This window comes from Sorex araneus, chromosome 1, assembly GCF_027595985.1.
Source record: "Sorex araneus isolate mSorAra2 chromosome 1, mSorAra2.pri, whole genome shotgun sequence".
NCBI lineage: Eukaryota > Metazoa > Chordata > Mammalia > Eulipotyphla > Soricidae > Sorex > Sorex araneus.
In genome coordinates, this window is record NC_073302.1 from 24,224,559 (window position 1) to 25,265,881 (window position 1,041,323).

Here is a 1,041,323-nt window from a genome sequence, read left to right on the forward strand (position 1 = left end):
TTTGTGTTAATACCTAGTGGTAGTTTGTGTTAAGTTTCTTTAACTTGAGCTTGTCAGGGAAGTGTCTTTTCTTTTCATAAGACTAATCCACAGCACAAAAGGAGACTAAATGTAGCTGAAGAGAGAGAAAATTAAAGACCTAGATAGTCCTTGATTTCCTTTTCTAAGCTTTTTTGAAACCAGCTCCACTCTGGTCCTCTCTCCACTTTAGTTACAAGAAACCCCATTTTGACTTTGATTTAAATGAGAGGTTGAACATCTATTCTTCATAGTCAATCATTCCAAAACCAATGGTCTACCCGACCGTCGGCTTTTGTGGGGAGCAGGTGAGCCAGTATACATAGTAGCTGTCCTAGGGCCTCTCACATAGAGATCATGACATTAGTTTTTAATGGTGTGTTTGAAATTACTGAGTAGCTGGAATTTGTAGAAATGTTCTTTTTTTTTTTCAAAGTCACAGTTCCAGTGAGGTCTTGATCCCTCTCCAGGAAACTTTAACTCTCCTTCTTGGTCCCTCTTTTCCACTTTTGCAATAAGTCTGTTTCTTTGCAATTGTTTGAAAATCATGATTGATTGAAGCATGTAAGTTTTTAGACCATGTCCACCTGTAAATGTTTACTCCTATCTCCAGGGACCACATGGGGTGCTGAGTATTGAAATAAGTGGTCTGTGTACAAGGCAAGTGCCCTACCTACTGCACTATCTCTTTAGCCCCAACAAATTATCTTCTTCTGATAGCTTTTGAACTTCTGGAGAACCAAAACAGGTCTATTCATCTTTCTGTCTCTAGTATCTAACATTTTGGCATGTGGTTGGAAGTCAATAACTATTGTTGCAAAAATAAGGATGTGAAGTGTGGTCATTAATAAAGGTAGAAATAATAGCGACTATAATTTATCAAGCATATACTAAGCACTGTCTAAAACTTTACATTCTTGTAATAAAATTTTCAGACTAACTCTTCACATGCTATGATATCATTTTAAAGATGAGTGCAGGATGTCAAATTCAAAAATCTAGCAGATGCAAACTCAAGATTTCATCCTGAACAAAATGACTCGAATATTAGGGACCTAATATTTTGAACAATGCACTGCAATATCTCTCATAGAAGACATTTAATTAAATATGACTATAATTAAATCATCTAATATTAGAGATGAGGAAACTTAGAGACCATTGAATTCTATCAAGAAATAGATGCAAAACTGAAGTCAAAGGTCAGAAGTGACTCTGTTCTCTGGTTTATATAATAGCATATATATATATATATATATATACACACACACACACACACACACACACAGGCCTTTGACTCAGAGTTTCTAAACCAGTTGCTTTGGACAAACCACAGCCCCCTCTTTCCAGATGTAACTTGTGTTTGGAAGCATATATCTACATATATACGATATGTATATCATACATATGCACACACAAAAAGCCAAGAAAGCAAACCTCTGTGATTCTCACCTGTTAAAATAGCCCATGAAAATATGGAAAGAACTCTGGGTCCCTCCCATTCTGCAGAGAACAGTGCAAACGTCACTTGCTCTGAGAAGTCATTTCTGGTCTCTCCAAGGTCAAGTCTGTCTACCAGAGTTCTCGATCATCACACTTTGCACTGCCAAGGGTCTGTATGAAAACCTGGAAAGTGGGCAACTAGCTTGCTTCTCTGTAAGTTGCTCGGGGACAGGATCCAAGTCAGTTTTGTTTTCCCATATATTCCATAGATCCCAGCACACAAGGCGCACACGAAAATATTTGTTGAATCATGGAAAGAATGAACTACATTAATGAATCAATGAGGCCCGGTGACAAGTCATCCCAGCAGGATGCAACCGCTTTATGGTACGATCAGAGGTAGGAGGGCCAGCTTTCAAGAGTGCACGTGTGCGCGCGGGCGCGCGCGCGCACGCGCACACACACACACACACACACACACACACACACACAAAACACACACGTCCCTCGCCGTCCCCCGAAAAGTCAAATAAACATTTACACTATGATTTCTACAGCATTCTAGTTGGTGAGGACGTCGGGAAGAAGTGGGGTGGGGAGGACCGAAGCAGGGAGGGGAAAGAGACAGAAAGTGAGCTAGCAGTTAGCAGTTTTCAAAGGATGCTTTCAACTCCCTGGCCAGTCCCTGCGTGCTTTCCCCTACAAAGTGTTTCCAATTACTGTGGCACTCTCGGTATCTGGATCCATCTCCAGTGAATTCCTCTGCAGCCCCTGCCAGACATATGGGATCAATCAGGGCTCGGGCGCTGGTGCGCTTGCTGCGGGAATGTTGACAGCCTGACAGACGCGGGGCTCTGGTGTCTTGGAATCTCCTAGCCTTTGGCTTGATCCGGGGAGAAAAGGAGAGGGGGGGGGAGGAGAGAGATAGAGGCCGAGATAGAGGAAGGCGTGGAGAGAGGAGGGAGTGAGCGAGCGGGAAGCTGGAGATCTTGCTTGACTGCCCCCTTTCCCTTCCAACATTTTATAGGCTTCGGGGAGCGAGGGGAGGAGAGAGGGAAGGAAAAAAGGGCCGGCGCGAGAAGGGTTAGAGAGCGAGTCCTCGGGCTGCCCACTGGAGCAGCGGTGCCGGTGTCCGATAAGAGGGTGCCGAGCCTCGCCGCCGCCCCGCGCCCCGCGCACGCCCCTCTCCGCCCGCCGCGCCGCTGCGCGCCCGGGATCCCAACCGACGCGCCGGGGGACCCCCTGGCCGCTCCGTGTCCGGCGCGATGTGGCCGCGCCTGGCCCTTTGTTGCTGGGCTCTGGCGCTCGTTTCGGGCTGGGCCACCTTTCCTCAGCTGCCCCCGTCGCGCAACTTTAGTTTCCGCTTCTTCCCGGAGGCCGCGCCCGGGGCCCCGGGGCGGCTGCTGGCCGCGGCGCCCGAGCCCGGCGAGGACGCGGCGGCCGCCGCGAGCAAAGTGGAGCGGCTGGGCCAGGCGTTCCGGCGCCGCGTGCGGCGCTTGCGGGAGCTCAGCGAGCGCCTGGAGCTGGTGTTCCTGGTGGACGAGTCGTCGAGCGTGGGCCAAGCCAACTTCCGCAGCGAGCTCCGGTTCGTGCGCAAGCTGCTGTCCGACTTCCCCGTGGTGCCCACCGCCACGCGCGTGGCCATCGTGACCTTCTCGTCCAAGAACAATGTGGTGCCGCGCGTCGATTACATCTCCACGCGCCGCGCCCACCAGCACAAGTGCGCGCTGCTCGGCCGCGAGATCCCGGCCATCACCTACCGCGGCGGCGGCACCTACACCAAGGGCGCCTTCCAGCAAGCCGCGGTAAGGCGCTCGCCGCATCCCCCCTCCCCACCCCGCTGCCCCTACCCCCTGGGCCCTGTCCTCACGCCGCCACTGGCTGCCCGAATCTGTCTCGGGGTTCAGACTTGGGCAGACCCGAGTTTTCCCCAGGCAAACGTCCCCCTCCAGGAATCCGTGCCTACTACCCCTCTCCTACTAGGGGGTCCCCCGGGGGACTGATGGATTTTGAACGTTGGGTGAGCTGTCAAGCTCCTTAAGTGGTCGTTGAGGAGCTTTTAAGGATGCGGTCCTTAAGATGCTGGCACCCTGCAGCGTGTCCAGGTTGGAACAGGTGAGACTGTTTTAGGAAGGGTCTCTGAAGGTGGCATATAGCAATGGCCTGGATATTTCTCCCAATACTTAATTGTGGCGTGCTTTCCGTATACACTTCGGCATGGGCCCTTCTGATTTTTTTTTATCTGAGTCCCTTATAAATTATTTTTTCCTTGCAGTACCTGCCAGAGAGGCAGGCTGGGCGTGAAGGGTAGCAGGAGTTATATGAGGGATATTGGTGGTGGAGAATGTACACTGGAGGGATGGGTGTTGGAAGATTGTATGATTGAAACTCAATCATGAAAGTTTTGTAACTATCTCATGGTGACACGGTGATTCAAGTATAGCACTGTCGTCCTGTTATTCATCGATTTGCTCCAGCGGGCACCAGTAATGTCTCCATTGTGAGACTTGTTACTGTTTTTGGCATATCGAATATGCCAGGGGTAGCTTTCCAAGCCCTGCAGTGCGGGTGGGATACTCTCGGTAGCTTGCCGGGCTCTCTGAGAGGGACTGAGGAATCGGGATCGGCCGCTTGCAAGGCAAACGCCCTACCCACTGTGCCATTGCTCCAGTCTGGTGATTCAAGTTAAAAAAAATTACTTTTGCACGTGGAAGAAAGAGAAGGTGCCATTTTAGGTGATGGATTGTTGCAAAATTTAATATCTTTTGATTACAGACAATACACAGACATATCTACATATATATATATATATATGTATATGGCTGAAGAAAATCCGGAACGTGTAGAAATGTCAGGCACAGGCTAATGTTTGTGGAATGAATGAAACGAAGCTGGAGGGGAAAGCATTAATCTCACTATTCTTACAAAGGCACTCTGCATGCTATTGAACGTTTGCCTAGAGTGCACTGCTGTACAGACTTTTAGCCAAATTGATGTCTTGCTGTTTTATGGTTTATAGTTTCCATTTGTTATATCTTGATTTCCTTTGTTGTTTCTTAGCATAGTGCTGTACATTAGTTGCATACCACTGAATGCTAATGATGTGACTTTTACCAGTGAAATATTGTTGGACATGCTGGTTTTATTAACCAAATTTCAGTAAACACAAATATTTGTGAACTCTTTTACTTCTTTAGGGAGAATTTCTGTAAAGTTTCTGCAAAGCTAGGAACATTTGGAAGTGTGTGTTACTGTATTGTTTACTTCATGGGGTTAGAAGAAAAGTACAGCCAGTAGTGTGCTTGCCTTGCATGCTGCTAACCTGGAATCAGTGAATGACGCCCATATGGTCCTCTGGGCTGTGTCAGGAGTGAACCCTGAGTGTTCAGAGTCTTAGTTAGCCTAAGCTAGGAGTAAGAGCTTCACTCTTGTGGGTGTGCCCCCCAAACAAAGCATATTGTCTAATTCTGTATTCAGGGCTGTATAGTATACCATTGGCAGAGTCTCATAGAAGTAAGTTGCCAGAGACTCACCAATAGCATGTGCTATTATTTTTTACATTTTTCCAGTTTAAGAAAAGAGGTATTGGGGCTGGATCGATAGCACAGCAGGTAGGACATTTGCCTTGCACGCGGCTGACCCGGGTTCAATTCCCAGCATTCCATATGGTCCCCCGAGCACTGCCAGGAGTAATTCCTGAGTGCATGAGCCAGGAGTAACCCCTGTGCATCGCTGGGTGTGACCCAAAAAGCCAAAAAAAAAAAAAAGAAGAAAAGAAGTATCATTTTAGCAGTTCCTTAAAAAGAGTGATCAAAGATGAACATTTTCCAATTTGTTTTTTTGCACTGATAATTGCCGAGTCATTTTTTTCTCATTTTGCATTTATGAATACTGTCCCCCGTCCTTAACGAATTGTAAAGGTTCTTTATATAGTAGAGCCTGCTAGTCATTATTATATCCTGCAATTTTTTCCCAGTTCTTTGCCTTTTACTTTTGCTTATTAGAGTATTGTGATGCAATTTAAATTTTTATATACTCACATATGTTAGATTTTGTGCTTAACTCTATATTTGCTTGTAATTTTAGAAGCAAATCACTCCCTAAATCAGAGGCACAGTTTTCCATTTAACAGTTTAAGCCATCTGTGTATATGGTATGACAAAGATCTCTAATTTTCTTTTGGAGGGGGGGGAAGAGTTGTAAATAGGTAACCAGTTAGTTGTCCCAGCACCATTTACTTAGTAGTCACCCAGCTCTTTCCATGTAATCAAATGTGCTTTTACTTTTTTCCCCTTTTGCAGTGTCAGGAATTAAACCCATGTTTTCCATGTTCAGAGCATGTGTTCTGTCACTGGGCCACAAATCTGGCCTTGAATGCCCTTTTATTATGTACTAAAGGCTTACAGAATTTGATCTCTTCATAACTTTCTAGTAAACCCCATTATCCACTAATCTTAAGCTTTGCCAAAGTGATGTAATTATCATAATTTTATAATATTATGATATTATCTCAGAAATCAAATTCTTTCTAAAGACCAATTTGTGTGACCACACTTGGCGGTGCTCAGGGATTCCTCCTGGCAGGGCTTGGGGGACTATATATGTTATCAAAAATTGAGGCCAGATCAGCTACATGCAAGGCAAGTGACCTACCCACTGTATTATTTCCTCAGCCCCCTAAAATTCTATTCTTTTAAAATTAGGTTCTTATCTATTTATTACTTCATATGAAGTAATCTCAATGTACTCTGAATGAAACCAGCCAAATTTTTATTTCAATATAGAAACATTAAATACATTTTATTTGAGGGATACCAAGAGTTTGTTGTATAAGATAAAATAACCAAGATCTGAGAGATAGTACAATAGGTAGAGAGTTTGCGTTGCATATGGCTAACCTGGGTTTGATCCCTGACATCCTATGTGGTCCCCAAACCCTGCCAGGTTTGATCCCTGAGCACAGAGCCAGGAGTAAGCCCTGAGCGCCACCATGTGTGGCTCCACAAAAACCAAACAAAACATAAATAAAATAATTTAAAAATTCCTATAAGTGACACCAGTATTTTGATATGTAGTTCTTTGACATTTTTGCAGTTGTCTGTTGTCATGCTTACATACATATGTATATATAATAGTGTTTACCATAAAGGGATGATATCATAATTCTCTTCTATATTCTTTTATTCTACCTTATTTTCATATTTTTTCCATAATAAGAAACATATCTCTGCATTGCTCTTTTCTTACAACCAAATGGCACTGCACTCTAAATGTGCATTTATTTTCATCATGTAATTACTCCCAAATATTCAAGTTGTGACAATACACAAAAACAGTGCGTGACTGATTTTTGCCCATAACTGTAATGATTTTCTCAATGTAAGTTCCTAAAATGGTATTATTTTATTGAAGAATATGCTCGTTTTTACAGCAAGGCCTTTGATATGTTCTAAATTCCTTGCCTTTTGGTACCAAGTAGTAATCCCACATAAATACATGGTCAATACCTAGGATACAGCCAACAGATTGGTATAATTTGAACATATGCCCTAACTTTATATATGAAAAATGGAGCTTTAATAATAAAACAGAACAGTTTTTAAAAATCTATGTTGGGCACATATATTAGCACTGTAGCACTGTCATCCTGCTGTTCATTGATTTGCTCGAGCGGGCACCAGTAATGTCTCTGTTGTGAGACTTGTTACTGTTTTTGGCATATCGAATATGCCACGGGGAACTTACCAGGCTCTGCCGTGCAGGCAGGATACACTCGGTAGCTTGCCAGGCTCTCTGAGAGGGACGGAGGGATAGAACCTGGGTTGGCCGTGTGCAGGGCAAACGCCCTACCTGCTGTGCTTCCATTCCAACAGTTGGTCACATATAGCTCTTCTTTTTTTAAATATCCATTAATATATTTTGGGATTCTCCTTTTTCCATTTGAGCATTGTTCTTATTCATGTTAGTTTGCATTGCCCTTTCACCCTCATAGTAAACCTGCCCCTGCCAAGTATGTGGTAAAGATTTTTTGTCCCTGTTTCATTTGCCTTTTAATTATGCTTTGATAACAGCTTATATCAAGTCATCAGTCGGTTGAATCTCTGGTTCTTTTTATTTGTGCCTTTAACTTCCTATGAACATTGTAAGTAGTTTGCCTTTAAGTCATGAAATGACTCCATAAAAATGCTTAGTAAGTCATTGCTTCAAGCACCATGATGATACTAACCCAGCTTTCTTTTGTTCTCCACTCCAAGTGCTCTTAAGGTTCCGATGGCTGGCTTTTCATCAAGTCAGTGCCCATTCCATCAGCAAAGAACCCCTGGTGTAAGGGAAAAACTTGCCATATATCAGTTCCTTTGTTTGGTTTGGACATTTCCCCAAGATCCTCTAGTTCTGCTGATCCACAGTAGTTCACGAGTCAGGTACACATTACTTGCCCCGAGAACTACACTGTCATCTGCCTTTTTTCCAAATGCTATGTCCTGTCTTATAAAGTGGAAATGCCAACTTAGTTCTCAGTTCCTTTTTTCAGCCTAGGTCCATTTGTGATCCATTTGTAATAGGCAGAGACTTCTCAGAAGTTTGTAATTGAACTTACCCTGGATTTTATTTTTCTTTCCTTATTTTGCTTGGGTTATAAGAAGGTACAAGAGAGGGTCATCTGGATTCAGTCCCTGACTAACCCAGAAGCCTACTTTATTGGGACATGTCTTCATTGGAACATATCCAAGCCTCTGAACACATTCTCAGATCTAAATAAAATATGGTCACTGTCACTGTCATTCTGTTGCTCATTGATTTGCTCGAGGAGGCACCAGTAACATCTGCATTGTGAGACTTGTTGTTACTGTTTTTGGCATAGCAAATATGCCACGGGAAGCTTGTCAGGCTCTGCCATGCGGGCAAGATACTCTCGGTAGCTTGCCGGGCTCCCTGAGAGGGAATCGAACCCAGTCCGGCCCCATGCAAGTCAAACACCCTACTCACTGTGCTATCACTCTAGCCCCAAAGTTCATAGACGATCTAGTGTATAGACATGGCTTTAGCAGAGGCTAGACTTGTTTTTTTTATATAGAGTTTAGACAGGCATGTTTCATAGCAGACTCAATTTGAAAATGTTGACCTGAGTAGTTTGGGTTTTGATATAACACTTTTTATACATGTCCTCATGGAAATGATGCAGATTGTTAGATTCCCAGGGGTGTGTGTGAATAATAAGCTTAATAAAACAGTGCCATCTGACCCAGAGGTGAAATTAAAAAATCACTGGGTATCTTTGTGGCATTAATTACTTTCTTCAAAAAGCATAAGTTTTTCAAATTTTTTGTTTGAAACTGGATTCCTATCCAGTAAATGTAGATATAAACAGAGCATATGAATATATGTAACATAGCTGTATAGATACAAGTACAGGGCTGGAGAGATAGTGTAGTAATTAGGGTGCTTGCTTACAACCTGACTCAAGATAGATCCCTGGCACTCCATATGTCCTTTGAGTACCACCAGGTACAGAGCACAGCTGGGCATGGCCCCCAAGAAAAAATAAATTAAAGCAAACTCTTAACTTCCCTTCACAATTTGGACACGCCACACTCTTGTGTAAAACATACAGATGTAGAAGTTCCTTTATCATTGTGATACTTGTTGTTATCTTTAGCACATTAGATGAACTGAAGTAAAAATAAAACAAAATAAAAGGATTACCATCCCTCCATGTTTGTATTTGGTATCAGACTTGCACAACTTGATGGGGATTATATATGCTGACCAATGTCATGTTCTGTTGGACGAGATTAACTGTGGTGTAAGTCTTTTTTTCCTTTTAGACATCACAGCCTACCAATCATCAAAGTGTAGAAACATTAAAGAAGTAAAATACGAAGTAAGATCAAGTTCTTTCAGAGACGTGATTGATAGAATGGATCAGAGTCCCTCAGAAGTATCTGACTAAACAAGCATCATTATCTCCCATTGGCTAAATATCTGTTAAACAAACAGATGCTATGAAGTTCCTTTGGAAAAAGAAGCCTGCTTTCTTCATTGTCCCAGAGTTCCAGAAATATGATCCTCTGGTGGGGAATGTGCTGTCTTGCCAAAAAAACTGGCTTTAGCTGGCCAGAGTGCTGGGGCTCAAGAGAAAGCTTGCCTACAGCTGCAGGGAAGTAGCCCAGTCATGATATGACCAGATTGGAACACATTCACACCTTTACCTAGAAAGTAATCTGCTCTCTTAGCCTCACAGGATAGAACAGCAACATTTGCTTTTTAAGTTTTATAATAAAATCCAGACATGTTGGGTGCTATTAGATTAAAACCTTTATTAATTATATTAGGTCAACTCATTTTGCTCTTATACAGTTGATCTATAATAATCTTTTCAGTGATGCTGCTGATGATGCAGATGCTGAAGAAATAAGGAAGGTTTAGTTTTTCATCTTTAGTAAGGACACTGGATAGTTGTGGATTATTGTGTAGTACAGTGGATTCAGCTATCCCAGGCTTTCAAAGAATAATTAATTAAGTTTTGTAGGAGGAGTTTCCCCCATGGCAATCATTAGCCCTGCTATGGGAGGGCAGTCAAGCTATGCCTTGGAAGTTATGTGTATTGCACAACTCAGAGCATTTGCATGCTAAGCAAGCACTCCAACTGTTTGAACCCATTCTCTGGTCTTCACAATGCAATTTAGATTTTAAAACCTTGCTCATTACTGTAGAAACTAAGTTGTCTTTTGATGCTAAAACAATATATTTATGGCGCTGGAGTGATAGTACTGCAGGTAGGGTGTTTGCTTTGCACACAGTCAACCCGGGTTCAATTCCCAGCATCCCATATGGTCCTCCGAGCACTGCCAGGAGTAGTTACTGAGTGCATGAGCCAGGAGTAAGTAATGCCTGTGCATCACTGGTGTGACCCAAAAAGAGAAAAAAACAATATATTTATCAATGTATCTCTGAAAATAATTTCACTTTTGTGTTTCATTACTTTTAAATAATTTCATACTACCATGATTTCTCCCAGAACACCTTTCCTAATCTCATAACTATAAGTATAAATGAACAAATGTATCTTCAGGACATAATATATATCCTGATCTTGTATATTTTCCAGGCAAAATAGTACTGAAATTCCTCTTTTGAAAAGAAAAAGCAAATAATTCTCAAGTGACTCAATCTTGAGTTCAAAATTTGGATTTTTTTAAAAAAATTTATTAGAGAATCACTGTGATGTACAGTAACAAACTTATGAACTTTTGTGTTTGCATTTCACTCATACAGTGATCGTTTAGCCATCCTTCCACCAGTGCCCATTCACCTCCATCAATGATCCCAGTATCCCTCCCACCACCCCCACCCCATCCCCCGCCACCCCACCCCGCCACCCCACCCCACCTCTGTGGCAGGGCATTCCCTTTTGTTCTCTCTCCTTTTGGGTGTTGTAGTTTGCAATAGTGACCTTCATGTTCAGTCTATAGTCTACTTTCAGCTCTCATCTTTCAACCTGAATGGGTCCTCCCAACATCCTCTACTTGGTGTTCCCTTCTTTATCTGAGCTGCCTTTTCCCCCAGCATGTGAGGCGAATTTCCAAGCTGTGGGGCAGACCTCCTGGTCCGTATCTCTACTACTCTTGGGTGTTATTTAGATTTGAATTCAGAAATCAGTGAAAAATTGAGTCTTTTCATGCCTTTCATTTATTAGTCTTGTTTTGCCATGATTGTTCTTGTGTTCTAACATGACCTTCTCAGTGACTTATGTGAAATTCATAATCCCTCCAGGTTTGCCTTTAGCCCTTCGTTTTTAACCCAATGAATTAGCCAGGAATAAGTTTAACTGGCTGTAATGAAAACTTCTCACATTTTACTCGCTTAAGCATGAGCACAAGAAGCATTTATTTCTTAAATTTTCTTGAGTAGAAAATTCCAGAACCAACGTGGCCGTTCTGTGTCTTCAGGGATCTTGAGTCTCATTCAGCTGTCCACCAGTTTTAGAATACCTCAGTCTGGGACATTATTGTTAGAACTCCTACTTCAAGCGACTTGTTCCAGACACCAGAAAGGTAGAAAGTGCAAATGAAGGCATGTCACTTGTTAAGTGGTAATTGACACAATACTTCCAAGTGTATTTTGCTGGTGAAAACTTGATCCCATACCCGTACTTAACTTTCATGGAGCTTTTGAAGAGACAGGAAAGGACAAATTCTGAGAAGGCAAGAGTGATGATAGTCTGACCCAGCTCAGATTGGAAGAGTGAGAGGTTCTTAGTCCTTAGCTAGGAATGTTATGTTTAGTAAAAATCTATTGGAATTCCTGACTAATCTCTTTAATTTTTGGCAACAGAAACTTCTTATGGTAAGTTTCTTAGAGGCCAGGAGCTTCTAAACTGCATTGTTCAGAAGCTTATACAAAGAACAATTATATAAATAGTGGCAAGGGACTCACTACACAGTAAAGCCAGTATCTTAGTATTAATTGAATAAACCCAAATTAATAGAAAAGCATGATCTTCTTTGGCATTTCTTGAGCAGCTTTCAGGATAGGAGACCTCTATCTTAAAATAATTTCCAGGTGGGGAATATTGCTCAAAGGTAGCGAACATGTCATGCATGTGTGAGACTAAGTTTGATTCCTGATACCAGAAGAATCATTCATTAGAAGTAAAATCCTTTTATTGCATTGTATCTGCAATTCCCAGAGTCCTATGAAGGAAGAGTTGATTTCTGGCATAAAATCTGCTTACTTTCAGTAATCTGCTCTAGTTTGGAGAACGACTTTGAGTGGGAAAAATGTGAGATACTTATGCAGGATATGAATGCTGTTAGGTTGCTTCATTTGAAAAGAATAATAATGAGAAAATAAAATGTGGGACACATTTTTCATCAGTCTCTATGAGAATACCTTTAAAGTACTCACTCACTTTATGCTAATGTGTCTCTCCCACGGGGTCATCCCAGTGGTTGCTGTTTTATTTATATAGAGAGTTAAGCAACAAAGATGCTTCTGATTCAGAGCTTATATTTCACGTCTTTTGGAGGTGAATTTGAGCTTAAATTTTAATTACTACATATGTCGAACTCATGGTAGCTACCTTGTTTCAGATGAAATAATGTAATTTAAATTTTTTAGGAGGTGACTTTCTGCATGACTAATGAGAAACACCTTAATTCAAGTTCTTAGAGCTAATTGCACATCTGAAGCATTTACTAAGAAACATTAATATGTTTAGCCATTTACTCAATAAAATATACTTTGTATATGTTACTGTTGTAAGTAATTGCTGGAGTATAAATACATATATATGCATATATATCCTGAGTTTTATACTTTTTAAGAATTGCTGTTGAAGTGCTCCCATTAACCTTGATTCTCTGCTTTTTGGTGGTGGGAGTGGGAGTTGGGCAGAAGGGATGTTAAGGCTACACCCAGCTGTACCCATGGATTACTTTGGACTGTGCTTAGGAATCACTACTATCCTCTGGGTTTGGGGGACCACATGCTGTACCAAAATCAAACCCAGGTAAACCACAGCCCAAGGCGAGTACTTTACCTCCTATACTATATTCTCTCTGGTCCCATTGCTTTAGTTCTTTAATGTCTACCAGTACCAATTCAATAAAGAATATACTAATTGCTAATGGAAAATAGAATTTTTAATTTCAAAGATGATTCTTAACATTTCAATCCTAGAGAACTTTATAGTCTATTCTGCAATATAGCTTTGCTTTAAGAAAGAAAAATGATGCTTTGGAACTTATCAGCAGGCAATTGAAATAAACCCTTATTATTTTTTTCCTGCCCAATGTCAAATACTGCAGCAGTGAATCCATCAGGATTGGAAAATTGTGCTGGGTTGAAAGCATGGACCCCAGAGACCCTGTTACTCATTACTCAGCTGTTTTGGTGACACGGTGAACCTTGAGAAGCCAAACTCAAGGAGAAATCAGCATATTTCTATGCCAAGGAGCCCGATTGTGTCACTGCTTAGCAAACCACCTGTGGATTTTGACATAGAACAGAGAGTTGAGGTCACTAAGAGTAAAATAATGGCTTTCATCACCTTTCCAGGCCAGCAGACAACATATATGAGAGATGCTGACTTCAGTTTCTTTCCTTCTCACTGGCAATCTTTATCAAACAACATTCACAGGTCCCTGAGTACAGAGCCAGAAGGAAACTGGCTGAGCACAGCTGGGTGTAGCCCTCTCCAAAAGCAAAGACAAAACAAATCAGAGAACTCTCAGGGCGGGCAGATGATCCCATGCAAATAAAATCAGTCCCTCAAAGAACCCATCTCACAGTTCTCCTCTTGCCATCAAGCATTATTGTTATTGTGATTTTTGTTCTGTTCATTAAATCAGCATCCATTTGCCTGCTATTGCTGATGGCTAGGAGGGTTCAGGCACAAATAAATGTGTTGTATGATAGTGTGTTTTGATTTGACTTACACATTTTGACTTGTACCAATGGAGTCCCCATCTGCAAATAAATCCTTCTCTCTCTCTCTCTCTCTCTGTCTCTCTGTCTCTCTCTCTCCCTCTCTCTCTCACACAAACACACACACATACTCTGGTCTTTCTCTCTCAAGGGGGTTACCTACCTGTGCTCAGAGTGTGCTCCTGGATCTGTGCTCAAAGATCACCCTTATCGGTGCTCAGGGGCGACCATCTGTGGTGCCTGGGATTGAACCTGCGTTGGTTGCATGAAAGGCAAGTGTTCTACCTGCTACATTACTTCTCCCATCTTTGACTTTTAAATTTTATTTATTTATTTACTTATTTATTTATTTATTTATTTATTTATTGAAGCATCGTGAGATACCATTACAAAGCTTTTGTGATTGAGTTTCATTCATACAGTGATCGAACATCCCTTTCTCCACCAGTTTTTATTTCACACCACCAATGTCCCCAGTATCCCGTGCCCTGCCCCCCGCCACCCCTATCCCACTTAACCTCCTGCTGCTATTGCAGGAATTTTCCTTCTTACTCTCTCTCTAATTTTGGGTATTATGGCTTGCAATGGACTGGAGCCATAGCACAGCGAGTAGGGTGTTTCCCTTGCACGCGACCAACTGGAGTTTGATTCCTCCATCCTTCTCGGAGAACCCATGGCATATTTGGTATGCCAAAAACAGTAACAACAAGTCTCACGATGGAGATGTTACTAGTGCCCGCTTGAGCAAATCAGTGAACAACGGGACGACAGTGTTACAGTGCTACAGTGTTGTGGTTTGCAATACAGATACCAAGAGACCACCATGTTTGATCCTTTGTCTAATTTTAGTGCACATCTCCCATACCGAGTGATCCCTCCAGCCATCATTGACTTAATGGTACCTTCTCTATCCCAACTGCCTTCTCCCCCAGCACTTGAGGCAGGCTTTAAACCATGGAGCAATCCTTGTGGCCTTTGTCTCTGCTGTTCTTGGGTTTTAATCTCAAACTATGTTATTTTGACCCAAACACCTGAAGAATCTGGTGCCAGTAGTCATCAATACACTGGCTCGGCTCTTCACATGCTACCTGTCTGAATGTAAGGTTCCATCCCAATGGAAAACTAGCAGGACCATCCTGTTGTACAAGAAGGAAGACATCCACGACGTTGGGAACTATCGCCCAATCTGCCTGTTGTTCGTCTACAAGTTATTCACTCAAGTCATCCTGAATAGAATTGGCAGAACACGAGATCAAGGACAATCATGCGAGCAAGCCAGATTCTGAAAAGGATTCAGTACAATTGACCATATCCCCACTGTGACCAAACCTATTGAAGTCTCGCGAGAGTTCAAGATGCTGCTCTGTCTAATGTTCATTGATTTAAAGAAGGCCTTTGATTCTGTTGAGACTGAAGCGGTCATCGAATGCTGGCCCACTTTGACGGTGAGTGTGGACAGGTTGGACTGCAGCTGAATCTCACGAAGACAATGTTCATGAGAAACGGACTAGTTCCTGACGTTCCATTTGCCCTCAATGGAACAACCATCTTTGAATGCAGCTATGTGTACCTAGGTTGAGAACAACATGACAAACGACCTGGCACCTAAATTGTGCAGGAGGAAGAGAGCAGTGTGGAACAACTTCAAGAGCATCGAAGAAGTGGTTAAGAGGACAAAGAACCTCCAGCTCCAGGCACATCTTTTCGACTCCACCATTCTTCCTGCACTAACATATGCCTCAGAGACTGGGGCCCTAAGAAAACAGGATGAGAACGCTATTCGGGTCTCCCAAAGAGGAATTGAAAGAGCTATGCTTGGAATATCACGTTTCACTCAAGTGAGAGAAAGAATCTGGAGTTCTGACCTCTGTCGACAATCAAGAATCAGGGATGCTGTCTGCTTTGCCAAGGTGTCAAAAATCAGATTGGCCAGACATGTAATGCGATTTGGAGATGACCGCTGGACTAGAGCTGTTACCGACTGGATTCCACGGGATGTCAAAAGAACACGTGACTGCCCACCTACGAGATGGTCAGACTTCTTCATCAAAACCCTGAATGAACGATTTGAGGCTCTTCCTATTCCTGAAGTGAGCAGATATCACTGGGCTACACTAGCATGCTACAGGGGCGAATGGAGATGTTACTGGTGCCTGCTCAAGCAAATCAATGAACAACAGGATGACAAGTGATAAAGTGATACTATTTTATTTTATATTTCACAAGTGAGTGCAGTCATTCTATGTCTGTCCCTCTCCTTCTGACTCATTTCACTTAGCATGATATTCTCCATGTCCATCTACTTATAAGCTAGTTGTATGACTTCGTTTTTTTCTAATAGCTGTATAGTATTCTATTATGTAGGTGTACCAAAGTTTCTTTATCCAGTCAGCTATTTTTGAAACTCGGGTTGTTTCCAGGTTCTGGCTATTGTGAACAGTGCTGCAATGAACATGCAAGTGTCGATGTCATTTTTATTGTGTTCATTCACCCTGAAGGTACATTCTCAGAAGTAGTATTGCTGGATCATAGGGAAGCTCAATTTTTAGTTTTTTGAGGAATGTCCATATTGTTTTCCAAAAAGGATGGGCCAGTTGGCATTCATAGCAACTATTCTAATTTTAAAAAATGAATGAGAGTTCCTTTCTCCCCACATCCATGCCAGCACATAAAAAAAATCATTTCATATTTTAAAAAAGAGCCAGCAACAATGGAAGATTGCACATACCTCCTGATTTCATGGATCCATGTTCTAGAAAAGTAACTAGTACCTCATTCCCCCAACACTGGGACACAGAATGAAATTCAAGCCCTAGAATAATTTTGGCAGAGAAGAATCCAGGGGTATTTATAGACCTAGTTTCATAAATCATTGATAAGTTTGCTTCTTGGAGGGTATTAATTCACTGTCTTCCTCTCCTGCCCTCCACATAGGTAGAAAAGTCTTCCAGCACCAAAGAAGACCCTGTAATAGACATAGGCACCACCAGTCAGGGTAGAGATTTGAGACCAGGGAGACTTAGACAAGGTCAATGGAAAGAGGACTCAAGAAACAGCCTATCCATATTGGGCAAAGCAAAAGACTTCCCTGGATAAAGTCATGGAAAATAACTGGACTTGAGTCACCTCATTGTGGACCAAGAAAGATAATGCCAGAAATAGGGAATTACTTGGTGGTTCTGGAAGGGGATCTGAGAAAAGATGGAGAGTTCTCCAAAGAGGGCCCACAGTGGTAGTTCACAAACACAGACAATATTGGTGACTTACTGTTTCACTTTTTCTCTTTCAGTTTTTTCTTTCTCATATAGTTTCAAGCCAAAGACCCAATATCAGAATTTAATTGGCTGGGTCCTTTCAGGAATTTTTGCAGAGACACTTATATTAATCTATTTGATATTTTCTCCAAATAAGCTAGGAGAAATATTGAACTAGATAAAGAAGTAGGTGAATATGGTATTTAACTCTTTTATTTTATTTTTTTGCTTTATGGGTCACACCTGGTGATGCACAGGAGTTACTCCTGGCTCTGCACTGAGGAATTACTCCTGGAAGTGCCCGGGGGACCATTTGGGATGCTGGGAATCAAACCCGGGTTAGCTGCATGCAAGGCAAACGCCCTACTCACTGTGCTATCGCTCCAGCCCCAGTGCTTAACTCTTACACAGATACTGTTGTCTAAGCCACAGTGTCTCTCTCTGCTTGGTCACAGAAGTCACATCTTATTCGACCTTTTATCTGCTACTCCAAAATGATATGGTGATGTTAGAATTTTTGAAAAGGCATATCTTTGTATTTCTGATGTTAGTAAGCAGGAATAGTACTATACTTATGGATTAGTTTCTCATTAAAACTAAGATATAGTTATGGCATCTTCTCCAAGAAATAGCAAATGGATTCTTGTCTTTTTAAATTCTAGATTATAAAAATTTTAGCCAACATGTCCCTCAGCACATTTTCCCTGGGGAACATCATGAAGGGTTGAGTAGCTCTCGGACTGGCCTGAATCCCTGTCTCCGTATCCTCCTCCTGAAGCTGGTGCAAAAGGCAAACCCCACTGCACTCTACCCACTAAGTGTTGGGACAATCTGCAGGCCTCAGAGGTTCTAAATTTAGATCCTCTCTCCACATCACTGTGAACACGGCCCTTTGACCACACTCATGATGCCATTCTTATGACACCACTGATTCAAGTGGATACTACTTCCCCCCTTTGGTTTGGGGCCGTACCCCGTGGTGATCATTGATCACTCCTGACAGGGCTTGAAGGGGATCATAGATGGGTGCCAGGGAATGAACTTGGGTCAGCCACGGGCAAGGCAAGTTTCCTATCTGCTGTACCGTCTCTCCAGCCCTCTGATTGATGCTGGTTACCTTCTTGGCTTAGGAAGTATTGGTTAGATACTCACAGTTTTCCCTGATCATCCATTCTGCCTTGTCAGCCTTGACAATTATGATTACTTTGTCATCATTCATGCTCCAAATGAAATGTTGGTCTTACTGTAATTGGTTTACTTACTTGACAGTCATTAAGCCAGTCATGTTAGCAATAATGAGTAATGACTACTGCTAGATACCAGTCCAAGCAGTTTCCTTAGATGAACTCATTGATCTTTGCATTAGAAAAAACTCTTCAGGGGCTGGAACGATAGCACAGTGGGTAGGGCAATTGCCTTGCATGCGGCCGACCCAGGTTTGATTCCCAGCATCCCATATGGTCTCCCAAGCACTACCAGGTGTAATTCCTGAGTGCATGAGCTAGGAATAACCCCTGTGCATCACCATATATGACCCAAAAGGAAAAAAAAGCAAAAAAATTAAAAAACCTCTTCAGTTAGATTACCATTATTATTATTATTATTATTGGGTTTTTTTTGTTGTTGTTGTTAATATCCCCCAAAGTAGAGATGAGAAAACTGAGGCAGAGAAAATGTAAGTAACTGACCTCCCAACTGTGTTCAGAGTACACAGAGTCCACTGAGAAATACTCAGCCTGGATGGTTTGATGCTGGGACACCGAGATGCTCAGGATTTGACAGGGATCTCATACACACAAAATATGCACCCCTGCCTTTCCTCTGTACTATCTGGGAAGAACATCTAGAAGGTAAAAGAGCACCAACATTACTCACCAGCTGCAAAAGCATGAAACAAAGGTAACTACCAGGTGGGCTTGGATATGTCAATGACCAAGCCAAAAAAACAAATTCTGAGTAGCCTCAGAACTAACACTGTCGTCCCGTTGTTCATTGATTTGCTCATTTTTACTTGTGAGACTTGTTATTACTGTTTTTGGCATATCAAATATGCCATGGGTAGCTTGCCAGGCTCTGCCTTGAGGGCGGAATATTCTCGGTAGCTTGCCTGACTCTCCGAGAGGGATGGAAGAATCAAACCCAAGTCGACTGTCTGCAAGGCAAATGCCCTACCCGCTGTGCTAACCCTCCAGTCCCTCAGAACTATAAGGAGAAAATATTTGGAGACTGTCCTTAGAACAAAGACTATCTACCTCCAATGGTAACCTTCAGTGATAACCCTTATTCACTCCCATCCATCACCCTTGTTTAGTCTAGGGAATTGTTTCCCGTGGCTTTATATATTTCAATCACATTGACTAACATTACCTAATTTAAGGACCACAGCTTATTTGTACCAGTCATTGCAAAGACCAAACCATGTAGCCAGTGAAAGATTAAGTCTTCTATTTACAATTACTTTTTTTTTAATTCTTAGGTTCCTTTAATCTAAGATCTGTATTCAACTTCATGTCCTTCATTAAAATAAAAATGTAGGGGCTGGAGTGATAGCAGAGCAGGTAGGGCATTTGCCTTGCATGCAGCCAACCCGGGTTCGATTCCCAGCATCCCATATGGTCCTCGGAGCACCGCCAAGAGTAACTCCTGAATGCAGAGCCAGGAGTAACTGCTGAGCATCTCCAGGTGTGACCCGCCCCTGCCCCCCCCCAAAAAAAAAGTAACTCAGCAAAATACCTCCCTTGAAATAATAATACAGCCTGAATATAAAACTCTGTATAAAACATGTGGGGAGTTGCTCACATGTCTGTTTTCAGGGCTACTCCTGGCTATGTGTTTAGGGATCACTTTTGGTGGTATTTAGTGACCAGATGTCCCTGAGCCTGGTATTGAACCCAGGTTGGCTGCTAAGTGCCTTACCCACTGCACTGCTTTGGGGCCCCTTAAGTTTTTAAGTTTGTAGATGAACTTGGCTTATGCTAAACCTTAGGATGAAGCAGATTCTTCCAACTAAATTCAATTTAATACAAGCCGGGAGTAATTGAATAATTTTCTTCTTCCACCTCATCATTTTTCTGCATTTTTAATAGGCCATACAATTTCACATATATACAAAATGAACCTCATGACTATTTTCATAATATTTTATATTTTTAATTTTATTAAGACTCTGTGATGTATGAACTTGTTCATAATAGAGTTGTTTCAGACATATAATGTTCCAACACAAGTCTTACCACCATGTCCCTTTCCCTCCAACAGTGTCCCCAGGTTCCCTGCCACCCTTCAGGAGGCTCCCCGGCAGGCATTTAACAAATTTATTTTATATTTCTTACTCCAACGAAACTTACAGAAATTGCAATGGAATTATCATAACATAAATCAATGAAAGTTAATTTGTAGTGATTGATTACTGTATGATTTTAACCTTTGTAAATAAATTAAAATCATTTATGCAATATAGTATACAGTCTATTTTCACTTATATAATTTTTAATTCTGGAATCTAAAATATATTGTTTTAAATTTTATATAGTATTTGTGTCTTATAATAATCACATCTTCCCTGTCATAAATGAAGCTTTACTCCCCCAGCCCCGCCTTAACAGGCATTTAACAAATTTATTTCATATTACTTGGTCCAAAAAACCTTCAAAGAATGACAAGAATTAAAAAATTAAACCTTAAATATTAAACCTTAAAGGAATCAAAGAATTATCAGAGAGCAATGAAAGTAAATTTGTGATAATGAATTTCTGTTTTTAAACTTTATTAATCTAGTGGAGGACAGCCATATATGCCATCAGTGAGTGCCATATTAATTGCCACATGATGGGAAGTTTATACTGCCCTTTACAGGAGTTTTTTTAAATGCTTTTTGAAAAACTTGTTTCAAGGCAATGAATTCCCTAAGCTGTTGCCTGTCCATAAAGTTCCGTATAGTTCCTTCAAACCTGAATGATAATCTAGCTGGTTAGAGTACTCTAAGTGAGGTGTCTCATTTTGTTTACTTTCTGTATTTCTCATTTTGTTTACTTTCCTTCCATATTCTTAAGGCTTGTAGAGTCTTATTACATAGACTCATTGTACATCTAGTGGGCTTTCCTTTGTATATAAATTCCCTTTTTTAAAAAAAATCTTGCTATTTTCAGTATTCTGTATCTATCTTTGAATTTTGTCATTTTGAGTATAATGTCTTGGACTTTTCCTAAGTGAGTCTATGTTCACTGGGACCCTTCTGGCTTCTTGGATCTCAGTGCTTATAATCCTCAACTCTGGAAACTTCTTATTCATAATTTCTTTAATGATTGTTTCCTCCTGGGAAGGGGAAAAATCAGGAATGAGAGTAGAGCTCCAGACCCTTGGATCACCCCAGTCGTGCGTTTGTTCTAACCTCTTTCAGATAAGCACTTGAGAAGTCATGTTAGAGAAGAGTTCATTCTTCTATGAGCAAAAGCATAAGGGATAGAAGAAAGGAAGTATTAAGAAATGATTATTAAAGTAAAATCAAGGGGGTATGCTCATTTTTACATTATTTTTAAACGTCTCAAAATGCTCAGATTCTCCTGTTAGATCCATCATAGATGGATTTAACGTCATTTGATTAAACATCAAATGCAACTAATGACACAATGAAAGCTGTTGCCCGATTGGTTCATTTTCAGTGGGCACATATTTCCAATTTCTTTTCCTTAGCACAGCTTGTAGGGCATTTGCCTTGCACGTGGCCAACTCGGGTTCGATTTCTCCATCCCTCTTGGAGAGCCCAGCAAGCTACCGAGAGTATCCCGTCCCCACAGCAGAGCCTGGCAAGCTACCCGTGGTGTATTTGATATGCCAAAAATAGTAACAATAAGTCTCACAATGGAGACATTACTGGTGCCCACTCGAGCAAATCGATGAACAACTGAATGACAGTGTTACAGTGCAGTGTGATTGTTTCCTCATCACATTTACCTTCTTGTTCTTTAGTGACTCCATTAATTATTGTTTCTCTTGAACTATTTTAGTAATTTTTTTGATTACTAAAATTTCATACCATGCTCACTTTTTATATCATCTCCCTATTTGTCAGTTGTTAGAGAATGTTTTTCACCAAATGCTTTAAGGAATGAGCTAGATTCTTTCATATTTAAGGAATGTTATCACTGTCCTAAGTGTATAATTAAATTATAAAAATTGTTAAAACCACAAGACCATACTTCATTGAAAGTGATTTTTTAAGTCATGTTCTTTGCCTGAGTCATTTGTATAATCATAAGATTGTATCCAAATGTCATTTGAAATGGTCTTACTTTTTTCTTTGACTGCCTGATATGAGGCATATGAATAAGTTCTCTAATATCTTTTACTTCGTATGTCAACTAAAATACTTTCATAGATTTATTCATAACAATGATAATAATAGACAAATTTGATATAATTATCATCTAATAAATTATGAGTCATGTTGTGAATCCATTCATTTTCATTTGGATCCCGATGACTATTTTTTACTCTGCTAATTTTATTTATTCCCAGTACATTTATGGAATGGAGGGTGAAATTTGGCATATTCGAGTTTTATTTGGTCTTGTGAATGCTTATTCTGTTTTTTCAATAATGTGAGTCAAGTCTGCTGCTCATCAACTTCTGTGAACACTATTTCCCAATTTGGTGTATGGTCCCTATGGGTTCATATCAAAATGATTTGTGTAATGTTTAGTTACTGGAGCATGTGTGGGGGTGGAATAACCCTATGACCATTAAACTGAGATCAAGTTCTTTTTTGACCCTCTGGTTCTTCTGTGATTTGGCTAGACTAGAATAAATAGTCTAAATGTTACTTGAGCCAACATTTTTTTTCTTTCTAAAACTTCAGTCTACGAAAACTGAATGCTGAAAATAAATGAGATTTGCTAAATATGATTAGAATTTAGATATTTTGTGATACTTTTGTTATGGTTTGACTTTTTGCTTCCAGTTAATGGTTTTATCATACTATTTTGTAACTAAAAATCCCTGCCATTTTACTGCTTTGCATAGAGCCTCAAAGGAGATTCGGTGAAATAAGCTGAAATATAATATTTATGTGAGTTTTCATTTCACAATTGCAAAACAGTATTTACTGTTTCAATTATGTAATAGTATTCTAACTTGTAGTGCAATAATTATCGATTTATTAATTTAATATGAATGTTGAGAATATTGCTAGTGAAAATTAAATTTAGTAGAATTATTACTTCTCTCATTTTATCATTTAAAATTTTTTGTTGAACACCTAATTAGAGAGAGAGAACAAATGGGAATACCCTGCCACAGTGGCAGGGTGGGGTGGGGGGATTGGGAGGGTAGGAGGGATGCTGGGTTTACCGGTGGTGGAGAATGGGCACTGGTGAAGGGATGGGTTCTCGAACTTTGTATGAGGGAAACATGAGCACAAAAATGTATAAATCTGTAACTGTACCCTCATGGTAATTCACTAATTAAAAATAAATAAATTTTTAAAAATAAAATAAAATTTTTTGAGGTCACATTGGTTTACAAGAATACAAGTAGAGAGGCAGGCATGGGGTAAGGGGGTGATGGGAGGGAACCTGGGGACACTGGTGCTGGGAAATGTACACTGGTGGAGGGATGGGTGTATTTCAGTCATACAGGGACACTGTATGACTGAAATCCAATCATGAACAGCTTTGTAAGGGTACGACTCACAGTGATTCAATAAAAATTTCAAGAAAAGAATAAATAATCTTTAATTATTATTAAAATGAGAATTATCAATCTTTCACATTGTACATCTTGTAATCTAACTTTATTTTTGTAATCTAACTCTGGATATAGACATATATGTGCACTATATATATATATATGCACTAAGTATATTGTGATTGAGTTAATGTAATAGAATGTAATAGAATGTAGTGGGGTCATTGACATGGATTTATATTCTCTGAAAAACTCTGTATTTTCAATAATCTTTCATAGGGAAGATGAACTTTCTTCTGAATTTTGAATAACTGGCAAACTTGGAGGTAGATATATTGGCAAATAAGAGAGCTGATGAGAATTTCCAGGTATAGGGCCAGGTAAATGACACAAAGGGCTGGAGTGCATGCTTTGCATATGGGAACCTCTGATTTGATCCCTGGCACCATATGATCCCCTGGTGCCACATAGTCACCAGAGCATCACCCAGAGGGACTCCTAAGCACTACTGGATGATCATCCCCTCTTTTAATTTTCTGGTATAACAAATAACAGAAGAGTGTGGTCTACTTTACATTTTCCAAATAAACTGGTGTATTGGGAATATAGTGTAGGAGGCAAGTTGGGGGAATGGTCAGTAGACTTCAATGTGATAAGACTAGAAGTATTTTTTAGGACTGGAGTTAAAAATTTAGGTTTCAGTTTTCAGACAGAGCAAAAATACTGAAGGTATTAAAACACAACTGGGGAACCAGGGAGATTGCGATTGCACGTGTTGATGGCAGCACATGCTTTTCCTTTCATCCTTGGCACTACATTGCATAGTCCCCCAATACCACCAATGAGTAATTCTGGAGGCCCCTAGGCACTGCCAGATATGGCCAGCATGGTTCCTAAGCATCTCTGGGGTTCCCTGTGTGATCTCCGGTACTGCAGGGTGCAAGCAGCGCAGTATCCCCGGAGCCTCTCATTGAATCTCTGAACTCAGTTGGCCAAGCATCACTGACACTAAGAGGCCCTGGCTTGCCACCGTCTCCAATCAAAAACCTGATTGAATCAGTATCGATGTCATCCCATTACTAATCGATTTGCTTGAGCGGGCACCAGCAACGTCTTCATTGTGAGACTTCTTGTTACTGTTTTTGGCATATCGAATACGCCAACGGGTAACTTGCCAGGCTCTGCCGTGCCAATGAGACACTCTCGGTATATTGCTGGGCTCTCTGAGAGGGGCAGAGGAATCAAACCCAGGTCAGCCGTGTGCAAGGCAAATGCCCTACATGATGTGCTATCACTCCAGGATCAATATTTCATAATAACTCTGACGATGCATTGAACATTGAATATAAAAGAATTATTTAAGCTAGAGATGCTTAAAGCAGTGCATGTTTTCTGACAATTCACAGAAGTACCTGAACTGAGGGTGAGGCAGAAGTCTGTAAGGGGGATAGATGGAACGTACAGCTCTGGATAGATACCAAGGGTGACAGACCAGAAAGAAAGCATTGTAGATTGTCCCTGTGTTTCAAACTTATGAAATAGTTGGATCATGATGCCAGATTTAATGTATCTTGAAAGCAAGAGGAGACCCTTACTAACACCTACTGAGAATATGTGGAGTGTGAAAGTTGTATGGTACACTCAGGTTGAGGTGTCCACTGGGCAACTGGAATGCGACATTGAGAATCTGAGTCTAATTTGGATGTATTTAGGACTCATTAATGTGTGAGACTCGACATTTTGATTCACACGATATTCCTCAGGTAAAGAGTAGAAGGAGGAAAAAGAAAATTGTAAGTGATACAAATGTGACATAGAAATAAAGTAAGACCTTAATTATATGACCAGAAAAGTCAAATTTTATGTGTGTGTATAGATACACACATATGTGTGTGTGTACACTGTCACTGTCATCCTGCTGCTCATCGATTTGCTCAATCAGGCACCAGTAATGTCTCCATTGTGAGACTTGTTACTGTTTTTGGCATATTGAATATGCCGCAGGTAGTTTGCCAGGCTCTGCTGTGCAGACGGGATACTCTCGGTAGCTTGCTGGGCTCTCCAAGAGGGGGTGTGTACATACTATTTGCTGCCAATTGGTCATACAAACACGCACACATGAACATGATTGTAAACCTGCTGTACATTCATATAATGCATTCTGATATAATAAAATCATTGTTACTTGGTTCCCACTTTATTTTTTTTACCATTTTTCTTGTTTATATGTTCATTTGGTTTAGTTGCAGTGTACTGGAGGCCACACTTGTGATGTTCCCACCCCCATGCAAACTCATTTCTTCGGTTACATTAACCTCCTTTCGAATATTTAATAGGCATGTGTACTGGGGGCTTCTATACTGAACAAAGTAGGTAGCGTGTCAGTGATTGCAGGAGATGCACCCTGGGCTTTTGTTTAAGGCAGTGTTCATCCTAAACTTTTATTTCCTTTTTATTTGTTTACTTGTTTGTTTTGTTTTAGTGCCATACCCATCTGTGCTCAAGGCTTACTATTAACTCTATCTCAGGGATCATTCCTGGAAGTGCTCCAGGTACCATATCAAATGCCAGTGATTGAACCCAGGTCAACCACGTGCAGGACAAGCACCCTATTTGCTGTGCTGTTTGTCCAACTGGCTGAGTATTTGTTTTCTAACCCAGTGTGTGATTTATTTTTAACGCTCTTCATCAATCCCTAGAGTAGATTACCAGTTTGTTTTAATAACGGCAGTAAAAAGTAGTAAATACTATAGCCCTGTAACAACTCTCATTTTATCTAACACTTATTTATTCATTATTTATAGTTTGTTACAAATACTGTGACTGGGCCTGGAGAGATGGTGTTGTAGGTAAGGTGCTTGCCTTGCACCTAGATAGCCCCAGTTTGAACCCAGTATTACAAATGGTACACTGAGCACTGCCAGGAACAATCACTGTACATAGATCCAGGAGTAAGCCCAAACACAGCTGTTGTGACCCCCAAACCCAAATAAAACAGAACAAAAACCACCACTAGGACAGACTGGCTCCTCATTCATGGATGAGGATAAAATCCTTCTGTGTTCTTTGAAAACATTTCTGCTAGATAGAATAAAGATAGAATATGTGGTGCAGAGAAAGTAGAAGAACTTGCTATGAAAAATAGAACTGAGTCCACGAAAGCATTTGTTATGCGTACTTCACATAAGTTAATAAAACACTGAAATGGAAATGAGAAATAACAGGATAAACTACAGACTGAAGTGAAAATAAAGTGGGCTGAGCAGCTGAAGGGAAGAGAGAACCTTGTAAAATAAAGAACTATTGTTAACAAGGGACTCAGAGGGCAATGCCAGGATTAATTCTTAATTAGGACTTGAAGGAAAGAGAACAACACTGCATAGAGCCCAAACAGCGATACGGGGCAGTGGGAGAAATGCTGGAGATGTTTTCACCAAATTCAGCTAGAAGTAGGATAAGATAAAAATGAAAAGAGAATAGAATTTAGGAAACTCAGAAAATTATGAACCAACAAGCTTCTTACTGTCCTTAAATTAGTATTCAAAAATATAAAGCAGTGAACTTCCCTGAACAAAAAATATAAATATTCAAATTGAACATATTCACTACATCAAGTTTGGTAAACATGCTAGAACATGAAGAATGGAGGAACTATTTTTAATTGCTTATGGTATCATTTGCACGTAACATTTCCTAATCAGAAAATAAACAATATATGTGGAAAATAACTAGCTTGACGCTCCCTGATGGTGACACTTATATATTCACAACAGGAATTTGTTCATCAAATCTCATTCTTTAAAAGATGACTTATGAGCATCTATCGTTTTTATCCATAACCCAGGGAGGCTGCCATGGGTAATTGCACATGTAGTTTAATGAATGGAGCTCAAGGACAAATATTGTCCCCACATAAGATTCACTGTGACCTCTTTTTTACTTTTAAGGTCATTTTTCAAAACAGTTCTCTTATGGCCTGACTAGGGGAGAGGGGGTTGCCTTCTTGTGTAATGGTGATGGATCTCGGCTTTTAGAACAGTATTACACAATACTGCATTTTTATCATTCTAATGACTATTGCTGGACAAGAGAAACTTGCTTTCCAGCCAGATATTTATACAAGCTAATCAGAAGCTTGATATGATACAGATGCTGATAACCTTTTGCCATAAGAAGTCTATGTTGAGTCTTGCTTTGACAGAAGAGCACTGGCCTCATTCTGTATTCTAGAACAACAGATTCTATTTCTTGAATGCCTTAGGAGGGACAGCAGATGATGTAAATTCTTTCAGAACATTAAAATGAATCAAGTGCTGTGCCTCTACCACATTCCCCCAAATAGTACCCCAGATCTTTTTATTTCTTAGATCTATGGGATGAAAACTATTTTGATTGAATCATGTTCTCATTTAAGTAAAATGAAGCAAAAGGATTAAAGAAAGACAGAAGTAAATTATTTTCAGTAAGTCTTTTACTCTTCTGTCCTTAAAGTGCATTCCAAGCCCAGTTGTTGTTTAATTCTTTGCTTGGACTACTAATCCTGCTGTTCTTCCTATTTTAAGCTTAATATTTTGTCTTGCAACAGATAGAACGTTTCCTGTAAATGCTCATCAGTTCACTGCAAGCAGAAAAAGAGCAATAAAATCACTGCTTAAAGAAGTGTTTTGTGTGTATTGAAAGAACAGCAGGGCATCTCTGCCAGTTCCTAACCTGAATATTAAAGAAGTGTAACTGATATGCTGCTAAAGTTAATAGGATAGTATTTGCGTTTGAGGGGGGAGTAAATCACAAAAATAAACTTTTTGGTGCAAAACTCTACAAAATACATTCTCCACATGCCTGCACAGATGTTCTCCACATTCCTACTCCTCACTCAAGACCGAGTCACTCAAGTGACTTTTCCTTTATCTACTCCACTCATTCTTTAATTCACTCATTGAATAAATATTTATGAGCACATCCATGTGCCAAGAACTGTCAAGAATACATTACTGAAAAAAATCAGTTACTTCTTTTGCCCCTCTGTCCTTTCTGTGATAGTTTTCTCTCTTTCTCTTTTTTTCTATTTCTTTCTTATCATTAACTCCTATGGTCTTGCTGAAGACAGAGTAATCCAAACAAATAGTTTAAGGCTGTATCTATGAAGGTTAGCTTGTGATTTCAAAGTGGAATGACTCAGAAACATTTGTCACTTTAAGAGAAGGCAGAAAGCCAGGTGTCACGTCTTTCTGAGTTATTCTACTTTAAAATCACATGCTAACCTTCATAGATACTGCCCTAAACTATTTAGTTTACTATGCCTTCATCAAGACCACAGAAGTTAATGATAAGAAAGAAACAGAAAAAAAGACAGAGAGGATGTTCCAAGCTCAAGTTTGATATTATTTGTGCTAATCCTGAAACTGATTATGTCTATAGGAAGTCCTGCCTCTTTTTAGTGGAGAATGGTTTGGTTTGGGGGAGTGTTTTTCAGGATTCTATCAGGAATAATTATTTCTATTGGATTTGGTCCTTCATTTTGTCTTTAAAAGAACAACAACTAAACACCCAAGCATTTGTATCTTAGGGCTAGATTACTAAGAATAGGATTTCTGCATCAAATTATTTTAATAAAGAATCTGATAAGCTCTAAAACTCAATTGGAAAAGGAAATTTTCAAGGTTACCACAAACATTTTGAAACGGGGAAAATGGGCTGTATTTTCCTTCCCAGATGAAAAAATATACATAATAAAGATATAATAGGCAAATCAGTTTGGTAATGACCAATAAAGGACATGTAAATCAATAAAGCAGGAGAGACTGCAATCAGGGAAAGAATCACTAAATTATTTTTGGAAATTTTTTGACAAATCTGGATAAAAAATAAAGGTGTTCTCTATCTCACATAGTGACAAAGTGCTGATTTAATAATTTAAAATATAAAGCACTATACAAAAGTACAGGATAAGTACAAGATAATGTTTTAATAGGCTCAGATGGGAAACACTACAATATACAAAAACTAGGCAATTAAGGACAACTACAAGTTTCTTGATTTGAGTACTAGAAGATATATGATAAAGGTTGTGATAAAGGATGGTATTCTATATACTAGACACTGTTGTGGACTTAGAAATTAAGAAACTGACAAAAGAACATACTTGCTTTCAGGAAAGTTCCATGTTCAAACTAAGTTACTGTTTGAAGTTGTCCTTGTCTCTCACATCTGAATGTCTCTGAACTATATTGTATAGAGTTATTCCATTCCTGGCATTCAGTTGAGTCTTTTTATCTCCCTCTAAGTAAGGCGGGAAAGGCATGGTTCCAGAATATGTTTTCTATTTATTTTCCAAGGTGCTATAAGATTCCATCCAGAAGAAAATATGTATATAAAAGAATAGTTCATGATTTGACTATTCAAAATGCTTAAGTAATTATTTTTCTAATATTAAGTGTGATTTCTGTTTTCAAGTCCCAGTCCACCTCATGATAAATGATAAAATGATGATAAAAATGATAAAATGTTAAAAAAAACCCATCAGATGATTAAAAAACCATCTAGTTACTTACCAGCAAACATGAAATAAAAAATTCTCAAGTGCTTCATGTTTGAAAACTGAGTCACTGAATCAGGATTCTTTCCCTTCATCTTTCCTTCCTATAGTTGCGTGTAAGTCCTGGGAGTTCTGTAAAGCTACAGAAAGGGAGGGAATGTCTACCCTTCACTTCCAATATGTAATTCTGAACTCAAAAATTATTTGTCCATGGTCATGATGGTGATGACCTGTCATCTTGTATGTGGTTCGTTGCGCATTGTTCCTCTTGCTGCCTCTGTCCCCTGATGCTTCTGGCATTTCTTCCTATCAGTATTGACTGAAAAAAAGGGCATCTCTCTTCTGACTTTTTTAATAGAATTATAAATATATATATATTTTTAATTTTATTGAATCACCGTGAGATAGTTACAAGCTTTCATGTTTGGGTTACAATCTCACAGTGATCAAACACCCATCCCTCCACCAGTGCACATTCCCCACCACCAATATCCTGGGTATACCCCCCCTTTCCCACCCTCCCCCTGCCTCTATGGCAGACAAGATTCCCCATACTCTCTCTCTCTCCTTTTGGGCATCATGGCTTGCAACACAGACACTGAGAGGTCATCACGTTTGTTCCATTATCTACTTTCGGCACACATCTCCCATCTCAACTGGTTCCTCCAGCCATCTTTCTGACTTTTTACTTTCACTTTTGCACCCATAACATTGCACCAACCCTCTCCTAAACCTCTCTGGGATATACATTGATTCCTCTTTGTTCAATATGCACAGAGTTATTCTCTGCTCTTCCATATTATTGTGACCAAGGAAACTTCCATGCAACATGTGAACATTCCAAGTAGCACTGTAGCAGTGTCATCCCATTGTTCATCCATTTGCTTGACCAGGCACCAGTAACGTTTCCATTGTGAGACTTATTGTTACTGTTTTTGGCATATTGAATATCCAACACATTGCTTGCCAGGCTCTGCCGTGTGAGCGGGATACTCTCTGTAGCTTGCCAGACTCTCCGAGAAGGACGGAGGAACCGAACCTGGGTCAGCTGTGTGCAAGGCAAACGCTGTACCTGTTGCACTATCACCCCAGTCCAACATTCCAAGTATTCCTCTGAAAAGAAGACCTATAGATCACTATGCCTAATCACCTCTGTGACTGGGTTGCAGGATACAAATCCTCATGGCAACATCTAAAATTTCTAATTCTTCCCCAATGTTGTATCTTCTTTTCCTCAAAGACTCTTGTCTGGAGTGAGGAAATATCTCATAACCAAGTATTCATCCCGCGCTTTCCTGTCATTCAAGAAGGCAGCTTTTTAAACTCCAGAAGCCAAGAATTTGACACTGTTGAGACAACCCTTGTATGAGTATTTGGGGAATGTTGCTATTAATATCTCCGTATCGCACATGTTATTCTACTACATAAACCTGCCCTCTGTGCTTGTCTTTGGTTAGGTCCTTACTACCATTTTCCTTTATTTCTGTTGGCTTTTGAGAAGTCGTGAGTGGTTGAATACCTTTTAATGCTAATTTTCCAGATATTTTCCTGGGTCCTTTTAATTTAATTCTCTCTCTCTCCCTCCCCTACCGTGTGTGTGTGTGTGTGTGTGTGTGTGTGTGTGTGTGATTCATACCTACTGATTTACTGATTTTCAGTGGTTGTGTGTGTGTCATTAATACCTATTGATTTACTGATTTTCGGTGGTTATTCCTAGATCTGTAGTTGTGACCCCTGGCAATGCTTGGGGGACCATACAGGCTCTTCGGTATTGAGCTGGGGTCAACAGGATGCAAGGCAAGTGCCTTAAACACTGTATTATCTCTCCAGCCCAGTTAATTCACCTTAAATTCAGATTTAACAGCTTCATTTTGAGCTTCAAAGCACTAAACTTGGTAAAAATTATTAAATAATAACCAATACCTACTGATTGATGCCAATGAAGAATGCTTTCTCTAGACACAAATCAGAATTTGAGGGAATCTGGAATTTATAAGATTGTTTGCTAAACTGAACTGAAAATTTTGGTTTTTAAAATTATACTGATTTCTTTTAAAACATTACAAAATGTAAGCTATTATTACCGCTCTTTTAGACTACCTTTTGAATGTAGTATTGCCTAATACTAAACCCCTTATTAGAACTTGGAACAAAATAAACCCTTTCTCTGTTTTGCTTCCCAATCTACTTATCATGCAAGACAGCAACAATATACTTAATTACGAGACCACATCCATTAGGGAATTTTTTGTCCTCTACAGTTGGGTATTACAAAACATCAATGACAATAAATAGATGCCTTTGATTTTTCCCCCCTGGGACTGGAGAGATAGTACAGCAGGTAGGGCACTTGCCTTGTATGACTGATCTGAGTTTGATCCCTGGCATCTCATAGGGTCCCCCATGCACTTCCAGGAGTGATTTATGAGTGCCGAGCCAGGAGTGACTCTAAGCATCACTTAAGCTGGGTATGTCTCCGAGGCCACATCACCCCTAGACCGGGTGTGGCCCAAAAAACAAAAGAAAATTTTTTCTTTCTATTGATAGATAAGGAATAAATAAAACATAATGTATCTGTCCTAAAGTAATAAGTTCCAAATTACGTGAACAATAATTAACATAATAAAATGCTAAATTAAGTGAATCACTTTTTTTATAGAGAGAAGATACAACCAAAATCAGTTTGATTGTGTGTTGTTACTGGGTGGTCCGTAAAAGATGAAGTACTAAATTAGTTTTATAATCCTGGAGGAACAGTGGAAAAATAAATATAGGAAACAGGTTGGCTGTTGCAAACTTGAGAAAAGACATATTCTACTCAATTTTCTGATGGACTTGCAAGTTGATATATGTCACAGACTCATTTTTTTAAAATCCTGCTTAATAATAAATGAAAATGTTAATAAAAGTATATTCCATAAACATGTGTTACTCTTCCTCAGCCAGCTTCATGGTTATGTTTCTACTATTGTTGCTTTTGAAGTTTATTGTCATTCTGTAAGAAAGATCATCAATCTATGCCTTCTTCTATTTTATTAACCATGTCCCAGTCTTTATACTTGTGAAATGCTAAGGATATTGACTAATACTGTTTTGCAGAGAAAGGGAAGCGCACGGTTGGTCAACACAATACAAACTCATATTAACTTGCCCTATCTGTTACAGCAAATTCTTCGTCATTCTAGAGAAAACTCAACAAAAGTTATATTTCTCATTACTGATGGATATTCCAATGGGGGAGATCCTAGACCCATTGCTGCAGCCCTGCGAGAGTTTGGAGTTGAGATCTTCACTTTTGGCATATGGCAAGGGAATATTCGAGAACTGAATGACATGGCTTCCACCCCAAAGGAGGAACATTGCTTCCTGCTCCACAGCTTTGAAGAATTTGAGGCTTTAGCTCGCCGGGCGTTGCATGAAGGTAATGGATACCTCGGGGGCACAATATGATGTCTTTGAGAAGAATTTTACTTCATTACTGCTTGAGTCTATTGGAGGACATTACTAAACCCCACAAAATCTGTTTTGAACATGATGCCTACGTGCCCGTTATGTATTATGAGACATGGATACATAGATAAAACATTCTGATCTTGCAACATGGTTTTGTTTTATCCACAGCTGTGATATATTTTCACTAAAATATCCATATGCCCCCATCTAGAATGTTAGAATCAGGGGAATGAATTTAGGTGTTGTTTTGAGGCCACACACAGAGTGGGAAAACTTGAGTTAGAGATCATTTACAATTATCTGGAAAGATGAAGTAAACATTCAGAGATATGCATGATGAATCTCACTAGAATGTTTCCAGAAATGCACACGAATATATAGGAGTGGCAAACACTTACCACATACTTCTTGAATCTGACAGTTTGAAGATACATAGAAGCTGAATATATACCCGAACAGGAAATAAAGAAACTGATTCATTGGGGGAATTTTTTAAGCCACCATTTTATGAGGATAATTACTTGCATAATTTAAGTCAGATAAATCCATTTGTCTTGATCCTTACAGACATCCATGTGTAAAATTTGGTCTAATGGGAGTCATGGCAGCATAAGGTGTCAGTCCGTGAGTGGTCATTAGAAGCAGGTCTTCCCTGCCTTGCTCCGAGAGGAGTTGGAGTAGGCTCCCAGGCTTTAAAAAGTCTAAAATAGGATACAGCCCAAAACACCCCCAATTGTTATCAACATTTGGGGAATTATTTAACTTTTGCACCTTAGGTTCTTGTGAATAGACTGGGAAATCAAAACAGTTCTCATGCCATTGAATTGTTACAAGGATTGTTAAATTTGATTACATAAAGCTCTCAAATCTCTACACTATTAGTATTTTCTAGGCAAGTTATCTAACATCTAAGAGCTGGTTTAAAATGGAGATATAAAATGGAGATATAATATGTACCACCTATTTCATCAGAATTAGTTAAAAATATTTAAATTATACCAAGTATAGTACTTAGCATAGGACATAAGCAGAAGGTGACATACTTAGTAGGAAGATAGAGCGAGTTACAGGATGGGATTATGCAATTATGGGTATCATTAGCTCTATTGCTGAATAGCGGTTTCCAGTACTACCATTCCTGTCTTAGGAGCACAGTGAGTAGGACATTTACCCTGCACATGGTTGACCTGGGTTCGATGGCTCTGCCCTTCTTGGAGAGCCTGGCAAGCTACCGAGAGTATCCCGCCTGCATGGCAGTACCTGGCAAGCTACCCATGGCGTATTCAATATGCCAAAATCAATAACAACAAATTTCACAATAGAGACATTACTGGTGCCCGCTTGAGCAAATCGATGAACAACGGGATGACAGTGCTACAGTGCTACCATTCCTATATTGTAATATTAAGGCTTTCTTTTCTAATGTTATTTGACCATCAATGGCTGAGACATAACCTTCAAGGAAAGGTTCTGATTAACATATCATATCAGGGTTTTATAAAACGTAATTTTTGTTATAATTAACTGATGCCTGGAATTCATGCTACTATAATTAATTTCTAGATTTGGTAATGAGAGCCAATCATTATTGAAAGGATACCACCAGGACAAAGGAAATAAACTCAATAGCCTCAGCAAACAAACATATAGTCTACTAAGTAAAGCTTTGTTAGGGTGTCTGGTTGTAATTGGTATATTTCTTTATCTTTAATTCATAGATATATTCTGTAACTGAAGTTATTACCAATTATCTTTCCATGTATTCATAGAAAGACATATTCTGTAACTGAGGTTATTACCAATTTTCTTTCCATGTATTCAATTGCAGTGCATAGATATCTTGCTAAAACTCACCCATATCAGACACATTATTTTTATATCTGGAGCCAACACCATGTGTTGGCCAGAATTTAAGTAAATAATTTTGAACTTATTCAAATGGCTAAATATGGTTTTATTGTCGTCTTCATTCTAAGTCATTCATTCTGAATAAGTTTTATTCAATCTTACTCTGTCCTATTAAGTCATTCTGCACAATTCTACAAGAGCAGTTGAAGTCCCATCATGCCTCACTTCAGAGCATGACACATGTGATCAATATGGTCCCCATTTTCAAAACACACTATTATTTACTTAAAATGTAAAGATAAACCAGATTCTAGTTCTTTGACCCAACTACTGCAGTACCAAGTCTTTAATGAAATAATTAGAAAAGTGATAGCATTTATTCTCTAGTCAGTCACTCAAAATCGGTCTCTTTAATTCAGCAGTCAGGATTCTAGTTCTATTTTTCCATTTGAGCAAGGATTTGAGGAATCAGGTTGCTCTGCCTGACCTCATCCTGACTCAGTGGAATATGGCTGGTGTGGAAGCCAGGAGAGAGACCTGTAGAACCGACGGTATTGCTTCCTGCCACATCTGGAGACTCCTTGCTAAAGTACTTAATTTCTACTTGACCCTGCATGGCCTCAAGAGCTAACAATGAGTTCCCAGACTGAAACAACTTATTTGGCTGAAACAAATCCCCAGTCTGAGGTAGTGCAAATAACACACTCATATTTGGGTGGGAGTGGGGAGCAGTTGGGAATTAGATGGATATGAAAAAAGGGTTTTCTTCAGATTGCTTTTGAATTGTAGTAACTAGAAAGAGTCATATTCACTGTTCATTCATTTTTTCAATGCCCATCTATCCTCTGTAATTGGTAGATCTGCCGTTGGGGAGTTTTATTCAAGAGGACATGTCCCACTGCTCCTATTTGTGTGAAGCCGGCCGAGACTGCTGTGACCAAATGGCAAGCTGCAAATGTGGGACCCACACAGGTCAATTTGAGTGCATCTGTGAGAAGGGGTATTACGGGAAAGGTCTACAATATGAATGCACAGGTGAGTTCTTGGTTGGAGTGATAACCCTGTCAGTTTTCTCTTGCTATGTAATGATCCCCGAATTTAGTGCTAAAAGTCACAAGGGCTGAGTTGTTCGTGACTCATCTGGAAAGCCATTTGGGTCTCAACTATGTCTACTTTTACTTTGATCTTTAACTGTAGTCTGAGTAGGCTGCCCTGCGGATCTTCGTTGCACTCTCTTATGTTTGGGGATCAGTAGACCGGAATCTGGTCTCAGGGGCTTTGTCTCGAATGCTAAGTCTGGTTTAGGGGGGCCTCTCATAGGCCGGCCTTGGCTTGTGAGCATGGTGGTGGCAAAATTCCAGAAAGCTTGCAAGGACTGTTGAAAATCAGGTGAAAGACAGGAAGGGGGAAGACTTGGGGTCTTTTGTTGTAATCACTCAAGATCCAAATCTGCCATCCGGCCACATAAACTTCAGTCTTCCTTCGAGAGATGCCAGTGGGATTCTGGTCCTCAGACCATTGAAATCTCATGAAATTGGCACCAAAAATGCAATATTCACTGAGTGATCCCTATTTCCCACCAAAGGACAACAGAAAATTCTAAAAATGTTATTATTTCTAACACTTAAAATTCTTAACTGTTATTATTAAATATTGTTATTATGTATAATATAGTTACCTTTATCAACATTTGTGTTTTGCCTCCTTTAACTTTTCTTTCAAAATGATCTTTGCAGAAGGGTGGGGGGGGAGTAATAATACAGCAGCCAGGGCTCTTGCCTTGCATGTGATGTGGGTCTGTGGTAGTATACTTGTTTGACCTGAGTTTGATCCCTGACATCCTTCAGAACATGCCAGGAATGATCCCTGAATCAAGAGTAATCCCCAAGTACTGCAGAATACAGCCAAAAAAAAAAAAAGGAAAAAAACCCATATATTTTTGTCTTCTTTTTATTTTTTTTCTTTTTTGGCTTCTGGACCGCACTGGAGGTGTTTAGGGGACCCTGTAGTTCCAGGGATCAAACTGGGGCTCCATCATACAAAATCTGTATTTTGAGTTATCTTTGTAGCCTGGATATGTAGATCTTTAATATTTTATTAGAAAGGCAATAACAGCCACATAAAATTCTTGTGTTCCATTTAGGAAATACCTAATAAGTGGAAGAAATATGTAATACTCATGCGATAATATTTTGTTTTCTTTCATATTTTTCACGTGTGGGGGGTTGGGCCACACTTGACTGTGCTCAGAACATAACTCACAGCCCTGTACTCAGAGATCACTCCTGGTGGTGCTTGCAAGGGGACTGTGTGCAATGGTGGGGATCAAGTTTGTGCTGGCCACATGCAAAGCATGTTGCCTAACCCCTTTATCGTCTCTTGTCTCTTTGGCCCTTGTTTTTATGTTTTACCTTTAAAAACTGTTCTTTTGGGCTTGGGGATGTGGGTCCGTGGTAGTATACTTGACTCTGTGCATGAGGCTGTGGGTTTGATTCCCAGCACCCGGTAGTCCAACAACCACTGCGAGTGGTGAATCCTGAACACAAAGCCAGCAAGAGCACCTGAGCACAGTTAGGTGTGACCCCCAAACAAGCAAACAAGCAAACATGTTCTTTTATTAAAAAATACATAAATTGGGGCTGGATCAATAGCACAGTGGATAGGGCGTTTGCCTTGCACGCAGCCGACCCGGGTTCGAATCCCAGCATCCCATATGGTGCCCCGAGCACCGCCAGGAGTAATTCCTGAGTGCATGAGCCAGGAGAGACCCCTGTGCATCGCCGGGTGTGACCCAAAAAGAAAAAAAACACATAAATAAATGAAAATAAATAAGACCTTGTTCTTTCGTAATCGATAGCCCTTCCATGAGTCACTGCTTTGAGGAAAAATGTATTCCTATAAAAATGAACACCCACCAGGAAACTTTCGGAGCAGTGGGTTTTCTCTCTACGGTCTCCTGTGGCCCTGCCTTGCCAGTTTCTCATGAACTGTGCTTGACTGTGACCCTTGGAACGTAGGTCTGCTGCGGAATCGGGATAAATGTCTGTTCGCTCCTTGCCCGGCCTTCTCCCTTGCCTTCATCTCACCTTCTCCTCCGTGGGCATGTTCTCTTGAACTCCTCTTTGATTCTTTGCCCCTCTCCTCCCTTCCCTTCATTTCTCCTCCTTTGCCTGGCCCTTCCCCAGCTGGCAGATGCCTCTTCTCAGGGTCTGCCCATCCATGCTCCCCGAGCAGAATGCTCCTCTCTTGGCTCGGCTCCCATTCCACGCAGCAGGATTTCGCATTTAAGCAGGAGGGGGAGGGAGGTGCAAGAGCAACCCCACTGCCTCGGAGTTGGCGGGATGCCTCCCTTTGAATCTTCCCACACTTTCCTCCCCAGCCCAGCTTGGCACGCGCCCCACTGCCCTCTCCTTCCCGCCTCCCAGCCCAGCCCACCAAACACAAGCAGGAGCTTTCTTGTCCCCCTGCTCCGTGCGGTTGTCAGCAGCTCTGCTTTCCGTGTGGTCTTAGATGAAACCGGCCCCTGCCAACAAGCCCTGTCTTAGGGCTACACCGCAGCCTCAACCACGCTAGCCTAGGACCCCACGGCTCCTGGCACCCCGTAATCTTGCACCCTGGGGGATCCAGTTCAGGAAAGGGTGGGGTATGGTTTACAAACCCACTGCCTCCAGAAACTCAAGTTGCTGTGGCTCTCTCCAGCCACACTCTCGAGGTTGAAAGGCACAGACACCGCAGTGTGAAGCGTCTGAGGTTGACTCAGCCTGGCTCTGGAGCATCCGTCATGAACACAAGAGCAGTTTTGCTGCTGGCTGTAGCTAACATCAATAAGGAAAATATTTTGCGCTTAGTTGTTTTTTATTTTCAATTATGAAGTCTCAACTTCATCCTCTTTTTCATGCAAGATTTAAATTAGATATAGTGGCCTCGATAGAAGTGTTGATCCAATCATCTCCAGTACTTGTAAGGATTATGGGAAAGTGCATTTGGACTCCATATATATGTGTATCTATATTGTGTATAGTCACAAAAGGCAGTGTTCATCACTGTTTTCTGCAAGGCAGTTTGGAAGAGAAAATTAAGTGAGTCTTCATATTTTCCCTGTGGTATGTGTAGCTCATTACCAGATACTTTTCTTTAGAAAGAAATAGTTGAAAATCTGGAAGTCATGAACAGATTTTGAGGGTTTTTTTTTCTTTTTGGGTTACACCCAGCAGTGCACAGGGGCCACTCCTGACTCTGCACTCAAGAATTACCCCTGGCGGTTCGATGCTGGGAATCAAACCGGGGTTGGCTGCGTGCAAGGCAAACGCCCTACCCACTGTGCTGTGCCCCAGAAGGCCTTTTTTTAGGGCCCAGGATGGCTCAGTGGTCGAGCCCCATGTGAGTCCCAGCACTGACCCACACACACCAAGTGTGATCCCCAAAACACCATTGTTTGGGATGCCTTGCACTGCAAGAGAGCGTGTGATCTTCAATATAGCACAACCAAGTGTGTACAAGCACCACAGCTTGACACATGTTTGACTCCTAATCATGACAACAACAACGAAGAAAAGAGAAAAAGACAAAGTGGAATTTTTAAAAAAACTTAAAAAAGAGCTATTTATTTAACAAATGTTAAAAAGCATCTTCTCTATGGCAAGTCCTGTGCTAGAGATTCAATGGTGAGCAGACACACATGGTCTACACCTTCTCTGCATTGGCCAATTAACCACACAAATAAATGTTTAATCATAAGCTGTGTTGTATCCTTTCAATGAAAAGGCTTGCATTATAAAAAAATAAAACAACTAGACTCTAGGGAAGACTGAACTGAGATCAGTCATGTAGGCTAAGCTCTGAGAAATGGCTAGATTTCTGAGAAATAGCTAGATTTGCCCTCTTACTGCTCCTAGGAACGCTGGACTGAGATCAATCCTTTAAACAAAACTCTGAAGGGTGACTGAGATGCTAGCTCTTTTTATTGCTCCAGAGGTGGATGTCACCTTTCCTTTGAAATGGGTAGAATTCTGAATATTCTTCCTTATTGTAGAGACAAATGTCTTTCAAACCAATATTTTTGCAGCCAGAAGAACCCTCAGGTTGACTACTCTAAATATCTCATATTTTAAAAATTTTTATTTATTCATTTATTTTGTTTTCTGGGTCACACAGAGGTTACTCCTAGCTCATGCACTCAGAAATTACCCCTGGCAGTGCTTGGGGGAACATATGGGATGCTGGGAATTGAACCCTGGTTGGCCGCATGCAAGGCAAACACCCTACCCGCTGTGCTATCGCTCCAACCCCTCTACATATCTCATTTTATACAAGGAAATTTTGCTCAAGATAGCATAGCCCAGCAGGACTCAGGAAGAGACCCAGGGTGCATTTTTCTAACTCCTATGTTATTTTCAAGGCATCACATTTCTTATTTTTCCATTAAAAATAGTTTTATAGGCTTAATGATGGTATAATTATATATATGCATATATACATTATGTAAATATCTCTATATTTCTATGTCTATATATGTATAGATAACTCTATTGATTGCATATGTGTCTCTATAAAATATATATAGCAGCTAAAGAGATAGTACCAGGGGTAAGGCACTTGCCTTGCATGTGGTTTACCCCACTTTGATCCCAGGCACCGTATATGGTCAGCTGAGCATCTCCAGGAGTTATCTTTGAGTGCAGAGTGAGGAATAAGCCCTGAGAATCATTGGGTGTGGCCCAACACTCCACCACAAACATATGCATACTCACACAAATGTATTTTACTATGTGATATTTAAATATATAAAAATATATTTAACCATACTGATAATTGAATATATGGGCTGGAGCGATAGCCCAGCAGTAGGGCATTTGCCTTGCACATGGCTGACCCGGGTTTGATTCCTCTGTCCCTCTCGCACAGCCTGGCAAGCTACTGAGAGTATCTCGCCTGCATGGCAGAGCCTGGCAAGCTACTCGTGGCATATTCAATATGCCAAAAACAGTAACAAGTCTCGCAATGGAGAGACATTACTGGTGCTTGCTCAAGCAGATACATGAGCAATGGGATGACAGTGACAGTGACAGATAATTGAATATATAAACATAAGTTTGTTTATATATATTTTAAGTTATATGCATATAGGTTAAATGCATAAGTTACTTAGAGTGCTTAGGTTTGTCTCTGACATGTCAGTTCTCAGTGGTATGTGGTAAAAGATACTTGAAGATTAAGCCATATAATATTTCCTCTTCTAGGCTAGATTAGCAGCCCAAATCTAAGAAACAGTGCAAAGGGGAGGATAAGGTTTATCTTTGCCTGCAAGTAGGCACATCAAGAAGCTTTACACCTACAGAAGGTGAAATACCATTTTGATGAGTATCCAGTGAAAATCAAGCCCTCATTGAAAATTGAAGAATGTAGAGGTGGTTTGCCCTGACTTGGGAAAGTTATTTTCCAAGGCTGATTAACTCTTTTTTGTTACTACTGTAAGGCATATTTCTTGCTGTTCAATTGGAAGATAAGGAACTATGTCCCCGGGTTATGTAGTAAATCTGTGGCAGAGCTGGAGTTGAATTACAAAACGGGGGGTCTTTCATTTCTATAAAATCATATCAAAGAAGATCTGTTTGACCTTAAAGCAAGCTACTGTGGTCTCTTCTCACTGTTCTGGGTGACTGACAATTTGGGTTGCATGGGTTCTCAAACAATGACAATCCAACCCTTTCCAAGGCAGTGGTTTCATTATTCAGCATAGCTAACGCCATGGTCACAGTCTGCAGCTGCTTCATGGCCAAGACCTACATGCACAAAAAGATGTTAACAATTGTGAATCTTTTCTCTGTCATTAACATTTTAACTTGAATGCAAGCATGAAGATACTCATTAGAAAATACTAACAAGCAAGTCCTTGTCAGAGCTCTAGAAGACATTATGTTTGAACTAGTTTTAAATTTCCCTTGGCTCAATACTTCTTTGAGTTTACTTCAAAATAAGCATATTATGCTTTTAGCTGGTGGTTTTACAGATGTGAAAATCAGGTAACACATAGATAATCCAAAGGAAAATTATTTTAAAAAATTTGATTTACACACTTTTTAAGAAATGTATGTCTAATTCAGCTGTCCAATACTCTACAGAAGTTGAATTAGTAATAAAATTATTTTGCTAGGAAAAGAACATTTGAATTGCACTTATACTACCTAGCTCTCCCCAGTGGTTCAGTCTAATGCAGGCATGGCAATGACCAAAATAAATTTCAAAATCGTACAAACATTCTGCTTTATTTTCTCTAATATAGCCTATGGTGGGGCCAGAAATATATAGTACAGCTGGAATGACGCTTATTTGGCATGCAGCCAAATAGAGTTCAATCCCCAACACCCCATATGGTCCCAGTGCTCTTCTAGGAGTGATCCCTGAGTGCAGAGCCAGGAGTATGCCCTGAGCACTATTTGGTATGGATCCAAACCCAACAAAATTGCTATAGAAGATAGCAATTCTTAAAGCCAGATGTGGGACTTTACTATCACATGCTCAGGTCTAAAGGGTTGAGAAAATATTCTTCTAGGTAACTTGTTGAATTTCAGCTAAGGAATCTTCCTCTAAAACTGTGGAGTCTAAATGAAAAGAAAGTGCTCCTCTCTCTATTGCTAGTATTCTTCATCTTGAACAGACATTTGGATAAGTGATAACAGTACAGTACAGCTATTACAGTAAAACAATTAAATAGCACTTACTGTGTTTCAGGCATTTTTCCAAACATTGAAGTCTGTTATCTACCTTAGTGTTCACAATAACTCCCTGGAGTAATATTCCACTTAAAAGACAAAGAAAATAAAAAGTCTGAGAGGTTAAGTAACTAGTTTAGAGTCGCACAGTAATTAGATCTGAGATACGAGCTCAAGTCATTTGGCTTTAAAATCTACAGCCTAACCATAGAGACAGACATGTAACAAATAAATACACCATTTAAAATATTTCAAATTTTGAAAAGTATTAGTTTGACCATATATCATCATAAATACGTGATCACTTACAACCCACTAAGCAGAATCTAATACAAAGGAGGAAAAGAAGAATATTGGTTATATAAAAATCTGCTTAGTGTTTTTAATTATGACTCATTCATGGAATAGAGAAAGCTCTTTAGCATAGTATAAAGACATTGAATGATTCGATCTCTCTATACCTTTGGAGTTAAAAGCTGGAACTAGAGTTTTCCACACATGCCACACTATTTCATTCCTTAGACCATGTCAACTGCTATTTTTGACTCTCTTTCCTACCACACCCCACTATTTTCCTTTATTGCTACTTCATCAGACTAGTATCTCTAATAAGCAGTGACGTTTATTAGACATCCCTACTGCGTGCCTTCAGAATCAATATTCAGTGCACAGGGAAATGGATGTAAAAGGTCAACCAGAACATGAGAGAATTTCCAATGGACCATAGCCCTGTTGAAATCTTTGGGTTATGGTCTATGATCGTCAGTCTTAGGGATCACAAGGACCTTACGACCAGGCACATGCTACACAATTTAATTTATTTAATTTATCTGACTGCAAGCTATTTACATTTGGCTCAGCATTGTCAACAATAAATTAAATACAGTTTAGAGTTGATTTACTGAATTAGTCATTTTTAGATGACTAGATCATTGAATCAGCTGTGAATGGCCTGTAAACTCTGGTTTAGATTCAAGCTGTAAATGCAGCTGTTCTGAATTTCCCCGAAAGGGATTTGAGAAGCTTGGAGGAAGGAGACAATAGGCATCTTGAGGACAAGGCTCTTTTGCAGAGCTTGCCTCCATTTCAATGAGTTTGGAAAGATTAGCAGATTGAAGTCAATAGCTGGTGGGGGCCAAGCGTAAAGGCAGGATAATAGGCCCAAATCCCAGTTGTATTAATGTTAATATAAGGTAGGTAGACTAGAGAAATCGAAACACTGGAATATTTGTGTGGGAGTGTATTATTATTTATGTAAATATATGCATACAAATCCCAGTCCCTCCCTAATACACACACACACACACACACACACACACACACACTTTCCTGTCTAAATATTATATTGTTTCTTTAGAAAGAGAGGACAAAAGCCTCCAAAACATTCTTGAATGGAAACCAAAACATTTGGAAATCTTATTCACTCAGTGGAACTTAGCCATTTCTCCCTAAAAAACTATCCCCAACAGTGCCTAATAATGGATTTGTAAGGTGTAAGGAATGTGTGCAAAGTATTCCTTTTGTTTTTATGAGAGTTAATGCAATAATATTGACTCTGGTTCCCATCAACTGTAGGAGGAGGGTGAATTGCTGCTATTTAAATGAGGCTTATTTGCTCCGATTTTCACTGAATAAGAGAGATCATCACTCCCAATAATGCATTTTTCAAGTCTATCATAATTTTGTGGCAGAGAAACATAAAAAAAGACCAGAAGTATGAAGCATCACCAACCTCCAATCTAAGTGTATTATGTGTGTTTTTTAAATAATTATAAATATCCCCAGTAGTCCTGTCCAAATAAGGACTTTGACCAATTCCTACTTGTCACTGTAATATCTTCCTTTGTCCCTTTTTTTCTTCTAGCCTCACTATAAGAGAATCCTTCAAAAAACAAATGAAAGATATGTATGCTAGTGTTATCCTAAAAAATAATTTTAAAATTAATTTTGCATAGGTATCGAAATTTTGATGAAAATTTAAAATATGGTATTTCCATAATACCCACTGTATCACTGTCACTGTCATCCTGTTGCTCATCAATTTGCTCAAGCAGGCACCAGTAACGTCCCCGTTGTGAGACTTGTTGTTACTGTTTTTGGCATATCGAATACACCACGAGTAGCTTGCCAGGCTCTGCCTTGCAGGCGGGATACTCTCGGTAGTTTGCTGGGCTCTCAAAGGGATGGAGGAATCAAACCCAGGTCAACAGTGTGTAAGGCAGAGGCCCTACCCGCTGTGCTATCGCCCCAGCCCACCATAATACCGTACTGACATTTAATTAATTAATTTGGTTTTGGGAGCCACACCTAGCATGCTCAGGGTTTACTCCTAACACTATGCTCAGGGATCATTCCTGGCAGGATGGGGGTGGGGGGCGCATATGAAATGCCAGGGATTGAATCTGGATCCAATATGTGCAAGACAAGAGCCCTATCCACTGTAGTACCCCTCTGGCCCATGTACTGACATTTAAAAATAGCTAAGATGTCACCTTTATTTTTATATTTTATTTATTTATTTATTTATTTATTTTTATTGATTCACTGTGAGGTACAGTAAGAAAACCTTCATGTTTGAGTTTGATTGTACAGTCATCAAACACCCATCCCTTCACCAGTGCATGTTTTCCACCACCCAAATCCCCAGGATGCCCCCCCCCACCCATTCCACACCTCCCCCTGCCTGTGTGGCAGACAGTTTGCGCAATACTCTCTTTCTGTACTTTAGTTACCTTCAACATTTCAAGACCAGTCCCACGACCACTCATACCTGCCGAAAAGGCAATGCTAGACAGTGTGTTTTGTAGTGCTTGTTCTGGATACAGTAGGAGCAGCCCAGAGGAAAGGGCCGACTGCAAAGTCCAGGGCTACCTCTGCAGCAAGTCGCTCGGGTCCGAGGTTGGTTTGTGTGTCGGATGTCACCTTTAAATGTGACATAATGAATCTAAATGCCACAGCAAATTTTATTCCATATAGCAGTATCCACTCGCAAACAAGCACTGTTTAAATGCCAAAACTTCACACGGTGGCTTCTTTCCTCCATGACAGCCTACGGTGTAATTCTGCACTAAGCAATACACTTTATGTCCTAATGCCTTTAGAGTATCATGGTATTGTACATACAAATTACAATTACTTGTTAACTTTAAATTTTTTTATAAAAGAACTGTGATTCACAAAGTTATTGATAGCTGGCTTGCTCGCATGATTGTCCTTCATCCAGTGTCCTGCCAATCCTATTCAGGATAACTCGCGTGAATAACTTGTAGACCACGGACAACAAAGCTATCTCCCCTTTAAGAGTAATGGAAATGGATGCCTCATATCTTCTAGAAGACAGTGCTAGCCCAATCAGATATATAGGGCATTTTTTTTTTTTGCTTTTTGGGTCACACCCAGCGATGCTCAGGGGTTACTCCTGGTTCTGCACTCAGGAATTACTCCTGGCAGTGCTTGGGGGACCATATGGGATGCCGAGGATCGAACCCGGGTCGGCAAGGTGCAAGGCAAACGCCCTACCCGCCTACCCGCTGTGCTATCGCTCCGGCCCCTAGGGCATTTTCTACTAAAAGAAAAACATGGCCGCTTCCCTGTCCGCCTGTAGACAGACCCTCAGGACCTCAGAGCCGGGCAGGTTCCTAGTCCTGGGGTCACTGCAGCAGTGCCCCTACTGTTGCCCAGCAGGTGCGTGTCTTTTGATGAAAGGGACAAATGGAGGCTTGAAGAAGGAGAGGCAGAGCTCATGCCTAGGGTAGTTGCTCATGTCGCTGCCCAGCTGAGCTCACCTGTGCGACCTTGGTGATGTGGCCGGAGTTGTGGCGTGCCCACGGGCAGCCGGCAAGGGCCAGTCGCACGCCTGCATGTCAGTGGCCTTCTGAGTCCAGGACTCTGAGTAGAGCCTGCGTCCCACCCTGGGAAGGAGAGGCCAGGCCTGGTGATGGGCCAGGCCAAGGACTGAGCAGCGCTCGCTGGGGCTGTGGCCAGCGCCACTGTCGGAGCCTGTGGCCTCCCAGGGAGCGCCGCAGGGTGAAGCACAGTGACTGTGTCCCGGGCCGGCACCCCTGGACGCGGGGTGCAGGTTCCTTGCCGGCTCTGCGCAGACGCATTCTTGGAGCAGCAGCAGCAGGCAGGGAGTGCACCTGGCTGCCCGCAGGCCTCTGGGGGTGAGGGCGAGGCCACCCCACCGCAGCTCCAGCCTCAGGACTGCTGTGTGGTCTCTGAGCTCGCCTTGTTTTAACTCAGGGGTGCAGGGGAGGCTCTGGGAGTACTGGGCCCTGTGCATACAGGACCCCGCGAGTACAGGCGCCGGTGAGCACTGACTCCATGAGCACAGGCTCTGCGAGAACATACTCCTGTGAGTACGGACTCCGTGAGTATAGATCCGTGGGCACAGACTCCATTGGTACAGACTCCCATGAATAGAGTCCGTGAGTACCGACTCTGTGAGCACAGATTCCGCCGACACAGACTCCGCAGGCACAGAATCTGTGAGTACGAACAAACCCCATGAGTGCGGACTCTGCGAGCACAAACTCCTGAGTACAGACTCACATGAGTATAAATTCCGCGAGCACAGACTCCATGAGTACACACTCCCGTGAGCACACACTCTCATGAACACACACTTCCGTGAGTACACACTCCCTGAAAAAACACTTCTGTGAGTACACAGTCCGTGAGCAAACACTCCCAGTATACACTCCCGTGAGCAAACACTCAGGTGAGTACTACTTCCATGATCTCTTCAGCCCCAAATAGTATTGCCGTTTAGAAAATTAGCCAATTTAATGGGTAACAGAAACGTGCATACTCCTGTGAGCGAACACTCCCGTGAGAGCACACTCCCATGAGCAAACAATCCCACTCAGTGCGCACTCCTCTGAGTGCACAGCACGCCCGTGAGTGAGCACTCCCATGAGCAAACACTCCCGTGAGTAGGCACTCCGGTGAGTGCACACTCCGGTGAGTGCACACTCCAGTGAGTGGACACTCCCGTGAGTGGGCACTCCGGTGAGTGAGTGGACACTCCAGTGAGTGGACACTCCCGTGAGTGGTCACTCCGGTGAGTGAGCACTCCCGTGAGTGGGCACTCCGGTGAGTGAGCACTCCCGTGAGTGCACACTCTGGTGAGTGGACACTCCGGTGAGTGGGCACTCCCGTGACTGGGCACTCCCGTGACTGGGCACTCCTGTGAGTGCGCACTCCGGTGAGTGAGCACTCCCGTGAGTGGACACTCCTGTGACTGGGCACTCCTGTGAGTGCGCACTCCCGTGAGTGAGCACTCCCGTCAGTAGGCACTCCCGTCAGTAGGCACTCCGGTGAGTGCACACTCCAGTGAGTGGACATTCCCGTGAGTGAGCACTCCCGTGAGTAGGCACTCCGGTGAGTGCACACTCCAGTGAGTGGACATTCCCGTGAGCAAACACTCCTGTGTGTGGACACTCCGGTGAGTGCACACTCCCGTGAGTGGACACTCCGGTGAGTGCACACTCCCGTGAGTTCCCACTCCAGTGAGTGCGCACTCCCGTGAGCAAACAGTCCCGTGAGTGCACACTCCTGTGAGCAAACACTCCTGTGAGTGCACACTTCCATATATACACACTCCCATGAGTGCACACTCCTGTGAACAAACACGTGAGTACACACTCCCATGAGTACGCACTCCCGTGAGCAAACACATGAGTCCACACTCCCATGAGTCCACACTCCCATGAGTATACACTCCCATGAGTACACACTCCCGAGTGAGTGCACACTCCAGTGAGTGGACATTCCCGTGAGTGAGCACTCCCGTGAGTAGGCACTCCGGTGAGTGCACACTCCAGTGAGTGGACATTCCCGTGAGCAAACACTCCTGTGTGTGGACACTCCGGTGAGTGTGTACTCATGGGAGTGTGTACATAGTACCTTTTGTACTAACTCTTCAGCTCTAAGTATTATTGTCTTTAAGAAAATTAGCCAATTTAATGGGTAACAAAAAGTACATACTCCCATGAGCAAACACTCCCATGAGCACACACTCTCGTGAGTACACACTTCCATGAGCAAACATTCCTGTGAGTACACATTCCCTTGAGCAAACACTCCCATGAGTACACACTCCTGTGAGTACACACTCTTGAGTGAATAACTTGTAGACGATGGACAACAGGCAGATCGGGCAATAGTTGCCGATGTCGTGGATGTCTCCCTTCTTGTACAACAGGACAGTCCTACTGGTTTCCCATTGGGACAGAATCTTGTATTCAGACAGGTAGTTTGTGAAGAGCCCAGCCAGTGTATTGATGAGTATTGGCAGCAGATTCTTCAGGTGTTCGGGTCTGACCTTGTCTGGACCGGGTGCTGTATGCTTCTTTACTGATGAAATGGCGTGTCAGATTTCGGAAGGGAGAACGCTGGAAACGACATATCCATCCTGCAGAATTTTGGAATGTGGGCAGGTGAACATGGCTATGGAAGAGATCCAAGTAGAAGTTGTGGATAACCTTTTCCATTGAAATCACCAACAATGATCTTGTAAAAGGTGTGGTCTTCTTTATAGAACTTCTCCAGTTCCATGCAGAACTTCTCAATTTCTCCTTCGTCATAGTTAGATGTTGGTGCGTAGACAGTAAAGATAGAAACTGCTGGCAATAAGCAACATTATTCAAATGTAAGCGTCTGATTCGGGTTGTTAGGCATTCGAACAAATCAATGCTTATGGCCAAGTTCGTGTTGACGAGGACACCAACAACACCGACGCCTCATTTGTTGCATGTTCCGAGGAACAATTCTTCTCCATGCAACCTTGCGAGCAAGCCAGGTTCTGAAAAGGATTCAGCATGATTGACCATATCCGCACGGTGACCAAGCTCATTGAGGTTTCTCAAGAGTTCAATATGCCGTTCTGTCTAATGTTCATTAATTTAAAGAAGGCCTTTGGTTCTGTTGAAACTGAAGTGGTCATCGAAGCCCCAGCCAAATAGGGCATTCAAACTCAGTACATCAGGATCCTCCATGAGCTGTATTACGGATTCACCAGCAGGATCTCACCATTCTACAAGGAAATGATCATCAGGAGTTCAGCAGGGTGATACCATTTCACCGAAACTTTTCAGTGCCACCCTCGAGAACATCATGTGACGACTGGAATGGGAAGGAATGGGAGTGAAGATAGATGGTCGGCAACTAAACCACCTCTGCTTCGCTGGTGACATCATTCTAATAACACCAAACATTAGCCAAGTGGCACAAATGCTGGCTGACTTCAACCGTGAGTGTGGAAAGGTTGGACTAGGGCTGAATCTCAGCAAAACAATGTTCATAAGAAATGAACTAGTTCCTGACATTCCATTTGCTCTCAACGGAACGCACATCTCCGAATGTAGCAGCTATGTGTACCTGGTTTGAGAACTCAACATGAGGAACAACTTGGTGCCAGAACTGTACAGGAGGAAGAGAGCAGCATGGAATGCCTTCAAGAGTGTCGAAGAAGTGGTTAAGAGAACAAAGCACCTCTGACTGGGCACATCTTTTTGACTCCACCATTATTCCTGAACTAACATACACCTCAGAGACTTGGGCCCTACAAGAACAGGATAAGAACGCTATTTGGGGGGCTGGAGCAATAGCACAGCGGGTAGGGCATTTGCCTTGCACGCGGCCGACCTGGGTTCGATTCCCAGCATCCCACATGGTCCCCTGAGCACCGCCAGGGGTAATTCCTGAGTGCAGAGCCAGGAGCAACCCCTGTGCATTGCCGGGTGTGACCCAAAAAGCAAAAAAAAAAAAAAAAAGAATGCTATTTGGGTATCCAAAAGAGGAATCAAAAGAGCTATGCTTGGAATATCACACTTCACTCAAGTGAGAGAAGGAATCTGGAATTCTCACCTTCGTCGATGATCAAGAATCAGGAATGCTGTCTCATTTGCCAAGGCATTGAAAATCAGATGGGCCGGACATGTAATGCAATTTGGAGATGACTGCTGGACTAGAGCTGTTACCAACTGGATTCCATGGGATGTCAAAAGGATGCCTGGTCGCCCACCTACGAGATGGTCATACTTCTTTGCCAAGACCCTGAATGAACGGTTTGAGGCTCTTCATGTTCCTGGAGCAAGCAGATGCCATTGGGCTACACTAGCATGCAATAGGGATGAATGGAGACGTTACTGGAACCCTCTGAGCAAATCAGTGAGCAATGGAATGACAAGTGATACAAGTGATTGATAGCTGAGTTTCAGGCATATAATATTTCATCACCAACCCCACCACCCGTGTCAAATTCTCTCCCCCACCTTTCCCATATTTCCTTCCCACCCCAACCCTTAACCCATCCCCGCTTGACAACTTGACAGGCACATTACAAAGTTTCGATGGTTCCAGCTTAGATCTCATGTTTTCAGTTTTGTTGAATCTGAGTTTTGGATATATGGCTATACCATTCACTCATATCACCCATAAAACTGATATGCCAGTGATGACTTTTAACTTTTCTGTGATTAAATTGATGTCATTGCAACTATTTGAATGTACATAAGAAAAAAAATCCCATGGGAGGTTCATCACTCCTTTTTTATTATTGTTTTTTTGGGCCATACTCTGCTGTGCTGAGTGAGGGTGTATACCTGACTCTGAATTCATGGATCATACCTGGAAGACTCAGGTCAAGACATGGTGTACTAGGGATCAAAACTGGGTCAGCTATGTGCAAACAAAGCTCCCTGCCCACTGTATTATCTCTCTGACCCATGGCCATTCATCTCTTCATGGGATTGATCATGAATTTACATATACATGTATTTATATAATTCACTGTTAAGATAGGAGAGCATACTCCAGTTATTTTGTTTCTATTTTCCATGTGTATAACTGCAAGCATTCTTACAAATGTGTGATGGCACTTGAATTGTATTGAGTTGATGTCACTCAATTCTTTGAGTTTCACCGGACTAACATGCCAAAACTAACATCAGTTATCTATCATCGATAAGTACTATAAGTGATCTATTAGCTGATGATTCTCTTAAATCCTTTCCCAATCTTTTTATAAAATTTTAGAGATGGAAAATGTTTGACTTGCAAAAAGAATTATTACCCAGTCATCATAATTGATTCCCCAATTACTACAATCATTCACTTTCTGAAATGTCTAGGAAGTCCTTGAAAGTGAGCCTGCCAAGACTGGGTGTTTTGCTTGTTTGTTTTTTGGCTCTTGTGCCACACCCAGTGGTGATCAGGGCCTACTCCTGGCTCTGTGGTCAGGGTTCACTCCTGATGTGCTTGTGGAACCATACTGGGTACCAGGGATTGAACCTGGGTTGGCTGCATACAAGGCAAACACCATACCCGCTGTATTATTGCTCCAATCTAAAAGTCTGCTAAGGGTAAGAGACTATCTCTTACTATTGCACTTTTTAAAGCAAACTTTTTTGTGTGTTTAACAGTATAATTTTTTTAGTTCTTTAATTAGTGAGTCACTATGAGGGTACAGATACAGATTTACACATTTTCGAGCTTGTTTTTCCCTCAATGTTCGCAAATCCATACCTCCACCAGTGCCCATTCTCCACCACCAATAAACCCAGTATCCCTCCCACCCCCCAATCCCACCTTCCCCCTACCCCACCCTGCTTCTGTGGCAGGGTATTTCCCTTTTGATCTCTCTCTCCAATTGGGTGTTGTGGTTTGCAATAGGGGTATTGAGTGGCCATTGTGTTCAGTCTCTAGTCTACTTTCAGCATGCATCTCCCTTCCCGCGTGGGATCTCCAACCACATTTTACTTGGTGTTCCCTTCTCTATCTGAGCTGCCTTTTCCCCCAGCATGTGGGAATGGCTTCCAAGCCATGGAGCCAACCTCCTGGTACTTATTTCTACTGTTCTTGGATATTAGTCTCCTACTCTGTTTTTTTACAATCCACAGATAAGTGCAATCTTTCTATATCTGTCTCTCTCTTTCTGACTCATTTCATTTAGCATCATACTTTCCATGTTGATCCACTTATATGCAAAGTTCATGACTTCATTTTTTTCTACCAGCTGCATAGTATTCCATTGTATAGGTATACCAGAGTTTCTTTAACCAGTCATCTGTTCTTGGGTACTCGGGTTTTTTCCAGATTCTGGCTATTGTAAACAGTGCTGCGATGAACATATAAGTGCAGATGTCATTTTGACTATGCTTTTTTGCATCTCCGAGGTATATTCCCAGAAGTGGTATTGCTGGGTCAAATGGAAGCTCAATTTCTAATTTTTTGAGAAGCATCCATATTGTTTTCCAAAAGGGCTGAACCAATCGGCATTCCTACCAGCAGTGTAGAAGGGTCCCTTTCTCTACACATCCTCCCCAACAGTGGTTGCTTTTGTTCTTTTGGATGTGTGCCAGTCTCTTAACAGTATAAATTTTAATAAACCCTAAGTGAGTGAAAAGATTAAGATAAACTTGTTTTACCTTCTAATGTGCATGAACAGAATTGTATCAAATCCTTGGAGACACATATATGCTAATTTAATTAATGGTTAGATACTGTCATCAACCCTGGTCTGAAAATATTATGTGCAATAAAATATCAAGGGGAGGTGGTCAATGCACGTATAAAGTGAACATATCCATTAACACTTCTTATTGTGTATTATTCTAACATTTCTATTTTATCATTTGTTGTAAAATATGTTGATACTTCCTAAATAAGGTCTTTATCATCCAAATTTTGATGCTAGACACTGTTTCTTATTAGAAAATGGCAACTCAAGCTAGAAATAGGCTCAGTGAAATTATGATGTATCCTCTGGAGTATGTGTACTACCGATGATGCCAAGATCTATAAGACTCCATCCTTACAGTACTCTGTGTCAATAAATAGTTGTTGATAGCCATGGCATGAATCTAGTCATCAATCTTTGGTCTACCACTTAACCATGTTTTTTCTGGACATGCCATTCTTTTGAACCTCTTTGCATCTCAAGAGTTTAGAAAATAGGACTGATATTCAAGGATGGTTATAAAATTTACTGGCTGTGTATGTGGTAATTATTTGATTAATGTTATTGTGTTCTGCCAGTGGTTATGCTCAAGGGAGGTATTTTGTTTCTCAGGGAATATTTAACAATGTCTGGAAACATTTGTGATTGTCACAGCTAGAAGAAGCTTCTGGCACCTCAGACTAGAGGCCAGGGATGCTGCTAACCATCCTACAATTTACCAAAGAGCCCTGACAGTTTCCAAATGTCAGTAGGACTGCAGTTGAGAAGTCCTGTTCTGCATAGAACTGAACTGTGCTTTATTATCATATTTTTAAAGTACTTTTAAGCAATTCTGGAATAAATAATCCAAGTCTTGTTTTTCCACTAGAATGCAGTTATCTCTGGACATGGCTACTGTAGCGCCTCAGACTCCAGCCACCCTGAGCTGCTTTGATGGACACAGCAAGCACTTTGCCTGGCTCCATGCTGGTGCACTTTTGTCCCTTTTCCTAAAATGTCCTGTGGTTTTTCTGTTAAAAGTCCTTCAAGGTTCACAACAAATTCACTTCTGTGAAACTTTCCCCTCATCTCGTCTTCCATAATTCAACACCCTGGCACAGTTAGCTCTAAATGTACTGGTTCTCTTAAATATCATCTTTATTGTAAGGATTTGGGATAGGTTTTTATTCCCTACTATTATTAATTCCTTTGGAACAGTGTGACTCTATCTCTGTCTCTCTCTCTCTGTTTCTCTGTCTCTCTCTCTCTCCCCCCTCTCTTTCTTTTACCCTGTGCTGAATGATATATGGACTAGAAAGAAAGCAATACATTTTGAGTGGATGAATGAAGCAAATTACATGTTTAGATACTAGAGCACAGCATATGGAAACACTATTTGGTTTCCTACTTTCTGGGAATTTTCCATTCCTTTTTTGGAGACTTGAAGGTGAACAAGTCCGCTGACCCTGAGCAGCACTGGCTTAGAATCAAAGTAAGCCATCTGGAAGGCCAATGCAACAATAGGAAGCAGCTAATCAAAGATTTATCTCTTTTATGTTATCTAGTTAGAGTATTTCCCAACTTGAATTCCAAACCCATGGTTTTTGTGTGTTTGTGTGTGTCTATCAGTAAAGGTATTCGCATTTATCTTTTTAAATTAATTTTTATTATCAGTGGATTCCAATAGCATGTATATTTCAAGAGTACAGTTTTGCATGTCTTGCATTAATTATTTGGAGGTATTATTTTAATTCACATTAAATAGCAAGATAGCATTCAAGGATATTGTGGGGTTTTGCCATTTAAACAATCACTGTATCACTGTATCACTAGTCATCCCATTGTTTGTCGATTTACTCGAGCAGGCACCAGTAATGTCTCTATTACACTCAGCCTTGACATTTTAGCGGTCTCTTCTTACTCATCTTTCCCAACAGTTGGAGGCTCTTTCAGGGGAATGAGACCTATTGTTACTGTTTTTGGCTACCCATACACCACGGGTAGCTTGCCAGGCCCTGTTGTGCGGTCGGATTACTCTCAGTAGCTTGCCGGGCTCTCCGAGAGGCATATATATATATATCTTTTACTGTATTTGGGACATGAATATGCCATGGGGAGCTTTCAAGGCTCTCCCGTGGGGCAATAGACTCTTGGTAGCTTGTCAGGTTCTCTAAGACGGAGAACAAGGCTATTAGAAGCAGCCTCGAGCTTCCTGGTGCTTGGTCTTATAGTCTCTGGATGTTGGCCGTTGATGGGATTACACGGCGCTGGGGGCGGGGGGCGGGGGGGGGGAGTTTGTGGGTGTGGCTGCTAAGCTACTGGAAAATAAGGGGTCTGTGTGGAGAAGGCCCAGTTCCAATCTGAGCAGGCTTGGAGATTTCAGCCCCGGATCCCGCACACCTGGGTTCCTCTGACGGTCCCTTCATGCGTGAGGCTCGATTGTTTTGTTAATCATTTAACAAAAATAAAATTATTACCACATATAGCATAATATTAGTAATTGGGAAAGTTGAAGTAAAACTTTGGATTTCTAAATTTCATTATTACATGACAAGTTATGCCAATAAGTTATTTGCTATAGAAAAGTTATGAGAAAAATTAAGTATACAATATAAAATATTGAGTTGTTGAAGAGATAGTATTTCAAACTGGGTAGTTTAAAATTGAAAAAAGCAGGCCTGTGATAGGTCTTGGAGATGGCTTGTGTGGACTACAGTAGTATAGATAGTAGAGTTCCAGGCTACATAGATAGCTTGTAGCTAATGGGCAATGGTGAGTCATTGAAGACTTTTGAGCAGAAAAGTGCATGGTCAAAGCCATGTTATACTACTATTAATTTGGATTCTGCGGATAGAAATCAGTGAATGTAAAATTTAAGAAGTGAATGTAAAACCAAGAAGACATGTATGTATAGAGGTCAAAGGCACCATTAAATCATAAAGTAATAAGATCCTAAACTTGTGTAGATTGGAGAAAGAGAGAGAGAGAGAGAGAGAGAGAGAGAGGAAGAGAGGAAGAGAGAGAGAGCACAAGGGAGAGGGACAGGGAGAAGGGGAAGGACAGAGAGAGGGAGAGAAAGAGTACAGTGGGTAGGGCACTTTCCTTGTGCACAGCCAACCTAGGTTCAATCACCAGGTCCATATGGTCCCCTGAACCCCACTGGAAGTGATCCCTGAACAAAGCCAGGAGTAAGTCCTGGCTAAAGCTGGGTGGGCCCCCAAATAAAAAATACTGACAATTTAAGTGTAAAGGAAAGTGAATTTCAGTGCAATAAGGTTTCCACTACAAATCTAATGTGGATCTATCTCTGATAGTCTGACATATGTAAGTATCATGTTGAAGAACTTGAGAGCCTCCTAGGTGAAAATTTCTTCACAGAAGTAGTATTAAAAACATTTAGTCCAGAATGGCATACTATTTGATCAGTGAGAACAGACATCATCTGTAGAAGCAAAGCATTCAGTCATATATGCCAGATGTTGCCAAGTTAGGTGCTGTATGCTGGGATTAGTATGTTGAGTCAAGACAAGTCAGTGCTGTACTGAACTAAGGTATTCAAAGGTTTGGGCAGCAGCAGTTTTCCAGCCAGTACATAAGTAGTTGTATATTTGAAAATCTTTTGTTACAACACTAATACAAGTGCCCTGAACCTTAGTCATCTATGGAAAGAGAGTTTGCATATGTTGGACCTAATTATTCTTGACCTCAGCAGTCAGAAAAATCAAAAATCGTATCTAATTAGTTAACTTGTCATACAAAGAGCTGCAGGTTATGGGCAAAATCTCGGGTTCCAATTAATTGCCTCTGATATTTTCCTAGGCCATCTCTTCTAGCTCACTTCAATAGTGTTTTCAAAAGGGTCTTTGAGGTTTTAGAAATGTGGCTTGTATTAGTGGCTCTTCTCCACGCCCACTTATGCCAACTTAGTCTCAGTTCTTTAGTTTGTTTTCTTTGGGAGCACGCTCACCTTTAGCCAGGCTTGCTCCTGACTCTGTGCTTGGGAATCACTGCACCTAGGCTCAAGGGGCCATATGTGCTGCCAGGGATGTAACTGGGGTCAGCCACATGCAAGACTATCTCTTCAGCATAATTTTTAAAAATTTTTAAAGAGAGTTAATATCCAGTGCTACTGAAAGTGAAACAAGATGCATTTTTTATTCCCAGCAATGGAATATAAAATCATTATTTTAAAATTTGTTTTACTTTGGAGTGAGGGGGTGGGCCACACTTAGTGTTGCTCAGGGATTCTCTTGGTTTTGTGGTTTAGGGCTCCTCCAAGCAGTGCAGAGAGACCATGTATGGTCCCAAGTACTAAATAAAGTGTTGGCTACATGTAAATTAGGTGTCTAACCTCCTGTACTATCTCTCTGGCCACGTGGAATATAAAATAATTTAAAGATAAGATAATGACCTAATAAAGGTAATATTATTTATCTAAGAGGAAGTGATTTCAATGGGTAAAAAAATTAGATACATAATATTTATAGGCAAGAAGCAATAGCACAGCGGTAGGGCATTCGCCTTTCATGTGGCCAACCCATGTTCGATTCCTCCGTCCCTCTTGGAGAGCCTGGCAAGCTACCAAGAGTATCGCGCCCGCATGGCAGAGCCTGGCAAGCTACCCGTGGCATATTCGATATGCCAAAAACAGTAACAATAAATCTCACAATCAGAGACGTTACTGGTGCCTGCTTGAACAAATCGATGAGCAATGGGATGACAGTGACAGTGAATATTTATAGGAACTTGTGTATAATAAGAAAAATAAATGGAATCTTACTAAATATAAAACATCCAAAATGATATTTTAAACAATGTTTTGGCTTATGGTTAATTTTAATTTTTTCTTCATATGATCTGGCTTCCTTTTTCTTCTTTTTTTTTAATGAATCACCATGAGATATAGTTATAGACTTACAAACTTTTTCACTACATATCAGTCATACAATGATCGAATACCCATCCCTCCACCAGTGCCCATTCTCCACCACCAATGTTTCTAGTATCCCTCCCACCAGTCTCACCCCTTTCCACCCCCTGACTCTGTGGCAGGCACATCCCCTCTTACTCTTTTTCTCCTTTTGGGTGTCATGGTTGGCAATACAGGTACTAAGCGGCCATCATGTTTGGTCCATGTCTACTTTCAGCATGCATCTCCTATCCCGAGAAAGCTCTCCAACCATAATTTACTTTGTGGTCCCTTCTCTATCACAGCTACCTTTTCCCCTATCACGTGAGACCAGCTTCCAAGCTGTGCATCGATACTCCTGGCCCTTATCTCTACTATCTTTAGGTGTTAGTCTCCTATTGTGTTACTTTATTTTCCACAAATGAGTGCAGTCATTCTATGTCTATCCCTCTCTTTCAGACTCATTTCACTTAGCATGATACTCTCCATGTCTATCCATTAAATGCAAATTTCATTATTTCATCTTTTCTAATAGCTGCATAGTATTCCATTGTGTAGGTATACCAAAGTTTCTTTAACCAGCCATCTGTTCTTTGGCACTCAGGTTTTTTTCCAGATTCTGGCTATTGTACAGTGCTGCAATAAACATACAAGAGCAGATGTCATTTCTACTGTACTTTTTTGCATCTCTGGGATATATTTCCAGAAGTGGCATTGCTGAGTCAAATGGGAGCTCAATTTCTGTTTTTTTGATAAATGTCTATATTGTTTTCCAAAAAGACTGGACCAGTCAGCATTTCCACCCACAGTAAAGGAGAGTCCCTTTCTCCTCACATCCACACCAACTCCGGTTGCTTTTGTTCTTTTGGATGTGTGCCAGTCTCTGTGATGTGAGATGATATCTCATTGTTTTTTTTATCTGCATCTCCCTGATGATTAGTAATGAAGAGCACTTTTTCATGTGCCTTTTGGCCATTCAGATTTTTTCTTTGAGAAAGTTTCTGTTCATTTCATCGCCCCATTTTCTGATAGGATTGGTTTTTTTTTTTTTGTAGAGTTCAACCAGTGCCTTGTATATCCTTGATATTAACCCCTTATCAGAACGATATTGAATGAATATCCTTTCCCATTCTGTAGACTGTCTTTGTATTCTGGTCACTGTTTCTTTTAAGGTGCAGAAGCTTCTTAGTTTAAGATAGTCCTATTTGTTTATCTCTGTCTCCACTTGCTTGGTCAGTGGTGTTTCATCTTTAAAGAGTCCTTTAGCTTCAATGTCATGTAGGGTTTTACCAACATCTTCTTCAATGGACCTTATGGATTCTGGTCTCATGTTGAGGTCTTTAATCCATTTTGCTCTGACTTGTGCAAGGTGTTAGGTAGAGGTCTGAGCCACTTTTTTGCATGTAGCTTTCCAGTTTTGCCAGCACCATTTGTCAAAGAGGCTTTCCTTGCTCCACTTTATATTTCTTGATCCCTTATCAAAGATTAGATGATCATGCATTCGAGAGTATATGTAGGGATATTCAACCCTATTTCACTGATCTGCAGATCTGTCTTTCTTCCAATACTATGCGGTTTTAATTATTACCCCTTGAAGTACAGTTTGAAGTTGAGGAAGATTATGCCTCCCATCTTTCTTTTCCCACAAATTTCTCTAGGTATTCATGGTGATTTATTGTTCCATATGAATTTCAGGAGTGTTTGATTAATTTCTTTGAAGAATGTAATGGGTATCCTTACAGGGATCACAGTGAATCTGTATAATGCTTTGGGGAATATTGCCATTTTGACAATGTTGATTCTTCCAATCCATGAGCAGGGGATGTGTTTCCATTTCCTTGTGTCTTCTTTTATTTGAAGTAGAGTTTTGTATTTTTCTTTTGTACAGGTCCTTTACCTCCTTAGGTAAGCTGATTCTGAGGTATATGTTTTCTGAAGCATGACTATGAACGATTGTTTTTTCATATCACTTTCTTCTCTCTCATTATTTGCATATAGAAAATACTTGAACTTTGGGGTATTGATTCTATAGCCTGTGACTTTACTATACAAGTCTATTATTTCTAGGAGCTTCTTGGCAAAGGATTTAAGGTTCTCTAAGTATAGTATCATATCTTCTGCAAATAGTGAGAAATTGATTTCCTCCTTTCTTATCTGGATGCCCTTAATATCTTTTTTCTTGCCTTACTGCTATGGCAAGAACTTCCAGTACTATGTTGAATAGAAGTGCGAGAGCGGGTCTCCTTGCCTTTTTCCTGATCTTAGAAGAAAAGCTTCTAGTTTTTCCCCCTTGAGAATAATGCTTGCCATCGGCTTGTGGTAGATGGCTTTTACTATGTTGAGGAAAGTTCCTTCAATTCCAATTCCCATTTTGCTGAGAGTTTTCATCATAAATAGGTACTGTATCTTGTCAAATGCCTTCTCTGTGTCTATTGATATGGTCATATGGTTTTTATATTTTCTTTTATTGATATGATGGATTATATTGATTTATTTGTGAATGTTAAACCATCCTTGCATCCCTGGGATAAATCCCACTTGGTCATGGTCTTTTTGATGAGTCATTGAATTCTATTTGCTAATATTTTGTTGAGGATCATTGTATCCATGTTCATCAGTGATATTGGCCAGTAATTCTATTTATTTTTTTGTGGTGTCTCTATCTACTCTTGATATTAGGGTGATATATGCTTCATAGAAACTGTTTGGGAGTGTTTCTGTTTCTTAAATTTCTTGGAAAAACTTGAAAAGGACTGGCAATAGGTTCTCTTAAAATGTTTGGAAGAATTCGCTAGTGAATCCATCTGGACCTGGGCTTTTGTTTTGGGGAAGACTTTTGATTACTGTTTCAATTTCCTTGATAGCGATAGGTCTAGTCAGATATTCCAGATCTTCTTGGCTGAGCCTTGGGAGGTTATAGGAATCCAGGGGGATTCATCCATTTATTCATTTCTTCTAGGTTCTCTTGTTTCATGACATACAGGTTTTCAAAGTAATCTTTGATGATCTTTTGAATTTCTTTGGTTTCTGTTGTGATGTCCCCCTTTTTATTTCTGATTCAGTTTATTAGGGTTCTCTCTCTTTCTTTGTGACTCTTGCTAGTGGTTTATCATTCTTCTTTATTTTCTCAAAGAAACAACTCTTGGTTTCATTGATCTTTTGGATTGTTTTTGGGTTTCCATGTCATTAATTTCTGCTTTAAGTTTTATTTTCTTTTCTCTTACCTGGTTTTGGCTCCTTTTGTTGGTCATTTTCTAAGTTCTTAAGCTGTGATGTTAAGTTATTTATGTAGGCCCTTTCTTCCTTCCTGAGAAATGCTTACAGAACTATAAATTTTCCCCTTAACTCTGCTTTAGCTATGTCCCACAAGTTCTGGTAGCTTGTGTCTTCATTCTCATTTGTTTCCAGGAATCTTTTGATTTCTTCCTTGATTTCCTCTCTGACCCACTCATTCAACATTGAGTTGTTTAATTTCCAAGTTTTGATATGATTCTCCATTTCTGTATGTGATCAACTTCTAATTTCAGTGCATCATGGTCTGAAAAGATTGTTGATACAATTTCTATATTCCTGATTCTATTGAGGTATGTTTTGTTGCCCAGCACATGATCTATCTTGGAAAATATTCCATGTGCACTGGAAAAGAATATGTATTCAGCTTTGGGGGGGATGAAAAGCCCTGCATACACCTATTATCCCTCTCTCTCTATTTCTTTCTCCAAAGCCTGTACTTCCTTGATGAGATTTAGCCTTGTTGATCTATCAAGAGGTGATAGGGCAAGGGCAGTGTTGAGTCACCGACTATTAGTGTGTTGCTACCAATGTCCTCCTTGAGGTGTATTAGTTGTTTTAAGTATTTTGCTGACTCCTCATTGGGTGTGTATACGTTTAGGAGTGTGATTTCTTCCTGATGTATGTATCCCTTGATTATTAAAAAATGGCTTTTGCTGTCCCTTCTAATCTTCCTGAAATCTATGTTGTCAGTTACTAGAATGGCCACCCAGGCTTTTTTGAGGGAGTTGTTTGCGTGAAGGAATGTTTTACATCCTTTGACTTTGAGTCTGTATTTGCTTCTGACTATTCAGATGTGTTTCTTGTAGGCAGAAGAATGTTGGGTTCAGTTTTTAAATCCATTTTGCTACTCTGTGTCTCTTAACGGTGCATTCAGACCACTGACATTGAGAGAGATTATTGCCGTGGGGTTTTGTGCCATCTTCCTGTCGAGGTTTGTTGTGCTTGTAGGGGGTTGTCTTGTCTACAGTAGCCCCTTTAGTCCTTTTAAGGTTGGTTTTGAGTCTATGAAGTTCCTGAGCTGTTGTTTATCCATGAAATAGTGTATCACTCCTTCAGGTTTGAGTGAGAGTTTAGCTGGAGGAAATATTCTTGATTGTCTTTGGCCTCAGATGCTTTCCTTTGATAAGTTTGCTGTAAATCTAAGGTATGCTCCATCGTATGTGATTTCTTTCTTTGACCTTGCTGCTTGCAGTATGTGTGGTATTTGTCGTTCTGATTATTCTATGTCTTGGAGTCTTTTTATTAGGGTCTCTTTTAGATGGTACTCTTCAGGCTTCTTGGATCTGGATGCCTGCATTCTCCAGATCTGGAAACATCTCAGTAATGATATCTTTAGCTGTTGCTACTTCATTGGGGTTGCCTCCCTGTCCTTATGGTACTCCGATGATTCTTATGTTGTTCCTCTTGAATTCATACCCTAGGTCTCTTAATCACCTGAATGCTATTTTGAGGTCTTTTCCCAGTTGTTTCCTGTATGCTTTCGGCAGCTCATCTTCAAACTCACTGATTCTCTCTTCAGCTGTTGTCATTCTGTTGAGGGTGCCCACTGAGTTTTTAATTTCATCTACTGAATCCTTTTTTAGTGACACTTCTGGTTGTAGGTTTCTTAGTTCTGCTCTCATTTCTTCCTGTATTTTGTTGACTGTCCGTTTCACTGTTTCTTTCATGACTTCCTTTAATTTGCTGGATTCATGTTCCACCATTTCTTTGAGCTCATTGAACATCCTCAACATTTCATCTCTGAATTCTTTATTGAAGAGATTGTGTTTGTGGGTATTCCCAGTTGAGGCTTCAGGGCTCCTTTCTTCATCCACTCCTCGTGGTAGGGATCTGCGCTGTTTCTTCATGTTGCTGTAGTAGTATGGAAGTGGGTCCCTCCAGTTCACTCTCAGTGACCCCCGTATGCTTCAAGGAAGGATTCTACATGGGCTTGGTCGATGGTGGTCTCCTTTTTCCCCTTTAAGAATACTACCTCTTTGATGATCCTCTGTGCCTTATGTGAGGCCACTGGTGCAGCTTCAGGGCATGCGTTTTTTACATTAGACTTGTTCAGATTCTTGTTATATTTGTTCAGATTCAAAAACACCATTTCTTTAGTGATTTGGGGGAGTATTTTTATTGGAATAGGCTAATGGTTTAGGTAATCCTAAAAAATTCTAGAAGCCTCTCCCAAAAGTCCTTTCCCACAAAATTACAATTTTTAAAACTCAGGATAATCGTATGTTTCTCACCTAGACAGGAAACCCCTTATGAAAATTCAGAATATTGTTGTCAATGAAATGAACTGTGCCTAAGTATCATGTACTCAACCAGGTTGTTTTTATGTACGAGTATATGTATATGTGTGTGAATACATATTAATTATTGACACAAGAGAATTACTTTGCTGACATATTCTCTTTGGGTACAGTTCTTTTGCGGACTCTCATTTTTTATTTAATTTTATTTTGGGTAAATGTGTCCTTATCTATCAGTAGCCTCCTGTTTGGACATGTGCTCATCTGCTCCTCAGAGTATCCTGCAGTGGCAGTGCCATTTGCTGCTCTGGCATCACACAGGGCTCAAATTCACAATTTTGTCCAACTAGTTTGTGCTCTGGCCAAATGAGCTTAACCAGTCTCAGGAGTGTTTGGCAGGCTGCAAATTCCTTTTACTCAGGTTCAGTTGTGCAGAATGCGGGCAGTTAAATTCTCCTTATCTAATTCATTAATGAAAAGAGTGTCTTGGCTGTCTAATAAATAGAAAATTCCTGTATGCATGCCTGAGGGCTTGTCTTGTGTTTTTGAAAACAAATACGGTGTGGGAAAAATTGGTTCTTTTCTTGGGCAGTTGGTCCCTCTCTAAGACAGTCATCTCACCTCGGGCAACATGCTCAAAATCGTCACACAATTTTTTATTTTTTTGTGCTTGTTGCCATTGCCCAACAATGTCATCATCATCACTGTCATCCTGTTGCTCATCGATTTGCTCAAGCGGGCACCAGTAACATCTTCTTTGTGAGACTCGTTGTTACTGTTTTTGGCATATCAAATATGCCACGAGTAGCTTGCCAGGCTCTGCCCTGTGGGCAAGAAACTCTTGGTAGAATAGAAAAAAAAAGAAAAGAAAAGAAAAAAGAGCAGGAGTAGGACCAGAGGAGAGTGGAAGCACAACAGTATATGAACTGGAAAAGATCACTACTACTAGACACAAATGCGAGGAAAGATGACCACCAGGAGAAAAATAAACAGGAACAGACTCTATGTGTATATGAGGGTGGAGAAGGAGAGTCTTAAACCATGTTAAAGAACTTGGACTTGGAACTGAATGGACATCTCAATGGTCTGAGCACATATTTTGCATGCAGGGGGACTGCGTTCCATCCCCAGCATCAAATGGTTTTTTGCTCACCTCAAAACAATGAACTCTGAAAACAGAGCCAAGGATCATTCCTGGCAGGGGTCAGGGGGCCCTATAAGCTTCTGGGAATCAAATCAGGCTGGCTACATGTAAGGCCAGCATCCTGCCCACTTTTCTCTCTCTGCAACCCCACACACTGATTTATATACTACTATTTTAAAGCTCAGGATAGGGCTGCAGACAAAATTATATGGAAACCATTAGCACAAACTGGTAATGAATAAGATGCATTTATTGTTTTTTTCTAAATGTTCATGTTAATTTTTTATATTTATATATTTTATAAAGTTGCTCTGTAGCTGGCTGTAATCAATTAATTGTAAACACCGCTGCACTCGGACCAACCCCCTGAGCCCTGAGTTGGGGGTAACCCCTGAGCTCCACTGCCTTTAGCCCTAAATCAAGCCCCTCCCCCACCCTCCAGAAGATACTGGGAATAGTATGACAGGAGTCAAAACAGAAACATCTTCTGAACTTAATGATATGGTCACTCACTCTCTTTAATATCAGGATTTGTGCGGGATTCCTGAACCCAGTTTCAGTGTGTGTGGAGGCATCACTAGACCAGCAGGCAGTTACCAGATGCCAGCGGGCTGTCCCCAAGGTCAGCTCAGTTCTGTGCAGTGTGGCAGCTCTGCCTAGAGACGGAATCGGGTTGTGCGAGTGCTCCGTCTCCAGCAGCGCAGCCAGTCGCAAACCTGAATCTCCCCTGTGCTGCTCACAACTTGACCAGAACCGGTGTTTCCTGGAACCTTCTGGTCTGAGGTGCTCACCTCAAGCTCGGGTTATGCTTCCGGACAGGAGACTCCCGTCAGAGGCTCTCACTTCCTCTTCCTGAGGTCAGATGAATTTGCTCAAACGGAAAACACAGGAAACCCATTTACTCATGAGACCCCCATATATGACTGTGGATCTCACTCGGGGACAGCCTGATGGAAGAGGTGCAAAGGGCAAGGAGTCGAGAAAAGGCACAGATCTCCGTGTTGGCCAGCCTGGACATGCTCTGAAAGCCCCCAAAGTCCTGAGCACCACCTGAGCACTCTCTCCTCCTCCCACCCCCCCACCCTGCCCCCCAAATAAAAGTTCCTTGGGAAGATTATTTTGGGTAGGTATAGCTACAGCAGAGCCTGGCAAGCTCCCCATGGCGTATTCAATATGCCATATACAGTAACACTAACGGGTCTCATTCCCCTGACCCTGAAAGAGCCTCCAATACGGCTCATTCATTTGGAAAGATGAGTAAGGAGAAGTTGCTAAAATCTCAGGGCCGGGACGAATGGAGACATTACTGGCGCCTGCTCAAGCAAATCGATGAACAATGGGATAACAGTGATACAGTGATACAGTTGCTCATGATGATTTATTACGTTTAATATTCCAACTCCAATTCCACTACCATTGCACCGTTCCACCACCATTATTTTCAGTTTTCCCAGCCATCCCTCAAGCCTGTCCTGCAGCAGGCCTTGGATAATTTATTTTATATTGCTAGTTATAAATAATTCTCTAAAAATGATCAAAAAATGTGGAAAGATTGTTCTATCTCACCACGGTGCCATTAAGCTCTTGAATAAGAGATTACTAACAGGTTGTTACAGGTTAAAACTTGTGTATTTATATTTTGTTAATCGAGATTGGTTGACTTCTGCTTTACATGCCATCTAATGTGCTACTCCTGGTTTATCAGTGATGTAAAGTTGATGTAGAGTTCCAGGAATTCCAAAATTTTGAATAGGGTGATAGAGCTGGAGTTAAATTTTTAACTATATGGTAACTTTGCATGCCACATACGACTCAGCCTGGCACAGGGTCCAGAAGCATTTCTACAACTTGTTGATATACTTTGAGACTTACTGAGATTTATTTTTGAGCCTCTAGTTCATGCCTGGTTAGTGAGCTTACTTGGCGTCAGAGGCAGTTCATGGGTGTGAGTGCTGAGGCATCCAGGAGCACGGGGAGATGGAGGGAGGTAGTCTATCCCTGACTCCTTGAAAGCCTGGAGATTTCAGTCACAAAACCCGCATACTCGAGTTTTTCAACAGAATAACTTCTGGAGGAGGCTTGTCCCGAGCAGTGGGGTCTGGCCGTGAGCATGGTGAAGATTGTGGAGTGTAGAACTTTTTGGCTATCGGGGCTCTGTGTGGGCAGGTGCTGGGCTCACTCATCCACCTCCAGGATGCCCTTGACGACTCAGCCTGGTGTAGGGTGACCCCTTGGAAGTCTGGAGATTTCAGTCACCAAACCCACATACCTGAGTTTTTCGGGATGTGGCTCATCTCAAGCACTGGTTTTGGTCATGAACATGGCAGCAATTGTCTTCACACAACAATTTAAAGGAACATATTCCTTACTAAGATCAGATCCAGAAAACTGAAAAGCATAATGCTATAAAACAGCCTTGTTCTTGGGCTTAAAATCTTTGGGTATACCTTCCTAAATAGGGTGGAAATGAGGGGTTTTGTGTTGCTTTTAACTCTTAGGTAGCATTCTAATCAACATGAATTAGTACCCTTGGAGTTGTGTAAAGCACAACTGAAAGCAGCGCATACAATGGCCCTAAAATGATCTTTAAAAGAATTAATTGAGGCATGAACCATAGTACAGTTGGTAGGACTCTACTTGTGGCCAACCCTAGGTTTGATCCCAGCATTCCACAGGAATCCCTACTCCCCCCTCTCCCCTTACCCACACTGAATACAGCCAGGAGTGGTAGTACAGAACCAGGGATAAGCCCTATACATAGCCAATGTGGCCCCAAAACAAACAAAGGAATTCATTAACCTTAGAAGATGAATTACCAAAAAAAGGAAACAAAAAACTCTTAATATCTATTGAGATTTTTATAAGAATTAATTTTAGCCTTTTTCTGCTCTGGAGAAGCCCTTGTTTTCTCTTTAGAATGTATTTTAATCTACCCTTATCCTTTCCTCCCTTTACTTCCCCAATAAACTTGTTACACTCTAGAAAAAAAAAAAGAATTGGGACAGGAGTGATAGTACAGCAAGTACTTTACCTTGCATGCAGCTGACCCGGGTTCAATTCCAGGCATCCCATTTAGTCCCTCGAGCAACCCCGGGAGTCATTCCTGAGTACAGAGCCAGAAATAACCCCTGAGCATTGCCAGGTATGGCCCCAGACAAAACAACAAGATAAAAGAATTTTTAAAGTATAACTTATTGTAAATATATGTCATTAATGTGAACTAAAATCATCATCTAAGGAAAAGTTACTTAGTGGTTAAACTAGATTGGGGAGAATGGAGGTCTTTTTGTGTTTATAAATTCTAAACTGGTTGATGTTTTAATTTACTTCTGTCAAAAAATTATACTATCAGCTGAGGAAAACTCTAATGTTAGCACAACATGATAACTTGAAGAATCACACTTCCAGTAATAGTAGCTGATCACTGCCAAAATGTTTCTGAAAAGAGTAAGTACTTATTCTAACAATAACAAGAAGAGCAACTAAGAGATAATATTTGGTACATTTTCAGGAAGGAAACATCACTTTTTAAAAAGAAATATATATGCTCTAGCCTTTTACCCAAACTTATAAAGTTTGTTCAAACCACAGTTTTAGTTCATCTTTTCAACTTTTCCTTAGTTTTATATAGAGAATTTTCCCCCTTAGGAGTCAAAAAAGTTGATTACACCTCTCCCACTAGAATTGTGCAATGCCTTGAAATAGTTTTACTAAAGTCTGTTTTCCATTATCCTTATGAATTTCACAATGCATTTCCAAATGTACTTTGAGATATTTTTATCCCAAACACTGCTCTCCAATGTTGTAAACTCTTGATTACTCAAAAGGTTTTGGAAAGTAGTATTGTAAGACTGGTACCTTTTTATGTAATATTATTTTTAAAAAACAAATTATAAAATCTATAAAATTACAAAATATAGACAGAATCTGACGCTAGTATGAAAGATTTGTCTCTTCAGACAATTTTTTAAGATCATCAAATATTAGTATTAGAAGGTCATAGCTAGTATTAGTTGTAATTTTGTTATTTGTAGAAAAGAGAAGAAAATCACTTGCCAGGCACCTTGTGACTAGTTAGTGGAAAAGCTATTGGACCTCAGTGGTCTTAACCCTAAACTCTAGGCTCCTTTCATTGTCCCTGACTCTAGTCTTTGCTTCGACTAACCTACCCCCCACTTTACCTTCCAACAGAACTTTGGGGGATGAGTGTTGACTGAGTCAGATCATTGAAAGACTCTTACAAGAGCATGGTATCCACTGAGAAAGAGACAAGAGAGCAGTTGGTGCAAATAATGATCATGCTAGGTGTCCCAGGCTGGAGCAAGGACCATGTGCAAAGAAATGAAGGCAATGAAATCTAGGTGAGGAAGTTGAAGAAACTTTGAGAAAGAGAGGTCTGGGGGATACTAAAGACTCAGAGAAAAGGAAAACATACAGAGAAGTGGAAGCTAAATGGAAGATAGGAAGAGGGAAGAAAGGGAAACCATTTACAGAGCATCTACCTGGCACAACAAACCTATTGAAGAAGTACAATAATCTCTGATGTTGTTGAGAAAATTGAGTGGGACATTGTTCTGTCTATGTCATGACAACTTTTGGAACGTTCCACATGTCTTTGTACATTCAATTCTTTTTAACCTGTGTGTCTGACTTGTAGGTTTCTATAATAGAGTTACTCTGATATTTCTATGATAACCAACCCATTTGTTATGTTCTATGATCTTAGTTCATGCTCCTTGAGTTTTAATTCTTTCTTGTTCTTTCTGTTGCTTGCCTATGTTTTTCTATCTGCTTTTGTCCCTTCCACTGATTTGGAGGTTACACAGTCTTTTTGTGTATTTGTTTTGTGCGTGTGGGGTCACACCACTCAGTGGCTACTCCCAGCTTGGTGCTTGAGGGTCACTTCCTGTGGTGTTGAGAGGACCATATGGTGCCTGGCTGAAACTCAGGCCTCCTGAATGCAGAACAGTCCATTGAGCTCTCTCTCCTTCTCACCCCAGTTATATGCAATTTTTAATGCTCAAGCTTGAACCTATGTGTTTTCTTTAATTTTATTACATTGATATATATATATGAAAAAATGAGAAATTTATCTTCTTAATTTTTTTCATTTGTCTTCAGGTTTTACATTTTAAATCTTTATATGCAAAGATCACCATCTTCTTCCTTAAACTATAGTCTATATAGTACATATAGACTATATATATAGTATATATACATAGTAGGCGTGATCTTATAGCCTACTTCTCCCTCTGAGAGAACCAGCAGGCTATAGAGTTTTCTGCCCACATGGGAGAGCCTCACAAACTCCCCGTGGTGTATTCATATGCCAAAAACCAGTAACAATGCTGGGTCTCATTCCCCTGACCCTGAAAGAGCCTCCAATGAGGCTTCTAAAATCTCAGGGCTAGGATGAATGGAGACGTTACTGAGACTGCTCAAGAAATTTGACGATCAACGGGATGATACTGATTATATATATATATATATATATATATTTGTTTATATATGTTATACTGTTGTCAGTGGTCCCCAGTATACCATCTGAGTCTACACTGATAACAGTGAGCAGTGGAAGAGGAAGGCTAGTCATCTGATATATGTTTCTTTATATGAAAGACTTTATTTGATATTTGGTTCACAATCATTTTAATATGACATTAGCAGTATCTTTATATTCTACTAGTATATTAATGTCAGGCAGTTTAGTAAATACCCTTTTCCCTATACCCAAGTTCTTTGATTTTTCATTCAGTGAAATACATCATTATTTTCAGAAACCTTATATACATTCTAGAATGTTTTACTGCACATTTATCAATAACTTGCCCATTTATAGAATTTGAGTTTCATAATATGTTTTTGTATATCTGTATTTTTCCCCTTGGCATTTTTATGTTTTTATGTGGGATAAATGAAATATAAATTTGAGTTTCACATTCATAAGTATCTTCTTTTTCTTTTCTACTTTTCTTTTCATACTTAATTTTATCCTGGATATAAATCACTGTTTATTAATTTTGCCCAGAACCCGATGAGTTGTTTCTTTCTTTTCTTCTTTTGGCCTAAAATTTAAAGGAAAGAGTATATTACTATTCTACATTAATAATTATTTTCCTAGGTCTGTCAAATATTTTTTTCTGAAATTTATTTTTTTACTGTCTCCAATCTTAATTTTCCAGTTACAATTTATATCATCTTTTTCATGTTTATATTAATCCTTTTCTACTACAGCTGTTGAGTCCTATCTAATGGAGATCATGTTGTCTTTCTTCTTGAAGATCTGTGCAAATATTTACAGAAGTTTTCATAGAAATAAATATTTAGTATAAATAAGTCAATAATAATTCCATATTTGACCAGAATTATATATTATAATGTTCCTTTTTATGCTAAAATTTATTTTTATGTCATATCCATAGCTGTTTTTAGGCTTTCTCTCTTAAAATAGTTGAAATCTATCCAGCTCTAAAATTTTCTACTATATGTTATGGGAAAACAGAATCTTTTGTTTTTAAATATTTAAAAAATTGAATATACATGCTTATTTTTAATAATTTTATTAGAAATTTTGTCTAGCAATGATCATTATATACAGTATACAGTTTAGTATATTATCCAAAAGATAGCACAAATAATATCTAAAAATTTGCTTCAAAATTCTAGTTCAAACCTTCCTCTCAGTTTTGTTTTAAATCTAAAACTGCTCTTAAGAAATAAAGCCTGTCTTTAAATAACTAAGCAATGGGAGCCAGAGTGATAGTACGGTGGGTAAGACCTTGCATGTGGCCGACCTCGGTTTGATCCCCTGCATCCCATATGACTCCCCAAGCAATGTCACAGGTAATTCCTGAGTGCAAAGCCAAGAGTAACTCCTCAGCATCATCATGTATGACCCAAAATGCAAAAGGGGAGAGAGAGAGAGAGAGAGAGAGAGAGAGAGAGAGAGAGAGGAGAGAGAGAGAGAGAGAGAGAGAGAGAGAGAGAGAAAGCCGATATGTTTCCTTAAAAAAAGTAAAAAGTAAACAAACAAGTCCAAAGCTTATCTACCCAGAAATAGACCTTACACAAATAACAACAGGAAAAGGAAGAGTGTGTTACCATTTAAAAATATTTGACTTGCTAATTAAGAATAAGATTAATGTAACCTGGGATGTTTAATCATCAAAAATGCAATAAATAAATGTTAAGTAAGTACCAAAGAAATATTCTTAAAAATTCCTAACTCTTCCTGACTAACCGTATATCTTTAGTCATCAAAACTCTCTAAGCTTTTTCTCATTCATATGACAAATTTATAGGATAGGCATGAAAATGTGAATGAGCACTAGGAAGAGCATAAAGATGGTGTCCACCAGCCTTTGCTCCTTGAAGATGTTTCAAGCCAGAAGGCTGCCCCAGGCTCCAGGAGAAGCAAGTAGGCCTAAAAAAAATATAGTGGCTGAGAGATAGTATAGCAGGTAGAGCATTTGCCCAGCAGTGAGTATAGCCCCCTGAGCCTTCTAGGAGTGATTCCTGAACACAGAACCAGGAGTAAACCCTATGCACTGCTGGAAGTGGCCCACAAACAAAACAAAAAAAGTTTTGTTTAGACACTGTGATTTACAAAACTGTCAATAACAGGATTTCAGGCATTTAGTATGCCAACATCAGTCCCACCACCAGTGTCAACTTCCTTTCCCCAATGTCCCCAAGTTCCCTCCCATACACGGCCACCTCCTCTCTCGCAGAATGACTTCGGGGGTGTTTCCAGATGCAGCCTGTGCAGTTCCCTGAGAGAGGTAGCCTGTCAGCACCCTCTGTGTTAGTTGTAGTCCTGTGGGACCCAGAAACACTGGCCACTAGAGCCAGATGTCGGTGTCTTCCAGATGGAAGCAGACAAAAAAAAAAAATAGGGCATAAGACTTAAAAAACAAATCACCAGTGTGTGTAAGAGTTCCCTTCTCCAGTGTGTGTGAGAGTTCCCTTCTGAGAGATCCTGCAGTATGGAATCTGGAGCATGGCAGAGGAAGAATACCATGGCGCCTGCAGGCTGTGACCAGGCTGAGGTGGGGGAGGGTAAAGATGGCACCTGCAGGAAGGAGAAGATAAAGTCCTGGAAGGGAAAGAAATGTAGAATTTCAAAAATGGAAGGAGGGAAGGAAGAAATGAACTTGACCAGGCACAGAGGGAGGTAGAACCCTCCAGTTTGCCCTACCATGTTCCTGTAGGCTCCTGAAGTGTATATAATAAATAAAATGCCTGCCCCACCAGTCATACATGCAAAGAGTCTATTCCATCTTAAGCAGTGGTTTTTCACCCTTGGTCTGAGGGCCTGTGTCCATCTGCTGAAATTTCCTGTCAGTCCCTGGAAGAGGTATTGACACTTCACATAGAGTAAGCCTGGACCATAGGGTAGCAATACTATAAATTACCATGGAGTAATAGTACTAGTACTGATATATAAGTATCTTTGCTATATACACAATGGGTTTTATTCCTGCCTTGAATGTTGATGAAATATTCCTCCTACTTGCACTGGTCCATGGGTGTAACAAAGTTAAAAACCATTGTTTAGTCTACCTGATCAGGGACCTGGGACAGGTGAGTTGGAGCACTCTACCCCGAGTGCCATTTATCAGCTCTCAAGAGATTTTTTTTATGTTTTTTGGCTTTTGTTTTTATTTATTTTATTGAATCACCGTGAGATAGTTACATGCTTTTATGTTTGGGTTAATGCAGCTGTTATGAGAGATGAAGTCATGAAATTTGCTTATAAATGGATAGACATGGAGAGTATCATGCTAAGTGAAATGAATCAGGAAGAGAGGGAGTTTTTTATGTTTCATAAATGAAAGCCTAGTGGTTTACAAAGCTAGATGTTTCAGGGGCTCTCTAGGGTTCAAGGTTCTAAATGCTGGGATGCCTGATTCTGGGTTTTCTGAAGCCTTTACTCCTCAGGAAGAAGCTCTGAGTTTTCAGTGTCTTCCCAGTTGTGTGTCCAGGCATTGGCCAAGCTTCATGGCAAAATTATGCCCCAGCTTCTCCTGTCTTCTAATTCTTTTCCCCTAAGTTCAATTATGCACCCCCTAAACACACACAGTTATAAAGTCATTCATGATTGGGTTTCAGCCATACCATGTTCCTGCCTTCTTAGAAGTGACTGTGTTCTTTCTTTCCTGAGGTGTAGACTTTGCTGCACCCCCATGGGCTTCTTTCAAAGGAAGTTGTTCCCTGTGTAGCTACAGACTTAGTGTGTTCCTAGAATACATGTAGTTCCAAGTCTTTCTGTCTTCCTCTCATGACCTTTTTTTAAAATTTTTTTTTGCTTTTTGGGTCACACCCAGAGATACACAGGGGTTACTCCTGGCTCTGCACCCAGTAACTACTCCTGGCAGTGCTCAGGGGACCATATGGGATGCTGGGAATCGAACCCGGGTCGGCCGCGTGCAAGGCAAACGCCCTACCCACTGTGCTATTGGTCCAGCCCCTCATGACCTTTTTTTGTTGTTGTTGTTTCAAAGCCACCCATGGGTTCTTTATCTGGAGCCCTTGCCTTTCCGTCACCCTGTGTGGGTGCTTTGGGAAGAAGCTCAGGGTCAAGTGTTGTTTCAAAGAGCTGCAGCTACTATGCTCAGCCCAGACTGTGCTGGGGCTACCCTGCTGAGAACCAGGAGAGGAGTTCCATGGGGGCATGTGAGGAACTGTAGTGTTATCACCTAGTTCATCCAGGGTTTTGTTCATTTGGTTTGGGGCCACACCTGGCAGTACTAAGGGCTTACTTCTGGCTCTCTGTCCAGGGCTCACTCCTAGCAGTGCTCTGGAGGACCATAGAAACCAGAGATCAAACCCAGGTCAGTCATGTGCAGGGCAAGTGCTGCTGAACTATTGCTTCAGCCCTTAGTGGTCTCAGTAACATCTCCATTCATCCTAGCCCTGAGATTTTAGCAGCCTCTCTTTACTTGTCCTTCCCAACGGTGCCACATTGGAGGCTCTTTCAGGGTCAGGGGAATAAGACCCATCATTGTTACTGGCTTTTTGCCCCCGAGCCTGGCTGTATTCACTGGGGCCCCTCAGAGAGTGTGGGTTGAGTTTCCCTCCCTGCCCCAAGCACAGCCCTGGCAGCCAAAGACCTCCTGAGCCTAGCCACAGCCATGCTCAAGGCCCCTCTCCACACATTCAGATGAGCCTCACGCATGAAGGAACCGACAGAGAAACCCAGGTGTGTGGGACCCAGGGCTGAGATCTCCAAGGCCTGCTCAGATGAGGACTGGGCCTCTTCTGCCCAGATCCTCCATTTCCAAGTAGCTAAGTGGTCACACCCACAAACTGCCCCCAGTGCCATGTAATCCCATCAATGGCCAACATCCAGAGACTATAAAACCAATCTCCCGAAAGCAACATCTGATAGCCTAGTTCTCCCTCTCGGAGAACCTGGCAAGCTACCAAGAGTTTCCTGCCCGAATGAGAGAGCCTGGCAAGCTCCACGTGGCGTATTCATATGCCAAAACCAGTATCAATGATGGGTCTCATTCCCCTGACGCTGAAAGAGCTTCCAAAGCATCACTGTTGGGAAGGACGAGTAAAGAGAAGCTTCTAAAATCTCAGGGCTAGGACGAATGGAGATGATACTGAGGCCGCTCAAGAAAATCGACTGTCAATGGAATGATGATGATGATGATGATGATAATGATGATGATATTAATATGTTGAGTATAGGTGATTCCTATCAGTCCTTAAACCTGTTGCTATTTTGAGTTTTCCTGCAAATGTGCACATCTCACTTTGCAATGTTCTCATAGTCACTAATTGTGGGATATAAAGGGCCACTTCATAATGTGAAGAGGAAATCACTAACTCCCCTACTCTAAAAATCAAAATCCATAAAAACCATGGGAGCAGGATAGGTAATATAGAATTAAAGCACTTATCTTGCATGCAGTGGACCCTTGTTTAATCCCAGGCTCTACCTGGAGAGACCCCTAAACATTGAGCTGACACTGACCCCAAGTATAACCAGGTGTGGCCCAACCTGCCTCCCAACCACCACCACCACCACAACCAAAATAAAATTTGAAAACCTTGATTCATGTCCTTTCTTGAGTTACACTGTTATTTCCCCGAAAAAGCTATTGTTTGGATTTCGCCCCACCTTAGTTTCCAAGATATTGTTCCTTGTTCCATGGTAGACCACATGAAAGAATTTCCCTGGCTTAACTTATTCTCTGTCTGCCCACAGCTTGTCCTCCAGGAACATTCAAACCTGAAGGTTCACCAGGAGGAATCAGCACTTGCCTTCCGTGTCCTGATGAAAATCACACCTCTCCCCCTGGGAGCACATCCTTGGACGACTGTGTCTGCAAAGAGGGCTATCGGGCATCGGGCCAGACCTGTGAAGGTAGGAAGGAGGGGAGCTGATCTCTTTGAGGGAAATGGTACTAGTGCTCCATCCAATTCACTTTGAGTGTGCTTCAATATTCCTTTATCTATTACTATGGGGTGGAATGATTTGCTTTAATTGCATAGTATTATTTATCAACACACTCCTAGATTGCTCCAAAGAAAGAGGATATAAGGCCCAAGGAAACAACACACAACTAGAAAACCAGAAAGATATAGTACTTAGAAAAAAAATCTAAAATGAATGTAAGAAAAAAAGGTGACTCAAATTTCATAAGGGATTTTCAAAATAAACAAAGTTGTTTGGGGTGTTGATAAATCATTAAATTAATCCAAAACTCTATTTTTAAATAAAATATCTTGATATTCTTTACTAAAAACAATTAAGTTTGGGGATTGGAGAGATAGGTGCTTGCCATGCATGTGACTTATCTGGGTTTAATCCCTGGAAACTCATTTAGTCTCCTAAACTCGCCAGAAGTGATCCCTGGGTGCAGAGCCAGGAGTTAGCCTTGTACATAGCTGGATATGGCCCAAAATTCAAAATATAAATAAATAAATTAAAGTACTTGGTTAGCCTGTAATGGATACAAGAAACTGTGGGTCTGAGATTTAGAGTAGACATGCTTTGCTGGCCTTTTCTGTACTTTGCACCATCTTAATTAATAAGGAAAATAACTCATTACTTATGAAGGTCAAGAGGAAAAAAATGGTATATCAACATAAACACCAAAGTTAATATTTTTCTAAATTAAAAAATAGATATAATTCTAAATTTTAATTGAAAGGGAATATGCAATAGGAGTCTTATATAAGGGTTCTTCTTTCTGATCTACACTTAGAAATTCAAATGCAGTAAACGGGAATTTTCTTGGTAACGTAGGTGTTTCTATCAATTGTCTTCTAAAACATTAACAGCAGCAAAGGGAGGATGCTTAGAGACAAAGGCTGACTTTGCCTTTTCATTTTGTTTCTGTGAATTTTAGTTGTCCACTGCCCTGCTCTGAGACCTCCTGAAAATGGTTACTTTATCCAAAACATTTGCAACAACCACTTCAATGCAGCCTGTGGGGTCCGGTGTCACCCTGGGTTTGACCTCGTGGGAAGCAGCATCCTCCTGTGTCAACCAAATGGTTTGTGGTCCAGTTCGGAAAGCTTCTGCAAAGGTATGCAAACTGCCAATTCACACTGATTATTTTGCTTGATTTTCTTGATTCTAATGGGTCAGTTAAGTTCTTTGTTTCTTTTGATTTCATAGACCACAGACCACAGGAAGAGAAAAAATCATAGGAAGTTTAAGGTCAAAACTGCTAAGTGCAATTGACCAATTGACCACATCAGGATAAACTATGCCCTGTATGTTCCTTCTGGGAACTAGCAAAAGAAGGGCCTGCCTGGGAAGTGAAAGGACAGGTTACCCCTAACCTCAGACTTCAAGCGGCCAAGATAGGATGCCTGGGAAAGTTTTGGAATGGTCAAAGCAGGAGTGAGGGGCAGGGGTGAGGGCTTTGATGCCAACTGTGATTGCTGGAGTTAGGGAACACTTCTGTATCCTGTGGTAGGAGCAGTAAGCTGGCTTTTAAACCTTGAGTCCTCACTTGGAATAGAAAGCTTGCTTCAGAAAGTGTCATTCACTAAAGCAAGATAGAAATGACGGCAGTACCTCCAACATCAGAAACAGGAACATCAACCAAAATGGTACTCCAGTTCACTTCCTCTCTTGCTCCTTTGGGACTTACTCTCATTCTGACAACTGTTGCACAGGCAAAAATGGATTGATCAAGGTTTCACAGTAAAGTTAGACGAGAAAGCTCTCCAATAAAAGGTAAAAGGGGAATAAGACCAAGTGCCTTCCCATGAAGCTTCTTAATGGAGTTTTATATACATATATATATACACATATATGTATATATATACTCCATTATATATATATCACGGTTTTATATATATACTCCATTATATATATATATATCACTTGTATCACTTGTCATCACTTATCTTTGCATTGCTCATCGATTCATTTGAGCAGGCGCCAGTAATATCTTCATTCGTCCCTGTTGTGTGCTAGTGTAGCCCAATGGCGTCTGCTCACTCTAGGAACACGAAGAGCCTCAAACCATTCATTCAGGGTCTTGATGAAGAAGTCTGACTGTCTCGTAGATGGGCAGCCCTTCTGTCTTTTGATGTCCCGTGGAATCCAGTCAGTAACAGCTCTAGTCCAGAAGTCATCTCTAAATAACATTGTGTGTCCGGTCCATCTGATTTTCGACACCTTTTGACAAATGAGACAGCGTCCCTGATTCTTGATTGGCAAGGAAGTCGAAACTCTGGATTCCTTCTCTCACTTGGGTGAAACGTGATACTCCAAGCATAGCTCTTTCAATTCCTCTTTGAGATACCCGAATAGCATTCTCATACTGTTTTCATAGGGCCCAGGTCTCTGAGGCATATGTTTGAGGCATATGTTAGTGCAGGAAGAATGGTGGAGTTGAAAAGATGTGCCTGGAGTCAGAGGTTCTTCATCCTTTTAACCACTTCTTTGATGCTCTTGAAGGCGGTCCATTCCACTCTCTTCCTCCTGCGCAGTTCAGGTGCCAGGTCCTTTGTCATGTTGATTTCTTGGCCTAGGTACAAGTAACTGCTGCATTCAGAGATGTTCATTCCTTTGAGGGCAAATGGAACACGAGGAAGTAGTCCATTTCTCATGAACATTGTCTTCGTGAGACTCAGCTGCAGTCCAACCTTTGGCTGATATTTGGTGTTATGAGAACCATGTCATCAGCGAAGCTGAGGTGGTGTAGTTGCCGACTGTCTATCTTCACTCCCATGCCTTCCCATTCCAGTGGTCACATGATGCTCTCGAGGGTGGCACTTAAGAGTTTCGGTGAAATGGTGTCACCCTGCCAAACCCCTCTCTTTACGTCAATGATCACTTCCTTGTAGAATGGTGAGATCCTGCTGGTAAATTCGTAACACAGCTCATGGAGGGTCCTAATGTATTGAGTTTGAACACCCTGTTTGGCTCGGGCTTCGATGACTGCTTCAGTCTCAATAGAATCAAAGGCCTTCTCACTATATATATATATATATATATATATACATATATATATACATATATATATATTTGGTCTGGAGTTGTGAATTAGGTGAATTTATATATATATGTATATATATATGTATATATATGCCCCTTAGAGATTAAATACACAGCCCCCAGATAAATAGGAATTTTAAATAAACAACAAATATCTTGGGGTCACACCCTATCATGCTCAGGACTTACTCTTTGCTCTGTGCTCAAGGATCACCACTGTATGTGATGCCAAAGATCAAAGATCGAAAATGGGTTGGCTTCATGCAAGTCAGGTGTCTTCACTGGTTATGCTATCTCTCCAGCCCACCAAATAATACTTATGGGGTTGGGGGATACCTCTTATCTGGCAGTGTTCAGGTTACTCTTGTCTCTTCTCTCAGGGACAGGCTCCTCGTGGGCTGGGGGGATCATATGATATGCTGGGGACCAAAGCCAAGTCAGCCACAGACAAGGCAAGTGCCTTATATTCTCCAGCCACATCAAATAATTTTTTCAGTATAGGTTGTGCCATGCAAGATTTAGGTCCTACTTATGCCAAAACTTACTTGCTGATTTTTTTAGATTCAAATGTAACTGGATTTTCTGATTTTTTTAAACTAAGTCTGGTAAACTTAGCTGCCCCAATATCCTTTAGTCATCTGTTGACAATATTCTTTCATGAGGATTTGGAAGCTCTTAGACCCCCCACAAATCACCCAACACACCAGTGGGATTAGGAATTCTGTCCTGGGCACTTCGCTTGGCTCCTCCTCCCAAAGGGGAAATTCACCTAATTCACAACTCCAGACCAAATGCAAACCTCAGGATACATCCAGTGTTTTTAATTTATCAACCACCAATTCTGAACACAGATGTGACTCTGCCGAAATTGAGTCCCCACCCATATTCTCATGTCTATCTACAAAAAAGGCAAGGAAGAGGAAGAGAATCAAGAAGACCTGGAAAATGGAAAGGAAAATGAAATCCCTGAGATTGGAAGACAATTATATTGCACCCGTGAGATCAAGATTCCAAGAAATGGGAGAATTCTTAGAGTAAAAAGATTTCTTATGGAAATGAAAGAATGCTTACACCACGGATAGACACAGTTAAATGCCCAATTTAAAAAAATTGAAAATCAACTCGGGAAGTTCTTCTGAGATAGAGAAAAATTTTAAAGATAAAAAAGTTATGAACTATAAAGGGACATGAGAACTGTCACAGGAAATAGACTCTTTCCATGATAGGAATTCAGACAGTATGGAGTGAGGAGAAGCCCGGTTAGAAGATCAAAGAATATCTCCAAGCTGAATCTTAAAAACATACACAACAAAAATCTTTGATATTCAGTTTAAAATCACCTTCTGAGTGCCAGAAAATAAATATTAACAACAGATCCATGTCTGGAACAAATCTCAATGAAATGGAAAAATAGAAAATTATGTCTGTTTTATGCATAAAAATAAATCTACAAAGGAAAGAGAATCAGACTAGCCTTGAGTCCCTTATTGGTCATTCCAAATATTACAGTTTTTTGGGTCATTCCAAGTATTAGAATATAAGAGTATTTTTATAGAATTCTGGGAAAGAAGATATATTAGACTTTAGATTTATAAGCTCAGATAGGCTACTTTTGATGTGGGAAGATATTTTCAGACAGAAAGTCTCAAATGGTAAAAAAATAAACCACACCCCATTACTGAAAACAAATTAGTCATAGAAAACTTTTCCTCTGAGATATATTGCTATAAAGGCTGTGTGAACTCTGTGCTTTCTACCAAATGTTTCATGGCAGAGGTTGAAAACCATTTCCCTTTACCTTTCTATTTACTGACCTTCCTGAATATTGAGGCATGCAGGAAGACAATCTCTTTAGGTTCATCCCAGTCCCCTCCTTTATTCCCTCCATAATTCACAGCCAGGGCCTCTCATCCTATACTGGAACCACAGGAAATTGCCACAGCCAGAGGAAACCTGCCTTTGCAAGTTGTTTCCACAGCCCTGATTGGTTTTCACTCTGGCTTTGCTCTTTGTCCTTGAAAATGAACCCTCTGTGGTCACCAACCTCATCCTGGATGGGATGAGCTTTAACTTTTCTATGTGCATCTATAGACCTTTACTCTTCCCTGTTAAATCCTGAGTCAAAGTCAATCAGGAAAGCCAGTCACCATCCACGGGATAAAAGGTACATTTGAGGAATCACACCTTTCACCACCTTGGAAGAAAGGCCCAAAAGATAGATTGGTGCATCAGAGGAGTCATTACCAACTTAGTCTGAGAAACCCCATTTGTAGAGGTATTGCAGAGGGACCATAAAGGAGAAAGGCATGGGAATATATAAGACTTGACCCTATTTAGCCAAATTTCATGTTCCTAAAACTAAGAAACTGGCATCCTGCCTGAGGCCACTTTAGATCTTTAGGGTCAACAATTGGGATTTGGAATAAAGGTAAGCAAACACAAGCTAGAATACACTGGTCATTTCTGCATCTGTCCAGTAGAGTGTGACTATAATGGCCATGGCTTCACTTCCATCCGACCACCAAAATCCATCCCAAGTTCTACTTATAACCAGCATTAACCTGTCTTATAATAAGGGGATTCTGATCTTGTGTTTCCCAGCCTAACCAAATTACGAGTCATTAGTACACTTACTTCTATTAACTAACTTATGGTTTCTATCACTTCTGTAGGACTCATTATGATCACAGAATTTATCCCTTTTTTCTCTCAATCCTTGGTTCTGTACCTCTGGTGATTGACTGAAAATTTGGACTCAACAAATACACATATTGATAAATACATTTGATGAATAGCTATATTGATGATGAGTTTATTATGAGCACACAGTGTGTCTTTTTTTTCTCTACCTCTAGTTATATGCCTCTTGGTGAATGACTAAAACTTGACTTTTACAAATGCATGTAATTGATCATGAACAGATACATTGATTGTCTCACATCACATTGTGCAGTCACAGTTTTTAAAAAAAAAACATGCTTTTCCTTTGATATTATTTGAATTTATATTTGATGATAAAAATAGTTATTGATAGATTTATAACCTTAATCAGAGTAAGAGAGATGCTATAAAGCTGTATATTTTCCTAAGATCCATCAAAAGCTAATTTGTCGATGTATAAAGCTAACCTAAACACTAAAGCTGAACTGTCAGTGTATCAAATTATACTGATTGATATTTGTTCAGATCCTTCCTCTGACTCATAATAATTTGAAATATTTAATTTATTATTCTATAAGATGTGTGTCATTAATTCTAAAAGTACCCTATCCCACTAAACATCTCTAAAATTGAGATGTTCCTTAAAATCTGTGGCAGTAAATCAGTATGTTGCTGTTACTGTTTCTTTATGATGATGTGCCATACAGCAGGACCATCTCAGACTCTGAAATACAACAGGTATGAAGGGATTCACCTCTCTCTAGGATTATTTCATTAATGTTTATAATTTTGACTAATATTTGCTGGGTTTGCGTTTCATCCTCTCTGTGCACTCTCCTCAAAGCTCTTAGGCGCATTTAAAATTTTATCTTAGATGTTCTTTCTAAATTCCTTTGTTTTCTTTGTGATTTTTCCATGATAGCTAGCTAGACTACAACATCAACATCATGGTAAATTATATCCTGTGATAGTATGTTTCTTCAGAAAGAGTTGCAAACAATAAGAGTCCTTCATTTCACATCAGATTTATTTTCTCTCCAGTACAGATACTGTTGCAGATTGGCAATTGACAGGAAGTGTGTTTGGGGTTGAGGGAGCGAGGGGGAGAGTCATGAGGGGGAGGGATCTAATTTTTTTTAAATGAAAACCAGAGCAGATTCTCACATTGTCAGATAGTAGACTGATCCTTAAAACACAATGAATTGCTTTTTTTTTGTAAAAAAGACTAATTATTTAAGGATTGCTATTAATTTAAGTTAATGAGCACGTGTTGTAGGATTTTTTTTCAGTCAAAATAAAAATATTTTGAAGTTGCAACTAGTAAACACATGTGTTTCTATAAAAAAAACATAAGTGTTGGTTGCTCTTGATTGAAAAGGAGTATAAAATATCTAAGGACTCAATAGGAATTACTGTATATGCTTTGTTTTCCTAGAGGAACAATGAATGTTTATTAAAACTAACATTTGAGAAGCAGTATAATTTGCAACTGTATGAGACTCCAATTCTATTTTACAATTTGTACTCTCAAGAGATGTTGCATAGTCTTTTATTTTTGTCTCAAGTTGGAAAGCTGATGTGATTTCAGTAGTTTATTGAAACTGAAAATTTGTTTCATAAGGTTTTCAGAGTTTATGCAACTTAATTATAGGAACTTATATTATTCCCTTTGGGATCCCTCTTGGCACTTGGCATTATGGTAGACATAAGAAATATACTAAATAATAGTCAAAATGTAGATGTCAAAATATTTCTAGGCACTTGATGGACATATTCAATAAAATTAAAATGTGAATTTTTTACCTATTTGTTATTAGCAGTTGGTAGTCCAAATTGTACTAGGGATTGAGAGATTTAGGCTTAAAATTGTACCTCAATCTGATTCTTTAATTTTTCCCTAAGACATACTTAATCCTTGGGCTGGAGCAATAGCACAGTGAGTAGGGCGTTTGCCTTGCACCCGCTGACCCTGGTTCAATTCCCAGCATCCCATATGGTCCCCTGAGCACCGCCAGGAGTAATTTCGAACGCAGAGCCAGGAGTGACTAACCCCTGTGCATCGCTGGGTGTGACCCAAAAAGGAAAAATAAAGACATATTTAATCCTAAATATATATATATATTTGTGCTCGGCCTAAATTATCTAATATAATTTAGATACCTTTAGAATAAATTCTGTCAGTGATTTATTTCACTTGAAGATGTGCCAAGTATTTTGCCCCAGCTTCTTTTCTTATTATACTAAAGTTAAGCTTAACATCATAAAAAAACATGTTTGATTTGAAAATTATCAAATATAGAAAAGAATGAAAAAATACATATATTTTTTCAAATGTTTCCTATTTTTTTTAATTTAGGCACCACGATCTGCAAAATTGATTTTGTGTGTGTTTGTGCTTTTTTTTCTTTTTGGGTCACATCCGGCAATGCTCAGGGGTTACTCCTGGCTCTGCACTTAAGAATTGCTCTTGCCTGATTTACAAAATTGTTGATGCTATAATTTTGAACACATCTTAACTGAGTCTAAATGAAATTATTGAGTCCAAAGATTTTGTTAAAACTCTAGAGGGCTGGAGTGATAGTACAGAGGGTAGGGTGTTTACCTTGCACATGTAAACCCAGGTTTAACTTCCAGCATTCCATATGATCCCCCAAGCACTGCCAGGAGTAATCCCCAAGTACAGAGTAACCCCTGAGTACTGCTGGGTATGACCCAAAAAGCCAAAAAACAAAAAACAAAAAAAAACTCTATAGATATTGCTTTGATATCTTTGGCCATTAGTGCTACAGACATGTTCTCTGAACTTTGTCTTTCAGAACGTTTAATTTTATTTTCCGTACAATTCTTGATTTATATATGTGTTCTACTTAAGTAAGTATGTATATCCATCCTTTGGCATATTCAACAGAATTTCATTTTATTTCTTATTCATATCACTTTATGGCAAGAATGTATATCATATATTATTTAACCAAAAGGGTGTATTAACTTGAATTGGTGCAACTACCCACCATTCCCCAACACTTTGACTTCTCCCTTTCCCACTGTATTCTATCTTCTTCCTTTTCTTCTATCCACCTCTTTCTCTCTTTCATCTACCTTTACCTTCTCTTCTCTCTTCATTTGTCCCCTTTCTTTTCCTTTTTACTCTCTTCCCTTCTCCTTATTGGAAATCTTAATTGAAACAAGTCTAAATTACAACTGGAAATAAATAAGTAAAGAGAATATAGGAATTTGTTACAGGCAGTTTTCTCTAAAAGGATCAAACAATAGATAGAAGGACCTAATAAGGTACAGAGATAATTGGAGTTGAAGCACCTGAGGGAGTGATCCAGGAATATAGGAAGTTATTAAGGAGTAGTATGTTTTTATGGTTGCTGATGTTGTGTCATAATAGATAAGGTAATGGAAGGGAAACTGAAGGGCCTGATTATTAAAGAAGAGAAAGCGAAGATTATCATGGGAGGTAAAAGAGAGCCAAGGAGGAGAAGAAAGGGATCCTGTATGATAACATAGATAACAAAATTATGGTTGTGCATGTTTTAGTTGGGAGGGATAAAAAAAAAGAAGACAAATAAAATCTCCAAAATATTAAAAGGATTCTAGTTATCATCAGACAATTAAAAAAGGATGGTGGATATTCAAAAGTGCTAGAGATTTGGAAGGAGTGAAATATGATCTGAGAAGGCAATAATGAACAGAAAAGATATTTTGCCTGCAGACCCTACCTATAAAAGACAGAAAGAACTTGATTAGCTTAAGAAAGTACAGAGAGGAGCAAACAATGTTAACATTAATGTAATTATTTTAATTTTAAAAAAGCGGAGTTTAAAAAAGCAATTTAGGATCCAAGAGGATTTACTGACAACTCATTAGGTATTTTAGATTTAGATCAGAACTGTTGGGAGATGACCCTGATAGATGAGGATAATTGTGGAGTCTGGGAATCAGTTCTAAGAGATTGTCATAAACAATGTACAGCATGATTGGATTAATTGAGTTGGACTCTAAGACAAATGATTGGATTTGGGTGGGCTGGATGGTGAGGGACTTTTGCCAGCAAAACTCCAAGTACAGATGTTGTTTGGAAACCTGCAGAGACAACAGCCATTGACCCTCTTGTCGTTTCTTTGATGTGGTGTTGAATCCGGAGAGTCAGGAGTTGCAGAACTAGGAAAATGAAGGATTCTTGGACACCACGTGTTACTTCCATTGCTGTGATGTGGAGAATGGAGGAAAGCACCGTGGCATCTCCAGAACCCAGTGTTTAGACAAAACCATTCTGGCTTCTTGCTCGTGGTTCCCAAGATGTAGAGAAAGAAGCAGGTCCCCACTGTACAAGCTCACTGCCCCCAACCCCAGTTAAATGCTTCACTGCTGAGGAGAACTGAAGCCCAACTGAAGCCCATATGCCCTCAGGTGCACAAGAAGATATATCATTCCCTGGGGAAGGGAATGGATGCTGGGAAAAGGGAATTAGGGATCGTTTATAGTCATTATTGTCAAAGACTCAATGTCAATGTAACGTCATTAGGATTTGTTTTTCTTTCATCTGAAAGAAAGATGTTGGTAATCCAGAACTAGGGTGAGATTAGTAGCTCAATTGTCACCAGAGACCCAAGATTTCATTATTTTTATTACTTTTATTATTAATTATTACTACTATTGCCGCTGCTACTATTTTGCCATTAGTGGCCGATATTTGCTATAGGTTAGCCTATGCTTATACTTTAATATACAAGGATGTTATTCCTCATGTCCATATTTCAGGATAAAGAAGGAGGAAGAGAAAGCAAAATAAGTTCTCTTTCACTTCACACAGTCCCCATAACAAAGATTTTCTAGATGTCCCTTTGCTCAAAGCTCATAGGGTCTCCTTCATTGTGATTGTTAAGTAGGGACTTTTCTAGCTGAGCAAATTAGATTCTGAGTAAAACTGTCAAGAATGGTATTATGTGGATTCTTAGCAAGCTCTACCATTGCAATAAAAATCAAGCAAATTTGAAAAAAAGATAATACATAAGTCAAAATTTCTATGATGAATTAAGAATGCAGAAACTTAAGATTGCAGAGGTTGGGGAACTTTACAAAGGCTGTGATATACCTATGCATAAAAAGGCATAATACATGCCCAAGAAATCTGAGAACCAAACTGATCATAAACCTGAAATCTCTGTCTTTTTGTTGGTATGTAGCCTGAAAAATAACAACAGAAACTAGCTTAGGTCTATAGAGATCTCCCCTTCTCAGCCACCCAGAAATATAGTCACCATCCTCATTTAAGTCTGACTCCTTAGACAAATTAAGTTTGCAACTATGTGCAAAGGAGTTGAATGCAGTGATGATGCTTGGGCAATGCGTTTGGTCAAATACATTTAAGTAAACATGTTTTTAATTGTCCTAACTCAAAGAATTGCAATATATTTACTGTTTGCTGTTTCAAGAATACAATGGCTATTGTTTAGTAAGTATAGCAACTATTAAATTTTAAATAATTGTTTGTTCCTTTAATAAGAGGCTATTTGTTTTTATTTTATACAGTAAGAACTTGCCCCCATCTCCGCCAACCCAAACATGGCCACTTCAGCTGTTCTTCAAGGGAAATGTCCTACAAGACAACATGTTTAGCTACTTGTGATGAAGGATACAGGTTAGAAGGCACTGCTAAACTTACCTGTCAAGGAAATGGCCAATGGGATGGTCTAGAACCCCGGTGTGTGGGTAAGTTCCTGGAAGGCATGGCACCTTTTGTAATTCATTTCTCTTGCTCTTTGTTTCTCCTGTTTTCTGTGAAAACCTACAACTAAATATTGACTTATAATGAACATAAGTACATGTCTCCTTATATACATAATGAACATAAGGATACACATGCAAGGAACATAGGTACATATACAAATATGTTGTTTTATTCCTTTCCACTAGTTAAAAAAAAAAAAGACTTCCACACAGGAACTTAATTTTCCCAAGTCAACTAGACTTTATAGTTTCAAATGATTATTTTTTTTAAACTTGGGGTCATTTGGGGTGGGCTTCTCTTTTTGTTTTTCAAGATAAATAAATTCTGAGTAATTCACTTTCAAAAACACAACAGGTCTGAAGAGATAGCACAGCAGGTAGGGCATTTGCCTATCATGCTGCTGACCTGGGTTTGATTCCCAGCATCCAATATGGTCACCGAAGCAGTGCCAGGAGTAATTCCTGAGTGTATGAGCCAGGAGTAAGCCCTGTGCATCACAGGGTGTGACCCAAAAAGAAAAAAAACCCTCAAATTTAGCTTTACATGATTAATGAAAAGATAAAATTAATCTCAAATTGAATCTTAAGATTACAATTAAAATTCTATTTCATTAATATATCTTCTGTCATGTCTAAATTACAGTATCTTATTACTGACACTGGAACTGAATGAATTCAAGTGTTTTCATTTTCCTGATTTGTATTACATTGTAGACACAATAGCAATGGTAATAATAAGAATGATTAGCATTACAAGAAATAATGATAATAACTATTTACTGGAACTGGAGTGATAGCACAGCAGATAGGGCGTTTGCCTTGCACATGGCCGACCTGGTTTGAGTCCTCTGTCCCTCTTGGAGAGCCCAGCAAGCTACCGAGAGTATCCCGCCCACATGGCAGAGCATAACAAGCTACCCGTGGCATACTCAATATGCCAAAAACAGTAACAACAAGTCTCACAATGGAGATGTTACTGGTGCCCACTCAAGCAACTCAATGAACAATGGGACGACAGTACTCAGTGCTACTATTTAGTGAATCTAACTCTGTCAGAAACCATATCCCTAGAACCAATATAGTTATTTATTAAATTACCAACTTCTCAGAAATGAAGGAATCTCAGATATAGGATAAATTGAGGTAGATCAGGACCAGGGATGGGAAAATTAGATATTATAAACATATCACTTCCTTCCAAACTAACTTATAGGCTTATTCTAGTATGATATATTTTTGGATTCATGACTGAAGAAGAGTAGATGATTGATCATCAGGAGGCATATTGAAATTCCTGGAAGGATTCACTAATAGTCATAAAGCTGACACTCATTGGGCAGACTTAGAAAATGAACAATCATTCTAAGAGATTAAATTCTTCTGAACAGATGATAAAGGATTCTGTTCAGGGCTGGAGAGACAGTACAGGAGTTAAGGTACTTGCCTGGTTCAATTCCTAACACCACAAATGGTCCCCTAAGTACCACCAAGAGTGATCCCTGAGCACAAAACCTGAGCACTTCTGGATATGGTCCGCAACCATCTGCCCCCCCAAAAAAAAAAATTAAAAAGATACATGTCATCAGCAAGGTAATAGTTTGGGACTAACAGACAAGAACCACACAAACTTTGCATTTTTGTAGGCACTAATTGTAAGCAATCATGAGTAGACTGATTTGGAATAAAACCAGAGCAAAGAAAGTTGACTTCTTCAAATATTTCACAGAATTAAATAAAGTGATTTGATGAATCTGTTGCCATGGAAAGGATGCTTAAACAATGGGATAATGAATCTCAATGAATCTCTCTAGCTGGGACATTGTGTCCTTGGGCTAGAATTTGTGTCTAAATGGCAGTGTTTACTCCAGAAAATAATCTCTTTTTCTGGTTACATGATGCATCAACTTTTCTTGGAAAGGACCCAATTTTCTTTGAAAAATGGCAAATCTTAAAAAGGTTTATGAAATGCTGTACTAAATTTTCTTTTAAATCATTGTGTGCTTCTCTGAAATGATTCAAAGTGTCTCCAAATTTTGGTTGAGTGTTTGGGATATAGCTCAGAGTAGCAGTGCATGTGTGAGGTCCTAGGTTCTAGCTTCTATCTCCAGCACTGCAAAAAATTCAAAGAAAACTTTTCAGTGGAATTGATTATAATCATAAAAAAGAAATTGTATACTTATTGACAGTTTTATGGGCATACAGTTAACTCTAGCCCCAAATGCTGACAACAGACATAACTACATGTAAGAATTGAAAATATATTGACCAATATGCAGGTGCAAAATAAACAATTAAAAACTTAGAGGCATATGAGGGAGAACTTACTCTCACCATCACAAGATAGATTATGAACCTAAAATCATTAGAATAGTACATTAATAGTATAAGGATGCACAGAACAACAGAATTTTAAATGTGGCTAGAACAAAACAGTTTATAGAAGAATATGGTGTCCACTAAAGAAGATTTCAGAAATCAATGAGAAAAACTTTAAATATCGGTTTTTATTCTCACTAAATCATGGCAGAGATCAGGCATGGAGGCTGCTGGGACATAGCCGGAAGGGAGTGGAATCTCCCTCTGGTCCAAAAAGAGCCCAGAGATGACAGCGAGAAATTAATCTCACCTGTAAGGGTGAGAGAGCAAGATGAGGATCTTAGAGGAGTTTTTCGTAGTTTGATAGGCCCTTTCTATGATGGTTTGACCTTGTGGATTGTAGAGTAGATGATACATCAATGGCCCAGTGAGCAGAGAATTGTAAAAATCTTTCTGAGGTATAAGCTGGATTATTTTTAACCTGAAAGGTTTTCCCCACACTGCAAATGAGGACAGATAGTGTGCTGTAATAGCCACGGTGTTTTCTTTTTAATGGGCATGAATAACAGTTGAATAGGTATCAATGATAAATGAATACTTTGATATGCTCGGGACTCCTCATGGTGTGTGGCATCCGTTTGATGGAGATCTTTTGGTACCAGGCCTTTTGGGTTAGTTACCTGAGAGAATGAGATAGGAGAATTAATTTAGCAATCTTGGTAAGTCAGGATGTTGTCTTTTACATCTGACTGGGTAATATTAAATGCTTAGGAGAGGGCTTTCAAAGTTGGATGCCGTAGATTATGTGATTGTTGACCTTAGAACAGAATATAACAGCCTTGATATGCTTTTAGGCATTGCCTTCAGTAATTTCTCTGGGCAAGTTAGACCATGATCGGATATGGGTGATAAAGATGAGCTGTGGATGTGCTTGCAAGACATACTGTAGCAAAGTTAGTAAAATAGAAAAATTAAGGTCTGTGGTTGAGATATTTAATCCTGCTTCAGAACATATAATAACAATTTTACAGCATATTGAAAGTCAGAAATAATGTTTAAAGGTTTAAATGAGAAAAAGGTTTGCAGTACTGTAAAAAAAGAACTCTTAGATCTAGATGTTAAGTGGAGCCTGCGGGTATAAATTTAACAGATTTCCATAAATTTTTGGCCTTCCAAAGGAGGGCAGCATTATACATTTTTCCTGAGGCATCAGTAAACACTTTGCAAGTCTGGGTATGCATAGTACAGAGATTATTTCTTCTAAAGTTAAGCAAATATTCTTTGGCAATGTAAATAATGGATCTGAAGGTATGTCACTTCTCATTTTCACAGGAAAACTAGCAAGAAGGGTGGGAATGAGAGGGATGACTTTTTCCATAATGTCCACTGCCTGTAGGAGATAAATAGCTTAGGAGTCCTGATTGGATCTAGATCTATTGATCTAGCCTATAAGATAAATTTAGCTGGATTTAATGTTATCATTATGGGATCAAGTACACTACTTTAAGCTTGCTGAAATATAGACCTATTCTAAACATTCAGTAGAACTTGTTAGTTGCCTGATAAGGGCAGTGAATAATCTATGATGGATAATAGGAAATATTAATTGGCCTCAGGGCATTTACTCTATGTGATAATCTCTCCTGAAATTTGACCCCTGTCAATTTTAATTCTTTGAAATGGGCTGCTTCAGTAAATGTGGGCTGCTTAATCTGCTTAATTCAACCTTCCCTTTTAACAACCCTAATAAATTTTTTATTTCCTCATTTTAAATACCACTTGAGGTTCGAGCCAATTTATGGCACCCATTAATTTGGTGGCATCATTAAATTTTTTTTACTTCAATGTCTACTGATAGACATTGAGAGTATAGTTTTGATTTTAATATGTGCATCCAAGATATTGTCAGGGGATGCATGTTTTGAATCTTTTTTAGGTACAACTATGAGACTTTATCAAAGTATGGAAAGTAACTCTGGTCCAAAAAGAGCCCAAAGATGACAGCAGAGAAATTAATCCAAGATGAGGATCTTAGAGGAGTTTTTCATAGTTTGATAGGCCCTTTCTACTATGGTTTGACCTTGTGGGTTGTAGAGTAGATGATACATCAATGTCCCAGTGAGCAGAGAATTGTACATAAAAAATATATTTTCGCAGACTCATACTGATAACTGATATAAAAAGTCCATCTTAAACTTATATGTTCTTATAAAACAGTAGCTTTATTAAATCTGAAAAATATAGTTATTCTTTGGATCTTCATATTATTAAGCATTGCTCTTGAACTGTAACTATTTTTTGGACTTTAAGGATTTAAACATCATCATTTGTAGACCCCTCCCAAATAGAATAAGTCTGCTTAAAGAGTAAGCATTAAAGTCATAAAGAATACCATAGTAACAGAATATCTTTCCTATATAATAAAGTAGTTAAAAATAACATTCAAAAGATCAGTGAAAAATATTTTAAATGATATTAAACAATATATAAACCCTATCTTACATAAATTACAAAATTACTGAAAGAATTAAGTTCTCTCCGAATATACACATAGGTATATGTGTATATATGGAGAAATATATAAATATACATATATATATCACTGTCATCCCGTTGCTTATCAATTTGTTAGAGCGGGCACCAGTAGCATCTCTCATTGAGAGACTTATTGTTACTGTTTTTGGCATATCCAATATGCACAGGCAGCTTGCCAGGCTCTGCCACGAGGGCTCGATACTCTCAGTAGCTTGCCGGGCTCTTCGAGAGGGGAGGAGGAATCAAACTCGGGTCAGCCTCATGAAAGGTGAACACTTAACCGACCACTGTGCTATCGCTCCAGCCCGCATATATATATATATATATATATATTATATATATATATATATATATGAAGGAAAGAGCCTTTGTGGAGAGGAGGTGGTTGGAGAATACAAAGCAGCAGGGAGAGGAGCAAGAACAGAGTAAGCGAAGCTCGAGAGATGGTACAGAGGGTAGGGCACTTGCATGAGATTGACCCAGGTTCAATCCCTGGCATTCCATATAGTACCCCAAGCTCTGCCAGGTGTGATCCCTTACCACAGAGCCAGTAGTAAGCTCTGAGCACAGCTGACTGTGGCTCCAAAACCAAAACAAAGCAATCAAAATGTAAAAGAAAAGAAAAGAAAAAGAGAAAAGGGGAAAGAAGTAATTAGAAATGACTATGGTTAATATATCCAAATGAAAGTTAATAAATCTTGGGGCTGGAGCGATAGCACAGCGGGTTGGGCATTTGCCTTGCATGTGGCCAATCTAGGTTCTATTCCCAGCTTCCTATATGGTCCCCTGAGCACCGCCAGGAGTAATTCTTGAGTGCATGAACCAGAAGTAACCCCTGTGCATTGCCAGGTGTGACCCAAAAGATCAAACAAAAAAATGTTAATGAATCTCAGTGCAAAAAAATACTGGAAAAAATAATAGAGTGTATAAAAATTGAAAGCATTTTATAAACAATAAAAAATGAGACTATGACAGGGAATAAAATCAATGAAAGTGACATCCATTATAACTTATGTTATTAGCTATTTTAATTAAGATCTTTCCCTGAAGGACTTTGAGCCTACATAGTTATTATCTTTGAACCACAAATTTGATTGATTTTTGTCTTGATCAAGGCAGAACTTTGGGTAGATGTGTAGCACAAAAGAGTATATACTGTGCAAAAATAAATAAAAGAACCAATATCTCAGGGGAAAAAAAATCCCCTTTTTGCTTTCATAGAAACTTTAGAGAGACAATTTTGGGAAAGAGGCATGACAGTTGGTATGTTTCAGAGTCCACAAGTTCTGCCTTTTACCTTTAAGAAACCATGATAAAGTTAACAATAGGAAAGTAACTGTAATGCCTCAACATATGTGTAAATGGGAATAACAACACTACTTACTATATAGGACAAATGTGTCAGTACATTGTGATCACTTAGAATAATTGCCTAGTACACGTGAGTATTAAGTAAGTATTAACAGATATTACATAAAAAATGTAGACTAAAGATACTCATCATGCTTCCAGTAGAGTCATTGCTACATCAGGTAATGTACTTATTGGTTCATGTGTGCATTCACCCTCACATGTGCTCACATATGCATACCCTACGCTAAGTCCTAGTTTTGATCTTTCATTCTGTCTGCTTTCTGCCTAATTCATCTACTATTCTTCCAAGCTGAAGACAATACTGATGGTCAAGGCCCTAAGGATAATCAAGTGATTTCAGAGAGTATGTAACTTTTTCCATAATGTGCAAACTTAAAGATGGCATCAAAAATTTATAAAATAAAGACTGAGTGACTGGAGAGATAATTCAAGTGGTAGAGCACATGCCTAGTGTCTCTGAGGCCCTGAGTTTGGTCCCCTGTACCTCATGACCCAATGAGCAATGCTGGGTGTAAACCGGCTGGCCCTAAGTAATGCTGCACCAGAGCAGTTCCAAAATTGTTAATAAAAGGATAACTCTTGAATACATAGCTTAGCTCATAAAAGTTAGAACTCAATTTACTGTTTTCCTTTCCTTTTTTTTTTTTTTTTGCTTTTTGGGTCACACCCAGCGATGCTCAGGGGTTACTCCTGGCTTTGCACTCAAGAATTACTCCTGGCGGTGCTTGGGGGACCATATGGGATGCCTGGGATCGAACCCGGGTCAGCCGCGTGCAAGGCAAACGCCCTACCCGCTATGCTATCGCTCCGGCCCCACTGTTTTCCTTTTCAAAACCACAGTTGTAGTCTTGAAACTGAATAAGGGTGCTCCCAGCAAATGAAAAATCACAGCTGGCTTTATTTAATATCAGGAATCTTCCAAGACAACTAGTAAAATAATATAAGTAGCTAAAGAGCTATAGTTGCATATTGCTTAAATTTCATCATACATTCCATGTTATTTACAGATATTTAGCAATTTAAGTCAATTATAAGGCAACACAATTGGTTTTTTTCCTGAGTCAAGAGAATCTGTGTTATTTGTAATTTATGGAAGATGAGTTACATGCTGTCATTTTTCTACAACAGAACGCCGTTGCTCCACCTTTCAGAAGCCAAAAGGTGTCATTCTATCCCCTCCGAACTGTGGCAGGCAGCCATCCAGACTTGGAACTGTTTGTCAATTAAGTTGCCGCCAAGGATTCATTTTATCTGGAGTCAGAGAAGAAGTGAGATGTACCACCACTGGAAAATGGAGTGCCAGAGTTCAAACAGCTGTTTGTAAAGGTACAGCTCCCTCCAGATTCTAAACCAAATTCTTATTGAATGCCAAGACCAATACAGTGCCCTCTCTCCAACTTGTGCTACCCATCCATGCATGCTCAAAAGATAGGTGTTGTACCAGTATACACTGTGAGGATTATTGTTTCAAAACCCAGTTACTGCATGCCAGGCAATAGCAGAAGAAATAGGAAAATAAGATAATGTTAGAGTGGAAAACAGATAAATGTCCCATTTGGAGACAAGAATCTTCTAGGATTTCTTGACCCCGTTGAGCAGCTGACACTAAATCCACTGAGAGCAATGGTCTTCAAGCACCGGCCTACAGACCAAGGCTGGTCCACAGATACAGAAATGTTGGAAACCACTGGTCTAACAGTGATTAGAACTGCCAGTCTGTGTGGGCTGATTTGCAGGACAGTTGCCCAACTTCAGGTGTAAAAAGATGGATCAATGTCCTGAAATCAAGACATTATCAGCCCTTTGCAACCTGCCTGCCATCTATAAGCAAATATTGCCACCTTGCTTACAGCAGGAACACTTTCCTATGAAAAAGGAAGGCATTGACAGTAAGATAGAATTCTTTTAGAAAAAAAAAGTCCCAAAGAGGAAGGCAAAAGAATGAAAATATGTTGAAATCAGTATCAGTAATTTGAATAGCCAAACTATGAGTTCCCTCAGAATGGAGAAACAATAAACAAAGGGCTTGAATATCTCCCAAAGATCAAATCAAAAAGATGGAAGCTAAGAGATATGGTGATAGATAAAGAAAGATGCTCCAGTGTCCATTAGATAAGGGATTGCAGCAGGAAAGAATGGAGATGAGTTTTCATTCCAGTAGAAGCTTTCTCTGAGTTACAATTAGACTTGAAAGCTTATACCAGATATAGTCCCTGAGTATTTGGTTAAGCATACCTTCACTGCCCCTGATAAAATTTCTGGAGTCCAAAGTTAATGAGAAATATTTAATAACTTCTCAGAAATAAAAGATAAATTTCACATATGAAGCAAGAATCGGACTTATGTCTCAATTTTCTCTAAACACCTAATGGAAATGTAGCAATGTCTAAAGAATATGGAAAAATTATAGATATAAACTTTAAATTCAAAATCCAGTCATTAATATTAAAGTGTAAATAAGAAATCAAATGCACTGTAGCACTGGCATCCCATTGTTCATCAATATGCTCGAGCAGGCACCAGTAACGTCTCCATTGTGAGACTTATTGTTATTGCTTTGCCGTCCAAACAGGATACTCTCAGTAACTTGCTGGGCTCTCTGAGAGGGATTGAGGAATTGAACATGGGTCGGCTGAGAGCAAGGCAAATGCTTTACCCGCTGTGCTATTACTCTCAGCCAATTTTTTTATACTAAGGGAATAAAATTCAAATGACTTTTCAGATTTTTAGAGTTTGTATAATTAATGCATCTCGGTGGTGAAATGTTGGCCAGGGCTTTATGGAAAAAAGAATATGGAAATTGAATAAAAGCTTAAGAAGCTAGATAATAGAAGACAGATTAAATCAGCTCAGAATCATTTGCAAGTTATGGATGACCTCACTTAACATTAAAGGAAGAGGTTTGTTCAATTACATAATATTTAATTTGACAACAATGGGCGTAAATATGTTTATGACAATATCTAATTCAGTATACTTCCAAGTTTCACACTGAAAAATATCGTTGACTTTAACTCAAAAAATACTTATCAAGCTTCCGCATGTCACATTCTGTATAGCATACCAGAATTGACAATACCTGCCTGTATTGAACCTAAATTACATTTGGGGAGAAAATTCAGAATGATGTGTTGAGTTATTGCTTTTGTTTATTGCTTTATAGAGTTTATTGTTTTGGTTTTTGAGTTACTGTTCGGTGAGTTTATTGTTTTTTTTTGTTTTTCCTTTGGAAGAGAACTCTCCCAAATAAAACTCAGAGAGTCCAGAGGGTACTCCTGGTTAAACTTTGCCATCTGGGTCTTGGGACCCTGCAGTCCTAAGGTACCTCCCGGGCTCCACCTGGAGGTACCGGAGTGGGCAGGGACATGAAGTGCCAGGGATCAAATGGGGTCCCACACATATAAAGCACGTGCCCCTGATTCTTGTGCTATTTCTGTGTCCCAGTGTGTTGAGTTTCATTTTTAAGAAGGAGAAAAGACTGTGAGTACTTGTGCAATGACACCTAAAATGGACCAGGTAGGTTGAAAGAGCCCTCTTTCTGTTTCTGTATGCAACCTCTTCTCTTCATCTAAGCAGAGAATTAAAGGGCAGTCTGATAAAGGAGGAAGAAGGCTTTGACTTAGACAACTAAAGGGGCCTGGGCAAAGACCAAAAGACCCTGGCACTTCCTGGGACAAAGTGCACTTTCCAGGTAAAGTGTTTTAGAAGGGAAACTGTAAGAGATGAAGCTAAGAACTGATCAGATACAGTTCAGGGGAACCATGCAGAGATGAAATATCCTGAAGACAACTTTGCATCTTCCAAATCGATCTAAGTTGGGATATCAAAAAGAATCAACACCCATACCCACCCCACCCTACTCTATGCTCTCTCTCAAACATGTACAACCTCTCTTTCTCTCCCCTCACATCTTTCTATGTAAATTTAATTCAGTAACTACTGTCTTGGGCTGGATCCATAGCAGAATAGCAGGGCGTTTGCCTTGCACAAGGCTGACCTGGGTTCAATTGCTCCCCCTTCTCAGAGAGCCCAGCAAGCTATCAGGAGATCTCTCCCACATGGCAAAGCCTAGCAAGCTACACATGGTGTATTCAATATGCAAAAACAATAACAACAAGTCTCAAAATGGAGATGTTACTGGTGCCCGCTCGAGCAAATCGATGAGCAATGGGATGACAGTGACAGTGATATTGAACTATTATCTTGCTTCACTAAAAAAAAATCACCAGGGAATAATATATATTTACTTCTCTCATAAAGACTTGAAATTACATATCAATCTATTAATTAGTATATATTTTCTGAGGTAGATGTGGAAGCTCCTCAAATCAAATGTCCTAAGGACATAGAGGCAAAGACTCAGGAACAGCAAGATTCTGCAAATGTCACCTGGCAAATCCCAATGGCCAAAGACAACTCTGGGGAAAAGGTAAGGTTTGTGTGAATATTTGCATCCTTTTTCAAATATAATCTTTACATATATAAATGGATGAGAATTTGCTAATCTTTTTTTGTTCTTTTTGGGTCATACCGGCAATGCACAGGGGTTACTCCTGGTTCTACACTCAGGAATTACTCCTGGTGGTGCTCAGGGGACCATATGGCATGCTGGGAATTGAACCCAGGTTGACTGCGTGCAAGGCAAACGCCCTAGTCACTATGCTCTCACTCCAGCTCCCCAAATTTGCAAATCTTCTCATTGTTATACTTAACATAGACTCCATTCATAAATGTTTCATCTGATAAATTAATCACCTTGTACTTGGAAATATCAGATAAAAGTCTCTAACATGAAAACTTTTTATTACAGGAAATTGTATTATTGTGTCCACTAGTATTTTTGGACTGGAGTGATAGCACAGCTGGTAAGATGTTTGCCTTGCACGTGGCTGACCCAGGTTCGATTCCTCTGAACCTCTGTGAGAGCCCAGAAAGCTACCGAGAATATCCCGCCCACACAACAGAGCTTGACAAGCTACCCGTGGCATATTCGATATGCCCAAGATAGTAAAAAGTCTCACAATGGAGATGTTACTGGTGTGTGCTAGAGCAAATCAATAAACAATGGGACAACAGTGCAACAGTGTGACAGTATTATTTGACTAAAAATTCCTTTCTCTTACAAAATTATGAAAATTCTAAGAAATTAGAGTCAATCTTGATTCCTGTTCATGAACATATCTTGAAATGTGAACCCAAAATACTGAACAATCTGAAATAGATTATTATTGTTTCTTTTTCAGATTTGCTAAAAGTAACATTATTGAGAGTGCACTACTTTAAAATAGATAGTAGCTGGGGCTGGAGAGATAGCACAGCGGGTAGGGCGTTTGCCTTGCACGCAGCCGACCCGGGTTCAAATCCCAGCATCCCATATGGTCCCCTGAGCACAGCCAGGGGTAATTCCTGAGTGCAGAGCCAGGAGTAACCCCTGTGCATCGCCAGGTGGGACCCAAAAAAAAAAAAAAGCAAAAAAAAATAAAATAAAATAAAATAGATAGTAGCTTGTAATAATTAGATGCTAATAATTTAGGAGCTGACCTTAAATACTATTTTATATTCATACCTGCACATATAATACGTAAGTTGTACCATCCATGAAATATGGGGCTGGGACAGGGATCAATGCCAAAAATATATAACTATTCTAATCATTGTTTCAAATTTTTTTTTACAATCAAAGTGATTCTTAAGAAATAGAGTCACCATATGCCTTACATATCAAAGACTCTTTTATTTATAATGAAGTTAGTATCTATTGACTATCTTCATCTTTTGGCTCCCCCTTCCCAGTTACTTCTGGAAAACTGTTGTTTTGTTTTGTATTCTGTCTTTCTCCTTCCTTCCTTTCTATCTTCATTCATTTTTCCATCCCTTCCTCCCTTCCTGGCTCACTCTCCAGATATGGGAGTCACTAGTATTTACCTTTATATAACTAAAGACAGAGCACTTTTTCGTCTTTTTAATTTGGGGGGCCACACTCAGATAGTTCAGCAAGTAAGGCACAACCTGGGTTTGGTCCCCAGCACCACATGCAGTCCCACAAATCCTGCCAGGAGTGATCCCTGAACACAGAGCCAGGAGTAAACCCTGAGTACAACTAGGTGGAAAAAGGAAAAGACGAAGAAGGCAGAAACGGAGAAGCAGGAGGAGGAAGAATTTATTCTTATATTTATAACTTATTAGATATTTCAGAATCTAATCAGTTTTCATACTCAATGTAGCACCTATATGTTGAAATAGTTTTTAAAATACAGGGATATTCTGCATCAACCTAGGTTGCTGAGATCCTGTGCAAGGTAATTGTGGTTTACTCAGGGAGCTATCTGTGGTGGCTGACTGGTGAAGAGAATCGACTTCTGTGTACTGTTGGGAGGGTGTGATGTCCAGATTGGAAACATAACAAAGGAGAGCTGTGTGGCTTCCCAGCACCACCTTGAGACAAATATGCTTTCTCATGCTTACAGTTGGTGAGAATGCTTCCAAATATAATCACTGTTTTCATTTTCACTCTAGGCACTATTTGGCCAGGACAGGTCCCAAAGTCAGCCTTGGCTTCACCCCACCATTAGGCTGAAAGGGAAGAATCCGTGTCCTTTTCTTCTCTTTCCCCAACAGTGAAATCTGACTACTATTTTCAAATGTATATTTAAAGTCAGGTTGAAAACTACGGAAAAACACTACAAACTTGTCAAAGTTTGGAATGTTTATTATGCAACATATTAACATATATTTATTGTTGTCACATTATAATTTTTAATCAAGTGCTGGCATGCAAATATTACCATGCTTCTGAGAAAGTTATTTTGTATGAACTAACAATAAAATATTAATGACTTTGAGGTTAATCCTTCTGTTAATGAATATTTATTATGAAGACAAACTGAACATATTTTTAAATTCTCTGCACAAGAGTATTCTAGTGCTACATGCAATAATAAAACTTGAACCTTTTTGTCGGTGTGCATAGTTTTTTTCATCTTTTAAATATCCTTCAACAGTTTTCTCTTAAATAAAATCTATATAAATATATTCTACAGAACATCATGGAAGACGTGAGTCATCCTAAGTTCTAAGGACTATGTCATAGCATAAAAATGTTGTGATACAGTACATACTTTTAAAAAATAACATTCCATATGTATTCCAACATGTTGAGTGATGTAATTAGAATAACCTGTAAAGAAATACCCCCAAAAGACTGCTCCTTCTTACTTTCCTGTCACTCTGTGGTATAAAAATGTCATCTTTCATTTCATTTCACTGTTGAAGAACAAAAAATAGAAAATATACTATTGATTTTCACTTTCAAAATATTTTCTTATCTTTAAAAGGTGGCACTCCATGTTCACCCGGCTTTTACCCCACCTTACCTTTTCCCAATTGGAGACGTTGCTATCACATACACAGCAACTGACCAGTCCAACAACCGAGCCAGCTGCACTTTCCATGTCAGGGTTATTGGTAAGTCTTGAACTTTTGTGGGTTGGTTTATGTAAATAATCAAATGTCTCAAAGAACTTGCATCTCTATCTTTAAATCCCTTTCTGCTGGCTCTTCATACTAACATGAAAATCTCTCAAGTCACTCCTTCTGTGGAAAAAAAAAATGTGTGTGTTTGTGGGGAGGTGGGGGGCACAGCTGGCAGTGCTCAGGGCTTACTCCTGGCTGTGCACTAAGGCATCACTCCTGATGGAATTGGGGGATGATACGGGATGCCTGGGTTTGAAATTGGGTCAGTCACATGCAAGGCAAGCACCCTACCCACTTTTAATCTGAAATATCAAAGATTGAGCCAAGGAGATAGTAGTACATTTCTGTCAGATTAACTCCCATTTAGACACACAGTCACTCGGTCCTATTTCTGTGTCCTTCATTCACACATATTATTTTAATTAATATCACCTGTGATCTACTTTCTAGTCCTTGGCACTTTTTTATCAGGTCACATTACATAAACTGCACTCGCATTATCAAAACCACCTCCTAACCCAGTTTTTCTGACACCATTCTTTTCTGACCCACCTCACACCCCGCACCCCCTCCACACATACACATACACACAGACACACACCATTTTACTCATATATCTTTATCCGTCTCCAAAGATATCTCTTCCTGAGACCAATTCAATGTGGATCATCCCCAGAGCCCCAGTTAATTTAATCTCCTCTTTTTTTTTCACTATAGTTTTCTTGATAGTGGTAAGTCTTACAAATCCCAGATATCTGCAGCTCAGAGCTCTTTTCTGAAATTCAAATTAAGATATTAAATTGCCTGCTGGACTTTCTTACATGAATGTCTCATAGGCATCTCAACCCATCCAAACCTAATCTATTTCTTAGCTCCATCAGTGGCACAGGCAACCATCTATTTACCAAGCAAGAATCTGGAAGTGGCCCTTGTTTCCTATTGTCCATTTACCAATATCCAATTCACTGTTTAGTTTATACAAGTCTCAACCACTTAATACTTTTTAAATTGCTCCCAATTTCTCTATCCTCATTGCCTCCATTCTAGATTGTTATGTATTCTGGGACAGGGAAGAAGCTGACTTACTGCATTATCTCCCAATTGGTTTTTGTGTTTTCAGTCGCTTCAGTGAATATTTGATAGCTGGCATATATCCCCCAATAAGATGTAATAGATGAAGAACTAGGATATAGAGTCAGCTGGGGCAGTTAAGACCTATAGGATCTAAACTCAATCTTCTTGAGTTCTTATCCAGCATTTATGGTTTCAGTGTACACAGTTACCACACCTCACCATCAACAAAGTGCCTGAGACCCTCAACCAATTAAATCGCTGTGTACTACAACATTAAATTTAGGAACATTAAAAATAAACCCTCTATGAGACTGGAGCAATAGCACAGCGGGTAGGGCATTTGCCTTGCACGTGGCTGACCTGGGTTTGACTCCCAGCATCCCATATGGTCCCCCAAGCACTACCAGGAGTAATTCCTGAGTGCATGAGCCAGGAGTAACCACTGTGCATCAGCGGGTGCGACCCAAAAAGAAAAAAAAATCTTAAATAAAAAATATGTATTTAAGTGTCTAGCTTGACACTGGACTGGAGCGATAGCACAGTAGGTAGGATGTTTGCCTTGCACATGGCTGACCCAAGTTCGATTCCTCCATCCCTCTCAGAGAGCCCGGCAAGCTACTGAGAGTATCCCGCCCGCACGGCAGAGCCTGACAAGCTACCTGTAGGGTATGTTATATGCCAAAGACAGTAATAACAAGTCTCACAATGGAGACGTTACTGGTGCCTGCTCGAGCAAATCGATGAACAGGACAACAGCTTGACACTGGCTGACTTTTCAAGTTATGATAGAAAAAGAAGAGGGAGCTAGAGGGAAAAAGCAAGAAAGGGGCACAGAGAGACAGAGACAAAGATATAATGTTCCAAAGTCTGATTTTTTAATCTTTTCTCACCTGTCTTACTGTTGTGTCTTACTGATGGTGAGGCAGGAGTGTTTATGCTAAGCATTCCCCATTCTGCTGCCTGGCTCCATTTAAAAATTTGACTCACCTTGTTTCAATGTTCTTTTGTGCCTGCAAGCCCACTTTTAAGCGTTAGCTAGGTTTTGAACATTTCAGAAACATCCATTTGCAATTGCTTTTGGACACTAGTAAATCATGTCTGACTGATTGGTTTAACTGTGAATTAACTTGATTCATTGCTCTCAAAGTGCTCTGAGCATTCTTTCATTCAGCAACATTCAACAACATGAGTCCAGGCCGTGGGCTAGATGCCGTGCGATGCAGGGAAGACTTATCCCAACACAGAAGAGACTCCAGCAGCTGTTGGCAGGGTTTACAGTCTAGGAAAGGGGTAAACCAAAGGTGCTGCTCGAATAAAATGGCATGCAGAACAAAAACACATATTCTCACAATAGCACATTCCATTACAGAGCATCTGCTTCCTGAGCATATATCATCTCTATATTCTGATGCTGATGCCTGTGATTATAATTTGTCATAGGAGGACTCCCAAGCAGTGCTCAGGGACATCAGTGGCTGCTCTTAGAAATACTTGGCCTGGCTACTCAAGGTCACTTGGTTCGGTGCTTAGGCCCACTGTATGGTGCTGCTTGTGCCCAGTGGTGCTTGGCGGTTGGGTGGGGGCGGGGGGGTGGGCAGGGTTGTGGAGTGGGGACATGTGATGCTGAGGATTAAAACTGGGGCCTCCACATGTGAAACACAGACTCCAGCCCTTCAAGTTTTTTTCCCCAACCCCTAGGATGGTACTTTTGTTAGGGTGGGGCAGATCTCTGCCCACGGGAGGCTCGGAGGAACAGGCCGAGACAACTCTTTCTGCAACAGCAAGGGGATTTATTCAGACCAGCATGCTGGGGCTCCCACTCAGCTCTCACTCCTACGCAGAGGAGGGTTAGAGAGAGAGAAAGAGAGCCCCGTATACAGAGTTCAGGCTCTTTTTATACACCTTAGTAAATAAGATTACTTTGATCATTATTCTCATTTTTCTCATTTTTCCAAGGTTACTTTGATCAACGTTTTCATTTTTTCCCAGGTCACTGTGATCAACATCCTTATTTTTCAGAATCAAGGCGGGGTATGACCATGTCTTTCCTGGACATTACCAGGCGTCTGGTCAGTTTCATTTCCTGAAACAGGTCCTTGTGTTGTGTAGCTTAGATCATACTGCAAGGCATTGTTTTACAGAGATTGATCAAGAAAGTTAGCAAGTTACAGAAAGCAATCAGGCAAGTTAGCAAAACATTAACCCTATCCTTTGCTGCTACATGGCCCAAACCGTTCACTTTACTCGGTGACCTCAGATCAGTCTCTTAAGTTTGTCTCATCTGAGATTCTTCACCTACAAAATTTGAAAAGAAAATCTCTGTTCAGTCTTTCTCAAACCTTGAAGGCATGTGCTCATGCACACATGAATATTTCAAATGTATAAAGTCAATAAATGCAACGAAATTCCCTACCACACAACTTGCTCGTTCTACATCTTAGACTGCAGCCTGCCACCCCTCCCCGCCCACTCCAGGCAGTCCACAGTATCACCACCTCACTGACATTTTGTGTTTTCTACCACAGGGCTCAGCTCTCTGCCCCGGTTCCCCTTCCAGTTAGCCATCCATCAGCCCAGTCTTGCCCCTGCAGGGGGAGGGGGGATCCTTAGAGCATCTCATTTGGTTATTTTCCTTGTTTCACTGGAAAGAATCTTCAATCCAGGACATAAACTCAACCACTTGAGGTTGGAAGTCACAAATTAATTGCCCACCCTCTCTAGAGCTGCCTTTCACGCCGCCACTGAGCTTAGGAACTTGGTGTTCCTTCTTTAACAAGTCAAGGGTAGGAATGTTTTTATAAAGAATTAAAAATAAATAAATAAAACAGCTTTTTCTTTTGATGTTAAGACCAGGAACAAACATATCTCCTTATCAAAGAGGCCCCAGAGGCCAGCAGCATGGTGACTCATCAGATCAACACTTCCTGATAAGCACAAATAGAATTGAGGGCTCCCTCACAACCACCACCGCCCCTCCCCCCTCTAGCCCCCCCACTTGTCATCACTTGGGAGCATTCTTTTTTTTTCTTTTTGGATCACACCCGGCAATGCTCAGGGCTTATTCCTGGCTCTACACTCAGGAATTACTCCTGGTGGTGCTCGGGGACCAGGGATCGAACCCAGATCAGCCGCGTGCAAGGCAAATGCCCTACCCGCTGTGCTATCGCTCCGGCCCCCACTTGGGAGCATTCTTGATGACATTTTTCTGTGGTTTCATGTTCTGCAGATGCGGAGCCCCCTGCCATAGACCGGTGCAGGTCCCCACCTCCCATCCAGGTGTCTGAGAAGGAACACGCTGTGACCTGGGATGAGCCTCAGTTTTCTGACAACTCAGGTGAGGCCTTGTGATTTTAGTGTCTCCTGGGAAACTGAATTCTTTCTTACTGTTGAACAGCTCTCCAAAAGTGTGGAAGATGGAAAGCAAACTGCATCTGTCTGGTAGGAAGAATCACGATAAAAGGCAAGATGCTTTCATGCTAGGATAATGACATCATGTAACATCACTAACCTGAGCTCTCCTTAGGGTTTCTCTCCATTCAGTATTCAGTGGATGCTCACTAAGTCTAGCTTGTTAAGCGGCGGTATTTGAAAAGGTACTTGTACATTTATCGCATCTCTAAGTTTTTGTTGTCCAGAAAGGATAAACTGTGGATTTTATTGGTACCTCTAGTGTAATTCTAAGTATTCATACTCATTACAAATGTTTGAGAAAAAAATTAGAAAAGTTTATAGGAAAGTGAAAAAAGGGAAGGGGTTGCAGACAATACAATCAAAGTTTACAGGTTTTGCTAAATTTCAGGAAACAATTTAAAAAGTACATTAAATACATTTCTTAATTAACTTGCCAAAGTTTAGATAAATTTGGCCTAGCAAGAAAAGATTATGTATTTAATGAGAATGCATCTATTTAATTTAATGAGGTTTTTGAATCTGCTGTTTCTGTCATATAGTTTCAGTAGGTATCTCCATAGTGTGGTAAAATTTCTGTAGTGCATCTTTTACTTTTTAACTACCAGTGATCAAATCAAGATGAAAGGAATCCCTAGCTGTTTTCCATGCTTAGAAGATCAAAACTAAAATCCTGTATGATGTCTACAGACCAATAACTCCACATTGGACTCCTCTGTTTCTTTCCAGGGGCTGCATTAGTCATCACCAAAACCCATTCACCGGGAGACCTGTTCCCACATGGGGACACTGTTGTGCAGTATACGGCCACCGACCCATCAGGCAATAACAAAACATGTGACATCCACATTGTCATAAAAGGTATCCTTTTTACAACCCCTCCCCCAATCAAGTGGACATTTATTACACCTAACTGTGGTTTTACTTTGCTTTATAAAGAGACTGTGCACACATACTTGCCAATTTTATTATTAAAATTTGTCTTCCGACGTGACGATATTTGTCCTTAGTTCCTCTCCAGTGTTTCTATTACTATGAAGGGAACCAAGGGCTGGGGGACAAGGAGGGACTTACTATGGAGAGAGTCACGGGACCCCATACTTACAAACATACACGCTTACAAACGCATGCGCGCGCAGCCGCGCGCAACAGAACTACCAACCCAGGAATCAGCATCGCGCTGGAACAGCCTTTATCTGAACCAGGGCAGAATCCTACATGGTGCCCTGAGCCCTATGACTTGAGACAAGGTAATAGTAGATGATGGTTGAAGTTAGGAGACTGAGGTCTTTTATTTAAACTTCCAATTGCTATTGCTTCATGATAAATAGAAATTTTAGGATGCTTACATCTTAGTAATGTTTCCTCTAAAATTTCAAGGTGTAATGTTTATGACCACCATTTGAAAGCATAAAAGCAGATATTCTGAAAAGGTATCTGCTACATAATTTTCATATTTGTTAAAAGAATACCAAAAGTAACAAACCCCAAATCAAAGATACTTTTAGCTTTTTTACAAAACTTGCCTGACCTCTAAGTAGAACATAGGTGCAGACTTTCAGCTTTTCCCACCTGGGAAACATTTCTGTAATTCCCACACTAAAAGTTTGTCTTTGCTCATTTGTGGGCCACATCTGGCAGTTCTCAGGAGGTCTCTCTGGTTCTGTGCTCAAGGGTGACCCCTGATGGTGCTAGGAGACAAACCATATAGGTACAAGGGTGCAAACTAGTATTGGAGGATGTCAGATAAGCACTTTAACCCCTGTGCTATTTCTCTGGCCTCCACACTAAAAATTTATGATGAGTTTTTCTTGGGATTTTGGTGGATAGGAGTAATCCTTTTCAAAATTCAGAGGAGACTCCTGGAATTTAATATTTTTTAATCACTCAATATGAGTAATACAAATTTTTCTTTTACACAGGCTCTCCCTGTGAAGTCCCATTCACACCTGTAAATGGAGATTTTGTATGTACCAAAGATAGTGTTGGAGTTAATTGTACACTAAGATGCTTGGAGGGCTATGATTTCACAGAAGGGTCTACTGAGAAATATTACTGTGCTTATGAAGATGATATCTGGATACCACCATATTCCATTGAATGGCCAGACTGTGCTAGTAAGTTTTTTCAAAATGTATTGATATTTGCATGTTGTTTTTGCATTTCTAAGCATTATACCTTATTATGGGCATTAGGATTAGTGAAAGAAAATGGTTATTTAGATTTGAAATGTTTGTGGATAAAAGAAATATGTAGAGTATCATGTTGAGTGAAATGAATCAGAAAGATGGGGATAGGCATGGAATGACTGCATTCACTTGTGGCATGTAAAAAAGAATAGTGTGAGACTAATATCTAACATCTGAGGCCAAGAGGACTGGTCAATGGTTGGAAGCTTGTCACAAGTTTATGTGGTACGCAAAAGGCAGTTGGGATAAAGAAGGGACAAGTATGACAATAATAGTTGGAAATGATCACTCTGGACAAGAACTGAAATTTGAAAGTAGGTAAGGAGATATTACATGATGGCCTTTCAGTATCTGTATCGCAAAGCATAATTTCCAAATGGAAAGAGGGAGAGAGAGAGGGAGAGAGAGAGAGGGAGAGAGAGAGAGAGAGAAAGAGAGAGAGAGAGAAAGAGAGAGAGAGAGAAAGAGAGAGAGACCAGGAATCAGACCCATGATGTCACAAGAGGCAGGACAAGTGCTCTACCACTAGGCTTTATTCCTAAAACATTCCCAAAATTTTTCTTAACTATTATTTTATTTTTATAATAACCCCTAAAATCATGTTAAGGGTTAAAAAATAAGTTACAGTTATTTCATAGAATATCAAATCATTGTCTTGAAAATTCTAATCATCTGAAGCTTTTTTCATTTTTTTCAACATTTTCCAGTAAAACGTTTTGCAAATAATGGATTCAAGTCCTTTGAAATGCTATATAAAGCCACTCGTTGTGATGACACAGATATGTTAAAAAAGTTTTCTGAAGCCTTTGAGACCACCCTGGGGAAAATGGTATGTCAGTAATATTCCTTTATTGTTATGGGGTTTTTTTTTAGTGATATTGAACTTTTTGTTTCCACTTGGGGTTACCAGCAACTGAAATTTCTTATCCTATGACTTCCATCTTCCTTGTGATTTAAATTTGTTTCTAATATTTAGAATTACTCCCCCTCTCTCGGAGAGCCCGGCAAGCTACTGAGAGTATCCTGCCCACACGGCAGAGCCTGGCAAGCTACCCGTCCTGTATTCAATATGCCAAAAACAGTAACAACAAGTCTCACAATGGAGACATTACTGGTGCCCGCTCGAGCAAATTGATGAGCAACGGGGTAACAGTGACAGTGACATATGTTTGGATGAAATTATTAATAAGTGAAATAATAAGTAAATGAATTGAATTACAAGTAAATATATCTTAAAGCATGTGTCATAAATTCAGAGAAGTTGAGGGTCCACATGATCTTGAGACTGTCCTCTTTACTATTTAAAGTTTCACAGAAATGCCATTATTGCCTCTTTCTTTTATGATCAGAAAATTGGATCTCTAATTTTCTTTTTCATGAGTTTCGTTTAAAAATTAGAGATTATAAGGTCTCGAAGCAGTGTAATGGTAACTGAGCATCTTAAAGGCAGAAAATGTGTTATGTGCATGTTTGTATTCCTCACTTTGCAGTGGGTAGCTGAGATTGGAGATATATTCTAAAAGTACCTGTAGTCAGTCCTAGCACTGCTACTAGTAGCAATTTGTTGTAGACTGTGACAGAAAGAGAGAAGTTGAGGAAGTGTGTATACAAAGACACAGACCTAAGCCTGAATATACAGGGAGTTGGAAGTGTGTGAAAGAAGGTTCTTTTCTAAATATTGTGTCGTCATGAAAGAATACAGAATTATCTTTTGAGAAAAGGGATGACTGAGTTATTGGGGGTTGAAAAGAGAGAAGATGGGATCAAATATTTTTTCTAAGAGAGCACAATGGAATAAACTAAAGAAATACAGGATTGTCAATACACAGGGTTTGTTTTGTCTTCATCTGTAATTGACCTGGTGAGTGCAAGTATGAATAAAGCAGAGTGACTAACAAGTTCAACAAATTGAGGAGGACGCATGCAAGGGAATGATTCATGGTCATGGATCTTGGAAAGTAGGGCTATTTCTAAAGTGACTTTTAAAAAACAAACAAAAAATACAACCAAAAATAAGAAAAAAGAAAAACAAAGAAACCAGAAACCACGCTGAGAGTTCACACGCTGATAGAGCAAATGGATTATAGCTTCTAATACTGTCACTGTCATCCCGTTGCTCATCGATTTGCTCAAGTGGGCACCAGTAACGTCTCCATCGTGAGACTTCTTGTTATAGCTTCTAACTAAGTCAAAGAACTGTCAGAGTCCTGGGCCTAAGAAAGCGTGAAGTCACTGATAAGAATGTGTCTGGGGGTGTGTCCATCAGCGTTACGAATAAAGCTGGAAGACAGGAGAGGAAAGGGAACAGAGATACCAAAAGATGGAAGGATTGACGGGGGAGACATAGATGACAAGAGTTATATTGCATATGGGGATGACGACCGCAGGAGGGGCAGTATTTGATGTAGTCAGTAGCATGAACCAAACTGTGAGGTTTTAAGGATGTGGTTAGGAAGCATGATCTGAAGAGTAATGAGTGTGGACGACACTTCCTGTCCCCTGCACACCATGAAAGAAAATGGGAAAGTCTGGTTTCTCCAGGAACAAAAATGAGGCAAACATGAAAGGAGGATGAAAATAATAAGAGATTGGGCGGGAGCAATAATACAGCAGGTTGGGCACTTGCCTTGCAAGCAGCCAGCCCAGGTTCCATCTCTGACATCCCTTCTGATCCCCCAAGCATCACCGGGGGTAATCCCTGAGTAGAGCCAAGAGTAACCCTGTGTATCACTAGATGTGGCCCCAAATCCAAATATTAATAATAATATTTGTGGTTTGATTATTAATGACTATGAGCTCAAGAGGTTTGATCCGGAGGAAGGTTTTGAAGGCTTGGAGAAGGGTGGGTGATGGATAAGAGAAAAAAGATGTGAAGAATCAGATGGATGAAACTTCAGAGGCCAAAGATCCTCAAGGAGTGCTGAGTTCTTGTGGTCAGTGATTAGTGATATCCTGAGGGAGAAGAGGAATAAGAATAATTCTGTCCAGAGGTTGTTAGAGGCTGTGGGACCGGGGTGGAAGGGGGAGGAGGGGGTAGAGATGGTTAGGAGTAATTTCAGAAACATGCCAAGCTCCTCGGGGTGATGGAATGATGTAAAGGTCTGGGAGCAAAGGGCACTTTCAGAGCACACAGCTGTGATTCACTTTTTAATTCTCTTGATCTTTCATTTGTAGGTACCATCATTTTGTAGCGAGGCTGATGACATTGACTGCAGGCTGGAGACTCTAACCAAAAAATTTTGCCTCGAATATAATTATGACTATGAAAATGGCTTTGCAATTGGTAATTATGTAAAGTGTTCATAGTCCACAAGACTGATCTGCAAAATAAAAGCTAATTTCAGAAGAGTGGGGCAAACTAGAAAAGTAAATTTTAATTTATTCAGCAAATATTTAGGATGACTGGATAATTTGGTGGTGTAGTTAATGATCTTTTGGAGATATTGAGTTTGGGATGCTAAATTATTCCAAAACATTAAGCAAAACTTTATGATAAAAACAAAAAATCTCAGCCATTATGATTGTAAAATTCAAATACTCTCATGTTATCTTAGAAGAAAATCATGATAGTTGTAAAATACAAATAGCAATTTTTATGTGTCATTCAATTTAAATTGTAATAAAACAGTTGCAGTTAAACAGTTGCATGTATAAAAGATTCAAAATTCTTAACTGAGTATATTGACTCTATTAAAGTAGTATACCAGTGAATATTGATATTTCCTGCATATGATCTGAACATTTTTACTATGAGTATTCTTGCATATGGCTTATCCTTTTTTCCTACCTATGGTTTGTCCTTCTTTGACTAGTGTATTTAATCATTCAACTTACTGCCTTAATTTTTCTAGGAGATCTCAATGGATTTTCCTGACTCTTTTCATTAGCAAAATTATATCCTTTTCAGTAATTACACTTCTCATTTTCAATTTCAGTCTCACAGTAACTGTTCAGAACTTCTAGGATAATATCATGAAATAGAGTATAATTAAGCACTTATTTCCAAAGTCTTACTTTACCACCTACTTACTTTGTAATCTTGAGGAAGTTATCAAACCAATCTGTGCCTCAGTTTTCTTACCTATAAAATGACTGTACAGAGTATAGAACTCATAGGCCCACTGTAAGGATTAAATATGTTACAAGTAAAGTCCTTCAAAGGTTATCTGAGTCTGTTAATTAACATGACAGCTGACAAACATTTTGTTTCTTACACTAATAATGGTTTTTTAAAATATAATTTGGGGGCCGGAGCGATAGCACAGCGGGTAGGGCGTTTGCCTTGCACGCGGCCGACCCGGGTTCGATCCCCGGCATCCCATATGGTCCCCCCAAGCACTGCCAGGAGTAATTCCTGAGTGCAGAGCCAGGAGTAACCTCTGAGCATCGCTGGGTGTGACCCAAAAAGCAAAAAAAAATAAAAATAAAAATAAAATATAATTTGGCATTAGATAAAGTTAATTATTTTTTTCTCTATTGAAAAATTTAAAACTATATTTTGTGACAAACATGCACCTGCCTGTGTCTCTGGGCAGCACCTGGGACATCTGTGGCCTTAGGTTGATCTCCTTGAGGTTGATGGAGTGAGCCCGGAGGTTATTGAGCAGCTGACAGAGCAGGACCCTATCGCAGAGGGTCTGTGGCAGGTCAAACACCTGCGCCGAGTCCCAGGTCACCCAGTGGCTGGCTGACAGCACCCCACAGTGGATGAGCCACTGCGTGCACTGCCACCACAGCTCCATGTTCAACGGTGCTGCCGAGATTATCCCACCCGCACGGCAGAGCCTGGCAAGCTACCCATGGCATATTCATTATGTCAAAAACAGTAGCAACGATGGTCCTCATTCCCCTGACCCTGTAAGAGCCCCCAATACGTCATCGAACTACACTAGCATGCAACAGAGATGAATGGAGACGTTACTGGTGTCCGCTCAAGCAAATCGGTGAACAACGGGATGACAGTGATACCGTGATACAATGATATGTTGTGAATTTATTTATTGCAAAAAATGTTAACGCTAAAAAATAGAATGAAATCAAGATAATCCATAATACCCAAAATGATTTGGCTATGTATATGTTATATATTATATACATGTAGCTATGTATGCATATACTTTTTGTAAACATTAATACTTGGTTCACATTACGTTGAGAATGCTTTACTTGTAAATAATTATACAATTTTTATAGCCATATAATATTTCATCAGTTTGTTATGTTAAATAAGAAATTGCCTAGCAATAAACCTTGAGCTCTTTTCCATTTCAACTAGCATATAAACTTCTCAGTGAACTTGAATAAATTAAGCAAAACCCAGCTTACTCTAGTGGATAAGCATATAAAAACAGAATTGGATGTTTAAGTAACATGCATGACTAAACAGCAAGAGAATGCCCTGACAATGTTAATATCATTTAATTCCATGGTATTCTTCAGTCTTAGTTATTCCTCAGACTTCTGAGGTAAGAATATTGTTCTTAATTTGTAAATAGAGAAGTTTAGTTCAGAGAGATGAAAGTCACTTGACTTAAACTGTATACACCGAGCAGCCCCAGCCCAAGTTCCTACCAATGACTGCAGTGCCCCAGGCAAGCTGAAGAACTGCTTACTCCGGCTACTCCCACCTTTAAAATAGGATGTCAGTATCCTAAATAGTCCTTACAAAAGAAAACCTGTTTATGCGCATTCATTTTATATAGTGGGTATAAAAATAATGAAGAAACCCCTGACAGGTAGCACTGTAGCACTGTCATCCCGTTGTTCATTGATTTGCTTGAGCAGGCACCAGTAATGTCTCCATTGTGAGACTTGTTGTTACTATTTTTGGCATATCAAATTCACCACAGGTAGCTTGTCAGGCTCTGCTGTGCTGGCAGGATACTCTCAGTAGCTTGCTGAGCTCTCTGAGAGGGACGGAAGAATCAGGGTCAGCTGCGTGCAAGGCAAATACCCTATCCACTGTGCTATGACTCCAGCCATAGATTAGAATTATGCATCCACTCGCCACTCAACCTCTAAGACTAAATTAACTGTTAGGTCAAAGGTAGACTAGTTTAAATGACTATGTAGCACCATAAATACTTTCTTGTTTTCTTGTAATTCATTGGGAATCTAAAATTTATAGAAAGTGCATAAATAGTACAATAGAAGATTTTAGATGGGAACCCTCTATGCTGTACAAAATGGGCAATTTGGTCAGGGGGAGTGGAAATACATGATTAAAGTCTAGGAGAAAATAAATGGCTAAGCCTTTAGAACCTAAAGACTAGTAAAGATGCAATATTAAAACATTTGTTTCTCTCCCTGAACTGTTCAGGACCAGCGGGTTGGAGTGCATCTAACAAAGTGGATTACTCTTATGATGATTTCCCGGATGTGCCGGAAACCCCCACAGGGGATAGCAGAGCCAGATCTTCACGGATGCAAAGAAGCACCTCAGTATCTGACCACAAAATTAAGTTAGTTTTTAACATTACAGGTAAGGAAAATAGTATTTGCAGAAGCACTGTGTGGAGCTCTTGGTTGAAAATCTGTTCTTCAGTTCTTCCATTTGTAACCTTTCTAAGAAAAGCCCTTGGAACTAAAAGTTAGAGAAAGCGTCACTATCTAGGTCTTTTTAAAATACCTAAATAATTTGTAAAAGAAATTTGTATCCTAGAAGTATCTTATGATTCGACAATAGCACCCTGCTGTACTCAACTTGATGAGTTGAGTTGCCTGATGAATTAAGGCATTTTTTTAAAAGCAAAAATTACCAGGACTGGGGGCTGTGCATTTGCACAGTGGGTTGGGCATTTGCCTTGCACGCGGCCAACTCGAGTTCGATTCCCAGCATCCCATATGGTCCCCTGAGCACCACCAGGAGTAATTCCCGAGTGCAGAGCCAGAAGTGATCCCTGTGCATCACCAGGTGTGACCCAAAAAGGAAAAAAAAATTACCAGGACTCTAGCATATTCTAATAACGAACTCTGAGAGAAAGGTAATGTAGAGGGCCAGAGAGATAGTATACTAGAGGGGTGAAGGTGCTTGCCTCACATGCACCTGATCTGAGTTCACTCCCTGGCACCAGATATGGTGCCCTGAGCACTATCAACAGTGAACCTAAGCCGAGTCAGGAGTGACCTCTGAATACTGCCAGATATGGCCCCCAAACAAATAAAAACTGTTGTAGAATCAGCATAAGAGAACATGACTAAGACAGGGGGTTTTTTGGGGTTTTTTTTGGGGGGGTGGGCGCAGAGAGACAGTGAGTAGGGCACTTGCTTTGTACGTGGACAACCTGGGTTTGATCCCTGGCACCCCATATGGTCCCCTGTGCCCGCCAGGAGTGGTCCTGAGTGAACCAGGAGTTAGCCCTGAACAGTGGTCGGGTGTGCCCCTCCCCACAAAAAAAGAAAGAAAAAAATCATTTTAATTTCTTTATATTTGTTGCTCAGTAAGTAGAAACTGGATTTCAGTTTAATCCTCCTCACAGATTTTATATATAGCATCTCTTTCTGTTTTCATCAAAAGTAATCCCTGAATGATTTCATGAAATGCTGTGAGTGTGTGTGTGTTATGTTTTATTTTGTTGTTTTTTATCTCAGCTAGTGTGCCATTACCTGATGAAAGAAATGATACCGTTGAATTCGAAAATCAGCGACGACTCATTAAGACATTGGAAACGATCACAAATCGACTGAAAAGAACCCTTAATAATGAGCCTATGAATTCCATCCAGCTTGCCTCTGAAACACTGGTTGCTGATAGTAATTCCATAGAAACAGGAAAGGCTTATCTCTTCTGCAGACCAGGCTCCATGCTGAGAGGGCGCATGTGTGGTAAGATTTTTCCTTGTAATCCAAAATAGTTGGTGCATGTTGGGTCAAATGAGATGAGTAAAGCAGTTTTGCCAGTCTAAAGGTATATTGTGATGAAACATAGTTTTACTATTGCTATGTGGTTCTTACTATTTTGTCTCAAGTGTTTAACCACCTTGATCAGGACAAATAAACTATTTCTGATGAATTCAACGTTTAGTTTTATTATAGATCTTTAAACTTCATAGCTTTCAGCAGCTATTGCAATAATATTAGCATATACCTTTTGATTATTTCTATTTTCAGTCTTAGTCATCATCATCATCATCCCATTGATCGTCGAATTTCTCGAGCAGTCTCAGTAACGTCTTCATTCGTCTTAGCCCTGAGATTTTTAGAAGCCTCTCTTTACTCTTCCTTTCCAATGGTGCTGCATTGGAGGCTCTTTCAGGGTCAGGGAAATGAGACCCATCATTGTTACTGGTTTTGGCATATGAATACGCCATGGGGAGTTTGCGAGGCTCTCCCGTGCAGCCTTAGTACCATGTGTAAGTCTGTTTAGAAGCTCTGTCTGGTGCCATTAACTTTAAGCAGATTTTTCTAGAGGAGAAAACTAAAAGCACAGAGACTCAGAACTTACTTAGACCTACCCAGTAAGTTGTGGTGTTGAGATTTCCGCTCAGGCAGCCAATACCAAACGCACATGGCAAGAAATTAACTACAGTATACAGTTAAGTGGGCAGGAACTCTGAGAGTTTCCTGCCCACATGGGACAGCCTTGCAAGCTTCCCATGTTGTATTCATATGCAAAATCCAGTAATAAGCTGGATCTCATTCCCCTGACCCTGAAGAGCCCCCAGTGCAACATCGTTAGGAGGGCCGAGTCGAGATGGACTGCTAAGATCTCAGGGAAAGGACGAAATGAGATGTTACTGAGCCTGCCTGAGAAATCGGTGATTAACGGGAATTTCGTGATTCGTGATACAGTTAAGTAATATATAATACCTTGTTCACCCGGCATGTCTAACGTAAGTTCTAACACTTTTATCAACCCCAAAGACCATCCTATCCTCATTAAACGGTCATGCCACACTATTCTTCTGCCACTCTTTAATTTTGTATTTTGGGTTTTTTGTTTGTTTGTTTGTTTGTTTGGGACCATACCTGGTGGTACTCAGGGGTTAGTCCTGGTTTTATACTCAGTTATCACTTCTGGCAGGACTCGGTACCCTTTGGGATGCCAGAGATGGAATCCTGGTTGGCCACATGCAATGCAAGAGCTTTACCCACTGTAGTACCTCTCCAGCCCCTGACCCCCTTTTTTTAAAATTTAATTTCTATGAGACACAGTTAACAAAGCTTTCATGATTTGGTTCCAGTCGTACAATGATCAAACACCCATCTCTTCACCCATGTACATGTCCTCAGTATCCCCCCACCGAGTATGTCCCCGGTATCCCCCCAATCCCGACCAGTACCATATGTCTCCCACCCCAGCGCTGCTGGATGGGTCTTATTAAAAAAATTTTTTTAAATTGATGAAATGGTCATTCTGATGTTGTTCTTATCTTCTCCTTGTCTTGTGGGTACAAATCAGAAATGACCTTGACCAGCATCTCACTTTTCTCACTGTGATATTCAGGTTAGTCGTGCCAGTGTGCCCTAAAACAGTAGCTGTCATCAGTCTGTCCCTTGCACACAATGATGCTGGTCCCCAGGTAAAACAAGGTTGAGAACCACCGTTCTATGCCAATGGTCCTCAGCCTGCTCTCTGCAGACCGTTGCATGGTGTCCATTCACAGGCACAGGCATAAAAGTATTAAAGACCACGAAAGTTTCACTTGTGAAATGCACAGTGAGTCCCAGAACTAATGCAAACAGTCCTTTGAGTTCAGGGCCTTGGAATCTGCATTTTAGTAAGTTCCCAAGTGAGGTATGCATACTTTAACCCTCCTAGAACAACTTCGCCCTTTCAGCTTTTTTCTCTATAGGGACACTGCCTTGGGAGCAGCCTTTCCAGTGGCTTTACTGTTCTTCAGTTTCAAGATTTCTGAGCTACTTTCCGCCCACCAGATAGCCGATCGGCTCTTGAAGGAGATAAGTCCTGTTGCCTTGAGCTTTTGCATGCGAGGACTTGGGCCTGTGTTCAGTTGGCAACACATCCTGCAAACAGAAACAAAGTCTCCCTAGCTCACCTCCTTGAGGCACAACCTCTTGTTGGCCTGGTCTTGTTTCTGGAAATAATGGTTATTTATGTTGGAAAGTTTCTTAAGGAAAAGCACTTAGAGGAACAGCTAAGGAAATGCTCTTAAATCTCAACAGCTTCCAGTTAGCCCATGTGACCACTGCTCTGTCCTCTTCTTCCAGCAGCCTTTCTCGGCTAGCTACGTGTTTCCCACGGTGATCTCACGGGTCCTGGGATAAGTCCCACATCAAAGCCCCTAACCCTAACCCTAGGCCTGCTCAACAATTATTTATAGTCCCCCCCAAAAAGAAAAGAAAATGAATCAATATTAGTTTCTAGAAATGGATTTCTGGAGTAAACCTTGTAAGTAAATCTCTAGCAATACAATTTAACCCAGGGGGGGAAAAATGATACAAAGTCCTGCTTTATTTATGCCCATGCCTGAGGGGGAAAAAAGAACCTGAGTTTGGAATATTACTGTCATGTATTATATTGGTTTTTTTTCCTTCCCTTTTTCAGTCAATTGCCCTTTGGGAACCTATTATTCTGTGGAGTATTCTGTTTGCGAAAGCTGCTACATGGGATACTATCAAGACGAAGAAGGACAACTTGAGTGCAAAGCCTGTCCGCCAGGGACTCACACAGAATACCTCCATTCTAGAAGCATCTCGGAATGCAAAGGTCAGGGCTTGGGCACATGTTTTTTAAAAAGTCAGACTTTTGTTTCCACTTACAAAATCTAAATGGCAAATGGGAGGAAATAAGAGTATTCCCCAAAGCAAATAAGCTCTTTTGTTTTTCCTGCTTATATCTAGAAAATATTGTCTGAGTGTTCCCTCCATTTAAAGAAATCCACTTTTCTTTCCTGTTGGCAACATTCCATTTCTCTCTCCATGTCAGATACATCGGTGAGCTGGTCTTTTTATTGATTCTCACATTAGTTGAAGAAAATTACTTTTATGACATCTGCCCGTGATTAGATTTCTTTAATATGGTGGAATAAACTCTCTGTTTACATGGGCAGGAATCACTCGTGTGTGTGTGTGTGTGTGTGTGTGTGTGTGTGTATACACTAAATTTTTCAATATTTGCATTTCTATTATTTGGGGGAGAAGGAAGTGGAGGAGGATTGAGCCATACCTGGTGATGCTCAGGAGTTACTCCTGGCTTCTTCACTCAAGAATTAATCCTTGGGGCTGGAGTGATAGCACAGCGGGTAGGGCATTTGTCTTGCATGCGACCGACCCAAGTTCTAATCCCAGCATCCCATATGGTCCCCTAAGCACCGCCAAAAGTAATTCCTGAGTGCATGAGCCAGGAATGACCCCTGTGCATTGCCGGGTGTGACCCAAAATGCAAAAAAAAAAAAATTTTAATCCTGGTCATGCTTTAAGGGAGCATTGGTATGCTAGGAATCAAACTTGGGTCAGCCATACTCTCCCTTTGGCCCCAACATTGATATTCCTGATGAATATTTCCCATGGAAATCTTTCTTTCATATGAAAGTTATAGTAAGACACAATGGAAAGGAAGGAATTCTAAAACTGTCCCTTCTTACTGTTGTCGCAAATGCAGACGTGAGTGCCTCATGATCAAAATGCATGGTAGCCAGACTAAGAAGTACTTGATGCCCATGCTAAATGAGGGGAAGGGAGAGCACTGACAGTGAGATGTCTCAGGAAGCCCAGGGTAGAAGGAAAGGACAGCACCCTGGGAATGGGCCATTCTAGCCCAGTCAGGCTCCACTACACACCTCTGACCAATGGCTGTTCCAGAGTTGCTTAGAATCTCTGCGGGCCTGATGCTAATGCTACTTTTTAACTTTCCACTCCTCAAACGGGTCTAGCGACAGGGGTTCTGCAGGTAGGGGTGGGCCAGAAGACCAGCTCTTACTTAGAGCAATAGAGGAACAGCTGTAGCCAAATTTGGGTTTTGTCACTCAAGAGAAGACGTTTCTCAGTGTTCAGCCTGTTCTTCTGAGAGTTCCTTTCTGAGATGCATGTTTCCAACTTCATTGGAAGCCACTTACTGACACTTTCGATGCAGCCCAGGCTGTGTGAGGTAATAGTAGTAACTGGACAAGAGTCTGAAATGGTATACAGAGGACCCTTGAGAGTGACTGAATATGTATGCCTGCAGTTCTTTGTCCCACATTCTGTCCGAACCAAATTCAAATGAGAGAAACCCTAGCAAACACCATGGCGTTTGTCCCGATTTGTATCATTGTTGCTCACCACGTTCTATTTTCCTTTTCAGCTTGGTGTAAACAAGGCACCTACTCATCCACGGGGTTTGAGACTTGTGAATCCTGTCCACTGAACACTTACCAGCCAACAACTGGCTCCAAGACCTGCCTCGCCTGCCCACAAAACAGTTCGACTGTGAAGAGAGGAGCTGTGGACATTTCTGCTTGTGGAGGTTAACAAAGCCTTTATTTTTTAATTTTTTTTATTTTTGGTTTTTGGGTCACACCTGGTGATGCACAGGGGCTACTCCTGGCTCAGGAATTACTCCTGGAAGTGCTCAGGGGACCATATGGGATGCTGGGATTTGAACCCGGGTCGGCCGCGTGCAAGGCAAATGCCCCACACGCTATGCTATCGCTCCAGTCCCTTACAAAGCCTTTAAATGTTGCTTGTTCTCTCTGCATGAAGGAATGGAGAATTACTGCAAAATTATTGATTCTCTTTGGAAAGAATGTAAAGAACTCTCTAGAAAGAAAGTTTCCTTTAACTCAGTCAGTCAGTACTTAAATATAAACACCCACAACATAAATGCTCTGGTAGCCAGACTAAGAAGTACGAGACTTCATCTCCGACAGCAATTAACATGTAGTTTCCTGAGGTAGAGATGCATCTAAACTAGGAACATACTTTCTTCATTTATAAAATTAGATTATCCCTAATGTTCCTTGAATTTATACAAATACATTCTGTTTTTGACATTTCCTCCCCTGCAATTTGAAAATTCCCTACAATTTGAATTCCCTACTACAATTTGAAGATTTTCATGAGGGATTATCTGCTGTTATTGTAGTATATTGAATCAGCATCACATGAGAGTCATTAATGAATCACTTTTTTAAAAAAAATTACTGAATCCCAATCTCTACCTCCCAGACATTCTTATTAACTTGTGTGAACATGGGTTGCACTTTTTATTTTTGTTGGTCTGTTTTGTTGGTTGTTTTTTGGGGTGTGTGTGTGTGTGTGTGTGTGTGTTTTCAAGATCCCCTAATTAATTCTAAAGTAACAAAAAAAAATTAACAATCACTATTTTTGCTCTTTAGATGTTAGCATGGAGGGCTTGTTAAAACAGAAATTTCTGGGCACCACCCTCAGAGTATTTAAAGTTCAGTAGGTCTAGTATGGTGCCTGATAATTTGCATTTTTAGGTACTTTTTTAAGTAAGACTGAGAACCATAAGTGAACACCTTGGGTTAAGGAGAAATAACCAGAATTGGGTTTGAATTTTCAAATTTTTCTAACTCACATGCCCACCATGTAGTTTTCTATCACTGTCAAAACTGAAAAACATAAACCAAAATAAAGGACCAAAACTTAGAATGACAGTGAAATCAGGGCTGACAATAAAGTCATGACACCACAGGAAACTCCAAAACCGTGAAAATACTTTGCCAGGCTAGCATAACTGGATTGAATATAAAGTAATGGCCCTATTTCTGCTACCTCACTGGAAACATAACAATCAGACATGGCTGAGAGATGACATTTAAATGAGTATTATGATCCTGTTTTCTATGCTCTTAGCTAAAAATCCTCTTCATTTTCTATGTCTAAAGCAATCCAAACATTTAAAAAAATGTTTCCCCTATGAAATAATGTTTTCATAATATTTACCTGTTGGTTTCCATACGGAAAAACACTAATCCCACGTGAAATAATGATTTATAATATTTACCTGTTGGTTTCCCATTTCTCTGAAAACATATGCACACAAACTTAGCATCCTTGTGGAGACTGAGCACCCTAGAAAATTGCCGTTTAGGATATTTTTGGATCTTGTGGGAGGGGATATGCAGTATTGCTTCACAGGAGATGTACTCCTCCAAGTTAAATGCCAGAAAATGGAAAAGCTATCATGAACTATATGCCATCACAGTAGGTGTAAGCCCATCAAACCAGAAGAACCAGGAGACTAGTGTTCACCAGCCTAATATTTTATTTAATAAGTGAGAAAAAGAGGGCCAGGGCAAAAATACAGCCTTGCACGTGGCCCACCCGGATTTGATCTCCCAACATTCCATATGGTCCCCTGAGCATCACCAGGAGTAATTTCTGAGTGCAGAGCCAGGAATAACTCCTGATCATCGCCAGGTGTGACCCAAAAAGCCAAAAAAGAAAAAAGAATTTAACTAGGCCTTAATTGAAGCAGCTATATCTGTTGTATCGTACCAGCTTTGGACTATTTTGTTTAATTAAAAGTCTAATAAGGCTTCAAATTATGGTTGAAATCAGTTTACTAAAGACTTCCATTTTATCAGTAGCATTGTAGCACTGTTGTCCCGTTGCTCATCAATTTGCTCGAGCGGACACCAGTAACGTCTCCATGGTGAGACTTGTTCTTACTGTTTTTGCATTTGGAATACACCATGGGTAGCTTGCCAGGCTCTGCCGTGCGGGAGGGACACTCTCGGTAGCTTGCCGGGCTATCTGAGAGGGACAAAGTAATCAAACTGGGTTGCCCGCGTGCAAGGCAAACACTCTACCCACTGTGCTGTCACTCCAGTCCACAGACTAATTTTGGAAGGAAGTCTACAGCAAAAAAAATATTTCTGGCCTCCTCTTGCCCTCTCTCTAACCACAAAAGCAACTATCATTTTTTTAATGAAACAAGTTTATAGTTGACAATTTTCTCCTTTAGCTTTCCAAATAAGCCTTAAGGTTTGTTGAACACCAAAATATGGCACGTAAGCAATTATAATTCCCAGAAATTTCCTAAACTTTTGGTAATTGCCTCATCTCATTTTTAATATTCCTATCATGAGTTTAACCACACTCTCCATGTCAGAAGTGAACCTTGAGAATAACAGACTCAACACTTTCCCCTGTGGTGCTGGATAAACACTATTTTACTTTAAATGTGTATGAATCTAAAATAATTCTCTTTTTTCTCAATTTTTATCATTTTATTTCTTATTTTGCTTTCATTTCTTTTATTTCTGTAGTGATTTGTTTTTGTGAACATATGCATCTTTTTCATTTTATTCTAAATACATTTAAAAAAATTTGTATGCTAAACTTAAAACATGCTTCAGTATATGTATTATATTTAAAAATACAGGACAAAGGGATAGAACAGTGCAAGTGCTTGCCTTACATACAACTAACCCTGGTTCAGTGTCTGACACCACACCATAGGTGTGGCAAAAAAAATAAATTTAAGTATACTACCATTTTAAGTACTATTTTATGCCATATACATTTAATATTTTATCATTTCTTAGGACACTAAATATTGTTGAGTCTGTGATTATTACAAATCCAAAAATCTGGATTTTTTTTAACTTAATTTTTATCTGAAGGTTAAGTCTCACCAATGACTTTTCTTAAATGAGGGTGTTATTTACATGTGATTTATGCAAATATTTAAAATATACTTAAGTGTATTTATGTAGATATTTACATATGAAAATATATGTGAATATATTTATGTGCGTATTTACATATTACATAGGAGAAGGAAAGATTATTTTTGGAACAGAATGACAAAATTCCTTGCCATGACACTCCAGGATAAAGTTAAAAGGAGACTCAGAATGAGACTTTGGCTTCTTGACTTTGTCTTTGAAAAAGGTCATTTAAAGGCAGGATTTGTTTAGCTCCAGGGATGCATGTATTGTCCCCAACACAATCAGGGAGAAGACACTGGGATTACATTTCCCCCTCAATGTTTCTAGTTTTAATTCTATTTTAATGCCCCCTTGGCAAACTTCGATTTGTTTTCTCTCTTTCACCAGTAGAAGAAACAGAAAGGTGAAAAGGATTTTATCTTTTATTTTCTTTTTGTTTTGTTTCTATTTTCTCTTTTGGTTTTTTTTTTTTTTTTTTGCAGGGGGCAGGGGGACCTGGCAGTGCTTCTGCCTAATTCCTGGCTCTGCACTCAGGGATCACTTCTGGCAGGGCTCAGGGGACCATATGGACTGCCAGGTATCAAAACTCAGGCCCACTGCAGATGAGTCAAGTTCCCTATTTGCTGTACTATTTCTCCAGTCCCACTATTTTCCTTTTTTGAGATTCTCTCCTTAGTTGTTGACAGAGTCTAAGGTTTAGCTATCATTAGGCATTCTCTATCCCCTTGCTTTATTTCTTTATACTTTACAGATATGCAATATTACCCATTGTCTTTCCCCAACTTATTTCACTTAACATGGCAGTACCCAGATCCATTCTAAATGTAAATGCACTTACCTGTTGATTTCAAATCTTGTAACTCATTTTGCAGTGAACATATATGTTGTTGAAATTAGTTGCATTTGTCTTTTCAAATTAGACTTTTGTATTCTTGGGGCAGATACCAAGGAATTTCTGAATCACTTGGTAGTTCTATTTTCAATTTTGTAAGGAGTGTCCATATTGTTTTCCATGGAGATTTAAACTAGTTTACAATCCCACCAACAGTGAGTGGTATTTCTTTCCCACCCCATCCTTGCCAGCACTGGTTATTTCCAGTCTTTTTGATGTAGGTTATTCTCACTGATGTGAAGCATTTATTCATGTGATTCTTATTTGCCTTTCCCTGATACTCATTGATGATGAACATCATTTCACATGCCTCTTGGCCATCTGATATTTTCTTTGGAGAAGTTTAGCACTTCTCCCATTTTATGATGGGGCTGTTTGCTTTTGTTGTTGTTGTTAACCTTTGTGAGTATTTTATATATCTTGGATATTAGCCCTTTGTCAGATGGATGGTGTACAAATATTTTCTCCCATTCAATAAGGTGTTTGTTGATTTTAATCATTGTTTCATTTGCATTTAAGTTTGATGTACTCCCATTTACTTATTTTCTCTTTCATTTTTCTTAGCAGTAGGGTTAAATTACTGTGAACATTCCTAAAATTAATACCATGAGGAGTTTGACCAATGTTTTCTTAATGTATTTTATGATTTGGGTTTCACATATCTTTAATCCATTATGAATTTCATTTGGGCATAGGGTGAGATAGTAATCCAATTTTATTTTGCATGTGGCTAAACATTTTTCCCAACATTATTTATTAATGAAGCTCTCCTCCTTCCACTTTGTCCTCTGTTCCTTTTTCATAACTTAACCATCCATATATCTAAAGATTTACTTCTGGTCTCTCAGTTTTTGGCTCTAAAACCAGACTCTTCGGCCAAAATTCAAACTGAAAATTCCTCTTCTCCCTTTTATCTTACTTCTTTGGAGGATGGGAAAGCATAAGTGAGACACACCAGCAATGTTCAAGGTCTATTCCTACCTCTTCACTTGGTGGTCACTCCCAGCTGTGCCCAGGAGAACTTACAGTGCCAGGGATTAAACCCAGGGTTCTTGTATACAAACCCTCTACTCCAGGATCTTGGTTTATCTCCCTGGCACAATTCCTTTCTATTTTATTAATAATAGCCTACCAGGAACTGCACATGTACTTGAGTGTGTAAGGCTGTATTATGTACTAGATAGTGCCACTATCTTCTATGTTTATACATCTGTTAAATATTTATATTTATATTTACAGTAGATATTTATATATCTTGATCTAATGCAATAATATACTTAATGTTGATCTACATTCCTGAAAACTGGATATATAACTCCTCCTGTATTTATGGTACTAACTTACCCTTTGGAATGTAATATAATTTTTATATGAACATTTACCTTATATTTTCTGTTTCAAAAAAGACAAAGTGGGGCTGGAGCAATAGCACAGCGTGTAGGGCATTTGCCTTGCACCTGGCTGACCCAAGTTTGATTCCCAGCATCCTATATGGTCCCCCGAGCACCGCCAGGATAATTCCTGAGTGCATGAGCCAGGAATAACCCCTGTGCATCGCCGGGTGTGACTCAAAAAGCAAAAAAAAAAAAAAAAGACAAAGTGTAAGTATCACAAGGTGTTCATTATTTCAAGAAGCCACTGTCTCGGGGCTGGAGCGATAGCACAGCGCATAGGGTGTTTGCCTTGCACGCAGCCGACCCGGGTTCTAATCCCAGCATCCCATATGGTCCTCTGAGCACCGCCAGGGGTAATTCCTGAATGAAGAGCCAGGAGTAACCCCTGTGCATCGCTGGGTATGACCCAAAAACCAAAAAAAAAAAAAAAAGAAGCCACTATCTTGATGATTTTTAATCCTAAGATTATATTAATATGTTATATATTTATACAAAAATCAGTAAAATTTTTATACTTTTTTTAGGCATAGTTTTCTTTTCTCTTTGGGTCATACCCGGAGACCCACAGGGTTTACTCCTGGCTCTGCACTCAGGAATCACCCCTGGCAGTGCTCAGGGGACTATATGGGATGCTGGGAGTCGAACCTGGGTCTGCCAGATGCAAGGCAAACACCCTACCCACTGTGCTATTGCTCCAGCCCCTCAGGCATAGTCTTTTTTAGAATAATACAGATGAAAGATATATATTAAGCACACTTAACTGATTTTATCAAGGGAGTGTTGGGTTTTCTTTGGTTTTGGTTTTCACTAGTATTATCACATTGCATTTTACAGTAGAATTTATTATTTTAGTTTCCCATAACATAAATATTGTCTCAAATAGAATTTTTATACCTTTAAGCAGTGGAAAATTGATGCTTTCCATTTTAACTACTTATTTGGAAGGTACTTTTTCCCAAGAAGGCAATCTTTTTTAGAAGCCTGAGATTCAGAAAGTTCCATTTTAGAGCCTGGGAGAGAGGTCAAGTGGTGAAGCACATGCCTAGCCAGTGAGAGGCCCGAGTGTCCATCCACCGCCCCAACATCTCTCACTCAACACTGCTGAGTGTGGCCCTCATCGTCACAAGCATAGCTAGAAACAGAGGGGAGAGGAAATTAATTCTAAACTCAGAATCCTGCATAGAATTTTAAGCAAATTGACTTATTCTTAGTAAAACAAATATATTTATAGAGTTTTTCTTTGGAGAGAAGGGAAGGAGGGAAGTAGCACACAAGGATACCCATCAGTGCCTAGGGTTTCTCCTGACTTTGTGCTCAGGGGTAATATCTGCTGGTTCTTAGCGAATCATATATAATGTTGGCTACTGGACCCAAGTTGCTTGCATGAAGCATGGCAAAGTCTTTCTTCTTGGGTTTTTTGTTTTTCATGTCGTCTTTTTGTTTTTAATACCTGGTGGTACGCAGGTCTTACTCCTGGCTTTGTCCCTGGGATCACTCCAGAGGTGTCCAGAAATGTGTCCTTATGTTTATTGTCAAACCAGAATAATGAGATGCATTACTGAGACTGCTAATTAATTCCGTCATTTAAATTTTGTTATCAAGAATCCAATCCCAAAGGATGATAGTCTGCTTCAAACTACTCTTCCAAAGTCTGCATACAAGTCATAACAATTAATTAGTTTTCTTGGTTCATGAAGGTTTTAAGGCGTCCCTTAGTGAGTTCACACAGAGAAAGAACACTGTCCGCTGGAACTAATAGGTGGTCTACAACCTAAAATCCTGATCCAAAGATTTAGCCATGGGCAGTCTACCCCACTGTCCCTCTGACAAGTGCAACCACAATTTGGTGAAGAAAGTGCAGACTCGTGTTATGTTATATTTGAGGCTGTTTACTTATTTATTTCATTTCCTGGTAAATATTGTTAAGTGAGAGTGGGGCTGGAGCAATAGCACAGCAGGTAGGGCATTTGCCTTGCACACGGCCGACCCGGGTTCGATTACCAACATCCCATATGGTCCCCTGAGCACCGCCAGGAGTAATTCCTGAGTGCAGAGCCAGGAATAACCCCTGTGCATCGCCGGGTGTGACCCAAAAAGCCAAAAAAAAATTGTTAAGAGAATTCCAGATTTAGTTAAATGGCAATATTAAACTGGGTGTTTTTTTACTAAAAGCACCTCTAACACAAAATAGCATTAAAGAGCTTAAAATTAAAAGTAGTACACCACCCACTGTAGGGTAATTTCTGGTAATCGTAAAGAAAAGTAGCTTTATCAAAATTTATGCAAATTTAAATAACAAATTTCATTTTCGCCTTTAAGTGTAAAAATCTGAATAATTGTTTTCTACTGATATGGTTATAAGAACAACTTCATACACGACTAGTAGAATTGTAAATTGGTACTTTTAAAATGCTTTGGCATTGTAAGTGGCTTTAAAGTGATCTTATCTGGGGTCAGAGTGATAGTACAGCTGGTAGTAATATAGTGATAGTACTGCTTTCCTTACATGCTGTCTATCTGGGTTCGATCCCCATCATCCTATATGGTTACCTGAGCACCACCAGAAGTGATTCGTGAGTGCAGAGTCAAGAGTAATCCCTGAGCACCACTGAGTGTGTCCCAAAAAACAAATATACATATATATACAATATATAGCATATATGTGGTGTGTGTGTGTATCATTAGATTTTATTTTTCATCTACTCATATTTATTTCTCGTCCCATGGAACTGGAACTTTCATACAAAGGTTTATGTAGAAAATTTCATGTCAGCATTATTTATAATAACTAAGAATTAGGGATAAGAAAAATGACTAATAGTGGAAGACATGTTAGACAATTATAGTCTGTAAATCATATGTAATATTTTTTCATTTATTAAAAGCTGTTGTTTGGGGGGGGAGGACAGAGTAATAATATAGTGGGTAGTGCACTGCCTTTCATGTGGTCTACCTAGGTTCAATTCTCAGCACCCTTATAGAGTCCCCTGAACCTGCCAGGAGTGATTCCTGAGCACAGAGCCAGCAGTCAACCCTGAGCGTCACCCATCCAAAAGCAAAAACATGGAACAACAACAAAAGTACCTATTACTGGGGCTGGACAGAGAGCAGAGCATTTGCTGTTCTTGTGGCTGTAAGGCCAGGACCCTGGATCAAACCCCCAGCACCACGTGAGGTTCCCCAACTACCACCAGGGGTGACTCCTGATCACAGAGCTAGGAATAGCTCTTGAACACCACTGGATGTGGATCCAACTTCCCTCTCCCCACTTATGAGTGAACTTGGTCATGAGCCAAGAGGCCCCTAACCTTGGTTGTCTCTGGCACTGCCCGACCCTAGCAGCATTACATCCTTGGGCCCTAGCATTGAGCTGTCACCATTGGCCAAGTGCCTGTGGGAATGGCCCCCAATACCCTGAGTACCACTTTTGACCTCCCCTCCCTACAAAAAGAAAAAGACAGGAAGGAAACAACAAAGCATTGATCTAGGTGTATGACTGTCAAATATTTGCAAGAGTCACTCAGGTGACAACGCAAGGATGACACATTTCTTTTAAGTGTAGGTGCATCGCTTCACACTCACCAGTGACTTGTTTTGACTTTTGCAGTGCCTTGTCCAGTAGGAGAATTCTCTCGTTCTGGGTTAATGCCTTGTTATCCGTGTCCTCAAGACTATTACCAACCCGATTCTGGGAAGTCCTTCTGCTTGTCTTGTCCTTTTTATGGGACCACAACCTTCACTGGAGCCACATCCATCACAGATTGCTCAAGTAAGATGATGCCTTTCCTCCCTTACCTTATCTCTGTGTAGCCATCAACTCTGAGTGTTGTTCTTGGAGGTAATTTATCTAGACTTGTCCAGCTGGCCTTTCAAGATTTGTATTGTGACAGCAACAACTCAGCGATTTGGGGGACAGTGACAGCTTTCAAGCTTTCAAAACCTCTTTTTAGGACTCTGTGATTTAATGAGATGGTATTATCAATATTGTCAATTCTTGTGCTCCCTTTTTTTTTCAGTATTGCTAAAACAAAATACATGTGAGTGGGCCATCTTAATGACCCAGAATCTTGACCATGGTGTTTATATAATCTACTCATTGACAGTCTGGACAAGTCCACTAATATTTTTTTCTAATGTCTTCCTGTTAATCTTCATAGGTTTTAGTTCAACTTTCTCAGCAGCAGAGGAGAGCATAGTGACTTATTCTTCTGACCACATAAAAAATAAATATGAAATCAGCAATCAGGCAAGTCCATTTGCTATGTGTAAATTGTGCTCTAGTGGAATGTTGGAAAACAGTTTGTCATTCTCCATATCCATACAGAAAAACTATCAGAGTTGAAACTAAATGATCAATATACTTGAATTGTATAAACAGATAACAGTTTTTTATTTGTGACTTCCAATAAGAACTCTCTAAAAGCATAGTATTAGATCTGAGTACCAAAATTGGGTTTCCGCTGCCCCAGCCCCAAGGATATCTCACACAGAGAATGTTTAAATCTGAGAAACTTTCTGATAATTAGCACTTACCCCCAGCCTAATCCATTGTTTGAGTAAGGGCATTTTGACTAGCCAAAGACTTTTACTGATTGGCAGGAAAAATCGCTCAACTTTTATGAAAATAACCTGTAGCACTGTCGTCCCATTGTTCATTAATTTGCTTGAGCATGCACCAGTAACATCTCCATTGTGAGACTTGTTGTTACTGTTTTGGGCATACCGAATACACCATGGGTAGCTTGCCAGACTCTGCTGTGAGGGCGGGATCTTCTCAGTAGCTTGCCGGGCTCTCCAAGACAGACTGAGGAATCGAACCCAGGTCAGCCGCATGCATGAAAATAAAAATTGATTAAAAATTTTTGTCTCTGAACACAATGGCCACTCAACACCTTTATTGCAAACCACAACACCTAATCAGAGAGAGAGAACAAAAGGGAAGACCCTGCCATAGTGGCAGTGTGGGGTGGGGGGAGACGGGACTGGGGAGGGTGGGAGGGATGTTGGGTTTACTGGTGGTGAGAATGGGCACTGGTGAAGGGATGGGTTATCGAACTTTGTATGGGGGAAACATGAGCACAAAAATGTATAAATCTGTAACTGTACCCTCACATTGACTCTCTAATTAAAAATAAAGTAATAAAATTTTTAAAAATGTGAGAAAAACTTGAAAAAAAACAAAAAAATTTTTGTCTCTTCATCTCTCATTTAATGAATTTACTAAAATTTATATGATTATTATAATTTGTTTAGAGTTTTAAATTTTTATTATATTAAGGCATTTTAATTTCCAGAATTGTTCATAATAAGTTTCAAGCATAAAATGTTCCAACATCAATTTTTATAATAAAAAATTCATTTCTTAGAGTAACATGATAAAACTCACACTAAAAACATAAAGCATAAGCATAAGTAAATTCGTTGTTTTCTTATTTTTAAAAAATTTGTTTAGGGCCAATTATTTTGGTAGATTCAACCATTATTCTGAATTCACTATTTCTAATGTCAATAAATTCTTTAATTTTTTTAACTCCTTAAGTATTTTTAGGGAGGAAATGGAGGTCATATTTCTTATTTCAACTTCTTACAGGCTTATCCAACATAATGATTTGTCCAGATTTCATAAGTGCTATTTGGAAATGAGCCTAGTGAACACAAACATTTTTAGGGACTTCTGGGGCAGGGCCTGTCAACTCTGGACACATATTATAATCTTCCGGCCAACTTTAAAAACTAAGGATCCACAGATCTCACTTCCAGTGATGTCTATTTAGCTTGTCCAGATTGGAGCATTATTTAATATCCAGTGGAACCAATTTTCCAATATTTAGAAACACTGCTGGGTTTACCAGAGCATCACTCAAAAATAACTTATTTGTGCCCATCTCTGACTGGTGCCAACATAAAACAGACAGTAGCCCAGCTAGTTTGAGCTATGGAAATCATCTGGAAGCTGTAACCAACTCTCTGTTGTAAACCTCATCATTCCCTAGTCAAGATTGTTTTGAAATGAGTTGAATGTTTGGGCTCTGATCGGTATCTTTTCTGCCATTGGTAGGTTTTTCATGAGTGCTTCTTGAACCCCTGCCACAATAGTGGAACCTGTCAACAACTTGGGCGTGGTTATTCTTGTCTCTGTCCCCGTGGATATACAGGTAACATAAAGGAATGCAGATTTTAATGTTTTCCATATGAAATACTTGTGCATGATTTTTCTTTATAATTTTTATTTAGGCACTGTGATTTACAGTGTTATTAATGATAGAGTTTCAGGCATGCAGTGTTCCAGCTCCACACCACCACCAGTGCCAGTGTCCCCTACCTATATGTCAAGGTCCCCTTTCATCCACCCAGCTCCCATTAAGTATAATAGTTTAGGTCACATGTGTACAATAGTGTTAACATTTATGGTTTCATTGTACAAGTTACCACACCTCACCACCAACAAAGTGCCTGAGACCCTCAACCAGTTAAGTCGCTGTGTTCTACAACATTAAATTTAGGAACATTAAAAATAAACCCTCTACATGTTGGACCACATCAGTACACAAGGGTTGGGCTGAACAAGATATATATACAAGCATGTCTATGTACATATATATGTATATATAAGTATGTCTGTGTACATATATAAAAGTAATAATGTCTATGTACATGTATATGTATATGCACATATACATATGTATGTACATAGACATACTCTTATATATACATATTATATATTTATATACACATGTACATGTGTATGTGTTACATAAAATAAAATAAATCTTAGGAATGACAGTTTTCTTTGCACAATTTGGAGGGGAAAAAAAGAATCTTCTCTTATGACATTGAAAGTCATGTCATAACTCATAATCTAAGTTGGAATGTGATGCCAGATGCTATTGTACAAGGTTTCATTCTTATATGAGCTAAATACATGACATTCAACATAGAACAGATTGTCCAGTATAAACATTTTTATACAAATTCTAGTGTTTCGTTTGCTTCACACCAATGGAGTTCTTGCGAATAACTATGATTTGTTGCTTTGTTTCTCTGTTTCTGGAAGCTGTGCTTAGGAAAATAATGTGACTTTGGACTTGATTATGTAAGAATTATGTTTTCTTGTAGTTTAGTTCACATTCCAGTTCAGACCGGAAATACAATTTTTTGAGGAGAAAGGGTTTTATCTTTTTTTTTTTTTTTTTTTTTTTATTTATTTTTTTATTTTTTATTTTTTAAATTTTTATTAAATCACCATGTGGAAAGTTACAAAGTTCTCAGGTTTATATGTCAGTTATACAATATTCAAACACCCATCCCATCACCAGTGCCCAAATTCCACCACCAGGAACCCCAGTTTACCCCCCGCCCCCACCCCCTACCCCCTACTGTATAACTAATGAATTTCACTTCATTTTTTCTTTACCTTGATTACATTCCATATTTCAACACAAAACTCACTATAGTTGACATAACTCTCTCTCTCTCTTTTTTTTCTCTTTTTCCTTTTCCATTTTTTTTTTTTTAATTTTTCCCCCTCATCCCCCTTCCTGCGCCTCATAGTATGGTGTACTCCACGCCACGTAGGCCAGCGTGGGGCTTTTGCTTAGCTCATAGTCCAGAGGTGGCTGTTACATTAAGAACCTTCAATATTTCAACAAAAACTTACTGTTATTATTTGGAGTTTCCCCCCCAAGTCTGACCTGTTCAAATGGAACCCTTTCACATTGATGACAATTATAAATGTTAAGTCGCGCGGACGCCGGCGTGGGGCAAAGGCTTAATTCACAGTCTCCATACATGGGTGCAGGCACTTGCTGGAACCCCAATTCCTAAAGCTGTCTCTGGTTCCCGCTTGTTCCACATCCACCGGCTCTGCAGGGGCATGGGCGCCCGGGCCGAAAACCCGGCCGGCCGGAGCCGAGCACGGGCCCGACTGGGGCTGGCTCTGTATCCTGCGGCTGTTTCAAGTTCAAAGCACACATTTTTTTTTTTTTTTTTTCCGCGCCACCAAGTTCGTACCTTCTCAACGGACCCACAAAATGTCGGACTCCACGCCTTCTCCCGGAGGGGAGAGAGACCAAGAAGGAAGGTTCTTTCCTCCGTTAGCCGGCGTGGGGCAAAGGCTTAATTCACAGTCTCCATACATGGGTGCAGGCACTTGCTGGAACCCCAATTCCTAAAGCTGTCTCTGGTTCCCGCTTGTTCCACATAGAAAGGGTTTTATCTTAAAATTGGAATTTATTAAAAACGTTTATCAGCTTTGTTCTAGAAATGTAGTTTTTGCATTTGAACGGGTTTTGATGATGGGGAAATGCTATTTAACTAAAAGAACTGGCCACAAAATAAGCAAAAGGAAAGTTGGAAAACAAAATACAGCCCTGGACCCTACAGGCATTCTATTTATTGCACCTTGTGTTTTTGTAGGCTTCCATTTTTATAAAATGTTAGTGCTAAAGGAGTTATCCGTATATGTACTAAAATCATAATTGGTAATCAACAAATAGGGGGATAGCCATTGGCAGGAAGATTAGACTGCAGGACCCTAGAGATGATAATGAAGGATCATAGACACTTTAGTGGCACTTTGATATACTTTTGTACAGTAACTTTGAACATCAGTACAAGAAACTTGGGCATCATCGTAACTATATTACCTAAACTATAATACTTTTTAAATAATTAAAATTTATCCTAAAATTCTATTTAAAAATTAGGATCTTTGTTCTAGAATTGTATTTTATGCTTTGGTTTGGTTTGGGTTTGGACCACACCTGCCTGTGTTCAAGGCTTACTCCTTCAAGGCTTGCTGCCTGTGTTCAAGGCTCTGTGATCAGGGACCACACCGGGTTGTGTTTGGATATGTGATGCCAGGGATCGAAATGGGGTTGACTGCATGCAAGGCAAACACTTTAACTCCTGGACTATCCCTCTGGCCCTATCCTAGAATTTTATAGAAGAATGGTGGTGGAGAAAGGGACAGTGGTTCTCAAATGTCAGTATAATTCGAATAATTTTTGGACTTTTTTTTTTCAAAGAACCTAGATTGTTGATTCCAATGCAAAAATTTCTGATTCAGCGGGTCTAGTGAAAGTCTGAGGATCAGCATTTCTTTCTCTTTTAATTTTCTCTTCATTATTTTTAACCATACCTGAGGGTGCTTGAGTGTTTCTCCTGACTCAGTGCTCAGGGGGTGCTTCTAGTGATGTTAAGAGGAACTTGTAGTGCCAGAGATCAAACCTGGGACTTCTGCATGCAAAACATGCACTCCAGCCAGTGACTAATCTCCTTGGCCCCAGAATTTGCATTTCTATCACTTTCCCAGGTAACGCCAATAAGATCCTATTGGTCACACTTTGAAAACACCTGTACAGCAAAAGATGTTTCTGAAGAGCTGGCCCATAGGAAGCCTGTGTGCATCTCAGACTCTCCAGTGCTGCCGGAATGTGAGCTGAGATCTGGTAGAATACTGTAACTCTGTTTAGAAAAAGTCAGTATGTTCATTTACGTACTTACCTAGATAGTAGCACATATCAAATGTTGCTCTTTTCTTCACTACCAACGCTCCCTATAAATTCGGATTACTGGAACGATTGCCTTTAAGTGATCCTGATTCAATTTCGCTTAATCCTGCTCTTTGATTGTTATTTGGTATCTGATTTATCTTTTAGGCTTAAAGTGTGAAATAGACATTAATGAGTGCAGTTCATTGCCATGTCTCAACAATGGAATCTGTAAAGACCAAGTTGGAGAATTCATTTGCGAATGCCCATCTGGTTACACAGGTGAGGGGAAAGTTTCTTATTTTCACATTAGGATCCTTGGAATCATTAAAATCTCATTAATCAGAACCACAAAGAATGTCGCTTTAGTCCAGTTAGACTAGCTGTTACCAAAAAAAAAAGAGAAGCAATATCAAGTACTAATGGGGATAAAAGAAAAAGTATCACCCTTATGCACTATTAAAGGAAATGTACAACAGTGTGACCAGTACAAAAATAAACAGTATGGGAGTCCATCAAAAATTAGAACTACTGCATGATTCAGAATTATCACTTCAGGATATCTATCTGAAGGAAATCACTCTCTTATAAAGGTATCTGTACCACCTTGTTCATTGTAGCCAAAATGTGGAAGTGTGTGTTAATGAATGAATCAGGAGAGAAAATGTGATATACTTATCTGTGCATATATGATAATCCTCTCTATACATGTGAACGTTATTTAGCTATTAAGGGAAGGGAATTCTCCCACTTTCAACAGCATAGATGAAATACAAAATCATTATACTAAGTGAGACAAAGCAGAGAAAGACAAATACTCTATGACATCTCTTATAGAGACTCTCAAAAAAGCTAAATTCCAAAATTGAGAGTAGATATTGATGTTGACCAGGGATTGAGGGAGTAGGAAAATGCAGAGATATTAGTCAAAGGGTACAAATTTCACCTGTAAAGTAAGTGGTCAAGTTCTGTAGATATATAACTGTTATTAATAATTTTCCATTGTATACCAGAAAGTGACTAAAGAGTAAGTCTTCAATAGTCACACCACACACTAAAAAAAAAATGGCAACTATATACAGTGATTAATGTGTTCATAACCTCGTATGGTGATCATTTCACAATGTATGTGTATCAAGTAATCCTTTTACTCACCTTAAACTCATATAGCAGAGAACACAAATTGTACCTCACTGAAACTTAAGATGCATGTTTTGAAATAGTATTTCTTTATATTGAGAAACTGTTATTCTCCTATTATGTAAAAAAAAACAGATCTGTATTTTTCAGTAAGAAATTGCTTAGGTTTATGAAATAGGCAGCACTGGCCTCATCATTGTCAAGTAGATCTAGGTCCCTGGAAAAGCCACTTACCTTCTCTAAGCTATTTCTTCTTATCTAAAGTTATAAAAGGGAATATAAAAGTCTAGAAAAATTTTAGAAAAATTTCAAAATACTTGGTTCTTCACTAGTATTTCACTAAATTTATAAAGTGTGTGTACTTCATGTATACATACATGTTCATATATGTGTATAATTATTATCATCTGAGCATTTTAGGTACTTCTAGCATCAAATTAAATAGGCCTACTCTGTTTCTCCTTATAACTTAACTGAATACAAACATCTAAGTATATATCTTAAATAAGAATTTCAGATTTCACCTCCCCCTGAAAATTTAGAAACATTGACCTTATTGTTAATTTCTGTGTTCAGTTACATTATTATGGTATTGATAATATGTTACTCCTGGCTCTGCCCTCAGGAATTACTCCTGACAGTGTCTAGGGGACCAGATGGGATGCCGAGGATCGAATGCCCCACCCGCTGTACTGTCTTTCTGGCCCCCTTAAAACATTTTAAAGCAATCAGAATCTAATAACTTTATCATCCCCACAAAATTATAAAGTAAATACCATAACTTACAGTAGTAATTGTTAAAACTATATTATATATGTCTTTTTAGAATCCAGTTTAAGCAATCATAGTCCTGATAACATGGGGAGATACACTGAGCTTATACAGAAAAACCACTTTTTATCTGGAAATTTAAATCAAAAGTCTATAAAAATAGGGAGAATTTTTCACACAATTAAAATAAACCGTGAAAATCCCTCCAGTCACTCCTCAGGCAAGTAGAAAGGTGTGCTGTTTTGCAATATATGTTTTAATTCTGCTGAGGAAAGAGATTGTGTTTACTCTAAAGTGAGTGGTTCGACTGTCAGGTCACGTGTGTCTTGAAACGAGCCACACTAACTTACATTCTAAGTGACTGATTTCATGTTTGAAGGATGCTGAGACCAGCTGAGGCCATTTGAGTTGATCTTCATACTCATCTCCCCACCCAGGAAGTTACCTGCCTTTCTCATGCCCCCTCCTACTCCCTTTAACCACATGCATGCCATTGCATTTCTATATACTCAGGAAATGGTGCAACTCCACCATGTATTTCTTTATCTAAAATTCTGCCCCTCAGGTCAGTTGACACCCAGCGTTAAATCCTAGAGAAATATCTAACCATATGTCTGATGCAAGATGATAAGGAAAGATCCAAACTTCTAAATTTAGAAAATGTGTGTTTATTTGAGGTTGGAGAAATAGCACAGAAGGTAGTGCATTTGCCTTGCATGCTGCCCACCAAGGTTCGATTCCTCTGCCCCTCTTAGAGAGCCCAGCAAGCTATTGATAGTACTCTTGAGAGTATCTCGCCCACACAGCAGAGCCTGGCAAGTTACCGTGGCGTATTCAATATGCCATAAACAGTAACAAGTCTCACAATGAAGACGTTACTGGTGCCTGCTCAAGCAAATCAATGAGCAATGGGATGGCAGTGACAGTGACACTATTTATTAGGCATCAAATTTATTGTGTGGTTCACTGGGTATAATTTATGGTTAGGATCTACTTGAAAAGCAAGAAATGTTCATTCACAGGTGTATGAAAGTATAGACTATATATAAGCTATGCTGTCGATAAAATTTGATATTTTGGTTTGTTTTGAGGCTATATTCAGTGGTGCTCAGAGGTTATTCCTGCCTTTGCACTCAGGAATTACTCCTGGTAATGCTTGGGGGACAATATGGGGTACCAGCAATTGAACCTGGGTCAACCAGGTGCAGGCAAACACCCTGCCCTCTGTTCTGTTACCTCAGTCGTTAAAATCTGACTCTTATTAGTGATGTTGTGCGTTTTTATATTGCTGAAGTTAATAAATTATTAGCTATGTTACAGAACTCCATGAGCTTCTAAATTTCTACACTCTTCAAAGAGCATATATCTATCCATATATTAATACATGTATATATATATATGCTTAAATGAAGAAATTTGCAGCACTATACCAATTTTGTGTCTATTCTTGATAAAATCACAGACATCTCTGGGTCCCCATTTCTACTTTTGCTGAAACAAAGGATTTAGATTACATCATTTGTTCTCAAATTATGTTCGGACAAAACATGGGTCATCTACACAGAAATTTGACCATGTGTTTTCAATCTTCAGAACAAAATAAGTTTTTCTGTCTTTTCAGTAGTTTCCCCCATAATTTTCTTCACGCCTTTAAACAGTTCCCTTTTAACTTTGGGGGATTTTTTGGCTTTTTGGGTCACACCCGGTGATGCACAGGGGTTATTCCTGGCTCTGCACTCAGGAATTACTCCTGGCGGTGCTCAGGGGACCACATGGGATGCTGGGAATCGAACCCGGGGTGGCTGCGTGCAAGGCAAACACCCTACCCACTGTGCTATCGCTCCAGCCCCCTCCCTCTTAGCTTTTAAAGGACCTAAATGCAACAAATGGGTGAGTCAATAGCAAGTGAATAATTTAAGAACACTTTAAAAGCAGGGTCACTCGTTTCTTCACTGAAAACATGTGCCTATATATTCATGGCTGTCGATTTTCATTGCTGACTGAAAATGTCAAATTCTGTGCTAGAGAATTTTTGCAGCTCTTAGAATGGAGGAAAACATTTCATTTCAACATTTTTGGCAAAAAAGAAAAATTTTCACAAACATGTTAGCCACGGTTTGCAACTGCTCTACTCTTGGCCCTAAACAACTTGTTTGCAAACTGTTAGCCTTCAAATGCTTTTGGATTTTCTCCGGCTCAGAGTCTCTGATTCTTGGCAGGTCGAGTTTGTGAAGAAAATATAAACGAGTGCAGTTCCAGTCCTTGTTTAAATAAAGGTATCTGTATTGATGGCATAGGTGGCTATGGCTGTACTTGTGCCAAAGGATACACAGGTAAGAGGATTCCATTCTTCCAAAAAAAATTTAATCACCTGGGGCTGGAGAGAGAGTCTCCAGGGGTAGGGTTCTTGTCTTGCAGGCAGCTAAACTGGGTTCAATCCCTTTATGGTACCCCGAGCCCTGCCAGGAGTGATCCTTGAGCACAGAGCCAGGGGTAAACCCTAAGCACTTCCAGGTGTGTTTCCAAAACAAAAAAATAAATAAATAAAATAAAATAAATAAAGAGCCTATAAGCAGCAGGCATTATTACAGTTACCAACCCTAAGTTTTCTGGTGTTATAACTGGACATACTTATTTGTGGAGCATGCACAGTTATAACACCAGAAAACTTAGGGTTGGTAACTGTAATAATGCCTGCTGCTTACAGGCTCTTTACAGCACATGAGGCTGACACCCAAGGACAGTAGATACAAGGGCCAGGGGGATTGCCCCATAGCTGGAAGACTGTTTCATGAGCGGAGGGGAGAAGGCAGATAGAATAGAGAAGGGATCACTAAGAAAATGATGGCTGGAGGAACCAGTTGGGATGGGAGATGCATGCCGAGAGTAGATAATGGACCAAACATGATGACCTCTCAGTGTCTGTGTTGCAAGTCATAATGCCCAAAAGTAGAGAGAGAGTATGGGGAGTATTGTCTGCCATAGAGGCAGGGGGAGGGTGGGAAGGGGAGGGTATACCCGGAATATTAGTGGTGGGGAATGTGCACTGGTGGAGGGATGGGTGTTTGATCATTGTGAGATTGTAACCCAAACATGAAAGCATGTAACTATCTCACGGTGATTCAATAAAATTTTAAAAATTTAAAAAAGGAAAAAAATAACTGTGCATGATTACATAGGGGGCAAAATCTTACATTTTTCCCAATTCCTGTTTTTTGAGAAAATTCATACAGAAATATTTGGATGTAGGACATCAGGTCTGAAATTTGGTTTTTAAAAAAAGGATGGGAACAGGATGGGGAGCGAGAAAAGACAAATTTGTATTTAAAGACAAACGTTCCAGAAGGAACTGAAGATAAATCATTAAAAATATATGACAAATGGATGGCAAATTATATGACCACAGAACTTTGTTATCAAAGGGGAAAGAGGAAAAAGTTGAAAAGGTGTGGACGGGAGTTTCCAGCAGTCAGCAAAAGAGGGATTTTAGTATTTCTGTGTTGGGCATGGTGTGCTAACATGTGTTTTCAAGAATATGAAATTGTGTCCCTAAAACATATGCAGAATTTTAAACTAATGTTGCCTCTATTTTTAAATATCTAATAAGTATATAAATAATATGGCTAAGAAAAAGAAAGGGGGGGTGTCCAAAAAAAAAAAAAAAGAGAGATTCATAGTAAAGGAAAGAGGCAGGTCAAAGAAACGGGAAATTGTTTAACTAAATTTACAATCTTTATTTTTTTAAGAACTCAGTTTCAGAAAGATTCTTTTAAAGGCAAAAAATGAATTTTTTAAAGCAGATTACATAAAAATATACAAAATTGCAAATTCATTTAGAGCTTCTTAAAGAATGAACCTCAAGCCAGGTTGCTTGGCCAGTGAACTGTGTGTTCCCCTTACAATCCTATGGAAGTAACTTCCTCTAGGAGGTCATAACTTTCTCCACAGTCACCCTGTGCAGTGGCGCATTCAGACACTCTCCCTCACTCATTCCTAGGCCTGCACTGTGAAACGGAAGTCAATGAATGCGAGCCAAATCCATGTTTCCATAATGCCATCTGCGAAGACCAGGTCGGGGGATTCTTGTGCAAATGCCCACCTGGATTTTTGGGTACCCTCTGTGAAAAAGACTTGGATGAGTGTCTCAGTCAACCATGTAAAAATGGAGCTACCTGTGAAGACAGTGCCAATGGCTTCAGGTAAAAGGCTGGTCCTTTCACTTTTTATTTACTTAACTTTACTGTCTGCAGTCTCTGTGGAACATTATTTCCTGAGTTAGTTCATCCTAAATGCTGGTAGGCCCAGTAGAGCAGACCACCTGCAGTTCAGCTTCACTAAGTGTGTAGTCTGGAGTTTTAAATAGATAGATAGCCCGGGCCTGGAGAGATAGCACAGTGGGTAAGGCATTTGCCTTGCACATGGCCGACCCGGGTTCGATTCCCAGCATCCCATATGGTCCCCCGAGCACCGCCAGGAGTGATTCTTGAGTGCAGAGCCAGGAGTAACCCCTGAGCATCACCGGGTGTGACCCAAAAAGCAAATAAATAAATAAATAAATAAATAAATAAATAAATAAAATAGATATACCTGAGCCAGAGTGAGAATACAACAGGTAGGGCATTTGCCTTACATGCAATTGACCTGGATTCAATCTCTAGCACCTATATGTGCCCCAAGTCCACCAGGACCGATCCCTAAGTCCAGAGCCAGAAGTAAGCCCTGAGTGCTACTGAGTGTAACCCCCAAACCTGAAAAAAAAAACCCAATAATATAAAATTGACATCCGTTACATTTGAAGTTTCCCAATGATCTTGATGTACAGCCAGATTTGGGAACCACTGCTCCATATTTGGAAAAACATAAAAGTTCAATGGAAATTCAAGTCCACAGAAGCAAATAAAATCACTAGTCAAAGCTCATATTTAAGGCTTTTTTTAAACTATTTGAGCTGAAGTTTTCACATATGCAAAAACCAAAATGAATTTTGCCATCCTATTTTCCCATGTGAGTCTATATTCTATATCCATGATTTTCAAGCCTTTAGTTTTAGTTGAGTAATCTTAGATTTTAAAAAAATAACCTACGTAAATAAATTTTATTTACAGGTAGATAAAATAAAAGTTAAGCTTCTGTGGTTGAAAATAGTAGAATTTGTAGTGGAGAAAGACCTTGTCTGCTGGAGTCAGCTCTTAATCCTCCCGTAAAAGCACACACTGCAAACCAACACGCCCCTGTTGGCACTGTCACATCAGCCCTGTCCTATTCCCTCCCCTTCCTGGGCCTGTGCTATCTAAAAGATAGAAAACTGACAGTCTTGCATGCAGAATCTTAGGAAATTTTATTGTACTCAATAGTATGGAGCAATAGCACAGCAGGTAGTGCATTTGCCTTGCATGCGGCCCACCCGGATTCAATTCCTCCGTCCCTCTCAGAGAGCCCAGCAAGCTACCGAGAGTATCCCGCCCGTACAGCAGAGCCTGGTGAGATACCTGTGGCATGTTTGATATGCCAAAAACAGTAACAAGAAGTCTCACAATGCAGATGCTACTGGTGCCCGCTCGAGCAAATTGATGAGCAATGGGATGACAGTGACATTATGCTGCTGGTGCTTTAAGTTTATAGTAATTAAAAGTTGAATATATATTCCACTCGCAGTCATCCTCCTTCTGGTCCATCTCCTTTCCATTATCATTATCAAACAAATGACCTTAGCACTATTCAGAAGAAATAGGAGGAGTCGGAGAGATAATATGGCTGGAAGGCACTTGCCTTACAGGTGACCAACCTGTGGTTCAATCCCCAGCAGCATATAATGTCCCCTGAGCACTACCAGAACTCATACCAGACCCAGAAGTAAGCCCTGAACACTGTTGCATGTAGCCCACAAGTCACAAAAAGAACAACAACAACAAAAAATTAATAATTAGGAACATAGCACAAGATTGAATTCAGAATCCCATTTCACTGTTTAGTAACAAATGGACTGAAGCAAATCACTTGACCACTTCTAGCCACAGTTAGCTCATCTGTAAAATGGGAATAATAATATTCTTACCTGATTATTATAAAACTAGATTTCCATAGATATAGACGCTTTTAGAATGGTATATGGATTTTTAATATGTTTGCCAGCACTTCTTATGAGAGAAACTTCCAGTGTGTGACTATACTACTATAGTGACAGACCTACTTTCTAACCTACTTTTGCAACATTTCAAATATATGTTATCTTAAATAGATGACATGGAAAAAAATAATAATTAAAACACTGTTTTGTTCAAATTATCAAATGCTTCCTTTTCAGCAGGTCCAACTTTAGGGGGGAGAAACTCCAAATAATAATAGTGAGGGTTTTTTTGTTGAAATATTGAATGTAATCAAAGTAAAGTGAAAGTAAAGTGAAATTTATCAGCTATACAGGCAGAATGGGGGGCTGAGGAGGTGGGGGGGTAGGGTGAGGTATACAGTGATTCTTGGTGGTGGAATATGTGCACTGGTGAAGGGATGGGTGTTCGAGCATTGTATAACTGGGACTTAAACCTGAAAGCTTTGTAACTTTCCACATGGTGATTCAATAAAAGAATAAATTTTAAAAAAATAAATGAACAACAGGAAAAAAACCACTGTTTTGTTGGAGTCTTTCTTGTGACATGGACAGGAGGGGCTCCCACGCATGCTTAGGAGGCTCAGGGACTGTTTCTAGAACACCCAGCCTGTGAGGTTGGACAGTTGAGTGCTGAGGCTCATCCATGTGTTCCATTTGAGCTCAGCAGTGCTGGGGCCCCACCGGACCACCTCTGCTCTGTTCAGAGTCCTTAGGGCTAGCTGCACCCAGCAGTGCTCGGGGATTGGCAATGCTACACCAAGTAGTGTACAGTGACATGGCGCCCGAGATCTAACTCAGTGCACCACACACACACAGAGTAGTCACCTACCCCTAACATCTGAGCTAGTTCCCTGGTCCTTAAAACACTGGGTTTGGAGCAGGAGATGGTGTTGGGTTTCTTAGGGTTTGGGTTTCTAATGTTGTTGTTTTGAAGTAAAATAATTTTATTGAGGGGGGTTATTCGAAGGAGAATGTGGGTTTCCCCAGAGGGGGAGGAAAAAAACTAAAGGCAAAAAGTCAAGGACGTTTGTGCCATAAGAAAGGGTACTGGCGGCCTCAGGGCGAAAGGCTGTAAAGCAAAGGAGAAAGTATGTATCCAGAGATGGGATGTGGACAGCGCCATGGTGGAGTTTCAAAAGCTTTGCTTTGAAGTGGAAATACCTTTCACCATTTTAATTTTCCAAGACCTGAAATAGTTTTGTGTAAATGTGGGTGAGATGGCTATTGCTCTTCTGAACGGTTCTAATTGGAATATGTTGTTTGCTTTCCAAAGGTGCCAATGTGTCCCCGGTTTCACAGGGCCACGCTGTGGATCAAACATCAATGAATGTCAGTCTAACCCATGCAGAAATCAGGCCACCTGTGTGGATGAAGTAAACTCATACAGTTGTAAATGTCACCCAGGATTTTCGGGCAGCAGGTGTGAAATAGGTATCTATGATCTCAGTGCTATTAATAACAATATTGAAGATTGTGATGCAGTAGCAGCATTGGTTTTCATCTGCACCAAGCATTACCTATATATTAAAAAAACTCTGCTAATAATGTCATAATCTGTACAGACATCCAGTTACCTAGGTATGTTGTTCTTATCTCTATTAGCATGTAGCACTGTAGCACATTATCAATGTAGCATTGTAGCATATCATCAGTTGCACTGTTGTCCCATTGTTCATCAATTTGCTCAAGCGGGCACCAGTAACGTCTCCATTATAGACTTGTTGTTACTGTTTTTGGCATATCGAATATTCCCCCGGGTAGCTTGCCATGCAGTGGGAAGATGCGTGCCGATGGGATACTCTCGGTAGCTTGCCGGGCTCTCTGAGAGGGATAGAGGAATCAAACCCGGGTCGGCCGCATGCAAGGCAAACACCCTACTTGCTGTGCTATGGTTCCAGTCCCATCTATTAGCATATGTGAGGAAATTGAAGCTTAGAAATGTAAATGGGAAATGGGGAAAATTGAATTTCATAGAACTCATTATCATCTGTTTGGAAAGGAGACTTTAATAAGCCCTCTGAAAGAAGATCAGAATTCATTTACACGTTTGGGTATGATAGCCAATCTGCTTTCTCAAACCACAGGAGTCCTTTATACGTGGAACTTCTGTTTGTTGGAGTGGAGTGTGCAGGTCTGGGGCAGAGCTGAATTGCTTATGAAATAGGGAGGAGTTGGGGTCCAGAATGAACATGGTCTGTTGCTCCACAGTTGCCCCTCCTCTCCTGAAAATGGATTAACGTGTTCTGTTGTCATTCCCATCGGCACACAGACATGGCTTCATGTCTCTCTTCTTTAACAACTTCCCAATTCCACTTCTCCTTCCAACTGCTCCTTGTTTGTTCTGCTTCTTTTCAAGAATGTTTCCTATCTTCAAAACATGCTGATCTTTTGTTTACAAGAATGATTATTTCATAAATGCATATTACTTGTAGATCATCCTCTTTGCTAACCTGTGCCTTCTTGTCAATGGTATTGCATCCCTGCTGCAGATGCTCAGACAATGAAAAATGTTCCACAATTTGCACACTTTTCTTATTCATTGCAGAACAATCAAATAATTTTAACCTGGTCTTTGAAGTTTCCGGCATCTATGGTTATGTCATGCTGGATGGAGTCCTTCCATCTCTTCATGCTGTAACCTGCACATTCTGGATGAACTCCTCTGACACCATCAACTATGGAACCCCAATCTCCTATGCCCTTGAGAGTGGCAGTGGCAGCGACAACACCTTCCTCCTGACTGATTACAATGGGTAAGCCGAAATGCTAGGCAGGCTGTACTCCTGATCTTATCCTTGTGCAGACTTACAGTGTTGGGATATGTTGGTGCCCAACCAGACTGTTAGGATGAGCCCATGGAGACTGACCCCGCAAACGGGCAGGAGCAGGGGCTCCTTGAAAATGGGCGAGCCATGACTCGGGTGTCCAGACTGGTTTGGAAAGGGTTAACATCTCTTCCCTTGGCTGCCTTTTAGCTTTTAGCTTTACATAGAGCAATGTTCCCTTTCTCACAGATCCCTAACCCAGCTCAGCTTTGGAATGCAGACATTCCCCCACACCCGCCTTATCACTCTAGGTGCAAGGGGCTGTAGCTCCTGGTGCCAGATTGCTTGGCCTTGGATTCCTCTCTGGAGGCTGCAAGCGTTGGATTAGCAAACATGATAAGAACAATGGAACTTTGCTGTCTTGATCTCCTCCTGTAACCCCTTTTCCGGTTAATGCTTTCTTTGTACTGAGTGCATTAGAAATGTGTATGTAGGATAGTGAATAAGAGAGGCCGTGGGATGGCTTCTCTGCCTGAGCAAGGAAGGAGCCTCTCCAGCAAATCTCATTTCTCTCCCTTCTCTTATCTCAGCGACACCCCCCCACATACACACAGACACCCACACCCTACACCCGCCACCGAAAGAATTCACACAACAGGGATAAGTTGTAGGGTAGTCAAGAGACCCAGTATGAAGCAGGGTGACCATAATCACATAGAGCATTTGTGCAGGATTTTTAAATAGGCAAAATGTTAGCAATATACCTTATATATGTTTTATTGTATTTTTCTCTGTACCAAGTACTCTCTTGGCGTCTTACCAAGTGTAAAAATTTATCGAATACATCATTTGATCTTCAGTATGACCTGTCTGAGGAACTAGCACCTTTTTATATAAAATAACAATCTGTTTACATTTTTTAAATAATTTTAAATAATTTTTTAAATTTTAACAATAGAACTAGGTTCTATCCCCAGCACTCCATATGGTGTCCTGAGCCCCAGGTGATCTCTGAGCCAGGAGTATGCCCTGAACACAACTGAGCATAGCCCAAAAACCAAAAGTAAGAAGCAAAAAAGTCCATAAGTTTCAAATAAAAACTGGAGTCTGTGCCCCAATCTCATACAAAGAGTCATAGAGCTGTTCTAAACATCATCTCAAATCTGTTAACTTTCTTTTACATATCAGGGCCTCTCAGGATTAAGGATTTCAGTGACATTATCGACTATAGGAGACACATACATCTATAATGAACTAGTCTACAAATTCGGATGTGCAGTACATCTCTCGAATTCTTTTGAATCAGTTAGTTCTGCTCAGAGGGCCCCCATCCCCCTTCGCTGTCAGGAATGTTAACCTCAAAGTTTCTTTGCTTTCTCTTGAGTTATTAACGCCTATAGACTTTGACTGAGGGGCCACAAACTTGGACATGACTCCCATCATTGGCCATCTGTTCTTATCTTGCTGTTCACCACCTCACCCTCTGTGGTTCCTTCAGAACCCTGTGCCACATGTAGAATCCCTGGTACAGCTTAGAGTTTGCTTTCACCTTCTGTTGATTATGAAGAAGCATCACATGGCTTCTTCCTCTCCAGTCTTTCAAAATGTGTAACCTGTTGCCTCAGTAAGCAAGTTACAGGACTTAGAGACCCAGTGGGATCTTTCTCCATCCATGCAACTCAATCTGCTCTTTTCTCAACCCGCAGGACTCATATATTGTTGGAAATTTCTTGATCACATCTCTTTACTCCTAGTGGACTTGAACTTCCAGAAATCACATCAAAGAAAGTTGAGAATTTTAAAAAACTTCCCTGAGATCAAACATAGAGATAGAAAGAAAAAAATGTTGCTTGCATAAATAGAGGAAAGAACTTGAGAACAATGCAGAGGGACAACAATATTGTAAAAAGATTATTTTTTATAAACATCTTTGATAGGGGACTGAGAAAATGCTGGAAGAAGTTTCCAATGAATTCTTATCTTCCTTATCAATTTCTCAATATTTTTTTGTTTCTCTCCATCTGCTATAGAGATAGTTTGCTTTCAACTTGGCTATTATTTTTGGTTATCGTTTTCCCTAAGTGACATGGTTTGGGGAAATCTTTCCTGATAGGCCCCCTTTGTTTTGTTCCAGTTGTTCTTTTCTTTAGATAAATGGACTTTTCTATAGGGTTGCTTAAGCCACCCAAAAACAGAACTTTCTCTAAAAGCTTTGAAGTTTATTTCTGGTCTTGTGAAACATAGATGAAGGAAAACAGTTTGACGTTTGCACAACTCTCATTCCTTCCATTCTTGGCTCACTCACTCCAAAGAATGAGTGAATTGTCTCAAATTGGGCCGACCGCTCTCAGCTCAGGCTAAGACATGTTCTATACTTTGGTGCTCAAGAAATACAAATTTTTACTGATCTGCAATAAAATGTCATGAGTAAATCAAATCTCTTTATGTAAAATATGGCCGATTAGGAAGAAATGGATTTTTCCAAAGAGCTTTACACACATAGAGAACAAAAAGGAACGGAAGAGAAATAGTGATGTGCCCCACCAAAGGGATTACAACACGTGACTAATGACTGTCTTCCCGGAAATCTTTCCACAGCTGGGTTCTTTATGTGAATGGCAAGGAAAAGATAACAAACTGTCCCTCTGTGAATGATGGCAGCTGGCATCATATTGCAGTGACATGGACAAGTGCCGATGGAGCCTGGAGAGTTTATATCGATGGGAAGTTTTCTGACGGTGGCGTGGGGCTCTCTGTTGGTTCACCCATTCCTGGTATGTGGTCACAAAAGCAGTGCGATTCTGCTGAATCCTAGATGCAAGGATGCTTAGATGAACATCAGAATTGCTAATATTTGACCTGCATTTTGGACTTTAAACAGAAACCAGCAATAACCTCTCCTGTTTACGGCATTCTCGTTATCTGACTCTGTACGCTTTGTGTAAAAAGTGCCATTGCAATCTATGTCAAGATGATGAGAGCATGCTGCACGGACAGTGGAGAGTTAACTGTCTTCCGGGGAGGAGATAAATGACTCGGCACAGGGGATCCCAAGCTGTGCTGGGGACCTAGGGGACCTCAATGGTGATTCTTAGCCAATTAGACCAGATGTTCAACATAAGGACTTGATGCAGTGATGTTTGGGAACTGGGATGCAGAGAATACTCAGGATATTCCAGGGGTGCTAGGAGCCTCCATGGCTGTGCCTATTGATAGTCTGGGACCTTCAGAACTATACCTGGCAATGCTTAAGGGACCATATGGTCCTGGGAATCAAACCCAGATCAGGCCCATGGCCCTAATCACTATACTATCTCCTGACCCCTGTTCACTTTTTTTTTCTTTTTGGGTCACATCTGGCGATGCACAGGGGTTATTCCTGGCTCTGCAATCAGGAATCACCCCTGGTGGTGCTCAGGGGACCATATGGGATGCTGGGAATTGAACCCGGGTTGGCTGCTTGCAAGGCAAACACCCTACCCGCTGTGCTATCACTCCAGCTGTTCACTTTATTTTTAAGTTTTGTTTTGGGGTCTATATTACAACCTGGAATACTGTTCATAATGATCTATCTCTATGCCTTTTTTCATAAAGAACTCAAATTCTCCCCCATTGTCTTAGTAGATAGAAAATGGTTTATTTTTTAATTTATTGAGGTTCATCGTTTACAACCATATTGAAGTCATTTTATAGTTGTAGAGCTATTATGCCAATCCCTTCAACAGTGTCAAACTCCCACCTGCCTATACTTCTTAAAACAGAGAGTTTGGATTTGAAGAAATGTGAAAGTATTAGGTGATCAGAATTCTCAACATTGTTCATAGTAACAACAACAACAAAAAGTTGGTCTATCTAGATAAAAAAAAATTTTAATGGTATAGGAAAAATGGTAAATAAACATTAAAATCATTTCAACCTGAAGTAGTATTATCAGGTAAAGTGGGTGGGTGGAGTTTCCTTTCTGGGTTTAATTTACAGTGTTCTTGTTTTCAACTACCTCTTCTCTAGATGGCAAAATTGCAGGTGACTTTTATTTATTTTTTTTGTTCTTTTTATACATTGGTACTATATCACTATATCACTGTCATCCTGTTGTTCATCGATTTGTTTGATGCCAGGGATTCGAATCAGGATCATAGCCACCATAGTTGCATGCAAGGCTTCATGCATACCTCACCTCCTGTACTACCTCTATGCCCCAACGTATAGATCTTCTTATAAAATTAACAAATTAAGTATTACTATGTCCTAGAAAGATTATATTAATTTGGACACCTGCAAGCACACTACAAGGGTGTCTGAATCTCATACGGTCCCCTGAGCACTGTAAGGGGTCACTTCTGAGCACAAAGACAGAAATAGTCCCAGAGTGCCACCAGGTGTTGCACCAGGTCCAAACTTCTTCCCCAGCAAAAGGAAGATAAACGGGTTGGAAATTTTAACGGAGAGATTGCAACGGTAGGTGCAGTTTTCAGAAGAGTGACATCAGGTAGGGAACTGAAGGAATATTAGAAGGAAACTCAGAGTAGATTTGTGGGTGCACCAGTCTCTAAGAGGTGGGCAGAGAAGGTGAATTCAAGCAGAACAGAAGTATTCAAGGAGAAACAGGAGAGAATTCTCTCTTCGAAACCAAGTGAGTTCACCAGAGTCCTGACAGGAAATAAGTGGAACTTTTAAGGAGGGTAATGAAGAGGGTTGAGTGAAGGGGCTCTCTTAAAAGATAGAATAATTAGAGCCAAAATTTGATACCAAGGAGGCTGGAGTGATAGCACAGCCTTTTGGCTGTTCATTTGCCTTGCAAGTGAACGACTTGGATTCAATTCCCAGCATCCCATATGCTCCCCAGAGCACCACCAGGAGTAATTCCTGAGTGCAGAGCCAAGAGTGACCCCTGTTTATCACTGGGTGTGACCCCAAAACCAAAAAAGAAAAATGATACCAAAACACCCTATGGCTAGCAACAATGGAAGGTCATTAGGCATAAGCCTGAAGCGACAGGAGTAGGATTTGTTGCTAGAATTTGGAAACCTGTAGGATGGAGAGAATTCACCCCTCGGGAGCAATGATTTTCAGAAGAGGAAAGCAGCCACCTTCAATCTGGAGCCAGGAGAAGGGATTCGAGAAACTAAGCCTCTTTATCATCCCACTTTCTTACCTTAATGGCCCTTCCATTAGTCAGACACAGAAGCCCCAGGGTCAAGTAAATCAAGTCATCCCAGAAATGTTGGTCAATGGGGTACAGAGTAGAGTAGAGATGGGAAGAGGATATTACAGGAAAGGCGCAGATGCTCAGAACACCCAGGAAAAAGATTCATCAGATGAAGTGGTTAATAGAAACCAATGACACAGAGAAGTTACCAGAGGTAAATATTGAACAGATTCTGTTGGGTTTGTCAACTAGCTGGTCACTGGAAATTTGAGGCAATTCTTGGAGCTGGTGATAAAAAGAGTTGTAGGCTCAAAAAAAGAGAATGAGCAACAGGAACTGAAGTGATAGTACAGTGGATAGGACTCTTGCCTTGCACAGGGCCAACCCAGGTTCAATCTCCACCATCCCAGATGGTGCCCAGAGCACCACAAGGAGTAATTTCTGCATGCAAAGCTAGGAGTAACCCCTGAGTACCACCAGGTGTGCTCCACCCTCCCCCCAAAAAGAAAAAAAAACTAAATTGCTGGTGCCAGAGCAATAGTATAGTAGGTAGGGTCCTTGCCTTGCTTATGGCCAACGCAGTTTCCATCCCTAGTATCTCATACGGTCCCCTGAACCCCCTAGAAGTGATTCCTAAGTGCAGAGGCAGGAGTAACCCCTGAGCATTGCTGGGTATGGATGGGTGCTCACAAAAGAACAAAAGAGAGACAGAAAGAGAGATGGAAGGAAGGAAGGTAAGAAGGAAGGAGAGAGTGAGGAAGGGAAGGGAGAGGGAGGGAGGAAGAAAGGGAGAAAGGGAGGGAGGGAAGGAGGAAGGGAGGAAGGAAGGAAGGAAGGAAGGAAGGAAGGAAGGAAGGAAGGAAGGAAGGAAGGAAGGAAGGAAGGAAGGAAGGAAGGGAGGAAGGAAAAGGAAGGAAAAGGAAGGAAAGAAGGAAGGAAGGAAGGAAGGAAGGAAGGAAGGAAGGAAGGAAGGAAGGAAGGAAGGAAGGAGAAGGAAGGGAGGAAGAGAGGAAGGAGAAGACAGTTGCCGATAGTCTTCCAGGAAGGGTATCACTGTATCACTGTCATCCTGTTGCTCATCGATTTGCTCAAGCGGGCACCAGTAATGTCTCCATTCGTCCCTGTCGCTTTTAGAGTCAGGGGAATGAGGCCCATTATTGTTACTGTTTTTGGCATATTGAGTATGTCACGGGTAGCTAGCCAGGCTCTGCTGTGCAAGATTCTGCATTGCTCTCTTTCGAGAGGTTTGTTTTATAGTCTCTAGATATTGGCCGTTATGAGATTACATGGCACCAGAGGCAGTTTGTGGGTGTGACTGCCAAGCTACTGTAAAACTGGGGATCTGGGTGGAGGAGGCCCAGTCCCGATCTAAGCAGGCTTGGAGATCTCAGCCCCGGGTCCCGCATACCTGGGTTCCTCTATCAGTTCCTTCATGAGTGAGGCTCGTCCAAGCGTGTGTAAAGTGGCCTTGACCATGACTGTGGTTGGGTTCTGAAGGTTTTTGGCTGTCGGAGCTCTGCTCGGGGCAGGGAGGGAAACTCAACCCACACCCCTCCGAAATACCCTGGTGAAGAGAGCCTGGCACGGGGAGAGGAGACTCTGCCCCAGGAAGGGTAATACCCTGAAAGAGACAAGATATGCCTCTTCTCAAAATGTTGTATTTATCTTCATATATATGTAGCATCTTATAGGCTAGTTCTCCCTCTCGGAGAACCTGGTAAGCTACCGAGAGTTTCCTGCCCACATGGGAGAGCCTGGCAAATTCCCCGTGGTGTATTCATATGCCAAAACCAGTAACAATGATGGGTCTCATTCCCCTGACCCGGAAAGAACCTCCAATGTGGCACTGTTGGGAAGGACGAGTGAAGAGAGACTTCTAAAATCTCAAGGCTGGGAAAAAATGGAGATGTTACTGAGATGACTCGAGAAAATTGATGATCAACGGGATGATAATAATGATGATGATGATATGTGTAGCATTTATATTTAAATGTTTATAGATACATATTCTAAATCCTCTATTTTTCAAGTAAAGAAATAAATATATTCTCTTGATAACTGTATTGCAAACCATAATTTTGTCCCAAAATGGGGGAGGACAGAGAGAGAGAGAAGAAAAGTGATTGTCATAGAGACATGCTGGGGGGAGTGGAGCTGGAGGAAAATTGGGGACGTTGGTCATTGTTGGTGGGAAATATACACTGGTGGAGGAATACATATTGGAACACTGTATGAGTGAAACCCAACCATAATCAGCTCTGTAACTGTATTTAACAGTGATTCAATTTAAATATATACATAAATTCTACCAAAGAAAATTAAACACTTTTTAAAAGAAAAAAATAAACAGATCCTCTATTTTTCAAGTTTGTCTATAAAACTTTTTTTTTCTTTTTTACTTTTTGGGTCACACCCGGTGATGCACCGGGGTTACTCCTGGCTCTGCACTCAGGAATTACTCCTAGTGGTGCTCAGGGGACCATATGGGATGCTGAGAATCGAACCTGGGTCGGCCATGTGCAAAGCAAATGCCCTACCCGCTGTACTATTGCTCCAGCCCCTTGTCTGTAAAACTTTGAAATTGTCCTTACTGATAAAACGTGATAATGTGGATAATTTATCTTTTCAGTAATTTTTAATGACACATTTTGGATTTCCTCTGCTTTCATTAAATCAATATTTTAAGGATAATAAGCAGTCAAGTCAGTTTTCTTAGTTACTTCTCTCCTCTCTTTAGGTGGTGGTGCATTAGTTATTGGTCAAGAACAAGACAAAAAAGGAGAAGGATTCAATCCAGCAGAGTCTTTTGTGGGCTCCATCAGCCAGCTCAACCTCTGGGACTATGTCCTGTCTCCACAGCAGGTCAATTGCATTTTCAGTGTATGACAGTAATGAGATGCAAAGGTACAAACCTAGTAACAATGTGAATAGCCTAATGATACCATATCTTATTGTAGCCTCTTAGTTTTTTGGATTTGCCACCTGTATCATTTGGTTCCAGTGGGCATAGACTAAGCCAGTTAGAGGTTATCAATTTTAACTTTCAGTGTTTCAATAGTCACTTTCAAAGTTTCAGTAGTAACTTTCAATCTCTTGATGATGCTTTTAAATTTTATCAGAAACTACCAGATTACAGAGCTGGGAAAAAATCCCAGAGAGTAATACTTCAAATTTCTCTGACAAAAGATACACAAATACATAACTGGTACAAAATTGTAGACAGATAATTATGGATAAATTGGTAGTTAAGCCAATCTGCTGTCTAGTAGTCTGGGTTCTACTCTACCTTTTTTTTTATTAGTATCTATGAAGAAAAGTAGGACTGCATAATGTTTTGGCAAGATTGAACAAATAGTTGTTGAACTGTTTGGCACATAGTCAGGGACTGATAAATATTTGCCTTTGTATATGCTATAATATATGTATATGTAATTTTGTATATGTATAATATATGCTATAACTGTGGCAGAACATATCTGTTTCCTCCATCAGAAATAGGTGAATAATAGAGGGAGCCTATACCATGTCTTAACACACTATCTAAAATCTATGCATAAACTTTCTAACAATGAAATACTGGTGAAAGGAAATGAAAGAAGTGGAAGAGACTGAGAGCTTTCCTGATTCCTATAAAACCTGCTTCTCTCAGCCTCTACCCACTATCTCTTACCTAACGCAGTGATTTTTTTTTAATTTAAGATATAATAACTGGTTCCTGACATAGTAAGGTGTATCTAAAGATTCTTTCTTTAACTTGCAGGTGAAATTGTTGGCTACCTCATGCCCGGAGGAACTGAGTAAAGGAAATGTGTTGGCCTGGCCTGACTTTCTGTCAGGAGTTGTGGGGAAAGTGAAGATTGAGCCCAAGAGCATATTCTGTTCTGGTTAGAATTTCCATCTTCCATAGACTCTCCCTCTCTTACTGTCCTAGGAATTTCTTATGAAAGGAGACAATTTGAAATTCCCAATGAATCAAAGACTGTGTGCCTGTCATCTCTCCAGCCTGAGGATGTTTTCTGTTTTTGTTTTTCATTTCTCTCTATTTCATATCTTGCTCATGCATATGATTTTTATGTATTGTTGAACTCAGTTTGTTAATAATTTGTTGAGGATCTTTGCATCTGTGGTCATCAAGAATATAGGTCTATAGTTTTGGGCTTTTGCTTTATGATATTTCTGTCCACTTTTGGTATCAGGATAATTTTTGCCTCAGGCAAACTGGGAAATTTTCTGTTTCTTGAATTTTTTGAGTGATCCTGAAAAGAATTGGAAGTAGGTCTTTCACTCCTTGAAAGAACTTATATCTTGGCCTGTTTATTTTTTATTTGGGAGGAGACTTTTGATTACTGTTTTAATTTTGTTGATAATAATTGCCTGTTTCTCTGTTTCTTCTGATTCAGCCTTGAAAGCTTATATGTTTCAAATACTTGTCAATTTCTTCAGTTTTCTCCAATTACATAGCTTAGAGATTTTCATAGTAATTCCTGGAAGAGGGTCTGGAGCGATAGTACAGCGGGTAGAGTGTTTGCTTTGCACTTGGCTGACCCGGGTTTGATTCCCAGCATTCTATATGGTCCCCTGAGCACCACCAGGAGTAATTCCTGAGTGCAAAGCCAGGAATAACTCCTATGTATCACCAGGTGTAACCCCCCCAAAAAAAAAATTCCTAAATGAGCTTTTGAATTTCTGTTTTATCTGTTGTGATATCGTTTTTGCTTTTTGGGTCCACCCAGCGATGCAAGAGCAGAAAATTGGATTCGATTGTCTGATTTGTCATGTGCCAGTGTGTCTCTTTATTAATTTATTCAGTCCATTGAGGTTGTGTGAAATTATTGAGATGAGGAATTTACTGCCATCATTTTGTAGAATTTATATATATTTGTGCGGTTTGTTTTGTCTTTTATTTTTTTGTCTTTTAAAATAGCTTCTTTAGCGCTTTTTTCAAACTTGGTTTTGAAGCTATGAAGTTCCTAAGCTGTTGCTTATCATCCTTTTATATCATCCTTCAAATCTGAATAATCTAACTAGATAGAGAATTCATGGTGAGGCATTCATTTAATTGAAGTTTTTTGGGGTTTTTTTGTTGTTGTTCATACTATATTCCACCATTCTTTTCTGTCCTGCAGAGTCTCATTTAACAAATCTTCTGTGAATCTTACAGGATTTCCTTTACCGGTGAGCTCCTTCTTTCATAATGTGCTTTCAATGTTCTGTTTCTATCTTTAGTTTTTGTCATTCTGATTACATGGTGTCCTTACAATTTTCCTATTTTAGTCTCTTTTAGGTTGGACCCTTTGGGCCTCTTAAATATGGGTGCATGACTCCTCAACTTTGAAAAAATCTCATCAGTGATTTCTTTGATTAATGGTTCTTTTTTGAAATTCCCTTCCTGTTCTTCAGGGACTCTGATGAACTGTTCCTCTTGAAATCATCTCATCTCATCTCATTATTCTTTAGTCTGCCACTAATTTCTTTTCAGATTTTCTGTTGTTTTCTAGAGGTTTCCCACACCCCATCTTAGAACTTACTCATTTTTCTCTCGGTTGCTGATACTCTGCTATTGAGGCATTCCGTTGAATCTTTCATTTAACCTACTTTATTCTTCAGTTCTGTCACTTTTGGTTGTAGTTTTCTTTTTACTTTTTTTGCCTTTTGGGTCACACCCAGCATTGCACAGGGGTTACCTCCTGGCCTTGCACTCAGGAATTACTCCTGGCGGTGCTCAGGGGACCATATGGGATGCTGGGAATCGAACCCTGGTCGGCCGAGTGCAAGGCAAACGCCCTACCCGCTGTGCTATCGCTCCAGCCCCATGTTTGTAGTTTTCTTAATTCTGTTCTTTTACTTTTTGCTGCTTTATCGACTACCTAAACCATAGTTTCTTTGTGATCACTAAGCATCTTCATATTCGTGTCCCTAAAGTCATTCTCTGAAAGATAATAGAGTTGACTCATGCTAGTAGATCTTGGCTATTATTTTCACTCATTAGACTTTGTGATCTTTTATTCTACTTTTCCATTGTGTCTGCTGTGCTCTGGGATGAATCTTTGTAGTCTCCCTGCTACCCCACCGTGAGAATGCTCTCAGTGATTTATTACCGAGGAGTAGTTCGGGATTGCCCGGGAATGTATGCTTCCTCTGGGGGTATTGGTGTCTGATGTATGAGATTGAAGAAACAGAAGTCCATATATTTCAGCATTCTAGCAGTGGAAAGTGAAGTTAGGGCTCCGTCCACTCCTCCGTGGATCCCTATTGATTGGGAGGAATTAGAGAAGATGCTGCAAATCAGCTGGTAACTGTAGTTCAAGTGGGGAAGAGGCTAGAATCATTCTTCAGGATGGGGTTCCAGAAAATGTTCCATACTGGTTCTCTATGGTTTTTGATTACGTAAGCATTTTATTTATATTCCTGAAATACGAACCTTCTTTTTCTAACAAATATTCAGCTGACTTCCACTCAAAGAGGAAGTTATTTGTTGACTCAAATTGTTGATCTTAAGTGGTTTTGCTTCCCCTTAGTCTGTTAGCTTGTTTAACGTTGATAGGGTGGATCTCAAATGCTGGTACAATATAGGATGTCAAACCCTTGACCCAGTAATGTTGTCACTATGTTGCTGACAACCTGTGTACTCTGTCCTTTGCCCTCAGATTGCCCGCCGCTAGAAGGATCGGTACCTCATCTGCGGACTGCATCAGCAAACTTAAAACCAGGCTCCAAAATCAATCTGTTCTGTGATCCGGGCTTCCAGCTGGTCGGGAACCCTGTGCGGTCATGTCTGAATCAAGGACAGTGGACACAACCACTTCCCCACTGTGAACGTGCGTTGCTTTTGTTAGACACATTTGATAGATCATGAAAACTATTGGAATAATAACACTTTTCAGGGGCATCAGATAAAAACTCGACACTTCATAGCAAATATTCTTTGAATGCTTTCTTTGTATAATGGATTGTTCAGGGCACCAGAAGGGAATAGAAGATGAAAATTCAAGAGGAATTTCAGCCTAGGTGGCCGAAAAACAGACTGAGAGCATTGAACCTAAAGGAGGATTGCTGATAGGATTATAGAAAAAGATTGCTTGGGTGGGGGGGAGGGTTGGGCCACACCTGGGGTGCTCAAGGTTTACTTCTTGGCTCTGTGCTCAAGAATCACTTCTGGCAGTGCTCATATATGGTGCTGGGGATCAAACCAGAGTTGGATACAGGCAAGGCAAGTGCCTTACCTCTGTAATACCTCTATAGCCTTGAACAAGATCTCTTGAGTCAGACATATCCATTCTCTTATTCAACAATTTTTAAAGTACCCACAATGTGCTAAAGCACTGAACTCCATTCTGGAGATACAGAACTAAAGAAAAGTCTGTCTTCTTGTGGAATTTACATTGTAGGGGGAGAGACTAAAAATGACCAATAAGTAAAATATTAGCTATTTACAGTAAATAATAAGACCAGCAAGACCAGAGGTAGAGTAATAATGGGGAAAAAAAGAAGAAAAAAGGCAGGATTGTGTTGGGTGGTGCATGGTAGGGTGATTAGATAAGTTTCTCCATAGCATCTCTCCCCACCACATTTTTTTCTGTCTCTTGACTCTCTAATTACCACTGCATAGTAAGTTCAACAGGTAAAGAATTTTATCTCTTTGATTCATGACTGCACCTTCAGTACCTAGGCCAGGATCTAGTGGGTTATACAATTTGCAGGACTATTTTGTAAGACTGAATTGCTTGCTGACTGAGCCTGACAACATTCTAGAGGCTAAGGACATAGATAAGGCTGCAGCCTGGTTCCCACTCTGGAGTACTCTCAATCTCACATGCACATGCAATGAAAAAGTCATGCTAAAAATCCCTGCTAGCTGGATACAAATGAAATGTCCCTTGACCATTTGCTCCTAATGGAGATGTGTTCTTGGTCGTGTTGCAGGCATTAGCTGTGGGGTGCCACCCCCTTTGGAGAACGGCTTCTATTCAGCGGAGGATTTCCATGCGGGTAGCACAGTGACCTACCAGTGTAACAATGGCTACTATTTGTTGGGTGATTCAAGGATGTTCTGTACGGATAATGGGAGCTGGAATGGCATTTCACCATCCTGCCTTGGTGAGATAAATCTTGGCAATTATTCATGACTTTATTCTTGCTTCACTGGAGACTTCAAATTCTTGAAACATTTTTGTGACATCTCTTGGTTACCACATATCACTTAGTTAACCGCCAAATGCTCTGGGCACACCAAAGCAGCTCTCCAGACATGCCAAATTTGTTGTGAATGTTTATCAGGTTCATTATTGATAGCAGTTTCTTCTTTTGAAAAAATAATACTTTTTTTTCTGCTTATTTACCTGTAAACTAAGGAAATCATTACTCAGCATCTCTTAAAATTGACCTTGACTGTTACCTTTACATTTTGTAAAACTAGGAAAACATTATGATATACAATGGTTTTGAAAGCAAAAATCAGTGTTGGCTGCATAAGAATAGTATAGTGACTACGATTTACAAGTTGTCTTCATTTTCAGATGTTGATGAATGTGCAGTTGGTTCAGATTGCAATGAGCATGCCTCCTGCCTAAATACGAATGGATCGTACATTTGCTCATGTATACCACCTTACACAGGAGATGGGAAAAAATGTGCAGGTAACTACTCCGTATAATTTGGAAGTCTATTTACATTTTTACTTGACTATATATTTGAATATTTTATATTAAATAAGATACTAGGGCCAGAGAGATAGTATAGGGTCTTTGCATGCAGCTGATTTGGTTTTGATCCTTGGCATCATGTATGATTCCCTGAGCACCACCAGGAGTGATCCCGAGCTTAGAGCCAGAAGTAAGCCCTAGACATTACCAGGTATGGCCCCCAAACCAACCCAAATAAAAATATTAATACAGTGAGACATTATATTCAACTTCAGAGGGCAGATAGAGAAAAGAAATCATCTATCCTTGACTCTTCATAAGATACTTCATAAGATGTAACAAGAAAAGGTGCTTTACATTAGCTTTGTTTCTTCTCCTTCCTGGGGATGAAATGAAACAAACTACTTCATCTGAATGTTGAAGAAATTTTTCAATAGTACAAGAATATAAGATGTAGAAATCTAGTCAATGCACTATGATGCCTCAAGAAGTTTTATGTCAATGGGGCTGGAGCGATAGCACAGCGGGTAGGGCGTTTGCCTTGCACGCGGCCGACCCGGGTTCTAATCCCAGCATCCCATATGGTCCCCTGAGCACCGCCAGGAGTAATTCCTGAGTGAAGAGCCAGGAGTAACCCCTGTGCATCGCCAGGTGTGACCCAAAAACAAAAAAAAAAAAAAAAAGAAGTTTTATGTCAATATGGTAGTCTCAGCCACACAGAATTTTATCTTTGGAATAAAGTGACATCTCGCCTTACCATTTGTTTATATTTTTTCATAACTTTGATAATACTAACCCATCTTTCACTCATCTTCTAAATAGATCTTCCAAATTTAGGTTCAAATTGCACTTAAATGTTGTAATTTATTTTCAATATAAGATATGGCTGGAGCAATAACACAGCGGGTAGGGCGTTTGCCTTGCACGAAGCCGATCCAGGTTTGATTCCTCCCCCACTCTCGGAGAGCCCGGCAAGCTACTGAGAGTATCTCGCCCACGCGGCAGAGCCTGGCAAGCTACCCGTGGCGTATTTGATATGCCCAAAACAGTAACAACAAGTCTCACAATGGAGATGTTACTGGTGTCTGCTAGAGCAAATTGATGAGCAACAGACTGACAGTGATACAGTGATAACAGTGAAACAATGTATTAGCAAGTTATATTAGTAGAGATGTAGGAATGAGGAAATTTGGGTGTATGGATGAAGGAATAAGTTTGTGAAGATCTCAGAACATAGTTTTAATATATTCATACCATTATAATATAGTTTGGTGTATATGTGCTTAGATGTATACACACATAAAATACTGTGAACTACTTTATAAAAGTAAAATTTTAAAAAATTTTAAATACGTATACACACATAAATGGAATTAACCAAACAAGTTGAAAAAAATCTATAAATATTTTAAATTTTAAAAACATACAATATGGATAAGGAAATAGACACTTTTTTATAATGGAAGATACTGAAATTTTAATCTGTAATCCCACCACCCAGAAATATCTGCGTTATAGTTAGGGTTATATTCCTTCAACATGTCAACATGTTCTTATGTGCTTTCTGTGTACTTGTGAATCGGTATGTAGATGTATATTTAAACATATTACTTAAGCAGTACTTTTGTGATAATTTTTCCATATATCATAAATTTCTTTTATCTTCACTAGTTTTGAGAATGGGATTTTAATTCCTGCTTTATTATTCATTTTATGAGTTTTCCACCATTAACTTTGCTTTGTATTTCCAGATTAAGTCATATCTACTTAGAATATAAATCTTTTCACTTACATTCTTTTTTTTTTTTCACAAAATCAAAGTCTTAATATTGAGATTACTTTTTGAGAGGATATCATTTAAAGTCCTTGGCTGATCTTGTCAAAAGGATCTTCAGAAAGACTGAATCGTAGAATCCTCCCCCTTTTGAGAATTCAAGTCTTCTATTTACTCCTATGTTTCCACTCAAGCTCCAAATCTCTTTTATCTATTTCTCTGCTTAGACATGAAGATTCAGCCCCACTGTGTGCATTAAAAGGGATTTTAATGTTCCCCTATCTGTGTGGAAAGGAAAGTTGAATTCTTCTTTATGTACTTCCGTACTGCTTTTCTCTCAGGATCTAACTGGTCCTTTATCTATGGTGGATTTTGTTTGCTGTGAGACCTTACATTGGGTGCATGGGCTCTACATATTGTCCCATAAAAACGGTTTCTCTTTTTCAAGAGCCTGTCAAATGTAAGGCTCCGGGAAATCCAGACAATGGCAGATGGGACTCTTCCGAAGAGGCTTACACGGTTGGTGCCAGCATCACATTTTCATGTGAGGATGGATACCAGTTGGCAGGAGTATCCACAGTCACCTGTTTGGAGTCTGGAGAATGGAACCATCTTGTCCCTTATTGTAAAGGTACATTTAGTATTCCCCACATCGCCATTGTTGGCAAGCCAGAAACGTGGGGTGTACACAGTGTTGATCAATGTCCTTTCCATTTAAAACCCAACTAGAGGTTCATATTTAAACATGATAAGAAAACCTGGAATTGCCCTTGAGTTACTAAACTTTTGCACACTGAACTTAAGAACTGCAATGCTGGGGCTGATAAGATAATACAGAGGGTAAGATACTTACTTGCCTTGCACATAGCTGACTGTTAGGGCGCGGATCGAAATCTCCCTATAACGACAAAGAGACTCCAGAGACTGCAAACAGCAAGCAGGGTTTATTGTAAGACTGGCTAGCCAGGGTCCAACCGCCTACGTGGACACGCAGGTCCAGCAGGTTGGGCAAAAGACCCCGAGCTTCCCCAAAGGAGATCTTATATAGGCCTTCCCCAGCCCTTACAGCAGAGCCTGCGCATTTCATAGCCAATAGATTTGTAATATTGCAAACTTTCTTAACCAATCCATTTAAAAGGACATCACTCCTTAGCCTATGGTTTTAGAGATCAGTATTCGCGCCAATATTCAGGAATGTCCCGGTTCTGGGGGCAGTCCTGGGTCTTGTGATACGGGTCATGTGATATGGGTCTGGTTATCTGGTCTGACCACCACCCTTCTTGCGAACTGGGGTGCCTGTATCTGAATTCCTTGCTCAGGGGCAGAAAATCAAGTTATTTCTTAAGACTCTGTAAAAAGAGTCTTAAGAAAGCTAAATAGATTCCTGTGGTCTGTCCTTGGCCAGATCCTCACACTGACCCGATTTCAAACATATGGTCTCCAGAGCACCACTAGGAGTGAGTCCCTGAGTATAAGCCCCAGAGCACTCCCAAGTGTGCACCATCTCTCCCCACAAAAAGAAATAAAATGTTTTTAAGGCCTAGAGAGGGTGGGTGGGGGAGGGTGCTTGCCTTGCCTGAGGCCAACCTGGCTTCATTCTGATGTCAGTGGGACCCCTGGGTGATTTATGTGATGTGGGGAGGAGAAAGACGGTCACTTTCTCCCCATCTGCCTCTGCCAACCAGGACCTAGGGTTACAGGGTTCTTGTCTCTCCCCGCAGAAAAGAATTTCAAAAGTAGACATGGAGAGAAGTAAAACAGATTTTATTCGGAGGTTTTTGAAAGGAAGGAGGGAGATAAAGTGAGAGAGACAGTGGAGAGGGAGAGTAACGTGCTCAAGAGAGAGCCGGGGCTTCTCCAAGGTCGGAGAGAGCCCCTAGCACTAGACACATGCCAGCACTAGACATGAAAGCATGAACGTACATCTTAAGAGGAGAGATGCGGGCAACACAAGTGCTGGACCACATGAGCTCGGGGAACATATGTGTGCCCTCCCCTTTTTTCAAGGTGGCCTTTATAGGGTTTCTCCAACCTGCCCCAATGTGGGGCAACCTGTCCCAATGTGGGGACCTAGGTCAAAGTCCGTTGCTAAGGTTACCAGGGGGGTTGGGAGTGGTAATGGTCTTCTTTGAAATTCCTTTCTGGGTCTTTTGTTTCTGCAGGGGCTTCTTTGTCGCTGTAGATTAGGTGAGACTCATTAGGCTTTAGTTCCTGTTTTTCTGTGTTTTGCAAGGTCGGCTTTTGCCATTGCCTTGGGAGGGGACCTTCCCTATCCTGCCTACGTCAATTCCATGACACCTTATACAGTCCCCCCCACAATCCCCCCCAGTGATCCTTTAGTACAGGCAGGTGCGGACCAAAACCAAAATGAATTAATGAATAAACAAATAAGTAATGAAATACATCACTTCTGTTCTCCTTTAAGCTGTTTCCTGTGGCATACCAGCTGTACCGGAAAATGGTGGTATTGATGGATCTGAATTTACCTATGGCAGCAAGGTAACATACAGGTAAGGGTCTAAAATTAAAACTATAGTAGGGGCTAGAGAGAGAGTACAGAAGCTGAGGCCCTTACCTTGCATGTAGTCAACCTGGATTTAATTTTTGGCACCACTAAGGCCTCCAGACCCCTCCCCACCAGGAGTCATCCCTGAGCACAGAGCCAGGAGTAAACCCTAAGCACAGCCAGATAAGGCCTAAAACCTGTCACTGTCACTGTCACTGTCATCCCATTGCTCATGGATTTGCTCAAGCTTGCCAGGTAATGAGCTTCCTTGCTCAGCAGATGAAATTTGGGCTCTGTGTCTCAGACAGTTTCACTAGACTCGCCTGCTCTAGTTTTCTATTTGCACTGACTAAGCTAGAACACAAACTGGAAGTAAGTCCATTCCTTAATCCTTCTCCTTACCATTAGCAAGGTCCCTTGTGGGGAAGATGGATTGTATTCATTTTTAGGGGGGGGGGAAGTGTATTTCAAAGCATTGTTTCAGTAGGGAAAAAGAGAATTCTTCCAACCTGAAAACATCTGGACATAGGTAAAATTATGTGAAATAAAACATTCTACTCTATCCCTTTTCTCCATCTTGTTTAGGTGCAACAAAGGACATATTCTGGATGGTGATGAAGAATCATCTTGTCTTGCTAGCGGTTCATGGAGTCATTCTCCTCCTAAGTGTGTGGTGGTGACGTGTTCTAATCCGGAAAGCATCGAGAATGGGAAATATCTTTTGAATGGGCTTACCTACCTTTCCACTGCTTCATATTCCTGTGAAAGTGGATACAGGTAAAGTTCATAAATGCTAGCCACGCTTCCTATATCAGCCTGTTCCTCTATTGCTGTTTAGTTTTCATTTGCATGTGACTTGCTGACTCAATACTTTTCATTTGCATGTGACTTGCTGACTCAGTACTTTTCATTTGCATGTGACTCGCTGACTTCACAGAACTGTGTCCTCGGGCCTAGTTTACAGTAAAGGCCTAGGGAGATATTCTGTCTGTCTTTGATGCTAGGTGCTCCTCTTTAATTATTATAAACAGACATTAAACCTGAAGTCTAAAGTGTATCTGTGAAGCTTAACACAATACCTGATGAGGAGGGGGAAGCAAATTGCTCATCTTCTCTTTAACATTGCACAGGATGCTCTGCTAAGTATCACAGTCACGGTCACTGTCATCCCGTTGTTCATCGATTTGCTCATACTGGGCACCAGTACCGTCTCTATTTGAGACTTCTTGTTACTGTTTTTGGCATATCGAATATGCCATGGGTAGCTTACTATGCTTTGCCGTGCGGGTGGGATACTCTCGGTAGCTTGCCGGGCTCTCCGAGAGGGGCGGAGGACTCGAACACCGGTCAGCAGCGTGCAAGGCAAACGCTCAACCCGCTGTGCTATCTGCTAAGTATGTTAAGGTTTAATCTAGTTCTTAATACTGTAGGAGGTTCATGTGATTAGTGCTAAGTGTGTTTGTGTCTATGCCCTTGTACTGTGAATAGAAGTCAGGCTATAATCAGAAACTTGCCCTCTAGGACCTGAAATGAAATAGATTCAGTGGACAGAAAGTGGGGTCATATTGCCAAAAGTGGTAAATAAAGGGCATGCATGCCAAAGGGATGGAAGGTTTGTAAAATCAAAGGAAGCCTGAAGTCAGAGGGATGAGCTACAGAGTTCCCAGCCTTATGACAAGGGACCTTTTAACCTGCGACCCTGACTTCCTGTCTCCCTAACCAGCCCTACAAATCTGCAGTTCGAAAGACTCAGGGTGCCCTCTACCACCTGCCAATAAGCACCTGAAAGTGTTTAACTTGGCACCAAGTTGTCGTGACATTGGTTTGACTTGTGCATCGTTTTTTTCATTTTTTTCATGGTTCCGCAAGTTTGCTCTGATTTCCCTCGCTCTTATTCGTGGGAGAAGTTAAAATAGAAAGGTTTTATGTATTGAAAGCCCTCTGATTTCTCCTGGCCTTCCTGTTTCATATCCAGAGTTATAAATAAGTAACCAGTGAAAGAAGTGACTTTTTTTCTATAGTTTACAGGGCGCCTCAGTGCTAGAGTGCTCGGCTGCTGGCAGCTGGGATAGAGCGCCACCTACCTGTCATCTGGTCTTCTGCGGCGAGCCGCCTGCCATCAAAGATGCGGTCATCAGCGGGAATAACTTCACTTTTGGAAACAAAGTCACTTACATATGCAAAGAAGGGTGAGTCACCCAGCAAGGACGTTGGGCACCGCTGCCACCTACGGGTGGACGCTGCTCAATAAAATACATCTCCAGGCAGCTCCAGCCAAAGCGATCTGTGTTCATTCGTTTACTGGAAACGGTGTTTTCCTGGGATTAGAGAAATTCATCAAATTAGGTTTAAATAGAAGATATTTGGCAACGTGGCAGGAAGTATCTTTATAATTGCTGTTTTGTTTGGGGGCCACACCTGACTGTGCTCAGGGTTTACCCCTGCTCTATGCTCAGGGATCTTTCCTGGTGGTGGCTGGAGAGCGTACGGGGTGTCAGAGATCAAACTGGAGACAGTTGCATGCAAGGCAAATTCTGCCACCCCTGTACTATCTCTCTGGCCCTGTATCTTCATACTTAATTTTTTTTAACTAAGCAGACATTGATGTGTTTCCCTCCTGCAAACCCAGAGGTAAGCCCTGAAATCATAATGTAAAGTAGATATATCTGCAAGAAAAGCAGATTTTTCTTGTGATTTTTAAAATAATTTTACATCTCTCATTTCACCCAGAGATAGCATTTGAAAAGAATCAAGAAGCAGATGGCAAAGGTCAAATAAAATTTGAAAAACCAGGAAGCAGGGCTTTGTCACAGTCTGTCCTCGTGCTTTCACACTCCAGCTATTTTCTACAGTTGCTTTTCGCATGGTTTACAGCAGCAATAACAGACGAGGCGCCATTTTCTAGATTTGTATGCAGGCTTTATCTGGTTAGTCTTGGAAAAGTTGTATAACCTCTCTGTGCTCCAGTTACCCTCCTACATAAAGTGAATTTATTAAGGATTTGTGATTTCTTCAAAAATTGCGAGAAATAATTTATATTTATTCAAAAGACTAGCCAGGAAAAAAAATACTCAGTAAACCCAACAGACTTTGCCATTATTAATTATGATGATGAGTGGAACAGGGGTGAAAGAATGCAGTTTCCAAACCATCTTGGATGCTGAAGTTCCTTTCAGCTGGTTAGGGGTTGGAGAGATAGTGCAGGGGTTAAGGCATTAGCTTTGCATCCAGACAACCCCGGTTGGAATACCTGACCCCACACACGGTCTCCTGAGCGCAGAGCCAGGAATTGCGCCCAAGCACGACCAGATATGCTCTTCTCCTCCCGGTAAACAGGCATAAAAGAACGGAAAAGGTTAGAAGAATGGCGCACTAATTCGGAGCAGCCACCAGGTGGCGACAACATTTCCTTGCAGAAGCTTTTTGAACGTCAAATACCGTCTGAGTAGCTGTGGGAAGTTCATTCTTTAGACTTTCTTAAATGAAAAAGAAATTCAGACTTATAACAGAGCTTTAGATTTTAAAAAAAGAGATCTTTAGATTTCTGTCATTTCAGAAATTACCTGGTTTTGTGAATGGACTCATTTTAAAAACGAGTTCCTAGTGAACTGCGTAGATAAGACTTTTCAACGATTTTTCATTTAAATATCTGTGAAATCTTTTCTCAAATATAAATGTTCCACATAATTACTAGGTATTAACAACTTTGGTGGTTCTTTTTTCCCCCTGTTCCTGATTTTAAAAGTAACCGAGTGGGGCCAGGAAGGTAGCACACAGGGGTGGAGCACATGCATGGCATATGAACTCGACCCCTGGCACCAAGGGATGGGACCCTGCTGGTCCGGTGCACCCTGGTCCCAAGCAGCACCAACGAACCACCCAAGCCTCTGGCTATCAGGGAGCCTGACACCAATGGGCCCTGGATAGGGGCAAGAGGGAGAGGGGGAGGTGCCCTAGTTCCCAAGCTAAGCTGTGGGAGACCCCAGTCCAAATGATTTTTAAACAAGTGATATATATCACCTCATGAAATCAGAAAATGGAAAAAAAAATGTTTTTTAATTATCGAACATAAATGTTCATATTTTACTGTTTCTTTCCAGAACTGTTGTCTTTACCTATGTTGGTTTGTTGTTTGTTTGGGTGCCACACCCAGCTGTGCTAAGTAAGGGTTTACTCCTGGCTCTGCACTTAGGAGTTGTCCTGGCAGGCTCTGGAGACCGTAAGGGATGGGTCAGCCTCATGCAAGGCAAAGCCTCCAACTTACTGTACTATCTCTCTAGACCTTACCTGTGTTTTTGATATAAAGATCACATTATACATTATAACTTAACATGTTTGTTCTTTTTTTTTTTTTTGGTTTTTAGGTCACACCGGCAATGCACAGAGGTTACTCCTGGCTCTGCACTCAGAGAATCACCCCTGGTGGTGCTCAGGGGACCATATGGGATGCTGGGAATCGAACCCGGGTCGGCCGCGTGCAAGGCAAACGCCCTACCCGCTGTGCTATTGCTCCAGCCCCAACATGTTTGTTCTTAAATCATATGCTTATGGCATAAAAGAAAAATTCTGTATATACCTAATGTCAAATTTATATAAACAGAGAAAGGTCTACTAAAAGAACTGACCCAGGGGATCAGGAATATGTCAATACTCCCATTTATTTTATAGATTTTATATCCTTCAAAGGTTTTTCCCATATTTTTTTCTCATGTGCTCCCTTCTACAAAGATGGACATTTGACAAAACAAATTTTATTCCCTTTTGTGGTTAATGTATTGTACTCTCTTATCATTTAAGAATAATTTTAGTGGCTGGAGTGATAGCACAGCAGATAGGGCGTTTGCCTTGCAGGCCAATCTGGATTCAATTCCCAGCATCCCATATGGTCCCCGAGCACCGCCAGGAGTAATTCCTGAGTGCAGAGCCAGGAGTAACCCCTGAGCATCGCCAGGTGTGACCCAAAAAGCAAAAATAATAATAATAAGAAGAAGAATTTTAGGCCTGATGATTTATAATACAGTGAATGGTGGGGTTTCATACAAAAAATGTTCCCACATCACATCCATCAGCATGTCCCCCCGCCCCAAACCTTTCCCCCATCCCTACCCTGTCTCCCTCAATGTAAGAGAATTTCTGTGGACAAGTTCTCAAGCTCTGTTGCCTTTCACCATTTGTCATTCCCTTACATTGGGCTCCTTTATCTTACGAAGCACTCCAAGTCAGGCCAGGTTCACAAGAGGAGGTATTTTTACCTCTGAAAAGTAGGAAACCAAATCCACCCACCTACAACATGTTTCTGCCAAAGGCTCTGAGAATCTCAATGTAACTGTACTTCTGTATTGCAGGAAATACCATGTAGATGAGCTTAGATTTCAGGTCATTATTATCTAAAGTTATAATATTTTAATGATAGTGGGAAATATTCATGAATCAAATAAGTACAAAGTACACACAGCCACTGATAGGCATATTCTTTCTAAGAAGAAAAGAATCGGGGCTGGAGTGATAGCACAGCGGGTAGGGCGTTTGCCTTGCACGCGGCCGACCTGGGTTCGAATCCCAGCATCCCATATGGTCCCCTGAGCACCGCCAGGGGTGATTCCTGAGTGCATGAGCCAGGAGTGACCCCTGTGCATCGCCGGGTGTGACCCAAAAAGCAAAAAAAAAAAAAAAAGAATCAATAACTGTCAGGAGATAGCTTTATTTTTTTCTGAAAATGGAGCTTTGGGTGAGAAGAGCCATCTCAATACCCTTCACATAAACCTAGTCCACTTTAGTGGGTAAGTGGAGTCGAGAAAACTTCTGTTCTTACCTCTCTTTCTGACCAGCTGTCCGTGTAACATCTGAAACATACAGGCAAGAAAGAAAGAAAGAAATTCATGTTTATTGCCTTTGTATCCACTGCCAATATCAAGTGCGTTGTGAGGTTTATACCATAACTACTATAGATTTTCTTTGTTGTTGTTTTTTTTGTGCCACACCCAGCAGTGCTCAGCAGCTACTCCTAGCTCTCTGCTCAGGCATCACGGTTGTGGTGTCGGAGAGTTCAGGTGGTGTTGGGAATCAAACCTGGGTCTCCTTCCTGCAACACATGTGCTCGGCCCATTAAGCAATCTCTCCAGCCCATCAGCACCAAAGATCTTTTTAATAAGATATGTCCAATATCGTCACTATTACGAAAGGGCATTCTCATTCCTTTCCCGTTCTTCCCAAAGTAACAAGTCTACATGTTTAGCTTGTTGGGTTGGTTTTGGCTTGGGGGCCACACCCAACTGTGCTCAGGGCTTCCTCCTGGCTGTGTGCTCAGGAGCCACATCTGGCACACTCAGGGGACCACACTCGGTGCCAGGGATCAAACCTGAGTTTGGCTACATGCAAGACAAGTGCCTCCTACCTGGTGTGCCATCGCCCCACCCCAACAAGTGTACATTTTTATCTTTATCATAGGCGTATTCCCCAGGAACAACGCATCTTCGTGTGCTTGAATTTTTGTGTACATGATTGTACACTCCTAGTATCTTTTTGAAGCTTGAGTTCCACTTACTGGTTTTTGCACTTAGCTCTGTTGGTATTTGTCACTGTCACTGTCACTGTCATCCCGTTGCTCATCGATTTGTTTGAGCGGGCACCAGTAACGTCTCTCATTGAGAGACTTATTGTTACTGTGTTTGGCGTATCCAATACACACGGGTAGCTTGCCAGGCTCTGCCGCGCGGGCTCGATACTCTCGGTAGCTTGCCGGGCTCTTCGAGTTCGAGAGGGGTGGAGGAATCGAACACGGGTCGGCCATGTGAAAGGCGAAAGCCCAACCTCTGTGCTATCGCTCCTGCCCCTTGGCATTCGTAAGTCAGATAAATTTATTTTAACTGCAATGTAGTATTTACATGTAAGCATGAACCATCTAGGGCCAGGGTGATAGTTTAAGTGGCTGAATGCATAAGTTGCTATGGGCGGCAAATCTCTGGAACCCTTTTACCACCAGGAGCAAATTCCTAAGTAGAGCCATCCAGGAGTAACCCTGGACACTGCCAGGTGTGGCCAAAAATAAAAAACAAAAACCTGGGAGGAAAAAAAGCATGCTCTCTCTCTCTAAGTGATTCATTTTCCTACTTGTAGATGATTAGTTTTTTTCTTTTATTGTTGATATATAGTGATGAAGTTACTATCTGGGTTCAAGTCTTTTGGTACAAATAAGCAAAATTATCTCCAATCCGAACACTAAGAGTTAGAAGTGTTGGATCATGTGATATGATTCAACACTTTTTTCACTTTTTCACTTTCTTTCTGACTCGTTTCACTTAGCATGATCCCTTTCTTTCTGACTCATTTCACTTAGCATTATACAATCCATGTCCATCCACTTATAAGCAAATTTCATGACTTCATCTCTTCTAACAGCTGCATAGTATTCCATTGTGTAGATGTGCCAAAGTTTCTTTAACCAGTCCTCTGTTCTTGGACACTTGGGTTGTGTCCAGATTCTGACTATTGTGAACAGTGCTGCAATGAACATATAGGTACAGATGTCATTTCTACTGTGCTTTTTTGCACCCTTGGGCTATATTCCCAGAAGTGGTATTGTGGGGTCATATGGAAGCTCAATTTCTAGTCTTTGGGGGACTGTCCATATTGTTTTCCAGAAAGGCTGGACCAGTCAGCATTCCCACCAACAGTGAAAGAGTGTCCCTTTCTCCCCACATCCACGCCAGCACTGGTTGCTTTTGTTCTTTTGAATGTGTGCCAGTCTCTGTGGTGTGAGATGATATCTCATTGTTGTTTTGATTTGCATTTCCCTGATGATTAGATGTGGAGCATTTTTTCATGTGCCTTTTGGCCGTTTGTATTTCTTTTTTGAGGAAGCTTCTGTTCATTTCTTCTCCCCATTTTCTTATCATTAATTTTAAAATTCTCTCAGGTACTCTCAGTATACTTCAAATGTACTTCTTCACATTCTCTTTTCCGTGTGCCTTTTTTTAAATCTTTTTTTAAATTTAAAGAAAATTATGGTGTTTCATATACCTAATTCTAACATCACATTCGTCACCAGTGCACCACTTCCCTCTCCCCAGTCTCTTTTTCAAAAGAGATTATTGAGGGGCCGGAACAACTGCAATGTAGTATTTACATGCAGTGGATAGAGTGCTTGCTTTGCACATGCCCAAACCAGGTTCAATCCCCAGCATCCTGTATGGTCCTCCAAGCACCGCCAGAAGTAGTTCTTGAGCCAGGAGTGATTTCTGAGCATGGCCAGATAAAGAAATAGAAACAAACAAAAAACAGTACTGTTGAGTCTCTTTTGTCCTTAATCACTTTAATATACTTATTAATACAGCTTATTTTTAAATAACGTAAAAATAAAACCAGGACCTCACTTACACAAGCAGGCACTCAACCACATCTCAATTATTTTTAATTTTGATTATTTTTTCTGCCTCTCAATTGGTGCTTAGGAGGCTGGAAATCCTCATTAGGGATTCTCAGAGAACTAGGACCCAAAGATGCGATATTAGTCATGCTTCTTGGGCCCTGCGGTGTCAAGAACAACTGGGCAACCTGAACACATTTCAGTGAGTTTATCCTGTAGCGCTGTAACACTATCATCCGGTTGTTCAGTGATTTGCTCAAGCGGGCACCATCAACGTCTCCATTGTGAGACTTGTTGTTACTGTTTTTGGCATATTGAATACAACACGGGGAGCTTGCCAGGCTCTGCCATGTGGGTGGGATACTCTCGGTAACTTGCCAGGCTCTCTGAGAGGGACAAAGGAATCGAACCCAGGTCGGCCACGTGCAAGGCAAACGCCCTATCTGCTGTGCTATCTGGAGATATTTATTATTCTGTGCCTTTTTTTTAATTCTATAAGCCATTTTCCCCTTGGAATTATGGAATAAAATAATATTTTATAATATATGTGTGACCTAATTTTAACATTGTCCCTTGAATATTTAATTTGCATTGGTTTTGTAATGCAAAATGTTACACAGAATAAAATTAAATTTCAGTATTTTAGATTTGTACCATTCCCAATTTTTCCTGATTTAGTAGCCAAAGAAAAATAGGAAACATCTCATCCTCTGTACAAAGTATGAAGAAGAGGGAAAGGAACACCAGCAATGCTGGGGGATCACTAGTGACCCTGTGTTCAGAAAGCATTCCTGGCGGAACTCAGGGACCAGATGCTGTACTAGCAATCAAACTGGAGTTGGCCTGCAAGGCAGGCACCTTATCCCCGTCTCTCCGCCCACAACGTGATAATTTGTAAATGATTCTCTTAAACAAATAAATTAAATATGTTCATTTAAATGGTTATTTTAATTAATTAATTAATTATTGTATCACAATTTCATACCGCTAACAATGAAATGGTGCAGCAATTTGGTAAGACCAATTCTGTCGGGGCAAGAATAACAATTTTTCTTATTTTGTCATTCAGAAATTCATTCTTTAGTATCTTAAGAAACTAACTGGGTCACCAGGGAGATAGGACAGTACTTACGGCACTTGCCTTGCATGTTGTTGATGTGGGTTGGATCTCTGGCACCACATATGGTCCCCCCTTTCCAAAAAAAACAAACAGAGGAGCCAGAGCAATAGTGCAGTGGACAGGGCGCTTGCCTGGTACACGGCTGACCCAGGCTTGATCCCTGGCACCCCTATGGTCCTCCAAGCAATACCAGAAGTAATGTTTTTTTGCTTTTTGGGTCACATCCGGAGATGCTCAGGGGTTACTCCTGGCCCTGAATCTCAGGAATTACTCCTGGCGGTCCTTGGGGGACCTTATGGGGTGCTAGGAATCGAACCCGGGTCAGCCGCGTGCAAGGCAAACGCCTTACCCACTGTGCTATCACTCCAGCCCCCCCAGAAGTAATTTCTAAATGCAGAGCCAGCAGTGACCCCTGAGCATCACTGGTGTGGCCCCCAAACAAACAAAAAAAACCCATATTTTAGGAGGCAGTTATTTTCAGAAAACCTTCATTTCCCATCTTCATCGAGTATGTTATTGCTCTGAAGCATTAGCTTTCACTTCACCTCCAGAAGTCACACCATATAAACATTTCTGCTCTTCTGAAATGCCTATAGATTTTTTTCAGTTATGCCCCAGCACTAAATGCATGCTGGCATATGCAAGGTAGAATAAATAGTAATAGAAGAAAAAGCCAAACTAGAGACTGTATGTGTTATTTTAAAAGTACTTATTTATTACTCTGCCTCACTAAGTGAGTTTATAGAAATGTTCAAGATACCACCATGGACTCATTCGGTTACATTCAGTGAAACTCCAAATTCTTTCACATTTGCAAACACATAACCAGATTGTCCACTTAGGCATGTTTTTCTTTATCATGATTGACTTTTTTTTTTTTTTGCTATTTGGGTCACACCGGGCGATGCACTCAGGAATCACCTCTAGCGGTGCTCAGGGGACCATATGGGATGCTGGGAATCAAACCTGGGTCGGCCACGTGCAAGGCAAACGTCCTACCCACTGTGCTATCACTCCAGCCCTCATGATTGACTCTTACCTTCCAAAGTTATGAACATTGAGCTACTAGAAAAATACCCCCCATCCTCTGTTTATCAGTTGCTTACAAATGTATGCATGTAAGGCTATGCATGCAGTTTTGTGGTATCCACAAAATATGAAATGCCCAACTAGATTTTTTTTATTAATCAATACCATTAGGTCATCTAGCTAATGAATCACCTGATAACTTCCTGTCTTAGTACAGTTTCTCTGCTAAACACTCATGAGTCCTTATCAAAGGAGTAGTCCCAGAAACCATCTCCAGCTACTCCCAGTTACTCTGGACTTGCTCTACCTTCACCCATCACCATTACAGCCTGTCCCAAATGCACGGATCCTTGTGAATACTGCTTCCTTTTTGAGGTGTTCATACCTTCATGCAGACTGTACATCCCCAGGATGTCCTTGCTGTATTAAGCTTTCCCTTATTTGCTCATGTTACTTTTCTAAAAGGTATGATTCCTTTTCTACTTCTCATACTTTGTCTCAGAGGCTTTCCTCCCCTTCCACTTCTGTAGGTAAAATCTGTCATTTCTCTTTTTAGCAACCACTGTAGACAAGAAGGAGCCTCCAGGAGGTTGCGAGAGGGCTGAACATGGATGTGCAAGGATAGGGGTAGATATGGACATGTAAATAATGTATGCACTGGTATTGCAGTCTGCAGCAAGGGAATTGCTGCGATAGGTTGCGTGACCCCTAGGAGATATTTATTGAATTACTAGATACTGACAGAGTCATAAAGAAAAATCAGTATTTGAGGTCAGTACTTGTGGGTTGAAAGAAATCAAGGGCAGTAGTATTAAAGGTGCATTTTTTAAATTCAGGTATTTAAAAATTACATAATTTGTGGCAAAATTCCATTGCAAGAGAGTTTTGCTGTGATTTTCCATTAGGAAAAAGTAGTTGGTTGGAGATTTTCCAGAAGATCAATGATGATAGGCTTAATAAAGAGCTGTCTGTCGGAATTATGAAATACGATGCTTGTGTCCTGAAGGGACTTTAAGAAATAGGGAAGATTCTGGAGACAGAAGCTTTTGCCTTAGGAGGCATGCATCTGGTCCCATGAAATAAAGAAAGTTCTTTATGGATGTCACAATAGACCCTAATAAATCAGACTGGCCCAGGTGATGTCTATGAGCTTCAACTAGTGAAATATGCTAGCATCAACAAGGGACCCATGAAAATAATGATGCATGCTTCAAAGTGTGGGGAAAGATGTAAATTGTGCTATAAAACATCAGGAGCCTCTACAAATGGAACTTTCACCCAGAGCACAACCTACAGTAGGACAGTAGAACCTAGGTACTCAGACCAGGAATAAAGGACATTTTAATAATGCAATTTATTTCTGCATATTATTATTTTATACTGACCTTGATATTCCAAGATAGATGCCATCTGAAAATTTGTGTAGTTCATAGCCTTATACAAAGAGCATGGTTCATCTGAAGCTATAAATGGTAACAGATCCTAACTGGAGACTGTGGTCAGCCTTGGTGGTACCTAGGAATTTTTATTTTGAGACTAACTCCATCCATAGAGTGATATATGATGATAGGGTGAATGCATCTCTTTCTTTGATCTTTCTATTTTTCAATATAATTCATAAATCTTTTCAACTAGGATAAAGGAACCCTAATTTCTCAATCAACACTGACACATCATAAAGCCAAAAGGGAGTTAAAAGAAATATTTGCTAATTAATGATTTAATCATTTTGATGTGAGCTGGAGAGATGCTATCTGGGTTAAGATACTTATTTTATATCTCACTGACCCCAGTTCAGATTCCCAGCATCACATTGTCAAGGGTCACTTCTGATTACAGAACCAGAAATAGTTCCTGAGCTTCACCAGGTATGGGTCCCAAATAAGTAAATATATATGTACATATAATTATATATGTATATATAATTCATTTATATAATTACATGTGCATATAATTATATATGTATATAATTTGAATATAATGTATAAATATATTTACTTGTTTTTACATATTTTACTTAAAACACATGTATATTTTAAGAATAATCTTTGCTGAGTCAAAGATAATAAATAATCGAATAACTTGCACTTGTGGCACTGCCCAACAGATTCTGTCTGTCAGAAACAGTTTAGGCCTGTCTCAATTATCAGATACTCATCTGTGAAATGAAGAAATAAATATGTCTCACCAGGATTAAATTAGGTGCCAAATTATTCAGTCCCCTTACCTTTTATTGGTGTCAGATGATGGACTGATCAGATATTAAGTGCTCTTTTAAAACTCTGTCATCCTTACCTTTAGTTAGGCTGAATGAAAATAAGATGACTCAAGAGTAATTATTATAATGTTGCATATCCTAGTAATTTGCTCTTCTTTGAGGAGAGAGCACTTGAGAATATTGAAAGGGTTTCACAAGTCATCGGTTTGTCATATGAGGGCTAACATCTTGTTCATAAAGAAAAACAAAGAGAATAATTAAACAAATTATATTCATATTGGTTGAAAAAAAAGAGTCACATGGAGAACATAGCTTTTAATACTAATCACATGACTAAGGTATAAGAAGCATTGAAAAAGCATTAAAGTTCACTTTACATGTGTATGTGACTTATACATCAGCTACAAATGGTTCCTCAGACTTGTTTCAAAGACTAGTAATAAAATCAGCCAACTGAAACTATCTAAAAGCAGTTAAGGTCCGATTTTGAAACAAACCGAGTGGGATCAGAACTTGTCATTTAAATAAATGTGTAGCCATTTTTTAAAGTTGCTTTAATAACAAAAAATCTTAAATCCAGTTCCTTTTTGAACAAATACTAGTATTAACACAAAAATATATGTCTACATCTCAAGCAATAAGCTAGATATTTAAGTAGTAAATACCTTTTCAGGTATAAAATCAAAGTCACTGTTCAAAAGATCATACAAATCAAACTAAGCCGATGCAAGTACCTTTCTGCATACGCTGCACTTAGTTCTTTTTCCTTTCCCCTCAATCTCACAGCTATACCCTCGCTGGCCCTGATACCATTGAATGCTTGGCGAGTGGCAAGTGGAGCGAAAGTAACCAGCAGTGTCTGGCTGTCTCCTGTGATGAGCCCCCTAACGTGGACCACGCCTCTCCGGAGACGGCCCATCGCTTATTTGGAGACATTGCATTCTACTACTGCTCGGATGGCTACAGCCTGGCAGACAATGCCAGGCTCCTCTGCAATGCTCAGGGCAAGTGGGTTCCTCCAGAAGGTCAGACTGTGCCTCGCTGTATTGCTCATTTTTGTGAAAACCCCCCGTCGGTGTCCTACGGCATCTTGGAATCTGTGAACAAAGCGAAATTTGCAATAGGCTCGGTTGTGAGTTTCAAATGCATGGATGGCTTCGTACTGAACACTTCAGCGAAGATTGAATGCATGAGAGGTGGAGAGTGGAGCCCGTCCCCCATGTCCATCCAGTGCATCCCCGTGCGGTGTGGAGAGCCACCCCGTATCCTGAACGGCCACGCGAGTGGATCGAACTACAGTTTTGGAGCTATGGTGGCTTATAGCTGCAACAAAGGCTTCTACATCAAAGGGGAGAAGAAAAGCACCTGTGCAGCTACGGGACAGTGGAGTAGCCCCATCCCCACGTGCCACCCCGTGTCTTGCAATGAACCACCTAAGGTTGAGAACGGCTTTCTGGAGGTAAGAGTCTGGTGAACAAGAGGTAAGAGTCTGGTGAACCATGGCTTTCATCCCTTGCCAAGATAGCACAGTGGCTAACCCAGGATTGAGAAGCAGGAACAGTGAATGGATTAATTGTTGAAAACACAAGCAGCTCAATCTATCAGTTGGAGGAAATTCAATCGACATGGATTGTCCTTTTCATATAGCATTTGACATTCAAACGAGCATGCAGACATTTGAGCACTTTGTAGCAATATCTCAGCCCTAACTATGAAGTTTGAATAAATCAATGTTCATTAAATCATTGTCACTATCATCCCCTTGCTCATCGATTTGTTCGAGCAGCCACCAGTAACATCTCTCATTGTGAGACTTGTTACTATTTTTGGCATATCCAATACACCACGGGTAGCTTGCCAGGCTCTGCCGAGCGGGCACGATACTCTCGGTAGCTTGCCGGGCTCTCCGAGAGAGGCAGAGGAATTGAACACGGGTCAGCCGCGTGAAAGGTGAATGCCCTACCTCTGTGCTATCGCTCCAACCCATTCATTAAATACTATTTAATTTTTGAAAAGAAATTATTCCAAGACAGATATAGAATATATTTTATAGAAAGTGAGGTCTAAATAGAACCTAGAGAAATCTGTGATCATCTCTTGTTTTTAGACAGAGATGGGGTAGCTCATTATTATGTTGCATTATGTATTTTGGCATTTTCCTTTTAGTCACCTAAAGGCAGTGTCACCAGAATGGACAAAGATTAAGTCAGATCCACATGTGTCCTGATGTCACAATAATGAGTGTTTTCTCACCAAGCCCATCAAGAAAACAGGAATGAAAGCCTATTCCCCCAAATCAAGGACCATTTGAAATAGATAATATAATAATGAAACACTTTTTAAAAACCTATATACATATAGTGCCTCTTTTCCTTTATTATCAAAAACAACATCAACATGACAGCAATCGATTTTTTTAGTATATTTGCTAGCTAACATTCCATGGGAAAATGATGTAAATATAAGGAGACTTTTTATTTAACAAATATTTAACAAATATTTCTGGAGCTCTACTCGGTGCCAGGTAAGTGCTGACAATTTAGCATTTGACAACGTATATTAGGTCTGTTATTTAACAATCTGCATTTGGTCTGTGATGGCATGTATATTATGTATACATGTATATTATGTATATACATGCCATGTATATTGTATATATACGTGCCCTATATATATGTATATTGAGTCCCCAAACAATTAATTAGTAAATGAAACAAATGATGATGTTCATCATCTGAGAAATGTGCTATAGCAGGGAGCTAAATATCATCATTACCACTAACAGAAAAACATCATAATTTTTTTACAGTTTTCATAGCTAATTATCCTTTTATAGTACCTAAAGTGACTGTAATGCTGAGGTCTTAAATGTTTTAATATTTGTTTTAAAGATAAAAATCTGCTTTTATTTTCCATATTTATGTTATGAGAATATTTTAAGTCTTGAAAGTGAATGTTGTAAGCTGAAAAATATTTTACTTGCTTTTTAAATTATCTATCAACATTAACAAGTGAGTGTACCTTGTCTGGGATTAAAATAACAAACAGTTATTTCAGTCCGCAAGTCTTTTTCTGAACTTTCCAAGTAATTTAAAATTTTTGGTATTTCTCTGTCAGTTATCAACTTAGAGACTTGATCCTTTATTTACAGGCAAAGCACTGTGGAAAATGTTTCTGCAATAGGAAAAATCTAATTTGACCTCCTGCTGTCCTCTTTTATATGTTTGCTATTTAATACATTTTGCTAACTCTATCATTTGCTATATAGATTGTACTTACCTGCTTTCTCCCTCTTGTGCAGCGTACTACAGGCAAGATCTTTGAGAGTGAAGCCAGGTATCGGTGTAACCCGGGATATAAACCAGTTGGAAATCTTGTGTTTGTCTGCCAAGCCAATCGTCACTGGCACAGTGAATCCCCTCTGTCCTGTGTTCCCCTCAACTGTGGAAAGCCTCCCCCAATCCAGAATGGCTATGTGAAAGGAGAAAATTTTGAAGTGGGTTCCAAGGTTCAGTTTTTCTGTAATGAGGGCTATGAGCTTATTGGTGATCATTCTTGGACATGCCAGAAATCTGGCAAATGGAATAAGAAGCCAAACCAAAGGTGTGTGCCTGCCAAGTGCGCAGAGCCACCACTTCTGGAAAACCAACTCATCTTGAAGGAGTTGACAACTGAGGTGGGCGTGGTGACGTTTTCCTGTAAAGAAGGGCACGCACTACAGGGACCTTCAGTTCTCAAATGTCTACCATCTCTACAATGGAATGATTCCTTTCCTGTTTGTAAAATGGTTCTTTGCCCTCAACCTCCCCTGATATCTTTTGGCGTCCCTGCTCCTTCTTCTCTTCATTTTGGAAGTACAGTTAAGTATACTTGTGTGGATGGATTTTTCCTAAAAGGAGAAACCACCACCTTCTGCCAAGCTGATGGTACCTGGAGCTCTCCCCTACCAGAATGTGTTCCAGTCGAGTGTCCCCAACCTGAAGAAATCCTCAATGGCATCATTGATGTGCAGGGGCTCGCCTATCTCAGCACAGCTCTCTATACCTGCAAACCAGGCTTTGAGTTGGTAGGAAATACTACCATCCTTTGTGGAGAAAATGGTCACTGGCTTGGAGGCAAACCCATCTGTAAACCCATTGAATGCCCAAAACCCAAGGAGATTTTGAATGGCAAATTCTCCTATACTAACCTCTACTATGGCCAAACCGTTACATACTCTTGTGACCGAGGCTTTAGGCTTGAAGGTCACAAAGCTTTGACCTGTTTAGAGACAGGTGACTGGGACATAGATGTCCCATCTTGCAGTGCCATCCACTGTAATCCCCCACAACCCATTGAAAATGGTTTTGTGGAAGGTGCAGATTACAGCTATGGAGCCATGATCATCTATAGCTGTATTCCTGGGTTTCAGGTGGCTGGTCACGCCATGCAGACCTGTGAAGAATCAGGATGGTCGAGCTCTATCCCAACATGTGTCCCCATTGACTGTGGTCTCCCTCCTCACATAGATTTTGGGGACTGTACGAAAGTCAAAGATGGTCAAGGATATTTTGACCCAGAAGAAGACATGATGGAAGTTCCATATCTGGCTACTCGCCCTTCTCACCATGTGGGAGCAGTAGCTAAAGCCTGGGAAAATAGTAAGGGATCTTCAAACACACATTCCACAAGCTTTCTCTATGGTACCATGGTTTTATATACCTGTCATCCGGGGTATGAACTTTTGGGGAACCCTTTACTGATCTGCCAAGAAGATGGTATTTGGAATGGCAGTGCACCTTCTTGCATTTCAATTGAGTGTGACATGCCCGCTGCTCCAGAAAATGGGTTTTTACACTTTACAGAGACTACCATGGGCAGTGCTGTAAAATATAGCTGCAAACCTGGCCACAGTCTGGTGGGCTCTGACATAAGACTTTGCCTACAAAACAAAGAGTGGAGTGGTACTTCTCCATCATGTGAAGCCATCTCATGTGAAAAACCAAATTCAATTATGAATGGCTCCATCAGAGGAAGCAATTACACGTATCAGAGTGTGTTGTATTATGAGTGTAATCCTGGCTATGTACTGAATGGCACCAAGAAGAGAACATGCCGAGAAAACAAAAATTGGGATGAGGAGGAGCCGTTTTGCCTTCCGGTGGATTGTGGTTCACCCCCAGTATCAGCCAATGGTCAGGTGAAAGGAGATGAGTACACATTCCAAAATAAGGTTGAGTACACTTGCTCTATAGGATTCTTGCTTGAGGGAGCCAAGAGCCGTATTTGTCTTGAGGATGGAAGTTGGAGTGGATCCACTCCCATCTGTGTGCCTGTCAAATGCACCGTCCCACCACAGATAGAAAATGGGGTGATAAATGGTCTGGACTATAGCTTTGGTAAGGAAGTGGTGTTCCAGTGCCACGAAGGCTACATGTTGGCTGGTGCCTCAAAGCTCACCTGTCAATCAGATGGCAGGTGGGATGCAGAGCCTCCTCTCTGTAAACCACTCAACTGTAGACCTCCTGAAGACCTTCCCCAGGGCTTCCCTAATGGATTTTCTTTTGTTCATGGAGGGCGTATACAGTATCAGTGCTTTTCTGGCTATAAGCTCCATGGAAATCCTTCAAGACAGTGTCTGTCCAATGGTTCCTGGAGTGGCAGCCCGCCATCCTGCCTGCCTTGTCAGTGTTCCATGCCAGTCATTCAAAATGGAGCCGCTAATGGGACAGACTTTGCTTGTGGAAAGGCTACCCAGATTCGTTGCTTCAAAGGTTTTAAGCTCCTGGGACTTCCTGAAATCATTTGTGAAACCAGTGGCCAGTGGCGTTCTGGCTTTCCACGCTGTGAACATCCCATTTGTGGTTCTCCCCCAGTTATACCAAATGCTTTCATCAGTGAGAGTGGCTCTTTGGAAGAAAATGGTGTCACTTACAACTGCAGATCTGGGTATATCATACATGGACCTTCAGATCTGTTTTGTACAGAGAAAGGGTCATGGAGTCAGCCTTATCCAATCTGTGAGCCTCTCTCCTGTGGACCCCCACCATCTGTGGCCAATGCTGTGGCAACTGGAGAAGCATACACCTATGAAAGTAAAGTGAAACTCAGGTAAGACCATGGCTTCTAGAGTCTTCATGGAGTTCAAGTGGAGGATTGTAAGCAGAAAAGTGGTTGGTGAAAATTTTAGCTAATTAGGTAGAAAACTCCATCTCTGACAGTTATTCAAAATACTGAAGCTTTGATATTTGGCCTTATTCTATCCATGCATATGTAGAAATACTTGGCCTTCAAAATTAATTTCTTTATTTTGGGGGATGGAATGATAGCACAGTGAGTAGGGAGTTTGCCTTGCACGTGGCCAACCTGGGTTCGATTCCCAGCATCCCATATAGTCCCCCAGCACCACCAGGAGTAATTCCTGAGTGCAGAGCCAGGAGTAACCCCTGAGCATTGCCGGGTGTGACCCAAAAAGGAAAAAAAAAGATATACATGACAAAATTAATTTATTTTCAATTATAGTTTCTAATATAATTATAATTCTGTTGAGTTTCATGAAACAAGAGCTTCTTATTAGCTTTAATATCTCCTAAATCACAAGATTTTTAAAAAGCATATCATGTAAATTTCTTTATGATACCACAATATATTTACATATAATATATGTTTATATTCATACTAGCAATTGTTGGATTAAAAAGGCAAAAGCTGAAGAGTTTTGCTAGAAAAGCACATACTTCCACTAATATAAAAGGGAGATATACTGGAGCCAGAGAGAATGGACCTCGGATAAGGTGGTTCCCTTGCTTGCAGCCAACCCAAGTTTGATCCTTAGCATCTCATATAGTCATTCCAGAACAGCCAGGAATAAGGTATGAGCACAGAACCAAGAGTAAACCCTGAGCACAATTAAGTGTTGCCCCATTCAAAAAAAGATGAGTTTGGAATGAATTCAGAAATTACATTTTTATTAAAATGCCTATTATGTCCAAAGATCTTCAACTCTACATCAATTTAGATTTTATTCACATATTGAAGGAATTATGGATTATTCCTCACATATTATCTTCTTAGATTATATTAATAATTCAACAACTGTCCTTAGGAAGTCTGCTGTGGACATTTAAGTCATTTTTTTCTTGGCTTTGGTAAGAAGTAGACCCAAGGGAGAATCATCAATGACAGGAATGCTAAGGAATAGTGGATCGGGGGCTGGAGAGATAGCACAGTGTGCAGGAAACTTGTCTTGCATGAAGCCAAGCTGGGTTTAATTCCCAGAACCACGTATGGGTCCCTGAGCTCCTCCAGCACTGATCCCTGAATATGGAGTCAGGAGTAAGTCCTGAGCACCTCTGGGTGTGGCCCAGAAAAAAGTGCATCATGCTCTGAAAATAAAAGCAGAAGATATTTCTTACTATTAAAATGCAATTTAAATTTTCTGTTAAAATATTTTTGTGGGGGCTGGAGTGATAGCACAGCGGGTAGGGCGTTTGCCTTGCACGCGGCCGACCCAGGTTCGATTCCCAGCATCCCATATGGTCCCCTGAGCACTGCCAGGGATGATTCCTGAGTGCAGAGCCAGGAGTAACCCCTGTGCAGAGCCAGGTGTGACCCAAAAAGCAAAAAAAAAAAAATTTGTGTTGTCAAGACATCTTGAGAAGTCATAACATCACCTGTTTCTCAAGACTTCCCTATGTGTCAGTCCTTGTGTGTTCATTACATTATCTTCCAGACCTTCATTTAAGTAGCAAATAAACCAGTGTCTCACATTTACTTGACCTACCATCCCCTTTCTGGAAAAAAAAATCATTTAGCAAACTCTTGGGAAAATGCTCTTACTTGCACCTGGGGCTATTACATTCCACTTTTAAATAAAAACTTCTGATTCCCGACTAGCCTATAATATCATGTAATAAATGCTAGCAAATTAAATGCTTTAATTTTTAAAGCAGTGCGTTCTAGCTGTATAGCTTGGACTTCAGAGTCATATTTTCTAGGTAGGAATATCCATCCTGTCACTTGTTGAGAAAATTATTTCATCTCTAGTATCATTTCATTTTCTGCAAAAATGGGATCAGAGGTAACCATAAACTATGCTTAAATAGAGTTGACACAAGGACTAAAGGAATTGAATAATGGCAGCGCACACTTAGAGGAGTAGTTAGAATTAAGTAAGTGCTCTATGAACATGGACTGGACCAATAAATACAAATTTTAGAAATCGTAATTTTAAAGTTGGGTTGATTTTGAACACCTGTTTCATGATAATATCTAGTAATCAGGATTAAAATAGATACCCTGTATAAAGAACCTAGAAAAGTGCCTGACACAAAATAGATATCCAATAGCTACTGATTATGTTGAGACCAGAATGATGGGTCAGTGGGATGGAGCACAGGCTTTGCCTGCAGGAGCACCGGGTGTGATCCTTGGCACAGCACAGTCTTGAGCATCCCAAGTTCTAGAGCATGAGTAGCCCCCAAGCACCACCAGGACGACCCCCACAAACAAAACATTAATAAATTTCAATGTATTATATTCTTATTTTCATCTTATTCTATGTTGAACTTTGTATAGAATTTCTTGAGCTATCACTGTATTTTTTTAGTATAAATGAATTCTACAATCCCAGAAGTTAGCTCAAAAGACGAGAGCACATGTCTGGCCCAAATTGGGTTCCCAACATTGCAGTGCCCTACGGTGCTCCACTAAGTGTGACCTCCAAGGACTCTCAAGGTGGTCCTAGTGGCTCTCAGTGTCTTGACTGTCCAAGTGTTGAACCACTGGGTCTGCACACAGGGCAAACTATTACCAGGAGAGGCTCCATGAACCCCAAGCACTGCTGGAGGTGTTTGAACACCCTTGACATCTAAATGGGTGTCCAAAATCAACCCAACCTTAAAACCGTGATTCCTAAATTTGTCTTTATTGGTCCAGCCAATGTTCAGAGTCATATTTTCACTGTATCACTGTATCACTGCCATCCCGTTGTTCATCAATTCACTATTTGTCCCAGCCCTGAGATTTTAGCAGCCCCTCCTTACTCTTTCCCAACAATTGAAGGCTATTTTCAGGGTAGGGAATGAGACTATTATTGTTATTGTATTTGTCATATCAAATACACCACGAAGAGCTTGCCAGGCTCTTCCGCATGGGCGGGATACTCTCGGTAGCTTTCCAGGCTCTCCAAGATATATGTGTGTATATATATATATATATGTATATATATATATATTTCCCTTTATAATGATGTGTTGTGGCCACATGGTCCAGGAATATGTTCACTCATGTTCACGCTTTATCTACAAATAATATTAAACTAGCTGTCATGAATGTATCAAGTGAGGTTTAATGCCTCTGTGCAAATTAGGAATAAACAAGTTCTATTTTACTGATAGTTGATACTCAAATGAATTCATTAATGATATTGTACACAAAAAAAGGTAAATAACAGCAACAGCATTTGAAGTAACTTTGACTTGGCTAATCTTTAATATGGATAAATAAGGATTGATCTAGTTCTCATTGCTACATTGGCCTTTTTTGCATGGCAGTTCATCTACCTGAGGTTTGAATCAGTTTTGATCAGGTTTCATGTCTCTTAAGCCTTAAGTTCTTAAATAAAAGAACAGAGCCTTCATCAGTTGTACTCTCTTATTATCACTCACTTTTGCTTTTGCAGGTGTCTGGAAGGCTTTAGGATGGACGCAGATATAGATACATTTACCTGCCAGAAAGATGGTCAGTGGTTCCCTGAGACCATCTCCTGCAGTCCTATAAAGTGTCCTCTGCCTACAAACATGACACGTCTGCTTGTCCTTGGGGATGATTTCAGTGTGAATAAGCAAGTGTCTGTGTTATGTGCAGAAGGGTATACCTATGAGGGAGCTAACGTATCAACATGTCAGGTAAGAGTCACTGCCTTAATTAGAAAGTGTTAAGTGTAACACATAGGTGAAAAGTGCCAGTGCTAGATAAAATGTTTAATGTTCTAAAGCAAGCTATTTGTGAAAAACTAACCGTAAGTTGCATGGTCTATATATAAAAGTTCAAAAGAATGTATACATGTAAAAGTGAGCTCAGATGATAACAATTGCCATTTTTAATTTTAGTAGAAAGACTAATTTGCAGAAAAACTGAAAAGTAGATCAGAGCCTGCTTTTACTTGTGGAAATTTTATTTAGTCAGCATGAAATTACAAAGTTATTCATGATTGGGTTTCATGCATACGCCAGACCCTTCAACAGTGTCCACTTCCCCTTTAAGTCCTACCCACCAGTCTGCCTCTAGAAGATGCATTTTTTAAAATAAGTTTCTGCGTTATGGTTTACTGTACTCTTACTGACAGGATTTCACACATAACACTTCACAACCTTTCAGCACCAGCTCCTTCTCCTCAACTCTTCCCTCCACTATACATGTTGTCCCCTCCCTGTCAGGTGCCCCAAGTTTATGCCTCTATGCCCCATGTGTCATATTTCCTACTGAAGACCATTTCTCGTGTTCCTTTGAATAAATTTTTTTCTGTCCTGGGAATAGTTACCCAAAAGTGGAATTGCTGGGTCTTCTGGGAGCTCAATTCTGGTCTTATTGAGAACCCTCCATACTATTTCTCATAAGTTAAATCAGACAGCATTCCCACTAGAAGTGGATGAGAGTTTCTTTTCACCACATCCCCACCAATAGGGCTTATTCACAGTATTTTTGATATGTACCATTTCCACTGGTGATATCATATTGTCATCTTGATTTGGACTTCCCGAATAATAAGTGATGATTAGCTGGAATTGGAGAGATAGTATAGCCGATAGGGTGCTTACCTTGCATGCGGTTGATCTGGGTTTGGTTCCTGGAACCCTGTATGGTCCCCCAAATACCACCAGAAGTAATTCATGAGTGCAGAGCTAGGAGTAACTCCTGAGCATTGCCGACTGTGCCCCCTAACCAAAAAAAAAAGAAGAAGAAGTAATTGATGATGAGTATTTTATCAAGTGGCTGATGGTTATCCTTTTGCCTTCCTGAGAGAAGTATCTGTTCATTTATTCTCCCCATTTTTGATGGTGTATTTAGATTCTTTTGTTGTTGATCTTTGTTAGTACTTTATAGATTCTAGATATAAACCCTTTATCTGATGTATTTAATGAAAATATTTCTCCCATTCAGCTATGTTTAGTTCTAGCTCGTGTTTCTTTTGCCATAAACTTTTCAGAAGCTTTTTAGTTTGAGGTAGTCCCACTTGTTTAGTTTTGATTCTGTAGGCATTGTATCTTTGAGATTTATTTGACACCTAGGTGTTGGAGCATCCTGTCCATATTTCCTCAGTGTTCTTTATAGATTCAAGTCTGATTTCAAGGTCTTTGATACACTTTGTTTTGGCTTTTGTGTCAGGTGTAAGATATGAATCCAGGTTTGATTTTTTGCATGTGGCTATCTAATTCTCCCAGCACCATTTGTTGAAAAGGATGTTTTTATTCCATTTTGTGTTCTCAGATTCTTTGTCAAAAATTAGCTAGCCATATGTATGGGGGAGGGGGTATCCAGTGATATACTATTTTGACCCATGTTTTAAAAAAGTCTTTCTTCCATTTCTTAAGTTCATCAATTTTCTTAAGTGTTTTGAAGTTTTTGTAATATAGGTCTCTCACCTTTTTGTTGTACTCCTAGGTTCTTGATGTTTTTGGACACTATTTTAAATGGTATATAGACTCTTTGATCTCTTACCCCTCTGGTTCATTATTTGTACATAAGAATGCAGCCAGTTTTTGTGTCGACTTTGTAGCAGGCCACTTTTTTTCATTTATTGTTTCTAAGAGCTATTGTGTAACTCTTTAGGATCTTCAGTATATGTCATCATATCATCTGCAAGTAAAGATCATTTGACTTCCTCTTTTCCAATTTGGAGTCCATTGATTTTCTTTTCTTGGCTGATTGCAAATACCGAATAAGAGTGGGGACGTTGGACATCCTTGCCTTGTGCCTGATCTCAGTGTAAATGCTTTCAATTTTTTACCACTAAGAATATTGGTCATGGGGGGCTGGAGTGATAGCATAGCAGGTAGGGTGTTTGCCTTGCACGCGGCCAACCCGGGTTCAAATCCCAGCATCCCATATGGTCCCCTGAGCATCACCAGGAGTAATTCCTGAGTGCAGAGCCAGGAGTAACCCCTGTGCATCGCCAGGTGTGACCCAAAAACCAAAAAAAAAAAAAGAATATTGGCCATGGGGCGGGGGGGGGGGGGCTGGAGCAATAGCACAGAGGTAGGGCGTTTGCCTTGCACGCGGCTGACCCGGGTTCGATTCCCAGCACCCCTTATGGTCCCCTGAGCACTGCCAAGGGTGTAATTCCTGAGTGCATGAGCCAGGAGTAACCCCTGTGCATCACCAGGTGTGACCCAAAAAGCAAAAAAAAGAAAAAAGAAAGAATATTGGCTATGGGCTTTTTATAGATAGCTGTTATAGATAGCTGTTAATCTCTTGAGGAAGATTCCTTCCTCCCCATATTTCGTTAAGGGTTTTTATCCTGAGTGGGCATTGGATTTTATCAAAAGCTTTTTCTGCATCAATTGATAAGATCATATGATTTTTAAATTTTTTTTTACTGACATGGTGTATTATGTCAATTGATTTGTGTATATTGAACCATCCTTGCATCCCTGAGGTGAATCCCACTTGATCATGGTGTATGATTTTTTTTTATGTAATTGGGTTAAAATTGCTAAAATTTTTGAGGAGTTTTGCACTGATGTTCATCAAGGAGATTGGTCTGAGATTTTTTTTTTGTAGTATCTTTGTCAGCTTATCAGTGTAATGCAAGATTTGTAGAAGTATTAAGAAGGAGTCCTAGTTTCTTGATATTTTGCAAAAGCTTAAGGATCAATGGAAAGAAGTCTTCTCTGAAGTCATAATAAAACTCCCCCATACAGTCATCTGGGTCAGGACTTTTATTCTTAGGGAGATTTTTAATTAGTGTCAATTTCCTTGCTTGTGATTGGCCATTTTAGGCTGTCTACATCCTCTTTATTCAGATTTGGAGATTACATGTTTCTAGAAACCTGTCAATTTCTTCTCGAGTTTCCAGCTTAACAGAATAGAGCTATTAAGTGTAACTCCTCATGATGTCATGGATTTTTAGACGTGCTATTGTAATTTCTCTCCTTTCATTTCTTTTTGTTTGTTTGTTTGTTTTTGGGTCACACCTGGCAATGCACAGGGGTTACTCCTGGCTCTGCACTCAGGAATCACACCCCTGGCAGTGCTCAGAGGACCATATGGGATGCTGGGAATCGAACCTGGGTCGGCCGCGTGCAAGGCAAACGCCCTATCCACTGTACTATTGCTCCAGCCCCTCCTTTCATTTCTTATCCCATTTATTTGAGCACTTTCTCTTTTTTTCCGTCATGAGTCTGGTCAACTATTTGTTTATCTGATTTATTCTTTTGAAGAACCAGCTCCTGGTTTCATTGATTCTTTGTATTGCTTTCTTGGTTTCTATATTGTTGATTTCTGCTCTGGTTTTTATTATTAGTTTTCTTCTACTAGTCTTTGGATTAATTTGTTAGTGGTTTACCAGACATTTAAGATGTGCATTTAGGTCATTTATTTTTTATTTTTCTTCTTTACTTATGTGAGTCTGTATTATTATGAGTTTTCTTAGAAATCTATAAGTACTGCTTTTGCTGTATCCTATAGATTTTGGTAACTTGTTTCTTCATTATCTTAAGTCTCAAGGAATCTTCTTATTTCTTTTTTGATTTCCTCTTTTATCCAGCTGTTATTTAGCAGCATGTTGTTCAGTCTCCTTGTGCTAGAGTTTCTCCCCATCTTTTTTTTATAGTTAATTTCTATCTCCATGGCATTGTGGTTTGATTATTCACTGTATCACTGTATCACTGTCATCCCATTGTTCATTCATTTACTCGAGCAGGTGCCAGTAACGCCTCCATTAGTCCCAGCCCTGAGATTTTAGCAGCCTCTCCTTACTCGTCTTTCCCAACAATTGGAGGCTTCTTCAGGATCAGGGGAATGAGACCTGTTATTGTTACTGTTTTTGGCATATTGAATACACCACGGGGAGCTTGCCAAGCTCTGCTGTGTGGATGGGATACTCTTGATAGCTTGCCGAGCTCTCTGAGAGACATATATATATACATATATATGTATACATACATATATATGTATATATACACACACAAACATATATATATTTATATATATTTCTGTCTATGATGATGTGGCATGCAGTCGCTTTGAGGCTGTGTGGTCCAAGAATATGTTCATCCATGCGTGAGGCTCAGCCCAAGAGTGTGGGAAGCAGCCTGGAGTGTGGCAGCGGTTGGCTAGTGGAGGTCGGTTGCCAGGGCTGGGTCCTTTGGGGCTGGGAGGGCTCTCACACGCCTCACCCCGAGTGGAAACAGGCTGGCACAAAGTCTGGTGGCAGGGTTAAGGGGGCCTCATTTTGTGCTCCTTTCCGGGAGAGGCAGCCAGTGAGTTCTGGATGGTGGCCAATGAGATTATCTGGCTCTGGCAGGAGGTGGTCTATGGGTATGATACCACCCCCCCACCCCTCATCCGGAGATTGGGGGAAGCAGGCAGAGGATTTCTGCTCCCAGGTCCTATTTGATTATACATGTAAATGTATGTGATTTATGTAAATTTATGTAAGATATGTAAATTGTAAATTGTGTAAGTCATGTAAATTTATGTAAGTTAGACTACATCCCTAAATGTGATCTATCCTGGAGAAGATTCTGTGTGCACTGGAGAAAAACGTATTTGGCTTTTTGAGGATGGAAGGCCCTGTATAAATACATTAGTCCCAGCTTTTCTAGTTCCTCGTTTAGGCTCTTGTGTCTTTACTAATATTCTGCCTAGTGGATTTATCCAGTGATAACAGTGGTGTGTTGAAGTCTCACATTACTAGATACAATTTCTATTTCTGCCAGTAGGAGAATATTTAATAATGATTTTTATATATGTGTACGCATACAATAACACTATTTCACATATAGAGGGTTCAATCTAAAGTCGTCAACTCATTCTTTATTTCCTCAAAAAAAAAAAGAAGAATATTAGCAAGGAAATAGTATTTTCAAAAAAATCCATGTATTACATCTTTACCAAATAGAAGAATAAAATGTTTTAGCAGTAACTATGGTGGTGGGATAATAAAACAAATATATGTGTGTGGTTTCTTGGGGGAAGGTTTGGCAATACCCAGTGGTAGTCCTGGCTCTGTGCTCAGGAGACCATACGTGGTGCCAGGGACTGGTATTATCACTCTGGCCCCATATTTGGCATTTTTTAATGTATGTCCCACTGCAAATCAGATTGATATAACAGTCTTAAGTATGAATGGTAAAATGAAAAAAATCATCTTTAAAAAATTTAGGTAGTATACCTAAATGTTGCTGTTCTTCATCAATATTAAAAATATGAAATCATGTGAACTATAAGAGTATATTGCTATAAGGTCTTAGAATCAACCACACAGTTAAGTTTGTATCATAGTGAAACCTACTTCTTGGTGTTCTTATTTTTCAGTGGATCCCTGAATAGAGAAAATGTTTGTTTTTTGTGCTTAAAACCATGTCTAAAATTATTTCATTGTAACTATTAATTCCATCTGAAAAAATGAGTGTTTTCAAGGTCACAGAAAATAACTAGCAGAAATAAGACCAAACTTTGTCTTTTTGACCATCATTTCGGGGATTGTTCTACACAGCCAAATACAAAAACTTCTTTATTCACATCCATTAACTCCTCATTGTAATTTGTGATTTGTTATTTAGCTTGATGGAACATGGGAGCCCCCATTCTCTGACAAATCCTGCATTCCAATTTCTTGTGATAAACCTGAAAGTCCAGAGCATGGGTCTGTGGTCGGCAGTGAATACATCTTTGAAAGCAGAATTTCTTATCAGTGTGAACCTGGCTATGAGTTAGAGGTAAGTGAACATTATTTAACTATAATTAATTAGTCTCTCCAGTACTCTTTGAAACCTTTTCATAGTACAGGACCAAATCTTTCCACTGATTTTAGGTCCTAAAAGGATTTGGTCCAAATTCTTTTGTACTTTGTTACCTTACTAACATTTTTCAATAAATGTTTAAGAGGACATCATCTTCAAAGGCAAAAAAAATCTCTCCTAAAATTCTCCCCAAAACTCAAAGCTGTTAAAAAGGATGAGGAAGTTAGTATCCCACCCACATGATACTGTTTCTTTATTTAAAAAAAAAATGGGGGCCACACTTGGCAGTGCTCAGGGCTTTCTCCTGACTCTGTGCTAGGGATCACTCCTGTTGGGTGCAGTGGACCATATGATGTGCCAGGGATCAAACTGGATTGGTTTACGTGCAAGGTGACGTAACCCCTATACTATCATTCTGCCTCCTCTTAACAGGATACTGCTTGTTAGCTCACCATTTAAACCTGCATTTTAGTTTCCTGTTAATCATACCCATCATGCCAGAATCCAGTCCTCTTGTCACTGTGAAAGATGAGCATAGAAATTTAGGAATGCAAAGACAGGATTTCTCTAAGCAATGAGGTCAAAGACCCTGAAGGTTCTTGATATCTCAGGATCTAAACAGAACATATCTGGCATGAAAAAGTCCTCAGAGTAGTTCTAGATCCATAATTGGGTCTCAAACTCACTTCTGGTCTGTGATATTAAAACCCATCAGCAGAGCCAGGGAGACAGCTCAAAGGATTGAGTGTGTGTTTGCACAGGAGGCTCAGTTTGATCCCCAGCATCACGTGGCCCCTTCAGGCACCTTCAGGAGCTAGCCCTAAGTATTAAAACATAGTAACCGTTCAGCATTGCTTGATATGGCCCCTAACCAAAAAAAAAAAAAACAGAGTGAAAACCACGGTTAGCTCTTTGGCCTCCCTGTTATTGTAGAGGGAAAACTGAGGTCACTTTTACTAAAAGCATAATCATATCATCATATTTGATATTTAAGAGGCCTTCCATGCTCAAGGCCGCTCCCCACATGCTCGCTTCGAGCCTCATGCATGACCGAACCTATTCCTGGACCACGCGGTGGCCTCGAGACACATCATAAGACACTCCCTACCCATTCTCCAAGAGTACCACACCATATTTGATGGGGTTCAAATAGTAGGCAACCAATCATAGATGGAAATATATTTATATATGCATATATATCTTTATATATATGTGTTATTTATATATATATACACACACACACAAAAGTTCACATGACTCAACCTTTAACAACATGTTAGTGGTACCCTAAAGAATGTCTTAATGGCCTCTGTCAAAATAGAACAATCTTCACACTTTTTCATTGTTTCCTCTATAGATACTTTTTTGTAGCATTTTCAGCGGTTTTTATAGAAGACAATTATCATCATCATCATCCCGTTGATTGTCAAATTTCTCGAGTGGTCTCAGTAACATCTCCATTCGTCCTAGCCCTGAGATTTAAGAAGCTCTCTTTACTCCTCCTTTCCAATGGTGCAGCATTGGAGGCTCCTTCAGGGTCAGGGGAATGAGACCCATCATTATTACTGGTTTTGTCATATGAATATACCATACAGAGTTTGCAAGGCTCTCCCATGTGGGCAGGAAACTCTCGGTAGCTTGCTAGGCTCTCCCAGAGGGAGGCCATAAGATGTCCTTGGCCACGCACTTCTGGGAGCTTGGTTTTAAAGTCTCTGGATGTTGGCCATTGGTGGGATTACACCACACCGGGGGTGGTCCCTGGTTGTGACCGCCTAGCTACTGGAAGATGGGGAATCTGGGTGGAAGAGGCCCAGTCCCTATCCGAGCAGGCTTGGAGATCTCAGCCCCGGATTCCACACACCCACACACCCAGGTTCCTCTGCCAGTTCCTTCATGCATGAGGCTCGTCTGAACGTGTGGAAACATGGTGAGGTGCTCAGACCCAGTGTGGTGATGGTAGAGACCACAAGAGCCACTTAAACCTTACGGTGCTAAGAATTGAACTTGGAGTCTCACAAATGAATGGTATGTGCTCCAGTCCTTTGAGCAATTTCCCTAGTTCCCAGGGCGTGGACTTTGAGATAATTTGACAAAAGCATTTTAAAATGGGAAGTAAGTTTTAGCATTTTAAAACTTGAAAGTAAGTTTAGACTTTCCTATACTACATGTATTTAATGAATGTAGTTAGCACTCCAATACTAAAAGATCAAGCTCAGATATAAGGTTACTTTGCATTGCCATATCTTTTTATTAGATTTATGATTTTTGTCAATAACCACTCTTCATTGATTCACAGGGGAACAGGGAACGTATCTGTCAGGGGAATGGAAAATGGAGTGGAGAGGTAGCAACTTGCAAAAGTAAGTCAAATGGTACTTAGCAATTCTGAAGATGGCAGTTATTTTGTAAAAAATAACAATGTGGCCACATTTATTTTCCAAATAAGTTTTGTAATTAAAAGTTTTACAAAAGACTTTATATTGTGTGTGAGAACATAGGATAGGTATTTTCAGAAGGGCACCAAATCAATAAAAGAATCAAAAATTAAAGTGAAGATTAATGGGCTGGAGTGATAGCACAGCAGATATGGCGTTTGCCAACCCGGGTTCGATTCCTCCGTCCCTCTCGAGAATCCAGCAAGCTACCAAAAGTATTCTGCCCGCATGGCAGAGCCTGGCAAGCTACCTGTGGCGTATTCAGTATGCCAACAACATTAACAACAAGTCTCATAATGGAGACATTACTGGTGCCTGCTCAAGCAAATCGATGCGCAACAGGATGACAGTGATACAGCGAATGATCAAATTGGAATAGAACACAAGATTATTGACTCTGGGGTAACACATATTTTGTGTAAAAGCTAGGTAATTGTTGAGCTTATTTGCATTTAAGATTTGAGAGATGGTGGGGACCAAGTGCTCAGTGGTGGGGCACTTGCTTTGTACATGTGAGAATCTTGGTGCCACGCCTGGAACCTCCACCCCAAACTCTCCAAAGGCTGATCTCATTTCACAGTTGAAGAAAGTTAAATAATTTGATCGAGATCCTACTGTTTGTAAAAAGTCGGATGTGAGATGGAATAATTACTTGGAATTATTTGAGAGGAGTTATCAGGGGTTTTAGTGGGGAGTTAATTTTTTGGTCTTGGGTTTTTTTGTTTTATAGGCCAAACTGAATGATGTTCAAGGGTTACTCCTGGCTCTGCACTCAGGAATTACTCCTGGCAGTGTTCAGGGGACCATATGGGATGCTGGGGATCACACCTTGGTTTACAAGGCAAGCGCCTTACCTACTGTACTATCCCTCTGACCCAGAGATAGAATTATCAAAAGGTGAAATGTAATAAGAAACCAAGTAGATCAGAGAATCAGGAGCTTGGGACATATACAGATATACACATAGACACAGATACACACTCACACAAACACACACACACACACACACACCAAGACTCCAATTTTTAAATATTAGATTTAAAATAGTTTTCATGTTTATAAGACAAAATTAAAAGATAAAGGTATCTTCAAAGATGACACGGAACTAAGAAATATAGTAGAAACAGAGATCAACAAATGGGACTACATTAAACTAAAGAGCTTCTGCACCACAAAAGATACAGTGACCAAAATACAAAAACTATCTACAGAATGGGAAAGGATATTTACACAATACCCATCAGATAAGGGGTTGATATCAATGGTATATAAAGCACTGGTTGAACTCTACAAGAAGAAAACATCCAACCCCATCAAAAAATGGGGTGAAGAAATGAACAGAAACTTTTCCAAGGAAGAGATACAAATGGCCAAAAGGCACATGAAAAAGTGCTCCGCATCACTAATCATCAGAGAGATGCAGATCAAAACGACCATAAGATACCACCTCACACCACAGAGACTAGCACACATCCAAAAGAACAAAGCAACCGCTGTTGGAGAGGATGTGGAGAGAAAGGGACCCTTCTACACTGCTGGCGGGAATGCCGACTAGTTCAGCCCTTTTGGAAAACAATATGGATGATTCTCAAAAAACTAGAGGTTGAGCTCCCATTTGACCCAGCAATACCACTGCTGGGAATATATCCCAGAGGAGCAAAAAAGTATAGTCGAAGTGACATCTGCACTTATATGTTCATTGCAGCACTGTTTACAATAGCCAGAATCTGGAAAAAACCGAGTGCCCTAGAACAGATGACTGGTTGAAGAAACTTTGGTACATCTATACAATGGAATACTATGCAGCTGTTAGAAAAAATGAGGTCATGAAGTTTACATATAAGTGGATCAACATAGAAAGTATCATGCTAAGTGAAATGAGTCAGAAAGAGAGAGACAGACATAGAAAGATTGCACTCATCTGTGGAATATAGAATAATAGACTAGGAGTCTAATACCCAAGAATAGTAGAAATAAGTACTAGCAGGTTGACTCCATGGCTTGGAGGCTGATCTCTCATTCTGGGCAACTCAGAGAAGGGAGCACCAAGTAAAATGTGGTCGGAGGTCATGCGGGGGAGGAGTGACACGTGCCGAATATAGACTAGAGACTGAACACAATGGCCGCTCAACACCTTTATTGCAAACCACAACACCTAATCAGAGAGAGAGAACGGAAGGGAATACCCTGCCATAGTGGCAGTTTGGGGTGGGGGGAGACGGGACTGGGGAGGGTGGGAGGGACCCTGGGTTTACTGGTGGTGGAGAATGGGCACTGGTGAAGGGATGGGTTATCGAACTCTGTATGGGGGAAACATGAGCACAAAAATGTATAAATCTGTAACTGTACCCTCACGTTGATTCACTAATTAAAAATAAACTATTAAAAAAAATTTTTTAAAAAGACAAAATTAAGACTCCTTAAAGAGTATTTAAATTAGCTCTATCCCTTTACCTTTTACAAGTGCAGTCAACCAGAAGACAGAGTATAAGGTAGTCATTTTTCCAAAACCCCTTCTAAACTCAAATTTTAGATTCTTCTTTGGAGCAAAATGAGCTCTTTACTGTTTACATGCTTGTGTTTTGAGTTGCAAATAGTCCTTATTTTTCTCCTCTATTCCTCACTCAATTTTGACAATCAGACAGAAAGCTTTAGGATGCTTTTTTTCTTGCATCTGTGTGTATCGGTGATGGAAACCTTGGCAGCAGACAGTCACTGCTCCAGATCTGTCAAATAGATGCACTTAAAACTAATTTTTAATATAAATGTGTCCTGTTCAATCAGTGGTACACACTTAAAGTTTTATTTGACATTTATCTGATATTCACATTTTACTGGGCATCATTATGCATTATTTAGTCTATCCCCGTTGTAAGAAATGGATTTGATAATGTCTGGAAATTCTTGGCCATGGTAGCAACTTAAATGAGAATTCCTTAGTTTAGCCCCTTACTCATTCATACCTCTCCACCTGTTGTCAGTAAAATGTGACAATATGTATCACTGTTGTCCCGTTCATCAATTTGCTCGAGTGGGCACCAGTAACATCTCCATTGTGAGACTTGTTACTGTTTTTAGCATATCTAATAAGCCACAGGGAGCTTGCCGGGTTCTGCCATGCGGGCGGGATACTCTCAGTAGCTTGCTGGGCTCTCCGAGAGGGATGGAGGAATCAAACCCAGGTGGGCCTCGTGTAAGGCAAATGCCCTACCCGCTGTGCTATCGATCCATCAAGGGGACCCGAGTGATAGTACAACGGTTAGGGCATTTGCCTCGTGTATAAAGATAGCTAAAGCAATAGAGCAGCACGGCCACCTTTAATTGCCTACATGTTTTTATCCAAAACTATGCATGCCTAATTTTTTTTCCTTGAATGTGTATCATGGTGACTCAACCCTGTACAGTTTTATATAGTGCCTTGAGTACCTGTCACAGTTGCAACAGAAGGAAAGATGAATGGAACAATTAACATGAGGCTTCTGTTTTGTCTTTTAGAGGCCAGATGTGAAGTTCCATTTGAATTTCCGAATGGGAGAGCAGACGTTGAAAACACTACCTCTGGACCCATCGTGACATATTCTTGCAATAGAGGTTACAGCCTTGAAGGGGTGCCAGAGGCAGACTGCACTGAAAATGGAACTTGGCGCCACCCAGTTCCTCTCTGCAAACGTGTGTGTTGACTTTATGAGAGGTTTTAATCAGATACAGTTTCATGGTTCCTTTCCCAAATGTCTGAAATACAGGAAATTCTGCTCAGTGAGATTGGCTTAGGAAAAGTAATGCATGTGTAGCCAAACCAAATACTGTCAGGTATATCAAAATGCAGTTTGTACGCTTTAAATCACCCTTCTGAGAGTCAGTATGCATCGGATTCCAATGCACTAAGAGGAAATACAATTTAATGAAAATACTTTGATAAAAAATGTATAATGAATTTGATTATGAATGGGTGAAGAAAGATAAAACTGTATTTAACGTGCAATATATATTGAGCCCATATCTATGGAGCGAGTAAAGACAATTCATTCTGACTGCTGGAGTGGAAATACTCACAAGCCAAGGCATAGAAGGAGCAGGCTCAGGTTAAAGTTTACAATATAGTTTCTGAATCTTTAGGATTCAGCTGATACCTGCCTCCTTGCCAAAACTTCCTTTCTGCTACTTGAAATTTATTTTTAAGTTGAAATTGCTTGAAATACATGCCAGTATGCATGTTTCAGATGCAGTAAAAGTCCTTATGTTGTCATCATTTCCTGTGTTTCCTTCAAATCTATTTAAAAGTCCATTTTTATCAATAAGACTTGCAAACAACTTAAGGTCTTATAACCTGTGTAAAGTAGTATGAGTCTAAAGCCACATTCAACTCACTTAGAAACGCCTGATGTTGCCCATTCATCCTGCAAAGAATATTCAGTGAAAGTAATCCATGTTATGCATTTCCTCTGTGTTCTTAATATTCAGTATATTTTAGGCTATATTTGATACACTCCTTGATTTCTAGGATGCTTTTTATTTCCCTACTGCTAATCAAAAACAATATGAAGGACCAGGATGTAACTCAGTGGTAGTACTTCCTTGAAAAAAAAAGTCCTGGTTTCAATCCTAGGCACCCCAAATAGTAAAATCAAAACAAATGTAAAAATCTAAAATAATGGAAAGGACCCTAATTTCAGACAGTTGCTTAATTTGCCAGAGGTTTACCAGCCTATGTTAGTGGTTGGTTGCCTTGTTTTGTTTTGTTTAACTCTTATCTTATTTTATCTTTACAAAGAACTTAATAAGAATGCAATAAAAAGTTTATGTCCAATGTTTGCGGTCACACCACCTGTCGTGGCTACTGAGAACCCAGCTCCTAAAAGGCTCAGACTGTCTTCAGAGAAACAAATTTAAAGAGAGGGACAATATTAGTAAATAGTTTCTTTCCTCTTTAACAGCAAATCCATGCCCAGTTCCTTTTGTGATCCCTGAGAACGCACTGCTTTCAGAAAAGGAGTTTTATGTGGACCAAAATGTGTCTATCAAGTGCAGGGAAGGCTTCCTGCTCCAGGGCGAAGGCATCATTACCTGCAACCCGGACGAGACGTGGACTCAGACAAGTGCCAAATGTGAAAGTAAGTTGAAGGGTGAACTCCAACTCACTCCTTCCTGCAGACAGTTTTCTCTTGAAAAGTATTTTCAATTAAATAACTTAATTTTTTTTCCTATTTACAGTCTCTGCATTATCATGGTTATGAGTTTGGGTTGGTCATTTGTAGCACTGTAACACTGTCGTCCCGTTGTTCATCGATTTGCTCTAGCAGGCACCAGCAAGCTATTAAATGTAAAATATATATTTTTCTTCATATCCTCAGAGTCCCTAAGTTGTTTTTCTTTTAAGGCTAGGACTGCTCTGCAATAAAAAAAAATTAACCCCTCTCTCACCCCCAGCCCACCATCGTTTTTCAAATGGAGCAGCCTGGACCACCTCTAGGTGGTCTTGTTTACACAGATTGCTGGACCAGATTCCAGCAGAGTTTTAATTCAGGAGCTCCTGGCTGAGGCTTTTGGGACAAATATGCATTTCTAGCCAGTCCCCAGGTATTGCTAATAGTAATACTGGAGATCCAGAAACCATAGATGTTGGGGCTCTGGGCTGATACAGACTGATACATCAGACTGATACAGGGCACCAGACTGATACAGGGCACACAGTAGGGCAGCCTCCTCTTGATGCCTGGAGTTAATTCTTGACATCTTTTAATGCACCTTCCAACACTTAAAGCATGTCCTCTAGCTCCTTGTAGTCCAGGCTACTCCTGACACAGAACAAATACTCATCCAGTCTAACCAGATGCAAAACACTGGACTACCTACCATAAGAATATATTCTGCAAAACACTTGTACTTCAATTACGGTAAGAGATGCATTAGAGGATACAGTGGAGTTCCTGGCATCAGAAACTTGAGCTTGAATTCTAGCCTCAAAACTTCTGAACTCTAAACTTCAGCTTCTAAGTAACTTCTTTGAACCGCAGAGCTCTCGTCGGTTCATTAGTATCAACAGAATCTACTTCAGGGGGTTGTTTTGAAGAATAAAGAAATGTGTATATATTAGCAGTGATTCCCTAGTAGAAAAAAAAAATTCGCTGGTAGCCCAAGCCCATGAATTTTCAACTGACTGCCTGCCTCAGAAAGTCAGTACTGTACTTGAAACAAAATAAAACAAAACAAACTGGGATTTGCAGGGCTGGAAAGTGAATTCCATCCCCGGCACCATATACGGTTCCCCAGGCTCCACCAGAGACCCAGGAGAAGCCCTGAATACAGCCAGGTGTGGGTCCCACACCAAAAAAAGTAATTAAGCCTTGGATTTGCTGCCCCAGTCCTTATGAAATGGACCCCTCGTGAAACAGGAAGGAGTCCAAACGTATATGCTGTGGCCCACTTCTTAAGCAGAAAGCCTCCAACCTGCGCCAGAGCCAGCTGAGAAATGGATTCTGCCCACATATCGTCACATTAGTCTTGGCTCGCAGAAACTCACCACTCGGGGCACTGGACGGAAGCAAGAGCAGGGAGAGACATGCATTTATTACCAATGTTCCCGCCGCGCATGCTTAATTGTTCCTCAATATTCTCCAGGGGATCGGGGTTGCCTTGGAGAAAAAGGAGACAGTTTTCCTTCATTGTTGTTACCCTCAATCCTTCTTCCGCTTTTTCTATGAGACAGGAAGTCTTTGGCTTGGAACAAAATACCCTTCCTGAGGGACCTGAGCAGTCAATTGCCTTATTCTTTTTAATTCGTTCTGTTATTTAACCCTTACAAATCAGTGATTAAAAGTTCGTGTGCATAGAATCACCTGGGGAGAATATGTTAGATGCAGACCCCTAAGTTAGAAGTGTCAGAAATTTGCATTTTAAATAAGAACCCCACCAAATTCTACTCTATGAGGGATTTCAAATCCCTGTACCTGATAAATCACTTTCTATATGCCAGATCTTTCTACATATACCATTCCCCACCAAAAAAAAAAAAAAATCTGGAAACATTCTTGCTGATTTTCTCCATCTTTGTCATAGCCTGCTTCCATTGGCACCTTCACCAAACATGCTAAGCTTAGTTACATTGACCGTAAGCCTTCTAAGTATCTTTTTATAAATTACACTATTTCTTTGTTTTTCTCACTCATCTGAGTAAAAGTACAGCGTTTTCTTCACTGATTTCTTTCCAGATTCTGACCCAGAGTAGGTATAATACATATGAAATACATATGTTTTTTTTCTTTTATTTTAACTTGGGTAACATGGTTTACAACATTTTATATTAACAATTAACATTTATACAGTGTTAGTGTATCACACCCTCCACCAAAATGCCTCCACTCCTACCCTTGTCCCTAGATCCCCTTATATCCCCCACCCTTCATCTCTACCTCCAGCTCCCCTGCAATCATGCCTCTTGCCACCCACTTGGTAACCTCAATTCTATTATGCCTACAGGGTGGTTTTTTATCATTGACTATTGTCAACTCCCACATATGAATCAGATCTTCTGGTAGTCATCGTTCTCCTTCTGGCTTACTTGCTTAGCATTGTTATCCATGTTACTGCAAAATGCACGTTTTCCTTTCTTTTTTTTTAAGCTTGCTAGTATTCCACTGTGTGTGTGTGTGTGTGTGTGTGTGTGTGTGTGTATCACTGTTCTTTTTCATTTATCAGTTGTTGGACACTTGAGTAATTTCCAGATCTTGGCTGTTGTGAGTAATGCCGTAGTAAACAGACATGACAGAAAAGGGCATGTATCCTTTCTGATTAATGTTTTTTGTATTCTCAGGATAGATACCAAGATATGAAATGACAAGATCCTATCATTTTTCTGTTTTCAAGTTTTTGAAAATTCCCAGTTTTCCAAAAAAGACTGAGCACCTCGTTCTGTACAGTTCCCATCTCATCTCCAACTGGCACTGGTTGTTTCCAGACTTTTTGATATGGGCCATTCTCACTGATGTAAAGTGACATCCTGTGTTTTTTATCCCCTAAGTAATCAATGATAATTAGCATTTTCTGTATACCTGTTAGTCATCTGTAAATCTTCTGAGAAGTGTCTGTTAATCAACTCTACCTATTTTTGGATAGACTTGTTTTTGTGTTGTTGTATTTTATGATATATTGTATATCTTGTATATTAGTTCTTTGTCAGAAAGCATGGTATACAAATATTTCTCTTGTTAGGGCCAAGTAGAGTAAGTAGGTCATTTTCCTCGAACATGGCCAACCTAGGCTCAATCCCTGGCTCCCCATAAGGTCCACTGAGCTTGCCAAGAGTGATTCCTGAGCACAGAGCTAGAAGTGTGCCCCTCCCCCACAAAAAAAAATCCACAGATATTTCTCTCATTCCATGAGGTATCTTTTTATTTTAGCCATAATTTCTTTCATCACACAGAAGCTTTTTAATTTAATGTAGTCTCATTGTTCATTTTTTCCTTTTGATTTTTTGCTAATGGAATCAAATCATTCAAGAGACTCCTGAATTCAATATCATGGGGACTTCTGTTATGTTTTCTCTTATATATTTTATGAGTATGATCTAATATCAAGGACTTTAGTACTTTTTGAGTAAATGTTTTAATATTCCTTAGACAGAAAGAAAACCTAGAAAGATACACTGAGTATTCCTTCTGACCAACTGATTTGGTTTTGTTTTTGTCTTTGGGCCACTCCTGGCAATGGTCAGGGGTTACTCCTGGCTCCATACTCAGGAATTGCTCCTGGTTGGTGCTTGAGGAACCACATGAGGTGTCAGGGATCAAATCCAGGTCAGCCACATGCAAGGCAAACACCTCACCTGCTATACTATAGCTCCATCCCCTACAAACTTTTAATAGTTGGATGCTCATAAAGTAACCTTTTATATGGCAGCTCATAAAAAAGTTAAATTTATCCAAATTGAAGGCAGATTGGAGTCCTGACTGCAATTCCAATCCTTGTCTTCTGAACCACCCCCATAATATTCCAGTTATCTCAAGGCATCTCACAAAATTCTCCAAGCAAAATGGATTTCAAATCTTTTTGCTTAAGTACACAGTACATATCACTTTTAAAAGAGAGAAGCATTACTCAAGCTCACAAATTCACAGAAGAGTCATCCTAACTCTTGAAAGGAGGGAAACTAGGATCTGGAGGACAGTGGGTAGGACACTTTCCTTGCATATGGCAAAACTGAATTCCATCCCTGGAACCCCATATATTCTCCCCCCCACCCCTCCCAGAAGTTATCCTGACTGCAGAGTCAGGAGTGATCCCTGAGCACCACCGGATGTGGCCCCAAAACCAAAACCAAGCAAACAAAAATAAAGTAGGGAAACTAATGCCAAACTTTGAGTGTCATCAATCTCCACAAGGTATAGAGGTAGGGCTAGAAACAATATTCAATCATTTCTTCCTCTTTTCAAACATTTACCCAGAGCCCTCGCATGGCAGAGCCTGGCAAGCTACCCGTGGCATATTCGATATGCCCAAAACAGTAACAACAAGTCTCACAATAGAGACATTACTGGTGCCTGCTCGAGTGAATCAATGAACAGGAGGACGACAGTGCTACAGTGCTACCCAGAGCCCATTGCATGCCAAGCATAGTTCTAGGCACGATTAAAATAATCTTGAGAGAATACAATTAACCATCTTAATTCTCAAAATAAGAGTCGTCACATAGTACCCGTGCTTCTCTCCTCATTTGGCTCATATCCTGCATCCAAAATCTCTGAAGCAACCTCTTAGAAAAGATACCAGAGCTCAGCCTTGGACTTTCTGCCTGACTCCTGCACTTAAAAATAGCTCAGCTTTGGAATTGGAGAGATTGCTGAACAGGCAGTGGGGCACGCTTTGCACACAGGAGACCTGGGTTCAGTCCCGGGCACCACATGATCCCCTGAGGACTGAGCCCAGTGTAGCCGCTGAGCACCACCAGATGTCATTCAAAAGCAAACAGAATAAAAAAGAATCAAAATTAAATAGCTCAGCATCAACACATGGATCATAAAACAGAACCTTTGCTCTTGTACATCTGCTTTTGGTATTGGTAGAATATTTATTTTATACTTTAAGGCCAGTATCTCTTAGATATGATTTAGGGGGAAAGGTTGCTTATTATGCATTTTATTTATTCTTTCTGTTTATTCCATCTTAAAGATAAGACTGTCCTCCTCGGATCTGCACAGACTTAATTATTGTTTTTCTTTCCTGTAGAAATCTCATGTGGCCCACCTGCCCACATAGAAAATGCGCTTGCCCGAGGCATCCATTATCAGTATGGGGACATGATCACCTACTCGTGCTATAGCGGATACATGTTGGAGGGTTCACTAAGGAGTGTTTGCCTTGAAAATGGAACCTGGACAGCCCCTCCTATTTGTAGAGGTAAGGAAATACAGGAAATAAATTATTATTTTCCTGTTGCTAAGGGAAATGTATATGGAAGGTTGATATGGCCAACAGCTAGCATGCATTTTATTTTCATTTTTCTTGACTTTAAATCTTTCCTGAACATGTGATGCCCATGTAATTTTAAAATCAATGTGCAGTTTCCTTTCCTGAGTCTGAGTTTCAAAAGCTAGAACCAGACTGAGTCAATGATGAGGGATGGAGGCGAGCTGTTTTTCTGAATCTCAGGAGACTTCTCTGACTGCTAGGGGGAACCCTGTCATGCATGAGCCATGGGGCCACCTCCTAGATATCTGGGTGTTAATGATTTGAGATCATCGCTGTGCTTGAGATTATCTATGTCTAAGAATATGTATACTCGAGCACAATGTCTAATGGCATCTTTGTGGGGGTGAGGCAGAACCACCGGGCTCAGGGTATGAACCTGGAAAAGCATGTAACTATGTTTAATGGAAAGACTCAAATGGAACTCTAGGAAATGCTAGCATTTCCTTTCTACTAGCAAGGAAAATCTGGATATAACAGGGAATAACCACCAAGGTGAGGAAAAAAAACAAAAACAAAACAAAACAGGAGAAAGGCGTGGTCTACAATCCAAAGGAGAAATGACTGACTTACTGTAGGGAGGCCAGGTAAAATGGAAGCTGATCTGCTTCTTGGTCCTTTCATCACACAATGAATTGAACATCAAACAGTTTTGTCATAAAATAGAAAATAACAGCAAAAATTCCAAGCACTCAACAGACCTCATGAAAAATGACCTTTCTCATGTGTGTAGATGCAGGGCAATACTGAGCAAAGAACTTGTTTTCTTTTGTGATAAGAGGGAAAATAACAAAAAAAGGGGGAAATGAGGAAATGTAAGAGGACACCATGAAATATTAGTAACAAAACCAAAAAGATACAGTACATGAATATGCCAGGGATACATAGGGGTTATGGTGTTCCCTTTTAATATGGTTGGTCCTGGTTTTATCCAGCTACCACATGGTCTTCTGAGTAGCATCAGGAGTTAGACCCTGAGCCCTCCCAAGTATGCCCTCAAATCCCACTCCCCCCAAAGAAAATTGTTTCTTGTGAAACTGTTCACATTGAAGTTATCAGATCCAGCTGAGTTATCTCCATTGGGTCAGACTGTTAAAAGATCATAAAAATCAGTGTGTGTTCAGAACAGAAAACTGTGGTTTGAAGAATGAGGAGGAGGCCAAGAAATGATGCGAGCAAACACAAGCTATTCTTTCTAGAATTTAAGGGACTGGGAGCAAAGAGATGGTATTATTAGGGTCTGTTACAGACAAGATGATGACCTAGTTGAATTATGCTAGGTTAGTCAGGGTTGGATGAAGAGGAATATAAGGGTGATTTTGTTTTAAACTAAAATATTACTAGAGAATAAATGGCATAACCAAGGATGTCTTAGAGAGATGAAAAGCATCTCAGTCTCTCTCCATTAGCTTCCTGCCTCTAAAACCACATAGTACTCAAGTAGTAGCACTGTATCACTGTCATCCCGTTGCTCATCAGTTTGCTCAAGTGGGCACCAGTAACATCTCCATTGTGAGACTTGTTGTTACTGTTTTTGGCATATCGAATATGCCACGGGGAGCTTGCCAGGCTCTGCCGTGCAGGAGGGATACTCTCGGTAGCTTGTCGGGCTCTCTGAGAGGGATGGAGAAATTGAACCCGGGTCGGCTGCATGCAAGGCAAACACCCTAGCCGCTGTGCTAAGGTTCCAGTCCACTACTCAAGTAAATACTTTAAATACTTTTTACTATGCCTTTGAAATTCATCATTTAGTGGCTCCATCCCAAGTTCTCTCCGATTGTTGTTCTGAAGCCCTCCACATCCAAAGCACTTCTCCAACTCTATTGGATAAAGACACTGCCCAGGGGAGAAGATGAACATGTAGGCTGAGGAAGTTTAAGTCAAGAAGTCCTTGAGTAAGGGACTTCAATGGTAGAGCACCTATCTACCCCTGTAGCGATTCTGGGTTGGACCAATATTTAGTAACATATAATAATCCCTGGGTGGTGGCTGAGAAGTGAGGGGATCCAGAGCACAGCTCATTTGACTCATCCCAGCCCACACAAAATATAGCAGTCCCAACTAGGAGATACTTTAAAGGGTGTTGCAAGGGTTTACTGCAGCACACTGCCACAGCCCCTGCATGTGAAAATGCTGCTGAAGCTTCTTTGAAAGTAAACCAGAAGATGCCATCAGACTTAGCCAGCTAGGGGGTCTTCATGTGAAACAAAATTGACTTGCTAACCCCAGGAACTCAGCTCCGGGTCATTTGGGATTAACAGCCCTGAGGGTAACCCGCTGTTTTTAACAGAGACTTGCCCCTTCATCCAGCTCTCTGTCTCGCATTACCTATCACTGTTTCCACAACCCTAGGGACCAGGACAGGTTTCTGGATTTAACTTGGGAATTTCTAAGACTCAGGGCATGAAGGAATGCCACCATGCCTTGCCAGTTCATCTGAGAATCAGATTTTCAACAAAATATTTCAGTACCTCTACCAGACACTGTGAATAGCCCAGGAAAGTGGGAAAGAGAAGCAAGACTACAATCTATCACAGGAGATTTTTGAGGGGGGGAAAAAAGACTTATCTGTACAGGTAATTGTTGACATACTTAACAGAGGTCTGTTAAGTTTCAGAGGACAGGGGATTATAAAAGGCGGTCATGGTCAGCTTGCTCAAGAATCAGAAGATAAGGCAGGGAAATTTTGTTCCACAAAGGACACGCACATTTGAACTGGATCTTGAAGAATGAGAAGGAAGTTTAGCATGAAAGTGGCAAGGGCAAAGGGAAGAATTTGTCCTCCACAACAATTTGAAGGCAAGGAAAAGCACTGCCTGCCGGGAAACTACGACTATTTAGGGGTGTTGCTTCTTTCCAGAAATACAAAGAATATAATGATAATAGACTTAAATGCCGCACTCCTCCATACATCAACTTTTCATCTCAAGGTTCAGATTTGTTTCCGAGTCGAGGAAATATGGAAATGTCAACGAGCAACCCTATTTCCTGATGACCAGTCTCCCACAGCTGCCCTGTCTTATGACCCATACTGTTGCTTTTCCAGCTGTCTGCCGCTTCCCGTGCCAGAATGGAGGTATCTGCCAACGCCCAAACGCCTGTTCCTGTCCCGAGGGCTGGATGGGGCGCCTCTGTGAAGAACGTGAGTTTCATCTCCTCTCTTGTCTGCCATGTCTGCAAAGCTCGCTCTGAGTCCTGGCAACTTGCCTGAAAGCTGGTGATTCGGGGGACGGGTGGCAGGAATTCATTTGCTTTAATTTTTTGTCACAGACCAGGCAGAGTATATAGGGTCAGTTGGGAATATGCCAATCTGCAGAAGATCCAACACATTAGAAACCTTGGAAAAGATAGTTACTAGGATCCAGCCAAAGTCATTTCACATTCCTCCTGAAACAAATCCCCGGCACTCTTTTCCGGAAGAAACTTGTAATGGAAGGTTTTCCAGCCATCCTCTTTTGATCTGAGTCCAATGGTGTCCTGTGCCACTCACTTACCCAGTTGGTATCAGTCTGGGTATTGTATAACACTGGACTTTGCAGCCAGGCACTCACTCTTCATAAAGAACAGCAGCCAGGAACAAACAAACATAAAGAGAATAGCTCTTTACAACTGAAAAAAAAAAAAAGGGGGAAACTGGCACTCGTAGCCACACAGCACTAGGTAAAATTTAATAAGATAAATTTTGATCCCCTTAAAAATATACCTGAATTTGAATTTCTGAGAAAAATGTAGATTTATTTTTAGAAATATACATCTGTTTAAATATCTCTCTGTGTATATTGTTATATACACATATGGATGGATAGAATTTGCGTGGATAAAATTATTTCAGAGGTCATTGTGTGTGCTGTATATTAAACCATCAGAGTCATTAAGCAATGGCTATTGTTTCATATATATATATATATCAGATTTTTCCAGAAGTCAGGTATCTCATAAGACATTTTCAGCTGGAGAGATAAAAAAGGAAATAAAGTGCTTGCCTTGCATGAGCCCTGATCCCAGTTTGACCCTTAGCACTGCATGTGGTCTCCCAGCACCACTAAGAATGACCCTTAACTGAAACCCAATCATGAACAACTTTGTAACTGTGTGTCTTACTGTGATTCAATTTTTTTAATTAAAAAAAAGGGGGGAATGATCCATAAACTCTGCCAGGAATTACCCATGCACACAGAGCCAGGAATAAAGCCCTGAGCACCACTAGGTGTGCCCTCCAGAAATTAAAAGACCAGAGAGATACCATGGCTGTTAAGGCACTTTGCTTTGCATGCAGTCAACCCAGGTTCTATCCTTGGCACAACATATGGTCCACTGAGAACCACTAGAAATGATCACTGAGCACAGAGCCAAGAGCAAGGCCTTAATACTGCCAGATATGACCTAATTATCCTCACAAATTTTTTTTTTAATTTTAGATGTAATTATTTAAATTAATCAAAAGAAAAGCATGTGACCAAAAGAAACTTTGACTGTTAACAGTTTGTTGGAGCAAATAATATCGCACTGATCAAAAAGAAAATAAAAGAAAGAAGCATCATATTTCATCCTCCTTCTCCCCAGTCACTCTTTTCTTCTCAAGACTCCCCTTATTGACCTGCTGTAATTCAAGTGTTGAAAGCCTCAGGAACCTGATTACCTGAGGGTCCCTGCGGAGGGCCTGCATTAGCGGTCTGGGCTTGCTGCTTCATCATCCTTAAGCTTTAGTGTACATGCACACCAGCTGGAAATGTGCAAATGAAGATCTCAGTTCAATAGATCTGGTTGGAAGCAGAAGTTCTGCCTTTCTTGCCAAATCCTAGATAATACCAGTGCTCTGGGTCTGAGAATCATCCTCTGACTAGCAAGGCGATAGACACTCCCATTCTGATCGATCAGAATGTAACTCTTGCGGGAATTTAGCAATAGAGGAATACTATTCACGAGAGTCAAGGGGAACTCTGATTCAGTCATCATCAGTCCTCAGCTCTCAGGAAATAAAGGATGAGTGTCTTTTCCCCCCTAAAATTTTACCATCACCAGGTCACAGGAGATCCCACTGTTTCCAGCTTACACTGGGTTCAAGGCAAGAGAAGAATCCCCAGGCGGCCAAGCGATCTTAGAGCAATTTGTATCATTTGTAATGGGTACTCGAAGTGACCCAAAGGGAGAACACTCTGTTTGTTTTATAAAGGAAAAACAAGGCACTTAGCTTTGGTTAGCATAACCTCCTGGAAAGAGTGCATTTGGCATTAGATGCATTACCTCTGACTAAGGGTCCAGGCTCACCACTTAGCCAATTCCATTTTCCCAGCGATGCTGATTCCTAAAGAGAAAGCCTGAGGGAGGATGACCTCATGGGTCTTTGCTCCTCAGGCAAATGTTGTTTGCACCTGTCAACATGAGAGTGTGGATTTTGACAAATCCTTTTTTCAAATCCCCCTTGCAGCAATATGTATTCTCCCATGTCTGAACGGTGGTCGCTGTGTGGCCCCTTATCAGTGTGAATGCACAGCTGGCTGGACGGGGGCCCGCTGTCATACAGGTAAGTCTCCTCTCAGGGTTTGTTTCCTTGGTAACACAGGCAGGAAACCCTAGAGCACAGCCAGGGCCATGAGGTGACAAGGACACTGAGGTGACAAGAAACACTAAGGTGCCAGAGCCTTTCACGCACGCTCCAAGGCAGATCTCGCCTGACGATCTAGACACAAAGCTGTGGACTCTCACGGCACCTCAGGGTGCTGAGCCTGTTCTGTTTTACAGAACATTGATGAAAAACATCATACAGGGGCTCAGAATATTATTTCCTTTCCTTTCTACGCAATGAAATAACTAAATTTATTGAACTATTTGGTGGTGGCAGGACAGGAAGCTTCTAAATAAATAATATTGAAGTTAAAGAGAAAAAAGTCATCAGCTTCTTATCAATGACAAAAACTGCTATTGATTAGTGACAAGCTGGACCCATCAGCCATGCTTGCCGATCTCGAATATAGCTTTTTCCTCCTATGGTTTCATATCCTAATACTTGATATTGGTCTCTTATCCAATGCACCACGTGATATGCTTCTTGAGGGCAGGAATGTTTCTTAGTGATCCATCTATTTCCAGTTCCTAGCGTTGTGCCTATATCATTATCACTGTATCACTGTCATCCTGTTGTTCATCAATTTACTTGAGCAGGCACCAGTAATGTCTCCATTCATCCCAGCCCTGAGATTTTAGCAGCCTCTCCTTATTCATCTTTCCCAACGTTTGGAGGCTTTTTCAGAGTCAGGGGAATGAGACCTGTTATTATTACTGATTTTGGTATATTGAATACGTATATTGAATACGACATGGGAGTTTGCCAGGCTCTGCCGTGCAGGCGAGATACTCTCGGTAGCTTGCCGGGCTCTCCAAGAAGCATATATGTTTATATTTTAAATATAGCACTGTCACACTGTCGTCCCGTTGTTCATCGATTTGCTCGAGAGGGCACCAGTAACATCTTCATTGTGAGACTTGTTGTTACTGTTTTTGGCATATTGAATATAATATATATAATATGTATATGTGCCTGTATATGACAGGTTTTTCAGTAAACATTCAATAAATCAATCAGTTGAAGAGGACAGGTTTTTACTTTTGAAAAAATTTATTTTAGTCACCATGATTAACAGTACTGTCAATGATAGTGTTTCTTGCAACATTGCAACACCCCCACTAGAGAGTTAGTTTCCCTCCACCAGTCTCTCACATCCTCCTCCCCGCCCCCACTCACCATCAAATCCACCCCTTCCCCCCCCCCCACTTTACCTTCATGGTAAACTCAGTTCTATAGACTAGTTCTTGATTCTGTTGCTTTAGGCTATTTGTTATTCTCTTTCTAATGTAAAACCATGCAATGTGTTTCCTGGTAAGCACAAAAGGTCTTGGATTTACCTGTTTTTTCAGATGGTCCATGAACCTAATACTTTGTCCTAAAAGTTGATATCTGGTGTCGTAACTCCATCAGAAGTCAGAGCTAATTCCAGGAGACTTACAAATGTAACTGAACAGACAAAAAGTTTATGGTTCAGAATAGTATATGTCAAATTGATTGTGTAAGTGGTAAGATGAAAGTGAAGAAAACTCCATAGACTTGAAGTTACCAGCAAAAGTTTCAATATGTATGCGGAATTTCAATATGAAAATAGTTATGTTGTTTGGACTGGAGAAATAGTACAATATTTAAGGCATTTGCTTTGAATGTGAGCAACCAAGAATTGATCCCTGACACTGCATATGGTTCCCCTAAGCTCTGCCAGAACTGATCCCTGAGCACAAGCCAATAGTAAGCCTTGAGCACTTTCAAGTCTGAAGGAGGGAGGGGGAGAGAGGGAAGGAAGGGAGGAGGAAGGGAGGGAGGGAGGGAGGGAGGAAGGAAGGGAGGAAGGGAGAGAGGAAGGAAGGAAGGAAGGAAGGAAGGAAGGAAGGAAGGAAGGAAGGAAGGAAGGAAGGAAGGAAGGAAGGAAGGAAGGAAGGAAGGAAAGAAGGAAGGAAGGAAGGAAGGAAGGAAGGAAGGAAGGAAGGAAGGAAGGAAGGAAGGAAGGAAGGAAGGAAGGAAGGAAGGAAGGAAGGAAGGAAGGCTACTTGATTGGAAAAGAAGAAGAGAGATGATGTCATACAGCCACATGAAGCCAAATGCAAAGTGGTAGAAATGCATAAGCAGAAATCGGAAACAAATCTTATCCCACTTGTCTTCTTCGGCATCTCCCAAATGTGTCAGTACTAATTAATAATGTGTAAATTCTAATTCAATTAATGCATGAATTTGTATCCCAGCTGTGTGCCAGTCTCCCTGCTTAAATGGTGGGAAATGTGTGAGGCCAAACCGATGCCATTGTCTCCCAGCGTGGACAGGACATGACTGTTCCAGGTAAGACACCAAGAACTTAATGTTTATAACAGAGAGTTGTAAAGTCCAAATTATTTCAAGAGCCAGAAGGTATGTTTAGTTTTAGAGTAAGGTCAGGGGGCTGCTACCGGTAATTCTTGGCTAAACTTGCTGGTGGATTAATGCTAGAACATGAAGACCTGGTGTTGCTTGAGCTGAAGAAGAGAAGTGGGATAAGATTTGTTTCCACTTTCTGCTCTGATCACCGTAGATCAATTACACATTTCTACCACTTTGCATTTGGTTTCATGTGGCTATATAACATCATCTCCCTTCTTCTTTTTCAACCAAGTAGCCTGCCTGCCTGCCTGCCTTCCTTCCTTCCTTCCTTCCTTCCTTCCTTCCTTCCTTCCTTCCTTCCTTCCTTCCTTCCTTCCTTCCTTCCTCCCTTCCTTCCTCCCTTCCTTCCTCCCTTCCTTCCTCCCTCCCTCCCTTCCTTCTTTCCTTCCTTCCTTCCTTCCTTCCTTCCTTCCTTCCTTCCTTCCTTCCTTCCTTCCTTCCTACAGAGAAATATTTAATTTTTTGTTAGCTTACTCCTGACTTGTGCTCACATTGACAAAACAATCTCAAAAGTAATTCATGGTGGGGGGGAGAGGGAGACTAGAAGATTCCTTAGCAGTTAGGGTGCATTGTGCCCAATGCAGATTTGTTCCCCAGCATGCATGATCCCCAGGCATCACTGGGCATCTCTGAAAGCCCCCAAACACCACCAGCATGGCTCATGCAATCGCCAGAACACAGGGCTCAAGCAACACCAGGTCTTCGGGTTCTAGCATTAATCCACCAGCAAGTTTAGCTAAGAATCACCGGTAGTAGCCCCCTGACCTTCTGAACACCACTTGGAAGACCAAAAACAAAAAACAAAACAAATCAATACGTCATGGAATGTATTCTCGACAGATAAAACAGGATTATTATATAAGCATAAGTTAATTTCTGGGAAACTTAATATGTTCCATCAACCTGTGTCTGATTTTGTGCTGACACCATACTGTTTTGGTAATTATATCTTTGTAATATTGTGTGAAAGCAATATATTACCTCCAGTTTTGTTCTTCTGTCATGATTTAAACTTTTTAGGGGCTGGAGAGATAGTACAGTGGGTAAGGCACTTGCCTTACATGAACCAACCTGGATTTGATACCTGGAATCCCATATGATCTCTTGAGCACTGCCAGGAGTAATTCCTGATTTTATTTTATTTTTTTTTTTTTTTTTTGCTTTTTGGGTCACACCTGGCGATGCACAGGGGTTACTCCTGGCTCTGCACTCAGGAATTACCCCTGGCAGTGCTCAGGGGACCATATGGGATGCTGGGATTCGAACCCGGGTTGGCCGCGTGCAAGGCAAACGCCCTACCCGCTGTGCTATCACTCCAGCCCCAGTAATTCCTGATTTTAGAGTCAGGAGTAACTCCTGAAGATCACTGGGTATGGCCCAAAAACAAACCAAAAGCTTTTTAATGTTAAAAGTATCAGTAAATATCAGGCATATAGAACATACCACTAATAAAATTAATATTTATTATTTCAATATTAAAGCATTGCCTCACATATATTTCATTGATGAATATTTAAGCTCCCTTTCAAGACATTTCATATGAATCATAGTATCACCTAAATTTGTATTAAATTTATTTCATTCTGTCTTATGCAGATCATCAAATTGCATTTCCATATTCATTTTTTAAAGTGGGAAAATAAGCTAACTGAAAACAATTCTTATTTTTTTATTCTCTTTTATTCATTTTGGAGAGCCGAAGTTAACTTACAAAACTATTTAAATGCAAACTCAACTTACAAAAAGATAATGTCTGTGCCAGTGAATTTTCTTATATCATCTTAAGTGTATTCCAGTTCTGCAGAAAGGAAGGAAACAAACTGAATCCGAACATATTTGTATTGTTCAGGTATATTCAGGAACTTCCAAAGCAAAGATGATAGTTTACTTGAGAGCCAAGTTGAAATAGTTTAAGAATATTAGAGTTGAGCTGGAATGTGTTTCTGAGGAAAAGATAAGGGGGGGGACATAAAAGGAATAAGAATGACAGTGACTCCAAATAGAAAAAGAAGTACCTATGACATGCCTGTAATTTTAGATCTTCTGTCTCAACTCTTTCACCTTACAGATTAGCAAGAGAAAACACAGAGTCTGTGTGGTTTTACAATACGCAAATAGTCCCATAGATCTTTCTTGATCAGAGAAAAGGTAGCCATTACTTGTGTGAAAATTTTGTCTACTTTTTTTTGAAAATTTTGTCTATTAATAAAACAAAATGGAGACCTTTTCATGCAGAGATTTAATAAGGGAATTATTAAAATTTTGACAAGCAGAGAGGTGCATCATACACTCAGAGGTAGGTCAACTTCAACCCTATTCAACCAACTCACAGTGGGTAGCAACCTCCCCTTTACTGTCTTCAGTTTTTTTTTTCTAGATTTATATTAGTTGGGGCATCCTTAGAACTCTAACTTAGGCAGAGAAAGGAACTTGTCACTATACAAGGACTTCACATGTTCTTGGGAAAGCATCAGGACCAGACTGAGAACTTGAAAGCTACATGAAACTCCACCTTCCATATACCGCCTTTCTAGTCTCTGCACCTTCCTCTTTCCTGTGGAGTATTTTTCACTTGCAAAATTCTTTTCAGTTCACCTGGAAAGACAAGCTGCTTACAGCTACCGTGTAATACATTATATATACCACAGTATTCAGAGAAGTAGCGTGTTGACCCAGTTTTAAAATCCAGTAAAATAACTAATCCATATTGATTGAAGTCAGCTGGTTGGCTTTTGCTATACTAACATGAATCATCATATCATCAAAACCTTTACCTTTAGCGGAAGCTGGCAAATTCTCAGAAGAAATAAAGAAGTATAGTTGCTTGAAATGGGTTACAGAGAAGGCTTTTCTGGAAAAACAAATGAAACATATTTGCAAACAATTTTTCATTTCCTTCTCATCTCATCAATGATATTCAGTGCCTTTAGAAGGTAGTACCACTTATATGTGCACAAAATTGCTGCTCAATAAATGCTTATTGGTAAATGAAGCCATTTCCCGACATTGTGACATCCATTAAATCACTCAACCTGTAACCTTTCCAGTGAGCAATAAGACCTAGCAACTATTATTCCCAGAAAGGTCAGTCATTAAGAGATTGTTTTTCTTCTGATCTCTATATGCATATTCAGAAAAGTGATCCTCACCAAATGCATTCAAAGAAAAGCCATTGACTCTTAATGCTCTATGAAACATCCAGCTGCAAAAAGTACAAACCACTCATTTAATAGATAGGAGCCTCGACACCACCATCATCTAGAAACCACCGACAGCGCCTAAAACCTAGATCTGCCCATTGGGACATATTTTCATCACTGAGCACCCTTTCTTCACACCCCTACGTTCTCTCAGGGGAGGGACCCTACCCATAGCAGTGTCACAGATAATCTCCTCGTGTCTGAGACTTCAGCTCTTTTTTTTTTAATCAGTTCCTGCAAGACTGTTCTTTTTGGTTGAATGTCTTTGTTTTTTTGTTCCAGGAAAAGGAGGACTGGTTTTTGACCAATTCACACAGCCCATCAGCTCTCTTAAAAGCAAGATCATCTGTTCCTGGTAATCCTGGGCATCCTGGAACTTACACAGAAAAATTCCAACACGGTGCTGGGTCTTGTTTCATATAGTAAACTTGTTCTCTGGGGAGTCCTTTTATATTTTGTGTTATATTTTGTTATTCCTTGTGACATACTTTCTTACCTGTTTCCATTCTTAAGTTTGCCTGTATTTTCTATATAAAATATATTAAATAGAAGCTGCTCCATTCTCATGGAATGTACATACTCTGCTATCTGTTGGGAAAATTTCCAGTACACCTATTTTTTATTCCATTAAAATGATTTTTCAATTAAAGTCTATTTTACTACTAAATACTATTTTTCTGGATAGTACCGTTTTGTGAGGCGGCCAGAACACAGTAAAGAGGACTGGAGATTTTTCACGTGTGCTACTGGCACAATCGAGGATCGAATGGGATATTTACCAAGAAATTATGATAAAGGGAACCCTTTCATTCTAGGTTCATCTTCTTTACAATATATATAACATGAAATGTATCTTTTCATTTCATTGGAGACTCACTATTGGACCTGCTACCCTCCACACAGAGAGCTGTCTGGTGCTAAGGATAGTCTTCTTAATCCTTTTTTAACTCTTGGAAAGTCACAGGGATCATTTGAATGCATCAGGGTTGAGGAGAAATGTAATCATGATAGTTCACAAAATACATGTTCCTCTTCCTAGTCTCAGCTGGAGTAAGAACTGGAGATAAGCAGTCTGTTTCTAGGTCTTAATCCCACCACTGACAGTATGGGAGAAAAAAAAAAGACAGAAATAGGGAGAAAAAGGGAAGGAGAGGGCAAATGGGGAAAGTCTCCACCAAACTGTGATGCTGAACCTACCTGCAAGAAGAGAAACGATGCTGCCCACATCAAAACTTTCTCACTGCTTCTCCCAACTCCATCTACACACTTGTACCAGGATAAAGACCTCCCCAGACTTCTGGAACTTAAAGATAAATACTAGATTCTGTTTCAGATAGGAAAATCCCAGTCAATACATCACCGATCTCTGGGCGGTATTTCTTCCACAAACATTATGAAGGGCATGACAATACTGAAGAAATACAGGAACAAGGAAAAAGATTTTGACTGTCCTGCACTTTCTTCAGCTCCTCCTTTCTCTCACTACTCTTGCTCTTGATAAATCTCAACTACTTCACAGTAAGCGGAACTTTTCCTTATATCCTATCAGCTCCCAAACTGTACTAGTCCTTGTCGTTATTTCTAAAACTATCAGATAAAGCTTGAAACCTTGGAAATACGAAGGTGGCCCTGGGAAATGTAAGCCATGGATTGTGTCAAGGAAATGTTTTAAGACATTTGAAAACAATATTCAGTCTGGCAGTGGCCCTTTCTAGGCAGAATTTGCACTGGGTTACATTGAGTAGATTATATTCTTAAAATATCTATTTCAATGTAACTCAAATCAGCTGTGTTATACTGATAGGTTAGGGAAGTAGAACTCCTGTAAGGTTTACAAATGATGTGAATGTCTATATATAGAGAGAAAGGTGAGCCATAGAGTAATGGCTCTATTCTAAAGATAGTCGAAGTGTATTTTTTTTGTTTGTTTGGGGGCCACACCCAGCTATGCTCAGGGATTACTCCTAGCTCTGGAGTCAGAGATCACTCCTGGCAGTCCTGTGAGACCATCTGGGGTTCTGGGGATCAAACCCAGGTCAGCCCCATGAAAGGCCAAGTGCTTTACCCGTGAATCATCACTGTATCACTGTCACTGTCATCTTGTGGCTCATCAATTTGCTCAAGCGGGCACCAGTAATGTCTCCATTGTGAGACTTGTTGTTACTGTTTTTGGCATATAGAACACGCCACGGGTAGCTTGCCAGGCTCTGCCGTACAGGCAAGATACTCTCAGTAGCTTGCCGGGCTCTCCGAGAGGAGCGCAGGAGTTGAAACAGTAGGCAAAAGCCCTACCCACTGTGCTATCGCTCCAGCCCCTTCGCCATGGTAAGAGAAAGAAAAGTTGTAATGGTGCTGGAGCGATAATATAGTGGGGCTGTCGCTGGTCCTGCGTGTGGCCAACCCAGATTGGATCCCCGCATCCTATATGGTCCCTCAAGCCTGGCAGGAGTAATTCCTGAGTGTGGAGCCAGGAGTAAATCCTGAGCAAAGCTGGGTATGGCCCCAAAAGCAAAACAGAAAGCAAATAGAAAAATCTGGGGGAAAAAAAAAAAAAAAGCAAAACACAACACCAGAAAACCACTAGTATGTGGTAGCAGAGTCAATTACGAAACACTCTAAGTGTGTTTGGGGGAACGAGAGAATGCCTAAGAATGCCCGTGATTCATACTATTGTTTAAAACCCAGCATATTCATAGTAAATTTTTTTCATGAAAAAAGTTTAAACAAGAGTGCCTGTTCAGTAGACAAAACTTATCTATTTCAATCTACCTCTATCAAATGCTCCCCTTTAAAATCAGAAACCAAGCAAGATGATATCCCCATTAATCTTTAACATTATTCTGTGATCATCATTATGTTTCGAACCAAAGAATAAATTGAGAAAACAAGGCATATTAAAAAATAAGAAAATAAAAAAACTTTTTATTCTGGCAGAAGACTCATGATGATGTACTTTACCAAATGAAAATCCAAAGGCCTGAAAATGCTTTTTGTTTGTTTGTTTTTTGGGTCACACCCAGTGTTGCACAGGGGTTACTCCTGGCTAATGTACTCAGGAATTACTCCTGGCAGTGCTAGGGGACCATATGGGATGCTGGGAATGAACCTGGCTTGCAAGGCAAACGCCCTCCCTGCTGTGCTATTGTTACAGCCCCAAGGCCTGAAAATGCTTTGTAAGAAGCATCCTACTCAGTAAGTTGAATAGTTAAAGAATGCATATATAAAAATAAAGAGCTTCTCTATGTATCCTTTATAAATGGAAAATATAGTGGAAAAATGTTGTTCACAATAAATATGTGTATGTGGTATTACATAAATAAGAAATGAATGTAGTCTCAAGAAAGTTATTATAGAATTATATTCATAAAATTTATAATGCTTGGGGACTGGAATGCTAGTACAGTGGGTAGGGTGCTTGCCTTCCACTTCGCTGACCTGGATTGGATCCTCTGCATTCCACTGGTTTCACTTGGAGAACTTGGTCTCCAGGAGTGACCTGACCCCTGAGTGCAGAGCCAGGAGTAAGCTCTAAGCACAGCTGTGTTCCGAAACCAACAACAAATAAATCATCAGTTATCAGATAATGAGGATCAAGCTGCTTCTTGGGTAGGAAGGGGAAAAATGTTGTTTTTGGAGGAGTGGGAGAAGTGGGGTGGGCACTCAGGACCTATTTGTGACTTCGCTCTGCACCTCTCCTGGTGGTGCTCAAGGAATTACATGCAGTGCCAGGATTCAAATGTCTTAACTCCAGTTTCCAGCCCTGAAAACCATGCCTTAAAAGATGATGATTTTCAGGGCTGGAGTGATAGCACAGTGGGTAGGGCTTTTGCCTTGTACATAACTGAGCCGGGTTCAATTCCCAGCATCCCATATGGTCCCCTAAGGACTGCCAGGAGTAATTCCTGAGTGCAGAGCCAGAAGCAATCCCTGAGCATTGCCAGGCGTGACTCAAAAAAGCCAAAAATAAAATAAAAATGATGATTTTCACATATAAAATCCTAGGTATAGTTTAATTCTGATTGTACTTTGCTCTGTTGGATTTTGGGGATCCTAGCTAAATTATTTATCCAAGTGTTCATTAAGAAAAATTATGGATAGGGGCTGGAGTGATAGCACAGCAGGTAGGGCATTTGCCTTGCACGCGGCCAACCCGGGTTCGAATCCCAGTATCCCATATGGTCCCCTGAGCACCACCAGGGGTAATTCCTGAGTGCATGAGCCAGGAATGACCCCTGTGCATTGCCGGGTGTGACCCAAAAAGCAAAAAATATATATATATATGGATAATTCAGCTATTTTAAAGACAAAGGAAAAAGAACTGTCTTTACTAAAAAAAAAAAAAGAAAAATAGTAAAAAATGTCTAAAATAGTCAACTCAAGATCAATAATAAAAGCAAAAGTATTAAGATAATCATATAAATTAAGAAAACATTAATTGTAGAATTTGTGTTGTAAAATATTACAAAGGGAGAGTTGATTGGTATCAGACTATTGGCAAATATTTGAAAGTATCAGGGTCAGATGTAAATATGCAGACATTCATACTTACAGACATTCATATCGAGTTCAATTCTCAGCACATTGGTCCTTGACCATCCTAGCACACCACCAAGAGTGATTCCTGAGCACTGAAAAATACATATATTGTGGCACATACAAAAATATATATACATATATATATTACATGACTGGAGCGATGCACAGCGGGTAGGGCGTTTGCCTTGCATGCAGCCGACCCGGGTTCGATTCCTCCGTCCCTCTCAGAGAGCCCAGCAAGCTACCAAGAGTATCCCGCCCGCACGGCAGAGCCTGGCAAGCTACCCGTGGCATACTTGATATGCCAAAAACAGTAATAAGTCTTACAATGGAGATGTTACTGGTGCCCGCTCGAACAAATTGATGAGCAATGGGATGACAGTGACAGTGACTATGTATTACATATGTATATATATGTATATGTATATTAGCTTGTATTATTGCCACATTATAGAAATTTCAGGTGTCATAGGGAATTAAATATCAGTATTTAAATCCTAAAAAATATTCCTTAAAATTAATTTTTTAAGAACTTGAAGACTTGTTGCTGGAGGGAGAGTACAGTGGTCAGGGTCTTTGCCTTGAGTTGCAGCTGACCCAGCTTCGATCCCCAGCACTCCTCCATATGGGTTCCTTGAGCCTCCAAGAGTGATCCCTGAGCACAGAGCCGGCAGTAAACCCCAAGCACTGATGGATGTGCTCCACCCAAAAGTCAATATAGTGCAAGATTTAGACATAATATAGTCATAATCTGCACGGCGGAGCCTGGCAAGCTCTCCGTGGTGTGTTCAATATGCCAAATACAGTAACAATGATGAGTCTCATTCCCCTGACCCTGAAAGAACCTCCAATACGACACCGCTGGGAAGAACAAGTAAATAGAGACTGCTAAAATCTGAGGGCTGGGACGAATGGAGACTTGACTGGTGCCCGCTTGAGCAAATTGATGATCAATGGGATGATAGTGATAGTGATAGTCAGAATATAGTCATCACCAGCAGAGCCTGGCAAGCTCCCCGTGGCGTATTCAACATGCCAAAAACAGTAACAGCAAGTCTCACAACAGAGACGTTACTGGTGCCCACTCGAGCAAATCAATGAGCAACGGGATGACAGTGATGTAGTGATACAGTGATAGTCATCATAGCATTATTGTTATTGTTGAAAATGTGGATATGGATGAAATATCCAATGTTAGGAACTCTACGTTAAGCTTCCTTGACTCACTTGTCACAAAGCCTTCTAATACAATACAATAATATGAGGAAATGTATATGCTATACATGAGAAAAACAACAGGAAAAAAGATTTATAATATACATGTGATTAAAATTATTTAATGATGTACAATAAAAAAAAAGTCCATGGTCTCAATAAGTATCACAACTTGAACCTCAGATAAGAATAGTTCCAATGTCTGTGCTTTTTGAAGTTAAATGCAATGTTTTATAATACAAGAATTTTGATGGGCCCTAGTGTGATAGTACAGTAGGTAGGGCACATGCCTTGCACATAGCCAACCCAGATTCAATCCCTGGCATCTCATATGGTCCCTGGAGTATCTCCAGGAGTAATTCTTGAGTGAAAAGACCACAAGTAACCTCTGAGTATCACCAAGTGTGGCTCCAAACCAATATGTGTGTATAGGATACTATATAATATACAATATATATAGTATAGTATATATAGTATAGGATAGTATATATATGTGTATGTATATATAATAATAAGAATTTTTAAAAGTTTCCAACTGTAGTAAAGTTATTCCTACATTTTGTCACCAAAAAAATCAAGTACTAAAAGTCATATGAACAAGGTTTGGGTTGGTAATAGTGTTTGTCTTAATAATATGCACTTGGATACTATATAAAATTATTTTCTTAAATATCTATAAAAAATGTGAATGAGTTCAACCTTACTTTAAAGCAGTTGACAACAGAAGTCTTAAAACTGTACTTGCAAGGAAAAAAATGTACATGCATATCTTTTGCTTTAGTAATTCCTTGTCTGGGAAGTAATCTCATAAAAATATAAATCCAATTCAGGGGCATATATAATTTTGCACAGAGATAATTATCACAATATTTTTCAGATTATTAAAAGCCAGCAACAAATTATATAACTAAAATTCTGGAATTGATTATGTAGTTGATGGTTTGTTTATAAGATTAGATATTATGATGCCATTAAATATTGCATTTAAAGTCTTTTATTAACATGAGAAATCATCATAGCATACTGTTCAGTAGAAAACAGAATATAAAATGTGTTTATAGAGTACTCTCAATTGCCTAGTCAAAGCCTATGCAAAATACATAGAAATGATTTGCCAATCTCAATTAATTGTTAATTTCCTGACATAATTTTTCTTTTTCGTTTTTCCCTGATTTATTTTCACTTTATTTGATATTCTAAACACATTTTTATATTCTTATAAACAACTGAAATCCTTAAAAGTCCACAGGAGGAAAAAAAAAGCACATTCTAATGTGACTATCATCTTTCTTCCTACCCTAATTTAACTGGTCTATGCATCATGATATGCACGTTTAAAATCTTGCTTCCATATAGTTCTGTTTACATACTGGCTCAAGAATCTTTATAAACTAGTTTATATCAAGGAGATTGTTTGCCTAATATAAACATAGTTACTAAGAAAAAATATCAGTAAATTCTGAGCAACTAGTGTACACAAGAGTAAAATATTTGCTAGAGATCAAATTAAGGCATGTAACAAATTCATTGTTGAAACTATTTTTATAGTTTACCTTGTGCTCTGTGCTACACTCCTGTTGAGCATAAGAAACAGAAATTTACAATATCCCAAATTTATAGCTCAGTTACATCAGATTACAGTCTCACGCTTCCTTTAACAGCTAATAGAGCAGCAACTTTCTTTTTTGATGAGATTAAACCTACTTATGATTCGCTCCCAATTCTGACCTTCAGGCACTAACAGCCAGTGCCTGACCTTCACCCTTGTCCCCTCAATTATCTTATAAGACAGCCATTGGGGCCAACCTGGACCCACAGTGTAGGCTGGGATGGAATTTTAAAGAAATGGACTGTTTGGGAAATTAAAAAAACAAAACAAAACACTGTAAATCTATTGTAAGGTGCACCTGTCTGCAGCAGGTACTGAAACTCCCATCTTCCTCTGGCAGGGAAAGTCACTTAAAGATCCCTAGTGGACTATTTCTGGGCTATTAAGTTTTGTGGAGGAAATCAGGCAACTTTATAAGTGCGAGCATTGATCTGAGCTGTTTGGGTGCTATAAATTCTGCACGACTGGCTGTGGATCACACCGGCACCTCACAGAAACTGTCTTCTGCTGCATTCGCTCCACCCTCATAAGCCCCAACCTGTCTAATTACATGCCTGGTCCTCGCCCTTCTGAATCATTAAAGATTCCTCCTTTCATGATGTCCACTCTACATTTTTCTTTTTACTTTCCCAGCAGAGTGCTGAAGCTACCTTAAGCTTCTGTGAATTAAATGTATGCAGCAACAGTAATAAAGAGTTCAAACTGACAAACTAGAAAAACCTGAAGGAATGATTTGAGGCGAAAAAACCACAAAAAAGCACCAGCCCCTGTGTGCGTTTCTTAGTTATATAACACTCTTCAAAAGAATCTAGATCCTTTATTGAGAAATCTATGAAATATATAAAAGGCATTATGTCTCCAAACTTTTTGGGTCCACCTTACAACCTGCATTCTGCTTTGTAATTTAAATGTTGTTTTCTCCAACTCTCTCATAAAGTGCAAGAATTAAAAGCTATGTGGATGCCTAACCTTTAGCAATGACTGAGTAAGTGCTGGCGCCTCTCCCTCAGCTCAGCCCCTCCTCACCCACCTTAGACAGTTCTGCAACTCTCCCTCTGAGGGCCAGAGAAGTAAATGCCTACAAGACCTAGAAACTGCTGCCAACACCTCAATCCCAAGGGTAGTGTTCAGAGTAGTCGCAGCAAGTTTTCTGGAAAATGAGCTTAGCTAGAATATGACAGACATGTTCAGCAATCCAAAGTAAGCCTTATAACCATGAGCATTTATTATTATAGCCCACTTATGATGTTTGCAAAAGAAAATGTTCCTAATCACAAAGCAGTCTTGGTTTATGTAAGGGCTCCACCAAATAACTCCAGGCTATGTTTAAAGAACAGCCCCAAATGTTCCATAAGTCATAAATGCAACATAGAGAAGGCCTCTTCATGAAGGGCCTTCAGTTCTCTGACTATGTATATTGTCATTTTGAGACCTTTGCACATTTCCTTTACCTGTATCACTTTTGTTGACTCCCAGTTCTCATCACAGTTCCATCTGCCATTTGTAATCAAGTTTTCAGATGCTGTTGACTTTGTCTTAAACTACCATCGTCCCTAAACCCTTATGGAACACAGCAAAAGTAAGCTCTGTCTTTTCTCACTCCAGAATTCTTTTCTAGCCAATATTGCCAATGATCAAAACAGCAGACTGACATAGGTATCCAACTACAGAAAAACTATATTCTGTAGGTATGTGTCTTGATGCGATGCATTTAGATTAAAAAGAAGAACAATCAGTTATCTAGATAATAGATTGTGTCTTACATGTGTATACACACATACACGCAAACCACTAATCTGTGTATCTTTATCAAAAAATTTTATGATCTAAACCACTGCCAAACTTGCTGTACTTGAATCTAGAATATACTCCAAAAATATCAGAAATGAAACATAGAAACCTGTACCCATGTTTTTATGAGAAAACGCTTGTGCATTTCTGGATACTTAATTGTCTCCCAACTAAAATAAAAGACAGAGGAAGTACCAAACTCTAGTTCACTCCAAACTGCACAGGCTGCCAAGATGATCAAACCTTAATAACTCCCAACTAATGGGAAAAGGAAACAGCAGGACATCACCCTCACTCATTATTTTCTTGATTTTATGTATATCATGGTACTAGTATTTTGCTGGGCTGGAGCGATAGCACAGCGGGTAAGGCATTTGCCTTGCATGCAGCTGACCTGGGTTTGATTCCTCCCCTTCTCTCAGAGAGCCCAGCAAGCTACCCAGAGTATCTCGCCTGCACGGCAGAGCCTGGCAAGCTACCCATGGCGTATTCGATATGCCAAAAACAGTAATAAGTCTTATAATAGAGACGTCACTGGTGCCCACTCGAGCAAATCAATGAGCAACAGGATGACAGAGACAGTGACAGTATTTTGCTAGTGCTAGAGTAAACATAAAAAAAAGTAGTCACAGTCACAGTCATTGCGTTACTAATCCAAGATGCAGTACCAATCTATGCCATCTGCTCTAGCTGAACTCTTGGATTTCTGGTCTGCCATACAAACAAACATATACTAAAACACACACACAAAAAACTATCCTAATGTAAAGGTAACTGGACCCAAGATATTCCTTCTTCAAATTACATTTATGTAGTGTACTTTAGGTCTTAATAAAATTCCTATAATTTGAACATCTAGGACCAAGATAGCCAGGAATGAAATGTACACATAATAATGCCATAGATTCCTGTTATTGTTCCTTCCCTCTCCCCCAAAGTTCCAAACAATCTCACCTGTGTTTTCTCCTAATTTCTCCTTCTGATAAAGTATATTTTATTAATTTATCTTTTTAAATATATATTGATAACCTGACTCCTTTACAACTCCTATAGAGTAGATTCCCATCGTCTTTGCCCCCGACTAATACTTGTCCCTGCACCTTTGTTCTGATATTACCCATTTCCCTCCTCCTTCCATGAAGTCTGAGATAACATCAAATCTGTGGTGATATTTTTCACAAATGTAGGGCTCAATAAATGTTAAGATAATGTAGGTTTGATAAAAACCTTATACACATTATGGATAAAATCACATATAGATATATAATTACCCTGAGAATAGAGTATCATAAAAATATTTTTTCCTGCCTCAGAGGAACCCTGACTGATGGCCAGCCTGCCTTTGGTGTTCCAGAAGCTTCTTCAGCCCTTCCAATGATCAGGTGAGCATCCCAGTGGAAAAGGCCTCCTGAAAAATTAGCCTTGAACCCAGAAGGAATGCATGGATCCCAATCTGGAGCCCCAATTAACAGACCCTAAATCAGCCACATTTCAAAAATCAGTCAACCTAACTTCATCATTCACTGCAGTACTGCTGAGATTTCTGCTCCTTCAACTTCAGACTGAAGAATCTAATATCCCTGTAGAAGTCTAAAATCCTAAGTTATCCCTCACTGTCTGTAAGGGCTGAATCACTAAGAGTACTCTTACAGGAGTGAACTATGAAAATTAACCACAGAGATAAACAGACACAATGGGGAAACTGTGTAAAAATACACCAAGCCCTGTTTGAGCATTGTATAACTGAGACTTTAACCTGAAAGCTTTGTAACTTTCCACATGGTGAATCAATAAAAGAATTTAAAAAGAAAAAAAATACACCAAGCCCAAGGAATGAAGGTAATAACTCAGAAGGGTCTACCAATACCAAGTGCATTATAACCTTGCAGAAAAAGACTTTCAGAAAAACATGATATTGATATTTAATGAGTTCAAAGAAACAATGGTTTCAATATAAGAAAGTATGAAAGCAGAAATGAGAAAACTACAATCAAAAGTGACAGAGCTAAAGAGTATAGTAGGTGAAATTTTAAAAAACTCAATTGAAGACCTTGATAGTAGAGGGACAACCTGAGTAACACACTATCAAACTCCAAGGTGGGGTTCAGGGAACCCCTAGAAATCAAGAAAAGATGGGAAGAGATCTGAAAAAGAAATGAACTACCACAGCAGAGAACTATGAGATGAAATAAAGAAGAATAATAAAATAATCATTGAAGATCCCAAAGAACAAAAAGAATCAGGGGCAGGAGTGATAGTACAGAGGGTAGGGCACTTGCCTTACGTGTGGCTGACCCAGATTTAATCCTCGGCATCCCTTATGGTCCTCAAGCTTGCCAGAATTGATTCCTGAGTGCAAAGCTAGGAGTAACCCCTAAGTACCACTGGATGTGGCCCAAGAAGAAACAAAAAAAAGTAAAAGTCAGTGAAGAACTAATAGTCCAAGAAATCACAGATAAGATTTTCCCAGAGATGAGAAGGACATAGACCTAGATGAAGAGGCCTAAAGGGTCCAAACTACAAGGGCTCCAATTTTTTTTAATTTTTTTAAAAAATCCAAGACACTGTAATCAAAGTAACAAAAGTCAAAGACAGAGACAGAATACTGCAAGCAGCAAGATCACAAGAAGAATTCCCGTACAAATAGAAATCCCATAAGATTCACAGGTTTATCAAATGGACAATTGGTCAGAAGATAATGGAGGGGAAAGGCAGGGGTTGGGGGGAAGCTGAATGAAATGAATGACTCAGCAGGAATACTTCATCCAGCTAGATTATCATTCATATCTGAAGGAATGATGCAAAATTTCATGGACAAGCAACCGTTTTGAAACTTCACATCTATATAACTATTTTTAGCTAATATATGTGTGTATACAGCTCACTGTATCACTGTATCACTATTGTCCCATTGTTCATCTATTTGCTCGAGTGGGCACCAGTTAACGTCTCCATTCGTCCAGCCCTGAGATGTTAGCAGCCTCTCCTTACTCATCTTTCTCAATGATTGGAGGCTCTTTCAGGGTCAGGGGATTGAGACCTGTTATTGTTACTGTATTTGGCATATCGGATACCCCACAGGGAGCTTGTCAGGCTCTTCCGTGTAGGCGGGATACTCTCGGTAGCTTGTTGGGCTCTCTGAGAGGGACGAAGAATGTATATCAGAGAATACAAGCAAGTATGTTAAAACCAAACACATGTGTGCTGTTTTAGGTACATCAGTGGGCTAGACTACAGAAAGGTGGGATATATAATTTTGCTTCAGAGGGAAACAACCAAGTTTTTCAAAGACTGAAGACATCTAAAAAAATTTAAATGGGACCAGAGAGATAGTACAGCAGGTAATATCTTTGCACATGCTTTGCACATGACTGATCAGGTTTCAATTCCTAGTACTCCGTATGGTTCTTGGGGTCCATCAAGAGTAATCCCCAAGGGCAAAATCAGAAATGACCCCACACACACACACACCCGCCTTTTCAGCAATACAGTTCTGAATTTGCTGCTGTTTTTGTTTATGGATGTTTGTTTTTTAATGGACTTTGCCACTTTAAGCTTATAAATTAGGTTATGTCCTATATGTGTTCTATAAAACCCTCATAAAGGTTTTGATTCTTTGCAAATATGTCAGAATATAATAGAGCCTGGCAAGCTCCCCATGGCATATTCTATATGTCAAAAACAGTAACAATAACAGGTCTCATTCCCCTAACCCTGAAAGAGCCTCCAATCATTGGGAAAGACGAGTAAGAAGAGGCTGCTAAAATCTCAGGGCTGGGATGAATGGAGACATTACTGGTGCCCACTTGAGTAAATTGATGAACAACGGGGTGGCAGTGATACAGTGATGACAGTGATAATTGAGTGAGAAAACTGTCTATCTCTGACCCACACATAGGAAGTAAAAGTTCAGGACCAGAAAGATCTCTCAAATGGTAGCACACATGTCTAACATGCTATACCCTGAATGTGATGCCTGGGACCACACTTCCTCTCCCCCCCAACAACACTGGATTCAACCCCTATAAAATTACTTATAATTGTTCATTTCATTAGTTGGGATAATGGTACTTTGATGCTGTATTTAAAGCCTGTTACATTAGATAGTCATATTGGATCATTTACTACTGAAATTATGTGGATGCCTTAATTCCTTTTAAATGCTCTAGGGGGAAAATACGGGAAGAGAAGCAGATGTTGCTAAAGCAAGTGCAAAAGAATGTGGGTGTTAACTGAAACTTGAAGATGGGTTGCTGAAGCCACAATATTCAGCAGTTAGCAGAATGCTCAATATTTTATTATAATTTCTGAAATAGTAATGTATCTGAAAATGGTATGCCATGATATAACTGGTAATTTTTTGGTATTTCTTTCATCATAGTATCTTAAATTCAGTAAGAAGCAATTGAGGTTAAAATTTCAATGTTTGACATATAGACATCTGTGAATTACTGGTTGAAGACACGAGAGATGTTTTCTCTCTCTAAAATAAAAATCCTGATTAAGGGTCAGAGAGATAATACGTGGGTAGAGATAATACTTGTCTTGCACATGGCTGACCCGGATTTGATCCCAGAATCCCCTCTAGTTCCCTCAAGCACCACCAGGAGTAATTCTTGAGTGCAGAATCAGGAGTAACCCCAGAGCATCACCAGGTGTGGTCCCAAAGCAAACAAGCAAACAAACAAACAAACAAAAAAAACTATTGTCTCTATACTCCCTAAACTCTGTTTCTAAGCCTCAAGATATGAATTTTGAAACCCCACACTTTGGTTTGAGAAAGGCTCTTTCCTAAGGATGTGGTGTGTGTGTGTGTGTGTGTGTGTGTGTGTGTGTGCCCTCATCATTGTGGAATGCCTCTCTAAATCTTGACCTTCCCTACCCATCCCCAATAGTTTTCCTAATAGCTGAGTGAAGACTACGGAAAAGAAGTTGGGTTAATCTAACCTCTTTCCCCCTTAAAGTGCTTCTTTAAAAAATAAAAAGTTGTTTCCTACCCACATGGGAGAGCCTCAAAAACTCCCCGTGGCGTATTCATATGCCAAAACCAGTGAAAAGCTGGGTCTCATTCCCCTGACCCTGAAAGAGCCTGCAATGCAGCATCGTTGGAAAGGACGAGTAGAGAGAGGCTTCTAAAATCTCAGGGCTAGGATGAATGGAGACGTTACTGAGACCGCTCGAGAAATTCTACGATCAACGGGATGATGATGAAGATGAAGATGATGATAATGATGATGATGATGATGATGATGATGATGATGATGATGATGATGATGATGATGATGATGATGATGATAATGATGATGACGACTCCTTTATGCCCCTCAACTGTGTTTGCAGCCAGTATCAGCCTTGTCATCATGTGTCCTGGGTGATTCATGTCCACATGTACCTGAGGGCTGAAATACTTTGTTAGATATCTAGACTACTCTCTACACTCTGATTTTGTCTTCTTCTAGCTGATAAGATCTTTTTCCCCTGGGGTGCTGCCCTTTAGCTACAGATTCTTTTTCCCAGGAAATGTACCTTTCCCCAAACAGACTTTGTAGTTACAGTCACAATTGTCTTTTTTGATGGCACAACTTTCTGCTACATTAGTGTAACCAGAAGGGGCAAAACTCTTTGACAAGCAAAGATACCTAAGTGCCAGGTACTCTCTTGATTTTAAGATTTTAAAAATAGAGTTGAGAAACTTAGCCAGAGTGACTTGGAGGAACAGAGTGAACAACAGAATCTTGGTCTCTGCCATTAACCTTACCAGAAAGTAGACACACCCTCATCACATCTCACAACAGTCTGAAGATGAACAGATTAATTTCAACACTGGCCAACTATCATCTTTTTTTGTATCTTCCTTGATTACTAGGAGGCTATACAAAGTATCGCTTATAATCCAGGGCGTACTGAATTTACAGGTGTAGCAATGTAGTTGGAAAAACAGATCCGGAATACTGGGATATAAATTCATCCAAGATCAAGAAAGAATCCATTTTTTATATCAAAGGATGGAGGATGTGAGAAAAGAATAAGTGTATTCCCCAGGCTGTGCCCTTTCTCCCTTCGCTCAGCCGGGTGATGGGTTTCTCATCTCTGAAAGGTCTTCTTTGGGGGATTCGCTCATCTAGATTCATTCATCATCCATTCTCTACAGGAAATTTATGACACAGACTTTGAGATGTGTCCTTCTATCAAACATCTTGATATCAAAAATATACTACAATGCACGAGCACGTGCACGCGCATGCACACACACACACACACACATACCTACAATCCAGATAAGATTCAATAACTTTGTCTTTTAAAAGGGTGATAAAAGCTAAACAGATTTAGTGATAATAGGGAGTGCACAGAGGCCAGAGAGATTGTACAGGGGATAAGATGCTTGTTTTGCGTGTGGCTTATCCTGTTTCAATCTCCAACACTGCATATGGTTACTTGAGCGCTGTCAGGAGTGATCCATCAACCTAGAGCCAGGGTAAGCCCTGAGAATTGCCTAATGTGACCCCAAAATCAGCGAGAGAGAGAGAGAAAAAGTGAGAGATATAGAGAAATAAAGATAATGATGATGCCTCCAAATCTATCAGATTCCTTTCTTAGAAAAGTGTAAGTCCTCCCTGCCCACAGGACTTAATGATGCTCTAGGTGTTAGGTGTTTCTAACACAGTGGACAGAGACCCCATTTAAACCTTTTCCTATATGGCTCTTCTCCACTCTCTTTTTAACATATTATATCCCCAAAATCCCACCTCCCTGTCCTCATTGGCAGACAGCACCCCTCTCAGAAGTTGGCCAGTCCAAAAATTCTTCATGTGCATTGTTAATTATCACAGTCTCCAGCTCAGCATGTTTTCTCCTCCGTTTTAAAACCTGCTGGATAAAGTAGTAGAGAGAGGGGGGGAGGGAGTGAGGGGGTGTAGGCTGGAGTGGGGGAGATAAGGGGTGAACACTAGTGCTGGGAAATGTACAATGGTAGGAAGATGGGTGTTAGAACACTGTATGAATGAAACCTGATCATGAACAACTTTGTATGGGTCTATCTCACAATAATTCAATTTAAAAATTCTATTAAAAATAAATTTAAAAAGCAGAAGACATATATGTAGAAAGAGGTCATCTTTCCATTTCTTTTGTGGCTCTGATTAGGAATTAAAATATAATTTCTTTTTGTTTGGTGGCCCCTGACTACAGCATGATTTAACTCCCCATAAAGAGTACCAGCTCATAGCTGGTACTCTTAAATATCATATATTTAAGATATTAAATATAGTCTTACTCTATCAAGCTACCATAAAGAAGGAGTTTTGCCTGCCTGTTGGTGTTAAGCAACAAAGCTTTTTCTGAAGGAGTGCCAGGTTTCCTGTCTGTCTTGGGAAGCACATAAAATCTGCACTTGACCACAGTCCCTACATATTGCAGATGCTTGTCCTGGTGAATAGCAGCTGCTTTTGAGTAAACTTATATGCATCCTTTCAAAACATGTGCTCAGCCAATTCTAGTGATCCCAAAACTATCTCATAGTTTTCCCAAGTATGTAACTTCTGCCATTCTTCTCTGTGCCTTTCATTATTTCAAATCAGACATTTCTGGAATTTACACTGTAAAGTTCTTTCCAAATTTTTCTGCCATTTTCCGTTGACCCCCAGCACCCATACTCCTGAAGCTGACCTGTGTCTGTAACTCTAGTTTTTAATTGTTCCATTAAAGATGGAAAAAAACCTTTTTCTCACATTCCCATGTTACCACATTGTGTCTGGCTGATCACTCTAGCACTTTACTCCCCAAATCCTTTGTCCTGATTCCAGTTACTCCAAATATACTTCCATACCCTCCCCAATCTGGCCGCTTAATAAAGTTATGTTTTATTTTGAAACCTTCAAAGTAGTTTCACACTTCTTAATGTGGTACCATAATATTATAGTTCTGTATGTATTGATTTTGTTCCTTGGTTCTCTGGGAGGGAGGAGAAGGATGGTGGGGAGAGAATAAGTCAACTGAAGTAGAGATAGAGGAAGAACAATACAAAAAGATTTGATCAAGCACCAAAGTGTTTTCAAATGATTAGGCTGCCTATTCTGCTACCAATGCCAATCCATCAAAGGCTCTTATAAGGTGTTTTTATCCCATCGTTGTTCATATTAGCTGAGCTAGGATTTGCAGCATGTGTGCCTTTTCTGTAAGTGCTATAGATGCAGCACATTGTGGTAGAATTCTCAAACTATCATGGCCTATGTCCCATGAGAGTCATTGAAAAGAATGACAGTGTAAAAATTGTAGGGAGTTGGAAGTTAATGAGCTTTATACCTGGTCATCTAACAGCGTCTAGGAGAAATTAATCACAGACACTGAATTCTACCTCTTCTGTGCTGTTAGACACTAATTTTGTTAGTAATATTGCATGCACCAATACATGTTTTGTGATACAGGGAGGGAGGGAGGAAAGGAGGAGGGAGGGACAGAGAGAGGGAGGGAAGAAGGGAGGGAAGGAGGGAGGGAGGGAAGGAGGGAGAAAGGGTGAGAAGGAGGGAAGGAAATGGGGAGGGAGGAAGGAAGGGAGGGAAAGATTGCAGGCACCAATACCAATTACATGGTTTGAGATACAGGGAGGGAAGGAGGAAGGGAGGGAGGGAGGGAAGGATTGCATGCACCAATGCCAATTGCATGGTTTGAGATGTACAGGGAGGGAGGGAGGGAGAGAGAGAGGGAGGGAGGGAGGGAGGGAAGGAAGGAGGAAGGGAAAGTAGGGGAGGGAGGAAGGAAGGAAGGAAGGAAGGAAGGAAGGAAGGAAGGAAGGAAGGAAGGAAGGAAGGAAGGAAGGAAGGAAGGAAGGAAGGAAGGAAGGAAGGAAGGAAGGAAGGAAGGACTTAATTAAAAGAGCCATATTCTCTAAATAATCCTGCACTTTAGTTGTTGCTTATTCTGTTCAGAAATCACATTACCCAAATCCAGAATATTTGGCCAAACAAAGGGGAAATCTCATTTCAATAAGCATAAGGTTTCTAAGTTCTGTTTAACGTCTAAGTGTCTTAAGCATGTCATTCAATTGTCCATACTATAGGAGCTCATAGACTGCTCAGCATTAAATGAATTGCAATAACAATTTCATGGGCTTATGGAGCACTTCATAACTTTCAAAGCCAGTTTCCACATATAATCCCATTTGATCCTCTTAATAATGCAGTGAGGTCGAGAGGCCCAGCCTTCCTTAGCCCCATTTCATAGATCAGCAGTTCTCAAACTTGTTTAGGTTTCGAGCAATCAGAGGTCAAGGTGCCTTCTGAGGAGCAACATGAAATACTGATATTTCAAATTACATAGCAGCTAATTGTGCCTTCTGGGTCAGGCAGTGTCCAGCTCGAGATAAGGCCGATATGATGACTTCTGGATGACAGCTGATGGAATAGGAGATTGGTGGTAGAGGGAGGCTGGATAAGAAAAGGGTGAAGTGAGGCTGAAGGCAAGAGCAGAGACTTTTCCACACCAAGAGTTTTGAAGGTTTATTAGGGATCAAAAGCAAGGAGCAAGATGAAGAGCATAATTGGGCTCAGATTTAATAGGCTTGAAAATGCAGAAAAAAGGGTAAGAAAATGGAATGAACCATGAAAGACATCGGAGTCAGTGTGGTCCTGCTGATTTGGAGATGGTCAAGTAGGGTATGGGCATTAAAAGCAACAAAATCAGCAGGTTTTAGGGGTCAGAAATTTTAAAATCATAGAAGTGAACTGAAATTTTCTTCAGGTTGCTGACTGCCTCTGAAGTTGAAGCTAAGAACTATTTGCCTTTATATTTTAGTCTATTCTATTTTATTGGTCACACCCCGCAGTGCTCAGGGATATTCTGCTCAGGGGACCATGTGCAGTGACAAGATGGAACCAAAATGTACACAAGGCACCCACCTTATCCACTGTACTTTCTCTCTGGCTCCAGATTTTATATTTTAATTAAATAACTAATGTTCAATGTAGATATGTTGCAAGAATACAAATCACTGGCAGTTAAAATAGAAATGCTTAAATATGCCCAATTAGATAAAATATCAAAAGATAAAATTGAAAAACTCAAAGGCTGACATTTAATAAATTCACTCAAGTTGTATAGTCTCATCTCTTCCCACAAAAATAAATTTAACTCTGAAAGTTTTAGAGCAGATTGATACAGCAGGGGAGAAGTATTTTAATATTTTATTTGTTGGAATGGACATAATCTTTATCTTTCGTGTATTTTTGTTGTCAGATTTTTAAGAAAATGTTTTAATTATTTCAAAAATTTAGTATGAACACCAAAGTAATTTTGATTAAGTTAAAAAAATGAAAAGTTTACAGAATTGGGCCACAAAAGAAAGGCATTTTTTAAAGCTTTTTTTAAAGCTTTAAAAATGAAAGATGTTCATCAGTAATGTCTCCATTGTGAAACTTGTTGTTACTGTTTTTGGCATATTAAATAAGTCACAGGTAGCTTGCCAGGCTCCACATGCAGGCGAGATACTCTTGGTAGCTTGTCGGCCTCTCCAAGAGGAGACAGAGCAATCGAACCCAGGCTGGCCATGTGCCAGGCAAACGCCCTACCCACTGTGCTATTGCTCCAACAATCAATAGATCTGACTAAAATTTTTATTCTGGGGGCTGGAGAGTACAGCAGTTAAGGTACTTACCATACACATGGTTGACAGTAGTTCAATCCCCAGTACCCCATATGATTCCTTGAGTCTGCCAGTAGTGGTACCCGAACACAAAACCAGGAGTTAGCCCTGAGCACCATGGATGTGGCCCAAAAACAAAACCAAAAAATTTTCATTTTGGAGGGGCTGGAGAGAGTACAGTGGGCAGGGTTTTTTCCTATCACATAGCTGACCTGGGTTCCATCCCTGGCGTCCCATATGGTTCTGAGTCCCGCTAGGAGTGATCCCTGAACACAGGATCAAGCCACTGTACACTACTAAATCCTCCCTCTTCACAAAAAAATAAATAAACAAATAAGCCTCTAGATAAGAAAATGAAAACTAGGGAATAAATTGATATAAAAAATAAAAACAGATTCAACAGAGAAGCGGCCAGGGGCATTCTGGTGAGCAACACGGCCCGGAAAATGCTCTGGACCCGAATTGGGGCCAACAACACCGGGGAGCCGGAAGGTGGAGGTGCAGCCAGCACACCTTCTCCAGATGGAGCCCTGGCGACACAGAGCAGCAACTAACACGGCTCCGGGATTCGGGACTGGGACACATCCGACCTTTTCTAAAACCTGAAAACATACAATCTTTTAATGGAAAACGAATTATCAAATGCTTCCTTAGTAGGGTTATCTTGTTTGGGGGTATAACTCCCACAACAATTGTGAGTTTTGTGTTGAAATATGGAACGTAATCAAGGTGAAGAGAAAAGTGAAATTCATCAGTTATACAGTTGGGGTGGGGGGGAGGGAGTATACTGGGGATTTTGGTGGTGGAATATGGGCACTGGTGAAGGGATGGTGTTTGAATACGGTATAACTGAGACATAAACCTGAGAACTTTGTAACTTTCCACATGGTGATAAAATTTAAAAATAAATAAATAAATAAAAACATTTAAGCATATTAGTAATCGAGGAAATTCAAATTAAAGCTATCATGATATACCATATTTTCTTTTTTTAAAAAAAGAATCTTCCCCGACCTCACATGCTGGGGGAAAGGGCAACTCAGATAGAAAAAGGAACACCAAGTAAAGTGTGGTGGGAGGACCCGCTCAGGATGGGAGAGGCGTGCGAAAGCAGACTATAGATTGAACACGATGGCCACCCAATACCTCCATTGCAAACCACGACACCCAAAAGGAGAGAGAGAGAACAAAAGGGAACGCCCTGCCACAGAGGCAGGGTGGGGTAGGATGGGATGGGATTGGGGGTTGGGGGTGGGAGGGATTCTGGGATCACCAGTGGAGAATGGGCACTGGTGGAGGGATGGATACTCAAGCAGTGCATGACTGAAATACAAGCAGAAAAATATGTAAGTCTGTATTTGTACCCTCACGGTGATTCATTAATAAAAAATAAGAAAAGAAAGAAAAAGAATCTTCCACACCAGGAATGACACTGATGATGGATGCTGGGAGAGAAGATGTGGCTTTACACATCAAAATCATTTGAAATTGTTACATCCCAGGTGGAAAGGATGACTCAAAAGTCTAGAGCAGATGCCGTGCATGTGGAAGGCCTGGCTTTGATCCCCCGTACTGGCATTATCCCCCAGGTATAGGCCAGGATTGCCACTGAGCTCCACCAGTGTGCCCCCTTCACTGTATTAAAAAAAAAAAGTGGGGGCTGGAGTGATAGCACAGTGCGTAGGGCGTTTGCCATGCATGCGGCCGACCCGGGTTCGATTCCCAGCATCCCATATGGTCCCCTGAGTACCACCAGGGGTAATTCCTGAGTGCATGAGTCAGGAGTGACCCCTGTGCATAGCTGAGTGTGACCCAAAAAGGCAAAAAAAAAAATACTAAAATTGTAACATACTTAGGAAATTACCCTAAGGAAATAAAGAGTTTCCACATTTCCACATCAAGAATATACTCATCATAGTGTTTTAGGAGGGCAAAGTTATAGTGAACATAAGAAAAAAGTTAATCAAAACATGATGCATCCAAGTGATTGAAAGGTGTGCAACAATGAAAAGTCATGGGATCTGAGTACATAAGAAAATGAAAATGCCCCTGGCATAGTATTAATAGGGAAAGCAGAATACATAATTATATAGTAATTTAAGAGCTATTCAATGAAACTAAATTACATGTATACACTGATGCATTATTGTGTGCTTAATATCAAAATATAAATAGTAGTAATAATATATTCTCAGAGATGCTGTCCCAGTTTTCAGCATTTTGAAAGATTTTATAATTTTAGTCTCCAAAATTTGTTGAGAATGTTTTCCATTCCAACATCTTATTTGTCCATCCAGGTACACAGAAAAAGATTATTCTCTGCAGTTGTGGAGTTCAGTATTTTAACATGTTTATTAAATCTAGTTGTGTTGCCAAGTGTAAAAATATACATATGTATGTTAAAGTCTCCAACTGTGAGTACAGATTTATATGTTTCTACCCATGTCTGGGTCATGTTTTAATTCATCTGCTTTGAAGTTTTACTGTTACAGTCTTTTTCTTTGAGAAACATGTTTCAATTATGAGTAATCAAAAATACGTAATTAAATGTAGATTTTACAAGAAGCCTTGGAGGCCATTATACTGTAAGCCTCCCGTGGAAATGAGAAAGAGATACAGGAGAGTAAGACCTCCAGAATTCTCTGCTCTAAAGTGGGGTGAAGATCTTTTGGTAGGATTTTAGTTTATTCTTTCCCTTTGGTGAGCTCTCCTCTGATCTCATGTGCCTCAGTTTACTCCTGGTTGCACCAGAGTCTGTCTCTATTTTCACAGTATATACTTACTGACTAAGGGGATCATTATTTTAACGGGCTTACAGGTAACATCACTTTGATACCATGTGTCTTTCTACCAGGGACAGGGATTTCCCAATCTCTTTGTTTTGTTTTGTTTTGTTTTAATTTTAAAGGTCTGGTTGATATTAATAATATTTAACAATTCATGAATTAAGTAGTGCTTAATCTAGAGTTTAAAAGGAGCTCCAAAGAAATGTACAAAACGAAAGTATTTCTTATGGGCAAAAAGAAACAGAAGTGAGGAAGGCACACCGGCTAGCAGTCGGCTGCTTATTGCAAAGCTATTTTCCTTTATGGGACAGCAGGTGTGACTTTTCTTTAGGGAATGGCAGGCAGATGACCTAATTAGTGCTGATCAGTCAATTCCAGACTGACTGGTTTAAGATTTTCATTTCTGAGAGACATGAATCATAGCGATGCGTCAGTTCTGTGATGTGGGGTTAGCATGAATGACTCCATTTTAAGTCTGTGTCTTTCAGCCTGTTCTATGACTGTAGGAAAATCCAAGGACTTTTACGATAAGAGTTCAATAAGACATGTGGGGTGATGATGTATATGATCCCCCTCACTGTACCACAGATTCTACGTAGCTCTCAGCAACACAGTCCAAACAACCCACAAGAGTCAGAGGTTTACCTCGTGCTTCAGAAATTGTCTGTGGTGGAAATAAGTGGACATCATGCAAAATAAATTGCTTTTGGGAACACTTTGCTTTGGCAGTTTTTGATGCACACAATTTCATTGTTTTTCCTGAAGTCACTTTAAAAGGGTTGAAGAGTGAGACAACTGTATTCTTCTTTTCTTGCTCTTTTGCCTTGGTCTCTTGCCTTTTCTTTTTCTTCACACTAAATATAGGTTTTATTTATCCACTATTGTGATGTGAACCCCTAACCTGTTCTAATAACAAAGGTCCTGTCATGTCCCTGAGGTTAGCTATTATTGGTCCAGGAATTTAGCTGGTGTGACTTGTGACTTCCAAGTGCCCAAGAAATTGCAACAGGTTATAAATTCCCATTTCAATGTTGATTCCAAGCAGATATGCTAGCACAGTGGGTAGGGCATTTGCCTTGTACATGGCCGACCTGGGTTCTATTCCTCTATCCCTCTCGGAGTCCCCAGCAAGCTACCGAGAGTATCTCGCTCACACGGCAGAGCCTGGCAAGCTACCCTTGGCATATTCAATGTCAAAAACAGTAACAACAAGTCTCACAATGGAGACGTTACTGGTGCCTGCTTGAGCAAATCGATGAGCAACGGGATGACAGTGACAGTGGTAGAAATAGGCTTAAGGTGATTTTGTGTTTGAACTTAAATTTAAGGCTCATTGTAATGTTGAATTTCCTTTTGACAGTGATTTGGAGATTTCTTTTGTTATTTTGGTTTTCATTTCTTTAAAATTGGCTCATAACACTTAATATATTTTAGGAACATAGTTTTATACTTCCTCAAGTGTATGCTACCATGCCAAGCCCACAAACCAAGGACCAATGTATCTCCAACACAGTCCATTGAACCCTGACTCTCCTTTGAGCCCTTTCCTTCATTCTGTCTTAGTAACCTCAGTTCTATGGTTAGAATGCAAACAAAGTTTGTTTTAGTTTGCTTTGCATGTCCCCTTGCTTTGTTTCTTTATGTCTGACACAGAAGTGAAATCATCGGGCATTTGTCTTTCACCTTTTGATGACACTTAAAACCCTTACTTCTAAATGTCACAGATGCCCACTTTATATTTGCAGATGAGCAGTTGTTAAAATTTTTCATTAGTATCATGCAGCTTATTTTCACCTGCTACCTGCAGAAATGGCCAGTTGTTCAATTATTGTAGCATATAGTGGTGAAGTAGGCAGACAGGTGGTTCTAGGGAGGCATTTGGCAAAAACTTTCAAGAAGCCTAAAGCCAAAATATGTTCTGAAAAGTTTCTGCCCTGGTCCCCTATGGATGCTAAGCCAAAACCTCAAGGTTTGATCCCTGTCAGAAAGTAAAGTACTCCATCGAAACCTCCAAGAATAAGGAAACTAACTAAAATCTGCAAATATGTTTTCCTCGATGTCTCTTTTAAGCTCATGTGAAATACCACCCAGTAATCTTAGACAGAATATAAACTTGATGGTGCCAGAGAAATAGTACAGTGGGTAGGGCTCTTGCCTTACACATAACTGACCCCAGTTTGATCCCTGGCATCCCCCCAGGCATTGTCAGGAGTGATCCTTGAGTGCAGAGCCAGGAATAAGCCCTGATAATTGCCCAGTTGTGACCAAAAGAAAATACAAACTTGAAACTCAGTGCCACACCCCGCTGACAACAGTGGATTGCCCCCTACCATACTTCCATGGCTTACTTCATTGAGATGGACCTATTCCTTTCCCAAGGAAACCCTGGATCTCCGGCCAAATCCAGCGATTTAAAGGGTTAATAGCTGCAGAGCACCCAGCTGCTAAACAGATGAACAGCTGTGGTTGATCTAATTGATCTGTATCCAAGACATTATGGGTGGTAAATAATTTGAAATCATATGTTTGCGTCATTATGATACTAAGGGTTTGATATACTAAAGCAAAAAAAAAAAAAAAACAATTGTTTAACAGCAATTGTAACCCAGTGAAACTTGAGCAATCAGCCGAATAATCCAGAGGGCTAGTTAAAACCTACCCTTATGAGCCCCACCCTCAGACACTCTGATTCAGTAGGTTGGGGTGTGGCCTGAGAATATGCATTTCTCGTGATTCCCAGAGGATGTTCCTGTTGATATTCCTGGCCCACTGTTACACGGACAGCTCCTGATAGAAAACGACCCCTGAAGCGGTGCGTCTCAAACTTCAGCGTATCTAGGAATGTATGGATGGGAAATCTTCCAGAACAGATACTTACTCAGCAGACCCAAGGTGGAACTTGAAGTCCAGCCTCAAGTGCCCTCGTGATGTCAATATCCTTATATGACCTTGATTTATAAGATTCTGATTCCAAATCTTTTATCCTCTCTGTACACAATTTCCTTCTAGTGCTCTCTTTCACTATTTTTCAATGTGTGTATATTTTTCTTCACGTTGTCTCCTTCTTCCCTTTCCCTCTCTTTTCCCTCTTACAGATTTTCCTCCTTTCCCTACTCTTCTCTGTTTATTTTCCCCACTGTTTTTCTTGTCCGTTATTTGAGGTTTAGGCTCCATAGTCCACTCTCAGAATTCCTCCTCAGGATAAGTTTTTTAAAAAGAAGAGGGGGTGGGAGGGAAACTCTCACAACCCTGACTTCCCAAGATGAGACTCCACCCAAACAGTTTTGGAATATCTTAGTTCCAACAATGAGGTCAGAATGAGTCTAGGAAAATACGAGTGAGTGCATGTCAGGAAAACAAAGAAGGCAAGTTCAGAGCAAAGGGAACATCTAATTGCTCACTTCTACCAAATACTTATCTAAGTAACTTTTTTCCACGACTTGAAATTTGTCTCTCTGAAAAGCATTTAAAAAAAAAAAAAGAATTTCCATTTTCACGAATCTGGTGATTTTCAGGACTTTCGGAATCCTGCATACTAGTTGGAAATAAACAATTTTATTTTTTATGAGCCACAGATTGTTCTCTCCCTGCCCTTGGGCTAGGCAAGTTTCTTAACACAGACTTCTGCGGACAAATCTATAAGCCTCATTGCTGCAGGGCAGAAGTACTGACCCAGCCTTGCTCAACTTCCGGGAACACAGGGGCTTGGCAGGACAGTATTGTTTAGTCACTATCTGCATCTGACAATTAGTTCTATGCTGTTTTCCTCTCAAACACAATCAAGTTCAAGTAGATCTAATTGTAAAAAGAAAAGAAAAGTAGAATGAAGTTTTTTCCTTGGTCTAGAAGAAAAAAGGAAGACAGTCTGAATTCCATTTGTCAGCGCTAAATGATTTTCTGTTGTAGGTGACTTATGTGACAAGGAGAGGTGGCAATAAAAGTCTCCCCTTTTTCTCTCTGCCCACCTTGGAAGCATGTGGGTAAGCCAAGACTGACAGAGATTGTCATGAGCACCTGCACAGTACAGACCTTACATTTCACCAGCTCCGCAGGCAGTCATCAAACTGCGTGTTAAGTCCCACTTGATCTCAACCCCATGGGAAACACTTCCTGATGCCTGAATTCTCAGGGAACCATAGGAATTCCTGCTGGAGCAAGGAGCTCAAGCTCTTTGCAGAAAAAGGAAATCAGATCTAATTTCTACCCAAGTTCTTTACAGATCCATTGTATGTCCAAGAGCCAATGTAGGCTTCCTTAGGGGGAAGAGGACCAGGAGTACACATTTCAGGTTGAGACACAAGTGAATTGTCAAGATGAAAAATGCCCCCTATGATATAATAGAGAATACACAGATCAGGTGATGTGCGTCACCTCCCCAGAATGAGGAAATGTTCCCTCCTTGTCTTTGCAAAGGTAACTTCCTAACCTTTGAAATCTATTCATATTAGAATATGATGCAGGAAAATATTTTTATTTTGTTCTTAATATTTTTCTTTTGAAAGCCCCACTTCTGTTTATCCACATTTTCCCCTTGATGGTAAAATTGTCATAATTAGTTATCTGAAGAAAATGTGGTGAAATGACTCTCAGTGAAGATTCTAGGAATAAATCTATTTGACTGTCTTAGTATGCCCAACATGGGGTGCCCTTAGAGATTTGGGTACCACTAGCTTACAGCCTATGCTATGAGTTTCCTTTTCAGAGTTCTATCATCTTAGAAAGGGGTACAGCAAATTACAATTCACTAAGAGCTAAGAAAGCCGTTCTGAAATGTATACTTGGAAAGCCAGACTGGAATGCGTGTCTTTGCAGACTTGGGTTAGGAATTGTACACCCTTGACTAGACTTTCCATCTGATCATTCTCACCATAGATCTCAAAATGGAGTATCTCCCCATTTTACACATGAGGTAATAGAAGCTTAGACAGCAATACTTTGCTCAGGATCTCACAAAAGAAGTTCTCAGACTTGAAAAATGTGGTTGGAGGTCATGCGGGGGAGGAGTGACACGTGCCAAATGTAGACTAAAGACTGAACACAATGGCCGCTCAACACCTTTATTGCAAACCACAACACCTAATCAGAGAGAGAGAACGAAAGGGAATACCCTGCCATAGTGGCAGTTTGGGGTGGGGGGAGACGGGACTGGGGAGGGTGGGAGGGACCCTGGGTTTACTGGTGGTGGAGAATGGGCACTGGTGAAGGGATGGGTTATCGAACTCTGTATGGGGGAAACATGAGCACAAAAATGTATAAATCTGTAACTGTACCCTCACGGTGATTCACAAATTAAAAATAAACTATTAAAAAATTTTTTTTAAAAAAAGAAGTTCTCAGACTTGAAACCAGATTATTCGCCCCTCTTATACTACAAAATCATGTGCTAGTGTAGCCTGATGACGTATTGTGGGCTCTTTCAGGATCAGGAGAATGAGGACTGTGCACGCAACAGGGATGGATGGAGACGTTACTGGGGCCCACTCAAGAAAATTGATGAACAACGGGATGAAAGTGACAGTGATACTACAAAATGTTAAAAATAACATGTGTCTGGTTCCAGGCTCATTTTTCATCTTTTTGATGCACATTAAGTTGGAGGTTTTGTAATCAAATTTAAATAATTTGGTAAGTGCCATTTGGAAACTGAATATTTCAGGGGATTTATGAATATTTTGAGCCTACATATCTTGGAGTCAAAAATTAAATTTTCTAATCCTATTGTTAGATATTGCATACCTTATGAGAAAAAAAAAATGTTAACTCTGAAGGCAATGTTACATTGTAGTTCTTGCAATTTGACCCAAATTGATAAATTTTCATAATATTGTATTGACTGCTTTCTAGATAAATATCAGAAATTCCAACTTAATTCAACTAAGAATATAAGAAAATGTACTGTCCATAGAAATAAAAATTCTAGACTCTGAGTTTATGATACTTCTTAATTTGATGGATCAAGAAAACTTTTTAGGGGCTGGAGCAATAGCACAGCGGGTAGGGCATTTGCCCTGCACGCGGCCAACCCGGGTTCGATTCCCAGCATCCCATATGGTCCCCTGAGCACCGCCAGGAGTAATTCCTGAGTGCAGAGCCAGGAGTAACCCCTGTGCATCGCCAGGTGTGACCCAAAAAGCAAAAAAAAATAAAAATAAAAAAATTAAGAAAACTTTTTTAAAATCCCTTACTTTTTTCACTGAAATCCTCAGTGTGTTTTAATATAGTAGTCTTTTAACAAATAATGGGGTCTCATGTTTTATAGTAACTGCCAGCCATCATCTTAATATTTATTCCAGACTGGGAAAGAGAAAATTTTAATAACTCTGTCACAGATGCTAGCATTTGCTTTGTTTTCCTTTTTTGCTCCCCATTAACCATTTGCTTGATGATGTGATTTCTGGTTAGATTAAAATTATGAATTTAATCCTGAATTTAAAATTAGTTAATCCCACACAAAACTGCATAACTGCTATTAAATGGAGGCAGATACATTTACCAATAGAAATATCAGTGTATTTATCATGGAAGTTGTATCAGGGGAATGGGAGGCAATTGTTAATATCTATTATGAAAGCTAACTTGGTCTGTGACTACACAGAAATATCATACTTCATAGTTCATCTCACATCTTGCAAAAAGAAGTCAGATAGGTCGCTAAGATACAGGATGACTGGACATGTAGAAAAAAATGAAAATATGATTTTTATTGCTTTTTGTTTTACTGTATAATTCTGATTTTTCTCACTTTTGTGACTTTGCTCTAAAGATTTGAGAAGCATTGAGTATATTTGAATTTTTCTGACATTAAATTCTGAAAAATATGTTAAAGCATTATTATCAGGAGTTAACAAATTATTCTGACAGTTCTAACTGTATAAGAATGGTTGTTTATGGAGCCAGAGAGAGAGTACAGAGGTTAAGGTGCTTGTCTTACAACCTACCAATTCCAGTTTGATCCCTGGCACTACATATGATCTTCTGAACACTGCTGGGTATAAATTGAAAACCCCAAACAATAAAAAGTACATAGGTAGTAGATATATAGGGTGGGAGAGATGCAACAGGGGCTAAGCCCAGAGCATATCAGGTATGGCCCCCTAAACCAATAATTTTACAATTTTTTTTGCTTTTTTTTGGGAGGGGTCACACCTGGCAATGCACAGGGGTTACTCCTGGCTTTGCACTCAGGAATTACCCCGGCGGTGCTCAGAGGACCATACGGGATGCTGGGAATCGAACCCGGGTCGGCCTCATACAAGGCAAACGCCCTACCCACTGTGCTATTGCTCCAGCCCCAATTTTACAATTTTTAAAAAGAATGGCTGTTTTAACCCATTATAAAAATAAAAATATGCAACAAATAAAGCATGTGAACTACAAGACTTAAAATATATTTTCCTTTACAGAAAAGTTTGATGACTCCTAATCCAGTACTCTCAAAAGAGAAGGCCACTCTATGACTTATAAACTAAAATTTACAGAAAGTTACTGTTATAGGATTAAGTTCTTTTTCTCAGTGGAAAAATAGTCCCTCTCTGAGGACAGAGCAATCATACAATAGGGTGCTTGCCTTGCATGAAGCCAACCCAGGTTCAATCCTCAGTATCCCATATGGTCCCCCAAGCACTGCCAGGAATGATCCCTGAGTGTAAAACCAGGAGTAAGCCCTGAGTACTACTGGTTGTGGCCCCCAAATGAAAAAAAAATATATATATATATACATATATATATATAAAATAAAACCTTCTCAATTCCTAATGAAATTATCTCTTATCTATTTACTAATACTTTGCTTGCTTCTCATGTGTTGGGGTTAGAGAAAAGAGACAGGTGTGCAGAAATAGGTGATAGAAAACCATATCTGGACAGACTCATTGAGTCTGTTTGCAAAACTTTCAGTTGGCTTATTCTGGCTGGCCACACATCGGCTACATAGTCATGGCATAAAAGTTAAGTCAAATTCTAACTCAGCAGGCTTCTAAGATTTAGGTTCTAGGTTCATATTGAATGATGTCATAGAGAAGTAAGAGAAGTTAGCCTCATATTCTACCTAGAACGCTACCGTTAATAGGACACAGTTACTGTGAGACAATCCAGTCCAACACGAGATATCCATCCATCAGCTATTTCGGGTGCCAGACATGGCGACGGTTATTAAAAGCATGGCAAGTGTTTATTTGGTTTCTATACCTATTTTTAAAGACGCTGTCACTGTCACTGTCATCCCATTGCTCATTGATTTGCTCGAGCAGGCACCAGTAACGTCTCTATTGTGAGACTTCTTGTTGCTGTTTTTGGCATATCAAATATGCCTCAGGCTCTGCCGTGTGGGCGAAATACTCTCAGTAGCTTGCCGGGCTCTCTGAGAATAGAACCCGGGTCAGCCGCATGCAAAACAAAGCCCTACCTGCTGTGCTATTGCTCCAGCCCCTTAAAGATGCTATCTTAAGAAAGGTTTGGTCAACTTAAAATATTTCCCATCCAGCACTCCTTTATTGCTCCATTAACAGGTTTTTATATTTGTTCATTTTTAGTTCTTACTCTTCATGTTTCTTCAATGAGGAAAGAGACAAATTCATGCAAAAGGCTTTTATTTCTCCCTGGTTTTAATTTTTGTTCTGATGCTAATTGGATCCAGACTAGCTTCTAGCATGGCCCTTCCTTCCTCCCTCCCTCCCTTCCTTCCTTCCTTCCTCCCTCCCTCCCCCCCTCCCTTCCTTCTTTCTTCCTTCCTCCCTTCCTCCCTCCCCCTCCCTTCCTCCCTTCCTCCCTTCCTCCCTCCCTCCCTCCCTCCCTTCCTTCCTTCCTTCCTTCCTTCCTTCCTTCCTTCCTTCCTTCCTTCCTTCCTTCCTTCCTTCCTTCCTTCCTTCCTTGCTTCCTCCCTTCACCTCCTTTTTCTTTATTAGAAATGAGTAGTAACATTCTATGTATTATACTTTTTGGTCCTACCAGAAACTTTCCTTTCTTAATATGCAATATAATATAATATATAATATGATATAATATAAATGCCATGAAAGTAAGGAATATTCATGGATTTATAATATAAACTCCGTGAAGGCAAGGAAGGTATGTGTGTGGGTCTGGAGGTAGCTGAATCTTAGATGCTTGTCCAGTATCTATCATAAAGTAAGATTCAATAGGTATATGTTGAATCAGTGCCTATATGATGGGGATATTTCCTTCAGAGAACTTAGCTTAGTCAAATTTTGATTTCAATAAACAATTTATACCCTAACTTCTTGAGAGGTGGCTTGTAAGAGATAGAATCTCCATTTAACTTCAGAAGAAAGTAAGAAATAGTGGCTTGGAATGGCTCTCTAAAGAATTCATTTCAGGGCTGGAGCGATCACAGTTGATAGGACGTTTGCCATACATGTGGCCTACCCGGGTTTGATTCCCAGTATCCCATATGGTCCCCCGAGCACTGCCAGGAGTAATTCCTGAGTGCAGAGCTAGGAGTAACTCCCGAGAATCACCGGGTGTGACCCAAAAAGCAAATTAAAAAAAGTTCATTTCATTTTTCATTGGCTGGGCCAGAGAGAATAAAGGAAGTAAGGCACTTGCCTTGCATGTGGTTATGTTGGCAAGAATATCCTCAGCCCCGTACATGGTTAAGAGCAGCCAGGAATCACTCCTGAGCACCATCAAGTGAGGTCCACAAACCACCCCAAAAATTCATTTGCCCCCATGCTAGGGGAATATTGGTAAAGGAAGAACGTCTATCTTGTCTGCATTATCAGTTTTCTCTGCTTGAAACTAAACACTATGCAACAAAAATGTCAAAACTCCCCTATTATAGAGTTAAGCCATGACATGGAATGAACCCCATTCATAATTCCAGTTATAGGTCCTGCTTGATTGACTACTACTAGTGATCTTATGCTTCACACGATGCTCTTTGGACCAGAGAAAGGGATATTTAATTATCACGAAGAGCTCAGGGATAATTTCATGGGGTGGTTAAGGAAATAAACTCTGGAGTCAAGCTTTACTAGGTTAGTAATCCCAACTACACCACTCATCAACGGTTTGAACACAAGAATGTTAATAAACTTCTGGTTTTTTCCTATAAAAAATATTTTATGTGAAGTATAAATAGTAATCATAGCTATTTTTTATTGAATCACCATGAGAGAAAAGCTTTCATGTTTGATTTTCAATCATACAATGATCAGATACCCATCCCTCCACCAGTGCACATTTTCTACCACCAATGTCCCCAGTATACCCCCCTCTCCACCTCCCCCTGCCTCCATGGCAGACAATTTCCCCCATACTCTCTCTCTACTTTTGGACAAATTATAATAGCTATTAATGCATGTAGCTGCCCAGATGCTCCAAGTGCTGCCCAGAGACGCAGGCAAGTGCATGTTTGTCAGTGTTCAGATCGCTACAAGATGCCAGTTGACTGAAAGCTTACATTTGGTAGACTGGGAACACCTGTAAAGGCAATTAGAGGCCACCCCAAAAGCCTCCGTTCCTCTCAGAGAGCCCAGCAAGCTACTGAGAGTATCCTGCCCACACGGCAGAGCTTGGCAAGTACCCGTGACGAACTCGATATGCCATAAACAGTAATCTGATTAAATAACGACGTTAATAAACAACGACGGTCCTCATTCCCCTGACACTAAGAGCCTCCAATACACCATCAGGCTACAATAACATGTTACAGAGACAAATGGAGACATTACGGGCACCCGCTCGAGCAAATCAATGAGCAATGGGATGACAGTGACAGTGACAATGCATGTTTAGGTCTTTGTTTTGGAAGTTCAAATCGAAGAGCCAGTAAGAGAGAACAATGGGTAAGGTGCTTGCCTTGCACTGTGGCTGACCTGGGTTTGATCTTCAGTACCCCACATGGTCCCTCAAGCATAACCAGGAGTGATCCGTGAGCGCAGAGCCAGGTGTAAATCATAAGCACAGCTCGGTGTGGCCTACATACAAACAGAAAGTTCAGCTCCAGATGTCAACTCTCCACCCCTCATCTCTCACTGACCATTCTCAGTTTCTCCCTAGAGCAACAAAACGTCATCAATTATCATTCCAATCCATGTGGTAGATGTCTCGACCTCTTTGTGGGCTTTTCATTATTTACCTGTGCTTACGAATATACATGGGCTTGAAGATATTTGGGTCAATTAGTGTCTCCTGAGCAGCAATGGGGCAGCTGGTTGAGGTCTATAAAAATGAAACTGTCTTGCTCTCTGCCAAGTGTTCCATCTCAGTGACCATGTGTGTTTCCTCATCTATCTTCTGGTCTCAGAATGAACTGAAGGCACTTTTGAGCGCTGCTGGAAACAAACTTGTAGTGGTCAAATTTTCCACAAGATGGTGTGGTCCATGCAAGGACATTCTACCCTTTTTTAATGTGAGTATCACTAATATCAACTTTCATTATATTATATTATTTTATTTTATTTTATTTTATTTGGGCTGGCGTGATAGCACAGCGGATAGGGCATTTGCCTTGCATGCGGCAGACCCAGGTTCAATTCCTCCGCCACTCTCGGAGAACCCAGCAAGCTACTGAGAGTATATCTCCTGCATGGCAGAGCCTGGCACGCTACCCATGGCGTATTTGATATGCCAAAAACAGTAACAACAAGTCTCACAATGGAGGCATTACTGGTGCCTGCTCGAGCAAATTGATGCACAATGGAATGACAGTGCTACAGTGCTTTATTTTATTTGCTTTTTTTGGTCACACCCGGAAATGCACAGGGGTCACTCCTAGCTCATGCACTCAGAAATTACTCCTTCGCCTTACATTTTCCTGCAAATGCTTCCCACTGGGGGGATAACCTAACTAGAAATAAGCTGGTAACGGAATTTGGGTTTTTCAGTTTGTTGTTGGTTGTTTTTTTTTTTTCAGCCACACCTCGTGATGCACAGAGCTTACTCCAGGGTCTGTGCTCAGGGATCATTCCTGGTGGGCTTGGGACCTGGTAGGGTGCCAGGAATTAAACCTCATTGGCTGTATGCAAGGCAAGCTCCTTACCTGCTTGGAACCTGAAAAGCATCTAGATAGTAAAGCCCAGAATAAATAAGAACAGGAAACAATACTATTAGCACAAATAGGCCTACATGGTTTCAGCCATAGCAAGGATTCTACCACCACCAGAACACGGTCACCTCCAAAAACCCTAGCAATAGGAGACGGTAAAGGGTTAGGGAATTGTTCTGAGAGCTTTCTTTTGAAGACCTCTGAAGACAGATTTCCAACCTGGGACAAAAAAGGAGCTAGTAGCTTTCCCTCCACCCCACAGGGTAAGATTGGATGCATGACATTTAATCATTTCTTTTTGTCATTTTCAAATTAAAAATTCTCATTTCCCATTTGGCTTTAGGCTTTAGGTCTGCAGTGATATTTACTTGACCTTAGTATCCTTTGATTTTTTTCACTTTACTGTGACAAGTTTCAGGCAAATGTTAAAGGCCAGAAGGATGCTTAGTTCTTTATTTTTTTTTTTTTAGGATGCTTAGTTCTTTAAACATTTATGTTCATTTCTTGGTTTTGCCCAATCACACTTTCAGTGTATGTTTTAATGTTAACATTAAACTACTAAGGGAATTTTTTTCTTTTACTTTGAAGGCAATGGTTCTGCAGTACCAGAATGTAATGTTTGCTACTGTAGATGTGGACGATTCCTGGGTAAGATCTTAACTTCTTCATGTAGACACATAAAATACATTATTAAGGAGCAGGAGTGATAGTACAGCAAGTAGGGCATTTGCCTTGCATGCAGCTGGCCTGGTCATCCCATATGGCCCTCGTAGCCCTTCAGGAGTAATTCCTGAGTTCAGAATAAGGAGTAACGCCTGAGCATCGCTGAGTGTGACCAAAAATAGCATATACATATACATATATATCATACATACCAATATATATACCATATATACCATACATACCAATATACCATTGAGAGCACTGAATGATTTTATAATCAATTTTAAATCAAGTCAAATTCTATGACTGCTGCTGATAAATTGTGGTAAACCCCCCGCCAGTGATGCTTTTGTGTGTTTTGTACTAAAAAAAAATGAATCAAACATAATAAGTGGTTCTCTTGCTTGTCTCTCTTTCCTATTATACTCTGGTAGATTTCACTGATCAGCTTCAATACTGTTTTTTACCACTGGCTCTGGACTCAGCTCCCAAATCTGGTTGCACTGAGTTGGTCTAGCAGATAATTTCAGATGTTGTATTCAAGGTAAATGATTTTCACCCAGTGATAAATTATTAATCAATTTATAGAACCTAATTCAATACATGATAGACATTTTAATATACCTTATTTTTTTCTTGTGTGTGTATGCTGTTTGTGTTCTTAAACATCACACACACACACAAAAAAAAAAATCCCAAAAATCCTTTCTTTTTGTTCCTTGCTCTTCCACCTCTCCCCAAATAACCAGCCTTGGGTTCTCAATCAAAATATATCTTATTTGAGATAATTTATCTATAAAATTATTTTTTAACATTTGTTCACTAATTAGAGGAAGAGTAGCAAAAACAAGTGGCCTGTGCATGTCAGATTGAAGTCGAGCATTAAAACAGCTAAAGGTCTATTATTCTTTTCTTCTGTCCTTCCAATAGTTTTGTAAACTATTAATAGGTCACCTCTGTAAACTTCAGTGCTTTCAGCTTAAAATAGATTAACAACACAGATTGCATGTCCTTTTCTCTCAGAAGGGAGCATAACATGATGCTCACCATAACCATGCCACTGGATCTTGCTCCAGGCTGTTTCACTCAGGGTGCCCCGGAGAGGGCAGGTGAGACCCCTCCCCGCCTCATGGGACCCAACCCTGGCAGCCGAACACTTCCAGAACCCAGCCACTGCCATGTCCACAGCCTCTCTCCACACGCTTGGCCGAGCATCACCCACAAGTGAATCTATTCCTGGACTACCTAATCACCTTTGATCACCTTCACGGCCACGTGATACTTCAAACCACACACCCTACCCATACTCCAATATTACTGCACCACATTTGATAGGTTTCAAAGTAGGAGACAACCAATCTTAGAGGTAAATATACATTTTTTTTTACAGATATATATATAAAGCACACAAGGCTCAACCTTTAACAAGTTATTAGTGATCTCTTATAGAAGGGCTAAATGGCCCCTGGATGAAATACAGCAACCTCCACACTCTTTCCCCTAAAGATACTTTTTTGTAGCATTTTCAGTGGTTTTTCATAACAAACAATATAAAATATATTATTTCGGTTCTGCTTTAGGGCAGAGATTGGGGTTCAGGGTGGAAACATCTGAAATATGGTGGTGGGAAGGTATAATGGTGGTGGGACTGGTGTTTGAATATTAAATGTAATGGAATATCGTGAATTACTTTATGAAATAAAAAAACTTTTAAAAATGTTTAAATACACAGTAAGAATGATCATCACTTGTATGGAGAGAAAACCCTTTATCCATTATACTATCTCTCCAATCACCCCCCCAAGCCCCTTTTAATTCCCTTTTAAGATGAATAATGTATTTTAATTCAGATAATACACAGTAAGAATGATCATCACTTGTATCACTTGTCATCCTGTTGATCTTCGATTTGCTTGAGCAGGTGCCAGTAATGTCTCCATTCGTCCCTGTCGTGTGCTAGTGTAGCCCAATGGCATCTGCTTGCTCCAGGAACACGAAGAATCTCAAACTGTCTGTTCAGGGTTTTGACGAAGAAGTCTGACCATCTCATAGGTGGGCGGCCACACCGTCTTTTGATGTCCTGTGGAACCCAGTCAGTTACAGCCCTAGTCCAGCGGTCATCTCTGAATCACATTACATGTCTGGCCCATCTGATTTTCAAACCGTGGCAAATGAGACAGCGTCCCTGATGCTTGATCATTGACAGAGGTCGGAACTCCAGATTCCTTCTCTTCTCAATTGAGTGAGATGTGATACTCCAAGCTCTTTCAATTCCTCTTTGGGATATTCAAATAGTGTTCTCATCCTGTTTGCATAGGGCCCAGGTCTCTGAGGTATACATTAATGCAGGAAGAATGGTGGAGTCAAAAAGATGTGCCCAGAGTTGGAGTTTCTTCGTTCTCTTAACCACTTATTCAACGCTCTTTAAGACATTCCATGCTGCTCTCTTCGTCCAGCGCAGTTCAGGTGCCAGGTCATTTGTCATGTTGAATTTCCAACCCAGGCACACATAACTGCTGCATTCAGAGATGTTCATTGTATTGAGGGCAAATAGAACATCAGGAACTTGTCCATTTCTCATGAACACTGTCTTTGTGAGATTCAGCTGCAGTCCGACTTTTCCACACTCATGGTCAAAGTCAGCCAGCATTTGTGCCGCTTGATTGATTCTTGGTGTTATGAGAACGATGTCATCAGCAAAGCGGAGGTGGTGTAGTTGCCAACCGTCTATCTTCACTCCCATTCCTTCCCATTCCAGTTGTCACATGATGTTCTCGAGAGTGGCACTGAAGAGTTTTGGTGAAATGGTGTCGCCCTGTCAAACCCCTCTCTTTACGTCCATGATCACTTCTTTGTAGAATGGTGAGATCCTGGTGGTGAATCTATAATACAGCTCATGGAGGTTCCTGTTGTATTGAGTTTGAATGCCCTGTTTGGCTAGGGCTTCAATGACTGCTTCAGTCTCCACAGAATCAAAGACCTCCTTTAGATCAATGAACATTAGGCAGCGGCATCTTGAACTCTCGTGAGACCTCAATGAGCTTGGTCATCGTGGGGATATGGTCGACTGTGCTGAATCCTTTTCGGAACCCGGTTTGCTCGCACCATTGTCCTTCATCTAGTGTTCTGTCAATCCTATTCAGGATGACTTGAGTGAATAACTTGTAGAGGAAAGATAACAGGCATATGTTAGTGCAGGAAGAACAGTGGAATCGAAAAGATGTGCCCAGAGTCGGAGGTTCTTTGTTCTCTTAACCACTCCTTCAACACTCCTGAAGGCGTTCCACGCTGCTCTCTTCCTCCTGCGCAGTTCTGGCACCAAGTCATTCCTCATGTTGATTTCTTGACTCAGGTACACATAGCTGCTGTATTCAGAGATGTTCGTTCCATTGAGAGCAAATGGAGCTTCAGGGACTAGTTCGTTTTGATGAAGTCTGACCATCTTCTTGGTGGGCAGCCATGAGGTCTTTTGATGTGCCATAGAATCCAGTTGGTAAATTGATACTTGACTCTTTTTTATTGCCAAATAACATTCCATTGTCTGAATATGCCACCTGTTATTCATTAATTCACCTATATGTGAGTGTTTGGATTATTTGTAGCTTTGGCTATTATGAATAATCCTGATATAAGCACAGAAAATCTCTTGCCCCCATGCCTGACCATCTTCACCAGGGCCTCTCAGAGGGGGTGGTTTTCAGTTTCCCTATCCGCCCCGAGCAGAGCCCCTGCAGCCAAAAACCTCTGGAGCCCAGCCACAGCCATGTTCAAGGCCCCTCTCCACATGTTTGGATGAGTCTCATACATGAAGGAATCAGCAGAGGAACCCAGTTGTGTGGGTCCTGGGGCTGAGATCTCCAAACCTGCTCAGATTGGTACTGGGCCTCTTCCACCCAGATCCTCCATTTTCCAGTAGCTAGGTGGTCACACCCAGAAACTTCCCCCCGGCGCTGTGTAATCCCACCAACGGCCAACATCCAGAGACTATAAAACCAAGCTCCTGGAAGCTTATAGACATCTAATAGCCTAGTTCTCCCTCTGGGAGAGCCTGGCAAGCTACCAAGTTTCCTACCCACATGGGAGAGCCTCGCAAACTCCCCATGGCATATTCATATGCCAAAACCAGTAACAATGATGGGTCTCATTTCCCTGACCCTGAAAGAGCCTCTAATGTGGCACTGTTGGGAAGGATGAAAGAGAGGCTGCTAAAAACTCAGGGCTAGGATGAATGGAGATGTCACTGAGACTGCTCAAGAAAATCAACGATCAATGGGATGATGATCATGATGACTGACATAAGCATATGCATTTGTTTTTGTTTCTCCTGGGTTCTTTATCTAGGAATAGAATTGTTGGGTTCATATTGTAGCTCACTGTTTCACTTTTTGAAGATTGGAAGAAACTATTTTTCAACGCTGATGTATAATTTTACCTTCCTACCAGCAGTTTGTGAGGGTTCTGACTTCCCCACAACTTCCCCAATCCCTGTTCTCCTCTACTCCAGCTATTAGTCTCTGAAAGTGAAATAATATACCAGTGCCCTAATAATAATTTATATTTAGTTGATATTTCTGTGGTAGCAAAAATTATAATTATCTGTATTAGTGGGTGGCAGGGGAGAGACTTAGTGGCATTAAATGATAGTTTATTAGAAGGTAAAGTCCACTTCTGTTAACCATAGAGCTGGTTCCTTTTGTTTTGCCTTCTAGATGCAATAAAAACTCATTAGGGGCTGGAGAGATAGCACAGCGGGTAGGGCATTTGCCTTGCACTCGGCTGACCTGGGTTCAAATCCCAGCATCCCATATGGTCCCCTGAGCATGGCCACGGGTAATTCCTGAGTGCAGAGCCAGGAGTAACCCCTGTGCATCGCCAGGTGTGACCCAAAAAGCAAAAAATAAATAAATAAATAAATAAATAAATAAAATAAAAACTGATTAAAATAATTGGAATTCTTTACATATTTTCTCATCTTTTAACTCTAAGGTTTTCACAAAGATGGATAGTAAAGAGGAGTAGGATTTAAAAGACTCATGTAATTTTTAATAGTTGCACCATCAGTGACACCTTCAGTGCTCAGGATTTACTCCTGGATCTTCACTAAGAAATAGGTCCTAGGGAGGTTTGTGGGACCATAGAGGATGCCAAAAATGGAATCCAAGCTTGCAGCATGCCAGGCAAATACCCTAACAGCTCCAGCCTCCTCATTAGGAATTTCAAAGGAATATTTTGTGGGAATCACACTTGAATATGTTCAGGAGTTATTCCAGGCTCTGCACTCAGGAATTACTCCTAGTGGTGCCAGGGGGACCATATGGGATGACAAGGATCAAACCCAGGTCAGCTGCTGCATGCAAGGCAAAATGCCCTACCTACTGGACTATCACTCCGGGCCCCTCTTCCTTATTTTCTGCAATAACTTTTCTCCCTATTGGATTATATCATGAACCCTTCTGTCATCTTTTACAAGCTCTTTGAAACATAGATTATTTATAAAGGAAGATAGGCAACCATTTGCAAAAAAAAAAATAAGAATTCTACACTGTTATGCTGGAAAAGACAAGAAGTATATTTCACTTACTTTTGGAATCTATGTCAAAGCTGTTGGGCAAAAGCAATAGCTCAAAGGGCTAAAGTACATGACTTGCATGCTCGGGGCCTGAATTCCATGATTGGCATCACATATTCCTCTGACACAGAGCTAAGAGTAGACCCCGAGCTCCGTTGAGTGTGGACTCTTCCCCCACCAACACACACAACCGAAAATGGAAAGCTGATGTTTAAAAAAAGTAGAGAGTAAGATGGAGGTCACCAGGTAGTAAAAGCAGGGGCATAATATTGCTGATATTTAAGGGTATGCCCTTGTAATAGATAGTAAATATGCCATACGCACACTATAATAGACAAGAATGCTGTACTATAACTATTATGACATAGTATAGTACCGATTACTTTAGTATGTCCTGTTACCACATAGGAACACATCAAATTAATGTATTGTATACAGAAATTTATGAGCTGTGACATCAATTTGATGAATCTCATCAAGATCTTTAAGAGACAGCATTGCTCATTTCTACTTGAAGCATCTATTTTATTTCAGCCTCCATCTCTCACTTTCTCTGAGCTCTGGAATAAGAAAATTCAGTCTTCCTTGGAACAGTCATTTTCTGGAATGTTCTTGGAGGCTTTGAGAATAAGAATCTCTTAGAAAAGTTATTAAAGGGAGAAGCTATAAAGTGTCTGCTATTCTGGACCATCAGGCATGCCTCCTGAGACTACCATGGATGGCACAGAGAGAAGAACCAAAATTGTAACCCCATGCTACTTTTTCTCTCCTTAGGAGTTAGCTGAAACTTTTCACATCAAAGTAATACCTACTTTTCAGATGTTCAAGTGTAACCAGAAGGTATGTTTTGAGTTATTGGCAAAATTCAATTCAGTTATAGAACCAACAAGTGGAGGCAGGCCAGGGGAGGTGGAGGCACTGCAATATTTTGAAAGTATAAAACTACTACACTTTTATACCTAAGTGATTTCTTTGTTTTCTAAGCTTTACCTATTGGAAAGAGGTTTGAAAATGTATGAGTAAGGGGGCTGGAGCAATACTACAGTGGGTAAGGCATTTGCCTTCCATGTAGCCATCCTGGATTCGATCCTAGCAGCCTGTATGATCTACTGAGCACCACCAGGAGTAATTCCTGAGTACAGAGCCAGGAGTAACCCCTGAGCATCACTGGTTGTGACCCAAAAAAACTGAAAAAGGAAAAATAAAATGTATGAATGATAGCAATCTATCATTCACATTATCTGATATGTCTAGACTCATCACTGTTACCCTAGTCAATTATGGGAGGATGGGGATAGGGGAGGCATTAAAAGAAGAGTACTATCCCCTCAAAATTTGATGAAGTTCTTGCACATATATACAAGTTGTACTAACACTTGAGGAAGTGTTAATCAAAAGTGATTATAAGGAAATAGAGCTTAGTAATCAACCTTGCAAATTCTGGTTTCAAGTTTCCTTGTTTCAAATACTCGTTCTACCACTTCTTAGCTGTTTACCGTATCCCTAGCAGTTATTGTGAGAATTGAACAAATTAGCATAGCTAAAGATTTTTAGAACTATCCTGACATAAACAATGTACTCAATATGTTATCTTGAAAATGGTAATAGAATAAAATGTCTCAGGCCCTTGATGTGAGGTGCAGCTAGTAAAGCCTATTGACTGGAACTATTCAGAATTTTACATACTTTATGAAAGGTGGTTTTGCAACACACTTAAGAGGAATACTTATCACATCTAGGCAAACTTTGCTACTGAAATGCCTGAAGGAAAAGCTAGCTATTTATATGCTAATTGCAGCATTATTTAAAATAAAATATGAAAGCACTGTAAGTGTCTTGCTTTTAGGAGAATGGCTAAGTGGTTCATGATACACCTAACTATGAAATAGCAGGTATTGTTAAAGTGTCATATGGAGTAAATAAATTGGTGCTAAATTTTGCAAACATGATATTAGCAATCTAAAGAATGCAATCATTTGATATGCTAGCTATAGCGTTTACTTTCAGGAAGAGGAGAGGTGGCTCAAAAGGTTAAGTGCAGGGGTCAGAGTGCTAGTACAGCAGGTAGGGCATTTGCCTTGCACAGAGCTGACCTAGGTTTGAACCCCAGTATACCATATGTTCCCCCAAACAATACCAGGAGTAATTCCTGAATGCAGAGCCAGGAGTAACCCGTGAGCATTGCTGGGTGTGACCCAAAAATTTAAAAAAAAAAAAAAAGGTTAAGTGTGTGCTTTGCACCTGGGAGGCCCAGGTTCATTCCCCAGCTCTGAATGGGGGTGACCTGAGCACTAACAGGTATACCCCAAATCCCCACCCCTGACAAAGAACTTATTTGTATGGGATATAATTGATGTGATATATTTAAATTGTTTTTTAATAGCACTATTCCAAGGACCAGAAGGAAAGTAGAGAGTGTAGTATGCTTGCATTGCACACAGTCAACCCTTGCACACAGCCAACCCAGCTTGGATCCCCAGAACCCCATATGGTCCCCCAAGTCCTTCCAGGAGTAATCCCTGAGCACAGAGTCAGAACTGAGCACTGCTGGATATAACCCAAACCCCAAAAATAATGATAATAATAACATTCTACCCTTTCATGTTTAAAAAAATATTTAAACTATTTGGGGCCAGAGAGATATAGAGGTTGGGGTGCTTGTCTTGCAAGCAGCTGACCTGGGTTCAATCCCCAGCCTCCCATATGACCTCTTCCAGAAATACTTTCTGAGTACAGAGTCAAAAGTAAGCCCTGAGCATCGCTAGGTGTGGCCCCCAAACAAAATAAAATGGAAACTACTTGACAAATCCTCAACATCCCACTATGTATATGTCATCTTTTGTTTCATCATTATTTTCTTCTTTCATCTCAGAAAGGAATGAACCTAATAATAATTTTCAATCCTCATATTCTGTGCTTTAATAATCAGTTTCATTCCATCTATCCCACTATGATAGCATCATTCCTTTCTGCTTTAGTCATCTCTCAGTCAATATCCTCTTTCAAACCTAATGTTTGCACATTTGTTTTGCTACTCTTCCTTCTTTACTGGCAGTTCTCTGATTTTTGTTCTTAAGGAAGCATGGCCTTTTGTCTTCATGCTCTAGGTTCTTCCTTATTGCTTTGTCTCCACACCCAAATGAGTTTTAATGCACTCTTTCCCCACCAAGAATGAAACTTTGACTCCACTCAAGCCAATTCACTGTTCCCACAGAGCTAATTCCAAGATTGCTTAAAAAGCTAGATAAAAGCCCTCTCTTGATATCAGTGGATTTGAATGTAGAAAATGTGAAGCTGAAAGTGCTACAGCTAGCTTCCCACTATAAGGATCCAGGTAATGAAGCCACTATCCACAGGAAAGCAGACTCCAGCCAGGAGTTGATATTGCTTGAACCCTGAATCTATTCATCCCTTGAATCCTGAACTACCAAACCAGAGAGAATATTCAGGAATGAGAGCTTCAGGTGGCTCTTTCTGTCACTTGTAATCGAAAGATTTTTAATGATTTTGTCTCATTCTCTCAGACTCCTACTGTCAAATCCAACCTTATTTGAACTGAATATTGAATTGAGAAAAATAACATCAGACATCTATTATACCTTCCGTGATAGCCCTAAGGAAATAAGCTAGTAATAAATAGATGTGAAATCTCAGAAGAATAATAATATCTATTTTGAAACAAACAAATATAAATTTTAGAATTAAAAATATATATATATATATAATTTTTCTTTAGGCTGGAGCAATAATACGGTGGGTGGGGTGCTTGCCTTGCATACAACTGACCCAAGTTCAATCCTAAGCATCCCATACGATCCCTGGTTCCCCGAGCACTGCCAGATTACATTCATTCCTGAATACAGGAGTAACCCTTGAGCATCACCAGGTGTGGCTCAAACACCAAAAAAAACTGGTAAAGCATCTAGAAAAAAAATCCACTATTCATTATGCCTTTTAAAATATAAACTGTACAAACAGCTTTATTGTAAATCCTCATGGAACAGGGAGGTAAGAGTACTTGCCGCTCTTGAAAATAGGAGCGTCTCATTTTCCTGAGATCAGGAGACAGAGAACCATTTGGGTTTCACTCTTCCAGTGGCTTCCAAGAATCTCAGAATTACCTACTGAAATACAATAGCCTCCCTTTATTTTCATTGTTCTGACATTCCTTAACTGTCATTGCCACACTGTATTACCCTTTTATGATTTAGTTATTTTATCCTGACCTTGATTTTAGCTTATTTCAGGATTGGATTGGGGGGGGGGGGCGCGGTGGATGAAGGGTGCCCACGCCTGGTGGTCTGGTTATGATGCTCAGGGGTTACTCCTGGCTCTGCACTCAGAAATGACTCTTGGCAGTGCTAGGGGGAACCACATGGGATGCCAGGGATTGAACCCAGGTCGGTCACATGCAAAGAAGTACCCAACCCACTGTACTATCTCTCCAGCTCCAATTTAGTACCTTTCAAATAATTTCAAAATGTATTAACTGTCAACAAGACAATGCTCTGAGAAAGGAAAATATGGGGAGCTCTATAACAATGACACGGGGCCATAGTGAACATGGGACATTCTCTGGTACTGAAGTTTTCAGGCTGAGGTTGGAGGAGCATACAGTAAGGTGTGATGTCAGGAATAGTTTTAATAATTTCAAAGTTTTAGGGCTAAGGGGCACCAAAAACAATTCCAGCTAATAAGTAAGGTGGGCTAATTGCTTCCTGCAGTATTCCTAGGTGTTTGCATCTAGAGGATAGCACCTGCATTTGGAAAAGCAGTCTTTCAAGTGATGTTCAGGAGGCCTGGGGGCCACTCCCTGTGATTCTTGCCCAACTGGCCGAGTTGTTCCATGCAAGGGCCAGCGGATCTTGTTTTTTTGGGGTCCTGCAATGCTAGGATTACACAAGTCACAGAGCTCAAGGATCTCTGGGACCATACTCAGCGGTGCTGTGGGCCCGCAAGGCTGTACCCGGTGATGCTTGAGAATCATGTGATTCAGGGGACTGAGTGGGGATCAGTGCATGCAGACATGTCTCAGAGCAGTGAACTAGCTTTGCAATTCCAGTTTATATTTGTGTTTGTTTTAAAGGGGGCATTTCTTAGACTGAAGAGCTAATCTAATGCAGGGCTTTAGCACTTGCCTTGCAGGAAGCAGAGACCAGTTTCATCCCCAGCACCGAGCATGATCATTTGAGCACTGCCAGGAGTTACCCCTGAGCATAGAGGGGTATCTATGCTCTATCACTGTATCACTCTCATCCCATTGTTCATCAATTTACTTGAGCGGGCACCAGTAACGTCTCCATTCATCCCAGCCCTGAGGTTTTAGCAGCCTCTCCTTACTCATCTTTCCCAATGATTGGAGACTCTTTCAGGGTCAGGGGAATGAGACCTGTTATAGTTACTGGTTTGGCATATTGAATAAGTCACGGGTAATTTCCTGTGCGGGCGGGATACTCTCAGTAGCTTGCCGGGCTCTCCAAGAGGCATATATATATATGTGTGTATATATATATGTATGTATATAAATATATATATATATATTTCCCTTTATGATGATGTGTCATGCAGCCACTTTGCGGTCACGGTCCAGGAATATGTTCACTCATATGTGAGGTTTGGCCTGATCGTGTGGAAAGCGGCCTGGAGTGTGGCGACGGTTGGGTAGTGGAGATCAACTGCTGGAACTGGGTCCCTTGGGGTGGGAAGAGCTCTCAACCCCCCCCCCCCCCGTGGGACTTCCCGAGTGGAAACAGCCTCTGGTGTGGAGTCTGGTGGCATGGTTCTGGGAGCCTCAGTTTATGCTCCCTTCTGGAGGAAGAACCGTGACGGCTGCTTCACAGTGATTCAATAAAAAAATTAATTAATTTTTTTTAAATGTCCTCAGGGATGGAGCGATACACAGCGGGTAGAGTGTTTGCCTTACATGCAGCCAACCTGGGTTCGATTCCCAGCATCCTATATGGTCCCCCGAACACCGCCACCACCACACACTAGGAGTAATTCCTGAGTGCATGAGCTGCTGGGAGTAATTCCTGTGCATCACCAAGTGTGACCCAAAGCAAAAAAAAAAAAAAAGAAGAAAAGAAAAAAAGTCCTCAAAAGTAGTGCATGTTAGGGCTATAGTGATATTAAAAAGTAGTGCATGTTAGGGCCATAGTGATATTACCACAGGTAGGGCACTAGCCTTGCACGCAGCTCACCTGGGTTTAATCCCAGGCATCCCATATGATCCTCTAAACCCTCTGGCAATGATTACTGAGTGCAGAACCAGGAGTAAACCCTGAGCACTGCAGGGTATAACCCGAACACAAAAACAAAAACACAAAAAAGATGTAAATACAGTGGGTCGGGCATTTGCCTTGTATGCAGCTGATCTGGGTTCGATCCCTGGCACCCACATGGCCCCTGAATACTGACAGGAATAATTCCTGAGTACAGAGCCAGGAGGAACCCCTGAGTATTGCTGGGTGTGATCCGAAAAGCCACCCCCTCCCCGCAAAAAAAAGAAACTGAGAAAAAGACCACTTGAGCTTGTCATCATCTTTATTTCTCATTTCCTGTGATTTTAGGTATCATGGGGAAGAGGTCCTCTAAGTATATTTAAATATTGATCCTAGTAGTACATTTCTATTTTCCTTTTCCAATTTTATGCGGGCATCAATATAGTTAGCTAAACAATTCCGTTCTAACTCTCATTTCCAAGCAAGAGTTAATGAGAAAACGCATGGAGTTCATGGGTTTGGTTTCTAGGAAAGCAGTCCAAAGAGGAAGTAGCTAATCTCTATTTGTTTGCTGCTCTTCCCTTCCTTCTTCTTAAAAGATAGAATTGCTGATACAATTCCTGAAAATCCTAAAGTCAATTTAAAGTATTTGAACAAGGGCTCTGTCTTAAGAATATTGTAGAAAAGAGTCATTTATCTGGGGCTGGAGTAATAGCACAGCGGTTGGGCTTGATAGCACAGCGGTTGGGCTTTCGCCTTTCACGCGGGCTGACCGGAGTTCGATTCCTCCGCCCCGCCCCCTCGGAGAGCCCAGCGAGCTACAGAGAGTATCGAGCCCACGCAGCAGAGCCTGGCAAGCTACCCGTGCTTATTGAACGTGCCAAAAACAGTAACAGTAAGTCTCTCAATGAGAGACGTTACTGGTGCCTGCTAGAACAAATCGATGAGCAATCGATGAGCAATGGGAGTGATAGCACAGCTGGTAGAGAGTTTAGTTTGCCTTGCACACGGCCAACCCTGGTTTGATTCCCAACATCCCCTATGGTCCCCTGAGCACCTCCAGGAGTGTTTCCTGAGTGCAGAGCGAGGAGTAACCCCTGTGCATCACCCGGTGTGGCCCAAAAAGAAAAAAAAAAAGAATCATTTACCTAACAAAATAGCTTAATTTGATCAAAATGATTATTTTTAAAATTTTTATTTATTTATTAATTGCTTTTTGGGTCACACCCGGCGATGCACAGGGTTTATTCCTGGCTCGAACCTGGGTCGGCCACATGCAAGGCAAACGCCCTACCCGCCATGCTATAGCTCCAGCCCCAGTAATGATTATTTTTTAAAAGGAAGCAAAAGAAGAGTTGATTCTAGAGACAAATGGTACAGTAGAGCTGCTGTCTTGAAGATGGAGGAGGGACTATGAGTCAAGCAATGTAACTCAAGAAGCAGCAGGAGTTGGGAGTAGGAGAAAAAAAGGCAATAAATGCTCCTTGAAATAGTCTTCAAAATATTTCTATTGATACCTTGAATTTAATCCATATTCTAGACTTTTGTTCATGAGAATTGCAAGAAAATAGATTTGCTATTTCAAGTTACAAGTTACAGCAATTTAGTTCAGCAGCAATAGGAAACTGTGTAGGGTCTTTAATATTAAAAAGTTAAACCTTCTTATTGTTGTTGTTGGGTTTTTTTTTTTTGGCTTTTTGGGGTTGGAGTGATAGCACAGCAGGTAGGGCGTTTGCTTGCACACGGCCAACCCAGGTTCGATACCTCTGCCCCTCTCGGAGAGCCCAGCAAGCTACTGAGAGTATCTGGCCCACACAGCAGAGCCTAGCAAGCTACCCATGATGTATTCGATATGCCAAAAACAGTAACAAGTCTCACAATGGAGACATTACTGGTGCCCCCTCTAGCAAATCAATGAACAACAGAATAACAGTGATACAGTGATACAGTGCTTTTGAGTCACACCCGGTGATGTACAGGGGTTACTCCTAGCTCATACACTCAGTAATTATTCCTGGCGGTGCTCAGGGGACCATATAGGATACTGGGAATCGAACGGGTTGGCTACATGCAAGGCAAACGCCCTACGCTGTTATCACTCCAGCCACCAGATCTATTTCTTAAATAATACTGTATAGCAAAGGATTGTGAAGAGAGTAAGAATAAATTATTTTTTTTGATTCCCTCAAGAGGAGGAAGATTTTATTAACCAATGTGGCTGATGCTAATGAATAGTAGCTAGTACTTAGTATTAAATAAACATTGTCACTGTATGTCACTGTCATCCCGTTGCTCATCGATTTGTTCGAGCGGGCACCAGTAATGTCACTCATTGAGAGACTTATTGTTACTGTTTTTGGCATATCCAATACGCACGGGTAGCTTGCCAAGCTCTGCTGTGTGGGCTCCATACTCTCAGTAGCTTGCTAGGCTCTCCAAGAGGGGCGGAGGAATCGAACACTGGTTGGCCTCGTGAAAGGCGAAGGCCCAACCGCTGTGCTATCGCTCCAGCCCAAATAAACATTAATAAACTAAAATAGATTGTATCTTTTTATTGTACTTTCCAAGGAAATTGGGGTTTTAAAAAGGAAAACAATCAGTATTTACTCATCCATGGGCTGGAGCGATAGCACAACGGGTAGGGCATTTGCCTTGCACGCAGCTGACCTGGGTTCTGTTCCTCTGCTCCTCTCTGAGAGCCCAGCAAGCTACCGAGAGTATCTTTCCCACACGGCAGAGCCTGGCAAGCTACCCATGGCATATTTGATATGCCAGAAACAGTAACAACAAGTCTCACAATGGAGATGTCACTGATGCCCGCTTGAGCAAATCAATGAGCAACGGGATGACGGTGACAGTGACAGTGACAAACATGACATTGAATCATATTTCTCTGTTGATCTGTATTTTTCCAGTATAATTGTGTATATATCATTGATATTAAACAAAAAATGAAAATACCTTAGGGCATTCATGATTGTATCAAATTATTTATCACTTAAAAAAATAATGTCTCCCAGAGAAAGTACCTCTGACTTTGGCTGGTTCTCTAATCAGCATATGCATTGTATTCTACTTTAGTAGTTTATAAGTCTGCTTGTAGAGCCTCTTCAATTCCAATAAGGATTACAAATTCTCTCCAGAAAAATATGCGTGTGCACATATACATTTATATATCAACTATGTATACGTATATGATTAAGATAGTGCTTAAAGAACATTAGCTAGCTATTTTATGTTACTAATGGACTGCTTATGATTAGGCCTGGCCCTTAGTAAATATAAAGGCCAGAGAGATAGTACAGGGGTAAAGGCACTTGCATGACTGGGCCCATCTGAGCCCTGGTGCGTCATGTTCCCAAGTGCTGCTAAGTGTGGACCCCAAACCCAAAAATGGATAAATATATTATTTATCTACAAGTGGGCTGTTTTAAAGTGAAGTCCCTCTAGATTTTTCAGAAAGCACGTGCTATTTCCTTATCCATTTGCCCTCATACTGTGCTTACATTGTGACATTGCTCAAGACTGAGTACTGCTGTCACTAATAGGGCAGAACATCAAGTTCTCATGGAAGGAGTGATAGCACAGCTGGGAGGACATTTGCCTTGCACGTGACCGACTCGGGTTCGATTCCTCCATCCCTCTCGGAGAGCCCGGCACACTACCGAGAGTATACTGCCCACACGGCAGAGCCTGGCAAGCTCCACGTGGTGTATTCGATATGCCAAAAATAGTAACAATAAATCTCACAATGGAGACGTGACTGGTGCCCGCTCAAGCAAATTGATGAGCAACAGGATGACAGTGATACAGTGATATGATTAAGATATGAAATGGTTCTCTGAAGTCTATCAGTAGATCTCTGAGACCCTGTAGCCGTAGCTCTAGGCTACTATTGGTCTACATCTATGGTGGGCTGGGGGAAACAGAATAACAAAGATTTAACATGTCTTGGCCAACTGCTTGAGTAAGAGCCAACTATGAAAAGTTGCCTCCATCTTTCATTCTTTGATAGTAAAGAACTGCTTTCCAAAGCACTTAAACCCATTGGTAAAATGACAATATATGGGTCCATTAGATGCTAATAGATGAATTATGCATAAATGAATAATTCAAAAGAATTGAGCTCTAGTAATATATAAGAGAAAGCTGTTGGTCTTATGTTTTGGGGCTCCAGCTGAGGTTATAAAATCATTTTCAGCAAGTACCCTCCTTGAAGTGGGTACAGAGAGTAAAGGAATCCAAAATTGGTGGCCCCAGGATTACAAGAAAGAGGTTAGGACTAGAACTAGGGGTCACAAATATGCTGTCCTCAAGGACTAGAGGACAATGAGTGAGACTATTGAAAGTGAAGATGATGGTTCTCCCTAAGAGATGCCTCCTCAATTAATTTAAACTTACTATGTGAGTTCACGAAAAAAAGTTTCTCCCATTTTCAAAAGAATATCTGCAACTAATTTTTGCCATATCAGAAGTCAGACTGATTGCCTCTCAGTAAGTAAAGTTGGAATGTGCTTTATCGTCCTTGAGACTCATTCGTAGGTAAAGTTGGAATGTGCTTAATCTTCCTTGAGACTCATTCGTAGGTAAAGTTGGAAGGTGCTTAATCTTCCTTGAGACTCATTCGTAGGTAAAGTTGGAAGGTGCTTAATCTTCCTTGAGACTCATTCGTAGGTAAAGTTGGAATGTGCTTAATCTTCCTTGAGACTCAGTTTCCTTCTCAATGAAATGGAGAGACTACAATGTGTCAAGAATATTTGTAATAATGCACACACACACACACACACACACACACACACAAGCACTGAACATGGTATGGTGTACGGTGTAAAACGTAACTATTATAAAGTCCCAGGATGTATCTTTATACTTATCTCCCTAAAAAAATTATAAATAAGTAGAAAGAAAAATAAAAATCCTAAATGACTTCCAAAGTTCTTTGAATCACTACTACATCCTTTTAAACTATGTCATCTTAAGCATTTAAAAGTTACTCAACTGATGATTATTAACAGTCATACTAGTTATAGGTGTCTTGGGGGCTGTGGAGGATACAGATCCTTAAAAGGAATTAAAGGAATAGCACAGCGGGTAAGGCGTTTGCCTTGCATGCAGCCGACCCGGGTTCAATTCCTCCATCTCTCTCAGAGAGCAAGCTACAGAGAGTATCTCTCCCGCACAGCAGGGCCTGGCAAGCTCCCCGTAGCGTATTCAATATGCCAAAAATAGTAACAAGTCTCACAACGGAGACGTTACTAGTGCCCGTTTGAGCAAATCGATGAACAGGATGACAGTGCTACAGTGCTACATACCAATCCTATACACAGCTGCAATGTTTGTTGAAATTAACCAACTATAAGAGACAAGAAGTAAGAGAGGTGAAGGAAAAGTCAGGGAAGCAGGACAACCCATTTCTTTTTAACAAACTTGCCACCACTGTTAAAGTTCCTGCTCTTAACTTTGGCTTCAGCAACTGAAAGATAATAATTATGTGCATATGCATACTGCTTCTTCCCAGGACAGGTATTAGGATGCGGCAAGTGAGGCCCATGCTGTAACTACCCAATGAGATCTTTCTCTATCTGATTTTTTGATATTTTATTTGCCCCAGATTTTTTGCATTAAGTTTAATATTTTAAAAATATTTGTTAAAATGCTTTCTTGAGTACTGATTTTTTAGCACTCCCTAAAATTTTTTCTCCCCCAATTCTCTGATTTTTTAAACATTGAAATACAAGATTATTTCCTTTAGTGATCTGTCAGAAGGCCTAACAAGATTGAATAGCTTCCTGGAGTGAAAGCAGGCAGGGTGCTTGCCTTACTCACAGCAGATCCCTGGTTTCAATCCCCAGGTCCCTTTATGGTCCCCCAAGCTTGCTAGGAGTGATCCCTGAGCTCAGAGGAGTAAGCCCTAAGCACTACCAGGTGTGGCTCAAAACAAACAAACGAACAAACAAAGTTTGAACAGCAGGTTATACTTTTGTCAGATTCACTGTCAGTGTAATCACTGTCATCCCGTTGTTCATCGATTTGCTCGAGCGGGCACCAGTTACATCTCCATTCATCCCAGCCCTGAGATTTTAGCAGCATCTCCTTACTCGACCTTCCAAACAGAGCTGTATTGGAGGCTCTTTCAGTGTTTGTCAGATTACAGGGGAAATTCCCCTCACCCCTACGAACTCCTCTGACAACCAGAGAGATTAGTACCAGAGAGATTAGTAGGAAGAAAAAGCCAAATAACATACATGGAGAAGTTACATGGCCTTAAGCACTTAAGGACCAGGATTATGAGGAAGAGGAGATGGAGGTTTCATATGATATGGAAGGAATGACTTTTCAGATGACAGTGACCTCTAGAAAGTTGCCCAGCAATAAAATAGGGTCCTCAGATGAAAAAAGGTTATTTATGGAGTTATCCCTAAACCTGGTAATCTACATTCTTTAGGTAATGATAACAAATCCCTCCTTCTCCTTACACCTCCCTGGGGGCTCACAGTGCCAAAACTGACTTTCTACATTCCAAGGTGACATCTATTAAAACAGGCAGCCTTTAGACGGCTTGGTAAAAGTCTTATCTGTACACTTTGGGAAAGACCAATGCTACACACTCTTAGATGAATTATATCAAAGAATACAGAACCACAGCAACAGGAAAAATATATATGTATTGTTGAAGTTCATAAGGGTTCAGTCCAGACTTCCGATGTACAAACAAACATAGGTGTGTTTGCTCTCTCAGCTGTAATTTTCAGGGATGTGTGTCAGATGGCACTGTCTTGGGACGTCCTTTTGATTTTCAGGGTCTGGGTTCCTTTCTGTAGGGACAGATCTTGCTAAGCAACCGTTGCTATGCAACCAGCTCTGACCAGGGAAACTCAGGAGCCTGACAATAAAACCAGGTGGACATTATTCGTATTGATTTTTATGCAATGTAGCTTGACAGGCCAGAGTGGCCTGGTCCCTTGCTCCAGGAGTATGTTTATATGTATAACAAAGTCACTAGTTACTAACACACAGAACACACAGAGGGCCACATTTCCCCAGGGGAAAGGATTGATGATGGTTCTCTTGGAAACATGCAAGGAATAAGCAGCCACAATAACTACTTTAACTCTTTTCTCACCGACTCATGTAGAAAATTAAACCATTATTTTTTCCCTTAAAATTTTTTTTAAATTTTATTGTAGGCACCATGGTTACTATAAACCATAGTAAATAAGTTTTTCATATATAAGTAAGATTTTCATATATAAAACATTCTAGCAACACGTCTCCCACCAGAGCTCCCCACCCTTATGCCCTCCTTTGGTAAGCTTCCTGCTGAAGGTCAGGTGTCAGTTACTGATGCCTTTGGGGACTTGTTATTCCCTGCTGTCTTTGTTATTGTTGTTGTTTCCTGCACAAGAGAGAGACCCTTCTGTGTCTGTCCCTTCTGACTAACTTTACTCTGCATTATGCTCCTCAGGTCCATCCACATGGCAGCAAATGCCTGACTTCATCTTTTCATAAAGCTAGATAGTATTCCATTGTGGATTTGGGCCCTAATTTCTTAACCAAGTCATCTGTTCTTAGCCACTTGGGTGATTTCCAACTTTTGGCTCTTCCAAATAGTGCCTTGGTGAACAGACGAGCATCAATGTCTCTTTGAAACTGAGTTTTGGGACTTCTGGGGTAGATGAGAAGAAGTGTAATTGATGGGTCCTATGGAAGCTCGATTCCTAGTTTTTTGAGAGGTGTTTATATTGTCAGACACCTCTTTCATTTTAACTAATAGTAGGGCCAAATGGTGCTCAGTGGAGAAGCTGGCGTGGAGTCATATCAATAGACTCCCTACTATTCCCTTAAAGTATAGACCTTGAACTGACCCACCTACTGAAAAACCTGGCAATGCAGAGAGAACTTACTCAAACAAGTGTAAAGAAGATATTGCTACTTTTCATAATTGTAAGACCCCCAAGGTAAGAACAGAAGGTTATTAACCTTCCAGATTGATAGGTAGAAGAAAAATTTAAGATCTCTGTCAAATGTGCTTTCTCCCAATTTTTGTAAGTAAAGCTTTACTGCTGGAACACAACTGAATCCATCTGGTTAAGCATTTCTGTGACTACTTTGCACTGCAATAGCTGACTTGAGTTATTTCAATAAATCATATTACTGCAAAGCTTGAAATAGGTATTATCAGGCCCTTCACAAACAGGTTTGTCAACCCCTACCAGAAGAAAAGCACTTTATGCATTACTTATGCCACAATCCTCTAAGAAATAAGTATGCAGTTTCTAAATCTACTACAAAAAAATAAAGAAAAACTATTGTTTTACTGAAATATCACTATTGGAATAAGTTAAAGGGTCAGTATAGATTAGACCAAAATATAGTTGCTTTTAGAGCTTCATTTGTTGAATTTCAGCATACAAAAATCAAGTTCTTTGAAAACTATTTTTTAATTTATTTATATTTTTTTGTTACAAAGTTGTTCATGATTGAGTTACTGGTGTATAATATCCCAACACCCATTCCCTTTACCATTGTTTACTTCTCTCCACCAATATCCCAGTTTCCTTCTGCATTCCCCCACAAACTCCCTTCTGTCTCTATGGCAAGCACTTTTGAAAGACTATATTTAGCATCGGGGGGAGGAGGAATGGAGAGACAGCGAGCCATGCTCATTGGTTACTCCAGGCTCTGCACTCAGGAACTACTACTGGCAGTGCTCAGTAAATCATACGGGATGCTGGGGATCAGCTGTGTCAAGGCAAGCACCCTACCCACCTACCATCTCTCCGATCTCATGGCTATTTCTCATAGACCTTTTCTGCTTGATCTTCAATTCTCGCAACCTTCACCACATTGTTTACATGACAAAACCTGCCCTGAGTGTTGTGAAAGTTAAAAGGAAGTGTGCAAATTCCTGTAACATGAAACTGTTGGTTCTGTGGAAGCCATGAACATGGGTGGGGTAAGAGAAAGAAACCATGATAACACCAAATCATAATTAACATTGTGCATCTATCTACACGGTTGAGGTGCTCTTAAAGATTCTCTTGTTAGATATATCCTTGCCATAAGACTTATTCCCGGGGTTGGAGGATAGTATAGCAGGTAGAACATTTGCCTTACATGCAATTCAATCCCTGGCACCCTATATGGTCTCCCAAAGCCCTGCAAGGAGTGATCCCTGAGCGGAGCCAGGTGTAATCCCTGAGTACCACCAAAACCAACAATAACAACAACAGCAAGTATGAGATTAACGCCCAAGGATATTAGGGACCAAGACCAGAAGGAGTGTTCCACGGTTGGAAGCCAGCCTCATGAGCTGGGGGAGAAGGCATTTGGGATAGAGAAGAGATCACTAAGTCAGTGTTGGTTGGAGGGATCACTCAGGATGGGAGATGTGTGCTGAAAGTAGATAAAGGACCAAAGATGATGGCCTCTCAGTATCTGCAAACCATAAAAGCCCAAAAGTAGAGAGAGAGTAAGAAGGAAACTGTCTGCCACAGAGGTGGGGGTGGGGGGGTGGAGTTGGGAGGAGTGGGAGGGATACTGGGGACATTGTTGGTGGAAAATGTACACTAGTGGACGGATGGATGTTCAATCATTGTATGAAATTCAATCATGAAAGCTTTGTAACTGTATCTCATGGTGATTCAATTAAAAAAAAAAGACTTAACCCTTAGTAAATCCTTCTTTTTTATCTCTAATTACTATTTTTATTTGAAATTTTTTCTATCACATATGAGATTAGCAGAGCTTACCTTTTAAAAATATATATTTATGATTTTTAATGGTTTTTAATTGAATTACTGTAAGATAGAAACTTACAAAGCTATTCATGCTTAGGTTTCAGTCATACAGTGTTCCAACACCCATCCCTCCACCAGTGTACGTTTCCCCCCACCAATGGCCCCAGTTTCTGTCCCATCACCCCTCACCCTTAGTAAACCCTTCTTAAAGAACATTGCTTCAAATTATAAAATTGTTTTGTAATTTTAGGGGAGCCATCCTTCCCCTCCCATATGTCTATCTTGGTGGTCTATCTCAGTACTATTTTCCCTTGACTCAGCTTTGGATCTTTCTCCATTTCCGCTGAGTTGCTGAGTCTGGTCATCCAGTTGGCCATGCTCTGTCTATATTCTTGCTCAGGTTCCTGTCTTAGTACCTGTTCTGGCCTAGGGGAATTTGAAACTCTCTTCTTGCCTAAAGCCACCATCCAACCTGAAGCTTAGAAAAAAGAGACTGTCCTGGGTCCTTTCTGATGCCTTCTTTCCGTGATGGCCACTACCAAGACAACTACTTTTAGTGGAAAGGGCTACAAAGGCAACCTAGATAAATCATGAAATTCTGCACCCACACTTAGGTAAGCCTGTTCGCAAGACTCAAAAGAGCAATTTGCTGTTATGGAAGTGGACACAAGAATGAGCCAGTAAGTAAAATGGAATCAAGACAAAGTCTCAAGTATGGAGCTTATTTTCATGGAAGAATATAAACCAGAGTACCCACAGGAAACACCCATATAGAATGCTGCTGGCACTGTTCACAATAGCCAAAATATGGAAACAACCCAAGTGCCCTAGAACAGATGACTGGTTAAAGAAACTATGGTACATCTACACAATGGAATACTATGCAGCTGTTAGGAGAGATGAAGTCATGAAATTTGCTATAACTGGATAGACATGGAGAGTATCATGCTCAGTGAAATGAGTCAGAAAGAGAGGGACAGACATAGAAGGACTGCACTCATTTGTAGAGTATAGAATAACATCACATGAGGCTGACACCCAAGGACAGTAGATACAAGGGCCGGGAGAATTGCCCCATATCTGGAAGCCTGCTTCATGAGCAGAGATGAGAAGGTAGATGGAATAGAGAAGGGATCACTAAAAAAATGATGGCTGGACGAATCAGTCATGATGGGAGATGCATGCCGAAAGTAGATAATGGATGAAACATGATGACCTATCAGTGTCTGTGTTGCAAGCCATAATGCCCAAAAGTAGAGAGAGAGTATGGGGAGTATTGTCTGCCATGGAGGCAGGGGAAGGGGAGGAAGGGGGATATACCCGGGATATTGGTGGGGGGATGTGCACTGGTGGAGGGATGGATGTTTAATCATTGTTTTATTGTAACCCAAACATGAAAGCTTGTAATTATCTCACAGTAATTCAATAAAAAAGTTAAAAATTAGGGACTGGAAAAATAGCACAACGGGTAGGGCATTTGCCTTGCACACGGCCGACCTGGGTTCGATTCCCAGCATCCCATATGGTCCCCTGATCACTGCCAGGAATCATTCCTGAGTGCAAAGCCAGGAGTAACCCCTGAGCATCGCTGGATATGACCCAATAAAAGCAAAAAAATAAAAAATAAAAACATGTATCTAAAAAAATTTAAATTACTGGAAAAAAATGAAGAAATTGCTTTACTCTGCTTTGGCATGTCATGTGATGAAATGATACTTAACTGTATATTGAACTTAGTGTTTAAAGTATACCATTAAAATAAAAATAATGTTCTTTAAAAATTTTTAAAAAAAAGAATGCTGCTGTTGGGAACCACTAGTGGTGGGGATACTTTCTTCTCTGCTGTGCACTGTACATTGAAATGTATTCTGGACTTTCTCAACATCTGCCCCAATGGCCTAACACCACCCTCCTCCCCATTTTATTGAATTACTGTGAGTTACAAAGTTGATTTTTCAGTCAAACAATGTTTAGCACCAATCCTTCATCAGAGAGTGAGAGAGAAAGAGAGAGAGAAAGAGAGAAGGGGGAAATGCCTGCCATAGAGGTTGGGGAGTGGGGGTATCGGGAGGGAAACTTGGGACATTGTAGTGATAAATGTACTTTGGTGAAGGGTTGGGTGTTGGAACATTGCATGACTGAAATCCAATCATGAACAACTTTGTAACTGTGTATCTCATGGTGACTCAACTAAAAAATAATAAAATTAATAAAATAATAAATTAATAAACCATTGAAATGCATCCTGACTTAGATATAGGAGCATATGGAAATCAAATATATTTTCTTAGAAATGATTAGTTATACTATATCACACCTCAGCAAAATTTTTTTTTCTTTTTGGGTTACACCCGGCGATGCTCAAGGGTTCCTCCTGGCTCTGCACTCAGGAGTTACCCCTGGCAGTGCTCAGGGGACCATATGGGATGCTGGGAATCGAACTCGGATCGGCCGCGTGCAAGGCAAACGCCCTACCCACTGTGCTATTGCTCCAGCCCCACCTCAGCAAAATTTAGGGCAGGGAAAATCAAAAGTCTTTGGACTTCAAGAAATCAGATGAGTTAACAAGTCCTCAATAACAATATGTATAAATGTGCTGAGACAGGGACAAAGTGATAGTACAGGATGTAAGGTGCTTACTTCACACACAACCAATCTGATATAGAAACTCGTTCAGTTTCCTGAGCACCACCAGGAATAATCCCTGAGCGAAGAGTCAGGAATAAGCCCTGAACCCAGCCAGGCATGGCCCAAAACAAAACAACAACAACAAAATGTACTGTGATGTTTTAGTGACTAGCTTTCCTCACTTCCAATAACATTATATGTTTTACACCTTAGATTAATATTATTTAAAAGTATAAAAATCTGGCAGAATTATTGGCATCAAAATTTTTGGAAAAAATTCAAATTAGAAAAACCTGAATTTATATGCTATGCTTTAATATACATGCATAAAGTTTCTTTAATTAAATTTCTTTATTGAGATTCTGTTGTTTACAATGCTATTAATAATGGTTTCTCATGCACATAATTCCAACGCCACACCCATCACTAGTGTACTCCCTCCCTGTCCAAGAACCCCAAGACTCCTCTCTCCAATGCCCCCCAAACTCAACTGGGTGGATCAGTTTTCCAATTATATTGTCTTTGGACCTTTGTTGCAAGATTGCTGTGTATCCATTAAGTCCCACAAATGGCAGAAATCATTCTGTATCTTTCCCTTTCCTCTGACTGACTTCACTTAGCATGACATCCTCTAGTTCAATCCATGTTGCTTTTGTTCAACCCAAATTTCATGCTTTTGTTCTTTCTTAGAGCTACGTAGTATTCTATTGTGTGTATGCCTATATGTAAATACACACACACACACACACACACACACACACACACACACACCAACTTCTTTATCCATTTGTCTGAATTGAGGCTTTGGATTGTTTCCGTATCTTGGCTATAGTACTGTGTGGTGATGAGCATGGGTGTGCATATATTCTTTTGAATTAATGTTATTGTGTTTGAAGATATACACCAAGAAAAGTAGTATTGCTGGATCATATGGTAGTTCTATTTCTATTTTTCTGATAGATCTCCATAGCACCTTCTCTAAAGGCCAAACCAAGATGACATTCCCATCAACAGTGGATGCATTTCTCACCACACACACACACACACACACACACACACACACACACACACACACACACACACACACACACCAAAACCGACTGTTTTGACTTTTGGCTATGTGCCATTCTCTCAGGCAGGAGATGATATCTCATTTGTTGTTTCATTTCCCGATTCCTGAATTTAATAGGTTTCATGTGTACCTAAATTCTGTGTCTCTTGGAAACATGGAAATAAGTAGACGATAATTTTTAAGCAAGAGCAAAAGTAAGACTCAATATCCTGGCAATATTTGGGCCAATAAACATTTCACTTTTGTATATTTGTGAACAGATATATAAACTTTGTGGTGCTGATGGTAAAAAGCTGGAAGCGAAGATTCGAGAACTAATGTGAGCTGATCTACAGGACAAAATACATTTGCAACATTTTAAAAGACAATAGCATGTGTTTGTATATTTTATTTCCACAACTTCTATTCTCTTCTAAGGGTCTCTCCATTCTCAAGCTTTACAGGTTGCATACTTCAGTCTCACTGCATGATTGCCTAAAATTCTTGCAACATCAGCAATTGCGTCATTTCCATTTTTTGACTTGGTCTTTCCACTTTGTTCAGCACAAACCTTAAGTAATGTTTTTACTCCCGGGCTATAAAGAAGGCTTTCACAAGGTATACCGAAGATGGAAGTCTATGCAGTGAGCTAGAAGCAAATAGTGGCTTATTTGTCCTGTGTCTCCAAATATGGAGGTGTCTTCCCAACTGATCCAGTGGCTTGTGGTACAAGACGCTTCTCCAATGTGTCACCTTCTATTAGCACTCTCATTTTTTACCCCCACTACCTTTCTAAAGATTTTCTCTAAATTAAAAAGTAATCCAGAAAATAAAAACCAGAAATTCCTTTTACTATTTATAATTTCCTGAGTAAAATAGCTCAGATATTTGGAGCCCAGAGAAGATGACTTCTCCTGTTAACTGTACCTGCCTTGGGACTACCCTCAGGTGAATGCTGGACACCGTGAAGTCATGGAGAAAATCAGTTTCATCTAGTCATTAATGACCGAGATCTTGACAAAGCGACAAAGCATAGGATCCAGGTGCTTTGTATAGAAATCTGGCAGAATTATTAGTGTCAAAATTTTAGGAAAAATTTCAAATTAGAAAAACCTGAATTTATATGCTATGCTTTAATATACATGCATAAAGTTTCTTTAATTAAATTTCTTTATTAAGATTCTGTGGTTTACAATGCTATTAATAATGATTTCTCATGCACATAATTCCAACGCCACACCCATCACTAGTGTACCCCCTCCTTGTCCAAGAACCTCAAGACTCCTCCCTCCAATGCCCCCCAAACTCAATTGGGTGGATCAGTTTTCCAATTATATTGTCTTTGGACCTTTGTTGCAAGATTGCTGTGTATCCATTAAGTCCCACAAATGGCAGAAATCATTCTGTATCTTTCCCTTTCCTCTGACTGACTTCACTTAGCATGACATCCTCTAGTTCAATCCATGTTGATAAAAATGTCATGCTTTTGTTCTTTCTTAGAGCTACATAGTATTCCATTGTGTGTGCCTATATATAAATATGTATATATGTACTCACACACACACACACCAACTTCTTTATCCATTTGTCTGAATTGGGCCTTTGGGTTGTTTCTGTCTATTGGCTATTGTGCTAAGTGTGGTGATGAGTATGGGTGTGCATATATTCCTTTGAATTATTGTTGTAGCACTGTAGCACTGTCATCCCATTGTTCATCAATTTGCTCAAGCGGGCAACAGTAATATCTCCACTGTGAGACTTGTTGTTACTGTTTTTGGCATATTGAATATGCCACGGAGAGCTTGCCAGGCTCTGCCATGCGGGCGAGATACTCTAGGTCACTTGCCGGGCTCTCCGAGAGGGGGGGAGGAATTGAACCCAGGTTGGCCATGTGCAAGGCAAATGCCCTACCCACTGTGCTATCGATTCAGTCCTGAATTACTGTTATTGTGGAATAATTACTATCCAATTAATTGTAACTATTGGATGAATTTTTCATTATGTTGATGACAGGCTGCTTAAAGAATGAGGGAAAATTTCATGAAAATCGCAGGTCTTGGGAAGGAGAGATAGTAGAGCTTATAGGGCACTTGCCTTGCGTGCAGCCGCACCAGGTTCAATCCCCAGCATTCTATATGGACCCCTGAGCCTGCCAGGAGCACAGAGTCAGGGATGAACCTTGAGCGCTGTTAGACTAACCTGGCCATGCCAGCAAGGATGGGAGCCTCTGGCCTTCCAAGCTTTGGATTGACATGGGTTAATCCATGTCAAAGACCAAGATTGGTCCCTCCCTCTATGGAAGCAAGAGCCCACAGGGACCTGGATCTGTCACTTCCCCCCCCTCTTTCCTGGGCTTGCCATTCTATGGAGTTCTGGTGATAGTGCAGTGAATCCCTGCAAAGGCTGGATCCAATGAGATTCCCATGCCAGGGACAGTAACCTGGAGCTATCACACTCAAGGCCCAGGCTGCTGGAAGGGCAGAGAATTGTTGGCAGGATGCTGGGAGGCAAACTGGGTCCCCTGGGCCACCCCAGTTTTGGTCTACTACAAGTGAGTGAGTATGCTTATTGTCCTAACGAAGGCAGCTCCCAGGTTCAGAGCAGAGGCCACTCTGGCAAAGATGGCCAGAAAGTCAGCATGTAACTGGTGACAACTGATGGTGCATGAACCTGCCCATGGTGCAGGTTTGACCCACGCAAGGCCAGAACCACCTGACAGCCAAAGCCAAGTCACATACATAGTCAATGGAGTTCCAGAGAGCATACCTTGTTCTCCGGAGAAAGGCAACCTTTAGGAATAAGGAGCAGGGTAGAAAAGAAAGTCCAGGCCCCATGTCAGGACTTCTTTATTCTCTGGACATGTTGGATCAGATCTTGGGTGTTCTTTCTTGTTTCCAGTCAGCCTTTCATAGGAAACACACTCACGTCTAAGAAATTCCGCTGACAACCAAAGCTTGCAACTCACTTTCAGCAGCCAAAGCCTCAACAGGATTTCTCTTCCCAAGAATAGGCATGTTCATGCTTCTGCAAGATTCTATTACGGTAGAAAAGAAAAAAAGGCAACACTTCATTTTTGCCCTGTGGTCTCATGCTGAGTAGTACATTTTCACCCTATGCAATATTTATCAAGTATAGAAAGTATTTTTCAGAAAATACTTGACCCGATACTGACTCACTAAAGTCAGTTTAAATGTCCAGGAAATGACTTAGTGTTTTTAGCATTTGCCTGACCAGTGTGAAGTCAAGAGTGCAAACTTCAGTGCTATTGACAAGCACTGAGATTTCCAGTATCTGATCCCCAGCGAGAAAATAAAAATTCAGTTTAGAGGGTCAGATTTTCTTTAAATATACTGGAAAGATAGTACAAGGGTTAAAGTGCTTGCTTTGCATGGGGTTGACCCTACTTTGATACCTGGCACCTCGTGGTCCCTTAACCACTGTGGGGAAGAAACTCCTGAATCACCCCCAGGTGTGACCCAAACCCCCCACCAAAAAAATAATATGTACATGTGTGTGTGAATCAAAGTGACTGTAGTAATGCCACGTAGTAATGCCATGACTTTAGTAATGGCATTATTTCATGAAACTCATTTAGTTACTTGCTTATTTCTACTGGGCCTGTTATGTAAAAGGTGTCTTACACTGAGTTCAGGTGAGCAAAGAAAAAAAGCTTTTGCCATCCAATTCCATTTTTACCAAGGATGACCCAGTAAAGGGGTTTACAGAGAGAGGTTCTAGGGCCAAGAGTTTCTGTATCTCCTGGGAACTTTTAAAAATGCACATTCATGAAACACCCATATGTTCTCTCTAGACAGCCTGTAGGGGTGGGATGTCATGGGAAGAATCCAGATCATTCTGATACACATTCACACTCACAGTGGAACACCTCTAATCAAGCATGCCCCAGGCTGGCTGAAAATATCAAGGAAATGAAGAGTGGTGATAAAAATTAAATGAAGTTGTCCATATTGTTTTCCAAAAGGACTGAACCAGTCAGCATTCCCACCAGCAGTGAAGGAGAGTCCCTTTCTCCCCACATCTGCACCAACACCGGTTGCTTTTGTTCTTTTGGATGTGGGCCAGTCTCTGTGGTGTAAAATGATGTCTCATTGTTTTGATCTGCATCTCCTTGATGATTAGTGATGTAGAGCATTTTCTCGTGTGTCTTGTAGCCATTCGAATTTCTTCTTTGAGAAAATGTCCGTTCATTTCCATCCCCCATTTTTTGATGGGGTTGGATGTTTTCTTCTTGTAGAGTTCAACCAGTGCCTTGTATATCCTTGATATAAACCCCTTATCAGATGGGTATTAGGTGAATATCCTTTCCCATTCTGTAGACTGTTGACCCAGCAATACCACTCCTGGGAATATATCCTGAAAAGGCAAAAAGGTATAGTGAAAATGACATCTGCACTTGTATATTCATTGCAGCACTGTTTACAATAGACAAAATCTGGAAAAAAACAGAGTGCTCAAAAACAGATGACTGGTTAAAGAAACTTTGGTTCATCTACACAATGGAATACTATGCAGCTCTTAGAAAAGATGAAGTCATGAAATTTGCATATAAGTGAATCAACATGGAAAGTATCATGTTAAGTGAAATGAGTCAGAAAGAGAGAAACAGACATAGAAAGATCGCACTCATCTGTGGAATATAAAATAGCAGAGTGGGAGACTAACACCCAAGAGTAGTAGAGATAAGAACCAGGAAGTTTGCTCCACAGCTTGGAAACTGGCCTCACATACTTGGTGAAAGGGCAGCTCATATAGAGAAGGGAACACCAAGTAGAGGATGTTGGGAGGACCCATTCGGGTTGAAAGATGTGAGCTGAAAGTAGACTATAGACCAAACATGAAGGCCACTCCATGCCTCTATTGCAAACTACAACACCCAAAAAGATCTAGAACAAAAGGGAATGCCCTGCCACAGAGGCAGGGTGGTACTGGGGGGTGGGGTGGGGGTGGTGAGAGGGATACTGGGATCATTGGTGAAGGAGAATGGGAACTGGTGGAGGGATGGGTAAATGATCACTGTATGAAGTAAAATGCAAACACAAAAGTTCATAAGTTTGTAACTGTACATCACAATGACTCTCTAATAAAAAATTTTAAAAAATAAATGGAAACCCTGCTGATAAACCCTGAGGTTCACAGATTCCACACATTATCTCATGATCCTGTGGGATTGAAATACAGTTCTCATCTTACAGGAGAAGTTCAGAGAGATAACATACCTGTCCAAGGTCACACAACGAATAGATGGTTATGCCCAAAATTTGAACCCAGGCATACTAAGAAAAAGGAACCGAATATGAAAAGATTTTCCCCTACGCTCAGCCCATTTATGGTGTCACACTTGTCCCATGAACTTGTTGCAGAGGAATTCCTTTGGCTGACACATTCCTCTCCCCAAGAAATGTTCCTGAAAACCAGCATGTGACATTCAAAAGTCTTTGATGTGTTTCATGGTACATGCTGATTTTAAACTCCTGCACATTCATTCAAATCATTAAAAATCATTGGGGAGAGGACACACCTGGTGAGGGCCAGGGGTTTTCCTGTCTGGGTGCTTGGGGAATCACTCCTCATGGTGCTCAGAGGACCCTGTGGTGCCAGGGAGCAAACCCACGTGTCCCATATGTCAAGCATATATTAGTCAACTGAGCCATCATTGGACCTAAATCCCATCTTAAAAATATTTGAGAATTTCACAGTAAACTATTCTCTTACGGGAAAGCATTTTGTTCTTTACTCATGAAGGCTTTATTTGGGGAGATAGGGTGTTTGTGTGTGTGTGTGTGTGTGTGTGTGTGTGTGTGTGTGTAGGGGGGGGGACAACCCAGGGCCTCACACATGCAAGACATGCACTATACCCCTGAACCACATCCCGAGTCATCAGGGCCTCTAAGGAAAATAAACCTAAGTTAAGCTTAAAGAGAGAGCAGAGGGAGGCCTGGTCCATTGTTGGAAACGTGCCACAAGGCGGTGTGGGGAGGGCATCTAGGATAGGAAGGGACCACTATGACTATAAGAGGGCAGAGAAGAGTCCCCAGGGAAAGAGAGTTTCAGCTATATATTGCATTCTTTCTCCTACAGTAGAGGGACTTTCCTCTAGAAACTTTCTCCAACAGCTCAGAAAGGGTACCGGGTAATACTGCGACCTCTGACCTGAACTCTCCAAGCTAACATCATGCATACTCAACCCTGGTCTGTACAGATGTAGATCTGACATTTGTAGATGAATAAATGGATGACAACACATTTTTATCACTATCTCTAATGGTAATGAGGATTGTTCTACAAATAGGATTTCATACACATCCCCACTCCTCTCCCCTCCCATCTGCCCTCAGTCCCTCCTCCTCCCTCCTCTCCTCCTCTCGTCCCTTCTCTTCCCTCTTCTCCTCTCTCCTCCTCTTTACCCCTCCCCTATCCTCCCATCTTCTTCCCTACATTCCCCTCTACTCCTCTCCTTTTCCCTCCCCTCCTCTCCCCTATGCTCCTTTTTCCTCTCCCCTCCTCTTCTGTCTCCTCCTCACCTCTCCTCTTTCCTCCTGCCCTCTCCTCCTCTCTGCTCCTCTCCTGTTTTCTCCTCTCCTCCTGCTTCCTCTCCTGTTGTCCCCTCTCCTCTGTAGCCATCACCTCTCCTTCACCTCTCTCTCATTTCCTCCTCACCCTTCCTATTTCATGGCCTTCCCCTCTTCTCTCCTCTCCGCCTCTCCCTTCCTCTTTCTCCTCTCTGCTCCTCTCCTCCCCTCCTCTCCCCTGCCCTCTCTTCTTTTGAACAAGATGAACTATTAAGAAAAGTATTAAAAACAAGATTACACCAAGTTAAGATTTTCTTCATGAATAATCAGTATTTAGTACTTTCTTAAAATAGATTAAAATTTAGGGGACCAGAGATATAGTACAGATTTGACTTGCATGTGACCAACCTGGGTTAAATCCCCAGCAATGCTTGTGGTCCCTGAACACCACCAAGAGAGACCCCTGAGTGCAGAGCCAAGAGTAACCCCGAACCACTACTAGGTGTGGTCAATATGTGTGTCTATATATATTTAAGAGACCACAGAAATAAAATCAAGAGTTTTAACTTAAAAGAAAAAAAGGATTCATTAACAATCTCTCACTATTCTCAAGAAGTACAGTCCAAGTCCCCCTGTAGATGTCTGTTCAAAACCAAAATACCTTCAAATATACCTGGACATAGAGTTGGCTTGCTTCAAGGATTTGTGGTTCAGACAGCATCCTGCAGTTAAATTGGTGAAGTTGACGCTGCAGTTAAATTAGTGAAGCTGATTCTGCAGGTAAGTTAGGCGCTAGGTCTCCTTGGAGTGGGGTGGTGGGGGAGGGGTTTTCTGGTGTGAATGACCCCACTTGGAAACTGTTTTTGCTTTATTTTTGGTTATTAATACAGTCTTCCCTCTGCCAAACCCTGAGCCATCCTTTCCCCCAGGCTGCCTGGGACATTGCAGGGAGAGGAACACACCGGGCAGATGACACACAGGAGCAGTGGCTGTGGGAGGAGACGGCTCCTTCCCACGGTGAAGAAGGATACAAAGGCCCTCACCAGGCTGCAGAGCCTTGTGGCCTCCGAGAGGCAAAGCCCAGAGTGAACTGGGAGAAGAGCCGTGGTTTCAGAGAAGGGTTCGAGACATCACCGGTGAGGGGGTTTCCCAGCACTGACCCAGAGCCAGCCAGAGATACTGTAGCAGCCCTGGGGAACTCAGTGTTGTCAAAGGGGCACTGGTACAGCAGCCGCTGCTTGGAACAGGTGAGGTCAGAGAGTGGCACGGACACGCTGCTGAGCTCACCTGCAGCGGCTGCTGAGCATCTGAGGGGGCTCCTGACCACAGAGTGGCTGCCAATGGCATTGGCGCAGCACACATTTCCAGGGGGTGAGGCGCCATGGCAAGTGTGGTATCACTCCAGGCCCACGAAGACAAGGAGCTTTTTGTTATGTCTTGAAAACCACTGACATGGGGCCATAGGTACCATTTTTCCCCCTATCCATCATCATCATCATCATCATCATCACTGTCATCCCATTGCTCATCGATTTGCTTGAGCGGGCACCAGTAACATCTCCATTTTGAGACTTGTTATTACTGTTTTGGGCATATCGAATACGCCACGGGTAGCTTGCCAGGCTCTGACGTGTGGGTGAGATACTCTCGGTAGGATGGAGGAATGGAACCCAGGTCAAGGCAAATGCCCTACCCGCTGTGCTATTGCTCAGTTTAATTTATTAATTAGACACCAGAAGAGAGTCAGAACAATAAGTAACACTGTAGCACTATTGTCCCGTTGTTCATCGATTTGCTTTAGTGGGCACCAGTAACATCTCCATTGTGAGACTTGTTACTGTTTTTGGCATATCGAATACATCACAGGGAGCTTGCCAAGCTCAGCCGTGTGCGCAGGATACTTTCGGTAGCTTGCCTGGCTCTCCGAGAGGGATGAAGGAATCGAACCTGGGTCAGTCGCGTGCAAGGCAAACGCCCTACCCGCTATGCTATCAATCCAGTCCCAGAACAATAAGTAAATAGAACAATTACGCCGACATATGGAAATGGTGAGCTGGTGGAATGGTAGAGGAGGTAAGGTGCTTGCTTTGCTTGTGACTGACCCCATTTCAACCCCTGGCACTGCATACAGTTTCCTGAGCACCACCAAGAGTGAGCCCTGAGCATAGCTGAGTGTGGCCTCATCTTTCCCCTCACTCAAAAATAGATTGTAATGAAAGTTATGTGACTGTGCTCTCTCTCTCTCCCTCTTTCCCTCCCTCTCTCACAGATATACACACCCTTTCTCTGTCTGTCTCTGTCTCTGTCTCTCTGTTTCTGTCTGTCTGTCTGTCTGTCTCTCTCTCTCTCTCTCTCTCTCTCTCTCTCTCTCTCCACACACACGCACGCACACACACACACACACACTTCCTTAGGCAATATTTTCTGACCTTGTTTGACTGCGGTTAAAACCATGCTCAGTGAACCTGGGTCTGGGTTATTTAGTACTGCTCTCTCCACTCTCCCCAATCCTCACAAATTGTCACTAGAAATTGGGGAGGGAAGAGGCACAGGTGAATTTTGGCTCAAACAAAATTGAGTCTCTGTTCAGGCAAAGAGGAAGCCAGCCAGGAGAGCAGCTGCCTGCCAGCCTTCTAGGTCTGTCTTTGAAGCCAAGAAAGCAGGAAGATGCCAGTCCCACCCCACCACGCTCATGCATGCAGTGCTGATACGGACTCATGCCCTGCCATAGCTCACGTGTTTCACTAGCGCATTGACTCTCCACTAGGATTTATTTGTTTTGTTTATCTTGGTTTGGGGGTCACATCCAGCAATGCTCATGTGTTACTCCAAGCTCAGTGGTCAGGAGTAACTCCATGGTTGACTCAGACAGAAAGCACTTCCTCCTGCAAATGTCTCTGCAGCTGCATGGGCTCATCCAGTAAGGCCGCCCTCCTTTAGTGTGAGCGGTGGACTTTCAGCAACCCTAAGGTCTGCTTAGTGTTATCAGATAATACTCACATGCCTACTTGAATTTGAATTTCATTGAAACAACCATTTTTTATTTATTTTTATTGAATCACCATGAGATACAGTTATAAAGCTTTCACGATTGAGTTTCAGTCATACAATGATTGAACACCCATCCCTTCACAAGTGCTCATTTTCCACCACCAATCTCCCCAGTACCCCTCCTGGGGTCACACCACCCCACCCCACTCCCTACCTCTATGGCAGACAATTTCCTTCTTTCTTTCTCTACTTTTAGGCATTATGGTTTTCGGTACAGATACTGAGAGGCTATCATGTTTGGTTCTTTATCTACTTGCAGCACACATCTCTCATCCTGAGCGATCCCTCCAACCATCATTGACTTAGAGATCCCTTCTCTATCCCAGCTGCCTTCTCCCCCAGACTTTCAACTATGAAGCACTCTACCTGGTCCTTGTCGCTACTGTCCTTGCATGTTAGTCTCATATCATAAACAACAATTTTTTCAAGTATAAGAATATGCCATGCAACTTTTAACTGGGTATTTTATATTTTTAATTTGCTTCCTCTGGTCACCCTATACACCTCCAACAAGACAGTTTTCTAAGGAAAAATGCTGTGACTCTCCATCCTTGATGCAATTCCAAGACCACCTTTTGGAAGAACCAAATAAAGAAGGCAAAGGATTCCGATCCAGGTACGGAAAAAATTTCTTCTTCTACCTAGAAAGGCAGATTTAGAAGGGAAGGTAGTAATGTACCCTAATACTTATCTAATCTATAAACTGGCCCTTTAAGGAGGGAGCAAAGGTAACTACTTTTTCTTCCAGCTTGTCTTAAACACATACAATAATAAGTCACCCTGTGTAGTCTTCATGTACTTCACAAGTCTGTAATCTGCTCCCACACAGATCACATTATGAGGATGAGAACTTAGTATACTGAGCCCAAGCCAGGCAGAATAACCAGCAGCGGCAGCCAGGAATGGATTTACACCATGTTGGAACCAGTTCTGTTTCTCTTCATCGAGTTGGCAATGAAACACTGTGTTTTGCTTTAAAGCTTAGCTGTCAGGAAGTGTCATCATGGAAGAATCACAGGCCCTAAAGACAGATAGACCTAGGTCTACATTGTGACTCAGCTCTTGCTGGACCAGAAACGTCTCTCAGCTGAGTTTTCTAATCTGTCAAGCAGGTTCAAATGCTACTTCCCAAAGGTCAATAATAGGGTTGCAACAAATCTGACTGGCTTCAGGTTCTAGTGGATGGCGAGAAAGAACTGCTAACCACCACGTATCATCAGTGATGATACAACTTTTCATTTCTTCCAAAGCCCTTAACCAATATGGAAGGCAAAGTAAACATCTGACTCCCTAATGGAACCAGCACTCTCACACACAGTGATCTTAGCTTATATACATTGCTGGCTTCTCTGCTTTAAGCATTTTCATAGTCTGGTTGGTTAAACTCTATGTAAATAAAGGTTGGTGGGACTGTTATGTTAAGGTATGTTAATGAGGCATTTTCAGAGGGATCAATCAGATCATGAATGTTAATCGAGTATGTTGAGACCCAGTGAAGCGTGTTTTCTTCCATCCAGTATGCCTAATTATCTGGCCCGTCCCTCCTGCTCTATGTCCCTTCCAACCTTACACAGTATTTAAATAAAATAAATAAAATAGTGTAGTGCTTTACATAGTACCTGTTCAAATGTTCAAACAATTGTTCAATATTAAAATGATTGTGTTTTAATTTCTGCCATTTTAACCAGCTCAGAACATCTTTGATGTTATGGACTGCTTTATATTTTTCCAAAGTTCAATATTTATTGTACAAGTTACCACATATTAACTTCTTCAGTCTTGGGAACTGAATAGATGAGGTACAGTTTATTTGTAATCCATTTTTACATTCCCTTTATGTCAGAGTTTTCTTTAGACTTTAAGTTGTAAGTACAAAACCACCAAAGTAATTCCTCCATGTGTAGCCAGCACATAATTCACTCCACCAGTCAGAGAGAAAGAGTTAAAGTATTTTTTAATACCAGAAAAATGGATTTGGTCATCTGCTTCTGGACCTACCATGATTTCAATCATGCAAAAAGGTATAAATCCCACAGTCTGTCTGTTTTTCAAGAGCTATGCTTGTATCTCCAAGTAGCTTTTAGAAAAATGTGCAAACCAGAGTATTCAACTTTTGAGCTTCCAAAGAGCCAACAAGTGTTTTTTTTAATGGTCCATAATCAATGAATTTTCATAAAGTTAACAGTGTTTAACCAGAGTAAAGTCAGGTGCATCACTTCTCGGCCTTTTGGCTAAGATCAAGTGCAGAGTAAGGTCCGGTGGAACCAACAATTATCCTTTGTAGTAACAAAAGACTCTTATACATCATTGAAAGACACAAAGTTTGGGCCCACAAGAAACATGAGAAATGAAGAACCTCTCTCTTAAAGTAGCAAAGACCAGTTTGGGTTTAAACTGTCCTTTCCCCATTTCCCTGTAGACCCTTCTATTGCAGTGTTCTTTGGCCTTGTCACTCCTTTTCATTCCTTGTAGAGAGGCCAGCGTCTCTCTACATCCTGGCCTACAGATTGGTGACTATAACCGAAATGGTAGACCAGTAGTTTTCAACCTGTCTACACCTGTAGAGCAGTACCGGTCCATGTACCTGTGGTAGACAACTGTTCTATTGGATACATGCTCTGATCACAGTTACCAGCATTATGAACACACCACAGTCAGAGTGATAACTGGTCTTCTCATTTCACTGCCTAAAAATTCAGAATGAATTGCAGTGAACACAACACACAGATGCCATTCTCCAGTCTTCGTCCTCATTCATTTGATATTTAATTGAATTGCAGCTATCATTCAAATTCTACTTCTCTATTAAACTGCTTTGACTTAGGGGCCGGAGAGATAACACAGTGGAGATAGTAAGGTGATTGCTTTGCATGCAGCTGACCCAGGTTCAATCCCTGTCATTACTTGTGATGTCCCCAAGGGTGTCAGGAGTGATTTCTGAGTTCAGAACCAGAAGAAACCCCTGAGCACTGCCAGATGTGACCCAAAATCCCAAATACATATTTTTTAAAGTTTTCAAATGCTTTGATTTATATATCAAAGACCCTTATTGATATCAGATGACTCCTCCAACCCCAAATCTTTGGAACTCTCTGTCTTTAGATAACCTATCTTTACCTCCAGCATAATTATTTTCACCTGTGCAGTAAGAAAATTGAAAGTGCAAGGTAACCAAGTTCCCTTTCCGCCCTTTGCCCTTATACTCCTATCCCTCTGTTTTATCTTTTTATTGAGTCATTGTCCCCAATGTTAATTGTAAGACTGGGATCAATTTTTTTTTCTCGTAATTCTTGCAGTCACTTCTAGGTCAGTTCAAATATACACTCCAGGGACTCACTCAAGAAAAGTCAAAAATTGAGATTTCACTCTTCTTAACCAAGAAGTCCACTGACATCTTCCTTCACAGGCCTAGGGACTGAAAGGAGTCCGATGCCTACAGCTATTTTTAAATTGTGGATTTTATTTTTGTGACGGTTTCTGTTATCACCACAAGAGGTGAAATGAACAAAAACTGAAGTAGAGGGCCTAGAGCAATAGCACAGCGGGTAGGGCGTTTGCCTTGCATGCGGCCGACCCGGGTTCGATTCCCAGCATCCCATATGGTCCTCTGAGCACCGCCAGGAGTAATTCCTGAGTGTAAAGCCAGGAGTAACCCCTAGGCATCACCGGGTGTGACCCAAAAAGAAAAAAAAAACTGAAGTAGATTCCATCCTCATCAACATCCTTTAAGATACTTTAAGTTGCCATCCACTTAGCCATTTTTTCTGTGCATAAATGCATGGAGGAATTTTTTGCACACAAACCTAGAGCTTGTGTGCAACACACACACACAACACAGAGCTGGATTAGATCCATTTTTTTTTAGTTCAGTCATTCTTTGTTGTAGTATATATGAGGTGTTTGTACCTAGTGAATGATTTAAAGGATTCTAGATGCCTGAAATTATTCCAGTCCCTTTCCTTGGGGCAAATCATCGCTTAAAATGCAAATATTCTTGGTAGCAACACATTAAATTCTTGATACTTTTTCTTTCTTTTTATTTTTTTATTTTTGGTTTGGGGGCCACGCCCAGAGATCCTCAAGAATTCCTCCTGGCTCTGCATTCAAGAATTACTTCTGGCAAAACTCAGAAGAGACCGTATTGTCAAAAATCACTGTCATTGTATTATTGTCTTCCCATTGCTCATCGATTTGCTCGAGCGGGCACCAGTAACATCTCCATTGTGAGACTTGTTGTTACTGTTTTTGATATATTGAATACACCACGGGTAGCTTGCCAGGCTCTGCTGTGTGGGCGAGATACTCTCGATAACTTGCCGAGCTCTCTGAGAGGGACGGAGGAATCGAACCCGGGCCGGCCGCATGCAAGGCCGCATGCAACCTGCTGTGCTATCACTCCAGCCCATCAATAATAAAATCATTTTAAAAAAAATAAAAGAGGACCATATGGAATGCCAGGATCAAACCTGCGTTAACCTTGCGCAAGGCAAGTGCCCTGCCCACTGTACTATCTCTCCAGTCCCTAAATTCTTGGTACTTAAAGTCTTTGGAGGGAAAAAGTCTTCACTCCTGAGACCAGTTCAGACTTACAGATCAGAGATCAGATCAGACTTACAGAGAGAAAGGGAGGGATGAAACGGAAAATAATAGGGGTGCTGAGAGGAGAGACCAAATTACAGCAGGTGGGGGCAGGGGGCAGAAAAAAAATGTTCTCTTGGTTTCACCTCTGCGCTGCTTCCTCCCTTCCCACCCTCTCCCTTGTTAAGTGTGTGGATTCACACGGAAAGCTCTCTTCCACCTTTCCTGCCCTGCCCTCAGGAAAGCTGGGAGAGAGAGCCCTGGACTTTAGACGCTGGGGGTTACCCTACAGATATTACTGATCGTAAATGCTGTAATTCCTTCCAGTGTGCTCCTGAACCAAGCAGCATACCCACTCCACCCACCCCCTTCCCTAATTGTTCTGCGGGCTGATAAAGCCTCCCCTCTGTAGTTCCTGAGACTTACCCTTGGCTGATGGGACCCCTTCACTCAAGAGGTCACGAAACCTGCAAAGACAACCTATAGTCAACATGTTACTCATTGGGAGCACCAAAAAGGCCCCCAAGTTTCCAAAACTGAGGGGACTTGGGCTTTCAAAAGCAGAGACTTGAACTCCCAGGGCTTGTCATGACCTCCCAGGGCTCTGCCCTTTCTCTCTTTGGCTCTGTTTCCGCCCTTACACACTTTTAGGCAAGATCACCTCCCCGTAACTGGTATCAGCCCAAGACCTGTCCTCTCAGGCTCTGCTTTTAGAAGCTTGACTCCTGTTTGCTCTATCATATTTGAGTAAGAAGCTCAGTACTTTATGCGTCACCAAAAAAGAAAAAAAATGCTGACAATACGCCATTTGCCTTTAGTCATAAGACACATCCTCATGTTAGTGAAAATGTCTGCACCTTCGAATGAATTGCTATGCTCATTATATATGAGCTTGTTATATTATAGACATATCTCTACACCATATTGATTTATAGGCAAATAAACTTCATTTTCCCACTGAGCTTCTTAGCCATAGAGCTCCTTAGCCACTTACACCAGGAGAGGGCACAACAAGGAGTATGTGACTGAGAGAGGTCCCTGACCCAGCCAACATGGTGCTGTGGGCCCAGACTTCCAGTGTCTTTGGTAGAAATTCTCCTGTCCCTATGGGTCCCAAACATCTAGTTCCTTGGTAGTTATCAACAGAAGGTTTCAGACCAAGAGGGTGTGAATAATAGCCAACACTCCCACACCAACAGTTCTCATCATTCAGAATTCAAAACACACAGCTGCCAGACTCAGGTGCGACAGCGTGACACACTGTTCCCGTCACGGCACTGCTCTGCTCCCAGCCACCTGAGAGGCTTCGCAGTACCTGTCCATCTCAGTTGAGTGAAGATGTGACATGAGCCTCAGCAAACTCAGGAACCATGGCAGACCTTAGGAGGCTGTGAGAATGAAATCCCTTAGAATGTACAAAGCGCCTGGCCTGTTTCTACAGAAGCCATGCGCATTCCTCATTCAGGGGGTGAGGTGGGGTGGGGCTGCCTGTGTGTCTCCGCCTTAGATGTGTTCATGCCTGTCTTTGTGGGTGTCCTGGCCACCCAATAACAAGTCCTCATTGTCCCCCTTATCCCCTCCTCTGGTCCCCTCCTGAGAAGAAGCCTCCCTGCATCAGCACGGTCCCCAAATCAATACAACCTTTCACTCACTCTTTATAGTGAGGGAAGCAACCAGGGGCCAGGAGAAATTCAGGCATTTTCAGTCTGTGCCACCTGGAATCCCACTTCCCTGTGAGAAAATCAGCATCACGGAGGCCTCGGGTTTCCCTCTGCTCATTCCCTGCCATTTTCCCGAGGCCTGGGACAGGGCATGGCACTGAGCTGAACCAGCTGAGTGAGAGCATGAGTGAATGAGTGAGATCTTTACTAGACTTAATCACTGGGAGACAAGTGAATTCACACCAGGGAGTCTCTGACTCACAGCTGAGTCCAGAATTAAAAAGACTTCTGTCTTCTTCGCCTCCCCTCTCCTCTGACAGCCTTTAAACTTTCCCGGTTTTATGGGGCCCTGTTAATGAAAATAAATATAATAAGGTAACGCCACGTAATTAATTACATTTAGCTTCCATGATAATTACTTATTGATCCCAGGCTGCTCGTGGAGCACCTGGCAAGAGAGAAAGAAAAACAGTAGCAGGTGTTTGGCCTGAGCGCATGCTTGCTAACTAATTAAAGGAGGAGGTTTTTGCTCCCTGAAAATGCTAAGCAGTTTTCATTTGGCTCAAAAATTGGAAGGGGGAGCCCACAGAGGTCTCAGCCAACTCTGTCTGTCTCACTCGGGGACAGGAAGACATTCTACTGTGAAGGTGCATTTGCCTGTCGACTCCTCTTACTCAGGACAAGTGGATTCTACCATTCAAATATTCACATTCTGGTGAGGTCAGGTTTTACGCGGTGGATAGAACAGTGTTCCACAATCTTTGGCCCCATTATGACCTTGCTTCCAGCCTTCCACCCTCATATGATCATTTGGCCCCCTAACCTTGTGCTGCGTGGTCCCCACCTGTATGTGACTTTCATCTGTCATCTGCTTGGAATATCCTGGAGGCCCACAGAGGGCCTGATGGCTCATGGTGGAGAAATACGGGGTAAGAGCATCTTCCGAGGTCAGCTTGTAAGTTTAAGTTTCAGCTCTGCCACTTGCTGTGTGACTCTGAGCACGTCGCTTCATCTTTCTGTCGCTCCATTTCAAAATCTGTCCAAGGCGGGTGATGAGAGCAAATGCATCACTAGGTTATGACAATGTCCTGCACACAGTAAGTGCTATATAAATGCAGCTTGGATAGAAATTTGAAATATGCTTTACTTTTCTATTTTCAGGAAATTCTTATTAGTAATTGATGATATGAACTAGAGCGATAGCACAGTGGGTAGGGCGTTTGCCTTGCACGTGGCCGACCTGGGTTTGATTCCTCCATCCCTCTCGGAGAGCCCAGCAAGCTACCGAGAGTATCTCGTCCACACAGCAAAGCCTGGAAAGCTACCTGTGGCGTATTCGATATGCCCAAAATAGTAACAACTCTCACAATGGAGATGTTACTGGTACCTGCTCGAGCAAATCAATGAACAACGGGATGACAGTGCAATGGATGATATGTGGACATGCTCATTTACTCACATGCTAGAAGTTAGGATAAACAAGTTTATATCAGAGTGGTGGTGCTACCTGCCAAGTAAAAATCTAAAATGTTAACTGCTAAAGGTTTGGATGTATTCAATAGATTGTTATGTTTGTTTGTTGTTTTATTTTGTTTATAGTTTGGGGGGCCACATCTGTCAGTGCTCAGGGATGACTCCTCACTCTGTGCTCAGGGATCACTCCTGGCAGGGTTCAGGGGATCATATGTGACGTCTCAATTGAAGTGGAGTCGGGTCGTTTGCAAGGCAAGTGCCCTACTCACTGTACTATCTCTCAGCCCCACTGGACTGTTTTGATAGGGCTGTAGGCTAAGTTTTCAGCAGCATGCAAGAGAAAGCACTCTGGCTATCTTAAGCAAAGCCATTACTGGGGGAACAAAATGAATCAACCCTGAGAGAAGCCAGAAGCTATTTCCAGGGATCTCAGGAGCCAGGGTCCATGACAATTCCTAAGATTTTTCCCCTCTTGCATCACTCCTCTAGAGAGCTGAATACTTTTGTTTGATTGGCCTGAGGTCGTATGCCTCCCCCTGGGGCTAGTGATAGAGAGCAGGTGGATGGCTGATCCAAAGTAATTACTGGGAATGGAAGAGAGTTAGCCAGGGAAAAAACATGGCAATGTTCCCAAAGAGTGCATTGCTAGGCAGGCCAAAGCAGCAGCTGCCCGCTGCATGAAGAAAGAAGAACAGTGTTTGCAGAAAGACAGTTTATTTGTAGTTCGGTTTTCCAGGAATTTAAATTTCTTCCTCTCCTCAGAGGATACTCCCCAAAAAACTGGCTCATCTTCGGAGTATTTGTGCAAAAAAAAGGAGCAAGAATCTGGCAACAATCATAAAATGTGCTTTCCCAGGCCTCAGGCACCATATCTCTGTTTGTGTGTATTGAATTAATTTCAATCCTAACCTTAGCCTTGCAATTTTATGATGGCAATAATTTCTAGTTCCGTCAAAACACTTTATGCTAAACACTGCTGAATTCAATAAGGTAAGCTTACAAAAGTACCTAACATATTCACAAACTTTTCTTTTCCAGTTGTGTGGTGTTTGACTGTAAATATCAGAACAGCCCGCTTGAAATTGTACATGAAAATAAATTGGGGTGCACAGATTCATATCCAGGAATTAGATTGGCACTGGAAGACTCAGGTCAATGGTTCTAGCTCCACTTGTCTTTAATTCTGTGATGACTTCTGCCATTATTTTCCTTCCAGGTTTTTCATCTCGTACCGGAAACAAAATGACAACAGGGTTATCTGGCCTCCCAATGACAAAGAATAGTATCTGGTGGAAGAAGAGATCACTTTTGAATGCAGGTCTCTGGAATAACATAATTAATCTCTGTATCCTCAACTTCACTCTCCTCTCTTGGCTGTGACTGGGCCAGGGATTCCCAGTGCTCAAACAACCCTGTCGCTAAGGCACTGCTAACTGGCTTAGTTCTTGAACTGGAGAATTCTATGCTCATGTCCAGCTCCCCAACTCATAGTCCGTTGATAATAAGAAAGAAAAGGGATATGTGGGGCTGGAGCAATAGTACTGTGGGTAGGGCGTTTGCCTTGCCCTTGGGTGAGCCTGGTTCAATCCCTGGCACCTCATAGGCCACCCTGAACACCACTGAGTTTGGCCCCAGAGAAAGAAGGAAGGAAGGAAGGAAGGAAGGAAGGAAGGAAGGAAGGAAGGAAGGAAGGAAGGAAGGAAGGAAGGAAGGAAGGAAGGAAGGAAGGAAGGAAGGAAGGAAGGAAGGAAGAAAGGAGAGACAGAGAGAGAGAAAGAGAGACAGAGAAAGAAAGAAAGAAAGAAAGAAAGAAAGAAAGAAAGAAAGAAAGAAAGAAAGAAAGAAAGAAAGAAAGAAAGAAAGAAAGAAAGAAAGAAAGAAAGAAAGAAAGAAAGAAAGAAAGAAAGAAAGAAAGAAAGAAAGTGAAAAAGAGAAAAGAGATATGCATTTATCTCCCCAAATATCTGAACTTCATTCCTGTCCTACTCTTAAGTGTGAAAAATTTAAGACTTCTTTGGAAATAGAGGTGACTTCAGAGACACCAGCAGCTTCTGTTCTCCCTCATGGGCACAACTGGCCATGTCATAAAGACTCCACTAGTCATGCTTAACTCGCTCGGGATCTTTTTAAGAATCCAGAAACAAAGAGCCAGGAAAATCCATTTGAGTGGCAGAAACAGCAGTGGCAATAGCGATGGTAAACCAAGCATTTGCTAAAACACTGCCAGCTCCAGCAAGTGAATATATTGGAGACCCAATTACATTATAATTTCATATTTGTTTAAGCTTTTTGTATTTGTTTAAGCATCATCATCATCATCATCATCATCATCCCATTGATTGTCGAATTTCTCAAGCGGTCTCAGTAACATCTCCATCTGTCCTAGCCCTGAGATTTTAGAAGCCTCTCTCTACTCATCCTTTCCAATGGTGCTGCATCAGAGGCTCTTTCAGGGTCAGGGAAATGAGACCCATCATTGTTACTGGTTTTGGAATATAAATACTCCATGGGGGGTTTGCGAGACTATCCCATGTGGGCAGGGAAACTCTCAGTAGCTTGCCAGGTTCTCTCAGAGGGAGAACTAGGCTATAAGATGTCTCCTTCCGGGAGCTTGGTTTTATAGTCTCTGGATGTTGGCCATTGGTGGGATTACATGGTGCCGGGGTTAGTCCCTGGGTGTGACCACCTAGCTACTGGAAAACGGGAAATCTGGGCGGAAGAGGCCCAGTCCCGATCCAAGCATGCTTGGAGGTCTCAGCCCCAGGTCCCACACACCTGGGTTCCTCTGCTGGTCCCTTCATATATGAAGCTTGTCCAAACCTTGAGCATGGCTGTGGCTAGGCTCTGGAGGTCTTTGGCCAAGGGAGCTCTACTCAGGGCGGGGAGGGAAACTGGAGCCCACCCCCTCAGAGGGGCCCTGGGGAAGACAGCCTGGTGTGGGGACAAGAGACTTTCTGCATTGCTCTCTTCTGGGAGCTTGATATTTTTTTTTTGCCTTTTGGGTCACACCTGGCGATGCACAGGGGTTACTCCTGACTCTGCACTCAGGAATTACCCCTGGTCGTGCTCAGGGGACCATATGGGATGCTGGGATTTGAACCCGGGTTGGCCGCGTGCAAGGCAAACGCCCTACCTGCTGTGCTATCTCTCCAGCCCCATGGGAGCTTGATTTTATAGTCTCTGGATATTGGCCGTTGGCAGAATTACACAGCACAGGGGGAAGTCCCTGTGTGTGACCACTTAGCTACTGAAAAATGGGGCATCTGGGCAGAAGCATATTTGTGGGTTTTAAGCACAAATATGTCCCCAGTGTTGCTTAGGACATACTTATACTAAAATATTACACACTGCTTATTTAAAATTAAATTTTTACTTGGAGTCCTATATTGTATCTGACAACCTTTATCCAGTAGCACTGAGTTTCCAGTGGCAACGGTAACCAGGGGCGATGGCAGGAGAGTTCTGTCTGGAGGTGTTTGTAGCTTGTTTTTTGCGGTGGTCTGCTCTGCTGCTTCTCTCACTTGCTCCTGCTCAGCTCCTAAGCCTCCTTCTGCATCATTCGCAGAAACTCTATGAGAATAAATCATGCAGTGTAAGGATCTGACTGCTTTCACTCTGAATACCAGTGATACAAACCTCAGTATCTTCAACCAACCTGAACCTGTTCTTATCATTGACGTGATTAGGAGCAAACACAAAAGGGAAGGGGGCTTTTGGTTTTTTAACATTTTTCTTGTAGTACCAGGATTTACAAAACGGTTAATCATAGTTTTCAAAAATCATTCCAACACTACACCCTTCACACCTCCACCGGTATCCCAAGGACCCCTTCCAGAAAGCTCCGTTCTATAGACAAAGGAAAAGGTTGAGACCAGAGAGATAGCACAACTGGTTCAGCACATGCCTTGTATGCAGGGAGCCCACATGCATTTCTGGTACTATATGATCACCCAGCCACAGAGGTGGGAGAAGCCCCTGAGCACTGCCAGATGACCAAACCTACAGAGAGAGAGAGAGAGAGAGAGAGAGAGAGAGAGAAGGATAAAAATTCTGGGTGAAAAAACATGACTACCACAGGGCCAGAGAGATAGTATCAGGAAGGGCACTTGCCTTGCACACGGCCAACCCAGGTTTGATCCCCAGCATCCATATGGCCCCTGTGCCCACCAAAATTGATCACTGAGAGCCAAGTCAGGAGTAAGCCCTGAGCAATGCGGGGTGTAGCCCAAAAACCAAACGAAAGTACTACCTCTGTGTTTTAATGGTTTAAAAACCTGTGCATATTTGAACTTGTACAGGCTTAAGATTTGGCTTTCAGAGCTGTGCCTGCTGGTCCGGCTGTGAGGTAGCAAAGCTGGAAGATGCCAGAGAGGATGGGTCTACCTTATAGGCACCATATACAACCTCAGCAAACAACCTGTTTTCATTCATTACCACACTGTGTTATTACTTGAAATCAGGAAACATGATACCTTCCGTTTTGTTCTTTCTCAAGATTACTTTGCCTATTCACTCTTCTGTGTTTCTCCTACATATTGTAGGAGAGAAAAAAGGACATTGGAATTCTGTTTAGGGATTGCCTTGAAACTGTATTTTGTTCTGAGTGATATGGGTATTTTCACAATCTTAATTATTCTAACACATGAATATAACATGTCTGCTTATTCATATATGTTTATGTTTCTTTCATCAATATCTTAGAGTTTTTAGTATACAGGCCTGAATTTGCACAGTTAAATTTGTCCCTAAGTATTTTATTCTTTTGCTGCAATTGTAAATGGAACTGTTTTCTAATTTCTCTTTCTTTCTGATGGATTGTTATTAGTGTACTTACAGAAGATTTTTATTTGTGGACTTTGTATATGGAAAGTTTCTTGAATTTATTAATTCTAACCGTTTATTAGTGATATCTTTAGAATCTTTCATATATCTCACTTACAAATGGTGATGGTTTTGCTACTTCTTTTGTCTTTTAATGCCTTCTATTTCTTTTTCTTTTCTTTTCTCTTGTTTTTGTTTTGGGGCCACACTTAGCAGGGCCTGGCTTCTGACTTTGCACGTGGGGATCACTCCTGGTGACTCAGGGAAATGGGGTATCAGAGATTAATTCTGGGTCAGTCATGTGCAAGGCAAGTGCTTTACTGTACTATCTCTCCAGCCCTCTATTTCTTTTCTAACTAATCTGGCTGTAACTTCTAAATGCTATGTTGAATAACATTAGAGACAGTGAGTATCAAGATCAAGATTATGACCTCCTCCAAGATCATGTTCATGATCTTGGATGTTCATGATCCTAAAGAAGATTTCATATATTCATTATCATGTTAGCTATGAGCTTATGCTGTATCTCCTATGTTACTATATTAAGTTACATTCCCTCTATGTCAACTTTGTTAAGTTTTACTCATAAATAGCATTTTAATTTCAACTAGTATTTTCTTCTGAATCTAACAAGATAGTTATGACAGCACAGACAATGCCTATTATTTGTTAATAACATTGATTGACTTGTATATGTTAAAAATTCTGGCTTATGACACTTTGACAGTACCCAGAAAGTTATGATGCACTTCAAATGTTCTCATTGGACCATTTAGTTACTACTTCACAGTCAAATGATTTTTCAGTAGTTCTCGGATTAGACATCATGGGAAGCCATGCATTTCAATTGAACGCTCACTTCCTTTAAGATATTCTGACAGGTCCACGAAATAAAAGTCTTTTATGGGATCATCTCCCTCCCTTAAAGGTCTTTTACTCATAAGAATAATTGTGCCTTGTTGAATCATTAATAGTATGTCAGCAAATGATTTAGTATATTAACACCCATGTAGGTAGGGGGCAAACATTCAAAAATATATATTCCTGGTTAAGTGGTGGTTATCCAAAAACACATTGTCCTCCCCACCAGAACCAAGGTAACTTTGGTTCTAGTTAATAGCATTGGGTGTAGTTATTCCACCCATATGCACTCACAACCTTTTGGAGAGACGTACTTCTTCCAGAGTACTGTTATAGGAATCCACTCACCTATGTACTTCTTTTTGTTCCCTCTCTACCTTATAATTTTATTGTAGTTTAGTTGACAAGGTTATACTAGTGCTGATTTTTGTGGGTTTGATGTACAAAATTACTGCACCTCTCTCATCACCCAAGTCCCCAAGGCCCCCACTATTGTCAGTATGTTACTTCTAGCTTGCCTTTTCCTCTCTCCCTCTCCCACTACTGGAGAAACTTAGTTTTGTAATTCAAGGAAGGCCAAGTGTCTGGCATCACTCCATATTGTCTATTCATTTGTTTTATTTTTTTATATACCACAAATGGTATATACATATATGTATACATATACACATATGTATATATGCATATAATATATATGTGTATATGTGTATGTATGTATATATGTGTATATCATATTGGGTTGGAGCAATAGCACAGCAGGTAGAGCATTTGCCTTGCATGCAGCCAACCCAGGTTCGACTCCTCTGCCCCTCTCAAAGAGCCTGGCAAGCTACCGAGAGTATCTCGCCTGCACAGCAGAGCCTGGCAAGCTACCTGTGGCATATTCAATATGCCAAAAAGAGTAACAACAAGTCTCACAATGGAGACGTTACTGGTGCCTGCTCTAGCAAATCGTTGAACAATGGGGATGACAGTGCTACAATGCTACCACAGATGAGTGAGATCATTTGGTATTTGCCTTTCACACTCTGACTTACTTCACTTACCATGATGCTCTCCCAGTCGCAGTGATCTGCAAGATTTCATCTTTTCTCATAGTTAAGTAGGATTTCAGTGCAGTGGTAACCTCCACAGCTTCCTTATCAATTCATCTGCCATTGGACATTTGGGTTGTTTGCATATTCTGGCCAATATAGTTAGTGCTGCATTGAACATAAGTGTGCATGTATCTTTTTCAAAAAATACTCCTTTTGTATTTTAATGATAGACGTGAAGAAGTGGAGCCACCGGGTCACATGACAACTCTACTCTTACTTGTTCTCTGTTTTCCATCTCCATGCCATTTTCCATAGAGGTTGAACTAAATGACATTCTCATCGGTGAGGGTTTGGAAAGGTTTTCTTCTATTTTCTTTTTTTTATAACTTCAGTATTGTTTTAATGTCTTTATTTTTTTAATTCCCCATTCCCTTGGTTGTTGATGGTGTTGCAGTGACTGGTTTTACTCACATCTGACTGTGGTATGTGTACATTTCTAGCTCTGGTGCTCACATACTTTTAGCCATGGTGCTCACCAGGAGTCATACATCAGGTTATGGTGCCCACACACTTGACCATGACGCTCACAGAGGATCCCTTAGTTGCTGTACTCACACACATGCTCACTGCAGTTCACACTCATATTTGAGGCATACATGTCACAGTTGTGACACTCACTACCAAGGGCTGCTATAGTGTCTACACACAGTCTCATGGGGGTCACACTTCCAGGCCATGGTGCCTACACATCTTTTCAGTTGAGGTGCTTGCCGGGGGGGGTCACACAGCTGACTGTGGTGTGACCAGAAATTTCTTGCAGTGTTGGTGATCCCAGCCAGCAGAACTCCAAGACTCAAACAGCAGAGCTACCTGGACTATGCTAAATGCACATAGGATGCTGAGAATTTGAACTCACAACCTGATAATTCCCGTGCTGAACAGGTCCCTCCTTTCTCTTCTACAAAATATTTATTGACAGGATTGGTGAAAGCAGAATAAATATCCTTATCCCTTTTCAATTTTACCCATCAGTGGTCTTTAGCAGAGTCACAAGTTATATAATAATCATTACTTTTTCTCCTAATTTCAGAACACTTTTAATAGGTTGGGGACTCTCAGTGGCACTTAGAGGCCCAATCGTCATTCCAATGATACTTGACAATTCAGTTCTAGGTCTCAGTGACTCAGTGGTGCTGGGGCCCACCAAGGCCACAGTCAGCAATGTTTGGAAGGCCATGCAGTGCTGGGGATCAAACTTTGGATCCCACATATGCAAACCAAATGCTCCAGCCCTTAGACCTCAGAAAGAAATTGTGTGCCCATTAGTAATCATTTCCATTGCTTCCTGTCTCCAGCCCCTGAAAAAAACAAATGCACTTACTGAATCAATTAGATTTGCCTATTTGGGGCATCTCAGATCAATGAAACCAGGCGGTACATGCCTTCTCTGTCTAGCTTCTTTCATGTAGCATTTTTGCAATGTCCACCTGTTTCATGGCATGTACTACACCTTCTTTCCATTTTATGGTCAAATAATATAGCACAGCAGGTAGGGTGCTTGCCTTGCAGGCGGCTGACCTGGGTTCAATCCCTCTTGGAGAGCCTGGCAAGCTACCAAGAGTATCTTGCATCCACAGCAGAGCCCGGCAAGCTACCTGTGGTGTATTCAATATGCCAAAAACAGTAACGACAAGTCCCACAATGGAGATGTTACTGGTGCCCGCTCAAACAAATTGATGAGCAATGGAATGACAGTGATGACAGTGATGACACATATTGTTAGTGAATTGTGAATTATTAATTATTATTAATATTAATAATAATAATTAATAATTAATATCAAATGATATTAATATTATTAATTATTAATTCTCTACCAATTCATTGTTAGTAAATATTTTATTCACATATTGTTTATTCACCATTTGTTAGTCAAAAGGTGGTATATGTAGTTCATCCATTGATGAATCTGTGGTCATTTCTATATTTTATTATTTTTTTAATTGACTCATCATGAGATAGAATTACAACTCTGTTTATGGTCAGGTTTCAGTCATACAGTGTTCCAACGCCCAATTGTTCACAAGTGTACATTTTCCACTACCAGTGCTCCCAGTGTCCTTCCTGTCACCCTCCCCCCAGTCTGTTTCTATGACATGTACCATCTCTCTCTCTCTCTCTCTCTCTCTCTCTCTCTCGCTCTCTCTCTCTCTCCCTCCCTCCCTCTCTCCCTCGCTCCCTCTCTCCCTCTCCCTTTCGGGCACTATGGTTTGCAATACAGATACTGAGTGAGAAGTTATCATGTTTGTTCCTTTATCTACTTTTAGCACATAGTTCATATCCAGAGTGACCATTTCCAACTATCTTACTATCTTTGTCATAGTGGTCCCTTCTCCATCCCAACTGCCTTCTCCCCTAGCACTTGAGGCAGGCTTCCAATTGTAGACTAATCCTCCTGGCTCTTGTTTCTACTGTCTTTGGGTATTGGTCTAATTATCTTTTTTATATCCCACAAATGACTGTAATCATTCTATGTCTATTCCTTTTCTTCTGACTCATTTCACTCAGCATGATACTCTCCACGCCCATCTATTTATAAGCAAATTTCATAACTTTATTTTTCCTAACAGCTGCATAGTATTCCATTGTGTATATACATCATAGTTTCTTTTTTTTTCCTTAGTTTCTTTAAAGTGGAGAGGATTATTCACGACTTCTACTAGGATTTCTTTGACAGCCATGTCCATCTGCCCACATACCAAATTCCGCAGGATGGACATGTCGTTCCCAACGTCCTCCCTTCTGAAATCCGACACGCCATTTCGTTGGTAAAGACGAGTACAGCACCTGATCTGGACAAGGTCAGACCTGAACACCTGAAGAATCTGCAGCCAGTACTCATCAATACACTGGCTCGGCTCTTCACATACTACCTGTATGAATGCAAGGTTCTGTCTCAGTGGAAAACCAGTAGGACAATTTTGTTATACAAGAAGGGAGACATACACGACATCAGCAACTATCGCCCAATCTGCCTGCTCTCTGTCGTCTACAAGTTGTTCACTCGTGTCATCCTGAATAGAATAGGCAGAACACTAGACAAAGGACAACCATGCGAGCAAGCCAGGTTCCGAAGGGGATTCAGCATGATAGACCATATCTACACAGTGACCAAACTCATTGAAGTTTCTCGAGAGTTCAAGATCATTGATGTAAAGAGACGGGTTTGGCAGGGTGATGCCATTTCACCGAAACTCTTCAGTGCCACCCTCGAGAATATCATGCGACAACTGGAATGGGTTAAGGAATGGGAGTGAAGATAGACGGTCGGCAATTATACCACCTCCGCTTTGCTGAGGACATCGTTCTCATAACACCAAACATTAGCCAAGCGGCACAAATGCTGGCCGACTTCGACCATGAGTGTGGAAAGGTCGGACTGCAGCTGAATCTCACAAGATGATGCTCATGAAAAACAAACTAGTCCCTGAAGCTCGATTTGTTCTCAATGGAATAAACATGTCCAAATGCAGCAGCTATGTGTACCTGGGTCGAGAAATCAACATGAGGAATGACTTGGTGCCAGAACTGCGCAGGAGGAAGAGAGCAGCGTGGAATGCCATCAAGAGTGTCGAAGAAGTGGTTAAGAGAATGAAGAATCTTCGACTCCAGGCACATCTTTTTGATTCCACTATTCTTCCCGCACTAACATATGCCTCAGAGACCTGGGCCCTATGCAAACAGGATGAGAATGCTATTAGGGTATCCCAAAGAGGAATCGAAAGAGCTATGCTAGGAATATTACCTCTAACCAAAGTGAGAGAAGTAATCTGGAGTTCTGACCTCTGTCGATGGTCAAGAATTGAGGATGTTGGAGCTGGAGCAATAGCACAGCGGGTAGGGCATTTGCCTTGCATGCAGCCCACCCAGGTTCAAGTCCCAGCATCCCATATGGTGCCCTGAGCACCGCCAGGGGTAATTTCTGAGTGCAAAGCCAGGAGTATCCCCTGTGCATCACCAAGGGTGACCCAAAAAGAAAAAAAATAAAAGAATCAGGGATGCTGTCTTGTTTGCCAAGGCATCAAAAATCAGATGGGCCAATCATGTAATGCAATTCAGAGATGACCGCTAGACTAGAGCTGTTGCCAACTGGATTCCACGGGATGTCAGAAGACCGCGTGGCCGCCCACCAACTAGATGGTCAGATTTCTTTGTCAAATCCCTGAATTAATGATTTGAGGCTCTTCCTGTTCCTGGAGCGAGCAGATATCACTGGGCTGTACTAGCTCGAGACAGGGACAAATGGAGACATTACTGGCGCCCGCTAAAGCAAATCGAAGATCAACGGGATGACAAGTGATACAAGTGATAGTTTCTTTAAGCAATAATCTGTTCTCGGACACTCAGGTTGTTCCCAGAGTCTAGCTATTGTGAATAGTACTCCAGTGAACATAGAAGTGCAGATGGCATTTCTGCTGTGTGTTTTTGGGCCCATGGGGTATATTCCCAGAAGTTGTATTGCTGGGTCATATGAAAGCTCAGTTTCTAGTGTTTTGATAAATGCCCATATTGTTTTCCAAAAAGGCTGGACCAGTTGGTATTCCCACCAACAATGAAGAAAAATCCCTTTCTCTCCATATCCACACCAGCACTGGTTGTTCTTGTTCATTTTCATGTTAAGAACAATGCTGCTATAAACTAACCCAAGTACAAGTTTTTGTGTACATGTTATCAGCTTTGCTATTAGATCACATAGTAACCTTGACTCTAGCATGTTGAGGAATTGCTGAACTGTATTTCACAGGAGCTACCCCATTTCCATTCCTAGCAACAGTGTATAAACACACCCTTATCAAGAGTTATCAATACTTCGTATTTTCTATTTCTTATTACTGCCATCTTACTGAGTATAAATTGAAATCTCATTGTGGTTTTGATTTGATGTCCCTGATAATGAATGTGTTGAAAATATTTTATGACTTTGTTAATCATTTATACTACCACCTTTGATGAGCTATCTATTCAAATTCTTTGCTCATTCTTTATGACTTGGTGGGTTTTGTTTTTTTTTTTGCCATTGAGTTGTAACAGTTGTCTATGTATTCTAGAAAATTTACAAAGATTTTCTTCTACTCTATTTTTTTATGTTTTTGATTGTATCCTTTGAAGCACAAATGTTAATTTTGAAGAAATCTAAATTATCTACTCATTTCTTTTTCCTTGTGTTATGTATATGAAATCATTAATCCAAGGTCACCACAATTAACAGCTATATTTCCTTCTAAGAATTTCCTAGTTTCAGCTCATATTTGGGTCCTTATCCATTACGAGTTAATTTTTTTTTTTTTGCTTTTTTTTTTTTTTTTTTTTTGGGTCACACCTGGCGATGCACAAGGGTCACTCCTGGCTCTGCACTCAGGAATTACCCCTGGCGGTGCTCAGGGGACCATATGGGATGCTGGGAATCGAACCCGGGTCGGCCGCGTGCAAGGCAAACGCCCTACCCGCTGTGCTATCACTCCAGCCCACGAGTTAATTTTTTTTAAAGAGTGTGAACTTGAATGCAACCTCATTGTTTTATATGTACACACATACATTTATGCACATATGTACACATCCAGTTGTTTCAACACCATTTGTTGACTACTTACTTTATCCATTTTCCAGGCTTTAATACCATTGCTTTACATTAACTAGCATGAGTTTATTTCTGGACACCTGATTCTATCTCACTTATCTACGTGTCTTATGATAGTACCATGCCATTTCTAACATGATGATTTTATAGTCAGTTTTAGAATTTAAGAATTTGGGTCCTACTGTTTTTTTAATTTATTTTTCCAAGATTGTTTCAGCTTTCTTATATTTCCATAAAGATTTTAGTATCATCTTGTTAACTTCTGAAACAAAAAAGACACCCAGAAATTTGATAAGGACTTTACTGAATCAGGAAATCTATATGGAAAGAATCTTAATAATATTGCCTTCTGTGCCATGAAAATGCGCACTTCTTTTCTTTTACTCTTTCATTTCCTTCAGTGAAGTTTTCTAGGGTTTTATAAATACAAGTCTTATATATATATATATTTTTTCTTTTGGGGTCACACTCAGCGATGCACAGGGGTTACTCTTGGCTCATGCATTCAGCAGTTACTCCTGGTGGTGCTCGGGGGACCATATGGGATGCTGGGAATTGCACCCGGGTCAGCCACGTGCAAGGCAAACACCTTACCCTCTGTGCTATCACTCCAGCCCCACAGGTCTTATATTTCTTTGATTAAATTTATTTACTAATGGGACTAGAGAGACCCTGTGTTCCTGCAGAAGGCCTGGCTTTGATTCCTGCCACCCCCCATCCCCCAGGTCCCGAGCACCCCCAGGATCAGTCTCCAGCAGTGTGCCAGGAGAAGCCCCCAGGCACCACAGATGTGGCCCCTCCCCCAACACAAAAATAAATGTATGTCCAAGTAATTTTGTTTGGTTGGTTTTTGTTTGGTCATACCCGGCAGTGCTCGGGGTTTACTCCTGGCTCTGTGGCTCAGGAATTACTCCTGACAGTACTCAGGCGAACAAATGTGGTGCCAGGGATTCCAAACAAGGTCGGCCACATGCAAGGCTGTCACCATAACCCCTGTACTTTCTCTCCAGTCTTTACTTGTCTCTTTCCCTCAGCCCTTCTTCTCTTCCCTGTTAAGGATTAGTATAGCTGGGCACCCAAAGTAGATTATGCCTACTTTACATCTTATAGCCTCTCTGGAAATGAAAATACTATGAAAGGAAAATCTACTTTTCCATGCTCTGTCTCTTCCATTTAGCTATACTTAAAATTTACATAGTCTGAACTAGAGCAGGTTTCCTTAAATGTTTTCCACTTGTAATTCCTTTGCACCTGAGAAATGTTTACACTACTCCAGGTATGTAGGTATGTAAAATAGGTATGTATACAGATCAAGCGTGTACAGTCAACAAATCATAAAGAAATTTATTTTAAAACAAGTATTTTAAGTGACACAAATCCATATAAAATCAGAGCCCACAGTTTTATTTATTTTTTTGCTTTTTAGGTCACACCTGGCGATGCACAGGGGTTACTCCTGGCTTTGCACTCAGGAATTACTCCTGGTGGTGCTCAGGGGACTATATGGGATGCTGGGAATCGAATCCAGGTGAGCTGCATGCAAAGCAAATGCCCTACCCGCTGTGCTATGGCTCCAGCCACCAGCCCATGGTTTTAGATGTTAGGAATTCAAACACTGACTAAGTGTTCTTATTTATTCCATTTTTGTTGTACTGTAACATTTTTGTTGTACTTTATGACATCTTAATGTCATAAAGATGAATTTTCTGTCCAGTAAGACTTGTTCACAAACTTCATTTTTACTATTAAATCATCTTTGTTGGGAATATAGTCTATACTCATAATAAATAAATATATCCATTTTAGTGCATTATTTTATGAGTTGTGAATAATATATAAATCAATATAACCACCAAAACCTTTTCTCTATAATTCTTTGAAGTCCCTAATACCATAAGGAAAACAGTGGTTTGCATTCTGATAACAGTCTTTCTAGTTTACCTGTTCTAGAACTTTTTATGAATTAATTCAGACAGTGTGTAGTCTTTTGTACCTGAATTCTTCCACTCATTCTGCCTCTGTCACTGTCACTGTCATCCCGTTGCTCATCGATTTGCTCAAGTGGGCACCAGTAACGTGTCCATTGTGAGACTTGTTACTGTTTTTGGCATATCAAATACTCCACGGGTAGCTTGCCAGGCTCTGCCGTGCAGGTGAGATACTCTTGGTAGCTTGCCGGGCTCTCCCAGAGGGGCAGAAAAATAGAACCCGGGTCTTCCGAGTGCAAGGCAAACGCCCTACCCGCTGTGCTATCGCTCCATTCAGCCTAGTGTCTTTAATATTCATCCATGGTTTTGTGTACAAGCAGTTTAATTTTTGGTTTTGAGAAGTATGCTATTGTATTTTACTTTTATCTTGCTGAAGAAGGTTCACTCACTTTTATTCTTGGTAATCGTGATGGTATTTATTTTGTGTTATCTGCTACTACATGCCCCAAAGATTTAGCTAAAGTATGATGGTTTGAAGAATTACTTATTACTGTCTGTATGAAAACGTGTGTGTGTGTGTGCGCGCGCGCGCACATACAGATGAGGATTAGCTGCCAGGATTGAACCTAGGTCAGAGCATGCAGGGCACATCTCTAACCCCTGTGTCAATATTTTATCGTGGTGAAATGTATGTAACAAAAAATGTACCATTCTTTAATGTACAATTCAGTAACATCACAATAAGTGATACCATCATCACCATCCATTTCCACAAGTTTTCATCAGTCAACTACTTAAACAATGCTTCCCAATTCTAACCCCACAGCAGTGCTAAATACTAACTGGGTATATAAGATGTTTCACAGAAACATACAAAGCAAGTGAAAAAATAGCTAATTCTTACAAACACATGACACAGGTTATTAAATTTTACTGTATTCATTCACTACCCCAAACCTTGAGGGTTTTGTTTGGGTTTTTGTTTTTGTTTTTTGTTTTTGTTTGTTTTGTTTTGTTTTGTTTTGTTTGGGTCACACCTGTTCATGCTCAGAGACTACTCATGGCTTTGCACTCAGGAATTACTCTTGGCAGTGCTCAGGGGACCATAAGGGATGCCAGTGCCAGGGATCCAACCCAGATGGACCACGGGCAAGACAAATGCCTTACCTGCTCTACTATTGCTCTGGCTCCCAAATATAAATATATATAGAGAGAGTGAGCAGATATATATATATACATATACATATATATATAACTAAGGAATTGTTAGTATGCATTAACAATTAGCTGTTGCTAATATTAATTGTTAATATATAAACTATATATTAATATATGTTAACAATTAACGAGGGGGAGGAGAGGGAGGAGAGATGCCAGGGATGAAACCCTTGCTTTGATTTCACATGCAAAGCAAGTACTCTACCACTGACTTATATTCCTGCCCCTTACTGTATATTTTTCCTCATTAAGTTTTGCCCAAGTAAAAAAAGAAAGAAGGAAATATCATTTATATCAGTATTTCTGTAGTGGGTTGCTTAGTCGTTTGTGAGGCCAATGTAAGGGAGTTTTCAGCATTTCAACATATCAGAAACAAATGCATCATATGAGTGTACTAATGGCTGGGAACGTAATTTCTTTCATATAACATCCAGATTTGTGATGTTACACATATCCCTTCAGTTGGAAGGGCATTTTAATTCAGTTAATTGATTTACTTTTCATTTGGGCTGGAGCAATAGCACAGTGGGTAGGGCACTTGCCTTGCATGAGGCCAACCTGGGTTTGATTCCTCCATCCCTCTCGGAGAGCCTGGCAAGCTGCAGAGAGTATCTCGACGACATGGCAGAGCCTGGCAAACTCCCCATGGCGAATTCAATATGCCAAAAAAGTAACAACAAGTCTCGCAATAGAGACTCTACTGGTGTCCGCTCGAGCAAATCGATGAACAATGGGATGACAGTGACAGTGATTTTGTGTTAGAGAACACTCGGTTTTGTTTGAGGCATATGAATAAAGTTGGTATGACCATTTCATATGTAAATCTTGGTATAAATATGGGTTTTCATTTCCTTTGAATAAATTCCTAAATGGAATTTCTGGGGCATATGGTAACTATATTTTTCACTTTATTTTAAAAAATGTTTTCCAATGGCTGGAGAGATAGTACTGGAAATAAGGTTCTTGCTTTGCATGTAGTTACTCTCAACCTGCTGGTTCTATCCCCTAACCCCCTTACCACCAGGAATGACCCTGAGCATAAAGCCAGGAATAGCTTCTGAGTAGAGCCCAGACATGGTCTCAAAACACTCCCCACCCCAAAATAATTGTTTTCTGAAGTTATTGAACAGTTTATGGTCTTATGAGCAATGTGTAAAAATTATTTCCAGTGAATCTACAATCTTGCCAATATTTGGTGCTATCATTCATCTAAATCTACCAATTTAGTGGTAGATTTCAAATTGCTACATTGTGGTTTTAATTTTAATTTCCCTGGTGACTTGATTCATGAGTTCACTCATCATTCACATATCTCATTTGAGAAGTGTGTTCAAATCTACTGCCATGCTTTTACCAGTTGTCTTATTATTCAGTTGTAAGGATTCTTTATATATTCAGAGTAGAAGTCCTTTTTAAGTATATAATGCTAGGCATATCTTTTTCCAATCTATGACTTGTCTCTCATTTTTAAAGCTTTCCACAAAGTTGACTTTCTTGAAATCATCACATTTATCATCTTTTCTTATATAATAAATGATTTCTGTATCCTGCCTGAGAAATATTTACCTAGGGCTAGAGAGATAGGATAGCAGAGAGGGTACTTGCATTACACTCACTCAGCAGACCTGGATTCAATGGTCTGCGCATTGAACCTCTGTGCCTCATATGGTCCCCTGATTCTCCACGGTATGATCCTGGCAGATCCAAAAGTAAGCCCTGAGCACTGCCAAGTGTGGCCCCACAACAAATAAGACATTTGCCTACTCCAAGTTTGCAAAGATGATTCCCAACATCTTCTAGACACTGAATACTATGTTTTGGGCAATTTTGTTATTTTGAATGTGGTGTCAAGATTCTTTCTTTCCTGCCTTTCTGCGCCTCCACGAGCTCGACCCCGGAGGCAACTGAACTACTTTGGACACAAGCAGCTCCCCAAAAATGCCTCCAGACTGTGATCAGAACCACTGGCCCATGCGCCACCAGTGGGGCAGGGTTTTTCTCTCCAGGTTTCTCCATCATATGAGCACCACAAAAGGGAAGTAAAAGCTTGCAGTGATGCAGTTACTGGCAGAATTTTCCCTGGACTTCATATAAAACTCCAAAACCACGCGACCAAATATCTCTTAATTTTCAGCAATGTGAAATGGTTCCTTTTTAGCAGGTCTATGGGGGGAAACTCCAAAGAATAATACTGAGTTTTTTGTTGAAATATTGAAGGTAATCAAAGTAGCAGCCATTTCTCTAGAGTGTGAACTAAGCCATAGCCCCATGCCGCCCGAGGAGAGGAAATATCCTCCTTTCTCGGTTCTTGTCCCTTTTCTGGGAGAAACACGGTGTGGCGTCCACATATTATGAGGTCTATTAAGCAGGCACGAACTTAGAGGCGTGGGAATGGGAGGGGGAAAAATTATGTACTTGGAACAACGGGACACTTGGGCAGTCTCGAGCCGGTACCAGCGCAAGCTCCACTGAGATTCAACCCCGGGTGGCCACACTTTTGTGCAGCTGCGTTGTTGCTGATCAACCAGAATCCGGAGGCCAACTAGACTACTTTTGGTTCCAAAAACTGCTTGCAGCCATGTCTCTAGACTGTGAACTAAGCCATAGCCCCACACCGGCCGAGGACTGGAAATATCCTTTTTTCTCGTCAGGCGACGTGGTGTCAGCCATAATATGAGGACTATTGATTAAGCAGGCGTGAACTTGGTGGCACGGGAAGGAGGGAAAAAAATTCTATGTATTTGAAACAGCGGGACTTCATATCTCTCCAGTCTTAGCAATGGAAAACTAATTATCAAATGCTTCATTGGCAGTAGAGCTGTCTTTCTTGGGGAAAAACTCCAACAATAGTGAATTTTGTGTTGAAATATGGAATGTAATCAAGGTAAAGAGAAAATGAAGTGAAATTTATCAATTAAGCAGGCGGAGATGGGGGGGCGGGGGTTGGAAGGTATACTGGGGTCTTTGGTGGTGGAATATGGGCACAGGTGAAGGGATGGGTGTTTGAGTATTGTATGACTGAGACATAAGCCTGAGAACTTTGCAACTTTCCACATGGTGATTTAATAAAATAAATTTTTAAAAAAAAGATTTTTTTCTTTCCTTTTTTTTACAGAGCTATTCATGAGATGCCTTAAGGATGGGGATGTGGGGAGTGTAGAAGCAGCAATGTGAAGTTTTTTGTCATGTACCTTATGCAGACCCCAACTTCCCTGAAGCTTGGACTTCTGACTTCAGTTAAGGCCAAAAGAAGCATCAGAGAAGTTAAGAACAATTGTGGAGCTTGCTGGATTCAAATGATTCTTGCAAGTGCACAAGGAAAACAATCAGCAGGGAGAGAGCTGATTGCTGCAAATTATGGTCTGCTAAGAGCAGAGATGTGAGAGTTAGGTTATCCACAGGGGTTATTATACTGTGTGATAGTTACATTGCAATCATTACATTAAGGACTGCGGAGATAACTCAAAGGGCTAGAGAGAAATGTCTTACCCTGGAGTAAAATCCCTGGCATCATAAGGCTCCCCATCCACTTCTGGACAGAACCCTGGAGGCCCCGAGCACCATTGTCCTGGACAGCATTGCATGGCCAGTCCAAGCAGGGAAACATCTGGCCCAGTTGTAAATCTCATCAGCTATTTCTGGGGGGTGCCTCTCAAGCAGTAAGTGCCCCCCCTCAAATATCATTAAAATGTAATTGAAGGGCTGGAGTAATAGTACAGTGGTACTTGCATGTGGTTGACTGGGGTTCAACCTCCAGCACCCCATATGGTCCCCCAAACCCAGCCAGGAATGAGTCTTGAGCACAGACATGAGTAAGCCCTGAGCACTTCCGGGTGTAGCCCCAAAACAAAACAAAAAGGGTAGTATATACTTATATGTATTCTGGCTTTTAAAAACTAAACAATTAACAGCTCAATCCACTCCTAGGGTGTTTCCATTAGCATCTGAAAATTCCCAAATAGGGATTGATATTCCCCCAAGGAGTTTCTGCCAACTATTCAAATAGCCTTATAGCATGATTTCAAAAATTAGCATAAGGAATGTTACATCCTTTTCACTGGTGAAATGAGGCATGTTTAAGCAAATTGAAGCACTTCCTCCCTTTCAGGAGCAGAGTGTGAGAACCAGAGCATGTTTGGGGTGACTGAACAGCCTCCTCTCACTTCCATTTCCTCTCTTCACGGATGCAGCCTTCCAGCGCTAGGCCTGGTGCTTAGCGCTTGTTCTACAAATCTCTCCGTCTTTAGCGTAGTGATCTGAGCTCCCCATTTTCTATCACTTGCCCTGTTCATCTCACCTGTGTCTTCATCTTAACTCTCATTCTAAATAGAATCTCAGCCTAACTAGTGCTAGGCTGGAGCAATAGCACAGCGGTACGGCGACGTTCGCCTTTTAGGCAGCCGACCCGTGTTCGATTCCTCCGCCCCTCTCAGAGAGCCTGGCAAGCTACCGAGAGTATCTCGCCTGCACAGCAGAACCTGGCAAGGTACCCGTGGCATATTCGATATGCCAAAAACAGTAACAGATAAGTCTCACAATAAGAGACATTACTGGTGCCCGCTCAAACAAATCGATGAGCAACGGGATGACAGTGACAGTGACAGTGCTAGCCTGCATCAGAAGAGATCGGGACAAAATTACTCAAATTTTAGTGTACCTCATCTACCTAGCATGCTTCTTTTAACGTGGGTGGGTGGGGCTGGAGAGATAGTACAGCCGGGAGGGCATTTGCCTTGCATGCAGCTGGCTAGTTTGATCCCCAGCACCTCATATGGTTTCCCGAGCCTGCCAGGAGTAATCCCTGAGTACAGAGTCAGGAGTCAAGTCTCAGCACAGCTGGGTGTGACCCTCAAAAAAAAAAACAGGCAGAAGTGAGGGTAGGTAGCTTGAAGATCTAGTGTAGGCACCCTGGGTCAGATCCCCAACACTGTATGGTCCCTGAGGTCCTCAGGGAGTGACAACTCCACCCCAAACACACACACACACACACACACACACACACACACACACACACACACACGGCTTTAAAAAGCAGATTGCGAGAATAAACCTTAAAAGACAGATTTCGTATGCCCAGATGTGGTAGAGAAATCGGCCGTGACATCAAGGCCCAATCCCTATAAATGTGGTGATCCAGCAGGTCTGTGATCTGCAAAGTTTGATTCAGAAGCCCTAAAATTTAATTTTTTTTCCCTTAAAATCCAGCCCCACACAAACACAGGAGACCTGGCTTTTGATTCCCCGGAGACCCATGGCCTGAGCTGACGCGGGAGCCTGAAGCCAGCTCATCCCAGTACATAGCTCACAGGAGAGTCTCACTATTGCCTGCCCAGGACACAGTTCCCCTTTCCCCGGCTCTCCACGGCAATCTCCTTACCCTTCTGGAAAGTTCTGGCTAACTGAGGCCCCACCCAACTCCCACTCAACTCACACAAATGCAGGTCAGTCTCAGGGCCTTTTGACTCAGCAGGGAAGAGCACTGTGCCTTCTTAAGGTCACTCACCCGATAGAACCGAATCCGGAAGCTGCCAGGGTAAGCTCAAGAACTAAAGGATAATGGAGAGACGATGAGTTTCTGGAGATGAGAATTTCTTTAGCTTAAATCCACCTGGGCTGGGATTTCTCACAAGGGAAATTCTGACACAGAACAACACCAACCCCCAGAAAGGTCTTTATGTCCCCCTCTCTCCTCAGGTCATCCTTCCCTCTCAGCATCAGTGAATCCCCGACCCTGGGGTGCCCTGAACAATGCCCCAGTGTCTCCTTTTCCTCACAAACTGCCACCTCCTTTCCACAAGGTGGAAGCCCCAGAGAACTCTGTGCCCTTGTAGGCGGGAAGCAATGTTCTTTTGTTTCATTTCCTAGCCATACTTGGTGATGTTCCCTAGCTACTCCCAGCTCTGTGTTCCGGGAGTCACTCCTGGTGGTGTTCAGGAAACCAGTTGATGCCAGGACTTGAATTCAGGGCCTCCTGAATACAAAGCGTATGTCCCATCCCATTGAGTGGGCTCTCTCTCCGGCTCTCTTGTTCTTTAAGTGAAATCTAGGCCCTTACTTTCACCCGTGGGCGAAGAGGGGAATGGAATCTCTTTTTTCATAAAGTTCACTGTTCTTTACTTATCTCATGATTCCCCCTAAGGATTTGATGCCAGCTTTGCAATCTTCACCTTGGTCATTCACCCAGAGGCATTTCGCCTGTCCCTTTAATCATCTGCATCAGAGTTTGAACGGCACTCACAGTCAGGCATGGTTTTAAGCATTTTTCATATATATTTTTTTATATATATGTGTGTGTGTATGTATATATAAGTTGCTCACTCAACTTTTATAGGAGCATAAGGTATTATTACCTCCATTTTATAGAAGAGGAAACAGAAGCACAGAAAAGCAATTTAGACCCGTCTAGGAGTGACCCAGCTACTAAGTGGCAAAGTAAGGATGTGGGCAAGGGAGACTAATTGCAGCGTCTGGGTTCTTAGCTCCCATACTCTCCTCCTCCCAGAACCCCGTGCTCTGTACTTGCAGAACCCCCATAACTTCCATCTATGCCTCCTGTGGAGGTGAGCGAATCCAACTGAGTCACCGGAAGTTCTTTGCAGAGTATCATGCTGGTCACTGGAGATGCCTGTAAATGCCCTTTCTGCAGCTCCGTTTTTATTGGTCTTCTAACCCGCCAATGTAACAAATAAAAGTTGGGCTGAAGACACAGCTGCAGAAAAGCAGTATATATTCTGTTCCTGGCTCCCCAGAAGATCTCTCTGCTCCCGTAACCCATACTCCTGACGATGGGAAATGTGTCCGGTCCAGCCAGCCTCCCAGTACCTGAATGTGTCCTCTCATTGCCACGGGTGTGACTGGGCGTGGGCTGGAAGGACCAGGATTGTGGATCAGTTTCCCTTCTCAGCCAATCACATCTAGGTGTAACTAGATCAGAACAGTGCGGCTCTGAAAATTCATTCATGCTTGCCGCCCCTCTTGCCTTCTTCATCCTCTTGCAGCCCACCCACCTACCGTCCTTCTTCCTTCCTTCTTCTGGCTGTCATCCCTCTTGCTTCTCCGCCTCCCATGCCAGCTGCTGCCAAGCTCTTCCGGCTTCGTAGTGCCACAGTGCGGCACTTCCACACGCCCTCTGGCCTGCCGGAACTAACCTGCCATGGGCATCCCCGGACACGCTTAAATGCACCACTTCTCTGTTCTGTGACTGGTAGACAAGGCAAGCAAAAGCGTGCCTCGATGCCATCATACCTATAAGGTGGGCAAGCTCAGCCTGGGCAACCTCGCCCCGTGACACCAAGCAAGCCTAATAAGTACTCACAGCCACGACCTGACTATCATTAGACCTGTTTATTGAGAGCTTACTCTGTGCCACGCACAGTCCTCACCGCGGGGACCACTAGTCCTTTCATCCTGAACCACCCCCACCTTTTCCTGCAAGGAAAATCGACGCAAGAGACAGCTGAGGACCTGCTCCGGGCCGCCCCGGGGTCATAAACCGGCCCCGTGCGTCCCTGGCTGCCCAGCGACACGCAGCTCCCAGCCCGGTTGCAGGGGCCCCTGGCCACCATGGAACCGTAATTGCTGCGTCATGCAGCAGCCCGGAGCTACGGGCGGGCGGGTGAAGGCCAGGAGGAGGCAAAGGCAAGCAAAGAAGGAAAAGAACCATTTGCAAAAAAAATCAACTTTGCAAAGGAAAGAGAGGCGGGGGCGGCGACGGTCACGCGCCGAGACTTCCTGGTCACCGTTACTCAGCACTTAGCGGGGTGCGCAGGGCTGGGGAACCGGGCGTGGCCGGCCTCTCCGAGGAGTCCAGCCCTGCCCAGGCGGCCCCTTCCCGAAGAGCTGGGGCGCGCGGGATCGAGAGCCGGGCGGGGCCTGCCCCGCTCTCCCCGCGGCCCGGGCGGCGGCGGCGCTGCGCCCCCGCCCGCCGTGCACAGCCCCGGGAGCGCCCTGGGCGGAGGGAGGGTGCGGCGGGGCGCGGGCGGGCGGGCTCCCGACAGCGCCCCCCACGGCAGCGGCCGCCGGGAGGCGGGGCCAGGCCCGCGCTTTGGCGGGCGCGGGAGGCCCGAGCGGGCGCGCCCCCGCCTCACGCACGCCGCGCGCGCCCGTCCGCCCCGCCCCCGAGCCCACGGCTTATAAGCAGGCGCGCGGCGCGGGACCCGGCGTCTGCACCCGAGATCCGCGTTGCGGGCTGCGCTTTGCCCCGTGCTCCTTCCTCCCGCTCGCCGACCCGCGCTCCACGCCGCCAAGATGGTGAAGCAGATTGATAGCAAGGTAGGCGCGCGCCCCGGGGGCGCCACGCGCACCCTCCCGACTGCGGCCAGGCCTCCTCCCCCCAACCCCCAGCCCTTGGCATCGCCAGGGCCGGCGGGCGGCGCCACCGCGAGAAGCCCAGAAACCTGGGCCTGGACGCGCGGGCGGGCCCCTGCCCGGCGGGATCGAGGGGCTCTGGAGCTCTCCTCGCGCGCGCCCTGGGCGCCCGGGATTGCACCCCCTCCCCACGCCTCCTGCACCCGCACCGGCCGTCAGCGCAGCCCCGATTGGCTTGGGTGGCCGGGGTGGAAATCTGCCCCGAGTCCCCAGCTCGGTCTGGGGTCCGGATTAAGGGTCAAGGCGTGGGCAGCGAGGGCCCCGAGGAGAAAGCATATGGGGTCGCCGGCCCCGCCACTGGGTCCAGCCGCGTGCAGCTGCCCCGAGGAGCCGAGAAGGGGCCACCGCGGCTGCCTCCACGCATCACCACCCGGCGCGGGGAGACGACGCGTGCGGGGTCCGCGCTCGAGGGGGGCGGGTCCCGGCCCGAGTCCCCCGGCTCGGCTGCGCGCGCTCGGGGACCCAGGTGGCCGCGAGGAAGTGAGGTCCGGGCCGCGCCCTCGGGACTGCCCCTGCGTCGCAGGGCGTTTCCGGCGGCGTTGGCTTTGGAATGACTCAGTCCCTAGTCGGGCCCCGGGGCCGCCTCTGCCCTGCCCATCTGTGATTCACCCGCGGACCCTAAGATCGGCCGCGCCCGCGGTGTGCCCTTTGAGGAATGCCCAAGCCAGCGGTTTGCCCTGATGAAAAGGGAGTGTAAGCCCGATCGATCATGTGCCTCTGCCTTGGAAAACTCAGAACTTCACGTAGGATGTGATAGTACATTGGAGCCACCCAAAGAAATGTTTGTCCAGTGCAGTGGGGAAAGGGAGGGGGAGAAGACTGCATGTTGCCACCAAAGATCTATCTGATGGTTCCATTTCTTCGCTCCTCGCCCTTCCCCCCCCCCCCCAGCAAAGCAGGACAAAGGCATTTCTGCGTAGTGGACCCTCAGCCGTGGGTTACTTTTCTCAGCTTACATGATCGTGGGCAGGAAATTTGGGGGCAGAGAATCAGTTTTCTAGAAGCATCCACAAGTAGTAGTTGGAGGTGATGTCTCCTTGTTATTCTGAGCTTTTTTTTTTTTTGACCGGGGAAGAGGAAGGGAGGGGGTCCAGTTTAGCCTGAGACTCGGAACCGTTTCTGGAATCATTGACTCATTTAGTATCTGAGTGCAGTGACCACATAAGGGCACTTTTCCCTGCTTCAGTGAATGTTTTTGTTTATAACGGCTCGTCCCCAGCGTTCAGCTGTTCCCGCAGGGCAGAGGGCAGTGATGGGGTCAGAGGGTAGCCGCACTGGAGAAGCTGGGGGTGAGCTTTTGATACGTTACCCTCTTCTCCCTGAACTTTCCCCCTCCCATCCCAGATTTTGAGCTAAATCATTAGCTAAGAAAACCTGTCACCTTCGGATTTGAGTGTCTTCTGTCATTGTGGACTCCTGCCCACTGCTTGCACACACACGTTGTTTGGATAATCGCTGTCTGTTTTGTGCGGGCTTTAATCTGTCTTCTCCAGCCAGGATTTCTTTTGCTTTTGCTTTTAATTCATTGTTTACAGAAAATTAGCAACTCTCCTTTGTTGCCAAGAGAGGGTTCTTTTTTTTTTCTTTTTTTCTTTTTGGGTTCCATCGGCCATGCACAGGGGTTACTCCTGGCAGTACTGGGGGACCATATGGGATGCTGAGAATCGAACCCAGGTCCACCACATGCAAGACAAATGCCTTACCCGCTGTACTATCGCTTCAGCCCAGCCCCCCAAGGGAGGTTTCTTAATACTGAATTTGGCTCCGCCTACCCTCCACAGCCTACTGTTGACAGGTATGGGGGGGGGAGCAGAGGGAGGGGTTTGTCCAGGGTCTCCAGCTTCATTCTTAACAATCCAACAGGTGAGGCCTGTTAGAGGAGTAAAAGGACTTTGGGGCCTTTCTCCTGCTCTGGAGTTTGTGCAGTTTGAGCAGAAAGTTGACCCGACCCGGCACACCCCTCAGCGCTATGCAGCTTCCTCCCTCCTCTGGGAGATGCTGGAGAGAGAGGCAGGACATTGGTTACTCAGAAAAGGCCCCACGAGGGCCTGGGGGTGCCTAGGAGGGCCTGGGATGCTCAACGGCAGGAATTGAGTGCCTGCCTCCTGAGGAGGTCTGAGGCTGCTCTCCCAGCATCACCATGAACTTTTAAGGTGGTCCAGCATGGTACACTTGGGTCATGAGCGGTACCTTTACTTATATTGACATGGGTATCCTTGTTTGACTTAACAGCTTTTTTTATTTCTGCGGTAGATATTATTTAGTAGCATATTATTATTGCATGTATTATTTAGCAGTATTTTGCAGTCTGCAAAATATTTCTCCTCTGTTTTCTCCAGCCCACAGGTGTGGAAAGGCTGCAAATCGTGGTCTGGAGCCACGGGTATGATAATAGACTGTAAATGCAACTAGAAAGACATCAACACATGGCGCTCTCATTTTGCTTTTAAAAGAATGGCAGCTGCCTTTATTGAACTGTCTTCCACACACTGGCACTTTGGGAAATACTTTCCAGGCCACTCAGCCTTCTAGAAAAAGAGATAATAGACACTGGTCTTATTTACCCAAGTACATTGCTTTGTTTTCAGAACACATGTCCGTGATAAGGACCTGTATCAATCCTTGTTAGTTGCTGATTGCTTGTACAGCTGGTCGGGCCTGCCTTTGACCTGTCTAGCCCTGCATCTCATATGGTCCCCTGGGCTACTGCCAGGAGTAATTCCTGAGCTCAAAGCCAGGAGTGGTCCCTGAGCATCTTCAGATGTGGCTCAACTGGGGAGGGGGGAAAAAAGAAAAAGATCATCTTAATTCAAACCTGTGTCTTTAAGGCAAAGAGAAGGATAAGGAGAAAAGAATTTGTCATGAAGTCTACACATACCTGGCTCTGTTGCCGCCTCTCTTTGAAGAATTTCGAGTAGTTTTCCTTGATTGGGATTCTGGGTTGTTTCTGGAAACCCTGAGTGAGTGAAACACATTCCACGTTGAAAGGAGTTGAACGTGTTCAGTGAATATAGTAAAGCGGAGACTGCCGTTCTTTCCTTCCCCTGCTCCCCCCTTCCCCACCCCAGCCTTACCTGGATCATGTAATAAAGGGTAGCTGGGCTGATCTAAAAGATTACTTTAGGGGCCGGATTAATAGCACAGCAGGTAGGGCGTTTGCCTTGCACGTGGCCGACCCGGGTTCGATCCCCGGCATCCCATATGGTCCCCCAAGCATCTCCTGGAGTAATTCCTGAGTGCAAAGCCAGGAGTAACCCCTGAGCATCGCTGGGTGTGACCCAAAAAGCAAAATAAAATAAAATAAAAGATCGCTTTAGGGCCCAGAGAGATAGTCCAAGGGATAAGCCTTATGTGGCCAGCCCTGGTTCCATCCCCAGCACTGCCTGTGGTGTCCCAAGTACCACCATGAGCCCTGATAACCAGGGGGTATGGCCCCAAAACAAACCATCACATTAGGAAGGGATTTGAATGAGACCACAGGGGAAATGAGTGCTGGTTTACAAAGATAATTTTCATGTTTTACACTTTATCCTTCCTCTGCATACACACACACACACACACACACACACACACACACACCCTTTATCCTTCCTCTGCGCGAGCGGGCACACACACACACACATACATACACACACACACACACATCCCCAAATCCTAGCAATTATAGCACCCTGGTAGGGGCTACCATTCCCCAGTTGGTTCCCCAAATAGAGGTGAAGTCGGCATTAGAAATCTAAAGTAGTTAGCATATTTCATAGGAATTCACTTTGGATCCCCCCCCCCCATGATGTATGTTTTCCTTTGCCAGATCTAATAGGGCTTTTTCACTTTTAAGGGTTACTTTTTTTTTATTATTATTAAACCAGTATGACTAACCTTTTTCCTTAAAGAAAACCTGGTCTTCAGATAGAAATATTTGTGTTTTGATTTCTCCTGTTGCCCTGGTTTTAGTCGGCATTGACTAATTGTGGTTAAAAACAAGTTCTTTGGTGACTGAAAAGTTAGTTCCTAAGGTTACTGTATCAAGGCCACTGATAAATTATTCAGGCTTCAGAGTATGGTGGCAGCAAATTTCTTGGTCATTTCTGCTCATAAAGTATTTTAAACATGTATTCATTATGCAAATACTGTCTTAAGAAAAATTACAATCATGCGATAAGGAGATGGTGTTTTGAGTCAAAGGGCAGAAATCAAAAGTAAACCGGGGTTGGAGCAATAGTACAATGGGTAAGGCGTTTGCCTTGCACGCTGCTGACCGGGGTTCAATTCCCAGCATCCCATGTGGGTGATTTCTGAGTGCAGAGCCAGGAGTAACCCCTTTGCATTGCCAGGTGTGACCCAAAAGGCAAAAAAACAAAAAACAAAATAAAAATAAATTAATTAATTAACTGCAATTCTGGAACTCTTGAAAATTCAAAGAACTAATACTGAGAGTAAGAGTTTGGGTAGGTTGCCAATCTACCTTTTTGTTGCTCTATATTCATTTAGTGACTGTCTATCAAGTTACCTGGGTTTGAAATGGAGACATTTTTAACACACCTTTTTTTTAGATTTTTCTTTCATTTGTTTCATTTGGATATAGTTTGATTAGATAACAAAAAGTAATTCCTGAAGACATGAATGATACACTCTATGCATTATACTTCATCTTATCAAGTAATGCAGTTACAAAACTATAGGATTCCTTCAGACACCTATTTTTTGCGAGGGGGGGAAGGGTGTTTAGTTTGCAGGGGAAGTCCTCCCTAAAAGCAGGGGGGGACCAATTATACTGTGTTTTTATCAAGATTTAATGTGACATTGCAGAAACGCAGCTATGGCGGCCAGAGAGGGAGTACAGCGGGTAAGGCCCTGCATGTGGCCTACGTGGGTTCCATCCCTGGCATCTCATGTGGTCCCCTGAGCATCGCTGGTTGTGGCCCAGAAACAAAAGAAAGATGGAAATGTAGCCATGGACCATGCTTTTTCTTTTTTCCTTTCTAGGTTGCTTTTCAGGAAGCCTTGAACGGTGCAGGAGATAAGCTCGTCGTAGTTGACTTCTCAGCCACGTGGTGTGGACCTTGCAAAATGATCAAGCCTTTCTATCATGTGAGTGCTCATGACTGGTACCTTATAAAAGATTGTATTTGGGAGGCCATGGTCATAAAACTAGGAGAGAATAGTTAAAGGGTTTAGGAATCCTCTCCACCCCCCAGGAGACTCTTTTGTCTAAAAAAATAGCCCTAAATAGAATTATTTATATTTAGTTTGACATAAATATAACTTTTAGAATAAATAAATTTGAGTATCTTAAGTGGTTTTTTCCTTCCAGTTGAAACATAGGTTCTCTAAAATTCAGGTGTCAAAATTGTCATGCCAGAAGATTTTATACTAAAAGGAATTTGACTCAGGACTAATATGCTTACCTGAACGCTTACCTGAATATTTATTTGGAACTTCAGTTAGCCTTTGGGCTTATTACATGTCCACTTCGAAACTTGTGTATATTGTCTGCCATTATCCAGTTCTAAGTATATGTGGATTCTTCTTTTGACATTTTCCAGAGCCTCTCTGAAAAGTATTCCAATGTGGTGTTCCTGGAAGTAGATGTGGATGATTGCCAGGTACGTGGCCGGAAACGTAGAACCCTACTGATCTGTTGGTGTTGGCTTCTTTGAATTGCACCTGCCTTTATAAAGATGTCAAGTGATGCTAGAGCTCTAGCCCTCACCAAATGTCCTGTTTCAGAAGAACATAGTCACTGTTAGAGTCCTCTCAGATGGCAGGAGTTACATCATTAAATCTGAAAACCTACGATTAGGGCTTCTATACCTTACTCGTCATCGCTCTTTGTAAAAATCGACAAAATCTTCCCTACACTCTGAGATGTTCCTAGAAATTCAGTTGGACAATGAGAACTCAATCCAGAGATCCCTGATGGTATTACCACACGGGGGAGGCCAGTCTATCTGGAGGGTGGTAAGTGGGAGTCCTAAACAGTGTTCTGAGTCTGGGGGCCATGCCCAGATTAGCTATAACGCCTAATGGGGTGCTGTTCAGCCCTGAGGTGCCACGAACACACCTCGACATTGAACTCAGGGCCTAGCAAACGAGGGAAGAACTTCAGTCCTTGACTACCCCCGTGGGCCATTTTTGGGAGTCTTTGTGAACAAAGATGGGTCTGGAAAGTATTTATAAGTAGACTAGCGAATCCTGGTTGATTCTCATCTTAGTTGATTGCCATTCGTTACTTAGTTCGTTCAATTTTTTTTCTTGCAAGAGTTTTTAACTTTATTGCTGAGGTGACATCTGTTGAACAAGACGGTATATGTTGAAAGGGTACAAGCTTACTCTTTTTCAAAGTGTGTGTTTCTACGCCATGCCCAGAAAAACCCAAATACTGTATAGAACTAATAACCAAGGTTCCTGATGTGAGTTCCAAGAGAGGAATTGGGGAAGTCCTGGGAGGGGCTTCCTGCCACAAGTGCTTGTTGAACCTTGTGCACCAGTGTGTGCTTTGATCTTCATGCTACTGTCCCCACTGGGTTTTTTGTGGATCCGTTTATCTGGAGGCTATAGCTGGCAGTCCCCAGGGCTTATTCCCGACTCTGCACCCAGGGATGACTCCAACAGTGCATATGGGGGCCCTGTGTGGTATTGGGGATCAAACCTGGCTCAGCTGAATGCAAGGCAGGTGCCCCACCCTGTCCTCTCTCCCTAAGCCCACCATCTCCATTTTGTGGGTGAGTGAACTCAGAGGGGTGGGGAGGGGAGGATCGTGCCAGTGGGGTTAGCGAGTGGCAGAGCCAGGATTTGATGTGAGGTGGGCTGCCCCGAGGTGCACGGCTTCTTCAGAGCGGGCTCTCTCTTCCAGCCTGGTCTAGAAGGAGCCCAGAGAGGGCACTTGACTCTGAAGATCAGCCCCAGGGATCAGGCAACGGGCAGAGATGTGGCAGCCAGGGTCTCCCTGCTTCCAGGCCCCATGAGACTCTATCAACACCAAATTGCTTGGTGTTCTTTTGGTTTGCTCTTCGGCCACACCCACAGTGCTCGGGGCTTACCTCCTGGCTCTCGGCTGGGTAGAGGAGTGGATTGGAGGATGGAGGTTCACTTCTGGAGGTGCTCAGGAGCCCATAGGTGATTCCGGAGATCAAACTGCTGGGGTAGGCTGCATGCCAGCGCCTTAACCTACTGTACTTTCTCATCTGTCTTTTTTTTTTTTTTTTTTGCTTTGCTTTTTGGGTCATACCCCACGATGCTCTGTGGTTATTCCTGTCTCTGCGCCCAGGAATGACTCCTGGCGGGTGCCGGGGCGGGGGGAGAGGGGGCACCATATGGGATGCCGGGTATTAAACCCGGTCAGCCACATGCAGGGCAAACGCCCTACCCACTGTGCTATCGATCCTGCCCCTCCCCTCGGTCTTTAGCCTTTAGTCTTCATCTCCATAATAAGTCTTTGCCGTGACTCGTGTCTTCTCTCCTGGGCAAGTCTCGACCTTTCCTCGCTGCCTGGCTCCTAGTCACAAGCCTTGCGAGGCCTCCAGTGACGCACCGTAGGCCCCCAGGCTGAGTCTGTTTCCCGTCCTCTGCCTCCCAGGCCCCTTTTGCCCCGTGGTTTTGTGGCAGGGATTGGAGGTGGGTCCTGTACTAAAGTGCTGACATAGTTTCCCGGCTGTGTTCCTTACGTGCCTGGCCGGTCGGGTGGTGGTTTACCTTTCTGTGCCTCAGTTGGGTTCTCCGGGAACAGAGAACCAAGCCTGCTCAATGCAGGCTTGAGCAGCAGCATTGGAAAGCGGTCAGTTGGGTGAAATGATGCTCGACATACCGTGTCGTGCCTGGCCCAAGTTCAGCACCCACTGAATCTTTGTCAGTACTGATGACTCCAGCATGTTTCTTGCAGTGAGAGACCCTGTACTAACTCTGTGTCCTCTTTAGCATATGTACCCTGTTACGTAACGGGCGTAGAATGAGTCAATGAGTGTGGAAGGGTCATTGGGCAAAGTTATTCTGGGGATTGTGTCCCAGAAGCATTTTTTTTTTTGGTTTGGTTTTCTTGAATTTCTATTTTATTTTATTTTATTTATTTATTTTATTTAACAGTAGATAGAAACGACTTGTGAAATAAGCACTAGTATAATCGTGAAATAACCACTTGTGAAATAAGCACCAAAATAAGCACTTTTGGTTGCGGGGCGGGGTGGGGAGGTGCTGTGCTTAGGGGGTTACTCCTAGCAGTGCTCAGGGCACACTGCGGAGTGCTGGGCATTGGACCAGGGTTATCACATGCAAGGCAAGCACTTTCCCCCCTGTGCTAACTCTTGCCCCGCCTCCCTGTCTTCGTCTTAATTGTGTATGGTCACAGTTGGTAGGTGTAGAGCGGAGGAGCCCAGTGACTAACCCTTTTTATTGGAAAGGAGTGACGTGTCCTGATACTGCAATAAACCTTCCGCATGCGTTATGTCATGGAATCCTCACGGGAACAATGAGAATAGTTTTTACAGGTGCCCCCGTGCAACACATCACGGGGCCGGGGTGTGTGGCCGAACCTGTGGGTTTGCCCCTGCTCTGCCCTGCCCTCGGGGAGAAGTTCTTCCCCGCTCAGTCTGAAGCTCCCGGGGAGCACCAAGGAGAGGAGTCCGGACTTGGGTGTGCCAGCATCTGAGCCCATATGCCCACACCCTCAGCTTCGCCCTCACCCTTATCCTCACCCTCATCCTCACACCCACCCACTCACAGGACAGTTCAGCAGGGGCCAGAGAGATGCTGCAGCCAGCAGGACGCTGGTCTTGCACACAGCTGACCTGGGTTCAATCCCTATATGGTTCCCCCTAGTCTAAACCAAAAGTGACCCCTGAGCACCATCAGGTATGGGCCTCCCCCTGCTCCACCTCCCCCACCCCCGCTTCCCAAAAATAAAAAATAAAAACCAGCTCTAAAATCCAGGGCCAGAGCACTAATCCAGCAGGCAAGGCACTTGCCTTGGAAGCAGCCGACGACCCAGGTTCGATCCCCGACTAGCCCATAGGGTTCCCCAAAGCCCTCCAGCAGTGATTCCTGAGTGCAGCGTGTGGAATGAACCCTGAGCATGGCTGGATGTGCCCTCCTCCCCGCCCCCAACAAGCAGAAAAGCAGCTCAGCAGAATCTGGGGAAGGTTCTGTTGGCTTTAATAAAGGAGCAGTGAGTGGAGTAGGGTGACTCCAGCAGAGAGGGTGAGCTAGAACTGTTACATGATGAATCACCCTCCCGTAGCAGGGAGCACCGGTGACCTTCTTAGTAGTTGCTGATGCCGGATTTTTTTCAAAAAACTGCCATTTCTGGAAGGGGCCAGAATTGCAGTTAGGTTAGCAGTTAAGGCTTGGCTTGCCGGGCTGGAGAGAGATAGTACAGGGGTTAAAGCACCTGCCTTGCTCGCTGCTGACCCCAGGTTTCATCTTGAGCTCAGTATATGGTCCCTGAGCACAACCAGGGGTAGCACCAAAACAAACAAACAAAGCCAAAAATGGGTTGGTTTGGTCATGTTTGGACTCAGCATATGTGATGCCATCTGGAGACCTGTTGTCACTCTCTTAACACCCTGAGGTCACCTGTGACCTCACAAATGAGGGGCATTTGTTTTGCCTCTGTGTTCTGAAGATTTGATGACCCACGATGCTGGGTATCTTTTTCTTTTGAGTACCTTGAATGACTTCATGCCGTGTAAGAATGAGTTAGCAATGTGTTGCAGAATCTCAAAATTGGACTAATTGCAGACCGCCTGGTCCCCTCAGACAAGTAGCAACAGTCTGTCTGCTCGTATTCATCTGACAGAGCAAGGGGCAAGGAATTTCAAACAAAATCAAAATTGCTTCAAACCATCTATCATTCCCCATGGGAATTTCTGGTTACGTGTATGCATTGACCGGTTGCTTTGGAAATGTTATAATGAAAAATATCCCTTCATTTCCACTCTAGAAGAAGACAGAGGGGACAGAGATGATATCAGACTTGTTTCTGAGTATTAGATCATATCATTATACATTCTGATTAAAGGCTGAAGTTAGCCGATGATTCCACCGCTACAACACCGGAGTTGGCAAGCACCATAGTTCATTAAAAGGGTCACTTAACACTTGGATAGGAAGAAATTATTCGTTAAGTGTAACAGGCATTGCGTGGACAGAAAACGTGGTAACAAAGAACATAACTTCGTTCAGAGGAAAGTCTGAGAGTCGGAGACTGACCTTTGATGGCAGATCCTGCTTCTGCCTCTCCGCTTATCTGGTCCATTTAAAGTAAATAAAAAAATGGAAACTGATTTCAAGACTCATGATGGCAGCCTTGTAGAGCGCCAGGGTTTCCATTTTGCTGAAAACTGAATTGCCAGTGTCATTGACTCAGTTCCGTTTTTAAATTATTTTGCTACATGGAGGGTCAAGCTTAGAAGCTCATGAAATTAGACTCTGTATGGTTAAGCGTATTATTACAGTGGAAGAATTTCAGCAAAACAGACAACAGGTCAGTGGCTGCCAGAGGTGAGGGTGGGGAAGAGCCTTGGGGAATGGCAGAGGTGCAGCTGGGGGGAATTTCAGGGAGAGAGTGAGCCATTTTCTGCCCTGCTCTTCTGTCCTGGTGAACCTGAGCATCTATCAAAACTAGTACACATTAGCCAGAGAGATAATACAGTGAGTAGCGCACTTATCTTGCACGTGTCTGACCAGAGTTCGGTCCCCAACACCCAATCTGGTTCCCCGAGCCCTCCAGGAGTGATTACTGAGTACAGAGCTATTGTTGTTGTTTTGATTGTTGGGGGGGCAGGTCAGTGCTGGCAAGGATGGAACCTAGGGCCTTGCACATGCCAGTTATATTCTATGTCCTGCCACATCACAGAGGTGGGTACAGGGGATTGGTATATGGCCCCCAAAAATGGTTTGGTTTGACTTGCGAGCCACACCTTGGTGGTGCTCAGGGCTTACTCCTTCCTGGCTCTCCGCTCAGGGGTCACTCCTGGTGGTGTCCCCGGGGACCATATGGGATGCCAGGGATTGGACCCAGGTTAGCCGAATGTAGGACAAGTGCCCTACCCACTGTACCATCTTCTCTGGCTTCTCCGAATAGTTGTTAAACCTCAAGGATCACCACTTAAAATCTTGCCCCCTCTCAACATTATATTTTGAGAAATAGATCAGAATTTTCTGAAATTTCAGGGCAAATGCTGGAAAGTGTTTTCAAAATGAAAACATGAAGCTGAAGGTAGCGTACAGTGAGTAAGGTGCTTGCTTTGACCTGGCAGTATATGGTTCCTCACCTCGCTCCCTAACACCCCAGCTCTGCCTTGTGTGGTCTTCATTAACAGTGAAAATGTGAATAACAGTTTCACAATAGTGCCTTTCTCCTAGCAGTTCTCCTTCCAGGGGTGGGGAATGAACCAGTCTGCAGAACTTTTTGTGTGGAGATTAATCCGTTAGGCAAAATGAAAGCCTTTTTCACACATTGAGCAGTACATTTAAAAGATCATCTATCTATAAAGTGGCTGCTCTGGAATTGGAAAAATGTACATTTTGTAAGGAAAAAGGAGTGTGTTATAGTGCATCTAGCATGGGTTTCATGGAAGACCGTTTAAATTTAGAATTTAAATGAATGTTCAGAGCATTTATATTGACTGGCTTCTCTCTTTTAGGTTTTCACTTTTTACATCAAATGGTAGACTTCTATGTAAATTAAAAGTGAACGTGACTTTCCTAACAGAATAGTTGCATTAGGGTTTTGCCCTTGGGTTGTCTTTGTTTTGGTGCCACACCCAGAAGTGCTCAGGAATCACTCTTGGCAGTGCTCGGGCCATATGGGGTGCTGGGGATTGAACCCTGGTATGCAAGACAAGTGCTCTACCCATTGCACTGACAGAAAAAGAGAGCTTGTGCTACCTGTAAAAATTATTTCACTCCCGGTGGAACATCCTTAATGCTATAACTTATTTCAAAGCATAAGTACTTATCAAAGAGCATTAGCCAGTCTTAGGGTGTTGTAAATGATGGGTTAATGGGAGTGAGTAGGCATGCAGCCCCCTGGTGAAGAATGAAGCCCCCCAGAACTTGACAGTGGCTGGGTCATCACTCCCATTGACTAGAGTTCCATATTTCCTGCTGGGAAAGCTTTGAAAAAAACAATGCGTTCTCTTTTAAGCTAATCCTGAATACGCTGAACAGGTGGATTTGTTTTTTTCTTTACATAACTTGATTTGCGGTGTTGGGTTGGCCAGGGCAGGGGGGGTGGGTACGGTGCGGGGGTATTCCAGATGGAAGGGGTGGAGCCCTCCTGGCAATTCTCTGCCTACTTGTTTGCTGGTGCTTCAGTGCTCAAGTTCAGTGTTGCTAGGGTTTACACAGAGCACCCTAGCAGTGCTTGAAACGATAGCTAAGATATAACTGGATGAGAGGGCTCGGTGGCTGACGGGAGTAGCTGCTGCTCACAGCGTTTCGTGTGGTGCCCTTCAAAGAGGAGAGTATGTATTAGTAAGAGCTGCCTTGTGGTTAACTCAGGTTTGGTCCCTGCATCTTATGATTCCCAGCCTTTGATGGCAGTGATCCCTACATGCAGAGCAAGGAGTTAAACCCTGAGCACTCAGAGGGTGTGGGGACCTTGACCACCCCTTTAAAAAAATTTTAACAAATTTGTTTTTTATACTGCTTCACAAATATCAGAAAACTAATCTGGCTTGAGATCACCTCTGTTACAGCACTCAGTACTCACACTTTTATTTTTATTCCCTTTTAGGATGTTGCTTCTGAGTGTGAAGTCAAATGCATGCCAACCTTCCAGTTTTTCAAAAAGGGAAAAAAGGTATGTATCTATGACCTTAAGGAAAACCATAAGGGGGCAGAAATAGTACAGCAGGTAAGGTGCTTGACTTGCATGTGGCCCACCTGGATTTGGTGCCTGGTTTCCTGAGCCTGCCAGGAGTGATCCCTGAGCACTGCCTGGACCACCCCCACCCCCACCCAGTCCCCCGCAAAACTCTTACTAGAACAAATGAGAAATATGGCCCCATTTCCTACCTAAAAGCTACTTAGATGTCCTCCTTCACCGATTCAAGCACACGATAAGACTGCTCTTTGGTTAGACCTCCTCATCCAATGATTGTGGCTTCGCCTTTCCATCCGGAAATACGTATCTTTAACACTTTAATGCCAGGGCCGCAGTTTGTTGATTAAACAACACGAAGTTGTGAGCCACTGGTGGTATACACAGCTTGTCACCGTATTAGAGACAGATTTGTCAGGGCCAGGGAGATCGTGCAGAGGGTAAGGCATGTTGCTGCACTGGTTCCGTATTTGGCACTATATATGGTCCCCCGAGCACAGCTGGGTGTGGTCCAGGCTACACTAGCCCTCCACCTCTTAGTAGGAACATAAAAGAATAAAAGTATATTTGTCCCCATCAAAAAAAGTATTGACTTTGTTCTTTTGTTTTTGGGGTCACACCTAGCGATGCTCAGCGGTTACTCCTGGCTCTGCACTCAGGAATTACTCCTGGCGGTGCTCAGGGGACCATATGGGATGCTGGGAATCAAACCCGGGTCGGCCGTGTGCAAGGCAAATGCCCTACCCACTGTACTATTGCTCCAGCCCCCCAAAAAAGTATTATTGACTTTTTTTTTCTTTATTTTTTCTTGCTTTTTGGGTCACACCCGGCGGTGCACAAGGGTCACTCCTGGCTCTGCACTCAGGAATTACCCCTGGCGCTGCTCAGGGGACCATATGGGATGCTGGGAATCGAACCCGGGTCAGCCGCGTGCAAGGCAAACGCCCTACCCGCTGTGCTATCACTCCATCCCCTATTATTGACTTTTTGAAGGTCAAAAACATCCAGGGGTATTTTTGGTTTGGAGGGGCCAGACTGATGCTGCTCAGAGCTCACCATCTGGGGTGCCAGGGGTTGAAATGACAGTGGGCAGTGTTGCAAGGCAAAGCCTTCATCCCTGTCCTCTCTCGCCAGTCCCCAGAAATGTGCATTTTAAGTTCCTTCCCTCCCCTCTCCCCTCATTCTTCACCCCATCTTGCTGCCATTTGCACAGAGTAGGAATGAGCGCTCTATCTAATGTCAGTTCAATATTCTCTTCACAGGTGGGCGAGTTTTCTGGAGCGAATAAGGAAAAACTTGAAGCCACCATTAATGAATTCATCTAATCATGTTTTCTGATAACATAACTCCGCAGCTGTAATTTTTTTTTTTTTTTACAAAAATTGAGATCAAATATGAAGACTATATAACCAACTACCATTGATTGTAACAATAAATATTAATTGTACCCTTTTTAAAACTGTCTGGTGTCTGACTGACTAGCTTTTATTTTGGAGGACCAATCCCAGCAGTGCTGGGGTGTCATGCAGGACACCAGGAATTTGAATTTAGGACTATTTGCTTGAACAGCAGGTGCTTTAAGCCCTGAGCTAGAATACTGCAGGGGGGCGGGGGGGGGGGGGTGCGAGGCGGCAGCCGAAGGACTTTTAAAATGGAACCTAGGGGCTGGAGCAATAGCAGAGCAGGTAGGGCATTTGCCTTGCACACAGCCCACCCAGGTTCGATTCCCCAGCATCCCATATGGTCCCCCAAGCACGGCAAGGAGTAATTCCTGAGTACATGAGCCAGGAGTAACCTCTGAGCATCACCGGGTGAGACCCCCCCACCCCCAAAAACCCACTGTCACTGTCACTGTCATCCCGTTGCTCATCGATTTGCTCAAGCAGGCACCAGTAACATCTCCATTGTGAGACTTGTTACTGTTTGGGGCATATTGAATACGCCACAGGGAGCTTACCAGGCTCTGCCGTGCAGGCGAGATACTCTCTCGGTAGCTTGCCAGGCTCTCTCAAGAGGGGTGGAGAAATTGAACCCTGGTTGGCCATGTGCAAGGCGAACACCCTACCGGCTGCGCTATCACTCCAGTCCCCAAAAAAAGGAAAAAAAGAAAAATGTTCCCCGGTGTCAGCAGCAGCATTACTCACAATAGGCAAAACACCGGCTCAACCTAATGCCCGCCCATAGATGCCCAAAGCAGCTCTGGCATCGTAGCACTTGGCTGTTGGAACAGTGGGGCCCAGAAGGTGGCACCGGGGCTTAGCGTGCCTGCCCAGCAAGCACAGATCCCCTCTTCAAACTCCAATGCCAAGGGCACCCGCCAAAGCAATGCTGACACTCTGCTGTTTGGGATTCCCAGCAAGAAAGGGCCCAGGAGCCGGCCCTTGTCCTCCCCTGCCCCAATGAGACCCCGAGTTGCTGCCCACAAACGGCCCCTCCGGCTGCTGATTAAGCTGCTTAACAGCCATGATTCCAGAGATAGCATGAACAAATCTCGGAACCCAGCGGCTCTTGGCAGAAATCCCTCCAGATTTAATTATTAAAATTTCAGAATAACAAAACCTCATGGCCACGACAGTGTTACACTGTTTGTAATCAGCGATAGAAAACAAATTGGCTAATGTAGCCTTTTCAGCAGGTCTGAATGTTGGAGGAAAATCCCAAACAATAATGGTGGGTCTGCTGTCGAAATATTGAATATAATCAAAGTAGAGAGAGTAATGTGGAAATCCTCTGCCACACAGGTGGAGGAAGGGTGTGGGATGGTAGGTATACTGGGGTTTTTTTGATGGTGGAAAATGTGCCCTGGTGAAGGGACGGTATTTCATCATTGTATGACAGAGACTTAAACCCAAAAGCTCTGTAACTGTTCTCATGATGATTCAATAAATACTGTCATCCCGTTACTCATCGATTTGCTCGAGCGGGCACCAGTAACATCTCTCATTGAGAGACTTGTTACTGTTTTTGGCATATCCAATACAGCACGGGTAGCTTGCCAGGCTCTGCCACGAGGGCTCAATTTTCTCGGTAACTTGCCAGGCTCTCCAAGAGGGGCAGAAGAATCGAACTCGGGTTGGCCGCATGAAAGGCGAACACCCAACCGCTGTGCTATTGCTCCCGCCCATTCAATAAATAAGTTTATTAAAACAATAAAGATAATTTTTTTAAAAAAAAGGCCCAGAGACAGCTCAGGGACTTGTGCATCCAGGGCTAGCATGAGGCCGCACGCTTGAGCCCTGTGCTGCTGCGGGCACGGAGGCAATTCTGCCCCGACCACCTCTGCTTCTGGGACCCACAGTGAAGTGGAGGCTGGACCAAGGGTCTGGCAGAGCTCAGCACCTGCCTTGCAAGCCTGGGGTTGCCAACGGACCCCTGGCACCTCCACTGCCAAGGGGTGACCCCAGTGACACTGCAGTTGGGGATCTCTGGAAGCATAACAGATTGTGGGATGGTCTTTGGCACACTCCTTCCCTGAGTGTACAACCCCTGGCCATCGCAACGACAATGACGACAACCAAAGGGAAGGGAAAGGGGGATGGTCCATTTTGAAAGATAAAACGAGGTAATCTGGGGCTGGAGCAATAGCACAGCGGGTAGGGCGTTTGCCTTGCACGCAGCCGACCCAGGTTCGAATCCCAGCATCCCATATGGTCCCCTGAGCACCGCCAGGGGTGATTCTTGAGTGCGGAGCCAGGAGTAACCCATGTGCATCGCCAGGTGTGACCCAAAAAGCAAAAAAAAAAACAACAAAACACTAGGCAATCTGGTTTTCGTCAGCTGGAATCGAGAAGGGGTCACTAAGACAATGATGGTTGGAGGGATTGCTCCGGATGGGAGATGTGTGCTGAAAGGCAAAGGACCAAACACGATGGCCTCTCGGTATCTGTATTGCAAACCATAATGCCCAGGAGTAGAGAGGATGGAGGAAATTGTCTGCCATAGAGGCAGGGGAGGTTGGAAAGTAGAGGGGGGGGCAGGGAGGTATACTGGGGACATTGGTGGTAGAGAATGTGCACTAGGGGAGGGATAGGTGTGTGATCATTGTATGACTGAAACTCAAACATGAAAGCTTTGTAACTGTATCTGTAACTGTAACAATTTTAATGTTGTTCAAAAAAAAAAACAAACAAAACAAAAACTAGGTAATTTGGGGCAACTGACAACTTAGAATGATTATACTGAGTGAAGTGAGTCCGGAGGTGTGCATTGCTAAAAAGCAAAAATAAATCAATAAATAAATGAATTAATAATAAATAAATAAAAATAAAGTAATTAAAATTAAAATAAATTACATATATTAATGTCTATTGTGAGTAAACATTTTTTTCTGGCTTATTGGGTCACACCCAGTGATGTTCAGGGGTTACTCCTGGCTCTGCATTCAGGAATACTCCTGGTGGTGCTTAGGGGACCATATAGGATGCCAAGGATTGAACTCGGGTCAGCTGCATGCAAGGCAAATGCCCTACTCTCTGTACTATTGCTCTGGCCCCAGTAGACATACTTAATTTTAATATGATTGAAACCCTGAAAGTAGAATGGTTCTAATGACATAGAGAAATTATTTTCTGATGGCTATGGTGCGTACAACAAATCCAAGGTAGGCTTAATGTTTTGCTTTTCATGCAACTAGCAATCATCAACAAAACCCAAAACTTTAATCACACAAGGAGAAGGAAGAATAAAATAAATAAATAAATAAAAATTTTAAAATGAACAACCAGCCTCCAAAACAGGAACAACAGTTTAAAAGAAAACAACGGTTCTTTTAAAAGAAACAACAGTTCTTTTCTTTTCTTTTTTTTCTTTTTGGGTCACACCTGGCGATGCACAGGGGTTACTCCTGGCTCTGCACTCAGGAACCACCCTTGGCAGTGCTCAGGGGACCATATGGGATGTTGGGAATCGAACCTGGGTCGGCCACGTCCAAGGCAAACGCCCTACCTGCTGTGCTATCGCTCCAGCTCCCAGTTCTTTCTTTTCTTCATTGCCCACAATTAATAGTTTGTTAGCGTAAGGCCAATAGATCTCAAATTTTTTTTTTTTTTTTTTTTTTTTTTTTTTTGCTTTTTGGGTCACACCTGGCGATGCACAGGGGTTACTCCTGGCTCTGCACTCAGGAATTACCCCTGGCGGTGCTCAGGGGACCATATGGGATGCTGGGATTCGAACCCGGGTTGGCCGCGTGCAAGGCAAACGCCCTACCCGCTGTGCTATCACTCCAGCCCCCTAGATCTCAAATTTGATTTCCGGTGACATTTTTCAAAATGACATGCAACCAATTTCCAGATTACACGTGTGCTGGAGCCATCATCTGTAACCACACGTCTGAGAACCAGGCAAAATCCCCCTCTATGTGGGATGGAAGACTGGGGCGCTCGCTTGCAGCTGAGCCTGGCTCCCACCCCTGCCCCCTGCACCCCAACCACTCCAGCCTTGGACTGAACCTCTGGGAACCTGGGCCGTCTCCTTGGGCATCTCTACGTGAGAACAGACAAGGGAGAGTGTGGGCAGAGGGACTCCACGGGCATCAAGGAGCCCAGGAGAGGCTACTTAAGCTACAGCCATGGGCCAGACCCCTAATCCCTGATGGGTCTGTGTCTGGTGCCACACGAGGACCCTGTTTGCAGGATGGCACACACTCTCTCTCTCTGTCTCTCTCTCTCTCTCTCTCTCTCTCGCTCGCTCGCTCTTGCTCTCTCTCTTACTCTCTCCCTCCCTTCCTCTCCCTCTCCTCCTCCCCTTCCCTCTCTGTCTCTGTCTCTCTGTCTCTGTCTCTTTCTGTCTCTCTTTCTCTCCCTTTCTTCCTCTCCCTCCCTCCTCTCCCTCTCCCTCTCCCCTCCCTTCCCTCTCTCTCTGTCTCTGTCTCTCTCTGTCTCTGTCTCTCTCTCTTTCTCTCCCTTTCTTCTTCTCCCTCCCTCCCTCTCCCTCTCCCCTTCCCTCCCTCTGTCTCTGTCTCTGTCTCTCTCTTTCCCCCTCCTTTTCTCCCCCTCTCTCCCTCTTGCCCTCTCCCTCTCTCCCCCTCCCTCTCCCTCTCTCCACATTCCCTCCACATACACTCTGGACTCTTCCCCCCCCATCAGGTAGGGTGGTGCGCCCAGTACAAGCTGGCCACTCAGGTCCAGGCAGGGCTCAGATGCCCAGGATAGCTCAGGTACAGGCAGGGCTCAGACTGCAGGTAGTGACAAGGTACTGAGCACAGGACTCTCGGTGGAGAGTAGGAAAACCAGGACTAGGAACCACTGGGCTAGAGCTGGGAGGCCCAGGGGCAGTACAGAACATAGGGCTCTTCCCCGGTGGGCAGCTGTGGCCGGACACAGAGGAAACCATCCACAGGACAGAGAGCAGCGCAGACACAGGACTCGGCCAGCATTCCTAGGAGACGAGTAGACAGCGTGGGACAGGACAGGGGAGTCATTCACGGGACCGGGTAGTGTCAGGGACAGGACCTGGTCGTTGTTCACAGGTAAAGGAGAGGCCTGGGCATCTGGGAAGGGACCTGGAGCCATCTACCTTTTCTGTACAATAACTAACTTTGAGTCTTCCGACTTCTGTGTGCAAATCTTTCATACAGGGGCCCGTGCTACGGTATACGGCTATAGTATAGTATAGGGTGTTTCCCTTGCACACAGCCGACCTGGGTTCGATCCCCGGCATTCCATATGGTCCCCAAGCACCACCAGGAGTAATTTCTGAGTGCAGAGCCAGGAGAAACCCCTGAGCATCTCTGGGTATGACCCAAAAAGAAAAAAAAAATCTTTCATACAGTTCTCAAGAACCCACCAGCGCATGAAAAACCGCTTTCACGCTAACAGCAGCCGAGGGTGTGTGCCCTCAAACACACGCTTCCTGAAAATAAATGAAAAGTTTTCTAGGTTACTCTTCAAAAGCTGAAATTTGAGAAATGATCCATATTTTGGAGGTAGAACCTGCAGGATTTCAGCATTTCCTACAGGTATTCATAGAGATAGGTTGGCATCAAGCATCAGCAGGCAGTGCCTTTCTGCATGCGACGAGGGATGTTGGACTGGAGCAATAGCATAGCGGGTAGGGTGTTTGCCTTGCACACGGCTGACCTGGGTTCGATTCCTCTGTCCCTCTAGGAGAGCCCAGCAAGCTACCAAGAGTATCCTGCCCACACTGCAGAGCCTGGCAAACTACCCGTGGCGTATTCGATATGCCAAAAACAGTAACAACCAGTCTCACAATGGAGACGTTACTGGTGCCCACTCGACCAAATTGATGAACAATGGGACGGGACGACAGTGCTACAGTGCTACAGGAGGAAAGTTATGTCATGATTCTGATTCATGAATTTTTTTTTTGTTTTTTGTTTTTTTGCTTTTTGGGTCACACCTGGCGATACACAGGGGTTACTCCTGGCTCTGCACTCAGGAACCACTCCTGGCGGTGCTCAGGGGACCATACGGGATGCTGGGAATCGAACCCGGGTCGGCCTCATGCAAAGCAAACACCCTACCCGCTGTGCTATTGCTCCAGCCCCATGATTCATGAATGTTTAAGAAAGCCACTTAGACACTGGGGGAGGGAGGCATGAGACCCTAAAATTACCAACCCCCGCTCTAAGAAATAAGTGCCTAGAGTCACCCTGGTTAGAATGAGCCTGGGTGAATCAGCGAGGAAAGAATAAAGCTGTTGGTCAGAGAGAGAGTCCTGGAGGGAGGTAAGGTACTTGCCTTGCATTTAGCAAATCCCCGGTTAAGTTCCGCACCACATATAGCCCCTCTCCCTAGCACCACTAACGGTTACTCTTGAGAGAAATAACCCCTGAACATTGCTGGGTGTGCTTCTCCCAGAAGCCCTGTTCCCCTCCCCCAACCCCCATCACACACAAGAATTGGGCCTGCTCCCTATAGTAATCAGAGAGATAGTGCAGCAGTGGGGAAGATGCTCGCCTTGCAGATGCGGTCAGCCCAGGATTGATCCCCTTCCCGGGTTTCCACCCATATGGTTCCCCCAGCACCACCAGGAGTGATTTCTGAGTGCAGAGCTAGGAGTAAGGGTGAGCATCGCAGGGTGTGGTCCCAAAACAACAACAACAAAAACCTAACAAGGGCTTGACCTTGCTTGTGTTGGAGTCTGGCTCCTGCAGAGCTGCAGTGTCTACCCGAGTCCTTGCTACTCTAGAGTAGGGGAGGATTGAACGCAAGAAGAATAAGTAACTTGTCAACAGCCCTCAGCTGCTTGCAGTTTATTCTTGCATTGCCAGGTATCATTTACCTGTAATGCTAGTAAAGTGGATTCTTCTCGGCTTCTTTGTTTCGATTCTCAGTTCCTGAGGACTTACACATAGAAAAGAACAGAGGAGTGTTTGTTGCGTTGCACAGAGCAGCTGAAGAACATTCCGCACTATTACAGAATCCTCATTATCCTTAAATGTGCATATGAATATACAGGCCTGCTTGTAATATGTGTAACACTAGAATACCGCATTGGCAAGTTGGTGGACAATTAAACTACAGGAGAGGTCTTTTGTTCCTTTTAAAATAAAAATATTTAGTCAGGGCTGGAGCGATAGCACAGCGGGTATGGTGTTTGCATTGCATGCGGCCGACCTGGGTTCGATTCCCAGCACTCCATATGGTCCCCTGAGCACCGCCAGGGGTTAACTCCTGAGTGCAGAGTGCAGAGCCAGGAGTAACCCCTGGGCATCGTCGGGTGTGACCCAAAAAGTAAAAATAAAATAAAATAAAAATATTTAGTCAGGGGCCAGAGAAATAATGTGGGGGCCAAGGAGGGGAGGGTAAAGCACTACCTTGCATGCAGCTGACTTCAGTTCAACTCCCAGCTTCACATATGCCCTCCTGGCATCCCAGCACCACACAGGGAAGAGTGATCCAAGAAGGAGGAGGAAGAGGAAAGAAGGAGGAAAATTAAGAAGGAGGAGGAGGAGGAGGAGGAGGAGGAGGAGGAAGAGGAGAAGAAGGAGGAGGAGGAGAAGAAGAAGGAGGAGGAGGAGGAAGAGGAGAAGGAGGAGAAGAAGAAGAAGGAGGAAGAGGACAAGGAGGAGGAGGAGAAGAAAAAGGAGGAGGAGAAGAGGGAGGGAGGGAGGAGGAGGACAAAGAGGAGGAGGAGAAGAGGGAGGAGGAGGAGGAGGAGGAGAGGGAGGAGGAGGAAGAGGAGGAGAGGTAGGAGAAGGAGGAGAAAGAGAAGAAGGAGGAGGAGAGAGAGGAGGAGGAGTGAGGAGAGGGAGGAGGAGGAGAAGGAGGAGGAGGAGGAGGAGGAAAGGTAGGAGGAGGAGGAGGAGAAAAAGAAGAAGGGAGGAGAGAGGAGGAGGAGGAGAAGAAGAAGATTTCATTATTTTGTTTAAAGTTTCTATTAAGATTCCATTCATTTTAAAAATAAACTGTGATAAATTCCTTTTTATGAAAAATTCTTCATAAAAATGAACATAATTTGGGGCTGGAGTGATAGCACAGCGGGTAGGGCGTTTGCCTTGCACGCGGCCAACCCGGGTTCGAATCCCAGCATCCCATATGGTCCCCTGAGCACTGCCAGGGGTAATTCCTGAGTGCAGAGCCAGGAGTAACCCCTGTGCATCGCCAGGTGTGACCCAAAAAGCAAAAAAAAAAAAAAAAAATGAACATAATTTTTTTTACCAACTCTATATCTTGGGTGATAGCACAGCGGTTGGGCTTTCGCCTTTCATGTGGCCAACCCATGTTTGATTCTTCCACCCCTCTCAGAGAGCCCGGCAAGTTACTGAGAGTATGGAGCCCACACAGCAGAGCCTGGCAAGCTACCTGTGCATATCGGATATGCCAAAAACAGTAACAATAAGTCTCTCAAGGAGAGACGTTACTGGTGCCCGCTCGAACAAATCGATGAGCAACGGGATGACAGTGACAGTGAGAGTGAACTCTATATCTTGAAGTGAGTCAAATTATAACTCTATATCTTTAATGAGTCACATTAAAACCCTGCAAATTCATATTCTTTTCTTAATGATCCTTTTGCTTCTAATTAAAAGAATGACACAGAAGAGAGAAACATTCGTGTCAAAAACGTAACTATCAATGGAATGCTGGACTTCATGTTGCTTGCCAGATAAAGAAAATTATATCCACGAAACCAGCCAATGGATCAAAAAGGACAAGACCTCTGCCATGCACCTGGATAATGATACTGGAAAGTGACTCTAATGCTTTGGACAATGTTGAAGATCCCTCGAGCCTTCTGGATTCTTCTTTGGCTGGTTGAGTAACCAGCATCTAATGGGTTGTCAGAAGGCGAAAACCACTTCTAATAGCATGTCCCCGAGTAAAACTACAACCTTTATGCAGGTCTCGTTCTTGGTCAAGGAGGAAGGGGATTAAGTCCTAAAACAAAGGATGAGGTGAGGGAGCTCTGCGTGCCCAGGAGAGGGAAGGGAGGCTTCAGGTGAGAAGAAGGGGAGTCTTCAGGGGCTGGAGCGATAGCACAGCAGGTAGGGTGTTTGCCTTGCATGCGGCCGACCTGGGTTCGATTCCCAGCATCCCATATGGTCCCCCAATCATCGCTAGGAGTAATTTCTGAGTGCAGAGCCAGGAGCAACCCCTGAGCATTGCCAGGTGTGACCCAAAAAGCAAATGAATGAAAAAACAAACAACTAAATAAATAAGTAAATAAATAAAAGAAGGGGAGGCTTCATCTTTATTCTGAGAGGGAAGATGAGTTTCGAGGGGAAAGAGGACGTGTTTCTGGTAAACTGACGCCTGAACGAGGTGGCTGGATAGTTGAGGGCTGCCACGTAAGCCTTGCATGCAGCAGCAGCTCCAGGTTCTGTTCCCAGCCCCAACTGGTCACTGGGAGCAATCCCTGAGCACCTAGCCATGGAGTAACCCCTGAACACTGCTGGATTTGGCTCCCCACCCCAACCAAAAGCCCAAATTCCAGAACTGAAACAAAACACCTATGTATGAATGATCCCCAGCCCAAATTACACTGTACTTGGCCAAGGGTGTGTGTGCAGGGGGTCTCCTGCCCACAGGGCTTATCATATGTGCTGTGGCTTTATGCCCAGCACCCCAGTGGCCTTAGAATCAGAGGCCACACATGTAGACTGGTCCTGGGGCATGATGGGACACACATGTACGCCTTGTGTCAGCTGCCAAAGGCCCATCTGCCTGTATTGCATGACCTTAATGATGTGAGAAGTAGCCAAATGGCCTTTGTGGGGAGGAAAAATAAAGTTTTCCCACCCTTGTCCTAGGCAGTCAAAAGGCCTTCAGTCAGGGGTAAGGTAAAGAATTTGAGAAAAGACAAGAGCTTCCCCTTCGCTTCCAGGGCCTTTCTTTACTGTCCTCAGGTCAAAATACCTCTATTGCAAACTACAACACCCAAAAGGAGAGAGAACATAGGGGAATGCCCTGCCGCAGAGGCAGGTGGGGTTGTGGGAGGATGGGGTGGGGGTAGTGAGAGGGATACTGGGATCATTTGTGGAGGTGAATGGGCACTGGTGGAGGGATGGGTAAACGATCACTGTATGAGTGAAATGCAAACACAAAAGTTAATAAGTTTGTAACTGTACATCTCAGTGATTCTCTAATAAAAATTTTTTTTTAAAAAAATCAGCACACCAGAGCAGTTGGTCGTCTGAGCATCTGGGGGTGGTCTATTTTGAGCACCTTTGGTAGCAATATAGTGGCCTTCACATAATAATAATAATGATTTTTCATTTGATAAACAGTAGAAAATGATTACACTAACTACCAAGTTAAAGCGTTTCCATTGAGTCTCTAAATGACTAAGCATGTCCTGTTAAGCTGATGTTTTAACAATGGAGAGATCATTGACTCTGGTACTGTCCCTCTCAGAGACAGTAGTTGCGACCCAGCTGCTGACCTGATCCTAGAAGACTGTAAAGGACTCCCCTGCAGTGTCCAAGTTCCGGTCTCCTCTTTCAGGCTTAAGTTACATCCAGAGTCACTTTCCACCTTTCCACCTGCCCTAGTGAACCCAGGATGGGGGCCGGGGAGGGGGAGGGGAATCACAATGAAAATGTATAGTGTGAGTTCCCACTGCATTTACATCTTCGTGACTGCGTGTCACAAGGATGTAAATGTAAGACTAGGGCTTGCTGCCCCTCTGAACTTTATCCCCTAGTGGGAACAAAGCAGCCTTGCCACCTCGCTAAGCCAAGTCAGAGCGGAGGGTTCAACAATTCAAATTGCTACTGCATTGTTACTGTAATAATCCTTAGTAACCAACTGAGAGGAGGCAGATGAGTTGATTGCAGGAAAACTAACTCAGACTAAGGACTCAAACTGTCCCTGTGTTGATTCACCATGCAAAACCTTAAGCAACATAGTTGTTGTTTTTTTTTTAATGAAATTTACTTAGGAGGACATGAGGGAAGAGAAAGAGAGGAAACCGGTTTCTCCAGAGTGGGAAAAGTCATATGCAAAGAGACATAGAGACAAACAAGTGAAAGAAATATATAGAAAAATACGTGTACAAGATGGGCTTGAAGGAGCAAGGCCTGAAGTAATCGTTTTCCCCCCAAGATTTTATTCTACTAATGCACCATGAATTACAAAGTTATTCATAGTTGGTTTTAAACAATGTTCCACCACCAATTCTATCACCAGTGCCCATCCCCCTCCACCAGTGTTCCCAGATTCCCTTTCCAACCCCCCTCCCCCAATACCTTCCCCCCTACCCCCAACCCAGCCCCAGCCCCAGCCTGTCATCTTGACAGGCACCTTTTTAATTTGGTTACTCAAATCTGGGTCTCGTGATTTCATTGTTGATTCTGTGGTGTTATGGAGTGATAGAGCTACATATGCAAACCACAAAGTCAATAACTGAATCATTTTAAAAGCAGTTTGGCATAACATCAAGCAGAACACCTAATCTCCTATTTCCATTCAACTCCAGTTTCAGTTCCAGGCGTAATAGGTTATGGGGCAGTGGGACAAATAAGAGCCTTGCTAGCGGAAAGAACTGAGTGCAAATTCTGCACCGCCTGTGATTAGCGGAGGGGGGGGCTTTGCGGGAGTAACCCAACCTCTCTGGGCTCCTAAACTGGAGATTTAAAAAAAAAAAAAAAAAAAAGGAGGCTTCAGATTGGACAGTACACTTAAAAGTTCTTTATTAATGTTGGCTCTTGACAAGGGGCCTGCGTGGGGTGATTCAGGTTAAGGCAAAAAGATACTCAGGCAGGTAGGAGAAAAGGCAGCCTCAACTGGACTGCCCCGGAGTTTCAGAAACTTTCCTAGAATGGGAGGCAGCCCTGGCTGGTGGGCAAAGAGCTGGCAGCATCGTCACCCCTTCACGCTGATGTTCAGCCTTTATTTTCCATCTCTTCTTTCGTCCATCGATTTAATGGACTCTGCTTTGCTCTGTTCTGAAGACAGACCAGCTGGCTCTCTCACCCTCCTGTACAGGCAGACCTGTTCCTTAGGACCCAGTCCCACCCAGCCTACTCCTCAGTAACCACTGGTGAGTGGCTGCTCAGGGCCTGTCGTGAATCTACGTGGCATTATGCATGCCCAATGATTCCCTGTAAAAAAAGGTAAGAAAGTGTGGGGTCCGAGGGCTGGCTAGTGTGGGATCTTTCAGCTCACTGAAGCATCAAAAACATTCCACCGCTTAGTTGTGTGGCAATGACTCCATATGCCCACTAGGGGGCAGTAAGATTTAATTTAAGACAATTTTTTTTTAAAGGGGCGCATAAACTACATACGTTATAATTACTGGAATAATAAATAATTATAGAGAGCATTTATTGCATAATTTCTAAGGGCCAGGAACTCCCCTAGGCACTCTATGTATTAATTCATTTACTGTGTTCTCTTCACCTAGCTCTTACCATAAATTGTAATTATGTAATTATTAGTTTAACTATTTTTTTAAAACAGTTTCTGATCCCATCATTGAACTGTGAGCTCCATGAAAATTATGTCTGTCTAACTTACTATCTATACTTATGGTAGGTCTGGAACATTGTAGTAGCTGAGTAAGTACTTGCTGAATTCGAGTGAATATGGAATTCATGGAAATGGAAAGAATGGTTGTTATTACAGATCACTGCGTTTTACTAGCAAAATCATTTTAAATTTGTAAGGTGTTTTTTAAAATTATAGCACTGTCATCCTGTTGTTCATCGATTTGCTCGAGCAGACACCGGTAACGTCTCCATTATGAGACTTGTTACTGTTTTTGGCATATCAAATACGCCACAGGTAGCTTGCCAGGCTCTGCCGTGCAGGCAGGATACTCCCGGTAGCTTGCCGGGCTCTCCAAGAGGGATGAAGGAATCGAACCCGGGTCAGCCGTGTGCAAGGCAAACACCCTACCCGCTGTGCTATCGCTCCAGTCCAATTATTTAAATTAATTACTAAATGGTTACTCTTTGTTGGGGGCAGGCAGGGAGATTGCTCAAAGGTCAGAAGCACATGCCTCGCATGTGGGAACCCCAGGGCTGGCAGCTCTTTCCCTGGCACCGTCGGGCCTAATCCCCACAAAAAATAGAAAGGCCGTTTTGTAGATTGTTGGCACCCTCTGGCCTTCCGAGCAAGGAGATGACTCAGCTGGCCCTCAGTTCTGCTGCAGACCCCACCCCCTTCCAAAACGTGTTTTGGGTTTTTTTTATTGCTGTTGTTGTTTTGTAGAAAAATTGGAACTGTCAAAATTCAAATCACGGCTGGAGCGATAGTACATAGTACAGGGGGTAGGGCATTTGCCTAGCACGAAGCCAACACGAGTTCAATCCTCGGCATCCCATATGGTCCCCCAAAGCACCACCAGGAATAATTCCTGAGTGCAGAGCCAGGAGTAATCCCTGAGCATCGCTGGGTGTGACCCAAAAAGAAAATAAAAAATTCAAATCAAGGACCAAGGGATGCAGCTCAATGGTAAAACACTTGCATATGTGAGACCCTGGATTCAATCCCCAGCACCGGAGAGCAACACTGGGTTATAGAGAGCCAGTACAGGGGGCAGGGCGGGACACGGGGCAAGGTGCTCACCTCACTTCTGGTTGACCCAGATTCTATTCCCACTTCCCTGCAGTCCCTCCAGCACTGCCCAGAGAGCTCTCAGAGCACAGCCAGGAGGAGGCCCCGAGTGCCAAGGGGTGTGGCCCAAGAAGAAGAGGGCTGGAGGGTAGAGTGCCAGGCTTTAGGGCAAAGGCTGCTTCTGAACAATAGCCAGATCCCGAAGTCAGCACTTGTGCAAGAGAAAAAAAAAAAAGGTTTGATATTCCTGAGCTCTCCTGCCCCACCTCCTCAGTTTGCTATGGGAAACAGGACCCCTCTGTATTGATAGGTTTGGGCAACAACACTCTACCCTGCGACTCTGGACCACGGCTTCTTTGTACTGTGAACGTGTAGCCAATAAACTTGGGAGCGGGAGGCAGTGTAGGCCGCGGAGCCCCTTGAGCGAGACGTCTCCTTATGCAGAACTGTGTCTCAGCAATCTTCTCATCCCTGGGGTTCAGTGGACGTGGTTTGGGTCAGAGATCCAGCAGCCTGTCTGTCTGTCTGTCTGTCTGTCTGTCTGTATGTCTGTCTGTCTGTCTCTGTCTCTCTCTCTCTCTCTCTCTCTCTCTCTCTCTCTCTCTCTCTCTCTCCCCCTTCCTTTCTCCCTCCCCCCTCCCTCCCTTTCCTCTGTTTTTGTGCCACACCCTGGAGCCAATAGCACAGCAGTTGGGTGTTCACCTTTCACACAACCAGCAGAACAGAGTTCGATTCCTCCGCCCCTCTCTGAGAGCCCGGCAAGCTACTGAGAGTATCGAGCCTGCGCGGCAGAGCCTGGCAAGCTACCCCGTGCGTATTGGATATGCCAAAAACAGTAACAATAAGTCTCTCAAGGAGAGACGTTACTGGTGCCCACTCGAACAAATCGATGAGCAACGGGATGACAGTGACAATGACCCTGTGATCCAGTGATGTTCAGGGCTTTCTAATGGCTCTACACTCAGGCATCACTCCTAGTGGGGTCTGGGGTGCTGGGAATCGAACCCGGGTCAGCCGTGTGCAAGACCCTCTCTGACCTGGTTCTCTTTCTGTGCCAGCCTCCAGTCAGTGCCGCTGGCTGTCCTCATACTCTGCTGTTATGGACCCCAACCCCTCTGTTTATGCAGTTTTCACCTAGTGGTCCCCTGGGGATATTCTAAAGGGCCCACAAGAGTCCATATGACGCCCAATTGAGACGCACTGGGCACTCTCATACAAGTACTGTGTGACCTCCTTCTCTGCCCTGTTTTTGGTATTTGCTTCCTTAAAAAGGTTTATTATGAGTTCCATTTCACCCTAATAAACACAGAGGTTTCAAAACTAGTAAGTATAAGGGCAGGATTCAAATCAGGTACTTGGACTACAAACTCTAGACACAAAATCACCACAAAAATCACCACACTGCCTCTAAAGTTGACCTAGTGAAGTCACTGTATAGTCTACACTCCTGATACACCACAGCAAAACATTCAGAACTGTTGTGCATTTTCCACAGTGGATTTTTCATCTACTTCATATATAACAGTGTTGGGAAATGAAAGGGAAGGAAGTTAGGATCTCAAAATCTTGTTTCTCACAAGAGTTTTACTTTGTCGTTCCATAAATACAAATATCTAATCTTCTTCTCCTCCCCTAAAATACCAAACACATGAAGGAATGTGTAAAAACCACCCACAGGTAGGTCAGACTCTGCACTAGCGACAGAAAAGCTAAGGCACATAATGTAACACATTTTCAACCAAGGAAGTTTTACATGAAAACAACCGACGTTAGCCCTATGACTCAGCAATTTAGAGTAATCAAAAGACTTCTGAAAACAAGTACGTAAGAACCTGGATGCAAATATTCATAGAACCAGACTTTCACAACAGACTTTCACAACACTGTGGTCAAAATACCAATGAGCAGGTGAACAGATAAACCTAAGGTGATCGAATTTTTTATTTTTAACTTTTTTGGGTCATACCCAGCAATGCTCAGAGGTCACACCCAGCAGTGCACTCAGGAATCACTCCTGGTGGTGCTCAGGGGATCATATAGCTTGGTTGCGTGCAAGGCAAACACCTTACCCACTGTAGTATCACTCCGGCCCAATTCAGTGATCAATTTAGACAATGAGATACTGCCCTGCCAAGAAGGAATAAAGCAAAGAATGAAGATGTTCCAGTAGAGGTGAGCCTTGAAAATATCCCTGGTGAGTGTGAAAGCTCAGATATAAAAGGTTACATCTTGAATGGTTCCATTTATATGAAATGACCCAAAGAGGCAAATCCAGAGACAAGAAATAGATTTGGCAGGGAGTGGGAACGGAGGGAAATCAGAGTCACGGCTGTATTTACTCTTCAAATAATGAGGGGCGGGACCCTCTGCTCCTAAAGACTATGATCCGAGAGGTCTTCTAACCCATTTTGGCACCCAGAGCGGCTTCTTACAGAAATGCATCTAGACTGTGAACTGAGCTAAAATATCAGAAATCCAAAACCATGCGGCCGCGAGCTCATAGAGTCTTCATTCTCAGCAATGAAAAGAAATTATTAAATGATGCCTTTTCAGCAGGCCTGATTGTTGGGGGGAAATTTCAGGCAATAATAGTGAGTTCTCTATTGAAATATTGAATGTATTCAAAGTATAGAGAGAATAAAGTGAAGATCATTAGTTACTTAGGTGAGGGCTGGGTGGGAGGGGGGTATATTGGGGTTCTTGGTGGTAGAACATGTGCACTGGTGAAGGGATGGGGGTTCAATCATTATATGACTGAGACTTAAACCTGAAAGCTTTGTATTTTTTTCATGGTGATTCAATAAAATAAAAACTTTTTAAAAAATGAGGGGCGTGGGGTATATTTGGGATGATATGTTTTAAAATCAGGTAGAGATATGAACTAAACAGTGTTGTGAATACAAAGTACCTCTGAATTGTTTATTTTATTTTATTTTATTGGCTTTTTGGGTCACACCCAGCAATGCACAGGGGTTACTCCTGACTCTACACTCAGGAATTACTCCTGGCAGTGTTCAGGGGACCATATGGGATGCTGGGATTCGAACCCGGGTTGGCCGAGTGCAAGGCAAACGCCCTACCCGCTGTGCTATCGCTCCAGCCCCGAATTGTTTATTTTTAAATGTTTTAAAAATGGATGATATTGAAGTCGGTGTGCCCCCACCAGTGTGAAAGGAGAGGAGAGGGACGGTCACTTTCTCCTGATCTGCCTCTGCCACCCCAGGACTGGTTGGGAAGGTTAGTATCGATAAAGTGTGTAATGAGCCCCTATGTAGCATGGGCCAGGGCCCCCGCCAGCCACACCTGACATCTGTCGGTCTTCTCTTCGTGGGAGTTTATCCCCGCCGCCCAATTTCTAGGGGAGCGATGGACTCAGGTTGAGACGAGGAATTGCTCCTTTCAGGAAAGGAAAGTGTTATGCCGGGTTCTGGGTTTCCCGTTCGCAGAGAGACCAGTCCTAGAATCGAGAATGCAAAAGCAAAGGAACCTTTATTGCTAGCTCAAGCGAGGGTCCGAGCCTCATCCAACACAGTGGAGTCTCGACCAGGACCCCGACCCAAGTTCCAGGGAACATTACATGGCATATTGTTCCTAAGCAATGTTGGCAGTTTTCCCAAGAATTGTGACGAGGCAGTCACTAGTCTGGAGCTAATTGGTCATGCCCACCTGTGCCCGGAGATAGTATGTGCCCAGAGATATCCTACTTGTGATAGGACTGGCTAGAGGCCTCTAGGGAATTTCCAGCTTCCGCCAAAAACAGTCTCGGGGAATTCTTTGTGGGGAAACAGAAACTTAAGCCTACTGCTTGTTTTGCTGAAATGCAGCCTGTCATGGTGCATATGAGGCTCTTTCTCGGGCTCACAATAGTCAGTCCTAGGCCTTATCCAGGGTTCCCAGGTTCTTTGTCCTATCTGGCAGAAAAGAATTTCAGGAGTGAAGTAAAAACAGATTTTATTGGGGCTGGAGCGATAGCACAGCGGGTAGGGCATTTGCCTTGCACATGGCCGACCTGGGTTCGACTCTCAGCATCCCATATGGTCCCCGCCAGTGGTAATTCCTGAGTACAGAGCCAGGAGTAACCCCTGAGCATCGCTGGGTGTGACCCAAAAAGCAAAAAAACAAAACAAAACAAAACAAAAACAGATTTTATTTGGAAGATTTAGGAAGGGGAAGGAGGGAGAGATCGTGGGAAAGTAATGCACTCAAGAGAGAACAAGGGCTTCTCCAAAGGCGGAGGAACCTCAATACACATCTCAAGAGGGGAGATGTGGGCGCCTCCTGTGCTCGGGTGCCACACGTGCTCAGCCATGTGGGCGCAAGCAGCACCTGGGCCTGGGCAGCCTATGGGCACCCTTCCTTAGTTCAAGGTGGCTCTTACAGGGTTTCTCCAATGCGCCCCCACAGCGGGTCTTTCTAGCTCCCTGAGTCTACGGCTAGGGTGGCTGCAAAGGGGCTTGAGCAGGAGTGGTTTATGGCCTTCTTTGAAATTCCTTTTCTGGTCTTTTGTTCCTGCTGGAGCTTTTCTTGGTGTGTGTGTGTGGGGGGGGGGCTGGGGGGCTGTTCAGCCTTCTCAGGGTCCATTACTGGCACCAAGTGAGGGTCTTATCACCTTAGTTCCTGTGCTCACAAGGTGGGCCCTGATGGTCTTAGGGTTTTCTTAAATCCTAGGATTTCAATTGCCATAGGAGCCCTTCCCTGTCTAACTGCCTACATCAATATGGGGGCCCAGAACGATAGTAGGGCACTTGCCTTGCATGCACTTGACTGGATTTGATCCCTGGCACCACATATGGTACCCCAAACCCCTTAAGTGCAGAGCCAGGGAAAAGTTCTGAGAACCACAGGGTGCAACACCCAAAACAAAACAAAAAGATAGATCACATGTAAATCTTATCTCAATTTGAAAAAACACATGAAAAAATATGTGTGTGGGGCTAGAGCGATAGCATAGCTGGTAGGGTGTTTGCCTTGCACGCCGCCAACCTGAGTTCAATTCCCAGCACCTCATATGGTCCCCCGAGCACTGCCAGGAGTAATTCCTGAGTGCAGAGCCAGGAGTAACCGCTGTGCATCACTGGGTGTGACCCAAAAAGAAAAAAATAATGTGTGTGTGGTTTTGGGGGCCACACCTAGTGAAACTCAGGGATTACTTCTGCCTCTACATTCAGGAATTATTCCTGGCAGTGCTCATGGGACCATATGGGATGTCAGGGATCCAAACCTGAGCTGGCCACGTGGAAGGCAAGTGCCTTACTCAACATACTATCTCTCTGGCCCCATCTTAAACCAATACTTTAAGATAAAAGATTCCATAATCTTTGTTTATTTTGGGAGGACCACAACCAGAGATGCTCAATATTTACTCTTGGTTCTGTACTCGGGAATTACTGCTGGCGGTGCTTGGGGGACCATGTAGGATGCTGGGGATTGAACCTGGGTTGGCTCCACGGAAGGCAAACTCCTTATCCTCTTTACTATTACTCGGGCTCTCCATAATTTTTATACCACAAGTTTAATCCTCAAAGATTCCTATAGTTTATCTCAATTGTTCTTTGGACTTGCCAAAAATAAATTAATTAATTAAAGTTAAAAAAAAGCAACAACAACAACAACAAAATAACCCCAATAATTTTTAAGGACCAGAGAGAGGCTACAGCAGGTACCGTGCTTGTCTTGCCATGGCCAACATGAGTTCAATCCCTGGTAGTCCATATGGTCTCCTGAGCCTGCCAGGAGTGATCCCTTAGCACAGTGCCAGGCATAAGCCCATAAGCACCATCAGGTATGACTCCAAAACCATATAGACTGAAAATAAAATTTAAAACTCTTAAATCTGCTACTTAGTGCAGATAAGATCTCTTTATAGCAGTTACATGCATCAAAACTGAGTGTGATGAACTGTAAGGACTGAATGCAAAAGAGAGTAAATAGAGTCTGAATTCTGCAGGTCAGTTCAAAGGTCATCCTCTGTGCTTTCTCGAGTCTTCCAATGACTTGATCATTTAGGAATCAAGATGATGACTTTGCTCAGAGTGACTTAAGTCCTGTTCCCAGGGATCTATGAGGGTCTCATACCTAGGGAGATCAGGAGGTTCTGCTACCCCATTTTCACCACCTTTATCTTTCATGTTTCTTTCCTTTCCCTCCTTAAACAAGGGGTTGTTCCTCTTTACATTTTTCCTATCGTTATGATTTCAACTTTATTTTCCCCCTCCTACCTGCCCCTTACATACTGGTCTTCCCAGGCTTGGTATCTTTGAAGTTGTCTCCAAAAGTGAATTCTGTCTTCAATCCTAAGACTTAAGATACCATATATCTGAATGGTATATATGACTCAACTTTTAACAACATGATAGTATCTTTTATAGAAGAGCTTAATAGCCCCTCAGTGAAATACAACAATCTTCACACACTTTCCTCTAAGGAAACTTTTTAGATCATTTTCAGCAGTTTATTCATAACAAACAATACAAAATAAATTATTTCGGTTCTGCTTTGGGGCAGGGGTTAGGGTTCAGATGGAAACATCTGAAATATGATGGTGAGAATGTGTAATGGTGGTGCGATTGGTGTTCAAGTATTAAATATAATCAATTATTGTGATCTAGTTTATAAAAATAAAATAAAATGTAAAGAATCAGGAGGAAAAAAAAGACTTCAGATACCATCCATTAGCTGGAGACTTCCATTCTTCCATTATGAGGCCCATGAGGGCCTTTTCTCCTTGACGACCCTCTCCCAGGAGAGCGTGTACACATCCCAACTCAAGCCAGGGTGAGTTGGCTTTGATAAGGTGGGAGAAAGAGACAAAAAAACACTCTAAAAAGCCACAAAATAGCCCAGAAGATTAAGGAGTCTTGGAGAAGCTCCACCCCTCAGACCATTCACCTTATTTCAACAAGTTGCTTCTAGAACAAAGTGAGTGACTAGAACTTAAATTCTGAGACGGGATGGGGTGGAGAAAGTCGAACTACAAAGAGAATTCTCCCTTCCATCAAACGTGGCTCTCGAGCTCCCACAAGCTAATGGGGAAACCAAAAAGGGAAGTGGAAGAGCTACTTTGGACCATCTCTCAGTCTGTATGTTTGCCTGGCCATGTCATGGTCATAAAAACCAGCCTAATAATGAGCTGTGAATCAGGCGAATGACAAGTGTGCTCCAGCTCAGAGCGGGTGATGCTTTTACAAGCCAAGGATTGCCCAAGATTGCCAGCCAATGACCTGCCAGAAGCTAGGTCAGAGGCATGGAGGGATTCTCTCATGGAACCCAGAAGACACCAAGCCTCGCTCACACTTTGATCTTGGACTTGAAAGTCTTCAGATCTAGGAGACAATATATGCCTGTTGTTTAAGACAACCCATTTGTGGTTCTCTGTTATGGCAGCCTTAGCAAGTGAATATATTACTGAATACAATTTACACATGCTCCTCCTCTCATCCCCCTTTTTCAGGACAAGGTTACATCCAACGAACCTTCTAAACCTTCTAAACCTTCAATGAGCCTAAATCCAACCTCTCCTCTGTATCCAAAACCTCTGGGAGTGCTTTGGGGAACAGGATAGTCTATGAGTTCCAAGAGAGATAGAAATCCTGGGCTGTAGACAGATGGATCAAGGAGAGGCACAGTAGGTGTAGGGGTGAGGGGTGGGTGGGGAGGGGATCTAAGACTTCCAGAGGAGCAGGGATGTTGGGACTGGCAAGTACCCCCTGAGGACCTACAAGCTGTGGGTAAAATAACCCCCATCTCACTGCCTGAATAGAGAATGATGGAGCCAGACAGCTGTTCATCAAAGGCACAAAGAGGTGAGCTAGAGGGCAGGAGAGACCATACAGCAGGCAAGGTGCTTGCCTTGCACCCTACAGCCAATCCGAGCTCAACTCCAGTGGCTTGTGGTCTCCCAGCACCTCCAGAAGGGGTGAATCCTTAAGCCCAGAGCCAAGAGTAAGTTCAAAATACGGCCAGGTGTGGTCCCAAAACAAAACAGGTGTTCTAGAGACCAAGGTTTCTCTGGATTCTGTCCCCAAGGCTGATTTCAGAGCAGGGTGTTCTCCTGGGATGTTGGGGAGAGGCACTGAGTGGAGATCTTGGATCAGGGATACCACGAGTCATAGCTACAGCAGTTTTATTTATTTATTTATTTATTTATTTATTTGGTTTGGGGCAGCCAAACCCAGAGATGTTCAGGGGCTCTTCCCTGGCTCTGTACGCAGAAGCCACTCCTGGTGCTGCTCTGGGGCCCCTTGGTGCCGGGGATCCTGTATGCAACGCCTGTGCTTGGCGCGTGCGTGGCTCTACCCTTCCTCCCCCACCTGACATGAGGCTGAACACTGTGTGCCTACCTGCAGCCGCCAATCAAACCAACCAGGCAGGTTTGCGGCCAGCGTCCTGGTTCCAGTCCCAGAGGTGTGTGCTGGACACGCACTTGGCGTTCCAGGCAGGCTGGGCAGGTGGCAGAAAGTTGCTCATTCTGCTGCTGCCGCTCTGGGAACTGGATTCAAAAGCCCAGCGGGACCCCGCAGACCCGTCCTGGCTGCCAGGGGGACGGACCAGCAGCGCTCAGCAGCTCTTCCCCCCACCCCGCCACGCCTCCCCCACTCCTCCTGGCTGTCCCCCATCACGGCTCCTCCACCCCTTCCACCCCATTCATCTCCTTTGCTACCACTCCCCACTGCTGCCCCTTTCGTGCTCCCCCAACCTCCTATCTCAGCCCTCCCCTTCCCCTTCTCCTCTCACCCCACTCTTTTCTCTTTCCCCTATACACCCCTCCCCCTAGCACCGCTCTTCCCCATCTCTCTGCTGGAACCCCATTTTCTTTCGTCCCCTTACCTGCCTGTCCCCCACCTTCGCCGCAAGCAGGCAGCCTGGCCTTTCTTGGTTCCTTTCTGACCGCCCCTCCCGCCCCACCCCTCCGTGTTTGCTTTGCTCCCGGATCCCGAGCAGATGAAGGGCTCGCCCTGCCCTTGTCCTGCCCTGCCCAACTTCTGGCTGCTGGGGTCCCGCTTCATGGCGGAAGGCCCCGGGACCCCAGCCCTGGGGAACGGCCCCCGGCTCAGCATCCCCCTCCTGCGAGCCCAGTACGAAGGGCAGAGGCGCCAGCAGCGGGCACAGGCGCACGTGGTGGTGCTCCCGACAGGTAGGGCGGGGCTGAGGGGGCGGGGTGGGGGTGGGGCGGCGGGCGCACCGGGTCTTGGGTGGGAAGGGCTGGGGGTTCTGCAGCTGTTGCGGGGGCTGGGGGTGGGAGGGGGTCGCCTCGCCAGCAGAGCCCGGAACCAGAGTTCAGCTGTTGGCTGACGGGTTCAGATCTTGCTGGACTGGTCAGCCTGGTGAGTGCAACCCTCCCCCCGCCGGGCATTGGAGGGGGGCCATGGCCTGCTCCCTGTCCTGGCTGCGTCTCACCGGCAAACCAGAGGAACTCGCTCCACTCCGCAGTGGGGAGATGTGGTGTTCCCCACCGCCCGTGCCACTGGCCAGATGGGCCAAGGCCCTGCGTCACAGTCCCCGGGAGCACAGTGCTCTCCCCTCGGGGCCCCACAGCCCCCAAAGGAAACTGGTGGCGGAAGCCACCCTGCTCCTGCGCGCTGCTGCCTCCTCTTGCTGTCTCCTCCTCCTCCCTACTTCTCTTTTGTTGTTTTGGGTTTTGCACCTGACAGTGGCCAGGGTTCACTCCTGGCAGGTCCTTGGGGGACTGCATGCAGGGCCAGAAGCCAACCCCAGGTCAGGCGCTTGCAAGGCAAATACCTTCCAGCCCTACTCTCTACCGGCCCACTCCTAAATGTGTTACTCTGTATGGGTCGGGTAACTTTTCCTTTCCTTTTTTTTTTTTTGGCTTTTTGGGTCACACCCAACGATGCTCAGGGGTTACTCCTGGCTCTGCACTCGGAAATTACTCCTGGTGGTGCTTGGGGGACTATATGGGATGCTGGGGATTCAACCCAGATTGGCCGTGTGCAAGGCAAACGTCTCATCCGGTGTACTATTGCTCCAGCCCCCTGGGATCGGGTAACTTTTTACAAAGTTAATTTAGAAGAAATGCATGGAAGGGCTGCAGAGATAGTACAGGGGGTAGGGCACTTGCCCTACATGCAGCGACCCAGTTCAATCCCCGGCATCCCATATGGTCCCAAGAAAAGAGGTTTTGGGGCTGGAGCGATAGCACAGAAGGTAGGGCGTTTGCCTTGCACACGGCCAACCTGGGTTCGATTCCCAGCATCCCATATGGTCCCCCGAGCACTGCCAGGAGTAATTACTGAGTGCAGAGTCAGGAGTAACCCCTGAACATCTCTGGGTGTTACCCAAAAAGAAAAAAAAAGAAAGAAAAGAAAAGAGGTTTTCAGTGGGAAATGTTTGAGACTCCCTGCTCTGAGAGAGGGAGGAAGGGGGTCGCCCGAGAGATCCAGGGACCTCTGGGCGCTGGGACTTTGCTGGTTCCTGCACAGTCCAGCAGTCTTACCCCAGCTGGGCTCAGGGCTTACAGGGACAGCCTCATCTGGAACAGCACGCATGCGGCCTTTTGCTGACAAAAGTGACCCCTCTGGGTGGGAGATGCCCATCTCCTAGAACTTGGGCCTCTGTCACCAGTGACCATAGTTCCAGTCCCCCTCCCACTGCCACCGCATCCATCTCCTCCCCAGTGTTCATCCAGCCAGTCACTTGCAGTTCCTCGCTTAACCCCCTAACCAAGGGGAGCCCCATGCTAAACACTAAATCCAGAAACCCTGCACCTCCAATCCATGTGGGGAGCTTGTCCAAAGATACCCCAAACTCAGCATACCCCCCCAATCCCCATGCAAGCACTTTTCTCTCTTAGCTCTGTCCTTCTCAGAGACCAGGGGAATGACAGGACGGAAGGGAGATCCTGGAGCTCGCGTTCCCAGCATCCTCTAAGAGGAAAGGGCCGTCGGTCACCCTGAACAGGACTACGAGACAGCTGGTAGTAGCTGCAGCTGCTGGGACACTAGGATGTCCTAGATCAGGAACAGCTGAGGGCTCTTGTTGCATTAGAGCAGGAAGGATACTATTTGGAAATTTCTAGAACTTAGACCTCATTTTGCCGACATGGAGTAAGCTACCTCCAGGCCCATTCTTTTATGAGTCATCATCATCATCATCATCATCATCATCATCATCATCATCATCATCATCATCATCATCATCCCATTGATTGTCGAATTTCTCGAGCGGTCTCAGAAACGTCTCCATTCGTCCTGGACCTGAGATTTTAGAAGCCTCTCTCTACTCATCCTTCCCAACAGTGCCGCCTTGAAGGCTCTTTCAGGGTCAGGGGAATGAGACCCAGCTTGTTACTGGTTTTGGCATATGAATACACCATGGGGGCCTTGCGAAGCTCTCCCATGTGGGCAGGAAACTCCCGGTAGTTTGCCAGGATCTCTGAGAGGGAGAAGTAGGCTATAAGATGCTTTTGGGAACTTGCTTTTAAGTCTCTGGATGCTGGCCGATGATGGGATTCCACGGCGCCGGGGGCAGTCCCTGGGTGTGACCGCCTAGCTACTGGGAGATTGGAAATCTTGGTGGTGGAGGCCCAGTCCTGATCCGAGCAGGCTTAGAGATCTCAGCTCTGGGTCCCACACACCTGGGTTCCTCTGGCGGTACCTTCATGCATGAGGCTCATCCGAACATGTGGAGAGGGGCCTTGAGCATGGCTGTGGCTAGGTTCCGGAGGTCTTCGGCTGCCAGGAGCTCTGCTCGGGGCGGGGAGGGAAGCTGGAGCTCATCCCCTCTGAGGGATCCCACAGAGTCTCTTTTATGAGTCCTTGGGGAAAAAAATCCTACCCTTCCAAATGTAACCCAGCATCTTTTAGTGACTCCTGGCTCTGTGCACTGGGATTTCTTCCCCTCCTACACACAAAGTATGTGTCCCAACCTCAACCCAGTGTTTTGAGATGCATACATTGACCTAGGAGCCAATCCCAATGGGCTGCATCTCCTGGGGTCTCTGTTCTGCTGGGTACAGAAGATCAGGATGTTCTAATGTCCCTTGGCTTCATGGCATGAATATCTATTGCTTTCTCTTACCGTGTGTAAAAAGAAACAGTTGTAGTCAGACACATGTGACATAGACATTACCATCTTCTGAAGCACGCAGTTCAGTGCTGGGGACTGTTATGGCCCACACAGTGGTAAAATTATGTCCCTGAGGGACCCGAGAGATAGTACATCAGGAAAGGTGCTTGCCTGGTATGTGGATGACCTGGGGTTGATCCCCCATCACCCCATATGGTTCCCATATGATCCTTAAGTACAGAGCCAGGAGTCAACCCTGAGCACTGTGGGGTGTAGCTCCAATGCAAAGCAAACAACAGAGGGGCTGGAGGCTTTTGTCTTGCACAAAACCAATGCAGGTTCAATCCTTGGCACCCCATATGATCCCCTGAGCCTGCCAGGAGTGACCCCTGAATGCAGGGCCCAGAGCAAGTCCTGAGCATCACCCAAAACAAACAAACAAAAAACCTGAAACAGAACAAAAACCAACCAAACAAAAACCAAGAAAAAAATGATGTCTGTGAGGAAGAGGAGAGATGCCGGCTCACATGTCTGGAGTCTGAAGTGAGCTCAGAGAAGAGCAGTTGCTGCCAATGGGCCCCCCAAGCCATGTCTGCAAGACCCAGACAGGCTGAGTGGGTTCTCCAGAAAAATCCTGCTTCCACCTAGGGGACACCCTTGATGTAATCTAGGAACCCAGACACCTCCCCCATCTCCTTCCCCAGGCACAGCCTGTGCGGGCAGTGTGCCCCCTTGGGCCCCACCACTCTCAGCTGAAACGCTGCTTCCCTGCATCCTCCTTGGGCTTGTGACTCAACTCTCACCCATGGCATTGGTTCCCTGCAGAGGTTCGAAAGTAGATCCATCTGTGGGGTGTTTCTCGACCCCACCTCGGTACTTCCTTGAAGATGTGGCTTTCACATTCACTCCTTCCCAGGACTTATAGAATACACAGTGGCTGGAACAGCGAATGTGCAGCCTCTTGGTGACAAAAGTAACCCCTCTGGGAGGGAGATGCCCATCTCCTAGGACTCGGGCTGCTGTTACTAGTGACCATCATTCCAGCCTAGCATGCAATAAGTGCTCAATTTTTAAGTATTTGTTGCATGAATACCTGTGTGTGTGATTGAGGGGAGAGGAAGGAGAGGGAGAGGGAGAGAGAGAGAGAGAGAGAGAGAGAGAGAGAGAGAGAGAGGAAGGGAGAGGGAGAGGAAGAGGGAGAGGGAGAGGGAGAGGGAGAAAAAGAGAGAGAGGGAGATGGAGAGGGACAGTGACAGAGAGGGAGAGAGAGAGGGAGAGGGAGAGGGAAAGGGAGAGAGGGAGAGGGAGAGGGAAAAGGAGAGAGGGAGAGGGAGAGGGAGAGGGAGAGGGAGAGAGGGAGAGGGAGAGGGAGAGGGACAGCTGTGCAGATGTGGGTGTGTGCCCATGCTTCTGTAGCTGGGACGGTGTGTGTCCACATATACACCCGTGCAGTGTCCTGGGGACCCAGCCTCCTCAACGTGTGGAGGCACAGCTCCCCTGCCACATGAAAACTGTGGGACCCTCCTAATAAGGGCAGTTCACACCCCCCTTCCCGTGGTGACCCAGCTGTGCCTTGTGTTTGCAGGGGGGCATGCGCCTGCTCCGGGCGAGCCCATGGTCAGCGCCGTCTGGATCAACCAGGAGAGAAGGCTCTCTCTGCCCCCCGAGGAGGGGCGCCCCACGGCCGACAGAGCCTGCCCCCACACGCCCGGCTCCCCCTGGCACACACACCTCCAGATGCACCGCTTCGCTCAAGCCTTCCTCCAGGAAGCCAACCGAGAGGCAAGACCCCAGGACCCGCTCACGGGGTCTGAGCCCCGGCCGCCTCAGCACGGAGCCCCCGGTTTGCACGAACACCCTCGGGGGACACAGTGGGGGACAAAGACCCAAGAGGCGGCCCAGAGCACCTGCCAGGTGGACGGACCCCCAGCCGCCGCCGCTGAGGGAAACAGCCTCCACGTGGGCCTCCAGTGTCTGCCTTCCCTCAGGAGCGCACCCAGGTCTGGAAAACCTGCTCACTACCCCTTCCCCCAGCGGAAAGCGCCCCGGATCTCCCAGGCAGCGCGGAACCTGGGCTTATACGGTCCTGAATGAGGCTTTCCAGCCGCCAGCCAGGATGCTACCCCGAGTCCTCCCCAGCTTCATCAGATACGGAGACTGAGCCCTCCAGGGACCTCTAGCTCGACCCAGAAATGGTTGGCTTTTTTTCTTTTTTTTTTTAGGGAGGTGGAGAGGCGGGGTCACACCTGATGATGCTCAGGGGTTACTCCTGGTTCTGCACTCAGGAATCACTCCTGGGGGTATTGGAGGACCGTATGGGATGCTAGAGATCAAACCCGGGTTTAGTTGCGTGCCAGGCAAACGCCCTCCCCGCTATACTATCGCTCCAGCCCCATGGAATGGTTGGAAATGAACCGCACAGTGGGCACAGGGCACCTGCCCTTCACACAGGGAGCAGCTGCCCCGGCCGGACGGAGCGTGGTCTCTCACCGGGGCGCCCTGTCCTCCTCGCAGAGCAAGCCGTCTCTCCGGGAACCAAGTCTTGGGGTGTCCCGGAGGCCACCTAGAGAAGGGTGCGTGCTGAGGGAAGGCCCCGCGCTACCCTCGGGTTTGTGCTGTGGGAAAGCTGGCAGCCACATCTCCCATAATTTCCTACATTGGAGAGGACAGTGGGAGAATGGCCTTTTTTAAAAATTTTTTTTCTTTTTGGGTCACACCCAGCAATGCTCAGGGATTACTCCTGGCTCTGCACTCAGGAGTTACTTCTGGCGGCGCTCAGGGAACCATATGGGATGCTGGAAATCGAACCCGGGTTCACCGCGTGCAAGGCAAATGCCCTACCCGCTGTGCTATGGCTCTAGCCCAAGAATGGCTTTTCTTTCCCCTGGGTTCTCTGCCTGGAGGCCCGCTGAGTTCACAGTCTCTGCGTTCATCTGAGCCAACGCCATATTTCAGCCTTTCAGTTAGTCCCCCTTGGGCACAGAGTCCCTCTGCCTACCCTACTGTTTTAGCTCTAATTTAGGGGGTCTTGAGGACAGGAAGGTCCTCTGTCACTGCCCAGCAGTACTGCCTGGATTTCTCCCTTTTTCCTGCCCACCCCCCCCCCACCCTGCTATGCTCCCGCTTGGGAGTGCGTGTGTGCCCCACGGACCGCTCTTTCAGCCAAATTCCTGTCACTCCATTCCTTCCCAGGAGCAGAGCCCAGCAAAGAGGTTCCTGTGAGGGTGGGAAAGAAAACAGGTCTTTCCTGGTTAATCTTTAACTTTGGCCAGATCTTTAAACACACCTGCCTCTTACTTCTCTCCACAGCTCCTCCCCTCCCCCTGCCCTCCACATCCAGAGCTGTTAAACAGGTGCATCATTATTACCCATCAAACCCCTGCACACACCTGCTCGTTGGACCATCCAGAGAGGCATTGGGACTCATTCCGTGACTAACGAACAAATTAATTCTTATAGTTTAATTTAAAAAATGTGGTAAAAATATTTTGTCCTTCACTGTTGTTTCAACGAGCAGTTCCATAAAGAACTCTTCTTATAACATTTTGAATTTTACCCTTTCCTTTTTTTTTTTTTTTTTTTGCTTTTTGGGTCACACCCAGCGATGCTCAGGAGTTACTCCTGGCTTTGCACTCAGGAATTACTCCTGGCGGTGCTTGGGGGACCATATGGGATGCCGGGGATCGAACCCGGGTCCGCCGCGTGCAAGGCAAACACCCTACCCACTGTGTTATCGCTCTGGCCCCTACCCTTTCCTTTTTTAGCGGGGTTGGGCCATATCCTTGGGTACTCAGGGTTTACTCCTGGCTCTCTGCTCAGTAAATGGGGACCATTTGTAGTGCCAGGGATTTGAACTAGGGCAGCAGCATGTAAGTGCCTTACCCCCTGAACTATCTCTCCAACGCTAGGAAGTGCATTTTGTGGTTTCGTGCCAGTTTTCTGGCTCTAGTAATTCATTTCCCACTCACTTCCTGACTTACCTCACTTAGCATAACCACTTCAGCTTCCATCCATTCTGTTCCAAAAGGGCGTGATTTTATCTTTCTTAATAGCAGAGTTGTTTCACTGAGCATATGGACCACAGCATTTTTATCCTCGTTAGTGGCGATAGGCACTTAGGTTCCATGTTTTGGCTATTGTGAGTTACAGACCTGGGTTCCAGCCAACCCTCTAGATGTCATGATTTGGGCCAAGTTACTTAGCTTTGCTTTCATCCTGTGTGCAGTGAGGAAGATAATCCTCACTTATGAAAGGACTAGAAATAATGTGTGTAAAAGTTCCTGGAACTCTTGATTAGAGATAATTAGGACTATTATTTTGTTTGTTTGCGGGGAGGGCAGACAATTGGCAGTGCTCAGGGCTTATTCCAGGCTCTGTGATCCGAGATCACTCCTGGCAGTGCTCAGGGGTGGGTGAGTGAGATTTAAACCAGGGTAAGCTTCATGCAAGGCCTTACCAGCTCTCCAGCCCAATTATGACTATTTTTTAAATTATTAATTCCTTTTTGTTTGGGGGCCACTCCTGGCTATGCTCAGGGTTTATTTTTGGTTCCACTGCCCACTCTCAGAGGTCACTTCTGGGAGGGGGGCTCAAGGGATGATTAGATGGGGTCCCAGTAATCGAACCTGGGTCAGCATCAAGCAAGCAAAGCATAAGATGTGCTGTTCTTATTCGAGGGTCCCATAAGTATTTTCAAAAGTTCATCACTGGGGTCAAAGGGATAGTACACTGGGTAGGGTGTTTGCCTTGCACATGGCCAACCCAGGTTCTATCTCTGCCATATCTGAGCACTGTATCACTATGTCACTGTCATAAATTGCTCATCAATTTGCTTGAGCGGGCACCAGTAACATCTCCATTGTGAGTCTTGTTACTGTTTCTGGCATATCGAATACGCCACGGGTAATTTGCCAGGCTCTGCCGTGTGGGCGGGATACTCTCGGTAGCTTGCTGGGCTCTTCGAGAGGGACGGAGGAATCGAACCCAGATTGGCCGCAGGCAAGGAAAACGCCCTACCCTATACTATCACCCCAGCCCTGCCAGGAGTAATTCCTGAGTGCAGAGCCAGGCATAAGCTCTGAGCACTGCTGGGTCTACGGCCATACCACCCTGAACAACCCAATCTCTGAGTACCACCAGGTGTGGCCCCAAAACAAAACAAAAATAAAAGTTCATCCCTTCTGGAGGCTGAAGAGCTGGATCCAGAGGCAGGCTCATGTAGGTTCGATTCCTGAAAATCACTGGATTGGCAGTTGACCCAGTTCAGACTGTTTATCCTATGGAGAATGAGCAGAAGGTCTGTTTAAGGGCTGTGTGTGTCAAGGGCAAATAGAGCTCAGCACAGCTCGTACGGGACAGAGCTGCCAGGGAAAGCGTGAAGAAAGAGCGTCAGGCAGATATTTTGGAGACACAGCCAGGATCACCTGGGGATGGAGGAACATTCAGTTGGAAGATGCATGTGAGAGATGCATGACAATGGCAAGGGACAAAGGGAGAGAGGCAAGTCTCAGAGGGGAAGGGCCTTTCCTGAGAGCACTGGGTGTCTGTGAGGAGGGCCCGCCGCTGCAGGGGGAGCGCGAGTGAATAGGGGAACTTCCCAACTGACTTCGGAGGAAAATCTACAAGGGGGTTTTCCAGGGCAGCCTTAGGAGAGGGGAGGGGTGTGGAGGGAGGACGGAACAATCCGATAACAGGGCACTCAAGAGGTAGAGGACAAGGGGCTGGAGGGGAGGCTGCAGGGAGCTGGAATAGGGTTGGAAGGAAGCTGGGGGGGGGCTGGAATAGGGCTGGAGGGGAGACATGGACCTCAGGCAAGAGGGTGCAAGGAGTGGCAGGGTCACTCCCTGATAGGCCCCCAAGGTCCACATCCTTTTTTCTTTTTTCTTTTTTTTTATTTTCTTTTTGGGTCACACCCAGCGATGCTCAGGGGTTACTCCTGGCTTTGCACTCAGGAACTGCTCCTGACGGTGCTTGGAGGACCATATGGGATGCCGGGATCGAACCCGGGTCGGATTGAACCCGGGTTGGCCGCGTGCAAGGCAAATGCCCTACCCGCTGTGCTATTGCTCCAGCCCCAAGGTCCACATTCTTTACTCCAGTTGCTTTGTCTTACGCCATGGGTTGATGTAGGCAGGTAGACCGGAAGGGCCCCCCCCCCCCATGGCAGTGGAAGTCCCAGGGAGTAGTAACACCACCCCACCCGAAGGCCGCCTGGACCCACCTTGTGAGCACAGGAGCTAAGGTCGAGAAGACTTTCATCCGGTGCCAACAGACCCAGAGAAGGCTGGGACCCTGCCTGCCCGCACTCCCCAACTCCGAAAGGAGCTCTGGCAGGAACAGCAGCCAAGAGAGGAATATCCAGGAAGACCATCAACCACTCCCGGCTCTACCCCCCTGACAGCCACCCTAGCAACGGACTTCTCTAGGTAGAGGCTCGGGGGAAACCCTATACGTTTCACCTTGAACAAAAGAAGGGCGCACACATATGCTGCTCAAGCCCATGTGCTGCTTAAGCCCATGTGGTGGAGCACATGTGTTGGCCGAGCACATGTGTTGCCTGCATCTCCCCTCTTGAGATGTGTAACTGGGGTTCTCTCTGTCTTTGGAGAAGCCCGTGTTCTCTCTCGAGCACATTCCTCCCACTTTCCGCTCCCTCCTTCCCCTTCCTCAAAACCTCCAAATAAATTCTGTCTTTACTTCACTGGTTGTCTCCTCCTACAGTTCCTTTCTATGAGATAGGATGAGGACCCAGAAGGCCTGGGGAAGGCCTGGGACTGACTTTTATTTCCTGCCAAGAGCGAGTCCTCACTCTAGCCTGAGCCCACGGCTCCCTGAGAAATAGGTTGGTGGAGATTAAATCCAGGGTCAAGAAGAGCAAGAGTTCCTCGGGTGTGGCTCGACAGCTACCTGGTGGGGCTGGTAGGGGGTCTGGCCCCTGCTATGTGGGGGGGGGGAGGGGGGGCTCATGGCAGAATTTATCCATCCTAACCTTTCCGGCCCGTCTGGGGGCGGCAGAGGTGGATCAGGAGAAAGTGGCCATCTCTCTTCTCTTCACAGTCATGGGGGTCCACTTCAGGGCTAAGAGGAGGCCAGAGGGGAGGGGGGGCAGGAAATTTTTCCCCAAGGGCAGAGCAAAAGGTATTAGTCTGACCCACTGACCACCCCTTGCCAGGCTGACCTGAGGATACCTTTCCCCACAGAAGCCTGGGGTCACTCCCAGGGAGCACTGAGTTCCTTGGGGGAGTTTTAGGGGGGTAGGCCGGGGTATTTAAGCCCTCCTGTCCCCTTCCAGTAAGCCTGGTCCTGCCAAGAGCTGGAGACCAGAGCCACCAGTTTCCCAATCACACACATTACTCTCCGCCCCGGGGCTGGCACCCGAGTAGGGCAAAGGGCTCGCAGTCCCTGGGGCTCTCACACCACCGGGCTCACATGTCCTGCACTGGCGCTGACCGGCTCAGCACAGCGAAACCTATGTCAGACCTGTGGTCGCCCAGCCCCCTGCCCTGCAGTATGGACCCTGAGCCTGCAGGGCTGCCACGGAGTCTGCTGGAGGCTTCTGGGTCCAGAGTCCCAGACCTGCGCATGCAAGTCTCGTGCCATGGGTAGCTGTGACCTTGAACTCTCAGAATTACAGTCTCCTCTTATAAAATGAGGCGCTAATTTAAGAGATGTGGGTGGGGGCCGGGGCGATAGCACAGCGGGTAGGGCGTTTGCCTTGCACGCGGCCCACCCGGGTTCGATCCCCGGCATCCCATATGGTCCCCCAAGCACCGCACTCAGGAGTAATTCCTGAGTGCAAAGCCAGGAGTAACCCCTGAGCATCGCTGGGTGTGACTCCCCCCAAAAAAAAAGAGATGTGGGTGGGATTGAGGCACAAATCCTCCTCCTTCCCCAACTGTCACATCCTCCCCCGCCCCCCCCCCCCCCCCACACACGTACCTGTCTTCTTGGGCAGGTGCCACTGGAAGCAGTCCCTCTTGAGTAGAGCAATCTCATTCCACTTTGGAATAACTGAAACTATTCAAATCCACGAGTTCATCTCACTTCAATTCAATTCAATTTGATTCAGTACACCCCAGTTCCTCTTTAAGGCAAACCGAGAGGGATAAGGGCAGGTTGGATTGTGCAGTCTCCTCCTCCTCCCCCCTCCCCTTCTTCTTTCTCTTCTTCCTCCTCTTCTTCTTCTTCCTCCTTCTCTTAGACCCCCTCCATCCCCCTGCAGGTTTTTTGTTGTTGTTGTTTTGGCTTTGGGGTGGGGAGCGCAGATGTTCTTTTATGGAACTGACTGCACTGTAGGTTTTGATCTCCATCCCCCTTGGCCATTTACACTTGATCAAGGTCTGAAAGGGGACAGGTGGTGCCCCTAGCCCCACCCTGCCACCAGACTGCTGCAGAACCCAGGGGCTTGCCCCAAGCAGCCAGCAGACCCCAGCACAGGGCACCCTTGTGAGAAGCGTTATTCCTGCTCCTGCTACCAGCCCCATCTTCCTGGTAACAGATTCCACCTCTCAGGGGCCAGAGTAATAGTACAGAGGGTAGGGCACATGTGGCCGACCTGGGTTCTATCCCCAGCATCCAATATGGTCCCCCAAACCCATATGGTGCAGAGCCAGGAGTAACCCCTGAGCATGCCAGTTGTGGCCCCAAAGCCACCCTTTACCCGCCAAAAAAAAAAAAAAAACCAACAAATTCTACCTCTCTTTGCACATCTGGGCACTCACCTGGTCTCCGCAGCTGCTGGGGGCGGGGGGCGGGGGGCGGGGGGCAGCGGGCTTTTCCTGGGCCTCGTGGCCATCCGTACACCTTCTCTTCCTCCAACACCCCCTTTCCGGAGACATCCCTCTGCACTCCTAGGAGGCTGCCTTGCAGAAATGGCTTCTCTGACTTCTCTGAACTCTTTAGCACCCTGCCAGGAGCCAGATGGCAAAAATGCCAGCATTCAACAGGGCCAGAGACCCCCCCCAAACCCTGTCTGTACCTTTAGCCAGAAGTCACCCGGAGACGGGAGGAACATGGCAACGTGTTCTTAGGGTGTTTATAAATACCCTAAATAGCCAGTGACTGATTTCCCCACCATGGTGGCCCCGTCAGTTCCTCTAGTCTAGGTCGGGGTTCTTGACTCTGCTCTGCAGCCCCAATGCTCCAGCACTTCCGTGGGGCACGTCAGTCATGAGAAGCCCCAGAACCTGCTGAGAAACTCCGCCGGGAGCCCCACTGTCTGCCCCAGCCCATGCTCTGAGGTGATTCTGATGCAGGCTCCCTGGTTGGTCCCAGCCTCCACGTCTGATCAGAACCAGTAGGTCATGTTTGGGCTTTTATGGGGGGTTGGATGGGGTTCATACCTGCTCCCAGTTCCGTGCCTAGGGGACCAGGTGGTGCCAGGGATTGAACTGGGGGTTAGCATCATGCAAGTCAAGCTCCTTAGCCCCTGTCATATCTCCCCAGTTACATATTTAGTTTGTTTGTTATTTAGGGGCCACACTCCATTATGCTCAGGACTTACTCCTGGCTCTGTGCTCAGAGGATCCCTCCTGGCAGTGCCAAAGAACCTAATGTGGCTCTTGGGGAAGCTGTGTTGGTTGCATGCTAAGGCAAGTGCTTTCCCCTCTGTACTACCTGTCTGGCCCTTACAGGGGGAAAAAATAAATTAAAGCAATAGACAAACGACCCATATCCCACTTAGTATCCCCAGCCCTAGTACAGAAACACAGAGTGCGTTGGAGTCGTCCTGCTCCAAAGCATGGCTATCCCCGCACTTCAGGCTGGAAAGGGAAGAGAAAGGAGGTGCTGGGCGGAGAGTAGCCCCTCTACAAGCCCCCCGAGGAAGCCGAGGGTGTTTGCTGCGGAAGTCTGATTCGCACAGAGAGAACCGGCCAGCAGCTAGCTCCCTGGTTCCTGTCTCTCACAAGCCGGAGTCTGATCTGGGGCAGCAGCGACGGACACATTGGTTGGTCCTGAGCTTTGTTCGTCAGGAAGGGAAGGAACAGACACAGGGGGTGGGTCGAACACCTGCCTGGGTTTGACCCCTCTCGGGGCCCCCTCCCAACTTACACACACAGAACAGGGATAAGTGCTGGCTTAGAACCACCCACGGGTTTGTTTCCCCACTGAGCATGAAATTCACGGTCAAGCCTCTTGCTTTGCTGATCACTCAAAAGAACACGCCCATCCCTGGCCACTCGGCAGTCAGGATGGACAGCGCGAGTCTGGGACTTGCTGCATACGATCTAGGTAGTTTGGAAAACAGACAGCGGGGCTGGAGAGAATGCTTCCCTGGCATGTGGCCCCCCCTAAGTTTGCTTCCCTGAGCTCCATAGGGTCCTCCCAGCCCTACTAGGAGTGAGCCCCGAGCACAAAATTAGAAATAAGCCCTGAGTACTACTGCTGCATGTGGCCCCCAGACCCAAAACCAACTAATCAAAAAAAGGAAAAAACCAAACAGACACAAAAAAGTCTGACTTTATTCAAAGGCAAAACTTCCTCTGGTGCTCTGGGCAGCAAGCAGGGGCTGGTGGGGCTGCGCTGGGGTACTTCCCTCCCACCCGGGACTCGCTGCTCCCCATTCCTTTGCAGGAGGGGGGTGTCTGTCCTTGTGTTTGGGACTGCGTGAGGGTTGGGAGCAAGGACTTTACCTGGTTCAGCCTCTGAGAGCCAGCAGGGAAAGAAGTTGATTAAATAAATGTTCTTGGCTGGTGTTTGGAGACACCCCCGTGGCTGGATGCCTACGGACCGGACCGGGAGGATGCTTTCGGATCCCTGATACCACGGGCAGCGTGCACAAGCAACCCTTCCGCCTTGTGTTCAGGCTGGAAAGAAACCTCCCCTCCCCCACTCTCTCTGAGCCCAGTCCCCGGGGAAACCGTACCCAGCTCTGCACTAACATTCGGATGGGGGCGGCTGTCTCTCCTCTACGGCTGGACCTGCAGCTGCAACCCGGGGTGGGCTCCTGGTTGCTCTCAGCTATGATACATACTTGCACCCTCATCTCCAGAGGAGGGTGTGTGTGTGGGGGGGGGGGGGGAAACAAGTGGCTTGAAATCCTCTTTGCAGCCTCTTTCCTTCAGCTTGAGAAGAGGCCAGCAGCCCGGAAGTAAGCCCCTCCAACCCACCCAAGGCTCTCTTCAACAGCTCCCTCTCAACCCCCCTCCCCCACCCTCCCACCCCGTAGTGGTGAGCAGGGGTGTGGTGTCAGCAATTTTGTATGTCAGACACAGGGGCACCACAGCAGAGCATCCCCCCACCCCTGCTCCAGTCATTGCATGCATGAGTCCTGGATTCGAACCTGGCACTGAAATCAGAAAGTTCTGTCTAGGGCAGGAGCAGGTAGGGCATTTGCCTTGCACGCGGCCGACCTGGGTTCAATTCCCAGCATCCCATAGGGTCCCCCGAGCACCGCCAGGAGTAATTCCTGAGTGCACGAGCCAGGAGTAACCCCTGTGCATTGCCGGGTGTGACCCAAAAAGCAAATAAATAAATAAATAATAAATTTAAAAAGTTATATCTAGACCTGGAGAGATAGGACAATGGATGGGGAGCTTGCCTTGCAGGCGGCCAACCCAGCTTTGATCCCTGGCATCCCATCGGGTCCCCTGAGCACTGCCAAGAGTGATCCCTGATTGCAGAGCCAGGAGGAACCCTCTGAGCCAAAAAAAAAAAAAAAGTTATGTAATAAAGTGTGACACTGAGTAACCTGGGCTACACCGGGGGACAGTAGAGGACAGTGCTCTGCAACCTCTTAGCCCGTGCGCCAGCCCCTGCCTGGCATCTGAGTAGACCGGGGGTTTTCGGCTTTCCTACTTCTACGCCAGTGGGTGGCACCTGTGGTTGAAGACCTGCTCTAGGTGGGCTCAATCCTCGGCACCACGTGTTCCTTCCCCTCACAGTAGTACCAGGCGTGGTTCGGTGCTCCTTGGCCCACATCCTCAGTCTCTCCGTACTGATCCACCAGTCGGCTTGGCTGAGAAGTTGTGGGACTGGCTTCTGGCCACTGAGCCTCGCGGGGGCCTCTGTCCGGCCTGCCCCTATGATAATTACTCGGACCCAGCAATTTCACGACCCCCCCAGAGTGCTGAAAGTAGGGACGCAAGTGCATACGCACAGGGTTTCACAGCTGTTCTCAGCACTCGCCACAGGAAGGAAGGCCCACGGGGAGCGATGGGTGCCAGAGCCTTGGCGAGATCCAGGGGGCACTTGGGACCATTTGGAGAGTGGACCACTGGCCTCTGGGTCCTGGGAGGCAGCTGGGGAGACTCAGCACCTTAGGGTGTGGGAGTGTTGGCTCTCAGTGACTGCCACCTCCCCCATACCTTGGAGACATCAGTGGACACAGCCAACTCCAGCTGGCTAGGGGATGCCGTCTTCCTCCTGGCCTTGTCTGGAAAAGCACAGAGCAGGCCCAGGACTGAGCTTGGCGGAGTGTGTGGAGCGAGTCCAGGAGGAGGAGAGTTGGCACGGGCTTGGTTTCACTCTAACTGGGCTTGCATCCTTCCAAAAAGAAGAGCGCGGGCCCTTAAGAACCACGGCTAGCCGCGTGCTGCTCCTTGCTGCCACCTGCTGGCAACGCCTTCCCATTGCCGTTGAAGTGCCCGTTTCACCTCCACGGGGTGCTGTACAAGTCGTGGTCTTCACTGCAGTGGTGTAGAAGCGCCTACACGTGGATTTCAGTGGACTCCTGTCTTGTGTGAAGGGCGGGAAAAAGTCCTCTTGACCCCAAGGAAAACGTTTGCGGAAGTGGCATTTGTCTTAGGGACTACTGCCACCTAGTGGCCAGCTTTTACCCAAGCAGGCACATAGTGAAACGCTGGCAGTCAAAGGGAAACCGTGAAAAGCCTGAACTAACTTTCCCTGGGAAGTGCCTCAGCTCCTCCTTGGGAAATTCCTTCCTTTATGTCTCCTTACAGCGGAAGCCATGGAGGCATCTCGACAGGCTGGGACGGATCTGATACCAGCACAGTCCATCAGGAGTGACCCCGAGTACCACTGAGTGTGACCCAAAAATAGACCAAAAAATTCTCAGTGCAAGCGTCTAGATCCTTTTGACCCTCCACTGAGAACTTCTGGGATCTGGCAGTTACGATGCCTTTTTCATTAGTCTTATTTTAAAAGATGTAGATTAGCGTATTTGACGTTTACAACACTGCCATAAAGGGAAAACGCCAACGCCATCACCCACCACAGACTGGAGTTCTTCTTTCCACCCAGAACACTTGCTCAGTGCCAACGCCCCCGTGCTATGCTGTTTTGCTGCAGTGCTTTAAATGTTCTTCATAATCACATGACAGGGGACACTCTCTGTCACTTGCTTTCATCAATTTCTCACCTAACGGTCTGTTGTATTCTGTGCTAACTCTGTATACTCTGTGTATATTCTGTGTATACTGTTGTATTCTGTGCACACCAATCTCCATCTTTCAAGAAAGATTGCACTGTATTTCATTGCCTGGTTGACTCCTAATACACAGTCCACATGTAATTGTGCTAGGTTCCGGTGGTACTCAGGAAAAATATCCTTTGTGAGGTGCCCGGGAACCACTTCTGGTTGATACTCAGCCAGGTTGCAGGGCCCTGAAGACTTGGGGCTCAGCTTAGTGATGACCCAGAGGGCTGGGGGCCACCAGCACACACCAGACACTGCCCTGGCCGTGTTGGGTTTGAGGGATGGCCACGCAGCACTAAGGACCAAACTGCCAGCAAAATGCTCCAGTCTTTTGAGCTCTCTCTCTTGCCATCAATGTTCCTGAATATCTCTTTCTCTGGACTCTGTATTTCCACAGAAACTATTGCACAAGGTGGAAATGTTCGTCTTGATGAATCATTTACAAAATGGACTGGTCTTGCCAGCATCTCCTCCACCCTTTCCACTGTCCCAAGCCTTGGCAGCTGTATGGGCACATATCCTAATCTGGTTTGTTTGCAGACTTAAGACTAAGTGTAGACTTGAGCAGTGGATCTTGGAAGATAGCAGCTCGCTGGAGATTTCCCCAGACCCCGTGCTGAGCCGATTTCACCATGGTAACTCAGATGCAGTGGGTGTCCCCTCTCCACCCACTCCAGATGAACCCCCGGTGGCCACAGACTTGCAGAAGAAAAACCCAGGTACTCAGAACCAGGGACTAAGACTCCAGGCCACATGGTGGCGGGGAGGGGGGAGGGGAGAGGACGGGCCATCCTTTCCCATCTCTCTGCCCGCTTGGGGTCCTGGCTGTCACTTCCACACACTGCCAAGCACATCAACGGCCTTGATCCAAAGAATCACAAATGGATCTCAAAATGGATTAGCCCCCTACAGAGATGTCTCCGAACCCCAACAATTTAAAATTTTATTCTTTTTTGGGGGGGTCACACCCAGCAATACTCAGGGGTTACTCCTGGCTCTGCACTCAGGAATTATCCCTGGCGGTGCTCGGGGGACCATATGGGATGCTGGGAATTGAACCCGGGTCGGCTGCATGCAAGGCGAATGCCCTACCCGCTGTGCTATCTCTCCAACCCCCATAATTTAAAATTTTAGGATTCCAGGACTGTGCAGCTGCGACCTCTCATGATACTCATAATAAGCAATCAAAAATAAATTATCTAGCATTTACCTGTGGCGGGCCGCCTTGAATGGTAGTGGGAAAACTCAAAATAATGGTGGTTGGTGGGAAAGTTATGGTGATGGGATTGGTGTTGAAATACTGAATGTAATCAAAATGTGAACAACCTTATAAAACTAAAATGTAAAAACAAAAAATGGTACTAAATGGCTGGAGGGATAGCACAGCGGGTAGGGCATTTGCCTTGCAAGTGGCCAACCCGGGTTCAATTCCTCCGTCCCTCTCGGAGAGCCCGGTAAGCTACCAAGAGTATCTTGCCCACATGGCAGAGCCTGGCAAGCTACCTGTGGCATATTCGATATGCCAAAAACAGTAACAAGTCTCACAATGGAGACGTTACTGGTGCCCGCTTGAGCAAATCGATGAACGGGATGACAGTGATACAGTGAAGTATGTGATACTGAGTCAGAAAAAGAGAGACATACATGGTATGATCACTCATTTGTGGGATATAGTAGGAGAATATTACCCAAAGACAATAGAAACAAAGACCTGGTCCTTAGTAGAAACCTCGCCACAATAAGGGAGGACAGTTAAGAAGGGACCACTATAACACAGGTAGAGGGAAGTGATCACTCTGGGAAAGAACTGGATGCTGAAAGGAGAGTGAGACGCATGAGACCCTTTCTGTCCCAGTATTGTAAACCACAGTGTTTAAAAGGAAAAAAGAAACCTGTCTGCCATAGAGGCAAGCTTGGGGGTGGGAGACTGGGGACATCGGTAGAGGGAAGTGGACGCTGGTGAAGGGATGGGTGCTTGAACTTGAACAACTGAGTCAGTCGTGAACAACTTCGTCTCAGAGATTCAATAAATTTAATTTTTTTTTTAAAAAAGACTAATGACATAGAGGTGGTAAAATTGCTTGATCCCTGGTTGCCTGCAGCCATGAGTGGTTCCTAAGCACTGCCCGAGGCAAAGCTCTCTGTGATGGGCTTGAATGCCCCCCCACCCCTAACTACATCCTGAGTGCCGCCTTCTTTTTGTTTTGCTTTTTGGGTCAACCCAGCGATGCACAGGGTTACTCCTGCTTTGCACTCAGGAATTACTCCTGGCGGTGCTCAGGAGACCATATGGGATGCTGGGAATCAAACCCGGGTTGGCCGCGTGCAAGGCAAACACCCTATCCGCTGTGCTATTGCTCCAGCCCCCTGAGTGCCTTCTTAACCCCTACCACCTTCTCAGTGTTATCCCTTACTGGAGTGCAAAGAAAGGGGCTGGTCAACATCCCCTTAAACTATCAAACTCCGCCTTGCATGCTGCCAACCCTGTTTGATCCGCAGCATCACAGATGGTGCCCCAAGTACTGCTGGATGTGATTCCTGAACACATCTGGGCAAGACCCACCCTAACCCCCCACATGTAGAACTCCAGAGCCCGGGGATGTGGCTGAGAGGCAGAGTTGGCCTTGCATGCGTGAGGTTGCAGTGCGGGAGCCTCGGACACCAACACAACCAAGGGAAAGGAGATGGGGAGAGGTAAGAATTTAGAGTCTGGTGTGTGTGTGTGGGGGGGGGGAGAGACAGTCCAGCAGATGGGGCGTTTCCTGGCTGTACACGGCCACGCGGGTTCAATTCCCGGCACCACATAGGATCCCCCTGAGCCCGTCAGGAGATCCCTGAGCTCAGAGCCAGGAGCGGATGTCGGACGACACCCATGACAGCGTTCACAGGGTGCAGGTGCTCCGAGTAGAGAGCTGGGGTTGGAAATCTGGGGGAGGTGGGTGAAGGGGAGTGGGGAGAAGTCCCCCTTCATGTGGGGAAGACGAGAAGGGAGAGGTGGCTGGGACAGGAGGGCTGGGGGTACAGGTTATGTGTGAGGGGCCGACCAGGGGGACCAGAGAGGAGGAGAAAGAGGGGTGGGAAGAAAGGAATGGGGACAAGAGGAAGCTGGGGAGGAAGCCTGTCTCAGCATGCTCTTCTTCAAAGCCCAGAGCTCTGGTCTTTAGAGTCGAAGGTCACTGCTGGAAACTGAATACAGGTTACACACACATGCCACGCGTGGGCTCACTCCCCTCCTCCCCTCGCCTGTTTTCTTTTAATTGAATCACAGTGAGATACACTGTTACAAAGCTGTTTTTTTTTTTTTTTTGCTTTTTGGGTCACACCCGGTGATGCACAGGGGTTACTCCTTGCTCTGCACTCAGGAATCACCCCTGGCGGTGCTCAGGGGGCCATATGGGATGCTGGGAATTGAACCCAGGTCAGCCGCATGCAAGGCAAACGCCCTACCCGCTGTGCTATTGCTCCAGCCCCTACAAAGCTGTTCTTGATGGGGCGTCAGTCATAGTGTCCCAACATCCAGCCCTTCACCAGTGTACATTTCCCACCACCAAGGTCCCCAGTATCCCTCCTGCCCGCCCCCTTCCCCCCAGCCTGTCTCGACCTCTGTGGCAGGCACTTTCCCTGTCTCCCTCTCCCTCTCCTTTTTTTTTTTTTGGCTTTTTGGGTCACACCTGGTGATGCACAGGGGTTATTCCTGGTTCATGCACTCAGGAATCACTCCTGGCAGTGCTCGGGGGACCATATGGGATGCTGGGGATCGAACCTGGGTCAGCCGAGTGCAAGGCAAACACCCTCTCTGCTGTGCTATTACTACAGCTCTTCTCCCTCTCCTTTTGGGCATTATGGTTTGCAATACAGACACGGAGAGGCCATCATGTTTGTTCCTTCACCCATTCTCAGCACACATCTCCCACCCAGAGCGATCCCTTCCAACCATCATTGTCCGAGTAGTCTCTTCTCCGAACTGCCCTCTCCCCCCCGCACTGGAGGCCGGCTTCCAACCACGGACCAATCCTCCTGGCTTTTGTTTCTACTGTCCTTGGAGCCCGGCAAGCTTCCGAGAGTATCCCGCCCACACGGCAGAGCCTGACAAGCTACCTGTGGCGTATTCGATATGCCAAAATAGTACCAATAAGTCTCACAATGGAGACGTTACCGGTGCCCACTCGAGCAAATCGATGAACAATTTGTAGGGATAATAGTGCTGCAGTGCTCATATCCCACAAATGAATGCAGTCGTTCTACATCTGCCCCTCTCCTTCTGATTCATCGGCATGCTGCTTCCCGTGTCCATCCGTGTATAAAGGCTCACTTTCCCTTGTCCCCCTTGCTCGACCCAACACCTCCTGGGCCCCGCACGCCATCTCCTTACCTCTCCCAGAGGCACTGGATCATTCCAGTGGGTTCTGCTGATTGCTGAGCCCCTGGCGACACAGAGCTCGCCCCTGAGTTGTCCCTGGGGCCACGAATGCTTTCCTGGTGCCAGATGTGCAGAAGTCAGGAGTCACCCCCATTTGCCCATTCAGTCCTCCTCCTTCCCCCCCAAACCCCCTACCAAAGCAGCCACCATAAAAACACCACACACGGGTTTTAATGAGAAAATAACTGTATACTTGCATTGACTGCCTCACAACCACTATAAAACAGAAGCAGGAGAGTAACATTGAAGTGGTTAACATACACAGGAGGGCCGGATACAGCGTATAATTGTCAAACACAGTCTGCTGTTTTCCCCCTCCCTCCTTCCCCCACCCCCCCCAAAAAAATAATAGGAAAAAAAAAAAGAAGCATTTGGGTAAAAGAGCAACAACAAAATCAAAATTGGCAGCTCACTCACTGAAGGCTTAAAATTCAGGAAATTGGTTGTCACTAAAACTGGATATAGTCACCATCTCTAAACACTTAGGCTATTTTTTTTAAATACATAGATTAATTACATCCATTCTTCAGTTGGAAAAAAAAATGATTTGTCTTCAGAGACAAGCGTCAACACTGCTCAAGTGTCCCTTGTTACACTTGATCTGTATGTGTGAGTGTGTGTGTGTGCGCGTGTGTATCTATGTGGACGCGGATCTATCTACTGCTTGAATGGAGTCATTGTCGAGGGCGGGCAGCATGCACAGGCGTGAAGAGGCAGGAGAATGCAGGGCCCAGCCCGGTCGGACCCAGCCCCGTCTCCTGCCACTGACAGACCCTGTTTCCATAATTTCTGGATGAGAAACCCAAGGCATGTCAGTCGTGAGACAGCTAGGGAGCCAAGAGAACGGCTATCGACACGGCGGGCTGGAGGAAGCTCGGGAAAGCTTTCTAATGGCTACAGGAGCTAAGCGTTGCTTCTAGTGAAAAACAAGCGTGCGTGCTATGGTGGGGGCGGGCTGGGGTAGAGCCTCTTCCTCACCGTGGATTTGGATTCGGAGGCGCTGGTGGGCTTTCCTGCAGTGTCTTGTCTTTTCAGGACGTGAAGGGGCTTTGGGTGGGACCCCAGGGCCTTAGCACAGGGCTCGGTATGAAAGCAGGGGCCCGAAGTTTCTCAGTGAATAAAAAACTCGAGAGCTCAGAGAGCAAACCTGGCTCTTCCCAGGAAATGGAGATGGATTAACCGGTGATGGGGATGATGATGGGAGCGGAGTGAGGAAGGGGGCTGGAGAGGGGGAACCGGGTGAGAGAGGGGGGTCCCTGCGGCTAAGCCACGCTCTGAGCGAGTGTGGCAGTGTCCCAGAGAGTCAGCTACGCACGGAGCTCCACGTGCAGCCCTGCCCCCCAGGTCGGGTCTCCTCGCAGTGGTGTTTCTGGGGTGACCATCTGTCCCCCAACACCGGCAGGGGTGCCTGCCAGGCCGCTCCTGGATGGGGGGCTGGGGCAGGGGGCCTGCTGAGCTGCAAATCCAGCTGCCAACTCTCTTCTCAAAAGGCAGGCTCAATGCAGATCATGTGGTCTTCGAAACAAATCCCCCAAACTTCAGGGCCAGTCCTGAGGATTGTCTTCCGCTGGTCTGCTGGTGAAAGACGGGGGTCATCTCCTCCGTGGGATTGTCTCTGCCAGACCCACAGTCAGGCTCGAAGACTCGGTGCACACTTTCCGTCGGTGTGTATCCACTCAGTGCACACAACTGAAGGGCTGGTCACCCGCCTGGCTGCCTGTGGCCGCGTCCAGGGCAGTGCGAAGCTGCACACCCCCCCGCCCGTCACCTCCCTGCCATCGACTTCCTCACGTGCCTGAGAACACGGTATCTCATGGGCACAGATGCCTTTCCGGGGGCTCCCTTTTCACCTGGGAAGACAGCTCACCTGACACATGTCCTGCCTCTTTCTAAGACCGCTGTCTCCAAGCCAGCTCACTGCAAATGAATCCTTCCCGCCGGGTCTTAACTGGCTTTGTGGCTAGCTCGTCCTGTTCAATATTCATTGGATTACTCAGAAAACAAAACAAAAAAACACCTGAATCATACAGAGGTGCTGCCAACTGCCCATCCGGAGAATCTGGCTTCAAATGGCAGGTTCCCTTGGCGCTCTGGAAGGATCCTTGTAAGTCCTCAGACGTCCGTGTTTACTCCGTTGCCCCCCTTGTTGTATTTGAGGACCAACTTTTCCTTAAAGTCCATACTAGTCTAATCCAAAGCGAAGATAATGTGCAAAAACATCTACATACAAATCTTGTGAACTCGCTACTTGTCAGAATAACATATTAAAGCTTATGATGTAACAAAATAAAAACAAAAACGCGTGTTAGTGAGGGTGGACTTAATTATTGCTTCTCTTTTAAAAGTTTTAGAGAGGGGAAAAAAAAAAGGCTGATCAGTCTTTATTCACGGCCAAAATTGAAAATTTTTCTCATCCAGAAATTGAGGGCATCCGATTGCTGAATACCCTGATCATATCATATTGCTTCAAAGGACAGTGAGAATACAGCTGGTATCTGCTATAGCATGTAGACGAAGCATGAATACAAAGCGTGAGAATAAATATGATACTTTCCCAAATGTCACATTATAAAAACTGCTCAAAACTTTGCCATTGTGACTCATGCAAATACCATGTTTGGTCAGTTTAATATTACAAATACTGCATCCGCTCCGTGCCTCTCTTTCCCTTTTCATTAAAAAAAAAAAAAAAAAACGAAAGAAAGAAATTCTCACTCCTGATGCTGGCAGGCAGCCCTGGAGGCAGTGAACATACACCCTTGTCCCTCGATCATTCTGGAATTATCCTCACACGCATGTCTTTACACACAAACACACAAAGCATACACACTTGACACAAACACACAAAGTTCTATACACACACACACACATGCATACAAGCGTCCCATCTTTAGGATTTGTAGCTGATTTGAAGCCTGCACTTAGATTTCTATTCTTCTCTACATCATCCTGAAAAATACTGGCTGTTCAGCAAAAATAGTCTCTCTCTTCCTCCTTTTCCCCCCCCCTATCTTGCTCCTTCCTTTCTTCTCTACCTTCACGACCCTTCTTCATGTTTTATTTCTGATTGATCCAAAATAATCTCACATTCTTCCCGTTACCCCTAAGGTCCACTTGATAATATAAAATATAATTATAAACACCTCCTCATTTCTCATTATCTACCTCTCAAAGGCAGAATTCGCCCTTTTTCTCAATTATTGCCACTCTAAAAATACCCCCGCCATCTTGAACCCAAGCTGTTCAACGTATACGGATTTAAAACGTGTATAGGTTCCCCCATCCCATCATAAAAATAGTTGTTGCTCACTAAATATAGTTTTCTTATGAAGCTATAACATAAATCGTGAAAATGTGTCCTCATCAACTGCAGACCAGTCAACCTTGTAAGCAGCTGAGATACTAAAGCTAGAACGATCCATTTGGTTTGGCTTTCTCCCCCCCCCCCCTTACTCAACCTCCTCATGTAGAACTGATTGTGTTTGCAACGTGAAGAAAGATGGTCTTAAAAATATGGATCTTATATATACTACAATCTTAACTGCCCCCCATTAAAAACAACTTAATGTAAGAGAAATGGAATCATGATAGCCTCTTCTGGGCAAATACAGAGAGAAACGCTGTTCATTTGATAGTCGCTGGAGCACATGGGGTCACAGCCCAACTTCACTGCTGGGAGGTCAGGTGGGAACTAATGGGGTGGGAACTGGTGCTGCATCGTTTCTCCCAGCTGGGGCTCTACTGCTCTCTAAACAGCGCCAACCCCAATCCGCCTCCTCACCCAGCGAGGCTCATCTTCATTCTGCCCCGTGGCAAGGATGCTGATCTGCTTGTAACGTCTTTGTCCTTTTTTTGGAACAGGTTGTGGATGGATCCAAATCCAAGCGATTCTTTTTAGTTCCCCAAAATTCCTTTCTCTTTTGACGCTTGGGAGCTGAACTTGGATGGATGGGCTTCTTTATCGGTTGGATTTTTTTTCATCTTTGTGTATTGCAGCTTCTGGTCTACATAAGGATTGCTGAGTTTGTTTGCACTTTAATAAATATTCCATTAAAATGCTTGGATGAATTGATTTCTTGGTTTCTTGGTAACCCAAGCACCAAAGAAGCTTCCTGGGTGGAAAGAAGTTTGTTATTCATTGTCCTCTTCCTCCTGGTTGGCATAGATCCCTGCTTCCCAGCGCAGAGCCAGTGCACTCTTTCTTCGGTTAACTCGTGTGGCCTCAAGGACCTGGGGAGAGAGAGAGGAAGAAAAATTATGCAGGGTCCATGGATGTTCACCTCTGGTTTTTTTCTCGATTTCCCTCTCTCAAGGGCATCGGAAGTTAGAGGGGAGAGAAGTCAAATGTCCTGGAAGGCTGGGAGGGAAGGGATACAAGAAAATAAGAGTGAAAAAGGAGGTTTTGGGTTTGCCTTGTTCTCAGAACCAAAGTCCATCTATCCTCTGGCCCACAGTTTTCAACATAGAGATTTAAGTTTCCTGAAACATTCTGTAGATTCCTATAAGCCTTCAAAGGTTTTAGATAGCAAGGCAAATCTTGTATTCTACCTGAGAGATTAGAACTATCTGGTGGAAATCCAGTGTATCTGAACTATCTGAAAAGGTAGCCACAGGCCACGGGGGGCATAAAACACTCAGAATAGCCCCAGGGTAACTCCAAGATGCTAAATATTTAATTTCAACTTAACACTCTCATGGAGTTTTAATTTAAATGCAATGTTTAATTTTCTTAATGTTCTCTTGACAGGCTGAACAATATAGCTACAGATGAGACAAATCGCGTTTCAGGCTATTAGAAAAGCAATCAGAGCATTTTGATACCACATTTGGGACACAGGTACAAATAAATGAAGTGCAAGGAGACAATTTCAGACACGGGGGCACCTGCCGTCTGGACAGGGCTTCATATGACAGTCCGTGGAATCTCAAGGGGAGACCAGCCAGGCCACTTCTGCTCCAGCATTAATGACATTTAGGTCGGCAACCTGTGAGAAAGGGCTCGGTTCCATGACATGGCATCCAAACCTTCTACTAAGTTAAGTGGCATGAGCTTATGCGGTGCAGTTTCTGATTTTTGAAGAAACTTGCAATTGAGGCAATACTACTGATTGACTGTCCAAACTACACTGGAGGCTTCGCTTATTCTAAGAACAGCCATCTGGGAAAGTGATGGGGATGACGGTAACTCCAGAGACAAAAGACGTGGGTTATAGGTACCAGTGTGAGTACAGGCCCGGCTATGTGTTGAAGGTCCTTCTCAGTACAGTTCTCTGCACCTGTGATGTGGAACTTTCCAGAGCTTCCTTGCACTTTCCCCCTTCGTCTGGGAGCCTTCCCCTGCCCTCCCTGCTGGCACAGCAGGGCCTGGCACGCCATGTCTGTGGAGTGAATGGTCACTGTTTCGCTTTTGTTTTGTTTGGGGGCCATATCTGTCAATGCTCAGGGGTTACTCCTTGCTCTGCACTCAGGAATTACTGCCGGTAGTACTTGGGGGGGACCATATGGGATGCAGAGGATCAAATGTGGGTCAGCCGCGTGCAAGGCAAGCACCCTACCTGCACAGTACTGTAGTTGTGGCCCCTGCAGTTATTCTTAGACACATCTGCCAGTCATAAAGGGTCTAGAGCAAGACACCGGTAGCAGGAAGCAGACCCCCACACCTGGAAAAGCTAAAGAGAGGATCCTGTGGGTCCCAGTATGGCCCCAGAGTATGAGAAAAACTGCTGGGCTGGAACTGGCAACTCAGAGCCCCATTTCTAGTTCTGGCATTGGAGCAGGTGGCAGATGCTTTAGTGACCATCTGTCCTAAAATTGTGTGTGTGTGTGTGTGTATGTGCGCATGTGCACTTAAAAATCCAAAGCTCCCTGTTAACTTTTGTTACCGCAGATTAGCTCTATTTTAGGAATAAAGTGAAAAATATTCCTTTATTTTCTGAGCCCAAAACAGCACTTGCTTTGGGGCCAGAGAGAGAGAGAGAGCACAGGGGGTGAGAATGTTTGCCTTGCATGCAGCTCAATCTCCGGAGCCACACAGGGTTCTGCAGAGCCTGGCCAGGAGTGATTCCCTGAGCAGAGCCAGGAGTAAGCCCCGAGCACTTCACAGGGTGGTACCCAAAGAAAAAAATAACACAGGGTAGCCGGAAGCCCATCACACATACTGTGAACTGCTTCCTGTATTAGCCCTTGGTGCGGTTATGACTCCCACTTCACAGAGGCAGACAGGAAAGCGGGGGGGGGGGGGGGGGGGTGTCCATACCTCACCGATGCTTAGGAGGGAAAATGAAGTGGCGCTCCAGAACTCTAGATGCAGAGTTTTGGCTCTAGGCTGCCCTAGATGCTACTGCGTGGCTGGGAGGACTGAGTCAGGAGAAGCAGGATGCTCTCTCCTTAGAAACAGAGCGAAAGCACCCTTGCACACAGACCAGGCTTCACGCTGGAGTCCTTTCACAAATTAATTCTCACTTATGACCAGTAGGGGGACATCAACTCTCTTTCAACATCCTTATCATTTTCTCTCTGCTGCTTAACGAATTCAAATGAACAGTTTATTTTATTATTATTATTATTATTATTATTATTATTATTTTGGGGGGGTTTTGGGTCACACCCAACGATGCTCAGGGCTGACTCCTGGCTCGACACTCAGGAATCACTCCTGGCGGTGCTCAGGGGACCATATGGGATGTTGGGAATCGAACCCGGGTCGGCCGTGTGCAAGGCAAACGCCCTACCCGCTGTGCTACTGCTCCAGTCCCTCAAATGAACAGTTTAAATCTGAATAGCCATTAACTGACAATTTTACTTGAAGGGGAAACGAATTATACACATTAAAATATGTTAATATTTCACCCCATTTCCTTGTCTATTCCCTATTTACATGAGTGTTTTAGCCCCCAACTCTTTTGCATTTGAGGATAAAACTGGGCCCAGTTTTAAAATCTTTTAACCAGATTTCCATTATTCTTAACTATGTCCTCATAAAAGAGATATGGGCTTAGGGCGGAATTCTCAAATTGCCATCCATTAAATGAGAGCCACAATTAGACACTGATAAAGTGACATACAATGATATTCTCAAAATGCATTTTAGACCTTATGGAAGAAAATTACCAACTACCAGCAGCCCATATCTAATCACTGACTATAATTTTCTTTTTTTGTAAAAGGTTTGAGATTTAACATACTTTGGGCTGTTTGTTAGTACAACCCACTTGAAGAATAATTTGCACCTGTGGTGAAGGAGGGGATGTAAAAATTCCATATCCAGGAATTCTTGTCCAGAAGGGGAAAGATCATTCATTGAGGCAATGTTCGTAGTGGGGACCAAGAGGGAACTGGAAACCAATGGGGAGCAAAGAGCACCAAGCACTGGAGTAAATGCTTTGCAGCCCAGGTTTGGTTCCCAGCACTCATGGTCCTTCAGGCACCACTGAGAGTCACCCCTGAATTGGGAGTAGCCCCTGAGCACTGCTAGACGTGTACCTCCATTTAAAAAAAAATAACCAAATTTCTATCATTAAAAGATTGAATGCATACAGAGATACCAATTCAGGAGGAGTATTATACAACAGTCAAAGAGAATATAATATCTAATAGAGTCCTAACTATTTACAGCAGTCAGAGACACACTGAAAAGCAATGCAGCCAGACACAGTCAAAGGTAGAACAGGGGTGGGGAAAATTCTTTTCTGCAAAGTGCGATTTGGATATTTATAACACGGTTCACGGGCCATGTAATATGGGCAGATGGGCCCTGGGCAATGAGACGCACCCCTGTTCCATCACGTATCACATGATCCTGGGGTCTCACAGACCCGGCGGGCAGCACATTCCCCACCCCTGGAGCAGAGGACACTACTTTATGTGAGACCATTCAAAAACATGCAAAGCCAAAACATTACTTACATATACATACATGTGGTCCAGAAACATGCTTGGAAATGAGGAATACCAAACTCAAGAATAGTTGCCTCAGAAAAGAGAAATATGGGAACTGGGAGAGGAGTAAGAGGGCTTGAGTTGTATTTGCAGTATCAGTTTTGTTTTGTTTTTTTTAATAGTAAGCACATACTGTAAAAGGTTGTGCACGCAAAGGCTGGCTAGTAAGAGAGGTGGTCTCAGTATGTATGATGTCACACGACTGGGGCATTTGAATGCCGGCCAGGTCCACAGTACCAGGGACTTGGATTTTGTTGATGGCCGAGTTATCTGAACCTAGGAAGTAACAGAGGTGACATCGGCTCTCAATTAACTCCCAAACGGATGAATGAACGATCCTCGCCACAATTCTGTATATTTGAAATACCAAAAAATGTTTAAAAAAATGCTATCACAATAAAAATTAAAAGTACTGTGCTTTCTCATAGCAAGAGAGAAAAATACCGGGAGAAATAAAAAAATTCTTTTTAAATGCTTTTTTTTTTTTTTAATAAACAGGAGTGGTGAGAGAGAAGACTGTGGTGAATGCAACGCTTAAAGATACTCCCCAAACAAAAGACCCTGGCCGAGGAGGTCTGGGTGCTGCCGCCGAGAATAGCTTTGCCTAAACCTATGGAAGGACCTGCTCGGGTAGTACCGAGGGAAACCAGGGACGGTCAGAATCCACAGCCCAGTCCTCTTGAGTCCTACATGTTCGAGCCAGCCCCGGGTGTATTTGTTACCAGTGACATTAGAAACAGAAAAAAAAAAAAATAATAATATATATATATATATATATATATATATATATATATATATATATATATATATCTCCACATTGCCATCCCTCGCACCCTCTTGCTTCTAGTTCCGTGAGCTGGTCACCCCACCACCGGGCACAAGCCAAGCTCAGCTGTGACCCCACAGACACCACCCGCCACCACCAACATTCACGTCTCCCAGTTCAGAAAAAGGCAGGAAGAAGACAACGAAGAGGAGCTTCTCCCCTGCTCTTCTCAGAAGGACATCCCCGACACCCGTGCAACCTCGGGGCAAGGCGCGCCAGCATGCAGCGGGCCACTCATGCAGGAAGACCAAGACAAACAAGTTGAAAAGTACCTCGGAAGTCACCTTGCAAGACAGTAACTTAGAGGTGTACTGGCAGAGGGGAGAAAAGACCAGGGTTAGTACACAGCAGAGACACACTCGCACCACACTCTCCCCCACACCCTCCCTGCCACCACGCCCCCCTGCGGGAGGCACAGGGGCAAATGGGAGGGGGCCCCCGGACACCAGAGCATACGCACCCCAAGGCTTGCTGCCTTTTTGGCACGCGCGTATCTGAAAGTCCGTATCTTGGGGACGAAGGAAATGCCTTCGTCTTGCCTCATCAACACAGTACATAAGTCACACTGGGTGAAGGCAAGATTTGTAGCTTCCGTTTTCTGGGCTTTGATTTCACAAGTCTTTTCTCCTGGTGGCAATCGGCTCCTGCCCCTCCTCCCCCCCCCCCTCAGCTTCTACCCGCCAATCGCTCCCCACACAAGGCCCTTGAGGACTATTTCACAGTTGCTAGAATGTATCACATCTGTGGTTGGCCAGCGGCTGTTTTCCTATAGGGAAGAGAACCCCCGCCCCCACTCCAAATAGTCTCAGGGCCTGGTAGAGTTTGCCAAGAGGAGCCAGGAAGTTGGTTGGTCTGAACGACCAGGATGCCAGGAGGAGTTGGGGGGAAGCTAAGGAGAGACATGGACTAGAGACAGCCTCTCCCCACACGCCCCTAAACCCCAGCCTCCTTCATTGCTGTTTGGGGTGGTCTGGGCAAGTGGAGTTCCCAAGTAGGGATGATTGTGTAGAAACTATGGATGATGCCCTCTGGGAATCCTCCCTAGGAGACCCCCTCCAGAATCTGGGCAGCTTTCCTACCTTCCTTCCACTTTCCTTTAAAGTCTTCTCCCAAAATAAATAAATAAATGACTGTTAAGTGACCTTTTTAGTTCTTGCAGGAGCCTCAAGATCTCTGAAAGAAAGCCATAATGCCCCAAAGTAGAGAGAGCGTCTGGGGAATACTGCCTGCCACGGAGGCATGGGGAGGGTGGGGGGGGGTTATACCCGGGATATCGGTGGTAGGGAATGTGCACTGGTGGAGGGATGGGTGTTTGATCACTGTGAGATTGTCACCCAAACATGAAAGCTTGTAACTATCTCACAGTGATTCAGTAAAATTTCAAAAATTAAATAAATAAATAAACAAATAAATAAATCAAAGGAGATGGTACACTTAAAAATAATAAAGTATGAAGACAGAGGGGGAAAAAAATGAATCTCTGCAAGGAAATCTTGGGAAAGCAAAGGCCTGGCTTCGGGGACCTGAGAGAGAAAGTCCCGGGTAGGCAGTGCCTCAGGCCTGCAGCCAGGACCCATGTCGACAGTGCTCAGAACACAGGGGACATGCATGAGTTGGGGGGAGCTGGTAACCATGAACGGGTCAGGTGGGATCAGAGGTCCGTCTGTGACCCCTGACGGTTTCTTCTGTGTCGCACGTATCAATCGCAGTTCTACAAGGGGCAGGATGACGCCCAGAAGGGGAGCTTCCCCTCCGTAGCTTCCCTGGTATAGTTTGCCAAGAGGACCCAGGAAGAGCCGCGAAGCACGTGGGGGCTGAGATTCTGGCAGAAACACCACGGGAGGCAGCAGCCCCAGTGGGGAACCAGCCCTGACGCCCAAAGGGTGCTCTGGCCCAGAGGAAGTGCAGGCTGTGAGTGCTGAAGACAGTCGCAAGGGAGGTGGGGTTGGGGGGGGGGGGGCAGATCGGCCTCAACCAAGAGAACAGATGAGACTGTCCCAGTCCTACACAGGCAGGAGCTCTGGAAGGCTGCTCAGATGCTGGAGAGGAGAGGGAAAGAGAGAGAGACAAGAGAGGAGGGGAAGAGAGGGAGGGAGAGAGCGAGAAAGGAGGGGGGGGAGAGAGAGAGAGAGAGAGAGAGAGAGAGGGAGGGAGGGAGGGAGAGACAGAGAGGCAGAGAGGCAGAGAGAGACAGAGAGGCAGAGACAGAGAGGCAGAGAGAGCGCTCAGGAAAATGTCTCTCAGACCAGATCTCGTGCCCTGGGCTGGATGCCTAAGTGCCAAGACTTGGATTTGGAACGTTCCATCAGAGAGAAGCAAATCCAACGGGTTCCAGGGCATGGTTAACTCAGGAACCCATCTCCTTTGGAGGCTCTGGTCGGGTGGAGGGAAACAAGTGGCTAGAAGCCCCCTCCCCACCCCCATCCCGACAGCCTGAAATATCCGCCCCAGGCAGGGCGCCTCAAGCCCTTTGGGGAACTAGAGGATCCCTCCTCTGGGTGTGCTGCAGCACCCGGGCAGAGGGGGGGGCAGCTCAGCCCAAGGGTCATTTCCGGGCCAGAGAACTTACCCAGGGAATGGAACCCATGGGATAGGCAGGGCGGGGCTGCTGTGTTGGGGAGGCAGAGCGTGCACGGAAGCCCAGGTCAAGGAGCTTGATGAGGCTGTGGCTCAGTGCCCCCCGTGCCATCTCGGACCCTTGCCCAGGCCCCCCTGTGGGCTAGCAGACAGATGGGCGGGAGGAGCAACCCTCCTGGGCCAGTGAGATGCTGGCAAAACTCATGGGCATCCAGGCCACAGGGCAACCCAGAAGCTAGCCCAGGAGAGGAGAGAGCACTGCGGCTAGGGAGGCCACTGGGGGTAACTTTTTCCTGCCGAAGGAGGCAGAGAGCCCTTCGGATCAGTAACACAGAGAGTCTCTGGGTAGCTACTCCAAGATTCCAGGCTTTCGGGGGAGGAGGGGACAGCCCAGGGTCACACTATAGATCTCCCCAGGGCCCCCCACAACCCCAGCAGGGAGGATTATTCCATGACTTCGAGGACTGACAGGAACAGGACTTTTACCCAGTGGGGGCCTCGATGGCGAGACCACCGCAGCTCTGGGGACGGGGAGCTGGTTTGAGGGAAGGATTCATTATTTTTGGTAGGAGGGCAGGTTACTCGGAAACGGCAGTTTCCTGTGACTTTTTTTTGCTGTTCGGCAGGTCACGCTTATTCTTATCACTGCATCTAACATGCCACTGTACCCAATGACCCGCTTTTAAGACCGCCTTGTCCTTGGGAAGCAGGCTGGTAGAATTCCGGTTCAGTTCAGAAAGAGCTGGTTACTCCTGCGGGCAAACACAGAGTTGGTCCTGACTGATGGGTGTGGGCCACCAAGTGACTCTGGGGAAGGAGTATGGGCAGCTGCAAAGGCTAAGGTGACACTGGCCCCCAGGGGCCACAGGAGGCTGTCTCAGGAGCCACATTCTTCCCTGAGAACAAGGGGCGAAAAGGAAGCCAGACAGAAGTCCAGCTTCTGGGGGCCGGGGAAGTCAGTGAGAGAACTCGAGTTTCAAGCAACATCTGCTCCCTGGGATGATTTTTTTTTTTTTTTGGCCAGAGAGACAATGAAACAATGAAAGATGAATCTGGGGCAAAGAAGTGAAGGCCTGTTCATTCCTCCAACTTGAACTTCTCCAGGTTGGGAAGCAAATACAATAGAAAACGAGTCCCCAAATCAAAAGGGACAAGAGAAAAGTCAACCAGTGGCTCAGAGGGTAGATTTATTTATTCTAGAAGAGGTATGTTCTGTCTTTTCCCAGCGTGGACCTCTAGAGCTCTTATGCAATTCCTAAGAATTTTCTCGACAACAGACTTGATTCTCTGGAAATAGCACGAGCGATGCAAAACCCCTGAATCCAAAATCTAGGAAAACCAACAGCCTGAATGCTTTTTTCTGAAATGTTGATTTCCTTGAGGAAAAAAAGGGGAGATGAGGTCGACATTTCATTTCATAAGAGAAGGTCAATCAACTGATAAAAACGCTGATTTTCCACGGACCCACTATGTGCAGGGGGAAAATCAAGGCTGGCTGTATTTGCTCAGAGGCCTCCTGGGTGTTGTTGCTGACATGAAAGAGGCTTCTAGCCTCGACCGATAAACTGGCTCGGAGGGGAACGCTGCACTTCTGAATGGACTTTTTCTTCCAGTATTTGCATCGGAGCTCCACAGAGCCGCTCACGAGTTATGAATAGCCCGTTAAGAAAATACCCTCAAGAGGGGGGCTGTGCTGGGGGGTTACGGAGTGTTTCCAGTTGCTAGAACCCCAGGGGTCTGTTCAGCTTTCACGGGAGCTGTTGCTGTGTGACACCACAGGAGACGAGAAACAAGCTGTACACTCCCCAGGATCACAGGCACCGGTCAGTACCTGGAGGCAAGTTCCCTGTGTGAGGTGGGACCGTCAGGAAGGGCTGGTCAAGTGACTTTCATGATCAGAAGATGTCCTCTGGCCTCAGAGGACATTTGTCCACTCGGAATGTCCTCACATCCTGCATCGGAAGTGTCAGCAGTAGCTGGCTGATCTATCCCCGTGCCCTGATTTGGGGGAGAAGCCCAGAAATGCACCCCGCACGCCCCGCCCCCGGGAGGGAGTCAGTATGTCTCGCAGTGCCAGGGGCAACCCAAGGGGAGAGCCTGGCAGATGCCAAGGGAATGTTTCCACTAGATATTTAGAAAAGCCACGTTCAAGATCTGGTGTCACTTCCAGAATCCTTTAACGGAGTCATGGGGGAAGGGGGGGGGAGTGCGCAGGGGATATGAAAAATGACTGGAAAACTATATGGAATTTTTCGCTTCAGGTGACTAAATAATTGACCGTCCACACTGGGACACATTTGAGAGGGGCAGGGGAGGCCAATGCAGTGGACACAAACCAGAACTGCCCCCTTGGCAATAAACTGGGGAGTACCCACATCCGACTCGAGCTAGTGGTCACCTCAGAAGACCTGGGGGAGGAGGGTGGGTCACCTCAATGCATGCTAAGAGACTAAGGCCAGCTGTCTCCCTTGGGAGGCTGGGGACTGCACCGCGGCCTGGAAGTCTCTTTATTTTTGTTTTTTTGTTGTTGTTGTTTTTTTGCTTTTTGGGTCACACCCAGCAATGCACAGGGGTCATTCCTGGCTCATGCACTCAGGAATTACCCCTGGCGGTGCTCAGGGGACCATATGGGATGCTGGGATTCGAACCCGGGTCGGCCGGGTGCAAGGCAAACGCCCTACCTGCTGTGCTATCACTCCAGCCCCCAGCGGCCTAGCGGCCTGGAAGTCTCTTGCTGGTAACACAGGGCAGAGGGAGGGCCTCCCTTCTGGGTCACACACGAAGGTCACGTGCAAAATTCCCCGAGTGGAGGGGAGCAGGGAAGCCGTGCGTTCCTCGACTGCCATTTCTACACAGGCCTGGCAACGGCTCCCAACGCTCTTAAGTCTTTTGAGAACCACGCAATATTGATGACGACTGCCCAGGAGACTCAGCCTGCATCTTCATCACTCACAAGAAAAAACAGAATCTCTGCAGAGCAGTTGGGGGGGGGGGAAGAGAGGATTTCACAGTGTGTGCCTGTCCCTCTTCCCCTCGGTGTAGAACAAACAGTGTCTTTGCATTGGGAAGCCACACAATCCGCTCTGGCCTGATGCATGTTTTTGAGACACAAGGCCGACACCCACACCCAACTGCACATAGGCCCGAGACACACATTTGCAACCTGGGTTCGGGAACACCTCCCCATGCTGGCCACACAACCACAGGCAGACACATCTGGAGTCCTGGGCGCTCGCTTTAGAGGGGAAAGAGGAAAGGAGGAGAAACTTACACTACTATCATCCATTCTCTCGCGCCTTTTAGATTTGTGTGTCTCATAGTCTTCCATGAGGGTCTGCATCAGATTCTTGGGCCGCTGGCATCCGGCAGCCTCTTCGGGCCCTAAGTCAGGCTGCAAGCTGGGAACTTCAGGTGTGGGGGATGGAGGAGGTTTGACTTTCTCTATTTTCCCTGAAACAACAGGAAGAGAACACCCTTTCTAAGCTCGTCTGCGCGTGGCTGTGTTCAGAAAGAAGAGAAAAAAAAAAAAAAGAGAGAGAAAATTGGCAAAAAAAAAAAAAATCCTTTAAAGAAAAATAAACAAAGGAATCTCTGGCAGAGCACCTGGTACCAGAAGGATGTAAGCCATTTTTCTCAGGAGTCTGAGCACGTTACAATGATGTCACCAACCAGTCCAACAAAGACCTCAGGGAAACTGGGACTGAAATATCAACTCCAAGAGGCCTCTCAGGCATGTCACACAGAAGACAGACACAAAGACAGACAGACAGACAGACGGTCGCAGGTTCTGGCGGTTGTGGGGACACGTATTCTATCTCCAAGCACAGAACTGTCCGGGGTGATGGTGCCGTGGCACCTTGGAGGCCCAGAGGGTGGGCCGTGCAGAGAGCTGAGTGCTCGGCCTGACCATCTCCTCGCCAGTCAGCGCCAGCACTGTGGGCTGCCCTGCCCGGACTCTTGTCCTGGACAGCAGATGCGGTCAAACTCCCAATGAGAACGAGCCCTCTCGGTGCCTCTGGTCCTCATGGTCCAGCTTCCCTCGGTACCTTACCTGCTGGAGTCCTGAATGCCTTCTGGGTTTGCGGCCCAAGATGCTTAAGAAGCGAATACTCACAAAGTGAGTGGTGTAGGACGACATTAGGAAATATCTCCTAGGTGTTTTCTGGGAAAAGTTCTGGACACCAGGAACACACCATGTGGTGACTCCAGGAGCTTTCATGAAAACCATCTGCATCCCTTCTGCCGGGGAAACCTACTGGCCCTGACTCCTGGTCCATGAAAAGAGTGGGCTTTACTTTTAATATATATTTGTTGTTGTTGCTTGCCACACAGCCCCAAACACAACCCTGAGAAGCCCTTTGTTGCCATGTCATGATTTATTTTCCAGCTATATCCTCTGTGGAACACACTGTTAGGGTCTGTGAACAAGGACTGTGAAGAAAACACGCAAAATAAATGGGGCCATTCAAGTTCAGAAGCTTGAAAGCGGCCAGAGGAAGTCAGAGACCCATGTGACTCCTTTCGGTTCTCAGCTAAAGACAACTCTTACTCCCCAGCTGCCTGATGGAGCAGGAGTTGGAAAACCCCCGAGAGAAAACTCAGGTCTGAATTCCTGTTTTTTCTCTTAACTAGCTCTGTGGTGATTACAGAGCACCATTTACAGCTCCCACCATAATCTCGGGCTGCTCAGTGAAGTTCTCCAAGATTCAACTTCCTTAGCAATAAGGCAAGAATTTTGGAAGAGCCTATCTTGGCGATAGCTCCCTTCCAACTCAAACACTTTGCTCTCCTGTTAAATACATTTGGCAAGAAGATCAGTTCTTACTGATAACCCAAAAGATCCTATATAGCCATTGAGCCCAATGACTGAAGTCATTTGGAACACACAAAAGATGCTCTGTTTGCAAAACTATTTCCTAAGAACCTTGGTGAAAATTACCCAGATTGGGGCTGGAGTGATAGCACAGTGGGTAGGGCGTTTGCCTTGCACGCGGCCTACCCGGGTTCAATTCCCAGCATCCCATATGGTCCCCTGAGCACCACCAGGAATAATTCCTGAGTGCATGAATCAGGAGTAACCTCTGCGCATCGCTGGGTGCGACCCAAAAACAAACAAAAAAAATTACCTAGATCATTAAAAGGAAAGTAGTCTGACACTGACTAGACATAATTTACTTTAGTCCTCTTGTTCACTGGAAATGGGTTAGTTAATTATTGATAGTACAGATTGCTAATGAAGATGCATATAGACCTATTAACTATATATTTGTCAAGATCCCTCCACAGCTGCTTCAACTATCCATTTTTCTTTCCTTCTACATTGAAATATCTTAAAGCAATCTCAGGCATTTGCACTCCCAAATACTTAGTATAGGCCTGTTGATGTGGACTGATTTTTTAAAAAATGCCTTGGGAAACAATATAGTAGAATGATGAACCTGACGCTCTAGAACCAGCTTGTTTGGGGTTGAGCCCACTATTTGGCAGTCAACTTCCCTGGGCAAATTATTTTCTGGTTTTCTATTTTAGTTTATGTTGAATAGGTAAAATTACAGCAACATCACAAGTAGTATAAAGGCTGAGTTAATATTTATAAAGTTAGTATTTCGAAGAGTACATTCAATGAATCTAGCTACTATGTACTTGAAATCTCAAAAATGGAATGAAAGTCAGCAACTTTATGGGAAGCTGGCATTAAACATTTGTAAAATGTTTTACAACATCGCTTACAAATAAATTACATGATTTACAAATCATCGCTTTGTATTAATTTTACTATTAATTACTTTGTATTAATTACTTTTCCAACTGACTTCTTAAGAATCTAAAGCCTCTTCTCCCGCTTGAACGTCCTATAGACCCTTTCCACACAACAGTAAAGGCCCCCACCTCAGAGTCCTTTGACTACACTTCTGTAAAAGCCTTTTGCCCATGTTCACTGGTCAACATTTACTTAAGGTTCCCTTCTCAGTGAAGCTGTCAAGTCCCCCGTTCCTACCATGCACGAATCCCTCTATTTCACATGGATGTCAACTCCATTTAATCAAGACTACCTCAGTCTGGTCACCCCTGCAGCTCAGCACCAACTATGGTAACTGGTAAAAAAGTTCATGGTTGTTGCGCTGAATTAGTGAGTACACTCTGAAATATGCACACAGCAACGACAGTCTTCAATGTGTGGGTCTGGGGCTGAATTCCCCACACAGAATCCTGTGGAGAGGGTTTAAATGTCTTCACCAAAGCCCAGGAGATAAATGATCTTGGTGGGGAGACCCGCATGCTCAGTGACTCTGCGGTAACACTGGGCACTTTGAGATGGCATCTCACTGACAGGACTCGTGCCCTCTGATCCTCACAAGCACTCTGGGGTGCAGCTGTGGGGGATGGCGTGCCCCACCCTCACCTCACCCCCCTCCACTGTGTGACCCGTAGACCACATAGCTACCGTCTGGATTCCATTAGCTGGTGACAATGATCGGAATCCAAACCCACTGTTGATTATGGCTGAATGACATGGGATGTGGGCTGAGAAGGAAATTTTAAAAGGGCAGCGGGTGATCACGTAACATGAAAGACACGGCTTGCTCAAGGATATTTCAGCAGCACAGATCCCATCCTGGGAGCATGTTCTACCAGTCACAGGCGCTAGGGGTCGCTTGATTATCAGGAAAGAAAGGCTGGCTTAGCTGCTCTGGTGCTGTCGTGGCTTTCCAAGGTGGCTGTAAGGTGCCACACACCAGAACTTTGGCATAAATTGTCACGATTCTCCAGATCAAGTGTGCCCCATCTCTGGACTTCTGGCCATGAGTTCGCCTGGTATCAGGAAAGGTCAGCTTGGTCGGTTTCTCTGCATCCTGTGATCTCCGTCCATCCTGCACCCACAGCTTGGTCCAAACCACGCCCAGGAATTCTGTGAGCACCACTAAGAGCCACTCACACTGTCAAACCATGAGACCTGCTCCACACCCAGGATCTTCCATAGCTGGACCCAGTTCTCAGCCAACAGGCCTCTCAATTAGGATGGCTAACAATATTTTCCCACCAATTCTCTCACACACCTTCACTAGTGGACACACACCATTGCTTGGGTCTTACCAGTGGTCTGGGAAGTTAATATGGCCCCTACCTGTGGCTCTTCAAGTGCTTCGAAGTTCCCTGGCCCTGAGGACATACCCTGTTTGACTCCCCAGATAAGGGACGCTGGTCTCTGGGGTTCACATGAACTGTACCCAGCATGTCTCCAGGACCCCCATCAATTCAATTCCACTTGCCCCATAAAGACTTTCTATGTTGGGGGGCTGGAGCTATAGCACAGCGGGTAGGGCGTTTGTCTTGCAAGTGGCCGACCCGGGTTCAATTCCCAGCATCCCATATGGTCCCCTGAACACCGTCAGGAGTGGTTCCTGAGTGCAGAGGCAGGAGTAACCCCTGTGCATCGCCAGGTGTGACCCAAAAAGCAAAAACAAAAAACAAAACAAAACAAAAAAAACCAACTTTCTATGTTGGGGCTGGAGCGATAGCACAGCGGGTAGTTGTTTGCCCTGCATGCAACCAACCCGGGTTCAATTCCCAGCATCCCATACGGTCCCTTGAGCACCGCTAGGAGTAATTCCTGAGTACCAGGAGTAACCCCTGTGCATCCGCTGGGTGTGACCCAAAAAGCAAAAAAAAAAAAAAAAAAAAAAAAAAACCACCAAAAAAACCCCCTCAAACCTTTCTATGTTGATTCACCCGGAGAAGGACTGACATGAGTGGATGAAGGCTAAGAGTAGCGTCTCTTTTTCAATAATGTTGAAATCTGCTGCCTGGCTTCTCACCAGAACCAAACACCCAGACACTCGCACCGAACAGTCCTCTCAAGGATTTCAGTCTCCATCTCTGGGACCCAAAGGAACGTGGAGCTGTCCGGCGAACCTGGTCTGGCCTTGGCCAAAGGCAGGTACCTGACAGCCACAGGGAAGCTCAACCAACACAACAAACCGTGACCAGAATTCTGAGTAAAGGCTAGAAGCCTTTTCTTCTTGTTGTTTGTTTACTTTGCATACTAATTTTAAAGGTCTTCCATAGCTAGCGGGCTTTGCCAGACAGGAGGATTGGAACGCAGAGCCTGTTGCTAAGATTACGTCCTCGAGCTCTGTAATGGAGTACTCCCTGCTGCAAACTGTCCAAAAGAATCAGTGTTCAAATACATCTGAGAAACAGAGACAAAGAAATTTTTTTTAAAAAGTGTGTGTGTGTGTGTGTGTGGGTGGGTGGGTGGGGGGGAAGGGCAGAGCCATACCACAGTGGGCCAGGCACCTGTCTTGCATGTAACCAACCGTGTTTTGTTCCCTGGCACCCTATACAGTCCCTTGAGCACCACCAAGAGTGATTCCTGAGCTGAGAATCGCTGTTGGTTTTTTTGTTGTTGTTTGGTTGGTTTTTGTTGTTGTTGTTTTGCTTTTGAGGTCACAACTGGCGTTGCACAGGGTTCACGTACTCAGGAATTACTCCTGGCGGTGCTCGGGGGAACCATATGAGATGCTGGGAATCGAACCCGGGTTGGCCGCGTGCAAGGCAAACGCCCTACCCGCTGTGCTATCACTCCAGCCCTGAGAATTGCTGTTTTGACTTCCCCCCTGTATACCCCCCCCATCCCCATCCCCAAAGACATAAATCTCTGGATTCAGCGAGAAAGTACAGGGCCAGGGCTACCCGGGGTTCCTAGGGTTTTCGGGGCCACATGTGGAGAAATGTGGGGGCCTCCGGGGTCACGCCTGGCAAGGGCAGAGAAAGAGGCTGTGAGCTGAGGCATGCAGGCAGCCTCCAGACATGGAACATTCGGAAATGGACTCTCTTCTAAAGCCTCCCTAAAGAATGCAGCCCTGTCAATCCCGATTTTAAGCAGGAAAACACAACCACAATCAACTAGAATTGCCAGAAGCAAATTCAATGGACTCGGGGCTGGAGAGATACAACAGCGGGTAGGGAGCTTCCTCTGCACGTGGCCAGTGGGCCGAGATCCCTGGCACCCCCTATAGGTCACCAGGCACTGCTAGGAATGACACGTAGGCACAGGGCCAGGAGTATGCCCCAAGAGCACTCGCTCTCACGCTCTCTCTTCTTATGAGAGATCCTCTTGCTAACCTCATCTAACGTCAATCAAAGAGCTTCAAATACCATCAAATACCACCTTCACATACCATCACGCTGGGGACACATGAATTTCAAGGGGGCACAATTCGCTCCACAATTGCAACACCACAAACTTCTGGCCCTTGGAACTGCAAGATCGCAACTTTGTGTTGTTTGAAATCACTCTACCTGTGGGGAGCTGTCCCAACAGCTCTAGGAAACCGGTAGAAGAGATAAACCAAGCATGACCTCCCACACACGACACATGTGCACCGGGAACAAGGAGGAGGCAGGTGATGGAGAGGACTATGAATCATAGTCTCACATGGAGATGTTACTGGTGCCCGCTCAAGCAAATCGAGGAGCAACGGGATGACAGTGACAGTGGCTATTAAAGGATCATTCTTTGAACCCCCAGCCTCCCTGCACATGCAAGGCAGGCACCCAGCTTCGGATCATCACTTTCACTTTCGTCTTGATGGCTCATTTGCTTCTACAATAAGGATCACTGTCATCCCGTTGCACACTGATTTGTTCAAGCAGGCACCAGTAACATCTACATTGTGAGACTTGTTGACAATTACTGTTTTTGGTATATCAAATACGCCACAGGGAGCTTGCCAGGCTCTGCCGTTCAGGTGAGATACTCTCAGTAGCTTGCCAGGCTCTCCGAGAGGAGCGGAGGAATTGAGCCTGAATCGGCCGCGTGCACCCTACCCGCTGCATGATCATTCCAAAATATTAAGCGAGCCAGAAGAGTTTTTGTTGATATTTTTTGGGGGGGGGCGGGGGGATGGTGGTGAAGGGGAAACTCCTTGGTGGTGCTTAGGGATTACTCCTGGCTCCGTGCTCAGGGATCACTCCTGATGGTATGGTACTGGGACTCAACTGGGGCCAGCCATATGCAAGGCAGAACAAGTGCCTTACTCCCTGAATTATCCCTCCAGCCGTCTAGAAAAATTCGATATGCCAAAAATAGTAACAACAAGTCTCACAATAGAGACGTTACTGGTGCCCATTAGAGCTAATCGATAAACAACGGGTCAACTGAGCTACAGGGCTTCTTATCTTAAAGAAAAGCAAATAAAGCTGTTAGAAAAAATGAGGTCATGACGTTTGCATATAAGTGGATCTACATGGAAAGTATCATGCTAAGTGAAATGAGTCAGAAAGAGAGAGACAGACATAGAAAGATTGCACTCATCTGTGGAATATAGAATAATAGACTATAAGACGAACACCCAAGAATAGTAGAAATAAGTACCAGGAGGTTGTCACCATGGCTTGGAGGCTGTTCTCTCACTCTGGGCAACTCAGAGAAGGGAACAGCAAGTAAAATGTGGTTGTTGGTCATGTGGGGGAAAGATGATGCGGGCCAAATATAGACTAGAGACTGAACGCAATGGCCACTCAACACCTTTATTGCAAACCACAACACCTAACCAGAGAGAGAGAACAAAAGGGAATTCCCTGCCATAGTGGCAGGGTGGGGTGGGGGGAGACGGGACTGGGAAGGGGGGGTGGGATGTTGGGTTTACTGGTGGTGGAGAATGGGCACTGGTGAAGGGATGGGTTATCAAACTCTGTAAGGGAGAAACATGAGCACAAAAATGTATAAATCTGGAACTGTACCCTCACGTTGACTCACTAATTAAAAATAAACTATAAAAAAAAATTAAAAAAAAAAAAAAGAAATTAAATCAGAAAGGAACAATAAAAAAAAAAAAAAAAAAAAGAAAAGCAAATAAGCCTGCTTGCTTTCCATTCCACGGACCAAGCAAAGAGCAAATCTTAGCAGTTCATGGGCTGCGGCACCCACCCTGGGGAGCAGAGACACTCCCCCAAGGTCTCAGACAAGCAACGCCGTGTTCCTGTGTCTTGTAAGTCCCACGTCTGTCACAGGGACGCTCGGTCCCAGGCTGTGACACTACAAAGCAGAGGCAGGAACAGAGAATTTCCCCTGGCGTGTAAAATGGCAGAACGAGAAAACGTGGGCCTAGAGTTCCTGTTTATTTGTTACAAATAGTCCAGATCCCTTTCTGTGCCAGAAAAAGGAAAGCTATGCCCAGGATACACTTCCGGATTTTCCAAGCTAGCCGGATTTCCCTTCGGCATCTGATGGGCAGGAGAGACTGCCAGTGGGAGGGCGAGAAGATCTGCCATTCCCCGCACCCCAGGGGGACTAGGGCAAGGCTGGCACTCTCGGGGCGGCTGGCACTGAGCCCAAGAGAGAGCCCAGAGCATCTTCCTGCTGGCACCGGGTGGACTCCTAGAAAGGCCAGAGCGTGGATTCCCAAGGTTACGAGAGTACGTTGGTCAGGCTGAGTGGTCTGGGATGCTTCTTCTATCCCAGAGACACTGGCTTCGGAGTCTCGAATCAAAGATCCTTTCTTTCTCCGTGTCTCAAAAGAAAAGAAAAAGGCGCTGCCCACCCGGAGTGAAAACCCAAAGCCAAGCGCACAAGAACGCCCACTGGATGGCATGCCTGGGCACGGGCTCCTTCAAAGGCCTCCTTTCTTCCCGGGGTGGCATGGCAGTGGGGTGGGGTGGCAGCCAAGGGAAGGGACGGCCGGGTCACCAGAGAGAAGTGTGCTCAGGCGTAAGGCTTCAACTTCTCCTGCCGGGCCTGACGGGCTCGTGTGGGCCCCGTGGTGAGTCACACACGCATCCAGCGCCAATCCCTGGCCCTTCGTGCCCCCCTTCGAAGGCACCAGGGTGGGAGAAGATGATGATAGTTAAGACAATCAGTCAAACTCGGAAATAAGAACTCCCCCTGCCTGGCACAACAAATCTGAGAAGCCTTTGAGTGTTTTTACTTCAAGGTAAGCCTTCAAGGTAAGTGTTGGGTGAGTTACTGATATTGGGTCATTTCCTCAGAATGGAAATGAAGATGAGCTCCAGGGGAAAAAAGGGTTTATCCCAGGAAGGCATCATCTGAGACTATGCCAACCCCCTGCCTTCCACAAAGGAAAAGCAAATTAATAATCAGGAGGAATGGAGGGATGGCACTGTGTTAAATAGTTTCTTAAAAAAGAGGAACTTTTTTTAATGTAATACCTATAATTGTATTGTCACCCAATAACCCAATACATCCTATTTTATTTTATTTTTGGCATTTTGGGTCACACCTGGCTCTACACTCAGGAATTACTCCTGGCAGTGCTTGGGGACCCTATGGGATGCCAGAGATCAAACCCAGGTTGGCCAAGTGCAAGGCAAATGCCCTCCCCATGGTACTATCACTCCAGCCCCAACCCAATACATCTGACATTCTGAAATCACAGCTCACTATTGAACTATCCATCTTCTCAGAGGTTGTAAGAGGAACTGTCATTCTATGGAACAAATATGACAAGATCCCCAAATAGGAACAGAAAGCAATTTATCATGTCTGTCCTGCCATTTCTTTCAGGATGACAGTAAATCCTGAAAAGCAATACCTAAGTAATTCCTCTAAGGCTTTGTAGGTCTTTTCTTAAAGCCTAACAGTCAGGAATTTTGCTCTGTGGTTGAACATCTGCCTGGCTGTGTGTGAATCTGGATTTGGTCCCGGGCACTGTAAGAACAACAGCAACAAACATAAAAGAAGCAGTAATAATAACAACAACCACTTTTCTGGGAATTTTTGTTTTGTTTTTTTTTTTGGCTTTGTAGGTCACACCCAATGATGCTCAGGGATTAGTCCTGGCCCTGCACTTAGGAATTATTCCTGGTAGTGCTTGGGGACCATATGGGATGCCAGGTATCAAACCCTGGTTGTGCAAGGCAAAAAAGCCCTACCCACTGTGCTACCACTCTGGCCCGGGAATTTTTTACAGGCATTGTCTTATTAATTTACTAATGAAACTGGGGCTTACTATTTTATTCCCATCTTATTAGAAAGGAAACTGAGAATTACATTGGTCACACAACTAACAGGCTGAAGAATCAGGACTTGAACTTTAGAAACCAGGGAAGTGATTGTCAAATACGGAAGCAGAGAATTTTCCTTGTCACCTTTTTAAATGTCAGATATTAATTTGTATTTGAGCAATGAGAAATAATTAGACTGACTACACCTGCGATGTCAAACATACACATATATTTTTGGCAAACTTTTCAAATTTTCTTTCAAGGTCCATGAGGAATAAAATACCTTTATATCAGGACAACGAGATAGTACAAGGGTTAAGGCACTTGCTTTGTAAGTGGCAGATTCTGGTTTGAATTCCTGGCATTGTACATTATCTCATGAGCACCACCAGGAGTGATCCCTGAGCCAGGAGTAAGCCCTGAGAACCACTGGGTGCATGTTCAAATCAAAACAAAAGACTTAACAAAAAAAACCTACCAAACAAAAACAAACCTAACCTTCATATGAAAGTATATTTGGTGGTGTACCAATGGTCTCAGAAGGACACTTCCCCTGGCAGCTGCCCTGGTCCTCCCCCTTGTAAGCAGCAGCTTATTCACAAAGATCAAATAGATCTGAAATGCCAATCTCTCGAGGGAAGTACAGCAAGTCACCCTGGGAAGGCAGGACACGGTCATATCCTGCCCTCAACGCCAGAAGTCAAAGCGGACTTCCTGTTCTCAGGCCTGGCTTTGATTAGATCGCATTTCGTAACAGGCAGTGAGCACGGGGGATCTTGAGAGAAGTGGGCTCTTTGATCCATCTTCTCTTCCTTAGCTCCACATGGCTTTTTTCTCTGCATGTTGTCTTTTGAAAGCCATGCTCCTCACTAGGCACGCAAGGAGCAACTCTGCAGGGGTCAAGGGCAGGCATCCGGGTTGTTCTATGTGGGTTTCTGCAAGGCACGAATACGGCATAAGACACCTGCCTAGAGCAGAAGACCCAGTGACCACATTCTTTCTGGGAATCAACTTTTAGAAAGGGCTCAGAGCAACTGGGCTAGACGGCTGAGACGGATTATATGGTGCGAGCATCTCTAACATCTGCCCGCATCTATGGACATCAAGAGAGATGTGGCCTGCTGTCATCTGGAGCATTGGAGACAAGTTCTGAAATCACTAGGGGGCAATTTGGGTAAGTAAGATAATGTTGTCTTATTATGGCCTCTGGGAGCCAACTTAGGTGCCCAGACACTTCCAGCAAAGGATTTCAGAGCAACAGCAGCTCCCAACAGCAGAAGCACAAAGGTGCCAAGAAGATGGCAGGCCCTGGTGTGAGACAAGGAGTGGAGTGGGAACTCAATCCTAGCTAACTGTAAATACCAGGTAACTGTTCCTAAAGGGTAGACAGCAACGAAGGATGCAAAAAGACTGGAGTCAAGGGAGACTGGATTTGAGCTTGGCTTTACTATTTCCTAGCTGACTGCAGGGTAAGTTACTTATTCTCTTAGAACTACAATACGGACCCTCTGAATAAGTCTACAACCTCTTATGCACAATCCCTGCCCCACCCCCCAAAAACCCCAAATCCAAAACCTCAAAACAAAGCCTCTTCATCGTTTACTTGGCAGCAAAATCTAATATAAATGTTTGCAAGGCTCTTATACTTTAACCCATTTAATGCTAACCCTTTCTCAGCTTTATAGTATAATCGGTAACAGGCACTAATCTCAGACCCCACTGGGTGCGATAAAATAGGATGTTTAGCAAAGCATGTCAAAGCTTTTCTAAATATATACATTTTATGGCCTTTGTAAAATCAGAAAAATTCTGGATGTATCTGCCCTCAGGGTTTGAATAACTTGTATTATATCTTAGAAGGCTGCTGAAAAGGTGTGCCTAAATAGCTGTAACTAGTGTGTGTAACCAACTCCAACACATTTTGGAGTCAGTAAATTGTGGCTGCCATGACTAAATGTGTGTCACTGGGGAATGTTTGGAAAAGATCATAGGAGACAACAGTTAACTTCAGTACCGTCACACAGTCAGCTACGTTCCTGCAAAGTGCATAACCAGGTGTTCTTTGTAGGCAAGGGGGGTACTGTATGGTCCAAAGGAAGCCCCTCTCTTACCTGGGCCTTGGAGGAAATCCTCCATCAGCTGATGACTCAAGACTCCTACTGAGAGCAATAGCGTCTCAAATTGAGAGTCAGTCTCATTTAGTTCTAATGTAGTTGGAATATGCTACACCAAGCTTTGCAACTAGAACATTAGACTAGCATAAATATTTTCCCTATCTACAACTTTTTCTTTGGTGACATCTGCAAATAATGTGGGAAAAAAAATATTCTGTCAATAATCTTTATAATAATGTAAGATCCTGTCCTTGTGCCAATCTTTATCCAAACCAAAAACAGTTATTTTCTTATTCTAAGAAACAAACTTATTCTAAGATGGAGAACTATCACATTCTTCAGCATATCCTAAGACATACAGACGTTCCAGGTTTACAGGACCCGGCAACGCCTTCTCTTTTACCACTGTCCCTAATGGACCATCTCAGTAGGCAAATTACCGGACAAGGAGGATTAAATCAACATCTGGGCTGTTTTTTTAAAAGGAAGAAATGGTAAACTACTTTGAAAGGAAACTAAATCCATCATCACCTAACTAGCTGGGTTCCTCTGTCATGTTTAGAAGTGAAAGCAGGATATCTAATAATAGACACAGGCACTAAAACGAGAACTCTCCATTGACACTTGTGATAGGAAAAGACATCTGAGGAGCTCTAAATTATAACTTGAGTAAAATGTTTGCGCTTCCCTCCCACATGTTTTATGACAGTGTGTGGGCTACACTGTCAAATCAGGCTGGTGCATCCGCCGAAGCACTTCATCTCTTTCCTCAGGAAGGCCAGCAACGCGTGTCACGCTTGGAGGCTGGCCTCTCCCCCTCACACAGGTGGCCAAGATGGCAGCTCCCTCACTGGAAGGGCTCCGTCAAGCTGGTAGAACAGATTCATCACAGCGGGAAGACTTTTGAGTCCATCAATTCACGGACAAAGGCAGGACAGTTAGTCCGGAAACGTGTGGAAACAATTATCCCTTGGAAGACTCTTACAGGGCTTCCCACTGACCCACAGAATGAAATCCGGATTCTGAGACCTCTAAAGTGATTTAGGGAGCTCCCCACTATCTGGCTCCAAATCAACTTGGTTTGGTTTGGAATCTCTTCCTTTCAGTGGCCCTGGCCCGAGACACCTGACGTCCTCCTATTCCTCAGGGCCTCCACAGGTGCTCTCGCTTCTCCCGGGAACAGTCACCCCCACCCTCTGAGCAGAACTTCTATTCCTGGAGTTCTAAGCTGAGTCGCTCAGGTCACAGCCAAGATTTTTTCCTCATGCTCCCAGTGTGGAGGTTTTCCTTGCTGTGGGCTCCCACCGGTCTCCCTGCTTCTCTGTCAGGAAATCGCCCCCTTTGATATTTCTCATTTCAGTTTCCTAGGACCAGAGCAATTCCTGACTCGTGCCCTTCTCTCTGAAGAAACGCCAAGCAAACCTTATTGAAGTGGACCTGCACCTTTAAAAAAAAAAATCCCAATAGGAATCAACAAGAGGGGCTGGAGTGATAGTATAGCAGGTAGGCACTTGCCTTGCCCTTGGCCAAGGTGGGTTCAATCTCTGGCATCCCATATGGTTCCCTGAGCCCATCAGGCATAATTCCTAGCGGAGAGCCAGAAGTAATCCCTGAGCACTGCCAGCTGTGGCCCTCAAACATACAAATTCAAACAAACAAACAGAAAGAATCAAAAGAGGGCCAGAAAGATAGCACAGTGGGTACAGCGCTTGCCTTTGACCTAGATTTGATCCAGTACTCCATATGGTACCTGAACTATACCAGAAGTGATCCCTGAGTACAGAGTGAGGAGTAAGCCCTGAACACTAGAGGGTATGGACTTCCCCCAAAGATAAAAATTTCAGATAACTTTTTCTAATAATTATAGCACTGTCATCCCATTGTTCATCAATTTGCTCGAGCGGGCACCAGTAATGTCTCGATTGTGAGACTCGTTCTTACTGTTTTTGGCATATCAAATACACCACAGGTAGCTTGCCAGGCTCTGCCGTGTGGGCGGGATACTCTTGGTAGCTTGCCGGGCTCTCCGAGAGGGACGGAGGAATCCAACCCGGGTCGACCACATGCAAGGCAAATGCCCTACCCTCTGTCTTGAAAACAATGCAATCCCTTTCCAACAGAAACTCTATCATCCGCCTCCATTTTCAAATAGCAGGGAAACCACGTACCATTTCAACACCCAGAAAGTGGAAGAGGTCTGGGTAACTTTCAATGGGAAGAATAGATTTCTCTTTCCTTATTGCACCCTTACTCTCAGTGGACTTTATCTGCCTTTGGGCTTCATGATTCCAGCATGACTTCAACCAGAGGAGAAGCTGGTTATGTACTGCATCACCAAACATCCATCTGAGTCATGGAGTGAACCAGCTGAGTCTCTTCTCCTGCAATGAACTGGGAAGGGGCAGGAGGGCTGCTGTCACCTCTCTATCCTCAAACCACAGCCGGAGTCAGGCCACTCTGACCCCGGTCATGAATTGTCTCGTCTGGCTGCTCAGAACCATGTTTGTCAGCCTCCTTCTCGACACTCTGGGAAGCTGGTTGACTGAGCAATACTCCAAACATTTCCAGGCATGGAGAGAAGACAAATTGCCTTGTGCATTCAGTTTCATTTCATTCATATTGTAAATTCTGGGAAACCCTGCCACTTACTTCGGAATGCTCTAGACATGAACAAGATGCAATAAGGTCCCCATACATCATCATGAATGTGCGAAATCTGATAGACAACCAGACTGGGGCCGTGCATAAAGCACAAAGCTGTACTGAAGTCTTAAGTTAAGAGGGGTGGAGGAAGAGATTGGTATTCACGTACAGGAAGTGCAGGGGATATCAGACCTGGGCTGCTACATTAGAGGTGGGTGGTAGGGGGCAAACATCAGAACCCTGATTCACGGAGAAGTCTGACACACCCCAGGAGGACACGGAACTAGTGGAAAGGTGTTTTGTTTGTTTCTTTCTTTTTGGATTTTTGCGTCACACCCAGGATGCTCAGGGTTACTCCTGGCTCTGTGCTCAAGAATTACTCCTGGTGGTGCTCGGGGGACCAAATGGGATGCATGCTGGGGATCAAACCCAGGTCGGCCATGTGCAAGGTAAATGCCCTACCCATTGTACTATAGCTCTGGCCCAGGGGAACAGTGTTGAAATGCTTTTATGTTAAAGAACTATTCATATGCGAGAAAATGGTGGTGAGGGTACAATATGGTCCAATTAAGAAGTAGAGTGAATAAAGGAAAACAAAACAATTTCCAATGAGCCATGCACCATAGAGAAAATTCTAGAATGAAATGATATCCAGGGAGGGCTCTGTAGTAGAGGCAACAAGAGCTGTTCGAACCGTTAACACCTGCCTTCAGGACACCTGTAAAAGCTTTCTTCCTAAGACTGGTGCCACAGATGCGGGCCCGAGAGACTCAGTCTCCTGTGAAACAGGTTCCCCAGACTGAACAGAACTGAAGAGTTTTGTTTGTTTGTTTAGGAAACCACACAACATGCCCAACTGCATCTCTGTGCCAAGACAAGTATTTAAAGCAAATGTTTACTTTAAATGGGGCAAAGCCATGCTGTCACTGTTAAACACGGAAAATCAAAACAACCTTGAAAATCTTCCTTGCTTCAAATATTCAGCCGGTCATTGCCCCGTGACCTGGGAGGAATTAAAACCCTATCAGGAAAGACACTGTGCTCTTCCTCTCCCTCCTCCCTGCCCTTTCCTTCCTGAACAATTTGGTCCGAAAGCCACTGGGTGGGGTTGTACAAGATGGTGACTGTAAGAGGAGGCGTGGGCCAGGGAGAGCAGCCAAGGGACCCACAGAGCCCCAGGGCGGGGAGGAGGGGGAGTTCAGTGACCCAGCACAGGACTCTGGAGCCTCCATTGGTAAGGACAGTGTTGGTGAAGCGGCCAGAAAGCAACGTGGGAGCCCAGGTTGGTGAGGAACCCAGAAGGTTAAGAGGGCGGAGCAAATCTATCTACTGAGGATATACCTGTCGTTAATAAAGTCACAGGACCAGGAATGTGGCTCAGTGGTAGAGCATTTGTCTTGCGTATGCGAGGCCCCGGGTTCAAGTCCCTGCCACCACAAAACACATCAGAGAGAGAGAGATAAGGGAAAGGAGAAAATAAATCCAGAGTGAAATCATGATTTTTAAGACAGGGAGGTCTATTAGATAGACAGACAGACAGACAGGTGTGTGTGTGTGTGTGTGTGTGTGTGTGTGTGTGTGTGTGTGTGTGTGTGTGTATTTCTAATCCTGACAATTGGCAGTGCCCAAGAATCCAAGAGTGGTGAGCAAAACAACTACCCAGCTCTCGGTTTCCAAATATCATTTTCTTTTCCTGTCTTGGGGTGCTAGCAGTGCTCAGGGAATACTCCTGGCTCTGCACTCAGGTCCGCTACGTGCAAGAAAAATGCCCTAGTCACTGCGCTGTATCTCTCCAGCCCCTCTCCTTATCTTTTTTCTACTGAAACTCATGCTCTTTGTAGATAGGATTGATTTCAGAGTTAGGGACATATACGGTGAGAATGGCTCTGCTCCTGGAGCCGGAAAGCGAGGAGGTACTCAACGAACAATGGGGACATATCAACAGGACACTGAAGTTAACTTCAGAGGGCCCCTGTGAGCTCTGGGTGAACAAACTGAGGGTAGGAACAGTAACAGCAGGGCTAAGAAATAGGATAGCAGTTAGGGCACATGCCGGGGCACATGCCCAACCCAGGCTTGATTCCTGGCACCTCACTGTCTCCTGAGCATCATCGGATGTGGTCTTGGAGACCCTTAACACTATCAAGTAGCCCAAGTACCCACCCACCCCCAACATACTCACACACACACACACACACACACACACACACACACACACACACACACACGCATAGCAAGATCTGGGTAGCTTGATACCCTCAGCCTCTGCACTGAGTCGACACCTGTCACTGGTGTCCTCCGCTAGTGTCCCAATACTAAGAGAGTGTCTGGGGGAGAAAATTCAAAGGGCTGGAGTACAGGATTTGCACTCGGGAACTCCTGGTTGATCCCTGGCACCACTGAGCACTGCCCTATTCCCCCCAGGGACCAAGCTAGCAGGGAGCAGGATGTGGGATGATTTCCCAGTTTTGGGAAATCAAAAGCGAAACCTCACACCTCACAGAAATGGAATTCTAACCCACGAAATACAGACCTCTATGAGACTACAGTGACCTAAACAACGGCCAGATGAGAAGTTGAGTGAGCACACACAACTCAAGTACTGCCTCATGAAATATTAGTGAGAACAGAAAAAGCAGTATTACCCACAGAGAATTCAGAAATTCCCTCAACTAAGTAAAGAAAATCAGCATCATGTGACACTAACATCCCTTCTTCTGTGGGGCTCCTACAAAGATGCACCCACTATCTGCAATCACAGTCATGGGGGAAGTGGGACCGTAGTTTTGAGCTGCTCTTCTCCAGGGAACGAATGTGTAAACTGCTTGTGGTTATCGCAGCCAAAGGGAAAATAAAAACGACTTGTCACACCATAACCTGCAATGACAGTCACAGTAATTACGGCTATAATTAATGTCAGGCATTTATACACCAATGCTCAAGAAAGGGACACTAGCGAGGCAAGTGGAGGGGATTAGAGACTGGACACAAGGACAGTCATCCTCCCCACGGGGTCATGGGACAAGACTAGATGACAACACGCCTGACTCTTAGGCGATTGCTTTGCGGAGACTCAGAGGAAGACGATCCCAGTGATACACAAGATGGACAAAAATCACATTCTCGCCATCAAGCTAACACCACCCAGGACGGGATCCAGCACTCGGCACAGATTAGCGGAGCATCACTCCTAGACGGGACCCGACTGAACAGCAGACGCGGAGGGCCAAGTGACTGACCCGCACACAATCCACACATGGAGCCATCTGACACCACACAGAGTGCCCTCCGTGGACAATAATCACATTCTCTCCACCAACCTAACACCACCGAGGAAGGGATCCAGCACTCAGCACGGGATCAGTAGAGCATCACTCCGAGACGGGACCCGACTGAACCACAGACACGGAGGGCCAAGCGACTGACCCCCGCACAATCCACGCGTGGAACCACTCTCCCGGCACCACAGCCCAGAGGATAACCATTCTCCCTCCGATGCCAAGACACGAGCAGGGGGGGCAGAAAAAAGGAGCTCCAGGCATGGGCAAACACCAGGCAGGCTCCGATTCTTCCTATCCCCGATCACTGCTGGCCATCCTCATGCCAGCGTCTCCCAGCTCCGGAGAGAGCAGGCGCACCCCCCCCACCCCCCCAACACTGTGTCCACTGGACCCCGCGCAGAGCCGGAGCGTGGGTGTCCTCACTCACCTGGGGCTGTTTTGTAGCAGGAGGTCCGGGAGGGCAGGGAGAGGGCGTTCTTCGCCCTGCTGCTGCTCTGGGTGCTCTGCAGGACCTGCCTCTGCTTCTTGAGCTCCTCTTCCCTTTCCTGCGCCGCGCGGATCTCTTCCTCGATCATGGACAAAGTCCGCTGCTTCCTCGACCTCAGCTTGAAAGGCCCGACCATCACGTCGGACTCCTGGGTGGCCAGGAGCGAGGCGGTGCTCCGGAGCTCGGCGGCCTCCGAGTACTTGCTGAAATAGCCCCCCTCGGGCCGGGTCTCCTCCATATCGATGGGGCCGCTGGGCGGGACGCTGGGCAGAGGCTGGGACAGTCGCCTTTCCCGGGGCGCCCTGTCCTCGGCGGGCTTGATCTTTGGTAGGACGTCCCTTTTCTCCTGGACCGGAGAGGACACCTGAGGGGGCTGGAACACGCCCTGAGGCTTCCCTGAGCTGGCGGCCCCCGTTTCCTCCCGGCTGACTTCCTGCGGCTGCCCTCCGCCCCCGTGGGTCTGGACCCGATCGGCCCGATCGGCTTGCTCAGCGATAGCCTGCTGGATGGCACTCTGCACCAGGAGCCCCGCCTGATACTCCAAGGGGTCGTCCACGGACGGGGAGTCTCCCAGGGTGGAAGAGGGGGAGGAGAAGCCGTGATCGCTGAAGGACTTGGAGACGCCTTCCCCTCGGCCCTCGGAGGGGTTGTCGGTCTGGGGAGTCTGGGGCAGAGAAAAATCGGCCAGGGAGTTCTCCTGCAGGGCGTTGGTGGTCTCGTTGGAGGCGCCGCTGTCGCTGATGTTGTCCATGCTGAAATCGTTGGACAGGGTCTCCAGGACCGTGGTGTCTTGGGACCTCACCGACAACTCCTCCAAGCCGGAGTCCAGCTCCTCTGGGGTCAAAGAGACGTTGACCGACTTGGAGAACTGATCCAGAAGGCCCGGGTCCTCGTCCTTGACCACGGTGAGGACCGCTCGGGCGCTCGTGAACTCTCCGTCCTCGGCCCAGGGCTTGGAGAGGGGTCTGACGGGCTCGTGGGCGGGCGCCTCCTTCCCCGGCAGAGCAGGGCTGCCCTGGCCTCCCCCCGCAGGCTTGCTCTCCGGGCCACCGCTGGCTTTCTGCCCCTTGCCTGCCGACGCGGCACTGTCATCTGGAGGCCCCCCCAGAGAAGCGGGTCTGGAGAGGGTCAGCGGCTTGTCGGAGTTGAGGGGCCGGTAGAAGGGCTTGATGGAGAAGAGCCTGGGGGTGCTCTGGCCCTTGGCCACGGCTGGCCGGGAACTCTCCATCTGCTGGAACTGCTTGCGGGCGGCAGAGAAATCAATCTGCTCGGTGACAATGTCCTTGGCGTTCTCAGCCGTGAGCGCGGGGGCTGCAGGCTGCTGCTGCTGCTGTAACTGTTGCTGCTGTTGTTGTAACTGTTGCTGCTGCTGCAACTGCTGCTGCTGTAACTGCTGCTGCTGCAGCTGCTGCTGCAAAAGCAGCTGCTCCTGCTGCGCCCGCTTCTCCTTGCGCTCCTTGTACTTCTTGTGCGACTCCAGGTGCTCCTCGTCCAGCTGCTCCTCCAGGGTCTTCTCCTGCGGTGGGTTCCACCACTTGGCGGCGATGCCGGGGTTCTTCTTCATGGCCTGGCTCCGGATGAGCTCCCGCCTCTCCTTCTCCAGCTCCAGCATCTCCTCGGACGGCCTCACCTTCCGCACGCAGTACTGGTCCTTGCTGCTCTCGTCGTCCTCGAAGAGCTTCGAGGGCTTCTTGTCCTCGTGGAAGGCGCGCAGCTCGAACTTGGCTTCCTTCTTCAGCGTGGTGAGCGTGAACTCCCCGTCCCGGGAGGAGCCCCGGGAGCTGGTGGAGGAGCTGGGGCTCACGGGGGGCTGCAGGCTGTCCCCCAGCAGATCCCGGGGGTGCGCAGGGGAGTGGCCGTTCTCTCTTCCCCCCTCGGCCATGGCGTCAGGGTCGCTTGGACAGAGCTCAATGTGGGGTGGGACGGGTCGGCCGGTGGGTCTCGTGGTGGGATCTGGGGGCGTGGCCGAGGGAGGGGTGGGGCTGAGGCTGTCCCCCAGGACCGTGGCTCCCGGCTCGGGGGAGGATGTGCCGTTGTAAGTTCCGTCCAGGACAGAATCACAGCAGTTGGCCTCTAGCACCTCGTCTAGATAGCGAATCTCTCTGGCCACGTCGTTATCCAGAGACTCATGGTGATCCGAAAGGAGGCCATTGTGGGGGGGCGAGTAGAAGGGGGCGGCGTGGTCCAAGGGATGTGGGCTGGAGGCGATTCCAGGAACACTCTTACATTCTGCCACAGAGACCTCAATTTCCATGTTTTTGTGATCCGGGGGATGAGAGCTGGCAGCGGGCTCCAGGAAGTGGGCACTACAGTTCTCTCTCTCGTTCTTCAGCCAGAGATCATCCTCGGAAAGCTGGGGAGGCTTCTAGAATAAAAGGAAAACGAAGGGTTAGATGCCAGATCTTCCTGCCATACGCAAGTCGAGAAGCTGCCAACACATAATTCACTGGAATGAAAATGGAAGCAACAATGATGCAATTCGAGTAAACGCAAATTTCTCTTTTTAAAAAATCCTTCATGTGGGGCTGAAGTGATAGCACACTTGCACGCGGCCGACCCGGGTTCAAATCCCAGCATCCCATATGGTCCCCTGAGCACCGCCAGGGGTGATTCCTGAGTGCATGAGCCAAGAGTGACCCCTGTGCATTGCTGGGTGTGACTCAAAAAGAAAAAACATAATAATAATAATAATAAAAATAAAAATAAATCCTTCACGTATGCATGCTGCATAAACTTTTCTCTTTTCAATTAGGCACCATGATGTACAAACTGCTTCATAAAGGGTCAGAGATAGTACAGTGGGTCGGGTGCTTGCTTTTGCAAGCAGATGACCCGGGTTCGATCCCTAACACCCCATATAGCACCCCCCCAGCATCCCACCACCAGGAGTGATCTCTGGGCTCAAGGCCAGCCATGGGCCCTGAGCACCCCTGGGCTTGGTGCCCAAACAAACAAATTAAAACAGTGTGGATACTCAAGTTTCAAACCTACAATGTCCAAACTCTACATCCACCCCTAGTGCCAGTGCTCTCCACCAATGTCTCACGTTCATGTTCATGTCTTTCACACCTTCCCTATTGCCTTGGCATGTCCCTCTCTCCCTCCCCTTCCCCCTCCCTCCCTCCTTCTCATTATAGTGCAAAAATTTCTTGATTTTATAGGTTTTAATTTTGTTTAACAGGGTATCCAGGGAAATTCCAATAAATGCTAGTATTGGATTTTTAGAATTCAATACTTTTACATTTGAAATTACATTACGCTCAAATCATCCTAAATCATTGCTCAAGTATCTTCTAAACTGGAAGGGATTATATAGCAACTGTACCAGTCTTCCATCGTATTTAAGAAATGTAAGAAGACTGTATCGCAAGTGGCAAAAAAAAAAAAAAAAAAGCAGGACCACTGCATGAAAAAATACTGAAAATATTATGAGTCTCTTGCCAGATATAATGCAATTATTTTGGAGACAGGACTTTTTGGGAGGGAAATTTTCCAAAAGTGAATACTGGTCAACAGTAGATCCCTTCAATGGCTTTTAAAAGCTGCAGTGTTTTCTACTATGGCTGTGATTGACCATGTGCATCGCAAATACCATGACCAAAGGCACAAACTTCCCTCTCTGTGTTTCCAATTTTGACTTAAAAAAGAAAAAAATCTTGCTTCTCGTGGAATTTGGGTGACTTTGAAAGGTTAGTGGTTAATAGTACCTCTCCTCTGGTTCCTAAAATGTTTGATGTTATTACCCCCGTTTTGTGATTAAGTAAGAAAACCACATCTTTCATGTTTTTTAAATCTATCCTATTTTTGTCAGTCATCAATTTCATGTGATTCTGTCACACGACATTCTATGAAATTCTGATGGTGATCTCCTCAAGCCCCACCCCCAAAATCCAACTGTCTTGCTCAGTTCCGATAATGTGGCAGTGAATTGTGAGTTTGATTGAGCTCCTCTCAAGGACTGTACAAACTCTTTGGCTAGCTTTGTCTCCCTTATCTGGTGTGTGCCTCGCATTACTGACAGAGCATGAAAGCGAAGTTGCAATTTGGTATGATTATCATTTATATATGTTTTAAGCTATTTTCAAAGCTCTGATGATTCTGGGAGGATTCATTTTGAGGAAAATGAACAAAAATGGCTTTGCTCATAAATGGAATTCATTCCTACATCCTATGCACTCTGCAATGCTGTCAGAGCACAGAACAACCCTCACCCGTTTAACTCATGAACTACAAGTTTATCCATGAACTAGGGGCTTCCTTCACTCTTCTTTTTCCACATACCCCTTCAGACTTAATAAATAATGAGTAACAATAATGCATATTCCTTTAATTCCCTCTTCGTCATGGCCATCCCTCATGCAAGGCAGGATAAGCTCTGTGGTATTTATCTGACCCTGACCTTCTAGCCCTGATCCAGTCTTTATCAAAGTCCAATAGTTAATACCATTTTGATTTATCGTTGCTAACAATGTGGGTTAATTTTAATTTTACTTATATTATCATTAACTTATGGTTCTTTTTAAAAAAATTTATTTTTTTTAATGAATCACCGTGGGGTACAATTACAGACTTACAAACTTTCGTGCTTATGTTTCAACCCTATAATGATCAAGTACCCATCCCTCCACCAGTGCCCATTTTCCACCACAAATGATCCCAGTATCCCTTCCACCACTCCCATCCCCTCCCCCCCACCCCACTCCAGGTCTGTGGCAGGTCTCTCTCTCTCCTTATGAGTGCTGTGGTTTGCAGTCGAGGTACTGAATTGCCATCATTAGGTCTGTAGTCTACTTTCAGCCCGCATCTCCCATCCCGAGCAGGCCCTCCAAGCACCCCACACTTGGTGGTCCCTTCTCTATCTGAGCTGCCTTTTCCCCCCTGCATGTGAGGCCCGCTTCCAAGCCGTGGAGCAACCCTCCTGGTATTCATCTCTACTCTATTTGGGTGTAAGTCTCACATTCTGTTTCTTTATATTCAGCCTGTGGTTCTCTTATCCTTATAACAGAACATATCAAAGAGATATATTTGTCTCAAAACACAAACTAAACTTTTAGTCAAATGTCAGCAACTTCTATGTCATCAGATACTAGAGAAAATTTAAATATTTGAATCATGTTGGCTACCATTCAACTTTGAGTAAACCTAGGTCACAATCCACTCACACCCTAGAAAGCTATTACTGAAATCAACAGAACAGCAAAAAGAGACGCACAGTACAGCGAAGGTGAGAGCTGGACTGCCCAGGATACTCACCCTCTTCCCAACGGCCCGCCAGTTTTTTTTGGCCAATTATTTACCGTGATAATTCTTTGTAAGAGTAAGTAGAACTTTTTTTTTTTGGCATTGGCTTTTGGGGATTGGCAGGTGTGTTATGTGTGTGTGTGTGTGTGTGTGTTTGCGTGTGTGCGTACGTCCGTGTAAATGTATGTGTGTTTTGAGGGGCAGGTAGGCGGGCATAAAAATAGTAGGAAGTTTCTGAAACTAAACAATGGTTAAGAATTATGGCACAGGGGCTGGAGCAATAGCACAGCGGGTAGGGCGTTTGTCTTGCACATGGCCGACACGGATTTGATTCCCAGCATCCCATATGGTCCCCTGAGCACCATCAGGAGTGATTCCTGAGTGCATGAGCCAGGAGTAATCCCTGTGCATTGCTGGTGTGACCCACCAAGAAAAAATAAAAAATCATGGCACTGCTAGAGAGATATTTCAGTGGCCAAGGTGTTTGCCAACCAGGATTCAATCTCCAGAATACCACATATGGTCCCTCAGCGCTTCCAAAAGTGATCCCCGAATGCAGACCCAGAAGTAAGCCCAGAGCTCTGCTGGGCTTAAAACAAACAAGCAAAATGATAAATAAATAAATAAAAATAAAGCATCACAGCACTACCAGAACTTAAAACCTTGCTCTGGGAGTCAAGAGGGAACTATATAACATGAAAGGCCGCTTAAAGGCATAAATCCTACCGTTCAGTTCGTCATTAATCCATTCATTAGACATGTAGGAAGCTTATTCACTAAAGCCACAGCGGCAATACGTTTAGCAGCAGCAATACGTTTTAGGAGATACCTTCTCTCCTGAACTAAAGTCGGATTACCCGTACTGCCGAGGAGGTCCGTGTCTTTTGGTGACTTTCGCTCAGTCAGCTAAGGCTGCTACCGGAGAGGGAGGGCGGAGTACCTCCACAGCGCGTCCCAAGAGCACCTTGTGGCTCCTCCTACCAGCCCTGTATCTTTCTTCCAAATGGAATTCAGGGTCTGAATTTGGATGAGCAGATGCCTTCCAGTTTGAATGGTTGTTTTGGACCTTAAAAATTATTATCAATTCTTTCCAACACATACTTTCTGTACTAACAGCATCTGCTCCAATTCAAATTTTTAAAAAATAGCATTTCACAACATCTTTGCAGTGCAACCTCCACCTAATCGCCTCCCCCAAAAAACAGTAACAACAACAACAACAACAACAACTACTACCTTTAGCTTTGATGAAGAAATGGTGAGTTTGTGCTATAGCTTCTGCGATGGGTCAAACTGAGAGATTAAAATGCTAATTACTGGTAAAAAGTCAAAACTTGGGGTCCTGGTGTTATTGGAGATAACTCTTTTCTAACACTTTTTTCTTTTAAAGACTTACGACACCAGGGTATAGACAAGAAAGAGACACTCTTTCCTGTTAATTACGTGGGGATAGTGCCCTCTGCTTTCCATAAAGTCTGCAACTTTTTCCTGACCCTTAAGTCTATTTACTTCAGGGAGCATCTGACTGACAAGCAGCTCTGCATTGCTGGTTTACAATCATGGACCACAGATCCTGAGCTTTGGAAAAGGTAAGCAACGATGACTACACCAGGGTACATCTTGGAGCTCCATTCTCAGCAGGAAGAATCAATTCACCTTGGTGCAGGAGGGCCTGTGGATCAAGTCACCCAGCAACTAGACCAGGTTCCTGGAAATGGGCTCGAGATCCCCCATCCAGATTTCTCAGAAGTCTGGGCTGACTATCATTAAATGATGTCTTGTTTAAACTAATACATCTATTTATTGCTCCCTTTGAAAATAAGACCAGTTTTCTCCAAATTACAGATCAAGTGAACTTGATTTCCAGATTCAGATAAAACGCACTTTTGTTAAATGAACTGGAAAGTTATTTCTGAAATAAACTACATCTCAATGTGGGGGGGAGGGGGACGGGACAAATCTGACCCTAAACCAGGAAGACAGAAAGAACCACCAAGATCAGAGATAAAACCATGCTAGAGGGGTACTTCAGGGAGGTCGCTGGATTGTCCCAGCTAGCCCGCCAGGGGGAGCTCTAATATTATGGCACAGAGCGTGGGCAGGCCAACTGGTCTATCAGATGAACTAATAGCTGGATAGTATGGCTACCAATCATATTAAATACTTCAACAGGGGACTGGAGACAGAGTACAGCAGGGAGGGCACCTGCCTTGCCCGGCCAACCCGGGTTTGATCCCTGGCATCCCATATGATTTCCCAAGCATCGTCACCAAGATTCCGGAGTGCTGAGCCAGGAGTAACCCAAGTGACTGCCAAGTGTGGCCTCCAAACAAAAACAAAACAAAATAAAATTCACACTCACACAATCAAAAAACTTTCAGCAGGGTTGGAGAGATAGTACTGCAGAAAGTCACTCGTTTAACACACAGTTCAATACCAAATAAAATACTTCAACAGAGATGAGCTCATACAGTCTGTGTCTGAGATCAGCTTAGGTTGCGTTCCAAGGGGGCAGACCATCACCCTCTCCATCTCCAAACTCTTGACTAGTCAACCAGGACCTAATTAGAAATCCCTTGGCTCCGTAGGGGCCTTCCCTCCTCCTGCCACTTGGCTCTCTTTTAATTCCCACAGCCTCCCCGAGGTTTTGCTAATTGGCTTCATGAAGGTAAGAAATGGGTTTTCCTCCATGAAATTCCTGGCTGGCCTATTAGAATAAGGAATGCGAGAACTCAGTGGAACTGGGCGTGCTGACCTGTGTGGAGGAGAGCTATTCCCCACCCTTTCACCAACTGGACAGAGTAACAGTGTGGGAACTGGCGCAGGTCCACCCTGGGGGATGGTGCTTGGAGAATGAGAATGAGGTAGAACGGAGAAGTGCAGAGTGACCAGCCTGGTTCCCTGGGGCCTTGGGAGGTGGGGCACCTGTCCCAGCCTTGGATTCAGAGGACTTCAGAGGCTAAACACCTGCTGTGGGAAAACAGGACCCTTCCAGCCTTTGCAAAGCCTCCACATCTGTCTTCTTCATATCAGGTGGGGTCAAAACATCCCAAACCTTAGAGAACGGAGACTTCTAAGTTTACAAATAAAGGCTTATACCCAGTTTATTAAATCTTTTTAAAATAAATGCCTATGTGAGTATCAGAATTTGGTCTTAGATTTGCTTTATTTATGACCTTGGTAGCATGCTGTGTCTCAAGCATCCTTTTTTTTTTTTTAATGAATTACCGTGAGGGTACAGATACAGAATTACATATTCTCGTGCTTGTGTTTCAGTCACACACAGCTTGAGTACCCATCCCTCCACCAGTGCCCATTCTCCAGTGATGACCCCATCATCCCCCTCCCCATCCCCCCCACCCCGCCTCTATGGCAGGGCATTCCCTTTTGTTTTCTCTCTCCTTTTCGGTGTTGTGGTAAGCAATGGAGGTATTGGGTGGCCATTGTGTTCAGTCTATTGTCTGCTTTGAGCACGCCTCTCCCATCCCTCTCCCATCCCTAGCGGGTCCTCCCAGCACATTTTACTTGGTGTTCCCTTCTCTATCTGAACTGCCTTTCCCCCCAGCATGTGAGGCCAGCTTCCAAGCCATGGAGCAAATCTGGTACTTATTTCTACTATTTTTGGGTGTTGGTCTCCCATTCTGTTGTTTTATATTCCGCAGATGAGTGCAATTCTTCTATGTCTGTCTCTCTCTTTCTGGCTCATTTCACTTAGCATGATACTTTCCATCTTGATCCACGTATATGCAAAGTTCATGACTTTGTCTCTTCTGACAGCTGCATAATATTCCATTATGTAGATGTACCAAAGTTTCTTTAACCAGTCATCTATTCTCGGGCTAAAGCATCCATTATTTATCTTAAAGTGCATAAAAAAATATAGTTGCAAAGTAAATTCATACAGCCTAGCGACTCAAATCCTGCAGATGTTCTGCCACACCCTATTCAAGACAGTAACGGAACTGCCCTGGGCATCCACCTCCTTTATAAACAGGGTTCATCACAGCATCTCTAAAGTCTTTACATTTTGTGGCGGGTAGGGCTGGGGGCAAGGTAAGCTACACCCAGCCATGTCCAGGGCTTACTCCTGGCCTGACCCCTGGACTAGCTCTACAGCCTAAATTGCATCTCTCTTAAGCAATTTTACACTTAAGTATACAGGACCCACATAGGATTTCTCTCCAGGAACATATTAGCTCTTTTTGCCAATGGAGCAGGCGGTGATAGTAAAGATTTGATTTTGAGAAGAAAAGGAATCAGTATATGATGGAAGGAAAAAGGGCTCACGACAAGGCAACTCCTAGTGTCCCCTCATTTTCCCCCACCATCAGATCCTTCAACGGCAATGTTAGCCAGAGAGCCAGAGAGATACAATCACTGCCACAGCACACAGTAATGCTTGAAACAAGGGTGCCGACTGCCGCTCAGTCTCGGGGCTGGAAGTTCTCTTTAACAGCATTAGAGGCAAACACGGACACTGCCACTGCCCAGTCACTGTCCCAGACTCAGTGGGAAACCAGCTCCCTGGGGCCAGAGTCCCAAAGCAGTTTCAGAGTTGGACCACAGAGCAATCGTACAGCAGGTAGGGCATCTGCCCTGCACATGGTAGACTCAGGTTTAATCCCCAACATCCCGTATGGTCCCTAGAGCACCGCCAGGAGTTAGCTCCTGAGTGTAGAGGCAGGAGCAACCCCTGAGCATCACCTGGTGTGCCAAAAAAAGAAAAGAAAAGAAAAAAAGAACAAGCAAACAAAAAACACACAGGACCACACACAAGATTCCCCAAGGCCCTGAGTGTTTGCAGGGCTCAGGGCACACAGGAGGGGCCTTTCCAACAGAATGAACCAAGGGAGGCCCACTCCCCCCAGCTGTTCTGGCTGGCCCCAGGAGGACCCTAGAGAAGTGCTCTCCGCTCTCAGGATAAAAACACTGTCACTTCCATTCACTGTCCCTGCCCACTGGGCTCCCTGATTTGCTACCACCCTCACCCACGTGCCGGCCTCCTGGCCACCACGATGGCCACTGCCTTCACCGTGTGACCCACATCTGGCACACGGCACCCCTCCTTCAGCCAGCACGCTCGCCACTAAAGCTGAGATATTTAAATTAGAAACCCTGTCCCCCAGGTAATAGGTGACCTGATCCTTTAATCCAGTTATTTTTTGGTAAGTTCCATGCAAAGTACAGGCTCACTTTAGGCTGAGGAACAGATACCTGGCAATGAACTTCAACTTCCTCATAGCTGGGAGAGAGCTGAGAGCAGCTCGGGGGTGAAGGGTGGGGGTGGGGAGTTTCCCTCCTTCCCACCTTCTCTTTCTTGTGGTGTTAGGACAGGACGGGGGTTGTGTGGGGGGTGGGGGGGGAGGACCGTGATCCTGGTCCTGACCAAGAACTGGCTCCAGGGGTTGTGAGGCTGCCCCGGGACAGATTGAGGGGCTCTGCCTCGGTACACACACGGGCAGGGCACGGTGGCAAATGGATGGAAGAATCAAACGTGGAGGAGCTCAACAACCCCCCGCCCCCACACACACACCCCTGGGAGGTCTGGTCAGGAGGCCTGGGGGAGTCTGACTCCCAATCCCAGTGAACCTGAGGAGTGTGCGAGAGGAACGTGGCTGAGAAAGAGGTCACCGCGCATTCCCCGGAGGACAAGTTGTCCCTGAGATCTGCAGAGTGACCAGCCAGGTTTCCCGGGGCCATGGGAGGCGGCGCACCATGAAAACGGGAGCCCAGAGAGGAGCAAAGGCGGGGTCGAGGGGGCGAGCCCGACAGCCAGGGCAAACCTGGCCGAGCAAGGGGGCAGGGAAGCCGGGCAGAGTCCCGGAGTTTCTCCCCGCTGGCCCATTCCCCTCCCTTAATTTGCTGGTGACAGCCCAGGGACAGGCCCAGGGTCGCTGCATGGGAGGTCTATTCACCCAGCCCTCAGAAGGCAGGGGGAGCCAGAGCAGCCAAGGCTGAGCAAGGCTTGCGTCCTCGGGGCCAGGAAGCGTCGTCAGGGAACAGCCCCAGTGACGACCTGAGCCACGGTTCAGCCCAGGCCGCTTCTCCTTGCCCGCTGCTTCTGGGTCTGCAGAGCCAGAGGCCTGTGGTGGCCATGGGAAGAGGCTTAAGCCACTCCCCCAGGAGACCAGGGACCTGCTCCTAGCTGAGGAGAGACAGGAAGCTGTGGGGGGGCAAGGGGGAGACACACCACTCTACGGGAGGCCTGACTGAGGTAGACACGGAGCACGGGGCTGATGCTAACATCGCCCACCTCCCCTCCCCCAGCCTTCCTGCCGGGAGACGATGCCAACCAAGGGGTCTGAAAAGGTTCCTTACTACCACAGACCCAGCCTTCCTTTCCCAGGCCGCTGGGGCTCCTGACCCACACAGCGACCCCCTCGGGTGCAGGCCCGAAGACACAGAGGCCCCGGGCACAGGAAAGAGGCTCATCTACGTCTCAGCCCTCGCCCCTGGCGGAGCAACGCGGCCCATCTGTCACCAAGCAGAGTCTCCGTCAAACAGTCACCCGCTCACGGGACAGGCTGCACATCTGGAACACGTCAAGGTGTCCCCTGACAAACACGTTTACAATTTGGGCTTGCCGGGGACGTGAGTGAAGCTGGCGTGTGCGGGGCGTGGCGGCGGCAAGGAGGGGAGGAGGAAGCCGCGCCCTCCTCCTCTGCCCTGCCCAGTGAAAGGCCGGTTTCTTTCCATCACCTCGGAGCTCCGCTCCCCCGCAGGCGGGACTGCGCAGAGCCGGGAGGTTTCAGGACATCCCGTCACTGAGAGATGTTTCTCCCCCCCAGCTCCCACCAAGCGGGGTCTTGCGTGTGCCCTGTGCGCTTTTACCCAGGCTTTTGACCCCAGAACACCCCCCACCCAGGAGGCCAAGCCGTGCCGGGCTGTCCCCACTGGCTGAAGAGGGAGGGTGGCCGCAGAGGGCACTCACTGGAGCGCCGGTGGACGGGACTGCCCGGGGGTGGGGCAGCTTCTGCTGAAGGCAGGCCTGGCTTGCCTCCCTTAGAGCCTCGCTGTGTCGTCCCTCTGGGCTTTAAGACCGTTCGGGGATCTCGGGCTCGCGCTGGGCCCACCAGAAGTTGGCAGGGCCGTGAGCAAAAGTGAGCACCAGCACCGTGGGCCTGAAGGAAATCCACTCTGCTTGGGCCCAGAGCCAGGGGAAGAGGAAACGGTGCCAGATGCTTGGGAGATTAACCCTCTGTGCACAGACAGCGCGGGCGAGCGTTCTCCTCCCATCTCCCGGGGACGCCAAGGGACAGAACGCCGGGTCCCTGGGATGCCCCCAAGTCCGTCTGTAAGAGCGTTGGCTGAGTAAGCCTGAGCAGGCTGCACCCCTCGTCCCCAAGGAAGCCTTTTCACACCAGAACCCCTGGTCCCCGAGTCCCCCTCTGGGCAAGGGACAGCCCCCAGCCCAGCCCTCTCTCTAAGACAGCTCCAAGGCTCTCTCTCTCTCTCTCTCTCTCTCTCTGGGGGAGACTCCTGCCTCTGGGCTCAGAGCCGGCGACTTCCTCTCTGCCCTTTCCTGTGCGAGTTTGACAGGATCTGCCAAGAGCCAGGCAGGGCTCCAGCTGCCCGCTCTTCCTCCAGAGGGATCCCCGGCTCAGCACGGCTGCCCTCCTCCCGCCCCGGCCTCCCAAAGGAACCCCCTCCTCTCCGCCGAGCCAGCCAAGGCCGGCGAGGGAGGGAGGTCAGCGGCCCCGGCTTACCCTGCCCCGCGTGCGTGCGTGCGCCTCACCCCGGCCCGTCAGAATTGCCTCCTTCCAGACAGATTCCTGCGCACTGGCTCAGGCGGGACAAATTCCTCCCGGGCCTCCTGACTGAAGGGCGTGATGTCACAGCCGGCCCTCCCTCGGCTCCCTAAAAGGCCATTCACACAAAGAAGGACTTTAACCCCCTTCAAAGAGGCCTGGCCCCTCCCTGGGCGCCGGAGCTGGAGGGACCCAACAGGAAGGGGCGGCTCCGGAGGACCTCTGCTCCCCCCTCTACCCCCCCCCCCCGCCCTGCAGAGAGAGTAAGGGGGGGGTGGAGCTGGGGGGGTCCCATAGTGACTGGAAGTCAGAGGTGGACCTTGGGCAAGCCTGGAATGAATCCCAAGTGATGCTGAGGGAATGAAAAAGGCCCGAAAGAGCCTGAAGTCAGCTCCATTTAAGACTTCAGGAGTGAGTGAGTGAGTGATTGTGTGTGTGTGTGTGTGTGTGTGTGTGTGTGTGTGTGTGTGTGTGTGTGTGTGTGTGTGTGTGTGTGTTCAATGCAGAAAATTTGGAAGTGGTCCTGAGCAATAGTACAGTGGGTTAGGGTGTTTGCCTTGCACAAAGCTGACTCGGGTTCAATCCCTGGCATCCCTTATGGTTCCCTGCCCCCCCGCCCCCAGCACCGCCAGGAGTAACTCCTGAGCACGGCGTGGGTATGACAAAAAAAGCCAAAAAAAGGAAAAGAAAAGAAAAGAAAAAGGAAATTCAAAAAGTTTGGCAGGGAAGTTGAAAAAGCAGAAGTTATTCATCCTCCACTCATAGGAAGTTGATTTACTGCATTCCTCTTAGTCTTCTTCCTAGAAATATTCGTATAATCTTACTGGGAACAAACACCTTTTTTTTTTTTTTTGTGGCCACACCTTGAGGTGCCATGGGGCTACTCCTGCCTCAGTGCTTGGGAATCACTGAAACAGTGTCTGGAGGGCTGGATTAAACAGCCTGCGTGTACACCAGCCCCTCCGGCCACTGCTCCCACCCCATGTTTTTTGTTTGTTTGTTTTACTTTGTACTATCTCACTAGCACTTTTTGTTTCGTTTGGGGGTCACGCCCAATTGTGCTCAGGGCTTACTCCGGGCAGGGATCTTCAGGGCTCACTCCCAGTGCGCCTCAGTGGACCATACGTGGTGCCAGGGACTGAACCCAGGTCGACTGCTTGCTCTCCAGCCCTCACTCGCACCCTTCCTGCTATCTCCTGGTCTCTGTATGATCTATTTCACTTGGTTACATTCCATGACATCCCATCCTCAAGTGGAACAGAAGAAGAGGGATGAATTCTCTCATTTCAAGCAATCTGGTGGGCAGGGCTCCACCTTCTCCAAGTTCATCCAGAATCTTTGGCCACACAAATGCAGCTCCACCTGTCCTAAGTGGATGAAATGTTCCCCACAAGTCCCGAAACCCTTTCTCACAGGGTCACCCCAGCCCTGCGGGTACCACAGACAAAGCTAGGGGAGGGTACTGATGTAAGACCATGCCCGGTGGCTCCAACAGGCTCCCAACCCTGCCTCAATGGCCAGCTTTGGGTTAGCTGAGAAAAGTGGGGGACAGGGATTAGTTTAACTTCAAAGTCAGCCGCCTGCAAGGCAAGTGCCCTACCCACTGTGCTATCCCTCCAGACCTATATGCCTGGTGTATCTTAAAGTTCGGAGTAGGTATTGTTAAAAGAAATGAAAGTCTAGCTGACTAGAAAATGATAGAATTCCAGGTCCATTCAGGACCATGAAAGCACATTTTCTTCAGAGAGAAAGATTCTTGAAGAGAGGGACTGGAGTGATAGCACAGCGGGTAGGGCGTTTGCCTTGCACGAGGCCGACCCAGGTTCAATCCCCGGCATCCCATATGGTCCCCTGAGCACCGCCAGGATTAATTCCTCAGTGCAGAGCCAGAAGGAACCCCTGAGCATCACTGGGTGTGACCCAAAAAGCCAAAAACAAAAACAAACCAGGCGGGGAGGGAGAGAGAAGGAAAGAAGAAGAGGAAAATAAATGCCACAGAGAGATCCTGAGGACCAGTGGTTGGGGTCCGTCCGAGCAATGTAGCCCTGTGGCTGAAGCACCGTCGGAATGACTCTGGAATCACCCCAAACACTCATCAGAACAGGGGAAACCCAGGAGGCTCTTTTGAAAAGGAGGCTGAAAGGGAATTAGACTTAACAACCCATTACAACATCCAAAGGGCTCATTCCTCCCTCCCCTCACTATCCCTCCTTCTCTCTCCCCCTTCCTCCCTCCCTCCCTCCCTCCCTCCTTCTCCCTCTCCCTCCCCCTCTCTGCACTGCTAAGGATCAAACCCAGGGCCTTCCACGCACAAGGCAAGCACTCTACTGTGGACCAGCACCGCTGACCCCTGAGAGACCTATTTAATAAGCAGAAATTGACTTGAAAACACATCTGGGAGTTTCTCAGTGATGGACACAGTGATACTAAGTCCCCAGGGAGCGTTCTGGAAATTCTGAATTCATGCTGCCCTTTGGAATAATTGGAATGCTCTGCCGCGCAGTCAAAGGCATCTCAAGATGCTACTTCACCGTCTCGAGTAAAATGAGGCGGGGAACCGCACCGGCGGACACACTGCTTCACGGAAGCCTGACCGGCCAGGGCTGGGCCTTCTGAGAAGAGGCGCCTTCAAACAAAGAGGCAGGAGTGGCCCCGGGGCTGGCTACCTCAGCATCACACCAGCCGCTCCGGGTCCTGCAGGACAGTGGGGAAACAACAGCCGTAAGGCCCCAGGCCGCGGCCCCTCTCTAGGGCAGAGCACAGACTCTCCACGGGCACGCGCCTGGCACCGCATGACCTCCTGAGCACCGTCAGAGCGCCCCTCGAGGAAAACCCAGAAACAAAGAGAGCGTGCCATCTCTCCTGTTCATAGAAAGAAAAACTGTGAGAGCTCTTCAAGAATGATTGTGTCGGGCCAGGGGGAGGGCTCCAGGGTCCGGCACGGAGAGGCCGGACACGTGTGCACACACACCTGTGTGCTCAGACACTTCCCTGCACGCAGATGCGCACGCATGCGTGCACACGCATCCCTCTGCCCACGTGGTAGGCATGTGCCCCACCCGCTCCCAGCCGACAGAGAGGGGGTGCTGTTGAGAAAACCATCCCGTGGCACAGTCACAGTTGGGACCCTCAGAAAAGTGGTTCCCACGCAGCTGTGGAGGCAGAAGCGGAAGAGCCAGGAGACTCCCAGGACAGAAGTGCAGCCCCCACCATCACCCCCCACAGCTATGTGGCCAGTCAGGTCTTGGGACAGGAAGCAGCAGAGTAGAATTCGGCGGCACAGGGTCCTGCTGCTGTGCGTCCCTCCCCCTCCACATGCCCCCTCTCTCAGCGGTGGAACTTCTTCCTGGGCGGGCTGGGAAGCCAAGGGCCACTGGGGGCTCCTGCAGCTCTTGGAGCATCATCCAGAATCATCTGTGGCGCCCCCTGCAGGACGGGCCTGCTTTTGCACACACACACGCCTGATCCCCAGTCCTCGCGCCCAGGCAAGCAGGTATCGCCCCCCATACCAAGGCAAGCCAGCCCCCCCACGTCATGCAGTGGGTCCGGAGTGGGCTCTGGCAGCCATCCATGATCCTTTCCCTCGGCACTCTGGAGGTGAAGCAATCTGGAGAACTCCTAGTCCAGTGGTGGGGGCACAGTGAGAGAGAGAGAGAGAGAGAGAGAGAGAGAGAGAGAGAGAGAGAGAGAGACAGCAGAGGGGCGGCTGGAGAGATAGCACAGCCGGTAGGGCACTGGCCTTACATGCAGCCAACCCAGGTTCAATCCCCAGCACCCCATAAAGTCCCCTAAGCACCCGCCAGGAGTGATCCCTGAGCACAGAGCCAGGAGCAAGCCCTGTGCACTGGCAGGTGTGTAGTCCCCAAACCAACAACGGCAACAAAATGCACAACACAGAGATCACAGCTGCAGGGGAGGCCACGCGCACCGCTGCCAGGCGGGATTCCATGGGAACTCAGCTCTGTCTGAGACGGGCCCCTTGCTGGACCCCCAGCCCTGTAGCGCAGGGGGCTTGTTCTGCTCAGTGTAACCCTTCCTGTATCTTCATGTGGGAGAAACGGGCCCAGACGGAGTCGCTGACACGAGGAGCACTTGAGAGCAAGTAGGCAATGTACGGAGGCCAGTTTCAAAATGGCAGGCCCAGCGCCGGAGGGGTAGTGAAGGAGAGGAGGCGGCCGTCTTGGGCACCGCTGCAGTGGCGATGACCCTGGCTCAAACCCCGCAACAAAGCCTGCACCGCATCCCGCATCACCACCCAGCACTGCCAGGAGCCACTCCTGATCACAGGGCCAGGACTGACCCTGAGCACTGCTGGGTGTAGCAGTGCTTTGCCCCAATCCCTACTCTCAAAAGAAAGTTGGGTGGGGGGGGAGGGAGGAGGGGAGCTTTCCTGTGGCTGAACAGACAGTCCAGGGTTAAGGTGCGAGCCTTAGAGACCACTGAGACCCCTCCCCTCCCAGTACATACCAGGTGTGCCCCTCTAACCCCCCCCCCACTTACAAAACCAAAATGGTAGGGATGATCTGCAGCCTATATTTGCAAATTGCAAATATATATATTGCTATATATTGCTAGAGGCTAGGGGTGGGGGGTGGGGTGTCCACTCTCCAAGTGAAGTGGAAGAGAGGAAAACTGGAGGGCTGAGGTGCTTTAAACTGTTCCAAGGCCCCAACTCAAGGGTTCACAGCAAAGGAAGCCTGGGCCCGGGCTCCTGCAGAAACTCTTTCCAAATGCTCCTGGTCACCCTCTCCCCACCTCACCTCACTCAGCCCCCCTTCCACTCCTCCCCCTTCCACTCCTCCGCCATGCCCTAGACTCTGCCTCTCAACATGGAGTTCCAGGTCCCTCAACACAATTTACACCTCAGGGATGAACTACGTGGGAATATTTACCATCTAAAGTAGGCGTTTATTTACCCAAAGAAATTCCTAACTGGAGGGAAGTGTGGGAAACAGGGCAGACAGAAGCGAGCCTTAATTCAGTGAGGGGAGACTGCTGAGACAGGAACAGGAAACTCAAGACCCCAAAGCCCTCCCCCACCTCCCCACCCCCCACAGCTACAGAGCAGGGGAGTTAAGAAGGACACTCGGACATGTATGAGTTTGGGAAACAGTGGGTTTTCTATCCAACATTGCAGGGCCCCTGTTCTTTGTAAAATGGGTACAAGATGCTAGGGAGCTTAGAGGGAACACTGGTGCTCAGGGTGAGGCTTTACAGAAAGAGACTCAATGAAAGGTGGCGAAAGTTGGGCCAGAGCAACAGAACAGTGTTAAAGTGCTGCCTTGCATGCAGCTGACCTGGGTTCAAATCCTGGCTCTGCATAAGGCGCCCAAATCCCCCAGCAGTGATTTCTGAGTGCAGAGCAAGCAAGCAGTAACCACTGAGCATCACTGGGTGCGGCCCCCAAACAAACAAAAACAGTGAGTGGCTAAAATAGAAAGAAAAATGAGAAAATATTTACAATGCCTATGATACCCGTGGCGTATTCGATATGCCAAAAACAGTAACAAGTCTCACAATGGAGACATTACTGGTGCCTGCTCGAGCAAATCAATGAACAATGGGACAACAGTGCTACAGTGTCTCTAATATAGACCTTTATGGTTAACAAACAAACAGAAAAAAAGGATGTGAACATATAATCTCACATATATCTAATTTCCATGTAATCCTTTTATATACAAAGACTATCCTAGAAAGATACATGAGAAATTGTCGACAATAAGGTTTTCCCTGGAATACGGAGGTGAGGTTAGACACCTAAGCTAGTCACCTTCACTAAATCCTTCTCTGCACTTACAAAAATTTCAACATGTAAATATATAAATTTGTGAAAGAGTCAAATACATAAAAATGGTGATAAGTATGTAAGAGCTGAAAGAAAACGTGGAACCCAGACTGGGAGGTAGGTGTCCAGTTTAACTGCTGTCTAAACACCAAGGATACCAGGATATCAGGTATATTTATATTACTTGAAAGAATGAAATCAATATATTAACCATAGTTAACCTTGGAGAATAAAAGAATCTCAACATTGAAGGAAGAATAAGAAGATAAAAATGGGATCTGTAATTTTTTATTTTATAAAAACCTGTACTACGAGTAACTTATTTTTGTAATTAGAAAAGTAGTATTTGAGGGGCTGGAGAGATAGCACAGCGGGTAGGGCGTTTGCCTTGCACGCGGCCAACCCAGGTTCAAATCCCAGCACCCCATATGGTCCCCTGAGAACGGCCAGGGGTAATTCTTGAGTGCAGAGCCAGGAGTAACCCCTGTGCATCGCCAGGTGTGACCCAAAAAGCAAAAAAAAGAAAAGTAGTATTTGAAACTAATTATGCATCAATAAATAAGTCATGCATTTTAGGGTTTGGTTTGGTTCGGGGGCCACACTCAGCAGTTCTCAGGGCTCACCCCTGGACCTGCTCTCACTGGTTACTCCTGGTGGTGTTGGGGAACCACATGGGGTGTCTGGGATTGAGCCCAGGTGGGTCACTTGCAAGGAAAGCACCTTACCCGTTGTACTGTCATTGCCAGCCCCAAATTTCAGTTTTTAAATGCACATACTCTTTTTTAAAAAAAATATTTCATAGTTTATAAATTTAGTAGGGAGCTCCAATAGCTCTTAATTCTGTTTTCTGTCTATATAATAAGAGTTGGGGGTCTTCAGCTATGATAATCAAGTGTGGGGGGAAGCAAAGCCTTGTGGGGTCTAAGGGACAGTACAAGAGGTAAGATCCTTGCCTTGTATACAGCTGACCCAGCCTGAATCCCTAACATGATACACAGTCCCCCAAGAACTGCTTAGAGTCACTCCTGAGCGCAGAACCAGGAATTGTCCCCAAGCATGGCTGCATGTGGCCCCTCCAAGGAAAGAAAATAACAAAAAACGAAAGGCATAGCTTTCTCCCGAAGAAGCTATACTTTTTGGCTAAAAAAGATCAACATCTTAGGCTCAGATTTTTACTTCACTGTGTGACTTACCCCCCTTGCTGCACTGTATAATCTTCCTTTCCCATCACTAATAAGTAACTAATTACCTAGTGGACCTAAGACATTTTCCTTCCATTGGGCTGCCTATTCCCAGCAAAGTTATGAAATACTCTGTGAGTAACCAAATTTTTCTTTGGGAGTCAGATGTCATAGAAATTCAAGAACGATGTCGTAGGCAGGATATGCTATGGGATGACTCCGTTGAAAAATTTCCAAAGGCCTGGTTAGATGAGAACACAATTGGCGGCTGACTTGTCCCATAGTAATGCCCCCACCTCCTTTTCTCAACTTGAACGTGCAGATCGGTCCAGTTAGCAACCTCCTCATCCTCTTAAAGAAGACAAAGGTGGGGCTGGAGTGATAGCACAGCGGGTAGGGCGTTTGCCTTGCACGCGGCCGACCCGGGTTCGAATCCCATCATCCCATATGGTCCCCTCAGCATCGCCAGGGGTAATTCCTGAGTGCATGAGCCAGGAATGCCCCCTGTGCATTGCCGGGTGTGACCCAAAAAGCAAAAAAAAAAAAAAAAGAAGACAAAGGTGAACACAGAAACCACAAACGGGGACTCAGTGAATTTAAATCACTGTTTTGTTTTGTTTTGGTTTTTCAGTTTGTCCCAGCAAAATATTCCCAAGCTTTTGGTAATTTTATTATTGTTTTTCTTTTGGGGTCACACCAGTGACCTGGGGTTACTCCTGGCTCTGCACTTAGGAATTACTCCTGGGGGTGCTTGGGGGACCATATGGGATGCTGGGGATCAAACCTGAGTCGGCCACATGCAAGGCAAATGTCCTACCTGCTTCATAAACTCTGCCCCCTCCCAAACCTTTAAAAAAAATTGGGGGGGGGTCACACCCAGGGATGCTCAGGATTACTCCTGGCTCTGCATTCAGGAACTCCTCCCAGTGGCATTTGGAGGACTATATGGGACGCTGGGGATTGAGCCGTGTTAGCACTATGTTAGCCAATGCCCTACCCACTGTACTATCACGCTGGCCCCCTTTGGGTAGTTTTAAAAATCTGTTTTAGTCTTGCCTCATGTAACCTTCCATAGGCAAGGGCATTGCCTCTCCTACTGATATACAAAGTGAATGCTGCGACGCTGGGGGTGGGGGGACAGTAACTGCACTGAGGCGGTACAGACCCCAGCACCCAGGGACCAGTCTCCTGTGAAGATCCCTTCCCTTCAGACACCCCATTCCCCATCCTCAGGCCGGGACTTGCCGACTCCAAGGGACTAAATCTAAACCTTTTCATCACCCAACTGAGTTCTGTCTAGCTCGAGGCCAGAAGTATGACACAGTAACTTTTCGTAGACAGGACCTGCAATTCTGGAGAAGAAAACTTAACACTCAGGAGGTGCATTTTCCAAGGACACAGCTGACGGGCTTGTGAGAGAGCTCCAAGGCCAGGAATGAGGCATTGCATGCAGGAGGCCCAGGTCGGATCCCTGACACCACATGGTCCCCTAAACACTGTCGGGTATGATCTCAACACAAAACCATGATTAAACACATGAGATACACAACGAACCTGGAAGACTTGATAACAAGCATCTACCCACCACATATCAAGAGGGAAAAGATGGGCTCTTCCTGGAAAAGACTAGCCCCCCCATCCACACAACAGGCCTCATCATCAGTGTTAGCGTGGACTGCTGCTGTGGGACCCAATCCACGCAGGCTCCCGTGATTCTCTGAAAGCAGAATACCATGTCTGAAGCCCGGCCGGGTAGCAAGCAGACCTCTGAGCCACCTCACTCTGGCATACCCCGGCAGGAAGAGAGAAAGCCCAGGAGAGCCCCATCAGTCAGTCTGAGAGTTCTCATCAGGACTGAGTGGACATGTGCCAGGGAGCTGATCTGATGAAGGGTGGGATGCTGGGGGTAGCGTGATGGGCTATCCCGTAAGAGAGACGACACTGTCTCTTCCTCTTACCCCGAGAAGCAAATGCATGCCACGGGCGATGCGAAATAAGAAGGGTCTTCTCGTGTGTTTGTGGTTTGACACCAAGGGCAGCTCGCCCCTGACAGGGAGGTTCTGCTCCTGCGTCGGATTCTGCCAGGCCTCAGCCAGTTCCAGAAGGAGCCCACGGAACCACCCTTTCCTGCCTCCCGCGTAGCTGCTCCCCACGGTGCCCTCCAGGTCAGCCACGCTTCGAGCACATTCTGGGAAAAAGTTCGGGCCGTCGGGCTCTGGGGGCAGCTGAGGGCCAGTCACCTGCTTCCGTTCACTGCTTTTGTAGCTTTGAATGCCAGGAAGGAACCTCTGCAGGAGAAGGAAAGCGTGGAATTTCTCCATCCACCAAGGGGATACGTGATAAGCATACGCCAGCAGCAAGATGGGGTGCAGGCGGACGGGGGGGGGGGCTGGGGGGGAGGGCGTAGAGAAATGCTCTCCTTCCTTTTGCTAATGTCCACGGAGCTGACCTCTGCCTCGGGTCTCGTTTGTGAGGGAATCTCACTGACGGCCCCTGGGACTGCCGGAGGGAGCACTTGGGGGTGGAGCATGGAAACAGGATAACGTCTGAGAACCAACAACAAGAAAGGGGGTCCTCTTCACGGACACCGACCCTGCTCCATCCTGTTTACCCTCCAGAGGTCCCCTTTGATCTAGTGGCTGACCGCTCGCTTGGCCGCGGTGGGGTTTTTTTACAGACTCATATTTTATTCTCTATTTATTTACATGTGGTTCAGTGGTCCAGGAGGAAGACCATGAGCCTTGAGAAAAAGCCAAGCATGAGTCCTCCGGCACCGACACCGGGGACACTCCCCCCTTGACCGATTCTCAGGGGGTCTCATCTGTGAACTGAGGATGGCAACAACTCCCAGGAGTTCGCTAGGAAATAAATGGCCCCTCTCAAGTGAAAATCCTCCTGGAAACCTCATCCCGGGACCTTATGTGAATGGAGGGTCTTTACTGAGAGAGCTGGTAAAGATGAGGTGGTCCTGGATGTGCGTGGGGGGCACTCAATCCAACAGCCGGTGTCCTGCTAAGAAGACAAGGGGCCAGAGAGTTAGCCCAGTGGACAGGGCGTTTGCTCTGGCCACGGCTGACACAGGTCCAATGCCTGAAATCTCATATGGTTTCCCATCCCCGCGCCCCGCCCCCCCCCCCCCCCCGCAGCACCACCAGGAATCATTAATTCCTGAATGCAGAGCCACAAGTAACCTCTGGGCATTGCCGTGTGAGCCCCCCACACCTCCCCCCAAGAAAGATGAAGACAATCATAAATCCACAAAGATGGAGGCCTCCGTGCCCAGGCAGTGGGAGACACAATAAATGTCACTGCTTTGTGCCACTAAATTTGGGGGCGTTTATTGGAGCAGCCACGGGAAATGAACAGGCTCTGCTCCCCGCCTCCCAAGGCTGTGACGATGGTTATCGGAGAGAGCGTAACCTTCACCCAATTCCGGTGGCGAGGAGAGTGACAGGGTATTTCCAGGCTGGCCAGAAGCGGGTACCAAGTGGGTGGCCCCATGGCAACTTGTGTTTTCAAACTCGTGGACACCCTACTTCACATGCCTGGAGTTCCCTCTGAACGCTCTAGGTGGTGACCTTCTCTTCAGCTGAGTAACTGGAATTCTCTAGATAGTGCCTGGCCACTCCCAGGAATGTCGGTGGTTTGTCTTATGCACCGTTTGGGACCACAATAGCAAAGGATCCGCACAGCCAGTGTGTTCCGGACACGGAGCCCTCCCCCTCCCCCTCCCCAAACAAGCAGCACAGAGGTGGGGGAGTCAAGAATAGGAAATACCAGGACCTGGGGGGTGTCCCCTGCGGCAGGAGCACACCTGCAACAAAACACCCCAGGGTGACACGCCTGAGGCTGCTGGAAGCCAAAGCTTCACATCATCGTCCTTGGATTCTCAAAAAGGCGATGCCTCCCCATCCACGTCTCTCTTCATTTTTTCTAAGCACACCCTATACAAAGCGAAAATACATCACCTAAAGTCACGGTCCCCGAGATTGGTGAATTCATGGTGAAACTGGAACTGGTTAAAACTCCAGCATTTCGGGGCTGGAGCAATAGCACAGCGGGTAGGGCGTTTGCCTTGCACTCGGCCGACCCAGGTTCGATTCCCAGCATCCCATAGGGTCCCCTGAGCACCGCCAGGGGCAATTCCTGAGTGCAGAGCCAGAAGTGACCCCTGTGCATTGCCAGGTGTGACCCAAAAAGCAAAAAAAAAAGTAAAAAAAAAAAACCTCCAGCATCTCAGCACTGCAAGGCATCTGGCCCTGAGGGGCTGGGAGAAGGAGAGGGGCAAAGGTATGGGGAGCCAGCCCACCTCTTCGCAGTACCGAAAAGTGTTAAGTTGGCTAATGTCTTCCTTCCAGTAAGCTGGCCCAGCCTCTTCTCTTTGTGAAACACATTCTTTAAAATCACTTCTTGGATTTCACTTTCCCGAATCATGTTTAGCAAATTTTGTAGTCGGCCAATTCATTTCAGTGATGACAAAACAGTAAGCAAGAGAATGTAAGATGCTATTTTTATTTTTTCCATTTGGTTTGGGGGGTTACATCCTGCGGTGCTCAGGGGCTACTCCCAGCTCTGTGATGGGGGTCACTTCCAGCAGGGCTAAGGGGAAGCATGCAGTGCCATGGGTCCAAGCAGGGGACCTGTGACCCCCGCCTTGGAGGCACATCCCTGGGCCGGGACTGTGAGATGTTTCAAGTTCAGAGCCCAAAGTGCTGGCTATTTCCAGCTTGCCTTCCTCTCGGCAAGCCTGGGTCACACTGTCCGTGGTACTTAGTAAACTGAAACACACAACAACCACTTCTGGGCTCAGAGGAAAAGGAAATCAGCAGTGAGGTCCAGAAAGACACCCGGTCTGTGATCAGCTGTTTTGTCTGTGTTCCCGTCTTCCTTCCTCCACTACAGGTGCATCTTTGTGCACGTGCAACTCAGTACACCCCGACCAGGGCACTGACCAGAACCCTAAGATGTGCAACCGGTGTCCCCCACTTAGGCCCTCAATGTACATCTCTTGGACAACTGATTGACAGTGCAGGGGGCCACATCCGGTGGTGCTCAGGGCCTACTCCTGGCACGGTCACGTGGTGCCAGAGATCAAATTCAGGTCTTCCACATGCAAAGCGTAGGACTCCAGCCCACTGGGCTCCCTCTCCAGATTTGTTTGGGTTTTGGATCACACTGGGCTGGGCTCAGGGCTCACTCCCGGCTCTGTGCTCAGGGATCACTCCTGGTCTTTCGAGCCCCACCTTGGACCTTTCTTTCTTTCTTTCTTTCTTTTTTTTTTTTTTTTTTGCTTTTTGGGTCACACCCGGCGATGCACAGGGGTCACTCCTGGCTCTGCACTCAGGAATCTCCCCTGGTGGTGCTCAGGGGACCATATGGGATGCTGGGATTCGAACCAGGGTTGGCCGCGTGCAAGGCAAACGCCCTACCCGCTGTGCTATCGCTCCAGCCCCTCTTTTTTTTTTTTTTGAAAAAAAAAAGAAGAAAAAGAAGAAAGAAGAAAGAAAAACTCCTCAGTCTAGAATTAAAGACCCACCACCCTTTCTTTACTTTTTTTTTTTTTGCTCTTCGGGTCACACCTGGCGATGCACAGGGGTTACTCCTGGCTCATGCACTCAGGAATTACTCCTGGCGGTGCTTAGGGGACCATAGGGGGTGTTGGCAATCGAACCCGGATAGGCCGCATGCAAGGCAAACGCCCTACCCGCTGTGCTATCGCTCCAGCACCCCCACCACCTTTTCTAATCCTCTCTTCTAGGTTCCTAACCCTGCCTCTCCAGCTGCCTTTTCACTCTCATCAGCTTCCAGCAAGGCCTAAGTCTACGCCCCCTGGAAGGTTCTAGACTTAGGATATAGCCTGACAGAACCTAGGCTCACATGGTCACTCCCTACAGGCCCTGAAGCCCCTGGAGGAAGGGCGGTTCTCCCACACCTCTGCATGTTTGTGGAGAAGGAGGGGGCTGAAATGATCCACTGCTCAATTCAGGCTGGGGGGGCACCAGCTCTGCTCGGGCCTCGTCAGGCTTCTCTGACGTAGCTTCTGCGTTCCCAGAGGGTTTTATTACTTCAGCTTGAAACATGACCTCTCACCTCCAAGGTTTCTCAAGTTTTAACAACAGGCCACCCCACCGCTGAAATACTAGCTGGGGTAGATGGCGAACCCTAAAGAGTACTGAGAAACTTCAGGGTTTGAATCCTGTGAAAAATAAATGTTATGTTGAAGTTATCTCTGAGCGTGACATAGTCTGCCAATGCTAGAGAGAGAGAGAGAGAGAGAGAGAGAGAGAGAGGGAGAGAGAGAGAGAGAGAGAGAGAGAGAGGGAGAAGAGAGGGAAGGAAGGAAGGAAGGAAGGAAGGAAGGAAGGAAGGAAGGAAGGAAGGAAGGAAGGAAGGAAGGAAGGAAGGAAGGAAGGAAGGAAGGAGAAAAAGAAAGAAGGAAAGAGAAAAACAAAGACTACAGGTTGGTGGCATGAATTATAGTCACCTTGTTGTGTGACTATCACTGTTTCCAAAGTATTTTCATCACTTCAAACTGTACCTATTAGTAATAAAGGGTAAAAGTTTTTAAACATTCCACGAGAATAATGAATTAAGAAATACCTTCTAGGGAATGGAGTGACAGCACAGTGGGTAGGGCGTTTGCCTTGCACTCGGCTGACCCGGGTTCGATTCCCAGCATCCCATATGGTCCCCTGAGCACCGCCAGGGGTAGTTCCTGAGTGCAGAGTCAGGAATAACCCCTGTGCATCACTGGGTGTGACCCAAAAAGCAAAAAGAGAAAGAAACACCTTCTAGGTAGATAAATTATATCTCCATAGCAAACAAGCATAAGGATAAAACAGAGTGGAAAAAATAAAATAATTATTCACAACACCAGGATCACAAAATAATTGTCCTACTTTACTCTCCACATTTTTGCAACTAGTTTTAATACTCCCTTTTGATCTCATAAGCATACTAGGAAACTAAAGGCACACTGAAAAATTAAGTGAAGTGGGTTAATTTGGTGAAATTGGTGCTTTCCTGAAGTTGTACACAAATAAATTAACACTGGGGTTTGTCAGTAGGGGGTATCTGAAAATTAAGCAAAGACCCAAATTCCTAGGTTATGATTAACTTAGTTCACAATTATAGATTTGCCTTATCTGCATTCTGCCAAACTTCACAATACTACTGATAAAGCTTTTCTGGGGGGTGGGGGAGGAGAGGAGCTGTTAGACTATACCCAAAAGTTCTCAGAACTTATTCCTGGCAGGACCCTGGGGAGCATAGAGGGTGCCAGGAATTGAACCCAGGCCAGCCATGGGCAAGGCATGCATCTGAGCATCTGGCTGCTGTACTATTGCTCTGAGTGATAGCACAGCAGGTAGGGCATTTGCCTTGCATGCAGCCAACCCGGGTTGAGTCCTCCATCCTTCTCGGAGAGCCCGGCAAGCTACCGAGAGTATCTCACCCGCACGGCAGAGTCTGGCAAGCTACCCATGGCATATTCAATATGCCTAAAACAGTAACAAGTCTCACAATGGAGACATTACTGGTGCCCGCTTGAGCAAATCGATGAACAATGGGATGACAGTGACTATTGCTCTGGCCCCACATTCTGCTTCTTGGTTTTTTTTGGGGGGTGAAGGGGCACATCAATGGTACTCAGGGGATACTCCAAGTTCAGTGCTCAGCAGGTGCTCCTAGAAGTGCTCAAGGAATCATACAGATTCAGAAGATGGAACCGGGGCCTCCTTGCAATGCATGAGCCATATCTCTGCCCCTAGTTCTGGTTTTTGTAAATAATGCCCCCCCCCCAAAAAAAAGAAACTTAATGATAATATTTGGACCAATTCTTAAGGAATTAAAATGGTAAGTTGTTTGGAAAGGAACCGAATTCCACCCCATCCCTCCTCAAGTGATCTAAGATTTCTACAGGGACTTCAAAAAAACAAACCAAATAATTAGAATACTTTTGCACCTTTGTCACCCACAGCCCCGGGAGAGATTAGGCTTTTGCATAAGAATACAGTGCAGAGAGATAAAGTCAATCAGTGGGTAAGAACCCAGAGATAATCCCCTCCTTGAAAAGTCACTTGCAGTCTCACCTTCCGGTAGGGTTAATTGATGACTTCTCTTCCATTAGGAACTCCAGCACATCAAAGCCTTGTCTGGGAACAGAGCTAAGGAGGCTGGAAGAGGGGAGGCACTTTAACCCTCAGAGCTAATTACTGGAATTGAGCGTTTTCTAACGCAGATAGCAGCGTTCAGTTTAATAAACAAGCCATCTGTCTGGAAAAACTAAATAGAAATCTAATTTCTGGACCGCTGGTGGATGTTTCAACACATATACATGCAAAACAACACAAGCCCAGTCCTCAGAGCCTCCCAAACCCACTCCTTGACTGGATTCTGCCCCTCCCTCCCCTCCTATCCCGCGGCACCTGGAAATCACAATACTACTGATAAACTGAAGTGATCATAAAAATAGAGCACTCTGCCTTTCTGGGGGAGAGGGGGAAGGAGCTGTTAAGACTATACCCGAAAGTTCTCGGGGCTGGGAGCACATAGGCTGCCCCTGGAAATCACAGAGTAGCCTGGGAACAGAGCACTGAGCACACATTACCTGTCACTCCCTAGGAACATAGTGCTGAACCATGCCTTCTCTTTTCCCTACCTAAAAGGAAGCTTGCAGCCCGACCTGACTCCCTCCTCCGATGGCAAAAATGAATGCCCAGGGGAGCCAAAGCAACAAGCACAGTGGGTAGGGGGTTTGCCTTGCAAGTGGGTGACCCGGGTTTAATCCCTGACATCCCATATGGTTCCCTGAGCACCGCCAGGAGTAATTCCTCAGTGCTGAGGCAGGAGTATTAAAGGGTGTGGTTCCCACCCCCCACCCCCCCAAATAACAACAACAAAATCTTGCCCAGGGGAGCCTTGAGGGAGTTAGAAGTGTGGTCCTTGTCCTTTAAGTCAGCACCTCATTTCATGCTTCCAGAAGCTTCTCTTCTAGAGTGAGACTCTTCCTATACTCTCACCCCAGCTCTCTGGACTTCGATCTCCTTTTGCAGTCAACTCTCTGATATACCTCACAGATTCTCGTCATCGGAGGACTAGAGCGGTGATCCTGCTGAGATCCAGTGTGGATCCAGCTGGGTCTCCACCTCAGAAAAAAATGAACCCTCTAGACCCAAAGTTCTGGACTTCTGGAAAAACCAAACAAACAGAAAAAAAAAAAAAAAGCAAGCAAGAAAGGAAACCATCATGCTTGCCAAATAAGAGCTCTCATCAGCGTAAGAATGTGCAGTTATGGCCACTTGATTGTTTCTAAAAACACTATAGCTGTCGGTGACAGTAATTTGTGTATTTATATTATGCAAAACAAAAGCAGGAGTTTGACACCAACCGAAAGAATCTGAAGAGGGCAGCTGGAGACCTCAAGAGCTCTCAGAGGGCTGAGAAAAAGCCTTGCACGCAGGAGCCCAGGTTCAGTTCCCAGCTCAAGGTCCCCTGAGCACCCCCAAGAGTGACCCCTGAACTCAGAGCCAAGAGTTGCCGCCACACTGCCAGGTGTGACCCCCCCAAACCAAACCAAATAAATAAAACAGATATTAATTTGTAGTCTGCAAGTGGGTATTAGAAATGAACTCAGTTGCTTCTTCTTATGGCGTATTCATAGCTGGAGTCCCCAAAATAACCATCACCCCCCAAAAAATCTAGACTAGCTCAAAACTCTAAGGAAAGAAATGCCTTTTATCAGGTACACGCAGGTTTAACTCAATTCCCAAGGAGTCTCTTCTAAGCAACAAAACTTTTGGCAGCAATAATACAAATATTTAGATGCTGGGACGGAATCACTGGCATTGACTATTCCTTACTGCAAATGAGCTGCCAGGCCTGGAAAGATCCCTGTGTCTTTACTGTTACAGTTAAATCCTGAGCCCAGGCCTTTCACTGAGAGTTAATCTCAAAAGAAGTCACATGTATTTTGGTTCCTCTGGTCTGTCAGTTTGGGGGCCACACCCAGTGGGTGCTCAGGGGTTGCTCGAGGTTGCCCTTGGTATGCTCTAGGGACTCTGTGATGCCAGGGACCAAACCCAGGGCTCAGGCATGCAAGGTATGCACTCCAGCCCCTTGAGCCATCTATCTCCCTGGTCCCAGGATACATGCATTTTAAACTTCTGACTAACTGAAAGCAAAACTCTTCATGAAAACATTCACACAGATCCTTCCTGAATTCACAGTCTAGACAGGATTCTAGCTTGGCCACTTCTGCCACCTTTATTCTTCCAATTTACAACACAGTGGTGCTGTGTAGGTCATCACCGTTTATAATCTAGGAGATAACAATGTTAAACTGACCAGGTTTATCAATCTAACAACTAGTACCTCAATTTGAGGAGTTAAGTTCTACACAGGAGGGGGCAAATGCACACTAGCTACTTTAGCAATTCTGTAGTGCTAGAAAGAGAGAATCAACATACTGATTCCAACAGTCACCCTGTAAGATAACTTCAACCTATCATTATTATGTTTCCCAGATAAACCAGGAGCATAATTCTAGGTTCCAAACATTCTAACCAGGTGCCCAAGTCGGCCGTGAATTCAGCCTAGAGGCCCATTACTAAGCTGAAGAAATCAGCTCCAGAAATTGGGTTTCATTCCACACCTGTAAGCTTTGGCAACTCTCTATCTTGATTCTGCCTTTTTGGAATTCCTAAGCACGGTTCATTCTGCTCATCCCAAATACTCAGGCCTTACGAGTTTCCAGGCCATTGGAGCTGATATACCCCGGCCTTCCACCGGCTATAAAAACCATCCTTTAGAACTTGATAAGCAGAAGCCCCCAGGTATTGGTGCTTATTTTGCAAGTCACTGGAACACAAGCAGATTAATCATTAACTGTTTTTGCCATGAGTGTTTACTAGTGACACAGAGGTTCCAGATTTAAGAACTGCTCTGGGTGGGATCTTAGAAACATGGGGCCAAATCTGGATTTACTTTCAGCAAAATTCTCCATTTGTTTGGGGTTTAAACACGTGAAACTCAAACAAAAGTCTGAACAGAATCTAGTGAGACTGACTAAATGCAAAAAGTAGGATAGCGTGGCTTGTTTTTACTTATTTAATTTTTTAAATTCTCCCCTCCTTCCTTACACATGCGAAGAAATGCAGTTATAGCAGTCAGAGCAGATTATAGATAGTATAGTGGATTGCCCTGCATGTGGCCAACCAGCCCCAGTTTGATCCCTGGCACCCCACATGGCTCCCAGCCCCTGCCAGAAGTGATCCCTGAGTGCAGAGCCCGTAGTTATTTGAACTCCTGTAAGTCCCCCAGGCTCCACGGAGATTGGAGCAGGCCTGTGTCTAAGTGACAGGCAGTAATTGGGGAAGCTGCGAAGGGGCAGTTAACTGGTGGAACTTATCTCCAGATATAGAATCTTGAGAAGTCATGCAAGATAATGGGCATGACATCCCTTTTGATAGCCAGAGATGTGACACAAGGCCGGAAAGGAGAGGGGAGCAAGAATCTACATTCATGGGGCCCGGAGGGGAAATTGAGCAAGAAAGTCATAAAATAAAACCGCGAAGGTTGTTTCTCTCCAGCCCAGAATTAGGGTTCCAGGCCTCTTGAGTTCCAGGAATCTTGGTTTCAGTGCCCCTGCTATCAGTGGATCAAGTCTCAAATACCAACAAACCTGTTTGTGCCACATGGTTTCATCAAGAACACCTCCCTCTGGAGAAAAAAATGTAAGAAAAAGGGGAGAAAACTCAGCCGGGGGGGAACACCAAGATTTCAGCAGTAGCAACACTCTGGGCTCTTAATTCCTACACAGCATATCCCTGAAGACTCAAGCTCATCGAAAGCTGCATCTTTGGAATTCCCTCCCTCTCCCCATCACAAAACCCTGCATAGGCTAGTTTTACTAGATGTCGTCTAAAAACTGGGATCTTCAGACAGGTGAGATGTTCTCTCGTAAACGTATCACCCAGCCTGAGAGAAATGTGAGCTGATCACCTGCCTCATGTCTCCCCTGTGGCAAGTCGGGCGGGGACGACGCAGTGGCTGAGAGCTGAGATCGGGGCCTGACCAGATCTCAGATCACCCCCCTCGCCAGGCGGTACCAACTGGGTCAGAGGCGAAACAGGGAGAGCCAGACAGGGAGCTGCCCTCTGAAAACTGACTGTAATGGAGAGCCGAGACCCTTCCAAGCACAAATAAATGAAAAGTGGCATCAGACACGAAGTACTCTAAAAGTACAGCCCCAAGTATTTGTCAACCTCTCACTGGGGAATCTGAGCCAGTCGGGAGGTCAGCGGAGGCTTTGGGAGGAAATGACAACTGAGCTTGTCCGCTGAAAGATGAGGAGTTAACTAAGCCACACAGGGACCAGGAGCCCATCCCAGCAGGGGTGAAGGCCAGGCTCAGGTGGGAGCTAGAAAAGCTGGCAAGAAATGCTCTCACAGGGACTGGGGAGGGGGGAGGCAGCAGGAAATAGTATGGGTTTTTACTATTTATTTATTTACTATAAATAGTATGGGTTTTTACTATTTATTTATTTACTATACGACCCTGCCTTGCATACAGTCTACCCTGGTCCTATTGCCGGCACCACATGTTACCCTGAGCATCATCAGGGGTGATCCTGAATACGGGGCCTGGAGTAAGACCTGAGGACTAACACAGGTGCAGTCTCCAAACCCAACCTTCTCCCCTCCCTCCTCACATACACAAAGAATTGCAGTTACGGGAGTCAGAACGGATTACAGATAGTACAGCGTGTTGCCCTGCGTGTGGCCAACCAGCCCTAGTTTGATCCCTGGCACCCCATATGATCCCCCGACCCCTGCCAGAAGTGATCCCTGAGTACAAAGCCAGTAGTAAGTCCTGAGCACCACTGGGTGTGCTCCCACTGCGACCCCCCAACCCAAAAAGAAAAAAAAAAAAATTGTAGATGTGTCCCCTCTCCACTTCTACCAAAATGGAAGGAAATTAAGCTACATCCTTGTCGGTAACAGAGAAGGCAGGTGGGGGAATCTATGTCACTGTTTCTAAAACTAGTTTCCTCAGAGATTTGCCTTCCCACCATTTGCCATCCTGCAATAAGAGATTTTTTTTTTCTTTTATCTTGTCCTGTCTCCCCAAATCCCTGTTCTCTGCTGGGATACTACAGAAGGTCAAGTTCTAACTGCTCCTTTGAGTGACTTATCACTTAGCACACCTTCCCCTACTTGCTTTTCTCTTGTTTCTCGGTCCTTATCAGTCTGATTTGCAAGAACCCAGCCTAGATGGAACCTAAGATAGAAGAAAAATCCCTCTTCGGAGCAGGGATTGGGGGGTGCTGTGAGCGGGACCTCCGTGGAATGAAGAGGCTTGTAGAGAGCAAAACTCTGCCACCTTCCAAGTGTTGTCTTGGGGCTGGAGAGACAGTACAGGAGTAGGGCGTTTGTTCTGCAACTGATAACCTGGGTTCAACCCCCAGCACCCTATATGGTCCCCTGAGCACCATCAGGACTAATTCTCCAGCGCAAAGCCAGGAGTAACCCTTGAGCATCGCTGGGTGTGGCCCCAAACAAAACAGAAACAAAACACAAATCAAAGTGTTCTGATTTAACTAACCTCTTTTCAGCAAAAGGTTAATTTGGAGGGCCGGGTTGAAAGTCACTTTTGAAGGAGTTGTTTCCATGTAGACATTGTCCTTAAGGGCATCTTTCTCCCAGGGGAGAAGATTGGGTGGAGGAGGCTAAAAGTAAACCCACAGGCTTTTGTTTTATAGAGCCTTTTCTATTGCTTTTTTGTAACCACCTGCCCTGGCCTTTCCCTTCTTCTTTCTAAAGCCTTGGGGTTCACTCCGATGCCTGAACCCACAAAGTGAGCTCCTCAGTGGGTGGGGTGGTGCCAAAGATAGAGGCACTGCACTGTAGCACTGTTGTCCCATTGTTCATCAATTTGCTCGAGCGGGCACCAGTAACGGCTCTATTGTGACTTGTTGTTACAGTTTTTGGCATATTGAATATATCATGGGGGGCTTGCCAGGCTCTGCCATGGGGGCGGGATACTCTTGGTAGCTTTGCCGGGCTCTCCGAGAGGGACGGAGGAATCGAACCCAGGTCGGCCAGGTGCAAGGCAAGCACCCTACCTGCTGTGCTATCACTCCAGTCCAAGGATAGAGGCAGTATACACATTTTTAATTAATTCTCTCTTTGCCTTTTCTCTTCTCCATCTACTTATTTCGTTTATTTGCCCAGACTCTGAAGAACACAGGAGTACAGGATTTCTTCCACGACCCAACAAGTTTGTGGTAGAAGAGGCAAATGTCTCAAAAGGGGGGTAGGTCGTGCTGGATCTCGTACCTGGGGTCACTGAAATGAGAATGTGTGTGTGTGTGCGCGGGGGGGGGGGGGGTGGGACTGACACCTTTGGACCCTCTATTGGTCTTCCTACTAGTAGATTTATAAGTGAAATATGAGAGATTAGCTCTCAGTAAATGTAAATGCCGTGAAAAGGGAAGGGCCTCTATTTCTGGACACACCCTTTGCTTACCAGTCTGGTTTCCGTTAGTGGATGGTTCACTTAACCCCAACAAGGCCAGGAGCCAGAGCGGGGAGAGGAATCCTGGCTAGGCCTATTCTGCCTGGGACCCTAGAGGTGGATATTAAGGATTTTAATTCTGTAGCCTCTGTTTCCCCCCACCACCACCACCCCTGGGCAAACAAATGGTTCATTTGAAGTCAGTCTTGAAATAACTTACTTATTTCAAAATAAGTGAAATTTATTTATTTATCTTGGCTATTCTTCTTTCTCTTACTCCTTCTGAATCCAGCTTTGTAAATAGAACAAACAAAAGCATCATTCTAAGAACCCTGAATATAAAATTTTATTGTCTGCTTATAAAGTTTATTCCTTAAGGTTTATTACTTTTATTATTTTGTTGTGGGGGGACACACCCAGCAATGCTCAGGGTTTGCTCCTGGTTCTCTGCTTAGGGATCCCTTCTGGTGGTGCCTGGGGGGACCATATGAGGTGCCAGGATAGACATGGGATGGGCTTAAAGCAAGAAATTGCCTCAAGTCCTCGTACTCCTGCCCTTTCTAAGGCTTAACATGTAATAATGTATCCCTATATTCTAAATGTGCTGCATCTTTATACCAGCCCAAAAAAGGTTTTCTAGAGTATTTACTTTTTTTTTTCTTTTTGGATCACACCTGGCAATGCACAGGGGTTACTCCTGGCTCTGCACTCAGGAATCACCCCTGGCAGTGCTCAGAGGACCATATGGGATGCTGGGAATCGAACCCGGGTTGGTCGCATCCAAGGCAAACGCCCTACCCGCTGTGCTATCACTCCAGTCCCCCGTTTTCTAGAGTATTTAGAAGTGAGCCCATTACTCCGGTCTTCAATAATAGGATGTGCCGGACTTCAGACGTTGTTGGACTAGCCAGGACAGCCGACAGTGTAACCGGAAGCCAATTACACAGACGCTAAGGAAGAGTGTGGGATTCAGCCTCAAGACCGGTCTGGTTCCAGGTCCTGCCACTTGTTCCCTGGAAGACAAGCTGCTGGACGTTCAGCCTCCGTTTCTTTATCTGAACATGAGCCGGTTCATGTTCACCATGGTCCATGGGGCCACATACAGAGGGTGCCCGGGACACAGGCTCCATCAGGACGCAAGGGGCGGGTGTAGTGGTCAGAGAAATCAGGACAAGACACTCACAGATCGTATGGACCCAGGGCAGCCTAAGGGACAGGCCAGACATTACATCAAGGGGGCCAGAGTGACAGTACAGAAGGCAGAGTGCTTGCCTTGCATAGAGCCAACCCAGGTTCGAGCCCCAGCATCCCATACGGCGCCCCTGAGGCCAGCAGGAGCAATCTCTGAAAGCAGAGCCAGAAGCAAGCCCCGAGCACAGCTGGCTGTGGCCCCAAAATAAAGAAACAACATCAATAAATGAAGGGAGTTGTGAAGGAAATACTCCACTCAAGGGATTTACTGGGTTAACTTCAGCTGTAACTCCTTTACGCTCGCTTCAGAAGCAAGGGGCAGCTGTATGGATTTCAGGGGTGCCCGATTAAAGAGTCAGCTGTGCGATCCCTCTGAGGGGCCAACAGTAGGGCTCATGGGGGACACAGCAGCTGCCCCCGGGTTTCCAGTGGGGGAGGTGCTACATCCTTCATAGCCACATTCACCGGCCTGGTGTGGGGCTGGTCCCTAAAGAACACGGACCCCTTTGCCTATCCCTGATTCTTTTAACAAGAGTCAGAGAATGACAAGGAGAGCAGGGGTGCTCCCCGCAGATGCTCTGGATTCAGGGAGAGTAGGGGACTCAGCTTCTGGATCTTTCTCCTTTCGAGTACTGAGGAGATAAGAATGTATCAGAGCCTACACAGGGAGGCAAAGGCCCACGCGCGAGCCTTCACTCTTCCTGCTTTGCTCTTCGCGTTTTCCGACGGAAAATGCTTGAGCACAGCGGCCTCAAACACAGTCCTCAAACACTTCAGCTCCTGTGGGACAGGCTGCACAATCTCTGTTCAGAGTTCCCCTGTTCTAGCTTTCGGGAAAAGTCTGAGGAAACATCCTGTTGTCACCAGGAGGTGTGACTTGGCTTCTGGGAATATCCCCTAGGCACTGACGTCCCCACGAGCCTTCCTTGGCCCAAGTTGTCAAGGGTTGCGACCTCAGAGTAGATCCTTCCACCACACTCTGCAAGATGCTGGGAACGTCCTTTCCTCTCCTCACGGAGGACTGGGCCAGCCTCAGATGTCCTTGTCACGTGACCCGCATGAGGACATAGCAGGGATTCCTGGACCTACTCAGAAGGCTTCTTGAAACAAATTCTGAAAGAAGACCCTTTTTTGCCAGAGAGAGGCTGAGTGACCTTCAAGGGAACAGAAAGTTTCTGGGGTGTCAACCCTAGGACATGTTAACACTGTCTTCTGCCTTTCCTTGGCACATGAGGCACACGAGGCTTCACTCACTTCAATGACCTTTCCTGCCCTCTTCTCTCTCTCCTCTCCCACCCCAGTCAGTATATACAGAAATCTTTGAGGAGATAACTCAGTATCTGCTTTTTTGGGTCATATCCAGTGATACTCAGGGGTTAATCCTGGCTCTGCACTCAGGAATATACTCCCAGCGGTGCTTGGGTTACCAGGGATTGAACCCGGGTTGGCTGTGTGCAAGGGAAATGCCCTACTCGCTGTGCTATCGCTGCTCTGGCCCCAGTGTCTGAATTAAAATCAGAGCCCATAGTTGGGAGTTAGGGAGTGTTAGGCCACACCCAGAAGTTACTCAGGACTAACTGGTGGCTCTGTGCTCAAGGATCACTCCTGGCAGGGCTCAAGAGGATCCTACTTGGTGCCAGGGATGGAACTGTGGTAGGCAGGATATAAGGCAGGATGTAAAGGATGTAAGAAAATACCGTATTATCTCTCTGGTCCCTAAGCACATTTTTAAATGGAATGATTCTGCAGAATCATACAGTAATCATCTCCATTTCTCCAGTGCCTGAAGGGAGACCAGGTCTAGGGAGAAACACTGAAACAGGAAGACAAGCTGTCCAGCTTCCTGTGAGTGGAGGCGAGGCAAGAGCAGGGGGTGGGGGACGGTGTTGGAAGGCTGATATCCAGGGGAGTGTGTGACAGCAGCACTTCCACCCTCTCGAAGCTCGGCTGAAGGGAGGGTGAAATGCCTGACCCTGGGTAAGCCAGATGTTATGAAGGTCTGAGCACGCATGCTAAAGGGACTCTGCTACCCGGTTATCAGTACTTTTCTTGATAAAGTGCTTACATTAAATGGAAAGTGTGTGTGTGTGTGTGTGTGTGTGTGTGTGTGTGTGTGTGTACACACAGGTACTGAATGATTCTCTTTTTCCCACCCCTTCCCCCTCCAGCTCTCAGCTTTCAGGGCTAAATTATATGCCCCAGATGCTATAGTCTTAGAAAAAAAAGGAAGGGGGCTTTATGGTAAGAGGAGCATACGACTGCTTTTGTTCCGACTCACAAGCAATGGGATCCAAAGCCCTCTCCATCAGAAAGGGACCCAGTCCCTGTGACCATAACCTGCCAAACTAGACAACTTTCAGGGCAAATCTGACTTGCCTGGGGTAACTGTGCTATTCTACCAGTTTTAAGTTTTCGTATTTTTGTCCTTCTCAGGACTCCTGAATGGATTTCAAGTAAAACAAAATGGGATTTTATAATAGGCTTGGCTAAAATTTCACTCCCTTGGGGCAAACCTATTCATTAAAAGTCGATGAGGTAGCGGCGCCCATCTGCTTGGAAAAGCCCAGGCTGGCTGGACTAAAGGACGGAGGATGAGACTCAAAGCCATCCTGGAGAAATGTATGAGCCCCAAACTGGGAATGCTTCACAAGACTCCTTCCAAATGATTCTCAAGATATTCAGGAAAAATATTCCTCCTTCACTGATCCCTGGAAACTCAGGCCATTTATTGTCCTGATAGTAATTTCACAGTTTAGGAAAAGCCCTTTTCCTTCATCCTGAACACCAGATGTCAGGAGAAGGAAGAAATCCCAGAACAAAGCATATGGCAGAAAAAGCAGGAGACCTAAGGGAGCCTCGGGCCGCAGGCAACGCTGGTTCTGAAATGGTTTTATTGCAGTGGGCATGAATTCAGCAGGAAAAACACCATTTTATTTCTAAAGCTCTCTTTTTGACATCTTCCGGACCTTTAGACTTAGCTAAGCAATTCCAAGAATGACTAAAATCTCCCTACAGGGACAATATTTTTGATGAGCTTCTGGTAGTAAGGTTCTGTGTGGATGGTTTTAAACATGGTGCCTGCCTTGCAGTAGGATTTTATGATTTTTATTTTCCTTCTGTGTGTGTGTGTGTGTGTGTGTGTGTGTGTGTGTGTGTGTGTGTGTGTGTGTGTGTGTGTTTGGGGGGTGGGGTGGGGACAGTCACACCCAGCAATGCCCAGGGGTAATTCCTGGCTCTGTACTCAGGAATCACTCCTGGCAGTGCCCAGGGGACTATGAGGGATGTCAAACCAGGGTCAGTAAGTGTCTTACCCACTATACTCTCTGTCCCCCTTTCTTCTTTTAAGGAAGCTCTAATACTTAAATAAAAAAAAAAAAGCTGGACTTACTTGAAAGTAATATCTCAAGGGAAAAATCGAAGCCAAACCTACACCCTCAAGTATCCATTCTATAACCAGAACCAGGATGCAGAGAATGTTGATCTATTTTTGTTGCTTGCTTGTTTGAGGCCATACCCGGTGATGCTCAGGTCTTACTCCTGACTATGTCTCAGGAATTAATTCTGGTGGTGATTGGGGTACCATATGGGATACCAGGGAATGAACTAGGGTTGGCAGCATGCAAGGCAAGTTCCTCCCTATCCACTGTATTATCTCTCCAACCCCTGTTGATCTATTTTGTATGTTAGATTTGTATGGGTATATATATTTATCTAATGTTATATATCTAATAAATATATTTATCTTATGCTCCCCAAAACACAAAGGTATGTGTGTCAAGTAAGCAAAATGGCTGGAAATGGCTGGTAAAGGTCACAGCTCATACCATATATTCTTCCTTAATTTAATATCTGATTCTATACAAGGGCAGACACTGACCTTAACTTCCAACCTATTTTCTTTGTTTGCTCATTTGTCCATTGCTTGTTTGTTTTGGGACCATACCAGCGAGCTCAGAGCTGACTCCTGGTTCTGAGCTCAGGGATTACTCCTGGCAGGGCTAGGGGACCGTATGGGGTGGCAGGTATCACACCTATGTCTGCCGCATGTGAGGCAAGTGCCTGGCCCCTTCCAATCTGACTGGCAATATCCCCTCCTTCCTTCCCTCCTTCCTTCCTTCCGTGGATAGAGGGGGGATTTTCCTGTCCAAATCTCACACATGCAAGGCTCTAGAGTGGAGAGACATCTCTGACCTTTTCCTTGACAATCTGGGAATGATCTTATCTTTTGTACCTGGTACTTGAGTTCTAGAATCATCTCTACAACCTATTCACCTTCAGCAAGTCACTTACCTGCTGCACTAAAAAAGGCCGACCTTGGGCTTGGGGCATACCTCAAAAGGCTGGACTCGAGGCTTTACCCCATGAGCACCACCGCCAAGAGCAACCCTGAACTGATGAGTGAAGCTACAGGCTCTGAGCACACCGCGAACACCACAGAGCTCTGACAGGAGAGGACCTCACGCGCTGTGGCCAGGTAGAGCCACAAAAACACAATACATAAAATTAAACTATAAAAAACTCCCAGCACCTACCAGGGAATTAATTTTCTTTTCATCACAGCATTATTAGGATATGATTCAGAGCCACAAAGAGAGTTCAACAGGATGAACTAAGTCTTTTCACAGAGGATGCTGGGGTTTGATCTCTGGTCCCACAGAGCATGGCTAGGAGTGATAAGAGGATACCCTGAGACTGGCAGGTGTGACCACGCCCAAATATACCACTCAGATACCATCAACTTACTCTTCTAGAGTTTACACAAAGTGACTTTTGGTATATTTATTTGTATGATACAGACTGGTGCAACTAACACCGTTATGCAATTTTCAGCAATGAATGAAACATATCAAAAGGTGACAAGTTAACTTTAGTGTCAGTCCAAATTCCAAACACCTGCTGTGAATCCATTCACATAAAACCTTAACACGCATCTATAAGGTGAGTACTACTGCTATATTCATTTTACATAAAATTCAGCTGAGATCTGAACTCAGTCAGTCTAGCGGCAGAACCAACCTTCTTAATCAGTTCGGAAATTTAGTGATCCCATTAAAAGAATCAAATCTCGAAAGGCTTCCAATTCACCTTCACTGTACAAAACTTGCTATCCTGGACCAAAATGATAAGTAGTTGGAAGACTGCTACATTATATACTCCTCAATAAGTACATATGCTTTTGACTTATTTTGGGCTCCCCAGCACTTGATATACATAGCGGCATCTCAATAAATGACTAATGGTAGGTGAAGGAAGTGCACACAGAATGCCTACAGGTTCCCATTAAGACTAGCATTGTAGCACTGTAGCACTGTCATCAAGTTGTTCATCGATTTGCTCGAGTGGGCACCAGTAACGTCTCCATTGTGAGACTTGTTACTGTTTTTGGCATATCGAATACACGACGGGTAGCTTGCCAGGCTCTGCCGTGTGGGCGGGATGCTCTTGGTAGCTTTGTTGGGCTCTCCGAGAGGGGCAGAGGAATCGAACCTGGGTCGGCCACGTGCAAGGCAAACACCCTACCTGCTGTGCTATTTCTCCAGTCCATTAAGACCAGCCAGAGGAAAACCCAAGGGTCTGCAGAGGATTATTGACCAGATTCAATTCACAGCGGCCTTCAGCAAGCAGCGCCAGTGACCCTCAGATCTGAAACTGGCATTAATACTGCAGTTGTTTTTGGACTGGCAAGAGCAAATCCATGCAGTTAAATCAAGGAGAAAGATGTCAGCTTCTACACACAGCAGCAGCAAGAAAAGTGTCCCGTCCTTCAGACTTGAATTGGAAACCAGGTAGCAGCAGGTGAGGCAGATGTTCCAGCCTCCCTGGTTCAATGGCTTGCCTGAAAACGCAGAGAAGTGCTTACAGCAGGCCCAGCCCTAGCGAGCAGAGGAACAAGAGGCTTGCCTGTCCTGCTGCCTGAGCTCAATTCTCCTTCTTTTAAGACTCCCTTTTCAACAGTCATCACGTTTCCATTGTGATGGCCAAAGGGGACTCTACAGAGGATAAAAGTCTGGATGGGGGGGAGGGGAGAAGAACACAAAATAGGGAGGAGGTGAGGGAAGGGAAGAGTTACAATATTGTATTTTCATGCTAAAAAAGACCTTTTCTCCCCTCTCCCATTTGTGCAGCTCCCCACAAACAAAAAGGCCATTCTCATGCCGGACAGCCAGCCACATGCGCTCTGTTTTTAGAGGGCAGGGTCCTTGAGAAACCCCAGAATTAAAGGAAACTCAAGTAAAAAGCCTGAAAGGAGAGGAGGGGGGCTAGAGGGAGGGCTGCTCTGCTTCTGAGGCATTCCGCCCACCCAAACACAAGCTGCTCAAGTTAAAAGCAGGCCACTCCTCCCCGGAAGTCCCCTCAGAACCCCTGGCTAGAAAGACTGGCAGAGCCAGACCACAGTGTCCTATTGGCCTTCGGCATTTAATAATTAAATCGCTTTCCACTCTGTATCAAGGGTTCAGGATGACCCACTTAGACAGGGTCTCCCCCCCCGCCCGGCCCCCGCCACCTTGATGTGGTGTTCAGGGAGGTCTCTGTGGATTTTCTGCCACTTTCTGGTCACCCCTTGCTCCTTGGCAAAGGTCCTAGAGAAAGAGGGAACACCGCCAAGGGTTGGCATGAAAAGGGAAACGCCCAGCAGCCATAATACTGAAGCTTCCAGTCCATTAGTCCTAGACAAGTCTCATGTGGCTTTCACTTCTGTTGCTTCAGAAGCTAAGTTGGCGTCACAACTTCAGGCACGAATGCTAACATCCAAATGGCCTAAGATGACAGAGAGAACTCTTGACGACTCTTCAAAGTCAGTGTTATTTTTATAGAAAATGGGCATAATTTCAAAGAGGTTATTTGTCTCAGGGTGATTTATTTCAAAGGTTTCAACGATAGCATTAGAATTCAATTATCAAATATCTATGTATAGAGATGTACATAGCACTAGAGAGTGTACATGTCACTGTCGTTCCATTGTTCATCGACTTGCTCAAGCGGGCACCAGTAATATCTCCATCGTGAGCTTTGTTGTTACTGTTTTTGGCATATAGAATACGCCACAGGTAGCTTACTAGGCTCTGCCATGCGGGCAGGATACTCTTGGTAACTTGCCAGACTCTCCAAGAGGGACAGAGGAATCGAACCCAGGTCGGTGGCATGTAAGGCAAACACCCTACCTGCTGTGCTATCGCTCCAGTCCAGAGATATACATATGTTAAATATATATATAAAGCTATACATACGTATGTATAGTTTATTTATCTGTTGATTTGTTTTGGGTCACACCTGGCAGTGTTTAGGGTTTACTCCTGGCTCTGCACTCAGGGGGACCATATATGATGAGCTGCTGGACATGGGAATCATTATGTGATGCCCAGGTTCGAACCTAGGTTGTCCATGTGCAAGGCAAGCACCCTACCCCTGTACTATCTCTCTGGCCCCTAAACATATTTTTAGAGCATTTATGCACCTTTTTTTATATTTTAGTGTCGGGGAGAGAGGGGTGGTTTTTAGTGGGATTCTAAATCTGTGACAATAAATTTCATCTGAAGAACTTATGCAACCCTAAATCATTTATCACAGTCAGGGAACATTCTGCCCTAATATTGATGGTGTTTGCTGAGGACGCTTCTTTCTTTCCTCCACCCTTTGATACAGTAACCAATGTTCATCCACAGAACAGGGGGGAATACAGAGGCTTGACCAGAGAGGAAGAACTTTAGATCATAGGTTACATCTTGCAAGATTAGGTCCTCACTCTGGTTAGTTTGAATTTCGAAGTGCCAAGTCTTTTTCTAGGGGGTGTGCTGGTAACTAAACCAGAAAATAGTCATCTTTTCATGCGTCCAATTACCTCTGATTGACTCTCATGAGGACCCATTCTGAGCCCACACATTTTGATTATCAGAGATGCAAAGATGCGATTTACATATCCAGACTTTGGGAAACATCAAACAATGAGCAGGTGCATCAGTACTGGACATTCCCACCTCTGGCTCTACTGACATTTTGGGTTTTGGAGCCACACCCACCTGTGCTCAGATCTTACTTTTGCCAGTGCTCAGGGAAGCATATGCAGTGCCAGGGATTGAACCCAGGTCAGCCACAACGTGCAAGGCAAGAACCCTACCCGCTGGACTAACACTTTGGCTCCACTAATGACATTTTAGTGTAGAAAGACTGTCGAGGCAATGCGGACTATTCTCAGCTTCCCTGGCCCCTACCAAAGAGACCCCAGCAGCACCCATTCGTTTTGATAATCAAGCATGTCTCCCAATACCGCCAACAGCCTCATTGGAAACAAAACGGTGAGTACTTGAGAACTGCTAAGAAAGACACAAATACGATACCACCAGGAGAAGGGTGGTCCTTAAGCCAGAGAGAAAGGCTCAGTGAGCTCAGGGAATCCACCGTCTGAGCGGAGTCCGACAAGATAAGGATGAGAATGCCAGAGAGGACTTCCAGGTCTGCTCCTGGGAGCACAGCTAGGGAGGAAACAGGAGTACGACCTTGCCAAGAGGAGGCTCCGACTGCAATAGGTTGAGGATATAGATGGATCAAATGAAAAGGCAGGGGGCAGGGCGATAGCACAGTGGGGAGGGCATTTGCCTTGCACATGGCCGACCCGGGTTTGATCCCTGGCGTCCCATATGGTCCCCAGCACTGCTAGGAGTGATTCCTGAGTGCAGAACCAGGAAGAACTCCTGGGCATCACTGGGTGTGACCTAAAAAAGCAGTAAAAAGAAAAAGAAAGAGAAAGAAAAGGCTGCAAGAAAGGAAGGAGTCCTGGAGAGGCAGGCAGAAGCCGGGTCACAGAAGCCAATGTTTTGGAATCTGTTCCTTGTAACTCTGGAGACAGACACTCTTTCAGGTGATTAGCTCACTTCTCCAACAGCCCTATTAAACAGCGTTCCCATCCCAGAGATCACCCCCGCTCCGTCAACAGTGCTAATCACAACTGGATTTTCTTTCTTTTTCTTTTTTCTTTTTGGGTCACACCCAGTGATGCACAGGGGTCATTCCTGGCTCTGCACTCAGGAATTACCCCTGGCTGTGCTCAGGGGACCATATGGGATGCTGGAAATTGAACCCGGGTCGGCTGCGTGCAAGGCAAATGCCCTACCTGCTGTGCTATTGCTCCAGCCCCGCAATTGGATTTTCCAATTGCGGGGCTGGAGCAATTGGAAAATCCCCTCACACCCCCTCACCGGCCGGTGGAGGAGCAGTTTTCTCCTATCCTATTAGCCTAACTTGGCAGAGTCCCCACTGTCACTCTATTTCCACTACATGCATCCAAAAAAAAAAGAAAAAGACTACATCTTGTCATCTTATAGCTGAGTATATATACTGTGTATATGTACCATAGCTTCTTTATCCAGTCACGTGTTCTTAAGACACGTGGGTTGTTCCCCTATGTTGGCTACTGTGAACAGTGGACAATGGACATTGGAGCACAGCTGTTTTTCTGAACAGAGCTTCGGGTCCCCTGGGAGAGATGCTTAACAGGGGGATGGCAGGGTCCCAGGGAAGCTCGGGAGTTTTCTCCAGAAGTGTCCATCATGCAATTTGCCACTCTGTGGACAGAACTGGAGGGAATCATGCCTCGTGAAGTCAGCGAGAGGAAGAGGGAGAGAGACAGAATCATTTCCCTCCAAGGTACGATAGAAAGAAGCAGAGCAAGGAAACACGACAAAGGGCCAATGGCCACAGAACCTGAGATCCAGCTCATAGAACTGAGCCTACCACAGCAGGGAGAGGTAGGTGGGTGGGGGGTTGAGGGAAAGTGAGATGGAAGGGGCCGAGACCATGGTGGAGCACAGCGGATGCTCTGGTACAGGGCCAGAGTTTGAATGAAACCCCATCACAAACAGCACTGTAAATCACAGCGATAAAAGAAAAAAGAGAAAGAAGGAAAGGAAGGAAGGGAGAGAGTGGGGGGTGGGAGGGAAATCCCAAAAACAAAAAACAAAAAATCTACAACTCACCCACAATAAATGATGTCAGCTCATTTCCCAGCCCCTCAATCAACCCTGAAAATGCTTACTTATTTGGAAGTTCAGCCTGAAATAGATGTTTATAAAAAGACTTAAAATAAAACAAAAATGGAGCAACTCACTAAAAGGCCTGCATGTCGCTGCTGTAAAGCACACAGTTAAGCCTTGATTTCTCTTCTTCTTTTTTTTTTTTTCCTTTTTGCGTCACACCCGGCGAGACACACAGTGGTTACTCCTGGCTCAGCACTCAGGAATTACTCCTGGTGGTGCTCCTCGGGGGACTATATGGGATGCTGGGAATCGAACCCAGGTCGGCTGTGTGCAAGCAAACACCCTACCCGCTGTGCTATTGCTCCAGTCCCATGATCCCATGATTCCCCTTTCACACTGACCTGCCTTAACCTCCTTCTTGTCCTCTAAGTCCACCCCCCCTTTTATTTAATCTAGAAAGGGGACAGGGAGAGGATCACGCATCCATAAACATTTAAAGTAAATCTAAGATTTCTTATCAGCAAATGATTGACTTGTAACCAATTTTATTTTCTACTTGGGCCACGCCTGACGGTGCTCAGAGCTTATTCTTGGCTCTGTACAGAGGGCTAATTCCCAGAGCGGCTCAGGTGACCATATGGGGTGCTGGGGCATGCGAGGCTAGTGCCCTAAGCCCTGTTCTTTCTCTCCAGTCCTGAATACCTATTTTAATATATTTATATAATCAGGGTCGCATAAAAACTTGTCTGTGTGTGAACTAAGATAGCTTTTATTGAATCAAACTTACCTAGAAAAGCTGTGAGGGGAGGGATGGAAGGAGAGAGAGAGAGAGAGAGAGAGAGAGAGAGAGAGAGAGAGAGAGAGAGAGAGAGAGAGAGAGAGAGAGAGAGAGAGAGAGAGAGAGGGGGGGGGAGTGGAGTGTGTATTTAAGGAAACACATGGGCTTCTCCAGTGTGGAAAAAGTAAAAAATTTCCTGGGTGAAAAGGAGTTGTGAATGGGAAAAGTTGAAGCTCCTTGGATGATCACATGATCCAGCCAACCCAACAATGCCCCAGCACTTCACTCCTCTCCTCCACGCCCTCAAACGGGGGCCAGGAGAGGTGAGAGACCCAATTACAGTCTTCATCCTGAGACTGCAGGGCAATGTGAGCAGTGCAGGGGGAAAAGGATAAATGTTTGCAACAGCTGACTTGCTATCACAAACAAAACAGGGGACCCAAGACAGAACCAGCAACAGGAAAACACAGCTGAGTGGGACCACAGGGTCCGAGAAGAGGTTCTCTGAAGCCCAGGAAGCAAATGTACCTTTCAGTACACTGAGGCATCACAAACCTGCTCCGAGTCAGTCTGCAGTATGCACTCCTTGCTTGTGGCAGCATTTTATACCCTTTAGTTTCACACAAAGCTAACCTTGCATTATAAACCCAGAGAGCAAAAAAATCAAAGTCCACTTGTTCTAGTAGTAAAAGAAGCTTACTAAGCTTATTGGTTATAGTATTTATCATATATCTCTTTGTTATTTGCCAATACTGTGCGATACATTATGCCATTTTAATCTAACTGCACTATGAAGAAGCTAACATTTACTGCAACTTCAACCATTTATAAGTCCCTGAAAAGCAATCTCGCCAATCAGACTGCGCTTCTAACATCTCACGCATCTCTTTTACACAGAAAGTGTCAGACACTGCTTTGTTATTTATTAGAAAACAGCCTGACATCCTCTCTGGAAGAAACTGTGATTCCACTCAAATATGGCAATAGAAATTTCACTGTACTTCTTGGATAGTTTATTTTTTTTGTCTCTTGACTATGATAATGCAGTCTCAACTGCATGAATTTATCCAGGTAGAACTGTGTAGCAAGATCTTAAAACTGTGGTTATAGATTATATATGTGTATATATGTATGTACATATATATATATATATATATATATATATATATATATATATATATATACATACACACACACACACACACACACAAAACCATCTGGGCTTAGAAGAACAAAGCAACAAGGACCAAATGCATCACTTTATAAAAAAGCCCAGGCAACTCTGAAAGAGTTCTGAAAATGTAGTCACCTGCCGAGTTGAAAGGATCTTTCTGAACAGTTTGTACTGAAGGCAGACAATACTGGTTTTTTTTTGTGAACTTGAAAAAGCTCTTTAAGACAGTACAGGGGCTGGAGCGATAGCACAGCGGGTAGGGCGTTTGCCTTGCACGCGGCAGACCCGGGTTAGATTCCCAGCATCCCATATGGTCCCCTGAGCACCGCCAGGGGTAATTCCTGAGTGCAGAGCCAGGAGCAAACCCTGTGCATCACTGGGTGTCACCCAAAAAAAGCAAAATACATACATACATACATACATACATACATACATACATACATACATACATAAAAGATAGTACCAGATGGCGAGGTGCTTGCCTTCACAGGACTGATGGGTTCAATCCCAGAGGTCCCATATAGCTCCCCAAGTCGCACCGGGAGTGATCCCTTAGCAGAGAGCCAGGAATAAGCCCTCAGCACCACACTGGGTGTGGCCCAAAAACAAAAAGGAAAGAAAAAGCAAAAGCTCAAGTGCAAGGTTCCATGCTTCCTTACTCTATTTCTCCGTCACAGCAGGAATACTGGCTCTGTATCCCACCCCTCCCCCCAAACCCACACACACTGCCTCCCACACACACTGCCTCATTTTGTACACAAAGACAAAGAAAAAACAAAAACTCCCCCCAAATCCCCCGCAGAGCCCGGGCTGGCCGGCCAGAAGTGAATCCGCAAGCAAGTGAGGTCGTAAGAAATGCCAAGAAGACTCTGTTTTAGCTTTACCCAGGCTGCCTACCTTGCGATGCATTCAAGATCAGTGGCAAGGAATGACCAATGTTCAAGCATGCCATGTACTTTCTGTCTTTCACAGCTTGTGAACTAATGCCTAGTTTCCCAGCAAGTCATCTGAAATCGTTGCTAACTGCTTTAGAAATAATTACAGCATTCAATCATCAGGTAGGTATCACAGGGAACATTTCTACTTAGGCTTTGCCTGACTGAGAACAATGTTATATAAAACGGAAGGGTCTCTGGTGCTCAGTAATTACAAGGTGAAGAGGAAGAGTTTACATCAGAACTGAAACCTGAAGCAGAACGGCCTTTTCACAACCCGAGAGCTATGCTGCCTCTAACTTTCTTACAATGAATTTGGAGGCTGGAGCACCAGTACAGCAGGTAGGGCGCTGGCCTTCCATGAGGCTGATCTAGATTTGGTCCCCAGGACCCTGTATGTGGTTCCCTAGCCCGTCAGGAGTAAGACCTGAGCACTGCTGGGTGTGGCCCACAACCAAAAACAAACGAAATGAAAAGAAGCAAAGTAAGCTCCAGAAACATGCTCGCTCGAGCTGTTTAGAACTACCAGAGTGAAAACATCAGGGAGGTACGTTTTCCTTCCTGGGCAATTCCAATGAGTTCCTAAAACTCACTTTCCAAAAGAATAACGGGAAAGGCGCCTGAGGGAGTTAGAAGCCCTAACTGGGTATCGTCCCAGGGTGCAACAAAGGTAAGAACTCCGGAGACCTACCGTGAAGAGAGAGAAGAGCATCCAGGTGGCAATCATGACCTAACCTGCTGCTTCCCTGGGATCTAGAGAACCAGCTGCTCCAAATGCTTCGCCGATGTCCCCTTCGTCGGGTGGACATCCAAGGGAGGACGCAGCCACTGCCAGGTCACAGCATTGCAGGTGAAGCGGGGCTAAGCCGCATCCTGTGTGCCCGCGTACCTGGTGGCGGCTGCCCCAGGAAGCACACAGACTGCAACGTGAACCGGCCCAACTTCTCCGATTCAAAGGTACACTTTGGAACCATGTTAGAGCCTTCAAGGGCAAATGAAACAGGAGTCGAGTGTATTTATTTTTGCACAGCTACGAACGATCAGATTACCTTTTATCAGATCGATTATGATTCAACAAATGTTAGCTGGTAGTTGAATTCAAATGTAATGGGCACAACAAGCTTTGCAGGGGGTAGGCAGTGGATATTGGATTTTTTTTTTTTTCTAAAGAGTCTCGACAACTTATTTTATAATCCCAACCCGGAAAGTGACCTTCAGGAGCATTTTTGCTCTTTAGATGCTGGCTCTCACCGTGAGGAGAGTCACCGGACACTGTGTTTACAGTAAAGACAAGTAACTCTATTGGCTCAAACAAAGGAGCCTTTACAAAGAGAGGAAGAAAACCTGTTTAGCAAAGAGGCAGATGCAAAATAGGTCCCGGCATTTCACAAAAAGTGAGATGAAAAGAAATCAAGGCACAGGCACTCCTGCTAGTAGAACAAGAATACAATTCTCAGCTCCTAATTCAACGTCAAAATCTTACCTTCACTGAGAATGGCATTAAGGTTTTTGTTTTTTTTTTTTGCTTTTTTTTGGGGGGGAGGGGGGCTCACATCCGGCATTGCACAGGGGTTACTCCTGGCTCATGCACTCAAGAATCACTCCTGGCAGTGCTCGGGGGACCATATGAAATGCTGGGAATCGAACCAAGATCTGCTGCGTGCAAGGCAAATGCCCTACCCGCTGTGCTATCTCTCCAGCCCCGGACTTTTTTTTTTTTAAATGTGATCCTGATTGAAAGGATCCTGAATGAGGGAAAGCCATGGGAAATTATGTTCTTGGTGTCAGAAAGACAACTGACCTCTTCTCAGGGAGCAGAGGTGTGACCTCCCTAACTGGTCACTGCAATCACCAATATTTTGCTCCATGTTAGGCTTTGTGGTATCTCTGCCCTTTTTTTTTTTTTTTGGTTTTGGGTCACACCTGGTGGTGCTGCAGGTGGAGTTGGGAAGTGTTGTTTTCAGCAGTACTTGGATAACCAGGAGGTGGCCTTGAAGCATGAGAAGGAAAACTGTGCTTGGAGACCGTGCAGTAGGAGTGAACCCCTTGCATTCTGCACTCCGGCTCCTGCCTTTTGAGCTATCCCTCCAACTACACTATTTTCTTTTTCTTTTTTGTATTTTTTTTCGAGGAGGTTCACACCCAGCTGTACTCAGGGCTTAAACCTGGCTCTGTGTTCAGGGATCACTCCTGACGGGCTTGGGGGACCATATGAGGTGCTGGGGATTGAACCTAGGTCAGCTGTGTGCAAGGCAAGCACCTTACCCACTGTACTACCGCTCCCGTCCCAATGCCCTATTCTTTATTAGACATTTTATACCAGCTCTATCTGATTTGGACTTCACCCCCAACAAGTGCAATGAATGGAAGCAGTACTTTGAAAGTCAAACGTGCATGTCTATAAGAAATCTACTTTCTCTTCCTCCCCAGCTGCTTACATCAGCCAAACCCGTGCTTTTACTCCCAGTGACAACACTGCAATGCAACTGTCTTTTGGTTCTGCCAACACCCACTGCCTCAAGACCGTGACCTTGTGGCGCCCTCCCCTACCCCCATCCTTACCCTCATCCTAGCCCAGCTCTATCCAAGAGAACTTCCTGCAATAATAGAAACATTTTTCTATGCCATCCAATGTGGAAGCCACCAGTCAATCAATGCTGACTCTTAACTACTGGAAATGTGGCTAAACTGAGTCACTGATTTTTAAAGTTTAATTCACTAATTTAAAGAGTGATGTGTGGTCAATGGCTACGCATGAGACAGTGTCGCTTTAGCTTCGTCATCAGCTTCTTCTAGCCATTTACAGGGCTGCCTCCTCAGAGAAGACCACTCTGATTACAGCTTCCTCATTCAACCCCACTTTTTTTTTCTTTTTTTCCTTTTTCTTTTTCCTTTTTGGGTCACACCCGGCAATGCACAGGGGTTACTCCTGGTCTCTGCACTTAGGAATTGGAATTACCCTTGGAGGTGCTCAGGGGATCATATGGGATGCTGGGAGTCGATCCCGGGTTGGCCATGTGCAAGGCAAATGCCCCTACCTGCTGTGCTATTGCTCCAGCCCCTCACTTTTCTCTTCTTAGCACTTACCACCACTTGAATGATTTTGCGTGTGTCTGCTTTACACTGTCGGCTACGGGCTTCTGAAATGTCAACTCCCTGAGGGATAACTGGCCAACAGCAAGAAATGCCATCGTAGGTCAGGAAATGGTAAGTCATTTTCTGCAGCTTTTCAAAGCGCTGTCTGGTTCTGTAAGTGGATTTGGTCATGCCTGTTCACTTTTGGATCGAAACCAGTATCTATTTCTTTAGTGCTACTGTATGCTTGGTGCTCTCCCAAACAGTACCTCCTTTCTAACCACACACATCTGAACCTTTTTATACTTACAAAGCTACATACAAATGCTTTTCCTCTTTTGGATTTTAATTGCTTTTATGTTCATGTACAAAAATGCATAGTTTATGGGGCCCGGAGCAATAGTACAGTGAGTAGGGTGCTTTGTCTTACATGCCAACGACCTGAATTCAATCCCCAGCATCCCATATGGTCCCCTGAGCACTACCAGGAGTAATTCCTGAGTACAGAGCCAGAAGTAACCCCTGAACATCACCAGGTGTGACCAGAACAAGCAAAAACAAACAAACAAAGAAAACCACAAAAAATACACAGTTTAAAAAAGTAAAAGGGGCCAAAGAGAGTATAGCAGGCAGGGTGCCTGCCTTGAATGTGGGTGACTCGGGTTCAGTCCTCAGCACCCCATTTGGTTCCCTGAGACCACCAGGAGTGATCCCTGAGTACAGTCAAGAATAAGCTCTGCGGGGCTGGATCGGTAGCACAGCGGGTAGGGCCTTGCACGTGGCCAACCCGGGTTCGAATCTCAGCATCTCATATGGTCTCCTGAGCACTGCCAGGGGAGACTCCTGAGTGCATGAGCCAGGAGTGACCCCTGTGCATCGCCGGGTGTGACCCAAAAAGAAAAAAAAAAAGAATAAGCTCTGAGCATTGAGAGGTGCGACCCTAAACTAACTCCTTCGTCCCCCCCATATAAGTAAATAGGTCCAGGAGCCATAGTACAGCGGGTAACGTGCTTGCCTTGCACATGGCTGACCCAGCTTTAAGTCCTGACACCCCATCTGGTCCTGAGCATCTCCAGGAGAAGTTACTGAGTGCAGAGCCAGAAGTAACCCCTGAACATCACCCGCTGTGGCCCCCAAACGAAAAACAAACAAAAATAAGAATAAAAAGCAAACTATACATTTATTTTTTAAGCAATGTGTGTGTGGTGGGGGCTGGCTTAGGGCCACACCTGACAATGCTCAGGAGTGACCACTGGCTATGCTCAGGGGATCCAATGTGGTGCCAGGGACCCAACAGGGGTTGGTGGGATGCAAAGCAAATGCCTTAATCCCTAGACTATTTCTCTTGCCCCTCAGTAGTTAAAAGGTTACCGCCTCATCCCATTCTTAACTTTCAACTCTTTTTTAGTTAAAGTAAATGTTGAAGTTATAAATCCTTTTTTTTTTTAGGGGGGCACACCCAGAGATGCACAGGGGTCACTCCTGGCTCTGCACTCAGCAATTGCCCCTGGAGGTGCTTAGGGGACGCTGAGAACCGAACCCAGGTCGGCCGCGTGCAAGGCAAACACCCTACCCGCTATGCTATCACTGAGCCCCTGAAGTTATAAATCCTTATAAGTGCTTACGGTTAGGTCCTATTTTCCTGCATTTGCCATAATTTTAAAAACTAATGTTCAGATTAAACTGTCCATTGATTCCCCTGTGCAGTTTCTTGATATCATTTACTCATGAATTCGGGCAAATCACGTTCAGCAGTAAATTATTCAGATTCATGCAAATTCTGCAAAATTATTTTAGGGTTCACTCCTGGCTGTGCTGGGGAGCTACTCTGGGTTCCCTGCTCAGGGGCTGCTCAGGTAAGTACTGGGTGGAGGGAGGGAGAGGGCTTGGGGCAGAGGGAAGTAATGCTGGGGAGACCATGCAGTAGAGGTGAGCCCGGCACCCTGCATACAGAAACCAACACTCAGTCCCTGAGCTCTCTCTCGCCAGCCCCAGGATCACATACATTCTATGCACCACAGGCCTAATATGTATATCATGATTACATTTTCTAGTCTAATTTTGTTTTCCTTTGGATGTTAATTGCCTCATGCCCCACAACCGCCTCGTTTCCTATGGACATATTACCGAATCTTTCCACAATTCCAGAGATCTGTGAAAAAAAAAAAAAATCTCCCATCAGCATTTTCCAAATAGCTGAGTTCTATGGGAAACCTCTCAATTCTGCTTTGTTCCACAGTCCTTTGTCTTCATGTTCCAGAACGGCCCAGCTGATGGCTAGAATTCGCTCTGCACTCTTTCAGCCTGGTATCCTAGCTGCCCTCTTACTTTGCTGAGGCATATTCCTCCAGCTCTCTTCCTTTTCCTTTCTCTCATGTTCTTTTATGAGAAAAAAATTATGAGAAAAAAAAAACTTTCATAAAGTTACTTAATTTTTTTTTTCAGCCATACCCTGCAGTGCTCAAGACTTACTTCTGGCTGGCTCTGTGTTCAGGGGTCACTCCTGGCAGGACTCAGGAGACCATCTAGGATGCTAAGGATCGAACCCAAGGAGGCCACACACAAGGCAAGCACCCTGCCTGCTGTACTATGGTGCTGGACCCTAAATGACTAAAATTATGTGGCCACATAATTGAAAGGATGTACTAAGTTCTGAGGATTTTACAGAACCCCGCAATGTCTCATCTCCATCCTCTCACCCCGCTTCCCTTCAATTCTTCCTCCATAGAGACATTTTGGCTTCTTTTTTTTAGGTGATTTGCAGGGGAACAATTTCAGCAATTTTTCTAGTTGTTGGTAGCACTGACCTCCCAGTGTGGAAAGTAAAGGTACCATGGTTCAGCCAGTAAGCCCTCACCAAACAAGTGTATTCCTCCCATGTCTTTTACGGATCGGAATAACTGGAATTACATAACACAACTTTCAGACTGGAGCGATAGCACAGCGTGTAGGGTGTTTGCCTTGCACACGACCGACCTGGGTTGATTCCTCCATCCCTCTCAGAGAGCCCGGCAAGCTACCAAGAGTGTCCCGCCTGCATGGCAGAGCCTGGCAAGCTACCCGTGGCATATTCGATATGCCAAAAACAGTAACAACAAGTCTCACAATGGAGACGTTACTGGAGCCCCCTTGAGCAAATCGACGAACAACGGGAGGACAGTGCTACAGACAACAGTGCTACAGTGCTACATAACACAACTCTCAGCCATGTGGGTCACTGTGAAGATTTTCCCTGCCTGCACATATTCTGGTTTTCTTCAAAGTTCATAACCATGCGTCTCTCCTTTTTACGTGGTATTTTAGGTACTTTTCATTAGTTTCAGTCCCACATTTCAATCCTATCTCTAAATCTCTTCTCGTGACATTGAGTTGCATCAAATATTCTATCAATTGCACCTTGGGGAAGAGCATCTGGGGTCTCTTCGCACAACAGGGTACAGTTCTGTTTCATGCTGCCCTTTCCCACTCAGAGGACTCAGAAATCTCCTTTCTCCTCTCATGCTGAGTCTCCATTCCTGTTGCACTTGGAGTTTTCCTTCCTGTCTCCTCCCCTCGTTTCAGTGGGCCACCTCCTCCATTTGCTGCCCAAGAACTCATAGGTCTGACGTGGTCATTATTCTGCCTTCACATGAAGAGTTTCCCTGGCTATAAATTTCTGGCTTTAAAATAATTTCCCAGGGGCCAGAAGGGAAGGCCACTTGCCTGGCATGGGGCTGATTTAGGTTTGAATCCTAGCATACCCCAGAGCCTTGCCAGGAATGATTCCTAAGTGAAGAAACAGGACTACCCCTTGAACATTGCTGGGTGTAGCTCCAAAACCAACAAAAATAAAAACAGCGAGGAAAAAAAATCATTTCCCAGGGATCAGAGAAATAGTACAATAAGAAGGGTACTTGCTGGACCAGGGTTTGAGCTTTAGCACCACATACAGTCCCCCCAAACCCCACCAGGAGTGATCCCTGAGCACAGAGCCAGGAATTAAGCCATGAGCATCACTGGATGTGGCTCAAAATAAAAACACGAAAACGTATTTTTTTGTTGAATTTCTACAGTGTATGTATATATATATGTATATATATATATACACACACACACATGTATACATATACATCATCATCATCATCACTGTCATCACACTGTTCATCGATTTGCTTGAGGGGGCACCAGTAACGTTTTCATTCGTTCCAGCCCTGGTATTTTAGCAGCCTCTCCTTATTCGTCTTTCCCAACGATTGGAGCCCTGCAAGCTACTGAGAGTATCCTGCCCACATGGAAGAGCCTGGCAAGCTCCCGTGGCGAATTCAACATGCCAAATACAGTAATAATAACAGGTCTCATTCCCTTGGCTCTGAGAAATATATACATATACATAAATATGTGTGTATACCATGCAATACTATTCAGCTATAAGAAAATATAAAATTTTGCTACAACTTGGATAGAACTGGAGGGTGTCATGCTAAGTGTAATGAGTCAGAAAGTAAAAGACATACCAGATGATCTGACTCAGAGACAAGTATAAAGAAACAAAGAAAGGTCATCCTCAATGCAAACAAACCATGAGATGATCAATAAAACTGGGAAGGAGGGGAAGGGTGGCTGGGATCATGGAGGGACCCTGAAACACTGGTAGAGGGACTGGAACTGGAGCTCTGCTATGGCAAAATCCCATCAAAGAGCACTGTAAACGGAAACCTCCATAAAAAAAAAAAAAGATTTTCCTCCAGACTGTCCCAGTCAGTACCCTACCGCCTTCTGGCTGTGGGTGTCACTATTAAAAGTGAAAAGCCGGGGCTGGAGCGATATAGCACAGCCCTGGTAGGGCGTTTGCCTTGCACGCGGCCAATCCGGGTTCAATTCCCAGCATCCCATATGGTCTCCCGAGCACTGCCAGGAGAAACTCCTGAGTGCATGAGCCAAGACTAACCCCTGAGCATCGCTGGGTGTGACCCAAAGAGCCAAAAAAAAAAGTACAATCGAAACAACATCTGCACATGTATGTTCATCGCAGCACTGTTTACAATAGCCAGAATCTGGAAAAAACCCGAATGCCCCAGAACGGATGACTGGTTGAGGAAACTTTGGTACATCTATACAATGGAATACTATGCAGCTGTTAGAAAAAAGGAGGTCAAGAATTTTGTAGTCAAGTGGATGGGCATGAAAAGTTTCATGCTGAGTGAAATGAGTCAGAAAGAGAGAGACAGACATAGAAAGATTGCACTCATCTATGGTATATAGAATAACAGAGTGGGAGACTAACACCCAAGAACTGTAGAAATAAGTACCAGGAGGTTGACTCCATGGCTTCGAGGCTGGCCTCACGTTCCGGGGAAAGGTCAACTCAGAGAAGCGATCACCAACTACATTGTAGTCGAAGGCCATGTGGGGGAAGGGAGTTGCGGGCTGAATGAGGGCTAGAGACTGAGCACAGCGGCCACTCAACACCTTTATTGCAAACCACAACAGCTAATTAGAGAGAGAGAACAGAAGGGAATGCCCTGCCACAGTGGCAGGGTGGGGTGGGGGGGAGATGGGATTGGGGAGGGTGGGAGGGACACTGGGTTTACGGGTGGTGGAGAATGGGCACTGGTGAAGGGATGGGTTCCCAAACTTTGTATGAGGGAAGTATAAGCACAAAAGTGTATAAATCTGTAACTGTACCCTCACGGTGATTCTCTAATTAAAAATAAATAAATTTAAAAAAAAAATTAAAAAAAAAGAATCTTCTTGCTACCAATAAAGTTTTCCAACAAAATTTTGTTGAACAGAAAGCAGACACATAAGTAGAAAAAAAAAAAAGCTTTGCAGACCTGAAAAAACCCAGGATTCGAAACTGTCATGAAGAAGGCTGCATGCCAGTGGATTCATATAAAAGACAGAGAAAGACTCTGGAATGTTCTGGGCCCCCTAAACAGATCAGTCCTCCTGATTTTATCCATGTACCTCTTTCAGCTCAGTGACAAAAATCTGTGCTCCTATTCTCCCCTCTCCCACTAACCTCATGCAAATGACCTTTAAAAGCTCCCGCAGTGAAATAAACCAGCACAGAGGGCCTAAGACAGCACCCGTCCACTGATAAGAGCCAAATTCAGAGCTGGGGTAGAAAGCTAGCTGCCAGGGGGGTGGGGACCAAGGGACAATGAAGAATGCTAGATGGCTGAAGGCTTTGGGAAGATGAAAAGCTCTAAAGAAGAATGGTCGTGTCAGGCGAATGTGATAACCGCCATAGTACGGAGATACCCGTGAGATGAGACGTTTGTGAAGGACGTGCAAGCCTGTGCAACGTACACAGTACTGTAACACTTTAAAATGGATAAACTGGGGGCTGGAGCAATAGCACAGCGAGGCGTGCGTTTGCCTTGCATGCGGCCAACCCGGGTTCAATTCCCACCATCCCATATGGTCCCCTGAGCACCGCAAGGAGTAATTCCTGAGTGCATGAGCCAGGAGTAACCCCTGTGCAACGCCAAGTGTGGCCCCCCAAAAAAGCAAAAATAAATAAATAAATATAAAATGGATAAACGGGTCCATTATATGCTACATATATGTTACCACCCCAAGACAATAATCTATCTCCCCTTCATGAGGTTTTCTTGGAGGAGGTAAACACAGGCGCAAGTGCTTATAATCAATAACCTTACAATCAATAATCAAAGGTAATAACCTTTGATTTCCCCACTCCCCGCCCCTTAAATCTATTCCTGTGGGGGACTGCAGTGATCGCAAGTAGAGTATCTGCCTTGCAGGAGGCTGACCCAGGTTTAAACTCCAGCACCGCATACAGCCCCCTGAGCCTGCCAGATGTGAGCCCTGAGTACAAAGCCAGGAGTAAAGCCTGAGTACTACTAGGTGTGCCCCTCTCCCCCCCCCCCGTCGTAAAATGCCCACATCTGTTCTTTTATTTGTGGGTAAAGGTAATTGGGCCATACCCAAGAGTGCTGTTCAGTGATGATTCCTGGTTCTCAGTGATCACTCCTGGCAGTGCTTGGACGACCATATGCAGTGCAGGGGGTCTAGCTGGTTGCAAGGTAAGCATCCTACCTGTCGTACTACCCCTCCGGCCCTTAAATTTATTCCTTAGACAAGATCAGTAGGTCCTAAACTTAACAAGCAGTAAACATTATTGTTAAAAGTCAGACACAAAATCACGTGCTGTTTCTGTTTTAATTTGGTGGTGGGGGGGGGGATTTCAGAGGTATCTTTCACAGCACCGGTTTTCACCACATCTACTGCCGCAGAGCCTGACCTGCTAGGACGAGCGACACAGCCTGGGCTATCACTTGTATCACTTGTCTTCCCGTTGATCTTCGGTTTGCTCGAGCGGGCGCCAGTAATGTCACCATTTATCCCTGTCGAGTGCTAGTGTATCCCAATGATATCTGCTTGCTCCAAGAACAGGAAGAGCCTCAAACCATTCATTCAGGGTTTTGAACAAAGAAGTCTGACCATCTCGTTGGTGGGCGGCCACTCGGTCTTTTAACATCCCGTGGAATCCAGTCGGTAACAGCTCTAGTCCAGTGGTTGTCTCTGAATCACATTACATGTCCAGCCCATCTGATTTTTGATGTCTTGGCAAACGAGACAGCGTCCCTGATTCTTGACCGTCGACGGAGGTTGGGACTCCGGATTCCTTCTCTCACTTGAGTGAGTCATGAATACTCCTAGCATAGCTCTTTCAATTCCTTTGTAGCTCTTTTGATTCCTCTATATGCCTGGACTATACTAAAAAAGGTCCACAACACCATGTCTCTTTGGCTCCACAGGGTAAGAAGGCTGAGGCTAGTGCTGAAGGTGCTGGAACTATCAAAGGAATTACAGATGGAAACGTGGGGCTCGGGAGGAGAAGGATGACTTTGGGGGGGGCTACGGTGTGAGCATCTGGACAAGACCCCAAATCTGTGAGATCGAAAGGGCTGTCCTGGAAAGAGGTCTAAACCTCCAGGGAGGGCGCTCAAGAATCAGAGAACCGGGGAGGGAGAGATGGTACAGCCAGGTAAGGCACTTTCCTTGCACACAGTTGACCCAGGTTCTATCTCCAGCATCCCATATGATCATCTGAGCACTGCCCGGAGTGATTCCTTTTGGTTTTTTTTTTTGCTTTTTGGGTCACACCCAGCAATGCACAGGAGTTACTCCTGGCTCTGCACTCAGGAATTACTCCTGGCAGTGCTTGGGGGACCCTATGGGATGCTGGGACTCGAACCCGGATTGATCGCATGCAAGGCAAACGCCCTACCCGCTGTGCTATCGCTCCAGCCCCCAGGAGTGATTCCTGAGTGTCACCCCTGAGTATTGCCAGGTGTGGCCCTGTTAAAAATATATATATATATATCATGGAAGAGTCTAGTAAATTTTCTATTCCTTGGGCACTGCCCAGACATAGGGACTGCCACTGGACGAGGCCCAAGTTGCTGGTGCCTGGACCAGCTGACCTTGACCAGCCCTCTCAGTCCCGGGATTGTCTGTGGAAAGACTCATGCTCACAGAACACGAACCCAAAGAGAAAACAAAATGCAGCGGCCTGCCAAGCCGAAGTGCAGATGCGGGGTGCTCTATTTTAAGAATGTGATCCACTAAGAAAAAAGTAGGTTCCTAAAATAAGTGAAGCATAATAACAGGCAACACAGAAGCCACAATTCCAGCCCCACCCTAACTTTCCAAAATTTCTCTTTTTAGCAATGTGAATTCCACAATGTCAATGAAATTTTCTAGTGTGTCATGATTTTTTTTTCTCCCTAAAAAAAAAAATCTTGGAGGGAGGGGGGAATAAAAGAAAACCGAAACACTCCTTGGATTTTATTACCCCTTCACATCACACACACACACAAAAATCTTCAACTTGAACTGACCTGACTGATTTTCCAAAACATGCACTTTCTAAATGGTTCTGGAAAATGAGTATCAGAAGAATCACCTTCTTTCCTTTAATACAATGTGCATATTCTTTTTTGTGGTTGTTGGATGTGTGTGTGTGTGTGTGTGTGTGTGTGTTAGTTACTGGGGATCCAATCCAGGGCCTCATAAGTGCAATGCAAGTGTTCTACCGCTGAGCTACATACACACCCAACCTCTGAAAATTTCCGTTTTCTTTTAAGTTACCATAGCGAAACGGCACCATTTTTTTTCTGTTTGTTCCACCTTCCACTCGGGCATGTTAAAGGTGGTGCTGGGAGGCCACTGTGTGCCCAGGGCTGCCCCACACAGACTAGCTGCTGAATTTATACATAAGTACACAAAACGGAACGATGAGAGAGTAACAGCTCTTTCCTGTTTTGTTTTGGGCTACACGGGCATGACTCAGGGCTCTGCATTCACGGATCACTCCTCACTCCTAGTGGTACTTAAGGGGCCATAGAGTGATTCTAGGGATCGAACCCAGATTGGCTGCTTGCAAGCAAACACCTTATCAGCCGCACCACTGCTCAAGATTGTGGCTCTTATTTCTTTTTTTGAAACACCTCCCTTTGGGACTGGAGCGATAGCACAGTGGCAGGGTGTTTGCCTTGCACATGGCTGACCCGGGTTCGATTCCTCCGCCCCTCTCAGAGATCCCGGCAAGCTACCAAGAGTATCTCGCCCGCACGGCAGAGCCTGGCAAGCTACCCGTGGTGTATTCGATACACCAAAAACAGTAACAACAAGTCTCAAAATGGAGACGTTACTGGTGCTTGCTTGAGCAAATCAATGAGCAACAGGATGACAGTGATACAGTGACAGTGACAGACACCTCCCGCGTGCCCCTCAACTCCACCCCCCGTCCTCACCCCCAAATCAGACTAGTTTCTCCCAGCAAGCAGGGAATTCAGCAGGGGAGATGAAATGCTGGTCATCCTCTAGAGAGGGCAGTGCTGCTCTGATCGATCCACAGTCACTCCCCACCCCCACCCCCAATCTTTTCCATGCTATTCCTGGTGGAAAACCCATGGAGACTGAAGACTCCCTCCCACCACAGCTAGGAGACAAAAATAACCCACACGTCCTTGCTCCTTGCTCTACTTCCACAAAGGATATTGGCTTCCTTTCAGGAAATGTCCGAGACCAGGAGATTCAAGGCACCGCCTCACATATTAACAACTGGTAAATAATTATTTCTTCACAGGCTAATACCGAGTGAGCAATAGTGCAATGCAGTTTTTAGAAGAAAAATATCTGTATTCAGCCAAGACAGAGCGACTGCACAGGTTTCCTAAATTGAGCTCTTTCTAGCAGCGGTTAATGTTGGACACTTCCTTGGGCCTCGATGACAGCTAATTGTCTGTTGGATGGATTCATAGAGCAAGGCCCCAGGGCATATCCACAGGCCAGTTCTTTCCTAGATTACAAAGGGCAGCTGTTAATTTTTACAAGAACAAATGTGTCCTCGGTCACTCTTTTTGACTTGACAGTAGTGCAAGAATGCAAGGGAAATGTCATTTTCATTCGGACCAAAGTTGTCTAAATCCCTACAGAGGGATTTTTTATTAGAAATGACCCTTGGCGCAAGAGAATGAAGTTAAAATGAAGTTAAAATAACTAACTGATATATAATAAATTCCAAGAAGATCTGAAAATATTTCTTTAAAATTGATGTTTGGGGAAAGGGCTCTTTCCCCAGTCTGCTTTGAGGATCATTTCCAAATGGCACAAAAGCAAAAAACAAAAATATTCCCAGGTGCTGAAAGAAACAATCCATAGAAAAATATAGCTGGTGAGGAAAGGGGGAACTGGAGACATAATAATATAGCAGGTAGGATGCTTGACTTGCTTGCAGCTGACCCGGGTTCCAGCCCTGGTATTCCTTTCTGGTCCCCCATGAACTACCAGGAGTAATTTCTGTGTGCAGAGCCAAAAGTAACATCACCAGGCGTGGTCCAAGCAAAAACAAACAAAAAATATATATAGAAGGGTCTAACTTTAGAAAATTCACCATAGGAAGATACAGACCAAGAGAGGAAGCATTTATGTATACTGTAAGCAATGAACTTGCTCCTGTGCCAAGCCCATGCTACTAGAATCTTTTTGTTGTTGATGATGTTGTTGTTGTTGTTGTGTGTTTGGGGGCAACAACTCTGAGATGCTCAGGGATAACTCCTGGCTCTACACTCAGGAATTACTCCTTAGCGGTGCTCGGGGGATCATCGGGGATAGATAGATAGACCCAAGTAGGCCTCATGCAAGGGAAGCACCTAAACCACTGTACTACTATCTCTTCAGCCTCTGATCATGGATTTTTGAAACTAGAACTAAAATTTTTCAACTTGAAGTTTTACTATTATCAATTTGGCTGTTCTCAAAAGCATTTTTGTAATACATTTCAGAAGTCCATGCCAATTTCTCAGTATTTCCATTCCAGGATTTTATTAGATGAAATAATCAAGAATGCTCACCAAAATATACAAGTACAGAATATGCCCACTTCTTTATCACTAATAGAGTCAAGCAGACTCATTAGAAGCATCTAAATCACCCAACATGTGCCATTATCTGAGAAAATTTTAATGGGCTCTTTTGTATCGAATAACGACCCTGTGTAGAGAAACAAGACTATTTGGAAGGAAAACCACTGGTCCAGGGGCTGGAGTGATAGCACAGCAGGTAGGGCGCTTGCCTTGCACGTGGCCAACCCGGGTTTGATTCCCAGCATCCCATATGGTCCCCCGAGCTCCGCCAGGAGTAATTCCTGAATGCATGAGCCAGAAGAAACCCCTGAGCATCGCCGGGTGTGACCCAAAAAGGGAAAAAAAAAACCACCGGTCTGTCCTCACACATGTCCTTGTGAAAAAAAGGATGGAGGGACTTTTCCAGAGTAAAGGAGACAGGATGTAAACTGTGGAGGGAGGGGGCTGAGAATGTGGCTTAGCTGAAAAAGCATTTTCCTTGCATGTGTGAGGCCCTGACTAGGTTCAAACTCCAATACTGAAATTTTTTCAAAAAAGGGCAAGAAAAAAAGTGAAGTGTATTCTTTGGGTACTGGAGCAATAGCACAGCAGGTAGGGTGTTTGCCTTGCACACAGCCGACCCAGGTTCGATTCTTCCATCCTTTACGGAGAGCCTGGCAAGCTACCAAGAGTATCCCGCCCACACGGCAGAGCCTGGCAAGCTACCCGTGGCGTATTTGATATGCCAAAAACAGTAACAAGTCTCACAGTGGAGACGTTACTGGTGCCCACTCAAGCAAATCGATGAACAACAGGAGGACAGTGATACAGTGCAGTATTCTTTGGTGGGCTTCTGGTTTGGAGGTAAGAAACTTGGGAAATGCTGACAAGTGCTGACAAGAACACAAAATTTCTCTTAAAATCTTATAGCTTGGGGCTGGAGCGATAGCACAGCGGGTAGGGCGTTTGCCTTGCACGCGGCCGACCCGGGTTCGAATCCCAGCATCCCATATGGTCCCCTGAGCACCGCCAGGGGTAATTCCTGAGTGAAGAGCCAGGAGTAACCCCTGTGCATCGCCGGGTGTGACCCAAAAACCAAAAAAAAAAAAAAATCTTATAGCTTGATTGTGAATTTAAAATTATTTAAAGGAAAAGCTAAAAAGCATCTGAAGTTTTGTTCCATGGGAAACTAAGGCTAAACAGAGGAAAAAACATTAGGATGCAAAAATACATTAAATTAGAAAGTTAAATGTGTGTCTGTATATACACATATGTATACGTACACACATATGTATGTGTGCGTGTATGTATGTGTGCATGCACACGTATGTCTAAAAGTTACCAGTGGCATAATGTCTGAGTAATGAGATTCTGTTTGAATTATCTGTTTAATTATTTTACCCTTTATAGTTTTTGGTGTTCTTAGTGTTTGTGTATTTATTTATTTATTTATTTATTTATTTATTTATCTATTTATTTGTTTGTTTGTTTATTTTTGGGCTGGAGAGATAGCACACTGGGTAGGGCGTTTGCCTTGAACGCAGCCAACCCAGGTTCGATTCCTCCACCCCTCTCAGAGAGCCCGGCAAGCTACCAAGAGTATCCCGCCTGCATGGCAGAGCCTGGCAAGTTCCCGTGGCATATTCCATATGACAAAAATGTAACAACAAGTCTCACAATGGAGACATTACTGGTTTCTGCTTGAGCAAATCAATGAACAACGGGAGAACAGTGCTATTTTTGTACCACACCTGGTGGTGCTCAGGACTTACTACTGGCTGTCTCAGGGATCGCTCTTGGTGATCGGGATGAACATGTGGGGTGCCAGGGATCAAGGCAAGTACCTTACCCATTGTACTATTCTCCAGCCCTTATTTGCATATTTTTATTTTTCTTCTTGGGTCACACCTGGCGATGCACAGGAGTTACTCCTGGCTTAGACACCCAGGAATTACTCCTGGTGGTGCTCAGGGGACCATATGGGATACTGGAAATTAAACCCGGGTCAGCCACGTGCAAGGCAAATGCCCTTTGTGGCTGTGCTATTGCTCCAGCCTCCTTATCTGTAGTTTTTAGAATAATATTTTGATAATTGGGAAAAGTGAAATTTCAGAAGAAGATAATTTTTTTTTAGGTCACACCCAGCGATACTCAGGGGTTACTCCTGGTTCTGGCACTCAGGAATTACTCCTGGTGGTACTTGGGGGATCATACAGGATGCTGGGGATTGAACCCATGCAAGGCAAATGCCCTACCTACTGTACTGTCGCTCCGGTACCCAAGTAATATTTTTTTATGAGTTAGGTAAACATCTATTTTAGACTTCAAACGCTTCTATACACTTGTTTAATACTTGTCAGAAGTATGAGAAGGTAAGTCTTATCTAAGCCTTGGGCCAGAGATAGTATCGGGGGTAGGGCACTTGCCTTGCACACAGCAGACTGGGGTTCAACGCCCTGGAGCCCGTATCTTCGAATCACACACCAGAAGTGATCCCTGAGTACAAAGCCAGGAATAAGCCCTGAGCACCGCCAGGTGTGACTCCAAAAAATAACTACAACAACAAAAAATGACATCTAAACCTTTGATATATTAAACCGTGTTTGCAGCAACACCACATGTACATTAGTTGAGGTTACTTGCTGTTAAAAGCTTAACAGAGTAACCTGAAAACTGCATAAAAAATGCATTAAAAAACTGGCACTCCTAATCTCAAATATTCTCAAGACTATCAAACTGACCGCACCAATAACTGTGCCCACATTAAAGAACCAATTCACTTCTGATAATAATGACTTTTACCTGTCTTGAGTCCTAAAACTTCGAACACATCATGTATTTGTGTATAATTTTTTTCCAAACAGCTGCAGTGAGTTGCACACTTAATGTCCCATTATTCCTAAGAACACTTAAGTTTGTATTTCTTAATCACAGTACTGCCTCAAAACAATGCAATTAACACTCATACCAACCAGCTTAATTCCATCATCTAAATCCTAGCTTCTTAAACTGTTGATCACAGCACCATATGCATATGGAAGCTAAACAAAATTTTTTTAATGGCTTTGTGATTCATCATCAATACATGTTTGATTCCTATCCCTATTATATATACCAAGAGCCCCATGGCTGAGTAGAAATTTTCAGGCAAAAAAGTGCTCACAAGTGTAAAATTTAATAAGCCCTAAACTACACAATCCATTTCAAATTTCAACAGTTGGCGGAAATAGAGCTGGTACCACAAAAGCAAACAGAAACCCAAAATTCAACAGCTGGGCCGGTGATGTTCCAACTCACAAAATCATGCCTGTGGAAGTCAGTTCTCTTGCCTTTGTGGTCTCGGTCAATCTGGGGCAATATACTATTTTTTTTTGTCTTTTATGACCTTGACACTTTTTCCAAGATTACAAAACGGATAGGGGTTGTATGTTTGTTCCTCAATTTGGGATCACCAGACATTTCCTCATGCTTAGACCCACGTTATGCATTTATACAGACCCACCACAGAACTTGGGCTGTTTTTCAAATGGTGTTCAGCGTCCAGCTGTGCAGTTACTGGCAATGCTAATTTTGAAGGTTTGATTAGGTGGTTTCTACCAGGTTATTCCACTGTATAATTACTTTGCTCCCTTTGCAGTTTATCTTTATTTTGTGGAAGGAGACATGAAGCTATACTGGACAATATAGCAGTTAACACTTGGTAGTAAAGGATTGAAGAAATAGCACAATGGACTGGACACCTGTTTTCATGTGGGAGCCCCAGATTTGATCCCTGGCACTATATAGTACCCCCCCCAAAAAAGCCTGTATTAAGTAACAATCAATTTAGCCTCCAGATTAAAAAAAAAACTGGCACATCTTCAAAATATATTGCCAGTAACACTGAATATATACTTTTTCTTAGAACCTGCACAGAGAAAAAAAAATTGTAAAGAATTTCCCATTGTATAAACACTAGGTTGTCAAAACTACTCTTATTTATATAAGTAACAGAAATGATGACATTTGGATGTACCAACTGTAACCCTAGAGAAACACTGATAAATAAACGTGACATGCCCTCTAGTTATATGCTTGGAGTTGACATCTAGAATACATTTTTAGCTTGTCTGAATTTTCTCGTTTGATCTTTAAACAATAAGTCCTTCGACTGATCAAACAGCAGGCTCGTACACCATGATGCTTGTCTGTGAATCACATGCAAAGAGGATCCGTGTAACACACAATTAATACTCTCGTCAGTCAGCGCAATTCTCAGCCCAGATCACGAGGCTTCCTTCAAGTGTCCCAGCTGAGAGCTTCCAGGAACTCTCATGGGATAACAACCTGTAGTCCTTTGTATTTTCCCCCCAGAATGTTTTGTGTTTGTCGGAAAACAAGACCCGCAGTGACGCACACTTGATCAGAACCGACAATGTCATTAAGATGTACTCGCCGAGGGAGGCTTCCGGCTGGGTGTACAAGACTCACTACGTGCTTTAGAATGTATGCTGAGCTTACTATCAGGGCTAAGCAGAATCTACTGCAATTTTCCTTTCTTATACCTGCCATCGCTGTGTAGAACCCTTTCCTAAGGCAGCTGGAGTTGCTGCTGTGTGAATTACAAGGCCTGGGGTGCAAAGTGAGGGGAAGGCTGCAAAAAAAAAAAAAAAAGAAAAGAAAAGAAAATAAGAATCATTTCTCCCTTTTCTCAAGCCCTCAGATTTCTATTTCCAAATAACAAATTCTCTTTAGGTAATCAAAATGGAGTTGACATGCATGGTGTCAACTAAGGAAGGGGAGAAGAACATCAGTGAGATAAGTCAGAGAAGAGTCCTTTTGGGGTGTCAATTCAAGGTAGACCTGGGGGAAACGCTCAGGAGAAAGAAGTGATTTGAATAGCCCAGGAAGGGAGAGCAGGGAAACAGGAAAAGGAATCAAATAATCTGTGGACGTAGTCTAAGAATTAACTATTCTACAAGATTGGTCATCCATGAGAGCATTTGAAGGGCATGAATGGCATAACAAACTCAGCGGACACCATGGCCAGTAAGAAAACTATCAGTACTGCAGAACTGTGCTTTCAACCTTCTCGCACCTGCAGACCAGCACCTGTTCTGCATGCTGGTGGCAGAACAGCTTTCTCAGTGTTTATATACCTATAGACCCGCACCTAAAGACCAGTGGTTGAAAAATACTGTAGAAGAATCTTTGAATCTTACCAGACTCATCCTAAATGAGAAAATATAGGAGAAAATGGGAATAAGCTTCAAGGTAAATGACATTCATATGGATCAACACTTAATATATTGGGAGATGTGGGAGAAATTATGAGCACGAGAGAAATCATTGAAGAAAACTATAAAGAGATACAAGCATCAACAAAAGGAAACATTCTAATGCTTTCTGTCCAAGGAAGTGGTCTTGTACTAGTTGCCCCTCTATTAGGGTTTCTTAAAACCAAAAGGAACTTTTTCCTGTATCAAACATAGGAAAATTCACATAAGTGTTTCTTTAAAGGTAGGAGATGTTTTAAAAAAAGGAAACCTGTGTAAGTTTTGATCTTTGAAGCACTGTAGCACTGTTGTCCCAGTGTTCATTGATTTGCTGGATCGGGCACCAGTAACGTCTCCATTGTGAGACTTGTTATTACTGTTTTTGGCCTAACACGCCACAAGAAGCTTGCCAGGCCCTGCCATGCGGGCAAGATACTCTCAGTAGCTTGCCGGGCTCTCCAAGAGGGGCGAAGGAATCGAACCTGGGTCGGCCGCGTGCAAGGCAAACACCCTACCCGCTATGTATCGCTCCGGTCCATAATCTTTGAAAATTTGAATCTTTGATCTTTGAAAATGACCCAAAATTCTTCCAAGCCTTGATCTGCTGAATCAACTCCTGAAATGAATTGATTCTTTTCCTCTACACCCAAAGTTGTCCTAAGGCTAAAGCTGCTCCCTGATTCCTGATCTCCATCCCTTGCTTTGAGACTTTTATTCTAGTCCCAGACCCTGGAGGACACAGTACGAGTCATTTCCCCACCACCTTCAGTTCTCTTTTTCCTTTTTCCCCCAAAAACACCAGGAGAAAATTCTGCCATTTTCAAGATTTTGGAAAGCATTCCAGCTTAGCAGCAGATTAAGTCCTCTGATAGACAGGGACCCCCACCCTGTCCCTTCCACCACTCTGCTTGTCCACTTGTCAGAGGAGCTGACCAGCCCAGGTGACGGTTGGGTAGCTTGGCTTTGGGAATATTCTGTGACGCTATTTCAGCTTTCCTGGTCTAGACGACGCAGTCCACCATCTGTCGCCCCCAGGGAGAAACACCATGTTGCGATGAGCCCCACATCCGTGCCCGCAGCCTGGTCCACGGCTGGGTACCTCAACCTGTGTCCCTTCCATGCCACCCTGGCTAATGTGTTACGGGTTACAAGAAGGAAGAATTCCCTTAGTAAATTCCTGGAGCGAAAGGTAAATGCCAGATCTTGAGAGTCGGCTACAGAGCCCCGTCCCCCATGGAGCGGAAAAAGACCAAGGCGGAAGGATGGGAAGAGAGCTGAGAGGTCAATAGGTCAGGGAAGAATAAGCCAGCTTTCCTCATCCCACTGTCACAGTTCTCCACGGCTCAATGAACTTGAAGCACTTCCAAATTCCTCCAGTAGAGGAGCCATTTAACTAAACAATAAAATATAGGAAAACCTAACAATAAAACAAAAAATGAAAAACTGTTTTCATCTTTCTGTCTTAGACACACAGCCTTCATTTTCTTCGTTGTTTTTAGTTTTAAGGCCACACCCAGGGGCCGGAGTGATAGTTCACTGGGGCCTTGCACGCAGCCGACCTGGGTTTCATCTCCGGAATCCCATATGGTCCCCTGAGCACAGCCAGGAGTAATTTCTGAGTGCAGAGCCTGGAGTGACCCCTGAACATCATCAGATGTGACCAACCCAAAAAGCCAGGAAAAAAGAAAACAAACAAACAAAAACAGGTCGGAGCGATAGTACAGCAGGGAGGGCGTTTACCTTGCATGCACCTGGGTTCAATCCCCAACATCCCATATGGTCCCCCATGGACCGCCAGGAGTTCCTGAGTGCAGAGCCAGGAGTAACCCCTGAGCATCACTGGGTGTGACCCAAAAAGAAAAAAAAAAGGGTGGTGCTCAGGATATACTCCTAGCTTTTTGCTCAGGGAATTACTCCTGGCAAACTGACAGCTTGGGGCACCATACGGGGTGCTGAGGATGAAACTGGGAATGGTGTTAGTTTTGGCTGTGTGCAAGACAAGCACCTTAATCATTATACTAGCTCTCTTGACCCTGGTTTCTTAGCAGGACACCTCTGCATGGTACTTGTCCCTTTATATGACTGTTCAAATGTTCAAACTGCATGAGGGGAGTGGAATTTGCTCTTCCCCTTTCTATACTTTGTCTGTTCTTTGCCTTTATCTAGATTGCAAGATTAACAAAATGCCTAGTAATAATACGACGGAGACAGACAAAACAGATGATACACATCTGCAGCTCTAAGGAAGCAAGATGACTCTTGAAAATGTACGCAGGGAGATGCACCTCATCACGAGGCATAAGAAGTTGTAGAGTGAGTTTCACATAAACGTCGGCTTCCTTGTTCTGAATCATTCAAAAGACAACAAACAGAAAGTGCTGAGCTTTTCACTTTCAGGGGATTGAGTCCTCTGGAGAATATTTAGGATTTGCTCACCTTTTCTCCTCCACTTCTTTCTCCCCCAACTCACCTCTGTCCATGGTCCCCGTGCTTCTAAATGAAGCAGGGTGAAGACTGTACATTTAAGGACCAGAGCAACTGCCAGCGGGGAGAGCACCTGCCTTGCACATGGCCGACCCAAGTTTGATCCCTAGCACTCGACAGGATCACCTGAGCCTTCCAGGAGTGATCCCTATGTGCAAGGCTAGGAGTCAGTCCTGAGCATCACTAGGTGTGGCCCTCAAAAGAAAAAAAATTAGGGTGCGGGTGGGATGGAAGGATACTGGGAACACTGGTGGTGGAGATTGGGCACTGGTGGAGGGATGGGTATTCGAACACAGACTGAAACGCAATAATCAAAGTTTGTAAGTCTGTAACTGTATCTCAGGGTGATTCATTACAATTTTTTTAAAAATTAAAAATAAACAAATACATAAATTTTTTAAAAAAGAAAAATATTAAACTTTTTTAAAATAACAGTTGCTTTATTTTTATTTATTTATGTATTTATTCCGTTTTGGGTCACACCCAGCGATGCTCAGGGGTTACTCCTGGCTTTGCACTCAGGAATTACTCCTGGCTGTGCTTGGGGGACCATATGGGATGCTGGGGATCGAACCTGGGTCGGCCGCGTGCAAGGCAAACACTCTATCTGCTGTGCTATCGCTCCAGCCCCCCAAAAATATTAAACTTTTTGACAACAGGTTTTACTGTGTCAAACCTGGATGCAGTGTTGTATTTGTCCAGAAAAAAGATTTTCAGGAGGAAGAACTGAAAAATACAATCCAATTAATAACATGAACAAACAATGGTTCACCTTTCACTGGCTCCCGAAAGTGCATTTTCTGCATTCCCTATAAATACAGAATGGCAGTAAAATCACAAGTCACCACATTCTTTACTTAGAATGATCTCATAAATCCTTGGTATTTATTCTCAAAGTCTTCAAAGTCCTAGACAGTCTAAGAACCCAAACTTTAGTTAGTAATTAACACCGTGATGGCCAGAAAACAAGGAATCCCCAAAATGGGTTCCTATCACCTGGAACATGACTCAAATCTAGGGGAAATGACATAGAGATGGTTTTTAACCCAAATAGATCCAACAAGAAACTGACAGTGCTAAACATCCTGAAAATCTAAAGAAGCGGGGCACATCAAGCGTGGCCAACCCATGCTAGAGAGAAAACATTCTAACTCTAACGTAAGAACTGACTTTCAGTGCCGGGTGATGTACAATGAGGGGTTGCAGAGGCTCCACATCCACCCACGTGGATGTCCACTGAGCCGTGGCCCGTAAAGGCTGTCAGAAAGGAAGGAGCAGAAAGAGCAGGTCCTGGCAGGCCTGGGCGTGGGGTGCTGAGGGAAGCCAGGGCTTCCAGACTAGGAGAAGATGCCAAGCCCTGCTCATCTTCCTTGTTCCTTGGAGAAGATTAAATAGCAGGGCCGGAGAGCCAGCACAGTGGAGAAGGCACGTTTGCATTGCATGTTGCCAATCCTGGGTCCACCCCCAGGACCATATTCGGTTTCCCCAGACCCTCCAGGAGCAATTCCTGAGTCAGAACCAGGCCAGGAGTAAGCCCTGAGCACTGCTAGATGTGGCCCCCAAACAAAAACAAACAGCAACTTGGTAACACTGTAGCACTGTTGTCCGGTTGTTCATTGATCTGCTTGTCGCACCATTATGAGACTTGTTGCTACTGTTTTTGGAATATCGAATAGCCACCGCCACCAGGAGCTTGCCAGGCTCTGCCATGGGGGTGGGGGGCTGGATTTTCTCGGTAGTTTGTCGAACTCTCCAAGAGGAATCGAACCTGGGTTGGCCGTGTGCAAGGCAAACTCCCCACCCGCTGTGCTATCTCGCTCAAGCCCAGCAACTTGGTCACTGTCACTGTTTTCCCGTTGTTCATCGATTTGTTCGAGCGGGCACCAGTAACATCTCTCATTGAGAGACTTATTGTATCTGTTTTTGGCATATCCAATACGCACAGGTAGCTTGCCAGGCTCTGCGGTGCGGGCTCCATACTCTCGGTAGCTTGCTGGGCTCTCCGAGAAGGGCGAAGGAATTCATTAAAAATATTTAAACTTTTTTTAAGGGCTAGCACAATAGTACAGAGGGTACGGCAGTTGCCTTGCAAGCAGCTAACCCACGTTTGATGCTGGCCATCACATATTCCTCCTGAACATCACCAAGAACCATCCCTGAGCACAGAATCAGGAGCATCCTCCAAGCACCGACAGGTATAGCCCCGACCCTCTTCCCCCCAAAACATAACAAAATGCACCTGTAACATGATTAGAGGATATTCCTCTTTTGTTCCTGGGACAAACAAATGTTTTGTAATCATTTTAAGATGTCTACTCAACTAATACCTATAACTTCCAACATGCTGTTACACATCAATTAATTGGATACTAAATGGCAATAGGGGAAACAAAATTTTATTAAAATCTTTGCATGTGCAGCCACCTGGGATTTGCTGCTATGCTCCACCCCTAAAAGCAAGAGCAAGCGGGGCCATTATCAGCCCCATCCTGCAGTTCATAAAACCACAGCATTGGGAGTGCAGTATTCTGACTGAGTCATACTGGACCCTCAGAGGCACTTCCCTCCTGCAACCTAGTTCCCTAAGAGACAGTTATTTTTTATTGTTGTTGCTTTGTTTGGGGGTCACACCTGGCAGTACGTAAGAGCAACTACGGTCTCAGTGCTCAAGGTTCACTCCTAACTGCTTGGGAGACCATGCAGTACGGGGTTCGGACCTGAGCCTCCTGAATGCAAAGCCTATGCTTCCGTCTACAGAATCTCGCTCTCCAACTCCAAGCAGGTGGGTTATTCTATAACTTCAGAAAGCAAAACATCTTACAAATTAAGTCAAGCTAACACTGAAAAATGTCAACTTCCTTCTTTTTTAAAAAAAAAAATTTTATTTGTGAATCACCGTGAGGTACAGTTACAGACTTACAAACTTTCGTGCTTGCATTTCCGTCATACAGTGGTCGAGTGCCCATCCCTCCACCAGTGCCCATTTTCCACCAATCAACTTCATTCTTACACTAATGTCAACTTCCTTCCTGTAAGATGCCTCCCTGGGAAGGCATTTCTACATTCTAACTACCAAGGGCTAATTATTTCTAGAAACATACCCAGAAGTGACACCACCAAGGGAGGAGCTGCTCCATCAGAAGAGAACATTCCAGGGCCAGAGAGGTAGCTCAGTGGGTGGAGCATATGTTTTGCAGGCAGGAAGGAGGCCTGGGTTCCATCTCCAGCATGGCATAATCCCCCAAGCAATGAGTCAAGAGAAACCCTAAATACCTGAGTAACACCCCACCACCACCATCAAAGTTCAAATATCACTGTATCACTGTATCACTGTCATCCCGTTGCTCATCGATTTGCTCGAGCAGGCACCAGTAACGTCTCCATTGTGAGACTTGTTACTGTTTTTGGCATATCGAATATGCCACAGGTAGCTTGCCAGGCTCTGCCAAAAAAAAAAACCTTTTCATTTTATGAAAGAATATTAGCATGACTTGTTCATGCTACTCTTACAGAAAAAAATTTAAAGAGGAAATAAATCTTATTAGGATAGAAACTAGTATCAAAAATAAATTAACTCTCAGCAACTAACAGGGAAATAAAGTTACTTTTAGAAACATTATTTTGGAGGTTGAGGGGACTCCCAAACAGTGCTCGGGATGACAGGGCCTGAGAATGCAGAATGCACTGCCGTGGGTCCAGGACTGTCCACTGTGCTAAGGATCCTCCAAGGTTTGCTCACTGATGCTCAGTGGACCACATGGTGCCAGGGATGGAGTAGGATGAGTTGCATGCAGGGTGGGGTGAGCCTTTACCCATAACTATCTCCTAGGCATGAGAGATATTAGAACATAAATATAGGGGTCAGAGTGATAGTACAACGGGTAGGGCATTTGCCTTGCATGCAGCTGACCCAGGTACACCCCCCAGCATCCTATACGGTCCCCTAAGCACTGCCTGGAGTAATTCCTGAGTGCAGAGCCAGGAGTAACCCCTGAGCATCGGCAGGTGTGACCCAAAAAGCCATTAATAATAATAATAATAATAATAATAAAATATACATATAAAGAAAAATCAAAATAGTGGAGAGCATAGCTGCCTTCCGAAATTCAAATAAGGGAAATAAATTCTCAAATTCAGTTTTCACTTTTAATGACAAATGAAAAAAAATTAATAAGGCATTATCACACACTTTCCCCTACCCCTGTAAATTGAGCAACTATCAACAACAAAAAAATTATATGTCTGTGTGTGCCTCTGTATTGCCAGGGAGTAACACACAAAATAGGAACTACATCCCTGGCCATCACAGAAATTTTTTATCAGGATTAGAAGAGCAATACTGGAATAGCATGAAGATAAAAAAGAACCCCAAAAAGCTAATCCCAGCAAAGATCCTAGGCCTACAAATCAAAGTACAATCCGGCCACTGGGGGGAAGTTTTCAGGAATACTAAAAAACACAATCAACACGATACATATGCCTAGGAAAGCTGAGACCTTGATATTTTCTCTCTCAGAATATTAGTTTACAGCTTAGAAACAGCCAGGGTGGAGGAGGAAATTCCTCTGTTCACACCCACCTCCCTCAAATGCCTTTAAAAAAAAACCAAAAAAACAAAAAAGAAAAAGAAAAAAAAGGACTGTATACAATGCATGAAGAAAAAAAAATCTATTGTTGGGGTGAAGGAGACTCAGATGCTTTTTTTCTCCTGGCTAATAATGGATTCACTAATAATGGATTCGATCGCCCTGAAGTTAATGAACCCCTGGGTAGGAAATACCAATCAGACAAACAGGAATAGAGTAAGTAATTCACCAACCAGATGGCGTGTCTCAGACCTTAGGGCACCCTTTAATAGAGTAACACTTCATTCAGCAGAACAATTCATTTTGCTTTGTCTTTTTAAAAATCATGATCACACCAATACTGCTTTTTTCTGTTTGTTTGGAGGGATGGGAGAAGAGGCACACCCAGCAATGCTCAGGGATTACTTCTGGCTCTATACAGGAATTACTCTGGACAGTGCTTAGAGATGTTACGGACTGCGTGTGGGCTGGCTGCATGCATAAAGCGATCCAGCCATTCAGTACTTTATTTTATACTTGTAGAGCTATAAAGCACATCCCACTTGTAGAGCTACAAAGCACATCCCACTTGTAGAGCTCTAAGGCACATCCACGAAGAGTGCCAGAGCCCCAGTACTGCCCTCCCCCTGACCTCCCACCCATACCTTCATCCCAAGGTTCCTTCTTTTCCTTCCATTTTCACTTTTTTTTAATTCAAAAAAAATTTTTTTTATTGAATCACTGTGAGCTAGACCCTTACAAAGCTGCTCATGATTAGGTTTCTGTCATACAGAGTTTCACTTTATTTTTAACTTAAAGAAATATCTTAATTACTAGATATATGAAAGTTCAGCAGTTAAGAATTTGTCTTACAACCCTCCACACTGCGAAGGAAAAAAGAGAAAAGAAAAATGAAAATATTGCTTTTTTAAAAATTGAATCACCGTGAGACACAGTTATAAAGCTTTCATGTTTGAGTTTCTTTCAGTTATACAATGATCAAACACCCATCCCTCCATAAGTGCACATTCTCCACCACCAATGTCCCCAGTATAACCCCCCTTTCCAACTCTCCCCCTGCCTCTATGGCAGTCAATTTCCCCCATACTTTCTCTCTATCTCTCTCCACTTTGGGCCATTATGGTTTGCAATATACTGAGAGGCTATCATGTTTGTTCCTTTATCTACTTTTAGCACACATCTCCCATCCCGAACGATTCCTCCAACCATCACTGTCTTCGTGATCCCTTCTCTATTTCAGTTGTCTTCTCCCCCACCTCATGAGGCAGGCTTCCAACTATGGAGCAATATTCCTGGCCTTTATGTCTACTGTCCTAACAGTAACAAGTCTCACAATGGAGACGTTACTGGTGCCCGCTCGAGCAAACAGATGAACAACGGGAGGACAGTGCAGTGCTATATTCCACAAATGAGTGCAGTCCGAAAAATGAAGGTCTTTTAATACTGGCATTTAATATCAATTAAGAAGCGCTGGAGAGATAATACAGAGGTTAAGCCACAGCTATGGCCAGTGGAGGTTCGATCCCCAGTATTCCAGGCGGTCCCTTGAGCACTGCCACTAGGGATTCCTGAGCATGGAGCCAGGAGTGAGCCCAGAGCACCCGTGGGTGTGATCCCCCCAAAAAATTATCTAAACATGAAATCATAATCCCCTGCACCTTCCAACCTGGCCTCCCAAGACTGGAGTCACACGCTAACCAGCCCAGAGCTCACAGGAGAAAGCAAATGAGTCAGATGAAGCTGATCAACTAACCGTCATTACTCTCCTTCCTCAATCTAGAACTTCCTCACGATAAGAAAGTCACTATAGGGGCTGGAGCGATAGCACAGCGGGTAGGGCGTTTGCCTTGCACGTGGCCGACCCGAGTTCGATTCCCAGCATCTCATATGGACCCCTGAGCACGGCCAGGAGTAATTCCTGAGGGCATGAGCCAGGAGTAACCCCTGTGCATCGCCAGGTGTGACCCAAAAGCCAAAAAAAAAAAAAAGGGAAGTCACTATATCTTATTTTTAACAGTATCTTCACTTTCACTATGGGTGATCTAAGTGTAAAAATAAGTTTTCTCTTGATAGCATGTTTCTAAAATTGATTCCCATATTTACTTAAGCTACTATAACCTTAAAGGGGGCTACAGGGGCTAGAGAGATAGTGCACTGGGTAGAGCACTTGCCTTGCATGGGGCTGACCCGGGTTCAATTCCCAACATCCCACATCGCTCCAAACCCCCAAGCCTACCAGGAGTGATTGCTGAGCTGAGAGCTAGGAGCAAGTCCTGGGCACTGCCCAGTGTGGCCCAAACCCCTTATGGGATTGGGTAAAGTGATATATAGTCAAAATGATAAAACAAATTAGGAACCCTAAATACTAGCCAAGTCTATTTTAAGAAGGTGTACACACGGGCAGGCACACACACACACACACAAACCCCACCCTCCTCAATGTCCACTGGCTAACATTCAGCAGGTAACATGTTACTTCCAACAGATTTTAATATTAACTGCTAATTTATAATTAAATTAGCTAGGAGTCTGTTAAATTTTGTTTCCTCATTTTACCTGCCCAACCTCTTTGAGGAAAGTCATACTGTTTACATTTTTACAATGAGAAATTAAACCTCACAAAGGTTTAATAATTCATTCACAATGCCACAGACTTACTTAGATGATAAAGTCAGGACTTGAGTTTGGAATCCAGGCTTTCTCTCTCTGGCCCAAAGAGATAGTACAATGGTTAAAACTCTTGTCTTACGTTATGACCAACCAGGATCAATCCCCTCCACCTTATATGGTCTCCTGAACACTGTCAGGAATAATCCCTGAGTGCAGAGCCAAGAGTAACCTCTGAGCATCGCTAGGTGTGACCCCAAAATATATGTCAACAAATATATATGTATATTTGCTCAGGGCTGAACCTGGGTCTGTGGGTAAGTGCAACCTTGGCTGCATGCAAGGCAAGTGTCCTACCTGCTGTGCTGTACTATCTCTCCAGCCCCTTCAAGTTAAAGTATATATATAAAATACTTTCTCTGAGCCAGATACTTTGGAAATCTGGAAATCACTATCCAGGTGCTTCAGAGACACTCCTGAACTGTGTCTCACACTATACACCTTTTGCAGCACAAATTCTTAAGCTATTTTTCCTTGGAGCTGTGCTTTGATGCCTTGCTGGACACAGGGAACTAACTCATAGTCAGCAGGGACGGGTGACTTCTTTTGATCTCCTGAGACCGTCCCAGATACATCAAGCCTCTCAAAATGGGTGAGACAAAAGGTGGAAGCCACATAGTGTCCTTGGAAAAATGAATAGATCAACAAAACATCAAACAATTTGGAAAGGCAGCAGGGGACCCATACGCTTTGAAAAGCGATGCACCTGGAGGTGCGTGATGCTACGTAACATCATGATTCAGCTTCTATGAGGCCCGGGAGGAAGTCAAACTAACACAGACAGGAAACAGAACCCTGGTTGCCAGAGCCTGTGGGGGCAGGGGAGGGAGAAATGGGAACTTCAAGGTGGGTTCAACGCTTAAAAGACTGGAAAGTTCTGTGAATGGCTGGTAGTGGTGCCATCACAACCATGAGGCTGTACCAAATGCTGCTGAGCTGCATGTCTGCCGTGTGAATGGTGTCGAACCCAGGGCCTCGTACATGCAGGGCGATGAGAGCCTGAGCGCCATCCTTGACTTAACCTGGACATCCTCAACCCATTCCGATGGTGGTAACCTTAGCAATCAGGATGAAAAACAAACAAGGGTGAGAACAATCTGCGCGTCCGGCTCGGAAACTCCTAGACACGCCGGGCGGGGCTGGCAATCACAAGTCACACTGCTGTCCTGGCAGAGAAGGCCACGAAAGGGAAGCGCCTGCCCCGGCCGCCAGCGCTATTTCCACAGCCCCGGGGTTCACGGGTCACCCTCAGAATGTGCCCTTTCTGACAGCGGAGCCGACAGGCGGAAACAGCAAACACTCCAAGGCCGTTTCTCTGGGACCCTGACAGGCACCTCTCTTCCTGTTTCCGAGTGCAGAACCCCCACGCAGGTGCTCTCAATGCCAGGGGGCACCTCCGGGCACCCATCACACTCCCTTCTCAGGGAGCCGGAGCCCCAGCTCACCGTGGCAACGATAAAGGCAGGAGAGAGAGGGTTTCCATTTTGGAAAGGTGACAAGCCGGAGTCCATTTGCAAAGGAAACAATACTGAGATATGTGCCACTTTTCCTTCCAAGACAGAGAGGTGATAAAGGAGTCAGCCTAGGGCCAGAGAGCTGCCAAGAGAGAAAACCACTCGGTCCTGTGGCCGTCCTGGAGGGTACCACTACTCCCCCTGACCGGATATATATATTTCAATGGTACAACTATTTTGTTATTTGTGTCACACACACACACACTCATCATCTTGTTTTACTCACGTTAGTAAAAGAGTTTGTATAAAGAAAATTACATTTCTATATTGACGAAATTTTGTGTGTGCCAAAGCAGAATATAAGACTGAGCATTTAACCACTTAAGAAAGTTCACTTCAGGTGAGTGGTATTAAGTCCGACCACACTATTGGGCCACCCTCCCTATGGTTTATCCTTGAAATGCTGGACCAACTACCCTCTTCTATCCCCAGCCCTGGCAAATATTCTCACTCCAAAAACATTTTTGAGATGTTGATAAATCTCAACTTCCCTTTCTCTCCTCCTTTGTCTGACTTAGGCAGGAGGGCAGGAGACTTTGAAAAATGCTTACTGTTACCCACAGTTACTAAGGAGTTCTTCCAAACTTTTGTAAGAACTGACCTCATCAACAAGTTTATGCAAAGGGCTCAGGAAACAAACAGTCTTCTCTCCCTTCACTTCTGGTTTTGCTCTGGTCCCTGCAAGCTGCAGGTCCCCAGCTCCTCAAGGATTCCTGTGCCCCCCACCGCTTGCCTGCAGAGACTAGCAGGGAGTCTCAAAGCTGACCACGTGACCAGAAACAGCCAAAAGCATCACAGATAAGTGACTGGAAGTCACAGCTAAGATCAGTATGTAGAGAGGCGTCTTAATGCCTCTACCTACAACCCACAATCAAGCACCTTTTAAAACCTTATTGCAGGCTGCAGTCATAAGGGGTGCCAGAAGAAATTGAGGTTAAATAGGGAGCCAGACCAGGCTGAAAACTTGGGAGACAAAATTCTTTTATGTAAGGTGGTTTTTGTTTTTTGTTTTGTTTTGTTGTTTCTTTCTTTCTTTTTTTTTTTTTTTTTTTTTTGGCTTTTTGGGTCACACCTGGCGATGCACAGGTCTTACTCCTGGCTGTGCTCGGGGGACCATATCGAACCAGGTGCTGGGAATCGAACCAGGGTCATGTGTAAAGCAAATGCCCTACCCGCTGTGCTATCGCTCCAGCCCCTATGTAAGGTTTCTTCTATTTGTTTATTTGTTTTTATTTTGTGCCACACCTGGCAGTGCTCGGGGCTTACTCTTGGCTCGATGTTCAGGGATCACTTCTGGCAAGGCAGAACCAAACAGGGTGCCCAGAACTGAACCTGGGTCAGCCCCAAGTTGATCTGCACTATCTGTCTTCTATAAGTTCAAAATGCAAGGGGAGGGGGGTGGGAGGTGGAGCTCAGCAGGGAGCATGGAGAGATAGTACAGCAGGCATTTGCCTTGCACACGGCCGACCTGGGTTCAATTCCCAACATCCCATATGGTCCGCCAAGCACGGCCAGGATTGCATCCCGAGTGCAAAGCCTGAAGTAACCCCTGAGTATCGCTGGGTGTGACCCAAAAAGTGAAAAATAAATAAGTAAAATAGAATGCTAGGGGGCTTTTTTTTTTTCAAAGCTGTTCATGATCGGATGTATTCCAACACCCATCCCTCCACCAGTGTACATTTCCCAGCACCAGTGTCCCCAGGTTCCCTCCCATCACCCCCACCTTCTATCCTGCCCACCTGTATGGCAGGCACTTTCTCTCTCTCTCTCTCTCTCTCTCTCTCTCTCTCTCTCTCTCCCCCCCCCCCTTTTGGGTACTGTACTTTGCAATACTGGTATTGAAAGGTTATCCAGAATATCCTTTACCTACTTTTAACCCACAGCTCTTGTCCAGCGTGATCATTCCCAGCTATTACTGTCAGAGCAGTCTTTTCTCTGTTCGATTTTGGCCACACCCAGTGGTGCTTAGGGCTTACTCCCAGAGCTGTGCTCAGGGATCCCTTCTGGGGGCTCCAAAAAAGTAAAAAAATAAGTAAATAAAACCCACATAAATAAAAGAGATGTATGACTCAGTGATACAGTGCATGCCTTGAATGTATGAAGTCCTGGGTTTGACTGCCAGCAAGAGAAATGAAAAAAGGAAATTGATCTTTTTTTTAATGTCCAGGTGTCCTGAAAGAAGCCTGGTGACAACTGGTAGATGAAAATGAGCTCAAGGATTGATTCCCTTGAAGAGTCTTCTGTCTTCCTGCTTGTAGAAACTCTCCTTCACTCGGGTTCAAAGCTCACAGCACCCCTGTAATGGGGTACCTTGCACCTGTCCAAGCATTTGCAGCTAACAACTGTGCCAGGGCTCAGATAGCATCTTTCCAGGCCAACTGTGCAGAGGTGGCTGGGTCATTTGTGGCAGAAAGGGGTTAGTGTATCTTACAAGGGCACATGCTAGCTGGCTCCAGGGGACCCCTGTGGAGTTCACAAGACAAGAAAGTACACCAATAGGCTGTGGACAAAGAGAGCAAGGGGCACCCCAGGGGACAAAGATCTTGCAGGAAGAAGACACACAGGTAGAAACTGCCTTTCACATGAAAGGACTAGATATCCAGGGTCCACATTTGATTCTAGAGCTGCAGGGACTGTACAGCCGCAGGACCTGAGCTTCCTAACGGCCTTCAGAAGCCCATGCAGGGGCCGGAGAGCTAGCGCTGTGGGCTGCCCTATGGGCTGCACTGCACACTTCGCATGCAAGTACCCTGGGATGGATCCCTGACACGGCACGGTCCCCCAATCACCACTGGGAGACACCCTTGCGCACCGGCCGATAGGAATCCACGAGCACTGGTGGGTGTGGCCCAGAAACCAAATCAGGCACCCGAGCAAATGTAGGTGTTGGCTTTCCCTCCAGCTCCCAGGTTTTCTTCCTCACGTTTTCATGATGTCAAGATACCACAGACCGAACTGTTTCAACCGATGGGGCTAGACTGATGATAGTTTGCCTCGTGATTTTTCCACTTTGGGTCTGCTGCCAAAGTGATATGCATGCTGTCGGAACCAAGCTCCAAATCTCAGTCTTATGGGGGCTAGAGAACAGGCAGTGGCAGTGAGATGGAGAGACCACTAGCCAGGTGACCACGGGACGACAACTAATCTCAGGCTACCGTGTACTGCGTTCCCAGGGTTCTTTGGATACTGCTTGGTGTTCTCACATTCCATCATGTTGACAAAAACAAACAAACAAACAAACACAAAAAGCCAGGTCCATCTTGTATCTCTTGCTTCCAGTGAAGAGGAAGAAAGCAATTACGCTTGTGTTTTTTTTCTTTTTGGGTCACACCCAGCGATGCTCAGGGGTTACTCCTGGCTCTGCACTCAGGAATTACTTCAGGCGGTGCTTGGCAGACCATATGAGATACTGGGGATCAAACCCAGGTCGGCCGGCTGTGTACAAGGCAAACGCCCTACCCTCTGTACTATCACTCCAGCCCGAAAGCAATTACTCTTAAGATGAAACTCAAGTTAAATGCCTACTTGCAGTCTGACTGTAAAGTGTCTTGGTCTGTCTAAGGCACATGAGGCTGTTATGATATTCTTTGCACACAGTACATGCATTTTTGATTCATGGTATTTTCTTTTTTTCTTTCTTTCTTTTTCTTCTTCTTTTTTTTTTTTCTTTTTGGGTCACACCCGGTGATCAAAGGTTACTCCTGGCTTTGCTTTTGCACTCAGGAATTACTCCTGGCAGTGCTCGGGGGACCATATGGGATGCTGGGAATCAAACCCAGGTCGGCTGCATGCAAGGCAAACACCCTACCTGCTGTGCTATCGCTCCAGCCCAACTCATGGTATTTTCTACTGAAAATGGATCCATTGGGTCATAAACCATTGTCAAGGACATTTATACTTATTTCCCAATTAATTTCTCAGAAACTATGATACCAGGAATCAACCATAGGCTCTCAAATTTCCATAGCAACTGCTCTCAAGTCTTTACCTCCACTTACATCCCAGAAATATTCCTCTTCCATTTTATTTAAGACTCTCACAGTAGATCTTTTGGTCTGCTGGAAGACCCAGGCTCTGGAAAGTAGCTCAGCAATACAGCACTTGCATGTGTGAACCTCTGGATTCGAGCTCTGGTATGGCAAAATAAAACAACACAAAAAAAGCCACACAAGATCTCTAGTCTCAGAAAGATCCATCCCACTCTTCTCTGGCAGTTTCTCCCTCTACATCCCACGACTACGGTGAAGGTGTGTCCCTTGGTCCCCATCCCTTCTAAGACCCTGTCTTCACTTGCCAGGGATAATTAAGCTATGGAAAGACAGTGCACAAAAGTTGAGGTTTTCTTTCCCTTGGAATGTCTTGGCTGTACATCCAGTTCTTCCCCAAACTTGTCTAGGACAATCTGCCTTGCTCAGAGTCTTCTTTGAAAGGTACTGAAAATGATCATAATACTAACAACAAAGGCAAGCAAGACGGATGACACAATAAACAGAACGAAGCAGGAACAACCATAAAATTGTGGAGCCGAGGAAAACCATTTAATTGGGGTAAAACAAGGAAACCGTCCTGAAGGAGAGTTTCGCCCCTGGAGAGGTAAAGGGGCTTTTTATGGAGTATAATTTCACTTCAAAATTCCCCCAGCTCCCCATATCCCCTGGGAATACTGTTTTCACTCTTCAGCCACGATCCAGGCTGATTTTAGCTCATTAAAAAAAAAAGATGAAAGACAGAGGAAAAAGGAAAGGAGGCAGAGGGATGCAAGGGATAATTCTAGTTGTTCGAGGCCAGAATCAAAGAGGTAGGAGACTAGGGCTGAAGGGGTCGTACGGTAAGCAGGGTGCTTGTCTTGCACACGGCCAACCAGGGTTCAATCCACAGCACCTAACACGGGTTTCCTGAGCCCCTCTAGGAGAGATCTCTGAGAGCAGAGCCAGGAGTAGGCCCTGAGCACAGCTGGGTGTGGCCAAAAATAATAGTAATAAAAAACTGAGCGGGGGACAGTGACAGGAGAGAGAAGACAGAGGTATGGCCCAGTGGCAGGTGCTAAAGGGCCTGTGGCAAAGTGGACCCTAAGACATCGTGGGAGAAATGAGAAACACCCAACGGAGGTGACAGTCAGGAAGTAAAGGGGAGAGGAAGGGGGTTTAGCCTTCCTTGCCTAGTTTTTCTTTTTCTCTTTCTTTCCCCAGGCTCCAGGGGGCACAGCTGACCCAAAGCAGCTGGGCTGGTTTCAGGGGGAGCCACCACCATTTGGGTGGATGCTCAGTACATGTCCAGAAACATTTACACTCTCAGAAGTCTAAGGAGCAGAGCCAGAGTAATAGTACGGCGGGTAAGGCTGACCCGGGTTCAATCCCCAGCATCCATATGGTCCCCTGAGCACCGCCACGAGTAATTCCGGAGTATAGAGCCAGGGGTAACCCCTGAGCATTGGTGGGCGTGACCCAAAAAGAAAAAAAAATTCTTTTAGTTAAAAAAATGTCTAAAGGTCATCTCTAACGCTTGCAATTTAGACGCCTTTGCTCTTCTTAAGTCCTAACTTAAAAAAAAAATCAAGCATATGGCAGTCTGTGTCATCTCATTTTACACACGCTCATTAAGGGGGCTGGAGCAATAGCACAGTGGCTTAAGGCACTTGCCTCACACACAGCCAACCCAGGTCCAATCCCTGGCACCACATATTGTCACGCCTAGAATGATCCCGGAGTATAGAGCACAGAATAAATCCTAAGCTCCTCTGGGGGTGGCCCCAAAAGCAAATAAAATAAACTTTAAAAAAATATGCTCATTGAAAGATATGACTCTGTTTGGGGCTACTGAGCCAGTATCTACAGGCTATGAATTCTAGACCAGGACAGGCAGTTTCTCCAGATCAGCTTCATGGACACTGCAGGTGGAATCCCCCGCTGTTGAGTGTCCTGTGTGCCTTGTGAGATGTTTAGATTCTAGGGGCACCCACCCCTCTCCCCCACCTGATTAGTCTGCTGAGGGAAGCAGGGCAGGAAACCCAGTCTGGCATGGTGTGACTTCAAGCCCCTGGCAGATCACCTTCAAGCGTCTTGGCATCCTCAGCAGAAAAATGATGGTGAGAATAAAGAATAAGAAGTAAGTGTTGGCACGGATGCGGTTGCTTGTGCCCACGTGGCCGAGCACATGTGGTACCTAAGCACAAGTGTCATCCTCATCTCCCCTCGTGAGATGTGGACAGGGGTTCTCTCTGCCTTCTCCTGGGCATGTAACTCTCTCCCTTTCTCTCCCTCCTTCCCATCTCAAAACCTCCAAATAAAATGTGTTAAAATATGTTAACATATATATCACTTGTATCAATCACTTGTATCACTTGTAGTCCCGTTGATCATCGATTTGCTCGAGCGGGCACCAGTAACGTCTCCATTTGTCCCTGTCGTGTGCTAGTGCAGCCCAATGATATCTGCTTGCTCCAGGAACAGGAAGAGCCTCAAATCGTTCATTCAGGGATTTGACGAAGAAATCTGACCATCTAGTTGATGAGCGGCCACGAGGTCTTCTGACGTCCCGTGGAATCCAGTCGGTAACAGCTCTAGTCCAGCGGTCGTCTCTGAATTGCATAACATGACCGGCCCATCTGATTTTTGATGCCTTGGCAAACGAGACAGCATCCCTGATTTTTGACCGTCAACGGAGGTCAGAACTCCGGATTCCTTCTCTCACTTGAGTGAGACGTGATATTCCCAGCATAGCTCTTTCGATTCCTCAACATATATATATATATATATATATATATATATGTTTAAAGACGTAAAGGCCAGAGAGAAGGTGCTTGCTTGCCTGCCTTGCATACAGTAAACCCAGGTTCAATCCTCAGTATCTTATATGGTCTGCCAAGTCCCCACCAAGAGTAAGCCCTGAGTACCACTGGGCGTGACCCCCAAACAAACACACGAAAAAGAAAAGGAAGATTAATGAAGACTGGAGCTAAAACCAGCAGCTTGGTATCTGGCACTCAAAAAAATATATTAATTCCTTTGCCCTTCCCCCTTAGTTCCAGCCAGCAGCAGGAGTAGTGCCTCCCCCACCCCCCACCCCAAGGTCAAGGTACCCCTGAGGGATACAGGGAATTCTTTAGGAAACTCTATTCCATTCTAAACTGTGGTTGCAGGGGGTGGGATTTCTTCCTCTTCCGTTCCTCTGTCTTGTACCCTTGTGGCCAGTTATACCATAATATCTGGCATCCTTTGGAGGGTGTGAGTAGTTTATAATGAAGCCTATGATGGAAAGAATACTTAAAAACAATGTAGACATTGTGATTTCATGCAAAAGCAATGTCTCCCACTCCAGAGGCCGGTCTCTGGGCTGCATTTACACAGACTTGAACTTTTCTTTAAAGTAAAATTGATCCCAAATAGGAATTATCCCCAGTGTTTGGGATATGACCTAAGTTCCTAACACAGTTTTATTCATTTTCCTCCCAAATGAATGGATTCTGTGCCTCTGTAATTGTGTCAGAGAAATCAGGCTACTCTTTGTGAGATTAAAATGCCCTAAGATGTCCTAAAACACTTATTTGCCAGGCTAAATATAGCCTGGGAATCACACTGCCCATGGTAAAGGAACCTTGACTTTATTTAATAATACACAAAGAGAGAGCTTAGCTCTTAGGGTTGTGAAATACTTAATTTTTTTTTTCAGTATTAACTAAAATGTATTCCTTCACTAAAATCATTCCCCTGATCTGTAGAGAAGAGCAAATCAGGGGCTGGGGAGGAGGTTCAGAGAGAAAGCTCACACTTTGCAAGCTTGAGGGCCCCGGTTTTTATCCCTGGTAAAGCACACAACACAACACAACACACACACACACACACACATATACTATTTCTCTATTTCTAAACATTTACAGGACCTTTCTCTAGCAAGTCCATTTCCACATTGTCTGCATTACTCTGCCCTTGCAGCTCATCATGAATCCAAGCAGCACAGGATATGGGACCAGGGGGTGAGAGTGCAGGAACAGTCCGTTAACACAGGAAAGCATGCTTCGGACACACAGTCTCTCTCTCTCTCCCTCTCTCCCTCTCTCCCTCTCTCCCTCTCTCCCTCTCTCCCTCTCTCTCTCTCTCTCTCTCTCTCTCTCTCTCTCTCTCCTTACCAGGAGCTTCACTGCTCACTCTGGGAGTTGCCACTGCTCACTCTGGGAGTTGCCATTGGAGGCCACTGAGGAGGGGAGAAGAACAGAGGCTAAGTGGCCCGCCCTGTCCCTCCATCTCCCCTGCCTCAGGTTTGCAAGGGATGGTTGCTGCTAAAAGACGCATCAGCTCAGCCTGTGCCATAGACACTGGGAAGTGTTTTAGGGCGGGCGCAGGCCTCACGGCTGCCTAAGAAGCTGCCCCTTCACAGAACCAGTGCAGTTGGAAGAGGTGGGGGGTGGGAGGGGCGCTATTCCATGCACACGACCGCCCCCCCCCCAGCAAAAACACAGAAAACCTTTAGGTCCTATTCAAATTCTTCTCCTTTACCAGTCCAGGGACTGTAAGGCCTGTACGGCTGGAGCTGGAGAGAGAACACAGGAAAGAAGGCACGTTCTTGCCTTCAGGAAGATGCCCGAGCCACAGACCTGGCCGCAAAGCCTGGACGGACTCAGGAATGGCGCCTGAGCATGTCCAGGTGCAGACTCACCCCTTCCACCCCCCAAAAAAGAACTACACTCAGACCTTTGGTCTCTCCCTGTGAGGGAAAGGCTTCAACCTCCCAGTTTCTCCTCAGTCTGCACAGGAATAACCCGTCTCAAGGTCCCTTCACTGAAGCATGAGCAAGGCCATCAAGGACAGCCTTCGGCGGCTCACAGATAGGTAAGAATTCTGGATCTGCATTTTCTATCTTTATACACTGATTTCATTTCTCAGCATCTGCACAGCCGAATAGGAGTTTCGGGCCGCACAGGGCAACAAGCTCCAGCAGAATCCAGCAGGATGTAGCAGAGAAATCCTGCACACCTAAATCATGAAGAGCTGGGGATCAAATCAGAGCTGGCTGGTGCAAGGGGCTTTAACCTCTGCTTTCTTTCCCCCGCCCACAGTACTGCAGAGCTGTTTAAAATAGCCAAGATCTGAAAACAACCCAAATGTCCAACAAACAGATGAGTGGATGAAGAAACTGTGGTTTATCTACATGATGGAATACTGCTAGGCTATAAGAAAAGTTCAGTGAACTCCTACCTTTTGCTACAACTTGGATGAAACTGGGGGTGGGAGATGTCATGTTAAGTAAAATAGGTCAGAGGGGCCAGAAAGGTAGTACAATGGGTAAGGTGCTTGCCTTGCACACAGCTGAGTGGGGTTCGATCCCTGGCACCAGGTATGGTCCTTTGTACTTGGTCAGGAGCAATCTCTGAGTCCAGAACCAGGAGTAAGCCCTGATCGCCGCTGGGAGGGAGGGAAGGAGAGATCAAGGGGGGGAGGGAGGGATGAAGGGGAGGGGAAGCAAAAGAGAAAGAGCGAAATAAAGAAAAAAGAAAAAAACAGAAGGAGGGAGGGAAGGAAGGAGAAAAGGAGGGACGGAGGGACAAATGTTGGACATTCTTACTGAAATGTGGTAAATAGAGAAACAAAGCAAGGGAATGGACAATGGTGAAAGCAAACAAACTCTGGACTCTGACAACAGAACTGTGGTTACCAAGGGGTGGGGAGGGAAGCCGGGGTGGGGTGGGCAGGGAGGGATAGGGTAGACAACATAACACTACTGAAAGAGAAAAGCATGATATATATATATATATACACAAAGTCATTTTGCTGGGCACCGTTTCTCCTGAGTTAAAACGGCGGCTGTATACACGGGCTGGTAAGGAGGTATGCACCCACTACCCCAAGTTTTACTCAGCATCTCCAGGAGAGACCGCTTAAATACATTCCTGACAAGCGTGCTTGAGAGTCAAACCTAGAACAGTAGTCTGACTATTCTTAGATGGGGCTTTCCTGACACAAGAGATGAACCGCCCATCATGGTTCTTTCTCAGAGGCATGCTTCCCCAAGTGCAGACCACCCAGTGTTCTGGATGGCGGGGAGGGGGCAGGCAGCTCAGGGTCCCTGAGTCTAAATCTAACCTTTCAATTACTTCACTTGTATCACTTGTAGTCCCGTTGATCTTCGATTTGCTCGAGCGGGCACCAGTAACGTCACCATTTGTTCCTGTCTTGTGCTAGTGCAGCCCAATGATATCTGCTTGCTCCAGGAACAGGAAGAGCCTCAAATCGTTCATTCAGGGATTTGCCAAAGAAATCTGACCATTTAGTTGGTGGGCGGCCATGAGGTCTTCTGATGTCCCGTGGAATCTAGTTGGTAACAGCTCTAGTCCAGCAGTCGTCTCAGAATCTCCTAACATGACTGGCCCATCTGACTTTTGACGCCTTGGCAAATGAGACAGCGTCCCTGATTCTTGACTGTCAATGGAGGTCAGAACTCCGGATTCCTTCTCTCACTTGAGTGAGACGTGATACTCCTAGCATAGCTCTTTTGATTCCTCTTTGGGATACCCAAATGGCGTTCTCATTAAGTTTTCAATTACAAAGATAATTTAATATGCAACTGGGCATTATGTTCAGACAGTACAAAGAAAATAATGACATTACTTTATCACTTCAAATTTCCAAAAGCTGGTCCAGGGCCCCTGATTAATAATTCAAGTCAGGGTGATGCTGATATTTCTCCAGATCAGAAGACAGCCTTTTCCAAATGCCAATTCAAGAATGAGCATCAATTCCACCAGTGTTGGTAAGTATACAAAATTAAAGAATGGAATGAGATCATTTTCAGGAAAAATACTTTAATCCACACCCACTGTACTCAAGGCTTGGGGGGAGGGGGGTCATATGAGGGGCTAGGGACTGAACTCACATGGTAAGTACCCAACCTTAGTATCTCTTCAGTCCAGTTTTCAGAAGTTTAATGCTCTGATTTCAATAATTTATAATACCTCCACAAATCTCCATCCAAATGTCATCTTCCTCCCCCCCTTCTGCTGCCAAAACCCGGGACAATTTCATCTTTATTTGAAAGATTTTTCATTGCCCTAAAAAGTATAGACACTTGTAAGGACAACTAGGATAGAAATCTAGGACATGAAACTTTAAGAACCTGCCAAATATGCGAGGCCAACAGCTCAATAACAATTAAGAAAATAAGCAGATAATCCAGGCTGCTCATAATTTTAAAAAGTACTATTTAAGGGTACTTGGAGCGATACTGGTATCTGGGTATGAGCAGTACTGGACTGGAGCATTAGCAAGCAAGTAGGGCGTTTGCCTTGCAAGCGGCAGACCTGGGTTCGATTCCTCCGTCCCGCTCAGAGAGCCCGGCAAGTTACTGAGAGTATCCCGCCCGCACAGCAGAGCCTGGCAAGCTACCTGTGGCATATTCAACGTGCCAAAAACAGTAACAATGAGTCTCACAATGGAGACATTACTGGTGCCCGCTCGAGCAAATCGATGAACAACGGGAGGACAGTGCTACAGTGCAACTATTTAAGGGTCTCAGTGATACTCCTAATTTTAAAAAGTACTATTTAAGGGCCTCAGTGATAGTTCAGTGATCCAGCCACTTGCCTTGCATGCAGCTGGCCCTAGTTCAAATCCCCTGCACCACATATGGTTCCTGGAGCACCATTAGGGGTCACTCCTGAAGACAAAGCTGGAAAAAGCAAACATTCTTGCCCCTACCCCATAATAGTTACTCTATTAATCCCATCCTAAAATATCGGGAGCTTTAGAAATCATGCAAATAGTATTTGTATGGGCCTGGAGCGATCGACCCGAGTTCAATTCCTCCGCCCCTCTCGGAGAGCCCAGCAACCTTGAGTATCGAGCCCGTGAGCCAGAGCCTGGCAAGCTACCCGTGCGTATTGGATATGCCAAAAACAGTAACAGTAAGTCTCTCAATGAGAGACATTACTGGTGCCCACTTGAACAAATCGATGAGCAACGAGATGACAGTGACAGTATTTGTATAGTTTACTGGATAACTCAGTTTGATACACTGTTTTCCCTTAGCAGCCGGAGATCCTGAGGCTACAGGGTCAGAAGCACTTAGGAAAGTGAAACGAATTCTGACAACACCACCCTGAGCTCTGCAGGGCGGAGGCCGTGCCAACCTTCATGCCAGAACTATGAGATAATGGGTATTTCAAAATGCTGGTCCCATCTCAGAGCTCAGCAGCCCTCTCCCTCACACTCAGACCCTGGCATGAAGTTGAAATGAGTTGGGCCGCCGGAGAAACAGCTTGACTCCCAGTGGCACCGCCTGCCAGATGCCTGAAGATTCCAAGCAGTGTCCCTTTCCTTTCACCCAGCTTATGGGTCATTTTATTGGTGGTGGCCCTTATGGGTTCCACACATCCCAAGAAGGAGGTACCTTTAAGGAAGAGCTGGCCACAAGATCCTTTTTTTTTTTCTTTTTCTTCTCGGCTTTTTGGTCATGCTCAGGGATCACTCCTGGTTCTGCACTAGGAATCACTCCTTTGGTCACACCCTGCCAATTCACTATATGATTGCTTTGATCCATCCAGATGCAGACTGTTTCGTACAAGAAACTGAAAAGGTTTCGACCCACAACCCCTTTATTAACCAAAAGGTTTTCTTTCTTTCTTTCTTTCTTTTTTTTTTTTTTTTTTTTTTGCTTTCTTGGGTTACACCGGGGATGGACAGGGTACTCCTGGCTCTGCACTCAGGAATCACCCCTGGCGGTGCTCAGGGGACCATACGGGATGCTGGGAATCAAACCCGGGTTGGCGGAGTACAAGGCAAATGCCCCACCCACTGTGCTATCACTCCAGCCCTTGCCTAAGAGATTTTAATGTTTTACATGACCCTGGGTAACAGATATATAAAACTAGATACACATCCAACTTTTATTGGCTTGATAGTAAAACAATGAAATTTACTTTATATGTTTTTGGGGTTTGTTTTGGGGCCACAGTGGCGGTGCTCAAGATCAACCGAACTCGGGATGATATGCAGTGTCAGAGGCTGAACTCCGTTTGGCTACATGCAAGCACTCTACCCACTGTATGATCTCTCTGGGTCCTTATAATGCATTAAAAAAAATTACTCCCACAATATGAGTTGGTTGCCCACTGTATAAGAATCTGGAGTTTAGAATGACCGTGGGCTGGGGGCTTCCTACAATGGGGCACGGAATCTTCTGTGCCAGGGGTCAAGGCAAGGGGCCTATGCCCCAATACTATTTCCCTACCCAAGTCTTAACTCTTGAAAGGTCTGTATTGTTTAAAGGCACAGAGCAGACCTCGTACTAAGCACACCTCATCTCTAGACATGGTCCAAAGGCATTTCATTGATCAACGTTGTGAGAGAAAGGGAGTTTTAAATTAAATTGGCTCCGTTTCCAGGAAGAAAAGTGTCATGCTTTAAGAGAACTTCCTTTAATTAGCCAAAGTCAAGGAAACCAGAGTCCCTGAGAATGCTGATGGTGAGCTTATTAGATACACACGGAGCCCAAGAACCAAGTTTCCTCCGCCAACTTGTCCCAGACTGGAGGATGCACTTAAAAATGTTTTTAAAGACAAATGCATTTCATTTACTGGGGGTGGGTGGGTCACACCCGGCAATGCACAGGGATTACTTCTGGCTCTTGCACTCAGGAATTACTCCCTGGCGGTGCTCGGGGGACCATACGGGATGCTGGGAATCAAACCCGGGTCGACCGCGTAAGGCAAACGCCCTACCCGCTGTGCTATCGCAACAGCCCGCAAATACATTGGCGGGGGTGGGGGGGTGGGGAGGGGGGAGAGAAAGTGAGATAGTTTGCCCAAACCGAGGGCCCGGCACTTAAAAGGACTCGAGAGATTCGGCAGTGGGTCCACTCAGAGCCAACCCGGCTACCCCACGCGGAAACTGGCTTTACTGGGTCCGGAGAGATAATCCACGGTCTCCCGAAACCAGTCGCCTGACGCCCTACCCCCCCCCCCCCCAATAGGGGAGGAATTCCCAGGGCTAGGAGCGCCCGCTGGACCTCGAGTTCCCCCTGGGCCACCAGCGTTGGCATCGCCGCCCGCCTGGCGAGCTCCCCAAGACTTGCCCCACTCCCCCCACGCTCCCCGACTTCGATGCACCCTCACGTCCTAGTCTGGGTGTCTTTGCAATTGCTCAGGGTCACCAGATACCTCCTGGTGCCCATCCCCGCCGGCTTTCCGCACATTTCGGCGCCTCTCTCCCCCTAGCTACCAGCCGGCCGGGCCGTTCGATTCCCCGGGGTCTCCCACAAAGGCCGGGAGGGAGAGAATCTGCAGGGGTCTGAGTGCCGGATAAAACAGCAGCAACAGTAACAAACACCTGCACCGAACCGCTGGGGGCGGGGGTGGGGGAGTTCCAGGCTCCGCCGGACTTGCAAGGCTCAGCTCCGGCGTGCAGCCGCGCGGAAACGGCTGCTCCCTCCTTCCCTGCTGTGCATCTCCGGAGGTCAGCAATCCCCCAGCGCAGTTCTTGGGGCGGGGGGGGGGGGGGCGGAGGACCCCGCCCCCACCCCGACCTCTGTCTCCCGGCAAAAGCACACGACTTGCAAAGACGCTCCCACGCGCTGCCGTCTCGGGACTTAAAACCCCGCGCCTTGCTGGCCGGCTGGAAGCCGCGGGCTCGGTCCAGGGCGACGCAGGTCCGGAGCGGCGGCCACGCTCCCTGACCACTGTCCTTCCCGTGCAGCTAGGCGGCCCCCGCGCGCGTCGTCTGCTCTAAGGTTTTGTTTGCTTTTTAAGCACACAGAAGTGAAAAAGTATTGGTAAAAAAGCAATCCACGGCCTGACCGTCCCCCGCGGGTCTAAGAATTCAAAGCCACATGGCCAAAGCCTTTTCCAAACAGGTCCCAGTCGCAAAGGCAAAATCAAAACAAAACAAAACAAAGCCTTCCCCCGCAAGAAAAAGACCTTAAAATGCCCAGTCAAGTCCTAATTTGCATCCAAGCTCTCCCCTGATGTTTCTTTCTTCCTGGGCCACCCTTTCCCCCACGCCGCGACATCCTGGAGGGCACCCCTGGAGCGTGGTGTCCAACGGCGGCCTTGGCACCCACCTCTGCGCGCCGGGTCCCGGGGGCGGGGGGCGTCGTCCTCCCGCGCGGCTCCGGCGCTCACCGCCGCTCCTTCGCTCCCGCGAGCGTCCCAGGGACTCGGAAGAAAGGCGCGCAGGAGCCCCGGCCGGGGCGAGCGCATCTGCCCAGCCTGGGCCACTGGGCGCGCAGGAGGGCGGCGAGCGCCGCCCGCCAGCTCCCGGGTCCGCCCCTTCCCCGCCCCTCGCCCCGGGGCCGGACGCCCGCGGTTCGCCCCTCGCACATCCCCTCCCCTTCCACCACCCACACCTCTCCGTGGCTTTAAGGAAACCGACGCCACAGACCGAGAAACCGAGAAAGGAATGAATGTATGAATGAATGGATCCGTGAGACGGATGGGCGGCCGGAGGGATGCGCGTGTGGTTTCTTAACGGGACGAGGGGGCGTGCGTGTGTCCCGGGGTACGGGTGGGTGTGTCAGTGTGTGCGCACGTGGGTTTGTGCCGGTGAATACATAGGTGCGGATGAACCCAGGTGGAATTTTGTTGCGGGTGCATGAGCTGCAGAACTCGGAAAGCAAATGATTCCATCCCTAACCCAGCCCCTAAAAAACCAGTCCCGGGGAGAGTGAGATGCGGGAAGCGTTTGGCAGGTGCGTCCTTGTGACCAGGATGGGGGACGCGGGGGTGCCTCTGCGTGTTGCCGGGGCGGGGGGGGGGAGCTCTCCCTGACGTGCCCAGAAGTTGAGATGCTTCCAGCTCATGGGCTCGTCGTCCCCGATATGGCCCCTGGTGGCCAAGCGCGTGTTAACAAAGTCAGCGGCGGGGAAGGAGGCAGCTGATACACCGCGTGGGGCTCCACTGGGCACGTGGCCAGCCCCCCCCATCCCCACCCCTATCCCGGCGGTCTGAAATTTCAGTCTGCATCCCCTCCCCCCTCATGAATATTTAAACTATGTTAATGACCCCTGCAAAACGTTTGGTCTAGAAAGCCCGAGGATACCAGCCTATGGAAAAGGGCGTTTAAAACAAGTCGAGCAGTTCTTAATGGAGAACAGAGAATAGAAAGGCAGATTTCCACAACGCAACTTTCTTTTCGGCATGATCAGGAGTTTTCATTTTCCCAGCCATTCTCCAGCTCTGCAAAGTCAGAGCCCCTGATTCTACTTGAAAAGTTGTGTGGTGTTTTTTTTTTTTTTCCTCAACCGCTGGCCAAGGTGCTGGGGTCCTCCTGTAAGTCAATTGTGCTTGCCAGATGCAGCCAGGAAAGACAACCACGGGGTGTGGTTCTTTCCTAACCCACAGGGGTTCCCGACCTCTCCTCCAGACAAGTGATAGGCATGGACCCCTGCGCACCGCACCTACCCTTCCTCCAAGCTGCTTTTCTTGTCCTGACTGAGCTTTATTCACTGAGCTAGTAGCCCGACATTCCTGTCAGTAGGCTTCTTTTTCTTGGCACTAAAGGAACTTCACCATCTTTATGTATTCCTCTCATTTGTGCTATTGAATTTCTGCACAGTTTATTGACCTAGGGCCTCAAAGGTTGCTCAATGGGCTGGAGTTCTGTTGCAGGAGACCCAGGTTCCAGTCCTGGCACTATGTGGCTGTCTCATCTAATAACACCAGGAGTAGCCCTTGAGAACTACTGGGTGTTGCCCAGAGTGGGGGGGAACCAACCCCTCGCTCCCCAAAAACAGCCCCCCAGAATTCAGTGGCCAGTGGCCAGAGATGCAAGATTCAAGAACTAGAGCCTCTATCAGCTTAAAAAATATATAACTTATTCTCATGTTTCCCCTGGTCTCTTCCTTCTTTTGGCTTCTTATGTTACTGACTTAAGGAATTAAATATTTGGGTGCCCTACATCATGACTGCCTCATGACCTATTTCTTTTTTTTAACATTTTACTATTGTGAAAAACGTTGAAATGCACATGTTTGGAATCCTTTCCAAAGAAGGATTCTAGAATTATAGCAAATTTAAGGTGTTGACATTATGGCAGAGGTTTTGTCACTTTCTTCATATAGTCCTAAATTAGAGTAAGTATGAGGCTTACAAATGAAATTCTTTTTGTTACTAGAAAGAGAATCCCAAATCACACTATTCTGAATAGCATCTTTCCAAAAGCAAAATCAATGTTCTGTTTATCTTAATTCTATTGCACTTTATTTACTTATTTAAGTATGTTGGGGTGGGAGTCCTGGATCTGTGCTCGGTACTGACTCCCGGCCAGGGACTGTCAGCAGTGTGGTTTGAACTGGGCTGGCTGCATGCAAGGAAGTGCCCTCTTTATCTTCTGTACTATCTCTCCAGCCCCATCCTTAATTTCAATTACTGTCTATTATATAATAGTGAAAAGATTAATTTAGGATAAATGCACATCTGACCGATAATGTACACTTTTTTCTTCTGTCTTCTTTAATGTGTTAGGGCTGGAGTGATAGCACAGCAGGTAGGGCGTTTGCCTTGCGCACAGCTGACCCGGGTTTGATTCCTCCATCCCTCTCAGAGAGCCCACAAGTTACCGAGAGTATCCCACCTGCACGGCAGAGCCTGACAAGCTACCCGTGGCATATTCAATATGCCAAAACCAGTAACAAGTCTCACAATGGAGACGTTACTGGTGCCCACTCGAGCAAATTGATGAACAAGGTGACAACAGTGCTACAGTGCTTTTTTGGGGGGGGTCACACCCGGCGATGCACAGGGGTTACTTCTGGCTCATGCACTCAGGAATTACTCCTGGCGGTGCTGAGGAGACCATATGGGATGCTGGGGATCGAACCCAGGTCGGCCGTGTGCAAGGCAAACACCCTACTCGCTGTGCTATTACTCGGCTCCTACAGTGCTTCTTTAATGTAGTAAAGAAGTGAGTATGATTAAACATGTCTAAACTTTATTCTAGAGTTGCCCACATCCCCACTCCAAATGAACATTTTTTCTTTCTGTCTCTTTTTTATTATGTTTGTTTTGGGGCCACACCTGGCAGTGCTCAGGGTTTACTCCTGACTCTGTGCTCAGGAATCTGGTTGTGCTCAGGGGATCAAACCCAGGTCAGTCATGTGTAAGACAAATGCCCTACCTGCTGCTGTACTGTCTCTCCCTCTTGCAACTCTCTTCTTAATGGGAACCAAAAAAATTATAGTATTTTTACTATATGGGTTGGTACATACCAGGTTCTCAAAAATATTTGTTTCAACTTCTTTAATGAAATGAATGCAAGTATATAAATATATGTGTGTGAAAATAATGAACATGTTCTATTTTTTTTTTCCTCCCTAGGGAAGACTTCTCCATCAAGTATGATTATATCCCATCTAGAAGTTTTGGCTATGCCCTTTTGATCATCAGCGTGCCCTACTGTCTCTCTGGCCCCAAGAAGTCCTGTCTTATTCCTCTAGCAAGGAGATGAGGAAAATACAACAGCTGCATGCAGTCCTCAAGTGAGAAGTATATTCCCACTTCAGACAGTTCTACACTGGATTCTATTTGATCTTCAATTATATGATCTCAGATTCTTCTTTATGGCCAAAAGATCCTGCCTCGATGATGTGGCCTTTTCATACATGAGGGGGTGCACCCAGAGACTGCTTTGACCATCAAATTTCTGACTGTACCACATGTCAGACTCCTGTGTCAGTTACAGACTGTTTGTATTGACTCACACTGTGACTTAGCAAAGTAAAAACACCCCATTAAAAAAAACATCTGTAGTGCAGCAGGTAGGGCCCTGAAGGCAGCCAACCCGGGTCAACCCCTGGCATCCCATATATCTGCCCGCGCTCCCCACCCCCATCCCACCCTGCCAGGAGTGATCCCTGGGTGCACAGCCAGGTTAGTCTTAAGCACTGCTGGGTGTGGCCCCCAAACCCCAAACCAAAACATCTCTAAGTGTAGACCTGGCTGCTGAGTGATGAGCAGTTCTTAAGGTTTTGCAAATCAGGAATTCCCAAGATGGCTCACAGGAGAGCAAGTGGGAAATGGATAACCAAGACAGAAAGCAAAAACAATAATATTCTGCAATCTGGGAGATTCCGGAGGCCCAGGGGTCTGGACTTATTTCAGTTACCCACCTAGTTCTGGAAAAAGCCTGACTTGGGAACAACAATCCTGGGGAGGAGCGAGCAGAGACCCAGCAGAGTCCCGTGAGCACACTTGGCTCGGGCCGTGTTGACTCCTGTTCTTGGCCTACTCCGTGGTGCCTGCCTTTCCTTCATTTCCTCTCCCAGGTCTCTGGCTTCCGCGCCCGAAGAAGTGCCTTTCCTGCCCACTCCACATCGATTTCCTTTCCCTGCATCCTCACACTTGGCCTCACCTTTGCCAGAGTCTCTAACGTAAGGAAATGGTGACCTGACCACCTTCACCCTGGTCACTTGAGACCCTTTTCACAGAAGACCTTTAAAAACACTCCATGGAAACATTCCAAAGCGACATTTGCCCATTCGATTGTTTTCATTTTGTCCCGCACTATCTATAGCTGTGGACCTTCTCTACACTGACAGAATGAAATTCGGTGGTCCAGACTGCCCAGTGTAATACACAGTGCTATAGGTATTTATTTAGTTCACTTGGGGGCCAGGCCCAGTGGTGCTTTGGGGCTACTAACTCCCAGCTCTGTGCTTGGTGGTTGCTCCTGACAGTACAGGGGGACGTGGGGGAGGTGTATGGTTCCAGGAATCGAAACCTAGACCTCCTGCATGCAAAGTATGAACTCAGCACTCATGAATATCGCTCTCTCTCTCTCTCTCTGGCTCATGTAATGTACATTTGGTGGGGGGGGGTGTCAAGAGGGGGATACACACCCAATGGCGCTCAAGGCCTACTCCTGTCTCTACTCAGGGACCACTACTGGCAATACTAAAGGGACCATATCCAGTGCTAGGGACTGAACTGAGGTCTGTCACATGCAAAGCAAGTGACTTAAGCCCTGTTCTGGCTCTCCAGCCAATGGCATCATTTCAAAGACAGAAGCAGACACTACTCCAAAGTGAAATCTTCCCAGGAGCCACCTGGGAAGCACTGTGTTGGGAGGGTGGGGAAGGGAGAAAGAACAGAGGAAAGCAGGGTGGCTGCCGAGGACTCACTCCAAAGGTCCCAGTCCTCATTTTCACAGGCAGAAGTGCTAAGGGCAAGAGCGCACAATTCATCTGGTAAGCAACAACAAAGTACTATAAGGGCAAACGTCGTTGATTCTGAGCTGAAAATTTTATCTCATTTAACAACTGTATTATTGTATCACTGTCATCCCGTTGCTCATTGATTTGATCGAGCAGGCACCAGTAACGTCTTCATTCTGAGACTTGTTACTGTTTTTGGCATATCGAATATGCCACGGGAAGCTTGCCAGGCTCTGCCGTGCGGGCAGGATACTCTCAGTAGCTTGCCGGGCTCTCCGAGAGAGACAGAGGAATCGAACCCGGGTAGGCCGCATGCAAGGCAAACGCCCTACCCGCTGTGCTATCGCTCCAGCCCTTAACAACTGAAGCATTTAAAAAAAATGTAGTAAACACTCCAGAGTTCATGCCCTTCCCCACCCTCCCAACACAATGCTTCCCAGGTGGCTCCTGGGAAGATTTCACTTTGGAGTAGTGTCTGCTTCTGTCTTTGAAATGATGCCATTGGCTGGAGAGCCAGAACAGGGCTTAAGTCACTTGCTTTGCATGTGACAGACCTCAGTTCAGTCCCTAGCACTGGATATGGTCCCTTCAGTATTGCCAGTAGTGATCCCTGAGTAGAGGACAGGAGTAGGCCTTGAGCGCCATTGGGTGTGTATCCCCCTCTTGACACCCCCCCCACCACCAAATGTACATTACATGAGACAGTGTAAAAGGAGGTACTCTGTGAGCAGGGCATTGAAAAGATAAAATATGCCGAATAAACTTGGAATGTACACAGCCTGCTCACAGACCAGCTGCTGAGAACAGAGCCATGGATGGGGAAGAAGTCCTCATAGACTGCTCCCCCCCCGCCCCCTCCCACCAGCAAATTCACATCTCTTTCATGATCGGTGGTTTGGGGGGTTGTTTTGGGGGGGGTGTTGGGTCGCACTCAGAGATGGTTAGGGAACTGTGCAGTTGGGATCGAACTGGATTGGGTCACTGACCCATGAGGAGTACAAAAGTATTGTACCCCTCATGAACTGCAGCCTAACACTTACATCTAACACTGTGAAGGAGGAAATATGCTGCTAGAACTTGTCATTAACTCTTTCTTCCTGTACTCATTCACAACAGGCACCGACCGCTACTCTTCACTTTCCAGTAATTCTAGGTAGTTTTTGTACTATGTTTCATTTTATAGCTACGTTAATGCAAAGAGTATTCCAACACGATTATGATCCATGCAAGGCAAGCAATGGAGAGATAGCACAGTGGGTAGCGCGTTTGCCTTGCACTCGGCAGACCTGGGTTCGATTCCTCCATCCCTCTCAGAGATCCAACAAGCTACCGAGAGTATCCCGCCTGCATGGCAGAGCCTGGTAAGCTACCCGTGGTGTATTCGATGTGCCAAAAACAGTAACAAGTCTCACAATGGAGATGTTACTGGTGCCCGCACGAGAAAATCGATGAACAGTGGGACAACAGTGACAGTGACAGTGACCATCTGTCTCCAGTTCAATAAATACCGCCCCCACCCCCCACCCCTCACTGGTCTTTAAGTTCTTTCCAGATTTAAACTAGATGGAGAACTGTTTTTTAGATATTGGTGCTCAGGGCTTATTCCTGGCTTTGTGCTCAGGGATCACTCTCCCCTGAGTGGTGCTCAGGGGATCACATGCAATGCCAAGAATTGAATTGGGCTGGCCACGTGCAAGGCGAGTGCTTTGCCTGTTGTATTATCTCTCCAGCCCCTATTTTAAGCTTTGAAAGAATAAGATTGAGTCACGAAAATCACACAAGTGATAAGTAAGCGCATGCCTGTTATGTATGAGGTCCTGAGTTTGATCTCCATAACAACAAGCCGCCAACAGAGCTGGATACAGCTCTGCCCCTACCTGGCCCCCCCTCAGCAGTGCTGGGGATAGACCCTATAAAAGTCGATTGTTGGGGGCTGGAGCAATAGCACAGCAGGTAGGGCGTTTGCCTTGCACATGGCCAACCTGGGTTCGATCCCCAGCATCCCATATAGTCCCCCGAGTACCGCCAGGAGTAACCCCTGAGCACCACCGGTATGACCCAAAAAAGAAAAAAAAAAGTCAATTGTTTTTAGGGACTGGAGAGAGTTTAGTGGGTAGGGGACTTACCTTGCACTCCACCATACAGGGTTAACTAATCCCTGGCATTCCATATAGTTCCCCAAACTTGTCAGCAGTGATCCCTGAGTGCAGAGCCATGAGTAAGCCCTGAGCACCACTGGTGTGGCCCCCAAACAAACAAACAAAAAAGTAAATTGTTTTCTAAAAAGAGACTGGAACATTTCCCCAGTAATTCCCAAGTGTTTCCTTCAGAACTCTTGTTTGCTTGGGGAAGGGGGGAGGTCACAGCTCAGTGCTTGAGGATCACTCCTAACAGTGCTTGAGGACTATGAGGTTCCAAGGTCTGAACGCAGGCCTCCTGCGAACAAAGCATGCAACCCATCCCATTGAGAAGCCAGTGATAATCAGGGGTGCACATCCTAAATTTCTAAATTTCACATTTTGCATTTTCATAATTCTTATTATTGCCAAAGCAATCTTCGCGGTTGTCAGTGATGCACTCATTACCCATTTTAATATTGAGAACTAGCCAATGCTTTCCTTCCACAAAAGCAAGCATATTAAATTATTTATCCTAGCATTCATGTCAGCTCACTAAAGATAATGGGGCTTTACTCTCCAGGCAGTTTAAGTTGAGGTGCACAGAGTCTGTTAATTACAGATCTAAATAACCCCTCAGATTATAAAGTGTTAAAACCATTTAAATACGGAGACTGTTAATCTCTGCCTCCACAGCCTCTGTTGAAATGGGACTACGGCCAAGGCAAAATTACTTTGGAAACCACAATAACCTATAATAAAGTCAACTACAGCACACATACCCGTATTATCTTTGAAGATGCTCCAACATCTTCAATAAATACCTTTGTCTTCTCTCCTTCCTCTCTTGCTCTTCTCCTTTCCTTTCCACTTTTATCCCTGCCCCCCATAGCCCCCCCCTCTCTCTCTCTCTCCCACCTTCCTTCTCTCCTTCCCTCTCTTGCTTTTCTTTAGACCACTGACCTGTTGATTTTCAGAGCAGACACTGCACGCGCAAATGCCCTAGGAAGCCAGACAGATAGCATAAATGAGTAAAGCCGTGACTCAGGCACCGAGGAGCCCCACTGCTAAGTAATTTATAGACTGGCTGAGATAAGACAGGCCAGCACGGAGACAGAACTGGGTGTTTACATAGATGGTTGCGGCTCCTGCTTCTGCTTCTTATCAGGCATTTCGTATCCTTGCTTGGAATGGGTGGAGGCACCGAAACCTGTCGGAGACCAGAATTAGAGCCAAGAGGAAAATTACATGTCACCCAAGTTGCTTGACTTATTCTTAAGTATGACAAAGTATTGGTGGAAAACAGGATCTCTGGAGGGACAAAGGCCTAGGTTCAAATCCTATCCTGTTTCTTATAAGCCAAGTGAACTTGGGGAATCGCTCGGTCTCTCCATCCTTCTGCATCCTTATCTATTTTTTTTTTTTTGGTTTTTGGGTCATACCCGGTAATGCATAGGGGTTACTCCTGCTCATGCACTCAGGAATGACTCCTGGTGGTGCTCGGGGGACCATATGGGATGCTGTGAATCGAACCCGGGTTGGCCGTGTGCAAGGCAAATGCCCTACCCACTGTACTATTGCTCCAGCCCCATCCTTATCTATTAAAGGCAGATCTCAGGGAAATCTATCATACACAAGGACTGTGAGCATAATCGGATCACCCAGACAAATCTCGGAGTCATGGAATGCAAAGTTAGTTGTGATAAATGAAGCAAATGAGTCCTCCACAGGCGAAGAGTCTTTCACAGAACCACTAGCAAGAATGGGGCCAAATCAAGACTCCAACCCAAGGCTGGTGACTGCCAGTTCTTTGCATCAACAGACTTTCTTTGGTATTTTTTTATTATTTATAGAGAAAACAATAACTGACAGATAGTACAGCAAGCAGGGAGCTGGCTTTGCATGCAGCCAACCCAGGTTTGATTCCCCAGCACCCCACATGGTCCCCCGAGCATCACCAGGAGTGGTCTCTGAGTACAGAAACAGGAGTAAGCCATGAACACTGCTGGGTGTGGTCCCCAAAACAAACAAAAAAAGGGGAAAAAAAAGGAAAATTAGAACAAAAGTGCTACGGGGAAATCTGGCTAATTTGGTTTTAAAAGCTGGGATCAGATCTACGAACTTTCCCCTCAGCTGATGGGGTGCAGGCACCCTGAGTAGCAGAGCTACTGGTCTGGGTGTGTCCACATTCTCTCACAACATCCTGGAAATAGTCTGCTCTCCATCATTTTGTCCCACTCTCAACATTCTGGAATATTCGACAGACAGAGGAGGTTGTGCTGTGACATGAGTGCCAAGGGGAGGTCAAGGCTCGGTGTTGGTCCGGTCACTTGGCAGGGTGTCCACTGTGCCCAGAGGGCTGGGGTGCTGCCCTTATCCCAGCGACCACACTATGCTGAGAGAAGCAGAGTTCAGGGTGCTGCTCCCCTTTTCCTGTGGTCTTCGTAATTCCTCCCGCTTTGGTTTTGCCTGGTTAGGATCACTCTGTTTATCCTGAGTCCTGGGCTCTAACCCCTGCTCTCTCCTGCCCTGCTCTTTTCTTAGACTTCTGCTAGGCCACGGCCTTTCCAACTCTCTCCCCTCAAAGGGCTCTTCCTGTCTGCCCCCAAAGATGCTCTTCCCCGGGACTCCTCCACAGTCTTCTTTCTCCCTATTCCACGATCCAATCATCTGTGGCAAGCTTCTATTAAAACATTTTTTTTTTCATTTACTCATCCTTGGTTTACAATGTTACAGAATTTCAGAGGTTAAGATTCAGAGTTTATATGTGTGTAACTGCCCCCACCCTACCCCCAGAGAGTCTCTTGCCCTTGCGCCTGGCTGTCTTCCCCGGGGGCCCTCAGAGGGGATGGGCTCCAGCTTCCCTCCCCACCCCGAGCAGAGCTCCGGGCGGCCGAAGACCACCAGACCCTAGCTACAGCCATGCTCAAGGCCCCTCTCCACAAGTTCGGACAGGCCTCACACATGAAGGTACCGGCAGAGGAACCCAGGTGTGTGTAATCCCATCAACGGCCAACATCCAGAGACTTAAAAGCAAGCAAGCGGCCTCGAGATATCTTATAACCTACTTCTCCCTCTGGGAGAAACTAGCAAGCTACTGAGAGCTTCCTGCCCACCTGGGAGAGCCTCGCAAGCTTCTCATGGTGTATCCATATGCCAAAGCCAGTCACCAGCTGAATCCCATTCCCCTGACCCTGAAAGAGCCTCCAATGTGGCATTGTTGGGAAGGCCAAGTACAGAGAGGCTTCTAAAAATCTCAGGGATAGGACGAATGGAGAGGTAGGTTACTGAGACCGCTCGAGCAACTCGATGATCAACGGGATTTCCGTGATCGAGATCCTGAACTGTCCCCACCCTACCAACAAAGTTCCAGTGTCTTCCGACCTCCAAAGAAGACTCCTTTTAGTTTAATCCTACCGCTCCCCTCCTTCTCTAAAGACCATTGTTTTCAGAGTCTAAGAGGTAATTTGGTTGTTCCTTTCCATTTAGTCTGCTTTAGTTATTCATCCTTCACCTATGAATGAACTCCCCTGATAACAGTCTTTACTTATCTTACTGAGCATAATTACTTCCAATTCGATCTGGTTTTGTACCAGTCACAATTTCATGCAATTTAATGCAGACTGGTGTTTCACGGAGGTGTACGTGGTCACTGCTTTCGTGTGCAGTGCTGGGGATCACCCCAGGGCCTTCCACAGACAAGGCAGGTACTCTACCACTGAGCTACATCCCTACCCCGGCCATAACTTTTTCCTGTTGATAGGCAATTAGATTGACTCCAAGTTTTGGCTGCTCTGAACAGAGGGGTGCCATTAGCCTTTCTAATTAGTGTTTCCATGGCCTTTGGAGAAATACCTCAGAACTGTATTGCCGGATCATGTGGAGGTTTAGGTGGAGATGCTCTGTGGTGTGTCCTCTAGACTCCTACCTCCACCTCCTCGCCCGCCCACTGCCCTCTCACAAGTTATTTCTTCATTATTCCATAAATTAGACATGCCATTATCAGGGGGTAGTTGTCAAAAAAGGAAAAGGCAGCAGGGAAAGGGATGGCGACTTATGGCAGCTGGAAGAGGGAACAATTTTACAGAGCCAAGAAGAGACTCTTCACTAAGGTGCCTTTTGAGCAGAGCCTAGAAAAGCAGAGAGAACCACGGGATACTACTGGTTGGAAAAGCATGTTGGCGTGGGAACAGCAGAACTGACTCAGAGCAGCCCTCTGGGAGCAGCCAGGACGCCCCCGCAGCTGAGGAGGAATGAAGGGGGGTAGTGGCGAGAGGAGCACGAGAAAAGGGGGGCCTGTGGGCCTCAGAGTCACGGTGTCAACTTTTTCTTGACTAGGCCGAGAAGCCACTCACTTATTTTAAACGGATTAATAACCTGATATGGTTTAGTGGTTTTTGTTCATTTGTTTGTTTTAAATTTTTGATGGGGGCACACCTGGCAGTGCTGAGCTAAGGTAGGGACAGTCGACAGTCCTGGGGCAGTGCTGAGAAATTACTCCTGGCAGTGCTCTAGGGAAACACGCAGTGCTGGGAATCAAACCCAGGATTCCTGTATACAAAGCTAGCACTCCAGTCTTTTGATCATCTCCCTGGCCCCTGGGCTAGGTTATTGAGTTGTGGTTGTGTGTGTGTGTGTGTGTGTGTGTGTGTGTGAGTGTTGTGTGGGGGACTAGAACAATAGCACAGCGGGTAGGGCATTTGCCTTGCACACAACCGACCCAGGTTCGATTCCTCCGTCCCTCTTGGAGAGCCCAGCAAGCTACTGAGAGTATCTCGCCCGCACGGCAGAGCCTGGCAAGCTACCCGTGGCATATTCAATATGCCAAAAACAGTAACAACAAGTCTCACAATGGAGACGTTACTGGTGCCCGCTCGAGCAAATCGATGAGCAACGGGACAACAGTGTGTGTGTGTGTGTGTGTGTGTGTGTGTGTGTGTGTGTGTGTGTGTGTTTGGCTTTTTCATTTTGTTTTAATTTTTGGGACCATACCTGGCAGTGCTTGGAGGCTACTCTCAATTCTGTGCTCAGGTCTCTCCCAGCAGTGCTCAGGGAACAATGTGGTACTAGAGATCAAATCTGGGTCTCCTACATTCAAGGCACGTGATTAGCCTAGCGAGCTATTTCTCCAGCCGTTGGGCTGCCACTGCCTGGGGTCAATCTGCAGAAGGATGGATGGTGGAGTAGAGGTGGGGAAAGGCCAGGAAACTCCTCCAAGGTTTTGGCAATATTGTGGGTAAGAGTGGACTGAGGCTGACACCAGAATAGCCATGGTGCAGCGGAGACAGCAATGATGGAGCCACACTCCAGACATCTGAATCGGAGGGAGAGGGGCAGCAGGTGCCTGGCACCAAGCGCTGCAGTAGAAGGTTCTCCAGACCTACTCACCCCAGATATATTTAGCAGATGCCTGTCCACATCCTTCTTATTTTTTTTTCTTTTTTGGGTCACACCTGGCGATGCACAGGGGTTACTCCTGGCTCTGCACTCAGGAATTACCCCTGGCGGTGCTCAGGGGACCATATGGGATGCTGGGATTTGAACCCGGGTCGGCCGCGTGCAAGGCAAATGCCCTACCTGCTGTGCTATCTCTCCAGCCCCATCCTTCTTATTCTCAGTATATTGAAATGTCCTATTTGACAACTCCAAACTCCCTAGCTGATCAGGTTCCCAGAAAATTTTAATTTTTATTTATTTATTTGTTTGTTTATTTATTTATTTTGCTTTTTAGTTCACACCCGGCAATGCTCAGAGGTTACTCTTGGCTCTGCATTCAGAAATTACTCCTGGCGGTGCTTGGGGGACCATATGGGATGCTGGCAATCGAACTCAGGTTGGCTGCATGCAAGGCAAATGCCCTACCCGCTGTACTATTGCTCCGGCCCCCAAAACTTTTAATTTTAAAACCAAAGGACCAGCTTATCAAAACGGCCTTCTAAAGCGCATGAAGGGTGGGGGAGATAGTACAATGGACAGGGTGCTTGCCTTGAACACAGCCAATCCAAGTTTGATCCCTGGCACCCCATATGGTGTCTTGAGTGCCACCGTGAGTGATCCCTGAGCCAGAGTAAGCTCTGAGCACCACCGATTGTGACACCAAAACTAAAACAAACAAACCAAAAACAAATGAAATACGTTGGGTAGGGGCTGGAGAAATTATGCAAGGGTTAAGGTATGATAAACCCAGGTTTACAGAAGAGCCTGGCAAGCTCCCCGTGGCATATTCGATATGCCAAACACAATAACAATAACAGGTCTTATTACCCTGATCCTGAAAAGAGCCTCCAATCGTTGGGAAAAAATGAATAAGAAGCGGCTGCTAATATCTCAGGGCTGGGATGAATGGACACGGACACGTTACTGGCGCCCACTCGAGAAAATCAATGAACAATGGGATGACAGTGATACAGTAACAATGATACAGACCCAGGTTAGGTTCCTGGCATCACATAGTCCCCCTAGGCATCCCTGGGTGCAGTCACCCTAACTCAGGCCTTTGGGGTCTCCTGAACAGTCTGGAACCCCTCTTCCCAGCCAAGAAAGGAAGTGCACTGACTGAAGTATTTTTTTCTTTTTCTTATTGTTTGATTTCTGGCTCCCACCCCCACCACCCCCAGCTGAGGGTGTGGAACATGCAGTACTGGAGACTGAGCCCAGTCCTTTTCCATTTGTACTCCAACCCTTTGCCTTCTCCCAGGCTCCAGGTAAAGTATTTCTCCAATCATTCACTGTCACTATCACTGTCATCCCGTTGCTCATCGATTTGCTCAAGCAGGTACCAGTAACGTCTCCAGTGTGAGACTTGTTGTTACTGTTTTTGGTATATCGAATACGCCATGGGTAGCTTGCCAGGCTCTGCCGTGCGGGCGAGATACTCTCGGAAGCTTGCCGGGCTCTCTGAGAGGGGCAGAGGAATCGAACCCGGGTCAGTTGTGTGGAAGGCAAACACTCTACCTGCTGTGCTATCGCTCTAGCCCACGTGGCACATAAGTGAACAAGATAAATTAATGAACTGAATAAAACAAACCATTGCTTAGGGCTGGGGAAGTGGCTCAAATGTGGCTCATATGCCAACCATATGAGAGGGGCAGAAGAATAAAACCTGGGTCAGTCTCGTGAAAAGTGAACACCCTACCTGCTGCCCTATCGCTCCAGCCCATCTCTCTCCTAATCATTAGGTGAAAAAATTTTAATTGATTTATTGTAGCTTTCTAAAAATTTATTAAAACCAAACTAAGTTGGTCAGATACTTTGTTGGATGCTTCCTTCCCCATCCAAATATATATATATTTGGGCAGAGAGTCTCTTGCCCGCACGCCTGGCTGTCTTCCTCGGGGCCCCTCAGAGGGGATGGGCTCCAGCTTCCCTCCCCACCCTGAGTAGAGCTCCAGGAGGCCACTGGAATCTAGCCACAGCCATGCTCAAGGCCTCTCTCCACATGTTCGACAAGCCTCACACATGAAGGTACCGGCAGTGGAACCCAGGTGTGTGCAATCCCATCAACGGCCAGCATCCAGAGACTTAAAAGCAAGCTCCCACGCGATATCTTATAACATATCTTTCCCTCTGGGAGAAACTACCAAGCTATTGAGAGCTTCCTGCCCACATGGGAAAGCCTCGCAAGCTTCCCATGATGTACCCATATGCCAGCTGAATCTCATTCCCCTGACCCTGTGGATATTATGAATGTAGAGGCTACTGAGAACTGAGATCGCTCGAGCAACTCGACGATCAACGGGATTTCGTGATCGTGATATATATGTATATATACATATATATATATATGTAACGGTATTCAAGAAAAAATGTTATTTTAAAACACTAAATTAACTAATGCTTTTGTGATTTTGTAACCAAAACACTAAACAAATAAGATTTTTTCCATAAGATGTTTTTTGAGAAGAGTTCAGAATTTCACTGAAAAAAAATCACATTGACCCTTTATTGGTAACATTTCCATGGGTGAATTCATGGAATTCAGCTAGCCTTCCCCTCTTTGCTCCTATTGTCTGAGTATTCTCTCATCAATTCCTAAACTACAAATGATTATTTCCGCCCATGTCACTTGCACAAAGAACGGTGGTATGAGAATGACTGACTCTCCGTGAGGCAAGCAGCATTTACAGCCCCTTTTAGCGGTGGATCTGAATGCCTAAGAAAGAGTGCTGGAGAGGTCTATTGGTTCCGCATTTCCCAGGAAACAGAGGAACACGACTGGACACAGGCAGAAAAAGAACTGGCGAAGTGGGTGGGAAAGCAGGCTCCGGGGGCCTGAGTCTCAACCCTACACCCATTCCAGGGAGGAACTTCTATGACAGGTGGGATAGGAGGCTCCCAGCCAAAGAAGTAGGGTCCCCAGGGAGCTCAATAATTGTGTTTCAGGTCACCTGACCCCTGGCTGTCTCACCAAGCGTTGTAAGTGACTTGGGTGAGGCAGGGAATGAAGGAGGTGGCCTCTCAAGAAAAGTGCTTCCAACTTCATGCTCAGTCACCTTCCCAGGAAAATGCTTGAGTGCTTAGGACTGGTAAAGTGTGCCGTGAGCACCTGTGTAGAGTGGAAACCAGCATCCTACCAGCCCCACGAGGCAGCCGTTAGGCTGTGTGTAAACTCTACTTGATCTACATGGCGTAGGAACTGTTTCCCTCCACCTAAGTTCTTAGCCACAGATTCAGCAAAGAATTGCTCTGAAGAATAAGGAAAGGCAGTCTTTTATTTTTTAATGTAAGAATACTGCTATTTATTCAGCCATTGATTAAGCTGATTGAGCTGGGCATGAACTCCACATTACTTTAAAAAAATTTTTTTTTTCATTGGATATCCATGAGATAGACCCTTACAAAGGTGTTCATAATTGGGTTTCAGTCATACAATGATCCGGCACCCATCTCTCCACCAGTGCATACCTCCCACCACTAATGTCACCAGATTCCCCACTACCACCCCTCAGCCCCCCACCCCTACCCCCAGCCTCCATCTATGGGATGCACTGGAAAGGCAGTGCGCAAGATTTCCAGAAACATTTCAGGAGGAGGCAACCAATGAAGCAAAATATTTTTTATCTAGAGGAATTTAAAGAGGGGTGTGGAGAGGGACAGAGAGACAGAGAGAGATAGAGAGACAGACAGAAAGAGACAGAGAGAGATAAGAGAAAGACACAGAGAGAGAGAAAGAGGTTTAAGAGAGAATACAGGATTCTTCAGGAGGCAAAAAAGCCTAGAGTACACATTTAAGGTTGAGATGCAGGAAAATCACCATGATAGAGAGTGTGCCATAAAGTAAAACTAGAAATTGAGCTTCTATATGACCCCGCAATACCACTTCTGGGAATATATCCTGAGGATGCAAAAAAACACAGTAGAAATGACATCTGTATCTATATGTTTATTGCAGCACTGTTCACAATAGCCAAAATCTGGAAACAACCCGAGTGCCCTAAAACAGGTGACTGGTTAAAGAAACTTTGGTACATCTACACAATGGAACACTATCCAGCTGTTAGGAGAGATGAAGTCATGAAATTTGCTTATAAATGGATAGACATGGAGAGTATCATACTAAGTGAAATGAGTCAGAAAGAGAGGGACAGACATAGAAAGACCGCACTCATTTGTGGAGTACAGAATAATATCACATGAGGCTGACACCCAAGGACAGTAGATACAAGGGTCAGGAGGATTGCCCCATAGCTGGAAGCCTGCTTCATGAGCGGAGGGGAGAAGGCAGATGGAATAGAGAAGGGATCACTAAGAAAATGATGGCTGGAGGAATCAGTTGGGATGGGAGATGTGTGCCGAAAGTAGATAATGGACCAAACATGATGACCTCTCAGTGTTTGTGTTGCAAGCCATAATGCCCAAAAGTAAAGAGAGAGTATGGGAAATATTGTCTGCCATGGAGGCAGGGGAGGGTGGGAAACGGGAGGTATACCGGGGATATTGGTGGTAGGGAATGTGCACTGGTGGAGGGATGGGTGTTTGATCATTGTGAGATTGTAACCCAAACATGAAAGCTTGTAACTAATCTCACGGTGATTCAATGAATTTTTTTTTTTAAAGATATTACACATCTCAGGTTGAGATGTGGGTGAACGCCCAAAATAGAAAATGCACCCCACAGGCCTTTACAACATTGGCTTTACAGGAGAACTTTCCCATACTACTCCCATAGGGGGCTCTGTACAGAGTCTCAGGCTTCCTTTATATGGTCTTTCTTTTTTTTTTTTTTTTCTTTTTGGGTCACACAGGGGTTACTCCTGGCTCATGGACTCAGGAATCACTCCTAGCGGTGCTCAGGGGACCATACGGGATGCTTGGAATTGAACCCAGTTCGACCGCGTGCAAGGCAAACGCCCTACCCGCTGTGCTATCGCTCCAGCCCCCGATATGGTCTTTCTTTATATGGTCATTTTCCACATTCTTATCACAAACCTTCAGATTCTCGGAAGCTTTTTCTTTTTTGAGGGGTCCCACCTTTTTCTGGGTTATTCCTCAGTTTCTGCATCTGGGTTGTGCCTCGTTTCTTCCACCTCCAAGAAGTTCAGTATTTGCATCTCAAAGGAAGTAATCTTTTATGTCTTTGGGCTGCATCAGAATTGGTGACTAGGAAGTTTCCAGAAAAGCACATTACCATAGGCCCCTCTCTATCTGCCTGCAACACTTCCGTAGCTGCTGGGCCTCCTTGTTTCCTAGTTTTCAACAAATATGGTACCAATATCAAGGGCTCATAATAAACACGAGGTGACTTAAAGGATAATAAAGATCACGCAACTAACTTTTTTGATTCTGTACAGGTGTTAGTAATTTGTTATTAATAATCTGTGTCAGTCTACTGCTTTGCCATTTCTCTGTGGCAAGTCAATGGCTCATCAGTTCCTAATTCTCTCCTCCTAGAGGGCCACAGTGAAGCAGGCAGGCTCTCAGATGCTCCTGGCAATGAGTGCCTCAGGAATGAGCACTAGAAACGTTGTCTTATTACTGGCCCATATGTAGCTCTCAAAGGCATGAAGGTCACATCCTTTGGAGATGCAGAAACTGAATCATTTGGAAATGCAGAAACTGAAACACCTTCCACAGAAGGGTGGACCCTCCCCCCGCACTCAGAAAAAAAGACACTCAGAGAAACAAAAGACTGATACGCACAGGAGAGGACCACCAAAAACTCAAAAGTCTTCCCTGATGACAATGTCTTAGCTATGCACCTGCAGGAAAAGCTCCAGGTGGAGGTAGCTGGGGAAAAGCCCCACTCTGTGGTTACTGCATCGCAACCTGAGATGTGTTCTCCTGGTGCTCTCTCCCCTCTGGGTTACTGCATGGCAACCTGACATGTGTTCTCCTGGTGCTCTCTCCCCTCTGGGGAAGCCTGTGTTCTCTTTGAACATGTTAACTTTCTCCTCATATGCACTACATAAAATTATTTACTGGGGCTGAAGGAACAGTACAGTGGGTAGAGGACTTATTTTTGAATATGAACAATCAGGGCTCTATCGCTGCCACCACATATGGCCCCACAAGCGTGACTCCTGAGCGTAGAGCTAGGAGTAAGCCCAGATCAATGCCAGGTGTTCCTTCCCCGCAAAAAAATTTAAACCTTTTACTCCATTATTTGTCTCTTCCTGAAGTTCTTTTCTGTGAGGGTAGACAATGAACCTGCTTAGAGACAGGGGATGATTTTACTTTTTCTGCAAAAAAAAAAAAAAAAGTAAAGTTTGAGCCTCCAGGTTCCTGTGAACTGGGTGGTAGGGACTAATTCCCTTGCCATGCAGATCAAGTCACCTCCTGTACAGCTTGAGGGCTGCCCTATGGGTCTGGAAGATGCTGGTGTCCACTGTGTGCAGTGGCTTATGGTAGACTTTACCAATCTCAACCCTCCCAGGAGCCTTCTCCAGGGAGATAAAGATGGGTTGAGCAAGAGGGTAGAAGTGTGTTTTTCCTCTTTCTTCCATGACCTCTCTTCGTCCCCCTGTCTTCCACCAACATCACTTGAGAATCCTAGGAGACCTACATCATTTGGATAGCCACCAGCTCTAATTCACCTACACCAATGGCTATCTTCCTATCATTCCATTTTAATTTAAAAAAAGTGGAAGAATCAATTTCTTCATGCCTTGTGCAGATAGAACAAATGACAATAGCTATCTCACAGTGTCTTGTGAATGCTAAATGAAATGATACAGGTAAAGTAAGAGCCTATGTCTTAGTGAATGCTGGGAAAAAGAAAAAGAGTCAGCAGAGGGAAAGAGTATGGGAGGAAGGAAGGAAGGAAGGAAGGAAGGAAGGAAGGAAGGAAGGAAGGAAGGAAGGAAGGAAGGAAGGAAGGAAGGAAGAAGGAAGGAAGGAAGCAGGGAGAGAGGGAGGGAGGGATGGAAGGAGGAAGGGAGGGAGGACAGACTGGAGGAAAGGAAGGAGGGAAGGTAGGAAGGAACAAGGGGAGCAAAGAATAGTAAAAGAAGAAAAAACAGAAAGGGTAGGTCCTTTTCTATTGCTGGGTAAGGACATTTGAGAAAATTCACAAATTGTCAAATACTATTAAAAGGTTTAGAAATAAGATGCATACTTGATTTGAAAAAGAAAAAGACTCTTTGCCTCTTTTGCAAAGTCATCCATCTCCTAAGAGGGATTTTCCTGTGTCACTCGTACTAAACAGAATATATGAACTTAGAAATATTTTCCATACTTGGGATTTTTTTCATATTTTCTTTGCAGGAACCAACATATTTAAAACACACTAATAGTAGAATAATCTTTCTTAGTGGATGAATGTTTGTGTCTTACTTAACATAAACAAGCTTTTATTTCCAGATTTTCCAAAGAATTTATTGATATTTATTTGAAGAGTTACCCTCAGAATTTAAGCCTGTTTAAGTAGTGTGCAGGGTCAGAGCGATAGGGGCTGAGCACATTTAAAGCATGCTTTACCCCCTGCACTGCATTGGTTCCCTAGCACCAAAGTATGGGGGAGTGCCCCTCCCCATAAAAACCACATCATCGACAAAAATAAATACAACATAGGCCAAAGCAATAGTACAGTGAGTAAGGCGTTTGCCTTGCACACAGATTATCTGGTTTCAACCCCTGCACCCATATGGTCTGAGCACTGCCAGGAGAAATTCCTGAGTGCAGAGCTGTAAGCAACACCTGAACATCACTGGGTGTGGCCCCCAAACCAAAGAATAAATATATTGTGCCATGAACAAGAACATGCGGCAGCATTCAATAACTTGCTTTTCTTTACCAGAAAGTTAACAGCATTCTATATATCGTAAAAATGCAGACATTTTAGGGAAAAATAAGAGGAAAATACCCCAAGTCTGGGCCAGGTAGTAGAGCAGTTTTCCACAAAAGATTTGAAGACAACTGGATGTTAAATTTCTCAATATAGCTGGGAAATGTACACTGGTGAAGGGATGGATGTTGGAACATTATGACTAAAACCTAATTATGAGGAGCTTTGTAAAGATGTATCTCAGTAATAAAATTTTTTAAAAGATAATAAAATCTTTTAAAAAACGTTTTAGTTAAAATAAAAAATACATTTTTCAATATACTAGTAAAAGTCTATTTGTCGGGTAGATTCAGCTGCTTTTATTTACTGAAGACAGTTTTGCTTTATCATATTCATGAGCCACTGCAGGAGAATGATAATGAAAAAGGTAATCAGCATGTTGATAGGATAAAGATCCAAGGGCAAGTCTGAAAAACAACCAATTCTCTAAGCTGAAAATCTAATCTCAGCCCACCAGGTAATCTCTAGTTTTGTATTTGAAGAACAAATACAAACAGAATGAATTAAAACTCCTTTAAGGACCAGGAGCTGTGAGACCCACCTCAGATACCTGCATAGCAGCACACCATCATTTTATTCTTTTTGGCATTATTCTCCCTGGCAAAGCAGTATGACACAGACATCAGAGCGAGGTCTGTACTATATTAGAAACCTCTTGGCTATGTGGCCTTGAATAAGTCACTATAAAAAAAAAATGTTTTGAGGTGGGAGGTGGGGGATGGGGTGGAGAACAAGTGGTTTGAACCACATTTGGAGGTTCTCAGGAGCTATTCCTGGCTCTGTGCTTGGGGATTTTTCTTGTCAGTGCTCTGGGGACCATATGGGGTGCTAGGATCAAAAGGCTTTGGAAGCATGCAAGACAACAGCCTTAACCCCTGTACAATCTCTTTGGCCTATTCTTCCTCAGCAAACAGGAAATACTCATAATTTGTGGTAAGAATGAATGACATAATATCCTAAGCATCAAGTAGCTAGGACAATACTGAACACACCAGAGTTCTCCATAAAAATTAGGTGTTAGTCTCATTTTTAAATTTCTAGAAAAATTACGAAGTTACTAGAAAATGTATCATGTTAGGAATCAAAAGTCAAAGCCTATGAGCATCTGAAGAGGATGATGCATTGACTAATACTCTCCTTACCCTCTAGTCCAGAATCCTTCCTGAGAGGAGGTGGGAACTCGAAAGGCTGGTACCCTTTTCTTTGGAAGGAGGAATGTGAGAGCCCCACAGCCAGGCCTGTGTGTGACTCCCAGTCTTCAGAACAACATCGACAAGGAAGGTAAAGGAAGAGAGTGGAGAAGGGACTTAATACAATGCTGCACTAGTTAAATGCAATATCTCCGTGGGATATACTTCTGAGGTTGAAGCAACCACCTCACATGTGACATCAAAAGTGCCCATAGGGGCTGGAGCAATAGCACAGGGGGTAGGGCATTTGCCTTGCACGCGGCCAACCCGGGTTCGAATCCCAGTATTCCATGTGGTCCCCCGAGCACCGCCAGGAGTAATTCCTGAGTGCATGAGCCAGGAGTGACCCCTGTGTATTGCCGGGTGTGACACACACACACACACACACACAAAAGTGCCCAGTAGGCACGTGTCACATATTAGTGCTCTGTAATCTGCTCTTTGGGCTATTGCAACAATTCTCTAGTCTAAATATATTTTCTCTTTTCACATACAACGCGTATGAATGTCAGACTTTTCACCCTGTTAACTATAATTTTTCAGCACAGCATAAAAATGGCAAGGTTATCACAAAAGTGAATTCAAAAAGGAATTCAAAAGGAATTAAAGACTTGGATGTATACCTGAAACCATAGATAACATTGAAGAAAAACACAGGAAAAGTATTTCATGATTACTGGCATTAGTATTATCTTCAAAGATTTAACTTTATCAGCTAGGAAAATAAGATAAGCAAAACTCAACAGAATTATGTCAAACAAAAAGTTTCTGCAGAGCAAAAAAAAAATCTGTCATTGGAACAACAAAAATCATCCTATTGAATGGAAGAAAATATTCACATTCCATGTATCTGGCAAAGGATTATATCCAGGATATATCTAAATCATATAAAAATTGCAAATATCAATAACAGAAACAGCTCATCAAAAAATGGCGAGATGAACTCAATAGATATTTCACCAAGGGAGGAGTACAGATATCCAACAGGAACATGAAAACATGCTCATTGTTGCTTACTGTTAGTATTTCATGTTCTGATTCGCATTTTCCTATCTCATGCCTATGAGAACGACCTCCATGAAAAAGTTCAGAAGTTCTGGGGAGATGGTATGCAGAAAAACCAACCTTTGGACACTCTTGGTTGGAATGTAAATTGATCAGTCCCTGTGCAAAACTGTATGAAAAGTTCTCAAAATAGTCAAATTAGGTCTACCATATGCTTCAGCGATTCTCTCCTAGTTATCTACCTGAAGAATACAAAAACACTGATTTGAGAGATAGATGCACAAAACCCACAACACCAATGTTCACTGAAGTTCTATTTGCAATATCCAAGATCTTAAAACAACCCAAGTGCCTATCAAAAGATGAACGGGATGAAGAAACTGGTATAGAATCACAGAAGTGGATACTAGTCAGCTATTCAAAAAAGAGGAAATCTTGTCATTTGCTGCAATATGGATGGAACTGGAAGAGAGCATGCTTAAATGAAATAGGTCGGAAGGGGAAAAATATATACCAGATGAATTCTCTTATATGTAGTATGTAAATAAATAAAGCAAGCAAATGGAAAATGTACAAATGTAAACAGGTCCTTAGACTCTAACCACAAAACTGAAGCTACCAAACGCAGGACTGGGGTAGAAATGGGGGTATGGACTGAAAGGTGACCTGTGCCAAAAGGACAGTGTTGGGGATATATTGACCCATTAGTCAAAGGTGTAGTGTAGTAACATCATATCCTTCAAACATACAAACATTGCAAGCTTGCAAACCAATTTTATCTCAATGAAAAAAAGTTACTAGAAAACAAATGCCCAGGTCCCAGAGTCATCATCTGAACTGAGAGAAAGTACAGTGGGTAAGGAGCTTGCCTTGAATATGATGATCTGGGTTTAATCCCCTGTATCCCACATGGTCCCCTGAGCACTGCCAGGAGTGATTCCTGAGTGTAGAGCCAGGAGTAACATTTGAGCATTGCTGGGTGTAGTCCCAAAACAAATCAAATAAAATTTTGGTGCTGGAACAATAGTACAGTGAATAGGGCATTTGTCAATCTGGGTTTGATCCCTGACATCCATGTGGTCTCCTGAGCACTGCCCGGAGTAATTCCTAAGTGCAGAACTAGGAATAACTCCTGGCCACTGCTGGATGTGGCACCAAAGCAAAACAAACAAACAAAAAAAGATAGAGAGCCAGATGGTTTCATTTATACGTGAAATATAATACTAAAGTAAATGAACTGGTAAAACCCAAAACTAGCTTCAGGCTTGGTGGAAAAGATAGTGCTTACCAGAAGGAAAGGTAGTGGGTGGGAGGAATGGGCAAAGGGATGTTTTGAAAGTAGGATAATTGTAGCAGGGACAGTGAATAATGATATACAAGCATTAAGCTATACCCTTGAAATTCCATAACACTGAAAACTGATGATAAGCCAGTAAAAAGGGGGGAAGATTTTAAAATAAACTAAAAAAATGAAGACTAGGAATACCACATGATCATTCCAGCTATCCCACTTTTGGATATCTATGAAGACTATGAAACACTAACTTGAAGCCATATCTACACCACCTTGTTCATTGCAGCATTATTCACAGTACACTAGTTCAACCTAAGTGTCCACTGATAGATGGATGAACAAATAAGTTGTGGTCTATATAAAATGGAATATCACTCAACTATTTTAAAAAGATGAAATCCTGGGGTTAGACATATAGCACAGTTGGTAGGGCATGCACCTTGTATACAGCCAACCTGGGTTTGGTCCCAGCACCCTATATGGTCTTCAAGCAGAGCCAGGAGAAATCCCAAAGCACTGCCAGGTGTGACCCCAAAACAAAACAAAAATAAGAAAAAATAAAATAAAATAAAACCAAAAACCTGTCACTTGCAGCAACACGGATAGACCTAGAGGATATTATGATAAGTGAAATGTGTTTCTGATTCTGCCTCAGAATCTCCTGGAGCCTCTATCCCTCTTGGAGATCCCGGCAAGCTACCGAGAATATCCCTCCTGTATGGTAGAGCCTGGCAAGCTCCCTGTAGTGTATTCAATATGCCAAAAACAGTAACAATAACGGGCCTCATTTCCTTGACCCTGAAATAACCCCCAGAGCCTGGCAAGCTACCTGTGCGTACTGGATATGCCAAAAACAGTAACAATAAGTCTCTCAATGAGAGACGTTACTGGTGCCCACTCGAACAAATCAAAGAGCAACGGGATGACAGTGACAATGGCAGCGTTGGGAAGGACGAGTAAGGAGAGAAGGAGAGGCTGCTAAGCCAGTTTGATGCTCTCTGTGTTCCTGGAGCGAGCAGGTGCCATTGAGCTACACTAGCACACCACAGGGATGAATGGAGATGTTACTGGCACCCGGTCGAGCAAATCGATGAGCAACAGGACAACAGGTGATACAGGGGAAATGCATTAGAGAAGAAACATTAACGCTTCTACGTGGCACGTCACTGTCACTGTCACTGTCATCCCATTGCTCATCGATTTGTTCGAGCGGGCACCAGTAACGTCTCCAGTGTGAGACTTGTTGTTACTGGTTTTGGTATATCGAATACTCCACGGGTAGCTTGCCAGGCTCTGCTGTGCGGGCGAGATACTCTCGGAAGCTTGCCGGGCTCTCCGAGAGGGGCAGAGGAATCGAACCCGGGTCAGTTGTGTGGAAGGCAAACGCCCTACCTGCTGTGCTATCACTCCAGCCCACATGGCACATAAGTAAACAAAATAAATGAATGAACTGAATCAAACAAACCACCGTTTAGGGCTGGGGAGGTGGCTCAAATGTGGCTCATATGCCAACCATTTGCACCCCAGAGCAGGCCCAGGCTCAATCCACGGCACCGTGGCACCTTGCCCCAGCAGCACCACTGGGTGTGGCCCCTCACAGCAGAACCCCAGGCTAGAGGAACAAAACAATGACTGTGAGAAGAGGAAAGGAGAAAGGAATTGGAAGAAGAGCCGACTCTGGGGCCGGGAGAGAGCACTGAGGTTAGCCTGCCTGCCTACTGAGCACCCGGCACAGCCTCCCAACGCCACCTGGTGCAGCCTGTGAAGTGCCCAGAACCTGGGTATCCCCAGCACTGCAGGAACCAGATAGCACCACGTTCTTGTGCCCTTGCACTGAACCACTGAACCATGTGGCTGGCTGGGAACTGTTAAGAGGACCCTGGGGACCTAAGCACAGCTTGGGACCCTCCTTGCCATGAAAAAAAAGGCGAGGGCCAACCCTATGCTGAGGTATGGAAACTAGATTTCTGGTGACAAACATAATTTAGATATCACTGGATGGGGCTGGAGTGATAGCGTAGCAGGTAGTGGGGTTGACCATTTGCCTTGCACGCGGTTCACCCAGGTTCGATTCCCAGCATCCCCTATGGTCCCCCGAGCACTCTGGGAGTAATTCCTGAGTGCAGAGCCAGGAGTAATCCCTGTGCATTGCTGGGTGTGACCCAAAAAGCAAAAAAAAAAAAAAAGAACTAACATATAGATATCTCTTGAGCTATAAGGCCACTAAATGTTATAGATCTATGTTATAGTATGAGGGCGAAACCGATGCCATGACAGGCTGCAACTAACATTAAGTCTCAACTAGGCCTCACTTTCTGTTTCCCCAAAGCAGGACTTGCAGTTTCTGGTAAACTCCCAGTTGAGTAATTTGCCAAGATAAAGAATTGGGTGGTTGGGTTTGGCCGGTCATGAAGGGTCACTGTACCCTCCTTAGAAACTGTTACTAACCATTGCCTAATTGCTGACCACCATTGGAATAGGGCCAGTTCTAAAAATAACCCAGTATCTAGACTGCCCTTAACTCTGAACCCTATATAAACTGCTTGTGACTTGGAGTTGGGGTTCTTCGAAAGACTCCACTGCATTGCATGAGGCTCGGACCCTAGCTTGAGCTAGCGCAGTCTCAGGCTAGTAATAAAGTTCATTTGCTTTTGCATTACCATGTGTGGACTTGGTCTCTTCGCAATTGGGGATCTGAAACTCAGGCACAACAATAGAGAGATGATAGACATTGATTTCCTAGGCCACATACAGCCCTAATCCCATATTTTGGAAAAGGGAGGGAGGGGCCAGAGCGAGGAGAGAGAGTTAGGCACTTGCATGCATGCTGCCAACCCAGGTTCAATCTCTGGTACCCATGTGGTCCCCTGAGCATGACCAGGAGCGATTCCTGAGCACAGAGTCAGGAGCAAGCCCTGAGCACAGCTGTGTGTGGCCCCAAACCCAAAGAAATAAAATATGGGGAAAAGGAATGCACTCGTTAACTTACTGATATTCCCTTAAGTACGCTTGAGTGCTTATTTGATGAAGCCAATGGAGACAGCTTCGTCAACTTCTGACAGTGACCTCCAAGGTTTATGTGCCACGTGACACCTGCGTTTCAGAGGCAAGGCCGGGGCTGGGAATGTCACTCATGTATTAGAGCACATGTCTTGGTCTCACATGTGCAGGGCCCTGCGTTGGAGTCTGAGCACCGCCCCCTCTTCCCCCCCCCCACCCCGCCCCGCCACTTGCCAAGATAATATTAAGGGCAAGACCTTCTGTCTTTATTAATAGGAAGGGCTAGTAAGGACGACCGCAAAGGGTCCTGAGAATAATGCGTTCTTCAGAAATAACTTGTGACCCTTCCAAGCCCCTCGGGACACAAATGACAGCTTGTCCTAAACCAGCGGGAGAGCGCAACCCCTTCCTGAGTGGGAATCAGATTAGTCGCCTTCCAGCACTAATCTGTGATTTCAAGAACCAGTGATTTCTGCCGCAAGGTTCTGCGTTGTGACATGCTTGACTTAGTTCGGGGTGAAGTCACAGACCCTGGTGCTGACAAAGGATCCCTGGGCACTGGGTGTTGGGAGGGAGACAGGCTCATAAGCACTGGGCTCTGACCTGCTCACACGGGGACAGGGCATTATTTCCAGAGCGTTTTCATGGCAAGTTGCTCCCACCACTGGAACGCTAGAAATGCGCATCAGAGGAAACACAGGAAATGTTTGTGAATCTGTCGGAACTTTGGCTGGGACTCTTCAGGCCAGTGTCATCTATTTTAGGAGGGACCATGGAGAGAGTGGGGGAATTTTTACCAATAATTTGGGTAGATGTGCAAGAATATTTCATCAACTTTTTTTTTTTTAAATTGGGATGTGGAAGCGCCTGCAGAAAATGAAATCAGGTCAACACCAGTAGCCCAGCTAAAATGAAAATCCTAAAAATAGCCTTCAGAAAAATCATAACCTGCCCAGATGAAGGAAAAGATATTTTTAAATTGAGATAGCATTAGCTTACATGACAAGTCTGAGTTTTAGGGTTATATGTTCATGCCTCTTCAAAAAATATGTTAGTGGGGCTGGAGAGATAGTACAGTGGGTAAAGTGTTTGTCTTGGATTTGGCTGACCAGGGTTTGAGCCCCAGCATCCCTCTGGTCCCCTGAGCCCACCAGGAGTGATCCCTGAGCTCATAGCCAGGAGTAAATCCTGAGCACCGCTTCTGCGGGGTGTGGTCCAAAAATGAATAAGCAAAAAAAAAAAATAGTATAAGTTACTATACCATCCCCATGGGCTGGAGCGATAGCACACCGGGTAGGGTAAGGCGTTTGCCTTGCATGTGGCCGGCCTGGGTTCAGTTCCTCTGCTCATCTCGGAGAGCCCGGCAAGCTACGAAGAGTATCTCACCCGCACGGCAGAGCCTGGCAAACTACCCATGGCGTATTCGATATGCCAAACACAGTAACAAGTCTCACAATGGAGACGTTACTGGTGCCCGCTCGAGCAAATCGATGAGCCACGGGATGACAGAGACAGTGATACCATCCCCATCACTCTAATGTCAATGTCCTTCCACCACAGTGCATTGAATGTGCCTCCCCCCAACCCCCACGCCCCCACTTCCCGGTTAAATACACCCCACTCCCACATCTGGAGTGTAAGTTTGTTACTGTCCACCATAGCTCTTCTGTAAGTTTGTTACTGTCAGTTTTGTTTAGTCTCCTGCTTTGCTTCTATCCTGTACAGAAGGGAAAGGATTTCCAACTCAAGACAAACAAAAGGCGGGCAGTTTCCTATAGTTTGACTCTGCAAAGAAATCAATGTGTACAAAGAAGAGAGAGTGGGAAGTTTCTGTATGTAGGGGGAAAAAGGTGTATTAGGAAACAGGTAATCAGTATATTGCAATATTGTTTCTAGGTTGTCGGTCTACTGTATACACTTAGCAAAATACACCTGTTTTATTAAAGTTTAGTAGGATACATTGCCATCCCTAGAAGTAATAAAGCTATAGGAGAGTAAAAGAAGTCAACAGAAAACCCAAATTCACGAGTCATTCCAAAGCATGAAAATCAAATGCATTAAGTGGTTTCCTTCTCCTCCTCTGTCACTCACCACTGCTGGCAAGAGCTGCCTGGTGTAGGAAATTACAATATAGAACACTCGTTAAATTTGAAGTTTAGGTAATAAGCAGTAAATAATTTCTGAATATAAATATGTCTTGTGCAATATTGAGGTCATACTAATCCGAAAGAATGACTTGTTTTTCACTTAAAATTAAAATATAACCCAGTATTTATTCCATCTGGAAAATCTATTCCTCCCTTATCCTTGTAACTCCCCTGTTTCAGCTAGCAGTAAAATGAAACTGCACTCATTAATAATAAGGAAGTTAAAAATAAATAGGTTAAACAGTGCTTTTCTACCTGAGCTCTGTCAAAGCTGTTGGTAACTTTGCCCCTGTATTTTACCTCCCAGAGAACTTGAACTCTATGGGGTTAGGAGAAGTAAAACAAACAGCCTGTGAGTTGTAGTTTGGAGGGCTTAGCAACGTCTCTCGAGGAGAAGCTGCCTTGCTCATCCTCTTGGCTCTGACTGGACCACTACAGAACCGTAAGAATTCTGCACTGAGAAGGACCCCAGCCACCTGCGGGCCAGTCCTGGCCAGTGGAGTCTGCGTGGTAGAGCTCTTCCCCACCTCCCCCTGCCTTGCTCTTCATTATCATATTGAAAAGCGGTTTCTCTGCCATGTTCTGTACATGCAATATATGTTCATTGTGTGTCCTACACCATGTGAATTCAGCGAACTCCCTCATGATTAATTCCAAAGTAGTCTTTCAGTTTACTGAAAAAATATATACACACATTGTATATCTATAATGTGCAATCTATATCTATATCTATATCTATATCTATATCTATATCTATATCATATCTATATAGCACAGCGGGTAGGGCGTTTGCATTTGCCTTGCATGCAGCCAACCTGGGTTCAATTCCTCCATCCCTCTCAGAGAGCCTGGCAAGCTACCGAGAGTATGCCGCCCGCACATCAGAGCCTGGCAAGCTACCTGTGGCATATTCGATATGCCAAAAACAGTAACAACAATGGGCTGGAGCGATAGCACAGCGGGTAGGGCATTCGCCTTGCATGCGGCCGACCCGGGTTCGATCCCCGGCATCCCATACAGTCCCCCAAGCACTGCCAGGAGTAATTCCTCAGTGCAAAGCCGGGAGTAAGCCCTGAGCATCGCAGGGTGTGACCCAAAGAGCAAAAAAAAAAAAAAAACAAAAACAAAAAACAAACCAGTAACAAGTCTCACAATGGAGACATTACTGGTGCCTGCTCGAGCAAGTCGATGAACAATGGGACGACAGTGCTACAGTGCTACATATATGTGTATATATTCTATACTAGAATATATATAAGCTGTTGTTTTTCCCTTTCTGCTGGACATAAAGTCAGACCCTCTACTTTCTCTTTGTTTTTGTTTTTATGTTTGATTTTGGGGCCACACCCAGCTGTGCTCTGTGTTTACTCCTGGCTCTGTGCTCAGGGTTTATTCCTGGCATGCAAGGCAAGCACCTTATTCCCTGTATTATCGTCCTGGCCTCACTTTCTCTGCTGGTGGACAGCCTTTCAAATTTAAGTATTTCATGCCAATAAGGCATGAAAAGCAACAAAGCATGTTTTTTATTCAGTTGTTCTTGTGGTTTTTAAGTGGATAGCTCCAATGTTTGTCTTGAGATATCTGATCATTTATTTACTTTTAATCCCCCCCATCAGTCGCCCCCTCCATCAAGAGGGACTAACAAATTATATTATCTGTTATTATTTTTGTGTCTTGGCATCATACCCAGTGGTACTCAAGGGCTACTCTTGACCCTTTGCTAAGGGATCATTCCTGGAGGTGCTCAAAGGACCATATATGGTGCTGAGGATCAAAACAGGGGGGTGGGGGGGGCAACCACATGCAAGGAATGATGAAGTCTTTCCAGCTCCGAGAATAATTTTTTTTTTATTTTTGGTCACACCCGGTAGTGCTCAGAGGCTCTGCACTCAGGAATTACTCCTGGTAGTGCTCAGGTGACCATATGGGATGCCGGGGATCGAACCAGGGTTGATCACATGCAAGGCAAATGCCCTACCTGCCGTACTATCACTCTGCCCTCCAAGAATAACTTTAATCTTATATACACACATAGATACTTGAAACCCATCAATGACTTCATTTTTTTGACAGCTAAGGAGCGACACATGAATAATCATAATCAACATTCATGCAGCTCGTCACAGGTTCCTGAAGGGCCTACACATTCTCTTTCTTGTAATATTGAGAAGTGCGAGAGATAGCACGGTTGGTAAGGAAGGCATTTGCCTTGCCTGTGACCACCCCGAGGTTCAATCCCCCTCAACCTGAACACCTCCAGGTCAGGAATAAGCCTTGAGCACCACCAAGTGTGGCCCCAAACCACTCTACCCACAAAACAAAAGTCCTGTGATTCTTTCTTTTTTTTTTTCTGCTTTTTAAAGTCACATCCTGCGATGCACAGGGTTTACTTCTGGCTCATGCACTCAGGAATAACTCCTGACAATGCTCTGGGGACCATATGGGATGCTGGGAGTCGAACCCGGGTCAATCGCATGCAAGGCAACCGTCCTACCCGCTGGGCTATCGCTCCAACCCCATAAAGTCCTGTGATTCTTAAAGAAGAGAGATATGAACATGTAGACAGTCCTGATCTCTCTGCTACCCTTCCCAACCCCTTCTGGTGATTTGAAATAGTTTCATGGCCTTAAAAAAAAAAAAGAACCTACAGTAAAATATTTCCTTTGGCAAGAAAGCAAATTTAGAGCAATTTTTATGTAGGAACACAATGTAGAAAGGACTTTTGGTCCCAAAGGTGTCTTTTTGTCCCTTGAGCCTGCTCAGAACAATCCTCGTGGCGTCATCCTAGACACAAAGGCCAGCGGCTCAGCACAGCGGCCAACAAAAGGCCCTCAGCCAATGGCACTTTCAAAGCAGCTTCCGAAGAAAGCTGTAACCCGTGACCCTGTGGCCCCGGTCACCTCCCGGAGAGGCTCAGTGCTCTTCCCCGTTTGTCACGGCTAACATCTGCCCTAGCAGGAGAACCATCTCTCCCAGGGATAAGCTCCACACTCAGAGAAGCAGTCTTTCTCTCTTTCTGACCACATGGCCTTCACTTGGCCTCAATTAGGAAACGTGCCTCTTCCTCCCTCCCTCCCTCCCTCCCTCCCTCCCTCCCTCCCTCCCTCCCTCCCTCCCTCCCTCCCTCCCTCCCTCCCTCCCTTCCTTCCTTCCTTTCTTTCTTTCTCCTTCCTTCCTTCCTTCCTTCCTTCCTTCCTTCCTTCCTTCCTTCCTTCCTTCCTTCCTTCCTTCCTTCCTTCCTTCCTTCCCTCCTTCCCTCCTTCCCTCCTTTCTTTCTCCTTCCTTCCTTCCTTCCTTCCTTCCTTCCTTCCTTCCTTCCTTCCTTCCTTCCTTCCTTCCTTCCTTCCTTCCTCCTTCCCTCCTTCCTTCCTTTCTTTCTCCTTCCTTCCTTCCTTCCTTCCTTCCTTCCTTCCTTCCTTCCTTCCTTCCTTCCTTCCTTCCTTCCTTCCTTCCTTCCTTCCCTCCTTTCTTTCTTTCTCCTTCCTTCCTTCCTTCCTTGCTTCCCTCCTTCCCTCCTTACTTCCTTTCTTTATCCTTCCTTCCTTCCTTCCTTCCTTCCTTCCTTCCTTCCTTCCTTCCTTCCTTCCTTCCTTCCTTTCTTCCTTCCCTCCTTCCTTCCTTTCTCCTTCCTTCCTTCCTTCCTTCCCTCCTTCCCTCTTCCCTCCTTTCTTTCTTTCTCCTTCCCTCCTTCCCTCCTTTCTTTCTTTCTCCTTCCTTCCTTCCTTCCTTCCTTCCTTCCTTCCTTCCTTCCTTCCTTCCTTCCTTCCTTCCTCTCTTCTTTCTTTCTTTCTTTCTTTCTTTCTTTCTTTCTTTCTTTCTTTCTTTCTTTCTTTCTTTCTTTCTTTCTTTCTCTTTCTTTCTTTCTTTCTCTTTCTTTCTTTCTTTCTTTCTTTCTTTCTTTCTTTCTTTCTTTCTTTCTTTCTTTCTTTCTTTCTTTCTTTCTTTCTTTCTTTCTCTCTCTCTCTCTTTCTCTCTTCTTTCTTTCTTCTTTCTTTCTTTCTTTCTTTCTTTCTTTCTTTCTTTCTTTCTTTCTTTCTTTCTTTCTTTCTTTCTTTCTTTCTTTCTTTCTTTCTTTCTTTCTTTCCATGAGATACAGTTACAAAGCTTTCATGGTTAAGTCTCTGTCATACAATGATCAAACACCCATCCCTCCACATGCCTTTTTCAAATGATTTTATAACCAGAATTTCCAATTCTCCAAAAAAGGTTGTTTATACCCAAGCACAAGTGACAACTATGGTAAATGTTTTTGTTGTTGTTTGCTTGAGGTTTTTTTGGGGGGGGTTCCTTTAATAGTTTTTTTTCCGTTTATATATTCTTTAACTGAAACACAGTGATATACACATTTACAAAGTTGTTCATGATTGGATTTGAGTCATATACTCTTCCAACTCCCATCCCTTCACCAGTGTACTTTTCCTGCCACTGATGGTCCCAGTTTTCCTCCTGTCACAAGCCCCCTTGGCCCCCCACCCCCCACCACCTTCTACCACCTGCCACTGCACTTCTCTTCTTCTCTCTCTCTCTTGTTTACTCACTTGCTCACTTTCTCTCCTCTATCCTCTCTGTCTCTGTCTCTCCCTTTCATTTTTGGCCTTACTGTTCCTCAGAAAATCAAGCACCTCAGAATTATCTTAACTAAGGAGGTAAAGGACCTATATAAAGAAAACTACCAAACACTACCCCAAGAAATAAAAGAGAACACAAGGAAATGGAGACGCATTCCCCTGCTCATGGATTGGGAGAATTAACATTGTAAATAACGGTGCATGTTGTTGAATGAATGAAGCAAGCATGCCATTAGGCTGGTGGGACAGCTCTACGGCTCAGGCCAACCCAGAACTAAGCCTGTATGTGTCTCAAGGTTGCCAAGTCAAAGTGCCAAGGACGGTCACTCTCAGTCAACGAGGCCTTAAGCAACTGACCAGAGGTTCCCAAACTCATGTGGTCTATGGCACCTCTTCAGAAAAACAGACCAAAACAAACCATCCAGGGCTTCTGCACCCCCGAGGGAGGCAGTATCACCCACTTTGGGAAATATTTATCTAGACAATCAAGTAACTTCCTTTCCTTACCTGTTTTCACTTTTCTTTATAAAAGCCTCTCCCCTTTGAATGGATTTTGCTCAAACACATAATTTTCATGTCACTATCTCCTCTCCCTCTCCCTCTCCCTCTCTCTCCCTCTCTCTCGCCCTCTCTCTCCCTCTCCCTCTCTCTCCCTCTCCCTCTCACTTCCTCTTCTCCCTCTGTCTCTCTCCCTCTCTCTCTCTCTCTGTCTCTCTCTGTCTCTGTCTCTCCCTCCCTCTCTCTCTCTTGGTGGAGGGGGGCACACCAACAGCGTTCAGAGGCTACTCCTGGCTCTGTCCTCTGGGGGTGCTCCTAGCTTGCTCAGATCTTCTGAATATGAATTTTGAAAGGTCAAGTTTGGAAGAGGTTTGTTTAAACACTGACACAGACAATTCTCAAGGGCAAGGGCAGACACGTTTTAGAAAACACTGATCCATACCTTTTCTTTATACATCAATGTAAGCAGCAAAGTAGAATCAGATTTAAGAGCCATCCCGAACCATGACTGTCCCTTTCTTCTGCTGAACGGTGAAAGAAACTGAAACAGATTAGAGTTTTTCTCTTCTTTTTTGGTGGTGAGGTGGCCCATACCTAGCAATGCTCAGGAGCTCTTATGGGCTCTGAGCCCAGGATTTCTGGAGGTGCTGGGGTTTCGAACTGGGGTCTGCCACGTGCTCCTGGGATTGGGCCTGCTTCACCCCAGTTTCTGCCTCTGTCTTTTCATATATATGATTGTCTACCCCGTGTGTTTCCTTTCTCACAGTCTCTTATAAAGAAACATGTCATTGGCTTTAGAGTTTACAGAATAATCTATAGATTAATTAGGATTAATTAGGGTCTGTAGGTTAATTAGGATTAATCAGAATGGATTTCATCTTGAAATTCTTAACTGAATTACACGAACAAAGATTCTTTTTCTAAATAAGGTCATATTCACAGGTATTAGGGCTGACAACATGAACGCATATTTTTTGGGGGAAGGAAAGGGTACATAATTCAACCTAATAAATTGAGTGATTTAATATTGTTGAGCATGTCCATGTGATGTTCTACTTACATCAGTCTGTTCTTTAGAGTCTTATTTTATTTTTGGTTTGTGGGGCATATCTAATTGTTCTCTGGGCTAACTCCTGGTTTTGTGCTCGGGGATCACTCCTCACCGTGCTGGGAGAACATGTGTGGTCCTGGGATTGAACCCAGCTTGCTTATGCACAAGTGCTTTATCCACTGTTGTATCTGTTTGGCCCCAGAGTTGGCTTATTTTATTTTATTTCTTTTGCTTTTTGGGTCACACCCAGTGATGCTCAGGGGATACTCCTGGCTCTGACCTCAGGAATTACTCCTGGTGGTACTTGGGGGACCTGGGGATTGAACTCTGGTTGGCCGCATGCAAAGCAAACGCCCTACTCGCTATACTATCACTCTGGCCCCCAGAGTTGGTTTATTTTTATTTTTAAAAATATTATCTTCGTTCAGTGTTCTTCAGAATGACAGAAGTTTGTTTATGAGTGAATTCACTTTTCTGAGTCATGCACATTTTTAGCAGCATAACTGTCATTTCAAAATAAGATATGGTGCTACACGTACATCTACTACATGTAGTTACAGTAGGCAAAATTATATTCAGACAATGACAACATTACAAAGTTGCACCTTTCAGAAAGAAAATTTCTAAACACTAATATAGAGACTTCTAAAATAAAAAAAAAAATAGAGGAAACCAAACAATTGCAGGGATTTCAGACATTCCCTTTGGGAGTGTCAATGAATCAGGGTTTTTTTGTTTGTTTGTTTATTTGTTTTGGCGGCGTGTTTAGGACCACATCCATGGAATGTTCTGGGCTTAATCCTGGCTTTACACCCAGGGGGTCTCCTGGCAGTACTCAGGGGACTATAAATGGTGGTGGGATCAAACCCAGATTGGCTGCAGGAACAAATTAATGGATGTTGTCTCATTGGGAAACCAAAAGTAAAAGATCTAAAGAGGACTATTTCCTAACTTCCATTAATCTAGATGTTTTACAAATTCTTTAGTACAAGGAATTTCTGAGTGAAAATTCTCACTAAAAGTTCTTTAGTGAGGATGACAGTAAGAAAGAAACTTAAGATTTATAAGGACTGACTGATAAATATTTCTATGCTGTTTAACTTTTTAAAATCTTTTTGTAATTTTGTTTTGGAGACCACACCTGAGGGTGCTCTGGGCCCAGATAGTGTTAGGATAGGACGTGGGTCTTCCACATGTCAAGCATGTACTTTAGTGTTTTTAACTATCTCCTTGGCCCAAATCCTATTTTCATTAAAAACAAAAAATCTCTAGTATTCATTAAAGAGAAGGAGGATGAAGAATGATATCTAAGCTTACCCAGCTTAGATATCCTAAATAAAGACAAACAAAAATCAAGGGCCAGAGAGAGAGAGTAAAGCAGGTAGAGAGTACTTGCCTTCCAACCCGAGGTGGATCCTGTGTACTCCCTATGGTTCCCTGAGTCCTGCTGGAAGTGATCTCTAAATGCAGAGCTAGGGGTAAGACCTGAACACTGCTGCTGTGATCCCAAAATCAAAACCAAAAAGAAACAAATCAAAATAAAAAACCCTTCGACCAAGATTCTGGTACTAAGTAGTAACCTTATAAAGTGGCACTTGGGCAAGACTTTCTTTGATGAAACAACAGACTAAGCCATTTGATTCTATAAAGAAAACCCCCATCTTTCCGATCGTCTAAATATCTGTATGCACATCAACATCTCAGAAGTTGATTCTCTCTCTCTCTCTCTCTCTCTCTCTCTCTCTTTTTTTTTGCTTTTTGGGTCACACCTGATGTTGCACAGGGCTTATGCACTCAGGAATTACTCCTGGCAGTGCTTGGGGAACCATATGGGATGCTGGGAATCGAATCTAGGTTGGCCGAGTGCAAGGCAAATGCCCTACCTGCTGTGCTATTGCGCCAGCCCCAGAAGTTGATTCTTATAATAAAGGCAGATTTCAAAATAGAAAATCTTAATCTTTCAAGTCTATCAGTATCTATAGCTCTCTATCTAATACAAGAGTAACTCAAATGTTACAATAATGAGTAAAACATCAATATATTACAATAACTTATAGCATTATCTTGCACATTTGCTAGACATAATTGCATGTAAATGAATATTTAATGTTGGATATTCAGTATTATATGGGTTGACTTTTTTGGGGGCGGAGGGGTGGTTTGGGTCACACTGGGCAGTGCTGTGGCCTAATCCCAACTCTGAGCTTGGGGTCACTACCTGGAACCATGGGGTACCCTATGGTATTTTGTTTGCTTTCTATGACACTTTAAACAGATATATATTCATATTTCATATTCATGTTACAAAGGAAAGCTTGGATAAATTCATTGTGGATATTCTTTTGTACAACCTTTACTAATAAATTCAGACATGAGTACTTTCTAGTCTTATCGCCATAGAGAAGAATATTAATTTTTGCTTTTCAAAGGAAAATTCATGTGGCATATATTTAAATTCTAATCATTCAAACAAAAATGTTCAAAAGCCCTTCCACCCCCAGCCTTTGTTAACTGAAATGTAAACAGAATTCTAAGAAAGGAGCCTGGTTCCTTTCTGTCTAATCCCATGAAACGGGAAGTGGCTGAACTGCTACAGATACCATACTCGAGGCAATGATTATAAACGCAAGCAATTAATTTGAACAGTGATAATTAACTTAATTATCAAATGACTCATTTTGGTGAAACCTTTGGCTATTAGCATTCCAGCTGGAGTGGGCCATGTGCTCCCTTCCCACTGACATCAGTGGAAATCTTGAGTCAAGTTCAAAGCTCATTCTGCCTCTCTGACCTTTTTCCACAATGAACACTGGGGCCGAGTTTCTCAACTTGGAATTTTCAGATCTACTTTGCAGAGAGTCTCTTGCCCCCGCGCCTGGCTGTCTTCACCGGGGCCCCTGGGGGTGGGGGTGGGTTTCAGTTTCTCTCCCCACCCCGAGCGGAGCCCTGGCAGCCAAAGACCTCCAGAGCCCAGCCATAGCCATGCTCAAGGCCCCTCTCCACACGTCCAGATGAGTCTCACGCATGAAGGTACCGGCAGAGGAACCCAGGTGTGCGGGACCCGGGACTGAGACCTCCAAGGCTGCTCAGATCAGGACTGGGCCTCTTCCACCCAGATCCCCCATTTTCCAGTAGCTAGGCGGTCACACCCAGAAACTGCCCCCCCCGGCGCTGTGTAATCCCACCAATGGCCAACATCCAGAGACTATAAAACCAAACTCCCGGAAGGAGACATCTTATAGCCTAGTTCTCCCTCTTGGAGAACCTGGCAAGCTACCGAGAGTATCCTGCCCACATGGGAGAGCCTGGCAAACTCTCCATGGCGTATTCCTATGCCAAAACCAGTAACAATGATGGATCTCATTCCCTGACCTTGAAAGAGCCTCCAATGCAGCACCATTGGGAAGAACGTGTAAAGAGAGGCTTCTAAAATCTCTGGGCTAGGACGAATAGAGACGTTACTGAGATCGCTCGAGAAAATCGACGATCAACGGAATGATGATGATATGATGATGATGATGATTGCTGCCCTTGCAGAGTGGCTACTTGAAGACACACTCTGGGGAGATATTCACCAGAAACCCCACTAAACCCTACTGAGAAATCACAGGCTTGGATTCTCAGGTTTAGGGGGCTCCCTAATTCACACCCCACACTTTGGGAAATCTTATTCTGCTTGGTTTCTAAGGATTTGGTGCCGTTTGAGAAGCTGGCAGGGCGGACGGCAATGCTCAGGCTCACGTGAAGCCTGCCGTCGAATGCTTTCCTCTAGCAATGCAGAGCGAGAAGGAAACAAGAGAGACTCCCTTACCTTGATGGTCATGTCTGCGCCGTAAGTCTCTATGGCATCGGAGGCTGCCTCACTGCCCTTCAGCAGCACACTCTCCCACCCGACTCCTGAAAAACAAGGGTGCCATCTGAGCCAAGTGCAGTCAGCAGGATGGACAGACGACTGGCATTCTGCACCTCCACCCCTGCGCCCCCCACCCCCCCGTCCATGCAGCCTACAAAGGAAATTCATGACGAGCCACAGCCACTTACCTGACTGGCAACCACCACTAGCATGACCATTTTTCATCTAATTTCCAACCCCCTTTTGTTCTTCCCTGATTTTGTTTTGTTTTGTTTTGTTTTTGGGCCACACCTGGAGATGCTCAGGGCTTGCTGCTGGCTCTGTGCTCAGGAGTCATTCCTGGAAGGCTCCAGGGGCCATATGGGGTGCTGGGGACCGAACCTGCCTTAGCAGCATGAAAGGCAAATGCCCACTCACTGTGCTATCGCTTCAGTCCCTCCCCCACGATGTTCAAATTTGGAATCTGTGGTCTAAATCCTGTGGTCTAAATCATATAGCGCTATTCCCAGCCCAGAATAGAGGTCAGAATAGACTCTAAAATCCAGGCCTCCTACTGAAGTCTTACTTAGGGCTTGAAATGAGCTCCAGAACACAGAACCTCACCTCTGAATCTAGTGGAGCATCCCATAGAAATGATTCTCCATCATTCATGATCCTAAGCTTCGAAAACCTACCGCCACTAACATTGATTGACTGACTGCTTTTTTGTTTGTTTGTTTATGGGCCACACCTAGCAGTACTCAGAGGCCATTCCTGGCTCTCTGCTCTTGAGTGATCCCTGGCACTCTTAGGGGACCATATGTGCTACTGAGGATGGGCCACATGCAAGGCAATCTGTCTATTCTCTGTAAGCTCTCCAGCCCCACCACAAGTATATTTTTATTTATTTTAATTTTTTGAGAATTTTTTGCCATACCCAGAGGAATTTAGGCCTTACTTCTGACTCTGTGCTCACTACTGGTGGGGTGCAGGGAATTATATGTGGTGCCACAGATCAAACCTGGATAGGTCACTTGCAAGGCAAATGTCCTGCAGCTGTGTTATCGATAGAGCCCCAAAGTATATATATATATATACATATATATAAAGTATATATATAAAGTGTATATATATATATATATATATATATATTTGCTTTTTGGGTCACACCTGGCGATGCATAGGGGTTACTCATGGCTCTGAACTCAGTCTGAACTCAGGAATTACCCCTGGGGCGGTGCTCAGGGGACCATATGGGATGCTGGGAATCGAACCCGGGTCTGCCATGTGCCAGGCAAATGCCCTCCCCACTGTGCTATTGTTCCAGCCCCCCCCAAGTATATTTTTAATAACTGTCTTATTGCAAATAAAGTCATCGCCTTAGAAGCTAAAAAAGTAACAAAAAATTCTCAAAAAATTAAAATAAATAGAAGTTCACAGGGTCTATCTTAACAAACAGATATTAATGTTGTAATTGGCATAACTGATATTTATATATGATTCTCATAACCTAATGCGTTAAAAGATTATTTTCTTAAATAAGCTTAACTTATCTGCACAGTATTTGTTACTATCATTTATTCCCTTAAATTATTTTCCCTAAAAATAATTCAAGGATAATTTTCAACCAAGATCTGTACAAAATTACCTAAATTCCAACTGTCTAGTATTATACTCAATTAGGACTAACAGCATTTTTCTCTTTGCCACATACTAAACATTTGGAGTTTGCACTCATGTTATTTCTGCTGTAACTTCTCAAGCTGCGATTATAGAATGAAAAAACCACATGTCAACAAATGGGCATGGCTGGACTCCAATAAAACTTTATTTACACAACCAGGCACCATGCCAGATTTAGCCCATGAAGCATGATTTATGTTGCTCTAAATCAAGAAACCAGAGCCACGAACAGGAAAGATTGCAATAATAAAGCATTCTTGTTAAGGATCAACTGAACAAACCAGATGGTGAAACAATAACAACTGTTTGCAATTACATGACATTTAAAGTAAGCTAAAATAAGATTAATTAAATTTTAATATAATAACACTGATTGTATTGCCTACTTTATAATTTGGATCTTTAAATGCTTTATATTCATGATAAGACATACTTCATAATTTTACAGGATCTAAACACAGTGGATTGTGCGTGATCAATTCTTTATTGCAAGGTACAAATAGTTATAATAGTTGCAGGAATTGGGTCAGCTTGGTGGCTTGCCCTACAATTTCCTCTCAATGAACTGCTACAAGAAGTTTGTCACTTTGTCACAATTGGGGGTGGGGTGGAGGTGGAGGGGAGCCTTGGAGCCACATCTGGCAGTGCTCAGGAGTCACTCGAGACTGTGTGATCAGAGGTCACCCCTCGGGGTACTCTGTGGACCACCTGTGGTGCTGGGGAGTGCACTGTGTTTGACCACATGTAAGGCAGGTACTTTAACCCTGGTACTATGTCTCCAAACCTTAACTTTGTCTTAAAGGCACATTTTGGGTCTAGAGAGATATAATACAGTGAGTAAGGTGCATGTTGTACCTGAGGCTGGCCTGGGTTTGACCTCTGGCACCACATATGGTCCCGAGAGCACCAGCAGGAGTGATCCCTGATCACAGAGCCAGGAGTCAGACATGAGCCCTGAGGGTGTGGCCCACAAACAAATGAACACACAAACAAACATGAAAGCTGCTAAATTTCACCTTCAAAAGATACTCTATCGCAGCTAAGGTTCATGCCTGTGTGCAGCTGACCCTGGTTTGATCCACAGCCCCAGGTATAGTACCCAGAGCAATGCCACAAAATTGCTCTTGAGTATCACTGGGTGTGTGTCCCCTCAACTTCCCCACCACTGCCCAGTTCTCACACACACACACACACACACACACACACACACACACACACACACAAAAGATAGTATCCCTAGGTCAGGTTTATTTCTGGGACACAAATAATATCAGCCCCATTTTACAAAATAGATCCCTCCATGGAATGACTTTGCTTAATCACAGTGAGAAGAATGGGGGAAGGCCTGGGTCCCTCCGTCCCTCTTCCCTCTTCCCTCTTCTTTCCCCGCACGGATGACTTGGGGGCAGGGGGGAATGGAGGCCAGAGAACCCTCTTCCGTTGAGTAGCTTTATGCTCCTCCTGAGTCTTAGAAACCTTACAGGAGTGAGCATCAGGGTAGTCATTAAAACTGAGCGGAACTTCTGAACAATGATCCCCCTTCAAACATGAGCTTTTGGGAAACCCCGCCCAAGGATAAGCTGATGGGGCCTGTTTCCTCTGGTCCGGCAGCCCCTCCCTAGGGCTTGGAGGGGTAGTGCAGGATGCAACCCCACCCCAGTCCACCCCACTCCACGTGGTGGCTCATCCTCTGGCCCTGGCCCCATCTCTCTCTTCCCTCGGACAGAGGTGAAGGCCAAGCATCAGAGGCCTAGAGGCAATGGTGGCACATTTCACCGAAGGAAAGCACGAAGCAAGCTCCTTGTTTTTGGTTTAGCTGGAGCGATAGCACAGCGGTTGTGCATTCGCCTTTCACGAGGCAGACCCAAGTTCGATTCCTCCAGCCCTCTCGGAGAGCCTGGCAAGCTACTGAGAGTATGGAGCCCGCACGGCAGAGCCTGGCAAGCTACCCGTGCGTACTGGATGTGCCAAACACAGTAACAACAAGTCTCTCAATGAGAGCCGTTACTGGTGCCCGCTCGAACAAATTGATGAGCAATAGGATGACAGTGACAGTGACAGTTTGTTTTAGCACACTGGCTATACTCAGGGTACTCAGGGGTTACTCCTGGCTCTGCGCCCAGAAATTTCTCCTGTCAGTGCTTGGGGGACCATATGGGATGCCAGTGATAAAACCCGAGTCTGGCGTGTGCAGGGCAGCACCCCATCTGCTGTACTATATCTCTTCAGCCACCAAAAGGCCCTTTTCGGATCAATAAAGTATTTCTCTCCAACTCACCTGGAATTTGAAGTTAAGGGTCCCCCACCCTACCTCTACCTCCTTGAGGACCTGGGTACCCCTGCATGGTGGATATCCAGGGAGCTTAACGGTGCATTAAAAGAGAAACTTAAATGTCTTGCCAAGTGTGTCCCTGCCTTGGCTGAGAAGCCGGGTGGCCTCAGGCATCCTGAGCCCTGCAACATAGCCCCAGTGACAGAAGCAGGGCAGCAGCACGGACTGAGGCTGCACCAGGGTCAAAACTTTAATTCATCACATTCAATCTTCACACGATACAGGTGCATGCAGTAGGTACAAGAGCAGCCCCTCTTTATAGAAGAAAATGTAATGTAGGGGGCTGGAGAGAAAGAACAGCAGGTCAGGTGCTTGCCTTGCACATGGATGACCTGGGGTCAATTCCTGGTACTATACACACTGTCACTGTCATCCCGGTGCTCATCGATTTGCTTGAGCGGGAACCAGTAACATCTCCATTGTGAGACTTGTTACTGTTTTTGGCATATCGAATACGCTACGGGTAGCTTGCCAGGCTCTGCCGTGCAGGCGAGATACTCTCGGTAGCTTGCCGGGCTCTCTGAGAAGGGCGGAGGAATCGAACCCAGATTGGCCACGTGCAAGGTGCACACCCTACCCGCTGCACTATCACTTCATCCTGCTATACACACATTTATGCATATATTTATGTATTGTTATATTTATTTATATGTTCCCTTGGGGCCATGCCAGGAGTGAAGGGAGGGAGAGGTAGGGTATGGGAGTGATGGGAGGGAGAGGTAGGGTATGGGACCCTTACGTTCCAGTTGAGTTGGAGAGAAATAATTTATTGACCAATAAAGGGCCTTGTAGTGGTTGGAGAGATAGTACAGCAGATAGGGTGCTGCCTTGAACATGGCAGACTCGGGTTCGATTCTCAGCATCTCATATGGTCACCCAAGCACTGCCAGGAGAAATTCCTGATCGCAGAGCCAGGAATAACCTTTGAGTATCCTACGTATAGCCGATATGTCTCCCCTAAAACAAAAACAAACCCTTCATTATAGAAGAAGAAGACAAGGTTTAGAAATGTAAGGCTGAGAGATAGAATAGGTCAGATGCTTGCCTAACACATGTATACCCTAGGGTCAATGCCTGACACTATACACACATTTATACATATATATTTATCTATTTGTAATATATATTTGGGGCCATGCCAGGAGTGATCCCTGAGTACAGAGTTAGGAGTAAGCCCTGCACTGACCAGTGTAGACCAAAATAAAAAAAAAAAAATTCAAAAATTTCAAAAAAGTAAAATTAAGGCCAGCAGTATGGTTAAGGCCAGCATTTACTAACTCAAGTAAAACCTAAGTTTGATTCTACAGCTCTTCACAGCCCCCACTGCTGGACGTGGGCCTGGGGCGGCCAGTCAGGAAAAGCTCCTATAAGAAACTTTAAAATGTTTTTTGTTTTGTTTTGTTTTTTAACATGTGGGGATAGTTCCAAGGGCTGCAATGCACTTTACGTGGTAAAAGCTGTAGCACGTGCATTGTCCCAGATTCTATCCTGACACCCCGTGACCCTCTGAGTACTGTGCTGAGGGGTGGTAGCCCCTGAGCACCACCAGGTGTGGTCCAAACATCAAGTCAATCACGGATTCTGTTCTACGATCTTTATCTCGTCCTAATGACTCGTGTTTGCCAGTCTAGGTTGGGAGTAGCCCCAGAGCACCATTTGGGTGTAGTTCAAACACCAAAATAAAATAATAAAAGGAAAACAATTGAACTAGTAAGGATGGGGCCTATATTTATCCCAAACGCTGTGACCTCAGAGGCTATTTGCCTCATCGGCATACCTCACCGCCTACCTCACAGAGATGGGGAAACAGGAAGCCTGAGGACACAGTGAATGGAAGCGGGGGCTGAAGGGTGGGGCGCAGCTCAGTGGGAGGACAGTGCCTGAATGGAGGAGGCTCTGGGCTCACGCAGGCTTCCCGAGCACTGCCAGGTGTGGCCCCCAAACAAACTAAAACATTCAAGGTAGTACAATGGGTAAGGTGCTTGCATGCGCCCAACCCTGGTTCTATCCTGGGCATCACGTACGGCTCCCTGCCCTGCCAGGAGTGTTTCCTGAGTTCAGAGCAGGGAGTGAGCACTGAGCACCAATGAGTATGTTCCTCCAAAAATTTCAAGATGGAAAATTGGGTTTGTTTGTTTGTTTTTGTTTTTTGCTTGTTTAGGGGCCATATCTAGGGTCACTCTCCTGGCTCTTTGGCCAGGAGTGATCCCTGGTAATGGCAGTGCTCAGCGGGGCCACACACAGAGTTAGGAATTTGAACTGGGGTCAGCTGAGTGCAAAGCTGAATGCCTTACCTCCTGTACTATCTTTTTGGCCCCCAAAAAACATTTATTAAAGGCTTACTCTCTGTGCAATGAAGTTCAGAGAAGTTCCCCTTCACCCAGGAAGAGTTCCAAGGTCAGGCCTTGGGGGACCCTGGAATAATCTAGTTCTATAGAAGATAATCAGAGCTGCACAAATTTTTTTTTTTGGGTCACACCTAGCCATGCACAAGGGTTACTCCTGGCTCATGCATTCAGGAGTTACTCCTGGCAGTGTTTGCGAGTGGGGGGACCATATGGGATGCTGGGAATTGAACCCAAAGTCTGCGGCATGCAAGGCAAATGCCCTACCTGCTGTGCTACTGCTCCAGCCCCAGAGCTGCACAACTTTTGAAAGATAGAAGAGGATTAAGACTATGGAAGCACTTGGATCTCTGAACTTAGTTTTAGACACCCCCAAGAAAACCCAGGACAAAGAGTTGCCTCTGGGAGGCAACCAGGCAGAGGAGAAGAGGGAGAAATGCACAACACCCTGGGCTGGAAAATAGTTTGGCTGATTCCACCTGACTTTTCCTGTAAGCAAGGACTAAGAAGGAGTCGTCGTTGTCGTCATCATCATCATCATCATCATCATCATCATCATCATCATCATCATCATCATCATCATCACAGTTAACATTTTTTGGTTTTTTGCTTTTTGGGTCACACCCAGCATTGCACAGGGGTTATTCCTGGCTCATGCACTCAGGAATTTACTCCTGGTGATGCTCAGGAGACCATATGGGATGCTGGGAATCAAACCAGGGTTGACCGCATGTAAGGCAAATGCCCTACCTGCTGTGCTCCAGCCCCAACATTTCATGTTTTAAAAATTGAAATTTAAAACATTGGGGAGTATTTGGGCCACACTGAGTATTTGTTCTCAGGTCTTACATTGACTCTGTACTCAGGCATCACTCTTGTCAGTGCTGGGGGACCAAACCGGCTGCTCGGAATTGAACCTAGAATTGAACCATATTCAAGTCAAGTCCTCTACCTACTGCACTATTTTTCCAGTCTTATAGTTATTGTTTTTTGAATACCTAGTTTGTGCCCTTTGTTGTACTTTATTTACCATATATTATCTCATTGATAGCAAAAAAAAAAAACCCAAATCAAGTAGGTGCTAATTTTATTCTCATTTTTTAGAGAGCCAAGATGAGGCTTGAAGAAGTAACTAATTTGCCTGGGAACAAAGAACAAGTCAGAAGGGGATCTGGGATTTGAACAAGGCTCTCTAACTCCAGTGCTCTTGCTGGAGTTGTGATTCATCTCCTCTGCTGACATCATGCCCCTGGTTAAAAGGGCAAGAAGGAACCCCCTCCCCTGGAGAAGGGGAAGATACATGTGCACGTGCACGGCTGCCACAGGCAAGCAGCACCCGCCTGCTTGTGTGCACGTACAGATGCAGAGAGACGTAACCCACGTCTCTCCTTAGTGTCAGACACAGACATACGCATATCCGGACATGGAGCTGCCAGTGGGTCTGGGCTACCGCGTGTGCTGAGGCGGATTACAGCTTTCTGGATTTCCTTCCAAAGAGAAAAGACGGCTGGAGAGATGGCACCAAGGGCTGAGCACATACTTTGTATGCTGGAGGACCAGCTTCCACCCTGGGTACCACTGGGCACAAACCCCCGTGCCTCACTGAGTATGACCCACAAAACATCCCCCCATCCCCCCATAACACCTAAAAAGCAAAGAGCCTTTCTTTGTCACAGTATCTAAGTGGATGGAAGGAAACGGGTGGTTTCATCTCAGACTATTTTCTCCAAGGTGCATTTTAAGCATCCTTCTGTGTATGAAGAGGAAGCCGGTTCCAATTACAGGATATAAGAGCATAACAGGACCATAATACAGTGTTTGAGGTGAGTTTTATAAGACCGCGGAGGCCTAAACCAATTTTGAAAATGGTTTGTTTGGGATACTCCGAACCCGTCTTCAGAAATTAAAGCCTTTTTAGGCAACCATATTATTTACAGCAAACTCATGGGACTGTTTACAAACAGTCCCCCTATACTTTGAGGTTAGGAAAGCAACAACTTAAAATCTGGTTTGCTTCCTAAATATTCTATAGCTATTGCCATTTTGTGGGCCTTCTCCCCAGGCCCAATAAAGCATTCTGTAGTGTGGTTGCTATAGCATCCTAATGGCTACGTTCACCAGTCTGATTTTAAGAGGCTGGCAAGAGATCAGTTCTTTATCTCCTAAACAATGTGGTAGAGTATTAAAGAAAATCCCAAGCCACCATCTTGGGTCCAGATTCCATGCAAAGAAGAGGCACTGATGTAGAGGTCATGAAAGGGCAGGTGGTAACAAGTTTAGCGGAGTTCGATTCCAGCACCAGTCATACCACTGGCGTGCTGTGACTTTTTCTGCGATGGTCCATTGGGCTGAAAGGATAGGGGAGATCCAGCCCTTGGACGACTTGAAGCTGGGCCTAATCTTTCCTTTTCCACCTGATCTCTCTCCTCCATTCCCAATACCAATGTACCAGTTCGGTCTCCCAGGTGAGGTTCTCTATTCAGATCTGTCTCCCTTGTTATCGGTCACCATTGTTATTTTGTTTTGTTTTGGTTTTGGACCATTCCTAGCAATGTCCAGGGCTTCACTCCTGGCTCTGCACTCAGGGAACACACCTAGTAGGGCTCAGGGGACCCAAGTGCTGAGGATCCAACCTGGGTCAGCCGCATGCAAGACAAATGTCCTACCTGTTGTACTATCACTCTAGCTTCAACTTTCTTTTTCTTTTTCTTTTGGGGTCACACCTAGAAATGCTCAGGGGTTACTCCTGGCTCTGCATTCAGGAATTACTCCTGGCAGTGCTCGGGGGGACCATATGGGATGCTGAGGATTGAACCTGGGTTGACTGCATGCAAGGTAAATCCCCTACTCGCTGTACTATTGCTCCAGCCCAATCATTGGTATTTTTAAGAAACAAAACTTTGGTCATGTCACTCTCCACTCAGCCCCATTCCCTCTCTTCCTGCCATGTGCCAACCACTGTGTCTGGGCTGGGAAGAATGAGGCCCTTCCCTTGATAGGCAGCCAAGGTATTAAGATTCTGCCTTGGACATGGGCATCTGTCCAGGGCTTCCCCTCCTTACCCTAGGGCTGGAGTTACGGATAGAGGTTGGAGGTGAAGGGGCTGTGAAAATATAGAATGAGCTAAGAATGCTCACCTAACCAGTCGGAAAACACATTTGAATCAAACAGATGTGTATAGGACACAATGTCTTTTTAAAAAAATCAAAGAAAGAAGAAAGAACCCTCTGGGGTGAGGGAGATGGCTGAAAAGTGCTGGGGCCTGTGTGTTGCTTGTAAAAGGGCTGGGTTCGATCCCAGCACCACAGGGTCCCCTGCGCATGACTCTGAGCAAGCATCTCACCCAGAGCAGCCTCTGAGCACCACTGGACGGAGCTCTGAACCAAAACGGAAAGAGCCCTCTGGGAAACCCAGAAAGATTCCTCGGGCGGAATCAGTGGACACAGTCTATAAATGGTGACCCTTCTAGCTTATGAACGGGTTTTGTTTAGTCTGCAAGGCGCTGTTGTTTCCAATGACTTTGTTGCCAATATTTACAATTCAAGAGAATTTATATGAACATCCAAACACCGACTTTCTATGGGAAAAAAAAACAGTAGGTTTGAGTGATGGAGAGAGAGACAGAAACAGAGAGAGACAGAGAGGCAGAAAGAGAGAGAGAGAGAGAGAGAGAGAGAGAGAGAGAGAGAGAGAGAGAGAGAGAGAGAGAGAGAGAGAGGAAACGCAATGGTTAAGAAATTTGTTTTGCATCTCATTAGTTCAGCAATTTCAGTTTCCATTTCCAGAGCTACACTGGATCTCTCAGGAATTGTTAGGGGTCACTCCTGAGCACAGAACCAGGAAGAGGCTCTGAGCACAATTGGGTGGGATCTAATGCTGCCCTCCCACACACACACACACACACACACACACACACACACACACGCACACACACGCATACACACACACGCACACACACACACGCATACACACATGCATACACACACACGCATACACACACGCATACACACACGCACACACACACACACATTGTTTGACTTCTGCACAGCTCTACTTGAGTAGAGTTACCAAGAGTTTAGTAACAGTTACTGCCTTTTCTCCTCACATTTGTCAGCTTCATCCTTCCTTCATACTCTGCTGTTCTACAGAACGCACCTCACTAATGGAACTCTCTTGCCGCCAATGGCAACGAAGTTCACAATTTCAATCTGCTTTAAAGCTTTCAATGTTCTTGAGAAGGCCCAGAAAAGCTGTGAATAAAGCCCACTTAGAATTCCTTAATTTTTCCTCTTTTAATTTCTTTTGTGTGGGGGGGGCAGGGGGAGGCACCCCTGGCTCTGTGCAGTGGTTACTCCTGGCTCTGAATCATTCCTAGCAGGCTCTGGGATCATATGGGATGCTGGGTTGAACCCAGGTCAGCCAATTGCAAGTCAAGCACCCTAGCTACTGTACTAGGCTCTGGCCCCATTTTTTTTTCGGGGGGGGGAGGGGAATACCTGGGTGGATAGAGAGTAGAAGGAGGGGAAGAGTCAGGGGTTTTGTTTGTCCATTTTTTTATTATTATTTTTGGGTCACACCCGGCAATGCACAGGGGTTACTCCTGGCTCTGCACTCAGGAATTACCCCTGGCTGTGCTCAGGGGACCATATGGGATGCTGGGATTTGAACCCCGGTTGGCTGCGTGCAAGGCAAACGCCCTACCCGCTGTGCTATCGCTCCAGCCCCTGTCCATTTGTTTTGCTTTGCTTAGATGTGGTGGTGCCAGGGTCTGAGGCATTCAAGATATGTGCTTATGGCTGAGCGACATCCCCAGGTCTTAAGTTCTCTTGGAAGACATTTAAACTGTCAATTGGAAAAACAACAACAACAACAACAACAAAACATCTTGTCCAAAGCTGGCTAGTAACTCACATTGGGGACTGGCAGGAAAATTCTCTGCATGAGCAAGTAGGTGACTCTCCAAACTTAAGCTTAAGTTCTCTGTAAAAGGGAGGGAAGATCCGGGCACCGCTTAAACCTGCGACTGGATTCCAGACCGCTCCAATAACACAGTGCGAGAGACTGAGTCACAAGGAGCTGTCAGCTTCCCGTGCTTGGGAAAAGTTATGTTTACACCACGCCATAAGTCTAGTAAGGATGAACAATGTTATGTTAATCTTCATTAAAGTTCTTTATTGCTGAGAAATGCAACCATCTGAATTGTTGGAAAAATAGTGTCAGTAGATTTGTTCAATCGAGGTGGCTACAAACCTTCCATTTGTGAAAAAGCAAAATATTTGGAGCTCAGAGAAGCAGAGCCCAATAAAATGAGGTAGGAGTGGAACAGAAAATTCATAGAGCTGCCTGTGGGTTAATTAACACACAGGACTTCTCGGCTAACGGAATAGAAGAAGTACAGGGCAGAAATAATATAGGAGTGGGAAAGACAGTGCAGGCTAGGTCAGACTTGCGTGCAGTCAACCCTACTCCACTCTCCAGCACTGCCGAGAGTGCTCCCTGAGCACAGAGCTAGGAGTAGACCCTCATCACCACAACAGCAAAACAACCCAGAAGTGGGTTGTGATAATCATCGTTTTTTTTTTCCCCTCTGTGATATCACAGTAACTTCACTTATTTAGTGAATTTTTTTCTTTTGCTTTTTGGGTCACACCCGGCGATGCACAGGGGTTACTCCTGGCTCTGCACTCAGGAATTACTCCTGGCGGTGCTCAGGGGACCATATGGGATGCTGGGATTCAAACCCGGGTCGGCCGTGTGCAAGGCAGACGCCCTACCTGCTGTGCTATTGCTCCAGCCCCTATTTAGTGATTTTTTTTTATCTTGGTTTTGGGGCCACACCCCACAGGGCTCAGAGATTACTCCATATACAGTGCTCAGGGATTGCTCCGGGGACCATGTGATGGTGCCAGGGATTGAATCTGAGCCTCCTGCATGTGCTCATCCTAGTAAGCTTTTTTCTAGGGTTCGGTAGCTTTACTTTCAAATAAATCATTTTGAGGAACAGGGCCATTATACAAATTGTGGCTAAGAAATGTTAATAAAAGAGGTTAATAAAAAACCTCCAAAGCTTTTCTTCCTGTGGCTGATATCATGACGAGCACTTTTGGCTTGCTCAGCTAGGATTTTTTTTTCCACAATAATGATGATTTGGTTCCATCCTCCTCTCCTCCCAGTCCTCCTCCTATCTCTCTATTCAATTCTGATATTATGTTACTTTGGGGAGGGGGTGTTTGGGGATCAGTGCTGAGGAGGCAGCTACAGCCAGCTCTGTGCTTGGAGGGTCTCTCCTGGTGGTACTTGGGGGATCAGCCCGGGGCTGGCTGCGTGCAACCCATACTGTCTCTCTGTCCCTATTTCAAGGGTCCAAATGTGCGCCATTAAAGGGTTACGTGTGCTAAAGTCAAATGGAGAAAACATGGCAATCCTGCCCCTCTCCCATACACTTTGTTTTTTGGTTTCTTTTTTTTGGGGGGAGGGGCATGGTTGGACCACACCAGGCTACTCTCAGGGCTTACTTCTGGCTCTGTGCTTGGCGATCACTCCTGGCAGGGCTCAGGGGACCATATGTGGTGCTGGGAATAAAATGTGGATTAGCTGTGTCTAAGGCAAGCAAGCACCTTACCCACTGTACTATCTCTCTGGTCCCAATAATCCTTTTTTTTCCCTTTGCCTTTTTTGGTCACATCTGGCAATGCTCAGGGTTTACTTCTGGCTATTCACTCAGGAATTACTAATAGAGAGCTCAAGGGACCATTTGGAATGCCAAGTTAGACCCAGGGTCAACCAAATGCGAGGCAAAGACCCTACTCACTCACTGTACTGTGGCTCAGGTTCCAGCAATCCATTTTTATATTACTTTATAAGAGTGCTTTTTTTAAATCCTGAGAGCTTGTGTGATTACAAACCAATAAGTCTATATTTCTCAAGTATAAAATCCATTTGGCAGTTAGACTTGATTCATTACAGAAGTCTGAAAGCTAAAAGATGGTTGTTGCCCGATAAGATTTTCAGAGTGTATCTGTAACTTTGCATACAATCTTTTGCTGGACACAGCAGCAGACTTTTCAAGTGCCCACAATTCAAGATGACACAGATCACTCTGGTGATTTGATGTATGACAACCACAAAAATGATTAAGGTGACGATCTCTCTTATTCCTTCCCTCTCCTCAACTGCTGAAGAATCTGGTTTTGGCTGGCTCCATTTCTCTCCACCCTTGTCCTTAAAGGAGAGATCAGCGTCAGTCAGGCAGTTAGGCATTTAGAATTCTCAGCTGGAGAAATGAGTAGAAAAAGAAAATCTAGGCCTGGGGAGATAGTACAGTAGGTAAAGCACTTGCCTTGTGTGCAGCTGACACAGGTTTGATCCCCAGCATCCCATAGGTTCCCTCTGAGCCCTAACTGGCATGATTCCAGAGCATAGAGTCCAGAGTAACTCCTAAGCACAGCTGTATGTGGCCTCAAAACAAAGAATAAATAGATAGATAAACTGGGGACTGGAGAGACAGCATAGCAGGCAGAGCGTTTGCATAGCACATGGTTGACTTGAGTTCAATTAACGCATATCATGGGGTGTCCAGAGCACTGCCAGGAGAAATTACTGAGTGCACAGTCAGGAGTAATCCCTGGGTGTGTCCCAAAAACCAACCAACAAAACAAAAACCCAACAGACAAAAACTATCAAACAAAAAACCAACCACCTTCCTCCCCGCTCCAAAGTAGAAGGAAAAGCTAGAGAAAGAGGAGGAAAGAGGAAGGACAAAAGACAGGTGCTAAACTGGTGTGTGTGTGTATGTGTGTGTGTGTGAGAGAGAGAGAGAGAGAGAGAGAGAGAGAGGGAGAGACAGAGACAGAGACAGAGAGAATGAGAGACAGAGAAAGAGAGAAGAGAGAGATTTAGAACCAGTTATTTGAGAGGAGGAATTAAGGAATCATAGCGATAGCTATTGTGTTGTACTCATCTTTGATTCCCTTTTATGATGTTAATAGCACCCCAATGTTCCTAACGGTATCTGCCTCCATCCCTAACCCTAGTGATACACACAGAGCTATTTTCATTACTCCTTGGAAAGAGGGGAACAGAGTCCCAATATGAGTTGAGAATGGATGTGTGACAAATGCCAGGGTAAGAGTACTTAGCACTCTGAAAGAAGAGACTTTCTTTCCCTTGCTCCCCATTAAGACAGGTGGTGGCCTCCTGTTTGAGCCACCAGGACTGGTGGTGTCCATGTGGGACAAGATTTCCAACGAATGAAGTCATCAGGGAGGGAAGCAAAGCTGGGAAATGGAATCCAAGGCAAAGAAGAGTGACTCCTGGACTTCGCAAAGAAGACTCTTGTTTGATCACACTTTGAATCAGATTTCTGTCATGTGCTATCTGAGAAGCACTGACTAGAACAGACTCTAGGACAAGCCAGGGGACAGAGAACACCATCTCCAGTGAGACTCTTCAAGGCTTCAACAGAAAGGTTAGAACTTCGTTGAAGGGTTTTTTGGAAGCTGGACAGCTCAGGGGACACTTCCAGTCTTCGTTCGCCAAGTGTGGTCTCAGGATTTAGTAGAGGTCAACAGGCCTCTACTAAATACCATGAGCGAAATACCATGAGCGAAGAGATACCAGATACTAAAGAATGAAGAGAGACTAGAAGTTATCTAGTATTGTTCTCTACTTAACTCCTGAACTTCTTCAAACATCTCAAGCATCACTGTATCACTGTCATCCCGTTGCTCATCAATCTGCTAGAGCGGGCACCAGTAACATCTCCATTGTGAGACTTGTTACTGTTTTTGGCATATCGAATACACCATGGGTAGCTTGCCAGGCTCTGCTGTGTGAGCAGGATACTCTTGGTAGCTTGCTGGGCTCTCTGAGAGGGATGGAGGAATTGAACCTGGGTCAGCCATGTGCAAGGCAAATGCCCTGCCCGCTGTGCTATTGTTCCAGTCCATTATTTTATATATATATATACATATATATATATATATATCTCAAGAAGTAATTCACCCAATTCTAACTGCAACTTCTAGGATAAAAACTTACTTACTACCAGGGCTGGGGAGAGGACTCAAAGGAGTAGAGTCCATACTTTGCCTGCAGGATGCCTGGTTTTGACTCCTGGCACCACAGAATTCCAGAGCACTGGTGGGAGCAATCCTTAAGCTTGATAGAGCTGGGAGTTGAGAAACATTTTGACCCCAAACATAAACAAACAAACAAACAAACAAACAAATAAAAACAGAATTTGGGGGTGGCGTGGGTCATACCAGGTGGTACTTAGGGATTATTTCTGGCTCTGTGTTCAGTAGTGACACCTGGTGATGCTCAAGGGACCATATGTGGTGCTGGGGATACAAGCCAGGGTCATGGTTGACTCAGACCTCAGTAAAATAGAACTTACTCTGATAGAGAAGGACTTATCATGGGTTGAAAATATGTTCTTCCAAAGGGTGTGTTGAAGTTCTATAGCCCTGTGCCGGCTGAGAATGTGACCTTATCTTTGAAACAAGGTCCATGCAGATGTCACCCAGTAAGTATGAGGTCATTAGGGTGGGTTGTATTCAGTAGACTGGCATCCATACCAGAAGAGAGACAGATGTGCCCCAAGGCCACATGAAGTGGAGGAGAGTCCCATTGTGCTGCATTTCCCTGTAAGGCAGGGAAAGCCTGGGCCCCCTAGAAACTGGGAATGACCCAGAAGGATCTCTCCCTAGAGTCCTCAGAGAGAAGACAACCCTGATCATACCTCGACGTGAGCGCTCCAGAAGCACGAGAGTGACTTTCCATTCAGAAAACAACAGGACCGCTGAGAAGCGCCTCAGTGCAAGTCTTGTTATGGCAGAACTAAGGAATGACACATGGCCTGTTTCAGAGTCCGTGAGTCTCATGCCTGCAAGTGCTTTTTGCTTTTTTTTTTTTTTTTTGATTTTCAGGTCACACCTGTCAATGCACAGGGGTCACTCTGCACTCAGGAATTACCCCTGGCGGTGCTCAGGGGACCATATGGGATGCTGGGAATCGAACCCGGGTCGGCCTCGTGCAAGGCAAACGCCCTACCCGCTGTGCTATCACTCCAGCCCCCTGCAAGTGCTTTTTGACAGGGAACCAAGATGGAACTCCCCTACTTTGACTTTCTGGAGTCAGATACAGAAGGTTTTCTTTCTTTCTTTCTTTCTTTCTTTCTTTCTTTCTTTCTTTCTTTCTTTCTTTCTTTCTTTCTTTCTTTCTTTCTTTCCTTCCTTCCTTCCTTCCTTCCTTCCTTCCTTCCTTCCTTCCTTCCTTCTTTCTTTCTTTCTTTCTTTCTTTCTTTCTTTCTTTCTTTCTTTCTTTCTTTCTTTCTTTCTTTCTTTTTTTCCTGCTCTTTTGGGTCACACCTGGTGAGGCTCAGGGTTCCTCCTGGCTTTGCATTCAGAAATTACTTCGCGGTGCTTGGGGAACCATATGGGATGGCAGGGATCAAACCCAGGTCAGCCGTATGCAAGGCAAACGCCCTACCTGGTGCACTATTGCTCCGGCCCCTTCAGAAGGTTTCCAAATCATGTTATGTCAAAGACTGATGAGAAAAAAAAAATCAATCCTGGTCTCCGCTGAAAAAAATGACATTGGTGGAGGACCTGGTTTCCATCAGACCTTGTTGGACTTAGTTGCCATGGCCAAGAAATGAGGCAGAGGCCTTGCCAGCCCTGCCTCCTTCTTCCTCTCTAATACAGCCTTCGAGTACTGCAGGTGCAGATGAAGCATCTCAAAAAGTAAGTCACCCTAATTCTATCTGCTCACTTCTGGAATAAAAAATTACTAAGTGTGACCACTTCTCCTTCATGCACCTGCCTCTCGGAGCCTCTCCTGGCCTGGTCAAGGGAAACTGTTTCTTCAGAGCTACATGCCTCAAGGACTGTAGGCATTTCTGCCTTCTTGGTGGAGATGTGTGCCGAAGAGGTTTTGGGGTGAACGGAAACAGAGAATTCGTGTCAGCTCCTGCTCCCTCTGAAAATCTTCCTCAAAGTGACCTTTTTTAATTTGGGTCAACTTCTGAGACACGGAGATGGCCAAAACCAAGGGGAAAAGCTGTAAGCAGAGGCCAACAGACTACAAGGCATAGAAGAGAAGGTTTTCAAAGGGCATCAAAAATATCCTGGATCTTTACTCAATGAAGTGATTTTTTTCCTCATGAAATCAGCCTCATCCCCTGGCTCACTGCTTCCAGATGCCCCTGTACCCCTTAGTGAAAACCAGATGGAGGAAGGAATTTCCCCCAGGGAGCTTGGACCATAACTTAGAGGAAATCCCCAGTAGCTGAAGATAAAGTCTTCACATTAGTGAAAACAAAATTAGTCAGCATGCAGAGGAAATTTGGAAAATGCAGAGGAAAGCCTCTCAACATTATCCACCTTATTTTTCTCCCCATATTCCACCTCCTGAATAGAAAATATGTCTGGGACTACAGGGTTCTGGGCACACGCTGATCTCCCTCTGAAGGGAAAGTGAGGCCATCTGACAGATGTGCCCATTTCTGGCACAGCCATGACGCTGATTGACAGCCCCACCTCCGGCTGACCTGTGGTTTCCTTCTGATGCCTCTGGGAAAAAGTGAGGCTGCCTTTGTTCTAGTTAGTCAGCACTCTTTACTTCAGCTTTGATGGAGAGTTACAGTTTTGAGCCCGTTTAAAAGTAGCTCTTGCAGCCTGGCCTCTTACCCCCCATCCTGGGGCCACTGAGCAGCGCAATCCCCATGGACGCACGCGCACGCGCAGGGCCACCCGCTCTGGGGATGTGGCCGCTAGCGCACGGAGTCCTAACCCAACTCTTCGTCAATCCTAAAGCAGCATCAATGTGTGAAGCAACGGTGGACACATTTGTTTTCCCCTAAGTGATTTCCTTCCTGGTATACAAAAGAACTTATGGGAGGGGGTGGGAAATCATACTTTTGCCTTCCGTGGGGTTTTGGGGAGTTCAAACTCGGGATCTGAAGTGTCTGTTCAGCATTTAGTTTAGGTTCAGCTAAATTTAGGGGATCTTTGGAGATGGAACTCGACTAGATCTATGTGCCCACGAAGCCAGAGGCGCTGGAGGCAGCGGCCACCACTTAAAACACTAGGTAGGATGGAAAGGAGGCACCGTTGGTATGCATGTTCACACAGCCAGTTGGGGTCGAGGGGTGGCAGAGCTCCGTCCCCTCTCCCGTGCTGTCCCACAGGAGGAAGCACCTCTGTGAAAGGTCTCTTACTAGAATAAGATGTGGAAGTAACGCAGGAGGAGTGGCAAATAACTCCTATATTAGAGCCTCCTATATTAGGGACTCCGTGCCAGGCTGTTTTCACTCAGGGCGCCACAGAGAGGGGCCGGGGAGAACCCTCCCCTCCCCAAGGGACTCAATCCCGGCAGCCGACCTCCACTACCTAACTGCCACCATGCTCCAGGCTGCTTTCCAGACTGCGTGGCCGCAAAAGCAGCCGCACAACACATTATAAGACACTTCCTAGCCATTTTCCATAATTACCACACCATATTTGATGGAGTTCAGACAGTAGGCAATAAATCATACCTCTTGGAGAGCCTGACAAGCTACCAGAATATCCTGTCCACAGGGGCAGAGCCTGGCAAGCTCCCCGTGGTGTATTCGATATGCCAAAAACAGTAACAACAAGTCTCACAATGGAGACGTTACTGGTGCCCGCTTGAGCAAATCGATGAACAACAGGACGACAGTGCGACAGTGCTATTAGAGATGGAAGTTTTCTCGTTTTGGTTAGGGTTCTCAATTTGGGGAGTAAGGATTCAAAGAACATGGAACTGGGGCATGGGAGTGCCATTACATGGCAGTGGGGAAATGGAACAGGAGGTATTGGTCATTTTAGCCACAAGGGAGAGGAACTTTTGAGTAGCACTGAGGGCAATCAGAGAGGAAAAGTAAGAAAAGGACGATAGTCCTCTGCGGTGGGAGATCAGCTACAAGTGAATGGTTTCAGCCGCCAGCCTTTCCTGCCACTGAGAGTGATTTGACATTTGGATAAAGGGACCTGAGGTTTGGGACTAGTACCTGGCCCTTAGCATACCACCGAACTTTTTTTCTTCCTTTCTTTTTCCTATTTTGACATGTTATATCTATATTTAATTTTTTTGATATGTTACAACTATATTTTTAAATTTTGATATATCAATAAGATTTTTTTCCTCAAAATTCTTATAGGGGGCCAGAGAGAAAGTTCCAAGATTAAGGTACTTGCTTTTCATGAGGTCAACCCAAGTTTGAATTCCAGGTACCACATATGGTACTGAGTATCTCCAGGCATCACTCCTGAGCACAGAGCCAGGAATAAATACCCCTAAGAATAGTCAGGTATGACCCCTAAACCAAAAAAAAAAACAAAGAAAAGAAAAATTAAAGTAAAAAACCTTGTAGGAATAATGAATGGTGGCAAATGCCCTGATATCAACAATGATATAAAATTGGTTTGGTTTTATATGACAAAGATAGTTGGAAATGATCACTCTGGATAAGAACTATGTACTGAAAGTAGATAAAGGAACACACATGATAACCTCTCAGTATCTGTACTGCAAATCATAGTGCCCAAAAAGAGAGGGAACAAGAGACACGAGGGATAGAAGGAAAGTACCTGCCACAGAGAGAGGCTGCTCGGGCGGTGGGTTGAGGTGGGGATTGGTGGTGGGGAATGTACACTGGTTGAGGGATGGGTGTTGGAACATTGTATGACTAAAACTGAACCATGCACAGCTTTGTATATCTTATAGTGATTCAATTAAAACAATCCAATGGAGTTTAAACACACCATGAAATAAGAACAGACTAATTCGTCCTAAAGGGAACGCATATACCTTGGTATTATTAAATGAGTACACATACAACAATGGTGTCTACAGAAATCATCTTTCAGATTTATAAGAGCAAGTACAAATGACAGAGACAGCTTTTTCAGGCATGGGCACAATCAAACTTTGCAGGTTGGTACTATAAAGTAGCTCAACTTCTGGCATTGTAATCTAGCACACATGCAAGAGAAGTGTGGCAGAAGCCACCCTTCCTCTGTACCAGGTCTGAGCCAGAGACACAGTCGAGTGGGTAAGGCATGTGACTTTCACTAACTTACAGGCCCCTGAGCCCCACCAGAATCGATCTCTAAACAGATGGTTGCGTTCCAAAATCCCAAACAAAAACATACCCAAACCTGTTGGTCCAGGTAAGCTGCTCTCCTATAGATAGTCCTGCATTTCACTAGCTCAGTCACAGAAATCCTATGTCCCTTGACAGAATGTCATTTTCTTGTTTAGGAAGGGTACCTGCGGATGCAACACTTAATCAACAATAAAGCATAAATCTGCGCAGAAACATCTGGAAAATGTTTTCCTGGTTCTTTAAAAACAGACAGAGATGAAGAAACATCCCTCGCTGTTTCCACTGAGCACTTTCATATCTGTGAGGGGCTGTGATGCCCGGACTATGGCAGCCACTTTGTGACTATGAGAACAGTTTGATCAGTATCAAAGCTGACCTCCTCAGAACGGCAGAATAGGCTAACGAAAGCGAGCTGAGCCCTTAAGGATGTCGCCATGTTGGGAAATTTAGCAAATCCAGAGCAGCGTTATTTTAAGAGCTCTTAGTATTTATGATTATATCACTTCTATATTATTTAAGAAAACTGAGATACAATCTCCTGCTACTTGTATAAAAAGGGCTCCAGAAAAAAATATAAAATGTCTTGTATTCTTTGACTTAATAACTTAGTTTGGGTAACATATATCAAAGTCGTGTCTAAAAGATTGCACACTTGAGGCTGGAGCAACAGTACAGCGGGTAGGGTGTTTGCCTTGCATGTGGTAATCCCAGGTTTGATCCCCAGCATCCCATATGGTCCCCTGAGCACTGCCAGGAGTAATTCCTGAGTGCAGAGCCAGGAGTAAGCCCTGAGCATTACTGGATGTGCCTTCCAAAAAACCTAAAATTTTTTTAAAAAGATTGCACAATTAAACTGCAGAAACACACATATATATAAAAATTACATTATGAAAAATGAAAATCGGGATCCAAAAGGTTAAGTATACAACGCCCAAAACATCAGTACAAACCCAGTTCCTACCAAAGATCATAAGAAAATTCAACTTCACAGCAATAGCTTATCACTGAATGTTCATTATGTTCTGTTTCTGTAAGTTATTACTTCAGATGAAATAATTATTCTAAAGTTTATGTGAAAGGTACAAAATAAATGTACTTTTGTACAAAATAAATGGCAGAGAAATGTCAATTAAAGGAGAGTGATATATGCTTGGGGAAATGCTTCTAGAACACGTCATTCCCCTGTCAGTGACTTGGAGCTTTTAGCGTTGAAGTAATTACCCATTACAATAACCAAATGCATGAGAGATCTTTTCAAACACTGTCAAACACAAAGACTTCAAAGAAGAGTTAGGACAGGAGTCTAGAGACTGAGCTATGAAGACTAAGGGAAAACAGTGCAGTAAAACGTCAACATCTCTTACACAACGAATTTCCGAAAATATGTCATAAGCACAGCCTGGGGCTTGCTTTAATTGGCACAAAGGCAAGGGAAATAGGAAATCTAAGTCAGAGAGGCTGTTGAACTGCAAAAACTGTCTGCAGCGACCTGAACATCAGAGAAAACGTTGAGCAAGAAAAACCAGACATAAAGGAAACCTATCAAATTCACATCAGATAGAAAGGTTGTGGGAATATTTTTATACTAGGTAGTTCAAGCCCTTTATTTTTGGAATTCCTCTTTCAAAAGTCACCAATTGAACAACTGAATTCTGTTGTTCATCATGTGACAGTTAAATTAAGATGGATCAGAAAGTCCTGGCTAAGAAAATGACTGTAAAATTGCTATGCACTTAGAATAATTCAAAGAAAAAACAAAATAATTCAGGAAAATATACCTAATTACATATTATCAAAATCACTTTCTCTCCCTTAGCTTTCCCACTCCCCACCCCCTAAGCTTTCACAGAGCTTTCTGTCATTCAATTGCTCAAATGCTGACTCAAGAAACATATTACTGGGGGCTGGAGCAATAGCACAGCGGGTAGGGCGTTTGCCTTGCACGCGGCCGACCCGGGTTCGATTCCCAGCATCCCATATGGTCCCCTGAGCACCGCCAGGAGTAATTCCTGAGTGCAAAGCCAGGAGTAACCCCTGTGCATCGCCAGGTGTGACCCAAAAAGAAAAAAAAAAAAGTACAACTGTAGAGAAAGCATGATTAATAAAGCAAAATTTAAAAAAAAAAGAAACATATTACTGCAAGTCCTTATTAAATATTAGTTTTCTTTTTTCTTTTTGAACCCACAGATTAAAGTTAATTGTTTTCAGGTACAGTTTTTTGTTTGTTTTATTTGTTTTTGGGGTCACACTTGGCGATGCACAGGGGTTATTCCTGGCTCATACACTCAGGAATTCCTCCCGGCAGTGCTTGGGGGACCACATGGGATGCTGGGAATTGAACCCAGGTCGGCTGTGTGCAAGGCAAACTCCCTACCTGCTGTGTTATTGCTCCAGCCCCAGGACACAGGTTTTTAAGGGGGACAAATTTCTTTTGAATTTGAGGAAGTAGTATCAGTGGAAGGCAGTTTACTGAGGTGAAGGAGATGTCAGGTTATGTGAATAATGTGAGAAGGAACAAAAGAAAAGAGTTTTAAGACAATGAATTATTTTCTATGTGGGAAAAAAGGAAACTACACACATTTGATCTTGTTATGGATAGCACAGGTTTTGTGCAGGAAACTCTACTGATATGCCTCAAAAATTAATGTAGAGAGGCTTTGTATGAAGCTGACCCAGGTTCAATCCCTGTGATCCATAAGTTTCCCTGAATCTGGCAAGAGTGATCCTTGAATGCAGAGCCAGGAGTAAGCCCTGAGACATTTGTGGCACTTAAACAAACAAAAATAAATCCATTTAAACGAATACAGAAAGTTCTCCAAATTATTGAAGCAAAAGACCAATGAAGAATACTGTATGTAGCACCACATCTTTTGTGTAAAAAAAAAAAAAAAGAAGAGAGTGAGAATACATTTTTGAATTTGATTATATTTTCACATAGGAAACTCACATTGATAAAAATATCAACTGACAGTGATTACCGTCTGGCCATGGCAGAGGAAAGGAAAGGGTCATACATTTAAAATAAATCTCAATGTGCAATTTTAAATAACATCTTGATTTTTAAATAGTATGAATACATTTATGTAGTAAAAAAGCAATTCACTAAAATAAGAAACAAACTCAGAAATGTCTGCTCCATGTGGTAGTCTGTGGTGATAAACTTGAAGCCTCCTAAACCTTACTGTCCTTCCTCGTTTGCAAGCTGTTGTAGATGCTGTTTCCAAAGACACAGGTTACTTTGAGGGCACTGAATTCAGGCTCAGGAATAAGATTCCCCAAATTGCAACAGTCAGTCCCTATTCCCAGCCACTTTGTCTAAGGGTCTAGTCTAACTCACTCCTATTCTCTGCCCCCTCCCCGGGGGTCCATGAAGCTGAAAGGACCTGACTACACGAATGGGCCACAGAGCAGGGCAGCCTCATCCGGGCAGCTGTGGGAGTACATTCTCCCCAGACCTGGCCATCACTGTCTAGGACTCCCAGCTCCGGGTCTCAGTGAACAACCTCAGAGGCTGAGCGGCAGTTGGCTCTTTCCTATTTGCTAACCAAACCCAGCCCAGCCAAAGCACATCAAACCAACAAGACCCAAACACACCAAACCACACCAAACCACATCACACCTAAAGAGCAAACATTTCCCTCTCCAGTCGTTTTCCTGGTCTGAGAGGTCAGTGGCTTGTGAACCGGCTCAGAGGTATTTCACTGATTCCAGACATCTTGTTTCTTTGCTTGCTTTTAGCTCGAACCTGGTGGAGTTCAGGAGCTATTCCCCGATGGGTGCTTGGGGGTTGCTCATGGAGGTGCAGGGGTACCAGGCAGTGCTGGAGTTTGAACTTGGATCTTCTGCGTGCAGAACACGGACTCCAGTTCACTGAGCTAGCACTGTGGCTCTGATGGAACAGTTGGAGGAACGGGCTAGAGCAGCCCACTCAGACCTTGGCCTCGGGTCCCATTTCCCTAACCAGTTCCTGCCATGCACACTGGCTTCCCTCCCTCCTGCTTTCCCTCCTTCTGATCTCTCAACCCCTCAGGGTCAGTTCTCGTTCAGTGGTGACTCATCACATCCATTTGTCACTCCCCCGCCCCCGCATCCTGCACCAGTACACACTCACTGAACTTGCTGCTTGACTCGGTTCCAAGCACTCTGACTGCTTTCCATTCCAAGAGGCTTTGAAAGACGAGAGTAAGTCTGTGTGACTCGGACCCAGGAACCCGGGTAGGAGTTGTGCCATGATACCGGGATCCCATACAAGTCTGTCCCCACACCCGCCCCCTCTCATATGCTTATTAAGGACTTACACGTGATAGGTTCTTACTGTTGATTGAAGCCTTTATTCCTTATAGCGACCCACGAGGCAGGTTGCCATGTACCCTCTTTTTTGTTTGCTTTATTATTTTGGGCGGCCACACCTGGCGGCGGTGGGAGGGCCTCTTCTTGGCTCTGTTTGGGGTGCTGCATGCAAGGCAAGTGCTATACCCACTCTGCTATAGTTCTGCCCCCCATGCATTCACAGAGATGGGGATGGAGGCACCCGTTCCATGGCTTCCTGCACTCAAGCCAGGCCGTACCTTCCTTACAGACTCAGAACAGGAGCCCTGGGGGAGAGAGGCGGGCAGAGGGCATCTGCCTCCTGCCCTCCGTGGCATCTCAGCCAGCTACTTATTCAGTCAGAGAAATGGCACCTGTGTCCATGGTGACACAGATCAACAGCTGAGGTGGGCTGGGTGGGGGTGATTTGCAGTGACTGTTTCGTTTCTCTAAAGAGCTTTGCAAAGGGACTGGAGAGGTAGAATAGAGCAGGTCAGGGCACCTGTCTTGCACACAGCCCACCGGGTTCCATCCCTGGCACCTGGGCCCTGAACACAGAGCCAGGAGGGAGCCCTGAATACAGTTGGGTTATGCCCCAACACTCCACATCCCCAAATATAAAAAAATAAAAAACAAAAAGCACTGCCAGCTTAACATGACCACAAGTACCCCAGGGAAAAATGTCACGTCCATCAGTGGATGCTACAAAGGGAGAGGAGAAGAAGAATCTCCATTGAAGGTGGCAGAGGGAGCGATCCAAGGTGACAGGCCAGACAGAGCCTCCAGGAGGCTGACCTCAGGATGGCGGAAGAAGCCTTGGCTAAAGCAAGCCCCGGTGGGTATCCGGGGAGAATCCTTCTGGTGCCCCAGCAGGCAAGGCAATGGGCTCAAGAGCAGAGTTTCCTTCTCAGAGCTGAGGTTGTAGTCACAAGGGTGCATCCCAAGTGACAACAGGGTCAGATGACACCACGAGGTCCCCCGCTAAACTCACTGGGCACAAGCACAGTATGCCACACCCTACACATTGGAAGCTCCGAGGCAGGCTGCTAGGGAAGGAGGGCGCTGATCCCTGGACTGGAGCACCAGGTTCCAGAAAGCTCCTCGAGACCCGCAGGACTTCCCCCGAGGTGCGTGCAGGGGCCAGGCCAGGGCGACTTCCATACTGCACGCTCTGACGCCTGGGACTCTCTCTGCTGACCTCCCGCTGTCTCTCCCTGCTGCTGGCCCAGTGGGCCTAACCCTGAGTCCTGCTCCTTCCTCTCTGCACCTACCCGCCCAGTGTGAGGGTGCGAAGCCTCACCCACAACCTCCTATTTCCTGGAAGATGCTCATTGCCTGGTGAGGGTGGAATTGGGAGCAAAACCCCCCAGAGTCCGTGCTGTCCCACCCTACACTGGGCAGAGGTGGCCCTCAGACAGGGCCCGGGGATGGACTAGCCATTGAGGCTGGACCCTTTCCGGAACCAGGGACCCAGCAAAGCTACTTCCTCATCTTGGCCTGAAAACAGACACCCGAGAGCTGATGGTCATCCTGTCCCTGCCGCGTGGACAGGGCTGGCCTGAGACAGCAGCGTCAGGGGCTGCAGAGGCCAGTGGCCGGGACAGCCCTATTCGTCACATGTGCAACTCAGTGACACCCGCCCTTCCTGTGACCAGTTCGGTTGAGTCACACACGGCCCACTCTTTCCCGACCCATTCCACGGGCCCTGACCACCTGCAACTCCGGCACTCCTGAGCGAGCCAAGGAGAAAATGACTCAGGTGGAAATAGGTCCCACCGGAGCCTTGACAACCACCGGGAAACACGTCATCAGTGTGCTCCTTGCTCAGCCGACAACGTGACAGCACAGAAAACCCCCGAGGCTGAGACTAGGGGGTGGGTGGGTGTCGTCGCAGCTGCTCAAGGCTGTGGATGTACCACCAGATGGGGGAAGTCACTATAGTGCCGTGGAGAGAGAGTGACGGCCGGAGCCCAGATAATCAAGAGACTCGGTGGCAGGAAGGGGAGAGGAAACACAGGCTGGTGGACAGCTGGGCGGCAGCACGACAGAAATCAATGTGATAAGAAGGACGAAACGGGTTCCTTCAGCCTACCCCGGAGCAGCGCAGGAGAGCAGAGCCCACAGCAGCTGCGGGGCCAGTGCAGGGAGCTCCCCCGAGTAGCAGCGGGAGCCACAGCCCCAGCTTGGCTCACGGGCAGATTCTCCACCCACCCCATACACGCCAGATGAGGCCATCTGCGGGTGTGGCCCAGCTGCTGAACCAGAGCTCCCGGACACTCGGCTGCAGGATGCGGGTGACAAGTGCCCCACAACGTCCCGGCTGGGTCTGTGGCTCTGGCACGCTGTGTTCTTGGGTTCTGCATGGATCCTAGATAGGAACAGTGTCTGCCGGAGCCGGCCCTGGGCATTGCGGTATTCCCCCCCGAGTTTATATTCTGGCTTCAGCCAGTCAATATCTGCGTGGCGTTGGGCAAGTTACTCAACCATGTCGAGCTTCTGGCTCCTTGTTTGCAAAACAGACGTAAGAGTGGTAGCAGCCACATCATGGTTTACTTGAGAATTGAGTGAGGTCGTGTGAGCAAAGTACTGAGTTCAGGTGCCAGAGAGACAGCACTGGAGCTAAGGCACTTGCCTCGCATGCGGCTGACCCTGGCTCCATCCCCAGCACCCACCCACCAGGACTGATCCCTGAGCACAGAGTCAGGACTAAGTCCTGAGTACTGCCAAGTTTGGCCCAATAATCCATACCTCAAAGTACTTAGTTCAGTACCCAGTACATAGGGTAAGCACTTAATAAATGTGGAATATTTTTACTATTTAGCTGATGCGGGGCAGAAAATGGTTCATTATTTTGCTGATTACAGGGCGGGGCCTGAACCCAATGAAGCCAGAAGATTCTCTTCTAAAACACTTGATCCTACAGACTGTATTTATTTATTTTTTTCTGCCTGGCAATTCCTGTCCTACTCAAGGACCACTCCCCAGAACTGAGTCAACCCCCCTTTGCAGGCATCTTTCTTCCAAGTCCTCACATCACCTGGCCAGGAACTCTGATTCTGCTTCTTCCTAAATATGTTCTTTTAGGAAGCTTGTTCACCTTTCCATGCCTCAGACTTCCCATCTGTAAAATGGGATGAGTAACTATAAAGACCTATGGGATTATTGCCGTGGGGGAGTGAATGAGGACAATTATTTAGACAGTGCCTGGATACAACAGAAGCTCAGTATCTGTTAGCTGTCTCTGGGTCATTCTATCTCCTGTCTCTCTACAGCCGTAGTCTGGAAGAGGGAATGTGGAGTAAAAAAAATATATAGGGCAGGCCAAGTTTAAAGTGAGTTCTGTGAGGAATTATCTTGTTCAGACAACTGATGAGGGCACAATAAACTCACTTAAATAAACTTTAGACTTGTTCCAATTAAAAATGATTGCAACAGGGGCTGGAGAGAAAGTACAGCTTCTGGCCCAGGTTTGATTTCCAGCATCTCATATAATTCCTCCAAGGACCACCAGCAATAATTCCTGAGTTAAGAGCATTGCTGGATCTGCCCGCCCCCCTGCAAAAAAGCCAAATAAACAAACAACAATATAAATATTTGCAATCAAGTTTGTAAGTTAAAATTTTGACTGCAATCAAAATTGCAGTAAAATTTGCAAAAGCGAGGACTGTGGGACCGGGTGGTGGTCAGGGATGACTCCGGCAGTGCGCTCAGGGCTCACTCCTGGCGTTCTCAGGGGGCTATACGTGGGCCCAGGGATTGAACCTGGATCATCTGTGGGCAAGACAAGCAGCCCACTCACTGTTCTATCACTCGGAGCCCCTGCAATAAAATTTTATATATAAGCACAGGCAGATGGCCCATGCTGTTGATGCTAACTGGATTTTAGAAAATACTGCATTCAATTATTATTGTTTTTCATCACTAAGGCATGGGTAAGGGACATGATTCCTTCATCCGCCCTCTCCTCCTGGTTCAGCCTAGAAGACCCGACTCTGCGGAACTGTGGCGGCATAGAGCCGTTCCTTGGTGGCGTCTCAGTGTCATTGAGAAGTCTCCAGAGCGTGCCCTCTCAGGTTCCTGCCTGCGGCCGAGGGCTGAGCCATCCTGCTCAAAGTTTAAAATCCTTTGTTAATCTCCAATTCTGAGGGGGAGTCTCACCACTAATCACACTGATGTCCATCTGCAGCTTCCAGAGAGAAAGCAAGGCTGAGAAGAGTAGTTGGGACCGGGGAGACAGTGCGATGGGATGGAGTGCATGTCTTGCATCGTCAGACCCCGAGTTTGATCCCCTGTGCTGCATTCTCCCATTACCCACATTCCTGGGTATATCTCTGGTCACCCCTCAGCACTACCAATATTGACCTTGTATTGCTGGGAGAGTCTCTGCGTGCCTGGCTGTCTTCCCAGGGGCCCCTCGGAGGGGATGGGCTCCAGCTTCCCTCCCCTCGGCCAAAGACCTCTGGAACCTAGCCACAGCCATGCTCAAGGCCCCTCTCCACATATTCAGACAAGCCTCACACATGAAGGTACCGGCAGAGGAACCCAGGTGTGTGTAGTCCCATCAACGGCCAACATCCAGAGACTTAAAAGCAAGCTCCTAGGTATCTTGTAACTTACTTCTCCCTCTGGGAGAAACTAGCAAGCTACTGAGAGTTTCCTGCCCACATGAGACAGCCTCACAAGCTTCCCATGGTGTATTCATATGCCAGAGCCAGTAACAAGTTGGGTCTCATTCCCCTGACCCTGAAAGAGCCTCCAATGCGGCATCGTTGGGAAAGATGAGTAGAGAGAGGCTTCTAAAATCTCAGGGATAGGACGAAAGGAGAGGTTGCTGAGACCACTCAAGAAATTTGACAATCAACAGGATGATGATGATGATGATGATGATGATGATGATGATGATGATGATGATTGCTGGGAGACCCCCCTAAGCCCCCAGTACCTCCTTCCTGAATATTGTCCTCATCCCTTGAGGGACACCCCATAGCTGTATAGCTTAATGCTAGGGCTTTACCTCGTCAGGAAGTCACTTGATTAGCAGTACACCCCATCTTTGAGGGGCAATTCTGAAATGGATACATGTGTTTGCCTAACACTGGCCCCTAGGCGCCTAGGACAAAGGCATCTGTAATTTAAAAAACTAACTAAATAAAAGGTGTGCGTGTCGGTGGGGGGGGGGGTGTTCATATTTTCATATTTCTAGAGAGTACTTTGCAAGTCACAGTGGGAGTTCTCTCCTCCTTATGACAATGTCATTAAAGTAGAAACTCTTGGGGCCGGAGCAATAGCACAGTGGGTAGGGCGTTTGCCTTGCATGCGGCCAACCTGGGTTCGATTCCCCGCATCCCATATGGTCCTCTGAGCACTGCCAGGGGTGATTCCTGAGGGCAGAGCCAGGAGTAAGCCCTGTGCATCGCCAGGTGTGACCCAAAAAGCAAAACAAACAAACAAACAAAGTAGAAAACTCTTAAGGAAATGAGAGTTGGGTGCTTTGCTGAAGGAGACCAGGACACTCACTCTTTGCTGATTCAAAATCTCATCAAAGCTGGGCTTCCCTTCTTGGGGTCTTTGTCCTTTGGGGCATGTATGACTCTGGGTGTTTGCCAGGAACAGAGAAGCCCCAGGATAGTGGTAGGATTTGGGAGCAAATAGGACCACAGTCTGGGGTCACACGAGCGCCACCTCATGAGGCCTGTAGCCGCAGACTGGACCTATGCCCATCTGCACTGAACACCCCTGAGTGTTATTTAGAGCGCTGAACCCCACTGTCCTTGGCACTCACGCGGGCAGGCTGGGCCTCGACAAGAGCCATTAGCCACAATCCTTCAGGAATTGGCTTCTCTTTACTTCGGGGGGGGAGAGGGGCTGTAGCGGAGGCTCATGGAGCCCCGGGGTCCACTTCTGGTGATTCTCCACCAACCAGTGTTAGGGTCTGAGGAGGCGGTACTGCTTGGGCCCTGCTGAATCCCCGGGCTACTCTGGTGACGCTGGCGGGGGGGTGGGGGGGCTGCCGGCATTAACACTGGTGTTGCTTAGGGAACCAGGTGTCAGGGATTGAACCTGGGTTGGGTGCATGGTGATGATTTCTGCCCCGACCATCTGTTTGCCTCTCTGACACTGTCCTCACCCCCCAGAGGGACACTCCATAATTGTGAGGCCGAGAAAGAACCTCATGCGTACCATAACGGGCTGTACTTCAGCAAAACAGCAAAACAAGCAAGCAGTAGGCCTAAGTTTCTGATCCCTTCCCCCACCCCCACTCTCCCCACCCTCCCGCAAAGAATTCCCTGAGACTGTCCTTGGCCAAAGCTGGAAATCCCCTAGATTTCCTCTAGCCAATTGCCTCTAGCCAGTCCTATGATAAATAGGATATCTCTGGGCACCGCAGGTGGGCATGACCAACTAGCTCACAGACTTGTGACTGCTTCATCGAAATTCTTGGGAAGACTGCCAACGTTGCTTATGTGACAATATGCCATATAATGTTCCCTGGAATTTGGGTTGGGATCCTGGTCAAGACTCCACTGCGCTGGAGGAGGCTTGGACCCTCGCTCGAGCTAGCAATAAAATAGCAAAACAATAATTGCTTTTGCATTATTCTCACATGTGGGACTGGTCTCTCTGTGAATGGGAAACCCGGAACCCGGGTAGAACATAGTTGTGTAGCTTCAGGGCTTCAGCCCTACACCATGTCCCCAGTCCTGCAGTTGGCTCTGAGGTGTCATGAAATTTGTCCTCCTACAGGGATGCTTACTGCACCCCCCCACGCCCCACTCCTCTCACCTTTCATGCTGCTTCTCTCTGCCCCCCTCTCTGATGGACTCTAGACATCAGAGGGACAGAACAGCATCAGTCTTGCCCCTCACGGGGGCAGGCAGACAGCGGAGGGTTGGGTCAGGCTCGGTGAATGACTAAATCTGAAATGTGTCTCTAAGAAGCTGCCGCCCAGGCCAAGGCTGGGTAAACGCCACTGGAAGCAGCATCAGATCACATGGTCCCGTGAGAGGGTGGAGGTCAGAGCTGCAATCAGGGATAAGGTGCCACATGCTGTCCCAGGCCTCTTCCCCACCCCCCACCAGCCTCCCCCACAGATATTAGTTAGATCCTAGTTGGAGCAAACTTTCATTTTTCTACCATGAAAAGCAGGCCTGCTGTTTGCCGACAGATGCTGCCAGCTTCATTGGAGGAAGCTTTATTTTTAAAAAAATTTTTAAAAATTTTAATGAATCACTGTGAGATACAGTTACAAAGATGTACAAACTTTCATGATTGCATTTCAGTCAATGTTCGAATACCCATCCCTCCACCAGTGCCCATTCTCCGCCACCAATGTTCTCAGTATCCCTCCTTCCATGCCACCCCCTGCCTCCGTGGCAGGCATATTTCCTCTTATTATCCCTCTCCTTTCGGTGTTATGGTTTGCAATACAGGTACTAAGCAGCCATCGTGTTTAGCTCATAGTCTACTTTCAGCACGCATCCACCATCCCAAGCAGGCCCTCCAAACATCATTTACTTAGTGGAGGAAGCTGTAGAGTCCGAGTAAAGCCCTGACTGTTGGGCAAACATGGCTCCGAGAACACAGCCATTTCTTCCAACCACTCGGGAGTGGCCGCTGGGGGCAGAATCAGACGGATGGGCAGAGTGAGGCTTAGAGCTCTACCAGCGTGAAGGCAGGGGTGGCGGGGCTGGGTGCACCCCTGGGCAGTGGGCCTGAGTGGTGGCTCCTGGGCCCAAACTCTCTCCTGGCTCTAGTCTGTGAAGCTGCCATGGGGGACGGCTACTTGGACTCCTCAGTCCACAGGGAACTGCTGCCCTGGTTCGGTCCAGCTTCTTCCATCCTCTAGAGTCTACACTTCACTAAACCCACCATGTTGGGGTGAGGATGCTATCCCCCGGCTCCTGAGAGCTCAAGGGCGGTGCTCCTCTAAGTGTGTGGCTGCACAAGTGCTCCCCCCACAGCCCCCACTAGTCTGAAACAAGCCATATTGTCTTCTTTTCCCTCCCCTTCCCTCACCTCCCATCCCCTTTTTTTCCCTCCCCTCTTTACCCCCTCCCTTCCCCTTCTTTTCCCTTCCTCCCCTCCTTACCTCCCTCCCTTCCCCTTCTTTTCCCTTCCCTCCCCTCCTCTCCCCTCCTTTCCCCTCCTTTTCCCTTCCCTCCTCTCCCTCTCCTCCTCTCTCCTCCTTTCCCCTCCTTTTCCCTTCCCTTCCCTTCCCTTCCCCCTTCCCTTCCCTTCCCTTCCCTTCCCTTCCCTTCCCTTCCCTTCCCTTCCCTCCCCTCCCCTCCCCTCCCCTCCCCTCCCCTCCCCTTCCCTTCCCTTTCCTTTATCTTTTTCGTTCACATGCAGAATTTCTCAGGGCTTACTCCTGGCTTTGCTCAGGGGACCCTATGGGATGCCCAGGATCAAACCTGGGTCAGCTGTATGCAAGGCAAGCACCTTACCCACGGTCCTATCACTCCGGTCCACCATACTGTCCTTTTCTTTTTGTTGTTGTTGTTTGTTCAGGGGCCACACCTGGCTGTGCTCGGGGATCCCTGGTAGTCCTTGGGAGACCATCTGGGGTGTCAAGGACTGAACCCAGGTCAACCACGTGCAAAGCTACTACTCTACTTCCTGCCTTTTGTTTTAAAACTTATTTTTCTGACCATTTATTTTCATCATATTTTTCTCAAGTCTTGTTCTGGGATTACACGGGAAGTTGAGAGAGAAGCTCAAATCCGAGTCTTCCTCTCCAAGGGTCAGAGCAGCCTGTGGTCAGGAGCCCCAGGGCCTGGAGTGCATCCCTGCGGACAGAGACCCTGACAAGATCCAGGAAACATCTGTGGGAGCTTCCTGTTCTGCTTTCCACTGGGAGCAGGTAGGGAGAAACTGCTCTGGTGCTGGGGCTTGAAGTGCGGATGGGTTATAAGGTAGAAGCTACTTTGGAGCATGGGCCTTGGGGTCTTCTGCAAAAAATCAAAATTCATAACAGATGCTCAAAGAAACCTAGGAACTGGTCTTCCAGGGGGGTTGAAACAGGGCACAGGTGGAGAGAAGTGGACAGACACGCTGGTGGAGGGTGTGGTTCGGGCATGTTTTATGCATAAAACCTTACCTGAACAGTTTTGTAAAGACTGTGCCTAAAATAAAACGTTTAAAAGTGTATTGAAGCAACACCACAGGCTTCTCAGAGGAGGGCGCATGCGCTGTCTTCAGAGACTAGAGGGAGGGGCGGCAGGATGGCCCCAGGGAGGAAGGGTAAAAACGGGGGTGGGGGGGTGGAGAGAACGGTGGGACAGCAAAATTTGGGGGGGTACGCATAGAGACCTGGGCCTGGGACTCCCGTCTCGGCCCAGACTCTGGTTTCCAACCTGCCTCCCTCATCACACAGACTAAGGCCCAAGGAGGCCAGAATTTCTCCTCTGAGCAGGTGCAAAAAAAAAAAAAAAAAAATCCAAGCAAAGGCTGAGAGCAAATGAAAGCCAACTTGGTCAACCGCCCTGGGCAGAGTCCAGTATCATTTGTCTTAGAGAAAACAAAGTGCTATTTCTCACACGCGTCTGTAAGCCACTGTTTATATACTCCCTGCTTACAGGGATGGGACCCAGGCAGCTGCTGTGAGGGAGAAAGACATGGGGAGGCTAGGTCAACGGGAGGCTTTTTAAGGGGGGAGGCCTGCTCGTCCTGGGCCCAGCTGTCACGGCAGCACCACAGAGCCTTAGCCAGCCTGGACACTTCCGCTGAATCCTATTGCATGACTCTTTCCCCGTCTTTCAGGCTGCAGTTAAATAGTGCATCTTCATGGAGCCTTCCCAGGAGGGCTCTGTGTGTTAGTGTGTGTGTGTGTGTTCATGGAGCCTTCCCAGGAGGGCTCTGTGTGTGTGTGTGTGTGTGTGTGTGTGTGTGTGTGTGTGTGTGTGTGTGTGTGTAGGGAACGTGCATAGACGTGTGGAATGTACAAGCACACATCCCTGTAGGGTGTGCTGTGTGTTTGCACATGTGTTTATGTGTGTGGGGTGCAGGGGAAAATGATTAGATCAGGGCAAAGCTTGCATCCCGACGTGCAGCCCTGTAGCTATTCCTGCAGGCCTTCATGGTCCTTGTTTTCTCTCAGACCGCAATTGCACAAATGTCCCTTGGGGTCAAGCTCCCCTAGTTTTGTATTTGGGCCTAAGGTCAGGCTCTGAAAATCTGGAATGCCGGCCTCGTCTGATCGGCCACTGGAGGAAATCCTGAGACTCGGCCTGTGAAGACAGGAGGCCGGACACAGCCTTCCCCTCAGGGGCTCCTGACAGGAGCAGCTGCCCCAGCAGCCTTGGAAGTGCAGCTGCAAGCTGGGGAGCTGCCCCCCCACCCCCTAATTCCTGGCACTGACTTCGCAGGAAGGCCCTAAGACCCCGCTGGGCCCTGGGTGTGAGTGGGCAACTCACATAAATGTTAGCCCCTTCCCACCTGGGCCGGGTGGGCTGGAAGATGGGCTGAGTCTGAGGGGTGCTTGGAGAGGGGTACGCCTGCTGGTCTTTTAGAAATCCCCCCCCCCCCCAAGCCTTCCTCTCAGAGCCTCAGTGGCTTCTGCTCTTGGCTGAGTTTATAAACAGGAAATGAGGAGAGTGCTGCCTCCCTGGAAAGGAGGAGAATCCAAACAGCCCTGGGCACTGAAATCTCCAGTGTCCATTTCCACGGGGTGGAAGTCCAGGAGCATTCTCCCAGGAGGTCCAAGCCAGTAGCTCGGGGTGATGTTATCCAGCAAAGAATCACCACGCAGTACCCTGTCCTGAAAACATGGGTCCAGTGAGCCATGCACTCATTGATTTTATTCCCTCTATTATACACAGGGAAACTGAGAACACAGGTGGCCTGGCTTAAGGGCTCCACAACAGTTTCCTGTCACTGTCACTGTCATCCCGTTGCTCATCGATTTGCCCGAGCGGGCACCAGTAACACCTCCATTGTGAGACTTGTTGTTACTGTTTTGAGCATATCGAATAATACACCACGGGGAGCTTGCCAGGCTCTGCTGTGCAGGCGAGGTAGTCTCGGTAGCTTGCCGGGCTCTCTGAGAGGGACGGAGGAATCGAACCCGGGTTGGCCACATGCAAGGCAAATGCTGGAACAGTTACCTGGACTTTTAATACTTTGCCACTTCTTCCTCTTCTGCCATATCTTGATTCTGGTCCCTCCTTTCTTTTGCATAACTTTTGCATAGACCTCTGTTTTTTGCAAACTTTTCTAGTTTGCCTAGGAGCCAAGTTGACCTCCGGCCTCTCAGGTGGCACGTCCCTCATCCACTAAGACAGTGGCCCAGATTAATCTTTCTTTGAGCACTGCATCTACTTCCTCCCAGCCCAGACATCTGCAGCGTCTTTGCTCTGCAGAGCATCTCACTTAGGTCAACCTAGATTTCAAGCTCTGAAAACACAGGCAACCTCTGGTCTCAATAGAAAATAAAACAAGACAATGCCTTCACTGGGTTCCTACAAAGCGTACACGGCAGCTTCCTGGTTTGCATAGACATTTCCTCCTGCCGGGGTTCACCTGCATTTTGCCCATATCCTTGTCCTTCAAGCCCTTCACAAATCCCAGATCCTTTCCAAAACTCTTCCTCGGCTAACTGTAAAGTGCTATTAAGAACGAACACTTATGTGCATCGCACTACAGGTTTCCCCTGCTATCTGAAAGTAGTGTTCTTCTGAAAACTTTCCTAAGTGGCATAAAGTGAAGGAGCAATTCATACTGATTAACGTGGAAACTTAATTAATTAAGTTCTTAATTTCTAGCATTTCTAGACCTCAAAAGTAACTTATGAAAGGATTATAAGTGGCTGGGAAAATGATTTAAAATGGTAGAGAGCATCCTATACCTGTGGGAGCTCCAGATTCCATCCCTGGCACAAAATGGCCAACCAAATATCACTGGGAGTGAACCCCAAGCAACAATGGGAGTATCCCCCAAACAAAAAAACAACTAAAAATATTTAGAAAGCTTTCTAAATAACATAAAAAATTAAAACAACGCAGTAAATACAGGAATAATATGCTACATACATGACCTGTCTCAGGCAGTTCCCTGGGAAAAAGTATGGTGGGGGCACCTCTCTCTTCAGGGTATATCAGCTTCTAGAATAACTGCTGCAAAACCAGTACTGAATGATATTCTCACAGTCACTTTTTGTCTCAAAAGTGAAAAGCAACTTAAGATTTCTTCTGGTTAGTGAAGATGGGTACTAATGTGGTTGTTTTTATAAAAGAAAAATCAAAACTTCTGAAAAGCAGGGGACACCCCCATTTCCTTTTAGCTTCTCTTTAAGAGGAAGCATAGTAAGTACCTTTGCAGCCAGGTACTCAATGAGGCATATGGTTTTCATTGTGCTACAATATACATGAAACTTACCATTTAAAGCATGTAAGTGTATATGGGCTACGATATAGTTGCAAGGAACGATGAAATCATGCAATTTGCTGCAACCTGGATGGAACTGGAAGATATCATGTTGAGTGCCGTAAGCCAGAAGAAGAAAGACAAATACAGGATGATCTCACTTATCTGTGGTATGTAGAACACTGAATGAGGAAATGTGCTATAGTAAAAGGTGGATGCCTAGACCACCCTTTACCCCAGTGTTTAGAGAGAAGGACTGCAAGGGAAAGAAATTAAGAGGGGAAGAAGACAACAGGAAGTAATGGGTGAACAGGCACCACAGCTTTGGTGAGATGGGCAAGTGCTATAACCAAATGTCCAAAACACAGACTTAACAAAACGGAAAGCATGAGATCTAAGGTGCGACCATGAAAACTGTAATGTGTCTGTCAAGTTGACAAGCAGAGGTGGGGTGGGGGCTGGGGTGGGGAGGGAATATGGCAACACTGATGGAGGGAGGTTGACACTGGTGGTGCGATTGATGTTGAAATATTACATGCCTAAAACTCAACTATCATTATTTTTTTAGATCACAATACTTTAATAATAACAAAAAACAATAAAGCATGTGAGTGTACACTTCATCTATATTAGATGTTTTTAATGTTGCATCACAACCCATACTACTGATGTTTGAATGATTTTCAACATCTCGAACTGAAATCCTGTACCATTAAACGACAGTTCACCTTCCCTTTCCCCCCTCCCCCCTCCCCGTCTCCACACACTGTCCCCCTACCCTGTAACTTCTACTTTACTTTCTGCTTCTGTGAATCTGAATTGTCTAAGTGCTTCATATAAGTGTAATCACAACAAGGTTTATGTTTTTGAACTACAGCAAATGAAGCTCAGGAATTACTCCTGGCTCTGCACTCAAAACTCACTCCTGGCGGGCTCAGAGGACTACATGGAGCATCAGGAACTGAATCCTGGATGGCTGCATGCAAGGCAAACATCCTACCCACCCTACTGTCCTTCTCCCCCCTGGAATAACAATATTTGTCTTTCTCTTTTTGGCTCATTTCTTGCGGGGGTTGGGGGTAGGGGGTAGTTTAGGGGCTATAACTGACCGTGCTCAGGGCTTCCTCCTGGCTTCCTCCAGCACTCGATGAACCATATGGGGTGCCAGAAACTGAATCCAGATCAGCCATATGCAATGCAAGAGCCCCACCCACTGTACTATCTCCCCCGGCACCTCTGTTTGGCTTATTTCATTTGGCAAAAATTTAATTTTTCAAGATTGATTTATGGTAAGCTTTATGTTAGAATTTCTCTCCTTATAAAGATTAAACAGTTTCTCATTGCATGAATTCTAATTTCACTGTATGGATATCCATTTCATTTTATGGATATGCACATGGTTTTTCTGTTGATAGACACTTAGGCTATTTCCGCTTTTTTGCTACTGGAAGTGTTGCTATGAATATTATATAAAAAATCTCTATTCAACTTTCTGCCTTCATTTCTTTTATGCCAAAGAAATCATTTAAAATTTTATTCTCAAAGGCCAAAGAGATAGTACAGAAGCCAAGGAGCTTCTTAGTCTTGTAAGTGGCTGGCCCTGGTTCCATTGCTGTTCCATTCAGCACTACCAGCAGTGATTCCTGGACACAGAGCCAGGAGTAAATCCTGGCCCAAAAGAGACACCTCCTCCTCTCCACTCCTCCTCCCCCCAACTGAAAAAAATTATCTTCAAAACAAATCTTTGGTAGGGGTTGTTAGTTCCACTTTGTAGAAGAAGAGATAAGAGTTCAGGAAAGTTTGTCCAAGGCTACAGGTCTGAGATCTAATATTGTTTTCTTAAGGATTATGATCTTCATTCACCAACAGATTTTTTGTTTTTGTTTTTGGAGCAACACCCAGTGATGCTAGGGGTTATTCCTGGATCAGGACTCAGGAATCACTCCTGGCAGTGCTTGGGGGACCATATAGGATGCTGGGAATCGAACCCTGGTTAGCTATGTGTAAGGGAAACACTCTGTTCACTATACGATCACTCTAGCCCCCGCCAACAGTGGTGCTCAGGTGCTACTCTTATCTCAGAGCTTGGGGTCCCAGTGGTGCTTAGAGGACCACGAGGTGCTGGTGCTCAAACCCAGGCTTCTCACTGGTAAGGCATGTACTTGTAAAGCCTTTGGACTATCTCCCTACTGCTATTTTACTTTTCTTATAGTTAAGATTGTGGAATTTGTTGATTATAAATTCAAATTAAAATCAAACTAAAAATAATCCCCGTGTGAGTTCAACAGAGCCTGGCAAGCTACTCGTGGCATATTGGATATGCCAAAAACAGTAACAATAAGTCTCACAATGAGAGACGTTACTGGTGCCCGCTCGAGCAAATTGATGAGTAACAGGATGACAGTGACAGTGACAGTGACAGTGAGTTAAATATAGCAAGAGGCTAAATACAATAGATTTATAAGACTACTCGTGAGCCTTCAGTTGGCAACTTTCTCCCCAAAGAGCACCCTATTCTCTCATATTTTGGCCTCAAGCCACTTTTTTTGTCCTTGATCTCTTAAGGTTTCTTATGTTTTTATAACACTACCAGGTAGCCCTTGTATATCCCACCTCAGGTTCTTTGAGTAATGAGCAACTGCTGTCAGGAATGCCTTCCCCGAGTTTAACCTTTGCTTACTGACAAACACATTAATTCTTCAAGAGTAAGTATAAATACAATTCCTCAAGATATTTCCCCCATAACTCCTGATATCCAGAATATAAATTACATTACAGATAAACCCTAACACTAAAATTTTAAATAAGTGACAAAGATACTGACCCTCATATTTAAATGAGGTGACAGTTCCATCAATCTCAAAGTACTACTTCTTAGGTAAGTCAAATAAACTAATATACTAAGATATTTAGTACAGTTCAAGGTACTTAATCAGTGCTCAGTAAATTCTAGAATAGGAAAATAGGAAACTGGAAGTGTTGTTTAATTATTGCTTTAAGCAGAGGCTACCAAAATAATTTTTGTAAGATACCAGATTATATTTTAAGGCATCATAGACTATATAGTTTGCAACTATTCATAAAGCATCCCTAGATAATAGATAAATAGGTATGAGGGTTTTTCGATAAAACTTCACTTACAAAAACAGAGAACTAGATTTACTCTGATATATAAAAGGTGCCAGTTACAGGTCTTTGCTTCATATTATTCTTAGAGCTTCATGTTTGGCTCTCGAAGCTGTTATTATTCTCCTTACTAATATGTTAAAATACATTAATCCTGCCCTTAGATATCAGGCAGTGTCTAAAAAATTTTATAAAATATTTAACACCAGGGGGCTGGAGTGATAGTTCAGTGGATAGGGCATTTGCCTTGCACACGACTGACCCAGGTTCAATCCCTGGCATCCCATATGGTCCCCCGAGCACCACCAGGAGTAATTCCTGCGTGTAGTCAGGAGTAAACCCTGAGCATCTCTGGGTGTGACCCAAATAGCAAAAAATAAATAAGTAAATAAAAAACCCAAACAAACAAACAAAAAAACACTAGTCACCTTATTTTCTTATTTTTGTGGTTTAGGCTACACCCTGTGATGTCTGTGATGTTCAGGAACTTCTCCAGACACATTGCTCAGGGGTCGTTCTTGGCAGTGAGTGGGGAGCCATGCAGTCCTAACCCAGGATTCCTGCATGAAAAGCATACCCTCCAGGCATCTGAGTAGCTCCCATCAGTCCATGAAACAGGAAGACACTGATGCTGGAAGGGGCAGATGGGCAAAGTACTAGAACTCAGAGTCACATGCAGCACGGTTTTGGGAATTGGCAGCACCTGGATGATCTTGGGCATCTCTAGCTGGTTAGTAGAAAAATGGGTTCAATAGGATTCTTTTCTTTTATTATTTCTCTTTACTGAGCATCCATAGAAGTTGGGGACCAGAACCCAGAATGCTGGAGCCCCAAGATGAAGTGCCCTTTGAAATGCAAGCATGAAAGTTTGTAAGTCTGTAACCGTACCTCACGGTGAGTCACTAATAAACTTTTTTTTTTTGCTTTTTGGGTCACACCCAGCGATGCTCCGGGGTTACTCCTGGCTTTGCACTCAGGAATTATTCCTGGCGGTTCTTGGGGGACCATATGGGATGCCGGGGATTGAACCCGGGTCGGCTGCGTGCAAGGCAAATGCCCTACCCGCTGTGCTATCGCTCCGGCCCCTAATAAAAAATTTTTAAAAAAAGATGGAGTGCCCTTGGGAAAATCTACTAGAAGAATTTCCCTGGGGGTAAGTGCTTTACATATGTTTACATTTATGTTCAACCAAATCTGCATTTATGTTTATCTTCAACCAAACCCATCTTAATGCCTGTTCCCTGACTCTTATGCTTTTGCTATATAAGTCCTGTCTGATTTCAATAAAAATATTGCCGGCCATCAGCCTGTGACCCATTCTTCTGTCCATCAGTCTGGGGAACATATATCGGTCCTGAACACACCAGGACAGTGACAAGGACAACAGTAATAGAAAACATCAACAGCAAAGAATAAATAAAACTTAATTTAATGGGATGGGGTTGACTACTCCAGTCATCCCTGACCACTCATGAAAGCTTTATTGGGTAAACGTTTCTCATTTCTCACTCTGCTGGAGCACTGCTGCCAAATCATGGAGAAATGTGACACATCAACAAAGAGAAAAGCCCTTGTCGGGTGTGGATAGATATGGGTGACAAAGCATGCCGCCACCTGCATGCTGGAGAGAGCACTGGCCTAAGCTTTCCATGATCCAAATTGAACTCTACAAATAACTAGGCTGAGAAAGACATATACAAACTCAGATGTCTGATCCCCTGGTCAGAGGAACCTTTCCAGGTAGTAACTAATGTATTTAAGCCACACTGCTCTGCCTTAGAGAAGAGAGGAAATGGCTTTACTCTTTTCATTTTGGTAGATGATCAGAGTCACCCCACCAGGAAACCTTCATCCTGTGTACAATATGTTCTGTACATTGCTAGACTTTTTTCTTTTTCTTTTTGGGTCACACCTGGTGATGCACAGGGGTTACTCCTGGCTCTGCACTCAGGAATTACTCCTGGTGTTGCTCGGGGAACCATATGGGATGCTGGGAATCGAACCTGGGTCGGCCGCGTGCAAGGCAAATGCTCTACCCGCTGTGCTATCGATCTAGCTCTACAATGCTAGACTTAACTGGAAAAAAATCAAGTAATAAATGACTTGACCTCTGGCAAAATCCCTGACTTTTGCTTCCTGACTCTGAGGAGTTAAAATTCATAGTGCCTAGAGTTAAAATGGGCTCTTCTAAACTAACATATTAAAAGCAAGTTTCATAAAGGTCTAATGCTATTTGTAATAGAACTTTCTGGTGATTTATGTTCCAAAGAACTTACCTAATGCCTGAACTTACACATGCCCAAACACATATGATATGCATGTTTATATACTGCATAACTCTCAGGGTACACTCATATAATAATTTATATGAAAGGAGGCCTCTAGGATTACGCAGTGTACAACCCAAGCAACTAGAAATGGCAGCCCTCTGGGAAACTCCAGTCTCATCATCCACCAGCTAGAACTGATGTACCCCAGCAGTCACATCTTAAAACAGCTAGCCATCCTGTAGCCCTCAGGCACAGGAAACTATTCACGTTCTGCTGTTCAACTTTCTTGGAACCTGTAATAGAAGTTCACTCTCCCCTTAGACTTGACAAGACACATGACCCCCATCCTTTCTGACACAGGGAGAAAATTCCGTTTTTCAGCTAAAGCTCAAGCCCATCCGTCCCTCTGTGTTTTGGACGTTGAGAGGTAACATTTACTTTTGATATAGTTTCTATCCATATCCTGGAAGTCTGTGTTTCTGGTGAGGTCAACTAATTCAGAGAGGAAAAGATGTGGTTTCTGAGCCAGTCCTGGAACTAGAAAATGAGTTTTTCACTGTGTGGAAACAGAGGCTTGGCCACAGACCAGGAGAGCTGCAGATCTAAGCTTCCAGAAAGGAGGGTTGATGCGAAGGGAACTGAGGTCTATGAATTTGGGGAGAGAAGGGATTGTTCTGGATGTGTAGAAAACATAACAAGTGACACAGGGGTGAAAGTGGCTGGTGAAAGGAAGGGGTACACTCTTTGGTTGAAAAAGATGAATTTAAACTACGAATTTGTAGGAAGTGAGGTTTGGTGGAAAGAAGAGATAGGAAAGCGGTGTTACATTTCAGAAAATTTAGAATTTCTGAGAAGTGGATTTGAATTTGATCCAGGAGGAAATAATGAGACAGCAACTTGCATAAATCCTTCATTCTTATGAAGCCAGGAGTGCCTTGGTGATGGTTTGATGGATCTTTCTATGCTCACAATGAAGGATTTTCCTTATCCAACTGAGGACTCAGGAAATGATCTAAAAATTCCTTACTTTTCCTTCCAACATGTTGAGAGGAGAATTTTCTTCTAGTAGATTAAAAAAAAAAAAAGACCTGAAACCAAACTACCCTTTCAAATTAATGCCATTTTGTCTAAGACCTTCCATAGCTTACTCTTTATCTTCTGCTACAAACTCATTGCATAATATGATTATTATTCATGGTGATGAGGAATGGTTAGAGAACATTACTAGTCTCTGACCCCAGGAACTCAGAAGCCTGAGGAGAGATCAGAGACTAGAGGGGAAAGGAGGAAAATATTAAATTTAAAGATACAGAGGTTTTCCCTAAGAAGTATGAAGCTAGCAGAACTATTCAATTGTTGAATACAAAGTTTTTTGTTGCTTTACATGTTACTATCAGTTAACACATGACACCATAACACTTCCAAAACATCACACTGTTCATTCAACCCGAGTATTATAGCGCAAAAATATCTATATACTAGAAATTGTTGTAGGACTATTCTTTTGGGTTGTAAACATACCAGTTTTGTGATATAACTATCATTATATAAATCACATGGGTTCAAAAGAAGAAAAACCAGATGTGACATTGGCATTTAATAGGCTGTTCATAATTTCAAACACTTTTTATTTTATTTTTAATTTTTTAATTTGTTTGTTTGTTGTTTGGGGTTCACACTCAGAAGTTACTCCTTTCTTTCCTGGCAGTGCTGGGTGGACCATATGAGATGCTAGTGACTGAACCCAGTTGGCTGCATACAAAGCAAACACCCTACCTGCTGTACTATCACTCTGATCGCCCAAATTTCAAACACTTTTTTAAACTCAAATTTAACCCCCCACACAGTGAAAACCTTCCTTCTTACAAAGGAGTACAGAAGACATCCTCTCTAGTTTTGGCTTTTCTACTATCTGGCTATGGGTAAATTTAATCTCTTTTTTAGACTCATTTGAGTCCACAGTGAGTGTGGATGATAATAAATTAGGAGCAACACAATCTAATGCCAACAAGTCCTAGGAAGGTGATATTGAACAAAGGAAGGTGGTCAAGAGTAAGAGAGTATGGTTGGGTATTCCATGCTCCTCAAGCAGGAAGTCACCACCGGTTCCAGGCAACTGTCAGACCATTGCACTCATGCTTTTAATATTCTTTTCTTTTTTGGGTCACACCCGGCGATGCACAGGGGTTACTCCTGGCTCTGCACTTAGGAATTACTCCTGGTGGTGCTCAGGGGGCCATATGGGATGCTGGGATTTGGACCCGGGTCGGCCGCGTGCAAGGCAAATGCCCTACCTGCCACGCTCTCGCTCCAGCCCCTGCACTCATGCTTTTAAAATGAGAACTCTCTGATGTTAAAGATCGCCTTCTCCTATGAGAATTTAAAATAATGTTAGAATATTTTGAAGTAAAGACTGAAATTGTAGACCATATTTAACCTGTAGCTTGACTTCTTTTGTTGTTCTGGGGTCACACCTGACAGTGCTCAGGCCTTACTCCAGGCTCTTGGTGGGGCTTGGGATACCATATGTGGTGCCAGGGATGGAACCCAGTTGATGGCACATAAGGCAAGCACTCTCCCCACTGTATTCTCTCTCTGGCTCTGGCTAGGCACTTTGTGACTTAAGAACATCTGAGATTTGGTGGTCACAACTTCTACTGAGTAAATCTTTGCTTTTCTATGTTGTCCAAAAAGTTGCTTGTTTGATTTGAAAAAAAGTAGACAAGGAACTGGGCTTCTATGGAACAATATGTTCTCTTGGGAGGGTACAGAGGGTGATAGGGGCACCCACATACTGCCAGAGGGCAGTCTTCTTCTATTGCGGTGATATCAACCAAGGAACAAATCAGCAATGGTACCACCAAGAACAACAAATCTATCTCTGGCTATTAGAGGCGGGTGTATCACTCTCAGGCTTTGGAGCAAATTTGTAATTCTTTTTGAGTGAGGAAGGGGAACTTGTCAAACAGAACAACATGATTCCAAAAGAATGAATCAGAGGACATGGGTAATCTCGCCCTCCACTGCTACTTTGGGCAGGAAGTGGTGCAGAGACGCCTCCCTTTCTCCAGAGAGAGGTGTGAGTATAGAGCATTTGCTTTAGATGGTGGTGGGACAAGTTAGCATCTGGTGTATTTTGTCTTTTTTTTTTCTTTTTGGGTCACACCTGGTGATGCTCAGGGGTTACTCCTGGCTCTGCACTCAGGAATCACTCCTGGCAGTGCTCAGGGTGTAAAAAATACTGACATGCGTGCATGGAAGGGGGTAATGTGTGTGTGTTGTTCGAGGGCTCTCGGGGCGGCTCTCTCTCTCTCTCTCTTTCTCACTCGCATTTGGTGCTCTCAAGCCGCTGTGTACGGACTGGATCGGGATGGCTCCTTCTTGTGCTCTGCTTCTGTGTGTGCCGCTGTGCTCTCTTCTGTCTGTCTATCTCTGTCTCTGTCTCTGTAGTCTCTCCTCGGGTCTCTTCCTCTCTCTGTCTGTCATCTCTCCTCTTGTCTCTTCCGATCTCTCTCTCCGGAACCCTTCTGCTTCTCTCTCTGGAGCCCTTCTCACTCTCACTTTTCACTCTGACCCTTACTTCTGACTCTGACTCTTACTTCTGAGACGCTTTGTGCTCTTTCTTTCCCCTGCTTCCGGCTCCGATGACTCCCTGATCTCTTTCGCTTTGTGCTCTGCTTCTGTGTCTTTTACCCCTACTCCTCTTACAGTCTTAGTTTATATCGCAATCACATAGGGTGATGACACAAAGGGGGGTTGAACATTAACAAGTCACCAAAGAGGGGTAAGACCACTCTTCCAGGAGATTAACAAAATCTCATCTAAGGAGATTACTCCAGATTACTAGGAGATCCATTTAAGGGTGGGATCCCATCCAGGGTATGTTTGTTTTCTTCTTTCCTCAGCTAGTAATCCACTTCATTACTTTTAGTAAGTCTATTTCTAATATTTCTATCAATGTCATTCTGTATGAGCACAGTAAGAGATATATCAAACTTAAGGTTTGGTTCTTCCTGAGGACATCTCACTATATATTCCAGACCACAGTCCTCAGGTCAGATTAGTCTTCTTAATCCCAGCAGAGTCCTAGTCTTGTCATTACCTTTGGATCATGACAGCATTTGTCCATGACCATGCTCTCATTGTCTTATAGCTGAGTATTGTGGTGCTTTGGCCTGGCCCATTGTGATGCCAGGGTAGCTCACAGCTTGCCCTGGGTCCATTCTGTTCCTCATTGGGACCCTGCTTTTGGGGTGCTAGGAACTAAGGACAACTGAGTTGAGAAAGCAGATGCCCGAATAAACATTATTGGAGTCAATCAGCTCTCAAGTTACAAAGCATAATATTAATGGTCTTCCTGTTTCCACACAGAAAGGACATTGCTTTAAGGTAAACTAAGTTCCCTGCAGTAAGGTTAAAAGGACAAACCCAATGTTATCCTACAGCAGGGTGCCATATGGGATGCTGGGGATCGAACCCATGTTGACCGCATGCAAGACAAACACCCTACCTGCTGTATTATCGCACTGGCCCTATTTTGTCATTTTTTAACTTTTTTTTTCTTTTTGGGTCACACCTAGCAATGCATAGGGGTTACTCCTGGCTTTGCACTCAGGAATTACTCCTGTCTGTGCTTGGGGGACCATATGGGATGCTGGGAATCTAACCCGGGTCAGCCATGTACAAGGCAAACAAACACCCTACCTGCTGTACTATCGCTCCAGCCCCATTTTTTAATTTTTATTTTTACATGGTGGCTCCATTATTGAAATATCTTTCCATCCAGTCTTGGCTGCACCCCTACCACATTTTCAAGGCACAGAGATTTCTGTGTATGTGTGTTGGGGTGGGGGGGGAAGAGAGTAAAGAGAGCTCCTGCAGGGCTGGGGTAAGAGTTCAGAGGTAAGGCACTTGCCTTGCATGAGGCTGACCCCGTTAGATTCCCAGTACTGCATGGTCTACCGAGAGCCAGGAGTAGTTCCTGAGCACTGTCAGGTGTGGTTCACCTCTCACTAACTCCCCTCAAAAAGAGGAAAGTAAAGAGGGCTGAATTCAATACTTGTCTCTCCTTCTGCAATGTTCTGCTCTGCTATTGTAGACAAGGTACTTACTAGCTCCATAATTCAGTTTCCTCAAGAATAAAAAAAAAAACGAAGACTAACTGCAATGCCTCCCTCGTGGGGCCTGATACAAGATTACAGGAAATCCTCCACACCCATGGAGATGGCGAGTTCCCACTCTGGTAGCACTCAACTTCCAAAGTTTAGCACTACACTTTCAAAGATCTTATTTTCTTATCTAAATACCTCCTCCTAAGTCAGAGTTTATCTAGGACTCTTTTGTCCTCTATGATGGAAGAAAATATCCCTAGAATAGAAATGATTAATGGAACGGCCCATACTAAATATCATTGATTTGCAAAATGGCAATATCATATGACTCAGTATAATGCAAAAACAGTGACAAAGGAGAGAAAAGCAACTTCATTTTTACAATGTAAAACACACAGAATTTAATCTTTGCACTTGGGAAATGTAAGACTTCTGGTAGAGAAGCAGGTATTTTCCTATCATTTTAAACTAGCATTTGCCATCTATTTCTAGTTTATAGAAGTGTTTCGCATATGAATTATTTCTGTTAAGTCCACAGCAACATTGAGTTCAGATGCAAACACATGGCTTTTCATACAATATAGATGTGGCACCCTTGGCAAGCCCTTGAGTTGCAGAATATTTGATATGCTAGCAGGGATCGGACCTACATGTCTGTGCATTTAAGAGTATTTTAGTTGGGGCTGGAGCGATAGCACAGCGGGTAGGGCATTTGCCTTGCATGCGCCCGACCCGGGTTCGATTCCCAGCATCCCATATGGTCCCCTGAGCATTGCCAGGAGTGATTCCTGAGTGCAGAGCCAGGAGGAACCCCTGAACATCGCCAGGTGTGACCCAAAAAGAAAAAAAAAGAGTATTTTAGTTAACAAAAAGAATGATGTAAGTACTACTACTTGATTTATAAGGTGGATCAGACAAAATGTAGCTCTATAAACACTCGGACAAAACGCTGAGAAGCTAGGAAACTGCCAATTTGGCATCCCTAGTACTTGGGCAAAAACAAGATATACTTGCACTTCCTAAACTTTCTATTGGTTGAAATTTTATCTTTTTTTGTTTTGAGGCCATATCCAGCTGTGCTCAGGAATAATTCCTGGCTCTGCTTAGGAATCACTCCTGGCAGGCTCAGGGGACCATATGGGGTCCTGGGGATCAAACCCAAGTAGGCTGCATGCAAGGAAAGAGCCCTCCCTGCTGTAATTATCACTCCTGCCCCTGGTTGAAACTCAATAATTTTAATAAACTCTTAAAACTTAATAATAGTTTTAGCAGTCTACAAAGGACAATTTAGGCTTCACTCTTCAAAGTTATCTTTTATGCATGAAAACAGAGCAAAAAATATCTACCGTTGTACACAGATTAAGAGTTCTCAGAGGGGCTGGGGAAATAGTACAGTGGGTAGGGCAGTTGCCTTGCATGTGGAGTGAGCACTACCAGGAGTGAGTTCTGAGTGCAGAGTCAGGAGTAAGCCCTGAGGAATACCGGTGTCCCCCTGCCCCAACACAAAAAAAGAAAAAATAAGAAAGAAAAAATTCTTCACAGAAGATAGGCACTTGCCTTGCTTGCAGTCAACCCAGGTTCAATCGCCAGCACTGCATATGGTCCCCTGAGCTTCACCAGGGGTGATCTTTGAGCACAGAGTCCACAGCAAGCCCTGAGCATTGGTAGGTGCATACCCAAACATGCCCCCCAAACAATTCTTCAGCTGAGTTCATTTACACTCAAAGGAAGCAACTTTCCGTGACAGTTCTGCAGGAGGTATTACAATTGCCCTTTGTTCTCTCTTTCATGCAATTGCTTTCTAATGAATTCTCTGTGCCTCCCAAACAGTGCTCAGCAGGCTTTGGTGAGGGGCTAGATGGTGCTAGGTGATCTCCAGTGTCAGAAGAGGGACACACAGGACCAGAGATTGAACTGGGGAGGAGCATCACATGCAAAGCATATGATCCTGGCCCATCTGTTAGCTCACAGTTCCCATAACTTTCCATTGTTTTCACTCACTACCTACTATGTACCAGACCCTACCTGAGGGTTCAACAACCAACAAGCAATCAACAAATGACAAGCCATAACAATCAACAAACGACAAGCCCAACGGGCAACTTTGGCTAGCGGGCTGCTTCGAGAAATAGTCTGGTGGAATATAACCACACCGGTGCATTTAGGTGGCACCTTGTGATAGAAATCAACTGGCCCCCAAAGCCAAAGAAATTTACTATGTGGACATTTGCAGAAAGGATTTGCCGACTAGAAGACAGCAGGACAGAAGAGAACCAAGTCAGTCCCAAGTGTCTTCAGTCTTACCACAACTGGATGAGCTTTTACTATTTACCTGACGGGGCAGACCGAGTTTGGCCCATGATGGGATCAAGGCTTCTGTGGGTGCTTGCAAGGAATAAGATAAAGGATGACAGGCAAGGTCACAAATGTGCAAGGAGGTTTAGCGGGAGAGAGAGGAAACGTTGGGAGATTGGATGTGTTAGTGTGGAAATCAGCTAGGACAGGGAGGCCATGGGATGTTCACTGAGGAGTGTCCAAAGCCACAAATGGGCCCCAAACGACATATATCAGAATCACCAGGGGACATGTTTTAAAAATACCAGTTACTGTGCCCCACCCAGGAAGCTGAGTACGAGTACCAGGGGTGTGAAGGAGCTTCGAGATTGCCAACCGGAATCTCCAGGTGATTCTGAAGCATGGGCCAGTTTGACAGGTGCCAGATCAGCCTTTCGTGCAAGTGAGCATTCGAAGGCACTCCCCTCCCGTTGTCAGGCAGAGGAGAAGGGGAAAGAACCAGGGCACAGACACACCGGAAGTAGATGCAGTGAAAAGGCAGTTTATTGTCTATTAATACTGTACAGAGGAACAGAGAGAAGCTACAAGTACAGCCTCGGCTGTCGCTGGCAGTGTTAATTCTGTCGTTGGTGTTTGTTTTGTTTTTCATCCAAAGGAAACAGAACAGTCAAGGTACACTTCAGGTTACAAAGTACAGCAGCTAGCCCAGCAAGTCTAACTCAGAGTAAGCACAACAGGCTCCCACCCCCACCCCACCCCTGCAACTGACCACAAAATGGATATTTACAGAGTTGCCACTCCTGGCGAGTGAGCTGCTAAAGCTGAACAGTCCATTGACAACCTACATTCACGGGAAAAGCTGCATCAGACACAACATTTTCTAGAACCCCTGTGTCATTTTTGATGCTCCTCAGATAGGAACTGGAGTGGGGTAATGCAATGCTCCAAGTGCCCCAGGAAGGAGAACATCCTTCCCACTTGCAGAATAGCATATCAAGGAGTTGGAGCTGCACTGGAGAATAATTCAGACCAGGCAATGGGTGGGGGGGCATCTTCGCACACCCAGTCTTGCCCTTCCCAAACCACACGGCTGGCTGTCTCCTGCCCAACGCCTGGAGAACTGCTTCTTTAGTAAAGAGCAAGGACACGACGAGCTGCCCCTGAGCACCATCAGATGCTTGCATAGTTCTTGCCTTTTCGGACTTGTCTCCCTGGCACTAAAGTTCCCAGTGGGGTTTGAGTTGGGCCTGTGCAAGGAGTCATTTGTAGGGGCACCAGAGCGGTGCAATGTCATGAAAATAAAGAAACTGTTGCTACCCTTGACTGATAGGGAATAGGAACTTGGTTTTAGAAGAAAAAAAAAGGGGCCCCGATCCCGAGTAAGGATTCTGCCCGGTGAGTCTAACGGGAGCAGTGAGCAGATCTTGACACTTTCAGTGGGTGAGACAGAGGGATGGGCCGCTGAGTGCATTTGGGATATAGCGACTCAGATCCAAAATGGGAGGGAAACAAACCCAAGGCCACAACGATCCAGGATCTTCTTTTGGGTGGGAAAAAAAAAAACAACAACATTCTTTCCAGTCTCTCTAACTTAACTCTGAAAATCTGGTGTAGCGCCACCGATGTTTATTTATTTATTTATTTATTTATTTATTTATTTGCTTTTTGGGTCACACCTGGCAATGCACAGGGGTTACTCCTGGCTCTGCACTCAGGAATCACCCCTGGCGGTGCTCAGGGGACCATATGGGATGCTGGGAATTGAACCCGGGCCGGCTGCGTACAAGGCAAACGCCCTGCCCGCTGTGCTATCACTCAACGCCACAGATATTTCCAAGGCAAATAAAACCTGGACAATTTCATAATATTGGTGTTTAAGTGTTAAAAAAACTTAAAACATATTTGCGCAGAGATTGATACCCTAATGCATCCAACCCTCATTTCATAGATGTCACTCCAATGCACCAGAGTGAGTCAGCCCTTAGCCTCTTATATAGCAGTGACTCCTGAAATAGGTGGAAGAGTTGGACTTGGATCGTTTCCAGGCATGACTTAATTTTAAGATATCTATTTCAACAGGTAATTAAGTATTATTAAAGGTGACGCTCACGAAGCATCAAGCCATACGCACGGTTTTGTAGGTACAGGAAACTTAATGTCACCGTGTCAGTCTGTTTGTAAACAATGGCAGTGCAAGACTAGTCACTCACAGGGCCTATATTCCTGCACCCCTGTCTCTCCCAAGGTCTGGGCTAATGCTAAAGAATCTTCCAGAAAGTTACCCTTTTGGAATGAAGAAATATTGTAGCTCATCAGGGCATTTTCTTTTTCAAACTCAAACTTCATGGTGCATATACATTACATTATAAAAATAGACAAATGTAAAATATTCCATTTCTTAAGCCTCCCCTCACACCCATCCACGCCAGGCTATTCTTCTTAATGGATTGGGTACACCCCTCAGTTATGGCTCAACCCCACCACTGGAGTTCATGTCTCTTGCTCCCTCAACCATGCCCATTGTGCTTAAAAATACTCTCCCACACACCAAGAGGGAGCCCAGAGGTTCACTTCATTCAATAATGGGCAGGACTGTAGGAGGTCATCGGCCCAGCCCGGGAATGTCAAAGTGGTATTGCTGGTTCAGATGAGAACACACTAATATGTCTGGTTGGTGGAAGGGCAGAGGCCACGCACAGGTTCTACCACCTTTATGCTCCCACTGCAAGGCTCTGTCTGCCTCAAGGCTCCTGTGATGAAATGCACAGCTCTGATCAGGGCTAGGGAGGGGCGGGGAAGAGAATGTTGTGCTAATACAGCTTTAGAATATAACCTGCGTTTCCCTCCCCCACCCCCCAATAAAGGACAAAAAAAAATAGAACATAAACAGTGATGCTAAGGCAAACTTTCAAATGGCACATCAGAACTTTTTTTTTTTGTCATTCATTTTGTTTAACATCACAAGGCAGATACATTCTGTAAACATAGATACCATACAGTACATTAACCATAGGAAAGTAAAAAGAAAGCCACCCTGTAATTCTTTTCTTTCTGTACTTCTGTTCTTTCACTCCAAAAGGACTGCCTGAAGTCTAGGGAGAAATTTATGGTTCATGAGATGAGACATTTCTATTGATTAAAAATGCAGTGATTTGCAAAATATAGCCCAGGGCACTACTAAGAGGCCAATATGGAGAGAAGATGACCATTCACACCTCAACCTGTAGAAACTTAGAAAATAGTCATAAAATATAAAAAAAGTCGTTAGTTCCAGGAAACATTTTGTTCTCCTGCTAGTAAAAGAGAGCAGTGAAAAATTGTTCTGTGGTTTTTTTGTTTGTTTCTTTTTCTTTTTTTTTTTTTTTTACAAAAGTTAAGGCTGTCCAGATCTTTGATGCAGAAAGTCTGTGGTCCCCAAAATTACATATGACATTTTCATGTTAAAAGCAAGTTTTTTGTGCTACAGTTCTGACTGTCTTAGATTAGAATGAAGTAGAGAAGGAGGTGGAGGTCTATTTTAAACAAAAAAAATTAAGTGGGAGGGGGGCAGTGATACTGACCTAAGGATTCCCCAGGACAGTTGTCCTTTGAAACTTTTAGATTGTAATCTTTATTCTACACCTTCCCACATTCTTAGAGTAATTGTTTGGGGTTTTGTTAAATGGCAAGATCATTATGTTTTCTAAAGCAATGAAATACATATAACTATATTGTGCTCCCTAGAAGAACGACTTCCTCTTTTTCCTTAGAATATTCAGGAAAGTTCTGATAAAACGAGGAGAGGGCTGCATGAGGAAATAGAACTGACAGCAGGAATCAAAGATCCCATCTTGCTCATGACTTGGAGGTGTTTTGAGGCATAGTCCTTAACTCCATGCACCTACTGTGTTGCACAATCCAATTGGAAAAAAGTTATTTTTCTGATTACGTTCTAATCGCTGGAGTCCTGCAGACCTTGATTAGTAAATTGAGCTTCTAAAATATTGCATATTTACAAGTTTTCTGAAACTTAGATCTTAAATACATTGAGAGTGTATGGTTTCAATTATGGTGCGTGTGATGCAAAAATATGACAAAAAATGCTTGCCTTGGAAGGGTCTTCCTGAAAACAAACCCATTTAATGCAGGAGATAAATATTCCTACGAGGAATATGTCCTTTCTTAAGTTAAACACTACAGTGGATCTAGAGAGAGAGATGATCATGGTTTTAGATTTTAAGTGAAAACAAGAAGTCCCTGGTACATATTTTATTTATGTCCATTTGTGTTTATATTGATAGGATTAATTTATGCTTTTTAAAAAGAACTGTAACAATAGATTGATTTTGCTTCTATCACTATACTCTCTTATTTATGTTTTGCTTCCCATTGGTTCATTAATATTAAATAAATGGGCATTATCAAGAGTGTCTTATGACCTCTTGAAATAAAATTGTGCAGGAAATAAAGAGAAATAAGCTTTTTTCACATGTGACCTTAATATTTTGCTCCAGGCAAGATACTTTATCTCTAGGAAACTATATATATATATATACATATATATATATTCCCTTTTATGGAAATGACCCTACCCAAAATGAAATAATCCTACTTACATATAAGAAATGAACATTTATCTTAGAAAGTAAAGTAGAATAGATGGGAATATGAAGCAAATCAAAAGAACCCTAGAAACTGAGTTTCCTGAGAGACTGGATAATTTTATGTTCATCAGGAAATTTAAGGAAACAATGTTTTAGATTTAGTGAGAAGGGAAATACCTTGCCTCTTGTCATCTCTATCCCCAATATTAACTGACATAACTGGACACTGTCAAATCACTTTGGGGGGTAGCCGACTTTTGCTTATGTAGGGAAATAATATAACTTTATGTAAAAGAGGAACATGCTGAGAGAATTTCTCTTAGTTTTTTTTAGTGCATATTAAAAATGGGAAAGAGGAAAAAATCAAGAATATATAAGTTATCAAGATTTTCCACTTCCAATATATATGTCATTATTCTATGCTGTACATCTTAGAGTTATATACAGTGTGTGTCAATTATATCTCAATAAAATTGGGGGAAGAGACTTTTCAGAATATACAGCAGTTAAACTTTAATTTTTTTTGACCATTAAAGGATCACTAATGAAATACCATTGAAACTCTATATATAAACAAAGGAAATAAGTTCCTTTGCCTCTTTCCCTTTAAAAGGGAATCAGTGAGATGATTTTAAAGCAAATCCAATCAACCATTAACTTAAAAGGACTGTAGTGTTGCAGCTTCATTACTGATTCACTAGTCTTTTTATGAAATATAATACCCTGTATTTCTGACGGGAATGCTACCATGCATAAATACATAGTAAAGTTTTTTAGAGAGCATGCCAATAAACAGCAGGGAAGATAAAATCTCCATATTATCATTATGAAGGGAAGTTACTTATTGCTTTTGGTGGGACTATAGGTGTTACCCCATAAAAGAACTGGCTGAGTGTGAATACTCCATCGTACTAGGAAAATAATTCAAACTGCACAGATACATATGCCATATTCAAAAATACCTTCATTAACTGAGGCCACAAGTCACCATAATAATGGCAACACAACTTACTTAAAAACTGTCAATTGATGTCTTAATAATAAATGTGTATATAGCAAGACCTAAGTCCAATCATTTGCTAATTGTATAATGATAAGTGAACAAGTGAAAGTGCATATTATCACTAGTTTTAGATCTTAGGAGTACTGTTGTAGAGAAAGAAATACAGCATGTTATTTGTGAGGGACAAATTCACTAATGGAAGAAGTGGAATCCTTTCAGGGAACTATCTGTCCTGAGAGACTAATTCTTTTCTAAGGTCTGTCATTCCATTCAATAACTTTGCTTCTAAAAAAATTAGGTCTAGTTTTAATTTCTGAGTTGAACAACAACAACAAAAATGTATGGTATTTTTTGATTGCTTTCCCCCTAAATTACTAAAAGAGGAGATTGTCCAAACTATGAAAAGTTTTTTCCTTCTAGTTAAATAGTTTATCTGCCACGCCACTTTTTTTTAATGTTTATATGATGATTAAATGACCATTTACTGAAAATCATGAAACTGGAAGTAGTAAGAGTTACAGACAGCAGAACCAGCTGTTATTTCTAGGTAACAGAGCAATTTTATACAACTGCAGCTGCTTTGGTGAAACATGAGGCTTAGAAATAATTCCCTCAGTGATTCAAATCAACTTAGAGATGGGATCATCTTAGAAAATTGAAGTTCACTCCTTTACTTTCTCTCTTTGTTGTTTATATATTGATGATAAAATGACACATTCTGTACTCATTAAAATATAATTATTTAAGAAAAAAATTGAAAAAACAAAAAGATTGCTTTTTCCTTTTAACTGCAATGACTGTAATTTCAAGCCCCAATTTTTTTTTCTCATAATCAGATTCAGCCCTGAGAAAACTGCTATTGAATTGGTTCTGTGCCAAAATGTTCTCAGGGCTATCTTACTTCATGTACTTTGTGTTTTTCTTTCATCGCTTGCTACAGAAGTTAGAAGTATGTGGTAGGTCTTGCTGTATGACTTTTTGTTGTTGTTTTTGTCTTGTTTTTGTTTATGGGACACATCCGGTGGTGCTCAGGGGTTACTCCTGGCTCTGTACTCAGGAATCACTCCTGGCAGTGCTCGGAGGACCCTATGGGATGCTGAGGATGGAACTCAGGTGAGCCATATTCAAGGCCAACACCCTACCTGTACTGTCACTCTGGTCCCTGATTTTTAAAACATTTTTTGTGGGACATAAATAATTTGATGAATCGTTTGCAACATGCTCTGAACTTTTGGATAAAAACAGAAATCTCTGATATTAGAGAAATCATTAAGATGGTACATCTCCATTTCACTGTTTTTCTACTCAAAGGCTTCCTTTTGGTTTTATTATTTATGTGGTTGTTTGGGGGGAATACTATGAAAAGTTTTTAATGGTTTGTTTATTATGTCCTAGTAAAAATTATTCCTTGATGTTTTAGATCTCTCAAAGTTTAAGGAACACTGCTAGGTGTCCCTCAGTATCTACTAAATGTAAAACATTGAGAATACTATTCTTGTATTTGTATTTTTATACAGCAAAGGATCTGGGTTTGATCACACCTGCAAGGCAAATGCTGTACCACTGAGCCATATCCCCAATCCTAAATAGTCTTTCTGATCTTTAAAGTAATGTTTTTTAATTTAAAGTTTAATTCAAGGGGTGGCTAAACCTACATGATGACATTACTGGAAAAATTTTATTTCCCAGGGGGACAGAAAGAAAAGAGTCCAGATGTAAGGCTCTATAATCAACCAGGCAGGCTAGATGAACAGTTAATTCAGTTACAGCACCATCTGTAATGAAGGGGGCATCACAGCAACCACCGCCAGTCAGAAACACTGAGAAATGGGGTCACTGCAGAGATACTCCTCAAAATGATCCCTTCGTTGAAAATAGATTAACATGATCAAAAAATATCCGTGACCAAGAAACTATAAAATTTTACATTTTTGAGATAATCGAAGCAAAGGCTTATGAATTTGCCTAAGTTTGGAGGCGGCTACTGATGCTTAAAATAATGTTTGTTTCATGTCCATAGAAAATGTAAGATGGTGCTTCTTATACAAAGAATCCATCAGGTAAGCCGTAGAAAGAGAGAACCGCTGACAGGCAGGTTATGGGATCAGTCCCTAATTTCAGCTGTGATAAGAACTGGGTTCTTTTCTTTAACATCAAGTTCATTTCCATTTTAACAGAAGATAAGCCATAGATGCAACAATACTGTAATCTGGAAGATTATGTAAGGCAGCAAAAAGCATCACCCTAGATTAGACAGACTATGTAGGTCCACTTTTGGCTACACTAGAACCAGCTGGAGCCAACAGCATTTTTGCCACACAAAATATGAAAGCAAAGATCCACAGCAAGGGAGGCAAGTGAGAACTCAGCGATGTGGTGATGTGTGACTACATTCTAAGAACACACAACAAAATAAAAGCCCTGGCGCCAAATGAGTTCAATTCCAGTCAGGTGGATTAAGGCTACTATATAATTGGCTGATATGAAGGGTCCATTCCAAGTGAGCAGTAAGGAACTGATTCACTCTTGAAGACAGAAGGGAAGGTTAGAGGAAGAGCAAGTTCTTGGAAAGAATGAAGCACACACATGCACGCTGTCTCTTGGGTGAGGAAACTGGAGAAAAATGAAAGGTTAAAAAAAAAAAAAAGAAATCAAAGCAATCCAACTGCAAGGCAAGGCAGGTGTTTGCTTCCAGTTCACAGTATTGCAGTTAGTGGTACAGTGAGGTCTACGGAAGTGGCGGAGCGCACAGAGGCTGCCCAGAAGAAAAGGGAAGAAAGAGTGGTCACATGACAACACAGCATTGACAGCGCTTTTTCTTTTGGGTACCTGGGGCGGGCTCTGTGGCCAGGCTCTCTTCCTTCCCTTCTGGGGATGAGGGCTCTGTCGTGTCTGACACCGGCCTTCCAGATACAAGCTCAGCGGCGTTCCCATCGATGGTGGACACATCCGTCACTGTCTTCTCCCTCAGTGACTTCTCGTCATCTTCATCAATGAGGACCAACTCTGCCTTGATGGTTTCATCATAGCCTAGCACCTTTTTAGTCTCCTCTTCATCCTCAATATTTTGGTAACCCATGAAAATCATGGTGACTGGCTGATCCAAGTTTGCCTCTGGCCCTCCAGTGCCGGGGGCTTGGGCCTCCTGCCCTGGGTTCCCCGAAGAATGATCCTTCCTAGACTTATGTACCATTTCTAACTTGGCTTCTTTGCAGAGCATGTGTTCCTTAGGGTGGCCGAGGCTTCCGTCTGCAATCCCAGTCCTCTCTAACACATGCCCTCCTTTGAAACTTGATTGCCCAGCCTTCTGAATAAGCTCTTCTACATCCTTTGCGCTTAATTTGTGCACTCCGTTTTCTACTATGGTGCCTCCTGAGCGCACCTCATACACTACTTTGGTACCATCATCACAGACTTTGACTCCTCTCTGATGGACCCCCTCTGGGCCAATGGTGGATGCAGAGAGAATCTTGGTCTCTCCAGTTTGTTTGTCTTTCTCCACATTAATTTCCATGGCGTATATAGCTTGAATGAAAACAAGAGAAAGGAAGTGCATGTTACAACAAAAAAAGCCAGTGAATGGTTAATTGCCAAACAGACAAAAAAAAGGTTCTGTGCCCTTTCTAGTCTAAATGCAAAGCATCTGGAGCGTTAGGGTGGGTGCATTTGTGGACAGAGGTGGTTATATATGTGTTTTAGCACAGCAGCCTGATGCACAGGGAAGACAGAGGCACAGTGACCGTATCTCAGTGGCACTCAGACTTCCGAGGATGATTTGCTAAAATAAGGTCATAGAGAATTGGTTAGACCTAGTGTAACACACTAAGAGAAGACGAAAACATGCAGGTTTGTCTTGATTGCAAGCTTACTGTGGGTTCATAGACAATTAAAAAACCCTTGGTTAAGATGTAGCCCCCCCAACCCCAACCCGGTGCAGCACTATTTACAACAGCTAGAATCTGGAAAAAATCCGAGTGCCCCAAAACAGACGACTGGTTAAAGAAACTTTGGTATATCTACAGAATAGAATACTATGCAGCTGTTAGAAAAGGTGAAGTCATGAAATTTGCATATAAATGGATCGACATGGAGAGTATCATGCTAAGTGAAGTGAGTCAGAAAGAGAGGGACAGACATAATAGGACTGCACTCATTTGTGGAATATAAAGTAACATAATAGGAGACTAACACCTAAGGACAGTTAAAATAAGGGTTAGGAGGACTGTCCCAAGGCCTGATAGCCGATCTCATGCGCTGGGGGAAAAGGTAGCTGGGATGGAAAGAGGAGCACCAAATAAATGATGGTTGGAGGGATCTCTCGGGATAGTAGATACATGTTGAAAGTAGACTGTGGACCAAATATGATGGCTGCTTGTTACCTATATTGCAAACCACAACACCCAAAAGGATAGAGAGAGTAAGAGGGAAAGAGGAATTGTGCCTGCCACAGAGGCAGGAGGTAGGAAGGGGTGGGGGTTGGGGGAGGGATACTGGGAATACTGGAGGTGGAGAATGGGCACTGGTGGAGGGATGGGTACTTGAACATTGTTTGACTGAAATGCAGTCATGAAAGTCTGTAAGTCTGTAAATGTATCTCATTATGATTCATTAAAATAAAGAAAAATAAAAGTAAAAAAATTAAAATAATCTCAAAAAAATGATGTAGTCCCTCTACAAGTTCCAAAATTTTAATTCTTTTTTTTCAAACCCAAGAAACGCTTCTATCCTTCATTGCTCATTTTCCTGCACTGTTAATGGAGAATGTGCAAAGATTTTTGTAGGGGGTATGTGGTTAACTTCCATTAAACTATAAATAGGGCATTTACATACACTTCATAAATAGGAAAACGGTCTGCTTCTATGCCTTGTGAATGCTCAATAGTCAGCTAGGTTTCTAAAACAAGATCCAGAACAAGGTAGAAGGCAGCAAATGATACTGGCAGCTGAGGAGGCTCGTTCTTCTTCCATGTGCTTATGCTGAGTCCTTGGGATTCTGCCCCAAACTAGCTTTCCCATCTGCTGTTCTCTTGAGGTTCCACCGCCACCACCCAGCCCAAGACACCTGATTCACCTTCTCTAGCTTGGCAAGAATTCCCTACCTCGTCTTTCTGCTATGGTCTCACCCTCTCCAGCTCATCCCAAATCCTAGCTGTCAGGCTCATGTTCCTAAGACCCAGATCTTTCCTGAGCTATAGACTCATGTGACATCTTTTCTAGTGTGTCACTTCAGAGAGAGCAAACCTTCTAGATGGGAGCTCTTTGGGTCTTAGACCAAAGGACCAACTGTCCTCAAACAGATCTCCTCTGGATAATTCACAGATATAGATAATCCAGCAGGTGCAAAACAACATATATTTTGTTCTCTCAAAAATCCCCCATAGACTTCCTGCTAGACTATACTAGGACTACCTTAGCCTCTCAAGAGAGAAGACTCAGAAGCACGTGATTTCTCCTTTCTTCCAAATTATCCAGTGCCACAATATTGCTGAGAGTAAGGAATTCCATGTCAGATATATCCCCACACATCTTCTCACCATTATCAGTCATCGCTGCCTTAGACTGGGGCCTCTTCTGCTCTCTTCATAATGACTTGGTTCCTGTTTTTACCTGTCACTGCTCTCTTCTCACAGCCAGAGGGACAAAGGTAGCTTGAAGCTTGTTTTTGTATGACTAGAGGAACAAGACTGGTTTCTGCTTTTAAAGGAAGAGAGGAAAGACAGAAGGGAAGGAGGGAGGGAGGAAGGGAGGGAGAGAGGGAGGGAGGGAGGGAGGGAGGGAGAGATGCAGAGAGGGAGGGAGAGTAAGGAAGGGAATTGAAAGATGAAAGGAAGGAAAAAAGGAAGAAAAAATGGGAGGGAGAAGAAATAAGGGAAGGAGCAAGAAAGGAAGGAAAGGAAAAAAGAAAGGAAGGAGGGAGGGAAGGAAAGAAAGAAAAGAAAGGAAGGAAGGAAGGAAGGAAGGAAGGAAGGAAGGAAGGAAGGAAGGAAGGAAGAAAGGAAGGAAGGGAGGGAGGAAAGAAAGAAGGGAGGGAGGAAGGGAGGGAGGGAGGGAGGAAGGAAGGAAGGAAGGATGGAAGGAAGGAAAGAAGGAAGGAAGGCAGGGAGGGAGGGAGGGAGGAAGGAAGGAAGGAAGGAAGGAAGGAAGGAAGGAAGGAAGGAAGGAAGGAAGGAAGGAAGGAAGGAAGGAAGGAAGGGAGGGAGGGAGGGAGGGGAGGAAGGAAGGAGAGAGGGGAGGGAAGGGAAGGGAAGAGAGAAGGAAGGAAAATAATATATGACAGATACCATAAAGTTTTAAATATTTATGATTTGGCAACGTAAGAGAAATTGTCTGATCCCAGTTAGTCTATGCTCCACCCTTACAAACCTTCTTCTTTTAGTTCACTTTGTATAGGAAAACACTTGAATGAAAATTTTAATCCTTTTTTCTTAAGTGTGATTATTGGTGGCAATGTTTGTTTTATCAGCTGTACAGTTTTCGGATTCTTGAAGGCTAGATTTTTGGCCTAACTTTCATTTATAATTATCCCTCTCTGCCAAATTCTACCTTAGATGGTAGATGTACTGTCGATAGAAGAGCTCCTATAGTAATCTTCCATAGTACTCTTCTATGTATAGAAGAGCCTTTTGTATAGAAGTTACTTTCTATACAAACCATGAAACAAATGCTAATTAAAAACTCTAATTTTTTATGGTTGTCTGTTTTGTTTTTGGGGCCATGCCCAGTGGTGCAAGATTTACTCCTGGCTCTATACTCAGGAATCACTTCTGGCAGGCTGGGGAATGCCAGGGATTAAACCTAGGTTTGTCCAAGTGCAAAGTCAAGTGTCCTACCCTCTGTATGGTCATTCTGGACCCTAGTTTGGTGGTTTTGATCTAGTCACAACTACTTTGCTAATATAACAGAAATGAAAAGATGCATATATAGTGATTGATGTTTGAACTGGTTGAAAAACAACAACAATGATAATATTATAGTTGTTGGCATAATAATATACAATCTATTTATGGTTAACACTTAACTAAACGGTTAGAAAGCAAATCCATGCTTTATCTCAATCACATTCACTTGAAAATTTCACTTGCTCAGCACAAAGATGTTGAGTTTTCTTAGACCCATGGAGGCAAATCAACACTGTCCACAGATACATCGGCTCACACAATGTCAGATCAAGAGAAATATTTGTGACAGTTATTTTCTAATTTCCCACATTAAAATGTACCATTAGAAAACTAGAGTAGGCATTTAAATTTTTTTGCAGACTCACAAATATTAAACTTTTGTTAGAAAGCACCATTTTTAGTTATGTATTTTAGTATTTTAGTTTATGTTATGCCCTATCACTATTAGTAAGTTCATGGGATATACGTATAAATTAGGAAAGTAAAAAGAATTCTCAACTTTAAGTACACTATTTGGTTATCTTCTGAATATTCAGTGATATGTGCACAAATAACATATTGACCTAAAATAATAATGTAGTATGAAACAAAATCTCTATTTTTATATCTTTTTATATTATAAGTTATGAACATGAAAATTGTCTTTTTTATTTCAATTTTTTTTGCTATACCTGGTTGTGTCCGCAGCTATTCTTGTCCGCTGCTTATAGGTTGCTTCTGGTGGTATTTGGGGGTACCATGCAGCATCAGAGACTGCACCTGAGCCTTCCCCATGCACAACATGCACATTAGCCCTTTCAGCCATCTCTCAGCCCCAAACACAAGAATTCTTGAGAAGTATTCCTGGCCCTCTATTGCCAATAAGAATTCTGTAATTATTGATTCCATTTTCCCTCCTTTACCACTTTATTCTAAATCCCCAATATAATTCTGTCATTATTCCTAAAATTAAAGACCGAAAATAAAGTAGGGACAATGGGACTCTAGAATGGGTACAGGAGGTAAAGCACTTGCCTTGCGTGCAATTAACCCTAGTTTGAATCCCAGACACACCCTGAAGAATACCAGGACTCCTGAGCAGAGAGCCAAGAATAGATCTTGAACACCACTGGGGATGGAACCAATGTTCCCCCAAACAAACAAGGTACACCAGCGAGGGGTGTGGTATTGGAATTATGTGCATGGAATACCATCATTAATCACTGTCACTGTCATCCCATTGCTCATCAATTTGCTTGATCGGGCAACAGTAACGTCTCCATCTTGACACTTGCTGTTGATGTTTTTGGCATGTTGAATACGCCACGGGTAGCTTGCTGGTCTCTGCTGGGCGGGCGGGATACTCTTGGTAGCTTGCTGGGCTCTCCGAGAGGGACGGAGGAATTGAACCCTTATCAGCCGCATGCAAGGCAAACGCCCTACCCTCTGTGCTATCACTTCAGCGCATCACTAATAGTGTTATCAATGACAGAAACTTAATAAAAAAAGAGCTAAACTGTTTTTAAAATGACAGTGGGAGGAAGGAATAATGAATAATTCTTTGCTAGAAAGATTAAGTGGATCCTTTACTCCAGAATTGGGAAAGGAGTTTAGTGATAGAGAGAGTAAATTCTGTGGACAGAAAAAAAAACAAAACAAAACATTGTGTGGTGCAGAGTGATGCTACAGAGGAGAGCTACGGGACCAGAGGAGAGGGAATATGAGAAGTGCTTCTGGGTGGAGACAGGAATTGGATTCCATTTAACATCCTGAGGTGGGAGGTCCGGGGGACAGGTCAAGAACAGAATTCCTTTCTTTATGGTTTTTTTAAAAAAATATTTTGTCTCTGATTGTTTTGTTTTTGAGCCACACCTGGCAGTGCTCAGGGCTTACTCCTGGCTCTGTACTCAGGGATCACTCCTGGAGGGCGTGGGGGGGCGCATATGGGGAGCCAGACATCTAACCTGGATTGGCCATGTACAAAGCAAGTGCTATGCTATCGCTCTAGCCCTGTTCTCTGATTTTGAACTATTTTGTATCTGATTAAAGTGACTTGACTTTGGGACTAACGCACAAACGCCAAGCTTTTGTTAGGATATGAACCTTAGCTTTCGCATGCCATACACTGTTCCTTCAGTATTTCTAGGATAGGAGGGCAAGAGAACACTTTAAAATTAAATAAACTTGGTATATTGGTTATTGTACTATAAATACAGTGTCACTATGCATTTGTTTTCCTTCCATAAAACAAGGTTTACAGGAACCCAGATTTTTAGCAGTTTTTTCAGGGTTTGGTCTCACATTTCTGGTCTGCATTCTTCTTCTTTTCCAGAAAAAGGTACTCAGATAAACACTCTGAGAAGCTCTGGTTTAGTACAAAGGCAATATTTAGACTTCATGGGCACACAGGTGAAAATGCAATTAGACTTTCAAGAAAGCCACAGGGAAGGTGTAAATGTTAATCATATTTAGTTTTGCTTTTGTCCTTTTCAGCCTGAAAAGTGTTGAGAAGAATATTACTACAAAGTACCTGAAGCATGGGTGAGTGGGGAAGATTGAAAATGATTGAGCTGAGGATGAAAATGTTCTCTGTGCTTTGGTACCTGGACACCGATTTCCATATCAGTGCATTTGTCTCAAGAATCTTGTAGAACAGGAAAAGTGCTGGAGGCAAATACACGAAGCTCTGATTTTCAGAAATGAGGAGGGACTTCTATAAACTATATAGAAATAGCTTAATTTTAGGGACAGAGACACTAAGAGGCAGTTTAAAATAATCTATTCCTTTTGGAACATCCTTTTGGAAATTTGGAAAATCTTAGGGCCATTTTGAAATAAATGCTATAAATCAATTAAGTACTTACCTCCCTTACCAAAAAGTCCAGAAATATTTTTGATATTTTTTCCATTGTGCAAAATGGGAAAATTGGGCCCCCCAAATGGTAGTCTTTTTTTTTTTTAAAGTAACAGATTTTATTTTAGAGGGCTTTTAGGGAAGGAGGAAGGGATAATCGAAATAGAATAACAGTAGGAGTAACTCGCTCAAGAGAGAACGCAGCCTCCTCCGAGGATGGAGAGAGCTCTACACACATCCTAGCACTGGACACAAAAGCATGAACGTACACATCTTAAGAGAGGAGATGTGGGCGACACATGTGCTCGGGCACTACATGTGCTCAGTCACATGGGCACAAGCAGCACATGGGCTCAGGCAGCATATGCGCCCCAAATGGCAGTCTTAAAATTATTATTATTAACTTATTATTATTATTATTCTCCTTGTTATGCTAGAGGTTTATCTAGCAGAAGCTATACATATTAATCTCATTTTATTTTATGTTTAAGGTCTCCAGCCAGGCCAATGCTATCTGGGTCATGACAATGTCCTTATATTCCTGAGGACAAGACGTCCAAGCCTTGGGTGTTAGGGCGGTTGCGGGAGCTTGTTGCCTGTTTGGTTATCACCCCTGTTAAGTACCATAATGTTGTGAGCTGGCAGAGCTGTATGTCCCAAAGGCCAGGACAGTCAACAACGTGCCAGAGGCCTCTGACAAAAATATGTGATATGTTTGCCAAGGAAATTATGAAAAATAACAAAAGCTTGTTCTTTCACTTGTGGAAATTTGATATGCCAAAAACACTAACAAGTCTCACAATGGAGACGTTACTGGTGCCCGCTCGAGCAAACTGATGAGCAACGGGATGACAGTGACAGTGATTTATTTATTCATTTATTTATTTATTTATTTATTTATTATGGTAGCTGCTTTTTTTTTTTTTTTTTGCTTTTTGGGTCACACCCAGCAATGCACAGGGGTTACTCCTGGTTCATGCACTCAGGAACTACTCCTGGCGGTGCTCAGGGGACCATATGGGATGCTGGGTATTGAACCTGGGTCGGCCGCATGCAAGGCAAATGCCCTACCTGCTGTGCTATTGCTCCAGCCCCTAGCTTTTTTTCTTTTTCTTTTTTTTTTTTTTTTTTAGCTCTGAAGCGGTACTAAATTTACAAGAACAGTAAGGCTAAAAATATAAAATTATGTGCTATGACAACCGTGGCATCTGGAGATAGGTTTCTACATGCAAAAACGCCAAACCCTTTTCCCCAACATAACCTGACCCAGAATTACAATTTCTAAACACAAGCAAAGAGGAGCTGCTATGTTTGAAGCAGGAGGCTCGCCAGAGCCTGGGTCAGTAAATCCCTCATACCATTCACGGCCCATCTTTCCCCACGCCCTGCAGTGATTCCACATGCTCCCTAACGCTTACAAGGGCCAATACACCAAGAAGAAATTTAATAGTCACATAAAATCCATGAAGTGCGGAGAGGGGTATGACTCAGCCTTCATTTTGTCTTTTGAGATTAAGAAATAGACTTTCGTGGGGTCTTCTGTGAGCAGGTGAAGAAGTATAGACACAAGTGGGGGGAACAGATGGCGTGTTTCAGCCCAAATGACTCTGGAGCGGTACCTTTACTTCAAGGCTGAGCCTGGGGACACGTCAAATGACTTGGAAACATTCCATAAGAAACTGAAGCTAAGGGCCAGGGAGAGGCTCAGGAACTGGGACATTCACTTTGCCTCAGGAGCCCTAGATTCAGCCTGACACCATGTGATCCAGGAATCTCTAGAAGTGACCCCACCCCCACGCCCTGCCAGCACCTGAAGGCTGGTAAAATGAGTTGCATGGTTTGCAGCACCAGGCTTTGAAATGTAGAATGGTGAGCTCACCCCGGGGTTCAGGAAATATCTCTGAGTACTGTAACTTAGAATGATGATATATATATATATATATATATATATATATATATAGAGAGAGAGAGAGAGAGAGAGAGAGAGAGAGAGAGAAATGTTGGGAAGTTGGGTGGGAGGCACCTTGAGAGGCACCTAGAAGCAACCGTTTCGTCTTAACACCCATTAAAGAGACTTGGGCTGCGAACCTTAGGGGTTTGGAGGGTTGGGATTTTAGAAAAGATGGGAAATGACAGCACATAATTTTTTCATAGCACATAATTTCATTTCAAATGATTCTGTGGAAATCAAAATTTAAGATTTGTTCTGAGTGTCTTCAGGAAGCAGGATTAAGGGTCAATGGGTAGAAAGGGAAGGCAGACAAATGACAGCTCTGTCAAAAAAAAATTCATTAATAGTCAAAACCAGTTATTGACAGAATGGGCCACTGAACTTTGTCATGAAAGTGTGTGACCACAGTTCAAGAACTTCTGGCTATGTTTTATGTTACAAATATGATTTACAAATTTGAATCAGGAATTGGATTTGATGCCTCCTAATTCTGAAAAGGAATGATTCAAAATACGTTCCCATTTATATAGAATTCTAAACTTCCCAAACTCCAAGCCAAAATATTTCAATATACTGATTCAGGACAAGGAATATTTACTTCAAAATGCCCCTAAGATTTTGCAAATTTCCAAAAGGATGTTACAACAAGTGATAGATTATACAGAGGAGAGTTCTAGTGACCACTGTCAATAGTTGACGTGCCATCAATGCTCTATGTAGTTACTTTTTAACCATGATTGATAGATAATGAATCTATTTTGTGTTTTTGCTTTGGGACCACGTCCAGTGGTGCTCCTAGACTACGCTTGATGAAATGCTCAGGAGTTATTCTCAGCAGAGTTCTGGAGACCAGATGGTATTGGGGACCAAAGTCTGAGCTTGCACATGCAAAGCATGCGCACCAGTCATTTGACTATCTCTCAGCCTATTGATAACGAATCTGCAAATTATTCCCAAACTGCCTGGACCAATGAGTTCATCACATCAAAATAGATTCCATGACTCCGCTTATATTTACTTCCAAAGTTAATGTATTTATACAAATAAGTTCTCAATAAATGAAAGTACATGTCAAGCTATTTTTTTTAAAAGGTTTTGATTGTGTGATACTTTAAAAAATGTAATTGCTGTTTAGAGGATTGTTTCTTTCAGTTTCTCCATATACAAATGCTAATTGTAATTGTTTTACACATAACGTTTTAATCATGATAACATTACTACTCAAACTCAATACTGTGATTAATAGCACTGCTTACCACCTTTTTTGATCTTTGCAATATTAGTTCTCCCATACTGTGTCTTCTCCTAGAGGAACTGATCCATTATATTGCCCAAGGGATTATATTGCAGGTCCTGGTAAGTGCAAGAACTTTAGAGAGGGGCTGGAAAACTGTTTATCCATAACTCCTGTACAATATCAACACCCCCATGTCTAATAACGAGGGGGAGGGATGTGACTTTTGAATAGTTTCTATACACGTTTACCAGAGAGTTGCATTCTCTGTCAATGATCCCTTGGTTGCACAGCTTTAGGCTTCACGTTCTGCTTTATCTGCTCTACAACAAGCCCAGGAATACGTGGTCCTGGCCTGGGTTTCACCAGACACCACTGATGGTGCCTGCAACCCTCGAAAGCCATAAATGTGCATGTAAATGTATTTGTTAAGAGGTCAACAGAGACCAGTTCCTATTCAAACTCAGCCAGCGCACAGGATGACTGTGTCACTCCTTGTCATTTTGCTTTACATTATACAAAAGGAGAGAATATTTACTTCATAAAATATTTAGGTTTTTTTCCTCTACTCCAAAATGCCTCTGGCTTCAAAGTCCAAAATTGTTTTGTTTCATAAAAGGTATGACTATGTCACTGATTTTACCTTTTATCATTAGTTTTAGCTTCTGGGAGTGTTCAGGGGCTTGTCCTGGCTCAATGCCTAGAAGTGCTCCTGAGAGAACTCTGGGAGAGCCTGCAGTGCCAGGGACCCAATTCAGACCTTTTGCAAGCAAACCATGCACAGCCCCCCTAAGCTGTTTCTCTGTCTTGCGATTTATTTGAAACATAAATTTACCTAGCGATGTAATGCATGATGTGTTCTTTTTGTTGTTGTGGTGGTGGTGGTGGTTTTGTTTGGTGACCACAATGGTAGGACTCTGGGCTTACTCCCAGCTCGGTGCTCAGGGATCACTCCAGAGATGATCAGAGGATTACAGGCAGTGCTGGGTGTCAAACCAGAGTCAGTCATATACCAGGAGAGCGCCTTAATGCCTATATGATATCTCCAGTCCCTGACTCATTTTGAATTAACCTACATTGACACTAATTATGTAACCTTGGACAAGTCATATATTCTTTTTAATTTCACCCCTAGCCCTCGGTGCATTTCTGTGTAAGGCAAAAAAGATTGATATGGAAATTCATTGTTCACATTCTCTTGTTGCTGATTTCTGACTCACATTCAGAGCAAAGCACAGTTCTCTGTGTTCCTCATAGTCACAAATATATTATCTTCCAACATCCACAACTCTGAAGAATGCTAGCAACAAGCATACTTTTCAAATTACTAACCCTCCCCTCCCCCCAGCATACAGGACACAAAATAAGGGATAAGTCCATGTATAAACGCGCTTTAGAAATGGGACTATTCCATGACCTCTAAACACCTCCAACCCTAAAGGATTCCAGCCACACAAGCACATCTACTTTGAAAACACTTTCGACCCATCTTCCCCCAGAACTCATTTGACTTTATACTGTTTCAATATGAAAAATAAGCCATGCAGCAGAGCTTGGATGAACTTGGAGAATAAGGACATGTACAAAGACCAGAAACACAAGAGCCAGACTCCTCTGAAGGGAAAGCACGTCAAAACAGACCCGCCTGCTATTTGGTCCTCAGTTACTCCGTGGGCTCCAGTGCCTTCCCGCTGTCCGGTCTCCCGAATTTCCACATTTGAGATGGGGCTGCCCGGGGGCTTCTGCTCTAGGAGGTATCTAAGAATCCCTCATTAATGAAGCTCAGGGAAAGGCAGGCCCTGGCATCCTACCAAATAGCTCCCCAGGACTTACCAGCTGCTCTGCTGGTGCCGTCCTGCCCAGGTGCCGGTTCTGCTGTTCGTGAACAGAGGATTGGCAGGTTGGGGAGCTGGGAGGAAATGTAATTTACTGCATCTGGTAGCAGAGAACAGGGAATACAATTAGGCACAGTGTTGGCGGCCCACTGAGTTCGTGCGGAGACAGCAGCTCGCTGGCCTACATAGTGGACGGCGGAAGCAGCCACAGCGTGAGAGGATCAGGGTAAACAAAGAAAAGCATTTGTCCTGTGACTGGGATTCAGCAGACAAGCTGAGATAGGAAGGAATCCTGGCCAGAGAGTTCAAGCCCCGCACCTGCTCTGCGTGTGACTCGGGTCACACGCACACGGAAAGCTCTCGAGTCTCAGAGTACAAAGAGTTCAGAGGGAAAACAAACAGCGGACGGGGGGAGCCATTATCAAACTGGTGGGATTGATGGACCCAATATGAGACAGCAGAATAGAAATGTGCATGAAACAGGGAGGGAAAGTGGATGCGAGCACATTCCCTGAACCGGAAATACTGCTTTCCGTGCTAGATTCATTCAGAAGACTAATTTGATAGGCATTGAAACAAGCAGACAAACTTTCAAACTTGACCCGACGATTCCAATACTTTAGTGTTTCAGCCAGAAAATGGTGACATTTCGAACAGTGAACTAACTCACCCAAGGCTTAGGTGCAGAGAATATGGCTCAGCCACATGGGGGGAGGGGCCCTGCCTATAAAAAAGACAGACCTCAGGGAGGTGACACCCTGGAGGATAAGAAAAGAACAGCAGCAGGATGTCAACATATCACCGGACAGGAGGAACCCCCTGGGGGTAGACAAGGAGAATTTATTTTTCCTCCAGAGGCAAGTGGAAAAGGAGAGGAAGATTCTAAAAGGGCCAGATAAGTGCTATGATTAGCTTCCTGTGTCACATACAACCATGTCATGAAATCCTGGAATGCACACTTCCAGAGTGCATCCTCTTGGCTCACTCCTTTAATCTCAAACTTCTCTCCGTACCCTGGTGACCCAGCCTTAGTTCTGGCAGGCAGGCTTTCCTTAAAAAAAAAAAAAAAAAAAGAAAAAAAAGAAAAGTTCGAACTCTAGAGGACTGTGAACAGATACCAGATTAGCCCTGGTTCAATTCTACACTGTCGAAACCATTTGTGAACTCATGTTTGAGTCTACAGGGCAATCCAGTGATGCACTGATAATGAAACGTTATATTCTTAGAGCAAGGAGTCCCATCTGTAGTGGTTGGGGGGCAGAGTTTCTCTCAGGGAATGGATTTTCCATTTCACCCATCAGAGAGAAAAGACAGGAAACCAGGAGTAGACAGACAGATCTTAGGTTGGAGTGGGACTCAGTTACCATCTCTCTCTGTGGCCAGTGACTGCTTAGACCCTCGGCTAGGAAGATGGGGTCAAAGACTCTTTATTCTAAGGAAGGAAACTGGACATCCCGGATGATGACAGTTGGAAGATGGCCCAGAAACAGCCTTTCTGGGCTGATGATGGGTTGGATATGAACTTGGGGCTCTGAATGTGACCGTGTATGTCTGAGTGATATGTCTATTCTCTACTTTGAATTGCCCTGCCCTTATTCTTGAACTTAGGTTGCAGACTTTAGTTTTAATGTGGGGAGTATTGGAATGGACTTAGGGCCTTGACCTGCCCAAAGTTGGGATAAAAGAGAATAAATGATTTGGGTAAGAAGGCCCTGAAGGAGTAGGGGTAGACTGCTAATAGTGACCCTGCAGGAAGCATGGACAACAAGAGAGGTCTAGAGGGACAGTATAAAGGGAGAGAGGATATTTCAGAGAAGATCTGCAGACGTTCTGACTTTGGTTGAATACTTCTAAAAATATGCAGAATAGGATTTCGGTATTTTGGATTATCTGCATCCAAATGAAAGTTCAACCCATGTGTCTGGTACACTCTACGCTAACGATAGAATTCCTTAGACATGTCCGCATACTGAATGTTTCTGCAGATAAGAAGCAAAAGTCACTTGCAGACAGGGATTCTGAAAGAGCACCTGGAAGAGTGTGTGATATCTAGGGCTTGGCCTCAGGCCGCCTTACCCACTGCCTGGGTGAGCAAGGGGTAGACGTGCCTTGCCTATTTACTAAGTAGGGCATTTGCCTTGTATGCAGCCGACCCGGGTTTGATTCCTCCATCCCTCTCAGAGAGCCTGGCATGCTACCGAGAGTATCCTGCCCACATGGCAGAGCCTGGTAAGCTCCCCGTGGCATATTTGATATGCCAAAAACAGTAACAGCCAAAACCAGTAACAACAAATCTCACAATGGAGATGTTACTGGTGCCCGCTCAAGCAAATCGATAAGCAACGGGATGACAGTGATGACAGTGACAGTGATGACAAGTTTGAGGATTACAATTCTTGGAGAGCCAAGGCAACAAAGCTCCTGCTAAGAGATTAAAAGTGTGCTATGAAAAAGACAGGGCAGCCCCTTCCATGTCATTAACTATTCACCCCAGAGACTATACAGCCAGGAGGTATCTGACAGACAAACACAAGAGGCCTCCAGTATTCCACGGGAAGAATCTTTCCACCTGACCTCAGTCAGTAAACCTCCCCTCCTGCCAATCAGGTGCCTGAGCACCATTCTGCTCGCTGCCGGAGTAACAGAGCACAGTCATACACAGGATGAGCAGTGCTTGCATTAGTACAGCAGTGCTGAATTATTCACATTAGCTATGAGGAACACTGATGGCCAACGCTAGAGCAACAACACTGATGAAAAAACTCTTTGGGAAACATCAGTTCTGAGTAACTGAAGGCACTGAGATTTCCCAACACTTGGTTTCAGGGTATTAATGCAGGGGGAATTCCCAGTCACTGTTTTCCACATGGGGCAGGAACCTAAGCAGATGAGTTTCTGACTGTGAGGAATAAATAACACAGGCCCAAGACAGATATTTCGCTTCGCCAGTCCTGGCCAAGAGTTTCACACCAGTTTCTCATGGGTAAAGGGTAAAGTTAGCACTAGAGAAATATTATAAGTAGTTTATAGCTTCACACATGACACTTCTACTGAAGAAGAAAAAGGATCCATTTAGTTGATGAAGATCCTTTTAATAAGGATAGAGAGAGAGGAGGCAGTGGGCAGTCATATGTCTATAAACAGGAAATTCTACCAAGAGTAAATTAATTGCTTTTGGTTCCCAGGAGTAACAAGTAACCAAAGCCACTGGTGCTAGAAGTTCAGGCCTTTCTCTCCTCTGACAGTGCAGGGTAACTGAAATAGGGCTGTTACACATGCTCACACCACTAGCGTCTCCTCATCAAGCACCGTTAGTAGATTATCTGAGACATCTTATAGAGTTATGAAATTTATGTTGGCCTGGTAATTAGTGTGTTTCAGATGTTGGGTAATTTTCTTTTCCTTTTTTAAAATTTTTTTATTTGGGAGGCCATACCTGGTGGTACTCAGGACTTACACCAAGCTCTGTGCTTAGGGATCACTCCTCAGAGTGTTCAGGGGGCTATATGTGGTACTAGGAACAAAACATGAATCAGCTACATGCAAGGCAAGAGTTTTAATCACTGTACCATCTCTCCTGTCGAAGGGTATTTTTAATGACGTTATTGTTCTGTGTAGTTTTTAATTAGTTCCTAGTAACAAGTGGTTGATTCAAAAAGGGTGTTGGCAACTTTGACATCAATAAAAGGGGTCTTTGAGATCAGAGAATAAGAAAATCAGACATTCCAAGATTCTCAACTGGATGTGCTTCCATTTTCAGCCCTAGACCACAGCATGACTTATACACTGACCATGTTTTAGGAGGATGTGTTCTTTCTTTCGGATTTCATCCTTTGTTAATAGATGTGGTGTGACAGACATCCCCATCTGCACCCCCTACAACCTTCCTGTGACTTAGTTATAACCAGAATGACAGAAAGCTATAATCCAGGCTGAGATGAAACAATGGAACTGTGTCTTAGGTTGTATATTCAGATCCCTAAGAGCTGTGCATCTTCTTTATATCTGAGTTCAAAAATTGAAGGACCTCGGGGCTGGAAGAATAGCACAGTGTGTAAGGCAATAACCTTGCTCTCGGAGGATCCGGGTTCAATTCCCAGCATCCCATATGGTCCCCCAAGCACCGCCAGGAGTGATTCCTGAGGGCCTGAGTGCCTGAGTGCAGAGCCAGGAGTAACCCCTGAGCATCGCCAGGTGTGACCCAAAAAGCAAACAAACAAACAAACAAACAAACAAAAACACCAAAAATTGAAGGACCAGGTTACGAGGGCAACATTCTCTGCAGGCTCTTGTTTTAGTCATTATCATGTGTCTTTCTGTTTTTGTTTGTTGGAGGGGACACAACCCGTGGTGCTTGGGAAAGGGGGTAGCTACTCCTCTCTCTGTGCTCTGGGATCACTCCAGGCAATGCCTGGTGGACCAGAAGTTGCTGGGGGATCAAACTGGGGTCAGTCTCATGCATGATGGTAACCTTAACTCCTATACTCTCCCTGGCCTCATGATCTTATGTTTTACTGTCTCTGAGGGGTTTGGTGAACAGATAAACTAGTGGGAAGTGACACAAAGGGAATGAGAAATTCAGGGTGAAAGCTAAAGAGGGGGTGACAACAGTTTTTTTTAACCTGCTTTCATTTATGCACGTTAGCAAATCATAGACTAGATGTGCCTCTGTGTTCCATTCAGCTACCCTAGGGCCCTGACACACAGGCTCCATCCCTCCCCTAATTATTTAGATATACCTAGGAAAGGTCCTGATTAAAGAAGGAAGAGAGAAGAGAAGAAAAATCTTGAAAGGTCAATAGGCACCTGCCAGTATGCAGGGGAGTCTCTGGGCTGACCCGACTCCCATGCCAGTCTGGCATTCACTGCACTGTTGCTGATTACATGACAGCTTTAGTCTCCTCAAGTACCAAGGAAGCCACTATCTTCTCAATGTGCCACACCCAACTCTCCAACACAGGTGAAGAATTATCTGCATCCATGTCCCATTTCTAAAGTACCTATGCTTTTATATGCAAGAGCCCTGATCTGGTCACATCTCAGAAAAGGCTAAAGAACTATTATATGTTCTCTTCCTAGAGTTTCTGCTTGCTTGACCCTCAGCTGTTGCTGTCCAAATACACAAGACCATGAGTTTAATTCAGTGTCTCTCCAAAGATAATTCTACTAGATACTAGGAACAAAATTCAAACCTCCTGTCTTTTACTAGCTGGGAAAACACACACACACACACACACACACACACACACACACATACACACACACAGGCACCCTACACACAGATACCCATACACATACACCCCTCTAGACACACAGATACATTCATATCTATAAAGACTCCCCTCAACATCAGAATTATTCTTAGTTGCAAATATCTTTGCTAGTCAAGAAAAATACATTACACATCTATTTTGATATTTTCCCCATATTTTCTCTAATGAGATTGGACATCCACTGATGCCAACTCTTATTTTGTCTCTTCCTTATCTTTCCAGTTTACGGATTGACCTCATGTGAAGAACCAGATGAGTATAGGGTAAATAAGGAGCCTACTGATAAGACCCAGTATTTCAAAGCAATTCAGCTGAGGGACCGTGGAAATCATTTGGCTTTCATGAGTACAGTGTAGCCCCAGTTTGGGGAGCACGAGGCAAGAGAGAAGCACACAACCCCAAATTCAACCCCATAGACCCTGGGGAATGGAGAACAGAGAGCAGAGTTGAGGCAGGGGAGAGGAGGCAGACCTACTGCTGCCAGCATGAGGCAGGGAGCCAGGCCCTGCTTTTGTCCTTCTCCTGCCCCAACTATTCCCCACAGGTGGTCGTCCTCTTGAACCCTGTTTCCCTGGAAGGCTGGAGAAACGCAAGTTTCTGATTTGAAGAAACACCAGAGGCCTCAGAAAAGTTTTCCAGACTCCAGGTGATGATCTCCTGCTGGGTGATGTGGCCCGAGGGTCGAACCACTAGCATGAATGGGCCCCTCTGTACCAGGGAGCAGTTCTGATGGAGCACTCTTTGCCGAGCATCTTCCCAAGAAGGCCCAGGCAGTGAACGACTGGGAACAAATGGAAAGAGGCCTCCATGCAAGACTAGCGACAGATGGAGGTGCTCAGTCAGAGTCCCTGAAGAGGGAGAGAGGACCAGGGATGTGAACTTCCTTGGTACCCTGTGAACAAGACAACCCTTCTTTCTGACGCCCTCACAAGTCAACACAACACTTCTCATGGTAAAGCTGGATATGTGAAACCCACTAGGCTGACCAAGAGGAAAACGCTCATCTTCAGAAGGACAAAGAGGCTTACACTTACCTCCATCCGTAGTGGAGAAGCTCTGTGGAAACAAAAGCAGTGCAGAATGTTACTATACATGCAGGGAGAAAAATCCCTCGCTATTCCCTGATACCTACCCTGGACCCTGAATTTGACTGTGGCTGGCAGACCAACGACCTGTCTCTTCTGGGAAGTTCGGGTACCAAAATTTGAGGGGAGGGTCTACCATTCCTTCCTTATCTGAATTTTTCGTGAAAGCACAGTTTGGATTCCCATTAGCCAACCAACAAATACCCTAGATGATGTTGGAGAACTGATACCTGAAACTCCCATCTGAAACTTGATTGGATGGCTTTGCTATTGCTGATGTGTTCTTGAGGAAATGGGAATTATAAAACAGGGGGTCGGTCCTAAGACTCAGAGCCAGAAGGCTCTGCAAATTCTCTTCCCTTTGCTTATGAAAGTAGCACCATCCACTTTCAGAATCAGGAAAAAAAAATGTATGTGATTACATGATTTGTACTTAAAATGTACAGTCTTTGGTTTTGATTTTGGCCTTTTAAAAAAGGAAACACTGGGGCTGGAGCAATAGCACAGAGGGAAGGGCGTTTGCCTTGCACGGGGCTGACCCAGGTTCGACTCCCAGCATCCCATATGGTCCCCTGAGCACTGCTAGGGGTAATTCCTGAGTGCAGAGCCAGAAGTGACCCCTGTGCATCGCTGGGTGTAACAAAAAAAAAAAAAAAGAAGAAGAAGAAGAAGAAGAAGAAAAATCAAAAAGGAAACACTGAAAAAACAAAATCAAATTAAAGCTTCAGGGGCCAGAGTGACAGCACAGTGGTTAAGGTGCTTGCCTTGCACGTGGTTGACCTGGGCTTGATCCCCAGCATCTCACATGGTCCCCACAGCTTGCCAGGAGTGATTCCTGAGTGCAGAGCCACAAGTAACTCCTGAGCCACACCTGAGTAACTCCAGGTGTGGCTCAGAAACAAAACAAAACACAAATCAAAAAACCTCAAATAAATTAAAGCTGCAAGGAGCATGTTTAATCTGCTTAGCCAGAATGGGTGTGAGAATTCTTTAGAATTCTCTCTTTAGTCTGGGAGAGGCTTGGGGCACATGGGTAAGCTAATGGGGATTCTGGAATGATCGGCTCCTTTCTGCACAGAGCAGAACAGGAGCCCCCATACCGGGAGACAGACCCCATTCAGTTCCAGAGAGGGCAAGGGGCCTCACCCCTCTGTTCTCCTTTTACAAGCTGAAACTTGGAAGTCTCATCAATCCCAACTGGCCTTCTCTCCACTTGGCACATTCTACTAGGGTTTCCTTCCTCAGGGATATAGCTCAGGGAAATGACATTTGTTTTCGTCACCTTCTGAAAGTCCTTGAAGGATTTTTCCGTCTCCTTTAGTTTCTCTAGGATGATTTGCTCTTTGGCAGATATCTGGGACTCTTCACTTTCTAGTGCTTGTATTTCCTGCTCCAGCCTGGAAAACATACAAACAGAGGACAGATCACTTTATTGTCCTCTCGGGCAGGAGAGCAACCACTTCCTTGTTGGGTGATTTCCTGGCAGTCTTTGTTTTACATGATGCTGAGGTACCGGGCTAAGGTTCTACCTGACAAGGTGCCCTGTGTTTTGTTTTGCCACTCAACAGATAGTCGCCAATGGAAAACAACCTAGAGCAATCTACAGTGACTCACAACCACGACTTGGTAATGTGCTTTGGGGGTCTCCCCTTTAAGTATACTGATGTGCACAGGTGTTTTTGTTTTTGTTTTTTTGTAGTGGGCTGGAGCAATAGCACATCAGGTAGGGCGTTTGCCTTGCACTCGGCCAACCTGGGTTCGATTCCTCTGCCCCTCTGAGAGAGCCGGGCAAGCTACCGAGAGTATCTTGCCCCCACGACAGAGCCTGGCAAGCTACCCATGGCGTATTCAACATGCCTAAAACAGTAACAAACAAGTCTCACATGGAGATGTTACTGGTGCCCGCTCTAGCACATTGATGAGCAACGGGATGACAGTGACAGTGACAGTGACAGAGGGACTTTGGACCATACCCAGAAGTGTTCAGGGATTATTCATAACTCTGTTCTCAGGAATCACTCCTAGCAGTTCTTGGGGAGAACCATAAATGATGCCCAAGAGAACTAGCTGGCAGCATGCAAGGCAAACAACTTAACCCTTGTCCTATCTCTCCAGCCCTACAAATTCTTAATTGGGAGGTAGAATATCTTTACACTGAAAGGGACATAAAATCTGAAGAAAAAAGAGCTTGACTTCTTAGCTAACTCAGAGTAGCCACTCTCTTCTCAAGTGGGCCAAAGGTAAGTGAGGGTCAGTTTTGTTCAAAGAATATATTTGTCAAGAAATCGCCAGCAAATAAAAAATTTTAAAAAAATAAAGAAAAAGTAAGTGACCAGTTCCTTTGGCTACCTGCTATCATCTCCCTTAGTGGACTGCTCTCGAGTACTCCAGGGAGGGAATGATGACACAATAGCCCCAACTCTTCTGGAAATTTCTTCACTTTTCCATGGTACCCTACAGATTTTCTTTCTTTTTTCTATTTTTTTTAAATTATTGAGTCACTGTGAGATACAACTACAAAGATTTCATGATTGAGTTTCAGCCATACAATGATAGAACACCCATCCCTCCACCCAGTGTACATTTTCCACCACCAATGACCCAAGCATTCCTCCCGCCATCCTGACCCCACCTGACTCCCTGTCTCTGTGGCAGACAATTTCCTTCTTACTCTCTCTCTCCTTTTGGACATTCTGGTTTACAATACAGATACTGAGAGGCCACCTACAAGTTTTCTGAAAGGAAAGTTGTCGCATGGCCAGGAGACTCTAATATTACAGATTATGATTTGGGGGAAGCCTAAGCAGCTGCATTCTTTCAATGAAGTAATAAAAACAATTCTTAGCTTCCACTGAGAGCTAAAGCTGTGTCTGGAATTGAACTAATAATTCACATGAATTACTTTGTCTCATCTTCAGTGTGCCTTGAGTAAGGAACTCCAGCTTTACAGATGGGATCGCTGAGATTTGCCAAAGCTACGAGTTTACAGTTGCAAAGCCTTGAAGTAAGGATTCAAGGTAGGAAGTCTAATGTCAGTCCTGTCCCTAATTGTTGTGTAGACTCTGAAGAATAAGAGCTTCACTTTTTAGCTAAATCAGAATAACTGCTCTCTTACAGAGCTGGCCAAAAATAAGTGAGGGTCAGTCTCGTTCAAAGGAATATATTGATTCAACCCAAAGATCTGACAGCATTTCACATATTTCCTGCATTGTTAAACACTGAGGATGGTGGTGGTGGTTCACTAGGGTGGCGTGATTTTGTAGCAATGTCTTCAGGGACTTATAAAATAGCTTAATTAATTTTTATCTATTCTAATTAATTCTTGCACAGCGGGTAGGATGTTTGTCTTGCATGTGGCCGACCTGAGTTCGATTCCTCCCTCCCTCTCGGAGAGCCCAGCAAGCTACCGAGAGTATTCCGCCTGCACAGTAGAGCCTGGCAAGCTCCCCGTGGTGTATTGGATATGCCCAAAATAGTAATAACAAGTCTCACAATGGGGACATTACTGGTGCCTGCTCAAGCAAATCGATGAACAATGGGACAACAGTGCTACAGGGCTACTGTCTTTGGGTGGTGGTGGTGGGGGGAGGTTATAAAAGATAGATGTTCCCCTGTCCAAAAGAATCCAGACTACTATGCTCCTTGAATTATTTGCTCTAAATCAATTTACAGATTCAATTTATCTTTGGTGTCCTTCCCCTCTATCCTGCTGGACGCTGTGTTCCAGAGTCTGTGTCTGACTATATTAGTCCTCTCACTCTCTCCCTCTGCTTCTATCTCTTCATATGCCTTTGGAAATGCAAATACCAAGCCTATGAGACAAAAGCCTGCCAAGGTTAACCAAGTCTGTTACACAATAGATTTCAACACGAGTTATTTTGAGAGAGAGGGAAATCAACATGTAGGCATGAGTTTGTTTAGTAATATATTATGCCCTTTAAGAGGTCTTTTCTGTTTCATTATTGTATTTAATTAATTACTTTATTTTTGCTCCTTTAGTCAGAAAAAATTGACCTCTGGATGTATGAGATTTTGCACAATTATTCTGGGGTACAAAGATAAACCCCACATGTAACTGCATTCCATCCAAATGAACAGCTTCAAATATAGCCATCATTTCATACAGTAAAGCTCTACAAGGAAGTAAAAGGCCCTGATGTATCTAGCCTCCCAGCATCTAAGTTGCCTCCACGTTTACTTTCTGATTTAGTCAAACAAAACTCCTCTTTATTGATCATGCTCATGCTTTCCCCTCCAAAAACCCATCTTAATACCCTAAGCATTCTTAAAGTCTTAGCTTAGATACTACCAATGAGAATTTTGATAGATTCACCATCAGGAAATAATATTGCCTTTTATTAATATTTATTAGAACACATTTTGCTTTTATCAGATATTATGTTTCTTTTATAGCACTAGTTCTCAAGGTGATTTTTGCTCCCAGCCCAGGAAATTTTGGGCAAGGTTTAAAAATCTCAATTTCTGAGATATTTTAGTTCTTCATAACTCAAAGAGAGGGCACCTGGTAGGTACTGGCAACTACTGGGTAGAGACCAGGGATACTATGACACATCCTACAGTGCACCAGACAGTCCCCACATAAATAAGTACTAGCTTTCAAACAGCAATCACACTGAGATATAGTAACTCCAAACACTGTTATAGTGTGTGTGCATATACAATTTCCCCTCTAAATTCATCATGAAAGGGCAGAAATACTGGATAATACATGTTGAGCGAATGAGATCACAATCTGAAGGAGAAGGGACTAAGTAACCAAAGGACCAAGGGACCAAGTAAATAGAATCTGGAGGAGAAGGGACCAAGCAACACAGATATATAAACTCAAAGATTTAAAACTCTTTTGATGTCACAAATGTTCAGCAAATTTCTGTGCTCATCTGTGTAAATCATGGGAGCAATTAAGGAAAGCGATAGGAACAGAGATCAAGGGCAATATGTCTGGGGCAGTCACAAGAAGTTATAAGAGTAATGGATAGAAGGGTTAAAGGAGCTCTGGCATAGAGAGTTTCTGTGCATCTGGATACTAACACTAGACATGGGTTCTGAGTAAATTTCAACTTGAATCTCAGCGGACAGAGCACCTCGGCAGATATTTAGAATGTGGGCAGATTATACTCTTCTCAAACATAGCTTCTGTTTTCTCTTCTCTTCCATTACAAGAGTATGTAAGTCCTTGACCAGTGATGTTATTCTTAGCCGTGTGAGTTACTTTGGCTTCATGGTGGGTGGGATGAACTTTCCTGCCCCTTGACCTTGGGCTCCACTGGCTATTTCATGAGCAGAGGCATGTGATAAATCAGCTTGATCGGAGCTGTCCTCTGTGAGTACCATCAAAGAGCATTTTTGGACCCCTGATCTCCCTTATTTTTATTTATTTTTTTATTAGTGAATCACCGTGAGGTACAGTTACAGACTTATAAACTTTCATGCTTGCATTTCAGCCATGCAATGATCGAGTACCAATGGGCACTCCACCAGTGCCCATTCTCGACCACCATTGATCCCAGTATCCCTCCCACCACTCCCGCCCCACCCCCCACTCCCCACCCTGCCTCTGTGACAGGGCATTCCCTTTTCTCTCTTTCCTTTTGGGTGTTGTAGTTTGCAATAGAGGCATTGAGCGGCCATTGTGTTTGATCTATAGTCTACATTCGGCATGCATCTCCCAACCCAAAGGGGTCCTCCAAACACCCTTTACTTGGTTTTCCCTTTTCTATCTGAGCTGCCTTTTCCCCCAGCATTTGAGGCTGGTCGGTCCTTATTTCTACTATTCTTGGGTGTTAGTCTCCCATTCTGATACTTTATATTCCACAGATGAGTGCAATCTTTCTATGTCTGTCCCTCTCTTTCTGACTCATTTCACTTAACATGATGCTTTCCATGTTGATCCACTTATATGCAAATATCATAATTTCATCTTTTCTAATAGCTGCATAATATTCCATTGTGTAGATGTACCAGAGTTTCCTTAGCCAGTATCTGTTCTTGGGCACTTGGGGTTTTTCCAGATTCTGACTATTGTAAACAGTGCAGTAATGAACATACAAGTGCAGATGTCATTTCTACTATATCTTTTTGCCTCTCTGAGATATATTCCCAAAAGTGGTATTGCTGGGTCAAATGGGAGCTCAATTTCTAATTTTTCTGCCTGCTGTCCCTTTAACCTATGCTCTAGAAAGAACATGAAGAATGGAATAATCCAGACCAAAGTCAAAAATTATGCCCAGTGATCTGCATCTTTAATTAGATGCCAATCAAGAGAACCCAGACTTGGGGCTGGAGCTATAGTACAACGGGTAGGGCATTTGCCTTGCATACGGCCGACCTGGGTTCGATCTCCAGCATCCCATATGGTCCCCTGAGCACCGGCAGGAGTAATTCTTGAGTGAAATGCTAGGAGTAACCCCTGAGCATCGCTGGGGGTGACCCAAAAAAAGAAAAAATAAAGAGAGAACCTAGACTAGAGCAGAGAACACCTGAGCCAGACTAAAAAGCCAGACTTTTTGATTATTTATTTTTAAATTTATTTGATTTTTGATTTTGACCTACACCCAGCTGTACTGAGGGATCACTCCTGACCAGCTCGGGAGACCATATGGGGGTGCTGGGGATCGAACCCTGGTCAGCTACATGCAAGGCAAAACCTTGATCACTGTACCAACACTTTGGCCCAAGTAGCTTTGGTTTAAAGCAGTGTGTTTGAGAGTAGTTCATCCTCCATCACAATCATGACAGGGGCTAAACAACAGAATTCAAATATTTATAATTATAGGAACATATTATGTGTATATTATATAACCACAAATATCTCAGTTATATATATTTATATACATAAACCCATCTATTATTCAAGGTAGCTGACGTTAGATGATTAGAAAGACTATAAGTTACTTGTGTCATGCTTTCCCCAATTCTCAGAGAAGTCTGGAAGGAAATAAGGAACTTATTTTTGAGGATAAAGACTGAGGAAAATAGGAAAATACCAGTGCCAATTGTCTTGGGAAATGGAATAGGGGGTTATTCTACTTTTGTCCCTAACTATTTTCAGAGTTTTCAAAATTTCGCAAATTCCTTATCTAACCAAAATAACACAACAACAATCTGAAGAGAAAGCTCAGTGGGCTGGGTTTGACCCCTGCGCCACACGGTCCCCAAACATCCCTGGACTCAACCCCCAAATAGCAAGCTGGGAGTAACTGCTAAGAACTGCCAGGTGGGAACCTAAACAATAGGAAAAGTAATTTTCTTTCAGAAAAATGCCTGCCATCGACGCAGGTTGGCAGGGGGCTGGGCGTATGAAATGGGGTGGAGTGGCTGAGTGGGTGGATGGTGGGAGGGATACTGGGAAACTGGTGGCGGAGGGATGGGTGTTAGAACACTGTATAAATGAAACCCCATCATGACCCTTTGTAACTGTGTGTCTCATGGTGATTAAAAAAAAAAGTATTTTTCTTATTTTATTTTATTTTTTTCTTTTTGGGTCACACCCGGCGATGCACAGGGGTTACTCCTGGCTATGCACTCAGGAATTACTCCTGACAGTGCTCGGGGAACCATATGGGATGCTGGGAACTGAAGCCGGGTCAGCTGCATGCAAGGCAAACACCCTGCCTGCCGTGCTATTGCTCCAGCCCCAGAAATTTTCTTTTTAAACACCTCCCTGCCTTAGTGCCGAGCAGACAAAAGTTTCCCAGGTTGTGTGTGGCATGAGAGACCAACTGGACCGCAGCCTCGCACACGGCAAGTAAGAGGGTTTGTGGGTGCACGCTAACGTCTAGTTGCATTTAATTCAACTAACATTGCCAAGCTGTGAGCTACAGGAGACTCTAAAATAAATAGGATCCAGTTAAAATAGTTGAGTTAAATGAGAAGGGAAAGGACAAACACCAGATGATGTCACTCACCTATGGCAGAGAAACAATCAGGGAATAGGCAGTATTGGGTGATGACAAATTCTTGGCCTTTAATTATTAAACTGGTGACCAAATAGTGGTGGGAGGGGATCTGGAGGAGTGGGAGTGGAGAAAGAGACTAAAAATGGCACAAGGACAGTGGTGGAGGATCTTGAGCTCTTTAGTGAGGGGAAAGAGCAGTAACTGTGCCCATTAAAACTATAAACATACATGGGCTGGAATAATAGCACAGTGTGTAGGGTGTTTGCCTTGCATGCGGCCAACCCAGATTCGATCCCCTGCATCCCAGATGGTCCCCTGAGCACCACCAGGAGTAATTCCTGAGTGCAGAGCCAGGAGTAACCCCTGAGCATCGCCGGGTGTGACCCAAAAAGCAAAAACCAAAAACCAAAAAATCCCTATAAACATTTACAGCACTATAACTACAACAAAATAGGTTTGTTTTTTTTTTTTTTAAAAAATGGCTGACTGGTCCCAAGCAATAGAACAGAGGGTAGGGTACACTCGCTTTGCTTGTGGCCCGCAGGTCTGATTTCTTGGTCCTGCAAAGGGTCCCCTGAGCCCTGCCAGGAGAGATCCCTGAGATCAGAGCCAGGAATAAGCCCTGAGGATTGCTGGGTATGGCCCAGCCTCCCTCCACAAAAGATCACTGTCACTGTCATCTCATCGACTTGTTCAAGCAGGCACCAGTAACGTCTCTCGATTGTGAGACTTATTTGTTACTGTTTTTGGCACATCCAATACTCCACGGGTAGCTTGCCAGGCTCTGCCATGCGGGCTCAATACTCGCGGTAGCTTGTCGGGCTCTCCGAGAGGGACGGAGGAATTGAACACGGGTCGTCCGCGTGCAAGGCGAATGCCCTACCGCTGTGCTGTCGCTCCAGCCCCCCACAAAATATAGAATAAAAATTTTAAAATGGTTTACTTAGGGGTGAGTGAGAGAGAAAGGGAGGGAGGAGAAAGAGAGAGAGAGGAAGGGAGGGAGGGAGAGACGGAGGGGGAGAGAGGGTAAGAAAGAGGGAGAGGGGGTGGGGAAGCAAGTTACCTTGCATTTAACAGAGCTCGGTGAGAATCCCAGCACCCCACGCCCTCTCCTTCACTGCCAGGGGCCCCTCCTAAGCATGGAGCTAGGAATGGGCTCTGAGCACCAATACGTGTAACCCAGCCCCCCCCCCCTCACTCCCTTTTAAAAAATGGTAGACTTTAAAAACAAAACAAAGTAAAGAGAAAGTAAAGTGAAATTTATCAACTACACAGGCAGGGTGGGGGGCTGGCGAGTGGGGGGGGTGGGGGGAGGTATACTGTGGTTCTTGGTGGTAGAATATGTGCACTGGTGAAGGGATGGATGTTTGAGCATTGTGTAACTGAGACTTAAGCCTGAAAGCTTTGTAACTTTCAACATGATGATTCAATAAAAAAAAAAAATAAATTAAAAAAAACAAAACAGGTGAATTCTAAGTAACTCAGTTCTTGTGAAGCAGCCTCAGTGGTTAAGGATCCTCTGTGACCCGATGGTCACTGGCTAGTCTCACTGTCCCCACCATCTGCCCCAGTCCTCTGGGTTTCAGGATTCTCTGCTATATTATCGTTCAGGTGCTAAAGATTTGGGTCAAGATACTGTGTAACCGAGAAGGAGTGGAGAGAGGGGGAGAGGAGGAGAAGCAACAAAACTATACTTTTGAGATAACAACTGTGCTTCATGCCAAAGAAAATGAATGTCGGAAGCTAGGAGTTTATGTGGGTTTACAGAAGTCAGGTCCAAAAAAGCAGATTTCTGAACACACGTACAGTTCCTGGGGTATGGCATGGTCCAGGCCACCACGTTTCTGTTGAAAAATGATCTGGCTGAGAAACACACCAAGGAAACAGTGTTACAGGGTTAATAAAAGTCATCCAAGCAGGGCCCAAAATACCACTGCCGTGTGGTTTCATGACTGAAATCTAAGGCAGTCTTCTCTGGAGGAACCAAATAGATATTGCAGCGCTAAAAATAAGGACTGCAGTGAAGGAAATAAAGGAAGTGTAATTTATACACAGGGTTACTTGAGGCTTTTTTGGCTGAGACAGGTACACCTAACAACCTTTGACTTGCTCAGTTTCTTCTGAGCAAAAAGCTGACTGTAAAAGAAGGTGACACAGTACAGCTGTGTCGGTTTAATTTACTGAGGATGAAGCCATAGGAGACTCCTATAATTCTCAAATGGACTTATAAACTTTACCTAACCCCAAAAGACCTTCCCCGGAGAAAGGCACGAAGGACCTTGACTCTAAGAAGTACACTGGTCATTCTTTTATTTCAAAATCCATTGACAGGACCAGAAGAGTACCTCAAATGCCAGAACACATGCCTTGTATGTGTGAAACCCCGAGTTTGACCTCTGGTATCAGAGTTTGTGACCCTAGCATCTTCCAGCATTACACCCCACACACAGACTCACACACTGGGTTTGAGCACTGACCTCCAGACCCACACCACTGGGCTGACCGTCACCGGAAGTGACCCCCCAGGCTCCCCAGAACACCTTCTCTCTCTCTCTCTCTTTCTCTCTCTCTCTCTCTCTCCTCTCTCTCTCTATATATATATCTACATATATATGTATACATATATATATGTATATATATATATATATATATATATATATATCAAGCTCTCCAAGTTGCAGACAGAGTTAAATCAGCCACAGTGTTTGCCCATGAGAGTTCTCAGTCAAGCAAGGAGGATGGTCGAGTCACGTAAAGTCTAACACAACCCCAGCGAGTGCTAATAAATGATGGGGGTGATATGTTGAGAACAGTCAGTTCTGCGTCCCGTGGGGATGAAGAGTCTCCAGGCTTTCTGCCCAGCATCTGCAATTCCTTTCCTCCACTACTATAAAAATGGTAGGGAGAAACTTCTGGGAAAACACCTTAAAAGGAGAACTGATATAATCAGCATATGTTCTTTGCCCTCTGCCCTTTCCCTTCTTCCTGTCTGGCACGGGAACCCAGTGTGAGAGAAAGGCATTCATTTCCCATGGCCAACAATGACCACCAGCTTAGTGGCTTACATCAGTGTAAGCTTACTGCCTTCTGCTCCTGTGAGTCAGAAGTGTGACATAGGGTGGTGTCACTAGGCCCAGATGAAGGGACTGGCAAAGCTATGTCCCCGCCTGGTGATTCTAGGAAAGAATCCATGTCCTGGTCCCCGTCTGCTCCCTGAGGCTAGAGCCTCCTGGCACCTCCCCCATCCCTGCAGTGAGCAGCGCTGCCCGACATTCTTGCAGTGACAGCTCCCTCCAACTCTCCTCTGTCTCTCTCCTCCACTTTGAATGATCCTAGTGATGACATCAGACCCTACTCTTCCACTGTGGGTCACACTTTCAATAGGGTTACAAACAAATCTTAAATTTGTTTTAAAAGGAAATTTCCTGATGGGGTACCACCAGTAAAGGTTTGACTGTTATACCTATTTTATATACCTGTATAGCTAGGATTACATAAAAATGAGTCTAGTGAAAAGTGATTGCAGGTAGAAAAATATTGAGAAGGCCTGGTTTACTCTGGGCCAGAAAAACAGAACAAGGAACCGAGTGCATTGTACAAGCCCTACCCTGGTTCGAGTCCCATCACCACATAATTATTAATTGGTGCTCACTTGAGCACAGAGTCAGGAGTAAGCCCTGACACCACAAGATGTGACATACACTAACCCTCTTCCCCACCAAAGTCCTTCCTTGCAGCTGGGAGATAGCACGGGGTTATGCTGCTTCTTAGCACATACTGATCCAGGTTTGATATCTGGTACCACATGGATTCCCATGAGTCACCAGGAAGCCCTGGGAGCCCCCAGAACGTTACTAGTAAGACCTTAGCAAAGCCTTGGTGTGCTTCGAGCAATTCTGGGGGTGTGTCCGCTGGTCTCTGGCCCCATAGGCCCCGAGCAAGATAGCACCCAGGGTCCCTAACATTGTATTCCCTGCCCAATGGGCCAAGTATCACCAGGAGTGGCACCCAGTTCCCATGAGCATTGTTTGGGAGGTTTCCAAAACCACAAGAAGCCCCACAACTGACCAATCCAGATAACTCAGGAAAACAATATCCCTAATTAAAAACTAGCTCTTTGGGGCAAGAGAACAAGCCCAATGCACTGAGTATGTTCCGCATAAGGGAGGCCTCGGCCGTATCCCCTGTACCACATGGTCTCCTGAGCATCATGGAGGAGCAATCCCTGAGCACAGAGTTAGGGAGAAGCCCCTAAGTACTGCCCAATGTGCCTCCCCCCATTAATAATTAAATAACTGCTGTTCAGAAATGTTAATTCCATATCTAATTTTAATTCCCCATCCCCTGTATCCTGGCCTAACCACAGGTTCTGGGGGTTAGGGTGAGGGTGTTTGGGGGGTGTCATTATTATTCCTCCCACAAGGGACTGGTGCTAGAGGCTGAATCTTGTGTCCACGGGACAGGACTATGTTCAGGACGGCTGAGTGGCAGAGAGAGAAGAAGCCACCTGGGCCCTAGATGGCCCATGAGAGACCCGCCAGCTCTGGACTCTGGGCTCCAGATTTCTTATAAATTGAAGCGTCGTTGTGATCATAAGTGAGGACAACTTCAGCTGATGGTTCGCACAACGTGACTCAGCAAACATTGTGTTCACTGGGCCGGAAGGAGGCATGCAGCAGGTGAGAAAAAGAAGAAACGGCAGCAGACAGAGGGTAACGCACAGGCCAGAGATGCAGACTATCACATGTTCCTGCCATCCCTTGGGGACTTATGGCCCTGCAGAGCCTTTTCAGTCACCACAGGCATTACTCTCTGACTAACAGAGCTCAACTCTCTGCCTCAGAGCGGCTCCTTAGTTCCCTGGTGCTGTCCTGCTCTGAGCTTTGTCAGCTCCGGAAATACTGGGTATTCAAGGCATGAGGGTATCCAACCTGTCCTCCTCGGCAGCTGGAGAAGACAGAGCCCAAATTAGGAGAGAACAAGAACGGCTGAGAGGGAGTTAAAGTCTCTGATTCTCTGGCTAGAATATCCCATGATCCTCTGCTCCAACTTTGTCTTCTTGCTCACAGGAGACTTTTTTTCCTTTGTGTGAGCCCATCTCTCAGAGATGGATACAAACTGGGCTTACAAAAATCTTACTGTTAGCAGAAGAACCTCACCTTTAAACTCCGATGTGCTCATTTTCCTTTCTCCATCAGTGATGACAATAATAAGGATAATTCTAGTAATTTTAATATTATCTTTGTCAGGCACCCATTGCTTACATGCAACAATAATAATGATTATAGGGTTCATGATAATTTACCTGGTGCTAAGTATGGCTCTAAGTGTTTTAAATGCATTCTGATACTTGATCTTCATACTATCCAGTGAGGTAGGAATTGTTTAACACCCATGACACAGAAGGGCCACTGACTTGCCCTGGGTCAAAAGGATAACGTGAGATTCCAGTGGTCTCTCTGGAGACTCAATAGTCTGCCACTGCTTTCAATGTCCTCCGGGTGATGACTCCTATTCTCTTATCCTTTCCTCATCAATATGATGCAACAGAGTATCTATTTTTGTGCTCACAGAATCATGGAGGGTAAGGCTGGGAGTGCAAAGCTTTTCTTTTCTTTCTTCTTCTTCTTCTTCTTTTTTTTTTTTTTGCCACACCTAGCTCTGTGCTCAGGGATGACTCCTGGCTCAGTGGACCTTACCTGGTGCTGGTTCTAGAAATTCCCCTAGAATATAATGAGGCAATGAAAAACTAGTCAAAGCTGCTGAATTCAGACCTGTTCTTTTCCTGAACTTCAGTTTCACAGATGAACAGTCAAGTGGGGTACCTGTCAGATCAACCCACCCAAACAGAAGAATATCTGCTGCTCAGAGGACAGGCAAGCAGCCCCCATGCTTGTGTATCTAGAAAGGAAAAATGTGAGAGGCTGCTAGTTGTTCACTGTTCTCCATGGCAATGGTTGACTTCCTAAAATTTAAATATGCCTAGGGCTGAATCAATAGCACAGCAGTAGGGCGTTTGCCTTGCATGTGGCCAACATGAGTTCGATTCCTCCGACCCTCTCTGAGAGCCTAGCAAGCTACCGAGAGTATCTCACCTGCATGGCAGAGCCTGGCAAGCTACCCGTGGCGTATTCGATATGCCAAAAACAGTAACAACAAGTCTCACATGGAGATGTTACTGGTGCCTGCTTGAGCAGATTAATAAGCAATGGAATGACAGTGACAGTGACAATTAACTACGCCCAGTTAATATCATCATCATCATCATCATCCTATTGATCGTCAAATTTCTGGAGTGGTTTCAGTAATGAATGTCTCCATTCATCCTAGCCCTGAGATTTTAGAAGCTTCTCTTTAGTTGTCCTTCCCAAGGATGCCGCATTGGAGGCTCTTTCAGGGTCAGGGGAATGAGACCCAGCATTGTTACTGGTTTTGGCATATGAATACACCTACGCCTAGTTAATATCATACAACTAATATCCACATTTCTTTTTTTTTTTTTTTTTTTGCTTTTTTGGGTCACACCTGGCGATGCACAGGGGTTACTCCTGGCTATGCACTGAGGAATCAGGGGACCATATGGGATGCTGGGAATTGAACCCAGGTCGGTCACATGCTAGGCAAACGCCCTACCAGCTGTGCTATCGCTCCAGCCCCCAATATCCACATTTCTTAGCATCCTTTGTAGCCATGTAGAACAAACCCAAGTAAAAGGGATGTAGTAAAATCATTGTGGGGCAATTTCTAGAACTTTCTTCAGCCCTTTTATCCTCAATTTTTATCATCATCTAGCTATATGGAATACACATGTATAGAAGTGGGGTTCTATCTGCCACCTTGGACTCTGAGGACCAGGAGGAGAAAGGAAGACACGGGAAGAAGTCCAGTATCTCAGGAACTTACAGAGAGCAGCCACCAGACAGCTCTTGACTCTTAACTGCCAGTCTGTGTATTTTTACTGGAGGGGAAAAAATAAACAATCACATAAACCAGCGGTTTGCAACCACTGGCCCACAAACCAGTGCTGGTCCCACATGTGGAAAAGGTTGTAAAGCACTGGTATAAATCACAGTTACTGTGGATCTCTGTTGCTGGCATCTACCTGTAATCCTAATTAATGTAAGTCATCGTTCTGAAATTTGCATGAATGAATAGTCCTGGAAACACGCTGAAGATGTGCAGCCTCAGCTAATCACAGCCCAGAGCCTCCTTAATGACTTAGTAACAGAAGAAAATGAGCGAGTGGAATTCATTACTGCTGACCAAGCCTTGTAAATGGGGCTCAGCTAAAGCTCTGCTTCACCTCCACCTCAAATCCCTGCCCCCTCCAAGGTCACAGCAGGGAAGTTCCTCTTTATCCTACAGTGATAATCTCCTGTGTTTTAGCATCCACGGTGTGCGGTGGTGACTGGAATGTTTGTGTCAGGCTCACTGCCAGCTCACGTCAGGAAGGGCCTAGATGAAGCTGTCTGTACACTTTAAATACCTTCTAGACCTGCTGAGCACTGAGCTAATCACTCCACAGATAAGCCTTAACAGCAATGAGCTCACCCCAACACCAACACCATTCAATAACACAGTGGAAGAAGCTGCTGCTCACTTTGCATCCTAGGACCATCCCCATTTCCCCATCCCTCCCCCCCTCATCCCCCTTTCTTTTTGGGAACAACATCTACCCCTGCCTCTGAGGAAAACAATCTCTCTGGAGGTCCTTGCTCTAAAGTGAAACAATTGTTTAGAGGGTCCCACAGCCCTCGCTGGGGATTCCACTTGTCTCTTTTCTAGCAGTCTGTGTCTTCAGAGAAGAGTAATCAGAGGTGACTCATCATCACAGTAGGATTCTGAAGTCTATCCCATTAGTTCCCGCTGCCCGGGCCCCCTCTGTCTGTCAGAGAGCTGATGACCTGACCCCTCCCTCCATTTGCAGTTCCTCCCATGGCTCTCTTACTTTCTCACCGTGTCTATATTCTCGGTGCCTCAGAAAGAATATTGGTTGTTTCCATGCACGTAGGCATCATGAGATCCATGTTCCATATTTCAGGAAGATACTGACGTTGTTTCTATGACAGTCCCCAAATATTTTTCATTTGTGAGTCAATTTGCAAGGAAACAGCTTTCTTTTATTTAGATGAGTCTATCTGGAATCACTGCAGATCGGTGGGTAGTTTACTGCGAAAAATGTTAATGGCCCTTAAATAAACAGAGGATTTCCACTTCTCCTTATGAAAGAACAGGACCTTCCTTGACTGAGGTGTCAGTGGAAACTCCAGCCCGTTTCTTTTCTTTCCATTTTTTTTCTAACATCAGCAGTGAGACACAAGTGTGGCAGAGAAGAGAAGAGTGCCTGTAAGAATTCCGAAAGCACAACTCATATCCATTCACTTGTCGAACGGTTCCTTGTGGTTCTCCATCTTCTCCTTACTGCATCTGGTCAAACTTCTGTGACTCTAAGTTGCCTGCCCTCTAGGCTCTGCTCTTACCTCTTCCCAGCCTTCCAACTTCCTCTGTGTTATAGCCCAAACTGCTCTGTACCTGTAAATAAACCAGGGAAGCTCCCCACTTCAATTCTCATCAATTAAAAACACATCAATAATACAAGTGCGAAGTGAATGTTGTCTCAATGTTTTCCTTAAGTTCCCTCAACTTGGGCCAGAGCAATGTACAGTGGTTGCCTTGTATGCTGCTGAACCAGGTTCAGTCCCTAGCACCCCATATGACCCTCTAAGCCCCACCAGGACTGATTCCTGAGCAAATCTGGTTTGTAGCCCTAAATCAAAAACCAAAGTTTCCTCAACCTGATGTTGTTAATCCTTCCCCAAACACTACAGCATGCTTAGCTCTTACAAGTATTTGACATACCCACACTGAATACTGGACAGGAGCGATAGCACAGCAGGTAGGGTGTTTGCCTTGCACGCGGCCAACCCGGGTTCAATTTCTCCGCCCCTCTTGGAGAGCCCAGCAAGCTACTGAGAGTATCTTGCCCGTGCGGCAGAGCCTGGAAAGCTACCCGTGGCGTATTTGATATGCCAAAAACAGTAACAAGTCTCACAATGGAGACGTTACTGGTGCCCGCTTGAGCAAATCGATGAGCAACGGGGTGACAAGGACAGTGACAGTGACACGGAATATTAGGGTGTCAAATATTATGGTGTTAACCACCCCCTCTAACTAACCCTACCTATACCGCTTCTCTCCCTAGTATAGGCTTACTTGGAGAAAAAAATGATATTTTTCATATTATTAATGTGCTTTATAGTCTTCCCTGTATATATTGTTCTACAAATGAAAAGCAAAAGCATCATTTGAAAAGCATTTATTGGAGATTGGTTGGCTTCTGGGAAATGGTAATAGTAAATATCATTCTAAAATCTTAACTTTGATTGCTATATGGAGGGACCTGGAGAGTATCATGTTGAGTGAAGTCACCAGAGGGAGAGAAATCAACACAGAATGATCTTGGTTATATGTGCGATATAAACATAATGGAATAATGAATACCCAAAGGCAATGACAACAAGACACGGAAAAAAAGAGCATGAGAACTGGTATTCAGTAGGAAACATGCCACTCGATAGCACAGGGCAACCATACGCACCATGAGTGAATGCAATACACAATGGCAAAGTGTTAAGTTTAGCTTGTCATTTTTATTCCCTCACACTTCATTTAAACATTGTGGTTTACAAAGTTGTTCATGATGACTTATTACAGGTATTTAATATTCCAACACCAATCCCACCACCACTATCATCTTCCTCTCACTGCTGTCTCTAATTTTCCCAAGCCCTCCTCAAGTCTGCCCAAAAAGCAGGCCCACAATAATAGATTTTTATATTGCTTGTTACTAATAAATTGCTAGTGGAATGATAAAAAAATTCCATAGAAGCAAATTAGCGAAAACTGTTGTATTTCAACATGGAGACATTAAGTCCTTGTCTGAGGGATTACTAAGATGTTGCTACATGTTAGGACTTCTATGTCACAAGTGTGTGGGGAATGAGGGTAGGTAAGATAGAGAAGAGTCCGAAATGACAATGATAGCTGGGAATGACCATACTTGACAAAATCTGAGGGTTAAAAGTAGGTAAGGGATATTAAGGGATATTCTGGATAACCTTTCAGTATCAATATTGCAAACCACAATGCCCAAAAGCAGAGAGGGGAGAGAGAGAGAGAGGGAGAGAGACAGGCAGAGAGAGAGAGAGAGAGAGAGAGAGAGAGAGAGAGAGAGAGAGAGAAGAAAAGCGCCTGCCAAAGAGGCAGGCAAGGGGTGCAGTGTGGGGGTTTATGGGAGGGAACATGGGGACACTGGTGCTGGGAAATGTACACTGGTGGAGGGATGCATGTTCGAATACTGTATGACTAAAATTCAATCATGAGTAGCTTTGTAGTGCTCTAGACAATAATAACAATGATGACTTCTGTGTGAATATTTTTGTTAGTGGAGATTGGCTTCTACTTTACATCCCATCCACTAGTAGGTGTGCTACTACTGCTACTACTAAATTGTCAGTGTTATAGCGTTTGGAGCTGTTGTGTGCTCCAGGAAACCCAGAATTTTTCACTGGGCAGTGTAGCTGGAGTTAAATTATTTTTGAGTTAAATTTTTGACTGGGTGGTGGTTTTGGGGTGTGGGAGTGACTGCAGGGGCCTACCAAAAGTACAGAAAGGTGGAGGTAGAAGCCAATGCAGTGTGGGAGGGAGTGGCCACCAGGGTTTTGTTTGGGCGGGTGCTGGTCACCTCTTGGAACAGGTGTCTGAGAAACTTTTGCACCTAATTGATCTCTTTTGAGATTCATTTATGTGTCTCTGGAACAAGGCTGGTAGGTGAGCTTACGTGATGGCAGAGGTGGTTTATCAGTTTAGCTTGTCTTTAAAGAAACTCTTTTTACTCTTTTCTGCAAAACTGATGTCAAGGCTATGAATTCCCCAAGCTGCTGCCTATCCATGAAACTTTGTATTGCTCCTTCAAATCTAAATGATAATCTAGTTGGATAGAGTATTTCGGTGAAATGTTCATTTCACTGAGGTCTTGTTGTTGTTGTTGATATTGTTATGGCTGTTTTATTATATCCTGTAATTCTCTTCTGGATCATTTTGGTTCTGCTATGAATCTTCCCTTCCTTTTAATGTCACCACTTTTTTGATCTTGCTGCTTTCAGTATTCTGCCTCTGTCTTTAATTTTTGTCGTTCTAATTATAATGCATCTTAGAGTTTTCTATTTGGGTCTGTTACCTTTCTTGTGGTGGGGGTGGGGAACTGGTTGTTTGTTAGATTTGCTTTTATTCCTGGTTCTACACTCAGGAATCACTCATGACAGTGCTTGATGGACCATATGGGATGCCTGGAACTGAACTTGGGTTGGCCCTGTGCAAGGCAGGCAAGCACCCTACCCACTGTACTATGGCTCTGGCCCCTGGGCCTGTATTCTTTGGAACCTTTTGAGCCTCTTGGATCTTGATGCCTGTGCTCTTCAGCTCTGGGAAAAATTCTTATATATGATCTCATTAGCTAGTGGTTCTTCATTAAATTTGCTTTTCTGTTCTTTGGGGACTTTGATGATTCTTACTGTGTTCCTGTGAACTGGTGGTGTTCTCTGGTATATTGCTTATTTCTTTTCAGATTTCCCCCCCCCCATATTTTCCCCATCCTTTCTTCCATATATATTATATATATAATACATATATATATATATGTATCACCTACCATACTCTTTTTTCCTGTCACTTCTGATTGTAGTTTTCTCATCTAGGCTCTCACACTTTCTTGCATTTTGCTGACTGTCTATGCTATTGTTTGTCTGAGCTCATTAAACATCCTCAACATGGTGTCACTGAAGTCATTCTCTGAGGGCTTGAAGAGTTATACTGGTAGAGACTTCCATGTTATCATTTTCACTCACTGAACTTGGTGGGGTTCTCCAGGTCTTCCGCATTGTGTTTACTGTGTTCCCTCTGTGCTGAGGATGAATCTTCGTAGTTAGCCCCGACTGGAGTCTTTGGGGGATTAGGCTGGGTATTGCTCTTTCCCTTCCCTGCCCATCTTCACCCAGCGACAGAGGCATACACGTGAGCAGTGTGAGGTGTGATGATTAGAGTTGCTGTACAGCTGCATGACTGTGGTTCAAGAGAATTGCAGGTGGGTCTGCTGACATGGCAAAGGTCAAGCATGAGGCTTCCGGAACCCAGCTGCCAGGGAGAGGGATGCAGTTCCAATTCCAAAAAGGCTCTGGGGATGCTTGCCTAGAGGTTCACCTGAGCTGGAGGACCAAGGAAAGGATTTGATATGTGGAGGTGGGTCTGCTGAAATGGCAGAGCATGGGCACAGAGCTTTCTTTTCTTCTGGAGGAAGAAGTTTGAGACGCATTTCAGGGTGTTCAGGGATTATTCTTGGCACTGTGCTCAGGGGTCACGCCTGGTGGTGCTTGGAAGACTCTATGCAGTGCAGTGCTAGCATCAAACCCTGGTATGCCACTTGGAAGGCAAATGCATAACTTGCCGAAACTATCGATCTGGTCCTGACATGGGCATATTTTTTGTTTGTTTGTTTGTTTGTTTCACAGTCACACCTGGAGGTGCTCAGGGGTTACCCCTGCCTATGCAGTCAGGAATTATGCCTGGTATGATTCAAGAGGAACTCCAGTTCAAGAGGAATGCAGTAAGAATCATCGAAGTCCCCAAAGTCCCCTGCTTGGGGGATCATGTGGGATGCTGAGGGTCAAGCCCAGGATGACCATGTGCAAGGCAAATGCCCCATGTGCTGTACTATTGCTCCAGCCCCACATGAACATACTTCTATCTCCGATTTTATCCCACTGCATCTTAATCAGCTGCTTATGAATTTGAGCTCTTTTCCCCCAAAATTCCTGTTTGTAACCCTCTTAAGAATAATTATGATATAGTCTTTCTATTTCTTTGACTATGGCATACAGATTCTAACAAGGAACCTGGCTCAGTAAAAGTTCTTACAAAATGTTCTTTGAGTCAATGAATATTTAGTGAAAGTAGAAATTGTTTATCGAATAGAAATGCCTCCAAACAGGCTCAATTCCTTTAGTCAAAAATGATCCTTGGGCCCGAGCAATAGTACAGTGGGTAGAATACTTGCCTTGCACATGGTCGACCAGCGTTTGATTCCCGGCATCCCATATGGTCCCCTGAGTACCGGAAAGAGTAATTCCGAGTGCAGAGCCAGGGATAATAGCTGAGCATCGGTGTGATCTCCTCCTCCCCAAAAAAGATTCTTAAAAATAAAAATAGGGGTCAGGGGCTGGAGCGATAGCATAGTGGTTGGGGCGCTGTCCTGCACATGGCCAACCCGGGTTCAATTCCCAGCATCCATATGGTCCCCTGAGCACTGCTAGGAGTAATTCCTGAGTGCAGAGCCTGGAGTAAGCCTTGTGTATCACCAGGTGTGACCCAAAAAGAAAAAAAATTAGGGGTCAAAGAGCACTTGCCTTACACATGGCCTACCCCTATTTGATCAACTCCCAGCACCTCATATTGTTCCCCAAGCAATGCAGGGAGTGATCCCTGAGCACAGAGCCAAGAGCAAGACCTGAGACTGTGAATCACTGTCACTGTCATCCCGTTGCTCATCGATTTGTTCGGGCGGGCACCAGTAACGTCTCTGATTGAGAGACTTATTGTTACTGTTTTGGCATATCCAATACGCACGGGTAGCTTGCCAGGCTCTGCTGCGCAGGCTCGATACTCTTGGTAGCTTGTCGGGCTCTCCGAGAGGGGCGGAGGAATCAAACTCGGGTCGGCTGCGTGAAAGGCGAATGCCCAACCGCTGTGCTATTGCTCCAGCCCTAAATGACAGTGTCAAAATAAAAATATTAAAATGAGGCCTGAGAGATAGTACAGTAGGCAAGGCAATCCCCAGCACTCCAGAAGTAATCCCTAAGTGCAGAGTCATGATTAAGCCTATCAGTTGTGGCCCAGCACCCCCCACCCCAAGAGCTAATATTTGTCAAGCATGGGCCGAGAACATAACATGCTAAATGACTCTCTGAATTCTGTGGAGAAACCACCCCCGCCGCCTGCATTTGATAGATGACAGATTTGTGTTTGAGCAAGGGTCAGTAACTTGGGGCTGATCTGCGGTGTGTGGCAGGGCTGGGATCCAACCCAGGTTCATTGGCAATGCTGAGCCCAGGATTGTAATTAGTTAATTAGTTAATTTTACAGGCACTGTGATTTACAATATTGCTGATGACAGTTTCATGCTATATATATACATATATATATATATTGCTTTTTTTTGGGGGGGGGGTCACACCCAGCATTGCACAGGGGTTACTCCTGGCTCATGCACTCAGGAATTACCCTGACGATGCTTGGGGGGACCCTATGGGATGCTGGGAATCAAACCCGGGTTGGCCGCGTGCAAGGCAAACGCCCTACCCGCTGTGCTATCGCTCCAGCCCCATGCATGCAGTATTTTGATACCACATCCCCCACTAGAGTGCTAGCTTCCTTCCACTACTGTGTCAGTGCTCCCACCTCAGCTCTCCCCCAACCCTCACTGCATCCCCCTGCCAAGGGAAGCTCAGTTCTCCAGGCCTGCCCTCAGGTTCTGTTGGACTCGGGGCCCAGGATAGTCACCGATCCTTGTGCTGCCTTTTACGGCGAAGGAAACAGATGCTCGCTCCACTGCGTTCAGCATTTCCTTCTTTCACTGTAGAACTTTCCTTCCCCGCATCCTGATGGCACAGAGAAGCTCTGACGGAGCTGTTTGCCGATACCAGTCTCAATCTCAACCGAGCCTCTCTCGAGAACAGGACACAGCTTTGACACCACTGGTCAGAGAGAGGCAAGAACCTGATGAACTGCCCTGGGCCCTACCACGGCCACATGGGTCTTGTGTATACAGACAGTGCTCAATCACTGGGGGAGTGACTCTGGAAGTGGATGTTCCTTCCTGCAGCCACAGGGAGGGTGTTCGTGAGGTTTCAGGACTGTACTCCCCTGAGCTCACACAGAACTCAGGCCTTGGAGCCCTGTAGCAGGAACAGCGCTCTCTCTCTCTCTCTCTCTCTCTCTCTCTCTCTCTCTCTCTCTCTCTCCTTCCTCCCTCTCTCTTTTTTTTTGTTTTGTTTTGTTTTTACTTTTTGGGTCACACCCGGCGATGCACAGGGGTTACTCTTGGCTGTACACTCAGGAATTATTCCTGGTGGTGCTCAGGGGACCATATGGGATGCTGGGAATCAAACCCGGGTCAGCCACATGTAAGGCAAATGCCCTACCCGCTGTGCTATCACTTCAGCCCCCCTTTCCCCCCCCCGCCCCCCAGAAGGAACTGGTGATGGCTAACTTGAGCTGGAAGCAGAGTTTCAGAAGGATGCTGGCCTGGAAAGTTTCAGCAAGAACTGTGAGGCTTGATCCATCTGCATATAAAAAGACCCTCCTCTTAGGTTTGGGTGTCTTTGCTGGCCATGTTTTCCATGTTTGACATTACCGGGTGACAGTTCCTCCTTGGCGGAGAAGTTTGTCATCCCATTGGGATCCTTCCAGAGTTATTCTAAGAGTTCCTGCTCAGATCCAATCAAGCCAATCAGGAAGCTCCTCCACATGGGCGGTGCCCGATGACTGTTTCCCCAGCTTGTCCACTTCCTGCGATTGTTTTCCAGCCCATTCTCAGAGGCACAGCTCCTGAGCCCTGCCCCTTCCTCTCGGGAGCTGAGGCTGTAATCATGCCTTGGGCTGAAAGTCAGAGATCAGGCACCTGATGAGGAGGAAAAGGCCTGAAATGAAAATAGGAGTTGAGGCCTGACTTAGGTGGTTATAGCAAAAGACACAGTTGTTGGGGACTCTCTGCCTCTGGAGAAAGAGTTTGGTGCTTTCATTACTTATCCAACAGGTGACAGAGGAGGCATATGTAGGAACAATTTCAAAAGAGAGTTCGGTGGAACTCATATTCCAAAATATAGGAATGCAAAGAGAACTCAACTAAGTCTGCTTAGGGAGCAGAGGAGCTTGGAACATTTCGGTAGGAGCCTAGAGAATCAGAGGAGGCAAGAAGCAAGGCAGAGCGGGTTTAGAAGGTTTCATGAGCCAAGCACGAAAGCATGGATAAAGGGACTCCAAGAAAAAAAAAAAAGCGTGCAGGAAGGTATGAATTGGGGAGTGAGAGAATGGAACCATTCTGAGTGTTGGAGGGGCTGGGTCCAGGGTGGTTCTTACTGGGGCTCTTGTATGCCACATTTAGTTTAACTGTGACTCTAAAGGCAATAGGAAGCCACACACATTTTTGTTGGTGCAGTTACATATATATATTTTTTTAAGGTAGAGATGAGAACAGACCACACTGGCAGCTGTGGGAGAAGAGATAGGATGAGTTGAAGAGGTTACTGATGAAGATGGGGTGGTTGGGGCGAGAGATGGTGAGAGACTGCCTGGTATGGACTATTATGGGAAACCAAAGAGGGTTTCACTTACTAATCTTTATGTTTGACTGTCATCGAGGACTTCTAAGTTAACCATTTTGCACTGAAGGCAATCAGTGTGACCTCCACAGGCTGGAATGGAGAAAAAAAAATAACAAGAGCAATTTATATTGCTCTTAAAAACTGTAGAATAAAGTGCAAAAAAGTGCAATTGAGATAGCCTAGTGGCTAGTTTATCTGACGTTACCAAGATTCTCAGTCTATCCTTCTTGCCGACCTCTTTCTCCTCCCTCTCCACCACCGCCCAATTCTCACCCACGGTCCAAGACAGTTCCTTTTCTTAGGGAAAGGAAGGAGACACAGCTGAAGCCAAGAATCCCTTCTCCCACTGATGGTCTATAACAGAGTGTTGTCTCGATGAATGTGAACCTCGAAAACCCTATTTTAAAACTTGCTCAAATCTGTGCATCCTCTACAGGAAACACCAGTGCCGAGTTGAATGAGCTGCATCGTTGCCCTCTAATGTCTGCAGCAGGAAAGGGCTGGAGTCACCATCTAACAGACCAGTGCAGAGTCTGGAAAAATGGAGAGGCTGAATCGATGCCATAAGCCGTGTCCTCCTCAAGGGTCTGGTGTGGGTGCCAGCCCTGCTCTGCTGATTTCCCCGGGGCACATTCTGCCAGTTCCTGTGTCATCTCCCTGTCACTGTTCTATGCCCCGCATATGAGAGACCTTTTGTCTTTCAACATCTAGCTGGGGCGAAGAGAGAGTACAGAGGTTAAGCTGCCTGCCTTGCATGTGGCCAAGTCCAGTTTGATGTCCAGTTCTACTTATGGTTCTTGAAGTACCGCTAGGGATAAGTCCTGAGAGAGAGTAAAAAAAACAGCCCCTGAGCACGGCTGGGTGTGGCCCAACTGCCCTCCCCCAAATGTCAGGAAGGTGGTTCCAGTGGCAGAATGCTTTGAACTACTGAGGAAGAGCAGAACCCTCTGGATGTGGCTCCTACATGCCTCCTGGTGGCCTGAGACTGGGCAGGTAAAGAAGGAACTGAAGCTGAGTCCACCTGATCTGAATTCTGGGAAACTTGGGGTGAGACAGGCTGAGAAAGTCAATATCCTACAGGAGAGAGAAGGCAGAGTTGTATATGTTTATTATGTGATGAGAGAGAAAAAGAGACGGGGGAGAGAGAGAGATGGTTCAACCCCAAGTACTCTGGTCCCCTGAGCGCAGCAGGAGAGATGTCCTGAGCACCACTTGATGTGGCTCAAAAACTTCTCTGATGAACTTTATTCCTATGGACTTATTAACCCTGACTTTAGTGACAGCACAGCAGGTTGGGTATTTGCCATGCATGTGGCCAATCTGGATTCAATTCCTCTGTCCCTCTCGGAGAGCCCAGCAAGCTACTGAGGGTATCCCGCCCGCACGGCAGAGCCTGGCAAGCTCCCCGTGGCATACTCGATATGCCAGAAACAGTCACAACAAGTCTCACAATGGAGACGTTACCGGTGCCCGCTCGAGCAAATCGATTAACAACAGGATGACAGTGCTACAGTGCTTAGTTTTATAATAGCCAGTATATTACGAAGCTGGATGAGAGTGATGTCTATATTTATGCTTTCAAATCCAGAAAGAAAATGGAATTTTCTTTATACCAGAAGTCTGCCAATAAGAATTTCCAGATACACAAGGATTCACATGTAGGGATAAAGGCCCGGGATCATTACTTCAGCCAAATTATAGATGTTCACAGCACAAAAGTGACTCTCAGGAGGCCCAAAGAAGGAGCATGTTGTCTGAAACGTGTCCAGAGACTTGGGCTTGTCCAGAGACGTGCTCTCTGTCCAAGAGATGATCTGATTGGCAATTTGAAATGGAAAACTCCTGGACACAGAAATAGTACATTGTGTTCCGATACAATAACTTTTGGAAATTGTCTGCCTCTGGTGGTTTGACTTGTGTAGAACTGGCTCTGAGCTTTCCCGCTTCAGCTGGAGTTCTACCCTGCAGGTGCCTGGCTATTGCCAATTATTTCTGGGTGCTTGAGGAACCTGCGTTCCAGCATCCAACTGCAATGGAGCACTCAGAGCAGACCCGATGTGCTGTCGAGACAGAACAGTACGGAAGGCCTCACACCCAGGCCATAAACATATTCTGAGTGAATGGGTGAAGGATCCCAAACCTCTGGACACATAGGAGAGCCCTCAGATTCCCACAGAATGATTAATGATTACTCCAATAATAGTGATACGAGCAGGCAGTCGTGCAGTGCTTTGGCAGAGTCCTTTTACAGACATTAGGGACTGTCCTAATCCCATGGCAGAGGAAAAGAAATTGAGAACAAAGAAAAAGAGAGAAGTCAGAATCCCAAACTGTTGCACTGTGATTTCTGCTAAGCTTACTATTGCAAACAAGCCTTTACTGACTAAAGCTCTGATTCAATCATATTTTTAAAATTTTTTATTTTTTAATGAATTACGAGGAGGAACAGTTACAGACTTAAAAACTTTCGTGCTTATGTTTCAGTCATACAATATTGAGTACCCATCCCTCCAGTAGCTAGGCGGTCACACCCAGTGCTGTGTAATCCCACCAACGGCCAACATCCAAAGACTATAAAACCAAGCTCCTGGAAGCACGCAGCTGCTTTGTGGCCATGCGACATCTTATAGCCCTAGTTCTCCCTCTGGGAGAACCTGGCAAGCTACTGAGTTTCCTGCCCACATGGGAGAGCCTCGCAAACTCCCCATGGCATATTCATATGCCAAAACCAGTAACAATGATGGTCTCATTCCCCTGACCCTGAAAGAGCCTCCAATACGGCACCGTTGGGAAGGACGAGCAAAGAGAGGCTTCTACAATCTCAGGGCTAGGACGAATGGAGACGTTACTGAGACTGCTGGAGAAATTCGACGATCAATGGGATGATGATGATGATGATGAATGATGATGATGATAATGATGATGATGATGACCCATCCCTCCACCAGCACCCATTCTCCACCACCAATGTTTCCAATATCCCTCCCATCCCCTCTGTGTCTCCCCCTACCCCGTCAATCATTTTTTTAAATCTCAATTTCCTCATCTCTAAATATTTAGTACCTGGAAGAGTTATTTCAAAGTTAAATAAATGGGTTAATATTAAAATAGCACTGCCTGCCTTGGAATAAGCACATTTAATATGTGTCCTTCCTTCAAATATGTTTCTGTTGAATATTTATATGTACTCCCTTTTTAGACAAACCATCATATTCAACAGAATAAATTTAAATTCTTTTTCTTTTTTTCTCTTGGAGCCACACTCAGCAGTCCTCAGAACTTACTCCTGGCTTTGTGCTTAGGGATCACTCCCGGAAAAACTCAGGGGACACATGGAGTGTGGGGGATGGAACTTGGTAAGTCTCGAGCCAGACAAGCATCCTATGTACTTTACTATCTCTGCAGCACCACAAGTTCAACTTCTTAATCATCCCGTGTGTGGTTTAGAAGATTCAAGAACATCCACAGATTCTTAGGGTGAAACAATTTTGTGGACAATGTGAAGAATTCCTCTTACATTGAACAATAAAAGGAAAATAAGAGTTTGGTTATCGTTCATTTAAGAATGGTATGAGTTACGGTAGATGTTAGGGTGCGTGTTTAAAAAAAGACAAGAGAATGTAACTCAAGTTCTCAGTCTGGGAGAGGCTTACATGCGCAAGGAGGGCCCTCTAGTGGCAGGGAAAGTCACTTCACTGAGGTAGTTTGGGGAGCTAAAGGTAAGGAGGCTGGAAATGGCTGCCTTCAGTTGATTTGGTATTGTATGGTCATCCGGAAACAGAAAGCTCAAGATATCTACATTAAAATGCCCAGAGTTCTGAAAACTTCATTCTCTTGCTTTGGAAGGAACAGTCGGCCCCAGTGTTGTGTGCAGGCTTTGCTCACGGAGCCATGCAAACTGTGAGCCTCGCTTGTCATGCTTGCTGCAACAGGGAGAGAAGCCCTGAGAAGACAAAAGAGTAACGGGGGGCGGGGGGGATGGAACCTACCAGGCACGTACATACACCACCGAGGTGAAGCCTCCCAAGAATGAGATACACCTTATTGATTCCTCTCTACAGAGGGGCTAAGCAATTTGATGCATGCAATAACGAGCCTCAGCACTGAGACCCAGATGAGGGCCAATGAAGGTCAATGAATGCTGAAGAACTTATGACTTTCACTGCATCTGTAATGAGCACGTGCTTAGTTACTTGGAACCCTGGGGCTGAAGCATCTCCAATACTATGGCAGAATTCTGCTTAGGCCAAGACACTGTTGAACTGAGAAAAAAGAAAAAGACTCAGGTAAGCAGGCCTAGAACTGGTTTCAAAGTGGAAGTCCTGTCACCTCGCAGCAGGCCCTCTCCCCAGGAACTCTAGAGAAACTAAGGGGCCTTTGTCTGATGCTTCTCTGACCCTAGAGTGATGATCTCTGGACTATTGGATGATCTGCTTTGTTGACCTTCTGGTTCCTGGTCCATTGTTTATGAAAATACTGCTGGCCTCAATCCTGCCAAATTCGGGCTGGAGCAATAGCACAGCGGATAGGGCGTTTGACTTGCATGCGGCCGACCCGGGTTCGATTCCCAGCATCCCATATGGTCCCCTGAGCACCGCTAGGAGTAAGTCCTGAGTGCAGAGCCAGGAGTAACCCCTGAGCATTGCCGGGTGTGACCCAAACAAGCAAAAACAACAACAATAAAGAAACATCAATCCTGCCAAATTCAACCTAAACTGGTCACCTGCCCTGTTGGTTCCCAGTCTCCCCTTGACGTCCCTGCCACCCCTGTGGCTAATTGTAGCACCAAATTGCATTTTCATTTCACCACTGGGTTTAAAACAGCTCCCCTGCTCGGAGACTTCCAACCATACTCTACAGTCTCGGGGATAAATTCTAAGGTCCTCAGCTTAGAATTCAAAGTACTCTATGATCTGGTTCCAGGCAGCTATTCTAGCCTTTCTGCAGATTTGCTCCGATAGTCAGGTCTGTGATTATCCTGTTTTCAAACAGTTGTTAGATCCTTCGCAGAAAGACCACCTCATGGCCAGACCCACCACACTTTGGCCATTGCTCCTGAGAAAGAGAAAAACCTCCTGGGAAGAAGCCAGAACTGCTCACTGCCCTTCCTGGATCCAAATCCCCCTTCCTCCCCTCCCCTCCCCTCCCCTCCCCTCCCCTCCCCTCCCCTCCCCTCCCCTCCCCTCCCCTCCCCTCCCCTCCCCGGGAAGAGACAACATAGCTGAGATAGTGACAACCTCCAGATGGAGCAAGGCCACCTTTCGCTGTTTACAGCAGGTGGCTGGGCTGGGAAGAGCCAAATGAGCTTGGTCAGTAGAGAACATCCATGACCACCAGCTGCCATTGCCAGTTAAACGCCGTTCCAACATTCCTGTGGTCAGTCTCCTCATGATTGCCTCATCTAGTAATTCAAGTACTGCAGCAGCCCTGGGATTCAAATGAGGTTGAAAGGGACCAAGCCTCACTAGCGTCCAGAAGGATGCCCCTTTCCAAGTCTGGCTGAATGGAATGATGTCCCTGTGCTCTGACTCCACCTCAATGACAGTCATTCAAGTGCTGCCCCAAGAAAGCCTTCATTGTCCATTTCCCATGAGTTGGCACTTGATTTTCCAGCTTAGAGTTGAGGCAGCTTAAAATGAACCATAGTGTCTTTTCTTGGCAGGGAAATACATCCAGAAGTGCTCAGGTCTTACTCCTCACTCTGCACTCAGGGGTCACTCCTGGTGATACTTTTTGCTGTGCCAGGGATCAAAGCAAGGCAAACAACCACGTGCAAACCAACCACCTACACCTGTCGTATTATTTCTCAGCCCCCCCCCCCATTTAGTATCTGTTAGAAATGGAACTACTGCTGCTTTAAAAGATTGGTATGTCAAACAGTAATAATTATGCACAGTGCCTTGGGTGGGCACTTCCGTTTGCGGGAGAACTGCACAATTCTAAGACTAAGTTTTCTACAATTTGAGTCTTTTAAATGAAAGATTAAAGTTTCAAGTTTCAATCTTATATTTTTAAGAAAAAAAAGGATTGATGTGTTCAAATGGATGGGGCCAAAACATACTCTCTAAAATCAAAGTCACCTTCTTGGTGCTAAGAAATGCTTCTTGGAAAGGGACAGTGAAATACTACAGTATGGCATTCGTAAACAATAGAACAGATCTCCTCCTCCAGGAGTTCAGGAGGTCTGAATACCAAACTTGATGGGACTTCAGAGAGTTGTTTCCAAGTATAATTGAGTGGATTACAGGTTGCGAGGGCAGTGATTTTCTCATTTCATATCTGATCTCTAACTTACATGGGTCTCCATCATAATCATTCGACATACGCGTACTGAATAAACAAATCTTAAGAATCATCTCAACCACATCCCACTGGAGTAAAATTCCTTCCTCGGAATTTCTGCAGTGTTTTTTGTTGACACAGATGAAAACACTCAGTGCCTATTAGGCTCATATTTCATACATAGACAATGACTCCTAGATCCACAAGTGAAGAGAAACTTTGGCCTCTTTTTTCTATAGCTCCAACACTTTCCCCTCTGCTAAGTCTGATATTTCAGTGACTATTTAATAATCTCGATTCACACCTACATTATATCAATGACTCAGAGCGATTCCCTGCAAGCCTGGCATGATCACAGCAATACTTATCCATACTTCTAGGTAAATGAGAACCAAATTAAGAAAACTATTTCCTTTAGTTCATGTCATGATTGCATGTCAGTCAATGTAATGGAGACAAAGTCCTCACCCTTCAGTTGGAAGCGCTTATGATCAACTGTAGGTGTGTTGCTACCATCATTCATTTCTTCTTCCTGCCCATAAATACAAAGGAAGCCCCTTTGCGCTAAGATCTGGGCATACAAAAGTGAATGCTACACTCTTCTTGTCTGCAGTGAGTTGACACTGGTGGACAGAGAGAAAAACCCAGCTTCATCTGTGCTGTCCTACAGCAAATTCTCAGATAAAAGTGCCCAAGGGGTAGATAATTCCATTGGCAAGGGTCTAGGGAAAGTGGTATCTTAATTGGGGCCTGAGGGACCAGGGGGAGGAAGCCAAGTCCACAAGGCAAAACTGTGTTCTGGTACAAGGGTCAGCATGTACAAAGAACAGGACACAGAAGGCAGCGCAGTACCTCCAGGGAAGTACAGGGAGCTAAAGGGGTGACAAGTCATTTGAGGAGAAGGTAATTATGGGAGATAAGGCCAGAGAAGTAATCTGAAGTCATACCACAACGACTCTTTAAGAATATGAAGGAGTTTGGGCCTTATCTTACAGTCCCACGGGAAGTGGGAAAAGACTTTTAATCTGAACAGTGATATAATCAAATGTAAATTTGGAAAGATCGCGGTGGTGGTGGTGGTGGTGATGGTTCAGCAGTTGGAGTTAGAACAGTGTTTCCCAATGTGGGTGATAACACCACTCCGGGGAGCACATCCGGAGGGGCAGGAGCAGCCTCAGATGCAAGTGAGGAGGGGAGGGCCGGGCGATACTTTTTTTCTGTAAAGGGTCAAATAAGTTATTTCAGTACCTCTGAGAGTGAAGGTCGCAAAGCTGAAGGGAAGCAAACTGGGCAAGAGGCTGTGGCAGCAACTCACAGGAAAGACAACGCGGACCTGGAATTGTGGGAATGGGAAGGAAGGGAAAGGAAGGATTCTAGAAATCTGTGATTAAATTACCGGAGAGATGTGATGCTAAGAAGGGGAGAAGACTCAAGAATGAGGCACTAGGAGCTGGAGTGATAGCACAGCAGGTAGGGTGTTTGCCTTGCACGTGGTCGACCTGGGTTCGATTCCCAGCATCCCATATGGTCCCCTGAGCACCGCCAGGGAGTAATTCTTGAGTGAGCCAGGAGTAACCCCTGTGCATCACCGGGTGTGACCCAAAAAGAAAAAAAAGTGAGGCACTAGTTTCAGACTTGGCAATTTGGTATCAGTTTAGTACAGTGGGTAGGGCATTTGCCTTGCACGTGGCTGACCTGGGTTCGATTCCTCTGCCCCTCTCGGAGAGCCCGGCAAGCTACCAAGAGTATTTCGCCCACATGGAAGAGCCTGGCAAGCTACCCATGGCATATTCGACATGCCAAAAACAGTAACAAGTCTCACAACGGAGACATTACTGGTGTCCGCTCCAGCAAATAGATGAGCAATGGGATGACAGTGACAGACAGTGACGAGGTCCTATGGAGAGTTCTGCTGTCTGTACTGACCTCAGGGTCCTCATCTTTAAGATGAGAAGTATCAGAGGGCCTCAGTCTAAAGACTCTCTCTGATGTTTTTCTAGATTTTTAGGGACCGATCAGTGCAAAAAAAAAAAAAAAAGATGGCAAGACAATATTTAAGTATTTAGGCAAAAGTAAATGTGTTCTTGGGAGCTACATTCCTCTCTCTGCCATTGGGTTTGCTGCAGTGCTGTTGGAACTCCGCATGGGCAAGGATGAGGGTCCAATCCCAGCCATCACTTACCCATTTCAGCACTTGGTTCTTGACACTCACAACTCCCCTTGAGTGCAGTAACACCAATTCAGTCAATGAGATGAGCCCACAGATGACCCACTGGATATCATGTTGATCTCAAACGGCTATTTAATGTTTGCACATATCTCACTGACAATTTCTGTCCCAGACCACATTTATTTTTGTCCAATTTCTTGTCCCAGGCTGGCAATAAACAGTTTCCTGACTAGAAGCAGTCCATACCTCTTACTTTGAATGGCTCTGATTTTTCTGACCCTTCCCCCCACTGCTCCCCTCTGAACAAAGCAATTCCCCTATGGACTGGGAAAGGCAACATCACTTAGACAACTTATGCAATTTTTCAAAATAAGCAACCGTCTTAGCATGATGCTGCTCTGAAAAAGAAAAAAAAAACCCAAAACACCTGCTGGGAGAAATTCTGTCTCTCACCTTATTCAACCTCATCCACCCACAGTTAGTCTGGACTTTTCTCAAATCCGTTGATCACACTGTCCTAATTTTCCTGCCCTTGGTGTCGGTCTTTTTCATCTTCCACTTTAACACGCGCTGACCACAGAGCAGGAGAGAATGGGGGCGAAGCGGGCAGCTGCCATGGAAAGGGAAGTGGTGTTCCAGCCTCATAAGGCAACCGTCCTTCCACTCTTCACACTCGGCCCCTAACCTCTCTGCCCTCTCCAGCCCTGGACCTCACAGTGGTAGGACCGGGGCTTCTGAGACCCTTTTTCCTAGCTGCAGCTGGTTTTGAAAAGTAGAGAGGGCGTTTGGGAGGTCCAAACTATGTAGCGTCATTTACATATTGTACACAGTCAGTCATAAACCCTATGGGAAACCAAGTCCTTGACAGCACAAAGCACATGCATCTATTAATCTAATCAACTCAGGAGCTCATCTTATCACTACTGTCTTCTGTTTCCAGAGGAGAAAACTAAAGAAGAGGTGAGCAAAGGAATGTGCCTAAGATGACTCAGAAAGCTGAAGTAGACCCTGGACCAGAGCCAGTCCCATGAGTGCTTGAGTGCTGTGCTGATGCTCAGCCATGCCGGACGGGGGTAGGTAGGGGGCGGGTGGGGAGGTCAGGCATAAGTTTTGGTTTTGAACCTTACGAACTTTATGAATGACATGAAGCGGAGGCCAATCAACTGAATTTAAAATTATGATTGAGAAGTCTCCCAAGCATAGGGAGATGATTCTTAGGCATCAAGGAGACATAGTGTTGAATGTGCGCGCGCACACACACACACACACACACACACACACACACACCGCCCCATCCCAATTTATGCTCGTATCTTCTCCTTGTGAATGTGACCTAATTTGGAAAAAGCAATCTTTGAAAGATGAAGTTTAAAGATTTCGAGATGAAGAGCACTCTGGATTACCGTGCGAGCTTCCCAATTCTCAGAGGAGTGTTTGTTAGGAGAGAGAGGAGGGACAGTGCAGGGAGAGAAGAAAAGTTGTTTAATGAGAAGCGTGCTGGAGTGAGCAGAAACAGAAAGAGGCAAGAACGACCGTATCCTAGAGTCAGACTTCAACTTTTCCACTTGCAATCCTCCTTCCACCCAAGAGAAACTGTTATGAGAACCCCAGTTAATGTTATTAATGTTACTAATGTTAAATTGATAAAAAATAAAGAGCGACATGCCACCATATGGGAAGGAACATTCAAATAAAAAGACAAAGAAACATTAAAAAAAAAAGATAAAGGCTCGGCTTCAAACATTCAAATAAAAAGTTAAGAGCTAGGGTTCCACAGGGTGGAATATCCCTACACACAACCCCAAATGTATGACCATCTAATCTTTGATAAGGGAGCAAGAGATGTGAAGTGGAGCAAGGAAAGCCTCTTTAACAAATGGTGCTGGCACAACTGGACAACCACATGCAAAAAAATGGGTTTAGACCTTGACCTGACACCATGCACAAAAGTCAGATCAAAATGGATTAAAGACCTCAACATTAGACCACAAACCATAAGGTACATTGAAGACAAGGTCGGCGAAACCCTCCACGATATTGAAGATAAAGGTATCTTCAAAGGTGACACGGAACTAAGCAATCTAGTAAAAACAGAGATCAACAAATGGGACTACATTAAACTAAAAAGCTTCTGCACCGCAAGAGATACAGTGACCAGAATACAAAGACTATCCACAGAATGGGAAAGGATATTTACACAATACCCATCAGATAAGGGGTTGATATCAATGGTATATAAAGCACTGGTTGAACTCTACAAGAAGAAAACATCCAACCCCATCAAAAAATGGGGCGAAGAAATGAACAGAAACTTTACCAAGGAAGAAATACGAATGGCCAAAAGGCACATGAAAAAGTGCTCTGCATCACTAATCATCAGAGAGATGCAGATCAAAACAACTTTGAGATACCACCTCACACCACAGAGACTAGCACACATCCAAAAGAACAAAAGCAACCGCTGTTGGAGAGGATGTGGGGAGAAAGGGACCCTTCTTCACTGCTGGTGGGAATGCCGACTGGTTCAGCCCTTCTGGAAAACAATTTGGACGACTCTCAAAAAATTAGATATTGAATTCCCATTTGACCCAGCAATACCACTGCTGGGAATATATCCCAGAGAGGCAAAAAAGTACAATCGAAACAACATCTGCACATGTATGTTCATCGCAGCACTGTTTACAATAGCCAGAATCTGGAAAAAAACCGAATGCCCCAGAACGGATGACTGGTTGAGGAAACTTTGGTACATCTATACAATGGAATACTATGCAGCTGTTAGAAAAAAGGAGGTCAAGAATTTTGTAGTCAAGTGGATGGGCATGAAAAGTTTCATGCTGAGTGAAATGAGTCAGAAAGAGAGAGACAGACATAGAAAGATTGCACTCATCTATGGTATATAGAATAACAGAGTGGGAGACTAACACCCAAGAACTGTAGAAATAAGTACCAGGAGGTTGACTCCATGGCTTTGCGGCTGGCCTCACGTTCCGGGGAAAGGTCAACTCAGAGAAGCGATCACCAACTACATTGTAGTCGAAGGCCATGTGGGGGAAGGGAGTTGCGGGCTGAATGAGGGCTAGAGACTGAGCACAGCGGCCACTCAACACCTTTATTGCAAACCACAACAGCTAATTAGAGAGAGGAAACAGAAGGGAATGCCTTGCCACAGTGGCAGGGTGGGGTGGGGGGGAGATGGGATTGGGGAGGGTGGGAGGGACACTGGGTTTACGGGTGGTGGAGAATGGGCACTGGTGAAGGGATGGGTTCCCAAACTTTGTATGAGGGAAGTATAAGCACAAAAGTGTATAAATCTGTAACTGTACCCTCACGGTGATTCTCTAATTAAAAATAAATAAATTTAAAAAAAAAATAAAAAAAAAATTCAGACACATCTAGAAGGAACCTGTGATAAGTAAGTTGGGGGCTTGCTTACCTTCAATAGTTGATCATTCATGAGCTGAATATTTAGTTCTCTTGTCTATCTTCCCTTTGTCCGTTTGGAAATTTCTTCAGGACATTTCTACCTTTGAACCAAGTGGTATACCTGACTTTGGACATAGGAAATACTTATCAAGATGAGAAAAATTAAATTACTCTGTCACTGTTAAAAAAAAAAAAAAAGAGCTAGGGTTCCAATGTCCACCGATCATGACTCTGAAGCCGACTGTGGTTTCCGGACTTGGCCACCAAAGTTTCTCCCGTCTCAGGGGCTCTTCTGAACTGTGACCCCTGCCATTCCCAGCCAGAGCTGAAGTCAAAGGTTCCCTGGAGAATCAGAGCTGACTGCAGTCGCGAGCGCAAGCTCAGCGGCACCGGCCACGATGCTGCAGTGGCACTGCTCCAAGACTTCCAGGGAGCTAGCACTGAGGCCACGCAGCCTCCTGGGGCCGCAGGCTGCTGCTCTCCAGATGCTCCCTCCCACAGTGCTCTCTCTCCCCCCACGCAGATGCCATGGAATTGTGAGCCAAACTCATGGCACGCTTGGCCACATAGAAGTTCCCTGGACATTATTAGCCCTGGTCCTTGACAACCTCAGTTCTGCCCCAGATTCAGCCCTGAAGAAGTCTCCAGGCAATCTGGAGCCCATCACCCCCTCCAGGCTCCTCTCTGGCCATTGTGTCTTCCAGGCTGAGCTATCCCCCTTCCCTCTACCCCCCCCCGCAACCCTCCCCCACACCCACCACACACATCATGGAGCAGAGACAAGACATCCCTGTTGTCCTCTGCTCAAATTCCTGGTTCTAAATGTGCGAGCATAATAAATGTCACTATTCATTTCTAAATGTTCCTGCACATATGCTCCAAGTGTCCCAAAAATAGATTCTCCAGTATGGAAGGAGAGTGAGGAAACAGGCGAAGCCTTCCTCATCAAGGTTCACCAGTAACTTGGGGCTGACCTGCGTTGTATGGCAGGCTGGGACCCAATGCAGGGTCAAGTGGTAATGCTGAACCCCAGATTTTACTTCATTTATTTATTTCACAGGCACCATGATTTACAATATTGTTGATGACAGTTTTGAACACGCAACCTTTTAACAACACATCCTCCACTACAGTGCTGATTTAACTCCATCACTGTGTCAGTGCCTCCACACCTCAGCCCCCTGCAGCCCTCCTTCTATCCCCCTGCCGAGGGGAGCTCAGTTCTGTAGGCCAGTTCTCACCTAACTCACCCAGTATATGAGCCCCTCCCCAATTCCCATCGGTATACAGAAATAGGACATTGTTACGTTATAGTAGGAGAGCCTCGATGTCACAAGTTGCTATTAAGGTAGGAGAAATATGAGAAATCTTTCTTCTATTCTTTCTTAGCACTATTGTAGCACTGTTGTCCCGGTGTTCATCAATTTGCTGGAGCAGGCACCGGTAACATCTCCACTGTGAGACTTGTTGTTACAGTTTTTGGCGTATCGAGTACATCACGGGTACCTTGCCAGGCTCTGCCATGTGGGCAGGATACTCTCGGTAGCTTGCCAAGATCTCTGAGAGGGACAGAGGAATCAAACCCGGGTCTGCTGCGTGCAAGGCAAACACCCACTGTGCTTGAGGTTCTGTGATTTATAATTACGCTAATAATTATTTCTCATGCATGTAATTCCGACACCACACTCATCCCCAGTGAACCCATCTCCCTCCCTCAAGGACCCCAACTGTTCCTTCCTTTTAACACCTCCCTCCCCCAACAATTCAATTGTGTGAATTGTGTGGATCAGTTCGCCCACTGTGTTGCCTTTGGCCCGGTGCTGCTGCTACCTTGCTATGTACCTTTAAGTCCCACAGATGAGCAGGATCATTCTGTACCTAGCTCTTTCCTTTTGAATAAAGACTTTCTTGTGAAACAACTTGCATGAGTTTTCTAGAGAATGAAAATCTGGGGCCAAAGATCTAATATGTGGGTAAATGCACTTGCCTCGCACACCACCAACCTCAGTCTGATCTCCAGCATCATACATGGTCCCCCATGTCCTGCCAGGAGTGATTCCACAGCACAGAGTCAGGAGTAATCCCCAGGTACCATCAGATATGACCTCACCTTCCCAAATGGAGAATTGTAACCTATCTGTGTGGATGCTTTATAATCTTTATTTTTAAATTTATTTTAAGTATAGCTTAGGTAATATTATTATAATAGTGTTTAAGTATTGATATAAGAAGCTATTGCACCTCACCATCACCAAAATGCCAATGACCCTCCACCAACAGTTTCTATCTCAGAATAGGAGACAGTTTATGCATCTTGTTTTCCATTTCTTGCTGTAAAGGGCTCCAGGCTCAGTCTTCAAAGAAGAAGAAACTACAATGTCAGGAAAGGCAAACCTTGCAGAGCTCAAGTCCCAAGAACCTTCTTTAGATGAGGGGGGTTGTGCCCCAGTTCCAGACTGATTCGTTTCTAGGTCTTAGTGATGGTATACAAATCAGTTTGTCTCCCTAAACATGTCTCTCTCCACCAAAGCCTGCCTCGTTGGTTCCCCTAGACACCAGACCACAGCCACCAGACTCAACTACAATACCTCCATGTGGTAAGACTATAGATCACCATCTCTGAAAAGAATATAAGAATACCAGATATTGAAGGGACTGGTGTTCAAACATTATATGACTGAAACCCAATCATGAACAACTTTGCAACTGTGTATCTCACTGTGATTCAATTAAAATTTTTAAAAAATAATTTTCAGGGGCTGGAGAAATTGTAAAAGAAGAAGAAGAACAGGTACAGTTCCCAGAAGACCAGATACAAGATACCAGTGTTCAGAATACACAGTGATAAGAAATGTAAAGGAAAACATTCATAGGATACTTGGTATTTCCATTTAGTCAAATATATCAAGGGGTTAGCAGTGGCAAGATGAAAGTGGTGGTGGGGGGGCAGATGAATGCTGTTTTCAAAGTTTTTGTAGAATGGTGACTTGAAACATGGCATTATGAGCTAGGAACTTTGGAATCATCATTTTATATTTAAACAAAGCTGACTGCACAATTCCCTCAATTATAGCAAGGGTTACAGAGCTAGACATGCACCCAACCAAATGGGGCCCTTTAGGTGGCCTCTGTCAGAGAGAGACAGAGAGAGAGAGAAAGAGGCAGAGAGAGAAGGAGGGAGAGAGATAGAGAGAGAGAGAAGGAAAGTGCCTGTGACAGGGAGGACAGGGACAGGGACAGGGGATGGGTAGCAGGAGGGATAGTGGGGAAATTGGTGGTAGGAAGTGTGCACTGGTGGAGGGATGGATGTTGGAACATTGTAAGACTGAAATCCGACCATGAACATCTTTGTAACTGTGCATCTTATGGTGATTCAATTAAAAAAACTTTCTCTCACTTAAGTTTCATAGTTCTGGACACTTTAAACCCAATTTACCTGACTGATAAGGAGGAGGTTCTAATAAAGTCTACAACATCAAGGTAAGGCAAGATGCTTGGGAACATCTGGCAGTAAGTTTCCCCCAACAGCCACTGAGCAACTCACATGAGCTGTCTGCAGGCATGAGCTTCCTCTCTTACCTGTCTCAGCTTCCACAACCCAGAAGCAGCCTGATTCCAGAGGCTGAGAAGAAAGACTTTTCTTTGTGTTCTCAAAAGGATAGGGTAAGAGCCAGAAAACTGGTGGAAATTTCAGGAAACAACGTACGTCCCTAGAAAAATCTTGTATAATACTGAGATCTGTTCCAGCAGGGACCTGTCCCCTACTTTGGAGGATGTAAGGACATGAATCCCCTGCTACTCAGTCTTTGCAGAGAGACTATCGATTTCCACTCACTCCGCTCATTGTAAATTCAAATATGAGATGAGAATTGATCCAGATAAGGCCTTAGCTCTCATTAGTCTCTCATTTTAGGAGCTGTCATAAAATCATTGCTTTTGACTCAGTGTTTGAGAAGGTCTATGGCTCCCCCTTCTTTCCTCTCTCCCTCTTTTCATGCCTTTATTTTTTGGGGGGTGGGGGGGAGGGGGGAAACACCCTAGGGTGGTCAGGGTCTATATCAGGGATCTGTGCTCAGGAATCACTCCCGACACTGCTTGGAGAACCAGCGATGCCCCAGATGAAACCCCAGATTCCTGCACGCAAAGCTGCAGCCCTGAGCTACCACCCCTGCCTGAAGCCTTTTATTTTCAAAATCGTTCATAATGTCCTGCCATAAGTATTGTTCACATTATCTGCATAAATCTTTTTGGGATTTGGCTGGATTCTTGGGCTACTTGATGGGATGACTTTCATCACTTATACCAGTACCTGTGAGTCTTAGCTTTAGAGCAGCGGTTCTCATTTGCGGTGATTTTGCCCCCAAGAGACATTTAGCAGAGCTTTGGAGATATCTTTGATTGTCATCCTGGGGGTAAGGGCGATGCTACTGGCATCTTATGGGTATATTTAAATGATTCTGTTCAACATCCTAGAACACACAGGCCAGCTCACAGCAACAACTTGTTAATCAGCCCCAAATGTCAATAGTGATGCTATTGTGAAACCCTGCTCTCCAAGGATGAAAGAAAAAGCAGTAACAATTGAGCTACTCTTACTGACAGCTCACATGAATACACATGATACTGACATGTTTCAACAACTGACCTATTTCAACATGTTTCAACACCACGGGCATGGTTGTGTACCACACACACAAAATTACATGAATTGCCCTGCCTTTTGACAACAGAACTAGAGTTCAAAGCCAAGTTGACCAGACTCTAATCAACCAGAGTTTGGTTTATGCTTCTGACCAATGTACTATACTGGGTGCCCTTGACATAACCACATCCTCCTTTCCCAAGAGACATCAGCTGTGTACAGCAAAGAAAACATACTTGGAAGTCAGCACTTTGGAAAGAAGCAATGGCCCCAAGACTGAAAACAGTCTTGTACTTCCTGTCATCAGCTGAAGGGGCCCATCTTTCCACTCCCAGTGGGTTCAAGCCCTGCCCTTCCAGGATGCAGTTCCCACTGCTGTTCTGACGAGGGCTTGGCAGGTGCCCATACAGGAGCGCCTCATTTGTCCAACCGCACGCCAGGAGATGAACCTGAGTTGATTTCACTGAGTAGCATGGGTCTCGAAACATTCTAGCAATTCACTCCAGGCGAAATTTTCACAAGTGGGCTTTGGAGTTGGAGATGAGCTCAGACACTCTCACTTACTAGCAGGGTCACTGGGGGCAGCAAGTTACTTTTTCTCCTGATTTAATCTAATGGTGACAAAGGCAGCAAGAGCACCGGCATCACTACTTCATGGATGTTTTAGGAGGAGGAAAGAAAAAAAAATTGGATGGAGGCCAAAAAGCTCACGCCAGTACCCATGACAGAGTAAGAGACCAATAAATAACCCTCCAGTAACACAGCGGTATCATCTACGTGTAGTTTTAGTACCTGCTATATATACGTAGCACATACATAGCGTAGCATGAAGTACTGTATAGTACAGTATGCAGGGCAGTGTATCGGATCTTATTTTGGTGAAACAAGAAGGATGGGAATGAAAACTGCGGTGGGATGCAGAATGTAACTGTGTGAGACAGGGCTGCAGGCTGGGAGTGGCACAAACATGGCATACCAATGTGGGGTGCTCCACATGCCGCTGCTTCAAAAGAACAGTGCCTCGGGGAGTTAAAAATAGCAAGCAGGAAGAACACAGTGAATCCTAAGCAAGTGTGTCCTTTGTGATTCCAGGGAACATTTCTGTGGTTGCTTTTTCCAGAACAGTTATTTGTGGGTGGTTGTCATCATCTTGGCTGCCAAAATCCTATAATGTAACACATACATGCTCACACATGATGTCTCCAGTCTTCTTCTTTGAGCAGTTTGAGAAGGTGGAAAATTAAGTCGATTCTGGTATCCACCAGAGACCCGTAGAGGCATTCCAAGAATTTCATGGCTGACGCAGGAATGAGCCAGTCCACTTGCATCTTCAAGTCACTCTTGAGAAAGCTGAACTGCTCTGAATTAGTAACTGGGGCTTTGGTATTTTTTTCAATAAGAATTTGGTGTGACATATTTTAGAGCTGACAGCTGTTGTCAGAATGGAGTCACTGCTCCTCGGAGAGCTTTTGTTCTTGTGAGCTTAACCTCCTTCTCCAATTCTGGACTCTCTTCAAAACCACTTCCTTTCACAAAATGGTATTTCTTTGCACAGGTACATTTGTTCAGAAATGGGGTCCCTAGCCAACTTCCCACGGTAGAGGATCCATATCAGAGCTGTAAGGTCCCCAAACACTGCTCTGCCAGGGTGCAGTTCCCACCAATGATCTGAGGAGGCCTTTGCAGGAAGAGGGAACTGAAACCAGAAACGGTTAGCCACTTGCTCAAAGACACACAGCAAATTATAAGCGGAGCTAGAATTGATATCCTGGCTCCAGGCTGCCCTGTTACATTCTCATTTAGAACTTTGTATGTTTTAAATGATTTTAAGCTCCCGAAAACTTCTCGCTTAAAACTCTCCTCTCTCAAAATGAAGTCATGAAATTTGCTTATAAGTGGATGGACAGGGAGAGTATCATGTTGAGTGAAATGAGTCAGAAGGAAAGGGAGAGACATAAGGCAATTGCACGCATTTGTGGCATATAAGAAAACATACTATGAGGCTAATATCCAAGGACAGACAAAACAGGGGCCAAGAGAGCTGTTCCATGGTTGGAAGCTTGACACAAGTGTGTGTGTGTGTGGGGAAGAGGGCAGTTAGGATAGAGTAGAAACCAATCTGACAATAATAGCTGGAAACGATCACTCTGGACAAGAACTGAGTGCTGGAAGTAGGTAGAGACATAGGAACCTTTCAGCATCTGTACTGCAAGCAAATGCAGAGAGAGAGAGAGAGAGAGAGAGAGAGAGAGAGAGAGAGAGAGAGAGAGCGCACAAGAGAGCGAGCGAGAGTGAGAGACGGGGGTGGGAGGGTGGGGGGAGAAGGTGTCTACCATAGAAGGGGGGAGGGTGACAGTGGAGGAGACCCTGGTGGTGGGAAATGTTACACTGGTGAAGGGACCAGTGCTGGAATATCCTATGACTGAAACTCAACCATGAACAACTTTGCAACTTTGTATCTCACAATGATTCAATTAAAAATTTAAAAACAAACAAAACCCCCACAACTCTTCCCCTCCCTTAGGGCAGGCTGAGGAGACAGCTTCAAGGACTGGAGTATATTCTAGGATATACCTACATATATTTAGGATTAACAATAATGGGTCTCATTCCCCTGACCCTGAACGCGACAGGGATGAATGGAGATGTTACTGGTGCCCGCTCGAGCAAATCGATGAGCAATGGGACGACAGTGATACAGTGATACAGTGATATCTAGGACAAACCAGGTTCAATCCCCAGCACCTCGTGTTCCCTGAGCACCACCAGGAGTGGCCCCTGAGCCCCTGAGAAAACCACCACCCCAAATAAACGAAACTCCATCTGGTCTTCATCTACACGGGGAAAATTCCAAGGCAGGTGAACAAATTTCCCCCTCATTATTTCTCACCAGTTAAAGAAAGAACAGAAGACTACATTTCAAATATATTGAATCAAACTTGATCCAACTGTAAAGAGGATCTCTAAAATAGGGAAAGGGTCACGAGGCAAGGGACAGGATTGTCCAATGGAGATGAGATGCTGTAGGGTTCATGTGGACCTAAGTACCTCAAGTCTCCTGGAACATCGGTGGGAGACCCACACACAGGTGGTCACACGGGAGGTGGCAGGGTCCATTACTAGCAAGGGAGCCAAGTCAGAAACAACTCTGTATTTTCTCTTTCGAGCACTCCAACAGCAAACAAAGCACATGAAAAATGAAGACAAACTTTCTTAAGAAAAAATTTTTTAAATAAATATGTATGCAATTTTTCTTTAAACAATTCCATTCTTTTAAGTAAGCCAAGGATATAATAGACTGGGCCCACTTGACATCACCCTGGGAAAGGCCGTAAGAAAAGAATGGCGTCTATTTGCCTAGAGGATGGGCTATGTTCTCTTGTTTCTCTCAAGCTTCCTTTCAAGCTGTCTCAAGGCCATAGTACTCTAAATTTCAGCCAGGAATTTTTTTTTTTTAAGTCTGCATGATTTCTGCCATTTTTATTATTTTTTTTTTTAATTTTTATTAAATCACCATGTGGAAAGTTACAAAGTTCTCAGGTTTATATGTCAGTTATACAATATTCAAACACCCATCCCTTCACCAGTGCCCAAATTCCACCACCAGAAACCCCAGTTTACCCCCCGCCCCCACCCCCTACCCCCTACTGTATAACTAATGAATTTCACTTCATTTTTTCTTTACCTTGATTACATTCCATAATTCAACACAAAACTCACTATAGTTGACATAACTCTCTCTCTTTCTTTTTTTTCTCTTTTTCCTTTTCCATTTTTTTTTTTTTAATTTTTCCCCCTCATCCCCCTTCCTGCGCCTCATAGTATGGTGTACTCCACGCCACGTTGGCCAGCGTGGGGCTTTTGCTTAGCTCATAGTCCAGAGGTGGCTGTTACATTAAGAACCTTCAATATTTCAACAAAAACTTACTGTTATTATTTGGAGTTCCCCCCCCAAGTCTGACCTGTTCAAATGGAACCCTTTCACATTGATGACAATTATAAATGTTAAGTCGCGTCCGCGCGGTTTTGGATTTCTGTATAAAGTCCTGGGAAAATTCTGCCAGAAATTACATATTCCCTCCGTTAGCCGGCGTGGGGCAAAGGCTTAATTCACAGTCTCCATACATGGGTGCAAGCACTTGCTGGAACCCCAATTCCTAAAGCTGTCTCTGGTTCCCGCTTGTTCCACATCCACCGGCTCTGCAGGGGCATGGGCGCCCGGGCCGAAAACCCGGCCGGCCGGAGCTGAGCATGGGCCCGACTCGAGCCTATACTCTTATATCGAATGGAGTCTCATACTCCAGGACATTCTGTGTCGCTCTCTTCGGGGAGCTTTGTTTCATAGTCCCCGATTCTTGGCCGTAGATGAGATTGCATGGCAGTGGCGGGTGGGGGGCGGCGGGGGAGCAATTTGTGGGTGTGACTGCAAAGCTACTGAAAAACTGGGGAACTGGGGGGAGGAGGCCCAGTCTCTTCCTAGTGAGCTTGGAGATCTCAGTAATGGTTCCCGCATACCTGGGTTTTTCTGCAGGTCCCCCATAGGTGAGACTCATCTGAGCCTGTGGAGAGAGGCCTTGAGCGTGGCTGTGCAGTTGGGTTCTGGAGGGTTTTGGCTCCTGGGGTTCCGCTGGAGCTGGGAGGAAAAGTCAACCTGACCCCCCTCAGCCAGGAACTTAAGGAAAATAATATCATTTTTTCTTGGGAAAATTAATCAGATTTACTGACCTATATCAAACATTGTTTCTAACCAGGAAAAAAAAAGTTTGGCTCCACTTTGGAGCTTATGGCACAGATACAGAGATCATCACTCGATGCTAAAGAGACAGCTCTATTTCCCTCCGTAGAGCTCCCAAAATCAGGTTCATACTGTCAAAGAACTAAGACAGTCCAAAGGGGCCAGAGTGATAGTACAGTGGGTAGGGCGCTTATCTGGCATGCGGTGAACCAGGGTTTGATCCCCGACATTCCATCTGGTTCCCCAAGCACCACCAGGAGTAATTTCTGAGTGCAGAGCCAGGAGTAATCCCTGGGCATCGCAAGATGTGAACCAAAAAGAAAGGAAAAAAAAAAGAAGAAGAAACAGTCTGAAGTTAAGGGTTGCGACTGCATTTCTTTACACTTTTGTTTGAAATTTATTTTCCTAGAAACACTATATTTACTTTTCACATCCCACTGGGTTGTTTTTATGTTTGTTTGGATTTATTTTAGGTTTTAAAATGGATTTATATAAAAGATGCTTTTATTTTTCCATTAATTTGAACTATATTTATAATAATCCTTGAACTGAACTTATTCACCATGAAATTATGTTGAATGTGCTTTCTCAAAAAAATAAAAAACCAACAAAACAAACACAAATTCCAGAACTCCTCACCTAGATGACTGAGTCCAAGTTTCTTGGAATGAGAACACAGGAATCCATGAAAGGGTTTCTAGGTGCTGCTAAGGTTCAACATTTAAAACTTACCTTCCTTCTTTTCCTTCCCTTTCCCCTTTCTTTTTCTTTCTTTTTCTTCCTCTTTCTCACCTCCTTTTTTCCTTTCCTCTTTCCCTCCTTTCCTACTCCCTCCCTCCCTCCCTCTCTCTTTCTTTCCCTGTACCAACAAATTTAAACATTGCCTGCAATGTTTTTGGAGGAGTGACTGCATTATTAATTCAAACCATCACCAATTTACAAAATAATATTCTGGAAGAAAACAGTGTGTTTTAAGAGACTTTGTATAAGATGATAAACACCACAAACAAATAATCAAGGTCCAGGGAGGTAGCTCAAAGGATTCCGTGTATGCTTTGCTTATAAAAGGGTTGGGCTCAATTCCTAGCACTTTTAGGAGTTACCTCTGAGCGTTGCCTGGTATAACCCCTGTTTCCGTAAGAGACTTAGGACCTGAAAGATCCTGGTGTTACGTCCTTTCTTCTTATGTCTACAAAATGAATGTAAGTCTAATTGCAAACTCTCAGGCTTTGAGTTCATCATATTTTGAATGGTCCAGATAAAGGAATAAGATACGATCTAAGTGTTACTACATACTTTTAAAGTTCTGAATTATTGCTTTTAACCCTAAATGAAATTTCTAAATAAAAGGACCCAGATTTCCCTAAATATTTCTTTGTAGAATTCTCCCTGTTCTTTCATTACTAATTGCTCCTGAAGTTTCCCCAAACTCCTCTGGGCTCTCCAACAGGGACTGAAATCTATTCAAAAGCACAGTAACATTCATAAACTTAACATTTTGAAAACACCTCATTTATCTTTATTTAGGAGAATCTAATTGCTGAGGAAAGAGATCAGACAATCCATTAAAGTATAAAAATGTTCTGCTTTAAACAAACAAATTTCTCAAGAATTCCTTAATTCAGTGGTTTTGCTGCATCATATCCACAGACAATTTCTGAAATTCCTAGGACATAACCATCACATTCTGAGTGTGCTCTTAAGAACATTCATATTTCCTCTGAATTCCTCCTTCCTTCTGGATTCTTGAGTCATTGCAATTCTTCTTTCTCATCTGTTTCTCTGCACTCTCCCTAACACTAAACAGTTTGTTCTAGTGCTTTCATATTAGCCCTCTTTCACCCTTTCCTGTTATCTTGAGTCTGTTGTCGTATAATTCTGAACCACCCCCAACCCCTTCCCCACACAAAGGTTGAATGTCCGGCTCCTCACCATGCATTTGGGATTGGTTTGTTTTGGCTACTAGCTCACACGTCGTTCTGGACTCTATCACTTGTTTTTACTCCATAGCTCAGTTACTGGCAGTAAAAGGAAGCTCCACGGTTAGCAACTGTACAGGGAAATAAGTGCAGACGAGGTCTAGCTAAAATAACCAAGCTCAGCCCAAATGAGCAGTGTCAGTGGAGGCCATCCATACAGACTTTGAAGAGAAGAGGATGTATAGGAGTACAGGATGCTAATGTTTACAATGCGCTTTTAGAGCTGTTTAAACGAAAGACAGCTGAACTAAATGATTACAGGAAAGGAGCTTACATAACTTTTGAGGAGAAAAGTTCCCTTTCCCCCATGCTACTAAGGCCTTAAAGATGTGAAGAAATTATAGTAGAGAAGATGTATTAGATGAGAAGCAGAAGCTATCTTTCACAAGAGAACGAAACTCCCCACTAGAAGATTCTGAGGAAGAAATCAAGCCATCACCAGTTACACCTCCAGAAGTAACCCCTGGGCATCCCTGGGTGGGTGTGACCCAAAAAGAGAAAAAAAAGAAGGAGGAGGAGGAGGAGGGGAGAGGAGGAGGAGGAGGAAGAGGAGGAGGAGGAGGAGGTGGAGGAAGAGGAGGATGAAGAAGAAGAAAGAAAGAAAGAAAGAAAGAAAGAAAGAAAGAAAGAAAGAAAGAAAGAAAGGAAGGAAGGAAGGAAGGAAGGAAGGAAGGAAGAAAGAAAGAAAGAAAGAAAGAAAGAAAGAAAGAAAGAAAGAAAGAAAGAAAGAAAGAAAGAAAGAAAGAAAGAAAGAAAGAAAGAGGAAGAAACAATCTGAAGTCTGAAGTTAAGGGTTAAGACTGTATATCTTTATACTTTTGTTTAAAATTTATTTTTCTATAAATACTATTTACTTTTTACCTAGTTCATTCCCCAGAAAATGGTCAATGTTCATTTGGCCAAATGCCCAGCAAACCATAAATTTAAGTTATCTTCTCCTCCTTCTCCTTTTCTTTTTTTTTTTTTTGGTTTTTGGGTCACACCCGGCGATGCACAGGGGTTACTCCTGGCTCTTCACTCAGGAATTACCCCCGAGGGTGCTCAGGGGACCATATGGGATGCTGGGATTAGAACCCGGGTCGGCCGCGTGCAAGGCAAACGCCCTACCCACTGTGCTATTGCTCCAGCCCCCCTTCTCCTTTTCTTTTAAAAAATATTTTATTTATTATTTTTGAATCACCGTGAAATTCAGTTACAAAGTTGCTCATGATTGGGTTTCAGTCATACAACATTCCAAAACCTGTCCCATGACCAGTATACAATTTCCACCACCAATGTCCCCAGTTTCCCTCCCACCAACCATTGCTCCCCACCCTGCCTCTGTTGCAGGCACTATTCTCCATTTCTTTATCCTTCTCCTCCTTCTCTTCCTACTTCAAGAGTTCAAACCCAGGGCCTCACACATGCAGAAGGAAATGTCTCCTGCATCTATGCCTAAGCACCCACCACCATCCTTTTAGACCATTGTGCTGATTTCCTTCCCTCTGGCTTTGGTATCTAGCTCTTAAGTGGGTTCCAGGAGAGTAACTGCAAATATCTGAGCAATAAGCTCTTTGCTGGTTAACTCAAGAGACAAAGAAATCTTATTTTATATAAGATTTTTTTATAGTCATTGTATAGTCATGCCCATTTGAACCAATAACTTACTCTGATGGTCAATTTAGTCAAAACTGAGTCTTGACTCTTCCCCACATGAAATGGCTCATCCCTCCTCCTAGAGTCCTAGAGGTACTTTTCCTCCTAAATTCGATTCCAGTATTCATCAGATTAAAATATTCTTCCCATGTCAATTTGCATAGTGACATACACATGATATATAGTATATACTGACACATACTATACATATTATTGCATATGTTATGTAAAATATATTGACACACATAAATTATACATAAATTGGCAATAGTCTATATCCTTTGCATCCTAAGAAAAATGTGTGGTATATGTGTATCAAATAGGTGTTTATTTCTCACACATATATTTTTGTGTATGTATATGTACACTCCCACACATACACACATGCACACGCATCTGCTTCTTTGCCAGCTTCCTTTATAAGCAAAAGTTTAATCTGAGCAATTCTGAGAACCCTCTAAGAGACACGAGAGTGCGAGAAAAGTAGGGCTAGAGGCTGTGGGGCTGACAGTTGGTCTCTTTCTCACGGGGAAACATTCCTAGATTGCTTGGAGCACCCTCACAGTCTTCATTCACTCTTGTGAATAAATGGCTGGTACCCGTTAGCTATCACTGTATTTTAAAAGAGGCCATAGTCTCAACAGGAATGGATGAAGCTTCCCAGAGTAAGGTTTCAGAAAGAATTTTGCTATGCTCCCCATTTCCCCCCTAGCCATCCCCAGAGAACCATCAGGGGGATTATTTTTCTCCCTACATTTAACAAAACTTGAGCATGTACTGGACTGTTGTGGTGAAGGGTGTTGAGGGGGAACTTGGGTCAAAGGCATTGTGCACTCTCATCCATCTCATACCTCAGGGTAGATAATCCCCAATCCTGGCATCTAGTTCACAACGGGAAATAGGAGGTTTTGTTCTTGTTTAAGCTTGGCTAGTCACTGACCTTAGGAGGGTCATTTACCTTCCTGACCGGAAAGTTCAGAACTTGGTTGAGAACCATAAAGCAAGTAAGTCAGTCTCTTTTGTGCTGTGAGAGCAGGTGATACGAAGTTAATTTTGGGAGCTAACCACAGGTAACTCAAAAGGATCCTACTCATTCAAATTTTCAATGCTATTAATTTCAATTTGGGGGGTTCTGACTGTGATTTTCCGTACCAACTTAGACAAATTGAGAAAACTGGAAAACAGAACCACTATAGCAGCAAACAACTTGATTTGAAGGAGAAAAAGACAGTGACAGAATTCCAACAGGGGCATTTAATGAAGGGAACTGCTTACAGCAGTGCATAGGTTTATGAAGTCATCAGTGTGCTGTATTACAGCCCAATACAAACATCAGAACTCAGAGTGTCAATTCTAGGCTCCTTGGAAAGTTTACATGATATCAAAGTTCTCTACATAGGAAGTCTAAAACTCTGCAAGAGGGTGACAGAGTAGCCCCCTAGAGGAGAGCACTGTTACTGCATGGTGAAACTACCACAGGCAGATGCTAGGCTGGAACCACCTACCTCTGAATGTTATCTTCGAGTTGTTTGACTCTGAACTCATCCTCCTCAGACTGCCGCCTTCTGGCTTCCTCCTCTTCCGCAGTTCCAGAGGGTACGCCCTGCAGGAGCCATTTTTCCCGGAGCAGTTTGGACTGTGGGAATGAGCACACACGATACCATTCAGTTACCCTCCTTCCACCCACAGTGCCCTCCAACCCTCCCACCCTGCTTGAGCACCACATGTCAAAAGTGTTCACTGACTCCAATCACTGCCGTCACCTCCTCACAAGCTATGTTCCCCATTTTGATCCTAACCACCCCCCAGGTGGATTATTTTTCTCCCTACATTTAACAAAACTTGAGCATGTACTGGGAAACAGTAAATTATATGATGAATGCCCATGTAACCTCACCTAGAATTAGCAATTTAAAAACACTGTCACATTAAAAAATTTTTTTCTACTAAAGTATCTAAAAATAAATAACATTAGGACATTCCACCCATAAATATTTTAGTATTTATCCTTTGAAATCAAGGACATTTTTCCTGTGGGAAAAAAATAGCGAAAAGCAGGGAGAAAATTAAGACATTTTCTTTATTATTATAAAGAAGAAGCTACAGTTGCACTATAACGTTTTCTAAGAGTACATAATATATGGTCCATCTTAATAAAAAAAAAACCTATATCCTATTTCTTTTTCTTCCATTTTATTATTTATTTTTAAAAATTTATTATTTTTAATTAATGAATCACCATGAGGGTACAGTTAGAGATTTACATATTTTCATGTCCTATTTCTTCTTATAGCCTCTTTCAGGACTCTCTAAACTAGACTGGAGCCAGAGCTCAGTGAATCACAGCAAGCAGCTTTGCATGTGGAAGCTCCAGGTTCGATCCTCATGGTTCTTCTAACCATCACCAGAAGCAACCAGAGCACATCCAGAAGCAACTTCCAGAAGCACCTCCCAGAAGCAACCCCCCAAGCACTGACCTGGGAGTAGTCCCTGAGCACCACCGGGGATGCATCCCACTGATCTCCACTTTTTATACAGACACACACACACACACACACACACACACACACACACACACACACACACCTCCACAAAAGAATAGAACAGAAACAGAAAATTTCCAAATAGTATCAAAATCATGCATCCCACCTATGTGCCTGCCCCATTATGTCTGATGGAGTGAAATGAAAAATTTTAGTAAGTCATTAAAAGTTGGAAAAGTGAGAAGGGCTCTAGAAAGCAGTTCTAAAGAAAAACTGTGTTTAAAATTCACTAAGGATATGGAAATTACTTGTAACTGCTGGCAAGGGAAATGTAAAAGCACATTTCCTCAATGGAAAGCGAGGTAAAGTAGACCTTGACGCAGATTACTGATTTGGGCTTTTGTTATGTGGCCTAAGGCTGGACCACAGGGCTACAGAGGCTGGACCCAAAAGTGAGTCAGCATTCTCCTGGGCAGATGGGATGTCGAAGGAATGCGCCCCTATGAGAATGAACCGCCCCACAGTCAGCCAGAAGTAGGGGCTGCTGACCAGTTCCTCCCAACACCCACAGGAATAATGAATGACCATAAAGCCAGGGCTGAGTTCGCTTGGCTCCCTGACATCACCTCTACCAGAACCTTCTTTAATCTCCTTTGACACCGTGAGCACAGTGAAAGGGAAAGAAACTCCTCCAAGACAGAGACCCAGGTCACGAGTGGCAGGGAACCTATTAAGTATGATTTATAAACATGACAGAGTGTATATCTCCAACACTGTGGGCACAAAATTCTCCAAGCACCGTATAACTCCTACAGATATACAATTTCATAGACTCATTTGTATGTGTCATTAAGACCACTTATAATGAACCCACGGGAAGGGTTACTAAAAGTTATAATATTTAGCAATAGGGATTTAAAATTCTCTAAAGATATGTAAATTACTTGTAACCTCTGGCAAGGAAAATATAAAAAATATGCTTAATCAAAGCAGTTCTTGTGGTGACAGAAGGACAGGGGTGGAGGGTCCTGGGCACTTCAATGGTGGTGGGTGCAGTAAATTTCTACATCAACAGCATAAACATTAACACAATTATAAGTATGTTACCTATCTATAATAAAAAGTAATTTAAAAGAACTTGATGAAAACACTCACAGTACAATTTGTTTATATAATTTGTTCTCTCCTACTTCGCCTTTCACGCGGCTGAGTTGGATTCCTCCGCCCCTCTCGGAGAGCCCGGCAAGCTACTGAGAGTATTGAGCACGCTCGGCAGAGCCTGGCAAGCTACCCATGCATATTGGATATGCCAATAACAGTAACAATAAGTCTCTCAATGAGAGACGTTACTGGTGCCTGCTCGAACAAATCGATGAGCAACGGGATGACAGTGACAGTGACAGTTCTCTCCTACTAGCAGAATTGTGCTCTACTCTTGTGTGAACACCAAAAGGGGCAACGGCGCTCTATCTCTCCCGCACTATCTCTTCCCCCACCCCGGGGAGGTCAATGACAATGGGCAGGCAAAGAAAGGAATGAGGGCCAGGCTAATTGATCTCAGTTGCAGTTTATTCCATCCCCATTTCCATTCTCTCTGATTCTCCTCCTGCTTCTCCCTCCCATGCTACTTCATTCTCCTTCTCGATCTCTCCTCAATCTCCTTCTGCCTCTCTCATTCTCCTTCTCCTCTGGCCCCAGATCTCGATCCCCCAGCCCACTCTTACAGCCTAGTTAAATCCCCAAGCATGAGGGGTTGGGGCTTACACATAGGTGTGGTCACAATCAATAGGGTTAAAGTTCTTTTCCTCAGGGGATGCTTCTCCTAGGACATATACTTATTCAGCAGGACAACTCTCCCAAGACTGAAATTCCAACTATGGATGTGTTTCTCCTCTCTTTAGTCCAACAAACATATAAGCATTCATAATATTAATACATTTGTATGGACACAGTAAGAGATACATTAAGCTTATAGAATTGCTCTCCTGGGGTCATCTTGATCTCAAACTACAGTGCTCAGGCCAATTAGTCTTTCCTATTACTAGCAGGGTTCTAGTCTCATCATTACTTTTGGATCATTACAGCATTTGCCCATGATCAAGCTCTTAACTTATAGTTAAGAATTGTGGCACTACAATCTGGAAAAAACTGGAGTGCCCAAAAACAGATGACTGGTTAAAGAAACTTTGGTACATCTACACAATGGAATACTATGAAGCTGTTAGAAAAGATGAAGCCATGAAATTTGCATATAAGTGGATCAACATGGAAAGTATCATGTTGAGTGAAATGAGTCAGAAAGAAAGAGACAGACATAGAAAGATTGCACTCATATGTGGAATATAAAGAAGCAGAGAGGTACGAGCTAGCAATGATGCAACTTCTGGCAGAAATTTCTCTGGACTTAGTTACTGAAATACTAAAATACAGAAATCCAAAACCTCGCGGCCACTATTGTGGCCACACAACCTCATATCTCTTCATTCTCAGCAATGGAAAACAAATTATCAAATGCTTCCTTCCCAGCAGGCCCGACTTTGGGGGGGGGAAACTCCAAACAATAATAGTGAGTTCTTTGTTGAAATGTTGAATGTAATCAAAGTAAAGAGAAAGTAAAGTGAAATTTATCAGCTACACAGGCGGGGTGGGGGGCTGGGGGGGTTGGGGGAGGTTTACTGTGGTTCTTGGTGGTGGAATATGTGCACTGGTGAAGAGATGGGTGTTCGAGCATTGTGTAACTGAGACTTAAGCCTGAAAGCTTTGTAACTTTCCACATGGTGATTCAATAAAAAAAAAGAATTGTGGCACTTTGGCCTGGCCCATTTCGATGCCAGGGTAGCTCACAGTTTGCCCTGGGTCCATTCAGTCCCTTGTCGGGACCCTGCTTTTGGGGTGCTAGGAACTAAGGGCAACTGATGCTTAAGTCTAGAAAACAGATGCCTGGGAGGGAATAATATTCGAAGCCAATTAAATCCCAAGTTATAAAAGCATAATATTAACTGTCTTCTAGTGTCTATACAAAAAGGACATTGCTTTAAAGTAAACTATTCAAAAGACATAAAGAGAGGAGAAAGGCAATATTTCACTTACACATATAAAATCATAGATTTCTGAGGAATCTGACCTTACAAGCTAACAGAGTCTGATTAGGGGGAAAAGGTGATAGACCGATTGGATAAGAGAGCATAGAGAGGAGTTTACAGATAAACACAGTGGAATAGAAGTGCCTCAGGAGCACTGTGATAAACCTAAGCTTCCCATGGCAAGGGGAACAGAACATACCAATGTTGTCCTAAAATGTTTAGAGCTACATTCCAATAAACACAGAGGAATGGAGGTACTTCAGGAGCACTGTGATGGGTATTCCCAGATAAACCTAAACTCTGCGGCAAGGGAGAAAGGACAAGCCAATGATATACATACTCTTATCCCAAATTTATGTTGATAAATATTTATAAATGGGTTATGTAAAGAGATGGGTAAGGTTAAATGTGGTCTTTGAGATGAACTCTACCTCCATATTACCAGTGTGGTCTTTAGGCCAGAGGGAAGATTGTTTGGGTCACATTCAACAGTGCTCAGGGCTTACTCCTGGCTCAGTGCACATGGATCACTTTTGGAGGTGCTCAAGGGACCATATGAAGTGCCAGGGATCCAACTTGGGTCAGGCACGTGCAACACAGGTGACTTTCCCACTGTATTATCTCTCTAGCCCACTGATCTCCTCTTTTTATAAAAACACTAGGTGGGGGTTGGAGAGATCATCTAGCAGTAAGGCAATTGTCTTGCACATAACCAACTTAGTTTCTATCCCTGCACCCCATATGGTCGCCGAGCCCCCAAGTCACTAGATGGGTCAGAGACAGGAAGGCACTTCTTCCCTTGTATGTGGCTGACTCCAATTTGATTCCCAGAAACCAGATGATCTCCTGATCACCACCAGGAGTGATCCCTGAGCAGAGTCTGGAGTATGCCTGCACACAGCCTGGTGTGGTCCAAACACTATCTCTCCCTCCTCCACCCCAGCTTCCACCCAAATAAGATCAGGACACAGGAAAACAGAAAAAAGGGCATGCAAAGGTCCGTGAGGAAGATAGTTCCCTACATGTCAAGAACAGGTCTCAGGAGAAAGCAGTCCTGCCCATTCCTTGCTCTGAGAATCAGAACCTCAATAATTGAGAGGAAGTTGCCGTTGCTGAAGTTTTCCTTGTGGGAAATACTTGTTATGGCAGCTCTAGCCAACTACCACCTTCTCCAAAGCTTCATCACACAGGTATTCTTCCCGCTGGAAGTGAGAACAGGTGGCGAAAATCCACTCTTCTTCCTGAACTGACTCTCTTGACAGAAGGGAAAAACAATTCACAACAACTTAAGCACCTGAAAAGTCCTCTGAGAGATTGTACCTGTCTGCCATGAAGGCAAGGTTGGAGGCCGATTTCTAGTAACAATCTACCATTTACTTGCTGTACGATCATGGGCAGGTCACTTAGTTTCACTGAGCCTCAGTTTCTCCATCTGTAAAATGAATAACCGTGCCCTTCTCAATGGATTATTAGGGGGATTAAGTTCTTATTCTACAGGTGCTGGCTCCACACTCAGTGCTAAAAAGGTATTTGCTACTGATGCTCACCCGACTCCTGTGGCCTATCTTCCTTTAACCTGGAAACAGGTAAAATGTCATCTTTGTAGAAGAAGTTGTATCTTCTCCCACCTGCAGGAGCATGGCTCCCTGCTGTTTCCTATGATGAGGAAAATGATCTAGAGCTGTGCTTCTCAATATTTCTCCACCATTACCTCCTTTCAACCTGCTTTGTCCATCCTGTCTTATGACTGGCCTCCTAGTCTCATGCTATAGCCTCCTTGGGAATCTCCTGGGGTCCCACAGGGTGGGCCACTTGACCCCCAGTTAAGAAATGTAGCTCAAGACCACTCTCACTATTTCTTCAAATTAGTTATATGTATATATGTTGTCCCTCCAGCCCAAAGGCAGGAACTGCTTTACTTAACATCTGCACCTGATGGTTGCTTCCAGCTCGACCAGGGAAGAATGAACAATAGAAAATTTAAAATTCTCTATTTTCTTTCACTCTTACTACCCGTGAAGGGGATGTTACACTTTTAGGGCGCTTCCTGTGTTAAAATATTTGAAACTGAGCCGGAGTGATATTACAGCAAATAGGATGTTTGCCTTGCACGTGGCTGACCTGGGTTTGATTGTCGGCATCCCAAATGATTCCCTGAGCACTGGTGGGAGTGATTCCTGAGCACAGAGCCAGGAGTAACCCCTGAACATTGCAAGGTGTCATCTCCCTTCACCAACACACACACACATTCAAAATGAATTTTAAATCGCACTAGTTTAGTCCACAGAAGGTAAAAACATGAGTATGGTCTCAGGGGACAGATATGCCAGGAACCCCAGTCTTGTTTCGTGGGTCTTTCTGAAAAGGCAGCTATGAAGAGTACTGGCTTTCTCTGCCTCCTCAGGGAAGCGCTGAAAGCAGAGCTTCTTCACTCTGAGGAAGTGGTCACTCCTGGAGTGTTTTCTCCATTCTTCTTTATAAGGTTACTCCCACCACTAATACAAGATCTAACCTCTCTCCAGGACTAGTTAGGCTCAGCCATCAACTACTTAATCTTTGACAAAACCAGCCTGGTGACCATGAGTACTATAGGCACAGTGTCCCCTAACTCTGTTCTCTGGATATGGCAATGTTACAAAAAAAGAAAAAAGAAAAATCCTCACATCAGGACCCAGGAAGACAGGAAGAGGGGTCTAAGAGAACAAGGCAGTAGGTTAGTGGGTCTGGTGGCAGGGAGGTCTGTTTCTTTCTTTTATTATTATTATTATTGGGTTGGAGCAATAGCACAGCAGATAGGATGTTTGACTTGCATGCCACCAACCCGGATTCGACTCAAGCCCAGCAAGCTACTGAGAGTATTTCACCCGCATGGCAGAGCCTGGCAAGCTCCCCGTGGGGTATCCAATATGCCAAAAACAGTAACAACAAGTCTCACAATGGAGACATTACTGGTACCCACTCGAGCAAATCAATGAGCAATGGGATGACAGTGATACGGTAATACAGTGATTATTATTATTATTATTATTATTATTATTATTATTATTTACTGTATCACTGTGAGATATAGTTACAAGCTTTCATGTCTGAGTTACAATCTCACAATGATCAAACACCCATCCCTCCACCAGTGCACATTCCCCACCACCAATATCCCCAGTATAGCCCCCTTTCCCACCCTCCCCTGCCTCCATGGCAAACAATATTCCCCATACTCTCTCTCTCCTTTTGGGCATTATGGTGTGCAGTACAGATACTGAGAGGTTATCACGTTTGGTCCTTTATCCAGGTCTGTTCCACAGAGGTATTTTGATATAAACAGCAACGGTAACAAAACAAGAAAACACAGTTGTTTTTTCACCTGTTCCCAAAGTAAGATCGTCAAGGGAAACCACCAATTCAAATATATTTACCTCCGAAGCTTTTGTTAAACTGCTTCCAATCCCTTGAGTCACTCCTAAGGAAAAACGGCATTCATACCTCAGAATCTAACTCACTTACACACACTAATCATACACATTCGTCAGAACAGCAGCTTCCTGACACGGTCTGGTTCTTAATGGCTGCCTGGGGGATTGGAAATGGAGTAGCAGGCAGAGTTGGAAGAAGTAACTGAAAATAAAAAGTTTTCTCTCTCTCTATCTATGCCCCCCCAAACACATATATCAAGACGAAGTATCACATTTATGGGTGCTAAAAGCTGTTCAAACTTAACCTTGGCCAGGTGGATTCAATAAGAAGAGTCCAGCTATGGAAAAAGTAGCTGGAGACCAGGGCAGGGAGCTGCATAGGGGACTCTGGTTCTGGCTCTGCAGGTCTGCCCAGCTGTGAAAGACAAAACTCAGGCACAGCACCGCAACCTTCTCATCCTGCTTCTCCTCCTCCACCCTCAGCTCAGGACAGCCATTTGGGGAGGGTTCAGAGCCTGGCACAAGGGAAGTACCTGAGGGAACCCTTCCCCACACCCCAGCTGTCCCTGAGACGTATCTGGGTACATGTCTCGGGTTAAGTTACTTAGCGAAGAGCACTCACTGAGGAAGGCCTGGCTCTGAGACTGGCAGTCAAACAGTGCCTTCGGCTAGCCTGCTTCTGCCTGAGTTCACCAGAGAGTACTTCGACCCCCTTAACTCTGACACTCAGTGGGCACCACTGCCCTACTCCCTAACATGGAATAACTATTTTCCAGGTTCTCTAACAGCATTTCCTCTATTGATGCTTCCCTCCCATCCCTCACTCATGCCCGAGTCTCTCATAGTACCAATTGTAGCTTGGATTCGTCCAGGCTATAGTCTTTTTTGTTTGTTTTTTTTTTGTTTTTGTTTTTGTTTTTGTTTTTTGCTTTTTGGGTCACGCCTGGCAATGCATAGAGGTTATTCCTGACTCTGCACTCAGGAATTACTCCTGGCGGTGCTCAGGGGAACATATGGGATGCTGAGAATCGAACCCGGGCCAGCCGCTTGCAAGGCAAATGCCCTACCTGCTGTGCTATCGCTCCAGCCCCTCAAAGCTATAGTTCTTGATGACAAATATCTATTAAATGAATGGGGGAAAATGTATGCATGTGGGTTTTTTTTTTTTTTTTTGCTTTTTGGGTCACACCTGGCAATGCACAGGGGTTACTCCTGTTTCTGCACTCAGGAATTACCCCTGGCGGTGCTCAGGGGACCATATGGGAGGCTGGGATTCAAACCCGGGTTGGCCGCGTTCAAGGCAAACACCCTACCCTCTGTGCTGTCGCTCCAGCCCCACATGTGGTATATTTTTAGCAAATATAAAAGCTTATACTTTTAAAAAAGACTTTAGAAATCATTTAATCGAAACTTTTTTTTAAACTCCAGCTTTACTGACAAATAAAATTGCATATCATGAAGGTATACAATGCTTTTAGTCAATTTTTTTATTTTTATATTTTGGCTTGGGGCGATAAGCAGTCATGCTCAGGGCTTACCCTGACTCTGCTTACTCCTGGTGAGCTTGGGGGACCATACGGGGTGCTGGGGATCGAAGTACGGTTGGCTGTGTGTAAAGGAAGTTCCCTATCCAATGTCCTATCTCTCTGGCCTCTAATAAACTTTTTAATCTATAGAGAAGTTAGCACTGTAAGTAGCACTGTTGCACTGTCCTTCCATTGTTCATAGATTTGCTCGAGCAGGCACCAGTAACATCTCCATTGTGAGACTTGTTACTGTTTTTGGTATATCGAATATGCCACGGATAGCTTGCCAGGCTCTGGCATGTGGGTGGGATACTCTCGGTAGCTTGCCAGGCTCTCTGAGAGGGACGGAGGAATTGAACCCGGGTTCGCCGTGTGCAAGGCAAACAGCCCTACCCGCTGTGCTATCGCTCCAGTCCATAGAGAAGGTAGCTGAAATTAAACATCTTTATTTGTTGTTTTTTTTGCCTTTGTTTTTGAGCCACACCCAGTGATACTCTGGGGTTACTCCTGGCTCTGTATTCAAGAATCATTCTGGCAGTGCTCACAGGACCATATAGGATGCTGAGGATCAAGCCCAGGTCAGCTGTGTGCTAAGCAAATGCCCTAACCACTGTACTATCACTCCAGTCCTGATTAAGTTTTTTTTTTTTTTTTTGCTTTTTGGGTCACACCCAGCAATGCACAGAGATTACTCCTGGCTCTGCACTCAGGAATCACCCCTGGCGGTGCTCAGGGGACCATATGGGATGCTGGGAATCGAACCCGGGTCGGCCACGTGCAAGGCAAACACCCTACCCGCTGTGCTATTGCTCCAGCCCCTGATTAAGTATTTTTTAAAAATAATCCAGGTGAACAATGAGCAGTGTCTGTGGTGGTGTGTAGGTGAATGAAGGTGGAAAGTAGGATTAGTCATTCTCTAAACTCTTTTCCTGATTGTTTACAATTTTTATAAAGTAGTAAGAAATATTTTTATTTTCATAGTTCTAGCTTTGGTGTAATACATAATTAGGTTTTCTCACCTTGTGTTTATATAAGTATTTTATCAGTAATTTATTCTTTGGTTTTTCTTTTTGAGTCACACCCAGTGATGCTCAGGGGTCACTCCTGGCTCTGCACTCAGGAATTACCCCTGGCTGTGCTCAGGGGACCATATGGGATGCTGGGAATCGAACCCGGGTCGGCCGCATACAAGGCAAACACCCTACCCGCTCTGCTATCACTCCAGCCCCTGATTTATTCTTATATTTTTATAAATTTTATCTTTTTCTCTAAATCTTTCGTTCACTTATGAGTCATGGCTGTGTTAGTACAGGATGGTTGGAATCTGGCCAAAGGGAATTTTCTAGCAGAAAATGGATTAAACTCAGAATGAAACAATAGCCAGGTCTCTATTCTTATTCACCGCAGTTACCTCTCCAAGCTCCTTCTTTTTTCTCTAGAACACTATCCTCCCTTCCCACTCGCCCCCCAAAAGATCCTTGTTTGGCAATGTGGTTTGACTAAATGCTTCAGTCCACCCAGAAGCAAAAGCAAGACTTCTGATGAAGTGTTAGCTCCTACTCAAGTTCTCGGACAGGCAAGAGCAGTGGGAAAAAAATGAAAAGTAATGTTCCTTTTGACTAAGCACCTGACTGTTTAATATTTTAAATGTTAAACATTTTATACATACTAAAGTCTAAAATAACGACTGAAGATTCACAAGAGTGAGAAATGCTGTCATATCTTTGTAGCAAGGCTCCTTATTCCTTCGGGGGTCGTCAGCATACGACCTTGGCAGGTGACAATAAATATTCTGCAGGGTCACAATTCCTTTTTTTTCCCATTAAGTCTTCTGAAAGGCTGTGGTTTTTAAAGTATAATGATAATTTTCATGGCTTGGGTTAGAAGAAAACTCTAGACAATGTTCCTTGCTTATGAATAAATAATTCAAAGGCAGCTTATGTACTGAAGATTTGGCATGAGCAATTTGATTCTGACAATGCTGACTACTGCGCAAACCTTTATAAATGTGGCAATCCCAAATGTGAAAATCCCACGTGGCCACGAATATTGCATGCCTACTCTGTGCTGGGACCTTAGAGATGCCAATAAACTAGACAAATCTAAGGCAATTCAAAGGAAGAGGTGAAAAGAAATATTAAATTTAGTGTGCCATGGCATAGAAGACAATAGCTGATTTATTTTCTAACTCATATTATCACAAGTCACATAATAAAAACAATAAAAATAAATTATTATTCCCAAGGATAAAAAGTCAAGACAATTTTTCAAAAGAAGAATGGTGATGACTCTTACCTTATGAAATATAATACATTTAAAAGCTAGAAGTATTAAATATGGATGGTATTGGCATAACAATAACAGATTAGTGGAATAAACAGAATCCACAAATGTTGGACTTGAATGTGAGAAATATGTATGTGATAAAGAAAACACATAAATTAGTGAAGAAAAGGATGAATTAACCAACAAGTCATGTTTGAGACAACTCTGTCGTGAACAGTATAGAAAAATAATTTCTACATAGATTCAAAGCACCTAATATAGTTTGTATAAGGAGAATGACATAGGAATCACAAATCAGGGAGTAAAAGAATATTAGGCGTGATTTTCCCTTTTATGTTATTATATATTCCTCATATATATGTTTTGTTTGTTTCACTTTGTGGCCATACCTGGTGATGTCGGGGTTTGCTCCTGGCTCAGTGCTCAAGGGTAATTCCTGGTGGGGCTTGAGTGATGTATCAGTGCTGGGACTTGCACCCAGGATGATCACATACAAAGCAATGGCCATGTGTGTAAAGCAATGGCCCTACCTGCTGTACTATTACTCCATACCCAAGATGTTTTCTCCCTTTATTTATGTGTATTTCTAAATTTTACTTTCAAAATGACATTATATCTTTTGCAGTCAGCCAAAAATAACACAACTATCAAGTTTTGTCATTTGTTCTATTACATATTTCTTAAAAGTATTTATATCACACATATTATATTATTAGTTAGGGCTAAGATTCTTATAAAAGGTATCTGGGTTTAATTTAGGTAGAAATGTAAGCCAGCTAAAGGTTTTCTAATCAGTGGAATATATGTTAGTCCTTCACTGCTATACAGAATTTGCTTATCAATACTATATATGTACATATAGTATACCAACTATATGTACCAATTCTATATATATACGCATATAGATACAGTTGGTTATGTAATATATCAATGATATGTACATATATAGTTGATAAGAAATAATATATGTATATATGATTACACATATAGTTGATATATTGTTGATTACATATACAATTTTCTTTTTTATGTGTCAACTATAAATTCACATTACTCACAGTAATGAAATATTATAATTATCAAGCACACAAGTATCAAAACTACTGTATTTATTTGATTTCACAGCAAATCAGCAAATCTGCCTAAATAATTTATACCTGATTATAGGAAACTGTGTGACTTTAGATTGTTTGATAATAAGAATTTTATCTCAAGTACAAAAGCTAATTCCAATGCTTTTTCACTTACATTGCAATGAGAAAGCCTCCCTGCCAAAGGACATCTGGGAGTTTATAAATATATAATTATACAATTAGTGATATTTCCTGATAGCTTCCACTCCAAGGAATTGCCAACAGTTATGCGGAGCATGTCTTTATGCAGACTAGATTTTTTTACAGTTTGTGAAAATATACTTAGAGTGAAGAGAGAATAGACTTAGATGGAACTAGCATCTGTCTAGACAAATTATTCCAAAGAAAGCATTTCTTTGGGAAAAAAAAACCAGGTCTTGTTAAAAGCAACATAGACTCCTGGGGCTCTACCCTGGTCCCCCATCTATGTTCTTAGGCAGACTAGTTAACTTCACGGGTTTATTTCCATAACTGTTTGGCAGGGAACGTCAGATCTTCTTTGCCTTCATTATCCAGGGGGTGTATCTCATACCCGGGCAGTGCCATACATGAACGCATAACAATCATTGAGAGCAGACAAGAAGCATGGACAAGGCTCTCTGCAGCCAGGAAGAAGCTGCTGGGTCTCCACCAAGAGGCTTACCTCAATGAATTTACTATGATCCAGGAGGAAGGCTGCCAAGCCCAGCATTGACTGATCACAGGGAAGATGACTCACACTAGTTCAGTTCCGTCGACAGTTAACTGATTAAAAGAGGGGCAGATTCCCTTTTGATACCTGAAGTGATCATCTCTGTCAGCATCTTGAATAACTCCATTTGTTTGGAGGATAGGCTCAGAACAAAAAAGGCAGAACTGGGAGGAAATTTCACCTGAGTCACAGGAAAGAAAGCCGATTCTCTCATGACAGCCCCATCTCACCAACGGGCAGAGCTGGAGCCTCGCTCCAAGGCAGTATGTATGCGATAAATGCTTCTGATAAACCCAACCTCTGAATGTTGCTTTCTCATTGTTGGAAACTAGCAATCCACCATCTCCTGCCCACACAAGCCTTCCTTAGAAAATGACAATGTCTTTGGCATCTAATTATATGACATTCACTTCTAGACCTCTATCCCCTAGATAATAAATAGCCAATATCCTTCATCAACTGTGTGAGAATTTCACCAGAATAACCATAAAGTAGTATCTGAGTCCCTTATTTCTAAGGTCTCGAAGAAATTCCATTGCTTCTCTAAGTGATACTAAGTCATTTTACTATTGTTTCTAATGATGGGGTAGTTGGATAGATGGATGGGTGCATGGATGGATGGATGGATAGACAGCAGGTGAAAACAGATAAATCATATGCAAAATGTTAGAAACTTGTGCTGAATATAAGCAGTAAATAAGTTCTTGGTATCATTTTTGTTACCCAGAATAATAAGAAGCATGACAAAAAATATTGATTTTTCTGGCATCTTTATTCTCTTTAAGTGTGTGTGTGGGGGGGGACATATTCTAAACCACATCCAGTGGTCCACAGGGGTTATTCTTGGCTTGTGCTCAGGAGTGAACCCTGGTGGGACCATACGTAGTGGTGGGGTTCAAACCCAGGTCAGCAATATGCAAAACAAATGCCTTACCTGCTGTACTACCTCTCTAGCCTCTTCTCTCTCTTTGGGTTCAGGAATGAAAAAGAAAAGAACCACACTGAGCTTGGATTCATTGACATTTTCATATATTTGGGTCTTTTACCAGGGGCAAATTCACTATCCTCTAAGTTAAAGAGCAAGACCTGTCCAAACTGACCTTGAACAATGCACTCAGTTCCAGAGAGTGTTATTCAGCTCCCCCTTCTCTGAAAGAAGAAGCTACTAACTTTAGCCCTGAATCCTCCCTCAGAATGTGAGGGAAGAACAGCAGCATATGGAAAATGGTGCACGCTCCCACAAAGAAAGGTCCATAAATGGATTTATGTGATGAGCAGCGAGAAGGGACTACATTCTGCGTGTCATGCTGCTTTCCTTCCTAGCACACATCGCTCCGGTTCAGGGGAATGACACACGGATACATATGCTAACCAGATTTAGGTCATGCTGCTATTTGAGACAGGCAGTGAGGCTGCTGCTGCTGCTGCTTTCACGTTTTGAAGAGTCACTGAGCATGATCCCATCTTCCAAAGAAGAAACAAGGAATGCCACCACTGAGGCTCACCTTAGTTTTTAAAATTCCAAATAACCCCACCCTCGCATTACCCTGAAAGTCAGCCCTGCCTTCCCCAGCAGGTTTCTGAGCAGCACAGCTCCATATGTGCGATGTCACAGCCACCTAAGGTGAGCAGGACATGCTCCCCCAAATACCCGGGAGCAGGGAAGGCCAGCGGCAGCTCCTCGCTGCTCCCTGGAATGAGAACACATTATCCCTGAGCCTGCAGAGAGCAGCGTTCTGCAACCAGTTGGAGTCCCAGTGACAGTGACAGAGCTTTCTACAGGGCTGTGATCAATGACGATGCTTAAGCGCGTTATGTTTTAAAGAAAAATAAACATCGTTTCCCCAAGCATGCCCTCTTGCTTGCTTTCAAAATTACTAAAGTACAAATAAGACAGATGAATAACTTGAAGTATGCAGGCTAGGCTTTTTTATAAGAAAATTTTTCATCAGATCACACTGCTTCTTATCTCCCTCTCTCCAGATGAAGAAAGAACATGTTTACATTTTGCACTGAAAAAGAATATGATGCTAAGTGTATCTCGGAGAGCCTCTGGACACACATACACACACATATGCACACAGATACACACACACACACAGCACCAAATCACTAGCGAGACCGATCTGAAACATGGCCTCACCCACCATGTGAAAATTCTCATCCAATTTCTATAAATAACCCTCACCATTCACATGCACACATCGCCACCAAACCGGTCCACATGTACGCTACAATCTCATCATGCCTGCAGGAATTGGAATGCTGTCATAACGCCCTGAATCGGAGAAAAGCCTGAGACAAGCCAAGAGATGGTTTTCTCCTGATTGAATGAAAAAGGGCTAGTTTACTCCGCTGAGCGCCTTCACGAAAGGGCAGACTCTGCCCAGCTCTCTGGAGTGTGATCTGCATGTCTAATAATGGAAGAGGTTCGGGGGGAATCCGCCACTTACCTTGGAATGCTGCAGCAGAAGTATCTGCTCGTCAAGCTCGTGTCGCTTGCCTTCTATTTCAGTCTGCCTCTTTCTTTTTTCCTTGAAAATAAAAAAGAGAGAAGCTGTAAGAGTGGGTGGGTGTGGGCTCCAGGAATTTGAAGGCAGGGAGCAGCAGCCGCGGCTGCCGCTGCAGACATCTGTAGGGACACTTCCCGAGAAGCTGGGCACACACACAGTGTCACCTGCCTTTCTGTGTCTGCGCGTGTTGCAAGCAGCAGCATTCTCCTAGCATGTCTGCTGTGGGCTGTGTGTGTGGGAGAAATCCTCCTCACTCAGCCAAGCTGCAACAGTTTCATCCAGAAGGAAAGGCAGTTTCTACTCTCCCTCTCTCTCCCTCCTCTCTCTCTCTCTCTCTCTCTCTCTCTCTCTCTCTCTCTCTCTCTCTCTCTCTCTCTCTCTCTCTCTCTCTCTCTCTTTCCCTCTCTCTTCCACTCCCCCACCCCATGTCATAGTCATGATCTGTGCGGTGTTAATTTTGGAGACAAAGAATAAGAATGCCTCAACCAAAAAAGACAGATCATCACCAATTGTAAATATAGAATGAAACAATGGGCAATTCCAGAGCTAGGTCTCTTAACCAAAATCATAAATATAAAATAATCCAACATTGTTCCAAATGTCATAGGACAAATCAGCCATCTGACAGACTGCAGGGTGCATACTAGGTTGATGATCTTTGCCTTGGAGGTAGCATTTCCTGTATATGGGGCTTGCTAAGTTCACAGTGAACATGGACTTGGTCTGCCTAGATCCGACTCCCAACTCTATCGTTTGCTACCTGTATGACCTCTGGCAAGGTTTTTCAGCACTCTGGGTCTAAATCACTTCTCATATAAAGAGAACCTAACAATTTTATCAACGATTGGGGCATGGATTGAATGGGCCAATACATATAAAGAGCCTAGAACCAGTCTGGCACACAGTAAATGCACAATAAATGTTCTCTGCTATTATATTTACTGATATATGTTAACTTCTAGGTATTTCCTTGTATTTATAACCTTTCACTGAAGTACACGATTTTCTATACTTCCCAAACGTAGAAAATAAGCGTCATATGAATGTGATTGAAGAACAGAAGACCAAGCCTTATGAAAGCTGACTTGTTGGATGTTTTCTTTCCAAAGTGCACAGGGGTGGTTTACAAGACATTTACACTGGATTAGTTTTGTCTTCTCACACATGCAGGGAGAAACTTGTCAGACAAGACATAATGGCATTTTTCAACACAACACCCAAATTCTGAAGACGACAGTAATTCAGAAGTCTGGCTGCTAGGCTCTGTGTCAACAAAAGTTCTTAAATACTTGTGAGAGCAGAGACTTACTTGTATCACTATTATTCAAGTCAACATAATAATTTGTGTTACCACCAAGGTTTTCTGTGTAATGTACAAACTTTTAAAACACCATAGCCAATAACCCCACGCCACTGGGACATAATAACCGAGTTAGGGACATGATCTTCCTGCCAAAGTGAGGTCTGCAAATGTTTTAAAAACTATTTACAAAAGAACACCAATCATATTACAATCGATTATATAATTGTGATATATAATTGATATTGTTTAATCCAAGAGTATGTATATGTAGATATATATAATGTATATCAGTGGATGGGAAAAGTGAGTCATGGAGAGGGAAGTCCACAGACCCAGCATCTCCAGGGTACCAAAGGAAACCTAAGAATCTCCAGAACCAGCTCACTATGTAGAGATATTCTAGAGTTTCTAAAGAGGATGTTATTTGGTCTTTATTGTTCATTCTCACTACCAAGATATACAAGAGTCTGACATTTAAATCTGGGACTAGATAAAGTATGTCATGAATACTTGGATATAAGGTACCATGACTCAATGCTTCCAGAAACATTAACTGAGTGCCAAATGCTTGCTGTAGACGAGGGTTTGTCTTCCTCTAAATGCTTATGGTGAAAGCTGATGCCTAATGTAGTAGAATTAGAGAGTAGTACTTTTGGGAGATGATGAGGTCATGAAAGATGAACCCTCATGAGTGGGTTTAGGGTCTGTATGAAGGAACCCAGAAGGCTCCCTCACCCTTATGAAGATGACAGCTCTATATGAACCAGGAAACAGATCCCACCAGGTACCAAATCCACCAGTACCCTGATCTTGAACTTCCAGAATTAATGACCTCCAGAATATGGTGAAATATTTTCTGTAGTTTGTAGGTTTATGATCTTTTATCACAGCATCTCAAATAGATTGAAACTGCATTCTAATTACACATATAAGCATTGAGAAACCTTTCCTAGGCTTTACTACTCTGAGTTTTTATTCATATAGAAATTCCTCCCTTTAAAAAAAAGAGAAAGGAATTCCTTACTTGAGGGCTGTTTATCATCATAATGATCAATAACATTCCCCCACCCCCAAATTTTTTTACACATTCTAGGCTTGTGGGACAGACAGCTTGTTATAACTATTCAATGTGGTTACTGTAGTTCAAACCAACCTTAGAACATATATACGTACATATAATTAAGAGTGTAATAAAAATATTTTTAAAGAGTGTTTACATTCTTGTGAACCTTCATTTACAAACACATGTATTGGCCAGGTTTAGTACATGATCAGAATGTGCTTATCTGGGAGATCTTTCATTTAAATTGGTTATTGTAAGGAGGAAGAACTAACTAGTAATTCCTAGCTTAGAGCTGCAGCAATCAGAATGGAAAGAGAAAGATAAGCATAAGAACTAGAATTGCTGAGGCCCAACAACAAAAGTCTCTACCAGGTAAGGAGAGATAGTATCTTATCTGTGTGAGAGTCACACAGACTAGAGGGTGCTTGGGAAGGAAGGAGCAGGGCCAGGAAAACAATTCCCCTGTGGGATATTTTCTTATTTCCTCCAAAGAACATCACAACTGAGTTAAAACTTGAAACCAAAAAGCAGCTAACCTATGTATCCAGGTATCAGCAATGGGATGTGGACATCTGTGTTCTAGTGAAGACCCTGTGCCTGGCCCATCACAAAGGAAACTTTGCCTATTTCTAGTTATTTCAAGACTCCTTTAGTCTTGAACTGGCTATACACATCCCCTACCACCATGATGGAGTTCGGCCCTGAAGTCTTTCCCAGCTCGGCAAGAGGTAAGAGGTGCAATTGGTCTCTGTACAGAACTAGGTAAGTGTCGATGGACAGCAAGCCTGAGTAGGTCACCATGGCATTCCTCTCTCTCTCTTCCTTGCTTGCTTGCTTTGGCTGCTGAGGTCTGAGCTGTGTTCCTCACTGGCACAGCCTGCTGCTTCCCAGACTTCTTCTCCTCTCCCAAGAAAGAGCCAGGGATTCGTAGTTCCTCTTATCACCGCATACATGTAACCTATGTGATTGCCTTTATCCTTGCCAGCAGCTATTCAGCCTACATGCTTATAACTCTCAGAGCTTTATTTTCGATCTAGATCTCTCCTTTTCACTTTAGTCCTCCCGTATCTACTGCCAGCTGTTCATATCTAGTCCCTGGTACTCGGTCCCCACCATCATCATCTCAGCAACACTCATCCCCTAGCAACACATCTGTCCCTTTTCTGTATTATTTCTTATCCTAGTAAATGGAATGCTCAGCTACCCTAGACATTTTATTTTCTTGAAAAAAGCATATTCTAGAAATTTATCTTGTCATTTCCACATCTGCTTAGCCTTTAGCACGGCTTCAAGACTCTCCCTTTTCTCCAGACCTGTACATGCCCTCTATTCTATACTAGTGCTCTACTCCATAGCACTTGATTGTTTTGTTTTGTTTTTGTTTATAGGCCACACCCAACAGTACTCAGGGCTTACTCCTGCTTCTGCTGTCAGAAATTACTCCTGGTAGGCTCGAGGGACCATACGGGATGCCAGGGGTCAAATCTGGGTTGGTCACATGCAAGACAAGCACCCTACCCACTGTACTATCTCTCTGGCCCCTGCACTTAATTGTTAATACCCCATTTCAATCTGCATTACTGCAGCAGTCTCACCATATCCTCCCTATCTTTGAGTCCTGCTTTCTCCAACTCACCCTTTGCATGACTGCCAGATTAGTATTCTAAAATAGAAATCTGACTACCTTCATCTCTTGCCTAAAATTCCAGAATGTTGGGGCCAGAAGGAGCTCAATGGGCAAAGTGCATGCTTTGCCTGGGTTTGATCCCTGGCACCGCACCATCTCCTGAGCACCTCTAACAGTAACTCCTAAAACAGAGCTGGGAGTAACATTCAAGTACCACTAAGTGTGACTTTAAAACAAAAATAAATAAATAAAATGTTTCCCAGAATTCTCCTTTCTGCACACAGTTCAAACAGCAAGTTCCTTGGTCTGGTCAATAAGACCCCTCTCTAATCCACAGCTTCATGCCAAGTTCCCTAAACCACCTTCGAGAACATTAACAAACAATTTGGATTCCTGAACTGCCAGGCTAGGCTGTTTAATGCTTTCCTGACTTTGATGTCACTGCTTCCTTTAACAATAATGACTTTCCTTCACTATTTTACCTGACCAAAACAATAATAAAAGTATTCATGAACATAGCCTAAATACCAACAAAGCTAGAGTGACTATCTGCCTGGTCTTTCTTTTAGAAAATCCACATTGAAAATGGCATTAATAGAATGCCAGTCATGATTATACCTGTATCAAGTCTGCTTATTACACAGGTTATGCCAATCTTACTACATAGTAGTAATTCATTTAACAAGGGGCTAAGCTACCCACAGAGAATCAGTAAGAGACATTTCTTGTGATAGACACATAAATACTAAGAGAGAAAATCTCTCTTTCCACTAAGATGGGATGAAATACATCTGAGTGGCAATTTTCCCAACTCACGCAGAAAGAATTCATCAGTACTGATAGAAGCAGAGCTGAAATCTCAATACAGGACACTTGGGCCATTGGTTGAAGGTCTAAATCTAGTTTTGTGGGGCTGGAGTGGTAGCATAGCGGGTAGGGCATTTGCCTTGTATGCGGCCAATCCGGGTTCGATTCCCAGCAGCCCATATGGTCCTCTGAGCACCGCCAGGAGTAATTCCTGAGTGCAGAGCCAGGAGTAACCCCTACGCATCACCAGATGTGACCCAAAAAGCAAAAACAAAAAAATCTAGTGCATAAAGCCAGCACTTTCCATGTGCTTTCTAAGTCATATGCACTAATAAGTCTCTTTTACTTCCTCCAGTTTGTGTAGTGTTTTTGTCCTTTGAAACTCAGAGCACACAAAAACACAGAAGATGTTTCAGTTCTGTCCTAGTAGAATGAAACTCTCCTTTCTTTCCCTCCTCCTTTCCCAGGCTTTATGCGTTGAGCATCTTACCACTTGATACCCGTGACTGTCTACACATCTCTCTTCTACCAAATTATGACATTGCGGGAAAGGATCTTGGCCAGTGCATCTAAGCCTAGAGGAGTTCGTGGTGCTGACACGTAACAGATGTTTGCTGCGTGTCTCTAAGTCTGATGCTTGTGCTCCTCTGAGAGCATTTCCTTTTATCCGTATTTCCACTCAAATGCACGAAGAAATTGTATTCACTATTTCAACGTCAGTACAACATAGTCTTGAAAACACATTAGTTACTAGTCCATGGAGACAGAAGTGTGTTTCTATGGTAAACAGTTTATGTGGAATAGAACACCATTTCCACACAGACAACAGTTGAAGAAGTCCTAACTTGGGGAAAGAATCATGGAAAGCTCATTCTGAGTCAGGGGATAAGGGAAATTCCAGGGACCGTCCATTCAGCTGACAGTAGCAAACCATTTGGAGGAATGCGTCCCCAGAGACATCCCGGAATGAAGTGATCCAAACCCATTGAGAAGGTTTCCATAGTCCACCACTATTTGAGAGACTAGCAAGGAGCTGCCATTGTTTTTCTATAAATGATACATTTTTGCCAGCAAGTGTTTTCCAGGAAGTACAGCAACATTATAAAGCCGTAAGGCCTTAGCATAGTAAGAAACACCATACAGGAGACAGCACCATTCTGTTCAAAGGTGATGGGTAAGTGTGATGGGAAGAATCAAGTTAAACGTAGGCAAGGAAGCCTGTCTCCACCTTCGCAGATCCTCATTCAGTCTCTTCTCTCCTGTTGCCCAGGCTTTGGGAAACACAAGGTAGCGTGGGGCAGGGATCTCAAAGAGAAGGCAAGAAGCTGAGCAGGACAGGCAGTAAGAATCGGAGGTACAATGTCGCCCTTCTTCCTTGAAGCCTCACTGTCATTTGTCCTGGTACCTCTAGGCCAGGGTGCAGCCGTGGGAAGGAAACAGACCTTCTCAAGACATCGCTACCTTCAAGAGATTCCATAATCCAGATAGCTCAGGTTTTCATCTAATCCCCAGAACCCTTGGTGGCAGATGCCTTTAATAATCTGCATTTTACGAATGAGAAAAGCTTTAGGTAAGGGGAATAAACACATCCAGGGTCAGGACCCAAGAAGTAGCCAAGTAGGGGCTGAAATCCAGGTGGTCTGACTCCATAATTGCTTTCTCAGGAAGAGTCCTGCGTAGCTAACATTTGTCTGACTCTGAGGGACTGCCATGGAAGAAACATATTTCTGCGCCATTTTCATGTGCATATCCCAAAAAACCTTTCCAGAACAAATGAAATGTTGAAATGCAAAACAGTCTGATGTCAAATCCTCCACCCACCCAAACAGAAGGCAGCTGACAAAATCGAAGAGTATTGCCCAATTCCAAACAGAAGTCGCTCGGGGTTGGATTGGAACCTTCCGCAATGCCTGCTGGATTAGCAGCGACATTACTTTCAGGCAGGCATCAAATTTCCAGGGGGACTGAGTGATCTCATATGAGACAAACAAATACCACCCCTCCTCAACACACACACACACACACACACACACACACACACACACACAGAGTCCTCTCCCATTTGGAATTTTCATCTGTAGGGACTGCTTTCTGCAAAGAAGGCAGCAGCTGAGGAAGCTCTCAATTTACCATGTTGGACTCCAGAGTGAAAAAAAATATCAACCCGGGACATCTAGAAATCACAAATGTTGTTCATAACTTTAGCTGATGGGAAGCGTCGGGCCTGGAGGCAGGCACTGGGCTCACAGCCCAGCCCCGGGAAGATGTGTGAGGTGTGTAAGGCACTCCTCTGAGAGAGGCAGGAGAGGTCACTGCATGGACTGAACTGCTTTCTCTGGATCTTTTCAGGTCTCAGTCACAGCCCAGGGGACAGTAGAAAGCTGGGGTGCAACTGAACATAGTTGCGGTCAGCAGGAACAGGAAACAAAAGAGCATGCCCCAAAATGGAAAGAGAACATCGTGTGCTGCATTCTGATAATCCCACAGAGGAATGCAATTTGCAAGAAATTAGCATAATTCCAAAAAAGAGACATATCCACCTTTCTGACTTTGGCTAATTAGGTTTTTCTGTTCCCCTAGATTCTGGTGACTGGTGAGTTTATATCTGTCTCTATTAGAAAGGTTAAAAGACAGAAATACAAATAATCCCAATAAAAACAGCCTTTTAAGATATAAACTAATAAATATGCATGGCAAGAATATTCAAACAATACACAAATAAGTAAAATAAACAACTGAATTTTTCTCCACCTCATGTTCATAAGCTTCATTGTTTAGGTTTTGTATACATGTATCCTACCAGGGCAAAAATATATGGATACACAAACATACCAACTTACTATCCATAAAATGCTCAGGGCTCACTCCTGGCTCTGCATTCAGGAATCACTCCTAAAAGGGCTCAGGAGAACATAAGTGGTGCCAGGGATTGATCCTAGGTCAGCCACATGCACGACAAGTACCCTACCCACTGTATATTGCTCCAGCCCCAAGTAATAAACCCCAAAGTTTATTCTTTACATCAAAGGAATCTCACCATGTGTTTCACTTTACTTTCCTCTTTCTGGTGCAGTTTAAAAAACACCCCAAAAGAGAAAGAGAGAACAAACTGGAATGCCCCGCCACAGAGGCAGGGTGGGGCGGGGGATGGGATATCGGGGAGTGGGAGGGATACTGGGTTCATTGGTGGTGGAGAATGGACACTGGTGGAGGGATGGGCTCTCGAACATTGCATGAGGGAAACACAAGCACGAAAAGGCGAAAAGGTGTGAATCTGTAACTCACTGTGACTCACTACAAAAAAATTAAAAAATTTTAAAAAATTAAATAAAATAAATTATCTCCTCATTCACAGCAATGAAAAACAAATTATCAAGTGCTTCTTTTCCAGCAGGTCCGACTCTGGGGGGGAAACTCCAAACAATAATAGTGAGTTTTTTTGTTTGTATGTAATCAAAGTAAAGAGAAAGTAAAGTGAAATTTACCAACTACACAGGCGGGGTGGGGGACCGGGGGGTGGGGGTGGGTGGGTGGGTGGGAGGTTTACTGGGGTTCTTGGTGGTGGAATACATGCACTGGTGGAGGGATGGGTGTTCGAGCATTATGTAACTGAGACTTAAGCCTGAAAGCTTTGTAACTTTCAACATGGTGATCCAATAAAAAAATAAAAAATAAAAAATAAAAATATATAAATAAATAAATAATAAAATAAAATAAGTAAAATGTGTTTGTCTTTTCCAAGGGATCTCCCACTGTCCTTGGGGGACCAGGGGCCATTCCCAGCAATCCTCAGCTCAGCTGTGTGGACTGGTGCTCAAATGCAAGGGCCTGGTGTGTGACGCTGTGTGGTGCTAGAGGGCATTCCATTACACTCACTGAAGGTTTGGAGGTCATCTGGTGCAGGGGATCAAACTCCGGGCCTCAACACATTAAGTCGGAGTTTCGGCAATCTGAGCTATCCTCCTAGCTCTTTGGGGATCTATTTTAGAAATGCTGTTTTTCTTTTCTATCAGTACATGAATTCTTTGTAATTGTGTTATGTGTAACTGCTGCATGGTGGTTTACAGATACATTTCACCAGCCGGCTGCCAAGAGATTGTTCCGATGGCCTTATTTGTCATTGTAAACAGGGTTGTAATATTATCTTACTCTCAGTGCCTTTTAGATGTACTTTTATGACTGTATTCAGAAGGAAAATTTCTAGCAGTAGAGCTGATAAGTAGAAGGATTTGATATTTGAAACTTTAATAGGACCAAATTGTCCTCTAAAAAGCATTTTCTCTGTTTTAAGTCACATAAATATGAGTAACACGACTCAAACAACTCATCAGATATCTGACAGTTTTCCCCTATTAGCTATATTCTAAGTGGATTGTGGGATTTTTGAAGGAAAAAACAGGGGGTGGGATGGTGGGGACACACCCAGCAATGCTCAGAGGTTACTCCTGGCTCAGGAATCCATTCTAGCATGGGTGGCCATATGGGATGCTTGGGATCGAACTCATGTCAGCCGCATGCAAGGCAAACGCCCTACCCTCTGTGCTATTGCTCCGCCCTCTGAAGGGAAGAAATTATCTGCCACTTAACTAGTAACTGCAAGCTTGTTCTCAAAACAGATCTAGGTATTCTGTTCTTATCACAGACCATAACTCTTGTTTTTTAAGTAGATGTATTTCATGTCACTGTCACTGTCATCCTGTTCTTCATTGATTACTTGAGTGAGCACCAGTAACGTCTTTATTCCTCCCAGCCCTGAGATTTTAGCAGCCTCTCCTTACTCGTCTTTCCCAATGATTGGAGGCTCTTTCAGGGTCAGCGGAATGAGACCTATCGTTACTGTTTTTGGCATATCGGATACGCCACAGGTAGCTTGCTAGGCACTGCCCGTGCGGGTGGGATACTTTCAGTAGCTTGCCAGGCTCTCTGAGAAGTGTGTGTGTGTTTGTGTATGCATATATATAGAACTCTCCATGATGTATTTACTACTTAAAAAATTATGAATAGAATCTGTTTTTCCCCCATAAGTTTTCTATGAGGAGGAATCAAATTTGTATCTCTCTTTTGTACTGTAGTGCTCGGGGCTGTAGTGTTCCAGATGGGAACACAGGAAAGGTGCTCTCTGTCACTGGTCTGACCTTCAAAAGTCTACAGAGGGCAGAAAACTTTTCTATAGAAATATATTTTGGACGAGGTGACTAAGCAAGTCAGACTACGCCTGCTGCTGCTATAGAAACCATGGCCAGTCCTGTCAGCACCGTGCATTTGGCTGAGCTCTATTCTAGTCCTGGATAACCAAGTGAGAGGTTGCATGAGTCAGTGAAGCCCTACTAAAACCCTACCTCTAGAGGGGTCCCAGCAGAAGCACTGAGTCCTTTCATCTCAGTGTGCAAGAGTTGACAAACCCACAATGTGGCAGAGTTTGGGGGAATTGACTTGTCTTGGTCCCCTAGCTCCTTGCCATTGAGATATGATTTGGGAGCTAGCAGGGAACTTCATCTACAGGGACAGTTACATTTATGGCCACTCTAGCTTTTTCTCTTCTTTTTTCTTCTTACCTTGGTCATGATGTTGAACTCTAAATGTGTACTGTCCTCTTCATACAAGCATTAATATTTTTCTCAACCAAGGGCAGAAAGCAATCTTTTTTTTTTAATTGAATCACTGTGAGATAGACCCTTACAAAACTGTTCATGATTAGGTTTCAGTTACACAGTGTTCCAACACATATTCCTCCTGCACTGTACATTTCCTAGGACCAGTGTCTACAATTTCCCTCCCATCACCTCACCCCAACCTCAGCCTGCCTCTAAGGCAGATACTTCTGTCTGTCGTCCTTTCCTCTCCGTGTCTGTCTGTCTGTATGTCTCTCTCCCTCTCTCTCTCTCTCCTTTTTGGCACTGCTGTTGTTTGCAATACAGATACTGAAAGGCTGTCATATGTACATATATACATATATATACACACATATATATATATATATATCCCTGCTGAGTGAAATGAATCAGAAGGAGAAGGACATATATAGAATGACTGCATTCATTTGTGGTACATATAAAACATATAGTAGAAGACTAATATCCAAGGCCAGGGAAAACAAGGGCTAGGAGGACTGGTCAACTGTTGGAATCTACCACAAGTGTCTGTGGGATGGAGGGTAGGTAAGATACAGAAGGGACCCGTATGACAATACTAGTTGGAAATGATCACGCTGGGCAAGAACTGAGTGTTAAAAGTTGGAAAGCCACTTTTTTTCGTGGCCAGCCCTGCTGCAGCAGCTCTGAAATTCCCAGGTTCATCCTAAGCTCTGGAGTCTTCTGCTATGTCTCCAGGACAACTTCCTTGCCTGGCCCTGCTGTTCTGACTGCTCTGCTTCCGAGCAGGCGTCACAGAGCTCAATTATTTGGCGACTCATGTCAAATGGCAGGAGCAACAGAGATTTTCTTTCCGTGCCAATACAGAAGACTCTGCCATGTGGCAAGCTGCTTTCTTTCATCAGGCTCTACAGCCATTGGCCGGCTCGCCCCAATTTTCTGCCTGTCTTTCCGTGGAGCTGAACTTGACTTCTCTTCCCCATTCAAGTGAGCAAGAATTTTCTGCTAATGACCTCCCATTTAGACTTGAGGTCCTGTGGACTTTAGACGGTTGGTGGAAATTCCTTGTAAAATGTAGCTTTTCTCTAGGAATGTGATAGGGAACTCAATGCTTTTCTCTTTCCCCACCTTTTTTTGAATCCTTCCTGCTCCAAGAGGAGGAGCTGATGCTGTGACAGATGCACTGGGGACCCCATGGAGGTCCCTTGCCCATGAAGGGGTAAGTCCTTGCCCAAACACAACTCTCCCAGTTTGGTTTTCTGCATGTTTCTCCCCCAGTAACACAATATAAGTGATTGGGTGGTCTCCTGCATGGATCTCCTGTCCTTCTAAACAACAATGGTAATCAGACGAGGTCTGGGCTTCCGGCAGATGAGGAAAGAAACCTTCCTCCCCAGGTCCCGATAACCAAAGATCTGCCATGAGAGAGGTAAAGAAAAGTGAACAGGCAGGCAGGGATCTAAGTCTGACTCAGGACAAAAAAGGGATAATTGACTTTGTTTTGCCTTCATTCTCCATGGAAGTCTCACCCTTAGAAAACCCTTCCAGGATCAGGATGCAGCTTGGGGGAAAAATCAAGATTTCTGACCATTACTAGCACTTTAGTGGAGTTCTATCAAGTACATCTAACATCTGGCTTCTGGTCTCATCCAGTTCTTACCACACACGAACCTACCTCTACACCTTGACCTTCACTCTCCAGAGAGTGCAACTGGGATGACCGTTTAGATCACCTGCACAGCATTAAAATGGACTAAGCTCAAGTTCCACCTTCAGAGGCTCCAATCTCATTGGCCTGAGCACTGGAGGCTGTAAATGCTCCCAGGTCGTTGAATGCCAGCCAAGGTGGAAAGTCATTGGTGGCATGTGGCCACCACATGGTCTGTGCTAATAAGGCAGCTCCCACTGCTTTAACTGGTTTGAACTCTTTCATCATTGGCTTAAAGTAAACTATTTGGTTAAATTTTGTTGGAAGACTCAGTGCTGGGTCTAACACTTCTCTATTTGTGGCCATTAAGTCCTGCCCTTCTTTGTTCTTTTGTTCCTCAAAGGTCGGGCTTCATACACAGCTGAACAGAATTTTTTGAACATCAGGCTTTGTAGAGCTTCCATTGAGCACAAGGCTCTGAAGACAACTGGATTTTTTAGGGGTAACACTCAGCCGTGGTGGGGAGGTGGCCTAGGTCACTCCTGATGATGCTCAGCTTGAAGGTGCAGGCCTGATGGGTCAGTGCTCAGGGCCACACTGAGCTCTGTGGTGCCAGGAATCAAACCTCAGCCAGCTCCAAGGCCCCACCACCTCTTACTGCACTGTTCCCTGCTGATGTCTGCTCTCCCATCTCACTCCACCCCCAGGGAGATGTCTTCTCTTTGGATTCATTTAGATACTAGGGTTTTTTCTTCTTTCTTCTTTCTGCTTTTATTTTTTGGTGGGGGGACATACCTGGCAGTGCACATGGGTCACTCCTGGCTTTACACTCAGTAATTACTTGTCATGGTGCTTGGGTGACTATATGGGATGCCAGGAACTGAACCTGTGTCAGGTGCGTGCAAGGCAAGTACCCCACCCACTGTACTATTTCTCCAGTCCCAGATACTAGTTTCTTAAACTGTGGGTCACAATTCCACATGGAGGTTATGAATTAAATGAAGGGAGGGGCTTGCAAAAATGTAACAGTGAAAAGTTTCTGAATACACAACAATATTAATTTAACATCAAGTGCATCACGATTCTGAGGTGTTTGTGCCAGTGCTTGCCTGGGTTGTATTTCTCAGGTCAAAAAAAAAAAAAAGGTCACGGGTGAAAAACATTGAAGAAGCCCTAGTTTAAATCAGTGGTCTTCATCCACTGGTCCATGGACGAATGGTGATCCATATGCATGCAAATGTTGAAAACCACTGGCCAACCCCCTTGGTTCTAAAGGCCGGTCTCTGAACTTTCTGCAGGACAGAGATCTGTGTGTGTGTGTTTAAAAAGGTAAAGAAAATTGGTTTAGATGACTCTTTTCTACCCCAGGACTCTGGTGATGATCGAGGTCGGACAAAATATAAGAGAGGAGTTTGGATATTAAGATTCAGAAAGACAATAGTTAAGAAAAAGACCATCCTGAGGATGAATGTCTTCTACGCAGCCTCTTCCAGTATAAGTACGGGGAAGGAGCAGCACATGTGGCCCGAGTAGGTTCTGAAGCAGCACTGAAGTGAAGGCAACAACTTCCGTGATTACGTCCCAGTATTGTAGAGTTTCCTCTTCTGCCTCACATATTAGCAAGAATCAACCAAGAGGAGAGGGAATCAGTCCTAGTGAGGGCCTGAGAGACCTGAGAGCTGTCAGCTCCTGTGGTGGACCATAGTTGGTAAGCAAGAAGATCATCCCCTCTTCTCTTTAGTTCTAGAACTTTCCATGACTGTACTCACATTTATTAATCATGCAAGTTCCTGATTGGAGGAAGACTGAAAAACGCATGTGGATATCTGATAAAGATCCAATTTATGAAAAGTATTAAAAATAGCGTAAGTGGGGCTGAGGCGATAGCACAGCGAGTAGGGCATTTGCCTTGCATGCGGCCAACCCGGGTTCGATTCCTAGCATCCCTTATGGTTCCCTGAGCACCGCCAGGAGTGATTCCTGAGAGCATGAGCCAGGAGTAACCCCTGTGCATCACCAGGTGTGACCCAAAAAGCAAATAATAATAATAATAATAATAATAAAATAAAAAATAAATTAAAATAGTATAAGAATCTCAAACTTGGCAGATGGCAGGCTTCTCCCCACCCCATAATTACATGTTTCAACTTCTCATTTGCTTTTTTTTTTTTTGGACACATGAATGTTAAACAACTTTTCATGTGAGATACGCTCCTAGAAACAAAGCTATATTAAATGGCACCAAATAGTAATTTATTGTGCTATTTTAAACAGAAAAGACTATGTGAAAGTCAATTGCTTGATGCTTTATGTGGCCCATTTTGAAATGTCTGTCCCTCTAAAGAATTTTTTGGTAAAATTTTGGTCACACCCAGCCACTGCTCCAGGGCTACTTCTATCTCTGTGCTCAGGGGTCACTCCTGTAGCTATCTGAAGAACTACAGAGCCCAGAGATAGAACCCAGATTAGCTGTGTGCAAGGCAAGGCTAATTCTCGGTCATCTCATTCAGTGCCTCCCTACCCTTCAAAAGAATAATAACTAAAACCAAAGATAGTATAGCACTTGTCTAGCACATGCTAGACATGATTTTCTCCCCAACACCACATAGTTCCCTGAGCACTGCTGGGAGTGACCCTAGAGCCTTGAATAACCCCTGAACACTGCTGGGTATAGCCTCACACCACCAAATTACTCACTATTGCCAATCACAGGAGGGAATGCATGCCCTGCATTTGATCTCTGTAAGATCTCTACCCTCAAGCACGTTATTCCCGGAAATGCCATGAAGATAACTAGGTATTGGGTACTTGCACTGCTGGGAGATACAGGACTTTGTAAAACTCTGAGGGATCTCTGTCCTTCTCTCTCTCTCTCCTTCTCCCTCTCTCTCTCTCTCTCTCTCTCTCTCACATACACAAACACCAGGGTTTAGGACTTCTAAGGTCTAGCGTAAGCGGTGGCACTTGCCTGTGAAAAGACCACAGACAAACATTCCAGCCTCCAGTCTTTGATGCCAGTGCTCAGCTCTGTGCCTGCAGCATAAAAGCAGCCACAGACAGTCCCGGGGCGCACTGTGTTCCATTTGGCCCTACATACATGGAGCCCAGCTCCACAGCTGAGCAGCCCTCGACCCATTTCTGATGACAACTCAAGCCTTGGGAGGCTGCAGGCCACCAGTGAGTTGCACCAGAGGTGGGGGTGGGGGGGGCCCACACAGCTGGGTCTTTGGAGAAAGAAACCAGAGGTGGGGGGCAGGGGGGACATTCAGTTTCCCATATCCTAAGGGACAACAGCAGACTTCGTACTCGTCAAGGTCACTGTCCTACCACACAGCCACTGGTGACTCTGGGTACTTCACTGAACACTCATCTGAGCATCTCAAAAGAAAAAAAGTAGGGAACCCAAATCTGCTTTGCCCTGCACAGGGCTTGCCAGAACCTTCTCCAGCAGGCATGCCTTGAGCTTGAGCTTGTTCCCGAATTCCCTCAGCGCATTCCACTCAGCACATTCATTCAGGCACGTTTACACTCCGTGCTCAGCTGAACAAATTTCTATGCCAATGAGGGGGAAAGAAAAGCAAGTGAATGAGGAGAGTAGATTTTATTTCTTCACCCCAATCTAAGCAATTACTCTGTGTGAGTGTGTGAACGTGGGGGCTTAGAGGCACAAGGAATAGAAGCAGCAGCTTTTGCACCAGAACGTCCCACTGAAGGTCATCTACTGCCCCAACAGCGGGTGTTCACAGGTGATATCCTCATCGCCTTGGTTGCTGAGATAAATACCTGGCAACGGGGGAGCTTAGAGCAATAGACACAGTCATGTGTCATTCTGGACACAATTTGGAGCCACAGACTCCAAATCAAGGTGTTGGCAGGGTCATCCTCCTTGGAAAGTTCATGGTGTCGGTTCACTGTTGTCTCTTTGAGCCTTGGTGCCAGGCAGCACTCCCTGACTTGAGGCCACAAGGTTCGATCACTACATAGGAGGTTATAACGCTCCTTTTGTCAGTCTCCCTGGTGCGTTTCTTCTGAGACACTTGCCAGTGGATTTCAGATCCACTTGGTTAATCCAGGGTGACTTCTCATCTCCAACATAATCAACATAATTACATCTGTGAAGGCATTCCTGCCCAATGAGGTCACATGCACAGGTGCCACTGTCAAGGACTTGACCGCCTCATTTCTTGGGGGGGGCAGTGTACTTGTGTTCTCTCACACACAGGTGTTACTGACATAGCCACTTCCTGAGCCGGCTGCCTTTCTGGTGGAACTGAACATCATGATCCCAGTTAAATAAAAAACTACAGAGAACCTGTGGAAAATAGACATTGGCCAAATGATGGAATGCTGTCCTGGCCAATATTTAAGAGGAATTATATATTGACTCCCAAGGACAGTAGATACAAGGGCCAGGAGGATTGCTTCATAGCTGTAAGCCTGCTTCATGAGCAGAGGGGAGAAGGCAGATGGAATAGAGAAGGGATCACTAAGAAAATGATGGCTGGAGGAATCAGTCGGGATGGGAGATGCATGCTGAAAGTAGATAATGGACCAAACATGATGACCCCTCAGTGTCTGTGTTGGAAGCCATAATGCCCAAAAGTAGAGAGAGAGTATTGGAAATATTGTCTGCCAAGGAGGCAGGGGGAGGGTGGGAAAGGGGGGTATACCGGGGATATTGGTGGTGTGGAATGTGCACTGGTGGAGGGATGGGTGTTTGATTATTGTGTGATTGTAACCCAAACATGAAAGCTTGTAACTATCTTATGGTGGTTCAATAAAATTAAAAAATATATATAAGAGGGATTATACATTTGGAACAGAAAAGTGCTACCTGATGCGAAAGCTCAAGAGATAGTACAGTAGGTAGGGCATTTACCTTGCATGTGGTTGACATGGGTTCAATCCCCAAGATTGAATATAGTCTTCTGAGCACTGCCAGGAGTGATTCCTAAGTGCAGAGTTGGGAGTACCCCTGCCCCCAAACATCAGCAGACTTATCCCCACCCCTGCCCAAAAAAAGGTCTATCTAATGCATACTGCTCTGTTAGGTCAATGATGTAGCAACTAAGAAAGAAAAGGAAAAATGTCCAATCATCTACTCCTTAATTGGTGGGGAGCAAAAGGGAGGCTATGGGAGGAAATTCTCACTGGGTGTCTAAGGACCCAGAACGATCAGATGTTTGTTTAGCTTTGTTTCTTGGGTCACACTCAGCTGTGTTCAGGGTTTACTCCTGTTCTGCAATCAGGGATCATACTGGAGATGATCATGAGGGTGCTGGGGATTGAATTTGGGGGTGGGGGGCTGTGCACAAGGCAAGTGCCCTTCCCACTGTACTATCAATCTGGCTCCATATCCGATGATTTAAGTTTCACATCTCTAAAAAAGGGTGAAAAGGGCTGTGATCCAACTTTCAGAGAAAAACACTAAGGTTTATATGGGCGGTATCACAGGTCATCCATGGGCGAGGCGAGGGGGAGAAGTTGGTACTTACATTTAGCTTGACTATGTCCACTGAGTCTTCCCAGAAGCCAAGGCTTCAGGGATATAGGTAGCGGGGCCTGGAGTCTTTCTTTTCCTTTCTAAAATCTGTGTTCTACATCACAAAGTTTGGTAAGGGCCTGCCAACTCCTTGTTGGAGGGGTTGGGCAAAAACCGTCACAGACTTTTCCATAATGATGAACTCTGGCCTTAAATTGGTTACCCACAATGGAGGGGGGTGTCAGGGTGTGAAATGGGGGGTGCGGGTGTGTGTCTTTCAGAATGATCTGGGTTACAACAGTGACTCCAACCTTTTCTAGGACAGTGACTTCAATGTCCTCTAGAGGTAAGCCCTACTGTCACACTCTCATTTATGGGTGCTCTGAGTTGCTCTTTCAGCCTAAGCTCAAGATCATGTATCTCCTACCCTGGATTTCTCTAATACTCTCTTCATACATTGCTGCAGGACCTCAGAAAGATTGGCGTAGACAGTGGGTCCCCTGTTGGATCTGGGCTACCATAGCTCCCTCCTGCCTCCTTCTCATTCTTCAGATCTCAGCTGAGAAGTCACTGCCCTGACCCATCCAACGCAAAGTTCTCCTTACATTCTCCCCAGGAATCACCCTACTCCTACCCAGACTCTTAGCCCATCTATGTCAAACTCGCCTCTTTCCCCAAGTGTTCGTAGTGTCTGAGATTGTCAAGTTTATGTTCAGTGATTACTATGAGTCTCCTCCCTTTAGGATAAAATTTCCTGAGTGTGGAGGCTCCCGATTGTGCTGTACTCTATCCTGAATGCCAAGAATGGAGCCCAGTGACTGGCAGACACTCCATAAATAAAAGAGTGCATAAATGAATATTACCCACACTTAATGAGTTTGTTTCCGGCATGGACACCAAACCCAGCCAGAGTCTTAGCTGGAGGCTAAACCCCTACTATCCCAGCAAACAGATTTTTCACAACGTCGTGGAAATTACTTAGATGTGGGTTTTCTACCTCTCCCCTGGAACTACACAGTAAGACTCACCCAGAAAAGACTGAACACATTTCCTCTGCTCGCTGGGGGCCTCGTGCAATTATACTGAGAAGCAGTATGAAACCAACACAGTCTAACCCATAAGCCATAAACATCCCTGAATCTAGTTAATAGGGTGATTTTTAGCAAATTAAGCACCTTACATGGCTGCCACAAAGCCATCTGGGTAGGCGCCGGCTCTCCTAAATCATGCAGTGTCTCTCCCCCGGCCTTATGCTGCCACCCAGGAGACAGTCATCAGGTAAGAGACCATCAAAATGTTCTCTCTCCACTGACACAACACAGGTTAAAAAATGAAGCAAAAGTCTGTGGCCAGCAGCTCCTTGGCCTGCCTTTTTGATCAATGCTCCCTGGATCTCTGTTTCCTTCTGAGAAAACAATGAAAAAGCAGAGAAGGTTGCAAACACACTTGCTGAAAAGAAACAGACAACTGTGAAATGTCTCCGTGGAGAAATGCAGTTCCTGAACTGCTGATCAGCTGATCATTCCAAATTTTCTGAATTCTTTCATTTTGTTTTTTGCCTTTGGGCCACACCCAGTGGTGTTCACAACTTACTCTTGGCTCTCACTCAGGGATCACTCCTGCAGTGCTCAGGGGACCATATGGGGTGTCAAGGGTGAAACTGGAATCAGCTATGTACAAGGCAAGCATCTTAACCCCTCTTCCTATCTCTTGGGCCCTTGATCATTCTGAATTCTACCTTTGATCTTCCTGATTGGCTGTCATGAAACTCTCCTGCCAGCACAGATATATGTATACACACACACACACACCCCACAGCCCTCAACACAGGGTTTCTGAGGTTAAGATGAGAAGAGACCAGACTGCAGTAGACCATGGACCACGGAGTTGGGTGGATGCTTCTCTCGCTGTCACTCATGGTGGCCCCAGGTGAAGCTGGAACTCCCTACTGTTCGAGTCCAGGTGCAGGGAGGTACAGCAGCAGGGGTGCAGAAATGTGCAAGATGGGTTTCAAAGGCTTTGCACATGCACGACCATGCACACCGCACATGTTCATAAATGGAGGCACATAAGGATGGCATTCACTATTCAAATATACTTGGAGTAAGTATAGATTTATAACAATGTAGCCAAAATAGTGCAGAAAGTCTCCATATAAGCTTTACCCACTCAGCATAATGCTCCTTTCTTGCATAACCCGGGTGCATTTGTCCCTGGATCAATGGTAGAACTGATTCAGTGCTGTTAACTCAACTACTTAGACTTTGGATCAGACCCTTCTTTAATGTTCTTCCTCCCTTCTAGTTTCAATGCAGGCATCTAGAATACGGCCCCCAGACCAAAGAGACACTATGATTTCTCAGATTCATCTCTACTTTTCTCAGCAAAATTACTTGACTTCTCAAAGGTTTAGTTTGCTAACACATAAAACGGAGCTCGTCGCAGAACTTACCTAAAGTAAGTTGTGAGAATTGAAATGCATGCCGAAAGTAGATAATGGACCAAACATGATGACTTCTCAGTGTCCCTGTTGCAAGCTATAATGCCCAGAAGTAGAGAGATTATGGGGAATACTGTCTGCCATGGAGGCAGGGGGAGGGTGGAAAGGGGGGTATACCTGGGATATCGGTGGTGGGAAATGTGCACTGGTGGAGGGATGGGTGTTTGATCATTGTGTGATTGTAACTCAAACATGAAAGCTTGTAACTATCTCACGGTGATTCAATAAAATTTTAAAAATTAAAAAAATTTTTTAATTAAAAAAAATAAAGTAACTTGTGAGAATTAAGTCATTTGGGGAAAAGTATTTCATTAAAGGCTGGGTAACCCCCCTGACTCAGTAAATATCAGCTTCTGCAACCTGCCTGCTCTTAGCAATAAGAGAAACAAGTAAACTCCATGTTCAGAGTCACCAATAAATAAATGGGCAGAAGTCACTGGAGGAACAGATCTCAAATCTAAGAATCCTTAGTTTTTATGTATGAATGGGTCTGGTGGTTGGGATCAGGAACTGCAGATTTGTATCTTGGCTTCTTCTTCTTGGCTAAGTTTAAGGGTTGAATTCTAGAAAGGTGACAACTGTGCCGTGGTGACAGAAAAGGGCTACTACTAGGTGGCCAGCTGGCACTGTCCTGAATCCTAAAAATGCTAGGAGCGCAAGGGTGAACAGCTGCAATGGGGCCAGTTATAAGAAGTACAGTCAGTTAGTTTTTGAATTACTTTGTTCCAGAAGTCAAAGCAGTCTACTCAACATGTCACACTGTAGTGCCATAGACCCAATCAGAGAAAAAGAGGACACCAAGCAGCATTTACTGTGTCCTGTAGCTTATGCATGTCACATTGTATCTTTTTTCTATAAAATATTTTAGTGCATACCATATCTATGCTATGTAAGATTAACATAATATACATGTGCCCCTAAACTAATGTGTCCTTTATAATCGTGCTCAGCACAGGCATGTAAAATGGATAATATATAGATGAACTATATATAGATGGGACCGGAGCGATAGCACAGCGGGTAGGGCATTTGCCTTGCATGTGGCCGACCCGGGCTTGATTCCTCCGTCCCTCTCAAAGAGCCTGGCAGGCTCCCTGTGACGTATTTGATATGCCAAAAACAGTAACAAGTCTCACAATGGAGACGTTACTGGTGCCCACTCGAGCAAATCGATGAGCGATGGGAGTATATAGATGAAATAAACCATATGCTATGTCAGCTCAAAATCGAAGGGCACAGCTAATGAGAGTCTACCTAAATCTTTGGTTCAAAGAATATTCATGGTTGAGCCTGGAACAGCAGTGAAGAGGCTTAGAGCTGCTCCCTTGCAAGTGTATAATCACAAGTTCAAATCCTGGGTGTCCCACCTGCTTCCAGTGCAACCCTGGCAACTCTGTCTTTTGCAACTCTGGGCATCCTGAGCATTGCAAACAATTTTTAGCTACATCACAACCAGTTAAATGTAAGCATCACAAAAAAGGGTGGGACTCCCATCAAGTTCCAAAATTAGAAGAGACATGTATGTGTCAGTGCCAGAGCCAAATGGTACAGCATCTGGCAAAAACACACACGAGGCAGAACACTCCTCTATAACACACCCCATATAGTTCATGTGCCTTAACTACAGCTGTGAGCTCCTGGAAGCACCTGTACAAGCACCACAATTAAAGTAATGCCAAGTAAGCACTACTAGATGCTGTGTGTTCCCCCACAGACCATTACAGCACAAAATGCATGAATACCACAGTCAGGTGTGTGTGTGTGTGTGTGTGTGTGTGTGTGTATGTGTGTTCCCCAGGGTAACTGCAATAGCAAATACCAACAACAAAGGGAAGGGGAGAGAACTCAAATACACAGTCTTGGTTAGTTTTTCACTCGTCAGACCAAGCTCCTATCAAATATGATTAGCATGTCTTTATACATCATAATGGAATGAATTTATTTATTTATTTATTTGTTTCTGCTTTTTGGGTCACACCCAACGATGCTCAGGGGTTACTCCTGGTTTTGCACTCAGGAATTACTCCTGGCGGTGCTTGGGGGACCATATGGGATGCCGGGGATCCAACCCAGGTCGGCTGCGTGCAAGGCAAACACCCTACCCGCTGTGCTATCGCTCCGGCTCGGAACAAATTTATTTTTTAAAAAACTTCTTAGAAGAAAAGTATTAGCTCTGCTTTCTTAGTATTAGCTTTTAATCTGTAGTTTCCATGCAAAACCTTCTTAAGATGCATACAGTCTTGAAGTGTTTGTTCGTTGTTCAATTGAAACAAGATAATGGGTTCTGTGGACACACATTATCTATAGTTATAAAGTGTAAAGTTCAAAATATGGTGCCAGGGATGTAGCTCAGTGGTATATCCTTTGCCTGGCAAGTGTGAGGTCATGGATTTGATCCCTGGCACCACAAAAACAAAACACCTTGCTGAATCAATCCATTTTAACTCCAGGCCCATCTGGTGCCTGCCACACACCCAGGACAAGGTTAGAACCTATCTAAAGGTGAATCAGAGAAATAGTAGAGCTGGTAGGGTGCTTGCCTTGCTTGATGTTGACCCAGGTTCAATCCTGCACCCAAAAATTCCCCCGAGTCCTGCCATGATTTATTTATTTTTTTAGTTTTAAAACTATTCTTATTGAATCACCATGAAATAGACCATCACAAAGCTGTTCATGGTTGAGTTTTAGTCATACAATAATCTAACACCCACCCTTCCACCAATGTACATTTCCCAACACCAATGACCCCCATTTCCCTCTCACCATCCCTCAACACTCTCTCCCCGCCCCACCACCACCCTCTGCCCAGCCTGCCCCTGTGGCAGGCACTTTTCTTCTTTCTTTCTATCTTTTTTGTATTATGGTATGCCGTACAGGTACTAGGAGGTCATTATGTTTGTTCAGGAAGTTCAGTGTTTTTATCGAAAAGGTGCAGCTGGAGTATCTTTTTAAACTTTAAATTTAAATTGGGTGGCAGGCAGCTGCGAGGTATGGACATGACTGCTGGGGCTTTCAGAAGTACTGTGGGGGGTAGGAGTGGGGAAGGTAGCCCATCCTGACTCAGAGAGAAGCCTGGAGATTCAGGAGTGATTTCTGAGTGCAGAGCCAGAAGTAAGCCCTGAGTACCACCAGGTGTGGTCCCAAAACAAACAAACAAACAAACAAACAAAGATTTTTTTTTTCCAAGAAAGGTGAGTTTATCTTTCAAGGAAGGTGCTGGTGGGGTCACAGCGCTAGCTATTGTACAACACCTGAAGTTCTCAAGAAAGCTGGCACTAGACTGTGAAAGGAAGCCAAAGCCTGGAGCCGTATATTCCTGATGACCCCAACATCAGAATTAGCCTGGCACATTCCTGGGCTCCCACAAGCCTCTCTCAGGATGAAGCTCAGATGTAAACATTTTGAAGAAACTTTTACATTTGAGAATGTTAAAACTGTAACAGGTAATCCGTGGCTGGGGAAGTGATGCTTTGGGATAAAGAAAATCTGGGGCTTACAAAAGCTCTACTGAGGAATTTTCTGGATCCCAAACTAGCCTTTTGTGAATGACTTCTAAGACGTCTGTTGTTGTTTTTTTTATTTTTGATTAGGTTTGTTGTTCTTTGTTTTTCTGAACCACAGAAATAAATAAATTTGAAATCATATTCCTAGATCCATTTGTCTTCAGCTTAAAACAACATTTCTTGTGAAAGTGGCAATCAGTTTGGTGAGAAAGGAAATGAATGTAGTCTTAGAGACTGAACAGGAAAGCCCTAGTAACAGGCAACAACTGACCCTGTGGAATCCCAGCACTGTGCTACAGACTGACGTAGACAACTCGTGTGTTCCTCACAACCGCATCTGTGTAACCACAGCCTGGTTAAGAGCATCCCGTGATGGGTAGTGGAAGCAAGGCCAAGAAACACTTAAGCAACTTGGCCATGTTCACACAACTGTGCTGGAGAAGGTCATCAAGAAGATTTGGTCACTGGTTGGTCAATCCAGTGGATGGAAGGCTTCTTAGCTCCCCTCTTGTCCCTGTCCTGGGAATGTACTTTTTGCCCCACAGGAATCGCTTTAAGGATGCAGCCTTGAGAGAGAGGGTTACAGAAACCACTGAAATGTATGCATGGACACTGAACCCTCTTTAAAGCGCCTAGACATGCTCTTGAAATTCTAGCAGGTGGGTTCGCAAATCTATTCATCATGAGGTTGCTCATGACAAGCTTCATAGATTCCCTTGGACACTCAATCTGCTTCCTCCCAACCTACAAAGCGGGGGTGCCAGCCTCCTTCTCTGGTCCCCCATTATCTTCAGTCTGAAGGTTTTCACATTTTACCTAAAAGCCTCCTGAGTCTATGAACCAACAACTGGCAAGTGCCTGAGCTGGGCTTCAAACCTGGACAGTGACAAAGTCGGAACAGTTCTGTTACCTTTGCAGTAGCAAAAATTGCTTCACATACAAACACGCTTCATTTGCCCCCGCCCCAAGAGAATTAGGGTCTTATTTCTTTGAATCCTTGACACCTGTTCTATCTTGCCAATGGATGAGACTTTTCCTCATCTTTCTGTGAGTGAAGGTGTGGCACTCCAACTGGAAGGAAGCAGATTCCATCAGTATTCCTCCACCCAAAGTCAATATTTATATGCTCCGGATGGCTGGTTGACTTCCAGTTCATGACTTTAGAAATCCTAAGGCTCTAATACTCAAAAAATAATTGTTTGCTTTTTAAAAAATTTAACAGACAGCTCAAGTCACCCAAGACAAGAATGTCTTAGATTATTTTTTCTCTACCGTTTTTATTTTCTTTTATTTGGACGTGGGTAGACCCAGCAATGCTTGGCTCTGCACTCAGGGATCACTCCTTTGGGGCTTGTGGGACCGTGTGCCAGAGATAAAACCTGGGCCAGCTGTAAGAGAACTACCCACTCTACTATTTCTTCAGGCCCTCTACCAGATATTTTAAAAGTCAAATTTAGCAATCAAAAAGAAAAAAAGATAGTTGGCTCATCAGAGACAGAGTGATTATCTTTCTTTTCTTTTTTTTCTTTTTAGGTCCCACCTGGTGATGCACATGGGGTTACTCCTGGCTGCTTATGCACTCAGGAATTACTCCTGGCGGTGCTTAGGGGAACCATATAGGATGCTGGGAATCAAACCCGGGTCGGCCACGTGCATGGCAAACGCCTAACCCACTGTACTATCGCTCCAGCCCCAGAATGATTATCTCAAATATTGCAAAACTCAATACTGTCCAATAATTATCAATAAATGCAGGCCATATCAATTACAAATAAAATTTTATGATTCTTTATCCTCTTCCTTTAACTGCATCAGTCACTAGGTTAGTGCTAGCCCAGCAACGACTAAATTGTTGAGGCCTCAGATAACTCTCAGAAGATTCTAAAACCCATTCCCAAATAACTGGCTCTGTTAGGCATGCTTTATTATGATTTTTTTAAAAGTTAACCAGCTTGAGTCAAATCTAGTCACATAACGGGACTCACGGCAGCACGATGGTGTCTCAATGTGTTTCACCTACATTACTTCTCAGAAATCACCCCACACCTTCAGGAAACTTCGTAACTTCTGTGCTAGGGATCATGTGGGGAGGACTTAAAGATTTAAAATCTTGTTCTCTGGATTCTGAGCAGAGAGCTCACACCTGTCAGTGCCATAAAAGAAGGCAAAGTTCAACCACAGAGAGACACATAGCTCTGGACAAGAGGAGGGCAGGCACAAACCCTTCACTGGAGCTGGAGGATACATGCTATGCCCATGAGTGTCTGTGTGTACATGTGCTTGAACTTGTACATGAACTCGTGGTGTATATGTGTGTGGGTATATGTGTTTATGTGTGTGTCAGGGTGGCCAGTTATCCAGTTGGAAGAAAAGACTACACTGGAAACTTCTATAAACATCCTGCCTCCAAGAGAAGGGCTCTGGCTTCCAACAGTAGGTTTTATCTCACAGCACTGGATTAGAAAGATTCACAATTCTTAACTCCTGAGGCTATTGTTACATAGAAATATGGGGGCAGTACTCTTCTGTCTCCATCAGCCTTCATATTTCTCTGCCCTAAGGCAAGACATTTTCAAGATCCTTCTTATAATCACAATAAATAGAACTTCTTTACGCCTTGTGTCTGAAGACTTAATTTACTCTCCCTTCCATTATTTCAGTCACATATCACTTTTATTCTTTCTATGGGACCAGAAAATATGAGTTCACACACTCAACACCACAACAGTTAACTTTTCCTAAGAAAATGCATGGTGCAATTTCTGTGTGGACTATTTTTCTTTTCTTTTCTTTTCTTCTTTGCCTTTTGGGTCACACTCGGTGATGCACAGGTGTTACTCCTGGCTCTGCACTCAGGAATCACCCCTGGCGGTGCTCAGGGGACCATATGGGATGCTGGGAATCGAGCCCAGGTCGGCCACATGCAAGGCAAACCTGCTGTTCTATTGCTCCAATCCCTGGACTCATTTTCTTTATGAAGAGAATTTCCATTTTGCAAAATAATGACAAGAGTCAAATAAGAACCTCTGATTAAATAGTACATTTCCCATGACAGATAGAGCTAGTGCATGTCTCTTACTTCTAGATAACAAAGCATGCCTGAAATGAGGTAAAATGGTGCAGCAAACATACTACCTAACTAGCAAATCACATGAACTCACATGACAGACCACTTGCTCAGGCTGTCACTAAATTGCTGACAAGTGATGAGCAAAACAGAGGCAGATCATACAAAACTGTGCCCATTCAAGAAACTATATGCATGGATCAATCTTGAGGTCTATAAACAGCTACTCCATGCTTGGTATGCGAACTCAAAGGCTGGCACCATTTAGAAAACTAGAATGAGGGTGATGTATCTCCTTATTAACAAAGAGGCAGTTTGGTAGACTGCCAAGACAAAAGACATGAAAAAAAGAGGTGCATACACCTGGATGCCAAGAAGGCAAAAAATTCTAGTTTAGCAGGTTCTAGAAAGGCAATCCGATTTAAATCCCCCGAAGTCTCTGAACTTGGTTCTAACAATCTATAGAATGTCAGTGATGCCACTGACTTGCCAAGACAGAAGTGCAAATTAAAGGAAATGACAAGTGGAAAGTTCTCGGCATTCCGAGGTAGGTATTTAATGAAGGGCAGTAAATCTCTTGCCCTTTAAGAATTAGTTACCCAGCTACTTCTTACAGAAAACAAAAACAAAACTCTGTGTGTGTGTGTGTGTGTGTGTGTGTGTGTGTGTGTGTGTGCAGTTCTCAGGGCTTACTTCTGGCTCTGTGCTAAGGCTTGGAGGCAGGGCTTGGAGGACCATGTGGGTTACAAGTGATAACACCCTGGTCAACCCAAGACAAGCACCCGAATTGCTGTACTCTCTCTGGACATAATTCTTACAATGTTTGTGTTTCTAAATGAGTATCTTTGAAGGCATCTTTGAAGAGATGTTCTCTTTTTGCTTTTACATTTAATTTTCACACTCCCAGCACATAATATAATGCTGAAACGAACAGCTACGGAGACTTTCATTGGCTAGCGCTTGAACAGTCTCTGGGGATGAATCTTCATAACCCTCTTTCCCTTTGTTAGTGAATGCCTTCAAGGTAAAGTTTGCTGGTAGAAGACGGAACCTGACTGAATACATCACCATGGAATTCAGTAACTCATAATTCTTAAAAGCTCTACAGACAACTCTGATGCTTCTCCAGGAAGGAGAACTGCTTTTGTAGACTCCCTAGCTCTTTTGATTATAGCTCATGTTAGTCAATCTACTCCTTTCCCCTTTGGCAATGTAAATTATCTCATGCATGCTCCTTTAGAGAAGGTTTGTTCCTGGAGAACAGTTAGTCTTTCTAGTAAACTAATTATGATTCCTGGACTAATTATACTTTATGACAATTTGATTTTGGCTAAACCTTTAGTAACTCACTTAGTAAATTATTCTTGTACTTCTCAGTCCTATGCAAAAAAATATTATTTTATGGAATTGTTCATCACTCATCAAATGAAGGAGCAGCATTTGCATTTTAAAAGATTTAAGTCACATTGGTTTATGAGATTACCTAAATTTTTGGTTATTGAGCTGTAAATCAGCATCTCTATATTTTACGTAGTTTTCGTATCGAAAACTTGTACAGTTATCTCAGTTCATAATCCAACAGGAGCAATTTACAGTAAAAGACCTACACTTTGTGAATTGCTGCCCATAAACACAACCATGACGTGTTGACACACTGTGCTTATGATGTGAAAAAACATATCATGGTCACAGCAACAATCATCCCAGTAACAAGCATTCTGGTTTAAACTCAGGGTTGTTTCCAGACCCTCCACATGAACCCCGTGAGTTACAGAAATCAAGATAAAACAATACTTCCATATCATATGAGATCAGGATTTGGGTATATTTTTAGATGTATAATCTGCAGACCTAGGTATACTAGATATACTTGAGAATGCTATCCTGTGTCAGAGATGTGCACCCCTTCTCTAAAAGCTATCTTACAGACAGAAGAGTGACCTCTGGAAACCACTTTGGAATATGACCTTGGCCTCTGGCCCTACTTGATTCTAAGGGAGACTCAGTGATGAGACTAGGTCTATGATCTATATTCTGAGAAACTGTGGAACAGCCATATTTGATTATGGCACATATACCAGAAAAGCAGAGGCTAGGAGAAGAAAGAGCGGGATATGATGGGGTTTGGGGTGGGGGAGGAAAGAGATAGAAATGGTTGAATCAGATGAACAGAGAGATAAAATACAGAGAAAATGTTCAAATAACATTCTGCCTCCCAGTTTTAAAGCTCTTGGTAGGCCCAGTTGCACTTTTGTTTCTGATTTTGCAAGACAACCCTAACCCCATTATCCCTGAGCTAAATATGGTCTCTATTTCTTAGAACCCCAGGCCTCTAGCTCATACACTTCTCATGTAACATGCAGTGATGAGTCTGGTATTATTTTACCCTTCAAACTTGATTAGCTGCATGGGCAGGGGATGAATAGGAGAGGAGCAACCAGGTCTAGAAGGAAAAACATTAACTTATGAAAAGCTCTTTTTTCACAGAAAAAAAAATATGCCTTTGGTGCCAAAGCGCCTATCATAAACAATGGAATCCAAGGCACTTTATTTTCTGACACAAGATCATTTTACAATAGTACTTAAGAGCACGAGCTCCCCTTGGAATGAATAATACGTGTGTCTGGAGTGGGGGGCTGGCGGGGAGATGATGACAATAAAACAGGGTGGAGGTTTTGGGCACTACCATCAATTCATCGCGATCGACATCTTTCTGAGGATCATTTAGATTAGACACTTTAAGTCCAGGATGGCTAGGGTCATGGCCTTTTTACCCCATTACCATCACCTAGCATGGTACTTAGCACAGGTTAGGCACTTAATGTTTGTTGAATGAATGCATAAATGTTTGGAGGGAGATCTCCGAGAGATTCTCGGATGAGGTAGATCCTGCGTGTTCTATGACAAAGTGTCTATGGTAGAGAAAGGAACCAATTCATTTCCTCCATTACTATGGATATTCATTCATAAACCCATTCAAGGAATATACATCAGTATGAACTCTGTGAGGGCTGGAGCGATAGCACAGCGGGTAGGGCATTTGCCTTGCATATGGCCGACCCGGGTTTGATTCCTCTGCCCCTCTCGAGAGCCCGGCAAGCTGCCTAGAATATCTCACCCGCATGGCAGAGCCTGGCAAGCCACCTGTGGCGTATTCGATATGCCAAAAACAGTAACAATGTCTTATAATGGAGACATTACTAGTGCCCGCTCGAGCAAGTCGATGAGCAACGGGATGACAGTGACAGTGACAGTGATGAACTCTGTGCTGGGTCCCACCTGGCAGTTCACTGCATTGATCGAATTCATGCCCGCCGAGGGAATAGGATGGACACCTTAAAATTTATTTGAATCAAGGAACCGGAAGTAGAGCAGCTTCTTCAGCTAAAATTGGGATGCTGTGTTACAGCTAAGAGTTCCTGGAATAACAGTAGAGCTGAAAGCCCAGTCAGGACAAACTTAGGGCAGCAAAGAGAAGAAAATGAGTTCCAGCCTGCTGCAATCATTGACATGTCCAGGCAGCTTCCAGGGCTGCCCCCAGTAGACTATTTCAGTAATGAAAACCAGAACTACAGTACAGCCACTGTTTGTACAAACTGTTGCTGGAAAAGGAAAGAGCAGATACACTCTCTCTAGTCACTCCAGGGGATGCTCTAAAGATGACAACTGAAGGAGATTTAAGACTCTTTATACCTCATGCTCAGGACAGCTACCAAGGTCCAAATTCAAAGGACAAAGGAGAAGCTAGCATCGCCGGCATCATGGGTGATTTTCTCCCAGTGAATAAGAAATGCTGTAATTAGTCAAGATCTGCTTATGAGGTCCCAGGAAGCGCTAAGATCAGTTGCCCTTTAATGATTTCACCTCCGTTAACCAAGGGCCTCGAGCTAACCCTATTCAGGAGAGTGGTTGAACGTGAACTCGAAACCCTCACAATGAACAAACACATTAGACTGTGGCAACTTGTTCTCAAGTTCCCATCTTGAGAACACCACACAGGAGATTTTCTACCTCAGTTCTGCATGGGAGTGAGATGTGGTGGTGGGGGAAAAGAAGCGGGGGGGGGGCAGCATGAGGCTGAGGGGGCCTAAGGACAATGGTGGAGGGAAACTGATACACGGGTTGGGTGTGTTGTGTTGGAATGTTGTAGTGTGAAACCCAACCCTCTGTTAGTATTGTAACATTGTAAAACACAAACGACTAAAAAAATAATATAGATTGACAGAAAATCAAAACTAACTCAGACTTGGTGAAAATCATGGTGGTTACCAGAGGAGAAAGGGTGAGTGGAAGGAAGAGGTAGGAGAGCATTTATGGTGAACTTTGGAACTTTGGCCCTGGAACTTTGACTGTGAGAAGTCATAAACCTATGGAGGTACTAAGCTATAGCCCTGGCATTCTGTGGAAATAGGAATCAAGTGATAAATCAAGATAAAGCAGGAAAAGAGAAAGTAAAATCCACAGGGGTTTCACTTTGATTAACTCAAAAATATTAATTGTACAAGTAATATAGGAAATTAATTTTGAGGTTCAAAAAGCCTTAACACAAGCCAGAGCGGACAGTGTTTGCCTTGCATGAGGCCAACCCGGGTTCTATCCCCAGAATCCCATATATTTCCCCGTGCACTACAAGGGGATTCCTTATGAGATTCCTGACTGCAGAACCAGGAGTGACCCCCAAGCATTGCAGGGTGTGACACCCCCCCAAAAAAACAAACAAAAAAACAAGTTAATTAACTAATTAAAAGATGGTATTTAAAAACATAGACTTTAAAAAAAAGTCAATACAGGATAGGCCAAAACTTTTTTTCACTTTTGTCTCTAAAACTGCTTGTTCCTGAGTCCCTGGAATTCACTCTGTGTCACCACACACACACACACACACACACACACACACACACACACACACACACAAATAATAAATGGATAAAATTCCTAACCCCTTTTTGTAGTAATCACATAGATGTATGAATGTATACAGATATTTTTCATTGCCAGTACATATTGATCTACTTTTCTACGAAAATTACTTTGGACCCACTTTACTACGACAAACTGTTTAACACTGTGAACTTATCATATGTAACCATTTTTCTATTCAATTGCTTTCAATTTCTTATTAAAAACCGTGCTAAAATAAACTTCCATTTTTCTTTATGCACATGACCTCACTTCAATTTTAGTGGCTTTAAAAAATTTCCTTTTGGATGTTTGGTGGTCTAAAATGACAAGCAAATAAGGACAGTTTATTCCAACTGAAAGTGGCTGCTCTCCATATAAATGAAATGATGGAGAACACACACACACAATTCTCACTTAGTATGTGTAGTGCACACATATGATTCAGTCTTCGTGTGTGTGTGTGTGTGTGTGTTTCTGTGTGTGTGTGTGTGTGCGCGCTCGTGCGCACACGTGGAGGTCCAAACAACTGGCAGTCTCGCAGAGTTTCATGATAGATACAGAAGTAACCTGTGGATTGTGTTACTATTGCATCCTGCTCATTTAAGGGGATCAGATCTGTCTGTGATATGGTGAGAGACATTGGTGGAGATACACGATCAGATAGACCGGATCAAAATCTCATTTCCTAACTGAGTGCCTTGAAAAGAACTTTGCTCTTCCCAGACCTCCCTCCCCCACCAACAGCTAATGACATATTATGGAAGCTTGGCAAATGCTTCTGGAACCAATTTGGACTTTCGACTTCATTGTTTTTTCTCATTTCTTATGGAAAAAATATAAAAGTGAAAACCTTTTGAAATTTTCCTTTAAGATAAAAATTTAAAAGTATTATATCTTGAAAAAATTTAGTTATGACTGAATCATGTACAATTAAGCTATATTGGATTTAAGACTACAATTCAACGTTGATTTACTATCACTTATGTCACTCAAGTAATTTTTTTCTGCAGGAGTTTTCACCTTAAAAAGAATTAGATTACAAAATAGCATGATAATGTATCTATCTGATCCATCTCTTCTACAGTAAAACATTTTTTGCTAAACTTGCAACTCTACAAAGAATCTTTCTAATGAATGTTTTTTTTTAAATTCGTAGTGTTTTCCTCTGATTGGTCACAAAATAAACTTATAACCTAAATGGTCTTTTTTTAATTGTATTTTTGTTTGGGGGCTACACCTAACTGTGCTCATACCTTACTCCTAGCTCAGGGATCATTCCTGGCAGGTCTCAAGAAACCATATAGGGTGCTGGGAATCAAACCCGAGCTAGCATGTGCAAAGCAAGGCAATTGTTTTGCTTTGTCTTCAGCACTAAATGACAATTTTGTTGACTACTGAATGATCCAAATTGGAACTGAAAATTTGGACTTCTCTGAGGACCAGGGAAGGGGCAAACTGTGCCACAGAGGACATAGGTGATCATATTCAAATAAGCAACAGGAGGAAAATTACAATGTACTAAAATGATAATGTATATTGAGATAAGAAACATTTTATGCTTGAGTGATGTACATACCTAAGCCCCATTATGAAAAACTGATGAAGTAAAGTATTAAAAACAGACTTGTCTTACCATTAAAACAATGACTCAGTTAAAATATATAAAACCTGACATCCATTTCCAGTAGCCTGTCAGGAATTTCTATGCCAATTGCAACCTCTCTTTATTAAAAAAAAATTTTTTTTTTTAAATATAAGGGCCAGAATGATTGTGCAATGGGTAGGGTGCTTGCCTTGCACAAAGCTGATCCAGCTTCCATCTTTGGCATCCTATATGATCCCCTGAGCACCTCCAGGAATGATTCCTGAGTGCAGAACCAGGAATAAACCTTGAGCGGCTCCAGGAGTGGCCAAAAAAACCCAAAGGAAGTACAACTTGAGCTTCCATAATATTTATCCTCATAACTCTTCTAAGATGCTGAGTTGAAAGTCATTAGATTCACTATTAAAAACATGCAGCAAAATAAATTTTTGAATCATTTATACATTTTCTCTAACCACATGTAATAAATAGTCATTAATTTATGAATTAATATCTTATTTTATTCCCCTACAACCGCCATATATATGCTGGGCAGAACGCATGCTAAGAAATGCTTCCACTAGGGGGCGCGACATCCTTTGATGTTCTGAAACAATTGGGAAGACAGCTAAACGTAACTCAGTTAACAAAGCATTTCTATGAATGAAGTTACAGATGAACACGTGGGAAATCCATTGAATGATTTCTTTACCTTGCCACACATTAGACAGGGCTCACTGTCTTAAATTCAATGCTGCAGGTCCCCAGAAGTCCCGATGAGTGGCAAGTTCTGCAAGAATGAACTTATATTTCAACAACTACTTTTCCACTAAGCAATCAAAGTCCATGAAATTGAGGGAGGGGATCGGAAACATTTGGAACAGACAAAAGGGCCCTGTTTCCAAGCATAAATGAAATACAGCTGGTTTACAGCTGTGCTACCTTCCTTGATGTAAGTCAAGTCAGAAAACAGAATGAACGTTTCAATGGTCACCACTACAATGAATTCTGAACATCCCAATGGGCCTTAAAGTGACTGACCATTTGCATTTTGGGGTTCCATTTTTTTGATCCATATATACCGTGCAGCTCATCAAGAGGTAAGATTACATCATCTACTTTTATGGCGCTGTTCGTTTTCTGCTCTTACTTTTTGAACTTAAAAAGAACCTGAAGAACAGAGTTATAATTGTTTTTGTTTTTGTTCTAGGGCCACACCCAGTAGTGCTCAGAGCTTACTCAGGGATCACTCCTGGCAGACTTGGGGGCAATATGGGGTGCTGGGGATAGACAGAACCAGGGTTACTTTACTGTGTGCAAGGCAAACATCCTACCAGCTGTACTATTGCTCCAGCCTGAGTGATAAACAGTCTATAGAGTTTTGAGGGGAATAATATTTTTGTGGATTACATTTGATACCTTTTTGACTCACAGTTATTTACATTTCTCTGGTCTGATAATTCTCAGCAAATCAGTCAGGCTTAGATGCCAAGCCAATATTAAAGACAGCAGGACATTAAGGATCTGCATGGGCTACTCCTAGCTCAAAATTAGTCTTAGATGAAACCAAAGTCCAGAAACTGTTGAAGCAACCAGGAAGCAGTAAATACAGCTGCCAACTGGAATGTTTCACATTTTAAGTTCCAAAAGCAGTATGTTTTAACTATAGGCTTATAAGATTAGCTTTCATTAATTAGGAGTTTGGGGGTAAAATTTATTCTATAGTTTTATTCCTATCATTTTTTGTTCTTAAGATTCATTCCTTAAATGAATTAATCATATTAAATCTCATTGAATAAAGCTGAGGATAGACTACCCTATAGGTTGTTTTTTTTAAAAAATATTACTATTTAAAAAGTACTATTAATCGCCTTATGGTAAACCTAGAGTTGTAAGTTCAGCTTTAGATTCAGTGACTAATTCAGAAATAGTTTCAAGAATATGTGCTCTTAGACCGCACAAAGTTCAGGAAGTGGTTCTGGCAATATTTCTACTCTTCAATTTGCTTCCAGATCAAGAATTCTCTGCCGTTATGGAAAACGTCTTGCTTTCCCCTTGTCTGTCTTTCCCAATCTCTGTCATCAACTGGTCTTCAGGTCACTTCCTGATATCCACTAATGACTTCATTCACTGGCTCCCTAGAGAGTCCCATACACTGTCTTGTGTGAACTCAGTGTTTGTGTACATGACTCATCTCATCTCTAGCCTGATAGTTTCCTGACAATCTTATCTCAATGTCCTTGATCTCCTCCTCCTCCTCTTCCTCAATCATCTCTACCCATTGCAAAATATGGTCTCGTTACCAAGTGTGAAATGTTGATTTACGGAGACCCAGATTCCAATCTCGGCTTCCCCTTTCCTCTCGCTGAGTTGTCCTCATCACATTTAATCTAGAATGTTTTCTAGTCTTCTCATCTCCAACTTTTTCTTTTGCAATGTTATATTTCTATATTCCCTTCCATATTTATTCTGCTAACACCATGCAGACAATTATTTAATCATTTCCAATCATTTTCTTCTTATATCTCAACCTTGTGGCCAACCTATTCTCTGGCAATCCCTAATTGGAAAACCTCAAATCAGGATTCAATGTCCATCCTCAGTTTTCAAGACTAAATGCCCATGTAGACTGATGCACCCTGCTGGAGAAAATCATAATTCTGTACAGAAATATGTCACTACAAATGCATGGTGTTCAACCCTAGGTGGGCTCACAACCCTGTGTAGGAATTATGTGTTCTTTCCACTCTTAGCCTTTGTAGAATATATTTGCTCCCCAGCCCAAGTCCATACTCAGCAAAGATAAAAACTAAAGGTGTTTTGATTGATTAAGTAATTGATTGTCTGTACACAAAAGGCTCATCACTAGTGCCTTGGATTCCACTAATACTGTGACCTCTCGGGGATCTCATGCCATCAATTACTCTTCTGTTCATCTGTAGCTTTTAGCTCATTCTCTATTTTCAATTAGATCTTTCGCCTAAAAATATAGGACTGTTCTCTTTTTAAAAAAATTATATAAGCCTCTTGCCTTCTTAAAGTCTCACTTCTTTTCTTTCTCAACCATACCACTTATGGAAATGGATTCATTCAATATCTTCACACCCTATCAGCTTAACCCACCACTTTATTTAACCAGCTTTCCTCTCCATCAGTGGCTCTGGTGACTTCTCAGTTGGTATGTTCAATGGGTATTTTGTAGAATTTGTGTTATTGCTCATCAACAACAGTCAATATGACTGTGTGTCACTCTACTCTTGAACAGTTCTTTCATCTTCAGACCCAGCACCCTTCCTCTGCTTACCAGGATTCCCCTCCTCCGTCTTTGGTCATTCTCAGAAACTGAATTTCCCACTTCATATCAGTTTCTTGAGTTCATATCTCAACATGTCCAAGAAGTTCACCACCTTCTCCCAGAAATATGTTACAATTCCTATCTTTCCCTCCCTGAGGAATAGTTCTCTCATTTACATATGCTAAACACCTAACTACTGTCTTTATTTTCCTACACATCTCACACCTTATTTTAACATTCCAAGGTCTGTCCATTTGATCCCATATCCTTCATATCCTACCTTCTCCACGTACTCAAAAGGTACTCTTTTACTTTAAGCTATCACTACTTTATCACTATTTTAGAAAATCCACCTCAGAGTGGTCTTCCTGTCAACCCATTCTCTCTTCCAACTCCAATTACTTCACATACTCTAGTGGAATGCTCTTTCAAAGATAAATATCCAATTAGACCATGCTTGAGATCTTCCTGTTACCCATAAGATAAAATCTAAAACCCCTTACCTAGCAAAAAACACTGTCTTCTCACACACCATCATTTCTCATAAATCCTGGCCCATACCCTACTGTATAGTTATAGTCAAATGTGTGAATTCCTAGCCCATATCCTCCTGTCTAGTTACAATCAAATGCTGTGTAGTTACGTAGCTTAATGGTTGATAAATGAGTGTTGATGACAAATGTAAATGTTTCCAAACTCTAGTTCTGCCTCTTACTACCTTGTGACCATGGTGTCTATTCTGGAAACACTACCTTGCTTGAGAATACTTTGCTTCTCTCTTTAAGAATACCCACTTTGAATTGTCTGGAATCCCTTGCACACAATCAGCCATCCATACTCACCCCTCACATGACTAAGGATATGAATCAACTCTTCAATGACAAGAAGTTCACGTCTTCCCAAGACCAAATATTGTGTCTTTGCATCCAGCGATTACAAAATTCAACAGACAAGGCCTCTGAATCACAGTAAGACTCATAGGGAGTTTTGAGGGCTTTCCTTTGACATTTCTAAGAAAATCTGAAACCTCCTTCATTGGCTTGTGCACCTCAAGTATCCATTTAAATGCAGGAGTATTTGCGCCACTATACACATACAGTTGAGAAAAGAGCAGTGCAATAGAACTGAGTAGATTTTAAGTGATGGTACAATTGTGAGCTATGCCCATTCATTCTGTCTCCATTGCAATGGAGAACCTTCTATGTCCTCACGGAGGGCACTCCAAGCTACTACAAGAGTGGAAGTGCCAGGGGATGAGCCATTCAACCCAGTCATGATATTTACATAAATGCGAAGTTCCGAAGGTAGGGTTAAAGTTAGCTGTAGAACCAGGAGTACAGAATGTGGGAATCATATGGTCAGTCCAGGAGCAGATGGGGAACAAGGGAGGTAACATGAGAATCATCATGAACCAAGTTATGGTGACTAAGACTGATTTTTACCAGTTGTGATTCAGGGTGTGGTGTACTACACTGCTTTGTAGGCCTGATATAGGAAATTAGGCTCGTGGTTATTCCCAGGAATTGATGAGACATAGGAAGTCTAGGATAGCCTGGATAGCTCCCACAGGCCTGAATCACTTGGATCAGAGTCAAATGCTACCATACAGACAGAGAACAGCCATTCACATCTCAGCTTCAGGTGGGCCTCCATAACCAGGCCCTATAACAATCCTTTTCTTTATATCATTTCTCATCAGTATGTCCTTACAGAGGCAGAAAATGGGAAAAATACTTCACAGTGTGATGCATCAAAAAGTGGCAGCTTCAGCAAGGAGCCAAACATTTACTAGCCAGCGTTTAAAAATGCAGCTAGAGGCTGTTATGAATTGCTGGCAACTGGGGTTGAAATTTGACCATTTATCCATAGATACAATTTACACATCTCATTGGCTTCTGAATTCAATGAACTCTAATTCATTACGGCAAACTGAGAGATGGGCAATCCTTTAGCGCTGTGTACAATTCTGAGCTCTTGACAGATCAAGCCCTGGCAGCTTCGTGGTAGAATTTCTTTCACTTCCTGTGGGGATACTCTGGGGAAATCTAGGTCACCGATAGTAGACTGGCTTGATTTAGAGAAATGACCAATCTCCAACTTGGTTTTTTATCTGATCTGTTCTAGAAAATGTTTTCAGCTGCTATGAGCAGTCCTGTTAAATCGTGCAGACCTGCCATCATTTTTAAAATCACTCAACCATCAAAGATTTGATTTGGTCTGCCTACTTTGTGCTGACCTCACTTCATTTCACGAGACCAGGGCCTTGGAGTCCGAGCCTGCCACTGAGGCTTTCCAGCTGTGTCTCAGGTTGCATTTACCCAAGCACTTCCAGCTCTCCCCCACCCCATGCCAACTGAAAGAACAGGTCCTGCCTATCAATACCAAGTATGAGGAGATAGAAACACAGGGAGATCTTGTGACAAAACCATGCTGCAGCTGGATTAGAATCGGAATTACCACCTGCTAGAGTCACCCCACTGTATGTGCACCTGTCCCAGGATGGGGAAAAAAAAAACAACATCTGGTGAGGCCAAGAGAAGGATCCTACATATCCCTTCACCCCATCCCAGATTCACTATGAATACAGGGTCACAACAAAACAGACGTGGGTTTTGCGACGACTGCACTGAACGGTCTTCCAGCTGTGCTGGGGAAAGCAGCAGCTGTTGTTCGTCAGCATCTCCTCACTCCCTCTGCCCTCTGCCCTTCCCAGGTCTTGCATTGGAGCATATCAGTGTTCAGCGTCGGGACTGCCCAATGTCTGGGCCAGTGAAGGCAGAGGAGACTGTGTCCAAAGCTAGGAGCTCCCTCCCACACCAAGGTCTTTCCTTTAGTCTGGGCCGTTGTCACTACCTATTACATGTCATAAATAACCCTGGTCCCCAAATCCAGAGCTGGTAACTCAGGAAGGACGGCTGGGATTCCATGGGGTCCTTTCTTCACGGCCCTGGCTAATCCACTGCCTGCATTCCTGCTGCTCTCCCATGGGTGTTCCCCACTGTCCGCTATACTCAACTCTTATCAGATAGATGAGTCTCCAGATGGCCAGCAGTCTTCTCCCTGCTAGCACTCCCTGGCCCTCAGAGAAGATACCCCAACTGATCATCAGTTCTGTCACTGCAATCGAAAGTGTTGTTCCCTTGACCAACAGACAGCAGCTTTACATATTCAAATCCAGTGCTTAGGACTGAGCCATGACACTCCTTCCTCCAGTTCTCAGGTGACCTCTAGTCAGTAAAGAGTATTGTGATTCATTCATAATCCTTCACATCTAGCTTCTTCCAGATTGACCACTGCTTTTCTCTTGCTCTCAGAAAATGCCACACTGGGCCAGGGAGGTAGTTCAAAGAGTGCATGCTTGTGTATGCTTTGCAGTAGAGAACTTGAGTTTGATCCCTGGCAAGGAAAAGCCATGAGCACTTGTACATGTATCCCTGGAGTCCCCCAGGTGCTATAAGGTCTGGTCCTGGTGACCCCTGTCTATCACTGTGGTAGCCCTGGTGGCTGTCAGCACTTCTGGGTTTGAGTATCACTACAACATCAGGCCTAAGTACTGAACAATCTGACTCTACAGCCAGACCAAGTATTGCCAGGAGTGGTCCACAAGCTTCCCAAGTACACTTGGGAGGGTCACTCCACAAAATGAAAAAGCAATACAAGCAAGCAACACCAGCAGATAATCATTACTCTACACAGAATTTCTTATATGTACAGTTTTTAAACACAGGCACTTTCTATCATGCATTGTGAATATGATTTAATTTATAAAAGGGGATATCATTTATAAAAACAAACAAGACCTAATGGTCTTAATCTATCACCTATTTACTGCTAGTTCCCCACCTCAGGTCCTCACTTCCTCCTTATCCCGCTTTTATACACCATGATAACTATCATCACACTTCCCTTGACCATGTTGTCTGGTTTTACATTTGTGACCCAAGGCAAAGCGGGACATTGGTAGTATACAGACACCAAGCTGAGTCTCCCTAAACCAATTACTCTTGAACTGTCATAGTGGATTACATAACAATTTTTATCTCCTCAAACTTTCAACACTTCTTCCCCATTTTTCACTACTGGCAAATGCTCTTGCTTCCCAAGTCACTGAGGAACAGTAGCAATTGGAAGGGTCAACCTTTCTGTACCATCACACATCCCCTAACTTCAGGTCCCAAGGCTCTGGTAGTCCTACTGTGTAAGGGAAGCCCTCCATCTGTACTCTTAATGACATCCTCACCCCCAACTCAGTATCTTTTCTGTAATTATCTTCTCTCATTCCTGCTGCATCACTGTTTCCAGGTCTCTGATCATTCTTAGCAATGCTCAAACTTACTTGAATCTCTAGAAGCAGCTGTCTTTGAGCCCCTTCATTGACAACTCCCTTCCTCTTCTTCTATGTCTACATTCCCCTTCATCTCTACCACTCATACTTCTCTTCTGAACTCCAATGCTTTGTCTGGTGTCACAGCTCAAAATCACATTACTAGTAATGTGTTCCCTATCTTCCCCTCCCCAGAATTCCCAACCCCAACTATATTCTCAACTATAAACTGAGACTATATGTACACTAATGTATTTGTACTTGTGTTTCTCTACATGTAAACACTAGTCTATCTGTAAATTCTTTCTTTCTTTCCTTCTTTCTTTCTTTCTTTCTTTCTTTCTTTCTTTCTTTCTTTCTTTCTTTCTTTCTTTCTTTCTTTCTTTCTTTCTTTCTTTCTTTCTTTCTTTCTTTCTTTCTTTCTTTCCTTTTGCGTTTTGGGTCACACCGGCGATGCACTCAGGAATTACTCCTGGCATTGCTCGGGAGATCATATGGGATGCTGGGAATCAAACCCGGCTTGGCCGCATGCAAGGTAAATGCCCTACCCACTGTGCTATCGCTCCAGTCCCTTTAAATTATATCAATGCTGCCTTCCCCACAAGATTTCACTCTCCATGAGGGTAGCATCTTAATGCACCCACAAATGTATCTACCACACATGGAAATATTTTTTAAAAAGCACTTGTTGATTAAATCATATAAGCTTGGACTTACTTGTTGATTGATCATACTTGACTTCAAAGTTTCAAGTAGTTCACATAAACTGAGTTAAATTACTGAACTACTCCACCTTAGTAAGATTGTTTTTTTGCAAAAAAATCAAAGGAACTACTGATTATATATTTATCCTTGTTAACTTTTGGGTTTTTGTTTTGTTTGGGGGCCACACCCAGCTGTGTTTAGGGCTTACTCTTGGCTCTACACTTCAGGATCATTCCTGGAGGAGCTCAATGGACCAAATGAGGTGCTGGGGATTGAACTCAGGTTGGGGACATGCAAGGCAAGTGCCTTACTTACTGTACTATCTCTCCGGCTCTATTCCTCCTTGGCGTTATTGAGCAATGTCAGAGATTCTACATCATCCTCCACGTGGGGAATAAGTATATTTTTTTCCTGGCAGGTAAAGGGAAAATTCACAGCATCATGGAAATTAAATAGAGAGAGATGAACAGGAAATTGTGGCGAAGGTGCACAAATTTGAATGGGTCTGGTTTAAGGGCCAGGTAATATCTGTAGCCAAACTCAAGGCAGATCTTCTTTATGGAACTGAAGCCTCGAGCCAAGGTTGACTCCTGCCACCTGAGCTTATTATTCCATCCAGGTAGACTTCAAGTAACTACATTTGATCTGAAGCAACTTTGGAGCGAGACTCTGCATATAGATGATACCCGTGATGGTTGGGGAAGTGTTTCAACAAATGTACCCTAATTCAAATATCATGGGGACATACAGATGTTAGCAATCACATAATCCACTTCATCAGCTACATAAACTACTCCTTGTATCATTTACCAAATGCTTGCTCAGTTTCTGTCTCTTGAGACAAAGTTACTCATCATCCAAGGAAATCATACATTTCAAACTGAGCACAGAAATGTTAAAGCACTTTCCCTTATCTTGTGTACACAGCTGACTCCTTGAAATTGGTATCCACTGGCATAGGTTTTGATGCAACTTTCATGGTATTACATTTGCACTTCTAGAACTAAATTAGATGTCTATAAATAAAGCGTGTGCCTTCAAATTCTGTCATTTACCAGGTAAGCAATAAAACTGGAATCATAAGTATGTGGTCAAACTTCTGGTAAACTTGGTCCAATTTTAGTCACTTAATTCTAAGAAAACTGCATTACTCCACTACAGAGGCTAACATGTTATTAATTCATCTTTATGATTTTTTTATGGGTGGGGGGCGGTGAACTAGGGCAATCAATCATATGACAGTCTGCATGCTTCCAGTTTCCTGTTTCCTCTGGGAAGACCCCGTACCTGGTATATGCATCCATCCCTAAGAACAACAGAACATCCAGACTTCTTCACGCCCTCAGTGAGAAGCAGTTCCCTTATCCTAGGAGCTCCAAAAACTCTCCCAATTTCTTCTTCCATGAAGCAGAAACAACCCTTAAGCCATTGCTTCTAGGTTTTTTTTTTTTTTGGTTACTCACAGACAAATGTACTGCTAACTAACAATTATGTAGCCAATTAAGCTTATATTTATGAAACACTTAAAACAGCATGAGAAAATATTCATGAACACGTTAAATGAAAATGCTCAAAGTAACATTTACATGGAGTATAATTACAACTACATAAAATCCATGCAAAGAAAATCCCCCAAATTTGTTTGGTGTTGAGATTAGTGGTATTAACGTTCTTTCAAATGTTAAAATATTTGTGTGTAAGGGCCCAATGCCAACGCTTTCTAATTTAATTTCAGGGTTTTGTACATCTCATATATTTAAGATAAAAATATCGTTTAAATAAAATAACCTCTGCCCTGGAAAATATAATGGAAAAAATCAGCATATTATGATCTGGATAAAAAAAAAAACCACAAAACTAAACTTTGCCAGTCCTCCTCACTGTACCATATGATTGTCAGCTAACTTGGAAAATGTGTAGTGGAAATAATGAAGGAACGGCAGGAAAAGACAAATTAACTGCAACTATAAAAGAATCAAATGAAACTGCTTGATTTCATTACTATTGCACAAGTAATAATGATGGCTGGAAATTGAAGCAAAAACAACCAAGTTCTGTGATTTCAGCATGAGCAAGACAGAAAACTACTGGGCATGTAAATACAATTCTGAAGGAAGATGGTATTGAAATGCAGATTCATTCAAACGAAGATTGATATTATAGCTTGGTGCTAATTAACTGAACTCCAATTGTGTATAAACTGAATTTTTAAATATCATCAAAGGACATTAATGATACTGTTTTGGACCTGCTGTGGTACCATGCTGACTATCTTCTTTCCCCGATACCATGCTCTGTTTCGTGATAGAAACCCCAGGGGGCTATAATGTATTTTGTCCGATGATGAGGTGACAGAGACATCACTCTATCCAGGCAGGTGAGTATTTCTGAAAAATTCAGGATAAAGCAGGACACTTGACTATACCCATAGTCCCTTAGAGAAATATTCCACGTGTTTTGGCAACAGCAATGCCACAATTCAGGTATCCAGTTCAGCAGTCGTAGCTTGTAGAAAATGTCTAGAAAAAGGTGACTAGCAAAGCTGTTATGTGATCGTGGGCTTGATCCGGGACACAGTCAAGGGGATTTCAAGCTCCAAGAAGTATATTTATAGAATTTGTCTTCATCTAGGTATCTGTTTATCTCATTTTCTTTTTTTTTCTTTTTGGGTCACACCCAGCGATGCACAGGGGTTACTCCTAGCTCTGAACTCAGGAATTACTCCTGGCGGTGCTCAGGGGACCATATGGGATGCTGGGGATTGAACCCGGGTTGGCCGCATGCAAGGCAAATGCCCTTCCCACTGTGCTATTGCTCCAGTTCCTGTTTATCTCATTTTCCATCTTAATTCCCAAGAAGCACAGAGCCATCAGATGTAAGCACTAAGAATTCCGAGTCATGGGCCCCACCTCCTCTGCCCACTTTATCTTCTCAGGGAGTGAATTTGGTGGGAGGAGTGACTCCTCCATTATGCTGATACCAACTCGAATTTACCCTTTGTAAACTTCCCCTGTGCAGCAGAGACACGGTGGTTCCCTAACAACTTGCATCAGAACAGGATGGGATGACCTATCAGCCTCGTGAAGTCCTCTTTGCTCTTTGCATAGTAAAAGCACCCCCAAGATAGTCCTCTTTCTGACTTAGCTCCAAATGATTCTGTGGGCTCCTGAGCTTAAATAGTCTCCCCCTCCCACCTCCCCCAAAATAAGGCCTAACAAATCAGCAAGAAGAGAATGAGAGAACAATTTTCATTAGCAAGGCATTCATTCTAGGCCACCGCCATTTGATTCCAGCTCTGCCCTGACCTCCCCTGGACCCTTTCTGATAACCAGATTCCCAATGAGTCTTTCGACTCCATCACTCATCCCACTTCAAGGTCCTGGAGTGAGTCCTGGTCCTTAGGCACAGGCCTACGGCAGAGATCCTGCTGGAGGTTGCTGATTTAAGCTTATTCTTTTTTTTTTTAAACTTTCTTTTTATTTAGTATAAAGGGAGTTTTTGTTCTTATCGCTGGTTAATGATATTGTATTGGCAATCAATACACGCTACCTTATTCCATTCAAGTCTTCAACCCCATCTCAGCTCCAGGACGAAAGAAATCATGAATCCTCCATAGTTCTGAGCATATATTTTCTAGTTATTGTTGTTGTTGTTAGCTGCAGTGCTCAGGGGACACACCTGGCAGTGCTCTAGGGTCATGGGAGGTGACTCATTCATTTCTATTACTATTTTTTGATGTTTTGACTCTAGATCATGACTGTGAATTTTCTTCTGGTCATTATGGCTGGTTGATTTCTAGATTGTCCATTCCACTATCTTGGAGATTCTGTTCCAGAAGTTTCAATCTCTTTTATCCCTGATTGATGCTATACATTTTAACTTATTTATTTGTTGTTGTTTAGATCAGCATTTCTCAACCAGGGCAATATGGTATTTGTAGGAACCCCCTGCCCCCTCCTCCAGAGCATTCCAAGGAGCCACAGGCAAAAATTGCATGAATGGGGGACCTTGGGACAAGGCTCAGGACTGGCCAGTAAGACACCAGGGCCACAGGAAGGAAACTAAGTCAGAAGTAAGCAGAAAAAGGTTGATCAGCACTGGTCTATATAACATGCCTAGGGCAGTGTAGATCATTCATGATTTTAATGTAAAAAGATAACATATCTTGGGCTGGAACAACAGTACAGCAAATAGCATAGTTCCCTTGCATGAGGCTAACCGAGGTTCAATCCCTAGCACTATATATGGCCACCTGAGCACCACCAGAAGTGGTCCCTGAGCACAGAGCCAGGAGTAGGACCTGAGCACTACTGAGTATGACCCAGTTCCCCCCCCAAAAGTTACTGTACCTTCACTACCAAAGTATCCCAACCCCTCCACCACTGCCCTTATATAACTCTAGTCCATCTCTTCCTTCGCCTTGTCCCCCCACTACTTGGTAATCAAATGTCAAGAGTTTGTCATTATTCAATACTGCCAATTCTCTTATTCTGCTTCTCAACAGAATAAATGATATTATATACAACAATACAACAAATGAGTAAGATTATCACCTGGCAATTATTCCCCTGTGACTTATTTTACTTAATATGACATCTTCCCATTGCACCATATTGCACCAAATTTATTTTTGTTTGGGGGGCCACACTCATAGGTGCCCAGGAGCTGCTTCTCCTCACGGTGCTTGAGGGACATGTAGTACCAGGAATCAAACCGAGGTTCCCACATGAAAAACATGTGCTTCAGCCCATTAAGCTATATCCAGAGCCCCTGATTTCATGTTTCCTTAGAAGCTACATAGTATTCCATATGTATATATATCACAACTTTATTATATATTTTAGGCATTCAAGTTGTTTCAGAGCTGGAGAGAGTGATTGTCTCACATGCAGCTAATCTTGGTTTGATTCCTGGCACATATGGTCTCCTGAGCACAAAGCCAGGAATAAGTCCTGAGCACTGACAGGTGTGTGCCCTTCACCAAGAAAATAAAAATCCTATAGTATTTAAGTTGTTTCCTGGGATATTCCAGAGATATTCTAGAGCACTTTGGCACTATAGTTTTAGGACTTGTCCAAACTGGCATTTTTGGACAAGTTCTAAAGTAGGGTTCCCCCAGATTTTAGCCCTTCTTCTTGTTTAATTAGCCTGCTCACCACAACCACCAGCACACACCACCATCCTCTTGTCCTACTCAGCCTAGGCTACTTTAAAGTTTAGCTATAAGTGGCCTGAGTCCTCAAGGTTAACTCTTCATTGCCATAGACACTGACCAGTTGTTTATATGAAGACTTAGGCTTCTGAAATGTCATTCTTCCCTCCAAGGCAGTAAGAATCTCCTGATAAAGAATACCATCTCGATGGGATAGAGAAGAGACCATGATGACAAAGATAGTTGAAATGTTCACTCTCTGGAGGAGGGCGGGTTGAGTTTCCCTCCCCACCCTAAGCAGGACCCCGGCAGCCGAAAACCTCCAGAACCTAACCTCAGCCATGCTCAAGGCCACTCTCCACAGGCTCAGACAAGCCTCACCCATGAGGAAACCTGCAGAAAAACCCAGGTATGCGGGACCTGTGATTGAGATCTCCAAGCTCGCTTGGAGTGGGACTGGGATTCCTTCCTCCAGCTCCCTAGTTTTCCAGTAGCTTGGCAGTCACACCCACAAATTGCCCCTGCCCAGTGACATATAATCTCATCAATGGCCAAGAAGAGACATATGCCTTACCCATGATGAATCTGCTATATAAACATATTCTAAATTTCATAATTTGTGGGGTGCACGGCCACATTTGCAGCTATACGACCTCTCATACTCTAGCGCATGGATGTACCAAAAGTGGCATACATTTGTTTGGGTTTATAATACATGCTTATAATCTCCAATACAAGGGTTTATATAGCTCCAGGATAAAATACAACAATCTTCACACACTTTCTTCTTATGGTAGTGGGAAGGTGCACAGTGGTGGGACTGGTGTTTGCATATTAAATGCAATGAACTATTGTGAACAACTTTATAAAAATAAACAAAGTATTTTTAAAAAGAAAGTGATCACTCTGGATAGGAACTGCATGCTGAAAGTAGGTAAAGGAACAAACATGATAATCTCTCAGTATCTATGTTGCAGACCATAGTTCCTAGAAGGAAGGGGAGGGAGGGAGGAAGAGGGAGGAAGAGAGAGAGAGAGAGAGAGAGAGAGAGAGAGGACGAGAGCGCCTGACATAGAGCCATAGAAGTAGGCTGGGGGAGGAGGGGTGGCTGAAGGGAAACTGGGATCATTGGTGTTGGTGTTGGTGTTGGTGTTGGGAAATGACTGGAGGGATAGATGTTGGATCATTGTATGACTGAAACCTGATCATGAACAGCTTTGAAAATGTGTGTCTCATGGTGATGCAATTTAAAAAAATTAAAATAAATTAATAAAAATTTTAAATGAAAAAAAATAAATTTAAAAATAAAGAATGCCATCTCCACTGACAGTAAATGGAAATAATATTCAACAGACCATTTCTCATAGTGCTTAAGAAAAAAATTGGGACTGGAGGCCACAGCTTATATGAGGGAGACCTGGGTTTGATCCCCGGCATTTCATTTTTCTTGCATGTGGCCAACTTGGGTTCAATCGCCAGAACCCTGTATTGTCCCTTGAGCCTTGCCAGGAGTGTTCCCTCGGTGCAGAGCCAGAGTTAGCTTGAAGCAACACCAGGTGCAGCCTCCAAACAAAAACAAGAGGTCTGTAGACATTAACAACAAAAATTCTTTCAGGTTTAAAAATTGCATTTAGAGAAAATAAGATAAGACTTAGATGATAGAGCTTCATTTCATGTACTTATGCTCTTAGATGATAGAGCTTCATTTCATGTACTTATGCTGCACTGTAGCTATACTTCATTTCATGTACTTATGCTGCACTGTACTTATGCTGCACTATGTGGCCACTGTAGCTACCCACTGTAGCTACCTACAATACTATGCAAAGTATAGTATTCCTGAGAAATCTGAGACAAGCAAGAAGTCATTTCAGGATCAATCAGTGATACTCAGGACCAAAGTGTGGACTGCACATGAGTCATTCATATGTCAAACATGGAGTGACTACTCATATGGACTCGAGCCAGATCTGAGTTCAAACCAGGACTCAGTTACTGGGTCCAGGCTAGTTTGTAACCTCTGAGTTAGCATTTCTTCACAACACAGAAACAGAAACTATCCATATTCTCATGACATTTGTGCAAAGCACTTAACCATCACGTACAGCACTTAACCATAATATACAGTACATATTAAATACCCAACAGACAGCAGTTTCCAAATGTAAATGCGCTGAAATGGGCTCCTCTGATACAAAGGTTTGTTTACGTTGATACTCATCCTCTTTTCAAATCAATAAGCCTTACCCTGGTGTGTAGGAGGCGCTGGGTAACAATCTGATGATAAATACAGGCTTTCTGCCCCGCAATCTCTTCCCCAAGAGCACACTCTGCACTCGCAGGCAATGGGAACTCTGAGACACTCCAGACTGAATTCTCAGTTCTCCCCTAAAAATAAGCTCTCAGACTGACTCACCCCTTTATTCCCATGCTCCTTCAAAAGTTGAACAGGATGTCACAATGTCCAGAAATAGCCTCCACATTCCGACTCTTAACTTGGCTTCCATTATTGGTTCTAAGGTATTTAGCAAAAGTTGCTTAAGATGCTTCTTCTGGGTATCAATACAAAAGGAATAATTTAGGCAATGATAAATACTAAAGGTGACACCAGTGTAGAAGGTATGAAGTCGCCTTCAGGAAAGTATCAGCGCTAGCAGGAATGGGGCCCTGGTCAGATTGTCGGGGACCTGGACAAGCTCCACTCTGCCACCTGATAACCTTGGACCTTCAGTGGCTCCTACTTGTGGGACCAAGTTGCCGCCACCCTGCCTGGCCTGGCACTTTCTGTTCTTCAACCCCATTCCTCCGTAGGCTCCACTCCTACTCACCTCCTTCTCCTTTCCTGATGCTGTTCTGCTCCAGCACCAGGCTTGTGCCTTTGCCCTTCCTGCAACTCTGACATAAAACCCGGAACAAGGAATCACCTTGACCCCCCACCCCATGACTAGGCTACTTAGTGCTCTCTTGAGTGAAGAGGTTTATCATTGGTACCCTTGACTTTGCCATGACAGAAGTCACAGACATTTTCCTGTCGCAGTTGTGATTATCAGAAAACTTGAAATACCATGAAAGGAATCAAGAATTTGAAATGAGAATTTGCATGACAATTGCCACTAGATTTTAATCAGTACAATAATAAAGATATGGTTGTTACTTATTGTAACCTTCTAACATTTGGCTGACTGTATTTCAGGGTTACTGACTGGTTTTTCAAATCTTGTGTTCTTTATATTGTGCCTTTAAGTGTTATGTGGAGTCCACCAGACAGCTCCAAGAAATCAACAGGTTAAGGTTTTTGCTTAACATGAAAAAAATCCTTAACAAGTTGTGCTTAACACTATGAAAAAAAGGTTTCAAAATTATAGTCAAGATGGTCTGGAGAAGGCTGCAATTGATAAATGATGAAAATGACATCCTTTTGATTCTCTGGGAGCTTCTAATCAAGTGGTGCAGAAATAATATTAAGCATCACTCTTGATCCCTCTTCTGCCATTATTCCCATCAAACCAACCAGAGCACCTCTCCAAGCCTATCTGGCAGCTCATAGGATTGAGGAAAGACATTTTTTCCTTGAGACTCTTTTCTGGCCACTAACAAACACACAAGCCATAGTGAGCCCTAAGACTGGTGCCCACAAGGAGCAGTCACCTCCCCAAGGAGAGAGTTTGCAATGAGTCTGTCTGAAATGAATTCTTGGAGAGATAGTAGGTAATCAGGCATCTACCTGTCCACTAACTCTAGTCTACCATGATGTCCTGACCCCAGAACTTAAGTGTAGTCTCAATACAGGGTCTGGATGATGACTGCCCATCGTGAGAGATGGAAACCACTTGCAATGCCAGGCTGGAGCCATTACCCTTTATGAGGAAATACCCTTACGCTTTGATTAGCGATTCTGGAAAATAAAGCCTCCAAAACTTGAAGGAATAAATTCCTCATGCTAAAAGCATGGAAAATACATTTGGTGAGGTAATCCTTATGTTATACTATGTCAGTGGTTCTCAAAATAGGGAATATCCAGGCCTTTTAACCAGTCTTTAAAAAGTAAAAATAAAAATAATAAAACCTTTAAAACCTGGTTTATCTCCCCACAGCAGAGAAAGATCTGATCCAAAATGCCAACAGTGCCACCATTCAGAAACCCTACAGGACTTGGCTGTCTTTCCCGTTCTCCAAGCAGCTGCTCAGAACAATCCAGAGAGGGACGTCTAGGGTCAGGAAGGAGGGTGGATGAGAGTCAGCAGGCGCGACCCCAGTCCACACCAATGCTTTCTCCAGCATGACCACAGGGCCAGCCCGAGGATTAAAAATTGCCTTCTAAGCCTCATTTCACAATTATGGCTCTGCTATCTCCCACCCCCCAATGGGCAAAACTTGAGCAATTTGAAAATATTTACAAAGGAACCAAAGTCCCTTTGGAAATGGCCAAAGACAAATCTAGGGATGGGGTGGAACGGATGGGGGAGGGTTGGAGCAAAATAAGAAGGGGCCAGAAAGGAAGAGACTTAAGGGTTGAGAGAGGACCAAGTGGCTCTATAGTAGGCCATTGGCAGTAGTCACCTGGCTGTCATTATACTTCCATGTCAAGGTGTTGTCCCTGGGGGGTTGGGGGGGTGGCAGGAAGTGCTGAAGGGCTAATGAATGACAGAGCCAGTCAGGCAGATGTCACTCCTCACTCGCTCCCTGCCCCAAGTCGGGAATGTGTTGTGTGTGTGTGTGTGTGTGTGTGTGTGTGTGTGTGTGTGTGTGTGCTGGGACTCCCCTTCCAACACTTCACACAGAGGATCCCTCACCCAGGGAAAAGGGGACGAGCATTCAGGCAATTTCCAGGAACGAAGAAAAATTACCTGGAGAATCACCAGTGCTATCCCTGTACCATCTTAGACTCTGCCAAGTGACAGGGGGAAAGGCTGAAATAGAATGACTCATTTTCAGGAGAGTCAAGCCTTTACCTCTAACAGATGAGATTTTCCTGGCTTTCAAAATAAAATAGCGCATGTTAGCTTGAATAGCAAGGCTGTCACAAGAAAAATTCTACAGTGGGCAAAAGTCACATGCAGACTCTTTAGTAAATATAAACCTCTCACCATGGTAGAACAGAAAACAGAGAAGGGGTATCTGGGGTGTATTATTGATTTGGACTGCCAGCAAGCTGCGAGCAGCAGTTCTTCTCTAGCTGAGATGAGAGTGTTTTTTTGCCATTCCTAATGGCAAACACAACCACAGAAGACATGCCATCCATAACAGGGTTGGTGATTTTTTTTTTAAATAAAGAACCAGATGATAAATATTTTGGCCTTTGAGGGCCATATGGTATCTGTCGGGATGACTCTACTTGCTGCTATAGAACTATGTTAGTCACAGACCCACACAGAAGAGAATGGATATGGCTGGGCTCTGATCACGTGGACAAGAACTGAGTGTTAAAAGGAGGTAAAGGGATATACCTGATAACCTTTCAGTATCTGTACTGTAAACCACAATGCCCAAAATGGTGGGGAGGCAGAGAGAGAAAGAGAGAAAGAGAGAGAGAGAGAGAGAGAGAGAGAGAGAGAGAGAGAGAGGAGAGAATGAGAAAAGTGCCTGTCATAGGGGCAGGGTGGGGGATGGGAGGAATGGGAGGGACCCTGAAGACACTGGGGCTGGGAAACATGCTGGTGGAGGTTATCTATGCTGCATGACTGAAACCTAATCATGAACAGCTTTGTAAGGGTCCATCTTGATCATGAGTCAATAAAAAAAGTCTTTAAAAATACAAAAAAAAACATTGTGCACATCGACAGTTAACTTTGTATGGTTTTTACATCTTGAAATATTCTTCATACTATTTTGCCAGTTACTTCAAAATGTAATAACTATCTACTAGTCACATGTCAAGAAAACCAGCCAGATGCAAGCCAGCTGTTCGTTTGGGGTAGGGGCTCTTATTGTGGGGGATGGTACACCCAGCTGTGCTCAGGACTCATCCCTGACTCTGTGCTCAGGGATCACTCCCACTTTGGTGTAGGATCTGAACTCAGTTGTGAATACAGCATTGCATGGGAATGACAGAAGCAAGCACATGAAATATAAGATAAATCTAAAAATTAGAGCACACAGCTTTTGGTGCACTGCCTTGGTACACTCAGGGATCAGTCCCACTCCTAGAGGGACTCAGGAGACCACATGGGGTGCCAGTGATCAAACCCAAGTGCACCACCACATGCAAGGCGAGCACCTTACCCACTGCACCTACCTCCAGCTCAAGCCAGTTCTGGTTTACTGGCTATGGTTTGCTGGTCTACATAGAAAATAAAAATTTCCAGTTCATTCTTTATTCTGAGCTCTATAGAAAACTGATTTTCCCCCCCATCTTGTCTCAATGTGATTCTGAGGTCACACTAGTAAAGCTGATCGATGAGAGAATAAGACAAAGAAATGAACCACCATGGCATTCTTCACCAAAATATCCAGGCTGGGTGGGACCGATCAGACTGTGAGCAGCGTGACTCATCCTGCTTACTGCACTACGAGATACAGGCTTTACTGAGGGCCAGCATTCCAGCGGTATTTTTAAGTCCATCCAGTGTGAACAATCTCTTTGTTTAGTCTTTGCAGCTTCATATTATTCAATGTTTGGGCCAAGGAAGGGGGGTGGGGAAGGCTGAAATTTCTGAAACTTAATTGTCCTCCTCCCTCAAACATCCATTAGGTCATTTCTAAATCTCCAAACAGGTTGTTTCTAGAGGGTCAGAAAATGTCTCTAAAAGACATGTTAATATAGAAATTGGAGAGAGAGAGAGTACAGGGGTTGAGGTGATTGCCTTACATATAGCTGACTCTGATCAATCTCTCTGATTCTGCAAATATTTTCCTAGAGCACCACCAGCAGTGAGCCCTGGGCACAGAGTCAGGAGTAACGTATAAGAACTGCCAAGTTTATCCCCCAAACAAACAAAAAATCCTAAAAAGGAAAAACCCACATTAATAGATTGAGGAGGTAGCCTTTCCTTCCAACACAGGCCCAATTGCCCTACAATGTGCTACCTTTTATAAACTGGTGAGTAATTTTATATTCATAATGGAAGCAGTTTAAATATGGGTGTACGAAAAGTGGGATCTGAACTCAGTTGTGAATACTGCATGTGTGGGAATGACAGGAACATGCACGTGCAATATAGGATAAATCTAAAAACCAGAGCACACAACTTTTGGTGCACTGCTCCTATGGCCTTGCAATAACTGGGCATTCCAAATTTGTAGTGGCTAAATCTCACACCCTAAGTCGAAATGTGAAGAGAAGACAGCCTGGAGCAGAAGGTATTTTTGGTGGGGGTGAGGGTGGGGAGCAAGAGTGAGTTCTGGGTATGGGTATAGTCATTAGTACTGTTAGCACTGTCATCCTGTTGTTCATCGCTGTGCTCGAGGGGGCACCAGTAATATCTCCATTGTGAGACTTGTTGTTACTGTTTTTGGCATATTGAATATGCTATGGGTAGCTTGCCAGGCTCTGCCGTGCGGGCGGGATACTCTCGGTAGCTTGCCAGGCTCTCCGAGAGGGATGGAGGAATCGAACCCGAGTTCGCTGTGTGCAAGGCAAACGCCCTACCCACGTACTTTCTGAAACAGTTATCCACCAACAACCAGGGAACCCTCTTCCTGCTCTGCTGAACACCCCCACTCCTGATTCTTGGATTCCTGCAAGTCATGGAGCAAGGTAGGACCAAGCAGGAGAGCTAACACTCCTGTGTTTGAGAGAATTTATTTACTGGTTCAGTTATTTTGAAGTAAAATTGCTTTCTTTAGAAAATAAGAGGGAACCAGGTTTGATCCCCAGCATCCCATATGGTCCCCTGAGCACCTCTGGGAGTCATCCCTGAGTGCAGAGCCAGGAGTAACCCCTGAGCATCAATGGGTGTGACCCAAAAACACAGAAACACACACACTCAATTAGAGGTAGCTAATTAGTTAGATTTGTTGTTATAATTTAGTTGATGTGAGTACACTAGTGTTAAAGTTTATATTATTGACATCGAAAGTTACATCAGTACCATCAAATACTGTGCCTCTCCACCACTGTGCTTATGTTACCCCAGGTTTGATCTTCATTCACTTCTATCCTGCCCCCCCCCGCTGTTTAATAAATTTTGTAACCCAAGTTTAATTGTCACTGTCACTGTCATCCCGTTGCTCATCGATTTGTTCGAGCGGGCACCAGTAACGTCTCTCATTGAGAGACTTATTGTTACTGTTTTTGGTATACCCAATATGCACGGGTAGCTTGCCAGGCTCTGCTTCTCGGGCTCGATACTCTCAGTAGCTTGCCAGGCTCTCCGAGAGGGGCGGAGGAATCAAACTCGGGTCGGCCACGTGAAAGGCGAATGCCCAACCGCTGTGCTATTGCTCCAGCCCAAGTTTAATTGTTAAAAAAAAAGAAAGAAAAGAAGAGGGAGAGAGAGAGAGAGGGAGAAAGGGGGGGTAGAGAGAAAGAGAGAGAAAGAGAGAAAGAGAGGAAGAGGGCGGTATTTAAGAGAGAACTTGAGCTTCTCCAGAAGGGAGAATCCAGTATTTGAGACAGCACTTAAAAACTGCCTTTGATGGAGAATTCAGGGGTTGATAAACTCTCCTGTATCCTGATTGTACTACTGAGCACACAAATCTACATGTGAAAATTCAGAGAATTTTCAGTGTCACTTTCTGTGCCCTCTGGCTCTCTTTCTCTCCAAGAATGCCTACGTGTTTCCTTCACCCAGAGAGCTCCTGCGTTCACCAAGCACGCGTGGCTAAGGAACTGGCCCATTCTGACTCTGCCCTGCAATTACAGCTTTCTTATAGGTTCCCCTTCTCAACAAGCCCTTGGTTTCACCGTGAATGAGCTTCTGGCAGGTCTGTGCCACTCACGTTCCTAACACCTCACCTACTTCAAGATATAACACCTACCCATCAGCCCCTCACATCACTGGCTTTACAGTTAAATCAAATATGCTGCGAAAAGAAGGGAAAAACTAGTAGCTAAAAGTAGGGGCTGAGAGGGGGACTGGAATGAGAAATAAATCCAGCCCACACTGTGTAAAAATCTCCTTATGTTTGGTTTGGCCCACACAGTGTTTAAATCGTGAATGTTGAAACATCAACAGACTTCCTTCAAAAGCTGACTTCCAGGCGCTCTTGAAGAAAACAGAGGTCCTGGATGTGTCTGCCCACAAATCACCCGTCAGCTCGTGGGCTAAGCGAACCTGCCCCCTGATGAGCCCACCCTCGGTCAGTCAGGGGCACCTTGGTGCCAACAGATCAGCCACCATATCCCCTAGGCACCTCGACACATCTGGGTTAGTGACGCCTGTGTTTGAGGCGTGTCATAGGATGTCTGGCACACAGAGAAGGGGTTAACCTCCCCAGTCCCCAGGAAGCTATAGGAAGAAGTTATCATCTTCTCTGTTGCCTGAGCTCTGGGGGGTACTCAGTCTCCTATGTAGGGCGCTGCCATGCTTCTGCTAAGACATTATGCCTTTAGCTTCTCTCTGAGAATCTAGGATTAGAAGACAGGAAGTGCTGGAGGGAGCAAGGTGACTGGTGCAGTGGGGAGGGCACTCGCCCTGAACGTGGCCAGCTTGAGTTCAATCCCCAACACCTCATATGGTCACCCAAGCTTATCAGGAGTGATCCCTGAGCACAGAGCCAGGAGTAAGCTCTGTTGAGTGTGCCCCTCCCCCGCCAAAAAAATACAACTCCAGCACTACCCCAATAAAAAAAGAAGTGTTGGAATCCTGCAGAGGTGTGAGCCCTGACAAGACAGAGATAACCTCACCTTCACCTCCTCTGATCCAGGTTCTCAGCGCCAGTACCTGCTCTTGGCTCTCCCCTACCAGGTCCAATCCAGATGAGCTATGTATCATGTGTCCACCCCTGCAAATAAGGATCGGGCTGACCAGGCTACTAGAAGCATATTTTAAGGAGTTGGGAGGATAAGCCCACATCTTCTTTGACTTGCTCTGCCTTCGGACCATCCCCATCAAATTTAACCACTGTTGCTCCTGCACTGTGCTACTGCAACCTTTGTGCTGCACTGTGAGTTCTATTTGATGCACAGCACAGAATTTTGGACACATGGGCTTAGGCTTCACAGTTCCTGAATAAAGCTGCCTGCCTTCCTTCTGGAAAAGGAAAAGGGGGGTACATCAATGCTGGAGTCCCCACTATCCTACAGTGTGTCTTGCAGAACTTCCTTTCAGAGTCACCCCAGTTAGCTTCAGCTTTTCATAATTGTTTAATTTAGTCAGAGATCACCCCATTACCCTGCAACTTTACAGAGGTGTGATTGACAAGTGAAAATTATGCAAATTTGTGACATACAATGACATTTTATACATTTTACACAGTATAACATGATCACAATAAAGCTAATTTATATATGTCACTTCTCATTTCTTTATTATTTCATCATCATTACTTTTTTCTTTTATAGGCCTCACCTAGCAAATCTCTGGGTTCTTCTGGCTCTGTTCTCAGAGATCACTCCTGGCAGTGCTCAGGGAGCCACACACAGTGCTGGGAATCAAACTAGGGCTGGTTGTGTGCGAGTTGTAACCTCTATACTATCTCTCCACTCCTGCGATTTTTTTCATGTGTGATAACATATGAGATATATTTTCAGAAATTTCAAGTGTATTATAGTTTTATTAACTATAAATGTATATGTTATTCATTTGGTCTTTAAACTTAGCTTATCTCTTTTTTACTGTTTGTTTTGGGGGCGACCCCCAGCAGTGCTCAGGGCTACCACACAACCAGCTCTATGGGCCCACCATCACATATGTGATGTCTCACCAATCAAAATGTATTAAGCAACATATGTTGTCAAGCGTAACATTTTTCTTTATCTGTTCTAAGCCTGTCACAGATACTTGAGTTGTTTCTATATTTGGGGCTACTATGAATAATCCTAAAATAAACACTGAATGTACAGATAGCGCCAAGACAGCGATTTTATTTCCTTTGGAAACAGACCCAGAAATTGAATTGAGAGATAATACAGTGGTTCTCTTATGTATTGTCACCATGAATTACAAAATTTCTAGAGGAACAGATATGATTTTTCCCCCAATTTTTTAAATCCTATGTATCCCGCAGTCCCACCAGGACATAAATATTTTCTAATAATTTTCCACTTTATAAGAAAAGGAAAGAGGAATCAGCCCAGGCTGACAAGTGAGGTCAAAGAATCTCACTGTTTAAGACCAACCAGGAGCTTGGGGGAAGAAGCCACAGGCTTCTCCTAGATTGCATCCTCTATTATATCATGTAGAGGACACAGATGATCACAGATGCTCAAGACTCCCACGTGGTTTATTGGCCTCAAAGTTGTTGTTATCACCAAACTCAGAGAAAGAAGATGCCTGCCTGCCACCAAAGGGGTTAAGCTTTCAAGCATATGTTTTTCTGTTAAGAAAAACATTTTTTTGAAACCCTCAAAGTTTTAAGTTTCAGCCCTGAATTTAAAAATAAAGTGACTACACACATGACTGGTTATAATTTAGAGGAAGAGGAAGGGAGGATGGGAATTTCCCACCCGCCTAGAAAAGTAAGTAAACCAGTATAACTCAGCAAAAAAAATAAAAAAAATTTAAAAACCACGGTAGGGTTTTTTTCCTTAAAGCCATGTGGCTTGTGCAGAAGCCAGAGTCTTAAAGCCAATGGGACTGCAGAATGTCAAGAGCCTGGAAGCCCACAGAGCAATGGAATAAGCTGCCTGTAGGGTAAACGATAGGGCCAAGGCCCAGTCATCTCTGACTTAGACTTTTATCTTGAGTTGGACCAAAATGCTTTTCTTCCCCTTCCTGAGAGGGTAAGTTCCCTGATCCTTTCTTCTAACTAAACTCATGATGCAACAGAGGCACCAGGTTCTCAAGCTTATTTGTCCTACTTCCCTCTTTTCTGAGGAAAAAAAAATTACTGAGCAACCGGTCGAAAAACTACCTTCTTTAGGACTGCACTCATTTGTGGAGTGTAGAATAACATCACACGAGGCTGACACCCAAGGACAGTAGACACCAGGGCCAGGAGGATTGCCCCATAGCTGGAAGCCTGCTTCATGAGTGGAGGGGAGAAGGCAGATGGAATAGAGAAGGGATCACTAAGAAAATGATGGCTGGAGGAATCAGTCGGGATGGAAGATGTGTGCCAGAAGTTGATAACAGACCAAACACGATGACCTCTCAGTGTCTGTGTTGCAAGCCATAATGCCCAAAAGTAGAGAGAGAGTATGGGGAATATTGTCTACCATGGAGGCATGGGGAGGGTGGGAAAGGGGGGTATACTGGGGATATTGGTGATGGAGAATGTGCACTTGTGAAGGGATGAGTGTTTGATCATTGTGTGATTGTAACCCAAACATGAGAGCTTGTAACTATCTCACGGTGATTCAATAAAATTTTTTAAAAAAGAAAGAAAAACTACCTTCTTTAAGAAAACAAAGAAGCAGCCCCCAATTGCACCTGAGGTACTACTTTCCCCCAACATCATCCCAATGCCTCCCACCCAGGAAAGTGGGTAGGATTATGACCCATTTTGAGGAATTGATACCAGAGACAAAGACGAAGCTCAAAGTACTTTTAATAGGTGTTCAAACGTTATGCAAATAAGTTACAGACTTGCCACTGCCCGTCTATCTCCCTCTCTATGTGTTTAATAGACTTCCTTTCAAACATCTTAATTCGACGGGAGACTAATGAGAAAGACTGACATAATGCTTAACCGAGGGCACATGTAGCTCCAACATGCACCACCACATGCCTCAGTTTCTTCAAGTATTTCCTGTTCAAATAGGCCTCAGCTGTGCAGGATTCACCCAAATGCACCACACCCATCTGTGTCTTTTCCTCTACAAAGTGCCCCTGCTGTGCGGCGATTATCCCCAAAGTCCATCCATGTTTCCTCTAGGCCTCATCCTGTCCGGCGCAGCCTCTGTGCGTTGTGCTTTAAGAGGGGTATAGAGGTCTGGGTGAGGACGAATCCATGCAGAAATAAAGACTTGGCTCCAGTAATGAATATCATGAAGAAGAAAGAGGGAGGTCTGCAGGAGAGCTTTGTGAACATAAATGGCTCTTTGGTATGCCAGTGGACGGGCCATGCTTATGCTTACATACACTTAGACTGGCTAGGGGACAGTTTGCCATCATTAGGGAAATGAAGCTCAGTTGCTTTGATCCTAGTGCCCTATTAGTGCTGCCCACATGAGAAGCAGCAGCTTTTAGCATTAGGTCTGAGGGCTGGAAGGGCTGCCAGAGGCTTTATTGACAGATCTGCCCCTGGACTTTTCCATCTGTAGCAGCATACCTGGCCTCACATCTCTCTCTCAAAGGGCTCTCATTGCTCATTTGGGTATCTGTTCTACTGCTTAACTTCCTTCCTCACTGAAATATCCCCAAACGCCTCCTGAGGGAATTCTGCAGCCCAGAGTTTTAGCCAATCAAGCTCAAGCATAGCTTTTAGGCAGGTTCCTTCTAGTGGCCAACTGATGATAATGTCATCTGAATTGGTTAAATTCCTCCTGATCAGCCACTGGACGTGGGAGGCACACATTGATGTTACTCTCCCACTGATCTCTATTTCAGTCTCTTTTACTGATTAAAACGGAATTTGGTTTTCAGAATTCGGCGAAACATTTTCTTTCACCTCTTCTAATATGCACACCTCACAAACTCTTGGCCATCTCAGACACAACATATAGCATTTATTAAAACTCTATTATTATTCTCCTACCACTTCCCTTGGGCTTCTGAAGGTGTAGCTCCCCAAAAATATCCCCTGAGAACTGGTTTAGAAATGCAAATTCTCAGCATTCTGAATCAAATACACAGGACTGAGGCCTAGGAATCTGTTTTAAGGAGCTCTCCAAGTGACTCGAATGCACTAAAGTTTGAGAATAACTGTTCTTCACCAGCATTCTTCAGTCACCCGTCCAGCACGGCTGTGGGTCCACAGGTGTAGGGAAATTAGAAACCATTGGTCTACTGCTTTGGTGAGAATTGCTGGTCTGTGGACCCGTATGCAGGACAAGTGTCATTTCACAGAAGACTCTATTTTATACCTTATCTGGCAAGGAATCTAGTTGCTACTGTAATTGAAAGCCCAAGGTCCTTCTTGATCTCCTTATATCTTCTAATACTTGAAACTGATTAAAACAAATTCACCTCAACCTGAAATGTGATCAGCTCAGATCTGCATATCTTGAAAACATAATTCATTTTTTTAAATTTTGCTTTTTGGGTCACACCCAGTGTTGCTCAGGGCTTACTCCTGGCTCTGTGCTCAGGAATTACTCCTGGCAGTGCTGGGGAAACCATATGGGATGCCGGGGATTGAACCCAGGTCGGCCTCGTGCAAGGCAAACGCCCTACCTGCTGTACTATTGCTCCGGCCTTGAGAACATATTCTTAAGGGTTGTTCTACAATAACAGGAATTTCCCATGTAAAAGGTACTGATTGACTTTTAAATAGTTCTGTTAATTGGAAGCAAGCAATCAGCTCACTTAATGTCAAAAGACTTGGAACTATGCACTATTTTTCCAATGATGCAAACATTTGGAAGCCAAATGCATAAGGCCCTGGAGAAAATGCATCTTGGTTTTGAAACGTTATGAAAGATCTGGGTGGAAGGGTGGTGGGGGTGTGCTGGTAGTACTTCACTGTACTCTTATGAAATCCAAGCAAGTGGATGCATAAGGAAAGCACATTATACGGTTCAAAGCTTTACTACATCTGGAGGTTACAAAAGGTCAACCTGTTGACCAAAGGGATTTTTGTGGTATCCATAACATTTTTTAAAGTCTTTAAACTAGTTAATACTATTCCTTTTTAAATTGAGATTTAAAAAAAACAAACAAACAGATTTCTGGCTTTTCTTTAAAATGAGTTAATGTGACAGAGTAGGACTCACATACCCACATGGTACAAATTAACTGTATCTGAACTGAGAAGTACCATCTGCTGTCCAGGTCCTGACAATTTCCCCATGAGTCTGTCTTGTTCACTTATGTTCCATGCTAACCCTTGGAGTCTTTTAAGTTTGCAACTCCTGTCCACTATAAACAGTCCTTTTTTAAAATTTATTGTTGCTGCTATGATCCTCATACTTTGGAAACTCAGTAGTTACTAAATTCATCTGAAATACCCCATTTGGCAAAAAATTTTGAGTTGAACAGAAATTACCTTTGACTTTTTTTTGGTGAACATGTTATGTTTAAAGATAAACGAATTATGATTTGTTGATTCACTTACTATAATTAGGAAAGTTTCATGGAGTGCTTACTGTAATCTGGCTCTGAGCATTTCCCATGAGATCTTTCAAATAACCTTCACAACAACTCTGTGAGGTCCATGTCTCCATCTTACAGAAAAGGCAACCAAGAAATGGTGAGTCCTACAGATAATGATGGAAAAAGCCAGGATGCAATTCACGTTTTTCGGAGAGCAAAACCCAGGTTCCTATCTCTCCACACTGTGAGAGGTACAGACAGTTCTGTGGAAAGTCTCTGAGTATCAGTGACCATTGGCTGTCTCGGTCAATGTCACAACACTTTATAACCAACTTTTATTGCCAAGTCAACCAAAATTCTCACAAGGAATCAATGATGAAATCTGGGCAATATTAAGGACCAATAGTAACAATCCCTAGTGTTGGATAATCCCCACAGAAATATACAAGAGCGTCTTCTGAACTCTGGCTTTCGTTCATATATTGACCAATCAGAACACATCAACACCTTATTTAACTTTTTGAATGACAACTGCTCTAAGGACATTTGCCAGAGCTACTGCTCTTTGTTGCAAGAGGCTGACCCCTGAAGTATTCAAAGATACAAATCAAATGGAGATGTTAGCCTTGTTTGTGTACAGCCTTCTTTGGCAGATCCAAACCACAACAACCCTCAGTGGGGCTAAAATACCACCTACCTGCAAACTCCACTATGAAGAACTCTTCCACTGCAGCAACGTTCTAAGCCAAGCCTTCCCATATTTATTTGCCCTACTACCCTCTTCTCAAAGTTAAAAAAAGTCACTCAAGGTAGAAGGAATATCCACCTTCTTTAAGCAAACAAATAAAAATTCCTCCCAACTGCATTGAAGGCTATTACTACTCCCCTGGATCATTCTAGTGCCTCTTATAGGGCAGTATTGCCTCCGCTTGGGGAAAGAAATTATTCTAAGCAAACTTTTTTTATGTCTTAACTTGGAATTTTAATAGCAGGGTATCATTGGTGTCTCTGAAACGAAAGAAGATAACAAATGAATGGCCAGGATCTTCCGTCTTCCATTTTCTGGTCCTTGGTCAACTTTCCTATCACCTTTCAAGACCCACAAAGAGTATGTATGGGGTGACCCATACAAGAATCACAGTGTTCATTCCTATGGGCTTGGGCCTCTCAGTCCTTGGGGAATCTCTGGCCTGGGACACTGGGCTTGGTGGCATCACATATAAATCATAGCAGGGACTTATGCCCAAGCTAAGCACGTCAAACTAAGTGATCTGGATCAAAAGAAGACAGATTAGTTTCTTTGGTCCCTAGTTCAAAAACTCCAACTTTGGTATACTCAAGCCCTTTTCTCTTTGGGGAATGAAAAACCACTGGCAGAATGAATCCACAGAAAGGTGAAAAGTATTTCTCTGCATATCTAGGGCAGAGTCAGTCTGACGGCCATAAACAGGATATCAGGTGGCAGCCAAACACCCTTTGGGTGAGGACATCAAGAAAAAGAGAAGTTCATGGGGCCAGAGCGATTGCACAACAGGGAGGGTATTTTGCCTTACATGCAGTGACCCCCAGGTTTTATCCCTGGCATCCCATATGGTCCTCTGAGCCTACCATAATTCCTAAATACAGATCCAGGAATCCAGAGTGAGATACTAAATGGCATACTCCAGATAATTGCATATCCCTCTCCTCCTCACCCTCAAAAGGTCGCACAGATGGATCTCAGGGGCATTTCCAGGTCATGACTGAAGACCCTGGCAAGGCCCTACGTACTACTAACATAAGGAACCACAGTTCGAAGTTGGAGCTAATACACCTCTTCCATATTGCACTGTAAGCTTGGATACCTCAGTATACCAGTAAAGTGTAGGTAATGAGGCCTGCCTCACACACCTCCAAATTAAGATAACATGCATGAATTTTCATACGTTATAAAGTGCTGTACAAATGCAATGATTTTTATCATTCCACAAGTAGTTTCTTATTAACTGACAAAATTCTCCCCCCAAACCAATCATGGTCTGGATTGGTTTCACATTAAAAGACATTGCATACATTTTTACTGGCCCCTGGTTCTGGTCTAAGGCCTTTTAATCACAGTTTTAAGAGCTTCTGCTCAAAATGACCTCTGTCACAGTTATTTCCACATATTCCCAAGGAACACTATCCTACTCTCAGATGTGCAGACATAACAATATCTCCTCCCAAAGTGGGCTTTCAGGGAGACTGGGCAGCTTTTTCCTCAAGGAGCCGTTACTCGTTGGGTCAGAGTTTACACTGGGTGTTTCCACTCATTGAAACACAGCTTGGAAAATTCTCAAAAGGACGTGGGCATCTGGGTTTGTCTCAACATTTCCCAGAGCTGCTTCTCCCTTACCAATTCACACTGAGGTTGGCGGTATCATCTGCTCAGTACACTCATGGGGGAAAAGCACCACCTAGGAAGAGGTGGTCTGGAGTGGTCAAGAGTGAGGGTCCAGTGTCTGCCAGCTGTCATCCCATTGCTCATTGATTTTTTTGAGCAGGCACCAGTAACATCTGTCATTGTGAGACTTATTTGTTACTGTTTTTGACATATCCAATATGCCACAGGTGGCTTGCCAGGGTCTGCCATGCGGGCCCGATACTCTCGGTAGCTTGCCGAATTCTCCAAAAGGGGCGGAGGAATCAAACACTGGTCTCCTGCCTGAAAGGCAAACGCCCTACCGCTGTGCTATATCGCTCCAGCCCAGTGTCTGCCAGCATGACCTCAAATCCTGACTCTAACATTATCCACTTGCACTGGGCTCCTCGTCTTAAATACATGGCTGTGATGGTAGCTCTACTTCGTGTGCTTATTGCTCAGAATCAGTGACAAAAAGCTAGTCAACATTCACCTCAGTCTCAGTAGTAAGTCTGTGTCATTAGCTACTAACTTCATCATTCTTTCGGCTCTCCCTAGTCCAGGCTAACTGTTCAAACAGATCAGCTAACAATAAAAGACAAATGTTTTCTGCTAATGGCAAGGTTTACTGTGTTATTTTATGTTGTATTTCACCCACTCTATAAGACTTGCTCAAATGCTCCCTTGAGGTGGTCTTCAGACCCTTGAGGTTGGTATAAATATCCCGGTTCATGTGTTTGTTTGCTTCGGAACTCCTGACACTATACAGTAATGGTTTATATGCTCTCCTCTTTTCTCTCTCAGATTATTAACACTTGAAGGTTTGTTGTTGTTTTTTCCTAAATAAAGAACTCCAGGTGTCAGAGTGACAGCACAGCGGGTGGGCATTTGGTATGCACACAGCCAACCCAGGTTTGATCCCTGGCATCCCATATGGTCCCCTGAGCTCGCCAGGAGTAATTGCTGAGCACAGAGTTAGGAATAACTCAGAAACCTAACAATAATAATAATAATAATAATTTTTTAAAAAGAGAATTCCTCTTAATGCCCACCTGAATCATCTCCCATAAATTGCTATCAAATGAATGACAATACAAATTTTGCATCTACTTCTGTGTTGGGTGTTCAACCTGGGAGATGAATGCGGAACCTAGAAGCAGAGACTCTACATAGTCAAAGTCTTGGCAATAGGATGAGAATCATCTTTTCTCATTGATTAGTCTCTGGACTTGGAAGATTCAATTAAAATGCTGCCATCTCTGAATATTTAACTCCCTGAAAGGGGAAAAAAACTACCATTTTCCCTTCCAAGATCCTGTGACAAATACAACATGATCACACAACATCTGTCCTTTGTTAGAACTGAAGTATGCAAAGGGTAAAGTCTCCTGCGGGCGGCTGAAGCTAGGGAATACTGACTTTCAGTGCTGCCAGGCAGGGGCTTCTGCGAGAAGCACTCATCAAGTACCTGAACAAACGACACAGTCCTCCAGGGACCCCTCTGTGTCCTTGTCAGCAGCAGAGAACTGAGATTTGGGGAGAGTGAAAGGGAAGAAACAGGCTGCTCAGACTCACTCTGCTCCAGAGATGCCACCTGCCTACCCTAAACGGAGGAGGGAGCAGTGTAGACAAGGCCTGGGGGCTCTGCCTCAGACCATCTGCAGGCCCCAGATGCCAGCGGCATCAGCTACCTCAAGCCTTAACCTTACCACCCCAACATGAAGACAGTGTATAGATGTGCAACTGAGGCCCAGGCTAGACTAAGTGCTTACCGGAGCCCCCGTGATCTGTTCTGCCTCTTTGAGAGAAGCCCATGTTGACCAGGGAGGGCCCATTCCTTTCCTCTTACATGTTCAGAGACTTTGGGAGTGCCAAACTCCAGGGAGCGAGCTGGGGAGCTCCTTGGGTCCCGTGGGAATTCTCGGAAGGTGACAGAGAATGGCAGAGCTTACCGGATTTGGAAGCTCTAGGCTTCCCACTGCTCTAGGCTAGTGTGGCATAAATCATAATCATCCACTCATGTGATCATAAACCCCTGCCCTGATCATCCACCAACTCCTAATTCTCCCTAATTCATTCTCCTTCTCGCTGTGTCTCTGTTTCTGTGTCTCTGGTTGGCGATGGGAAATGTACACTGGTGGAGGGATGGGGGTTGGAACTCGGTATGACTGAAACCTAATCTGAACGTTTTGTAACGGTCTATTTTACAGTGATACAATAGAATAACTTTTTAAGCAAAACAAAACAAAAACAAAAAACAAAAAACAAAAACCTGCCCTTGTAAATAATGACATATATATATATATCACTGATGTTGGCACCTGCATGAGAATCAACACCTTCCCAGCTACACTGGACAAACTCATTCCTACTTAAACAAACAGGAGAATCTGGGGTTTTTTCTTCCCATACACCTCAAGGGAATTCCAAAAGACTGGCTAGATCTTTCTTGAAAATCCATTTGGCCTTGGCCGGGATTACTCAACCCCACTTGGAAAGGAGTAGCCCCCGTGTTAACTGCTACTGGCTCTCCTTGTTCAGAAAGCAAGTCCTTTCATGGGGCTCAGCTGTTGCTCAGGCATGCAGTAAAGCTGGTCATACAAAGGCAGAAAATGTGACAACTGTTGCAAAGCTGCAGCAGCGGCAGCCTATGAGAGCACGAGAACATTTTCTGGAGCAGTCACTTCATGAACAGTTAAAGCAGCCTATTATTCAGTTTATATAAAACACCCACCAGCCCCATGGCACCAATGACTGAATATCTCCATTCTTATCCTAACACTCTGGCCACACTGCCTGCCACTATTTTAAGAAGCCATAAACAACTTCATTAACCATCGAGAAATACACATCCATGCCCAAGGAGAAAGGAAAAGGAGGAGGAGAACCAGCCCTCCTGAGTTCTGGGGACCAATTTCCAACACTGTAGCCATACATTTTAACATTGCCAACAAATGGCTCTCTCACTCCAGTGGTGCAGTTCCATTTACGATTTGAAGAGTTTGATAAAGAGAGTCTCATAGCCACAGAACCCACATCAAATACTTCTTTTCAAAAAAGAGGCTGCTTGAATTTCCCAATGAATCTGTCCAAAGACTTTTGAAAACACTTTAATACAGTCTGTGTCCAGAACATTACATAGTATTTCTCCAATAAATGTACGTGTTTCCAAGGAACTCCTGGACTCTCCCCCCAGGCCAAAAAAAAAAAAAAAGAAAAAAAGAAAGCCTGAAGATTCTTGTATGCCAATATGTAAACAGACCTTCTCTTTTTAATTGTTTTTATTTCATACAGCAGAGGTAATCATTCCTTCATCTGCAAAGGAAATATATAATCCAGCTGTGGTGGCTCCAGTAAAAATACCACATCTGTGGATCATTGGCAACACTGTGGCAAGCTTGCTCAAATCCAGGCGTCTCAGTGAGTTATGTTTTATACCCAAGATGCAAGGGTACACTTTTCTAAGAGTGTACAGAAACTTTGCCAAAGCTGTTTGCTCCTTTGTATGTTGAACATAAGTTTCCCCCTAATCCACAGGAACAAAAAGGACACTCTTGGAATATTTCCCCAGCACCCAGTAGTCCTAAATTCCCAGATCTCCGGGAGGGCAGCTTGTGCCAATGCCCTTGTCAATATCAAATAGATCGGGGTGGGGGTGGGGGTGGGGGTGAAAAGAGCGCTCTGGTTTTGTAGGAGGTTCTACTGCCTAGCTGGCAGTGGGACTGACCGCTGGTTTTCCACTTAGCAGACAACGGTTTCCGCCAAGAGGATGGCAGCCCCGCTGCCCCGTTCTCTGGTGAACGAAGTTCCTAAGGTAAGATTCCAGGCTTTGCGTCTATTTGGTCCTCCCCCAACGCCCAGTAGCACACATTTCATTTCCAAGTCAGTCTTCTACCTACCTTCCAATCCCCAAGTGCGCCCTGGGGTGGGGGTGGGGGGTTCTCTCTACAGATGTCGGAAAAAAAAAGAAAGCAGAAGCGGCTTGACCCAACCCTTCAGACTTTCATCTCCGAAACACATGCCCTGTGGCTACCGTGCTGGAATGCGATCGCCCCCCTCCCAACACTCCAGAGAGTACCCCTACCCCTTACCCACCCCCTTCCCCCAACCCCCCCCCCCGCCCAACACAACACTCACTTCCATCCCAGACAATAGAACAAGAATAAAATAAAATAAAATGAAAGTGGACTTACGGCTATGGCTTGCAGCCTTTCCTTGTGCAATTCCGCCTCTGCCATCCTGGAGAAGGGCACCCGGGGCGGGGAGGAGAGGAGAGAAGAAAGAAAAACAAAACACACGCTGTAGTCACCCAGGGAGATTGACGGGCACCTCGGGAGGGGCTCTGGCTGGAACCCCGCGGGTTGCGCACGGGGAATCGGCGCGTCCTGCACGCACGCTCGGCTCAGCCCCTGGCCCCCGGCCGCCCGGCCGCCCGGCTGCGCCCCAGCGCCGCCGCCAACTGCATCTCCGGGTCGGGAACGTGGGCAGCCGCCGGGAGGGCGCGCTCGCCCCGTGCTCGCTTTTTCCGCCCTGACGTCTTGGCGCCTCGCTCCGCCCCTGAGGTGTGGGGGGCCCCCGGCGGGCCGAGACCCCGGGGCGGCCGTAGGAGGAGGCTGGCGGTGGACAGTGCGTGGTGCCGCCGCCGCCCCCCCGGGAGGCGGGGGTCCCCCCCCCCGAGACGCCGCGGGGGACCACCACGCGCGAGCGTGGACGGGCACCTCTAAGGCGCCGGCGCGCCGGGCGAGCCGCTGGGCGTTGGGCTGACGCGCGCCGGGTGGACACGTGCTCGCTGGGACTCCAGCACTGGGCAAGGGGACGCTTCCACGGGCCAGATGCCAGCTCAGGGGGCCCCCCGGGCAGAAAAACGGACCCCCTCCCCGCCCCTCCCCTCCTGTCCCTCCAGCACGTGCCATTCCCTGCAGGTTGTGGCTCCGCGGGGGTCTAATGCTTGGGTACCAACGTGGGGCATTTGCAACGGGGAAGGCTGCCTCACCCACAAGCCCTAGATGGCCGAGCTGGTCTTCAAACATCTAGTGGGCTCAGAGCAGGTCTCTGAATTATCTGAGTTGGTCTCTGGGAGACCAACGGGGCTCAAAAGATAGAGACTTTGTAGTACTGTGTCCTTGGGTAGGCTGGGCTGGACATCAACTGCAAAACCTTGGGCCACTCAGTTTACCATTCTGAGCCTCAGTTTCCTCATCTTAAAAAAAAAAGGGAGGATCACAGACTTTACTCTCATAAAGTTGTGGTCAGCGGTGAATGAGATCAAGTGCGTGCAGGAGCTTTGTGCTTATCTGTTCTTATCGTTTGCTTGTGTCATTTTGGCCTGAAAACCCTGAGTCTTCATTTCTGTACACAGAATGGGCGAAGCAGAGTCTGCACACTGAAATATTTTTCACCCAACAGGAGACTGTTGTAAAGTATGTTTTTGTGACTGGACTGGCTATGAGAGCTGGATAAGACCCATTCCAAAAAAGACATGAATGCTGCAAACAAAATAATCCCCCCCACCCCCGTTACCCCAAGAAAGGCCTGCTAGAATCCACAATATTTACAAGTAAACTTTCCTACACTAAACAAAACGTGCACTTTAGAAAACAACGTGACCCCTTTAGTCTTTGATGAGTCTATAGCTGCAAAACATATGCTGGCTTTTTTCTTTTTCTTTTTCTTTTTTTTAGTGTAGTCACATTAAATTTCTCCAAGTCATCCTTTTTCCTGGGCAAATTCTTTCGATTCAATTATGTTGCCTTTTCAGCTTTCAGAGATTTTACCTGTGACTTGAAGAGCAATTACTACTCTGCCTGAAGGCTGAAGCAGTCACCCAAACAGTTTTATTGATGGATTGTTTTCCTTTTTTTCATAACTGGTGTGGGTGGAGCAGTCTGTGTCATAAATCTACGCCAATGTCAGCTTTAACATCGTCCTCCAATACAGCCAGGAATTCTGCTTTCCCGCGAAAAACCATTACTTATTTCAAACACATCATGTTCTCTTCACTTCCAACACCAGATCCAGTAGGACAAGTCCTCTGAAAGGTATTCACTCACAAATTAACAAAGCTGTTATCGCTTGGCAGAGTGGCTGTGTATCCTTCCAACAGGAGTAGACAATAACAAGATGAACAAAGTGAGGCCAGAGAGGGTGAGAGACTACACCCAAACTGGAGAGCTGAGTTAAGCTCGGACCATCCAGAGATCGTGTTTTTAATCACTCAGCCCTAGGTAGGTCCAATTTATGGAGGTAAGACAGGCTGAGTAATAAATAAGAAGGAAAACAGATCAATGGTTGAGGGTGTGGAGTTGTGTGGACAGCTAAAATTAAAAAATATATATGCAAAATTGATGAAAAGGATAAACTGAGACAAAATTCCAAATTCCAGTGACAAAGCAAATGAGCCAAAAAGTTGTAATGTACAGCATGGGGGGGGGGGGTGGCAGCTATTATCAATAGTATGATATTGGAAATGTTAAAGTTCATAAAAGATAGTAAATAAGCATATTGTGACAATGTTTTCAGAATGCATACAGATGTGAACTTATTATAGTGTACATCTGAAATGGAAATAATGTTGAACTTTATAAAATGAGGGAAAATTTTTTTTATTATTATTATTAAAGAAAGATAGAAATGTGGGCCCAGAGATGGTATAGTGCTTAAGGCATCTGCCTGGCGTACCACATCCTCCAGTTGATCCTTGGTACCACATAGTCCACTGCTAGGAGTAGTTTCTAAGCACCTGCCAGTGTGACCCCAAAACCAAACAAAAAAATAAAATAGTCCTTCCAGTCCCTACCAACTATATAGAGATATTTAAAAGGAAGAGTGGGACATAACAATATGGATGGAATTATAACCTATGCTTGAAAGTAAGCAAAATAGCAAATTACATATATTTTTAAATTTCACATCTTACCAGAGTAAATTTTTAAAAGGACAGATTAAGGGAGGGGGGTGGTGTGGGAAGCTGCGGCAGGAGCCTGAGCAGCATTTGGAAGTGGCTAACTGGAAAGCTCTGGATCTTGGAACAGAAGAATTGGTACTGGGGACACATACTGGGTGTTCATCTACTTTGAGGTTACAGCTAAAGAAAGGAGAACAATGAAAAGAGAGTAAGAAAAGGAGAAAGTTTGGCAAAGGAATCTGAGAAAGTCCCATTGAGGCAGCAGAAGGGAAAATGAAGCGGAACGTTGCATGCCGAAAATCACAAGCAGAGGAAAGGGAGTCTGAGGGCCTTCCTAGAGGTCAAGAAGGCACAGGCTAAGGAGAAGCCATGGGCTGGGCAGTCAGGAAGCCGCAGTGACTTTGAAGCGTGTGAGTGGAGAGGGTGAGCCTGGAAGCAATTAGGGAAGCTGAAAATGAGTGTGTGGCGGGAAAGAAGCATTCATGAATACAAATCACTCCCTTTCAGATATCTGTACGTGCAAGATGAAGGTGAAGGGAAAGGAAAGTAGGTTAGAAGAAAAGTGAGTTGACGAGTTGTTAGGTGAGATGAGACAGAAAGTTTCATGGCCGAAGGAAATGGGTATGAGGCAATGAGAGCAAGGACAGAATCAAGGAAAATGTAAACGTTAGGCAGATCCCTGATTAGACCAGTGGATATCCAGATGAGCACTAGCAGCAAGTTTAGCCTTTTAGTGCTATATATATATGATGGACTGGAGAATAGTATAGTAGGTAGGGTACAGCCAACCAGTGTTAAATTCCCAGCACCTCATATGGTCTCCTTGAGCATCAGAAAGAGTAATGCCTGAGCACAGGAGTTAAGTCCTGAGCACAGGTGGATGTGGAAAGAGAGAGAGAGAGGGAGAGAGAGAGAGAGAAGGAAGGAGGGAGGGAAGGAAGGAAGGAAGGAAGGAAGGAAGGAAGGAAGGAAGGAAGGAAGGAAGGAAGGAAGGAAGGAAGGAAGGAAGGAAGGAAGAGAACATGAGTAGACAGAAGGATTAAATGGGTTAAATTTTTTTCTGTAGTTGAAAGAGAGAAGTTGAATGATTTATATCAAATAGTCCAGTTTTGTCAGTTAATGGGAAGGTCCACTGGTTGAGACCAATGAAATGGAAGTAAGAAAAACTCTCAAAAGAGAATCTGTAAGAAATGGGAAAAATTAAAGCATTGTTCCCAACCAAAGATATGTGTCAGAATCTCTTGGGGAGACATTTCTTTAAACACATGTACAGAATTTCATTTCTATGAATCAGATAGGTGTTAGGAATGAGTTTAGAACCATTTAAAAAATTGAGTTTTCTATGATTAGGCAAAGGACTCAGACCAATTATGTGTTCCACAATAGTTTTTAACTGCTTGAAAGCCCATGATGTACACTGGTTGTATTTTTAGTGTTGAGAATCATTAAAGAAGGCATGGCAAAGGCAAAGGAGAGAAGAAATTCAGAATATAAGACCCTGACTCAACTGACTTAAAAGTTTTGGATTCCCAGCCCAACTTCCAAATCCCTAACCACCTTTGGGGGAAAAAATAGAGGCAGAACAATCTCCCAACACAGAAGCCAAATAATGTTAGACCCTTGCTTTGCCAGAGCCCTGGAACTATGATGTGGGGTGATGCTATCAGGGCTTAGGGAGCTGCAGTCACCTGCTGAGGGGTGTGAAGACCCTGCACTAGAGAATTCTTCCAGGGAGGGCCTTCACTGTCCACTTCCCAAGTCTCCCTCTCCAGCCTTCCAGCTATAATACAAGTTAACTTAATATGTTTTCAGTTGGTGCCTTCCCTTCTCCTGTCAAATAAAATCAGTTTCTGTTCTGTGTGACCTTATAGAAGACAGGACTAAAACACAAAAGAGAAACAAATTCTCTTCTTTCACATCTTCCCTCATCTCTAAATTCAAGCACTTTAAAAATCACTGAGTCTGCTAACAAACACAGACATTTAGAACACCAAACATGCCATTTCTTTTATTGAGAAGTTTTTTATACCAGAGGGTAGAGCACAGTATAGAGCTACAATATACAATAGCCCAGTATTACAAAGAATCTAATATTAATGTTGGTTCATTAATATTGCCCTTCACATGTTGCCCTTCACACATTTAAAATCTATCGAGTGATATCACAATGGGACACAGAGTGTTTAAGAAATAACTAGTTCTGCCTAACCTTCTGCTTACAGCCTCACCATCCCAGGTAAGACATGCTTTCAGCTGATACCACCAGGCCTATTCCGGAATGGGAGGCAGAACCCCTCCCTACCGGGTAGGTCCCAGCAGCTTTCATACCTGACCTATGCCATATTAATGGCCGACCCCACAGCTTCTTCCTGACATTCTGCTTACTGCTCCATCATCTCAGTTATTCTTCCTGTCATTCTGTGAGGAGGCACAGAGAGGAGAGCAATCTCCAGCTTGATCCCTCAGCATCTTCCAGGGGAGTTAACCCCTTAGCACAACAAGAACTCTAGAAACCAATGGAGAAAACATATTGTTTTTACTCATGGAACTCATCACGTTCAAAGAGCAAAAACAATGTCACCAAAGACGTGAACAATGCCAGTAAACTCTCAGACAGTGTCTTCAACGACACTCTGATGAGGCTGCTCAATGAGTTCAAAGAAACAATAGCGCAGATAGTCAGCAAAGCACACGAAAGTATGAGAGTCAAAATGAAAAGACAACTACAATCAGAAATGACAAAAATGAATAACATAGTAGGTGTTAAAAATAAATTCAATAGGGCCAGAGTGATAGCACAGTGGGTAGGGTGTCTGCCTTGCATGCAGCTGAGCCAGGTTCTATCCCCAGCATCCCATATAGTCCACCTGTGCACCACCAAGATTAATTCCTGAGTGCATAGACAGGAGTAACTTCCAAGCACTTCCAGGTGTGACCAAGAAAGTCAAAAATAAAAAATAAATAGAGTCAATAGAGGGGCCAAAGCAATGGTACAGCAGGGAGGGTGCTAGTCTTGCACATAGCTGACCCAGTTTTAATCCCTGGCATCCCATATGGTCCCCAAGCACTGTCATCAGTGATTTCCTGAGTGCTGAATCACAAGTAAGCCCCTGAGATCATCGCCAGGTGTGTGTGACCCCAGAGCCAAAAGGAAAAAATGTCAATAGAAGTACTGAAGAGCAGAAAAACAGAAGCTAAGCAGAGATTGAGGAGCTCCAAACTGAGGAGGAAACTGCTAGGAAACAGCAGATCAGCATAGTCTAAAAAGAAACGAAGGGCCAGAGTGATAACACAGTGGGTAGGGCATTTATTTGCCTTGCAAGTGGCTGACTGGGGTTCTATCCCTGGCATCCCATATTGTCCCCCGAGCATTGCCACAAGTAATTCCTGAGTGCAGAGCCAAGAGTAACCCCTGAGCATCTCTGGGTGCAACCCAAAAAGCAAAAACAAAAACAAAAAAAGAAATGAACAGCGTACCAGAGAACTATGGGATGAGTTCAAGAGGAACAATATAAGTACCTCAGAATCCCTGAAAAGTAGAAAGGCAAAAGTGATGAAGAAACAATAGTTTAAAAAATCATCTATAAGAACTTCCCAGAGTTGAGGATTATAGCATCAAGATCCAAGAGGCCCAAAGGGTCCCAGTGAAAAGAACCCAAAAAGGAAAACTCCAAGAACATTATACTCAAAATGACAAAATCCAACTATAGAGACAGAATATTGAAAACAGCAAAATCCAAAAAGGAACTTGCATACAAAGGAAGGCATGCAAGATACGCAGCTCATCTATCAAATGAGACTTTACAAGTCAGAAGAATAAGGAAGGATACAGTACAAAAAGTCAATGAAATAAACACCTCACCAAAAATACCCTCTCCAGCTAGATTATCATTCATATTTGAGGAACTATACAGAGCTTCTTGAACAGGCAATAGTTTATGGAATTCATAGCCTCGAAACCAGTTTTGCAAAAAATGTTAAAAGAGCTTCTTTAAAGGACAGGAAAAACCTCTCATGTTGCATTGAGTATGACTCTCACTCATGGTGTATATGTTGTCCTCTACTTGATTAAGAAAGTTATAAACATATAGCAATTATCATAAAAGTTGACTTATTGATTTATTTTATAATTATATTTGCCATTCCTTAAAGTCCTTTAGGACCTAAGTAATATGCAGTGAGTTTGTTATGTGTCTGCCAAGGGGGATGGATGGGGGTGGGAGGGAACCTGGGGATATTGGAGGGAAGGGGACATTGGTGGTTAGATTGGTATTGAAACATTTTATGCCTGAAACAACTCTATTATGAACAACTTTATATATTCAAAGAAGAGGAAGAGGAGGAAGAAGAGGAATAGGAGGAAGAAGATGAGGAAGGAAGAGGAAGAAAAAGAGGAGGAGGAGGAGAACAACAAGGAGGAGGAGGAGGAGGAGGAAGAGGAGGAGAAAAGAACTAGTTCTTGGTACCAGAAAGGCAGTACAGCAGGTAGGGTTCTTGCCTTGCATGCCGCTAACCAGGGATTGTTCCCTGACACCTGATAAAATCTCCTGAGTCCACCAGGAATGATACCTGAGTGCTGAGCTAGGAATAACCATGAGCTCCACTGGGTGTGGTGGCTTCAAGTGAAAAACAAACAACAAAACAAATAACTAATTCTCACCAGGGTATTAAACTGATTTGCATAAGCACTATCTGTATGGGTTCAATGGGGTTTTCTAATGGATGCTTCACTGCAAAAAATTATATGAATAAGACAGAATACTAGATTTGCAAAACAGATGTTCTGTTCATTAAAATTTGGAGATATATTTTATGGAATGTGTCCTGTGGGAGCCACAGAGATCATAGGCCACCCCTATGGAGAAAGCAGGAGCTCTGTAAACTTACTTGATAAGACCTACTGAGTAAGAAAAAGCTATAAAATCTTACTGAGTAGTAGCTAAGAGTATGGAATTTCATAGTAATCTGAAGCTTTCCTTCAACCAAAGTAATTTTAAAAGGAATTCCAGGGTCCTCCAAAATGTCTCTATTTTTATTAGCTGTCTTTTGCTTCAGATCTTTCAGAATATGTGGTCATTCAAAACATATGATGGCTGCACAGAATCAAAAAAGAGAGAAACAGTGTTTGGGGCCCCTTCAGTTCCCATGGTTGTGAACAATTTGGGAAAGTTGAAGGATTTCAAGTATGTGCTTTTTTTCTCTATGGAATTCAAAAGAGAGATTCATATAGAGATTCCCCGTGGTGCAAGTAGACAAGAAAGACGTTGGAAAAAATAGAGCAGCAGTGTGGGAAATAAACTGAACTGGATGCTTCTTAAAGTGTATGCTGACTAAGGTCTCTATGTAACAGATTTAAAACGAGTCATTGGAAGTCCATCTAGAAATGAACATTGTTTTCTCAGTTTGATGGCTTCCTTTTCTCTTGATTAGTTACAGTAATATCAATATGAAGATGAGCTACTAGAGGAGACCAAGTGATGTAAGGAGGTGTTTAGGAAATAGAATAGAATGATTAGTGATCATACTAGATTTAACTTGTTCTGATATTCTGATATTGATAATAGTCTTGTTACTGTTAGAGTAACAAGAGAAACAGAGTGAGGCAGAGGGAGGTAGCCATGTCAAAGAAGAGGCATAGACCCTAAAGACAACTCTCCAGACTTACCAACAGCATTACTTTAGCCTCTTTTATTCTTTGTCTTAGTGGGGAAATAACTTTAATCTCATAAGAATAGTGTGAAAAAATAAAGAAAACTTTTAAATTGCTGGCGAGTGCCCATAGTTGATGCTCCAGGAAAGATAGATGCTAATTTCTTAACTCAGCTATCATTTCAGTAAAAATTTACAAAAGAAATCTGTGAGTAACGTGATTTTACCCACCCTTTTACTTAGGGACTTATATTGTTAGAAAAGAGGTAATCCATGTGTTTCCTTAATACTCCTCATATTAGTAGCTACTTCTTTTGCATGTATTTTCTTTAAAATGTATATACAAGATTCTCCTTTTAATGTTCATGGACACCTAGAGTCACTTTTCTGGAGTAAGTCCATTTAACAATAATAAATAAGAAATTAGAGGAAATCCTTAAGAAAAGATGCTTTAGTCTGAGGAAAAGGCGGAAAGAAAAGTTTCATTTTGGAGTGTTTAGGTTGCCAACAGGGTAAAGAGACCCCTTGGTGGATTCTTGGTTTGGGTCTAAATTAACTACAAAATAGAAAAGTCTTGGAAAGACCAGGTTCGGCCCTGTCTGGTTATCTGATGCGTACGAACATAATTGGGTCATTGGGTTCTCAGAGGGCTTAGGGGCCAGTATAGTTTGTCTTAGTACAATGACCATGATTTACACTGTCAGCTTGAAATGCTTTTCCGTACTGTGGCCATCGACACTTTCATTGTTCACAGTGATTCAATAATCCCACGCACATTCTACAAGTCAGCACTGCTGACGAGAGAGCCTGGCTGTTATGTTGTGTTGGTGGATTCTAGACCTATCACTTATTCCTGAGCATCCTCATGGTTGGCAAATGAATGAACTTGGGAAAGCCGACTTTGGGCTCCTATCATCTATGGATGCTTATGCCATCTTCTGATACCCTTTGTCAATCCAGCATGCCCATTCCTCTTCTACCCTCCCTAGAATGCAACTTGGCAAAATGGATCCAACTTGTATCCGAGCCCACCAAGTCTGTCTTATGAGTGGTAACTGCCATCCAGACTCAAAAAGTGATTCCGATAAACATGTGACCATCCTACCTGGGCAAGCGGCTTTTCACCAAAGTGGCTCAACTTAAAGTGGGATGAGCACACCTTCTGATTGTAGGTCCTAATCCTAGTCCTGTCGGCTTCTGTGGGACCACAGACAAGTCACTCACCTGCTCACAGCTGAGGTTTTCATTTGTCAGTTAAGTTCCCTCATAAGATTTTTGTAGGGATTAAAAGCATTCATGAGTAAGAAAGTACTTTAAGAATTGGAAAATCTCAGAGCTGGAGCAATAGCACAGTGGGTAGGGCATTTGCCTTGCACGCAGCCAACCCGGGTTCAAATCCCAGCATCCCATATGGTCCCCTGAGCACTGCCAGGAGTAATTCCTGAGTGCAGAGCCAGGAGTAACTCCTGTGCATCACTGGATGTGACCCAAAAAAGCAAAAAAACAAAAACAAAAACAAAACAATAATTGGAAAAATCTCTGTGATTGTGAAGGACTAAAGGACTATAGTGAAAGGGCTTCCACCAAAGTTAAGTTTGGGAAAGCTGATCCATAGGGAAATATTTGTGGGACTGCACACACCTCATAGGAACCAAAGGCTTGGCCCACCAGAGGATAAAACTGCTAATACAAAGCCAGCACAGTATTCCACGTTTCAGAGGCGTTCCTAAGACAATCACATCAATAAACAAAATGGCCAATACCACCCAGTGCTCTTGAGACTTGGTGCTCCTCAGTCAAATAAGTGTTTTTTTTTTGGTGGGGAGGTGTTCTTCGTCTCTTCTGAAGAAAACAGAAGTCCCAAATTCTATTTGACATATTTAATTAACTTTCAGAGCAGAGGATGAGACAAGAGAAGCGGAGAGCAGCAGGGAAAGAAGGAAATAGAAAAACTTGGATCTTTTATGCCCACTGTGTGTGTATGTGAGTGTGTGTGTGTGTGTGTGTCAAACCTATATTTGAAGCCTGTGTTTACAATAGTGTGTTCTTTCTGTACTCATTCAGAGCTCAATTTATCCCACTAGAGGGGAAACAGACGGGGCGGTGGGAGTGGATAAAGACTTGACACAGAGGCGGCAGCTTGGCTGGGAGCCAGGAGTACGAGGGCGCTTCACCCATGGGAGGCAGCCACTCCAGGGGCTCCGAGCGCTGACTCCATGCTGACTTGACAAAGGAACGTGTTTTCACTGTGGAGTCTGCACCCTGCGCGTCTGCGGAAGGTGTGAACAGGAATAAGATTTGGGAGCTGTTGTCTTCAGGAAAGCAGTTCCCTGACTCCCACGAGCTCCCAGTCCTGTCCAGCCCTTCAGGCAGTGGAGACTCGGCCACTCTCCAGCACCCTCCAGTGACTGTGCCGGGTGTGTCCTTGGAGAGAAGCAGCTGGGCAGCTGGTGGGGTCACTTCTGCAGAGCGAGGCTGGCTTTCTACTGTAGCCTCCCTCCAATGGTTCTGACTCCCAGGACAGCTTTCCTGGGGGAAGGGAGGAGGAGGTGCTGCTTTCTGTAATCCAGGCTGGCTTCGGTGAGGAGCTCAAGTAAGTGAATGGAAGATACTGAGGCCTCTGCCTACGGAGGGGCCAGTGGACTCCTGAAAGGTCTTCATGGTCTCCCTTTCTGTACTGTATTTTCTTAGCCTTCGTGCATAACCCAGTCAAGTCCTGGTTCACCAGCTTTCTGCAAGATGGCGAGTCCTACAGTAACTGGGCAAGTTAATTCTGTAGCCAGAGTTGTCTACCAGCATTAAAGATCACCCTGTGGGCCAGGAGGTCTGTTTCCGTCTGCAACTCCATCCCTTACACGGTGTGGAACCTCCCTTTGTCGAGTTGGTGGGAGACACTGCCGTCTGGGCAGTTGCTCTATTGTCTCAGACTCAGCAAAGTCACCACAGCATCTGGCCAGAGCCCCAGCCCGTTTTTCAGCCTCCTCTGCCCCATCCCTCCCCAGAGAACTTGACACCTTCTTCATCTGTTTGTCCCACTCCAAATTTGGTGCTTTCTCATACCAGGAGCTATGTCTGGAATGCAGCCTCCCCCTCCCTTTCCTAACGTCCCAACTGTCTTTTATGAACTCCACAGAGCTCTAGAAATCCCACCCCCTCCCAAATGCCCGGTGGTCCCTAAGGGATAAAAAGAGTGGTCATCCCTCCAAATACCTAACACAGTATATGACTTACAAACTGCTGACTTGGTTTTATTTGTTTTGTTTTCTTTTTATATGTTCGTTTGGGGGCCATACTGAGGAATGCACAGTGCAACTTCGGTGGTGCTTGGAGGTTGCTCTTGGCTGTGCTCAGGGGATCATGTCATGCTGGGGATCAAACCCAGGCCTCCTGTATGCCAAGCTTGAGCTCCAGTCCATTGAGTTATCGCTCCATCACTCTTCATTTACTCTAAAAATTATAAAGTTGGAACCCTCGGGGAGATCTCAGACTAATACCTGCCCCATAAGCCATGATGATATTATTAGCATGTAATGAAACTATTTAAATGGGAAGGAAGCAGGAACTGGATACACCGAATCTTAAATCATCACAGTCCTACCACTTAATGACCTTGAGAAATTTGAGTTATTCCAACTTCAAAGTTGGGAAAGATCATAGTTTCTACTTCATAAAATCTTTCTGGCGGTCAAATGAGGTCACGGACCCAAATCTCCTGGCATAGTGTAGGTGGTCAATTTATACTTTTATACAAGGAGCATGACCTGTGTGCTCGTTACTATCTGGTAACACAACGTGCTGCCATATAGATGAACCTGTGTTCTGGTAAAAGCTACTGAGTGAGTGTTCGGCCCAGAGCCAGCTGTGATGGACAAGAAGGTCTGACTGGGAGGTAGGCCAGACCAGGAGCCCTGAATGTGGGTAGTGGGCGTGAGTGTGCCCAGTGCCCTCCCTTTCTATGTGGTTCTTGCATCAGTGACTGGATGCGCCTGAACTGTGGTCTTAAGGTCGTGTGCAAAGCTTCACCCTTACCCCTTCCCACACCCTCACCTACACTCTCACTCTGCTCCCACCCCTCAGCCCGGGACCACAACAGCCTCTTACTCCATGATAGACGTTCCTACCACCCCATAGATTGTCCTAGGTTGTCTCCCTACCATCCCATACACACTGACAGAGACAGCAACACCTGACCCCCATATTAAACAAATGTGTTCCCCGAGAAAAAAACAAAAACATCATGTTTGTATGCACCCCACCCTCACAGTTTATCTGTTGACACTTCATCTCCATTGCTGTGGTATTATTTAGACTCAAGGCTTTGAGAAGATGCTCAAGTCGAGTGAAACTCCAGTGGTTTCGCTCATAAGCTGCTTACTTTTAAAAAAAAAAGAAAAGAAAACTTGCTTTTCTCTGTGTCCACTAGGGGAGGAAATAAGAGGGATACCTGCAGACCACAGAAAGGGTCATCCTCATAACTGAGTATGCTGACACCCTGATCTCTGAATGCCCAATTTTCAGAACTTGAGAAATCCAGGTCTGCCTTAAGACACCCAACCCTCTGGTCATTTATTACAGCCGTCCGGGCTGGCCAGGTGTGCCCCAAACGAGCCTCAGACTAGAGCGGCACTTACTCAGGAATGCTTTGATTCTGCCTCTTACCTCTGCAGTTTGAAATACAAGGTCTTTTGATGCGCGGCACATCTTTTTGCAACATTCTGGCCTTGCCAAATTCTGCAGTTATCACAAGAGACTGAAGAAGACAAAAGTACACAGTGCTCTACTGTGTGATTTATGCCAGCGTCTAGAACAGGGACGTGGAGCATTGGGGGTAGGCAGATTACGGAGCCCTTCTGAGAATCTAGTAAGAACAGGGGGCCATTTCTCAGATCAAAATGCATGCAGGAAATACTGTCTGGGAAATTTCTGGACTTCCAGGAAGCTCCTGAGTTCTTCCGTGGACCCTGTTAGAAGAGCCACATGCTCCTGTTAGAAGAGCCACATGCTCCTGGTTTAAATCTTTCCAGGGAGCAGAGATAGTACAGAGCTTATGGTGTATACCTGGTATGTGCCCAGCCTGGGTTTAATTCTTGGGACCACCACATGGTCCCCCAAACATCACCATATGCAGCTCCGGAGGGTTCCAGCTCTGCCCGGATGACCCAGATACCCTTGGCACTGCCGGGCCCTGAGCAACATCATATCCTTGGGCCCTTGTATGAACCTAGGGTGCGGGTGGGAAGCCAAGATAAAATAAAATAAAAATTTCTCTGAAACCCTTAGTATCAGAAAAACTGAGAAGAAACAGTGTGGATTTATCTCCAAGGGTCAGGAAGTCATCACGAGGGATTAATACAATAATTCTGAAGTCTGGATAACTCCTCCACATCCTTCTGTTCCCCCAACTCACCACCCCTCCATCCCACATCTAGTCATCAGCTGACCACTCTGCCTGTTTCCCACTCTAAGCATGCCCTTTCCTTGGGCTGCTGATAAAGTCAAGGCTCCAGCACCAATAACCCCTTCCCTGGGTCTGCGCTACTCTGTTGCCCTTCTCCCAAACCAAAACTTCCTCTGACCTAATTGCCTGTTCAGTCTTTTGCCCCTGTAGAATGCTCCTCATTCATTGCCCCAGGAAGAAGCTGTCGTGCAACTGTATCTGGTAGGCAGCCTTTCATTACATTTTTTTCCCTACTAAAATAAACTTAGAAATGCCTTCTATTCTGGGTGGAAACAAAAAAGGGGGTCGGAGTCCCACATTTGCATAGAAGAAGACAACCTGCCCATATCATGCTTGCAGATCATTCAGTTCTACCTCACTGGGCAACACTATGAATTAGGCTTCAATATTCAACACCCAGTTTCTCAAGACCAGACACTTTCTCTTCTCTACCAAGCCTGGCTGAAGTCATTTTCCTTCCAGACTGGAACTTCCAGAGAGAAAAAGTTTGCTCTCAAACCATGGGTCCAGCTTCCAAGAAAAACAGATCATTGTTGAATGAAGACTATGTTAGATTGGTTGAAACGGAAACAAATGGAAGAGGCTTTCCCCTAACAAGAGGGAAATGCCTGTCCAAGGTGGTGACCAAAAGTTCCCAGTGACAAATGAGTGTCAGCTTTCAAACCCTAGCACTCCTCGGGAAAGGTGGTAAACAATGACCTTTCAAAGGCAACTTCTGAGCAGCACTAAGATTTCACACCTGCTCTCAGAGAAAGGGACATTCTAAATTTACTAACCCCATTATTTAAAAACAGTTGTAACAGTCTTAGCCCATTTAAAACAAAAACTTTATTTGGTAAGAATTAGCCAACTGGTGGGAAATTTTGGGCAGAAATACACTTTTGCCATTATACTTTAAAAAGAGGATAAGCTTGTCTTTTCCTGAGTTAACATAAAGTAGACAAAAATTGATTTGTTAAAACCTTCAAGTTCCCCAAAGTATTTCTAAATTAAAGATTTGAAGGAACTGTAGCTTGAATTTCAGTGGGTTTGCTTATTTTTAGTTAGCAAATACAAAATGCTTCCTTTGTCCCTGGGTTCCTTCTAAGTGTTTTATAAACATTAATGAACAATTATAATAATTCTCATAATATAACTATTATCATATCCATTTTACAGATTAGGAAACTGAGGCAGAGCTTCCAACCATGGTGCTTCTCAGTGACTGATGTATTCATATCCATTAATAATTTTGCTATTGGAGGTGTGTGCCTGTGTGACTATTTAAATGTTGGAATGATTTAACTACTTTGTATAAAACAGGTATTTGTAAGAGGTAAACGTAATTCCTTTGGAAGTATTTGGAATACCTTTGTCTGTCAGGAGAAGACATCAGAAAATAGCAGTAAACTAGGGCTGGAGTGATAGCACAGCGGGTAGGGCGTTTGCTTTGCACACGGCCAGCCCGGGTTCGATTCCTAGCATCCCATATGGTCCCCTGAGCACGGCCAGGGGTAATTCCTGAGTGCAGAGCCAGGAGTGACCCTTATGCATCGCCGGGTATGACCCAAAAAAGCAAAAAGCAAAAAGAAAATAGCAGTAAAAATGGCAGTCGCCTAAGCCCACTTATTCCTTTTTCCTTTGTTCTTTTTTCCTCTTCCCTCCCTCTCACACTTGCGTTAGGCACACACTTCCCCTTCGGCATTGTCCACAGGCTGGGGATAAGGAGAAAACAAGACCAAAGAAGCTGCCCTTATGACTTACTTTCCCAGGAGTTGAGATAGAGATTGAACATAGGCAAACCTACACTATAACCTCAGAAAGGTTCTTTTTTTTTGTGGGGGTGGCGCTTTTGGGGTCACACCTGGTGATGCTCAGGGGTTAGTCCTGGCAGTGCTTAGAGGACCATATGGGATGCCGAGGAGTCATTTGCACATGACAAGGAGACCAAATGGAGAATCAAGCAAGATTTATGAGAAAATCTGGTGGAATAGTGGGATACAATGGTAGTCAGAATAGTGCTTCCCCACAGATGTCCATGACCTGACCCTTGGAACCCTGAGAATATGTTGTCTTACTTGGACAAACCAACTTTGGAGAATGGGACTGGGTGAGCACTGAGAGAATGGATGCATGGATAAGTCCAGGAAGCTTACACTCTAGAGAGCTGGAAGTGAAAAGCTGCAGGGGTCAAGAGTTTAAAGTAACCTAAGGCAGGGGTATGAGAACCACGGGGTTCCAGCTCCAGCTCTAGTGCTTCCAAGATGGAGTCTAAACTTGGGGGAGTTTCTTCAGGTCTCTAAGATCAGCTTCCTCAATTAGGAAATGAAATCAAATAGTACCTAACTCATCAGAATATTTTGAAAGCAAGTAGGAGATAATTCACATGGACCCCTGGGCACAGATTCTAGCAGGAACTAAGCACTCTCATAAAGGTTATCATCATCATCATAATCCCGTTGATTGTCAAATTTGTCGAGTGGTCTCCGTAACGTCTCCATTCGTCCTAGCCCTGAGATTTTAGAAGCCTCTCTTTGCTCATCCTTCCCAGTGATGCCGCATTGGAGGTTCTTTCAGGGTCAGGGGAATAATATCCAGCATTGTTACTGGTTTTGGCATATGAATACACCATGGGGAGTTTGCGAGGCTCTCCCATGTGGGCAGGAAACTCCTGGTAGCTTGTCAGGTTCTCCCAGAGGGACAACTAGGCTACAAGATGTCCAAACTTCCAGAAGCTGGGTTTTAAGTCTCTGAGTATTGGCTGTTGGTGGGATTACACGGCGCCGGGGGCAGTCCCTGGGTGTAACCTCCTAGCAATTGGAAATTAGGAAATCTGGGCAGAAGAGGCCCAGTCCCTATCTGAGCAGGCTTGGAGGTCTCAGCCCCAGGTCCCACACACCTGGGTTCCTCTGCCGGTTCCTTCATGCGTGAGGCTTGACCGAACGTGTGGAGAGGGGCCTTGAGCATGGCTGTGTCTAGGCTCCAGAGATCTTCAGCCTTGGGAGCTCTGCTCGAGGCGGGGAGGGAAGCTGGAGCCCACCCCCTCTGAGGGGCCCTGGGGAAGATAGCCAGGCGCACGGGGGCCAGAGACTCTCTGCATCGCTCTCTTCCGGGAGCTTGGTTTTAAGTCTCTGGGTGCTGGCCCTTGGTGGGATTACATAGTGCAGGGGGCAGTCCCTGGGTGTGAGCACCTAGCTATTGGAAAATGGGAAATCTGGGTGGAAGAGGCCCAGTCCTTATCCGACCAGGCTTAGAGGTCTCAGCCCCAGGTTTTAAAGGTTTATACAAGTATGAAGGTTATACTTGTGCAATATTCTTATAAAAGGAGACAAGTGCAGTAGACAATGGTAGAGCCTCAATTTCATCCTGAATTGAGAGTGATATCTACATTACACTGTATATGTAAGTGCTGCATTGGCTACTACAAGTCTGGTGATGAGAATAATACATAATTTAGTATGTCTTCTGAAAAAAAATAGTGTTAACTCTAAATTTTTAGGAATCATAAAATGTGAGATGAAAACCTTTCATAGTTTACCATGTTGAAGAGTAAGAGCCTTAATAATCAGATATATCAGTGAATCACAATTTCTCTCTAATCAACACTTAACAGTAGATGGTGTAACGCTAAATAAATCCATGATAAGTGAAACTGCTCTCAGTTTTGCCATCAGGGTAACTTCATGTTTCTGTGAGACCCATGTTCTACACCCAGGCAGCAAGACCCCTTAACTCACAACCTAAGCTCTGAAAAAAATCACAATGAGCATACAAGAAGATGCAGGTATAATCTTTGAGAATTAATATCTAATGCCTATTTGCTAGCTCTGATCTTAGCCTTCCCTCACCCTGGCCCAGTCTGACTGTAGGTTTCTGGATATTTATACTTGAACCAAACTGAAAGCAAGAGATTATAGCATCTGGAAATTCCAAATGGTGGTCTTTGGAAAGCACTCAAATTATGTGCTCCCCCAAACAGAGGCAACAATACTAGTCCCATATGGCAGGCTCATTGACTCAGCAGTTTAAACACCAAATGGCCCTTTTATGGGCAAAGTATGACCCTGAGCTCCATAATCTAAAGAGTTAAGTGCTAAGTGTGTGGCATTTCCTTCCATGTATTTCTGAAAGGACCACTGGGACAATAATGAATGTTCATTTGACATATCTTATCAGAGGAGTTGGAGAGAGTCTGCCTGCTTCTCCTCCCAGGGATTGGCTGAGCTAGTGAGAGTCTGGGCAACTTTCAAGCTGAGTGCAGCCCTTGGAGTGTGACAGGACTGGGCATAACCAGGAACCATATGGCCTCTGTCACTATGGGCTCTGTGTTGACACCAACCCTCCCACCAAGCTGTCTGCTGGAACTGCCTAAATGTTTTTAGAGGCTTCTCTCTAAACTCTCACTATTCATACTGGGGTTGATGGGCAACAAGGATTCCTGAACTTGCTCAAAAATCTATCCACATTTTTCAGAAGATTCCCCAGTGATCATGTGCTCATCTGAGTTTGATCATGTGTACTAAGTTAGGTCCTGTTGGCTCTCAATTATGACAACATATTAAATGTGGGATTAAAGTAGCACCTCTCACTCATGTAAGACCAACTGTATCTGAGTGTTTTCAAAAGCCTCAGGTGGTTGTGTATGTGTGTGTGCGTGTGTGTGTGTGTGTGTGTGTGTGTGTGTGTTTAGCAAGATAGCTTTCATTGAAACTTATTTAGAAAGATGTGAGGGAAGATAAAGGCAGAAGTACATGTTTGAAAAAGAACACAGGCTTACCTGAAATGGAAGTAAGCAAGCAAAGAGACATCAAGACAAGCAAGCGAGACACATATTCAAGGAGAACATGGGCAAGAGCAAGCAGACATTTCTTAACTATTTGTATAAACTACCACAGTCCTTTGAGGAGATATTATTATTATTTCCTTCTTTTCAGAGTTGAAGGGGTAAAAAATGAAGCTCACACAACAAATTCTAGTATAACCAGAATTTGAACTTTTATCTTTTCTATAAATCATGGAGCCTGCTCTAGGTTGATTTTATTAGTATTTCTGGGACCTGGGTGGGAACTAGGGATTTAACATTTTTTTAACGTTAACATTTTAATTTAATTATATTTGGCAAATTGATGAAAGTTGATTACATTTGGGAATATACCCACCAGTGCTCAGGGCTTACTCGTGGTTTTGTGTCCAAGGATCACTCCTAGTATGTTTGAGAACTACATGTGGTGCCAGGAATCAATTGGGTGTCAGCTGTTTCCAAGGCAAGCACTTACAAGCATTTGTACTCCAGTATTTCTCGAGCCTCTCCCCAAACTTTGATGGGATTCTTGTTTTATTGTTACATTTGTCAGTGCTTTATAAATCATGAATACCAGTCCTTTATCTGATGTATGGTTAATTAACATATGTATTTGCATAACCTTTATCTGATGGTATGCAAATATTTTCTCCCCACCAGTAGGGTATCTTTTAACCTAAATTTCTTTTGCCATGCAAAACACTTTGTGATTTGATGTAGTCCCATTTTTGTTTTTGTTTTCTTTACCAAAGGATTCAAATCATTGACAATCGCTCATATCCTGGAGAATACTGCCTAAACTTTTCATTATTGTGTTTTATGGATTCTTGTTGATCTTGAAGCCTTCAATCCACTTAAATTTAAATTTTGTGTATTGTCTAAGGTACAGGTTATGGGGTGAGATATAAGATCCAGTTATGGGGCCAAAGTGATAGTACAGCAGGGAGGGCATTTGCTTGCACAACCAACTTGTTCAATCCCTGGCATCCTATATGGTCCCCTGAGCCCTGCCAAAAGTGATCCTCGAGCACAGAACAGGAAGTAATCCCTGAGCACCCCTGGGTGTGGTCCCAAAGCAAAACAAAAATGTCAAGTGTCCAGTTTCATTGTTTTATACATGGCTATCCAGCTACCCCAACACCCTTTGTTAAAACAGTATATCCTTGCTCTTCTTGAAATCAGATCGAGACGTTCATAAATTTTTTTTTAAAGAAATATTTTATTGAACCACCGTGAAAACAAGAAAAAAAAATACAAAGCTTTCAGGTTTAAGTCTCAGTCAAATACTGATTAAACCACCATCCCTTCACCAGTGCACCCGTTCCACCACCAAGAACCCCAATACACCCCCCTCCCACCCCACCCCCATCTAAGTACCTAATGATATTCCCATTATTCTCTCTATATATTGAGTACATTTCATATTTCCATACAGAACTCACTATTGTTGATTGGAAATTTCCCCCAACAATCAGGCCTGCTGAATAAGCATCATCTAATAATTTCTCTTCCTTGGTAAAAGTGAAGACTTTGAGTTTTGGGTTTCTAATATTTTAGCTCAGTTCACAGTCAAAATGGATGGCTGCAAGAATCTGCTCTGGTGCCAAAATGGGTTAGGAGACCTCAGGATCACAGTCAGTAGGCGCGGAGGCTCTGCTTCTCGTGCCGCGGCTCTTGGTTCATCTCTGGGCGGAAGGCACGCCGGGAACACCTCCCCTCCCAGGATCACCTACAGGCTACGTCACTAAAGAGAGTCCTACCTCCTGGTGGAGGGGTCTTAGAGGGTGGCTCTCACCGAGTGGCTGCTGCCGCTGCCACCATTTTCGCTCAGAAAAATGGGGTGGAGAGGGAAAAAAATCCCTCCCCGGGCTGCACGAGGTTGTAGTTCAGTTCACAGTCAAAATGCATGGCTGCAAGAATCTGCTCTGGTGCCAAAATGGGTTAGGAGACCTCAGGATCACAGTCAGTAGGCGCGGAGGCTCAAGAGACGTTCATAAATTTACTATCTGTAAATATGAGGCTTTTAATCAAACTGTGACGTTAGGTTAATTTAAGCTCTTTCTATTTCCTGATGTAAGTCTGTATTGCTATTAACTTAGTAATGCTTTGCTATATCCCATTGGTTCTGATAGTTTGTGTATTCATTCTTGTTTGTTTCAAGGAATGTTGTGGGTAGGGGTGGTTAGGCAACACCCAGCAGTTTGGGGGACTTACTTCTGACTCTGTGCTCAGGGACCACTCCTACCACCAGTGCTTGGAAAACTGTTTGTGGTACTGGGGAATTGATGTAATCTACATGCAAAACAAGTGTCTTAAGCCTATACTATCTCTCTGGCCCATATTTTTATTTCTTTTTTTTTTGGGGGGGTCATACCTGGCAATGCACAAGGGTTAACTCCTAGCTCTGCACTCATGAATTACCCCTGGTGGTGCTCAGGGAACCATATGGGATGCTGGGAATCGAACCCTGGCCCATATTTTTACCTCTTCTCCTATTTTTTCTTTGACCCAGTTACTTATTTATCATTATGTTGTCCAACTACCAAATGTTGGAGGGTTTCCCAACTTTCTTTTTATAGTTAATTTCTACCATCATAACATTGTTATGATGGTAGAAATTGACAAGTGTTTATAGAGATACTTGATGTGATTTCCATTTGAAATTGAAAAGTGTCAATAAAGATACCTGATAGGATTTCTATTTGTGTGAATTTTTTTGGCATTCAAATTGGACCCCAGAACATGGTCTGTAGGATAACATAGCCACAAGGAGCTTAGGTTTATCCGGGTCACACCCATCAAGGTGCTCCGAGTCACTCCCATTCCTTTGTTTATCTGTAACTACTTCTCTATGTTCTCTTCCCCAAAGAGTTAATCAGCTTTTCCTCCAAATTAGACTCTGTTAATTTGTAAGGTCAGATCTTTCTAGGACACTGAACTTACATTGTAAGTTAATATTGCCTTTCTCCTCTCCTTGTGTCTTTTGAATAGTTTACTTTAAACCAATGTCCTTTTTGTGTAGACACAAGAAGACAATATTATGCTTTTGTAATTTGGGATTTAATTGGCTTCGAATATTATTCATTCCTGGGCATCTGTTCTCTCAACTTAAGCCTCAGTTGCCCTCAGTTCCTAGCACCCCAAAAGCAGGGTCCAGACGAGGGACGGGACGGACTCAGGGCAAGCAGTGAGTTATGTGCTACTCTGGCATCGAGATGGGCCTGGCCAAAGTGTCTAATTCTAAACTATAAGTTAAGAGCTTGATCATGGACAAATGCTGTCATGATCCAAAAGTAACGACAAGACTAGGACCCTGCTAGGGATAGGAAAGACTAATATGGCCTGAGCACTGAAGTCTGAAATCAAGATGGCCCCAAGAGAGCAATTCTATAAGCTTAATGCATCTTTTACTGTGTCCATACAAAATTATTAATATTATGAATGCTTATGTGTTTGCTGGATGAGGATAGGAGAAACATACTCATGGGATTCACCCTTGGGTAGGTTGTCCTGCTAAAGGAGAATCTGTCCTAGAAGCAGCATCTCCTGAGGGAAAGAACTTTAACCCTATTGATTGTCACCACATCTATGTGTAAGCCCCCTCATGCTGGGGGATTTAACTAGGCTGGAAGAGTGGGTTGGGGGCGAGATTGAGAGCCAGGAGAGAAGCGGAGAGACAGACAGGAGTGGATGGAATAAACGGCAACTGATCAATCAACCGGCTTGGCCCTCGTTTCCTCCTCCATCCGCCCCATGGCCTGGTCCGCTCTGGCAGGGCAAGTGGCCCGGGACCACCCCTCAAATCCGGGGGGTGGTCAACGGGGAGACCACCTTGGCAGATGTTTTTTACAGTGGTCTTTCTTGGAGAATGTTTCATAGCACTGGAGAAGAATCTGTATCCAGCTTTTTGTGGGGACCATGTCCTATACATGTCTGTTAACCTTAGTTCTTCCCATTCCTCATTTAGCCTCTTATTTTCTTTTTTTTTTTTTTTGCTTTTTGGATCACACATGGCGATGCTCAGGGGTTACTCCTAGCTCATGCACCCAGGAGTCACTCCTGGCGGTGCTCAGGGGACCATATGGGATGCTGGGAATCGAACCCGGGTCAGCCGTGTGCAAGGCAAACGCCCTACCGCTGTGCTATAGCTCCAGCCCCAAGCCTCTTATTTTCTTAATGATATTGCTAGGTTGATCCATCCACTGATGAGAGTAAGCTGTTAAAGTCTTCCACTGCCATTGTGTTGCCACTGATATTTCTCCTCAGATCAATTAGCAGTCGCTTTATAAACTGCCTCTTCATATGTCCATATATATTGCTAAGAGTTAATGAGTCATCTTGATCTATTGATCCCATAACCGGTATGTAGTATCCATCTCTATCTCTTATTACTTATTTTTACCTTGAGTGCCATTTAAATGATAAAAGTATCTCTATCCCTATTCTTTTTACTCTACCATCAGCCTCTATGACATTTTCCAACCTTTCACTCTGAGCCTGTGCTTATTGTGAAAGATCAATGCAAAAGGGTAGATTTTATTTCCTGGACCATCCAGCCACTTAATGCCTTCTGATAGATGAATTCATACATTGACATTTAGAGTATTTGTATTAAGGGACTTGTTGCCATTTTCCTATGATTATTTGGTGTTTTTGCCATTTGCCATTCATTTGTTTTTGTTTGGGGGGCCCACACTGCAGTACACTGCAGAGACCGGTCGAGAAATTCGATGCTGCTGCTGCTGCTGATGATGATGATGATGAGGAGGAGGAGGAGGAGGAGGAGGAGGAGGAGGAGGAGTACCTCATTACTGATGATATCATGTACCTTTCCCTTAAGGTCAGTGATTTCTTTTTTGCTTTCTGTTCTGCTGCTGAGTTCTTCTGTGTTCTTTAGCTCCTTCACTTACGTTTGATAATGAGTTCTTTAATTTTTTTCTTCAAGTTTACTAAATATCTTCAATCATTTTATTTAAAAATGGTTTTGTGAGCTCAATGAACATAAAAAGGGTTGTTTTTTTAAGTCATCTTCAAGCGGTGTCAAAGTTATGATGTATTTGAGGACTTTCCTGGCCCAAAGCATTGATGTGACTGAATTCCTTCTTTTTTTTTTTTTCATTATTCCTGGTGCTCATCGTATCTAAGGGTGAATCTTCAAGTTCAGTGATTTGATGCATCCATTTGCAAATCAGACTAGTATTTATGGCTAATGATTTTTGGCAGCTATAGATTTCTTATATTTTTTAATGCTTTTAGATTAAACTGGTTCCTGTGTTCCTAGATAAAAATGGGGGATTTGTGACATCAGTGTAGCTGCCATAGCACCAACGTTCAGTTGACCCGAGCTCTAGGCCAGTCTCTAGTATTTGGTACTTGGTATGGTGTGACAGTTCATCTGACTTGGGGGCAGTCACATGTACCCAATACCTGCTGTAGAATGTGGAAGCTGGGGTTCCACATTTTAAAATGATGTTCTAAGTAAATAAATCATTTTCATCCTCAAGTATAATCTGTTTAAGAAAACACATGTTTTACACTTCCAAAGGTCTTTAATTCAGGACTTTAGAAACTGTCAACCCTCAACTCTGGGGATTATAGAGAATTTTATCAGCATTTACCTTGGATATTTTATATGCAATTATTCATATATTTAATATCCATAATTTATATGACACAACTACGATCCTGGATGTTTCATTCCATCCTCTAATAGTTCATCAGATTTTCTAACCACAGATAGCTCCAGTTTGGGTCCAGACAGGGTGTCCCCGGGCACCCCCCTCCCCCCCGTTTATTCTCCACCCTTATACAAATCCATTCATATATCAATTCGTCCATCCTTCCAACCACCTGCTCTTTCATCCATCTATTTCTACCCACTCATCTACTATTCTATCTATCCATCTATTCAACACCCTTATTACACCAGTTTGGGAGCTGTAGAACTGAGTAAGGAACAGTGCTCAATGAGCAACAAAACAGTCACATATCTCTACAGAGCAACGAACAAAGTATGATGACAGGGATAAGTACACATTGCAATAGGAGAAAGCAGAAGGAAGCAGGTTCCCAGGACAGGATGGGCTGGAGGGAGCCCAGGAAGGTTTTGCTGGGAAGAGGAAATCGTAATTGAAATTCAAAGGATATGACAGGTCCTTGATAGGGAGCGGAATGGAACACAGGGAAAGAAGAAGTTGTATAAAAACCAGCGGGTCTGAAAGACCACAATGTGTCTAGAGTACCCAGAGCTGTCCAGTTTGGGAAAAGGATGTGCAGATGCGGGGATGTGGAGGATTCTACCGCAAAGGTACTGCAGGAGCCAGGTCAGAGTCATCGTTGCCTCTCACAACAAGATGTGTGGTGCTGGGGAGCCACTGAAGTGAGAAATTATCTTGGGAAGGTGCCACTGAAGAGAGGGATAATCTTGGGAAGGTCACTGTGCATACTGTAGTGAGAGCACTGTATGAAGACTACAATCAGTAAGACTATTTTTAAGTTCTAGAAAAAAATATAAGCTCCTGAATTGAGAATAATAACTCTGATGTCATAGTGGGTTAAAACAGTCCCCAAAAATCTATGCCCAAGACCTTGAGTCCAAATATCTGCACATAAAAGCTTGCTTGTAAATAAAATCTTTGTGCATAAAATTAAAGGTACTGAGATGAGACTGTTCTGGATTTAGGTTAGGCCCTAAACTCAAAGACTAGTATCTCCTTTGGGGAGGCACGGGGAAGAAGTGATTTGAACACCACACCCCACTGGATGTTCAGGGGCTCTCTGTCTCTGTACTTGGGGGTTAATATATGCCCCCTCCTTCCTACCCCATCCCCTTTGTGCAATTTGTTATGACAACATTTTTAAATGAACTCAGCAAATAACACGGTATATTTACTTGGTGCCAGGTACCATGCAAACACTTCACAAGTGTTAATTTAGTACCCTGATAATTGCATAATTTCTTAATATTTCTGTAACTAGTATTACTATTCCCATGTTTCATATGAGAATCTTGAGGTACAGGGGTGACCAGTAATTTATCCAAAGAAACTGACCCAGTAGGTGGCAGAGCAGGCTGCCGGGAGTCAATCTGTAGTCTCCACCCCCTGGTTTAGTGTGAGAAAGACAGAGATGGGGCAGATCTGAGCAGGTGAAATCCTAGAATGTGGCATTGAACTAAGCATCTGGAGGGTGGGCAGAAGTTGAGCCTTCCAGACTTCAGGCAGATGTAGTGTTCTCTGAGTTGATAACAGTTTCTGTCATACCACCCCTGGAATGCACTAACCTGTTCAATTCTCTAGTCCCACTCTTTAATCCTATTCTCAAGGAGCCCTCCCTAACTCCCCCAAATATGTGATCTTGACCTGTTAACTGTGATGTCACCGACCCGTTTTCTCTCTTGGCTTTGATTGTGGACTCTTACTCTACCAGCTTTTCTCTGGCACTCAGAGTTCTCCTATTCTTGGAATATTAATGTGTATTCTGGTTCTGCTCTTAACTGCTCTATACCTTTCCTCTCTCTGCTAGACCCCAACCCCCGACAGAATTAGAATAGCAGGGGAAGAACTTGTACAAAAACCATGTCTGTCAAGGCAAAAGGTGGCTGCCTCTATGCTATTTGCATTTTTAAAACTTCCCATTCGCTCAGCTCAAGGTGAGGGACTTTCTGCTGCCCTTGTGTAGTAACTTAGGATTTTATTTTCTGGTTCACAGTGAGAGAATTACATAAGCAAGGGTTGCAATGATAAAGCACCAAGTCTGCTGTGTTATAGCCATATATGTGTGTACATTGCTATTTCAAGAAAATGCCGGTTCCTACCAGTCCCTCTGGAGATCTGTGAAGGCAAGTCTGCCAGTCAATTGATTAATTTAAAGCAGGCATTAGCACCATCCCACACATCTAGCATTAAAGGCTTTTATTATGTTCTGAGATGGAATTTTATTGGAAAGGTCCAGGATATTAAGTAGACAGACATATCTTAAATTAAAAATTGATGCTAAGATCATCAATTAGACAATTAGTATCACTTGACAAGTCAGATGCCAATTCTACTGGCCAAAGTTTATTGTCAAAAGAAGAACCATTTTGGAGACATAATCATATAGAGAGATAAGAATGAAAACTTCCCCAGGAATTGAGATGTTTTTGGAGACCCCTTGACAAGGACACATTAATATGATGGAATGACCTTTTTTGGTTTGTTTCTGAGCCACAACCCAGTTGTTATCAGGGCTTACTCATGGGTCTGTGTTCAGGGACCACTCCTGGAGGACTCGGAGATCACATGCAATGCTGGAGAATGAATGGGTCTGCCACTTACAAAGCAAGTACCCTAACCTCTGTACTATCTCTCTGGCCCTAGAATACTATTTTTACATGGTTACTCCTATTTTCAGATACATTCCACAAGGTGATACTGTCATCATGCCTGACATATTTATCTGCTCTCCAACATTTAGATTGCTTTCAGAAAAAGCAACAATTTTATTTAGAAAGAAAATTTCCAAGTATCCTAGTCTTTTCCAGAAACTTAAAATAACACCCTTTCCTATTACTTTATATATAACCTATCTTATACTAAAATATATCTAAGGTATTTATTTAATTATTTTTTCTAGGTATTCACATTAAATCCATATTAATTACAGTTGATTTTACTCTTTGTTGTATGACTTAGACCATAATAAATAATGATTTACTGAATATTGCCCAAAGAGTGGGTACTAACATAAGCCATATTCTTCATTCATATGACAATCAAATAGTTGGAATAGTTGGAACTCAAACTCCTTCAATGCATGTGTTGGGTTAATGTACTCTGACATATAATCACAAGTATTCAGAGATAATTTGGATTTTACCTTAAAGTAAAAATACAAAATTAAAAAAAAGAGAACTATAATAGTTTAAAAACTCCGAGTGACCATTAGAAAGAAAAATTCAGTGCATTTGCTTTAGAAAGAGCAGAAAAGTAGACTATTCATTTACAGTTAAATTAGCAATATTAATAAGCACTATGTGTATTTAAAATGCAGACAGAGTACAAGTTACTGGGTTCAGAGGAGCCTGTGAAAATAATTTCTCTTTCTGTATATATTCTTCATTAACTTTTTCCTACTAGACTTTGGAGACATATTTGGAGAAACAGAAGCCTGAAGAAGTTCACAGAACAACGTTCTTGAGAGCTGAGTTCAATCCTGATCTCTACTTTATGAGGATTGTATCTGGAACAGCAACATCATTATCATCATCCCATTGATCTTCTGGAGCAGTCTCAGTAACGTCTCCATTCGTCCTATTCCTGAGATTTTTAAAAGCCCCTCTTTACTTGTTCTTCCCAATGGTGCCGCAGTGGAAGCTCTTTCAGGGTCAGGGGAATGAGACCCATGATTATTACTGGTTTGGGCATATGAATACGCCATGGGGAGTTTGCCATGCTCCCCATGTGGGCAGGAAACTCTCAGTAGCTTACCAGATTCTCCAAGAGGGACAACTAGGCTATAAGATGTCACGAGTTTGGTCTTATAGTCTCTGAATGTTGGCCGTTGGTGGGACTACATGGTGCCAAGGGCAGTCCCTGGGTGTGACCGCCTAGCTACTGGAAAATGGGGGATCTGGACGGAAGAGGCCCAGTCCTGATCCGAGCAGGCTTGGAGATCTCAGCCCCTGGTCCCACACAGCTGGGTTCCTGGAACAAGCAGCTTAAACATCCTGAACTCAGTGTTTTAATCTGCATTTGAATAATAGCAACATCATGCATATTTCATAAAATGCTGGTTATAACAGCAATGCTCTCACACAAAAGTAGCAGTTTTTGGATGGTAATATGATACTATAATAAATACGAAACATTTCTGGCCTCTGTCTTAGTTTCTGCTCAGTCTCTCTCTGCTCTTTCCTTGTGATCACCGTCTAACCACTGGCATGATTTTGGTGAGCAAGTTCTCTTAACCTAAATTCCACAAGGCAAAGAGGAAATTGTTTCTTATGTGTTTAATTACAAAGCACCGTGGCTTAGAGTAAAAATAGCCTGGCTGAAAAAAACTACAGAATTTAGAATCCCCTTAATATGACAGCCTGTGAAAGGAAAAACTATAGGGACAGAAATCAATCAGTGATTGATAGGGGCTGAGGGTGGAGAGAGGAGGTTGCTGACAAAGGAGCTCATGGGAACACTTAGTGATAATGGAAATGTTGATTTCAGAGGTAATTATATACCTGTATGCATCTGTCAGCGCTCATTGTACTGACTTGAAAAGGGTGAATTTTACTCTATGTAAATTATACCTCCATAAACCTAACTTTAGAAAAGATTACCATGGACCTTCGAGACTTCCTTTAGTAAAATTCGATAATCAGTGCAAGAAATTAGTAGTACTCCTGGGAATATTCTTATACTAAATGAACTATATTTTAAAGGCAAACATGGATAATTCCCCTGAGATAGAAGAGGCTCTCTGGGAATCCAGAGGCAAGAGAAACATGCATTGAGAGACACCGAAACAAACTTCATGAAAGAGGCTACATTAAAATGGGGTCTGAAAGTTGCTATTAATTACTGAGAGGTTTTTTTTTTCTATTCACTGTAAGCAATTACCGAGATTCTAGTATCTGTATGGTGATAATGGCTTGCAACATTTATTACAGACTTGACTATTTTTCTTTTCTGAGTTCATGTATTTTGGTGACTTTACCAGAGAAGAAGTGATTCATATTCTCTCTTTTAAGAAAAAAAATCATAGGGACCAGGTTTATAGTTCAGTGGTCAGGGGCACATACAGAGGAATCCTGAATTTGATTCCTAGAGCACACAGGCCTGAAGCAATGCCAGCTATAGCCCTGAATGCCTTTGAGCACCAGTGGAATTGGAAACCACCACTACTGGGTCCAAATATTGAACTACCTGGTCCATTTGGCAGAGTATTATCTAGAGTAGCTCTGGGACCCTCAGTACTGTTTGGGGGCACCCCTCAGCCCCCCAAAGAAGAGAAAAAAATAAAACAATCACCGTTTTAATGCTATGTTTTCTAAGTGGTAATACTTAGTAAATTGGTTTTTACATGTCTACTTATAAAAAATTCTTCTGAGGGCCAGAGAGATGGCTCAAGTAGTCCGTGTGAGGCCCTGAGTAGTTTGATTCCTGGACTAGGGATTAATGAAGGGGAGGGCTCGCAGCTTGGAAATTGGCCTCACATGCTGGGAGAAAAGGCAGCAGAGGGGGCTGGAGTGATAGCATAGCGGGTAGGGCGTTTGCCTTGCACGCGGCCGACCCGGGTTCAAATCCCAGCATCCCATATGGTCCCCTGAGCACCGCCAGGGGTGATTCCTGAGTGCAGAGCCAGGAGTAACCCCTGTGCATTGCCAGGTGTGACCCAAAAACCAAAAAAAAAAAAAAAGGCAGCAGAGACACAGAAGGGAACACCTAGTAGAGAATTTTGGGAGGACCCACTCAGGTTGAAAGCCGCGTACCAAAAGTGGACTATAGACCGAACATGATGGCCACTCAATACCTCTATTGCAAACTACAACATCCAACAGGAGAGAGAACAAAAGGGAATGCCCTGCCGCAGCAGCAGGGTGGGGTGGTGGGGGTTGGGGTGAGGGTGGTGGGAGGGATACTAGGAACATTGGTGGAGGAGAATGGGCACTGGTGGAGGGATGTAAACTAAATTCAAACATGAAAGTTCATAAGTTTGTAACTGTACCCCACGATAATTCACTAATAAAATTTTTTTAAAAAAATGAAGGGGAGGGGGGCTGGAGTAATAGCACAGCGGGTAGGGAGTTTGCCTTGCACGCGGCAGACCCGGGTTCGATTCCCAGCATCCCATATGGTCTCCCAAGAACCACCAGGAGTGATTCCTGAATGCAGAGCCAGGAGTAAACCCTGAGCATTGCCGGGTGTGACCAAAAAAGAAAAAAAAATGAAGGGGAGGGCAGATACTATTTTTGATCATGTTGTTTGGAAGGTGTCCCTCTAGATTATACTAAAAGCTTTTATACTGGGGTCAGAGAGATGGGACAGTGAATAGGGCCCTTGCCTTGTATGCAACTAACCAGGTTTGATCCTGAGTACCACATATGGTCTCGCAAGCCAGCTAAGAGTGATAGCTGAGCACAGTCAGGAGTAAGCACTGGGCACCAGTAGGTATGGTTCAAACCCCTCTCCCACCACCCCAAAAAAAAAGGTTTTACAATTTTAAGATAAGAGTTTGCATTTTATTTAAATGAGATACCACTGGAAAGGAAGTAACACCATATGATTTATATTCCATCTTATTTATTTTTTATGTATGGGGAGGAACATCCAGTGGTGCTCAGGGGCTGCCCCTGGTTCTGTGCTCAAGAGTGACCCCTGGCAGTGCTCAGGGGACCATATATGATACCCTGGGGGGTGGAACTGGGATTGGCCTGATGCAAGGCAAGCACCTTAACACTCACCCTCGCTCCAGCCCCTGACTTAAGTTTTAAAGATGCTCCTAACTGCTATGACACCATGGGGACAGATGAGTAAGCGTGGCATGAATAAGAATGCCCATTTAGAAGGCGAATGAATTTGTGTAGCTTACAGATGATGATCGCTTAGAGTTGGGGAGTAGAGGCAGTGTCACTAAGTGGTCGCTGCCCTTAACAAATGTACCAGCCGAATCTGCCTAAACAGAGGCTGGCCATGACAGAAAGAAGAGTCTAGAATGATGCTCAGAATTGGAGTCTGAGAGATGGATTAATAGTTTCTTAAGATGACACAATGAGTTAAATGTTTCTGTAACTTCTCAAAACCCTATATGGAAACAGTGATCCTCATTGTGATTATATTTGGAAATGGAGCCCTCGGGTGGTAATTAGGTCTTGAGGGTGGATCCTTCAGGATGGAATTAGTGTTTGACAAGAGACAATAGAGTGCTCTCTTTCTTTCTCTCTCTCTCCTCTCCTCTCTCTCTTTCCCCCTCCTGCCCTCTCTCTCTCTCTCTCTCTCTGTCTCTCTCTGTCTCTCTGTCTCTCTCCTGTACTCCAAATGCAGACATAGTAAAAACCATCTAACCATCTTTAAACCAGAAAGAAAACTCTCACAGAACCAAGACATACTAGGATCCTGATCTTGAACTCCCAGGCTTCCTCAGCGTGAGAAGAAAACCTCTATTGTAATTCACAGTCTGTGATAGTATCTGTGGTAATTTGTCATAACAGCGCAATCTAACTGAAATGAATAAGAAGATAATCACTGACAATCAAAGTGTAAGATGAAAAACATCTAAGTCAGCTACATATTACCAGACCTATAGTTAACAATACTATACTATATACTTAACTCATAGTTAAATATGATGCTATATACTTAATTCATAGTTTACATTACCTTGTTGTTAAGAAGAGAGATCTCATGTTAAATAGTCTTACCACAGGTGATAAAGAAGAGTGTGTATGATGGTTGAATTTGATCATTTCCAAAATTACCTCCAGTTCTCAATTTCTGGATTTTTCTCTAAGATTTACAGCAGACACAACATTGAACTTAGTAGAAGATCTAGATTGAAGTCTTAATCTGTTTTTAGCTAAGGTAGTCTTAGAGAAGTAACCTAACTGGTCTTAATTTTGTAATTTTATAGCCCAAGCTATTTGTATAATTTTAAAAGTACCCTTTCGGTCTTATTTCTCATGTCATGTTTTTAATACATGATATTTCAGTATGAGTTTTTTTTAAAGATCAAGGGAAGATGTTTAATATATAGTATGTGAAGATACCATAACTGTCAGATAACACTGGTTTGTCCTTTCTCCCTGGCCTCAGGGAGCTTAGGTTTAGTGAGTAATACTCATCACAATGCTCCTGAGGCACTCCCATTTCCTCAGTATTCATCTTTAACTTCTCTGTGCTCTGCTTTCTCTACCAGTTAATCATTCATTTCCCCTAAGCAGTACCTATGACTTGTAAAGTCAAATTCCTCAAATATCTCTGATTTTGTATTTGTAAGTAAAATACTGCTTTCTTCCTCCTCTTATGTCCTTTTGCATAGTTTACTTCACAGCAATGTCCTTTTGTACAGACACAGGAAGACAGTTAATGCTATGCTTTTGTAACTTGGGAGTTTATTGGCTCTGAATATTATTCACTTTTGGGCATCTGTTTTCTCAACTTAAGCCTTACTTGCCCTTAGTTCCTAGCACCCCAAAAGCAGGGTTCCGATGAGGGACTGGATTGACCCAGGGCAAGCTGTGGCCTAACCTGGATCGAAACAGGCCAAACCAAGCACCATAATACTTAACTATTAGTTAAGAGCACGGTCATGGACAAATTCTGTCCCTGCTAGGGTTAGGAAAGACTAATCTGGCCTGAGCACTCTAGTCTGGGATCTATAGCGAGATGTCCCCAGAAGAGTCACCCTACAAGCTTAATGTATCTCTTACTTTGTCCATACAAAATTACTAATATTAAGAAGTAGAATGAAGATGAATTAAGTAGGATTGTCTAAATGGTTGCTGGACTAAGGAAAGGAGAAACATACTCCTAGGTGGTATTTTGCTCTTGAGCCATTTCTTAACTGCAGGAGATCTTTGTCTCATCTTAAAAGAGCTTCCCTTGGAAGGAAGGGCTTTCATATGTTGATTGTGGTACATCACCTGGGTGCAGTTGCTCCCCCCACTTTGAGATGTTGGGCACTAGACCAAGGTCTCCAGATGGAGCACAAAGAGACTAGGATGGGTAACAGCGGGAGACGGGAATGAGGGGTAGTGTGAGATTGGAATGGGGAGTTTAGTGAGACTGGAACAGGCACGTGGGGAGAATGGAATAAATGGAAATTGATCACCAACCAGCCTGTTCCCTCCTTCGTGGATCTATTGGTGGCAGCTGCAGGCCGGGGTGGGGAAGTAGTTCACGGTCACTGAATGCATGTGGCGGGCAAGAGAGATTACGCTGCCACCTCACTTATTTAATAAACTTACACATGTGTCTGGAGGGATAGCACAGTGCGTAGGGCATTTGCCTTGCACGCGGCCGACCCAGGTTTGATTTTTATGTCCCTCTTGGAGAGCCTGGCAAGATATCAAGAGTATCTCGTCCACGGCTGGAGAAATGCTCCGGACCCAAAACCGGGCCAGCAACACCGGGGATCCGGACGGAGGAGGTGCAGCCACAACACCTTCTCCAGATGGAGCCCTGGCAATACTGAGCAGCAACTAACACGGCTCCGGCTTGCGGGACTGGGACACATCCCAGCCACGCGGCCGCATTAGTTTCTAAAAACTGAAAACATGCAATCTTTTAATGGAAAACCAATTATCAAATGCTTCCTTAGTAGGGCTGTCTTTCTTTGGGGGAAACTCCAACAACAATAGTGAGTTGTGTGTTGCAATATGGAACGTAATCAAGGTAAAGAGAAAATGAAGTGAAATTATTCAGTTATACGGTTTGGGGTGGGGTGCGGGGGTGGTGGGTATACTGGGGATTTTGGTGGTGGAATATGGGCACTGGTGAAGGGATGATGTTTGAATATTGTATAACTGAGACATAAACCTGAAAACTTTGTAACTTTCCACATGGTGATAAAATAAAAATTAAAAAAAATAATAAATAAAAAATAAAATAATAATAATAAAAAAGAGTATCTCGTCCACACGGCAGAGCCTGGAAAGTTACCCGTGGCGTATTTGATATGCCAAAAACTGTAACAACAAGTCTCACAATGGAGATGTTACTGGTGCCTGCTTGAGCAAATCGATGAGCAATGGGATTACACTGATACAGTGATACACATGTGTCTAAAATGTTAATCATGAAACAAATCTATGTATAAAAATGTATGATGAAAAGATGAGAAAGATGTGTAAAAATCTGAAAAAATATTTTTTTTACTTTTACAAGGGTAAGAATAAAACCTAAACTTTTAAAAACATTTTTAAAAACATATTTAAAAAATATAAATGAATGATGTTTAATCTTAGTTGATCTTTTCTGTCATCTGTAAACAAACAAGAAGGTTCTAAAAGTTAACTTTAAATGACTTTGGAAATGATCACTCTGGATAATAACTGTGTGCTGAAAGTAGGTAGAGGAACAAACACGATAACCTCTTAGTACCTGTATTGCTAATATAATGCCCAAAAAGGAAGGGGAAAAGAAGAAAAGTGCCTGCCATAGAGGCAGGTGGGTAGCCGGTGTGGGAGTGGGGGTGTGGAAGAGAAACCGGGAATATTGGTGGTGGGAAATATACACGGGTGAAGGAATGGGTGTTGGAACATTGTATGATTGAAACCCAACAATGAGCAGCTTTGTAGCTGTGTGTCTCATGGTGATTCAATTTAAAAATATTTTAAACAAATGAATGAACAACTTTGGGACAGGAGGATCAAATTCTCCACAATACACAGGAAGCCTTCATAAAAAATATAAAAAACATATACATACACATGTCTGCAGAATTATTTGAAACTTGTTAGGAACTGCAGATTTGGACATGCTCTAATCAATTACCAATGCGGACACCTTCTGAAATTCAGAGAAAGCCCAACGAGGCAGAAGTGCATACAGTACCATAAAACATCTCCCCGTTATAGGACATAGTCTTGAATTATTCTTACTGCTTTCTTAAATCAAATGATTTTTTTGGTGTGTGTGGGGGGTGTTTTGCAAAGGAGGGGCATTGGAAGTTCTTGGAGGTGGGAGGTGAGTGACTGGTGATGTACCTGTGTGGTGTTGGAATAATCTGCATGAAGAACCATTAACACTACTGCAAATTACAGAACCTCAATCAGACAAAGAATTTTAAAATCTTTTAAGTCTTTTGGAAAGAGAAAAAAAGAAGAGTGGAAGGTAACCCTCTCTTGTTCCCCTCTCCCATTCCTTGATGTGTGGGGAATCTGGATTATTTTGGTTATTATTATAACTGGAAACATACCAGTTGTCTCAGTCCCCTGCAGTCTGGAGCTTTCCCTGGTGCTTCAGTGGAAGGGAAAGGGATTTCCATGGCTCAAGGAGGACATTCTGAGTTTCTCCTCTAAAGCTTTTATTGTTTTCATCCATCCATCCATCCATCCATCCATCCATCCATCCATCCATCCATTCATTCATTCATTCATTCATTGTACAGTGTTCCAACATCCATCTCTCCACTAGTGTACACCCTCTAAAACATTTTGGAGAAAGACAATGAGAAACAATATGTCTAATAATATTAACAAGAGCTTTGTATCAAGGAGTAACACATATCTTGACTCTCGTTTTTTTCTTTTTCTTTTTCAAATTAAAAAAAGTATTGAGGGGCTGGAGCGATAGCACAGCGGGTAGGGCGTTTGCCTTGCACGCGGCTGACCCGGGTTCGATTCCCAGCATCCCATATGGTCCCCTGAGCACCACCAGGAGTAATTCCTGAGTGCAAAGCCAGGAGTAACCCCTGTGCATTGCCAGGTGTGACCCAAAAAGCAAAAAATAAGTAGATAAATAATAAAAATAAATAAAAATTAAAATTAAAAAAGTATTAAATCACAATGAGATACACAATCACAAAGTTGTTCATGATTGTTCATCAAGGAGTCACAGATACAGATCTTGAGTCTAGTTTTTTCTTTTGATAATTTTTTGTTTAGCTTTTTAGTCATACCTCTTGTGGTCACAAACAGGGCATCCTTCTGGCTCTGTGCTAAGGGGCTGTTCCTGGGGTTACTTAGAGGACCAGATGTGGTACCAGGGGTCAAACCAGGGTCAGCCATGAGCAAGGCAATTGCCTTAACCTCTGGACTCTGGCCCTTTGGTATTTTCTTTTGAGAGTTCTGATGCTGCTTTTGATTCACCAGTCATCTTGTGGGAAAGGAAGCTTTGTCCAGTGTTGAGCCAGAGAATGAGGGAACTTCATCCACAGTCAGAAAACAAACCATTCTTGGACCTGCTGCTTCCACCCTTGATCCAGCCTCAGTGCATCTCTGCACTTGGCTGCTTTTTCTGTCTTCCTGCTGCTGTTTAGGTTGGGAACCTCATCTTTCTCAGCTGGACTAATGCAACTGGCCCACAACTGATCTCTTGCCTTGGACCTAGCACTATCTCCAGTACATCTGTCACACTCCAGGGCAATCTTTTTAAAATTATGTGCTTCCTGTCCTCTCTTTGCTTTCAGACTCCTTGCAGGTCTCTTCCACTGGGAAAGCACCTCAAATCCAGAGCACCCACTTCAAGATCCTCATGACCACTTGGCTGTTTCTTGTTCCACCTTCATCTGTAGCCATATTCCTTCTCACACCCCAGTGCTCTTCCTGAGTACTAGCAATTTCCTAAATGGTAGTGGTACCCCTCCACCTCCAGAGTTTTGTGCTTAAAATGTCTCCCCCAGGGCCCTTTTTTCTCCTTCCCATGAAAGCCAAATATCATTCCTTGTTCCTCCAAGTGAACATCAGCATCAAGAGCGCTCCTGAGAAATCAAGAATTGTGGGCTCTCCTCGGAGTGGGGTGGGTTGAGTTTCCCTTCCCGTCCCAAACAGAACCCCGGCAGCTGAGAACCTCCAGAATCCAACCACCACCATGCTCAAGGCCACCTTTCTCATGCTCAGACGAGCTTCACCCAAGTGGGAACTGGCAGAAAAAAACAGGCACGTGGGTCCCGTGACTGAGATCTCTAAGCCCACTCGGATTGGGACTGGGCCTCCTCCCCCCAGCTCCCCAGTTTTCCAGTAGCTTGGCAGTCACACCCACAAACTTCCCCTGACGCCATGTAATCTCATCAATGGCCAAGATTCAGAAACTATAAACTAAAGCTCCTGGAAGAGAGTAATGCAGAATCTCCTGGACCTCTTATACTCTAGCCCACTTACGTATCAAAAGTAGCACACATTTGTTTTAACATACCTGCTTGTATTCTCTTATATACAGGCTTAAACGACCCCAGAATGAAATACAACAACCTTCACACACTTCCCTCTTATTGTGGTGGGATTGGTGTTTGAATGTTATCTGCAATGAACTATTGTGAACTACTTTATGAAAATAAAATATATTAAAAATTGTAGAATTGTGGGCCCTGCCCCACACCTCAGAGTCAAAAATGTCACTCCACAAGCTCTCTAGTGATTCCTGAACACATGCTAGTTTGAGAAACCCAGGGCTACTTCATTCATGGTCACTTTAGGGTGGCATGGCATCATCCCAGAAGTCTCCTCTCAGTCTTTCTCTGACTACCCTGTTTTCCCTCCATGTTAGTTGCTACTCTATACTTCAGTTGTCAGCATCACTGAGGGATGCGCACTACTATATCTCAGTACCTAGCACAGGGTCTAGAAATATAGATACTGAAAAGAAAATTGAGGGGCGTCCTGGGTGACACTGTGTCTAGCTGTGTAGGTCTGAAGTTTCAGTGCTCTGGACTAAGGGGCTACAACCAGGGCTCATGAAGAAGTTTTAGGGGCTTGAACTCGGGGCCTTAAGTATGCATGTTATGTGCTCCAGCATGTTTGAATGATCTCCCAGACCCCTAAAAATATTTTTAATGAATAAGTGAATTGATAATCTGGGTCAGAACAGAAATATGTGAGAGGAAAAGTTTTTGGTAGGTGATCTTTTTTGCTATCTACTCTTTTCTCCAGATATTTATTCTTTCTGTTTCTTACTACACACTCAACTTAAGCTAGTGATAAAAAAGAACTAGGCACCTTTGGAAATACCACTTCCCTCCACCCCCTTCTTTCCCAGGCCAATAGCTGCATTGAACAAATAAGTCTTCCAGCCTTTTGCTTCACTGTGGATCCACTTAGGTGAGAAATGGTTCAGGGGACACTTTTGAATGCCTAGATTTCCTAAAAACCTAGTTTCATCTTCCTCTAAGGAATGGGGTGCCCAAACAGACTCAACCCCCTCATTCATTCGGGTGCACTGGCTAACTGTTGTTCAAACTGCTCCACAATTTCAACCACAGAGAAGCAAATGACTCCAAGAAGAGCCGAGGCACAAGACCATAGGAGAAACCCATCCCCACCAAGCGTGCCTGTACATGTGACTTTCAAGAGTGAAATAGAAGGGAATGCTAGCCAAATCACAGCATGGCCAGCTCCCTCCAGGGACTGGCTGCACTGATGGCAAAGAAAAGCAAACAAAAGAAACATTCTTTCGACTTGTGAGTGAAACAAAGACCCTACTGAGAAAACTGAAGTGAGTGGTAGAGCTGTAAAATCAACAGAACTGGGGGCTGTCTGTGGAGGAGGCATCTGGTTTCAATGTAAACATCCTCAAAATGTTTCAAGACTGAATGTGCATTTGAATAATTTATTATGAAACCTTTTTTTTTTAACCGTGGATTTTTAGGGCAGATTCAGAACTTAAGATATCCTTACATATGTCCAATTCAACTGTAGCTCCTACTCTGAAGAAATTTTCTGAGTGAGATACTGACTTTTTTTTTAATTTTTAATTGAAAGCAAATGAAACAGAATTTTCTGTGTAAATCCACGATTGCCTGGCTGGATCCAAGTATATTTTGAAAGACTCACAGGAGTATAACACATTAAGTTGATTGTATATTTTGCTAAAGAAGCTAAAAATGGAGAGTGACGGGGTGCAATCTCTTCTACCAGCTCTGGTTTCTATCAGGAATTTCTTTTTTGGGAATGAATCTTGTCTGGAACTGTACTTGCCACTGCTGATAACAAATATAATAAAGGTTTTAAAGGTGTTCTACAAAAGATGTTGGAAATTGGTGAGATGTTCTGTTGGGACCATACTACATCTTTCAAGAGAATGTTTTAAATGGATAACCCACACGCTTTAAATATCTGCGTGGCAACGTTGGGCTGGAACTGGGTAGAATCCATCTGTGAATCATCTTTAGAAATGGAACACATTCCAGGTTTCTCAGCATACAAACACACGCACGCACACACACACACACACATGCATTCATGCCTGCCTGCACATACATTCACACTCTCACATACTTAATTTTCAGGTATCTTCCATGATACTGCATACCTTTTTATTTATTTATTTATTTATTTATTTATTTATTTATTTATTTGCTTTTTGGGTCACACCCAGCGATGCTCAGGGGTTACTCCTGGATCTGCACTCAAGAATTACCCCTGGCGGTGCTCCGGGGACCATATGGGATGCTGGGAATTGAACCCGGGTCGGCTGCATGCAAGGCAAAAACGCCCTGCCCGCTATGCTATCACTCCAGCCCCAATACTGCATACCTTTTTAAATATGGTAGCAGAGCTTTCTCTTTCATTTCTGTCTTCATTTTCTCTTTCTTCTTCCGCTCTTTACATCATAATACTTTGGCAGAATGACATATTAATACTCTATGTTTCTTCTCTTTTCATTCATGAGGAGCCAAATATACCAGTATCCGGGGTCTTGCTGTCAGCAGTCAGCAATGCAACAGAACTTTCCCTGGCATTTCTTATTCCTTTGTCTCTCTTTCTTTCTGTCCTAAAATACAGTTCTCTGGGGGCTTACCTTCACTCTTGATTTCTGGCTTCCTCTGTATAAATCATGAAGTTGGGGAGCTGGGCCACACTAAGCACCAGTTCTGTGCTTCTGCAGGCTTCACTCTGTGACATCCATTCATGGGAGCAATAGAGCAGTGAGTGCCAACCATGTCTACCAGCCTGGAGCAGTGGAGGCTCTGGATGCCAAAGCACAGCCAGAGAGGAATCCCGGGGATTCAACACAGATGCTTTTGATATAAGAGTCAAAGCCCTTGAACATCCAAAGATGGGAAAAGGTTGAAAGCAGAGAACCAGGACCTCTGAATTTCTACATCCTAACCTACTGCCCAGAGTTCATACCAGAAGACTGTGCTAAAAGAGACGTCAGATTCAGACACTGGAGATGACAGTTCAAATCCAGACCACAGCAAAAAGAAAAAAAAAGATTCTAAAATAGCACAGCGGGTAAGGCATTTGCCTTGCACTCGGCTGACCCAGGCTCAATTCTTCTGACCCCTTTCAAGAGAGCCCGGCAAGCTACCAAGACTATCTAGCCCACACGGCAGAGCCTGGCAAACTACCCGTGGCGTATTCAATATGCCAAAAACAGTAACAAGTCTCACAATGGAGACGTTACTGATGCCCACTGGAGCAAATTGATGCACAATGGGATGACAATGATAGTGACAGTGAAAACTTTCTGTAAGACGAATATTTTATTTATTTATATTTTTAATGAATCACCGTGAGATACAGTTAGAGACTCACAAACTTTCATGGTTACGTTTCAGTCATACAATGATCAAACAGCCATCCCTCCACCAGTGTACATTTTCCACCACCAATGCCCCCCACCATCCCTACCCCACCTAACTTTCTGCCACTATGGCAGGCATTTTCTTTCTTACTCTCTCTCTACTCTTGGGCATTATGGGTTTGCAATACAGACACGAGGCCACCATGTTTGGTCCTTTGTCTACTTTTAACACACATCCAACGATCTACTTTTAGCCCTCCAACTATCATTTACTTAGTGATCCCTTCTTTATCCCAGCTGCCCTTGCCCCCAGCATGTGAGACTGGCTTCCCAGCCATGGAGTGATCCTCCCAGCCTTTATCTCTACTACCCTTAGGTGTTAGTCTCCTATTATATTGCTTTATATTCCACAAATGAGTGCAGTCATTCTATGTCTGTCCCTTTCTTTCGGACTCATTTCACTTAGCATGACACTCTCCATGTCCATCCACTTATATGCAAATTTCATGATCTTTTCTAACAGCGGCATAGTATTCCATTATGTATATATATCAAAGTTTCTTTAGCCATTCATCCGTTCTCGGGCACTCGGGTTTTTTCCAGATTCTGGCTATTGTAAATAGAGCTGCAATAAACATACAAGTGCAGATGTCATTTCTACTGTACTCTTTTGCATCTATTCCCAGAAGTGGTATTGCTGGGTCAAATGGGAGCTCAGTTTCTAGTTTTTAGAGAAATATCCATATTGTTTTCCAAAAAGCCTGGATCAGTCTATTTAATATTTTAATTTTTATAAGACTGGAGTGATAGCACAGTGGGTAGGGCATTTGCCTTGCACGAGGCCGACCCAGGTTCGATTCCTCCATCCCTCTCGGAGAATCCAGCAAGCTACTGAGAGTATCCCGCCTGCACGACTGTGCCTGGAAAGCTACCCATGGTGTATTTGATTAGCCAAAAACAGTAACAAGTCTCACACTAGAGATGTTACTGGTACCCGCTCAAGCAAATTGATGAACAATGGGATGACAATGCTACAGTGCTACAAATGAGCAAAGAGCGTTATTTTTTTATTATTTCAAGTTCTTAAGACCCTCAATTCCTGGAAAATAGTTTCTGCCTTTTATTTGCAATCAGTGAGAAACACACTGTACTTATTAGAGCAATTCACACATAGCTGACCTGAAAAATCATACAGTTGCTAATTTCTCAGGTAAGGAAACCAGCCTCAGAGGAAAAAAAAAAAAGATTTGTCCCAGAGCAGGCTAACTGAACCAGAAGCAGATCTTCTGCCTCCTAGCTCAGCAACTGTTTTCCAACACTAGGGACGATCCAACCCGTGGCAAGTGTTCTGAATCACATTTTTTAAAAGCTGTGAAGATTGAACCCAAGGGCCCCTGCATGTGAGGAACATGCCCTATCATGGGCTCCATCCCTGGCCCCCCTCTAGGAAAGTGTTCTAACGTGGCAGCATGATCAACATCAGTCGTTAAGGAAGGAAAAATCTGGAGATCTCTTCCTAAGAAAAGCCTGTGAAAAGCCTGAATTCCTCTGAAAAGTATCCTATCTTCCTTATTTTTAATATTTTTTTGACCTTACGCAGAGATGTTCAGGGTCAACTCCTTACCCAGTTCTGGGCTCAGAAGTCACCCCTGGCAATATTCAGGGGACCATGTGCTCCGGGATTGAGCTCAAATCTCCTGCATGCAAAGCTTTTTCTCCAAATCCATTAAACTACCTCTCCACCCCTAAGCTGTCTTCGCTGTACCAAGGCTAAGTGCCATCCAAGGAGAATAGAGATGGGAACCCAAGGGATACTCCTATTACATCAAGTTTAACGCAGATGATCTAATTCTCTCGGAGATATGATAGAGGAATACATCCCACTCTATCATGATCCCCAAATCCAGAGGATCTGTGAATACCTGTCAGTCATATAGCAATAAATAACAGTCATTTAAGTTAGGAAACATCATCTTTCGATTTCTAACACAATGGCATAAACCTCACATTCACTTGATCATAGTAAGTTGGTATAATTATCTTATAGATTCCCTGACCATAGTTTTTCTTATGGAACCTGTTTACTCACAGACGTTGGTACTCTAGTGGGAGTACAATACCTGGGTACTTGTGTCTCTGGAGCAAAATGACAACCCCGTTCAACAAACCCAAATAGAAAGAGTACATAGCCGTATTTGCCATGGCTCATATACTCTTTTCCTCCTTCATCTACTTTGTCACTCAATCACAAGTCTACTTTATTCCAAATGATTACTCAAATAAGTACCCTAGACTCAAGTAAGCGTATAGGAAGAAAAACATTCTAGAACAATAAAAATAAGTTTGACCTGGTAAATATTTTTGTGAAACTGATTACAATAACAAATTTGAGCCATTACCTTGTGACCTTAACATGGAGTTATAGTATTTTAGTAACATTAGGAGCCTTACATCTTAATCCAATATTTGTTGAGTGACAACTGTCACAGGTAACTTTTAGTGACATCATGCTTGAGTGTACTTTATTCTCAGACTTTGTGACAAGCAAGTGACTGACAAGAAGAACAATTTGTTTGCTTCTTCTTATGATTTTGTATGGCTGTGTGTGATTTTATATAAAATTTTGCATGAATCCCAAGACAACATTATGCAGAAAACTTGGTTGCCATCACTTAGAAATGGCATAAAATATAGGGTAAAAAGAAGCTGTAGATTGAGATATATCCATTTAGGAAGGTAATGTTGGGACCAAAGAGATAATACAGTGAATTGGGTACTTGCCTTATACACAGCCGACCTGGGTTAGATCCCTGGCACTACATATATCCCTCAGAGCCTTGCCAGAAGTGATCCTTCAGCATGGAGCCAAGAATAAGCCTTGAGCAAGGCTGGTTATGATCCAAGTATCTCTCCCTATCCTCCCCGCCTCTCCCCTGCTCCACCCAAAGAACTCAATGTTAATGAAAGGTACCAAACCAGAGATTTTTAACTGAAAAGCAGTGTGGAGGTCTGACATCTGTCGTTTATAAGATGATGGCAAGAAACGAAGCTGGTGCATGTATCAGCTGGTGACCTTTTCCTCAAAATAGATTATATAATTAATGCAGATGGCAATAAATAACTATAAAGCCTGGTCTTTTATTAATCCTAGTATTACTAATAACTGTGGTACATTCACATTAGTATTCTAGACCCTCCAACAGTACAGTGGTGGCATACTTTTCTTGCATGATCTCACACCCTCTTATATGTGCGCCAGTTCAATGACACAAATCTCTGTTCTCTGTGAGGTGCTCTTGCTCTTTCTGTCTCCTCCAATACCCACTAAACCCTCCTTTCTCACCCATGTCTGTTGAAATAGTCCTGAAGCCAGACTCCCTAGGTTTGAATTCTAGGCTGCCGCAAACTTACTGTGTGAAGTGATTTCTTAACCTCTCTGTGCCTTGGTTTAATCATCCGAGACAATCACAGCACTATTTCACAGGGCTGCTGTAATGATGAAGTAAGACATTAGCGCTAAAGTACTTACAATAGTGCCTAAACCATACCTCCACCATCCTACCTTTAATCTCCAGGGATGTGTGGTACTTCTAATGGCAATCACACTAGTCTCTGTGAGTGCAAGGATACTTTGATATGATTCTGTCACTGTCACTGTCACTGTCATCCCGTTGCTCATCGATTTGTTCGAGTGGGCACCAGTAATGTCTCTCATTGTGAGACTTACTTGTTACTGTTTTTGGCATATCCAATACGCCACGGGTAGCTTGCCAGGCTCTGCCGTGTGGGCTCAATACTCTCAGTAGCTTGCCAGGCTCTCCAAGAGGGGCGGAGGAATCTAATAATTATTAATCAATAACAATGATTTTGCCCAATTTGACCTAAACAGATCATTCAATTAAATGATTAAATATTAACATAATATGCTGTAGACCATCAATTTAGCAGCTTGTATTTTGCTCCTTTCTTCCATTTCCTTGGGAGCTAATTTTGTTCTGTGCCTATTAACTAACTTATCAGGGAGGGTATGGAGGAGACATTCTGTGCCTTCTAAAATAGAATTATCTGGCTCACTTTTCCAAGTGACTCCTATTTCCCTCCCATTCTACTGGCATTCCCAAACATTATCAGAGAAGGCTTGCAAGCTCATAAGTTCAAGGCAGATAGGACATCCTGGGACTTAGAGCAGAGTGGAGTTTTTGCAGTCATCTGTTCCTTGCTGGCTGACACTCTAAGTGGTTGTCATTCCCTTGTGCAGAAGGAAAATACCGTAAAAGGCAAGACTCAAGCAAGCCATTAAGCAGTCTAAAGTGTTCCTCGGGGCTGTGAACCCTCTTGGGAAAGCGCAGCACACCCCTGGCAAAGATTACAGCACACTTCATGGCAAACTTGTGCACTAACAAAGCACACATTGTTAGCGCCGATCGCTGAACTCCGAGGGCTAGTAAAAACATAGTCTACCTTGCTAACAGCGTGAGGGGAGTTGGCTTCCCCTGGACGTTGGGATGGAGTCATAACACAAATAAACTATATTCTGGGATCTGAATTTATGAAGCCCAGAGCCAAGCTGCGTGGTCACAAATGGGGCAACCCAGACTATTGTGTAAATCAAGTGCAAAAGCCAGGGAATTCTGGCAGCTGGGCCTCTGCAAGCTCGTGGGCGCGGAGAGACGCCTTTGAAATGCTTCCCAGCAGTCTTTGCCGTCTGCCCCTTTCCTTCCAGACATGTTTATTGTTCACCAAACGGATGATTTCTGTCCATTATTCACTGTTGCTAAAACTCTGCCAACTGAATAACATTTTGATGACCTGGAGTAGGATTTAACAGGACAGGAAAGGGTATGAACAGCCAAGTCTGTTCTTTCTTGGATGGTGGGGAGGGAAAGAAGTGGGGAGTGGGCTATTGAGAGGCGAGAGAGATGAGAGAAGGAAAAAAGTGAAACTGCATCTACTCCAGGCAACAAGTCACAACAGGAAGTGAGAACTTTGAACAATTAGCCCCATTTTATTATTATTTCTTCTTCCTTACCCTAACCCTAGTCCCATTTTTCACATGGAACCCACACCTGTATCTTGTAACAGCTGAGGTGGAAATGATTTGGATTAGCCATTCTTTCATGAAGGTAGTCCCTGAGAGCTAATTCAGGGGTGCACCAGGGGTAGTGCATTTGCCTTGCACGTGGCCGACCCGGGTTCGATTCCTCCGTCCCTCTCGGAGAGCCTGGCAAGCTACCGAGAGTATCCGGCCTGTATGGCAGAGCCTGGCAAGCTACCCATGGCATATTCGATATGCCAAAAACAATAACAACAAGTCTCACAATGGAGACATTACTGGTGTCCGCTTGAGCAAATTGATGAACAATGGGACAACAGTGCTACAGTGCTACAGATGAGCAAATGAGCAAAGAACATTAAAAAATGAACACTGAATAATCTTTTAGGAAAGTGTTCTGGTGTACAGACTGAGAACTGACTGATTAGTTATTTGGGGTGACGACACACTTCCTCGAAGTCTTAAATGGGGTTGACAGGGGAAGGTGCCTTAGTCTTAGACTTTTCTGGAAAAGGGGCATAAAATCAGGAGACATTCCTTAAAATCTCTGGCAGCAAAGTTGCTACCGCTTGTAAAGCCTCGATGTTACTGTTGAACATCTAGGTACCTAGAAAATTCCTGGAAATCCAGTGAAAGCAGAGAAGAAAATGATTAGGGGACATGCAGCCTTGTTTGAGCACCTCAAAACCGTTGTTTCTTGGTTTTCTTGAATGAGATGCTTTTAATAATATATTTTTAATTTTAAAAAGGCACCATTATTTATAATGCTGATAATGGTAGGGTTTCATGAGAACAGCTCGAGTGTAAGAAGAGATGACTGGATAAAGAAACTGGCATATATACACAACAGAACTCTACTTGGCCATAAGAAGAGATCAGGAGGTAAAGGACTTGTACAAAGAAAACTACAAAACGCTACTTCGAGAAATTATAGAGGACATGAGTAAATGGAAAGATATCCCCTGCTCATGGATTGGGAGAATTAACATTGTCAAAATGGCAATATTCCCCAAAGCATTGTATACATTCAATGCGATCCCTATAAGGATACCCATGTCATTCTTCAAAGAAATGGAGCGAACATTCCTGAAATTCATATGGAACAATAAGCCCCCAAGAGTAGCTAAAGCAACTCTTAGGAAAAAGAATATGGGAGGAATCACCCTCCCCAACCTCAATCTATACTACAAAGCAGTAATAATTAAAACAGCATGGTACTGGAACAAAGGGCCAATGGAACAGGGTTGAATATCCTGACACACACCCTCAAATATATGATCATCTAATCTTTGATAAGGGAGCAAAAAATGTGAATTAGAACAAGGAAATCCTCTTCAACAAATGGTGCTGGCAAAACTGGACAGCAACATGCAAAAATACGGGCTCAGATCTTCACCTATCATCATGTACAAAAGTCAGGTCAAAGTGCATTAAAGATCTCAACATCAGACCAGAATCCATAAGGTACATGGAAAACAAGGTTGGCAAAACCCTCCATGACATTGAAGCTAAAGGTATTTTCAAAGATAACAAACAACTGGCCAAGCATCTGAAATCAGAGATAAACAAATGGGACTACCTTAAACTAAGAAGCTTCTGCACCTAAAAAGAAACAGTCACCAAAGTACAAAGACAGTCTACAGAATGGGAAAGGATATTCACCCAATACACATATAATAAGGGTATGATATCAAGGATATACAAGGCACTGGTTGAACTCTACAAGAAGAAAACTCCCAACCCCATCAAAAAATGGGGGATAGAAATGAACAGAAATTTTCTCAAAGAAGAAATTAGAAAGGCTAAAAGACACATGAGAAAATGCTCTATGTCACTAATCATCAGGGAGATGCAGATTAAAACAACAATAAGATATCATTTCACACCACAGAGACTGGCCCACATCCAAAAGAACAAAAGCAACCAATGTTGGCGTGGATGTGGGGAGAAAGGGACTCTCTTTCACTGCTGGTGGGGATGCCAACTCGTTCAGACCTTTTGGAAAACAATATGGATGATTCTCAAAAAATTAGAAATTGAGCTCCCATTTGATCCAGCAATACCACTTCTGGGAATATATCCTGGAGAGGCAAAAAGGTATAGTAGAAATGACATCTGCATCTGCATTTCTATGTTCGTTGCAGCACTGTTTACAAAATAGCCAAAATCTGGAAAAAAACAGAGTGCCCAAAAACAGATGACTGGTTAAAGAAACTTTGGTACATCTACACAATGGAATACTATGCAGCTGTTAGAAAAGATGAAGTCATGAAATTTGTATATAAATGGATATACATGGAAAGTATCATGTTAAGTGAAATGAGTCAGAAAGAAATAGACAGACATAGAAAGATTGCACTCATCTGTGGAATATAAAATAACATAGTGGAAGACTAACACCCAAGAGTTGTAGAGATAAGGGTTAGGAGGTCTTCCCCACAGCTTGGAAACTGGCCTCACATGATAGGGGGAAAGACAGCTCAGATAGAGAAGGGAACACCAAGTAGAGGATGTCGGGAGGACTCATTCGGGTTGGTAGATGCGAGCTGAAAGTAGACTATAGACCGGACATGATAGCCACTCAATACCTCTATTGCAAACTAAAACACCCAAAAGGAGAGAGAACAAAGGTGAATGCCCTGCCACAGAGGCAGGGTGGGGTGGTGGGGGATGGGATGGGGTGGTGAGAGGGATACTGAGATCACTGGTGGAGGTGAATAGGCACTGGTGGAGGGTCGGGTAAACGATCACTGTATGAGTAAAATGCAAACACAAAAGTTCATAAGTTTGTAACTGTACATCACAGTGATTCTCTAATAAAAAATTTTAAAAAAGAAGAGATCAAATCATTGCAATTAAAGTATCACACTGAGTGAAGTTAGCCAGAAGGAGAGAGAGAGTTACTGAATAATCTCTCTCATCTGAAGGATAGAAAGAAACACGGTAAGCAAATGCCCAAAGGCAACAGAACTGAGAACTTATCTACAGAATTGAGCTTAATATGGGGGTTGGACTGGGGGACAAAGTTCTGGGGAAGGGTTAATATCCAAGATATATAAGCTTGTAATACTGGACAAGAAGAAAATAAATAATCCACATCAAAAAGTGGGAAGAGGAGATGAATAGAAACTTTCTCAAAGAAGATATATAGACGGTCAATTGGTATGTAAAAAAATATTCTGCAGAGACACAGAGATAGTACAGCAGGTAGGGTTCTTGCCTTGTATATGGCCTATTCAAATTGGATTCCCAGCAGCCCATATAGTCTCCTGAGCCTAGCCAGGAGTGATCTCTGAACACAGAACCAGGAGTAAGCCCTAAGAACTGCCAGGTGTTTCCCCCGCAATAAAAAATCAAACACACACAATGTTCTGCATCAATTATCATCGGGGAAATGCAAATTGAAAAATCGAGATATCACCTTCCATCAGCGAGACCGACACACATCATAAAGAACAAAAACAACCTATATTGATGTGGATATGGGGAGAAAAGAACCTAGCCCCACATAGAGAGCTCTTCTGTCATAAATTTCTTTGTGGATCCACTTAAGTCTTGAATTTATAGAACAATTCCCAGAATGCTGTTGAATATTCCACATGCTTCAAGGGAGAGGGAAAAAAAGTTTCTGCCTCCCCCAGGCCCAGTCCTGTTGGTTTGGGAGAGTTGTTGAGGTTGAATGGATAAAGAAAGGAGGAACGATAAATGGAAAACCTCTCTTGCAGCTTCCCAGTGGAAGTATAGAGAGATCCTCAGTTTTCTGGCTGAAATAGATCAAGGGTTTGAGAGAGAAAAGATATTAGGAGAGATGCAAAAGGTCTTCTTTGCCAAATCCATCTCTGCTTTTCCTGAAGTAAGAATACTGGGTTTCCTGATGGGGCTATCTCTGGAAGCTCATTACTTGGTTCTGACAATATTTAACAACCATCCTCTTCAGAGCTGGGGGAAGCATTTGTTTGTGTATCTGCATTTTTCTGGGCATTTTCGGGGAAAGTGGGAGAACTGCAAGAAGCTGCCCTCCAGATGCCATTTCTCTGCTGTGCACATGTGCTTTTTGATCTTCTCTATTCAAATATGACAAGTAGAAATGAGAACAAAAATAGAAATTAAGCAAACCATGAAAAGGGCCAATATATATTTATGTGGTTTGGGAAAAAGAAATAATAATCCTACGTGTACATTATAAATGCCCTGTAAATCTGCGACTAACAAACTTAAATGGAAATGATCATCCTGTGTGTGAAAACAAAGGATACACACGAATTAGTATACCCAGTACATACTATAAACAAGATGGGAGAAAGCTAGTTTTATCATTTGTTGGCATGCACTTCGTTCAGTTAGTACTGATGTGACAAGCACTGTGCTAGGTGTTGAAAGCTGAGATTAAAATCCAAGCAAGATATAATCCCTGTTTTCAAAGTGTATGTGGAAGTGCTTTAATTTGTGCACATGAAATAACTATTAAGCAAAGTAAAGAGTGTTAATTGCCTTCAGAGAGCTCTTCCAACCACTCCAGCAGCTTTCTTCTCACTTGGAGTGAAAACAAACTCCTCTATTGAGATAATTCTATGGAAAAATAAGGCACTTGTAACAAATCGTGCCAGAACTAGTTATCAAAGTCTGCATCTTACTTTACCGTATGCAAAGCAATCAATTCAAGATGGATCTTAGAATGAAAGCTAAATTCTAGAATAATAGTGACTTTAGTGACTTTGGAGTATACAAACATTTTGCCAAGGAGGTCTCCTCAGCTGTGGTTGGGAGACCGGGGAGCCACTTCTGGCCATAATCTCAGCTCAGCGTTACAGGTCTGACCTAGAAGTTCTTGAGAACAACCAAGGACATCCTTAGTGGTGCTAGAGGGAGGGGATGCAGTGTCAGGTAAAAAAGTCTGGGCCTTAGGCATGCAAGGTGTGTACTCCACACTTCCGAATTATCTCCCCAGCCCTGATATGCATTTCTTACACAGGGCACAAAAACAGGCTTAATGACAAAAGGAAAAATGATGTCAGATTTCATCATAATTAAAAATCTACACAGAGCAGGCTGGGGATGGGGGTGTCAGGAGGGAAACGGGTCATAGATGGTGGGAAATGTACTCTTGTGGAGGGCTGGGTGCACGAATGAAACAGCTCATAAGCAATGTTGTAATTGTGTATCGCATGGTGACTCAGTAAAAGGAAGATTTTAAAGAAGGCAAAAGGAGGGAATATCTCCCTCTATATGCAGGACTGGAGCCATAGCACAGCGAGTAGAGCTTGCCTTGCGCGACCGACGTGGGTTAGATTCCTCCATTCCTCTCCAAGAACCTGGCAAGCTACCGAGAGTATCCCTCCGGCACAGCAGAGCCTGGCAAGCTACCCACAGCGTATTTGATATGCCAAAAACAGTAACAACAAGACTCACAATGGAGACGTTACTGGTGTCTGCTCTAGCAAATCGATGAACAATGGGATGACGGTACTGCTACAGTGCAGCGCTACATCAAATATGTACCATTGGGTAAATAAATATACTATGAAGATGTTAATGTTTTCAACCATGCACATTGAAACTTATGTGTTACAAGGCAATGTTACTTTATTAATATGCAAGCTACTACAGATTTTATGAAGATAGATCTGTTAAAGAATTCATCTTACACTATATATTTAAAACTCAACAATGAAAAGATAAACAAACCAATTTTATTTTTATTATTTTTATGTCTTAATTTTCTCCTTTTTAAAAATGTAACAACACTTTACAAGAGTGTAAATGTTTATATAGGGGCATAATGTTACTGAGTCACACCCACCACTACAGTGGCAATATCCTACCACTGTCCACAGAATACTTCCACCATCTGCTTCCAACTCCCATGTGGTAACTTCACTTGGCAAACACAATCTTAAAAGATAAGGCGAGAGGGTGGGGGGAGGGGGATGGAAGGGAAGGAGTATGAACAGACACATCACAACATAAGAATAAGCTCATAAATATGTGTGTTCAATATCAGTAATAAACAGATTAATCAAATTAAGCCCACAATTTGGAGTTTTTGGCTAAAATGATTCAATAACAGCCTACCAAGCCACTTGGCAATACCAAATATCCCCGAGCATGTGGTACAACTGGAATTCTTATGCTTTTCTGGGGACACTGTAAAATGGTACCATCAGTTTAGAAAACTACTTGTCATTTCATGTAAAGTCCCAATTCTATATTAGTACCCAAGATAAATGAAAATATAAATCCACAAGAGCTTCCTCAAGAATATACGTTGATGTGCTGGAAAAGACCTGACTGTTAAAAGTAGTTAGAGGGATATTCTTGATAACCTTTCAGTATTAATATTGCAAACCACAATACCGAAAAGGAGAGAGTAAGAAAGAGAGAGAGAGAGAGAGAGAGAAACAGAGACTGAGGCAGAGACAGAGAGAGAAAAAATGTGCCTACCGTAGAGGCAGGCTGGGGGTGGGGGCATAGGGAATGATGGGAGGAAACTTGGGGACACTGGTGCTGGGAAATGTGTTCTGGTGGAGGGATGGGTGTTGGAATACTGTATGACTGAAATCTAATCATGAACAGCTTTGTAAGGGTCTATCTCACAGTGATTCAATTAAAAATATATATGTGGATGAACTCATAGAAGTGAAGAACAGACCTGTGGTTGCTAGAGGTCTGAGGTGGAGGATGGGGAGAATGTCTGAAGGAGCTTAAAAGGTACAAAATATATTCATGACAACTTTATTTAAAACAGACAAAAGCAAGAAACATGCCCATCAATGGGCAAGGGGATAAACTGAGTGTGATATTCAGTTAAATTTTCTCCATAGTAGACTACTGACACAAGCAATATGAATGAACTGCCAAAGCATGAGATGAAGTGGAAGAAAACACTCAGGGGTATACACTGCATACCTGCATTTTATTAAGTTCAAGAGAGTGATGAGAATGGAAACACTGGTTACCTCTGGACTGAGGGGCTATGGGGGCGGAGAATTTACTGGGAAATGCTTCAAGGGAACTTTCTGAAACGATGAATATGTTTTACATCCTGGTGTGGTAGTTCCAGGGCATATATAAATGCTGAAATCCTTCTAAACAGATATTGAGATCTTTCTACTTCATTGTATAAAATTGCTCCTCAATTAAAAATTTTAACTTAATAAGAGGTTGAGTTTTATACGATCGAGCTGGGTGACTTCACTAATTGCAACCACCTTCACCGGCTCCTCACTGGCTCCACCCACTCAAGCAGGGCCTTTTGCTATTTCTGAAACATGCGAGCATCCTCTTGCTCAAGGCAGGCTTTGCTGTTGCCTCTGTCTGGGAAGTTCATTCCCCGGAGAGTTAGTCATGGGGCTTCTTTCTCCAGGGCCATTAGGTTTCGGCACAAATGCAAATGTAAAAAATGCCCCGTAGTAGAGAAACTGTACTTAAGAATCCTGTTTAAAATCACAATGGTCGCCACTACCCACACCCACTCTCTAACCTCCTTTTTATACTTTTTTGTAACAGCGTGAAATCTGATGTCTACATATTTTCATATACACACATGTGATTATACACTTGGCTATTGTCTCCAAATAGCAAGAAATTCTTTGGTCACTGATGTTTTGAAAGAACTAGAATAGTTTGGGCATGTAGCAAATACCCATTAAGTAGTGAAGGAAAGGAGAAGAGGGGAAGAGGAGAAGGGACAGAAAAGGAAAAGGTAGAAAGATAAAAGGGAAGGGGAAGGGATCATGGGAATCATATTTTTTAAAAAAAATAGCCCCTTGGACTTATGTACTTATTTCTCCCACCTTCCTTTCCCCGTTGTTGTTGTTGTGATAACCTGGGTTGGCACACTGGAGGTGGTGCTTACCAGAAGTCACACACTTTTGTTATGTGCCTGGGATCCCAAAGACAGAATAGCTGGGATCACACTCAGCATGTGGGGTAGTGCTAGGAATCAACCTTGCAGCCTCCAGACCCCAAGATAAGCATTTCACCACTGAGCTACATCCTTAGGCCCCAGAGGGATTTTCTTTTTTTTTATCATTAGACTTCTGTTTCTAATTGCTGGGCAAAATGCTTGACTTTTAAAACACAAACAAGATGACTAGCAGATGTGTTCCATGAAAAGTAAACAACCTAATTCAAAGAATTCTACAATATTTTCCAAACGTCTATGTGCTCATCTTTGACAATCCATTTAGGAACAAGATGAGGCACAGGCTAGCCTTTGTGCTCGGGGTAGGGAGTGCCAAAGGTAAGGAGTCTCTTGGGGGGGCAACATTCTTAGGGTGCTGCAGATGGCCGGGCATGAAGTTTCTGAGCTGCTATCATTTCAGTCCCAGAATCACAACTTTCAGAGTTACTATTGTCACTGTCACTGTCATCCCGTTGCTCATCGATCTGCTCAAGCGGCACCAGTAACGTTTCCATTATGCGACTTGTTACTGTTTTTGGCGTATTGAATACGCCACGGGTAGCTTGCCAGGCTCTGCCGTGCGGGCGAGTTACTCTCGGTAGCTTGCCGGGTTTTCCGAGAGGGGTGGAAGAATTGAACCCGGGTCGGCTGCATGCAAGGCAAATGCCCTACCCACCGTGCTATTGCTCCCAAAGTTACTATTAAAAATAATAAAATCCTGGGGCTGGAGTGATAGCACAGCGGGTAGGGCGTTTGCCTTGCACGCGGCCGACCCGGGTTCGAATCCCAGCATTCCATATGGTCCCTTAAGCACCGCCAGGGATAATTCCTGAGTGCATGAACCAGGAATGACTCCTGTGCATTGCCAGGTGTGACCCAAAAAGCAATAAATAAATAAATAAATAAATAAATAAAATAAAATCCTGAGGAATATCTTCCAAAATTTCAGTACAGTGCCACAGAACTGGACTGGTTGTCTACTCTCTATTCCAAAACCACTTCTGACAGCAATTAATGATTCAATCATACATTCTCTGGGGTGGGTGAGGCTACCACCCACCCAAACAGAGCCCCAGCAGCTGAAAACCTCCAAAACCTAATCACTGCCATGCTCATGGCTGATCTCCACAGTCTCAGAACAAGGCTCAATCATGAATGAATCTTTTGAAAAACTCTGGTATGTGGTTTTGTGACCAAAGTCTCCAGGCTCTCACAAAGTCATGGATGGGCGACTTCTCATCCCCCTGTTCTTCTAGGAGCCTGATAAGTCATGCCCACACACTGCCTCTGGTGCCATATAAGCTCATTAACAGCCATGACTTAAAGACTCACAAATAAATCTCAGAAGAGATGAACAAGCTGCAGAGATACCTCTGGACCCCAAAGTCACCATCTAGTTAAAAATTTAACTCCAGCTGTATCACCCTACTCTGCCACCACTGATGTACCAGGAGTGGCACACCACACTGGATGGGATGCAAAGTAGAAGGCAACCAATCTAAATTAAAACATATTAGCAACACAAGGCTCAACCTGTAACAACATGTTAGTAATCTCTCATACGAGGGTCTAGGGTGATATCCAACAACCTTTATACATTGTCTTCTAAGGAAACCTATTTTGATCATTTTTAGTGAATTATTCATAACAAGCAATACAAAATAAATTATTTAGGGTCTGATATTGGGGAAGGCTTGGGTGGTGGTTGGGAAAATTCGAAATAATGGTGCTGGGAACGTGTAATGGTGGTGGAATTGGTGTTGGAATACTGAACGTAATAAATCATTGTGAACAACTTTATAAAAATAAAATAAAATTTAAAAAAATCATAAGTTCTCAACAAGAATCTTAGAGCTGCTGCTCCCTCAAGTAGGAAATAGGAATTCAACTAGAACTACAAGATTTCTTTGCAATTCTGAAATTTTTAAAAAATCTATATTTATAAACCAAGGAAGAGTTCTATTTTTGTTTTAATTAAAGCTAATTTAAGCATAGAGCATTATTTAATTTAGGTGTATCAGATAAATTTGGTACTTATATACATTGCAAAATGACCAGAACAAAAGTCTAACATCAACCACCATGTACAATTACAAAAACATTTTTTCTTGTGACTAGGATTTTCAAGATCTCCTCTTGTAAATGATGGCTGGAAGAATCAGTCAGGATGGGAGATGCGTGTCAGAAGTAGATAATGGGCCAAACATGATGACCTCTCAGTGTCTGTATTGCAAGCCATAATGCCCAAAAATGAGAGAGAGTATGGAAAATATTGTCTGCCATGGAGACAGGCTGAGGGTGGGAAAGGGGGAATACACCGGGGATATTGGTGGTGGGGAATGTGCACTGGTGGAGGGATGGGTGTTTGATCATTGTGTCACTGTAACCCAAACATGAAAGCTTGTAACTATCTCACAATAATTTAATAAATTTTTTAAAGAAGAATTTTCAAGATCTGCTCTTGTAACAAACTTCAAATATGCAACATGATATCGTTAACTATAGTCACCATGCTGTAATTAATCCCTAGAACTTATTTTATAACTAGAAATGAACATCTTATGACCCCTCTTTTCTATTCCACCCACGTTCAACCCTTAGTGTGAAATATTCAGGCATGACACGTATGGTTTTTTTCAAGTATAGGCTTGCTACAAGTGATTTCCCTGTTTCTTTATACAAGTGATGACATTCTCTCAAACACAAGGCTCTGCTGCTTTTTCTCCATCCCATTTGGAGCACTGATATAAGTAAATGAAGATAAAAACTTCACTTCTTTAAAAATATTCCAGTGCTCAGATTGGAATGCTAAGTACGAATTTCTTAAAATATAGGTATCAACTCCATATGGGGTCACAAAAAAGTCTTAAAATAAATTTATAATTTATTATTATAATTACCAAGAAAATGTTTGATTTGTATACCTATTTTATTTGTATGCCATGTGGTTATGTAGAAATTTCTCAGGTGAGGGGGTGCAAGTGGGAAAAGTTCAATAATTCCTGTCTAAATCAACACTTCAATTACTGAAATTAATAAAAATAAACTGATGTCAGTTAATTCTGGTTCTTTGTTAATCAATATGTTAAAAGTGAATTTTTCTTTTGTTCATGGCTCTATATTAAGCAGTATGAACCTGATTGAGACAAAAATCTGAGTTACCTATGTATCATCTAAAAAATTGAGATAATAATTCTAGCCTCTCCACATTCACACATTAGTGAAAAAACTAAAATAATATATGGAAAGGTTTAATAAGATAAATTGTGCGGATTTGAACTCATTATTATGAGATTGGTCTTCTCAGGAAGATTTTTGAACTTTTGGGCACTTGAAATCAAAAGTATCTTACCGTTCCCACTTCTCACTGTTCTTATGGAGAAAATAAGAAAGTTGAAGAGAAAAAAATTAGATGTCTGAATAAGAGAAGTCATAACCCACATCCCAGTTAGTGGGCTTATTAACTGTGTGACTGCAGAAAACCTCAACTCTGGATGGGTTTATTTGAGGAGGAAGTCTCAGCTCTCAGAAGATAAAATATAGAATACCTTTTATTTTCCTAGTAAATGTCCTCTATTGAATCCCTTTTTTCTGCTGGATAATTGTCTCCCTTTAAGATTAGGACCCCCAACTGTATCCAGGAATCCTGGCTTTCTATGTTGAATATTTTTAAATGTCAGTTTGCAATTCAATGCTAGCCTATAGAAACATAATGGATGTCTGTATATTGACCTTTGCCCTGAGACCTTCCTAGATTTGCTTATTAGTTCAATGAACTGTTTTGAGTTTCTCTATTTCTCCATTAAAAAAATATTCTGTGAACAAGGAGTTTTATTCTTATCCTGCCTTGCTTTTATTTCTGTCGTTCTTAAAAATAGTGCATCACTGGTTGAACTCTACAAGAAGAAAACACCCAACCCCATCAGAAAATGGGGTGATGAAATGAACAGAAACTTTCTCAAAGCAGATATACGAATGGGCAAAAGGCACATGAAAAAATGTTCTTCATCACTAATCATCAGGGAGATGCAGATCAAAACAACAATGAGATATCATCTCACACCACAGAGACTGGTGCACATCCAAAAGAACAAAAGCAACCGGTGTTGGCGTGGTTATGGGGAGAAAGGGACTCAGCTTCACTGCTGGTGAGAATGCCGACTGGTTCAGCCCTTTTGGAAAACAGTATGGACGATTCTCAAAAAATTAGAAATTGAGCTCCCATTTGATCCAGCAAGATCACTTCTGGGAATATATACCAAAGAGGCAAAAAAAGTATAGTAGAAATGACATCTGTATGTTCATTGCTACACTGTTTACAATAGCCAAAATCTAGAAAAAAAACCCGAGTGCTCAAGAACAGAGAATTGGTTAAAGAAACTTTGAGGTTGGGGCGGCGCTGGAGTAATAGCACAGCAGGTAGGGCATCTGCCTTGCACGTGGCCAATATGGGTTCAATTCCCAGCATCCCATAGGGTCCCCCGAGCACCACCAGAAGTAATTCCTGAGTGCAGAGCCAGGAGTAACCCCCGAGCATTTCCGGGTGTGACCCAAAAAGAAAAAAAACAACTTTGGGACATCTACACAATGGAATACTATGCAGCTCTTAGAAAAGATGAAGTCATGAAATTTGCATGTAAGTGAATCAATATGGAAAGTATCATGTTAAGTGAAATGAGTCAGAAAGAGAGGGATAGACATAGAAAGATTGCACTCATCTGTGGAATATAAAGTAACAGAATTAGTAGGAGACTAACACCCAAGAATAGTAGGAATAAAGACCAGGAGGTTTGCCCCATGGTTTAGAAGCCGGCCTCACATGCTGGGGGAAAAGGCAGCTCAGATAGAGAAGGGAACACCAAGTAAAAGGTGTTTGGAGGACCCACTCAGGTTGGAAGATGTGTGCCAAATGTAGATTATAGATCAAACACAATAGCCACTCGATGCCTCTATTGCAAACCACAACACCCAAAAGGAGAGAGAGGACAAAAGAGAATACCCTGCCATAGAGGCGGGTTTGGGGGGGTTGGGGTGGGGGTGGGGGGAGGGATACTGGGATCATTGGTGGTGGAGAATGGGCACTGGTGGAGGGTTGGGTTCTTGATCATTGCATGACTGAAACGCAAATACAAAAGTTTTTAAGTATGTAACTGTACCTCTTGGTGATTCACTATTTAAAAAAAAATGGTGCATCAATCAGTAAATCATTGGTGGTGGCTATTGGTTCTCCAAACTATCGATCCTCAGTAGTAAGATGTGAAGTCAACTGTAAGAAAATGGGAAGGAATGACCCATGTGATACCTTAATCCTCTGCATTCTTTTTTCCCCCTCCTTTTATTTAACTAATTTTTTGCCTCTTGAATCACACCTGGTGATGCTCAGGGGTTATTCCTGGCTCTGCACTCAGGAACTATTCCTGGCAATGCACAAGAGGTGGTACCAGGTGGTAGTGGTGGAAGGGCTGGGTGGATCATATGGAATACCAGGGATTGAAACTGAATTGGCCACATGCAAGGCAAAGGTCTTACCCACTGTACTATTGCTCCAGCCCTAATTCTCTGCACTCTTATCTTTAAAGTGGCGGCAGTGGACCAGAGATAGTACAGTGGGCAGGGTACTTGCCTTGCATGAGGCCAACTCAAATTCAACCTCTGGCACCCTAAAGGGTGCCCCAAGTCCCATCAGAAGTGATCTCTGAGTGCAAAGTCATGAGTTAGTCCTGAATAACACTGGGTATGGCCCCCAAAACAAAACAAAAAATGGGGACAGTATTCTACATCCAGGGTATAGCAGAAAAACAAAATTCTATCAAGACATACATGGAAAATACAGTAGATTGCATAAAGTCGATGCCTTGCAAATGAATATTCTGTCACTGTCAATGTCATCACATTGCTCATCAATTTGCTCAAGCGGGCACCAGTAACGTCTCCACTGTGAGACTTGTTGTTACTGTTTTTGGCATATTGAATACACCACGCATAGCTTAATACAGGTAGTAGGAACATTTTTAATTTAGAGACCAACTATGGTGTGATTGTCACTTGCCAGCTACAAAATTCAAGCAATTATGGCTTTCATGGTGGAGGAACCAAGCAATGGTATGCAAGGCAAATTGGTGTTCAACTACTTGGCCTCAGACTTTTGTGGTTCTAATTCCTAAGTGTTGTAAACGCTTTGAAAGAACACAACACTTAAATAAATAAATAAAGGTTTAAATAAAACCTAAAACCTAGATAAAGACTGTCTATTTTAAGATTATCTCCTGCTCCCTCACCAGGCTGTCTTCACCTGGGCACCTGAGTTTCCCTCCCTGCCCCAAGCAGACCCCAGCAGCCAAAAACCTCCAGAACCCAGCCATAGCCATGCTCAAGGCCACTCTCCACATGCTTGGACAAGCCTCACCCATAAAGGAACCGACAGAGGAACCCAGGTATGCAGGACCTGTGACTGAGATCTCCAAGCCTGATTGGATCAGGACTGGGCCTCCTCCACTCAGATCCCCAGTTTTCCAGTAGCTTGGCAGTAACACCCACAAACTGCCCTCAGTGCCATGTAATCTCATCAACGGTCAAGATCCAGAGACTATAAAACAAAGCTCCCGGAAAAGAGGGATGCAGAATCTCGCATGGCAGAGCCTGGCAAGCTACCCGTGGAGTATTTAATATGCCAAAAACAGTAAACAATAATGGGCCTCATTTCCCTGACCCTGAACTCGATAGGGACAAATGGAGATGTTACTGGCACTCGCTTGAGCAAATCAATGCGCAATGGGATGATAGTGATACAGTGATTTTTAGGATTAACATTAGAAATATTAGCTTAATATTGAAGGTTAATTTTGTTGTTTGAAAACACAAGCTTTGGATACCTGTGGGTTACTAATTACTTAGATATTTGTTACATGATAAATGATCAAAACACACTAATTATAATGTGCATTCACAGTATCACTGTCATCTCATTGTTCATCGAATTGCTCGAGCAGGCACCAGTAACATCTCCATGTGAGACTTGTTGTTACTGTTTTTGGTATATCGAATACGCCACGGGTAGTTTGCCAGGCTCTGCCATTTGGGCGAGATACTCTCGGTAGTTTGCCGGGCTCTCCAAGAGGGATGGAGGAATCGAACCCGGGTCAGCCACGTGCAAGGCAAACGTCCTACCCACTGTGCTATCACTCCAGCACGCATTTCAGGGACACTTTTATGCATAATCTAGCCACCTCACCCTTGGCTAAATGGGCACAGAGTTAAAGAGTTCATTAAAATCTTTAAAGGGAACAGTCCTGGCTATGCTGTCATAGTACGAATGGTCACTTCTTTCCAGTTAAGGTCATCACTTGGGCTACCCAGGATATTGGTTCTATGCATTGGTCATTTCAATCATACTTTTCTTTTCTTTTCTTTTCTTTTCTTTTCTTTTTGGTTTTGGGCCACATCTGAGGATGTTCAGGAATTAATCCTAGCTCTGCACTCAGGAATTACACCTGGCAGTACTCAGGGAAACATATAGGATGTGGGGGATTGAACCCAAGTACCCTATCGCTCCATCCCCTGCCCAACCACATTTTTCTTCATGTCTTTGCCATCACATCTCTGAAAGTCATCCAGATAGCAGAGTTCTCTGGAACATGATGTGCCTTCTCATCCAGAAGAGCAATCTGCAACCTTTCTGTCACTCTCCTCGAATTTAGTATAAGAAAGAATGTGTCTTGACTGACCTTCCCAAGTGGTATCTCTCTGGAGACCAAAGAATCTTTAGTTGTGTTGCCTTCCTAATCAACTTTCAGTGCTTTCTAATTGTACCATGACAATGTTAATGGCTAGAATGGCTAAGCTAAATAAACAAAAGACTTGGCTAAAGTGGGCAACCATTCATTTCTCTAAGACTGTTGGACACTTTCTGTTACCTGTAAATAGTTTGCATATTTATGTCAATATTTTAACTGCAATCTAGTGAAGAACTAAATGCTCTCTTCAGATTTCATTAAATGATGGTAAATGTTTTCAGTTATGTTGTGAAAATGTCTATTCGTCACTGCTTTCTACTAAAATTAAAGAAAGGGTAACTCATTTTGCTTGAACTACTGTTTGAGTGTGATAACTGATATAATAATCTTATAAATACTGAGCTCACTGTTTAAATATGTCTTCCAATGAATTATCAACTCATTTTATTTAAATTTAAATTATCAATTAACCTCATGTTCATTTACTGCAAGGAAAATGAGATTGCTTCTGAAGTGTGTCTATATATACATTCACAAATGTATGTGTTTACAACATGTGTATTATACATATATATAATTATAACCATGAGTCAATTACATTTTGGTTTGCACACAACTAAATCTTTGGAAACTCTTTTGAACATAGCTATATAAAAGCAAGATAAAAACAGGAAATTGTAATAAAGCTTATGCTTATGAGTAAGTCTGATCCTGGATGTTGGGATGTTAGTGATTTTCCAGCTTCCATGATTCAGTGTTAATTTGGCCCAAAGCTCACAAACAAATAACTTGCTTGCAGTAGGAAATGACCTCAGCAACTAAAGATAACTACCGTGGGAGAAATGCCTACATGACTTTCTTTTTCACATTTGACCCAAATCTTTAACATCTTATAATCTTAACAGAAGACCAGAGGAATTCTCTGTCTTCTGAAGCCTGTTGCATATAAACAGAAGGCAAACCTAAGTTATGGTATTATAAGACAGAGAAAGAATGAGCTTTTGTTCTGTTTCTCTTCCCGCCATCAACATGATGACAGATACATAAAGTCTGACTTGCCACTGATGCTTGGAACTACACTATTAAATGTCCCAAGGAAAACCTTTAAAGTAAAAATGAACATTCATACCATATTCCCATGTCCCTCCAGCATACAAAGATCTTTATATAAAAAGTAGAACAGAATGAAAAGAATAAAGGCTTTGGTTTTTTGTACTAGGGATCAAACTCAGGATCTCACACATGTGAAGCATGTGTCCTACTGCTGAACCACATCTTCCATCCCAAGGAATAAACTTCCTAACCATGATACAGGAATTTTACTCAACAAAATAATTACTTGATTCTCTAATTTGCTGTGTAACTGCAGGAATTTTATTGAGCCATTTTATACTCAAAACACCAGCTTTAAAAATAGAAATTACTGAACTCAGACCTCTCAGCTCCCTGCGGAATATGATTCATGCAGGGATTCTGTGCCATGAAGCTGTCCTTAAGACAGGCTTGCCAAGTGCTGGAAACCTCTAAAACGTGTCCTCCAATAATCCCAGACAACATAATCTATAAGAGTAAGAGAGAGAGAGAGAGAGAGAGAGAGAGAGAGAGAGAGAGAGAGAGAGCACGGATGCATGCACACACATGCACACGAATGTGCGAGCGTGCATACACACACACACACACACACACACACACAGTACCCTTCTCCACAGCACTACCAGGAGATAACAAAGGATACTGGGTAAAAACACCATTTGAGTTTGAGTTACTAGGGAGCATTATCAACATAACCACACAAAGGAGCATGTAGAAAAGGCCCATGGATCTAGTATCAAGAGCCATATCCAAGTCCTAGAAGTGATTTGCCAGAGGATCTCACAAGAGAAGAGTACAGAAAGCTGGAAAGACCACATTCTTTCAACTATGCTTGGGGAACAAGGTTAAGTTCTCATTTTCCTGGTATTGATGAACACAGTATTTGAGAAGCGAAGTTGCTATGATCTTTGAAATACATCTTGGCTCACAACTCCTACTAGGAAAATTGTTTTGTTCCCACCATTATTTGAGTAATGGAATATGTTTATCTAGATAGAAGTGAAGACACTTAATTTTTCCAAGGATCAAAATGGTTGCACTGAGCTGGAGTACAGCAGGTAAGGCATTTTTATCTTGCACACGGACAGCCCAGGTTCAATCCTCGGCAATCACCCCTCCTCTCGTATAGTCCCCCAAACCGACCAGGAGAGATTCCCATGCACATAGCCAAGAGTAAGCACTGAACACCATTTGTTATGGCCCAAAAAACTAAATCAAAAACAAAAAGTGGTTGCAAGGGATGCATTCACTGCAGTAGGGTCTTAGGATTGATACTCAGTTGAAGGACCTTTTTCCCACCTGCTGCACATAATGCTTTCAGGGAAATGTTGTTTTTGTTTTTGTTTTTGTTTTTCTCCTTTGAGAAATAATTTAAGACCTTAACAATACCGATACATTGTGAACTTCAGAAAAACAAGCTTCACTTCTCAACATGTGAGGCAATTAGTTGGTTTTATCATAAGGATCCATTGCTGAAGATGTCAGTGGCTAAAAAGTATAAAATTAAAATATCATAAAAACTATTTCACAAGAATCTCCTACCACTTTACTATCCTAAAATTTATTAACCAACTTATCTCTTGGGTAACAATTGAAATTCCTAGATGGACTGTTCAAATAGATTGTCTGCAATGAAGAAAATATTAAACTACCTGTACTATCTGCATGGTAGACATTAGACATGTGTGGTGATTGAGTACTTGAAATGCAAGCACTTATTGCAAGCAGCGTGTTGAGAAATTAAATTTTAATATTAATTTTAATACGCGGCCAACCTGGGTTCGATTCCTCTGCCCCTCTTGGAGAGCCTGGCAAGCTATCGAGAGTATCTCGCCCACACAGCAGAGCCTGACAAGCTCCCTGTGGCGTATTCGATATGCCAAAAACAGTAACAACAAGTCTCACAATGGAGACGTTACTGGTGCCCGCTCGAGCAAATCGATTAGCAATGGGATGACAGTGATACAGTGATATACCTATGATAATGGTTACCTACTTGCACAATTTACTCTTAGAGCAAATACTCAATTTATAATTTATTCTTTTAATTAGTTGTGAAGTGCCAGTTATGATACATTATTGGGAAGTATAATATAAATAGAATCCCCAGGATGTAACTGAGAGGAAAAATGCCAAAGTTTCTTAAACATTTAAAACCGCTATCTAGAAAACAGATAATTGAGGTGAAGGGACATCTTCTTCTGGAAGTAGAAATAAAATGGACTCTAGACTCTGCCAAGAAAAAGAGAAACTAACCATAACCATGAATTCTCTGTTGGGCTTATATTATGTCAAAGTTAAATCATCTTGAATCTGTTTCAGTTTTTCTTTAATGGAATAACTCAAACATGACTTGTAGCATGGTACACTAACCACTGAATGTATATTTGGGCTACTCAAAACTATCCATAAGTATCCTAAAATATATCACTTCGGTGCAAAAGAAATTTTGATTCTAAGTAGCTGACAAATTCCCATCGCTTTAATATAACAAACAAAAACTCTTTCCTCTAGTCCATTCCATAATCACTATTTTGATCAGCCATTAAAGGCAAAGAAGAATCAAAAATGATTTCCAGATTGATCTCCTAAATGATTATACTGTAATAAAATTAAGGAAAAAATTATATATAGTCATGTCACTTTTCTGGGAAATAAAAAGCAGAGGGTTTTAAACTATCAACTTTGAAGGAACTCAAGTTGGTTCAGTTGCCATTCCACAAATGAGTAAATGACCTTAGATACTAATTGAAAGCAAAACATGAAGGAGGAGTGAGGAAAGATATGCATGCTGTATAAGTTTCTGCTTCATCCCATGCTAGCATTTGTACCTATTGCACAGTCTCTGTTCTCATCCTGCTTGGCTATCAAACCAAACACAGTACATCTAAAGTATTACCAACCAGTGAAGAATTTCCTGGAGGTTCCGTAAAAGTGAGATGCTAAGGGCTTCCATTATATAACACAATTCTGAACAAACTAACAATTGTCCAGAGGCCATTCCTTTTCCCAATGTCCCTCTTTGCCCATGGAAAGAAAGAACAGGAGATATGCTCCCTCTGAACACTTTTTCAAGGTGAATCTTCATCCCTTTCTCTCCTCTCTCTAAGCCCTTCATCCTCCCCCTTAGTCCATCCCATTTCTTATACATTACTTCAATGGGAACATTTTTTGGCCACACCCAGGGGTGCTCAGGAGCTACTTCCAGCTTTGTGCTTAACAATTGCTCCTGCAATGCAGAAGGGACATGTGGCACTGGCAATTCAACCCGAGCCACCTGCATGCAAAGTATGTGCTCAGCTATCTGTCCAGTCCCAAAGAGAGTGTTCTTCTAAAAGCATTTCAGGGGCTGGAGAGATAACAGGGCATAAGATGCATGCATTGCAAGCAGTTGACCCAGGTAACAGGGATAGGATAGTGAAGATAAAAGTACTTGAAAATATTTGAAAAATGTGCTATTTCACACAGAAAAGAGAAGAAACATGCCCTAAAAGTTGGTACACTCATGTCACCTCTTTAGTTCCATTACGTATTGGCAGTAGAGAAATAGATTAGAAAGTCCAGAATTAGACTCAATTTCCTCTGCAATTACTTTAATTTATTTATTTATTTATTTATTTATTTATTTATTTTTGCCTTTTGGGTCACACTTAGCAATGTGCAGGGGTTACTCCTGGCTCTGCACTCAGGAATTACTCCTGGCGGTGCTCAGGGGACCATATGGGATGCTGGGAATCGAACCCAGGTCGGCCGTGTGCAAGGCAAACACCCTACCCGCTGTGTCATCACTCCAGCCCCATCTACAATTACTTTAATTGCTAAGCATTGATAGTGTCTGTCCATATATATATTTGGACACATATATACTCTGGGTGTGGTTAGTTAACATCTACAGTACCTCAAAAGAAATTAATATTCTAAGAGCCTTAGTTAGCATTTAATGTTCCCTAATTGAAAAGCAGGGGTAAGCAATTCAAGAATAGCTATTGAAATCTACACCAGATGGTTTGCTAATTTTCATGGGGAATGCAACACTTTTTTACATCAGTAATGAGCAGTATTCAAGATAGATTTTGGTTAGAAAGACTATCTCCATACCTGCATAAATAAGATCTATAAAATAGTGAAAATAGGACTTTTACCTTTGGAAATGATTGTGTTTCTATTCATTTCCATGAAGTATAGAATGGAACAGAAGGTATACACTGAAAAGGTAATAAAGATGTTTAAAGATAGAATGATTTCTAAACTTATTCTAAAATTTCTCAAACCACATTCAAAGTTTTAGTTCTCAATTGGCAAAATTATAGCACTTTAAAAAAATTGCAGAGGAATTCCCCACTTTATCAAATGTTGATTGATTAGTGTAATTTCTTGACCAGTTGTTGATTTATTTGTACTTCTAGCAATGCAACCCCAAGCAACATTCTAGAATAGGTCACCACAGGCAATAGCTCTTTGAACATCAGAAGACAGAAGACCAGTCACTGCAGCCATTTAGAAATGGCTCACTGTCTCACAAAGGTAACTGGCCTAATATAATGCTTATGTTTTGGCTAAAGCCCAACTTCTGGTCAAGTTCCATGGTAGGAGATTTATGGGTTTGGGATTTTATTTGCATTTTGATTGTGAAGGTCTGTCATTTATTTACTCCCTTATGCAAGAGTCTACCTCATGTATTCCTGCTATGAATTGACGGTTGAAACTCATGTCTCTATTCCTTTTTTGCAGTTTGCTTCCTTTGATTATAATTCCCTCTCCCTCATTACTTTCCCTTTTTTCAATAAGTCTTCCTACTTATTCTTTAAAAATCATCTCCAAAGGTCTCCTCTGCAAGATGATTTCTAGCTTTGCAGGGTGTTTGCTTACCATAATTGCCACATTATTTTCATTCAAGTGATAATTATTGGATGTGTATCTTATGCAACTATTATTGAGATATACTCTATAGGTATTTGGCAGTGAATGAACCAGGCACAGCTCATGATCTTTTATTAATCGGGGGGAAGAAAAATCTTAATATAACTTAAGACCAAATCATACCATTCTCACCCACAAACTTCCTGATGCAGGTAAACTCTGCTTAGAAAACAAAGCGCTCCCTGGGGCAGAAATGTGTTTTCAGGCTGCCTAATTGCAAAGATAGGTTTACAGGTCTACCCAAAATGCCAAATTCTAGCCTAGGGATTCTTGTTGCATTCTGGGAAAATCTGCCTTCCTTGTGTTTTTGGCAGAATATCCCAAATGCATGTGCTTTTAATTAATCCCCAGTTTAAATTGAGGTCTATCATCCTGCCCTGACAGCAGAATTACTTTCAGTCTTCTCTGCTAAAGGGCTGACAAGGTAGATTTGATCGCATCTATCTCTTTGATCAAAATCTGCCCATGGAAGAGATCCAGTCTTCAATATGCCTTTGGCTGCACTAGTCTGTTTATTTTTATGATGCACTAGATTGTGTTTCCAAAGAACTAAACGGTGGTTTAAAATGTTGGGAAAGTGTTCCTCCATTCTAAGGGCCCGGTTTGGAACACATAAGTTGGGGGTGCCTACTGGAGGTTCAGTGGGCTGGCACAAGCCAACCAAAATGCACCTAGAGCATAGAAGCAGGCACACTCTTGAAATGCCTAATGTCTGGCTACATGCCCACCTGGTATAAAGAATTAAAAAAAAAACAGCATAACATGTGTTGCAGGAAAATAATATCTTAAAAGTAACCTCACAGAAACCAAATTAAAAAAAAAACAGAATTTGAAAAATAGTAGCAGCTAAGAGAAACTAAAATAAACCCTTTTAGACCTTTCTTAGTTCAACATGTTAAAATATCCCAAGACCTTTCTCAGCATATATATTATTCAAAGGTCAAAATATTCCCTGTGCAAATACCTAAAATATCCTCAGGATATTTCAGCAAAATGCCACATTAAATTATTTCTCCAGTGCAGTGCTAGGTTTAGATTCCAGAGTGAGGAAGGGGGAGAAGTCTGACATGGGAACCACCACATCCAGCTAGATCTCAGAGACTGTGTGTCGGGGTGGGGTGAGGGGGTGGGGGTGGGAAATGGGATTTTCACTGGCCAGAGAGTCTCTTGCCCGCACGCCTGGCTGTCTTCCCCGGGTCCCCTCGGAGGGGATGGGCTCCAGCTTTCCTCCCCACCCCTAGGAGAGCTCCCGGGGGCTGAAGACCACCGGAACCTAGCTACAGCCATGCTGGAGGCCCCTCTCCACACGTTCAAACAGGCCTCATGCATGAAGGTACTGGCAGAGAGGAACCCAGGTGTGTGTAATACCATCAACGGCCAACATCCAAAGAGAGACTTAAAAGCAAGCTCTCAGAAGCACTCGGCCGAGCGATATCTTTAGCCTACTTCTCCCTCTGGGAGAAACTGGAAATCTTCTGAGTTTCCTGCCCACATGGGACAGCTTTGCAAGCTTCCCATGGTGTATTCATATGCAAAATCCAGTAACAAGCTGGATCTCATTTCCCTGACCCTGAAGAGCCCCCAGTGCAACATGGTTAGGAGGGCCGAGTTGAGATAGACTTCTAAGATCTCAGGGAAAGGACAAAATGAGATGTTACTGAGCCCGCCCGAGAAATCGGTGATAAACGGGATTTCGTGATTCGTGATTCATGATTCGTAATCTAGAAAAATATAACTGACTCATTTTTTTTACATATTCCTGAATCAAAATTAATCCTTTCAAAGATTAATTTTAATTAAAAACTTTGACTCCTTAAATTTCAAAGAGCCGGGGTAGAGCTGGCTTATACACAACTAATTTTATGGCTCAGTTGCAATCATCAGAAAACTTTTTTTTCCCTTAGCTTCCTTCACCTCTTCCTTCTGTAGGCTGTGATCATTTTCAATCTGCGTGTGGTAGTAAGATGGTCGTGCCAACTCTAAGCTTCAGGTGCTCTCGACTTTGTCTTTTATTAACTACGAGCTATAAGACAAGAAAAATCAATAAATCAATAGTTGCCTGTGTGTCTGTTTTCACATCTGTAAAAAGGAGATGTCAATCCAGTGTTTAAATATACAGAGGTTTTTGATGAGGTTTTCAATGCTATTGTTATAACACAATTTCTTATGAACAGTGAGAAATATCCATTTTCCTGATAAAATTTTTCTGGAGATATATCCTAAACTAAGACATCTACAAGGACTTAACACTCTCTCACCAGAATATACTTGCTTCTCCAGCGTGATCATTCCCAGCTATTATTGTCATAGAGATCTCTGATCACGCTGGACAAGAGCTGAGGGTTAAAAGGAGGCAAGGGATATTCTGGATAACCTTTCAGTATCAATATTGCAAACCAAAGTGCCCAAAAGGAGAGAAAGGAAGAGAAAGAGAGAGAGAGAGAGAGAGAGAGGAGAGAGAGGAAAGAGAGACGAGAGAGAGAGAGAGAGAGAGAGAAGAAAAAAGCCTGCCATAGAGACAGGCAAGGGGTAGGATGGGGAATGATGGGAGGGAACCTGGGGACACTGGTGCTGGGAAATGTACACTGGTAGAGAGAAAGGTGTTGGAATACTATATTACTGAAATCCAATCATGGACAGCTTTGTAATGGTCTATCTCATAGTGATTCAATAAAGGAGTAAAAGAAAAATTCAAAAAGAGATACTCAAGTCTTATTAGCATGATCACGCATCTGTTAACATAAAAATTCCATGGAACACACTACCAGGAGTGTATTCCAAAATGGCAGAATTTTCACTCTTAATGACCATTCAGTGAGGGAAGCAGAGAGTTCTTAAGATACCTCTAAATTATATTCTTCAAGAGAATTTGTCTGTGATCACAGAAATGCCGTCGAATGCAGGACCTACTCACCACAGGTGGCTACCAAGCACTCCAAACACGGGCAGTATTGCTGAGGAACTTAACTGCTAATTTTACTTACTTTTACTTCATTTAAATACATGGATCTGATGGCTACTATATTAGATTACACAATTCTATGTGAATATAACCACACAAAAATAACATCTTGACCTAAAAACCTTGTACTATTTTTATTGTTGCTTTAGCAAGGGTAATATACATTGATTGTATTAATTAGTCTTCTACAAATAATGTATACATATATATAAAGTATAATAGTGTCTATGGATACATATATATCAAGATTCTTAGCTGCAAGCAATGGGGGGAGAAATTAATATAAAGAGTAGAAAGGAATTATGTTAGAAGATATTAAGTCATTTGTATCATCCATTTGCTCTCCTTTTTTTTTTTTTTTTTGCTTTTTGGGTCACACCTGGCGATGCACAGGGGTTACTCCTGGCTTTGCACTCAGGAATCACCCCTGGCGGTGCTCAGGGGACCATATGGGATGCTGGGAATCGAACCTGGGTTGGCCGAGTGCAAGGCAAACAAACGCCCTACCGGCTGTGCTATTGCTCCAGCTCCCATTTGCTCTCTATGGAACGAACATCTCCGAATGCAGCAGCTATGTGTGCCTGGGTCAAGAAATCAACATGAGGAATGACTTGGTGCCAGAACTGCGCAGGAGGAGGAGAGCAGCGTGGAATGCATTCAAGAGCGTCGAAGAAGTGGTTAAGAGAACGAAGAACCTCCGACTCCGGGCACATCTTTTCGATTCCACCGGTCTTCCTGCACTAACATATGCCTCAGAGACCTGGGCCCTACGCAAACAGGATGAGAATGCTATTAGGGTATCCCAAAGAGGAATCGAAAGAGCTATGCTGGGAATATCATGTCTCACTCAAGTGAGAGAAGGAATCCAGAGTTCTGACCTCTATCTACAGTCAAAAATCAGGGATGCTGTCTCGTTTGCCAAGGCATCAAAAATCAGATGGGCCGGTCATGTAATGCGATTTAGAGACAATCACTGGACTAGAGCTGTTACCGACTGGATTCCACGGGACGTCAAAAGACAGCGTGGCTGCCCACCAACTAGATGGTCAGATTTTTCGTCAAATCCCTGAATGAACAATTTGAGTCTCTTCCTGTTCCTTGAGCAAGTAGATATCATTGGGCTGCACTAGCACGCGACAGGGGAAAATGGTGACATTACTGGCACCCGCTTGAGCAAATCGAAGACCAACGGGACTACAAGTGATACAAGTGATCATCCCTGAGAAGCCAGAAAATCGGAGTAGGATGCTCCCTGGTCTGTAACAAAGGCACAGTCCCAGGGCAGAGCTGCCCAGGGGAGACATCGCCATCTCTCTGTTGGTCTTAGTAAAGCTAGCTGCCTTGCTGACACCACAGGTGCTGGGCTTTGGGTACTACTACACGATCCCCTGTTCCAACTACTTCAGAAAACTCAATGGATCTGCTGCCAACATTGTCAAATCAGATTCTGTGTGGTAACTGATGCTTCTGATTCCAAGTCTGGGAGAGCAACTGACTGGGCAACTGAGTGGTGAGACGGAGCTCTGGTCACATGTTGATGCTTTGGTTGCAAGAAAGGTTGTGATCGCAAGAATCTGGCTTCTATGGAGAGGGGTATACTTATAGGCCTTATTATCTAAAAATCTCTTTAAATAAAAGCAAGTGTCCAGTATTCTTGCCTTCTAGGGAAAAGGGTTTATGAACGCATCTCAAGTCTTTCTAAGTAATGGGAAGAAGAAGAAGAAAAAAGAAAACCCTAAAGACTAGGTGAGGGATGCTGGTTACTGAGGTTAGATTAATTGCCGCCATGAGACATGAACAGCTAACAGAAAACTGGGGGAGGAGGTGGGACATGAGCAATTTTTAAAAGTTAGGGACTTTGAGAGAAACAATCTACTTGTTAGAGTAGAATGGGTACACTTCAATGTCATCCTTTTATAAAGCTAACTTTTTTTTAAGGTGGCATTGGTTTCTAAGGCAACAGGGAACTAGCATGCATTCCTGACATGTGGAGGCTCCAGGTTCAATTTCCAGCACCGTGTTATCCCCCAGGCATCACTGGGGTGGCCCTGGGAAACTCGAGCACTGCAGCACTGAGTGGCAAAGGGCTGAGCATCACCAGGAGTGGTCTGGAGACCCTTGATACTGCTTGGGAGACCCAAAAAGAAAGCACCAAGATTCTGAAACTATTATATGTTTCAGTACAATGTCAGCACATCACACCACCATCACAGTGCCAATATCCCCCTACCAGGGTTCACTAAACCCACTTCACCCTTTCAGCTCACTCCATGCCCACCTAGATAATCTCAGCTCTGTGTTCGGTCTGAGTCATCTGCCCCCCCACCCACGCACACACACACCCGCTGCCTTGGAGTATTATCCCCTGGCTTCTTGCTTTCTTTTAAAACGCATATAAATCATTCAGTACTTCTTTCTCCTTCTGCATATATCAACAGCCTTTTAAATGCCTGTATATTAGTTTCTGGCACTAACATCATACATTACTTAACCCTCTCCCTGCTGATAATCAACTACAATGTTTGTTATTTTTTTCTTTTAAAGCTTGTCACAATGAGCACCCTGGTACATACATTGCTATGTACTAGTACAGTCATATTTTATATAAAATTCCTAGTAAAATAATTGCTCTACTAGGCAAAACACATCAATGTTGATTGATATTTACAAGTCATTCCCAAAGGTAACAATGATTTATTTTTTATTCAGGTCTAGGACTAGGATAAAATTATTAAGTCATTCTGTCTCAGGCACAACATTTACTGGTTCATGAAAACTCTGCTATAAAGATTAAAAGATTTTGAAGTATAAGTTTTTTTTAAAAAAATCAAATTAGGGGACTAGAGTGATAGCACAGAGGGTAGGGCGTTTGCCTTGCACACAGCCAACCCAGGTTTGATTCCCAGAATTCCATATGGTACTCCCAGCACTACCAGGAGTAATTCTTTGAGTGCATGAGCCAGGAGTAACCCTTGAGCATCTCTGGGTGTGATCCAAAAAGAAAAAAAAATGAAATAAAACTAAAATGTGACTTTAAAAAGTAAAAATTTTTATATGAAGTCAGGATTGGTATTACCAAATTTTCTTCATTGCTTCAGGTTTGAGACACTACCACTTGGCATGTTTTACCATCTCTAAACATTTTATTAGCTCTCTTGCTCTTTACTATTCTAATATATCACTTTCATTTCATTTCTTTGTTGTTGAGATGAAGCACCTTACATATATTGACCACTTTTAATTTTTCTGTGATTTTTCCTATCCTCATTGATTCCTTACTTTTTTATTTTGAACTTCATATGTTATCGACTTATACAAATTAACTGCATTTAGAGAAATATATACTTTGAAATCAAATATTTGCGTTTTTCTAGTTTAAAATTTTCTTTTCAACATTTAAATTTTTCCATTGCTTTAAATGTTTATACAATCCAAAGTTTCAGTCTCATTTCTTTTTTATTTTTTTAATTGAATCACCATGAGATACAGTTACAAAGCTTTCATGTTTGAGTTTTGATCACACAATGATCAAACACCCATCCTTTCACCAGTGCACATTTTCCACCACCAAAGTCCTCAGTATCCTCCCCCATCCCAACCCTTCCCCTGCCTGTGTGGTGGACAAGTTCCACAATACTCTCTCTCTCTCTCTCTCTCTCTCTCTCTCTCCTTCGATTACATGCAATATTTCGACACCAGTCCCACCATTATTATTTGTAATTTTCCCACCACCACTCAAACCTGCTGAAAAGGCAATGCTAGACCATTTATTTTGTATTGCTTGTTATGAATAGCATAAGACGTCGCTCCTGAAATTCTAAAATTTTAATTATTAGGGTCTGAGAAGATCTCTGCAGTGAGCTGCTGGGTTTCAAGATTCGTTTGTGTGTCTCTGGATCACGGCCCTTCAGGGGCTTAAGCAGTAGCTGGAAGCAGTTGGTGGGTGTCATCCCAGAGTCCCATGGGGCGGGGGCTTGGGGACTAGAGGGACCGGCTCCTCCCTCATCCCGTGAGGCCCGGCATTTACCGTTGCCATTCCCCTGTGCCTGGGCTTTTCACTGGGTTCTGGAGGATGGCGGCCACCAGGATTCCTCGGGGGCAGGCCGAGGAACAGCACATGTTCGTGTCTGGAGCGGGCCAGTGAAATCGGCCTACTGCGAAGTCTGGAGGCATCTCTGCAGCAAGCTGCTTGGTTCTGAGATCCTCTGGTGTGTCCAGTCTCATCCCTTTGAATTTTCTTGGTGTCTATATACATAAAGATTATTTTGTCGTGATTGAAAATTAAGGCAGTATCCTGCAAAGCACTCATAAGCTTGTGTGTAGCATAATATACATTTGTTATATGCAAAATGGACTAAAAATAGGGCTACTTTATAAAACTTTGAAAGAATTAAATGAGTAATATGAATAGTGCCAAATACATAGTAAGTGTTCAATAAATTCTAGTTATCATTACAAACTATATATATATACTACTGTACATATACATACACTAACACTATATATATATTTAGTGTGTGTGTATATATACATATATATATTTGGACACACACAAGTCTGGTCCAGAATACCTTATTCTGTTCCGTTTTTCAGCTTTAAAAACCATATGGTTTTAATTATCATAGATTTATATAGTACCTTTTGATCTGGTTAAGCAGGCTCTTGTCTCATTCATCTTGGTTTTTTAAATTTTTCTTGGCTGTCCTCATTTATTTATACACACAAATGAATTTGAAAAGTTATTTGTCAAGTACCACAAAATCCCATTGGGATTTTAACTAAAAGTGCATTAAATTTATACATTACTTTAGGGAAGCATGACATCTTTACAATATGAGTTAGCCTTCCCAGGAACACAGAGTGTCTATTGAGTTGAGTCTTCTATTACTTTTCTTTTGAGATTTATGGTTTTTTTTTAAATAAATCTTGCACATTCTTATTTTACTAGGTATGTCTGATTTTTAATGCTACTTATTTAAATTTTATTCATCGTATTGCTATCTGCTGGCAATTACGTTATATGTATTATGGCTGACATTCGGGTTTTTATTTTGTGTTCAGCCTTCTTTGTGAGTCTTTTTATTCATCATTTAATGATTGTCCAAGTAGTTATTCATAATGAATATCTAAGCATGTCACTTATCCACCGAAAATTCTCCAATATCTATCAGGACAAATATTCTGACTTCTGACAAAAATAATGTTTTCATATGAAACAAGTGTATATTTTCATATGAAACGAGTGTATATTTTCATATGAAACAAGTGTACATTTTGAGCACCTCACAGTTACTATGGAGGACAAGAATACATCAATAAAGAGAAAAATGCCATTTAAAAAATCAATATTTCAGAAGTATTTGTGCTCTGCTTCATCTCACATAAATGGATCTATTCCAAACTCTTCTGATTCTTTTCAAGTGGTGTTTGTTCAGCTATATAAATCAGTTATAATTCCCCTGAAACTTATTGTTTATTGGGTTCCTCTTACCCTTATTAATTTTTCTATTCATTATCCTGGAAAGTTCTTTTTAGAGTTTCATGACTCATGGTAAGTACAGTTTCCACCTGGGAGATTTCTCCGATCTTCCACTTAGAATTAGGAGATCTCTCTTCCATGTCCCCCTGTCCCACGGGCCTCTACATCAAATTTCTCACTTAAATATCATTGTTACTTTATGGGGTCATGAGTTCCCTAAGTGTAGGAGTGAGGTCTTGGTCATCTTTTTGCTTCCTTCTGAAATGGCATCTAGGTGGAATTCAGTAAACACTTATCAAAGGCATAAATATGTTCAGTTGATTGCCAGTACAATAGTACCCCCCCACCAAGGTGTCAAACACAACAGCTACATGGGTTCGCTCTGGGCAGTGTTTGTGAAGTCACCATTAAACCTAACGGAATTCAGAGGAAGAGATCACCAAGATTGGGAAGAGGGCATGGTTTCCTGGACACCTAAAGAGTTTGAAGTTTCTATCAGTTTTTTTCTACTCCACTCCTCCTCCCCTCCATAAAAGGGTTCTTGAATCAACAATCAAACCTTCCAACAACTCTGAAGAAGAGATTTGAACAAGACACTAGTAGAATTGTACAAGAGGAAAACCCCCAACCCCATCAAAAAAACGGGGAGAAGAAATGAACAGAAGCTTCCCTAAAAAAGAAATACAAATGGACAAAATGCACATGAAAACATGCTCTACATCCCTAATCATCAGGAAGATGCAAATCAAAACAACAGTGAGATATCATCTCACACCACAGAGACTGGCAAACATAAAAACAACAAGAACAACCAGTGCTGGCACAGATGTGGAGAGAAAGGGACTCTCTTTCATTATTGGTAGGAATGCTGACTGGTCCACCTGTTTTGGAAAACAATATGGGCATTCCTTAAAAAACTAGATATTGAGCTTCCATATGACTCCACAATACCACTTCTGAGCATATATACTGACGGTGCAAAAAAAGCACAGTAGAAATGACATCTGCACCTGTATGTTCATTGTAGCACTGCTCATAATAGCCAGAATCTGGAAACAACCCAAGTGCCCAAGAACAGACGACAGGTTAAAGAAACCTTGGTATACCTACACAATAGAATATTATGCCACTGTTAGGAAAGATGAAGTCATGAAATTTGCTTACAAGTGGATGGTCATGGAGAGTATCACGCCAAGTGAAATGAGTCAGAAAGAGAGGGACAGACATAGAATGACTGCATTCATTTGTGGAATATAAAAATATTATAATATGAGAAGACTAACACCCAAGGACAACAGAGGCAGGGTCAGGAAGATTGCTGTATGGTTGGAAGCCTGCCTTATAAGCTGGGGAAGAAAGCAGCTGGAATAGAGAAGGGATCACTAAGTCAATGATGGCTGGAGGGATTGCTTGTAGATGTGTGCTGAAAGTAGATTAAGGATCAAACATGATGACCTCTCATTATCTGTATTGCAAACCATAATTTCCATAAGTAGAGAGAGAGTAAGAGGAAAACTGTCTACCATAGTGGCAGGGAGAGGGGTGGGACCTGGGCTGGGTGGAGTAGGGATACTGGGGGCATTGGTGGTGGAAAATGTACACTGGTGGAGGGATGGATGTTCTATCATTGTGTTATTGAAACTCAAACATGAAAGCTTTGAAAGTGTAGCTTATGGTGATTCAATAAAAAAATTTTTTAAAAGAAGGGATTTAGATGAGTGATATAAACTAAAATGGTAGAGCATATGCCATTGGCCCTGAATTTAATCCTTGGCAAAAACTGGTCCTACTAGATGTGGCCTTAATGGTTGCCAAGTATTACTTGGTGTGGTCCAACAAAAAACATTTTTAAATAAAATAAATAATAATAAATGAATTTTAATTAATAAAATGACATCATTTGTTTTTTAAACTTATGTACTAGACATTACATGTCTAGTTCAACACCAGCACCACATGGTCTCCCAAGCATCACTGGGTGCTAATGTTCACTGAGTACTGCCGGGATGGCCCAAGTGGCCCCAGAATCACAGGACTATGGTGTCCTCACACTGAACTGCCAGCCTCGTTCAGAATCACTGAAAGTGGTACCCAGATGCCCTGAGCTCTGCTTAGTAGATGGTAGGTAGAGGGTTACGTTGATATTGAAAAAAAAATACAGAGTTTTATGACCTAGTCTAAGGTCAGTGAGTCGCTGAATGGGCTGTGTTTTGCAGGAATGAATTCCTAGGATAGGGAATCAAGAAGCCTATGTGAAAGAAAGAACCATATTTCCTGCTCTTACCACACTGTCTGCTTCATTTAGAGTGGTATGATCTGTACGGGTCTCTGTTAGTTGGGGTTTTCAGCAGGAATGAGACAAAACCAATCTTTTCTGATCACCAAACTTCTCATCCGAGCAGAAATATCTGTGTTACACGAACAGCCTAGTTAATTGAAGCATTACATTAGGGAAAGTGTACACCTCATCACTTTCATTCCAGAGAGACAGTCTAGCACAATAATCAAATGGTTGGCACCACGTTGAAAGGGAGGGGCATTAGGACCCTTGCAAGTGGGATGTGAGTACACAGGGGATGTGAGTCTTTGCATGAGAAACCATCATTCACAGATTGTAAATCACAGAACTCCAATTAAAAAAAAATTAGCATGCATGGCCCCAGGATTCACACCACCTGTTTCCAAATCCTTATCCTGCTGCTATTTAGCTGTGTCCTTACCCTTGTAAACTAATTCAAGTTGAAATTAACTTGCCCAAAAGAAGTTAATCTTTGATGAAAACTGAAGATCATTTCAAGAAGTCCAGATATTGATTAAAGTTTGCAAACTACTTGGTACAGTACGCATGGTGTTTAAGGGCTTGGGAGGCAAGCCATCTGGATTCCTCGCTCAGCTTCGCCCTACGGTAGTTAAAAAAGTTATCTAACCTCCATACATCTCAGTTTTTTTAATCTGTAAAATAGGGTTTCTGGTACTTCCTACCACCTCGACTTATTGTGAGGATGAAATGAGTTTAATGCATACTGAGCAGCTGAGTCTGTGCCTGGCATGGAGTGAGCATGCACCATATGGTAGAAGTGGTGGTACGTGGAAGGTGTGGGGTGCTGCAAGGAACAACTGGGGAGCAACTGGGGTTGAGGATGGAGGCTTGCCTGACAGATCGAGCGGGAGGCAGCCCCTCCCCCATAGCTTCCCCTTTTGATTTTCGGCAGCGGCCCCTCTCTCTATATATATATGTATGTATTATATATATATAAATTTTATTAGTGAATCACCATGAGATAGTTACAGACTTACAAACTTTTGTGCTTGCGTTTCAGTCATACAATGATCAAGTACCCATCCCTCTACAGTGCCCATTCTCCACCACCAATGATCCCCTCCCACCACCCACACCCCACTGCACCCGCCCCGCCTCTGTGGCAGGGCATTCCCTTTTCTTCTCTCTTTTCTTTTGGGTGTTATAGTTTGCACTAGAGGCATTGAGTGGCCATCGTGTTCGATCGATAGTCTACATTTGGCACACGTCTCCCAACCCGAGCTGGACCTCCAAATACCCTTTACTTGCTGTTCCCTTCTCTATCTGAGCTGCCTTTTCCCCCAACATTTGAGGCCGTCTTCTAAGCCATGGAGTAAACCTCCTGGTCCTTATCTCTACTATTCTTGGATGTTAGTCTCCCATTCTGTTACTTTATATTCCACAGATGAGTGCGATCTTACTATGTCTCTCCCTCTCTTTCTGACTCATTTCCCTTAACATGATACTTTCCATGTTGATCCATGTATATGCAAATTCCATGACTTCATCTTTTCTAACAGCTGCATAGTATCCCATTGTGTAGATGTTCCAAAGTTTCTTTAACCAGTCATCTGTTCTTGGGCACTCGAGGTTTTTCCAGATTTTGGCTATTGTAAACAGTGCTGCAATGAACATAAAAGTGCAGATGTCATTTCTACTGCACTCTTTTGCCTCTCCAGGATATATTCCCACAAGTGGTATAGCTTCTTTCCCCTCCCTTCTCCCCTCCGGCAGCCAGCCATAGAATCCAGTCACCTCAGTGGCGCCAAAGATAACAAAGCAAACAAGACTCCCCGCAAAAGAAGGAATGACAAAACTCAAGATCCTAAGGTCTTTTTGCAAGCATGTGCTGAATACTCCCATGAAAAGTTTGTTCCCTATCCTGCTTCCCACCAAAAGCTTGCTGCCTGTTTCTGGAGGTGTATAAACCTGACCCTGCTTGCAATAAATCAAGTCGTCTCCCTGCAGAGACTCCCGGAGAATGTGTGTGTCTTGTCTTTTCATATGGCTCCTCGTGCTCACTCTCTCTCACAGGGCTATCCCTCTCTCCGACTGAGGTGTGGAATGGGTGGAGTGAGGTGGGTTCCCAAGGTGGACTCCCTAGCCGGTCCCATAACCCCAGTGTGTCGGAGCGACAGAAGGAAGAGGAGGAAGAGTACCCCAATTGCATACTGTACTTAGTATAGTTTTTATAAACCAGGAAAATATATAGATTTTTCCATTTGAGCAACAAAGTCCCAGGTGGGGAACATAAAATTTCTACACTGTACTAAGCCCGCACGGCAGAGCCTGGCAAGCTCACTGTGGCATATTCGATATGCCAAAACCAGTAACAAGTCGCACATGGAGATGTTACTGGTGCCCTTTCAAGCAAATCGATGAGCAACGGGATGATAGTGACTGTGCTGGTACTCAATACTCTGTGCTGATAAAGACCTCTGAGACACAAACCTAGTGAAAACTGTCCCAGTGGAGACCCATCACAAGCAATAGCGCAGAGTTGGAGGGTGAGACTACCTAGAAAGGGGACTCACTTATGAATAAAGACAGGTTCCAAAAGAACCTCAAACCAAAGGTATACTTTTTTTCCTTTTTTCTTTTTTTAAAATTTTTTAAATTTTATTGAATCACCGTGAGATAGTTACAAGCTTTCATGTTTAGGTTACAATCTCACAATGATAAAACACCCATCCCTCCACCAGTGCACATTCCCCACCACCAATATACTGGGTATACCTCCCCTCTCCCACCCTTCCCCTGTCTCCATGGCAGACAATATTCCCCATACTCTCTCTCTACTTTTGGACATTATGACTTGCAACACAGACACTGAGAGGTCATCATGTTTGGCCCATTATCTACTTTCGGCATGCATCTCCCATCCTGACTGGTTCCTCTAGCCATCATTTTCTTAGTGATCCCTTCTCTATTCCATCTGCCTCCTCCCCTCCAATCATGAAGCAGTCTCTTAGCTATGGGGAAATCCCCCTGGCCCTTGTATCTACTGTCCTTGGGTGTCAGCCTCATGTGATGTTATTCTATACTCCACAAATGAGTACAGTCACCAAAGGTATTTTGTGACACTTTGAGGCCTTCTGAGCAACATCTCAACAGGTGGTTGCTTATTTAGTTCTGGAGAGGACAGGATTCCTTACTGGAACGAAGGAATATCATTCTATAGGAAACAATACCCTTCACAAGTATGTCTTCCTGTGGTAAAGGAGAAAGGCAACACCAGTCTCTGCTCAGGGAACACCTGGGAATAGCATTTCTTTTTAGGGGACAAGTAAGTAGAAAGCTTCCTCCCATTCCTCCACTCTCCCACTCAACAACTCTTCCTAATCCAGATACAATTGCTGTTTCTTATATTTGTTTCCAGAGATATTAAATATATATTGAACAAAATACATGCATGTGTGCATGTCATCCTCTTTTTCACAAAAAGTAACTTTTTTTAGTTTACAGTACAGTTTAAAGACCATAGCCATCAGTATAAAAAGGATTTCCTCGTATTATACCCAAATGGTCTGCTGTACTAATGAATCATAATTTACTTAGTAGTCCTCTAATTAATAGTCATTGAAGTCATTTCCTATCTTATAAATAACTTTACAAAAATCATTATATAAATAGTTCTTCAGCGTGCGTGGGATTTTTGTAAGATGTGATTCCTAAACGGGTGAAACACTGCTTCAAACAAAAAGCTAATGATTTTGAATTTTAGTCTCTAATAGGAAGTCACTGAAAATTACTGACCAAAGAACACATATGAAAATAGTGTTTTACAAGGGCCAGGAATATTGCCCATAGTTGGAAGCCTGCCTCATGAGCTGGGGGAGAAGGCAGCTGGAATAGAGAAGGGATTACTAAGTCAATGATGACTGGAGGGATCGTTTGGGATGGGAGATGTGTGCTGAAAGTAGATAAAGGACCAAACATAATAACTTTTCAGCATCTGTATTGCAAACTATAATGCCCAAAAGTAGAGAGATGGGGGAAATTATCTGCCATGGAGACAGGGGGAGCGTTGAAAAGGGGATGTATACTGGGGAGATTGGTGGTGGAGAATGTGCACTGGTGGAGGGACGGGTGTTTTATTGAAACTCAAACATGAAAGCTTGTAACTGTATCTCACGGTAATTCAATTAAAAAATAGTGTTTTAAGAAACTGCCTTCATATGTTATATATGATAGATAATGGAAGAGGAAGAAATTCAGGATTATGCCAGGTTCATTTTGAAAAGACTGGAACATCCAATAACTTGGAGATCACTTGTATCACTTGTAGTCCCATTGAACTTTGATTTGCTCGAGCGGGCTCCAGTAACGTCTCCATTTGTCCCTGTCGAGTGCTAGTGCAGCTCAATGATATCTGCTTGCTCCAGGAACAGGAAGAGCCTCAAATCATTCATTCAGGGATTTGATGAAGAAATCTGACCATCTAGTTGGTGGGCGGCCACGCTGTCTTTTGACGTCCCATGGAATCCAGTCGGTAACAGCTCTAGTCCAGTGGTCGTCTCTGAATCGCATTACATGACGGTCCATCTGATCTTTGATGCCTTGGCAAACGAGACAGCATCCCTGATTTTTGACCATCGACGGAGGTCAGAACTCCGGATTCCTTCTCTCACTTGAGTGAGATGTGATATTCCCAGCATAGCTCTTTCGATTCCTCTTTGGGATACCCTAATAGCATTCTCATCCTGTTTTCGTAGGGCCCAGGTCTCTGAGGCATATGTTAGTGCAAGAAGAACATCTAACGTTCATCGACTTAAAGAAGGCCTTCGATTCTGTTGAGACTGAGGCGATCATCGAAGCCCTGGCCAAACAGTGCGTTCAAACTCAGTATATCAAAATCCTCCCTGAGCTGTATTTTGGATTCACCACCAGGATCTCACCATTCTACAAGGAAGTGATCATTGATGTAAAGAGAGGAGTACTGCAAGGTGATACCATTTTACTGAAACTCTTCAGTGCCACCCTTGAGAACATCATGCGATGACTGGAATGGGAAGGAATGGGAATGAAGATAGACAGTCGGCAATTACACCACCTCCGCTTCGCTGATGACATCGTTCTCATAACGCCAAACATTAGCCAAGCGGCACAAATGCTGGCCAACTTTGACCACGAGTGTGGAAAGGTCGGATTGCAGCTGAATCTCAACAAGACGAAGTTCATTAAAAACGAACTGGTCCCTGAAGCTCCAATGGAACGAACATCTTCGAATGCATCAGCTATGTGTACCTGGGTCGAGAAATCAACATGAGGAACGACTTGGTGCCAGAACTGCACAGGAGGAAGAGAGCAGCGTGGAATGCATTCAAGAGAGTCGAAGAGGTGGTTAAGAGAAGAAAGAACCTCCGACTCTGGGCACATCTTTTCGATTCCACCGTTCTTCCTGCACTAACTTGGAGATAACGAAGGATTTCCTTACCCTTAAAATATTTCTCCTCCATATCCAATACCTAGATTTTTGCCTACATCTCAACCAGACAATGGAAAAAGAACAAAAAGAGAGATCATTTTCTGCTTGAAAAAAATTTTAAAGAGACAGAAATATTAGAGATATCACTGGATAATACCATTAACAGTAGTAGAAAATTCTAGAGGTAGAACTGGCTTAATTATGACTTTAAATAATTGGCATCTACTCAAATGATCAAATACCTCGGAATCAACTTAACTAAGGAAGTAAAGGACTTGTATAATGAAAACTACAAAACGCTACTTCAGGAAATAAAAGAGGACACGAGGAAATGGAAAATATCCCCTGCTCATGGATTGGAAGAATTAATATTATCAAAATGGCAATACTCCCCAAAGCATTGTACAAATTCAATGTGATCCCTATAAGGATACCCTTGAAATTCTTCAAAGAAATGGAGCAAGCATTCCTGAAATTCATATGGAATAATAAGCCCCCACGAATAGCTAAAGCAATTCTTGGGAAAAAGAAAATGGGAGGAATCAACCTCCCCAACTTCAAACTCTACTACAAAGCGGTAGTAATTAAAACAGCATGGTATTGGAACAAAAGCAGAGCTGCAGACCAGTGGAACAGGGTTGAATATCCTGACATACCATCTCAAATACATGATCATCTAATCTTTGATAAGGGAGCAAGAAATGTGAAGTGGAGCAAGGAAAGCATGTTTAACAAATTGTGCTGGCAAAACTGGACAGCGATATGCAAAAAAATGAACTCAGATCTCCACCTATCACCATGTACAAAAGTCAGATCAAAATGGATTAAAGACCTCAACATCAGACCAGAATCCCTAAGGTACATTGAAGACAAGGTCGGCAAAACCCTCCACGACATTGTTGCCAACAATATCTTCAAAGCTGACATGCCACTGGCCAAGCAAGTGAAAACAGAGATTAATAAATGGGACTACCTTAAACTAAGAAGCTTCTTAAACTTCTTAAACTAAGAAGCTTCCGCACTTCAAAAGATACAGTAACCAAGGTACAAAGACAGCCTACAGAATGGGAAAGGATATTTACCCAATACCCATCCGATAAGGGGTTGATATCAAGGATATACAAGGCGCTGGTTGAACTCCACAAGAAGAAAACTGCCAACCTGTTCAAAACATGGGGTGATGCCATCAGATAAGGGGTTGATATCAATGGTATATAAAGCACTGGTTGAACTCTACAAGAAAACATCCAACCCCATCAAAAAATGGGGCGAAGAAATGAACAGAAACTTTCCCAAGGAAGAGATACGAATGGCCAAAAGGCACATGAAAAAGTGCTCTGCATCACTAATCATCAGAGAGATGCAGATCAAAACAACCATGAGATACCACCTCACACCACAGAGACTAGCACACATCCAAAAGAACAAAAGCAACCACTGTTGGAGAGGATGTTGGGAGAAAGGGACCCTTCTACACTGCTGGTGGGAATGCCGACTAGTTCAGTCCTTTTGGAAAACAATATGGACGATTCTCAAAAAACTAGAGGTTGAGCTCCCGTTTGACCCAGCAATACCACTGGTGGGAATATATCCCAGAGGAGCAAAAAATTATAGTTGAAATGACATCTGCACTTATATGTTCATTGCAGCACTGTTTACAATAGCCAGAATCTGGAAAAAACCCGAGTGCCCTAGAACAGATGACTGGTTGCAAAAACTTTGGTACATCTATACAATGGAATACTATGCAGCTGTTAGAAAAAATGAGGTCATGAAGTTTTCATATAAGTGAATCAGCATGGAAAGTATCATGCTGAGTGAAATGAGTCAGAAAGAGAGAGACAGACATAGAAAGATTGCACTCATCTGTGGAATAAGAATAATAGACTAGGAGTCTAACACCCAAGAATAGTAGAAATAAGTACTAGGAGATTGACTCCATGGCTTGGAGGCTGGTCTCTCATTCTGGGCAACTCAGAGAATGGAACACCAAGTAAAATGTTGTCGGAGGTCATGCGGGGGAGGGGTGACGCGTGCCAAATGTAGACTAGAGACTGAACACAATGGCCGCTCAACACCTTTTTGCAAACCACAACACCTAATCAGAGAGAGAGAACGAAAGGGAGTACCCTGCCATAGTGGCAGTTTGGGGGTGGGAGGAGACGGGACTTGGGAGGGTGGGAGGGACACTGGGTTTACTGGTGGTGGAGAATGGGCACTGGTGAAGGGATAGGTTCTCAAACTTTGTATGGGGGAAACATGAGCACAAAAATGTATAAATCTGTAACTGTACCCTCACGGTGATTCACTAATTAAAAATTTAAAAAAATAAAAAAACATGGGGTGATGAAATGAACAGAAACTTCCCCAAAGAAGAAATCCGAATGGCTGAGAGGCACATGAGAAAATCCTCGACATCACTAATCATCAGGGAGATGCAGATCAAAACGACAATGAGATATCATCTCACACCACAGAGACTGGCCCACATCCTAAAAAACAAAAGCAACCGGTGTTGGCGTGGATGTGGGGAGAAAGGGACTCTTCTTCACTGCTGGTGGGAATGCCAACTGGTTTAGCCCTTTTGGAAAACAATATGGACGATTCTCAAACAATTAGAAATTGAGCTCCCATTTGACGCAGCAATACCACTCCTGGGAATATACCCCAGAGAGGCAAAAAGGTATAGTGAAAATGACATTTGCATTTCTATGTTGATTGCAGCACTGTTTACAATAGCCACAATCTGGAAAAAACCGGAGTGCCCAAAAACAGATGACTGGTTAAAGAAACTTTGGTACATCTACACAATGGAATACTATGCAGCTGTTAGAAAGATGAAGTCATGAAATTTGCATACAAGTGGACCAACATGGAAAGTATCATGTTGAGCAAAATGAGTCAGAAAGAAAAAAAACAGACATAGAAAGACTGCACTCATATGTGGAATATAAAGTAGCTGAGAGGTAGGAGCTAGCAATGATGCGACTTCTGGCAGAATTCCTCTGGACTTAGTTACTAAAATACTAAAATACAAAAATACAAAACCTCGCGGCCGCCATTGTGGCCACACGACTTCATAACTCTTCATTCTCAGCAACGGAAAACAAACTACCATATGCTTCCTTTCCAGCAGGTCCAACTTTGGGGGGGGAACCCCAAACAATAATAGTGAGTTTTTGTTGAAATATTGAATGTAATCAAAGTAAAGAGAAATTAAAGTGAAATTTATCAGCCACATAGGCGGGGTGGGGGGCTGAGGGGCGGGGGGCTGGGGGAGGGGTTCTTGGTGGTGGAATATGTGCACTGGTGAAGGTATGGGTATTCGAGCATTGTGTAACTGAGACTTAAGCCTGAAAGCTTTGTAACTTTCCACATGGTGATTCAATTAAAAAAAATAAATATTAAAAAAATAATAATTGGCATTTAAACTGATAAAAATCCTGATCACCAAATTACTTGAAGAAAAAAAATTAATTAATAATCTCGGGAAACGATAAGGTGGAAAGCAAGCCACAGGGCGGATTTTCATTTCCTTCTTTGGAGTTGGAATGTTTTCACAATGGATTAAAATGAAAGTGTTTTCAATAGACAGTGATCACGATGGGGTCCTCAGAACATGTCACCTTGAATTTGAACCATGACCTCCACTATTCCCCTGCCATCCAACGGTGGTGGTTCGGAGGGAGATCAAGGTCCTTCACTCCTGCTGCAGTGCGAGCTCACCCTGTAATGTAAGACAGATGCCAAACGAGCTCAGCTTACTGATTAGCTGGGAACCCCTTTAAGGAAAGCATACTTTGGCTACAATCCTGTAATTCAACCATCCAGTCAGCCTTTTAAAGGAATAAAGTATAATAGAGCAATAGGATGAAAGCAGTGTGTGAGTGGTGATGACAGGTAATCCTTGGGGAGGAGAGAGAATCCCGGCCCCGTGAAAAATACGGGCCCACTAGCTTCTTTCTCCTCTACTTCTTGGGTAGGAGGCTCTAAAACATTTTTGTGTGAGTTAGGAGGCTCTTTGTGTGTGTGTGCTTCTGCTCTACTAAAACTCCACTAGGGTAGGACTTAACCCACTTTGTTTATTTTTGTGCTAGAAAATTCTAAGCACAGTGCAGGTGCTCCTCAGCAAACATTTGTTGAAATAATGAGTGAATGAATAAACAATTCATTGTATAGGTGTGCCTCACCTGCATAATGTATGTTACTCACATCACCAAATAACACCTAAAAGTAGACACCAATTTTATAAGATAGCAATTTACTTTGTAACCTCCCAAATGGTCTTTCTACACTTTGTTAGCTCCTACTCTCTGCCACCCCCTCAAACTTTAGGTTCTTATGAGTCCCATCTTTGACTTCTATTTTTTTTCAAATAAGTCTTACCTAGATCTTCAAATCTTACCATACAAGATAATAACTATGAGAACTCTCTCTAGCCTGAACTTCTTTCCAGATATGTTTACTTAGCATCTCAATATCTATACTCACAAGTTGCAGAGATGCCTCAGAATCAGTGTTACCAGGGACTGGGGTAATAGTACAGTGGGTAGGGTGCTTGCTTTGCATTCTGCTAGCCGGGCTTCAATCCCTGGCTCACCATGTGATCCGCTAAGTCCTCCAGGAGTGACTTTTGAGCACAAACCAGGATTGAGTCCCGAGTACCCCCAGGTATGGCCTCCCAAAGAGAGAGTAAGTTTTACCAATTGAACTATCACCTGCCCCTTTCAAACCTGCTCCTTTTTATTTATCCTGAATTTTCTTGAAAGAACTAAAGTGAAATGAGCATTACTTTTAGTAGCTCTCATGCTGATTGTGTAAACCGGCATGTAAAGCTATTAAAGCTATCCCTCCCCAGGAGGTACTGGAGAGATCCAAGAGTGAAATAGTAGCCTTGGGTGCAGTCAGAGGGATCTTTCTGTATTTCACTTAAAGATGGAGATTTCCAGAGAAGCACTAAGTGTTTATTCAAAAAAGAAGGTGGAAAGATAAATAACTTTGGGAACCTTTTGGTTTAAACAGTGACTCTATTCTATTTTCTAATCAAAGGACTCCCAACTAATGTGCTATAAGTCATGACCAATTATCATGATCATAGATGGATGCCCCAAATATCAATCCTCCCAGTCCTCGGGGCATCTGAAGAGTTTAGTAGTACAGCCAGATGCCTGCAGCTTGACCATTCTCATCTCCACATGTGCCACATTATTATGGGGATTCAGAAGCATTGATCTTGGCTTCAGTCCTAAAAATCTCATCCTCACATATTTTATCAACATGATACCTAACTTTCATATTGGTGCCCTCATCCAAAGCAAGGCTCTAAATGTCAAATGAATCATCAGATAATTCTCAAATTCCTTATTGCTTAGGAAAATTGATTTTGTTGTGAAATATGAGTCTAGAATTTGAAGGAAATCGTTAACTGTGTCTTAGTTCATTCATATTTCTCTGACAGGGGCAGAGAGAGAGGACTTACGGTGCTTGCCTTGAACACCACTGCCAACCCTGATTCAATCCCTGGCACCATTACTCAGTCCCCTGAGTACTGCCAGAAGTGATCGCCGAGGACAGATCCAAGAGTAATCACTGACTGCCACTGGTGTGGCCCAAAAATCAAAAACAAACAAGAGTAGCCAGGTTTACATGACAAAAATACTCTAGACTTCTAGACTGGCAGCTTATAATCAAGAGAAATATTATTTTTCAGTCAGTAGCTTTGGCGTCCATTTATAGAAGGCTATTTTCTCCTTGTACCCTCATGATCACGATCACGAAATCCCTGTTAATCATCAATTTCTCGAGCAGGCTCAATAACCTCTCCATTTGTCCTTTCCCTGAGGTCTTAGAAGTCTCTCTCGATTTGGCCCTCCCAACGATGTCGCACTGGAGGCTCTTTCAGGGTCAGGGGAATGAGATCCAGCTTGTTACGGATTTAGCATATGGATACACCATGGGAAGCTTGCAAGGCTGTCCCATGTGGGCAGGAAACTCTCAGAAGCTTGCCAGTTTCTTCCAGAGGGAGAAGTAGGCTACAAGATATCTTCTGGGAGTTTGCTTTTGTCTCTGGATGTTGGCCATTGATGGGATTACACACACCTGGGTTCCTCTGCCGGTACCTTCATGAGTGAGGCCCGTCTGAACATGTGGAGAGGGGCCTCGAGCATGGCTGTAGCTAGGTTCCGGTGGCTTTAGCCGCCAGGAGCTCTGCTCGGGGTGGGGAGGGAAGCTGGAGCCCATCCCCTCCAAGGGGCTCCAGGAAAGACAACCAGGCATGCGGGCAAGAGACTCTCTGCCCTTGTACCCTCACATGCTAAAAAGGTAAAGGAGGTCTAGAGGGTCTCTACTTATAAAAACACTAATCCCATGCATGAGGGCTCGTCCCAAATAACCCTTCTTCCAAATACCATTGTCTTGGGGTTATGTTTCAACAAACAAATTTTGGGGAGCTGCATCATTTAGACCAGGGCACAATTTCTATTTCTCACTTAAGGTAAATGTATCAGATCTGTATCAGAACTTTACAACATCTCCCCACACACACACACCCCAACCAGTCTCATGCCATGGTCCTCCATTTATATGATTTTCACCTGTGATCCTTCTTTTCCATTGTTCTCAGGAAAATCCAGCAATGCTCAAGGATTACTCCTAGCTCCACACTCAAGATCACTCCTGGCAGGGCTTGGATGACTATATGGGATGTCAGAGATTGAATGGGGTGAGCCCCATGCAAAGGCAATTACTCTACTAACTGTACTACTGCTTTGGTTCCCCTCAGAATATTCTGGAGGTTTCCATATAGTCCCTAGTTGAGAAATGCTGTTTTAGATAATACAAATCTACTTGAAAAACTAGAAGCGATTCCTGTGGTCTCGTCTCAGCATTACACCATGCTGACCCACAGAGTTTCCTTTGAAAAAACTTTCTTAAAAGTGAACACATAGTGATTGTCTATTAACCTAAACACAAACTGTGTTTGGTTTACATCTTTTCATGCTAACAGAGCTTTATTATCTTTGCTCCCCCATATCTAATTCCCAGACTGAATCAGTGATGAATTAAGTAATTTTCAAGTGGTTTATTTTTGTGAAATGAGTTCCAGAGTTTGGCCTCAAATTTGGAGAGTGAATGCTTTTATTATACCTCTTGTTGATATCTTCTTCCCTTGCCAGAGCACTGTATTACTACCTTCATATCAATTCTACAGGTGTGAAAATTCACTTTAAAATAGTTCCTTTACATCGAAGAACATTGCACTGTAGCACTGCCGTCCCATTGTTCATTGATTTGCTTGAGCAGGCACCAGTAATGTCTCCATTGTGAGACTTGTTACTGGTTTTGGTATATCGAATACACCACAAGTAGCTTGCCAGGATACTCTCGGTAGCTTTCCAGACTCTCCGAGAGGGTCGGAGAAATCAAACCTGGGTCAGCCTATGCAAAGCAAACGCCCTACCCGCTGTGCTATCGACGAACATAAGTATATATAAAGTAAATAAATACAAAAATTGAGTCAGTAAAAAAAAACAGCATTTGAACAAAGTCTAGACATTGATGCCAAAATAGATAAAATAGAGAGTTTAGGCTTAGTGGGTGAGGAAGACACAGATTTGAGCAGAGCATTACTGGACTCTTGAAAGCTCAAGGCTCAGAAGTACATTCAGAAGTTACACTAAGAAATATTCAGGGTCAGCTGTATCTAAATCCAGCCAGTGAACTTTTCAATGTTTTTATATAAATCAATTCAGTTAAAAGCAATACAAATAAGGAATGTCACCAAGAAGGTAAAATTGGATCACACTTTTGTGTATAATCCAAGGGAATTCAAATATGTAAAAATAAGGTGCCAATGTTTAGATAAGGCTAACTCTCAGAATATACAGTAAAAAAATGTGTAAGTCAGTGGAGTTAGGAAGAATACTTGTGTGGCCTCTGTCATCAACTTTTACTTCTAGGGAAGTGGGTCTCCAAATTATGTTCAGAGGATCCTGGGGTTCCTCCAAGAAATACCTGGCCTATTAGTGCTCATCCCACCAGTGCCGGGGACAACCAGGAAAACCCTAACCAGTGCTCAGATGACCATGTGGTACTGGGATTGAATCTGGACCTGCCTCGTGCCAAACCTGTATTTCAACCCTTTGAACTATCTTGACAATCCTTCTTGACTTTCTTATTCTCTCATTCACTTTCCCCAAATTCTCTTCTTTGTTACTTCTGGTGCCACCTAACACCCCCCCTCCCGCCTCCAGTATTGCACCTGGGATTATTTCTGTGAGATGGCAAATAAATGCAAAGTGCACTAGAGCCAATAAATTGAGACCTCAGATATAGAAATAGGAGCCTGTCTATTGAGGATTGGGGATGCTCAATTGAGGATTTTCACTGCCAGCACTCCCCAGTGAAAGTCTTTTTAGGACAGTTTCCTGTGGAGTGTGGGAGTCTAGCCAGCGATCACATACAGCCACAAAAGCCTATTCCCATCATTTTATCATTATTTCTGCTTTTCAAAGAGAGATCTTTCAGGTATCTAGTGCTATCTTTATATGATGATTCACCTGCCTTTTGAGCCTGTATTTTGCAGTTTCATCTCCAACTATTTCTGCTGCTTCTTGAGATGATGCCTGGTACGCAACTTATTCTCTATTCTATGCATTCCTGGCACAAAAGAAAGCAATACTGTCACAATAATCTCTGTCTCTCCCTAGCTACTAAGTTCTTGTTTCTTACATCTGTCTCACTGACCTAGTTCCATCAGACCAGTCAGACAAGACATGAGAGGCCTCAACTCCATTCCTGAGCTAGATCCAGAATGAAAAAAGATCTCTGGCAGGGCAGGGTCCTTCAAGTGTGAGAAGCAGCCCAGGAATCCAAAAGCCTCAAGTTTTTGTTTACATGAATGGCCCCTACTCTAGTCATCAGCTTCTCTCACTAAGCTTTCTAGAGCTTTACCGGCAAAAGTTTTGTCTTAGCCAAACTCTGTCTCTGTCTCTGTCTCTCTCTCTCTCTCTGTCTCTCTCTCTGTCTCTCTCTCTCTCTCTCTCTTTCTCTTTCTTGCTCTCTCTCTCCAGAACCCAGGCTCTTTAAGACTAGCCCACCACACTGATTCTCATCTGATTTTTTCGGGGGTTGGGGGGCACATCTATTGGTGCTCAGGACTTACTACTGACTCTACACTCAGGGATTACTTCTGGCGGGCTTAGGGGACCATAAAAGTTGTTGGGGTTCAAACCTGGGTTGGCCATGTTCAAGGGAACCACTTTTCGTCTGATTTTATCACCAACCCAACATGAAGATAAGTTTGCTCTGTAACCTTGAAAATTAGATACTAGACAATCATACACCTATTAGAAGCTAGTTCTTGGTCAATAGCCCTGCCATTCTGACCTGCCCTTCCTTATCTGTTTTCTCTTTCCCAGCATAGCTAGGATGCCAAATGTGTTTTCATCAGCCAACTGATTTTCTCAACATACATGGGATATCTCTTACATTCTCCACCGGCAGCAGACCACTGATTACACCCAAGTTTGTTTTTCAGAGGGAAAGCAGCTTTTGTTGGGACCATGTGTAGTATGACTTTCATCTTCCTGGCTACCACTACGAACCTGCTCCTTTCCCTTTACCCTGATCAAAGCCTTCACCCTTTACCTGGCTTTGTCCTTGGAAGGTGAAAGGGGTCTTCCCAGGTTCCTGCCACCAATGGCTTCCCAGTTTAGTAAGAAAAAAATCACAATGCTTGTTTACATTTGAACTTGATATCAACAACAAATAATTTTTAGTATAAGTATATCCCACATGGTATGTGGGACCATACCTTTATGGATAACTTAAGTATCAATCTGAAATTCAAATGTAATTCAAACCCCTATTTTTCTGCAATTTTTACACAATTCTTACTCCTAGAGTTACATCATGGAACCTTTCAAACTTATTTAGGACCTGGATGACATAAGAATTGCTCACACAGGAAAATATTCAGACAGTTTTGTGATTCCCCAGCTGTAGATGATAAAATGTTCTTGCCATTATAGTCAACCTGGCAGAAAATCTGAATCCCATTGACATCTAGGAAATCACATGGGCACTACAGATGTGGTAATAAATAGAGAAAACTACATCTGTGTAGTAAAGTAGCTTAAAGTTGGTCTACTGGTGCCTATTCATCTAAAGAGCATTGGCATGGCAAAAAAACAAACAAACAGGGTATCAGAGAAAGAGGTGCAGTCATCCAGGAGTTGATATTCTAGTGGATTTATCAGTATCACCTCTGCTCAAAAGGGATATGGGTGAGCAGTGCACCCTATTACTTATATGTCCAAAGAAGAGAAAACAGGGGGATGAGCAGGGCACCCTACTACCCATATATCCATCCAAAGAGGAGAAAACAGAAGTGAGATTAGCACCCCCACCACCACCACCAAAACCAAATCTTCAAATTCAGTGGAAGAAGTTTTATGAACTCTAAGTTCAAGCTTCTACAAAATGCGAATGAGTACTGAACAGTTAGACTTTCACTGAGGATTCCAGTACTAGCGGTGCTGAATTCTATGCATTGTGGTAGCATCTGGAAAGTCTGTCTGAAAGAGATAAATCTCTAACCAAATTAGAATGGACATACAGACATAGACTGATGGATACAATTTCTGAGGTAAAAGAAAAATAAGACACAGACAAAATAGACAGGTTCAGGGCTTGGTTATACTTAGGGAAGGGTCTAAAATGGAGAATTTTCCCTATACTTAAGGAAGGGCAGGGCCTGGTTGGAACGGAAGGCTCAGGTGTGGAAGTGAAGTTAGTATGGATGTGGACATGCCAACAGAGATAGTTCTAGTTGTCTGGGCTGACTGCTCATCCCTCTTTAACCCCCTTAGTCTTCATGTCCCAGCACCAAACTTCTCCCTGGGAAGAAAGCAGGAAATAAGGTGGTGATAACACCATATCACTTGTATTCTAAGCTGTTATTTTGACTCTCTCCTATGGCTTACTGGACTACCCCAAATTCAAACACTTTTCTGACTAAGCCACCTCTGCATATTAACAAATGCTCTAACTCTCTTGGGAGGATGGTGCTCCCAATCAGTGCTCATGGGGCTCACAGGTCATTCCCAGAAACTTTTTCCAATAAGTTGAAACAATACTAGGTTTTATCATTGATACTTCTGGACTTAGTGGTACTAAAAGCCACCAGAAGCACTTCAACAGGGTTTGAGAGCTGTGTAGTACTAGAGATCAAACTTGGGTTCCTGTGCATGGAAAGCTTGCTTAGCGGTCTCCTCTGGCCTAATCCTTAGGATCTTAGCTGAAAAGCAGGCTCATGTCACAGGGCTGACATAGCTATTATAACCCATATAAATAAAGTGTTCTAACATAGCATCTGGAAGGAATCCAACAAATGTCAGTTGTTTTTTAAAATACAACTGATTTCCGCCCAGATTTCCCATTTTCCAGTAGCTAGGTGGTCACACCCAGGGACTGCTCCCAGTGCCGTGTAATCCCACCAACGGCCAACATCCAGAGACTTAAAACCAAGCGCCCGGAAGTAGGACATCTTACAGCCTACTTCTCCCTCTGGGAGAACCTGGCAAGCTACCGAGAGTTTCCTGCCCACATGGGAGAGCCTCACAAACTTCCCATGGTGTATTCATATGCCAAAACCAGTAACAATGCTGGGTCTCATTCCCCTGACCCTGAAAAAGCCTTCAATGCAGCATCGTTTGGAAGGATGAGTAAAGAGAGGCTTCTAAAATCTCAGGGCTAGGATGAATGGAGACGTTACTGAGACTGCTCAAGAAATTCGTCAATGGGATGATGATAATGATGATGATGATGATACATCTATAGGTATTCGATATGCCAAAAATAGTAACAAACTTCACAATGGATACATTACTGGTGCCTGCTCGAGCAAATCGATTAACAACAGGATGACAGTGCTATACATCTATAGAAACAATATTGAATAAAGAGCCCATTGCCCTTAGATTCTCTCGTCGATTTTAGTGGCTCCCTGTGAAACAGGTGCCAAGATAGAAGTTCATCTGCAGAAAAGTTATTGGGGTGGAGTGCCCAAAGGGGTGGGGCAAGTGGGAGAGGACCTGGACTGTCTTGCAGTCATAACCCAGGCAGTCAGTCCCATAAAAGCTGCAGTATTAGGGTAGCCCCTTTGAAATGAACTGCCTCAAGGGAAGGGGGTGGTACCCCTGACCCTCCCACACTCACCAGTCTGGAAGTCAGCCTTGTTCCGGTGAGAGCAATTCCTAGAGAGAAACCCAGCAGAAAGCTTGCAGCCGCCAACACTCGAAGCAGAGGATAAAGGAAGGTAAGTGTGAGCCTGGATATATTCACTAAAGGTGCATTAGTGAATACCCCAGCGTTCACTAAAGGTGCTCAATAAATGCTCCCAATTACTCCTGTTAATTAATTGTCATTGTCCACCCAGGGACAATACATACAAGGGCCAGAAAGATTGCTCCATGGTTGGTAGCCTGCCTCATGAGCTGGGGGAGAAGGCAGCTGGAATAGAGAAGGGATCACTAAGTCAATGATGGTTGGAGGGATAGTTCAGGATGGGAGATGTGTGCTGAAAGTAGATAAAGGATCAAATGTGATAGCCTCTCATGTCTGTTTTGCAAACCTTAATGTCCAAAAGTAGAGAGAGATAGTATGGGGAAAATTGTCTGCCATAGAGGCAGGGGGAGGGATGGGATGGAGGAGGGTGGATACTGGAAACATTGGTGGTGGAAAATGTGCACTGGTGGAGGGATGGATGTTCAATCATTGTATGACTGAAACTCAAACATGAAAGCTTTGTAACTATATCTCACAGTGATTCAATCACTATATCACTATATCTTTGTCAACCCGTTGCTCATCGATTTACTTGACCGGGCACCAGTAACATCTCCATTGTGAGATTTGTTGTTACTGTGTTTGGCATATCGGATATGCCACAGGTAGCTTGCCAAGCTCTTCCGTGTGGGCGAGATACTCTCGGTAGCTTGCCGGGCTCTCCGAGAGGGATGGAGGAATCGAACCCGGGTAGGCCCTGTGCAAGGCAAATGACCTACCTACTGTGCTTCAATAAAAAAAAAAATTAATTGTCATTGTTAACTGATGTTCAACCAAGTCTCTGATCTAGTAGGGACTTGAATATCCATTTGGGTGGCTAGAAACAGATGTGTAAAGTATCAAGCAAAGGGAACCTGGAATGAAATTGACATTAGCTCACTGTTCGATCATATTATTGGTGGGTTATCTTAAAATAGGGGGGAAATTAAAATAAGATCACCCAGAAGCCTGTCAAAGCAGCCCAGACCTGAAGGGGTGAGAGCTCCTGGTCCATGGCAATAGCTGTATAAGTTTAACAGATCATGGATTGCCCAGAGAGGGAGGATGGGTGGGTAAAGAAACAAACTAGATGTGGTCAATTAAGAAGAAATAAGAGCATGATATCCTCTCAGTGAAACCCAAGCAGTGCAGAGGTTGGCTGTTGGTGATAAGTGGAAAGCCATATCAGCTTGAGGGGAAATGAAACTAATTTGGTTTTTTGACATGAAATATCCTGCAGGCAAGTGAAGCCATCGTATTTAATAAACAGACTGGTAATTTGCTTCACTAATGAGACTTTTTCTAAATGAATTTGGGAACAGCTTTAGGCTTATAGGAAGCTTGAGCACAAAGTACAGACAGTTCCCATATATTCCTTCACTCGCACCCCTCCCTTCCCAGGTTCCACTATCACTAGCATCTTGCATTAGTGTGGAACATTTGTTATAATTAATGAGTCAATGCTATAAATGATTAAATCATCTCTTTAGCTTTCATTAGGATTCACTCTTTGTGTTTTACATTCTATGGGTTTTTACAAATGTATAAGATCATATATCTATATTTATAGTATCACCCAAAGTTCCGCTGCCCTAAAAAATCCTCTGTGCTTCATGTACCTCTTCATCCTTCCTCCCCATGAACCTGTGAGAACCACTCATTTTTTTAATTGTCGCCACAGTTCCGCCTTTTGTAATTTGTCATACAGTTGGAATACGGTTTTCACATTGGCTTGCTAATGAGATTTTTGAATCACATTTTTATTTGTTTGGGAATTGATTTGCCTTTTTAAAAAGATAATGGAAGCTTTACTTTAATATTTGATTCCCATGTGAATCCATCTTCGGTAGAAAACTTCCCACTGGGTGGGAGTGGGGTAGGGAATAGGACAGGGAGGGTACAAGAATGGTGGAGGGGAGTGGCTAGTGGGGAAAAGGGGGTGTGAAATGGTGGCGGAGTGTTATGTAGAAAATCTATCAGTAACATTAATGTGAACAACTATATCCAAAATTTAAATTTAAAGTGCTATCCTAAGGGCAGGCTGGTGTGTGGGAGGAAAACTGGAGACACTGGTGGAGGGAAACAGACTCTGGTGAAGGGATCAGGGTTGGGACATTGTATGTTTGAAACCCAATCATGAAGAACTTTGCGATTCATAGAGCACTGTAGCACTGTAGCACCTTCGTCCTGTTGTCCATGGATTTGCTCAAGTGGGCACTAGTAACGTCTCCATTGTGAGACCTGTTACTGTTTTTGGCATATCAAATACACCACGGGTAGCTGGCCAGGCCGTGCCATGTGAGCGGGATACTCTTGGTAGCTTGCCGGGATGGAGGAGGGACAGAGGAATCAAACCCGGGTTGGCTGCATGCAAGGCAAATGCCCTACCTGCTGTGCTATAGCAATTCATAGTAACTAGATAAAATTAAAATATATTATTCCCTTTTGTTATTAAAGGAATTTGCTTTAAAACAAATTTTATATCACTATCATACATGAGAAATTATTTCATGCCAAACAAGTGACCACTATGAAATATATCATTTGGATAGATGATATATTTAGATATATTAAATTTTAATAGTGAAATTGTGATCCAAATGCAACATAAAAAAGAAGCTCAACACCTGTTCATAGCAACACTTTAGGAAATACTGACTTAGCGATTTCCCACACACACCCCACACCCCACTACCATCACGGTTCCCTCCACCACCCTCTTTTCAACTCTATCCCTTTGATCTGCAGCTTAGAGGGTGGTGGAAAAAGACCAAAGGGAAACAGACAAGCTGCCTCCAAGTGTTTGAAGAGCTGCCAAATAGAAGGAAGAGAACATCCAATAAATGCTCATGATATGCCAGGAACTGTGCTGGGTGGTTCAAATAGATGATTTGGTCCAAACCCCACAAAAGCGTCCCCAATTGAGATCTAATCTTCATTTAAGAGACTGGGAATTCAAGGTCCTGAGGCAGTCTCAATTGTTCTCTAGTGAAGTGATGAAGCAGGTTCAAACCCAGTATCTCTATTCCATGACCTCTATCCGCTTGTCTGAAACATTTAGCCCATCATGGAGAAACACATTTCTTCTTTGTGGCTTTAGGATGCAGAAATAGGGCTAACTGTTGCATACACATATTCCAGTTTTACAAAAGAAGTTTCCTAGTAATAGAAACAAGCTGCCTTGGGAAACGGTACCCATCGTCCTCCTCTTTTTTGTGTAAGGAGGTTTTAGCTGAAGACCACCTAGTAGGAAAGCCACAGAGGGTATGTCTCACTAGATGGAGGGCTGGTGGGAGAACACTAAGTGTCTCTGCAGCAAACATTCCCTAACTGCAGGCCTCTGTGGCTCCTATATAACACAGAACCCCGCCTCTCCCAAAAAAAAAAGGTGCTGACTTGTTCCCATGTCACCACGGCATTAAATACTACTTTGGGATACCTTAATCTTTCTGCAAACTATATTCTTTCTGGAGTCTATATTAGGAAGTCACATGAAAGACATACAGCATCTAAACAACTATTTCCAGATGGACCTTAGTAGCTGAATTACTTGAAAAAACATCTCCCTGGAAGGCTGACAAGCTTCTGGAGACCAGGAAAACTCCTGCCATACGTCTATCAGTACCACCTTGGACCGAGATAAAAAGTCCCCCTATAAAGAAGTACATTGAGACATGAAAGAGGCATCAGTTTTCTGTTTCGCAAAAGGCTCTTAAATTAATCTTCTCTTTTTTTTAGTAGATAGTATCATTGACTCTGGTACAATACAGGAATAATGTTTCAGCTAATTCTTTAGTATTTTCATTTAACTGCCCTTTTTCTTTTTCTTTTCTTTTTTCTTTCTTTTTTTTTTTTTTTTTTTTTTTTTTTTGCTTTTTGGTCACACCTGGCAGTACTCAGGGGTTATCACTGGCCCTGCACTCAGAAATTACTCCTGGCAGTGCTTAAGGGACCATATGAGATGCTGGGGATTAAACCTGGGTGGACTGCATGCAAGGCAAAAGCCCAACTCTCTGTACTATCGATCCAGCCTTAGATCCCTACCTTCTAAGCAATGAACCTGAGATTTGGGCAATGCTAAGACAGAATATTACACTTTATTTACTGTTAAGTTCACAGTTTCATCTCTCAGTTCAGAAGACCCACCAAAGTTCTTTAGAGCTGACTTTCATATGTAACTTGCTCACACCACATACATCTCCCTTATCACACACATATACTCAAGCATGCACATACACAGGACCAGCACCCCTCACCCCATCCCATGCAGCTCAGTAAATCACCACTCATTTTTTTAAGTTTTCATTAATAAATATAAACATAAAGACAAGAAAGTCCAGTGAATTATTTCCCCTTTTCTAAAAGAACTACATGAGCCCAGTCACCGTACAACCTAATGCCCTCCTACTAAGAGCCTTACTAAATCCAATAAAAATATACTGATTTCTCCACAGTTTCATCTGGTGGGGAGAAGGGGAAGCTAAAAACTGTCTCCTCTATGTCTTTTGCTCCACAGTTTTCATAAAACAACTTTCAGTGGGGCAGAGGGTAAAACCACCCTCTCCCTAAAATGTTCCTTGACCCAGAACATTGCAATTGCAGGTACGAGCTCCACAATAGGCAAGGTATTCAAGGGCCAGGGATCTAGCTCAGTGCCTTGCATATGTGAGGCCCTGAGTTTAATCATTGGCACCACAAAGATTAAGAAAGAAAAATAAACAGGGCAACCAAGAGCAACAATTTTAGGATTTTCATAATGCCTCAATTCATGCACAGAACACCCAATGTTCCATCAGAAAAGGTTTGTAAAAATAAATTCTTTGAAAATAAAGACTTTGATTCACTTTATCTGTCATACACCATAATAACATCAAAATATAACAAAAGGAGAGACATGTGAGAATTCTATCTTATTATTTGATCTATGGTGACTTTTCAGAAGCCCTCTCCCTTACACGATTCACAAGGGATTCCAGTGTGAAGAAAGCAGGAAGTAGGCAGAACCTCAGGGTGATTTTATTCTTGGACTTTTGCCACCAGTATAAATGAGTAAGTGTAGATGTTCAAAGACTTTCTAAGAATGCTCATCTGTAAAAAGGCTTGCCTGGATTGATTTCAGAAAGCAAACCTAAATTCCATTCCAAGAATTGTATAGCTGTGCAAGTTCTTCCGCTTCTAAATAAAAATCCCGGGGAATCTAATAATAAACCCTTGATGGTACACATGTCTTTAGAGTGTTTATATTTAGCAAACATTTTCTATGGCAGAACTATTTCTCGCCAAGAATATCACATTCCAAGAGATTTTTTTTTCATTTGATGTTGATGTTTGTTTTATTGTTCCCCAAATAATCATTACACAAAATTTAGGATTTATGATGAAGGAATGAATTCAATATTCTCTCTTTAGTCTATCTCCAAATTTACTAAAGGGGCTTTATTGAGAGCCTACTGTCTGTAGTAACTTAGGAAGACTAAAAGAATACTGTAGCATGTGATAGGCTTGTTCAGAATTAAAGAGGAAGAAAGTATCAGATAAAAGCAGTAAATGCCTTTCAAAGGTTCTGAGTGTCTAGACAATAAGAATTACAAAAAGATCAACAAGGGCTGGAGCGATAGCACAGCAGGTAGGGCGTTTGCCTTGCACGCGGCCGACCTGGGTTCGAATCCCAGCATCCCATATGGTCCCCTGAGCACCGCCAGGGGTCATTCCTGAGTGCATGAGCCAGGAATGACCCCTGTGCATTGCCAGATGTGACCCAAAAAGCAAAAAAAAAAAAAAAAAGGATCAACAACAATGATTCTTAAAAGGGAAATAAAAGGAGAGAAAGGAATCGGTCCTTTTGTTAATTAGCACAATGACTAAAGCAAGCAAGAGACACAAAGTGGAAGGATGGATCAGAAAAATGAATCCAATTTTCTGCTGCCTACAAGAGACACATTTGAACAACTGGGGCAAAGAGAAGCTAAGAGTAAAAGGTTGGAAAGCAATATTTCAATCTAACAATTCACTTCAAAAAAAGTCAGGATGGCCATACTTATAGCAGATAGAAAAGACTTCAAGTTTTTAAAAAACTATGAAGGACAGTGGTGGTCATGTCTAAATGATCAAGGGATATATGTATGCATCAGGAAGAACTCACAAACATTTATGTGACTTAAAGAGAGTCGCCATCAAAATATTTGAAAACAACTGCTAACAGACCTGAAGAAAGATATTGAGAGGAACACAACAGTGGTTGGAGACTTAGTACTGCTTTACCATTCCTGCAAAGATTAACTCTAAAAAATTCAAAAATGAAAGAAGAGATGGAAGGCTTGGGCCCAGCAGATATATATGTATATATGGTTCTTCATCCTCCAAACTGTGAGTACACATTCCTCTCTGGTACATATGGGGATAGGCCACATGATGGTTCACAAAATATAGCTCAAGAAAATTAAAATAAAATAATGCATATGTCCATAAAATAAGAGAATAAAAATTGTATCAACTAATCAACTATCTCAGTCTATGATGCATTGAAAATAAAAGTTAATCACAAACAGAAATGGGAAAAACAAACACTTGGAAATTAAATAATTCACTACTGAACAACCAGTGGGTCAAAGAGGAAAAGATGGAGGAAGTCGAAAGACTCCTGGAAACAAATGGGAATGAAGACAAAAGTGACTAAACATAAGGGACACAGCAAAAGAGGTGTTAAGAAGAAAGTTCATAACAAGGCAAGTGTTCATTAGAAAGAAAGGAAGAGTCCACATATAGAACCTAACTACACACTTAAACAGCTAGACAAAAACCGATAGAAGAAACCTAAAGCGGGCAGAAGCAAGAAATGATGAAACTTAGGGCAGAAATTAATGAAATGAAAACTAAAAACAGTTCAAAAGATCAACAAAACCAAGAGCCGGTTCTTAGAAAAATTAAGCAAGATTGACAATCCATTAGCAAGACTCACCGAGAGAGAGAAAACCTTAGCAAACTGAATCAGAAATCTGTTGTATCAGAAATACAACAGATAACACATAAATTCAAAGGAATATCAAGGATTACTTTGAAAATAATTATGCCACAACACAGGATAACCTAGACTAAATGGAGTTTTGGACTCCTATAACCTCCTAAGGTGCAGTATTTCAAACAAATGGTACAAGAACATCAATAATTGACTGAAAATCAAGAAAGAGCAGGGGAAAACAGCTGGGGATAATTATTAAAGCAAGGAAACTGAAGCATCCAAGAACAAAAGTTGGTAGGAACATTTTTAGAAAAGGTGACTATACAAAAATTGGAAGTGATATTTGGAAATGTATCAAGTTTTTGAAAGTTCAATATTATGAAAGTGCTTTATTTTCAAGAAAAGGAGAAATAAGGGCCTTTGTGCATTTGAAGGGAGATAACCCACAATCACAGAGGACATAGACAGAGCCTGGTATTTCAGCACTTAAACACTTTCCAGAGTCTTTTGAGTCTCGCAAATAATCAGAAGTTTAAGTTCTATGTATTATCACCTTTGTTTTTCAGTTATGACACTTGGCAAAGTGCTACTGCTGGTGAGTACCATTTTCTTGATGCTCACACCACATTCTCACACATTTTACTGTCTGGACTCTCAGCAGGAAAGACTGAGAACTAAGCAAAAAGAAACTTTAAAATCAGTCCTGAAAGTAGATAATGGACCAAACATCATAACTTCTCAGTATCTGTGTTGCAAATCATAATGTCCAAAAGTAGAGAGTATGGGGAATATTGTCTGCCATGGAGGCAGTGAGTGGTAGGGTGGGAAAGGGGGTTATTCCAGGGATATTAGTGGTGGGGAATGTGCACTGGTGGAGGGATGGGTGTTTGATCATTGAGTGATTGTAACCCAAACATGAAAGCTTGTAACTATCTCATGGTGATTCAATCAAAATGAAGGAAAAAAGGCAAAATAAAAATTGGGTGCTTTGGGAAGCATTTTCAGCAAAAGTTCTTATTCTGGAAAATATATGCTCATATACCAGTGAAATGTTTCTTTGAATACATAAGCATGATGAAGCTCAAAAAAATAAATAAATAAAATCAGTTCTTCTGCAGATAGAATAGAGAAGGGATCACTAAGAAAATGATGGCTGGAGGAACCAATTGGGATGGGAGATGCATGCCGAAAGTAGATAGTGAACCAAGTATGATGACCTCTCAGTGTCTGTGTTGCAAGGTATAATTCCCCAAAGTAGAGAGAGAGTATGGGGAATATTGTCTGCCATGGAGGCAGGGGGGGGTGGGAAAGGGGGGGTATACCCAGGATATTGGTGGTGGGGAATGTGCACTGGTGGAGGGATGGGTGTTTGATCATTGTGAGATTGTAACCCAAACATGAAAGCTTGTAACTATCTCACAGTGATTCCATAAAATTAAAAAAAAAAAAACAGTCCTTCTGGGGACTTCCCAGAAGAGACAGAGAGACAGGCTGTTGAGGAGATCCTAGATGAAGTGAATGACAGCTCGAGAGGAGCTAGGTCTCTCTGGTTATGTGTTGGCTTCATGACAGAGGGACAGTCGCTGGAAAGGCAGGCAGTGGCAGAGCTGGGCTTGGAGACTTTAAGGGCGTGGATGAGAACCAAAGAGTAGCCGTATGAGATGATGGGAAAGGCAGGCCTGAGACAATAAGCAGGCTTATTGATTCCACTTGATTCCATTTACTTTATGCATCTAACGTTTTTGGTCCCTGAACCACAGCCACACTGCAAATGACTGCACTGCAGATAGTGCAAAGCCCACCAGCGTTTCTTTTAATGAATATTTTATTTTGGATTGATTAAGTAAACAAATTATTCTAAGTGATTTATAATTTTCATAAAATTCACAAGAGGATTTGTTTTGATAAGATCAAAGGTAATATTTTGAAAACACTATATGTAAGTGAATTTTTCTAAAAATGTTTCCACTATAACCAACATTTTAAGGTATTTTAATACATAAGAGTTACCAGAAAAATTTACTGTCTAAAATATATGGGGCATGCAATGAAATTGTTTAAATTAATAGAAATACTCTATGATCTACCTTATATGTTGAAAACCTAGATTAAAAAAAGTTTCTTTTTAGTCATGACATAAACACAACCCAAACTGAAACATGTCCTGCCAGAAAGAACGTGAAAAATATTTTTGATGTTATACATTGCTGAGTAAATTTTTGTTTTGTTTTTTTGGGGGCCACACCCAGTGGTACTCAGGGATCACTGCTGCAGTGCTCAAGGGCCATGTAGGATGCTGGGGATCAAACCCAGGTTGGTCAAGTGTCCTGCCCACTATATCTCTTTGGCTCTATATTAAATAATTTTTTACTGCTAATATTGACCTGAACAACCAAAACACAATGAAAGGAAACTAAAAGTTATAAATGTAAATACATTTGGATTTCTTAATCCTACCAAGTAAAAAATGTTCTTAGAATGGAACTTAAAAGTTCCAAGTAGAACTACAGCACTGTCACACTGTCGTCTCGTTGTTCATCGATTTGCTCAAGCAGGCACCGGTAATGTCTCCATTGTGAGATTTGTTGTTACTGTTTTGAGCATATTGAATACACCATGGGGAGCTTGCCAGGCTCTGCCATGCAGGCAGATACTCTTGGTAGCTTGCTGAGCTCTCCAAGAGGGATGGAGAAATAGAACCTGGGCTGGCCGCGTGCAAGGCAAATGCCCTACCCACTGTGCTATCGCTCCAGTCCAAAAGTTTCAAATATTGCCCCCAATTTTAAAGTACAACCATGAAATACTGTAGATTTCTTGTTGTATCTAAATGTTATTTGGGGGCACTCCTGATAGCATTTGGGGGAGACATGCAGTGTTCAGGATAGAACCCAGGCCCAAAGCATGTACTTTTCCACTTGAGCCACATTCCCTCCCAGAATTATTAATTTTTGCATCCCAGTCTTCTATTATCTGATAAAATGTAATACTTAACCCAAAATCTTTTTTTTAAGTAGGAGTACTGCTGTTTATTCAGCCATTGATTAAGCTTATTGAATTGGGCACGAACTCCACATTACTTTTTTTTTAATTGAATCACCGTGAGACACAAAGTTTTCATGTTCAATATTCAGCCCTACAATGATCAAAAACCCATCCCTCCACTAGTGCACACTTTCCACCATAGTTTCCCCAATATATCTCTCCCTCCCCCTCATCCCAGTCCTCACCCTGCCTCCATGGCAGACAACTTCCCAATTCTCTCACTCTACTTTTGGACATTGTGTTTTGCTCGAATTTTCTCACCACCATTCGAGCCTGCCTTCCAGGGGCAGATGTTAGATCATTTATTGTCCATTGCTAATTTTGAATACCATGGATACCACGGCTACATGCTTCTGGAACCCTAAATTGTAAATGGTTGATTTCCAGAGACATTTCTGTAGGGCACTAATCCATTTTGGGATTCAATTCGGTGTCTCTGGACCAGGGCTATTGCTGCGCTAAGGTGGAGCCCGTAGGCACATTGTGGGGGTGACAGCCAGGCCAAAGAGCAGGCAGGAAGCCAGGGAGGGACAGCCCAGCACCTCTGCTGCCATGCAGCATAGAGATTTAGTCCTGGAACCTGCATACTTGCTTGTGGAAGCTCTTGGTCGCCGGGATTCCATCTGGAGTAGGAAGGGAGAGTGGACCTGCTCCATCTGGGGTGGCTCAGTGAAATTGGCTCGGTATGGGACCAGGAGAGATCTCTGGCTCTGTGCTGTGTCTCTGGCTTTTGATCTCTTTCAAGATTTATTTATGGGTCTCTGAAGCAAGGCCAGTAATAGAGTTTACAGGTGGTGCTGGAGTTGGTGCATGGGCTTAACTGCCAGTGCTTCTATGTGTATTGGGAAGTGGGGGTGGTAGTCCACCCCAACTCTGTGAAAGTCTGGAGATTTCAGTCACAAGACTCGTGTACTCGAATTTTCAGCAGATTGTATCCTGGTGAGGTCCATCCAGAGACGGTGGAGTCAGGCTGGGGGGATGGCGGCAATTTTAGATTGTGGAAGCAAGCAGCTTCTGGGGACTCTGGTTGGACAGGCACAGGCCAACCTGCCTCCTTCCAATTTACCCCAGTCTGTTCAGCCATGTGTGGGTCCGAGATTAACTGCGGCTTTTGATTTCTTTCAAGATTTATCTATGGGTCTCTGAAATACGGCCAATAAATGAGCTTGTTTAGCTGAACCAGAGGTGGTTTGTGGGCATGGCTCCAACATACCTAACTTTTGGTTGTTTAATTTCTTGGTAAACTTGGTCACAAGTTGTTGGGGTCCTTCCAAAGGCACAGGACAATTTTGAAGTGTCAGGAAGCTTGAAGGCACCATCAGGCTGCTGATGCGCTCGCCCGAAAGGTAGAGGTTGACCTGTAGGCGGCACCATACCTCCACAAAATCTTCTTTTTAAGTAGATTTTGCGTCTATAAAAGGTTGTATTTAATAGGCATGGATAAAAAGAATATCCATGTCTGGTTCTCGAACTTTGTATGAGGGAAACATGAGCACAAAAATGTATAAATCTGTAACTGTACCCTCACGGTGATTCACTAATTAAAAATTAATAAATTAAAATTAAAAAAATAAATAAAAGTCTATAAGAAGAGAAAAAAAGAATATCCATGTCTATCTGCACTGTAGCACTGTCATTCGGTTGTTCATCGATTTGCTCAAGCAGGCACCAGTGTAACGTCTCCATTGTGAGACTTGTTACTGTTTTTGGCATATAGAATATGCCACAGATAGTTTTCCAGGTTCTGCCATGTGGGCAGGATACTCTCAGTAGCTTGCCGGGCTCTCCGAGAGGGGCGGAGGAATCAAACTCAGGTCAGCCATGTGCAGGGCAAAAGGCCTACCTGCTGTGCTATCGCTCCAGTCCCCCAAGTCTATCATTTGTGATACTTAGTACTTTTACAATTCCAGTCATGTTACTGATCTAATACATTTTTGTCAGTCATTCTCTTGTTTCATTTTCATGTTTTGATTTCCAAAATGAGGATTTCTTTTATTTTACATTAAATTGCAAAGACTGAAAACATAATTTGGTGGCATAAAGAACAAAAAGAAGATAGATAAATAGTTTTCCCAGGAGGCTGCCAAACATGGTAGAGGAAGGTCCTTGAATAATACCATTGGAATTTTGATAGGGATAGCACTTAATCTACATAATGTTCTGGGTACTATGGCCATTTTGACAATGTTGATTTTCCAATCAATGGATATAGGATATTCTTCCATTTCCTCAAGTCCTCTTAGATTTATTTTAATAATGACATAATTTTCCATATAGAAGTTTTTCACATCTTCTGTTAAATTGATTCCCAAATACATGATTTATTTTCGGTGGTGGTATTTTGTTTGTTAGTTTGGTTTAGTTTTGATTTGCGGGCCACAGCAGATGGTGCTCAGAGATTATTCCTGGCTCTGAGCTCAGCATCTCTCATGAAGGAATTTAGATAGATATATGGGATGCTGAGAATCGAACCCAGGTTGGCTACATGCAAGGCTAGTGCCCTATTCATTGTACTATATCTCAGGTCCCAGGTACATAAAATTTTTGACACAGTGTGTTGGGGGAGGTGGGGGGATACCTCTGGCAATGCCCAGGGATAACTCCTGGCCCTATGCTCAGAGATTACTTCTGCAATGTTTAGGGAACCAAACGTAATGCTGGGAATTGAACCAACTCAGTTGCATGCACAGCAAGTGTCTTGACTCCTATACTATCTCTCTAACCCCTGGGCACTATTTTAAATGGGGTTGTTGTCTTTCTTTCCTTTTTAGTTTGTTTTTTATATATATATATAATACAACTGTTAATTATACATTGATTTTGTAGCCTGCTTCTTTATTGTATTGATTGTTTCTAACATTTTTTGTGGTGTCTTTAGGGTCTTTTATGCATATTATCATGCCATTTACAAAGAATGAAAATTCAATTTCTTCTTTTCCAGTTGGAAAGACTTTGATTTCTTTTTTCTTGTCTAATTTCTTTGGCTAGGATTTCCAATACTATGTTGAATAGTACTGGACAAATTGGGCATCCTTGCCTTGTACCTGATCTAAGATAAGAAGTTTGCAGGGTTGGTGTGGTTCTACTAATTAGGATGTTGCCTGTGAGTTTGTTATATACGGTCATTACTATATTGAGGTAGGATCCTCTATTCCTATTTTATTTCAAGTTTTTTTTCATGAATGGGTGTTGAATCTTGTCAAAAGTTTTCTCTGTCTACTGATAATATGATTTTTATCTTTCTTATGCTTTGTTGAGGATCTTTGCAGCTATGTTCATCAGGGATATTGTCCTGCCATTCCCTTTTCTTGTGATATTTCTCTCTGTTTTGGATATTAGGGTAAAAATGTTGGCATCACAGAAGCTGCTGGGAAGGATTTCTGATTCTTCAATATTCTGAAAGAGTTTAAATAGTATAGGCAGTAATTCTTTGAAGGTTTGTTAAAACTAACCATTGAACTCATCTTGACCTGAAGACCTTCTCTTGACCTTCTCTTATGAGGAATATTTTTATTGTTGTTTTCAATTTCCTTATTTGTAATTGGTCTATTCAGGTTTCCTCCAGTTTCACTCTTGAGAGGTTATATGACTAAAAATTCATTCATTTCTCCTAGATTCTCCAATTTAGTGGCAAAAAAAATTGTTCAGAGTAAAAACTCCTTGTGGTTTTCTGTATTTTTAGGTGCCATTTGTAATTTCTATCCTCTCATCTCTTATCCAATTAACTAGGTTCTCTTTTATTTATTCCTTCTACATATAGATAGCTAGGGGATTGTCAGTCTTATTTCGTCTTTTGAAAAATCAGCTCCTGATTTCATCAACCCTTTGTATTGTTCTCTACATTTCTATTCTGTTTTTTGTTTAGAGGTTGGTTTTGTTTGTTTGTTGGCTTTGGGGTTACAGCAGGCTCCTCAGGAATTACTGTTGGTTGTGCTCAGGCCATATGCAGTGCTAGGATTTAAACCACAGTTGCTGCAGCTACATTCACATGCTAGTCAAGTACCTTAACTTTTGTACTATCTCTCCAGCCTCTTCTTTCTTGATTACTGTATCACTGATTTCTGTTCTTATTCGTATTATTCCCTTCCTTCTACTTGCTAATTCTAATTATTTGCTTCCCCCTACTAGTTTCTCAAGCTGTGAAATTCATTTATTTACTTGATTCCCCCTCCTCCCCATTGCTTGGTGAAAACTTGTACTGCTCTGAAGTTCCTATGGGAACTGTTTTTGCTTTATCCAAAGGTTCTGATGATTCATGTCTTCATTATCATTTGTCTTCAGGAGTCTTTTTTAAAAAAATTTCTTCTTTGATTTCCTCTTTAACAAATGGTTGTTCTACAGTATTCTATTTAGCTTCCAACTGTTTGAGGTTTTCTTGAAATTTCCTTAAAGGAGAAATTCTAAGGATCCAGAGAAGTAGCTCAGCAGTAGAACACTTGTCTTGCGTGTGTAAGGCCCTGAGTTCAATCCCCAATACCACAAAAACTAATGAAAAAAATTTTACTCGAATTATCTCAATATTTTAAAAACCTAATAATTCTAACAGACACATTGAACAAATATGCCCCAAGCCTGCAAGCAAAAAGTCAATGTATGACTGAGAAAAATTATAGAATATCAAGATAAAAGTGAAACATGCCATCTTTATGAATTGGAAAACTCAGTAATGCCAATATGTCAAAGTTAATTTCTCCCCTGAAGCTGCCGTTTTATGAGAGGAGTAACATTGGGCTATGTTAGAAAAAAGTTTATTGCAATGTGAAAGTTTTTTTCCAATACCTGAGTGTTACGGTAAGCAAAAAAAGCTCTGAAGGATACACTAGATTTATTTTCTCTGTTTCCAAAATACTGAGTTAAAATCAAAGCATGGTGAGAGAAAGGAAGGTCGACTCAGATACAAGGGGTTTCTAATGACTAGCAGCACCTGCAAAGAGCATCAGAGTCCTTATAAATATGGAACCATTGTTTTTTTTAGGTTAATAGTTTTACTTATATTATAAAACTGCACATTTTAGGCTTTATTACCCCTCTGGAGAAGTCCAGAATCATTTATCTTTAAGTCTCTTCAAGTAAGGGTAGGAAGACTATGATTAGTAATGCTAGGCAGAACATTCCCAAATTTTAGCGAGAAACTAGAATGGAATATTTTTAAGTAACATTCCTTCTATTGCCCAAAATCCATGAGGCTACATTTTAAATAAATTAAATTATTTATGGAAGAAAGAAAATCAAAGGAGATAGAGAAGAATTTTTCCACTCTACTACAATCAGATACTGACCTATTTACTATTACAATTTTTTCCCTGACAGATCATGGTTAGTGACAGAATACATACAACACTCTATGTATGTGTGTATGTTATAAAATATAAAATTTAGCTATACAACATTTATGCATCTCAAAGATCTAAGCGCTCTTATGGAGAACATGTATGTATTTTACATTGTGGTTATATTTTAACTTCCTCCAACTTTATGCCAATAGCAAATTTTTACACTATCCTTTTCATGTACCTTCTGCTTTATTCGAGATTTTTCAGGGTTCTTTTTCCAACAAAAGTGGCACTTAAAAACTATTTACAGCACTTTGTTTTAAACATACATAATCATGTTTCTTTCTAAAAGTGGTCAGTGTGTCCATGATGAAGTCAGGAGAAATGTTACAGATGGGAAGTGGTGTTTTACAACCTCTTACACATACAACCAAGACCTCTTAAAATATATATTCTAATGGTAGGAAGCATAATCACAACTTTGCAAACATTCCCAAGGAGAGTGCTTTATAGTTTACATTCTTGTGAAATATTTGACATATTTATATATTTTGTTATTCAGAATCTTTCATCATACATACATTTCATCAAATATATACATAACAAATTGTGAAGATTGGCTATGCTACCTGATGATGTATTATTAAGCTATAATAATAAAAGAAAATAAACTATCTCAAAATTATAAGGAGTTTTAAAACCAAATGGATTTTTTTAGGTTGAGATACATCAATTTATACCATAGATCAGATGGGTCTTTGGCGAAATAACAGAGAAGAACATATATCCAGACCTTTTCACACAATAATCCAGAAAAAAAAAGGAAAAAGAGAAAATATGTACTCTTCTATCTTCATATAAATAAATATAATTTATTTCTTTAATTGATTTATTTTAATATCTTTGCCAAATACAACCAATTTTTAAAAGCCTGTTTCTAGGATGAGCACAGAGCCAGGAGTATTTTGCAAGAGAGGGAGAAGGTAGAAGAGGAAGGAAGGAAAGAAGGAGGAAGGGAGGGAGGAAGGAAGGGAGGAGAGCGGGAAGGAAGGAAGGAAGGAAGGAAGGAAGGAAGGAAGGAAGGAAGGAAGGAAGGAAGGAAGGAAGGAAGGAAGGAAGGAAGGAAAACTACTACCTATTTCTGATACTCTGCTCATATGGAAGAACTCTGTTGTTATAAAATTTCTGATCTTCTTACCTCTCACTCTTACCTAGGATTTACTCATTTGGCATTATTTAATAATTTAGAATTATTTGATGAACAAAACCCTGTGTATTCCTCTCAGAAGTGGGCCAGATCCTCGGGAGCATGTGGTTGTCAGTTACTCCAAAGATGTATTCCCAGGACAAAGTCAGGGCAGCCTCAGACTTTAAGAGTGAGTTCAGGGACTGGAACGATAGTACAGTGAGAAGGGCATTTGCCTTGCACATGGCTGACCTGGGTTCGATCCATATGGTCCCCCTAGCACCACCAGGAGTAATTCCTGAGTACAGTGTCAGGAGTGACCCTTGAGAATCACTGGGTGTGAATCAAAAAGAAAAAAAAAAGAATGAGTTCATCCCCAAGCCAGAAATTAGTTTTTCATGTGAGGTTCATAAGCTAAGAATTCACCTTAGTTTTTAAAGGTAATTTTTTTAAATGTACTGTACTGATATTTCTTCTGCCTCATTTCTAAATTTCTAAATTTGCTCTGAATTCAGGTGAATAACCGGACTACTATTAACTATATTCTCTAAAAGACACAGATCATGACCTCAGCAAAGCCTTGAGGAAGACATTTTTGTTCATTTTACAGATGCCCACATGGCAGAGCCTGGCAAGCTACCCATGGCGTATTCAATATGCCAAAAACAGTAACAACAAGTCTCACAATGGAGACATTACTGGTGCCCGCTCAAGCAAATCGATGAACAACAGGATGTCAGTGATACTCTTACACATGCAAAATGTGTAAAGATTTTGAAGATAGAGGATTAAGAAATTCAGTGAACTACAAATTGATTTAGTGTGTTTCATCCATATTAACTCTCTGATACATATGTGATTTTCCAGGGTTTAACATTGTCCCAAGGAGGTGGCATTAATTCCCCTGCTGACTGCTGGTGGGGAGATGTGAAAGAACTATGGGGTCTTTCAGAGATGAAGAAAGCAACTTAAGTCTCAAACTCACATAACCAATTATTGCCAAAGGATATACTTGGCATCATGATGGCATCAGTGGAATTTGCCTTTTCTGAGACTTTCAACTTTTTTATTATCTTCCCTGCAATGCCTTCTTTCTTCACAGTCAGATGAATTGGACTATTATGCACTATTTTTGAAGTAAGCACGTATTTGTCTTTTTTTTTCAATCCATAAATATTTATAGGCATCTAATTTGGTTCCTTTTGGAGATGGGGGGAGGTGGGGTCTAGAATTCATCCTTTGCCTTTCTCCTGGTTTCTCACAGCTGTGAGCAGTCTTGCATGCTCTTTGTTTCTTGACTTGTGGCTGCATAACTCTTGTTTCTGCCTCTGATTTTTTGTTCATTTTGTTTCTTGTTTTTGTTTTGTTTTACTGAATACTGTGACATACAGAGTTACAAAGCTAATCATGGCCGGGTTTCAGTCATACAGTGTTCCAACACTCATCCCTCCACCAGTGTATTTTTCCCATCACCAATGTCCCCAGTTTCCCTCCCACCAACCCCCCCAGCCTGTCTCTATGGCAGTCTCTTTCCTTCCCTCCCTCCCTCTCTCCCTCCCTCTATGTCTCCCCTCTCTCCCTCTCCCCCCTCTTCATCTCCATCTCCATCTCTATCTCCATCTCCCTCTCCCTCTCCTCTCTCTCACTCTCACTCTCTCTCTCTCTCTCTCTCTCTCTCTCTCTCTCTCTTTCTCCTATCACTCCCCCTTTGGAGCATTATGGTTTGCAATACAGGTACTAAGAGGTTATCGCGTTTGTTCCTTTACATGTTCGTAGCATGCAGTTCTTATCCTTCTTTCTTCCCTATACTTCTGTGTCTAATTTTCCTTTTGCCTTGTTCCTTTAAGAAAAGTCAACACTGCAGTTGGAGCCCACCCAGGATGAGCCTATATTAAGATCCTTAATTAAATCTAAAAAATACCCTTTTAAGGGACTGGAGTGATAGCACAGCAAGTAGGGCATTTGCCTTGCACATGGCCGTCCTGTGTTCAATTTCTAGCATCCCATATGGTCCCCCGAACACCGCCAGGAGTAATTCCTGAGTGCAGAGCCAGGAGTAACCCCTGTGCATCACCAGGTGTGACCCAAAAAAGAAAAAATAAATAAATAATAAAATAAAAAATATCCTTTTAAAAAGAGAAGTCATATTTACAGGTTCTGAGAAGTAGAATTAAAGTATTTTTAGAAAGCAACTAATCAACCTATTAGATGAAGGAAGTTAAAAAATAAACCTAAGAGGTCTCACAAGATGGAAGGATGTTTCACCAACAATACTATTTCTACACTTAGTGCAAAATGCACAAATGTATTTGGCCAGAATTCTCGAGGAAGTAGACTAAGAAAACAATGTTTTAAGGAACAGAGGATATTTCAAACAAATTAAAGATTAAGTACCTTAAAAACCACACACATGGGGGAGCAGCCTTGAGTGAGACCAATAGGTTGGCAGGGTTATCTCATAGGTCTGCATATAAGGAGTCAAACGACCTTAGGTAAGCCTAAGGTTGATTGATTGATTGATTGATTCATTCATTCATTCATCTTGCTCTCTCTCCCCCTTCCTCTTTCTTTCTTTATCTTTATTTCTCTTTTAAAAGTTTTATTTATAAAAGTAAAATACATTGGACTAGAGTATTCTTAAGTCCTTTTCTCCTCAAAACTTCCATGATTCTTTACATTCAAAGGTCAAGAAATGCTTAAACAAACAATTATAATGAAAATCATTTTTTGGTGAGACACAACTATTTATCTAGTGAATTTCATGCAAAGCAATGATTTTCCTGAAACAAGCCAAGTCATAAAATCCTGAAATATCAAATTAGCACGTATTCAGAGAAATTAATTCACCCATATCTTTTGTTTTGTTCTGTTTTGTTTTATTAAATTATTTTTAAATTTATTCAGTACTTGTGATGTTGGTGGGCCCCACGGGTGACTTATGTGAAGTGGGGAGGAGAAAGACGGTCACTTTCTCCTTATCTGCCTCTGCCACCCGGGACCCAGGGTTACTGGGTTCCTGTCTCGCCTCGCAGAAAGGTATTCCAGGAGTAGACAAGCAGTGAATAAATAGATTTTATTTGGAGGGTTTTGTAAGGTGTGGAGGGGGAGAGAGTGAGAGTGAGACAGAGAGAGAGTAACGCATTCGAGAGAGAGAGAACACGGGCTTCTCCAAGGGCTAACAGAGCCCCTACACACATCCCAGCATTAGACACGAATGTATGAAAGTACACATCTCAAGAGGGGAGATGCAGGCAACACATGTGCTCAGTGCCACATGTCCTCAGCCACGTGGGTGCAAGCGGCACATGGGCTCGGGCAGCATATGCACGCCCTTTGGCTTTTATAGGGTTTCTCCAACCTGCCCCCATGTGGGGCTTCTTCCCAGGTAAAAGTCCGTTGCTAAGGAGGTTACCAGGGAGGTTGGGAGTGGTGATGGTCTTCTTTGGGCCAAATCACTAAAGTTAATCAGACTGAGGGAGAGGTCCGAGAAAATTCGAGGAATTTCCTTCATGGGGAGGGGTCCAATCTCCTCAGGGTCCACTGCTCAAGGTTTTATCCGTATCCACAAAGTGGATCATTCTTGGAATTTTCCTCCCAGAATTTTTGCTGACCTGTTTTATTGTCCAGGGTCTTTCCCTATCCACCAACCTATATCATATTCACCCCTGGAGATTTCACCACCTTAAATCTTTAAGGGGAAAATGGTCAGTATTGCCTTTCCATTGTTTTTATGATAAAAATGGGTACGGCATTATATTGATTCGGTTTCTGTTGCTTTAACTCTTATGTTTCCTAAGACAGCAAATTACTCTGTCCTTGGGTCAGGAAGGACCTTCTACTTACACCTCCAGGGTCTAGTCATTTCAAAGTGCCATCCATCAGTCTAATTGATCTGATCTTTTCTTTCCGATAACTTCAGGAACCAAACCAACTCATTGCCTGGGGCCCATAAGGTAGCATGAGGTTTCACCCCTTATGTGGGCAGGGTCCGCACCCCTCTGTCAGCATGGAGAAGCTTCAGAAGATGGACCATTCATATCTTTTGGATAACTAATACTCTGGTCATCAGAGTTAACAAATTATGCTTGGAGCTGTATTACATTGCCAATTTTCTCATTAGGATGCAGGCAAAGCATATATGATAATCCCCCAAATTTATTAGTCCAAGAGCATAAATTTGGATCAAATTACTATACTCTCATTATCCTCTTAACTTTATGATTTGGGGAAAGTGGTGTGAACTAGTATGATGATGCTTAACCAGAGTCTCATAGGAAAGCACTCAGGACAGCACTCACTGTGGATTGGGAATAGACAGTAATTGATGCTTCTGTTCCATCAGGAACTGCGATTCACCTAAAGTTTTTTCAACAATACTTCACTGAAGATGAAACTTAATCCGAAAAACTTCAGATTTATTATAGCATTCTTAGAGACTCCCCTAAAATAATCAGAATTTAGTGTACGATTCTTGGAATGAGACGTATACTTGGTATGCAGCTGGCAGCACAGCGGGTAGGGTGTTTGCCTTGCACGAGGCTGACCCGAGTTCAATTCCTCCATCCCTCTCAGAGAGACGAGCAAGCTACCGAGAGTATCCCGCCCACACGGCAGAGCCTGGATACACTGTGGCGTACTCGATATGCCAAAAACAGTAACAACAAGTCTCACAATGGAGACATTACTGGTGCCCGTTCGAGCAAATCAATGAACAATGGGACCACAGTGTTGCAGTGCTACAGTGCTATATAAAAAGTCTAAACCAGTTCTGCTCTTCAAATAACAGCCTCCATTTTCAGTCTTCTCTTCTGCTGTTCACTTCCTTCTCTTATCTCACACTTTAGTTTCTCTGAAAACCTGCCATTCCCAGGAAAAATAAAACAAAAAGCCAAGGCCCACCCTCTGCCTTTTGTCATGCTAATTCTTCACTCTGACTTTCTAGTGTATAATAGCTAAGCATAGGCTATTTTAATCCTGTTGAAATATAAGCAATCAGCAAGTAGAACCATGATATCTTTCATTGCACCGCACCCCTATGTCATATTTGCCATATCTACTAAATGCAAACTTTCAGCAATATTTGAATTGCATTGTTAATGTGGATGATGTATATTATGTTTAAAAGATTAATCTGTTTAAATGGCATTATATCCCTGATGTACAATAAATACTGATTAAATGGGCCTATTGAATAGAATTCTGCTGGGAATTAGTGAAAACTCTTCTATCTAATAGGATGTTACAAAGCTGTTGTAAATTTGGGAAATCTTCTGACATCATGTTTTATCATTCAACAAACATTTTCTGCGCTCCTGTTTCATTGGGACAGCAAATGTGTCTCAACCAGTTCATAATACACTGGAGGGAAGCAGATAAAAAGGATAAATAGAAAGGAATGTTTCTGTGAGTTTTCTCAAAAGATACTGGACACTGGGGCTGGAGCAATAGCACAGCGGTTAGGGTGTTTGCTTTGCACGCAGTCGACCCAGGTTCGATTCCCAGCATCCCATATGGTCCCCTGAGCATCGCCAGGAATAATACCTGAGTGCAGAGCCAGGAGCAACCCCTGTGCGTCGCCGGGTGTGACCCAAAAAGCAAAAAAAAAAATACTGGACACCAATAATTTTATTTTTTATTTATTTATTTATTTTTTTGCTGATTAGTTACCGTTTATTCAATCTCACGTATTCTTCCTTCTCCACTAGTCTCCCCCTACTTGCCTCTTTCCACCTTACCCTCTGGGCTACACACAGTCCAGTAGCAAAATCAACATAAGAAAGCCCAGCCTAGTCAGGAGTAAGCCCTGTGCATAACCGTGGACACCAGTAATTTTAAAAGGTATTCTAACCATTATACCAAACACATTTGTTGTTAGTGGTTTGAAATATAACTAACGTTACTAACCTGTACATTAAAAAGGGAAGCTTACCCTTTTTCTATAGTTATCTTTTCTTCTGTTTTCATCATTAGCTAAAACTAGGATTCTTAACCTAGGCTCTAGGGAGGAAAAATTACGTTTATTTTTATTCAATAAAATTTGACTTTTAATTGCATTTTAGCGTGCATTTTTCTCAATGAAGAATACAGTCACTAAACCATAGTAGGATTAGCAATATGTATGCCTTTGTTACCAGTAGAAATCACATATATTTTCATGCTATGTTAGAGTTATTACAGATATGTTGATATATCTGTTACACATCTTTGTAACAGATAGATCTGATCACATCTTTGAAATTGTTTGATCTGCTGTTAGTCTTAGTAATTAATGCATGAATTAAAAGCACTTGCCTTGCTATATTACACATTTGGTTTCTGTTATTTAATACCTATATTTCAATATAAACTTTTAAATTTTATAATTCTACATACTTTATAGGAATCTTTTAAGAAATCCATGGGCTTCACCAAACTGCCAAAAGATCTGTGGTGGTACAAAAAAAAATAAGGATTTTTTTTGGGGGGGGTCTTTTTGGGTCACACCTGGCTCTGCACTCAGGTATTACTCCTGGCATCGCTTGGGGGACCATATGGGATGCCAGGGATCAAACCTGGATGGACCATGCAAGGCAAATGCCGTACCCACTGTGATCTAACTCTGGCCCCAAAGGACTCACTTTTTTAAGGACTCTTGATTTATGCCCTCGTAGTAGTTATTATTAACACACAATTTTAATTTTTTTTGAGGTAATGTCCAAACTCAGTGCTGAGTTTTGAGATTCTCTACACATGTGCCATTTGCCTGCTATGTAACAGACTTTCCAGACATGGAGGGAGCAGGTGAGAGAGTCCATGTGTGTGGGCACTCCCGCCTGGCTGGTTTTCTCTGATCACCCAGAGGAGAAAGCAAACCATCTGCTTGTGAGACTGAGCCTGAATGAGTGTGTGCCTGGACTTCATTAATCGAAAATTGAGCTTAAGCATAATTTACACCATTTAAATCAAAACTAAACTATCCACATCCCAGCAGGAAGAAACTGATTCAGCAAATCCAGGTGGAATCCAAAGAATCTGGGAATCTTGGTGGACCGTAATGCAATTATAAGTCATCCACGAAAATTAGTATGTTACCAGAGTATACATAATTAAAAACAAAGTGATATTAAGCACATAGTGGAAAAAATACTTTTCTTACATGAACCAAAAAAAGAATTATAACAGACAAAATTATAATTCCATTTTATAGCTGAACAATTCAAAATGATCAAGGTGACCTCCAAATCACAGATAGTAAATGAAGCATCCTGTCAAATATAGCGGAGTGTATCTATCTTATAATACAGCCACAACCAGTAATGTGATTTTTTAGGGGGTGAGGGCTTGTGCCTTTCTGTTTTCAAGGCTTACTCCTGGTTCTGTGTTAAGGAACAGTCCTGGAGGTGTTCAGGGACCATACACAGTGATGGGGATCAAACTTGGGTTAACCACATGTAAAGTTGACCTTATATCTTTACTATCTCTCCAGCCCCAAATAATAAGATTTCTTTTTTTTCCCCTTTTTTGGGGGGTCACAACTGGCAATGCACAGGGATTACTCCTGGCTCTGCACTCAGGAATTACCTCTAGCGGTGCTCAGGGGACCATATGGGATGCTGGGAATCGAACCTAGATCAGCCGCATGCAAGGCAAATGCCCTACCCGCTGTGCTATCACTTCAGCCCCAAGATTTCTAATAATAGCATCTTCTTAAGATAAATAAAATAGTCTTAACAAAGCAACCAAAGAAGTTCTTTTTCTCTTGGGGTAAATGACACTTTTTAAAAAACATAGGTCCAATTTGTTTAAAAGAACACCTCATCTATTAATAGACAGAACTAAGCCAAATTACCTTTGAACTCCAGCATTCTATTATTTGGAGTTGCTCTTTCTCCCAACAGGGCAGGAATAAAAAAACAAATATAATTAGTTTACATAGTACTCAAGAGGCACCAAAAGCCAGGAAGTCTATTTACTTCTCTTATATCATGTGTGACAGAGTTTCCAAAAGCAAAATTTGGTGACAAAATCCACAGATCAATATAGACTCCTTTAGGCCAGGAGGATTGCCCCATAGCTGGAAGCCTGCTTCACAAGCGAAGGGGAGAAGGCAGATGGAATAAAGAAGGGATCACTAAGAAAATGATGGCTATAGGAACCAGTTGGGATGGGAGATGCATGCTGAAAGTAGATAACGGACCAAACATGATGACTTCTCAGTGTCTGTGTTGCAAGCTATAATTCCCCAAAGTAGAGAGAGAGTATGGGGAAAATAGTCTGCCATGGAGGCAGTGGGAGGGTGGGAAAGGGGAGGTATACCCAGGATATTGGTGGTGGGGAATGTACACTGGTGGAGGGATGGGTGTTTTTGATTATTGTGAGATTGTAACAAAAACATGAAAGCTTGTGAACTATCTCATGGTGATTCAACAAAATTAAATATATATATACATATATATATATACTCCTTTACCCAGAGGGTAATAATGGCTTACTTCCACCTATTACCATGATACAGAGAATGTCATCTAATCCATTGTGCACCGAGACTCAAGCTCTTCACATAGTATTAATACCCTACTATTACCACTCTCAGTGTCTTAGCGTCATATCTTTGCCCTTCTCACTTCTGAAACAGCTGTCTTTAAGAACACCTTTCCTTTCATCTGGGACAGCCACAGAATAAAAGCATCTTCATACAAGTTTCTCTCTCATACAAGTTTGCCTCCACACAGCATAGCTCAGCAATATGTAATTTGCAGTATCTGAAAACACCAGTAAGAAGGTAATATAGTTCCAGACACATAAAGTCCTGGTTCCAGTAACAAAGATCTTTTGGTAAATGGATATTTCCAAGTAAGGAATAAGATATACCTATACCGATCTAAGTTGAGATGTGACTGTGTCTTCACCACATTTCTTAGAATTCTCACTTCATAAAGGTTTACACAACAATTGTTACAGTTAGGTAAAAATGTTTCAGAGAAAACATATTATTACTCACTGGAAAAAGAGAAGATTCCACGTCACCTATGATTTAGCATCCAATATATTTATAAGCCAAAGCATGAGCAATATAAATATAATTATGGGGGGAATCACTATAACATTTGGGCCAACAATGATTTCTTCTTCCCAGAACTTAAATTTCCTCTGTATCTTCTCTCTGTTGGACACTAGCAAGGGTTATAGATTATCTCTTAGATAAGTATGTGCCCCCAAGAAATGGCATCTATTTGAAAATCCTAATGATTATAAATGAAAGCCAGTGTTATCAGCTCTTAGTACCAAGTACTCCGCTTCTTTTAGATTGAGTGCAAAGTTTGGTGACAGATAAGAAAGGGGCCTGAAACAGAGATAATGTTTTCTCTCCATTATGAAATAAAATGTGTTTTGTGTTTATTTTATAGGTTTAAGTAAGGGGGGTGAATTAAGCATAAAAACCAACAGGTATTGGTTGAGAAGCAATGCAGTCTAAGAGGGCTAATGAAAATAATCAAAAATTTTTAAGTATTTAGAATCTATTTAAAATCAATTTATTTTGTCTTGGTTCTAGTAATTGGCTAAATTGGAGTCAAATTTGCAGCCTACCATAAGCAACTGAACAGAGCAATATGACACCTCTTTGCTGTATACTAATCTTATGTGGCTTTGTTTTGTTTTTATTTCTTTTTTTTTTATTGTCACAACTGACACAGGTAGGGAAAAAGAAGTGAGGGCACCCAGGCTGAAGTGCCTGGGATAAAGCCAGGGCTCTCCCCAGCCCTCTTGCTTAGATTTGACCAATTGTTTCTAAAACTAATTTCCCTTTTTCTTAATTTTATCACCCATTACCTTTTCTGCAATTATATCATTAAAGTAAATAATAAATGTTGAAACGCATAATCTCAAAGTCTTTTTAAGATAAAACCATTTTTTTACATTGTTCTGTTAACATTATTAATGATTGCATGCTATAATCAGAGGCTAGTAGAGACCTCGGTTTGGGAAGGGAGGGAAGGTTTGGGCCACATCTGGCAGTCCTCAGTGGCTAATCCTGGCTCTGTGCTCAGGAGTGGTGCCTGACAATGCCTAAAGGGCCATGTATGGTGCCAGGAACTCAAACCAGGGTCAACCTCATGCAAGGCAAACACCTTAACCCCTGAACTACCGCCCTGGCTCACGGGCCCCATTTTCAACATTGGTAAGAAAATAATTCTAAAGCCACGTCAAAGTCCTCTACACCAACATAATTTCACTCAGGCAACTGAAAGATAAAAAATAAACCTTTAAATTAGGTCCAATGAAGCACAGAGTAAATGATTTTCTAATAAGCTTACCTTTTCTTCTTTAGGTTCATTCACTGGGAACTAACTCATCTTTCTCTCCCCCCTGTCTATCTCAGTTGCCTTCTACCCTTGAGAATATCAATGTACTCAACTCTTTCTCATGAGCAAAAGAATCTCCTCTGATCCTATAAGAACACCTTACTATTGTCCATTTTTACTTTCAAAGCCAAATTCTTAGTAATATTTTTGTGGCCCTGTCTTTGGCCCTATTATTCGCTCAACCCACAGAAACTGTTCTTTATACCCATCACTAGTCTGAAATTTCTTTGTCAAAAGAACTCATGGCTAACTGGTACCAACTGGTATCCAACAATAACATCTTAAGATTCACCATGATCTTATTAGTTTTGATATTGAATTAATTTATTAATCTAAAGATTTTCTGGGCTGGAGCGATAGCACAGCAGTTGGGCGTTCGCCTTTCACGCGGCCGACCCGAGTTCGATTCCGCCGCCCCTCTCGGAGAGCCCGGCAAGCTACCAAGAGTATCGAGCCCGTGCGCCAGAGCCTGGCAAGCTACCTGTGCGTATTGGATATGCCAAAAACAGTAGCAATAAGTCTCTCAATGAGAGACGTTGCTGGTGCCCGCTCGAACAAATCCATGAGCAACGGGATGACAGACAGACAGACAGACAAAGATTTCCTGGAGTCTACTTCTTCTTTCTTGCTTATCCGTCTCCCCCTCCCTTTAACATAGTTGTACACAGTGGGTCACACACATGGCTACAGCACTGAGGATTAGACCAGCAAAGTCAGGGACCATTCTCGGCAACGATAGGGGATCAGTACCAAGGATCAAACTAGCAGCCTCACCCACACGTGCAAAGAAGGCACATCCCCAGGCCTTCTTTCTCTTTTCTGAAACACTTAACTCCCCAAAACACCATTTCTTCCTTGACCAAGTTTTATCTCTCAGTTTAAGTTTGCTTATTCTCCTCTCCGTTACCTGATCTTAAAATGTTGGCTCCTCTTTGTACCCAGAAAACCCTACAAATTACAATATTGTAAATTATGACACAAAAAAAGTTGATTCCCCTTGGGGATATTTATCCAGGTCATTTTGTCATCTCTCATCCATATCCTTGACTTTCACTACTCTATGTCTTCAAAGTTCGTATAACTTCCAGTTTAAATTACAATCACAGTGCCGAGTTACAATCATTTATTTTCTAGGATCTATCTGGAAAGTCTTAGCGATTATAAATGAAATCTAAATGCACTTCAAATATGACAAAATGCTAAACCATAACAAAACACTAAAGAAGCCTCAAACTCAACATGTATAAAGCTGAACTCGCCTTTTATCTAATTTTGTGGTTCTTCCATCCTTATTTCCTATCTTAGTGAATATAATCACAGACATCCAATTACATTTTCCTTGTCCGTGCCAGACAAGGCCATCACCCCTGCAGATCAAACCAGGATCAGCTGCACGCAAGGCAAGTGCCTTAGCCCATGTTCCATCTCTTCAGCCTATGAAACTGGTATCACTTAGTACCATACAGCTAAAATAGAGTCAAAAGGATCAGTTGCCTCCTAAACCCAACTGACTGACAATATTACTGCAATAGTATGGTGAGACCAGGGATCTGAGGAAGCTGAGATGAAATGAGATGAATAATATGGGTGCTTCCAGGTACCATTAATGATCAGAATTTTTCATTTTCTCCTCAAGACTGTTGTCATAGTTGACCGTTCCTTGACCATATGGAACAAACAGGGCTGTTTCATTTACATCTGGACGAACTGGTTGGCCTCCTAACCATCCTCTGTATCCTCTGTTGCCCCCTACAGTCCATCCTTTGCACTGCAGCCAAAGCCACCTCTAACACAAATGAAATCATGTCTTTCTCCACTTAAAATCTTCCAGGTATGTCCTTTTGTCATTAGAACTAGACCCAAATGTCTAAGGACTCAGAGGCAGATCACTCCAGAGATTAAAATGCACAATCCCTCACCTCTGTAAGCTCATCACTGTATCACTGTACAACTGTTGTCGATTTGCTCATCGATTTGCTCAAGTGGGCGCCAGTAACATCTCCATTCGTCCTTAGTCCTTATCACGCTCAGCATCAGGGGAATGAAGCCAACTATTGTTACTGTTTTTGGCATATCAAATACGCCAAGGGTAGCTTGCCAGGCTCTACCGTGCGAGATTCTAAAATAATTGGACAAATTTAAAGCAAGGCCCTGATGGGTAATTTTTAAGTGGAGAGATGGGATATGGACCAGAGAGATAGTACAATGAGTAGTGTGTTTGTCTTGCACGAAGCTGATAAGGGTTTTAATCTCCAGCCCTACATCTGGTCCCCTAAGTAAAGCCAAGAATGTTCCCTGAGCAAAACGGCAAGTAAGCCATAGACATATGTAAGGTCATAGAAATGCAAAAAGAAAATTAGTAATATGTTTACATGATATAGGTACAGAAGGGAGTTGGATAAAATTTGCCAAATAAAGATTCCTTTGCATCAAAAGTATCTCCAAATGTCTATAAGGTCCAGCTCATAATACCTGGGCCCTGAGTCCCAGAAGACACCACAGTGCAGGAGATCTCTCTGGACCCCATACTAAGCCAATTTCACTGGGACAGGTAGAGCAGGTGCACTCTCCCCACCTACTCCAGATGGAATCCCGGTGACCAAGAGCTTCCACAAGCAAGGCCTAGGTCTATGAGTGCCGGAACTAAATCTCCAGGCCGCGTGGTGACAGATGACCCAGGCTATCCCTCCCCGGATCCCCACCCACTCACTGGACTGGCTGTCATGCTCACAATTTGCCTCCGGGAGCCATCTTAGCGCACCAACAGCTCTGGTCCAGAGACTCTCAATTGAATCCCAAAATGGATTTGTGCCATACAGAGATGTCTCGGGAACCCAACCATTTACAATCTAGAATCCCAGAAGTATGCGGCCACTTTCACGGTCATGAGAACTCTCATGATATTCAAAATGAGCAATGGAAAACACATTATCTAGCGTCTGCCCCTGGCAAATAGGCTTGAATGGAAGTGGGAAAAATCGAGCAAAACATAATGCCCAAAAAAGAGAGAGAGTATTGGGGAAATTGTCTGCCATAGAGGCAGGGTGAGGACTGGGATGGGGGGTGGGGGGTGGGGATACTGGGGATATTGGTGGTGGAAAAATATGCACGGATGGAGGGATGGGTGTTCCATCATTGTATGACTGAATATCAAACATAAAAGCTTTGTAACTCTATCTCATGGTGATTCAATAAAATAAAATTAAAAACAATAATAATACCTGGGCTGGAGCAATAGCACAGCAGGTAGGGCATTTGCCTTGCACCCGACCAACCCAGGTTCAATTCCTCCGTCTCTCTCGGAAAGCCTGGCAAGCTACTGAGAGTATCCTGCCCGTAGGGCAGATCCTGGCAAGCTACCTGTGACGTATTCAATATGCCAAAAACAGTAACAACAAGTCTCACAATGGAGACATTACTGGTGCCCGCTCGAGCAAATGGATGAACAACGAGACGACAGTTCTACAGTGCAGAATACCTGGACCCAGCTCTGAGTAGCCTAGGAGAACCACTGACTCAGTATCCGTCTACTGCTTTGCCCTCAGTTTCCCTACACTTCCCCTCAGCAGTGCTCCCCACTTCCCTTGAAGTGCTGCCCATCTTCCATCTCACCATCTGCTCTTCTCAGTCTTCCTTCTGAGAACTTGTCCCCTCCCACACTGAGACCTTTTCACCTCGCCCCTCAGATATTCTAATCCTTTTCTGTATGTTAAGCTTCTAGAAAATGCTGTGATTAGCTCTAAAGAATGCTTAAGTAAAAATATATTGATGTTTATATCCAAAAGAATTAAAACCAAAGATTCAAGTATATCTTTCCACTCATGTTCATAACAGTATCCTTCATAATGCCCAAATTGCCTAAGTAACCTAGATATCTACCCACAAATGAATATATAAATGAAACATTGGCTTATTTCTATAATGAAATATTATTCAGTCTTGAAAAGCTATGGAATTCTGGCATATGCTACAGCATAAGTGAATCTTGGAAATATCATATTAAATGAAGTAACTGGATCACAAAAGAAGAAAAAAGTATCCCGCTTATATTAGATACCTAGAATGGGCAATTTCCTAAAGACAGAAAATAGTATAAAACTAGAAGATTAAAAGTGAACAATCATTATATAATGAGTATAACACTTCTTTTTTAGGATGATGAAAAGTTCTGGATAGTGGTGATTGCCCAACACTGTGAATGGACTGCAACTTAATTTTTCACTCAAAAGTAGTTAAAATGGTAAGATTTATAGTATGTCAATTTTACAACAAATGTTTGTACATTGACCCTTAATCTCTTGTAAGACTGAGTATCAAAATCTCTATTCCTTGTAAACAGTTTAAAACTATCTTTTCTCAAAGTCTAAAATTTAAGACTTGAATTCTTACCACATTTAGATAACTTGAACTAATGATAACTTGAATGAATCTTCAGAAACAGGCTAATTTGAGCAGCAGGTAACAAAGGCAAAATTCTCAGGAATCCTTTCTTAATACCGAGGAAAGAATATTTATATATAAATATTTTTATATTTTATATATTTATATATTCACTATATATATGTGTGTGTGTGTGACATTTCAGGATGCCTAAAAAGTGGAGCTTTTGACTCACAGATCTACCCACACATATGACCTCTAACCTTTATTTTTCCAAGCTGACACATCTTCTCATATTGCATTGAAGCACACTAACACTCTGATATCATCTCAAGACGTGGAGTTGAAACTTAACAGTTAGGAATATTATGAAGCTAGTGCATCTGGAGAGACAACATATTAAAAGCTCTTAACATCTATGCTTTAATTCACTCGAATGTAATTAAGTTTGGAGAGTCATCATTTTATTAAACAATCACAGTTCTATAGCTATAAACTTATTATGTATAGTTTAACTCTCAAATATGTTTTGTCTTTATAATAGTTAGCTCCCATAATAATGAAAGGGCTTGTAGGATAATTCTTATCCCACATGAATGAAAATACAACTTTATGACATGGGTAGCTCTTCTCTGGCTTTCAACAGACACTGAAGTTTCATCTTATTCAGAAAATGGAACACAGGTTTCTTGGTACCAACAGTTTATGTTCATAAAAATACCATAGTCATCCTCCGCCCCTCTTGGAGAGCCCAGCAAGCTACCAAGAGTAGCTTGCCCACATGGCAGAGCCTGGCAAGCTACCCGTGGTGTGTTCAATATGTCAAAAACAGTAACAAGTCTCACGATGGAGACGTTATTGGTGCCCGCTTGAGTAAATCGATGAGCAACGGGATGACAATGATGCAGTGACCATAGTCATAGACTAATAACTACATCTATGTAATATATATTTACATTAATATATTACCTATTTGCATACATCTGAGACTTCAAATAATTTTTCATTAGGTGTTTCTAAATTGCAAGGCTAATCAAAATATGTTTCATATTTTAAGTAAGCTATGACTACAGAAGCTTTTATTTGCAAGTTTGTTTTAAGACTATGAATTCCTTAAGAGATTGCCTGGCCCTGAAGCTGTGAATTGTTCCTTCAAACCTGAATGATAATCTAGCTGTATGGAGTATTCTTGGTGACTTGATCATTTCATTGAGTTTTTTTCCCTAGCGGGTAGGGTGTGGTCGATCCGGGTTCAATTCCTTGGTCCTTCTCGGAGAGCCCGGCAAGCTACCGAGAGTATCCCACCTGCATGGCAGAACCTGGCAAACTCCCAGTGGTATATTCAATATGCCAAAAACAGAAACAATAACAGGTCTCATTCCCCTGACCTTGAAAGAGCCTCCAATCATTGAGAAATAGTAAAGAGAGGCTGCTAATATCTCAGGGCTGAGATGAATGGAGACGTTACTGGCACCCGTTTGAGTAAATCAATGAACAATGGGATGACAGTGATATAGTGATGACTACAGAAAGTTATTTACCTCATAAATACTTTTTTCACAAATTTATATCTTGCCAATTTTTCAAAAATAAATTGAGGGGTCAGAGAAATAATAGCAGACTGGGAACTTGCCTTGCATGTGGCTGGCATGGACTCAATCCCTGAATGCTCACCCAAGCCCAGCCAGGAATTACCCTGACCACAGAAGCAGGAGTTTAGGTGCATGAGACAGCATGAGTTTCAAGAGGAAGTGAGGACCGAATTGCTGATGTCATGAATTTGAAGTGCCGTACACGTCTTTCTAGGAATGTAAGAAGATGGGAGAGCTTCGGAGAGAGGGAGAACTTCTAAAATGTTTCCAGACCAATTTCTTTAGTTTTTTCCCAAATGACTCACAGAGCTTCGGTTCCATATCTAGCCCTTTTTTAAAAATTTTATTGAATCACTGTTAGATAGTTACAAGCTTTCATGTTTGGGTTACAATCTCACAATGATCAAACATCCATCCCTCCACCAATAGACATTTCCCACCACCAATATCCCGGGTATACCCCCCTTTCCCACTCTCCCCATGCTTCCATAGAAGACAATATTCCCCATACACTCTCTCTACTTTTGGGCATTATGGCTTGCAACACAGACACTGAGAGGTCATCGTGTTGGTCCTTTATCTACTTTTGGCACACATCTCCCATCCCGACTGATTCCCCCAGCCATCACTTTCTTAGTGATCCCTTCTCTATTCCATCTGCCTTCTCCCCTCTGCTCATGAAGCAGGCTTCCAGTTATGGGGCAATCCTCCTGGCCCTTGTATCTACTGTCCTTGGGTGTCAGCTTCATGTGATGTTATTTTGTACTCCACAAAATACCTAGCTTCTTAAACTACAGGCTGCAATCCATATGAAGTCTTGTTAACTTTTCAAATATTATGATCATTATAAATAAATGTTTGGGTTTTGTGACAATTCTATATACTTACATACTGAGTGTCCCATAGAAATCTCCTAGGTGATGGGGGTCATTAGTGGAAAAGCCTGGTTTACCAGACTTTAGCACCTTTCAAAAATTAATAACTTTTTGATGTGATTTCAACAAAATGGCTAAAATTAACGAGGCATCTTAAAACATCATACAGTGTCCCACAAATCTTCATGTGTGCTGATTTACTCTATTTTGATGTTTTGCTCTGTTTATTTTTTTGTTATTTGCTTTGCTTTGCTACTGATTCCTGCTTTATGCGTTCAACGGAAACACAGAGTTTCTTATTCCTCAAGGGGGCAGACAATCCCAAGATAGTGGAGCATGAATGGTCTAGATGTAGCATTTGTCATAGATGCATTAGTGCAAATAAAAATATCTGAGAACTGTCAACTATTCAAACTAGCGCTTTAAAAAATGACTTTATTAGAGGCAGTTCTTCACATTGCTTTGATACTGGAATTGACTAGGTCATTTCTTGTTTAAGAAAGGAGCCTGAGGGACAGGAGCGATAGAACAGCGAGTAGGGCATGTGCCTTGCATTGTGGTCGACATGGGTTCAATCCCCAGCACCCTGTATGCTGCCCTGAGTACTGCCAAGAATGTATTTTCACTCACTCATTATTCCTGAGTGAAGAGCCAGGAATAAACCTTGAGCACAGCCAGAGTGATCCCCACCCCACCCCCTAAAAAAAAGGGGGGGGGAATACTTTAAAACTATTTTTTCTCAAAGTCCAAGAATTAAGACTTGAATTTTAACCTCATTTAAAATTTATTCTTGAATGATTAAGATTTATTTAGCTTTCTGTTGCCTAACTATGTGCTTTAAACAATATTCTATCAGACCATCCTCCTAGCAAAATACTTAGCACAATACACTATGGTCATGTAGCCAATGATGCTTTACTTTGGAACCACAGACAGGGTGGGCTGGGACAATCCTGTGGTACTTGGGGACTATGTGGTACCAGGGTTCAAATCCTGGATTCCCACAACAAAATATGTGCTCTGCTTCTTTGAACCATCTCCCAATTATGTTTTTCCTCACTAGATTGTGGCCTCTGTGAATGCATAGTCTATATTGTACTCATATTGGCATCACCAATGCCTACTGTAGTGTCGAGTGCACAGTAGGACTTAATATGAGCTGAAATAATACATAAATGAACATAATTAACAAGGAAATAGAGACGCTGAAAGATGTATCTGTGTGAAAAGATGGGCAGTATACACAAGAGGTGTAGAAACTGGTTCTGGTGGGGATCCCAGGTGAACCCTCTATCAATATTATTTGTGAAAGCCTGAAACTTCAAAACTTAACATAAATTTGGGTCAAAGTGAAAGTACAGTAGGGTAAGGCACTTATCTTGCACATGGCTGACCCGGTTTGATCCCTGGCACCCCATATGGTCCTCAAACCGAACAGAAGCGATCCCTGAACACAGATAGGACCAGAAGTAATGCCTGAGCACAGCCAGGTGTGGCCATCCCCTTGCCTTAAAAAAGGAAAAAAACTTAACATGAGGACAAGTTTGGATGTAGGAGATGTAAAAAAAAAAGAAAAGGAAAGTAACAATTATCAGAGTAGATTATTCCCCTTCCCCTTCATTAGTAGATGCTAAGAGTCAAGGAAGTGATAAATAAGCAGTAACTATCTGTCTATCCCTCCCTGAAAACAAACACACACACACACACACAGTCAGTTGTACACATGATGTATTGAGCAATCAGTCAATACAAGACATTTTATTCCAAGAACACATTCTATGAGCCAAAATGTTTTTAGTCTAAATTCACTATTTGTTCTGAATGTGCCCTTATCCCTCCCACCTTATTCTTAGGTCAATTGCAGGTTTGAACAGTATTACCTCTAATTAAAAATAAATAATAAAAGTGAAGCTGTCAAAATGCATAGGTCCCATGTGACTATTATTTTTTAAATAAAATATTTACAAAATAAGGTAAGTATAAGTATATAACACAAAAGTATATTATAAGGAAAATGATATAAGAAATATATGGAGACAGTAGGGTACTTGCCTGGCATATGTTGACCTGGGCTTGGTCCCTGGCTCTTGGTCCCATATGGTCCTCTGAGACCTGACAGGAGAGATCCCTGTGGGTAGATCTAGAACTAATCCCTGAACACTACCAGGTGTGAGGAAGGGAGGAAGGATGGAAGGAAGGGAGGAAGGATGGAAGGGAGGGAGGAAGGATGGGAGGAAGGATGGGAGGAAGGATGGGAGGAAGGGAGGAAGAGATTTTCAAACAAAATATCTGTACACTCAAAGAAATTAAAGGAAGCATGAATCATCTCTTAAAGGTAAGTATGGGAGTCGCCGCCCATGAACGGCCCCTCTGGCTACTGATCAAGCTGCTTAATGCGCATGATCCCAGAGACTCACAAACGAATCTCAGAACCCAGCGGCTTTGGGCAGAAATGCATCCGGACTTCTAATTAGGTTACCGGCGCCAGGCCACCCAGGTGGGAGAAGGTGCCGCCCCTCCACCTATTCCCCCTGGTGGCTCAGTGGCTGCCATCTTCCAGAGGCCAATGGGCCAGCAGTGACAAGACACACAGGGCCTCACGGGATGCGGGTGGAGCCGCCCTTGCCTCCCCTGCCCCATCGAGACCCCGAGTTGCTGCCCCAAAACGGTCCCTCTGGCTATTGATGAAGCTGCTTAATGGCCATGATCCCAGAGACTCATGAACGAATCTCGAAACCCAGTGGCTTTGGGCAGAAATCCCTCTACATTTAACTAGTAAAATTTCAGAATTCTAAAATCCTGCAGCAGCTACCACGGCCACGCAACATCATATGCTGTACATAATCAGCAACATAAAACAAATTGTCTAATGTTGTCTTTTCGGCAGACCTGAGTGTTGGGGTAAAATCCCAAATAATAATGGTGGGTCTGGTGTCAAAATATTGAATGTAATCAAAGTAGAAGGGAATAATGTGGAAATCATCTGCCACACATGTAGAGGGAAGAGGAGGGGTGGGGGTTATACTGGAGTTTTTGGTGGTGGAAAATGTGCACTGGTGAAGAGACGGGTGTTTCATCATTGTATGACCAAGGTTATTGTATGACCAAGCCCGAAAGCTTTGTAACTGCTCTCACGGTGATTCAATGAATAAATTTATATTTTTAATAAAAAGGTAAGTGTGAATTTAAGCTGACACAAAGTCAGAAAATAAATTGAATGTAACAATTAAACCTGCACAGAAATGAAAGCTATTTTAAGCTAAGTAAGAACTAAGTAAATACTGCTAAGAAGAGACAGAGGGAAAGTAACAGGAACAGATACCAGGGTTTGGGGGCACATTGGTTGGTTTAGACGGGGGGTATATGGATATATCTAAGCCACAGAGCCAACACCGTAAGCAGGAGACCCAAACTATAATAACCAAACTTAACAAAGTGCCTGTCAACGAGGCAGGCCGGGGGGTGGGAGGGAACGGGAACGTTGATGGAGGGAAGTTGACACCTGTGGTGGAATTGGTGTTGGAACATTGTCTGCCTGGGACTCCTATGAATAACTCTGTAAATCATAATCCCTTCATAAAAACATTTTTTCTAGCTAAAAATATTTTTTTAGTTAAATTGAATTGTTTTAAGTTGCCTAGACCAAGATTTTTTTCAGTCAGAATCCATATGACCCCTAAGGCCTTTCATAAAATTTCAAGGGAATCATGAGGACTTCAGGGCACAACAATCAGGGCCACTTAGTGGGGTGGGGGTGTGGAGAAACAGGAAGGAAATAAGGCTGGCTAGGGACCATAGTCAGGAAAAGATTCAGAAAGACTGCCTAAAGGCTAGACTTTAAAATAAAACAAAATGCATGGGAAAACCAGGATGAGTTAAAGCAATTCAAAAGATTTACAGTGGATGGTGATTAATAAGTGTAACTGTAGTAGACAGCAGAACAAATACATTTTTTAATTGAAAGCCATGAGGAAAATATTTTTACAGAAATAAAAGAAAACATGAAACTTCAGATTAAAAGGACATACTATTTTCTAGGAAACTGACACAATGTCTTCCAGTGAGAAATATCACAGAAAATGTACTAAACTTTCATGCTTAAAAATAATTCTGTCAGCACCAAGAAAAACACAAAATTGTAAGAGTGGGAAGGAGAAGGGTGAGAAGGGGAAATAGACAGGCAATGTATCAGGCTTTCCAAGAGCAACTGTCAATACCAGAACACTATGGGACAACGTCTTAGAGTATTAGGAGGAGGGGCTGGAGTGATAGCACAGCGGGTAGGGCGTTTGCCTTGCACTCGGCCGACCCGGGTTCGATCCCCAGCATCCCATATGGTCCCCTGAGCACCGCCAGGAGTAACTCCTGAGTGCAAAGCCAGGAGTAACTCCTGAGTGCAAAGCCAGGAGTAATCCCTGTGCATCGCCGGGTGAGACCCAAAAAGCAAAAAAAAAAAAAAGAGTATTAGGAGGACATAATTCTACACCTTTACACACGGGACTGGAGCGACAGCACAGCGGGTAGGGCGTTTGCCTTGCACACAGCCGACCTGGGTTTTTCTCTCTTGGAGAGTCCAGCAAGCTACCAAGAGTATCCCACCCTCACGGCAGAGCCTGGCAAGCTCCCCGTGGCATATTCCATATGCCAAAAACAGTAACAACAGATCTCACAATGGAGACGTTACTGGTAGCTGCTCAAGCAAATCAATGAACAATGGGACGACAGTGCTACAGTGCTACACACAGGATATTGTTCACTCATAGGAGCAACATAAAGATATTTTGAATGTTCGTGGGGTCTTTTGGAAATAAAGCTTCCAACTCCACACTAATCAACACAAAATGTCTAGGAAAGAGAATTCCAATGATGAAAGGACTGGTGTTGATAATAACTCGAGAATAACTTTGGCTCAAGAATAACTAACACAAAGCATGTAAAATGTGGTTCTGCCATAGGGTGTCTCCTCTGCTGGGTTGCGTGGCTCACCTCCTCACTCGTTTCCACTGACCTTTCACACTTACCACCTCAGGAACCTGTTTCCTGTCACTCTATCAAAAAATAACCTCCCTGTAGACTCTCACCCAAAGTCTTTTGATAGGTTTTATTTTTATCCTTAGCATTTAACAGTTCCTGATGTTAATATATATGTGCATCACGTCTCCTTTATGAGATGAAAGTTCCATGAATAGGGGATATTTTCAGTTTTGTAGAGGAATATTTTCTCAGTAGTTATGTTGTTTAGGTTGAGGCACTTTCTTTGCAGGCAGTGAACTCTGATTCAATCTCTGGTACCACATATGGCCCCAGTTACCGCCAAGAATTCTACTTGAATACAGAGCCAGCAATAAGTCCTGAGCATTGCCAGGTGTGGCTCAAACACCCCCTAAAAATATCACTGTATCACTCTCATCCCATTGTTCGTCAATTTACTGGAGCGGGCACCAGTAACGTCTCTATTACACTTAGCCCTGAGATTAGCAGCCTCTCCTTAGTCGTCTTTCCCAATGATTGAAGGCTCTTTCAGGGTTAGGGGGATGAGATCTATTGTTACTGTTTTGGCATATTGAATACTCCATGGGTAGCTTGCCAGGCTCTGCCATGCGGGCGGGATACTCTCAGTAGCTTGCCGGGCTCTCCAAGAGGTATGTATATATCTGTTACTGTATTTGGGATATGAATACGCCACGGGGAGCTTGTCAGGTTTCCTGAGCGGGCAATAGACTCTTAGTAGCTTGTCAGGTTCTCCAAGAGGGAGAACTAGGCTATTAGATGTCCAGGAGCTTGGTTTTTTAGTTTATAGCCGTTGATGAGATTACATGGCATCAGGGGCAGTTTCTGGGTGTGACTGCCTAGCTACTGGAAAATAGGGGATCTGGGTGGAAGACACCCAGTCCCAATCCGAGCAGCCTTGAAGATCTTGGCCGTGGGTCCTGCACACCTGGGTTCCTCTGCCGATTCCCCTAAAAATAACTCTACTTTATCATTATTTACAATTAATGATATATTTTACATTTTGCCTTTGTAAAAGTTATATCTTCTGGACTTAAAGTAACTGCTTGTATTTATGGTTCCTTCCTACTGTCAGAAAAACTAACTATCAGCCCAAATGGGCCTCAATAAGAGGATTTATCTGTGAGGACAAAAGCACAGACTGTGACCACTCACAGACTGATTACATAAGATTCAACTAGTCAGATATAAATATATCATGTGGGCAGTGCTTGTCAAAGACTGTTGTGGAAACAGTTGCAAATGTTACTGGTGCTGATATAAAGTATAAAACATTTCTGAGGTACTTTGTCGGTATCTAATAAAATGTGTAATGTTAATTCATCCAGTAATCCCATTTCTAGAAAACGATACTTTCAAGATGTACAGGATATTTGTAGTAGCACTGCTCATAATACGAAGAGGAAAAAATGTAGCTAGGGGCACAAATCTCAGTTCCCATCAAAGATTACTGATGAACCATGTCCCCCCAAATATATATATACATATGTATATTATTTATAAATGTAAAATAATGTGCATGTTTTAATTGAAAGGAGCATGCTACAGAATAACATATAGGGTACTATTTTACTTGTGCAGAAGGAAGTATTTAGACCTATGTACAAGCAAGCTCTAGAGTTTGTATGGAACAATATTTGAAAAGGATACTTCCAGCCTGCTCATGAAATGACCTGTAAGGAACTGACACTTGGGTAAAAGAATAAGAAAATAGGAGGCTTTCTTTAACAAATGGTGCTGGCACAACTGGACAACCACATGCAAAAAAATGGGTTTAGACCTTGACCTGACACCATGCACAAAAGTCAGATCAAAATGGATTAAAGACCTCAACATTAGACCACAAACCATAAGGTACATTGAAGACAAGGTCGGCGAAACCCTCCACGATATTGAAGATAAAGGTATCTTCAAAGGTGACACGGAACTAAGCAATCTAGTAAAAACAGAGATCAACAAATGGGACTACATTAAACTAAAAAGCTTCTGCACCGCAAGAGATACAGTGACCAGAATACAAAGACTATCCACAGAATGGGAAAGGATATTTACACAATACCCATCAGATAAGGGGTTGATATCAATGGTATATAAAGCACTGGTTGAACTCTACAAGAAGAAAACATCCAACCCCATCAAAAAATGGGGCGAAGAAATGAACAGAAACTTTACCAAGGAAGAAATACGAATGGCCAAAAGGCACATGAAAAAGTGCTCTGCATCACTAATCATCAGAGAGATGCAGATCAAAACAACCATGAGATACCACCTCACACCACAGAGACTAGCACACATCCAAAAGAACAAAAGCAACCGCTGTTGGAGAGGATGTGGGGAGAAAGGGACCCTTCTTCACTGCTGGTGGGAATGCCGACTGGTTCAGCCCTTCTGGAAAACAATTTGGACGACTCTCAAAAAATTAGATATTGAATTCCCATTTGACCCAGCAATACCACTGCTGGGAATATATCCCAGAGAGGCAAAAAAGTACAATCGAAACAACATCTGCACATGTATGTTCATCGCAGCACTGTTTACAATAGCCAGAATCTGGAAAAAACCCGAATGCCCCAGAACGGATGACTGGTTGAGGAAACTTTGGTACATCTATACAATGGAATACTATGCAGCTGTTAGAAAAAAGGAGATCAAGAATTTTGTAGTTAAGTGGATGGGCATGAAAAGTTTCATGCTGAGTGAAATGAGTCAGAAAGAGAGAGACAGACATAGAAAGATTGCACTCATCTATGATATATAGAATAACAGAGTGGGAGACTAACACCCAAGAACTGTAGAAATAAGTACCAGGAGGTTGACTCCATGGCTTCGAGGCTGGCCTCACGTTCCGGGGAAAGGTCAACTCAGAGAAGCGATCACCAACTACATTGTAGTCGAAGGCCATGTGGGGGAAGGGAGTTGCGGGCTGAATGAGGGCTAGAGACTGAGCACAGCAGCCACTCAACACCTTTATTGCAAACCACAACAGCTATTTAGAGAGAGAGAACAGAAGGGAATGCCTTGCCACAGTGGCAGGGTGGGGTGGGGGGGAGATGGGATTGGGGAGGGTGGGAGGGACACTGGGTTTACGGGTGGTGGAGAATGGGCACTGGTGAAGGGATGGGTTCCCGAACTTTGTATGAGGGAAGTATAAGCACAAAAGTGTATAAATCTGTAACTGTACCCTCACGGTGATTCTCTAATTAAAAATAAATAAATTTAAAAAAAAGAAAGAAAATAGGAGGCTTATTTTATAAAATTCTATCACATCTGGAGTATATTAAATTCATATATCAACTTCATCATAAGAATTATGATGCTTAACACTTACTTGATGATGCCTACAACGTACTGAACACAAGAAATGTTACATTTTGAGTAATGTAACAGACTCAGCACCAAAATATTTTAAGGTTACACTGTACCAGACACATGAACACTATACTGTAAAGAAGTTGAAGACAGGATCAATGATGTTTGATCAACATTTATCACCAGTATCTATCATAGTTCTTGGTACATAGAAATAATGCAATAAATATTTTATGAAATATGGATTAATTATAAATAAAATTATACTAAGAGTCAAAAGTCAAGAGTTGGGGAGACAGCTCAAAGGACTGGAGCAGATGGCTTGCTTACACAAGGCCCAAGTTCAATTCTCTATACACATAATCCTCCAAGCACTGTGAGGTGTAGCCTTGGTGGCCTCCAAAATCTATAAGCTCAAGTATCTGAACCCATACTTCCAGATCAGGTATCACCAGGAGTGGTCCAAGACAGTTCACACCTGGAGGAGAGTGTCCCAAAACAGGAAGTATCTGAATCAATATCTCTGACACATCTGTCCCCTTATGAGCCTAGATGTTCCTATTTGCAAACTAAACTTTGGGGATCTGGAGAGACAGTACAGTAGAGAAGTCACTTATCATACACATAACTAACCAGGGTTCAACCCCATATGGGTGCTTAAGCCTGAGACATGAAGTCTGAGCACAGGATCAGGAGTAAGCCCTGGGAATCAGTAAGTACAGCCCTCCAAAAAAAAGGAAAATAGGAAAGAGGGAAGGAAGGAAGGAAGGAAGGAAGGAAGGAAGGAAGGAAGGAAGGAAGGAAGGAAGGAAGGAAGGAAGGAAGGAAGGAAGGAAGGAAAGAAGGAAGGAAGGAAAGAAGGAAAGAAAGAAAGCCAACCTTTAGCTTCAATGCTCTGTAATCTCTGGAAGGATTAGAACTGTGGAGCTAGATTCATGTAAAAATCAAGCGTTTCATTTCTTCCTGTATTTTGTTGGCTGTCCGCTCCACTGTTTCTTTGATGTCCTCCCTTAGTTTACTGGATGTCTGCTCCATTGTTTCTTTGAATTCTTTGTGGATCAACGTGGAGAATATCATGCTAAGTGAAATGAGTCAGAAAGAGAGGGACAGACATAGAGAGGTCGCACTCATCTGTGGAATATAAAGTAATAGAATGGGAGACTAACACCCAAGAATAGTAGAGATAAGTACCAAAAGGTTTGCTCCATGGTTTGGAAGCCGGCCTCACATGCTGGGGAAAAAGGCAGCTCAAGTAGAGAAGGGAACACCAAGTAAAGGGTGTTTGGAGGACCTGCTCGCATTGGGAGATGCAAGCTGAAAGTAGACTATAGGCCGAAGACCGAACATGCTGGCCACTGAATACCTCTATTCTAAACCACAACACCCAAAAGGAGAAAGAGAACAAAAGGAATGCCCTGCCACAGAGGCGGGGTCGGGTGGGGGGGATGGGGTGGGGGTGGTGGGAGGGATACTGGGATCATTGGTGGTGGAGAATGGGCACTGGTGGAGGGATGGATACTCAATCATTGTATGACTGAAATGCAAGCACAAAAGTTTATAAGTAGATAACTGTACCTCACGGTGATTCACTAATAAAAACTTTTTTAAAAATCAAGCATTTGACAGTTCACAGGGAATGTCTTTTCAAGTCCGATCAGATTAGTTGTGAGGCCGTGGCCAGCATTTTGAGAGGCCCAATGTTGGCACAGTTGGAAACCTATAGATATTGTCTTAAATTAGTAACCACGTGTATTGATGTTTTTTTCCCACAAACATATCTCATACCCAATCCAATAAGGAGGGCAGCCAAGCATCTGCCACTGCCTGATACTTAATGCACCAAGAATGCTGGCATTATAGAGATTATGATGCCACTCTCCCTTCTGATTTCTAATAGTACAGTGTGATAAGGGCTATCAATAGTAAGGTAAGTTTTCTATGATCTGTAGTATTCTGTGCCTTGAAGGTAGCAGAGAATCCAAGTCAATGATCGGAAAATCTCATGGTTACTCCCAGTAACACTAGTGCAACAAGGCAGACAGTTCAATGGGCTTGGCAATGCAATGCTGCTCAAGACCAGTCATGCTGAGGACATCAAAGCCCACCCAGAGTCACACAGCGCCACCAGGGTATACCCAGTGGTGCTTGGGAGTCCTCGGAGCTGTACTCTGTGGTGCTCAGGATATCCAAGGTATAGGGGGACACGCAGACCAAACTAGGGTTACCATACACGCAAGGCAAGTGCCCCTGGTCTCTGAGCTAACTCCCCTATTCCTCCTCTATACTCTAAACATATTCAATAAGGAAAAATGTAGAAATTAATTAGTTTGGACTTTCTTCGATTGCTATCTTGATTTTTTTAATCTTAAAGAATAGATGCCCCTATTTTGCTAAAACCGACAATGAATGCTCATAAATAAACTGTTTTGTGTTTCAATTTTTCTTTAGTTTCATTTTAAATTATTGGTCTTGTTTTATTCAAGACTTGGTGTAACAAACCATTGGACTCAGATGGCCAATAGATATATGAAAAAGTGTTTATTATCACTCATCATTAGGAAAATACAAATCAAAACAACACTAAGATAGCATCTCATGCCAGTGAGAAGGGTGCATATCAAGATGTCTAAAACCACCAGTGTTGGGAGACTTATGATTAGAAAGGAACCCTCATCCACTGTTGGTGGGAATATTGTCTGGGTCAGCCTCTATGGAAACAGTATGGAGATCTCTCAGCAAAAATAGGAATGGAAAGCTCATATGATCCAGCAATATCACTTCACAAAAACATGAAGTCAAAAGAATATAAGCACATCTATATTCATCACCACACTTAGTACACTAGCTAAAATATGGAAACAATCCAAATATCCAAACACAGATGAATGGCTCAAGAAGTCGTGGTACTTCTGGGAATATACCCCCGGGCTGCAAAAACACACAGCAGAAATGACATCTGTACTTGTATATTCACTTCAGCACTGTTCACAATAGCAAGAATCTGGAAACAACCTGAGTGCCCAAGAACACAATGGTTCTCAGGTTAAAGAAACTATGGTACATCTACACAGTGGAATAGTATACAGGTGTTAGGAAGGAAAATAAAGTCATGAAATTTCCTTATAAATAGATGGACATGGAGAGTGTCATGCTGAGTGAAATAAGTCAGAAGAAGGACTGACATAGAATAGTCACTTTTTTGGGAGATACAGATACAAAACAAAACAAAGCAAAAAACATAGTATGAGACTAACACTCAAGGACAGCAGAAAAAAAAAGGGCCAAGATGAATGGCCCACAGTTGGAAGCCTACCTCTTGGGCTAGGGGAGAGGTCCGTTTGGATAGAGAAGGGACCATTATGACAATGACGGTTGGAAGGAATCGCTCTGGGTTGGAGATGTGTGCTAGAGTGAGTAAAGAATCAAACATGATGGGTTCTCAATATTTGTGCTGCAAACCACAAAGAGACAGAGAGAGTGGGGGGAGGGATGTAGGGGGGATGGGAGAGGAGGGAGGGAGTGGTGGGAGATGTACACTGGTGGAGGAATGGGTGTTGTAACATTGTATGACTGAAACCTGGTCACAAAAGCTTTGTAACTGTATCTCACAGTGATTCAATAAAAAAATTAATTTAAAATAAAAAGAGGGGCTGGAGCAATAGCACAGCGGGTAGGGCATTTGCCTTGCACACGGCCGACCTGGGTTTGAATCCCAGCATCCCATATGGTCCCCCAAGTACCGCCAGGAGTAATTCCTGAGTGCATGAGTCAGGAGTAACCCCTGTGCATCACCGGGTGTGACCCAAAAGGCTAATTAATTAATTAATTAATTAAATTAAAAGAATTTTCGGTATATATACAGGTGGAATATTATGCAGCTCTAAGGAAAAACAAAATCATGCAACTTGCAGCAACATGGATGCAATTAGAGGATACCATGCTGAGAGAAGTTAGCCAGAAGGAAAGATAAAGATACAGAATGTCCTCTTTCATAAGTGGACTTAAAGGTTCATAGTAAGATAGCAACAAACATCCACAGCAACACAGTTGGGAGAACTGTCTGCACAATTGAGTTCATGGTGGGGTAGGGGCTCAAAGGGAGAAGCATTGATCTTCTTGAAGGAGGGAAATAGGTACACTGATGATGGGTGTGTTGTTGGAATTATATATGTGGGAAACCATAATAAACCCATATTGTAAATCATAGTCTCAGTTAAAAAATGAAAAATGCTGGACTACTAAATTAATTATCTCTTTCTACTGTGGACATCTGCAGTTTTCAAATGCTTGACTATAATATATAATATATTTTTATTTAATTATTTTAAACATCTTCTGAAAGAAAGGTCATAGTTTTTTCGAATTTTTTATTTTTGAAATTTATAAACACAAATCTACACGCTGACAAAGTTGTGAAGTTGTTAAGAGGACAAAGAACCTCCAGCTCTGGGCACATCTTTTTGACTCCCCACCATTCTTCCTGCACTAACATATGCCTCAGAGACCTGGGCCCTACAAGAACAGGATTCGAATGCTTTTCGAGTCTCCCAAAGAGGAATCTGCTGGGCTAGAGCTATTACTGACTGGATTCTATGGGATGTCAAAAGAATGCCTGGCCGCCCACCTACGAGATGGTCAGACTTCTTCGTCAAGACCCTGAACAAACAGTTTGAGGTTCTTTGTGTACCTGGAGGGAGCAGACGCCATTGGGCTACACTAGCACACGACAGGGACGAATGGAGACATTACTGGTGCCCGCTTGAGCAAATCAATGAGCAACAGGATGACAAGTGATACAAGTGATAAACACAAATAATTATCATCAACCCTCACATGCAATCTTCATGGCTCCCACGGCCTCACTTTGGACCACCTTATCCTCACTCCGGAGTTAATTCCAACATCCCAGTTCTCCCAACTTAGCAAGATCACTCCTGCCCTTAGTGCCTTGGCATGTGCTGCTTTGTTCAGAGTGCTTCTTCCCTCTACTCTTCACCTGGCCCACCATTACTCACCTTTTACTCACCTCATGTTTCAGATCAAAGTGACAGAGATGTTTCCCTCGTCCCCTGATCTAACCCCCTAGCTTTTTTTTTAATGTAGGAGCCCTGCTATTTATTCAGACACTGATTAAGCTTCCCGAAGTACCCCCTAACTTCTTTAACTGTGACTCACAGCTCCAGAGAGGGTCTTATAACTGCAGGAGGCATGCTGCTGTTGGCATACAGGAGGTCAAGGTTCAATCACTGAGTCCACATCATCCCCAAGCACCACCATAAGTGATCCTTAAACATCAAGCCTGGAGTAGCCCCTGTGTACCACTAAACATACCAGAAGCAAAATCAAAGTTTGGCAACAAAAAAAGGTTTCTGGATGGGCGATGGCAAGAATTAATTCAAAATCAGTGAGTGCAAGATGTTTCTGGAAGCACTTTGTAGAGCTGCATTTCTCAAAAGAAAAGGTGTCACACATGGAAGAAGCTGAGAAAACCCAGATCTAAACTATTTCCCCTCCCTGTCTTTTGTCTGTGTCCTTTCTCTTTGTGGCACTTAATGCACTTTATATTTATATATTCGTGGTGTAAACTGTTTTAATATCTATTCTTTCATTAAACTATGAACTCCAGATGATGAGAACAAAACAAGGCTGTTTTGTTGGCCAGTACTATTATCAATAAACACGCATTGGCTTACCATCATCATCATCATCCTGTTGATCATCAAATTTCTCGAGCGATCTCAGTATCGTCTCCATTCATCCTAGCCCTGAGATTTTAGAAGCCTCACCTTACTCGTCCTTCCCAACGATGCCGCATTGGAGGCTTTTTCAGGGTCAGGGGAATGAGACCCAGCATTGTTACTGGTTTTGGCATATGAATACACCATGGGGAGTTTGCAAGACTCTCCCATGTGGGCTGGTGATAGCTTGCCAGGTTCTCCTAGAGGGACAACTAGGTTATAAGATGTCGAGTGGCCTCAACATCTTCTGGGAGCTTGGTTTTAAGTCTCTGGATGTTGGTCGTTGGTGGGATTACACGGTGCCGGGGGCAGTACCTGGGCGTGACCGCCTAGCTACTGGAAAATGGGAAATCTGGGAAGAAGAGGCCCAGTCCTGATCCGAGCAGGCTTGGGGGTCTCAGCCCTGGGTCCCACGCACCTGGGTTCCTCTGCCTGTATCTTCATGCGTGAGGCTTGTCTGAACGTGTGGAGAAGGGCCTTGAGCATGGCTGTGGCTAGGCTCCTGATGTCTTCGGCCAAGAGAGCTCTGCTCAGAGCAGGGAGGGAAACTGAAGCCCACCCCCTCCGAGGGGCCCCAGGGAAGACAGTAAGGCATGTGGGCAAGAAACTCTCTGTGTCGCTCTCTTCCGGGAGCTTGGTTTTAAGCGCTGGTTAAATTTTTTAAAAGGCATCATTTTTTTTTTCAATTCTTTGTCATAAACATTGTTGTGAGCACTGGAAGGAGAATTGAGTCCCTCCCTATCTTATTGATATTCATGATAGTCTGTCACTAATATGAGATTTGGGTAAGGTACTATAGTACTGTCCTCCTGTCCTCCCATTGTTCATCAATTTTGCTTGAGTGGGCACCAGTAATGTCTCCATTGTGAGACTTGTTCCTGTTTTTGGCATATCGAATATGCCACAGGGAACTTGCCAGGCTCAGCTGTGCGGGCAGGATATTCTTGTAGCTTGCTGGGCTCTCTGAGAGGAATGGGGGACTCAAACTTGGGTCAGCTGCGTACAAGGCAAACGCCCTACCTGCTGCGCTATCACTCCAGCCTTACCTTGGGTAAGGTATAGATTGCAAATGGGATTTGGTGTGTGGGAAATTTCATATGACATACTGTAGGAGAGGAAAAAGGTGATATTTTAAAAAGAGGAGGAGAGAGTTTTTTTTAAAGCTACTTATATTTAGAAAGCAAAGAAAGTGAGACAGAGAACTCTTAAACAGAAATTCAAGCAGCTAAAGGAAAGGTAAGAAAATTCTGGAAGTGAAACAGGAATAGGAAAACCTGGGTGCGGTTACTTGGGAAGAAAGAAACTGAGGAAAACAGCGATTTGGGTCCCGTGGAAAGTGAGCAAGAATGCTGTTCACAAGAACTGCCAGGAGGGATAGAAGTGGATTTAAAATAAACCCTTAGCTATTGGGGAAGATATGTGAGGAAGGTCTAGGGAAGTACTTTATAGATACTATATGCTCTTCCACAATTAATGAGCAACTAAGTTCTAAGTATGGGAAAAATAAATTATACATTAGAGTATTATTTAAAGCTATAAGATAAAATATGCTGTCCCAACAAACAATCAGGGTGTGCTTGAGCCCTCTATCATGGAATGACTAGCTCACAATTGATGTCATACAAATGACAGTCTTCATGTCTAAGTAAAGGGCAATGAAGAATGAGTTGGAGTCTACATTGCCTTGTTTCTGGTCTATCTGTGGTTGATTCTTCATATCTAAAGGGTATCAAGAAAATAGTTCCTCTTAGTTTGGGGCATAGTGCTTATTTACAAATTGGGAGTGGGGCAAAATACTCTGATGTCAATTTGAGACTCAATAAAATATTTATGGAAGATGCCAAAGCTCACAGTAATAATAATAGATAATAGGTACTATTTCTTGAGGTTTACTGAACTTAGGTTGTGTGACTTGTTTTAAAATTTTTATGTTTGCTCACTGAAGCAGAAATTATACAATGTGAAATAAAGCCTGAAAGCTAAGATAAAGTAATTTCATATGTTTTAGATGTGTAAATGATCATAAAAGTCCATGAAATATATTTTTAATATTATTCATGTTTTTTAGATAGGAAAAATGAGGCCCAGAGAGATGGATGCCATTAAGCAAGAGGTTAAGGACTCAAATCCAGATAACTGACTGCAGAGCCTTAATCATGGCACAGTTCCTTCAATTTGCATATACTTTACAATTAGTAAAGCCCTTTCTAAAGGGCTTTCTTTTTTAATTGTAAAAGAAAGAGACAGAAATATTATCTGATCTCCCTACACTTAGGACATTTTATCTCCATTGTACAAACAGGGCTGCTGAGACTCAGAGATATTTTATGGGTGTGTAGAAAAGCAATAGCGCTCATACCAGCCGCCAAAGCAAGGGGCTGAAATCTACAACTCTTCACCCACCTCCCCCGCCCCGCAAAAAAAAAAAAAAAAAATGCCGCACCATCTTTCACTTCTGCTGTAGCAGCCTTGCTGGGGACGATTAAGTTGCATGCACACAATCAGATATGCAGGTGAGGATTAAAGCTGCATCTAGGGTTTATTGAGTTTGGCATGAAGGTCCGTGGTACCTGAAAACAGGACTCTCTCCCCCGGCTGAAAGATGATTTCATCCAGCCTCAATGTCAGTGAGTAACCGTGGGAAGTGAGGCTGACCGAGTAAGCAGGGGCTGATAACTGGCTCCAGAACTGACCCTTTCTTGGAGCCTGCCACCTTTCAGAGTGGCCCTGCAGCACAGGCAGCGGTGACCAAAGAGCAAGGCAGGGACACAGAGACAGAGGAAAGAAAAACCCTCCCCTGAACCCACACTGGGGCCTGTATTGTGTGATCTGTTAACTCCCCTCTTGCTTCATGCCCTCTCTTCCCAGCTCCTCCGGGGCTGTGCCACAGTGTCAAACGCTGTCATTCAACCCCAGGCTGCCGCTCATACGTTTGTCTCATTTCTTAATTACCCCAGGTACAAATCTATGATTTGGGGTGGTTGGGGGGGGGTGTAGATCCTGGTAGCCAGGGCACTGCAGCTCGGGCTCATATTCCCCAGTAACTCATCATCCTTCCATTGCACGCTTCACACCCAACCACATTTGCTTCCGATCCGCAGTGACCCCCCCCCTTTATTATTTTTTTTTTCCGAACTGCAGTCCAATAACGCTGACACGGTTAGGAATCGGAAGTCATGGCTATTGCGGCCAACTCCCGAGAAGCCTAAGCGAGCGTGCGGCAGGGATGGGCAAGTGTAAAATGTGTCTCTCCTCCCAAGCAACATTTTCCTCTGAGCCGCCCCCAGCCGGCTCTTCTGGCCGAGGAGGGGTGGGTGAGGGGGAGGTGGGGGGGGGGGACCAGCCGATCAAGACCGTGCATCCCGCCGCGTCCTGCCCCTGCGCTCCCGCAGCCGCGGCTGCGGCGAGAGAGACGGGCACGGGGCGGACGCCACGGACTGAAATGAAACACCCATCCCGGACAGGGACCGGGGGAGCGGGCCCCGGATGGGGCGGCTGGCTGCCTCGGTCGCCATGGCAACATGCCGAGCGGAGAGGCAGGAGGAGCGCGGCGCGCGCGGCGCGGGGATACTCACTCCATCGCCGGGGCTCGGGGCGGCGGGGCGCGCTTGCTAGCTGGGCTCGCCGGCGCTGCTCGCCTGGGGCCGGGGGCCGCACACCAGCCGGAGCCGGGAGCGAGTCTCGCCCTCCGCGTCCGCACCCACTCCTCCCCTTGAGGGTTGAAAGTGAACGCTCAGGCTCTCTCAGCTCCCAGCCTGCGAGTAAAACGGGAAGCAATTGGATAATGTTGTGCGCTGGGCGCTCGGCAAGCCACTCCACTTGGAGTGTTTCGGGGAGGGCGCGCGCGCCGGCAGCTGCGCGCCACGCAGTGTGGACACCAGCGCGGAGTGCCCCGGGCGCCCACGGCGCCAGGTGCGCCCACAGCTCCCCCGGGACGAGCGGTGCAGCACTGAGACTTGGGTGGGGAGGGAGACGGGTGGAGGGGGGGACAGGAGGGGCTGGAGAGGGGGCGGGGGCAGGTGGAGATGGGTGGGTGAAGCTGAAAGCACAGGAAACGACTGAGTCATTGGCCAGGTTGCAGCGCCGGCGACTAGCAAGTTGCAGGAGAAAAGCCGCGTCCGGCCTCTTGGGATAGCAGGGACTGCCCCCCACCGGGCTGGCACAGGCTGGTAAACGCCATGGTGCGGCCCAGCGGGCATCCGGCATCAGGCTGAGTTTCCCAAGGAAAACTCCAGCTGCGTTGCGGCTTTAGTTAATGCGGTGTTTCGTCACTTTGGCGGGCCCCACGCCCTTCTTACCTCATCAGATTCTGCGTATTCCCGCCTGCCAAGAAAACATCATCTAACCTTTCTTGCCTTCTCTGGAAACAATGGGTACGATGAATATAATTTGCCAACTGCCACACCCAGAGTTAGCAGCCTCTCGGGACAGAGATTCTCTCCCCGGATCCCCGTGAGAATTCCCTGCTCCCGAGGGTTTCCAGAAGAGGAAACCGGCCCCCATCCAGGTGTCCTGCACCTGCTGTGCTGACCGCTCGCGCCTGGGTCGGGCTTCAGGCTTTCCTTGCATCTCACTGTTCCATCATCCCTCTGCTAGGGATGCGGAAGCAAATCCAATCCCTGCCCTAGGAGAGCTCACTGAGTCAAAAGACAAAACAGAGAAAGAAACGTCATCCTCGAGTGAAAAGGTTGCTATGGAATAATAAAATACTGTGACGTTTAAATTTTAATTGTATGACTGCAATTCTGTGAGTATACTTAAAACCATATTCTGGATAATTTTATGGTGTATGAATTAGCTTGAGGCTGGAGCAATAGCACAGCGGATAGGGCGTTTGCCTTGTATGCAGCCGACCTGGGTTCGATTCCTGCCCCTCTCGGAGAGCCCGGCAAGCTACCGAGAGTATCCCTCCTCCATGGCTGAGCCTGGCAAGCTACCCGAGGCGTATTCGAGATGCCAAAAAACAGTAACAAGTCTCATGATGGAGACATTACTGGTGCCCACTCAAGCAAATCCATGAACAAGGGACAACAGTGATACAGTGATGAATTAGCTTAATAAAGCAGGGTTTGGGGCCGGGGACACACCAGCCAGAAATCGAATGAAGCTTGTGCTCCTGCCCACTGAACTACTCCATGATCTGATAAAGCTTGTTTTAAAAACAGACTCTACTCTCAAGTAAAAGGGAGTGGGTGTTCTAAGGTGGTGAAATCCTAGCTGGTGGGGATCTCACCAACGACCTCCCTTAAGATACTGAAGAGAGTGGGGAGGGGAAGAGCACAGGTGTGCAAGCCAGAGTGCAAAAGTCATTCTCATAAAATAGCATGGTGTGAAATTAACACCCAAGGACAGTAGAGACAAGGGCCAGGAAGATTGCTCCATGGTTGGCAGCCTGCCGCATGAGCTGGGGGAGAAGGCAGCTGGGATAGAGACGGGATCACTAAGTCAATGATGGTTGAAGGGATAGTTCCGGATGGGAGATGTGTGCTGAAAGAAGATAAAGGCCCAAACGTGATAGCCTCTCAGTATCTGTATTGCAAACAATAATGCCCAAAATTAGAGAGTATGGGGAAAATTGTCTGTCATGGAGGAGGGGAAGGAGGGTTGTGAGAGGGAGGGGGGATACTGGGGACATTGGAGGTGGTGGAAAATGTGCACTGGTGGAGGGATGGGTGTTCGATCCTTGTATGACTGAAACTCAAACATGAAAGCTTTGTAACTACCTCAGTGATTCAATAAAATCACTGTCACTGTTGTCCCCGTTTTTCATCGATTTGCTCAAGCGGGCACCAGTAACGTCTCCATCGTGAGACTTGTTCCTGTTTTTGGCATATTGAATATGCCACGGGTAGCTTGCCAGGCTCTACCATGGGGGTGAGATACTCTCAGTAGCTTGCCAGGCTCTCCGAGAGGGACAGAGGAATTGAACTCGGGTCAGCTGCATGCAAGGCAAACGCCTTACCCACTGTGCTATCGCTCCAGCCCCAATTCAATAAAATAATTTAAAAAATTAAAATTAAAAATAAAAATAAAAGTCAAAAATTAAATTAAATAAAAGATAAAAGTCATTCTCATCAGACCTCTCTGGTTTCATGACTCGGGGTACTATAAATCTCAGGGGCAGGCAGGAGACCAGTGCACAATGTTCTCGCAGACTGTTCTCCCATGCTGGAAAATGGGAACATAGTCAAATGCAATGAAGGCTCACACAGCATTTTTTTCTTTTGTGGAGGAAGATTGTGGATCATCTCAAGGAGTCTGGTGTGAATGTGGTTACTCAGGACACTTTCACTTATATCCCTAAGACTAGAATTCAGCAACTGGCCTTACTCAGTTTCTGAAGACACTGGGCGAAGCAGCTTTCAATTCTGCATCATCGTGTGCCTCGTTAAAACAGGAGTGCTACATTCCATGAAAGAAGAGGGAAATGGGTGCCAGGGAGATAACTCAAAAGGACAGCATACATGCTTTGCATGCAGAAGCCCTGGATTCAGTCCTCTGGCACTACTTTGTTCCTGAGCACTGTCAAGAGTAATCCCTAAGCACCAATTGCTTAGGGTGCTAGTAGTCAATTTGAGCTACTAGTAGTCCTTGACACCACCAGGTGAGGCCAAAAGGGGTGGGGAGTGTGGGGAAGAAGGAAATGAATTTTGAGAGACAAACAGCAGTCCTTGCCATATTCCTTAATTCTAAGACTCTGGCTTCTTCCTCTGTGCCACTGTCATTCCTTACTCTTGTCCCAAATGTCAAGTACAGTAGATATGTCTCAGTCTTCTTGTGGGACTTATGGGCTGTCCCTGATATTTTGACCATTTGTTTATATTTGTCTTTAAGTAGGGTTTATAAACTCACAATTTACATACAGTAAAATTCATCTCTTAGGTAGACATATCTGTAGTATTTTTTTTGCTTTTTGGGTCACACCCAGCAATGCACAGGGATTACTCATGGCTCTGCACTCAGGAACCACCCCTGGTGGTGCTCAGGGGACCATATGGGATGCTGGGAATTGAACCCGGGTTGATCAAGTGCAAGGCAAATGCCCTACCCACTGTGCTCCATCCCCTGTAATTTTTTTTCTTTTTTTGCTTTTTGGGTCACACTCAGCGATGCACAGGGTTACTCTTGGCTCTGCACTCAGGAATTACTCCTGACAGTGCTCAGGGGCCCATATGGGATGACTGGGATTCGAACCTGGGTTGGCCGCATGCAAGGCAAACACCCTACCTGCTATGCTATTGCTCCAGCCCCAGATCTGTGACTTTTGATACATTATGTAGTCGTGTAATCACCACTACAGTCATTACAGAACATTACCATCATCCCAAACAATTCATGTTTCTTGATAGTCAATTCCCTCCCCCTACCTCCAGCCTGAGAAACCCCCTGCTTGATTTTGGTTCCCATGACTTTGATTTTTCCAGAATGTGATATGAATGCAACCAAACAGTATATAATATTTCGTGTTTGGCTGCTTTTTTGTGGGGGTTTTGAGGGTACACTATGTGGTACAGGGGATGAATTTGAATATGGCCTCCTGCATACAAAGCACACACCCAGCCATGGATTTGGCTCCTTCATTTAGTCCATGCTTTTGTGTACTAAAAGAGGTCACTTCCTCTCTCTGCTGATCAGTCTTCTATTGTAGGTAAGTGGTCTAAGTTATGTATCCATTACCACTTCATGGATATTTAGATTACTTCCAATTTTGTGGAAATAAATAATAAAATTGATATAAACATTTATGCACAAGTCTTTGAATGTATTTTTACCTAAGATCACTCCTTCTACTTTGAAACCTGACAGTGACATCACAGAAGTGACATCATCATCTTCTATGTCACTGTCAACAACTCTAGCTACGTTCTCTATTACTTGTCCTTAAATGACAATTTTCTATATTGTGTAGCCTAAAATTAACTGTTCAATGTACATACCACACTATATTTGAGCAATTTCATCTATCTCTATAGCTTTATTTAACCAGCTTTATGGTGTGTACTTCCAAAACTAAATCTTAAGTTCCCATCATTCTCCTAAACTTCACAAGTGAATATCCTATGGCCACTGAACATCTTTATAAACACCTCAAACCCAATATGTCCAAAATTCACTCATCATTTTTATCTGTAAATCACCTCTTAATAACCTGCCTCTCTGTCTATTCTGACACCAGAAAGTGAAGTGTCCAAACAAACCCTGGCTGTTTGTTTTGATTCTCTATAATCCTGAACTCCCAGATCCAGACAATAAATGGGGCTTAACCAGGATACCTCTCCCCAGCCCCACTGCTACTGATAAGACAGCAACCCTCCTGAGCAACCCTGCCTCCAGACTTACTGTATACCAACACATTCAACCCAATAGCACATTTTTCAAAAAATAAAATTCTAATCATATGGTACCTTGCCTAAAACTTTTAATTTGTCCAGGAAATTCTGTTTCATTCTCTTCCGGGAGCTTTAGTTTATAGTCTTTGGGTCTTGACCATTAATGAGATTACATGGCTCCAGGGGCAGTTTGAGAGTGTGACTGCCAAGCTACTGGAAAACTGGGGACATGGGGGAGGAGGCCGAGTCCTGATCCAAGCGAGCCTGGGGCTCTCAGTCATGGGTTCCCACCTACCTCTACGCTACAGGCCCTAACTGCATCTTTTGATCTCTTTCAAGATTTATGGGTCTCTGAAATAAGGCCAAGAAATGAGCTTATATAGCTGAGCCGGAAGTGGTTTGTGGGTGTGTCTCCCACATATCTAACTTTTGGCCATTTAATTCTTGGTAAACTTGGCCCCAAGTTGTTGGGATCTGGCCAAAGGCACAACAGCAATTTTGGGGTATCTGGAAGTCTAAAAGCATCATCAAGCTGCTGATGCACTCACCCCACAGGTACAGGTTTACCTGCTGGTGGCACCATACCCCCGGAACTGGGATTTTTAATTTTTTATTGACAGCTATTTGGTGTTTAAGCATTGTATGCCTGAAACAACTCTATTATGAACAACTTTGTAAATCGCTGTCTTAGTGACAGTGACAGTAAAACAGCGATTTACAAAGTTGTTCATAATAGAGTTGTTTCAGGCATACAATGCTTAAACACCAATCCTACGACCAATGTCTTCTTCCATCCACAGTGTCCTCAGATTCCCTGCCACACCCCAGAATGCCTCAGTGGCAGGAATATATTTCATATTCTTTTCTCTAACAAAACTAAGTGGCAAGTAGAATTATCATAAAATAAATCAACAAGTCGAGTCAATTATTTTATTGCCATACAATTTTAACCTATGTAAATAAAGTAATTTAAATCATTTAGTATAGCTAAATGATTTAGTATACTACCTATTCTGATTTATTTACATTTTAAACTCTAGCATCTGAAATCTACTGCTTGAAAATTTATTTTGTATTTGGATCTTATTGTAGTAATGATCATATCTTCCCTGTCATAAATAAAGCTTTTTCCTTATCCCCTTTGCAGGCATATAACAAATTTATTTCATGTTATTTGTTCCAAAAAAACATTAAAAGAATGGCAAATAGAATGATAAGAAATTAAATCAATAAGGGCTGGAGTGATTGTACAGTGGGCAGGATGTTTACATTGCATGCAGCCAATCCGGGTTCAATCCCAGAATCTCATATGGACACCTAAGCCCACCAGGAGTGATGCCTGAGTGCAGAGCCAGGAGTAGCTCCTGATTACTGCCAAGTGTTGTCACTCCTCAAAAAAAAAAAAAGCAATAAAAATGAACTTGTGATAATTAATTTCTGTGTGTTTTTAACCTTTCTAAATCTAGTAGAGGACAACCATATGCACCATCAGTGAGTGCCATACTCAGTGCCACATAATGGGAAATGTTTCTTGTCTCAAGAAGCTCTTTTTTTTTTTTCAAGAAGCTCTTTTAACACTTCTTGCAAAATTGGATTCAAGGCTATGAATTCCCTAAGCTATTGCCTGTCCATAATGCTGCATCTTTCCTTCAAATCTGAATAATAATGGAGCTAGTTTTATCTTTGGAAGAATGCATTGGTGTGGTGTTCATATCATTGAGTTTGTGTGCTATATCTTTCCGTGTCCTTTGGCTTGTTGAACCTTGTTTGACAGATCTTCTGTGCATCTTATGGGCTTTTTGTTTGTACGTAAGTTCCTTTTTTGATCTTGCTGCATTCAATATCCTGTCTCTCTGTTTGGATTTTGTCATTTTGAGTATAATGTGTCTTGAAATTTTCCTAATTGGGTCTATTTTTACTGGAATCCTTGGTGCCTCTTGAATTTCAATGCATACAATCTTCAACTCTGGAAAGTTTTCTTATCAATGATTTTTTAAAAATTGAATCTCAGTGAGATAACTGGTTGCAAGGTTGTTCATGATTGGTTTTCAGTTATATAATGTTCCAGCACCCATCCTTTCACCGCCAATATCCCCAGTTTCCTTCCTCCACCCTGAGCCTGCCTCTGTGGCAGGCACTTTTCTTACTTTTCTTCTCTCTCTCTCTCTCTCTCTCTCTCTCTCTCTCTCTCTCTCTCTCTCTCTCTCTCTCTCTCTCTCTCTCTCTCTTTCTCCCTCTTTCTCTCTCCTTTTGGGCATTATAGTTTGCAATACAGATACCGAAAGGTTATGTATATCCCTTTACCTACTTTCAACAACACTCAGCTCTTGTCCAGAGTGATCATTTCTATTATTGTCGTACTGGTCCCTTATCTATCCTAATTGCACATTGTCCCCACACACACTTGTGATCAATTATTTCTTTAACTATTGTTTCTTCATCACACTTGCCATCCTGTTCTTCAGGGACTCTACTGATTCTTATACTGTTTTTCTTTAACTCATTCATAGTCCTCTGGTATGCTGTTTATTTTTATAGGACAATTTTTTCTCTTTCTACTGTTTCTTGGGAGTTTCTTCCTTCTTATCTTAGAGCTCCTTAATCTTTTGCTCACATTCTGTTTTTCTGCTGTTCAGAGTTTCCACTGACTTTTTTTTATCACTTACTATACTCTTAATTTCTGTCATTTCTTTTTACTGGGGGAGAATGGGCACCTAACAATGCTCAGGGATTTTCCTGAGCATTTACACTCATAAAATACTTGGGGGGACCATATAAGATGCTGGGGATCAAACCTGGGTCAGCTGCATGCAAGGCAAGCACCCTACCTTCTGTACTATCACTGTAACCCGTTTCTGTCATTTCCAATGGTAGAAGAGTTTTCATTTCAACTCTCACACTTTCTTGTGCTTTGTTGACTACCTGTGCTATCATTTCTTTGACCTCACTGAACATTCTCATTATAGTATCGTTAAAGACACTTTCTAAGGATTTACTGGTGTTGTTTCTGTCTTCAGTAATACTGTTTTTTGCTCATTGAGCTTGGCTTGGCGGGTTTCTATGTCTCTTCCGCATTGATGTGATTCTTTAGTATTTGGGGCTGATCATAGCCAGGTGTGGCCCAAAGACTGGAAGAATGTTAGCAAGCGCAAATAGTTTCTTTCTTTAGTTCAGTATAGGAAAAAGGCATGTCCCTCTTTCACTGTCTTTAATGACATATACATATGAGATATACATATATATCCTACACATGTATACATGTGTATATAGATATTATACTATATGTGTATATATATCATACATAATTATGTACATGCATAATCTCAGATATATATATATAAGATTATGCTCAAATCATAGAAGTGGTATCTGACTCTTGGATAATTCTGGGAGATAAACTTTTGATCATGGAAGGGATTTGAGAAGATACCTAGTCTGACAGCCAATATAAACTTCTACAACTGATCTGGGATCATCCTCCTTGTTGAAACACACTTATTGTTTTCATTCAGCTCAGAAGACTGAAAAGCCCTATTTGTTTGTTGTTTTTAGAATTCTCTCACCCACCCAGAAAATGACGTATGTGTTCAGAACAGCCCATGATTATGTGTGTACAGATGTAGAAAGAACATTTATTTCACCACTGCCAAGTCTGACCCACAATGGAAGACAAACAATGACCTCTCAGAGATAACCCAGTGTGACACCACAGATTCATCAGGGACTTTGCCAAGTAAATACAACCTCATAACCACACACTAGAGATAATCAGTCCAATGTCACCCACTCTATGCATTGGTCAAACTGAAGCCCAAAAGCCTTATTGATGCTTAATTGATGTAACTCTTCAATTACATGATTCAGTATAATTAGTGAATTACTATAGTTCTCCTATCTCCAATAAGGCTGGTATTTTATTACTTGGTAACCTTTCAAAAGGCAAGTTTATGTATCATATCATTAAATATCCTTATTTCATGATACCAGCACTAAATTTCAATATTAAAAGAACAATTCCTATGGTAAATAAAGGATCTTCTGGATTCTATTCTGAAAAAGCTCACTGGAAGGTGAAGAGTTCTTTTCTTTCTGAGAGTTGAAAAGTTGGATTTAATCTTGAGGGAGAAGGTTCTTCTGCTGTAGAAAAACAAAAGTTAGTAGAACATTTTACTTATGCAGATGCAATAAAGCACTGAGAGTATAGGCCTGTGAGAAAGAGGGTTTATTTTTTCGTTTTTATTCATTAACATATCTCCTAGAACAGTTCCCTACCACACAGTAGGCACTTTATATTTATGGAATAATTTTTTTCAATTATGCTTGAGCAAGACCCCAAGAAGTTGTACTTTCTTAGATGCATATTTTATCAGATCAAAGACTTTACAGATGATGGTTCAGATCAAAAGCTTTATATAGTTGATGGCTCTTTCTCTAAGCATATATTTGATGGTATCATGACTATTTAAAATTGTTTATTCATATTATATGTTGCTGTCTAATATATCAGTAAACCATATACATAATAGGTGGGGAAAATGTATACATTTGTTTTTCTCATTCTTTGATGTTGAAACTTTTGAATGGAAGAAGGTAATATTTAAAGCATACAATTTACTGTAGATTTCTATATTCTACCTATGACATTAATTGTGAGTTCAAGTGCGTGACATGTTCGGTGACCAAGAACCACCTCCCCTGGCCTCCCCAGCAGAGGAACAAAGAGATGGGGTACTCATGGATAGGTGGTTAAAATGGCTTGTTTAATTCCAGAGCTGAATAGCTTTTATAAATATCTGAGGGGGGTTGAGGTACTGGACTGCATATAGCTGTGATTGATCATTTACAGAAGTAAATAAAATGTTCCAATGGAGGCAATTCTCTTGGGGGCACTAATTCAAGGAGATGCTCTCTCTCCTAGGGATACCTAGATTACTTTTCTCTTTTCCTTGCTATTAGTACATATTAAACAATTAAGTTTATTTCTTATTAATATGTGCAGTTACTTGGATAAACACCGTAAGAGATATCAATTTCAAAACTTAGTTCTCAGGGCTCTGAGGGCAAGCAAGGCTTTTACCATTAGTTCCAGACTAAGTTCTCAGGCTGATTTAGATCTTCCTTCCCCATGGGGGTCCTATTTCTTAAGTTATCACAGCTTACATCAAGATCATGCTTTTATGCTTTCCTGACTGTCTCGTTTCGATGCCGGGGTAGCTTTATTGCTGCCTCTGGGTCTATCCAAGTCCCATGGTGGGACCCCTTTTGGGGGTGTTAGGGACTACGGCAACCAAAGCCTGAGTCAAGTAATTATGATGGATGCCCAGGCACAGAAATATTAGAGTCAATTAACCCTCAACTATTAGGATCATAGCATTAATGGTCTTTCTATGTTTACGGAAAGTACATTGTTCTATAGTAAAATATAAAAAGGTTATAAGGGAAATAGTAAAGCAAGTAATTTGCTACAAAAACAAAATCGAGTCACCATGAAGGTTTAACTTCATAGGTAACCACGCCTGATGTGTGAAAATTTAGTAGTTAACAAGGACGGGTGAAGCACAAAGAAAAGGTCAAAGAAAAACTCAGGGGACTATGGGAGCTAATAACAGCACTGTAAGTTTCTCTGAGGTGGAGGGAAAAGGGAAATTCACTGATAGAGCCTAAAACACTTAGGCTTAATATCCAACAATTAATAATCAAAATATCAACCTTAAAATACATTTAGAGTCAAGGGTTACGTTTAATGTCTTATAGGAGTCCAAAGAGGAAAATCATGCCCTTGTAGGTAGGGCAGAGTTTCCAGTGAAAGCTGTTTCTAGTGAAAGTCTAACAGTCAGTGATCCTGCAAATGTTTTTTTTTTGACCTTGGGAGAGAAAATTCAAACTGCAGAGAAAGGCAGCACCCAGGAGTTAAAGAAAAGATATTAGGTACTCTGGTAGAAAATTAAACTATAATCATGAATAGAAAGGTGTCTATCCCAAAGAATCTCAAAGTTTAGTAGAGAAAAATATATATATATATAAAGAATAATCATACCTGACCTGCATCATATTAAGGATCCACACCACAGCTCCTTCCTGACCTCCTGCTTGCTACTTCACAGTCCCAGTTGAGACTTGGCTCCAGCTAACATCCCTGGGCCTTCCTTACCCTGGAATGAGAGACAAAGTCCCTCCCGGCGAGGTCCCGGCAGCCTCCACACCCTACCTGTGCCATACCAGAGCGCCTTCCTTCTGCTTGCTGCTCTGCCACCCCAGGTGAGACTTGCCTCCAGCTGACATCACTGTCCCAACCCTGGAGTGTGGTGTAGAGCCCCCAGCTGGCTATGTCCCAGCAGCCCCCACATGCAATCTGTGCCATATTAAGGGTCCATGACGCGGGTCCTTCCTGACCTCTGCCTGTGGCTCAACCACCCCAGGTGAGATGACTCCAGTTGACATTACTGGCCTATCCTGGAATGGGAGGCACAGACCCGCCCGTCTGGCTAGGTCCCAGAAGTCTCCACTACCTGTGCCATATTAAGGGGCCCCGCCACAGCTCCTGAAGCACATAGCCACTTATATGGCCACACAACTGATCTACTCAGCTAATTACATGCTGCTCACAGTTACGGTGCTAGGCAGATAAGAAGACAGCAACCTCCAGCCTAATCCCTTGACTTCTTCCAGGTGTAAGTAGTGCTGCAATAAACACAGAAGTGCAACTGTCTTTTCAGAATAGAATTTTTTGTCCCTTGGGGTAAATGCCAAGAAGTGGAAATGCTGAATAATAGGGAAGCTCAATTTCTAGTATTTTGAGAAGTGTCCATATTGTTTTCCAAAAGAAGTAACCAAGTTGATATCCCCATCAGCAGTGAATGAAATTCCCTTTCTCCCCACATCCACACCAAAACTGGTTGTTTTTGTTCCTCGTGATGTGTGCCTGTCTCTCTGGTGTGTATATCAATATCTCATTGCTGTTTTGATTTGAATTTCCCTGGTAATCAGTAATGCAGAGTAGTTTTTCATGTGCTTTTTGGTCATCTGTATGCATTCTTTGAAGAGATGTATTTTCATCTCTTCTTTCATATTTTATGGGGTTGGATGTTTTTTTCTTGTTAAATTCTACCGTTGCCTTATATATCTTGGATATTATACTTTCTCAGAAGAGTGGTGGGCAAATGCTTTCTCCCAGTCCATGAGATGTCTTTTTTAATCTGTTCATCATCTCTTTTGCAGCGTAGAAGCCTCTCCACTTGATGGAGTCCCTTCCGGTTAACTCTGCTTAACTAAACTTGACCAATGTTATTAAATCATTGACTCTTGCAACACTGTTCACATTGAAGGTACGTATGCAGCACTATTCACAAAAGCCAAAATCTGAAAACACCTCAAATATCAAAGAACAGATAACTGGATAAAGAAACAATGGTACATATACACAGCAGGATACTACTAGCGTACGAAAAAAGATGAAATCACGCGATTTGCTACTACCTGGATGGATCTGTAGAGCATCATGCTGAGTGAAGCTAGTCAGAAGAAGAACAGAAACTGAACGATCTCTCTCATAGGTGGGACATAGACAAACACAGTATGGGAATAATAAATGACCAAGGACAACAAAAACTGAAAACTTGTCTTTAGTAGGAAGTACACCAGAGCAGGGGTGTTGGGGGAGGGGAGAGGATATTGCTGGAGGGGAGGGAAGTAAACTCTCTGGTGAAGGGTGGAGTGCTGAAATGTTCAATGCATGGATCCTTTGTACCACTTGTACCACTTGTCATCCCATTGTTCATGGATTTGCTTGAGCAGGTGCCAGTAACATCTCCATTCGTCCCTGTCATGTGCTAGTGTAGCTCAATGGTGTCTGCTCACTCCAGGAACACAAAGTGCCCCCAAAATGCATGAATCCCTACCACTAACAAAATTGTAAATAATGTTTCTAAAATGAGATAAAATTTAGGGACCAGAGAGATAGTACAGCAGGTAGGGGCTCTTGCCTTGCAAGTTGCTGACCCTGGTTCATTCCCTTGTACCACATATGGTACTGGAAGCCCCACCGAAAGTGATCCCTGAGGAGTTCGAACCCTAGAGTAAGTAAGTCCTGAGCACTGCTGGATGTGGCAAGTATATATATATGTATATATATACACATATATATACATACACATACACACATATATGTATATGTATATATATGTATATACACATATGCATATGTATATACATATACACATATATGTGTATATATGTATGTATATGTATATATGTGTATATATACACACACGGATGTGGCAAGTATATATGTGTATATATATCCTCTATATGTGTGTATATATATATATATATCCTCTCAGAGAGCCTGGCAAGCTACCGAGAGTATCCCACCCACACGGAAGAGCCTGGCAAGCTCCCCATGGCATATTCGATATTCCAAAAATAGTAATGATAGGTCTCATTCCCCTGACCCTGAAAGAGCCTTCAATTGTTGGGAAAGACGAGTAAGGAGAGGTTGCTAAAATCTCAGGGCTGGGACAAATGGAGACGTTACTGGTGCCCGCTCGAGTAAATCAATGAACAATCAGATGACAGTGATACAGTGATATACATATATATGTGTGTATGTATATATACATATATACATACATATTAGTATATATATATGAAGAAAATTCTATTTAGATGTCTGCCGTCATGTCTACTCACTCACTGTCTCTCTTCCACCAAATCCCAACCAAATTTCCCAGGAGAAGCACGCCAAGCAGCTAAACCTTATGAACTTGCTGAAAATCTCAGAGCACCCATGGGATTAAGGTGGGCTGAGTATCCAACAAACAAAGACTCCCTCAGCAGCACCCATTAGCACCCATCTCTACCACTACAGCTACACCACGAGTCCAACTCCACCGCCTCAAAAATGCCCTCTACCAATAAGCGAATAATTTCAGGTACTGGCACCCAGAGAGCCTCTTGCTCGCATGCCTGGCTGTCTTCCCCAGGACCCCTCGGAGGCGATGGGCTCCAGCTTCCCTCCCCACCCCGAGCAGAGCTCCCTGCGGCCGAAGACCACCGAAACCTAGCTACAGCCATGCTGGAGGCTCCTCTCTACACGTTCGGACAAGCCTCATGCATGAAGGTACCGGCAGAGGAACCCAGGTAGGTGTAATCCCATCAACGGCAACATCCAGAAAGAGACTTAAAAGCAAGCTCTCAGAAGATATCATGTAGCCTGCTTCTCGAGACCTCTGGGAGAAACTAGCAATCTTCTGAGAGTTTCCTGCCCACATGGGACAGCCTTGCAAGCTTCCCATAGCATATTCATATGCTAAATGCAGTAAGAAGCTGGATCTCATTCCCCTGACCCAGTGTGACATCATTGGGAGGACCTAATCAAGATAGCCTTCCAAGATCTCAGGGAAAGGACGAAATTAGAGGTTATTGAGCCTGCCCGAGAAATTGGTGATTAACGGAATTTTCGTGATTCGTGATTGATATTAATATTGCAACTTTGTTATGTAATCAATTTTAATCTAGATGTTGTATCAGCACTTATCATTTTTTCTACATTAAATAAAAATTAAAATAAATCCAATTTAACAAAAAAAAGAAAATTGAGGGAAGTATACAAAATAGAGTTGTGATATTTCATGATGAACATAGATAATTTCATCCATATTCATAATCCATCTTCTATCACATTTCAAATAGCATAGGTTTTCTCCCAATGATAATGAGGTAACATTTTTTAATATGGAGGAAAATACATGGAGTTTTGGTATCATGTCTTACACTCAATCCTATACTACTGCTTCCAGTCATAGTGGCAAATTTCTTGTGAATGATGGATTTCAGGGTAGAAGATTGCTGTGCCGGTACTGTTAAACAAAAAACTATGAGGGCAGTGAGAGTTGGTATGAAAGTGAAAGAGTCATGAAATATGCCATGAATCAGAATAAGGGGGTAAGAGAAAGGCATCAAGGATAAGACTAAGACCAACTATACAAAGCATTGAGGAGTTTACATGTGCCATTGTGAAAGTATTGTAATAAAAGGAAGTGACTACTAATCAAATGCTGTATTTTTGTTTCTATGTTGATCTAGAGACTGGGTAAGATACTTCTAATTCACTTGATTTCAGATATCAAACTTTCTATTATCATTAGAAAGCTCAGTAAATTAGGCTTGATCTTCTTCAAATTACCAGTTGACACTAATTCCCATTAAACTTCTATTCCCATGTAAAATTTTCAAATGTCTTACTTTGAACCAAGTGAACTCAACTTTTTCCTCACATTACCTGAGTCAGTCACTCCCATTCATTGGCATTCCCAGAATTCTTCTCCAGGTCAGGTATTGTCCTCATATCACTGACTTAAATACCCATGTGAATACCTTTATATGTAAACACTTTATCACAGTGTCTTGACTTCCCAACCCCAATAACTTCAAATTTATTCACTCAAGATAACTACACTCATCATATTACACACTGTAATGCCAAATATGAGCATGACCTATTTTAAAAGAAATAAATTAAATTACAAAAAAAGCCAAGCTCTCCCCGATCTCCTTTTTTCTTCTCTAGTCCTAAAAAGTTACTGCAACATGAAAAGAAAAGAGAGAACATCTGAAAAGATTCTGAGTTGATCACATCTTGTTCACAGCAAGTTTTTCTTGCTGTCTCTTAGCAGTCTCTGAGGGCACAGATTTGGGAAACAACAGCTGGAGGAAGCATAGGGCAAGTGCAAATTTTCTTTATCCAAGAACTCTCAGACTGTTTATGGGGAAAATAGAATTACTCCATGGTCTCTTTCCATTAGAATGTTTCCACCCCTGTCTCCAAAATCAATCCAATGAGGCTGATACAAATGCATATCTGGGCAATAAAACCGGGTTGGAAAAAGGCTTAAGTCATGTCAGTTTAAAGTTGTATATAGCCTTCAACAAGTGAATGTCCAACTGAAACATTTTGAAATAGGATATTTTTCTTTTCTGTTAGAGCCCTCTGCATTCCTTTTATGTATTCTGCATGATCTTCTACGAATTTATTTCCACTGATCCAAGATATCAGCCAAGGATAGTTTTAGGTGAGTCTTATACCGGGCCTAATTTTTAAACATTTTAAACTAAATTAAAAGTTTGTTGTGTATTTATTATGAATGTTTTTTATATGATCATGAACTTAGGAAATAAAGCAATTTTGTATTAGAAGCTTGCAGGTGACTTTTGGCATGCTTTTTAAAGGGGAGGGGGTCCTGCAAATTTGTTTCTTGCTCGGATCAGGACTGGAACTCCTCCACCCAGATCCCCCATTTTCCAGTAGCTAGGCAATCACACATCTACAGCCAAGATCCAAAGACTATAAAACAAAGCTCTCAGAAGTGTGTTCGGCCATACCACATGATCTCTTATTGTCTAGTTCTCCCTCTTGGAGAACTCAGCAAGCTACCAAGAGTATCCTGCCTGCACAGCAAAGCCTGGCAAGCTCTTCATGGCGTATTCAATATGCTGAAAACTGTAACAATAATGAGTCATTCCCCTTACCCTGAAAGAACCTCCAATGCGGCACCATTGGGAAGGACTAATAAAGAGAGGCTGCTAAAATCTCAGGGCTAGGACGAATGGAGACATTACTGGTACCCGCTTGAGCAAATCGATGAACGATGGGATGACAATGATAAAGTGATTTTAGTATTATTGAGGTAACATGGTTTACAATAGTGTTAAAGTTAATGCTTTTAGTGGACTGTTACTAAACCTCCACCACTGTCACCAGTGCCAAAAATCTTGCACCACTGCCCTTCTATCACTTCTTATCTGCCCCACCCTCTACCACATTCCCACCTGGGAACCTCAGTTCTCTTATTAGAGTTCTAGGGCTTGTTTTTATTGGCAATCATCTATTTTTCTTTTGTTGTTATTGTTTTTAATATACCTGCAAATGAATGAGCTCACCAAAGGTTTTGTTCCTCTTCCTCTGACTTATTTCACTGAACATGAGATGCAGACATCTTCTAGTCCATCTACATTGCAGCAAAAGTCACAATTTCATCTTTTTCTTATCTCTGAGTAGTACTCTATTGTATAGCTTTATTATCCTATCACCTGCTTCAAGCCTGTATTTTACTTGACTGTTTTTTTGAGGGGTTTTGTTTTGTTTTGTTTTGTTTTGTTTTGTTTTGAGTCATACCCGGAGGTGCTCAGGGATTACTCCTGGCTCTGCACTCAGAGATCACTCCTGGTGGAGCTTAAGGATCATATGGGTGCTGGAGATCAAAATGGGGTCAGCTATATATACAAGGCAGGTGCCCTACCCACTGAATTATAGCACCAGCCCCTAAAGGTATGAATGGTGAGAACTGTTACCAGGAGTCTACACAATACTTGAAGTTTTAACCTCTACTCAGTTCCAGTAGCCAAGTGCCACTGTAAAATATAGGTCTTATATGTCCCTCTTTTCTTAATTTTCTCAAACCAAAAAAAATTTTTCTTTTTAAGGGGACAAGAGTTATAGTATGTTGAGTAAGGTCTTTGTCTCTGTGCCAGGTCTTTGTCTCTGTGCCATATATTTTCCAATTTTCTTATGAAAACCAAAGAGACCTTTACACCAATATGCAGTGTGGATCGCAGGTCAGGAATCAACAAGCAAGTGCAGACTGCCAAGTTTAAGCAGAGTTGAAGGGAGGACACAAGACCTGAGATCGCTGAAATCAAAACCAACAAGCTTGAGGAGGTGCAAGGTAATAAAAGCAGGAAAGCCAAGGGGGAGAAATGTGTCATCTCCAGGGACTTGGTCAGAGTATTAGGAAGTGAAGTTTGCTTGCTAAAGAATCAAGTGAGTTTCACAGATTCTCCTGCAACCATTTCACAGAATATAAACACAGAAGGAACTCTCAGGGATGGGTTGTGTTGCCATTATTAAAGATAAATATAAAGAAAAGGTTTTTCTGAAAACTTGAGCAGTTTTGGCTTTAACATACCCACAACCAATTCTGTTTTGACAGAATCTTGGAGCTCACATGGCAGAGGTAATTTGTTGGTAACCAATGGGTTTTAGTATTAATAACTGATCACTTCAACAGTTGTTAAAGTGCCTCTAATAAAGCATTTCTTTATTTTGTTTTATTTTTATCATAAATAAAATCACAACAAATCCTGGAGATATATCCACTATTGAAAGAGATGCTAATTCTTGAAACTCTAGGAAGCTATCTGAGTATAATGAGTTAAGGCAACAAAATATAGTTAACCAAATATTTTAAAGCTAGAGTTTATAAGAATGAAGTATACCATGATCAATTTTAATAAATAAAACATTATCAAACAATATCATGTTGGTATTGCCATAAGGATTGAATGTCATTCAGGTCAAAAGGAAATGGTAATAGAGATGAGAGATAGGTTACCTAAAGAAAGATTAAACAAACAACATGAATAATGGGAGTCAGGTTTCTCAGTGTAATAAATAATGTAGGTGGAAAACCAGAATAAAACTTGTGATACTGAACTGAAATTACAAGTATTAAGTGTTAAGTAATATTTTGTGGTAGATAGAAATAAGCTCTTTTTATAACATGCGTTATGTAATATACACACAGACTTCTATTCTAAAACTCTAGAACTAATATTTTTGTGGTAGATAGAAGCAAACTATTTCTATGTAACATGCATTATGCAATATATACACAAACTTTTATTCTAAAACACTAACCATAAATAAAGGTTCTGGGAACGATGCCACCCCAATAAAAATCAAGACACCTTGTCTCCATTCCTTGATTTCTAAATGCCACTCCCCAATAAAAAGAACCAAAGAAATGCATATTCTAGAAATGGAACTGGAAAAATAAGATATTTGCCTACTCTATCGATACCAGAAAATAAAGCTCTCAAAGAATAATGAAATATATCAAAAGGATATAAAACCAACTTGAACTAATTCTCATGGACCTACAAGCCACACCGGCTGAACTCAGGGATTATATGTGGTACTCAGGGGACCATATGTGCTGCCTCAGGATGGAACCAGGATTGTCCTACGCAGGGCAAGCATCTTACCTGCTGGATTAGCTCTATTATAATAGTGAATAAAAGATAAATCCACCTATCAATACTGATGGAAGGGAGGGAAAGAGAGAGAAAAAAAGTCAAATGACAAATGAACTTTATAACAAAGAAGCCAGGCCAGTCTCACCTTAACCAACTGATCAAAGTGAACATGACCAGTACAGACTCCTATCCCTGATGGGATGCTGATGAGCCAAACAAACATCGATTGTGTTGCCCAAATACGGTCCCTGCATATGGTTCCCTGTCCTCATCACTGCTAGGTATGGCACCTCACCACTCCTGGTTCTGCCTCTATCCAAAATGAAAAACAAAAAAAGCCACGCCATTTTTGTGCTGTTCCTGACAAAAATGTGTAACCTATATAGACATGAGGAATCACTGGGAAAATTCAAACTGAGAATATTTTACAAGATAACTTACCTAAACTCCTCAAAGAGTCAAGGTCATAAAGGAGGAACTACTCTGGATTGAAGGAGATGAAAGAGACATGATACAACTAAGTGAGCTCATGATTCTGAACTGGGCCCCTGGCCTATATACGATTTGAATGGAAGAAATAAGTGTGATCTGCAGATTGTATGGTAATAATACATCAAGGTTAATTTCCCAATTTTTATAGCTGTATTGTGATTTTATGGAAGAATGGTTTTGTTTATAGAAAATACATGTATTTTAGACAGAGAGATAGAACATCAAATTGTCAAACTGCTTTCAATGACTGAGGAAATAAAAGGTCTGCAGTATTTCAAGTCTTCTGTGAGTTTTTGATTACTTCATCTGTGTAAAGAATAAGACTGTATATGAAATACATTAAGTTTGCCTTCTTAATAAACTGCAACAATTCCCTTGTTAAAGAACTAAACTACATCCATTATCTTGCATTGTATATTTATTTAAAGTGTTATACCAGTATAAATAATCACAACATTTTTCATTACATGCTATTTTTAACTTACCAACATTTTCCCCAAAACAGAAAACCTGAAAAAAAAAACAAAACTAGTTAGTATCATCCACAAGTAACATTTTGTATCTTTATACGAAGAAATTATCTTTTAAACTTAAATTTAGTTGAACACCTTATTTGTAATTATACATCTTAAAGTAATGTTTTTAACCAGTTAAGCCAATAAAATAATTTAGGAAATTAAAATTCATTAATAAGATTTTCATAAAAATTAATTTCCCAGACTCTCCAGAATAATTTATTAATTTAATCTAATAAAGACCAAGAAAAGGGGGTCTTTTAAATCTACTAAAAAAGAGAAATTGAAGTTGAGGAGACAAGTAAACCAAGTCATTGTTGGAACTCAATCTCTGATTTTCATACTTTGGATAAAGTGCTAATTAGTTGGCAGGCAGCAAAAAGGTTGATCCGGACGTCCACCTTAGGTAATCAAAGGAACAACCAAAGGAAGCAATTATTTTACTTTGCTGTTCTCTAAAACACCTCAAGGTGTTCACGTAAAACAGGCTGTCTCTGTATTACATCTGTCAGTAGAGAATCATTGTCAGACTAAACTCCCATTTAGTCTGAATCTGTACCATTTCCTTATTCAAATATTCACTGATGGTCAAAAGTGTAAATTAATGAAAATATCGATTTTAAATGAAATTACAAAAAAAATGCATTTCCACAGTTAAAGGAACAGGAAGTCTTGATTGACTTTCATTTCCCACATCAAGACTCTATCTCACCACCCAAAACCTCACCTTGTTCTCCAAAGCTAGCAATCTGAACACCCTGCCATCGTTCTTCCGGCATATACCTTTGCTGCCTACTTTCCTGGGATTTTGTGTTTTCAGCAATGAATGTTTGTCTCCCAGAAACTCCTCAGACCCAGGCACAGTGGAACAGTTGGCCACCTTGGTCATTTATATACAGTTCTGTGGCATCAGAAGTATTCACAACTATGGCCAAGATCCATCTCCAAAACCTTTTCATCACCCCCAACTGAAACACATACCCTTTCAGAGAGTAGCTCTAGATCGTCTCCTCCTCCACCAACCCTGGGTAATCACCATTCTACTTTTCTGTCTCAATGAATAGGATTCTTCTAAGTAAAATGGAATTACATATATTTGTCTTTCTATGCTTTTGGAAATTTCTGAAATTAGCTTTCCAACTATAAGAGCTTAGATAAACAGCTGTTAACTGAGCACTACTAAAGAAGGATAAGGTTGGTACAGTGTAGGATGACGTTGCTGTGTCCTTTCCCCCTTGCCACAAGGAGCTTAGGTTTATCCCGGTCACACCCGGCAAAGTGCTCCCAAGTAACTCCCATTCCTTTGTCTATCTGTAACCACTTCTCTATGCTCTCTTCCCCAAACACTTAATCAGCTTTTCCCCCTAATCAGACCGTTAATTTGTAAGGTCAGATCTTTCTAGGACACTGAACTTATATTGTAAGTTAATATTGCCTTTCTCCTCTCCTTGTGTCTTTTGAATAGTTTACTTTAAAGCAATGTCACAATATTATGCTTTTGTAATTAGGGATTTAATTGGCTTAGAATATTATTCATTCCTGGGCATCTACTTTCTTGACTTAAGCCTCAGTTGCCCTCAGTTCCTAGCACCCCAAAAGCAGGGTCCAGACGAGGGACGGGATGGACCCAGGGCAAGTGGTGAGTTATGTGCTACCCTGGCATCAAGATGGGCCTGGTCAAAGTGCCTAATTCTTAACTATAATTTAAGAGCTTGATCATGGACAAATGCTGTCATGATCCAAAAGTAATGATGAGACTAGGACCCTGCTAGGGATAGGAAAGACTGATCTGGCCTGAGCACTGTAGTCTGAGATCGAGATGGTCCCAGGAGAGCAATTCTATAAGTTTAATGCATCTCTTACTGTGTCCATACAAAATGAATAATATTAATGCTTATATGTTTGCTGGGCAAGGAGAGGAGAAACACACTCATGGGATTCCATCCTTGGATGGGTCGTCCTGCTGAAAGACAATCTGTCCTAGAAGCAGCATCCCCTGAGAGAAAGAACTTTAACCCTATTGATTGTGACCACACGTATGTGTAAGCCCCAAACCCCTCATGCTGGGGGGATTTAATTAGGCTGTAAGTGGGTTGGGGGCGAGATCCAGAGCTGGGAGAGAAGCAGAGAGAGAGACAGGAGTGAATGGAATAAACGGCAACTGATCAATCAACCGTCTTGGCACTCGTTTTCCTCCTCCATCTGCCCCATGACTCGGGCCGCTCCGGCTGGGCGAGCAACCCGGGACCACCCCCCTGAACACCCAGGGGGTGGTCGCACCCTGCCAATAGTTTTTTACAGTACAGAAATTTGTTTGGTCTTCTATTTACTTACCTTTTAAAACTATCCCTGCATCAAAATTTGGGCAGGCTCCAGAACTTTCCCTGGTCATTCTGAAAAACAGCCAGTCCCTTTTGGTAGCAAGCAAAATCTCCATTCCAATGTCAGAGCCAGTTTGCTTTCATATGAGAAAGCTTACCATCTTCTCACTGATTTGGGGGTTATTTTGTATGCTGATCTCTACAAAGTCTCCCCATAACAAATGCATACATAACAGAAAGAAGAAACAGGATCAGTCATAAAAAGCATTAGCAAATCTTAAAAGACAGTCAGTGAAAAGTTTCGGCAGGAACCCTTAACCTTAACCTAGGCTCTGCCTTTAACATACCTGAAAGTTAGAATTCCACTGTACTTTTACACACTCTAATATTCTACTTTTTAAACTAAACATGTAGATTCATTGATAACAAGCCAATTCTCAAAGATATAAAAGTTGAAAGTCTGAGTTTATCGTAGTGGGGTGTCCAAGGTTGGGGTTAATAATGGTGGGTAGTCTGCAAGAGGGTGTAGTACTGGAGTACTGTATGCATAAAAGGCTATCATGAACGGTACTGTAAATCACAATGCCTCAAATAAAATTTAAAATAAAGGAAAATTTAAGTAAAATTTAAGACTTTCCTATGATTAATTTCATCCCTAATGCCCCAAAGTGAGAAAAAAGAATGATCCATCTTCAATCTCTTCTTCTCATAAAAATATTACAGTATAATATTACATAAGGAATAAAATGTTGAGTGCCAAGGTTGTGGCTCAGCATTCTAATGCATGACTTGCCTGAGTTCAAACCCTGGCACCACTAAAAAAATAAACTAAAATAAAAATTTTATCTTGAAAATATTACAACTATCACAAATATAAGGGCTGGAGTCATAGCACAGCCAGTAGGGCATTTGCCTTGCACATGGCTGACCCGGGTTCGATTCCTCTGCCCCTCTCGGAGGCCTGGCAAGCTACCGTGAGTATCTCGCCTGCACAGCAGAGCCTGGCAAGCTACCGTGGCATATTCAATATGCCAAAATCAGTAACAACAAGTCTCACGATGGAGACGTTAATGGTGCCCACTCAAGCAAATTAATGAGCAACAGGATGACAGTGACAGTGACAGTGATCACAAATATATAATTTTATAAATATTACAAATATATAAATGGATAAATGGATGTTTGATTATATACTATATTAAATCATTTTATTTTAAATTCATTATCTTCTATATTGTCATTTCTTCAATAGCAGATCATAGACTTTCCCCTCTAAATCTTTATAATTCCAAACTCTGGCTCATTTCCCCAAAAAGAGAGAACAACAGCAGTAGTTACTAAGATGTGATTTAGCAACATAGATATAGAGAAGACATTGTCTAGATGTCAAGAGCTGGCATTATTTGTCTAGCTGTTGGAGGCTGCTGACTTTCAATCATAAAGCACAGGTAACTGTTCTTGAATGAAAAGGGGAAAAGGAAATGAATGAATACTCCTTAGATGGAGATAAATGATCAAATTAGTAGCCAGCTGGTTTAATTTCAGCTTTCAGACATTCCTCATCTCATAAGCATGGACATATTCCACTTCTGGTCAAAAAATAAGGAGTATATTATATTTTATGATTATATATCTGAAATAAATTAAGGGAAAATAATAAATCTATTCCTTACCTTTCTTTGGTATGATTTAAATGTGATCTATTTTGCTAAGGCCACACTGTTTCTAAATGGTTCTTTGTAGACCAGACCCTCAATGCCTAAATTGTGGAGAATACGATTCCAATGTGCAGCAATTTGTTTAAGAATCAGATCCAGGGCTCTCTCAAGTTCAGATATTTGACATCTTGTCTTTTAAAAGAGCTAATTCATATTCTCTAGCCTCCAGACTCCTAGCATGCCTTCTTTCCTCTTCCCTTCTCCATCCACTCTCCCCAAGTAGGTTATAAATAGTAGAAGAACCTTTAAAGGATATTTTTTTAATGAACCTTGATTCTGACCCAGGTTCTGGCTCCTTATTCTTCAGACAGAATCTAAATAATACCTGGATGCCCAGAAGAACAGGCAGCAGAGACTGCTGATTTGATTAAAAAATCTAAAAACTGTCATTGACGGTCTATGTTCAAAGACAGAAAATATTAGTTGTGAGCCTGCTGGGACCTTGCCAGGCATCAAAGATAAAATACCTTCCATCTAGGAGAGGTCGTAGCACTATGCAGAGTCCTTGGCAGACTCTTAGCAGAGGAATGCCACTAGAGGCCAAGAGAACAGGAACCAGGGAGAACAGCACTTTGCTTCTTGCATATTAGAGCTCTCAACCCCAACAGCAAAGCCTGTTCTTCCAGAACTCAAGGTCAACGTGAATGAGTTAGTTTAGTGCTTCTTGGTAAACAAAAACAATCTCAAATTTCTGAGATCACTGCCCCTCTGAAGGAGACAGACTGGCATTTGACCTGGCTTTTGGGAATACCCACAAGGAAAACAGGTGGGAACCAATGCAACAGACTTACAACACCAGAGGGCAAAGCATGGAATTCTCAGGAAATATTTTTATAATCAAGACAAACCATAACCAGCTAGGGAACACTAGAGTGGTGTGGACCCTGAGTCGGTCTCCCAAACTACAAAGAGAAATTATGAAACTGAATGTTAAAGTCAGAAAGCTGCCCTGAGCAGGCCCATTACTGGCCAGCTCTGAGCTACTCGGCTCCACTTCAAAGAATCTGAGGGTCTTATCAGGGTCTAATTTTGACCCATTATATCTGATGGAATAAAGGGTAAAGATAATAGAATCTTTAGGAAAAATGAAAAATAACATTTTAAAGGAAGATGAGAAAACTAGCTGAAATACAGACATAAATTTGCCACCAAGATACCACATTTTCTTTGAAACATAATTGGCCCTCTGGATATCTAAAAAAAAAAATGTTTTGCTTTGGGGCCACACCTGAAGGTGCTCAGAGGGTACTTCTGGCTCGGTGCTCAAGTATGACTCCTGGCAGACCTGAAGGGACCATAATCAGTGTCAGGAATCGAACCCGGGTCAGCCACATGCATGGCAAGCACCTTACCCATGTACTCTCTCTAGAGCCCACAGCACATTCTTTAAAAGAAAATATCATTCTCTCAAACAGAAGAACTGTCCTTATGGTGGAGTGATTCTAAGATACCTCCCAGTGATAACCCCACCCCTGGGTATCCACACCCTGTGCAATTACTCAGAATACAGAAGAGGAGATGTGATGTCCCTTCCATGATTCTGTTATCACCTGAATGCTTGTGTTATTATCCTTATTATGCTAGCTAACTCTTCTGACTGCTTTTTTTAGTGTGCAGATATTGATTTAAAAAAAATTAATGGGTTGGAAGGGCACATAGCAGAGAACTAAGGGAAACTTCCAGTCAACCACTAGAAAAACCTTCGGCCTTAGGTCTAATAGCCCTCCAGAAGTTTCATTCTTTCAAAAATCCAAACGAACTTAGTAGATTTTTCCAACTGACCATGTTGGGGGGTTGGCGATGTTTGAACCATACCCAACAGTGCTGGGGAATCACTCCTGGCAGTACTGGGGGACCATATGGTGCAGAGATAAAATCAGAGTTAGCTGTGTGCAAGGCAAGGCCCTAAGCCCCTGTACTATACTATCTCTACAGCTCCCCATCTGAGTTTAACTCATGCAGTTCTCTAAAAGGGAACATAGTCACACACAGCAACTTTATTTCAACCTTGCTAAGTACCCAAAAAGGAAATAGCAAAGGTGTGTACCAGCTCCTGACCCTCAGAAATTGAGCCAATAAATGTGTGTCATTTGAAGTCACTACATTTGTGACACGATGAAAATTAACACGCGCCTGATCCAAGCTGAGATACAGAAAAGAGCATGTCTGGTTTTCACAGATGGAACTCTTGCTAAACTTGCCCTAGCTAGAGTCTGCTAAATAAGACACACTCTTCCAAGCCTCCTGATTCTGGTACATATATGATAACCTCTGTCGCAGGGGAGCTGGGAGAGGTGCCAAATGTGGAAATCATTAAGCCCATAAAAAGATATTTACAGATTTGTTAAAAGAGTAACTGGCATTGGCTTGTGTTTTAAAGAGCCTTCTCAATCTCTAAGAAGAGGATGATAAATTGTGTGCCATGTCTTCATTTTTAGTTAAAAGCTTAACTTGTAAGTAATTCCACATGCTGTAACCATCAACTATATGCAAGAAAGCTGCCATATAAAATTTGCCTTCATTTCTTGAAGCTAGGAATTTTCCCCCTTCTTTTAAAATCCACATCAACACATAGGCACACAAACCAGTAGAGTTTTTGCAGGATAGTTTTTTTAACTCAATTTCAATTCCATCAATTCCTTTTATAATGAAATGATAAATTCAATATGATGGAATCTATAGATGTGGCTATATAATAAAAATTATTTCTCTTGAGGCTGGAAAAATAATACAGCAGGTGGAGCACTTACTTTGCAAGCAGCTGACTCTAGTTCAATACCCAGCACTGGTATTGTTCCCCCAAGTATTGCCAGGAATGATCCCTGAGCATAGATCAAGGAGTAAGCCCTGAGAACTGCCAGATGTGGCACCAAACCTCTCCCCTACAAAAAAAAAAGAAGAAGAAGAAGAAGTTATTTTTCCCTGCATATTTCACAGGTACACTGACTGAGGCATTCCTTGTTTTTTTTTTCTACTGACCCTATAGGCTATACCCTTGAAAAATCTTTGAACCAGAAGACTGTAAATGAATTTCATCTGACCTTGGTATTAAAAAGAGAAATTCCCCCAAGATTAAGGGCTCTTTCTTCTCTTTTAACTCCTAAAGAGAAGAACTTATTGAGTATAAGACCTGGGTCACCCACCCAGAGTTTCTCTTTGCCAAATTGTACACCAAAGTTCCAAAGTCCCCAAACCATCTTCACCTCTGTTATTAAATGCAATTTCAAGACTCCCCAAGATTTCCTTCCGTTTTGATAATTTACTGAAAGGAGTCATAAAGCCCATAGAAGTTCCAGTGATGGTTCAGTGGCAAAAAGCACCTATCTTCCAAGTGTGGGACTGTGTATTCAATTCCTGGTGCTGATATGTGTATCATACCATATCACAAGTGCAGTCCCATAAATTCTGCTGTTTGGGAATCTGAGACAAGTGTGTGTGCAAGCACCATCAGCTGAAGTGTACAACCCCAGGTGAGCACTGTAGCTAAACATGTAGAAGCACTCCACTCAGAAATATGACCCCAGCAAACACTACAGGTAAATGATGAATGATCACCACAACTAAAAGCGTGACCTTGGGTGAGCATGGGTGCACTCACTGCTATTAAGGTGTGTAATCCCTTGCAAACACCACAACCAAATGAGTGGAAACAACTGTGTCCGCAGACTCTGGTCATTCTAACAACAAAGGGGAGAGAAAAAAGGAGATGGGGAGAGGAAAACACTGACAACTGCCTCACTCAACAATTACAATATTTTTCAGTGAGAGAATACAGATAAAACGCAGCTAAGGGGAAAGGCACATGCTTTGGATATACAGCATGGGGTCTAGAAAAGTCCTAAGCATTGAGTTTTCTGTAGGTCACTTGTAGTGGAATTATTCAAATAATGACTACTTCTCACCGTTATCGTGTATGACAGTATATATGAAGGACAGTCCCCAGGCATGCTTATCTGAGCCCCAGTGCCTGGAATTTTGGGGGGACTCAGACACACCAACATGACTGACTACTCACCATCATGGGCCAGAGTCCATTACCATAAGTCACTTGTTATCACAGTCTATCCACCAAGACCCTCAGAATAACAAATCAGAACATTCTAAGGTCTTAGAAGTTACCCTCCAGGAGCCAAATGCAAATGATAGACCTCTTTTTGGTCAAGGTTAATCCTTGACTACCTGTCATACTAAAGCCAGTGCTGACTTTCCTATTATAATTAGTAGAACTTCTCTGTAACAGCCCACCAAAGTCACTCTGGCTTTAATCTCTTCCATCTAATCTCTAATCTCAGGAACAGGACTATCAACCAGGTAATCAAGTGCCCACCATCCTACCCTGGTCGAAACAACCATTATTCTCACCTGAACTACTACAATCTTTTTTAAAAAATACTTTATTGAATCACTGTGAGATAGTTACAAGATTTCATGTTTGGGTAACAATAACACAACGATCAAACATCCATCCCTCCACCAGTGCACACTCTGCACCACCAATCTCCCCAGTATACCCCCCCTTTCCCACCCTCCCCCCTCTCCATGGCAGAAAATATTCCCCATACTTTCTACTTTAGGGCATTATGGTTTGGAATACAGATACTGAGAGATTATCATGTTTGGTCCATTATCTACTTTCAGTACACATCTCCCGTCCCGACCGATTCCTTCAGCCATCATATTCATATTCTTCTCTATTCCAGCTGCCTTCTCCCCTCCACACATGAGGCAGGCTTCCAGCTATGGAGCAATCTTCCTGGCCCTTATAACATAACATGAGGCTGACACTGTCTTTGGGTGTCAGCCTCATGTTATGTTATTTTATATTCCACAAATGGGCCCATGGACTATTACAAACAAAATCTCCTTGTTTATTGTTGCCACTTCACAGACCAGTCTTGTTCGTATGGAATTCATGTTATTTATCCTCTGTTTAGACCCAATCGTCCCACCACCCCAAGATAATCCTGCACACGTGGAATCAAAATCAAAACTCCTTTTCTTGATTTTTCAGAGCTCTAAATGACCACTTTGGCCTCTCATTCATTTTTGATGACCCTACAACCAATCTTTTCTGCCCACACAGCCCTTTTATCTCTTTCTCCTCCTTCATTTGCACTATTTTCTCCATAGTAAATTCTTTGTCCATAACCTTTCCAAACATTTTGTTGTTGTTGTTATCTTTGATTAAATTTTAGATCATAGCTTAAATGACATCTTTCCTTCCCTATGCTATTCAACCTCAAAGTGTCTTTCAGACACCCAAAACCCAACCTTCTTTCACATCAACGTTGAATGATAGAAGAATTCTCTAAAGCATTCAGATGGAGTACAGCCATGTGAACACTTTTATTTTGAACTTCCAGTATCAAGATCCATAAGAGGGGCTGGAGCAATAGCACAGCGGGTAGGGCATTTGCCTTGCACGCGGCCGACCCAGGTTCGATTCCCAGCATCCCATATGGTCCCTTGAGCACAGCCAGGAGTAATTCCTGAGTGCAGAGCCAGGAGTAACCCTGAGCATCGCCAGGTGTGACCCAAAAATAATAAAAAAAAAAGATCCATAAGAGAATGAAGTTATGTTGTCTTAGATCACCAAGCTGATGATATTTTGTCATGATAGTTTCTAGGAAATTAATATGAGGGTTAAAAAAATCTTACTGATATACAGTAAGTATATAAAAATATTTCTATGGCATTAAATTTTCTTAGAAGAAGAGATTAGGAGAAAATGTCTTAAAAGCTCCTTAGGGGGCTATAATTAATAAAAGGTTGTAAAACACTATTCTAAGCTGTTAAGATTTTTGAGAGAGCCTAGGGAAATAAGAATTAGTCAAAGGGTACTTTCTCCTACTGTTAAAATTCTTTTTTATTATTCTTGGCACTTAAACTAATATTCCCATTTGTTTTTTCTTCCATTCTGGCCAAATGCAATTATTACAACTTGCAGAAAAATTACACTGCTGTTGACTTGCAATAGGATTTGTCCCCAAATGACAACCACCACCTACAATGTGCCAATTTTCAGTTGTATGTCTCCTTATAACACATTCTCTTGTTGCCACAAGAGTTATGAAACAATGTTAGTATTTCTGGACTCTGTATTTGATCCTTGGAATTTACATACTTATCTTACAACTTTGCCTACTCCAGGAAGATTAAAGGAAATTGATTATGCCTTCATTACTTTTGCATTTTTCCCCTATTATCCCTGGTATGAATGAAAGTAAACTATACAAAGCTGCTTATTATATAGACCTCTATAAAAATCCCTGGAGTTAATTAGATCATAATCCTATGAATTCTGTTTAGTGAACTTTCTGATATGTTCTGACAGGGGTGTGAGAAAGAGAAAAATCTATAGATGGTAGGAAGAGCTCCAACTTACCTGGGATGTTTCGACGCATCACTTGGAAGTCTATATAAAATGAAGCCTCTGAGGGAGGGCCCAATCCTCCCTTAAATTCAATAATGTGCTTGACTGAATTCTTAGTTCTTCTCAGTGAATCTCAATGTATGTGATAATGTTGGCCTGGCCGATTTTGAGAACAGACATTACCTGTCCACTCCTATTGCAACAGAATTTTAATTCTCATACCTCCTCTGGAGTGTCTCATTTTTTAACAGAACTGCTTCTGGATGTGTGCAGTTAGAGCTACCAAATATGAGGTATAACTATCTCTCTCGCCGCAGTTTCCGCTTAGAACAATAGACAGGGAGCACCCACGTAGCATGTGCTAAGCAGTTTGAGGCAGGTTTTGCAGTCTTTCAACTTCAACTCATCAGGTTGGAACCAGCTTGAGGATGTTTTTGTAAAAGATTACAACGTGGGGGTTTTTTTAGAAAAAGACTTGGTGTGAGTTAAGGCATTTCTCCTTTCTTCTCAAAAGAAAGAAAAATATAGGAAAAGTTGTCTTAATTTTTTTAAGTTTCACTTATTCTGCTTCCTTCACCTTTTTTATTATAATCATTGATGCAATGAGCAAGGGTTGCGACACACAGTGTTGTAGTGCTAGCACATGAGCTCACCTGGGTTACACAGGAGTTGTAGTGCTCTCAGACATTCTGGTGGCAGTTCTTGGGAGTTGCCTACTTTGTGGTGGCACGGGGCATCCAAATGGCCCTGCTGCCCAGATCGTGCTTACAGCATATGGAATAGTGTGGGGATCAAACCACGGCCTCACATTTGCAAGGTATGCACTCCGCAATTGACCTACCTATTCCTCAACCCCAAGTTGTTCTCATTTTTAAGTCACATGAGGATTGATTTTGTATCCAGGGACATAATAGATATATGCCACCAATTAGAAAACAGAAGTTTAGAGTTGATCATTGATCCATTGAGTCTCCATCATTTCCTTGCTCTTTTACTCTTTTTTCTCCACTCAGATTTTCCAGGGTTAAACTGGAAAGGGAACAAGAATGAGTCAGAAAATGGTTGCTTTGACTGGTATCATTGAAAACGACCTTGGTGCCTTCTGAGCAGGTCTGTGAACAAAGGCAATCCTTTACAGGGCTCTTTCTTGGATTCTTCAGATATCCCCTTCCGAGGGCAACTTTGATCCATTGGTAACCTGAGTGGAGGGGAAACAGTAAAGGAGTAAGGAAATCATGGTGAGTCCAACCACATCCACTTTACCCATTGCTAGGCTCTCACTGAACACATTCACGCTGTACAAGACAGGCTTTAAATTGGGTGGAAATGCTGAGCAAAGCAATGCTGACCTGGAATTGTCAAAAAATGAGGGGCAGGCTGGCCGGGGGATGGGGGGTGGTGGTGTACAGGCCATAGAGTGAAGATGGTTTCAGTGAAAATTATCTGCACTTAAAGTGAAAAAAGCAGGGGCTGGAGCGATAGCAAAGTGGGTAGGGCGTTTGCCTTGCACACGGCCAACCCGAGTTTGAATCCCAGCATCCCATATGGTCCCCTGAGCACCACCAGGGGTAATTCCTGAGTGCAGAGCCAGGAGTAATCCCTGTGCATCGCCAGGTGTGACCCAAAAAGCAAAAAAAAAAAAAAAAAGTGAAAAAAGCAAAGATGCATTTGTGCTTACCACCTGTTAGAGATGGGTGCTCAGACAAGAGGAGGGCTCCAGTCATCTTGAGAGACAAAGTGATCTCACCAAGTGAAGGGAAAGGGGACACTGAGAGTCAGGACCATCCCAGAAAAGTGCCATATCAGGAACAGAAAAAGGAGGCCCGTGGAAGGGGCTAACTGAGGAATTCAAGAAAGAAGCCTGTAAAAGATTCCCCTTTGTTCATTGCTTTGCCCAGAAAGTCCCAAGGTAGTTTTCAATGATAATAGTCAAGCAATCACTTTTGGACTCATTCTTGTCCCCTTTCCAGGCCTAGCCCTGGAATAATCTGAGCGGAGGGGAAAGAGTAAAAGAGTAAAAGGAAATCATGGAGAATCCAACCATACCCACTTTACCCATTGCTAGGCTGAACACATACATGCTGTACAAGAAAGGCTTTAAATTAGATGGAAATGCTGAGCAGAGCAAGTCAGAAAGAGAAGGGCAAATACCGGATGACCTCAACCATCAGAAAATAAAAGCAAGGAAAAAAACAATATCAAAAAACGACAACCTCCCCCCAAAAATGACAAACCCATGTCCTTGAATTACAATATTGATGACCAACCCACAGGGGAAAAGGGGGAGGAAATAAAGACAGGACTAGAGGTGACATAGGGGAAGTAGTGGAGGGTTGGGCACTTTGATGTCGGTGAGGTACAATAACTTTGTACATCAATTACCATATACTTTAGCATTAATGTGGCATCAAACCCAAGTAATATTAAATTTTTAAAAAAAGATTTTAAAAATTTAATTAAAAATCTACCTTTTAGGGGCTGGAGCAATAGCACAGCAGGGAGGGCATTTGCCTTGCACGCGGTCGACCCGGGTTCAATTCCCAGCATCCCATATGGTCCCCTGAGCACCGCCAGGGGTGATTCCTGAGTGTAGAGCCAGGAGTAACCCCTGTGCATCACCAGGTATGACCCAAAAACCAAAAAAAAAAAATCTACCTTTTATTTTCTTTTTGGGTCACACCCGGCAATGCACAGGGATTACTCTTGACTCATACACTCAGGAATTACTCCTGGCACTGCTCAGGGAACCATATGGGATGCTGGGAACTGAACCTGGGTCGGCCATGTGCAAGGCAAATGCCCTACCTGCTGTGCTATAACTCCAGCCCCCAAAATCTACCTTTTCTATTCTGTTGGACTGCACCAAAAAATAAAAAAGTCAGACAATATGTTAATACTTGGGGTTATAAAAGCTGTGGAAGAGCCACTGGGAAAAAACTAAAACCCTGAAATGAAGGCATGCTTATAGCTTCATTTTATCCATGATAGAGGAGCCATGATCATATAACAGAGAAAGAAAAGCGTTTGCAATGAAAGTGTTGGGAGAAGTAGACCAACACATGCAAACAAATGCACTTGCGACCACAGAGATCACTTTGAACATGGAAGTCTCAGGTTCAATCCCTCGAACCACGTGCTTCTCAACGTCACTCAGAGCAATCACCAAGCACTGAGTCAGAAGCAGACCCTGAGCACCACCTGGTATGACCCAACATAAAAGAAATCATCATTATCCTCATCATCATCATCATTATCATCATCATCATCATCATCCCATTGATCATCTAATTTCTCGAGCCGTCTCAGTAATGTCTCCATTCGTCCTAGCCCTGAGATTTTAGAAGCCTCTCTTTCCTCATCCTTCCCAATGATGCCATATTGGAGGCTCTTTGAGGGTCAAGGGGATGAGACCCAGCATTATTACTGGTTTTGGCATATGAATGCACCATGGGGAGTTTGCAAGTCTCTCCCATGTGGGCAGGAAACTCAGTAGCTTGCCAGGTTCTCCCAGAGGGAGAACTAGGCTATAAGATGTCACACAGCCACAAAGCAGCCGTGTGCCTCCAGTAGCTTGGTTATAAGTCTCTGGATGTTGGCTGTTGGTGGGATTACACGGCACGGGGGGCAGTCCGTGGGTGTGACTGTCTAGCTACTGGAAAATGGGAAATCTGGGCGGAAGAGGCCTAGTTCAGATCTGAGCAGGCTTGGAGGTCTCATCCCCGGTTCCCACACACCTGGGTTCCTCTGGTACCTTTATGCGTGAGGCTCATCCAAACGTGTGGAGAGGGGCTTTGAGCATGGCTGTGGCTAGGCTCTGGCAGAGGAACCCAGGTGTGTGGGACCCGGGGCTGAGACCTCCAAGCCTGCTTGGATCGGGACTGGGCCTCTTCCGCCCAGATTTCCCATTTTCCAGTAGCTAGGCGTCACACCCAGGGACTGCCCCCGGCGCCGTGTAATCCCACCAATGGCCTACATCCAGAGACTTAAAACCAAGCTCCCGGAAGAGAGTGATGCAGAGAGTTTCTTGCCTGCGTGACTAGCTGTCTTCCCTGGGGCCCCTCAGAGAGGGTGAGCTTCAGCTTCCCTCCCCGCCCTGAGCAGAGCTTCCGCGGCTGAAAAGAAATTGTATTACACCATAAGTGCATATACAAAAATAAATTCCAAACGGGTTAACTACCTGATGTAATTCCCCAAACCATAAAGTACCTAGGTAGATAAAATGTTCCATAACATCAACATTAGAGATGTTTGAGAACTTAACTCCAGTGGCCGGGGAGTTAAATCATAAAAGGAGTCTCATTATCAATTATTAGGGAAAAGCAAATTGAAACCATAATGAGATACCACCTCACACTTGTGAGAATAACTTACATCAAAATGAATTAACAAGTGCTGACAGGACATGGAGGAAAAGGAATCCTCATGTTCTATTCATGGGAATGTCCTATGATGCCACCAGTTTAGAAAACATAGTGGGGGGCTGGAGAGATAGCACAGAGGGTAGGGTGTTTACCTTGCACGCGGCCGACCTGGGTTCGATTCCCAGCATCCCATATGATCCCCCTAAGCACTGCCAGGGGTAATTCCTGAGTGCAAAGCCAGGAGTAATCCCTGTGCATCACTGGGTGTGACCCAAAAAGTAAAAAAAACAAAAAACAAAAAACACAATGGAGTTCTTTCAAAAAGCTAAATATATGTAATCTCCATATTGACTGTACCTGAGTTAAGAGAAGTGTCTAAACTAAAGGCATTTAAATATAGTGTTGACTTTTCTATCTCCCGACAATAAATGGATGTTTGCATGTGAAACACATAACGCTATCTTGTGAATGGTAATTTCGACTGAGTGCTTACTGAACCCAATGGAAAGTCACGCCTCTCTGGATTTCTGTCCCATTTTCATCATGCTGCAGAGTCCCCTTGGCCCCAAGGAGACCCAACAGGATCACGGAGATGCCCCAAAAAGGCTCTTTCAAAGTGATAGGGTTTATCACCTACAACATAATAGCTGAGAGGACTGAAAACAAACCATCATTGAAGAAAATCAGATTGCCAGTTTCCCGTTGCCAGTTCACATGGAGAGGTCCTATTTAAATGAGAGGTAGTGACAGGAGTATGATTGCTTTTGAGAGTGAGCCCTCCTTGTTCCTCAGCACTTACTCCTGTCTCTACACTAAGGCTTTACCCCTTGGGGTGCTTGGGGGAGCCTGTGGGGTACTAGGGATCAAACTCAGGTGGGCTGCATGTAAGACAAGTTCCTTACAATGCTATTCTATCTCTCCAGCCCCCAGCACACACTTTTTTTTTTAAATTTATTTTATTGAATCACCAAGTGGAAAGTTACAAAGTTCTCAGGCTTATATCTCAGTTACACAATGCTCAAACACCCATCCCTTCACCAGTGCCCATATTCCACCACCAATAAAAACAGAAACAAAAGCAAAAACAAAACAAACAAACAAAAACAAACAAACAAAAAACAGTATACATCCCACCCCTCACCCCACAGCCCACCCCGTACGTGAGTGATAATTTCACTTCCTTTTCTCTTTACCTTGATTACATTCCAGATTTCAACACATAACTCACTATTGTTGTTAGTTTCAAAGCAGACTCACTATTTTTGTTGGAATTTATCCCCTAAGAATACAGCTCTATTAACAGGGAAATATTTGATAATAAGTTTTCCACTGATGAGAATGAAGAGATAAAATGTCGCGCGGCCTCGCGGTTTACAATTTCTGTATATAGTAATTAAGTCCGCGAAGATTTAAGTTTGAAAATGAATCATTTCCCTTCCTGGAACAGCATGTAGCCAAAGTTAGTTCACAGTCTCCATACATGGGTGCAAGCACTTGCTGGAACCGCAATTCCTAAAACTGTCTCTGGTTCCCGCTCGTTCCACATCCACCGGCTCTGCAGAGGCATGGGCACCCAGGCCGAAAACCTGGCCGGCCGGAACCGAGCACCGGCCCCGGCTGGGGCTGGCCCTGTATCCCTGTTTCAAGTTCAAAGCACACATTTTTTTTTTCTCACGCCAAAGTTCATACCTTCTCTACAGACCCACAAAATGTCGGACATCACGCCTTCTCCCGGAGGGGAGAGAGACCAAGAAGGAAGGTTATTTCCTCCGTTAGCCGGCGCCCAGCACACACTTTTTTGGCAAACAAAATTCCCTTTAGGGACCACCATGAGCCAGTGGGCAGGGACTGGCCCCAAGGCAGCAACTATAATGTACAATAGGCTCACAGTGCCCTCTCACTGTGATGACTGTTCTCTGCGTCTTCATCAGGTCTCTTGGTGTCCTGGTTCGCCCCTGAGGGTCCTAACCAAGGAGTCATCATCATGTTGGTGATCTGTTCAGTGTACTGTTTCTCTCTGGGCTGGTTGCAATTCTGGCCCAGCTCAACCCCTCTTTTGACCACAGCTCAAAATTGAAACCATCTGGTACCTCAAGTATCACTGGCCGTGAGAAGACAACCCGTCCTCCCATGCTCAGACTTTGAAGTGCCAATGAAATTTGCTCTCAAATTGCCTCACACCACACTGCCTTCCCTGACTCACCTGCCACGGCCCTCAGCTGTCTTAAACACTCACGCCACATTCAAGTCCATCTCTTATTCTCCGGTGCAATGTTTTTTCCTGTTGCCTTAACATTTACACTTTGATGAATGCTGAGCCTACTTCACGGAAGCTGTACAAGTTTTGTGAGTTGGTGTTTTGCTCTTCTGGAATGGAAGGAAGATGCTGAGCTCCCAGAGGCTCCTCCCTCTCTCCTGGGAATTGGGGATTGGAAGCTGCTTCCTGCTAGCTCCTGACTCAGGAATCAGCCAGTCTTGGGAACTTATAGGACAGTTAGATGCCCAGGGATGTTAGGGAACAGAGATCCTTTGTTCCCACAGACTCTCACCAAAGTATATTGTTGAGGCCAAATTCCTTAATTCTGCTACATTCTGGAATAAATTATTTTTCTACTTTCTATGGGGAAAAAATATTCTCTGTACTACATTGAAAATGATGAGGCACAGTTCATTTCCTTAGTTTCCATAATTCTTTTTGAAGGAACACGTCAGCAGAATGTTGGATTCACGAATTTTTGACCCCATACACACTGTGCTCACATTATCAGTGGCTGTTTTGGAGACGAAGCAGTTTGGTGCCCCCGCCATGATGGTCCTTGTATTGTGGATGAAAGATGCTCTCGAGTTATGGATGATGGCTTCCTTCCTCCCACAGGGACATTTGCATAGAATCGTCCACGGCTGTGGTAAGCACATGGACAGGGCCATAAGCAGCCTATGTTGCTCTTGTGGTGCTCACAGCAACCGCAGCAGGAAGCCATTGATGGTGAAGCGGAACACAACTTGCTTTTGTTCCCATACCTTGCTATAAATTTTCTTGAAAGCAAATCCCAGGCCAAATCCTGCCATATGTACACATACTAATTAAGCAAACTTTTACTAGTAACCAGGGATAATACTGATCCCACAACCTCTTTGGATTGGTTTGTTTGGGTTTATAGGAGCCATCCCCAGGATTTATAGAAGTCACCCCTCACCATACAGTCTCTGTTGGTGTTTAGGTGCACTGGAAAGTTAACCAGAGACTGATACCACAATCCTCCCGAGGCAGGATTCTGTTTCTCTTATTGCCCATAGAAAGCAACCCAATACTATCCCTCTGTGTGATGTAATTCAAAACTACTTAGGGATTATACTTCTATTGCAATCCCCAATAGAATCAACTATTGGACTAGCTAGAATAGCAACTGTCTAAATAACCAGAGACCATATGGCTTCATATTGACCTCCAGGATATTCCAAAGGGATTAAAGATGAAAATGGCATAAAGGGAGGGTCAAAGCATGGGTCTAGGGAGCCAGCAATAGGACAAGGAGGCTGTGGCTGGAGCAAGAGCACAGCGGATAGGGCATTTGCTTTACACGCGGACGACCCGGGTTTGATTCCCAGCATCCCATATGGTCCCCTGAGCACTGCCAGGGTTAATTCCTGAGTGCAGAGCCAGGAGTGACCCCTGTGCATCATTGGGTGTGACCCAAAAAGAAAAAAATAGGAAAAGGAGGCTATAGGAAGGAAACAAGGCAGAAAGGGGTTCACAGTCAGAAAACATTGAGGAACACTGTTTAAAATACTAGAGCAAATTCACATATAAGGAAAATTTCTAATTTCATGAGGAATCCTAATTCATATATATTTCTAACATGTTATGTAGATTAACAAAATATAAATTTCAACTTAAGAAACCATTTCTGACATTGTTAATAAAGTCTCTGGTAGGGCTGGAGGAATAGCACAGCAGGGAGGGCACTTGTCTTGCATGTGGCTGACCCAGGTTCGATCCCCAACATCCCATAAGGTCCCCTGAACATGTGAGGTGTTATTTCTGAGTACAGAGTCAGGAGTAACACCTGAGCATACCAAAAAAGGCAAAAGTACAAGGGGAGGGGGTGGGGGTGGGGAATACTGGGGACATTGGTGGTGGAAAATGTGCACTAGTGGAGGGATGGGTGTTCAACCAGTGAAAGCTTTGCAACTGTAGCTCATGGTGATTCAATAAAAAAAAATTAAGACAAAAATAAATAAAATTTCTTTTAAAAATCATCTAAAAATAAAAATGTAAAAAAATATCTGAGAGTGACCATAATGTGAACAACTTGGACACTGGTTAAATGCCAGCTAATCACCTCAGAGTGCTAACTTTTAATTAGGGTGACTGAAAATCCTGGGTTGGAGAGATAGCACAGTGGGTAGGGCATTTGCCTTGCACAAAGTTGACCCGAGTTCAATTCCTCCACCCTTCTCGGAGAGACCTGCAAGCTACTGAGATTATCTCACCCCCACGGCAAAATCTGGCAAGCTACCCGTGGCATATTCAAGATGCCAAAACTAGTAACAAAAAGTCTCAAAATGGAGACGTTACTGGTGCCCACTTGAGCAAATCGATGAGCAATGGGATGACAGTGATACAGTGAACTGAAAACCCTAGAGAATAGTTTAGATCAACACATATCTATACTGAAATAATTTTTTTTAATTTATTTATTTTTAATTAGAGAATCACCATGAGGGTACAGTTACAGATTTATACACTTTTGTGCTTATACTTCCCTCATACAAAGTTTGGAACCCATCCCTTCACCAGTGCCCATTCTCCACCACCCGTAAGCCCAGTGTCCCTCCCACCCTCCCCAATCCCATCTCCCCCCCACCCCACCCTGCCACTGTGGCAAGGCATTCCCTTCTGTTTTCTCTCTCTAATTAGCTGTTGTGGTTTGCAATAAAGGTGTTGAGTGGCCGCTGTGCTCAGTCTCTAGCCCTCATTCAGCCCGCAACTCCCTTCCCCCACATGGCCTTCGACTACAATGTAGTTGGTGATCGCTTCTCTGAGTTGACCTTTCCCCGGAACGTGAGGCCAGCCTCGAAGCCATGGAGTCAATCTCCTGGTACTTATTTCTACAGTTCTTGGGTGTTAGTCTCCCACTCTGTTATTCTATATACCATAGATGAGTGCAATCTTTCTATGTCTGTCTCTCTCTTTCTGACTCAAACACATATCTATACTGAAATAATTTAAAACAAATTACAGACAGCAAAACAATATATAAGCAGGAAAGAACAGCTCCCCAACATAACTCTTTTTTTTTTTTTTTTGCTTTTTGGGTCACACCCAATGATGCACAGGGGTTACTGCTGGCTTTGCACTCAGGAATTACTCCTGGCGGTGTTCGGGGGACCATATGGGATGCTGGGAATCGAACCCAGGTTGGCCGCGTGCAAGGCAAACGCCCTACCTGCTGTGCTATCGCTCCAGCCCCCCAGCGTAACTCTTGATACTGTGATAACAGACATTCATGACTTTAAGTAGAAAACATATTAAAATGAAATAAAAATAACAAAATTTTAAGACTCTTAAAAAATTCATTTTGGGGGCTCAGGGCATTTGCCCTGCACACAGCCAAGCGGGGCTCAATCCCTAGTGGACTCTCTGGTCCCAAGACCTGCCAAGAGTGATCCATAAGCACAGAGCTGTGGGAAATCACCCCCGTAACAAAAACTCCAAGGGGGGATAAACCCCGTGGGCAAAACAGTTTAGGTCTTAAGAATAAAGGCTTAGCAAATGTGCACTCGAAGGCAGTGTGCAACCAGGAAAGAGAGACTAAACTGACTTAGGGTCTTTTCGCTGGATAACACGGGGCAAAATAGGAAACTGTCAGGACTTCATACTTGAAAGGTCCCTGCTGACAGGCTGTGAGAAACCCAGTCTCTGCTTTCAGTGTAAGCACTGAATTTTGACGCGCTTACTCACTTACTGTACAGTCCCTGTAATCTTCAACAATGGCTCACAAATTGGGCCATTTATGATTAAAAATATATTTCTTGTATTGATTACATGGCCAGCTTGTGAGTTCACTGACAACCCTAAAGCTTGGAAATCCTTGTGTTCATCTTCTTCTGTATTTTCTGTCTCATTCTCTGTGACCAACACCACCCTTGGGCCACACCCTCCTCCAAACCCCCCCTCCATTGGACAGAGGTCAAAGGTGCTAGCCTGGTTGGCTTTATTGTGGTAAACTACCACAGAGCTGAGAACAAGCCCTGAGCACTGACCAGAGATGCTAGGAGTCAGCAGGGCCGGTACTAGGTTGTTGATCTCAGAGCCTGCATGCTTCTAGCCCTTTGACCTATCTTCCCAGCCCAAAACTCTTTTTATTTAAATTTGGAAAATGTAAAAATCATAAATGAAGTCAACATCAGTCACTACTCTTTAAATAACTTAACTTCTGGCCTTTTTCCTGTGTGTTCACACATATAAACATACTGTTTCTCACAATCCAAGGTAATCCTGAATATTCTACATGAACAATTTTTATTTGCTGCTAAGTAGCCTTTAGAAACTTGAATTCAGGTAGTTACTAAGTACTGCTTCTTTTTTTAAATTTTTTTAATTTTTAATAAGTGAATCACCGTGAGGGTACAGTTACAGATTTATACATTTTTGTGCTCATGTTTCCCCCATACAAAGTTTGAGAACCCATCCCTTCACCAGTGCCCATTCTCCACCACCAGTAAACCCAGCATCCCTCCCACCCTCCCCAGTCCCGTCTCCCCCCACCCCACACTGCCACTATGGCAGGGTATTCCCTTTTGTTCTCTCTCTCTCTGATTAGGTATTGTGGTTTGCAAAAAGGTGTTGAGTGGCCATTGTGTTCAGTCTCTAGTCTAGATTCGGCACGCGTCACCCTTCCCCCGCATGACCTCTGACCACATTTTACTTGGTGTTCCCTTCTCTAAGTTGCCCAGAATGAGAGACCAGCCTCCAAGCCATGGAGTCAACCTCCTGGTACTTATTTCTACTATTCTTGGGTGTTAGACTCCTAGTCTATTATTCTATATTCCACAGATGAGTGCAATCTTTCTATGTCTCTCTCTCTTTCTGACTCATTTCACTTAGCATGATACTTTCCATGCTGATCCACTTATATGCAAACTTCATGACCTCATTTTTTCTAACAGCTGCATAGTATTCCATTGTATAGATGTACCAAAGTTTCTTCAACCAGTCATCTGTTCTAGGGCACTCGGGTTTTTTCCAGATTCTGGCTATTGTAAACAGTGCTGCGATGAACATATAAGTGCAGATGTCATTTCGACTATTAAGTACTGCTTCTTACAGTATACAGTGGTTAGTTAACTAATCCTCTATAATATATATGAATATTTTAGGCTGGTCTTCTAGTTTTTTTTAAATTTTACTATTAATCAGGTAACACGATCTACAAGAGTGTTAATTTTTGTGTTTTGGGCATACATGGTTATTGCGGCACAACCAAAATTTTTATATTGTTTTTATTTTACTAACAGAAAAAACTTTGAGACTACTGACAGGGGTAATACACTTATACTGGGAAATCTAAGCAGAGTTTGATTGACTATTTACAAAGTCAAGGGGAAGACTTGGGAAAAGCAAGAACAGATATACCTGGAGAAATTGATGTGTCAGGAACTGCATCTTTCCCCAAGCTAATGGAACAGGCTTGCATTCTGAAAACCTGCAAGAGCATATGTAGAAGCAGTCTGAAGGGATCTGCCTGAGGTAGAGGGAAACAGACAATCGTGTATCATGTCAGAGAGGTAACTGCAGGAATAAAACTACAACCTCACTCCAGGTCCCCTCTCTATGCAGCTCAGGAACCCAACTGAGCCAGAAACCAGAAAGTTTCTGAGCCCAGTTGCATCAAAACCTACTGATATAAAGTTTAGGAGAATCATTCTATTGGAAATGTAAATTGGTAAGGCCCCTATGGAAAAAAGTACAGAGGCTTCTCAAAAAAATTGAAAACAGAACTACAACATGACCCAACAATTTCATTTCTGGGTATTTCTATAAAAGAAACAAAAACACTAGCTTGAGTCAGAGGGACAGTAGAGTGGGTAAGGTGTTTGCCTTGCACGCAGTCAACCCATGTTCAAAACCAGCACCACATATTGTCCCTTAACCCAACCAGGAGTGAGTGATCCCTGAACACAGAGCCAGGAGTAAACCCTGGGCACTGCCAGGCATGGGTCTCCAAAAATAAAAATAACAAAATAAAATTTACTTTTAAAAAAGCTCACAAAGATATATGCAATCCCATGTTCTTTGCAGTCTTACTTATGAGAGTCAAGACATGAGAATAACCTGTGTGCATCACTATGGAATGTCATTCAGACATAAAAAGAAAGCAATCATGTCATTTCAACAAGATAGATTATGCCTAGTGAAATATGCCAAGAGAAAAACAAATACCATAACTTATTATTTCACTTACCTATAGAATCTTAAAGATGCAAAACAAACAAAAAATAACTCAAAGAACAGATTGGTGGCTGCCAGAAGAAAGGGCTGATAGTAAGTTAAAAAAAAATTAAGGGCTGGGGCTGGAGCGATAGTATAGCGGGTAAAGCGTTTGCCTTGCACGCAGCCGACCCGGGTTCGATTCCCAGCATCCCATATGGTGCCCTGTGCACCGCCAGGAGTAATTCCTGAGTGCAGAGCCAGGAGTAACCCCTGTGCATCGCCGGGTGTGACCCAAAAAGCCAAAAAAAAAAAAATTAAAGGCTGTGGGGCTGGAACAATAGTACAGCGGGTAGTACAGCGGGCTAAAGCTTGCACGCAGCCGACCCGGGTTTGATTCCCAGCATCCCACATGGTCCCATGAGCACTGCCAGGGGTGATTCCTGAGTGCAGAGCCAGAAGTAACCCCTGTGCATCACTGGGTGTGACCCAAAAAGAAAAAAAATTAAGGACTAGAGAATAAATTAGGAGAGGTTAATTTGCCACAACAATGAAAAACAGTTTTTATTTTCATACACAAAATCCATCAAAATTTTTTTTATTAAAATGACCATCTTGCCTAAGTTATTTAAAGACTGAATTCAAACACTACCAAAATATCAATGACATTTTAGGACACACACACACAGACACAAATCCAGCCATACCACTCTTAGATTTTTACCCAAAAGATACGAAAGCATTAACTTATAAAGATATTTTCATACCTATTTTTACTGTAGCATTTATTCACAGTAGAAAAATTAACCTAAATCAACTCATGGAATCAACCTAAATGGTCACTGATAGATAATTTGGTGAAGTAGCTAAGGTATACATACCTAAAGAAATACTACTCTGCCATTAAAAAATGAAATTGTGACTTTGGGGACAAAATGGCTGGATCTTGAGGTGATTATGCTAAGTCAATAAGTTAAAAAGTGAAAGTCAACACTAGATGGTTTCACTCATATGTGGACTATGACTAACACAACAAATTAACTGGTGATAAACAACAAATCTAACTCCCAGACACTTGTGTTTATTGGAGGTAATATGGTGAGGATGAGGGCATCTTTTTGGTGATATGATGGCATGGAACTTTGGTAATGTTTATCAGGTATGACGTTAAATACCTAGAGATAAGAAATTAAATCCTCAAATTTCATAATATTGTAAAACAATGATCAATAAATAATAATAATAAATATACGCTTTGAAGAAAGATAAGTATATGATAAATAACTTTAGTGTTAAGAAAAACTACTGGTGAGCTCAGTGAGAGGCCAGGAGTGATCTTTAACCACAGAGTCAAGAGTAAGCCTTGAGCACCACCAGGTACTGGGAGTGGCCAAAAAGCCAAAAATTTAAATATGATAATATTCCAGTAGAGGAAAATCCATCTTGGGAAATAGGTCCCTTGTGATAATTCTCACAAAGGCTCCATATAAGTGACTGGCAACTCTACTGGAAAATGTGTTAACTCATCTTTAACTGATGTTTGTGTCCACCAAATTAATGTTGAAACCTAATACCCAAAGTTTTGGTATTTGAAAACACGGCCTTTGACAGGTTTTTAGGTCATGTGTGTTAGCCCCTCATGGGATTAATACCTTTATTACATAGAGCTCAGAGACCTGCTTGGCCCTTTGCACATGACAAGACACAGTAAGTAGATGCCATTGATGGATTAAGAAGTTGATCTTTGGGGGCTGGAGCGATGGCACAGCGGGTAGGGCGTTTTCCTTGCATGCAGCCAACCCGGGTTCAATTCCCAGCATCCTATATGGTCCCCTGAGCACCGCCAGGGGTGATTCCTGAGTGCAAAGTCAGGAGTAACCCCTGTGCATCACTGTGTGTGACCCAAAAATAAAAAAAAACACAAACACACACACACACACACACACACACAAAGAAGTTGATCTTTAACAGACACCAACTTGACAAGCAGTTGGATCTTGGGTTCCCAAACTCCAGAATCATGAAAAACAAATGCATGGTTTTTATTTGTTTGTTTATCTATTTACAAGCCATCCACCTATGATATGAGTATTGCATCTCAAATGAACTAAAACAACTCACCTTCAACCTGCTAAACAGCACCGATATTTTTGCCACTTCTCATAGGTTATTGATAACAGCTTTAGATAGGTATAAGTCCTTTAATCTCTGGAATGTTATTCATCAGGACCTGGTCCTCATTATTTCCTCTACTATATTAGGTTGCAGTTCTTTTTCCATGCACTCTTTGTTCTACCTTTTTCAATCAGAAGACCATAACCTTAAGGGAGGGGATAGAAGAACAGAGAGAATAATTCTGCCTTCTTTGTTGAGCACTCCAGGGACAACCTGTGGATATATGTTACTATCTCCCTTTGTGCACTGCCACCCTTCCCTCCCAAGCTTCCTGTCCCATGCTCCTCTCAAATGATGCCCATATATCCTGCCTATTGTCCACATACTGATCTTGTTTCACTGGGGATCACCACAGATTTAGTTTGGTCTTGCTACTGTTTCTCTGTTACTTGCTTTCATCCATTCAATATGATTACAAAGTTCATCATCCTTTTTTGAATCAAATAACTCTTAGATAATGGGTCTACTTTCTCCCCCACAGAGCATCTAAATATAATTTTTTTTTTGCAGAGACCATTTTCTGTTTTGAAATAAACAGCTGTTCCGCTCTTCATGGCTGCCCCTAGATGGTCTATAACTTGTGCTAGGAAGCCACCTCTTACCTGTCACTGTGAAATTTCCCCTGAGCAAAGATGTCTTCACACCTGGTAGAAAATGTGTGCTGAGAAAACCATAACTCTTCTCTTTCTTCTCTTTCCACTCTAACCTTCTCATTGATTTTTTTCTCCACGAAGACAATAAAGCATTTCTAATATAAGTTCAATACTGCCCTTTTATTTTAATTTTTAAGTCACCTTCATGTGTCCTTTCCTTGAGAGAAAAAAAATTTTTTTCCAACTCCCTCTTTTGGTTTCTCTGCTCACATTTCTCATCTGCCCCACTCTGCCCGTATGTGACTGCTTATCAATAACTTACCTCAGGGCAGGTGGTCAATATCGTAGCTCAAGATCAAAGTTGTCAAACAGTCAAATTATTTTTAAGGATGGAAGACCTCAACTGTAATATTTCTGCTTTAGCAAACTGACTTTCACCCATTCACTTATTCATATATTTGATCTACAAGTGTACACTGAAGATTTATTTTATAGCAACTACTGAGATCAATAAACTCACAATCTTCATCATCACAATCTCCATCATTGTAAACCTTACGTCAAATGTCAAGCCCTGTGTGGTTCCATTCTATATACCAAGTTGTAAATAAATGCAATTTAAAATAATTCATATTAATGTCAGGGGCAGGAATGATATTTTTTTGTGTCCAGTGCAACATCTTAACATTCCTTGTCCATCTGTCTTAATTTTTCTCAGTGCCTATTAGAAATCTCCTAACTTTGGGCTCCCACAACAAACACTTGCCACGGAAGAACCACCCCACTCCATCCTCAGCTACAAGCAGGTAAAATCAAGATAAATGAACAAGTCACCATCTATAAGGACTTTTTAAAGACAAAGATGAATTACGGATCGAGAAATAAAATCCATAGATACAATGAAAGAAAATTAAACATCACTAGGCTTGGGTGCTAACAGATGAATGAGAACTGGGCCTGGACTTCAATATCTGAGGGACTCAAGAACAAATGGTAAAGGTAAACCCTGGGCAGTGGGAGGGAAACTGGGGACACTGGTGCTGGGAAATGTACACTGGTGGAGGGATGGGTGTTGGAACAACTGTATGACTGAAACATAATCATGAACAGCTTTGTAAGTGTCTATCTCAAAGTGATTCAATAAAATTTTTTTTTATTTTTTAAATAATGGTAAAGATTGCAAAAAAAAAGAAAGAAAAAAAAAGAAGGTAGGACAAAGCCTCACACACCAGGCCATGATCTATGAAGAGTTGAGACAGCAGATGGAGATCAGAAAAATACACTGACTTAAAAAAAATCAGCTTTCTGATAATGCCTGTTAGACAAGTGTATAGCCCAATTATATATATATATGATATATGTATTATGTATGTGTGTAGCACATAGCCCACAACATACATAGTAGATTCTTAATAAACCACTGTTAAATAATATGAACATATAAATGGGGGAGAGGGCTTCACAAACAAATAAAATATCTAATATGACACAATCTTTCTGAAATTCACCTCTGTGCATATTGTCACTGTCACTGTCATCCTGTTGCTCATCAATTTGCTCGAGCGGGCACCAGGAATGTCTCCATTGTGAGATTTGTTGTTACTGTGTTTGGCATATTGGATACGCCAGGGGTAGTTTGCCAGGCTCTGCCGTGTGGGCAAGATACTCTTAGTAGCTTGCAGGTTCTCTGAGAGGGGCAGAGGAATTGAACCTGGGTCAGCTGCATGCAAGGCAAATGCCCTACCGCTGTGCTATTGCTCCAGCCCCTGTGCATATTATAATAAATATTTAGGTTGACTTTAAATATTTAAAAGTATGTTCTATGCACATACCTTATGAATTCAGATGTATGTATAGTAAATAATTATGAGGTACAGTACATATATTAACACATGCCAAGAAAATTTCAAGAAGAAGTACAAAACCTTGGAAAGGATTGCTGGAGAAATGGCATAAGGGTAAATTGCTTATCTTGTATATGGTCAACTCAGGTTCAATCCCCTGCAGCACATATGATACCACCTACCATGACGGAACCCAGAGCACACAGCCCAGTAAGACCAGATTTTATCACTAGGTGTGACCCCAAATTAAGCATAAATAAATAAATAAATAAATAAATAGATAAATAAAAACACAAAACTGTTGGAAAGAAACTGGGAAATAGAGTCAGGAGGGACAGTTTAAGACTTCTGTACTATTTCTTCCATATATTCTCTCTCTCTGTCTCTCTGTCTGTCTGTCTGTCTGTCTGTCTGTCTGTCTCTCTCTCTCTCTCTCTCTCTCTCTCTCTGTCCACACTCATGGTCCCCTGAGCACCCCTGGAAACAGCCAAAAAGAAATATTTAAACTTCATTTATCAGAACAGAGTGATAGTACAGCAGGGAAACCATTTGCCTTGCATGCAGCTGACCTGGGTTCAATCCGCAACATCCCATATGGTCCCTCCCAAGCACCACCAGGAGTAATTTCTGAGTCACCCCTGAGCATCACTGGGTGTGGCCCAAAAAGTAAATTACAAATAATACATTAAATTAAACTACCACTATGGTCATGATAGCTGGAAATGATCACTCTGGACAAGAGGTGAGTGCTGAAAGGAGGTAAAGGGACACACATGATAACCTTTCAGTATCTGTACTGCAAATCATAATGCCCAAAAGGAGAGGGTAAGAGACAGAGAGCAAGAAAAAGAGAGAGAGAATGTGAGAGAGAGAGACAGAGAGAGAGAAAGTGCTTGGCATAGAGGCAAGCTGCAGGGGTGAGAGGGTGACTGGAGGGAAACTGAGGACATTGGTAGTAGGAAATGGACACTGGTGAAGGAATGGGTGTTGGAACATTGTATGACAGAAACCCAATCACGAACTACTTTGTAACTGTGTATCTCATAGTGATTCAATTAAAAACAATTTAAAATTTTTTAATAAAATAAAAAATTAACTCCTAATAAGAGATCATGACTGATAGGCAGTTATAAACTATTATAGTATCCAGTGTGGGGGATAATACATAGGTTAAGGAACTCCCTTTGCATGCAGCCTACTGGGTTAATCCCATTTTCCCCCACATGAGCCCCCAACTCTGCCTGTGGTTCCTTATGCACAGCCAGGAGTGATCCCTAAGCAGCCCCTCCCCCAAAAATTAAAAAGAAATGACCACTTTGATATTTAATCAGCCTAGGGAATGTAGGCAACATATGGGCATATGGCCGGCATCAAGTGGATTTAAGAGCAAAACAACAATGACCACAGACTAGCGGACAATTCCTCAGCTAAGAGAACCAGGAGCTAATTCTCCAGTTTCACTGCTCACCCACTTTCCTGCCCCATCCCCATTGCTGCTCCCCGAATCCTAGGGAATAGTCGGAGACACCCCCACCCCCCAGGAACGGCCAAGAGCAGCCCCACTGTGTACTTCAAGGCCTGGGTTCTACTCCATTTTCCATCCCTGTGCTAGGTGAAAAACCGAACAAATCAAACGTGCACTAAAATGCAATTCAACGTGAGTGTTTCATCCAGGAAAAGCCAAAATCTCACAGCAATCCAAACCACCCTGCCTGCCAGGAGAGTGTGAAGAGGCGCAGCAAAGCCAGCCCCACTTGGAAACCTTAGTAATTACTATGGGAACCTGTCGGATGCTGGGGTGCTGGGAAGACAGCTTAATTAAGAGCAATCTCTGACGGCTTTGATTGGGAAATTGAGGACCCAGTAACTGGGTGCCACTCAGGCAACAGTCTGCTCCTTTTGTTAGCGCACAGCGAGGGTCTCTCCTTTTGCCTACAACAAATAGGAGAGCTGTAATTATGCAATGTCAACCCGCAGCTGGGCGTGCTATTTTGGATTTCATATTTTCCTGGAGAGTTTTACCAGTGAAAAGATGAAAGTGGCCACCCTACTTCCCTGGTGGCTGTATTTAGACATTTGAAGCCCTCTAACATCCTGATTTCTTTTTTCATGAAGAGAAGGGAGCAAGTCTATCTGTGGTGGCTTATCCTGCATGGAAACCATAGCTCCCGTGTATTAGCTTCCTAGGGCACAACAAAGTGACACAAATGGGGTGGAGTAAGCAACAGAAATGCATTGCATGTTGTGAACCATAATGCTCAAAAGGAAGGAGAAAGAGAGAGAGAGAGAGAGAGAGAGAGAGAGAGAGAAGGAAAGTGCCTGCCATAGAGACAGGTTGGGCGGTGGGGGAAGGAGGGAAACTGGGGAGATTGGTGGTGGGAAATGTATACTGGTGGAGGGATGGATGTTGGAACAATGTATGACTGAAACCCAATCATGAACAGCTTTGTAACTCTGTATCTCACAGTGATTCAGTTTTAAAATATTTTTTTAAAAAAGAAGAAATACTGGGAATATATCCCAAGGATGCAAAAAAGCACAGTAGAAATGACATATGTACCTATATGTTCACTACAGCACTATTCAAAATAGCCAAAATCTAGAAACAACCCGGGTGTTCTAAAATAGATGACTGGTTAAAGAAAACTTTGGTACATCTACACAATGGAATACTATGCAGCTGTTAGGAGAGATCAAGTCATGAAATTTGCTTATAAAATGGATAGACATGGAGAGTATCACACTAAGTGAAATGAGTCAGAAAGAAAGGGACAGACATAGGAGGACTGAACTCATTTGTGAAGTATAGAATAACATCACATGAGGCTGACACCCAAGGACAGTAGATAAAAGGACGAGGAGGATTGCCCTATAGAGGGGAGCCTGCTTCATGAGAGCAGGAGAGAAGGCAGATGGAATAGAGAAGGAATCACTAAGAAAATGATGGCAGGAGGAATCAGTCAAGATGGGAGATGTGTGCTGAAAGCAGGTAATGGACCAAACATGATGACTTCTCAGTGTCTGTGTTGCAAGTCCATAATGCCCAAAAGTAGAGAGAGAGTATGGGGAATATTTTCTGCCATGGAGAAGGGGGGAGGGCGGGAAAGGGGGGTATACCGGGGATATTGGTGGTGGGGAATGTGCACTGGTGGAGGGATGGGTGTTTGATCATTGTGTGATTGAAACCCAAATATGAAAGCTTGTAACTATCTCACAGTAATTCAATAAAAATTTTTTTAAAAAGAAGAAGAAGAAATATATTGCCTTGAAGTTCTCCAGGTTACAAATCCAAGGTCAAGGTTGGTTCCTCCTGAGGATATAGGGGAGTCTTTTCCATGTCTTTAAGCTTGGTCTTCATGGTTTACTCTCCGTCTTTGGCAACCCTCGGTTTATAGATGCACCATTTTAATTTCTACCTTTTTCTTCACATGACAGTCTCGTTAAAGGTCTATCTGCTCCAAACTTCTTTTTAATAAGGACACAGTCATGTTGAATGAAGGCCCATCCTAATTACTCTCATCTTCCTCATCTGTCCACCTGCAAAGGTCTAGTTCCAAATAAGGTCATATTCACGGGTATCAGGTATATGGATTTCAGAATCTTTTGCATCCCGGCCGCTTTTGCTCCCTTCCATGTGTCTCTGTGAGGCTGCAGTGAGTTGCACAAGAGCCTTAGCATTTCCATCGGTTTGGTTAGGAACACCAGTCTATAACAGCGAGGTAATGCTGAGCACAGAGTAGGAGATCAAATACGCCACCCACAAATTACCTGAGATCCATCAGGCCTCAGGTGGAAAATGAAGAAATCGAGATTATCTGTGTTTCATTTGAGCACAAACATTCTAATCGCTTCTGAATCCACACACAGTGGAGAGACGGGTCTGTGCTTGGATAAACACTACCCACCCCACCGCCGCACAGGCGTCTCAAACATGCAGCTCCACTCCAAGGCAATTAGAGATCATGTAAGCCAGCCTTGGTAACTTGGCGAGAAGTGAGGTGGTGGGCAAGGAGACGGGGAGGCTTGTCTTCTGCCTGGCTCCCGTGGAAATCCCACGTGACGGTGCGGGGGGGGGGGGGCCTGTCCAGGGTAAGGTAAGGCAGCTGAGATTGCTTTCCTTCCACATCCTGCCAGCCTCCCGAAACTGATATCCCTGGGAAAGGCCAGTCTCTTACAGAGTCACATTCCCGGCAGGTTGGCGTCACCCTTGGCTGCTACCTCCTATCGCAGATAAGGACGAGGATCTAGTTCATCCACCACATAGCAGCATCAGCCTGAAGAGGAAGCTGCCTTTGCTTTGGGGTCAGTGATTCTTGCTCAGAAGTACCCAGAAGCAAAACCACATGGTCTAACTCTCAACTAGAACACCCAAGCGGGCTGGAGCAATAGCACAGCGGGTAGGGCGTTTGTCTTGCATGTGGCCGACCCGGGTTCGATTCCCAGCATCCAATATGGTCCCCTGAGCACCGCCAGGAGTAACTCCTGAATTCAGAGCCAGGAGTAACCCCTGAGCATCGTCGGGTGTGACCCCCCCCAAAAAAAGAGAACACCCAAGGGATTTTACTCAAGGTGACCATCATACATCAGAATGCAACAACGGTACTTTGTACTTCATCACTCTGATATATATGCGTATATATCATTGTATCACTGTCATCCCATTCATCAATTTACTCAAGAGGGCGCTAGTAACATCTCCATTTGTTCCAGCCCTGAGATTTTAGCAGCCTCTCCTTACTCAGTTTTCCCAACGATTGGAGGCTCCTTTCAGCGTCACAGGAATGAGACCTGTTATTGTTACTGTATTGGGCATAGCGAATACACCATGGGGAGCTTTCCAGGCTCTTTCATGCGGGCAGGATACTCTTGGTACCTTGTTGGGCTGAGAGGCATATATATATGTATATATACATATATATCCCTTTATGATGAAGCAGCCACGCAGTCCAAGAATATGTTCACTCATCCGTGATATATATGGGAGGACACTTCCATCAAGACTCAGCCTGGCCATATGGTCCTGCAAGTTTAATTCTCAGGCAGGTCGTACTGGGGGCTACACCATTCAGGGGGTCAAATTTGAGGCCTCTGCCTCTATTGAGAGCCCTCTCCTGTTTTTTTTTTTCATCTTCATATGAGTGACTTTGGATGGTGTGGGATCACTGTCACTATTCAAACTAAAGACCTGGCAGTTTGGGGTTTTGCTTAATTCTGTTAGGGGAATGGTGGGTTGGGTGCTTGGTGGTCTCTCCCATCAGTGCTTAAACTGGGATTAGCCGCCTGCTAGTGAGGGACCTTGAATCCTGTCCTACCTTTCCAGCCCAGGACCCGATCGTCTTTATACACAAGGGGTTTTACATCACGCACCAATGAAGGACAAATCAAATTTTAATGTGGGTAGGAAAATAGTTTGATTCTAAACATCATCTAAAAGTGTGGTGTAATCCACAGACCACATGTCTGACCTGATATTAAAGTCAGAGTTGAGTTCTCCTGTTTGTCTGCTGCCTTCACTTACTGCAGCGTGGCCAGCCACTCTGAGCTCTCAAGGCAACTTCAATGGTAGGCTTGGTGTGTGTCTCCTCCATCCAGGCTTTTCCATATGGCTACCTCCATTGAAAAATATCTAGAATTCTTATCATAGTTTCATTTAGAAAACTATGTGTTGGGGCTGGAGTGATAGCACAGCGGGTACAGTGTTTGCCTTGCACGCATCCAACCTGGGTTCGATCCCTGGCATTCCATATGGTCCCCCAAGCACCGCCAGGAGTAATTCTTGAATGCAGAGCCAGGAGTAATCCCTGAGAATTGCTGGGTATGACCCAAAAAAGAAAAAAGAAAAGAAAAAAAAGAAAAAGATGTGTTCTTTTGAAAACTCCTATTTTCACATAAAAGGATTAGTTTAGACGAGTGAAGTCAGTCAGAAGTAAGGGTACTGAATAATCTTTCTCATATGTGGGACTTAAAGATGCATAGCAGGGGCTGGAGCGATAGCACAGCGGGTAGGGCGTTTGCCTTGCACGCGGCCGACCCGGGTTCTAATCCCAGCATCCCATATGGTCCCCTGAGCACCGCCAGGGGTAATTCCTGAGTGTAGAGCCAGGAGTAACCCCTGTGCATCGCCGGGTGTGACCCAAAAAAGCCAAAAAAAAAAAAAAGATGCATAGCAAAGTAACAACAAAGTGCCAAGGCAACACAATGGGACAATTGATCCACACAACTGAATTGTCAGGGGTTGAAGGGGATGTCGGGGGAAAGAGTCATTAAGGTCTTTGGGAAAGGGAGGTGGTACACTGGTGATGGGTGTGGTGTTAGAATTATGTACGTGGGAAATCATCATTAACAGTATTATAAATCACAGTATTTCAACTTTTAAAGTTTAAAAGATAAGTAAAACAGCAACCACAAGCATAATAATGTAGTTTAGAACTTCACCCAAGTGGATTAAAAAAGATTTAGTCCACACTTTGAACTGAATGGTTTTCCACAAAAAGTCTTGCCCTGTTTTATCTATCTTTCTCTCCATTCGAAATTTATTTTCCTTTTGAAAATTAGTCTGGCCTTGGGGCCTTCCATTGGCATGTGATATGATCTGCATCTATAAAGACTTTTGAGAATGTGCATGTGATGGTGTAGAGAATGACACATACACGGACTGTCCAGAATCAGGGCACTCAAGGCCCCAGAGTGGCTTCAGAGTTGGCAGAGTCCGAATCCACTGGCCAGAGGGAGTGGGGTCTGGTTTCTTTCTCATGAGTTTTGGCAGAACTTCAGGTGCCCCAGGAAGATATTAAAAGACATCATTCTTTTTCTTTCTTAATTGAATCACTGTGAGATACAGTTACAAAGCTTTTATGATTGAGCTTCAGTCATACAATGATCGAACACTTATCCCTCCCTCCGTCACTGCACATTTCCCACCACCAATGTCCCCAGTATCCCTCCCAGAACCCCCACCCTACCCCACCCCTGCCTCCATGGCAGGCACTTTGCTTTTAACTCTCTCTCTCTCCCTGGGGGCATCATGGTTTTCAATACAGATACAGAGAAAGCCAACATGTTTGGTTCTTTGTCTACTTTCAGCACGCATCTCCCAATTCTGAGCGATCCCTTAACCATCATTGACTTAGTGATCCCTTCTCTATCCCAACTGCCCTCTCCCCCAGCTCATGAGGCAGGCTTCCAACTATGGAGCAATCCTCCTGACCCTTGACTCTATTGTCCTTGGGCACCAGTCTTATACTATATTATTTTATATTCCACAAATGACTGAGTTGTTCTATGTCTGTCCTTCTCTTTCTGACTCCATTCACTCAGCATGATACTCTCCATGTCCATCCACTCAAATTCCAAAGACAGACATCATTCTTGAAGCTTACACTGAAACTGGCCATTTCACCCAGGGACAAGCCCCACCTTTCTGGAGAGACACACAGAGTTGCCTTGTGCCCCCGGAGCAGGGAAGGCAGGTCAATCTCCACTGTGCTCGCTCAGGGAAAGTCTGAATTCTCAGGCCTGTCATGTGATTAGCATAGGATGGTCTTTTGAGAGTTACATAAACTTCCAGTAGTTTTTTTTTTATTATTTTAAAAAGTGATGGCTACTGTACTGAGTGCTTCAATGAATAATGGTGTGCACGCATCCTTTTGAATGAATGCTTTTCTGTCCTGGGGGTTGGTACCCAAAAATCATGCGATTCACTACAACATGAATGGAACTGAAAGATATATGTTAAATGAAGTAAGTCAGAAGAAGAAGGATAAACACAGGACTATATGACTTATGTGTGATATTTAGAATAACTGGAGAAGGAAATGCAATGGTTTAAAGGGCGATGAAAAGGGATATTCCTGATAATCTTTCAGTATCAATATTGCAAACCACAATGCTCAAAAGGAGGGAGAGAGAGAGGGAGAATAAAAGCACCTGCCATAGAGGCAGACAGGGGGTGGGAGGGTGGGTGGTGATGGGAGGGAACCCGGGGACACTGGCGTGCTGGGAAATGTACACTGGTGGAGGGGTGGGTGTTGGAATACTGTATGACTGCAATCCAATCATGAACAGCTTTGTAAGGGTCTATCTCACAGTGATTCAATTAAAAAGTTTTAAAAAATAAATAAATAAAGAGGAGATGGCTAGAGTCATCCTTGACCCTAGAGTAATAGTAATGGGAGGAGAAATATAGAAATCAAGTGTCATGGAGGGGGGGGGGCGGGAAGAGACAGATGAGAAGTAACGGAGACAGGGGTCAAAGGGATTCAGGTACATCAGTGGTGTTAAGAAATAATAGAGTGCTGGAGTGATAGCACAGCAGGTAGGGCATTTGCCTTGCACACAGCCAACCCCGGGTTCAATTCCCAGCATCCCATATGGTCCCCTGAGCACCGCCAGGGGTAATTCCTGAGTGCAGGGCCAGGAGTAACCCCTGTGCATCGCTGGGTGTGACCCCCCCCCAGAAAAAGAAATAATGGAGCTAACTATCCAAACCACAGAGTCGGAGAGTGAAACAGACCCTCTGCGCCTAAAGACTTTGATTCCAGAGACTTCTTACAGCAATGCACTGGGACTGTGAACTGGGCTATGCAATTTCTGGCAGAATTTTCCCTGGACTTTATACAGAAATCCAAAACTGTGTGGACGCTACTGCGTCCGCGCAACTTAACATCTATAATTGTCAGCAATGTGAAATGGTTCCTTTTGAACAGGTCTGACTTGGCGGGGGGCGGGGGGGAAACTCCAAATAATAACAGTGAGTTTTTGTTGAAATATTGAAGGTTATTAATGTAGCAGCCACTTCTCTGGACTGTGAACTAAGCAAAAGCCCCACACCGGCCGAGAAGAGGAAATATCCCTCTTTCCCAGTTGTTTCCCTTTTTCAGGGAGAAACGCGGCGTGGCGTACACCATACTATGAGGCGCGGGAAGGGGAATGGGGGGGGGGCGGGGAAAGGAAAAGGAAAAAGGAAAAATAAAAGTTATGTATTTGGAGCAGTGGAGCTACATATCTCTTCATTCTCAGCAATGGAAAACTAATTATCAAATGCTTCCTTGGTAGTAGGGCTGTCTTTCTTGGGTGGAAACTCCAACAACAATAGTGAGTTTTGTGTTGAAATATGGAACGTAATCAAGGTAAAAAGAAAATGAAGTGAAATTCATCAGTTATACAGTCGGGGGTGGGGAGGTGGGGGCGGGGGTATACTGGGGTTCTTCTTGGTGGAATATGGGCACCGGTGAAGGGATGGGTGTTTGAATATTGTATAACTGAGACATAAACTTGAGAACTTTGTAACTTTCCACATGGTGATTCAATAAAAAATTTAAAAAAAAAAAAACCACAGAGTCAACAACACTGAAATCATGAGACCTAAACTTTAACAACCAAACATATGAAGGTGACTGTCAAGGTGGCAGACAGGGAGTGGGGGTAGGGGGTAGGAAAGGGCATGTGGTGGGGTGAAGCTGACCCTGGTGGTGGGATCCGTGCTGGGATGGTGTATGTCTAAACCCAACTATGAATAATTTTGTAGATCACAGTGCTTGAATAAAATTAAGCTTAAGAATAAAAATGATGACGGTCCCTTTAAGAGGGTTTAATCTCCTTTTTTCTTGTTCAGTTTTGGAAGTTCCCAGGGCTTACTCCTAGCTCTGTGTGCTGGCATCGTTTCTGGCAGGGCTTCAGGAACCAGCTGGGGTGCCAGGGATCCAACCCAGGCCAGCTGCATCCAGGGCAAGTGCCCTTTCACTGTACTGTCTCCCTTTCTTTTCAGAACCTGAGAAGGTATCAGATTTCTGAGGCTGGGTCTGGGGTCCCAAGGAACAAATAGGGTGAGTCAGAATCAAAGAGAACTTGAAGCTCCAAGAGAACATGATACAGCTCAATCCTCCCAGACTGGCCCAGGTGAGAACTCTGGGCCCTTCCTGGAATGGGGATGGACAGATTCCCCTTTCTGCCTCAGGGCACAGCGGCCCACAGTCATATCTGACATCCTCCAACACCCAGCTCCACAACTGAACGTCATCAAAACTGCCAAGCCACTGACTTGTTCCAGATCCGTAGCTTCTGGACCATGTGGTCACATATGTAACTGTGTGACACCTCAGAGTTTCATAAGACTATCAACCCCGTAGGCCACAGAAAATCTGACGGGAAAGTTGCATAGAAGACCACCAAGTTTAGTGAGCCTAACGAGTAACACAGAGGGGCCGGAACGATAGTATGCGGCCGACCGGGTTCAATTCCCAGCATCCGATATGGTCCCCTGAGCACCGCCAGGAGTGATTCCTGAGTGCAGAGCCAGGAGTCAGCCCTGAGCATCACCAGGTGTGACCCAAAAAGCCAAAAAAAAAAGAGTAACACAGAAAGTTCAGCTAGCACTAATCAGCCCTACAGTGTCTTAGCCTGTGACTTTAGTACCATCATGGCAAGATACAACATTAAGTTTTGACAATAACTCCGTTAGCCTTTGTGTTGTAACGAACAATATAAAGTGAATGTATCTGTGCCTGCTAGGGGCAGGGTGGGGTGGCGGGTGGGAAACTAGGGACACTGGTGGAGGGGGATGAGCACGTTGGTGGTAGGATTGGTGAGGGAAAACGTAATGCCTGAAACCATCACATTGTGAACGCATGCATCATGCATCAAGGCAGGTAGGTGCTTGCAGCAGACTTTGCTAGTCCTGATCGTACTAGGTACTTCCCTGGGTGGCTCAGGTGGATCGAGAGAGAGGTGAGAGCACTCTTCTCAAGGCTACCTCCCTTCCTCCGCACCTCACCAAGTCACTGACAACAAGCACAGCACAGCACAGTCTTCCCGTTGTTCATCAATTTGCTCAAGTGGGCACCAGTAATGTCTCCATTGTGAGACCTGTTGTTACTGTTTTTGGCATATCGGATACGCCACGGGAAGCTTGCTAGACTGCCGTGTGGGAGGTTTACTCTTGGTAGCTTGCCAGGCTCTCTGAGAGGGACAAAGGAATTGAACCCGGGTCGGCCACGTGCAAGGCAAACTCCCTACCCACTGTGCTATCGTTTCAAATATTAGGGTGTCACAACAAAAAAAAATTTAAGCCCAAAACCCAGGAACTCTAGGTGCTCAGCATTCAGCCACAATCAGGAAATCATCATTTTCTAATCAGAAATTCTGATGACTAGGATTTGGGGCTTGACTTGAATCCCCTACTCCGAAGGGACAAATGCCTAAACCCTTCATGGGCAACCCCTTCACTGACCTTCTAACTAAACTCTCCCTCTAGTGTCTCCTCCCTGGCCCTCCCCGCCACTCCACAGAACTTTTCCATCTGAAGAGCTTCTGGCGTTCTCTTGGGCCCATCTAGGGACCCTTCTCCCTCCATCATGGTTACCTCTCTACCTGTGCTGGCCTGCATCCGGGGCAATTTCCAGCTTCTTCTGCATCTGTCCCCCACAGCTCTCCTTCCCCCTGTCTGTCCCGAGCTCCCCTCCAGGGACTCCTGCCCAGCCCTGTTCCTCCACGGAACTCCTTGGAGTCTTCAACCCTCCTCTCTTTCCACTTCAAGTTTCTCTCCCTGAGCATCAGGTCTGTACCTCATCTGAAGAGCTGCCCCCCCATCCCCCACTGCACTCTTGGTTTCTATCCTGGGTCTCTCTTTTTTATTTTTATTCATTTCATCATCATCATCATCATCATCATCAATCATCATCATTATCCCATTGATCGTCGAATTTCTCGAGCAGTCTCAGTAAGGTTTCCATTCATCCTAGTCCTGAGATTTTAGAAGCCTCTCTTTACTGGTCCTTCCCAACCATGCCACATTGGAGGCTCTTTCAGGGTCAGGGGAATGAGACCCATCATTGTTACTGGTTTTGGCATATGAATACACCATGGGGAATTTGCGAGGCTCTTCCATGTGGGCAGGAAACTCTCGGTAGCCTGCTGGTTCTCCCAGAGGGAGAAGTAGGCTATAATTTATTTATTTATTATTTTGTATTGAATTATGATGAGATACAGAGTTACAAAGCTGTTTCTGGGGCTGGAGCGATAGCACAGCGGGTAGGGCGTTTGCCTTGCACGCGGCCGACCCAGGTTCAATTCCCAGCATCCCATATGGTCCCCTGAGCACCGCCAGGGGTAATTCCTGAGTGCAGAGCCAGGAGTAACCCCTGTGCATCGCTGGGTGTGACCCAAAAAGAAAAAAATATCTGTTTCTGGTGGGGTTTCGGTTATACAAAGTTCCAACACCCGACCTTCCACTAAGGTACATTTCCCACCACCAGTATCTCCAGTTTCCCTCCTACCACCCTCTCCTCTCCTCAGCCTGTCTCTATGGCTGACACTTTCCGTTCCCCCCGCTCCTCTTCCTTTCTCCTTTTGGGCATTATGGTTTGCAATACAGATACGGAGAGGTTATCCTGTGTGTACCTTTACTTACTTTCAGCACACAGTTCTTATCCAGAGTGATCACTCCCAACTGTCTTTGTCATCATGGTTCCTTCTCCATCCCAACTGTCTTCTCCCCCAGCACTTGAGGAAGGCTTCCAACCAATCCTCCTGGTCCTTGTTTCTGTTGCCCTTGTATAAGAATCTCATATTATGCCTTTATATATTCCACAAATGAGTACAATACCAGAGTGATCCCTCAGACATCTTGAAGTTAGTGTCTGACACGCACCTGACATGTGTCTGTTTCTGCGCTGCCTTCTGTAGACCTTGATTTGGTGAATAAACCCCCTGTCATCATCTACTCAGTCACCTATATCCGAAACATTAGTGTAAGTCAAGGAGCATATAATTCATCACCAGTTATAAGAATGCTGCTTGCGGGGCTGGAGTGTTTGCCTGGCACGAGGCCAACCCAGGTTCGATCTCCAGCATCCCAGAGGGTCCCCCAAGTACTTCCAGGAGTAATTCCTAAGTGCAGAGCCAGGAGTAACCCCTGTGCATCGCTGGGTGTGACTACCCCCACCAAAAAAAAAAAATGCTGCTTGCTTTAAAAAAAAAAGAAAAAAAGGTCCTGGCCTAGAATGATAGTACAATAGGTAGATGGGTAGGGCACTTGCCTAGTTCAATCTCAGGCATCCCATAGGGTACCTCAAATCCAAGCCTTGCCAGGGATAATCGCTGAGCTCAGAGCTAGAAGTAAGCCCTGAGCACTGCAGAATGTAGCCCCCAAAGGAAAAAATAAAACCATTTAAAAAGAATATTCATTCTAAACTCTTTTTGTTCTGTTCTCACCCACTGGTTCAGACCCTCCTAAAAGAAATCTCCATTTCAAGTCCTGTGTCCTTCAGAAATGTCCTCCATGAGCATACAGGATGATTTTCACACACACACACACACACACACGCACGCACACACACACACACACAATGCCAACTCAATATGCCCACATAATCTAGCAGCCAAACAGATAACACTTTTGATAGTGAAAGGGGTGCTAATTACACTGGAACGACAGATAAACCCTAACTCTATGCCAGGTGCTTTATACACCTCATAAACGTATCGGACAACTTCTATTATTATCCACTCCCAAATGAGTAACTCGAGACTTGCAGAGGTTAAATGACTTATCCTTGGCGATTTGAATTCCACAGTTTGCATGAATGGGATTCAGACTGTGCCCCATCTAATCCTAGAGCTCATACACCACTTCCCGCTATTAATCATAATCATCCTGTTAGCAAACAAAAATGTATGAGTCTTCCCTCTCAATTTCCCAAGGAAGCTTTCAGGGCCTGACATGGCCCCTACCTTCCTGCTGACCTCTCCCCCATACAGGACAAAATGTGTCAATCTTTTCATACCTGTGGACTGGTACCTGCCAAGCACAGTGGTCCAAGGATGGGCAGCTCTAATCAAGGGCAGGTGGACAGTCTACCCAAGGACTGGCTCCAAGCCTAAATCTATGCCAGGTGTTTTGTATTGGCCACTTCTTAGCTTGAACAATTGCTCTTTGCTTTTCTTACAATCTCTCTCCTGTATCCTAAACTCAATCCTTATGGTCACCAAACCAGTAAGATGCGGGGCCACAGGAAGTAAACAAAGTCAGAGAGAGAAGAAAAGTGCCTGCCATGGGGTGCGGGGGGAGGGGGCAGGGAAACTAGGGACATTGGTGGTATGAGGGATGGGTGTTAGAACATTATATGACCAAAACCCAATCATGAACAACTTCGCAACTGTGCATCTCACTGTGATTCATTTTTTAAAAATAATTAATTTTTTTAATGGGCACACACAAAAAAGAGAACAATCTTACCTATTTAGTGGGGCAGTGGGGAGGATGAAATGAAACCATCTCCGTAAGGCAGCTAGTACCGTACTACACGGGTAATCAGGAGCAATCATGGCTGCCCCCACGACCTTACTGCTATCATTACCAGCATTATTTTTACGTCTTTCAAATCGAATGCTTTTTAGTACTATTCTTTCCTGACATTTCTAATTACAGATATCGAATGCTTCTTCGTATCTGTGAGTATGCACTATAGCACTGTCGTCCTGTTGCTCATCAATTTGCTCAAGTGGGCACCAGTAGCGTCTCCATTGTGAGACTTGTTACTGTTTCTGGCATACCGAATAGGCCACGGGGAGCTTGCCAGGCTCTGCCATGCGGGCGGGATACTCTCGGTAGCTTGCTGGGCTCTCCGAGAGGGACGAAGGAATCGAACCCCAGTCGGCCGTGTGCAAGGCAAACGCCCTACCCACTGTGCTATCGTCCAGTCACAGTTTATGTCTGTGAGTATAAACTTGGAAAATTCTTTGAAGAATGACTTAAAGAGAAATATATTTTCAGCTTACTGAAATATCTCAAGTGCTCCTGTTCCCTGAGATAATTAGCCAAACCGCTGCTGAGAAGCGGGTCACAGGAGCTCAGGCATACGTGAGAAACAGCAGCAGAAACCTTTGCGCATTGCACCCTCTTGTGGCCACTCAGTGGAACTATCTTTATTCTAGGGAGGTGTAATCCCAAACCTGATCAGTAATGTGGATGTCATATAGAAGCTTATTCAGAAATGTGATTCCATGCTCCTGTTAATAATACGCAGTTGACATTCCCTCCAGGTGGTTTATGTGCACATCAAGTTTGGAAAAATACTGGTTTACAGTGTGTCGTAAATCATTGTCACTGTCACTATCATCCCGTTGCTCATCGATTTGCTCGAGCGGGCACCAGTAACGTCTCCATTGTGAGACTTGTTGTTACTGTTTTGGGCATATTGAGTACACCACGGGGAGCTTGCCAGGCTCTGCCGTGCGGGCGAGATACTCTCGATAGCTTGCCGGACTCTCCGAGAGGGGTGGAAGAATTGAATCCAGGTCAGCCACATGCAAGGCAAATGCCCTACCCACTGGGTAGTGAATTATATCATAATTAAAAACAGAGTGTGGGAAGCCAGGAATCAGAAAGCACTGCCCCAGTTCCAAGAAAGCAGCAGAGCCCCTGAGAGGAAAGACTTCCCGGAACAGGCATCACAGTCAAACTCTACGGTCCCCTCTTTCCAATGCTGCCAACACAGTGCAGACCTTGAATCAAGTGTCAAGGATCTCAGAGAAGACAACTCAGAGAGGAAGAACTAAAGGAAGGGCCAGGAGGGAAGGGAGGTTTGAGTTCCTCCTCGCCAGCAGGGAGTTCCCAGCAGGGGCGCCAGGTGGGTCCATTCTGAAGGGACACCAGAAGGAAAAGCACAGATGTCCAGGGCAAGTCTGTGGCTGTGTTTGGGGGGGACAGAGAGAGTGCTAGTGGAAAGGCGGTAAGTTACCTCAGGAGATTCGATTATGGAAAAGTCTCCCTAAAGAAATGCTACAATTTGGGGCTGGAGCAATAGCACAGCGGGTAGGACGTTTGCCTTGCACGCGGCCGACTTGGGTTTGATTCCCAGCATCCCATATGGTCCCCTGAGCACTGCCAGGAGTAACTCCTGAGTGCAAAGCCAGGAGGTAACCCTTGTGCATTGCCAGGTGTGACCCAAAAAGAGAAAAAAAAAAGAAATGCTATAATTTTTTTTGCGGGGGGAGAATGTTTTATTTCTGGGGGGGAAGGTATTTTAAATGTCAAACAAAAAGGTTTCTAAATAAAGTGCTAAGGGACCAGAGTGCCCAAAAGGTGAGTGTATCTATGTGTAGTATTGAGAGGTAGTGTAAGCCACGAACCAACACAATTAAAAGTAAAAGATCCAAACTTTAAAATAACTTTAAAATAACCAAATAACTTTAAAGTAACAAAATGACTTTAAAATAACCAAATAACTTTAAAATAACCAAACTTTCATTTGTGCCTGTCCATCTGGAATAGAGAAGGGATCACTAAGAAAATGATGGCTAGAGGAATCGGTCGGGGTGGGAGGTGCATGCTGAAAATAGATAATGGACCAAACATGATAAACTCAGTATCTGTGTTGCAAGCCATAATGCCCAAAAGTAGCGAGAGAGTATGGGGAATATTGTCTGCCATGGAGGCAAGGGGAGGGTTGGAACGGCGGGGGGGGGGGGGAGGGTAATACCGGGGATATCGGTGGTGAGGAATGTGCACTGGTGGAGGGATGGGTGTTTGATCATTGTGTGATTGTAACCCACACATGAAAGCTTGTAACTATCTCACGATGATTCAATAAAATTTAAAATAATAAATAAACAAATAAAATTTCGAAATAAAATAAAATGCGCCTGTCAAAAAGGCAGATAGAGGGTGGGAAGGAGCCTGGGGACATTGTTGAAGGGAAGTTGATACTAGTGACGGTGTTGGGATATTGTATGCCTGAAACTCAACTATAAATAACTTTGTAAATCATGGTGCCTTAATAAAACATTTTTAATTAACAAAAATAGGGAGTAGAGAGATAGTGTAGCAGGTAAGGTGTTTGTCTTGCACGTGGCTCACCTCGGCTCAGTCTTCGACATGACATATGGTCCCCTGAGCCCACCAGGTGTGATCCCTGAGCACTTTCAAGGGCAAAATCATATTCTTTAAAATTAACAAAAATGTTTCTAAAGGATGGACTTGGGGGCGCAAAAAGGTAGCTCCAAAAGGTCAGCGTGTGTTTTGCACACAGAAAGGCCTGGTTCAATCTCTGGCACCACATGGTTCCTAAGCATCCCAGGGACCAAACCAGAAATAGTCCCCGAGTGCCCCCTGGGTGTGGCTCTAAAACAAACAACAACAACCCAAGGTTCCCCTGGAAGCTCTCGATAGTCTGAAAACATTTGTTTAACTTTGCACACCAACAACAAACTAAACAAATGAACATCAAATTAAAAATTCAAGCTGTAATAAAAATATGCCCTGCTGAATGGGAGACAATATTTGTGCTCAATACATCAGATAAAGAGTTATATCAATAAACCACTAACAAAACCCAGCAACAAAAATCTAATGACCCCATCCAAAATTGGGGAGAGGAGATAAACAGATACCAAATAAGACATACAGATGGCCACTAGGTATATAAAAAGTACTCGTTGCATCACTCATGGTTAGGTAAATGCAAATCAAAGCAACACTAAGATATTATCTCATGCCAGTGAGAATGGCACATATCAAAAAGTCTGAAAACAGCAGTGTTTGCAGGGTTATATTGAGAAACATCCACTGTTTTGGTAGGGTTTTTCTTTTTTTCATTAAAAAAAGTATTATAGCTTAGGTACCATGGTTATCATAGTATTAAAGTCTGTATCAATGATGTAAAAAATGACTGCATACCAACACTGCCAGAGGGGCTCTGGCCTTTCATCACTGTCCTAATGTCCACTCAGTTTGGCCAGAGAGACAACAAATATCAAACGGTCTCAATCACCTATGGATTATAGAGACAAAACAACGGAACAGACAGACCACTGATGACCCTCATGCACTGTTGGTGCAAATGCCCTTTGGTTTAACCTCTAGGGGAGATCTTGGGGGTGGGGGGTGGGGGCATGGGAGCAGAACTCCCATATGACCCGGTGATACCACTTCTTGGCATCTACTCCAAAAACACAAAAATGTTATTTCAAACATATACGTGCACACCTATGTCCTATGTTCATCACAGTGATTAGTACAACGGCCTAGATGTGAAAACAACCAAATTCCCAACTTCAGATGAATGGATCAAGAAAGAAGTTGTGGTATATTTACACAATGAAATACTCTTGATTTTTTTTTTTTTTTTTTTTTTTTTTTGCTTTTAGAGTCACACCCGACGATGCACAGAAGTTACTCTGGCTCTTCACTCAGGAATTACCCCTGGCGGTGCTCAGGGGACCATATGGGATGCTGGGAATCGAACCTGGGTTGGCCACGAGCAAGGCAAATGCCCTACCCGCTGTGCTATCGCTCCAGCCCCAAAATACTCTTGATTTCTAAGAAAGAACAAAATTATTAAATTTGCCTCGACATGGATGGAATCAGAGGGAATCATACTAAGTCAGTCAGAAGGAAAGGGACCAATACAGAATGACGGTGGGACTTTAGGACACACAGAGAGGGAGCAACAAAGGGCCAACAGCAGCACAATGGGAGAACCAAAACACACAACTAAGTAGGTGGGAGGGGGGAGTATTGGGGTACTGTGTAAGGGAAGTGGTGATGGGTGTGGAGTTGGAATTATGTACATCAAGCCATCACTAACAGTGTTGTAAAGCATAGTACCTCAATCAATAAAAATTTATTTTAAAAATAGATTTAAGGGGGCTGGAGCGATAGCACAGTGGGTAGGGTGTTTACCTAGCATGCGGCCGACCCGGGTTCGATTCCCAGCATCCCATATGGTCCCCTGAGCACCGCCAGGAGTAATTCCTGAGTGCATGAGCCAGAAATAATCCCTGTGCATTGCCATGTGTGACCCAAAAGGCAATTAATTAATTAAATGTGATTGATTGATTAAATTAATAAATTAAAATGTTGATTTCCCCCCCAAAAAAAGAAAAACATTCACTCTGAAAAACTACAAATAAACTTTGTAAAACTGACAATGTATCATTTCTCATATAAAAAATTCAAGAGAAAAAAATAGCATTTAAAGAGGTCAGAGAGATAGTACAGCGGAGATGTGCTTATCTTGCATGTCGCCAACTAGGATTTGGTCCCCAGAGCCCACCAGGTACCCTGAGTACAGAACCAGGAGTAAGCCCTGAGCAGCCCCAAGTATGGCCCCAAAACCAAAATAATAATAACAGTGATAATGATAATAATAATATTTGAAAGCCACTTTAAGATTTTAAAACTTAAAGTTCTCTAAGAATGATTATTTCTGATGATCACCCAAAAAATCAGTTTTAAGCTACATACATTCTTTCAAAGTTTAATGCTTGCTCTTACAACAACCATTATTTAAATTTTGTGCATTACCAGAAAGAAAACATGGACAGTGAGCAAGTAGAGGGGTTAAGGCTCTTTCCTTGCACCCAGTCAACCCCAGTTCGAACCCCTGGCACCACATCTGGTTCCCATGAGCCCTACCAGGGGTCACCCTTGGGTACAGATGGAGGAGTGGCCCCTGAGCACGGCTGGATATGACCCAATCTTCCCCCAGTAAAATCAACATACTACAGAATTTCAAGAGTATTCTGAGATGGTAGGATATTTACAAATAGACTCAAACAACTTTAAATTCTTTTTAATTTTTTTTGTTTGGGGGCCACAGCTGGCCGGGCTCAAGGGGTACTGCCGGCTCTCCCCTCAGGACACTCTTGGCCATGCTCAAGGGACTGTAAGACACTTGGGATTGAACCCTGGTCTCTTCTACGCAAAGCAGCCTGTCACACTCTCTCCCAGTCTGCTTTCAGTTTTCTTTATTGTTTTGGTTTAGGGGCTACACCTGGTGGGTGGTATTCGAGGTTACTCCTGGCTCTACACAAGGAATCACTCCTGGTGGGGCTCGGGGAACGTATGGTGCTTGAACCTGGGTCAGCTGTGTGCAAGCTCCTTCCCCGCTGTACTATCTCTCCAGCCCATTTTCTTTCTTTTTTAATTTTTTCTTAATTGAATCACCGTGAGACGCAGTTGCAAAGCTTTCATGCTTGAGTTTCAGTCACACAATGATCAAACACCCATCCCTCCACTAGTGCACATTCTCCACCACCAATGTCCCCAGTATGCCCCCCCTTTCCAACCTTCCCCCTGCCTCTATGGCAGACAATTTCCCCCATACTCTCTCTACTTTGGGGCATTATGGTTTGCAATATAGATACTAAGAGACTATCATGTTTGGTCCTTTGTCTGCTTTCAGCACACATCTCCCATCCCGAGGATTCCTCCAACCATCACTGACTTAGTGATCCTTTTTCTATTCCAGCTGCCTTCTCCCCCAGCTCATGAGACAGGCTTTTAAGTATAAAGCAATATTCCTGGCCCCTGTCTCTACTGTCTTTAAGTGTCAGTTCTATATTATGTTTATTTTATATTCCACAAATGAGTGCAGTCCCTCTAAGTCTGTCCCTCTCTTTTGTCTCATTTCACTTAGCATGATACTCTCCATGATCATCCACTTACCAACAAATTTCATGACTTCATCTTTCCTAACAGCAGCATAGTATTCCATTGTGTAGCTGAACCAAAGTTTCTTTTTTTTTTTTTTTTTTTTTGCTTTTTGGGTCTCACCCAGCAATGCTCAGGGGTCACTCCTGGCTCATGCACTCAGGAATCACCCTTGGCGGTGCACAGGGACCATATGGGATGCTGGGATTTGAACCCGGGTCGGCTGCGTGCAAGGCAAACGCCCTACCCGCTGTGCTATCACTCCAGCCCCGAACCAAAGTTTCTTTAACCAATCGTCTGTTCTCAGGCACTCGGGTTATTTTCAGATTCTGGCTGTTGTGAACAGTGCTGCAGCCCATTTTCCAACTATTTTTAAGCTTATTGGATAGAGATCCTTGGGGAAACAAGGCAAAGTGGTGGAGCACATCTCTCACCTACACGAGTTTCATCCCTGTGCTTAATCCCCGGCCATCCCCCTGAGCCCCCACCGCAGGCACCACCAGGCGTGGCCCTGGTGACTCCCTCACACAGTGGGGCAGAGCATCACACTGCCGGACCAGAGTGGTCCCTGGACCGCTGAGCACGGCTGGTGGAAGCTCCTATTTGAAAACTGTAGAGCTATGCAAATAGAAGCCAGATTACCGTTTGTTGCCACACTTGGCAAAATCACTGGAGACCCTTTTCCCAGCTCTGCGAGCACAGGGAGGAGAGGGAGGCAGGGGTGAGCAGTGGGAGAGGAAAGGGCTGCAGGGCCGGGCTGAGGGGCTGAGACGGGGGCTGCAGGGCACCCACTGGGCTTGCCGGAAGGATGGTGACTGGTTTGTACTGCTGGGAGCCTCGAGAGTCAGGCGCGAACCACCCCAACCACCTTATGCCGGAGACAAGGGGAATCGCAGGAATCTCAGCAGGGACCGATGGCCAGGGCCACAAGACCCTGCGGCTGTTGGCGCCCTCCCAAGGGAGGGTGTGGACACAGAGCTGGTGGGTGCTGGAAGGACCGAGCTCATCAGTAGGGGGGCCAGGACTTCACCTTCCAGAAGCTCATGGCGATCTGCGCTCAGTACTGACTGCTCTACCCATGCAGTGGGGCGCCGAGGGTTCATTATGTGTGTTGGCTGTTTTTTTTTTAATCTAAATATTTCAAATACCCTTTAAACATCTTTTTTTGTAAAATTATAGCTTAAGGGCCAGAGAGATAGCACCGTGGGGTGGGTGGGGGACACTTGCTTTGCATGCAGCTGACCTGGTTGATCCTCAGCACCATCACATATGGTCCCCCCAGCACTTCCAGGAGTCATCCCTGAGCACAGAACCAGGAGTCATCCCTGAGCACAGAAGAAGAAAGCCCTGAGCACAGAACCAGGGGTCATCCCTGAGCACAGAACAAGAAGAAATCCCTGAGCACAGAATCAGGAGTCATCCCTGAGCACAGAACCAGGAGTCATCCCTGAGCACAGAACCAGGAGTACCCTTGAGCACAGAACAAGGAGAAAATCCTTAGCACAGAACCAAGAGAAAGCCCTGAGCACCAAACCAGGAGAAAGCCCTGAGCATAGCTGAGTGTGGATCAAAAACAAATCAAATATATATATATATATATATATATACATACATATATATATGGTTTAACACAATTGCAATAGTGTTAATTTTTTTTTAAATAGTGTTAAATTTTTGGTTTTGATATACGAAGTTACTGCGCCTTTACCACCAAAATGCCCAAGACCCTCCGCCTTATGTCTTTATGTCCCCTCTAATGCTTGAACCCTTCACCCCTATTAGAGTATCTCAGGTCTGTAACACAAGGGCAAGGGCTTGTCTCATCCAGTACTACCTGTTCCCTTGTTTTGTTTCTCTACATGCTGCAGATGAGTGAGTGAGGTCATCGGGTATTGGCCTCTCCCTGGCTTCTTTTGCTTGACATGACACCCCCAGTTCCATCCACACTGCAGCAAAGTTTTCTTGCAGCTATAAGGTATTTCATAGTGCAGATATCCTGCAACTTCCTCACCAAACTGTCATTGAATATTTGGGTTGTTCTTAGAGCCTAGCCAGTGTACAATAAACATAGGAGGAGACACACACAGAAATCTCGGACCCGAGCAGCTTCGGCAGAGATGGCCGGGTACTTGGCAATAGGCCTTCTCTGCTGGGCTGCTCTAGACAGGGGCAGGTGCCATGCCCCCACCTGCCTTCTAAGAGTTCCAGCGGTTGCCATTCTATAGAAGCCAGCAAGAAGCACCAGCTCCCACGTGGCCACGATCCAGAGACACACACAGGAATCTCAGACACGACCAACCTGAGGCAGCAATTGCTTCAGACCCTAATTATTAAAATCTTAGAATTCCTAAAGCGCACGGCCACTCTTGCGGCCGTGAGACCTTGTATTTTATCCATAACAAGCAATACTAACACACATTGTCTAGCAATTGTATTTTCGGCAGACAGAAGGGGAGGTAGGACTAGTCTTGAAATATCAAAGGTAACTAAAGTAGAGAACGAATACCTTGCAAATTGTCTGCCACACAAGCAGGGGGAGGTATGGAAAGTGGTGTGTGGGGGGGAATACTGGGGATTTTAGTGGTGGAAAATGTGCACTGGTGAAGGGATGGGTGTTGGATGACCGTACGATCGAAGTTCAATCAAACATGAAATTTTTGTTACTGTATCTCACGGTAAATTAAGAAAAAAATAAAAAAATAAACAGGAGTGCATATATAATTTTTTAATTAATGTTTTTGAGTTTTGTGGGTAGATGCCAAAAAGTGGAATTGTTGGATCATATGGAAGCTCTGCCATTACTTTCTTGAGAACTATCCACGTTGTTTTCCACAGAGGCTGAATCAGAATACATTCCCACCAACAATGAATGAAGGTTTGTTTTTAATCTCAATCCTGGTCAGCACTGGTGGTTTCCAGTCTTCTTCCTGGTCCAGGAAGAATGCCTTTCTTCCTGGTCTGAGATGATACCTCATTGTTGCTTTGGTTTGCATAAGTAACAATGAACACTTTTTCATGTCTACTAGTTTTTCCTCTTTAAGGAATTATCAGTTCTCCTGCCTCCAGGCCATATGTAAGCGCACCCTGGGCCTTGATCCAGAGATTCAGCAGTGAACCCCGAAAGACAGCAGCTCTCCGGGGATCTCTCCAGACCCCACGCAGAGCCCATCTCACTGGGGCTCCTCAGATGGAGCCGGTGTCCTTTCTCCAACCCACCCCAGATGAACCCCCAGTGACCGCAAACTTTCCGAAGAAAAACCCAGGTACTTGGGGATGGGTTCTGAAGATGCCAAGCCACATGGCAGCAGAGACGCTTCATCCCTTCCCGTCGTCTCCCCACCTCTCCGGGGTCCTGGCTGTCACGCCCACGAACTGCCTCTGGGCTATATTTAAGCGTGCCCCAGGCCTTGATCCATAGACTCACAAATGAATCTCAAAATTGATTAGCTCCCTACAGAGATGTCTCTGGACCCAAATCATTTACATAATTAGAATTCCAGGAGCGCGTGGCCACTTTCATGGATGCACGATCTCTCATGACATTCATAATAAGCAATAGAAAATAAATTATCTAGAATCCATCCGTGGCAAGCAGGCTTAAAGGTGATGGGAAAATTCAAAATAATGGTGTTGGGAAGGTATAATGGTGGTGGGGAAGGTGTAATTGTGGAGGTGGGGTTGGTGATATATTGAATGTAACCAATTAATGTGAACAAACTTATGAAGATAAATTTTAAAAAATTCTTTTAAAAAGGAATTATCAAGGGCTGTAGTGATAGCACAGCGGGTAGAGCTTTTGCCTTGCAGGCAGCCGACCCGGGTTCAATTCCCAGCATCCCATATGGTCCCCTGAGCACCGCCAGGGGTAATTCCTGAGTGCAGAGCCAGGAGTTACCCCTGAGCATCGCTGGGTGTGACCCAAAAAGCAAAAAATAAATAAAAATAAATAATAAAATAAAAAGGAATTATCAGTTCTCTATTTTCATTTTCAATGAGATTATTGTTGTTTTGTTGTTAAACTTTGTGAGTCCTTTATATATCTAAACTACTATTCCTTTATGTGATGTACAATGTGTATTTCTTAGTAGGGTATTTCTTTAGCTGAATTTCTTTCTAGTTTATTTTATTTTTTAAAGTTGTTCACAATAATTTGTTACAATTAATATTCCAACACAATCCCCCCACCTTTACACATACCCACCACCATTTTTCTAATGTTTTCACCCCCAACCCCCAAATCCTGCTGCCAAACCAGACCTAAATAATTTATTTTGCACTGCTTGTTATGAATAATCTGCTAAAAATTATCCCCAAAAGTTTCCTTAGAGTGAAATGTGTGAGGATTGCTGTAACTCACCCTGGAGCCCGTAAACCCTTGTATAGAAGATTACCAACATGTAAAACTGGCATCCGTGCCAATGTGCTCCAGGAATTCTAAAATTTTAGATACAGTTACACAGCTGAGGTTAACTTAATTTTTGGTTGCTTTTTTTTTTAACCGGATGGTGACTTTGGGTTCTGGAGGCATCTCTGTGATACTGTGTTGCTCTCTTCCAAGAGGTTTATTTGTGCATCTCTGGGATCATGGCCATTAATGAGCTTAGATGGCACCAGGGGCAGTTCCTGCCCAGCTACCAGAAGCCCAGGGAGATGGGGAGAGGTCACCCGTTCCCGATTCCGGGAGAGCCTGGAGAGTTCAGTCACAAGTCCCACATACCTGGGTTTTTCAGCAGATTCACTCATGGATGAGGCTGTTCGAGCCTATGAAGATCAGCCTAGAGCATGGCAGCACTTGAGTTCTAACTAGCCTGATTTTCTTTTGACATGTAAAACCTTTTAAATTAGATGTAGCCCAATTTGGGCTATGAGGATTCTTATTGATCATTATCTCTATTGTATTGCTTATTAGTTTTTCTAAAACCTTTCCCACCAAAACCTAAAGTTCCTTGATACCAACCTCCATTGTTAGAAAAGGAAAAAAAAAATGGTATAACCCAGTTATCAAGAGTGAAAGAAATTACTCAGATGGGGAAGAGAAGATGGAGATGGAGATGGAAAAAAATAATTTTTAAGATAATGGCCAGAGGCTGTAGAGATAGTATAGCAAGCAAGTTGCTTGCTTTGACACAAGTTGACAAGAGTTCGATCCCCATAAAGTTCCCTGAACTCCTTCAGGAGTGATTCCAGAGCGCAGAGCCAGGAGTAAACCCTGAGCACTGTTAGGCATTGCCCCCAAAACAAAGCAAAAATGGCAATAGCAAATAGTTTTCGAATTTGATGAAAACTACTAACTCACAGATTCAAGAATCTCAATGAGCACCCAATTGGTTAGGGACGACAGATTAAAGCTTACTGAATGGTCTATATACGTAATGGACTACTACTACTCAGCTGTGAGAAAAGGTGGAATCCTGCAGCTATTCAACTTGGACAGACTGGAGGATATCATGCTAAAAAGAGAGTCAGGAGAAAAAAGATAAATGCTAGATGAGCTTGCTCATATATGGATTATGAAGAAACAAGGCAAGGGATTAAGACAGTCCCCAATGGAGATGAGCCCTGAGATCAATATCCTTCATAAAAGCAAAAAGCTGTAATAAAATGTTCACAAATTAAATCAAGCCAAGATAATGTCTTATAAACTCAGCATTCAAATGGTTAAATTTAAAATTCAATTGTTTTATTTTATCACATTAACAAGTCGTTAGGGGAAAAACCCACATAATTTGCACACTAAATGGAGAAAAAATTTCATCAGCCTCACAGAATGCAAACTAAGCATGCATATACCACAGACTCAGCAATTTCACTCCTCGATGGCATCCAAGAAAAATTAAACCATATACCTACAAAAAAATCAGTATACAAGATGAGGCTGAACCATAAGTAGAGAGAGAGTAAGAGAGAAATTGTCTGCCACAGAGGCAGGGGGAGGGATGGAAGGGGTCGAGGGGAGGGATACTGGGGACATTGGTGGTGGAGAATGTGCACTGGTTGAGGGATGGGTGTTCGATCATTGTATGACTGAAACTCAAACATGAAAGCTTTGTAAGTGTAATTCACGGTGATTCAATTCTTTTTAAAAGATGAGACTGGAGAGATAGTCAGGGATTAAGACACTTGTCTTACATGTGGCCAATTCCAGTCCAATTCCCAGCACATGGTCCCTTGGGCACTGTCAAGAGTTACCCCGAAACACAGAGCCAGAAGTAGACCAGAATTGGGTTGGGTTTTTGTGTTTTTTTTGCAGTGTGATTTGAGCATTATCCATGACGAGAGAAGAACAGAGTCCTATTGTTTCTCCATAAAAGTCATTTGATTTGTCTTTTGTCCTGGTAGTCAAGAAGCTCAGAACAAATTTAACCTATTATAGGGGCTGAAGTGATAGCACAGCGGGTAGGGCGTTTGCCTTGCACGAGGCCGACCTGGGTTCAATCCCCGGCATCCCATATGGTCCCCCAAGCACCGCCAGGAGTAATTCCTGAGTGCAAAGCCAGGAGTAACCCCTGAGCATCGCTAGGTGTGACCCAAAAAGCAAAAAAAAAAAAAAAATTAATCTATTATACAATTTCTCCCCTATAAGTCTTAAAAATTTGTTCTACTCTTTTTAGTCTTATTTTTCCCTATTAAAGGGGGGGCTTACATTGTAAATCACATAATGTTTGTTCAGAAGTATTAGAGTTACAGTTTTTAATAAGCATATTGGTAGACTTCCTGATTTTCTTTTTATTGATATAAATTTAATTTTTACCTTTGAAAATCACATTCCTGGATCAAATTTTTTATGATAAAAATGTGTGGAGAGGGGGCTGGAGTGATAGCACATCGGGTAGGGCATTTGCTTTGCACGGGGCCGACCCGGGTTCGACTCCCAACATCCCATATGATTCCCTGAGCATGGCCAGGGGTAATTCCTGAGTGCAGAGCCAGGAGTGACCCCTGTGCATCACTGGGTGTGACCCAAAAAGCAAAAAAATAAAATGTGTGGGGAAAAATGTAGACCTGAGCACCTCCTCGTGTAGCCTAAGACTAAATAAATAAAAATTAAAACCTGGTTTGTAAATGTCCACAGCTGTTTCACTCATACTAAACAAAATCTATAAACTTTCCAAATACCCATACACAGAGGAATAGGTAAAGGTGTTGCACAGTTGGAACAATAGAACAGCAATAGAGAATGATGCTGATACATGCAGTGACGTGGCTGAGTTGTGGCTGAGTGAAAGAAGCCAGACATGAAAGAGTACATGCTCCGTGATCTCACCTAGATGAAACCATTAAAAGGACGAATCTGATCTATCATGTCGTAAATAAGTTCTGACATGCCTAGACCCAGAGAGGATGGAAAATTGACTGAGATGGCGCCCAGGGCACATTTTAGGAGAATGAAGATGTTCTATACATGGACTGTAACCTGCCTTATACAGGTAGCAATGCATCAAAAATCACCTACGTGTGTTTTCCACTGATGTATCCAGAATAGCACACCACATCACATTTGATGGCAACCAATCTCAGAAGAAACAAAATTACAAATTTACATATATATATATATATATATATATATATTTATATACACACACATACATACAGGCTCAACCTTTAACAACATGTTAGTTATCTTCTATACAATTACTTAATGGCTCCAGGGTGAAATACAACAATCTTCATACACTTTCCTCGAAGGAAACTTTTTTGGATCTTTTTTAGTGAATTATCCATAACAAGCAATACAAAATAAATTGTTTAGGTCCTGCTTTGGGGGCAGGGTTTGAGGGCCAGGGTGGAAATGGTGGTTGGAAGGTGTAACGGTGGTGGGATTGGTGTTGAAATATTAAATGTAATAAATTATTGTGAGCAACTTTATGAAAATAAACATTTCTTTTTTTTTTTTCTTTTTGGGTCACACCCGGCGATGCACAGGGGTCACTCCTGGCTCATGCACTCAGGAATCACCCCTGGCGGTGCTCAGGGGACCATATGGGATGCTGGGATTCGAACCCGGGTTGGCCACGTGCAAGGCAAACACCCTACCCGCTGTGCTATCGCTCCAGCCCCGAAAATAAACATTTCTAAAAGACATGTTTTAAGATGCAAGTTATATCTGAATTAAAAAATTAACCCACACGGGGGCTGGAGTGATAGCATAGCGGGTAGGGCATTTGCCTTGCACGCGGCCAATCCGGGTTCAATTCCCAGCATCCCATACAGTCCCCTGAGCACCGCCAGGGGTAATTCCTGAGTGCAGAGCCAGGAGTGACCCCTGTGCATTGCCGGGTATGACCCAAAAAGCAAAAAAAAAAAAAAAAATTTAACCCACAAGTGTGTGTGTGAGGCAGAGGGTAGATAAGATAGAGGAGGGATCAGTATGAAAATAATACCTGGACATGATCACAGGGTTCAGTCCTAATGGGCTCAGAGAACCATATGGGATGTTGGGGATAGAACCTGAGCCGGCAGCATTCATGGCAAGCGCCCTACCCACTGTACTGTCGCTCCTTCCCACGTCTAATTCTTGACGGCCACCTGTGGGAGTTGAGGTCTAAAATGATGACCTTAGAATTAAGTTCTTTCCCCCATTTTACCGAGAAAACAAGTGGCACCCAGGGAAGTGACATCCAGATTATAAACTAGGAAACCTTAAATCCAAACAGAACTGAGCTCAAATTCCACTTTCCCACTAGGTCAAGATAGCCAAGTCCTATAAGATCTTTGAACCTCCTGAGCCTTAACCGTCTGGTATGTAAAATGACTCCTTCATCATGGGATGTCCCACGGATTATGCAAAACAATATGCAAACTATACCTTAAAGCTAACTATGCACAATATGTCAAAATGGCATTGAGGGGGAGGGGAGTTAAATACTGCTGAGCAGGTTATGGTCCTGGACTTACTTCATTGTCTTCTTTGACCTTGGTTTCTCTAGTGTCTTACTCTTCTCTTTTTTCTTTATTTTTTCCCCCTTTGATCTAAGTAGAGTACTCTGAGTGCTCTATGGTGATTTTCTGACTCAGCCGACACCCTGTCCAGCCTAATAATCGATGGTGGTGCTGGTGGTCATGATGGTGATGGTGCTGATGATAGTGGTGGCCGTGATGAAGATGGTGATGATGATGGCGGTGATGGCATCAACAGAGTAATTGCCAAAGTCATAAAACTGTTGATGTCATCCTCTTTAGAAGTAGCAGAAAAGGGCCAGAATGATAGTGTAGTGGTTAGGGCCTTTGACTTGCACAAGGCCAACCCCGGTTCAATTCCCGGCATCTCATGTGGTCCCCCAGAAATGCCAGGACTAATTCCTGAGTGCAGAGCCACATGAAAGCCCTGAGTATCACTGGGTGTTACCCCCCAAAAAAAGCAAAAAAGCCAAAGAAAAAGGTAGCAAAAAAACAGGAAAAGCAACAAGACAGGGAATGACTACTCTGACCACATAAGGTCACTCCCAGGAGCCACTGAGCAAGGACGACCACCATCTCCTGATATGAAGCGTTCCGCCCTCCTGGCAAGGACAAACGGGACCAACTGGAAGACGGAGCTCATTTTTACAGGCTTCAGCCAGGCCCCAAGGAGAACTTACGGCAGGAACATCACAAGAAGCTCTGAAGCTCCAGGCTCATGCTCCTTCCCTAGAGTCTCAGAACAGCATCCAATTGGGCCAACCCCTCTGAAGTGTCACCTGCCCCATCCTCCAGGTGGTGCTGGTGAGCCAGCCTCGGTCAGTGCTGATGACTAGTTCATGTGACTCTTGTGTCACTTTCATGAAGAGGCACTTAACTAAACACTTGGGCACCGAGGTGGAGAGTTTGTGACCCCCAAGGCCCTTCAAAGGGTGCAGGCCTGGTACATGGACAAGTCCATTCACGTAAACTCATGTGGTCAGGCCTGGGTGACACACATTCCTGGGTGGTTTGAAATGACAGGACACAGGCTTGTGACAAACGGGTTCCGAGACCAAACTCAGTGCGGCTGAATAGAGGAAAGCTAGACATGGGAATCCAGTTCGGAGAGTCAATTCCTTACCCAGTTCCAACTCGAGGATTTCCCCACACTCCCCAAGCAGAACTCCTCGAGCAGCTGGTTGTCCTACAATTCAGCTCAATTCACGTGAACCTGAAGGCAGTGTCAGGTCCTGCAGACAGAAGACCAGGGCCTATAAGATTGCTCGCCAGTACCTTCAGTGGTCAATCAAAACTCCAGCTTTTTTTTTATAATTTCTTATTAGTGAATCACCATGAGATACAGTTATAGACTTACAAACTTTCATGCTTGCATTTCAGTTATACAGTGGTCGAGTGCCCATCCCTCCACCAGTGCCCACTTTCCACCACCAATGGTCCCAGCATCCCTCCCACCACCACCACCCCATCCTCCCCCCACCCTACCGCTCATCTATGGCAGGGCATTCCCTTTTGCTCTCTCTCTCCTTTTGGGTGTTGTGGTTTGCAGTAGAGGTATTAAGTGGAATGGGAGATGCGGGCTGAAAGTAGACTATAGAACTCCAGCTTATTACCTGCGCTTCTAACCTTTGTGTTATAGACTAGAGGATTCCACAAGCTCTTCCTTGGTCCCATCAATCTGCTAGAGAAATATGTTGCCTGCTAGACGGCTGGTTTGTTACAGAAGGATGTAACTCAGGAAACACCTAAATGAAGAGGTGCAGGAGGCAAGGTGTCTGTGGCAGGAATGTGAGATTCTCAAGATCCTCAAATCTGGAACCCACCCCTCCTGGTTCTTACAGAGGCTTCTTTCCATAGTCATGGAGTAGATGCTTGCCCATTGGTCACTGAGCCAACCTTCCCTTCTCCAGGGGGTCTATGGGCGCTCTTGTAATCAGCCCCCAGCCCTAGGTGACCTAAGTTTGGTCTAAAAAAATCACTTTGTTAACAAAACAACTTTATCCTTCTCCTCAGTGAGGAAATTTTAAGGATTTTAAGAGCATCTGTACAAGAAATAAGGACATTTCTCTCAGTGCTTTAGCCCCTGGACCCCAAACGGGGGGAGGGGGGTATTGTGGATGCTTTTCCTGTGTGATAACATGTAGATAGACAAAAGCTTGTAGAAAGAGAATAAGATGAGAACAATAGTATGAAGTCAGATTTGGCTGCAAGAAAAAGGTGCACATTGCACTTTTATTAACAATACACTGTTAATAATTACATTGAACATTGGGACAATGGGCACGTAAAGGAAAGATCTGGAAGCTGAGTGAGCTGAAGAAAGAGCCCTTGGAACTTGCCCACAAGTTCACCAAAACTCTGAGTCAATCAATTCACGCAAACAGATTTCATGAAGTATTTGCAAAACACTTGCTAAAGAGTCCGCCACACTGTAATCCTGATCGCTGCTACTCCAAGAACAGTCCATCCAACCTGATGAGAAAAACACCAATGAATGCTTTGGGAAAATAGGCACCATTCATGAAAAGACACACAAACTCACAAACCCAGAAATGTGTCTCTCATGAAATATGTCCATTTCACAGATCGCCAGAGAAATAGACTTCAAAGTACTATGATAGACCCGCTCTCACTCACTTGACCGGTAAACTTAAGCAATGACCTGTGGCGATGCTGGCTGAATGTTCAGTCAAAACCTGTGCTGGGTGGAATAGGACTCCACAGTTTGCCATTAGGGGCTAGAGTCATAGCACAGCAGGTAGGGCTTTTGCTTCGCACACAGCTGACCTGGGTTTGATCCCCACCATCCCATATGCATCCCATAGGGTGCAGCGCTGGGAGTAATTCCTGAGTGCAGAGCCAGGAGCAATACTGGCCGTGACCCAGAAAACCAAAAACAAACAAACAAACAAAAAAAAAGCAGTGTTTGCAATCAGTGCTTGTGGATCCTGCAGAACCGTGGGGTCAGGAGAGAACTCGTTATTGATACAGCCAGATGGACAGCCTGACGGTCCTTTCCTAGCACCTGGCCAGCAGACGTGTCTTGGGAGTGGCATGTTTCACCCTGGAGATGAGAATGGAAAACACCAGACTCTCCATTTGGACATAGAGGAGACAAAGGCATCGTTGCTTCTCTCTGCAAAGCACCAGAGAGAGAGAGGGCAGGAGCCTGATTCTCACTCTAACCTTTTGGAGTGTAAAACCCAGACCTGTTTCTCACGTCAGCTAAGTCCCACGGTTCTAGGCTCCACAACCCAGGGATGTCTGTAAGTCTGTGTTTGATCCCTTTAGAAATATAAGTACGTAGGGAAATAGCTTTTCAGTGTCTCTTGCACTTAAGTTTAGCCTGAGAATCCAATCCAGATTACTATCGTTTTGACCAGATTGAAGAGAGAAGAAAAATCTTATCACCTTTTTGAACCAGAAGAATTAACAAATAGCTACAGATTTTAATTCTCTCAATGTGTGAAAAGCCACAGGTCTAGAAGGCCTAGAAGGAGTGTAGCAACATTCTTCATCTTTTTATGGCACACAGTTCTCTGTTTGGTTTCTTGCTTTCCCTGTCCCCCACATCCACAGAGAAAAGGATCATTCTTAGGCATCACTGATAGAAATGTGAATTGTTATAATGCTTTGGAAAGTTATCTAGCATATCCATTCTGGCCACATACCATAACACTGTAGCACTGTTGTCCCATTTGTTCATCGATTTGCTCCAGCAGGCACCAGTAACGTCTCCATTGTGAGACTTATTGTTACTGTTTTTGGCATATCGAATACACCACGGGTAGCTTGCCAGGCTCTGCCATGCAGGTGGGATACTCTCGGTAGCTTGCCAGGCTCTCCGAGAGGGATGAAGGTATCAAACCCAAGTCAGCCGCTTGCAAGGCAAACAGCGTACCCACTGTGCTATCACTCCAGTCCACACATACCATAATATACTATAAATTCCACTATCCTCTATATGGAATGTAACAAATAGACATTAACATGTGATTCAAAAGTATTTACATATAAAAAAAGCAAATTATAGAATAGAAATGGCAAAAAAAAATGAGAAATGCCCATTAGTAAGAAATGTGCTATAGGACTAGAGAGACAGTACAGCAGGTAAGGTACTTGTCTTGCATGGAGCCAACTTGCTGAATTTGATTCTCAATACTACATATGGTCCCTGCCCCAAAGCCTATCAGGAGCGACTCCTGAGCACAGAACCAAAGCCTTGAGCATAGCCATTGTGGGAAAGAAAGAGAGAAAGAAAGAGAAAAATAAATAGAAAGAAAGGAAGAAAGAAAAAAAGAAGAAAGAAAGAGAGAGAAAAGAAAGAGAGAAAAAAGAAAGAAAGAGAGAAAGAAGAAAAAGAGAGAGAAAAAAAGAAAAAGAGAGGAAGGGATGGAGGGAGGGAGGAAGGAAGGAAAGAACTACATAACAATAAAAATATTATACTGTGCTTTTTGTCCTCAAGTGTATTCTATATCTTAACCTGGAAGAATTTCCATTATATACTTAAGTGAGAAAGGCAAAATCCAAGCAATATATAATATATCTATTTTATAAAACAGTAACGGTTGGGGCAATGGTACGGGGGTTGAGCGGTTGCCCTGCACATGGCCAACCCGGGTTTGATCCCCGGCATCCCACATGGTTCCCCTGAGTGCCACCAGGAGTGATTCCTGAGTGTAGAGCCAGAAGTAACCTCTGAGCATCGCCAGGTATGACCAAAAAAAAACAGAAAATTTTTAAAGGAATTATACAAGTGCGTGCATGTCTTATATGTACTTGATTTGATTATATAACCATGAAGCAAGATATGAGAAAATACTTAATACTGAGTAGCATGGAAATGAAAAAGGAAAATAGAGGTAAGAAAAAATAAGCACAGGGGCTGGAGCGATAGCACAGTGGGTAGGGCGTTTGCCTTGCACACGGCCGACCCGGGTTCAATTCCCAGAATCCCATATGGTCCCTCAAGCACCACCAGGAGTGATTCCTGAGTGCAGAGCCAGGAGTAACCCAGTGCATTGCCGGGTGTGACCCAAAAAGCAAAAAAAAAAAAAAAAGCACAACTAAATTATCAATGGAAAGAAAATATAAGATAAATATAAGATATAAAATTCTTTCCATGATATTGCTACACATGTATGTAAAGATCTCAGAAAAATGATTTCCTATGTATTTCATGTTCACTCATTACTATTTATTTTTAAATGGTTGATGAAAGACTACTTTCAGATCTTCAAAAGGAATAATATGATTTGACAAATTCTCAAGAATTCCTAGAAATTCTCTTTTTTTGTTCTTCTTAAGATAAATAACTATTAAGAATTCAAAAATCTGGGGTGGGGACAAAAAAAAAAGAATTCAAAAATCTGGGGGTATGGTGCCACCAACAGGTCAACCTGTACCTGCAGGGCTAGTGCATCAGCAGCCTGATGGTGTCTTCAGGCTTCCTGATACCCAAAATTGCCACTTTGCCTTTGGCCAGACCCCAACAACTTGGTTCCAAGTTTACCAAGAAATTAAATGGCCAAAAGTTAGGTATATGGGAGCCATGCCCACAAACCACCTCCGGCTCAGCTATACAAGCTCATTTATTGGCCTTATTTCAGAGACCCATAGATAAATCTCTAAAGAGATTAAAAGACACAGTTAATCTCAAATCAGAGCATGGCTAAACAGACTGGGGTAAATCGGAGGGGGGCCAGGTTGTCCTGGTGGCTCACCCAAGCAGATAACCTGGAAGAATTTCCAGCAGCCACTTGCTTCCACAAAACAAAATCACCGCCAAACCCCCAGCCTGACTCCACCATTTCAGGACAGACCTCACCAAGATAATCTGCTGAAAATTCTGGTACGCGGGTTTTGTGATGGAAATCTCCAGACTTTCACAGAGTTGGAATGGGCTACCTCCCCACACTTCCCAATGCACGTAGAAGTACTGGCAGTCACCCCCACTAACCAACTACAGCACCACCCTGTAAGCTCTACTGCCAGCCTTGCTTCAGAGACCCCTAAATAAATCTCGAAAGAGATCAAAAGCTACAGTTAAACTCGGGCCCATACTTGGCTGAACAGACCAGAGTAAACTGGAGGGGGCGGGTTGGCCTGTACCCACCCCCAGAAGAGTCCACAGCAGCCACTTGCTTCCGAAATCCAAAATTACCACCATACCCCAAGCCTGACTCCACCATCTCAGAACGAACCTTACCAAGATATAATCTACTGAAAATTTTGTAATGTGGATCTTAGCGCACCAACATCTCTGGCCCAGAGACACAGAGGCAAGTCCCAGAAGACACTACAGTGCTGGAGGTCTCTCCGGGCCCCATACCAAGCCAATATCACCAGGGCACCCCAGATGGAGCAGGTGTAGCTTCCCTGCCTACTCCAGATGGAATCCCGGTGACCAAGAGCTTCCACAAGCAAGACCCAGGTATGCGGGTTCAGGACTGAATCTCCAGCCCGTATGGTGGCAGAGGACCCAGGCTGTCCCTCCCAGGTTCCCACCCGCCCAGAAAACTGGCTGTCACACCCACAATTTGCCTCCGGGTGCCGTCTTAGTGCAGCAACAGCCCTTGCCCAGAGACTCCCGATTGAATCCCAAAATGGATTAGTGTCATACAGAGATGTCTCTGGAACCCAACCATTTACAACCTAGAAATTTACATTTACAACCGCAGCCACATGAGCTTTCGTGATATTCAAAATGAGTTATGGAAAATATATTATCTAGCATCTGCCCCTGGCAGGTAGGTTTGAATGGTGGTGGGAAAATTAGAGCAAAACATAACACCCAAAATTAGAGAGAGAGTATTGGGGAAATTGTCTGCCATAGAGGCAGAGTGAGGACTGGGATGGGGGGTGATATTTGGGACATTGGTGGTAGAAAATGTGCACTGGTGGAGGGATGGGTGTTCCATCATTGTATGGCTGAATCTCAAACACAAACGCTTTGTAACTCTATCTCATGGTGATACAATAAAATGAAAAAGTGATGTGGAGTTCATGCCCAATTCAATCAGCTTAATCAATGACTGAACAAATAAAAAAAAAAAAGAACTCAAAAATAGTAGTTTCTCATGACCAAAACCAAAAAATAGCACTGTTGTCCCATTGTTCATCAATTTGCTCAAGCAGGCACCAGTAACATCTCCATTGTGAGACTTGTTGTTACTGTTTTTGGCATATTGAATACGCCACAGGTAGCTTGCCAGGCTCTGCCATGCAGCTGGAATACTCTCGGTAGTGCTGGGCTCTCCGAGAGGGACAGAGGAATCGAACCCGGGTCGGCTGCGTGCAAGGCAAACACCCTACCTGCTGTGCTATCACTCAAGTCCAAAACCAAAAAACAATACATGAAAAAAAGAGAACTCAAGAGAATGACAGGTGAGGTTAAGCTCTTTGAATAAAACAAAAGAGGGCAAGAGAGGAATAAGGGCTTCTCTTCTATTTGAGGGACAAAATTGAGGCCACTCCTGATTGTGCTCAGGGCTGACTCCTGGTTCTTTGCTCAGGGATCACTCCTTGGCAGTGCCAGGGACCAAACTGGGGTTGGCCATATGCAAGGCAAGTACCTCCACTCCAATACTAGCTCTCCGGCCCCCGAGGGTTATTCTCTTAAACAGAGTGATCAGCAACAGGGAAGACGCGTGAGCAGATGAAGACAAGAAAGCATGGGGGAAAGGGACTAGAGTGATAGCACAACGGGTAGGGCATTTGCCTTGCACGCGGCCAACCCGGGTTCGGTTCTTCCGTCCCTCTCGGAGAGCCCAGCACTACCGAGAGTATTCTGCCTGCACAGCAGAGCCTGGCAAGCTACCAATGGCATATCCAATATGGCGGGTTCGATTCCCAGCATCCCATATGGTCCAATGAGCATGGCCAGGGGTAATTCCTGAGTGCAGAGCCAGGAGTGACCCCTGAGCATCGCTGGGTGTGACCCAAGAAAGAAAAAACAAACAAGCAAATGAAAGCATGGGGGAAAGGAAGGCTTGGTGTGACTGTTGGACATGAAGCAGGGCAGGAGCGACTCCATCATGCCCGGTTCCTGCTCCACATCCTGTTTTACTTAAACCTTTTTGTTTTTCTTAAAACCCCTGCTTCTCCCCCTGGCCATCTTCGAGGGAAGGTCAGTTGGGCTGAAAACTCGGCCTTGGCAAATAGTTTCATAACCACTATTCAACTGTCTATAGAAGCCACCCAGACACAAGCAGGGTGAGTAGCTGCCAGAATGTTCTGAAGACATGTCTAGATCACCTATCTGTAACTGCTTGCTTGCACTACTTGAAATTATGTTTTCTTCTGAATCATGAATGAATCATGAAACTTGCATTGTCACGTACGTTTTTGTTAAAATTCGTACATGCGGGTTAGGATGTAAGCAGACGTAAACATCAACGATAAAACTTGCAGCTTTTCCCTTGCTCGGGGTCTTGCTTGGGCCTGCGTGCCTAGAAGCTTGACCCCAGCTAGCTAGCTGGCTTACTAAACTCCGCTTGTGAGTTGCATTACTGGCTGAACCCTTTGTGCGATTGGGAGAGGGGGAAATTATCGACACCGCACCCTAAGATGAGCACAAAGAAGGGTTGATAGAGGCCATCCACATAGGAGGGGAGCCTGGGGAAAGCACCGTGTTTGGGAGTTTTCCTGCGGGGTGGGGGGTGGGGGTGGAAAGTGCATTCTGCACTCCGGAAACATCATGTGCAGAGGGAGGGAACCCGAGCTGGCCAGAGCATGCTTAGATATGGGCTGGGTTGCTGGGTGTGGCCGTCGCTAGGGAGAGCTGGGCCAGTGCTGCACGCCCGGCATACCACATCTGAGAGCCTAACTTACCCAAGATCATATCCTGGATCTGAGAATTGTGGACGTGCATCAGGCAGCGGCGTGAACACCAAGTCTTCCTTCCACAACCCCCGACCAGGACCACAGCCCAGACCACAGCAGGGTCAGTCCTGATGCCCGACCTAAGAATTGTCTTGCCCTTGCAGGCAGCATTGAAATGAGAGATCCTCTCGTTTCCTATCTGCGGCTTAGGAGTGGAGCGCTCAGCTTCAACAAAGCAACAAAACCTATTTTTTTTTTTTTGGTCTTATCTATAGCTACGATAAGCACAGCTGCTTCTCCCAGAAGGAAACATAACATGAGACCATGACACAGAACCATGCCACCGAACTCCGCACCAGGGGTGCCCCAGAGGCGGGGTGGGTGAGAGCTCTCCCCGCCCCACGGGACCCAGCCCCGGCAGCTGACCTCCACTACCCCACCACCGCCATGCTTCAGGCCACGTTCCACATGCTTGGGCCGAGCCTCATGCATGAGTGAACATATTCCTGGACCACACAGCCGCTCAACATCATCACTGTCACTGTCACTGTCATCCCGTTGCTCATCGATTTGTTCGAGCGGGCACCAGTAACATCTCTCATTGAGAGACATATTGTTACTGTTTTTGGCATATCCAATACGCGCCGGTAGCTTGCCAGGCTCTGCCACTCGGTCTCCATACTCTCAGTAGCTTGCCGGGCTCTCCGAGAGGGGCAGAGGAATCGAACATGGGTTGGCCACGTGAAAGGCGAAAGCCCAACCACTGTGCTATCGCTCCAGCCCAGCTCATCATCATAAAGGGAAATATATACATATATATATATATATATGTATGTCTCTCGGAGAGCCCGGCAAGCTACCAAGAATATCCTGCCTGCATGGCAGAGCCTGGCAAGCTCCCCGTGGCATATTCAATATGCCAAATGCAGTAACAATAACAGGTCTCATTCCCCTAACCCTGAAAAAAGCTTCCAATCGTTGGGAAAAATGAGTAAGGAGAGGCTGCTAAAATCTCAGGGCTGGGATAAATGGAGATGTTACTGGTGCCTGCTTGAGTAAATCAATGAACAACAGGATGACTGTGATACAGTGATCTATAGCTAAGTTCTACCAATGAGATATAAATGGGAGCACTGGGGAGACGGGCGGGGAGAGCAGGGCAGAGAGACAGTACACTGGGTACGGTGCTTGCGTTGCAAAATGCAGTCGACCCAAGTCTGATCCAGAACTCCCTGAGCTCAGCCAGGAACAAACCTGAGCACAAAGCCAGGAGTTAGCCCTGAGTACCACTAGGTGTGGCCCCAAAACAGCAACAACAACAATAACAACAACAAAAAGTGTTGAGGAAAAAAGTTTCTGCGAGTCTTAGAAAATCCCTAGAACATGGTTTCATTTCCTTTTATCCTTTATCCCTTCCTGTTCTCTCTTAGAGACAATGGTGGCTTGGAACTTGAGTCCTCGCCTTGAACCAACAGGAAGGTGGAGAAACAAGAAAGAGAAAGTCTGGTTCTGTCACTTCTTACAACCCAACTGAGTTCAAATGACAGTCTGGGGACAGAGATAGTACAGTGGGTAAGGTATCCCACCGACCTGGCATACAGTCCCCCCAGCACCCCCAGGGGTCACTCCGGAGCACAGAGCCAGCAATAGCCCCTGAGCACTGATGACTGTGCCCCTCTACCTGCAAACAAACTGTCTTTGCTCGAGCAGGCACCAGTAACGTCTCCATTGTGAGACTTGTTATTGTTTTTGGCGTATTGAATACACCATGGGTAGCTTGCCAGGCTCTGCCGTGCAGGCGGGATACTCTCGGTAGTTTGCCAGGCTCTCTGAGAGGGGCAAACAAACAAATGAATAAATAACAATCTGTCATATTCAGGACACCATCATTTTGCATTTTTCTATAGCTTACAAAGTCCTAGACAGACAGGATTTTGGTTTTGGTTTGGTTTTGTAAAAAACAGTTGCTTTCTTCCCCACGTGACTGCCTCGTGGGGAGTAAGAGTGCATTAAGGTAAACTGAAAGTTTTGGGGGGACAAATAGCCCCTGGAAGCAGTGAGCCAGGCACACCTAGTAAGGTATTCCAAAAGCGGCCTCTCGGGGTGCTAGCCATGTTCTCTACCCAACTGGATGTCTCTCCTTGGTTGTGCTAATTCCACAAGGGCTTCCTAACGACCTTTGGAGGACAAACTTAGGTAGAATGGACTAGAGAACTTTGCTTATCCCTTCATGCACTCACTTCTTACTGAGCACCTACAATGTCGGCCCTGGGGCAGCCATCCTCAGAATAGCGCTGTAGCACTGCACTGTCGTCCTGTTGTTCGTCCATTTGTTCGAGGGGGCACCAGTAATGTCTCCATTGGGAGACTTGTTACTGTTTTGGGCATATCGAATACAACACGGGTAGCTTGCCAGGCTCTACCCGGAAAACAAAACTAAAATGTTATGCAACATTTTAGATGCCACAGTTGAAACTTATTTATGTAAAGAAGCACTATATTGTATTAAATGAATTCTTTATTTACATCGCTTGAAATCATATGGCAACCAATCCTCACAAGCTGACTCAGTGATTTATTTTCTGATAATTCCATTTGCCGTTTAACTTGTGTTGGAGCAAGCAATATAAAAATGAATTTGTTATATGCCTGCTGAGGAGACAGGCTGTGAGAGTGGCAGGAAACCTGGGGACATTGGTGAAGGGAGAGTCATAGATGGTTTCATACTGGTAATGAAACACTGTATGCCTGAAACAACTGTGTTACGGACAACTTTGTAAATCACAGTGTCTTAATAAAAGTAAAACAATTTTATTTTATTTTTTTTTAGTTTTATTTTTTTATTTATTTTCTTTTTAATTTTTTATTGAGTCACCATGTGGAAAGTTACAAAGTTTTCAGGTTTAAATCTCAGTTATACAATGCTCGAATACCCATCCCTTCACCAGTGCTCATATTCCACCACCAAGAATCCCAGTATAGCTCCACCCCGCCCCCCCATACCCCTAACACCCCCACGCCCCTAGCCCCCCCACCCTTACCCCCCCCCCCGCCTGTGTAACTAATAAATTTCACTTTACTTTCACTTTGATTGCATACAATATTTCAACAAAACTCACTATTATTGTTTGGAGAGTCTCTCCCCTAAAGTCAGATCTGCTGAAAAGGAAGCATTAGATAATTTGAAAAGGAAAACAATTTTAAATGTCATCTTGAAATCACAATCCCCTGCCCCACCCCTTCCCCTTCACCGCTGTTGCTGCTGCTGTTATTATGACCACAGGTTGCACATAGCCCTGGCTGCGGGTGCTTGCCAGAGTCCTACTTCTGACTGTTCCACACCAGGCTGGGCTGCTCGCCTCAGTTTGCCATCCTTTTCTTTCTGGGCTTGCACGAGTGCTTGCAGTGGGGGGGGTCACACTCTTAGCTGAGGTCCACAAGTTATGACTATAGTGCCCATGGGAGTGACTGCAGTGCTCATCAGGAGGGCATTAGGAGCTTTTAGTGCTCTACTCTCCAGAGATCACACCCACATCTCCTGCTATTTGCATACACCTGGCTCTGATGCAACCAGAGATCATTTTCTGGGCCTGGGGAGATGGCTCAAAGGGCTGGAGTGCATGCTTTGCATGTGGGAGAACTGAGTTCAATCCCCAGCACTGCAGAGTCCCCCAAGAACTACTGGGATTGACCCCCAAACACTGAGGGGTGTGCTGTCCCCCCCAAAAAAAACAATGACAAAAAAGAAACAAATTGTTTGCAGCACCGGGGATTGCTACAATAAAGCTGCCAAGATTGTGTTTGGCACATGTGAGACACCAGGGATTTGAACCCATGACAGTACACCAGCAAGGCTGGCTCTACATCACTGCTTGTCTGGGTCTTGAAGCTCTCATTGTTCCATGCACCCATCTAGCAATCCATCCATTCAATTAGCCATATCTCCTCCCATCCATTTACCTATCCATTCATCTATCTATACATCCAAAAACTGAGCCCAAGGCTTGAGAAATTAGTATCGTGGGTAAGGAGATTGCTCTGTATACAGCAGCATCCCATATGGTCTTCCCGAATACAGCCAAGAGTAATCCCTGAGTATCACCAGGTGTGACCTAAAGGTTAAAAAATAAATAAAACTAAGTCCTGCCAGGCAGCTAGCCCCTCATCTGATCTATTTGTTCAATTAACTTTTACTGTGTGTTGAGCTGTATACAAAAGTACAGGAAGACTTGGGCATCATTTTTAACTTGAAGGGCTGTAGAACACTCCCCAAAGAGACATGGATCATCAAAACAACACTGCTGCAAAGGGATAGAGGAGACAAAAGTGTGTGACTTACTCAATAACGTCATGAAGGAAGCAGAGACGTTGAGGGTAGAGTTGGGTGTTAGAATCACTCCAGAGTAGAAGTGATGCCTGAAGTTGGAGAGAAAGGAGGTACTGAAAAGGCAGCAAAAGGCAGTTAAAGATAGAGGGAGGAGGTTGAATCAAAGAGCAGTAAGAGGACCAGAGATTTAGTACAGCTTGTAGTGTGCTTGCTTTACACATCGTCAACCTCTTGATCCCTAGCACTTATATGATCCTCTGAGCACCGCCAGGAGTGATCCCTAAGCACAGAACCAGGAGAAACCCTGAGAATCGCCAGGTGTACCCGCCCCACAAAAGAGCAGTAAGCTATGAGCGACCTTTGATGTTTAAAGCAAGTGAAATGGTAGAGATTCATAAAATGTGGAGTAAGAGTGAGGTCAGGGTCCTAACAGATTCTCACGTAACTGGAGGAGAAACTAAAGGGCTCCCTGAAGGAGAACAATCATGGAAGAATCGTGAACTTAACTGAAGGGCTTTAAGTTATACCAACAGTAGAGGATGGCATTGGAGAAGGTATTTATTAATTTTTTCTTTTTCCTTTTTTTTCTTTTTAATTGAATCGCCATGAGGTACAGTTACAAAGTTTCCATGATTAAGTTTCAGTCATACAATGTTCCAACATCCATCCCTCCACCAGTGTACATTTCCTGCCACCAATATACCCCTCCCATATGCCCCCCTGCCACTCTCTATCCCCCAGTCTTCCTCTATGGCAGGCACTTCTCTGTCTCTGTCTCTGTCTGTCTGTCTGTCTCTGTCTGTCTGTCTGTCTATCTCTGTCTGTCTGTCTGTCTGTCTGTCTCTCTCTCTCTCTCTCTCTCTCTCTCTCTCTCTGTCTCTCTCTCTCTCCCTTCCTTTCTCGCTCTGATTTTGGGCATTATGGTTTGTAATACAGATACCGAGAGGCCATCATGTTTGGCCCTTTACCCACTTTCAGCACACATCTCCCCTCCAGAGTGATCCCTTCCAACCATCATTGCCATAAGGGTCCCTTCTCCATCCCGACTGCTGTATGTGTTTAAGCAGGTTTCACAATCAGCTCCACCTGTTTTTCATGAGCTATCTCTAATGCTTTAATATCCTGAGGAGCCCTAGAGTCAGAAGGTTGCAACTGAGATTCCTGCTTTCTCACTCCCTGCCTGCAAGGCCACAAGCCGTTCATTTAACTATGTTGAGCCTTCGTTTCCTCAACTGTAAAATGGAGCTAATAACCCATTGTGGGAGATTGTGATGATGACTGCAGGAAACAAATTCGTGAAAACATCTTGTAAACTTCACCTCGCCACACAAATGTTCACATTTGTTGTTTTGTTATGAAGGACATTGTGGTCAAGGTATTATTATACTCAAATAAAATTTAAATAATGCTTAATGCCTCTGAAGTAAAACCAAGGAATTTGAAGATGATAGGGCTTTTTGAGGCAACAAGATGGTCTGGTGAGGAGAGCTGGGCTTTGGAGTTCAAACAGTCCTGTGAAGCAGGTGCTCGTTAGAAGTGCTAGGAGACTGTGCAAACCAGACAGCCAGCAGGAGGGAAAAGGCAGAGACAGAAAGGAAGCAGCTCAAATCAAGGTACAAACTAAAAATCAAAGTCCGGGTGCCCATTTGGGGAGGAAAAGATTGGTGATAAGGAGAGATGGAGTGGACACCAGGGAGTAGAGAACAGAACCAATGGGGGTAGGTGCTCTAAAAGATCTTGGTGTGGGGGGGGGGCTGGAGTGATAGCACAGCAGGTAGGGCATTTGCCTTGCACGCGGCCAACCCGGGTTCAAATCCCAGCATCCCATATGGTCCCTTGCGCACCGCCAGGGGTAATTCCTGAGTGCAGAGCCAGGAGTGACCCCTGTGCATTGCTGGGTGTGACCCAAAAAGAAAAAAAAAAGATCTCCGTGGGGGTCACAGATAGTATAGTGGGTAGGGCCCTTGCCTTGCAAGTGGTTGACCTGGCTTCAATGCCTGAGCCCTCAGGAGTGATCCCTGGGTGCAGAGCCAGGAATAAGCCCTGAGCACTGTTGGGTGCGTCCCCAAAACAAACAAACAAAAGAGCTTGATATCAGATAAGCAGGAGCTCCCTTTGCAAGGACTTGGGTGTGTTCCATCAACAGTCAGGTCAGCACCAGCCACATTTTAGGGTTTAGGACTACAAAGTTAAATAGGTTAAGGGACTTATGATTCAGTGGAAGACACACACATACACACACACACACACACACACACACACGCACACAAAGCCTAGTATTGAGGGACACTGAGGATTTTCTTATTTTCCATTTTTAGGCCACACCAAGCAGTGCTCAGGGCTTGCTCCTGGCTCTCTGCTCAGGGATCACTCCTGGAAGAGGCTGTGCTTGAGAACCTTATCAGGTGCCAAGGATCACACCCAGGTCAGACACATCACCAAAGTGTGACCCAAGGAAGAAAAAAAAAACTAAGACCATCAGATCCAACCATCCATCTATTCCTTCATCCATCCATCCATCCATTCATCCATCTACTCATCTATCCATTCACCCATCCATTCTTCCATCCATCCATCCATCCATCCATCCATCCAACCAACATCCATCCATCTAACCACCCATCTGATCTACTAATTCAAGGCAAGTACCCTACCCACTACCCTACCTCTCTGGGTCTGAAATAGCATTCTTAGGTCAACAGAGGCAAATTCTGGTTCAGCTCTGTCAGGGACTACTCTGGGGGAGTTGAGGACTGAATGAAGTCTTAAAGGATCAAAGGGAGTTAGCTAGTGAGCCTGACACATTTGAAGGATGAGGGCATCCCAGGCAGCAGGGAAACAGGAAGCAGGAAATATAAGTGTCTGCGTGGTGGACAGGGAGGAGAGCCCGGGAGGAGTTATTACAGATCAGGGGAGTGGAGGCTGAGAGGGTGACAAGAAGGTACCTGGGCCAGTCAAGGAAGGCTGATGCTTCATTCTGAAAGTCTCGGGGAGTCATGGAAACATGTGTCTGTAAACCATTGGACAGGAAGTCCATTCCTGAGAGCCAAGTGCATGACCAAAGGGACAAAACTTGGAGATGGTGAGCCAGGAACCAAGCAGGAAGTAGGAAGCTGTGGTAAGAGTTCCTCAATGAAAGATGTCTGTTCTTTAGTATAAAGAGATACACCATAGGGAACTGGTTCACACCATTATGGGGGACTGAGAAGACTCAAGCTGCGGTTGGTTTATTCACAATAAACAATACAAAATAAATTATTTCGGTTCTGCCTTGGGCCAGTGGCTGGGGTTTGGGATGGGAACATCCAAAATATGGTGGTGGGAAGGTATAATGGTGGTGGGAAGGTATAATGGTAGTGGGATTGGTGTTCAAATATTAAATTTAATCAAATATTGTGAACTACTTTATAAAAATTAAATTAAATTAAAAATCTAAAAAAAAAGCCACTGTCAGCAAGATGAAGACTAATAAATGCTGGGACAGTTTTAGGTCTAGATATTCCAGCTCATAGACAACCAGAAAGAACTGATTCTGCTTCTCCCCCACGGTTTTGCTCTATTCAAGCCCTTAGTGGCTTGAATAAAGTCCATCTATTTTAGGGTGATCAATCTGTTTGACTCAGTTTTCTGATTCAAAAGTCAATGTCACTCAAAACACTGCCAGAATCACATCCAGAATAATGTCCAACCCCAACTGAGTACTCCATGACCCAATCAAGTTAACACCTAAAATTGATCATCATAAGAAACTTGTACTATACCCCAGAAACACAACAACATTAATCCCAAAAGACATGTACAAGCCTATATCCATCGCAGCACTATTTTTTTTTCTTGAAATCGCAGCACTATTTACAGTAGCCAAGATCTAGAAACAATTCGCGTGCCCAGACAGAGGAGCAGATGAAGAAATTGTGCTCTATATACACAATGGAATACCACTCAGCTCTGAGAAAAGATGAAATTGTGTAGTTTGCTGTTGCAATGCAGATGGAACTGGAGGGTGTCCTGCTAGGCAAAGGGAGTCAGAAAGTGAAAAATAAACCCCAGATGATCTCATTTATACGCAGAATACCAAGAAACAAACAAAGAAGGGATTAAACAATCCCTTGTACAAAATATCCAGCGATTTGATAAATACAACAGGGAACTTGGGCGGGGGTGGGGGGGATGGAGGGGAGGGAAAAAAGAGGAACAGTGTGAGACTATGGAGGGCCGTCTTGGTAGCACTGTGCTAATCCTTCTAAATCGGGGACTTTAATAGTATTGTAAACAAAGATGCCTTAATTTTTTAAATGAATTAATAATAACATTTTTAAAAAGAAACTTGGATTAGAATCGGGATCCCATAAGAAAGCAGCTCCAAGAATGGGCACTGGTGGAGGGATGTAAACCAAATACAAACATGAAAGTTCATTAAGTTTGTACTGTACCCCATGGTGATTTACTAATAAAAATTAAAAAAAAAAAGCAGCTCCAGATGCTTATGGGTACTGAGTCTTTGAATTCACTTTTGGACTGAATTCAATGGGAAGAGGATGATAGCCTGGAGGACAGAGAAGTGGATCAGAAGTGAGCCACACAGGGGCTGGAGCAATAGCACAGCGGGTAGGGCGTTTACCTCCACGCGGCCGACCCGGGTTCAAATCCCAGCATCCCATATGGTCCCCTGAGCACCGCCAGGAGTAACTCCTGAGTGCAAAAACAGGAGGTAACCCCTGTGTAATGCCGGGTATGACCCAAAAAGCAAAAAAAAAAAAAAAGTGAGCCACAGAGGTACTAGAAATTATAATTAGGTAAAGGTCGTCATCTGTTGTTGTTGTTGTTGTTGTTGTTGTTGTTGTTGTTGTTGTTTTGGATCACACCCAGAAGTGCTATGGGGCTACTCCTGTATCTGTGCTCAGGGTTCACAGCTGGTGGTGCTCAGGGGGCCACGTATAACGTCAGGGATCAAACTGGACTTGACTGCATATGCAAAGTCAGGGTCTTCACTGCATATTACCTCTCCAGCCCCACCTTTTCCCTTTTCCTTCTAGAGAAACATTTTTTAAATTTTGTTGCAGAAAAGATTACTTGGGAGTCTGGTCATTTTATATTCCTAGACCCTGCCCACACAGATCCAATTTTCTAGGTCAGATATGGGGCTCAGGCATTTTCATCTTAGCAAAGACACCAGATAATCTGATCAAACTTTTAAAAGCACCATTTTATGGAAGACTAACACCCAAGAATAGTAGAGATAAGGACCAGGAGGTTTGTTCCACGTCTTGGAAGCCGGCCTCACATGCTGGGGGGGAAAAGGCATCTCAGATAGAGAAGGGAACACCAAGTAAAGTGTGGTTGGAGAATCTGCTAGGGATGGGAGATGCATGCTGAAAGTAGACTATAGATGGAACACGATGGCCACTCAATACCCCTATTACAGACCACCACAACACCCAAAAGGAGAGAGAGAACAAAAGGGAATGCCCTGCCACAGACGCGGGGGGGTGGGGTGGGGAGGAATGTGGGGGGAGGGATACTGGGATCATCAGTGGTAGAGAATGGGCACTGGTCGAGGAATGGATGCTCAAGCATTTTATGACTGAAACACAAGCACAAGAGTCTGTAAGTCTGTAACTGTACCTCACAGTGATTCACTAATAAAAAAAAATTTTTTTTAAAAGCACCATTTTAGAAAATGTGGGGAGAGGCCAGAGAGATAGCACAATGGGCCAGGCACCTCCTTTGCATGTGGTTGATCCAGGTTCAATTCTCAGTGCCTCATACAGTCCTCAGAGGTCTGCCAGGAGTGATTCCTGAGCGCAGAGCTGGAAGCCATGAGCACTGTCAGATATGATCCCATACCAAATTTGTTTCAAGAGGATGCGTCTTCGATTTCTTTGTCGACTGAAATTAATGGAGGGAGGAGGTATGGGTGGAATTCTACGAAGCACATGCTCCAGTCCCTAATTTTGATCAGATGATCCCAATCTCTCACTGACTCAGTCTTCACCTGCATTCTGCATAGAGAGTAGCTTTGCATGAATTTGGAAGTATGGACTCTGAGTAGGAAATATTGCACCAAGATTTCATTTGTACCGGATTCATCATAGTGTGATGACTTTGTCTCATTACTTATAAAAACAATAATTACCATCATCATCATGGTCACAGTACTGTTTATTAAGTCCTTAGGTGCCAAATATTTTACTGGCATTTTCCCACCTAATGCAGCAATGGCACAAACTGGACATTTGTTACCATTAACCACTATCCCAGTGAGGATGCAATCAGGGAGGCAGCTTCAAAGATCACAAACTTATAAGTGATGAAGCCATCTAAACCCCAACTGACCTAATTACAAATTTTATGCCCTTCTCACTCACAGTCTGATTTAGCTTCCTACCAAAGTTGTCTACTAATAAAAATGAATAACGAAGCATAGTATGAGACAAACACCCAGGGACAGTAGTAACAAGGGCCAGGATTAATGCTACATATTTTGAAGCATGTCTCAAGGGCTAGGGAAGAGGGCAGTGAGGATATATAAGGGACTATTACAAATAACAGTGATGGTTGGAAGGCATCGCTCTGGATGGAAGATGTGTGCTGACTGTTCACAATAGCCAAAGTCTGGAAACAACCCGAGTGCCCGAGAACAGATGACTGGTTAAAGAAACTTTGGTACATCTACACAGCGGAATACTATGCAGCTGTTAGGAAAGATGGAGTCATGAAATTTGCTTATAAATGGATAGGCATGGAGAGTATCATGCTAAGTGAAATGAGTCAGAAAGAGAGGGACAGACATAGAAGAACTGCACTCATTTATGGAGTATAGAATAACATCACATGAGGCTGACACCCAAGGACAGTAGATAGATACAAAGGCCAGGAGGATTGTCCCATAAAGCTGGAAGACAGCTTTATGAGTGAAGGGGAGAAGGCAGATGGAATAGAGAAGGGATCACTAAGAAAATGATGCCTGGAGGAATCAGTCAGAATGGGAGATGCGTGCCGAAAGTAGATAATGGACCACACATGATGGCCTCTCAGTGTCTGTGTTGCAAGCCACAATGCCCCAAAGTAGAGAGAGAGTATGGGGAATATTGTCTGCCATGGAGGCAGGGAGAGGGTGGGAAAGGGGGGGTATACCTGGGATGTCGGTGGTGGGGAATGTGCACTGGTGGAGGGATGGGTGTTTGATCATTGCGAGATTGTACCCAAACATGAAAACTTGTAACTATCTCACAGTGATTCAATAAAATTAAAAAAAAAAGAAGAATATGTGTGCTGAAAGTGGGTAAACATGATGGCCTCTCAGTATCTGTATTGCAAACCATTATGCCCAAAGGTGAGAGAGAGAGAGAGAAAGAGAGAGAGAGAGAGAGAGAGAGAGAGAGAGAGAGAGAGAGGGAGAGAGGGAGAGAGAAGAATGTGCCTTTCATAGAGGCTGGCTGGAGAGGGTGGGGTGGCAATAGGGATATGGGGGATATTGGTGGTAGGAAATGTACACTGGTGGAGGGATCAGTATTGGAACATTGTATGACTTAATCCCAATCACGAAAGCCTTGTAACTGTATCTCACAGTGACTCAATAAAAATAAAATTAAATTTAAAAATGAACAACAATAATAGTGCAGGCCAGAGAGCTAGCTCAAAAGACTGGAACTCCTATTTGGATGTCATATTTGATCCCTGGCAGCACATATTCCCCCCCTCCTCCACAGCACTGCCAGGAAGAATCCCCAAGTACTGAGCCAGGAGTACCCCTGCGCACTGCGGAGAGTGGCTGCAAAACCAAAACACTAAAGTAAAAAGAAGGTAATGACAATGATAATGATGGTAACACTACATTCCTCCTCCCATCTGTATTAATTCTAGAAGGATCAAAGCACTAAAGTAAAAGAACACAACATGTTACAAGTATTCCAAGAGGATCTTGAGGAACAGGGCAATAGATTAGAGCAACTGCTTTGTAAGCATCATGCTGGCCTGAGTTCAAACCCCTGGGGTCTCTCATGCACTGAGCACAGTCCTGACATTTCTGGTCTCCGTGATCCCCCCCCCACCCCACATCACAAGCAACTTCTGGATGCACCACACACTGAAAGCAGTGTGACACTCAGCAGGCAACAAAAAAAAGATGCAGAAGTGACACATCCAGGAAGTAAGCTCAGCCCTGCTGAGAGTCACAACCATGACTTGTGAGCCACAACCCCCAGAAAGCAACTGTGCAGACAACACACTGAAGGAGAGCAATCTTCAGTGAGCACCACTGTGCACAAGTGTGTGAGCACCTCAACCCTGTGTGCAACCCCAGCGAGCACTGGGAAAGAAAATAGTGTGAGCACTATCGTCAGGCTGGTGTACAACCCCCGGTCATTTCAGCAATAGCAACATTAAAAGAGAAGGATTGGAGGAATTCCCAGTGCCAAACTAGACAGGGAAAGCTCTTTACAGGAAAGCCTGTTTCTCCCTTTTTTTTTTCTCCTGTGTGTGTGTTCAGGGGAGTGGTGGGGGGAGGGGGGTGGCATCTCCCAGGTGTTGCTTAGGAGGTCTGGATATTACTTCCCGAGATTCTTGGCCTCCTAAACTGATGGTTCAAAGCAGGACCCTAAGGGTATGCTGCTACTTGGGCCTTGAGATGCAGAATATTAATTGAGTCACCTCAGTGGTACTTGGGGGACCTCCAGGGCTACACCCAGGGATGCTCAGGGGACCAAGTAGTACTAAGGATGTAACCAGGTCCATCATGTAAGGCATGTGCTTAACCTCTGTTCTATCTCTCTGACATCCTCTCTTTAGTTAAAATGCAAAATTTTGTACCAGATGTAAATTGCAAAGACCTGAGTACTCTGAAAAGTAACCCAAATCACACAGATACTAATGGGCATGATAATGTGGAGCAATAACCCAAGGATAGGCTTTCCTGGACCAAAGAGATACTAAAAGGGCTAAGGCACTTGCCTTGCATCCCATAGACCTCAGGTTCAAATCCCAGGCATCACAGATGGTCTCCTGAGCACTTCGGGGGCCACTGCTGAGCACAGAGCCGGGAATAGCCCCTGAGTATCTCCAGCTGAGGCCCTCGTCTCCCTACCCCACTCTCCAATAAAAGAAGATAGGGTTTTCAGGCTTCTATCTTTTTCCCTGCGACTCCAAAAAGCCCCACTCATTAGAAAGTAGCAGAATGGGACACTAACACCCAAGAGTAGTAGAGATAAGAACCAGGAGGTCTGCCCCACAGCTTGGAAACTGGCCTCACATGCTGGGGGAAAAGGCAACTGAGATAGAGAAGGGAACACCTAGTAGAGAATGTTGGGAGGACCCACTCGGGTTGAAAGCTGCGTACTAAAAGAAGACTATAGACTGAACATAATGGCCACTCAATACCTCTATTGCAAACTACAACATCCAAAAGGAGAGAGAACAGAAGGGAATGCCTGCCGCAGAGGCAGGGTGGGGTGGTGGGGGTTGGGATGGGGGTGGTGGAGGGATACTGGGATCATTGGTGGAGGAGAATGGGCACTGGTGGAGGGGTATAAACTAAATACAAACATGAAAGTTCATAAGTTTTTAACTGCACCCCACAGTGATTCACAATAAAAATAAAAAATAAAAATAAATTTTTTTTTAAAAGCCTCACTCATGGAGCCATAGAGTAGAAAGCAAGAGAGCTAAAACACCAATAGAAATTCCACATCAGGCCCCTTTTGCCACTGCTGCCGCTCAAGCATGATCAAAGAGCCCAAAAGAGCTACTTTGGACACCAGCAGCCCACTGAAATACTTCCAGAATATGAACTGAGAGTTTATGCCAGGCTGCGACAGCGGGGAAGGGTATCTCTCTCTAGGTTTTTCCATCTTATGAGCACCATAAAAGGGTAAAAGTTTGCAGTGATGTAATTTCTGGCAGAACTTTCCCTGGACTTTATACAGAAACCCAAAACCGCGCGGCCGCTGCCGAGGCCACACAACCTAATGTCATCTAATCATCAGCAATATGAAATAGTTCCTTTGTAACGGGTCAGACTTTGGGGGGAAATCCTAACAAGAATAGTAAGTCTTTTGTTGAAATATTGAAGGCAATCAAAGTGGTAGCCATCTCTCTAGACTGAACTAAGCCATATCCCCACGCCGGCTGAGGAGAAGAAATATCCTTCTTTCTCAGGAAGAAATGCGGCGTGGCATTAGCCATAGTATGATGTCCATTAAGCAGACACAGACTTGGTAGCATGGGAATAGGATATAAGGGAAAAAAAATTATTATGTACATGGAGCAGCGGGATGCTGGTGGAGTCTCGAGCCAGGGCCGATACCAGCGCACTACTTTGGGTTCCAGAAACTGCTTGCAGACATTCTGCTAGACTATCAACTAAGCCGTAGCCCCACGCCGGCTGATGACGGGAAATAACCATCTTTCTAGGTTTTTTTCCCTTTGTCAGGCAGCGTGGTGTCAATTATACTATGAGGATTACTAAGCAGGCATGAACTCAGTGGCTCGGGAAGAGGGGGAAAAAAAAGAAAAGTTATGTAACAAACAGCGGGACTTAATATCTCTACATTCTCAGCAACGGAAAACTAACTATCAAATGCTTCCTTGGCAGTAGGACTGTCTTTTTTTTGGGGGGGAAACTCCAGCAACAATAGTGAGTTATGTGTTGAAACATGGAATGTAATCAAGATAAAGCGTAAACAAAGTGAAACTTATCACTTACAAGGGCGGGGACTGGGGGGGACAGGAGTGGGAGGGAGGTATACTGGGGTGGTTGGTGATGGAATATGGGCACTGGTGAAGGGAAGGGTGTTTGAGTATTGTATAACTGACATAACCCTGAGAACTATGTAACCTTCCACATGGTGATTCAATAAAATAAAAAAATAGAAGAAATTCCACATCAAACCATAATGCCTATAAGTAGAGAGAGAGTAAGAGGGAAGCTGTCTGCCATAGAGGCAGGAGGAGGGGTAGGCCTGGAGAGGGGGGCAGGGAAGGGATACTGGGGATATTGGCAGTGGAAAATGTACACTGGAGGAGAGATGGGTGTTTGATCATTATATGACTAAAGTTCAATCACGAAAGCTTTGTAAGTGTAGCCCAAGGTGATTCCATTAAAAAGATAAAAGAAAGAGAAAAGAAAGAAAGGAAAAAAAGAAAAAAGAAGGAAACTCCGCATCTCTGGCCAGAACAATTCAGGAAAGAGAGCTATGAGCAATACCGAAAGTATGGCAGGAATCCTTCTCTTTTTTTTTCTTTCCCCCACTGTCCTGAGTCTGAGACCCTGTCACAAAGCTATGAGAGCAACAAGCATACAGATTGATAAACCTCTAAGTAAAACCTCCTCATTTCAGGCTTAGAATCAGTAAAAGGTTCTCTCAGAGGAAGAAATTCTGAAGAAGAGAGAACTGAAGAAAGGAATTTTCTTTTTTTTTCTTTTTTTGTTTTGGCTTTTTGGGTTACATCAGGTTGCTCAGGGGTTACTCCTGACTCTGCACTCAGGAATCACTCCTGACAGAGCTCATCAGACTGTACGGGATGCCAGGAGTGGAACCCAGGTCGGTTGCATCAAGGCAAACACCCTCCCCGCCGTACTATCACTCTGACTCCTGGAGAAAGAAAATCCCTAATTCTTGATATGAACCTGCATCACGCCCAATGCAGAATAGGCGAGGCTTTGAGAGTTTACACTGCAGCCCTCATCTGAGCACAAATACTTAGCAGCACACCTAAGTAGCACAAATGTGGGACAGACCCAAAATACCACAGCAGAAGTGTGAAAGCTAAACTAACATTAGAACAACCACCCACAGAACGGGCTACAGAACAAGCGATCGGGACGCAATGGCACTTCTAAAACACAAATGTCAATGTTCTTCAGAGGATTTTAATAAGATCCAAAGCCTCTCATGTCATAATATCTTAAATGTCTTTAATACAATCCAAAATGACTCAGCATACAGAGAAGACAAGGATGTTTGGTTCTCAAAGAAAAAATAATATTTTAAGAAGTGCCCAATCCTTTGATGACCCAGAGTTTAGAACTATTAGACAAGAATGTTAAATCGACTACAGCCACGATCTGTGCTGCTAGGAACTGTTGAAACAGAGGCTTTGCATGCTAAAAGCCCGAGTTTGAACTCTGGCAATGCAGGATCCCCTGAACACCACCAGCTGTGAACTGGGAGTAGCTGTTGAGCTTTGTCGGGTGTGACTCAACAACCAAAAACCAAAACTAAACACAAAATAAAAACTATACAAATGTAAAATGAATATATATTATATTATATTATATTAAATATATTATACTTTTAATGTACATATAATGTATATGTATATATAACTGTATCACTGTATTGCTCAAGCAGGCACCAGTAATGTCTCCATTATGAGACTTGTTGTTACTGTTTTTGGCATACCGAATATGCCACAGGTAGCTTGCCAGGCTCTGCCGTGTAGATGGGATACTCTCAGTAGCTTGCCAGGCTCTCCAAGAGGGATGGAGGAATCAAACCCAGGTTGGCCGTGTGCAAGGCAAATACCCTACCCGCTGTGCTATCATTCCAGCCCAATGTGTATATATATATATATATATACATATATATACACAATTATATATATATAATTTTATATGCACGTATAATTATTATATATAATTTTATATTATTTTCAAATCAAAGATTTTCTGGATGGACCCTATAGCAGAAAGGAGATGTCAGAGCCAAAACCCAAGGCATGTAGAGCCAGGTGAATAGAAATTGTTTAATCACAAAAATGGAGGAAATAAAATTTGTAAGGCAATGAGTAGAGCAATGGATGCCTACGTGACAACATCAACATCAACAGGTTTAAGATTTACATCACTGGAGTTTCGAATAGAGATTGGCACCTGAAAGTATTTGAAGAGAGCAGAGGGTACTGCTCAAGAAGTAGAGCACATTCCTAAGATGTGTTGGACCCGGCTAGTTGAGGGTCAGCCCTATTTACTCTCCCTGAGGCAGAGCAAGTCTAATGCCATCATAAAGATCAAAGAATAATTGTTTAATAAGTTATTCTTGTTCAGGTGACCCAAAGTTGTGAACACCTGATAGCGTAGGTAACAGGGAAGTTGAAGGATTATTCAGTCTTGGCTTAGATGGTTGGGAAAGGTGTCAGAGCTTCTTACACCTCCTTCCAATCAGCCAGCATCATCATACTGCCTGAGAATGTACTTACCTACAGGGTTAGCCCCTGTCCCGCTGCCCATCTCACAGGACTGTGAACACCATGAACAAGGACATGCCTACCCATCTCTGTAGCCCCTACCTGGCAAAAATTATGCGACATGGCAACAAATGCATCAGATAAAAATGAGACATAGGGGCTGGAGGGATAGCACAGCAGGTAGGGCATTTGCCTTGCACACGGCCAACCCAGGTTCTATTCTCAGCATCCCATATGGTCCCCTGAGCACTGCCAGGAGTAATTCCTGAGTGCAGAGCCAGAAGTAATCCCTGTGCATTGCCAGGTGCCAGGTGTGACCCAAAAAGTGAAAAAAAAAGAGACATAAACAGACTCTCTCCTTCTCTCTTTCTCTCTTCCTCCCCCACCTCCCTCCCTCTCTCTCTCTCTCTCTCTCTCTCTTTCTCTCTCTCACACACACACACACACATGCACACCACTTCCACAGTATGTGTACCCATTCCCTAGTCTACACAGCTAAGATTTTCTGACTTAAATGCTTCACAGAAGAGAGGTCATAGCAAAACCATGAGAATCAAAGTAATTTGAACTCTTAGCTCTTGTCCTTTAAAAAACTCTTGCCAGGTTAATTCTCCGCTCTGCTTCCCAACTCCCTGCCCCCGTAAAACTTACATGCGCTGGGAAAGAGGGAAACACTGGGAAATACAGCAGAACACAGAGGGTGTGAAGAGTCCCTGATTTTGCCCCTCACCCGGCCCAACTTCCCCAAGGTCAGAGGTGAAGGGATACGGTTGTGTTTAAGGAAATTAGGTGTGCCCAGGTCGGGACAAATCATCACAGAGGAGAGCTGGCCTGAGAAATGAGGGGTCCGTCACTCTCATCCTGGGCACAGTGGGAAAAGAGAGGAGTTTCAGAATAAAAAGGACCTATGACAAAGCTAGCCCAAGAAAGCCTGAGATAGCCCTCTGGAATTTCCCCAGGCCTTAAATTAGCTCAGAAAAGCACTCACATATCTCCTACAGAGAGAGAGAGAGAGAGAGAGAGAGAGAGAGAGAGAGAGAGAGGTGCCTGTCATAGAGACAGGGTTAGGGTGGGGGTGGGGGTTGTGGAGGGAACCTGGGGACGCTGGTGCTGGGAAATGTACACTGGTGGAGGGATGGATGTTGGAGTATTGTATGACGGAAACCCAATCATGAACAACTTTTGTAAGGGTCTACCTCACAGTGATTCAATAAAAGAGTTTTTTTTAAAAAAAAAAAAGAAGAAGAAGAAGAAGTCTCCAGGGGCTGGAGCGATAGCACAGCGGGTAGGGCATTTGCCTTGCACGCAGCCGACCCGGGTTCTAATCCCAGCATCCCATATGGTCCCCTGAGCACTGCCAGGGGTAAGTCCTGAGTGAAGAGCCAGGAGTAACCCCTGTGCATCGCCGGGTGTGACCCAAAAACCAAAAAAAATAAAATAAAAAAATAAATAAAATAAAAAAGAAGTCTCCTACACTTAGTAGGATGCAGAAGCCTGCTAGAAGGAAGCCCCTAAGGTGACAGAGGCTTCAAGATCAGAGTAAGACAAAACTGAAATAGGACAAATAACCCAACATAGCAAGGAATGTCAGGAGTAACCAAATGTTGGAGACGCAGAGGAACGACACCTTTGAGCTGCACCCAAAGTGGGAGGAAGACCCTGGAAACCATAAACGTGCTCCATCACCATCCGTGCTCCAGTGAGTTGACCTTAAATACAACAACGAGTACCCAGGGAGAGAGAAAATCCTTCAGGCAGCTGAAAACATCTAGGATTAACAAACTTCTGCCTTCAGGACGAATGAGAGCCCTGTGAGAACTGCCCTGACGTTCGAGGAAAGTAGCTCTGTTTTTGCAAGATCTGATGTCTGAGACTAAAATAATTCTAACTCGCTGCAAGTGTTTGTTGATAGAATGAAAGTGTGAACTGTGTTGAGGGGCAGAAGTTCAGCTGCAGCAAGTTCAGGGCAAAGCGGTCTTGGCCACCCTCCAAGGAAGACAGCATCTGCTTCCCGTTGATGCAGGGCAAGGTTACCCAAGGAGAAGGGGAGAGGGTGTGAAAAAAAAAAGAAAAGAAAAGCTCTAGGGTAGGGCCTAGAGGTTGATGATACAGAAGCCTGATGCTTATGGGGGTGGGTCTACTTAGAAATGGAGGCCAGCAGCTGCAAGGACCAATTGCAGGGGGTGGGGGGGAGGGAGATGGGGAGGAGAGGACAAAATGCCTATTAGTGTCTGTGAGATGTGCAGGTGGGAAAGCGGAGTTAGAAGCTGGGTCTGTAAGACTGGAGTTTAGGGGAGAGATTACAGCTAGTCATGAAAAAAAAATAGGTCCTCTCTTCTCTCTCTTTCTCTCTTCTCTGTCTCTCTCTGTCTCTCTCTGTCTCTCTCTGTCTCTGTCTCTCTCTGTCTCTCTCTGTTTCTGTCTGTCTCTGTCTCTCTGTCTCTCTGTCTCTCTGTCTCTCTCTCTCTCTCTCTCTCTCTCTCTCTCTCTCTCTCTCTCTCTCATGCATGTATACGCTCCCTGTATATAACATTGCTAGGTTGCAGTGGTAGGAGGCCTTGGGACAATGGTGGCGGGAGGGTGTGTGTTGGAATGTTTTATGCATAAAACTCTGTCATGATCAATTTCGTAAATCACAATACCTAAAATAAATTTTTTTTAAAAATGTATTTCCCTTTCCCTCCAAAATTGTGAGATTATTTGCATATGGTGAGAGCCTGGTCTCACCCCAGCACCGGGAGTTCTCATGCTTTCCAGACATTTCAGCAGGAGAGGTGAGAAAGGAAGAGAGAGGAGATGAGAATGAGAGAGGAGAGAAAGATAAAGGAAAGCGGAGAAAGAAAGAAGTGAAGAAGAAAAGAAAAGAGAGAGATGAGAGGGAGAAGAAGAGAGGAGAGAGAGGACATTAGAGGGGAGTAAAGAAAGGAAAGATTAGGGATCCCAGCATAAGGACAAGACAAGACCTGCCTCTAGACACGTTCAGCGTTTGAGCAGACAGGAAGGACACTTAGTGGGGGTGGCCAGGAGATAGCACAGCAGACCTGAGTTTGAAACCAGCGCTACAGGGATCCCCTAGCACCTCCCTGGAGGCCCCTGAATGCCATTGTGTGTGACTAGCCCTGCCCACAGGCCTTCTCCGACCCCTAAGGATCTGAAGCAGCACAGTATCCTCAGACCCTCGAATTAAACTGATGCCTGATTGACTGGGAATTGAGAAGAAAGATGCTTGAGAGCCACCAGTGGTCCCCTGCACCCCCATCTCGCACTGCCCACCTCCAATCTTTGAAAAAAAAAAGCATGAGAATTGTTGAAATCACCGAAGCATAAGTATCAAGTCCAAAGACCTAGCAGAGATTCCCGAGATATTAACTGTCTCTTCTCCTGATGCACCACCCAAATGCAATGTACTTCCAGATAGGAAACTGTCACTATCTTCCACTGAAATCTTAGGTTCTTCAGTTGGGATGGGAGATGCATGCCAAAAGTAGATAATGGACCAAATATGATGACCTCTCAGTGTTTGTGTTGCAAGCTATAATGCCCCAAAGTAGAGAGAGAGTATGGGGAATATTGTCTGCCTTAGAGGCAGGGGGAGGGTGGGAAAGGGGGGGTATACCCGGGATATCGGTGGTAGGGAATGTGCACTGGTGGAGGGAGGGTGTTTGATCATAGTGAGATTGTAACCCAACAAGAGAGCTTGTAACTATCTCATGGTGATTCAATAAAATTAAAAAAAAATTTTATTTTTGCTTTCTTTTTTTTTGAGTCACACCTAGCAATGCACAGGGGTCACTCCTGGCTCATGCACTCAGGAATCACCCCTGGTGGTGCTCAGGGGACCATGTGGGATGCTGGGATTTGAACCCAGGTCGGCCTCGTGCAAGGCAAATGCCCTACCCACTGTGCTATCACTCCAGCCCCAAAATTTAAATTTTTTTTTTAAAAAAAGAAATATTAGGTTCTTAATGAGGAATATTTATAAAGGTACCCAGTCTTTTTTTTTTTTTTTGGTTTTTGGGTCACACCCAGCAATGCACAGGGGTTACTCCTGGCTTTTCACTCAGGAATTACCCCTGGCGGTGCTCAGGGGACCATATGGGATGCTGGGATTAGAACCCAGGTCGGCTGCATGCAAGGCAAACACCCTACCCACTGTGCTATTGCTCCAGCCCCAAGGTACCCAGTCTTGATCACCAAGATACCATAAATGAACTTAAGAATCAGAGTTTGCAGAGACCTGTCTTGGCAATCAAAAGCAATTTCCAGGAACTGGCAAGGCATGCTGACCAACTTTTCCCTGGAAGCCGGTCAGAGCTGACGGGAGGCATCCAAGGATGGGTGCTCAGTGATAGGATTAAGGCACGCTGCAGCAGAAAGAAATTCTCCAAGCACGACATAAATGTATTTCCATTGTGAAATCCTCTGTCTGCTATGCAACAACAAATTAAGCTCTGGGTGACTATTCCCGTAAAACACGTCCTGTGTTGAGCACTGCTATTATGGGGTGGATAGACATGGTAAAGAATCAATTAAAACTCTGACACATTAAATGGGGCTTGAAGACCTGTCACACAGGTTTCCCAAGAGGAAAATAATCGTGTTGCATTATACTTTGGAAGCCGATGGAGTCGAGATTTCTGAGACAAGTTCTGGGGTTTACAAGACAGAGTTGGGCTTTTCTAAATCAGTTTTTTGAAGTGCTGTGTAAAGGATTACAGCGTTCAATTCTCCATTAGTCCCGCTGAATCATGGTGGAGCGAGAAGGATTATCCGCAGGCGAGCATCCTCCGGAAAACTGTAAGTTCCTTTTTTAAGAAGCATTCCGAAAAAATGATGAGACTATTCTAGTGTAGTTATGCTCCGTTTTGAATGAAAACAAATGTTAAGGAAGTAAATACAAGAGAATATTAAAACTGAATTTTACTGGGCTTAAGATGTAACTCAGCAGTCGAGTACTTATCTTTCATGTGAGAAGCTGTGGATTTGATCCCCAACTACATGGGGTGAGGGGGGGCAATGAATCTTTTTTTTTTTTTTGATACGGCTCCACCAGAAAAAAAGGGCTGTCCCCTTTAAAAGGGAGTTCTAGAACTTCAAGAAGAGCATCACGCCCTCAAAAAATAAATAAATAAAATGAGTGAAAGAATCCATAGAGAATGTGAATAATGCTCGTGGCTGCACTGCTTAAGTTAAGCTTGTTGAGAGTAAGTGGGAATGCTCAGAGTGTGAATAATGTGAGGTTTGGCTTATTTCAGACATCTGTGCCAACTGTCTCAGGTCTCAGAGCCGGGGTAATTTCTGGGCCTCCACTCGAATAGAGATTCTGAGGGGCAGCCTGGGTATGTGCAGAAAGAATACAAAGGAACTTCAGCAGAAGCAGCAATTTGAACAAGATCAAAGTAAGTTCAGCTTCCAGGGCGAATCATCTTCAGGGGACAAGTCACAGCCTGCCAACACAGAGGCATGTCAGGAAGTGGTCTGAGCTTTTTGAACCCATTTCTGGCTAGTTCTCAAGCAAAGGGTGAGAGAGAGAGAGAGAGACAGACAGAGAGAGAGAGAGAGAGAGAGAGAGAGAGAGAAAAATTAACACAAGGGTGGAGTGCCAATGCCATGCTTTCTAGACATTACAGCAGGAGAGGTGAGAAAGAAAGAGAGAGATGAGAATGAGAGAGGAGAGAAAGATAGAAGTGAGGAAGAAAAGAGAGAGAGGAGAGAGAGATGAGAGGAGAGAGGGAGAGAGCAGTAGCACTGTAGCACAGTTGTCCCGTTGTTCATCGATTTGCTCGTGCGGGCACCAGTAACATCTCACAATGGAGTTGTGAGAGTTCTTGTCACTGTTTTTGGCATATACTCCACGGGTAGCTTGCCAGGCTCTGGCGTAGCGGGCGAGATACTCTCGGTAGCTTGCCGGGCTCTCCGAGAGGGGCGGAGGAATCCAACCTGGGTCGGCCATGTGCAAGGCAAATGCCCTACCCGCTGTGCCATCGCTCCGGCCCAGAGGCGGGTAGGGAAAGGAAAGATTAGGGATCCCAGCATAAGGACAAGACAAGACCTGCCTCTAGACACGTTCGGCATTTGAGCAGACAGGAAGGACACTTAGAGAGCAAATGTTCTCAGTTCACCAGTTTAGTTAGGAAAGTCACATGCTGATAATTCTAGTCTCCAAGCCAGCCCGCAACATTTTTTCTTTCTGAATATGAAGAAGTGAGAGGAAGTGGGAGATCGCTTTCTTCACCCCGCATATGCCTCATTATCATTTCTCATAAAGCCTATTTCTTCTTGTATCCGTTGCCTTCCAAATCCTAAAGTACGTTTCTATTTCTTGGGGGGAAAATACTTCTTTGGGGTTTTTGTGCAGAATAATTAGTACTTGGTGTTTGTCCGTCTCTGTGGGCCGGGAGAGTTTCAGAGCTACTACAAGGAGCTCTAAATGGGCTGGGACCTTGGCACCCTGTATCCTTGGGGCTACAAAGATTAGTGGGCCCCCTACTCCCTGCCATGTTCCACAACTCTCCCCTCAACTTTGTTCGTTTTTGTTTTGAGGCCACCAGGTTCTGCCCGGGTTCTCCTCCCAGCCCCGTGCTCGGGGTCACTCCTGACAGTGCTGGTGGCAGGGGTGGGGGGGGGGGGGTAAGTCCCGCTGTCCAGGCCTCCTTCTTCTTTTTTTTTTTTTTTGCTTTTTGGGTCACACCTGGCAATGCACAGGGGTTACTCCTGGCTCTGCACTCAGGAATTACTCTTGGCAGTGCTCAGGGGACCATACGGGATGCTGGGAATCGAACCCGGGTCGGCCGCGTGCAAGGCAAACACCCTACCTGCTGTGCTATTGCTCCAGCCCCCTCCGTCTTCTTGATTCTAGCCACACCGAGCTTTCACCTCTGAGTTCCTCTATTTTAAAAATGCTTTGACTACTTAAGGCAACAAAATAATTGGATGTCATTCATATAGTAAAATTTTTCATTTGTGATTTGTTTTTGTTTTGTTTTGTTTTATGGTTTGGGGGCCACACCCAGGGGTGCTCAGGAGTTACTCCTGGCTTTGAACTCAGGAATCAGTCCTGGCAGGCTTGAGAGACCAGGGGGGATGCTGGGGGACAAACCTGTGTGTGCAAGGCAAGCGCTCCACCCGCTGTATGATCACTCCAGTCCCAACTTTTCCCTTTCAAAGAGAGGAAAATGTAACCTTCTAGAGACTCACGAATCAGCTAATGGCAAACCCGCCACAGAAGGCAGATCAGTGGATGATCCGTTCTACGATGCCAATTTTCCCACACTTTTGTCCAGAGTGTCTGCCGGGTTTTCTCTGTCTCCATTTAGCTTTTCCCTCAAATGCAAAACAAACCTTGCTCACACAGCACATTTTCTTCAATGAAAATGTGTTTTAAGGCCTTTTATATCATCCTTTCCTTTTTTTTTTTTTTTTGGCTTTTTGGGTCACACCCAGAAATGCTCAGGGGTTAGTCCTGGCTCTGCACTCAGGAATTACTCCTGGTGGTGCTCAGGGGACCATCTGGAATGCCTGGAATCAAACCCAGGTCACCCACATGCACGGCAAATGCCCTACCCGCAGTACTATCACTCCGGCCTCTCTCTATATAATCTCTTTATATTCAATCCAGCACCACAAACATTTCTTGAGTGGCCAATACCAAGTGCTGGGCATTCACAGATGGATAAGATTCTATCACTGCCCTCAGATATAGGGACAGACTCTGATTTAAAGGCATGTTATCATTGTATTGTGACAGAAATTCTCTTAAGTATAATGCCTTGGGTCGGAAAGAATGTACCCTACCACTGCAAAATAGAAATAATAAGAATAAATGGTGTTTCAGTTAAGTGATACTAAGTTCCACTAAACTTGAACTCAGAAATATTCATTATAATGGAAGACATTAGTCACCATTCATTTAGTGTCAATTTTTAATACAATTTCAGTTCATCTTCTTGTGCATCCTACCAACTTTGACATTCAATAGAATTTGTTAAAGTAAAATAAACCCGCTTCCTCTTTCTCTGAAGATTACTCATAAAGCTTTGTCTCTGATCAAATGCTTCACCAAGGAAGGAAGCCTGGCTTTGAGGAGAGCAAACCACAGTCCATAAATAGATTCCAAGAAGAGACTACGATGTTGAATTAATACCTTTGTTTTCTGAGTATTCATTTAATCTACTTTAGCATGTCAAGAAACATTGTACATTTAACTTTTTTAAGGGACTCCGTGCCAGGCTATTTTCACTTGGGGTGCCCCGGAGGGGGGCTGGTGAGCACCCTCTCCTCTCCAAGGGACCCAGCCCCGGCAGCCAACCTCCACTACCCAACTGCTGCCACGCTCCAGGCTAGCCTTCTAGACACATTTTAAGACACTTTTTAACCATTTTCCATAATTACCACACCATATTTGATGGAGTTCAATCAGTAGGCAACAAATCATAGAGAGTAATATGTTATATATATATATATATATATATATATATATATATATATATACACACACACACACACACATACCTCTTGGAGAGCCTGGCAAGCTACCAAGAGTATCCCACCCACACGGGCAGAGCCTGGCAAGCAACCCGTGGTGTATTCGATATGCCAAAAACAGTAACAATAGGTCTCATTCCCCTAATCCTGAAAGAGCCTCTAATAGTTGGGAAAGATGAGTAAGGAGAGGCTGCTAAAATCTTAGGGCTGAGTGTAATAGAGACATTACCGGTGCCCGCTCGAGTAAATCGACGAACAACGGGATGACCATGATACAGTGATACAGTGATAACTTTTTTAAAAGTAGCCAATAAGGGCTGGAGTGATAGTAATGAGGCTAAGGCGCTTGCTTTGCATGCAATGGACCCAAGTTTGATCCCCAGAACCACATATAGTCCCTGAACATACCAGAAGTGATCCCTGAACACAGAACCAGGAGTAAGCCCACACCACAAGATGTGGCCCCAAAACAAACAAACAAACAAAAAAATTGATCTCTTTCTTATTATAGTCAGTGTGTCCGCCATTAAGCTTCTCTTTGTTCTTTCTCATCAACCAACTATTCCTAAGAAAACCCCAGAATTGAGGGTTGTTCCTGATCTAGAGCAATCCTAGAACAATCTAATGAAAACCAAAATACTTAGGTTCCCAGCCTTTACCTCCAACAAAAGCCCTTCCAAAATATCATCCCCGATGCTGGATTTGTTTTATTTGGAAAGTGGGGAAAGCAAAAATAAAATGGCAGCACTGATGAGAAGAGAATTTCGACAACATTTGTCATCCTTCTTGGGGCTGGAGTTATAGCACAGCGGGTAGGGCGTTTGCCTTGCACGCGGCTGACCTGGGTTCAATTCCCAGCATCCCATATGGTCCCCTGAGCATGGCCAGGGGGGTAATTCCTGAGTGCAGAGTCAGGAGTGACCCCTGAGCATCGCTGGGTGTGACCCCCCCCCAAAAAAAGCAAACAAAACATTTGTCATCCTTCTTATGGGAAGAAACGCACTCAAAGAGTAAGAGTTTAAAAAAAAAATAAGAAGAGTTTATTTCTAGAGTTCTCCAACTCGCTTCAAACCTGGATGCCCTGACTGTGATTGATGTAGCTGCATGGGAACTCACTGTTGGTGGTTTTTGAAGGAGTTTTTGGGCTCTGTGCTCCGGGATCACTCCTTGCAGTGCTTTTGGAACCATATGCAGCGCCACCATTCAAACTGGACTTGGCTGCATGCAAGGCAAGCGCCCTAACCACTGTCCTATCTCTCTGTCCCCAGAGGGAATTTTTCTTTCCTTTCAAACCACTGACTCAACAATCATCTGCTGAAGGCCAACAGGGCTGGCTCAGAATCAAGGGTTGGAGTTGAGGGATGGAGCTGTCTGGCCTAGCCTTGGGCAATGGTCTCTGGCCAAGCAGAGATGGAGTGAGTGACAACCAAGCCCGACAGCACAGGATTGATAATTAGAGCTCTGGACTTCCAGGAGGCAAACATTTATAAATACTATCTCTTATCAATCTCACACTTATCTCCCATGGGGTGGGGGGGGGGTGGCTGAGCCACACCCAGCAGAGTTTGGGTGTGCTGAGGATCGAACCCCAGTTGGTCACAGGCAAGGCAAATGCCCTGCCACTTGTTCTCTAGCTCCGGTCCCCAGCTCCGGGTTTGGAAGTCATTCCTTCAATAGTGGAAAACCATATAGCCAAGAATTGAACGGTGGTCAATTTAAAGGTTCAGTTTGGGGAGACGAAAAAGTTCTAGGGTGGGTAATGATGATCATTACACAGCAATGAACATATTTAGTGCCACCAAACTATTTCCTAGAAATGGCCAAATTTTTGTGATGCAGATTTAATCATTTAAAAAAAATAGCACAGAGGGGGCTGGAGTGATAGCACAGCAGGTAGGGTGTTGGCCTTGCACACAGCCGACCCAGGTTCAATTCCCAGCATCCCATATGGTCACCCAAGCACTGCCAGGAGTAATTCCTGTGTGCAGAGCCAGGAGTAACCCCTGATCATTGCTGGGTGTGACCCAAAAAGCAATATATATATGTATATATATACATGTATATATACATATATAGCTTTGTATTGAGATATACATATATAAACATACATATATATGTATGTGTGTGTGTGTATATAGCACAGAGGGGCTGGAGCAGTAGTACAGCAGGTACGGTTCTTGCTTTGCACTGAGTTGACCTGAGTTCAGTCCCAGGCACCCTCCATGGTCACCCATGCCCACCGGGAATGGTTCCTGAATGCAGAGCCAGGAGTAACCCCTGAGCTTCACCTGGTGTGGCCCAAAAACCAAATAAATAAACATTTTTTTTAAAAAAATAGCATTTAGAGCACATGCATGTGCTGACCTCAGCTTCCACCCAAAATTCCACTTAATGACAAAAAAAAAATGCTTTCTAAAAATCCATTAGTGGGGCTGGAGCGATAGTACAGCAGGTAGGGCATTTGCCTTGCGCTGACCGACCCGGGTTTGATTCCCAGCCATCTCATATGGTCTCCCGAGCACCACCAGGAGTAATTCTTGAGTGCATGACCCAGGAGTAACCCCTGAGCATCTCCAGGTATGACCTAAATAGAAAAATAGAAATGAGCAGGCTGGTGAGGTAATACATGGGTTTAGGCACTTGTCCTGCATGTGGCCAGCTCTGGTTCAATCCCAAGCACTACCTCTGGTCCCCGAGTGCACCCAGGAATAAGCCCTGAGCTCTGTGAGATGTGGGCCAAAGAACGAAACTCAAAATCTAAAGAAAACGAATTTGAAAAATAAAATTAAGGTGTTGAGAATTGGGTAGGCATTTGTCTTGTCTATGGAAGACCCAGATTGATGGCTGGCACCATACAGAGTCCTCGAAGCACTGGCAGGAGTGAGCCTTGAGCACAGAGTCAGGAGTAAGCTCTGGGTTCATCTGTGCGTGACCCAGAAATGGAAATATCAGGGCGAGTGAAACTGGCTCAGTAGTAGGCTCTGCGCTGGGTGTGTCTCAGTAGCAGAGCACTCGTCTTGCATGTGTGAGGCTCTGGGTTTGATTCCTAGAGCGGCAAAAATACCCATTAGGCAAGGAGTGTTGCCTGATGGGTGGGGAGGTTTGGTTGTGCAAACTGGAAGGAGTTCTGGAGATGGATAGAAGTGTGGGTCACACAGCTCTGTAAATGTCCTTACCACGACTGAAATAAATCCAAGTAGGTATAATGGCAACTTTTATTTTTGTATTTTTCCACAAGTGAAAATAAAGTTAAATCCCATTAGGACTCCAAAAAGCAAAAACGGATGCTGTATCCTACCAGCCACTAAAAACCAGTTGGGATCAGAGTGACAGAATAATAGGAAAGAACTTCAGTTTGAAATTCCAGCAAGTCAGGAAGATTGCTCCATAGTTGGAAGCCTGTCTCATGAGCCGGGGGAGAAGGCAGCTGGGATAGAGAAGGGATCACTAAGTCAGTGATGGTTGGAGGGATCATTCGGGATGGGGGATGTGTGCTGAAAGCAGATAAAGGACCAAACATGATGGCCTCTCAGTATCTGTATTGCAAACCATAATGCCCAAAGGTAGAGAAAGAGCATGGGGGAAATTGTCTGCCTTAGAGGCAGGGGGAGGGTGGGAAAGGGACAGGGGTGGGGGTGGGGGTGGTATACTGGGGACATTGTTGGTGGAAAATGTACATTGGTGGAGGGATGGGTGTTCGATCATTGTATGACTGAAAGCTTTGTTACTGTATCTCACGGTGATTCTATTTTTTAAAAAAATCAAAAAAGAAAAGAAATTTTGGCAAGAGTTCTTATCATGGAAACTGGTGAAGGAAAAGAAAGAGTGGTTGTCCAGGAGACTCACTGGACTGTGCTCTAAGAGGGTGATCCTAGCTTTGTGTGTGTGTGTGTGTGTGTGTGTGTGTGTGTGTGTGTGTGTGTGCTTTTTGGGTCACACCCAGCGATGCTCAGGGGTTACTCCTGGCTCTGCACTCAGGAGTTTCTCCTGGGGATACTCGGGGGACCGTATGGGATGCTGGGGATCAAACCCAAGTCAGCAACATGCAAGGCAAACGCCCTACACACTGTATTATCGCTCCGGTCCCTTGTCCTCACACTTGAGCAGGCTCTGGTATCCCTGGACAAAGTAGACCTCCCACTGGACTTTACTCCATCCAGACTTTCTGATTTACTTGATCTGGGGTAGGAGCTGAGAAGTTGCATCTCTAGTAAGTTTCCAGGGGATGCTGATGTTAACTGGTCCAGGGCTTCAGTAATCTGAGAACCAATATGACCTGTCAAGATTTGCCAAAAGACAAGTTCTCATAAGACACACATAGCAAAATTCCTCCCAGGAGGACACCAGCTATATTCCGAAGCCCCAGATGCCTAGGAACTTTGAAGGATGGGGAAGCAGGAACTGCCACACGGGAACACGACGCCAGTGCACACAGCCTGTCTCCCCTACATGGATGGTAGGTGGTGACCTGGACACCTCTGTAAGCATAGCAGTTTACTAGACATTTCTAAAGTCCACGAAGATTTTAGGAAGACATAGAAGAACACTAATATTAAAAAAAGAATGAGGACAAGGAAAATAACACCATGGACTTACTGCAGGCGTGATTTTCTTGCCTGTGGCTGACTCTCGGAAATTATCTAGAGGACTAGATATAGTCTTTATCTTGATCTTGATCTTGATCTTGATCTTGATCTTGATTTAGAGACAAAATAAATATATTTCTAGACATAGATCTGTGATATTCATGTTGGGTTTTCCATATAGAGAGAATGCCTTGAAAACTAAACGTGTGTGTTTATAACATTCTCTTCTCCTCTTCCTACTTTTTCATCTGCTTCAACTCTCCCCCAACCCTCTTCTTCCTTAGAGTCTGTTTGAGAATATTAGTTGAGCATATTTTAACTTCCCTTTGACTTATACTACTTCTGCGTGTTTCCTTCCTGCCTGCCTGCCTTCCTTTCTATCTTCTTATCTTCTGTCCTTCCTCTACCTCTTTCTTTCTCTTGTTCTCTTTCTATCTTTGTCTTTTTACCTTTCTTTTCGCTTTCTCCGCTGTGCTCAGGGATTACTCTGGCTCTGTGTTCAGAAATCTCTCCTGGCGGGGTGTGGGATCAAGCCTGAGAACTACTTCACCAGAGAGAATTATTTTTGCACATGGGGGATAGCTTTGTGGGGTGGTGGGAAGAGGGGTGACACACCCAGCAGTACGCAGAGCTTACCCCTGACTCTGCTCAGAGATCACTCCTGAAAGGGCCCAGGGGACCATATGGGATGCTGGGGATCAGACATTAACATCCAATTCCAGTTTGATCCCTGGTGCTGTATATGGTTCCCTGAACACTGCCAGGAGTGATTCCTGAGTATAGTCAAGTGTGCCTGTCTCCTTCCCCCCCCCCAAAAAAAATAAAAAGAGTGAGCAGAAGTAATCCTTGAGCATTGCCAAATGTGATCCAATCCTCCCCAATTAATAATGATAATGATAATGATAGTATAGAGGTCAAGAATGTAGTTCACTGGTCAAGTGCTTTCATTGCATGTATGAAGCTCTAGGCTAGAGCTCTGACATCCCCTATAAAATAGTGATTATATTATGGACAGAGAAGCAGTAGACAGTTTAGCTAAATAAAACTGAGTAATTCAATCCTCCCAATAACCTGATGAGAAAATATTATCTTCATTTTATAGATGAAAAGTTGACTCATAGTGAACCTGTGCAAGGTAGCACCATAATGAAAGCATCAAGACCAAAAGCTCTTCAACCGTGCTCTCAGCCGCCATTGTGCCCTATTGAGTTCAACAGATTGAGTGGACTAAGTTGTTCTATAAGTCATCTGGAATGACCTGTGTGAAGATAATAGTTTTCATTTGCACAACCATTTCCTTTTTATCTTGTGGGGGGTTTTTTGCTATAAGAAATATCTTCATGCATATAACTTTTCTCTTCTGTTTGATTGGCTCCTGAGAATTATTTCCTATTATGTGGAATTACTTGGTCCCAAAAGATAAAAAGCATTATATTTGTTGCTCCATATTGCTATAGTGCTTACTGAACAGGTGGTACCAGTTGTCAATGCCACTGGCAGAGTATTAACTTTGACATCACTTCAAGCAGCATGGAGACAACTATAGCACTGTCGTCCCATTGTTCATCTATATGCTAGAACGAGCACCAGTAACGTCTCCATTGTGAAACTTGTTGTTACTGTTTTTGGCATACGGCATACGTCACGGGTAGCTTGCCAGGCTCTGTCATGCAGGCAGGATACTCTCAGTAGCTTGCCAGGCTTGTCGGGTCTAAAAGTAGGCCAGAGTAGTAAAAAATATAAGGTGCTTGTCTTGCATGCAACCAGCTCCAGTTTGAATCCCTAATACCACATATGGTTCCCAGAGCAGTATTGAGTGTGGGCCAAAAAACAACAACAAAAATGCAAAGGAAACAACTTGTTAGACAAGAATCAAAGCAACAAGAGGTGATAAAAAGAGTGGACTAAAGGCAGAAGTTCTTCAAGAAAGTAGAATTGAATGGGGCGGGAGGAGGGGTGGCTGGAGCGATAGCACAGTGGGTAGGACGTTTGCCTTGCACGTGGCCGACCCGGGTTCAAATCCCAGCATCCCATATGGTCCCCTGAGCACCGCCAGAAGTAATTCCTGAGTGCAGAGTGAGGAGTAACCCCTGTGCATGGCCGGGTGTGACCCAAAAAGAAAAAAAAAGTAGAACTGAAGGGTCCTGGCTGGAAATAGGAAAGTGAGGAGATGGAACAGAATCTAGCTTACTTGAAATGTTTGCTTCGTACACAGCCATCTGCAGGTCCATTGGGCTGCAACTCGATCAGCTGCGCTCTGCTCTAGGCTATAGGTCAAGTGCACAAGTATCTCACGTGTCTCCTATTCAGAGATCCGGATTCAAGGAGCAGCAACTACCAGTGGCATGCTCTTCTCAGGACAGAAGGCCAGGGGCACAGAGAGGCAATCCTCCAAGTGCCATACTCCTGATGCTTCATTTTTTTTGGGCTTAGTTTTCATGTCTGGACTTCTGTCACCCATTATTGTCATCACATAGCATTCATTTGACAAACAGCATTCAAGCTCAAGAAGAAGTCCAGGCATCTTTTTCAAACCTGATGAAAATTGTTGCTCCTTGAATCCGAATCGCTGAACAAGAGATACATGAGATAAATGTGCACTTGACCTATAGCCTAGAGCTGAGAGAGGCTGACCTAGTTGCAGCCCCATGGGTCTGATGACTGACTCCTGACCATTCCTTTGTACAGAACCAAACCCAGAGGCAAGCTCAGAGTCAGTGAGCTGCAGAGCGCTACCAAGCTCTAAGGTGGAGACAGAAAGCAGAGTGAGCGTTTGCTAAACAGGATTCTAAAAGGATAACTGTTTGAGAGCAAGGGGTGTGAAAAGAATGTGGATTCCATCCAGGGTGATGTTGAATGGCATTATCACCAAGGTGTTCTAGCAGGGATGGCAAAGGGCTGGCAAATGGTGCATGGTTCACCAGAGAGGTATGTATGGGCTCAAGACATTTTTTGTGAGTCACCAGCACCGCACAGCGTTGGTCTTGAGAGGGAATGAGGTCATGCTGGAAGAATCTGCAGAGTTAGAAAGGGGAAGGCCTAGCACAGAACACTCAGGAGCTTCAAGGAGTAGTCCTTGGGAGAAATTCCCATAAAAGAGGCTGCATTGGAATGAAAGAGAGAGAACATTGAGTCCAGAGAGCCCAGAAGTAGGAGAATTTCAAGAAAGAGGGGATGGTCAAGAGTGTCAAAGCCTGAAAGTGCCAGATGGTTCTGACCGCAGGAGATCCACTGCAATAGAGCTGGGCAACCAGTGGCTAAACTCACACAACAAACCAAGAACAATCACAAGGCACATACATCTACAACTCCATGCATTTTCCACCATGTGAATACACTGATATATCCATCACCCTGGCCCGTTACCTTAAATCTCTCCTCTTGCTTCCATTATGAATCACCTTCTCCATTCTGACTTTCAAAAAGATGCCAATGCTATGGCCAGAGCGATAGGACAGCAGGTAGGGTATTTGCCTTGTACATAGTTGACCTGGTTTCATCCCTGGCATCCCATATGGTCCCCTGGGACTTTCAGAAGTAATTCCTGAGTGCAGAGTCAGGAGTAACCCCTGAGCACCGCCAGGTGTGACCCCAAAGGAAAAACAAAGAAGAAAAAAATATGCCAGTAAAGGGGCGGGAGCAATAGCACAGGGAGCAGGGCGTTTGCCTTGCACGTGGCCAACCCGGGTTCAATTCCCAGCATCTCATATGGTCCCCCGAGCACAGCCAGGAGTAATGTCTGAGTACATGAGCCAGGAGTAACCCCTGTGCATCGCTGGGTGTAACCCAAAAAGAAAAAAAAAAAAAGCCAGTGCAATTCCAAACAGGTGGAATCTCAGAGTTGCTGGTTCCAAACCCAGAAATTCCCCCATTTCCTGTTCCTTACCACCCCGGCCTGGGTCCGAATGATTCCCTCTTCTCTTCTGTTCATTCCTCTCCATTCCACATCCGTCTGATCAGCTCGTGCTGAAGGCCTGCGTCATGCACTTTTGGGGTTGCAGGCAGAGAATTCGACGGTAACCGCCGGGCCTTGTGCTTTAACAGGCAGGCTTGTTGGGAGGCAATTACCATACAAAGTGGTGACTCTAATAACAGGCGGCGCGCGGGTGGGTGTGCAGTGTGCCTACAAGTGCTCGCAAGCGCAGCCCTTCGGGAAACAACTGGGATTGTGTGGGCTGGATCAACGGGGCTTCTGAGCCTTAGACAGGACAGGATTGGACTGGCTTTTCTGCTTTAGGTCATCGTGAACTTCTGTGTTTGCTCTGGGTGGTTTAAGACTCGCTTTGTGGGGCCGGAGAGATGGTATCGCAGGTAAAGCTCTTGCTTTGTACACGGCTGACCTAGGTTTGATCCCCAGCACCCCACATGGTCTGCTGGGCCGTGCCAGGAACAAGCAGATCCTTGAACGCAGGGTCAGGAGTGAACCCTGTGCCCTACTAGGTGTGGCCCCAAACCAAAATACACATCAACAAAAGGGGCTTTTTTGTGCCTCCCATTTCACGCTAACCATCCGCACCCCTAGCTGCTATGAAACTCGGAGACCGATAGAGGGCGCACGGAGACTGGACTTGATAACAAACTACTCGTGCTGGGAAAAGAAATATTTTCCCGAAGGTTTTGGAAGGAAATGGAAATGAAGCCCAAAGTAGGGTGGGGGGGGAGAAAAAAAAACAAGACCCAAATAGATAAGTCTGCGGTCACATAACTATTCCAGCAGGCCTGTGCTATTTACTCAGTAATTCTCTTAATTTTCAAAGTTCAATTTGAATGTTTTGTGGGTGCTCTTAGAAATACAATTCTCTCTGTCACACACACACAGACTTGTATCACTTGTATCACTTGTCATCCCCTTGATCTTCAATTTGCTCAAGCGGGCACCAGTAACGTCTCCATTTGGCCCTGGTCGCATGCTCGTGTAGCCCCATGATATCTGCTTGTTTCAGGAACAGGAAGAGCCTCAAATCACACATTCAGGGTTTTGATAAAGAAGTCCGACCACCTCCTTGGTGGACGGACACATAGACATGCACTCTTTTTCTGTTTAGGTTTGTTGGGGTTTTTTTTGCAGAGACACATTTCTGATTTGGGGGTTTTATTGCTGCTTTTTGGGTCACACCTGGTGATTCACAGGTGTTATTCCTGGCTCTGCAGTCAGGAATTACTCCTGGTAGTGCTGAGGTGACCGAGATTATGGGGATCAAAGCTGGGTTGGCCACAATGCAAGGCAAATGCCCTATCTGCTGTACTATTTGACTCCATTCCCTATTTCTTCTTCATTTTTTTAAATTGAATCACCCTAAGATACAATTAAAAAGCTTTTGTGTTTGAGTTTCAGTCATACAATGATTGAACACCCATCCCTCCACCAGTGCACAGTTTCTATCACCAATGTCCCCAGTTTCCCCTCCCCCACACCCCACCCTTCCCCCTGCCTCTATGGCAGACAATTTCCCCCATACTCTCTCTACTTTTTTTTTTCCCACTTTTTGGGTCACATCCAGCGATGCACAGGGGTTACTCCTGACTCTGCGCTCAGGAATTACCCCTGGCGGTGCTCATGGGACCAGATGGAATGCTGGGAATCGAACCTGGGATTGGCTGCGTGCAAGGCAAACGCCCTCCCCACTGTGCTATTGCTCCAACCCCCACACTCTCTCTCTACTTTTGCAGCCCCTGTTTCCAAACTTTTAAACGCAATGGAACACAGGGCTGTGCTTTCTCTTTCTTCCTAAACGGGAAGCTGGGTCATGTGCCCCGGGGAAAGTGGAGTCACATTCAGAGCGTGGGATCTGAAATCAGCTGGGGCCTGAACGCCAGCGCTGCCTCTCGCTGGTATTGCCTGGCGTGCATTCTTCACCAGCTTCGATTGGCCGTCCCCTCATTTGTCAAATCAGGTGATGATCACATCCATACTTCTCAAGGCAGTTGGGCAGGTTAAGTAAGTTGATGCAAATAAAGTGCTCAGAGCACTTCCTGGCAAGAAGTAATTGCTTCCTCAGCAGAGCGCTGGTTCTCCCTCTCCTGGCTCAGCACATTCGTCAGCTGACCCCACTGCCCCTGTGTGGATGCCCAGGCCTGCCTTCTCCAGCCCTTGGGAAGAACAGGCGTCTAGGGTCAGATCCCAGTTCTCTTCTCAGGGAACTGCCTGGTCCTTCCTGCCGGGGCCAGATTCCCCATTCGTCAAGCAAGCCTGATAATCACGCTCACTCGATGCTGATTTTTCTAGTACAGCAGGAATTTCTTTCTAGAGGTCAAAGGCCGGAGCAATAGTATATCAGGTAGGCCATTTGCTGGGCACGGTGCTGACCTGGGTTCAATCCCCAGCATCCCGTACGGTCCCCTGAGCACCACCGGGAGTAATTCCTGAATGCAGAGCCAGGAGTGACCCCTGAGCATTGCCAAGTGTGACCCAAAAAGAAAAAAAAAATTCTTTCCATTCAGCTCAAATATTTTTTGATATCTTACTGTGCTCTAGACCCAGTGGTAGATCCTGGAGGGCAAGAGACAACAGGTGGGAGCAAACAAGTGAGTAAGCCAGATGGCTAGAGAGGTGGTAATCGATGACACAAACTGCCAGCACCAAGCATGAACACAAGGGCACTCACTAGTGAGGGCATTCCAGGAAGTCTTCCTGGTGGTGAAATCTCACTTGGGTTTTGAAGGATGAATAGGAGTTTGGTCGTCTTGTCACCCTTTGATCAATACATAGAGTTTGTGGCATCCAGAGTCCCAAACAGATGGTCTATTGTATACATGGGTCAGAGCTTCTCTTTTAACTTCCTGAACCTGAGACCCCTCATCCTTCTGTCTCCCTTTCTCCCAGATGCATCACTGTGATGCTGGTGTGTACTACTGGTGGCTCACACTTGCATGCCCCAGACGGACTATGCCAACAAAACTAGTTATTGTTGCCAAAATTTTATATGACACTTTGGTGCCATGGGACAAAGTGGAGCAGTAGTAGTGGAGCTGCCAGATGGTGAGAAACACAAATTACAGTGCTGGCGTCAACGGGTCAAACCTGCCTTATTTGACATGTTTATAGACATGATTATTAAAACCTGCTTTTTAATTTAATTAATTTATTTATTTTTATTAAATCACCATGAGATACAGTTATATATAAATATAGTATTTATACTACATATGTTATGTATACTATATACGTTATTTATACTATATACATTAAATATAGTATTTATGCATAATGTTAATAGTTCATCTCGGATTTAATTTTGTTTTGGGCCACAACTGGCAGTGCTTAGAGCTCAGAGCACAGTGCTCAGGGATCACTGCTGGTGGACTGGGGGTACCATTGGGGTACTGAGGTTTGAACTGGCCCCTCATCTACAATCATGTTAATAGCTCAGAATTTAAATACTGTCACTTACTGTCAGATTGAATTTTTAATACTTAGTACTGTCCTGCCCACACAGGAGAGCCTGGCAAGCTCCCCATGGTGTATTCAGATGCCAAATACAGTAACAATGATGGGTCTCATTCTCCTAACCCTGAAAGAGCCTCTAATGCTGCACTGTTGGGAAGGACGAGTAAAGACAGGCTGCTAAAAATCTCAGGGCTAGGACAAATGGAGACGTTACTGGGCCCACTCGAGCAAATCGAGGACCAACGGGATGATAGTGATAGTTAGATACAGTTATAAAGCTTTTGAGATCAGGTTTCAGTCATACAATGTTCCATCACCCATCCCTCCACCAGTGTACTTTTTCCATCATCAATGTCTTCTCTATCCCTCCTGCCACCCCCTCACCCCCTCTTCTCCATGGCAGGTACTCTCTCTCTCTCTCTCTCTCTCTCTCTCTCTCTCTCTCTCTCTCTCTCTCTCTCTCTCTCTCTCTCTCTCTCTCCTCTCCCCCGTCCCTTTTTTGGGCATTATGGTTTGCAATACAGATACCAAGAGGTCATCATGTTCGGTCCTTTACCCACTTTCTTTCAGCACACATCTCCCATCCAGAGTCATCCCTTCCAACCATCATTGTCATCATGGTCCCTTCTTTGTCCCAACTGCCCTCTCCCACCACCCTTGAGGCAGACTCCCAAATGAGTAACATTCATCCTGGCCCTTTTAAAACTTGCTTTAGAGGAGTCTGAAGCATAGCCATTGGGAAAGGGCTGGACCCCTGGAGTTGGACCCCCTGCCTAGCCTGTCCCAGGGGAGCAGCTCAAGGCTCTGCTGCATCTGTCTCCCAGCAGACAAGACCTGGACACCCCAACAGCCTCCTCCTCTGTGGCAGTGCTCCCAAATATTGCCACCCACTCCTGCATGATCTTGTCTCTACCTGGGTTGGTTGGGTTTTTTTTTTTTCTCTCTGTTTCTGCATTCCCTACACCACTCACCTCATCGTTCACGTTTCCTTTCTTGGAGAAGCTTTCTGCCACCCTTGACATAGTGGTCCCAATACACTACCAACGCTTGAACCCCCACTATTGCACATTGTGTAATAGAATTCCATCTACTTCTAACATCGTGGACAGTGTTTTGGTGCCTTATTTTCTGGGTTTTTGGTTGGTTTTGTTATTTGCTTAGGTTTTATTTTTCTCCTTTTTAGCGGTGGGTGCAGGGGCCAGGAAATCTTACCCAGTGGTGCTCAGGGCTGACTCCTGGTTCTGAGCTCAAGGAACACTTCTGGCCGTGCTTGGGGACCATATGTGGTGCCAGAAACCAAACCCGGGTCAGCTGCGTGCAAGGCAAATGCTTTAACCCCTCTACTATCTCTCCGTCCCTACTCCTAACCTGATGAACTTCAAAGTCGCATGGGAAAAAATGCATGTGGGCAGGGCGAAGAACTAGGGACAGTTAAGTCTAGATACTCTGGGCTGGGAAGACGACACAAAGGTTTTGGGGAGACCACGCTCTGCAGCACTTAGGAGCATGCCTGGCAGTGCTCAGTGGGAACATATGTGGTGACAGGATTCTGATAGCACCAAGGTCAAGCTGTTAGCCTCGCATGTAGCTGCAGCTCTGACCCTGGTTCAAATCTTGGCACCATACCTGGTCCCCTGAGCACTGCCAGTAATGGTCCATAAGCACTGCCGGATATGGCCCTCTGTCACTGTCACTGTCATCCCCTTGCTCATTCATTTGTTCAAGCGGGCACCAGTAAAGTCTCTATTGAGAGACTTATTGTTACTGTTTTTGGCATATCCAATACGCACAGGTAGCTTGCCAGGCTCTGCCATGCAGGCTCCATACTCTCGGTAGCTTGCCGGGCTCTCCGAGAGGGGCGGAGGAATCGAACACTGGTCGGCCACGTGAAAGGCAAACGCCAAATCGCTGTGCTATCGCTCCAGCCCATGGCCCTCTACCCCTCAAAAAAAAAAAAAAAAGTCTATCTAATGTGCCACGCAGTGTTTTTAAGCTAGAAGTTAACGCACAAGCAGGCATCAATGTCTGCTCATTTTGTCTCCTCACGAATACATCCACCCGATCTAAAACTTCACTCTTTCCCCAGAATGCAGTACCACGACTGCCCCAGAGCAGGGGCTAACCAGTATCCGCGCAATGAATGGAAGTCCCCTGCTACCTTCTCCTCACATTCGTCCCCAGAGAGAACATCCGATCCGATAGGTTTGTCACCCTCAGATAGGCTATTTCCCATCCTTTTTTGATTCTGGATTCTTCCTTCTAGTAAGCCAGTTCTCCCCTGAGCACGTGCTGTTCCTGTGTGGCTTTCTTTAACTCTTGTAGCTCATTGGATTGCACGTGGTAAATGTTTTGAATTGAACTCACCTGCACTGGGTCGAGGATTCCTGGTTCTTTCCAGTCAATGTTTGTGTTTTCCGTGAGTGAAAGCGGAGAGCTGAGGCCAGAGGTAAAGGAGAGTGTCTGTGTTCCTGCTTTCCCCAAACACAGTGCACGTGGCTTTGCATCAGAGCCTCTACCGGAGCTTGTTTCCAACGTAGATACCTGAACTCTAACTTAGACCCAAAAAGTCACATCTATTGCTGGAGCCTGGGAATGTGTATGCTCAGGAAGTTCCCCTGATAATTTTTCAAAAGTCACTTGAGGGCCAGGGAGGTGGTCCAAGGGTCTGGAGCACAATGTGGGAGCCCTAGATTCAATCCCCAGTATCACATGGAAACATCACCCTGGAAACAGCCCCCAGCACAGCCGGGTGTGGCTCCAAATCAGACACAACAAAACAATCCAAGGAGAAAGTCTCCGAGAGTCCTTGCAAAGTGTGGGGTCACAGGAGTGCTGAACTTGGTTAGTGCACGATTGGAACCTAAGGGAAGCAGGGGTCTGGCAATACTGATTCTCCACCTGTGACTTACCAAGGACCAGGCACCCTACCCATCCACACTTTCAACTTTATTGGGCGTGTAGTAACCCTCTGGCCAGGTCGAAGGTGCTGGCAAAATGAAGAGGAACAAGGATGATCCCTGCCTGGGATTTCCTAGGAGAAATCCCTAGATGCCATAGAGGGATTCTCTGGGACCCCCAAAAACCCATTGCTAATTTTCCACACTTCTACAAGCACCAGACAAGAACTACAAACCAAACAGACGGTCTCCACCACCGTCACACATTTATGACACCCATGTGTACTCTTTTATCTTTCTTTGGGTGGGTGTGGGGGCACATGCAGCAGTGCTCAGGGGGCACGCCTGGTGGTATTTGGGGGGCCCTGAGGTGTGGGAAATCGAAGACGGATTACAAACAGGTACCCTGTACTATCTCTCCAGCTCCCCGATACACTCTTTCCCTGAATTCCGGTGTCCAGTTGCCTAGCCGACCAACACTTGGAGGCCACGCAGTTCTCCTGTCCTTCTGACCCGAAACCCCCAGGACTTCCAACCTCCCAGAGTCTTTGCCCACCTGGTTTCAGCAGAAACCTGGGAGCCATTCCCTACAGGCCTCCGTCCCGCCCACTTGGCCATCCGCTCTAATCCTTCAGCTTCGAGTGGCACTTCCCTTTTGCTTCTCGAGGAGGCCCTGCACATCTGCACGTCTTTGCTCCTCCCTTTATTACGTCTATGACCCAAAAGCTCCTTACGTCATTGTTGCCAAAGGGGAATTATTTTAATGATGCCAAATCTGGACCTGTCTTATTTCTGATTTACAAAATCTTCCTTGTTCTCCAGAACCCTTGAGATCACATTCAGACACCAGGCCCTTCACATCACCGCGCTGGCCTTGTTTTCTACCCCTCCTGACTTCCTCCTGCCCCTCCCAACTCCCTCCTGCCCCTCCACACCCTGCCACCTGGATCTGTCACTGTCACTGTCATCCCGTTGCTCATCAATTTGTTCTAGTGGGCACCAGTAAAGTCTCTCATTGAGAGACTTATTGTTATTGTTATTGGCATATCCAATATGCATGGGTAGCTTGCCAGGCTCTGCCGCTAGGGCTCAATACTCTCAGTAGCTTGCCGGGCTCTCCGAAAGGGGCGGAGGAATCGAACTCGGGTCAGCTGCATGAAAGGCGAACGCCCAACCGCTGTGCTATTGCTCCAGCCCGCCACCTGGATTATAGGTTTGAAATTCATGTACTTGTTCACCTTCTTCCTAGAAGGTGCTCCCCCTTTCAATACCTGGCCACTCCCCCTTGCCTATCAAAAGTCATCTCGAGGATCATCTTCTCCTCTGCTCTCCCCCGCCCCCAAAACCAGATTTAGTCTGTTCTCCTCCAATCTCTCCTTCTCATTCCTCTGATAGATGTCATGTCATCACCTTGAAACCATCTTCCTGTCTCTTCTTTGAGGATCCCTCAAAGGAAAGGATCAGTAAAGCCCAATTTGCCTGGGAGTCTCCCCAGGGCTGAGAGATCTTTCCAGTCCCCGAGAGTGAGGGGGGTGGACAGATGCATTCAGGAACAGTCTAACTTCGGCTTGGCAAATCTTTCAAAACCCAGGAGCAGTGGGGCTGGAGCGATAGCACAGCAGGTAGGGCGTCTGCCTTGCATGCAGCTGACCCTGGTTCTATTCCCAGCATCCCATATGGTCCCCTGAGCAGCGCCAGGGGTAATTCCTGAGTGCAGAGCCAGGAGTGACCCCTGTGCATCGCCAGGTGTGACCCAAAAAGCAAAAAGAAAAAAAAAAAGAAAAAAACCAGGAGCGTGGAGAGCAGATCACTGAGTCCACGGCAGCAGAGTGCATGCCTGCCGAGGCTCTGAGCCAGTGCCGTCAAGGCACCCTCTCCCCTTGCAGGCCCACTCACTGGAGGGGAGACGTCGGTTTAGACTCTTTCAAGTTCCAAGGAAGTGAAAGGAGCTTGTGGGACAAGGCAAAGACTTGCCCAGGGGACCGGGAGATGTCACAGAGGACAGGAGTGCAGACACCACATGGGGGCTGAGGGAGCCCTGGGTCTGATCCGTAGGCATCATCTGGAGCAATATACCTGCCCCCAGTTGGGGACCAGAAATGGCCCAATAAGTCAACTTACAAAAGATATGGGGTCCCAGGGAGCTGGTGAAAATGGCTGGATTAAGACACTTCCTGTATGAAGGGTTTCTCCAATGGACGGGATCAATGTGTGAGGACCACCCCCGCCACCTCCCACCCCCCAAGGCAGCCCAGGCTGAGCGCAGGGATGTGAGGAGGAGGCATGAAGAGTAGGAGTCAGCCTATTGTGGAAATCAGATGCAGCCGTCCCCCAAATAATGTCTTTCTTTCATTTATTTTTGTCAGCATAACATATTGATAGGTCAGAAGGAAGCCAGAGATTTAACATGATCTCATGCATTGCCTTCTTTTAGGGTGGTTGTTATTTTGGTCATTCAAGCTTCTGGTCGTTGAAAGGTTTTTAAAAGTAATTTTTATTGGGCTGGAGTGATAGCACAGCGGATAGGGCTTTTGCCTTGCATGCAGCCGACCCGGGTTTGATTTCCACCAGCATCCCGTATGGTCCCCTGAGCACCGCCAGGAGTAAGTCCTGAGTTCAGAGCCAGGAGTAACTCCCGAACATCGATGGGTGTGACCCAAAAAGCAAAAGCCAAAAAAAAAAAAAAGTATTTTTTGTTGTTTTTTACCACAATAGATCAGTATTCTAGTTTAAAAGTATAGTGTTTCTCTACCATGGCCAACACTGGGAGTTCAGCATCCTCCCCATGTCCCTTCTCTCCCTCCCCACCCACTCACTTAGCATCCTCAGGTTACAGCCCTACTGACTGTATCGCAAGATTTATTTCCATTGTCTAATCCCTTTCTGTGCTTTTTTATACTCTGCATATCAGGGAAATCATCTGGTGTTTGTCTTTTTCCTTCTGCCTCACTTAGCAAGGACAGGCTCCAATTTCATCTAAGCTGCAGAAAGCTGCACAATTTCATCTTTTCCCATAGCCGAGTAGTATTCCACTGTGTGTGTGTATAGATGCGACGATTTCTTTACCCGCTCCTCTGTTGTTGGACACTTGGGATATGTCTAGATCTTTTTTTCTTTCCTTTTGACTACTGCAAATAGAGCTGTGATGAACTGTAGGTGTCCTTTCGGCCTGTGTCATTGTGTTCTTAGGGTAGATGCCCAGAAATGGAAGATCTATTCCTAACTTTTTGAGATATCCTCCACACAGACAGAAACATCATTTATTTACAATTCAGTTCTGCTTCACATTCTTCTGGGAGCAGCAGCCTGCCTGGGGCAGTCTTTTTTTATATGGCAGAAGCAGATGAGCAAGAGGAACAAGTTTAACCGTACAAGCATATATTACAAGCCTCTAGTTGCTTGATGTCTACCAATACTCATTAGCTATGGGGCCAGAGTGAGAGTTTAGTCAGTAGGGGGCTTGCTTTGCTTAGCTGGCTTGGGTTCGATCCCGGGTACCCCAGATCATCTCCTGAGCCCTGCCAGGAGTGATTCTGAGCACAGAGCCAAGATTAAGCTCTGAACACTGCTGAGTGTGGCCCCAACAAGCAAACAAATATATACATGTATATTTATAATGGATATATACAAAGCAAGTTAAAATTGGGCAAAGAGAAAACTACCTACATACCTACAACTAAGTCCCAGGAATAAAAGCATGGATGCAGGGAGGAGGCAAGAATTGTGAGCAATGAAATCCCTATAATCAATCAATATATGAACAATGCAATCTACATAGTCTGTCATAGGCATGTTTCTTTTTTTTAAGGCTAGAGTTCATCTTATAAGCATGCCTCTATTTTTCTCCTCACATTATGCTCCGTAAAATTAAGGACTTTGGGATGAAGAGATAACACAGAGTAAAGCACTTGCCTTGCATGCAGTCAATTCCTGTTTGACCTCCAGGACTGCAAATAGATCTTAGAGCATAGAGCCTAGAGCGAGGCTTGAGTAAAACAACCTCCCCCCCCCCCAAAAAAAAAAACCTAAATATTAAATTAGTGGCTAGAAAAGTAGTGCAGCTGGTAGGGGGCTTGCCTATTTTGCAGCCACAGACCCTGAATTCAATTCCCAGAACTCCGTATGTCACCCTGAGCCTTGCCAGGAGTGATCCCCAACCACAGAGCCAGGTATAAGCCTTGAGCATCTCTGGATGTGGCCGGAAAAAAATTTTTTTAATTAAATCAAGAACTTCACAGTGAGAAAGAGAGAGAGAGTTGACCCTGCTGGGCGTAGGATCACGCTAGGAGTTTAAACCTCTCCCACTCACAGTCCTTGACTTTTCTATAATCAACAAATAAGGACTAATCTAATCTCATCTATGTGTCACCCAGCTGTGCTCAGGGCCATGGGGCCAGGGGCTGAATAAGAAAATACCCTGTCCTCCAGGTGGGGGGTGGGAGGGGTATAGACTTACATAACTGGGCAAGTGCAAGCAAATGAGACAGGGCCTGGATAAATATTCAGTGACGGGTCAAGGGCAAGAGATGCTGCTCCTGGCAGATCACTTACCTTGCAGGTGTGAGAACCTGGGTTTCATCCCTGGCACTGAAAAAAAGGGAGGGAGCGGGAATGAGCAATAGGTCAAAGGACACATGTGGGAGCTGTGGGTTCCATCTTTAGCACTGCAGAGTCCCCCCAAATACTGCTGGGAGCAACCCCAGAACTGGGATCAGTTTCTAAGCACCGCTGCCCACAAATAAACAAATAAAAGCAAAAACAGGGGTTGGTCAATTCAGACACCAGGGGGAAATGATGGTAACAGATACCAAAAATTGAGGAAATTTTAGGTGGATGAAGTCAGACTGTGCCCAGCCGTGAGCTGCACATAAAGGAAGTGGAAATGTATCTCACTTTTCCAGTCCCCGAAACATTTTACATAGCGGTCCCAAAGACCTGCCTCTTCCGAGGAGAACCTTCGTACTCATAATGAATCCTAGCTGATTAAGACTAGATCAAGTGCTCTAATCCCTTGGTTGTCGTTTTTATGATTAGAATTTACAAACTGTGCACAGGGGCTTGTCAGACCCTAAGAGCCATCACCCTACCTCTCCCGTCCTGGAGGCATTGCAGTGACCTCATTAGCAACATCCACTGATGGACCAGATCTTCAGGTTTCCAAGACATCCTTAACAAATTCTTCTCCAGTAATCATGAAGAACTTGTTTCAAAAGACCTTCAAGCAAAAAAAAAAAAAAAAAAGACCTTCAAGCACTGGAGATATAGGATGGCAATGCTCCAGGTTCAATCCCCAGCACTGCTTGTGGTGTCCCAACCCTGCCAGGAGTGATCCCTGAGCATAAAACAATAAGTAAGACCTGAGCATTGCCAGGTGTGGCCCAAAAACAAGAGAAAGGAAGAAAGAAAGAGAAAGAAAGCAAGAAAGAAAGCAAGAAAGAAAGAAAGAAAAAAAGAAAGAAAGAAAGAAAGAAAGAAAGAAAGAAAGAAAGAAAGAAAGAAAGAAAGAAAGAAAGAAAGAAAGAAAGAAAGAAAGAAAGAAAGAAAGAAAGAAAGAAAGAAAGAAAGAAAGGAAGGAGGGAGGGAGGGTGGGAGGGAGGGAGGGGAGGGAGGGAGGGGAGGGGAGGGAAGGAGGGAGGGAGGGAGGGAGGAAGGAAGGAAGGAAGGAAGGAAGGAAGGAAGGAAGGAAGGAAGGAAGGAAGGAAGGAAGGAAGGAAGGAAGGAAGGAAGGAGGGAGGGAGGGAGGAAGCCAACCCCAGTTCTATCTATCCCAGGCAACACATAGGGTTTTCCCGAGCCCCACCAGGAGTGATCCCTGAGCACAGAACCAAGGGTAAACCCTGAGCACAGCTGGGTGCAACCCCAAAACAAAAAAACTAAAAGAAATTGAAAAAAAACTAGTTCTGACCTTTAGTTTGTATCTACATCTGGACTTTTTTCCTCTGAATGGATTTTTTCCTTTATATTTTTTTCCCTCTGTAATAAAGTTTTCAAGATGACTTCAATGTTTCTTAATAACGAATGGAAGAGATATTTTCCCTCCTGGACTGGAGGGAGAGTTTCCACTGCGGCAGTGCCAAGGCTGGCTTTTGCAGGATGGTTCCATTTCCTCTGGCCTGACAGTCCTTGTCTCTCCCCATTTCCGGGTGGGTGCATGGGACAGCCAGCCTGAGTTGGCTTTTCAGTGACTTCCCCAGAACTAGAGACACATTCCCACGGTCACCTCTTTATCCAAACCATGGAAAATGGATTTTTTTTTTGGTCATTGGCACAGGCTGTGTTTGGGTCAGGAACCCAACATCAACTACAAAGACTGACCTCAACCCAGGGAACTGGAGACGAAACTAGATAACACTGTTGGGAAATTGTTCCCCTCCTGTGCCTTGACAATTGAAATATGTACTACTCTTACGTATATCTTATTTTATGCCACTGAACCAAGTGGCATGGAAAATAATACAATGGCCTTGTTAGGTCACGTGATATGGCCTGATGAAGGCAGAGCCATAAAGCCATCTCGTTTCAATTAATTTTCTCACTCAATCATCCTTCTAGGAAGGACCTGATTCTGTATGACTCCCAGAGTAAGAATAAACAACGTGAGAGTTCACAGTTGGGGTAATAGGCTTATTCAATTGTGTATAATGTGTTGAGTGTGAATCTGGTGAAATCTAAATGCAGATGGAGAGGCCCCTGGGTCTGCCTATGAAATCAGAGAAAACTGATCACTCAGCTTGTACAAGCCTAAGAAAGATAAGGGAGGCTGGAGTATAGCAAGTAGTACTTGCCTTGCACATAGTTGACCCAGGTTTGATCCCCAGCACTGCATCTGGTCCCCTGAGTACCACCAGACCACCAGGAGTGACCGCTGAGCACAGAGCCATGAGTAAGCCTTGAATACCACTGGGTATACTCCCCCCTCACCCCCCAATAAACTAACGAATGAAAGCTTCTCAGAGCACTTGCCCTACAGTATAAAATATTATCACAGGCACAATTTGGGGCCAGCTCCATATGTACATGATTCTAGATGATAATGATATCAAAACCACGAGACATACAGAAAATGTTAACTCCCCTTTAACCTCCTGGAAATTTCTAGAGTTTCTTTTTCTTTCTTCTCTCTATTTTTTTGGTAAAATCTGATGGGGACTGCTCCCAGCAGAGACTGGTGCCAGATCCAACCCAGGACTCCATGGGTAAAGCATGCACGTCAGCCCTTTGAGCCATCTCCCCAGCCCAGTGATGACGAATTTTACTCACCGGTCACACCCTATCATTCTGCCCAAAGCTAGAGGTCACCGGGGCCCCAACTGGCTTGGAATGGGCTCACTCAGCAAAGCACGGAGGCAATAAAGGGGTGTGCCTCTGCCCTGTAGACCTGCCACCACAACTCAATGATGTCTAGGTATGGAGAGGCAGGGCACATGTCTGAGCTCCTCTAACTGTTTCACAGAGAAATGGAAAGTGTGTCGTGAAATCCAAGCACAAACAATCCCTTCTCCCATATCTCTGTCTTTTGCCTATTCGTCAACTGGCTAGGCTCACCCACAAAATTCCAGAAGGAATCCTGGAAGGGCTTCAGATACAATAGGGCTTTCTTGCTCACTGTGGACACAGCAAGTAGTATCTCTGCAGGGCATCAACGCATGCCCTGTCAGAAACGATACTCACAGCCCAGCTGGCGTCCAGAAGATATTTAACTCCTTTCAAGGAATTTTCCAAGCATTTCCCCAAAGGGGGATGTACCTTAATAGGTGCATGTCAACCAGATGAGAAAGAGACTGGACCAAGGCTGTTTTATTCAGGGCAACCCAGAGGGAGTGGCTGAGGCCCCTCCCCGCCTCAGGGGAACCAGCCCTGGCAGCAGAAAACCTCCAGACCTCAACCGCCACCATGCTCATGACCGCCTCCACACGCTCTGGCCGAGCCTCACCCTTTAGTGAACCTATTCCCAGACGTGTGACATCTCATGCTTCACACCACTAAGATTCCAAGAGAAGCGCACCACATTTAGTGGGGTTTAAAGTAGAAGGCAGGGCTGGAGCGATAGCACAGCGGGTAGGGAGTTTGCCTTGCAAGTGGCCGACCCGGGTTCGATCCCCGGCATCCCATATGGTCTCCCCAGCACCTCCAGGAGTAATTCCTGAGTGCAGAGCCAGGAGTAAGCCCTGTGCATCGCTGGGTGTGACCCAAAAAGAAAAAAAATAAAATAAAATAAAGTAGAAGGGAACTAATCTTACGGGGAAATATATTTTTACAGATATATTATATATATATATATATATATATATATATATGCACACAAGACTCAAATCTTTTTTTTTTTTTTGGCTTTTTGGATCCAGCCCCCAAGGCTCAAATCTTTAACAAGAGTAATTTAGTAATCTCTTATAGAAGGACTTGATGGCTCCTGGGTGAAATACAACAATCTTCATATGTTTTCTTCTAAGAAACCTTTTTTGGATCATTTTTAGCAAATTATTCATAACAATACAGAATAAATTATTTCAGCTCTGCCTTGGGGGCTGGGGGTGGGGTTCAGGATGGAAACATCCAAACTATGGCAGTGGGAAGTTATGGTGGTGGGATTGGTATTTGCATATTAAATGCAATCGAATATTGTGAATTACTTTATACAGATAAAATTAAAATATATTTAAAAAAAACAAAGAAACAAAGACCAATCAAATACCATGCAATGTGTGTCAATCAGATGAGAAGAGAATTGGCCAAATGCCATGGGGTACAGGCAGCAGTAGAGAGCTCAGGACCACTTAAGATAATCCTGCAGGAACAAAAGGGAATACCCTGCCATAGAGACAGTGTGGGGTGGGGGGAGATGGGACTGGGGAGGGTGGGAGGGATGCAGGGTTTACTGGTGGTGGAGAATGGGCACTGGTGAAGGGATGGGTTCTCGAACATTGTATGGGGGAAACATGAGCACAAAAATGTATAAATCTGTAATTGTACCCTCACGATGATTCACTAATTAAAAATAAAAAAAAGATAATCCTGCAGGTTGCTTCTGAGATGAACCCCAACAGAGGGAGAGGATTTCAGCTGGTAGGGATAGGAGAATGGCTTGTTTGGAAGCTTGCCGAGGGGTCTCAAGGGAGTGTAAGATGGGGGAAATGTGCTGGTGCTTGGCCTGGGGTGACATTAAGGCACACAGAGAATTTCTCTCTTCAAAAAAAAGAAGGCCATCAAAGTGAAGAAGTGGAAAGAGGATGATGTCTTTTGGGATATTGCTGGGTAAGTTCACCCAGTAGGGGGTAGAAAGAAAAGATCATCTGTGGAGGCTTGGCGGCTACGTGCAGGAAACGGCACTGGTCTCTTCAGTCTGTACCCTGCATGTGGCCGAACCCAGACTCACATGTGACTCATGTTTACAGTCTCTTCTGGCCGGACAGTCTGTTTGTGCAGCCATGTGGTGACCATGTGTACTATGGAAAAAGTGAGAGAGACACCCCAGCAGGACGCCAGCACGCAGTTGAGGAAATCCTGTGTCGAATCACCCATGCAACGCTAGAAGGTCACCAGAGCCCGGGCCGGGCTGAATGCTGTCCCTTGTACTTGAAATGTCACCAGGGGTTGGGAGCAGAGGCTTCTCCTGGGTTCAGATCATGTTTCCAGCATCTCAGGGATTGAGTGATCAGCCAGGCAGGAGCCCTTTTTCACATGATTCATGGACCTGGCGCCTAGGCAAACTCCTTCACCTTCGAGTTGAAGGGCCTCATCTGCTCATTTGGCTTCTCTGTTAGATTTTTGGCTTTTTTTATTTTTTTTTTGGGTTGAAGACACACCTGGCTGTGCTCAGCGCTTACGCCTGGCTCTGTGCTCAGGGGTCACAGATGGGAGTGTGAGGGATTGAGACCAGGTCAACCACGTGTAAGGCAAGCATGCTACATATTGTACTATCTCTCTGGCCCTCACCTGGCTTCTCTGGCTATTTAATTACCAACAGCGTCAGGAAAGCGTCATTTTTGATCTCAAGGTCACTGAAACTACTTGCCTTTCTCTTTTATCCTCATCCAAACAAAGCTTTTATACTGCTGTGTCATTGCACAGCCACAAACATTTCTCATCAGAGTAAAAATTTTGGACCAAAGCATGTTTTTTTTTGTTTGTTTGTTTGCTTGTCTTGATTTTTCTAGAAGGTTTTACACTGATGCACCACCCTGGTCACAATTTAGGTCTTGACATGACAGGAAATCTGGGATTTATCCTTGGCCCACAAAATTTAGGATAGTGAACCTAGAAAAGAAAACAAAGGATCAATGTATCCCGTTGCTCATCAATTTGCTCGAGCGGGCACCAGTAACACCTCCATTGTGAGACTTGTTACTGTTTTTGGCATATCAAATATGCCATGAATAGCTTGCCAGGCTCTGCCTGTAGGCGAGATATTCTCGGTAGCTTGCTGGGCTCTCGGAGAGGGATGGAGGAATCGAACCCAGGTCGGCCGCGTGCAAGGCAAACACCCTACCCGCTGTGCTATAGCTCCAGCAGAAAGGTAATAGAAAGGAAGAACAAGAGAACTGCCCTTCAGTAGGAGGCTTTCCACTGGGGAGGTGGCGGGGAGAAGCTATGTGGAAGGTGTTTTCAAGTGAGTATTTTCAAGATGTTCAGGGCTTACTTCTGGCTCTGCTGGCAGGGATCACTCCTGCTGGGGCTCTGGAGAGCACATGAGGGATTGAAGCTGGGTGTGCCACAGGTAAGGCAGGAGTCCTAATGCCTGCAGTATCTCTGTAGCCTTAGTGTAAAAAAACTAATGCTCGCTGAGGGGCGCATGCACTCGCGGGCTCTCCGGGCGGCTCTGTCTCACCACCCGAGTTCAGTGCTCTGGAACCGCTGTGTATGAGCTGGATCGGGACAGCTGTTGGCCAAGGACAGGCGAAGGAAGAACGAGGACCAAGCTGGTTGCTGATTAGTTACCGTTTATTCAATCTTCCATCTTTCTCATCTCCCGCACTCCCAGCTCCAGCCTCTCTGGATCAACTGCCGCCCCTCCATCTCTCTCCTCCCTTTTTCCTCTCTCACCCTTGCCCCTAGGTTACACACTGCCAGGTAGCAAAATCAACATAATAAAGCCCTTCTTGAGGGCTGCCAGGTTTAAAGGGAACACAACCTAGGGGTATTCCAAAGCCCTTCCTGACTGCCAGTAGGCAAAATACCTCTTACAGGTTTTTTCTCCTCTCCTCATTCCAAACACTCATTAACATCTTAATACTAGTTATTTTTGCATGGACATAGCAAGAGATACATTGAGGTTTGCAAGGTAGCTCTCCTGGCAACATCTTGCCACAGGCTCAGACCACAGCACTCAGGCCAGATTAATCATTCCTAACCCTAGCAGGATCCAAATCTAGTTATCACTGTTTAGATCATGACAACATTTGTCCATGATCAAGCTCTTAACTTATAGTTAAGCATTAGGTACTTTGGCCAGGCCCATCTTGATGCCAGGGTAGCACATAACTCACGGCTTGCCCTGGGTCCGTCTTGTCCCTCGTTGGGACCCTGCTTTTGGGAGTGCTAGGAAGTAAGGGCAGCTGAGGCTTAGGTTGAGAGAACAGATGCCCAGGAGGAAAATATCATGTAGAGTCAAATGACTCCCAGGTTACAAAAGCATAACATTTGCTAAGTCTTCCTGTGTCCATACAAAAAGGACATTGCTCTGAGTAAACTATGCAGAGGACTCAAGGAGAAGAGAAAAACATTATTTACAAGTCAACAGAATACAAAGAAAGAAGTTACAAATAAACACAGAGGAGTGGGAGCACTGTAACGGGAGTAACCCAATAAACCTAAACTACCTGAAGCTATGTTATCCTACACCTTAGAGATACCTGTCATGGGCTGAGAACAAGTTTTGAATGCAGGAGGCCAAGTTTGATCCCCTGTCCCTCATGGTCCCCTGAACGCAGCTGGGAGTGATCCCTGAGCAGAGAGTGAGAAATCAGCTCTGAACACTGCTAGGTGTCACAACACAAACAACCAAAAATGAAGAGATAGCTCAAAGAGTTGGCGGTTGTGCTTTGCTTAAGGAAGGTCCATAGTCAATCCCCAGTACCTCATGGTCCCCTGAACACCTCAGGGAGTGATACTAAGGACACAGCTTGGAAATGCCCCCCAAGTACTGTCAGGTGTGATCCCCCCAAAAAATAAAAAGAAATGTATATATTATTATTATTAGAAACACCTTACTTTTTATTTATTTATTTTTTTTATTTTTTTTATTTTTTTGCTTTTTGGGTCACACCCGGCAATGCACAGGGGTCATTCCTGGCTCATGCACTCAGGAATTACCCCTGGCGGTGCTCAGGGGGACCATATGGGATGCTGGGATTCGAACCCGGGTCGGCCGCGTGCAAGGCAAACGCCCTACCCGCTGTGCTATCTCTCCAGCCCCCACCTTACTTTTTAACTTTTGTTTGTTTTGGAGTCACACCCAGTGGTGCTCAGGGCTTACTCCTTTTCTTTTTCTTTTTGGAACATACCCGGAGATGCTCAGGGGTCATTCCCAGCTCTGCACTCAGGAATTATTTCTGGCAGTGTTTGGGGGTCCATATGGGATGCCGAGAATCGACCCGGGCCGGCTGTGTGCAGAGCAAACATCCACCCCACTGTACTACCACTCCGGTCCCATGGGTTTACTCCTGATCTTCTGCTGAGGTATCTCTCTGGTTCTCTGGCTCTTTTTTTCTTTCTTTAAAAAAATTGTGTTTATTTATTGTGGAGGTGGGGGGAGGGGGGCAGCACAATGGCTGTACTCAGGATTTAGTTCTGGCCCGTGCTCAGGGATCACTCCTGGTGGTGCTTGGGGGACCATACATGGTGTCAGGGATTAAAACCTGGGTCAGCCATGTGCAAGGCAAGAGCCC

At 43.6% G+C, this 1,041,323-nt stretch overlaps 4 protein-coding genes across 10 annotated transcripts; 3 read left to right on the forward strand and 1 right to left on the reverse strand.

Annotated features, from left to right (window-relative positions):
* Positions 1-2,726: 2,726 nt before the first annotated feature.
* Positions 2,727-218,166, forward strand: SVEP1 (sushi, von Willebrand factor type A, EGF and pentraxin domain containing 1). The gene is made up of 48 exons (XM_055140985.1): positions 2,727-3,266; positions 33,529-33,784; positions 36,523-36,699; positions 76,620-76,778; positions 77,767-77,946; positions 88,077-88,256; positions 95,628-95,825; positions 98,810-98,928; positions 101,834-101,963; positions 106,273-106,380; positions 107,184-107,315; positions 108,377-108,571; positions 109,351-109,472; positions 111,818-111,926; positions 114,963-115,124; positions 116,234-116,467; positions 119,151-119,312; positions 120,888-121,049; positions 130,118-130,279; positions 130,668-130,756; positions 132,569-132,665; positions 136,170-136,283; positions 140,132-140,245; positions 141,910-142,111; positions 145,292-145,449; positions 146,564-146,771; positions 149,382-149,557; positions 154,670-154,794; positions 155,693-155,816; positions 158,580-158,750; positions 159,856-160,029; positions 160,449-160,568; positions 162,797-162,979; positions 164,774-164,858; positions 165,440-165,631; positions 166,876-167,043; positions 178,373-179,045; positions 180,888-183,676; positions 187,248-187,473; positions 193,354-193,509; positions 195,830-195,893; positions 199,464-199,637; positions 200,903-201,079; positions 206,190-206,360; positions 209,476-209,571; positions 211,858-211,953; positions 214,215-214,308; positions 217,869-218,166. The coding sequence occupies exons 1-48, from the start codon at positions 2,727-2,729 to the stop codon at positions 217,888-217,890; spliced, it is 10,725 nt and encodes a 3,574-aa protein (XP_054996960.1). The 3' UTR covers positions 217,891-218,166.
* A 100,713-nt stretch (positions 218,167-318,879) lies between these two features.
* On the forward strand, positions 318,880-333,483 carry TXN (thioredoxin). The gene is made up of 5 exons (XM_004600292.2): positions 318,880-319,108; positions 324,188-324,292; positions 324,748-324,807; positions 331,935-332,000; positions 333,284-333,483. The coding sequence occupies exons 1-5, from the start codon at positions 319,085-319,087 to the stop codon at positions 333,344-333,346; spliced, it is 318 nt and encodes a 105-aa protein (XP_004600349.1). The 5' UTR covers positions 318,880-319,084; the 3' UTR covers positions 333,347-333,483.
* A 22,438-nt stretch (positions 333,484-355,921) lies between these two features.
* C1H9orf152 (chromosome 1 C9orf152 homolog) lies at positions 355,922-361,096 on the forward strand. The gene is made up of 2 exons (XM_004600453.2): positions 355,922-356,114; positions 360,588-361,096. Exons 1-2 carry the CDS (start codon positions 355,922-355,924, stop codon positions 361,094-361,096), a joined length of 702 nt encoding a protein of 233 aa, XP_004600510.2.
* Positions 361,097-376,950: 15,854 nt separating this feature from the next.
* On the reverse strand, positions 376,951-902,111 carry PALM2AKAP2 (PALM2 and AKAP2 fusion). 7 transcript variants are annotated; one of them, XM_055130274.1, is made up of 11 exons: positions 901,810-902,025; positions 754,575-754,620; positions 686,155-686,235; positions 670,595-670,725; positions 621,148-621,262; positions 619,815-619,836; positions 543,188-543,273; positions 409,570-411,994; positions 391,410-391,588; positions 385,834-385,872; positions 376,951-381,027 (listed from the first exon to the last, which is right to left on the reverse strand). In XM_055130274.1, the coding sequence occupies exons 1-11, from the start codon at positions 901,812-901,814 to the stop codon at positions 380,929-380,931; spliced, it is 3,228 nt and encodes a 1,075-aa protein (XP_054986249.1). In that variant the 5' UTR covers positions 901,815-902,025; the 3' UTR covers positions 376,951-380,928. The 7 variants fall into 7 exon arrangements, with proteins under 7 accessions (XP_054986249.1, XP_054986256.1, XP_054986264.1 ...); XM_055130281.1 differs by lacking the exon at positions 385,834-385,872 and having other exon boundaries at positions 901,810-902,034; XM_055130289.1 differs by lacking the exons at positions 385,834-385,872; positions 391,410-391,588 and having other exon boundaries at positions 901,810-902,040.
* Between the last annotated feature and the right edge of the window lie 139,212 nt (positions 902,112-1,041,323).

Coding starts and splice junctions, on each gene's coding strand:
- SVEP1 (XM_055140985.1), top strand. CDS start 2,727: ATGTGGCCGCGCCTGGCCCTTTGTTGCTGGGCTCTGGCGCTCGTTTCG. Junction 145,450..146,563: donor GGGCAGCAGGTGTGAAATAG/GTATCTATGATC, acceptor TATTCATTGCAG/AACAATCAAATAATTTTAAC. Junction 158,751..159,855: donor ACCACTTCCCCACTGTGAAC/GTGCGTTGCTTT, acceptor GTCGTGTTGCAG/GCATTAGCTGTGGGGTGCCA.
- TXN (XM_004600292.2), top strand. CDS start 319,085: ATGGTGAAGCAGATTGATAGCAAG. Junction 319,109..324,187: donor TGAAGCAGATTGATAGCAAG/GTAGGCGCGCGC, acceptor TTTCCTTTCTAG/GTTGCTTTTCAGGAAGCCTT. Junction 324,293..324,747: donor TGATCAAGCCTTTCTATCAT/GTGAGTGCTCAT, acceptor GACATTTTCCAG/AGCCTCTCTGAAAAGTATTC.
- C1H9orf152 (XM_004600453.2), top strand. CDS start 355,922: ATGAAGGGCTCGCCCTGCCCTTGTCCTGCCCTGCCCAACTTCTGGCTG. Junction 356,115..360,587: donor CGTGGTGGTGCTCCCGACAG/GTAGGGCGGGGC, acceptor TTGTGTTTGCAG/GGGGGCATGCGCCTGCTCCG.
- PALM2AKAP2 (XM_055130274.1), bottom strand. Junction 621,263..670,594: donor CTCGAAGATAACATTCAGAG/GTAGGTGGTTCC, acceptor TATGTTTTCCAG/GCTGGAGCAGGAAATACAAG. Junction 391,589..409,569: donor CTGCTACAAAACAGCCCCAG/GTGAGTGAGGAC, acceptor CTGTTGTTTCAG/GGAAAATAGAGAAAGTCAAA.